The sequence below is a fragment of the Hemitrygon akajei genome, chromosome 13, assembly GCF_048418815.1.
Source record: "Hemitrygon akajei chromosome 13, sHemAka1.3, whole genome shotgun sequence".
In the NCBI taxonomy this organism is placed as follows: Eukaryota; Metazoa; Chordata; class Chondrichthyes; order Myliobatiformes; family Dasyatidae; genus Hemitrygon; species Hemitrygon akajei.
The window spans coordinates 14,899,105-15,980,240 of NC_133136.1; the positions used below are offsets into that span (position 1 = coordinate 14,899,105).

General features: G+C 42.1%; 3 protein-coding genes across 3 annotated transcripts; 1 reads left to right on the forward strand and 2 right to left on the reverse strand.

Annotated features, from left to right (window-relative positions):
• Nucleotides 1-292,853: 292,853 nt before the first annotated feature.
• On the reverse strand, nt 292,854-908,434 carry LOC140737658 (A disintegrin and metalloproteinase with thrombospondin motifs 12-like). Its single transcript, XM_073064184.1, has 24 exons — nt 908,125-908,434; nt 907,610-907,968; nt 803,622-803,796; nt 691,451-691,647; nt 680,239-680,322; nt 671,056-671,180; nt 664,899-665,048; nt 661,069-661,212; nt 645,881-646,025; nt 634,548-634,640; nt 614,575-614,720; nt 608,808-608,977; nt 586,825-586,958; nt 525,021-525,141; nt 463,021-463,265; nt 451,127-451,268; nt 441,435-441,561; nt 433,058-433,268; nt 398,836-400,032; nt 394,988-395,140; nt 392,009-392,182; nt 391,762-391,908; nt 384,811-384,967; nt 292,854-298,209 (listed from the first exon to the last, which is right to left on the reverse strand). The coding sequence occupies exons 1-24, from the start codon at nt 908,246-908,248 to the stop codon at nt 298,028-298,030; spliced, it is 4,902 nt and encodes a 1,633-aa protein (XP_072920285.1). The 5' UTR covers nt 908,249-908,434; the 3' UTR covers nt 292,854-298,027.
• Nucleotides 908,435-936,350: 27,916 nt separating this feature from the next.
• Nucleotides 936,351-939,716, forward strand: rxfp3 (relaxin family peptide receptor 3). The gene has a single exon (XM_073064185.1). The coding sequence runs from the start codon at nt 936,427-936,429 to the stop codon at nt 937,699-937,701; it is 1,275 nt and encodes a 424-aa protein (XP_072920286.1). The 5' UTR covers nt 936,351-936,426; the 3' UTR covers nt 937,702-939,716.
• A 55,247-nt stretch (nt 939,717-994,963) lies between these two features.
• Nucleotides 994,964-1,055,917, reverse strand: slc45a2 (solute carrier family 45 member 2). The gene is made up of 7 exons (XM_073065284.1): nt 1,055,512-1,055,917; nt 1,055,104-1,055,280; nt 1,042,577-1,042,923; nt 1,032,485-1,032,628; nt 1,025,700-1,025,823; nt 1,001,339-1,001,544; nt 994,964-995,260 (listed from the first exon to the last, which is right to left on the reverse strand). Exons 1-7 carry the CDS (start codon nt 1,055,915-1,055,917, stop codon nt 995,036-995,038), a joined length of 1,629 nt encoding a protein of 542 aa, XP_072921385.1. The 3' UTR covers nt 994,964-995,035.
• Between the last annotated feature and the right edge of the window lie 25,219 nt (nt 1,055,918-1,081,136).

The window sequence follows — 1,081,136 nt, forward strand, 5'->3', positions numbered from 1 at the left end:
TCCATCTGCCACTTCTCAGCCCATTTCTGCATCCTATCAATGTCCCTCTGCAATCTTTGACAATCCTCTACACTATCTACAACACCACCATCCTTTGTGTCATCTGCAAACTTGCCAACCCACCCTTCTATCCCCACATCCAGGTCATTAATAAAAATCACAAAAAGTAGAGGTCCCAGAACAGATCCTTGTGGGACACCACTAGTCACAACCCTCCAATCAGAATGTACTCCCTCCACCACAACCCTCTGCCTTCTGCAGGGAAGCCAATTCTGAATCCAAACTTCCCTGGATCCCATGCCTTCTGACTTTCTGAATAAGCCTACCATGTGGTACCTTGTCAAATGCTTTACTAAAATCCATGTAGATCACATCCACTGCACTACCCTCATCTATATGCCTGGTCACCTCCTCAAAGAACTCTATCAGGCTTGTTAGGCATGATCTGCCCTTCACAAAGCCATGCTGACTGTCCCTGATCAGACCATGATTCTCTAAATGCCCATAGATCCTATCTCTAAGAATCTTTTCCAACAGCTTTCCCACCACAGAGGTAAGGCTCACTGGTCTGTAATTACCTGGACTATCCCTACTACCTTTTTTGAACAAAGGGGCAACATTCGCCTCTCTCCAATCCTCCGGTACGATTCCCGTGGACAATGAGGACATAAAGATCCTAGCCAGAGGTTCAGCAATCTCTTCCCTCGCCTTGTGGAGCAGCCTGGGAAATATTCCGTCAGGCCCCGGGGACTTATGCGTCCTAATGTATTTTAACAATTCCAACACCTCCTCTCCCTTAATATCAACATGCTCCAGAACATCAACCTCACTCATATTGTCCACACCATCATCAAATTCCCTCTCAGTGGTGAATACCGAAGAGAAGTATTCATTGAGGACCTCGCTCTCTTCCACAGCCTCCAGGCACTTCTTCCCACTTTTATCTCTAATCGGTCCTATGTTCACTCCTGTCATCCTTTTGTTCTTCACATAATTGAAGAATGCCTTGGGTTTTTCCTTTACCCTACTCGCCAAGGCCTTCTCATGCCCCCTTCTTGCTCTTCTCAGCCCCTTCTTAAACTCCTTTCTTGCTACCCTATATTCCTCAATAGACCCATCTGATCCTTGCTTCCTAAACCTCATGTATTCTGCCTTCTTCCACCTGACTAGATTTTCCACTTCACTTGTCACCCATGGTTCCTTCACCTTACCATTCTTTATCTTCCTCACTGGGACAAATTTATCCCTAACATCCTGCAAGAGATCCTTAAACATCGACCACATGTCCATAGTACATTTCCCCACAAAAACATCATCCCAATTCACACCCACAAGTTCTAGCCTTATAGCCTCATAATTTGCTCTTCCCTAATTAAAAATTTTCCTGTCATCTCTGATTCTATCCTTTTCCATGATAATGTTAAAGGTCAGGGAGCGGTGATCACTGTCCCCCAGATGCTCACCCACTGACAGATCTGTGACCTGACCCGCTTCGCTACCTAATGACAGTATATGTGCCTAAGACTTTTGCACAGTACTATATACATACTTTCATAATAAAGTTACTTTGAAATTTGAGCTTTGAAGAATGTGACGGCACTTTGAGAAGATGCAGAGGGGATTTACAAGGGCGTTGCCAGAGCTGCAGGAGTTTTAGGTATGAGGAGTATGTGGTTCATTCAAATTGTTTTTGCAACAGAGACGGCTGAGGAAGTACCGACTTTAATTCAGGGTGTGTAAGTAATGAGAAGCTTTAGCAGTGATTTAACAAGGAGGATTACCGAGACTGGAGCTGAGGAATATCCAGAAGTATGTTGGGGATTTGGGACATTGCCTAAAAGTTTGGTGGAGGAAGAAATGCTCATCACATTACCATAATAGTTCCATGGTGTGCAGCTATAATGTAATATCTGACAGCATAAAGGGCTCTAACTACAACAGTGGGATTAGTCTCAGTGGCAATTTTTCAAGCAGTGTAAACATAATGGAACATCTACTGTACTCTCCTTCTGTCCTTTAAAATTTTACAATTCACTGGCTATTTATTTGTACTTGGGACTTTTGCCCAGTATGTAGACACAAGAGATTCTGCAGATGCTGGAAACCTTGAAGAATGTACACAAAATATGGGTTGTATGGTAGTGTAGCAGTTAGTGCAGTTGCTTTATAGCGCCAGCTGTAAAGTCTGGGTTCAATTCTGCATCACTGTCTGTAAGGAGTTGGTATGTTCTCCCCAAGACGACATGCTCCAGTTTCCTGCCATATTCCACAGATATACGGTGAGGGTTAGGGAGTTGTGAGTATGCTGTGTTAGTGCCAGAAGCATGGTGACACTTGTGGGCTGCCCCCAGCACATTGCAAACAATGACGTAACTGACACACTTCACTCTATGTTTCAATGTACATGAGAAAAATAAAGTTAATCTTTAATCTTTAAACAACCTGGGAGGGGATATGTGGAAGAGATAAAGAGCTGAAAACGAAGGAATCTAATAGGAAAGGACAGTTGATCATGGAAGAAGGGGAAGGAAAAGGAGAACCAGAAGGAGGAGAAGGCTAGGTGAGGAGTAGAGAAAAAGCAGGTAACCAGAATGAACCATAGAAAAGGAAAGGAAGAGGGAAGGGGGAAGAAATTGCTGGAATTATGGACAACAAATTTCTGCTTGGTCTGTTATTGCCCAGGTTTTTTTGCAAGAAGAAGCTATTTATTGCTGCAGTTTCCCTTGCACCAGTATGTAGCCAGGGGCTTACCTGTAATCAATGTAGTCTACATTAAAGGTTTCATATATCACAAAGATGTTTCAAAATCATCGCAGAAATTGGCAAGTTGCCACTGGATTTGGAAAGGTAATGCGTCTACTTCCAATCCAACCTGAATGTCCTAGGGGGTAAAGTGTTTAAGTAGGATGAAAGTTTCTAAGGAAAGGAGGAAGCAACCGAAAACATCCGTCATGTCTGTCCTGAGACCAGTACGTTAGTGACATCACAAAGAAAGCACGACAACAACTCTACTTTCTTAGATGTTTACTATTATTTTAATTGTTTTTTGTATTTGCACAGCTTGTCTTCTTTTGCACATTGGTTATTTGTTAGCTTTCTTTCTGCATAGATTCTATTGTATTTCTCAGTTCTACTATGAATGCCAAGAAGAAAATGAAACTCAGGGTCGTATATGGTGCCATATAGCATGTACTTCGATAATACATTTACTTTGAACTTTGAAGTTAGAATTTAATTTGAAGGCAATGGGGCCTGGGTGTCAGTTATTCATGGTGTGCTCTGAACAGATGAAATTACCCTATTCAAATGCAGGTCTCCGCAGGAAGATTACATTCATAAACTACTGAGACGTTTTTCTCTTTCATTCCTCAGTAGCTATAAAACACAGATTCACTGTGGCACAATGCCATTTTATTATACGGTATTCCACTGTTCATCTGTAAAAAAATTACCAAGGAGAGCACGTAGATATTTGAAGGCTGGTAGAAAGAGCTGACATGGGTTACCTTTCCCAATGGATTATTTTTAAATTGAATGTTATTTTATGGACCAATTGCCATCTGATAAAAAACAACAAAGACAAAGCAATGTAACCGCATCTTCAAATCTTTGTAAGAAATATAAATATACAAAGAACATATGAAAATGTAGGCTTAAAAAATTCCACATCGGCTGGATATCTTGATCAATATACATAAAATATGGGTTGCATGGTAGTGCAGTGGTAGGCACAGTTGCTTTACAGCACCATCTCTAAGATCAGGGTTTGATTCCCCTGCTGCTGCATGTAAGGAGTTTATATATGCTCCTTGTGACCTTGTGGGTTTCCTTTCACATTCCAAAGACTTATGGGTTAGTAGGCTAATTGGTCACATGTGTATAATTGGGTGGCGTGGAATCATTGCTATCATCTTGTATATCTAAATAAATAAATTGGAAAAAGTGAGTACGTAAGCTTTTACTGCAGTACAAAGTTTTTGTCTGCCTCTTCTAATATCTTATGTTTTGTCAAATTTTGTCTGTTCAAACTTCTGTGAGTTTCTTTGAACTGCTTTTCTTTGAAGGGGTTCCATGGTTTTTCTTTGTTTTGTGTCTGTCTCCTGGAAGATCAATCTCAGGGTTGTATACTGCATACATATTTTGATAATAAATGTATTTTGAGGAGCTCCATAAATAAAATCTATTAGATCTATCAAAGAAAACCTGAACAACTTCCCTAGACTGTTTCTATGACTCTTGAGTTTGACCTTATATAGTCTGTGTTTTTTACTCATTTTTGCCGTTTGTACGATTTGGGTTTTTTTTGTGTGTGTTGTGTGTTTGATGTTTTCTTTAAATGGATTCCTTTTTTTTCCTATCAGTCTGTGGGAAGATGAATCTCAAGGTTGTATCCCACTTACGTATTTTGGTAATAAATGTACTATGAATCTTTGAAATTTGAACATTTATTATTGTTAGAGTTGACAGGACTGCTGGACTTAATAAATACATTCAGGAATACAAAGTTGGCAACTCATGTATTGTATTAATTACCTGTTTTCTTCAAACCTCTATTTCTTCCTTAACTAAAGGTGTTGACTCTTTCTGGAATGCGTTACAAGTACGTGGACAATCTCCAATAACTTATGCAGAGCACACACAGGAGCCTATTAATTGAATGAGAGTAACAGGCAAGCCTATTTATATCTCTATCTGAAGCCACCGAAAATGAACAAAAGTGTAAACTCAGCTGAAATTTCTGTGCTTAGTCAAAGTCACTGGGGCAATTGCAATGATTCAACAGCATATTAGTTAACTGTGCAGGCCAAGGACTAATTCTAAAATCCGTTTGGTCCAATGGTATTTCCTCACCAGCAAAAGGAAAAGCCTTGCTTTGGAGCTAAATAATATATATTTTTTTAAATATAAGGTTCCTGTAAAGTGGAAGAAATGCAATGGCTCCAAGAGGTCTAGATATTTGGAGGGAAACCAGAACACCCATGATTTCCCTCACTGTCAAATCTGCATGGCTAATGGTGTTGGCTTATTATTGTCACATGTACTAAGATACAGTGAAAAGGTTGTTTTCCATTCTGTCATACAGATTAAATCAATATGTAATACATAAAGTAAAGCAATAACAGTATAGAATAAAGTGTAAAATGATGGTTTCTGTACCTCTCTCCTGATGGTTCTCATTGCTTCTAACAGGGAGGAGGTACAGAAGCCTGAAAGCACACACACAATGATTCAGGAACAGCTTCTTCCCCTGTGCCATCCAATTTCTGAATGGGCATTGAGTCCGTGAACACAACCTCACTATTTTTATATGTCTATTTTTGCTCTACTTATTTAATTTCAATGTATTAATACTGTAATTCACTTTTTAAAATTTAAGTGCATTGCATTGTACTGGTGCCACAAAGGCAACAAGTTTCACAACATATGCTGGTGAAATAAACCTACCAGAGAAACTGTAGTGCAAGTAAATGATAAAATGCACAGTCATAATGTGGATGATTCCATTTTATCATATAACAATTACACTGAAGAGTCTGATAACAATGATATAGAAGCTGTCCTTGAGCCTGGTGGTATGGGCTTTCAGACTTTGTATCTTCTGCCCAGTTAAAGAGGGGAGAAGAGAGAATGGCTGGGATCTTTGATTATGCTGGCTGCTTTACTGAGGCAGTGAGAAGTATAGACAGAGTCCATAAATGGGAGGCTGGTTCTGGTGAAGTGCCGAGCTCTGTCCACAACTCAGCACTTGTGACTGAGCAATTCTCTGTTCCTTCTGTGCGCAGAAAATCAATTTTCAGGATATTATGTGAATGAACAGCCATGCAAGTATTAAAACTGTAAAGGTCATCCAGTGCTGCATTAGTAAAAGAAATTGCAGTACTACACTGTGCAGTCTATCAAATGTTACAAATACTCTTTCTTATTCGCCCAGTAATTTTGGCTTTAACTTTCCAATAAAAAATAACTTTGTAAACTAAATCAAACATTAACTTTCTCACAGCAGGCTAATATTTGAGGCTGTGGGTTTTAAAACTAAAAGAGTGACTATGTGGGACTGATACAAATGTGGAATTTAACATTATTGTAGAAAATACTATTATAACTGAAAAACTCATGAAAATAATTGTAAATGATAATTGAGCAAAATGTGAGGAAAGGTTTGAACACAATTTCAGCCTTTCCTCACAATTGGTGAGAGAGCGGAGTATTTAGTGATGGGTCTTTTTCATCTTTTTCCATCCTTTACCTCACTGTCTGCTTCCCTTTTAGTGACCAGCTGAGTTCCACAGGATCCATTCTTGGACTGTGATTTTTATAAATGATTTGGATGAGAGGAGGATGAAAGGTGACCATATAAGACATTAAGAGACATTACTATTTGAGGTTTTGGCTCAAGATCCTTCAGCGGGACATCTTGAGAATATTCCCCTCCATCAGTGCTGCCTGACTTGCTGCGTTCCTCTAATGTTTAGTATGTGATGCTCAAGATTTTCGGAACCTTGTGCCTTCACAGTCTTGTCTCTAAGCATTATATAGAGGGCTAATCAAATCTGCTATCTGTTGAATTTACAGCACAGAGTTAGACCAGTCAGTTGTATCTGTTTTCCAAGGCACTCGTTCCATCCCTCTTTCCTTCTGTCTAGTGAGATATTGAGGCCAGGTGTACATTCAATTCCACATTAAATCTGCTTCTGTATAACTGTGTGTATCCGATCATAATAGCTTACTAGTTCCAAGTGTTCCCTCTATCCTTACTGGATCTTTTAGCAGTTTAAAATGTGTGCTCTCAACACACTGAGAAAACAATTTTTGATGTTTTTGATTCTTTTTTTCATTTCAGATTGGTTCAGATTCAAATATATGTATTGAAACATTCAGTGGAATGTGTTGTTTGTGTTAGCGACAAGCACTCCCAAGGAGGCTGTGGGTGCAGCCAGCAAGTGTTGCCACACATTCTGGCACCCACACAGCATGCCCACTACGTTCAGCAGAACAACACAAGCACAGCAACAACAACAGAAAGAAAGCAAGACAACAGCAGTGAAACAAGCCCCATCCCTCCTACCACCCACACACACAGTCCTCCAACTCCAGCTCAGGTTACCTCCGGGCCTTCATTTCTTATCTCAGACTCACTTACATTGGGCCGCCAACTTTGGACCTCACCCCAGGATGCTGAACATGAGTTTGAACTTCAAGCCTCATTTTCCGGACTCAAACCTCCCTGACCTTAGTGGCCTGGTCCACATGCCTCCTTTAGACACTTATGACTCCCTCAGGCCTCTGCTTGGAAGATGGTGCCTCTAGTAGTGCAAGTAACAGCAGCAAATGACTCCCCAAATTACTATCAACCTCCAGGAGCACCACGGCTTAGATTCACCTACTGCTGGCCACAACTTAACAGTAGGTGCATAATGGCCTTCTCACAGTTTCCTTCAGTTTCTTTAACCTTAACCTTTATGCTGCTTTTCAATTAGTATTCCTTTCCTACCAGCCCCATTATTGGAATTCACATCATCATCAAGTGCCGTATTGTATGACGTGTATATTGTATCACGTCTTCCTCTCTCTATCCATGACCATGATTGTTCTTGAAATTTTTTCTAAAGAAGTGGTTTGCCATTGCTTTCTTCTGGGCAATGTCTTTACCAGGTGGGTGACCCCAGCCATGATCAATGCTCTTCAGAGACTGTCTGCCTGGCATCAGTGGTCGCATAACCAGGACTTGTGATATGCACCAGCTGCTCATATGACCATCCACCACCTGCTCCCATGGTTTCATTTGATCCTGATCGGGGAGTGTGGAAGGTGCTACACTTTGCCTAGGGGGGACCTGCTAGTGGATGGAAGGAATACCCTACACCTCCTTTGGTAGAGAAGTATCTCCACTCTGCCACCTTTTATACTCACATTGAGCTTCAGAGTTGGGAAATCATCACAGATTGCAGCTGTATAGCACCTAGGTTAAATCGCATTTGAAGTTTTGTGTGTAGTCCTGGTCCTTTTACTACAGGAAGGAAATGGGTTTGGAGAGGGTGGAGTTGACGTTCACCAAGCTACTGCCTTGATTAGAGAGATTTCTCCACAAGGTCAGAGGCTGAATGGTAACCTGATGGAAATATGTAAAATTATGTAAGTCACAGACAGGCATCCACTTTCTTTGTGTAAATTTGGCATGTCATCTAAACTTTGACAAACTTCTATAAATGCACAGTATAGAGTATCCTGACTGGTTGCCTCAAGGCCTGGTATGGAAACACCAATGCCCGGGAACAGAAAATCCTACAAAAGGTGGTTTGCCACCAGCAAAGCCCTCCCCACAAGCACATTTATAAGGAGCACTGGCACAAGACAGCAGCATCCATCACTGATGTTAGGTTTCTTCTGTTTAAACGTAGCGTGGGTTAACAGTGAAGAATCATATTCTGGAAGAATTAGAGAACTTTTATTTACAGTAATAGGCAAACATGTCTTAACCCAGCCACATGCTGGAACATTCTAGCAATCCTGTGCATGCTCAGTGCTCTGTCCAATTATGTGCTGGCACATCATTGTACGTGGTATCACCACATCTTCCTTTCCTTAAAAAGAGAAAACAATTAACAATGTTAATCAAAACACATCTGTATCAGATAACTGAAACTCTAAAGTTGGCTCTTTCTTAAAGTCTTTGCGATTTCTTCTTAACACTGCTCCCTCATCTGTTTGGACCATGTATGATCTGGTTTGTGTCCATATGTTCATTTTATCTTGTATCCTCACTTTGCCTCCTTGTCCTTCAGACAAACATCTCCTTAGATCAGTCAATTCACGTTCCACTTCCATTTGTAACGAAGTACAACTCTTCTTCATCTAATTCATTCATTAACTGTGTAATCTCTTTTTTATGCTGAGACTTCATCATTTCAATAAAACTTCTCAATTCCTTCACTTGTGCTTTCACTTCTTCCTGATACTGTGCCCACTGTGAGCGTTCTTGCTCTAGATGGTGATGAAACTGAATCTCATATTCTCTCAGTGTCTCTTTCATTGTCGCTTGCATTGAAGCAACCTCCTCCTGCCATTGCTTTTTCATATTATCAATTGCCTCCTGTTTGGTCGTCTCAGACGCTGCAGCTACTGCTTTTATATTCTCCATGTCAGCACTTGCCTCCATAAGCTGGACCTGCAGTCGAGTTACATCACCTTCTACCGACTGCAATGCAACATTCTGTCGCTTCAGCTCTGTGTCACTGTCCAAGACTAAAACTCTTTTCACCAAATTAAATCTTTCACAGGCAGATAAACCTAGAATTGACTGTACATTTTTTGGCACGACCACAAATGAAAGCGTGTGCACATTATTTTTGTGCGATGCCTTTGCTACTCATGTTCCTTTAACTGAAATGTCTGCCCCTGAATACCCAGTCACTTTTATGTTTGTCTGATATAACTTCAGTCTTGGCTTTAAAGCATTAAATTCAGATTCTGCAAGAACTCCGGAACTGATTATCTGTTATCTGTGAAGTGGGGTGCCGTGCGCAATCATAATTGATTGAAAACGGACGTGGAAGCACGGAGAAACATCAGGAAATTCCAGGAAGACCTTTTTCGTTGCTGCTGCTGCTGCTGTGAGCTCCGGGACTCTGCTGGGAAGAACAGGCCCCCAGTCCTCGGGGTCGCGTTGCCGATGGCCGTTGGCGGGGCCGTCTTAATACGCTCGGCAGAGGATGGTGCTCGGAGAAGCTGTGCCGGAGGGGATAGTCGTCCGCTTGGAGGTTCGACGGACTCGGAATCCTTTTGATGGACTCAGGTCGCTTTCGGTGTGTGCTGCATCTGCGAGGCTGGTTTCGACGGAGCTTTCATTGTGCGCTGCATCTGCGAGGCTGACTCGGGCAGCGCCTTGGAAGTCCATAGCGGGGGTATTCCCTTCTGCCACTGGCGTGGGAAGGCGAGTCTGTTAGGACCCTGCAGACTTGTGGAAACTGTGGTGATTTCTTTTGAACTTACAGTCCTTTAACATCTTGGACTATTTTTACTGTGCCCATAGTCCATTTTTTTAAATCAATTATGCTATTGTTTGCACTGTTGTAACTATATATTGTAATTATGTGGTTTTGTGCAGGTCTTGTAGCTTTAGTTTTTGGTCTTGTTTTTGTCAGGTGGATTTGGAGCTCCTTTCCGGGGAATGCGCTAGACGGTAGCATGAGTATCTTAAATGTATCTATTTTAATGCTAGGAGCATTGTAAGAAAGGTGGTTGAGCTTAAAGCGTGGATTGATACCTGGAATTATGATGTTGTAGCTATTAGTGAAACATGGTTGCAGGAAGGGTGTGATTGGCAACTAAATATTCCTGGATTTAGTTGCTTCAGGTGTGATAGAGTAGGAGGGGCCAGAGGAGGAGGTGATGCATTGCTTGTCCGAGAAAATCTTATGGCGGTGCTTTGGAAGGATAGATTAGAGAGCTCCTCTAGGGAGGCTATTTGGGTGGAATTGAGGAATGGGAAAGGTGTAGTAACACTGATAGGAGTGTATTATAGGCCACCTAATGGGGAGTGTGAGTTGGAAGAGCAAATGTGTAAGGAGATAGCAGATATTTGTAGTAAACACAAGGTGGTGATTGTGGGAGATTTTAATTTTCCACACATAGATTGGGAAGCTCATTCTGTAAAAGGGCTGGATGGTTTAGAGTTTGTGAAATGTGTGCAGGATAGTTTTTTGCAACAATACATAGAAGTACCGATTAGAGATGGGGCAGTGTTGGATCTCCTGTTAGGGAATGCGATAGGTCAGCTGACAGATGTATGTGTTGGGGAGCACTTCGGGTCCAGTGATCACAATAGCATTAGCTTCAATATAATTATGGAGAAGGACAGGACTGGACCTAGAGTTGAGATTTTTGATTGGAGAAAGGCTAACTTTGAGGAGATGCGCAGGGATTTAGAGAGAGTGGATTGGGTCAAGTTGTTTTATGGGAAGGATGTAATAGAGAAATGGAGGTTATTTAAGGGTGAAATTATGAGGGTACAGAATCTTTATGTTCCTGTTCGGTTGAAAGGAAAGGTTAAAGGTTTGAAAGCGCCATGGTTTTCAAGGGATACTAGAAACTTGGTTCGAAAAAAGTGGGATGTCTACAATAGATATAGGCAGCATGGAGTAAAGGAATTGCTCAAGGAATATAAAGACTGTAAAAGGAAACTTAAGAAAGAGATTAGAAAAGCTAAAAGAAGTTACGAGTTTGGTTTGGCAAATAAGGTGGAAGTAAATCCGAAAGGCTTCTACAGTTATATTAAAAGCAAGAGGATAGTGAGGGATAAAATTGGTCCCTTAGAGAATCAGGGTGGTCAGCTATGTGTGGAGCCGAGGGAGATGGGAGAGATTTTGAATGATTTCTTCTCTTCGGTATTCACTAAGGAGAAGGATATTGAATGGTGTAAGGTGTGGGAAACAAGTAAGGAAGTTATGGAACCTATGACAATTAAAGAGGTGGAAGTACTGGCGCTTTTAAGAAATTTAAAAGTGGATAAATCTCCAGGTCCTGACAGGATATTCCCCAGGACCTTGAGGGAAGTTTGTGTAGAGATAGCAGGAGCTCTGACGGAGATCTTTCAGATGTCATTAGAAACAGGGATTGTGCCGGAGGATTGGCGTATTGCTCATGTGGTTCCATTGTTTAAAAAGGGTTCTAGAAGTAAGCCTGGCAATTATAGACCTGTCAGTTTGACATCAGTGGTAGGTAAATTAATGGAAAGTATTCTTAGAGATAGTATTTATAATTATCTGGATAGACAGGATCTGATTAGGAGTAGCCAGCATGGATTTGTGCGTGGAAGGTCATGTTTGACAAACCTTATCGAATTTTTTGAAGTAGTTACGTGGAATGTTGACGAGGGTAAGGCAGTGGATGTAGTCTATATGGACTTCAGCAAGGCCTTTGACAAAGTTCCACATGGAAGGTTAGTTAAGAAGGTTCAGTCATTAGGTATTAATGCTGGAGTAATAAAATGGATTCAACAGTGGCTAGATGGGAGATGCCAGAGAGTAGTGGTGGATAATTGTTTATCGGGATGGAGGCCGGTGACTAGCAGGGTGCCTCAGGGATCTGTTTTGGGCCCAATGTTGTTTGTAATATACATAAATGATCTGGATGATGGGGTGGTAAATTGGATTAGTAAGTATGCTGATGATACTAAGGTAGGAGGTGTTGTGGATAATGAGGTGGGTTTTCAAAGCTTGCAGGGAGATTTATGCCGGTTAGAAGAATGGGCTGAACGTTGGCAGATGGAGTTTAATGCTGAGAAGTGTGAGGTTCTACATTTTGGCAGGAATAATCCAAATAGAACATACAGGGTAAATGGTAGGGCATTGAGGAATGCAGTGGAACAGAGAGATCTAGGAATAACAGTGCATAGTTCCCTGAAGGTGGAATCTCATGTAGATAGGGTGGTGAAGAAGGCTTTTGGAACGCTGGCCTTTATAAATCAGAGCATTGAGTACAGAAGTTGGGATGTAATGTTAAAATTGTACAAGGCATTGGTAAGGCCAAATTTGGAATATTGTGTACAGTTCTGGTCACCGAATTATAGGAAAGATATCAATAAATTAGAGAGAGTGCAGAGACGATTTACTAGGATGTTACCTGGGTTTCAGCACTTAAGTTACAGAGAAAGGTTGAACAAGTTAGGTCTCTATTCATTGGAGCGTAGAAGGTTGAGGGGGGATTTGATCGAGGTATTTAAAATGTTGAGAGGGATAGATAGAGTTGACGTGAATAGGCTGTTTCCATTGAGAGTAGGGGAGATTCAAACGAGAGGACATGATTTGAGAGTTAGGGGGCAAAAGTTTAAGGGAAACACGAGGGGGTATTTCTTTACTCAGAGAGTGATAGCTGTGTGGAATGAGCTTCCTGTAGAAGTAGTAGAGGCCAGTTCAGTTGTGTCATTTAAGGTAAAATTGGATAGGTATATGGACAAGAAAGGAGTGGAGGGTTATGGGCTGAGTGTGGGTAGGTGGGACTAGGTGAGATTAAGAGTTCGGCATGGACTAGGAGGGCCGAAATGGCCTGTTTCCGTGCTGTGATTGTTATATGTTATATGGTTATATGATACTAATACCCAGCAGCCTTTCCAGACTCTGGATTGGGGATTGCCAAATGTTACGTGGATTTTCTGGTGTAGTCTGTTTTGTCATATGCTTTTGTGATATCATTCTGGGGGAACATTGTCTCATTTTTTAACTGCATTGCATTTGTGGTTTCTAAATGACAATAAACTGAATCTGAATCTGAATCTGAACATGTACTTGTGCTCCAGTATCAAGTTTAAACAGAATATTGTTTTGGTTCACTTGCAAGGGAATAGTCCAGTCATTCTTACTTTGTTTATTTTTACAAAGCACGTAGAAACATAGAACCATAAAACACTACAGCACAGTACAGGCCCTTCAGCCCTCCATGTTGTGCCAATCCAGATAATCCTTAAAAAAAAGTATTAAACCCACACTACCCCATAACCCTCCATTTTTCTTTCATCCCTGTGCCTGTCCAAGAGGCTCTTAAATACCCCTAATGTTTTAGCCTCCACCACCATCCCTGGCAAGTCATTCCAGGCACTCACAACCCTCTGTGTAAAAAAACTTACCTCTGATGTCTCCCCTAAACTTCCCTCCCTTAATTTTGTACATTTGCCCTCTGGTGTTTGCTATTGGTGCCTTGGGAAACAGGTACTGACTATCCACTCTATCTATGCCTTTCATAATCTTGTAGACCTCTATCAAGTCCCCTCTCATTCTTCTACGCTCCAAAGAGCAAAGTCCCAGCTCTGCTAACCTTGCTTCATATGACTTGTTCTCCAAACCAGGAAACATCCTGGTAAATCTCCTCTGCACCCTCTCCATAGCTTCCACATCCTTCCTATAATGAGGTGACCAGAATTGAACACATCTATATAAAATTCCTCACATTCATCTTCAAGCACAACATTTACTTGTTTCATTCTATTTTCCTTCTTTCCACTTTTACAACAGCGTGAAAAATGATTAATCTTACCATAGCCATTTCAAATTTTGCCATATGCAGGGCACTGATTTGGACGATGTTCCTGCGCACAGCGATCACATGACTTTTTTCTTTTAAATGCCATCTTGCTCTCTGTCGGTTTTGTCGATGTATTATTATATTTCTTGATATATTTGCATTTTTTTACGGCGTTTACATTGCAGTTCGGCAAAAAGCTCTTCAGCCTGCAATGTCACAGTCTCAGAAGCTTTGCAAAGTGCCAAAGCTTTTTCAAATTTCAAAATCTTGCTCTCTCAACAGCCTTTCTCTCAGAGCATTATTTCGAATGCCACAAACAATTCTATCTTTAATGAGAGATTCTGTGAGCAATCCAAACTCGTATGTTCTACTACGCTTTCTTAACTCAGTAGCATACTGATCAATTGTTTCAGTAACTCTGCACAGATGTGAAGAATTTATATTACTCATACGTTAAATTGCGCTTAGGTATACAAAAACTTCAAGTCTGTCCATTATTGACTTTAAATTGAAATTATCTCCATCTTCAAAGACAAAATTATTATATACCTCTACTGTGTCATTCCCGATTACATGGAGCAGAAGCACAGCTTTGGTTTTTCCCTATTTTTCTTCATAATCAATTGCCGATAAATACAGTTCAAACTGTTGCTTCAATATCCTCCAATTCTCAGCTACATTGCCAGTCAGCTGAAGTCTTGATGGGGATTGTAACCCTTCCATTTTACCTTTTACAGTTCAAACTTTTTTTCTTCTTTTTTTTGATTATCTTCGATTCTCGATTCTCCCGTATTATTCTTCCAGAACCACCTCTGACACCTTGTTATGTTACTTCCGTTTAAACGTGCTGTGGGTTAACAGTGAAGAATCATATTCCGGAAGAATTAGAGAACTCTTATTTACAGTAATAAACAAGCATGTCTTAACCCAGCCACGTGCTGGAACATTCTAGCAATCCTGCACATGGTCAGTGCTCTGTCCAATCATATATTGGCATATCATTGCACATGATATCACCACAGACAAAGAACCCCAACATCCAGGCCATGATCTCTAATTACTACTACCATCAGGCAGGAGGCATAGAAGCCTCAGGTCACACATCATATGGTTCAGGAACAGTCATTATCTTTCAACAATCAGGTTCCTGAACCAGTGTGGATAACGTCACTCACCTCAGCACTCAACTGATTCCAATTTATCAGTTTTTGTTTATGGATACTGTGAATCTTCAAAATTACTATGTATTTCTTTATTTTCTTGTAAGTGCCTTCAAGAAAATGAATCTCAAGGCGGTAGATAATGGACATACTGTATAAGTAAATTGATAATAAATTTACTTTTAAATTTGAAAGAGCACATTGTCACAGGCAGAGTCTCACCTGGACTGTATACACTGACTATGTGGCAAAATAAGCAGAATAGTATCTCTCCACCTCAAATAACTAAAGAAGTTCAGCATGTGCCCCAAATCCTCAAGACCTTCTACTGGAAAAACCTTTGAGAGCATCCTAACTGGCTGTATCACAGCCTGGCATGGGAACTGCACCAACCTTGATTGCTGGGCACCGCAGAGAGTGGTACAGATAGCCCAGCGCATCTGGGGATGTGAACATCCCTCCATTGAGGATATTTACAGCAGCAGATGCATAAAAAAGGCCTGGAAGATCATCAGGGACATCAGTCACCCCCAACCATAAACTGTTTCCACTGCTTCCGTCTGGCAAATGCTACCGCAGCATTAAAACCCGGACCAACACACTATCGGACAGCTTCTTTCTACAAGCCATTAGACTTACAAATTCTCATGTTTGTACATTGCAACAGACTCATAACACAAAGATTTTTGCTCCCTCACATTGTGGGATGGATGTAAGATTTAAATAAATTCAAATGTTTAATTCTCCACCATTTCATCATGGCTGAATTATTATCCCTCTGAACCCCATTCTCCTGTCTTCTCTCCACAATCTTTGACGTTCTTGCTAAACAAGAATCTATTAACCTCTGCTTTAAAAATACCCAATGGCTTGGCTTCAACAGACATCTATAGAAATGAATTCCACAATATCATCAGCCTCTGGCTAAAGAAATTCTTCCTCATCTACTGTACATTCAAACAGGTCATCCTTCTATTCTAAGGCAGTGCTATCTGGTTCTGGACTCCCCACCATTCTCTCCATCTGCACCCTATCTAGCCCTACAGTTTTCAGTAGGTTTTCCCCTCATTCTTCTAAACTCCAGTGAGTACAGGCCCAGAGCCATCAAACACTCCCTTTTGTTCCCAGAAAAATTCTCATGAATCTTCTCTGAACCTTCTCTAATATCAGCACATTTTTTCTTAGATAAGTGGCCCAAAACTGCTCACAATACTTCAGGTGAGAGGGGAAAAGAGTAAAGGAGATTCAAAAGGTTCAAAGGTTCATTTTATTATCAAAGTATGCATGCAGAATACAACTCTGAGATTCCATGAAATACAGAAAAACAATGAAAGTCATTGAAAGAAAAGATGTCAACCCTCCTCCTGTATGAAAAAGAGAAATAAACAGAACTCGCAAACCACTAACATCTCCCTCGCACAAAAACTAACAGATCGCCCACCCGGACACAGCAGCTAACACATCAAATCCCTAAGCCCCTCCCATGAAAAAAACAGTAACAATACATCAAACCCCAAACTCTCTCACACACAAATATCTAGCAGAATGCTCACATTGAAAAACACCAACAAGGCTCAAATCCCCAACCCCTCCCTCACCCAAAAAAGTAACATATCTCCCAGCCACCAATCAGCAACAAGAAACAAAAAACAGTAAAACTGAAGGAGACCAAAATAAACTACAGTCCATATCTTGGATTTCTTAAACATCCTCCATCAGCATCGAGGAGAGTGACAGTTTGAACTTGGACTTTCTGTGGGGAACGTCTGCCAACCCGTATCCTTCATCCACCAACCTACGGCCTCTCAACTTCTGGCCCTACCTGTGAAGAGAGCGACTACCAACCTGGCACAGCCTCTTGACCTCTAACCTGAAGTGTCCTCCTGATCTCTGGCCCAATGTGGACCTTCGACCTCTGGCCTGACATATCGTTTCAACCTCTGACCCGATGTGACCTCTTGATATCTGACTGGATCCGTGAAGAATGGCCGCTGACCTGGCCCCTTCCACATTAGCCTCAATGGTTTGAGTCTTCCTCGACTCTTCGATTGGCGAGAAATGGAGTTAATCATGGCCTCGTGGCTTGTCTCTGGTCTCCTGATTGGGACAACTCGTGCTCATGGTCCTCTCCTGGAATTTCCTTGGGGACAGCAGAGCACTAGATCACTCGATTGAACTCTAAACTGCAAAGCACAGGCTCCAACAGATTCTGAAACACAATCAAGATAAAAGAGTGAGTAAAGGGTGTAGAAATAATTGACTATCTAGAAGATGGCACCAGAGGAATCGTTGTTCACTGTCGCGAGCTTAACTGGATTTTGTGAGGTATAACGTTTACACCAAAAACTGCTGGTGTCTGGAATATGCTACCAGGGTAGATGATGAAGGCAGATACAACAGCAGCATTTAAGAGGCATTTAGACAGGCAAATGAACAGGCAGGGAAAAGATGGGATCAAAAGTTCAAAGATCAAAGTAAATCTATCATCAAAGTACCTATATGTCAACATATACAACTCTAAGATTCAATTTCTTGCACGTATGTTTAATAAATACATAATGGAACAATAACCAAGATAGAGTCAATGATAGACCACAACAACTTATGTGTTCAACCAAAGTGCCAAAGACTGTGCAAATCCAAGAAGAGAGAAAGAATAATAAGAAATAAATAAGAAATAGATATTGAGATTATGAGATGAAAGTGAGTCCATATGTTGTGGGAATATTTCTATAATGGGGCAAGTGAAGTTGAGTGAAAGAGCCTGATCGTTGAGGGGATGTAACTGTTCCTGAATCCGGTGATGTGAGGCCTGAGGCTCCTGTACCTTCTTCCTTGTGGCAGTAGAGAGAAGAGAGCATGTCCTGGGTGGTGGGGATCCCTGATGATGGATGCTGCTTTCCTGAGACAATGCTTCATGATGAGAGCTTTATCTGTAATAAAGTGGGCCGCATCCACTACATTTTGTAGGATTTTCTGTTCTGTTCCATACCAGGCTATGATGCAGCCAGTCAATACACTCTCCACCACACAACTTATAGAGGTTTGTCTAAGTTTTAGATGTCATGCCGAATCTTCACAAACTCCTAAGGAAGCTGCCGTGTTTTCTTCGTAATTGCCCTTACCTGCTAGGCTCAGGCAGGTCCTCAGAAATAACAACACTGAGGAATTTAAGATTGCTGACCCTCTCCACCTTTCCTCCTCTGAGGAGGATTGGTTTCCTCCTCCTAAAATCAACAATCAGCTCCTTGGTCTTGCTGGCATTGAGTAAGAGGTTGTTGTTGTGGCACCACTCAACCAGATCTTCAATCTCCCTCCTATATGCTGATTCACCACCATCTTTGATTCTGCCAACGACAATGGTGTCATCAGCAAACTTAAATATGGCATTGGAGCTGTGCTTAGCCACGCAGTAAAGCGAGTAGAGCAGGGGGCTAAGCACACATTCTTGTGGTGCACCTGTGCTGGTTGAGATTGTGCAGGAGATGTTGATGCTAATCCGAACTGACTGGGGTCTGCAAGTGAGGAAATCTAGGATCCAATTGCACAAGGAGGTATTGTCAGGGTCTTGAAGCTTATTGATTAGTTTTGAGGGGATGTATTGTATTGACTGCTGAGCTGTAGTTGTTAAATTTGGTGATTGATGCATCTTTGCTGCCCAGATATTCCAGAGTTGAGTGAATAGCCAAAAAGATGGCATCTGCTGTGGGCCTAATGTTCCGGTAGGCAAATAGGAGCAGATCCAAGTTGCATCTAAGGCAGGATTTACTATGTTTCATCACCAGTCTCTCAAAACACTTCATCACTGTGGATGTACACGCCACTGGATGATAGTCATTGAGGCAGGTTACCATGTTTGAAGCAGGTGTGTACCTCCGAATGCCAAAGTGAGATATTAAAGATCTCGCTGAACACTCCAGCCAGTTGATCAGCCTTGGTCTTTAGTACCTGGCCAGGTAGACCATCTGGCCAGAATGCTTTTCATGGTTTCACTCTCCTGAAGGCTGCTTGCATGTCGACCTTAGAGACTGAAATCACAGTATCTTTGAGGGCTGTGGGAGTTTGTGATGTTTCCTCCATGTTCTTATAGTCAAAGCAAGTAAATAACCACTGAGCTCTTCTGGAAGTGAAGCACAGTTGTTGCCTACGTTACTTGATTTAACTTTATAAGAGGTGACAGTATTCAAACCCTGCCACAATTGTAGAGCATCCTTTGTTGATTCAAGTTTGGTCTGGAATTGCCACTTCACCCATGAGATGGCCTTCTGGAGAAATTTCTTGTAATTTTCTTGATCACCAGACTTAATCACCTCTGATCTGGCCCTCACTAGACTGCGGACCCCGTGATTCATTCAGAACTTCTGATTGGGGAAGACTCATAGTGATTTTGTGGAAACAAACTTGTCTACAACTGTTTTAGAAAAGTCTGTGACAGCCATAGTGATTTCATTCAGGTCTACAGATGAGTCCCAGTTCTCTGACTCAAAACAGTCCTGTAGCCGCTCCTCTGCCTCCAGTAACCAGCTCTTGGTTGTCCTATTCTCTGGAGCCTTGTTATTTAGCCTCTTAATGTTTGCAGGTAGGAGAAAGACAGTCATGTGATCATATTTACCGAAAAGTGATCTGGGTATGGAATGGTTGGCATTCCTTTTCTTAGTATATCAGTGGTTTAGTTTGTTGTGACCTCTGGTGCTACAAGTTATATGCTGATGTTAAGTAGGCAGGGTTTTCTTCAAACAAACCTAGCTGAAGTGATTGACTATGATCTGAAATACATCGACATGGACTGGTTCTTGTCTGGAGACAGCATCATGCATAGGTACTGGTGAGGCTGCACCTGGAGCACTTTGTGCAGTTCTGTTCTCCTTACTTGAGGAAGGATATACTGGCATTGGAGACAGTGCAGAGGAGGTTTGTCGGATTGATTTCAGAGATGAGGGGTTAGACTATGAGGAGACATTGAGTCACCTGGGACTGTACTTGCTGGAATTCAGAAGAATGAGAGGACATCTTATAGAAACATATAAAATTATGTAAGGGATAGATAAGATAGAGGCAGGGAAGTTGTTTCCGCTGGTAGGTGAGACTAGAACTAGGGGACATAGTCTCAAGATTTGGGAGAGTAGATTTAGGACAGAGACTAGGAGGAATTGCTTTTCCCAGAGAGTAGTGAATCTGTGGAATTCTCTGCCCAATGAAGCAGTGAAGACTACCTTAGTAAATATATTTAAGACAAGGTTGGATAGATTTTTTGCATAGTTTGGGAACTAAGGGTTATGGGGAAAAGGCAGGCAGGTGGAGGTGAGTCCATGGCCTACTTCTGCTCCTATTTCTTATGTTCTTATGTGTCGCAAGTGCATGATTATTATCTAGATTATAGATTAGTCTCATGGTGGGCACATATATTGTGGGCTGAATAACTAATCCCTGTGCTGTGTATTGCTCAATATTGTATCTCATTTTTGAGAATATCTTGCAGTTCACTCTACTTTGTTTTCACTTTCATTTCAGCCAGCTCATTTCTCATCTCTCAATAACACGTGGAGCAGTGTGATCTGGAGCTTCAGTAAGGCACCCGGCCATTAAGTATGCGGTACAACTGACATTTCATGTCTATTGTTCTTGAAAAAGTGGATCAATGATTATCCAGGCTGCTGTTCAATAGCAAGTCACATTACAAAGCACTTTGTTACAGAATATTGTATGTAGTGACTAAATTTAATTTGTTTATGTCCATTTTAATTTGCAATCTTAATCTAAATATGCATTAATTTAGTGATCAAACTACAGGCATTCACATTCTTTTTGCATGACTTTCAAGTAACTCCATTAAATTTTTCTTTCATTTCTGAAAATCAAGTGAAAAAGACAAGGCACCTGCCGGGAACTTCCAGCGTTTTGTGTTTTTGCTTTATCTCTTTGCTTCTGTTTGACTGAACCATTGTAGTGTGCTTTGAGATTCCATTCTGCAGCTCTGTCTACTTCTCTCTATAATGGTGAACCAGGAGCAATGAATTGACTTTACTGTGAGTGTCACTGCAGTTAATTTTTTGGTGCATTGGAATGGATGTGCTTGATGTCTAGTTTGACGTACAGTATATTAACCCCTTGTACTGGATTAGGGTAATAAAAATCTTTTCTTCATTGACAAACATGTTGTGAATGTCCTGACGAAGGGTCTTGGCCCAAAACGTCGACAGTGCTTCTCCTTATAGATGCTGCCTGGCCTGCTGCGTTCCACCAGCATTTTGAGTGTGTTGCCTGAATTTCCAGCATCTGCAGATTTCCTCGTGTTTTTCTTTTCTCAGTATCTGAATTAGTTCGGTGTCTGCAAATTGCTTGTTTGGCTATATTTATTTGTGTACTTCTTTTCATTGATTATATTTTTTCTGTATCTAGTGTGAATGCCGACCAGAAAAATGAATCTCAGGGTAGTATATGGTGACCTATTCTATAAGTACTTGATAATAAAATTATGTTGAGCTTTAAACTTGAATGCTGGACTTGTCCTTGAACTGAGTGGCTAGCCATTCTCTTGTAGAAGGTATTAAGATTTGGTCATATCCTTCTTGCTCTAACAGAAGGGTTCTTGTGAAACAAGCACTTAAACCCTGAAGCATCCTCTCTCTACCTCTCTATCTCTCAACCTCTCCAACTCTCTACAATTCTGTTTCCCTACCACTCCATCTCTCTGTCTCTGTTTTAGATATTTAGCTGCTCCTTCAAACATACTTCTTTGAAGCTTTTGGTCATCTGCCCTGGTAAAGAGGGTCAGCATCTGGAGTTGGAGGACTGTCTGTGTGTATGTGCTTGGGTTGAGGAGAAGGGGGAAAGAGGCTTGTTTTGCTGAAGAAGGGTACTGAGCAAGTGTCTCAGCCTGAAATGTTGACTGAATATTCCTTTCCATCGATGCTGAGCTCCTGAGTTCCTCCAGCATTTAGTGTGTGCAGCTTTGGATTTCCAGCATCTGCTGAATCTCTCATGGCTTTGTTTTGCAGTTGTTGTGTTCTGAGTTGTTCTGCTGAGCATTAGGGGCATGCTATGTGTGGTGAACTACATATACCTGTCTGGACTGCTCCTGTGGCTCCTCCCACAGACCCCTGCTGACTGCTCCTGTGGCTCCTCCCACAGACCCCTGCTGACTGCTCCTGTGGCTCCTCCCACAGACCCCTGCTGACATCTCATGTGGCTCCTCCCACAGACCCCTGCTGACAGCTCCTGTGGCTCCTCCCACAGACCCTGCTGACAGCTCCTGTGGCTCCTCCCACAGACCCCTGCTGACTGCTCCTGTGGCTCCTCCCACAGACCCCTGCTGACTGCTCCTGTGGTTCCTCCCCCAGACCCCTGTATAAAGGCGATTGAGGCCTGAGCCCGGCCTCATTCTCCAGGATGTAGTGTTGTTCATTCTTCCAGTCAATAAAAGCCGATATCTCGCTTCTTACGTCTCAGAGTGAGTTATTGATGGTGCATCACTATGTGGGCACCAGAATGTGTGGCAGCACTTGCCTCCTGCCCACAGCGAATCATGGGGTTGTGCTGTTTGTTAACTCAAACAGCACATTTCACTGTATGTTTTGATGTACATGTGATAAATAAACCAATCTGAATCTGAATTTTAATGTATGTTTATTTGCTAATGCCCCAATTGAAGGGATGTGGGATGTTTTGCTATTTTAAGGGCATTAACAAAATGCTCAGATTTTCTGCATCTGCAGTTGTTTGACTTTCTTGACTTAAGTAAGAGTTGCAGTTACTCATTTTCATTTATTTTTTCTGAATTAAAAAAAATATTCAGGGACACAACAAGGAACAGATCCTTCTGGCCCAACAAGCCACTTCACTCAGCAATCTATCTATTTAAACCAAGCCTAATCACAGGACAATTTACAATGACCAATGAACCTACTAACAGGTACAAAGTGGAGTGTGGGAGCACCCAGGAGATACTCGTGTGGTTTACAAGGAGAATGGACAAACTTTTCACAGGTGTGTCAGAATTGAACCCCGAAACGCCCCAAGCAGTAATGGCGTCAGATGAACTGTTACACTACTGCGGTGCCCAAACAAGGCATTTCACTGTATGATTCGATGTACATGTGATAAATAAGTGAATCTGAATGAATGTTTATTTGATAATGTCTCTAGTGAACAGATCTGGGATCGTTTGTAAAATTAAAGATACTAACAAATTGCTCAGAATTCCTGCATCCTAAATGTAAGCTACAGTTGTTTTTTTCTCTTCTTTTATATAGTGATGTTCCTGATCATGTTATAGCAAAATTGATGCAGATGGGGGAGTACCTGAATTAGAACCATAAAATGCTGTAAGTACACTCAGAGGACGTTTTATTAGGTACATTTGCTCATTAATGCAAATATCTTACCAGCCTATCATGTGACAGCAACTCATCACATAAAGGTATACAGACATGTTCAAGACACAGTGATGAGACCAAACATCAGAATCGGTGAAGAAAGTGACTTTGACCATGGAATGATTGTTGGTGTTAGATGGGGTGGCTTGAGTATCTATGAAACCGCTATCTCCGGGAATTTCACACATAATGCTGTCTAGAGTTTACTGAGAATGGTGTGAAAAGCAAATAAAAAAATCCAGTGAGCAGTAGTTCTGTGGGTGGAAACACCTTTTTAATGAGAGAAGTCAGGGGAGAATAGCCAAAGTGGTTCAAGCTAGCAGGAAGGCAAAAGTAACTTACATAACAAAATGTTACAAGAGTGGTGTTACAACTCCTGTACCTAATAAAGTGGTCCCCTAGTGTACGTAAGCAGAAGATCTGATGAAAGGTCATCGATGTTAAACAACACTATAATACTGCCTGAGCATTTCCCAAGCTTTCTATTTTTGTTTAGGTTTGTAGTTTTGTTTCATTAATAATTGATGTTTTCAGAGAATATTTTGTATGCTGCTGAAAAGACTTCATTAAAATCAAACATTTTTACTGCCAGTGGCAAGAACATCATTTGAGTTTCTTTTCCTCGATGACACCCAGTGATCTTCGTTTCAAAGCCGCTCTGCCATTCCCCTGAATTTCTTCTTCTTTATGTTCGTGACCTCATTGGTGCTGCTTCCTGCACTAGTGTTGAATGTGTCAATTTAACCTTTATTGCTACTAACTTCTGTCCTACTCTCTGATTCTTCTGTAACATTTCTGACACCACCACAAGAGATGCTGCAGATGTTGGAAATCCAGAGTAGCACACACAGAGTGCTGGAGGGACTCAGCAGGTCAGGCTGCATTTATTGAAAGGAATAAGCATCGACAGTTTGTTCCTGTCCATTGATGCAGGCAGACCTGCTGTGTTCCTGCAGCACTTTGTACATTTCTGACATTTTACTTTATTTAGAGAGACAGCGTGAAGAGGTCCACCAAGTTGTGCGCCCAGCAACCCATTAATTCAACCTTAGCATCATCACAGGACAATTTATAATGACCAATTAACTGGCATATCTTTGGACTGGAGGAGGAAACCCACACAAATACGTGAGAAGGAAAGTAAAAACCTGTTTACTGACACCCTGAGCTGTAATACTATCATGCTAACTGCTACTTTACTGGGCCACCTTCTCTCCCTTTTCATTCTCCATCACAGGAAATAAATTATCAATGGATATTTATGATAAATTCATTGATATCCACAGCTATACAACTCCCCAGCATACACAAAATGCTGGAAGTGGTAGGTGAGAACTAGGGAATAAAACCTTTTTTCGAAGCAATCCATCCCTTTATTTATGGTCTATTGTCCTTTCCATAGATGCTGCCTGACCTGATGAGTTCTCCAGCATTTGTATGTAAGGGGGTTTCTTCTTTCTTTATGTTACTGCATGGGTTAATCAAAATGGCTTCTTTGTTTGTTAAAAGTAAAAATGCTTCTTCGTTCTGCTAACTGGTGAGAGACTGCTTTCTCTCAAAGCTTGTTTGTGTTCTGATTGCTGATAATGGGTATTGTATTCATTTGTTAACCAATTGGGATAGGTGTCATTCTTCTTGCGGGGATGTGAGCTGTGGTTTCACGGGCTTTCGGGGAGGCATTGTCGATGCACCCAGAGTTTCGAGCTGCTTGTGCAGACGTGTGTAGCAACATTGGTCCGGCACCGAATTCAAACGAGTGCCGGTGGTGGTACGGCCTGGGGGAAGTATCTGAGGGTGAGACCCTCTTAGTGGATGCTCAGAAATACCACGAGGGAGGGGAGTTGACCGCTGAAGACACCGCGGTGAGAGAGAGGTCGCGGCGAGTGGCCCCTGCAGCCATGGAAGATGTAGGCAGCGTGTGTGTGGATTATAGTGCTCTGAAGAGGTGCACTGTCAGTTACCAGAATATGGACCTGAGGGCCAAAGAGGCGATGGCCTATCTGAGTGGTGCGAAGTGGTTTAAGGTGCTGGATCTGAGGAGTGGATGTTGCCAGATCCCGATGAGTGAGGCCGACACGGAAAAGACAGCCGTTACAGGTCCCCTTGGATTCTTCCAGTCCGAAAAGGTGCCACTGGGCATATCTGGAGCCCTTGCAACCTTCCCGCAAGGTGTGGGGAAGACCTTGGGGGATGTGGAGGTGTTTGGAGTTTTGGTGTATGTGGATGATCTCCTGGTATTTGGATCTGCCTCGGAAGAATCTGAAGCGAGACTGTTGCAGGTATGGCTGAGAACTAAAGAGCTAAAGCTTTCTCTGGACAGGTGCCGGGTCTGGCGAAGGTCACAGCCCGTGAGTGACTGTTTCTACGAGATCAAGTTTGAAGTGACGACGGAGAGACCGAATTCCCCACAGAGACTGGAGAAAGTGATCCGGAACCAGTTGGAAGACTTGCAAGTTGGGGAAGACAATGAAAGTTATCTGACTAAGGGTAACAGAAAACCGAGAGCCCGGAGAGGGGAGTTTGCGGAGGTGAAGAATTTGCGGACAGATCGCGGAAGAGGGAAGCGGAAGCTTGAAGGGAATCTGAAGATGACAGTCCAAGTGAAGTGGAAAACCTGAAAGCTGACCTGGAAGAAGTCATTATGAAGAAAAGGCTGGAGATAAGTTCAGTAAACACTGAACTGTAGGCTGGCCAATCTTTAACTGAGTGCTTTTAAGGTCAGGTGGAAGAAGCTGGTGGAGTAACTGCATCCCAGATTGAGATGACCGGGATGCGTGAGTCAAAACTGCTGAGACTGTGGCGAGAGTTGAAGGAGTCAGAGAAGAAGCTGTCGTCCCGATTACAGGAGGCTGAAAAGGCTGTAGGAGCTGTCCAGGCCAAGTGCTTTAGTGTGGAGAAAATCAAACAGCAACTACCGATCGCAGACATGAGGGAGAATATGGATTCAAAGGATGATGTGCTCGATGTGTGGTGCATGCTGCCTTTTGCTAACTTCCCCTTGATTGAGGAAGAGACCATTGGCCCTTCTCCCATTGAGTCATGTGTAGTGGGGAGGGCTAGCTGTGGGCAACCTGGTTTACAGTGGGGCCCGGGATACGGGACAGGGGGCTGCAAGTTGCAGTGGGGACATCACACAGCATCCACACAAGCTGATTACCCAGTTTGACGAGGCCGAAGGCTGTTCCCCCTAGATGGAAGCGAGCTGAGCGAGCCTGAGGCGACCCAGGGGGCTACATGTATGTGGTGCTCCAGATTTACAGCATTGGCAGAATCTCTTGTGTCTACATTTCTTCCTAGCCTACCTCTGGTAAGGATGCCCAGTTTCTACCAGCTTTCCCTCTTCCAGAAGCCAATACCCCTTCAATTCATGGAGGTATACAGTAAATAATAAAATAGAAAAAAAGCAGCAGTTCAGTCAGGATCTGTGAAGAGAAAAATGAAATAAACTCTCTAGGTTTCTGATCCTTCATTCAGGCTATGAAAAATCAGAAATCAAGCATTGTTTTTAAATTGCAGAGAAGAGAGGTGGACAAAGGGAGCAAAATGAAATGGCTGTGATAGGGTGGAGACAAAAAGACAGAGAATTAGACAAGAAGTGGTGCTGCTGGATATGAGAAGGTGATGAGGAAATGTTAATGGCAGCTGGTAAAATGTCATCAACCTTTACCACAAACCCACTTTATAAGGAAAGTAGGATGTTGGATTCAGTGATATTCCAAAGAGTATAGGAATGAGCCTCAGTGAGTTTAATTAAGTGTGGTCTTGAATTTGTTTAACTCTTAGATAGACTGTTTAATTGTTATTTTGTGTTTAATAATTAATTATCCGCTTGTATTTTATACAATTATTTATATACAAATAATTGCTCACAATAGGTGTATGCATATTCAATGTGTTCCCTTGTGGCTATATTGGTATGATTCTGGAAGCTTCTCTAGGTACTGCTTTATTTGAATAGAGGGTGTTTTATTGGTCGACCCTGATCTACAAATTTGAATGCAATTTTCCTTATCTATGGGTATAATGAGCTACACCATGAGGTCTACATCTAGTTTTGTGCCTCTTTTATGACTTCTGAAAGAACCGTGGATTAAAACATCAGAATCCAATAGTAGGGACATTCCCTGGTGAGTTTGTAGGACTTGTGGAAAACAGCCGTTGAGCCAAATGTTGAACCATCAGGATTTCATAACAACTGTATTGTTTTACTCTGCATTTTTTAATTTATCTTCTAACTTACAATTTCAAGCGATTCTTGGTTGTGAGGTAACCACAAACAGTGAAGAAGAAAAGTACAAAGCAAAAAATATTCCCTAGTAAAGTCTGCAGCAAGAAAGTACAAGATTAAAAGCTGGGATGGAACTTAGAGGAAATTTTTTTCAATGCCGATTGGTGCAGTAACAGAAAAAACACAGTAGAGGTTTTCAGAGCTAAGGTAACATAAATAATCCCTGCGATATGATTCCACTAGAACAGAATTATGGTCATGTTGCTGGGCTGAAAAAACATCAGGAACGAGAAAAGATTGGAAAAATTGGGGTCGTTTCTTTTTCGGGCTGCTGAGGGGAGCATTAACCCAGTTGTATCAGTTTATGAGGAACCTACTCACCAGAAATTGGAAAGAAACCCTATTTATACAAGCAGATGTTTGGACTTCATTCAGGATTCAATATTGTTTATTGTCATTGTTCATGATGTGAGTGTTAAGGAGAACGAAATGATCATTCATGTAAAGAATCAGAATCAAGTTTAATATCCGCAGCATATATCATGATCTTTGTTAACTTTATGGCAGCAGTACAATGAAATATATGATAAATAAATTCAAAGAAAAACTGAATTATAGTATATATATATATAACTATTAAATGGTAAAGTTGAGCAAATAAAAACCAGAAATAAAAGAAGTAGTGAAGTAGTGTTCATGGTTCAATGTCCATTTAGAAATCGGATGGCAGAAGGGGAGGAGCTGAATCACTCAGTGTATACCTTCCTGATCTCCTTCCTGATGATAACAATGAGAAGAGGACATGTCCTGGGTGGTAGGCATCCTTAATGATGGACACCACCTTCCGAAGGGCAGCGGTCCCTGAAAATGTCTTGGATACTATGGAGACTAGTACCCATGGTGGAGCTGACTAATCTGACGTTTTTCCAACTTAATTCAATCTTGTGCAGTAGCCTCCACCCCCCCCCCCCCCAACCCTTACCAGATGGTGATGATGCAGCCAGTCAGAATGCTCTACATGGTATATTTGTAGAAGTTTTTGAAGGTTTTAGTTGGTAGCAAAATTTAAAAAGACACAAGAATATTGAATATTTTCACATAGAATGTAGTGGGAGTTTGGATCTCCTTACATGAAAAAGGAGTACAATAGAAAGCCCTCTGGAAGATCACCTGCAGTACCTTGGACTGGCTGCTAGAAAATATGATTAGTTTGGAGAGTAATTCTTCAGATGTAATAGGCCAAAAGTCCTTCTTAGTTATTCATATTTCGTAATTCTTTAAAAGTATGAAGATATTGATTGTATAACTATAAATACACCAGTAATTTGCCTCTTAAAATTGACAATAACGAAGTGGCCTACAGAGAAGAAGTCATCTCTCTGACACAGCCGTGTCAAGAAAGCAACCTCTCCCTCAATGTCACAAAAAAAAGGAGCTGGTTGTGGATTACAGGAGGAATGGAGATTGGCTAACTGCTATTGACATCGATGGATCTGGGGTTGAGAGGGTGAACAGCTTCAAGTTCCCTGGCATCCACATCACCAAGGTCCTCTTTCACTTTAGATGGTTGAGGAAGTTTGGTATGGGCCCCCAAATCCTAATAACTTTCTACAGGGGCACAATTAAGAGCATCCTGACTGGCTGCATCACTGCCTGGTATGGGAACTGTACCTCCCTTAAATCACAGGATTCTGCAGAAGGTGGTGCGGACAGCCCAGTGCATCTGTAATTGTGAACTTCCCATGATTCAGGACATTTACAAGGATAGGTGTGTAAAAATGGCCCGTAGGATCATTGGGGACCTGAGTCACTCCAACCACAATCTATTCCAGTTGCTATCATCCGGGAAATGGTACTGCAGCATACAAGCCAGGACCAACTGGCTCCAGGACAGCTTCTTCCACCAGGCCATCAGACTGATGAACTCACACTGACCTGAGTGTACTCTATATTACATTGACTATTCTATTTATTATAAATTACTATGATTGCACATTTAGACGGAGACATAACGTAAATATTTTTACTCCTTATGTATGTGAAGGATGTAAGAAATAAAGTCAATTCAATTCAGTTCAATTTTTCTCTGTTGCAGCCTTTGGAACTCCTGGACAATTAATTCAGCTGATCTATTAAGCTCAATTGAAGATTGCTATCCGGCTGGGAATTTATTTTTCTTTTTCCCTGAACTCATAAAGATTTTTCCCCAGAGATGCATTAATTTGGAAAATAGCTGATGAATTGGTTTCCATCAGCAAAGGGTTTTACTTTATAATATCAACTTTACAAATAGATAAAGTTCTGATATTGAAAGTCAACCAGTATTACTTGAACTAAAAAATACTGAAAATGCATTATTTTTTGTTCAATCAACAATTTATAGAGAGGTCATTTTTCTGCTGAGCATCGTGGTACTGTGGCCTTGGTATCTATTAGTTTGTTGGTACAGATTACAGCACACTCAAGCACATTCCAGTGGGAATGCATTCAGCCTATGATTAGTTCTAACCATCATTTCATTTTTATCTACATCAATGAGGATAGATAGCAAATCAGAAAAATATATCTTTTTGCAAATATGGCAAGATGAGTTCATGATTTACACATCATTACCTGCACCATCCAAAGTAATCTAAAATCTGCAGTTATTTTGATTCCTATATCAATTCATTTGAGATACCAATAAACACATTTTGAGAAAGTTGCAGGCTAAAATTGAAGATATTACTGGCACTACATGAGCAGAAATTTATCGTGTTAGAAAAGTTGTGAAGGACACAATAAGAGAAAGTAGATGAAGATGAGATTTATCTCAGCCCTGATCTCATTCAATGACCAATTACAGGTACATGCCTTCCTGTATATCTGTTTGTTTCCAATGAACTAAGAATTGCTTCATACTGCATCCATAAATGCATTTGACAGAATGACAATACAAGTTTTACTTTTCTTGTTTTACTTTAAAAGTGGTTGAGAAGTAAATGTGAGACTGAGTTGATGATTTACACAAGGAAGGAGATGTCCATCATGATCCGGCACTTGCCCTCTTCTCATCACTACCACCAGGGAGGAGGTACAGGAGCCTGAAGACCCACACTCAACATTTTAGGAACAACCTCTTTTCCTTCACCATCAGATTTCTGAATGACCCACAAATCCAGGAACACTACCTCACTATTCCTCTTCTACACTCTATTTATTTTGTAACTTAGTGTAATGTTTATGTCTTGCTGCCACAAACCAACAAATTTCATGACAAATGTCAGTAACAGTAAACATAATTCTGATTTGAAATGCATCATTTTAACAACAATAAACCTGGAATGTTGGTATTGATTTATCATGTTATCCTTTACTGGTTATTTCAAAACTTCAGTATGTGGAGGTCATACAAAGTGTTGTGTATTTAATATTTCAGTAATTTCTGAGTAATCCTGTAAATTTATAAAAATGTATTTATACATAGTTGTATATGTGAACTGCATACATCATCACACTACCACATGATACATGTGCATTTCGCTTAAAGTAAACATGAAGCTAAACTCGCATTTCAAACTCCCATGTCTTCCTTTGAATTAGTTTAATGTTTTGAAGTTACAAAATATAACACAAAGGCAATAACGTAATGCAGAATATAATGTTGCAGTTATCCCAGAGGAAGTGCAGTGCAGGTATGCTGTAAAGTGTAAGAGCCATAACATAAAATAGAACATGCAGTACTGTGCAAAAAAATTTAAGGTGCATACGTATTGCTAGGGTGCCTAACGCTTTTGACCAGTACTGTATTTGTCAGTGTGGAGCGGACAGCGAGTTTGTAAATCTGGCAGGAGTAAAGGATGTTGAGAATGGCGAGGGTGGAACACCACAGGAGGCGTGCTGGACAGGTGGTAGAGAAGGAGTGCTGGGGCAGGGTCTGACACACACAGCCCTGAGACACCCAGCAAAGACATTCGAATCTACACAATTGGTTTATCAATCTTTATGGAATGTCCCTCTGGTGCTTCCTACTCCCTGTCCTCTCCCTTCCCCTTTTTCCAACCATGATTCCCCTCTCTCTGCCCCTTCCTATTCTCAGTCCACAATAGACCCATAGCAGAATCAGGATTATCATCACTCATATATGTCATGAAAATTATTTATTTATTTGCAGAATTATGAGGAAAGTACAGCAATGAATTGCCACAACAAGAGTGCTCCAATGCACTTTATACACAAAGAAATGCCAGAATATTGGACTTTAATTCCATTGCAAATGCAAGAGCCTGTTTGCACAGAGCATGCACACTCAAATGCCAGTGTGATGCTGGCCAGTTAACAAGCTTCTGTGATTCTGTGTGAGGTCTATATGTTGGCCAAGACCCTATGGATAACTTGGCAGCTCCTCCAATTTCATCATCTCCACAACAAGCAGAATAGAGTGAAAATTCTTTTGCTTCCGCACAGCTCTTTCAACACAGCTGGAGAATCTGTGCTATAATTCTGAAAGATAACCGGCTCCATGCAAGGAATACGCTTTATGTAACAGCAAGTGGTTTGTTTTGTAGAAGTCATTGCTGACAAGCAGATTATTGATTGTTACAGCAAAGGCATTCTTTAATAAATTCCTTTCTTTTCCCTGTGCCCAAATTTCCTCTAATTAACAGCTAATTCTAAATGGATAACATTCCTGAATTTGGAGGTGAGAAAATTCATAGAGTACGTTAAAACCTATCAAATCTCCTGCTTTGGGTTAGACAGCACAGTATAGATCTGAATAGGAACAAGTTTATCAAATGGAGAATGTCAATTGCCTAAAGCACGCAGCAGAAACATTGAAAGCAAGGAAAAATAATTCTATAGCAGTGTGGTGGAGAGAATATTGATTGGGAGCATCACAGCCTGGTATTCAATGCCCTTGAATGGAAAATCCTACAAAAAGTAATGGATACAGTCCAGTCCATCATGGGTAACACTCTCCCCACCATTCAGAACATCAACATGAAACATGAAACAGCATCCATCACTAGGGACCCCCACCACTCAGGACGTGCTCTCTTCTCCTTGCTGCCTTCAGGAAGGAGGTGCAAGTGCCTCAGAACTCTCATCATCAGATTCAGGAGCAGTTATTACCCCTCAAACTTCTGGCTCTGAACAAAGGAGATATCTTCACTCAGCTTCACTTGCCCCATCACTGAAATGTCCCCACACCAGTGGACTCACTTTCAAGGACCCTTCATCTCAAGTCCTCAGTCTATACTGCTTATTATTTTATTATTATTATTATATCTTTCTTTTTGTAATTGCACAGTTTGTTGCACTTTGCACTCTGGTTGAACAGCCACATTGGCTGGATTCCGTAATGGCTATTATTCTGTCGAGTTATAGAGAATGCCTGCAAGAAAATAAATCTCAGGCTTTATATGGTGACATATATGTACTTTGATAATAAGTTTCTTTCAACTTTGAAAAATAATGAGGTAGCAACTAAAGACGTAAAAAAATATATAGGTGTATAAACACAGCAGTGCAACGGCAGCTGGCTCTGATGCACCACTGTTTAGAAGTCACAAAGCTTTAAGACAACACTACATAGGAGCAGAATCAGACCATTCAGCCCATTGAATCCGCTCCAGCATTCCATCATGCCTGATGTTTTATCCCTCTCAACCCCATTCTCCCATAACCTTTGATACTCTTATTAATCAAGAACCTCCACTTTAAATACACTCAACGACTTTTCCTCCACAGTGGTCTCTGGCAATGAGTTAGACAGATTTACCATCCTCTGGCTGAAGAAATTTCTCTTCATCACTGTTCTAAATGGACGCCCCTCTATTCTGAGGCTGCGCCCCCTGGTCCTAGACTCCTGCATAATAGGAAACATCCTCTCCACATCAACTCCCTCGAGGCTTTTCAATATTCAAAGAGGTCCCTCCTTCATTCTTGTAAACTCCAGTGAGTACAAGCCCAGAGTTACTTGAAAATTTTTGTAAGTAACTAACAAGCTTACAGCAGTTTTACACAAGCTGTTTTATTCTTTATTCTCAGGATACTGGTGACGCTAGCAGAACCACGTGTATTGCTCAGTGCTGCCTGCTGTTTATCAGCTCTGCCTTAGTTGGAGACATTAATGATTCTGCAATAGAACATCTTAGGTTCAGATCTGTCGGATCTGACTATTTAATTTTAATTACCATTTTCTTTGCAGTCCAACAATTATCTGCTTATATTTTATGAGGACACTATGTACATAACAGTTTAATCTGTCTCTAGTGGCTATACAAAGTTCAAAGCAAATTTATTATCAAAGTACATTTATGTCAGCATATTCAATCATGAGATTCATTTTCATCTGGCTATACTTAATAAATCCATAACAGAATCAATGAAAGACCACACCAACTTGGGTGTTCAACCAGTCTGCAAAAGACAACAAACTGTGCAAAGATAAAAAGAAGGAAATAAAAATAATAAATAAATAAACAATAAGTCAAGTTTAGTGTCATTTCACTATGTACATGTATATAATGTATAGTGGAACGAGACAATGCTTCTTCAATGCTTCTGCTAAAGCACAGTAGTACACATAACACACCAAACACATGATAAGTATCAAGAACATGAGATTAAATGTTCTTGGAAGTGAGACCGTTGGTTGTGCGAACATTTCAATGATGGGGCAAGTGAAGTTGAGTGAAGATGTCCTTTGGTTCAAGAATCTGATAGTTGAGGGATAGTAACTGTTCCTGAACCTGGTGGTGTGAGTCCTGAAGCTCCTGTACCTTCTCCCATCATAGGTTGGGATACCGTTTCACCATGCATCTACGCTCCGTCCGCCAGAAAAAGCAGTGTCTCCCAGTGGCCACCCATTTTAATTCCACTTCCCATTCCCATTCCAAGATGTCCATCCATGGTCTCCTCCACTGTCATGTTGAGTCCACGCTTAAGTTGGAGGAACAACACCTTATATTCTGTTTGAGTCACCTCCAACCTGATGGCGTGAACACAGATTTCTTAAACTTCTGGTAATGTTTCCCAACCCTTCCCCTCCTTCACCATCTTCCATCCTCTTGTCCCTCCCACACCTTGCCTGCCCATCAGCTCTTTCTGGTGCTTCTCCCCAACCCCCTTTTTATTTCTGCCATGGCCTTCTCTCTCTTTCACCAATCAACTTCCCAGCTCTTTACTTCATCCCTCCTCCTCCAAGTTGCACTCATCACCTGGCGTTTCTCTCTCCCCTCCCCCCCACCTTTTAAATCTACTCCTTAGAGATTTGGGTTCAAAAGCCTGATGGTTAGGGTAATAACTGTTCCTGAACCTGGTGATATGAGTCCAGAGGCTTCCATACTTTTATACAAAATATAATTCTAAAGCTGCTTTGCCATTCATTACCTAGCTAGTATTTTCTCATTAGCTATCTTTTTACTGCAGTATTGAATAAGTATTGTCTAATTTGATCATTATTATCTGTAGATAAGAATGGAATTTTTCTAATCTCATGGTATAAAAGTAATTGTTTTGTGCTAGGCACCATCGTTCACTTTTCTTTAGATCTTCTCTTCTTCAAGCAGAAAGACCCCGTCACTGTTCTGTTCCTGGTCTATTAATTATATTAACTCTAAATAAAACCATCATGAAGCAAGAAGTTATGCTTTGTTCCTGACTTATACAATAACCTTGCATTTAAACACCAAAATCCACCAGATCCAACAGAAATCAAACAGAAAGAGGCACACAACCTAGCAGTCAGTGCAACAGAGACGGACTGCTGTATTGTTGGATTTCCTATAACATTAAAACAAGGACTGGTCCAGTGGTTGAAAACACTATGAGGAAAGAGAGTAGGCACAAGAGTTTCTGCAGATGCTGGGAATCCAGAGAAACACAGACAAAAATGCTGGAGGTACTCAGCAGGTCAGACAGCATCTATGGTGGGGATGATTGCGGGAACTAAGGGGTTAACATATGAGGTGCATTTGGCACCTTTGTGTCTGTACTCAGTAGAAGAATGCGAGGGGATCTCATTGAATCCTACTGAATGTTGAAAGAACTAGATAAGATGGATGTGGGGAGGGTGTTTCCTCTGGTGGGGGTATCCAGAACTAGAGGGCACAGCCTCAAAATTGAGAGGTGACCATTTAGAATAGAAGTACAAAGGGATTTTTTTAGCCAAAGAGTGGTAAATCTGTGGAATGGAGGCCAAGTCCATGGGTATACTTAAAGTGGAAGTTGGCAGATTCCTAATCAGTCGGGACATCAAGGGATATGGTGAGACGGCAGGTGTATGAGGTTGAATGAGAGCAAGGATCAGCTATGATTAAATAGTAGAATGGTGTTGATGGGCTGAATGCCCAAAAGGTGCCAAATTCACCACTGGTCTTATGGCCAATATTTTGTGCTGAAGCCCTTCATTGGAACTGGGAAGGAAGGGTGAAAAAGCAAGAATAAGAAGATTGGGGAGGGGAATTACTACAAGCTGGCAGGTGATAGGTGAAACCAGATGAGGGGAAGGTGGGTGGGTAGGCTTGAGGAAACTGGGAAATATTAGTTGGAGGGGGTAAAGGTCTGAAGGATAGGGAATATGACAGGAAAAGAGAGTGGAACGTGGGAGAAATGGAAGCAGGCAAAGCACCAAAGGGAGCTGTAAGGGCTGAATAATTAACTTATATTTAAAATTGCATTGAATTTCAAAGAATCAGAATCAGGTTTATTATCATCAGCATGTGACGTGAAATTTGTTAACTTAGCAGCAGCAGTTCAATGCAATACATTAAATAGAAAAGAGAAAAAAAAATAATGCAAGAATGCAATGCATTCTTCAATGCATGAAGCATCAGGAACAAAGGTGATGAACTGAGAGCTTGGATACATACATGGAATTATGATGTAGTGGCCATTACGGAGACTTGGCTGGCACCAGGGCAGGAATGGATTCTCAATATTCCTGTATTTCAGTGCTTTAAAAGGGATAGAGAGGGGGGGAAAGGGGAGGAGGGGTGGTATTACTGGTCAGGGATACTATTACAGCTGCAGAAAGGGTGGGTAATGTAGCAGGATCCTCTTTTGAGTCAGTATGGGTGGAAGTCAGGAACAGGAAGGGAGCAGTTACTCTACTGAGGGTATTCTATAGGCCCCCTGGTAGCAGCAGAGATACCGAGGAGCAGATTGGGAGGCAGATTTTGGAAAGGTGCAAAAATAACAGGGTTGTTATCATGGGTGACTTTAACTTCCCTAATATTGATTGGCACTTGATTAGTTCCAAGGGTTTAGATGGGGCAGAGTTTGTTAAGTGTGTCCAGGATGGATTCCTGTCACAGTATGTTGACAGGCCGACTAGGGGGAATGCCATACTAGATCTAGTATTAGGTAACGAAACGGGTCAGGTCACAGATCTGTCAATGGTTGAGCATCTGGGGGACAGTGATCACCACTCCCTGACCTTTAGCATTATCATGGAAAAAGATGGACCCAGAGAGGATAGGAAAATTTTTAAATGGGGAAGGGCAAATTATGAGGCTATGAGGCTAGAACTTGCGGGTGTGAACTGGGATGATGTTTTTTCAGGGAAATATACTATGGACATGTGGTCGATGTTTAAGGATCTCTTGCAGGATGTTAGGGATAAATTTGTCCCAGTGAGGAAGATAAAGAATGGTAGGGTGAAGGAACCATGTGTGACAAGTGAAGTGGAAAATCTAGTCAGGTGGCAGAAGGCAGCATACATGAGGTTTAGGAAGCAAGGATCAGATGGGTCTATTGAGGAATATAGGGTAGCAAGAAAGGAGCTTAAGAAGGGGTTGAGAAGAGCAAGAAGGGGGCATGAGAAGGCCTTGATGAGTAGGGTAAAGGAAAACCCCAAGGCATTCTTCAATTATGTGAAGAACAAAAGGATGATAGGAGTGAACATAGGACCGATTAGAGATAAAAATGGGAAGATGTGCCTGGAGGCTGTGGAAGTGAGCGAGTTCCTCAATGAATACTTCTCTTTGGCATTCACCACTGAGAGGGAACTTGATGATGGTGAGGACAATATGAGTGAGGTTGATGTTCTGGAGCATGTTGATATTAAGGGAGAGGAGGTGTTGGAGTTGTTAAAATACATTAGGACAGATAAGTCCCCGGGGCCTGAGGAGTATTCCCCAGGCTGCTCCACAAGGTGAGGGAAGAGATTGCTGAACCTCTGGCTAGGATCTTTATGTCCTCGTTGTCCACGGGAATGGTACCGGAGGATTGGAAGGAGGCCAATAGACAATAGACAATAGGTGCAGAAGTAGACCATTTGGCCCTTGTCCCCTTGTTCAAAACAGGTAGTAGGGATAGTCCAGGTAATTACAGACCAGTGAGCCTTACGTCTGTGGTGGGAAAGCTGTTGGAAAAGATTCTTAGAGATAGGATCTATGGGTATTTAGAGAATCATGGTCTGATCAGGGACAGTCAGCATGGCTTTGTGAAGGGCAGATTGTGCCTAACAAGCCTGATAGAGTTCTTTGAGGAGATGACCAGGCATATAGATGAGGGTAGTGCAGTGGATGTGATCTACATGGATTTTAGTAAGGCATTTAACAAGGTTCCACATGGTAGGCTTATTCAGAAAGTCAGAAGGCATGGGATCCAGGGAAGTTTGGCCAGGTGGATTCAGAATTGGCTTGCCTGCAGAAGGCAGAGGGTTGTGGTGGAGGGAGTACACTCAGATTGGAGGGTTGTGACTAGTGGTGTCCCACAGGGATCTGTTCTGGGACATGTACTTCTTGTGATTTTTATTAATGACCTAGATGTAGGGGTAGAAGGGTGGGTTGGCAAGTTTGCAGACGACACAAAGGTTGGTGGTGTTGTAGATAGTGTAGAGGATTGTCGAAGATTGCATAGAGACATTGATAGGATGCAGTAGTGGGTTGAGAAGTGGCAGATGGAGTTCAACCCAGAGAAGTGTGAGGTGGTACACTTTGGAAGGACAAACTCCAAGGCAGAGTACAAAGTACGGTAAATGGCAGGAATCTTGGTAGTGTGGAGGTGCAGAGAGATCTGGGGGTACATGTCCACAGATCCCTGAAAGTTGCCTCACAGGTCGATGGGGTAGTTAAGAAAGCTTATGGGGTGTTAGCTTTCATAAATAGAGGGATAGATTTTAAGAGTCGCAGGGTAATGATGCAGCTCTATAAAACTCTAGTTAGGCCACACTTGGAGTACTGTGTCCAGTTCTGGTCGCCTCATGATAGGAAGGATGTGGAAGCATTGGAAAGGGTACAGAGGAGATTTACCAGGATGCTGCCTGGTTTAGAGAGTATGGACTATGATCAGAGATTAAGGGAGCTAGGGCTTTACTCTTTGGAGGGAAGGAGGATGAGGGGAGACATGATAGAGGTGTACAAGATATTAAGAGGAATAGACAGACAATGGACAGCCAGCACCTCTTCCCCAGGGCACCACTGCTCAGTACAAGAGGACATGGCTTTAAGGTAAGGGGAAGGAAGTTCAAGGGGGATATTAGAGGAAAGTTTTTCACTCAGAGAGTGGTTGGTGCATGGAATGCACTGCCTGAGTCAGTGGTGGAGGCAGATACACTAGTGAAATTTAAGAGAGTACTAGACAGGTATATGGAGGAATTTAAGGTGGGGGTTTATATGGGAGGCAGGTTTTGAGGGTCGGCACAACATTGTGGGCCGAAGGGCCTGTAATGTGCTGTACTATTCTATGTTCTATGTTCTAATAATAATTAATTAATAAGTAAATCAATTACAGTATACGTATATTTAATAGATTCAAAATCATGCAAAACTACAGAAAAAAAAATATATTAAAAAAGTGAGGTAGTGTCAAAGGGTTCAATGTCCATTTAGGAATCGGATGGCAGAGGGGAAGAAGCTGTTCCTGAATTGCTGAGTGTGTGCCTTCAGGCTTCTGTATCTCCTACCTGATGCTAACTGTGAGAAAAGGGCATGCCCTGGGTGCTGGGGGGCCTTAATAATGGACACTGCCTTTCTGAGACACTACTCCTCGAAGATGTCTGGGATACTTTGTAGGGTAGGATCTAAGATGGAGCCAGCTAAATTTACGACCCTCTGCAGCTTCTCTTAGTCCTGTGCAGTAGTCTCCACCTCGCCCCCTCCATACCAGACAGTGATGCAGCCTGTCAGAATGCTCTCCACAGTACATCTATAGAAATTTTCGAGTGTATTTGTTGACATGCCAGATCTCCTCAAACTCCCTATGAAGTCAAAGTATATTATTATCGAAGTATATATGCAGTATACAGCCCTGGGATTCTTCCCGCAGATATCCACGAAACAATAGACACCACGGAACTCGTTCAAAGAAAACATCAAGCACCCCATGTGCAAAAAGAGAACATATCACACAAACGGCAAAAAACGAGTGAAAATACAGAATATAAATGATCACGGACATAGTGTAGGAATGTTCAGTTTAGTTCAGCTCAGTCCAGTTTAGTGCTGTGTCCTTCATTGATTGCAGGCCATATAGCCTGTCCACCCTGATTAAAATCACACAAAATAGCAATTAAAAAAGGAATAACCGGAAACCAAAAACACATCATAACAGTTTTCAGAAACAAGCCATTCGGCATCTTATGTCTGAATGCAAACAGGGAAATAAAAGATTGTAAACACGAGGAAATCTGCAGATGCTGGAAATTCAAGCAACACACACAAAATGCTTGTGGAACGCAGCAGGCCAGGCAGCATCTATAGGGAGAAGCGCTGTCGACGTTTCGGGCCGAGACCCTTTGTCAGGACTAACCGAAAGGAAAGATAGTAAGAGATTTGAAAGTAGGAGGGGGAGGGGAAATGCGAAATGATAGGAGAAGACCGGAGGGAATGGGGTGAAGCTGAGAGCTGGAAAGGTGATTGGCAAAAGTGATACAGAGCTGGAGAAGGGAAAGGATCATGGGACAGGAGACCTAGGGAGAAAGAAAGGGGGAGGGGAGCACCAGAGGGAGATGGAGAACAGGCAGAGTGATGGGCAGAGAGAGAGAAAAAAAGAGGAGGGGGGGGAGAAAACTAAAAATATCAGGGATGGGGTAAGCAGGGGAGGAGGGGCATTAACAGAAGTTAGGAAAGTCAATGTTCATGCCATCAGGTTGGAGGCTACCCAGCCGGTATATAAGGTGTTGTTCCTCCAACCTGAGTGTGGCTTCATCTTGGCAGTAGAGGAGACCATGGATAGACATATCAGAATGGGAATGGGATGTGGAATTAAAATGTGTGGCCACTGGGAGATCCTGCTTTCTCTGGCGGACCGAGCGTAGGTTGGATTGCTATTTTCCTTGTAGTATGATTTTCCTGTGCTTGAGACTATTTTTGTGTAATCACCTATATACATACAATTGTTCAATGAATTTTCCAGTAATTGTGGTACAGTTATCACTGTATTTTTCTGGAAACTTCTTGGATTCGATGGCGTCTGTCACGTTACTTGAATCTGGCCATCTAATTGGTTAACTCTGATCAATGGAATTTCTGTTATTTCTAGTCTGGTATGAGAAGACCAGAACTGCTTTTTGGATTCATTTCTTTGTCTCTCTTGATGTTTCTTCTTCCTCTTCTTTCTTGCTCTTGTAACACTTAATAGAATGCTGGTAACCATTGGCTTCTATTTCTCATTCTTCATGTCTGAAGAGCTTTTGGAATGCAAAAGCATCAGGATCCAACAAGGGACATATATGAACCAATTGGGTGATTTACTTTGTACTTCCTTCTGCTTCAACTTGTAACAGAGACAAGGCTATTCCCAATATTTCTGCCTAGAAGGATTAGAGGATGTGGTCTTGATGAAATGATCTAAATTAAGAGGGGTATAGATAGGGTACATGCAAGCAGGTTTTTTTCCACTGAGTTTGGGTGGGAGACAACCAGAGGTCATGGGTTATGGGTGAAAGGTGAAAGTTTAAAGGGAACAAGCAGGTCGTGAGAGTGTGGAACGAGCTGCCAGCACAAGTGGTGTATGCAAGCTCAATTTCAATGTTTCAGAGAGGTATGGAGAGGTACATTAACGGTATGTATGGAGGGTTATGGTTCGGGAACAGCTTGAAGAGAGGAGGCAGTTTAAATGGGTTTGCATGGACCTGATGGGCCAAGAAGCCTGTTTCTATGCTGTACTTTTCTATGTCTCAATGACTCTAATGCATTCACTGCATTTAGAGAATTTGAAAAATAGAACCCTGTAACTCAGACTCCAGGTAAATAAAGCCTAATGTTCTCAGTTGAAAATGACCAGAAAAGGTATTCCATTTGAAAACTGCTTTTCATCCTGGTAATGATCATTGCTAAAAGTAATTCAAAATGCAGGCATGAAAAGAGGAATTTCAAACATCACCCTGGCCAAAAACGTTCACAGCAATCGTAAAAAGTCAGTGTTCACTTGGAAAGAAAGAAGGCTTACACAGCATGTTACTCCGCTTTAAAATTGCTTTTAATTTAAGGAAAGCAAGAACCAGCAGTTATGGTACAGTGTTCAGTCTGGAGTAAACATACTTGTACAACAAATGAGTCTGTAAGGCACGGGCGGTGGGTGGTGGTGTGGAATAGAGGTCTGTCTGCAGGAGTAAGTGAGTGGGTGATTGGAAAGCAGGAATGGGGCTTCTTTTCACCTGCCTATTCCTTCCACCTGGGGCCCCCTCCTCCTTCCCTTTCCCCTATGGACCACTCCCCTTACCTATCAGATTCCTTCTTCACCAGCCCTTGACCTTTCCCACCCACTTACTTCACTTATCACCTTCCAGCTAGCCTCTTTCCCCGCCCCCGTGGTGAACTACATATACCTGTCTGGACACGCCCCCTGCTGACTGATCCTGTGGCTACTCCCACTGACCGTGGCTCCTCCCACAGACCCCGGTATAAAGGCGATTGAGGCCTGAGCATGGCCCTCAGTCTCCAGGATGTAGTATGGTGGTCAACTACTGCTTGTTCTTTCTTCCAGTCAATAAAAGCCGATATCTCGCCTTCACGTCTCAGAGAGTTATTGATGGTGCATCACCCCCCCACCCCACCACCCCATCTTTTCATTCTGGCATCTTCCCCCTTCCCTCTCAGACCTGATGAAGAGTCTCAGCCCGAAACATCGACTATTTACTCTTTGCCATAGGTGCTGCCTGACTTGCTGAGTTCCTACAGCATTGTGTGTGTGTTACTTTGCATTTCCAGTATATGCAGGCTTCCTTGTGTTTGTGATGGGGCTTGTTTAGTTGTTATTATTGTCTGCTTGCTGCTTGTGACATTCTGCTGAATGATGTGGGCATGCTATGGTGGCTCTGGAATGTGTGCTGACACTTCAGGCTGCCCCAAGCACAGCTATAGGTTGTGCAAATAATGCATTTCACTGTATGTTTCAATGTACATGTGATAAATAAACTAGTAAATAATGAGATGGATGGATAAATGGAACGAATGTTTCCAAAAATTTTACTGAGTGCCAAAAATATATGATAAAGATGGATTAGAGAATAGAAATATTTTGGAATTCTTTGAAGAAATAGCAAACAGTATAGGCAAAAGAGAATAGTTTGATGTCGTATACTTGAATTTTAAGAAGGCCTTTGACAAGGTGCCATACATGAGGCTACACAACAAATAAAATACCCATGGTATTACAGGAAATACACTAGTATGGATAAGATGGCAAAGAGTTCGAATAAGGGGAGACTTTTCTAGTTAGCCGTCGATAACTAGTGGTGTTCCAAGGGGTCTGTGTTGGAACTACTTTTTACGTTACATGCCAATGACTTAGATAACGGAACTGAAGAATTTGTTGTGAAGTTTACTAAGATAGATAAAGGGGCAGGTTTCTTTGAGAAAATAGAGAGGCTACAGAAGGACATAGATTAGGAGAATGGGCAAAGAAGTGGCAAATGGAACAGTGTCGGGAAGTATATGGTCATGCACTTCGGTAGAAGAAACAGAAGTGTAGACTATTTCTAAATAGAGAGAAAATTTAAAGTCAGAGGCGTTAAGTGCATTTGGAAGTCCTTGTTTAGGATTTGCTGGTTGAGTCAGTGGTGAGAAAGGGAAATGTGATGCTAGCATTCATTTCAAATGGACTAAAATATAAAAGTCAGGCTGTAATGTTGAGACTTTATAAAGCACTGGTGCGGCTTCATTTGGAGTACTGTGAGCAGTTTTAGGCCCTTTATCTTAAAAAAGGATGTGCTGACATTGGAGAGGGTTCGAAGGAGGTTCACGAAAATGATTCCAAGATTGAACGGCTTGTCTGAAGAGCATTTGACAGCTCTGTGCCTGTACTCACTGCAGTTCAGAAGAGTGAGGGATGACCTAATCGAATCCTATCGAACGGTGAAAGGTCTTGATTGAGTGGATGTGGAGAGGATGTTTCCTATGGTGCGAGATTCTAGGACCAAGGGACATAGAGGGGCGTACTTTTAGAACAAAGATGTGGAGGAATTTCTTTAGCCAGAGAGTGGTGAATCTGTGCAAAATCTTTGCCACAGGGGACTGTGGAGGCCAAGACTTTATGTATATTTAAAGCAGAGGTTGATAGATTCTTGATTAGTCAAGGCATAAAGGGATACAGGAAGAAGGCAAGCAGTTGAGGCTAGAGGGATATTACATCAGCCATGATGAAATGGCGGAGCAGACTCGATGGGCCAAGTTACCTAATTCTGCACATAAATCTTATGGTCTTATGAAACATTAGTTAGGCCACTACTGGGTACTGAGTGCAGATCCACTCTTGTCGAGGAAGGAGTGCTGCAGAGATAAGGAGAGACCGGATAGACTGGGTTTATTTTCCCTGAAGCAGAGAAAATCATTTGAGGTATAAAATTCAGTAGCGGCATTATGCCCTAATGAGAGATGCCTATGATCAGAGGGCTTTGGATAGGGGCAAAGGAGATTTAGTGCAGATTTCAGGAAGTATTTTTCTTTCATCCAGAGAGGGCATGAATTGTAAAATGCACTGCCTGAGGAAGTGGTAAAGTTAGTTTTGCGTATTTAATATTTCAGTAACATTTGAGTAATCTTGTAAATATGTTGCTGATTATGCATTCTTTGTTTAAATAATTAATTACTGATTATATGTAAAAATAAGTGAATTGCATACATCATGACACTCCAATATGAAACACGCCGCCTTGCTTTAAGTAAAGGAGTCTTTAAGTAAAGACTCTCATCTTTCTTTGATGTTCCTTTCAATTAGTTTAATGTTTTGGAGTTACAAAACATGACAGCAGGGACTTGAACAACATACAGAACTAGTCAGATGAAGAGTGTGGAACAGACAGTTGTAAACTGAGTACCTAAATCTGAGATTAGGATAGATAAGTTATTGATAGCAACCTGACTACTGTGGACTGAATGGATTTTACCATGTTGTATGTTTATATAATTAATTAGGATCAGGGCTTTGATGAAAATGATTCAAACTGGAATTGGGCTAATTAATATCTGCTCAGATTGAAATCATTTGAAAGAAAAGAACATTGATTCATTACACCAGCTGTTACTCTGAAAAATGAGGTATCGAGATTTATGTGTCAACCTGCCCTGTACTTACAGATTTGCTAATTAGATTCACTAGGTGATAATTTTAATGAGGCAATAGATTGCCTTACAAAATGTCAAAGGACAATACTTTTGGGGTACAGCCACTGGTGGCTGTGTAGACAATTCAATTTATTGCCGGTGGCTAATTGGAACGTGGTGGAGATCAGAACTTCGGGACAGCAGGTGTGCATGTCAGAGACCTCTGCACTCGAGGGATCTCTCTCTCTCCCTCCTGATAGGGGCGCGGGAGAAAGTCTGCTGGTTCACGAGACAGGTGAGCTTGAATAAGTGTCACTTGAGATTGTAACATCGAAAGAGTGATCTGTTGATCTGTGGAAAAGGTGCCACCTCTCTATTAATGAGAGAGAGAGAGAGAGAGAGAGAGAGAGAGAGCCTGTAGCATGTTGAAGTGCTGGGGTACTGTCTACAAATCACAGGCTCTTTGGGGGCTTGGTTACTGCTTACATGGTGGGTGGTGGGTGCTGATGTTTCCTATTGCAACAAGTGGGGAGACAGGGAGGGGGAGGTTTGATGCTTCGCTGCAGCTTGTGGGTGGGGTGGGGGCTGAGAGATTCAACCAAACATCTAAGATCCCCCAAGTTGCACAAACTACAAACTGCAAAACCAAATATTCAACAAAAAGGTACTCGGCTAAGAGGGCATGTGCCTTGTAAGGCTGGTGCATATTTTCCCAATGGCTCTTTGCACTAGTCTCAGGAGACAAAGGAAAGATTCCGAGCCTCCCACATTCCAAGCTCTATTCTTATACCCCAAAGGTGTTTGAAACCGGACACCAGAGCTGTGACACACAACGCAACCAATTGGAAAGAGCTGCTACAGATTGCAAAAGGGCCAATCAATGACGGCATGATGGAAGGGGCTTTATACCAGCGAATAAGCCAACATCCCACACAAAAGATATAGGGGAAGAATTAGGCCATTTAGATCATTGAGCCTTCTCTGCTATTCCATCGTGGCTGATTTATTATCCCTCTCAGACCCATTCCCCTGCCTTTTCCCCATAACCTTTGATGCCCTTACTGATCAAGAACTTATCAACCTCCACTTTAAATATACCCAATGATTTGGCCTGCACAGCATCTGTGGCAATAAATTCCACAGATTCACCACCCTCTGGCTAAACAAATTTCCCCATCATCTCTGTTCTATAGGGAAGTTCTGATGCTGTGCATCTGGCCCCCCACTATAGGAAACACCCTCTCCACATCCACTCTATCTAAGCTTTCAGTACTCAATGAGTTTCAATGAGATCCACACTCATTCTTCTAAACTCCAGTGAGATTAAAAGTTATAACCTCAATCAATTGCTAAATGCTATATTTCAGAACAGTCCAATCCTTCTATCAAACAATCCACACAGAAATGCCATAATCAAACTTCCCAAAACTCTGATTTTTGTGCACTCAGGTCCATAGAAAACATAAGCCCAGTGGGTCACGTTTCTAATTTGGAGCATGTAAGATGTGAGAATCACTGGCTACCTAGACATACTACATGTCTACACAGTGTAAAATTAAATTAAAATCCCAGCCTATTTAAGACAAAGTTTATGCCTTAAAAGATTCATCTGGATAATTAAAACATCTGTTGACCCAATATTTATGCATCAAGAATTCTCATGCTACTGGCAACAATTTCTAAAAATATTAAGTGAATTTTATAAGAGTTTTGCAAAATAAACATAAAAGGACATGTTTTAGTTTATTGTTGCTTATACATAAGGGCACTGTGGTTTGGGCTGATTAGCAGCAATGTCCAATTTAAAGGATGTGACATCATATAACGTTGAGTACTATCTTTCATTTGAAACATCTTTTGTTCCATTGCATTAATGGTGTTTGGCCTTAAACCATATACTCAGTGGCCACTTTGTTAGGGAAACCTGTACACCTGCTTGTTAAAGCAAATATCCAAACAGCCAATCATATAGCAGCAACTCAGTGCATAAAAGCATGCAGATATGGTCAAGCGGTTCCATTGTTCTTCAAACCAAACATCAGAATGGGGAAGAGATGTGATCTAACTGACTTTGACTGTGGAATTATAGTTGGTGCCAGGCAGAGTGGTTTGAGTATCTCAGACTCTGCTGATCTGCTGGGAGTTTCAAGCTTAATTGTCTCTGGAGTATACAGAGAATGGTATGAAAAACCAAAAACCAGTTCTGTGAGCAAAAATGCCTTATTAATGAGAGAAGCCAGAGGAGAATGGCAAGACTGGTTCAAGCTGACAGTAAAGTGACAGTAACCCAAATAACCATGTGTTACAACAGTAGTGGGCAGAAGAGCATGTCTGAATGCACAATACATCAAACCTTGAAGTGAGCTACAGCAGCAGACGACCATGAACATATACTCAGTGGCCACAGGAATTACCTAATTCTATGCACAGAATGCTGGTGTTGGACGTACAGTAATTGTCTTAAGCGATTCTCATGTAAATGGAAGCCTCCATTCCCCACTGAATGTGGACAACTGAGCTGAGAGTGTACTTTATTACATCATGCAGGTTTGCAAAATTCAATCACTTACCAGTGAAGATATTGGAGGAGCATTGTATCATGTTCTTTGCTGTTCCAGACAAGGTTCTTGGAAGAACTTCTTCTAATTAAAGTGCATGTTTGATCTGGTATCACTGACATGCTATTACCTGATGGGTTTGTAAATCTGAGGAGGACGGAAAGGCTGGTTCAGGCTATGGATAGTATAGAAGGTTATAGGAGGTTACAATGGGACATTAATAGGATGCAGAGACAGGCTGAGAAGTGACAGATGGCGTTCAATCCAAAAAGTATGAAGTGAAAGGTTGAATTTGAAGGCAGACTACAGGGTCAACAGCAGGATTCTTAGCAGTGTGTAGGGACAGAGGAATCTTGGGATCCACATCCATAGATCCCTCAAAGTTGGCACACAAGTTGCTAGCGTAGTTAAGAAGGTCTTTGGTGTGTTGGTCTTTGTTACTCGGGCGATTGCGCTGAAGAGCCGTGTGGTAACGTCGCAGTTCTTGAACTAATGTTGGTTTTTCTCTTTGGTGCGAATGAGGATGAGAGGTGGTTTGGTAGATTTGTATAAAATGGAAGAGGCATAGATAGATTGGACATCCATGGTAGAAAGAGCTGGTATGAGGGGGAATTTTTAATGTGATTGGATGAAAGTTTTGGAAAGATGACAGGTAGGTTTTTCACACAGAGTAACTCACTGCCAGGGGCTGTGGTAGAGGCAGATGCATTAGGGACATTTAAGAGACTCTCAGGTAGGCAATGAATGAAGGAAAAATGGAGGGCTCTGTAGGAGGAAAGCATTAAATTGAGCTTATCTAGTTTAATAGGTCAGCACCATTTGATTTGTTGAAAGGCCTGTACTGTGCTCTATTCTAGAAGAAGATGGCTCCAGCGAACAATGCAGCCAAGAGTGTCATCCTTCAGGCGGGTCATGAAACTACTTCTTTCACCTCATTTACTTCATCTTTTGCTTTCAAATGTGATTCTGCTACTGTTGGAGCCTGTGATCCATATTTTGATGGCGTGTCATTGAGCAGATTGTGTGATCTGGTGCCTTGCTGTCTCCAGGAGAGTCCGGTGAAGTTTCAGGCGAAGTACGCAGCCTGGGAGCCAAGAGGCCTGGAGTCAGGGTAGGAGCCCATGATCGACTCCATTTCTCACCAACTAAAGTGTCGAGGAAGATTGAAATCAACGAGGACAACAGTGGAAGGCAGGCGGATGGTTAGCACTGTCTGCCTGCATGAGAATGGTTTCTCACTCCCTCTTGCTCACTGCTCCTGGAGGAAGGTGCCAATGTACAAATGATTTCTCTCTGTCTCACGATGCTGCTGGAGGTGGTGCCAGAGCCCAAGGGTCTTGGGCAAGGCTTAATCAATGCAGTTTCTGGATTGGACTCTGTTGTTCATGTTATAATGCATTTCTGATTTCATTTTCCTCCTTTTTGTGTTGCTGTTTTTGTGCAATTTTGATCAGGGCAGACTGGCACTGCAGCCTGCAGACAGCGAGAGACAGGGCGCTGGATTGAACTGTTATGTATCCCGTAACTGGATTACTTACCAGCAAAGATAGAGAGGTCCACTGAAGTCTGATGGTACCATTTTTAAACGTTTTATTTCATAAAGGGGCACAAAAGTAAGGTTAATACAAACATTCAGATAACATACGTTGTCAATACTCAATCTAAAGCGCAGGTATAGTAATAATCAATAAGAAATAAGCTCTATCGTTGTCTAGGGGTAATGTATATATTGTCCGCTGTATATCTAAAAGTCTCTTGCGGTCACTGCAGTTCCACCAGCTGCCGTCTTTTGTGGTGTCGCGGTGGTGCACTTTGTTAGAGAGAGAGAGATAGAGATTGAATGGAACAGTTACCCGGCGGGTTTTTCCAACCTTTATGAGTTCGATCCGTTGGAGTCTCGTTGAGGAATGGACACTCACTTGTGGCCTCTCCTGTAGCTAAGCCGTTCTTCCGTGGTGAGGTCGCCAATCCCAGGCAAGGAAAAGACGCACACGAACCCCCCCCGCCCCCACCGGCTGTCGCTATTAAACGCTGTCACAGGATTTCTAGCGTGTGTTCTGGTGCGTCTGGGGGGCCGTCTTTACAACCTCTCTTTTATCTGAACTCACGGGGTCTCAGATGTCAATCAGGTTGGGATGATGCAATCTCTCTCCGTCTCTCCACCCACGTTGCCCTGAGGGTATACCCGTAGTACAGTTCCCAATTCACAAAGGTGTCTCCACGAGACAATGACCACAGTCGCCAGCTTTTGCCTCGCCGTGAAACAAGGGACACCGCACGTATCTTTCTCTTCTCTTGGGTCATTGACCCCCCCCTTCACTAGGGCTCTTGCGATTCTCACAAAGGAAGGGGCTGGGATCATAACAGAACTGACCTGAGCTGAACTGAATGTGTTTGGACACTTCCGATGTCTTTGCGATTATTGTTTTGCATTCTGTTTTTTTTCTGTTGTTTGCGCAATTTGTTCTTTTTTTGCGCATTGAGGGTTTGATTTTTTAATGAGTTCCATGAATTTCTTTGTTTCACGGTTGTCTGTGGGATGACAAAGCTCAGTGTTGTATACTGCATACATACTTCGATAGTAAACGTTCTTTGAATCTTTGTATTTTTCTATGTTCTATGTTAGGTCACATCTGTATGAAGAGAAATAGAGTTAATGCTTCAGGTGAAAGATCCTTTGTCAGAACACCATTAAAACCTGCAGGGTTCAATGGAGAATTTTTTAATTAAAAGGTTGAAGTGGTTTTAATGACAATAACATCCATTTGCCTGGAAAAGCTACCAGTCTGGCACCAGGACGGTACTGAGCTTGATTAGATTGTTCAAGTGTTACTGTACAGCTCTGAATCCTAACATTCCCACCATTTCATTTCAAACCTCTCTTCTCATTACTGCTCATCTCTCTCTCATTCCATTCAACTTTCCTTTAACAATATGTAATACTTCCTCTTGCCCTCTAAATTTATTGCTTGAAGGCATTATTTCAACAACACAGGGTTTCTTGTTTAATTTGTTTCGGTGCTAGTTCCATGGTACTCCTGATGATGTCTATTGTTCAGTAGCAAGCACATTGATCTTTTTCCTTAGTCTGCATGCCAAGCATAAGCCTTTGATGTTAATCCATTGTGTTTGTTAATAGTTTTTATGGTAATTTGAATTGAGATTTGCAATTATTACAGAACATAGAAGAAGAGGACATCGGCATTTAAGCATAGAACTCCAACAGTCACTAAAATGATTGCAAATCCTGAAAAAGCACTTTTGCTTAGAGTTTCAGAGACTTGAAGGAAAAGAACTCCATCTTTCAAATTATTTATTTATTCAGGGATACAGCGCAGAGTAAGCCTTCCGGCCCTTCAGGCCATGTTGCCTCAGCAACCCCTGACAAACCTGATTAACCCTGACCTAATCACAGGACAATTTTCAATGACCAATTAATCTACCTGGTATGTCTTTGAACTGTGGGAGGAAACCAGAGCACATGGGGTACATGCACACATTCCATGGGGAGGACGTGCAGAGACTCCTTACAGAACAGCGCCGGAATTGAACTCTGAACTCCAGAACACCCTGCGCTGTATTAGCGCCATACTAACCGCTACACTAATTCGCCCCAATTTTCATTAGTTTTTTCACATATGTTTGTTTTGAGACAGCAGGCTGATAAACCATCTAAAATTCACATAAAACTAAAATGTAAGCCAGAGCCCTATCTTGATGAAGAGTCTCAGCTCGAATCATTGACTGTCTATCCCTTTCTATAGATGTTTCCTGACGTGCTGAGTTCCTCCGGCATTTTGTGCATTTGGATTTCCAGCATATATCTTTGGAATGTGGGAGGAAACTGGAGCACCCACAGGACACCCACATGGTCATAGGGAGAACATACAAATGCCTTACAGACAGCGACCATAATAGAACCCCAGTGCTGGCACTGTAAAGTATTGCGCTCGCCACTCTGATACCAGGTCGTTCTTGTACATTCATCATTCCCTGCGACCCACTGATTCTAAGTGAGTCCAGTCTTCTTATGTAAGAATCACTTTATAATGATCGTATAATTAACTGTGATTGGTTTTACACAAAAGGTTTACTTCCAGACGGGGCTTAATCTAACCGTTTTGCAGTTCAAATACAGTTCTACTATCCTAGTATATTGGCAGAAGGTATTTCCATATTTCATTCATGGAAGAGAGAAGCAAGACTGAATAAAGCAATAATATGAGAGTTCTTTAGCTTTGGCTAATATTTAACAACTGCTGCTTAGAAATCTGAACTCTGAACCTGACTATTAAGATTCAAGGCTCATTTATTTATCCTGAATTTCATTGGGATAGGGTTGTTTTTGCACCAGTGGGCAGTTATCAAGGAATTGGGCAAAGAATTGGAGGCAACATTTTATGTCCATAAGACCATAAGACATGGGGACAGGATTAGGCCATTTGCTCCACCATGTCCACTCTGCCATTCAAACATGGCTAATTTATTATCTCTCTCCCGACATTATCCTCCTCTCTGCTGCAGCTCCTATCAGACTGAGTTAGGGAATTGGAGCAGGAGCTGGATGAACTACGGATCATTCGGGAGGCAGAGGCAGAGATAGATAAGAGTTATCGGGAGGTAGTCACACCGAAAAGACAGGAGGTAGGCAAATGGGTGACAGTCCAGAGAGGCGGGGGAGCAGACAGAGAGAGCAGAGCACCCCTGTGGCCGTTCCCATCAACAATAAGTATACCGTTTTGGATACTGTTGGTGGGGATGACCTACCAGGAACAAGTTGCAGTGGTCCTGTCTCTGGCACTGAGGTTGGACCCTCGACTAGGAAGGGGAGGAGGGAAGAGAAGAGAGCAGTAGTGATAGGGGATTCTATAGTCAGGGGGGCAGATAGGAGATTTTGTGGGGAAGATCGGGAGTCTCGGGTGGTATGTTGCCTCCCTGGTGCCGGGGTCCGAGACATCTCAGATCGGGTGCAGGTTATTCTCGAGAGGGAGGGCAAGAACCCAGATGTTGTGGTCCATGTAGGGACCAACGACGTGGCTAGGATGAGTGAGGGGGTCCTGCGTAGTGAGTTCAGGGAGTTAGGTGTGAAGCTGAAGGGCAGGACCTCCAGGGTAACAATCTCAGGATTGCTACCTGTGCCACATGTGAGTGAGGCAAGGAACAGAAAGATTATACAGATTAATACGTGGCTGAGAGGATGGTGCAGGAGGGAGGGCTTCAGGTTTTTAGATAATTGAGCTTTGTTCCAGGGAAGGTGGGATCTGTTCCGACGGGACAGTTTACACCTGAACTGGAGCGGTACTAACATTCTTGCAGGAAAGTTTGTTCGTGCTGCTCGGGGGGGTTTAAACTAAATTTGCAGGGGGCAGGGATCCAGAATGTGAGAGAGGATAGCGAGATGAAGAATAAAGGACAGTTGGGGACTACACGGTTCCGGAATATTAAGTGTGTAGTAGAGAAAGGTGAGGCGGAACAAATGATAAGGAGGACACATGTGCAGAGGGATGGTCTGACGGAACATGGAGTTAAATGTGCAGAAAGAATAAGTAAATTTAGGAAGGACAACAAAATTCAAGGGGCGTATAGCCTGATGGGAGTTCGGGGAGCTGGGTTAAGCACAATAGGCAGCGATTTATACAGAGAGAGGAGAAATGGGCTAAAAATTCTATATCTGAATGCACGAAGTGTCAGAAATAAGGCGGATGAGCTTGAAGCTCAGGTGCGAATGGGTAACTATGATGTTGTTGGGATAACGGAGACATGGCTGCAGGGAGATCAGACCTGGGAAATGAATGTACAAGGGTATACGTGCTATTGTAGGGACAGAAATGTGGGCAGAGGGGGTGGGGTGGCCCTGTTGGTGAGGAATGAGATTCAGTCCTTTTGCAAGGGGGTACATAGGATCAGGAGAAGTAGAGTCTGTGTGGATAGAACTGAGGAACAGTAAGGGCAAAAAGACCCTAATGGGTGTTGTCTACAGGCCCCCAAACAGTAGCTTGGATATTGGGTGAAAGTTGAATAGGGAGTTAACATTGGCATGTGGCAAAGGTAATGTCACAGTAGTTATGGGAGATTTCAACATACAGGTGAACTGGAAGAATCAGGTTGGTGCTGGACCCCAGGATAGGGAGTTTGTAGAGTGCCTACGGGATGCATTCTTGGAACAGCTTGTACGACAGCCGACCAGGGACAAGGCTATTCTGGGTTTAGTGTTGTGTAATGAACAGGATTTGATAAGTGATCTTGAAGTAAAGGAGCCATTACGAGGTAGTGACCATAATATGATAAGTTTTTATCTGCAATTTGAGAAGGATAAGGGCAGCTCAGAGGTGTCAGTGTTGCAGTTGAACAAAGGAGACTATGGAGCCATGAGGGAGGAGCTGGCCAAAGTTAAATGGACGGATATCCTAGCAGAAAAGACAGTGGAACAGCAATGGCAGGTATTCTTGGGAATAATGCACAAAGTGCAAAATCAGTTCATCCCCCGGAGAAGGAAGGATTCAAAGGGGGGAAAGGGGCCACAGCAGTTGACAAAGCAAGTCAGAGATTGCATAGCATTAAAAAAAAGTATGACAGAGCTAAAGTGAGTGGGAAGACAGATGATTGGGAAATTTTTAAGGAACAACAGAACTTAACTAAAAAGGCAATACAGGGAGAAAAAATGAGGTACGAATGCAAGCTAGCCAGGAATATAATGGAGGATAGCAAAAGCTTTTTTAGGTATGTGAAGAGAAAGAAGATAGTTAAGAACAATGTTGGGCCCTTGAAGAATGAATTGGGTGAAATTGTTATGGGAAACAGAGAAGTGGCAGAAGAATTTAATAAGTACTTTAGATCTGTCTTCACTAGGGAAGACACAAGCAATCTCCCAGATGTATGGATGGGCTAAGCACATAGGGTAACAGAGGAAATGAAACAGATTGACATTAGGAAGGAAACGGTGACGAGTAGATTGATGGGACTGAAGGCTGACAAATCCCCAGGTCCAGATGGTCTGCATCCTAGGGTACTAAAGGAGGTGGCCCTGGAAATTGCGGATACATTGGTAATCATTTTCCAATGTTCCTTAGATTCAGGATCAGTTCCTGAGGATTGGAGAATGGCTAATGTTATCCCACTTTTTAAGAAAGGAGGGAGGGAGAAAACAGAGAACTATCGTCCTGTCAGCCTAACATCAGTAGTGGGGAAGATGCTAGAGTCCATTATTAAAGATGAAATAGTGGCATATCTAGATAGCAGTGATAGGATTGGGCCGAGCCAGCATGGATTTACCAAGGGCAAATCATGCTTGACTAATCTATTGGAGTTTTTCGAGGATGTAACCAGGAAGTTAGACAAGGGAGATCCAGTGGATGTAGTGTACCTCGATTTTCAGAAGGCATTTGATAAGGTCCCACTTAGGAGATTGGTGGGTAAAATCAGAGCTCATGGCACTGGGGGGAAGATATTGACATGGATAGAAAACTGGTTGGCAGATAGAAAGCAAAGGGTAACGGTAAATGGGTGTTTCTCGGAATAGTAGGTGGTGACTAGTGGGGTGCCACAGGGCTCGGTATTGCGACCACAGCTGTTTGCGATTTACATCAACGATTTAGATGAGGGCATTGAGAATAACATCAGCAAGTTTGCTGATGATACTAAGCTGGGTGGCAGTGTGACGTGATGAGGATGTTAGGAGAATTCAGGGTGACTTGGATAGGCTGAATGAGTGGGCAGATACTTGGCAGATGACGTTTAATGTGAATAAGTGTGAGGTTATCCACTTTGGGAGTAAGAACAGGAAGGCAGATTATTATCTGAATGGTGTAGAGTTAGGTAAGGGAGAAATACGAAGAGATCTAGGAGTCCTTGTTTATCAGTCACTGAAGGTGAATGAGCAAGTGCAGCAGGCAGTGAAGAAGGCTAATGGAATGTTGGCCTTTATTACAAAGGGAATTGAGTACAAGAGCAAGGAAATCCTTTTGCATTTGTACAGGGCCCTGGTGAGACCACACCTGGAGTATTGTGTACAGTTTTGGTCTCCAGGGTTAAGGAAGGACATCCTGGCTGTAGAGGTAGTGCAGTGTAGATTCACGAGGTTAATTCCTGGGATGTCCGGACTGTCTTATGCAGAGAGGTTAGAGAGACTGGGCTTGTACACGCTGGAATTAAGGAGATTGAGAGGGGATCTGATTGCAACATATAAGATTATTAACAGATTGGACAAGATAGAGGCAGGAAATATGTTCCAGATGCTGGGAGAGTCCAGTACTAGAGGGCATGGTTTGAGAATAAGGGGTAGGTCATTTAGGACAGAGTTAAGGAAAAACTTCTTCTCCCAGAGAGTTATGGGGGTCTGGAATGCACTGCCTCGGAAGGCAGTGGAGGCCAATTCTCTGGATGCTTTCAAGAAGGAACTAGATAGGTATCTTATGGATAGGGGAATCAAGGGATATGGGGACAAGGCAGGAACCGGGTATTGATAGTAGATGATCAGCCATGATCTCAGAATGGCGGTGCAGGCTCAAAGGGCCGAATGGTCTACTTCTGCACCTATTGTCTATTGTCTATTGTCCTCTCTTCTCCCTGTAAACTTTGCCTTAGATATACCCAGTGACTTGGGCTCCACATACCATTGAATTACATAGATTCACCACCCTCTGGCTAAAGGAATTCCTTCTCATCTCTTTTCTAAAGGGACATCCCTAAATTCTGACATTGTGCCATCTGGTACTAGACTCCCCCACTATCGGAAACATCCACTCCACATCTGCTCTATCTAGGCCTTTCAATATTTGTTAGGTTTCAATTAAATCCACCCATCACGCTTCTAAACTTCAGCGAGTACAGGCACAGAGCTACCTGGTAGAGATATGTCTTTATAAAAGGAGGTGTAAGGCTCTCCTTCCCTTCACTAGACTGCAGGTTATCCTTGGGCAAGGAGTAACCCTCCCTCCTGCCCCCCACGATCAGGGACTCGTGAAGCCATATGAGCAGCTGGTGCATATCACAATTCCTGATTATATGACCACTGATGCTAGGCAGACAATCGCTGAAGAATATTGATAATGACTGGAGTCACCTGTCTTGTAAAGACACTCCCCAGAAGAAGGCAATGCAAGCCTTCGTAGAAAAACTTGCCAAGAATAATCACTGTCACGGAAAGACCAAGATCGTCCATGATCATATGAGATGGCACAGAACAAACTAAGAAACAAACTGTGCAAATTCAAAAAAAGAAAAAAGAAATAATACAAAATATATATAATAACTAGACAGCTAAATATATAAGTAAACAATTAGTAGAGAACATGAGATGAAGAGACTTTGAAAGTGAGTCCATAGATTGTGGGACAGTACGTGATGGGGCGAGTGAAGTTTGGTAAAGTTATCCCCTCTGGCTCCAGAGGTAAAAACTGTTCCTGAAACCTGGTGGTCTGGGTCATCAGGCTTGACTTCAAGGCTTAAGAAAATCTGCCAAAAAGATAGTAAAATTGTACTAAAGGCTTTAAACACTTTTGCTATACCCATATTACCATATTACGCAGAGGTGCATGTGCTGCTGAGGTCCCGCGACTCCGCCTTCAGAGCAGGCAACAAGGCAGCTTTAACAACAGCAAGGGCCAAACTGTCCCGAGCCATCAGAGGGGCAAAGCGTGCACACGCCCAGCTAATCCAGTCACTTCCAGGACAGCGGTGACACGCAGCACATGGGGAAGGGCAACCAGGACATCACCAATTACAGGACAATATCACCTGACAGTGCAGGTGATGCCTATGAAGTGTTTCGAGAGGCTCGTCATGATGCATATCAAGACCCTGCTGCCCCCCTCACTGGACCCTCTGCAGTTTGCGTACCGTCCCAACCACTCAACAGACGATGCCGTTGCCATCACCCTCCACCTGGCCCTAACCCACCTGGACAAAAAAGACACATACGTTCGGATGCTGTTCATAGACTTCAGTTCAGCATTCAACACAATCATCCCTCAGAAACTGATCGGAAAGCTGAGCCTACTGGGCCTGAACACCTCCCTCTGCAAATGGATCCTAGACTTCCTGACTGGGAGACCTCAGTCAGTCCGGATTGGGAGCAGCATCTCCAACACCATCATACTGAGCATGGGGGCTCCCCAGGGCTGTGTGCTCAGTCCACTGCTGTTCACTCTGCTGACCCATGACTGTGCTGCAACACACAGCTCGAACCATATCATCAAGTTTGCCGATGACACCACCGTGGTGGGTCTCATCAGCAAGAACGACGAGTCAGCTTACAGAGAGGAGGTGCAGCGGCTAACGGACTGGTGCAGAGCCAACAATCTGTCTCTTAATGTGAACAAAACAAAAGAGATGGTTGTTGACTTCAGGAGGGCATGGAGCGACCACTCCTCGTTGAACATGAGATGATGAGTCCTTGAAAGTGAGTACATAGTGGTGGGAGCATTTCAGTGATGGGACAAGTGAAGTTATCCCCTTTTGTTCAAGAACCTGATGGCTGAGGGTAATCACTGTTCCTGAACCTGATAGTGTGAGCACTGAAGTATTTGTACCTTCTTTTTGATGGCAACAACGAGAAGAGGGTATGACCAGGGTGGTGGGGTCCTTGATGATGGATGCTGCTTTCCTGCAACAGTGTTTTGTGTAGATGTGCTCAATGGTGGGGAGGGCTTTACCCGTCACGGACTGGGCTGTAACCACTATGCTTTGTGGGATTTTCCATTTCAGGGCATTGATGTTTCCACACCAGGCCATGATGCAGTCATTTAATATACCATCTACTACACATCTATAGAAATTTGTCAGAGTTTTAGGTGTCATGCTGAATCTTTGCAAACTTCTAAGAACGTAGAGGCAGAGCTGTGCTTTCTTCAGTGCTGAACCCAGAACAGATCCTCAGAAATGATAACACTGAGGAATTTAAAGTTGCTGACCCTCACCATCTCTGAACCCCTAATGAGGACTCTGGTGTCCATGAGGGCTCACGGACGTCCTCCTCCTGAAGTCAATAATCAGCTCCTTGGTCTTGCTGACGTTGCGTATATCTTTGCTGTTGTGGCACCACTCAGCCAGATTTTCAAACTCCCTCCTCCCACCAAGCCAAGTGCTTCTTGGGTTAAGTTATTGTATCTGCTTCAACCACTTCTTCTGACAGCTCATTCAAGATACCAATCATGCTCTGCATGAAAAGATTGCTCCTCAGATTCCCGCCAAGTCTTTTCCCTTTCACTATAAATTATGGCGCAAATTTTGGACTTCTCTCTGCCCTGGGGAAAAGACTGTACCCATTCACCTGATCAATGCCTCTCCCAATTTTAAACATTCTTTAAAAGTTTTAAAAATTTTAAACATTTTTACATTCCAGTTTGAAAGCATGCATCACCAGGATCAAAGACAGCTTCTGTTCTGCTGGTTTCACACTGGTGAATGGTCTTGGACCTCCCTAGTTGAGTTCTTAACCTCGCAATCTATCTCAGCTTGCATGTTATTGTCCACTGCACTGCACTTTCTCTGTAACTCTGATGCTATATTCTGCATTCTGTTATTGCTTTTCTCTCTCAGCTCCTTCAATGCATTTATGTGTTGAAAAAATCAGAATGGATGGCATGCAGAACAAAGATTTTCATTTTATTTCACTATATTTGTCATTAGTAAACCCATTACCAATTAGAGATCTCAATCTCTTAATTTTGGCAAAGGTGTTAAGTACCTCCAATGGGCACAGTCCTAGCCTAGTTAATATTTTTGAGATTGGTGCTTATGGCTTCAGACACCCTCTCCTCCTCTTCCCCTTTCCATGTCCCACTTTCTTACACTCTTGTCCAGCAGCTCTGCAGTCAAATACTTCCTCTTATGCCTTCTTTCATGTGCACAGCACGCTGTGTCTACCTCTTTCTCGTGTCTGGAAGTATACTGCTTCAGTATGGCAATGTAATGAGGGCCTCCATTAGCTGGGGTTGACCATGGACGTTATGTCCCAGCTTGTGATATGCAAGCCAGGGTAGTACAATATGGAGAGTAAGCTGTGGCTCAGAAAGCAGGCTCCCTCTCTCCATGCAGTTGATGAATCCAAAGGAATGGCAGAAACCGATATAGTTTGGCACCATTGGAATCGCAGGAGTTGCCAGTCAGCATTGAACTCAACGTAGGACTGCCTTTTGGACCGTAGCTCCAGATTTTTCTTCAGTGTTTACTTCTGAAGCCTTCTCCTTGAGTAGGTATAACTACACAGCAGTGGAGGTTTGAAATTAGAGTTTTCCAGCTCCTAGATGAGCTGCCAGCCACGTTGATGAGACCCATCTACCCAAAGCAACTGGTTTAAAGGCACCAGTAACCTGCAGTTGCCCCTTTTCCTGTCAGTAGAAGTAGTTCCGCTGGACATGAAGGGCAGGAGTTGGACTTGGTTTTCAGAGGTAATTTGAGATGCACGCCATGGGGAGCATTTAATAGGCAGTGGGAGCTCATCCCCACTATCATCCATGGTTATACTATCCTTATGGAACTGGCAATGTGATGACAAACATGAAAATGTGTGAATCACACTGCTATGTATTTAATATTTCAGTAGCATTTGAACAATATTGTAAATATATTGTTGATTAAGCATCAACACACACAAAATGATGGTGGAACACAGCAGGCCAGGCAGCGTCTATAGGAGAAGCACTGTTGACGTCTGGGCCCGAAATGTCGACAGTGCTTCTCCTATAGATGCTGCCTGGCCTGCTGTGTTCCACCAGCATTTTGTGTGTGTTGTTTGAATTTCCAGCATCTGCAGATTTCCTCGTGTTTGTTGATTAAGCATTCTTTGTTTAAATTATTCATTTTAGGTTATATGTAAAACTAAGTAAATTGCATACCTCATCAAGCTATCACGAGATGTGTGCATGCCTCACTTAGAGAAAACACAAAGTTAGACTCACATTTTGGACTCCCATGTCCTTCTTTGAATTAGTTTAATGTTTTGAAGTTACAAAATGTAACAGTGGCGACAAGGAATTTTAACAATGAACCCAAGATGGCTACTGACCTGCTGAAGCACAGCAATACATTCGAACTAAAAAGAATGCAGACAGGAACAGCAATAAAAAACAGCACGGCATGGCACGTGCAGAGGTAGTCAGGTTAAATAAAAGGCAGCACAGTACGTTTTGTTCAGAAGGAAAGACATGATTGATTTTTGAAAAAAGAGAACTAAAGAATTCACGGGTTCACATAGAGTGACTACTGTTATGTACTCCTAGGGTTCAATTTTTCCCCCCTGTGGTCTGTCACGCTAAAATGCCAAAAGAATTGAGACTGACTTTTGTTTATTTGGATTTCTACTGACTGCAGAATTGCTGGGTTGCTATGGTGAGCAGCTTGTGTTTATGATTTCTCACCGCTTGTTTTGAATATACAAGGACACACAGAAAGACACAGCGTAGAGTCAAGATGGAGTCGGTCAATAGAAGACACCAATGAGTCGGTTGCTGGTTTAAACTTTCAGTAGCCCAAAAGGGATGAGTTAAGATCGATCCTGAGTATTGATAAATGACTCTCACAAGTTTCTGCAACTAGAACAAGTTTGCAGGAAGAGAAGAGAGGAGAGGAAGGTTTGGAACAGAAGAAACCTAGTGAGAAAGGGATCACTGTTTGGACTCTCTCTCTAAGTAGCCCGTAAGAGTGAGTTTGTTTCCATTCAGCTACAAAACTGTGATTGTCACTTAGTTTATCTACAGGAGCGGGTTCTCTGGTGAGGGGAAAACCTTTGTGAATACCACGTATGTGTTTATTCTTTGTCTGGGTGTGGTAGTTCACTGAAAAAAGGCACCCCTGGGGCAAATCACTGTTGAAGTTATTTCGTATGTTGTGGAACTGAGTAAGTGGCTTTCACATTGTGTGTTTGGGGTAACCTTATGGGATCTACCAGTGGGTCGACTCTTGCCTGTGTGGTGGTTCCCTTGAAGGTGGTCCCTTTTTTTGTGATAAGCTATTGTTGGTGATAATCCAGGGGTCACTAACCTTTTTTGCACCGCGGACTGGTTTAATATTGATAATATTCTTGCGGACTGGCCGACGGTGGGGGGTGTTAATCATGACCGTAATACAGGTGATGAGTCAACTATGAATCACTTATAAGTGGCTAATACACTCAATTTTGTTTCTAAAAGGGTTTATCTAATGAATTTAATATTAAACACACAGCGCATATTTTCCTTGCATGAATATAGTGATAAGTCAATTATAACTCACTTATAAGTCAATAGCATCATAACATTTTAAGTAACATTTGGATATTAAACACACAGTGCATATTTTCCTCGTATGAACATATAAAATCATTGCAACACACCAATATCGCTGAATCAGTGGGAGCCCTGGCCTTGTTTCCCTGCAACAAGACGATCCCATCGAGGGTTGATGGGAGAAAGCGACACTCGAAGGGTGTTCCTTATGTCCAGTCTATTCCGCAATTTAGTTCGCATCTCAGCACTTGCTTCTGTCCCACTTGCTCACGTTTTTTCCGCTCAAAAAACTCAACGGGTTTGTCTTTAAGTGCAGGGTGCTTGGACTAAAGCTGCCTAAGCAGTTTTCATTGCCTCATTAGACAGCCTCCGGGCCTGAACTCCAGTCTCCAGCCCGTCCACCGCCAGATGCTTTGGCCAGGTGCGGTTGGTCATGGGTGGGGTGAGAGGACAAGGTAAGGGCCAGAGGTCCCCGTGCTGGGGCCGCAGTGGTCGCAGTCTGGAGAGAGCAACCGACCAACCGAGGAGTATGACAGGGCGCGCACCCGCCCCCCCCCCCCACCCGTTGGTAGGTAAAATCTATCGGCCAACAGAAGCTTGGCTCGAGGGATGACTTTCAGTAGATTGCAGCGAGGTAACTGCTCTGCTACTTACGAAACCCTGAGCCTGAATTAGGTCATCTGCAAATATTTTAGCACGGGATTCCCCACGAACATTCTGTGTGCTAAACAGGTTTAGAAGCGCCGCCCATCTGTCTGCGCTCCAGGCCAGTAGCAACGGCACTTCTTGCCGGCCGCATGAGGTGGCCGGTTACCTGAGACCTACCGGTAATTCCTGGCGCGAGGGTGTCACTGCGTTTAGACGACTAATGACCTCGCGTGGGTAATGATTTAAGTTCAACAGTGGGCGTGACAGGGAATGAGGAAAGGTGCAGCTGACTCATATCGTTTCTTGTCGCTAAATCATGTTGTTTCCTCGTGGCCCGGTAGCACATGCTTTGCGGCCCGGTACTGGTCCGCAGCCCGGTGGTTGGGACCACTGTGATAATCCGAACGTGGATTTTGTTTGAGCATCCTGTGGCCACCACTTTGAGATGTCCCGTAGCTGTATTCGGGTGTGGTACCACTTGTGTTGTGAGGATATTCGTTGAAGATCACTGTCGGTGATACTTCATGTGTGGAGTGGAACAACTTTGGAGATAAAACCTACTGCTAATGTTATTTTGTATTGCTGTCGTGGAATTTGTGGAACATTGACGTAATTGCCTTCTCATAACATATGTCTTTGGATTACAGATCTCTCTCTCTTACCAACAACAGAAACCTTGTGCATTGAACTGAATTTTCTCACATACTGTCTTAAGACTGTATCATTTACCACCTAAGCCTGAAGAAGATTGGTGTTTTATATTTACACTCTGACTTTTTACACTTTATATATATAAACTCTGCTAACCTGTTTGCCTTATCTTTTTTTATATTACCGTAGATTCCGGACTACAGAGCGCACCTGATTAAAAGCTGCTGGCTCTAATTTTAGAAAGAAAATCAATTTTTTACTTGTACAGGCCGCACCGGATTTTCGGCCGCAGGTGTCCCACGTTGTAATATGAGATATTTACACAGAAAGATATTACACGTGAGGATTTTTTAACTTTTAATTAAATCCATATGGTAACATAAACAAATACATATTGCAAATGCTTTTTTTCGAACCATGCCTGTAACGCGGCTACTTTTAAATATACGTTGCGTATACTTTTTTACTGAACAACATTCCAATATCTCCTAACGACTGGTAAAAAATATATATACTGCAGCCTACCAGGAAAAGTTATTGATCGCCTTTAACTTAAAAGCAGCGTTCGCTCAGATCCAAAGCCGCTCGCGTAATGCCGCTCCCCCCCTCCTTCCCGTTTATCGCAAACCGGTATCCCACAAGACGCGGCAAAACCGGGTGTGACGTCATAGCATCCCGCGATGTAGTACAGAAAACAAATATAGTTAAAACACTTCTAACTTTAACTAACAAATGAATTACTAAGCGAAAATATTATAAACTAAATAACTGCCATAAAGGCAGCACAATGCTTTTCTTCGAGTGTTTTCCATGTTGACGAGGGTGAGTACAAATGACTGATTTACAATAATTTAATTGTGAAAGTGCGCTTGATTTATCGTACAATTTCATTGGACCTCTGTGAACTACTCATCAATTTTATTGGTCTACTGTTACGAGGCAAAATGTTTTTGGTGGCATGAAAAAAATAATGCATTAGCCGCACCGTATTAAAGGCCGCAGAGTTCAAAGCTGTTCAAAATGTGGGGAAAAAGTAGCGGCTTATAATCCGACATCTACGGTACTCTGTTACATAGATACTAATAAATAGTGTTTTATTTATAGAAAAACCAGACTCCAGGTATGTTCCATTTCTACGGTTCTTTTAACCCATTATGGCGTACGTAACACTACCGAGTGATGCTAACCAGAAAAAAAAGAACAGATATGGTGGTAACATTGGAAAGATTGATGCATTTGATGCCACAAAATATAACTGGCTTATGTATACTGAGCTAACTCAATAGTATTTTGAAACTAATGAAATAGCCAGTGAGAAACAAATACCAATTATACTAGAGCATTAGGTTTAAAGGCAGACAGTTTGCTTTGAAGGTTAACTGCTTCAAACAAACCAGCAGAAGTGAGCTTTGCTGATATTGTCAAAGTAATGCAGGAACACTTAGAACAAAAGTCATTGTTGATTGCAGACAATTTGTTTCATAAGCAGAATCAAAAAGAAGATGAATCCAGTTCATCATGCGTGCCTGAATTGAAGGGATTTTCTGAGCATTTTCAGCTCAGTAATGGGCTGAATGATGCACTGAGTGACTGCTTAGTTTGTGGAATCTTACTCAAAAGTATTCAAAAATGACTCCTAACTAAAGGACAAATTACAGTTAAAAGAGCATTTGGAAGCTCTGTTTCACTGGAAACTGCAGACAGAGATACAATTGAATTGCAGTAAGGAATAAACAAAATTGCAATATGTGAATAAAACTCAGCCTGGCCAAACAAATTGTATTACTGTTGTGGCAGAAGCCCACATACACCAGATCAATGCCAGTTTAAATGTGAAACGTGCAGAAAATGGAACAAAGCAGGACTCATACAAAGAGCATTTCAAACAGATAAAAATAAATGGACAGCACAGAGAAGAGAAAAGATAGAAGGTCAAGTTGCAGTTTCAAAAAGGAGCACTAATCTGCATGCTGTTGATGAAAAACCTGATAATGATGAGAGTAATACACCTGCTTAATATGGTGCCAATGAACAACGCTTCCTCAGGTGACGTCTTTCAGATAGTCCACAGAATTGTTGATTTCACTTATTTCACTTTCTCTACATCTTATTTTTATCTTAAATGTCTTCCAGGAACTGTTAGAGCTTGCGACTTACAGTTTGGGGATTGACTGAGTGATCTAGCACTTTGCTATCTCTGAGAAAATTCCAGGAAGCAAGTGAGAGTGGCCTCGAGGCAAAGAAGCTTAGAGACTGGGTGCAAGCCCATGACTGTCTCCATTTCTCACCAATTAGCACATAGAGGAAGACTGAAACATCGAGGCGAATGCAGAAGCGAGCACGGGTTCAGCGCTGTCTACCTGCCTCTTTCTCTCTGTCGTGATGGCTCTCTCGCTGTTGCCAGATTAGGTGTCTGTGTGTGATGGATCTCAGAAAGCCTCTGCATTCAAGTGGTCTCTCTCTCACCCTCAATGCTGTTAGAGGATGTTACTGAAGCTCTGCAATTTATGGATTGGACTGTGGATGAAAAATTCACCCTATCCTCGTAATATGTGTCTTCAGACAATGTGGATTCACAGTTATGCAAGGAACCTATTACTACCAACTTCTCCTTATATGCATCCAAAACTCATAGTCATGCGAGGAGCACTGCTTTCCCGCCAATACAAGTCACGTGCGCACGCCTCACAGTCTCACTCCTGCCAGTCTCGCATTGGTTTTGGCAAGGTGTAGATGTGCGATCTCGCTTTCCTAAACTTTTGTTGTTTTTACCTACGGTGCAGTGATTTAGTGCTTGAAATATTTAACAATGCCTCCTAAGCGTCCGATGTCCAGTCCTGGGCCATGAGCCAAGCGGCAGAGGGTGTGCACACCCTCAAGGGGATTCCTGCTTTCACTGCAGCTGTCCAGGATTGTGTGGCCCTGAGCCGCAAAATTTGTGGGGAAGGATTCTCAGATCTCGAGACTGCTGACGCGGTAGAACTCCTGGATTCTCATGATGAAGAAATAAGTGTGGGTGACCTTCTGTGTTTAACTCAGACTGAAGATGATAACGATGAAGAAGGAAGTGTTGAGTTGCAGGTGAAGGATTTTACAGTGAAGCAACTGGCAGAATTTTTTAAGGCAGCAGAACGCATGGCACAAATGCTGATGGACATGGACCCAAGTTTAGAACGGAATCAGCATTTCAGTCATTCCCTGCAGTCAACCCTTCTTCCCTACAAGCAAATTTATGCTGAGAAACAAAATGCTGCCAAGCAAACAACCCTCACCACTTTCTTCAAATCGGTGTCATCTCCTGCTGCCGGCAGTACTGAGAGTTCTGTGGGTCTTCCCACTGTGCTGTGTTTGATATGATCCTGACGACCACAACCATCCACCTTCTCCATGTAAAGCTGCCCGACACCACAACAACCACTCATTTCCCGGAGCGAACACTGTTGGTGAATACTGTACATCCTGGTATATTAACTTTCAATGATTTATTATATTGAATATTACCTTAAATTGATGAAATATGATTCGAATGTTGCCTTGTGATACTACTTTTGTGTCGTATTGGTATGAAAATGTGAATAAATTACAGATAAAACATACTTTTTTCTCCATTTAAATAATTATTCACATTATGCGTTTTCTTATTATGCATCGTCTGCTAGGACCGTATCCCCCGCATATAATGAGGATAGGGTGTTGTTCAAATTTGTCTCTATCAGTTTGCATTCTGTGTTTTCATCTGTTCTTTTTTGTTGCTGTTTGGCATGATTTATTATTTTTTTTGTGCGAGGGAGGGGGTTGGAATTTGGGTTTAATGTTCTTGTTCCCATTTGGATCAATATATTTTTTGTGTGAGAGGGCTGGGGGTTTGGGGTTTGATGTTCTTGTTTCAGTTTGGTGTATTTTATTTTGTGCTGGGGGGAATTGACGTTTTTCTTTGCACAACTCTATGATGTTCTTAGTTTCTTAGTTTTGTAGCTATCTGGAGAAGTCAAATCTCAAAGTTGTATACTGCATACATACTTAGATAATAAAGTACAAACCTTTGACACAGGACTGCATAGCCTTAAGATTTATATTCTGAAAACTAGCAATATGGCTTACACCAGAAGTGAATGACACATTAATTAAAATGGAAATGGACAGTGGCTAAGCTGTTTCAGTCATTAGAAACATAGAAACATAGAAATTAGGTGCAGGAATAGGCCATTCGGCCCTTCGAGCCTGCACCGCCATTCAGTATGATCATGGCTGATTATCCAACTCAGAACCCTGTACCTGCTTTCTCTCCATACCCCCTGATCCCTTTAATAGAAAACTATTACACAAAATTAGTTAGGTACTAAACTGAAGCCTACTATCCAACGAAGAACATACTGGAGAAAAGATAACTCCTGAGGGAATGACTTTTATAACAGTGAAATACAACAACTAAAAGCCATGGTTGGCAAGATGTGGTAAAAACCGGAGCACCAGCATTGTGGGGTGTGTTTGGCTGCAATACCTACAGCCTGATTGGAGATCCATCCACCATTGGAGGAGTTGTGGATAGAGCTGCAGGTTGTCGAAGGTTACAAGAGGATATAGACAGGCTGCAGAGTTGGGCAGAAAAATGGCAGATGGAGTTCAATCCGGATAAGTGTGAGGTGATGCATTTTGAAAGGTCAAACCAGAAGATTGAGCACAGGATTAATGGTCAGTTACTAAAGAGTGTGGATGAACAAAGGGACCTTGGGGGTTCAAATCCATACATCCCTCAAGGTCGCCGCACAGGTTGATAGGGTAGTTAAGAAGGCCTATGGGATGCTAGGCTTCATTAACAGGGGGATTGAGTTCAAGAGTAGAGAGGTCATGCTGCAACTCTACAAATCTCTGGTGAGACCGCACTTAGAGTATTGTGTTCAATTCTGTTCACCTCATTATAGGAAGGATGTGGAAGCTATGGAGAGGGTGCAGAGGAGATTTACCAGGATGTTGCCTGGTTTGGAGAACAAGTCATATGAAGCAAGATTAGCAGAGCTGGGACTTTTCTCTTTGGAGCGTAGAAGAATGAGAGGGGACTTGATAGAGGTCTACAAGATTATGAGAGGCATAGATAGGGTGGATAGTCAGTACCTGTTTCCCAAGGCACCAATAGCAAACACCAGAGGGCATATGTACAAAATTAAGGGAGGGATGTCTGGGGAGACATCAGGGGTAAGTTTTTTACACAGAGGGTTGTGAGTGCCTGGAATGACTTGCCTGGGATGGTGGTGGAGGCTAAAACATTAGGGGTATTTAAGAGCCTCTTGGACAGGCACATGGATGAAAGAGAAATGGAGGGTTATGGGGTAGTGTGGGTTTAGTACTTTTTTAAAGGATTATATGGGTCGGCACAACATGGAGGGCTGAAGGGCCTGTACAGTGCTGTAGTGTTCTATGGTTCTATCTGCATGCCACATCCCCTGCAACAGAGTCAACTGAAATCAAATTCAGAAATATACTGGATGATGCCACAACTGTCTCCATGATGTACACCATGAACCATTGGCCAACAGAGGGCAAACAGGTGTTGATGCCAACCTTTGCACCTCATGTTGGAAAGAAAATTGGACCAGGAAAGGATCATGCTGCTCAGCAGAATCATGAAAGTGATGAACGCACTGGTCTGACTACAGCAATTTTTGCAGGCGGCATATCTGAGTAAGATTCTGATATGTTAATCAGGCAATTATCTGTGAAATGTGGCTTGGTTTTAAGCTGGAAGAGAGCTTCAGGGAAGTTGGAAGCACTTGACTTCTGTGAATGTAAAGAACCAGAAGCTATTCTGTATGCATTAAAGTTATTGCATGAGCCTCAAGTGGGAGACAAAAAGTTACTTGTAAAGATGGATGCAAAGACCCAAGCCCAGCTGGATGAATGGAAGGCCAAAAAGAAAGGAGTCAATGGAGATCGGAAAACAGAGGATTTTTCAGATGATGTTGTGTATGAGGAAATCAAGAGACCCGATGGCGAAGGGAACAATAGAAAGATTAATAAGAGAATACATGGGTGAACTAAGTGTACCTTCCTAAGATCAAGATGCAGAAACTAGAAGAAGAAAATGAAAGGAGAAGAAAGGTGTCCAGAGCTGTCAGAACCACTTCCTGCAGTCTCAGAGACAACTCCTACAACCATCAGGGAGGAGGCCCCAGAACCTGAGAGTGTTTCACAGCCGCAAGTCTCACTGGCCGAGCTGAGTGATCCCCCTTGGCAGGAAAGACATTATCCCACAAGAGTAAGAAACCGTCCACAGCAATTAAATACTTAGGCCTGAATAGGACAATTTAAACATTGATTATACTGTGGATTTCTGTATAGTAATTGTATTATATAGTACACTGTGTATATAGCTGAAATATATTCTATATTGAGTTGGTTGAGAGCTAAGTAGGAAGGAATGTTGTGTATTTAATATTTCAGTAGTATTTGAATAATATTGTAAATATGTTATTGATTGAGCATTCCTTGTTTGTTTAAGTAATTCATTATGTGTTATTTGAAAACATAAATGATTGTGTCATTACACTACCATGGGCAATTCACTTAAAGCAAACTAGAAGTTAGACTCACGTTTCAGACTCCCGTGTCTTCCTTTGAATTAGTTCAATGTTTTGAAGCTACAAAACAGAACACACGCCAACTGCAAATTAGCAATCCTGTAACAGAACTCATCTTCCGAAAATAGACACTGCCTTCAGCTGTTTGAACTGTGCTGTGCTCTCTCTCTCTCCCCCTCTCCCACTCATTCTCTTCTTGAAGCAATTCATCATCTCTGAAATATTTAATTGCACTTCTCAGAGATTTATGAATGTTCCCACACGGTTGGCAGAGTTGAGAATGAGTGATCATTTCTACTTCATTGTAATCTGCACCTTCCAGATTATGACATGAATTTGAATAAAATGATTCCATTCAGGATGTAAGCCTATTTGTACCAGGAGACATATCAAGCCAGTCAGTTTATCATGTACCATGCCAAGAGAAGTAAAAACTGTTTTCTATTAATTGTTCTCATCATATTTTGGCGCTGTCAGATTTTGCTACTACTATGTATCCTTACAATCCAGTGATCAGTGGGCCAAATCCTCTCAGGCTCAATTACTCCTCTGCATGAAATGACAATTGACACAGTTTTATTTTATTTAGAGAAACAGGATGGTAATAGACAATTCTGGCCAAACAAGCCCTCACTACCCAATTACTGATAAACCTACTAATGTCAGTGGTGGGTAAATTAATGGAAAGTATTCTTAGAGATGGTATATATAACTATCTGGATAGACAGGGTCTGATTAGGAACAGTCAACATGGATTTGTGCATGGAAGGTCATGTTTGACAAATCTTATTGAATTTTTTGAAGAGGTTACGAGGAAAGTTGACGAGGGTAAAACAGTGGATGTTGTCTATATGGACTTCGGTAAGGCCTTTGACAAGGTTCCGCCTGGAAGGTTAGTTAGGAAGGTTCAATTGTTAGATATTAATAATGAAGTAGTAAAATGGATTCAACAGTGGCTGGATGGGAGATGCCAGAGAGTAGTGGTGGATAACTGTTTGTCAGGTTGGAGGCCGGTGACTAGTGGTATGCCTCAGGGATCTGTACTGGGTCAAATGTTGTTTGTCATATACATTAATGATCTGGATGATGGGGTGGTAAATTGGATTAGTAAGTATGCATATGATACTAAGGTAGGTGGCGTTGTGGATAATGAAGTAGGTTTTCAAAGTTTGCAGAGAGATTTAGGCCAGTTAGAAGAGTAGGATGAACGATGGCAGATGGAGTTTAAGTGTGAGGTGCTACATTTTCGTAGGAACAATCCAAATAGGACATACATGGTAAATGGTAGGGCATTGAAGAATGCAGTAGAACAGAGTGATCTAGGAATAATGGTGCATAGTTCCCTGAAGGTGGAATCTCATGTGGATAGGGTGGTGAAGAAAGCTTTTGGTATGCTGGCCTTTATAAATCAGAGCATTGAGTATAGGAGTTGGGATGTAATGTTAAAGTTGTACAAGGCATTGGTAAGGCCGAATTTGGAGTATTGTGTACAGTTCTGGTCACCGAATTATAGGAAAGATGTCAACAAATTAGAGAGAGTGCAGAGAAGATTAACTAGAATGTTACCTGGGTTTCAGCACCTAAGTTACAGGGAAAAGTTGAACAAGTTACTTCTTTATCCTTTAGAGCGTAAAAGGTTGAGGGGGGAACTTGATAGAGGTATTTAAAATTATGAGGGGGATAGATAGAGTTGACGTGGATAGGCTTTTTCCAATGAGAGCAGGGGAGATTCAAACAAGAGGACATGAGTTGAGAGTTAGGGGGCAAAAGTTTAAGGGTAACACGAGGGGGAATTTCTTTACTCAGAGAGTGGTAGCTGTGTGGAACGAGCTTCCAGTAGAAGTGGTAGAGACAGGTTTGGTATTGTCATTTAAAGTAAAATTGGTTAGGTATATGGACAAGAAAGGAATGGAGGGTTTTGGGCTGAGTGCGAGTCAGTGGGACTAGGTGAGAGTAAGCATTCGGCACGGACTAGAAGGACCGAGATGGCCTGTTTCCGTGCTGTAATTGTTATATGGTTATATACTAACCCCGTATGCCATTGGAATGTATGAGGAAACGCATGCAGTCACGGGGGAATGTATAACTCCTTACAGACAGCAGCTGGAATTGAATGCCAGTTGCTACTGCTGTAATCGGGTTGCACAAGCCACAAACCAATTTACCAAGAGAGAGTTTAACCCTCTATCTTTGATGTTCAGTGGGATCACCATCAACAAGTCCCCTCAGCATCTGCATTTTGAAGCATCACATTAAGTGCTGTGGCTCCAGGGACAGGTGTCCTGTGGCATGTGAATAAGCTCTTGATACATAAAATATCCTATGAGGCACAACGGTGGCATGGTAATGTGACACACTTCACAACCCTGCCACTGTCCATGGCTGTGTAGATTTCCTCCGGGAGCTGCACCTCATTCCAAAGATGTACGAGTCAGAGTTAGTAAGCTATGGGAATAGAGACAACAGCGGAATAGGACCCCACTCACTGGTGCAGTAATAGATTTACACTGACTGCCATGCTACCACGCCACACCTAAGGCGCTCTGTTGTAGGTTCCTTTACTTTCTGGTGCTATGCAAACGAGAATGATTTGGTAAGACTCGATAATGATGATCCAAACCAGCCAAATGGAAAGAAGGTTGATCTTGGCTCTGATGTCTTGCAGGTTGAGTAGTATCGCTACATTTAGACTGTGCAGACATAAATGAAACAGAGGCCAGTTGTGTGGCACCACAGCCCAGTAGGAGATGCAGCATTTGAGGCACAAAGGAAGGGGAAAAGGAAAGAAACAAACCAAATTGAAAGGAATAATTTAAACTTAGGGGACATTGTGAAACTATTAGATTAAGTATACTAGGAATAGAAACACAGAGAAAATGCTGGAGGAACTCAGCAGGCCAGGCAGCATCTATGGAAAAGAGTGAACAGTAAATGTTTTGGGCCAAGCCCCTTCATCAGGACTGGAGAAAAAGGATGAGAAGTCAGAGTAAGAAGCTGGGAGGAGGGGAGTGGAAGAAGTACAAGGTGAAAGGTAATAGGTGAAACCTGAAGAGGGGCTGAGGGGGAAGCAAAGAGCTGGGAGGCTGGTTGGTGAAAGAGATAAAGGGCTGGAGAAGAGGAATCTATTAGGAGAGGGTAGAAGCCCATAGAAGAAAGGGAAGGAAAAGGAGCACCAGAAGAAGGTGATGGGCAGGTAAGGAAATAAGTTGAGAGAGATGGAAACAGGATGGGGAATGGGGAAGGAGAGTGGGGGGGGAGACATTAACGGAAGTTCGAGAAATCGATACTCATGCCATCAGGTTGGAGGCTACACAGACAGAATATAAGTTGTTGCTCCTCCATCCTGAGAGTGGCCTCATCGTGGCAGTAGAGGAGGCCATGGACTGACATGGCGGAATGGGAATAGGAAGTAGAATTGAAATGGGTGGTCACCAAGAAATCTGTGTTTTTTGTGGCCAATGGAGCAAAGGCGCTGAATCTCCGTCAGAATTCACTTACTTACCGAAGGCCACGCCAAAAGCAGCAGGTATAGTAGATGACCCAATAGACTCACAGATGAGGTGTCGCCTCACCTAGAAGGACTGTTTAGTGCCCTTGATGGTAGTGAGGGAGGAGGTGTAGGAGCAGGTGAGGCACTTGTTCTGCTTGCAAGGATAAGTAAGAGGAGAGAGATTAGTGGGGAGGGACAAATGGACAAGAGAGTCATGTAGAAAGCAATCCTTGCAGTTAGTGGGAAGGGGGGTAAGTGTAAGATATGCTTGGTGGTGGGATCCGGTTGGAGATAGTGGAAGTTAGGAAGAATTATGTGCTGGACTCAGAGGCTGGGGGAGGTGGTAGCTGAGGACAAGAGGAACCCTCTCCTTGGTATAGCAGCAGAATGATGGTGCATGAAATGGAAGATCTGCAGCTAAGGGCAGTGTTGTTGGTAGAGGAAAGGAAGTCCCTCTCTTTGAATGAGGAGGATATCTCTATTGTTCTGGAATGAAAAGCCTCATCCTGAGAGCAGATGTAGCGGGGACAGAGGAAATGAAAGAAGGGAATGGCATTTTTACCAGCAACAGGGTGGGAAAAGGTATAGTCCAGTTAGCTGTGAGAGTCAGTGGGTTCAAAAAGACATCAGTAGATAAACTCTCTCCAGAGATAGAGACAGAGAGATTCAGAAAGGGGAGAGATGTGTCAAAAATGGGCCAAGTAAACCTGAGGCAGGATGGAAGTTGGAGACAAAGTTGATGAAATCGATAAGCTCAGTATGGTTGCAAGAAGCAGCACCAATGCAGTCATCAATGAGGCAAAGGAAAAGTTGGGGAGTGAAGTCCACACATCCCTCTCCACTGTTCTCCCTCCTGGTACTTATCTTCGCAAACAGAACAAGTGCCACACCTGCCCGTACACCTTCTCCCTTATGACCATTCAGGGCCCCAAGCAATCCTTGCAAGTGAGGCGACACTTCACCTGCATATCTGCTGGGGTCATCTAATGTATCTGGTGCTCACGGTGTGGCCTCCTGTGTATCAGTGAAACCTGACATAGGTTGGGAGATCGGTTCATTGAGCACCCTCGCTCTGTCTGCAGAAAAAACAGGATCTCCCAGTGGCCAATTCTACTACCATTTCCATTCCAGCATATCAGTCCATAGCCTCCTCTACTGCCACGATGAGGCCACACAACACTTTATATTTAGTCTGGGTATCCTCCAACATGATGGCATCAACATTGAATTCTCAAAATTCTAGTAAATGCACCCCCCCAGCCGCCTTTCCTTCACCATTCCCCCCTCCTGTTCCCTCTCTCATCTTAAATCCTTACTAGCCCATCACTTCCCTGAGCTGCCCCTCCCCTTTTCCATTCTTCCATGCTCTTGTCTTCTCCCTTCTCCAGTCCTTTATCGCTTTCACCAATCAAATTCTCAGCTCTTTTCTTCACCCATTCCCCTTCCCAGTTTCACCTATCAGCTGCCATCTAGAACTGCTTCCTCCCCCCTCCACACCTTCTTCATCCGACTCCTCCCCCTTCCTTTCCAGTCCTGATGAAGAATCTCAGCTCAAAACATCAACTGTTTACTCTTTTCCATCGATGCTGCCTGACCTGCTGAGTTTCTCCAGCATTTTGTATGTGTTTCTTTTGATTTCCAGCATCTGAAGATTTCCTCCTGTTTGATATGTTAGGAATAACTGTGCACTTTCTACTATCACAAACTCAATCAGGGTCTTGGCCCAGAACATAGACTCGTTATTCTTCTCCATACACGCTGCCTGACCTGCTGAGTTCCTCCAGCATTCTGTGTGTGTTACTCAGGACTTTCAGCATCTGCAGATTATCTTGTGTTTACAATTTCCAAATCTGCCTCAGTTCCTATATTAGCAAAGGAATTTACATCAAATATAGAAGTGTATAGCAGAATACAGGCCCTTTGGTCCACGATATTCTGCTGACTTTTTAACCTACTCTAAGATCAATCTAACCCTTCCCTCTCACATAGCCCTCCATTTTCAACCATATACCTATCTGAAGTCTCTTAAATGTCCCCATTGTACATATATATATATATATATCTACCAGCCCCCTGGCAGTATGTTCCATGCACCTACCACCACTTATTTAAAAAATTAACCTCCGGATACATTTTTTCAATCACCTTAAAGTCATGCCCACTTGTATTTACTTTTTCCACCCTGGAAAAGTGAAATTGGATTCTCTCTGTTGATCTTATCACCTTGTACACCTCTATCAAGTCATCTGTCATTCTCCTTTGCTCCAGAGAGAAAAGCCCTGGCTTGCTCAACCTATCCTCATAAGACATACAATACCTTGTAATCCAGGCAGCATCTAGGGAATCTCCTCTGCACCCTCTCTAAAACTTCCATAGTTAAATACTTTGAATATTAAAGTGGCAACTTCAGCTTTCTTGAAGTTTGATCTCCTTTGAACTTTTTTTAATATATATTTTAATTAATTTTTTAAGAGAATTACATACAGTGAATAGAATAATAGAATAATGAAAATTAATATTAGCCCTCCCCCTCCCCTTAACCCTTCCCCCCTTACATCCCCGTCTAAAAAAAAAGAAAAAAGAAAGAAAGGAAGAAGAAAGAAAGAACGATTGCCTGGATATCGGAGGATCCCCACATGCTCCATGGAGTTCAAAATAACTTTAGTATACATCTTTATTTTTTCCCCATATGACTAATAATTTTATCTTCAAAGTGTTACGTACCCCGTAACTGGGTGTCTGACCAACAGAGAAAGAAGAATCCGTTGGAGTCAGGTGGTACCAAACTAAAGGTGTTTATTAGTAAACTACACAATACAATATCAAAAATGCAAATATACATATAAAACGAGTTAGCAGTAATAAACTTAAAAGTGTAGGAATAATAATAATCAATAATAAACAAGCTCTATTGGTGTCTAGGGGTAAGTGAATTGTCATAGGAAAGCATAGAGTTCAGTTCAGTTCATAAATGCTGAGGTGGTTATGGTTGTTGTATTGAGATTGTTGGAGAGAGAGAGAGAGAGCGAGCGAGATGTAACAGCAACAGTTGCGGCAGGCAAACCTTTTGGTGGCTTTCTTAATCCGTTGTATCGTTGTAGTTATTCAGTTATGACCCCTCTGGTCTTCAGCTAGACCGTTCTTCTGTGGTGGACTCGTCGCTCTGGCATGAGTGGACACACACACAAGTCCCCACCGGCCCTGCTGTAACATTGTGAGTTTAACTGACCGATCTCCTGGTTCGGTCTCCGAAGCCCCCACCTTTCTGTGGGTTCCCAACACTCAGTCAGTGTCCACTAGTGTGTCTGAAGGGTGTCTCTCCAGACCTGTCTTTTTATCCCCACTCACGGGGTCTCAGCTATCCATCAACTCTGAATGACCGTGTCCATCAAATCAGGCCACTCCTGCTATCTCCTGAGGAATGTTAACGAGTAAAGTAAAGTCCTTGTAGTGGAAGGTAAATAATCCAGGAAGAGTCATAATACAGTAAATCAACAGTCTCTCTCTCTCCCTCTTATCTGTAGCAAACGTTCTTGCCTGGGCTTTATCTTTCTCTCATGAGCAGCATAACAACAGCAATAGTTCGTAGTTCTCAGGAGGGGAGTTGGGAATGGTTAACTCTGCACCCCATTGACCATCAGGTCTGTTCATCACTCATAACAAAAGGACCTATATATTTAATCCTATCTTTTGTAGATAGGGATGCCAAATTTTCAAAAATATGTCATATTCATTTCTTAATTTATAAGTAATTTTTTCAAGTGGAATACAGCTATATGTTTCATTATTCCAACGGTCCATAGTTAAGTATGAATCTGATTTCCAAGTAACTGCAATAGCTTTTTTGGCTACTGCCAATGCAATTTTTATAAATTTTTTCTGATATTTATTCAATTTAGGTTTTGCTATTATCCTTTCAATATCGTCTAATAAGAATAATGTTGGGTTATGTGGAAGTTGTATTCCAATAATTTGTTCCAGTAAAAGTCTTAGACAAAAAGTGGGAAACTGATTTGAATATTAAAATTGATGAAAAAAATTGGTCAAGACTATGTCTTGATAGTATGACAAATACAATAAATGTCTGACTTAGATTAGTACAATACAATTTTTTACATCAATTATATATTACACCACAAAAAATAAACAGATTAAACCCAAATTTATCTGACCAATGTTTCCGATGTAATCAAGAAATCGGTCCTTTTTTACACTCTACTTAGTCTTGTTTTAAAATTCAACCTTTTTGGATAAATCTAAGACTTTTTCTGGAACAAATTATTGGAATATAACTTCCACATAACCCAACATTATTCTTATTAGGCGATATTGAAGGGATAATACCGAGATCTCCTTTGATCTGATTTCCTTAAACCCTTTGTATTAGGTGGAACTGACATCACTTTGATGTTGGAGGCACATTATCTCAAGCTGTGAGTAAATTCTCATCCTAAATTGAGAACACATACCAATTGTGTAAGGATTAGATTTCTTCCTTTAGATGAAAGAAAGAAAAAGATTAAAAACACAAAATGCTGGCAGAACTCAGCAGGCCAGACAGCATCTATGGGAGGAGGTAGTGACGACGTTTCGGGCCGAAACCCTTCATCTATGGGTACCTCCTCCCATAGATGCTGTCTGGCCTGCTGAGTTCTGCCAGCATTTTGTGTTTTTATTTATTTCCAGCACCTGCAGATTCACTCGTGTTGCCAAAGAGAAAGATTAACTTTGTTTGTCACATCAGTACCAAAACATCAAAGCATTCTGTGAAATTTGTTGTTTTGCATTAATGATCAATGTTGACTGAGAATTGTGTTGAGGGCAACCCGCAAGTGTTGCCACATGTCCGCTGCCGACAAAGTATGCTCACAACTCACTACACCTAACTGTATGCCTCTGGGATGTGAGAGGAATCATAAAACCATAAGATATACAAGCAGATTTAGGCCATTTGTTCCATCGAGTTTCCTTTGCCATTTCATGATGGCTCATACGTTTCTCTCTCAGCCCTTGCCTCCTGCCTTCTCCCCATAAACCTTCATGTCCTGACTAATCAAGAACCTCTGTATTAAATATACCCAAGGACTTGGCCTCCACAGCCACTTGTGGCAACAAATTCCACAGGTTCGCCACTCCCTGGCAAAATAAATTCCTCCTTATCTCCATTCTAAATGGATGTCCTTCTATTCTCAGGCTGTGCCCTCTGGTGCTCTGGTTGTGAATTTTACTGCTATGCTGTAGGTATTTCATTTTAGCAGTCTGTTCTGCCTTCAGCCTGTTTGGGTTTGGGCTTTGTTGTTCAATTTAGAAGCATCATATCAGCCAATTAGGATGGTGGAATTGGGAGAAGGTTCTAGAGAACTCTGGGTTTTGTGAGGAACTGGTATGGGTGAAGTTCTTTTTTTGACGGGAGCTTGGAGAAGACAGAAGGAAAGATGGCTGAGGATGATGTCCCTGTTGCACGAGGCGTTTTGTGCAGATGAATGGCTTCAAGGAGGAAAGAGCAATACTCCTGTGGGACAGCCTGTTTGTTCAAGATGGATTTCGAGTGACATTTGGAAGGAGGTGTGTGCTTTCACACAGGCCGAGGCTCCAGCACTTGAGTTGCAGACAGCTTCAGGATAAGCTCTAACTTATGTGCACATTTGACTTTAATTATAATGGGCCCTTTTCGCTTTTTTCTTTCTTTCATAATTTAATAACTTTAATAATTCTTTGGTTAAGTTAACATTCATAAATATAGTTTTTTTATAATTGCACACAGTGTATAATCTGTTATTTCTTGCCAAAGGGCAATGGCAGCTGAGCGGTAAATCACACGGCGTTCACACAAACCTGGTTTGGATGGGTGAGCCAACCCAACCTCATGGGTTTGGCGGGACCAGGATGGAACACACCCCAGATGTACAGGGCCTGAGAAAGATGGGTTTCTTGCTGCAGAGTCCAGTGGCTGTTAGCAAGGGGCTAATGAGCCGCATTTCCAGAGATGCCCAGTAAAAAGGGGTTTCAGTAGGAAATTCCTCTCCACATCCATTCTATTGAGGCCATTCAACGTTTGATAGGTTTCAATGGGATCCTCAATTGGTAATGCTTTCAATTCTGGAATCATTCTTGTGAACCTCCTCTGAACCCTCTCCAATCCTTTCTTCAACAAGGGACCCAAAGCTGCACCACCACTCCCAGTGAGGCCTCTCCTGTATCTTAAAAAGCCTCAACATTAGAACCTTACTTTTATATTCTAGTCCTCTCAAAATGAATACTAACATTGCATTTGCCTTCCTCACCACAGACTCAACCTGAAAATTAACCCTTAGGGAATCCTGCACGAGGACTCTCAAGTCCCTTTGCACCTCAGATTTTTGAATTTTCTCTCCATTTAGAAATAGTTGACCCTTTTATTTCTTCTATCAAAGTGCATGACCATACACTTTCCGACAGCCCCTTCTTTTCCCATTCTCCTAATCAGTCTAAGTCCTTCTGCAGCCTTGCTGCTTCCTCAAAATTACCCTCACCTCCACCTATCTTCATGTCATCTGTAAACTTGACCATAAAGCCATCAATTCCGTCAGCCAAATCATTGACATCAAAAAAAGTTGCCACAACACAAACCCCTGTGAAACCATTAGTTACCAGCAGCAAACAGAAAAGGCTCCCTTTATTTCCACCTTTTACCTACCGCCAATCAGCTCATGCTTTATCCAGGCTAGTATCTTTCCTGTATTTCCATGGGCTCTTAACTTGTTAAGCAACCTCATGAGCAACACCTTGTCAAAGGCCTTCTGAAATCCAACAATATTATTCACTAGCTTGCTTTCATATTCCATCTTTTCCTTCTTAATGACATTTTAGTTGTTTTCTGTTAGTTTTTAAAAGCTTCCTGACACTCTAACTTCCCACTAATTTTTGCTCTGTTATATGCCTTCTTTGTGACTTTTACGTTGGTTTTGACTTCCTTTGTCAGCAAGTTTTGTTTTCTTTCCTTCAGAAAACTTTTTCTTCTTTGGGATGTCTCTATACTACGCTTTCCAAATTGCTTCCAGAAATTCCAGTCATGCTGCTCTGCCTTCATTTGTGCTAGCGTCGCCTTCCAATCAACTTTGGCCAGTACCTCTCTCATGCCTCTGTAATCCCCCTTACTTTGTTGTATTACTGCTACATCTGACTTTAGCTTCACCCTCTCAAGTTGCAGGGTGAATTCTAACACATTATGATCACCAAATCCTAAGGCTTCCTTTACCTTAAGCTCACTAATCAATTCTGGTTCATTGCACAACAGCCAATCCAGAATAGCTGACCCCATCATTGGTTCCACCACAAGCTGCCCTAAAAGTCCATCTTGTAGGCAGTCTATAAATTCCCCCTCTTGCAATCCAGCATCAACCTGATCTTTCCACTCCACCTGCATATTGAAATCCCCTATGACAATTCCAACATTAACCTTTTGACATGCTTTTTCTATCTCCTATAATTTATAGCCCGCATCCTGGCTGCTCTTCGAGGCCTGTATATAACACCCATCAGGGTCTTCTTACCCTTGTTTCTTTGATCTACCCACAAGGATTCTGCACCTTTTGATCCCATGTGACCTCTTTCTAAGAATTTCATTTTGATTTTTAACAACAGAGCCACCCGACTTCCTCTGCTGACTTGCCTGACCTTTTGATACAATGTGTATGTTAAGCTCCTAACTATACAGCAATCTTCCCAAAAGCACAATTCAGTGATGCCCACAATGTCATACATGCCAATCTGTAACTGTGCAACAAGACCATCTACCTTATTTCATATATTGCATGCATTCAAGTATAACCCCTTCAGTCCTCTATTCTCTTTTCAATTTTATCCCTGCTTTACATTGCAACCTATCCCTTTCACTGCTATTTTACCCTTTCATCAGCCTGTCCTTGCCAGCAGTCTCACTACACATTGCCTCTGTTTGTAAACCAACTCCCCCATCTCAGCTCTGTCACTCCGGTTCCCATACTCCTGACAAATTAGTTTAAATCCTCCCAAACTGTTAAGCACCTGGAGGAAACCCATAAAATCATCGGGAGAATGTACAAACTCCTTACAGACAGTGGCAGGAACTGAATCCAGATCAGTGATCGCTGTCATTGTAAAGAGAATGCACTAATTGCTACACTACTTGTGACCTACCAGGGCATATCCAAGTGTATGAATGGAGAATGAATATACCAATAGTCAGTAACTTTAAAGGCATAAGGGTGTCATCAAAACATTAGACGCTAAATCACACAACAATGAAGAGATCAAATTACAATTCCTAAATGATCAGGGATGTCATGAGTGGCATAATCTTTACCATGTAATTGATAAGAGACTTGCTGTTGTCACATGTACTAAAATATAGTGAAAAACTTTGTTGTGTATGCCATTGATACAGATCATTTCAAAACACAAGTATATCAAGGTAATAAAAGCAAAAACAGAATAGAGATATGGTGTTACAGAGAAAATGCAGTGCCATGGTCAATGGGGTTCAAGATAGAATGTGAAGTCAAGAGTTTGTCTTTATTTTACAAGTGGTCCATTCAATAGTCTTTTAACAATGAGACAAGCTTACCTTGAGTCTACTGGAGCATGTTTTCAAGCTGTTGTATTTTCTGCCTGATAGGAGAGAAGAGAGAATGTCTGGAGTGAGAGGGTATTTGATTATAAAAGGAAAACACATATAAAAGCAGTTTCCACACATCCTTTTCAGGTCACCGTGTGTTCATCACAATGCCAGTATAATTGCTCTCTGCATGCTTGACATTTATCTAGGGAAACGAGTTGCACACCGTTAATTTTTTCTGCTCTCTGTAGAAGATGGAGTTCCATCTATCATGTCTCTCAATGCCACCCCTTTCTCTCTCCTCTCTGGCTCCATCCGTCATCTTTCTTCAGTCTAACAGTCACCTACTGGACCTTGTCTCTCTTCTCTTCAGTCTGGTATGCCACCACTCTTAACCCCAATGCAAGGATTCAAGCTGAAGCATCAGCCATTTCTTCTCCCCCGGAGACACTGCTCTATATCCAATAAAATGATTGGTGCTTCACTAATAACAACCCTCTTAAATCAGTTCTACTTATTAATCAGCTGCACTTTGAAGCACATTGAATATTCTTTCATGTATCTTCTGTGCATTGGAAGGGGGGATGGAAGGATGTCTGGAGTGGGTAGGATCTTTGATTATATGACTTCTTTAGTGAGAATTATATAGGGAGTCCGTTGGGGAAAGCTGGCTTTTATGAAGTGCTGTGCTGCGTCCATAACTCTCTAGTTATTTACTGTCATATGCAGAGCAGTTGTCATACCAACCATGATGCATCTAGATAGGATGCTTTCCATGCTGAATTGTTAAAAATTGGAAATGTTCATTATGTCACATAATGTGGGAGACATACAATTATGGGACTCAATAGGTGGGACTTCAAGCATTGAACAGCTTAAGGAACTCTCCACGAACAGTCAATGTACCAAGATGATGATGATGATGATAATAGTAATAATAATACATTTACGAAGAAAATAAGAATTAAATTTCAAATTTCAGGAAATACTATTTCCACTCAAATGCACTTAGATTAACAGTACATAGGATAGAAGGAGGAAAAGGAAAAATGAACATTAAAAATTTACACAACAGTCAGACAGAACGTCTAAGGATACATTCTAAGGTGACACAACATAAAGATTTTTACACCCTCATGTTGTGAGATGGTTGCAAGAAATAAAATTCTAATTCTAATTCTAATTCATCAGTGAAAGCAAGATTCAGCACTCCACGTGAGCATATGCAATTCTGATGAGAAGTATGCACCATTAAAGCATAACCCAGAAAAATTAAGAAATTCTCCGTATTGAGGAAAAAGTTAACCAATGGAAGAGCATGACCCTCTATGGAAGACATGCCCATGATCTGAACAGACTGGGAAGCAACTCTTGGAGTTGGAGATCTCTTCCCAGAAACAGAAAGGTTCCTTGTGACAATGATGAAGCAGCTGGTTAACAATGATCAAAAATACATATTAAAAGACCAACAAATTCAAAATAATAAATGCAGAAAATGCCAAGAGAAATCAGAAACAATCCAACACGTTACAGGATCCTGCAGCATTTTAACTCAATTTGATTACTTACACAGGCACGATCAAGTGGCAAGCATCATTCACCAAAACCTGGCTTTAAAATACAAACTCATGAAAGACACCATCCCTCACTGTAAATACAAGCTTGATCCAGTGTCAGAGTCAGAGTCCCCCAGATTATATTGCAACCGATCTGTATTACAGGTAGGTCAATCCATAATAACCATCTGGATATAATAATGAGTGAAAAATGCAAGAAATATGCTGAATTAAAAGAGGAAATTGAAAAACTATGGAACATGAACAGGGTATATATTGTCCCGATAGTAATATCTACAACCAGTATCATCCCAAAGCACTACCCAATGGCATTAAACAATTAGGGCTACACAGTGATATCTATGTAAATCCTCAGAAAGCCGCAATACTAAACACCGCCAGAGTCATCCAAAAGTTCCTAGCAATTGACAAATGAGCATACTTGGTTGTGCCCATACCTCAGCTTTTTCTAGCTTGAGCTGAGAAAAATTCTAGAAGTAATTTTATTCTTAAGCTGAACGATTTGCATATTTTGGCTTTTATTTCTCTTTTAGACAGAAGAGTTTTGTTGCTTAAATGGAAAGATGCCGTTCCGCCTACTCATGCCCATTGGTTGATTGATGTTATGTCATGTTTAAATTTAGAGAAGATTAGGTGTTCTATTTCTGTACCTAGACAAGATTTTTTCACATTATGGGGGCCTATTTGGAACTACTTTCACAATCTTTGACTTGTTCAACAATGATGATGGCTATTATATGTTTGAATTTACGACTATATGTCCAGGATTTTTCTTTTCTTTTCTTTTAACCAAACAGCTGTTATTTTCTCTCTTTTCCTTTTTTTTTGTTATGGGGTTTTGATTTTGTTTTAGATTAGAATAAAATATACCTTTTTAATATTATGTTTAATTTACTATACACAGATATGGGTCATTTCAACTTTGTTTCTGTTTTCATAATATCATAATGTATTTTGTATTCATCTATGCAAGTAATCAATAAAAATATTGAAAAGAAAAATAATTACAATAATAACTTTATTTACATAGCACCATTCTTACATTAAGATGCAGGTTCGAAGTGCTTAAATACAAATGTTTGTAAATCAATATAGTCATAAAGTATGAGACAAAATTAAAAACTATAAGTAAAGGTAAACATCATATAGAAAAAATATAATCAGATATACCAAAGTATATAAATATAATCAAAATCAACAGGTGTTAAGTAATCTTATATGTGGGTCAAATTAAAATAGTAGATTTTTAGGAATGTTTTGAAATGTTCCACAATACTAGGCTGATATATCTGAGTCGGAAGAATAATCCAGATTTTTGGTGCATAGTAGAACAAAAGGCTGATTCGCTAGTTCATACTGTATGTGCTTGACTCTAGAAACACTAAGCATACCAGTGTTTGCAGATCTAAGATTACAATTAAGGATGTAAGAGGATAGACACTCCATAATAACCGGATTCGGTGTACAAGTAGTCAATGAGTTCAAAGACTGAAGTTCCCAATAGGAACGTCACAGGTCTCATTTGAAAACAAAATTTGTGCTAAATTTGATTCTTATGTATTTTTGTACAATTATGCAAACTTCTCTCTGGAGTTCACTGTGGACATTGGTGTAGGGCCTAGCTTGTGATTGGTGCAGCTAAAGTGAATAAATTCCCATTAAAACTGAGAGAAAATGAGCAACTATTTGAATAAATATGGACAAATAAAAGAATGCCAACCATATTTTGTTGAGGTCAAATTGTATCTAGCTTTGGTTAACATGAAGTTATGGATTTAATAAAATACTGTATATTTTAATAAAATATATAAATTTCTTACAGACGGCAGTGGGAATCAATCCCGATTGGTGATCACTCGTGTGGTTGAGTGACACAGGAAGCATGGTAGCGATACATTTAGTATAATTGCTTTGTAATGCCAGTGACGATTGATCACGGTTTGATTCTCACCATTGTTCTACGTTCTCCCTGTGTAACTACATGAATTTCTTCTGTGTGTTCTGGTTTTCTCCCATATTCCAAAGACATACACTTAGGGTTAGTAAGATGTGGGCATGCTATGTTTTGGCAAAACTTGCAGTCTGCCCTAGGATGATCCTCACTGACAGGATTTGATACAGACAACACATTTCACTGTATGTTTCAATGTTTAATGTACATGTGACACAAAACCAATCTCCATCTTCTTTAACCTTTATATTAGTTTTGTCAGCCCATGGGTTAAGAAAAGCAACTGCAGTTTGGAGAATAGATCTACGAAAATGTTAGAGTGACAGGTTATTTTTTACGACTGAAGGGAGGTGCACAGTGAGTTTCCTCAGGTTAACTGCATGGACAACAGTTGCATTTGATGCACATAAATGACCAAAAGTTCAAAGTTCAATCTCAAAGCTTGGAAATGTCATGAAACTTGTAGACACGGAAGATATGAATAGACGTAAGTAGGACATGGACAGATTTATGTAATTGATGGCAGCTGAAATGTAAGTTAAAAAAATAAAATCAAGTGATGCCTATGGTATGAAAAGTGAGGAGCTAAATGTTAAATATAGAACATAGCATAGAAACAGCCCCCTGAGGCCACAACCTTTTGTTGAACCAATTAAATTAGTAATCAAATGGCCAACTAGACTAATTCCTTATGCCTAAACAATGTCCATATCTTTCCATTTTCCTGACATTCATGTGCCTATCTAAACGTCTCTCAAAAGTCCCTGATGTATCCGTGTCTATGACCACCCCACACAACACATTCCAGAGACACGCCACTCTCTGTGTAAAAAACTTGCTCCTTGCATCTCCTTTGAAACTTACCCCCTCATACTTTAAATGCATGCCCTCTGGTGTTAGACATTTCAATGCCAGGAAAATGATACTGTCTGTCTACTCTGCCTATGCCTCTCAGAATCTTATAAACATCTATCAGATCTCCCATTAGCCTCTGCCACTCCGGAGAAAAGAACTGAGGTTTGTCCAACATCTTGTTATAGAACATTCCCTCTAGTCCAGGTAACCGCATCTACACCCTCTCCAAAATCTCGACATACTTCCTATAATGGGGTGACCAGAATTGTATGCAATACTCCAGAAGTGGAGTATTCCTTCGGCCTCTCCCACTTTCTCCAATCCCGAGCAGTAGCCTTCAGCACTCACCTGGGTCTAAACTATGCCTGCCTCCTCATCAGCTGGGTAGAACAGTCCAGGTTTGAAGCTTTCCCTAGTTTTACTCCCCAACTCTGCCTTGTCTACATTGATGACTGCATTGGTGCTGCTTCACGCACCCATGCTGAGTTCGTCAACTTTATCAATTTGCCTCTAACTTCCACGCTGCCCTTAAATTCACTTGGTCCATCTCTGTCTCCTCCCTACCCTTTATTGATCTTTCTGTCTCCATCTCTGGAGACAAACTGTCAACCAACATCTTTTATAAGCCTACTGATTCCAGTGACTATCTCTAACTCTATGGCTGGGGTTTCTGTGAAAGATGAGAGAAGTGCAAGACAGATATATTCCAATTAAGAAGAAATTTTTGAACAGAAGAAGGACAGTACCGTAGCTGACAAGTGAAGTCAGAGCCAAATTAAAAGTAAAAGAGAGGGCATACAAAGGAGCCAGAGCCAGTGGGAAGACAGAGGATTGGGAAGCTTTTAAAAACTTGCAGAAGGAAACTAAGGAGGTCATTAGGAAGGAAAGGATGAATTATGAAAGGAAGCTGGTGACTAATATCAAAGAAGATATTGAAAGTTTTTTAAGTATATAAAGAGTAAAAGAGAGTTGAGAGTAGATATAGGACCAATAGAAAATGATGCTGGAGATATTGTAATGAGAGATGCAGAGATGGCAAAGGAACTGAATGTGTATTTTACATCAGTCATCACAGCGGAGACATCTGCGGCATACCGGACATTCGAGAGTGTCTGAGAAGTGAAGTACGTGCAGTGAAAATTACGACTGAGAAGGTGCTCAGGAAGCATAAGGGTCTGAGGGTGGATAAGTCTCCAAGACCTGATGGAATGCAACCTCGGGTTGTGAAGGAAGAGCTGGAGAGATTGCAGAGGCATTAATAATGATCTGTCAAGAATTGATAGATTCTAGCATTGTACCTGATGACTGGAAAATTTTAAATGTTACTCCACTATTTAAGAAGGGCGGGAGGCAGCAGAAAGGAAACTATAGACCTGTTAGCCTGAGATCAGTGGTTGGGAAGTTGTTGGAATGGATTGCTAGGGATGAGATTACGGAGTACCTGGGGGCACATGACAAAATAGGCCAAAACCAACATGGTTTCCTGAAAGGAAAATCCTGTCTGACTAATCTACTGCAATTTTTGAGGAAATTACAAGCAGGGTAGATAAAGGAGATGCAGTGGGTGTGGTATACTTGGATTTTCAGAAGGCTTTTGAAGGTACAGGAGGCTGTTTAGCAAGATAAGAGTCTATGGAATTACAGGGAAGTTACTAACATGGATGGAGCATTGGCTGATCGGCAGAAAACAGAGAGTGGGAATAAAGGGATCCTATTCTGGCTGTCTGCCAGTTACCAGTGGAGTTCCACAGGGGTTGGTGTTGGGACTGCTGCTTTTTACGATGTATGTCAATGATTTGGACTATGGGATTAATGGAATTGTGGCTAAATTTGCTGATGACACAAAGATAGGTGGAGGAGCGAGTAGTGTTGAGGAAACAAAGAGCTTGCAAAGAGACTTAGATAGTTTAGGGGAATGGGCAAAGAAGTGGCAAATGAAATACAATATTGGAAAGTGTATGGTCACGCATTTTAGTGGAAGAAATAAATGGACAGACTATTATTTAGTTGGAGAGACAATATGAAATGCAGAGATGCAAAAGGTCTTGAGAGTCCTTGTGCAGGATACCCTAAAGGTTAACCTCCAAGTTGAGTCGGTGGTGAAGAAGGCAAATGCAATGTTGACATTCATTTCTAGAGGTATAGAATATAAGAGCAGGGATGTGATGATGAGGCACTATAAGGCACTCATGAGACCACACTTGGAGTATTATGTGCAGTTTTGGGCTCCTTTCTTTAGAAAGGATATACTAACATTGGAGAGGGTTCATCGAAGATTCACGAGAATGATTCCAGGAATGAAAGAGTTACTGTATGAGGAACATCTGGCAGCTCGCGGGCTGTATTCCCTGGAGTTCAGGAGAATGAGGGGGGGGGGGATCTCATAGAAACGTTCTGAATGTTAAAAGGCCTGAACAGATTAAATATCGTAAAGTTATTTCCCTTGGTAGAGGATTCTAGGACAAGAGGGCATGACTTCAGGATTGAGGGACGTCTATTTAAAACAGAGATGTGGAGAAATTACTTTAGGGTGGTAAATCTGTGGAATCTGTTGCCATGAGTCGCACTGGGGGACAAGTCCTTGCATGCATTTAAGGCAGAGATAGATCAGTTCTTGATTAGCCAGGGCATCAAAGGGTATGAGGAGAAGGCAGGGGAGTGGGGATGACTGGAAAAACTGCATCAGCCCATGACTGAATGGCAGAGCAGACTCGATGGTCAAATGGCCTACTTCTGCTGCTGTGTCTTAATGTCTTCTGGTCTTATGGACAATACCCCTTCTCACCGTATCTCCTGTAAAAATGCTATTCATTTCTCTCAGTTTCTTCACCTCACAGCATCTGTTCCCAGGATACCAATTTCCATTCTAGGACAGAAGAGCGGTCCTCCTTCTTCCAAGAACAGGGCTTCCTTTCCTCTACTTTTGATGGTGCCCTCACTTGCTTCTCCTCCATTTCCCAAACATCTGCTCTCACCCCATCTTCCTGCCACCTTAATAGTGATACCCTCTTATCCTTACCTACCACCCCATCAGCTTCTGCATCCAACACATTATCCTCGGCAACTTCCACCATCTCCAATGGGATCCGACCACTAAACGCATCTTTGCATCAAACTTCCCCCTCCCCCAAATTTTCCACAGGGATCACTCCATCCACGATTCCCTTGTCTATTTGTCCCTCCCCACTAATCTCCCTCCAGGCACTTTTCCCTACAAGTGGCCAAAGTGCTACACCACACAGCTCCTCCCTCACCTCCATTCAATGCCCCAGGTAGTCCTTCCAGGTGAGGCAGTACTTAACCTGTGAATCTGCTTGGGTCGTCTATTGCATCTGGTGCTCCTGATGCGATCCCCTCTACATTAGTGAGACCCGTCATAAATTGGGGGGCTGCTTCATTGAGCACCTCTGTTCCATCCACTGAAAGCAGAACTTCCCAGTAGTCAAATATTTTAACTCCCATTGGTATTTCCGTTCTGATGTGGCAATACAAGGCCTCCTCTGGTTCCAAGATCAGGCCATGCTCAGGGCGGAAGAGCAACACCTTATATTCCATCTGGGTATTCTCCAATTTGATGTCATGAGCATTGATTTCTCCTTCCAGTGAACAAATTTCCCCCTCCCACCCTCTCCTAATCCCCACTCTGACCTTTAAGTTCTTCTCAACTGCTAATTATTTCGTTGAGATAGAAAACCTCCAGAAGAATACAGGTCCTTTAGCCCACAAAGCTGTGCTGAACATGTCCTTACCTTATAATCTGATGTATGTAGCCCATAACAGCCCAAGGATCTATCTACCTTAATACTCTTTAAGAGACTTAATACTACCTCCTCCTTTATTTAAAAATGCACTAGCATATTAATACTCTCAGCACTGATCTCCCTATCCTCCACATTCTTTTCCTTGATACATTCTGATGTAAAGTACTCAGTAAAGGACTAACTCACGTCTTTCACATCCAAGCAAATGTTCTGTCCTTTATCTTTGAGTGGTCCCACCCTTTTCCTTGTTATTTTTTTGTTTTTCATGTATTTATAGGATACCTTGAGACTCTTTTTAATCCTACTTGCCAAGGTCTTTTCTTGGCCTCTCCTGGCTTTCCTTATACCCTTCTTGAGTTCTTTTCCAACTTCTTTATAATCCTCAAGGGATGTTTAGAAAGGGAATGCAAAAGAAGATCTTGCTCTGCTTATACGCAAATACTTATGGTAATAGGATAGATCAATAAAACAGTTACAAAAGCTTATGAGAATCTAACAAATCTCAATAAGGCACAGATGTACAAATCCAGGAAATAATCCTACATTTATGTTAAACATTAGTAAGGCATGAGCTGAAATATTGTTTCTCGCAGCTCTACAAATTCTGGTTAGACCACACTTGGAATATTGTGCTCCTCATTATCAGAAGGATATGGAAGCTTTAGAGAAGGTCCAGAATGCTCTCCACGGTACATCTATAGATGTTTTTGAGTGTTTTTGTTGATATACCAAATCTCTTCAAATTCTTAATGAAGTATTGTCACTGTCTTGCCTTCTCTATAGCTGCATCAATATGTTGGGACCAGGTTAGGTTCTTAGAGATCTTGACACCCAGCAACATGAAACTGCTCGCGCTCTCCACTTCTGATCCTTCTATGCGGATTGGTCTGTGTTCCTTTGTCTTACCCTTCCTGAAGTCCACAATCAGCTCTTTCGTCTTGACGTTGAATGCCAGGTTGTTGCTGTGACACCACTCCACTAGTCGGTATATCTCGCTCCTGTACACCCTCTCATCTCCATATGAAATTCTACCAACAATGGTTGTATCATCAGCAAATTTATAGATGGTATTTGAGCTATGCCTAGCCACCCACTCATGGGTATAGAGAGCAATGGGCTAAGCACACACCTCTGAGGTACACCAGTTGTGATCGTCAGTGAGGAGGAGATATCACCAATCCACACAGATTGTGGTCTCCTGTTTAGGAAGTCGAGGATCCAATTGAAGAGGGTGGTACAGAGGTCCAGGTTCTGTAATTACTCAATCAGGATTGTGGGAATAATGGTGTTAAATGCTGAGCTATAGTCAATGAACAGCATCCTGGCATAGATTTGTATTGTCCAGGTGGTCTAAGGCCGTGTGAAGAGCCATTGAGATTGTGTCTGCTGTTGACCTTTTGCGACGATAGGCAAATTGCAATGGGTCCAGGTCCTTGCTGAGGCAAGAGTTCAGGCTAGTCATGACCAACCTCTCAAATCATTTCATCACTGTCGATGTGAGTGCTACCGGGTAATAATCATGAAGGTAGATTACATTATTCTTCTTTCTTTCTTTCTTTCTTTTTTTTTTCCCAAATCTTTTTATTAGTTTTTAAAAAAAAACAGAAGAAAAATATTGTTACAAGACATTTGAGAGTACATAGTAGATTGATAAACATTCAAATATATATTGATCCATACATAGAATCTCTCAAACTCATATAATAATATAAATGATTAAGAGAAACCCCCCCCCAAAAAAAAAAACAAAAAACAACAACTAAATAGAAAAAAACTAACCAACATGGGCAATCGCATAATGTTATATATACAGTAGTGCCTATGACTCCCAACCTCCATCCACACAATTCAGGATAGTGACAATAAGGTTCAGGATCAGACCGTTTAATTCATATGAAAATGCTGAATAAATGGTCTCCAAGTTTCCTCAAATTTAACTGAAGAATCGAAAACCACACTTCTAATTTTTTCTAAACTTAAACAGGAAATAGTTTGGGAAAACCACTGAAATACTGTTGGAGGATTGGCTTCTTTCCAATTCAGTAAAATGGATCTTCTAGCCATTAGTGTAATAAATGCAATCATTCGTTGGAATGAAGCGGATAAACACTTATTATCTATCATTGGTAGGCCAAAAATTGCAGTAAAAGGATGTGGTTGGAGATTAATATTTAAAACTATTGAAATAATATTAAAAATATCTTTCCAATAGTTTTGTAAGCAAGGACAGGACCAAAACATATGAGTCAACGAAGCTATATCAGAATGACATCTATCACAGGTTGGATTAACATACGAGTAAAATCGAGCAAATTTATCTTTAGACATATGAGCTCTGTGTACGACCTTAAATTGTATTAGAGTATGTTTAGCACATATAGAGGATGAGTTTACCAATAATAAAATTTTTTCCCATTGCTCAGTAGAAATGGGGCAATGCAGTTCTTCCTGCCATTCCTTCTTAATTTTTTCAGATATATCTGGTTGTAGATTCATAATCATATTATAAATGATAGCAACAAGACCCTTTTGACAAGGATTAAGAGCTAAAATTCTTTCTGTAATGTCCAATGGACATTCTTTCGAAAAAGACTTTAGTTCATTATATAAAAAATTTCTAACTTGTAGATATCTAAAAAAATGGGTTTTAGATAAATTATATTTATTAGATAATTGTTCGAAGGACATAATGTTATCATCCAAAATCAGATCACGAAAACATGTTATACCTTTTGTTTTCCATAAATAAAAGGCTTGATCTATGGAAGATGGTCGAAAAAAGTAATTAGCTGTTATAGGACTTGACAGTATAAACTTATTCAAACCAAAAAATTTACGAAATTGAAACCAGATTCGTAATGTATACTTGACTATAGGATTAGGTATCTGTTTATTCATTTTAAATAACGAAAAGGGAAGTGAAGATCCTAAGATTGAAATCAATGAGAAATCTTGCACAGATTTACATTCCAAATTTACCCATTGTGGGCCAGCAACTGTAGTCGATTCTTGTGTCCAAAATATCAAATACCGTATATTAACTGCCCAATAGTAAAATCTTAAGTTTGGTAGAGCCAAACCGCCCTCCTTCTTAGGCTTCTGTAAATATTTTTTAGCTAACCTAGGATTTTTGTTCTGCCACAAATACGACGATATTTTAGAATCAACTGTATCAAAAAAAGATTTAGGAATAAAAATTGGTAATGCTTGAAATAGGTATAAAAATTTAGGTAGTATCATCATCTTAATGGCATTAATTCTACCTACCAAAGACATAGATAGTGGAGACCACCTATTAGCAAGTTGCTTAATTTGATCTATTAAAGGCAAAAAATTAGTTTTAAATAAATCTTTATGTTTTTTAGTAATTTTAATACCTAAATAAGTAAAATAGTCTGTAACAATTCTATATGGTACCCGATTATAAATTGGAGTATGCATATTTAATGGAAAAAGTTCACTCTTATTAAAATTCAATTTATACCCAGAGAAGTTACTAAATTGAGCAAGCAAAGAAGAAATAGCAGGAATAGATCTTTCAGGATCAGATATATATAATAACAAATCATCTGCATATAATGATACCTTATACATCGTCTCCCCACGGGTAATACCTAAAATATTGGGTGATTCCCGAATAGCTATAGCCAAGGGTTCCAAAGCAATGTCAAATAATAAAGGGCTTAAAGGACAACCTTGCCTTGTACCCCGAAATAGCTGAAAAAAAGGGGATCTTTGATTATTAGTGAAAACCGAAGCTAAAGGTTTCTGATATATTAATTTAATCCATGATATAAATTTTGAACTAAAATTAAAATGTTGCAAAGTATTAAATAAATATGACCATTCGACTCTATCAAATGCTTTTTCGGCATCTAAGGAGATGACACATTCTGGGATTTTAGATGAAGAAGTATAAGCAATATTAATTAATTTTCTAATATTAAAAGATGAATAACGATTTTTAATAAATCCAGTCTGATCCTCAGAAATAATCCGAGGCAATATATTTTCTAATCTAATAGCCAAGATTTTACTAAAAATCTTAAAATCCATATTCAGCAAAGATATAGGCCGATAAGATGCACATTCAGTGGGATCTTTATCTTTTTTAAGAATTAAAGAAATAGAAGCTTCATAAAAAGATTGTGGTAGTTTACCTATACTTAATGCATCTTTAAAAATTTTACAAAGCCAAGGAGAAAGTATAGAAGAAAAGGATTTAAAAAATTCTGCAGAAAAACCATCTGGGCCCGAAGCTTTACCCGAGTTCATTAAGAAAATGGCCTTTTCTATTTCAGACTCCGTAATAGGTGTATCCAAAAATACACTATCCTCAGCAGTTACTTTTGGAATATTCAATTTCCTTAAAAATTCACTCATTATAGAAGAGTCTTTAGTACATTCTGATTGATATAAAGAATTATAAAAATCTTGAAAGGCTGTATTTATCTCTTTGTGATCAATCGTCAGAGTACCATCTTGTTTACGAATCTTAGTAATTTGTCGCTTATCCGAAACAATTTTCAATTGGTTAGCTAGTAATTTACCAGACTTATCTCCATATGTATAAAATTGAGCTTTCGATTTAATTAACTGACTTTCAATCGAAGAGGTTAATCATAAACTATGCTCCATTTGAAGTTCCACCCTTTCTTTATAAAGTTCTTTACTAGGGGTCAATGCATAAATCTTATCAATTGCCTTAATTTTATCAACTAATGTTGATATTTTAGAATTAGTTCGTTTCCTAACTCCGGCAGAATATGAAATAATCTGTCCACGAATATATGCCTTAAAAGTATCCCAGAGAGTTCCACTAGAGATGTCTGCTGTGGAATTTATTGAGAAAAACAAATCAATTTGCTGTTTAATAAAGTTAATAAAGTCAGAGTCCTGCAGTAAAACAGAATTAAACCTCCAACTTTTAGTACTAATATGTGAATCCGTCACCTTAATAGATAACTTCAAAGGTGCATGATCAGATATAACAATAGAGTCGTATTTGCAATCCATGACATCTGTAAGGAAGTGCTGATCAATGAAAAAGTAGTCAATCCTTGAGTAATTATGATGCACATGGGAAAAGTATGAGAACTCTTTATCATTAGGGTGTAGAAAACGCCAGATTTCACAGATAGCTGAATCAATCATAAAAGAATTAATAAGAGAAGCCGATTTGTTCGGAAAAGTTTGAATGGGTTTGGATCTATCCATCAAAGGGTTTAAACAACAATTAAAATCCCCGCCCATTATCAATCTGTATTGATTCAGATTAGGAAAGGATGTAAATAAACATTTAAAAAATTCAGGACAGTCAGTATTTGGAGCATAAACATTAACTAAAACAACTTTTTGATTAAAAAGCAACCCAGTAATAAGCAAAAATCTACCTTGCGGGTCTGAAATTGTTTCATAATGTATAAAAGCAGTTGATGAGTCTATAAAAATAGAAACACCTCTCACTTTGGCTTGCAAATTTGAGTGATACTGTTGGCCCTTCCAAAACCTAAACAACCTCTGACTATCCACCTTCCTAACATGAGTCTCTTGTACAAAAATAACATTCGCATTCATTCTATGGAATACTTTGAATACTTTTTTTCCGTTTAATCGGATGATTTAAACCATTAGTATTCCAAGAAACAAAGTTAATAGTCTTATCCATATTGACAATACATATTACAGTTAACATATAGGTTTAAAAGAAAAGTGAACTCATGAACTCGGAAGGGGGAAATAAGTTCAAAGGGAAGCCGGAAGTCACAGCACCGCAGCCATTTTAGTAGTTTCATATAAGCCCATGAAGTAAAACTAAGCAAAAAGCAAGCAGAAAAAAGAAAAAAAAGAAAAATCTCCCTCCCACCACCCTCAAAACCCCAGGAAAAAAGCCAAACAGAGGCAAGCGAGCGATCTAATACTAAAATTACCCCCTTGTCTCAAGACGGCAACTCAGACGTAACAAAGTTAAAAAAAATAGAAACAACCCACATTATAAAAAAAAGGGTTGATATAGGAAAAATTAAAATATAAAATTAGTGTTATAAATGTATATTATCAAAAGGGTTAAAAATTAAAACAATAAATGAAGGTTTAACACTTTCGAACAGATCAAAACAGTTATGACGCTACAGACACTGGAGTCTGTCGGGAAGAAGAAACGCCATTTTATTCTTCCAAATCTTAATATTCAAATGCTAAAAATGTAAAAAAAGAGCGTATATCGATTAAAAAAAAGAAAAAAAAATAACCCTAATAGGTCATCTTCAACATTAATCGGTTAGTAATATATAAAAATATGAAATCGGAATAAACCCGGTAGAAAAAAGAGAGCTTTAATCGTATATAAGAAATACATATGAACCGTATCAAAAAAGAACCCAAACGTCAATCTATAACAGATTCAAATCTATAGGCTAGATTACATTGATCAGCCCGATCAAATGTCATTGTTCCAGAAAACCTTGAGCATCCGCTGGCGATTTAAACAGCCGAAAAGATCCATCTTGAAGGGTGACTCTCAGGTGTGCTGGAAACAGCAACGCTTGCTTGTAGCCTTTCTGGTGAAAATCCGACATAACCGATCTGAAAGCCAGCCTAGCCCGTAGTACTTCGGGGCTATAGTCCTCCAGAATGCGAAAATTAAAATTTTGATAAGTTATCATACCTTTTTTACGAGCCGCACGAATCAGTCGTTCTTTGATGTGAGGATAATGGATCCTGAGAATTATGTGCCGTGGTTTCAGACTTGAATCTGCCCGATATCTGGATACTCTGTGTGCCCGATCGATTAATTGGGGGTTATCCAGGACTTCTTCGCCCAGGACATCCACTAGAAATTTGGAGAAGAAAACGGTCAAATCACCGCTTTCAAATTTTTCCGGGATTCCAATTAACCGAAGATTTTGTCTTCGAGAACAATTTTCCAAATCAGTAATTTTAGCTTTATAGCGATCCATCTGTTGGATCGTCGAAGTTTGCTCTTCTTGCATTTTTTCGATTGTACGATCCTTCTTACGAGCAGCTTCTTCAAGAACCAAAATGCTTGCATGTTGTTCATTTGATTCCCGTGAAAGGGTCAGGAACTTATCTTCGAGTGATCTCAAACGATTGTCATAGTCTGAGAATCTTCCAAGTAATTTTTTCTCCAATTCATCAAATCTAGCGTCTATAAACTTCACAACAACTTCTAAAGTTAACGGTTCTCTCGTCTGTTTCGGTTCTTTTGCTTTAGACATTTCAACGAGTTGAGAGTAATTCAGATAGTTTTTAAAAAAAATTCTATATGTTTAGACCCCTTTAAAATAAGTTTAAGGGGTGTTTATAGGTTAAAAAAAACGTAAAAGGTTTGGAGCAAAGCCTAGATGCGGTTTACTCCATGAGCGCCATCTTGAGACCTCCCACATTATTCTTCTTAGGCACTGCTATAATTGTTGCCTTTCTGAAGCAAGTAGGAACTTACGCCTGTAGCAGTAAGAGGTTGAAAATGTCCTTAAATACTCCCGCCAATTGGTTGGCACAAGTTTTCAGAGCCTTACCAGGTGCTCTGTTGGGGCCTTCAACCTTGCAAGAGTTCATCCTGTTTAAAGGCAGCCTAACGTCAGCCTCTGAGACAGAGATCACAGGGTCACTGGGTGCAGCAAGTGGGTTATAAAAAAATGCAGGGCTATGTGGGAGGAAAAGGATTAGATTGATCTTAGAGTAGGTTTAACAGTCAGCACAACACCATGGGCCAAAGGACATATATTCTGCTGTGATGGTCTACGTTTATGTCTATGACTCTGTTTACGTTGATCAGAAAGGATCAGAAAGTCTTGGCGGCTATGACAGGTAGATGTTCCAGAATCTTCCAGAGTTGAGTGACTAAAGTTGAGCTAGGCTGGAAAAACTGGGTTTATTTTCTACAGAGAAGAGAAAGCGAAAGGGAGGTTGAACAAAGCTGCTGAAAGAAAAGAAGGGTTTGGATAGTGTATGTAAAGGGAAACTGTTCCTCATGGCTGAAGGTCATTAACCACGGGGTCAGTCTAGCAAAAAGAGCAGGGTAAGCATTGAGTATGGGAATTGGGATGTTATCTTAAGATTGATTAAGATGATGGTGAGGCCAAATGTGTAGTAACACACACAAAATGCTAGAGGAGCTCAGCAGGCAAGGCAGCATCTATTGAAAAGAGTAAACAGTTGACATTTCGGGCTGAGACCCTTCATCAGATCTGTCCTGATGGAAAGTTATGGCCCGAAACATTGAATATTTACTCATTTCCATAGCTGCTGCCTGGCCAGCTGAGCTCCTCCAGCATTTTGTATGTATTACTTTGACTTCCACTATCTGCAGACTTTCTCTTGGTTGTCTTGCAGATGTGTCGTATTGTGTGCATATAACACCAAGATTAGGGTGTAGTGGTCAATGAAGAAGGCTATCAAAGCTGGCAATGGGATCTGGGCTAGCTGGAAAAATAGGTTGAAAAATTGCAGATGGGAATTTAATGCAGATAAATTTGAAGTGTTGCACTTTGGGAGGACAAATCAGGGTAGGACTTGCATAGTGATGGTAGGGCACCAGCAAGTTGGTAGAGCAGAGGGACTTAGGAATACAGATCCATAATTCCTGGAAAGTGGCATCACAGGTAGATAAGGTCATAAAGAAAGGTTTTACTTCATAACGCAAAGTATTGGGTACAGGAGTTGGGATGTTATTTTGAAATTGTATAGTATGATGTGAGGTCAAACTTGGAGTACTATTTACTGTTTTGGTCACCTACCTACAGAATAGATTACAATAAGTTTGAAAGAGTGTAGGGAAAATTTACAAGGATGGTGCTGGGATTTGTGGGCCTGAGTTATAGGGAAGGACTGAATAATTTCAACTTTATCCCTTGGACCATACAGAATGAGGGAAGATTTGACAGAGGTATTCTTTTAAAAGATATGTGGGGTATAGATGGATGAATACATGTAGGTTTCTTCCATTGAGGTTGGGTGAGACTATAGCAAGGTCAAACACGAGAAAATCTGCAGATGCTGGAAATTCAAGCAACACACACAAAATGCTGGTGGAACGTGGCAGACCAGGCAGCATCTATAAGGAGAAGCACTGTCGATGTTTCGGGCCAAGACCCTTCGTCAGGACACTTATAAAGTGGCCACTGATATAGGCCAAGATCAGTAATAATTTGTTTTCATGAATTTAAAACAAAGGAACTGTTAATACGCAAATCTCTTCCAAGAGGTATGATTGATTATCATGGTAGCAAGATTAGAATTGTTGAAGATTACTCGCCTGAGGTTATGCAGGAACACACTAAATTCAAAGAAGTTATGTCCGAGTTTTTTAACAAGGGTTTTAAACCCTCCCTTCGCTATCCAGCTCATCTCAGAATCACACTTAAACTGGTTCTTTCAAATGGATTAATTCACTGCTGAAGCACAAAGGTTTTTTTTAAAATCCAAAGGCTAGCTGTTTAGTTTGTCCTTACATGAAGACACAAGATTGAATGAGAAACTTCTAATTTGCAAATCCTTTCGAAGGGGCATGATTCATTATAGGTGGGATATCAAGATTCTCGAAGTCTATTCACTTGAGGTTATGTAGGAATGTGCTAAGTTTAAACAAGCTTTGATGGAATTTTTTTTAACAAGAGTTTTAAGCTGTCCCTTGGCTACCTATTTTGACTGAGAATCTCATTAAAGGTGGACCCTTCAAATAGTTTTGTTTGAATGCTGAAGCATAAAGATTTTTTTTTAATTTGAAAGCTAACTGTTTAACCTGTTTTTTCATGAAGGTATAAGATTAAATGCTTAATGTCTTTCTGTATGAATAATGGTATCTTTTACTTTGGGTAAACCTTTGTAACTAATTTCCTTTTGTATTTTTTAATACCGTATTTTTGATATACGAGATTTGAATTTCTTGTTTGGATATTGTTTAGTCTAGTTTGGAATATAAACTACCTTGAAACTAATTGGAGTGATCACCAGGTTTTTTGGGGGGGCATTTGTCTGTAGTTGTAAATGCCGGCTTTCTATTGGTCGGTTTTCTTTCTTTGGTGGGTGGGTCAGGGATATGGGTTTTTTCCTCAGAAGCTGTTTTCAAATTTTTTTTAGCCAACTTGTTGCTTGGTTACCATTTCTCAACCTTTATGGATTAGTTTTAACTTACATTTTAACCCTTCCTTTAAATAATACTAAAAAAATGGACCAAACTATTAATTTACTCAGTTTTAACATGAAAGGGTTAAATCACCCTGTCAAACGTAATAAGATTTTTGCTTATATTAGGAAATGTAAGGTCCCTATTATTTTTTAAAAGAAACTCATGTTACCGATTCAGCAACAATAAATATATAAGTGAGGCAGGGATTTTTTTATAACAAATAAAACATTTATTAAACACTGAAAAACAAACCCCAAAAGTAAACAAATAACTAACGTAACCGGAAATCAGCAGCTGTGCGGCAGCTTAAACAATTCTTAAAGGAATAAAGCGAAAACAGTTCTTAAAGCGATGTTGCAAAAACAGTTCTTCAAAGTAGTACTGCAAAAGTTCAAAATGCTTCCAGTCCATTAAAGGAGAGACTTTTTAGACGATTTAAATTCTCTTTCATGTCGTGTTGCTGCGGTTCCCAGTCTAACTATTCTTTTCCCGGAGAATTTACGAAGATGAAAATGAAACAGCTTAAAGGCACTGACCTTTCCTTTACAAAACTGTACCCGACCCTTTCTGCTACCATTTGCAGGGGTTACCATAGGGACAACCAACGAATTCCTTCCGAATGAGGATCAAACAAGGTCGAACCTGTTTCACCGTCGAAATCGACTTTCCTCGATCTTCTAGCTCCCGAACTCCGATCTTCACTCTCCACTGATTTTTAACTGGCAGTATTATAAAGAAACTGCCGGCAATGACCTTTTAAACTTTAGGCATTAAATAAAACTCCACCTTTCAACCAAACTGCGTCATAATATTGGACCACGCAGTGGCATGGAGTCAAAATGGCAAATCCAGACACGAACTGCCCCTCCTCACAGGGAGGGGTCCTCCTTTTATACCCTGTAAAAAAAACTGTCACATGATCTCTACTGGCGGGAAAATGACGTCACTCCACCATCACAAGACCACTACCTTAGGTCCAGTATAGCTTCAACACCACTGTCACGTGACAAGTACAAGATACCCACAGGTACGTAACACTCACATACGCAAATGTTCTACGAGGCTGTGGTGGCCAGTGCTATCATGTTTGCTGTTGTGTGCTGGGGCAGCAGGCTGAGTGTAGCAGACACCAACAGAATCAACAAACTCATTTGTAAGGCCAGTGATGTTGTGGGTGTGGAACTGGACTCTCTGACGGAGGTGTCTGAAAAGAGGATGCTGTCCAAGTTGCATGCCATCTTGGACAATGATTCCCATCCACTCCATAAATGTACTGGTTGGGCACAGGAGTACATTCAGCCAGGGACTCATTCCACCAAGATGTAACACTGAGTGTCATAGGAAGTCATTCCTACCTGTGGCCATCAAACTTTACAACTCCTCCCTCAGAGTGTCAGACACCCTGAGCCAATAGGCTGGTCCTGGACTTATTTCCACTTGGCATGATTAAGTTATTTTTATTTAATTATTTATGGTTTTATATTGCTATATTTCTTCACTACTCTTGGTTGGTGCGGCTGTAACGAAACCCAATTTCCCTTGGGATCAATAAAGTATGTCTGTCTGTCTGTGATCATCTGCGTTTTTTAAGCCCTTGAAATGGACTTTGTTTTCATTCGTCTTTTCAGGCCAAATCTGGAGGAGTTTCTATTCTTATAGATAATACACTTTCCTTTGTCCAACATAGTGTCTGATACTAATGGACGTTTTGTTATAGTTTCAGAAAAACTAGATAATAAATTAATAGTATTTGCCAAAATGTATGCCCCAAATGTAGATGATCCAGGATTCTTTGAGCATTTTTTTTTTTCATTTTTGCCAGATCTGAGTCTTTATTCTTTGGCAATGGGAAGAGATTTTAACTGCTGGCTAGACCCAATTTTAGACCAATCATCTTCTAAACCAACGTCCCTTAATAAATCAGCTTTGTTTATTCAATCCTTTTTAATGAAATGTGGTATTGTTGATATTTGGCGTTTCTTACATCCTTTAGATAGGGGTGCTTATTTCTTTCCCATATTCATCATACATATTCCAGGGCTGATTATTTTTTATTGATAGTCAAATGATTTCATCAGTTTGTTCCTGTGAATATAAAGAGATTGCTGTTTCAGATCATGCTCCTGTATTTCTATCTGTGAATCTCCCTGGTCTTCCTCAAACAGATTTTGGCTTTTTTTTAATTTTTAATTTTTTTTTTAATTAATTTTTCAAAACATTTTACAAAATTAAAAACCCTAAATCCCAGTGAGGAGCATTAATACAGGGCAAGGTTAAGCATACAATAACAATATGCTACAAAGGAAGAGAATTTAACAAAAAAGCACCTAAATTAAAGACAAGTGAGCTTAGTGTCCTCCCCAAACCCCACAACACAAGAAAAAAAAACAACAATTCCAGACCAACCACCACACAATATAGAGAGTATAAGTCCAGACAGTCAAACTCCCAGACTGTAAATACACTTAGCAACAGAGGATAATAATGCCTACTACCAGAAAAAAAAAGGGAGCTGAAAGCAAGGGACCGAAAAGAAAAAAAACCCTAGTCAAGAGGAAGGTTATGAAAGTACTCGATAAAAGGCCCCCAGACCTTATGGAACTTTAAATCCGAATTGAGAACTGAATAATGAATTTTTTCGAGGTCCAAGCAGGCCATAATGTCGTTAAGCCATTGCGCATGAGTGGGCGGGGCAACATCTCTCCATCTAAGGAGGATCAAGCGTCTCGCCAGGAGAGAGGCAAAGGATAGTATTCGGCATTTGGTCGGACCCAGACATAAATCTGTCTCACCCCAAAAACCGAACAGAGCAATTAAGGGGTTAGGTTCTAGGTGCTGATTCAGAATACCCGATAGTGTAGTGAAGACATCCTTCCAGAATTTCTCCAAGCTAGGACAGAGCCAGTACATATGGATGAGAGAGGCCACGCCCCTCTTGCATTTATCACAGAGCAGACTAATGCCAGGGTAGAATCGAGATAGTTTAGATTTAGACATATGGGCTCTATGAACAATCTTAAACTGTAAGAGACAATGGCGAGCACAAAGAGAGGTTGAGTTAACCGACTTGAGAACTGAGTCCCAGCTCTCCTCGGATAAGGTGATATTTAAATCCTGCTCCCAGGCCATTTTAATTTTATCCACAGGGGCCCGTCGTAAGGCTGCTAGTTTATCTTGGATAATTGAAATTAAACCTTTACCTAGTGGATTAATGGAGAGAAATAGGTCCATAGCATTTTTCGCAGGCATTTCAGGAAAGTTAGGAATTAAAGGAGCAGTAAAGTGTTGGATTTGAAGATATCTGAAAAAGTGAGCATTAGGCAGGTTGAACTTAACAGAGAGCTGTTGAAAAGAAGCAAAGCGGTTATCAATGAAGAGATCTTCAAAATGTCTAATGCCCTTCCTGTACCAAACATGGAATGCTGAATCGAATGTGGTAGGTAAAAAAAGGTGATTGTGTGCAACAGGGCTAGAAATGGAAAACCCTTGGAAACCATAGCATTTCCTGAACTGAGCCCATATACGCAAAGTGTGTCTAACCAGAGGATGAGCTATTGATCTGGGCAGACTGCTAGGGAGTGCAGAGCCAAGAAGTGCAGATATAGATAATTCTTTAGTGGAGCTCAACTCCATTGCCACCCAGTTAGGGCACTCAGGTTGACCGTGGAAGAAAGACCAGAAGGCAGCACAACGTATATTAGCTGCCCAGTAATATAAGCGAAAGTTAGGTAAAGCCATGCCACCCTCTTTTTTAGATTTTTGGAGGTGGATTTTATTAATTCTAGAGCACTTATTCTGCCACAGATATGACAAAATAATAGAGTCTAAGGAATCAAAAAAGGATTTAGGAATAAAAATTGGGATAGATTGAAATAAGTATAAAAATTTGGGGAGAACATACATTTTGACAACATTGATACGACCTACCAAGGACATAGATAGAGGTGACCATTGTACCAGATTCTGTTTTGTAGCATATGAAAGATTGACAAAGTTTTCATGAAAGAGATCTTTAAACTTCCTTGTGACTGTAATTCCAAGATAAGTAAATTGATTATGGACTACTTTAAAAGGGAGATCACGAAATATTAGTTCTTGTGCTTCTTTATTAATTGGGAAAAGTTCACTCTTATGTAAGTTGAGTTTATAGCCAGAGATCTGGCTAAACTGGTCAAGAAGTGAAAACATTAGAGGTAAGGATGTAGACGGATATGAGAGAAAGAGTAGTAAGTCATCAGCATAGAGAGAGACTTTATGCTCAACACCCCCTCTCCAAATCCCGGTCAGTTCAGGACATTTCCGAAATGCTATCGCCAGAGGTTCTATAGCCAAATCAAAGAGAAAGGGACTTAAGGGGCATCCCTGACAGGTGCCACGTTTGAGATTGAATACTTGGGATTTCTGAAAGTTAGTTAGAACAGAAGCAGTAGGACACAGGTACAGCAATTGGATCCAAGAGATGAAACTTTGGCCGAGGTCAAATTTTTCTAAGACTGCAAAAAGGTAGTTCCACTCTATATGATCAAATGCTTTCTCTGCATCAAGGGAGATAACACATTCAGGATTCCCAGTTGGAACTGAGTATAAAATATTAAATAGACGCCGAATGTTAAAAAAAGGGAGACGGTTTTTAATAAAGCCTGTTTGGTCATCAGAGATAATGGAGGGAATAACGGTTTCTAATCTATGAGCCAACACTTTAGCAAGATCTTTACATCAACATTGAGCAGAGAGATCGGCGTGTACGAGGAACACTCTGTTGGGTCTTTGCCCTTTTTTAAAAGAAGAATAATAGATGCCTCATTGAAAGAGGGTGGCAATTTGCCGTAGTTAAACGAGTCAGTTAATACTGAAAGTAACTGAGGAGAAAGAAGTGAGGAGAATGATTTATAAAATTCCACAGGGAACCCATCAGGTCCAGGAGATTTCCCTGAGGACAGTGCAGAAATTGCAGAAGATATGTCTTCTAGTGATATAGTCGCATTAAGTTTGGCTTTGAAATCAGATGAAAGTGAGGGGATATTCAGATTCTGTAAAAATTGATCCACAGAGATATTGTCATTCAGGGATTCAGAGGAATAAAGCCGAGAATAAAAATTTTTAAATGCGTCATTAATTTCTAAATGATCCGATGTAAAGTCTCCGTTCTCCTTCCGGATCTTTGTAATATGTTGTTTGGCTTTAGAACGCCTCAGCTGATTGGCTAGGAATTTACCAGACTTATCCCCATGAATGTAAAAGCGGCTCTTGCTTTCGAGAAGTTGGCGTTCGACAGGTTGAGTGGACAGAAGATTAAATTTAGTTTGGAGTTCAACGCGCTTCTTGTATAATTCAGGGTTCTTAGTTTGGGCATATAATTGATCCACATCTTTAATCTGGTTAATGAGGTCTGCTCGATCTGCACGGGATCTTCTATTGAGATTTGCTGTGTAAGAGATTATTTGACCCCTCAAATATGCTTTCATGGCATCCCAGACAGTCTGGGATGGCACTTCAGGTGATGTATTAGTGTTAAAATAGAAGGTTATCTGGTCTTTAATAAATTTTACGAAATCATCATCCGATAATAAAGTTGAATCGAACCGCCAGTGTTTGTTCCTCTGAGGGAGACCAGGAAAGTTCAGAGAGAGGGTAATTGGGGCATGGTCAGAAATCAGTATACTCTGATAGTCACAAGTGTGGGCAAATGGGATAAGTTGGTTATCGAGTAGGAAATAGTCAATTCTAGTGAAGGTATGGTGAACATGTGAGAAAAAGGAATAATCTCTCTCCGTAGGATGGAGGAAATGCCATATATCAGAGATACCAAAATTAGAGAGAAACGACTGAATAGCTAAGGCAGATTTGGTAGGTGATCTGGTAACAGAGGACGATCGGTCCAGTTTAGGATCCAACCAACAGTTAAAGTCACCACCCAATAAAAGAGAGTATGAGTTTAGGTCTGGTAGTGAGGAAAAAAACCGTTCAAAGAAGTTAACATCATCAAAGTTGGAGGCATACAGGTTTGCTAGTGCAACTTTAGTGTTATATAGTTTACCAGAAACAATAATAAAACGGCCATTTGTGTCCGATATTTTATTATGGAGTTCAAAAGGAATATTTGAGTTAATAAGAACGGAGACTCCCCTAGCTTTAGCGGCAAAGGATGAATGAAAATGCTGACCCGCTCACTTGGACAGAAGCCGGGAGTTATCAAAACAACGAATATGAGTTTCTTGGAGGAAAGCAATGTCAGCTTTGAGTTGTTTAATATGTGAGAATACCTTCCTCCTTTTAACAGGGTGGTTCAGTCCCTTTACATTCCAGCTCACAAATTTAAGTGCACTAGCCATTATCAATTACTAATGCATAAAAGGCAGCAGGCATATAAAAAATCAAGCGGTACAATAGCAGTCTGGGAGCAGAGATGTAAACATAGATTCGTAAGGTCAAAATATAAACATGTCCTAAACAATAAAGAAATGTTGGAACTGGAAAATCCACCCCACCCACACAACCCAGAACTAGACGGCTACCAAAACAAGTAGCTAGCTCTACCAAAAAAATTAACCCAAATACAACTTCCAGATCTGTGTCATTGACAGCAGTTCCGTATAAATGCTATAACAAACAGTAACTAGTTTATGCACTAGAAAACATAACTACAGATTAGAACACCTTCTGCCGAGATATACAACTTAATACAGAGAAAATCAGAAAAACTAACCTACCCGCGAAATATTATAGAAGAATAAAGTAAGAGAAGGGGGAAAAAAAAGGTAAGAAGGAAAAAGAAAAAAGAGGAAGGGGAAAATTATAAATTCAAGACGAGTATTTATCAACCGTTTACCGAGAAGGGAGAAAAAAAAAATCAGAGAATGGAAAAAAAAGGGGGTGAAGAAAAGAAAGAGATAAAATAAATAAATATTTAAAACAGAGGAAAAATAAATCAGCAGTTGAACTGTGAACCAACAAACAGGGAGGCCTTCACTAAAGACTTCAAACCTCCAAAACAAGTTAGAATTAGTTGTAGAACTCTGTAGGTAAAGTTATACAGAGGTAAAAATAGATTACACACACACCAAATCCCGGGAGAGATTGTCAACAGCCTTTAGAGTTTCAGTGAATAATGTCTGAGTGATTCAAGTGAATTCCGAGTCCAGAGAAATTAATTTTACTACGAGGAGTACTTATCCACGATTTTAGGAGGCCCGATCAGATTCCGAAGATGACTGGATAGCCGGAAGACTTGCCACAAACGCTTCAGCTTCCCTCGCTGATTTGAACCACTTGAATTCCCCGGTATTAAACTTGATTCTTAGGTCAGCAAGATTACGAAAGGAAGGTTTGAAACCACGATCAAAAAGCACTTTCATTGCGCCTTTATACTCAGCGCGCATCTTTAAGGTCTGGGGTGCAAAATCTTCCACAAAGCGAATGGTTGTATCCTGGAAAGAAAAAGAGCCTCTGCGACGTGCCTCCACAATCAGACTGTGTTTTACCTGGTATTGATGGAAACACAAGACTACTGGTCGTGGACGGGATCCCAGAATTCCGGGAGGGACGTTAACTCTGTGTGCCCGTTCGAGCTCGGGCGGGTTTGGAAGCAGATCCTTCCCGAATATCTCACAGAGAAACTCGGCGAAAAACTTCACGGTTGACCCCTTCTCAGTTGCCTCTGGTAATCCCAGAATTCTGATGTTGCAGCGTCTGCTGCGATTTTCGAGATCCACCATTTTGGAAAGAAGTTTATTAGATTTTTCCTCTAAGCTGGAACAGAGAGTCTCCAAGTATCGAACCCGACTTTCTAAAGCTTCAGAAGTCGAATCGATGCGAGATAAGTGTTCAGCATGTTTGTCCACTTTATCGTTGATCCGATCCAGTTTCTCTTCTAACTGTTTGAAAGCGGTTTTAATTTCCTTTAAGATTTCGTCTCGGAGCTTTTCAAGCGCCTCCATTGTCACGCCCGACGAAGTCGTAGTTTCTTTTCTCCCGGATTTAGAACTCTTGCTAGACATTGTAAGTTAGATATATTCACAGGCAAGTAAGAGATACTGAAATAATTCCTAACTAAGCTTTATAAAATGGAGACATTTAGTGCAAAGGTAGCGACAGTAACGGAACAAAAGTTCGGAGCAGCTAAGCAATCGCCATCTTACCGGAAGTCCCATAGATTTTGGCATTTTAATACAACCTTGTTATCTGATAAGGAATTTTTAAAATTTCTAGAGAGGCATATTATTTTGTTTTTTGAAGAGAATGAAAAGGAAGAGACTTCAAATCTTATTGTATGGGATACTTTCAAGGCCTATTTTAGAGGACAAGTTATTTCTTATACTGCGTGTGTTAAGAATAAAGCTAATAAAGAAAAGAATTGAATTAGCCAATCAACTGAAGCAATTAGATCAAAAATATGCTATAGCTCCAGATCCTATTTTATATAAAAGATGTGTTGAAATTAAAACTGGATTTACTAAAAACCAACATTCCTATTTTACTATACGCTGTGTATTAAATGTTATTTACTCTCCCTCCCAGGAGATATCAGAATGTATGATATCCTTAGATGCTGAGAAGGCCTTTGATTGGGTTGAATGGAATTATTTATTTAAAACCTTAGAAAAATTTTATTGGCCCAGATTTTATTCAATGGATTAAATTACTTTAATCTATCTCTTTCTGCTCAGGTTGTTACTAATTTTCAAAATTCCAAACCATTTAAACTTCATCGTGGAACTAGACAAAGCTGTCCATTGAGCCCTTTGCTCTTTGATCTAGCTTTAGAACCACTTGCCATTGCTTTTCGAGAATCTAATGTTATCCGTGGTATTTTAAGGAGAGGTATTACTCACAAAATTTCACTTTACACTGATGATACATTGCTGTTTATCTCTAATATAGAGACCTCGTTACCTTGCGTACTTTCTTTACTCTCCCGTTTTAGCCAGTTTTCAGGATATAAATTGAAACTACGTAAGAGTGAATTAGTTCCTTTAAATAATTTGGTATCAATTAATACTAATCTCCCTTTTAAAGTTGTAAGCAATCAATTTACTTATTTGGGTGTAACAGTCACTAAGAATTACAAACACCTGTTTAAAGAAAACTTTCTTTCTTTATTGAATAGTGTAAGAAGGATATCAGTAAATTGGTCACCTCTTTCAATATCATTGATTGGACGAATTAATTCGATTAAAATGAATATTCTACCTAAATTTATATATCTTTTTCAGGCTTTACCCATTCTTATTCCTAAATCCTTTTTTGACTCTCTTGATTCTATTTTATCCTCTTATATATGGAAAAATAAATGCCCTCATTTAAATACAGTTCATCTTCAAAAATCTAATAAGTCTGGAGGTTTAGCCTTACCTAATTTTAGGTTTTATTACTAGGCAGTTAATATACAATATCTTACGTTTTGGCTTTACTATATTAATCATGTAAATTGTCCGTTGTATGGGTTTCTTTAGAAGCTAACTCTGCTAAGAAAATTTCTATTATTACTCTTCTTGGATCCTCACTTCCTTTATCTGTAAGTAAACTGACTGATAATTTAATAGCTAAACATACTCTGAGGATCTGGATACAATTTAGAAAACACTTTGGTTTATTGAGATTTTCCCTTACAAGTCCCATTTATTCTAATATTTTTTAAACCCTCCTTGACTGGTTTAGTTTTTAAGGAATGGAACAGGTAGGGTATTAAATGTTTTTGGGATCTGTTTGTTGGAGGAAACCTTTTTTCATTTGAGCAATTGTCAGCTAAATATAGCTTACCCAGAACTAATTTTTTTAGATATTTATAAATCAGAGACTTTTTAAGATCTCAATTACGTACATTCCCTATAAGCTCAGATAAGAACTTACTAGATGTAATTTTTAGTTTGACACCTTTTCATAATGGTTCAATATCTAATATTTATGGTATGTTACTGGAGATGAAGAATGTTCCTTTAGACAAAATTAAGAATCTCTGGGAACAAAATTTACAAACATCAATATCTGAGGAAACTTGGAATGAAATTTTTAAACTGGTTAATACTTCATCGCCATGTGCTCATCATTCCCTCATACAATTTAAGATGGTACATACAGCTCATATGACTAAGGATAAGCTATCTTGTTTTTATTCAGATATATCTCCCTACTGTGACAGATGTAATAATGGAGAAGCTTCATTAATTCATGTGTTTTGGACTTGTCTGAATCTTGAAAAATATTGGAAGAAAGTGTTTTCAAACTTTTTCATGACTTTTTAAAGTCAATTTTAAGCCTAACCCTTTGATGGCCCTATTCGGTATTGTTGCAGGACAAGATATTAAGCTGACGACATCCGATTTAAATATTTTTGCCTAAGACTTCCGGTAAGATGCTGATTGTTTAGTTGCTCCGAACTTTTGCTCCGTTATTCTTCTTACCTTTGCACTATGTGTCTCCCTTCTTAAACCTTAGTTAGGTATTTTATTCGTTCTCTTCTACCTGCCTGCGAATATATCTATCTTATAATGGCTACCAAAAGTACTAAAACCGGGAAAAAGGAAACTTCTACGGCTTCGCCGGCTGACATTCTCGCTGTTCTGGAACAACAACGACAAGATACTTTAATGGATTTTAGAACTGAATTTAGAACTTCTTTCAACCAGCTGAGTGTCAAACTGGATCAGATTAATGCTAGAGTGGATGATCATGCTGAACATTTATCTCGCATTGACGTAACTTCTGAAGATTTAAAATGCCGTGTTCAATATCTTGAAACTCTCTGCTCCAACCTAGAGGAGAAGAATAGTAAACTTTTTTCCAAAATGGTGGATCTTGAAAATCGGAGCAGACGTTGCAATCTACGAATTCTTGGTTTGCCAGAGGCCACCGAAAAGAGCTCTCCCATTGAATTTTTTTCCAAGTTTCTCTGTGAGATTTTCGGGAAAGAATTTTTTCCAACTCCACCTGAGCTTGAAAGGGCACACAGGATCTATGTTCCTCGAGCAATTCTGGGTTCCCGCCCACGGCTGATTATTTGATGCTTTCATCAATACCAGGTGAAAAACCGTTTGATGATGGAGGCATGCCGCAGAGGTACTTTTGCTTTTCAAAATACGGTCATTCGTTTTGTGGAGGATTTTGCCCCCCAGGTTCTGAAGATGCGTGCTGAGTTTAAAGGTGTAATGAAAGTGCTTTTTGATCGTGGTTTCAGACCCTCTCTCCGAAACCCAGCCGATCTTCGAATTACGCTTACTACTGGAGATTATAAGTGGTTTAAATCAGTGAAGGAGGCTGAGGCGTTTGTTGGAAGTTCTCCGGCCACCTTGTCTTCTTCGGATCCGGCCTGACCTTCTAAAACGGTTGATAAGTACTTCTCGAAGTAAAACTATTTTTTCCGAACTCAGACTTTACTTGAATAATTCAGTCATTATCTATTGAAATTCTAAGGGCTGTAGTCAATCTCTCCCTGGACTTGGTGCGTTTTTTCTAAATAGATAATTTAAGTTTAATGTTTCCCTGCGAACTTTTAGATCTTACCTGTGTAATCTATTTTATTTATCTATAGAGATAAATAGAGAACTTATCTATAGAGAACTACAATTGTCTTTAACTTGTTTTGGAGGTTTGGAGTTTTTATTGAAGGCCTCCCTGTTGGTTGATTCATAGTTTAAGTTTTGCTTTTTTTTCTGTAAATGGTCGATAAGGACTCTCTTTGAATTTTATAATTTCCCCCTTTTCTCCCTCCTTTTTTTTCTTTTATTCTTTTATAATTTTTCGCGGGTAGGTTAGTTTCAGTTTTCTTCTGATTTTCTTTGTATTAAGTTTTATACTTCTGTTGAAGTTGTTCCTATTTATAATTCTGTTTTCTAGTGCATAAATTAGTTATTATTTACTATATTATTTATACAGAACTTTTGTTAACGACACTGAACTGGAAGTCATACTTGGGTTAATTTTTTTGGTAGAGCTAGCTGCTTTTTTAGGTAGCCGTCTAATTTTGGGTTGCAAGGGGGGGTGGGTTCTCCAGTTCCAACACTACTCACTGTTTCTTTTGTTTTCCTTTGTTATTCAGGACATGTCTCTGTTTTGATTCTACGGATCTATGTTTACATTTTTGCTCCCAGACTGTTATTGTACTGCTTGATTTTTTATATGCCTGCTACCTTCTATGCACTAACAATTGATAATGGTTAATTCACTTAAATTTGTGAGCTGGAATGTAAAGGGATTGAATCATCCTGTTAAAAGAAGGAAGGTCTTCTCGCATATTAAACAACTCAAAGCTGACATTGTTTTCCTTCAAGAAACTCATATTCGTAGTTTTGATAATTCTCGGCTTCTGTCAAGGTGGGCGGGTCAGCATTTTCATTCATCCTTTGCTGCCAAAGCTAGGGGGGTCTCCATCCTTATTAATTCAAATATTCCTTTTGAACTCCATAATAAGATATCTGATATAAATGGCCATTTTATTATTGTTTCTGGTAAATTATACAATACTAAAGTTGTACTAGCAAACCTGTATGCTCCCAATTTTGATGATGTTAATTTTTTTGAACGTTTTTTCTCCTCGCTACCAGATTTAAACTCATACTCTCTTATACTGGGTGGCAATTTCAATTGTTGGTTAGATCCTAATTTGGATCGATCGTCCTCTGTTACTAGACTACTTACTAAATCTGCCTTAGCTATTCACTCTTTTCTCTCTAATTATGGTATCTCTGATATATGGCGTTTCCTTCATCCCACTGCGAGAGACTATTCTTTTTTTTCACATGTTCACCATACCTTTACTAGAAATGACTACTTTTTACTCGATAATCAACTTATTCCATTTGTCTATTCTTGTGACTATCAGAGTATACTGATTTCTGACCATGCCCCAATTACTTTGTCTTTAAATTTTCCTGGTCCCCCTCAGAGGAATAAACACCGGCGTTTTGACTCGACTTTATTATTGGATGATGATTTTATAAAATTTATTAAGGATCAGATAACCTTTTATTTTAACACCAATACATCATCTGAAATGTCATCCCAGATTGTCTGGGATGCCATGAAAGCATACTTGAGGGGTCAAATAATCTCCTATACAGCAAATCTTAATAGAAAGTCCTGTGCAGATCGATTAGACCTCATTAATCAGATTAAAGAATTGGATCAACTGTATGCTCAAACTAAGAATCCTGAATTATACAAGAAGCGTGTAGAACTTCAAACTAAATTTAATCTTCTGTCTACTCAACCTGTCGAACGCCAACTTCTTGAAAGTAAGAGTCGCTTCTATATTCATGGTGACAAATCTGGTAAATTTCTAGCCAATCAGCTGAGACGTTCCAAAGCCAAACAACATATTACAAAGATCCGGAAGGAGAATGGAGACTTTACATCGGATCACTTAGAAATCAATGACGGATTTAAAAATTTCTATTCTCGGCTTTATTCCTCTGAATCTTTGAATGACAATATCTCTGTTGATCACTTTTTAAATAATCTGAATATTCCTTCGCTTTCATCTGATTTTAAAGCCAAACTTAATGCGCCTATATCATCAGAAGAAATATCTTTTGCAATTTCTGCATTGTCTTCAGGGAGATCTTCTGGACCTGATGGGTTCCCCATAGAATTTTATAAATCATTCTCTTCACTTCTTTCCCCTCAGTTATTCTCAGTATTATCTGACTCGTTTAATTACGGTAAATTGCCACCCTCTTTTAATGAGGCATCTATTATTCTTTTATTTAAAAAGGGTAAAGACCCAACAGAGTGTTCCTCGTATAGGCCGATTTCTTTGCTTAATGTTGATGTTAAAATCTCGGCCAAAGTTTTGGCCAATAGATTAGAAACTGTTATTCCCTCTATTATTTCTGATGTTCAAACTGGTTTTATTAAAAGCCGTCTTCCTTTTTTTAACATTCGGCGTTTATTTAACATTTTATATTCACCTCCAACTGGGATTCCTGAATGTGTTATTTCCCTCAATGCGGAGAAAGCATTTGATCGTATAGAGTGGAACTACCTTTTTGCAGTTTTAGAAAAATTTGACTTCGGTCAAAGTTTTATCTCTTGGATCAAATTGCTGTATTTGTGTCCTACTGCCTCTGTCTTGACTAATTTTCAGAAATCCCAGTTATTTAACCTCAAACGTGGCACCCGCCAGGGATGCCCTTTAAGTCCCTTTCTCTTTGATTTGGCTATAGAATCTTTGGCGATAGCATTTCGAAGCTGTCCTGAATTGACCGGGATTTGGAGAGGGGGTGTTGAGCATAAAGTTTCTCTTTATGCTGATGACTTACTACTTTTTCTTTCAAATCCGTCTACATCCTTACCTCCAATGTTTTCACTTCTTGATCAGTTTAGCCAGTTCTCTGGCTATAAACTTAATTTACGTAAGAGTGAACTTTTCCCAATTAATAAAGAAGCACAAGAATTAACTTTTTGTGATCTCCCTTTTAAAGTAGTTCATAATCAATTTACTTACCTTGGGATTACAGTCACAAGGAAGTTTAAAGATCCCTTTCGTGAAAATTTTGCCAATCTTTCATATACTATAAAACAGAGTCTGTTACAATGGTCTCCTCTATCTATGTCTTTGGTAGGTCGTATCAATGTTGTTAAAATGTATGTTCTCCCTAAACTTCTATATTTATTTCAATCAATCCCAATTTTTATTCCTAAATCTTTTTTTGATTCCTTAGACTCTATTATCTTGTCATATCTGTGGAAGAATAAACGCTCTAGAATTAATAAAGTTTATCTCCAAAAATCTAAAAAAGAGGGTGGCATGGCTTTACCTAACTTTTGTTTATATTATTGGGCAGCCAATATACGTTGTGCTACCTTTTGGTCTTTTTTCCATGGCCAACCCGAGTGCCCTAATTGGGTGGCAATGGAGTTGAGTTCCACTAAAGATTTATCTACCTCTGCACTTCTTGGCTCTGTACTCCCTAGTAGTTTGTCCAGATTAACTGTTAATCCTCTTGTTAGACACACTTTGCGTATATGGGCTCAGTTTAGGAAGTTTTATGGTTTCCATGGTTTTTCCTTTTCTAGCCCTATCTTACACAATCACTTTTTTTTTACCTACTACGTATGATTCAGCATTCCATGATTGGTATAGGAAGGGCACTAGACATTTTGAAGATCTTTTTATTGATAATCGCTTCGCATCTTTTCAACAGCTCTCTGCTAAGTTCAATCTGCCCAATGCTCATTTTTTTAGATATCTCCAAATTAGACACTTTATTAATCCTTTAATTCCTAACTTCCCTGAAATGCCTGAGAAAAATGTTATGGATCTATTTCTTTCTATTAATCCACTAGGTAAAGGTTTAATATCATTTATTCGTGATAAATTAGCATCCTTACGGTGTGCCCCTGTGGATAAAATTAGAATGGCTTGGGAGCATGATTTAAATATCTCCTTATCTGATGAGACTTGGGATTCGATTCTCAAATCGGTTAATTCAACCTCTCTTTGTGCTCGCCATTGCCTTTTACAGTTTAAGATTGTTCATAGAGCCCATATGTCTAAATCTAAACTATCTCAATTTTACCCTAACATTAGTCCTCTCTGTGATAAATGCAAAAGGGGCGAGGCCTCTCTCATTCATATGTACTGGTTTTGTCCTAGCTTGGAGAAATTTTGGAAAGACGTCTTCATAACGTTATCTTATATTCTGAATCACCACCTAGAACCTAACCCTTTAATTGCTTTGTTCGGTTTTTTGGGTGAGACAGATTTAAGTCTGAGTTCGACTAAGTGTCGAATATTATCTTTTGCTTCTCTCCTGGCTAGACGTTTAATCCTCGTTAGATGGAGGGATGTTGCCCGGCCCACGCATGCTCAATGGCTTAATGATATTACGTCCTGCTTAGACCTTGAAAAAATTCATTATTCAGTTCTTAATTCGGATACAAAGTTCCATAAGGTCTGGGGACCTTTTATTGAGTACTTTCATAACCTTCCTCTTAACTAAGGTTTTTTTTCAGTCCCTTGCTTTCAGCTCCTTTTCTGTTGGTAGTAGGCATAAATATCTTCTGTTGCTAAGTGTATTTACAGTTTTGGGGGTTTGAATGTCCTGATGTATACTCTTTAGATTGTGTTGTGGTTGGTCTGGAGTTCTTTTTTGTTGCGGGGCTTGGGGAGGATACTAACTTTACATATCTTCAACTTGGGTGCTTTCTCAATTACCTTCTTTTGTATTATATTATTATTGTATGTTTATTTTTGCACTGTATTAATGTCCTTCATTTCGATCTGGGTTTTTTTTTATCTGTAGCGATGTAGAAAATGTATTAAAAAAAACACTAATAAATATTTTGGCCTTTAGCTCTCTTGTAGCTAGGAGGATGCTTTTGTTTAAATGGAAAGATGTTCTTCCTCCTACTCATGCTCAATGGTTATGCGACATTATGTCATGTTTAGATTTAGAGAAGATTTTTTTGTTCAATTTCTGAATCTCATCAAGACTTTCAAACATTGTGGGGACCTTTTCTGAATTATTTTCAAAACCTTCAATTCATTGTTTAAACTCAGATGTTGGCTATTATTAATTTTTATTATATGAGAAGGTATTGTACCTTCTTTTCTCCTTAATGAACAGCTTCAGTCTTGGTAGGGGTTAGATTCTTTTTTTTTGTAATAAATTATTATATTTCAATATAACTATTTAACTTATATGAATACGGGGTAATGAGATTGTCATTATAAACAGATATAATGTAATTGGTAGTTCATTTTTCTTTTTTAACCTTTTATATACACTTTCTTGTACACTGTATTCGTCTATGTACAAACTAATAAAAATATTGGAAAGAAGTGTCAGTAAGTCTATGGTCATGCATTTGGCAGAAGATATAACAGAATAGACTATTCTCTAAATGGACAGACAATACAAAAATCTGAGGTGCAAAGGGTTTTGAGAGACCTCATGCAGGATTTCCTAAAGGTCAATTTGCAGGTTGATTCAGTGGCAAGAAAGCTAAATGTGATGTTAACATTCATTTGAAGAGGACTAGAATATAAAAGCATGGATGTGATGTTGAGGTTTCATAAAGCACTGGTCAGGCCTCACTTGGAGTATCGTGAAGAGTTTTGGGCCCTTTATCTAAAACGGATGTGATGACATAGAAAACATAGAAAATAGGTGCAGGAGTAGGCCATTCGGCCCTTCGAGCCTGCACCGCCATTCAGTATGATCATGGCTGATCATCCAACTCAGAACCCTGTACCTGCTTTCTCTCCATACCCCTGATCCCTTTAGCCACAAGGGCCATATCTAATTTCCTCTTGAATGTAGCCAATGAACCGGCCTCAACTGCTTCCTGAGGCAGAGAATTCCACAGATTCAACACTCTCTGTGTGAAGAAGTTTTTCCGCATCTCGGTCCTAAAAGGCTTCCCCTTTAACAAACTCTGACCCCTCATTCTGGACTTCCCCAACATCGGAAACAATTTTCCTGCATCTAGCCTGTCCAATCCCTTTAGAATTTTATACATTTCAATAAGATCCCCCCTCAATCTTCTAAATTCCAGTGAGTATAAGCCTAGTCGATCCAGTCTTTCTTCATATGAAAGTCCTGCCATCACAGGAATCAATCTAGTGACATTGGAGAGGGTTCAAAGGAGGTTCCCAAAAATGATTCCAGGCTTGAAAAGCTTGTCATATGAAGAGCATTTGATGGCTATGGGTCTGTACTCACTAGAATTCAGAAGAATGAGGGGCGACCTCATTGAAATCTATCGAGTATTGAAAAGCCTCAATAGAGTGGATGTGGAGAGGATATTCCCTATGGTGGGTGCATCTAAGTCCAGAGAATACAGCTTCAGCAAAGAGGTGCATCCTTTTAGAACAGAGATGAGGAGGAATTTCTCCAGCCAGAATGTGGTGAATAAGTGGAATTGATTGCTACAGGCAGCTGTGGAGGCCAATCATTGGGTATATTTAAGGCACAGGTTGATAGATTCTTGATTAATCAGGCCATGAAGGGATACGAGGAGAAGGCATGAGATTGGAGCTGAGAGTGAAAATGATGAAATGGCAGAGCACTTGATGGGCCAAATGGCCTAATTCTGCTTCTATGTCTTATGGTCTTATGTTGCCATCATTTCACAAGATTTAAAAATATAATCAAAAGAAATTTTATGATAATACGTTTTCAGGCTACAGAATTACTAATTAAAGCATTATTGGTAATTCTCATTTGCTCATTGAATAATCTCTCAAATGAGTATTTCAAATCATGCAGAATGCCTTAGTTTAATGGCAAAGCACTTGGTAAAAATGTTTTTAATAAAACAAAATGTGCTAAAAAATAATGTCAATCAATTGAAGTGTCAGATCAAAATAACACTGAAACTGTTTTTCAGATTCTGCAATATCTCCTAAACATGGTATTGGAAATAAAAAGAAATTACTGGAATAAATTATTGCAGCAATTTTCAATAGGTCAAAATCTAAATATATTTTTCTTGAGTTATTACTTGCGTAATAAACTGCTTACATTAAAAATAGCTTCTACCAAATCTTGAAGCAATGTCATGCGGACTACCTTTTCAGAGAATTGTCACTTGGAATTGACGTTAGCCACTGATTAGAATTAGACTTTTTGTTTTCATTGAACTCTGCTTCTTCCAGCATACATTAACAGATTCACCACAAAGAAATGTGATTAATAATGGAAACAAATCTACTTTATATTTCGAGAGCAAACACAAGGAAATCTGCAGATGCTGGAAATTCAAACAACAACACACACAAAATGCTGGTGGAACACAGCAGGCCAGGCAGCATCTATAGGGAGAAGCACTGTCGAGAAGGGTCTCGGCCCGAAACATCGACAGCGCTTCTCCCTATAGATGCTGCCTGGTCTGCTGTGTTCCACCAGCATTTTGTGTGTGTTGTTGCTACTTTATATTTGTTTATGCAGACTGAAGATGAAAGTCTGCTTTGTGTGCTTCCTGCCTGGATTCAACATTGAAATATACTTTAGGGTAAATTTGGAAGTGGTAAGCAGAGTAAAGTGGTCTTCAAATTTTCATCAAAATCTCAACCTCTGATATCCCCCTATGATGCCTCTCGCTGGCCAGGATTGAGCATGGATGTTGCGTCTCAGCTGTCTCAATGATATCCAGACCAATGCAGTATGATATGCAGAGCAAGTTATTGCCCATGTAGCAGGCTCCCCTCTCCACACAGCTGATGAATCTAAAAGAAAGGCAGGACCGGGGGTTGCCAGTCAGCATTGAACTTAACATGAAACTTACAGATTCCAGCTTCTGATATTTCCTTAGGATTTATTCCCAAAGCCTTCCCCATGAGTGGGTATAGCTGCAAGGCAGAGGAAATTTGAGATCAGAGTTTTCCTTCTGCTAGATCAGCTGCCAAGGATGGCTGACGAGCCCCATCTGCCCAAAATGACTGGTGTTAAGGTGCCAGCAACCCACCTCTGCTACTTCTCCTGCCAGTCAAAACAGTTCTGCCAGATTTAATAGCTAAGCCACAAGAGAAGGCCAAGAGCTTGGATCTCAGAGGCTATTTGAGACGCATACCAACTAATCCTAACCCTACCACTAATGAGTGGTCTCGGCCCAAAACGTCGACTGTACTTTTATCCATAGATGCTACCTGGCCTGCTGAGTTCCTTTAGCATTCTGTGTGGGCAACTTTTAATGGGTAATGGAAGCTTATCCTGACTACCACACATGTTTAGGAACCCATCCCCCTATACTTTACTCCAATCACTTTTAAAGTATGCCCTTTCATATTAATCATTGCCACCTGGGAAAAAGTCTCTGGCTGTCCAGTCTACATGCCACATTCCATCTCGTACATCTCTATCAAGTCTCTTTTCACCCTGTGATGGACCTTTAATTTTCATGGCCCTAAAGGCTATTGCTAAGCTTGGCTTTCTAGGACAGTGTCATGAACTTTCCAAAGGATCACTGGTGTTGTTGATAAGGTTAAACATCTTATAAATATTCTTTGCCCAGATTTTTGTTGCCTTGATAGAGTGGATGTGGAGAGGATATTTCCCATGGTGGGAGAGTCTAAGACCAGAGGACACAACCTCAGAATAGAGGGGTGTCCTTTTAAAATGAAGATGAGGAGGGATTTCTTTAGCCAGACAGTGGTAAATCTGTGGAATTATTTGCCACAGGCAGCTGTAGAGGCCAAGTCTTTATGTATATTTAAGACAGAGGTTGATAGATTCTTGATTGGTCAGGACACGAAGGGATACAAGGAGAAGGCAGGAGATTGGGGCTGAGAGGAAAACTGGATTAGCCATGATGAAATGGTGGAACAGACTTGATCGGCCAAATGTCCTAATTCTGCTCCTATATCTTATGGTCTTATAAGAGCCAATCTCCAACTTTTAATGTAAATTCAAAGCAGCAATCCATTTGAAGTTGGAGGCACAGCTTTGCAAAGTGCCAGTTCATGCTGGACAAGAGTAAGTACTGAGCTATTATTATGTTTTCTTGTAGATACCTTTTTGTAAACTCTGACATTTTTTCACTACTTTCACCAACTTTCACTATCTTTTGTAGGTTTGATTTTGGTTGCACCTAAGAAAACAATCTTACACTAAATTGATAAGCGACTCCAGCCATTTTGTTCTTGGTAAAACTAAAAGTCATAACCAACATTTTTTACAAGGAGAATGATAGAAGGATGGGGTTACTGAAAGAAGAATTCATTTCTCAACCTTCTGTTTCTGTGACAGGCAACTCATTTATCTGCAACTCATTGGTATATTCTGGTTTAGAGGAATTGGACCTGTATTTGGAAATCTAGTATTTTGTAATTTTATTTGTAATTTGGAAATCTTTTTAAATCAGAAATTCTCTGTGAGCGTTAAATGAGTGTTAAAAACTATACATCAAAATTTGAACAGGTGTGACTAAAAATCAAATAAACTGCTTAAACTACTTAGCTGGAAGTACACCCTTCTTGGTAGGGAGTGGGAACTTAACAGTCAAGCAGTCCGGATTGGCAGCAAAGACTTCGCCAAAGACAGGGGAGTAAGCTATTCATTGAACAGTAGGTGGATACAGTATAATATTCCTATAGTGAGGGTATTCATAGATATTTATCTCAGGTAGGATATATTTTTTTCCTTCAGGGCTTTGCAGACAGTGAACCCAATAACATCACAAATCTCCTTTGCTCCAAAAAGAAAAGTCCCAGCTCACCCAGCCTAGCCTCAGAAGACATGCTCTCTAATTCAGCCAGTGTCCTGGTAGATTTCATCTGCATTCTCTCAAAAGCTTCCACCTGCTTCCTTTAATGAGGTGATTAGAACTGGACATGGTAATACATATAAAATGCTGGAGGAAATCAGCAGGTCGTGCAGCATTTATGGAAAAGATCGTTTTGGCTGAGATCGTTCATCAGGACTGGGAAAAAAGATGAGAATTCAGAGAAAGAAGTTGGGGGGGGGATGCAGGGCAGATGGAGGAGGAGAAAGAAGTATAATGTGGTAGGAGCTAGGTGAAATTGGGAGGGGGAGGGGGAAGTAAATAGCTGGGAATTTGATTAGCGAAAGTGATAAAGGAGCTGGAGAAAGGGGAATCTGACAGGACAGTGCAGAAGACCATAGAAGAAAGGGAAGGGGGAGGAGCACCAGATAGAGGTGATGGGTAGGTAAGGAGATAAGGTGAGAGATGGAAAGAGGAATGAGGAACGGTGATGGGGGTGCAATTAATGGAAGTTTGAGAAATTGATGTTCATGCCATCAGGTTAAAGGCTACCCAGATGGAATATAAGTTGTTGCTCCTCCAACCTGCGTGTGGCCTCATCACGACAGTAGAGGAGGCTATGGACTGACATGTTGAAATGGGAATGGGAAGTAGAATTGAAATGGGTGGCCACTGGGTGACCTCATATTTTCTGACAGACAGAGCATAGGTGCTTGTTGAAGCAGTCTCCCAATCTATGTTGGGTCTCATTGATATATAGGAGGCCACAGTGGGAGCACCAGAAAAAGTAGATGACCTCAACAGACTCACAGGTGAAATGTCACTTTACCTGGAAAGGTTCTTTGGGGCCCTGAATGTTAGTGAGGGAGGAGATGTGGAGGCAGGTGTGACACTTGGTTCAACTTGCAAGGATAAGTGCTGGGAGGGAGATCAGTAAGGAAGGCTGAATGAAAAAGGGAGTTGCGTAGGGAGCGATACTAGTGGAAAGCAGAAGTGGGGGGGCCGGGGAGAGGGAAAGGTGTGCTTGGTGGTAGGATCCCATTGGAGATGGCGGATGTTATGCAGAATTACGTGTGGGGTGGTAGGTGAGGAAAAGAGGAACACTATCCCTGGTATGGTGGTGTGAGAATGGGGTGAGGGCAGACATTTCGAAAGGAAGAGATGCTGGTGAGAGTAGCGTTAATGGAGGAAGAAAGAAAGCCACTTTCTTTGAAGAAGGAGGACATCTTAATTGTTCTGGAATGAAAAGCCTCATCCTGAGAGCAAATTTGGTAGAGTCAGAAGAATTGAGAGAAGGAGATGAAATTTTTATAAGTGACAGGGTGGGAAGTGATATAGTCCAGGTAGCTATGGAAGTCCATATCTTTATAAAAGGTATCTCCAGAGATAGAGACAGAGAGATTGAGAAAGGGGAGGGAGGTGTCAGAAATGGACCAGGTAAATTTGAGGGCAGGGTGGAAGTTGGAGGTAAAGTTGATGAAGTTAAGTTGATGATCTCAACATGGGTGCGGGAAGCAGTGTAGAGAAAGTTGGGAGTGATACCAGTGTAGGCTTGGAACATGGACTGTTCCATGCAGCCATGACTACACCTTTGGTTTGAAGGAAGTGGGAGGAGCCAAAGGAGAAATTATTGAGAGTGAGGCCCAGTTCCGCCAGACAGAGAAGAGGGATGGTGAAGGGGAGCAGGTTGGGTCAGTTGTCTAGAAAGAAGTGGAGAGCTTTAAGGCCATCCTGATGGGGATTGATGTAGAGAGACTGGACATCTATCATGAAAATGAGACAATTGGGGTCAGGGATCTTAAAGTCATTGAAAAGACCCAGAGCGTGTGAAGTGTCTCGGATGTAGGCAGGACGTGACTGAACCAGGCAGGATAAAGCAGAGTTGAAGTTTGCAGCTGCAAGTTTGGTGGGGCAGGAACAAGCAGAAACAATAGGTCTACCTAGAGATTTGTGGATTTTTGCAGGTTTAACAAGCAGGTTTGTGGATTTTGGGTGGGAAGTAGAAACATGAGGTGCAGGGTAAAGGAATGATGAAGTTTGTGGCAAGGGATGGGAGACTCTCAGGGTTAATAAGGTCAGTGATGGTGCAGGTGACAATGGCCTGGTCTCCTTAGTGGGGTCCTGCTCAAGGGTTAAGTAAGAGGCAGTGTCTAAAAGCATCCTTATGTAGGGTCACGGCCCGAAACATTGACTATTCTTTTTTCCATAGATGCTACCTAGCCTGCTGAGTTCCTGTAGTATTTTGTGTGTGTTGCTTGGATTTCCAGCATCTGCAGATTTTCTCTTGTTTACGTCTGAGAGTTGTTCCCTGGCCTCAGCAAGGTAAAGGTCAGCCGGACTACTATAACACCCGGCCCCATCTGTGAGTTTGATGGTGAGGTTAGGATTAGTGTGGAGAGAATGGTGAGCAGTACGTTTAGAAGGAGTGAGTTTAGAATTGCAGAGAGGAATGTTGACGTTAAGACAGTGATGTCTCGTTAGCAGTTAGCAATGGAAGGGTTCAGAGCAGACAGAGACTAGAACGGGGTGTCCAGGAAGAAGAGGAGTGTTGAAGAGAGGAGAAGGGATCATCTGTGCGGTCTGGAGAGTCCTTGCCAAAGCAGAAGGCACAGAGACAGAGATGTCCTCCTTCTTCAAAGAAAAGGGCTTTTCTTCATCCGCCATCATCGCCACTCTCACCCGTTTCTCGTCCATTTCGCGCATGTCTGCCTCCACCCCATCCTCCCACCACCCCACCAAGGATAGGGTTCCTCTTGTCATCTATCACCAAGCCCCTCTTTTTCTCTTGCCCCCTCCCCCCCACTTTCCATTTTCTGCAGGGATCACTCCTGACGTGATTGCCTCCTCACTGATCTCCCTCCTGGAACTTACTCTTGCAAGTGGAACAAGTGCCACACCTGCTCCTATGCATCCTCCCTCACTATTATTCAGGACCCCAAACAGTCCTTCGAGTTGTGGCAACACTTCACCTGTGAATTTGTTGGGGTCATCTACTGTATCCAGTGCTTCAGACATGGCCTCCTATATATCGGTGAGATCCAACATTGACTGGGAAACTGTTTCACCAAGCACCTATGCTCCATCTGCCAGAAAAAGCAGGATCATCTAGTAGCCACTTATTTCAATTCCTCTTCCCATTCCTATTACAACATGTAAGTCCATGGCCTCCTCTACTGGTGCAATGAGGCCACACTTGGGTTGGAGGAACAGCACCTTATATCCTGTCTTGGTAGCCTTCAACTTGATAGCATGAATATAGATTCCTTGAACTTCCGTTAATTGCTCCCCCTTCACCATTCCTCATTCCCACTTCCCTCTCTCATCTTATCTACTGACCTGCCCATCACCTCACTTTGCTGCTCCTCCCCATTCCCTTTCTTCTATGTTTTTCTTCCGTCTCCTATCAGATTCCCCCTTCTCCAGCCCTTTATCCCTTTCACAAATCAACTTCTCAGCTCTTCACATCACCCCTCACCTTCTCCAGTATTTCTTCCTCCGTGATCCCCCAACCTTCGCTTCTCTCACCTCTTTCTCTGACCTCATCTTCGTTTTCAGTCCTGATGAAGGGTCTTGGCCTGAAGCTTCAACTGTTCACTCTTTTCCATGGATTCTGCCTGGGCTGCTGAATTCTTCCAGCATTTTGTGTGTGTTATACTGTATATTTATGGTCATTTACAGTTTTTTATTATTAGATATTGCAATATACTGCTGCCATACAACTACAAATATGCCAGTGATATTAAACCTGATTCTGATACTGATTCTGAATTTCAGGATTATGTAATGTGACATATATGTACTTCAATCATAAATTTGCTTCGAACTTTTTGAACTTTGGAGGGATTCAGTTTTAAAGAGAACAGGATCAGTAATCATTGCTAATCCCTGTCAATTTTAAATCAGGAGAAGTACAAGATGCCAGCTCAATCCAGCTATATCTATGGTTTTAATGAAGTGAGTGAGCCTTCAAGTTCTCATATAGAACAGACTAGAATGTTCTCAGTCAGTGAGAGCATTACTCCAATGTGGAAGTGGTTTACAAAACCATTGCAATGTTAGTACACAGACCCCTTTTCGAAATGTACAGACTTTATTTGTTTAGTTTGTCCTTTTTGTGATACAGCATGGATCACAATGGCCCTTCTGCCATTTCGATCCATGCCACCCCAGCAACCCCACAAGCCCAATTAACATGAACCTAATCACGGGACAGTCTACAATGACCAACTAACCTACCCGGCATGTCTTCGGACTGTGGGAGGAAGCCAGAACATCCGGGTAAATCCATGCATTCCATGAGGAGGAGATACAGAGACTCCTTACAGACAGTGCTGGAATTGAACTCCGAACTCTGGAATTCCCCGTTCTGTAATAGCATCGTGCTAACCACTACACTACCCATATTTCTAGTGTTAGTGGACACTTGTGCTGAATTGAGCCAAAGCATACAGGGTCATACACCACCATTAAAAATGTTATACAAAGAAAAACATGACCCCAGCACAGTATCTTACTGAAGCACCTGAAAATTGTTTTTTCCCCCAATTTTAATCAACTAATGTAATTAGATTAAACATGCATCACATTTTTTACCATCCAAGCTGAAATAGAAAGATTTAGTCTGAATAGCTGAAAGCACAATAGAGAAGCTTTAGATCTTCCTAAGAAGCATCAGCTCACAGAATTTTGTTTGATCTGCGGATCAGTGCTTTATAGTCCCATGACAGAGTATTCTCAGGTGTAAGTGCTGATTCACACAAGATATTTCAGAGTTTTGTTCAGCTGCAGTGGAGAGGAGAGATGGAAGAAAGACAGTTGTAGCAAAGGAAACATGTATTAAATATTTCAGTAATATTTGAGTAAAATTGTAAATATATTGTTTGATTAAGCATTCTTATTTGTTTAAATGATGCATTGCTGCTTATGTGGTGGTTATCCATTGTGTCTGAAACCTGTATGGGAGAGATTTGTAAAGCAGAAAAGCCTTTGCACTGGGGCAGTTCTACTCTCTCGACCTCAGAAGTCTGGGTGCAGTGGTACACACAAGTGTCACAAGCTGGGGTCTTTCTTGGATACAGTGGATGTCTTTGGTGCTTTGTCATGCCCTTTCCTCTCTACTGAGCATTGCAGGACCATCTTCCTAGCATTTTCTTTCTTCCATGGGCTTCTGTCTCTTTCACCAGTCAACTTCCCAGCTCTTTACTTCATCCCTCCCCTCCAGGTTACACCTATCCCCTTGTGTTTCTCTCTCCCCTCCCCTCACTTTTTAACTCTACTCCTCAGCTTTTATCTCCAGTCCTGCCGCAGGATTTCAGCCTGAAATGTCGACTCTTTTCCTAGAAGCTGCCTGGCCTGCTGAGTCCCTCCAGCATTTTGTGTGTGTTCCTAGCATTTGGATCTCACTGTAGATCTCATCCGCCCAGTCCGCCGGAGCTGACTTGGCATGCTAGGGCAGGTGTTTTCCTATCTCACCAGGGTAGGAGGCCACCAGCTACCCCCACTTGGCTTAGCCTGCCTGTCGAAGCAGTGTACTGGGGTCTGGCTGTTATTGCATGCAAGTAGTTAATTGGAGCTGCTGTTGAGAGCTGAGCATCTAGAGGGGACCAATGGCGTGTGAGCTGCCCTGGCAAGCCCCTTCAACACTGGTGCTACCCCTTCCCAGATGCCCCACATATCCCACGTAATTCAGGTTATATGTAAAAGTACGTAAATGGCAGACGTTATCACATCACCAAATCAACAATATGCACTTTGATTAAAGTAAAAACAAAGTTAGATTCACATTTCAGACTCTCCATCTTTTCCTTTAAATTAGTTTTATGTTTTGGAGTTATAGAACATAACAATATAGTACAAAGTATAAAAAGAAGTGGTTCAGATTATAGATAGGGAAATGCATTTCCACCACTTGGTAGCTTAAAGACTGAAAAATGAGATATCAAGGAAGTTATAACATAGAATTCCAGGAAACATGTTGGATTGGGATGTAGAATAGTTTTTCTTGTAGTTTTAATTTCCTATGCTTGCTTATAGTTTTGTATGGTCATTGGAGAGAGTCCAGAGGAGGTTCACGATGATGATTCTGGGAATGGAGGGGTTAACATGTGAGGAGCGTTTAGCAGCTTTGGGCCTGTACTCACTAGAATTTAGAAGACTTGCGGGGGGATCTCATTGAAACCAACTGAATGTTGAAAGGACTAAATAAGGTGGATGTGGAAAGGATGTTTCCCATGTTGGAACTAGAGGGCATAGCCTCAAAATTGAGGAGCAACCCTTCAGAACAGAGGTAAGGAGGAATTTCTTTAGCAAAAGAGTAGTGAATTTGTGGAATGCTCTGCCACAGACTGCAGTGGAAGCTAAGTCTAGGCATATATTTAAGGCGAAAGTTGATCATTTCCTGATCAATCAGGGCATCAAAGGATAAGGTGAGATGGCAGGTGTATGGGGTTGAGTGGGATCTGGGATCAACCATGATGGAATGGTGGAGCAGACTCAATGGGCTGAATGGCCTAATTCTGCTCCTATGTCTTATGGTCTTAAGGCCTTAATACACCTACAGGTATACGTGGGTAATTGTTCAGTGAATATTCCATTAAATACATTTCATTTGCCTCAGTATTTTTCTAGAAGTCCTGGGTAGGCCTGTAAGTCTAGTGCAGTTGTTTGTGTTGTTTTATGTAGTTCAGTGTAGTTTTTGTATTGTTTCATGTAGCACCATGGTCCTGAAAAACGTTGTCTCATTTTTACTGTGTACTGTACCAGCAGCATTGATCGAAATGACAATAAAAAGTGACTTGACTTGAAGCTTCTTAGTTTGACTCACAGGTGTCACACGACTTGAATCAGGCTATTTTACTAGTTAATTGTTATCAATGGAATTTCTGTCATCTCTAGTCTGGTATGAGAAGACCATGACTACTTTTTAGACTGGTCTTTCTTTTGTTCTTGTCCCGCTTGGTGGCACAATAACATCAGTGTCGGACTCCGGAGCAAAGGTTCCCAAGCTCGAATCCAAATAGGGTTGAGTGTCGAGCTAGCAACTCGGCCTCGTAAAAGCAAGAACAGCTTGCTACGGAAACACTGTCATGACGGTGCCCCAATAACTCTACTGCCGAGTTAAAGGCTATTCTTCTTCTTTTTTCTTTTGTTCTCTTTTCACTTCTTCTTCTTCGCTCTTGTAACACATAATAAAATGGCCATAAGCAACAAGTCTTATGCCTCATTTTTGTTGGATTGCTAAAGCATCAGGATCCAACAAAGGCAGGAGATTCAGAATGATTCCCAATGACAAATTGATCCAAGAGAATAGTGGAGAAGAATTTGAATATACAAATGGGGTGAGCTGTACAACCATGAAGAGTTCAAAGTCAAAGTTCAAATGAATTTTATTATCAAAGTATGTATATATCACTGTATACTACCCTGAGATTCATTGTTGTAGAACAAAAAAAATAATAAAATCAAAAAAAAGCTACAAGCAAAAACTGAACAGCCGATGTGCCAAAGAAGATGAACAGTGGTATTATAAAAAAACTACTAATAATACATAAATAGGTAAATAAATACAGAGAAGATGAGTTGTAGAGCCCTTCAAAGCACGTCTGTACATTCTGGAATCAGTTCAGTGCTGAGCTGTGTGAAGTTCTCCACACTGGTTCAGGAGCTTGATAGTTGAATTGTAATACATGTGTCGAGTTGTCAGACAAATGTAGTAATGTAGTAATAATGCCACCAAACCACAGAGTCAACCTGCGCAGCAGCTTTGAGTGTCCTATGGACCCAAACCCCAAGATCCCTCTGATCCTCCACACTGCCAAGAGTCTTACCATTAGTACTATATTCTGCCATCATATTTGACTTACCAAAATGAACCACCTCACACTTACCTGGGTTGAACTCCATCTGCCACTTCTCAGCTCAGTTTTGCACCCTATCAATGTCCCTCTAACCTCTGACAGCCCTCCACACTATCCACAACACCCCCAACCTTTGTGTCATTAGCAAATTTACTAACCCATCCCCCCACTTCCTCATCCAGGTCATTTATAAAAATCACAAAGAGTAGTAGGGGTTCCAGAACAGATCCCTGAGACACACCACTGGTCACTGGCCTCCATGCAGAATATGATCTGTCTACAACCACACTTTGCCTTCTGCGGGCAAGCCAGTTCTGGATCCACAAAGCAATGTCCCCTTGGATCCCACGCCTTCTTACTTTCTCAATAAGCCTTGCATGGGTACTTTATCAAATGCCTTGCTAAAATCAATATACACTACATCTACGACTTTACCTTCATCAATGTGTTTAGTCGCATCCTCAAAAACTTCAATCAGGCTCGTAAGGCCTGACCTGCCTTTGACAAAGCCATGCTGACTATTCCTGCCTCTCAGGTACTTCTCCATCAACTTACCAACCTCTGAAGTAAGACGCACTGGCCTATAATTCTTACACTATACTACTCCCTTTCTTGAATACGAGAACAACATCCCAAAACCTCCAATCCTGTGGAATCTCTCCTGACCTCATTGATGATGCAAACCTCACGACCAGAATATGGAACAGTTTCTTTCCCCAAGGTATCAGACTCCTCAATACCCAGAGCCTGGACTGACACCTTAATGCCCTATTGTCTTGTTTATTATTTATTGTAATGCCTGCACTGTTTTGTGCACTTTATGCAGTCCTGGGTAGGTCTGTAGTCTAGTGTAGTTTTTTTTTTCTGTGTTGTTTTTTATGTAGTTCAGTCTAGTTTTTGTACTGTGTCACGTAACACCATGGTCCTGAAAAAACGTTGTCTCATTTTTACTATGTACTGTACCAGCAGTTACGGTCGAAATGACAACAAAAGTGACTTGACTTGAAGTCCGGCCTCTCCTCTTGTCGGCTTATCTACATATTGTGTCAAAAAACTTTCCTGAACACACCTAACAAACTCTACCCCATCTAAATCCCTCACTCTAGGTTGATGCCAATCAATATTTGGGAAATAAAAATCTCCCACCACAATTATTACTCCTTTCCAGAATCTGTCTCCCTATCTGCTCCTCGAAAGGAATTACAGTAAGTATTTATATATTAAATCATTAAATTAAATAAGTAATGCAAAAATAAAAAATAAAAAGTAGTGAGGTAGTGTTCATGTGTTCAATGTCCATCCAGAAATTGGATGGACTTTGTTACTTATTTTCCTAAATTACTCACACACATTTTCTCCCATACTGTTTAAATGATCAGTGGTCTACCAAATGCATTGTGATTGATCCTTTCTGTCTCTACCGATACGTTTCCTTGCCCCTTAGACGAAGCAAAAGTCCTGCTCATTCTGTCAAATATGCTTGTGGTAAACAAAGCTCTAATGGGAATGGATGTTTATCGTCATTTCACCTAGTGTGCTTAATGTTACTTAGAGTACTGATTCATGAATAATATACTTTAAAATTGAAACAAAAATTCTCAATGGTTCAGCTGACTCTCCATTCAGGATGATAATTTTTCATAACCTGAATTCTCTTTTCCTAAATGCTGCCTGACCTGCTGATTTCCTCCAGCATTTTGTGTTACATTAAAATAGCTCAGCCTAAACTAAGGGTTCATAAACTTTTTTATGCCGTAGACCCCAAGTTGGGAACCCCTGGTCTAAATTAAAAGGAATCCAGCACGGTAGCACAACACTTTACAGTACGGGTGAGCTGGGTTCAATTCCTGGGCTGCCTGTGAGGAGTTTGTATGCTCTTCCCGTGACCACGTGGGTTTCCTCTAAGTGCTCTCGTTTCCTCCCACAGTCCAAAGGCATACCGGGTAGGTTAATTGGTCATTGTAAATTGTCCCGTGATTGGGCTTGGATTAAATCAGGGGATTGCTGGGTAGTGCAATTTGAAGGGCCAGATGGGCTTATTCTGTACAGTATCTCAGTAATTAAATTAATAAATAAATGAATGATCAAACAAATGTATAAGTACATATCATTTAAGAGGGGGGAAGAAAGTTGCCTTTTTGGCATTAACTTAATGTAGTCCTTCCTCTCATCCACATCTTCTTATTCTGCCCCCTTCCTTTCTTGTCCTGATGTAGGATCTCAGCCTGAAATGTGGGTTGTTTATTCCCCTTTGTAGGTGCTGCCTGAACTGCAGAGTTCCTCCAGCATTTGGTGAGTGTTGCTCCGAATTTCCAGCATCTGCATAATATCATGTATTTGAGTTATGCAGAACCATACTGTATGTTGTTAGACACCTGCCTGTTCTGTCATCTGCCATGGTAGTTTAGTTTCAACCTGTGCACAGGTATCAGGCAATCAGTGAATTGTTCTGCTGAATATGAATGTACTGTATGGCTGCAGATACATCGGCTCAATAATTCCTATCATAAAGACATTGTCAATAAAACTAATTCATGGACCCAGCATGAAGTTCAATGTCAGATGCTCAGAAAGTTTGGGCAAACTTGTGTTTTCATCTCTGGAACAACAGAGTCTGAGTGGCAATTTAATAGACCTTTATAAGAATACGAGAGACATAGATAAATTAGACAGACAGTATCTTTTCCTCAGGGTTGAAAAATCTAATACCAGGGGCATTCATTTAAGGTGAGATGGGGTAATTTCAAAGGAATTAAAATCCGGTTTAATTTCAACAAGTGAAATTTGTTGTTATGTAGCATCAATACATTGCAACACATAATAAAATTGTAAATTACAGAAAGATTATTAAGTGTGTGTGTGTGTATATATATAAAGTTAAATTAAATGAGTAGGGCAAAAAGAAAGAAAAAAGATGTGTTAGATTTTTTTTGCACAGAGAGTGGAGGGTGCATGGAATGCACTGCCTGAGGATTTGGGAGAGGCAAATATGATAGAGGTGTTCAAGAGGCCCTTGAAAAAGCATATGATTGAGCAGGAAATGGAAGGATGTGGACCGTGTGAGCAGAATTTATTTGTTTAGTTGGCCATTTGATTATGAATTGAATTGGTTCAGCACAACATTGTGGGCTGAAGGGGCTGTTCATATGCTATACTCTTCTGCGTTCTATGTTTTAAAGGGAATAATTGAACCTGTGTAGTCTCAGTGCTCTAGGAGGCAAATTATTTCTAAAGCTTTCTGAATTTTACATGGAATTGTTTTTCAATCTATCCCTTTCTCCTCCTTCTCTCAATGTAATCTATTTTTTTTTCTCTCTAGATATTTATCTTCCTGGGTGGAAAACCAGAAGGCAGAGTTAAATCAAATAAATGTGAAGTTTTACATTTGCAAAGTACGAACAGGGCAAAGAAAATCATAATAAAGGAATACTGTGAAATTAACTTCGCTCAGAGGCTTTGGACTGCATCCATAAACTTGTTAAATTCAGCAGGAGGCATATGAGGTGGTTAACATATCCCACAGGAGCATTCCCTTCAGTAGACAAGCATTGAATATGAGATCAGGGAGATCACGGATAAAAAGGTTTTAGCTTTTAGCTGGTGTATTGCACGCAGTTCTAGTTATCACAATACGGGATGGATGTAATTGTGTTAGGGAGGATAAAACTATGAGAGCAGAGACACATGAGGCTTCAGATGCTGGAATCTGGAATGACAAATAATCTATGGATGGATTAGTTTTGAATGAAAGGTGAAATGTTTAAGGGGAACATGAGGGTGATCTTCTTCACTCAGAGGGTGGTGAGAGTGTGGAATGAGCTGCCAGGAGAAGTGGTGGATGCAGGATCCATTTCAATATTTAAAAGAAATTTGGATAGGTACATGGATGGGAGGGGTATGGAGGGCTTTGGTCCGCATACAGGTCAGTGGGACTAGGCATATCAATAGTTTGATGCGAATTAGATGGGCCAAAGGGTCTCTCTGTGTTGTGGTATTCTATGATTCTATGACTAAGAGTTCATCAGTTGAGCAGAATCTGTAAGGGGAAAGGAACTGAAGGGTTGAAATATTGAATTTCAGGATATACGGCTTATAGCAGCAGTAGGACAAGTTACTTCCTTCAGAGGGGCCGCTGGTTCAAATGGCTGCCATCAATGGTTCCCGGTGCTCTTGGAGATGTGATTGAAATTCTGAGATTTGTGGATTGGACTGTAGTTCAAACTAACTGTAGGTCATATTGGCCTCTTTCAATTCTATAATGTTCTCATGGTCTCGCCCATTCTTTCTTGTTGCAGATTGGTCTGCTGAGTTTTGGGGTTTGATGTTTTTCTTGTTGTTGCTTTAGGTGAGCAATCGGGAAGTATTTGTGTGAGGCAGGAGTTAGGGGGGTTTGGGGTTTGTGAGTTTTTGTTTCTTTTCCTTTTTGTGTGGGGTGAGGATCGATGTCTTTCTTTCAACAACTTAGATGGCTTTCTGTATTTTATGGCTATCTGGATAAGGCAGCTTGCAGAGTTGTATTCTGCATACATACTTTGATAATAAAATGAATTTCTGAACTTTTGAACTTTTGGACTTGTGTCCAGTGATGGTAATCAGGATTAGAATGAAGGTTATTATATTAATGGTTGGTGTGTGGCCAAGTGGATAAGGTGTCGGTCCAGTGATCTGAAGGTTGCTAGTTTAAGCCTTGGCTGAGGCTACGTGTGTGTCCTTGAGCAAGGCACAACCACACATTGCTCTGTGATGACACCGGTGCCAAGTTGTATGGGTCCTAATACTCTTCACTTGGACAACATAGGTGGTGTGGAGAGGGGAGACTTGCAAACTTGGGCAACTGCCAGTCTTCCGTAACAGAAAACCTTGCCCAGGCTTATGCCCTGGAAACTTTCCAAGGCGCAAATCCATGGTCTATCGAGATTAACGGAGGCCTACCTATTATATTAATGACCAATGTCATGAAATATGCTGTTTTGCACCAGCAGTACCATGCATTATATAAAAAAATTACTTTCAGTTACAAGACGAAACATATTTCAAAAATCTATGAAACACAAGAAGAGAGTAAAATATGAGGTAGTATGCGTGGGTTCATGGTCCATTCAGAAATTTGATGATGGAGAAGAAGGTGTTCTTGAAATGTTGTGTGTGTGTCTTCAAGTATCAATAAGAAAGTGGTCCTGTTCTGCCCTTAACCTTTCTGAGCACCCATTTTTGATCACCTTTGCAGCCCCATTCCAGGACTGCTTACCCATGAGTGAAACATCAAACCTCCTTGTTTGAGGAGCCCTCAGCTGTTTGTCAAGCATACTCTTTCAGAGAATGTGTTTGAGAAGATCCAAACGTGAATACAAGGGATGACTCAGGAACAGCTTAGCTGGTGGATTGTTGATTGTGGAGTGTGCCGTATTATGATATGCCAGGAGGAAATTAGCGAACTTTTGTTTCTGTGTTAGCGCAGTGTGTGCTGGTGACATTGCTCGCAATACGTTCTTTAGATTCTGTACAAACCATTTGTAGCTGGGTGGTACATTGCAGATGTTGTACATTATTCCATTCATTTCAAGAATTCATTTTCATTATTGAACCTGTTCCACTGCAAAGTGTGGTCCATTGTCATTGACAATATGTTCTGCAAACACTACTCCTTGTTGAAGAGACTTCTCAACACATCAGCGGTGTGTAAATGCTATTGGGAACACTTAGAGTCATAGAGTCTAGAACAATACACCACAGAAGCAGGCATTTTGGCTCATCTGGTCTATGCTAAGCCACTTAAACTGTATACTTCAATCGGCCTGCACCAGGACCATAACTCTCCATACCCCTACCGTTCACGTACCTGTCCAAACTTCTCTTAAACATTGAAATCAAGCTCACAGGCACTACTTGCTCTCGTGGTTTGTTACAATTCTCATGACCCCCTGAGTGAAAAAGATTCCCCTCTGTTCTCCTTAAACTTTTCACCTTTTGCCCTTTACCCATGACATCTAGTTGTGATCCCACCCAATCTCAATGGAAAAAAGAGAAATAATTTATATCTTTCTTGTAGGGTAGGTGACCAAAACTGCACACAATACTCCAAATTAAGCCTCAGCAATGTCTTGTAAAACTTCAACATCAGCTTGTATTTGCCCTATTTATATCCCTCATCATTTTGCATACCTCGATCAAATCTACTCTCAGTCTTCTACATTCCAAGGAATAAAGTCCTAACCTATTCAACTTTTCCTTATAACTCAAGTTTTCTGGACCCAGCAACACCCTTACAAATTTTCTCTGTATCCTTTCAACCTTACTTACTCCTTTCCTGTAGGTAGGTGACAAAACTACACACAAAACTCCAAATTAGGACTCACTAATGTTTTATACAGCTTCAACATAACATCCCATCTTCTGTACTCAATACTTTAATTTATGAAGGTCAATGTGCCAAAAGCTTTCTATCTACTCTTGACACCACTTTCAATGAATTATATATCTCCATTCCCAGATGCCTTTGTTCTACCACTCTCCTCTGTGTCTCACTGTGTAAGACATAATTTCTTACTGAAGTGCAACAAATCACACTTGTCTGCATTAAATTCCATCTGCCATTTTCAGCCATTTTTCCAGCTGGTCCAAATCCCGCTGCAAACCATGATAATCTTCCTCGTTTTTCACTACACCCTCCAGTCTTGGTGCCATCCACAAATTTGCTGATCCAGTTAACCACATTATCAAGTCAAACCAAGTTTATCATAATTTAACTACATACATGCATATAATGTGTATAACCATATAATGTATATAGAAACGAGACCATTTCTCTGAACCTGGATGTAAGCAACAGCATTAAACATAACACACAGAACACATGATAACTTATGAAGGTAAGGATAAAATGTACATATGACTCACTTGTAAATATCAAACTAGAGTGCATTAATATTAAATATTGTAAGGTACGGAACAGATTAATCAGTGACACTTTAAATATGATGTGGCAGGGTGATCAGAAGCCTATTGGCCTGGGGGAACACACTGTTTCTCATCCTGACCGTTCTTGTTTTTATGCATCGGAGTCTCCTGCCTGAAGGTAGAAAGTCAAAGAGGATACTGAATGGATGGGTGGGATCATTAATAATATTAAGGGCCTGAGTACACAGCGCTTCTGATAAATGTCCCAGATCATTAATTATAGATGACAAGCACTAACAGACCCAGCAACAATCCCTGTGACACTCCATGAGTTCCATTCAGAGAGACAACCTACTACCACACCCTGTCTTCTCTCACTAAGCTAATGTCTAAACCAATTTACTACCTCATCCTGAGTGCCAAGCACTGAACCTTTTTGACCAAACTCCCATGTGGGATCTTGTCAAATGCCTTGCTAAAGTCCATGAAGACATCCACTGCCTTGCCTTCATCAACTTCCCTGGTAACTTGCTAAAAAACTGTAAGATTGGTTAGATACAAGCTATCATGCACAAGGCCATGGTGACTATCTCTAATCAATCAAATACTCATATATCCAGTCCCACAAAATACTTTCCAATAACTTTTCCACAGCTGTTGTCAAACTCACCACCATACAATTTCCTAGTTTATGTTTAGAGCCTTTCTTAAACAACAGCACAACATTTAATCCTCTGGTACCTCGCCTGTTGCTAAGGTTTTAAACATCTCTGCTGGAACCCAGCAGTTTCTGCATTTGCCTCCCATAGGGTCTGAGGGAACACCTTGTCAGGCCTTGGGGATTTATCCACCATAATTCACTTCAAAACAGCAAACACCTTCTCCAGCATCTACAGATATTCTCTTGTTTGTGATTAAATACTTCCTCCTCTGTAATCTGTTTAGATTCCAAGAAGTTGATGCTGTTTTGTCTTAATTCTATCGATTCAGAGTAAACACAGATGCAAAGAATGCATTTAAGATCTCCCCCATCTCTTTTGGTTCCACACATGGATTACCATTCTGATTTTCCAGAGGACATATTTTGTCCCTTACAATCTTTTTGCTCTGAACATATCTGTAGAATTCCTTAGGATTCTCTTTCACCTTGTCTGCTAAGAAAAACTCATGCCTTCTTTTAGCCCGCTGGATTTCTTTCATAATTGTTATCTTCCATTTCCTAGATTCCATAAGCACCCCATTTGTTCTTTCCTGCCTATAGCAGCTATGTACCTCTTTTTTTCCTCTTAACCAGGGCCTCAATATCTCTTGAAATCCAAGGTTTTCTACGCCTATTATCGTTACTTTTTATTCTGACAGGCACATACAAGCTTTGTACTCACTTTTGAAGGCCTCTCACTTTTCAAGTATATCTTTGACAGAAAGCAGCCCGTCCCAATCCACACTTGCTAGATCCTTTCTGATACCAACAAAATTGGCCTTTCTCCAATTTAGAATCTCAACCCACAGACCAGACTTACGTTTTTGCATATTTACTTTGGAACTAATGGCATCATGATCACTAGATGCAAAGCGTTCACCTACACAAACTTCTGTCACCTGCCCTGTTTCATTCCTTAACAGCGCATCAAGTATCACACACTCTCTCAGAACTTCTATGTCCTGATTAAGAAAGCTTTCCTGCACACATTTGACAAACTCTATCCTACCTAGTCCTTTAACCTTGGGAGGTGATGCCTCCCTCCCAAATGCGCTGAATAACTTCTACACCTAGTTTGAGGTGGAAAATGACGTGGCGGCGAGGAAGTCCACCCCTCCTGCGAATGACCAGGTGCTGTGTCTCTCCGTGGCCGACCTGAGAAGAACCCTGTGCAGGGTCAACCCACAGAAGGCTACTGGACCAGACAGCATCCCTGGTAGAGTGCTCAGAGGATGTGCAGACCAGCTAGCAGATGTTCTCACTGACATCTTCAACATCTCCCTGAGCAGCGCCACCATTCCAACGTGCTTCAAGGCCGCCACCATCGTCCCCGTGCCGAAGAAGTATTCAGTGTCCTGCCTAAATGACTACCGTCCTGTTGCACTTACATCCATCATCATGAAGTGTTTCGAGAGGCTCGTCATGAGGCATATCAAGACCCTGCTGCCCCCCTTACTGGACCCCCTGCAGTTTGTGTACCGTCCCAACCGCTCAACAGATGACGCCATTGCCACCACCCTCCACCTGGCCCTAACCCACCTGGACAAAAAAGACACGTACGTTCGGATGCTGTTCATAGACTTTAGTTCAGCATTCAACACAATCATCCCTCAGAAACTGATTGGAAAGCTGAGCTTATTGGGCCTGAACACCTCCCTCTGCAACTGGATCCTAGACTTCCTGACTGGGAAACCTCAGTCAGTCTGGATCAGGAGCAGCATCTCCAACACCATCACACTGAGCACGGGGGCTCCCCAGGGCTGTGTGCTCAGTCCACTGCTGTTCACTCTGCTGACCCACAACTGTGCTGCAACACACAGCTCGAACCATATCACCAAGTTCGCCGATGACACCACCGTGGTGGGTCTCATCAGCAAGAACGATGAGTCAGCTTACAGAGAGGAGGTGCAGCGGCTAACGGACTGGTGCAGAGCCAACAACCTGTCTCTTAATGTGAACAAAACAAAAAGGATGGTTGTTGACTTCAGGAGGGCATGGAGCGACCACTCCCCGCTGAACATCGACGGCTCCTCGGTAGAGATCGTAAAGAGCACCAAATTTCTTGGTGTTCACCTGACGGAGAATCTCACCTGGTCCCTCAACACCAGCTCCATAGCAAAGAAAGCCCAGCAGCGTCTCTACTTTCTGCGAAGGCTGAGGAAAGTCCATCTCCCACCCCACATCCTCATCACATTCTACAGGGGTTGTATTGAGAGCGTCCTGAGCAGCTGCATCACTGCCTGGTTTGGAAATTGCTCCATCTCAGATCGCAAGACCCTGCAGCGGATAGTGAGGTCAGCTGAGAAGATCATCGGGGTCTCTCTTCCCGCCATCACGGACATTTACACCACACGCTGCATCTGCAAAGGAAACAGCATTATGAAGGACCCCATGCACCCCTCATACAATCTCTTCTCCCTCCTGCCATCTGGGAAAAGGCTCCGAAGCATTCAGGCTCTTACAACCAGACTATATAACAGTTTCTTCCCCCAAGCTAACAGACTCCTCAATACCCGAAGCCTGGACTGAGACCCTGCCCTACTGTCCTGTTTATTATTTATTGTAATGTCGGTACTGTTTTTGTGCATTTTATGCAGTCCAGTGTAGGTCTATAGTCTAGTGTAGCTTTCTCTGTGTTTTTTTTTATTACGTAGTTCAGTCTAGTTTTTTGTACTGTGTCATGTAAACCATGGTCCTGAAAAACGTTGTCTCATTTTTACTATGCACTGTACCAGCAGTTATGGTCGAAATGACAATAAAAGTTGACTTGACTTGACTTGACTTGATAACAGTATGGGAGTTCCAGTCAAAATTATGTTTTTTCAAGCTGTCGGTGATCTCGGAACAAATTTGTTCCACTAAATCCTTTGGACTGTTGGGTGACTGTAGTATAGCCACATTAACGTGATCATATCTTTTTTATTCCTAAGTTCCACTCATAACGCCTCCAGTTGATGAGTTCTCCAGTCTGTTCTGACTGAGCACTGCCATGATATTCACCTTGACTTGTAGTGCCACCCTCCTCCTTTAATACCACCGGCTCTGCCACATCAAAAACAAAGGAACCTCGGAATATTGAGCTGCTAGACCTTCTCTTCCTGCAACAATCTCATTAATGACTACAATAACATAATTCCAAGTGTTCATCCGTACCCTGAGCTCATCTGCCTTTCCTAGGATACTTCTAGCATTGAAATATATGCAGCTCAGAACATTAGTAGCACCATGCTCAACCTTTAAGGTCTTAACAACATTTGCCTCCACAACCTCTCCATTATCTGTCCTAGCACTCTGGTTCCCATCCCCCTGCGACCCCAGTTTAATTTCCGGCCACTTCATATCTGCATTCACTTCTACCAAGTAATTAGTGCCCCACGAAAGGTATGACAAAATCCACATGAATCATCTGCCAGGGCAATGCAGACCACTCCCAGGAATGGAGAGGCGCTGCTTCTGGCATCTTCTGAATGCGTTGGCATCCCAAACAGTTCAAGGTAAGCTTCTCAATCTACTGATTTATGCCAGGCCACCAGACAAAGCCTTAAGCTAATTCTTTCCTTTTAACCATGCCCAGATGACCAGCATGTACCTTCTCCAACACTTCAGCTCACAGCTTGGATGGTACAACTCTTACTCCCCATATAGGGCAACTGACCTCATGGGCAAGCTCATCCCAGTTCTGGCAAAAATGCAGGAACTGGAGGTTCTGCTGCCCATACCAGCCATTTTGTGTTGCTATGCAGACCTGAGACCTGGTGGGGTCTTTTCTGGTTTCCTTTTGGATTATCTGTGTGTAATAGGGAGATATTTTATTTATGTTAGGGAGAATACATCAAGAGGAGTGTTTTTTAACAAATTTTCCCAGTAGTTTTGCAAGGAAAAATGTGACAATCCATCAGCATTTCCATGAGTAGTCATCCTTTTGAATTCAATCTTGTAATTGTCTCCTTCAAGAAACAGAGCACATTTTCTGCATTTGTGTTGCTGCTGTTAGTGAAACGCCCTCCCTTCCGTGGATTGAAAATGGACACTAGCATTAGTAACAAGGGCAAATTCTCTCACATACAATTATTGATCTAAATGTTTTGCACTCCAAAACAGACTGTAAATCTGTGTGTAATGTTTTGCTGCAGCGGGAAGGGAACACGATGCAAAGGTATTGGTGTGTTCACTTCCATCACACATAACATGTGATATGACTGCACCTATACTGTATAGCAAGGACTCACAGGGAAGCTTCACTGGACAACATGTGTAAGTACAGTGTCTGACGTCACCTTTTCCTTTGCCTTTTGGAAAGCCACCTCCCACTGTTGAGTCTATTGCCATTTCTTCCTGATCTATAGTAATGATTTCATAGGGTACAGCATGGTAGCTAGGTCTGGCAGGAACTTGTCATAGTAGTTGATAAACCCTGAAAAGGACCGCAACTGTGACACATTGTTTGGCTTGAATTTTCTCTGCACACTTGCGTAATGTTTTGTGCATCAATGGTATCCCCACAGTAAGCGATACTTGGTTTAAACAATTCACACCTGACATTTTGTACTCTGAGCCCATAATCTTGTTAACACTGTCTTCAGATTTTGGAGATGTTCCTTGTCATCCTCAATGGTAACAATAATGTGCAGGTAACTCTGAGTGCCTTGCAGCTCCTGGTTCGTAGCTTTTTCCATAGTACAGGTGCAGATGCTACTCAAAAATAATCCTATTATAATGATAAAGCCTTATGTGAGCATTTATGGTGAGAATTACTTTGGACTCCTTTTCCATCTCTATTTGTAGGTAGGCCTACAACTTGCTGAAATGTTTTCCTCCAGAAAGGTTTGCAAATATATACTCTATCTTGGGCAGAAGGTATTGACCTACTTTCAGTACTGGGTTGATGGTGACCTTAAAATCACCACAAATCCTTTCAGACCCATTTTTCTCAGCTCCTGGGATCATTGGGATAGCCTTTGGGCAACCTCAACCTTGGAAAGAATTCTTTCAGCCTCCATGCAATCAGGTTCACTGATTACCTGATCATGGATGGTACAAAGAACTTGATGGGCCTTGCAAAACGTGGGTGTGGCATTTTCATTTATCACTATTTTACCCTTGATATGTTTGAGTTTTCAATGCCATCCTTGAAGATTGCTGTGGCATCATCCAGTACCTTTCTTAATTCACTTTCAGTTGCCTCTTGCAGGGGATGGTGCATGTAAATGGTGGATGGGTCTCCAATCAAGTTGCAATTGTCTCAGCCAATCACACCCCCACAGTGTTGGCCCTCCTGTTTTTATCACATGCATGCTCAATATGGCTTGTTGCTTGTTGTATTTCACTGTTACAAATGTCATTCCCACAAGAATGAACTTTGCTCCAGTGTAATTTCTTAGTTGGATACCTACAGGCTTCAGTTCAGTATGCTTGAAATGGCATTCAAACTCATTTTGTGGAATGACTGAAGCAGCCGAGTCAGAGTTCAATTCCATTTTAATTACTTTGCCGTTCACTTATGGTGAAAGCCATATTGCTTGTCTATTGTTAGTTTTCATATAACTTCTCAAGGCTACACAGTCCTGTGTCAACAGCATGTGAATTGGTGCTCTGTTTGAAACTGCAACTTGACTTTATCTGTTTCGCTTCCCAGTGCAGTCGATTTATTTTTGTTTGCCCAACATGCTCTTTGTATGAGTCCTACTTGGTTGCATTTCCTGCAAGTTTCACCTTTAAACCTGCATTGTACTGGTGTGTGGGAGCCCTTGACAAAACATTAACTCAATCTGTTTGGTTTCTGTTTAGGTGTTGCAATTTTCATCGTGGTCACTTTCATTCCTGATTGCAAATCAATTGTGTCTGGCTGCTGCTTCCATTTTTACTATCAACCGACATGGATGACAACAGGGCTTCACTTCCCAATGAGCTCAATACTTTTTATGCTCACTTTGATCAAAATATGGAGGAACCCTCACAAACTCCCACAGTCCCTGGTGATCCTGTGATTTCAGTCTCTGAGGTCGACGTGCAAGTGGCCTTCAAGAGTGTTAATCCTTATAAAGCATCTGACCCTGCCAGGGTACCTGGTCCAGTAATAAAGTCCAGTGCATATCAGTTGGCGAAAGTGTCCACTGAAATATTTAACTTCAGCAGTCAAAAGTACCCACCTGCTTCAAGCAGGCTTCACTTACACCAGTGCCTAAGAAGAACGTGGTAACCTACCTCAATGATTATCATCCAGTAGCACTTACATCACAGTGATGAAGTGTTTTGAGAGATTGGTGATGAAACATATAAACTATTACCTGCAAAGCAACTTGGATCTGCTCCAATTGGCCTACTGGCACAACAAATCCACAGCAGATACAATCTCCATAGGCTTACCACTCGACCCTGGAACACCCGGACTGCAAAGAGACATACAAATGGATGTTCTTTGTCAACTACAGCTCGGTATTGAATACCATCATCCTCTTAAAGCTAATCAATAAGCTTTAAGAACCTGGCCTCAATACGTCCGAAACAAGAATGACAGTGATGCTTCACTCCCAGATGAGCTCAATGTCTTTTGTGCATGCTGTGAAAGGGAGGATAAAACAGTTATGAGGATCCCTATGGCACCTGGTGACCCTGTGATCTTTGTCTTAAAGGTGACAACAGACTCTTTCCAGATGGAGAACCATTGCAAGGTGACAGGCCCCAGTGGAGTAGGGCTCTGAAAATCTGTGCCAACCAACTGGCGGCTGTGTTCAAAGGTATTTTCAATCTCTCATTGCAAAAGTCAAAAGTCCCCACCTGCTTCAAAAAGGCAATAGTCATATTAGTGCCCAATAAGAACAGAGCGAGCTGCCTTAACAACTGTCATCCAGTAGCACTCACTGCCAGGGTGATTAAGTGCTTTAAGAAGTTGATTATGGCTATAATTAACTCTGGTCTCAGCAAGGAACTGAACACTGTAACCTGCCAATTGCCATGATAGGTTTATGCAATATCTTAGGCTCTCCATGTGACTTTGGATCACCTGGGCCATATAATACTTATGTCAGGATGCTGATTATTGACTACAGCTCAGGATTTAACACAATCATTCCCACTTTTCTAATCGAAAAGCTCCAAAACTTGGGCCTTTGTACCTCCCTCTGCAACTGGATCCTCGACTTATTCACTGGAAGATCACAACTGTGTGGATCAGAAATAACATCTCCACCTCGTTGACAATCAATACTGGCACACCTCAGAGATGTGTGCCAGCCTACTGCTCTACTCTCTCAACATTCTTGACTGTGTGGCCAGGGACAGCTCAAATGCCATCTATAAATTTGCTGATAATCCAAACATTGTTGGCAGAACCTCAAATGGTGACAAAATGGTGTACAGGAGTGAGATATATTAGCTAGTTGAGTGGTGTCACAACACCAACCTTGCACTCAGCATTAGTAACTTATTGTGGACTTCAGAAATTGTGAGATGAGGGAACAAACACCAGCCCTCATATAGGTGCTCAGAAGTGGAATGGGTGAGCAATTTCAAATTCCTGGGCGTCAACATCTCTGAGGATCTATCCAACATATCAATGCAGCTACGAAGAAGTCACAACAGTGGATATATTTCATTAGAGGTTTGAGGTGATTTACTATGTCACCTAAGACACTCGCAAATTTCTACAGATGTATGGTGGAGAACGTTCTAACTGGCTGCATCACCATCTGGTATGGGGGGAGGGCTACTGCATTGATTGAAAGAAGCTGCAGAGGTTTTGAAGTTGTGATCTCTGTCAGCTCCATCATGGGCATTAGTCTTTGTAACTTCAAAGAGTGATGCCTCAAAAAGGTGGCATCCATAATTGAAGACCTCCATCACCCAGGATATGCTCTCTTCTCAATGCTACCATGAGGAAGGAGATACTTCTGTCACCTAATTTCTGAATGGACATTGAAGCCATGAACACTACCTCAGTATAGAAGGATCAAGTGCTTCCTCGAGGCAAAAGATTGAGTGCTTTCCAGCCAGGTACAAGGATTAATTTTAACTAACATTTTGATGGCTAACTCTGGCACTCACATCAGGGATGATGCCAGGGCATATTTAGTCTGGTGTCCCCTGTTGTCCATCGCTCCTGATTGTTAGTCTTCATCCAATCAGGTTTCCGCTCTCCCGCCATTTTTATAATCGAATTCCAGTTCTTACTCAGAGCAAGACTTCGGTCAGAAGTCAGTGTCATCTTTTCACTCACCTAGAACTAATTTAGTTAAGATGACACAATTCAAACCAATTGACTTTAAAGCTTCAGGAGAAATTGTTCTACACCTGAAATCCTCCTCCTGTTCCCTTGACGTTTTACCTACAACCTTTTTCAAAAATGTTTTTAATTGCATGGCACGAGACATTCTGCAAAACTTCTCTTCCATCAGACTGCTTCCCAAAAACCCTGAAAACTGCAGTTATTAAGCCTCTTCTAAAAAAGAACCAAGATGCTTCAGTAATTACCGTAATAACTACAGGCCTATATCAAACCTACCATGTTTAAGTAAAATCATTGAAAAGGTTGTTTATCAGCAACTTAAGAGCTTCTTGGCACTAAGCAACCGATTGGATGTTGTCTGGTCTGGATTTCGACAACATCAGAGCACTGAGACCGTTTTGGTCCAGGTTTTAAATGACATCCGCTTAAACCATGATGATGATAAAAGTTCAGTTTTGGTTTTACTGGATCTGAGAGCTGCTTTTGACACAGTTGACCACGGCATATTACTGGACAGACTGGAAAACTGGGTGGGACTTTTTGGTACAGTCCTAAAGTGGTTTAAATCATATTTACAGGACAGGGACTATTTTGTATCGATTGGTAGCTGCGTATCTGAGTGAACAAAAATGACATGTGGAGTGCCTCAAGGGTCTATACTAGAGCCTCCTCTGTTCAACATATACATGCTTCTTCTAGCTCAAACCATAGACAGCAACAAAATATCTGCCTTAAATATGCCGATGACACTCAGATTTGTATAACTGTCATCAAGTGACTATGGTCCCATACAAGCACTAAAAAATGTATTGAATTAATCACTGATTGGATGAGCCAAAGTTTCCTCCAGTTAAACAAAGAAAAAACTGAAATAATTGTTTTTGGTGTCAATAAAGAACGATTAAAAGTCAGTGCTCACTTAGAATCCCTGTCATTACAGACCACAAGCCAAGCCAGAAACCTTGGTGTTGTGATGGACTCTGACTTAAAATTCAACCGCCATATTAGGACAATTATAAAGTCAGCCTACTACGATCTTAAAAAAATAGCAAGAGTTAAAGGACTTATGCCTCAGCAAGATCTAGAAATACTCATCCGTGCATTTATTTTTAGTAGGCTTGACTACTGTAATGGTGTTTTCACAGGTCTCTGTTGGGGGGGGGGGGGTGTTGTATAGAAACATAGAAACACAGAAAACCTACAGCACAATACAGACCCTTCAGCCCACCAAGCCTTGCCAAACAGGTCCTTACCTTAGAAATTACCTAGGGTTACCCATAGCCCTCTATTTCTCTATGCTCCATGTACCTATCCAGGAATCTGGTAAAAGACCCTATCATATCTGCCTCCACCACCATCACTGGCAACCCATTCCATGCACTCAGCACTCCCTGTTGTAAAAAACTTACCCGTGACATCTCCTCTGTACCTACTTCCAAGCACCTTAAAACTGTGCCCCCCCCCCACCCCCTGTGATTGCCATTTCAGCCCTGGGAAAAAGCCCCTGACTATCCACATGATCATTGCCTATCATCTTATACACCTCTGTCAGGTGACCTCTCATCTTCCGTCGCTCCAAGGAAAAAAGGCCGAGTTCACTCAACCTATTCTCATAAGGCATGCTCCCCAATCCAGGCAACATCCTTGTAAATCTCCTCTGCACCCATTCTATGGTTTCCACATCCTTCCTGTAGTGAGGCGACCAGAACTGAGCACAGTACTCCAAGTGGGGTCTGACCAGGGTCCTATATAGCTGCAAAATCTCTGAGACAGCCGCAGCTCATTCAGAATGCTGCTGCTAGAGTCCTCACTGACACCAATAAAGTAGAACACATCACTTCAGTTTTCAGATCACTTCAGTCCTCAGAGACAGAGAAGCAGTTTCAGCGACAGGTTACTATCGATGCAATGCTCCTCAGACAGGATGAAGAGGTCAATACTCCCCAATGCCATTAGGCTTTACAATTCAACCGCCAGGACTTAAGAACCTTTTAAAAGCTATTATTAATGCTTTTTGAGATAGTGATTTAGATGCATATCATATTTTTTACTGAGTTAAGTATTGTATGTAATTAGTTTTGCTACAACAAGTGTATGGGACATTGGAAAAAAAGTTGAATTTCCCCATGGGGATGAATAAAGTATCTATCTATCTATCTATCTATATCAATTTAATCCAAGATATGAGTTTTGGGCTAAATCTAAATTTTTCAAGTGTGTTAAATAAATATTCCCATTCAACTCTATCAAACGCCTTCTTGGTATCAAGTGAAATAACACATTCTAGAGTTTTAGATGAAGAAATATATACAATATTCATTAACCTCCTAACATGTAAGTACAAATAACAATTTTTAATAACTCCTGCCTGGCCATCAGAGACAATTTGTGGCAATGCATTTTCCAATCTAATTGCTAATATTTTGGAAAAGATTTTGGAGTCCACATTCAACAAGGATATACGTCTATATGATGCACATTCGGTGGGGTCTTTATCTTTTTTAGGAATTAAAGAGATAGATGCTTCCTAAAAGGATTGTGGTAATTTACCTACAAATAAGGCATCCTTAAAGATTCTACATAACCAAGGAGAAAACAGATTTGAAAAAGATTTTAAAAATTCTAGTGTTCCCATTCAAACCAAGTGCTTTACCAGAATTCACTGAATAAATTGCTTTCTTTATTTCTTCTTCTGTGATGGGTGCATCTAATGCTAGACATTCTTTAAGTGGTAATTTTGGAATATTCAATTTCCTTAAAAATTCATGCATTATGGTAGAATCATCAGGAAATTCTGATTGGTATAAAGAGGTATAGAATTCTTGAGAAGATTTATTAATTTTGTCATGATCAACCGTCAAAATACCATCCCGTTTACGAACTTCAATAATCTGACGTTTAACGGAAGCAACGTTCAATTGGTTGGCCAGTAATTTACCCGATTTCTTTTCTTTTCAAATCCTTATATTATTATTATTATCCAAAATACAAAAGTATATCAAAGTAAGTAGCACCTACAATGTCTCAAAGAGAAAAAAAAACAATATTAGGGATTGAAAAATATGGTGACACAAAAAAAGAGAGGAAAAGAAAAAAACTCTACTAAAGCAAGAAAAAAGTGGAAAAAAAAGAACCCATTAGGTGATCAACCCCGGAGCCATGCATCATACAAAAAGCTTCTAAAGATAAACATCAAACCGCCAGCAAAAAAAATTATACCAAAATTTACAATTAGATCGTGGAGGAAATCTATCAATTAACTCAAATGGTAATAACAAGCAAATGAACCCCATTTTTTCTCAAAATCAAACATAGGTTCGAAGGTTCGACTGCTAATTTTCTCCAAACTAAGACATAAGATCATTTGAGAGAACCACTGTGACAGAGTAGGAGCTGATGTATCCTTCCCCTTCAACAAAATGGCCCTCCTAGCTATCAATGTAACAAACACAATAACATGTTGATCAGACAAAGAAATACCACGAATATTTTGAGGTATTATTCCAAAGAGCACAGTTAATTTGTTAGCTTGTAAATTAATTTTAAGAGCTTTAGAAATTGTAGAAAAAACTGACTTCCTAATTTCCCTGATTTATCACCATGTATATAAAATGACTCTTAGTTTTAAGTAATTGATTTTCAATCGAGGATGCTAATAACAAACTGTGTTGCATCTGAAGTTCAACTCTCTTTTTATACAGCCCCAAATTAGGAGCTGCAGAATATTTTTTATCAATTTATTTAATCTTATCAACCAATGTATATTTCATTATTAATTCGTTTTTTCAATCCAGCAGAATATGAAATAATTTGCCCACGGATATATACTTTAAAAGTATCCCATAATATCCCACAGGAAATTTCTTCCATAAAATTACTTGAAAAGAAAAAGGCAATCTGTTCTTTAATAAAATTAACAAAGTTTAAGTTCTGAAGTAGAGTAGAATTGAACCACCATTGTCTAGCACTAAACGTTACATCAGTTAATTTAATTGATAGTTTCAAGGGCACATGATCGGAAACTGCGATTGCATAGTACTCACAGGCAGTAACAGACAGAACTAATCGAGAATTGATAAAAAAGTAATCAATTCTAGAGTAATTATGATATACTTAAAAGAATGAGAACACTTTATCGTTAGGATATAAAAACCTCTGAATTTCTAAACTACCAGAGTCAACTAAAAAGGAATTAATAAGAATAGTGGATTTTTTTGGAAGTACCTGATTGAACGCAGACCTGTCCATTGAGGGATTCAGGCAACAGTTAAAATCTCCACCCACTATCAACGTATATTCATTTAAGTTAGGAAAAGATGCAAATAGATGTTTAAAGAATTCAGGATAGTCGGCATTTTGTGCATAGATATTAACCATAACAACTTTTTGGTTAGAAAGTAAACCAGTAATTAATAGAAATCTACCATTTGAGTCTGAGATTGTTCCATAGTGAACAAATGTAATCGAGGAGGCTATAAAAATAGATACACCTTTCACATTAGCCTGTGAGTTAGAGTGAAACTGTTATCTTTCCAAAACCTAAAAAAACACTGATTATCCTCCTTCCTCACATGAGTTTCCTGGACAAAGATAAACTGAGCATTCAATCTATGAAAAACTTTAAAAATCTTCTTCCTTTTAATTGGATGGTTCAAACCATTCATATTCCATGAGACGAAGTTAATTATATTATCCATTTTATTTGAATAAACCATATGGTATGTAAAGGGTTAACCTAACTGAAGGGAAACTCATGAATCAGGAAGAAAGAAAAAGGTTTAAAGGGGAATCGGAAGGTATGACAATTCAGACATATTTGTAGTTTCAGATCAGCCCAGATGAAAAAAACTAACCTAAAAATAGCCCCACCCCCACCCACAAATGTCCAAAAATTGGCCAATAGAAAGTTTACTAGAACCTCTCCTACCCCCACTCTCTTGATGGAAAATCTCCAAAACTGAGGGAAAAAAATGCAAAATACCACCCATGGTCAAAACATTGAAAGAAAAATGCCATAAAAAACACCAAACAAATGTTTTTAAAAAATCAGCCATTTGCAAAACATTTTGAAAAGCAAGATCTTGAAAATTGAAACAAAATACAATCTTATTAATATTTCAGGGAAAGAAAACAAGCAATCACCAGATCAGATTCTTAATTATTTTCCAGAAAAGAACAATTGAAAATAATAAAATAAGTTAATAAAGGAAAAAAAGAAAAAAGAACTTTAACATAGAAGTATGACAAACATCCATACTCCAAAACAAAGTATGAGTGTTATCAAACCAAGGGCAACAATCTTCAAACTTTAGAAGTCCAGGTCTATAAACTGGTTATTAGCTTATAAACTAAATGAATACAGACACAAATGTATTGGTTATATCTGCACACACTTTTTATTTCAAGTGGAAGATGACTAAATTGTTCAAAAATTGAAATATAATTCTCATAGGATCAAACTTGATGGGCTAAATGGCCTAATATGCTTCTATGTCTTATGGTCTGAAAAATATCTGTAATCTTACAAAATATTCTGCAAGAGCCTGCACGATGGGTTAAATGTGTTTGGTATGAGAAAGTAGGCACAATCTGTAGGATCATTACAGATTAGCTGAAAAACTGAATCATTCTATCTCATGGATGGATAGTCTGTGTAGGAAGTACAGAACAAAAGAGAAGGAACTTGATTTTAATTCTGACCTTGACAGTAGAAAAGAAAAACAAGAACAAAGTAGTCAATATTAATTTTGGGAAAGGGTGTACTTTGCTAAGGAGAGATAATAATTGAAAAAATTAAATTTAACTTACAAAATACTGATGAGCATTATAATGAAATACCAAGAGTCAGAAAAGAAAGTGAATTGAAGAATCTGAAGACTTAAAGTAACTAACTCCTAGCATTAAATTATAAAATTGATTAAACTATATGAGTGAGAAATTTAAAATGAAATTCTAAATTCTCAGAGGGGAGAATTCAACACAAGCAGCCAATTTCCTGCTATTTGCATGACATGGAAGAATTTCAGCTCTGATAAAATGTCATGAGAATTAATGGGAGCAGAAGGCTTAAGATTAAGATAAGGAGTGGGTAGATGCTGCCAAAGTTTGAGTGTGCTCAATTACATTGAGAAGAAAGAGGAAGCAAGAGAAATGGATATTACCTATTGTAGTTATCTCAGAATTGCATTTAATATCACCAGCATCTGTCATGAAATTTGTTATTTTGAGGCAACAGTACATTGCAATATATTAGTAATAAAAACTATAAATTGCAATATGAATTATATATATTGAAATAAATTACTTAAGTATTAAAAAGAGAAGGGAAAAATGCTAAGGAAGTGTTCATGGAAAAGTTGTTCGTTCGGACATCTGATGGCAGAGAGGAAGAAGCTGTTCCTAACATGCTGAGTGTGGGTCTTCAGAAGTGCATTCTCCTCATGGTTATTTCACACTTTTGTAGGCTCCCCAACCAATTTGACTTCAAATGGCCAGATTACTTACGTAGGTGAAATAAACTCATTTAAAATGTTCAATGATGAATAAATTCACAAAATGTTTACATCTAATTTGTGGTTTAAAAAATTAACCATATACATTGGTAAAACTAATCCTTACCTTAGTCTTTCTGTTTTCAAATCTATTGCTTTACTCATAATGTAATGTTAATTTTTATTAACTTCTACAAACTTTGAGATTCATTGAGTAATATTCATTAACTTTAGCACTGAAAATTACCATGCAATCAAGTTTGCAAATGTTTAAATGTTCATATGAAATATCTCGCTCCACAACTTTAATGAACGTATTGGCCTGTTTATTTAATCATATCCATTAAACTGCAAATGAAAGAATTTTATGAACTTATTAAATATTTATGTTACTATCCTACATGAACATTTCACTGACCTTATACATTTTATTACGTTATTTTGCTAAGACTTTATATTTTTTTATTGTTTCTTAAGTGGGCATGGAATTAAAGTAATTTTTCTTTGCTTTTATTGCATTACTTTTCAAATTTATCTTGATGGTTATCATTTATCTTGGTAATTGGGAATAATCTTTGTACTCTATAACTCAAATAAATCAGACAAGAGTACTTCGCAAAATTTTCCCAATGCATTGTCTAAGAATATTAGAAGCAGTTTTGAACAAATTCTTATCAATGTTAATAATGGTTTATTATTGTCACATATTGCAAGATACAGTGAAAAGCTTGTATTGCATACTGTTGATACAAATATGTCATTAAACAATGTGTTGTGCTGGAATAAGTTAAAACAATAACAATGCAGAATAAAGTTTAAAAGCTATCAAAAATGCAACGGAGGTAAGACTTTGTATTCTAAGGGTATGCCCTCTGTTCCTAGACTTTACCACTATTGCAAACAGTCTGCTAATGCCCACTCTATCTAGGCCTTTCAATATTCAATAGTGTTGAATGAGATGCCCCTTCATTCGTCTAAACCCAAGCGAGTACAGGCAGGATCATTGATGTGAACATCTACTTGACCCTCTCCAATGCCCGCTCATCCTTTCTTAGATAAGTGGCCCAAAACTGACTAAAATAGTGAGGTAGTGTAAATGGGTTCATTGTCCATTCAGAAATCTGACAGGGGAGAGAAAGAAGCTATTCATAAGAAGTTGAGTGTGTGTCTTCACGTACCTGTACTTCTTCCTTAATGGTGGCAATGAGAAGAGGGCATTTCCTGGATGATGGGGGTCCTTAACTATGGATGCCACCCTTTTGAGGCATCACCTTTTGAGGATGTCCTTGATGCTGGAGAGGCTAGTGCCCATGGTGGAGCTGGCTGAGTTTGCACCTTTTTGCAGCTTTTTCCGATCCTGTGCAGACAGTGATGTGACCAGTTAGAATGGTCTCGATGAAACAGCTATAGAAATTTGCTAGAGACTTTGGTGAAATACTAATTCTCCCCAAACTCCTAATGAAGTATAGCTGCTGCTGTGCCTTCTTTGTAACTGTATTGGTACGTTGGGCCCAGAAAAGATCCTCAGAAGTGTTGACACCCAGAAAGTTAAAACTGCTCACCCTTTCCACTGCTGTGTGTTCCCTTGACTTTCCCTTCCTGAAGTCCACAATTAATTCCTTATATACTCCAAATCTGATATAACCAAAGCCTTATACAGCCTCAGTTGTGGGGTTTTGGTCTCTTATGATACCATGTGAATATCACTGAGCTTGACAACTCATCACATAATGGAAATGACATTAAGCAACCTTGAATCATGAATCTTGTATATACTTAGAAAATACCATGGGATCTTTTTAATCCTACCTGTCAGTGATATTTGTCCCAGTAAGTTATTTTTAAACAATCCCTAATTTCTTGAAGGACCTTTCCCCTTTTCAATGCTTAATTCTTTTCAAAAGCTTCATTTGTGTAATCAACCCCTCAATATTGGTACTGGTGTTGGTTTATTATTGTCACATGTAACAAGATACAGTGAAAAGCTTGTCTTGTGTATGGTTCGTATAGATCAGATCATTACACTGTGCCTTGACCTAGAATAAGGTAAAACAATACCAATGCAGAATAAAATGTAAAGGCTACTGAAAAAGTGCACTGCACAAAACAATGAAGTGCATAACAAGGTAGATTGTAAGGCCAGAGCAACACACACAAAATGCAGGAGGAACTCATCAGGTCAGGCAGCACCTATGGAAGTAAATAAACAGTCAACATTTCAGGCCGAGAACCTTAATCAGGATTGATGAGCAGTAAAGAACATCCTAACAAGCTGCATCACTTCATGTTACAGAAACTGCACTGTGGTGGGCAGGAAGGCTCTAGAATGGGTAGTCAAAACATTACTGACACCTAAGCTACACACCATCAAGGGTCTCAGCCCAAAATGTTGACTGTTTAGTCCTCTCCATAGATGCTGCTTGACCTGCTGAGTTTCTCCATTTCTCCAGCATTTTACGTGCGTTGCTTTGGATATCCAGCACCTGCAGAATCTCTGCTGTTTAAAATTGTAAGGTTTTTATCATGTTTAACTGCATTAAGAGTTTGGGAGGCTTAGAACATTTGTGTTACATGTAGCTTTTATTCACATATGCTGTTTACCAATAATGTAATCCCAATCTCTTTGTACTATTATTGTTGTTATACTTATGAATTTGAAAATTAATGAAAAGATTTAAAAAGAAAGAAAGAAAATTATAAGGCCAAGAGTCCATCTTATTATATAAAAAGCCCATTCAAGAGTCTAACAACAATGGGACAGAAGCTTTCTTTGTGTCTGGTGGTACCTGCTTTAAGGCAATTGTATCTTTGGCCCAATGGGAAAGGAGACAACACAGAATGACCAGCATGGGTAGGGTCTTTCGTTACATTGGCTGCTTTACTGAGGTAGTGAGAAGTACACAGAAAGTCCATACATGGGGTCTGGTTCCTGTGATATGCTGAGCTGTGTCCACGTTTCTCTGTAGATTCTTGCAGTTCATACAAAGCAGTTGCCAGACCAAGCTGCAATCTATTCATAATACTTATGGTGTGGGCAGAAGGAACAGGAATGGGAACGAGTTCCAAACCCCTGGGTTTGCAAATCTGTGAGACTGCAGTTCGAGGCCCAAAGTTTGAATCAGAAGGCCAGAAGTCGAGGCCCATTGGAAGACAAATCTCTGTAAATCCACTGGGGAGGTTGAAGTGGGCCCGAGTCCATGTTTGCAGGAGGCTGGTGAATGGAGGCTTGAACTGGGGTTCAAAGACTGTGTACGTATGTGGGTGGGAGGGAAGAATGGGGTTTGTTTTTGCTGCTGTTGTTTAGATCATAATACCATAAGACATAGGAGCAGAATTAGGCCATCTGGCCCATTGAGTCAAAGGCCTTCTGAAAGTCCAAATATACAATGTCCACTACCTTTATCTATCCTACTTGTAACTCCTCAAAGAATTCCAACAGGTTCTTCAGGCAGGATTTTCCCTGAAGGAAGCCATGCTGACTTTGTACTATCTTGTTCTTTGTCACTATTCAATCATGGCTGATCCTTTACTTTAAAAATCTCCTCAAACCCAAACCCAGTTCCTAGCCTTCCTCCCATAACCATTGAAGCCATGTCCAATCAAGTACCTATCAATCTCTGCCTTAAATACACCCAATGACCTGGCCTCCACAGCTGTAAGTGGGAACAAATTCCACAAATTCACCACCCTTTGGCTAAAGAAATTTCTCCACATCTCTGTTTTGAAAGGGCGTCCCTCTATCCTGAGGCTGTGCCCTCTTGTCCTAGACTCTCCCACCAAGGGAAACATCCTTTCCACATCTACTCTGTCTAGGCCTTTCCATATTCGAAAGGTTTCAATGAGATCTCCCCTCATCCTTCTTAATTCCTGCATATACAGACATAGAGCCATCAAACGTTCCTCATATGATAACCCTTTCATTCCTGGAATCATCTTTGTGAACCTCCTCTGGACCATCTCCAATGCCAGCACATCTTTTCTAAGATGAGGGACCCAAAACTGTTCACAATATTCAAGGTGAGGCCTCACCAGTGCATTATTAAGCCTCAGCGTCACATCCCTGCACTTGTATTCAAGCCATCTTGAAATGAATGCTATCATTGCATTTCTTTTCTCACCACTGACTCAAGCTGCAAGTTAACCTTCAGGGTATTCTGCATAATGACTCCCAAGTCCCTTTGCATCTCAGATTTTTAGCTTTTCTCCCTGTTTAGAAAATAGCCTGCACATTTATTTCTACTACCAAAGTGCATGACCATGCATTTTCCAACATTGTATTTCATTTGCCACTTTATTCCCAATTCTCCTAATCTGTTGAATTCCTTCTGCATCCTACCTGTTTCCTCAACACTATATTCTCCTCCACCAATCTTGGTATCATCTGCAATAGTGGTCCCAACACCAACCCCTGCGGAAGACCACTAGTCACTGGCAGCAAACCAAAAAAGGATCCTTTTATTCCCACTTGCTGCCGCCTGTCAATCAGCCAATGCCCTAACCATGTTAATAATTTTCCTGTAATACCATGGGCTCATAACTTGGCAAGCAGCCTCATGTGTGGCACCTTGTCAAAGGCCTTCTGAAAGTCCAAATATACAACGTCCACTACATCTCCTTTATCTATCCTACTTGTAACTCCTCAAAGAATTCCAACAGGTTCGTCAGGCAGGATTTTCCCTGAAGGAAGCCATGCTGACTTTGTACTATCTTGTTCTTTGTCACCAAGTACTCCATTACCGCATACTTAAAAATTGGTTCTAACATCTTCCCAACCACTGAGGTCAGGCTAACTGGTCTATAATTTCCTTTCTGCTTCTACCTTCCTCCTTTTTTAAAGAGTGGAGTAACATTTGCAATTTTCCGGTCTTCTAGCACCATGCCAGAATTCAATTATTTTTGAAAGATAACTTCTAATGCCATCACAATCTCTAACTCTACCTCTTTTAGAACCCTAGGGTGCAGTTTCTCTAGTCCGGGTGACTTATGTACCTTCAGGTCTTTCAGCTTTTTGAGCACCTTCTCTCTTGTAATAGTATCTGCACCCACTCCTCTTCCTTCACACACTACAACATCAGGCACACTGCTAGTGTCTTCCACAGTGAAGATTGATGCAAAATACTCACTTAGTTCATCAGTCCTTGTCCCCCTTATTATTTCTCCTGCCTCATTTTCTAGCGGTCCTATATCCACTCTCATTTAAACATAGAAACATAGAAAACCTACAGCACAATGTTGTGCTGAACATGTACTTACTTTAGAAATGACCTAAAGTTACCCATAGCCCTCTGTTTTTCTAAGCTCCTCTGTACCTACTTCTGTACCTACTTCAAAGAACCTTAAAACTGTGCCCTCTCGTGTTAGCCATTTCAGCCCTGGGAAAAAGCCTCTGACTATCCACACGATCAATGCCTCTCATCATCTTATACACCTCTATCAGATTATCTCTCATCCTCCGCCGCTCCAAGGAGAAAAGACTGAGTTCACTCAAACTATTCTCATAAGGCATGCTCCCCAATCCAGGCAACATCCTCTGCACCCTTTCTATACTTTCTACATCCTTCCTGTAGTGAGGTGACCAGAACTGAGCACAGTACTCCAAGTGGGGTCTGACCAGGGTCCTACATAGATATAACATTACTTCTCAGCACTTAAACTCAATCCCATTTCTCTTTTATTTTTAACATACTTGAAAAAACTTTACTATCCACTTTGATATTACTTGCTAGCTTGCTTGCTTATTTCAGCTTTTCCCCTCTAATTATTTTTTAGTTGCTCTCTGTAGGTTTTTAAAAACTTCCCAATCCTCTATCTTCCCACTAATTTTTGCTTTGTTTTATACCCTTTATTTTGCTTTTACAATAGCTTTAGACTTCCCTTGTCAGCCATGGTTATATTATTTTACCATTTGAGTATTTCTTCTTTCTTGGAATACATATGTTCTGCACCTTCTTCATTTCTCTCAGAAGTGCACTCCATTGCTGCGCTGCTATCATCCCTGCTAGCAGCTCCTTCCAATTTACTTTGGCCAACTCCTCTCTCATACCACTGTAATTTCCCATATTCCACTGAAATACTGCTACATCAGACTTGACTTTCCCCCTATCAAATTTCAAGTTGAACTCAATCATATTGTGATCACTGGATCCTAAGGATTCTTTTACCTTAAGCCCCTTAATCGCCTCGGGTTCATTACATAACACCCAATCCAGTATAGCTGATCCCCTAGTAGGCTCAACGATAAACTGCTCTAAAAAGCCATCTCTTCGGCATTCAACAAACTCACTCTCTTGAGATCCATTACCAACCTGATTTTCCCAATTGACCTGCATGTTAAAGTCTCCCATTTCTACCATAACATTGCCCTTTTGACATGTTTATTGTTTGTTATGTTCTGTGTTGTTCTGCCAAGCATTGTGGGCAACTATGTTGGTGCAGGAATGTGTGGTGACAATTGCAGGCTGCCCCCAACACGTCCTTAAGCCAAACCCAGTCATTACTGGGGGTGTAGAAATTCCCTCGCACTACAACCTTACTTAATTTCTCTTCATTGTGATCTGCTATTCAATCTCATTCTGACTCTCATTTTCTCTTTTAAATGTTTATTCTCTTTTTCCTACAGCAGAAGTGGCTAATATAATGGCTAATATAATATAATGGGGCATAATATTAAAATGATTGAAGGAAACTAGGGGTGATACATTAGGGATATTTAAGATACTTGAGTATGGGCACATAGATCATAGAAATATGGAGGGTTAGGCAAGAGGAAAGAGTTAGATTGATCTTGGAGTAAGTTAAAAGGTCACCAGGGTGGTTGGGATCTTACTGGCTCTTCTCTGGCACTTTTATGAGATTGTGTCCTCGAAGGCGAGTAGACTACAGATGTTGAAATCCAGAGCAAAGAACAGAACTACTGGAAAAGTTCAATGGGTCAGGCAGCATCTGTGGAGGGAAATGGACTGCTAACATTTTGGATTGAAACTCCTCATCGGGACTGAAAGAGTAGTTGGGGATTCTCTTTAAATCTTTCATGGTCTTAAGCCTTTCTAACAATATTACTCTTTCTCTTCTCCGTTCTAAGGTAATCCATAAGACCATAGAAATAGGAGCAGAATTAGGCCATTTTGCCCATTGAGTCTGCTCCATTATCCAATCATGGCTGATCCCTCTTTTCCCCTCCTCAGCCTCCCTCTCCTGCCTTCTCCCTATAACCTCTGATGCCATGGCCAGTCAAGAACCTATCAAGCTCTGCCTTCAATACACCCAACAACTTAGCCTCCACTGCTACCTGTTGTAATAAATTCCACCCTCTGGCTCAAGAAGTTTCCCTGCATTTGTATTTTAAACAGACATCCCTCTATCCTGAGGCTGTGCCCTCTTGTCCTAGACTCCCTTTCCACATCTACTCTGTCTAGGCCTTTCAACATTCTAAAGGTTTCAATGAGATCCCCCCTCATCCTTCTAAATTCCGGCAAGTACAGACCAAGAGCTGTCAAACGTTCCTCATATGATAGTCCTTTAATTCCTGGAATCATCCTTGTGAACCTCTTCTGAAACATTTCCCTTATGTCTCCGATCAAGAATCTGAAAACAGGTTAACAGTTTCATTGGATCTAGAACTGCTGATTTATTCTCACTCAAGCTATTGTATATTTTTTCTCCATTTGATTACATATGTTTCTGCGCATTTCTGACCATTGTTCATGTTTAATTTAATTTAAATTTTGTTGTATATATGTTCTTCTTATGCCCACAAAACTATTTTCTTGGACATTGTGCAAAATGGTCATGATTCCAATGAGAAAAAAAAGACTTAGATCACATCTTCTGACTGCATCAGCTGAATGTGTACACTGTACAGCAATACATTAATCCGATCAGTTATCAGTATATGTTCAGAGGAATATGTATTCCAATTTGCCGGTGGCCCTTTCTACAATCTACACTGATGACCATGAAATCCATTTATTACAGCTTGGCTTGTGCAATTATTTCATTACTAATGTTGCTTTTAAAATAGTCGGAAGATACCTAAATTTGTATCGAGAATTCGTGATTCCAAATTATCCACTGTCACACACAAAGAACAGAAATTAATTGATTCTGCATACAAGAAACAGATAATCAACAGCATTTGGAACTAAGTATTTTTGCTTCGAGGAGTATTTAATGAGATCACGTTTTTCATCTGTGTATACATAAGTCACCTATTGACGACATGAAACTCCTTTTTACTGGGCGTCTCTAGAAACGGTTCATTAACCCCTCGCTAACAACTACTGGACTCAGCGCCGAGAAAACCAACCTCTGCACCTTGGCTCCATCAAATTGCATTTTCCGAATGGATCAAATCCTACGACCTGTTCTCTCCAGTATCTTCTCTCTTCATCTCTCACTGAACAGAGAACCACACCGGTGTCGGTCACAAAGCCCCTCCCCCAACCTTCTCTAGAACCTTCTCCCCATTCCACTCTCCTGATTGGATGGCCCACATTCCTAAGCATCCCTTCTATCTAACAGTAACCTAAACACTGCTTCTACAGAAAGACTATTACATGAAATACCCTACAACATTACCAGGTAAAACCTTTACCAAGGAGTTATATACATATTATTCAGAAAACTTTTCACATGATGGCTGAAAACTGACATTAGAATAAGGGAGTTTGTTCTCATGTCTTTATTAGGGTGTTTTTGGGATTAGCACATATAACAAATAACTTCAGCAACTAATCTTCAGATCTGAATATGGACTGTAGATTACATTTAACATGCAGCTCTGAACAATAGGTTAATTGTAAGACCAGACAATGTTGATTCAAAACTCATTTGGGTGTCTGTAGTGTGGGTGCTGAGAGAGAGGTTTAAAAGAAGCATTGTGTGTAAGTAAGGAATTGCCCTTTGATCTTTACCATTAAAGCGTCGTGTCGTGCAATGTTGGGTCGAGCAGGCCTCTTCCTCCGAAAGGGACTCAATATGATGTGTGCTGTGTCTCTGGCATGTAAGCAACAGGAAAGTGGATTCATCATCAGCACTCTACTGCTAAACTCAATCTGTGGCTTCTTCAAGTTCCACTTGTTTCTTTTGTATTTGTCCTCTTTTTCATTTTCATGATTTGTCCATCTGCCCTCGTGCGTAATTTTTCATGTATTCCAGGCACCCACCAATCTGTAAAAATCTTGCCCTCCCATCTCCTTTGAACTTACCCCCTCTCACCTTCTCTGCATGCCCTCTGGCACTAGACATTTTTACCTTGAATAAAAGATACTCTCTTTCTATTCTATCAATGCTTCTCATAATCTGTTAGATCTTCCCTCAGCCTCTGCTGTATCAGGGAAAACAACCCAAGTTTCTCATGATAACAAATCCCCTGTAAACCAGCCAATGTCCTGGTAAACCTCGTCTACACATTCTCCAAAGCCTCAATAGTGGAGGGACCCAAACTGTGCGCAATAATATAAAGAAGCACAGTACGCTGAAAGCCCGCGCCAGTCAAATTAATCTTGACAAGGTTAAACAGAAAGCACAAAAGGGTAAAGCAACAATTAACAAATAAGGTGAGCAGGCCCAGATTTATGACAAATGCATTGTTTGCAGCCTGCAAGTGTCACTACGCTCCCTGCAGCATTGTAACATGCCCACAACTTACTAACCTGTACATCTTTGGAATGTGGGAGGAAACCAGAGTACGTGGAGGAAACCTACGTGGTTACAGGGAGGATGTACAAACTCCCTACAGACAGCGGTGGGAATTGAATCCTGATCGCTGGCTCTGTGGAGGGTTACACTAAACACAGCACTACTGTGCTGCCCAGGAGCTGCGGCGACAGCAAAATGGGCTAGTAATTAAAGTCCTCAACCATTACAAAGCATTTGGCTGCCTTTCATTATTTGTCACTTTAATTCCAGCTGTAACATCAAACTGGAGGGTCCAGAATTCTGGAAGTGGTACTGGAATTGATATTGGCTTATTGTTGTGACATGCACCAGGATATAGCGAAAAGCTTGTCCTAGGTTCATAGTCCTACAGCACCCTAGCAGTGAAATTGTCCTTTCAGCCTACCTAGTCCCTGCTGACCTGTTTTTCTGCCTAGTCGCAGCTACCTGAACCCAGACCATAGCCCCCCATATCACACCTATCCACTTATACAAATTTATATTAAATGTTGCAATTGAACCCATATGCACCACCTCCACTGGTAGCTCATTCCATGCTCACATCACCCTCCAAGTGAAGAAGTACCCCTCATATTCCTCCTAAATTTTTTATCTTTGACCGTAAATCTATGACCTTTAGTTCTAGTTTGACCCAACCTCAGTGGAAAAAGTGTGCTTGCGTTTACTATATATATATATCTCCCATAATTTAGTGTACCTCTATTCAATCTCCCCTCATTCTTCTACACTCCAGGGAATAAAGCCTTATCCTATTCAGCCTGTCCGTGTAGCTCAGGTCCTCAAGTCCCAGCAGTATCTGTGCAATGGCTGGCCAACCACAAGGAAGGTAGAGGTGGTAGACAAGGTGTTCCCCTGTTGCCATTCTACACCAAAACCAAGGATGTGACGCTGAGGTGTTATAAGGTATTGGCCAGACCACACTGAAGTATTGTGAGAAAAGATATGCTGGCATTTGAAAGGGTCCAGAGGAGACTTACAAGAATGAAAGGGGTAACATATTAGAGGGTATATTAAAAACATATTAAAGGGGTAACAAAGTTGCCTCACAGGTATATAGGGTAGTTAAGAAAGCTTATGGGGTGTTAACTTTCATAAGTCCAAGGATAGAGTTTAAGAGACGCGATGTAATGATGCAGCTCTATAAAACTGTGGTTAGGCCACACTTGGAGTATTGTGTCCAGTTCTGGTTGCCTCACTATAGGAAGGATGTGGAAGCATTGGAAAGGGTACAGAAGAGATTTACCAGGATGCTGCCTGGTTTAGAGAGTATGGATTATGATCAGAGCTTAAGGGAGCTAGGACTTTACTCTTTGGAGAGAAGGATGATGAGAGGAGACATGATAGAGGTGTACAAGATATTAAGAGGAATAGACAGAGTGCACAGCCAGCACCTCTTCCCCAGGGCACCACTGCTTAGTACAAGAGGACATGGTTTTAAGGTAAGGGGAGGGAAGTTCAAGGGGGATATTAGAGGAAGGTTTTTCACTCAGAGAGTGATTGGTGCGTGGAATGCACTGCCTGAGTCAGTGTTGGAGGCAGATACACTAGTGAAGTTTAAGAGACTACTAGACAGGTATATGGAGGAATTTAAGGCGGGGGGTTATATGGGAGGCAGGGTTTGAGGGTCGGCAGAACATTGTGGGCCGAAGGGTCTGTAATGTGCTGTACTATTCTATGTTCTATATAAGGAGCATTTAATGGCTCTAGGCCTGTACTTTCTGAAATTTAGAAGAATGAGGGGGGTTCCCATTGAAATCTATCAAATGTGGAAAGTCTTAGAGAGAGTGGTATCAAGAGAATGTTTTCAATATTGGTGGAGTCTAGGACCAGAGGGCACCACATTGGAATAGAGGGATGCCCCTTTAAAACAGAGATGAGCAGAAATTTCTTCATCCAGAGGGTGGTGAATCTGTGGATTTTATTGCCACAGACAGTTGTGCAGACCAAGACGCTGGGTATATTTAGAATGGAAGTTGATAGCTTCTTGATTATTTAAGGTGCCAAAGGTTATGGGAAGAAGGCAGGAGAATGGTGTTGAGAAGGGTAATAAATCAGTCATGATGAAATGGCAGAGTAGACTCAATGGACCGAATGGCCTAATTAGGCTCCTATGCATTATGGTCTTATGGCAACAAGTATTTCTTTTTGGATACTGTTGGTGGCCTTTCAGAGAAGTGCAGTATCAGCAGCAGAGAGGTTCAGGATATGACTAGTCCTGAGCTACAACAGTGGAGGATGAGGACAAAGACTGTAGTCACAGAAAACTCAGTAGGCAGGGCAGTCAGGAACAGGACAAGAAATGAGGAAGGTCTTTGAGACAAAGCTTTATTAATGCTATGGTATTTCAATATAGAAAGCCGAACAGTTAAGGCAAGTACTAGAGGTCTAATGAAGAGTATTGGCCCAATATGTTGTCTGTTGATTCCCCTCCATAGGTACATCCTTTTTACAATATCTTTATTCAGAAGAAAAAACAAGATTTACAGAGTGCAACATATAGATACATCTCAACATAAATTGTGTACATTCATATATTGTAATAAAATTGATCAAAATGTTATAGCATATCACATAAAGGTATACCACTCCATAATCAAAAATTTAAAGATAGGTCATACATCATAAAAGAAAATTTTTATATAAAAAAAGTCAACCCCCTACCAACTACCAAAGAAAAAAGCTGATGGATGATAATGGATAATTAGAAAAAAAACATATTTGATTAAGAAGAGAAGATAGAAATATACATAAAAGTCTGTGCACTGTTAAGCTTTATAAATTGGAAAAGTAATTTAGGAAAGGTCTCCAGATATCATAAAAAGATTGTTTCGAATTTAAGACTGAGCAGCGGATCTTCTCTAAATTTAAATAAGACATAACATCGCGTGGCCATTGAAGAAGTGTAGGAGGGGTATACTCCTTCCATTTAAGCAAGATTGCTCTCCTTGCTAAAAGAGAGGTAAAAACTAAAACCTGTAGGTTAGGAGTATTTAAAGTTATATCTTCATTTGCAATAATACAAAACAAGGCGGTAAGGAGATTTGGGTCAAATTGGACCCTAAAAAGTTGTGAGAAGGTATGGAATACTTCCCGCCAAAACTTTTCAATTTTAGGGCAAAACCAAACCATATGAATTAAAGAGGCATCAGCAGAGTTGCATTTATTACAAAGTGGAGAAACGTTCAGATAAAAACTGGACAGCTTCTGTAGGCAGGGCAGTCAGGAACAGGACAAGAAATGAGGAAGGTCTTTGAGACAAAGCTTTATTAATGCTATGGTATTTCAATATAGAAAGCCGAACAGTTAAGGCAAGTACTAGAGGTCTAATGAAGAGTATTGGTCCAATATGTTGTCTGTTGATTCCCCTCCATAGGTACATCCTGACTCACAGAGCTCCTCCACTAGTTTGTGCGAATTGTAGAGCAATGGCACAATAACGGTTCTCTGACCTTGATATCAAAGACGTGAGTACAAGGAGCATTTTCCTTTTATGTCTGAGAAATTTGGCAGATATGATCCAATATGAGCCGTCCAGCATAGCCGTCATTAAAGAGAAGATCATATTAAATTTAAAATTGCATCTTCTCACTTGGCACCAGTAAGCATTGAAATGTTTGGAATTGCAAAACAGCATTCAATGAGCTTAGGGCAAAATGAAAACTGCAAACTGTTTTCTAAGCATTGAAAAGATCAAGAACTGCTTACAATTCATTATGCATCTTGTATTGAAGAATTTAAATGAATTCTTCTGTTCCCTGTGCCTATAGAATTACAAAGAGTAGCAGCTACTTGAGTTGAAAATTGATCATTATATTTACTCACATTTGGAGATGTGTCAGTGAAAGTATTGAGGGCCTTCTAGAATGTTTTAAACTTTCCATTCTGTTGTGGAAGCAGTTCCACTTTCAGTATTTGCATAGGTCACGCTTCAACCATTATTTTCCAAAAGACCTGGGCAGCCAATTTGTCTGTCTATCAAAGTACACAGCTCTGAAGGATGTGATTTCACTGTCTGTGAATCAATTAATTCATTCCTGGATAAAATTCACACTGCACATAAGAACACAGGTAACACAAGCCGGAGAAGACCATCTGGCCTGTTGAACTACTCTGCCATTCTGTAAGTTTATAGCTAATCTGGCCATGGACATCACCTTTTCCCCATTACCCTTAATTCCCCTGATATGCAAAAATCTATCTGTCTTAAATATATTTAATGAGGTCACCTCTACTGCTTCGCTGGACAGAGAATTCCACAGATTCACTACGCTTGGTGAAATAAGGCAATATCCCTTAGTTCTAGTTTCATCTACCAATGGAAACTACTTTCCTGCCTTTATCTTCTCTTTTAATATCATGATTTTATATGTTTCTATAAAAGCCCCTTTCCAGCGAGCACAGTCCCAGGTCACTCAATTTTCCTTCATAGGCTAACCCCTGAATCAACTGACTGAACTTTCAAAGCTAGTATATCTTTCTTCAAGTAGGAAGATCAAAACTGTATGCAGGTGTGGCCTAACCAGTACCCTGTACAATTGCAGCATAACCTTCTTGATCTTAATTTCAATCTCCCTGACAATGAAGGCCAAAGTTCAATTTGCCTTCTTAATAACATGTTCCACCTGCAAACAAACTTTTTGTGGTTCATTAACAATCCCTCCAAGTCCCCATATACAACTGCATGCTGCAATCTTGAACATTATTTATTTAAAATTGATCTGATAGTCTATTTTTCTTTCCAAAGTGTATGACCTTGCATTTGCTAGCATTGTATTCCATCTGCCAACCTTTGCCCACTCACTTAACCTATCTATTTTGCAAAGAGAACGGGGAGAACCCAAATGCAGGACACAGACATGGAGGTAGAATAATCTAAAGTGTTTATTAACGGTTACAAGGAAGGCCAGGGAGCGAGGACTAGGCAGAGGAAAGCTGAGGAGTGAGGAAGGCTTGACTGGAGATCGAACCCGGGTCGCTATGGTGGGAATGTGCCGTTTAACCACCGAGCCAACGGAGAGTGTAGGCGGGCGGTGGAACGAGGCAGGGATGCGGACCAGGGGGCGAGCGTGGCTTGAGGAGAACAGCAGGCGGAAGGACAAACAGGCAGACAGGCGGCATGCAATGCTACTATTAACACAGGGAGACAGGGTTAACACAGGCAAACAGTGCGGGAACAGAACTTAGAATGCACAATTCTAAGCGGTTGAGAAACAGGGCTAACACAGGCAAACAACGCGAGTGAGCGGAGAAGCAGGAGGCAGGCAAAACTTTTCTTGACACAGGGCATTGCTGGAGCTGAACGGCAAACAGGAGACAGGCGGTGAGCAACACTTAACATGGAGAGACAGAGTTACACAGGTAATCCTCGGTACTGAAGTAAAACTTAGAATCCTTATCTTGACACGGAGAGACACAGTCTCACAGGTAAACCTCGGTACTGAAGTATAACTTAGAATACACCATTCTAAGTGGCTGGGAACATGAATTACCGCACTGGCTGAGGCAACGGTCTGGCAACGAGTGGACGCAAAGCCAGGGTTTTTATGCTGCAGGTTTAGAAGAGAATCAGGGGCTGCAATCAAGAAGCCCAGAAGAACACGGGAAAAGGGAATTAGGATAATAAGAGGAATTAATGGTCAGCACTGTGACAATACCCCCCCCCCCTCCTCAACGGGAGTCTCCAGGCGATCCACCAGGCTTGCCCGGATTGTCGACGACCCGGGCAGGTGGAGGGGTTTTGGCAGGAGGGCACAGCAGGCTGACAGACTAATGCATTATACTTCTTATGAACATCCAGAATTGTCTGAACATACATCTTGGGATCATTCAGAGCAGCTTCTCCTCACTCCTCAATGGCAGCCAAGCCCCATTTGGGGATATGTGTTTCTAGAAGTTTCTTCAGCTCCCCAAGGCCATCTTGGATGCGAGACACTAAGTTATACTTTTATCCAAGTCCTCATTTCCATCAGCATCCAATAAGTTCTGGAATTCCATATGAGAAATGTCCAAATGTTTCTCAGTAAGTACTTGTTCACATTTACGAGCCAGCTCATCCTGGGTACTTTCATCACATCCATGATGGACTCAACGTCGACTGAGGTTGGCACAGATTCCATTCAACACTTTTACTAGAAACCCTGCAATCTTCCCACTGCTGGGTATAACATTTCAAAACACTTTCATCCAAAAAAATCTTCACCATCCTTAACATAGTTTGTCAATTCTCTGATTTCAATTGCATGTTTTACCAATCATTGCACAACGGGGAATATGTGTATGAATAGCAGACCCTGTATTTGATATGGTTCCAAATGGTGAGGGCACTTCATGTTTAACAACACAGACAATTTTCTCAGTCAAGGCTATTTTCTGACCAATTGTAGAATTTTCTTGAAAAACAAATCAACATCAAAATCAAAGTTGCATGTTGTTATACATCATGTCATACCACGCCCTACCTTGTCAAATGGTGACAGTCCCTTAATCCTTGCTCTGAAATATGATTCAGTTTGTGACAAGACATTGGCTTCTTCCACTTGTCTTTGGAATTGCACAATTTTCTCATTTGATACCTGGGAGCTCTTTCTTCAAGTTGCTCTCTGGGTGGGGTTTCAGTAGGGGACTCTGGCTGGTGAAGGCTCGTAGGATAGTATTTGTGTCTGCTGGGTCTAATCTGGCCAGGTTGTTCCGTTGCAAAGAGAATGGGGTGAACCCAAACACAGGACACAGACACGGAGGTAGAGTAATATAAAGTGTTTATTAATGGTTACAGGGAAGGCTGGGAAGCGAGGATTAGGCAGGGAAAAGCCGAGGAGCGAGGAAGGCTTGACCAGGGATCAAACCCGGGTTGCGACAGTGGGAACATGGCATTTAACCACCGAGTCAACGGAGAGTGTAGGTGGGTGGCAGAATGAGGCAGAGCAGGGATGCAGAGCAGGGTGCGAGTGTGGCTTGAGAACAGCAGGCAGAAGGATGAACGGGAAGACAGGCAGCATGCCTATTAACATGGAGAGACAGGGTTAACACAGGCAAACAGCATGGGAACAGAAATAAAATACACAATTCTAAGTGGCCGAGAGACAGGGTTAACACAGGCAAACAGCATGGGAACAGAAATAAAATACACAATTCTAAGTGGCCGAGAGACAGGGTTAACACAGGCAAAGAGTGTAGAAACAGAGCTTAGAATACACAATTCTAAGCAGTCGAGAGTTAGAATTATCACAGGCAAACAGCACGGGTGAACAGAGGAAAATGAGGCAGGCAAAACTTTTCTTGACACAGGGCGTTGCTGGAGCTGAACGGCAAACTGGAGACAGGCATTAGGCAAAACTTGTCTTGGCATGGAGCGTAGAAAGACACGTGGCAGACAATACTTTTCTTAACACGGAGAGACGGAGTTACGCAGGTAAACCTCGGTACTGAAGTAAAACTTAGAATCCTCATCTTGACATGGAGAGACACAGTCTGACAGGTAAACCTTGGTACTGAAGTATAACTTAGAATACACCATTCTAAGTGGCTGGGAACATGAATTACCGCACTGGCTGAGGCAACAGTCTGGCAACGAGTGGACGCAAAGCCAGGGTTTTTATGCTGCAGGTTTAGAAGAGAATCAGGTGATGCACTCAAGGAGCGCAGGAAAACACGGGGAAAAGGGAATTAGGATAATGAGAGGAATTAACGGTCGGGACCATGACAATCTATATCTCTCTGCAGACCCTCTCCATTCTCTGCACAATTTGATTTGCCACTGAATTTAGTGGATCAGGAAAATTTGATGCGTTTTACTTGTATCACATAGACACTTGACATGTGGCATTGACTGCACTTTGGAGCAACAGTGCTGAAACAGCTCTTTGAAATATTGAAGTATTGGTGCATCTTGGAAGATCAAAACACCAGTGCTAGCAATGATGGAAGGCAAATGTGGAGGAAAGACAGACTCCCACAGAGAGATGGCAAACAGAGTTTATGCATAGGAATTCCTATAGAACATTGGTGGCTCGAACAAGCGACACTGCGAGGTGAAGCATTCTCCAAAGCTAGGACCTTGGAATAACTGCGAAGTATGGTCTGCTGAAAAGTACAAGTGATGCAGTAGTCCTGAGCCTATCAAAATAAACCTAACAAGGTTAAACAATTAATGATACAAATTGAGAGCATCCTGACTAGCTGCATCACTGCCTGGTGTGGGAACTGTACTTCCCTCAATCACACGACTCTGCAGAGAGTGGTGCAGACAGCCCAGCACATCTGTAGATGTGAACTTACCACTATCCAGGACATTTGCAAAGACATGTGTGTAAAAAGGACCAAAAGGATCTTTGGAGACCCGAGTCACCCTAAACGCAAACTAGATAGATAGATAGATACTTTATTCATCCCCATGGGGAAATTCAATTTTTTTCCAATGTCCCATACACTTGTTGTAGCAAAACTAATTACATACAATACTTAACTCAGTAAAAAATATGATATGCATCTAAATCACTATCTCAAAAAGCATTAATAATAGCTTTTAAAAAGTTCTTAAGTCCTGGCGGTAGAATTGTAAAGCCTAATGGCATTGGGGAGTATTGACCTCTTCATCCTGTCTGAGGAGCATTGCATCGATAGTAACCTGTCGCTGAAACTGCTTCTCTGTCTCTGGATGGTGCTATGTAGAGGATGTTCAGAGTTATCCATAATTGACCGTAGCCTACTCAGCGCCCTTCGCTCAGCTACCGATGTTAAACTCTCCAGTACTTTGCCCACGACAGAGCCAGCCTTCCTTACCAGCTTATTAAGACGTGAGGCGTCCCTCTTCTTAATGCTTCCTCCCCAACACGCCACCACAAAGAAGAGGGCGCTCTCCACAACTGACCTATAGAACATCTTCAGCATCTCACTACAGACATTGAATGACGCCAACCTTCTTAGGAAGTACAGTCAACTCTGTGCCTTCCTGCACAAGGCATCTGTGTTGGCAGTCCAGTCTAGCTTCTCGTCTAACTGTACTCCCAGATACTTGTAGGTCTTAACCTGCTCCACACATTCTCCATTAATGATCACTGGCTCCATATGAGGCCTAGATCTCCTAAAGTCCACCACCATCCCCTTGGTCTTGGTGATATTGAGACGCAGGTAGTTTGAGTTGCACCATATCACAAAGTCCTGTATCAGTTTCCTATACTCCTCCTCCTGTCCATTCCTGACACACCCCATTATGGCCATGTCATCAGCGAACTTCTGCACATGGCAGGACTCCGAGTTATATTGGAAGTCTGATGTGTACAGGGTGAACAGGACCGGAGAGAGTATGGTTCCCTGCGGCGCCCCTGTGCTGCTGACCACCGTGTCAGACCTACAGTCTCCCAACCGCACATACTGAGGTCTATCTGTCAAGTAGTCCACTATCCAATCCACCATGTGAGAGTCTACTCCCATCTCCGTTACTTTGTGCCTTAAGATCTTGGGCTGGATGGTGTTAAAGGCACTAGAGAAGTCAAGGAATGTAATCCTCACAGCACAACTGACCCCATCTAGGTGAGAGAGTGATTTGTGCAGCAAATACGTGATAGCATCCTCCACTCCCACCTTCTCCTTATACGCAAACTGAAGAGGATCCTGGGCGTGCCTGGTTTGTGGCCTCAGATTCTGTATTATCAGCCGCTCCATGGTCTTCATCACGTGCGACGTCAGGGCAACAGGTCTGAAGTCATTCAACTCCTTTGGTTGTGGTTTCTTCGGTACCGGGACAATACAGGATGTTTTCCACTGTCTGGGTACTCTTCTCTGCTCCAGGCTCATGTTGAAGATGCAACTGTTCTAGTTGCTACCATCCAGGCAGCGTAAAAGCCAGTACTAATAGGCTCTGGGACAGCTTCTTCCACCAGGCCATCAGAGTGACTAATTCAGGCTGACACAACTGTATTTCAATGTTATATTGCTGTACATATTATGTATTATAAATTACTATAAATTGCACATTGCACATTTTGATGGAGACCTAACAAAAAGATTTTTACTCCTCATGTATATGAAGGATGCAAGTAATAAAGTCAATTCAATTCAAACAATTCAATTAAACAACAATTAACCAATTAAGGTACTTTAGAAACCACAGAGCAAAGTGCTCTCTGGCTCCCCATACAGGTCTGGAAAGCTCATTACAGTACTAGATATTATGCCCATTTCTTTGGTGCTATGAGTTTAGAATACACAATATGAGAGGATTAATTCTTAGAAACACTGGATTCTCCAAATGGTGGAAATCTTGAGTTGCATGCATAATATGCTAGAGCAACTCATTAAGTTAGGCAGCATCTATGGAGGGAAATAAGCAGTCAACATTTCAGGCTGAGACCCTTCATCAGGACTGGAAAGGAAGTGGAGAGAAGCCAAAATAAGAAAGTGGGGAGAGGTGAAGGACTACAAGTTTCAGGTGTGAACCCAGGTGAGGAGGAAGTTGGGTGGGTGGGGTGAGGGTGATGAAGTGGAATGCTGAGAAGTGATGGGGGGAAGAGGTAAGGGTCTGAAGGAGAAGGAATTTGATATCAGAGGATGGTGGATCATGGAAGGAGGTGGGGCACCAGAGGGAGCTGATGGGCAGGTGAGAAGAGAAGGGCTGAGAAGTGAACCAGAATTGGGAATGAAAAAAAGAGAGAAGAGAGAGGGGAGAGAAACTACCAGAAGTTAGAAAAGTTGTTGTTCGCTGCAACTGGTGACACTGAAACTTGTGACATCTTGTATGCTGCTTCAGAAATATTAAACTCTGCAAGCACATGGAACTGCAAATCAAAAGGTGCAGTTGTTTACAGAGTATTTTTTGCAGTAAACAGTACAGCAAACCTCTGTTAATCCTTTTACCCAGATTCTGGATATCCCAGTGGTTTAGCATCTCGACCATTGAATGCTGATTGGAAGAGACAGTCTGGATCTGTAGATAATGTGGTTAAGAATGCATACGGGATAATGGACTTCATTAGCTGGGGCACTGAGTACTAGAGTAGGGAGGTTGTGCTCCAGCTTTATAAAATATAGGTCAGACCTCAGCTGGGGTACTGCTCAGAGTTGTGGGTACCACTCCATAGGAAAGATGTAATAATGACAAAAAAGTACAGAGGAGGTTCAGCAGGATAGTTCAGCAGGATAGTATGTGCGGTTGGGAGACTGTAGGTCTGACACGGTGGTCAGCAGCACAGGAGCGCCGCAGGGAACCGTACTCTCTCCGGTCCTGTTCACCCTGTACACATCAGACTTCCAATATAACTCGGAGTCCTGCCATGTGCAGAAGTTCGCCGATGACACGGCCATAGTGGGGTGTGTCAGGAATGGACAGGAGGAGGAGTATAGGAAACTGATACAGGACTTTGTGATATGGTGCAACTCAAACTACCTGCGTCTCAATATCACCAAGACCAAGGAGATGGTGGTGGACTTTAGGAGATCTAGGCCTCATATGGAGCCAGTGATCATTAATGGAGAATGTGTGGAGCAGGTTAAGACCTACAAGTATCTGGGAGTACAGTTAGACGAGAAGCTAGACTGGACTGCCAACACAGATGCCTTGTGCAGGAAGGCACAGAGTCGACTGTACTTCCTTAGAAGGTTGGCGTCATTCAATGTCTGTAGTGAGATGCTGAAGATGTTCTATAGGTCAGTTGTGGAGAGCGCCCTCTTCTTTGTGGTGGCGTGTTGGGGAGGAAGCATAAAGAATAGGGACGCCTCACGTCTTAATAAGCTGGTAAGGAAGGCGGGCTCTGTCGTGGGCAAAGTACTGGAGAGTTTAACATCGGTAGCTGAGCGAAGGGCGCTGAGTAGGCTACGGTCAATTATGGATAACTCTGAACATCCTCTACATAGCACCATCCAGAGACAGAGAAGCAGTTTCAGCGACAGGTTACTATCGATGCAATGCTCCTCAGACAGGATGAAGAGGTCAATACTCCCCAATGCCATTAGGCTTTACAATTCTACCGCCAGGACTTAAGAACTTTTTAAAAGCTATTATTAATGCTTTTTGAGATAGTGATTTAGATGCATATCATATTTTTTACTGAGTTAAGTATTGTATGTAATTAGTTTTGCTACAACAAGTGTATGGGACATTGGAAAAAAGTTGAATTTCCCCATGGGGATGAATAAAGTATCTATCTATCTATCTAGTTCATGGGATAGAGTGTTTTAGCTATGAGGAGAGTTTAGAAGGTTTTCCCAGAAGAGGAGATGGTAAAGAGGCTACGTGATGTAGAATTGCCTCAACTGAGCCTGAGTCCATGAATGCACTGAAGGCTGGAGGCCTGGAGACGGCCTATCCTGGGGCTGGAGGGCTGGAGACGGCCTATCCTGGGGTTGGAGGGCTGGAGACGGCCTACCCTGGGGCTGGAGGGCTGGAGACGGCCTATCCTGGGGCTGGAGGCCTGAAGACGGCCTATCCTGGGGCTGGAGGCCTGGGGACGGCCTATCCTGGGGCTGGAGGGCTGGAGACGGCCTATCCTGGGGTTGGAGGGCTGGAGACGGCCTACCCTGGGGCTGGAGGGCTGGAGACGGCCTACCCTGGGGCTGGAGGCCTGGAGACGGCCTACCCTGGGGCTGGAGGCCTGGGGACGGCCTATCCTGGGGCTGGAGGCCTGGAAATGGCCTATCCTGGGGCTGGAGGCCTGTGTATGTTGGTGAATGAATGGGTGGGTGGATGAGAGAAGGAAAGAGATTTGTCTTGCTGCTCTTGCTTTGTTTTACTTTCTTGCATTATTTTTGATGCCTTTGTGGAAATTTCAGCAAAGCAAGGGTTAAAGTATGTCTAACCAAACAGAGTGCAGGCACTTTGAACAGCCTTTCTACTGTGAAAGGTCACTTAGACAACAGTCAAGATAAAGTGACAGAGTCAGTGTGCAGACACGGTACAACAGTAAAAAGTCTAACTCTTGTATAGCCTTTCAGTTCAAGCCTAAGAACCACAGTCACTAGCCTACCATTATAAAATAAAATGCAAAGGAAGGATCCTAAGGCAACACTTACTATTGGACAGTTATATTACTAACTCTCAAGAATTATTGACCTTTAACATGCAGATATAATTGGTTATTAGCACCTGACATATGTATTATGATTGGTACTTAAAAATGCAACTGATTGGATTCAGAAGTGCATAAAGTTTCAATTGAGTCAATATTTGTATGCAACCAGTCAATTTCTGTATAAAAATGGCATTTCCTTGTTTAGACTTTAGAACAGTGGGGTGACAGGGGGCCATGCTGTTCTCCTTGTGCACAAGCAAATAAAGAGTGTTTGAGGAATGTATGTGAGTTGTCAGAGTCCAGTTAATCGGTGATAACACTTGTGTTGCTCTGCTTAACGTTGCAGGCATGCTACGTTTGCGTCGGAATGTGTAGTGGCACTTATGGGCTGCCCCCAATACATCAATAGGTTAATGCTAACCATGTAGCTCACTGAATGTTTCCATGAACATGTGAATCTGGACCTGAATATGAAGAGTATACATAGGCTACGTTTCAGAAAGGAGCTGATAAGCTTCAACACCAGCCTCTCAAAACACTTCAGCATTGTAGATGTAAATGCCACTGAGCGATAGTCATTTAGACAGGTTACCACGCTCTTCTTGGGCACCGGTACGATTGAAGACTGCTGGAGTGAGACGTTGAAGAGATTGGGACTAACTCCAGTAGGCTACCTGGATGGTATTGTACAATGGGACTAACTCCAGTAGGCTACCTGGATGGTATTGTACAATGGGACTAACTCCAGTAGGCTACCTGGATGGTATTGTACAATGGGACTAACTCCAGTAGGCTACCTGGATGGTATTGTACAATGGGACTAACTCCAGTAGGCTACCTGGATGGTATTGTACAATGGGACTAACTCCAGAAGGCTACCTGGATGGTATTGTACAATGGGGCTAACTCCAGTAGGCTACCTGGATGGTATTGTACAATGGGACTAACTCCAGTAGGCTACCTGGATGGTATTGTACAATGGGACTAACTCCAGAAGGCTACCTGGATGGTATTGTACAATGGGGCTAACTCCAGTAGGCTACCTGGATGGTATTGTACAATGGGACTAACTCCAGTAGGCTACCTGGATGGTATTGTGCAATGGGACTAACTCAAGTAGGCTACCTGGATGATGTGGTACAATGGGACTAGCTCATGGTATGGTACAATGGGACTAGCTCAGGTAGGCTACCTGGAGAGTGTAGTATAATAGGCTAAAGGGCCTATTTTTATGCTGCTTTTTCTCTGGATATTATTGGATGTTTTTCCTCTAAAGCTGGGGTTCCCAACCTTTTTTATGCTATGGACCTTTACCATTAACCGAGGGGTCTGTGACCCCAGATTGGGAACCCCTGCTCTAAAAGATAATCTTTGAGACAATTTGGCATCATTGCCCATTATTAGAAAATATAATTACATTAAATGGACATACAATTTGTTTCCGAGTTAATTGCAATGCCTAAGTGGATTATGAGTCAGGCACTAGTCTGACACCATGTTTGCAATATTGCAGCCTGATGAGACATGAACACTCTTCTCGCAGCAATTCACATGAAATATTACCATTTAACATCTCTCCCTGCCAGTATGTTATCATTTAATCTGTCATTTTCATACTTTTCAAGACTTATTATACAGGACAATATTTGACTGGATTCATGATTTAGAAATTATGCAATGATACTCAAAAGCAACTAGCAGTGTTCAGTAGAAACAGCAGATATTAAGGAAATTGCAAATGAAGGCCATAACCATTTACCAATAGCAGACTAATGTGAATTAACTTGAGCAAAACTGCAGAAATTTGTAAACTCGGCCAGCTCTGTCTTGGGCATCGTCTTCCCTGGCATTGAGGACTTCTTCAAAAGGCGATGCCTCAAAAAGGCGGCATCCATTATTAAGGACCTGCAGCATCCAGGACATGCCCTCCTCTCATTGCTACCATCTGGAAGGATGTGTACTGGAGCCGGAAGACGCACCCTCAACATTTTAAGAACAGCTTCTTCCCCTCCACCATCAGATTTATGAACAGGCAATGAACAAACCTAAGAACACTACCTCACTATTTTTTCTCTCTTTAATGACCATCAGTCAATATAATTAAAATGTTACATTGTATTTTCTATCTTGACAGCACAATTAATTATTGAGTTAAGGTTTCATCAGTTCTCTGCCACTTCACATATCACCATTTTTCCTGTGCTCACTGTAGTAGTATTGCAATATCGAGTCAAGTAGAATTTCTCCTAAGGGGTTGTCTATTGATTGGTTCTCAGGTGGCTATAAACACTGATCTGGTTTCTAGTTCTCTGTTACAGCATGTAGGAAACCATTCAGCCTGGAGGCTCTGTGAATCTGTGTTGATTCCATACAGAGCAGTCCAGTAGACTCTGAGGGGAGATTCGATAGAGGTATACAAACTTATAACTAGAGGAGCATAAGTAGGGTAAATGCCAACGGGCCTTTTCCACTGATGTTGGGTGAGACTACAACTAGATGAAGTCCCCTCGTTTCCTTGGCTGCATATGTCTAGGAAAAACACTCTTTGGTTCTGTCAATCGTGTGAGACTGAGACAGCTCTCCCAACCCAAACCCCAGTTTGTGAGTTTGCTGTGTAATTTGCTACCGTTACAAATTAGTGCCACAAAAAAACAGACAGCACACTGCATACGATTAAAGGAATTATATTTATGAATCTTAACTTAACTAAAGGGTTAGTAAAGAAAAACAAAAGGAAAAGACCCATTCTAATTAAACAGTCAAATGTGCACAAGTTGGACCTTAACGTGAACTTCTCTGTCACTCACACACTGGGTCGGTCAGCATGCAAGCACACACCACCTTCTGAATATCAGTCGCAATCCATCTCGAGCAAACGGGTCTCCCACTGGGTCGCATCGTACGACCAGTTCTCCCCAGTGTCTTCTCTCTTCATCTCCCGCTGAAACAAATCTAAACCCTCAAGACCAAACTTAGTGCCCCTCACCAAGAAAGCCCACCTCTAATTCCACCATCCGAGCTGGATGGCACACATTCCTCATCATCCCTTATCTTCAACAATAATCCAGACAGGCTGACAGCAGAACAGACTGCTCTTACAGCACTGATAAATGAAATACCCACAGCAGAACAGTAAAAATATGAACCAGGACATTACATACAGATGACGGGTTTAGGGTGAAAGGAACATGAGAGAGAACTTCTTCATTCTGAGAACGGTGAGTGTGGAATGAGCTACCAGTGGATGCAGGTTTGATTTTAACATTTAAGAGAAATTTGGACAGGTACATAGGTGGGAGGGGCATTGAAGGCTGTGGTCTGGGTGCAGGTTGATAGGACTTGGCGGTCGCATCATTCGACACGGACCAGATGAGCTGAAGGTCCTGTTTCTGACTCTATAATTCTATGACAAAACTCATTTGCCTACGCTCTGCTGACACTTGTAAAGTATTTCATTTTAAAACCTATCCAGTGCCTTTTAAATACTAAAATTCAATCACCTTTACTACTATACCTGACAGGATTTAATCATGCAGTGTGGAAAATATAATTCTTACACCACAGGGATGTATCAGTTAGTGTAGATTTTACAACTCTAGTGATCGGGGTTCACTTCCTGACTCTGTCTCTGAGGAGTTTGTACATTCTCCTCTGTGTGATTCCTCCGAGTGCTCCTGATTCCTTCTACATTGCATGACATATGGAGTAGCACGGGTTTGTAGGTTGTGAGCACGTAATGATGGGACAGGAAGCACAGCTACACTTGAAGGCTACATCCATCATTTCCTCGGACTGTGTTGGTCATTGAGGCAAACAGTGCATGTTAATGTCTGTTTCAATGTTTCAACGTACATGTGACAAAGATAGCTAACCTTTATCTTTACTTTTAAGTCTTTGTCAGTCACCTTCTTTGAATGATGTACAGATGGACCATGGAGAGCATTCTAACTGGCTGCATCACGATCTGGTATGGGTAACTGTACAGGATCAAAATAAGCTGCAGAAAGTTGGTAAATCATGGGCACTGCACTAGCCTCCCAACCATCCAGGACATCTTTAAGAAGCGATGACTCAAAAAGGTGGCATCCATTATTAAGGGCTCCCATCACCCAGTACATGCCCACTTCTCTATGCTATCATGAGGAAGACACACCCTTAATGTTTCAGGAACAGCTTTCTCCCCTCGACCATCTGATTTTTTGATTGACAATGAATCTATGTACACTACTACACTACACATATTTTCTCTTTCTGCATTTACATAATTATTTTACTTCATTTATTTTCTAAAATATATTGGAATACATTGGAAAGGATACAGAGGAGATTTACCAGGAAGCTGCCTGGTTTAGAGAGTATGGATTATGATCAGAGATTAAGGGAGCTAGGGCTTTACTCTTTGGAGAGAAGGAGGATGAGAGGAGACATGATAGAGGTGTACAAGATATTAAGAGGAATAGACAGAGTGGACAGCCAGTGCCTCTTCCCCAGGGCGCCACTGCTCAGTACAAGAGGACATGGCTTTAAGGTAAGGGGAGGGAAATTCAAGGGGGATATTAGAGGAAGGTTTTTTTACTCAGAGAGTGGTTGGTGTGTGGAATGCACTGCCTGAGTCAGTGGTGGAGGCAGACACACTAGTGAAATTTAAGAGACTACTAGACGGTATATGGAGGAATTTAAGGTGGAGAGTTATATGGGAGGCAGGGTTTAAGGGTCATTACAACATTTGGGGCCGAATGGCCTGTACTGTGCTGTATTGTTCTTTGTTCTTCTTTGTTCTTATATTATATACTTCTTGCTGTAATTTACAGTTTTTGTTATTATGTATTGCATTGTACATTGTACTGCTGCCACATGACAACAAATATCACGAGATACGCCTATGATATTAAACCTGATTCTGATTCTGATCTTGATCCCTCAGCCAATTCAAGCAGTACCTTTATCTAAAGTTCTCTGTCTATATCCTTCAGTTCTAACTTGTTTTAGAACTCTGCAAAATCCTCTGCTTAAAGGAGAAAACCCAACTTCAAAGTACATTTATTATCAAAGTATGCATGCAGTATACAAACCTGAGATTCTCCAGTCTATTCACGTTTTAAGGTTATACTTTCAGGGTGAATGAAACATTAAAAGACTGGCATACTAAGGTAGATTAATAGAATTCTGATCATTCTTGCGATGGATATGGTACATAAGAGTAGAAATGCTTCAATACAATGTTAAGGGTTCATCATAATTATTTTACTATGGTATTGAGCCTTTAGTTTGCAAAATACAGAATAGGACTGGATTTTTGAACATCTTTAACCTGCCCTTCTATATTCAATCAACTAAAGTACGCACACACAAGTGTTTCTGCAGATACAGGAAATTCAGAGCAACACGTGCACACGCAGTGCTAGGAGAACTCAGCCAGTCAGGGAGCACAAAGGAGAGGAATAAACAGTCAATGCTTCCGGCCAAGATCCTTCATCAACACTGGAAAAGAAGAGGGAGGGAGCCAGAGAAGGTGGGAAGAGGGGAAGGAGTACAAGTTGGGGAAGAGTTGAAGACCAACAGAGAGAGGGAGAGCCGTGTGTGGTGCTTACTAAACCCCTGTTGAAGAGAAAATTTAAGCTTCTTCAGGATAGGCACCCCTCGAAGAGACTTCACAGTGGAGCAGAAGATCATAAACACAAGTGATTCTGCAGATACTGGTAATCCAGATATGAATTGATTCTTAAACTCACAATCTAGGCTAGAACTTAACCTCACAAAGGCTAGAACTTGCGGGTGTGAATTGGGATGATGTTTTTGCAGGGAATGTACTATGGACATGTGGTCGATGTTTAAGGATCTCTTGCAGGATGTTAGGGATAAATTTGTCCCAGTGAGGAAGATAAAGAATGGTAGGGTGAAGGAACCAAGGGTGACAAGTGAAGTGGAAAATCTAGTCAGGTGGAAGAAGGCAGCATACATGAGGTTTAGGAAGCAAGGATCAGATGGGTCTATTGAGGAATATAGGGTAGCAAGAAAGGAGCATAAGAAGGGGCTGAGAAGAGCAAGAAGAGGGCATGAGAAGGCCTTGGCGAGTAGGGTAAAGGAAAACCCCAAGGCATTCTTCAATTATGTAAAGAACAAAAGGATGACAGGAGTGAACGTAGGACCGATTAGAGATAAAAGTGGGAAGATGTGCCTGGTGGCTGTGGAAGTGAGCAAGGCCCTCAATGAATACTTCTCTTTGGTATTCACCACTGAGAGGGAATTTGATGATGGTGAGGACAATATGAGTGAGGTTGATGTTCTGGAGCATGTTGATATTAAGTGAGAGGAGGTGTTGGAGTTGTTAAAATACATTAGGACGGATAAGTCCCTGGGGCCTGAGGAGTATTCCCCAGGCTGCTCCACGAGGCAAGGGAAGAGATTGCTGAAACTCTGGCTAGGATCTTTATGTCCTCGTTGTCCACGGGAATGATACTGGAGGATTGGAGGGAGGCGAATATTGTCCCCTTGTTCAAAAAAGGTAGTAGCGATAGTCCAGGTAATTACAGACCAGTGAGCCTTACCTCTGTGGTGGGAAAGCTGTTGGAAGATAGCTTAGAGATAGGATCTATGAGCATTTAGAGAATCATGGTCTGATCAGGAACAGTCAGCATGGCTTTGTGAAGGGCAGATCGTGCCTAACAAGCCTGATAGAGTTCTTTGAGGAGGTGACCAGGCATATAGATGAGGGTAGTGCAGTGGATATGATCTACATGGATTTTAGTAAGGCATTTGACAAGGTTCCACTTGGTAGGCTTATTCAGAAAGTCAGAAGGCATGGGATCCAGGGAAGTTTGGCCAGGTGGATTCAGAATTGGCTTGCCTGCAGAAGGCAGAGGGTCGTGGTGGAGGGAGTACATTCAGATTGGAGGGTTGTGACTAGTGGTGTCCCACAAGGATCCGTTCTGGGACCTCTACATTTTGTGATTTTTATTAACGACCTGGATGAGGGGGTAGAAGGGTGGGTTGGCAAGTTTGCAGACGACACAAATGTTGGTGGTGTTGTAGATAGTGTAGAGGATTGTCGAAGATTGCAGAGAGACATTGATAGGATGCAGAAGTGGGCTGAGAAGTGGCAGATGGAGTTCAACCCAGAGAAGTGTGAGGTGGTACACTTTGGAAGGACAAACTCCAAGGCAGATTACAAAGTAAATGGCAGGATACTTGGTAGTGTGGAGGAGCAGAGGGATCTAGGGGTACATGTCCACAGATCCCTGAAAGTTGCCTCACAGGTAGATAGGGTAGTTAAGAAAGCTTATGGGGTGTTAGATTTCATAAGTCGAGCGATAGAGTTTAAGAGATGTGATGTAATGATGCAGCTCTATAAAACTCTAGTTAGGCCACACGGAGTACTGAATCCCATTCTGGTCGCCTCACTACAGGAAGGATGTGGAAGCATTGGAAAGGGTACAGAGGAGATTTACCAGGATGCTGCCTGGTTTAGAGAGTATGGATTATGATCAGAGATTAAGGGGGCTAGGGCTTTACTTTTTGGAGAGAAGGAGGATGAGAGGAGACATGATAGAGGTGTACAAGATATTAAGAGGAATAGACAGAGTGGACAGCCAGTGCCTCTTCCCCAGGGCGCCACTGCTCAGTACAAGAGGACATGGCTTTAAGGTAAGGGGAGGGAAGTTCAAGGGGGATATTAGAGGAAAGTTTTTCACTCAGAGAGTGGTTGGTGTGTGGAATGCTCTGCCTGAGTCAGTGGTGGAGGCAGACACACTAGTGAAGTTTAAGAGACTACTAAACAGGTATATGGAGGAACTTAAGGTGGGGGGTTATTTGGGAGGCAGGGTTTGAGGGTCGGCACAATATTGTGGGCCGAAGGGCCTGTAATGTGCTGTACTATTCTATGTTCTATGTTCTATCTACCTCGTTATGACCTTTTACTTTATTATCTGCCTGCACTGCACTTTCTCTGTATCTGTTGCACTTTATTCTGCATTGTTATTGTCTTAACTTGTTCTGCCTCAATGCACTGTGTAATGAATAAATCTGCATGAACAGTATGCAAGACACTATCTCAGTACATGTGACAATAAGAAATTAATTTCATTTCCAGTTCTAATTGCTGAAATCTCTCTGTTCTCGTGCTCTGAGCATTGATATTGCCTCTTCTCATTCTTCTACCAGAGTCCATTGTTCTAAGTTTTTCAGCAATACATTTCATCTGCTTCTCTGCTCACTTCTTGTGTCTTGTGTCTTTTGCACATCGATTGAAGGCCTAAGCTGGTGTGGTCTTTTATTGATTCTATTATGGATTTATTGGGTATGCCTACATGAAAATGAATCTCAGGGTTTTATATGGTGATATACTGTAAATGTACTTTGATAATAAATTTACTTGGAATTTTGAACTTCATTCACCTTCCTGGGTCTCATTGAAATCTATTGTTATCATTCTCATAATTCAAGTCTCCAGCTTTTAGGTCATATGTCTAAGGGCAAATCATTAAGACCATAAGAACATGAGACATGGGAGCAGAAGTGAACTATTCAGCCCATTGAGTCTGTCCCACCATTTGATTATGGCTGATTTGTTTTCTCTCTCAAGCCCATTCTCATAACTTCTCCCTGTAACCTTTGACTCCCTTATTAATGAAGAAACTATCAACCTCTGATTTAAAAATACCCAGTGACTTGGCTTCCACAACCATCTGTGGCAATAAATTTCACAGATTCACAACCCCTTGTTAAGAAAAATTCCCCCTCATCTCTGTTCTAAAAAGATTCCCCCACTATAGGAAACGTGTCCTCCATGCCTACTCTATCTCGGCATTTCAATATTCAGTAGGTAGCAATGAGGTCACCCCACGCCCTTTGTCTAAACACCAGGGAGTACAGATCCTGTTGATAAAAGCACATTGATTGTTGATTGTTACCAAGTATTTTTGGAAGTTTTCATGTACATTGACTACATTTCCCTTTTACAATAAAAAATTTCTATTAAATTGGATAGATACAAATTGCTTTAATAAATACATGCTTGCTTTTCCTAATCAATCTAAACCTGTCCAAATGGTTTTAAATTTTGTCCCTGAGCATTTCCCATAGATTATATTTAAAGTAATGGAAAGTTCAGCAAAAAAAAATTGGAATTATTTTCAAGATTTTTGAATAAGAATTGGTTGGGTCCTACACTGCCCTTGTGCCCACGGCTTTGTCTCCTGGGTGATAGGACAATGATGCCTAATGTGAACAATGACAAATTTACTATTTTAAAGGTGTGTCTCATCACAGCTGCAAGAATTATATTGCAAAACTGGAAAAAAACCCACATGTCCCACTGTGAGGGAATGGACTGAGGAATGGTTAAGATTTCATCATATGAACACATGTTGAGAAGAATTAACAGTGAGGGTAAAGTGCAAGATACGTGGGATCAATTTTGGTTGTATGTTAATTTAATGTTAAATTAGAAGTTTTTTTTTCTGTTTCTTAGTTTTATATGTTTTCCTGTCATGGCTTGGCTGTTTAAATATGCTGTACTGTATCTGCTCCATGATATGCTGTGCTGCTTTATAAAATAAGAACAAATAATAATAATAATAATTTGAATTACAAAAAAAAGATTCTTGAATAAAACGGGTCAATTAAATGTTGTGACCTAATTCAGAGGACACATTGAAGTGAATTGGCTGCAATTGTTGTGAGAGATGACATTGAAGGAAAGTCACAAAGTATGTGACCACAATCATCTTGTCAACATGACATTGTTTGGAAATAGAATCCAATCAATAAAATATCTAATTCTTGTAATATATCGTATTCATATTGTTTATTTTCTTACAGCACTTTTCTATTGACTATGCCAGCTCTCAGAACATCCCAGCAATCTCATTCCCCTACTTAATGGCTCAATGTTTAAAAATTGGCTTCTTCCTTTCTGCCACAGGTTTCTGAGCAGTCAATGAACACCACCTTATTATTCCTCTTTTGTACAATATAGTTATTTTTGTAAATTATGACAATGTTTATCTCTTGCACTGAATAATAAAACTGATTCTGATTCCTCTGTGGTCTAGAGATTGTCAAGTCCTTTTGCACCTCTGAATTTTGAATCTTCTCTGTTTAGAAAATAGTCTGCATTTATTACCTGTCAAAGTACGTTTATGATGTACATATATTATTCTACAATATATTCCATCTGCCACTTCTTTACCCATTTTTCTGATCTATGACCTTCTGTAGACTCCCTACTTCCTCAACACCATCTGCCCCTCCACCTATTTTCATCTTATTCACTAACTTGGCTACATTTGACAGAGGTATACAAAATTATGAGGGATAAAGATAAAGACAGGGGCAAAGCAGGCAGGCTTTTTTTGCTGAGGTTGGATTGGCCAAGGATGTTGCCAGGACTTGAGGACCCGAGTTATAGGGAAAGTTTGAACAGGTTAGGACTTTATTCCTTGGAGAGTAGGAGAATGAAGGGAGATTTAGTAGAGGTATATAAAAATATAGATAGCGTAGATGCAAGTAGACCTTTTCTACTGAGTTTGAGTGAGAGGAACACGAGGGGAAATTTTGTAGAGGTAAATAAAATCATGAAGGGTATAGTAGTTTAAATGTAAGCATACTTCTTCTGCTGAAGATGGTTGAGACTAGAACTGGAGGTCATAGGTTAAGGGTGAGAGGTGAAATGTCTAAAGGGAACATGAGGGGGGAACTTCTTCACTCTGAGGGTAGTGAAACAAGCTGCCAGCAGAAGTGGTGGATGCAAATTGAATTGTAATATTTAAGAGCGGTTTGAATAAGTAACTGGATGGGAAAGGTAGGAAGGGCTATGTTGTAGGTGTGGGTCAATGGAACAAGGCAGTATAACAGATCAGCATGGACTGGATGGACTGAATGGCCTGCTTCTGTGTCTAGTGCTCTATGAATCGAGGGGCTGTTTACTGATGTCTTTGGGATGTAAAAGGAATCTGGAGCACGCAAGAAGTGGTCACAGGAAGAATATGCAAGTCAGGATTGAGCCCAGTTTACAGGAGGTCTGATAAAGTTGCACTGTGTTACCAATATGATATATCACAAATGCAATGAGCAAAACTTCTGTAGTGAGAAGAATGGAATTAATTGTATGAACACAGGAGATTCTAGAGTCTAGACGGTGAAAATCCAGAGCAATGCACAAAATGCTGGAGCAACTCAGCAGTTCAGGCAGCATCTATGAAGAGGAATAAACAGCCGATGATTCAAGCTGAAAATTTTCATCAGGACTGGAAAGGAAAGGGGCAGAAGCCAGAATTAGAAGTTGGGGGAAGGGAAGAGTTGAAAACCAGCAGACACCACAGAGGGGAGAGCCCTGAGTAAAGGGGGTCATTAAACTCCCATGACAGGTGAGCGCAGGTGATGGGGAAGGTGGCTGAGTGGGGGAGGTGGGGTGAAATAAGAAGCTGGAACAGGTAAATGGCTGAAGAAGAAGGAATATGTTAGGCGAGGAGAGTGCATAATTGGAGAAAGGAAAAGAGGAAGGGCACCAGAGGATGGTAGTTAAGCAGAAGAGAAGGGGTAAGAGGGTAGCCAGAATAAGGAATGAAGAAAGAGAGAAGTGGAAGGGAGGGGTGGAAGAAAATGCTGGAAGTTACAGAAATCAATGTTCATGCTGTCAGTTTAATCAGATGGAATATGATGCATTGCAAATTAAGTACAAAATTGGCAAAGGCAATTATGATTAGTAAACTCTTCTCAGGCTTCCAGCTGGTGCAGATATCAATTGTAACTAATATTTTGATGACAACTCTGCTATCTTCATCAGGGATGATACCTGGGTATTTATACCCCTGTAGTCTAGCCCTCCTGATTGGTTCATCCTCATCCAAACAGGTTTCCACTCTCCCACCTTATTTACAATCGAATTCCAGTTTTTACTTGGAGCAAAACCTTCATCTTTGTTAAAATTCTTTTCCTGTAGTTTTATTTCAACGGCCTCCTTTACCAAGCAGTCCCAAAAGACTTTGGCGCAGCACAGTATTTTTATATCTTCAAAGTAAATTCTATGGCCATTGTGAATGCAGCGTTCTGCTACCGTCTACTTCTCCGGGTAACCTAAACGAATACACCTCCTGTGCTCTGTGATGTGGGTTTCCACCATGCACCCCATCTCACTGATAGATGCTGCTCTGCATTCCCAGGGAATCCCATAAACGCCAGCTGACTTGAGTCCCAGGTCATCTTTGACCCACATTATCTATGACTTGAGCTTCCTTACGGGTTTGTGGATGGTATTAATCCGGGATTTCTTCAGGATCCTGGTGAACCTTCCAGAAACCGTGGAAATATAGGGAAGACAGGCAGTAGCGATGGGTTCCGAAATAGTTTTTGTACACTTGATCAAAGTAGAAAGAACCGCTCTATTTTGGGAGGCGTGATGGCAGACATGCAAAAACTATTTCGGACCCAGAGGGTCCCCCACAGAAATAAGATGATTACACATGATGCTCCAAAAGATTGGCTACATGGTGAAGGAAATCAATTGAGCCCTTATGAAGGTCAAAGGGAAAACCAGGAAACCCAACAATGAGGAGGAACCCACTGCTACTGCCTGTCACTATGGATTAGAAATGCCCAGGCATTACCCCTGATGAGTATGCAATGTTTATCATTGAAACAATGGTTATAATCTATACCTGTACCCCAACTAGAAACCTGAGAATAGTTTATTTGTCATACACGATGGGAAAGCACTAGATCCTTTTTCACAATTATGACTATCACATATACAGCATTGAACTATGTGATAGTAAGCATTAAAAACCATAAAAGGGATATAATAAATTAAATAATGTTAGAATGAGAATTAAATGAGTTCTGCAGGTTCTTAATGTGAAATAAATTACCCTATGGCATTGACAAATTACTGTTTACACTGTAACTCCATAAGATAAATGGCATGAATCATCAAATACATCAACCTGTGATCAAATTTAACAGAGTCTTCTCTCATCTCTTAGGGATATTTAAACATTCTATTGAGAAGAACAATCAATAAGGCGTTAAATAATTAATATTATTCATTAACCCAGCAAGGGGAGAAGTCAAATGAAATACTTAGCTTTCATTCAGTGAAGATGACTGCAGGAGGTGCCTTGGGAGGAATGACAATTTGTACTTACGGGAGTTTTGGTTGAAGTGAAGCAAATGACAATCCTCACTCCGTTTTTGAAGCTGCTGACCTAACAATAAACTAAGGAAGTGAAATTACGGTCCAGATTAACAGTCAAAGCATGTATGATTCTAAATATCTTCTAAACAAAAATGATGGCCTGCCTACTAGTTTTTCTTTTCCTTTAATTCATTTTGCGATCTAGTTATTACTAACAAGGCCAGCAGTTACTGCATGCTGCAAACACATGCAAAATCATAGAACATAGAAAATTACAGCACACCACAGGCCATTCAGTCTATATACTTGTGTCAGCCTTTTAACCTACTCAAAGATCAATCTAATCCTTCCATCCTACATAGCCCTCCGTGGGTACCATAGTAACATAGCTATTGGCACAAGGCTATTACAGCTCGGTGCATTCCAGAGCTTAGAGTACAATTCCGGCGCCGTTCTGTAAGGAGTCTCCAAACATCATCCTGTGGAATATGTGAGTTTTCTCTGGGCCCTCCAGTCTCACCACAGCCCAAAGACAAACTGGTTATTTAATTGGTCGTTGTACAGTAAATTGTTCCGTGGTTAGGTTAGCATCAACCAGGTTTGTCAGAGGTTGCTGGGCAACATGAATGGAAGGGCCAGTAAGGCCTATTCTGTGCTGCATCCTTAAATAAATTAAAATACTATTTTTTTCATCCATGTGCCAATCTAAAAGTCCTTTAATTGCCCCTAATGTATCTGTCTCTAACACCACCCTTGGCAGGGAGTACCACACACCAGCCACTCTGTGTAAAACAAACTACTTCTGACATTCCCCCTCTACCTTCCTCCAATCATCTTCAACTTGTCCCTGGGAAAAAAAATCTCTGGATGCCCACTCGTTCTATGCCTCATTATCTTGTCCACATCTATCAAGTCACTTCTCACCATCCTTCACTCCTGAGAGTAGTCCCAACTTGCTTAACCTGTCTTCATACGACATGGTCTCTAATCCAGACTGCATCCTACTAAATCTCCTCTGCATCCTCTCCAAAGCTTCCACACCCTTCCTATAATGAGGCAACCAGAAATGAACACAATACTCCAAGGGTGCTCTAATCAAAGTTTTATAGAGCTGAAACATTACCTCGCAGCTTTGGAATTCAATCAGTCACCCGATTAATGAAGGCCAACATGCCATACACATTCTTAACCACCTTATCCAGTTGTTGCATCTTTACTCATAGTCCCCAAGATCCTTCTGTTCCTCCACACTGCTAAAAATCCACCATTAACTCTGTATTCTGAATGCAAGTTTGACCTTCTAAAGCGAATCACTTCACAATTTACTGGATTGTACTCCCTCTATCACTTCTCAGCCCAGCCCTGCATCCTATCAATGTCATTTCCTAATCTATGACAATTATCTACACTACCCACAACACCATCAACTTTCATGTCATCTGCAAACTTACTAACCAACCCTTGTACTTCCTCATCCATGTCACTTAATAAAAATCTCAAAGAGCAGGGGTCCCAGAACTGATCCCTTTGGAACACCACAGGTCACCGACCTCCGGGCAGACTCTCCATCTACAACCACACTCTGCTTTCGATAGCCAAGCCAATTCTGAATCCACACAGCAAAGTTCCCCTGGACCCCTTGCTGCCTGAGGTTCTGAATGAGACAACCTTGTCAAACGTCTTATTAAAATCCCTATACCCAATGTCCACTGCTCCACTTTCATTGATTTGTTTTGTCACTTCCTGAGGGAGTTTCAACAGGCTCATGAGACACAAGCTGCCATTTATAAAGCCACCCTGAATCAAACTGTGCTTTTCCAAATCCTTGTAAATCTAAGAATCCTCCACAGTAATTTGCCCACCAGTTATGTAAAACTCACTGGATGTATTATACTCAGGATTATCCCTATTTACATTCCTTTAACAAAGGAATAACATTCACAACCCTCCAATCTTCTGCTGCTACTCCTGTTGCCAGTGAAGATGCCTCTATTCAGTCAATGAAAACAATCCAGATAGACTACTCTTGCTCATACACTCAGCAATGACTTTATTAGGTACACCTGTACACCCGGTCATTCATATAAATATCTAATCAGCCAATCATGTAGCAGCGACTCAACGCATAAGAGCAAGTCGACATGGTCAAGACGCTCAGCTGCTGTTCAGACCAAACATCAGAATGGGAAAAGAAATGTGATCTGAGTAACTTTGACCTTGAGATAATTGCTGGTGTCAGACAAGGTGGTTTGAGTATCTCATAAGCTGCTGATCTTCTGCAATTTTCATGAACAATAGTCTCTAAAGTTTACAGGAAATGGTGTGAAAAACAAACAAAAACATCCAGTGAGCAGCAGTTCTGTGGGTGAAAATGTCTTCTTAATGAGAGATATCAGAGGAGAATGGCCTGGCTGATTCAAGCTGACAGGAAGGCAACAGTAACTCAAATAACCGCACGTTGCCACCATGGTGTGCAGAAGAGTATCTCTGAACATGCAACATGTCAAAACTTGAAGAGAATGAGCTACGGCAGCAGAAGACCACAAACATACACCCAATAACCACTTTATTAGGTAGAGGGGGTGCCTAATTGTAATGTATGGATCTATTTCTTTCAGAGCAATGATTCCTCTTAGCACTACATATGGACTGTTGTCTGTAGCAAAGCTGTCTTCATTCTGTGACCCAGCAGAAGTTTTCCCTAATGAATGGACCAGTTGCCTGTAACAAATTCTGAAATACAAAGAGAAACAAAGAAACAAACCCAACATTGAGAAAAGTCTATGAAAATAACATGCAAGGATGGCCCGGTCATGGTAACTCTAAGTTTCCAGAGATCTCAGTAAGAAGAGACCAGCTGTTGGCATGTCAAAGAATGCTGATGTGTGGATCTTGTGTTGTGGTTCCCGCTAAACTGCGCACCAGTGTTAGCAAATCTGCATGAAGGACACCTAGATACAGTCAAGGTGAAGAGTCTTGCCCTGGCTGATGATAGTTAAACAGATGATGACTTGGCCAAAAGCAGTTCGGGATGCCGAAATGCACTCCCACAGGCACCATTACACACATGAGATTGGCTGTCGTCACCATGGGAAAGAGTACATATTGACTTTGCTGGGACATTCATGGACTCCATGTTTCTGATTGCATTGGCTGCTCATTCAAAGTGGCCGGAGGTTATTCCAATGAAGTCAGCCACGTCAGAGACTGTCTCCTCTTTGAGGACTATCTTCACCAGAAATGGCTAACCAGAAGAAATTGTGAGTGACAGCAGATCACAATACACATCAGAAGAATCCTGTTCATGAGGAAAAATGGCCTCAGACATTTCAAGTCAGCACTCAGCAACGAATGGGTTAGCTGAAAGGTTTATCCAAACCTTCAGGAAGTCCATTAAATCTATGGACAAGGAAAACATATCCCGTCAGCACAAAATGGAAAAGTCCCTTTTTGTGTATCAGAACTCTGTTCATGCTATGACAAATCAAACACCTGCAGTGTTGTTCTTGAGCAGGAATCTGAGATCTCACTCAAACTTCCTGAAATCAGATCTACTGAGGAAAATGCAGAGTAGACAGTTGAGCCAGTTGCCAAGTGAATCAACAAGGAGATTTGAAGTTGGACAGGAAGTCCTAGTGCGTGGTTATCCAGAAGTTAATTGGACACCGAGTAACATAGTTACAAAAACTGAACCACTGATATACACGGGATGTTGGAGATCAGACATGGAGATGTCATGTGGACCAGATACTGGATTCTCAACTGAAGAACACACCTGAGTCGATTACGTCCAGTAAGATGGACACATCACAGCCACTAGATTTACCTTTCAGTGATGATCATGTCACTAACAGCAACGTGACATGGAAAACTGAAAACGTTGTCTTTGACAAGACACCTACCAAACCTGATGCCAATCCACAGGCCCAGAGGTGCTATCCTGAAAGAAACAGAGTGCCACTCAAAAGGCTGACACTTTAGTATAGTGAAGTTATTTATGGACCATTATTGTGAAAGCACGTTTATTTGGAATATGGGTTATGAAAGGGAAATTAAATGTTTTGTATGTTACAATTCTATGTTGTGTTAAGTGTAATTCAATTGTAAGTGGGAGAAAGTGTAATGTATGGATCTATTACTTTTAGAGCAATGACTATGGACTGTTGTCTATGCATGCGTATTGATCCATTGTCTACAGATGCGCATTGTTCCCTCTCTCGCTCGTTGCAATATGAATGCACCAGTTAAAGCCATCTCTCATTTGCATGCTTTTATTTAATTAATATGTAGTTGCACAGACACAACATTATTAAAATGGTCTCCAAATAGTTCAACATAATAGAATTGCTATTCCTATCTCATTGGCAATGTCTTCAGCCAATTCAAGGTCCATTGTTAATGAAAATTGAACAATCTAACCTGGAACCACAACACTTCCTTACTAGTCCAGAAGGCACAGCAGCACCTGTATTTTCTGAGGAGACTGATGCATGCAAGGCTCTTCGCCCCCATTCTAACAACTGTCCACAGGAGCACCATCGAGAGTCCTGTCTGGCTGCATCTTTGCATGACATGGAGGCTAAAAGGCAACAGACCACAGGACCCTACAAAGGATAGTTAAACTGCCAAGAGGATCACCCCCCACTATTTGTGACATTTACTGCAAGTGTTGTAAGTGATTGGTCCAAAGCATTGTTGAAGATCTCCACCACATCCCACAATCTCTTTGACCCACTACCATCAGGAAGGAAGAGCAGGATCATCAGGTCAACGACTTCCAGAATGGGTAACAGCTTCTTTCCTTGGCTGTGAGACAAATGAGTACTCTGCCACTACCAAGGTCTTGTCTCTAGGTCAGTGTGCTGTTGTTTACTGTATACTCTACTCTTTACTTTTTACCTGTGCTGCAGGTATTTGGAATTATATTTTAACTTATGGTAATATTTTTGGTTTATGAGCTGTGTATGTTATATGCTTTGTGGGTGCACTGTGGTCCAGAGGGACATTGTTTCATTTGATTTCATACATGTACCATCAGAAGACAATAAACTTGAACTTGAATTTGATTGAAAATACAGCATCAGAAACTCTCAGGTGCTGGAATTTTGAGGCAACACTTTTCAGGTTATCCATCAGCCACGGAGGAAACTCCTCAGGTGGTGTTTTCTTATCAAAATTCAGTCAGCACAGTCTTGTGGTAGTGGTTGCCCGTCATGTCTGGCGACGATAGGAAAACCTGTGCGGGAGAGGTTTTAAAGTGGAAAAGCCGTTGTACTGGGGCAGTTCCACTCTCTCCACCTCAGAAGTCTGGTACAAGCAAGCGTCACAAACTGGGGTCTACCTTGGGTTGCCGTGGATGACCATGATGTCTTCCGTGCTTTGTCACGCCCTTCGCTCTCCATGAGTGCTGTAGCACCTTCTTCCTGGCTGCTGGATCTCACTGCTGATCTCATCTGCCCAGTCCACTAGAGCTGACTTCACATGCTAGGGCAGTCCAGTCCCTATCTCGCCAGATTATGAGGCCGCCGGCTACGCTCACATGGATCAGGGCTGCCAGCCAAAAGGGAATGCCAGGGTGTGGCTGTTTTTGCACACAAACAGCTACAGAGAGCTGCATGTCTGGTGGAATCTAAAGTTGAGTGCACTACCCCATAATGGACATGACAAACCTCTTCACCAGAGGTGCTACCCCTCCCTGGACACCCCATACCCCCATAATGGAGTCTAATCTGATGCATCTGGTACAAAACACTGCCTCAAACTATGGGTAGGCTTTGAATCATGAGCAAAATTCTTGGAGATGGAAGAATTCATTACTCTTGGTTTCCAGAAATAACTGAATTATTCAAAATGTTTGTGTAAAATCCCTGACTATTATAAGTGAAGCTTAGATAAATGTAAAGCTGGAGGTGTTGTAATCTTCATTAAGCAAGGTGCAGTTACACATTTTGTTTCCTACATAATTTAATGCTGAATTATATTTCTCACAGCAAAATTGATTAAGATGTGACAGCGTAACAATGTCTTCATAAGATGCAATGAAATGAGCAGATGTAGATGGCAGTAGACACCATTCAATCTAAAAATATGGCTCAGACGTTTTACTGAGTGCAGCTGCAAAGGTTATTCAAAGAAGATTTGGGAGAGTCTAAGACCAGAGGACACAGCCTCAGAATAGAGGGGTGTCCTTTTAGAACGGAGATGAGGGGGAGTTTCTTTAGCTAGAGAGCGATGAATCTGTGGAATTCTCTGCCACAGGCAGCTGTGGAAGCAAGTGTTTATGTATATTTAAGGCAGAGGTTGACAGATTCTTGATTGGTCAGGGCACAAGGGATACAGAGAGAAGGCAGGACATTGGGGCTGAGATGAAAATTGGATCAGCCATGATGAAATGGCAGAGCAAACTCAATGGGCTAAATAGGCAAATTCTGCTCCTATATCTTACGGTCTTAGGATAATGTGGTAAACTGGATCAGCAAATTTGCAGGTGATAATACATTTGGGGCCATTGTGGAGACAGCAAAGAAGGATATCAAGGCTTTCAGCGGGATCTGGGCCATAACAGAAAATGGACTGAAAATGCTAGATGGAATGTAATGCAGGCAAATGTAAGGTGTTTCACTTTGGGATGACAAACCAGGATAGGACATACACAGTCAACGGTAGGGCACTGAGGTATTCAGAATTACCCCACTGTCTTTAACCATTGTCATTTCATGCACAGGGAAAGGGAATTGTAACTGTTTGGTTATTCTTGAAAGATTCCTTTGAATTTATACTTTAGGCAAAAGTTGCTGACTGTAGCAATTTTTGCATTCACAGGGCATATAATCAATTGTAACAGAGTTTTGATTTAAATAAATTGAATATCTTCACAGGTAAATTCTAACTATGATTTCAGTCTGCACAGAAACCCGGCACTTTCAGCTTTAGCAGGGTAAAGGTTCTTTTTGTTCAGTTTTTAAAATAGTGGAGGTGTTTTTGATTTGAATGTTACTTTGCTGACAAGGAGAAAGAGGATATTCGGTTTCTTCAAGTTTCAAGCAACCTCACATCACCTTCAATGGAGCAACCTTGAGAACACAAATTTCTGCATCACAGATCCAAGTGCAGAATTCTACAGGAAAAATTTCAAAGAAAAGTTGTCGGACAAACATGGGAAATAATGGATTGCACTTTTTTGTGGATTTTTCACTCATTTTCTTTATGTAATGCCTTGGTTCATATTTTCTTCTCTGTTATGCTGTTCTGTTCTGTACAAGCTGTTTCTTCGTGTTACTGTTGAAGATAAGAGATAGGAGAATAGTGTGCCTTCCAATTAGGATGGCCAGATTAAGGGGAGGTTTCTCTGGCGAGGGACACCAAGGGTGGGCTTGGAGCTTTTGTTGGGGAAGAAGAGAGAAGACATTGTAGAGAAGAGGTCATAGGAGTCGACCCAGAGTGGGGCTGTGATTTGACGTAGACTGATCGGCGAAGGGAAACCGTGAGTTCCAACTTGTGAACATTAGGCTGTTTCAGTAAAATGGCCTTTTTCTATTTTTGCTTTTTCTTTACTAACCCTTTAATCAAATTAAGAATTATAAAGCTAAATTTTTAATTGTATGCAGTGTACCGTCTGTTATTTCGTGGTACTGATTTGTAACAGGATAACGAATCACGCAGCATCCACACAAACAGGGGGATTTGGGGAGCTTGTGCTTCAATTTTGCACGTTTTCCGTGCTGTAGGTTGTCTTCCCTAGACTTACACAGCTGACAGAACCAGAGTGTTTCATTTACACTAGATTTAAAAACATAAATTAAGGCAGGTTAGAGGAGGAGAATAATTAGCCATTCTTCCCCATGTCAAAGATTCAAAGTACATTTATTATCAAAAATGTATAAATGTGGTAGGGACATGCTCAGCTCATCTTTTGTGGGCCAAAGGGCCTGTATTGTGCTGTAGGTTTTCTATGTTCTATGTTTCCATATAACCTTGAGATTTGTCTTCTTATAGACAGCTGCAAACCCAAAAGAAACCAATATAAAAATCTAAAGACCATCCGCTAATGCCAAGAGAAAGAGAGAAAAACAAATCATGCAAACAATAGAAATGAGCAACAACAACTACACTTTGATCCAAATTGAGTCCTTAGATCCAAATGCCAGAGCAGTTTGGAGTAGGCTCAAAGCCTCGGTATTCAGTTCGTCATATCAGTGGGACAATTCATCGCAAAGTTTGCAGACACGAAGCACAGCCTTAGTGTTGTGGAGAAAGGAGCCCCAAGTTCATCTGGGCCAGCATTTAAATTGTCCAAACAGAGGATCGTACCTCACGTTAGGACCTGGGCCTTGCTGCGGCGAATCGCTCCAGGCCGAGAACACACACCTAGTGTTTCGCTTCAGGCCTAGATTTTATTGTTGAAGAAGCTGTTCTTGGCCTCTCCAAACTGGCTTGGCACATTGAGAAATCCAACTTTGCCCAACTCTTGACACCCTGCCTGTCCAGGCTGGTGTTTAAGTTAACCAAAAAGTGGATCGTCCCTCATATTAGGACCTGAATTCTGCCACGACAAATCTTTCTGGGCCTAGAACACACCACACAGCAATTTGCTTCAGGCCTGGATTTCGCTGCCAAAAAAGCCGTTCTCAACCTCTCCAAATCGGCTCAGTACTTAGAGCGATCCACCCTCACACCCAGGTTAATTGATCGGAACTCCTCTACCTCAGCCTCTCCTCCTCACCGAATCGTTTACTCCAATCAGCATGACTCCAAATCCAAGTGCGTCGATTTTTGGTCAAAGAACACTGAGGCTGGCTACAAGAAGGGTCAGAGCTGTCTCTATTTCCTGAGGAGACTGAGGTCCTTTAACATCTGCTGGACGATGCTGAGGGTGTTCTATGAGGCTGTGGTGGCCAGTGCTATCATGTTTGCTGTTGTGTGCTGGGGCAGCAGGCTGAGGGTAGCAGACACCAACAGAATCAACAAACTCATTGGTAAGGCCAGTGATGTTGTGGGGGTGGAACTGGACTCTCTGACGGTGGTGTCTGAAAAGAGGATGCTGTCCAAGTTGCATACCATCTTGGACAATGACTCCCATCCACTCCATAATGTACTGGTTAGGCACAGGAGTACATTCAGCCAGCGACTCATTTCACCGAGATGTAACACTGAGCGTCATAGGAAGTCATTCCTACCTATGGCCATCAAACTTTACAACTCCTCCCTCAGAGTGTCAGACACCCTGAGCCAATAGGCTGGTCCTGGACTTATTTCCACTTGGCATGATTAACTTATTTTTATTGAATTATTTATGGTTTAATATTGCTATATTTCTTCACTATTCTTGGTTGGTGCGGCTGTAACGAAACCCAATTTCCTTTGGGATCAATAAAGTATGTCTGTCTGTCAGTCTGTCTTTGAAGTGCACATCTCTCGAATACACCATTGGATCTCTAAAGTGATACCAAGAAAAAAAAGCAAAAATGTTCAAATGATAATTTTAATCTTGACCCCCATTCAATCTTGACTCCTAGGAACTAATTTTAAATGATGGGAGTATTTTACCAAATCAGTCATATCATTTATAATTCTTGACATTGCCCATGAATAGAGTAAATGTTTTATTTTTCTGGAGTATCTTTGCTTTTTCTATCACACCAATCTTTTATTTTCTATTTATTTTATTTAGTGATATGGGAAAGTGCAGAAATTGGCCCTTCCAGCTATATGAGCCCACATCGCTTAATTACACCCACGTGACCGACTATAGCATACATCTTTGCATTGTCGGAGGAAACAAGAACGCCAAAGGAGGCCCAAACTGCTTCCAGACAGCGGTGAAATTGAACACAGGTTGCTAGTATTGTAAGTGTTACACTAACCACTCTGCTACCGAGCCAGATCATTTTTGTATCTCAAGTCTAATTTTAAGACTGTAAGACCATAAGACATGGGAGCAGAATTAGGCCATTTGGCCCATCGAGTCTGCTCTGCCATTCAATCATGACTGATCCTTTTATCCCCTCCTCAGCCCCACTCTGCCAGCCCTCTCTCCATAACTTCTGAAGCCATGTCCAACCAAGAACATATCAAGCTCTGCCTTAATTACACATGACAATCTGGCCTCCACAGCTGCCTGTGGTAATAATTCCACAAATTCACCACCCTCTGGCTAAAGACATTTCTCCACATCTCTGTTTTAACTGGACGCCTCTCTATCCTGAGGCTGTGCCCTTTTGTCCCTGACTCCTTCACCATGGGAAACTTTCTTTCCACATCTACTCTGTTTAGGTCTTTCAGTATTCGAAAGGTTTCAATGAAATCTCCTCTCATCCTTCTAAATTCCAGTGAGTACAGACACAAAGCCCTCAAATCCTTTCATTCCCAGTATTGTCCTTGTGAGCCTCCTCTGAACCCTCTCCAATGCCAGCACATCTTTTCATAGATGGGAAATCCAAAACAGATCATAATACTCAAAGTCAGGCTGCGACAGTCCTTTATAAAGCCTCAGCATCACTTCCTTGCTCTTGTATTCTAGACCTCTTGAAATGAATGCCAATATTGCATTTGCCTTCCTCACTACCTGCAAGTTAACTTTTAGGATGTTCTGCACAAGGTCTCCCAAGTCCCTTTGCATCTCATATTTTTGGATTTTCTCCCCCTCTATAAAATAGTCTGCACATTTATATACACCTCCAAAGTGCTTGTCCATGTATTTTCCAACATTGTATTTTATTTGCCACTTCCTTTTCCATTCTCCTAATTCATATAAGTCCTTCTGCAGCCTGCCTGTTTCCTCAACACTACCTGCCCCTCCACCAATCTTCATATCATCTACAAACTTGGCAACAAAGCCATCTATTTCATCATCTAAATCATTGATATACAGCATGAAAAGTCCCAACACTGACCCCTGCGAAGACCACAAGTCTCTAGCAGCCAACTAGTAAAGGATCATTTTATTCCCATTCACTGCCTCCTACCAATCTGCCAATGCTCAAACCATGCCAGTAACTTTCCTGTAATACCATGAGCTCATAACTTATTAAGCAGCCTCATGTGTGGCACATTGTCAAAGGCCTGCTGAAAGCCCAAATATACAGCATCCACTGCATTCCCTTTATCTATCCTATTTGTAATCTCCTCAAAGAATTCCAACATGTTCATCAGGCAAGATTTTCACTTTAGGAAACTATGCTGACTTTGTCCTATCTTGTCCTTGTCACCAAGTACTCCATAACTTCATCCTTAACAACTGACTCCAATGTGCTCCCAACCACTGAGGTCAGACCAACTGGTCTATAGTTTCCTTTCTGCTGTCTTCCTTCTTTCTTAAAGAGTGGAGTGACATTTCCTCTTCTCTTTCTACATTGGCCATCATACATTTATCTGTTCAGTGTTTTCACACTCAAGTCCATTGTTTTTCCTTCAGTTATCTGTGAAGGGCTATCGTCTGTTTGTGTTGTTCTGTGTTGTACAACATGGGCCATCATGGTCTTTCCATGACCATGATTGTTCTTGGAAACTTTTTCTACAGAAGTGGTTTGCCATTTCCTTCTTCTGGACAGTGTCTTTACAAGTCAGGTGACCCAGCCATTATCAATATCTTCAGAGATTACCTGCCTTGCGTCAGTGGTCGACCAGGATTTGTGAAATGCACCAGCTGCTCATAAGACCATCCACCATGACTTCATGTGATTCTGATTGAGGGCTAAGCACTTTACCTTGCCCAAGGCTGGCCTTCATGCTAGGGAAGGGAAGAAATGCCTTACACCTCCTTTGGTAGAGACATATCACCACCCTGCTGCTCTGAAGTCAGATACATATACAGTACATGTTTTAGATGCATAATGGTGAGAAGGGGAAAAGGTAACAAAAGAGAAGATTTGTTCTCCATGAAGGTTGGCATGGAAGTTTAGTGTTTAGTGTGACACTTTACAATGCCAGCAATTTGAAGTTGGCGGTTCAATTCCCATCACTGTCTATATGGAGTATGTAGTTCTCCCTACGACCAGGTGAGTTTCCTCCAGATGTTCCTACATTCCAAAAGACATACAAGTTAGGGTTAGTGAGTTGTGGGTATGCTATGTTGCTGCCATAAGTATGGCAACAATTGCAGGCTGCCCCAGCTGATCTCATACTGTGTTGGTCATTGACATAGACAATCGATTTCGCGGCCTGTTTCAATGTACATGTGAAGTTAATCCTTATAAAAAATTCCAGAGACATTGGAAGTTTTGTTTCAATGTTGATTTTTATGTCAAGCAGTGTGCACCATTTAAAGATCCAGAAATATAATGCATCATGGGATCATATAGTCTAATTTATTGTCACAGGTGATCTTTAATGTAGTTAGATGTGTCTGTTTGCTGAGTCTAACTCCTAGTTATCTCCCTTACTTAATTCATGCAGCGAATCCTTCAAAAGATTAATTGCTCCCTGCGATATGGAAAATAGAAGAGATCATTGATGAATGTCAAAAGGAATATGTGTTCTTTGGGTTAATTGTCCTATTATAATAATGCAGAAGCATTTTTTTTATAAATGCTTAATAATTAAGTTAATTGTTTTACGTATGCTTCAGTATTCATCAGATTCAAGAAAGGGACAGGCATGTACTGTTTCTCACTTCAAAATTCCTAAGATTTTAGAGTCTTACTGATTCAGCCCAGCAAAGCAAGCACCATGCTCTCTGCCACATCATTAAATTGCAGTCAGCAGTCTGAAGTTAATGAATCTGTGAAGATAAAATTAAGTCCAAGCACATTTAAAATGATGTAAAGTGATCAATACAAAGAATCAGCCCCTCTGGTACCGTAGATTAACTAATCTGAGCATGGAGTCACTTTCTCAATTTTTCTTGTTGTTACAGATATTCAAAATATCTAATATATATTTTAATATGATTTCTATCTCTAGTATTCATCTTTTACTCCTGATTTTCTTTCCCTTTACTTGATTTAGTATGAATTCACTCAATCACCTTGATATTTTCTTCTTAATCAATGTTTTGTTTATTTCATAATCCTTCAAAATGACTGGTTGAGGAGATAGACTCTAGCTTTTATTTTTCACCCCAGTTACGATGCCTGACTTTCAATGAAACTGCAATAAGTTTTGAAGGTTAAATCTGCCCAAGACATGACAAGAGAAAGTGATGGAAACAGTCTGAACCATAACAGGTAATTGCCTCCCCACCACTGAGCACATCTACAAGGAGTGCTGCCACGAGAAAGCAGCATCCATCATCAAGGACACCACTATCCAGGGCATGCTCTCTTCTCATTTCTGTTGTGCAGGAAGTACAGGAGCCTTAAACCCAAACCACCTTGTTCAGGGACAGTTATTATCCTGTAACCATCAGGCTCCTGAACCTTCTCTCAGCTCACCTCTGAGCTGGTTCCACAACCCACAGACTCACTTTCAAGGACTCTACAACTCATGCTAATATTATTATTCATTTATATTTTATTTGCACAATTTGTCTTCTTTTGAACATTGGCTGTTTGTCAGTCATTGTATATATTTTTTCATAAATTCTATTGCATTGTTCTACTGTGAATGCCTGCAAGAAAATGAACCTCAGCGTATTATGTGGAGACATACACGCGCTTTGATATTTACTTTGAACTTTGAACATATAACTTTGATTCACTCCAAAGGTCAAATTTGACCCTCAAGAGTTAAAGAAAACAAGCAGACAGAAAAGGATGAGCAGAGAGATCGAAAGGAGTTGCTGGCATGAAAAAAGAGACCGAGACAGTGAGGGGCAATGTGACCTCGTATGATTAATGACATCACATAGTTACATTCATTCATTGTGACAAACACACTTCAGCTGAAGAGGTTAAAGAGTGAACTTACAAAGCAGGCTTCACCTTCACGATGTAAACTCTAGTCGGATCTAACATCAGAATCAGATTTACTGTATTGTCACTGACTTAAATCATGAAATTGATTGTTTTCTGGCAGCAATACAGTGCAGGCTTAACAAATTACTATGAGTTACAATATTTAAAAGGTATAAATAAATAGTTCAAAAAAGGGATAATGAGGTCATGTTCATGAGTTTGTGGGCCATTTAGAAATCTTATTCACAAGAAATACCGCAGATGCTGGAAATCCATAGCAACACACACAAAATGCTGGAGGAACTCAGCAGGTCAGGCAGCAGCTATGGAAATGAATAAACAGTTGACATTTCAGGTCAAGTACCTTCTTAGAACTAACTCAGTCCTGCCATCAGATTTCTGAAACAGTCTGAACTGATCCAGAAATCTGACGAAAGAAAGGAAGAACCTGTTTCTAAAACATTGAATGTGTGTCTTTAGGTTCCTGTAGCTCCTCTCTGATGGCAGTAATAAGAAGAGGGCATGTCCTGAGTAGTGAGGGTCCTTCATCATGGATGCCACCTTTTTGAGGCATTGTCTCTTGAAGATATCTGCAATGATAGGAAGATATATCCCTGTGATGGAGCTGGCTGAATGTATAACCACCCCTGAAGCCTCTTTCAATACTCTGCATTGGAGCCTCCATACCAGACAGTAATGCAACCAGTCAGAATGCTCTCCATGGTCCGTCTGTAGAAATTTGCAAAGTCTTTGAAGACCCTGAATCTTACATGCCTTCACAACAGGACTGAAAATCTGGGAAGTTAGGTGGAAGTTCGGTTATAATTTAAATTTAAAAGAAGGAAGATTGAACTCTAGGGACCATGAATCTGAGCTGATCTACTTAGACAGTATAATGGTTGAGTAGAAAATCTGACCAGATTTACTTTATGAAAAGTATATAAATAATAGAAGTATAGGCAAATGGATTATATGGAAGATTGGAGATGTTAAAAGCTTTGTTATGTTTAATAGAAGAAGCCTTAAAAAGCAAAATTAATTTTTTAGAGGCATAGTAGTCTCGGTACAGAGCATTCTGACACATCCAAATCTGCCATTGTCAGATGACTATAATGACATTGCTTTTCGGTCAAGGAGCTGATCTGCCCACTGAGCCACGCTCCTTTATTGATTTCACTCGATATTTGCTGGTAATTCTTGAAGTGGTTGCTTTGTACCTTATGTCATGAATATACATATCTGCTTAACGTTGTTCTCCCGTGGTATTGAATGTGGTAATTTTAAAGATGGATGATGGCTGCGTTTACATTGTCCTGTTCTGAAATCTGAAGCTGACATTTAATCTCTGGTTTAATCTTGCTTAGCAGGAATGATTCATGTCCCCTGCCCCTCTCTGAAGTGCTTGAAGGAGAAACTTTATCAGAGATGAGAAAATGGAGTTGATAATAGTTCAGAGATAATTTAATTAAATGGAGCAGTAATCCCTGGATTATCGCCTATGCCACACAGCAGTGAGAGTAAGAGCAGGATGATTTGACAGGTGAATGCATGACTGAGGAATTGATATAGGGGCAGAGTTTCAGATTTCTGTATCATTTCTGGGGAAGGTATGACATCTGTACTTGAGGGAGACCAATATCCTTGCAGGCAGGTTTGCAGGAGCTATTCAGGAGGGTTTAAACTAATTTGGCAGGGGAACACGAGGGGAAACTTCTTCACTCAGAGGGCCATGAGAGTGTGGATTGAGCTGCCAGCACAAGTGGTGCATCTGAGATCGATTTCAATGTTTAAGAGAAGTTTGGATAGGAACAAGGATAGAAGAGGTATGGAGGGCTATGGTGCTGGTGCAGGGCAATGGGAGAAGGCAGTTTGAATAGTTATGCCATAGACTAGATGGGCAAAAGGGCCTGTTTCTGTGCTGTAATTTTCTATGACTCTGTGACTGTAAATGGGAAGCGGAGTGAAAGGGCTGAAGATGGGGCAGTTGGTATACAGGTAGATGCAGTATGGAGTTGGACTGTGAGGAAGGACAGGCGGACGATAGGGCAAAATTGCAGTCAGTGGGATGGCAGGGGACAAAATCAAAAAGGGTGAGTGAAGGTGTTACGTTTGAATGGAGATGACCTTGCAGTTAATTCAGAGATTGAAAGGTATGATGCTGTGGGCATCACTGAGTCGTGGGCTGAAAGAAGATAATAGTTGGGAGCTTAACCTCCAAGGAAACACATTGTATCAAAAGGATAGGTGGGTCAGCAGAGAGGGCAGGGTGGTTCTTGAGGTAAAAAATGAAATTAAACACTTGGAAAGAGGTGACATAGGATCCGACGATGTAGAATCATTGTGGGTAGAGTTAAGAAACTGCAAGGATAAAAAGACCCTGATGGGAGTTATACTGACCCTCGAACAGTAGCCAAGATGTGGGCTACAAAGTACAACAGGAGATAGAAAAGGTATGCCAAAAGGGCAGTGTTACAGTCATGATGGGGAATTTGGATACACAGGTAAATTGGGAAAATCAGGTTGGTATTGCATCCCATTAGAGGGAATCTTTTGAATGCCTTAGCGATGGATTTTTAGAACAGCTTGTGGTTAAGCCCACTAGTGTAAAGGCAATTCTGGATTGGATGTTAGATAATGACCTAGATTTCATTAGGGAGCTTAAGAAATGAACTATTAGGAAACAGTGTTCATAATATGATAGAATTCAGCCTGTAGTTTGAGAGGGAGATGACAAAGTCAGATGTATTACAATGGAGTGAATGGAATTACAGAGGCAAGAGAGAGAAGTGGCACTTCACCCTCACCATTCCCAATATCCTTTATTCCTGACAGATTTACAAACTCGCTCTCCACTTCACATTGACAACTACAGTACTGTGCAAAAGTCTTAGGCACCCTAGCCATAAATACATATAGATATAAGCTCCCAACTGTTATCTTCTTTCAGCCCACCCACGACACAGTGATGCCCACAGCATCATACCTGTCAATCTCCAAATGCACTACAAGGTTATATATATATATATAAAAGACTTTTGCACAGCACTGTGTCAGACATTTATTTCAGGATTTTCCATCAGTGATACTTTATCCATCCAGAACATGGAAGACAGAGCACTGGAACACAATAGGGGCCTTTCGTCTCACCATGCACACTGAGAGCATTCGAACCTTCCCTCCTACAGAGCCCTCCAATTTTCTTTCATTCATTTGCCTATGTAAGAGTCTCTTAAATGCCCCTGAAGTGTCTGCCTCTACCACCACCCATGGCAGTGTGTTGCAATCTCTGTGTGAAAAACCTACTTCTGACGTGTCCCCTATATTTTCACCCAAATATCTTAAAGTTATTCCCCTTTGAATTAGTCAGTTTCGACTGGGGAAAAAGTCTCTGGTTGTTCACCCTATCTATGCCATTTATCATCTTGTACACCTCTATCAAGTGATCCTCCTCTCTCCAAAGAGAAAAAAGCCTAATCTCTCTCAACCTATCCTGAATGTGGATACCTTTTCAACTATCTGATATACAGACAGACAGACAGACATACTTTATTGATCCCGAGGGAAATTGGGTTTCGTTAAAGCCGCACCAACCAAGAGTAGTGAAGAAATATAGCAATATAAAACCATAAATAATTAAAAAATAATAAGTTAATCATGCCAAGTGGAAATAAGTCCAGAACCAGCCTATTGGCTCAGGGTGTCTGACACTCTGAGGGAGGAGATGTAAAGTTTGATGGCCACAGGTAGGAATGACTTCCTATGACACTCAGTGTTACATCTCGGTGGAATGAGTCTCTGGCTGAATGTACTCCTGTGCCTAACCAGTACATTATGGAGTGGATGGGAGACATTGTCCAAGATGGCATGCAACTTGGATAGCATCCTCTTTTCAGACACCACTGTCAGAGAGTCCGAGATTCCCGGTCTGGGGCCCATGCATCTCTCAGTTAATGGTTAAGGTCCATGGCATAACAAAGGTTGGGAAATCTTGCTTTAAGTGATTGAGCCCAATTGACATCATAAAACCAGCCTCATTTTGTTACTTTTGGTGTCATAATGAGATCAGGTGTCATAATAGTGTAATAATCGGATTAAATTTGCGGGAGGAGATCAGTTAACCTGAAGCTGGAGACAGCACTGCACTAACTGGCTGACTGGTTACCCTGTCTAGGTATTGTGGTCAGGCAGTGAAAAATTAAACTGAATACCATTTCGGAAGAAGCTGAAATAATGGAAACATCAGCCAGCAGCTGAGGTGGAGGTCTGCAGATACTGGACCATTCCTCTCAGTGTTTTGTCTTGAATCATTATTTGTTAAAGTCTTAGAGAGTAAGATCTACAGTATTGCTGCTAGGTTAGTCAAGTAGCTGAATCTGTCATCGCTGGTTCACCTTCCTTGACTATGGGTGTGGGCTAGAACGAGAGGATGGACAAAACTTGGGTTTTCTCTGGAGCATCGGAAGCTGAGGGGAGATCTGATAAAAGTTTATACAATTACGAGAGGTATAGACAGAGTAGACAGCTGGTATTTCTCAGGGCATGCATTTAAGGTGAGAGGGAGGGGTAAGTTTGAGGTAAGTTCACAGGAGATGTGAGGGCAAGGTTTTACAGAGCGGTGGGCACCTGGAGTGTGCTGCCTGGGGTGGTGGTAGAGACAGATACATTGGGGACCTTTTAGAGACATTTAGCTTGTCACCTGAATGTGAGGGGAATGGAAAGTTGTGGACATTTTGTAAACAAAAGGGATTACTAATTGCTAATTTAATTGGTTTGGCACAACATTATGGGTTGAAGGACTGTTCCTGTGCTGTACTGTTCTATCACCCTGCTTGGGAGAAGTGTGAGACCTGCAGCCTGGTTAATGAGTTATACACCTGGGTGTCATATTGGGTCCCTCTTATGTCAAGGTCTGCCAATAATATCCCTTTCTCAGATCAGAATGGACTGGAATTGGAGTGGTGGAGGAGGTTGTGGGGATGTTTCATTTGTAGCTGTGATTACAGCTGTTGGAAGTCTGAGTAAAATAATTATTAGATATCATGCCCTTTTATAATCAATAATTAGAAATTAAAACCTGTTGATAAATTGTTCATAAACGTGTTTTGAACAGAACTCTATCGCAGTCCAGGGGAAAGCTGAGCTTGAACATAGAAGTTAAATGAGAACAGCAAAGACATGGGTAAAATGAAGACCAACAAGACAGACCCAGGTATCTCAGGTCCCAAAATCAACAGAATCTATTTTGTATTTTGTAACTTGCATAGAAAATGCAAACCACAATGTTCCTCATTTGCAAAACTCATTCCTGCTGCAGTCTGTAAGGAGTACATAAGAACATAAGAAACAGGAGCAGGAGTTGGCCATCTGGCCCATCGAGTCTGCACCGCCATTCAATAAGATCATGGCTGATCTGGCCATGGACTCAGTTTCACCTACCTGCCTTTTCCACATAACCCTTAATTCCCCTACTATGCAAAATATATCGATCCAACCTTGTCTTAAATATATTTACTGAAATAGCCTCCACTGCTGAGCTTGTACATTCTCCTCATGAAAGTGTGGGTTTCCTCTGGGTGCTCTGGTTTCTGCCCACACTCCAAGGACGTACCGTTTGGTCATTGTAAATTGGCTAGAATTATATTGGGTGTTGTACTGGAAAGGCCTATTGCATGTTGTATCTCAATAAATAAATGTTTTTTGTTTCCTTGGAGAACTGAATACAAGAATTGATAATGTCCTGAACTATCAAGGACAACATTCAGTGCAGACTCAGGAAAGCTAGAAACATCTTCAGATCAATGAGCAACATATGGAGATCAACCAAGTACAGTGTCCACACCAAGGCGAAACTGTACCAGAGCTGTGTTCTGTCCACACTCGTGCAGAGGTCAGAGTAGGCCACATATGCCCTACTCCTTCAGTGTCGCCAAGAGGACATGGCCACAATCATCACGAGGAAACACTGGAGATAGATTGGGCACGTAATGAGAAGGGAGGCCAATTCCATTATCAAGACAGCACTTCATTGGACCCCTGAAGGGTGGAGAAAACACAGCATACCAAAGACAACTTAGCACCTTATCATAGAGGCAGAAATTAGGACCCTGAACCACACCTGGGGCACAATAGAGAAGATGCCCAAGGACAGACAAACATGGAGGACCTTCATTACTGTCCTAAATGCCAGGGGCATAATGGGCATTTGATTAAAAATCCCAAACCAGCTGTGAAGAAGTCTTGCAGAAAGAGCATTATCAGACTCAGAGCTGGAAATGCGTAACTGATAAAGAAAAAGAAAAGAATTGAAGATGAAGAGAAAATTGAGAGAGCTCAGTGAGTGAAATGCGGGAAAAAAAAGTATTTGCAAGTTGAAGACTCTCACGGATTAAGTTGTGCCAAAAAAGAACAATTCCATTTCATTGGCACAAGTGATTCTGTAAATACTGGAAATCCAGAGTAGCATACTCAAAATGCCAGAGGAACTCAGCAGATCAGATGCATCTCTGGAGGAAATTAACTGCCAACATATCAAGCCAAGACTTTTATCAGAAGTGGGAAAGACCCTTCATCAAGATTGGAAAGGAAAGGGGGAAGAAGTCAAAGTAGGAAGGTGGGGGGAGGGGAAGGAGTACAAGCTAGCAGGTGATAGGTGAAGCCTAGTGAGGGGAGAAGTAGGTCAGTGGGAAAGAAGGAATGAAGTGAGAAGCTGGGTGGTGATAGGCTGAAGAGGAAGGAATCTGATAAGAAGGGAGTGTGGACCATGGGAGAAAGAGAGTAAGTGGGTTGTCAGAAGAAGGTGAAGAGCAGCTGAGGAGACAAGAGGAAATAAGAGGGGAGCCAGAATGGTGGAATGAAAAAGGAGAGAACCAGGAGCAAAGAGAAATTACCAGAAGTTAGGGAAATTGATGATCATGCTGTCAGGTTGGATACTATCCAGACAGGATATGAGGTGTTCCTCCAATCCAAGAGAGGCCTTATTAGACCAACATATCAGAATGTGAATAGAAAGAAAAATTAAAATGGGTGGTCACCAAGAACATCCTACTTGTGGCAGACAGAGCAAAGATGCTTGAGGAAGCAGTCCCCCAGTCTACGTCAGTTCTCACCAATGCAGAGGAGGCCACACCCAGAGCATTACAGATAACCCCGATAGACTCGCAGGTGAAGTGGTGAAGGGTTGCCTCACCTGGAAGAACTGCTTGTGGCTCTGAATGGAGGTGAGAGAGGAGGTGGAGGGGCAGGTATAACACTTGGCCTGCTTTCAGGGATAAATGCCAGGAGGGAGATCAGTGGGGAGGAAGCGGTAGACAATGGAGCAACCTCTGTGGAAAGTGGAGAGTTGAGGAGGGAAAAGATGCAACTTGCCGGCAATATTTGGAATATATACAGTACTGTGCAAAAGTTATAGGTACCCTTGATATTTTATATGGTTTTGGATGGTATGACCTCCATTGAGCCCTGATCTCAACATCATCGAGCCTGTCTGGGATTACCTGGAGAGAAAGAAGCAAGTGAGACAGCCAAAGTCTGCAGAAGATCTATGGCAAGTTCTCCAAGATGCTTGGAACAACCTACCAGTCTATTTTAGTGTATCTAAGAAAATTAATGCAGTTTTAAAGGTCACACCAAATATTGATTTGATTTAGTTTTTTTTACAGTTTAATGCTCTCTACAGTAATATTTCAGATATTTAGGAACTTTTCATTTCAATATTTTTGACAGCAACTTCACTTTACATAATTTTTTTACATGAGAGTGAGAGTGTGGAATGAACTGCCAATGAAAGTGGTCAATGTGAGCTCAATTTCAATGTTTAAGGGAAGTTTGAATAGGTACATGGATGGTAGGGGTATGGAGGGCTATAACCCTGGATAATTGTCGGTCAATGGGAGTAGGTAGTTTAAATGTCTCTGCACAGAGTAGATGAGCCAAAAGGCCTGTTCCTGTGCTTTAATTTTATATGTTTCAATCACTCTCTGTGCCTGAGACTTCTGCACAGTACTGTAGATAAAGTATTTTAGAAATTATGAGGAGAGTGGTGCTTGAAGTAGTCTGTATCAGTGAACTTACAACAAATGAATCAAGTGCATGAATTTTATACCCAGAAGTTTACCAGGCAAACAGAGAAAGCTTCAAGACTGAACTCAAGGTTTCCTTAAAGGATTTCAGAATGTCTACTGACACTGGAAATGTCATGACTGCTCAAAATGAAGAAAAAGTACTCAGGATAGTCTTGAAAACCTCTGCCATGCAAGGGGAGCTCATTAAAGCCTTAAATCTTGAGGAAGCAGTGGAAAGGGAGCATTACTTCATTATACCCTGGCACCTCTTACCCCATCTGCAGAAGAATCTTCAAATGGCTTCTTTTCCAACTGTTAAGCCCACAGAACTGGAGGGCAAGCAAGTCGGCATTGAATTGAAGGACTGCTGATGAAGAGGAAGGAAGTTGCCATTGGACCAGAATAGCGAAGTGCATGCGTTTGTACATTAAACACAAATAGAACAACGCTGCACATACAGAGGCCCTTTGGCCCATGGTGGCTGTGGTTAACACAATGCCATCTTAAATTCAATCTCTCTGCTTGCACAGGATTCAAGTCCCTCCAGACCCTACATTGTCATGTATCTATTGAAAAGCCTCTTAAAGGCACTATCACATCTGTTTCAACCACCATCGCTGGCAGCCATTCCAGGCACTGACCACTCTCAGTGTAAAAAGGCTTGACCCTGACACCACCTCGAAACTTTCTTCTCTTCACCTTAAACATGTGTCCTCGAGCACTTGGGCATTTCTTACCTTTGAAGAATCTGACTGTCAACGTCATCGAGGCCTGTCATAATTTTATAAACTTCTATCAGCCTCTGCCACTCCAATAACAACAACCCAAGTTTGACAACCTCTCCTTTTAGCTTATACGCTCTAATCCAGGTAGCATCCTGGCAAACTAATTGGATATTCATCCTCATTCTTCCTGTAATGGGATGACCAGAAATAAACACAATACTCTAAAGCATATATGTCAAACTCAAGGCCCGTGGGCCAAATCCGGCCCGCGGTGGAATTATCTTTGGCCCGCGAGATAATATCTAATTACTATTAAAGCTGGCCCCAGTAATCGAAGCGCCTATGGCGTATGATATGGCTAATGCTGAGTTTATTCAGGTACCAGGTTTTCAGGGTTTTTAGTGTTTATTTGGCAGTCTTGCTCGGCAGTCTTCTTCATAAGAAACGGAATTTGTAAAGTGAAACACTTTGTAGTTATAGCAGAGACTGAGACACATGAGAGCAGGCTGAAAAAATGGAGGCAACGAAAGCTGCATTCGCACGCGTCCGACTGATCCGGCCCGCATGAAACTGCATTTTGCTCAATCCGGCCCGTGACCTAAAATGAGTTTGACACCCCTGCCTAAAGCAATAACTCCCAACCTTTTTTAACGCCATGGATTAATATCATTAAGTAAGGGGTCTGTGGACCCCAGGTTGAGAACCCCTCTACTGTCTTAGGAGGCTGAAGCGAGCTGGACTTTGTACATCCATACTTTCTTCAGTCTGCAAACATGCAGTAGACAGCATCCTAACTAGCTGCATCACTGATTGATACAGAAACTGCTCTTCAGCAGGCAGAAGAGCTCTGCAACGGATAGTCAAAACTGCCCCATGCTTCAGCAGCACCAGCCCAATCGCCATCAACGACAATATACAGAAAGGCGCTGGAAAAGGGCCAGTAACGTCATTAAGGGTCCCACCCACCCTGCTCATGGACTGTTTCCTCCCTCACATCAGGGAGGAGGCCATGTAGCAACCACACCAGGACCTCCAGACTCAAAAACAGTTACTTTCCCTGAACAGTAAGGCTGATCAACACCTCCACCCACTAATTTCGCCACTACTTTATTATTTCCTGTCAGTCACCTATGCACAGCCAAGTGTCACTTTATGTACACACAACTGATCTATGTATTTATATCTATTGTGTCTTTATTAGTATTGTGCTCTTTATTTTTCATGGGGAGTTTTTGTGCTGCATTGCATCTGGAGTAACAATTATTTTGTGCTCCTTCTCACCTATGTACTGGAAGTGACATTAAACAACCTTGAATCTTGAAAATCTCAGAACACAACTGGTCACAAACCTCCGGTCAGAGTAACATCTTTCCACCACTATCCTTGGTCGTTTGTGGGCCAACTAATTCCAGATCCTAATGACCAAGTCACCATGGATGCTATGTATCTTCGTCTTCTGAATCAGCTTACCTTGAGGGGCCTTCTCAAATCCCGTACTGAAGTCCATGTAAACAATGTGCACTGCCTTACCCTCATCATTCACCTTCATCGCCTCCTCAAAAAAAAAAACTCGGTTTTGTAAGACATTAACTGGCCTGCACAGAACCATATTGACTTCTCTACTCGTGCCATACTTTTCCAACAATGTGTGAATCCTCTCCAATGGCTTCCCTACCACTGATCTGAGACTCAGCAGCCTATAATTTCCTGCATTGCCCTACATTTTCCTTCTTGCACAAAGGCATTGGCAACTCTACATTCCTCTGGACCATCCTGCTGCTAGTGAGGATACAAAGTTTTTTTGTCAAGGCCCTACCAGTCTCCTCTCTTGCCTCTATCAATAACCATGAATATATCCCATCAGAACCTGGGGGACATATCCACTTTTATTCTACTCTGAAGATCCAGCAATGCGTCCTCCATAACCTCAAAACTTCCCAACACATTAGCACACTCCACTCCACTCTCACTCTCCTCCGTGTCTGTCTCCTTGGTGAATAGTGATGCAAAGTACTTTAGTACCTTCTCTGCATCTTCTGAGTCTCCGCTTAAATTCCTTTCTTTGTCCTTCAGTGCTCCTATCTGCTCTCTAGTTAACATCTTGTTTTCAATGTAAGTATAAAACCCTTTGACATTCTCCTTGAGGCTCACCAAGGACATTTCATGTAGATGCAAGAGATTCTGCAGGGGCTGGAAATTTTGAGCAATACACAAAATGCTGAAGGAGAGCAACAGGCCAGGCAGCATCCATGGAGAGGGATGAACTGTCGGCATTTTGGCTGAGATTCTTCAACAGTACTGGAGAGGAAGGGGGCAGAAACCAAAATAAAAAGGTAGTAGGAGGGGAGGAAAGCAATCTGGCACGTGAGAAGTGAGATCTGGTAAAGGTGAAGTTAAGTGGGTGGGGAAGTAGGATGAAAGGGAATGTGTGTGAGTCGAGGGGGCGATATGTGGAAAAGGCAAAGGGGAAAATAAGAAGGAATGTGATAGGAGAAGACAGTAGACCATAGAACAAAACAGAAGGGAAAGGGGCTCCAAAGGGAGATGATGGGTGGGTCATTAGGGTGGGGAAGGGAAGAGAAGGACTGAGAAGGCTCTAGAGATGAGGGAAAATAACAGGCAGGGGGAGAATGGTCTGTTGGAGTTATTTGTTTTAAATCTGGTGCTCCCATGAGCCACCTGTACATGAGACCTGACACAGATTGGGAGACAGTTTCATCGAACACCTTCACCCATCTGCCACAATAGCCAGGATCTCTTGGTGGCCAAACATTTCCATTGTTGCTCCTTTCCCCATACTGACATGTCTGTGAATGCCCCAATGAAGACAGGTGTAGGTTAGAAAAGCAACACCTTCTAATCCATGTTAGAAGTTTCCAACCTGTCACATCAACACCAATTTCTTTAACTTCTTAAAACACTCCTCCCAATTTTCCTTGTTTTTCTTCTCCTTGTATGTGCAAGATCACGGTAAGTAACAGTATAAAAGTGACTTACCACCGGTAAAGTGGCAGCACACTCTGTGTCCAACCAAAGATGAAATCTTTCATCCTCACATCTTTTTTATGAACACAAGACACTGTTGGATATTAAGAACATCAAGCACAGCAGATCTAACTTATTAGCAAGCTGCTCGACAGTGAAGCAGCTGGGCTTATTGCGTACCATTGTTGTGTTGTCACCTGGACTTGTGGCGTAATGTTATTATGCCGAGGCAGTTAGCAGTGATCGTCTTGGATGTTTTTTTCGAGATCACAAGACCCTGTTGGACATTGGTAATGTAGAATACCATGAATCCAATTCAGTGGTTCATTGACAAGACCGCCGGCAGCTGGGCTGAGTTAGATAGATAGATAGATAGATACTTTATTCATCCCCATGGGGAAATTCAACTTTTTTTCCAATGTCCCATACACTTGTTGTAGCAAAACTAATTACATACAATACTTAACTCAGTAAAAAATATGATATGCATCTAAATCACTATCTCAAAAAGCATTAATAATAGCTTTTAAAAAGTTCTTAAGTCCTGGCGGTTGAATTGTAAAGCCTAATGGCATTGGGGAGTATTGACCTCTTCATCCTGTCTGAGGAGCATTGCATCGATAGTAACCTGTCGCTGAAACTGCTTCTCTGTCTCTGGATGGTGCTATGTAGAGGATGTTCAGAGTTTTCCATAATTGACCGTAGCCTACTCAGCGCCCTTCGCTCAGCTACCGATGTTAAACTTTCCAGTACTTTGCCCACGACAGAGCCCGCCTTCCTTACCAGCTTATTAAGACGTGAGGCGTCCCTCTTCTTAATGCTTCCTCCCCAACACGCCACCACAAAGAAGAGGGCGCTCTCCACAACTGACCTATAGAACATCTTCAGCATCTCACTACAGACATTGAATGACGCCAACCTTCTAAGGAAGTACAGTCGACTCTGTGCCTTCCTGCACAAGGCATCTGTGTTGGCAGTCCAGTCTAGCTTCTCGTCTAACTGTACTCCCAGATACTTGTAGGTCTTAACCTGCTCCACACATTCTCCATTAATGATCACTGCCTCTTTTGTGGCACAGACCAAGCCCTCATACCATGAGGTCACCTGTTGTAGCCACCCAGGGGAGGAGATGCAGGGGTTAGTGTGAGAGAGAGCAGAGAGAGCTGGAATCTGGACTGTTTTGGGGGATTGGCCTCTCCTGTTGGTGCTGCTCTCTGGTGTTTACACAGTGCTGCTCTCTAGTGTTCACTTTGTGGAAGAACAAGCTGGACCAGGACAACATTCCATGCACCATCAACCTACAGGGTATCCCACTCAGGGACTTGGGCTATATTATATTTTTGTAACTGTATGACTGTATGTTTTTCTGCTATCATAACCACAAGTGCTACATGCGCTCTGTGCTGTGTGCTGTTGGTTATGTGTTTTTGCACTTTGGTCCAGAAGGAAAGCTGTTTCATTTGGCTACATACCTGTATGATTGAATGACAATTAAACTTGAAGTTGAAAAGGAGACTCATATCCATTACCCAGATGTAATGGATGTAGGAGATTTATTTGTGACCTTAATAGGCAGAAGATTTCTTTTTTATTAAACTGGATTTATCCAGCTGCAGGAATTTGTTCCAGAACCCAAAGTACATTTAGAATACAAGGAACATGTTGGAACAGAAGTGAGCCATTCAGCGCATCGAATCTTTTCCACCATTCAATCCTGGCTATTGTCCTTCTCATACTTACTCTCCTATCTTCTATCCACAACCTTTGACACTCTTACTATTCAAGAAACTGTTACTAATCAATGAGCTCCACAGATTCGCAAGCCTCTTGCTAAAGAAATTCCTCTTCATCTCGGTTCAAAAAGGATGTCCTTGTCTTCTGAGACTGTGCCCTCTAGTCCACTGTAGGAAACATTCTTTCTGTGTTCACTTTACCTAGACAGTTCAAATTTTGATAGGCTTCAATGAGATTCCCCCATTCTTTTAAACTCCAGCAAGTACAGGCCCAAACCATTCCAACATTCCTCATATGTTAATTCTTTCATTCCCAGGACCATCCGCATAAACCTTCTCTGACATTCTCCAATCCCTGCAGGTCCTTTCTTAGTTAAGGGGGCCCAAAACTGCACACAATACTCCAAGTGCGGTCTGACCAGTGTTGTATAAACCCTCAGCATTACATCCTTACTTTTATGTTCTAGTCCTCTTGAAATGAATGCTAATACTGAATTACTCTTCCTTTTTCTCTATTATTAATTCCAGAGCTTTAGAGACTTGAGTTAGCTGGGACCTGTTTCTAGGAATCCACATTCCGTACCACACTTGAATCTGACTTTTTCTTAATACCAGCAGACAAACCAATATGGTTCCAGTAAAATGGCAGCAGGCTCAGATGCAGCAACTTTTCTGGGTCCGAAAGGTCCACTTGTTTGTCTTCTAAGTCTTTTTTACAATCGCAAGTCACTACTGGATACTAAGAGCATTAAGTACTACAGGACTATCCCATCACTGATAGCAATGGAGCTGGACTTATTGTGTAGCATTGTTGTGTTGTCACCTGGACTTGGTGTGTCCCTTTGTGCTAAGACGGTGCACAGACCAACAAACCGAGTGAATGATTGTCCAGGACATTTATATTTGGATCTTTAGACCCTATTGGACATTATTAACGTAGGATACATCAAGTCCAGCTTACTGGTTCATTGGTGAGATCAACAGCATAGCTTTGGTTGTGGTGAGGACTAAGCCTAGTCCACGGAGTCTCCTCAGACACAGCAGCCTATTGCAATTGTCCAGAGAAGAAAAGCCAAGCCAAATGGGAGAGAGCAGGGGCCGTCTATGAGCGCTCTAGAGTCTGTGCTGTGTTGGGGGCTGGCCTCTCCCGTCAGTGCTGCTCTCCAGTGTTCACTCGGCTTTCCCTCCGGTGTCCTTTGACTCTGACCCCCGGTGTTCGCTTGGTACTATTCTCTGGTGTTCACTCAATGTTCACTCGATGCTGCTCTCCAGTGTTCGCTCAGTGGAAAACAAGCTGGACCAGAACAATCTATAGTCATGCCACTCAGGGACGGGCTATATTGTTACTTTTTTCTTTATATTTTTGTACAGGACTGTACATTTTTCTGAAATTGTAACCATACGTTCTATTTGTGGTCTGTGTGCTGCTTTGCACCTTGACCCCAGAGGAATGCTGTTTCATTCGGCTACCTTCATTTATGGTTGAAAGAGAATTTAAATTGAACTTGAACTTAGTTCTGTTCCTAAAACTGTTGGATCCTGATACTTTTATGATCCAAAGGTGCTTCAGAAGTCAAGAGTGAGGCATGAAGCTTACTGCTTACAATTATTTAATTTAGTGTTTCTAGGGCAGAAAACAAAGAAGAAAGAGGAGCTGGGAGAACCAAGACGAAGGAAGAAAGCAGTCATGGTCTTCTCTTACTCAGACTAGAGATTACAAAATTCCAGTGATAATAATGTATAAAATAGTCAGGTTCAAGTGCCATAACAGCTGGTACTGAAAACTAAGACATTTCCAGAAAAATACAGAAGCAACTAATGGAAAATTTACTGATAAAAATTACTTGTATAAAGGTGATTATATAAAAATACAAGAAAGTATTGGAAACTTAAACTACAAGAAAAATACAAGGAAAATAACTTTGATGGATTGTGGTTGTTATTCTAATAACAACTCTAATCCGTCAGAACACTACAGCACGGAACTGTTATTCTGCCTTGTCCCATCAATCTGCACCTGGACCATAGTTCTCCATACCTCTCTTGTCCATGTTCTTAGCCAAACCTCTCTTAAATGTTGCAGTCAAGACTGCATCCACCGCTTCCACTGGTAACTTGTGAGTAGGTCTACCTAGCTTATTACCAGGAGTTCCGGGGTAAATAGTTATAGTACTATACAAATGTCTTGGGTACATATACTGGGTGTCTAACACTTTTGCCAATGTGGATTGGAGAGCAAGTTTGTAAATCTGGCGGGAGCAAAGGATGTTGGTAATGGCGAGGGTGGAGCGGCACAGCAGGGGTGTGGGACAGGTGGCAAAGAAGGGGTGCTGGGTGGGGTGGATGCAGACATACCCAGCCCTGAGACACCAGGCAAGGTCATTTGATTCTAAAAATTGATTTATTGATCAATACAGAATGTTTCTCTGGTGCTTTCCGCTCCCTCCCCTCTCAGTTCTCTTTTTCCCAACCATGAATCCCCCCTCCCTGTCCTCTTCCCACTCTCAGTCCACAATGGAAACCCATATCAGAATCAGGTTTATCGTCACTCCCATGAAATACGTTTATGTCATGAAATGTGTTATGTTTTATTGTGACAGCAGCACATTGCAATATATAGAATTGCTACAGTACTGTGCAAAAGTCTTAGGCACGCTAGCTATAGTTATGTGCCTAAGCTGTTTGCATAGTACTGTATAATCAGTGGATACATATATTATTGAGAAGCCAGCAATACTTTCAAATCCCAGCTGCTCCTCACTGAAACCCAAGTAAACAAATCTGTCATGAATACAGAACTTGGCAGGTATGAACATTAGAGAGGAGGTTTGGCAAAGGTTCAACCACAGCCACCTGGGACAATCCTGTGGTAAAACAAAATTGTGATCCAATTTTACCTTGACCTCCACAGAGGGCACAGTACAGACACAATAATGATGGCTGCCTCAGGAAACCTTAGCCTGTGAAAACTTCATCTATTTACAGATCATATCCTGGTTTTAGTTCTTTGAGTAACAGAGCATCTAATTGACATTTTAAAGATCATGACCAGATGCCAAAACCACTTTCACCTCTTTTTCCTCCTTTGGACAACTGGATTTCCATGCACCTCTTTATCCATTAATGCCACGATGAGACCAAACACAAGTCGGAGGAGCAGCACCTCATATTCCTGCAAGTGCAATTGCACTGGTGAACCACGGCGATGTTCTGTGCGCTATGGACAATACTTCCAAATATAATTCTTTCAGATCACTCCTTCTGGGTAGTCTCCAGCCTGATGGCATAAACATTGATTTTTCTAACTTCTGGTAAGCATTCCCCTTTGTTTCATACCCTACTTTGTTTTTCCTCTTTCTAATGACCCTTTCACTTGTTCTCTTCACTTACCCTACCCTCATGACCTATCCGTCTCTTCCCTTTGGCTCCCCACCTCCTTCCTTTGATTCCATGGTCCACTTTCCCCCCCCTATCAGGTTCTTTCTTCAGCTCTTTACTTCTACCTCCCACCTCCCAGCTTTTCATGTCACTCCCTGTCACCACAACTCTACCACTTCCACCCCCCTCACCTGGTCTCACCCATCACCTGCCAGCTTGAACTCCTCCCTCTCTCCCCATCTTCTTATCCTGGCTTCTACCGCCTTCCTCATCAGTCCTGATGAAGGGCCACAGTCTGAAATGCCTAACCTGCATTATGTGTGTGTGTTGCTCAAGATTTCTCGCATATGCAAAATCTCCTGTGACCCTGTGAAAATTGTGCCGAACACAAATGTCCATATAGGACATGGTGCCTTGGAGATTTCTGGGATTACGGTCCTTACTGATGGGGAATCTAAGATCACTTGCTCATATTGACTGAACTGATACACAAAAATGGCGAAATTTTGCTCCTGTATCTTATGGTCTGACGGTCTAATATAATTTTACTGATGATAGTTGCCCTCTGCCCGATTGGCTTTCATGATCTTCTTAATTCCCCTTTGTTATTCAGCAGCAAAGCAGAATCAGCAAAATTTCAAGTGAGTTCTGAACCGGGGACATTCACAAAATGCTACACTTGAGAGCTGAAAGCCTGAAATATAATGTAGAAGAGGGAAAGGGCACATGAATTGCTTGAAATTGTTCTGTGCAAAAATCAGCAGAAAAGTATTATACACAAGTGGATAAACTTTGATTAAATTAAAATGGCAGTCAAGCATAAACTAATCTAAGAGAGGTAAATTTAATTAAACCACTGAACTAAATCTGTTGACTTATTGACAAGGGAGATGCATGATTATTTATTTAAATTTCCAATTATCAATCCACAAGCTTCATAGTAAATAGAATGACACAGCAAAATAGGAGAGCATCTGATTCCATTTCTGGTTTCAGCTGGAATTATTGTTTTTGCTCTGAAAATAACCTTCATTAGGTCCTAACTGAATTTCTTGTACAGTTCTGAATCACTGGTCTCAAATGCTACAGATCTAGCCCTCAGCAGACTACAAATCTCTTGGTTTGGGTATGTCCACTATGTTCGTGAAGGCGCACGGTTATCCCCGCAGGTCAAAGATTAATCTCTGAATATTGTCCAGTCTACAGACTCAAAGTAATCCTGGAAGCGCTCCACCACCTCCCCTGAGCACCGGTGCTGTGTTCTTTATGCTCTACCTGTACACCGGGAATAAAAGTACAACCAGGTGATCAGACTTTCCTAAGTGCAGGCATGGGAAGGCACAGGAAGCATTCTTGTTGGTGGTATAACAGTGGTCAAGTGTGTTGGCACCTTTGGTTCCACAGCTGATATGTTGGTGGTAGTTATTCAGAGGCTTCTTCAAGCTGGCCTGGTTGAAATACCCACAGTGATAGGGAAGGCATCAGGATGTGCTGTTTTGTGACTGCTGATCAGGGTGTTCAGCTTCTGTAGTCCCTGTCTGACATTGGCCAGACATGGAATATACACCACTACCAGAATGATAGCAGAAAGCTCCCTTAGCTGATAAAATGATGATACTTGGCCACTAGATGTTCCAGGTCAGGTCAGCAGGATTGAGATAGAACCACTATCTGTGCACCACGATAGGTTACTGGTAAAGAATACTCTACCTCCTCTATCTTTAAAAGATTCAGATGTTCTGTCTTTGCGGTGAGTGGTGAAACACCTGAGTTGCAATACTGCGTCCAAAATGGCAAGGTGAGCCACGTATCTCTGAAGCAAAGTACACAGCAATCCCTGATGTCCCCCAGTGCTGCAATCTTGCTCTGAGCTCTTCAGTTTTATTTTCCAGGGTCTGTTAATTCATTACCACAATGTATTTGTGGTAATATTACGCTACGGGCTGTGTGTGAGTTATATGTACTGCGTTGTGCACCTTAGTCTGAAGGTTCTGCAGTTTGGTCTGGAGGGTGCTGTTTCATTTGATGGTATACACATATATAGTTAAGTGACAATAAACTTCAACTTGAATTACCGGACTCATTGACACACACCCCCAAGAGGGTCACCAGCTCTTGTGCCCTCTGCTCACATGGACATATGTTCCCAGAACCCACTGTCCTGGGGAGACTCACTGACAAGATGGGCCACCAGCCCTCATCCTTATTGATGGTTGTCCACTGTGCTTGCCTTCCCGGCATGCATGGAATTCTTTGTCCTACATCTACATCACTGACACCAAGATTGGTGGTGTAGTAGACAGCAAGAAAGCCTATGATGGTTTGCAGTAGGATCTGCACCAACTGGAAAAACAACATGACTAACTCTTGCCCTCGAAAGGCAAAGCTCCTCAAAGTACATAGAACATAAAACATGGAGTAGTACAGCACATTACAGGCCCTTTGGCCCACAATGTTGTGCCGACCCTCAAACCCTGCCTCCCATATAACCCCCCACCTTAAATTCCTCCATATACCTGTCTAGTAGTCTCTTAAACTTCACTAGTGTATCTGCCTCCACCACTGACTCAGGCAGTGCATTCCACGCACCAACCACACTGAGTGAAAAACCTTCCTCTAATATCCCCCTTGAACTTCCCACCCCTTACCTTAAAGCCATCTCCTCTTGTACTGAGCAGTGGTGCCCTGGGGAAGAGGTGCTGGCTATCCACTCTATCTATTTCTCTTAATATCTTGTACACCTCTATCATGTCTCCCCTCATCCTCCTTCCCTCCAAAGAGTAAAGCCCTAGCTCCCTTACTCTCTGATCATAATGCATACTCTCCAAACCAGGCAGCATCCTGGTAAATCTCCTCTGTACCCTTTCCAATGCTTCCACATCCTTCCTATAGTGAGGCGACCAGAACTGGAAGCAGTACTCCAAGTGTGGCCTAACCAGAGTTTTATAGAGCTGCATCATTATGTCGCGACTCTTAAACTCTATCCCTTGACTTATGAAAGTTAACACCCCATAAGCTTTCTTAACTACTCTATCTACCTGTGAGGCAACTTTCAGGGATCTGTGGACATGTACCCCAGATCCCTCTACTCTTCCTCACTCCCAAGTATCCTGCTAGTAATTTTCTATCTTCAACACTCTCATTATTATTCATTATGTCTGTACAGTAGAAAATTTGCACTGTCTTAAGTTATTTCCTACTCTTAGATGAATGATGCAGTATCCATAACAACTGGCTGGGCTCACAAGCTGCACCTTCAGTATAATCAGGATTCTGCCAGCGAATGAGCTGGCAAATGCACTTAGTATAATGTTTGCAGATCTCAGAATAGAGGAGTTGTGCTACAAGAAAATAAACTGACAAGAGAAGAGGTGATAAAACACTAGGCTCTTCTCTAATCTCTGCATTAAAATTGGTGAGATCAAATCTGTTGATATTGCTGAAACACTGCCCCATTACCCAGAAACAGGCTGGCAGTACATGTTAAATTTCCAGTCAAGATGAAGTCAAACTGTGGATTCCATGGAGGTTATAGCTCAGATTTATTTCTGTAAGTTGACAGGGATGTTTTATTGACAGAGAAGAGGGTTAGCGGTCATGCTAGGACTGCAATGTGGGGCAGTGAGAGATCAGAGTAGAGTTTAGGAACAGGGATGTGAAGGAGTTAGAGGTCAGGCTGAAGTATAGGCCTCTGCTCAGCAATCCATGGTTGAAGGCTTATGATTTAGACATTGATGAAGGAATCTGAAGTCTAGCCCTCCACTCTGGGCTCGAAGGCCAGTGATGTGGACACAGAACACAGGACATCTGGAGTCCATCGAGTCCACTCCAACATTTCATCATGGCTGATTGTGGATCCCATTCAGCCCCATACACCTGCCCTCTCACCATATCCCTTGTTGCCCCAACCAATCAAGAATCTATTAACTTCCGCTTTAAATATGCCCACAGACTTGGCCTCTACCACAGTCTGTGTCAGAGCATTCCACAGATTCACCAGTCTTCGGCTAAAGAAATTCCTCCTTATGTCTGTTCTAAAAGGTTGCCCCTCAATTTTGAGGCTGTGCTTCCTGGTTCTGGATACCCCCACCACAGGAAACATCCTCTCCACATCCATCTTATCAAGTCCTTTCAACATTCGATAGGTTTCAATGAGATTCCCAAGCATTCTTCTAAATTCCAGTGAGTACAGGCTCAAAGCTGCCAAAAGCTCCTCATCTGTTAACCCCTTCATTCCTGGAATTATCCTCGTGAACCTCCTCTGGACTCTCTCCAATGACAATACATCCTTTCTGAAACAAGGAGCCCAAAACTGTTGATAATTGTCTAAGTGCAGCTTGACTAGTGTCTTATAAAGGTTCAGCATATCTCCTTGCTTTTGAATTCTATTCCCCTCGAAATAAATGCCAAAATTGCATTTGTCTTCTTTACCATAGACTCACCCTGTGAATTAACCTTCTGGGAGTCTTGCATAAGGACTCCGAAGTCCCTTTGCACCTCTGATGTTTGAATTTACTCCCCATTTAGATAGTCTGCAGTATTGTTCCTTTACCAAAATATGTTATCATACATATCCCAACACTGTATTCCATCTGCCATATTTCTGCCCATTCTTTCAATTTGTCTAAGTCCTGCTGTAATCACTTTGCTTCCTCAGCACTACCTATCCCTCCACCCATCTTCATATCATCCGCAAACTTTGCCACAAAGCCATCAATTCCACTATCTGAATCATTGTCAAACAGCATGAGATGTAGCGGTCCATGTCTTATGGTCTAAGATGTCCAATCAAACATTATTCTTTCTATTCAATGGAAAAGCCATTTCTGAAACCAAGATATGAAGATTCTGATGTCCTTCAGACTTCACCCACGAAATCCATCCGTACTTTGATTTTGGCTGGCCTGTTGTAACTCACTCTTCTCTGTCACACTTTGTAAACACTGACACTACTTCAGCAGCTTCCAGTCCTTCAGCACCACACCTCTAGCAGAGGAGGACGGAAAGATAATCAGCAGACTCTCTGCTTTTCCAGCCCCCTTGTTTCTGAACAGCCCGGGCTTGTTTGCAGATCTGTTGATTTATTGGTTTGTAAAGATGCTGAAGAAAATTTCTTCCCTTTGATACGTTACTCCCATCCACACCACCTGTTCCTATTCAGTTCCCACCCGTTCCTGCTGCACCATTCCACAATGTGACAGATGGTCTCTCCCTTGGCACCACTTTGCTGCACCAGTCTCAGATGCATAAACACCAGAAGAGTAACCAGAGGCAATTGATTACAGCCTTGCTCATATTCAGCCACTGAACTTCAGCAGTGCCTACTAAAAGTAATAAGTAACAAGATTAACCACATCATGATTAAAATTACACAATTTCCTTCTCATCTTTCTCCTAAAAGCCCAACCCTCATCAGGACTGTGACTCTTGGTGATAGAATCCTCAATCGGGGGCAGGGTGGTGAGTGGGGAATGTCCAGCATCCAGCCATTTTGTCATAACTCCTCTGATTTTGCATGTCTCCATTGGATCTTAACTTAATTATCCCCTTAGATGTGCTCCCCTTCCACAGCCAAGCTGCCATTCTAATAACCAGTTCAGTCAGTGTGCGGAGCTCACTCTGGCAGAGATATGCTGTCTGAGGTACTTTGACCAGACCTGAACACAATATTCAACGTTTGGCCAAACCAGTGCCCGATGCAATCTCACTGAGACCTTTCTGCTTCTGTACTCCAACTATCCTATATCACAGCACAAAATACGGTTTGCCCCCTAATTGCTTGCTGTATCTGCATGTTAATTCGCAGTGATTTGTTTAAAAAGACACCCCGATCCCTCTGAACATTTCAGTCTGCCTTCATGTAAAATGTGCTCTTCTTTTCTGTTTTTCTTCTTGGGACAGATGATCTCACATTTTCCCATGTTCTCTTCCATCTGTAACATCCTCATTCATTCAATTACCCTGTCTACATCCTGTCTAAATATTCTCTACAACCTTTACACCACTGACACTGCCATCCAGCTCTGTAACACCAACAGGTTTAGAGCCATAGGGTAATTCAGCATGGGTGCCTTCTGTGGTAAAGAAGGCAAATACAATGTTAGCATTTGTTTCAAGGGGAATAGGATATAAAAACAAGGAAACAAAGCTGAAACTTTATAAGACACTAGTCAGGCCACAGTTGGAGTATTATCAACAGCTTTGGGCTCCTTATCTCAGAAAGGATGTATTGTAATTGGAAAGAGTCCAGAGGAGTTCATAAGGGTGGCTCTGGATATGAAGGGGTTAACATATGAGGAGCTTTTGGCAGCTTTGAGCCTGTACTCACTGGAATTTAGAAGAATGCTTAGGGATCTCATTGAAATGAACCGAATGTTGAAAGGACTTGATAAGGTGGATGTGGAGAGGATGTTTCCTATGGTGGGGGTATCCAGAACTAGAGGGCACAGCCTCGACAGTGAGGGGTGATCTTTTAGAACAGAAGGAGGAATTGATTTAGCCAACAAGTGGTGAATCTGTGGAATGCTGTGCCACAGACTGCGATGGAGGCCAAGTCCGTGGGCATATTTAAAACAGAAGTTGATAGATTTCTGGTTGGTCAGGGCATCAGGGGATCTGGTGAGAGGGCAGGTGTATGGGGTTGACTGGGATCCGGGATCAGCCAGGATGAAATGGCAAAGCGGACTCAGTGAGCAGAATGGCCTAATTCTGCTCCTAAGTCTTATGGAAAGTAGACCGGCCAGGGATGTGGACATATGATTAAGGACATATGGAGTCTGTGCTGCATTCTGGGCAGGGAGCTTAGTGCTGTGGACACAGGACAAAGGACATCTGGAGTCTATGCCAGCTCTCTAGGCTCAAAGGCCTGTGATATAGATGTAGGACAAAGAATTCCATGCATGTCGGGAAGGCAAGCACAGTGGACGACGATCAACAAGGATGAAGGCAGGTGGCCCATCTTGTCAGAGAGTCTCCCCAGGCCAGTGGATCCTCGGATCATATGCCTATGCAAGCAGAGGGCACGGAAGCTGGTGATCCTCTAGGGGTGTGTGTCCAGCTGGTCCACTAATTCAAGTTGAAGTTTATTGTCACTTAACCACCTACATGTATACCATCAAATGAAAAAGCATCCTCCAGACCAAGGTACACAACACAGTACATATAACTCACACACAACACATAAAGTAATATTACCACAAATAAATTATGGCAATGAACTTACAGTCTCTGGAAAATAAAATTGAGGAGTTCAAAGCAAGATTGCAGAACCACAGGGATATGAGGGATTGCTGTCTATTTTGCCTCAGAGATACGTGGCTCACCCAGCCATTTTGGAGGTGTGGTAGACAGAGAGAAAGCCTATGATGGCTTGCAGTGGGATCCAGACCAGCTGGAAAACTGAGCTGAAAAATGACAGATGGAATTTAATGCAAACAAGTGCAAGGTTTTTCACTTCAGTGGTCCGAAACAGGGTAGGTCTTATATAGTCAACAGTAGAGCACTGAGGAGTGTGGTGGAACAAAGCGACCTGGGAATACAGGTCCATAATTTGTTGAAAGCAGTGTCACAGGTAGATAGGGTCTTAACAAAAGCTTTTGACACATCGGCCTTCATAAATCAAAGTATTTTGCACAGGAGATGGGATGTTATGTTGAAGTTGTATAAGACATTGATGAAGCTTAATTTGGATATTGTGCAAACACGAGGAAATCTGCAGATGCTGGAAATTCAAGCAACACACACAAAATGCTGGTGGAACACAGCAGGCTAGGCAGCATCTATAGGGAGAAGCGATGTCGACGTTTCGGGCCGAGACCCTTCGTCAGGACTAACCGAAAGGAAAGATAGTAAGAGATTTGAAAGTAGAGGGAGGAGAGGGAAATGCGAAATGATAGGAGTAGACCGGAGGGGGTGGGATGAAGCTAAGAGCTGGAAAGGTGATTGGCGAAAGTGATACAGAGCTGGAGAAGGGAAACTATCATGGGACAGGAGGCCTCAGGAGAAAGAAAGGAGGGTGGGGGGGGAGCACCAGAGGGAGACGGAGAACAGGCAAACAACTAAATATGTCAGGGATGGGGTAAGAAGGGGAGGAGGGGCATTAACAGAAGTTAGAGAAGTCAATGTTCATGCCATCAGGTTGGTGGCTACCCAGCCAGAATATAAGGTGTTGTTCCTCCAACCTGAGTTTGGATTCATTTTGACAATAGAGGAGGCCATGGATAGACATATCAGAATGGGAATGGGACGTGGAATTAAAATGTGTGGCCACTGGGAGATCCTGCTTTTTCTGGTGGACCGAGCGTAGGTGTTCCACGAAACGGTCTCCCAGTCTGCGTCAGGTCTCGCCAATATATAAAAGGCCACACCGGGAGCACCAGACGCAGTATATCACACCAGCCGACTCACAGGTGAAGTGTCGCCTCACCTGGAAGGACTGTCTGGGGCCCTGAATGGTGGTGAGGGAGGAAGTGTAAGGGCAGGTGTAGCACTTGTTCCGTTTACAAGGATAAGTGCCAGGAGGGAGATCGGTGGGAAGGGATGGGGGGAACGAGTAGACAAGGGAGTCGCGTAGGGAGCGATCCCTGCGAAAAGCAGAAAGAGGGGGGGAGGGAAAAATGTGTTTGGTAGTGGGATCCCGATGGAGGTGGCAGAAGTTACGGAGAATTACATGTTGGACCTGGAGGCTGGTGGGGTGGTAGGTAAGGACAAGGGGAACACTATCCCGAATGGGTTGGCGGGTGGATGGGGTGAGGGCAGATGTGCAGGAAATGGGAGAGATGTGTTTGAGAGCAGAGTTGATGGTGGACGAAGGGAAGCCCCTTTGCTTAAAAAAGGAAGACATCTCCTTCATCCTGGAAAGAAAAGCCTCATCCTGAGAGCAGATGCGGCGGAGACGGAGGAATTGTGAGAAGGGGATAGCCTTTTTGCAAGAGACAGGGTGGGAAGAGGAATAGTCCAGGTAGCTGTGAGAGTCTGTAGGTTTATAGTAGATATCAGTAGATAGGCCATCTCCAGAGATGGAGACAGAAAGATGAAGAAAGGGGAGGGAGGTGTCAGAAATGGACCAGGTAAATTTGAGGGCAGGGTGAAAGTTGGAGGCAAAGTTAATGAAGTCGACGAACTCAGCACGCGTGCAAGAGGCAGCGCCAATGCAGTCGTCGATGTAGCGAAGGAAAAGAGGGGGATGGATACCGGTATAGCCTTGGAACAAGGACTGTTCCACAAAGCCAACAAAAAGGCAGGCATAGCTGGGACCCATACGGGTGCCCATGGCTACACCCTTGGTTTGGAGGAAGTGGGAGGAGCCAAAGGGGAAATTATTGAGAGTAAGAACTAATTCCGCTAGACGGAGGAGATTGGTGGTAGAGGGGATTTGGTTATGTCTGGAATCCAGAAAAAACCGAAGAGCTTCGAGACCATCTCGGTGGGGGATGGAGGTATATAGGGACTGGACGTCCATGGTGAAAATAAGACAGAGGGGACCAGGGAACTTAAAATCATTGAAAAAATTCAAAGCATGAGAAGTGTCACGAACATAGGTGGGAAAAGATTGAACAAGGGGGATAAGACAGTGTCAAGTTATACAGAAATAAGTTTGGTGGGGGAGGAGCAAGCTGAGACAATGGGTCTACCTGGACAGGCAGGTTTGTGGATCTTGGGTAGGAGGTAGAAACAGGAAGTGCGGGGTGTGGGAACTATGAGGTTTGTGGCAGTGGATATTGTGTGCAGTTTTGGTCACCTACCTACAGGAAAGATGTAAATAAGGTTGAAACATTACAGAGGGAATTCACAAGGATGCTGCTGGGTCTGGAGGAACTGAATTATAAGGAAAGATTCAATAGGTTAAGACTTCATTCCTTGGAACATAAAAGGTTGAGAAAAGATTTGATAGAGACACACAAAATTATGAGGGGTATAGATAGGGTAAATGCAAGCAGGCTTTTTCCACTGAGGTTGGGTGGGACGACAACCAGAGGTCATGGCTGAAGGATGAAAGCTGAAAAGTTTAAGAGGAACATGGGGAGAAACTTCTTCACTCAGAGGGTCATGAGAGTGTGGAACAATCTGCCAGCACAAGTGGTGCATGCGAGCTCAATTTCAATGTGTGACAGAAGTTTGGATAGGTACGTGGATGGTAGGTGTATGCAGGGCTATGGAAGTCGAAGGGAGTAAGCTGTTTAAAAGGTTTTGCATGGACTAGATAAGCCGAAGGACCTACCTCTGTGTTGTACTTTTCTATGACTATGAGAACCTATAACAATAGATATGATATCTGATAGTCTCCAGTTCTAAACTGCCCAGAACAAAGCAGGAATACGTAACTAATTCTTTTGCTTTTACCATGCCCTCATTCACTTGACCAGCTACTATTCGCCACAGTAAATGCGTGACACACAATACAATGCAGATAGAGAACAGATGCATGGTTCCTACACTAACAATATCACTACAGGTCCACAATCCCTTACCTGAAATCCTTGGGGCCTGTTGCATTTTGTCAGCATTCTCATAGAAAATAGAATACATCATAAACCTGAATTGGAGTCTAAATCTACAATGTGTGTTGATTAAACCTGGCCCTGACACCATCCGCCGACAGCATTGAGGGAGAAAGAGGTCACTCAAATCCAATGACCTTCTCTCGGGAGCAGTGCGTAAGAGATGACCATAGGCAGACACCTTCTCCGGCAGCAGTGAGTGAGAGAGTGTGAGATGACTACACTCAGTAAGTGAGAGGCTGGTAGATGGCACTGAGCACTTGTTTGCCTTCACACCCACCTCACTGATTTCAGTTTACCTTGGTGCTTTAATCAGAGAGAGATGGAGTCACTCATGGGCTCGCACCCGATCTCCCAGCTTCCTGGCCTCCATGCCACACACTTTGGTCACACTCTCGGAGATAGCTAAGCACCAGATCACCCAATCGGCCCGAAATCTCACCGCCAGAATGTAGATTACAATCTCTAACAGTAGCAGCCATATCAGAAGAAAGAATATGTAAAAGAAGTGAAAAGAATAGTTTTGTGACTTGTCTTGAGGATGTTGCCTTTGGTAGCATTGTTCACTGGTGCCATCTTCTCCCAGTTTGCTCTGCATCTTTTTGAAGTTTAGAATAGTTTCAGCTTAAGCCTTTATATTGAAGCTGTGCCAAATGTTATGTGAATCTCCACAGTACCTCAGCTGCTCTTGGCAGCCCTTTATTATTTTTATATCACACTTCATTATGTGAAGAAACAGAAGCTGTGCCTCTCCTTGGCTTCCTGCTTTGAAGGCCAAATATACATTCAGTTGATTTGCACTGCTCAGCAAATGCTACGACAGCTCATGTATTACTCAAGGGCACATTTTATCCTGCCTGGGAATGTGTGTTACTATTAAGGTCAGGTTTTATTACCATCTCTAATTGCCTTTTAGAAGGAGATAGTGAACCACTTTTACTTACATATTAATGGAATGAAGTGTTGTTAAAATTGTGAACCTTGACAGTTTGGTTCTGTAGAGTGCTCTTCTGTTCAGATTCAGATGTCTTTCTCACACAGGCATCGAAACGGGCAGTGAAATATGCCAATGCTGAGACGACAGCCCACGAGCGTCGCCACACATTCCGGTGTCAACAGAGCACGCCCACAGTGCTTGCCAGAACAACACAACGCAACAAGCAACGAAACAAAGACAGGAAAACAAACCATTTTTCTCCTTCCCATACACACGGGCTGTTCTCCAGCTCCAGGAGAGGCTTCTGGGCCACCAGGATTCAGCCACTGGCCCCCAACTTCCAGACTTTTGATCAACCTTCAGGCCTCCCTTTTCGGTACTGACCACTGAAGTAGCTGATACGGGACTACAAGCGCCAGGCTCAAACTCTCAAGCGTCCTGCTTGCACGGACATCTGATCCTGGGACACTGTGCCACAAGCTTTCAAGTGTGGAGCAGAGACCCGGACTGCAGATATCCTTTGACCCGTCGAATACGAAGCAGGGTCCTAGACTGCACATCCCTGTCCCTAAACCCTGTTTAGTGCTGTTGAAATTGGGAATCTTGGCAGTTTGGTTCTGCAGAGTACCTTACTAGGGGTTTTCTGAGGCAGATAACTGCCTACCACAATTTTCTTAGGCCAGAGCCACCCATCAGATTGACCAGAGAAACTTCTCGTACAATTACATACATTCAGTTTATTAGGTAATGAAGTTCCACTGCGTACATGTTTGTCATCTTCTACTGCTGTAGCCCATCCAATTCAAGGTGCAACATGTTGTGCATTCTGAGATGCTCACCTGCACACCACTGCTATAACACATTGTTATTTGAGTTACTGTTGCCTTCCTGTCAGCTTGAACCAGTCTGACCATTCTCCTCTGACCTCTCTCATTAACATTTTCACCCACAGACCTACAGCTCACTGGATTATTTTTTTGTCTCTCGCACCACTCTCTGTAAACTCTAGAGACTTGTGTGTGAAAATCCCAGGAGATCAGCAGTTAGTCAAACCACCCCATCTGGCACCAACAATCATTCCATGGTCAAAGCCACATAGATCACATTTCTCCCCCATTCTGATGTTTGGTCTGAACAACAACTGAACCTCTTGACCATGTCTGCATGCTTTTATGCACTGAGTTGCAGCCACATGATTGGTTGTTTAGATATTTGCATTAACGAGCAGGTGTGCAGACGTACATAATAAAGTGGCCACTGAGTGTAGATTTATTTATTCAGATTTAAATGTTCACATCTGCCATGGTATGTTTGAACTCAGGTCAACCACTGTCTCACACTTTGCTACTTAAACGTGCCTCCTGGAGACTGTTGATTGTTTATATTCATTCAGTACTAAACTCTCAGGCCTTTATAATGCAATAATTTCACATTCCTGCTCTTGCAGCTACTAAATCTGACCAACTATTTTCACTGCTTGGAGATGAGAGCTAACTACTCAACCATGACCTGCACAAATCCATGAGAGTCGGGCAAAGAAGAGAGTAAAGAGTCAGTGCGGTACTGTAGTGGTTAGCGTTACTGTTATGTCTTGAACTTCAAAACATTAAACTAATTCAAGGGAAGACACGGGAGTCCGAAGTGTGAGTCTAATTTCATGTTTACATTTATGTATGCATGTATCATGTGATAGTGTGATGACATGCAATTCACATATTTATACATATAACTTGAACAGACAAGGATAATGATCACCCTATGTATATATACACAAGATTACTCAAATATTACTGAAATATTAAATACACAATTGTAATGCTATTACAACACCAGCTGTAATATCGAGGTTTAATTCCTGCCGCTGCCTGTATGGAGTTTGTACATTCTCTCTGTGACTGTGTGGGTTTCCTCCAGGAGCTCCGGTTTCCTCCCACATTCCAAAGACATACTGGTTAGGGTTCATAAGTTGTGGGCATGCTATGTTGGCGACTCTTGTGGGCTGCCCCCAGCACTTCCTTGGAGTGTGTTGGTCATTGACACAAAATGACACATTTCAATGTACACGTGACAATGATAGTCTTTAAAATCCTGCCTGACCTGCTGAGAATTTGTTCACCTCATCTTATGTGTGATACAAGGTATTTCCTTTTACTCAATAATCAGGTACAATTTCAAAATAATGTACTTAAACCTGGAAATAGGCTCTCAATCTGTCTTTACAATGCATAGAAATGACAGCAGTCTGAGGCTGCATGACTAAAACCTGTGCCTTCGTGGCAAAACACAGTCATCGGGGGTTTCTTAGGATATTATGTTCTGTTCTGGTTGCCTCATGATAGGAAGGATGTGGAAGATTCAGAGAAGGATACAGAGGAGATTTACCAGAATGCTGCCTGGATTTGAGAGTATGTCTTATGGGGATAGGATGAGTGAGCTAGGACTTTTCTCTTTGGAACGAAGAATGTTACAAAGTACCTGATAAAAGTGTATAAGATAATGAGGGGCACAGAGAACACCTTCTTCCCCCTGTGGTGATGGCTATTACCAGGGGCATAACTTTAATGTGATTGGAGGAAAGAATATGGGGATGTCAGAGGCAGATGCTTTCTACGCATAGAGTAGTGGCTGAATGGAGCATGTTGGTAGAGGTAGATACAATAGAGACGGAGGTGGAGTCAAGATGGCGCTAAAAGGTGACTCTTTTGCTTGCATCTTTGGAAACAGCTCTATTTCTATCTTTAATATTTTTATTTTTCTCTTTCAGGCTTTTTTTTGAAAATCCTGACCTGGAGTTATATGCTGACTGGTTCTTTGTGGAAATGGGACTCGTTCTCGGAGGTTTCAGGACTGGCCGTTGTTTGGCATGCCAAGGGTTCAGCCGGAGAGTCCGGCTCGTATTTGGAAGCCTAAATCTCAGGGCTCTGGAGACGGGCAGAGCAAGGGTCGGTGTCATGGCAGGAGACCCGTGTGTCATCGGGGGTGTCGGAAAATCTGCTGTGTGCCCGAAGACGCGAGATCTTTGCGATCTTATTAGGGAGAGAGAAAGCCTGTGATATATCAATTGCCAGTGTGAAACGCAAAGTCATTGGAGTAACTGCAAGTCCGTGTCTTTGCTGTTGCTTTGCTCACGCTTGAGTGCGATGCTTGCTGTTTTTTCCCATTGGGGGGGAGGGGGGATTGTTGCTCGCTGACACTTACACGCAGGAGGGGAGAGCTGGGGGGACTTTGGGGTTCTCACATTTAACTGTTGTTCATTCTTTAGTACTTCTCTGTTTTCGTGGCTGTTTTGCGAAGAAAAAGCATTTCAGGATGTATATTGTATACATTTCTCCGATGTTAAATTGGACCTTTGAACCTTTGACATTTAAGAGACTCTTAGTTAGGTATCCATTGGCACTCACCTTAGCACTGAATCTGGCTCACGTCTGTGGCCGGCAGCTATCAGGCTCCTGGACCGGCTACAGTGCTGAACCTGGCTCACGTCTGTGGCCGGCAGCTATCAGGCTCCTGGACCGGCTACAGTGCTGAACCTGGCTCACGTCTGTGGCCGGCAGCTATCAGGCTCCTGGACCGGCTACAGTACTGAACCTGGCTCACGTCTGTGGGCTTACTCTGCCATTCATGTTCTGTGGATCATTCTTTGCTTCTTTACAATATGTTCTTTCTTTTTTGCAAACTGGATGTATGACAAAGTTTGTGGTGTGAGTTTTTTCATGAAATTCTATTGAGTTTCCTTGTGGTGTGTCTGCCTGCAAGAAGATACTGTAAATCTCAAGGTTGTATATGGTATACTGTACGTACTTTCATAACAAATTTACTTTAAACTTTGAACATAGATGAAAGAGAAAATGGAGAGCTATGTGGGAGGGAAGGGTTAGATTGATCTTGCTGAAGGTTAAAAGGTCAGTTCAACATCATGGGACACAAAGCCTGAACAGTACTTTACTGTGTTCTATGTTCTCATTGTACTGAAGCAGAAGTGGAGAAATCAACCATTAGATTCTGCACCATCACAGGATTCACAAGTCTTTCCATGCAGCAGGACACAGTGTCAGAATAACAATTACAGACTCAAGTCCTGTTCAATTTGCAGGTCTCGAGGAGAAAGGGGAAGGGGTTTGCAGCAGGCAGAAACCAGCAATGAGATGCAGGGCTGAATGTCTTCCTTCTGTGCCCTTGTTAAGGGGGAAGTAAGGATGAGGTGGGCTCAGCTACAACCCACCATATTTCACATACCCTTTCAGGGTGAGTGTCAATGCCTCAGGCATCTTGGCTTGAATCAATTCGGGCAGCAGCTGTATCTATAGGGATGGCACCAGGATTCGGATTGTCAGCTGTGACCACAAACCGGACATGTCCATCAATCCCTCACATGCAGATCCCTTCTGATGTACATATTTCCAGAATCAGGTTCATTCTCACTGATATATGTGATATTTATTGTTTTCGGCAGTAGTACAGTGCAATGTATAAACAATTACTGTAACTTACGATAATGATCGTCATTATCATCATGAAGTTCCACGTTGTTTTCCGTGGGCAATCGTAGTCTTTCCACCAGCATGACTGTCCTTGTCAATTTTTTCTACTGAAGTGGTTTGCCTTCTTCTGGGCAACGTCTTTACAAAATGGGTGACCCCAGCTATTATCAGTGCTCCAGAGATTGTCTGCCTGGTGTCAGTGCTCACATAACTAGGACTTGTGATGTGCACCAGCTGCTCATACAACCATCCACCACCTGCTCCCATGGCTTCCCATGACCCTGATCGAGGGGCTAAGCAGATGCTACACTTTGCCTGAGAGTGACCTGCAGGTTAGCAGAGGGAAGGAGCATCTTATACCTCCTTTGGTAGAGACGTATCTCTAACCCGACACCCACAAAATAATTAAAAAAATAAAAAAGTAGGGCAAGGAGAGAGCAAAATAGTGAGGTAATGTTCATGTGTTTATGAATCATTCAGAAATCTGATGGCAGAGGGGAAGATACTGTTCCTAAAATGTTGTGTGTGTGTTTTCAAGCTGTTTCTAGAACAATGAGTTTGTGTACAGTCTGGTTACGTATGCATGAGGAGGAACAACAGGAACAGGATTAAATGTTTCTAGTGAGTTATGTTAGCAACAGTACATGCTGGGGAACATACAGTTTGGGAGCAAAGAACCAGACCCCACAGGTCAAAACACATGCACATTTGAAAGCCTGCACTAAAAGAGAGCACCTCCTGTGTGTAGGAGGCTAAACTGATGATCCATTGGTGACATGCACACTCTTGCTGCATTCTTGCAATCAATCCAATATGGCTTAAACACCAGTGGCTGTAAATATCAACTCAAGCCACAGATGCTTCCCTCTTAGGTCCAGTGCTCAGGAGGCAAGGCCAAAACAGATGGGTATCTGAAAACATGTACAGTAAGCTGGAAGTTTAAAGAATCAAGATTCAAGATTGTTTAATGTCCTTTCCGGTACATTAGTAATAAAGAGAACAAGATAATTGTTCTAGTGAGCAGTGATGCAGTCTGTCAGGATGCTCTCTACTGCACACTGATAGAATGACATGAGTCTGAATGTGCAAAGTCCAGCTTGTTTCAGCCTCCTCAGAAAGCAGAGTTGTTAGTGAGCTTTACTGACTGTGTGGGATGTGTTCTGGAACTATGAGAGGTTGTACGAGACATGTACTTGCAGGAGTTTGAAACTCTCGCAGTTTCCAATGCTGTGCCGCCAGTGTAAAGGAGGATTTGGGTGATGCAAGTTCTCCTGAAGTTCATAACCATATCCTTTGTCTTGCTGACTTTGAGGAAGAAGTTGTTTCCCTGACAACAGGCCTTGAGGTCTTCCACCTCCTCTTTCTAGGCCCTCTCATCCTTGTTGGTGATGAGCCCCACCACTGTCATGTCACTGACAAACTTGACATTGTGATTATTCAGGTGTTTGGCCATGCAGTCATGTGTGAGCAGAGTCTACAACAATGGGTTCAGCAGACAGCCCTGGGGGACACTTGTGTTGAGAATGATGGGGAGGGAGGAGCGATTGAGCATTGGTCTGTCTGAGAATGATGATGAGGCTTGCAAGTACACGTTTATACCACCTGCATCTACTGGATATCAGATTGTACAGTGAGGGACATATGGAATACAAGAAGGAAGATCAGATTTGATTTCCACTGCGTTCTATGCTGACTCTGGGCAATGACTTTTTAATGGACAACAATGGCCAGCACATTGCTCTCAGCTATATGTTGAAGGACAAATCCGTCAGCCTGGTGAGAATTATCAGCCATTTTCTGTGTACATGATAAAAGAGTAAAAGATTATCTTTATTTGTCACGTGTATATTGGAACATCAAAATATACAGTAAAATACGTTGTTCTGTGTCCACGGCCAACTCAGTATGAAGATTGTGCTAGTGCAAGTGTCTGGCACCAACATAGCTTGCCCACGGCTCACTAACCCTAATCTGTATGTCTTTGGAATGTAGGAGAAAACTGGAGAACCCGGAGGAAACCCCCATGGTAATGGGGAGAACATGCAAACTCCTTACAGGCAGCGGTGGGAATTGAACCCCGATCGCTGGCACAAAGTTATAATGAGTTAATCCACTGTGGAACACATTGTAAAAGCAAACCAATCACCATCAGTGGCGGGAATCGAAACAGGATCAATGACCGCTGGTGCCGTAAATCGATTGCGCCAACTATGCCAGCGTTACACTACTGAGCCATTCCTGTGTTACCTACAGGAATGTGTTCCACTGAATCACAGGACGTGTGTGGGACAGGGGGCAGAGAAGGAGTGCCGGGACAGGGGTGATGTGGGTGCAGACACACCCAGCCCTGAGACACCAGGCAAGGTAATTTAATTCCAAATAATTGGTCATTACAGAATGTCTCTTTGATGTATCCAGCTCTCTCTCTCCCAAGCATAATCCCCCTCTCCCTACGCCCTTCCCACTTTCAGTCTACAGTAGAGACCCATATCAGAATCAGGTTGATAATCACTCATATCTGTCATGAAATCTGTTTTATTTTGCGGCAGTAGTACTGGGCAATGCATAAAATTACTACAGTACTGTGTAAAGGTCTAAGGCACTATATATATACTCTTTATATTTACACAGTGCTACACATAAGCTACAAGATACTCTATGTATTTGGGTTTGTAACAGTGGTAGGTGTATGATAATGTGACAAAGCACACAAAAGCTGAATAGCAGTTTGTGACTGATAGAGTTCACATGTAAGGTGAATGTTAGGAATGTGTGGACCAGTGTTGTTTGACTCTGCGGATGGGTTGCTGACGTGTGGGATTTCTTTGATAATCATGTTCCAAGAAGTGAAGCTGTCAATTTATTTCTGGAGCTGTATTCATGTTTTTGGCACTTTGTTCCTTGCGTTCACCTCCTACTGTTGCCACTTCATCGCTCCCCCGGCGGGATTCCTGGGCCCTCCGTGTTTATCAAACTTCTCTAATGATCATTTTGCATCAACCAGCAAATGAGAAATTTGGAATGAGTGCTAGATCTCTATCCTATTCTGCCATGGTGGGGTAGAACTAGATTTCAGATCAACAGGTCTCTGGTTCAAATCCAAGTGCCTTCTGCCTTGGATGGTTCTTTCCGTTTATGTGTTGGAGTGCAATGGTCCAGGTGTAGGTCAGTAGGAATGGGAAAGTACTAGATGGCTGAAAGACCTATTTCTACACTGTAGTGCTTGATTTTATGCTTTATGCTTTGGCTCTTGGTAGGTTCACCCATGACAAACAGCTCAGAAGGTAGAGGCCAGACTAAGAATGGTCCACCAGTCTTCCAGGTTCAATAGACAATAGACAATAGACAGTAGGTGCGGGAGTAGGCCCTTCAGCCCTTCTAGCCAGCACCGCCATTCACTGTGATCATGGCTGATCATACACTATCAGTACCCTGTCCCTGCCCTCTCCCCATATCCCTTGACCCCACTATCTATAAGAGCTCTATCTAACTCTCTCTTGAAAGCATCCAGGGAATTGGCCTCCACTGCCTTCTGGGGCAGAGCATTCCACATATCCACCACTCTCTGGGTGAAAAAGTTTTTCCGCATCTCTGTTCTAAATGGCCTACCCCTTATTCTTAAACCGTGGCCTCTAGTTCTGGACTCACTCATCAGCGGGAACATGCTTCCTGCCTCCAGTGTGCCCAATCCCTTAATAATCTTATATGTTTCAATCAGATCCCCTCTTATCCTTCTAAATTCCAGTGTATACAAGCCCAGTCACTGCAATCTTTCAACATATGACAGTCCCGCCATTCCGGGAATTAACCTTGTGAACCTACGCTGCACTCCCTCAATAACAAGAATATCCTTCCTCAAATTTGGAGACCAAAACTGCACACAATACTCCAGGTGTGGTCTCACCAGGGCCCTGTACAGCTGCAGAAGGACCTCTTTACTCCTATACTCAATTCCTCTTGTTATAAAGGCCAGCATGCCATTAGCTTTCTTCACTGCCTGCTGTACCTGCATGCTTGCTTTCAGTGACTGATGTACAAGAACACCTAGATCTCGTTGTACTTCCCCTTTTCCTAAATTGACTCCATTTAGATAGTAATCTGAATCTCAGAGGTTCAGCACAGGGCTAGCAACCCTGATGGGTAAAACAAACTTGTTACAGAAACAGCAATGAAGAATCCTTCTACACCTGAGTATGATGGTATTCCTGAGTTTTCACCTGGAACTTGCATGACTGACAGTAGTGAAAACCGAGAGGAAGCTACTGTGATGATGAACACCGGCAGAGATAGAGAACTTTCATTGTGACCCTGCACCTCAATGGCGTTATGACCAGTAACACACACACTCGTTGAGATTTTTATAGCAGCCGCATGCCAGCATAGCGGTTCGCATAACGCTAGTACAGCACCAGCAACCAGGATTCAGAATCATTTAGTATCACCGGTATATGTCATGGAAATTCATTGTTTTTGAGGCGGTAAGTAGATATAATAGTTAAATAAGTAGTGTGAATAAAGTAGTGAGGTTGTGTTCATGTCCATTCATAAATCTGATGGCAGAGGGGAAGAAGCTGTTCCTGAATCATTGAGTGTGTGCCTTCAGGCTCCTGTCCCTCCTCCCTGATGGTAGCAAAGAGAAGAGGGCATGTTCTGGGTGATGGGGCCTGTTACTGATGGATGCCACCATTGTGATGCATTGCTCCTTGCAGATGTCTTGGATACTATAGTGCTCATGGTGGAGCTGACTGAATACATAACTTTCTGCAACTCCTTTCGGTGCTGTGCGGTCGCACCCCCCCCCCACCCTCATATCAGACAAAGATGCAGCCAGTCAGGATGCTCTCCACTGTACATCTGTGGAAATTTTGAATTCCCATCATGGCCCTAAGGAGTCTATATATTCTCTCCGTCATCGCGTGGGTTTTCTCCGAGTGCTCCGGCTTCCTCCCACATTCCAAAGACGTACAGGTTTGTACTTTAATGGGTCATATGGGTTTAACTGGACAGCATGGGCTCGCCAGGCTGGAAGGCCCTGTACCTCTAAACAAAACTTTCCAAACCTGTGGAGTCTTTCCCATTAGCAGTCTGAAGCAACAAGCTCCTTTCTTTTAGGAAGACTAAGCATGGCAATAATGAGCTAACATTAACATGGGCAAACAATAAACTGTGCAGCTGAGGCTGCCTGGATGCTACAATCATGACCATCAAGTGGGAGTACTTGCTTTATGAGAAATCTTTACCAGAATAAATTGGATTGTGTTTATCACTCATATTGTCAGCACTTCCCCGCTTTTCTTCTATTTGTTAGTTATTTCACTCTTCATTCGCATCATCTGACCTGCTGAGTACCTTCAGTTTTGTTTCACTACAGGATCAGCCTGATATCCTTAATTCAAAATCAAGTCAAAGTGATTGAAAGAACCACTCTCAGCTTGTGCAGAATCGTAATGCTGGCAAAAGGGGATTTTAAAAACAGGGAGCAGTGACAGCGCCAGTGATCACGGATTGGGGATCATTTTCCACTCTTGCCTCTGAGGAATTTGTATGCTCTCCTCGTGACTGTGTGAGTTTCTTCAGGGTGCTCCGGTTTCCTCCCATCGACGGTTAGGGTTAGGGTCACTGAGTTAAGGGCATGCCAGATTGGCTCTGGAAGTATGACAACTGCAGGCAGCCTCGAGCACAATCCTCAGACTGTGCTGATTGTTGATGTAAATGATACATTTTACTATACAGTACTGTGCAAAAGTCTTAGGTACATATACAGTATATAGTTAGGGTGTCAAAGACATTCCCAAGGTGTCAAAGGTTGCAAAGGTTCATTTTTTATCAAAGTATACAACTCTGAACTTCTTCTCCAGATAGCCACAAAACCAAGAAAGAAAAGAACAGCAGCACAATCATCAACCCCAAAATCCCTCCTTCCTGCACGAAAATGGAACAGGCATATTGAGTTCCAAATCCACTAGAAAGATCATGTGAAAAACACAGAATATAAAGAGCAATAAGTATGAAAAAAGTCTACAGTCCAAGTCCATATACAAAAAGTAGAAAACCTGGGTAACGTTCTCCAAGCACAGTGGCAGGTCTTTCCCTCTCCGGAGCAGAGCGATCCCACCAGTGATCAAAAGGCAGTCTCCCCTCTCCGTAGCAGAGCGATCCCACCAGTGATCAAAAGGCAGTCTCCCCTCTCCGTAGCAGAGCGATCCCACCAGTGATCAAAAGGCAGTCTCCCCTCTCCGTAGCAGAGCGATCCCACCAGTGATCAAAAGGCAGTCTCCCCTCTCCGTAGCAGAGCGATCCCACCAGTGATCAAAAGGCAGTCTCCCCTCTCCGTAGCAGAGCGATCCCACCAGTGATCAAAAGGCAGTCTCCCCTCTCCGTAGCAGAGCGATCCCACCAGTGATCAAAAGGCAGTCTCCCCTCTCCGTAGCAGAGCGATCCCACCAGTGATCAAAAGGCAGTCTCCCCTCTCCGTAGCAGAGCGATCCCACCAGTGATCAAAAGGCAGTCTCCCCTCTCCATAGCAGAGCGATCCCACCAGTGATCAAAAGGCAGTCTCCCCTCTCCATAGCAGAGCAATCCCCAGTGAACAAAAGAGTTTCCCCTCTACGGTAGCAGTGCGATCCCCAGCAATCAAAAGGCACTCTCCCCCCCTCAGTAGCAGATCGATCTCACTAGCAGTCAAAAGGTAGTCTCCACTCTCCATAGCAGAAAAATCACACCAGCGATAAAAAAGCAGGCAGCCAATGTTCAACTTCCGCATTTTGCCCCAATGTTTCAATCTCTCTCATCATTTTAATCAGTAAACAATGGAAGCTTTCATCGGCGTAATGGAGTCGAACATCAGCTGGCAGCCATCTTTCCATGAGATTAGCACACGCTGCCTCTGCCTCCCAGAATCCTCTCAGAGTGCTGGAACTCCCAAACTATCTCCAAATTGCAAATCACAGGTTCCAGAGTCACATTCAAGACAAAAGACAAAAGTAAAAGATATTTTAAAAAAGTGAAATAGTAGCACACACAAAATGCTGGAGGAATTCAGCAGGCCAGGCAGCATCTATGGAAAAGCATAAACAGTTGACTTTTTGGGCTGAGACCCTTAATCAGGACTGGCAAAAAAAGACAAGAAGTTCATGCAAGAAGGTGGGTGGAGGGGAGGAGGAAGTACAAGGTAGTGGGTGATGGGTGAAACTTGGGGGAAGAAGTGAGGTAAAGATCTGGGAAGCTGTTTGGTGAAAGCGATAAAGGGCTAGAGAAGGGAAATCTAATAGGACAGAGTAGAAGACAATGGAGGAAAGGGAAGGGGTAGGAGCACCAGAGGGAGGTGATGCGCAGGTAAGGAGATGAGGGGAGGGAAGGGAACAGGAATGGAATGGTGAAGGGGAGGAATCACCGGAAGGGCGAGTAACCAATGTTCATGCCATCACGTTGGAGGCTACCCAGACAGAACACAAGGTATTGCTCTCCAAGCAAAGTGTGGCTCATCGTGGCATTAGAGGAGGCCATGGAATGTCATATCAGAATTGGAATGGGAAGTAGAATTGAAATGGGTCATCCCGCATTTTCTGGTGGATGTAGCATTGGTGCTCAGTGAAGTGGTTTCACTGGGTCTCACTGATATACAGGAGGCCACCCTGGGAGTACCAGATACAGTATACTACACCAACAGACTCACGGGTGAAGTACTGCCTCGGCTGGAAGGACTGTTTGAGGCCCTGAATGGTAGTGAGGGAGGAGGTATAGAGGCAGTTATAGTACTTGTTCGGCTTGCAAGGGTAAGTACTGGGAGAGAGATCAGTGGGGAGAGATGAATGGACATGTAACGAGTGATCCCTGCGGAAAGCAGAAAATGGTGGGGGGGGGGATGGGGTGAGGTCAGATGTGCTTGGTGATGGGATCCCATCGGAGATGGTGGAAGTTATGGAGAATTTTGTGCTGGACATGGAGGCAAGTGGGTGGTAGGTGAGGACAAGAGGAACCCTCTTCCTGATGGGGTGGGGGGAGGATGGGGTGAGGTCAGATGTGAATGAAATGGAAGAAATGCAGGTAAGGGCAGCATTGATGGTGAAGAAAGGAAAGCCCATTGAAGAAGGAGGACATCTCATTAGCTCTGGAATGAAAAGCCTTATCCTGAGAGCAGATGCTGCGAAGACAGAGGAATAGAGAGAAAGGAATGGCATTTTCACAAGCGACAGTGTGGGAAGAAGTATAGTCCAGGTAGCTGTGACAATCTGTGGGTTTGTAAAAGATAACAGCAGATAAACTCTCTTCAGAGATAGAGACAGACAGATTGAGAAAAGGGATGGAGTTGGCGGAAATGGATCAAGTAAATTTGAGGGCAGGGTGGAAGTTGGAGGCAAAGTTGATGAAGTTGATGAGCGCAGTACAGGTGCAAGAAGCAGCTCCATTGCAGTCATTGATGTAACGTAGGAAAAGTTGTGGAGTGACACCAGTATAGGCTTGGAACGCAGACAGTCCCATGTAGCCAACTAAAAGGCAGGCACAGCTGGGTACCATACGAGTGCCCACGGCTACACCTTTGGTTTGGAGGAAGTGGGAGGAACTGAAGGAGAAATTATTGAGAGTGAGAGCAATTCCGCTAGAAAGAGGACAGTGGTGTTAGAAGGGAACAGTTTGGGTCTGTCATCTAGCACAAAGCTGAGAGCGTTAAGGACCTCCTGATGGGGGATGGAGGCATATAGGAACTGGACGTCCATGGTGAAAATTAGATGATCTGGACCAGGGAACTGAAAAGATCCAGGGCATGTGAAGTGTCACAGATAGGAAGGGATTGAACCGGGGGGAATAAAACAGAGTTGAGGTATGCAGATATAAGTTCGGTGGGGCAGGAACAAGCAGAAACAATGGGTCTACTTGGACAGGCAGGTTTGTGGATCTTGGGTAGAAGGTAGAAACAGGAGGTGTGGGGTAAGGTAACTATGAGGTTGCAGGCAGTACATGGGAAATCCCAAGGGTTAATAAGGTCAGTGATATTATGGGTGACAACGGCCTGGTGAGGAAGTCAAGACAATTGATGTCTCATCCACAGTTAGCATCAGAAAGATCCAGAGCAGGCATAAGATCAGAGCAAGGTTACCAGGAGGAGGAGGAGGGTTGAAGACAGGAGAAGGAGTCATTACTGCAGGCTGGAGAGTCCTTGCCAAAGAAGCAGGCATGGAGACAGAGATAGTGGAAGAAGAGCTCAGTGTCATGGCCAGCGCAGAACACACTGATATTTGGCTGCAGGGGTACAAAGGTGAGGCCCTTACTGATGACAGAACATCCTGCCTCAGAAGAGGACTGCAAGTGGTGGCACGGGTGCAGACACACCCAGCCTTGTGACACACTAGGCCAGGTCATTTGATTCCAAGCAACTAGTTTATTGATCAGTACAGAATGCCTCTCTAGTGCTTACTGCATCCCCCCTCTCCCTTCCTCATTTCCCAACCATGATTCCCCTCTCCCTTACCACTCTCAGGCCACGATAGAGACCCATATCAGAATCAGGAGTACCATGAGCCATCTATCCCACAGCACCCCACCCTTGCCATTCCCAATATCCTTTGCTTCTGCCAGATTTACAAACTCATTCTCCACCCTACGTTGACAAATACTGCACTGCGCAAAAGTCTTTGGCACGCTAGCTATGATCATGAGGCCTCTGTCAGTCAGGGTCGGGCATGGATGTTGTGCCCTAGCTGTCTAGATGCACAAGCTATGGCAGTACAGGATGGAGAGCAAGCTGTTGCTCATGTAGCAAGCTCCCCCTCTCCATGCATGTCATGAATCCAAAGAACAGCAGAGACCAATACACTTTGTTACCAGCAGTGTCGCAGGAGTTGCCAGTTAGTGGTGAACTCAACCTCGGATTGCCTTAGGGGTTTACTCCCAAAGCCTTCCCTATGTGTGAGTACAGCTGCAAGGCTGCAGAGTTTTGAGATCAGGAATTTTTCTTCTCTTAGTTGAACTGCTAACCACGGCTGAAGAGCCCCATCTGCCCAAAGCAACTTGCTTCAAGGTGCCAGTAGCCTGTCATTTCCCCTTCATCTGTCAGTAGAAATGGTTCCGCTGGGCTTAGTAGCTAAGACATACATGAAGGCCAGGAGCTGGACTCTGTCAGAGGTTATTTGAAATGCACACCATTGGGATCATTTAATAGGTAGTGAGAGCTTGTCCACATTACCACCTCAAGCTACAACATCCTTAAGGAACCACCGGCTAAGGTTATGTGCCTAAGACTTTTGTACAGTACTGTATGTTTCAATGTACATATGACAAATAAGAAAGAAATTTAAATCTCTAAAACCTTTAATACATTAGCCTGAAAGAAGATGAGTCTCAAGGTATACACACATTGTTAATAAACTTCAACTTTGAACTTGGAAATTATCATACTTACTGAACAGGGATCAATTAAAAAAGTGAGTCTGTAGAATTTTTCACGTCAGAAGAAGTCACTTTATTATGAAGCAGCTAACCGTGGCTTATGTAGACATTAACTATAGAGAGGAGTGAGAATAACGATGGGTGTTTGGTTTGTAATTGGCATGTTTGTCTTTTCCTCTTGCATTGGTGATTTCCTCTGCTCTGGTAATGATGGTGACATAAATTTTAGTAGCAATCTTGGAAGAGTTTCTTTGAAAATCCTCCGGTAGTTAAAGTAGTGTGACTAGTTGTAGCTCTGTTAATAATCATTCTGTATCTATGTCAGAACAGGGAGATTGCATGCACCATTTACACAGGTATTCAATGCAGCCTGTTAATTCAGTGGTGTACTGAGAGGATGCTGTTGCCATATTTTGGATGAGAAGTTAAAATGAGACCTTACCTGTTCGCACAGGACACTACAAATTATCCCACTGCACAGAAGAACCATGAGGCTTTTTCAGTCAAGGAGCAATTTTGAATGTAAGATCAAAGGAAAAGGATCAGGTTTCCTCCTTGATCTTTTTGTGTGATTTCAGTAAATGTTTTCTTCTATGGTCAAAGTTCAAAGTATATTTATTATCAAAGTATGTAGACGTTATACAGCCTTGAGATTCATCTCCTAACAGGCAGCCTTGAAACAAAGAAACCCAAAAGAACCCATATTAAAAAAAGACCGTCAAACACCCAATGTTCAGAGACAATAAAAACACATCATGCCTATAAAAATGTAGGCACAGGGAACAACCCATTAAAAAGTAGAACCCTTAAAAATAAAGACTGTCGAACACCCAATGTGCAGAAAAGAACACGTGACACAAGCAGTAATTGCAAGCAAATAGTGTTCTGAATTGAAGTCCATGAAGAGAGTCCCATAATTCACTATAGTTCGACACAGAGCTGAGTCATGGAGCAGTGATTTGAACTGGCCCATCCCTCACCTCGACTCAACATGCTCTGGGGCCAAGGTCCCACGGCCTCGGTTCTGCCTGTAGCTGACCTTTCCAATTCAGCTCTGCGCTTAAGTCTCCATCCAAACATTGGGTTCAGTCGCCCGGATTGGCTCTGGTGCCTCGACCCTGCCACCTTGATTCAGCCTATACCCGACCTTTCCGATTTGACCCTGCACTCAAGTCTCCATCCAACCATCAAGTTCTGTCAATGATACACTCTGGTACCCAGACCTCACTGCCTCAATTTGGCCTTTGCCACAGCGCTTAAATCGACTGAAGCTCAGGTCTTCCTCACTCTCAGCAATGGACTCGCCACCTCACTTCGCTTCACTTCTGCCACATCGAATTGTCTTCCAGTCCAAAGGGAAGTTACAGATTATTACTTGTGATGATCGTTTGCCAGAAAAAGTGTGGTTAACAAAGTACTTAGTTGTTTCCCTTGTTTCGTTAGCTACCAGCCAGAAGTCGCTGATGTTCACCAGCACCATTTAAACCGGGAGTGAATTATGAACTTTACTCAGTCAAGAGAACAGGCAATTCCCGAACATACTTTGACTGTTTCCACTGGCAGTTTGTGCCACACTTGCACCACCCTCTGAGTGAAGAAGGTGAAGAAATTCTACCTCTCCTTAAATATTTCCTTTTTCACCCTTAACCTGTCACTTTCAGCTCCAGTCTCACTGAACCTCAGTGGAAAAAGTTAACTTGAATTTACCCCTCATCATTTTGTATACCTCTATCAAATCTCCTCTCATTCTTCTTCGCTGCAGAAAATTAAGTCCTAACCTATTTAACCTTCCCTATAACTTAGGTCCTCAAGTCCCAGCAACATCTTTGTAAATTTTCTCCGCACTCTTTCAATCTTATTGATGTCTTTCCTGTAGGTAGTGGTTGGAACTGCACACAGTACTCCAAATTTGACCACACCTATGTCTTCAACATAACATCTCGACTCCTGTACTGAATGCTCTGATTTAGAATCAGGATCAGGTTTACTATCACTGGCATATGTTGTGAAATTTGATGTTTTGTGGCAGCAGCACATTGCAATACATAATAAAAAACTTAAAAATTATAGCAAACAGTAGTAAATCAAGGCAGCTGGACTTGCTGTGCTGTCTAGAAGACATCTCGCCACTCATCCGAGAGGCTTCTTCATTTCCAATCCATGGTGGGTAGTCTTCTGGCTTAGAAATTCTGAGCTGATAAAGGGTATAGCAATCACATGAAGGTCCTTTCATCATAGAGGTAATGAGAGGGTCATTAGTCTTATTTTTGCATGAATAGAGGTGTGAACTATTGTGTTGATGTCGGGATAGAGATGTTAGGACTGTATTGTAAGTAGCTGATAGGTGGCATCATACCCCACCCCCTCTGTTCAGAAATGGGTTTTCCTGTTAGACAAAGATGGCTTCTTTAACCCCTCTTTCAAACCATCGTTCCTCTAGACAACACAGCAAGTCTAGTTACCTTGATTTACTACTGCTTGATATACAATGATTTGATGACTGAGAACCTTCATAGACTTACAAATTATAATACATATATAATTAAATAAGTCATGCAAAAAGAGAGCAAAAACAAAGTGAGCTAGTGTACAATGGTTCAGCGTCCACTCGGAAATTGGATGGCAAAGGGGAAGAAGCTGTTCCTCAGTCATTGAGTTTGTGCCTTCAGACTCCTGTACCTTTTCCTTGATGGTAGCAATGAGAAGAGGGCATGTCCTGGGCAATGGGGTCCAAAATGACAGATGACACTTAATTGAGGCCTTTTGAAGATGTCTTCAGTGTTGGTGGGGGTGGTACCCATGATGGAGATGGAAGAGTTTACAACTTACTGCTGCTTTTTCCAATCTTGTGCAGAGACCTCTCCATACCAGACAGTGATACAGTACTGTGCAAAAGTCTTAGGCACATACATATAGCTCGGGTTCCTAAGACTTTTGCACAGTACTGTATTTGTCAACGTTGAGCACAGAGTGAGTTTGTAGATCTGGAGGGAGTAAAGGATGTTGTGAACATCGAGGGTGGGGTGCCACAGGAGGGATGAGGGACAGGTGGCAGAGAAGGAGTACCGGGGTGAGGGAGTGTGGCACAGGTACAGACACACCCAGCCCTGAGACACCAGGCAAGGTCATTTGATTCCAAACACCTGGTTACTAATCATTACAGAATGTCTCTCTGGTGTTTCCTGCTCCCTACTGTACATAAAATTACTACAGTACTGTGCAAAGGTTCTAGGTACCCTAAGTATACATGTGCTGAAGACCTTTCTACAGTATTGTACAATTGATTAGAATGCTCTCCACAGTATGTCTGCAGAAATTTGCAAGAGTCTTTGGTGACATACCAAGTTTCCTCAAACTCCTAATGAAATATAGCAGCTGTCATGCCTTCTTTGTAACTGTACCAATATGTTGGGCCTAGGAATCAGAACGTTAGATCTTTGGAGATGTTGACACCCAGGAATTTGGAACCACACACCCTTTCCACTGCTGATCCCTTGATGAGGATGGGTGTGTGTTCCCTCGACTTCTCCTTCCTGAAGTCCACAAGCAATTCCTAGGTCTCAATGACATTGGGTACAAGGTTGTTGTTTTGGCACCATTCAACCAGCTGATCTATCTCACTGTTGTGTGGCTCCTTGTCACTAATTGGTTTAATGAAAACTAATGTGCCAAAAGCTCTCTTTACAACCCTATCTACCTGTGATGCCACTTTCAAGGAATTATGGATCTGTATTCCCAGATTCCTCCATTCTAACGCACTCTTCAGTTACCTACTGTTCATTGTGTATGTCCTACCCCAGTCTGTCCTCCAAAATGCAACACCTCACACTTATCTGAATTAAATTCTATCTGTAATTTTCCAGCTCATTCAGACCCCACAGCCTTCCTTGCTGTCTACTATACTCCCAGTCTTGGTGTTATCCACAAATTTGCTAATCTAGTTACCAGTCTCCAGTCTGAGAGGCAACCATCTACTACCACTCTCTGTCCTCTTACCCTCACACTACGAGTGGGCGTGGCAGGAATAATTTAGCTCTCTGCCATCCAATTACCATTAGAGAGCGTCTGCCAAGTATATTTGACCATTGCTACCTAAAAGTGAGAATTCACAGTCTGTTGGTGCGTCAGATATTTTCCACATTTCTTTACAATGTAGGAGGAAGCCAAAAAAATCTAACTGCAGGAGGACCTAATCAGGGTGATCAGTATCTGTGAAGAAAAAGAGACAAGTCAACATTTTGGGTCTAGATGCTGTATCAGGACGGATACTACGGGTGGCCATTGGTAATGATTAATAACAGTTCTGATCAATCTGGCAGACAGCATTACACTGAGGTGCTCAATACAGGGAATAGAAAGTGTGTGAACTGGCCATGGAATGGCAGAGTCTACAGGGGAAAATATATTCCCACGGGGCACCTTAGTTCATATCCGTTTGCTGATTTGCTGCAAAAGTTACTCTTTATCTTGTGCTTACTGAGGGCAGTCCATAGCTTGCTCCTGGGCACACCAACTTAGTTCGGTAACTATGGAAATGATTTCTGCTCGTACAATGACATCTTTGGGTATGCAACTGACATAAGGCAAACGTCAGCTGTGCTAAAGGAAAGCGTGCATGTCCATTTTTACTGTGCATGCAAAGTGCTCTGCAAATGATTGTTAGCTCAATTAAATCAGAGGTCGTGGAAATCAGGCACAACACGATTTCTACTGCTGTGCTATGAGGTATTTTATTTTGGCTGTTTTCTGTTTGTCTTGGTGTCTTGCTGGTAAGAGTGTTTTGGCTTTGGCTAAAGATAAGGAGCCATGTTGTCCAACTTAGGAATGTTGTGTGAGCTGATCAGGATTGTGGGATGTGAGAGAAGTATCTGGAGAGATGGGCGGGAAGAGCTTTCTGAAGGACAGTAGTCTGGTTTAGGATCTTTTGGTGGGAGCTGTGGAGCGGGGCACGAGGGAAGGTGCCGCAGAATGCCATTCGAAGCAGAGTCCCCGTCATAGCAAGTGCTTTGTGTAGATGAATGCACAATGGAGGAAGCGCCAATACTCCTGAGAGAGCCAGTTCATCGAGATGGTCTTTGAGGGAAGTTCAGGCTGTGGTCGGTGCTTTCACTCAGACCGTGGGTCTAGCACGTGAGTGAAGCAATACACCTCCGACTTCTCCCAGAATGAGCTCCAATGTTTATGTGCACATTGGAGTGGTTTAACTATAAAGGACCTTTTTGTGTTTCTTTCTGTAACTTAAATTTGGTAAATATATTTCTTTATAACTTTAAGCTGGTGTACAATCTGTTAATTTTCTGGGGAATGACAACTTTGCATGGAGCAGTATTTACACAGCATTCTGTACAATTAATGTTCCTTAATCAGAACATCCCAGCTCTGCACATCTGGGTACTGCAATTTTCTCCCATTCTTCTTTAAAAAACTGCACAATCTCTGTCAGATTGCATGGGTATCATGAGTGAACAGCTCTTTTCAAGTCCAGCCACAAATTCTCAATTGGATTGAGGTCTGGACTCTGACTTGGCTACTCCAGGACATTAACTTTGCTGTTTTAAGCCATTCCTGTGCAGCTTTGACTTTATACTTGGGGTCGTTGTCTTGTTAGAAAATAAATCTTCTCCCATGCAGCAGTTCTCTCCCACAGGGTGATGCAGCCACCACCATGCTTCACGGTAAGGATGGTGTGTTTTTGATGATGTGTGGTGTTTAGCTCACGGCAAATATTACGCTTAGTCTGATGGCCAAAAAGTTCAGTTTTGGTTTCACCAGACCATAGAATCTTCTTCTAGCTGACTCCTACATGACTTCTGGCAATCTCTAGTTGAGATTTCATGTGAGTTTTTCTCAACTGTGGTTTTCTCTTTGACACTCTCCCAGAAAGCTGTGACTGGTGAAGCACCCGGGCAACAGTTGTTAAATGCGCAGTCTCTCCCATCTCAGCCATAGAAGCTTCTGTGACCCTCAGGCTCACCTACCTCATGTTCGTCTAGGGGGAAACAGCCTCTGGCCCCGCCAAACCGGGAAAACACATCTGTGTGGATGCTGTGTAATGCACTGTCCAGCTACAGACCCACAATGCAAAAGATCAGACAGTACACCATATGCAATTAAATGATTGAACTTTATGAATCTTAATCTGAATATAGGGTTAGTAATGAAAACAAAAAAGGTCCCGATTCAAGGAAAAGTCAAAAGTGCACATTGAAGCTCACTCATTCGCCATTCTTCCACCATCGATCTCCTCCGAGCGTCGCCAACCTCCAGGCCCTCAGATCCCAGTCCACTCCAGCTCTCTCCACACATGTCTTCCCTCTTCATCTCTCCTCAACCAAAGAACGCGAAAAATCTCCTTCCAGATTCACAAGACAGAGCAACAATCTGTGATTGGCTAACATGTATACCACAGTCCTGTTTTCTCCAGCCATAACTCAAACATTGCTGCTACAGAGAAACCATTACCTCAACAGTGAACATTGCAGAGAAGCCATTACATTAGCAGTGAATCATTACAGTGCATGACACTTGGAACTCCTCCAGAGTTGCCAAAGGTTTCTTGGTGGCTTCCCTCACTTACACAGTCACTCAGTTTTTGAGGCCTGTTCTAGGCAGATTTACAGCTCTTTCCATTTCTTGGTGATTGACTTAACTGTACTCCAAAGGACGTTCAGTGACTTGGAAATTTTCTGGTATTCATCTCCTGACTTGTGCTTTTCAATAACCTTTTCATAGAGTTGCTTGGTGTGTTCTTTTTGTCTTCATGGTGTAGTTTTTGCCAGGATACTGACTCACCCGCAGTCGGACCTTCCAGATACAGGCGTATTTTTACTACAATCAGTTGAAACACCTTGACTGCAGACGATAATTTCCATTTAACTAATTATGTGACTTCTAAAGCTATCTGGCTGCACCAGTCCTGACGAAGGGTCTCGGCCCAAAACGTCGACAGCACTTCTCCCCATAGATGCTGCCTGGCCTGCAGTGTTCCACCAGCATTTTGTGTGTGTGGCTGCACCAGTGATGGTGTGTCATATTAAGGGGGTGAATACTTATGCAATCTATTATTTTGTGCTTTACGTCTGTAATGAACTTATATCACTTTGCGGAGACCTGTTTTCACTTTGACAGGAAAGTCTTTTTCTGTTGATCAGTGTCAAAAAAACCAAATTAAATTCATTGTGTTTCAAAGTTGCAAAAATGAAAACTTCCAAGGGTGGTGAATACTTTTTATAGGCACTAAATGCGTGCTAAGGTTTTGCACAGTAGTGTAATTACGTACCTGTATGTAATTGTTCAGCGAGCTTTTTAGTGATTACAGTTGCTTTTGTACCTTCTTGGTTTCAGTGCAAGTATTGCATTACTTGAATGGAGGCTATTTTATAGATTAATTGAAGCAAATTGGTGAAAGGCCCAACCATGCTGGTTCTCTCTTTGTCTTTTTTCTCTTTCCACATTCAAATTCTCCTCACTACTAGGCTCTGCTTCTGTTATTCCCCTTTCCTCGTTCCTTGGATCTTTTAGTACTTAATAAACACAGCCATGAGCAACAAATTTTACACCCTTCCTTGACTTCCGACGAACCTTGGATCAAAAACATCAGGATACAACAGGTACACGGATGGGAGGGGTATGGATGGCCACAGACTGGGTGCAGTTAAATGGTACTAGGCAGATATAAGAGATCAGCTTGGAATAAATGGGCTGAAGGGCCTTTTTCTGAGCTGCCCTATGCGGTGACTCTAAAAATTATACTGTATATGCACTCCGATCCCAAAAAAAGTCAGAATAGAAGAGATCACAGTGACATCAGGAAAAAAACGTATATGCTGTGAAGTGTTGTGCTTTGAGTAAACTGGTGATACAGCAATTTCCTTACTGCATTGATATTCCTGGGTTCAAATCCCACTGTGGCAGCTATGGATTATAAATTGTGTTATTAATCTGGAGCTCAAGTTAAAATGGCGCTAAACAGTGACTCCTTTGCTTGCATCTTCAGAAACAGCTCTATTTCCATCTTTAATATCTCTATTTTCCCCTTTCAGGGTTCTTTTGAAGACCCTGACCTGGAGTTACACGCAGACTTCGGTTCTTTGCGGGAATGGGACCCGTTCTCAGGGTTTCATAACCAGCCATTGTTGTTCGGCATGCCAAAGTTCGTCCTGAGAGTCCGGCTCGAATTGGAAAGCCTAAGACCTCGGGGATCTGGAGAGGGATGGATCGAGGGTCGGTGTCACGAAAGGAAACTCGTGTGTCATCGGGGAGGTCAGAAAATCTCTCACTGTGGGCCCGAAGGCCCGAGATCTTTGCGATCTTCAGGCACAGAGCTCGTAAGAAGTGACAAAACGGACTTTTTAACATCATAAACCAGCCGGTTGTTGTTACGTCTCCAGCTTGCTGTGAAAATGGGAGAGGGAGAACCTGTCATTTGACGAATGCCGGATGAACTGCGATAGTCTTTGGGGTAACTGCAAGGTCTGTGTCTTTGCTATCGCCTTGCTCACGCTTGTGCTCGGTAGCGGGTGCACTCTTTTTTGCTGGGGGGTGGAGGGGATCGTTGCTTGCTGCCGCTTACGCATGGGAGTGGGGTGCTGGGAGGGACTTTGGGGTTCTCATGTTTAACTGTCATTCATTCTTTGGGGCACTTCTCTGTTTTTGTGGATGTTGGCGAAGAAAAAGCATTTCAGGATATATATTGTATACATTTCTCTGACATTAAATTGGACCTTTGAACCTTTGAGTAAATGAAAATATTGCCATTATTAATGGTGAAGGAAGAGCTGTCATACCGTGGCCAGAAACACATTTGCTTCACTAATATTTTCAGGGTAAGCAGTCTGATGTTCTTTCCTGATCTGATTTATATGTAACCCCATGCACAATTCTTAAATGGCCAAGAAAACCATTTAATTTAAGGAGAATTGGGATAAGCAATAATGGCAGGCCTTGCCAATGAAGCCCAGGGCTCTGGAAAGCATATTGAATGAAAAATTTGCTTATCCTTTTAATAATGTTAACTTTCTGAATCAATGACATTCACTAATTTAGGTGATATAGTTAATACAAACTTCTGAAGTTCAGAGACTAGCTGAAAGTCAAAAGCTATTCTTGCTGAGTGCTAGTTCCAAAATCGATCTCTCGAGGAATAGAAATCTGTCTTGGGTTACTTACAGCAGAACCAATCCCACTGTGCAGCACAGAATTAGTGTATTTGGCTGTATTCAACTTAATAGATCATTTTGAAAAGACTTGACTGATAACAAAATAATTGATCGGCCTTTGCAAAATTGATCTGAGTATTTCCTTTCAATAAACCGCTTGGCATGTTCAGAATTCTTCCTCTGCAAGTGATGGTTTACGATCAATAAATTTCAATTAAGTTTCTGTTGAAGCCAGGTTATCTGCTTTGTGAATTTTAAGCATTAATTTTCCCTGTATATGGTCTCCTATTGTTACACCTTGGATTAGAATTCCATTGCTTGCTGCATTTGATTGTGCCAAAAAATTGCAACTTGGGCTATTTCCAATGAAGTTAAAAACAATGTAGCAGAAAGAGATTTTTAAAATTTTATTGAGATGTAGCATGGAGTAGGCCCTGCCAGCCCTTTGAGCCGCGCTGCTCCGCAACTCCCAATTTAACCCTAACCTAATCACATGACCATTTACACTGACCTATTAAACCTACCAACCAGTACATCTTTGGACTGTGAGAGGGAACTGGAGCACGTAGAGGAAACTCATGCAGAAGGACAAACTCCTTACAGACAGCAGCGGGAATTGAACCCAGGTCAATGGTACTATAAAGCATTGTGCTAACCATTCTTCTCAATGGTGATTCTTAACTCACGATTTATTTTAAATTATTTACTTAATCCACTACTTTAAATTAACCATATAACATATAACAATCATATAACAATCACAGCACGGAAACAGGCCATCTCGGCCCTCCTAGTCCGTGCCGAACTCTTAATCTCACCTAGTCCCACCTACCCGCACTCAGCCCATAACCCTCCACTCCTTTCCTGTCCATATACCTATCCAATTTTACCTTAAATGACACAACTGAACTGGCCTCTACTACTTCTACAGGAAGCTCATTCCACACAGCTATCACTCTCTGAGTAAAGAAATACCCCCTCGTGTTTCCCTTAAACTTTTGCCCCCTAACTCTCAAATCATGTCCTCTCATTTGAATCTCCCCTACTCTCAATGGAAACAGCCTATTCACGTCAACTCTATCTATCCCTCTCAAAATTTTAAATACCTTGATCAAATCCCCCCTCAACCTTCTACGCTCCAATGAATAGAGACCTAACTTGTTCAACCTTTCTCTGTAACTTAAGTGCTGAAACCCAGGTAACATCCTAGTAAATCATCTCTGCACTCTCTCTAATTTATTGATATCTTTCCTATAATTCGGTGACCAGAACTGTACACAATATTCCAAATTTGGCCTTACCAAAGCCTTGTACAATTTTAACATTACATCCCAACTTCTGTACTCAATGCTCTGATTTATAAAGGCCAGCGTTCCAAAAGCCTTCTTCACCACCCTATCTACATGAGACTCCACCTTCGGGGAACTATGCACTGTTATTTCTAGATCTCTCTGTTCCACTGCATTCCTCAATGCCCTACCATTTACCCTGTATGTTCTATTTGGATTATTCCTGCCAAAATGTAGAACCTCACACTTCTCAGCATTAAACTCCATCTGCCAACGTTCAGCCCATTCTTCTAACCGGCATAAATCTCCCTGCAAGCTTTGAAAACCCACCTCATTATCCACAACACCTCCTACCTTAGTATCATCGGCATACTTACTAATCCAATTTACCACCCCATCATCCAGATCATTTATGTATATTACAAACAACATTGGGCCCAAAACAGATCCCTGAGGCACCCCGCTAGTCACCGGCCTCCATCCCGATAAACAATTATCCACCACTACTCTCTGGCATCTCCCATCTAGCCACTGTTGAATCCATTTTATTACTCCAGCATTAATACCTAATGACTGAACCTTCTTAACTAACCTTCCATGTGGAACTTTGTCAAAGGCCTTGCTGAAGTCCATATAGACTACATCCACTGCCTTACCCTTGTCAACATTCCTCGTAACTTCTTCAAAAAATTCAATAAGGTTTGTCAAACATGACCTTCCACGCACAAATCCATGCTGGCTACTCCTAATCAGATCCTGTCTATCCAGATAATTATAAATACTATCTCTAAGAATACTTTCCATTAATTTACCCACCACTGATGTCAAACTGACAGGTCTATAATTGCTAGGCTTACTTCTAGAACCCTTTTTAAACAATGGAACCACATGAGCAATACGCCAATCCTCCGGCACAATCCCTGTTTCTAATGACATCTGAAAGATCTCCGTCAGAGCTCCTGCTATCTCTACACAAACTTCCCTCAAGGTCCTGGGGAATATCCTGTCAGGACCCAGAGATTTATCCACTTTTAAATTTCTTAAAAGCGCCAGTACTTCCACCTCTTTAATTGTCATAGGTTCCATAACTTCCTTACTTGTTTCCCACACCTTACACAATCCAATATCCTTCTCCTTAGTGAATACCGAAGAGAAGAAATCGTTCAAAATCTCTCCCATCTCCCTCGGCTCCACACATAGCTGACCACCCTGATTCTCTAAGGGACCAATTTTATCCCTCACTATCCTCTTGCTTTTAATATAACTGTAGAAACCTTTTGGATTTACTTCCACCTTATTTGCCAAACCAAACTCGTATCTTCTTTTAGCTTTTCTAATCTCTTTCTTAAGATTCCTTTTACACTCTTTATATTCCTCAAGCAATCCCTTTACTCCATGCTGCCTATATCTATTGTAGACATCCCTCTTTTTCCGAACCAAGTTTCTAATATCCCTTGAAAACCATGGCGCTTTCAAACTTTTAACCTTTCCTTTCAACCTAACAGGAACATAAAGATTCTGTACCCTCATAATTTCACCCTTAAATAACCTCCATTTCTCTATTACATCCTTCCCATAAAACAACTTGACCCAATCCACTCTCTCTAAATCCCTTCGCATCTCCTCAAAGTTAGCCTTTCTCCAATCAAAAATCTCAACTCTAGATCCAGTCCTGTCCTTCTCCATAATTATATTGAAGCTAATGCTATTGTGATCACTGGACCCGAAGTGCTCCCCAACACATACATCTGTCAGCTGACCTATCGTATTCCCTAACAGGAGATCCAACACTGCCCCATCTCTAGTTGGTACTTCTATGTATTGTTGCAAAAAACTATCCTGCACACATTTCACAAACTCTAAACCATCCAGCCCTTTTACAGAATGAGCTTCCCAATCTATGTGTGGAAAATTAAAATCTCCCACAATCACCACCTTGTGTTTACTACAAATATCTGCTATCTCCTTACACATTTGCTCTTCCAACTCATGCTCCCCATTAGGTGGCCTATAATACACTCCTATCAGTGTTACTACACCTTTCCCATTCCTCAATTCCACCCAAATAGTCTCCCTAGAGGAGCTCTCTAATCTATCCTTCCAAAGCACCGCCATAAGATTTTCTCGGACAAGCAATGCAACACCTCCTCCTCTGGCCCCTCCTACTCTATCACACCTGAAGCAACTAAATCCAGGAATATTTAGTTGCCAATCACACCCTTCCTGCAACCATGTTTCACCAATAGCTACAACATCATAATTCCAGGTATCAATCCACGCTTTAAGCTCATCCACCTTTCTTACAATGCTCCTAGCATTAAAATAGATACATTTAAGATACTCTCCACCTCCTCCTCTCTTTTCATCCCTAACAATGCATTCAAATTTATTATCCTTTTCTTTCTTCTCCCCTACATCTTCGGGCTGAGCGCATCCCTTCTCCATCACCTGCCTTTCCTCCCTCACACACTGTCTACTAACTTGCTCTACTGGTGAACTAACCTCCTCTCCCATAGTTTCCTCAAATTGATTCCCGCCCCCCCCATCTTACTAGTTTAAAGTCTGCCCTGTAGCCCTAGCAAACCTCCCTGCTAGGATATTGGTCCCCCCAGGATTCAAGTGTAACCCGTCCTTCTTGAACAGGTCACGCCAGCCCCAGAAGAGGTCCCAATGATCCAGAAACTTGAATCCCTGCCCCCTGCTCCAATCCCTCAGCCACGCATTCATCCTCCACCTAATTCCATTCCTACTCTCACTGTCGCGTGGCACAGGCAGTAATCCCGAGATTACTACCTTTGCGGTCCTTCTTCTTAACTGCCTTCCTAACTCCCTATACTCTCGTTTCAGGACCTCTTCCCCTTTCCTACCTATGTCATTGGTATCTACATGTACCACGACCTCTGGCTCCTCACCCTCCCACTTCAGGATATCTTGGACGTGATCAGAAACGTCACGAACCCTGGCACCAGGGAGGCAAACTACCATCCGGGACTCCCAATCACCTCCACAGAACCGCCTGTCTGAACCCCTGACTATCGAGTCCCCTATTACTATTTCTTAAGTATTTTTATATTAATAGCATACACAGGCAAATGATGCAAAGCCATTAGGACAAATGGTGTACTGAGGAAGCTAATCAATAAAATCTTCTGCCTAATTTATTACCTGATTGTCAGTAAATGCCCTGAAGTCCTTTAAAAGTTATTAAAATAATGCAGCATACAAAAATGCTGGAGGAACTCTGCAGGTCACAAGGGATCAAAAAGAGGAATAAAAAGTCGAGGTTTCGGGCTGAGACCCTTCATGAGTGCAGTGATAGGTGTTAAGTGTCAGGGTAGGTATCAGGGACAGGGATATGGGGGAATTAGAGGGGAGGTCGGGTCCATTCATCTGCTCCATGTTTGAAGGCCAGAGGTGATGGTGTGGTTAGATGGTGGCTGGCAACCAGTGAGTTTGTTCAAGGTCCCTTCATCAGCGAGAATGCAGTTTGAGGCATGGAGTTCAGGGTTCTCCTTCATCATCATCTGCGAGCCCTAGATCGATACTGTTATGAACCCCATAACTGGGTCACTTACCAGCAAAGATAGAGAGGTCCGCTGAAGTCTGATGGTACCATTTTTAAACGTTTTTATTTATAAAGGGGCACAAAAGTAAGGTTAATACAAACATTCAGATAATATACGTCGTCAATACTCAATCTAAAGCACGGGTATAGTAATAATCAACAATAAGAAGTAGCTCTATCGTTTGTCTAGGGGTAAAACTATTGTCCGATGGAAATATAAAAGTCTCGCCAGTTCATGAAGGCTTTTAGCCGTTTGAGGGACCGCTGGGTGTTCACGGGTTGGAGAGAGAAAATAAACTTGCCAGCCTGTTGAACTCAAATTGTGTTCGGGACCGTGAGTTCCCCATTGTCAGTTCAGAACCCTTTTCGGGGTTATTAGCCACTCGATTCCCTAGCTAGGGGAACCAAATCACACGTGGCTCCCGAACAGCTTCCCATTCTTACAGGAACGATCAGCGATGGTGTCTCCGTCTGGTGCGTCGCTGGAGTACCGCCTCCTGCAGTCTCCGTTTTATCATGGCTGGCAGATTTGTAAATGTCAATCAAGGTAGGCTGATACAATCCCCACCCCCACATTGCCCGAGGGTGTCCATGTCCCTGATAGCTGGCACGTACTATAGAGTTGCAATTCACACAGGTGCCTCTAAGAACAATGGTCAAATCCGTTGCATTGTCTCTCATTTCCTGGGTCCAAGACCCGAATTAATAGCGATCTTGCGATTCTCCGGAAGGAGGGGGCTGGTCCCGCACCCTTCGGCCCCTCAGAGCTGTGGTACATTCATAACACCCCCTTTCTTCAGAGTGTTTTCACCAGTCTTACAGGATTTTAGAATCTAACACAATACACAAGCTTTCCGTGTCACTACAGAGCTATACAGTCATACATTTAGTTCAGCATCTAAACAGGTAACGAGTACAGTGGCACTTCCTTTAATATTTTTTTTGTTTCTCTTGTACCTGACTAAAGGCTGGTAGCATCAGATTTCAACTTAACAGGCAGGTTCCAAGGGGGTTGTCTTTGTTATTCACATGCTTTGTCAAAATCCCGTACAGCCAGTTTTCCTATTTAAAATGGCGCCCCCATTAACCATCACCTTTTTCTCGGTGAGCTTCTACGGGAGGAACTTGAGTAGTTTGGCAGGGTAAACTCCCGTCCGCCTTATTCATAGGAGTTCTCGTATCAACACTGGCTCCCAGACCTAATTCATTCCTACCCAATTCTTTAGTTTTAAGCAAGTTGCTATTTTTCTCTTCAGGACCCGTCATGCTATTCGTTTCCAATTTAAGATCCACAAGCGATCCCGCTTTTCCCAGACAGCCTGTCAAGTGCTGCCTGTTCACTCCACATCCTTGAATAACAATAGCGTGTGGGGCCCCGGCAGCTCTCGACTTACTCTGTAAGCGAGCTGCCGGGTTTAAAATTTTTTCATTCGATTTGGGAACTACAAACTTTCCGTTCCCTTCAATAATAATGTTTATCCCCCCATGGTCGAGTTCCACTTTAAGGTTCACCACCCCTTCGTGTACAAACACCTGGGAACCCTCCCTTCCCCCAATTACCAGGGTTAACCCTGTCTTCACTGAACCCAGTCCATCTGACCCACAGGGACTGCATTCCTTTTCAACTGAATCAAATACCTCAGACTTTTTCTGAGCTCCATTACTAGGTTCAGTACCACGTGCATCCACATCTTGGACACACTCAAACGGGACATCTGCCTCTTCCAGGCTTTCAATACCCGTACCCTTTTCAAATTCTAAATTCCCCTGATCCTCCCAGTTCCTCTCTGGGCAACTCCCTTCCGGAGTAAACTCAACCCCGCGGGCTGAAACAACCTCATCTGCCAACCCAGCAGACCTCTCCAAGGTAGTGGCATCCTTTTCATCTAGGACTGCCTTCATCTCATTATCAGGAACACCTTGATAACTCTCAACTTCTTCAAACAGGGCTGCCACCCCCGATAGATCATCCATGTCCAACTCTGGACCTTTTAACAGCTTTTTCCGTTTCTCATCTTTATTTCCTACCTCTAGGACCTTTCTCTTCGCTAAGGAAAGATCTAGCTCCTCTCCCTTAACCTCTTTCACTTTACTACTCTTCGGTTTACCACCCTCAGAACCCTCGTAGTACAGGGTCGGTAGGACCGTCTTGGCCAAATCAATACTGGCCAGATTTAAACTGATCGCTTTCTCAGCTGCCTTTCTCGACAGTCTGCGAATGCTCGCGCCTGTGGTACAGACTGGAGATGCGAGGGGCGGGGCTGCAATCCTCACAGGCTGTTTGAGCCATGTCACCCTTGTCCAAACCTGCCTCCCGGCTAAATCATTTCCGAGGAGGACGTCCGCGTCAGTTCTCGGGAATTCTGATGGCACCCCTATTTTGACTGGTCCAGATACCAGCTCACAATCCATAATTACCTGATGTAGGGGCACCATTTCTATTCTTGTACCTATCCCCTTCACGGCGACCATTCCCTTTCTCCGACCGAAATCTAGTATCTCACGGCGGATCAACGACAGCTCCGCCCTGGTGTCTCGCCAGATTCGGACGGGAATGGGTGGGTCTCCCCCCTTCACGGACACGGTTCCGGGTGACAGCCAAGTCTCTGACCCCTCTCGTACTCTGTCTACCCGGGGCTCTCTCGTTGATTTACTGATTACCACGGCACACATGATAGGGACCGCTGCTTTCCCTTTTTCTGGCTCCTTTCTCGGAGCAAAGCACCTAGATGCAATATGTCCTCCCTTCCCACAATTAAAACAGGTCAAGCCCGGAAATCTCGGGCCGCCTGGCCTTTCCCCCTCAACTTTACCACTAGCTCCCGGCGGGACCTCTGCCTCAGCCGGCGGACTTTCTCGGTCGTTCCCACGGTCTCTCGGGTAACCTTTTGGCGAGGAAAACTTTGTCTTGTGGGTTAGGGCATATTCATCTGCGAACCTAGCAATTTCCGAGATGGACTTATTCGGCTTCTCATTCAAATACATCCGGATCTCCTCCGGAACACACCCTTTTAATTCCTCAATCAAAAATAACTCCCTGATACACCCATAATCCCCGTCCACCTGTTCCGCGGTGCACCAACGGTCCAAGAGCACACCCTTTTCATAGGCTAGCTCGGTATACATTTGATTCCACCCTTTTCGTAAATTTCTGAACCTTTGTCTATAAGCTTCAGGTACTAGCTCGTAACTCCGGAGAATGGCCTCCTTTACTTTGGCATAATTCTCCGCTTCCCCTTCCTCGACGGCCAAGGCCGCATATGCTCGTTGTGCCTTCCCTTTTAACACACTTTGTAACAACGCCACCCACTGCTCTTTGGGCCACTTCTGATTTACTGCCACCTTTTCAAAAAGCAAGAAATAACTATCAACATCCGACTCTTCGAATGGAGGTACTACCCTCAACTCCCGACTAACATTAAACCTCTCCTCTCGATCTAACCCTAGATCTCTTCGCTCTTTCTTTAACTTCTCCATCTCCAAGTCATATTCCCTCTGTTTCTGTTTCTCCTCATACTCTCTTTGCTTTTCAGCTCGGTCCTTCTCTGTTTTCACCTCTAACCCCTTTAGTTGGAGCTCCTGGTCCCGTTTCACCTCTAACTCCTTTATGTGGAACGCCTGCTCTCTCTCTTTCTCAGCCCTTTCTTTCTCTCTCTCAGTCCGTTCTTTCTCCTTCTCAGCTGCTTCCAGCTGCTTTATTTTAAATTCATGTTCCAACCTTAATTTCTCCAACTCTAGCTGATCCATCCCACTAGCTGGTACTTTTTCAGGGATATTTTCCAACTCCGCAGCTGCAAACACCTTCTTCCCAATGTAATACTGAGTTATGACCCTTCGCACTTCCCGCTTTTTCATTGATGACCTCACCTCTGTGAGGCTTAACCCCTTCGCCAGATTTACCAAGTCTAATTTTGTAGCCGCCTCTAGCGCCCCCAGAGTCGGGTTTTTCATAAATTCATCCACGTCCATCTTTGCTGGTTTCCCGTCTGGCTACCCGTGTACCAGATCCAAATTTTTTGACTTACAAACCCAATTCACTGACCTCCCAATTTGGTATCAAATCTCGAGACGAGGCCCCACGTTGTTATGAACCCCATAACTGGGTCACTTACTAGCAAAGATAGAGAGGTCCGCTGAAGTCTGATGGTACCATTTTTAAACGTTTTTATTTATAAAGGGGCACAAAAGTAAGGTTAATACAAACATTCAGATAATATACGTCGTCAATACTCAATCTAAAGCACGGGTATAGTAATAATCAACAATTCAAAGTAGCTCTATCGTTTGTCTAGGGGTAAAACGATTGTTTGATGGAAATATAAAAAGTCTCGCCAGTTCATGAAGGCTTTTAGCCGTTTGAGGGACCGCTGGGTGTTCACGGGTTGGAGAGAGAAAATAAACTTGCCAGCCTGTTGAACTCAAATCGTGTTCGGGACCGTGAGTTCCCCGTTGTCAGTTCGGAATCCTTTTCGGGGTTATTAGCCACTCGATTCCCTAGCTAGGGGAACCAAATCACACGTGGCTCCCGAACAGCTTCCCATTCTTACGGGAACGATCAGCGATGGTGTCTCCGTCTGGTGCGTCGCTGGAGTACCGCCTCCTGCAGTCTCCGTTTTATCATGGCTGGCAGATTTGTAAATGTCAATCAAGGTAGGGTGATACCATCCCCACACCACATTGCCCGAGGGTGTCCATGTCCCTGATAGCTGGCACGTACTATAGAGTTGCAATTCACACAGGTGCCTCTAAGAACAATGATCAAATCCGTTGCATTGTCTCTCATTTCCTGGGTCCAAGACCCGAATTAATAGCGATCTTGCGATTCTCCGGAAGGAGGGGGCTGGTCCCACACCCTTCGGCCCCTCAGAGCTGTGGTACATTCATAACAATACCAAGGACTGAAGGCTGATTAGAGGTCCAGATCAAACCCCAAAAGTTGATCAGTGAGCTGGATTGAAGCCCAAAGGTCGATCGGATGTCTGAAGCCGGAAATTTGATCGCAGGTCCAGATCGAAAGATGAAGATTGATTAGAAGTCCAGAAGTCAACGCCCCATGTCAGAGCCCAATTCTGTGAATTTCTGTGAGTCTGCTGTAGAAGTTGGAGCCCAGAGTCTGCAAATCCATGAGTCCACTGGAGACTGAAGACAGCCTGTCCTAGCATTGCAGCACTGTATATGCAAATAGTTTGGTGGGTGGGAGGGAGGGAGGGACGAAAGGGGTTGTTTTGTCTGGCATTGCTTTGTTGTTTGTTGTGTTCTGTGTTCTGCCCAGCATTGTGAGTATGTTATGGTGGCACTGAAATGGGTGGAGACACTTGCAGGCTGCCCCCAGCACAGCTTTGGTTGTGTTGGTTGTTAACACAAATTAAGCATTTTACTGTATGTTTCAATGCACAAATTCTAGTCTTATAAAAACTGTTAACATTTAGATGTTATTCAGAATGAGAATCAAGTTTAACATCACTGACATATTTATGAAATCTATTGTTTTAAGACAGCAGTTTAGTGCAATACATAAAAAATATTCTAATCGTGTACAGTGGTCCGTCCATACCAGACAGTATTGCAACCAGTTAGAACGCTCTTCACTTTTAACATTTTAAGTTTACAATTCTGACTTCCAACTTAAAATTTTAACTTACAAAAATTGCTGATGTTCTGAGTTCGTATGGTACTCCTGGACTTCCCACACAGAGTTATTTACCCTTGGACTCCGGGCTTCCTTCTTCCTCCTCTCATCCCCAAAACTTTTTCTCCACAATCCACAAATGAAACTGTGCACAAATGAAGAACAATATTGTTACATGTTCTGTGATTCCTTCTGTCCTTTTGATTATTTTCTGTCAAACATTTCACATATAGAGCCTATGAAAAGTATTCACCACCCTTGAAGTTTTCATGTTTTGTTGTTTTACAAAATTGAATCACTGTGGATCTAATTTGGATTTTTTGACATTGATCAACAGAAAAAGACTTTTGTGTCAGTGAAAATGGATCTCCACAAAATTATCAAAAATAATTACAAATATAAAACACATTTATTGGAAAAAGTATTTACCCCTTTAATATGACATACCAAATCATTACTTGCACAGCCAATTGGTTTTAGAAGTCACATGATTAGTTAAATGGACATCGCCTGTGTGCAGTCAAGGTGTTTCAACTGATTGTAGTAAAAATACACCTGTATCTGGAAGGTCCAACTGCCGGTGAGTCAGTATCCTGGCAAAAACTACACCATGAAGACAAAAGAACACTCCAAGCAACTCTGTGAAAAGGATATTGAAAAGTACAAGTCAGGAGATGGATACAAGAGCATTTCTAGTGTCTCTGAATATCCCTTGCAGTACAGTTAAGTCAATCATTAAGGAATGGAAAGAATGTGGCACAGCTATAAATCTTCCTGGAGCAGGCTGTCCTCATAAACTGAGTGACCGTGCAGGAAGGGAACCTATGACAACTCTGGAGGAGTTACAAGCTTCAGTGGCTGAGATAGGAGAGACTGTGCATACAACAGGTTTTGCCTGGGTGCTTCACCAGTCACAGCTTTATCAGAGAGAGGCAAAGAGAAAGCCACTGTTAAAAAATTTCACATGAAATCTCAGCTAGAGTGAGCCAGAAGGCAAGTGGGATACTTTTGAGTCAGCTGGAAGAAGACTCTTTGGTCTGATGAAACCAAAATCGAGCTTTTTGGACATCAGACTAAATACTGTTTGGTTTAAGCCAAACATCGCACATCATCAAAAACACACCATCCCTACCTGGAGGAGGAAGTGGAGGAATGGGTTAGTAAGTTTGCTGATGACACAAAGGTTGGAGGTGTTGTAGATAGTGTGGAGGGCTGTCAGAGGTTACAGCGGGACATTGATAAGATGCAAAACTGAGCTGAGAAGTGGTAGATGGAGTTTAACCAGATAAGTGTGAAATGCAAACATGAGGAAATCTGCTGGAAATTCAAGCAACACACACAAAATGCTGGCGGAACGCAGCAGGCAAGACAACATCTATAGGAAGAAGCACTGTCGATGTTTCTGGCTGATACCCTTTGTCAGGACGAAGTGTGAAGTGGTTCATTTTGGTAGGTCAATTATGATGGAAGAATATAGTGTTAATGGTAAGACTCTTGGCAGTGTGGAAGATCAGAGGGATCTTGGGGTCCGAGTCCAAAGGATGCTCAAAGCAGCTGCACAGGTTGACTTTGTGGTTAAGAAGGCATACGGTGCATTGGCCTTCATTAGTCGTGGAATTGAATTTAGGAGCCGAGAGGTAATGTTGCAGCTACATAGAACCCTGGTCAGACCCCACTTGGAGTACTGTGCTCAGCTCTGGTTGCCTCACTACAGGAAGGATGTGGAAACCATAGAAAGGGTGCAAAGGAGATTTACAAGGATGTTGCCTGAATTGGGGAACATGCCTTATGAAAACAGGTTGAGTGAAATCAGCCTTTTCTCCTTGGAGTGACAGAGGATGAGGGGTGACCTGATAGAGGTGTATAAGATAATGAGAGGCATTGATTTTGTGTGGATAGTCAGAGGCTTTTTCCAAGGGCTGAAATGGTTGCCACAAGAGGACACATGTTTAGATATCAGGGGTATTTTTTTACGCAGAGAGTGGTGAGTGCGTGGAATGGGCTGCCGGCAACAGTGGTGGTGTGATAAGGTCTTTTAAGAGACTTTTGGATAGATATGGAGCTTAGAAAAATAGAGGGCTATGGGTAACCCTAGTAATTTCTAAGGTAGGGACATGTTCGGCACAACTTTGTGGGCCGAAGGGCCTGTATTGTGCTGTAGGTTTTCTATGTTTCTATGTTTTTACCATGAAACATGGTTGTGGCTGCAATATGCAGTGGGAATGCTTCACTAGAAGGCTTGTGACGTCAGAAAGTACAATGAATGCAACATACAGGGAAATCCTGGAAGAAAACCTGATGTAGTCTGCAAGAGAACTGTGATTTGGGATCTGTCTTCTAGCAAGGCAATGACCCCAAATATACAACCAAAACTAGACAGGAATAGCTTCTCAATAACAAAGTTAATGTCCTGGAGTGGCCATGTCAGAGTTCAGACCTCAATCCAATTGAGAGTTTGTGGCTGGACTTGAAAAGGGCTGTTCGCTCATGATACCCATGCAATCTGACAGAGCTTGAGCAATTTTGTAAAGAAGAATGGGAGAAAAATTGTGGTGTCCAGATGTGCAAAGCTGATAGAGACCTATCAACACAGACACAAGGCTGAAATTGTCTCCAAAGGTGCATCTGGTAAATATTGACTTGAAAGGGGTGAATACTTGTGCAATCAATTATTTTGTTTTATATTTGTAATTAATTTTGATCATTTTATAGAGATCTGTTTTCATTTTGTCATGAGTCTTTACTTGTTGATCAGTGTCAAAAAAGCCAAATCAAATCCATTGTGATTCAACGTTATAAAACATAAAATCTTCCAAAGGGGTGTGAATACTTTTTATATGCACTGTATTAGTTGTCTGAATAAAGTTACTTAACCAATTTTGACTCTTCCTTCAAAGTTAAAATCCCCTCACATCAACATAAAATATTGCAATGCAGTAATGTATTGGTGCTCACGCAAGGCAGTCTATTGTTGTTGCTGTTGGGCCCTTAGCTTCCAGTGGAGCGTAGACCATAGAGGAGTTCCTGTCTCCACCACCCTCTGAAGTCAATAGCATGGTTGGATTTCATCAACACTTCTGCAATCCATTGCATCCCCTGTACAGGGGATTGGCCGATACAGCTTCACCAGAGGCCTGCTGGCTGGTCTCACTCGTTTTCACTTCTCATGATGGGGACGTAGGGCTGGATTTTGAGAGGCAAGGTATGTTTTTGTATTTGCTGATTGATTTCAGGTTTTTACTTTCCACATATTAGTCTTGCAGATAATTTCATTTCTGAAAGAAACTGCAGAACACTGAGTAAGTGCACCTGCAGCACCTGATGGGTGCAGTCTTTCACAGATTCTATTATGGTTATTGGATTTATCAAGTATGCCCGTTAGAAAACTAATCTCAGGGTTGTATATGGTGACATGTACTGTATGTACTTTGATAATAAACTTATTTTGAACTTTGAAGAAATATACATGATTATTAAGGTTTAAATCATGATAATGCATGATTTTGATGCCACCAAGTCAAAAGAAATTGGTAGGAAAAGCTCATAACGGTTGAGTGGTGACAACATTTGATTTCAAAATGAAGGCATTGCTCAGGAAATTTGATAGGTGTCGTGATTATAAGATTGGTGTAATTAAATTTATTTGTCACAAGTACATCAATGCATACAATGAAACTCATCATTTTGCATCAACGAAGAACACAGTCTGAGGATTGTTCTGGGGGCAGCCACTTCCGGTGCCAGCTCACTAACCCTTAGGAGCCCCGTGCAAGACTCCCAGAAGGTTAATTCCCATGTTGAGTCTGTGGTAAAGAAGGCAAATGCAATATTGACATTTATTTCAAGGGGAAGAGAATATAAAAACAAGAAGATAATGCTGAAGCTTTAAAAGACACTAGTCAGGGTACACTTGGAGTATTGGCAACAGTTTTGGGCCACTTATCTGAAAGGATGCATTGCCACTGGAGAGAGTCCAGAGGAGGTTCACAAGGATGATTATTCCAGGAGTGAAGGGGTTAGCATATGAGGAGCGTTTGGCAGCTTTGGGTCTGTACTCACTAGAATTTAGATGAATGCTTGGATATCTCACTGAAACCAACCGAATGTTGAAAGGTCGAGATAAGGTGGATGTGGAAAGGGTATTTCTTCTGTTGAGGGTTTCCAGAACCAGAGGACACAGCCTCAAAATTATGGTATAACCTTTTTGAACAGAGGTAAGGAGGAATTCTTTTAGCCAAAGAGTGGTGAATTTGTAGAATGTTCAACCACAGACTGCGGTTCAGGGGTATTTTTAAAGCAGAAGTTGATAAATTCCCGATTGGTTGGGGCTTCAAGGGTTATGGTGAGAGGGCAGGGTTACGGGATTGAATAGAATCCAAGATCAGCCATGATTAAATGGTGGAGAAAACCTAATGGGCTGAATGGCCTAATTTGCTCCTATGTCTTATGGTCTTATGGAAATTAGCAGTTTCTGAGATACTCAAACCACCCCGTCTGGCACCAACAATCATTCCACGGTCAAAGTCACTTAGATCACATTTCTTCCCCATTCTGACGTTTGGACTGAACAACAACTGGACCTCTTGGCCATGTCTGCATGCTTTTATGCATTGATTCGTTACTATGATTAGCTGGTTAGATATTTGCTTTAATGAGCAAGTGCACAGGTGTTTGTAATAAAGTGGCCACTGAGTGTATAATGCAGGAGATGATGAAAAATTTGATTAATTTACAATTAATGTCAATTAAGTTGTTAGCTATTGCTGTACAATACTGTAGAAACATCTCAAGCACATATACTCTATATGTAAAAAGCTAGGGTGCCTAAGAATTTGCACAGCACTATATTTGTCAACGTGAAGCAGAGAGCAAGTTTGTAAATCTGACAGGAGCAAAGGATGTTGGGAATGGCAAGGGTGGGGTACCACAGGAGGGGTGTGGGACAGGGGGCAGACAAGAAGCGTCAGAGGCAAGGGATGGTGCAGGTGCAGTCACACCCAGCCCTGAGACACCAGGTAAGGTCATTTGATTCCAAATAATTGGTTTATTAATCATTGCAGGATGTCTCTCTGGTGTTTTTACCCTTCTCTGTTCTCCTTTTCCCAATCATGATTCCCCTCTCCCTGCCCCTTCCCACCCTCAATCCTAAATTGAGAGCAGTGTCAGAATCAGGATTATTTTCACTCACATATGTCATGAAATTTGTTTTTTTTTTTGCAGTGGCAGTACAGTGCAATACATAAAATTTCTACAGTATTGAGTAAAAGCCTTAGGCTACGCATGCACACGTGCACACACACGCATCCTAGCTGTCTACATGTATGCAATCTGGTGTGCAAGCTAGGGCATTACATTATGGAGAGCAAGCAGGCAGTGTTAGTTTGAGATCAGAGTGTTCCTTCTCTTAGGTGAGATGCCAGCCACAGCCCAACAAGCCCCATCAATCCAAAGTGACTAATTTTAAGGTACCAGTAACCAGCGTTGCCCCTTCTCCCTGTCAGTAAAGACAATTCAACTGAGCTTAGTAGCTAAGCCACATATGAAGGCCAGGAGCTGGACTTGGTTGTCAGAAGCCAGTTGAGACGCAGACCATTGGGAGTGTTTAATGGATCGTGGAGCTTATCCCCATTAAACCCACTCCCAGCTATGACAACATTAAGGAACCAGAACCTCACTAGAATTAAATATAACACCAAAAAAGCTTTCTTTCAAAGGGAAGTTTCTTCCTTAACTCCAAACCTATAGATGTTACAAATAAATCAGTAAATGCTTGAAAATTGTTTGCCAGACCCTTCAATCTTGTTATCTCTATTTTACTTTCCATAGGGACTGTTTGAACTCTTGAATGTTTCCAACATTTTCTGTTTTAAATTATTACCGTCCAATGCACTGAGGTACAGTGAAAAATTTTGTTTTGCATGCCCTCCCTATAGATCAGTTCATTACAATCGTGCATTGTGGTAGCACAAGTTAAAACAATAACAGTGTGCAGGATAAACTGCTACAGCACAGAGGAAGGGCAGTGCAGGTAGACAATAAGATGCAAGATTGTAACGAGGTAGACTGAGAGATCAAGAACCCATCTTGTCACACTAGGGAACCATTCAATAGTCTGATAACAGTGCGATAGACGCTGCCCTTGCACCTGGTGGTACCGGCTCTCAGGAAGGTGAGTGGATGTTCAGCACCATCAGCCTGTATTTGACCAGTCTCCCTCTCCCTGTTGCCCACTGATGCCAGAGGAATGTGCAGGAGACTGGGGTCCCACGCTGCAATATCTGATCCGCACTGCTTGCTCATTTTTGGAGAAATCTGCCAGCCACGTTACAAGGTTTTCTGGTTAAACTTTTTATTTTGCTATTTTGCGTAATTTGATTGGGCTGCCTTGGTGTGGACTGGCTCTGTGGCCTGCAGTCAGTGAATGGCACATTGCTGAACTGAACTGAATACTCTTAGAGTGTTGCGAGGACTCTGCCATTTGTTTAATACACTTGCTTTTTGCTGTTTGCACAACTTGTTCTTTTTCTTGCGCGTGGGGAGTTTGGTGTTCTTTTAAAATGGGTTCTGTTGTGTTTTTCCTTGTTTTGTGACTGCGTGCAGGAGGACAAATTTCAGGATTGTATGCTACATTTCCAATTGGATAATAACTGTACCGGTACTTTGAACCTTACTGCCTGATGGTGCTGGGAATAAGAAGGAATGGTCCAGGTGGATCTTTGGTTACTTTGGCTGATTTACCGAGGCAGGAAGCACTGTAGACAGAGTCCATGAATGGAAGGTGGGTTCTGTGACGTGCTGAGTTGTGTCCACAGCCTTCTGCAGTTTCTTGCAGTCACAAGCAGAGGAGTTGTTTCTCGACCTCAGCACTGTTAATATAAGAAGGACATGTGCACTGCGTACACCATTCTCCACCCCCTGCCTGTTTCCTGAAGACATTGACCAGCTCTTTTGTTTTTCTGACCTTGAGAGAAGGTTGGTTGCTGTGACACTATGATACGAGGCTCCATATCTCCTTGCTCTACTCCGATTCACCATTGTTTGAGATACAGCCCACTACGCTGGTATTATCTGCAAACCTGTAGGTCCGGGTTCCCAGCCTGGGTCGCACAGAAACCTTGTTTAATAGTATTGATCCTTGGCATAAGAAAGGTTGGGAACCCTGCTGGAGATGGGATTTGAGCAGAGACTGGCCATGCGATTATGAACATATGGGAAATAGAAGGCTGAGGTCCCAGTCTCGCGGGGTACCAGTGTTGAAGATAAATCAAGGCAAAGCAGTTTCTGCTTATCCTCATCCATTGTAGTTTGTTGGCCAGGAAGTGAGGGATCTACTTGCAAAGGGAAGTGTTGATTCCCAGGTCCGGGAACTTGGTGGTAAGTTTTGTGAAAATTATAATATTGAAGGTGGAGCTGTCGTCAATAAATTTGGCTGGCTTTCCTGTCCAGGTGCTCCAGAGATGAGTGTGGGGTCAGCGAGATGGCGTCTGCCATGGAACTGTTACTGCAGGTGAATGGCAGTGGATCAGGGTTGTCTGGGAGGCTGGAGGTGACATGAATGGCCTTTGTCAGAACCATTGGATGATAGCTATTAAGAAATACACAGTGCCTTTATTTTCTTAGGTACCAGAATGATAGTGGTTTAAAACCAGGGCAGGAAGCACAGGAGATTAAAAATGACTGCAAGGACTGATGCAGCTGATCTGCTTGGGCACCTCTTCTAACTTACCCCTTGTAAAGGACCCCACTTCAGATCAGCAAACCACTGTCTCCTGCAACATCTCTAACTTCATCATACTGGAGATCTCCCATCCAATGCCACCAAACTCATTGTTCCCTCTGCTTATGACTGCTTGCTTCTACCTCCTACCCAAGATCCAGAAACTGATTATCCATGTAGGCCCATTGTCTCTGCCTGCTCCTGCCCCACTGAACTCATGTCAGCATACCTCAACTCCATTTTATACCTTCCCACCTGCACCCCTGGGTCAATCCCTTCCGCCTACATCCTCAACACTTCACACTCTCTCAATCTCCTCAACAAATTTCAATTGCCTGGGCCTAATCAGCTCAGTTCCACCATGGATGTCCAGTCCCTATACACTTCTATACCCCATCAAGAAGGCCTTAAGGCTGTTTCTGGACAAAAGACCCAACTTGTTCCCCTTTCCACCCACCTCTAGCTGGCAGAACTGGTCCTTACCCTCAACAATTCCTCCTTCACCTGCTCTCACTTTCTATAAACTCAAGAGTTAGACATGGGCACCCACGTGGGCCCCAGCTATGTCTGTCTTTTTGTTCACTACATAGAACAGTTAAAATCAGTCAGGTCTGAGTGCTACTGGTACCATGTAACCCAGTACTACCTGTTGCATGGTTGGGTGGTCGGCAACTAAACCGGCTCCCCCCACCCCCAGGCTTGCCTGGTGAGGAGGATGACTAGACACCCTGCAGGACGAAAAACAAGACCTGTCAAAGAGCGGGTGAACCCTCGCGTAGGGTCAATGGCCATCTAACAAACACGTGCCGTGAAGCGCGGAAAGGTCGTCCCTTGCATCGAAGGTCGGTCTGGCCATTCACTGCAACAGAACTTCCTCCAGCCGTCTTGGACCCCACCATGCCACTGGATCCGGGAGGGGATGTTGAGACGGTGGCTCTGGACCTGTGCAACCCCCTACTCACCTAAAATCCATTCACGCACACGCTGTTCCCTTCTGAGGGGTGGGGTATCCTCAACACACCCAGGTCCTGTAGCGACAGACAAGTGGCGAAGCAGTAGGCTTGACCAGCTGGGGGCCGTGGTCACAAGCCTGCATGTGGGTGGCAGGGGGAGAGTGGTTGCACATGGACTACAGAGCGGAGATCCGGTGAGGCAGCACCCTCTATGTCTGAGCAGCCCTGTTAGGGAGGCACTGCTCACCCTACAATTAGGGAAGGGCCTAGAAAAAGTGGCTCAGACAAAGCCCACTCACACCAACCTGGCCAGTCTGCCGCGGCTGGAGGGTCGTCCAATTCCAGCAGTAGGAATCACAAGCAGAATCTGATCGTCGCCTCACAGAACATACGAACTCTGTTGGACAATACTAACTCTGATCGCCCTGATGGACGCACTGCACTCATTGCTCGTGTGCTCAACGACTACAACGTGGACATTGCGGCTCTTCAGGAGTCCCGACTCGCTGGAGAGGGCGCACTTTGTGAAGAGAAAGGAGGGTACCCATTCTTCTGGTCTGGCAGGCCCAAAGAAGAACGAAGAGAATCTGGTGTGGGATTGGCTCTCAAGAACTGCCTCACAGCGAAGCTACCAACCCTGCCTGTTGCTGTAAGTGACCGAATCCAGACCTTGCGTACACCTCTGCAAAGAAAGCACCACCTCACCATAGTCAACGTTTACGCCCCAACTCTGACTAATCCCACTTAAGTCAAGGAGGTATTCTACAGTGAGCTGAAAACCAGCATCAGTAGCGTGGCAACTTCCAATAAGCTGCTGTTGCTGGGAGACTTTAATGCTCAGGTTGGCAAGGAGTCCACTGTGTGGCCTGGTGTGATTGGACGCCAGTGGGTTGGCAACAGTAATGGCAATGGTCTACTGCTCCTCTCCATGTGCACAGAATTCAGACTGCATCACTAACACTCTGTTCAGATTGCCAGACAAGCTCAAATGCACATGGATGCATCCACAATCTAAAAGCTGGCATCTCATTGACTTTGTCATCACCCGACAACAAGACATCTCTGACGTTCGTATCACCAGAGTTAAGCGTGGAGCTGAGTGCTCAACTGATCATCAAGTGGTGTGGTCGGATCTATGTCTATCGATCAAACCTTCACGCAGGCTGAATGCTGCCAAACCACTCAAAAGGCTGAACACCACCAAACTGAAACACCATGAGTGTGCTGATGCCCTGAAATCCTCTATGGAAACTGCTGTAAGCAGACTGGTTGAGAATCCACCAGACGATATCACTGAGCACTGGAATGCCTTCAAAGAAACGGTCCACGGCGCTGCCCAGGACACCCTGAGGAAAGTCAAGCACAAGCATCAGGACTGGTTTGATGAGAGCAACCAATCTGTGCAAGACCTTCTAAGAGCTAAGGCAGCTGCACACCAGGCTCTTCTTCGACACTCAAACTCAAGTCCCAATAAACGTGCCTTTTTGAGTGAAAAATCAGCTTTGCAGAGGCAGCTCAGAGCTGTGAAAGACCAGTGGTGGGCGAACTCGGCCAAGGAGTTACAAGCCTTCGCTGACTGTAATGACTCAAGAAGCTTCTTCAAAGCAATCAAGGTTGTGTATGGTCCATGAAAACAAGGCACCTCACAACTCCTGAGCAAGGACAGTGCATCCATCTTCACTGAGAAGTCAGAGCACATGGAAAGACGGCAAGAGCACTTCCCCACTAATCCCGATAAGCAACATAAATGCTACACCTGCCAATTCAACTCCTCCCTCACCTCCATTCAAGGCCCCAAACAGTCTTCTAGGTGAGGCAACACTTCACCTGTGAATCTGCTGGGGGTCATCTGTTATATCCGGTGCTCCTGATGTAGCTTTCTCCACATCGGTAAGATGCAGTAGAAATTGGGGGACTGCTTTGTTGAGCACCTTCAATCCATCTACCAAAAGCAGAATTTTCCAGTGGCCAGCCATTTAGTCCCTATCCCCATTCTCGTTCTTACATGTCAGTCCGCAGCCTCCTCGTCTGCCATGATGAGGCCACTCTCAGGGCAGAGGAGCAACACCTCATATTTGGTTTAGGTAGCCTCCAACCTGATGGCATGAACATTGATTCCCCTTTCCAGAAATGTTTTACTCTTTTCTTTTCCCCTACACCTTCCCTTTTCTTCCAATTCCTACTCAAGCCTCTTACATCTTCTCCTCACCTCCTGCTTGTGCCCTCCTCCTTTCCTTTCTCCTGTGGTACATTCTCCTCTCTTATTGGATTCCTTCTTTCCAGTCTTTTATCTTTCCCACCCACCTGCCTTCATCTATCACCTTCTAGCTAGTCCTTCCCCTCCCACAACATCTCTTTATTCTGGTGTCTCCCCTCTTTCTTTCCAGTCCCAATGAAGGTTCTTGGCCTGAAGCATTGACAGTTCATTCATTTCCATAGATGCTGCCTGACCTGCAGAGTTTCTCCAGCAGTTTGTGTGTGTTGCTCTGCTTTGGATCGAAGGACAACAGCTGGGGACATCAGCTGGGCCAGATGATTTTGCTTCAGATTTACAGCACCTTTTTATTTTAAATTTTCATTCATTAATAAAGTGACATCAGCATTTCTCCTCTTATTAGAAAGTGACATCTTTTCAAAGCAACTATGATGATCATTCTAAAGGGATAAATTAAGAGTTGGTGCCTTATTTATTTAGAGATACAACACAGTATTAGGCCCTCCTCGCCCAATGAATCCATGCTACCCAATGACACACATTTTACCTACAAAACCCGTACATCTTTGGAACGTGGGTGGAAGCTGGAGCACCCGGAGGAATCCCAGGCAGTCACGTATGAACATCTTACAGACAGCAGGTTGCTAGTGGCATGATAGTGTTGCGCTAACTGCTACACTACTGCACTACCCATATGTCATGATTCGATTACCATTCAAGGTTCAAGTGCTCTGTGGCTTCAAGCATGGTAGTGAGTTTGATGTTCGCAATTTTTCAGATTAACATTCAAATTGCATTCATTTTAAAAAGGAAAACATATCTCAAACAAATGCTTTGCTTCAGCACAAATTCATGTTATTATCGACATATTAGCCAAGCAATTGATAGAGGTGTCCAAGATGATAAGAAGCATAGATTGTGTGGACAGCCAGAGACGTTGGCCCCTGGGCAGAAATGGCCAAAATGAGGTGTGTAATTTTAAGGAGGATTTTTTCGCACAGAGAGCAGAGAGTGTAATGTGTTCTGAGGGGGCAATGGTAGAGGGAAATACATTAGGAATAAGTATGAAACTTTTAGAGAGGCATATGGATGATAGAAAAATGGAGAACTATGTAGTAGGGAAGCATTAGATTGATCTTACAGTAAGTTAAAAGATTGGCATAACATCATGGGACGAAGAGACTGTACTGTGTTGTAGTGTTCTGTGTTCTAATTCCTGTCAGTTATGCAAGATTAGCAGTATGACAATTAGCATTCTACTGCTGAAATGGAATTAATATTTTGATAATTGATGTGGCCATCCTTAGCGTCTGGATTTTGGTGATTAAATACACAGAAAATAAACTCACTGTACTGCAGTGGGGCTATACTGATTTCACCCTGTAGAAAGAAGTTAATATTAGGAAACTGAATTATTCATTTAAAAGGATTTTTGTTTAAACAATCTTTCCAAGATTAAGGAGATTGATTCAATCTATTAGCTCTCCACTTGTCAAAAAAATATGATCACGAGCAAGGTAAATCAAGTAATGATGCTTTAACATCTCAACAGAGAAGCAGCTGCAAACATGAAGCTCCTTTGATGATGAAGTCAGAGACATTCAGCACTGCAGCACCAAAACTGGCCACTTGGCCCATCTAGTCCATGCTGAACAGTTATTCTACCTAGTCTCATTGACACGCATGTGGACCATAGTCCTCTCATCCATGTACTTATCCAAATTTTTCTTAAATATTGAAATCAAACACAGATCCAACACTTTCCCCTGGGAGCTCATTCTGCACCTGCTCCACCCCCTGTGTGAAGAATTCCCCCCTCGGGTGGCCCTTAAATATTTCCCCTTTCACCCTTAACTCTAGTCCTCGTCTCACCCAATTGGGAAACCCTGATTGCATTTAACCTATCTATAACCCTCAAAAGTTTGTATACGTATATCAAATCTCCCCTCATTCTCCTGCACTCTGAAGAATAAAGTCCTAACCTATTCAGCCTTTCCCTATAGCTCAGCTCCCAGCAACATCCTTGTAATTTTCTCTGCACTCTTTCAATCTTATTGATATCTTTCCTACAGGTTAGTGACCAAAACTACACACAATACTCTCAATTAGAATTCACTGTAGGTCATGCATATCTGCCACAGTTACCAATTTGCAATAAAAGGATGTAAGAAGCTCTGTCAGCAAGTGTGATTCAATATATTGCTGATGAGCTGTGTCCTTATCTTTCTGCATTACCCGTGGAGTTGTCAAAGTTAATGTGCTTCTGAAATTATATTTTTAAATCTCCTATCATTCACATTTACAACACTGGCTGGATTTCCTCCACAAACCTATCCAAGGGGCTTCAGATTTATTTATCTGCATGGAGCCAATGTTCTCAGCCGAAACCAGTGGAATCACTTTTAAGGACCCTGCATCTCATGTTCTTGATATTTATTTCTTCTTCTTCTTCTTCTTCTTCTTCTTCTTCTTCTTCTTCTTCTTCTTCTTCTTCTTCTTCTTCTTCTTCTTCTTCTTCTTCTTCTTCTTCTTCTTCTTCTTCTTCTTCTTCTTCTTCTTCTTCTTATCATTATTATTGTATTTGCACACTTTATTGTCTTCTGCACTCTGGTTGAAAACCCTAGTTGGGTGGTGATGCACCATCAATAACTCTCAGAGACATGAAGCGAGATAGAGGCTTTTATTCGCTGGAAGAGAGCAGTCAGCGGGGGGGGGCGGGGGGGGCCTGTCCAGACAGGTATATGTAGTTCACCACATTCACCCCCGCCTTTTGTTTTAAAAGAGGGTCCACATGCATGGTCTTACCTGATGGGCGGGAGGACACGGTCTCCATGTTTTAAAACTTCCAGCGAATAAAATTGATGCACCATCAATAACTCTCGGAGACGTGAGGTGAGATATAGGCTTTTATTCGCTGGAAGAGAGCAGTCAGCAGCAAGAGATCCCCATACGACATCTGGAGACTAAGGGAGGAGCCGTGCCTCCAATCACCTTTATACAGGGGTCAGTAGGAGGAGCCACAGGAGCAGTCAGCGGGGGGCGGGGGGGGGGCGTGTCCAGACAGGTATATGTAGTTCACCACAGGTGGATTTTCATTGATTCTGTTATGGTTATTATTCTATAGATTTATTGAGAATTCCCACATGAAAATGAATCTTGGAGTTGGATATGGTGACATATATATCCTTTGATAATTAAATTTACCTTGAACATTGACTTTGAAAATTTACTTTGAACACCTGTAACAATTAGACTGGCCAACCAAAATATATAGAATCATTGTTTTTCCAGAAAGGCTTGGTCCAAGTAACTCATGAATTTACAAGCACACTTTTGTTGTTTGAACTAAAAACCTGACACTGCAGTAAATCCATCTGCTCATTGTAAACCTTTTCTCTGTACAACTGGATGGACTTAGCACAGAGTTAACTGGACACCCTTTAAAGAGTTTCTGTACTCTGAAAGCTTGTATTGGAGTTAACGTACAACATGGCGAATGTATTAAAGTGGATCTGAAAATCGGGTCCTGCCAAACATGAAATATTTTGAGTTGTGATATTTGGAAGTCAGTTATGCACAACCAATACTTTAAATGAAGTCAATCAGAGAAGCAATTATTAATTCATGAAAGCATATATAAGGAGATGAACCAATCATATCTTATTTAAAGTGGTTGGAGAAGAAACATAGGAGAAGGCTGCCTTGGTAGTGTAGCGTTTAGACTGACAATAATACAGTTCAGGGTGTTACAATTCCGCTGCTGTCTTGTAAGGGGTCTATGTATTATCCATCCTTTCTGTGGAATGCGTGAGTTTTATCCAGGAGCTCTGGTTTCCTCCCACAGACATATCGAGTAGGTTAAATGCTCATTGTAAGTTATCCCTTGATTGAGTTAGGGTTAATCATAGTTTGTGGGGTTGCTGGGGCAATGCGGCTGAAAGGGCTATAAGAACCAACTCTCGCTGTATCATTAAGTAAATAAAATAAACATAATCAATGGGTTTGTGGAAAATATGTAGCTCAGGAATGAAATGGTTTTAGATAATCGAATGCTCAGTCAATATTTGATTCTATACCTCATACACAGCAGTAGTTTTAATTGTTTGTCCTTTTTCACCTCTTTCTCTTAATCAGTATAATAATAATAATTTAAATTGTTATTAAATTTACTTCGATTTGTACTTCAGGGAGCGCGAAGCGCAGAATCAAATATCGCTGTGATGCTCTGGTATCAATTGTTTGGTGACAATAAAGTAAAGTTGGTAGTCTATAATCTTTTGGATGCTTAGCTTCTCTGTTTAAAATCACACAGTACAGAATGTAGAGGATACAGAAACCACTGGGGGCTCTGTAAATCTCAGTTGATCAGTCTAAACTTAGGATATACTGCTTCAGCATCTTGTTCAAAAAGTTCACTGCAGGCATGAGCCTCAATGCACACTTGGTATCAGAAATGCAACTTGTCTAATTGGCTGGAATAGGAAATGTAGTAATTAGGCCCATAGAATTGGTGTTATGTCTGTGGTAAACCATGTATATCTGTCTGGACACGCCCCTCTGCTGACGACTCCTGTGGCTCCTCCCACAGACCCCTGGATAAAGGCGATTGTGTCACTGCTCCTCCCACGGTCATCCAGCATGGACGTGGTCCATTTTTCTGCTAATAAAAGCCTTTCAATATTTACTCTACTTCCAGTCTTTTGGAGTTATTGATGGTGCGTCAATGTCATTATTTGTCTAGCAATAACTATTGATGAAAGTTTTAATTCAAGCAACATAGTTTGCAGATTCAAATTCAATGAATAAGTATTGGAAAGCTATTAATTTAGCAAATGAAAGAATGGAGCCATCAGACTTGTAAGAATCAAGGACATACTCCATGCTCTATCTCAACAAATAATGAGGACTTTTGATATGCATCAGCTGCTCATACGACCATCCATCTCCTGCTCCCGTGGCTTCACATGACCCTGATCAGGGGAGGGGGCTAAGCAGGTGCTACACCTTGCTCAAGGGTGACCTGCAGGCTAGCGGAGGGAATGCTTTACGACTCTATTAGTAGAGACATATCTCCACCCTGCTACACGTAGCTGACAAGCAAAGTGGTTACATGGCAGCATATCTGTAACATGATGGGGATGGAATAGCTCTGCCTTGAATCTGAATCAGGTTTATTATCACTGAAAGACTGTAGGATGTGACTTGCCTATCCAGGTAGGTCCATTGTTTCTGCCTGCTTCTGGCCCACTGACTCCATTTTATCCCACATCTGTCCGGCCCTTCCCACAAACATCCACAACACTTCACGTGCTCTCAATCATTTCAACAACTTTCAGTTCCCTGGGTCTGATTGCCTTATTTTCACCATGGATGTCCATTCCCTATACACTTCTATCCCCCTCCAACAAGACCTTAAAGATCTCTGCTTTTTTCTTGATAAAAGCCCCAACCAGTTCCTCTCCTCCACCACCCTCTTCCGTCTGGCAGAACTTGTCCTGACCCTCATCAATTTCTCCTTCAGTCCCTCCCACTTTCTCCAAACTCAATGTGTAGCCATGGTCACCTGCATGGACCCCAGCTATGCTTGCCTTTTCATTGGCTACACAGAACAGTACAACTTCCAACTGTTCCCTGGTAACTCTTCCCAACTCTTTCTGCACTACATTGGTTCTGCTTCCTGCACCCATGCTGAGCTCATCAAATGTGCCCTGAGCTTCCACCCTGCCCTTAAATTCACTTGGTCCATTTCCGACACTTTTCTCTGGTAACAAACTGTCTACCAACATCTTTTACAAACCTACTGACTCTCACAGCTACTTTGACTATACCTCTACTCATCCTGTCAGCTGTAAAAATGCCATTTCCTTTTCTCAATTCGTTTGCCTTTGCTGCACCTGTTCCTAGGACACAGCTTTCCTTTCCAGGACAACAGAGATATCCTCCATCTTCAAAGAATAGGGTTTCCCTACTCCAATATTGATGCTGCCCTCACCTGCATCTCCTCCATTTTCCGGACTTTGCCCTCAAACCTATCGTCCTGCCACCTTAATAGGGCCAGAGTTCCTCTTGTCGTTAGCTGCCACTGCATGTGCCTCTGCATCCAGCACATTATTCTCTGTAACTTCCGCCATTTTCACTGTGATCCTACTATCAAATATATCCTGTCTCCCATTCTCCGCTTTCCACAGGGATCACTCTGTCTGCGTGATTCCCTTGTCAATTCATACCTCCTCACTAATCTCCCTTCTGTCACTTACCCCGCAAGCTACTCATCCCCTTTCACCTCTTCCCGCACCTCTATTCGGGGCCCCAAACTGTCCTTCCAGGTGAGGCAGCACTTCACCTGCAAATCTTTAGGGGCCATCTACTGTATCTGATGCCTCCTCTACATTGGTGAGACCCAATGAAGATTGGGGGATTGCTTTGTTGAGCACCTTCAACCATGTGCAACAAGCCAGATCTTTAATTCTAATTCCCATTCCGACATGTAGTTCCATGGTCTCCTCCACCACCACGATGAGGAGTTTCATGTTGGAATAGCAACACCTCATATTCCAAGCTGATAGCCTGAACATCGATTTCTCTAACCTCTGGCAAATTTTCCCCCCCCCCTTCCATTCCCCACTCTGGTTCCCCTCTTCTCCTCACCAGCCTTCCCCTCCTCCTGGTGCCCCCCTTCCTTCCCTTTCTTCCATGGCCTGCTCTCCTATCAGATTCCTTCTTCAATCCTTAACTTTGCCACCTATCACCTCCCAGCTTCTCACTTCATTCCACCCTACCCCACCCACCCATCAGCACAATTTGTACTCCTTTCCCACCCAGATTTTCTTATTCAAGCTTCTTCCCCCTTCCTTTCCAGTCCAAATGAAAGACCCAGGCCCAAAACATCAATGTTCCTTTCCATATATGCTGCCTGTCCTGCTGAGTTCCTCCAGCATCTTATACGTGTTATGAAATGTGTTATTTTGTGACAGGAGTACAATAGAAGACATAAAAAATCACTACAATTTATACATAAATAGATAGTGCAAAAGAGGAATACTGAGGAAGTGATCATGGGTTCATGGACCGTTCAGAAATCTATTGGAAGAGAGGATGAAGTTGTTCCAAAAATATTGAGTGTGGGTATTCATGTTCCTGTACCTTCTCCTTGATGGTAGCAATAAAAAGATGGCATGTCCCGGCTGGCGACCCATATCAGAATCAGGTTTATCATCACTCACATATGTCAGTGAAATTGATTTTTTTGTGGCAGCAGTACAGTGCAATACATAAAATTACTGCAGTACTTTGGAAAAGTCCTAGCCAGATATATATATATATGCACCTAAGACCTTTGCACAGTACTGAATATTAAAACTGTACAATCCTGCCACATCCTATCATTAAAGTTAGTGAACAATCAATTACAAGTAAGAGGCAAGAACAATTGACTGTCCTCAGTGATGATGGCACCCAGCATGTGAGAACTTGGCCAGTAGGGACAAATGCTTTCTGGTTGACTCCTTTCAGGAAAGTGATAACCATTACTACCTTACTAAATAAATCTGAACTGACGTGATATAGCATGTGGATGACTTCCTTATCTTAAAGCACTGGCTTAAAATGAGTTGGCAATGAATATGTAGTCAAAAATAGCAGTAACAAGCAAGGCTGACTCTTAGCTGGTTGCTCCCTGCAGTCAAATCCCCCAAGTTAAACACACTGTATCAGGATTTTGTAAAAAGAATTTATTTCATCTACATGTTACACATTTTCCAATACGTGAAGGGAGTAGGAATGGCAATGAATGCAAATTTGTTTTGCATTTATTGCAATTACTTTCAGATGTTGCTTACTTTTAAGTTTAAAACATTTCTAATACTTTGCCTTAAAAATAATGATGCCATTATTTTGTATTCCGTCACTGAATTCCAGATGTAAAATAGTCTTAGAGTAAAGAAGTCTTTCCTTACGCCACTTCTCTTAGCTTACTTACTGCCCATTGTGCCTCTAGCATTTAGGGCAGCAATGGAAGTCCTCCAATTCTGTCCGTCCTTGGCCATTTTCCCAGGTGTGGAGCACAATGACTTATCTCATCATGTCATGGCCATCATTTTAAATTTTGGTTCCTCTGGTCATTGAATCTTTCATTGGAGGCAAGTATTTTTCTCTGATTACCCAATCTAAACCGGAGGTGATATTGTTCATCTCTACAGATTTGCTCATATCTATCGATCTTTGCTTCACTGGTAACAACCCCAGTTTCTCCACTCCAACCTTACAGAGCACTGGCACTCCCCAAGGCTGTGTGCTCCGCCCGCTGCTGTTCACACTGCTGACGCATGACCATGTCACAGGATCCAGCTCAAACTGTGTCATCAAGTTTGCAGATGACACCACAGTGATTGGCCTCATTAACAGCGAAGACGAGATGGAGCACAGAGAGGAAGTGGATAGACTGGTGGATTGGCACTAGAAAACAACCTGAGCCTGAACATGGAAAAGACCAAGGAAATCATTGTGGACTTCAGGAAGGTAGAGATGAACTATCCCTCTCTGTGAATTTACAGTTCCTCTGTCGAGAGTTAAATGCACCAAGTTCCTGGGAGTTCACATCATAAATGACCTCTCCTGGTTCCTTAATATCACCTTACTGAACAAGAAGGCACAGCAGCACCTCACTTCCTAAGAAGATTGAGGAGCGCAAGACCCTCTCCCCCATCCCATCTATACTGTGTTTTACAGGAGCACCATTGAGGGTATTGTTATGTGTGCTGAACAAACCAGGTGGAAATGGGGTCCAGAGCTGACCCCCCCCCCCCCCGGGAACTATGCTGCTAATGAGAGAGAGAGATGAAGAACAGAGGTAGAGGCATCTATGCTACAGATAAGAGAGAGAGAGAGAGAGACGGATGATTTATGTATTATGGCTTCTTCACTGATTATTTACCTTCTGCTACAAGGATACTTCTTTGCTTGTTAACATTTCTGAGGAGACAGCAGGGAGTGGACTAGTTTGATGGACATGGACATATTGAGTTGATGGATGGCTGATACCCCGTCAGTGGGGATAAAAGACAGGTCTGGGGAGACACCCTCGGACACACCAGTGGACACTGAAAGAGTGTAGTGCACCCACAGGAATGTGGGGGCCTGGAGGATCGGTTCAGGAGAATCGGTCCGGAGTACGGTAGATGAAGGCAGACCGGTGGGGACTTGTGTATGTGTCCGCCCTTGCCTGGGTGATGAGTCCATCACTGAAGAACAGTCTAGCCTAGAACGGAAGGGTCATAACCGGTGACCCCAACGGTACAACGGAACAAGAAGACGATGGAAGGTTTGCCTGCTGCAGCTGCTCATCTCTTGCTCGTTTGCTCTCTCTCTCTCTCTCTCCAACATTGCAACACAACAACTACCTCAGCATGAACTGAACTGAACTCTACATTCTCTTATGACAATACACTTACCCCTAGACTTTGATAGAGCTTGGTTTTGATTCTTATTCCTACACTTCTGTGTTGATCATTGCTAACCTGTTTTATATGTATATCGGCATTTTTGATACTGTATTGCTTAGCTTACTAATAAACACCTTTAGTTTCAGTACCACCAGACTCCAACATATCATTCCATTTCTGCTGGTCTGTTAACCCAGTTACGGGGTACGTAACAGTATCTTGACAAGGTGCATCTCCATCTGGTATGGGAGCAGTCAAGCATCAGACTAGAAGTCCCTATGAAGGACTGTGAGAACAGCTGAGAGGATCACAGTAATCTCCCTAACATCCATCAGGGACATTTATCAGAAGTGCTGCGTATGCAGGGCCCTTAGTATTATTAAGGATTGCGCCCATTCATCCAGCATCCCCTTTGAGTTTCTTCCATCACGCAGAAGACTTTAATGCATAAAAACAAGAACAGTCAGGATGAGAAACGATTTCTTTTCCCAGGCCATTAGGCTTCTGAACACTCTGCCACATCATATTCTAACTGTCACTGGTTAATCTGTTCTGTACTTTACAATATTTAATTTATGCACTTTATTTTGCTATTTATACATGATTCATCTGTAGATTTTATCCTTATCTTCATAAGTTATTGTGTGTTTTATGTGCTACTGTGTTTTACACCCTGATTCAGAGCAATATCTCATTTCTATATATAGTTAAATGACAATTAACTTGACGACTTCAAATCCCTCTTCTACAGAAATTATCACAATAATTCCTTCCTGCATCCTCTTTAGAACATTAGAAGGTTTTTAACAAAACAGGCCTTTTGGCCCAACAAAGTTTGTTAAATTCCTGTTCACATAGTGTGTGGAAATAACTATCAAGTTTAGATTTGTAAGTCTCTAAGGTACTACTCTCAACTACACAACTAGGTTGTTTGTTCCATGTGTCTACAACCCGCTGCGTAAAGAAATGCTTCCTGACGTTAGTCTGAAATCTCCCTTTAACCAGTCTCCACCTAAGGCCCTGTGTCCTCATTGATGGATTCATTTTGAAGTAGCTGCTGGCATCTACCTTACTTATACCCTTAATGAGTTTGAACACTTCTATCATGTCTCCTCTCATTCTATGTCTACTTAGGCTAAAAAGATTTAACTCTTTCAATCTTTCTTCAAGCAGACCTGGAATAAGTCTCGTTGCCCTTCTCTGGACCTACTCCAGTGCCTTCACATCTTTCACGTAATATGGAGAGCAAAATAGTACACAGTATTCAAGGTGTGGCCTCACAAGCTCATTATACAGTTTAAGGAGAACATCTCGACTTGAACTCCATTGAATGGATTATACAGCCCAATATTCTATTAGCCTTCCTAATCGCTTCTGTGTATTCTCTAGATGTTGATGGTGATGAGTTTACCAGGACACCCAAGTCCTTCTCATACAGAGCACTTTCTAACTCAAGACCCCACATTGTATATTTATATCTAATATTTCTACTTCCTATATGTAATATTTTACATTTACTTATATTAAATTTCATCCGCCATTTATCTGCCCACACTTGGATATTGTTCAGATCTAACTGCATTGATTCTGCTGCTTGAATATTATCAGCCTGTCCCCCTAATTTTGTGTCATCTGCAAACTTCATTACTTTTTTTGTTATTTTCTTATCCAGATCATTAATATACATTAAAAACAGTTATTACATATTATGCATATACATTAATATACATGATTTTCCCCTTCCTGAACCCATGCTGGATTTTTGCTAATGTGCCTCTTCTTATCATCTGCTCTTCCATTCGTTCTTTATTATTGTTTCCATTATCTTACATACGATACACGTTAAGCTTACTGGTCTATAGTTTACCAAGTTCAGTGTGGTCACCCTTCATATATACTGGGACAATGTTAGCCCATTTCCAGTCCTTTGGGAATTCCCCAGTCTTCACTGACTTTTGAAAATTACATGTAAGGGATTTGTACCTATCATCACAGACCTCGTTAAGTACCCTTGGATATGTTTTCTGGCCCTGGAGATTTATTATCTTTCAGCCTTTTCAGCTGAAGCAGAACCTAATTTTCTAAGATTTATAAGTCATTTAAAACAACCTTATTTTTCTCTACACTTACTGGCATCTTGCTAACATCTTCACAGCTGAATACTTTAGCAAAATATGAGTTAAGAGTATCCTTTATGTCCTTCTCTGTATTATGTAATACCCCACTATTATTCCAAATACACTTAACTTCCTCCTTGATTTTTTGTTTACTACTAATGTATTGTAAATCTCTTGGGGTCAATCTTAGTATTTATACTAATATCCTTCTCAGCCTGCCTTTTGGCAATCTGAATTTCCCTATAGCTCTCATACAGTTAACCCTACGGTCATATAGCCCTACGGTTAACGTTATTACAATTTTTTCAGTATTTCTTATATAGCTGTATAATGAATAATTTTATGTGTCTTTATTCATCCATATAGTTGATATGTTGTTTTTATTGCTTCTCCTGACCTTGGGGCATGAACATTTCCTGCGTTGCATGTGTTACCTCTTTAAATTGACCCCATTGTTCCATAACTGACTCAACAACAAACATTTCCTTCCAGTTTAACTTCTGGAGTCTTTGCTGCATCTACACAAACTTTGCCTTTCTGAAATTCAATTTAATAGCTTTGGTTTTTACTGATAAACTTTGGGACTTTACATTCTAGTGCAGAGACCTTCTCATCTCCATAGATGCTAGGGTTCAGCTCAAGTTTTGATATGATCCTGCAATTTCCTGGTCAGGAATACTGCCATTATGCAGTGAGGTACTTCATTTTAGTTGTTTCTGTAAAAGCAGTGTGTCCTGTTGGGATAATGGTTTGATTTCAGGTAGAGATAAGGAGCCACATTGTTCAACTTAGGAATGTTGCGTCAGCCAATCAGGATGATGGGATCGGGAGAAGGTTCTAGAGAAAGCTGGGTGGAGAGAGATTTGTGATAGATAGTGGTCAGGTTTGTGGTCTTTTGGCAGGAAATGTGGAGAAGAGAAGATCAGTTAGATGCCCGTAAAATTCAACCCGACGGGAACACACTATTGCAAGGAGTGCTTTGCAAGATGGAGTCCAAGAGGGGAAGTTCTACTGATGATTGGTGATGAGACTTCCATGTTGTAACTGTTATAGCCAGTTTTTGGAAATGATGAACTCAAATGTTCATGTGCACATTTAAACTGGTAAAACTGTAATGAGTCCTTTTATTTTTTTTTACTTTCTTTTCTTTCTATTAGTAACTGTTTGATAAAAGTGAAATTGGCAAATATACTTTCTTTATAATTTTATGCTGGTGTATGATTTGTCATTTTCAGCGACCGGTACCTCTGTATTGGCAGTATTTACACAGCATTCACTCAAATCGAGCTTCTGTTAACGGGAACATCCCAAATGACCTGTTTGGTTGGACCCCAACCCTACCAACCCTAGACATATATTGTTATAAAGGTGGCTTTCGCACCACTCAGTCACGTGGCTGTTAGCCAAGTTTGTATATGAGCTCAGTGAGAGGGTTGCAATCTTTATTTGTGTTTCAAAAACACAGAGAACTTTGGCAACAACAGGGCAGAATCTCCACCAATGGTGGAATTGACAACCCTAATGAAGTACTTTGGAGATGGAGACACAAAGCACCAGAGAACAGAAACAAGACCTTTGGCCCATCTAGTCCATGCTGAACTGTTATTCTGCCTAGTTCCATTGACACACACCTGGACAGTAGCCCTCCATACCCTTCCTATCTACAGTGCTGTTGAAAAGTCTTAGGCACATATTATTAATGTGGAGCACTAAGCGATTTTGAAAATCTGGCAGGAGCAAAGCATGGTTGGGGGGGGGGCGGGTGGAGTGTGCGACAGGTGGCAGAGGACTGTCGAGGTGGGATGGCGCAGGTGCAGACGCACCCAGCCCTGAGGCACCAGGAATAATCATTTGATTCCAAACAACTGGTTTATTGATCATTACAGAATGTCTCTCTGGTGCTTCCCACTCCCTCTCCGCTCTATTCCCCTTTGCACAACAATGATACCCCTCTCTCTGCACCCTTCTCACTCTCAGTCCACATTAGTGATTCATATCAGAATCACGTTTATCATCACGTTTATCATGGCAGCAGTACAGTGCAATACATAAAATTACTACAATACTGATCAAAAGTCTTATACACCTCAGCTGTATATGTGCCTGAGACTTCTGTACAGCGGTGTATGTACCTATCCAAACTACTCTTTAATGTTGTAATTGAACCCATATTCATCACTTCTGCTGGCAGGTTGTTCAACACTCTGAGTGAAGAAATTCCCTTTCAATTTTTCCTGAAATATTTCATCTTTCACCCTTAACCTAAGACCTCCAGATCTTGTCTAACCCAACTTCAGATGAAAAAGCCCGTTTGCATTTACCCTGATAATTTTGTGTGCTTCTATCAAATCTTCTCTCATTCTCTCATGCTCCAGAGAGAAAACAAAACATGCTTACCTATTCAAACTTACCGTTTAACTCAGGTCCTCATGTCCCATCAACAGCCTTGTAAATTTTCTCTGTACTTCCAGGTACGTATGTATAAGGTACTTAAAAATTTAGTGATATAGCGCAGAGTGGCCCCTTTGAGCCACAACCACCAATACCCCTAATTAACCCTAACGTTTAACACAGGCATTTAACACAGGCAATTAACACAGGCATTTAAGAATGACCAATTAACCTACCCAGTACTTCTTTGGAGTGTGGGAGGATACCAGAACACCCAGAGAAAACCCACGCTTTCCACAGAGAGAATTTACAGAGAGTCCTTACAGAACAGTGTAATTGGACTCTGAACTCCAGAACACCCTGAGCTGTGATAGTATTGTGCTGACCACTATGCTACCATGGTGCTACTTTCAGTTTTATTGGTATTTTTTGCTGGACCATAATATTTATTTTGATAAGAAGCAAAGAAGTTTAAATGCAGTCCTTAAATAATACCTGTAGTTTCTGGCAGATTTTATATAGACCAGCACAATACAGAATTCTGTAAATATGTAAATCTCTTCTATTTAATTACAGTTTGTGTAAGAACATAAACTATAAGAGAGGGAATGGGCCACTCAATTCTACTACACCATTCAAAAAGAAAATGGGTGAACTTACCATTCAGTGGTTAATTTCCATCTCAAATTTGTTGATTACTTGAAAATCAAGGAAGTAATCTGAGGTACTGTGTCTCCTATGCCCTTTAGTGTAGAGAATTTGAAGAACTCACCAGCTTCTGAGTGGAGAGGTTTCAAACCCTTATTTCAATTCTAAATGGCTGTCTTATTCTGAGACTGTGACTTCCAGATCACCTTTCGTTCATAGCTCAACACGTCTAATGCAGCTCGTAACACAAGACTGAGAATAGGATGAGTTCAGCTCCTTAAGTTCTGGTCGCTTCATTTTAGGAAGGATGGAGAAGCTTTAAAGAGAGTACAGAGGAGATTCACCAGGATGCTGCCTGGATTACAAAGCATGTTTTATGAGAATAGTTCAAAGTTCAAGTTATATTTATTACCAAAGTGAGTACATTATATACAACTTCGAGATTCGTCTCCTTCCAGACAGCCACAAAATAAAGAAACACAAAAGAACCCATTTAAAAAAGACTGACGAACACCCAATGTGCAGGGAAATAAACACATACCTTGCAAACAATATAAGTAAGAAAAGAGCATTCAAAAGTGAGTTCACAGCCACGAAGCCAGTCATCCCTACTGTTGAACCAGGACACAGCCTCAGTTCGGTGCAGTGATGAGTAAACCTCGCGAGCAGTGAGCTGAACACGGGCCTGTCCCTCTCCTCCTGCTCCAACTCCCTGACCCTTTCCATCTGATCCGGAGCTTGAATCAGCCAAACCTCAGGTTGTTCCTTGCTCTTGGACACAGGTTCTCCCGCTTGGTTGGGTGAGCTAGGGCTTTTCTCTTTGAAGCGAAGAATGATGAGGGGGTGACTTAATAGAGTAGTGTAAGATAATAAGAGACATGGAGTGAGTGAACAGAGACTTTTTCCCAGTGTGGAAATGAGGCACAATTTTATGGTGATTGGAGGAAAGTATGGGAGGATGCCAGAGGTTGTTTTATAACAGTATGTGGCGAGTACATGTGGGGGGTGGGTGTGCAAGGTGTTCCTTCTCTCCGTTGGCCTTCAGGTCATCCTTGGGAAAGGTGTAGCACCTGCTTAGCCACCCCCTTCCCCGCTGCCGATCAGGGTTACGCGAAGCCATGGCAGCAGGTGGTGGATGGTCAAATGAGCAGCTGATGCTTTTCACAAGTCCTGCTTATGTGACTGCTGACATCAGGCAGACAATCTCTGAAGTGTATTGATAATGGCTGGGGTCACCCGTCTTGTAAAGACACTGCCTGGAAGAAGGCAATGGAAAACCACTTCTGTAGAACAAATTGGCAAGAGCAATCATAGACATAAGACCATGATCACCTACAACATATGACATGGCACATGATGATGATGATAGGGGTATGTGGAACACTCTGCCAGAGGTGACGGTAAAGGCAGATACATTGGAGATATTTAAGAGACTCCTAGTTAGGCACACTAATGAAATAAAATAAAGGGCTATGTGGGAGGGAAGCATAAAGTAGGTTCAAAGGTTGGCACCAATTCGTGGACAATAGGGCCTGTGTTGTATTGTGCTGGTCTGTTTTCTAATTTCTGTTTTTCTCCATGGATGCTGTCTGATCATCTGAAAACAAACACAGTAATACCGGAAGCCTTCAGCAGGTTGGGTAGCATCAGGAGAAATCGGCACAACATTGTGGGCTGAAGGGCCTGTACTGTGCTATAATATTTGATCAAATTATGAAGTCTTTAATCTGAAACACTGATTTTGCTTCTCTCTACACTGATTTACAGTGTTGGATAGTGCTAAAAATTTGCCCAGATTCTCTCATCTTTTGAAATGGATTTAAGTTCCATATTAAAAACTCACACAAAATGCTAAAGGAACTCAGCAGGCCAGGCAGAATCTATGGAAAAGAGTACAGTCGACATTTTGCGCCATGACGTTTCAGATTTCCAGCCTCTGCAGATTTTCATTTGTTTGTTTAAATTCCATACTCCTGTGTCCAGAGGTGGGGTACAGCCTTGCCGTGCTTTCCTCAACCCCATTGATTTCAATAGAGATTCTGGTTCAGGTAGCAAAGAGGAAATTTTTATCACTTTAAAAAAATATATATATTCCTTCAGATAATGTGGTTAATACTTCTTTTAGGTATTCCTGCTTTTTCTCCGATAATCATTTTTTACTTTCTTTAGTTTTAATCGTTTTTGAATGCCTGAAATGTCAGAAACATTTGAGAATCATTAGAGACAGTGAAAAAATTCCACCCTCAATCCAGCCCTCTGTGAAGGACATTTTGGGCAGGTTTCCTGTACTATGCCAGTTAAAACTCAGTCCTACACTAACCACACGTTCTGGCCTCTGGGCTTCAAAGACTAGTGATAAAAATTGCTCTACAACCAGAGTTTGAGAACAATGAGATTGGAGGCAGGAATTCATCTGGGGTTGTGGCCTCCTCTGCCTGCACCTTCCTGCCTTTTGTAAAACTTCAGTTCTGAATGCTATTTGCTTACTTTTATTGCTTGCACTTCTGTTTAGCTTTCTCTCTGCAGATCGGATGCTTGACAGTATTCTTTTCCCCCTATTTTAATGGGATATTTTGTTATTTTTTGTGCTGTGGCTGCCTGTAAGGAGACAAATCTCAAGGCTGTATAACGTACAGTTACTGCTTGTTATGTAGCAGGCATTTAGGGCAGGAATTAAGGTCCTCCACCTCTATCTGTTCTTGGCCATTTTCTCTTTTGTGTCCCATGTATGGTTCATGGTCAAATCCTGCTGGAGTCTCGGGAATACTGTCGCAAACAGATAAAGGATTCTTCATTTCTGTTTCCGTTACAATTTTGTTTTGATCAGTCAAGCTGTTAGCAGTGAGTTGAATTCCTGAATCTGGAAGACTAGTAGACCTGTCTTAGCCTGGCCTCTCCCCTTGTGCTTTGGCTGTTGGCCTTGACTCTCATCAACATAATTCTCTGGGTCTTTGAAGCATGCATGCTTCCAAACCCAACCACAAGGTTGTGGTCCTCTTGTTGGATAATATATACATACTTTGATAATAAATGTACTTTGAACTTTGAAACTAGAAAGTATTGTTTTTCAAACACGAGACAATCTACAGATGCCGGAAATCTAAAGCAACGCACACAAAATGCTGGAGGAACTCAACCGGCCAGGCAGCATCTATGGAAAAGAGTAAACAGTCGACGTTTCGGGCCGAGAACCTTCATCAGGACCCTTCATCAAGTATTTTATTTTGCCTTTACTTCAGATTACATACATCTGTGGTATTATATTTTTGTACATTTTGTGTACATTAAAGAATATGATTAAGTGAATAAAAATATTGACAAACTCATTCAATTCACCATTTTGCCTTTATGAAACTGAAAACATTGACATTATCAAAATGAATGATTATTGCACAGCACCTAAATGTTTGCTTAATGTAATCAATAACAAAAGTACATTATGCATTATTTGAAATTCATATGGTGTTAATGATATGTTACAAACATAATGTAAATAATTTCTTCCACAAAACCTTGAAATGATTGCGTGTACTTTGAATTCACACTGATCCTCTTTTGGCAAAAGAACAAGTTATAAATCAAAGCAGTGCGTTTACAATCCTATTTCATTTTAATTCATTTTTGCAAATGCCATTTTTTAAATTGCACATAAATGAATGTGCTTTGCTGTTCAAACATTGTGCTTTCTATATGCCCCCAAAATTGCTTCCATCACCAGTAGTGGGACTTGTGAGCACGCTGCTATCCTGCTGTTTTTATGCAAGTTAAAGAGTCTCCAGTCAGAACCTCACTCCAGAAAAATAACTTCTGCATTACTCTTAAAGTTCCTTTTTCTCTCTCTCTCTCTCTCTCTCTCAAATTCGAGAGAGTTCAACTGGGTCAATTTTCAGATAGTTCATAGTGGATGCGAAAACATAAACACAAGAGATTCTACTGATGCTGGAAATCCAGAGTAACACACATAAAATGCTGGAGGAAGCCAGCAGGTCAGGCAGCATCAATGGAAGGGAATAAAGAGTTGACACTTCAGGTGGAGACCATTCTTCAGGACTCATCATCAAGAGCCTGGTAACGTCGACTCGTTATTCCTTTCTATAGATGCTGCCTGGTCTGCTAACTGCCCCAAGCATTTTGTGTTGCTCTGGATTTCTAGCATCTGCAGAATCTCTTGTGCTTTTGACTGTCCATCAGAAACTTGATTTTGCAGAAAACTATTTGAATATGTTTGACACATAGGCCAATATGTAAATATTTGATAAAAAGTCAATGATCTTAAATATTACTTATTTTCTCTTTCTACAGCAATGACTGATCCACTAAAGGTTCCTCTATTTTCTGTTGTTTTATTTCCGATTTCCAGCATTTTGCATTGTTTTTGTCCTTTAACTAAAATCCTGTTATATGTGTTCAGTACGCACAAAATCTGCAGCGAGCGGCATAACATTAAATGCACAGTTTGAGTGTTGAACAGAAGACTTACGGAAATCCCTAAGATGGTATTGTGGTAAGATCTAAAAGAGTAAATAATCTTTAAAAGTCTATTTTCATCAATTGCTTTATTTAATAAGATTTTGCATTTATTTTCATCAGCAGACAAAATATACTAAAGACTTAAGTGCTGCCCAGCAACACAGTCATAGGGAAGGTAAGGTAAGCTGTTTATTGGGGGAAGCACCATCATTCAATAGCACCATGTTGCAATTAGATGACACAAACCACATACCCTGAGGACTAGAACTGTCAGCTGCTGACAGTCAGTCACAACAATAGCTATTAAAGAAATAATTTATCAAAATGAGGCATGCACCATTGAACGTAAAAGAGCAACGTAAAAGAGTTCAAGATTGCCCCTGAATATTTGTGCACCTTATTTATAAGAATATTTTTATATAGAATCATAGGAAAATACAGAACAGAAACAGGCCCTTCAGTCCAAGTAGTCCATGCTGAACCATTTAAGCAAACTACTCCCATCAACCTGCACTGGGACCGCAGCCCTCCATAACTCCTACCATCCATGTATCTATCCAAACCTCTCTTAAAAGTTAAAAGGAAGCTCGCAAGCTGGCAGCTCATTCCCCACACTCTCACCACCTCTGAGTGCTGAATGCATATTTATTTCTTCAACTTTTGCTGCAGTGCTTTCATCATCTCCTTGTAACATATGTCACAGGAGAGAGTTTCAGCTTTCATTCACCCAGTTGCAGAAACATCTTTCATTTTCAAGCAACAATTAGGCAGGGAGGGCTGGATGGTCCGTTCTTGCAGCAGGCAATGGGAGCATTCTTATTATGTGCTAACTTTAATTTCCTTGTTTCCCAACAAAGTCCACAGACAAAACAAAGGAAGTAGGAGCAGCGATGTAAAGCAGTGCAGTGATCTTCAAGCAGTAAACATACAAACATAATTGTTTTTATATTAAAATGAATAATTACATACTTTTCATTCACAATGTAAGGACGCTTCAAAGTTGGTTGACTTTTCAATTAAACGCTACTGAAGGGATTCCTCAATAAGTATTAACAGAGCTGTCATATTGATTCTGTGCCATTAGAGTAAATAATCTATTGTTATTTAATCTAATAGTGAATTAATGGGGTAAACGGGTTGTCCAGGGAAGGGTAGCAGCTCTGGTGAAAGGGCTTGTCATGTCCAATCTGGAGCCGCTCACTCACCTTGGGGCCACCGGACACTCAGCTCTCACCTGTGGCCCCAAGTAGCCATCTGCATGCATCAGTGGCCACACCCCAGTACACCACTTTGATACGCGGGCTAAACCAGGTGACCTCATACCCCAGGGAGTTACGGGCATACATGTGCCAGCATGTGAAGTCAGCTCCAGCGGACAGGGTGGATGAAATTGACAGAGAGATCCAAGGGCCAGAAAGATGATCTTGCAACGCTCCGTGGAGAGCGAAGGGATGACTAGGCACAGAAGATGTCATGGTTATCCACTGAAACCAAGGAAGAGCCCAGTTTGTGACACTTGTTCGTGCCACTGGACCTGGACTTCTGAGGTCGAGAGAGTGGAACTGCCCCAGAGCAATGGCTTTTCCGTTTTAATAACTCTCCTGTACAGGTCTCCTGTCATTGTCAGCATGACGAACAACCACCATATTAATTAATGTCATTCAGATGAGGGTCACTGATCTGAAATATTAACACTTCGTTTCACTCTCCTCAGATATTTGCTCATCTGCTGAGCATTTCCAGCGCTTATCACTTCTATTTTGTAAGACATAGGAGCAGAATAAGGCCATTCAGCCTTATCAGAAGAGGACAGAAACCGGAAAAGGGTGTGAAAATGAAAGGGAGGACAAGCTGTTAGGTGGTAGGTGAGACTGGGTGAGAGGGAAGCTGGGTGGGAGGGCAAGGCAGGGGGATGGATTAAGAAGCTGGGAGGTGATAGGTGGAAAATGTAAAGAAGATAGAATCTGACAGAAGAGTGGGCCATGGAGAACAGGAAGGAGGAGGGGCAGCAGAAAAAGGTGATGGGCAGGTGAGGAGAAGAGAAAGGGTGAGAGAGGAGCCCAGTGAGAAATGGAAAAAGAGGGAAGTGAAGGCAGAGAAATTACTGGAAGTATCTTCCTCACTGGAGAAAATATGAGAAGCAGTATTTTGTTTGAAAAAGAAGTGTTTTTAAAAATACATATTATCTTTCATGAGCAGTTCCACATCTTAGCATGAACCTATACTCCTTCCCAAATAACAGTGATTGTCCTGAAGTACTTTGTGTTGCATTTCAGGGAGATGATAATGCAACATTAATCCTGCTAATTCAAAATAAGTCAAAAAATACCTGAACAGGAAATATTCTGATTGAATTTCTAAGTATTTTGCCATTGTATATAATTAAAAAATTACAGCTGGCTCATTGTATTGAGGAATCCCAGGGTGTAAGGAAAGTGACAGCAGTCACCCTTTCAGTAAATGAATGATCTTTTCCAGTTATCTTCTGACACTTTGATATGCATATCTGTGTAATACCTCAGTATCTATTCAAAAGTTCAACTGAAGAGATGTTTCTTTTTAAACAGTAATTATACTTTTATACAACTTTAACTCATTTTGTACTACTGTAACTTCTCACTATGTATAAGTGATTTCTGCTGTTTGTATGGTTAATAATTGATTTCATTAATCAAACAAGCCAAATATTAATCCTAACCCCTGTATCAGTAGCAGCTCAGCACCCTAATTTAAAATGTATATTCACTAGCCACTTAATTAGGTACAGCTGTACACCTACTCATTAATGCAAATATCTAATCAGCCAATCAAGTGGTAGCAACTCAATGTATAAAAGCACTCTGACATCTTCAAGAGGTTCAGTTGTTGTTCAGACCAAACATCAAAATGGGAAAGGAATGTAATCTAAGTGACTTTGACCGTGGAAAGATTATTGGTGCCAGATGGGGTGGTTTGAGTATCTCAGAAACTGCTGACCTATTTGGATTTTCACACAAAAGAGTCTCTAGAGCTTGCAGAGAACGGTGCAAAAAACAAAAAAAAATGTCAAGTGAGTGGCAGTTGTGTGGGCTGAAATGTTTTGTTAATGAGGACGATTAGAAGACAACAGTCAGACTGGTACAGGCAGACAGGAAGGCGACAGTAACTTGAATAACCATGCGTTACAACAGTGGTGTGTAGAAGAGCATCTCTGAATGCACAACACATTGAACCTTGAAGTGGATGGGCTACAGCAGCAGAACACCACTCCTGGACAAAATAAAGTGGCCACTGAGTGTATTTAGTGCTACCTTAACTTCTCACTGTGTTGAAGTGATTTCTACTGTTCTAAAGATTAAAAATAGATTTTATTAATCAAAACAGCAAACAAGCCAAATACTAATCCCACCTTTTACTTCTAACCCCTGATCAGATATAAATGTTTGCATTGGCAACACTTGAGCAGCCCAATTTAAAATGTATTTTAATTAAACACGAGAGCTGAAGAAGAAATTCCAGAGGAAAGGTTGGGACTCCCACATCTCTTGATATCAATGTAATGTAATCATTTTAGGGAGCTGAATTGTCGACGTCGACTCTCAGAAAAGGGTTGAATTTATATCTTAATTTAGCAACAATGAAAATGAAGGACAGCTGGGAATATATTTTTTTTATTAAATACAGTGGTATTAATACTTATTTTCCAGTGTTCTGGTTTTAAGGTTGAAAAGGTAAACAGGTGAAACTAAAAAAATACCTTTTGCCCTTGTTGATAATTTTGTAATTAAGATAGAAGAATCTGGTAAGTATGAGTCTAAGGAGTGGAGTTTTCGATGAAATTAACTAACTGAACTCACAATGATTTAGAGCTGACAAAGTAATGTGCAGTCAGACTGCTTTTCTGCACCTGTGAAAAAAATATATATACTTATTTCTTTTTGTCAACCAAGTATTGAAAGATTTTAAAAGCATCCTGGCAATGTCAACAGAAGCATTCAAAAACCTCGTTTACAGAAGTCTGTTCCATGCACTTAATTGTAAGAACAGTCTTTCATGAGCCCAATGAGGCCCCTTGGCTGGGGCCCTGTGCGATCCCCTTTCTTCTAACTGTGGCGTTAAATTTTAGGCACGTTCGACAGCACTGAATTTTGATCGCCACCATGTAGCATCGGCCCAGTTTCTTCAGGGTGAGACAAAATTTCTCTGACATTCTGTCCTTCGTACAGGTGTTGTCTGAAAGACAATGTTAACAATGTTATTTAAACATTTGGAGCAACACCATCAAATATCACCCCCTCCCTCCATGAGGTTTGGCTTGTACATCAGCTCAAGAATCACCTCCCAGCTTCTCACTTCACCTTCCTCCTCCACCCATCATCTCTTCACCTGGTCTCACTTATTCCCTGCCAGCTGTACTCCTATCCCACCCCATACCATCTTATTCTGGCTTCCTCCCCCTTCCATTCCAGTCCTGATGAAGGACCTCAGCCCAAAATATCAACAGTTTATTCCTCTCCATAGATGCTGCCTGACTTGCTGATTTTCTCCGGTATTTTGTGTGTGTTGCTCTGGATTTCCAGAATTTGCAGAAGCCCTTGTGCACCAGTCTTTGGCTTATTGTGATATAACCATAAGCTGGTCTTTTTGACCCATTGAGCCTGGTCTTTCAATTAATGTGATCATGGCTGATGCTCAATCACAGTTAATTTGCATTAGCTTCAGTCTGCAACTCATCACACCAGTAATGCAATGTTGATGCAAGTTTTGCTTCGGTTCAGCCAGTGTGAGCACTGGGACTTTTGGATCACACTGATTAGAAGTTGTAACATATGAAGACAGCATCCATCATCAAAGACCCCCATCATCCAGGCCATGCTCTCTTCTCATTACTATCGTCAGGGAGGAGGTACAGGAGCCTTATGTCCACCAGGTTCAGGATCAGTTCAACCATCAGGCTCGCAAATCAGCATGGAAAACTTCACTCACATCAGCACTAAAATAATTCCACAACCTACAGACTCACGGTCAAGGACTCGACAACTCGTGTCTTCAGTAATATTTATTTTTTATTTGTACAATTTGTCTTCTTTTGCACTTAATTGTTTGTGAGTCTTTATGCATAATTTTTCATGAATTCTACTGTTTTTCTGTATTTTCTTGTAAATGCGTGCAAGAAATGATTCTCAGGCTAGTATATGATGATGTACAGTACTTTGAACTTTGAACTTTTGACAGTGAGGTTAAGCCTCCAGAAGTCCTGACTAAACAGAAGAACATGAGGAAATGAAGCTGGAGTAGGATATTTGACCTTCTGTGACTGCTCAACCATTCATCATTGCTGATTTACCTTAGACCATTAGACATAGGAGCAGAGTTAAGTCATTCAGCCCATCGAGCCTGCTCTGCTGTCCCATCACGTTTGATTTCTTTTCCCTCTTCTTTCCTGCCTTCTCCCAGTAAACTCTGACACTCTTAAAAATTACGTAATTATTAGCCTTCACTTTGAATGTATCCAATCACTTGACCTCTACAGCTGCCCGTGGCAATGAATTCTACTGATTCACCACCCTCTGGCTAAAAAAATTCCTCCTCATCTCTGTTCTAAAGGGATGTCCTTCTAGTCTGAGACTGAGTGCTCTGGTCCCGGACCCCTCTAACTATGGAAAACATCCTCTCCACGTAAACACTATCTAGTCCTTTCAATATTCAATAGGTTTCAATGAGATTTCCCCCACCCCCATTCTTTCAATCTTCAGTGAATCCAGTGAATACAAGCACAGAGCCATCAAACACATACCTATTTGTTAACCCTTTCATTCCTGAGATCATTCTTAGCATACTCTTCTTTAATCTCTCAAGTAGAAAAAATAGATCAATCTCTGTCTTGAATAAGAGAAAGTAAATAGACACGAGGCATGAGTTGGCTGTGCCAGATTGGAAAACCAAATTAACAGGTATAATGGTGAAGCTGCAATTGATCATGTGGAAAGAATTAATACAGAAGTTACAGGTATTATAGCTCCCTTTACACTAAAAGCAGATCCAATAGAACAGAGTTGTGTTCAGTTCTGCTTGCTTGTTGTAGGAAGCATGTGAAAGCTTCAGAGAGGATGTCGAGGAGATTTACCAGGATGCTGCCAGGATTTTGAGGATAGGTTAAATGAGCTAAGTCTCTTTCTAGAGTGAAGGACTTTGAGAAATGACTTGATAGAGGTGTACAAGATGATGAGTCATAGATTGAGTGGATAGGCAGAGACTTTTACCCAGGGGGCCAATGCCAGGGGCATAACTTTAATGTGATTGGCGGGAAGTATAGGAGGGATGTCAGAGGTAAGGTTTTACACTGACAGTGGTGAGTGCATAAGAAGCCCTGTCAGAGGTGGTGGAGGCAGATACATTAGGCACATGGATGATAGAAAAATGGAGGGCTATGTGAGAGAAAAGGGCTGGTTTGATCTTAGAGTAGGTTAAAAGGTTGGTACAACACTGTGGACCGAAAGGCTTGTACTGGGTTGTGAAGTGCTCTATGTTCTATTAAATCAGCAGGATGACAATATTAATGGTTGGAAATTCCACCCATCAGCTGCTTCACATAAAATTGGTTCAGATTACAGAGAGGCATAGGGATGGAGACAACAGATAGAATGTCTGTGATAGGGTCCAGAATTTAAAATAATTAGTTCCTTGGTAACCTATCTGTCTGCTGCCTCTTGCAAAAATGTTCCTCTGTATCTGCCACTCCAACCCTCTCTGTAACTTGAAACAGGCTTTTCCTCTCACTTTCTCATTTCTGACAAAAGGCTACAGGACACACAGGTTAATTATCTATCTCTTCATGTAAGCTGATGGACCTGGTGAATGTTGGTAGCATTTTCTGCTTGTTTCAGATTTCCAGCATTTCCATTCTTTATCCAGATGTTGCAGAAAATTTCAGTTAGTTTTAATCATCTTAATTATGTTTATGAATTTCCATAGGCAATACAAGAGCATAATATCCAAGCAAGACCCAACTAGTTCCCCTCCACCAGCACCCTCATCCGTCTGGCAGGACTGGTCCTCACCCTCTACAACTTCTCCTTCAACTCCTTCCACTTCAAGAGATCGTAATGGTGCCCACATGGGCCCCAACTGCACCTGCATTTTGGTTAACTGCATGGAACAGTCCATATTCCAAGCCTTCCCTCGTAATGGTCCTCAACTCCTTCTGTACTACACGGATGGCTACAAAGGTGTTGTTTCATGCTCCCGTGCTGAGCACCTCAATTTCCTCAACTTTACCTCAAACTTCCTCCCTGCCCTTAAATACACTCGGTCCATTTTTGACACCTCACTCCCCTTTCAAGTTCAAGTTCAACCATACATGAATACAGCCAAACAAAGCAGTATTACTCCGGGGCCAAGATACAGAACATACACACACACACAGTGGAAGGCACATATAAGGTAGCAAGCACATATATTAGTAAAATACAGTCACACAAAAAATATAGTCCATGACCCTGAGTCCGTGAATGTTGCAGCAGTCTGCAGTCAAGCACAATACAGCTTGTCTTCTGCCAAGTGAACACTGGGGGGCAGCACCAACTCCAGCTTGCACACCGTGCCAAACCACCTCTGGTGGAGTGCATAACTCTCCAGGCAGCTGTAGAAGGGTGACACTGTGGCTTGAGGCCCAGTTCTCGGCGTGACTGAGGCCACACAGCTCCCCCACTGTGCCTCTCTCTGTCTCCATCTCTGCAGACAAACTTATCAATATCATTTATAAACTTACCAATTCCCACCCTATCTTCTGTAAAAATACTATTCCCTTTTCCCAGTTCATAGTCTCTACTGCATCTGTTCCCAGGATGAGGCTTCCTTTCCAGGTCATCAGCGATGTCCTCCTTCAAAGAACGGGGTTTTGTTTCCTCCACCACTGATGCTGCCCTCACTCACATCTCCTCCATTTCTTGGACTTTTGTGCTCACCTTAAGAGGGATAGAGTTGCTCTTGTCCTCACCTATGATCCCAGGAGGCTCCATATCCAACACAACATTCACAACTTCCACCATCTTCAAAGAGATCTTACCACCAAACACATCTTTACTTCCCCCTGACAACTCTCTGCTTTCTGCAGGGGGTATTGCCTCTGTGATTCCCTTGTCCATTCATCCCTCCTGACTAATCCCTGCAAACGAGAGAAATGCTACACCTGCCCATTCACCTCCTCTATTCCAGCAAAGCAACACTTCATTTAAGAATCTGTTGGGGTGTCCTATTTTATCCTGTGCTCCTGATGCAATGGTGAGACGCAACATAAACTGGAGGACAACTATGTCGAGAACCTTTGCTCCATCTGTCTGAAGTGGAATTTCTCAGAGGCCAATTATTTTAATTCCTATCCCCATTCTTGATCTGACATGTTGGTTCATGGTCTCCTCATCTGCTGTGATGAGGGCACACTCAGGTTAGAGGAGCAACATCTCACATCCCATCAAGGTAGCTTTTAAGCTGAAGGCATGAGCATTGATTTCTCTTTCCTGTATTTTTTCTCTTTTTTCTGCTACACATTCCCTCTCCTTCTATTCCAACTCTAGCCTCTTACCTCTTCTCCTCACCTGCTTAGCACCTCCCCTGGTGCCCCTCCTTCTTCCCTTTCTCCTTGGTCCACTCTCCTCTCCTATCAGATTCCTTTTTTTCCATCCTTTGCCTTTCCCACCCTACCCTGGCTTCATCTGTCACCTTCTAGCTTGTCCTCCTTCCCCTTCTCCCCACCTTTTTATTTTGGCATCTTCTACCTTCCTTTCCAGTACTGATGAAGAGTATCAGCCTGAAGCCTCAACTCTTTACTCATTTCCATAAATGATGCCTAACCTGCTGAGTTCCTTCAGCAGTTTGTGTGTTGCTCTGGATTTCCAGCGTCTGCAGAATCTCTTGTGTTTTTGAATAACATAAAAGTAGACTATTAAACCTTCCACAGAGATGTAAAATAGAAAAGTTAAGCATAAGTGATCGTACTTTAAAAACCAGAATTTCTCCCAAACTTGCTCCAATTGATCTTTAGACTCTTAGGCAATCAACTTGGATAAATCATGATATCTCATTTACAATTACAATGTAATATAATATTCAAAATATTCACGATTTTTCCCATGCACTATGGAGAAGTAGGTCAGTGCTATGAGAACTCACACAGCCCTTCTCAGAGCTCCTGAATTTGGAAATATACTCATTGGCCACTCAATTAGTTATACCTGTACACCTGCTCGTAAATGCAAATATCTAGTCAGCCAATCACATGGCAGCAACTCTATGCACAAAAGCATACAGATATGGTCAAGAGGGTCAGTTGTACAGACCAAACATCAGAATGGGGAAGAAATGTGACTGACATGGTGCCAGATGGGGTGGTTTGAGTATCTCAGAAAATGCTGATCTCTTGGAATATTCACGCACAACAGTCTCCGTAGATTAAAGACAACTGTGTGAAAAATAAAATACATCCAGTGAGCAAGTTCTGTGGGTAAAAATGGTTGTTAAAGAGAGAGGTCAGATGAGAGAATAGCCAGACTGGTTCAAGCTGACAGAAAGGAGGTGGTAATCCAAATAACCACAAGTTACAACAGTGGTGTGCAGATGAGCTGTACATTGAACCTTGAAGTAGACAACATTCTTCAAGCTTCAGCAGAAGACCATGAACATGCATGCAGTGGCCGCGTTATTAGTTACAGCAGTTACTAGTAAAGTGGGCACAGAGTGTACTAATAAATTTATTTTCTAAAGTAGGATCAACCAAGAAAATACATATCTGGAGCAGCTTTAATTTCCCAGTTACTTGAATATTACAGCAAAAAGATCTGCTGAAATATATATTCGTACAAATTGCTAATTTAAGTAAAGATCCTGAGGGTTATGTTCTCTCAAAGAGTTTCCATGTTATACACAGCAAATTTAGCAGAAATTAACAAGACTTTAATTATTCTAATCTCTTTCAGATGAGCTGGAAAGAAAATTGCAGAGCTCATGCTGTTTTGTGACACCAGCACTGTATGATTGAGGGCTTTATTCTTTGTGTTATTAAACTGAACATATTTCCAAAATGCCACCCACTGTAAGTACAAATATGTTCTGCAGGAAGCATTGGAATATTCATCTATTGTAAATGGTGTTGTCATGAATAATGTGTGCAATTAATACAGTTCCATTAAAGTAGGGGTTCCCAACCTGGGGTGCCCGCACCCCCAGGGGGTGTGAGATGGAATTTCAGGGGGTGCAACAAAGAGTGGCTTGTGTGCTTGAGTGACAAGTCATGAGTCATCACTCAGCCAGCTGCCAGTGTGCCTTGAGAAGTGGTAGTAACGTTTGTCCCAAGCACACTCCAGTCTCCCGCTGCCCAAGTTGAGAGAGATGTAAACTCACTCCTGTCTCCCACTGCCCGAGTCAGCGTTGAGGATTCTCATCAGTGTTACCTGGGAGTTACACCTCAGAGTTGAGGAGTCTCATCAATTTACTGTTTACAATATTTTCTGAATAAATTAGAATCTAATTGCTCAATTTATATTTGCATTTTATGCACTGAGTTAAAAGCTTATTTTTTTTTAAGTTCAATTTGTTCACCCGTAGTATTCTATGTGGTTCAATTTGTGGTTCAAAAATTAGAAATTAGACTTCTTCATCTTCAAATGTGATATTACTTTTGTAGGGGGTGCGAACATTAATCAAAAATTTCCTAGGGGTATGGGGCATAGAAAAGGTTGGGAACCACTGCATTAAAGGGTGCTCAGATAGCAGAGCTTGAATTCAGTGTTGTGCTGTGGCATGACTCTTAAATCATTTCTATCCTTAGCAAGTAAGCAATTTTATGGAGTAGTCCTATTAGTGACAAGTAATTGCTCATGGACTTTCCATTGTACTATAGACACTTACCCATATAGTTCTTTTGAATATACACCCTATCCTCGTTACATGTGTCTTCAGACTATGTGGATTCACAGTTATGCGAGGAGCACTGCTTTCCCGCCATTACAAGTCACATGCACACGTCTCACAGTCTCACTGTTGGGATGAGAAGCCCCGCTTCCCCGCCAATACAAGTCATGTGCGCACGCCTCACAGTCTCACTCCCACCAGTCTCGCATTGGTTTTGGCAACGTGTGAATGTGCGATCTTGTGCTCTTAAACTTTTGTTGTTTTTACCTACGCTGCAGTGATTTTGTGCCTGAAATATTTAACCATGCCTCCTAAGTGCCCGATGTCATGTCCTGGGCCATCAGCCAAGCGGCAGAGAACCACTTTAACACTTGAAAAAAAGTTGGAAATTATAAACAGGTTTATAAACAGGTCTCAGATGAGACTGGGCTTTTTTGGAAGCATATGCCAAAATGCATTTACATAAGTAAGGATGAAAAATCTGCATCAAGTTTCAAGGCAGCAGAGGATAGGCTGACTTTGCTTATGTGTTCCAATGCCGAAGGAGACTGTAAGTTGAAGCCTTTCTTAGTTTACCATTCACTAAACCCCGATGCTCTTAAGGGTTTGAGTAAGAATATGCTTCCTGTCCACTGGGCAATTAACAAGAAAGCATGGGTCACTTTGAAGATTGCTTTGCTAATCATTTTGCTGTTGAGGCTGAACGCTACTGCCGGGAACAGAATCTTGTCTTTAAAGTTCTTCTGTTGCTTGACAATGTGCCAGCCCATCCTGAACATTTGGACAGCCTTCATCTTAACATAACAGTGCGTTTCCCGCTGCTCGACACAACATCGCTGATTCAACCACTCGACCAAGGTGTATTTTTTATGGCAAACTATCTCTCAGATGCTGCAACAACAGACAATTTTGAAAATCCCAGGAGTTTACCAACGGTGAGGGAATGGTGGAAGTCCTTCAACATCAGACATGCCATCAACAACATTGATGAATCCTGGAAAGAGGTCAGGTCTGTGAGAGTTCTGTGAGTCTTCCTTCACCCCTTGCAGTCCTCGATGATCCTGATGACGAACAACCATCCACCTCATCCATGTAAAGCTGCCCGACACCACAACAACCACTCATCTCCCGGAGCGAACACACCTGCCACTGTTGGTGAATACTGCACACACTAGTATGTTAACTTTCTATGATTTATTATGTTGAATATTACCTTAAATGATGAAATATAATATGAATGTTGCCTTGTGGTACTGCTTTTGTGTCGTATTGGTATGAAAATGTGAATAAATTACAGATAAAACATAATTAGGAAGCCCTCCAGAATGCATCCCTATTTTCTCCATTTAAATGATTAGTCACATTATGCGATTTCACATTAGGCGTTGACTGCGAGGAACGTATCCCCCACATATAACGAGGATAGTGTGTATTCACCAAGCGACTGAACAAAATATTGAGCATAGGTGTTGAGATGTTATGATGGAGTTGTATAAGATGTTGGTGAGGCCTAGTTTGGGGTATTGTGTGTGGTTCTGGTCACCTGTCTACAGAAAAGATTCAAAGAGCCCAGAAAAAATATACAAGCATATTGCCAGGACTTGAGAACTTGAGTTATAGGGAAGGGTTGAATAGGTTAGAACTTTATTAGAGAGTAGGAGAATGACAGGGTATTTGATAGAGGTATGCAAAAGTTATGGGTGATATAGATAGGGTAAATGCAAGCAGGTTTTTTCCCATGAAGCTTGGGTGAGTCTAGAACTAGAGGTCATGGGTTAAGGGCGAAAGGTGAAATGTTTAAGAAAAACATGAGGGAGAACTTCTTCACTCAGAGGATGGCGAGTGTGTGAAATGAACTGCCAGCCAGTGGTGGATACAGTTTCGATTTTAACACTTAAGAGATTTGTGTAGGTACATGAAGGGGAGGAGAATGCAGAACTACTCACACAAGAAATTGTGCAGATGTTGGAAATCCAAAGCAACACACACAAACTGCTGGAGAAACTCAGCAGGTCAAGCAGCATCTATGGAAATGACTAAACAGTCAATGATTCAGTACTTCCTGAAGAAGGGTCTCAGCCAAAACCTTGACTGTTTATTCATTTCCATTGATGCTGCCTGACCTGCCGAGTTCCTGCAGCATTTTGTGTGTGTTGCAGAACTGTGGTCCAGGTGCAGGTTGATGAGATTGGGCAGATTAATAGTTCAGCACAGAATAGCTGGGCCGAAGCGTCTGTTTCCATGCTGTAGTGTTCTATGACTCTAAATCTACCACTGATGCTGTTGTTGTTTTCCTTTTACACGCTTTGTGGCGCATCGAGCTGCAACCTTGCCATTTCTTTAGCATTTTTGTCTGATTTATATGAGGCTGAGTTGCTAGCTCGATGCTCAATCCATCACGGATGGAAAGTGTGTAAGGAGCCAGCCAGATTCAAACCCAGGACTTCTTGCCTCGAAGTCTGGTGCGGGTGCCACTGCACCACCGGCCAGTTCATTGGTGTTAGCGAGAGCTAAAGCAAGGGTCAAATTTTGCCATTTACAGACAATACACAATAGGTGCAGAAGTGGACCATTTGGCCCTTCGAGCCTGCACCGCCATTCTGAGATCATGGCTGATCATCTACTATCAATACCTGGTTCCTGCCTTGTCCCCATATCCCTTGATTCCCCTATCCATAAGATACCTATCTAGCTCCTTCTTGAAAGCATCCAGAGAATTGGCCTCCACTGCCTTCCGAGGCAGTGCATTCCACACCCCCACAACTCTCTGGGAGAAGAAGTTTTTCCTTAACTCTGTCCTAAATGACCTACCCCTTATTCTCAAACCATGCCCTCTGGTACTGGACTCTCCCAGCATCTGGAACATATTTCCTGCCTCTATCTTGTCCAATCCCTTAATAATCTTATATGTTGCAATTAGATCCCCTCTCAATCTCCTTAATTCCAGTGTGTACAAGCCCAGTCTCTCTAACCCAGTGGTTCCCAACCTTTTTTTGGCCATGCCCCACCTAATCACCTCTAAAATCCTGATGCCCCCTGTGGTGATATATAATTCTTATTATTCAAAAAGTGAACTCCTATTCACCTGGAGGAAGCCTAAAAGACCATTAACTTGGTTTAAACAAGCTTCCAAAGAACATGGCATTCATGAAAGAGAAAAATAAAAGAACCAAAGGACTGTTAATGTTCTGAGGAAGAAATTACTAAGAAATTGTAAAAAAAAGAACATTAAGTGATATTAAAATAATAATAATAATAATAAATAAATAAAACAATGCCGATTCGTTTCTACAGCATACAAAGACAGATACACCGTTTAAAAGAGATGACGCAATGTACACACCTTCACACCACCAAGAACCGAAAGCTACTGCAAAAAGCAGCATTGGCGCGACCTCGTACGAGTTTCTTACGCGTTTGGACTTGTTCATTCGTTCCTTCCTACATCAGTCAATTCATTAATTTAATTATAAAAGCCATTTGATGGTTGTAATGATGGTGATACACTATATATACAGTACATACGCAATTACACATGTACATACACACAAGTATTTTTATGGATGCATACTGTATATGCACATATGTATTAACTCGCACACACACTCATACTCACACAGACTTACTAGAAAAAATTCACTGTTAATAACTCATTCTCGAATTGCCCCCCTTAAAAATCAAATTACCCCCCTGTGGGGTGTACGCCCCACGTTGGGAACCACTGCTCTAACCTCTCTGCGTAAGACAGTCCAGACATCCCAGGAATTAACCTTGTGAATCTACGCTGCACTTCCTCTACAGCCAGGATGTCCTTCCTTAACCCTGGAGACCAAAACTGTACACAATACTCCAGGTGTGGTCTCACCAGGGCCCTGTACAAATGCAAAAGGATTTCCTTGCTCTTGTACTCAATTCCCTTTGTAATAAAGGCCAACATTCCATTAGCCTTCTTCACTGCCTGCTGCACTTGCTCATTCACCTTCAGTGACTGATGAACAAGGACTCCGAGATCTCTTTGTATTTCTCCCTTACCTAACTCTACACCGTTCAGATAATAATCTGCCTTCCCTACACCGTTCAGATAATAATCTGCCTTACAGCACAGGAGCATAGTGGTTAGCACAATACTTCACAGTACCAGCGGCCTGGGTTCAATTCCCGCTGCTGCCTATAAGGAATTTGCACGTTTTCCCTGTGTGGGTTTCCTCTGGGTGCTCTGGTTTCCTCCCACAGTCCAAAGACATGGTAGGTTGGAAGGTTATTCGGTCATTGGCTAGGGTTTGACCAGGTAGGGTGAATGCAGTAAAATTTAACACTAGACCTGCCATTTCTATGCGATCCACAGAGCAGTTTCGTCAGGATGCTATTAAATTAAAGATCACAGAAATGAGACTCAGAATGATGTTTATTACCACTGCCAAATGTTGTGAAATGTGTTGTTCAGAGACAACAGTACAGTGCAATACATAAAAATTACAGTAAATTACAATAATAAATAAGTAGGGCAGAAGAGGAATAGTGAGGTAATATTCATGAGTTCCGGGACGGTACAGAAATCTGATGGCAGTGGGAAGAAATTGTTCCTGAAACATTAAGCGTGGGTCTTCAGGTTCCTGCACCTCCCCCCTCATGGTAATAATGAGATGAGGACATGTCACAGATGGTGAGTGTAGTGGGTAATGTAACACTTCACAGCACTGGCTGTAAGATCGGGGTTTCGGTCTGTAAGGAATTTGTACGTTCTCCCCGTGAATGCATGGGTTTTCTCTGGGTGCTCTGGTTTCCTCCCACATTCCAAAAATGATATACTGGGTAGGATTAGTGAGTTAGGGCATCACAGGAGCATAGTGGCTAGCACAATACTTCACAGTACCAGCGACCTGGGTTCAATTCCCGCTGCTACCTATAAGGAATTTGCATGTTTTCCCTGTGAGGGTGCTCTGGTTTCAAGACATGGTAGTCCAAGACATGGTAGGTTGGAAGGTTATTCGGTCATTGTAAATTGCCCTGTGATTAGGCTAGGGTTAAATCGAGGGTTGCTGGGTGACACGGCCTTAAGGGCTGGAAGAGCCTATTCCATGATGTATCATAATAAATAAAAAAAAACAATAAATAAAAGTTGTGGGCATGCTATGTTGGTGCTGGAAGCCTGGCAATACCTGCTCCGACTGTACTGGCCATTGATGCAAACAGCACATTTCACTGGAAGTTATGTACATCTAACCTTTCACTTTTAATGTTGTCCTCGATCACAGGGAAGGCTGTAGCCCGTTTATAACCAATATCCACACTCTCTGATGTGATTCAAACGCTACTTTACCCAGAGCAGCTGCTGGTCAAGAAACAGCAAGTTCCTGCCGATAGTGATTGCCTGAAGGTAGGTTTCAATGTTTTGCACCCGGATTGTTGTAGCTCAGGCAACCACGGACAAACAAATCCAGTGTTCACCTAACCTGCAGTAGGTACAGGATTATTGTAGCCGTTGCTCCAAGTCTGCCTCTGGTGCCACAACAAAATATTACATTAAGGACAACTATTATTTATCTCTGTTATCTACCTTGCTCTTTTTCCTTTGCACTTTTAATTTCTTTTTGAAACTTATTGTAATTTATATGTCATGCATTGTACTGCGGCTACAAAACAACAAATTTCGCAACATATGTCAGACGTGATAAACTCGATTCTGATCATAATTTCTTTACCCAAAGGAAAATAACAAGATAACAGGAACCTCTGCCATTAGATTGCTGAACAGCGCAATAACACATGAACAATACCTCGCTATTCCTCATTTGCACGCTCTATATATCTATCTATCTATTTATTGTTAATTATAATAATTTTTTTGTCCAACACTGTACTGCTGTCACAAAACAACAAATTTGATGACATGTCAGTGAGAATAAAACTGATTCTAGTTATGATTCTGCTTATCTTTCCAGATGTCCTGTTTTCAGCACAGAACTGTATAAACTAAGTTCAGATAGAAACTTCTGCTTACCTGGTGACCTCGAGCCCGACTCTGATGGTGTTTCTCATCCCCATTTTAAGTCGTCACATCATGAGGGGACACTGGTGGGTTTGAGTTCTGAATTAACTCAAATGGTGGTATGGTAGCGTAGTGGTTAGCACAACGCTTTATAATACCAGCGACCCAGGCTCAATTCCTGTAGGGAGTTTGCACATTCTCCCCGTGACCAAGTTGGTTTCCTCTGGGTGCTCTGGTTTCCTCCCACAGTCCAAAGATGTACCATTTGGTTGGTTAATTGGTCATTGTAAATTGTCCCATGATATGACTAGGATTAAATTGAGGGTTGCTGGGCAGCACAACTCGATGGGCTGGAAGGGCCTATTCTGCGCTGTATCTTAATAAATGAAATAAATAAATACACATATCCATTTATGCTGCTGGTTGCTCTTTCACACCATTCAGACTTTAGCTAGTGGGCCTACAAGAATCTTCAAACCATACTTCACTTTAGAGTTGGCACAGAACTTTCCATATCCAAATCTTGTTAACATTGATACCAGGTCATAAATTCAGGCCCTGAATCTAATGCAGTGGGTAAAATCAACAGCACTGTGTCCACGTGTACATCAAAGGCATGACTAAAATTTGGAATATTATCTCCATCTTACAGTCATAACAATAGAAATCAGTGCTTAAATGTGTGGACCAGAATATTAAAGGAAAAAAAAAATTACAGGAGGAATTCAGCAGGTCATGTAGCATCTCTGAAGGGAAATGGACAGTTGACATTTGAGTCAAGACCTATTATTTGGACGGTCAGATGAAGGGTCCTGACCTGAAAAGCAGGTTGTCCATTTCCCTCTGTAGATGACTTATATGTTCCTGATACATGTTTTTTTGTTTAAAATGTATTGTCTCCCCTGTATGTAAGTATATATAGAGCACTACAACACAGAAACAATCCCTACAGCCCATTTCGTCTGTTGAATTGTTATTCTACTTCGTCCCATCTACCCACACCTGCACCACAGCCCATCACACTCCTCCTGTCCATATACATGTCCAAACTGTTCTTAAAATGTTACAACTAAATCAGTACCCACCACATCTGCTGGCAGCTCATTCTATACTCCCAGCCAAAGTGATGGACGTGGGTTCAATTTCCACATTTGGATTAGGACATAGATGGGATGTGCAGGTCAAAGGAGCTAGGCAGAATAATTGTTAGGTATCCTCTTAATGGGCTTCTGCAGTCTCTGGGTAAGCGAGTCCATGGCTATGCTAAAGGTCAGCCAGTTGTGATTACTATCTCCAAACGTTCACCCATGGAATTGTGTCTCCTGATCACAGATTGGACAAGTTTAGGTTGTTTTCTCTGGAGTGACAGAGAAGGAGGAAGAGGGCAAAAGAATGGGGTAGAGAGGGATAATAAATCAGCCATTATCAAATGGTGGAGCAGACTCAAAAGGCAGAACAGATCTCTTGTCTTCTTAACTTTCACATCACACAAAGTAAGGTTTGACTTTCTAGGATCCATCATAAACAAAATCATACTTCCTCATGTTCTAATTCCATTTTCTCCAGCTTCGCCTACTCAATAAATCTACCAGCTTCCTGTTGTATCATTCTGCTTTCATCTGTATTCTGACATACCTCAACAATAGACTAGTGTTAAATACGGAGTTGCTGGGCAGCACAACTCGAAGGGCCAGAAGAGCCTATTCCAGGCTGTACTTCTATAAATAATCAATAAATAAGTATAAGTAATTGAAACAGATCAGATATTGGCAGTGTAAGCTGTAGAATAGTTTATAATCACTGACTATATTTGCATACCAACCAACCTGTCTGTTAATGAGTTCTGTATTGTAGTACCAATTGCCTATATTTTTTTCAGTACAGATAATTCAAATTGCTTCCATATCACAGAAATAAGAGCACAGACAATATAACAATGTTTCCTGATTGTATTAGCATACACATAAACATGAATTCTATGATTTGAAGCATATATTGCTGTAATGGCATATATTGAAATGGATCCTTGTTAAGGCAATTGTTCTTGCTTGTCCTGAATACAGTGTATCGTGCCGGTGTAATGCAAGGTGATTGGAGGAACGTATGGGGCAGGATATCAAAGGTAATGGGTGATGGGTGGCGGAGTGGAGATATGTCTCCCCCCAAAGGAAGAGTAAGGCTCTCGTTCCCACTGCTAGCCTGCAGGTCATCCTTGGGCAAGGTTTAGCACCTGATTAGCCCCCTGATCAGAGTCACATGAAACCATGGCAACAGGTGGTGGATGGTTGTATGGGCTACCGGTGCATATCACAAGTCCTGGATATGTGACCACTGTCGCCAGGCAGACAGTCTTTGAAGAGTATCGATAATGTTTGGGGTGGGTGTGTAGGATGCGCTGCCAGAGGTGGTGGTAGAGGCAGATAAGCTAGGGACATTAGATAGGTCTATGGATGGTAGAAAAAGTGAGAGCAATGTACGAGGGAAGTGTTAATCTTAGAGTAGATTAAAAGGTCAGCACAGCTTTGTTGGCCAAAAGGCCTGCACTCTGCTGTAGTTCTATGTTCTATTATATCTAGCATCAGCGGCTGCCCAACCCCCTTTCAAACCTTTACACACTCTTCAAATTATTGAGTACCAGTGGTTTATGAGTTTACCAGAGATAAATCTTGTCCTTACACATTTGGACATTTGCTGAATAGCATTCAAGGGCCTAAAGCCCTACTTCGGTTCCCGCTCTTCCTGATCCTAACAGCGTTAAAGGTACTTGAGTCATGGGAAGTACCCTCCCCATCATCCAGGACATCTTCAGAAGGCAGTGCCATAAGAAGCTGGCATTCATAATTAAGGACACTCACCATCCGGGACATGCCCTCTCCTCGTTACTACCACCGGGGAGAAGGTACCAAAACCTGAAGATGTTCACTCAACATTTCAGGAACAACTTTTACTCTCTGCGATCAGAATTCTGAATGGTCCATGAACCCTGGAACATTATCTTACTATTCCTGGTACACTATTTATTTATTTATTATTTATAAGACATAGGAGCAGATTTAGGCTATTCAACCCATCGAGTCTGCTTCACCATTTGATCATGGCTGATTTATTTTCCGTAACAACTTCATTCTCCTGTCTCTTCCCTGTAACCTTTGACACCCTTACTAATCAAGAACCTATCAACCTCTGCTTTAAATATACCCAATGACTTGGCCTCCACACTGTAACTTAGAGTAAATTTTATGTTGGCGCTGCAGACTGAAACATTGTAACAGTGAGGTGCTGGTTTCCCCTTGGATGTGGAAGGAGTGATAGCTCTCTCTTCCTCGTTAATTTGTTAGTGAGAGAGGGAGAGAGAGTGGGATGTTGCACTGTTGGGAAGAACAGTGTTTGTTGATAGATTCTAGATCACGGTCTCTTTGGAGTCTTTGCTATTGTTTGCATGTTGGGTGTGGGGCTGATGCTTTGCTGCTGCTTGTGCGTGGGGGGGGGTTCGGGGCTTAACCGTTTTTCTGACATTCATTCTTTGAGGTTTTCTGTTTTGTGGATGTCTGCAAGAGTAAAATTTCAGGTTGTTTACTCTGATATTAAATGGAACCATTAAACCATTGAACGTTCGTGTTATCTGCAAACTTACTAACCCACCCTTCTGTTTCCTCATCCAAGCCATTAGTGAAAAGGACAAAGAGCAGGGGTTCCAGATCAGATCCCTGTGGAACACCACAGGTCACTGACCTCCAAGCAAAATATGCTCCATCTACCACTACCTTCTGCCATCTGTGGGCAAGCCAGTCCATGGCTATGGTAAAGGTCAAGGAGTTGTGGTTACTATCTCCAAAAGAGTCAACCATGGAATCATGTCTCCTGACCATTTAAGACAAATTTAGGTTGTTTCCTCTGGAGCAGCAGAGACTGGGGAAGAGTGCAGGAGATTCAACCCTGAGAGTCATTTTCTTGTGAGCATACTCCATAAATCCAGAATAGAATAATAACCATAATAGAATCAATGAAAGGCTGCAACAACTTGAGTGTTCAACCTGTGTGCAAAAAACACAAACTGTGCAAAAACATGATGGAAAGAAATAATAATAATAATAATAATAATAATAATAATAATAATAATAATAATAATAAATAAGCAATAAATAATTGACAACACGAGATGAAAAATCCTTGAAAATGAGTCCATAGGTTGTGGGAACATTTCAAAGACGGGGCAGGTAAAGTTGAGTGATGTTAACCTCTTTGGTTCAGGAGCCTAATCATTGAGAGGTTCCTGAACCTGGTGGTGTGAGACCTGAGACTCTTGTACATTCTTCCTGATGATAGCAGCGAGAAGAGAGCATGACCTTGGTGGTGGGGGTCTCTGAGGATGGAACCTGCTTTCTGGAAACAACCCTCTGTGTGGTGGAGTTCCACAGTGGAGACGGCCTTATCTGTGATGAACTGGACCATACCCACTATTTTTTGTAGGATATTCCATTCAAGAGCATCAGTGCTTTCATACCAGGGTGTGATAAAACCAGTCAATATACTCTCTACCACACAACTATAGAAGTTTGTCAAAGTTTTGGATGTCATGCTAAATCTTCACAAACTTTTGAGGAAGTTGAGGTGCTGCCGTGCTTTCTTCGTAGTTGCACTCAGGTGCTGGACCCAGGCTGAGCAGTTACGTGGAAATCTAAATCCAGCATTTATAGCTCATCCCCACTGCCACACGGAATTTACCCCGTTACAGACTCCAGACTCCCACATCATCGCCTTTACACACTTCTCTTGTTTCCTGTTCAGTTGTGATGAAGTGCCCCCAACCTGAAACATTGCCTGACTCCATTCACACAGGTACAACTTGATAGAATGGAGTCATAGAGCACAACAGCACAGAAACAAGCCATTCCACCCGTTCAGAGGATGCTGAACTATTATTACTATTCTGCTTAGCTCCAGTGACCTGCACCTTAACCATAGCTCTCCGTACCCCTCCCACCACGTACTCATCCAAATTTCTCTTAAGTGGCGCAATCGGACCTGCATCCACCACTTCCGTTGACAGCTCATTCCACACTCTCACCACCCTCGGAGGAAGAAGTTCCCCCTCATGCTTTCCTCTTTTCATCTTTTACCCTTAACACATGACCTCTAGTTCTAATCTCATCCAACCTCAGTGGAAATAAACCTGCTTGTATTTATAACCATATAACAATTACAGCACAGAAACAGGCCATCTCGGCCCTTCTAGTCTGTGCCGAACGCTTACTCTCATCTAGTCCCACTGATCTGCACTCAGCCCATAACCCTCCATTCCTTTCCTGTCCATATACCTATCCAATTTTACTTTAAATGACAATACTGAACCTGCCTCTACCACTTCTACTGGAAGCTCGTTCCACACAGCTACCACTCTCTGAGTAAAGAAATTCCCTCTCGTGTTACCCTTAAACTTTTGCCCCCTAACTCTCAACTCATGTTCTTTTGTTTGAATCTCCCCTACTCTCAATGGAAAAAGCCTATCCACATCAACCCTATCTATCCCCCTCATAATTTTAAATATCTCTATCAAGTCCCCCCTCAGCCTTCTACGCTCCAAAGAATAAAGACCTAACTTGTTCAACCTTTCCCTGTAACTTAGGTGCTGAAACCCAGGTAACATTCTAGTAAATCTTTTCAGTACTCTCTCTATTTTGTTGACATCGTTCCTATAATTTGGTGACCAGAACTAAACCCTTCTATCCTTTACCCTATCTGAACCCTTCATATGATTGTTGAGTATTTCCAAAAGTTTCTCTTTATTTTGTTTTAGATTTCCTGCGTCTGCAGTTATTTTGATTTTATTTATTTGTATCTTAGGTTGAGATACAGTGTGGAACAGGCCCTTCTGGCCTAATGAGCCGTGCTGTCCAGGAAACCATCTCTTTAACCCTAGCTTAACCATGGGACTATTGACAATGACCAATTAACCTACTAACTGGTATGTCTTTGGACTGTGAGAGGAAACCGGAGCATCTGGAGGAAACCCACGCGTTCCTGGGGAGAATGTACAAACTCCTTACAGACGGTGTCAGAATTGAACACTGAACTCTGACACCTCCAGATGTAATAACATCATGTTAACTACTGTGCTGCCATGGCAACCAATTTTCATTCTGTTTGACATTTTATCCTACCTGCTCCATACATGGTAACAAAAGTGAGTGAATGGTAGAATAGGATAAGCAATAGGAAGTCATTTACGGCTTCACAGAAACATACAAAGCAGAAAGTTATATTCAAAGGAGCATTTGTGACAGTTCAAAAGATCAGTCTCTGAATTATTAAACTCAAAGGTTTTTCAAGCTTTTTCTCCCTTGACCGTTTACTGACAAAACAGTAACGAGCAGGCAGTTATGATAATTACACAGCAATAACTTAAATGTAGGATAGTTGTGAGTCACTCCAGGGCAAACTAGTTAACATTTTGGAATCATAATACATTTAAGACAGATCATATTAGGTTGCAGAGGAGATTTCATGCGAGAATCGTGAGAACCGATGCTTAAAGAGCCATTTCTTCGAGTCTATGTAAATGACATGGACAGAAAAAGGAAATCAACAGCAGGTCAGTTTTGCTGATGGAACAAAATCCACACAAGCCAACTCTGGTATTTGATTTGGTACATGAATGGACAAACACACGCTGAGTGAGCTTAATTTTTCCGAAATTAAAAATAATACTTTGGAAGAACTTTCTGCCAGATGCCAGACAGAGATGCCAAACAAAATAGCAGAAACAAAACGTAACTAAATCTTCGAGCAGGAAGATTAAAGAGATTTTTTCTTTGAAGTTTCCTTCATCTTCTACTTCAGAGAAATGCAGTGGAACTGCCAAGGAAGTGCTTTGAATATCCATTCTTAGTTATTCACTGTTACTCAGTGATGATCTAGGCCAACTTACAGTGCAAACATCAACTAGAGTGGAGAATGTGCTTTTCGATGACCTCGTAGATTTTTGCTCATATGCGAGGCCTCATTGATGGTTAATTTCTTGTAGAATTACACACACACACACACACACACACACACACACACACACACACACACACACACACACACACACACACACACACACACACACACACACACACACACACACACACACACACACACACACACACACACACACACACACACACACACTCACTTCAACTCAGGGCTAACAACCCTGACTAGTAAAACAATTTTTTTATGGAAACAACAATGAAGAATTCTACATCTGTGTGAGATGGTATTCCTGAGCCTCCACCCAGAACTTGCATGACTGGCAGTAATGAAAACCAAGAGGAAGCTACTGACATGATGAAGTAAACCCTGTACACCACCAGAAAGTGAGGGTCTTCATTGCTGCCCTAAATGGCAGCGGTGTAACGGGCAGTAAGTAAGTAAGTGTGTGTGTGTGTGTGTGTGTGTGTGTGTGTGTGTGTGTGTGTGTGTGTGTGTGTGTGTGTGTGTGTGTGTGTGTGTGTGTGTGTGTGTGTGTGTGTGTGTGTGTGTGTGTGTGTGTGTGTGTGTGTGTGTGTGTGTGTATATATATATATATATAAAATTTCTGGTTTTACTGGCTTATAGAGAAAGATAAATTGGCTAGATGTCTCGGAAACAACCTTGCATTCAATATCAGCAAGACCAAGAAACTGATTGTGGACTTCAGGAATGAGAATTCAGGGGAATACACAGCAGTCCTTAGTGAGAGGTCAGCACTGAAAAGAGTGAGCAGATTTAAGTTCATGGGTGCCAACATCTCAAAAGATCTATCTTGTGCCTAATACATTGATGTAATCACACCAGGTGTCTACTTCCATAGTTTGAGGAGATCTATTACATTTCCAAAGACTTATAAATTTGTACATATGTACAGTGGAGAGGATTCTGACTGGCTGCAGAGCTGGGCTAAGTGGCAGATGGTTTTCAACCCAGAAAGCTGTGAAGTCATTCATTTTGGAAAGTCAAACTTGAAGGCAGAATACCAGGATAATGAAAGGATTCTTGGCAGCGTATAGGAACAGAGAAATCTTGTGTTTCATGTCCGAAAGTCCCTGGAAATTGCCATGCAAGTTGATACGGTTGTTAAGAATACATATGATATGTTGGCCTTCATTTGTCAGGGATTGAGTTCAAGAGCTGCAAGGTAATGTTGCAACTCTATAAAGCCCAGGTTAGCCACACTTGGAATATTGTGTTCGGTTCTGTCACCTCATTTCAGGAAGGATGCAGAAGCTTTAGAGAGGGTGCAGAGGTGATTCACCAGCATGTTGTCAGGACTAGAGGGCATGTTTATAAAAATAGTTTGAGCAAGCTAGTGCTTCTCTCTTCACAGCATAGGAGGATGAGAGATGAATTGATAGAGGTGTACAAGATGATAAGAGGCATAGATAGTGTGTATAGCTAGAGACTTTTTCCCAGGGTGGAACTGGCTGATATCAGCGGGTCTAATTTTAAGGCTTTTGATATGTTCACTTTGAATTTATTTCCGACATTAAATTTCAATCAATTTAGCTATGCATTATCAGACAATGGATCTGTTTATTAAAATCTGAGTCCAACTAACTCAATTTAGGTTCAAATACTTTTGACAAAATGCAACCAACAGTGGAATGGGAAGGGGTGGAGATATCATGAACCAATTATCATCTGTTGGCAATGGTTTGTACATGATAGAGATCAGAAAAATAGTTGCAATACAAATAACTAGCATGAAAAAGATGATAATGTGTGTATTTTTCTAATTGTTAGCTTCTTATTAATTGACTGAGGGTAGACATGGAGAGGTTGTTTCCACTAGTCTGAGAATCTGGAACCAGAGGGCAGAGCCTCAGAATAGAGATGTCCCTTTAGAACAGAGATAAGGAGAAATTTGTTTACCCAGAGGGTGGCAAATTAGTGAAATTCATTGGAAGCGAAGTCATTGGGTATATTTAAAGCAGAGGTTGGTAGTTTCTTGATTGGTAAGGGTATCATGGGGATAAGGCAAGTGAAACGAATAGAGAGGGAAATATAAATCAGAGATAATTAAATGATAGAGCAGACTCAATGGGCCAAATGGCCTAATTCTGCTCCAATATCTTATGGTCTTACAGTCTTATGAATTAATTACTTCTTCAGAATTAAGATCTTTGTTCAAATGCATGTTTGAATAATATGATATTTAATGACTGTGCTGCAATAAATGTAAATGCCATTTAGATTTGCAAATATTGGGACAATGAACAAATATTCCAATATCTAAAATCCAAGCTGAATCCAACTGAGATTTCTTTCTTTGAACTATTATGGTTGTGTGAACTTCTTATTGACCCATACCCATCAATAATTCTCAGGTTCAATTCTGATGTGTAACATCACAGCTAAAGCCATTAAAAATAAATTACAAAAAAAAATAAGTGAGCATGCTCACTTACTAACACATCAAACATCAGTTCTCTGACACAGTGGTGTCAAGTAAACAACCTCTCCCTCAATGTCACAAAAGCAAAGGGGCTGGTTGTGGATTGCAGGAGGAATGGAGATGGGCTAACCCCTATTGATGTTAATGGATCTGGGGTTGAGAGTGTAAACAGCTTCAAGTTTCTCGGCATCCACATCACCGAGGACCTCACGTGGTCTGTACACACCAGCTGTGTGGTGAAAAAGGCATAACAGTGCCTCTTTCACCTCAGATGGTTGAGAAGTTTGGTGTGGGGCCGCAAATCTTTAGAACTTTCTACCGGGGCACAATTGAGAGCACCCTGACTGGCTGCATTCCTGCCTAGTATAGGAACTGTACCTCCCTTAATCACAGGATTCTGCAGAGAGTGGTACAGACAGCCCAGCACATAAGTAGTTGTGAACTTGTCATGATTCAGGACAATTACAAGGACAGGTGTGTAAAAAGGGCCTGTAGGATCACTGGGGACCCAACCACAGTCTATTCCAGCTGCTACCATCCAGGAAATGGTGCCGCAGCATAAAAGCCAGGACCAACAGGCTCTGGGACAGCTTCTTCCACCAGGCCATCAGACTGTTGAACCTACGCTGATTTGAGTGTACACTGTATTACATTGACTGTTCTATTTATTATAAATTACTATGATTGCACATGGCACATTTAGATGGAGACGTAACATAAAGATTTTTACTCCTCATGTTTGTGAAGGCTGTAAGAAATAAAGTCAATTCAATTCAAAACAGGCAACTGTTTGTGAGAAGTGAGGCAAATCTGCACATTGACTAAAAAGACTGGGAGGCAAAACAGAAAAGGATTGGTCAGACTGAGTGGCTTTTTTCCTTTTAAGACATTGTTGTGTATCTAATATTCCAGCAATATTTGAGTAATATTGTAAATCTACTGTTTGAGTAAGATTTCTTTATTTGTTTAATTCATTATGGGAAATTGATTATGTGAATTGTATACCACAGAGCATCACATCAGATATGGGTGCCTCATTTAACTTGATTTGACTAAAGTAAAAACAAACTAAGACACTATTCACAGCTCCATGTTTTTGCTTTTAATTAATTTTGTGTTTTGGAGTTACAAAAAATAACAAATATAATCCTTGAATATAAGGTTCTTGATTAGTCAGGGCATCAAAGGTTATAGGGGAAAGGCGGGAGAATGGGGTTGAGAAGGAAGTTAAATCAGCCAAAGTGAAATGGTGAATCAAACTCAAAGTTCAAAGTAAATTTTATTATCAAAGTACATACATGTCACCATATACTACACCCAGATTCATTTTCCTACGGACATACTCAGCTAATCTATAGAACAGTAACTATAACAGAACCAATGAAAGATCAGCCAAAATGCAGAAGACAACAAACTGTGCAAATGCAAATATAAATAAATAGCACTACATAACAAGAACATGAGCTAATGAGATAGAGACCTTAAAGTGAGACCATTGGTTGGAAGTACACCTAAATGATAGAGCCAATGAGTGCAGTTATGCCCTTTCATTCATGTTTGAGAGGTAGTAACTGTTTGTGAATCTGGTGGGGCAAGTCCTGAGGTTCTTGTACCTTCTGACTGATAGCAGCAACGAGAAGACAGCATGGCCTGGGTGATGGGGATCTCCGTTGATACTAGGCAATGATGCAGCGACACATCGACAGAAGTTTGCCAAAGTTTTAGATGTCATGTTGAATCTCCGTAGACTCCTAAAGAAGTAGAGGCACTCCCAGGCTTTCTTTGTAATTGCACTTACATGCTGGGCCCAGGACAGGTCCTCTAGAATAGTAGTAACCAGGAATTTTTAAGTTGTTCCCTCTCCACCTCTAATTCTCCAATGAGGACAGGCTCATGGACCCGTGGTTTCCTTTTCCTGAAGTGTATCATCAGCTGCTGACAACGAGTGACAGATTGTTGTTATGACTCCACTCAGCCAGATTTTCAGTCTCCCTCCTGTACGCTGATTCATCACCACTTCTGATTCAGCCACAACAGTGAAGTCATCAGCAAACTTGTATATGATGTTGGAGCCTCACAGTCACGGGTGTAAAGCAAGTAGAGCAGGGGCTAAGCCCATGGACCTGTGGTGGAGCTGCTTTGGTGAAGATCGTAGGGGAGATTTTGTTTGGCAAACCGACCATAGCCACAGACTCAGTGGCCACTTTATTAGGTACAGGAGATCCCCAATAAAGTGGTCACTGAGTGAATGATTGATTTAACCACAATAATTAATTAAAACATATGCACACACAAAATACTGGAGGACTCAACAGGTTAGACAGCATTTATACAGGGAGATGCATTTAGTTCAGAATCAGGTTTATTATCACTGACATACGTTATGAATTTTAAACATGAGAAATTCTGCAGATGCTGGAAATGCGAAGTAATACACACAAAATGCTGGTGAAACTCAGCAGGTCAGGCAACATCAATGGAAACAGTCAACATTCGGGCTGAGACCCTTCTTCAGGACTGGAAAGGAAGGGGGAAGACGGCAGATTAAAAAGATGGGGGAGGGGAAAGAAGATTGCTAGAAGGTGAAGCCTAGTGGGTAGGAAAGATAAAGGGCTGGAGAGGAAGGAATCTGATAGGAGAGGAGAGTGGACTATAGGAGAAGGGAAGGAGGAGGAGACCTGGGGGGAGGTGATTGACAGGTGAGAAGAATTAAGGGACCAGAGTTTGCGATACAAGAAGAGGGGAGGGGGAGGGAGTTTTTTTTTACCAGAAGGATAAATCAATAATCATGCCATCAAGTTGGAGGCTACCTAGAATTTTGTTGCTTTGTTGTGTCTTGCGGCAGTATATTCTTCCGATTGTATATAGTCTCTTCAGTTCAAAGTACATTTATTATCAAAGTATGTATACATTATACAACTTTGAGATTCACCTTGTCACAGGCAGCCTAAAAATTAAGAAACCCATAAGACCCCATTAAGAACGAAAACTGTCAAACACCCGATATGCAGAAAAAAAATAACAATCTTGCTCTCAAGTTGAAACATATACTTTTATATTTATACCTCTTGCAGTATGAACCAACCATTAAATGACCTCCCTAATGACTTGCTGAACCTTTGTTTCACAGACAAGGACTCCTAGGTACTTCAGTATCACATAATTCAATGTCTCACTTCCTTTAAATTATCACTTGCTTTTTCATTTGACCTTTCAATGGAGATAATTACTTCCCAACATTATGCTCCATTTGATAATTTCTTCCTCATACAGTTAATCTATTTATATCCCTTTGTGTCTGCATCACAACCTGTGAGTGCCTTTGAACCATTAACACAGAAAGGTGGGATGACTGGAGGTTGGGAGTTAAGGCCAAGCAGCAGAAGGACTTACCATTAATCACAGAGCAATGAAAATCAGGCATGCCCAAGAGGTTTGAACTGCTGCATGCCGGAGTATCAGATCATTGCAGAACTGAAGGAGCTTTAAAGGCAAGGTGGACCTGGTTGCCAGTGAGCTCAGGATTATTTGTTAAAAGCTGTCATAGGAAAGCAGCATCCGTCATCAGAGATCCTCACCAGGCAGGCCACGCTCTTTTCTCACTGCTGCTGTCAGGTAGAAGGTTCAAGAGCCTCAGGACTTGCACCACCAGGTTTAAGAACAGTTACTACCCCTCAACCATCAGGCTCTTGAACAAAAGTGGATCACTTTACTCACTTTCCCGCCCATTGAGAAGTTTCCACAACCAATGATCTCACTTTAAGACTCTTTATCTTGTTATTTATTGCTATTAGTTATACTTGCATGTGCACAGTTTATTGTCTTCTGAACCTCTCACTGATCCTGTTATAATCACTATTCTATGGATTTGCTGAGTATGCCCACAGGAAAATGAATCTCAGGTTTGTACATGATGACATATATGTATTCTGATAATATTTTGAAATGCAACATGATGAAAACTAATATATAGGTGGTTGAATTTTGGATGCACTTTCACAGAGTCATAGTCACAGGGCAATACAGCACAAAGCAGACCACAGCGTTCGCCCAGCTAGTCTCAATTTTCTGAATTCAGCCTGTATCCCTTTACGACCCTCCATGTAACCATCCTAGTGCTTCTTAAATGATACTGTTGTACCTGCCTCAGGCACATCCTCTGGCAGCTCATTCCATATACTCACCACCCTCTTGAAGGATTGCCCCTCATCTTTCCCTTCTCACCCTGAATCTATGCCCCCTAGTTTTCGGCTCCTCTGCCCTGGGGAAAAGACAGTTACCTTACCAATGCTTCTCATAAATTTCAATATTACTACAAGGTCGTCCCTCATTCTCCTATGTTCCAAGCAATAGAAACATAGCCTAGCCAATCTCTCCCTATAACTCGGGCCCTCTATTCTCGGCAACATTTAAACATTTTCTGCATTCTATCCAGTTTACCCACATCTTTTCCACAACAAGTTGACCAAAACTGTAGACAATACTTAAAGTGCAGTCTCACCAGTGGTTTAAACACCTGCAACATTACATCTCAACTCCTATGCTCAATACTCTAACATGGGTTTGGTGTGAGCAAGAGCAAGTGATGCCCGTGGTTGGTGGTTGGGTCATTTGGTTGTCCAGTCTCTCCTTTCGCAGCTGCTGTTTGTTCTCTGTGGCAGAGTGGAGGTCGTTCTCACCTACCACAGTTCCTCTTGAACAAATTTCCTGCAGATTTATTTATTGAGTGCAATGTCTTTCTAATTTTCAGATGTTATTTTGAATTTCTTCAGCCTGATTTCAGTGTTATCTTTGAAGCAACAGGGGCTTGCTGACCTTCCTTTAACTGGAAGTAAAGGATCCAAATGGGGAGACATGACTTAGGCATATGAATGACATCGGAGCTGTTGTTGCTCAGTCCTGGTGGAGATGCTGTTCATTTTGGCCTCCTCCAGTATGCTGGTGTTGGTACGTCTGTCCTTCCAGCTGACCCTCAAAGTCTTCTGTAAGGTTTTTTGGTGTTAATGTTCCAGCGATTTTAGGTGTCTCCTGTGGATGATCCATAATTCAGCTCCAAACAGTAATGTAGGAAGGATGACTGCTCTACAGACCAAAGGTTTTGGTTGGACCTGCAAGACACGGTCCTCACAGGCTCTTTTCCTGAGTCTTGCTCAGACTGCGCATGCACTACTCTGGCGATGGTTGATCTCTGAATCGATGTCTGCTTTCGAGGAGAGAATGCTGCCAAAGTAGGGGGAGTGGGCTACATTTTCAAGAGTGGCATTATCACCTTTTATGGAAGGCTAGATAAATGACTGGTTGGACTCTGGCTGATTCAGCAGGCTGATCAGCCACCTGGCGTGTACCACCATGACACTATCTTTCAGCCTGGTGGTACGTACCGAGTGCAGAAGTTATAAGGCTAGTGAGCATTCAACGAGAACAGCAAGATGGATTTATCACCTCACAATCTGCCTTCTGGTGACCGTGCACCTGCACTGCAGTTTCTCTGTATCTGCAGCAATCTATCCTGCACTCCGATACTGTTTTCCTTTGCATTACCTCAATGCACTGATGTGATGAAATGATCTGTATGGATGACAGGCAAAACAAAATTTTTCACTCCACCACAGTGTTTGTGACAATAATAAGTCAATTTATCAATCTACCAATACTCCTTGCTCTAAAATTTGACACCTGGTTCTGGGTATAATAAATTCTAAAAGAATATTCAATTGTAAACTGTGGTCCAAATTAATCAGATTACACCATATTTATCCTGAAGATTCAAAAAAATCTTAGGGTAGCTGATAGAAAAGATATTAAAATTGACCATGAGAACCTGAGCATTTTAAGCAGGAAGGTAATTTCTGACATTTAGTTAAATTCCGAGAAAACGGAGATATTCAGGAGGGAAGGGAAGCACGTAGTGCAGAGCACCAGCAACACAGGCAGGAAGCTGAAAAAATCAAAGAGCAGAGAGCTTCTGAAATGTTGTTATACTTTCAAAGCTTTCAGAAGAGAAGCGAGCCTGAGGCAGTCAAAAGGGATGTGTAAAATATGACATTTATGTAGACAGATTGACATTAATAGTGACATCATGCCATACATCTTCCTGATACTATTTCTTCTTTTCCCTGTAACTACCCTCAAGAAAATGGATCTCAATGTAACATATATCTACTTTGATAATAAACTTAATCTGAGCTTTAGTATCGTTTCTATCTATTGATAATGCTGATTTTAATTCATCATTAACTTTGCTGCTGCACTGATACATGACTTCCTCAGGTAACAAATGAGTAAATAGTACGATAGGACAATTTGGTTCATGGCGTAAAGCAGCTGGGAGTAGGCTGATGTAAATAGCTTTGTTTTTGATAAAACTAATTATCAAAGTATTTTGGGTAAATTGCATAAGGGTATTTCTGTTGTGCATATAGGTTTTCACAGGGATCAGAAAAAAGTGTTCATTTAGACCATAAGACCGAAATAGGCCATTTGGCCCATTGACTCTGCTTCACCATTCCATTTAGTCATACAATAGAATTATAGAACACTACTTTTCCCCTGTGGTGGTGGCATCCGTCGGTCTCGAGAGACCATGGATCTGCGCCTGGAGTTTCCAGGGCGCAGGCCTGGGCAGGGTTGTATGGGAGACCGGCAGTTGCCCAAACTGCAGGCCTTCCCCTCTCCATGCCACCGGTGTTGTTCAAGGGAAGGGCACTAGGACCCATGCAGCTTGGCACCGGTGTCATTGCAGAACAATGTGTTGTTAAGTGCCTTGCTCAAGGACACAACACATTGCCTCAGCTGAGGCTCGAACCAGTGACCTTCAGGTTACTAGTCTGATGCCTTGCCCACTAGGCCACGCGCCAACACTTTTCCCCTGTTCTATCATTATAATCTTTTCTACTTTTTTAAACTATTCAGGTTTGTTATTTATTTAATTATGGGATGTGCATATTGGAAATATAGGTTGGCTTCACGTGGCATGGCATAACATTTTGTGCAGTCTGTGATGAAAAACAGTCAGAAGACAAGGAATTTGCAGCTTAGTTTGTTGATGAGTTCACTAAGTTAGTTTCTGATGAAAATTTAAGTCCTGAGCAGGTCTGCTATGCAGACAAAACCACCTTATATTGGCATTGTACTCCAAAGCGAACACTGACTACAGAGGATGCATAATCACCAACAGATTATAAAGCATCAAAAGATTGTGTTACTGTGTTGGGCTGCTCTAACGCTGCAGGAGCCCCCAGGTGTAAGTTGTTATTCATTGTCAAAACTTACGTCCCAGAGCTTTCAAAGGTATGAAGCAGTTTCCAGTAATTTGCCATTAAGGATGGATTACAACAGACATTACAATGTAATGATTTAAACTTTGTTCCAGAAGTGAGAGCTCATTGTGACTGTTGGTCTGGAGAAAAATTGTAAGATAATGCTGATCTTAGATAACTGCTCTGTGCATCTAAAAGCACAACACTTGATAAAGAATAATCTTTAGAGTATCTACCTGCCACCTAACTGTCCATCATTAATTTAACCCCTGGACAATGGCATATTACGCTCTTTGAAGGCTAAGTATCACTCCTTGTTTATGAAGCGGCTACTGAGTGCAGATGATGAGTCTGGCAGACCAATACAGGAATTTGTGAAAGAATTTGCCGTTTCTTTTTTCTCTTTTGTGCAAGGGTGAGGTAATCATCAAGCGGGTTAGAGGCGTTTAATTATTTAATCCTAACCTAAACACCTGTGATTCAGCAAAGTCACTAATCCGGCACTGCACAGGTCCCAATCATTCCGGATTTCTGGTAGTCATCCTGTACTAGTATTTATTTTCCATCTTTCAGTGCCCCTCAGTTTTCTAGATGTACAACCAGACATGGAAGAGTCATACAGTACCATACAAATGTCTTGGGCACACTAGGTATTGTTTGAGATGGTATGGTCTCCACAGAGCCCTCATCTCAAAAACATCGAGTCCGTCTGGGATTATCTGGAGAGACGGTAACAAGTGAGACAGCCAATGTCTGCAGAAAAAATCAGGGTTGTATTATGGTGATCTACAGTATGAGTACTTTGATAATAAATTTAATTTGAACTTTAACCTCTTGGTCTGGTCTCACCCAACTTGAAGGGGAAAAGCCTGTAAGCATTCACCCTATCAATACGTCTGATATACTCAGTAACCACTTTATTAGATATACCTGTACACCTATACATTAATACAAATGTCTAATCAGCCAATCATGTGGCAGCAACTCAACATATAAAAGCATGCAGACATGTGTAACTTACTACTAATGTGATGGCCTCTCTGTAATGTTTCATGCCAATGTAACGGTTTCTCTGTAGCAGCAGTGTTTGGGTTATGACTAGAGATGACGGGGGCTTTGGAATGTGCACCATCCAATGAGAGGCGTGTTGTTTCTTTCTTGTGTGTCTGAGAGAAGGTATTCGCGGTCTTTTGTTGGCAAGAGAGGAAGGGAGAAGCTGCAAGTGGAGAGAGAGTTGGTAGACCGCAGGACGGAGTGGACTTGGAGTGAGGGTCCAGGGGTTGACGATGCCCGGAGGAGGTCGATGGGGAATGAATGGATGGAAAATTGTGAGCTCTTACATGCACTTTAGACTGTTTCATTAAAATGAGCCCTTTTCTTTTTGTTTTCTTTACTAACCCTACGGTCAAATTAAGAATTAGAAAGCTCTATCCTTTAATTGCATATGGTGTACTGTCTGATAGACAATAGAAAATAGACAATAGGTGCAGAAGTAGACCATTCGGCCCTTCGAGCCTGCACCGCCATTTTGAGATCATGGCTGATCAATTCCCCATCAATACCCGGTTCCTGCCTTGTCCCCATATCCTTGATTCCCCTATCCATAAGATACCTATCTAGCTCCTTCTTGAAAGCATCCAGAGAATTGGCCTCCACTACCTTCTGAGGCAGTGCATTCCAGACCCCCACAGCTCTCTGGGAGAAGAAGTTTTTCCTTAACTCTGTCCTAAATGACCTACCCCTTATTCTCAAACCATGCACTCTGGTACTGGACTCTCCCAGCATCTGGAACATATTTCCTGCCTCTATCTTGTCCAATCCCTTAATAATCTTATATGTTTCAATCAGATCCCCTCTCAATCTCCTGAATTCCTGCGTGTACAAGCCCAGTCTCTCTAACCTCTCTGCGTAAGACAGTCCAGACATCCCAGGAATTAACCTCATGAATATTTTGTGGTTTGGATTTGTAACTGGGCAACACATCACACAACATCCACAAGATTTCTCAGATTTGGCTGGATGGAGGCTGTCTTCCCCTAGCCGAACCTGAGGGTCACACATGGTCAAGAGGTTTAGTTGTTGTTCAGACCAAACATCAGAATGGGGAAGAAATGTGAAATCAGTGACGTTGACAGTTGGTGCCTGACAGGGGGCTTTGAGTATCTCAGAAACTACTGATGCCAAGGATTTTCACGCACCACAGGCTCTGGAGTTTACTGATAATGGTGTGATAAAATAAAACATCCTGAGAGCAGCTGTTCTGTGGGCAAAAACGCCTTGTTAATGAGAGAATACAGAGGACATTGGGCAGACTGATTCAAGCTGACAGTAACTCCAATAACCATGTGTTATAACAGTGGCAGAAGAGCATGTCAAATGCACGTCACATCAAGCCTTGAATTGGATGGGCTATATAATGGCAGAAGACCACTGACATTTATTCAGAGGCCATTTTATTAGGTATAAGTGGTACCAAATGAAGTGACCACTGAGTTAACTTCTAGAGACATAGAAACATAGAAAACTTAAAGCACAATACAGGCCCTTCAGCCCACAATGCTGTGCCGAACATGTACTGATTTTAGAAATTAACTAGGGTTACACATAGCCCTCTATTTTTCTAAGCTCTATGTACCTATCTAAGGGTCTCTTAAAAGACCGTATTGTATCCGCCTGCAGCACTGTTGCCAGCAGCCCATTCCACGCACTCACCACTCCCTGTGTTTAAAAACTTAACCCTGACATCTCTCCTCTGTACCTACTTCCAAGCACCTTAAAATTGTGCCCTCTCATGCCATCCATTTCAGGCCTGGGAAAAAGCACTGTATACTTCTGTAAGACCTGCCCTCATTCTTCTCTGCTCCAGGGAGTAAAGCCCTAACCTATTCAACCTTTCCGTATAATTCAGGTCCCCAAGGCTCACGAGGTCCTTGTAAATCTTTTCTATACACTTTCAAGCTTATTGTTATCTTTTTGTAGGTAGGTGACTAGAACTGCACACAATACACCAAATTTGGTGTCTCCAGCATCTTAAACAACTTCAACATAACATTCCAAACCCTGTGCTCAGTGCCCTGATTTCTGGAAGCCCAAGTGCCAAAAGCTCTCTTTATGACCTATCTATCTGTGATGTCACTTTCAATGAAATATGGATCCATGTTCCTTTTTACTCCAGCATCTCCCTGTTTCCAGTCCTGAAGAAGGGTCTCAGCCCAAAACGTTGACTGTTTATTCATTTCCATTGATCTTATCTGCCTAGCTGAGATCCTTCAGCATTTTGAGTGTGTTGTTCAGTGCCCCCAGGTCTCTTTGTTCTACTGCACATCTCAAGGTGCAACGCCTCACACTTAAATTCCACCCACCATTTTTAAGACCATTTTCCCAGCTGGTCCCAATCCCACAGTAAACTTTCATATAATTCCTCACTGTGAACCACACCCCAAATCTTTGTGTCACCCACAAATTTGCTGATCCAGTTTACAACATTATCATCCTAATTTTTAACATAGATCAGAATCAGAATCAAACTTTAATCGCCAAGTACCTATGCACATACAAGGAATTTACTTCCGGCAGATGTTGTCTCTCTGCTCATAACAATAATAATGATAAATATAAATGAAAATATAGATTATACATACAGGTAGTGCAATCCAAGTAATAGTTAGCCGACAGTTAACCGGCAGTTAACTGTTCAGCAAAGTGACCGCAGTAGGGAAAAAATTTCTCCAATGCCTATTAGTCTTAGTCTGTTTGTTAGATGACAAACAGAAATGAATCCAACACTGATGCCTGATCTAATCTAATCTCACCTCCAAGGAATACAGACCAAGCAGTCTAGACTGAATTACTACAACATCCCTCTCATCCCAGCGATGATTGTTTTTGCATCTTGCAGTACATCGGGCAGCAACTTTGCTGTTTCTTTAGCACTTTTTGTCTTTTTTTTTAATGAATCTGTGTTGCTAACTCAACACCCAACCCAACATGGATGGAAAGTGTGCAAGGAGCCAGCCTGCTTCGAACCCAAGATGACTTGCCTCGATCTCCGGTGCTGATGATACTACAGCACCAGTCGGCATCCCAAGGATTAGCTTACTGAATCTATTTATTCCTCATCATTCAATTAATGGAAATATGGACTGGATATATTGTACTTCATATATTTCTCATTCACCTACTTGACCAGTGGACTACATGATAAGGAGAGCCTGAGGGGACTGGTGACCTACTCTTACTCCTGTTTCTTGTGCTCTTCTGTGATTATCATAAACCATAAGACCATACAACATTCAGCCCACCGAGTCTGCTCCACCATTCCATTGTAGCCCCCTGGCACCGCACAATGTAGCCCCCCGGTAAGCCTCAGCTCGCTTCCGTCTAGAGGGAGCAGCCTTTGGTCCCGCCAAACTGGGTAATCAGTTTGAGTAGGTGCTGTGTGATGTCCCCACCCCGCCAAATAACAGACAGCACACCATATGCGATTAAATGATTACACTTTATAGATCTTACTGGAACTATGTACTTAATAGAGATACAATATAAAAGAAAAAGTAAAAGGCAACAAACTTATCAAAGTCCAACCACTTCGTGCACAACCGCTGGAGTTCAGTTAACGAAGTCTTCTTGCCACCATTCAATCCCCTTCGACCTCCTCGACCCGCCGCCTGGGACCAACAACGGTGGTCGACCAGACGCTCCGCACGAATCTGTTCTCGTCTCCTCTCCTCGCCGAAACCCTGGGCCTCGGACCCCCGTTGCCCAGCTTACAGCATCGCGTCTTCTCCCTCAAACTCCCTCACGCCATTTCCCCAAAAGTCCGCGCAACACTAGTTTACAGACCCACAAGAAAGAATAACATCTATCCCAATTGGTCAACAAATGAATACAATTCTCGTTATCAGTAATTATAACCCAAACAAGCTGCGAGAGAAAGCACTCCCTCAGCAGTTAACATAACAAAGAAACATTCTTACTTTTAACATAACAAAGAAGCCATTTTATTAGCCTTAGCAGTAACATAAAAGAAGAAACCCCTTACACCATCATGGCTGATTTATTATTCCTCTCAACCACATTCCCCTGCCTTCTCCTTTGACACACTGACTAATCAAGAATCTATTTCAACCTGCATTGCTTGTCAGAGAAAATATTACAGCGGTGCTCTGGCAGGATAGAATAGAGGGCTCGTCTAGGGAGGCTATTTGAGTGGATTTGAGGAATGGGAAAGGTGTAGTAACACTTATAGGGGTATATTATAGACCACCTAATAGGGAGCGAGAATTGGAGGAGCAAATTTGTAAGGATTGTGATTGTGGGAGATTTTAATTTTCCACACATAGACTGGGAAGCCCATACTGTAAAAGGGCTGGATGGTTTGGAGTTTGTAAAATGTGTGCAGGATAGTTTTTCACAGCAATACATAGAGGTACCAACTAGAGAAGGGGCAGTGTTGGATCTCCTGTTAGGGAATGAGATAGGTCAGGTGACAGAGGTATGTGTTGGGGAGCACTTTGGGTCCAGTGATCACAATGCCATTAGTTTCAATATGGTTATGGAGAAGGATAGGACTGGACCCAGGGTTGAGATTTTTGATTGGAGAAAGGCTAACTTTAAGGAGATGTGAAAGGATTTAGAAGGAGTGGATTGGGACAATTTGTTTTATGGGAAGGATGTAATAGAGAAATGGAGGTCATTTAAAGGTGAAATTTTGAGGGTACAGAATCTTTATGTTCCTGTTAGGTTGAAAGAAAAGGTTAAAAGTTTGAGAGAGCCATGGTTTTCAAGGGATATTGGAAACTTGGTTTGGTAAAAGAGAGATATCTACAATAAATATAGGCAGCATGGAGTAAATGAAGTGCTTGAGGAATATAAAGAACGTTAAAAGAATCTTAAGAAAGAAATTAGAAAAGCTAAAGGAAGATACGAGGTTGCTTTGGCAAGTAATGTGAAAATAAATCCAAAGGGTTTCTACAGTTATATTAATAGCAAAAGGATAGTGATGGATAAAATTGGTCCCTTAGAGAATCAGAGTGGACAGCTATGTGTGGAGCCAAAAGAGATGGGGGAGATTTTGAACAATTTCTTTTCTTCTGTATTCACTAAGGAGAAGGATACTTAATTGTGTAACTTAAGGGAAACAAGTAGGGAAGTTATGGAAACTATGATGATTAAAGAAGAGGAAGTACTGGCACTTTTAAGGAATATAGAAGTGGATAAGTCTCCGGATGCTGACAGGATATTTCCCTAGGACCTTGAGGGAAGTTAGTGTAGAAATAGCAAGGGCTCTGACAGAAATATTTCAAATGTCATTAGAAATGGGGAATGCGCCGGAGGATTGGCGTATTGCTCATGTGGTTACATTGTTTAAAAAGGGTTCTAAGAGTAAATCTAGCAATTATAGGCCTGTCAGTTTGATGTCAGTGGTGGGTAAATTAATGGAAAGTATTCTTAGAGATGGTATATATAATTATCTGGATAGACAGGGTCTGATTAGGAACAATCAACATGGATTTGTGCGTGGAAGGTCATGTTTGACAGATCTTATAGAATTTTTTGAAGAGGTTACGAGGAAAGTTGACGAGGGTAAAGCAGTGGATGTTGTCCATATGGACTTCAGGAAGGCCTTTGATAAGGTTCCACATGGAAGGTTAGTTAGGAATCGTTAGATATTAATATTGAAGTAGTAAAATGGATTCAACAGTGGCTGGATGGGAGATGCCAGAGAGTAGTCGTGGATAACTGTTTGTCAGGTTGGAGGCCGGTGACTAGTGGTGTGCCTCAGGGATCTGTACTGGGTCCAATGTTGTTTGTCATATACATTAATGATCTGGATGATGGGGTGGTAAATTGGATTAGTAAGTATGCAGATGATACTAAGATAGGTGGTGTTGTTTTCAAAGCTTGCAGAGAGATTTAGGCCAGTTAGAAGAGTGGGCTGAAAGATGGCAGATGGAGTTTAATGCTGATAAGTGTGAGGTGCTACATTTTGGTAGGAATAATCAAAATAGGACATACATGGTAAATGGTATGGCATTGAGGAATGCAGTAGAACAGAGTGATCTAGGAATAATGGTGCATAGTTCCCTGAAGGTGGAATCTCATGTGGATAGGGTGGTGAAGAAAGCTTTTGGTATGCTGGCCTTTATAAATCAGAGCATTGAGTATAGGAGTTGGGATGTAATGTTAAAATTGTACAAGGCATTGATAAGGCCAAATTTGGAGTATTGTGTACAGTTCTGGTCACGGAATTATTGGAAAGATGTCAACAAAATAGAGAGAGTACAGAGAAGATTTACTAGAATGTTACCTGGGTTTCAGCACCTAAGTTACAAAGAAAGTTTGAACAAGTTAGGTCTTTATTCTTTGGACTGTAGAAGGTTGAGGGGGGACTTGATAGAGGTATTTAAAATTATGAGGGGTATAGATAGAGTTGACGTGGATAGGCTTTTTCCATTGAGAGTAGGGGAGATTCAAACAAGAGGACATGAGTTGAAAGTTAGAGGGCAAAAGTTTAAGGGTAACACGAAGGGGAACTTCTTTATTCAGAGAGTGGTAGCTGTGTGGAACGGGCTTCCAGTAGAAGTGGTAGAGGCAGGTTCGATATTGTCATTTAAAGTAAAATTGGATAGGTATATGGACAGGAAAGGAATGGAGGGTTATGGGCTGAGTGCAGGTCTGTGGGACTCGGCACAGACTTGAAGGGCCGAGATGGCCTGTTTCCATGCTGTGATTGTTATATGGTTATTAACTTCTCTTTTAAATGTACCTAATGGCCTGGCCTTCACAGCCGTCTGTGACAATGAATTCCGCAGATTTACCAGCTAAAGAAATCCCTCCTCATCTCTGTTATAAAGGGACATCCTTCTAATCTGTGCACTCTGGTTCAACACACCCTCCCTCTAAAAACAACATCCTTTCTACATCCACACGATCGAGGCCTTTCAATGTTCGATAGGTCTCAATGAGATGCCTCCTTCATCGTTGTAAACTCCAGTGAGTACAGGCCCAGAGCCATCAAACAGGTCTTCATACATCAAACCTTTCATTACTAGAATCATTCTTGTGAACATCCTCTGGACCCTCACCAATGCCAACATATCCTTTCTTAAATGAGGAGCCCAAATCTGCTCACAATACTCCAAGTGCGGTCTGCCAAATGTTTTCTAAAGCCTCAGCAATACATCCCTGCTCTTACATTCTACTCTACTTGAAAGGAATGCTGATATTACATTTCCCTTCCTTATCACCAAATCAATCTGCAAGTTAGCCTTTAGGGAATCCTGTACGAGGACTCCTAAGTCCCTTTGAACCTCAGTTTTGGATTTCCTCCCTGTTTAGAAAATCGTCTACGCCTGTATTCCTTCTACCAAAATGCACGACCATATACTGTACTTTCCTACACTATATTGCATCTGACATTTCTATGCCCATTCTCCCAATTTTTAATAATATTCTCCAACATCTTTCCAACTACTGAGGTCAGACTAACTGGCCTATAATTTACTTTCTTCTGCCTCCCTCCCTTCTTCGAGTGGCGTGACATTTTCAGTTTTCCAGTCCTCCAGAACCAGGCCAGGATCTAGAGATTCTTGAAGAATAATTACTACCACAATCACTTCAGCCACCTCTTTCAGAACCCTGGGGCGTAGTCCATCTGGTCCAGGTGACCTATCTACTTCTAGACCTTTCAACTTCCAAGCACCTTCTCCTTAGTCACTGCAACGACACTCACTTCTGCCCCCTGACACTCTCAAAATTCTGGCATACTTCTTGTGTCTTCCACAGTGAAGATTGGCTGCAAACTACTTATGAAGTTTGTCCGCCATTTCTTTCTCCTCTGTTACTACCACTCCAGTGTCATTTTCCAGTGGTCTGATATCCACTCTGGTCTCTCTTTTATTTTTTATATAGCCAAATAAAGCTGTATTTTAAAATCCTATATTTTAACTTGAGGAGAAATGTTACATTATCACCCCCATGCACATTGTCATGTTCAGAATTTCTATGCAAACAAATAGCTCAATGCCATTGCTCACTTCTTATCTGAATTCTTCACAATTTGATTAATTTAGCTCTCTGAAAAAATGTGAGCATTAGTATGAAGTATTTAATTTTGCTGTAATAATTAACAAAAATTATCTGAAAAGCATCCCAAATGAACAGTTCACCAGAAGAAATAAAATACTTGTAACAAGTAGAAGTTAAAAATGTAAGAGATTTGAGAAACATTGAACGAGAACTAAATGGCTGTATAATGATATGGATTTTATATGTCCTTATCACAAAACTGTTAATTAATTGGAGTACAGCAGCATGTGTAATTATTCAACTTCGCTTTGTAAAGGTTTCTTTTAGTAAGAAATTTTGTTCTGAATTTTAATTTCCATGCTTTCAGGAGTGATGAGTCAAAAATGAAATCACTACTTTCACAAACTAGGTCAGTAACTGCATTCATTTAAATATAATTATTTATGCATGCATTTGTTTTATCTTTGACTCTTGTCAGCTTTTGGATTACTACTGGTAATTTTATTTTTGTCAATTATTAATATCACAGATTTTCTTCGTTTTATTTCCTTTCATTCCAAGAGAATGATATATGAAGATGCGCCATGGATTCATGGAGACAGTTGTAGATTCTATTGGTAAGACCACAGATATAGCAGTAGAATTAGGCCCTTCGGACCACAATTCTGCCATTCCATCATGGCTGAATTATTATCCCTCTTCACCACATTTTCCTGCTTTCTCCCTGTCACCTTTGATACCCTTCCTAATCTGGAGCCTATCAACCTCATCTTTAAATATACCCATTGACTTGGCCTCCACAGCTGTCTGTAGCAATTGTTACGTACCCGTGACACGTGACAGTGGTACCCTTGTCACGTGACTGGGATTGAAGCTATACTGGACTTGAGGTAATGGTCTTGCGATGGTGGAGTGACGTCATTTTCCCACCAGTAGAGGTCATGTGACAGGTTTTTTTTACAGGGTATAAAAGGAGGACCCCTCCCTGTGAGGAGGGGCAGTTCGTGGCTGGATTTGCCATGTTGACTTCATGCCACTGCGTGATTTAATGTTATGATGCAGTTTAGTTGAAAGATGAAGTTTTATCTAATGCCTAAAGTTTAAAAGGTCATTGCCAGCAGTTTCTTTACAATACTGCTAGTTGAGAATCAGTGGAGAGTGAAGATCGGAGTTCGGGAGTTAAAGATCGAGGAGAATCGATTTCGACGGTGAAACAGGTTCGACCTTGTTTGATCCTTATTCGGAAGGAATTTGTTGACTGTTCTCGTGTTAATCCCTGTGAAATAGCAGAAAGGATTGGGAATAGTTCTGTAAAGGAAAGGTCAGTGCCTTTAAGCCGTTTCGTTTCGGTACGTAAATTCATTGTGGGAAAAGTTCGATCTTGGGAACCGAAGCAACATGACGTGAAAGAGAATTTAAATCGTCTTAAAAAGTCTCTCCCTTAAATGGACTGTGAGCATTCTGAACTTTTGGCAATACTACTTTGAAGAACTGTTTTTACAACATCGCTTTAAGAACTGTTTAAGCTTCATTACTTTAAGAACTGTTTAAGCTGCCACACAGCAACTGATTTCCGGTTACGTTAGTGATTTGTTTACTTTTGGGGGTTTGTTTTCAGTGTTTAATAAACGTGTTATTTGTTATAAAAACCCCTGACTAACTCATATATTTATTGTTGCCTGAATCCGTAACACAATGAATCCCACAGATTCACCAGTCTCTGGTTAAAGAAGCTTTTCCTTATCTCTGTTCTACATGGATGTCCCAATGTCCCTCAATTCTGAGACTGTGCCTTCTTGACCTCCACCACAGGAAACATCTTCTCCATACCTATTTTATCCAGACATTTCAATATTCAATAGGTTTCAATTAGATCCCCATCATTCTTCTAAACTCCACTGAGTATAGGGCTAGATCTATCAAACACTCTTCATATGTTAACTTTTTCATTCCTGGGATCATTCTTGTGAACCTTCTCTGGACCCTCTCCAATGCCAGCACATATTTTCTTGGATAAGCAGTCCAGATCTGCTCACAATACTCCGTGTAGTCTGACCAATGCCTTATAAAGCCTCAGCATTACATCTTTGCTTATATATTCTAGTCCTCTTGAAACTAATGCAAACATTGCATTTGCCTTCCTCACTGCAGACTCAACCTGGAAGTTAATCTTTAGGGTATCCAGCACAAGGGTTCCCAAGATCCTCCGCATCTCTGATCTTTTAATTTACTCCCCGTCAGAAAGTTTCCAGTTCTTTGCTCATTCTCCTAATCTAAGACGTTCTGCAGACACTCTGCTTCCTCAGCGCTACCTGTGTTAGTGAAATGGTCCCAACACCGATGCCTATGGCATACAACTAGTCATCGACAGCAAACCAGAAAATGCCAAATATTCCCACTCTTCACCTCCTGCCAATCAGCCGATCTTCTATCCATGCTAGTACTTTCCCAGTAATGTCATGGACTCTTAATCTTGTTAAGCAGCCTTGTGTGCAGCTCCATGTCAAAGGCCTTCCACAAATCCAAATAAAGAGCATCCATTAACTCTCCTTTGTCTATCCTGCCTGTTGTTCCCTCAAAGAATTTGTCAAGCAAGCTTACCCCATTAGAAAACCATGCTAACTTTGGCTTATTTCATCACGTGCTTCCAAATACCCCAAAACTTCTTCCTTAATAATAGACTCCAACATGTTTGCAACCACTGAAGTCAGGTTAACTGGGCTATGATGCCTCCCTCCCTTCTTAAAGAGTGGAGTGATATTTGCAATTTTCCAGTCATTTGAAACTATTCCAGAATCTTGTGATTCTTGAAAGATCAATTCTAATGCCTCTACAATCTCTTCAGCTACCTCTTTCAGAACCCTGGGGAACAGTCCATCTGATCCAGGTGACGTATCTATCTCAGCAACACACACAAAATGCTGGAGGCACCAAGTGGGCCAGGCATTATCTATGAAAAAGAAGTACTGTTCACGTTTTGGGCTGAAATCCTTCGGTAGGACTGGAGAAAAAATGCTGAGGAGTAGATTAGAAAGGTTGGTGGAGGGGAGAGAGAAATGGCAGGTGACAGGTGAAACTTGGAGGGGGAGGGATGAAGCAAAGAGCTAGGAAGTTCTTCTAGGTGAAAGAGACGGAAGGCCATGGAAGAAAGAAGTGGGGGAGAGCACCAGAGGGAGGTGATGGGCGGGCAGGGAGATAACATGAAAGAGGGACAAGGAGTTGAGAAATGGTGAGGGGAGGGGTGTTGGAGGCATTACTGGAAGTTTATGATATTGATGTTCATGCCATCAGGTTGGAAGCCACACAAACGGAATATAAGGTGGTGTTCCTCCAATCTAAGTGTGGCCTTATCCCGGCAGTGGAGGAGGCCATGGATCAGCAAATTGGAATGGGAATGTGAAGTGGAATCAAAATGGGTGGCCACTGAGAGATTCCATTTATTCTGGCAGATGGAGTGTAAATGCTCAGCGAAGCGATCTCCCCATCTACGTCGGGTCTCACCGATATACAAGAGGCCACACTGGGAACACCGAACACAGTGCGTGACCCCCAACAGACTCACATGTGAAGCATTGCCTCACCTGGAAAGACTGTTTGGGGCCCTGAATGGTGGTCAGGGAGGAAAACTAGGTGCAGGTGAAGCACTTGTTCTGCTTGCAAGGGTAAGTGCCAGGAGGGAGATCAGTGAGGAGGGGATGAATGGACAAGGGAGTCACCTAGGGAGCAATCCCTGCAGAAAGCAGAAAGTAGGGGGGGAGGGAAAAATGTGTTTGGTGGTGGGATCCAGTTGGAGGTGGTGGAAGTTTTGGAGAATTAAGTGCTGGATGCGGAGGCTGGTGGGGTGGTAGGTGAGGACAAGAGGAGCCCTATCCCTAGTAGCGTGGCGGGAGGATGGAGTAAGAGCAGATGTGTATGAAATGGAAGAGATGTGGTGATGGTTTCCTCTTTTACTCTTTACATATCTGAAAAAATTGTACTCTTTTTTATATTATTAGCTAGCCTATCTTCATATTTCATCTTTTTTCTCATTATGGCTTTTTAGTTGCCTTCAGTTGGTTTTTAAAAGCTTCCCAATCCTCTACCTTCAAATTTTTTTTTGTTATTTATATGTCCTCTCTTTTGCTTTTATGTTGTCTTTGACTTTCTTTGTCAGCATGGTTTCCTCATCCTCCCTTTAGAATACTTATTCATCTTCAGGCTGTATCTTTCCTGTTCCTCCCAAGTTTCCCCCATAAACACCAGCCATTGCTGTTCTGCCATCATCCGGGCTAGTAACCCCTTCTAATCAATTTTGACTATCTCCTCTCTCATGTCTCTGTAATTCCATTTACTCCACTGTAATACCGATACATTTAATTTGTATCTTCTTCTCAAGCTGTAGGGTGAATTCTATCATATGATTGCTGCCTCCTAAAGGTTCCTTTATCTTAAGCTCCCGAATCAAGTCTGATTCATTACACAACATCCAATCCAGAATTGCCATTCCTCCAGTGGGCTCAACCACAGGCTGTTCTAAAAAAAACCATCTCGTAGGCATTCTACAAATTCCCTCTCTGGTATTCAGCACAAAACAGATTTTCCCAATCTACCCGCATATTGAAATCTTCCATGATTACTACAACACTGCCCATTTTACATGCATTTTCTATCTCCCACTTAATTTGTAGCCCACATACTCGCTATTGTACAGAGGCCTGTATATCATTCCCAGCAGGGTCATTTTACTTTTGCAGTTTCATAACTCTACCTACGAGGATTCTACATCTTCTGATCCTACGTCACCTCTGTCCTAGGATTTGATTTGATCTTTTACAAATAGAGCCAACACACCCTCTCTGCCTGCCCTTTTGATTCAACGTTAAGCTCCTAATTATGATTTTCGTTCAGCCATGGCTCATGATGCTCACAACATCTTATCAGCCAATCTCTAACTGTGGCACAAGATCATCTTCCATATTCTGTGCACTGCGTGCATTTCTGTCCTGTTTTCATCACCCTGTCTGATTTTGGCCCCATGTTACTCTTCAACTCATCCCACTGACTGCAATTTTGCCCCATCATCTGCCTATCCTTCTTCACAGACTTACTACAAACTGCCACCTGCCAAACCCTCAACCCCATTGCTTTGGTTCCAATCCCCCTGCAAAATTAGTTTAAACCCTCCCCAACAGTTCTAGCAAACCTGCCCACAAGGGTATTGGTTCCCCTTGGGTTCTGGTGTAACCTGTACTATTTGTACAGGTCATACCTTCCTCAGAAGAGATCCCAATGACCCAATGATCCAACATAGAGGGCTATGGGTAAGCCTAGTAATTTCTAAGGTAGGGACATGTTCAGCATAACTTTGTGGGCTGAAGGGCCTGTATTGTGCTGTAGGTTTTCTATGTTTCTAAATCTGAAACCTGCACCCTGCACCAACTCCTCAGCCATGCATTCCAAATCATCCTATTCTTACCCTCACTGGCGCGTGGCACAGGCAACAATCTACCCTGGAAGCCCTGCTTCTCAGCTTATAGCCTAACTCCCTATTCTCTCTTTTCAGGACCTCCTCCTTATCCCTACTTACATTGCAGGTACCAGTATGTTCACCCTCCCCCTTTAGAAAGCTGTGGACCTGAGACATCCTTGGCCCTGGGAGGAAATATACCATCTGGGTGTCTCTTTCACATGCAAAGAATCTTTGAGACAGAGCACAAGCCGATGTTCGACTCCATTAATCATTAATTAAAGCATCGAGGATGAAGCAGAAGGCGAGTGAGTGTTCAGCGCTGACTGCCTTCTTTTCCATCACTGCCGGAGAAGGTACTTACGAGCTGCTTACTGCTGTGTGGCTTGCTATGGTAGGCAGGTAGGCTTCTGTGCCTCATGTGGTGTCTCTCTCTTTTGATGAATGGATTGGACTATTGTGATTATGCATTGTGAACTTTTATTGCCTGTTCCTTTTCCATTTTGTTGTGCAAGAGGAGGCGGTTTGGGAATTGATGTTCTCTTGTGTTCTATTAGTATTTTGGGTGGGAGAGGGTTGCTTTTAGGGGGTTGATGTTGCTGTTCCATTTTGTGTGGAGAGTGGTGAGTTTGATGTTTGTCTCTGAACTACTGTCTTTGTTCTTGCTTTGTTTTGTTGCTATCTGGAGATGACAAATTTCAGAGTTGCATATGGATACATGCTTTGATAATATATGAACCTTTGAACCTTTGAAAATAGTTACAGAAACAGCAATGAGGATTCTTCTACATCTGAGTGCAATGGTATTCCAATGGTTCCACGCAGGACTTGCATGACTGACAGAAGTGCAAATCGAGAGGAAGCTACTGACATGATGAAGGAAGCCTGAACACCACCAGAGATGGAGGGTCTTCATTGCAGCCCTAAATGTCAGGGGTATAATGGGCAGTAAGTAGGTAAGAGAGATGAAAATTAAGGTCAGTTGGGGAAACATTAAATATTCAAGTCCAATCAACGTACAGTACCGTGCAAAAGTCTTCGGCATGCTAGATTTTTAAAAATGGTTTCAGATGTTATGGCCTCCAAAAGGCCCTGATCTCAATATCATCAAGGCTGTCTAGGATTACTTGGAGAGACAGAAGCAAGCAAGTCAGTCAAAGCCTGCAGGAGAACTGTGGGAAGTTCTCCAAGATGTTTGGAACAACCTTCCAGATGATTCTCTTAGCTTCTAATTCCTTGGCGTCAATGTATCAGAGAATCTGTCTTGAAACCTGTATGTAAGTGTCATCACAAAGAAAATACGACAACATCTCTACTTTCTTGGAATTAGTGTAGATTTGGCATGACCTCAAAAGCTTTGACAATCTCTTACAGTGGAGAGTATCATAACTGGTTGCAACAGGTCCTGTAATGAAAACACTAATGCCCAGGAACTGTAAAAGCTAAAGAAGGTGGAAGATAGAGCCCGATTCATCACAGCAAAGCCCTCCCACTGAGCAATTTAACTGAGTAAATGCCACACGAAAGCAGAGACCATCATCAAAGACCCCCACCTTCAAGACAGGGGTTTTTCAACCGGGGTTCCACAGAACCCTAGGATTCCACGAGAGGTCACCTGGGGTTTTGCAAGAGATCATGACTAAAAAAGAATAAACATCATTTTTTGAACTTCGGGCAATACATGATGCTAGCGCACACACTGATGGGCAGTGACCAAGGAGACCCATTAGCAATCTCATTAAAGGTCTCTCATCCCAGATTGGCAGTGTGCCATGTTAAACATGGACCATGTTTATTTGTCACAAGTGCTACACCTGCCCATACACTTCCTCCCTCACCACCATTCAGGGCCCCAGACAGTCCTTTCAGGTGAGGCGACACTTCACCTGTGAGTCGGCTGGTGTGGTATACTGCGCCTGGTTCTCCCTGTGTGGCCTTTTATATATTGGTGAGAGCTGACGCAGACTGGGAGACCGTTTCGCTGAACACCTACGCTCTGTCCGTCAGAGAAAGCAGGATCTCCCAGTGGCCACACATTTTAATTCCACATCCCATTCCCATTCTGATATGTCTATCCATGGCCTCCTCTACTGTCAAAATGAAGCCACACTCAGATTGGAGGAACAACACCTTGTTGTTACTGGCTGGGTAGCCTCCAACCTGATGTCATGAACATTGACTTCCCTAACTTCTGTTAATGCCCCTCCTCCACCTTCTTACCCCATCCCTGATATATTTAGTTTTTTTCTCCCTCCTTTTTTTTCTTTCTCTCTCTGCCCATCACTCTGCCTGTTCTCCATCTCCCTCTGGTGCTCCCCTCCCCCTTTCTTTCTCCCTAGGCCACCCATCCCATGATCCTTTCCCTTCTCCAGCTCTGTGTCCCTTTTGCCAATCACCTTTCCAGCTCTCAGCTTCACCCCACCCCCTCCGGTCTTCTCCTATCATTTCGCATTTTCCCCTCCCCCTCTTACTTTCAAATCGCTTACTATCTTTCCTTTCAGTTAGGCCTGATGAAGGGTCTCGGCCCAAAACGTCGACAGCGCTTCTCCCTATAGATGCTGCCTGGCCTGCTGCGTTCCACCAGCATTTTGTGTGAGTTGCCTGAATTTCCAGCATCTGCAGATTTCCTTGTGTTTGCCATGTTTATTTGGTTGAGTCCATGCTCAGTTTTTATGAGATAGGGGAGGCCGTTGATAGTTGGTGAGCAGTTCACAATGCTACAGTAGTGTTGACAATCCAGTGGTAGCTGGCTGTGATATTGCACGGACAGGACGACGGTAAGCTGATTATTGGTGAGCACTGTACTGCAAGGAGGAGAGGACGGTAGGTTGATGAGGAGCGTGAAGTGTGTTTTCTGAGCATTGTGTGGACTAGCCTATTTTTATATTTTATTAACCCTGAAGTGTTTCGAGAGGCTCCTCATGATGCACAACAAGACCCTACTGCCCCCCTCACTGGACCCCCTGCAGTTTGCGTACCGTCCCAACTGCTCAACAGACGACGCCATTGCCACCACACTCCACCTGGCCCTCACCCACCTAGACAAAAAAGACATGTACATTCAAATGCTGTTCATAGACTTCAGCTCAGCATTCAACACAATCATCCCTCAGAAACTGATTGGAAAGCTGCGCCTACTGGGCCTGAACACTCCCTCTGCAATTGGATCCTAGACTTCCTGACTGGGAGACCTTAGTCAGTCTGGATCGGGAGCAGCATCTCCAACACCATCACACTGAGCATGGGGGCTCCCCAGGGTTGCGTGCTCAGTCCACTGCTGTTCACTCTGCTGACCCACGACTGTGCTGCAACACACAGCTTGAACCTCATCATCAAGTTCGCCGATGACACGACCGTGGTGGGTCTCATCAGCAAGAACGACGAGTCAGCTTACAGAGAGGAGGTGCAGCAGCTAACGGACTGGTGCAGAGCCAACAACCTGTCTCTTAATGTGAACAAAACAAAAAAGATGGTTGTTAACTTCAGGAGGGCCCGGAGCGACCACTCCCCACTGAACATCGACGGCTCCTCGGTAGAGATCGTTAAGAGCACCAAATTTCTTGGTGTTCACTTGGTGGAGAACCTCACCTGGTCCCTCAACACCAGCTCCATAGCAAAGAAAGCCCAGCAGCGTCTCTACTTTCTGCGAAGGCTGAGGAAAGTCCATCTCCTACCCCCCATCCTCATCACATTCTACAGGGGTTGTATTGAGAGCATCCTGAGCAGCTGCATCACTGCCTGGTTCAGAAATTGCACCATCTTGGATCGCAAGACCCTGCAGTGGATAGTGAGGTCAGCTGAGAAGATCATTGGGGTCTCTCTTCCCACCATCACGGACATTTACACTACACGCTGCATCCACAAAGCAAACAGCATTATGAAGGACCCCACACACCCCTCATACAAACTATTCTCCCTCCTGCCGTCTGGGAAAAGGCTCCGAAGCATTTGGGCTCTCACGACCAGACTATGTAACAGTTTCTTTCCCCATGCTATCAGATTCCTCAATACTCAGAGCCTGGACTGACACGTTACTGCCCTATTGTCCTGTTTATTATTTATTGTAATGCCTGCACTGTTTTGTGCACTTTATGCAGTCCTGGGTAGGTCTGTAGTCTAGTGTAGTTGTCTGTTTTTTTTTTCTGTGTTGTTTTTTACGTAGTTCAGTCTAGTTTTTGTACTGTGTCATGTAACACCATTGTCCTGAAAAACATTGTCTCATTTTTACTATGTACTGTACCAGCAGTTATGGTCGAAATCACAATAAAAGTGACTTGACTTGACTTGACTTTTACAGACATGTCTGACAGTCCAATGTGACGATTTTCGAATTATAATCTTCTGAGCCACTGCACTGCAATAGTGCAACAATGGACACAAAAACATCTGTCTTTACAAAGAAAGCTACCTATCAATGGCTTTTCCATGGACTGGTGATCCAAGTTGTCCTATTCCATCGTGCCTAGTCTGGCAAACAACTTACTAATGCAGCAATGGCTCCGGCAAAATTGAAAAGACTCTTAACTACAAATCACAGCCATATGACATGTAAAAGTGCTGATTATTTTAAACGGCTCTTGGAATCTGAAAACAAAGCTTTTGTTAATAACGTACTGTCAGTAAAAAAACACAGAATGCAAGTTATTTAGTAGCAGAACTTATTACCCAGAGAAGGAAAAGTCACACTATTGATGAGAACCTAATAATGTTGGCATGTAAAATTATAGTGTGTAAAATTCTAGGACAAGATGCAGAACCAAAAATTGAAAAGGTTTCATATTCAATGATGATGTTGCCTGGCTCTTTGTTTACGAAGACCAGGAATGAAGAAGAGTTCTCAGGAGCGACAGCACGATCGTTGTGACCATAGAGGCCAATTCTGCACCTGCAGACTCTGGAACAGTAGGAACACGGGAACAGCTGGGATGCAGGCACTGGATAATAGGATCATTCCTGCGTCCCCTCTTCTCTTCAGCAGTCTCTGTCACAAGCCAGTGGCTGCTAATCATTGATCTCAATAATTTCCTGATAGAGCTGCGGCTTAAGTTGGTCTTTGTACCTCGTCCACAGGGTACCACGATCCCTCTTGCCCTGAGAGCGCTCTCCATAGAGTACTGCTTTTGGTAACCTGGAGTTGTCCATGTGAGACACGTGGCCTGGCCAGCAGAGCTGCTGGAGCAGCAAAGTGGCTTCAATGCTTGGAAGTTGTGCCTTCCCCGTGTCCTCGTTGTTGGAGACACGATCCTGCCAGCTGATACCCATGATGGAGTGGAGGCAGCACTGATGGAAGCGCTTGAGCAACCGGATTTGCTTGTGGTACAAGACCAGGTTTCAGAGCTGTATAGCAGTTTTGTGCTGATGGCAGCCATGTACATCTGGATTTTTGTGGACAGACAAGCTAGTGGTTCTTCCACAGATGTTGCTGAAGGTACTGTGAAGAGCACTACTAGCTCTGGTGAGTCGACTGTCAATATCCCTTACTACCGAAGTATTATTGGAGATGACACTGCTCTTGAGCTACTATGTGCGAATGGCTGTGCTCTTCTCATGCACACGTAGGCTGTGCTCAAGCACTTCCATCAGTGCTGCCTCCACTCCATCATGGGTATCAGCTGGCAGGATCGTGTCTCCAACAACGAGGACACGGGCAAGGCACAACTCCCAAGCATTGAAGCCACTTTGCTGCTCCAGCAGCTCTGCTGGCCAGGCCACGTGTCTCACATGGACAACTCCAGGTTACCAAAAGCAGTACTCTATGGACTGGTATCTGTGGTTGAGGTACAAAGACCAACTTAAGCCGCAGCTCTATCAGGAAATTATTGAGATCATTGATTAGCAGCCATTGGCTTGTGACAGACTGCTGAAGGGAAGAGGGGACGCAGGAATGATCCTACTACCCATTCAAGAAAATAGTAGGCCAGATTTTGCTGAGTGCATTGAAGATGGAGAATGGCTGCAGAAACTAGCCTACTTAGCAGACATTTTTTATCATGTGAACCAGCTGAACAAGTTGCTGCAACGCCCTGGAAAAAAGTTGTTTTGATTTTAAGTGACAAAATTCTTGGATTTAAAAGGAAACTGAATCTTTGGAAAAATCATGTTGCAAAAGGAAACCTTGAAGTATTTCCACTGCTCCTTGGGCTTGAGAGTGAGGGAGGACCAGAAAGTCTCAAGTCTGATTGAAAATGACCTGGAAGAACTGCAGAATAAAACTGAACAGTATTTTTTCACCCTTTCAACACAAGTGTATGGGACCCTGTCTCTGAATCTTCTGCTCTTCCTGAGAAATTGACTTTGGAGAAGAGAAAGAACTTGGTTAGCTGTAGTCTGATTGTGCACTCAAGATGAGAATTACTGACTTGTCCCTGGACAAGTTCTGGAAAGAAGAGTATCCTGCCATTCATAGCAAAGCAATGAACATTTTGCTGCCATTTTCAACTTCTTACATGAGTGAGCAAGCTTCTTCTTGTTTAACAAGCATCAAGAACAAGGGTAGAGATAATCTCATTACAATTTGAAGGTGAAATCCATGTGTGCTTATCTCACGTTTGACCCAGAATTGAGTATTTGTGCAGCAAAAATCAAGCGGAGGTTTCACATGTTAGGCTTATATTTGTGCTTCATTGTGTCACATAATAAGAAAATGTTTTTTCAAAGTCTTGTATAAAATTGTGTCTTAAGCAATATTTTCACTGATGTTGTTTCGGCTTATAGTTTTTAGTAACTTTACTATTCAACATTGTCAATAAATTTTCATGATGTAAATTGCATTAATTAAAATCAATTTACAATCTTTATTTAAGTTGAATCTACTGAACTTAACTTGAGAAAAATTAGATCCCATTTTGGCTTAAGCCAGTTATTTAGCAAAAATTTATTATGTTTGCCTTAGGAGTTTTTAAAATTTATGAAAGGAAAAGAAAGAGATTAATTTCAAGAAAGGTGAGCTAAGCTTAACTAGCTGTTTTTCTTTCAAGAAAGGTTGGCTAAAAATTCATTCTCTACTCAGAAGAGCAACAACAATTATTTTTGGATTATTATATCTACAACTTCTTGATCACGCTAATGTGCCGTGAGCTGTAGATATAATAATTTTTATGCAGGGGTTCCCTGAGATTTGAAAAAATATTTTAAGTGTACCTCCAGGGCAAAATGGTTGAGAAAGGCTGTTGTAGACCATGCACTCTTCACACCATTGGGTGGACAGCACAGAAACCTTAGGTCCCACACCAACTGGTTTAGGAACTGTTACTACCCTACAAACATCAAGCCTCTGAACCTTTGTGGATAATGTCATTCACCACTACTCTGAAATGATTCTACAAGTTCCAAGGACTCTTCTGGTTAAATGGTAAAAATCTTCTGGGTAGATGGTGGCGCATTTTTACGCAACAACCTCTTGGGGGCCAACCAAAGGTGCACCTTTCTTTTTAAAACGTGTTTTTTTATGAATGTAAGACTATACTGGACTCCAAGAACAATGAGTACTGCATCAGTAGTTGTTTGGAGCTGCCGGCCGGGGTGTTGAAGTAGCTGGCCGACGAGTCAGAGAAGGAGAAGCTGGTGTTCAGCTTGGAGAAGGAGAAGCCGGCAGATAGCCAGAAGAAGGGGAAGCCAGTGCTCGACCAGGTGAAGCAGAAATCTGGGCTCAGCTGGGAGAAAGAGAAGCTGGCAGATGGTTGGGAGAAGGGGAAGCTAGCAGAGGTTTGGAGGAGCTGACCTTGGTGTAGACTGTGCTGCTGCTGCTGCTGCTACTTGAAGACATCAGCGTTGGTGCGTGAAAGAAGCGTGCAGTATAACCATGAGTGACTGTCTTAGGCGTTTTGCTTGCAATCGCAAGACCCTGTTGCTCTCTGATAATCTGAGATGCCGCAAGCCTGTTTCCCTTGTTTGGTGACAAGACAGGCGATGAGGCAGCAACGTGGCCTCGGTTGTAGCGAGGACTAGGCCTCAAGTGGGCTTACCTACCACTGCAGTCCAGGTGAGATGATACTGGAGGTGGCGTAGCATGGAGTCTGTGCTTGGTTGGGAGCTGGCCCCTTCCATCAGTGCTGCCCTCCAGTGTTCAACTGGTGGAAGGGCAGGCTGGACTGCCAGGAGCTATACCATCATTCCTCTGGGGCTTAGGCGTATAACAAACATTCAAGCCAGTGAGAGAGAGAGAAAAAAACACATGCATTTTTATTCAAGAAAACATATGTAGTCCGGGCTTAGGTGTATAACAAACATTCAAGCCAGCGAGAGAGAGAGAAAAAAACACATGCATTTTTATGCAAGAAAACATATGTAGTCCGGGCTTAGGCGTATAACAAACATTCAAGCCAGCGAGAGAGAGAGAAAAAAACACATGCATTTTTATTCAAGGAAACATATGTAGTCCAAGCTCAGCGACTTGGACTACATATGTTTCCTTGAATAAAAATGCATGTGTTGTTTTCTCTCTCTCTCGCTGGCTTGAATGTTTGTTATACGCCTAAGCCCCAGAGGAATGATGTCTCATTTGTCTGCATCCATGTATGGTCCGAATGATAATTAAAATTGATTTGATATGATTTGATTTACAACTCAGTTTTTCAGTAATATTCTTATTTGCACTGTCTACCTTCTTTTTCACTCTGGGGTTTGTCAGTCTTACTCTGTTCACATATAGTTTTTCAAAAATTCTTTTTTTTTCTTTTTTCCTGCAAATACCTACAGGAAATGAATCTTGAAGTACCGTAGATGTCGGATTATAAGCCGCTACTTTTTTCCCACATTTTGAACAGCTTTGAACTCTGCGGCCTTTAATACGAAGCGGCTAATGCATGGTTTTTTTTCATGCCGCCAAAAACATTTTGCCTCGTAACAGTAGACCAATAAAATTGATGAGTAGTTCACAGAGGTCCAATGAAATTGTACGATAAATCAAGCGCACTTTCACAATTAAATTATTGTAAATCAGTCATTTGTACTCACCCTCATCAACATGGAAAACACTCGAAGAAAAGCATTGTGCTGCCTTTATGGCAGTTATTTAGTTTATAATATTTTCGCTTAGTAATTCATTTTTTAGTTAAAGTTAGAACTGTTTTAACTATATTTGTTTTCTGTACTACATCCCGGGATGCTATGACGTCACACCCGGTTTCGCCGCATCTTGGGGGAAAAATGCCGGTTTGCGATAAACGGGAAGGCGGGGGGCGAGCGGCGGAGCGGCATTAGATCTGAGCGAACGCTGCTTTTAAGTTAAAGGTGATCAATAACTTTTCCTGGTAGGCTGCAGTATATATATTTTTTACCAGTCATTAGGAGATATTGGAATGTTGTTCAGTAAAAAAGTATACGCAACATATATTTAAAAGTAGCCGCGTTACAGGCACGGTTCGAAAAAAAGCATTTGCAATATGTATTTGTTTATGTTACCATATGGATTTAATTAAAAGTTAAAAAATCCTCACGTGTAATATCTTTCTGTGTAAATATCTCATATTACAACGTGGGACACCTGCGGCCGAAAATCCGGTGCGGCCTGTACAAGTACAAAATTGATTTTCTTTCTAAAATTAGAGCCAGCGGCTTTTAATCAGGTGCGCTCTGTAGTCCGGAATCTACGGTAGTATAATTTAATAATTAATTATATTTAAGATTCTGAATAACCTGACTCTAATAATCTAGTATATTTTGCAATATCTATCCCCTTACACCCCTAATCATAATCTTAGATCCATGAAGCACACACAGAATGCTGGAGGAGTTCAGCAGGCCAGGCAGCATCTATGGAAAGAGATAAATATTTAATGAATATACTGTTGGTAGCTGGTAAAAAGACTCTTACTAGGAAATGGTTATCACTGGAGAGCCCGACTTTAAATACATGGATGGAAATTACAATGGACATTTACAAAATGGAGAAGATAACAGCATCTGTTAATCATAAGCTGGAACAATTTGATTCATACTGGGAAAAATGGTTTAACTACATAATGCCTCATAGGCCTGATTTTATTCTCACAAATCAATGAATCTGTTGTAAAAAAAAGATCACTCCCTACTCGTACATAGTTCTTTCCTTTTGCTTGTTTTTTCTTTCCACTCTTTTCTATGTGTATACTCCAGATAAATACTTTGTGGAGATTTTGTGATATATATGATTATATGATGTATATGTACAATGTCTGAAATACATCTTATGGAAATGTTTGTTTGATGAACTTCAATAAAAAAATAAATTACAAAAAGGAAAAGAGTACAGTCAATGATTCAGGCTGAGACCTTCAGCAGGACTGAAGAAAAAGTAGATGATCCATGAATACGGGTTTGCTTGGTGTTCCAAGAGCCAAGCATATAAGAACTATAGGCAGCAGGCAATTTAAATAGTACGACATGGACTAGAAGGGCCGAAGGGTCTATTTATGTGTTGTACTTTTCTATGACTCCATAAGTCTAATAGATAATGTGGCCTTTTGCTCTCATGCAGCAAAAATATGGAATACTCTACCAACATGCCAGACTAGTAGTGTGGAACATTTAAAAAACACATCGAAAATCCTACTTCTTTAAGTTGACCTACGTATAGGACTACTTAATGCCTGTTGATGTTGATTATATTTATATAATCAATTTATATAATCAATTACATTTTATTCTATATAATGTTTGTCTTTAATTATGATGTTTAATTTTGTCTCGTATTTTTATGATGTTGATTTATCATTGCAACGTATGTAAAGCACATTGAACCTCCATCTTAATGTATGAAAGATGTTATTTAAATAAAGTTATTATTATTATTATTACATATATGGTAACATATAGGCATATATATGCTTTGACAATAAATTTACTTCAAACTTTTATAATCAGAAGAGCAGAGTATATGTTGAACATCAAAGGAAACTAACGCTTCGTAGACTTACAATATGACCCCTCTTGTTTACTGTATGCATAAAATGTTCTGAGCTTAACTTGCATAAAGTGATCTTCCCTTAATAAATTTTATGTAATATGCAACTGTAAAGCAGATTTCAAATTTGCATTTATTAAGTCCATAGTATTCAGCTAGATCTGTACCTAACTGTTTGCTGTCTATTTTCTTGGAGCTAATGGATGCCATCTATTAACCCACCATAGTTGTGTCAAAGACCTAATTTGAAATGCTGCAATCATTCTGAATTACATATGCATGCTAATTCAAGTATTAAATCTATAAATATGAGAGCTCATGCATACATTTACACAAATCATTTACAAGGAGCCCTTCGAAAATGTGATGTTAATCCTTTTACATTATAAGATTATTTTATTTTGAAACTCAGTCTTTTCCTCTTCCTAGCCTACATAGAAACATAGAAAACCTATAGCACAATACAGGCCCTTCGGCCCACACTGCTGTGCTGAACATGAACTTACTTAGAAATTTCTTAGGTTACCCACAGCCCTCTAATTTTTCTGAGCTCCAGGTACATGACATGCTTTGATTGTTTCTCAAACATGGGAGCAATATGTCCCCACTATACCAAACCTTCAGTTTATTTCATAAACAATTATTTGTGGTCTTCTGCTGCTGTGGTCCATCCAATTTAAAGTTCAACAAGTTGTGTGTACAGAGATGCTCACCACTGTTGTAACGCATGGCTAATTGAGTTACTGTTGCTTTCCTGTTAACTTGAATCACTTTGGCCATTCTCCTCTGAATTCTCTTAGTAACAAGGTGTTTTCATTCATAGAACTGCCACTCACTGGATGTCATTTGATCCACCATCACAACTGCCATCAACAATCATTCCAGTCAAAGTCACTTAGGTCACATTTCTTCCCCATTCTGACATTTGGTCTGAACAACAACTGAACCTCTTGACCATGTCTGCATGCTTTTATGCATTGAGTTGCTGCCACGATTGCCTAATTAGATAATTGTATTCATGAGCAGGTTTGTCAAAATTTTGAAAAACTTCAGTATATGTTTGATGGAGAGCATATTGACTGGTTGCATCATGGCCTGGTATGGAAACACTAATGCTCTTGAATGCTAAAGCCTACAAAAAGTATTGGATGCAGCCCAGTCTATCACTCATTGCGATCTTTGTGAGGAGGTAAAGCCCTCCGCACCATTAAGCACATCTACATGCAATGTAGTCAGAGGAAAGCAGCATCCTTCATCAAAGGCCCTCACCATCCAGGCCATGCTCTCTTCTCCCTGCTGTCATCAGGAAGAAGGCACAAGAGCCTGAGGACTCACACCACCAGGTTCAGGAACAGTTACTGCCCCTCAACCATCAGGCTCCTGGACTGGAAGGGATAACTTCATTCAATTTCACTCGCTCCATCACTGAGCTGTTCTCACAACCTATAAACACAATTTCAAGGACTCTTCATCTCATGTTCCCTATGTTTATTGTTTATTTCTAATAATAATTACTGTTATTTATTTGTTTCTTTCTGTTGGTAATTGCACAGTTCATTTTTTTTTTTTTGCACATTGTCCTGTTATAGAACATAGAACCATACAGCCCAGGAACAGGCCATTTGGCCCACAGTGTTGTGGCGAACCAGCTAAAGAGCAAATCAAAAACACCCAAACACTGATCCCTCCTACCTACACAATGTCCATATCCCTCCATCTTCCTAGCATCCACATGCCTATCCAAACCTCTGAGGTATTTACGTCTACCACCATACTTGGCAGCGCATTCCAGACATCCACGGCCGTCCGGGTAAAAACACTTACCCCTCACGTCCGCTTTGAATCTACCCCCCTCTCACCTTCAACGCATGCCCTCCGGGAAACAGATACTCTCTATCTATGCCTCTCCAAATCTTGGAAACCTCTAGCAGATCTCCCCTCAGCCTCCAATGCTCCAGAGAAAACAACCCAAGTTTATCTGGCCTTTTGTGATAGCACATGCCCTTTAAATCAGGTAGCATCTGGTAAACCTCTTCTACGCTCTCTCCAAAGGTTAGCATACTTTCCATAGATGGGTGACCAGACTTGTACACAGTACTCCAGATGTGGCCTAATCAAAGTTTTAGAAAGTCGCAACACAACCTCTGGACTAATAAAAGCAAACATTCTATAAGTCTTCTTAACCACCTCACCAACCTGTGTAGCCACTTGATTGGGTGTGGTTTTGTACTGATTCTGTTGTGTTCCCTGCATTTACTGTGATTGCCCATAAGAAAATGAATCTAAGAGATGTATACGGTGAGATATATATACTTTGATAATAAAATTACTTTGAAGTTTTGAACTTTGGTGTATAGGTGTACCTAATAAATTGCCATCATGTGCTCAATCCTCCCCACTGTCATACTTATTAATTCTTTGCCCATTTTCTCCAGATTCAGGCAAGAATTCCATCCTTTGTACTTAAGTGTTCTTAGCCTCTCTCTGCTTACAGTCTTGTTTTAAATGTAAAATGCCTTGGAATTCTATTTAATTTTGCTTGACAAGGTCATTTCAGGGCTTTATTTTAAGGCTTCCTGATTCCCTGTTTTCTTATATATTAATCGAGGGCCCTTTCAACATCAGCTTCCTAAACCTTACATTTGCTTCTCCTTTTTGAACAAAGTTGTAACACGTCTCATGATCCAAGGTTTCCAATCCTTGTTTTTTCTCCCTCACAGGATCATGCTAATTCTGAATTCCAGCCAGCTTGTCCTTGAACGATCCCCACATGCCTGATTTGGACTTATCCATTAACAGATGCTCTCTGCAGCTCCTGCCAAATGCTGTTATAATTAGCTTTTTTCCAAATTAACATTTCCCCAAGGGCCCTTATCGACTAACTACTTGAAAACTTATAAAAGCATGATCAATGTTACCAGCTTGCTCCCACTGAAGCTCTAGACACCTGGCCAGACTCAGTTCCTAAAAGAAGGTCTATTATAGTCCCTTCCCTGGTTGAACCTTCTACATACACTACATCAATAAACCCTCCTGTGGTATCTATCTGGCCACATCCTGCCCTATGTTAACCTATGGCACCGAGGGAGTCTGAATCAATATTGGGGAAATGGAAGTCATAAACTATATACAGTATCTCATTGCTTTTGCATCTGTTTATGATACAAAAACATTGGAAATGTTGTTAGAGTGTAGAATGAGCTGCCAGCACAACTGGTGCATATGAGCTTGATTTTGACTAAGATTAAGAGAAGTTTGAATCGGTATGAGGATAGTAGGGGTATGGAGGGCTATGGTCCTGGTGCAGGTCTATGGGTTTAGGCAGTTTAAATAGTTCTGCACAGACTAGATAGGCTGAAGGGCCTGTTTCTGTGCTGTACTTTTCCATGATCTTAATACTTTAATAAATTCCAATAGTTTACATGCTTCTTCTAGTTAGAAGCATCCAAAAGTATTTTATGATCTTAACAATTATTTCACCTGGTTTATTTAAAGGGTTTAGTTCACTAACAAAAATTCTATTCAGCAGTTTTTCAGATGGAGTTAGTTTATTTCTTACTTCAAAATACAGCATGGTAACAGGGCCTTCCAGCCAATGAGTCCACCCCATCCAATTGCACTCATGTGACAAATTAACCTACTGACCCATATGCCTTTGGAATAGGAGAGGAAAACAGATCACCCACAGGAAGTGTACACAAGGTCACAAACTCCTTATGGACAGCAGCAGAACTGAACCTGGGTTGGTGGCACTGCAATAGTGTTACATTAACCACTACGCTGACATTTCACCCTGAAGAATTTTATTTCTTCTCTTTTTTCCACCAGACCCCGCCCTCTCCCCCTTAAAAGTCCTAACTTTAGAAATCATAAGGCACCTTCTCAAATAATTTCTAACATATCTTCTGGTGGTGAATTTCAGATTTATTATCATCAATTATTTATGAACAAATAGTTCCCAATCTTCAGCTGACCTCGCAAATTAAAGCTGCTCAACTTGAAATGTGCACTAGTCATAGCTTCATTTGATTAATGTGCAATGAGTGGACAGAATATTAACACTAACTGAAATGCATCATTTATGCACCAACATAGCCTTGTGGATTTATTATTTCCTCAGGAAAGGTGTGAAGAAGCGATTGACTAATGATACATCCTGTGCTTTGTAACTAACAACGAACAGTGTTTTAACACTACTAATTAGCTTTTCACATGCATTATGAACCATACACTACTCTATGTCTGAATATAAAGCAGAGGCAAAATTTAGATTTGAATAACTTTACATTTATTATGCATGAATACACAGATAATATTCCCTTTAAAGCAGTCTTCATCTTCATGAATAGAATATTCTGACCTCCTTTATACCACACCCTTTAATGCTATATCCCTGTATATTAATTCATATTCGTTGTTTGATCTCCATACTTTATTTAAAATTTCCAATCTGTTAAAGAATTCATGTTTTGACGATAAGGAGTTTACAGTATTACATTTTGTAAAAAAATAGGCTGATTGGTATCCATTTTAGAGATGCATTTTGTATCTAAAATATGTCCCCAGCACATGACTGAAAGCCATACTGGTGAAGTTATTAGGTTCACAGGAAGTATGGGTAGATCTTGGATTCACCAGGATGCTCCCTGGATTAGAGAACATGTCTTATGAAGAAAGGATGAGTGAGCTGGGGCTTTTCTCTTTGGAGCGAAGGAGGATGAGAGGTGACTTGGTGTAGGTGTACAAGATGATGACAGCCATAAATTGTGTGGATAGCCAGCATCTTTTTTTCTTGAGCAGTAATGACTCCCTGTTCAGGTGATTGGAGGAGAGAATAGGGGGAGATGTCAGAGACAGGATATCTAACACAGACAGTGGTGGGTGCATGGAATGCACTGCTTGGGGTGGTGGTACACACTGATGCATACAAGATTACTCCAATATTATAGACATATCAAATACACAAGGATCACATTTGGTAATAAATTTGCATTGAACTTTGAACATTTATCTTGCAGTAGGTTAAAAGGTCAACACAACATTGTGGGCCAAAGGACCTGCACTGTGCTTGCTATGTTAGCATTCACTTTGTGGTGAAAAATCAACAACTATTCTTCAACTTCTAACTGAAGACTAGATTTCCTTGAATAGTGCTGGGGTTCGTGTTCTATCTATCATTTCCCACTGTGGGTAGTTAAATCTGATATTCAGGTATCTCTAGTTCATTAGACCAGGTCTCTGGTGATTAATTTAGAGTCATCCTTTAGACTTCACTATTTATTTTTTCAATAAATTTACATCTCTTAATATGAACTCTCCAGCATGACTGTTACACTTTTTCCATATTAATATGTCACGGTTCATTTAACTGCTTTCTCGCTTTTGAAGATTTATGTATGTGAAGCTCTACGTATTTCATTTATACAATACTACCTGAGGGTTATTCCATGTTAATGGGCTTAAACTTCACTCCTTCACATTCGCTTTTATCTAGTTTTCATCAAGCTATAGTTCCCCTTTCATGTCGACATCGGAAAATTAAAATTCCAACCACGTCAGTATTTTCAGAAGGACTTGTGTCAGACAGAAAATGCACTGCGATGAACCAAAGCTTGTTTGAAATTTTTTTTTTGAATTCTGAGTTTTTACTATAAATAGTTCTTACAATGTGATGAAGAGTTCAAAGTAACTTAATTATACTTTGTATATGGATTCAGATCTGACTACTGGACTAACTACTGTAGATAGATGTGGGAGGACTGTGAATCATATATGGTTATGGAAGAGAATCAGGTGGTGCAGCAACATTACTCAGTGAGCAGTAGGCAGTAACAGGTCCCTTTAAGTCACAGTTGAGAGGTCTGTTCTACTGGGAAAGTTCAGAAGAGGCATAACTGGAATGATAAGCTTCAAAGTGGCAGTGTTTACGTCAGTATTAAACATCGGAACATACACTCAGTGGCCACTTTATTAGGTACACCTGCTTCCTAATGCAAATATTTAATCAGCCAATCATGTGACAGCATGCTGACATTGTCAAGGGATTCAGTTGTTGATCAGTCCAATGTCAGAACAGGGGAAGAAATGTGATCTAAGTGACTTTGACTGTGGAATAATTGTTGGTGTCAGAAGGGGTGGTTTGAGTATCTCAGAAACTGCTCATCTCCTGGGATTTTCACACACAGCAGCCTCTAGAGTTTACAGAGAATGGTGCAGAAAGCAAAAAAAAAAAACATTCAGTGAGTGACAGTTCTGTGGGCAAAAATGCTTTGTTGATGAGAGGTCAGAGGAGAATGGCCAGGCTGGTTCAAGCTGACAGGAAGGCAACAGTAACTCACATGACCATATGTTACAACAGTGGTGTTCAGAACAGCATCCCTGAATGTACAACACATTGAATCTCGAGGTAGATGGACTACAGCAGCAGAAGATCACAAACATATACTCAGTGACCACTTCATTAGGTACCTGCTGTACAGTTGCCCTTAGAATAGTACAGCAACTCAGAGAGCAAATCAAATGATAATGTTTAATTCATGCCTATCTCAGACAAATTATTTTTAGAAAGTAATTTAACTAATAGCAACTCTTAGTCAGTGAGGTCAATTCTTCAAATAGAATTTGAGGAATAGTTGTTGACTTGTCACCAAGAAGTGAATGCAGTTGTCAGTTGTAATAGGCTACAATAGCAAGCATAAAGTTGGAATGAGCTGCTTCTCTACATTTGATAGCTAAGCTTGTTTAACTCAAAATCATGCTCCATCAATCTCTCTCTGACTCATAGGGAATAACTTCACTCGCCTCATCACTGAAGTGTTACCACTACCTATGGATTCACTTTCACTTCACAGTAACTGTACTTATTGCTAACTTATTTATTACAAATGCTTGTATTTGCACCAGTCATTGTCTTTGCACACTGGTTGCCCACCCTGTTGGTGCAGCCATTCATTGATTCTACTATGGTTATTGGAATTATTGAGTATGCTCGCAAGAAAATGACTCTCAATATTTTATATGGTGACATATAGTATATTTACATTGGTAACATATTTACTTTGAAGTGTATAAAGTATAAATGATAAGCTGTTTTTGGAGTACAGAATGTAATTAAATCATGCATTCACTTTCTACCAAAATGATAAACAAACATGGGTTCTTCAATTTAGCATTCAGGTTCAATGTTGTTTAATCCAGGATATTTTGGATTGATAAATAAGCATTTCCTTACAGAATATTTGACCAATTTTCCTCCTTTCTCACAGATCCCACTATGAATTACTTCAAAAGTTTCATAATAACCCCTCCTTTCAAATATTTTTCCTAATCTGCATGCACCACGATTGTCATGGGTGATGTGACACAGTTACAATTGCAAATCATGCACTTTGAAGAATTACGACTGCAAGGAGGTAACTTGCCTGCCAATTTTTTTCTTGACTTATTCTCACTGGGTAGAAAAAAGTTATCTTTCCTACCCATCTGGCTTCACCTACAGTATCACCTTCTAGCTTGTCCTTCTTCCCCTCCCCACACCTTTTTATTCTGGAGTCTCCTCCCTTCCTTTCCAGTCCTGAAGAAGGACCTCATCCCAAAATGCTGACTCTTAATTCATTTCCATATATGCTGTCCAACCTGCTGAGTTACACCAGCATTTTGTGTGTGTTGCTTTGGATTTCCAGCATCTACAACCTTTCTTGTGTTTAAAAGTTATATATTTCTAATAATGTTACAGTAAAAAATTGTGCACTATGGAACAGACAGGTGTTAATTTTCTTTCAGCAATTCTTGCCTGCCAGTTTATAGCTGAATTCATTAGTCTGGATCACTGATGCCATGATAATATTGATGGGCAGGAATACATAAAAACAAATCTCTGCAGATTGCATGCTGTCATATCTAAGTGAAACATTTTGAATGGAAGCATGGAAATTTCTCAGACATTAATTTAATCTAATAAACATAATACCCTAAATGTTGCTACTCGTTAAAATTCTTAATCTCTCCATCTTCAATATATTGTCATATGACTTATCTCTTCTCTGTGAAATAAAGTTCTGCATTTCTATTATATCACAAGACTTCTTACATTGGCATTAGGCCCTATGTTTGATTACCGGTGCTAATATGACTCCAATATTTTACTACAGCTCTATGAACTGGCTGGCCTCAGTTTTTTGGTGCAGCTTTTTAAAATAATTATTCATAATTTGTAATACAGTTTTCATCTTCTCTAGGAAGCTGTCCAAATGGAACAGAAATTGAGCAGAGTGAGCTTCAGAGATCTGTGCCATGCATGCCTTTTATTGGAGATTTTGATAAATCCTTTTGGAATCACCTTTCTTTACTGGATAAGATAAATTCTACACAGAAGCTCATGGGAGTTGCTTCACATCACAGTGGAATTCTCTGATGGTTAAGTGAGAAACTAAGTTTACTAAAAAAGTGATAAAGGGTATATTAACCAGAAATTTAAAAATAAGGATAGCATTTAAATACAACCATCTATTAAATACAATGGTTTAACATTGTTATAGGTGGAGGTGATAATATGGATAAGCTCCCACTACCTATCATTGATCCCAGTGGCATGTGCCTCAAATAGCCTCTGACAACCAAGTCCAGCTCTTTGCCTTCATGCGGCGTAGCCATTAAGCCAGGCGGAATCGTTTCTACTGACAGGAGAAGGACAAAGATGTACTACTGGCACTTTAAAACCAGTCGCTTTGGGCAGATGGGGCTTGTCAGTGGTGGCTGGCAGCTCATCTAGGAGCAAGAAAACTGATCTCAAGCCTCCGCTGCCGTGTGCCTATACCCACTCATGGGGAAGGCTTTGGGAGTAAACCCCAAGGGAACAGTCTGGAGCTGGAGCTCCTAAGGCAGTCCTACTTTTAGTTCAATAAGGACAAGCAACTCCTGGACACAGCTGGTGTCAAACTATATCGGTCTCTGTCATTCCTTTGGGTTCAACATGAGGTAGAGTTTGCTCTCCGTGTTGTACTACCCTGACTTGCCTATTTCAACAGCTAGGATGCCACCTCTATGGTTGACCCTGACCAACAGAGGCCTCATCATCATTAAATACACTCTAGTGTAATGGAGAATAAACAACAGCTCCTTCCCTATGGCTAGCAGAACCACTTCTTTAACAGACTTGTCCCATTGGCGCTGATTTCACCTAATCCAATCTGATCCAATATAATCTGATTTGATCTAATCCAATCTGATCCAATATAATCTGATTTGATCTAATCCAATCTGATCTAATCTACTCAGATCTAATCTGATCTGATCAAATCTAGTCTGATCTAATCTAAAATTTAACCAAACCTAAAAGATAAAGTTTAGCTTCATTTGTCACATGTACGTCAAAACATACAGTGGAATGTGTCACTTGCTTCAACAACCAACACGATCCAAGGATGTGCTGGGGAGACCGTCTGCAAGTGTTGCCATGATTTTAGTGCCAATTTACTAACCCTAACCTATACCTTTCAGAATGGAGATGAGGAGGAATGTCTTTGTCCAGAGAGTGGTGTATCTGTGGAATTCTTTGCCACAGGCAGCTGTGGAGATCAAGTCTCTATGTATATTTAAGGCAGAGGTTGATCGATTCTTGATTCTTGATTTGTCAGGGCATAAAGGGACACAGGGAGAAGGCAGGAGATTGGGGCTGGGAGGAAAATTGGATCAGCTATGATAAAATGGTAGAGCAGACTCAATGGGCCAAATGGCCTAATTCTGCTCCTATATCTCATGGTCTTGTTTTTTTGTATGGGGGGGGGGAGTAAACTGGAACACCCAGGGAAGCCCACATGATCACAAGGAGAATGTATTTACTCCTTACAGACAGCGGCTGAATGGAACCCAGATTGCTGACACTATATGGTAAACATGAGGAAATCAGTTAGTCCTGTCGAAGGGTCTCAGCCCGAAACGTCGACAGCGCTTCCCCCTATAGATGCTGCCTGGCCTGCTACGTTCCACCAGCTTTTTGTGTGTGTTGCTTGACACTATATGGTGTCCCACTAACTGCTACATTATCATGCAGCCTGAACCTAACCTAATCAATTCATTAAAATCTTAAACAAATAGATGAAAAAGATCATCACGTGACAAGACATGGAGTTTTAACCTGTAGTTTGAATTTTCAAGACACACGTCACAGCACCACGCCAGAGGGTTTAGTTGACAGAAAGCGTTTTGTGCATGTCTTGCACTTCACCCTCCTCACTTCATTCCCATGAGTTGTTTGACGTTTTCTTTAGTCCTGCTCACTGGTACTAAGCACACAGCTCTTGTTCCCTTAAAGTACAGTTCAAGTGCTTATACTTGTCCTGATTTTTTATTTCCGCATTCCTTGTTTACATACTTCCCACAAAGACTTGGATGATGCCCAGAGAATGGATTCCTCCTTCTCCGATGTCAGTTGCAGTCAGGTATCACTATAAAGGAAATCCCCGGTGATTAACATCAATGATTTCATCAACCTCCAACCTCCGAATCAAGCTATTCATTCCCGCTGGGAAAGGCAGCTCTGTGGCACACCGCTCTCACGGTATTGGCATACGTCAGTGATAATAAACCTGATTCTGATTCTGATGGATGTTTCCTTCTTGATGCATTACCTCAATCAGTCTGGTCTTTGCACCTTAAGGTTGGGAAAAACACCGGCATTTCAATAAAAAGTTTAACAATACGTCATTAGAGAAACCGAAAGCACCAAAGTTCCCTGCTTGTGAGTTTATTACACTATGGACAATTCCTAAGTACTAGAGCAGCTGCAATGGTTCAATGGATCAATTTAATATCAGAGAATGTACACAGTTCACAACCTGAAATTTTACTATTTGCAGATGTCCACGAAACAGAAAAACCCCAAAGAATGAATGACAGAAAATGTTAGAACCCCAAAACCCCCCCACACACAAGCAACAGCAAAAGCATCAACCCTCCCCCCACTTGCTCCAGCAAAAGCATCAATACCACCCTCCCCCCCACCATGCATGCAACAGCAAATCCTTGATTTTTTTAATATGTGATACCTAAACCTCACTGGTAAGGCAAATATTTAGCTCCCAGTCCTAACAGTCTCTGATCTGTGAGGCTTGTCACTTAATATCAGAGAGCAGTTAAGACCTTTACTTCAGTGGGTCTGGAAAAAAAGAGGCGCAAACAGTAAAATTTCCTTTCCCAGAAGGTGTACCTAATAAATTGGCCACTCAGAGTATACCACTGACTAAAAATATTTAATTATGCTTATTATTGAGTTTTCACATATAAACATCATAAATGAAAATAATTTATGTAAGATTAGTGAAAGTAGGTGGTTGGTGATAGGTGGAAACTCAGAGAACTGAAGGGTCTATTTCTGTGAGATATCTCCCCATCAGTTTTTGATTCTAATGTACAGAACCTACATGAACGGTTGCAAATGGTGACACCCGGGTTTAAGATTTCAACCAAAAACAGCTCATGACAGTGCAGACCTCCCTTGGACATGCACTGTAATGTTAGCTGAGATCTCTGTACTCAGGTATCAGATGATGACTTTGAACTTCCAACCATCCAACTCAAGAAGGAGGATTGCTGCAGCTGACACAAGATAAGGTCAGCTTCCAAACCAAAGTATTTTAAATTTGTATTGAAGGCCACAAAAACTCAATTGCCACATTCATTCAGAAACAGAAAATCTAAATATAAAAATGTAAGATGCAGCCATTCTGAAATGATCATCATCATTATGTGTTGTACAGTTTGACATGGGCAATCACAGCCTTTCCATGACTATGATTGTTCTTGGCAACTGTTTCTACAGAAGTGGTTTGCCATTGCCTTCTTCTGGGCAGTGTCTTTACAAGACAGGTGACCCCAGCCATCACCAATACTCTTCAGACATTGTCTGCCTGGTGTCAGTGGTTTCATAACCAGGACCTGTGATATGCACCAGCTGCTCATACGACCATCTACCACCTGCTCCCATGGCTTTACGCGACCCTGATCAGGGGCTAAGCAAGTGCTATAACTTGCTCAATGGTGACCTGCAGGCTAGCGGAGGGAAGGAGTGCCTTAGACCTTATTTGGTAGAGGTGTTTTCCTACCCCGCCACTTAAATGAAATATAAACAGAAAAATACTGGAGATACACATCAGAGCATCTTTTAGTAAAAGGTCATCAACCCGAACACTAATTGTTTCTCTCCCCAATGCTGCTGCCTGGATTGCTGAGTATTTCTAATGTTTTTTTTTCCTGATGAAGATTCTCGACCTGTTTATTCACCTCCAAAGCTGCTGCCTCACCTACTGAGTATTTCTAACAATTTTTTTTGTTTGTTTTTTTGTCCTGATAAAGATTCTTGATTGGAAACGTTGACTATTTATTCCTCTCCAGAGATGCTGCCTGATTTGCTGCGTACCCCAAGTATTTTGTGTGTGTTGCTCAAAGTTTTCAGGTTTAGAGAATCTCTGTGTTATAATTACTTATGTTTTTACTTCAGACGCAATATTTTATTTTTCCATAAGGATATAAACAGCACTGAAATCTGTAACAATTTTAGATAAGACAAAATCAAATTGCCTCTTAGACAAGAGGTAATCAAAACCGATTAACAACAAACGCTGATCCTGGAAAACAGTTCAGTATTCTACATCACAATTGCCTCCAATCTTGACAGGTTCAGAGACCTCAGCCTGCAACCCGCCTTGTGCAGCTGTGTCCTGGACTTCCTACTGGATCGCCGACAGGTGGTAAGGATGGGTTCCCTCACCTTTGCCCCTCTGACCCTCAACACAGGTGCCCCCTAGGGTTGTGTCCTGAATCCCTTTCTCTACTCCCTTTATACCCACAACTGTGCTGCCACACACAGCTCCTACCTGCTGATCAAATTTGCAGATGACTTGACTTTATTTCTAGAGATGGCGAGACAGCCTACGGAGGAGAGGTTAACACCCTGACACAGTGGTGCCAAGATAACAATTTCTCCCTCAATGTCCAAAAAAACAAAAGAGCTGATTGTGGATTGCAGGAGGAAGGGTGACAGGGTCAGCCTGATTAACATTAATGGGTCTGCAGTTCTCTTCCACCTCAGGCGACTGTAGAAGTCCGGCATGAGTCCTCTTATCCTCAAGACCTTCTACAAGGGCACTACTGAGAGCATCTTGACCGGCTGTATCACTGCCTGGTACGGGCACTGTACCAACCTTGATCGCTGGGCGCTGCAGAGAGTGGTATGGACAGCCCAGCACATCTGTGGATGTGAACTTATGTTCACTGAGGACATTTACAGCAGCAGGTACATAAAAAAAGGCCAGGACGATCATCAGGGATAAACTGTAAACTGTTTCAGCTGCTTCCATCTGGCAAATGGTATGGCAGTATTAAAGCCAGGACCAACAGGCTATGGGATAACATCTTTCTACAAGCCATTAGACTTATAAATTCACGTCTGTACATTTTGATGGAGTCATGATGTGAAATTTTTTACTCTCTCATGATGTGCGATGGATGTAAGATTTAAATAAATAAATCAACAGGCAGGAACTCCTTATTGGGAAATCCAAAGGTGGTGGACTCTCTGTGTACATTAACAAAGGTTGTTGCACAAACTCATCTGTAGATAGCAATCACTGTTGTGGGGTAATTGAGTACTTACAACACATTACCTGTCAGGGGATTAACTGTTCTGCTCATCACTACTGTCTACATCCCGCACCCCAAACCCCCAAGCTCAAATACCAAGGAGGGACAGGGAGAGCTTTACAGTCTCATCAGCTCTCTACAAAACCAGCGTCCGCACGGTCCCTGGATGCTGCCTTCAAGTCTGATGAAAGGACAGATTTCTGGGCAGCCATGAGAAACCTCATCTTCTCATCTTAGGCATTGACTAAGACTGCCTGTGCTCAAAAAATTTTCAACAACACCAGTACAATGATGATCTTTGGTAAATGAGGCTGGCCATCAATGGCATTACTTGACTACACAAGGAAATATAGCATCGACACCGCCCTCCTTGATGTGCTAAACAACTTTTCTGTATGCAACACAATGCCCGTTATGAAAGCAAATGCCCCTCCCGGGTGCACAGCCACAGTCTGTAACAGTAGTAGGGATAATGGACAGGAAAGGAATGGAGGGTTATGGGCTGAGTGCGGGTCAGTGGGACTAGGTGAGAGTAAGCGTTTGGCACGAACTAGAAGGGCTGAGATGGCCTGTTTCTGTGCTGTAATTGTTATGTGCTTATATAAGAAGGCCTCTGCAGAGGGCCAACTGCGCCCCCCCCACCCCCGTAAGGCAGCCAAGGCTAAGTACTTCGGAGTGAGCACAACAGCTCACTGACATCTTCAACACTAAGACGTTGTCCCCACATACTTCCAAATCAGCCACCCTCATCCCTGCACCAAAGAACTCCACAATCTGTTCTCTGGTCTTCATGATGATGAGTGCAAGGTTGTTGCTGCACACCACTCGCCTAGCTGGTATATCTTGCTCCTGTACACCCTCTCGTCACCATCTGAGATTCTGTCAGCAAACGTATAGATGGTGTTTGAGCTGTGCCTTGAGCAGTGGACTAAGCACACATCCCTGAGGTGCACCAGTGTTGATCGTCAGCAAGTTGGAGATGTTATTTCCAATCCGCACTAATTGTGGTCTTCCGGTTAGGAAGTTCAGGGTCCAGTTGCAGAGGGACGTAGAGAGGCCCAGGTTCTGGAGCATTTTGATCAGAATTGTAGGAATGACTGTGTTAAGTGTTGAGCTGTAGTCATTGAACAGCATCCTGACATAGGTATTGTCCAGGTGATCCAGGGCCACATGGGGAGCCAATGAGATTGCGTCCACCGTAGAACTATTGTGGCAATAGGCAAATTGCAGTAGGTCCAGGTCCTTGCTGAGGCAGGAGCTGATTCTAGCCATAACCAACCTCTCAAAGTACTTTTTCAGCATAGATGTGAGTGCTACTAGACAACAGTCATTAAGGCAGCTCAACCTGCCTGATGAAGGGTCTCGGCCCGAAACGTTGACAGTGCTTCTCCCTATAGATGCTGCCTGGCTTGCTGCGTTCCACCAGTATTTTATGTGTGTTGCATGAATTTCCAGCATCTGTAGATTTCCTCGGGTTCACTCTGCTCTTCTTGGGTACTGGTATAATTGTTGCCCCTTTGAAGCAGATGGGAACTTCCAACTCTAGCAATAAGAGAATGCAAATGTCTTTAAACACCCCTACCAGTTGGTTGGCACAGGTTTTCAGGGGCTTACCAGGTGTTCCATCGAGGCCTGTCGCCTTGCAAGGATTCACCCTCTTGAATGGCAGCCTGATGTCAGCCTTTGAGACATCGCAGGGTCACCAGTTGCTGCAGGGACCCTAACAGCTGTAGTTTTATTCTCCCATGCAAAGTGAACATAAAGGTCATGAGCTCCTCTGGGAGTATGAGTGTAAATGCAGAATTGAAAGACAAACAGAAAGAACATGTTGGCAGACAAAAATGAATGGACTGCATAGAGAAGATAAAAAGATAGAAAGCAATGCACATGAAATGCTGGAGGAACTCAGCGGGCCAGACAGCATCTGTGGAAAAGAGTACAGTTGACGTTTCGGGCTGATACCCTTCAGCTTGACAGTCAAGTTGCAATTTCAAAACGAACACTAATCGGAATGTGTTGATGAAATAGCTGACAATGATGAGATTACACAGGACTGGGTAGCCTTAAGATTTACATTATGAAAACTAACAATAGGCAAGCAATATGACTTAGACCAGAAGTGAACTGTAAATTAATTAAAATGGAAGTGGACACTAGTTCAGCTGTTTCAGGAATTCCACAAAATGAGTTTGAATGGCATTTCAACTGAAGCCTGCAGATATCCAACGTAGAAATTATACTTGAGAAAAGATCATTCCTATGGGACTAACATTCATAACAGTGAAATACGACAACTAACAACTCACACTGGACTTTTTTTGTGGTAAAAACAGGTGGACCAGCATTGTGAGGCTGAGACAATTACAACTTGATTGGAGATCCATCCACCATTTGCATGCCATATCCCCTGCAATGCAGTCCACTGAAAGCAAGTTAATAAAGGTACTGGATGATGCCACATCAGTGTTGAAGGATGGCATTGTCAAACTCAAACATATCAAGGGTAAAATAGTGTTAAATGAAAATGCCATACCCAATATTTAAAAAGCACATCCGTTTCTTTAAATGATCCATGATAAAGTAGCTAGTAAGCTAGATTGCATGGAGGCTTAAAGAATTCTTTTCCAAGGTTGAGTGGAACCTATGGGCAATACCAGTGGTCACAGAAATCAAGAAGAATGGCTCTGTCAGGATCAGAATCAGAATCAGGTTTATTATCACTGGCATGTGTCATGAAATTTGTTAACTTAGCAGCAGCAGTACAATGCAATACATTATAATTTAGAAAGATAAATAAGTCAATCAATTAAAGTATATATATGTATACTAAATAGTTTGATTAAAATAGTGCAAAAGAGAAATAAGTTTTTTTTAAAAAGCGAGGTAGTGTTTATGGGTTCAACATCCATTTAGGCATCGGATGGCAGAGGGAAAGAAGCTGTTTCTGAATCGCTGAGTGTGTGCCTTCAGGCTTCTGTACCTCCTCCCTGATGGTAACAATGAGAAGAAAGCATGTCCTGTGTGACGGGGGTCCTTAAAGATGAATGCTGCTTTTCTGAGGCACCGCTCCTTGGAGATGTCTTGGATACTACGGAGGCTGCTATCCAAGATGAAGCTGACTAATTTTATAACTTTCTGTAGCTTCTTCCTATCCTGTGCAGTAGCAACTCCCCCCCCCCCATACAAAACAATGATGCAGCCTATCAGAATGTTCTCCACAGTACATCTATAGAGGTTTTAAGTGTTTTAATTGACAAACAAAATCTTTTCAAACTCCAAATGAAATATAGCCTTCTTTATAGCTGCATTGATATGTTGGAACCAGGCTACATCCTCAGAGTTCTTGAACATGAAACTGCTCACAGTCTCTACTTCTGATCCTTCTATGAGGATTGTTTCGTGTTCCCTCGTCTTACCCTTCCAGGAATCCACAATCAGCTCTTTCGTCTTACTAACGTCGAGGGCAAGGCTGGTGCCGCGACGCCACTCAACACTGTAGCATATCTCGCTCCCGTACACCCTCTCATCTCAATCTGAGATTCTACCAATAATGGTTGTATCATCAGAAAATTTACAGATGGCATTTGAGCTACACAGTCATGGGTATAGAGAGAGTAGAGCAGTGGGCTAAGCACTCAGCCCTGCGGTGCACAGTATTGACCGTCAAGGAGGAGCTGTTATTACCAGTCAGCACAGATTGTGGTTTTCTGGTTAGGAAGCTGAGGATCCAATTGCAGAGGAAGGTACAGAGGTTCAGGTTCTGCAGCTTTTTGATCAGGACTGTGGGACTGATGGTGTTAAAATGCTGAGCTACAGTCAATGAACAACATCTTGACATTTATATACTGGAAATGACATTAAACAATCTGGAATCAGAATCTGCAAAATCCATGTACAACCATACTGAGTTGTGCATTTAAGTTTCAGCCATTTAAAATACTTTCTTTTGTTCTTTGTGGTTTAAATCAGTCTTTCATAGTTTGGAATTTAAATTGAGACCTGCAAGTTGATTGTTCAGAACAGCCTAGGCCAATAGGCTGAAGTGATAATAAACAGCTTATACAGTACATAACTAGGCACGTTGTTGTTTTCTTTGGCTTATAAAGTTTTTTTTAATTTAAAAACATTTCGGTGCTACAAAGATTGCTGTACTTAAAGAAAATGATTGACAACAAAATTTCATTTTGAAATTGTTCTATCAGAGTCCAAGCTCTGTGATTTAAGGACAATCATCGAGGTAGTTAGAAAAAACATTTTTGTTTTTTTTGTGTGTGAAAAGTCTGAACTAGTCAATGCAGCCAGCAATCCTAGCCATTGGACTCTCCACCAATTACTATAAACTTTGTGAATCCATGAGGCCATATGACTGTTAGACATAGGGGCAGAATTAAGCCATATGGCTCATCGAGTCTGCTCTGCCATTCCATATAGCTGATTAATTATACCTCTGAACCCTACTCTCCTGCCTTCTCCCTGTGACCTTTGACAGTCAAGAACATACCAACCTCTGCATTAAATATACCTAATGACTTGGCCTCCATAGCCATCTGTGGCAATGAATTCCACAGATTCACCACCCTCTGGCTAAAGAAATTCCTCCTCATTTCTATTCTAAAGAGAATAAAAATGATAGAATGCATCTTGTATTCTAAGGCAGTGCTCTCTAGTCCTAGATACTCTCAATCTATTTTCCTCATCCACTCAAATTTGGTTGGTTTCAATGACATCCCCCTCCACCCCACCCCCCCATACTTCTAAACTCCACTGAGTATAGACCCAGAGCCATAAAAGGTTCCTCATACATTTTTCATTTTTCATTCTCATTATCTTCCTCAGGGCACTATCCAAAGCCAGCACATCCTTTCTTAGATAAGGGGCCAAAACTGCTCGCAATGCTCCAAGTATGAATCAACCACAGCTTCCTTTTACTTCTTCCCAACAGCGTATTTCAAAGCAGCAACTTTGCATCAGGAAGTAAGTTATCAAGTCACGGGTAGCACTGCGCGAAACAGGCCTTTTGGCCCATCTCATCCAAGCCTACCAAGATGCTATCTAGGCTAGTCTCATTTCCCTGTAAACCCGGACTCTCCAAGTTCTTACCTAAATGCCTCAACCACTTCCTCTGGCAGCTTGTTCCTTCATTTTTCAATCTTTTTTATTGATTTTCAAATAAAGAATATACAAATCGAAAGAGGAGTTTAACAAATAGATAATATAAAAGACATATAAACAGCAATAGTAAAAACAGGGTATATAACATCAAAATCAAATAGGTAATATATTATGCTGTTATATATACAATAGTCAGAAAGAAACTACAACTCCTCATAGCAATCGTAAAAAAAGACTGGAAATTTTATTAATAGAGAAAGAAGAACCCTACTAACTAAACTGAAACAAAAAAAAGAGAAAGAAAAGAAAAGAAAGAAAAAGAAAGATTGGGCAGTCCAATTGAAGATAAACTTTAAAAAAGAGAGAGAGAAAAAAACACATCCTTCCAGTCATTTCCAAACCTTCATGGATAAGGATATTCTCCAAAGAGAATAAAGAAAAATAAACAAATAAAGATAAATTAAATCATGTGAAAATATTAAATAAAGGGTCACCAGACTTGTTCAAAATCAAAGGATGTATCAAATGACCAGCTTCTAATTTTCTCCAAACTTAAACATGACATGATGGAGGAGAGCCAATAGAAAACAGTAGGCGAATTAGATTCTTTCCAGTGTAGCAAAATAGCTCTCTTAGCCAGTAAAGTTGAAAATGCTATCACATGTTGGGCGGAAGCAGACACTTTGCTTGCTTCCTCTGGAATAATCCCAAAAATTGCTGTAAGTGGATTAGGTTGAACATCCATATCTACAACTTTAGATAATATTCCAAACACATCCCTCCAAAAATTATTTAAACTTACACATGACCAAAATATATGGGTTAGAGTAGCCACTTCTGCATTACATCTGTCACAAATAGGGCTTATATTAGGAAAAATATGCGCCAATTTATCTTTGGACATATGGGCCCTGTGTACTATCTTAAACTGAATTAAAATATGGCTTGCGCAGATAGATGAATTATTGACTAAATAATAAATTTTACTCCATTGGTTATCTGAGAGTGAATGTTGAAGTTCTACTTCCCAGGTATGTTGAACCCTATCATTAGGCGATGTGCGGGCATTCATTAACTGTTTATAAATGATAGCTATTAATCGTTTTTGAAAAGGTTTAAACTGAAAAATAACATGAGCCAAATTTAAAGAGCAGGCCAAGGGGTAATTTGGTAAAAAATCAAGTAAGAAATTCCTAACCTGTAAATACCTGAAAAAATGTGTACTAGAGATATCATATTTATCCATTAACTGTGAAAAAGACATTAAACAGTCTTGTAAAAACAAATCTAAAAAAGTTTTAATTCCCTTAATTTTCCATGTTAGAAAAGCCTTATCCAAAGTTGATGGTTTAAAAAAGAAATTAGAATAAACATTACTAGAAAGTAAAAAATCATTTAATTCAAAGAATCTATGAAATTGAAACCAAATTTTTAAAGTATGTTTAACAATAGGGTTAAGAACTTGTCTACCTATTCTGGAGAGCGAAAAGGGAAGAGGAGCTCCTAATAAAGAAGCTAACGAAAACCCCACTACTGAATTTTCCTCCAGCTGTAACCATGAAGGGCGATCTTGGTCGTCTATATCATAAATCCAAAAAGCAATATAGCGAATATTAATTGCCCAATAATAAAATGATTTTCCACTCTGCAGCATATGGAGTAGGTCGCATTTTTAGCGGCTCTATCTCTTTTAATATATTTTATAGCCCACTAACAGATCCCTTTTAGTTCTGATGAGTTACTACTTCTACTGAAGGATTTATTATTTCTACTGAAGGATTTACGACTTAATTACAATGGCCGAAAAAAATCGTTCTGGTATTGAATTGAGAAGCGGCAAGACTTTCCCTGAAATGGAGCAAACGGAACAAACCAAGAAAACAGAGAAATCTGTTACACTAGCGGGAATATTTTATTCAATACAAGACATGAAGTTGGAATTCGGATCACTTAATACTAAAATTGATAAGCCGACCGGTTCAAACGGGAAGCTTGAGAAAGCTATTTCCACGATTCAAGACTCGCTGAAAAACTTGGACTCTCAACTTCAAACACTTCAGCAGACTACAACCCAAATCGAGAGTGAGCATGGTTTATTCAAGCAAACTATTAAAGATCAAGGAATGAAGGTATCTTCGGTGAAAAAGAAAATCAATGAAATCACCTCGGAACTATCTAAAACAAAGAAAAGAATGGTTGATTTAGATAGTAGAGGGCGTCGGAAGGATCTGCGTATTCTGGGACTGCCTGAAAATACTGAAACTGGCGATCTGTTAAAATTCTTTTCAGATATGCTGTATTCACTTTTCAATGGAACCCTCGAATCTAGCCCCTTAATCGACAGAGCTCACAGAATTCCATTCTCTCGGCGTTCAGCCGAATTACATCCTCGAGCAGTTGTACTTTCTTTGCATTATTACACGACTAAAGAAGCTATTCTTCGAGAAGCCAGAAAGAAATGGAAATTACTTTTTAATTCAACACAGATTCGTATAGTTCAAGACTATCCTCCCGAAATCATTGCCAAAAGAAAGAAATATCAAGAAGTTATGAGTGAAATGTATAAATTAGATTTAAATCCCTCCCTTTGCTTTCCAGCAAAGCTGATAATTTTTCCTGTAAAATCTCAACCATTGAGGATCTACTCTCCTCAGGAGGGATGGGAGTATATTAAAAACCTTAAAGTTAAGCCTACTGAATAAAATATTAAAGTTACACCGATTATTCAAAAGGCAATATTGAAGTATCTGCTGTATGAATTGTTTTTTAGAACTTTTGAGTTAAGTACATGCTATACCTTTTCGTTCTCTGGTATGGGATGTGTTCGATTTAATATTTTTTACCTTATTAATAATTACTATATATATAACTGTTTTGTAGGGAACCTTTATAGTATTGTATTTTAGTGGTCCGTGTAGGACCTGTTTTGTTAATCTTTTTATTTCTTTTATTTGTTTCAATACTTATAGTTTTAGGTCTCTTATATACATATACTCATTTACTTTTCTTTTTTGAGAGAAAGAATATTGTTTGTAACATTATTTGCTCAGATTTATTCCTTCTTTTGAATATTTGTTTAAGCTACTTTAGCTGATTCTAAGATGGCCATTGTTGATTATGTTTTTATTAATGTTAGACACAACATTATAGTAGTTGAATTCTGTTTGTGCCTTTTATTATGGCTATTTTTCATGGGATTTTTGCTTTTTTATATATATGGAGCTGCAAGATGGAGAACAGGGTTAAAGGTGATTAGTTAGCATGGGACCAGCCTATCGGTTCCTTCCTTTCTATCTATTGAGTGGGGGGAGGGGACAGGGGTCTATTAGAGTAGGTTTTTTTCTTGATTGGGCAGTTCTTTTGATGGATTTCTCTTTCGTAAATGTGTCACTCCTTCTGGTTGTACCCGCGCCTTTTGGTTTAATCTGTACTTGCCTTTCTTTTATATAATATTAAACAATTTTAAACATGGATGTTAATAAAATTAATATAATATCTTGGAATTTGAACGGTGTCAATCATCCTATTAAGTGTAAAAAGATTTTTAAGAAATTAAAAACACTTAATGCTGATATTATTTTTGCGCAAGAAAATCATATATGAAAACAGGATCAGGATAGTTTTTTCTGCTTCTGGAAAGGACCTTTGTTTCACTTGCTGTCGGATAGTAAAACAAGAGGCGTTTCTATATTTCTTAGTCCCAAAATCCCTTTTGTACACCTTAATACTACTACTGATTTGATTGGAAGATATTTAATTGTTACTGGTTTATTATGCGAGCAAAAGGTAGCTCTGGTGTGTGTATACGCACCTAATGTAGATATTTCTGATTTTTTTAAGAAACTTTTTTCAGAGTTACCGAATCTCAATGAATATAAGCTGATCATGGATGGTGACTTTAATTGTTGTTTAAATCCGGCGATTGACAGGTCTTCAACCAATCTGTCGCTTCCCAATAAAGCGGCAGCTTGTATTAACTCTTTTTTATTAGAATATGGCCTTGTCGATATTTGGAGATATAAACACCCTAATGATAAAGATTTCTCTTTTTCTCACATGTTCATCATAAATATTCTCGAATTGATTACTTTTTATTAGATACACGTCTGTTAAATTCCGTTGTTGAATGTGCGCATGACATCATTGCGCTTTCAGATCACGTGCCTTTAAAGTTAACCCTTAAGTTCCTGGATAGATTTTTGAAAATTTCACAGTAGAGATTGAACCCCATTTTGTTACAGGATCCAGCTTTTGTTAATTTTATTAAGGAGCAAATTTCTATATTTTTTGAATTTAATACAACTGAAGGAATGTCAAATTTGGTAATATGGGACACCTTGAAATCTTTTCTTAGGGGACAGATAATCTCATATTCAGCAGCCTTGAGAAAGAAAACTAAAGCAGAATTGTCAGTGATTATCAATAAAATTAAACAGATAGATAAAGCGTATTCAGTTAAACCTACTGAGGACCTATATAAAGAAAGGGTCGAACTTCAATCACAGTATGATTTGCTTCTGACCTTTCCCATTGAACAGCAAATTTTTAAATCTAAAAGTTTATTTTATATACATGGGGAAAAATCTGCCAAACTTTTAGCGGGTCAGTTAAAGGCTGGGATGGTCAGAAGACAGATTTTAAAAATTCGCCGACCAGGTAGAACAGAAACTTTAGATCCTTATGAAATTAATAAGATATTTATGATAGATAGATAGATAGATAGATAGATACTTTATTCATCCCCATGGGGAAATTCAACTTTTTTCCAATGTCCCATACACTTGTTGTGACAAAACTAATTACATACAATACTTAACTCAGTAAAAAATACGATATGCATCTAAATCACTATCTCAACAAGCATTAATAATAGCTTTTAAAAAGTTCTTAAGTCCTGGCGGTAGAATTGTAAAGCCTAATGGCATTGGGGAGTATTGACCTCTTCATCCTGTCTGAGGAGCATTGCATCGATAGTAACCTGTCGCTGAAACTGCTTCTCTGTCTCTGGATGGTGCTATGTAGAGGATGTTCAGAGTTATCCATAATTGACCGTAGCCTACTCAGCGTCCTTCGCTCAGCTACCGATGTTAAACTCTCCAGTACTTTGCCCACGACAGAGCCCGCCTTCCTTACCAGCTTATTAAGACGTGAGGCGTCCCTCTTCTCAATGCTTCCTCCCCAACACGCCACCACAAAGAAGAGGGCGCTCTCCACAACTGACCTATAGAACATCTTCAGCATCTCACTACAGACATTGAATGACGCCAACCTTCTAAGGAAGTACAGTCGACTCTGTGCCTTCCTGCACAAGGCATCTGTGTTGGCAGTCCAGTCTAGCTTCTCGTCTAACTGTACTCCCAGATACTTGTAGGTCTTAACCTGCTCCACACATTCTCCATTAATGATCCATATGAGGCCTAGATCTCCTAAAGTCCACCACCATCTCCTTGGTCTTGGTGATATTGAGACGCAGGTAGTTTGAGTTGCACCATATCACAAAGTCCTGTATCAGTTTCCTATACTCCTCCTCCTGTCCATTCCTGACACACCCCACTATGGCCGTGTCATCAGCGAACTTCTGCACATGGCAGGACTCCGAGATATATTGGAAGTCTGATGTGTACAGGGTGAACAGGACTGGAGAGAGTACGGTTACCTGCGGCGCTCCTGTGCTGCTGACCACCGTGTCAGACCTACAGTCTCCCAACCGCACATACTTTTATTCTAATCTTTATAAATCTGAATTCTCTGATAGTAATATTACTATGAATAGATTTTTGCAAAGGTTAAACATACCTCAAATTTCGATTCAAGATACTGATATGTTAGATGTACCTATTAAACACGAGGAGATAGCCAAGGCTATATCCTCTATGCAATTAGGTAAAGCTCCGGGACCTGATGGTTATACGGTAGAATTTTACAAGACCTTTCATGAAATGCTTATACCACATCTTCATCAAACGTTCACCGATTCTACATCCTCTGGGAACCTTCCTAAAACTTTTTATGAAGCACTAATTTCATTGATTCCAAAAAAAGGAAAAGACCCACTGGAATGTGTATCCTATAGACCTATTTCTTTACTGAATGTAGATTTTAAAATCCTCTCTAAGATTCTAGCAAATAGGCTTGAGAGTATCTTGCCTAATGTTATCTCAAATGATCAAACAGGATTTATTAAAAACAGGTACTCACATTTTAATATTTGAAGCTTATTAAATATAATTTATTCCCCCTCAGCCAAAGAATCAGAATGTATTGTATCTCTGGATGCAGAGAAAGCCTTTGATAGGGGTGAGTAGCTTTATCTATTTCAGGTTTTGAAGAGGTTCAATTTTGGTCCAGGATTTATCTCCTGGATTAAATTGATTTATCATGCCCCAGTAGCTGCGGTTCTAACTAATAATCAAAAGTCTCCTTACTTTAGATTATATAGAGGTACCCGTCAGGGCTGTCCCCTTAGCCCTTTATTATTTAATTTGGCTTTAGAACCACTTGCTATTGCTCTTAGGGATTCTAATTCTGTGCAGGGTATTGGGAGAGGGGATAAATTACATAAGGGTTTGTTATACGCGGATGATTTATTAGTTTACATTTCAAATCCTAAGAAATCTATTCCTTCTATGTTATCTATATTTATGGAATTTGGTACTTTTTCTGGATATAAACTTAATCTACATAAAAGTGAATTATTTCCTATTAATAATTATTCTGATTATTATGATCAAATACCTTTTGATATTGCCAAAAACCATTTTACTTACCTTGGTATCAAAATTACAAAAAATTTTAAAGACCTATATAGGTATAATTTTTTTCCCTTTAGTCGAATATACTCAACAGGCGCTTTCCAAATGGTCACCTATGTCAATGTCATTGATAGGGCGAATAAATGCTATAAAAATGGTTATTCTACCGAAATTTTTATATATATTTCAAGCAGTTCCCTCTTTTGTTCCAAAAACATTTTTTGATAAAATAGACTCTCTGATTTTGTCTTATGTTTGGAATAATAAAAGCTCTAGAGTGGACAAACTTTTATTGCAAAAATCAAAAAAAGATGGAGGACTGGCTTTACCAAACTTTAGCTTGTTCCTTATATGCACTACTCTCTGCATGTTGTCCCTCAAGTACTGTTCAAACCTATCCCTCTCACCTTAAACTCATACCCTCATGAGGGGCATGAGTTTAAAGAGAGAGGGATAGGTCTGAACAGTACTTGAGGAGAAACATCTTCATGTGGGGGGGTAATATGATTCTCTTTTAATGGGAAAATGATAAGTTGTTACCTTGTACTTCAGCTGTGAGTCTGTCGGGGTCAGCTACTGTATCTGGTGAGGCCTCCTGTAGATCAGTGAGACCCAATGTAGACTGGGAGAACACTCTGCTGAGCACCTTCACTCCGTCAGCTAGAAGTGGGATCTCCCAGTGGCCACCAATTTTAATTCCATTTTCCATTCCCATTCCTACATGTCCATCCATGGCCTCCTCTACTGGTGTGAGGAGGACACACTCAGGTTGGAGTAGCAACACCTTGTATTCCATCTGAGTAGCCTCCAAGCTGATGGCATGAACATCGATTTCTTGAACTTCTGGTAATGCCCCCCCCCCCCACTTCTCTATTCTCCATCCCCTTTTCCCTCTCTCACCTGATTTCCATGCCTGCCCATCAACTCCCTCTGCTGTTCCTCCACCCTTTTCTTTCTTCCATGGCCTTCTGTCCTCTGCTATTAGACTCCCCCTTCTCCAGCCCTGTACCTCTTCCAATAATCAACTTCCCAGATCTTTACCTCACCTCTCCCCCTCCCAGTTTCACCTGTCACCTTGTGTTTCTTCCTCCCTCCCCCACCTTCTAACTCTGACTCCTCATCTTTTTTTCTTCAACCCTGCTGAAGGATCTCAGCCTGAAACATTGGCTGTACTCTTTTCTATAGATGCTGCCTGGCCAGCTGAGTTCCTCCGGCATTCTGTGTCTGTTACAATGCCCCCGTGGTTTTATACATCTCTGTAGGGTGACTCCGTCTCCTATGATTCAAGGAATAACACAGTTTTCCTTATTCACTGGAATTCCGAGGAATGAGGGGTGATCAAATTGAAACCTATCAAAAGTTGAAACGGCTCATAGACTGCATGTGGAGAAGATGTTTCCTATCGTGGGAGAGTCTAAGGCCAGAGAGCACAGCCTCAGAATACAGGGGTCTTCTTTCAGATCGGAGATGAGGAGGAATTTCTTTAGCCAGAGAGTGGTGAATCTGTGGAATTCATTGCCACAGGCAGCTGTGGAGGTCAAGTCTTTATTTATATTTGAGAGAGATTGATAGATTCTTGATTGTTCAGGGCATGAAGTATTGGAGCTGAGGGGGAAAATGGATCAGCCATGCTGAAATGGCAGAGCAGACTTGATGGACCAAATGGCCTAATTCTTTTCCGATATCTTATGGTCTTATGGAACAAGAGTGCTGGTCTGACCAACATCTCCCCATAACATAGGTCTTTGAGTCCTTGCAATATTCTCATAAATGCATACACAAGAATTTCTGCTGATGCTGGAAATCCTGAGCAACACACACACACACACACACACACACACACACACACACGGTGGAACTCAGCAGGGCAGGAAGCTGCTTCATGGGAAGAAATAAACAGTCAATCTTTCATCATTCCATTTGGTTACCTCTTCAACGAACTTGAGAAAGTATATTGTCATGATTTCCTGCACTGAAACCCATGCTGAATATCCTATCCAGCCTTGTCTATTTAAATACACGTAGATCCTGTCCCTCAGAATCCTCTCCAGCAATTTACCAACCACTGATGTCAGGGTAACTTGCATGTGATTCTCTGGCTTGTCATTGAGAGTACAACATTAGCCACCCTCCAATGTTCTTCCTGGGTTCCCCACAAGGTCTGATGATGATCAGGCCCTGCTGATTTATCCACTAAGTAAGGTACCCCAACAAAAATTATCAGACAGAAGGAGATATTATTTCTGATCTGCACAGACTGTGGTTTCCATTGAGGAAGTCAAGGATCGAGCTGCAGAGGGAGGTATGGATGCCTAAGTTTTGGAACTTGTCAATTAGATTGGAGGGTATGATTACATTGAACATTGAGCTGAGGCAAGTATTACATTTGTCTAGTCATCCAAGGCCAAGAGGAGAGCCAGTGAGATTGCATCCACTATAGACCTATTGCGGTGATTGGCAAATTGTACTGGGTCCATGTCCTTGCTTAAGCAGGAGCTGATTCTATCTCTGACCAACTAATCAAAGCACTTCATCACCATAATCATAGAAAACTCTACGCACACAAAGACTGACAAACAGCCAATGTGTAAAAGAACACAACCTTTACAAATAATAAGTTTAATAATAATAATAAGTTGTAGAGTCCTTGAAAGTTAATCCATAGGTTGTAGAATCAGTTCAGAGTTGAGGTGAGTGAAATTATTCACACTGGTTCAGGAGACTGATGGTTAAAGGGCTGAAGAATTGATTGTTAATGTGGGTAGAGCAGATTGCTAGTTTATTTAATATCTGATATTTTAATCAATATCTATTAAATATCAAATATATTGATATGTATCTGATATTTAACCAATATTTACACTAGTATATTATATTAACATTGAAAATTTATTTATTCATTTTCATCATGAACGTGCCTTTTATTTATTATTATTTTTGTGTTAAATAATTGTTAATTTCAGTAATTATTCCAAAGTTTTTAAACATCTCCAATTGAAAAGGCCTTTCCCATGATCTGTCCAAAGACCATCAAAGCAGCTCAGGTTGGTGGGCTCTCAGGATCAGTCACCAGACTCAGACACCAACTACCGATTATTGTATTGCATAGGTCAGCCACAGGCTCAAAGTTCAAAGTTCAAATTCATTAGTAAAGTGTACTGTATACTACCTCAAAATTCAATTTCATGCAGGCATTTACATGAAAAAGTAATACCACAGAATTTATGAAATAATATATATAAACAGACCAAGACTGACAAACAACCAATGTGCAAAAGGTGACAAACTGTCCGCAGATGCAAAAAGATAATAGAATCTTAAGAATGTGAGGTGCAGATCAGGTCAAACATGAGCTGACCCAATGCATAAGTTCAGAATGTGTTGAAGTAAACATAGCTTTAGAATGGTTTTAACCAGGAACTTCAAAGACTTCATCAATATCACAATAAAAATGAATAATAGTCGATGAGAGTGTAGAAATATTATAGACATCTCCTGGGGAAAATATTTGTTGTTTTACTGTTTGCTTGTAAATACAATCTTTTAACTGAGTTTCCCCTGTTTTGGGAATCTCCTAAGACAAGGATTCTCAATCTGGGGTCCACAGACCCCTCAGTTAATGGTAAGGCTCCATGGCATAAAAAAGATTGGGAACTCCTGGTCTAAAAGGTTCAATTACAATCATCCACATACCATTACACTTCAAAAGCACTTTGTTATAAAATATAACCTGAAAGATAATGTATAAATTATTTTCTTCTATTACTCTGCATTATTGTGCCTCACTATTTGATCTATTCGCATTAGGGTCCAGTCTCTAGGTATAGGCAGTCCCCGGGTTACGTATGAGTTCCGTTCCTGAGTCAGTCTTTAAGTCGGATTTGTACGTAAGTCGGAACAAGTACATCCGGTATTATTTAGCGTCAGTTAGTCAAACGTTTGTCTTAGTATATAGTATATATTTTACCTTTCTATGCATATAAAACACTTAAGAAACGTATGTATTCCAATAATTAAACCACTGCGTTGCTTAGTAATAATTGTAGCTTTCATCAGGGCAGGGCCTTTCACATGCTCCATTATTCTAAATTTATCCTTTAAAATTGTTCCGATCATTGACCTGCTGTAGCCTAACACTTTTCCAATGACTGATGGTGTTTTACTTCTTTTCAAACACTTTATTATTTCCACTTTAGTTTCAATCGCGATTACTTCCCGTCAATGGAACAGAAACACTGCGGGCAGCGGGTCCCGAGCTGCGCCGGCTCCCGAAGTCCGCTGGGTCCTAAGGACCACCGCACTGAATTCCCCGGGTCCTAAACTCTACCGCACTGTGACAGGCTAAATGGGACAAGTGGGGGCTGTACTGGGTTTGGGTATTTGATCCTCCACAATATTCCGCATGGGAATTTAAACCGGAGGTGGCAGTGTTTTTTAAATGAGGTCGGGTTGCACGCTCGACATCAACCCCGCACGGATGGTATGGGAGTCACTGGATCGACATCAACCCGGCACGGGAGTGGTCTTTCACTGGATCGAACTCGGGAACCTCCGTTCTCCAGCTCAGCGCTGATCTCACTGCGCTACCAGCCGACCGAAACGGGGGAGCGGGGTCAAGGTGAATCTTACTAAGAAAAAATTAAGCCAAATACAAAGTTAAACGCTCAACACAGTGTCAACGGCAACCACTTAAAATGGCGGACCGCACTGCAATCCCACTTAAAATGGCGGATGGTGTTCTCCTTCCTCGGTTCGTAAGTATGAGTTGTCCATAAGTCGGACGTTCGTAACTCAGGGACTACCTGTACTTGAGAACAATAGCTTCAGCCAGTGATTTAGGAACATCTTCAATGGCAGTTTTCTTAGCTGTTGGGAGTAACAGGGAATTTTGAGATCCATGTCATAGATCCCTCAAAGTTGCTGTGCAAGTTGATAATGAGATTCAAAGGTGTATGGAGTGTTGGTTTTTATTAGTTGGGGATTGATGAAGCATAACACACCATGTGCCTTCTTAACCACCCTATCTAGATGCACAGGAATGTTGAGCTCTATAAAATCCTGGTTAGAATAAACTTGGAGTATTGTGTTTAGTGTTATGGCTAACACGAGAGGGCACAGTTTTAAGGTGCTTGGACGTAGGTACAGAGGAGATGTCAGGGGTAAGTTTTTACGCAGAGAATGATGAGGGCGTGGAGTGGGCTGCCAGATATGATAGAGTCTTTTAAGAGACTCCTGGATAGGTACATGGAGCTTAGGAAAGTAGGGCTGTGGTAACAATAACCCTCGGTAACTTCTGAAGTAAGTACATGTTTGACACAGCATTGTGGGCTGAAGGACCTGTATTGTGCTGTAGGTTTTCTATGTTTCTAGTCTCCTCATTAGCATAAGGATGTGGAAACTTTAGAGAGGGTGCCGAGGAGATTTATCATGACGCTGTCTGGACTAGAGAATGTATCTTATGTAGCAAAGTTGAGAGAGCTAGGGCTTTTCTCTTTGGAGTGAAGGAGGATGAGAGGTGAATTGATATAGGTGTACAAGATCTTAAAAGGCATGGATTACGTAGACAGCCAGAGACTTTCTCCCAGGGCAGAAATGACTAACATGAGGAGGCGTAATTTTAAGGTGATTGGAAGAAAGTATAGAGGGATATCAGAGATAGTTTTTGTTGACACCGGTTGCTGTGTGGAACTCCCTGCCAGGGTGGTGGTAGAGACAGATACACTTGGGACATTTAAGAGACTCTTAGGTAGGCACACAAATGAAAGAAAAATAGCAAACTATGTAGGAGATACGGGTTAGATTCTTCCTAGGTTAAAAGGTCGGCACATCGTGGGCCAAAGGCCCTGGACTGAGCTGTAATGTTCTATGTTCTAAGGGATATGGTGTTAAGACAAGAAGCTTTTTTAGAGGTTGGAGTTCTGGTCTGAAGAGCTGAATGCTCTCAACATTAATATTTAGATTGTTTACTTTTCTCTTTCTATCCTTCAATTTGCCTCAGATTTCACTCTTCTATTAAGGCTCGACTCAATTTAAGTGTCAAACTAAGGGTCTGTGGAATTCATTGCCACAGATGGCTGCGGAGGTCAAGTCATTGGGTACACTTAAAGCTGAGGTTGACAGGCTCTGGATTAGTCAGGGTGCCAAGAGTTACAGGGAGAAGGCAGGAGAATGGGGATGAGAGGAAAAATAAATCACCCATGAACAAATGACAGAGCAGACTCGATGGGCTGAATGGCCTATTACTGCTTCAGTATCCTAAGGTCTAAAATTTTAGGAATTTATGTGCTTGAGTTAGCACGAATCCCTACACGGGTTTACTGTTTCATTGTAAGGAGAGCTGATAGCATTTCCTGTGAGCTGCAACACAAATCATTCAACTCCACTGACAGAAACGCTGCCTTACCCTTTTTATTGCCACACTTCTGTTGGTTGCACACCTGTACCGCTCTGGGTGGTGGTTTCAGCTCACAAGTGCTGTTGTCTTCCTCTGTCTCACTGGTTTCCATGTTTACACACTTCACCATTCGGCGCTGTGAACCTCCTCCGCAGGATGCAGAGCACTACAGTATTGAAACAAGTATCTATATAAATAATACTGATACAGCAAATCATAAACACAATGCTGAAAATTCAGAGCAACACACACCACAAAATGCCGGAGGAACTCAGCAGGTCAGGCAGCATCTATGGAAATGAATAAACTGTTGATGTAGCGGGTGAAGACCCTTCATCGGGATTGGAAAGTGAGGGGGAAGAAGCCCAAATAAGAAGGTGGGGTGGGGGGGAAGGGGGCCTCTTCCCCCTTTCCTTCCAGTCCTGATGAGGGGTCTTTACCCGAAATGTCAATTGTTTATTTCCCTCCATAGATGCTGCCTGACCTGCTGAGTTGCTCCAGCATTTTGTGTGTGTCACACTGATACAACAAAGCCTTCTCTCTTCACATGAATGAAGTATTCCATTTGTCCTGGTGATAGAAGTACACTCATAGCAAGAAATAAAAATGGAGACACAACCAGCGGCAGATGTTGAAATCTGAAACAAATACAAACTGCTGGAAGAGCTTGATGAGGCAAGCAGCATCTGTGAAGAGGAAAAGGAAAATTACTGTTTCAGCTCTAATTCAAGCAGAGTTGGGAAGAATGAGAGATGAAAAGGTTTTAAATTGGAGAGAAGTACAGAGAGGAAAAAAGAATGATAAAGTAAGCAAAAGGAGCATTGGAGGATGTTATAGAGATGTATAAAATCCTGAGGGGTATAGAGAGAGTGTATGAGCGGTCCTTTTCCCAAGATTGAGGAATCTGGGACAGACAATGGAAATAATATTCACCATTTGTTCTAATTAGACCCACTACTTTCTGTCTAATTCCTTTACAATCTAATAGATGGTTTCTCATTAGATAATTTTATCTAATTAGAACAAATGGTGAATATTATTTCCACAGTCTGTTCCTGATGAGTCTGCATTTAATAGATACATGATCTGCCATGTTCAGCAATGTATTTCAGTGATGAAGAATATGCTGTTCTTATCTGGCCCGACTTATACGTGATCTCAGTTGTTGACTCTGAAATGTTGACTAGTTCCTCTTTCCACAATGATGCTGACAAGCTGGGTTCGTCCAGTGCTTCTATTTTGATTTTAGATTCCAGCATCTGTAGACTTTCAAGTAAATCATTCTGTTTGAAGCAGGGATGAAAAGCCAATGTTGGGCATCTTGACCCCAGCAATAATGAAGGTAAATACCTAACTGTTCAAATTGCTCTCACCTAGGGTTGGAATATGTACAAAATATTTGAAACCAGACTGTAGACATAAAGAGACCATAACATTATTGTAGTAGTATGAGGAGGACCTCCGTCAGTGAGAGTTGACCATGGATATTGCATCCTAGCTGTCTAGATACACAAGTCTGGGCAGTACGATACAGAGAGCGAGCTGTTGCTGATGAAACAAGCTCCCCCTCTCCATGTATGTGATGAACCCAAAGGAACGGCAGAGAATCAGAATCAGGTTTATTATCACCGGCATGTGATGTGAAATTTGTTAACTTATCAGCGGCAGTTCAATGCAATACATAATATAGAGAAAAAAAAAAGAAGAAATAATAAATAAATAAATAACTCAATTACAGTATCCATATATTGAATAGATTAAAAGAATGTGCAAAAACCAGAAATAATGTATATTAAAAAATGTTAGGTAGTGCTCAAGGGTTCAATGTCCATTTAGGAATCGGATGGCAGAGGGGAAGAAGCTGTTCCTGAATCGCTGAGGGTGTGCCTTCAGGCTTCCGTACCTCCTACCTGATGGTAACAGTGAGAAAAGGGCATACCTTGGGTGATGGAGGTCTTCTGAGACACCAGTCCCTGAAGATGTCCTAGGTACTTTGTAGGCTAGTACCCAAGATGGAGCTGACTAGATTTACAACCCTCTGCAGTTTCTTTCGGTCCTGTACAGTAGCCCCCCTCCCATATCAGACAGTGATGCAGCCTGTCAGAATGCTCTCCATGGTACATCTATAGAAGTTTTTGAGTGTATTTGTTGATATGCCAAATCTCTTCAAACTCCTGATGAAGTATAGCCACTGTCTCGCCTTCTTTATAACTACATCGATATGTTGGGACCAAGTTAGATCCTCAGAGATCATGACACTCTCTCCATTTCTGACCCCCATATGAGTATTGGTATGTGTTCCTTTATCTTACCCTTCCTAAAGTCCACAATCAGCTCTGTCGTCTTATTGACATTGAGTACCAGATTGTTGCTGTGGCACCATTCCACTAGTTGGCATGTCTCTCTCCTGTACGCCCTCTCGTCACCACCTGAGATTCTGCCAACAATGGTTGTATCATCAGCAAATTTATAGATGGTATTTGAGCTACACAATCATGTGTATAAAGAGCGCAAAGCAGTGGGCTAAGCAGTTTGGTACCAGCAGCATCATAGCATTGAACTCAATGTAAGACTGCCTTAAGGACTCCCTCAGATTTTTCCCTTGGAGTTTACTCCCAAAAGCCTTCCCCATGAGTGGGTATAGCCACAAGACAGCGGAGCTTTGAGATCAGAGTAGTGGTAAATCATTAGACATTTTCCATTGATCAGGATGATGCCTGAGAAATTCAGAAGTAGCACAATTTGGTGAATTTTTTTGTATGTAACTACATACTGTAAATTGGTAAAGACAAGAGATTCTGCAGATGTTGGAAAGTAATACATAGAAAATGTTGGAGGAACTCAGTAAGTCAGGCAGGATCTATGGAAAGGAATGACGAATGGACATTTCGGGTTGAAACCCCGCATCATTTTAGACATGAGAAATTCCTTCTCATCTCCATTCCAAATGGATGTTCCGCTATTTTGAGGTTGTGCCCTCTGGGTCTAGATTCCTGCACTACAGGAAACATCCTCTCTGCATCCACTCTATTGAGACCTTTCACTATTCCATTGATTTCAATGAAATCCCCCCATTCTTCTAAATTCCAGCCAAGAGCATTCAAACAGTCCTCATTTGATAAGCCTTTCATTCCTGGAATCATTTTTGTACACCTCCTTTGAATCGTCTTCATGAGGCGTCACTAGTGCCTTATAAAGCCTCAGCATCACATCAATGCTTTTATATACTAGTCCTCTCCAAATGAATGATAATACTGCATTTACCTTCCTCACCACGGATTCAAATTGCACGTTAGCCTTTAGGGAATACTGCACGAGGACTCCCAAGTCTGCTTGCACCTCTGATTTTTAAACTTTCTCCCCGTTTAGAAAATAGTCTGCACTTTTATTCCTTCTACCAAAGTGCATGACCATATACTTCTCAACCCTGTAATCCACCTGCTAGTTCTTTACCCATTCTCTTCATCTGTCAAAGTCCTTCTGCATCTCTCTGCTTTTTCAACTCTACCTGCCCCTCCAACCATCTTCGTATCATCTGCAAACTTGGCCACAAGGCCATCAAGTCTGTCATCCAACGTAAAAAGAAGCTGTCCAAACACCGAGCCCTGCGGAACACCACTAGTCACTGTCAGCCAATCCTAAAAGACTCCTTTTATTTTCACTCTCTGCCACCTGCCATTCAGCCAATACTTTATCCATGCTAGTATAATTCCTGTACTACCACGGACTTTTATCTTTTTCAGCAGCCTCATGTGTGTCATCTTGTTCGATGGTTGACTCCATTTAGCTGATAAGAGCCTCTGTTGTTCGCCGATTAAAGCTTCCATTGTTTGCGATGAGGGAGATTGAAACATTGAGGCGAATACAGAAGTTTGGAGACCATTTGGGTGTTCCATCGTTCTGCAGTCTCCGAGAGGATTCTGAGAGGCAGAGATAATGTGCGTGAACCTCGTGGCAGGTAGGCTGCAAGCCAATGTTTGACTCCATTTTGCTGATTAAAGCTTCCATTGTGTGCCAATTAAAGTGACAAGGGAAATTGAAACACCAAAGTCAATGCAGAAGGTGAGCGCTGGTTGCCTGTTTTTTGATCACTCTGTTACCAAAGAGGGGAGAGCCTGCCGCTGTGCCGACAGAATGTTACTCAGCTTTTCTGACTTCTTTTTTTTCTTATAGTTTTTTATATTCTGTGTTTCTCGCCTGATCTTTCTCATTTTTCATTGTGTGGGGAGGGGGGATTTGGGGGCTGATGATCGTGCTGACGTTTTTTTCTTTCATGGTTCGCAGCTATCTGGAGAAGAATTTCAGAGTTGTGTACTTTGATAAATATGAACCTTTGAACCTGGTCAAAGGTCTTTTGGAAATCCAAGTACACAACATCCACTGATCCCCCTTTGTCTATCCTGCTTGTTATTTCCTCAAAGAATTCCAACAGATTGGTCAGGCAATCCTAAGGAAACCATGCTGACTTAGGCCTATATTATCATGTGCCTCTAAGCACCCAAAACCTGATCCATAACACTGACTCTAAGATCTTCCCAACCACTGCGGTCAGGCTAACAGGCCTATAATCTCCTTTCTGCTGCCTCCCTTTTTTCTTGAAGAGTGCAGTGACATTTGCAATTTTCCAGTCCTCCAGGACCATTCTAGGATCCAGTGATTCTTGAAAGATCGTTATTAATGCTTCATAATCTCTTCAGCCACCTCTTTCAGAACCCTGAGGTGTAGTCAGTCTGGTCCAGGTGATTTATCTACCTTTAGAACTTTCAGCTTCCCAAGCATCTTCACCCTAGTAATTGTAGCGTTAATGTGACTCGGACACCGCAGTATTAAACACACACGTTTATTCACCAGACTTCCATTTTACAAAAACCCCGCGTTCTGACGTCATACGCACTCTGTCCTACGAATACTCACATAATACATTACAGTAATAGCAAGTGCACTCGTTGCTGCCCCTGACAGTGTCAAACACCAGTCATACTGCTACAGTGAAAACTGATGCAAATTACTTCTTCAGTTCTTCAAGCCACTCTTTCTTCTACCCCATTACTACCTCACCAGCATCATTTTCTGGTACTCCGATATCTACTCTCACCTCTCTTTTACTCTTTATATATGTGGGAAAAAACTCTGGTATCTTCTTTGGCATTATTGGCTAGTTTACCTTCATATTTGAGGGGCGGGTGAGGTCTGGGCCTGACATTCCGCTCACCCAGGGAAAGTGCACGCGCAGTACATCGCCTCTCCTTTCCCGGTGTAGATCGCTGCGCGGTCACTGTCTGGCTTGCTAGGCAGGAAGCCACTGCAAATGGCCTCTCCTACACTACTGCGTCTGTAGCAACACCTTCTCGTCGGTGTCTCCCGTTTCCACCGAGCTTGCTACATCATGGTGCGACCAAGTGTCCGGCGGTATAACTGGATGGGTAGACTGGGCTCGGTAGCCTTGGTTGGCAGCCAGCCTAAGAGAAGGACAACTCTGACTCCAAACCCGGGCAGGTGGGTCTTGTCAGCCTTGTCAGACCATCCACCTAGGATAAGGACATTCCGACGTAACTCCTACGACCCGAGGACCTCACTGTCACCGTCCCAGCTTGCTAGGCTATGACAAATGAACCCCGGGTGTAAAGGGTGGAGCCAGTACCGTGCACACTGCACTCCACCTAACAAAACCATTGCACAGGCCGAAGGACACGCCCACATCTCAGACGTGGGCAGCCCCCTTCCTAAATCTTCATTCGCGAAGCCAAGCCACGATAACCTTCATATTTCATCTTTTCGCTCTTTATGGCTCTTTTAGTTACCTCTGTTGGTTTTTAAAGCTTCCCAATTCTCTACCCTACCACTAAATTTTGCTGTATTATATGCCCTCTCTTTTGTCTTTATGTTGGCTTTGTCTTCCCTTGTCAACCTGCTGTGTCATCCTGTCTTTAGAATACTTTTTTTTCTTCTTTGTGATATATCAGTTCTGTGCCTTCTGAATTGTTCCAGAAACTCCAGCCATTTCTTTACTCAGAGAGTGGGGTATTTCTTTACTCAGAGAGTGATAGCTGTGTGGAATGAGCTTCCTGTAGAAGTAGTAGAGGCCAGTTCAGTTGTGTCATTTAAGGTAAAATTGGATAGGTATATGGACAGGAAAGGAGTGGAGGGTTATGGGCTGAGTGCGGGTAGGTGGGACTAGGTGAGATTAAGAGTTCGGCACGGACTAGGAGGGCCGGAATGGCCTGTTTCCGTGCTGTGATTGTTATATGGTTATTGCTTTTCTGCCATCATCCTGTTAGTGTCAACCTTGACCAGCTCTTCTCTCATGCCTCTGTAATTGCCTTTACTCCACCATAATACTGATAAATCAGATTTTAGCTTCTTCTCGAACTGCAGAGTGAATTCTATCATATTATGATCACTGCCTCCTTAGGTTTCCTTTACCTTAAGCACCTAATCAAATTTGTGTCATTACATATCTACCTGCATATTGAAATCTCTGATGACTATCATAACATTACCCTTTTGACATGCGCTTTCTATCTCCCATTGTGAATTGTAGCACACATCCTGGCTATTGTTCAGAGGCCTATATTAACTCCATCATGGTCTTGCAATTCCTTAACTTTATTCACAAGGATTCTACATCTTCCAATCCAATGTTACCGCTTTCTAAGGATTTAATTTTATTTTTTACTAAGAGCCATGCCCACCCCCCGCCTACTTGCCTGTTCTTTCGTTACAATTTGTATCCTTAGATGTCAAGCTCCCAACTATAATCTTCTTTCATCCACAGCCACGATGAATAACATAACACACAAAATCCGGAAATTTTGTGTGTTACATGAGAAGTTCAAATATGCAGCAACAATGGGCCAAATAATAACCTTTACATCTTGAATTGCTTCAAGCATGTATTATCCCAATCACTGTCCTAAAGTCGCAGAAATTTAAGTGGCGGACACTGAATGTTTCACCCACCTTGCTCCAGGTGCCAGCCACCCACTCAGTACATGGCTGAATATTGCAAGCTGAGGTTGACTGAGGTTGAGCTTTAAGATGGCATTGCTTGAGTTCCGCACAATAAACTGATCGTTCCTGGATTCCAGTGCCACATGTCTTCGAACACTGGAGGCAAATGCATGTAAGAAAAAAATTATATTTATTTTATCAATTTCAAAACTTGATTTCCATAATATGATCAGAATAGAACAACTGATTCAGTCACCTCACTCCAAGCAGAAACGTTCCATTCGCTGCAGGCCTTTACATTACAGTCGAGACTTGTGATTGGTTTGGGTCCTAGCAACTGGCAGTGGAAGGGTCGCAAAAGTCTTTTGTATCGAGTGTCCAGACACTGAAGTTCACGGGTTTTGATTCCACCTCCACAGTTCTCTGAGCACTGCAAGTACCAGTCAAAGAATAACAAATAAAAAAAGTTAATTAATAAGTTTGAAAGAGTGCAGAGAAAATTTACATAGATGTTGCCAGGACACGAGTTATGGAGAAGGTTGGAATGGAAGAGAACTTTCTTCCCTGGAACGCAGGACAATGAGGGGAGATCTTATAGAGGTATACAAAATAATGAGGGTTATAGATAGGGTAAATACAGTGCAGTATTTTCCACTCCAATTGGGTGAGGCTAAAACTAGGGGTCATGGGTTAAGGGTGAATGGATTTTAAGATGAATCTGAGGGGGATCCTCTTCACTCAGAGTGAAGTGTGGAACAAGCTACTTGCGGAAACAGTACAGGTGAATTAATTTGTAATGTTTAAGAAAAATTAGTATCAAAGTCAAATTGAAAGTGCATTTATTATCAAAGTATGTGTACAGTATATGTCACCATCAACGTTCCCTCTAATTTTTTTTTTACCTTGCTTTGAGCAGGAAACTTTTACATAGCCTGAAAAATGCACAGCAATTTAAATGTTTTTTTTGTAATGTGCATAATATGAATACTTAGAATGAAAATTTAAATCACATACTTTTGATTTTATTTATTAATTGAAGAGTGTAATGAATTACAGTACAACAAAGAATATCCTGCATGTTTTGTAAACTTCATTGTGTCTGTCTTTATAACAAATCCATTGTCTAAACACTATCCAGATTAGTTTTGCATCCAGATGAAAAATATGTCCTGATCCTTTTGAGATCATGCAAATGTTCCACTTCTAGTCTGCTTCTGGATTTACAGTTGATTAAATTCGTAAGACTGAATCCATGTTCGCAGTCAGCACTAGAAGCTTGAAGTGTTCCAACAATGTCAAAATGAGTTGACAGTTCTTCAAACTCTTTGTTTCTAAGGGCATTGTAGCAGCTACTTGAAGAAACCAACACTATTTAGAGACTAAGCACAGGGGAGTGGTGGAGGGGGGGGGGGGGTGGGAGTTAATCCTGTATGACCCGGCTTCCATCCAATCCAATAACAAGGCTCCAAAGTTGAAGAATATATTTGATTCTTTATTAAGCAACTAGCAAAACAATATTGAACGATGAAAGTAATGGAACTAAAACTAGCAATAAACAAAATAAACAGTGTTAGTGTATTAAATGTGCTTAAGCTTTCGTCAAAGTAATTAAGCTAACTAAACTAGTTTTAATGTAATTAACTGATGTTTAAGTGTTCAACAAAAAAGGTATCACCCCGACTTACTCCCTTAGCTCTAGACTAAACTTCCAAAGATGATCGCATGAAAATGTAACTAAAATTTTTCACTTTTACCATGCCCCTACTCATGTAACTAACTACCATAATAAACATAATAAGCATGCCACGCAAAATACAATGCAGATAGAAAATAGATACATGGCTACTACAAACATAATTCAACATATCAATGAAATTTGTAAATGAACCAGTTTTAACTTCCTCAGAAAGGACAAATTTCAAATCAGAATCAAAATCAGGTTTAATACACGTTGTGAAATTTGTTAACTTTACGGAATCAGTACAATGTAATACATGATAAATACAGATAAAAAATTGAATTACAGTAAGTGTATATATGTATATAAAATAGTTAAATTAAAATTACTGCAAAAACAGAAATTGAAAAAAAGTAGTGAGGGAGTGTTCACTGTCCATTCAGAAATTGGATAGCAGAGGGGAAAAAGCCATTCCTGAATCGTTGAGTGTGTGGCTTATGGCTTCTGTACCTCCTTCCTGATAATAACAATGAGAACAATGTATGACTAGGATATTGGGGGTCCTTAACGATGGACTTTCTGAAGCACTGCTCCTTGAAGAGATGCTGACTAGTTTTACAACTCTCAAGTTATTATCATTATATATTAACATAGAAAAGAAAATTCCAGCTGTGTAGTGATGAAGGCGATAAGCTAGGGAGCATTTCAGTTACTGTGCAGCTGCACATGGTCATGATCTACAACCTTGAGATTAATGTTCTTGCACGCATTTATAGGAAAATAAAGAAATGCAACAGAATTTATGAAAACCTAGTTGGAAACAAAGACTGACAAGCAACCAATGTGCAAAAGAAGAGAAATGGTGCATAAAAAATAAATAGATAGATAGGAAGATAGATGCAAAATAACAATAAATAAATAGACAAATATGTAAACACGAGGAAGTCTGCAGGTGCTGGAAATCCAAAGCAATGCACACAAAATGCTGGAGGAACTCAGCAGATCAAGCATTATCTATAGAATTGAATAGATAGCTGATATTTCGGGCCATGACCCTTCTTCAGGACTGGAAAGGAAGGGGGAAGATGCCAGAATAAAAAGATGAGGGGAGGGGGGCGGAATTTTTTTCACTGGAAGGAGAAATTGGTATTCATGCCTTCGAGTTGAAGGTTACCCAGATGAAATATAAGGTGTTGTTCCGCCACCCTGAAGGTGGCCTCACCATGGCACAAGAGGAGGCCATGGACCAACATGGTGGAATGGGAATGTTCAGCTACTGGGAAGTTTCACTTTTGGGAGATGGAGAGAAGGTGCTCGATGGTAAATAGGTACATGGATGGCAGATATTTGGAGTGCAGGTAGATGGGACTTGGCAGAAGAACAGGTCAGCATGAACAAGATGGAATGAAGGGCCTGTTTTTGTGATGTAGTACTCTGTGTCTCTATGATTGCTTAAATGGATTTCAATGTCCTCTGGATAATGGGACAAACTGGGTCAGGTTGTGGGTGATGGTGAGGGAGCAGATGTTAACAGAAACCCTTGTTCCCCTGGCTCACCTTGCTCCAGCCACCTATTTTCCACATAGCGCATGGACGTACAAAGCATCTCCGTGCAGGGACCGGCTTCTTTGTCTGTTCACAGTCGGATTCTTCATTAGTACTACACTCCACCTGCCTCCACACAGCCCCAACTCCACACGTGGTAGAGCACTGCACACAAAGTAGTAGAGAAGTGAAGCACACAAAACCATGGCAACAGAAAATGGGCACAGCAGTTTGCTAAAAGTTCAAGTACCATAAATGTACAGTAAAAATTGGTCTTACATAATTAATCTGTGGTTGCAGCAGGAATCAATGTTCTACGTCTGTGTACCAGGCACATTCTAAAGGTGCGTTTCACATAACCAAGCAATTCCACTACAGAACATCTGAGGATAGACGCACACGGTTCTGTGGTATATGCACTTCAGCTTTGCCCTATGGTACAGAAATATTGTTCCACAACACTACCTCCTGGGCAAACTGCTTTTTCCAAAAGCTCCCTTCTGAAAGTGCAAAAGTGCTATTAAAACAAAAACTGCAACCCATCTTGGACGTTTCTTCCTCCGGGCAGTCAAACTGACCAACCATTCTGTTTCAATGCCACGCCATCTATTACACCAGACACAGCACTGTGAACACTTTAAACCACTTTTCATAATGCATTGTAAATACATGCTGGTACTTATGTATTTATACACTTTTTATTTCCTATCCATACCTTATATTTGTTTAACTGTAACTTTATATTTAATTTTTTTATAATTATTGATTGTTGCTGTTTTTTGTTACATGTTGTGCCAACACAGCACAGCAAATTTCTAATACAAATGGCAAATAAGGTTAATCCTTGATCCTTGTGATCTCTGTATCTTTCAAATCAGGTCTTCTTTTGACATTCCGTATAGAATTTTTAAATGTTTGCTGCTCAGTGGTTGCAATAGTATCCCATTAAATTTTCCCTTATGCTACTAGTAGACTCCAAACAATTTGTGTTGATCATCATGAAGGGTAGAATGATGTGCACTGTATATATCCTGCTTGTATTTTCATCATCATCATTATGTGCCATGTCATATGACATGGGCAAACATGGTCTCATGACCATACTCGTTCTTGGCAAACTTTTCTACACAAGTGTTTTGCCATTGCCTTCTTCAGGGCAGTGTCTTTACATGACAGATGACCCAAGCCATTATCAATACTCTTTGGAGATTGTCTGCCTGGAGTCAGAGGTCACATAACTAGGACTTGTGATATGCAACAGCTGCTCATACACCATCCACTTTCATGGCTTCACATGACCCTGATTGGGTGGGGTGGGGGGGCACACCTTTCCCACAGATGACCTGCAGACTAGTGGAGGGAAGGAACACCTTACACCTTTGGAAGAGATGTATCTCCATCCTGCCAGCCGAAATTGTATTTTACTCCCTTCAAAACCTACAAAGGTGACAATGATCGCAAACATTATTTAAAGTAGAATGTGACCCCTCAGAAGATTTAGTTGCAAGTACATTCAGTTGCCACTTTATTGGGTATATTAGGTATTTCTGTATGCTCATGTTCTTCTGTTGCTGTGGCCCATCCAATTCAAGGTTCAAAAAATTCTGCATTCAAAGATGCTCTTCTGCACACCGCTGTTGTAACACGTGGTTACTTGAGTTACTATTGCCTTCCTGCCAGTTTGAACCAGCCTGCTTTTAGGCATTGAGTTGCTGTCACATAATTGGCTGATAAGGTAACTGCATTAACAAGCAGCTGTACAGATGTACTTAATAAAGTGGCCATTGTGTATATAAATAAAGCTAACAAACTATTTATCTTTGGGATTGATTAGCTTTTGCTTTGGCTGTTGAGCACTTCAGCCAAACTCGTCCCATCTCTCAATCGGCAATGTGTTTAATGGTGGCTTCTGTAGGGACATTTCCAGAACTGCCTTCAGCCACAGCCCTTTAATATAAAGGAGGAAGTGAAAGGTATTCTCACTCTTTGCTCATGGAAACTTCCTTACTTTCTTATCTAATGCAGGGATACAGTTATTGACATAAATTACAGATCAACAGTGAATAAAAATATCATCCTCCCTGTGATCCTCATTCCCAGAATTCACTAATCACATATATTTAACATTTTAATTTTTTATTTTTATTCTAAATATTCATATATTTAACATGGTATTAAAATCATTATATTTAGCCAGCATGGATTCAGTCTGATTAGGTTCATTTACACTTACAGTGCTCTTTGACAGATTTATGTTTATTTCACTTCTAAGACGGCTTAGTGTTAATCTGACTTGACAGCCACACATCCAGGGATGAATTTAATGTTACAATTCAGTTTATCATTTGTATTACAAAAATATTCTGCCTGATACATTTTACAGTAGATGTAATTCCTCAGATTGAAATGTTTCTTTGCTACAATGAAAAGTCTATTACAGCTTTTGACTGTTAGTCTGCACTGCCTAGTTAGGAGACAGTAATGGAAAGGCTGTTCATGATGCAAATTTCTTTTAACAATTACACTATAGAGAAATTTATTTGTCATAGTTGGAAGAACATCATGGGCAAATTCTGGATGTGAAGTTAGAGTTGTGAACCAGTGATCCAGAGGCTTCAGTTTTAATCTTATGACAAGAAATGCTTGAAATCTGGATCAATGCATGTAAAATGCTGGAGGAACTCAACAGGCCAGGCAGCATCAATGGAAACGAGTAAAGTCGACATTTTGGGCCAAAACCCCTCAGCCCGAAACGTCGACTGTACTCTTTTCCATAGATGCTGCCTGGCCTGCTGAGTTCCTCCAGCATTTTGTGTGTGTTACTTGGATTTCCGGCATCTTGTTTGTCGTACATTAAATACGTCATTTGCATCGAATCAAATCAGCCTAGATTGTGCTGAGCAGCCTGCAAGCATCACTACACTTCCAGTGCCAACACAGCATGCCCACAAATCACGAATCCTAATTTGTGTGTCTTTGGAATGTGGGAGGAAACTGGATAATAAGTCTGGAGGTGGTAGCGGCAAGGATGAGGGTTGCAGGAAACAGGAAGCCAGCAATGTTACAGGGGTAAGAGTAGCTTGCATCCACATTGATCTGAATTATTACAGAAAGAATCCTGTTCTCCTTCACACAGCCCAGGAGACAAATGAGATCTGCTTAAGGTTGCCACAAAGTTTTCAGAATTTTCCTTCTCTCATTGTCTAGCTGGTGGGAATGAGATGAGAGAGCAAATCATTGCTAATTGTTGTAAAATGGGTAGGCTCAGATAGGACATGGAGGGGTTTCCAGCAGTGGAAGAGTCCAGTACTGGAGGGCAGAACCTCAGAATACATGGACATCCCTTTAGAACAGAGATGAGGAGGAACTTCTTTAGCCAGAGGGTGGTGAATCGGTGGAATTCATAGCCACAGGGGACCGTGGAAGTCAAGTCACTAGGTATACTTAAAGTGGAGGTTGATAGGTTCTTGATTAGTCAGGGTGTCAACGGCTATGGGAAAAAGGCAGGAGAATGGAGTCGAGAGGGATAATAAATCAGCTGTGAGGGAATGGTGAAGCAGAGTCGATGGGTGGATGGCCTGAATCTGCCCCTATGTCTTATGGTCTTAAAAATGTTCATTCAAATAATTCAAGGAAGAAAATCTGGTGCCTTTGCCACAGCCTGTCTTGTTCTTGTTCTTAATCTGGACCCTTGTCAGCAAATTTGAAGGGCAATAAATGATACATGGTAATGCTGGACACTCCAGTGATGAGCCCATCCCAAAAACAAATAAATCAGAAGATATGTAAGACTTTCAAAAGTAATAAAACTTGGTGTATCCATAAACTATAATTGCTGATTTATTTATATGAAGACCTACCTCACTCCAGTTCCCAACTTTCCAGAAAACAATGTCTGTCCTAGTTAGGTTCTCAAAATCATCGTTATCTATTGTAACATTAGTCGCTATTATAGCAGGCACAGTATTCTTCAAGGGTGCTCTCGTGGTTGACTCCGCTTTGGAGAACTGAAATGTATTTCCAAATGGTTTTGAGAGATTTGCCCAAGATGAAGGCGTGGTACCAACTACATTAGACGTTGTAAGCTCAAAGGTGTCGTTGCCAGGAAGAGCTGGGTTATCAGTAGCACTGGAGAAGTGATTAGCATTCAGCATCTTCAGTAGTTTCAGTTTCAGTCGGTTAATGGTTGCTTTGATTTGAGGATCTACTTTAAATTTTGAAAAATTTATTTTTCTATGATCAAAACCTGGAGAAGGGGCTGTTGCATTTGGCTTGACTGCTTGTGCCCTACTGGGTGTTACTGTGGTCATAAGTGATTCTTGTGTAGTACTGAACAATGTAGACTTATCACCATACACAGGGGCTGTTGGTGTTTTTGCAATTGTATCATCAGATCCATCTGTTACAAGAGAAAGCTTAGGATCTTCTGTAAAGGAGGGCAGGTACGTAATCTTTTCAATGGTGACTTGACCATCTGCAGAGATACCAACAGTTTCATCTGTGGTGTTTTGAGTAGCATTCACAGTTTGAGTTGTATGTGTGATCTTTCCAGGTTCAGGAAATCCCTTTCCAATGTTAGTATTACCCTTCCTGGTTAGATTCTGATGGCTGGGATTAGAGTCATTATCATAGTGTTCATTGTATAACACAGTGCTGTTTTCTCCATTGGGCTCGAGCTTGTTTTCCAAATTCTTCTGATTTCCTGTCGTGGTAGATGCAGAGGTTGCAGGATCCGTGTCAATGGGTGGCTGCATAGTGATGTTGATGAGAAGTGGTTGTTTGGTTGTGAAAAGCATCTGTTTGTAGTTAGGTTGAACTTTACCATCTGAGTGATTTGGACCATATTTAGGCCACAGTTTATTAGGAAAGACTTTGTGAAAAATCTTGTCGCCTTTAGGCTTCCATGGAGGAAGGAGATTTTTCTTATTGACAGGACAGCTCCTTAAACCACATAAGCCTTTAGTATTTGGCCTTTTGGATATATCACAGAGCTCCTTATCAGTCAAGGTGCATATCACTGTCCGTGTGCGGAATCCACCTCCACATGTAGCTGAGCACTGAAAAATAAATAGCAAAGATCAGAAGGGGCCTTCTAAATATATGGAAAACAGACTGAAATAAAAACACAGCCAAAAATTAGCCCTTTTTGAATATTGTAATTTGGATTAAAATGATTGAGAAAATAATACTGTCTTCTGTGTCTGATTTCAACCAGTTGTGTACCACTTTGACTTTGTGTATGCCTCTCTTTATTATCTATCTCTCTATGTATGTAACTATCTATTTATTTATTGAGATAATCAAGAACCTATCAACCTCGACTTTGAGCCGCACCACCCTGCAATTCCTGGGATTTAATCCAAGACTAATCATGGGACAAATTACAAAGACCAATTAACCTATCAAATGGGTCGTCTTTGGACTGTGGGAGAAAACCCATGCAGTCATGGGGAGAACGTACAAACTCCTTAGAGGCAGCTGTCTATTAACATTTCTAAGAATTTCTGAAATTATTCTCAAATACTTCCTTGTTTTGTAAGGACATCAAAGGTTATGGGAGAAAGCAGGAAAATTAGGCTAGGATTAAATTGGGAATTGTTGGGCAGTGTGGCTTGAAGTATTTGATTTTATCTCAATAAAATAAAATGAAAAAAGAATGGGTTTGAGATAGTAATTCAGCCATGATGGAATGGCTGATTCATTGGGCCAAATGTCTGAATTCTGTTCCCTTGCCCTATGGTCTAATAACAGAATATTAAGCAAGCATTTCATTCCGCATGAACTGCTTGGTTGCTACGTCTATTGTTTTGCTCAGTATGATTTACAGCAGTGCATAGAATACACCTCACCGTCTCACTTAACAAGACCAGAAAGAAATCACAATTTATTTCTGATGCATTTGAGCAAGAAATGGATCACTGTGGTGAACAAATAAAGGAGCAATGGTCAGTACAGCTGAATCATATTATTATCATGAATTAACATTTCTTAATTAGTATTCAGTATTTCCAAGGCAATGAAATCCACAGACAAGATGCAGCCAGAATGTCCACTTCACTGAGCTTTTATAAGGCATTAGTCAACATCACATTCAGTATTGTGAGCAGTTTTAGGCCCTTTATCTAAGAAAGGATGTACTGGCATTGGAGAGGAGCCAGAAGAGTTCACGAAAGGCCTGGATAGAACGGACGTGGAGAGGATGGTTCCTATAGTGGGGGAATCTAGGACCAGAGGGCACAGCCACAGAATAGAAGGATGTCCATTTAGAACAGAGATGAGGAAGAAATTATTTAGCCAGAGTGCAGTGAAACTGAGGGATTTATTGTCACAGAGGGCTATGGAAGCTAAGACATTGGATATATTTAAAGTAGAGATTGATAGATTCTTAATTAATAAGGCTGTCAAAGGTTACAGGGAGAAGGCAGGAGAATGGGGTTGAGAGGGATAATAAATCAGCTATGATGGAATGGCGGAGAAGACCCAATGGGCCCAATGGCCTAATACTGCTCCTATATCTTATGGTCTAATATTAGAGATACATCATGCTCTTCTATAGAACATAGAAGACCTACAGCACAATACAGGCCCTTCGGCCCACAAGGTTGTGCCGAACATGTCTCTACCTTAGAAATTACTAAGCTTACCCATAGCCCTCTAGTTTTCTAAGCTCCATGTAGTTATCTAAAAGCTTTTTAAAAGACCCTATCGTATCCGCCTCTACCACCATTGCCAGCAGCCCATTCCACACACACACCACTCTCTGAGTAAAAAACTTACCCCTGACATCTCCTCTGTATCTATTCCCCAGCACCTTATCCCTGTGTCCTCTTGTGGCAACCATTTCAGCCCTGGGAAAAAGCCTCTGACTATCCACACAATCAATGCCTCTCATCATCTTGTACACCTCTATCAGGTCACCTCTCATCCTCCGTCGCTCCAAGGAGAAAAGGCTGAGTTCACTCAACCTATTCTCATAAGGCATGCTCCCCAATCCAGGCAACATCCTTGTAAGTCTCCTCTGCACCCTTTCTATGGCTTCCACATCCTTCCTGTAGTGAGGCAGCCAGAACTGAGAACAGTACTCCAAGTGGCGTCTGACCAGGATCCTATATAGCTGCACCATTACCTCTCAGCTCTTAAATTCAATTCCACAATTGATGAAGGCCAATACACCATACGCTTTCTTAAACACAGAGTCAACCTGTGCAGCTGCTTTAAGTGTCCTATGGACTCAGACCCCAAGATCCCTCTGATCCTCCACACTGCCAAGAGTCTTACCATTAATACTATAATCTGGCATCATATTTGACCTACCAAAATGAACCACTTCACACTTATCTGGGTTGAACTCCATCTGCCACTTTTCAGCCCAGTTTTGCATCCTGTCAATGTCCCACTGTAACCTCTGACAGCCCTCCACACTATCCACAACACCTCCAACCTTTGTGTCATCAGCAAACTTACTAACCCATCTCTCCACTTCCTCACATCCAGGTCATTTATAAAAATCATGAAGAGTAAGGGTTCCAGAACAGATCGCAGATCCACTGGTCACCGACCTCCATGCAGAATATGACCCTCCACAACTACACTTTGTCTTCTGTGGGCAAGCCATTTCTGGATCCACAAAGCAATGTCCCCTTGGATCCCATGCCTCCTTACTTTCTCAATAAGCCTTGCCTTGCCTTATCAAATGCCTTACTAAAATCCATATCCACTACATTTACTGCTCTACCTTCATCAATGTGTTTAGTCATGTCCTCAAAAAATTCAATCAGGTTCGTAAGGCACGACCTGCCCTTGACAAAGCCATGCTGACTACTCCTAATCATATTATACCTCTCCAAATGTTCATAAATCCTGCCTTTCAGGGTCTTCTCCATCAACATGCCAACCACTGAGGTAAGACTCACTGGTCTATAATTACCTGGGCTATCTCTACTCCCTTTCTTGAATAAAAGAACAACATCCACAACCCATCAATCCTCTGGAACCTCTCAAAGATCAGTGCAAAGATCAACGCCAGAGGCTCAGCAATCTCCTCCCTTGCTTCCCACAGTAGCCTGGGGTACATCTCATCCGGTCCCAGTGACTTATACAACTTGATGCTTTCCAAAAGCTCCAGCACATCCTCTTTCTTAACATCTACATGCTCAAGCTTTTCAGTCTGCTGTAAGTCATCACTACAATCACCAAGATCCTTTTCCATAGTGAATACTGAAGTAAAGTATTCATTAAGTACCTCTGCTATCTCCTCTGGTTCCATACATGCTTTCCCACTGTCACACTTGATAGGTCCTATTCTTTCTTGTCTTATCTTCTTGCTCTTCACATACTTGTAGAATGCCTAGGGGTTTTCCTTAATCCTGCCCACCAAGGCCTTCTCATGGCCCTTTCTGGCTCTCCTAATTTCCTTCTTAAGCACCTTCCTATTAGCCTTATACTCTTCTAGATCTCTAACATTACCTAGCTCTCTGAACCTTTTGTAAGCTTTTCCTTTCTTCTTGACTAGATTTATTACAGCCTTTGTACACCACTGTTCCTGCACCCTAACATAACTTCCCTGTCTCATTGGAACATAACTATACAGAGCTCTACACAAATATCCCCTGAATATCTGCCACATTTCTTCCGTACTTTTCCCTGAGAACATCTGTTTCCAATTTAAGCTTCCAGTTTCCTGCCTGATAGCCTCATAATTCCCCTTACTCCAATTAAATGGTTTTCTAACTTGTCTGTTCCTATCTCTATCCAATGCTATTGTAAAGAGATAGAATTATGATCACTATCTCCAAAATGCTCTCTCACTGAGGTCTGACACCTGACCGGGTTCATTTCCCAATACCAAATCAAGTACAGCCTCTCCTCTTGTAGGCTTATCTACAGACTATGTCAAGAAACCTTCCTGAACATACCTAACAAACTGCACCCCATCTAAACCCCTTGATCTAGGGAGATGCCAATCTATATTTGGGACATTAAAATCTCCCATCACGACAACTCTGTTATTATTACACCTTTCCAGGATCTGTTTCCCTATCTGCTCCTCGATATCCCTGTTACTATTGGGCGGCCTATAAAAAACACCCAGTAAAGTTATTGACGCCTTCCTGTTCCTAACCTCCACCCACAGAGACTCCGTAGACAATCCCTCCATGACGTCCACCTTTTCTGCAGCCGTGACACTATCTCTAATCAACAGTGCCACGCCCCCACCTCTTTTGCCTCCCTCCCTGTCCTTTCTGAAACATCTGAAACCCGGCACTTGAAGTAACCATTCCTGTCCCCGAGCCATCCAAGTCTCTGTAATGGCCACCACAACATATCATCCATGCTCTAAGCTCATCCGCTTTGTTCACAACACTCTTTGCGTTAAAATAGACACATCTCAAGCCTATGGTCTGAGCGCGTCCCTTCTCTATCACCTGCCTATCCTCCCTCTTGCACTGTCAACAAGCTTCCTCTATTTGTAAGGTGACCTCCCCTTCCCCAGTCTCTTCAGTTCAGTTCCCACCCCCCAACAATTCTAGTCTAAACTCTCCCCAGTAGTCTGAGCAAATCTCCCCGCCAGGATATTGGTCCCCCTGGGATTCAAGTGCAACCCGTCCTTTTTGTACAGGTCACACCTGCCCCAAAGGAGGTCCCAATGATCCAGAAATCTGAATCCCTGCCCCCGCTCCAATCCCTCAGCCACGCATTTATCCTCCACCTCATTCTATTCCTATACTCACTGTCACATGGCACGGGCAGTAATCCCGAAATTACTACCTTTGCGGTCCTGCTTCTCAACTTCCTTCCTAACTCCCTAAGTCTTTTTTCAGGACCTCTTCCCTTTTATATAACCATACAACAATTACAGCACGGAAACAGGCCATCTCGGCCCTTCTAGTCCATGCCGACGCCTACACTCACCTAGTCCCACCTACCCGCACTCAGCCCATAACCCTCCATTCCTTTCCTGTCCATATACCTATCCAATTTTACTTTAAATGACAATACCAAACCTGCCTCTACCACTTCTACTGGAAGCTCATTCCTACCTCATTTTCCTACCTATGTCGTTGGTACCAATATGTACCATGACCTCTGGCTGTTCTCCCTCCCACTGCAGGATATCTTGGACGCGACTGGAAACATCCCGGACCCTGGCACCTGGAAGGCAAACTACCATCCGAGTTTCTTTCCTGCGTCCACAGAATCGCCTGTCTGACTCCCTAAGTATAGAGTCCCCTATCACTACTGCCTTCCTCTTCCTTTCCCTACCCTTCTGAGCCACAGGGCCGGACTCTGTGCCAGAGGCATGGCCACCGCTGCTTCTCCCAGGTTGGCTGTCCGCCCCAACAGGAGTACTTATTGTCAAGGGGGACAGCCACAGGGGTACTCTCTAGTACCTGACTCTTCCCCTTCCCCCTGCTGACTGTGACCCACTTGTCCATCTCCCGTGGCCCCAGTGTGACCACCTGCCTGTAACTCCCCTCTATCACCTCCTCGCTCTCCCTGACTAGGCGAAGGTCATCGAGCTGCATCTCCAGTTCCCTAACTCAGTCCCTCAAGATCTGCAGCTCGACACACCTGGCTGGGAGACTCCAGGACACCCCACATCTGACACTGAGCACAGAAAACTAGCCTCACACACATACTTCCTATCTCGCCCCATCCCGTTACTGCCTAAGCTCATTGAGCCAAAGCCCTACCACTCTGCTGTCCGCTCTGATGCTGCCCGCTGGATATGGCTGCCTTCATTTAAAACCTTTTGCGCTCTACTGGCTGATGTCATGCGCCAGCGCAGTCTCGCCTCTCTTTAACCTGAGTACTAAAAAAAACTCCCTTCGCTCCAAAAAAATCAGCAGTTCACTCACTGCCTTCTTGCTCCGAATTTAATTAATAATATATAATTACAATTTATTTGAAAAAACTTTGAATGATGGTAAGCATAAATTTTGTCAAGCAGATTTCAAATCAGTTGAATGGGATTGAAATGATGAAAAGATAAAAGCTTTTAAAACAATTATTACCAAAGAATAGACTTATTAGAACACATTTAGCTTGTATTTAACTGGGAAGGGGTAGGATGCAGCTCATAGAACTGCTGCCTAGCAGCGTGAGAGATCCAGGTTCAGACCTTAGGTGCTATTTGGGTGGGATTTGATGCCCTCCATCTGACCAAGTGAGTTTCCTCATACCACATCCCAAAATCATGCCAGTGTGGTAAATTACCTGGCAATTGTACATTGCCCCTCGTATGCAGGTGTGTGGTGTAATCTGGACAGAATTAATGAGAATGCATGAGTAATAGCAAATGGCATGTATGTCGGATTGGTGGAAAATGTAGCTGAATGGTCAGCATAGAGTAGATGGGCCAAATAGCCTATTTCTGTGCTGTATCTTTCTGTGATACAATGATATAAGACCATAAGGTATAACAGCAGAAGTAGGCCATTCAGCCCATCAAGTCTGCTCCACCATTCAATCATGGGCTGATTTAATTCTTCCATTCATCCCCACTTCCCTGCTTTCACCCCATACCCTTTGATGCCCTGGCTAATTAAGAACCTATCTACCTCTGCCTTAAATACACGCAGTGACTTAGACTCCACAGATAATTGTGGCAACAAATGCCACAGATTTACTACCCTCTGACTAAAGTAATTTCTCTGCATCTCAGTTCTAAAAGGACGTCCTTCAATCCTGAAGTCATGCCGTCTTGTCCTAGAATCCCCACCACGGGAAATAACTTTGCTATATCAAATCTGTTCAGGCCTTTTAACATTCCGAATGTTTCTATGAGATCCCCCCTCATTTTCCTGAACTCCAGGGAATACAGCCCAAGAGCTAGTAGACGTTCCTCATACGGTATCCCTTTCATTCCTGGGATCATTCTTGTGAATCTTCTCTCAACCCTCTCCAATATCAAAATATCCTTTCTAAAATAAGGAGCCCAAAACTGCATACAATAAATACTCCAGGTGTGGTCTCATGGTTGCCTTAAAGAGCCTCATCATCACATTATATTCTATACTTCTAGAAATGGATGCCAAAATTGCATTTGCCTTCTTCACAACCGACTCAACCTGGAGGGTATCTTGCACAAGGACTTCCAAGTCCCTTGGCATCTCTGCATTTTAAATTCTCTCCCCATCTAAAATAGTGCTTTCTTTCATTGATTCTGCTATGGTTATTATTCTATAGATTTATTGAGTAAGCCTGCAAGAAAATGAATCTCCATGTGGTGACATATATGTACTTTGATAATAAATTTATTTAGAACTTTAGAAAGAGTAAGAAGTTGGAAATTGGGCCTATTCTGGATAAATTAATTCATGATCACCATGCAAGTACAAAGCAAACCGGATTATATTAGTACTTTGTACCCATTTTCATTCTATGGAAGTTTAAATCAATTATTAACCTGTTGAAAATAATATATCATGGAGAATATCCAAGACCCGGTGGCTTCCATCCTGGAGTATAAAAAGAACTAAAAGAATGAGTTACAGGTGTGTTATGATTTCCTAATTACACAGAAAATGTTCTGAAATTTGCAAATGTTATTCCATTATTGAAGATGGAGAGATAATGAATCAAACTGCGTGTCATTCCAGTGTGACATTACTTTTGTCACAAGTTCCAGCCAATCATGCTTCACTCGGTGGAATATGCCATTATACGAAGTGAACGTCATTCCTACAGTGGTATTTATAGAAGCCGTATCCAGGCAACAAACATTACCTGTTAAAGTGAAAGACGTCTCTTTGTTTAGCTATGAATCAATTATCCAAGATTGGGGTAAAAATTGAAATAAGGGTAAATAATGAAGAATGAGTTCCATTGTTAGGATGGTTTGAGGTTAAAGCTAATTCTAACAAGATTGTTAGAAAGCTTCATACAATTTGATGCTGGAAGTTCGCCCTTTAAAGCCAGATTCTGAACAAGCATTTTTAGACAATATTAAAAGGAAATAAGGAAATTGAGTTATAATGGATATTTCTTATTTCTTGGGACTGTAATAATGTTCAATACTAAACTTTTGTATATACGCCTAGATTGACAATGAAATTTTGGATGCCATAGGCATAAAATACACTAGCATCATATGAATAAATAATAAATAAATAAAATAAATCAGCCATGATTGAATGATGGAGCAGGCTCAATGGACCAAATGGCTATGTCTTATAGTATTCTGTTCTACTGCACTGATTAAAGTTGACATAGCTGCTTTGAGAGGCAGTAGCAATTACACACCCAGTGGCCATTTTATGAGGTGCCTCCTGTACCTAAGAAAGTGGCCGCTGAGTGTATGCTTGTGGTCCTCTGTAGCCCATCCACTTCAAGGTTCAACAGATTATGCTTTCAGAGATGCTCTTCTGCACACCAATGTTGTGACACATGGTTATCTGAGTTACTGTCACCTCCCTGTCAGCTTGAACTAGCCTGGCCAATTTCATCTGATCGCTCGTCCACAGACTTGCCGTTCACTGCATGCTTTTTTGTTTCTCACACCATTCTCGGCAAAATCTAGAGACTGCTGTGCATGAAAATCCCGGGTGATCGTCAGTTTCTGAGATAGACAATAGACATTAGGTGCAGGAGTAGGCTATTTGGCCCTTCGAGCCAGCACCGCCATTCACTGTGATCATGGCTGATCATCCACAATCAGTACCCCGTTTCTGCCTTTGTCCCATATCCCTTGACTCCGCTATCTTTAAGAGCTCTATCCAACTCTTTCTTGAAAGCATCCAGAGAATTGGCCTCCACTGCCTTCTGAGGCAGAGCATTCCATAGATCCACAACTCTCTGGGTGAAAAAGTTTTTCCTCAATTCTGTTCTAAATGGCCTACCCCTTATTCTTAAACTGTGGCCTCTGGTTCTGGACTCCCCCAACATTGGGAACATTTTTCCTGCCTCTAGCGTGTCCAATCCCTTAATAATCTTATATGTTTCAATCAGATCCCCTCTCATCCTTCTAAATTCCAGTGTATACAAGCCCAGTCGCTTCAATCTTTCAACATATGACAGTCCCACCATCCCGGGAATTAACCTTGTGAACCTACGCTGCACTCCCTCAATAGCAAGAATGTCCTTCCTCAAATTTGGAGACCAAAACTGCACACAATACTCCAGGTGTGGTCTCACCAGGGCCCTGTACAACTGCAGAAGGACCTCTTTGCTCCTATACTCAACTCCCCTTGTTATGAAGGCCAACATGCCATTAGCTTTCTTGATACACAAACCTCCCCATCTAGCATCAACACTCATTCCAGAGTGAAAGTCACTGATATCACATCTCTTCCCCCATTGTAATACGAGCACAGCAGGTCAGGAACCACCTATGAATTCGAATAAACAGTTTACATTTTTTGTTGGGGCCCTCTTGGGCCAAGATGTCAACTGCTTACCTCCCATCCATAGATGCTGCCTGACCTGCTGAGCTCCTCCAGCACATTGTGTGTATTGCTCTAGATATCCAGCATCTGTAGTGCCTCTGGTGTCTTCCCCTATTGTGATGTTTGATCGGATCAACCACTGAACCTCTTGACCATGTCCGCATGCTTTTATGCATTGAGTTGCTGCCACATGATTGGCTGATCAGATATTTGCATTAATGAACAGGTGTACAGGTGTACCCAATAAACTGACTGTACATCACTACCTCCATTAGTGTAGTTCTCCACATGAAAATTTTAGATGTTGTAAATGAAATCAATGGGTATTCTTTTATCCTACAGTTAATATGTTTGTAAATAATTATTGGAGAACATACTGATCTACAAATGGTGTATTCAAATATATTTACGCATTACATTTTGAAGCCTCTGCTAACAATTCATATTTCATTACAATCATTTGGAATGTATATGTTCATGTTTTGGGAATCCTGAAGCATTTTGGTGGCTCTTTGACAAATCTAAGGAAAATAACATCCCTTTGATGCATCATGCGCCACCGATGATGTGTGGAGTAGGAGGCTACAGGTTCTCGTGGAATTAAAACTAAAATTAGATGCTATTTCGATGCTATTTCAAGGGGCTGAATAGGCTTTGAGACTGGTGGTTAACCAGACTTGTAATGTGATGTGAAGCAATTTGACTGTAAATGTATTCTATTTGGAAGAATGACATAAGCCTTTCTTACTGAGGAGATTAACAAGTTATATATAACTACTGTTAGACCTACTTCATAATTAGCTCACAAAATGAATTTGGAAGTTCAAAATTCTGAATCCTTAAGTAATTAGTCTCCTATAATTTGAACGGATGATGTACAGTATATTCTCACCACAGCCTTGGCTGAATACTGCATATCAGCCCAATCAAATTGTATTGGAGTTTTGTTTCTTATCAATGTATGGCAATTGCCAAATAAATGCAATTATTTAAAGCAGTTAAGATTTACAATATTAAATTAGGGTTATTTACTTTTTATGCTTTGACAGGTGATTATATGAAGCTTTTAATGCTAAGTGTAATTTACCCACACCTTTAATTTTGTGCATTAACTTTATCTGTTGAACTGATTAAAACAAGATATAATCTGTCAAGTATACAATAAGGTTTGTTAATTTGAAGTAAATTACCCTTTTGATTTATAGCATCCTTGCATTCTCTTCAAGCTCTTATGATTAAACAAGTTCTCTACTCAGTTCCCAACACATAATCTTTCCCTTGTGCCTTTTTGATACAAGATAATGTGGAGTCGCTGGACTAGGCAGAGTATTAGGTCAATATGGAATAGATGGGCTGAATGGCCTGTTTCAGTGCTGTAGTGCTCTATGACTATGACTCTATTAAGATTGCAATATGAAGGCACATGGTCATGCAATCTCACACCAATTGATACTAAATTAGGGGATCTTGATGATAGTGAACAGATAGAGCTGAAACTGGAGAGGTTTCAAAAGAGGTTCACAAAAGTTAGTCCAGGATTGAATGGCATCTGAAAAGTGTTTGATGGCTCTAGACCTGTATTCACTGGAATTCGGAAGAATGAGGGGTGACCTCATTGAAACCTATTGAATGGTGAAAGGTCTTGATAGAGTGAATGGGGAGAGGATGCTTCCTATGGTGGGACAGTCTAAGACCAGAGTACACAACCTCAGAATAGAGGAGCATTCTTTCAGAATGGAGATGAAGAGGAACTTCTTTAGCCAAAGAGTGATGAATCTGTGGAGTTTGCTGCCATGAGCAGCTGGGGAGGCCAATTTTTTATGGATATTTAAGGCAGAGATTGATGGACTCTTGATTAACCAAGGCATGAAGGGATATGGGGAGAAGGCAGCAGATTGAGGCTAGGAGGAAAATTGGATTATCCATGTCTTAATTCTGCTCCTACAGTAATACAGTATCTAGATAGATAGATAGATAGATACTTTATTCATCCCCAAGGGGAAATTCAATGTTCCTCCAGTATGATATCACATAAACACAAGACAGACCAAGACTAACTGACCAAAAAAACCACATAATTATAACATACAGTTACAACAGTGCAAAGCAATACCATAATTTGATAAGAGCAGACCATGGGCACGGTAAAAAAAAGTCTCAAAGTCCCAGATAGCCCATCATCTCACGCAGATGGCAGAAGGAAGAAACCTCCAACGTGGCAAAACTTCCCGATGCAGCCTCTGGAAGCACCCGAGCACAGCCAACTGTGAGTCCGTCCGAAAACTTCCGACAACTTCGTGCCTCCGACCAGCCCTCCGACACCGAGCACCGAGCACCATCTCTGCCGAGTGCTTCAACCCCGGCTCCGGCCACCAAGCAACAGGCAAAGCCGAGGATTCGGGGCCTTCCTCTCTGGAGATCTCTCCGATCGCTCAGTAGCAGCGTCAGCAGCACAGGCATGTCAGAAGTTTCGCCAGATGTTCCTCCGTGCTTCACACATCCGTCTCAATCAAATCAGGATTGTGCACGGCCCCTACTTACAGATAACGGATATTCCTTACTGGAGTGGCCGCTGCGCCCTGCGTCGTCGCGCCGCCATCTTGATGGTCTTATGAAGCAGATTGCATTGAATTACAAAGGGATCTCGATCAGTTACGGAGAAAGGCTGAGGAATGGCAAATGGATTTCAACTGGATAAGTGTAGTGATGCACGTTGAATATTCAACATAGTGTGGCAGGGTGGAGATACATCTTTACCAAAGGCAGTGTAAGGCACTCCATCCTTCCTTTAGCCTGCCAGTCACCCTTAGGTAAGGTCTAACACCTGCTTAGCTCCCCAGTCAGGGTCATGTGAAGCCATGGGAGCAGGTGGTGGATGGCCATATGAGCACTGGTGCAGATCACAAATCCTGTTTATGCAACCATTGAAGCCAGGCAGTCTCTGAAGAGTATTGATAATGGCTGGTGTTAGCCATTTTGTAAAGACACTGCCCAGAATAATAGAATGATAAACCACGTCTGTAGAAAAATTTGGCAAGAACAATCATGGCCATGGAAAGACCATGATGCCCACATCGTACGATACCACACATGATGATGACACGTACGGTGGATGGGAGGCCACTGACAAGAATCATGGAACAGAGAATTCTGCGAGTACTAGTGCACAGTTCACTGAAAGTGGCTGCAAAATTAGACAGGGTGGTGAATAAGGTGTTTAGTATGCTGGCCTTCATGAATCAGGGCATCAAGTTTAGGAATAGGGGAATTATGTTGCAGTTGTAGAAGTTATTGATGAGACTGCACTTGGAGTATTGTGTACAGTTTTAGTCACCCAGAACATTTGGTGCAGTTCTACTCTGCCGTTACAGAGAGCATCCTCACATTAACCATTACTGTCTGGTTTGGTGCAGCATTCTCTCAGAATATACAAATACTGTCCAGTCAGCAGAAAAGAACATTGGCCACAGTCTACCATCACTGCACGACTTGTATGTGTTCAGGATGAAGAAGTGGGCTGGAAAAAAATCATTGCAGACACTTCCCACCCAGCAAATCGCCTTTTTCAAAAACTCCCCCCGGAAAGCACTAAACAAAACTTCACACCATCTTTAAAGTTTCTTCCCCTAGCAGTTAACTGAATCAGCTATTCCAGTAGCTCCCCACTCCCTACATCTATTGCTTCAGTCATGACACTGCACTGAAAACACTTTAAACTGCTTTTTATAATGTTCTTTCTCCCTTCCATCCACTGGGGACGTTTATTAGGAGAGCTGCATGCACAGAGCCCTTACTATTATTAATGATCCCACCTATTCATCCAGCATTCTCTCTGACTTTCTACCATCAGGCAGGAGACTGATGCATAAAAACAAGAATGGTCAGGATGGAAACAGTTTCTTTCCCAGGCTATTGGTCTTCTGAACTCCCTGCCGCATCATGTTCGGTGTCATTGGTTAATCTGATCTGTACCTTACAGTATTTAATTTATGCACTTTACTTCATTATTTATGCATGATTCATCTGTAGATTTTACCCTTACCATCATAAACTATTTACGTTATGTGTCTTATGTGTAATGTTGTGCTTTGCACCTTGGTTCAGAGGAATATTGTGTCATTTCTATATATGTCAATTATGTTTATATACATTATAAACATGTACATAGTTAAATGACAATAAGCTTGACTTGACTTACATTGTATGTACATATAAGCTGATATTTAAGTATTTATGCACATTATATTCCATATCTGTATTTTAACTTTAATTTTAATATAATTTTTTATTCTTTATAATTGTTGAATGTCGATGTTTTTGTTCCATGTCGCACCAACACACCACAGCAAATTTGTAATGCATATAAATGTAGAGGGTGAATAAAGATGGTCCCTGATCCTTGACCTTGCTATACGGAAGAAATTGTCAAGCTGGAGAGGGTGCGGGAGGGTGGTCAGTATTTTCCAAATGGATGGGGAGTCCAAAAATGAAGCATACAGATAAAGATCATAGTAAACTACAGCACAGAAACAGTCCTTTCTAGTCCATGCTGAATCATTTAAACTGCCTAATTCCATAGACATGCACCAAGATCATAGCTCTCCATACCCCTCCCATCCACTTACCTATCCAAATTTAAATATTGAAATGGAAATCACATCCACCACTACCACTGGCAGCTCGTTCCACACTCTCACCACCCTCTGAGTGAAGAAGTTTCCCCTCATGTTCCCTTTAAACTTTTTACCTTTCACTCATAACCCATGATTTCTAGTTGTAGAGCGGAGGTATTTAAAAGAGGCCTGAGATGTAATTTCTTTGCACAGATAGTAGTGAGTATCTGGAATAAGCTGCCAGACGTGGATACAATTGCAAAATTTAAAAGATTGCAACTGAGGGGAAAGGCTTTGGGGGATATAGACTGAACATGGGGAACTGGGACTGGCAGGGAGAATGCTGTGATCAGTTGGGCCAAAGGGCCTGTTTACTCTATGAGGCTCTGATTCGACTGCAGTCAACAGTTCAGACACTCCATGTACTGTAGAAGCTGATGAGGATGTGGAAGACTTTGGTGGAATAGCCTCATGGTTAAGTGCAGTGAAATACAAACATTTGTAAATATGTGGGACATTGGCAAAGTTGATAGTAACCAGGCAATACCAGCTGCAACTCTGTACATGACCTTGAGCTTGGAGACCATGTTCCAGGATGAAACTGGTACCCATCATCATTATGACCAACTTGTTATTCAATTCAAGTTTAATACACTGGAAAAGAAATTTTTTCAGAAGTGTTTCTTTTTCAGATTTTTTTTTGTTTATGATAGCTTGATGCTGAACATGAACATAATTTCAGTGTACTTGCACCACATAAGAATGTGGAGAAACCAGAAGTTAGCTATTGACTGTAATGCTTTTAATTGCACGACTGTGCTGATACTTTGCAGTAGTTCATCTATGTTAAAAATATCTTGTTGATGATTTACATTTGTACTCAGTGTCTGAGGCTTCTCACTTAAGTGTCCAACAATAATCAGTAGCATTGATGGATTCCAGTCGCCCTGATACCATTTCTCCATGACTTCCATGTCCTGGTGAAACCTTTCACCATGCTCGTCACTAACAGTGCCAAGATTTGTAGGGATGAAGGCTATATGGGAATGCAACAAATGTGAACAGCCCACGCTTAGTCTTGGTTGCCAATTTTATACCCAAAGTAGAGCTTAAAGGTTTTCTCAATAAGAGCAGTCATAGATTCATAGAGAAGTACAGCATAGAAATAGGCCATTTGGCCCATCTAGTCCATGCCAAAACCATTTAAACTGTGTACTCCCATCAACCTGCACTGGGACCATAGCCCTCCATATCTCTACTATCCATGTACCTAACAAATCTTCTCTTAAAACTTGACATCAAACTCACATGCACCACTTGTACTGGCATCTTATTCCACACTCTCACAAACCCCTGAGTGAAGAGGTTTCTCCTCGTATTCACCTTGAAAATCTCACCTTTTACCTTTTGTTATGTGTGATGAGCAAACCAAGGGGTCCAGAGTTGACCCCCCCGTGAACTATGCTGCTAACGAGAGAGAGAGAGATAAAGAGGGAGAGAGGCACCATGCTGCACATGCTGATAATGAGAGAGAGAGAGACAAGGATTAAAGTTATGGCTCCATGGATGATTTAGTATTGTGGTTTCTTCGCTGATTGTTGACTTGAGCGCTAAGGACATTTGGCCTGTTTATGTGGATCCCTGCTGACACAGCAAGGAGGAGCCAGGTGATGGACATGGACAGTTGATGGATGGCTGGTACCCCAGCAGGGAAGATAAAAGACGAGTCTGCTGAGACACAGACAGACATGCCACAGGACACTGAAAGAGTGGTGTGCACCCACAGGAAGGTGGGGGCTTGGAGGATTGATTCGGGGGAATCAGAGGCTCACAGTGTGTGAAGGCAGGCCGGTGGGGGCTTGTGTGTGTGTCCACCCTCGCCTGGGTGACGAACCCACCACTGAAGAATGGTCTGGCCTGGAACAGAGGGGTCATAATCCGTAACCACAATGGTACAACGGAACAAGAAGACAACGGAAGGTTTACCTTCTGTAGCTGCTCATTTCTCGCTCGCTCGCTCTCTCTCTCTCCAACATCACAACAGCAACTACCTCAACTCAAACTGAACTGATCTGAACTCTGCATTATCTTAAGACTATTCATTTACCCCTAGACTTCGATAGAGCTTGGTTTTGGCTTATATTTCCACACTTCTGTATATATCATTGCTATCTTGCTTTATATGTATATTTGCATTTTTGATACTGTATTACTTAGTTTACTAATAAACACTTTTAGTTACAGTACCACTGGACTCCAACGTATCATTCCATTTCTGCTGGTTTGGTAACCCAGTCACGGGGTACATAACAAATTGGGGGCTCGTCTGGGATTTTGAAAATCCTATTGGGAGGTTGTTGAATTGATTGGGGTAAGTTCCCTTATTTGATTCGGTGTGTGGAAAATAAAGGTAAAGAGCAGAAATGGAGATTGACAAATTTCTAAGGGAACCAACTTCGGAGGCATTAGAGGATGCCAGAAAGTTGGAATTGTTGAATATTGCGAGATGGTTGAAACTCTCGACGGTGAAACTGGCAATGAGGAAGTTGGAGATACAGAGAGCCATAGTCAACCACTGTGTATCTGAGGGGGTGTTTTCCGAAGAGGAACGGGAGATGTTTTCCGAGAGTAAACCTAGTGGGGTTGAGCTTCAGCTTCAGATGGAAAGATTAAGAATAGCGGCCAAGGAGAGGAAAAGGGAGGATGAGTTCCAAGAAAGGAAGCTGGAGGCTGAGGAAAGGGAGAAGGTAAGGCAGTTTGAGATGGAAAGGTTAAGAGCATTGCAGGAAGGGGGACCCGTGGTGGACCCAGACAGGGGTTCAAGGTTGGTCGGGAGTTTAAGTTGGTACCCCCATTCGAGGAGATGGATGTCGATATGTACTTCCTCCATTTTGAGAAAGTTGCTATGAATCAGGACTGGCCTAAGGAGAAGTGGGCTGTTCTGTTACAGAGTGTACTTAAGGGGAAGGCTCAGCAAGCCTATTCGGTATTGTCTATGGACGAGGATAAAGATTATGATGAAGTACAAGGGGCTATACTGAGCAGTTACGAGTTGGTTCCAGAGGCATACTGGCAGAAGTTCCGGAATTTGAGAAAGCCGGGGGACCGCACGTATTTAGAGTTTGCCCGTGAAATGCAAATGTATTGTGAGCGTTGGTGCACCTCAAAAGGGGTTAGTGAGGATCTGGACAAATTAGAACAGCTGATGCTGATTGAGCAGTTTAAAAGCTGCGTCCCTGAGGGTATGAGGACGTACTTGGACGAGAAGGAGGCAGAGACTCTGTCTCCGACTGCCAAGTTAGCAGACGAGTACGCCTTAACTCACAAGATAAAATTTCCCCAAAATAAGAGCTACCAGAGAGGTAGTAGGGACGGTAGAGAAAGCCCACTCGCTAAGTCAGAGAATAAGCCAGGGACTAGTGGAAAGGGTAAGCAGGAGGAAAAGCAGGCTGGAAGGAAGTTTCCCAGCTTTACGTGTTATAATTGTGAGAAGGCTGGTCACATAGCATCTAAGTGCCTAGCTCTGAAGAAAGAGACAGGAAAAGGAAAGGCGACAACCCAGACTGGCTGCATTGCACCGGTCAACAGACCAATGAGGAAGGACAGGTCAGATAGAGTTCAAGAGGGGTGCGAAAAGTTTATTTTGGACGAGTTGGTATCGGTGAAGGAGGGGTCAACCCCAGTTCCAGTGCGGATCTGGAGAGACACTGGGGCTTGTCCGTCATTGATCTTAAGAAAGGTGTTAGAATTCAGTGCTGAGACCAAGACCGGGGAGGTGAATGTGATAAAAGGTATAGGACAAGGGTCTGAAGCCGTACCTTTTCACAAGATATTTCTGAACTGTGACTTGGTATCCGGACCAGTCACTATAGGGGTGTGGTCTGAACTACCGATGGACAATGTGGATGTCTTACTCGGTAATGATCTTGCAGGTGGGGATGTGTATTCAGCAGTGAAGCTGACGAGCAAGCCTGTAAGTGCTGAGCACCCGCCCATAGATTCTAAGGTTTATCCCGCCTGCGCAGTAACCCACAGCATGTCGAAAAAGGCGGCTGGGGTAGGCACAAATTTAACTGAGTCCGGCATTGATTTAGCTGAGACGTTTTTATCAGCTTTGTACCAGGAGGGGTTAAAGGATGAGAAGAAAGAGCTGAGGAAAGTAAGGGAGAGAAGGTGGATTTACCATTAGCGAGGAAGGAACTTATAAAGGAGCAGAGATGTGATGAGGAGCTTGTGGCGTTGAAAGAGACAGCTCTCTCTGAAGCGGGAATTAAGAAGGAATCAGTGGGCTACTATATGAAGGAGGGAGTATTAATGAGAAACTGGAGGCCGATCACCATGCCTGCAGATGAGGACTGGGCGGTGGTACACCAGGTGGTGGTTCCGAAGGTTTATAGGGACAAAATTTTGAACCTGGCCCATAAGATACCCCTAGGTGGACATTTTGGAGTAAGGAAAACGGTAGTTAGAGTATGAGAGAATTTTACTGGCCTAATATGAGGAAGGAATTTATGGAGGCACAGAGCCAAGATGAGAAACAGATGTGGCAGCTAGAAGGTCCAGGGTTGGACACTGGTGATTTATATAGCTTGAAAGAGCTGGTTGTAGTTGAAGAATTTAAGCAGTGTGTTCCCGATAATGCAAAGGCATTCCGAGATGAAAAGGATGCCGCTACCTTGAGGGAGTCTGCTGGGTTAACAGACGAGGTTGATTTAACCCACAAGGGTTGAGTTTACTCTGGATGGGAGTTGCCCAGAGAGTAACCGGGAGGATTAAGGAAACTTGGAATTTGAAACTGAGACTGGTATTGAATGCCTATAAGAGGCAGATGTCCCGTTTGCCTGTGTTCAGGTTGTTGAGGTACCTGTGGATTCACAGGGTACTGAGCCTTGTGTTGAAACTCAGGAAAGGTCTGAGGTATCTGACTTGGTTAAAAAGGAATGCAATCCTTTTGGGTCAGATGGACTTGGTTCAGTGAGTAAGGGGTTAACCCTGGCAACAGTGGAAAATGAGGATTCTCAGTCACTTGTGTTAGAAGGTGTTCTAAAAGTTAATGATGAGATGAAAGCTGGTGATTTGCATATTATTGAAGATATTGAGAAAAGTGTTACTGGACTTTTGAATAAGGAAAATTTAAAGTCGGGATTGGTTTTAGAAGTAGTAACCATGCTGAAGGGTCAGTGGTCTGATAACAAGATGCCTGCTGGTCTGTTACAGTTTGTTTTGAAATTTAAGGATAAACAACTTGGTGATGTTGTTCAAGTAAGTGATTTGGAGAGGCAAAACTTGAAGTGGTGTTTTGACCAAGAGGGATCACCTGCTGGTGTTGTTATAAGAACTAATAGACTTAAAGATCTTGATGATAACATTAGTGACTTGCTTAAAATTAATGAGTTGTTTGGAAGTTCAGCAAATGGGCTTAGTCTGGAAAACATTAGTGATAAGCTAGCCCCTGTGTAGGGAGTCTGTGAAGGCCTAGTCCAAGCTGGTGAGCACGCTGATCACGTGAGGGTTAAGTGTTCTGTGTCGAAGTGGAAAAGAGATAATGGTGGACAAAACACCACTTTGAATAACAAAGATCTGGTTCTGCAGGAATTTGATTTTATTTTGTAACAAAGCATGTGAATAATAAAGACAATGTCATGGTAGATTGACTGACTGAATGTTAAGTTTAAAAGTGAAATATAGATTAGTATTTGTACATGCTTCAGGAATGTGTTACATGATGATCACACATGTACTAGTTTAAATTCTGTAAAATGCACCTAATTTAAAAATTATTCCACTGTAGAAAAAGAATTACTGTCACTTATTCTGGCGTTACAGCATTTTGAGGTTTACATTTGTCCGGCACAGAAGCCATTGATACTGATCACAACCCATTGGTATTTTTGACTAACATGAAGCATAAGAATAGATGACTATTAAGTTGGAGTGTAATGTTACAAGAATTTGATATTAAAATACAACATGTAAAGGTAATTGACAATGTAATTGCTGATTGTTTATCTAGGTGTTAGAATTGAAATTATATCTGTGTTACTCTGTTAGTTAATGACTACTTCTGTATTATATTAGACTCTGTAATGTGCATTTATGTTTTAATTTTTACCCCCATAAAAATTCTTTTAAGGGTGGGGGTAAACCATGAGCAAACCATGGGGTCCAGAGTTGACCCCCCCCCCCCCTGTGAACTATGCTGCTATTGAGAGAGAGAGAGATAAAGAGGGAGAGAGGCACCATGCTGCACATGCTGGTAATGAGAGAGAGAGAGACAAGGATTAAAGTTATGGCTCCATGGATGATTTAGTATTGTGGCTTCTTCGCTGATTGTTGACTTGAGCGCTAAGGACATTTGGCCTGTTTATGTGGATCCCTGCTGACACAGCAAGGAGGAGCCAGGTGATGGACATGGACAGTTGATGGATGGCTGGTACCCCAGCAGGGAAGATAAAAGACGAGTCTGCTGAGACACAGACAGACACGCCACTGGACACTGAAAGAGTGGTGTGCACCCACAGGAAGGTGGGGGCTTGGAGGATCGATTTGGGGGAATCGGTCAGAGGCTCACAGTGTGTGAAGGCAGGCCGGTGGGGCTTGTGTGTGTGTGTGTCCACCCTCACCTAGGTGACGAACCCACCACTAAAGAACGGACTGGCCTGGAACAGAAGGGTCATAATCGGTGACCACAACAGTACAACGGAACAAGAAGACAACGTAAGGTTTACCTGCTGTAGCTGCTCATCTCTCGCTCGCTCTCTCTCTCCAACGTCACAACAGCAACTACCTCAACCCAAACTGAACTGATCTGAACTCTGCATTATCTTAAGACTATTCATTTACCCCTAGACTTGGATAGAGCTTGGTTTTCGCTTATATTTCCACACTTCTGTATATATCATTGCTAACTTGCTTTATATGTATATTTGCATTTTTGATACTGTATTACTTAGTTTACTAATAACCACTTTTAGTTACAGTACCACTGGACTCCAACAAATCATTCCATTTCTGCTGGTTTGGTAACCCAGTCAGGGGGTATGTGACACTTTAAATCATGACCTCTGGTTGAAATCCCACCCAAGCTCAATGGAAAAAGCCTGCTTACAATTACACTATCTGTACCCCTCATAAATTTGCATACCTCTACCAAATCTCATCTCAATCTTCTACATTCTATAGAATACAGTCCTAACCTATTCAATGTTTTCTTATAACTCAGGTCCCCTAGACCCAAAAACATCCTTGTAAATTTTCTCTGTACTCTTTCAAACTTATTTATATCTTTCCTGTAGGTAGGTTACCAAAACTGCTCACAATACTCCAAATTAGGTCTCAGCAACATCTTATACAACTTCAACATAACATCCCATTGTTAGTACATTGATCTATGAAGGCCAATGTGCCTAAGCCTTTCTTTATGACCCTTTCTAACTGTGACATCACATTCAATGAATTATGTATCTGTATTCCCAGATCCCTTCATTCTACCACACTCCTTAGTGCCCTACTATTCACTGTGTAAGACCTATCCTGGTTGGTCCTACCTTGCATTTGTCTGCAATAAGTTCCACTTTCCATGTCTTAACCCATTTTTCCAGCTGATGTAAATCCCTCTGCAAGCCATGATAGCCTTCCTCACTGTGCACTACACCCCAACCTTGGTGTCATCCACAAATTTGCTTGTCCAGTTAACCACATTACCATCCAGATCATTGATATAGATGACAAACATCAAAGGACCCAGCACTGATCCCTGTGGCACACCACTAGTCATGGGCCTCCAGCTACCTCTTCCTGAAGGCCCAGCATCTGAAACTTCTTGACCAGCCCCCCACAAGGGACCTTAAGAAAGTCAATGTAGACAACATCCACTGCCTTGCCTTCATCCACTTTCCTGGTAACTTCCTCGAAAAGCTCTGTAAGATTGGTAGACATGACTTTCCATGCACAAAGACACGTGGACTATCCTTAATCAATCCATGTCCTACATATCTGGTGTTCTCATTAACGTGCTTACACCTTTCTTATTTCTTAGTTCCACCCATAACATCTCACTAGTCGTGTCCTCCAGCTGTCCTGACAGGGCACTTTTGAGTTAAGCTCTGTCCTTTGAGATTTAAGCATATGCTCACCACAAATATAATAGAAACTTTCAGTAGGAATTTAAAGAGATTTGGTTTGTCAACTAAAACACTCGAAAATGTCTGTAGATGTATCATAGAGAGCATTCCGACAGGCTGCATTACTGCCTGGTATGGGGGGTGGGGGCTGCTGCTCAGGACCGAAAGAAACAACAGAATGTAAAGTTAGTCAGCTCCATTTTTTGTACTAGCCTCTGTAATATCCAAGACATCTGCAAGGAGTGGTGCCTCAGAAAGATGACGTCCATGATTAAGGACTCCCATCACCCAGGGCATGCCCTCTTCTCATTGTTATTGTCCAGCAGGAGGTACAGAAGCTCGAAGGCACACACTCAGTGATTCAGGAACAGCTTCTTCCCCTCTGCCATATAATTCCTAAATGGACATTGAACCCATGAACACCAACTCACTTTGTTTAATATACTGTATTGTACTTCTGTGTTTGCACTATTTTTAATCTATTTTATATACATACATTTACACTTACTGCAATTTATTTATTTATTTTTTATATTATCATGTGTTGCATTGAACTGCTGCTGCTAAGTTAACAAATTTCGCGACACACGCCGGTGATAATAAACCTGATTCTGATTCTGACTCTGACAGTCAGGCTGTTGCAACATTGGTGAGACATTTTGCTATCATAAATACTCCTGAAAATACAATTATTTTATTACAATGAGTACACACAATATGCGATGTGTGTAGAGCTCACACATTCACATGATCGCAAACCGATATACATGTAAGCACAATGCATTGAATGGTTTGTGCATGCTGCTTCTGTAGCTGTTCTAAATCCTGGATAGACAAAATAGAAAATTTTTCAGCTTATATTGTGGGCAACATTATTAATTGACTTGAATTATGATTTGAAATAATAAATATAGGTGATTACAAAATAATGGTGTGAGATGGGGAAATTTCATGGTGATTTTCATGAACAGCAGACCAAGATCAATAAGATACACTCAAAAGTATTCAGGAAGCAATATTTTCATTGTCATTGAATCATACATGAATATCCATGAATACAGCCAAATGAGACAGCGTTACTGAAGGACCAAGGTGCAAGACACAGTACCAATGGTCACACACAACACAAAACACACATAACACACATCAGATAGCAAACACGTGTAAGATATCAGTGAAATAGAGCCACAGAAAAAGCATCCAGACCTTGAGTCCATGAATACTGCGGAAATCTACATTCGACCACATCTCTTCTTCTGCCAAGCGAGCACTGGGAGACGGCAGCACTGACTCCAGCCTGGCTGCTGTGCCACACTGCCCCCAGTGGAGAAAATCGGCTCTGGCAACTCCTTCTTGGCAGCAGTAAGCAGGCAACACCACAGCTTGAGGCCTAGTCCTCACTACAACCAAGGCCATTCGGCTTGCCAACCGACCACCCTTGCAACCGCCAATATCAGTGAATCGGATTTGCAGCACTCCACATTAACAATGTCCAAAAGGATCTTGAGATCACAAGAAAAGTGACTCAGTCCGTCACTCGCTATTAGACTGCATGCCTTCTTCTCGCGCCGACTCCTCTGAAGCAAGCAGCAACACGACCTGCTCTTTACTTTCTCCTCCAATTGGCAAGCAACTCGCTGATGGGCTAGAACTCCAGTACTTTAAGTTCTTAATGTCTAGCTGGATGTTGCATTCATAAAAATATGCTTTAAAAGGACAGTAGCACCTTTTGCTGATCACGTAGGAGCCGCTGCGATCGAATGTGCTGCCATCTTACGAAAAGCCAGATAACTAAGCTATGTGACATTAGCTGTTGATGTCGAACATCCACTGCAGCATAAACTGAAACCACCGCATATCCTGAGTGAGGATTCAGGGGCTTGGAGATCTGACTGTGCAAGGTGTGATTGCAGCCATCACATTCCTGATTTATTTCATCCCTTTCTGGCTTTTCTCTAAGCTGTGATACGTTTGCTCCAGACTGCGGGTGCTGTGGCAGCATGGTGATTGGTGTAATGCTTTACAGCACCAGCGATTGTGCTACAATTCCCACCGCCGTCTGTGAGGAGTTTGTACAATTTCTCCGTGATCGCATGGGCTTCCTCCTGGCTTTCCGGATTCCTCCAGATTCCAGACGTATGGATTAGTATGAGTTTGTAAATTGCGGCTCTACTACATTGGCACAGGAAGCATGCAACTCTTGAGGAACTGCTGTCAGCACATCCGTGCACGGTGTTAGTCATTGTTGCAAATAACACATTTACCGTATGTTTCGAAGTACAAATTACAAAATAAAGCCAATCTTAATCCAATTCTAATTAAAACTAATTGACAGAAAATTAGATTTTTCTTTTCTTTCCCTTCACACTGTCTACCCAATTTACCATCTTCAGTTTTCTTAGTTTTATTTCAGATTTGCAGAACCAACCCACCTTAGACATTCTCTCTTCTCCCCTCTTCCACCAGGCAGAAGATACAAAAGCCTGAAAGTACGTACCATAAGGCTCAAGGACAGTTTCTACCTCACAGTTTGAAGAATATTATAGGGTTCCCTGGTACAATAAAATCCCTTTTGACATCTTGCGGGACTAACCTTGTTATAATCTTGCACTAAATTTTCTCTGTAGCTGTTAGACACAGATCTGCCAACACAGATGCCTTGTGCAGGAAGGCACAGAGTCGACTGTACTTCCTTAGAAGGTTGGCGTCATTCAATGTCTGTAGTGAGATGCTGAAGATGTTCTATAGGTCAGTTGTGGAGAGCGCCCTCTTCTTTGTGGTGGCATGTTGGGGAGGAAACATTAAGAAGAGGGACGCCTCACGTCTTAATAAGCTGGTAAGGAAGGCGGGCTCTGTCGTGGGCAAAGTACTGGAGAGTTTAACATCGGTAGCTGAGCGAAGGGCGCTGAGTAGGCTACGGTCAATTATGGATAACTCTGAACATCCTCTACATAGCACCATCCAGAGACAGAGAAGCAGTTTCAGCGACAGGTTACTATCGATGCAATGCTCCTCAGACAGGATGAAGAGGTCAATACTCCCCAATGCCATTAGGCTTTACAATTCTACCGCCAGGACTTAAGAACTTTTTAAAAGCTATTATTAATGCTTTTTGAGATGGTGATTTAGATGCATATCATATTTTTTTTTTACTGAGTTAAGTATTGTATGTAATTAGTTCTGCTACAACAAGTGTATGGGACATTGGAAAAAAAGTTGAATTTCCCCATGGGGATGAATAAAGTATCTATCTATCTATCTATCTAGACGATTCTGCATTGTTGTAGTTTCAACATGTTCTACAACAATGTACAGTAGAATGTTTTGCTTTGGGTGGACAGTGTGAAAGGAAAGCTTTCACTGTTATCTTGGTATATGTGACAAGAATAAATCAAATCCAAATCCATTTCCCAAAATTCCACAATATTTGCATTTGTAAGTGTGCCCTCAAAATTACACTGAACCTGCTCCAGACTTGAGAGGAAGTTGGGATTGACATCCTTTGGTTACAAAAACTGTGGCTTCCTAATCAAAACAGAGTCAGTGGTGTATATTACACAAAAAGGATGTTATTTTCCCTAGATATGTCAAAGGACCACTGAAATACTTCAGGAGCCTTGAATAGTGAACATATAAGACCATAGCACAAGGAGCAGAATTAGGACATTTAGCCCATTGAGTCTGCTCCACCATTTTATTATGGCTGGTCCATTTTTCCTCCTCAATCTCCCGCCTTTTCCACGTACCCCTTCATGTCCATAAGACCATAAGACATAGGAGCAGAATTAGGCCAGTCAGCGCATTGAATCTATTCCGTCATTCCATCATAGCTGATCTTGGATCCCATTCAACCCTATACATCAGCCTTCTCACCATATCTTTGATGCCCTGACCAATCAGGAAATTATCAGCTCCTGCTTAAATATTTCCACAGACTTGACTTCCAGCTCAGTCTGTGGCAGAGCATTCCACAGATTCACTACACTCTGGATAAAAAATAATTCCTCTTTACCTCAGTTCTAAAATATTGCCCCACGATTTTGAGGTTGTGCCCTCTAGTTCTGAATGCCCCACCCATCCCGTCCATCACCACCATAGGAAATATCCTCTCCACATCTCCCTAATCTAGTTCTTTCAACATACGGTAGGTTTCAATAAGATCCCCCACATTCTTCTAAATTCCAGTGAGTACAGGCCCAAAGCTGCCAAAGGCTCCTCATGTTAACCCCTTCATTCCCGGAATCATCCTCATGAACCTCCTCTGGACTTTCTCCAATGGCAACACTTTCTTTCTGAGATATGGGACTCAGAACACTTACCAACCCTCCAAGTGTGGCCTGATTAGTGTTTTATAAAGCTTTGGCAATATCTCCTTGATTTTATATTTTATTCCCCTTGAAATAAATGCCAACATTGCATTTGCCTTCTTTACCATAGAGTCAACCTGTAAATTAACCTTCTGGGAGTCTTGCACGAGGAATCCTAAGTTCCTCTGAACTGCTGATGTTTGAATTTTCTCCCCAGTTAGATAATAGTCTGCCTATTGTTCCTTTTATCAAAATGCATTTTCATACATTTTCCTGCACTGTATTCCATCTGCCACTATTTTACCTATTTCAATTTGTCTAAGTCCTGCCGCAATCGTATTGCTTCCTCAGCACTACCTACCCCTCTACCCATCTTCATACCATCTGCAAACTATGCCACAAAGCCATCAATTCCATTATCTAAATCACTGACAAACAATATGAAAAGTAACGGTCCTAATATTGACCCCTGAGGAACACCACTAGTCACTGGCAGCCAACCAGAAAAGGTTGATTTTATTCGTACTCCATGCCTCCGGCCCATCAGCCATTCCTCTATCCATGCCAGTAACTTTCCTGTAATGCCATAGGATTTTATCTTTTTAAGCTGCTCCATTTGTGGCACTCTATCAAATGCCTTCTGAAAATCCAAGCAAATGACATCCACTGCCTTTTCTTTGTCCAACCCACTTGTTACTTCCTTGAATAACTCCAAGAGTTTAGTCTGGCAAGATTCCCCTTCATAGAAACCATGCTGACTTTGACTTATTTTATCATTAGTTTCCAAGTACCCCAAAACCTCATAGACTCCAACACTTTCCAAGTGACAGAGGTTAGCAAACTGGCCTATAATTTCCTTTCTTTTGCCTTCCTCCCTTCTTAAAGTGTGGAGTGACATTTGCAATTTTCCAGTCCTCTGAGACCATGCCAGAGTCAAGTGATTCTTGAAAGATCATGACCAATACATCTGTTATCTCTTTAGTAACCTCTCTGAGGACTCTGGGATGTAGCCCACCTGGTCCAGGTGACTTATCCATTTAAGACCTTTGAAGATGCCACACTTTTTCCGTTATAATAGCAACAGCACTCACTTCTGCTCTCTGACACTCACAGACCTCTGGCACACTGCTAGTGTCTACCACAGTGAAGAATGATGCAAAGTACTCATTAATTTCCTGTGCCATTTCATTGTTCCCCATTATTCCCTTACCAGCATCATTTTCCAGTGGTCCAACATCAACTCTCACCTCCCTTTTACTCTTTATATAACTGAGAAAAAATGTTGATATCCTATTTTATATTATTGGCTAGTCTGGCCTCATATTTCATCTTTTCCCTTCTTATAGCTTTTTACTTGCCTTGAATTTTAAAAGCTTCCCAATCATCCAACTTTCCATTCCCTTTTGCTATCTTATATGCCTTTTCCTTGGCTTTTACACAGTTCTTAACTTCCCTTGTCAGCCACAGTTGCCATTTGAGAACAACTTCTTCTGTGGGACATATTTATCTTACACCTTATGAACTATTCCCAGCAATTTCAGCCCCCTCTGTTCTACTGTCATCCCTGCTAGTATCCTCCTCCAATCCACCTGGACAAGCTCCTCTCACATGCCTCTGTAATTCCCTTTATTCCATTATGATACTGATACATGTGCCTTACGCTTCTCCCTCTCAAATTGCAGTATGAATTCAATCATATTATGATCACTGCCTCCTAAGGGTTCCATTGCATTAAACTCCCTAATAAGATCTGGGTTATCACACAACACCCAATGTAAGATAGCCTTTCTTCTAGTAGGGTCAAGCACAAGCTGCTCTAAAAATGTAGCCATTCAGCAAATTCCCTCTCTTGTGATCCAACACCAAACTGATTTTCCGAATCCCCTTGCATATTGAAGTAATGTGGCATTACCCTTAATACATGCCTTTTCCAGCTCCCTTTGAAATCACAACCCTCCATCTTCACTACTATTTGGAGGTCTATTTATGATTCCCAGAATGGTTTCTTTACCCTTGTAGTTTCTCAACTCTATCCACAAAGATTTAACATTCTCTGTCCTTATATCACCTCTTCTAAAGATGTAACTTGTCTCTTGGCAACAGAGCCACATCATTGCCTATGTCTTCTTGGCTGTCATTTTGATAGAAAGTGTATTCTTTAATGTTAAGCTCCCAATTATGGCCTTCTTTTAGCCACAACTCTGTGACGCCCACAACGTCATGAATGAATTGAATGAATGAATGGATTGACTTTATTTCTTACATCCTTCACAAACTTAAGTAAAAATCTTTACGTTACATCTCCGTCTAATTGTGAAATGTGTAATCATAGCAATTTATAATAATTTATAATAAATAGAACAGTCAACGTAACATAGAATACACTCAAATCAGCGTGAGTTCATCAGTCTGATGGCCTGGTGGAAGAAGCTGTCCCAGAGCCTGTTGGTCCTGGCTTTTATGCTGTAGTACCATTTCCCAGATGGTAGCAGCTGGAATAGATTGTGGTTGGGGTGACTCGGGTCCTCAATAATCCTTCAGGCCCTTTTTTCACACCTGTCTTTGTAAATGTCCTAAATCATGGGAGGTTCACAACTGCAGATGTGCTGGGCTGTCCACACCACTCTCTGCAGAGTCCTGTGATTAAGGGAGGTACAGTTCCCATACCAGACAGTGATGCAGCCAGTCAGGATGCTCTCAATTGTGCCCCTGTAGAAAGTTCTTAGGAGTTGGGGGCCCATACCAAACTTCCTCAACCGAGGTAAAAGAGGCCAGTCTTATGTTTATCCACCTTATTCTGAATGCTACGTGCATTTAAATACAGCACCTTCAGTCCTGCGTTCTTCGCCCTTTTGAACTTTGCCTCTGTGGTACAATTTAACTCTTTGCCCTGTTTGCAATTGTACAGAATCATTGTCTTGTTCCTCCTTACATTCGTGTTACACCCATCATCTACTAGTAAACCTGCTGGCTCATCCTCAGCTCTATCATTATCATTCCCTCCCACTGCCATATTAGTTTAAACTACTCCCAACAGCTCTAGTAAACGTGCCCCTAAGAATATTGGTCTCCTCTGGATTCAAGTGCAACCTGTCCCTTTTGTACAGGTCCTAGCTTCCCCAGAAAAGGTCCCAAAAATCCAGAAATCTGAATCCTTGCCCCCTGCTCCAGTTCCTCAGCCACACATTTATCTGCCACCTTCTCTTTTCAGGATATTCTGGATGTGTTCAGAAACATCATGGACCCTGGCACCTGGGAGGCAAACTACCATTCGTGATTCTTTTTTGCATCCACAGAATAACCTATCTGTCCCCCTAACTATACAGTTATCGATTACTGTCGCCATTGTCTTCAGCTCCCAACCCTTCTGAGCCACAGGGCCAGACTCAGTGCCAAAGGCATGACCTCTGTTGTTTTCCCCAGGTAGGTCATCTCCCTCAACAGAACTCAAAATGGCCTCCAGAGTGCTCTCCTCTAGCTGATGTTCTCCCTTCCCTCTGCTGGCAGTCACCCATTTGTCTGTTTCCTGTAGCCTTGGGGTGACTATCTCCCTGTACCTCCAGCCTATCACATCTTCACCTCCCCTAACAAGCTGCAGGTCATCGAGCTGCATCTTCAGTTCCCTAACATGGTGTCTAAGGAGTTGTATCTCAATGCAGCTGGTGCAGAAGTGGCCAACAGGGAGGCTGGTAGCCTCCCTGTAATCCCACATCTGACACCCAGAACAGATCACTGGCCCGGTACACATACTACCTATTCTCACAAGATTTAAATAAGAAAAAAGAGATAAGAAATTAGGAATTAACTTACCTACTTACATTGCCTCCGCCTGTTCTCACTGAAACCTTATCAAGCTTTACCACTCTGACTCAGACCACTCCGACAATTACCAACTCTGCTCATCGTGTCCTGACCAATCAAGAATCTATTTATCACTGTCTTAAATATACATAAAGATTTCACCTCCACAGCTGCCTGTGGCAAAGAATTCCACTGATTCACCACTCTCTGACTAAAGAAATTCCTCCTCATCTCTATTCTAAAAGGATGCCTGTCTATTGTGAGACTGTCCTCTGGTCTTAGACACTCCCATTATACCCTCTCCACATCCACTCTATCAAGGCCTTTCACCATTTGATAAGGTTTTAAGAAAGTCACCCCTCATTCTTCTGAAATTTGGTGAATAGAGGCTCAGAATCACCAAGCGCTCTTCATATGACAAGCCATTCAGTCCTGGAATCATTTTCATGTTAATACCCATTCCAAATGTTTGTAACGAAATGTAATGAATAAACGTAACTGAATATAGCTTTTTTGGTTCAGTATATTCCCCAGTGATTATTTATACAAAAATGAATGATAAAGGAGTAATCATTGATGTTATTTAGAACACCTAAATCCCATCAGTGAAGACAAGCCACTGACATATCATTGCTACCACCTCCCAAAGCAGCAATATTAACCTTAGCCAGTGCAGTAGAGCTTGAGAGTATTTGATATAGGAGAAGATTAGGTCATATGGGCCCATTGAGTCTGTTCCACCACTCGAACACGGCTGATTTATTTTCCCTCTTGATCTGTGTCAGATTCATTGTAGGAATGGTGTAAATGTGCATGCAGCTGATTGACTCCGGGCCCTCCTACGTGCCATGTGCTCTCCTGTTTGGTGCTGGCTTTCAGGTGCACGTTATTTGTATCTCAACAGGCCCAGTTCAGCGCCCCCACACTGCAAGTTGCTCAGCTTGTACCGTTACTAATGTGGCTCAGTAATAATGTTTAATTTTACGACTCTGTTGTCATTCTTGCTCCGTGCCTACGTAACACCTCTCAACCCAGTTGCCCTGTCTTTTCCCTGTGATTACTGACGTCCTTACAACCAACTCACTATTTACAGCAGAGTCAACCCCCACGGTAAATGCTCTCAGTACAACTGCTGAGCAAACTTCAATGAATTCACAGCTTTGATGTCGTGTTGTTTTACTTAAAATGAGAAATGCTTGTTCAAAAAGCAGCAACTCAAATATTAAACTAAAAGTAACCTGTAGTATTTGAAATGATCCTTCCTGATTCAGAGATGCAGTGTTATAACTCTCTAGTTAAGCCGCACCAGGAGTATTGCATACCAATCCGGTCACCCCGTTATAGGAAGATATTGAGGCTTTGGAGAGGGTGCAGGAGAGGTTTACCAGGATGTGGCCTGGACTAGAGGGCATGTGTTATAATGAGAAATTGGACAAACTTGGCTTGTTGCTCTGGAGTAGCAGAGGCTGAGGGGAGATCTGATAGAGGTTTAAAAGATTATGAGAGGCATAATACCCTTTTCCAAGAGTTGAACTGTCTAACACAAGAGGGCATGCATTTAAGGTGAGAGGGAGTAATTTTAAAGGAAGGGCAAGTTTTTTATACAGAGAGTGTAGAGTGACTAGAATGCACTGCCTGGGGTAGTGGTAGAGGCAGGTACATTATGGATTTATAAGAGACACTTAGAGGGGCACATGAATGTCTGGAAAATGAAAGGATGTTAACGTTGTTGGCAGAGGGGATTTGTTTAGCTGGCCACCTGAATACTAATTTAATTGGTTTGGCACAACATTATGGACCGAAGGACCTGTTCCTGTGCTGTACTGTTCTATAATCCAACTGTATTGTCATGCATTGGAAATACTGTAAGATAGAGTAACTCATTTCCTGATTGGTCAGAAATCCAACCAAAACCCACCTTAGAGTTGAGTTTAAAAGTTAAACCAAAAGTATGGCTAATTGATGCAACAATTAGTGGATTGAAACATCCCAACTTTCTGAATTCATTATGAGGAAAGAGTTGAATCAAAGTTTCACTAACATGTATAACTTAACTCCGAGAATACAATCGACCGTATTAAATTACGCATGAATTTACATTAAATTGCACATGAATTGCATCTCAATCTTTTGTGCTACACACCAAATGCAGATCTAAAACAGCTCATTAATTAAAACACTTCAAGCCATTTTTGCAGTAGTTTTTTAAAATAAATTTATGCAAAATTGTATAAAAACAGGTAAAAAAAGGTAGTTTTTGATATAGCATGACATAATAGGCCTTCCAGCCCAATAAGCTTCTGCCACCTAATTACATCTATATGACAGGCAGCACAGTGGTGTAATGGTTAGAACAACATTTTTACAGTTCCAGGGACCCGAGTTCATTGCCTATGAGTTTGTGCATTCTCCAGGGTTTCCTCCAGGTGTCCTGGTTTCTCCCACAGTCCAAAGACCTACCAGTCGGTAGGTTAATTGATTATTGTAAATTGCCCTGGGATTAGGCTGGGATTAAGATAGGGGATTGCAGGGAGGTGAAGGGCAGGAAGGACCTAATCCACGCTGAATCTTACTTAAAAACATTTTAAAAACTACTAACCTGTTTGGAATCTGGGAGGTAACCAGGGTGTCTGGAGAAAATTCAAATAGTCATCAGAAGGACGTATAAACTCCTTATACATAGTAGCATGCAACTCCATATAGATTTACAGATAACCTGGGTTACTGGCGCTGTACAGTGTGACGTTAACTGTGATGTCCTATGTATTATTATACACTTCACTTTTAATTTATAAAGGATACATAAATGAAAGCATGAACATATTGTACTTGAGGAAAAATTGTGCCTTACTTCACTCCAATTGCCCACGGTCCAGTTTGAAGGGCACGAGATGTCTCTGTTGCATGGCATTTGTGTCCTTGGCTTTAGAAGCTGTTTGCACTCTGAGTTGGGAAGAGCTTGCTCCTCTGTCCCCACGGTGCGGGTACACAGGACTGTGCGTTTCTTGATACCAGTGTTTCCACACGATGCTGAGCATTCCTGCCATTCACCGGTCCACCATCTGCACAGAAAAAGGAGACAGATACAAGAGACGTCACAGGTCCAAGATAGACTTCATCAGTTTAAAAGAAGTTTCAGTCTGAAACAATTTTGTGTATGACCTTCATCTTTTTTATAAAGTCAAGATTTTACTGTAACTTTTTCAAGATGTGGCATTGGAGTGGCTGTTTGCTTAAAACTCTAGCCCAAATACAATTGGAATTTATTTATTTATTTTTATTTAGCGATACTGCCGGAACAGGCCCTTCTAATCCAACAAGCTGTGCTGCCCAGCTCCCACTGGCGTTCAGGGCAGTAATGAAGGTCCCCCATCTGTAGTGGTGTTCAGGGATTCCTTCATCATGTCAGTAGCTTCCCCTCAGTTTTCATTACTGTCAGTCATGTGTCCTAGGTGGAGACTCAGGAATACTGTCACACTCAGATATGGAAGGACTTTTTGTTGCCATTTCTGTAACTACTTTATTTAACCAGTCAAAGTTGTTAGCCCTGAGCTGAACACCCGAACCTGGAGGACTGGTGGACCTCTCCTAGTCTGGTCATTCCAGCCTTTGACCTGTTTGACATGGGTGACCCTACCAAGCGCCAAAGCACATAGCCATATTCCAGCTAACATAGCTCTCCAGGTCATTGAAAATGTCTAAACCCAATGACAATTTGTGGTCCTCTTGTGGTCCCACCTATTTAAATCTAGCCTAATCACAGGACAACTTACAATGACCAATTAACCTACTAGCTGGTACGACTGAGGAAACCGCAGTGGTCATGGGGGAATGTAGAAGCTCCCTGTAGGCAGCAATGGATTAGAGTCCAGACTCCAGAATGCCCTGAACTGTAATGGCACCACACTAATCGCAACTCTACTGTGGTGCCCAAAAGTGGATGTTGCAATAGACCTGAGCAGCCAAGGGGAAATCAATGTGGCTGCAAACGCAACATAGAGAAAACCTCCAAGTTCAGCATCGAACCCAGGTCTCTGCCACTGTGAAACAGTGGCTCCATATTTTAGCTAAACTTCACTGTATTTTCTGAGAATCCACAGTCATGGACTGGGAGGGTCAGAAATTGTTAAATTTCTCCAGTATTTGGCTGCATTTTCTGATTGTCTGTGAAAAAGTATCAATTTCATCATAACCTTGTTGGTGCACCAAGAAATGTAACCATGGTGGTAACTAGAGATGTAGTTGACCATGAGGCTGTCATAGCCTGGGATGGTAATGGGGACGAGCTGCCACTACCTATTATATGCTCCCAATGGTGTGCATCTCAAATAGACTCTGAGAACCAAGTCCAGCTCCTGGCCTTCATGTGTGGCTTAGCTACAAAGCCCAGCGAGACCATATCTACTGACAGAAGGAACAAATGCAGGTTACTGGTGCCTTAAAAACAACTGCTTATGAGAAATGGGGCTCATCAGCCATGACTAGCAGCTCATCTAGAGGGAAAACTCTGATCTCAAACCTCCGCTGTCTTGCAGCTATACCCACTCACAGGGAAGGCTTCAAGGGTAAACCCCAATGAGAAATCCAGAGTTAGTGTCCCTATGTTGAGTTCAACACTGACTGGTAGCTCCTGCAATGCCGCTGGTGCCAAACTGCATTAGCCTCTGCCTTTGGTTTAGATTCATCCGCTGCATGGAGAAGTCAACGGCTGTACGGTCAACAGCTTGCTCTCCATGTTGTACTGCCCTGGCTTGCGTAGCACATAGACGAATAGGACACGATATCCATGGTCGACCCCCATGAAGCACCTCAGTATCTGACCATACAATTTACAAGATCCGTGCCCATTTTTGAGGAGACACTTCTGACATCCAGTGCAGGTATTGCTGAAAGGTGGAAATGGTGGATGCGGCCTAGTCCTTTATAGGCAAAGCCTTCTCCACCTCTGCACATATCTCCAGGGAACACTGCCACAAGAAAGCAGCATTTGTCATTCAGGCCAAGCTCTCTTCACGCTAGTACCGTCCCACACCAGCAGGTTCAAGAGCAGTTATTAGCAGCGGGATAATTTTAGCCACCACAACTGTGAACTGATTCTACAACCCACAGACTCACTTTGAAGGACTCCTTACAATTCATGTTTTCTTATTTGTACAATTTTTCTTCTTTTCCACATGAATCAGTCTTTTTATGTATAGTTTTTCATAAATTCGAATGTATTTCTTTATTTTTCTGTAAATAACTGCAAGAAAATACATCTCAAGGTAGTATATGTGACAGATGCATATGTACTTTGTTAATTAAATTTTACTTTCAACTTTGAACTCTAAAATCATCACAGAAGGAGCCCTCATTTAGTGGAATCAGCCACAGGTGAATGTACCATTGTTTTATGGAACTAGCGCTATGTTTTATGGACCTACAGCACGTTACAGGCCCTTCGGCCCACAATGTTGTGCCGACCATGTAACCTGCCACCAATTCAGTGATTTATAGTGGAGAGTATTTGCAATGCCGTTTTGAATACTTTATGGCGGGGTGGAGGTACGTCTCTAACAAACTAAGTGCAAGCTAATCCTACCCTCTGCTATCCCTCAGGTCGCCCTTGGGCAAGGTGTAGCACCCACGTAGCCCCCAATCCGAATCACCTGCTTCGACCCCCCCCCCCCACTCCTTATCAGGATCATGGGAGCAGGTGGTGGGTGGTCGTATTGGCAGCTGGTGTATATCCTGTGTCCTAGTTATAAGATCACTGACGCCAAGGGGACAATCTCTGAAGAGTGTTGATAATGGTTTGGGTCACCAACTTGTGAAGACACTGCGCCCAGAAGAAGGCAATGGCAAACCACTTCTGTGGAACAATTTGCCAAGCACAATCCAAGTCAAGTCAAGTCAAGTCAAGTCAACTTTTATTGTCATTTCGACCGTAACTGCTGGTACAGTGCATAGTAAAACTGAGACAACATTTTTCAGGACCATGGTGCAACATGACATAGTACAAAAAAACTAGACTGAACTACGTAATAATAAAAAAAACAACACAGAGAAAGCTATACTAGACTACAGACCTACACGGGACTGCATAAAGTGCACAAAAACAGTACCGGCATTACAATAAATAATAAACAGGACAGTAGGGCAAGGTGTCAGTCCAGGCTTCGGGTATTGAGGAGTCTGATAGCTTGGGGGAAGAAACTGTTATATAGTCTGGTCGTGAGAGCCCGAATGCTTTGGAGCCTTTTCCCAGATGGCAGGAGAGAGAAGAGATTGTACGAGGGGTGCATGGGGTCCTTCATAATGTTGTTTCATTTGCGGATGCTGCGTGTAGGGTAAATGTCTGTGATGGCAGGAAGGGAGACTGCAATGATCTTCTCAGCTGGCCTCACTATCCACTGCAGGGTCTTGCGATCCGAGATGGTGCAATTACCAAACCAGGCGGTGATGCAGCTGCTCAGGATGCTCTCAATACAACCCCTGTAGAATGTGATGAAGATGGTGGGTGGGGGGGGGGGGGGGTGGAAGATGGACTTTCCTCAGCCTTCACAAAAAGTAGAGACGCTGCTGGGCTTTTTTTGCTATGGAGCTGGTGTTGAGGGACCAGGTAAGATTCTCCATCAGGTGAACACCAAGAAATTTGGTGCTGTTTACGATCTTTACTGAGGAGCTGTCGATGTTCAGCGGGGAGTGGTTATGATCAATCATGATTATGGATAAGACCATGATCGCCCATGTCACACGACATGGCACATAATGATGATGATGATACATAGAAACATTCGGCCCTTCAAGCCTACACCACCATTCAGTATGATCATGGCTGATCATCCAACTCAGAACCCTGTGTACCTGCTTTCTCTCCATACCCCCTGATCCCTTTAGCCACAAGGGCCATATCTAACTCCCTTTTAAATATAGCCAATGAACTCGCTTCAATGAACTGTTTCCTGTGGCAGAGAATTCCACAGACTCACCACTCTCTGTGTGAAGAAGCTTTTCCTCATCTCGGTCCTAAAAGGCTTCCCCTTTATCCTTAAACTCTGACCCCTTGTTCTGGACTTCCCAAACATCGGAAACAATCTTCCTGCATCTAGCCTGTCCAATCCCTTTAGAATTTTATACATTTCAATAAAATCCCCCCTCAATCTTCTAAATTCCAGCAAGTATACTTTATAAATTCAAGTGTAACTGCACACAGCTTAGGTTCCATATATTCAGGTAATAATGTAGACTAGAAGATATAGGAGCAGAATTATGCCATTTAGCCCACTAGGTCTGCTTCACAGTATAGGCAATAATAATAATATATGTTAAACTATTATATATGTCTTATATCACATGATATCCTATCACACACACACACACACACACACACACACACACACACACACACACACACACACACACACACACACACACACACACACACACACACACACACACACACACACACACACACACACACACACACACACAATATATCTATATAATACATAATGTAATAAGTATACAATAAGGACATGGGAGTCCTCATACATTATTCCCTAAAGGTTAACTTGCAGGTTGAGCCAGTAGTATGTAAGACAATTGCAATGTTAGCACTCATACTGAGCATGGGTGTAACGCTGAGTCTTTAAAGGGCATTTTTCATACCTTATCCGGAGTATTATGAACAGTTTGGGGCAGCTTTTCAAAGAGAGGACACACTAGCTTTGGAGAGGATCTAGAAGAACAATCCTGGGAATGAAAGGTTAATTTATGAGAGTATTTGATGGCTCTGGGATTGTACTAGCTGGTATTTAGAAGAATGTGGGGGGAGGGGGGTCTCATTAAAACTTATCAAACACTGAATGGTCTATATAGAGTGGGGGTGGAGAGATTGTTTCCTCTAGTGGTGGAGTCTATGAGCAGAGTCTAGGACCAGAGGACCACTGCCTCAGAAGAAAAAAATGTCCCTTTAGAACAGAGATGAGGAAGATTTCTTCAGCCAGAGGGTGGTGAAATCTGTGGAATTCATTGCCACAGATGGCTGTGGAGGCCAAATCATTTGGTATATTTAAGGCAGAGGTTGACAAGTTCTTGATTATCCAGGGCATCAAAGGTTACAGGGAGAAGGCAGGTGAATGGGGTTGAGAGGAATAATAAATAGAACATAGAATAATACAGCACATTACAGGCCCTTTGGCCCACAATGGTGTGCTGACCCTCAAACCCTGCCTCCCATATAACCCCCCACCTTAAATTCCTCCATATACCTGTCTAGAAGTCTCTTAAACTTCACTAGTGTATCTGCCTCCACCACTGACTCAGGCAGTGCATTCCACGCACCAACCACTCTCTGAGTAAAAAACCTTCCTCTAATATCCCCCTTGAACTTCCCTCCCCTTACCTTAAAGCCATGTCCTCTTGTATTGAGCAGTGGTGCCCTGGGGAAGAGGCGCTGGCTATCCACACTATCTATTCCTCTTAATATCTTGTACACCTCTATCATGTCTCCTCTCATCCTCCTCTCCAAAGAGAAAAGCCCTAGCTCCCTTAATCTCTGATCATAATCCATACTCTCTAAACCAGGCAGCATTCTGGTAAATCTCCTCTGTACCCTTTCCAATGCTTCCACATCCTTCCTATAGTGAGGCGACCAGAACTGGACTCAGTACTCCAAGTGTGGCCTAACCAGAGTTTTATAGAGCTGCATCATTACCTCACGACTCTTAAACTCTATCCCTCGACTTATGAAAGCTAACACCCCATAAGCTTTCTTAACAAACCTATCTACCTGTGAGGCAACTTTCAGGGATCTGTGGACATGTACCCCCAGATCCCTCTGCTCCTCCACACTACCAAGTATCCTGCCATTTACTTTGTACTCTGCCTTGGAGTTTGTCCTTCCAAAGTGTACCACCTCACAGTTCTCCAGGTTGAACTCCATCTGCCAAATTCTCTGTCCACTTCTGCATCCTATCAATGTCTCTCTGCAATCTTCGACAATCCTCTACACTATCTACAACACCACCAACCTTTGCATCATCTGCAAACTTGCCAACCCACCCTGCTACCCACTCATCCAGTTCGTTAATAAAAATCATGAAAAGTAGAGGTCCCAGAATGGATCCTTGTGGGACACCACTAGTCACAACCCTCCAATCTGAATGTACTCGCTCCACCACGACCCTCTGCCTTCTGCAGGCAAGCCAATTCTGAATCCACCTGGCCAAACTTCGCTGGATCCCATGCCTTCTGACTTTCTGAATAACCCTACCGTGTGGAACCTTGTCAAATGACTTACTAAAATCCATGTAGATCACATCCACTGCACTACCCTCATCTATATGCCTGGTCACCTCCTCAAAGAACTCTATCAGGCTTGTTAGACACAATCTGCCCTTCACAAAGCCATGCTGACTGTCCCTGATCAGACTGTGATTCTCTAAATGCCCATAGATCCTATCTCTAAGAATATTTTCCAACAGCTTTCCCACCACAGACGTAAGGCTCACTGGTCTACAATTGCCCAGACTATCCCTACTACCTTTTTTGAACAAGGGGACAACATATGCTTCCCTCCAATCCTCCAGTACCATTCCCGTGGACAACGAGGACATAAAGATCATAGCCAGAGGCTCAGCAATCTCTTCCCTTGCCTCGTGGAGCAGCCTGGGGAATATTCCGTCAGGCCCCAGGGACTTATCTGTCCTAATGTATTTTAACAACCTCCTCTCCCTTAATATCAACATGCTCCAGAACATCAACCTCACTCATATTGTCCTCATCGTCATCAAGTTCCCTCTCATTGGTGAATACCGAAGAGAAGTATTCATTGAGGAACTCGCTCACTTCCACAGCCTCCAGGCACATCTTCCCACTTTTATCTCTAATCGGTCCTACCTTTACTCCTGTCATCCTTTTGTTCTTCACATAATTGAAGAATGCCTTGGGGTTTTCCTTTACCCTACTCGCCAAGGCCTTCTCATGCCCCCTTCTTGCTCTTCTCAGCCCCTTCTTAAGCTCCTTTCTTGCTACCTTATATTCCTCAATAGACCCATCTGATCCTTGCTTCCTAAACCTCATGTATGCTGCCTTCTTCCACCTGACTAGATTTTCCACTTCACTTGTCACCCATGGTTCCTTCACCTTATCATTCTTTATCTTCCTCACTGGGACAAATTTATCCCTAACATCCTGCAAGAGATCCTTGAACAACGACCATACGTCCATAGTACATTTCCCTGCAAAAACATCATCCCAATTCACACCTGCAAGTTCTAGCCTTATAGCCTCATAATTTGCCCTTCCTCAATTAAAAAATTTCCTGTCCTCTCTGATTCTATCCTTTTCGATGATAATGCTAAAGGCCAGGGAGCGGTGATCACTGTCCCCCAGATGCTCACCCACTGACAGATCTGTGACCTGACCCAGTTCGTTACCTAATACTAGATCTAGTATGGCATTCCCCCTAGTCGGCCTGCCAACATACTGTGACAGGAATCCATCCTGGACACACTTAACAAACTCTGCCCCATCTAAACCCTTGGAACTAATCAGGTGCCAATCAATATTAGGGAAGTTAAAGTCACCCATGATAACAACCCTGTTATTTTTGCAACTTCCCGAAATCTGCCTCCCAATCTGCACCTCGGTATCTCTGCTGCTACCAGGGGGCCTATAGAATACCCTCAGTAGAGTAACTGCTCCCTTCCTGTTCCTGACTTTCACCCATACTGACTCAAAAGAGGATCCTGCTACATTACCCACCCTTTCTGTAGCTATAATAGTATCCCTGATCAGTAATGCCACCCCTCCTTCCCTTTCCCCTCCCCCATCCCCTTTAAAGCACTGAAATCCAGGAATATTGAGAATCCATTCCTGTCCTGGTGCCAACCAAGTCTCTGTAATGGCCACTACATCATAATTCCATGTATGTATCCAAGCTCTCAGTTCATCACCTTTGTTCCTGATGCTTCTTGCATTGAGGTACACACACTTTAGCCCTTCTACCTTAACACCCTTTATTCTGCTTCTCTTTCATCAAAGCCTCTCTATATGTTAGATCTGGCTTCACTCCATGCACTTCTTTCACTCCTCTATCGCTCCGGGTCCCATCCCCCTTGCAAATTAGTTTAAACCCTCCCAAACCATGGATTAGCCAGGATGGAATGGTGCAGCAGACTTGATGGGCTGAATGGCCTAATTCTGCTCCCATGTCTATGGTCTTATAATGTGCAAATTATTACCTGGCAGGGCAATCCATTTTGTTGCATTTTCGTTGTCTGTCATCAGGCCGAGTCCTTGGATTGCAGAATCTGTCTTCCACAACTCTGGGTGTCTTTTCCACACATCGAACAATTTGGCGCTGAACTCCTGACATAACAATAAGTATATTGCATTAATTTATATCTTTATTAACGTTGGAGTTCTCGCCCAACTCCAAGCACTTCCTATGTCTTCCTCAGAAGGGCTTACAGAACAAGCATCACTGACATTTTGCAGTTTTGCTGTCAAGTAACCAATCTTTCATGAAGTAATATCATAAGCAAGCTGGTTTGCACTGTAGCATTTTGAAGTTTCCAGTGTTTTATCTCTCCATCTTTACTTGCTGTCATTCACATTATGTGCTGGCAGTGCAGAGGCTGGTGACAGCAGAGTGTTGATGTAGCATCTATAAGGGCGTAGAAATCAGAAAGCTTTTGTTGTTTTTTCTAACAAGCTGAGACAGGAGCCTGTTAAAATTCTGAGCACCCAGGCAGCAGGATAATTAGGCAAAACATATTGGATTAATTGGAATTGGTTTATTACTGTCATATGTACTGGGTGGTGAGGTGGAGATACATCTCTTCCAAAGGAAGTGTAAAGTGTTCCCTCCCTCCTCTAGCCTGCAGTCACCCTTGGGCACCTGCTTAGTGGCCCTCCCTCGATCAGGGTCACATGAAGTCATGGGAGCAGGTGGTGGATGGTCGTATGAGCAGCTGGTCTTGGCGATGTGACCACTGACGCCAGGCAGACAATCTCTGAAGAGTATTGATAATGGCTGGGGTCACTGGTCTGGTAAAGACACTGCCCAGAAGAAGGCAATGGCAAAACCCTTCTGTAGAAAAATTTGCCAAGAACAATCATGGTCATGAGACCATGATTGCCCAAATCAAAAGGCATGGCACATAATGATGATGATGATATTGACTGAGGTAACAGTGAAAAGCTTGTCTTCCCTATCGTTCACAGATCAAATCATTACACAGTGCATTGAAATAGTACAAGGTAAGAAGGCATACAAGAGCAAACACTTATCCTGACAATGGATGTTAATCATTGTTGCCTCAAGCTTGTGTGCAACAAACATTGGGTGTGTGCTTAGTCCACTGCTCAGCTCTCTCTACACTCAGAACTGTGTGACTAGGCACAGCACGAATGACATCTATCAATGTGCTAATGACTTTATTGTTGTTGGCAGAATCTCACATGGTGAGCAGGAGGCGTACAGGATTAAGTTAGATCATTGCAACAACAATCTTGCACACAACATCAGTAAGACCAAGGATTTGCTTGTAGACTACGGGAAAGGGAAATCGAGGGAACCCACACCAGTTCTCCTCGAGGGATCAGCAGTGGAAAGGGTGAGTCGCTTCAAGTTTGTGGTGTCAACATCTTTCAAGACCTATCCTGGGCCCAACATATTCATGCAGTTACGAAGACGGCAGATGAGCCGCTATATTTCATTAGGTAGAGTTCATGAGTTCATTGTCCATTCAGAAATCTGATGGCAAAGGGAAAGAAGCTGTTCCCACAAAATTAAGTGTTTGTCTTCAGGCTCCTGTGCCACTTCTCTGATGGCAGTATGAGAAGAGGGCATGTCCTGTGTGTTGTTCCCTCGACTTACCCTTCCTGAAGTCTACAAGCAATTTCTTAGTCCTACTGATGTTGAGTGCAAGATGGCTGTTGCAATGATCTGGCTTAATCCTGTATGCCTCCTGCTCACCTGGTGAGATTCTGCCAACAACAGCAGTGTCATTGGCGATTTTATAGAGGTCGTTTGCGCCTAGCCTAGGAAATTGGTATGTCATCAAAGACTCTTGTAAATTTCCTAAAGATGTACAATGGAGAGAATTCTGACTGTGTTGCATCACCATCTGGTATGCAGAGGCCAATGCATAGGTTCAGAAAATGCTGCAAAGGGTTGTAAACTCAGCCAGCTCCTTTACGGACAACAGCCTCCCCACCATTCTGGACATCTGCAAAAGGTGATGTCACATAAAGGTAGCGTTCATCATTTTGGATCCCAACGACTGAGGACATCATCAGATTTCTGAACGGACAATGAACCCATGAACACTACCTCACGATAATATTTTTATGGGGTGGTGAATTTGTGGAAATTGTTGCCACATGTGGCTGTGGAGGCCAGGTCATTGGGTGTATTTAAGGCAGAGATTGTTAGGTCCTTGATTGGACATGGCATCAAAGGTTACAGGAAGAAGGTTGGGAACTGGGGTTGAGGAGGAGTAAAAACAAGAATCAGCCACGATTGAATGGCGGAGCAGACTTGATGGGCCAGATGGCCTAATTCAGCTCCCACATCCAATGGTCTTATTTTGTTCTGTAAGTTAGAGTATACATTATGTATACAACAAATCTTATGACATGTATCAGTCTTAATAAACCTGATTCTGACTGTGAAATCATACAGGTTTGCTTGCCTATTGTCCATGCTTTCTGATAAAGATAGCTCCAAAGTGCAAGTTATTAAACTGTATTACCATTGAATAAACTAACTTTTCTTTTCTGGCAATGCTAATTTCTGATTATTTTCTGATAAAATGTTCTGACAAAATACTCAAAGGCTAACACAGCTAGAAAACAGGCTGTCTCCTAAACATTACCCGTTCTGCCATCCCAGAGTCAGACAGTCTAGAATGAATTACATTGTGATAGATGTGGGTTCAGACCCAAAAGCTTCCTGAAGGAAGCAGTCAGACTTTCCTTCTGTCAAGTTTTATAATGAATATTTGTATTATCGTAGGGTTCGCAGCCAAAACACATAAAGGAGTGTCAGTGTAGTCACAGCCATGTTCTTCAAAGCCAGAAGTTGCTGTCAATGGGTCTAGTACAAAGGGAACCTTTACAGAAATGAAGTGTGTAATATGATTTCTTGAACAGCTTCATCTCCTTGGCTAAGCCTCCTAAGGATGGTTCATAAAGAGGTCTCCTCTCTCTCTCTCTTCCCTCACCTCTCTCTCTCTCTCTCTCTACCCTTTTCTTTCTCTCTATCTCTCCTCTGTCCCTCTCTCCACCCTCACCTTTCTCTTTCCCTCTGCCCTCTCACTTTTCTTTTTCTTTCTCTCATCCTCCTTCACCTTTTTCTTTCCCTCTCTGCCTCTCACCTTTCTTTCTCTCTCTCTCTCTTCCTCCTCACTTCTGTCTCTCAACCCTAGCCCTTTTCTTTCTCTCTCTCTCCATCTCATGAGGAAAGTTTAACAGTGGATGACAAAATTTGCAGTCACTGTGCTCTACATCATACAAGCTTTTAATGGTTATTATTATAAATGCAATCAACTAAATTGTAAAACCTGTGCCCTATTTAAACTAGAGTAACACACTCTAAATTCTGGAGGAACTCAGTAGGATGGGCAGCACCTATGGAAATGATTCAATAGTTAACGTTTTGGGCCGAGACTATTCTTCAGGACTGGAGAGGAAGGGGAAAGATGCCTGAATAAGAAGGAGGGTGGGGGAAGGAGGACAAGCTAGGAGGTGATAGATGAAGTCAGGTGCATGTGAGAGGGGAGATGAGGTAAGAAGATGGGAGGTTTTAAGTGGAAAAAGGAAGGGCTGGAGAAGAAGGAAACTAAAAGGGAAGGAGAGTGGACCAAGGGAGGAGGAGGAGGAGGAGGAGGAGATGATAGGCAGGTGAGGAGAAGAGGTAAGAGACCAGGGTGGGTAAATAAAAAAGAGGAATGGCGTAGGGGAAGAAAAAAACTTACAGGTTGGAGAAATTGATGTTCATGTTGTCAGGTTGGAGGCTACATAGATAGAATATTAAGTGTTGCTCTTCCAACGTGGGAGTGGCCTCATCATGGCAAAAGAGGGGACTATGGACTGAGATGTCAGAAGTGGAATGGGGATGGGAATTCAAATGGTTGGCCTCTGGGAAACTCAACTTCTTGCAGATGGAGGTGAGGTGCTCAACTAAGCTGTCCCCCAATTTACGACGGGTCTCACCAATGTGGAGAAGGCTGCACTGGGAGCACCGGGTACAGCAGATGACCCTAACAGATTTGCAGGTGAAGTGTTGCCTCACCTGAAAGGACTGTTTCAGGTCTAAGTAACAAAAGAGCAAAATTTCATTTAAAGAGAAGTGTGATAGAAGAGGAAATTAGTCAATGTTTCATAAAAGGGAAAATAATGCGGTGTTACATATCCCAGTTTAATTTTATCTAGCCTATACACTCAGTGGAGCAAGCAGGTGGTGTAGTGGCCTCAGCTTAGCACGTAAAGGAGAAATGGTCCTGAGTTTGAACCTGTCTGACTCTTTGCACACTTTCCATCTGTGCTGGGTTGTACGTCGAGCTAGCAACTCGTCTTCATAAAAATTTGTCAAATGCTTCAGAAATGGCAAAGGTGCCGCCTAATGCGCCACATGGCTTGAAAAGGAACACAACAAAACACCCAGTGGCCACTTTATTAGGTACTCTTTTACATTAATGCGGATATCTAATCAGCCAATTACGTGATAGCAACTCAATGCATAAAAGCATGCAGTTGTTCAGACCAAACATCAGAATGGGGAAGAAATGTGATCTAAGTGATTTTGACTGTGGAATTATTGTTGGTACCAGATGGGGTGATTTGAGTATCTCAGAAACTGCTGAACTCCTAGGGTTTTCACACGCAACAGTCACTAAAGTTTACGGAGAACGGCATGAAAAATAAAAGACATCTAGTGAGCAGCAGTTCTGTGGGCAGAAGTGCCTTGTTAATGAGAGAAGTCAGAGGAGAATCCAGACTGGTTCAAGCTGATAGTAAGGTGACAGTAACTCAGATAACCAGGCATCACAACAGTGGTGTGCAGAAGAGATCTCTGAATGCATAAATGTTCAAACCTTGAAGTGGATGGGCTACAGCCACAGGAGACCATGAACATACACTCAGAAGCCACTTTATTAGATACTTGCTGTACATATCTCATATTTTTACTGAGAAACAATGTGATATGTATGTGTTGGTCAATATGCTAGTTTAATAGGTTAATATTGATAACTGCCAATGTCACCTCACACTGAAAACATACTTCTTACATCATTAATCAAAAATTATCAATCATCAATAAATTCATCATTTCAATCTCTCACATTTGAGTAAACACAATTTGTTGCAAATGTTTTTCTCTTTTAAATATAACACACCAACAAAATGAACATCATTTAAAGTAGTGGTAACCAACCTTTTTAAGCCAAAGATCCCCTACCTCGGCCTCAGTGAAAGGCGAGATCGACCCCAGATCGATTAGTCACACACATGCGCACTGGGGCAGAAAAGACCAGAAGTAAAACCCCACGACCCGGAAGTAGAAATAATGCATAAACACCAGGGGTACCCACCCTTTTTTGCACCGTAGACCGGTTTAATATTGACAATATTCTTGCGGACCAGCTGACGGGGGGGGGGGGGGGGTGGTGGTGGGGGATGTGGTGGCCACGCTCCGGGCCAGTAGCATCAGCACTCTCCGCCAGACGTGCTCCGGGCCAATAGCATCGGTACTTCCCACTGGCCATGCTCCGGGCCAGTAGCATCGGCACTTCCCAATGGCCACGTTCCGGGCCAGTAGCATCGGCACTTCCCAATGGCCACGCTCCGGGCCAGTAGCATCGGCACTTCCCACTGGCCACGCTCCGGGCCAGTAGCATCGGCACTTCCCAATGGCCACGCTCCGGGCCAGTAGCATCGGCACTTCCCAATGGCCACGCTCCGGGCCAGTAGCATCGGCACTTCCCACTGGCCACGCTCCGGGCCAGTAGCATCGGCACTTCCCACTGGCCACGCTCCGGGCCAGTAGCATCGGCACTTCCCACTGGCCACGCTCCGGGCCAGTAGCATCGGCACTTCCCAATGGCCACGCTCCAGGCCAGTAGCATCGGCACTTCCCACTGGCCACGCTCCGGGCCAGTAGCATCGGCACTTCCCGCCAGCCGCGCTCCGGGCCAGTAGCATCGGCACTCTCCGCCAGCCGTGCTCCGGGCCAGTAGCATCGGCACTTCCCACTGGCCACGCTCCGGGCCAGTAGCATCGGCACTTCTCACTGGCCACGCTCCGGGCCAGTAGCATCGGCACTTCCCGCCAGCCGCGCTCCGGGCCAGTAGCATCGGCACTTCCCACCGGCCGCGCTCCGGGCCAGTAGCATCGGCACTTCCCACCGGCCACGCTCCGGGCCAGTAGCATCGGCACTTCCCACTGGCCACGCTCCGGGCCAGTAGCATCGGCACTTCCCACTGACCACGCACCAGGCCAATAGCATCGGCACTTGCCGCCAGCCACGCTCCGGGCCAGTAGCATCGGCAGTTCTAGCCGGCCGTGCATTTAGGCGATTGATGACCTCACGTGGGTTCAAGTTCAACAGTGGCCGTGACAGGGACTGAGGAAAGGTGCAGCTGACTCATATAGTTTCCTCGCGGCCCAGTGGTTGGGGACCACTGAAGTACACTGTGTAGTGCGGGGGAACTATGCGCATGCGCACTGGGCAGAAAGAACAGAACTAAAACCCCGCAACCTGGAAACAATCTCTCAATGGTATTTGTGTATTTATTTATTTATTTTTGGGGGGATCTACTGGGAAAGTCTCAAAGATCGACAGGTTGGCGACCACTAATTTAAAGCAAGAATTATATTATTTATCGACCCATATTTATTTCTAATATTTTGATAGGTAATAATGCTCTATCATTTTTATGTAAATGCTGCCTACATACATCTAAGTTTTGCTTCAAATACGAATCTATAAAAATGAAAATAAATCTTGACAACTAAGGGTCAATAAAATCCACTGAAATGATGAAAAATATAAAATTTGAATGATGCCAAACACAGTTATGTAACAAAATTACAGAGGGACTTTGACCAACTAAGCAGAGGTATCTATGGACATATTTCTTAGGGGGAAATTTGAAATTATTCACTTTGATTCTGAAAATAGACAATACATTTTTACTGCTATGAGGACAGGAGGTGGAAAGGAGAAATGGATTACATATTCTTGTATGGAAATCACTAAAAGCACTTGTTCATCTATAAAGAATTACAAGGAAATCAAATAGAACGGCTTTTCTTTCAAGAATGGAAATCAAATGTGTACAAATGACTTCTCGGTTAGAGATTTGTTCAGACCCCAGTGTAGCAGTGCTTGGAGGTGAGATTTTACAGAATTATTTGACTCCTATCATATTTAAAGGATTAAATCATGAGTTAGGTTATAGAAATTGATTTGATTTCCCTTCAGTTCAAAAAGATTAAAAGGGTAAAACAAAATAAAGGTGTTAAAATTATTTGCTGAAGCAAGTTATGATGGATGCTGAAAATGTAGGTAAGATATACAATGTTGAAAATACACAGCAGGTCAGGCAACACCTGAGACCCTTCATCAGAATGGAAAAGGAAGGAGGGAGAAGCCAGAGTGAGAAGGTGGGGGAAGGGGAAGGAGTACAAGCTGCAGGCGATAGGTAAAACCAGGTGACAGGAAGGTAGGTGTGGATATCTTTCACTCACATGGATATCTAAAAAAAGCCTCTCTGAATATAGGAGGATTTGCAAGACTGAGAACAATAGATTTTTGTTGACATCAATAGTCACAGAACAAAGATTGTTAACCAAGACCAAGGAGATGGTGGTGGACTTTAGGAGATCTAGGCCTCATATGGAGAGTGATCATTAATGGAGAATGTGTGGAGCAGGTTAAGACCTACAAGTATCTGGGAGTACAGTTGGACGAGAAGCTAGACTGGACTGACAACACAGATGCCTTGTGCAGGAAGGCACAGAGTCGACTGTACTTCCTTAGAAGGTTGGCGTCATTCAATGTCTGCAGTGAGATGCTGAAGATGTTCTATAGGTCAGTTGTGGAGAGCGCCCTCTTCTTTGTGGTGGCGTGTTGGGGAGGAAGCATTAAGAAGAAGGACGCCTCACGTCTTAATAAGCTGATAAGGAAGGCGGGCTCTGTCGTGGGCAAAGTACTGGAGAGTTTAACATCGGTAGCTGAGCGAAGGGCGCTGAGTAGGCTACGGTCAATTATGGAAAACCCTGAACATCCTCTACATAGCACCATCCAGAGACAGAGAAGCAGTTTCAGCGACAGGTTACTGTCGATGCAATGCTCCTCAGACAGGATGAAGAGGTCAATACTCCCCAATGCCATTAGGCTTTACAATTCAACTGCCAGGACTTAAGAACTTTTTTAAAGCTATTATTAATGCTTTTTGAGTTAGTGATGTAGATGCATATCATATTATTACTGAGTTAAGTATTGTATGTAATGAGTTTTTGCTACAACAAGTGTATGGGACATTGGAAAAAATGTTGAATTTCCCCATGGGGATGAATAAAGTATCTATCTATCTATCTATCTAAATGAAGCTGCAGGTCAGATTAGCCCTGAATGATGGAACGGCTACTTCCATCCATAAGTTACTACAGTTACTTCCACCCATAAGATCCTACGCTGTTTTGTCAATGTAGTCACATGATAGTCATATGAAGTAATTTCCTGTATTTAGACCCAGTGAGAGTTAATGATAATATCACATTTCAATCACTATTTTAATTGCACTCAAAACATGCTTACAGAACCATTTGATAGAATTATTCACTGACCTGTAATATATAAAATAATTAATAATAAAATTGATTCATAATTCATGATTCTTCTTGTTTTGGAGATTCAAACAAGAGGACATGAGTTGAGAGTTAGGGGGCAAAAGTTTAGGGGTAACATGAGGGGGAACTTCTTTACTCAGAGAGTGGTAGCTGTGTGGAACAAGCTTCCAGTAGAAGTGGTAGAGGCAGGTTTGGTATTGTCATTTAAAAAAAAAAATTGGATAGGTATATGGACAGGAAAGGAATGGAGGGTTATGGGCTGAGTGCAGGTCGGTGGGACTAGATGAGAGTAAGTGTTCAGCACGGACTAGAAGGGCTGAGATGGCCTGAGATAATCCAAGGTTATGAAGAGGAAGAATTTCTTCTCTCAGAGGACTCTGAATAAATAACAATACATTTAAGGTTGAGGTATCCTCCAGGGGCTTCAAACGTGAAGGGATTGGACAGGAAAATTGAGCAAATGTGAAAGATCAAATCATTATATTATTGTACACTGGAGCAGACATGGGATGGGGCACATGGCCAGTTCCTTTCTTATTTTGTTGCTTCTTAGTAACAGGATGCTCCAAACTGACTAAGTCTGGGATTCAGATAAAGTTTAAAGTTCAGAGTAAATTTTATTATCAAGGTAAATATACATCACCAAGTTTGCTGATGACACCACTGTCGTGGGCCGAATTAAAGTGATAAAAGTGAAAGGTTTGGTTTAGGTTCTCTGAGACACAGGATGTATAATGGATGAAACTTTGTCTCAAGAATTTGTAGAGTGACAATTCCCAGGTCCACAAGCGCCCCCACCCCTCACCAGCACAGGATAAATCACCCAGACACTGCATTGTGGAGATATACACTCAGTGGCCAATTCCCTGCCAGATAGTCCTCTATTTTTCTTTCATTAATGTGCCTATCTAATAGTTTCTTGAATGTCCCTACAGTATCTGCCTTTACTGCCATCCCTGGCAGCTGTTATACATACCAACCACTTACTATGTAAAAAACATACCTCTGATATCCCCCCTATACTTTCCACCAATCACCAAAATTCTGCCCCTCGTACTTGTCAGTGTGTTACCTTGTCCACAAGGGGCGCTGCATGCTGTCCAGGCTCCATATTTCCAGAAGAACTCCGGCTGACTAATGGTGTTCTCTTCCTCTGTATGTTTCTTGATCGTGTACTCATATCGAATTCCAGGGTTTGTTTCTTGGAACAGTAGCTGCAATTTACCATTTTAGTGTTAGTCATAAGTTGCAATGAAAAACCAGACATCCACTTTGTAATATCCTGCACACTTGGAACAGTACCTTGAAAAAGTTTTGAGCTCATGTATATAGATAGGGTGCCCAAGACTTTTGCACAGTACTGTATTAGTCAATGTGGAGTGGAGAGTGAGACTATAAATCTGGCAGGAGCAAAGGATGTTAGGAATGGTGAGTGTAGAGAACTGCGGGTGGGGTGTGCATCAGGTGGCAGAGAAGGAGTTCTGGGGGGTGGGGAAGGGGGTGTCACAGGTGCAGACACACCCAGTGCTGAGATACCAGGTAAGGTTATTTGATTCCAAACAATTGGTTTGTTGATCATTACAGAATGTTTCTCTGGTGCTTCCCGCTTCCTCCTTTCCCAACTACAATTGCCCTCTCCCTGCCCACTTCCCATTCTCTTTTTCTTTTTCAATCTTTTTATTATTATTATCAATATATATTGGGATTACAAACTTACAAATTTATACTAAACATGAAAGGATACACAAGCAATAGTTACAATATAATTAAGTCTTCCCAAATCATAAATGATACAAATAACATATAAACAAAGCAAAACTAGGTTATATCATAATATATATTAAAAAAAAACAAAAAAGAGAAAAAGCAAAAAAAATTATGCTAGAAAAAAACTAATCTAACAACCTAATAACTAATAAAGAGAAAAAAGAAGAAAAAAAAGAGAAAAAATAATTTTTAAAAATGGGCTGTTTATAATATCTATTAAACAAAAATACAAAATCATCAGTGTCGCCAACTCCAATGCTCTCAACATATGTATAATCAAAATTGGAAAAATGAATAGGTTTGGAACAGGGTCTCATTACATCATACGAAAATATTGAATAAATGGTCTCCATGTCTTTTCAAATTTAATAGAAGGGTCAAATACAACACTTACAATTTTCTCCAAATTTAGACATAACATAGTTTGAGAAAGCCAATAAAATACGGTAGGGGGATTAATTTCTTTCCGATTCAACAAAATAGATCTTCTAGCCATTAATGTAAGAAATGCAATCATTCGACAAGCAGCAGAAGATAAATGGATTGAGTCCATCATTGTTAAACCAAAAATTGCAGTAATAGGATGAGGTTGTAAATCAATGTTCAATATCGTAGAAATAATATCAAAAATGTCTTTCCAATATTTTTTCAAAAGCGGACATGACCAAAACATATGAGTTAAAGATGCTATCTCAGAATGACATTTGTCACAAATAGGATTTATATAGGAATAAAAATGAGCCAATTTATCCTTAGACATATGAGCCCTATGCACAACTTTAAACTGTATTAATGAATGTTTAGCACATATAGATGATAAATTGACTAATTGAAGAATTTTATCCCAATTCTCAATAGGGATAGTAAGGTTAAGTTCTCTTTCCCAATCATTTTTAATCTTACAGAAGGGCTCTGAATGTATTTTCATAATTATATTGTAGAGTTTTGATATTACACCTTTCTGAGAAGGATTTAGTTCAAACAAATTCTCCAAAATACCTGAAGACACAAAATTTGAAAAAGTAGGAAGTACAGTATTTAAGAAATTCCTAATCTGTAAATATCTAAAAAAATGAAATCTAGGCAAATTATATTTATTAGATAATTGTTCAAAAGACATAAAACAATTATCCAAAAATAAATCGGAAAATCGTAGTAATCCTTTAGTCTTCCAAGCTGAATAAGCTTGGTCTATAATAGAAGGATAAAAAAAGAAATTGGATACAATAGGAATAGTTAAAACAAACTGATTCAACCCAAAAAATTTCCGAAATTGAAACCATATACGTAAAGTATGTTTAACTATCGGATTGTCAATTCGTTTCTGCAATTTAGAAAGAGCAAAGGGAAGAGAAGACCCTAAAATAGAACCCAATGAAAATCCTTGTACAGATTTAGTTTCCAGGTTTACCCAATGAGGGCTAAAAGATAAATCCCAATCCTTTAACCAACATATCAAATATCGGATATTGACTGCCCAATAATAAAATCTAAAATTAGGCAATGCTAGTCCACCTTCCTTCCTTGCCTTCTGTAAATATTTTTTACCTAATCTAGGATTTTTATTCTGCCATATATATAAAGACATTTTTGAATCAACATTAGCAAAAAAAGATTTTGGAATAAAAATTGGTATCGCTTGAAATATATATAAAAACTTGGGTAAAATAATCATCTTAATAGCATTAATCCGACCTATCAGAAATAAAGATAATGGTGACCATTTAGTGAACAAACATTTAATCTGATCAATTAAGGGTAAAAAATTAACCTTAAATAATTTTTAGTAATTTTAATCCCTAAGTATATAAAAGAGTTATTAACTAATTTAAAAGGCAAATTTCCATAAATTGGAACCTGCCTATTTAAAGGAAACAATTCACTCTTATTAAGATTTAATTTATACCCGAAAAAATTACTAAATTGAGCCAACAATGATATAACTGCAGGAATGGATTTCTCAGGATCAGAAATAAATAATAATAAATCATCTGTGTATAATGATAACTTATGTATATCCATCCCACGAGTAATGCCAAAAATGTTCGGTGATTCTCTCATAGCAATTGCCAAAGATTCTAAAGCAATATCAAATAATAATGGACTAAGAGGACAGCCTTGTCTAATACCCCGAAATAAACGAAAAAAGGGAGATCTTTGATTGTTAGTAAAAACCGAGGCTACTAGAGTATGATGTATCAGTTTAATCCAGGAAATGAATGTCAGACTAAAATTAAACTTCTCAAGCACAGTAAATAAGTATGGCCATTCAACTCTATCAAATGCTTTCTCCGCATCTAATGAAATGATACATTCTGAGGTGCTACGTGAAGGAGTATAAACAATATTCAATAATCTCCTAATATTGAAAAAAGAATAGCGATTTTTAATAAAACCAGTTTGATCTTCCGAAATAATTTGAGGTAATACCTTCTCCAGCCTGAATGCCAGTAACTTGGAAAAGATCTTGGAATCTACATTCAATAAGGATATTGGTCTATAGGATGCACAGTCAGTAGGGTCTTTATCTTTTTTCAATATTAAAGAAATGGAAGCTCTATAAAAAGATTGTGGCAGTTTACCCAATCTAATTGCTTCTTCAAACACCCTGCATAACCAAGGAGAAAGAGTAGAGGAAAAACACTTAAAAAATTCCACTGTATACCCATCTGGACCTGGTGCTTTCCCAGAATTCATAGAGGAAATAACCCCTTTAATTTCTGCATCCGTAATAGGACTTTTTAATTTTGAAAGATCATCTGATGATAATTTTGGAAAATTCAATTTCCCAAGAAAATCATACATGGTATTATGATCATGAGGGAATTCAGAATGATACAGGGAGGTATAAAAATCTTGAAAAGATTTGTTTATCTCATCATGGTTAACTGTCAATTCACCATTCTGTTGACGAATCTTAATAATTTTACGTTTAACCAAAGCATTCTTCAATTGATTAGCTAACAGTTTACCCGATTTATCACTATGTATATAAAAATCAGATCTGGTTTTCATTAATTGATTTTCAATTGAAGATGTAAGTAATAAACTGTGTTCCATTTGAAGTTCAACCCTTTGTTTGTAAAGCTCCTTACTAGAAGCAGTCGAATATTTCTTGTCAATTTCTTTAATTTTATCAACCAATAAAAGAGTTTCCTTCTTAATACGTTTTCTCAAACCAACAGAATAGGAGATAATCTGTCCACGTATATATGCTTTAAAAGTGTCCCAAAGTGTTCCGCAAGAAATATCATCTGTGGAATTAGTTGAAAAGAAGAAATTGATCTGTTCCTTCATAAATTTAATGAAATCCGGATCTTGCAGTAAGGTAGAATCAAATCACCATTGCCTAATACTAGAAGCTGTATCCATTAATTTAATAGAAAGTTTCAATGGAGCATGATCAGAGATGGCTATAATATCATAATTACAACCAATTACAGATGGAATAAAACAAGAGTCAATAAAAAAAATCAATTCTCGAGTAAGAATGATAAAGATGTGAGAAAAATGAAAACTCTTTGTCCTTAGAATGCCGAAATCTCCAAACATCAAAAATTCCATTATCCGTCAAAAAAGAATTAATGTAAGTGGCCGACTTATTAGGTAACGTCTGAGTGGATATAGATCTGTCCAGCAAAGGATTTAAAAAACAATTAAAGTCACCACCCATTAACAACATATATTCATTTAGATTAGGTAGAGAAGTAAATAAGGACTTAAAAAAATCAGGACAATCCACATTTGGAGCATAAACATTAAACATAGCAACCTTTTTGTTAAAAAGTAACCCAGTAATTAACAAAGATCTACCATTCAGATCCGAAATAATATCGTGTTGGACAAATGTAATAGAGGAGTCAATAAAAATTGAAACTCCCTTTACTTTGGCATTCAAATTCGAATAGTACTGTTGATCCCTCCAAAACCTAAAAAAACGTTGATTATCCTCTTTCTTCACATGAGTTTCTTGTACAAAAATAATATGTGCATTCAGTCTTTGGAATACTTTGAAAATCTTTTTCCGTTTAATCGGATGGTTTAAGCCATTATTATTCCAAGAGACAAAATTAATGGTCTGAGCCATATTTCTAAAATCAACCCTTTGGTATATAAAGAGTTAACCAAATTATGAACTCATGCACCGGGAAGAGGAACAAAAATAAGGAGCGGTCCCAGAAGTGACGACATTGCGGACATTTTAGTAGTTTAAAATCAGCCCAAATGAAAAACCTAAAAAAAACTGGTAAAAAGAACAATAGATTTAGAAATGAGACCCCCACCCCCCACCCACGAAAAAAAGTCCATCCCCAGCCTGGAGAAGGCTGGGAAAAAAAAAGGAATGATACTAAATCTACCCCCATATCAGCAGAAGGCAACTCCAAATATATAAAGGAGAGAAAAAAAGATCCACCCAAACTCCAAAAAAGTAATTATCACTATACTAAAACAAACTTCTTAATATAATTGCTAGTAAAAAAAACCAAAAAGAATATAAACACTAGTAACTTATAAATCGGGTTAAAACCCAAACAAAAAGTTAAAATGTGATAAGAAATGCATTATAGGAAGTAGATGAGAGAAAAAAAATGGCGAAATCAAAAAAAAGCAAGAAATATTTTAGAGAAGAAACCGCCATCTTAGTCACACAAAAAATGAAAAGGATATATATCAAACTGTTAAAAAAAATTCACCTTCAAAGGGTTAATAATAATGACCAAAAATAAAGTACAGTGGTTAAAGTAAGTAAAATAAGATTAGTACGTCGAAAAAAAACTTTAATTAAAATATAAAATATAGAATAAACCTACACCAATAGCCAGAAACAAAATCTGGTTTTGGAAACAAAAACTATCTTGTAACGATCAAAATCACTCATTTATTAGAGACGAGAATCCGAAGCAGTAGGGTAGTTCTCATCCAGAAAGCTTTGAGCTTCAGATGTGGAGAGAAAAACACGTCGTGGTGCATTCGGAGGCGAGATTCTAGGCTTCGCAGGGTATAAAAGCGCTGGTTTTAGATTTTTCTTATAACATTCGGACATCAGAGGTTTAAAAAGAAGCCTTGCCTTCATTACTTCTGGGCTAAAATCCTCCACTAATCTAAACTCGAAATCTTTGAATTTAACCATCCCTGAACGCTGAGCCACACGAATAAGTTGCTCTTTGACATGCACATAATGAAATCGAACAATTACAACAGGTGGTTTAGATGAAGAACTCAATGATCGGCGCATAAATCTGTGGGTGCGATCAAGTAATGGAGGACTGTCTGGGAATACAGAAGGGAACGCATCCTTTAAAAGTTGAGCAAAATACTTCGAGGGGTCCCCTTGTTCAATACCTTCCGGGAGACTAAGTATGCGTAAGTTCTGTCTTCTGGACCGATTTTCAAAGTCGACACTCTTGGCTTTAAGTGTTTCCACCTGTTTAATCGTCGAAGATAATTTCTGCTCCAGTTTTTCAATTATCAAGTCTCACTTCCGAGCGTCCTCTTGCAAAGTTGCGATTAGAGCTTGCTGCTGGTTAACTACTGAATCAGTCTTATCCATATAATCCTGAAAAGCCTTTATATCTTGTTTGAAAATTTGTCATTGTTCTTCAAATTTTTCATTTAAAAGCTCCAATAACATTTCATAAGTCAATTCAGTGCGCTTAAGATCGGGCTTTTTTTTCTTTCCGTTGCTGTTAGAATCTTTCCCAGGGTCTCGCCCTTTAGATCTCAAAGCCATTTCTGTACTCATTTCTTCAAAATTCACAGTACACTCTTAAAGATAAGTCCAAAAAAGTAGCAAGAATCTTTTGGTGTAGGTAAAAGTAAGTTAAATAAGGGTGATCATAGGTTAAGAAAAGTAAAGGTTATGGAGCGAATCTGAAACAATACTCACTCCATGAGCGTCTCCTGGTGACCTCCCCCCTTCCCATTCTCAGTCCACAATAGAGACCCATATCAGAATCAGGTGTGTCATCACCCACATAGGTCATGGAATTTGTTTTGTTTCTTTTTTGCAGCAGCAGTACATAAAGTGTAATACATAAATGTTGGAGGGAGGGAGAGAGAGAGAGAGAGAGAGAGAGAGCGAGAGAGAGAGAGAGAGAGAGAGAGAGAGGGAGGGAGAGAGAGAGAGAGAGAGAGAGAGAGAGCGAGAGAGAGAGAGAGAGAGAGAGAGAGAGGGAGGGAGAGAGAGAGAGAGAGAGAGAGAGAGAGAGAGAGAGAGAGAGAGAGAGAGAGAGAGAACGAAAAGAAACAGGCTCTTTAGTCCATATAGTCCATTCCAAAACCATTTATATTCCTCCTCCCATTGACCAACACCATGGCTCTCATGACCCTACCATCCAAACTTCCTTGAAATGCTGAAATCGAGCTCACATGCACCAGTTGTGCTGGCAGCTCATTCCACATTCTCACAACCCTCTGAGTCAGGTTCCCCTTAAACTTCACACCTTTCACCCTAAACCCATAACCTTTGGTTGCAGTATCACCCAAACTTAGTGGAAAAAGCCTATTTGCATTCATCCTCATAACTTTGTATACCTCTATCAAATCTCCTCTCAATCTTCTACATTCTAAAGAATGCGGTCCTAACCTATTCAATCTACTCGGCAACATCCTTGTAAATTTTCTCTGTGTGGTTTCAAACTTGTTTACGTCTTTCCTGTAGGTAGGTGTCCAAAACTGTACACGATGTTCTAAATTAGACCTCATTAGTCTTATGCAACTTCAACATAACATTACATCTCATGGAGTCAATACATTTATTTATGAAGGCCAATATGCCAAAAGTTTTCTTTACATCCCGTATCTATCTGTGATGCCACTTTAAACAAATTGTGCACCTGTATACCCAGATCCCTTTGTTCTACTACATTCCTCAGTGCCCTACTGTTCACTGCGTAAGACCTACCTTGGATGGTCCTTCCAAACCTTGCACTTGTCTGCACTAAATTCCATCTGCCACTTTTCAGTGCATTTTTCCAGCTTATCTGCAAGCCATGAAAGCCTTCCTCACTGTCCACTACACCCTCTCCCCATCTTAACGTCATTCGCAAATTTGCCGATCCAGTTAATCACATTATCATCCAGATCACTGATATAGATAACAGACAACAATGGACATAACATTGATCCCTGAAACACACCACTAGTCACAGGCCTCCAGTCAGAGAGGCAATCCTCTACTACCACTCTCTCGCTTCTCCCACAAAGCCAAAGTCTAATCCAATTTACTACCGAATCTGGATTGCAAGCGACTAAACCTTCTTGACCAGCCTCGCATGCAGGACGATGTCCTGCCTAAGATATTTGCTCAGTCCTGCACATAAGAGTCTCCCTAATGTATCTGCCTCTACAACCATACCTGGCAGTAGGCTCCATGCACTCGTTACTCTTTGTGTAAAGATTTTATCTCTGAGAACCATCCAATACTTTTCTCCAAGTCACCTTAAAAATTATGCCCCTTCTAAAGGCAAGGAGCGCAAGAATTTGAGGGAAGCCTTGAAAGCTTGCAGCTACCCTGATTGGGCCTTCATCAAGACAGCAACATAAACAAGCCGTGTCCTCAGCCCACAAGGCAGAGGAAAGGAGTAAAGCAGACAGAAAAACATAGTCATCCCACGTGTAGCTAGAGTTCCGGAGAAGCTCAGAAGGATTTCCACCAAACACTAAATTCCTGTGTTCTTCAAACCAATGGATACATTCAGACACAAACTCGTCCACCCCAAGGATCTTACACCCAATCATAAACAGAGCAATATTGTAAATGCTATCCAAAGCAATGAGAACTCCACAGATCTGTGTATCGGTGAGACAAAACAACCACTTCACAAACGGATGGCCCAACATGGGAGTGCTTACACCTCAGGTCAAGACTCGGCTGTATATCTACACCAAAAGGGAAAGGGACACTCCTTTGATGATAACATTGTGCACATTTTGGACAGGGAAGATAAGTGGTTTGAAAGAGGGATTAAAGAAGCCAAATTCATCAAACTGGAAAACCCACCCCTGAACAGAGGGGGCGGAGTACGGCACAACCTATCAGCTACTTATAATGCAGTCCTAGCATCTCTACCCCGGCATCTCCACAACAGTTCACACCTTCATTCATGCAAAGGTAGGATTAATGCTCCTCTCATTACCTCTCATGACTCTTGACCTCATACCTCACATGACAACCCTCATGTGATTGCTATACCTTTAAACAACTCTTTACTTTATTGTCACCAAACAATTGATACTAGAGCGTACAATCATCACAGCGATATTTGATTCTGCGCTTCGCGCTCCCTGAAGTACAAATCGAATTAAATATAATAAAAATTTAAATTATAAATCATAATTAGAAAATAGAAAAGGGAAAGTAAGGTAGTGCAAGTCAGGTCCGGATATTTGGAAGGTACGGCCCAGATCCGGGTCAGGATCTGTTCAGCAGTCTTATCACAGTTGGAAAGAAGCTGTTCCCAAATCTGGCCGTATGAATCTTCATGTTCCTGAACCTTCTTCCAGAGGGACGAGGGACAAAAAGTGTGTTGGCTGGGTGGGTCGTGTCCTTAGATAGATAGATAGATAGATAGATAGATAGATAGATAGATAGATAGATAGATAGATAGATAGATAGATAGATAGATAGATAGATAGATACTTTATTCATCCCCATGGGGAAATTCAACTTTTTTTCCAATGTCCCATACACTTGTTGTAGCAAAACTACTTACATACAATACTTAACTCAGTAAAAAAAATATGATATGCATCTAAATTATCTTGATTATGTGATTATATGATATGCATCTTGATTATCCTGGCAGCACTGCTCCGACAGCGTGCGGTGTAAAGTGAGTCCAAGGATGGAAGATTGGTTTGTGTGATGTGCTGGGCTATGTTCACGATCTTCTGCAGCTTCTCTCGGTCTTGGACAGGACAACTTCCATACCAGGTTGTGATGCACCCTAGAAGAATGCTTTCTACGATGCACCTATAAAAATTAGTGAGGGTTTTAGGGGACAGGCCAAATTTCTTCAGCTTTCTCAGGAAGTAAAGGCGCTTTTGGGCCTTCTTGACAGTGGACTCTGCTTGGTTAGACTAAGTCAGGTCATTTGTGATATTCACCCCGAGGAACTTAAAGCTCTTGACCTGTTCCTCCTGCGTACCACCGATGTAGATGGGGTCATGCGGTCCGCTAATCCTTCTGAAGTCAACAACCAACTCCTTTATAAACTCATAGAGTTTATAAACCAGAAGACTACCCACCATGGATTAGAACTGAAGAAGCCTCTTGGATGAGTGGCAAACATCTACTAGACAACACAGAAAGTCCAGTTACCTTGATTTACTACTGCTTGATAAACAATGACCTGGATGACTGAGAACCTTCATAGACATATGCCCCCTTGTATTAGAAGTTTTATGCCCAGGCAAAAAGTATTTGGTTGTCCATTCAAATTATACCCCTTACCTCTTGTAGACCTCTACCAAGTCACCTTTTGTCCTCCTTTTATCTAAAGAGAAAAGCCCTAGGTCACTCAACCTATCCTCTTTGAACATTATCTCTAATTCAGGCAACATTCTGGTAAATCTCTGCACCCTCTCTAAATCTTCCACATCCTTCCTATAACGAAGTACCAGAACTGAACACAATATTCTCAGTGTGGTCTAACCATGCTGTTTAGAGCTGCAACATTACCTTGTGCCTCTTAAACTCAATCGCCCGACTAATAAAGGACAACACACCATATGCCTTCTTACCAACCATATCAACTTGAAGTTGATGCTAAGTAAAGGAAATTCAAGACAAAGATGGAAGGGGACAGCTTGATCATTTTGTTGGTGGTGGTATATACTTTTCTGCAAATGTCTATTTGATAAGCAACTTTCTACTTTGTATTTAGGAGAGTTTCACTTTTTATATAAACAATTTTAGATGTTCAATAATTGTTTTAATCTCACATCATAAGCCTTTTTCTAAAATATTTCAAACAGAAAATTGCTTATGACAAAACAACGATAACTCATCTCATTCACCTCATCTCTTATACTTCAGATCTCAAGGTTCTGATAGTCACTTCAGGATCTCCTTTTTTAAACAATTAAATACTAAATTGTTTGCAGCTACGGATGTAATTTAGAAACCTGTCAGAATTTTGCACATAACTGGATATATACTGGAGCAACAAATAATTTATTGGAGGGACCCAGTGGGTCATGCGACATCTGTGACAGAAAACATCAGGTTGGCTCAGTGGATCTCTCCAAGCCAGGGGACAGGTGAAAAAGGAAAAGAGCTGAAAAGAAAGAATCTAATAGGTGAGGACAGTGGATCATAGAAGGAAAGCAAGGAGGAGGAGAACCAGAGGGAGCAGATGGGCAGGTGAGGAATGAAAAAAGAGAGAAGGCAAATGGCTATCCATCACCTCCTTCTGGCTCCCCACCAGCTTCCCGTTATTTCATGGTTCACTGTCCTCTCCTATCAGATTTCTTCTTCTTCTTCTGCAGTCCTTCTCCTATTCCACCTATCCTGTCCAGCTTCATACTTTATTCCCCTCCTCCATCACCTTCTCTCTCATGTTCCCCTTTAATTGGTCTCATTACTGGCTCATTCTCCTCCCTCTCTCCCCCACCTTCCTATTCTGGCTTCCGACCCCGTCCTTTCCAGTCCTGATGAGGGGTCTCAGCACAAAACTTTGATTCTTTATTCCCCTCCGTAGATGTTGCCTGAGCTACTGGATTCCTTCGGGGGGGGGGGGGGGGGGGCGGGGAGGGGTGTGTGGTGTGTGTGTGTGTGTGTGTGTGTGTGTGTGTGTGTGTGTGTGTGTGTGTGTGTGTGTGTGTGTGTGTGTGTGTGAATCAGCATCTTCAGCAGCTGCAGAATCTCTTGTGTTAATGAACAGATGAAAAGATATGTTCTGCCCACGCACACTTCAGTCTATCAGGCACACTGTGTTCATTAACCAACATATAAATACCGGATTCTGCAGATGCTGGAAATCCACAGCAACATGCACAGAGCAGGTCAGGCTGCATCTACGGAGGGGAATAAACAGTTGACGTTTCGGCCATGACCCTTCATCAGGATTCGTCTCCTGAACATCAGTACAATATACAGTAAATGCTGCAAAACTAAGATTATTTTGAATTAGCATTGCATATTTACCAGTTTTGACATTTTGACTATTTTATAGTTTTTGCTCAAGCATGAATTACCTGAATCCAGACAGGTTCTTTTGTGGGTCCTGGTGCAGTTAGATTTTCAAGATTACCATTTCTTTCATATTTAAATATTGTTCCCGCTGCACTGTAGTCTCCATTCCACTGAATAATAAACCCTCCATTGAGGAAATATTTCTCTGGATCTTCACTTCTCAAGGCTAAGAAATTGCCTGCTTCAGCTATCTCTTCCACCCGAATATCTCTTGCTCCCTTCGGAATCAGAGCCACGTCGACATAACCTGTAATGAGAATAGAATGAGACTCCGGAGAGTTTTATTGAATCTTAAAAGCTGAATCTGCTTCCCCTTTTGCATAAATTATATTTAAACTGTATTAAGCTTCCGTTAAGGGAAAGATATCACCATGGCACAGTTAATTACTATTCTTCCTCACAGTACCAGAGACCTGCATTGAATCCTGATCTCTGACATCGTCTGCGTATTTGGTAAATTGGTTGAGGCGGCACAGTTGTGTGATGCTATTACAGCACCAGTGGCCCGTTCAATTCCTGCTGCTGTCTGTAAGGAGTTTGCACGTTCGGCCTGTGACCATATAGGTTTCCTCCGGGTGCTCTGGTTTCCGTCTACATTTGAAAGTAGGTTAATTGGTCACATGGGTGTAATTGGGCATCACTGGACTGAAAGGGCCTGTTACCGTGCTGTATCCATAAATACATAAATAAATATCTTTATTTTGTAAAAGATGTAATGTAGCTTCATTAAACTTGATTTTTTCTGTGCATGGGGAGGGTTGATGTTTTCCTTAAATGGGTTCCATAGTTTTCTTTGTTTTGTAGTTGTCTGTGGATAGGGTGAATCTCAAGGTTGTATACTGCATACATACTTCAATAATAAAAGTACTTTGAACTTTGAACACTACAGGCAGCTGTTGTTTCAGGAAGGTCAGCTTACTCTTACTGGAAATTAAAATAATGTGAGGTAATGTTGTAGCCGTATAATCCCCGGCTGGACAACACTTGGAATGTTGTGTTCAGTTCTGACCAACTCAGTATAGGAAGGATGCGGAGGAGCTTTACCAGGATGCTGCCTGGATTAGAGAGCATGACTTATGAGGATAGGTTGAGTGAGCTAGGACGTTTCTCCTTGGCGTGAAGGAGTATGAGAGGTAATTTGATATGTGTACAAGATGAAAGACATGGATTAAATGGACAAACTGAGGGCAGCAATAGCTAATACCAGAGGACATAACTCTGAAGTGACTGGAGGAAGGTATTGGGAAAGGGAACGCCAGAGAAAGTGGTAAATGCTCTCTACGTTCAAACATCAGAGGTGCAGAGGGACTTAGGAGGCCAGGTGCAAGACTCCAAGAATGTTCATTCACAGGTTGAGTCTGTGGTAAAGAAGGCAAATGCAATGTTGGCATTCACTTCAAGGAGAATAGAATAAAAAGCAAGGAGATAATGTTGAGGCTTTATAAGACACTACTCAGGCTGCACTTAGAGTACTGTCAACAGTTTTGGGCCCTATATCTCAGAAAGGATGTGTTGTCATTGGAGAGAGTCTAGAGGAGGTTCACAAGGATGGTTTTGGGAATGAAGGGGTTAACATATGAGGAACATTTGGCAGCTTTGGACCTGTACTCACTGGAACTTAGAAGAATGTGGGGGATCTCATTGAAACCTACTGAAAGTTGATAGGACTAGATCAGGTGGATGTGGAGAAGATATTTCATATAGTCAGGGTATCCAGAACTAGAGGGCACAGCCTCAAAATAGAGGGGTAACCCTTTAGGACGGAGGTTAGGAGGTTGTATTTTAGCCTGAGAGTAGTAAATCTGTGGAATGCTCTGCCACAGACTGTGGTGGAGGCCAAGTCCATGCGTATATTTAACAGGGAACTTGACCGTTTCCTAATCGGTCAGAGCATCAAAGGATGTGGTGAGAAGACAGGTGTGGAGTGGGATCTGGGATCAGCCGTGATGGAATGGTGGAGCTGACTCGATGGGCTGAATGGCCTGATTCTGCTCCTATGTCTCTTATTTTATGGTCTTATGCCTGGAACACACTATCGGGGAGGTGATGGAGACAGATACATTAGGGACATTTAACAGACTGTTAGATAAGCATATTGATGAAAGAATAATGGAGGGCTATTTGGGAGGGATGTGTTTGATTGATCTTAGAGTAGCAACCTCACAAACCAAAAGGCCTCTTCTGTGCTTTAATGTTCTATGCTCTCTGTTCTATATTTTATAGTTTATAGTAGCTTGTACCATTTCCTTTGCAAAAATTTCAACTCTTGTGTCGTTTCTTGTGTTTTACATTACTTGTAACATTTTACATTATGTTACTGTAAGTGGTACTTAGTTTCAATAAACATATAAAAAAGTGTTCTGCTATATAAGTCATGAGTTGGGACAATGCAATGGTACTGTGGTTAGTGTAATTGCTTTACAGCACCAACAAGCACTGATAGGGGTTTGAATCCTTCCACTGTCTGTTAGAGCTTATACGTTCTCCCTGTGTTTGTGTGGGTTTCCAACAGATGCTCTGATTTGCTCCTACATTCCACAGGCAAACTCCAGTGAGTACAAGCCCAGAGTCATCAAAAACTCCTCATTCCCAGACTTTAGTCATTCTAGCAAACCTTTCCTGCATCCTCTAAATGCCAGTACAACCTTTCTTAGATAAAGGGCCCGAAACTGCTCTCAATACTCCAAGTGCAGTCTGACCATTTCCGTAAATACCCTCAGCATTACATCTTCGCTTTTCTATTCCAGCCTTCTCAAAATGAATGCTGAGATTTGCATTTGCCTTCCTCACCACCAACTCAACCTTTAAGTCTATCTTTAGGGTATCCTGCTCAAGAACCCCAAATTCTGTTTGCACCTCTGATTTCTGAACTTGCTCCCCATTTTGAAAATAGTCAACTCCTTTATTTGTACTCCCAAAGTGTAAGACCAAACACTTCCCCCTCACTGCTATTTCTTCACCCATTCTCCTAATCTGCCTGTCCTTCTGCAACACTACCCCTGTTTCCTCAACATTACCTGTCCCTCTACCTATCTTTGAGTTGTCTTTAAACTTGGCTACACAGCCATCAGTCCCAAAATACTGGAGAAGGTACTTGAATTTTTAAAGGAAACATAAAATGTAAAAAGTGAAAGAATGACATGTAAAAGGAAACGATTCACGACTGTCAGAAAACAGCAGAAGTGTGTAAAGCTTCAGGACAGAATGTCATATTTACAAGATTGATGAATAAATTGGCAGAGATTAAATAGGAAAGGGACACAGGGAAGGGAAAGACTGACAAAGACATTGCACAAGGAAGATGGAATAATAGAAAATCTCATCAGAAATGATTACTGATTAAACAGAGTGATTGCCGTGGAGTGGCAGGCTTATCAGGATGAGAATGCAAAGGATTTTATCAGAATTGTTTGATCTGTGCTGTTCATAATCCTGAGCCACAAACAAGGAGAGAACTTCTAAGGCGTTTTCAAAGATCAGACGCAGCATGACAGTATGTAGAAATAGAATTAATTGGATGCCTTCTTCAGGGGGAATAAGCACTGTCACATTCTGGTGAATAAGTTTGCAAGATGAATTGAAGTTTTTCTACTATTCTAATTACATAAGATATTAATGTGGGAGACATTTCTTGGATGAGGACTGCCAAAATCTATCAAATCAGATCATTTAAGGCGCCTTACTGGGAACAGTGCAGGTATCATTGAGGATATTAGATATTGAAGAGAAGCAGTGAAATATAATCCACAAACTTAGGAATCATTGAACATATAAACAGAACAATAAATGAGAGACTGTGAAAGAGATGGATTTGTTGAAGACCATGGCCTGCTCTGGCTGTTCCAGGCTTTGTGTCTACCTCAGCATTAAGGCTGAGGCTGTGGTTGTGGGCCTGCTCCGACTGCTCTGGGCTTCATGTCTATGGACTCGCTTTCAATGTGAACGCTGTTGCTTGCTTTTATTGTTTGGACGATTTGTGTTTTACTTTCCCTCTCTGCACGCTGGGTGATTTTTTTTTGTCTTTTTTTAATGGGTTATTTCAGGTTTTTTTCTGTTGCGGCATCCTGTAAGGCGATGAGTCTCAAGATTGTATCATGTATACATGCTTGGATAATAAATGTACTTTGAGCTCTGGGCTTTGGAGGTACCTCACCTCCAACGGGACACTCAGGAGTTCACGGTTTGCATCTATCGCCCTTCCTAGACAAAGGAACAACATTGGCTATTCTTCAGCCTGCTGTGAATAATGCAGATACAAAGATCTCAGATCTAAAGCGTTTTAAATGATTCCTGGGTGGTTTGTTGCCTCTCGAGTGCTAGGATCAGAGATATCACAGATCTAGTCCTTAGCATTCTTAACTGGGCCGGTGAGCATCCAGAGGTTGTGGTCCTTGTCAGTACCGATGTTATGGGTAGGATGGGTGACAAGGTACTGCAAAGAGAGTTCAGGGAGTTAGGTGCTATGTTAAAGGATAGGACCTCCAGTTTTGTGATCTCAGGATCATTATTCACACCACGTGCTAGTGAAAACAGAACTAGGAAGATCATACAGTTTAACATGTGCTTAAGGAGTTGGTGCAGGAAAGACAGAATCCGATTTTTGGATCATTGGACTCTCTTCCAGGGAATGTGGGACAGCTTGCACCTGAACTGGATGAGGACTAATATCCTAGAAGGAAGGGTTTCTAATGCTGAACGGGGGGGGGGGGGGGGGGGGGCAGATTTAAACTGGAGCTGTAGAGGTTGGGAACCAGAGCACCTGATCAGATAGTGGAGTGGTTCTGTAGGTTAGGAAGCCTACTTGCAAGGTCAGGAATCAAACTGTTGAACATGCTGGGACTGGGGTTCTGAGCTGCGTATATTTCAATGGAAGGAGTTTGGTCAAAAAGGCATATGAACTTAGGGCATGGATCAGCACGTGGAATTATGACATTATAGCCATTAATGAGACACTTGGTTGCAGGACGGGCAGGACTGGTAGCTCAATGTTCAGGGGTTCCATTGTTTTTTAGGCCTGATAGAGCAGGAGCGATTAAAGGGAGAGAGGTGGCATTATGAGTCAGTGAAAATGTCAGGGCAGTGCACAGTCAGGTTAGACTGGAGAGCTCATCTAGTGAGGCTTTATAGGTACAACTGAGAAATAAGAAAGGTACGAACATGTAAATGAGATCTTAATCCCACTACATAGACTACCTACTATTCCTCAGATTTAGAGGAGCAAATTTGTAGAGAACTCGCACACTGTTGCAAGAAACATAAAGTTGTGATAGTAGGTGATTTTAACTTTCTATATATTGAGTGGGACTTCCATACTGTAAAAGGGCTGGATGGGAAAGAGTTTGTCAAATCTGTTCAGGAAAGTTTCCTTAATCAGTACGTAGAAGTCCCAAAGAGAGAGATAATGATACTATCTCCTATTAGGGAATGAGACAGGACAGATGTCAGAAGTTTGTGCAGGGGAACTCTGCATCTAGTGATCATTATGCATTAGCTTCAAGGTCGTTATGGAAAAGAATAGGTCTGGACATTGGGTCGAGATTCTAAATTGGAGAAAAGCCACTGATGACGCTATCAGAAAGGATCTGGGCAAGTGTGGATTGGGATAGGTTATTTCTGGCAAATGTGTGCTCGGTAAGTGGGAGACTTCAAAAGTGAAATTTTGAGAGACAAGAGTTTGTATGTTCCTGTAAGAATAAAACTCAAAGGTAGCTGGTTTCCAAGAGATATTGAGGCCCTGGTTAAGGAAAAGGAGGGTATACACAGTAGGCATAGGCAGACAGTAAATAAAGGAAGTACTTGAGGAGTATTAGAAATGCAAGAGAACGCTTAAAAAGAAAATCAGGAGAGGTAAAAGAAGACATGAGGTTGCTGTAATGGACAAGATGAAGGAGCTTCTACAGATATATTAAGAGCAAGAGGATAGCAAAGGACAAAATTGGTCCTCTGATCAGAGTGGTCATCTATGTGTGGAGTTGGAAGATGGGGAGATCCTCAATGGGATTTTTACATCTGTGTTTAATTGGGAGGTGCAGTCAGAAACTACAACAATCCAACAGTGAGGTCATGCACCATATACAGACTACAGAGGAGGGGAGGTTTGCTGTCTTGGGGCAGGTTAGGGTGGGTAATTCCCCAGGAACTGACAAGGTGTTCCCTTGGATCCGGTGATTCAAAGGTTCATTTATTATCGAAGTACACAACTCTGAAATTCTTCTTCTATAGGTAGCCATGAAACCAAGAGAGGGAACAAAGGCAGCACAATCAGCAACCCCCAAATACCTCTCCCTGCACAAAAAAACAAATAAAAATGGAACAGGTGCAATCGAACCCCTAACCCCTCCCCACACTAAAAAAACAAAGAAAGGTTGAGCAAAAAACACATGATATAAGTACCTATAAGACAAAAACACTCTATAGTCCAAGTCCACATCTAAAACACAGAAAATCTGGGAACACTCTCCGGGCCCAGTGGCAAACGTTTCCTCCCTGTAGCAGAGTGATCAAAAGATAGGCATCCTCCACACTCGCTTTGACTCTTTGATCTCCCTCGTCACTTTAATCGGCGCACAATGGAAGCTTTCATTGGCGAAATGGAGTTAAACATTGGCTTGTGCCGCATCCCACAGTCCACCTGCCAGGAAGTTCACGCAGGCTGCCTCGGTCTCCCGAAATCTTCTCAGAGACTGCAGAGCGCTGAAGCACCCAAACAATCTCCAAACTTCCGCATTCGCTTTGATGTTTCAGGCTCCAATGCCATTTTAATTAGCGAGCAATGGAAGCTTTAATCGGCGAAATGGAGTCAGGCATTGGCTCCTGCCTCGCGCCGCAGCCTGCCCAAGCTTGTCACCTCTGCCTCTCAGAATCCTCTTGGAAACTACAGAATGGTGGAAAACTCAATCACAGCAAATCACAGGCTCCAACAGACCCAGAATCATATCCAAGATGAAAGCAAACGTAAAAGGCATAAAAGAAGTGAAATATATGGTTTCATGATCTATCCAGATGTCGGATGAAGAAGTGTTGTATGCAGGTGCCATCTTGACCAGAAGGCTGTGGCAGACAGGTGCAGATATGGCAGGGGCCCTAGCAGAGTTATTTCAAACATCCTTGACCTCAGGTTAGGTGTCAGAGGACTGAAGGATGGTGAATGCTCTTCCATTGTTTAAGAAAGACTCTATGAATAAGCCAGGAAATTATAGGCCAGTCAGTGATCCTGACATAATTAGTGGGACAGTTATTGGAAGGTATTCTAAGGGACCAGATAAATGAGTATATGGATAGACATGGACTGATTAGGGATAGTCAACATGGCTTTGTGTGTGGCAAGTCAATTTATAGAAACTTTTGAGGAACTAACCAGGATAGTTGATCAAGGCAGTGGATGTTGTCTGCATGGAATTTAGCAAGGCAGTTGACAAGGTTCCACGTGGGATGATGGTCAAGAGAGTTCAGTTACCCAGCATTCAAGATGAGGTTGTAAATTTAATTAGACATTGGTTTTGTGGAAGAAGCTAGAGAGTGGTAGTAGATGGTTGCCTTTCTGACTGGAAGCCTGTTACTTGTGGTATGCCACAGGGACTGGTGGTGGGTCCACTGTTGCTTGGCATCTATATCAGTGATCTGGATGACAATGTAGTAAACTAGGACCAAAAAATTTGCAGATGACACCAAGACTGGGGGTAGTGGACAGCAAGGAATACTATCACGACTTGCAGTGGGATCTGGACCAGCTGGAATTTAATGCAGACAAGTGTGAGTGGTGCTCTTCAGGATCTCCAACCAGGGCTCGGAGAGTGTGCTGGAACAGAGAGCTCTGAGAATATTCCAGTTGATCAGCAGAGGCTTTAGTACTCAGTCAGCTACCCCATCTGGACAGTTTGGTTACGTGTGCTCCTGAAGAACTCTCTCACATCAGCCTCAGAGACTGAAATCATAGGGCCACTGGGGGCTGTGTGAGTTCATGAAAGTGTCTCCGTGTTTTGACAATCAGAGCAAACTTAAAAGGTATTGAGCTCATCTGGGAGTGAAACCTTATTGTTACCCATGTTGCTTGGATTTACTTCGTCGGAGGTGATAACATTCAAGCCCTGCACGGCTGTTGAGCATCTTTCAGTGATTCGCGTTTAGTCAAGGATTGTCACTTTGCATGTGAGATGGCTTTCCAAAGATCAAACCTGTACCTCTTGTATTTTAATTGATCACCAGACCTGAATTCCACTCAGCAGATTGTGATGTCATGGTTCACCTGGGACTTCTGGCTGGGGAAGGTGCTGAATGATTTTGTGGGGACACAGTCGTCTGCAACTGATTTATAAAATCAGTGGTGTATTTGTTCAGATCCTCTGATGAGTCCTTGAACACAGCCCAGTCCATCGACTTGAAGCAATCCCATAGCCACTCCTCTGCCTCCTGTGACCACATTTTTGTGGTCCTTATCTCTGGAGCCTTCCTGTTTAGCCTCTGCCTGTATAGAGGTAGGAGGAGAGCAGCCAAGTGTACAGATTTCCCTAAGTGTGGTCTAGGTTTCCAATGACAGGCATTCCTTTTGCTAGTATAGCAGTGGTTAAGTGTGTTGGGACCCCTGGTGCAGAAGGTGATATGTTGATGTTAATTGGAGAGATATTTCTTCAAACAGGCCTAACTGAAGTCTCCGACAATGACCTGAAAGGCTTTGCGGTGGACTGTTTATTGTTTGCTGATGGCAGCGCTCAGTAATTCCAGCGGGTGTTTAACGTCAGTATTTGACTGGTAAACTGCAGTCAGGAACACATGGCAGAACTCTCCTGATAAGTAGAATTGTCAGCACTTAATCATTAGATGTTCCAGGTCAGGGGAACAAGAGTGTGACAAGACTGCTGCATCTGAGCATGACAGAGTTTATCATGAGACACAGACCCCAACCTTTTGCCTTCTCTGAAGCAGCAGTCCAGTCCATCCTGTGTATCTGATTCCCAAATCCAATGTGAGCCATGTCTCCATGAAACACAGACCGCAGCAATTCCTCATTTCCCTCCAATACAGAAATCTTACCTTTAAGTCCTCAGTCTTGTTCTCCAGCAACTGTATATTTGCTAACAAGATACTTGGTAGAGAATGTTTTATGCCCTGCTGTTTTAGTCTGGCTTGGAGTTCTTAATCACTATATGGTTGAAAAGTATGTTACTTAAATGGAAATTACAGGCTGCAAATTGCAGTGAGAGTAGTTCAGAAGAAGCATATTCATAAGTTTTGCTAGCAGTCTGCAAAATGTCACCATTTTTCACCAGTGCCATCTTGTGATTTTACGTTATTTATGTAGGAAAGAATAAAGATGCTGTTAACACTTATCCTGGGACTGATTTGGGGGAAGATTTAAATGATGAAGCAGATTATTGCTTGTTAGATGTCACTTATTAGGGGGGAGCAACTGAACATGGGAGGTATCTGAAAATGTCTGTTTTACCTCTCCATTTCACAACATTGCCAGCTCAGAGAAGAGTAAATAGAACAGGAGGGGAACTTCGCTTTCTTACAAATAATTTACATTAGAGAGACAAATTTTTGCAAAATAATACAATTTTATGAATAGTTATTCTTGATACTTAAAATAAAACATAGAACAGTGTAGCACAGTAAGGGCCTTTGTGCCAACATTTTAACCTGTTCCACAAACAACCTAAACCTCCTCTCCTACACAAACCCAAACCCTCCATTTCGCTTACATCCATGTGCCTATCTGTGAGTCTCTAAAATGTCCCCAACATGTCTGCCTCTATCACCACTCCCTGCAGTGCACTGTAGACACTCACCACTTCCTGCTTAAAACAAACTACCTCTACCATCTCCCCTCAACTTTCCTCCAGTCACCTTAAACAGATACCCTCCTCTGGTATGTCCTCCATCTGGGAAAGGGTGCTGGCAATCCGCAGTATCTATGCCTCTCATAATCTTAAACGCCTCTATCGAGTCACCTCTCATCCATACCCTTGAACTTTCCAGATGAAGCAAAGCAGATCATCTCAGAACTCTTTCTGTATTTTTATATTGGAGCTACGTTAAGTAATGTAAGGTAAGTCAAAGTGGGGCAGGACGATAGTGTAATGGTTAGCACAACGATTTACAGCCCCAGCAACATGGGTTCAATTCCTGCCACTGTCTGTAAGGAGTTCAGTGGTTGGGATGCTGGTCATGACCTACAGGTTTCCTCGAGGTGCTCCAAGGAACTCAGACTGTGTTAGTCGTTGACATCAGTGGCATATTCCACTGTATGTTTCAATGTGCTTGTGACAAATAAAGCTTATCTTTAATAATATACAATTTAAGAAATTACAAGAAAATATAACATTTAATATGTATAGCTTTGTAACAGGTGTCTCAGGAATTTTGAATATTCCCAGGCCAGAGATCTCCAATTTTACAATTTTTCAAGTGGACTTTGAGAACATCTTTGAAGTATTTTCTTTTGCTATGATGGAGCTCAGGAAGGTATCAGAAAAGGGCCAGCAACATCATGAAGGATCCCATCTACCCTGCTCATGGACTGTTTGCCCCATCAGGGAGGAGGCTAGGTAGCATCCACACCAGGGTCACCAGACTTAACAACAGTTTCTTTCCTGAAGCAGTAAAGCTGATCTACACCTCCACCCACTAACCCACCCCTCCATGACCCCACCAACACTACTTTACATTTCCAGTCAGAGTTACCTAATGTACATTATCCTATGGATATACAATCTATGTATGCAAGCTATCTTATATGTATTTTTGTGATACATCAGAATCAGAACCAGGTTTAATATCACCAGCATATATTGTGAAATTTGTTAACATAGTGGCAGCAGTACAATGCAATACGTGATAAATATAGAAAAAAACTAAATAAATGAATTACAGTAAGCATATTTAGATCAGATCCAGAGAAACAAATACTTTGTTCTCCTTAGACTTAGGTGCTGGAAATGGCAGTAATCCGTCTTGAAATCTTGAAAAGAAAGTGCCAGTTTCAGAACTGTTGTGCCAGGCAAGTGAATATTGTGGCCAACCAGGTAGAGATGGCGAAGTGCAATTTGAAGTTCAGCGGTTAGGATGCTTGACTTGACAGGATGCAAGCAAACCCACCGAGGATTTGGAGAATTTAAAAGTAAAGAACCCTGCTCAAAAGAAGAAAAATGACTCTACATCAGGGCTCTGAACCTGCAGTCCACAGACCCCTCGGTTAATGATCAAGGTCCATGGCGTAAAAAAGGTTCGGAACTCCTGATCGAGATACATTTTTTTAATTTATTCATTTACAGGATTTGGTCACTGTCAACTAAGCCAGCATTTATTGCCCATCCCTAGTTGCCCTGGAGAAGGTGAAGATGAGCTGCCTTCTTGAACTGCTGCAGTCCCTGAGGTGTAGGTACACCCACAGTGCTGCTATGATTTTGACCCAGTGACAATTAAGGAATGACAATAAATGATTGGAGGGCAGAGCTTAGTCAAGATGGTGTTAAACAGTGACTCCTTTGCTTGCATATTCGAAAACAGCTCTATTTCCATCTTTAATATCTCTATTTTTCCCTTTCAGTATTCTTTTAAAGACCCTGACCTGGAGTTACATGCTGTCTTTGGGTCTTTGCAGGAATGGGACCCCCTCTCAGGGTGTCATGACTGGCTGTTATCTGACGTGCCAAGGGCGCCGTCTGAGAGTTCAGTTTGCTTTTGGAGGCCCAGGATCTCGGGGCTCTGGAGACAGGTGGATCGAAGGTCAGTGTGCCAGACCAGTGTTTCGTGGGAGTCGTAAGATCTCTGGCTGTGTGCCTAGAGACCTGAGATCTTTGGGCACAGAGCTCTGAAAAAGCGACGCAACGGACTTTTAACGTCATAGATCAGCGAGTTGTCTGTTATGTCTCCCCTCTCACTGTGAAACGGAGATGCCTCTTTCTCCCTTATTAGAGAGAGAGAGAGCCTGTGGTATGTCAAATATCAGGTGAACACATAGTCTTTGGAGTAACTGCAAGTCTGTGTCTTTGCTGTTGCTTTTGCTGCACGTTTGAGTGCTCGGTGGCAGGTGTCGATGCTTTCTCTTGCCAGTGGGGGGAGGGAGGATCATTGCTTGGTGCCACTTATGCACGGGAGGTAGAGGGGCTGGGGGGAGAACTTTGGAGTTCTAACATTTAACTGTCATTCATTCTTTGGGGCACTCCTGTTTTCATGGATGGTTGCGAAGGAAAAGCATTTCAGGATGTATATTGTATACATTTCTCTGACATGAAATGAACCTTTGAAACCTTCATCTCCTGATGAAGGGTTTCGGCCCAAAACGTCGTCACTACCTCCTCCCATAGATGCTGTCTGGCCTGCTGAGTTCTGCCAGCATTTTGTGTTTTTATTTATATTTAGCATCTGCAGATTCACTCGTGTTGCCTTTGAACCCTTTGATGGAGGGATTGGACGCTTGTGGAGGGGGTACCAATCAAGTGGGCTGCCTTGTACTGGATGGTGTCGAGCTTCCCGAGTGTTGATGGAGCTGCACTCATCCAGGTGAGAGGCGAGTATTCCTTTACACTCCTGACCCGAGCTGGAGTGTAGATGGTGGACAGGCTTTGTGGAGGTGAGTTACATCCTGCAGGATTCCTAGCCTTTGACCTACTCTGGTAGCCAAGGTGCTTATATGGCTAGAAGTAATTAAATAGAGGGAAAACATTGCTCAGTAATGTAAATAGGAAAAGAAATAAAGAACGTAAGTATAAAAAGCTGCAATTTAATATTCTTTCAAATTCTGCATTTCAGTATGACTTGCTGACTCATAATATTTAATTTCTACTTTGTTATTCTGTGTTTAATAAAGCTAACAGACATAACTTTACACAGGTTCATCCACTAGGTGGCAGTTAGGAGCAGTTCCTGTGATTACTTGATTCAGAACTAGATAACCAGATCGATGAGAATCAGGTTTTATTTGTAAGGCATATACCATGGAATTTATTGTTTTGTGGCACCAGTACAGGGCAAAGGCATAAAAATGTATAAATTACAGAAATAAACAAAATAAATAAAGGAATAAATGAGGTTGTGTTTGTGGATTCATGGTCCACTCAGAAATCAATAAGTGTGAGGGTAGAAGCTGTTCCTAAATTGTTGAGTGTGTGTCTTCAGGCTCTTGTACCTCCTCCTTGATGGTAGTAATGAGAAGAGGTCATGTCCTGGATGGTGAGAGCTCTTAATAATGGATGCCACCTTCTTGAGACAATGACTTTGGAGATGTCTTCATTAGTGTCTTTGATGGAGATGGTTGAGTCAACAACCTCCTGTCAGTCCTGTGCATTGGAGTCTCCACACCAGGCCGTGACACAGCCTGGCAGAATCCTCTCCAAAGCACATCTGTAGAAACTTGCTACAGTCTTGGACGGTATGCGAAACCTCCTCAAATTCCTAATTAAATAGAACCACCAACACATTTGTGACGCAGAATACACATTTCACTGTCTGTTTTGAAACTTTGATATACATGTGACAAATAAAGCTATATCTTTATCTTAATAATAGTGTCCTAGCTTCTAAATTCTCTGCCCTGACCAGTGAAGGAAAACGAGCCATACACCTTCTTCACCACCTTACTTGTTTGGGCATCAGGACTGGTTTGGGTTTGGGTCCTTGCACACTTCGAATGGGGCACAGCCATGGACACAGCAGAGAAAGAAAGAGCAGTTCTGTGTTCGCAGTTCAGTCACATTGGAAATATTTGGATCGGAATTGAGGTAGCAAGGCATTTAATATAATGCCAGTGGCCCAGGTTCAATTCCACCACTCTCTGTAAGCATTTCTTATGTCCCCCCATCCCCTGTGACACTGTGGGTTTCCTATGGATGCTCTGGTTTCTTCCCACAGCATGCTAGTTTGGCACAGTAGCATGGTGACTCTCGTGGGCTGCCCAAGCACAATCCTTGGACTATGTTGTCCATTGACACAAATAAGCCACTTCACTGTATTTTTGGCCTACATATGACAAAAGAAGCTAATCTTTACCTTGAAAATAACTTTTTTTTAAATTTAGAGATACAACACAGTAACAGGCCCTGCTGGTCCAATGAGCCTGCGCTGCCCAATTACACACATGACAAGTAAACCTACTAAATGCTTTGAAATGCGGGGCAAAACCAGAGCCACTGGATGAAATCCACACATCACCAGGAGAACGTGCACGCTCCATACGGACTGCGGTGGAATTGAACGTAAGTTGCTCATTTCTCTAACAGCATTGAACTAATTGTTATACTAACCGCTACACTATGTGCCACCTCTAAATCCACCTGTGTGTATATACAGAACGGTGTGTAAACTTGGCGGTCAAGATGAGGGCAAGAGGTACAGTACTGTGCAAAAGTCTTAGGCACATTTACATAGACAGGGTGGCCAAGACTTTTGCATGGTACTGCATTTGTCATCATGGAGTGGAGAGCAAGTTTGTAAATCTGGCGGGAGCAAAGAATGTTGGGAATGGTGAGGTGTGGGACAGGTGGCAGAGAGGGAGTGCCTGGTCAGGGGTGACATGGGTCCAAACACGCCCAGCCATGAGACACTGGGCAAAGTCATTTAATTCCAAGCTATTCGTTCATTGATCGTTACAGAATATCTCTCTGGTGCCTCCCACTCCCTCGCTCTCCGTTCCCCCTTTTCCCAACCATGATACCCCTCTCCCTGCCCCCTTCCCACTCTCAGTCCACAGTAGAGACCCATATCAGAATCAGGTTTATCATCACTCATATACATCATCAATTTTGTTTTTACTTATGGCAGAAGTACAGTGCAATACATAAAATTACTGCAGTACTGTGCAAAAGTCTTAGGCTCCCTAGCTATATATACGTGACTTTTGCACAGCACTGTATGTCTTATGGTCTAATGAAAGGATCCTAGCCAAACAAATTGAAAGAGAGATAAATGTAAATAAGCACAATAATTCAATGTTATTCTCTGTATACGATAGCACAAAATTTGAGCAATGAGATGAGATACTGGTAGACTAATATTCTATATCATTAAGGAAAAGTATGTACATTTATGCACTTCTTGACCCTGAATGTCTGACAATGATTCAAAGCCAATTAAATATCTTTTGTGTTATAGGCAACAGTTAAATCAAAACTGGTCTCCAAATTGCACCTTGCAAGATCTTACAAACAGTACAGCGCAATACGTAAAATTACTACAGTATTATGCAACAGTCTTAGGCAAACTAGCTACATACATGTGCTTGAAAATTTTACACTGTACTCTGTTAAATTTCTCATGACTACAGAGCTAAACAGTACATATACGCCATTCAAGTCTACTTCTAAAAGTGGTTGCTTTTCACTTTGGAGCTTTGTCAAATAAAAAGCATTGCAATCAAAGAAAGCTTTTAGACTCAAATGCAGATTATTATTTCAATAGCCATAACCTTCCACTGGGACTCTGCAAGATATGCTGGTGCCTTTTCTTCCCTTTGCTCCAATGCAAGCTCCAAGAATAAGATGAAGGACAATCTCACTAAATTCCTAATGTGCTCAATGTAGAAATCAGCTTCAAAGAAACTTTGGTTTTGAATAGCTTTGCCTTCTCTCAGAAAAAAAGGAAAGGAAATTGAAGATAGATGTCAAAGAAGGGCCTGAAAGAAAACATGACGGCTACAGAGGAGCTCAGAAATTCACTAGGAAGGAAGGAGGACGAGAGGGGAAGCTGGAAACTGTACAGTGTGTGTACATGGAAATGCAGACTGAAAGGCAGAAAACCGCATGAAAGCCTTATCTACTGATAGAAGATCAAAGATAAAACAGAGTACACAAGGAATGACTTCAGAGGCTGGTGGACAGAAACATGGCTAGTGACGCGTACTGTGTAAAGGGGAATTTTTCATGGGAGTCTCAGATCCATTATGCATTCCAATCAATTAGATCACTGCTAAAATCTCACCACTGCTGATCTATAATGCTCAGTACATACAGAACTGTGCAAAAGACATAGTCTCATATATGTTATTTTCTTGTTGAATGCCCAAGTAGAGCAGTTTTTTATTGATTCGATTATGGTTATTATTCTGTAGATTTATTCCCACAAGACAATAAATCTTTGGGTTCTTTTTGGTGTACTTTGCTAATAAATTTACTTTGATATAACTAAGGGGCCTTAGACATTTGCACAGTATTGTATTTGCCAGCATGGAGTGGAGAGTGAATTTGTAAATCTAGCAGGAGCAAAGGATGTTGGGAATAATGAGGGAGGAGGGCTATAGGAGGGGTGTGAGGCAGGTGGCAGAGAAGGAGTGCCAGGGCAGGGTGATGGGGTTGTTGTTGGCATGGGTGCAGACCCACCCAGCACTGACACACCAGGAAAGGTAATTTGATAACAAACAATTGGTTCATTGATTATTACCGAATATCTGTCTGGTGCTTCCCAATCCCACCCTTCTCCCTTCCCCTTTTTCCAACCATGATTTCCCTGCCACCTTCCCACTCTCAGTCCACAATAGAGATCCATATCAGAATCAAGTTTATCATCACTCACATATGTCATGAAATTCGTTTCTTTTTTGTGGCAGCAATGCAGTGTAATAAGTAAAATTACTATAGTATCATGCAAAAGTCTTAAGCGCCCTAGCTATATATGTGTGCTTAAGACTTTTGCACGGTATTGTACTTGACATGACTAGAAATTTAAGTTCAGCATGATGGTTTCAGTAGAAAGCATGGTTTCCTCCTCCTGAAGTCAATAATCAGCCGCTTGGTCTTGCTGGCACTGAGTGAGTGGCTGTTATTGTGGCCCTACTCAGCCTGGTTTTCAGTCTCCCTTCTATACGCTAATTCATCCCCACTTTTGATTCGGCCGATGACACAGTGGTGCCTTCAGCAAACTGGAATACAGTATGGCATTGGAGCTGTGTAAGTAGACCAGGGGGGTAAGGACACAGACTTGTGGTGCACCTGTGCTAATGGAAATTGTGCAGGAGATGTTGTCAATCCAAACTGACTGGGGTCTGCAAGTGAGGAAATCAAGGATTTAATTGTACAAAGAGGTATTGAGGCAAAGGACTTGAAGCTTATTGGTTGGATTTGAGGGGACGATAGTATTGAATACCAAGCTGTAGTTGATGAAGATCATTCTGATGCATGCATCTTTACTATCCAGTGTTCCAGGGTTGAGTGAAGAACCAATGAGATGGCATCTGCTGTGAACCTGTTGTGCCGGGAGGCAAATTTGAGAGGATCCAAGTCATTTCTCAGGCAGGAGCTGATACGTTTCATCACTAACCTCTCAAAACACTTAATCACTGTGGATGTAAGTGCTATTGGACAATCGCCTGAGCTGTAATAATACCGTGCTAACAGCTACGCTACTGTGGCTTAGCCATGTGGTATTGTGCCCTCCCTCCCCCTGTCCTCCTGACTCTAATCAGATGAAGGTTGCTTCCTGCCTGGAACTAGGCACAATAACTAGCAGATGAGCTTGGAACAGGATGCATTGCTTGATCCAAATAATTCATTGGAGAGGAAGTATGGCAAGCAATTGCATTGATTCTCGAAAGCGCTATAGGACTATTAAAACAAAAATTTCACACCATCTTAAAATTCCCTAGGCAGTTAATCTGGCAACCATTCAGTTAACTTTCTCCACCCCTCCTCTAAGTATTACCTCAGTCACTGCATTGTAAATACTTTCAGCTACTTTTTATAATGCTGTTTACATTGCAAATACAGTCGTCTCTCCTTATTCGCGGGTTCCACGTGTGTGGATTCAACCAACCGCGGATCGGGAAAACCTGGAAGTTGAGCGTTGTTCGTCTTGCGTCTCGTTCATTTGCTACTTGTGTTCTGAGCGAGAGGAAGGAGTTTAAGGCTAGTAAGGGATGGCTGGCTAGCTATGTAAAGCACTACAGCCTCAAGAACTTAAAGATCACGGGAGAATGGGGATCGGCTGATGCCGAGGCAGCATCAGCGTTCCTGGAAGAGCTACGATGGTTGCGTCTGTACTGAACATGTACAGACTTTTTTACTTGTCATTATTCCCTAAACAATACAGTATTAGCAATTATCTACATAGCATTTACATTGTATTAGATAGCATAAGTAATCTAGAGATGATTTAAAGTATATGGGAGGATGTGTGTAGGTTATATGCAAATACTAATACTACGCCATTTTATATAAGGGACTTGAGCATCCGTGTTTTTGGTATCTGCGGGGGATCCCGGAACCAATCCCCCGTGGATAAGGAGGGCCGACTGTACATACTGGCATTTATGCACTTTTTATTCCATATCCACACTTTAAACATACAATTTCCGCCACTGCCCATAAGGAGTTCTCCCGTTAAGTGTGTGGGTTTCGTTCAGGTGTTCCACTTTCCTCCCACAGTCCAAAGATATGCTGGTTGGTAGGTTAATGAATCGTCGTAAATTGTCTCGTTATTAAACTCGGATTAAATAGGGGGATTGCTGGGCAGCACGGCTTGAGTGGGTCTAAAGAGCCTGTTCTGCTCTGTATCTCAATAAGTAAATTTTGTAAATAAAGCTTTAGTCTTTGCAATTGTTGACTGTTTTTTGTTGCATTTCAGGCCAACACAGCACAGCAGATTCTTAATGAATGTAAATGTATACGGTGTATAAAGTTGATCCGTGATTCAATAAAATCTCAGACGGAGATACAGAAAATTATTCAGGTATAAATATGCTGAGCTGCCATCTATTTAAAGTGTTAATTACTCGGGCCTTGTTGATGACTTAAATTGATAAGAATGAAGGAGAATGCTAAGCATTCAGGTGTTTGCCGCATTTCTGCCTTTAACAGTCTCAAAGTACATTTATTATCAAAGTATGCATATGTCACCATGTACTATCCTGAGATACATTTTCTTGCAGGAATTCACAGTGGACCATAGAAATACAAAAGAATAAATGAAAATCTACACAGGAAGACTAATGAGCAACAAATGTGCAAAAGAAGTCAAGCTGTGCAAATGCAAAAAAAAAGATAAAAATCCATCAATCTGAGAGCACGAGTTGTGGAGTCCTTGAAGGTGAGTTCCTAGGTTGTGTTCTGTAATCAGTTGAGTGTTGAGGAGAGCGAAGTTATCCGCACTGGTTCAGGAGCCTGATTGTTGATGTGTGATAACTGCTCCTGAACCTGATGGTGTGGGGCCTAAGGCTCCTGTACCTTCTTCCTAAATGTAGCAGCGACAGTGAGCTTGGCCTGGATGGAGGGGTTCCTTGATGATAGATGCTGCTTTCATGTGGCAGAATTCTTTCTTGATGTGCTCAGTGGTGGGGAGGGCTTTTGCTGTGATGCCCTGGGCTGTAACCGCTACTTTCTATTATGTTTTTCATTAATAGGCACAGGTGTTTCTTTACCAAACTGTGATGCATTTAAAAAGGATAATCTCCACCGTGCATCTATAGAAGTTTGTTGATATTTTAGATGACATACCAAATCTGCACAAATTTCCAAGAAAGTCGAAGCACTGTTCTGCGTACTTTGAAATAGCAGTTACATGCTGGCCCCAGGACTGCTCCTCTGATACGGTAACACCCAGGAATTTAAAGTTACTGACCATCACCAGCAAAAATTGTCACCTTAACTGTGAGAATCTAGGTCGAAGCCATTTACAATGAGGTGTAATTTTCATCAACATAGCGAGGAATGTTAGTTGAAGGACATTTACCTTGAAATGTTTGTATCTCACATCATAACAGGAGGTTAAGGGCACAACATTTGACAACAGCTGAAAGTCAGAGCAGATTCAGGGACTAAAAGGTCTCAGCTGTGGGTAACGACTTTATGAGCTAAAATGTCAGTCTTGCCTGTGTTTATGCAAAATCACATCTTGATACAAGAAAATGCCTTTTATAAGGAACAGCGTGTCAGAAGCATTACTAGAACTGCCACGTAATCTGCCTTCTGGAGCTTATAATGGAAGCAAGCTGCTGGATAACACTTATGAGATTTCTAATTGTGACCAGCTGATTGGAAGCTTGCTGAGAATTCTCCATTTTACATAGTGTTAATTTGATTTGAAGCCAATGACACATTTTACTGTATGTTCCCATGTACTTGTGACAAATAAAGCTCATCTTCAAATCGTTAAGCAAAATCTTCAATGTCTCTCTGGGGATCTTCCCAGGCGGACACTCAGTTGTCACATTAGTTAAGTTTCTATGTTTAAGAATTACACTGCACTTTTTAAGTGAACACATGGACGGGAAATACAGGGAATATTCTAGTGGTTAGATAGTACTACTGAAGACAGGAACAGAATTATGGAACGTGCATCAGGAACAATGATAATTTTGACCAAAGATCAATAATCAGAAGTTCTATCTTTTTTTAAATCTCAGTTGTATGTCTCTAAAAATGACTAATAATGTTCTTTTACCTGCACGACACTTCCTTTGTAGCAGTTAAACATTATTCTGCATTCTGCACTATTCAGCTCAATGCACTGAGTGATGATTTGATTTCTATGAAGAGGTTGCAAAGATAGGTATTTTAATGTATCTTGGTTTGCAGAGCATAAAACATACAGTACAGTACAGGCCCTTCTGCCCATGATGTTACGCCAACCCTTTAACCTACTCCAAAATCAGCCTAACACTTCCCACAAACAGAGTGCTCCAGTTTTCTTTCAGCCATGGGCATATCTAACTATCTTTTAAGTTCCCCTAATACATCTGCTTCCACCAACATGCCTAGCAGGTCATTCCACACACCCACCAATCTGTGTAAAATACCCACCACCGACATCACCTCTTTAATTTCCTTCAACCACCTTAAAATTCTGTCCTTTTGTATTAGCCACATCTACCCTGGGAGAAAGTCGCTGGCTGTCTATGCCTCTTGTCATCTTATACATCTCTATCAAGTCACCTACTTTGCTCCAAAGAGAACAACCCAAACTCCCTCAATCTATCCTCATAAGACAAGCTCTCTAATTCAGGCAACATCCTGCTAAATCTCTTCCGCACTTAGAAATCTTTTCTATAATGAGGTGACCAGAAATGAGCACAATACTCCAAGTGTTGACTAACCAGGATTTTATAGAGCTGCAACATTACCTAATGGCTCTCGAACTCAATCCTCCTACAAATGAAGGCCAACACAACATATACACTCTATCAACGTGTGTAGCAACTTTGAGCGATCTGTGGATGTGGTCCCAAAGACACCTCTGTTCATCCACATTGCTAAGAAACCTTCCTGCCTTCAAGTTCAACCTTCCAAGTGCATCACTTCACACTTTCCTCACACTATGTTTTGATTATGTGACAAATAAAGCTAATCTTAATCTTCCCTTCTTCATTCTCCTTCACCCATCATCCACCAAATTCCTCTCGCTAGTTCCCCGTCGCACCCCCTAACCTTTATTTCACGGCCCACTGTCCTCAGCTATCAGCTCAGATCTTCTTCAGCCCTTTGTCACTTCCACCTAACACTTCTCAGCTTTGTACCTCATCCCCAGTAACCTGCCTGTCACCCCTTCAGTGAAATGCGCCATCTGCCTCAAATCAAATCCACGAGGATGTGCCAGGCGCAGCCTGCAAGTGTCACCATGCTTCTGGGACCAACATAGCATGACTACGACTCACTAACCCTAACTCTATGTCTTTAGAATGTGGGAGGAAACTGAAGCCCATGCAGGAAACCCCCATAGTCATGAAGAGAATGTAAAGCAGTGGCAGGAATTGAACACTAATTGGTCATCACTGGCAGTGTAAAGCGATGAAATAACTGCTGCACAAATGCTAACATTTATAGTGAACAGTTATTACCCTACAAACACCAGGCTCCTGAACCACTGTGAAGAACTTCATTCACCTCAGCAATCTGATTCCAAGACCTACAGACTCTATTTTCAATGGTTCTGCAACTCAGTGTTATTTATTTACTGCTGTTCATTACTGGCATGGTTTGCCTCCCTCTGCTCATTGCCTGTTTGTCGGTCTTTGTTATTTACAGTTTTTCATAAATTCTAAAGCACTGCTTTATTTTTCCCGTGAATGCTTAGAAGAAAATGGAATAGAGCTTTTGGAAGTTTGAGAGGAGGGGTTTCACTCTGGTCCACAGTCAGCATCAGATCGTAGCAGTGTATTTGAACTCTGACAGGAGATCAATCTGCATTTGGGATTGATTAGCAAGAGCAAATTATAGGAAGGCAGGAGCAAGCACAGTGGCCATCATCAGAGTGTGATCTTGAAAGTTTAGCTATTCGAGGCTTCAGTCAGAGAAAACAAAGGAAAGGGAAGCTCTAGGTTAAGTTGTTTTTTTTCCTACCCTTCTTTATATCTGCTCAGCTAGGAGAGTAGAGATGCCAGGTTAAATGCTCCCACTTGGGAAGAGGGATGGTAGAGAGACTCACAGTGTCTGATGACTACAACTGTGAGAAGTACATCCAGTTGCAGCTTCTAACAATTTGCGTTAATGATTTGAGCTGGAACTGGACGAATTCCAGATCAATCGGCAGGTTGAAGGAATGACAGATAGGACATCTAAAGGGGTAGTTACACCCAAGGTGCAGGAAACTGGGTGACAGTCAGGAAGGGAAAGGGGTTAAGGAGTCAGTGCAGAGCACCCTCGTGGCCATCACGATATATCACTTTGGATACTGTTGGGGGGTTAAACTACAGAGGAAAGTCTCAGTGGTCAGGTCTCTGGCATTGAGTATGGCTAAGAAGGGAAGGGGGAAGAAGAGGCACATAGTGCTGATAGGAGGTTCGTTAGTCAGGGGAAAGGACAGGACATTCTGCCACATCCAGCCGTGATTTGTGGTGGACAATCAAACAACTCACTGGAGGAGGAGGCTCTACAAATATCCCCATCCTCAATGACAGAGGAGCCGAGCACATCTGCGCAAAAGATAAGGCTGGGTATTTGCAACAATCTTCAGTCAGAAGTGTTGAGTAGATGATCCAGCTTGGCCTCCACCAGAAGCCTCCAGCATCCTAGATGTTGGTCTGCAGCAAATCTGATTCACTCCATTGGACATCAAGAAACGGCTGAAAGCACTGGATACTGCAAAGACTACGGGCCAAGATAATATCCCGGCAATAGTCCTGAAGACTTGTGCTCCAGAACTTGCCGCACCACTAGCCAAGCTGTTCCAGCACAGCTACAACACCGGCATCTACCCGGCAGTGTGGGAAATTGCCCAGATATGTCCTGTACAAAGGAAACAGGACAAGTCCAACTCAGCAAATTACCGCCCTATCTGCCTACTCTCACTTATCAGCAAAGTAATGGAAGGGGTCATCAACAGAGCTATCATGCAGCACCAATAACCTGCTTACGGATGCCCAGTTTGAGCTCCATCAAAGCCACTCAGCTCCTGAACCTTATCATCTTCTTGGTCCAAACATGGACCAAAGAGCTAAATACCAAAGGTGAGGATTGCCCTCAACATCAATGCAGCATTTGACCAAGTATGGCAGCAAGGTGCCCTAGCTAAAACAGAGTCAATGGGAATTAGGGGGGAAACTCTCCGCTGGTTGGAATCACACCTGACAGAAAGGAAGATGGTTGTGGTGGCTGCAGGTCAATCATCTCATCCTCAGGACATCACTGCAGGAGTTGCTCAGGGAGGTGTCCTAGAACCAACCATCTTCAGGTGCTTCATCAATGACCTTTCTTCCATCATAAGGTCAGAAGCAGGGATGTTCACAGATGACTGCACTATGTTCTGCACTATTCGTGACTCCTCAGATAGTGAAGCAATTCATACCCAAGTTCAGCAGGACCTGGACAATATCCAGGCTTGGTCTGACAAGTGGCAAATAACATTCGAGCTACGCAAATGCCAGACCATCTCCATCATCCCCTGACATTCAACAGCATCCCCTACTATCAACATCCTGGAGGTTACAATTGACAGGAAACTGAACTGGTCCAGCCATATAAAAACTGTGGCTACCAGAGCAGGTCAAAAGCTGGGGAATCCTACAGTGCGTAACTCACCTCCTGGCTCCTGAAAGCCTGTCCACCATCTACAAGGCTCAGGTCAGGAGTGTAATGGAATACTCAGCACTCACCTGGATGAGTGCAGCTCCATCAACACTCAATAAGTTTGACACCATCCAGTACAAGGCAGCCCTCTAGATTGGTGACACTTCCAGAAGCGTCCAATCTCTCCACCATCGATGAACGGTTGCAGCAGTGTGTACTATCTACAAGATGCACTGCATCAACACACCAAAGTTCCCAAGGCAGCACCTTCTAGACCCATGACCACTACCATCTAGAAGGACGAGAACAGCAGATACTTGGAAACACCACCACTTGGATTCCCCCTCCAAGGCACTCACCATTCTGACTTGGAAATGTATCACTGTTCCTTCATTGTCACTGGTTCAAAATCATGGAATTCACTCCCTAACAGCACTGTGGGTGTACCTACAACCTCAGGGCTGCAGCGGTTCAAGGGGGCAGCTGATCACCACCTTCTCAATGGCAACTAGGAATGGGCAATAAATGCTGGCTTAGCTGGTGACGCCCACATCCTGTAAGTGAATAGAACGAGATTCTCAGATGGAAAATTGCCTCCCAGGTTCAAGGTCCAGGACATCTTGGATCGACTCCTCAACATTTTTAAGTGGCAGGGTGAACAGCCAGAGGCCGTGGTCCATGTAGGTATCAAAGACATGGGTAGGATGAGTGACGAGGTTTTGCATAGGGAGTTCTGGGAGTTAGGTGCTAAGTTAAAGGGAAAGTCCTACTGGGTTGTGATCTCAGGATTGCTACTTGTGCCATGTGCTACTGAGGCCAAAACTAGGAAGATTTTACAGTTTAACGTGTGGCTAAGGAGTTGGTGAAGGAGTGAGGGCATAAGAGTTTTTGATTATTAGGCTCTCTTTCAGGGAAGGTGGGACCTGTATAGAATGGACGGTTTGCAACTGAACTGGAGGGGGTCTAATATCTGAGTGGGAAGTTTTGTAAATGCTGCATGCTGGGGTTTAAACTATAGTTGCAGGGGGACAGGAACCAGGGTGCCAGAACAATTGGTAGAGAGATTGTGGAGGCAGATATTGATAAAACTTCAGACAAAGTCATGAATCAAAAGGTCGAACATAGTGTGACTGCTATCCTGAGTTGCATATATTTCAATGCATGAAATATCATAGGAAAGGTACATAAGCTCAGGGAAAGGATCAACATTAGAGGGGTGCTGTTACTAGTCAAGGAAAATGTCACACCAGTGCTCCATCATGACAGACCGGAGAACTCAACTAGTGAGGTATTATGGGTGGAACTGAGAAAGAAATGTATGAACATGTTAATGGGGGTACATTACAAGCCATCCAACCATCCTTGGGATTCAGAGGAACAAACTTGTAAGGAGATCATAGTCTGTTACAAGAAGCATAAGGTTGTTAGAGTAGGTGATTTTAACTTTCCACATATGTCAACAAATTAGAGAGAGTACAGAGGAGATTTACTAGAATATTACCTGGGTTTCAGCACCTAAGTTAAAGAGAAAGGTTGAATAAGCTAGGTCTTTATTCTTTGAAGTGTAGTAGGTTGAGGGGGTACTTGATAGAGGTATTTAAAATTATGAGGGGGATAGACAGAGTTGACGTGGATAGGTTTTTTCCATTGAGAGCAGGGGAGATTCAAACAAGAGGATATGAGTTGAGAGTTAAGGGGCAAAAGTTTAGGGGTAACACGAGGGGGAACTTCTTTACTCAGAGAGTGATAGCTGTGTGGAATGAGCTTCCAGTAGAAGTGGTAGAGGCAAGTTCGATTTTGTAATTTAAAAAAAAATTGGATAGGTATATGTACAGGAAAGGAATGGAGGGTTATGGGCTGAGTGCGGGTAGGTGGGACTAGGTGAGAGTAAGTGTTCGGCACGGACTAGAAGGGCCGAGATGGCCTGTTTCCATGCTGTAATTGTTATATGGTTATATTGACTGGAAATCCAGTTATGTAAAAGGATTACTTTGTAAATATGTTCAGTAAAGTTTCCTTCATCAGTACCTTGAAGTCCCACAAGAGAGCATGTGATATTGGATCTGCTGTTAAGGAATGAGACAGGGCAGGTGACAGAACTTTATGTAGGGGAACATTTAACAACCAGTGATCACAATGCCATTAGTTTCAAAGTAAATATGCAGAAAGATAGGTCTGGTCACAGGTTGAGATTCTAAATGGGAGAAAGACCAATTTTGATGGTATCGGAAATGATCTGACAAGTGTGGATTGGGACAGACTACTTTCTGGCAAAGGCCTACTTGGAAAGTGGAAGGCCTTCAAAAACAAAATTTTGAAAGTACAAAACTTGTATATGCCTATCAGAATAAAAGGTAAAAACAGAGAAACATGAAAAATAGCACAGTACAGGCCCACTACTGAACATGCACTTAAGATAAAGATAACAAGTGTAGAGAACTTTGGTTTTCAAGACATATTGAGGGCCTGGTTAAGAGAAATAAAAAGGAACATAGCAGGTATGGGCTAGTAAGAACAAGTAAGGTGTTTATGGAGTACAGGGAATGCAAGAGAATACTGAAAAGAACATCACAAAGGCTAAAAGAAGACATGAAGTTGCTCCAGCAGACAATGTGAAGAACTGAACTGAATTGAATCAAATTGATTTTATTTCTTACATCCTTCACATACATGAGGAGTAAAAATCTTTATGTAACGTCTCCATTCAAATGTGCAATCATAGTAATTTATAATAATTTATAATAAACAGAACAATAAATGTAATATAGAGTACATTCAAATCAGCGTGAGTTCATCAGTCTGATGCCCTGGTGGACAGATATGTTAAGAACAAAAGGATTGCGAGGGATCCTTGCAATGGGCTGAAAAATGGCAGATGGAGTTTAATACGGACAAGTGTGAGGTATTGCACTTCAGAAGGTCAAACCAAGGTAGAACATACAAGGTAAATGGTAGGACACTGAGAAGTGCAGATGGATCTGGGAGTACAGATACATAATTCCCTAAAAGTGGCTTCACAAATAGTTAGGGTCGTAAAGAAAGCTTTTGGTACATTGGCCTTTATAAATCAAAGTATTGAGTATAAGAGTTGGAACGTAATGGTGAGGTTGTATAAGACATTGGTGAGACTGAATTTGGAGTACTGTGTGCAGTTTTGGTCACCTAATTACAGGAAGGATAATAATAAGGTTGAAAGAGTGCAGAGAAGGTTTACAAGGATGTTGCCGGGACTTCAGAAACTGAGTTACAGAGAAAGGTTGTATAGGTTAGGACTTTATTCCCTGGAGCGTAGGAGAATGATGGGTGATTTGATAGAGGTGTATAAAATTATGATGGGTATAGATAGAGTGAATGCAAGCAGGCTTTTTCCACTGAGGCTAGGGGAGAAAAAAAACAGAGGTCATGGGTTAAGGGTGAAGGGGGAAAAGTTTAAAGGGACCATTGGAGGGGGGCTTCTTCACACAGAGAGTGGTGGGAGTGTGGAGCTGCCAGTTGAAGTGGTGAATGCGGGCTCACTTTTGAGATTTAAGAAAAGCTTGGACAGGTATATGGATGAGAGCGGTTTGGAGGGATATGGCCCAGGTGCAGGTCAGTGGGACTAAGCAGAAAAATGGTTCAGCACAGCCAAGAAGGGCCAAAAGGCCTGTTTCTGTGCTGTAATGTACTATGGTTCTATGGATAAAATTGGTCCTCTGGAAGACCAGAATGGTATCCATGTGTGGAGCCAAAACAGAGGGTGGGAGTGATCTTAAATGCATTCTTTGCATCTGTATTTAGTCAGGAGATGGATACAGGGTTTATAGATGTGAGGCAGAATACCATCAAATTGATGGACACTGTACAGTTTTCAGAGGAAGTGGTTTTGCTAGCCTCAGGCAAATCAGGGGGATACATCCCCAGGCATGACAAGGTGTTCCCTCAGACCCCATGGGAGGCAGGTGCAGAAATTGCCCAGGCCCTAGCAGAGATACTTAAACCATCCTTAGTGACAGGAGAGGAACCAGAGGATTGGAGGATAGCCAATATTGTTCCACTGTTTAAAAAAGGCTCTAAACAAAATCAGAAAATTACAGGCTGGTGAGTCTGACAACAGTTGTGGGAAAGTTATTGGAAGGTATTCTACAGGACTGGATATATAAGTATTTGGATAGACAGGGACTGATTAAAGATTTTCAGCTTGGCTTCATGCGTGGTTGGTCACATCTAAACAACCTTGTAGAGTTTTTCGAGGAAGTTACCAGGGAAGTGGATGAAGGTAAGGCAGTGGATGTTGTCTATATGGATTTTAGTAAGGCACTTGACAAGGCATAGGAAGCTGGTCAAGAAGGTTCAGTCGCTCAGCATTCAAGATGAGGTTGTAAATTAGATTAGACATTGGCTTTGTGGGAGAAACCAGAGAGTGGTAATAGAGAGTTACCTCTTCGAGAAGAGGCCTGTGTCTAGTGGTGTGCCACAGGGATCAGTGCCGGGTCCTTTGTTGTTTGTCATCTATATCAATGATCTGGATGTTAATGTGGTTAACTGGATCAGAAAATCTGTGGAGGGCTCGAAGCCTGGGAGTATAGTGGACAGTGAGGAAGGCTATCATGGCTTGCAGAGGGATCTGCATGAGCTGAAATAATGGGCCAGATGGAACTTAATGCAGACAAGTGCAAGGTTTTGATCCATGGCTCCTCTTGTTCAAACGTGAGGCCACCCTCAGGGTGGAGGAGCAACACCATATATTCTGTCTGGGTACCCTTCAAACTTCTAACCTGATGGCATGAATATTGATTTCTCCTTCTGGTGGACAAATCTCCACCCCACCCCTCTATTCCCCACTTTGACCTTTCACTTCTTCTCACCTGCGAATTACTTCCCCTTGGGTCCCCTCCTCCTTCCCTTTCTTTGATTGTCCATTCTCCTTTCCTATCAGATTCTTTCTTTTCCAGGCCATGACCTTTCCCACTCACCCGACTTCACCTATCACCTACCGGGTTTCCCTCTTTCCCCTCCACCCATCTTTTTATTCTGGAATCTTCTCCTTTCCTTCGCAGTCCTGAAGAAGGGTCTTGTCCTGAAATGTTGACTGTTTACTGTTTTCCATAGATTTTGCCTGACTTGAGTTTCTCCCGTGTTCTGTGTGTGTTGCTTCCGAGTTCCAGCATCTGCTGACTTTCTCCTGTCTGCAGTGACTTTGATAATAAGTTTACTTTGAACTTTGAATCATGTAGGAGAGGGGGAAGAAACAGGACACTTTGGGCTGATGCATTACCAGAAATTAGAGAAACAGATGTTGATGTCATCTGGTTGGAGACTAGCAAGGCTGAATATGGGTTGCTGTTCTCTAATTGCTTCTAGCCTCAATAAGGCAGTGAATGAGGCTGTGGGCAGACATATTGGTTTGGTAATGGTAAGTGGAAATAAAATGGCTGGCCACCAGGACATCTGTCTGGTATAGTTGACAGAGAGAAAGTGCTTGACAAAGTGATTTCCCCCTATCTGTACTGGGTGGCACAGTTGTAAAGGAAGTGTATTAAGAATACTAGAGGTAATAGATGACCCTGATGGACTACGAGGTGAAGTGCTGCCTCACCTGGAAAGACATTTTAGGGCGTTGAATGGTGGTGGGAGAGGAGGTGTAGGGGCAGGTATAACACTTAGCATATTTGCAGAGATAAGCACCTGGAAGGAAATCTATGGGAAGGGACAAGCAGACAAGGGAGTCACGGAGAGAATGATCCCAGCGGAAACAGGAGAGGAGAGGAGAGAAGCAGATATTGCTCATGGTGTAGTCCCATTGAAGATACCACGGGTGGTAAGGTCGCATAGTGGTTAGCATAACGCTTTAAAGTATCAGTGACGCGGGTTCCATTCCTGCTGCTGTCCGAAAGGAGTTTAATCATTCTCCCGTGACCACATGGGTATCCTTTGGATACTCTGGTTTCCTGCCACAGTCCAAGGACACACCAGTTGTTAGCTGAATTGATCATTGCAAATTGTCCTGTGATTAGGCTAAGGTTAAATCAGGGGTTGCTGGGCAGTGCAGCTTGAAGGGTCAGAGGGCCTGTTCCAAGATGTATCTCAATAAGAAACTAATAAATAAATAAACTCCTCTTGGTGTTCCAGCTGAGTACAGGTATCAATTATAACCAGCATTTCGTTGACAAACACTGCCATCTTCATCACGGATGATGCCTGGGCATGCCAGTAGTATATATACCCCCATCATCTACCCCTCCTGATTGGTTAGTCCTCATCCAATCAGGTTTCCACTATCCAACCTTGTTTACAGTCGAATTCCAGTTCTTACTTAGAGCAAGACCTTTGTCTTTGTTAACGTTTTCTGTCTCTAGTTTGGTTTCAATGGCTTCTTTCACCAGGTGGTCCCAAAAGCCGTTAGTGTGGCACAGTGGATGTGAGCAGTGCGGGGGCCTTCATTCACAAAGTAGGGGAGATTTAGAAGCCTTGGCCCTATTGCACTATTGTGGGTGGATCAACAGAGTCCTTGAAAACTAAGATCGATAAACTTTGGTCAGGCGATGATCACAAAACAGGATCAGACTAACAGAATGGTGGAAAGGTCTTGAAATTGGATAGTTTACTTCTTTCCCTGTAAAAGTGCAGCAGATTCCACTTGCCTGCATTAAATTCCACCTGTCATTTTTCAAGCTGGTCCAGATCCCGCCACAAGCCTTGATAGTATTCCTCACTATCCATTGCACCCTCAATCTTGGTGTCACCTGTAAATTTGCTGATTCAGTTAACCGTGTTAACATCCAGATCATTGATATAGATGACCACAGACTCAGCAGCAATCCCTGCAGCACACCACTGGTTACAGACCTCCAGTCAGAGAGGCAACTGCCTACTACCACTCTCTGGCTTCTCCCACAGAGCCAACGTCTAATCCAATTTACTACCTTATCCTGAATGTTGGTAAATCTGTTGGGATGAGAGTTGGATGAACACAGTAGGACCTGAATTACTCAGTACAGGAACAGTCAGTCAGAAATATTCATCAAAAAGAATCAGTTGAATAAACAAAGTATTCACACGGGGAATAAAAGATACCTCCAGTGCAGATAGTTAAAAAGATATACTCCCAAGCCATAAATGAAGTGGAATGTAAGTATATGCATAAATCATGTCAAACTCTTTCATAAACTCTGTTGTTGATAAAATGAGTCAAAATATGCTAGAATGCACTAGCTGTTCTCATTCTTCAAGGTCAAAGATGGATTTTGCTGAAGGTTATTGGACACATGAACCGATGACAGGAAATCAGGGATAATGAGGAGCAATGGACGTGATAGCCTGTTTCTTATACCAATGAGATTTATAATTTAAGAATGAAACAGATAAATAATGGAGAAGGGAAATTGATGAATTAGGGTCATAGAGATATCAAACATGGATAATCACTTTAGAAGGTTGAATTTGAAGGCAGAATGGCTGGATGGTTAATGGCTGGATTCTTAATAGTATTGAGTCCACTTCAAAGACTCACACAAGTTGACCCTTGGCGACTGAAACATTAAATGAAAACCATTGAAGGTTTTATGATGTAGTACACAGGGACAACAATTTTTGTGTGAGTGAGAGAGAGTGAGAGAGAAAGGAGAGGAAAGGAAAGGGAGAGGGGGAGAGAGGGAGAGAGAAAGTAGGGGAGGGAGAGAGAGGAACACAAGAGATTCTGCAGATCAATACACACAGGAAGAACTCAGCAAGTCAGGCAGCATCTATGCAAATGAACAAACAGTTAACTTTTTTGGCTGAAACCCTTCTTCAGGACTGGCAAGGAAGGTGGAATATGACAAGGTAAAAAGGTGGAGGGAGGGGAAGGAGGATACTAGGTGATAGGTGAAGCCAGGTGGGTAGGAAAGATATAGGGCTGGAGAGGATCAAAATGGATAGGAGAGGAGAGTGGATCTTAGGATAAAGGGAAGGAGGAGGTGATTGGCAGGTGAGAAGAGGTAAGAAAGCAGAGTGGAGTATAGAAGAAGAGTGGAGGGAGAAAGTTTTTTTTACTGGAAGGAGAAATCTATGTTCATGCCATCAAGTTGGAGGCAACCCAGACAGTGTTGCTCCTCCAAACTGAGGGTGGCCTCATCGTGGTACACGAGGCCATGGACCCTCACGTTGGAACAGGATGAGAAACTAAAATGTTTGGCCAATGTGAAGCTCCAGTGCATCCAGAACTTTCAATTTTCACTAAGTTCCTTTGAGATCTCCTCTTATTCTTCTAAATCTAAGCCATATCAGGTCTGACAAATGCCTTATAAAGCATCAGCATTATGTTCACGCTTACTACTGACTCAACCAGCAAGTTAACCTTTGGAGACTCCTGCACTAGGACTCCGAGGTCCCTTTGCAATAACATATAAAATCATTTTTATTTCCCATGTTTGTTCTAACCTTTCATTCTAAAACTTATATTAGTGTCTGAAAGAAATCTTGTTTAGTGTAACCATGGTGCATAAGTCTAGCTTGATTGCATATTTATTTATTTCTGTTAAACAGAATTTTTTCTTCTTGAATGCATCAAGCTCAATTATGGACTGAAAGGAACTGAAACTTTGTAGGAACTTAGGAGAGAACTGAATAAGATTAAGTCTTCCATATTATCAGCAAAGGGGATTATGACTTTGTCCTATGCTTGACTCAAATTCACATCTGCTTTCTATTTGGAGAAAATGATGAATCTACAAAAGTGACTCACACAAACTCTGATGTCACTTGGCACTTTAGCGTGTCTTTTAGAGTGCAGTCTCTTTTGCAATTTAAGAAACGCATTAGTGAAATTGCTCACACCGTGCTCTCGCAGGAATCAATTTGATAATGACCAGGTAAGCTGCTTTAGAATTCTCATTGAAGAATCAATATTGGCCAGGACACTGCATAAAATTCCTTGCTCATTTTCAGATGGATTCACGGGATCCTTGGCATCTCCTTAAGAGAACTGTTGGGCTACAGTTCAGAATCAGAATCAGAATCAGGTTTAATATCACTGGCATATGTTGTGAAATTTAAATAAAAGTGAGTAGTGTTCATGGTTTCAATACCCATTTAGAAATCAGATGGCAGAGGGGAAGAAACTGTTCCTGTATGTTTAGCATGTATCTGGTTGAAAATGTGGCTGACTGAGCAACATTCACTACGGTGTAACTCTGTCATCTTACTTTCTTAGAAGGTCATTGAGTCACAGAGCACAAAAGCACAGTAACAATCCCCTTGGCCTATCTAGTTTATGCTAAACCATTATTCTGCCTAGTTCCATTGAACTGCACATGGACCATACCCATCCATATCCCCCTCCCATAAGTTTGTACTTATCCAAGCTTCTCTTAAAAGTTCCAATTGAACTTGAGTAAAATTGAATTAAATATTTCACCTCTCGCTCTTAACCAATGACCTCTAGTTCTAGTCTCACCCAACCTCAATGGAAAAAGCCTGTATGCATTCACCCCATCTATACCTCTCATAATTTTGCATACCTCTATCAAATCTCCCCTCATTCTTCTAAGCCCCAGGGAATAAAGTCCTAACCAATTCAACCTTTTTCTGTAATTCAGGTTCTCAAGCCCTAGCAACATCCTTGTAAATTTTTTCTGTACCCTTTCAATCTTATTGATATATCTTCTACAGATAAGTGACCAAAACTGCTTAGAATACTCCAAATTAAGCCTCATCAACATCTTAAACAACTTCAACTCCTGTACTTAATAGTTTGACACCACTTTCAAGGAACTATGTATCTATATCCCTAGATCCCTCTCTTCTACTGCACTCCTCAGGGCTCTACTGTTTGCTGTGTAAGTCCTACCCTGGTTTGACCTCCCTAGGTACAACACTTCACATTTGTCTGTATTAAACTCCATCAGCAATTTTTCAACTGATTTTTCCAGCTGGTTAGATCCAGCTAAATCTTTGATAGTTTTCCTTGCTGTCCAAAGTCCCTCCAAAATCAGGTTGATTTCTACTCTGATTCTATTGGTTTGTGATTAATGTGGACTATTTAACAGATAGAACAGGAGAAACCTGCTGGAACAGGGGGTAGACTAGCATACAGACAAATACTGCCTTTACTTGTCACGTGTGCATGAAAACATCAAAACTCACAGTGAAATATGTCATTTACTTCAATCTGAATAAGTTCTGGGTCAATAAAAAGTGTCACCAGGTGCCAACACAGCAAGCCCACATCTTACTAGCCCTTACGCGTGTGTCTTTGGAATTTGGGAGGTAACAGGAGCATGTGGAGGAACCTGCATGGTCACGGGAGGAACATACATAAAATTGAACTTCGATTGCAGGTGTCAGATGGGCTACTGCTGCGAGTGTAAGGCCTCAATGTGCTCATGATACATAACCTAAGGCCCTTGATTTCATCTGCATGGTCCTTCTCCACTCCGAGGGACAGAGATTTCCAGGAGTTGGTGGGCATGTTGTATCCTTGGAAGAAGGCTTTGAATACACTCTAGAACCTTTTCCCCTGTCATCCTAGTAATCTCTTTCCATCACAGGGATCAGAAAACAGTGTGACAGCTTCAAAAGTCTAGCACTGAGCCTGCGAATGGTGTGGCCTCAATAGTATATTTCTTTTAAAGATTAGCTTTATTTGTCACATGTGTATCACAACATCAAGTGAAAGGTGTTGCTTTTGTGCCAATGACCAACAGAGCCCAAATATGTGTTGGGGGCAGTCTGCAGAAGTCTGGCACCAGCAGATTATGCCCATAACTTCTACATCTTCGGAATGTGGGAGAAAAGCGGAGCACCTGGAAAAAACCCATGCAGTCACAGGAAAAATGTACAAACTCCTTACAGACAGCAGCAGGAATTGAACCTCAACCTTCCAGCTGGCACTGTAAAGCATTATACTAACCACTATGCTCACATGCCATTCTCTAGGCTACCATGCCACCAAATATCAATAGAAAGGATGTTGTCTAAATAGCCTCCTTCTGCACTAGGCAATTTAATACTACGATTGGCATGGAAGAGGTCAGGGACCCTCCTTCCAGAGAATTTGGAAGGCTTCCAGGTGACAACGTTGCTGGTAGTTTTCAGAAAGACCTTGAGATGCCTTCTGAAGAAAGTCCACCTTCAAAAAAAAAGTCACAGAGTGACCAAATGGGCCCCTTTGATCACTACGAGTGTGCTGACCACAAAGTACCTATCCAGATTAAACAGTTTTTCCAAAGTTCAATGAGTAGCTTTCAATGGCATTTCAAGTGGTCATCAAAGCACTCCTAAACCTTGCATCTGCCTCCATGTTACATGGAGCTGAGAAAAATAGAGGGCTATGCGTTAGGGAATTTCTAGGCAGTCTCTACAGTAGCTTACACGGTCGGCACAACATTGGTGGGCCGAAGGGCCTGTAATGTGTTGTAAATTTCTATGTTCTATGTCTCCCTCAGGCAGTGCATTGGTTGCACAGCAGAAGACAAGCCATACTGTATTCAACTACAGACTGCTGCAACTTTTATGGACGACTTGGACTATTTTTTTTTCTTGTGTGACTTTGTACTTATATGTGCCTTGTGCTGTGTATTACTGTCGTTATTGTGTTTTGTACCTTGGCCCCAGAGGAACATGGTTTCGGTTGGCTGTATTTAAATATGGTTGAACGACATCCCTGACCTAGACCTTGAATTTCAGCCTGTGATCTCGCTTTAGAGTTAATTTTTCTTTCTATTAACTTACATGGCCGATCACCTATCATTACAAACTAAAACTACAGGTAGTTACGGGTTACTACTTACTAAATGTTAAGCCAATGCTAACTCATTTTGAAATCCTTGTCCCTAATCGGACCAGTCTCCTGCTTCTGGAAGTAATTCTCCCTCATTTAATTAAACTGCATGTGTTCATTGCTTTCCTAACCTGGAGAACTGGCAAGGCTACAGCACTGTTAAATGAATACAGATGTACTGCTAATCTATATAATAGCTATTCATCTTTTAAAGTAATTAATTTGTAAACTGCTTTTATTTCAAGGTCAGGAGATGGCTTGTAAATTCAAGTTTAGTTACTTATAACTTTGGAACATTTCTGCTTTCTGTCAAGCAAAAGCAAATGTTCCTGTTCTTGAAATGTTCATTCTTGCCAATTGGTAAAACATAGAACATAGAAAATTACAGCACCACCCTTTGGCCCACAATATTGTGCTGCTTTGTAACCTACTCTGAGATCAATCTGATACTTCTCTCCTACATAGCGCTCCAATTTTCTTTCATCCGTATGTCTAAGAGTCTCTTAAATATCCCTAATGTATCTGCTTCTACCACTGCCCCTAATAATGCATTCCAGGCATCTACCATTCTTTGGAAAGATCATACCTTTGACATTCCTCTATACTCCCCTCCAATTACCTTAATATTATATCCCCTTGTATTAGCCATTTCCATCTTGACAAAAAAGTCTCTGGCTGTCCATTCAATCTGTGTCTTTTATCATCTTGTACTCCTCTATCAAGTCTTTGAGTCATAGTGATAGAAAAGTACAGCACAGAAATAGGCCCTTCAGCCCATCTAGATCATGCTGAACCAATAATCTGCTTAATCCCATCAACCTGCACCCGGACTGTAACCCTCCATAACCTTCCCATCCATTTCCCTGCCCAAGTTTCTCTTAAATGTTGAAGTTGGTTCTGCATTCACCACTTGTGCTGGTAGCTTGTTTCACACTCTCACCACCTTCTGAGTGAAGAAGCTTCCCCTCATAATTCCTTTAACATTTCACCTTTCACCCTTAACCCATGACCTTGAGTTGTAGTCTCAGCCAACCTCAACGGAAAAAAGCCTGCTTGCATTTATGTATATATACCCCTAATAATTTTGTATACCTCTATCAAATCTCCCCACAACCTTCTACACTAGGGAACAAAGCCCTAACCTATTTAGCCTTTCCTTGTAATTCAGTTACACAAATTCTGGGAAATCCTTGAAAATGTTCTCTGCACTTTTTCAATCTTAGTTACATCTTCCCTGTAGGTAGTGACAAAAACTAGACACAATACTGCACATTAGGCCATAGTCACCTCTCATCATCATTCACTCCAAATTGAAATGCCCTAGTTCACTCAGCCTGTCCTCCTAAGACATAAATCACAATCAGAATCAGTTTTAATATCACTGGCAGATGCTGTGAAATTTGTTGTTTTGCAGCAGCAGTACATTGCAGTACATAGTAATAATAATGAAAAAAACTCTAATATGCAGCTCATATAAGAATATTATATTAAATAGGTAGTGTAAAAAGAAAGCAAAAAACCGTGAGCTGGTGTTCATGGGTTGGAGGGGAAGAAGCTGTTCCTGAAATGTTGAGTGTGTGTCTTCAGGCCCCTGTAACCCTTGATGGTAGCAAAGAGAAGATGGCATGTCCTGGGTGAACGAGTCGTTAATGATGGATGCTGCCCTTTTGAGGCATGACCTTTTTCTGATCCTCAGCAGTGGCCCCACCGTACCTCTCACAATCATGCAATCAATCAGAATCCTCTCCACAGTACATCCGTAGAAATTTAGCACAGCCTTCAGTGACTTAGCTGTGCACCTTCGGGTAAACATCTGAAATTCTGCCAGCAATGGTTGTGTCATCAGCAAATTTACAGATGCCATTTGAACTGTGGCTAGCCACATGGTTGTGGGGGTAGAGCAGTGGGCAAAGCACGCATCCTTGAGGTGTACCAGTGTTGACTGTCAGCAAGGAGGAGACTGCACAGACTGTGGTCTCCCGGTGAGGAAGTCAAGGATTCAGTTGCAGAGGGCAGTACAGAGGTCCAAGTTTTGAAGCTTATTGATTAGAACTGAGGGTATGATGATGTTGAATGCTGAGTTGTACACAACAAACGGCAGTCTGATGTAAGTGTTGCCTAGTCTAAGTGATTCAAGGCCGAGTAGAGAGCCATTGAGAATGCACCTCCTGCAGACCTTTTGTGGTGATCGGCAAATTGCAGCAGGTCTAGATCCTGCTGATTCTGGTCATGACTAACCTTGGAACGACAGTGATCAAGTGTGTTGGCTCCTCTGGTTCCACAGGTGATATGTTGGTGGTAGTTGCTCAGAAACTTCTTCAAGCTGGCCTGGTTGAAACCCCAGCAATGATATGGAAGGCGTCAGGGTGTGCTGTTCCTGACTGCTGATCATGCTGCACAGCTGCTCTGGTGCTTGCCTGATGCTGGCCAGAGGTAGAATGTACACCACTACCAGGACATGGCAGAAAATGCCCTCGACAGATAAAATGGACAACACTTGACTGTTTTGTGTTCCAGATCGTGTGAGTTGGATTGATGAAGGACTGCCACATCTGTGCACCACGATCAGTTAATCATAAAGCACACTCCACTTCATCTACCTTTAAAAGAGTGAGCTGTCCTGTCTGCAGAGAATGGTGAAGCCATCAGGCTGAAGTGCTGCACCTGAAATGGTAGCAGTGAGCCATGTTTTCGTGAAGCAAAGTAGACAGCAGTCCTTAATGCCCCTCTAGTTCAGCAACCTTGCTCTTGGGTCTTCAGTTTTATTTTACAGAGACCGTGCATTCAGCAGCAGGATTGTCGGAAGTGTGGGTCTAAGCCTCTGCATTTCAATTTACCCATGGACTGACTCGTCCTTTGCACTTCCGTTTTCTTAAAGGGGTACTGCACTCGAGACCTGACTCTGCAGTCTAGGATTCACCACTTTTGAGTATCAAAAGATTTTTTAAACATCGACTGTACTCTTTTTCATAGATGCTGCCTGGCCTGCTGAGTTCCTCCAGCATTTTGTGTGTGTTGATCTAAAAATGATGCTGCTTACCAAAGTACCCATGGCTGTGATCGTGGATTTCAGCTGTAGTAGTACTAACTGGATTCTCTAATCCAGACAGCATCCCAATAAATTTCTGTTCCACCTCTGAATCTTCCAAATCCTACAGAGTTAATTCTGAACAGTGTTAATTTTCAGCTCAGGTGCATATAAGGTCATCCAGCTTACTCAGAGTACTAACTTCTCACAGAAATTCAAAGTTCAAAGTAAATTTATTATAAAAGTACAAATATGTCACCATATACAAACACTGTGATTAATTTTCTAGTGGGTATTCTCAATAAATCTATTATAGAATTATAACCATAATAGAGTCAATGAAAGACTGCATCAACTTGTGTGTTTAACCAGTGTGCAAAAGTCAACAAACTGTGCAAATACAAAAAAAAGATAATAAATAAATAAGTAATAAATATCAGCAACATTTAAATCGCAGCAAGAGGCAGAGAGGGAAGAGGTAAAAGAAGCTCGGAGAGAAGCTGTTTTTTTAACTGATCGTGGCAAAGAGGCTAGACTGTGCAGGCGCATGACGTAACGCGCCAAAGGTTTAAAAACAAAGACCGCCATATACAGCGGCCATCGTCGTAGTGGACTGAGGCAGAGTGGGTCGGCTTTGGCTTAATCAGGCTTCAGCGAGAACAGGCAGAGGTGAGGTTTGAACGGGGCACAACTGCACAAGTGCATGAAAGTCGGCCTCTGAGATCAGCGGGGGAATTTAAAAAGCGAGCAGAGGCTGAGTACGAGCTTCACTCCAGGTGAGGTAAGGCCGGGTAAGCTCCTTTAATTAATCTAATTAGATAAGGAGTAGGTAATGGAGGTAGCAGTTAGGGCAGTTGAGTGCTCCGTTTGCAGTATGTGGGAAGTCAGGGTGAGCACAGCTGTCCCTGATGACTACACCTGAAAAAGGTGCATCCAGCTGCAGCTCCTGACAAACCGTGTTAGGGAACTGGAGCTGGAGCTGGATGAACTTCGGATCATTCGGGAGGCAGAGGCAAAAATAGACAGGAGTTTCAGGGAGATAGTCACCCCTAGGAGTCAGGAGACAGGTAGCTGGGTGACTGTCAGGAGAGGGAAGGGGAATAGACAGGAAGAGCAGAGCACCCCTGTGGCCATTCCCATCAACAATAAGTACACCGTTTTGGATACTGTTGTTGGGGACGACCTACCAGGGACAAGTTGCAGTGGTTGCGTCTCTGACCCTCAGCTCAGAAGGGAAGGAGGGAAAAGAGGAGAGCAGTAATGATAGGGGATTCGAAAGTTAGGGGGACAGATAGGAGGTTCTGTGGAAGAGATCGAGAATCCCGAATGGTTTGTTCCCTCCCTGGTGCCAGGGTCCGCGATATCTCGGATCGAGTTCTCAGTATTCTCAAGAGGGAGGGTAAGCAGCCAGATGTCGTGGTCCATGTAGGGACCAGACAGACAGACATACTTTATTGATCCTGAGGAAAATTGGGTAATTTCCAATGATTTCCAATTGGGAAATTGACCAATGACGTGGGTAGGAAGAGTGAGGAGGTCCTGAAAGGTGAGTTTAGGGAGCTAGGTGCCAAGTTAAAGGACAGGACCTTCAGGATAGCAATCTCAGGATTGCTACCAGTGCCACGTGCAGGTGGGTTTAGAAATAGTAAGATAGTGCAGATCAACATGTGGCTGAAGACATGGTGCAGGAGGGAGGGCTTCAGATTTATAGATAATTGGGCAGTTTTCCAGGGAAGGTGGGACCTCTTCCGGTGGGACAGTTTACACCTGAACTGGAGGGGGACAAATATTCTTGCAGTTAGGTTTGCTAGAGAGGCTCCAGTGGATTTAAACTAGATATGAGGGGGAGGGGAACAAGAGTGTAGGAACAGATATATGGGAGAAGGAAGAAAAAGAAGACAGTAAAGTTCTTTGTACTGTTAGAGATAAACAGAGAGGAAGAGGTGGAGAATTTCATAAATGCATTTATTTTAATGCTAGGAGCATTGTAAGAAAGGTGGATGAGCTTAGAGCATGGATTGATACCTGGAAATACGATGTTGTAGCTATTAGTGAAACATGGTTGCAGGAAGGGTGTGATTGGCAACTAAATATTCCTGGATTTCTTTGCTTCAGGTGGGATAGAATTGGAGGGACAAGAGGGGGAGGTGTTGCGTTGCTTCTCAGAGAAAATATTACAGCGGTGCTCTGGCAGGATAGATTAGAGGGCTCGTCTAGGGAGACTATTTGGTTAGAACTGATGAATGGGAAAGGTGTAGTAACACTTATAGGAGTGTATTATAGACCACCAAATGGGGAGCGAGAATTGGAAGAGCAAATTTGCAAGGAGATAGCAGATATTTGTAGTAAGCACAGGGTTGTGATTGTGGAAGATTTTAATTTTCCATACATAGACTGGGAAGCCCATACTGTAAAAGGGCTGGATGGTTTGGAGTTTGTAAAATGTGTGCAGGATAGTTTTTTGCAGCAATACATAGAGGTACCAACTGGAGAAGGGGCAGTGTTGGATCTCCTGTTAGGGAATGAAATAGGTCAGGTGACAGAGGTATGTGTTGGGGAGCACTTCGGGTCCAGTGATCACAATGCCAATAGTTTCAATATAATTATGGAGAAGGATAGGACTGGACCCAGGGTTGAGATTTTTGATTGGAGAAAGGCTAACTTTGAGGAGATGTGAAAGGATTTAGAAGGAGTGGATTGGGACAATTTGTTTTATGGGAAGGATGTAATAAAGAAATGGAGGTCATTTAAAGGTGAAATTTTGAGGGTACAGAATCTTTATGTTCCTGTTAGGTTGAAAGGAAAGGTTAAAAGTTTGAGAGAGCCATGGTTTTCAAGGGATTTTGGAAAATTGGTTAGGAAAGGGAGAGATATCTACAATAAATATAGGCAGCATGGAGTAAATTAGGTGCTCAAGGAATATAAAGAATGTAAGAAGAATCTTAAGAAAGAAATTAGAAAAGCTAAAAGAAGATATGAGGTTGCTTTGGCAAGTAAGGTGAAAATAAATCCAAAGGGTTTCTACAGTTATATTAATAGCAAAAGGATAGTGAGGGATAAAATTGGTCCCTTAGAGAATCAGAGTGGACAGCTATGTGTGGAGCCAAAAGAGATGGGGGAGATTTTGAACAATTTCTTTTCTTCGGTATTCACTAAGGAGAAGGAGACTGAATTTTGTAAGGTAAGGGAAACAAGTAGGGAAGTTATGGAAACTATGACGATTAAAGAGGAGAAAGTACTGTCGTTTTTAAGGAATATAAAAGTGGATAAATCTCTGGATCCTGACAGGATATTCCCTAGGAACTTGAGGGAGGTTAGTGTAGAAATAGCAGGGGCTCTGACAGAACTATTTCAAATGTCATTAGAAACAGGGATGGTGCCGGAGGATTGGCGTATTGCTCATGTGGTTCCATTGTTTAAAAAGGGTTCTAAGAGTAAACCTAGCAATTATAGGCCTGTCAGTTTGATGTCAGTGGTGGGTAAATTAATGGAAAGTATTCTTAGAGATGGTATATATAATTATCTGGATAAACAGGGTCTGATTAGGAACAGTCAACATGGATTTGTGCGTGGAAGGTCATGGTTGACAAATCTTATTGAATTTTTTGAAGAGGTTACGAGGAAAGTTGACCAGGGTAAAGCAGTGGATGTGGATAGGGACTACAGTAAGGCCTTTGACAAGGTTCCGCACGGAAGGTTCGGTAGGAAGGTTCAATCGTTAGGTATTAATATTGAAGTAGTAAAATGGATTCACCAGTGGCTGGATGGGAGATGCCAGGAAGTAGTGGCGGATAACTGTTTGTTAAGTAGGAGGCCGGTGACAAGTGGGATGCCTTAGGGATCTGTATTGGGTCAAATGTTGTTTGTCATATACGTTAATAATCTGGATGATGGGGTAGTAAATTGGATTAGTAAGTATGAGATGATACTAAGGTAGGTGGCATTGTGGATAATGAAGTAGATTTTCAAAGTTTGCAGAGAGATTTAGGCCAGTTAGAACAGTGGGCTGAATGATGGCAGATGGAGTTTAATGCTGATAAGTGTGAGGTGCTACATTTTGGTGGGAATAATCAAAATAGGACATACATGGTAAATGGTAGGGCATTGAAGAATGCAGTAGAACAGAGTGATCTAGGAATAATGGTGCATAGTTCCCTGAAGGTGGAATCTCATGTGGATAGGGTGGTGAAGAAAGCTTTTGGTATGCTGGCCTTTATAAATCAGAGCATTGAGTATAGGAGTTGGGATGTAATGTTAAAATTGTACAAGGCATTGGTAAGGCTGAATTTGGAGTATTGTGTACAGTTCCGGTCACCGAATTATAGGAGAGAGGTCATCAAAATAGAGAGAGTACAGAGAAGATTTACTAAAATGCAACCTGCGTTTCAACACCTAAGTTACAGGGAAAGATTGAACAAGTTAGGTCTTTATTCTTTGGAGCATAGAAGGTTGAGGGGGGACTTGATAGAGGTATTCAAAATTATGAGGGGGATAGATAGAGTTGAGTGGATAGGCTTTTTCCATTGAGAATAGGGGAGATTCAAACAAGAGGACATGAGTTGAAAGTTAGGGGGCAAAAGTTTAAGGGTAACACGAGGGGGAATTTCTTTACTCAGAGAGTGGTAGCTGTGTGGAATAAACTTCCAGTAGAAGTGGTAGAGGCAGGTTCGGTATTGTCATTTAAAGTAAAATTGGATAGGTATATGGACAGGAAAGGAATGGAGGGTTATGGGCTGAGTGCAGGTTAGTTGGACTAGGTGAGAGTAAGTGTTCGGCACGGACTAGAAGGGCCGTGATGGCCTGTTTCCGTGCTGTAATTGTTATATGGTTAACATGAGATGAAGAGTCTCTGTAAGAGAGTCGATAAGTTGTGGCAACATTTCAATATTGGGGCAAGAGAAAGTGAGTGAAATTACCTCCTCTGACTCAAGAGTTACCCCCCTTTGGTTATATTCTGCTTTGCTACTAAACTGGATATCTTTAAATCTGTCTGCATTCTATTCCATCTGCCACATTTCTACACTCTCATCTGAAACTGGCCTAGAAATACATCCACAGCTGATAGCACAAAATGCTTTCATATGTAATCACATTCATGCACAGTACTCTGCCCCCAAACCTCAATGGTTTGACCCACATACAAATCCACCATCTCCCTGATCAACACTGTCCACACACTGATGCAGCTCTTCTTCATAGTCTCACAGCTATTCATAGAAACATAGAAAACCTACAGCACCATACAGGCCCTTCAGCCCACAAAGCTGTGCCAAACATGTCCTTATCCTAGAAATTACCTAGGGTTACCCATAGCCCTCTATTTTTCTGAGCTTCATGTACCTGTCCAGGAGTCTCTTAAAAGACCTTTTATTTTCAAACACCAAATTGACAACCAGAGATAAAATTTAGACATTTAACTTCTCCATTGGTTCTTCCCACTTCCTCCAGATCAAGGGTGTAGCCATGGGCACTCGCATGGGCCCCAGCTATGCCTGCCTCTTTGTGGGTTGTGTGGAACAGTCTATGCTCCAAATCTATACTGGCACCACTCCCCAACTTTTCCTCCACTACATCGACGACTACATTGATGCTGCTTCCTGCACCCATGCTGAGCTCGTCAATTTCATCAACTTTGCTTCTAACTTTCACCCAGCCCTTAAATTCACTTGGTCCATCTCGGACACTTCTCTCCCCTTTCTTGATCTCTCGGTCTCCATCTCTGGAGACAGAATATCCACTGACATCTTCTACAAACCCACTGACTCCCATAACTATCTTGACTATACCTCTTCCCACCCTGCCCAATGCAAAAATGCCATTCCCTATTCCCAGTACCTCCGTCTCCGCCGCATCTGCTCCCAGGATGAGGCTTTCCGTTCCAGGACTTCTCAAATGTCCTCTTACTTTCAGGATCGTAGTTTCCCTTCTGGCGTCATCAAAGATGCCCTCACCCGCATCTCCTCCACCACCAGCACTTCAGCCCTTAACCCATCCTCCCGTCACCATAACAGGGTCAGGGTTCCCCTTGTCCTCACCTACCACCCCACCAGCCTCCGGATCCAACACATTATCCTCCGCGACTTCTGCCACCTTCAACAGGACCTCACCACCCAGCACATCTTTCCCACGCTACCCCTCTCAGCTTTTCACAGGGATCATTCCCTCCACGACTACCTGGTCCACACGTCCCTCCCCAAAGAACTCCCACCCAGCACTTATCCCTGTAAGCTCAAATGCTACACCTGTCCCCATTCCTCCCCCCTTACCACCATTCTGGGCCCCAGACAGTCCTTCCAGGTGAGGCAACATTTCACCTGCGAGTCTGCTGGAGTCCTCTATTGCACCCGGTGCTCCTGGTGTGGCCTCCTCTACATCGGCGAGACCCGACGCAGATTGGGGGACCGCTTCGTCGAGCACCTCCGCTCCATCCGTCACAATAGACAGGGCCTCCCAGTTGCCACCCACTTCAACTCTGCCTCTCATTCCCATCTAGGTATGTCCATACATGGCCTCCTCTAGATAGATAGATAGATACTTTATTCATCCCCATGGGGAAATTCAACTTTTTTTCCAATGTCCCATACACTTGTTGTAGCAAAACTAATTACATACAATACTTAACTCAGTAAAAAAATATGATATGCATCTAAATCACCATCTCAAAAAGCATTAATAATAGCTTTTAAAAAGTTCTTAAGTCCTGGCGGTAGAATTGTAAAGCCTAATGGCATTGGGGAGTATTGACCTCTTCATCCTGTCTGAGGAGCATTGCATCGATAGTAACCTGTCACTGAAACTGCTTCTCTGTCTCTGGATGGTGCTATGTAGAGGATGTTCAGAGTTATCCATAATTGACCGTAGCCTACTCAGCGCCCTTCGCTCAGCTACCGATGTTAAACTCTCCAGTACTTTGCCCACGACAGAGCCCGCCTTCCTTACCAGCTTATTAAGACGTGAGGCGTCCCTCTTCTTAATGCTTCCTCCCCAACACGCCACCACAAAGAAGAGGGCGCTCTCCACAACTGACCTATAGAACATCTTCAGCATCTCACTACAGACATTGAATGACGCCAACCTTCTTAGGAAGTACAGTCAACTCTGTGCCTTCCTGCACAAGGCATCTGTGTTGGCTGCCATGATGAGGCCAAACTCAGGTTGGAGGAGCAACACCTCATCTACCGTCTGGGTAGCCTCCAGCCTGGTGGTATGAACATTGAATTCTCCAATTTCCGGTAATTCCCTCCCCCTCCCCCTTCCCCTATCCCAGGTCCCTCTCTGCCTCTCTCCCCTTTCAACTTTCTGCTCCTTTATCTCTCCAGTTCTTTCATGCTTATCCCCTCCCCCACTTTATCCTTCCTCTGATTGGTTCTCCATCTGGCGCCTCTAGCCCTTCCCCCTCCCCTATCTCTATTACTGGGCTTCGGCCCTCTCTTCCCCCCCCCCCCCCCATTCCTGATGAAGGGTCTCGGCCCGAAACGTTGGCTACTCTTTTCTCATGGATGCTGCCTGACCTGCTGAGTTCTTCCAGTGTTATGTATGTATTCTTTGATCCACAGCATCTGCAGTTGTATTTTTGTGTTTTAACTTCTTGCAGCCTCCTTTCCATTCACTGAATAGATTATTTTCCCAACTAGCCTCAATTCATCTAAAACACTGTATACAGTATGCTCTATCCACTCATCAAAATCACTGATATTTACAATAAAGAGCAGATGCCCAAGATGCATTCCCTTTGGTACACAATATTAAATTGGTTGTAGCACAGCAACTTGATGTTATCAGTCTGAAAATTCTTTTTGGTCATACAGTTAACTTCTGTTTGCTTCAAGATTAATCGGAGTGCAGTTCAGAGACTAATTCAGAGACTGCTTTTCGTGAGTCTCTGCATACTATTCTTAATCATAACTCAGCAAAACCTTGTTGTGGCCTGGAGGCTTGGGTGCCTCATTGATCCAGTGAGCTATGCTGGCTGGAGTCAGGGCTTTATGCTTTGGCTCCTGGTAGGGTCACCCATGCCAAACAGGTCAAAGATTAGAGGCCAGACTAAGAGTGGTCCACTGGTCCTTCAGGTTCAGGTGTTCAGCTCAGGGCTAATAACTATGACTGGTAAAACAGAACAGTTACCGAAACAACAATGAAGAATCCTTCTACATCTGAGTGCAACGGTATTCCTGAGTCTCCACCCGGGACTTGCATGACTGACATTCGTGAAAATCGAGAGGAGCTACTGACCATGATGAACACCACCAGAGATGGAGGACCTTCATTGCCGCTCTAAACGCCAGTGGTCTAACAGGCAGTAAGTGTAATTCAGCAGAACTTCAAGCTCATCAGAAGCCTCTCCCTAGATCTACACCTAGATGAGCAATGCCAACTAGATGCCATGGATCTATGCATGGACGATGATAATTGATGCTATGAAGTGATCCTTATGGATGGTATGTAAGGCAAAGTTTTTCATTCTACCTCAGTGCATGTTACAATAATGAATGAATTTACCAGTTGATCCTCCCCAGGCAACCCCAATGTTTTCAATGATGAGGGAATTTCCTTAACCTTAGCATTAGACAGGCAACAAAACTGTTGGAAGTTACATTTGTGGCTACAGTGAAAAATACCTATAACTTTATTAAATTTTCCCTTACACTGACCATATTCACTTCCTCTCAGATTGTCTGAGTAGAATAGAATAGAACTTTATTGTCATTGGTCAAGACGAGATTGCGGTGCTACTCCAGTCCATGCAAAGCAGGTATTTTAATGCATGCGGTATGGTTTAATTACATACGATAGGACGAGAAGCTGGGTTGAGAAGAGGCAGATGAGTTTGAAGTAATTCACTTTGGAAGGTGGAACAGGGTTAGTGGCAGGATTCTTAGCAGTGTAGAGGAACAGAGGGATCGTGAGGTCCAGATCCATAGATCCCTCAAAGTTACCATGCTAATTGATAGGAACATAAGAAGGTCTGTGGTCTGGTGGCTTTCTATAGCCGAAGGATTAAGTTCAAGAGCCAGGAAGTATTGTTGGGAGCTGGTTAGATCATACTAGAAGTACTGTGTTCAGTTCTGGTCACCACATTATAAGAAAGATGTGGAGGCTTTGGAGAGGGGCGCAGAGGAGATTTACCAGGAATCTGCCTGGATTAGAGAGGATTTCTTATGAGGAGAATTTGAGTGAATTAGAGCTTTTCTCTTTGGAGCTTGAAAGGTGATTTGAAAAAGGTGTATAAGATGCTAAGGGTACAGGAAGAATAGATAGCCAGACACTTTTTCCCCAAGATGGAAATAATTAACATGATGTGCATATTTTTAAGGTTATTGGAGAAAAGCATGGGGGAAGGGTATTTCAGAGGTAGTTTTTTTAACACCAGAAGTCCTGGGCATGTGGAACACACTGCCAAGAATGGTGTTGCAGGCAGATACATTAGAGGCATTTAAGAGACTCTTAGATAGACACATGGATGAAAGAACAATAGAGAGCTATGAGGAAGGGAGGGGTCAGATTGATCTTGGAGTAGGACCTGAACTGTGCTGTACTGTTCCACGATGTATGCTTCAGTGACTCCTAGACCACAGTGTTTGAAGATGTGTTCATCTTCACATAGGATATCGGAACATCCCACCTGCTGGACATGGGCTAAGCCCAAAACTCCTCCAGAAATCTATCTGACTGACCCTCGGTAACCTGCCTATAAATCCAAGGGGTGCCACTTCCTCCTGGACCAATGAATTTGGGTAAATCTTTCCTTCTGTCATCACAACAACGGCTGGAGCTAATGGATGCAAAAGGCTGCAAATGGATAAATAGTTATGAGTTTCACATCTGGTTGTCAAGCTAACGATTGAAGGCTATTGTGAGTGTCATGGGAGAGCCAGATAGCTTGAAGATGTTCAACAACTCAAAGCAAAATTTTTCTGAAATATTATAAATGCAATTGTAGTTGTGGAACTTTCTCCCATAAATTCTGCTCATCACCATCAATACCTTCCTTGCTTGATAAGGAATGGCATGGCACAGTGAGGCAGGGAAGCAGAGTAGCATAGCAGTTTACTGCACCAGCGACTGAACGATCAGGGTTCAATTCCCACTGCGGTCAGTATGTACATTCTCCCCATAACAGTGTGGCTTCTTCCGGGTGCTCTGGTTTCATCCCACATTTCAATAAGAAAAAAGATGTACAGGTTAGGGTTAAGTAAGTTGTGACTATGCTCTGTTGGCACCGGAAGAATGGCACCCAGCATATCCTCAGACTTGACGCAAATGACATAGTTGACTGTGTTTTGATGTAAATGTGACAAATAAACCTAATCTTTCCAAACATTTGTTTAACCATGTTATGCAAGTGATAATAATAAACTAATCCCAAATTCAATTCTAATGCTTTTAATTAATTTATATATCTAATTGTGTAGGTTTGTACTTTCACTTTTCAATTGATGCTTTGATCTATTTTCAACCGTTACCAGTCATTTAATACTGCTGCCCTTCTTGTGACATTGCCCTGTAGGTTTGTGTCAATAAGCTTAGTAGTTTTTGCAGGCTGATAGTTCTGAACACCCGTTGTCTGTCAGAAGCTGCAGGAAGCTCATAGTATAACACCCAGGCTCAGGATTTGAATCGATTCCATCTAAGTTTGTTGCAGAAATATCTATGATGTCCTGCTTGCTTGTTCAAGGTGATGACTACAATACATTATATATGTCATATACATTTATGTAGTTAAATGACAATAAACCACTTGACTTGCCACTTGGCCTTATCAGTGCCAAGACCCAATTAAGTGCCAAGATGACTGATCACAGAAGATTAACATCAGTGAGGTTTTCAACATCAGATGAACCAAACACAGACTAAGTTATTGCTTTGTGGATCAGCTGAGCTCAGTCCATAGGAGTGACTTTATACACTTGCCTCCTTCCTGGTCCCATACTGATCTATCTGTCTGAAGCCTCCAGCATTATCACAACAAGTCCCAATGCAAACTGGAGAAACAAAACCTCATCTCCTACCCAGGTATGCCACAGCATTCCAGACTCGATATCAAACTCTCCAACTTTAGGTAACTCATTCTTGCTTTCTATATCAGAACTGGTCTTGTTGCAAGTCACCTAACCCGTGGTTTTGGCTCAGATTTCCTCTCTCATGTTCCACATCCCAACACAAAGAAGTATAACTTGTGTAACACGCCGTAAGGTTTCACTGCTAAGGCTAATGTAATGGCTTCTATGTAATGTTTCACTGCTGATGTAATGGTTTCTCTGTAGCAGCAATGTTTGGGTTATGACTAGAGATAATGAGGCTTTGGAATGTATGTTATCCAATGGGAGAAATGTTATTCTTTCTTGTTAAATCTGGAAGAGAGATTTTCAGGTTCTTTTGTCAGGGAGCGATAGACAGGGGACACGAATAGAGAGTCGGAAGAGCACCGGATGGAGTGGACTGAGGAGTGAGGGTCTGAGGGTCTGCTATGCTTGGAGGTCGACAGGAATAAATGAACGAAAAGTGAGCTCCAACGAAAAATAGACTTTTTCCTTAAAATGGGCCCTTTCACTTTTTATTTTCTTTACAAACCCTTTAGCCAGATTAAGATTTAAAAAGTTCAATCACTTAATTGCATATGGTGTAGTGTCTGATATTTTGCTGTGCAGATTTGTAACCGAGCAACACATCACGCAGCATCCACACAAACGAGATTTCTCAGTTTGGCAGGGCCAGAAGTTGTTTTCCCCGAGTGAACACATGCTGGCTGAGCCTGAGGGTTACACTTGATTCAAAGTTTAAAGTAAATTTCATATCAAAGTATGTCACCTTATACTATTTTGAGCCATAGACTCATAAAAGAGCACAGAAACAGCATTATGAAGGACCCCATGCACCCCTCATACAATCTCTTCTCCCTCCTGCCGTCTGGGAAAAGGCTCCGAAGCATTCAGGCTCTTACGACCAGACTATATAACAGTTTCTTCCCCCAAGCTATCAGACTCCTCAATACCCGAAGCCTGGACTGACACCTTGCCCTACTGTCCTGTTTATTATTTATTGTAATGTCGGTACTGTTTTTGTGCACTTTATGCAGTCCAGTGTACGTCTGTAGTCTAGTATAGCTTTCTCTGTGTTTTTTTTTATTACGTAGTTCAGTCTAATTTTTGGTACTGTGTCATGTAAACCATGGTCCTGAAAAACGTTGTCTCATTTTTACTATGCACTGTACCAGCAGTTATGGTCAAAATGACAATAAAAGTTGACTTGACTTGACTTGACTTGACTTGAGAAACAGGTCCTTTGGCCCATTTAGTCCCTGCCAAACCACTTACACTGCTTAATGCCATTGACCTGCTTTGGGTCCATAGCCCTCCATACCCTGCCATCCATGTACCTATCCAAACTTCTCTCAAATGTTGAAATTGAATTCACATGCACCACGTGCTGGCCGTTCATTTCACATAAGGTTTCTTTGCTTGCAGGCATTTACACGAAAATAAAGAAATACAATAGAATTTATGAAAATCTATAGAAACAACCAGTGTGCATAATGAAGACAAATTATACAAATAATCAAAAATACAAATAAATAGTACTGAGTTATAGAATCCTCAAAGTGTGTCTGTAGATTGTGGATTCAGTTCAATGTTGAGGTGAGTGAAGTTATCCACGCTGTTTCACGAGCCTGATCGTTCTAGGGTAATAACTATAACATTATCTTATTTTGTCCCACCCTATCAGAGCTTCTCCCTTCGTTCTACCCATCCTTCGCCTCCTGCTGTGCTAACCAATTCCAAGCTGATGTCTCTTTATCCTAGTTGTAATAAAGAGTCTTGGAGCTGAAAAGTTAACAGTTTCCCTCTCAATAGATGTTTCCAACCCATTGATTGCTTCTCAACATTTTCAAATCAAGTCACTTTTACTGTAATTTCGACCATAACTGCTGGCACAGTACACAGTAAAAATGAGACAATGTTTTTCAGGACAATGGTGTTACATGACACAGTACAAAAACTAGACTCAAATATGTAAAAAATAACACGGGGAAAAAAAACCAACTACACTAGACTACATACCTACCCAGGACTGCATAAAGTGCACAAAACAGTGCAGGCATTACAATAAATAATAAACAGGACAATAGGGCAGTAAGGTGTCAGTCCAGGCTCTGGGTATTGAGGAGTCTGATAGCTTGGGGGAAGAAACTGTTACATAGTCTGTTTGTGAGAGCACAACTGCTTTGGTGCCTTTTCCCAGATGGCAGGAGGGAGAAGAGATTGTATGAGGGGTGTGTGGGGTCTTTCATAATGCTGTTTGCTTTGCGGATGCAGTGTGTAGTGTAAATGTCCGTGATGGTGGGAAGAGAGACCCCGATGATCTTCTCAGCTGACCTCACTATCCGCTGCAGGGTCTTACGATCCGAGATGGTGCAATTTCCGACCCAGGCAGTGATGCAGCTGCTCAGGATGCTCTCAATACAACCCCTGTAGAATGTGATGAGGATGGGGGGTGGGAGATGGATGTTCCTCAGCCTTCGCAGAAAGTAGAGGTGCTGCTGGGTTTTCAGTTTTCATTACTGATAAGAAGGACATTATCTCTTCTGCAAAACTTCTCATGTGCACTTGTAGTCCAAGATGATGGCGTGACACAGCTTGCAGCGGCCACTCTGGAGCTGATATCTGTTATTTGTTAGGCGGGGTACTATGCACAATCCTAATCTGATGAAAAACGGACGTGGGAGCATGGTGGAACATCTGGAAATCTCCAGGAAGGCCTTCTTCGTTACTGCTGCTGCTGTGAGGTCTGGGACTCTGCTGAGAAGAACAGGCCCCCAGTCCTTGGGGTCGTGTTGCCGATGGCTGTTGGCGGGGGCTTCTTAATGCACTCAGCAGAGGATGGTGCTCTGAGAAGCTGTGCCGGAGGGGATGGTTGGAGGCTCGGAGGTTCGATGGACTCGGAGTCTGCTGCGGTCGTGGCACTTTCACTGTGTGCTGTGTCTGCGAGGCTGGGTACGACAGAGCTTTCATTGTGCGCTGCGTCTGCGAGGCTAAGTCTGGCGGTGCCTTGGAAGTCCACAGCGGGGGTATTCTCTTCTGCTGCCTGCGTGGGATGACGAGTCTATGGGGACCCTGAGGACTTGTGGAAACTGTGTGGGGGTTTCTTTCGAATTTATAGTCTTTTAACATTTTTGGACTATTTTTACTGTGCCCATGGTCTGTTTTTTTTTATCAATTATGCTATTGTTTGCACTGTTGTAACTATATGTTGCAACTATGTGGTTTTGTGCAGGTCTTGTAGCTTTAGTTTTTGGTTTGTTGGGTGCTAGAGTTGATCTCCTGACTTGGTGTGTCTGGGTAGTCTTGTTTTGTCTGGTGACTTTGGAGCTCCTTTCCAGGGAACATGCTAAGATGGTAGCATGATATTAATACGCATATTATTCTGAAAAATACTGACCCAGTTCACCTCTCCCTGACATCTTGTGGAAGAAGTTCAAGATTAAGACCCTCGTTGCCAGCAAAAAATATCGCTGGATCAGCAATCTGAGAGAAACAAAACCCTGCTGTGTTGAAGCAAATGAAGCTATCTACTCTCAGCCAGAGAAACAACAACAAAGATTTTTTTTCAGTAGCTCAGTAACCTGCAGTACTGTGCAAAAAAAATGCAAAATTTTCAGCCCATTTTTTCAATTCGCCCAAATCCCACTGCAAGCTCTTTAGTCTTCCTCATTCTCCAGTAAACCCCCAATCTTGGAGTTATCTGCAAAATTGCTGATCTAGTTAACTACATTATCAACCAGATCATATGGATGACAAACAACAATGGATCTAGCAGCAATCCCTGCAGCACACCACCAGTCACAAACCTCAAGTCAGAGGGGCAACCGCCTATCATCACAAAGCCAATGTCTAATCTAATTTACTACCTCATCCTGAATGTTGGTAAATCCATTGGGATGAGAGTCGGATCAACACAGTAGGACCTGAATTACTTAGTAGAAGAAGTCAATCATAAATATTGATCAAAAAGTATCAGTTGAGTGAACCAAGTATTTGTACGTGGAATAAAAGATAACTCCAAGCTGATAAACCAAGCAGGAGTCACAACAGGATTGGGCTGAAAGTGGGTCTCCAACCTGGCCATAGACCAGGCAGTGAGCTCCCTGCAATTGAGAATTCATCAGCAACCCATGCCTGGGATGACTAGGCCTCAGCTCTACCCATTTTCAGTGATGGGGCAGAGCAAGTGCAAGGGATAGTCATGACATGGTCCAGGCAGAGGTACAGAACCACGAGAACGAAGGGTGGTTATTGAAGGCGGAGGAGTTGGGGGTCACAGGGCGCCTGGATGAAATAGCATCTTCCCAAGTGCAAGATCACTTGGGCAGAGCTATGGAGACCACAGCCCTTCCATATTTCTTTCCTCCTGCACTCCATGTATGACACTCTCCCTACATCACCACAGCTGCACAAATGGGGGCTGAGAGAGGACCCTAACTGCAAGCTTTGTGGTCATTGGGGTTCACTGGCACACATACTGTCAGGATGCAAACAGCTTTAACACAAGGATGGTATAGGTGGCACCATGACAAGGCCCTGCTGTCCCTTGCTGACACACTGGAGTGGGAAAGGTGTAAAATGGGACCAGCTGGCAGAGAGGCAAACAGGGAAGTCATTTTTATCAAGGAGAGGGCCATGTCAGTCATATCAAAGAGGCCTAAATCCAATCTGCTGTAAACTTCCAAATCGTGGGAGATGAGGGTTGATATGGGGAGGAAGCTGCAGTTCTCTGAGGTGGTGCTAACTACACTTCGACCAGAGATCGTACTGAGGTCCACTGAAGACAAGAAGATTATCCTGGCGGAGCTCACAGTACCATGGGAGGAAGGATGCAAGGAGACTCATGAGAAAAAGGCCCTGAAGCACCAGTCCTTAGTCTAAGATTGCAGGGCAGACGCGTCTATTCCCCGTAGCGATCGGATGCAGAGGGCTCCCGGAAAGGTTGACATGGAGGTGTTATGATCCCAGCCCCCTCCTTTGTGAGAATCACCAGAGCCCTAGTGAAGGGGGGGGTCAATGACTCAAGAGAAGAGAGAGATAAGTGCGGTGTCCCACGTTTCACGGCGAGGCCAAGCTGGCGCCGGTGGTCATTGTCTCGTGGAGACACCTTTGTGAATTGGGAACTGTACTACGTGTATACCCTCAGGGCAACGTGGGTGGAGAGATGGAGAGAGATTGCATCATCCCAACCTGATTGACATCTGAGACCCCGTGAGTTCAGATAAAAGAGGGGTTGTAAAGACGGCCCCACAGACGCACCAGAAGACACGCTAGAAATCCTGCGACAGCGTTTTAATAGCGACAGCTGGTGGTGGGGTTCGTGTGCGTCTTTTCCTTGCCTGGGATTGGCGACCTCACCACGGAAGAACGGCTTAGCTACAGGGGAGGCCACAAATGAGCGTCCATTCCCCAACGAGACTTCGACGAACCGAACTCCTGAAGGTTGGAAAACTCTGCTGGGTAACTGTTTCATTTAATCTCTATCTCTCTCTCTCTTTAACAAAGTGCACCAACGCGACACCACAACAGACGGCAGCTGGTGGAACTGCAGTGAGCACAAGAGACTTTCAGATATACAGCGGACAATATATACATTACCCCTAGACGATAGAGTTTGTTTCTTATTGGTTATTACTCTACCTGCGCTTTAGATTGAGTATTGACGACGTATGTTATCAAAATGTTTGTATTAACCTTCCTTTTGTGCCCCTTTATAAATAAAAACGTTTGAAAATGGTACCATCAGACTTCAGTGGACCTCTCTATCTTTGCTGGTAAGTGATCCAGTTACGGGATACGTAACAGAGGTTGCTGTCTGCACTGGGCCTTGATGAAAAGAGCAAGAAGCAAGCAGCTCACAGGATGGGGGAAGAAGCAGGATGAGCCTCTTGCTGGATATGGAGCAGGTGAGAGGAGTTGAGCTGGAAGTCAGGAGCAAATGGGCACCACTGCTGACCCACCGACTGGAGAGTGTAGTGGTTAAGGACTGAAACACTCTATGAAGGTTGGACACCACCTGACAACATCTGCTCCTGGCTAAGAGCTCGTCGGGTAACTGAAGAGAACACTCTAGTGTATGATGCAAACTCATCATCATCATTACGTGCCATGTCATGTGACGTAGATGACCATGGTGTTTGACCATGATTGTTCTTGGCAAATTTTTCTACAGTAGAGGTTTGCCTTCTTCTGGACAGTGTCTTTACAAGACTGGGAGCCCCAGCCATTATCAATACCCTTCAGAGATTGCCTGGTGTCAGTAGTCACATAACCAGGACTTGTGATATGTACCATCTGCTCATACGACCATCCACCGGCTGCTCCAATAGCTTAACGAGACCCCGATTGAGGGGTTAAGCAGGGGCTACACCTTGCCCAAGGGTAAACTGCAGGCTAGAGGAGGGAAGGAGTGCCTTATACCTCCTTTGGTAGAGACATATATCCACCCCATCACCCAATTTACTACCTCATCTTGAATACCAAGCGACTGAACCTTCCAGACCAACCATCCATGCAGGACCTTGTCAAATGTTTTGCTAAAGTCAATGTACACAACATCTGCTGCCTTGCCTTCATCAACTTTTCTGGAAACTTCCTCGAAAAATTCTATAAGATTGGTTAGTCATGACCTATCACACACAAAGCTCTGCTGACTGATTCCTAATCAGTCCCTGTCTAACCAAATTCTCATATATCTGGTCCCTTAGAATATCTTCTAATAACTTTCCCACAACTGATGTCAGGCTCAGCAGCCTATGAGTTCCTGGTTTATTTTTAGAGCCTTTCTTAAGCAGCTGTAAAAATAAACCAGGAAACTATAGGTTTACAGGAATTGTACCTAAGTTTTGGAAATCCTTTGTCCTTCATTTTTCAGAAGTGGTTTATAGTTCGGGAAATGTTTAGGATAGAAATCCTTGGTGAGCTTCAGATGTGTTTTAAGAAAGTTGTGTGGATTTAAATGAGTATCCTTGAAAATAAACAAACTGTTTTTAACTACTTTGTTAACTTCTTCTTGGTAAGAAGGAGGAACTCACTGTTCAAATAGTGGATATTGGCAGCTAAACTCATTGTGGAGAATAAACAGGGGCATGAACTAGTCTTTGAAGATTGGGTAGTTACAGTATAATCTCCTGTTAGTGACAGTACGCGTGGCTATTTATATCCGATAGGGATTAAAGTATTTACTTGAGTTTAGAATTCAGTGGTCAGTAAATCCAATACCATCACAAAGCGCATTATTTTTCTGCAATGAAGCTATTTCTCAAAGATCAAACAGTGATAAAAAGTAAGCACAAACATAAATCTATATATTATTTATTTAATCATTTAGAGATACAGCATGGTGACGGACTCTTCTGCACAGTTACACACATGACCAATTAACCTACCAATTCATAAGACCATAAGATATAGGAGCAGAATTAGGCCATTTGGCCCATCGAGTCTGCTCCACCATTTCATCGTGGCTGATCCATTTTCTCTCTCAGCTCCAATCTCCTGCCCTCTCCCTGTATCCCTTCATGTCTTGACGAATTAAGAATCAATCAACCTCTGCCATAAATATATCCAATGACTTGGCCTACACAGCTGCCTGTGGCAATGAATTCCACAGCTTCACTCCTCTCTGACTAAAGAAATTCCTCCTTATCTCCATTCTAAAAGGACGCCTCTCTACTCTGAGGTTCAGTCCTCTGGTATGTCTTTAGAAGGTAGGAGGAAGCCAGAGAAGCTGGTGGAAACCCACATGGTCACAGGGAGATAGATAGATAGATAGATAGATAGATAGATAGATACTTTATTCATCCCCATGGGGAAATTCAAAATTTTTTCCAATGTCCCATACACTTGTTGTAGCAAAACTAATTACATACAATACTTAACTCAGTAAAAATATGATATGCCTCTAAATCACTCTCTCAAAAAGCATTAATAATAGCTTTTAAAAAGTTCTTAAGTAGTTTACTTAAATACATTAAATACAATCAACCCTGGCACTTTAACATATCTTACTCCTGGCGGTTGAATTGTAAAGCCTAATGGCATTGGGGAGTATTGACCTCTTCATCCTGTCTGAGGAGCATTGCATCGATAGCAACCTGTTGCTGAAACTGCTTCTCTGTCTCTGGATGGTGCTATGTAGAGGATGTTCAGGGTTTTCCATAATTGACCGTAGCCTACTCAGCGCCCTTCGCTCAGCTACTGATGTTATACTCTCCAGTACTTTGCCCACGACAGAGCCCGCCTTCCTTACCAGCTTATTAAGACGTGAGGCGTCCCTCTTCTTAATGCTGCCTCCCCAACACGCCACCACAAAGAAGAGGGCGCTCTTCACAACTGACCTATAGAACATCTTCAGCATCTCACTACAGACATTGAATGACGCCAACCTTCTAAGGAAGTACAGTCGACTCTGTGCCTTCCTGCACAAGGCATCTGTGTTGGATAGACAAACTCACTGATCTCAGGTCCTGGGTGCTGTAATGGCATTACACTAACCACTATACTACCATGCCGCCTGTAAATCTTGGGGCTACATTGATCTTCTGTCAGTACTACAACAAGAACTAGGAGTAGCCCTGAACATTTCTGTATCTTGTCTCAATTTTTCCAATCTAATTGATGATTAAAGCCAATACAGTAATAAGTCTGCAGCCAGATGCGATAATGCATTGAGATACAATTGCTTAATTTCCACCACTGCCTGTACGGATTTTTTACATTATCTCCATGACCACGGGGTTTCCTGGGCCAAAGGACAGGGTCAAATCAAATCAAGTTTAATAGTCATTCAAACCATAAATGGATACAGCCAAACGAGACAGAGTTCCTCAGGGGCCAAGGTGCAAAAACAAATATATACAATCAAAATAATGAGAAAGGGGCAGAAAAGAACTCAGTTGTGTTCATTTTTAGACCAAGGTACAGAGGAGATGTCAGGGGTAAGTTTTTTTATGCAGAGAGTGGTGAGTGTGTGTAACGGGCTGCCAGCAACAGTGGTGGAATCAGATATGATAGGGTCTTTTAAGAGACTCCTGGATAGGTACATGGAACTTAGAAAAATAGAGGGCTATGGGTAACCCTGGGTAATTTCTAAAGTAAGGACATGTTCAGCACAACTTTGTGGGCCAAAGGGCCTGCATTGTGCTGTAGGCTTTCTATGTTCTATGTTCTAAGTACCTCAGCAACATCCCGCAAATTGGTGGATCCCGGCAGTCCGGCCTGTAATTCCATCCATCCACCACTGGAAGGCAGCACAGCAGGAGAGGCCACTCCCAACCGAACCCAGACGCCACTCTACAAACAAGCCTGACAACTGAGGCCCAGTCCTAGTTATAACTGCAGCGACACTTCCTCCTTATTGCCTGCACTCCTCCACAGCACCATTCCTATGCTGTGCTATTCTATGTCCCAATCACAAAGAAGGCAAGCCACCAGCTCTGGTTCATTAGGAGTTTGAGAAGATTTGTTATGTCACCAAAGACTCTAGGAAATTTCTACAGATGTACAGTGGAAAACATTCTGACTGACATGGAAGCTCCAATGCACAGGTTTAACCTACCAAAGCGTAACCTCACATTTGTCCAGCTAAGATTCACGTGTTATTCGTTGGTCCATTTCCCCACTTAATGTAATCTCTTCACTGCCCACGATGCCACCAATTTTGGTGTCACCAAACTGTGGGCCAGATGTGCTACTGATGAAGAATTCAAAACAGGTGTGAAAAAGCTGGGTGGGGTTCAGGACTGCGGGCCAGGTGTGTAGCAGGATATGGGAGCTGGAAATGTGGGCCAGGCATGTGCTGGTATTGAAAGTTAGGATCAGCAGCCGGAACTGAGGGTTAGGAAAGGGGGCTGGAAAATCAGCCAGAACTGGGTTTTAGAATGTGGGCTGGAAGTGAAGTAAGAGTAGGGGTCACCAGTAGGTTATCACTGATGGAAAAGAAGCAGGAGCCTGAGGATCTGAACTCAGGGATTCAGGAAGAGCTTATTCCTCTCTTCCATAGATTTCCAAATGGTCTATGAACCCATGAATTGTATCTCATGATTCTTTTCATTTTTGCACCATTAGCTGTGTAATGTTATGCCTTTTCACTGTACTGCTGCTACAAAGCAAGAGATTTCACATTGTATACACTCAGTGGTCCCTCTATTAATTACCTTCCTGTACCTAATAAAGTAGCTACTGTTACGAACCCCGTAACTGGGTCACTTACCAGCAAAGATAGAGCGGTCCGTTGAAGTCTGATGGTACTATTTTTAAAAGTATTTATTGATAAAGAGGCACAAAAATAAGATTAATGCAAACATACAGATAATAGACGTCGTCAGTACTAAATCTAAAAGCGCGGATATAATAATGATCAATAAGAAGTAGCTCTATCGTTGTCTAGGGGATAATGTATTGTCCGATGGAAATATAAAAGTCACTCAGTTCATGCAGGCTTCAGCCTTTGGGGACCGCTGGGTTTGCAATTGTTGGAGAGAGAGAGATTTTGAGAAAAGAAACTTGCCCGGGTCTTTTATGAGGCCAATCCGTTGAGTCGGGGGAGTTGGTTCCCCGTTGTTAGTTCAAAGTCGTTTTCCGTGGTACCAGCCACCAGCTCCCAGGCAAGGGCTTCCGCACGTGGCTTCCTTCAAATGGCTTCCCGCTATTACGGGATCGCTAGCGTTTCTTCTGGTGCGTCTGAGGGGGCTGTTTCTACAGCCCCTCTTTTATCCTGACTTGCAGGGTTGTAGATGTCAATCAGGTTGAGGTGATGATGCAATCTCTCCCCGTCACCCAGCCCACTTTGCTCGAGGGCTTGCACGTAGCATAGTCCCCAATCCACAAATGTGTCTCCAAGAGACAAAGGCCAATGTTGCGTTACTTTGCATCGCCGGGGAACGAGGCAGACTGCACGTCTCTCTCCCATTTCCTGGGTCCCCTGACCCAACCCAAGAGTGCTCTTGCAATTCTCACAAAGGAGGGGGCTGCAGGCATAACACTACTGAGTGCATTTTTATTATCTTCTGCTGTGGGAGGACATCCACTTTAAGGTTTGAAGTGTAGCGCATTCAGAGATGCTCTTTTGCACCTCGTTACTTTCCTGTCAGCTGGTACCTGTCTGGCCATTCTCCACTGACCTCTCTCACTAACAAGCTATTTTCAACCACAGAACTATCATTCACTGTTTTTTTTTGGTTTTTTTCACAACGCTCTTTGTAAACTCTAGAGACTATTGTACATGAAAATACTAGATCAAAGGTCTCTGAGATACTCAAACTACCCCATCTGGCACCAACAACCATTCCACAGTCAAAGTCACTTAGATCACATTTCTTCCTCATTCTGATGTTTGGTCTGAACAACTGAATCTCTCGAATTTGTTTGCATGCTTTTATGAATTGAGATGCTGCCACATGATAGGATGATTAGGTATTTGCATTACCAGCAGGCATACAGGTGTACCTAATAAAGTGTCCACTGAATGTACCGATTATAACACATCTGATTCTGATTCTGAACATGGAGCTCATATGCATTCGGTTGGAAATGTGGACCAGATGTGTAACTGGAACCAGGGGTCAGATATGTGACCTCCAACCTGATGACAGGAACATTGGTTTCTCCCCCACCCCCTTCTCTGTTTTTCCACTCCCCATTCTGGCTTCCTCATACCTCTCTTCTCACCTGCCCATCACCTCCCTCGGGTGCTCCTCCTCCTTCCCTTTCTCCCATGGTCCTCTCCTGTCAGATTCCTTCTTCAACAGCTCCTCACCTCATTTATCTACCTTCTCCCAGCTCCTTACTTCAAACCCCCTCCCCCAGTCACCCACCTTCATCCTCACCTGGTTCCATCTATCACCGGCTAGTTTGTACTCCTTCCCCTCCTCCCCCTTCATATTTTGGCTACTTCCCACTTCCTTTCTGGTGCTGGTGAAGGGTCTCAGTCTGAGACATCGACTGTTCCTCTCCACAGATTCTTCCTGAACCACTGAGTTCCTCCAGCATCTTGTGAGTGTTGCCAGGGATGTGGTGGGTGGCGAGGATGGGAACCAGGTGTGTAGTCTGAGTCAAGGTCGGGAACAGATGTGTGGCTGGGACCATGGGATTGACATGTGGCCAAAGCGGTGGGTTCACTGCGTAAACCAGACTTATAGTAGGAACCGGTGGTGCTGGAAATCCGAACTACACATTCACCAGTAACAAGTAAATGCACAGGAAACTGTCCACATTCTCTTAAATATTATCAAGAACAGTCAAGAGATAAAATTGTTGATCAAATTTTTACCTAATCCTTCACTCTCTTCAAAGGTCTTCTTTACTGTCTGACAAGAAGAGCCGTTCCCATGGCACACCCCACATTGATCTTCAACTGCATTGGATTCTATTTCATAGTCACAGCCGACAGTCTGGAATAAACAGACATAAGTGATTTAATATATGTTCTATATCAAATCATAGATGTATAAATTCATTCAGCATTGAAGCAGGCCACTGGAGACATGCAGCTGGTGATATAAAATTCTTTATTCGGCACACACAAGCTGACAGCATTTCGAGTCACTCTGGAGAGAGGCTCCCTGACCCAGCGTTACATCACATTTTTATCTGCTAAAGATCAAAGGTAAAGGTAGGAGAATTCTATATTTATAATGCTTCCTTTGAGTTACATATAACTTTCAAACACCCAGATCTTTCCACCAACACACCTAAAATGCGTGTAAATCACCGCTGTCTCTGAGCTGCATTCATGCATATTCAGATATCTCAGGTTGGTGGGGTGTTTCCTGGTCTGCGATCAACCCAGTCTTCAGCTTCAGAAAGACAATCGTTTTAAACTGCATTTTAAATTCATTGTACAATCCACATTCAGATCTAAAGACTGGTTTTTTGCTGAAATTAATATTTGCTATTTTCTATGACCCCAAAATATGTCCTAACACAGCCCATTGACAGTGGCCATTGCATGCATCATCATGCCCACTGGTTCACTGCATTAGATCGGTAACCTTACTTCCCATTCAGATTCATTTACTCATCAGGACATATGGTGAAATGCATTGTTTGTGTTAACAACCAGCCAGGGTGTGCTGGGGAAAGCCCATGAATGTCGCCACACATCCCAGTGCCAACATACCATACCCACAATGCTTGGCAGGATGGCACAGAACACAACAAACAACGCACACACAAACTGCTGGAGGAACTCATCAGGCCGGGCAGCTTCAATGGAAAGGGGAAAACACCTAATGTCTCAGGCCAACAATACATGCCCATATGCTATTGTGTTGCTTTGGACTTCCAGCATCAGCAGATTTGCTTGTGTTTGTGGAACAGTAAAACAAGCTCCATTCCTCCCTCCCACCCGCCCACACTCGTGGACAGTCTTACAACTCCAGCCTCCATCCAGGCTTCAGCCATAACTGGGGACTGTCTTTGAAATACTGAAGTTAACAGAATTTCAGGAATATTTTCTTTCCTTTAGTTTTGTTAGTCAGTTTCATATTTATAAATTGATTGAAATTCTTTTTCTCTTTTAGCTGTGTCAAAGGTTCTTACATGAAAATTATTTTGAAGTAATCACATCCTAATGGAAGCAATCACAAAGCTGCTGAAAATTCTGAACAATTGTGACTAAATTGCTCAAGGAACTATAAGATCAAGTTTAGTGGAGGTCACAAGCATCACTGAGCCTTATAGAGTGTGCTCCTGAGGTTCAAATGTGCTGTTGGTGCTATGTAATTGATTACTGATCTATATTGGAAGCGGGCATTTCTCTTATTGTGACTGAACAAAGGAAATGAAACTTAGCTCATTCTTTAACACCTTATTGTGAAAAAGAATGACTATAATTAACATTTTTCTCAAAATATGCCTCTATTGATGTTTTTCTGGGGACTCGTTATAAAACAATGTGATAGCAGGAAGTTAATACTCTATCTTTATAAAACGCTACCTAGACCACACTTGGAATATTGTGTTCTGATCCGGTCACTTCATTATAGGAAGGATGTGATAGCTTTAGGCAGGAGTGTCAAACTCATTTTAGGTCACGGGCCAGATTGAGCAAAATGCAGCTTCATGCGGGCCGGATCAGTCGGACGCGTGCAAACGCAGCTTTCGTTGCCTCCGTTTTTTCTGCCTGCTCTCATGTGTCTCAGTCTCTGCTATAACTACAAAGTGTTTCACTTTACAAATTCCGTTTCTTATGAAGAAGACTGCCGAGCAAGACTGCCGAATAAACACTAAAAACCCTGAAAACCTGGTACCTGAATAAACTCAGCATTAGCCATATCACACGCCATAGGCGCTTCGATTACTGGGGCCAGCTTTAATAGTAATTAGATATTATCTCGCGGGCCAAAGATAATTCCACCGCGGGCCAGATTTGGCCCGCGGGCCTTGAGTTTGACATATATGCTTTAGAGAGAGTGCAGAGGAGATTTACCAGGATGCTCCCTGGATTGGAGACAATGTCTTATGAGGATAATATGAGCAAGCTAGGGCTTTTCTCTTTGGAGCAAAGGAGGATGAGAAATTTGCCCTCACCCCATCTGCCCACCACCCCACTCGGGATAGGGTTCCCCTTGTCCTCACCTACCACCCCAGCAGCTTCCGGGTCCAACGTATAATTCTCCGTAACTTCCACCACCTCCAACGGGATCCCACTACCAAGCACATTTTTCCCTCCCCCCCCTTCTGCTTTCCACAGGGATCGCTCCCTACGCGACTCCCTTGTCCACTCGTCCCCCCCATCGCTTCCCACCGATCTCCCTCCTGGCACTTATCCTTGTAAGCAGAACAATTGCTACACCTGCTCTTACACTTCCTCCCTCACCACCATTCAGGGACCCAGACAGTCCTTCCAGGTGAGGCGACACTTCACCTGTGAGTTGGCTGGTGTGGTATACTGCGTCCGGTGCTCCCGGTGTGGCCTTTTATATATTGGTGAGACCCAACGCAGACTGGGAGACCATTTCGCTGAACACCTACGCTCGGTCTGCCAGAGCAAGCAGGATCTCCCAGTGGCCACACATTTTAATTCCACATCCTATTCCCATTCTGATATGTCTATCCATGGCCTTCTCTACTGTCAAGATGAAGCCACACTCAGGTTGGAGGAACAACACCTTATCTACCAGCTGGGTAGCCTCCAACCTGATAGCATGAACATTGACTTCTCTAACTTCATTAATGCCCCTCATCCCCTTCTTACCCCATCCCTGATATATTTAGTTTTTCCCCCTCCTCTCTTTTTTTTCTCTCTCTCTGCCCATCACTCTGCCTGTTCTCCATCTCCCTCTGGTGCTCCCCTCCCCCTTTCTTTCTCCCTAGGCCACCCATCCCATGATCCTTTCCCTTCTCCAGCTCTGTGTCCCTTTTACCAATCACCTTTCCAGCTCTCAGCTTCACCCCACCACCTCCAGTCTTCTCCTGTCATTTCGCATTTCCCCCTCCCCCTCCTACTTTCAAATCCCTTACTATCTTTCCTTTCAGTTAGTCCCGACGAAGGGTCTCAGCCCGAAACGTCGACAGTGTTTCTCCCTATAGATGCTGCCTGGCCTGCTGTGTTCCACCAGCATTTTGTGTGTGTTGCTTGAATTTCCGGCATCTGCAGATTTCCTCGTGTTTGCATGAGAAATTTCTTCTGGTTTACAATGGCACTGGTGAGACACTGTGATACCTTACTGGCAACAAACAAGTCTACTTACTACTCCATTAATCACACGACTTCTGGACAATGATCACTGCAATCAATAGCCTGTAACTTCCATTTGAGAGTTGAGCTTTTGCAACTCCTTTATGACCTGACATTTTTATGGCATGAACTGAAGTCTCAGACGTACAAAAAGGTTGCAGCGTGGCATATAAATCAAAGCAGTGGAGCCCAGGCCCGAGAGTGAGAAACGAGCCAATATCTGACCATGGTTGGAGTGAGGCAAGGTGAGCTGAGGTGAGGCAGAGTCGAGGCGGCAGGGCCTGGGCAAAAAACAGCAAGGAACAAGCCGATATTTGACAGATTTAAGCATCGGGCCAGATTGGAATGGTTGGGTTTGTGATGAAGCGAGGGGGCAGGGCCCAGGCCAGAGAGTGCGTAATGAGTCAATGTATGGCTGAATTAAGCACCAGGCCTGATTGAAAAGATCGGGGTTTCAGGGACAGGCCAGTGTTCAGCCCACTGCTCGGAGAGGTTTACCTCTCTCTGTTCTGTGCTGAGGCTGTGGCCTGCAAACAACAGGCTCCTGAACTGGCTGCAGGGATGACTGGCTTCATGGCATGAACTCACTTTCATGAAGTTTAGTTCTGAATGTTAGCAAAATTTTGTTTTTTTAGGTGTTTGACAGTCTTCGTTTTGAATGGGTCCTATTAAATTGCTTTCTTTTGAGGCTGCCTGTAAGGAGATAAATATCAAGGGTGTTTATAGTACAGTCGGCCCTCCTTATCCACGAGTTCCGCATCCGCGGATTCAACCAACTGCAGATCAGGAAAACCTGGAAGTTCTCTTTCCAGCACTCATTGTTTGAGTAAGTACAGACTATTTTTTCTTGTCATTTTTCCTTAAACAATACAGTATAACAACTATTTACACAGCATTTACATGTTTGTACATTGTATTAGGTATCATAAGTAATCTAGAGATGATTTAAAAGTACAGGCAGTCCCCGGGTTATGAATGAGTTCCGTTTCTGAGTCTGTCTTTAAGTCGGATTTGAAGTCGGGACAGGTACTTCCGGTATTATGTAGCCTCAGTTAGTAAAACGTTTGTCTTAGTTTATAGTATTTATTTTACCTTTCTATACATATAAGACACTTAAGAAACATATGTATTTCAGTAATTAAACCACTGCGTTGCTTAGTAATAATTGTAGCTTTCCTCAGGGCAGGGCCTTTCAAATGTTCCATTAAAATTGTTCCGATTGTTGACCGACTGTAGTCTAACGCTTTTCCAACAACTGATGGCATTTCACCTCTTTCTGATCGCTTTATTACTTCCACTTTATTTTCAATCGTGATCGTGATTATTTTCGTGAACAGAAACCCTACAGATTCAGAGCTTCACCGCCAGGTCCTAATGTCCACCGCACTGAGACAGGTTAAATGAAGTCCGGGGTTCTGCTGGGTCCTGAAGACCACTGCATTGAGCAAGGTTAAATAAGGGACTTGAGCTTCCGCGTATTTTGGTATCAGCGGGGGGTCCCGGAACCAATCCCCCACGGATAAGGAGGGCCAACTGTATATATACTTCAATTAATAAATGTACTTTGAAATTTGAAGGTGACTTGAATATGGTGTACAAGATGATAAGAGGCATAGATTGAGCCAGAGACTCTTTTCCAGGGTAGAAATGGCCAATATGAGGGGGCATGATTTTAAAGTGATTAGAGGAAAGTATAGGGCATTGTCAGAGGTACTGCTGTTTCTAACACAAAGTGTGGCGGGTGCATGGAACAACCGGCTAGAGGCGGTGAAAGAGGCAGGTACATTAGGGATAGTTAAGAAATTCTTAGATAGGCATATAAATGAAGGAAAATATAAGATTATGTGGGAGGGAAGGAGGGATTAGATTGATTTTGAAGTAGGTTAAAAGGCAGACACAACATTATTGTCCAAAGATTATGCTCTCTTCTCACTGCTGCCATCAGGAAGAAGGTACAGGAGCTTCAGGGCTCACACGATCAGGTACTACCCCTGAACCATCAGGATAATACCAAACAATTAAGTAAATCAATTACATTAAGTAATGCTCAGGCATTGTGAGTGCTTGCACGGGCTTTCTCGGGTGACATGATTGCATCATGGCTAGATGACTTACAGCACCAGCGATCAGTGCTCAATTCCCACAGCTGCCTGTGAGGAGTCTGTACATTCTCACTGTGACTACATGTGCTTCCCCTGGGTGCCCTGGATTTCTCCCACATTCCAAAGCCATATAGTACTGTGCAAAAGTCTGTGGCACATATACTGTATATATAGCTGGGGTGCCTATTGACATCAATGGATCTGGGGTTGAGAGGGTGAACAACTTTAAGTTCCTTGGCATACACACTACCAAGGTCTCACTTGGTCTGTACATACTGGCTGAAATAAAAGTGCCTCTTTCACCTCAGATGGTTGAAAAAGTTTGGCAAAAGTCCCCAAGTCCTAAGGACTTTCTACAGGGGCTCAATTGGGAGTATCCTGACTATCTGTATCACTGCTTGGTATGAGAACTGTACTTACCTCAATCAGAGGGTGGTGCAGACAGTCCAACATATCTGTAGATGTGAACTTCCCACTATTCAGGACATTTACAAAGATAAGTGCGTAAAAAGGGCACAAAGGATTATTGAGGACCCAAGTCATCCCAACCACTAACTGTTTCAGCTGCTATCATTCGGGAAATGGTACTGCAGCATTAAAGCCAGGACCAACAGGCTCCAGAACAGCTTCTTTCACCAGGCCATCAGACTGATTAATTCATGCTGATACAATTGTATTTCTATGTTGTATTGACTGTCCTGGTGGCCAAAATATTTATTAGAAATTACTCTAACTTGCACATTGCACATTTAGACAGAGACATAACGTAAAGATTTTTACTCCTCATGTATGTGAAGGATATGAGAAATAAAGTCAATTCAATTCAATTCAATGCTGTATTTGTCAATGTGGAGTGGAGAGTGAGTTTGAAAACCAGGCGGGAGCAAAGGATGTTGGGAATGATGAGGGTAGAGTGCCGCAGGAGGGGTGAGAGACAGGTGGCTGAGAAGGAATGCCAAGAGCGGAGAGTGGCATGGGTGCAGATACACCCAGCACTGAGACAAAAGTCCAGGTCATTTGATTCCAAACAAGTGGTTTATTGATCATTACAGAATGTCTCTCCGTTTAATCCTCCTTAGATGGAGAGATGTTGCCCCGCCCACGCATGCTCAATGGCTTAATGATATTATGTCCTGCTTAGACCTTGAAAAAATTCATTATTCAGTTCTTAATTCGGATATAAAGTTCCATAAGGTCTGGGGACCTTTTATTGAGTACTTTCATAACCTTCCTCTTAACTAAGGTTTTTTTTTCGGTCCCTTGCTTTCAGCTCTTTTTTTTTGGTAGTAGGCATTAATATCTTCTGTTTTCAAGTGTATTTACAGTTTTGGGGGTTTGAATGTCCTGATTTATATTTTCTCTATTGTGTTGTGGTTAGTCTGGAGTTTTTTTTGTTGTGGGGCTTGGGGAGGATACTAACTTTACATGACTTCAATTTGGGTGCTTTTTCAATTATCTTTTTTGTACTATATTATTATTGTATGTTTATTTTTGCACTGTATTAATTTTCTTCATTTTGGTTTGGGTTTTTTTCCTATCTGTAGTGTTGTAGAAAATGCAAAAAAAAACAATCAAAAAAAAAGAATGTCTCTCTGATGTTTCACACTCCCTTCCCAACCATGATTCCTCTCTCCCTGCTCCCTTCCCCTTCACAACAGAGACCCATAACAGAGTCAGGTTTATTATCACTCACATGTCATGAAATTGTCATTTTTGCCACTGCAGTACAGTGCAATACAGAAAATTATTACAGGGCAATGCAAAAGTTTGTCACCCAAACAATATACTGTGCCTAATACTTCCGTACAGTATTGTGTGTCTTGTGAACTTACGTTCATTAATTAAAATAGATTGTAGGGAATTATTGACTATATAGTGCATGCTATCCCTTCCTTTTTAAGCAACAACATTTGCAAAACTTGAAACACATCCAGCACTCATTTCAACAATTGCTTCAATCTTCCTGCTGCCAAAGACGATAATGTAATTCAATTATTGCCAACTGTGTAATAAAAAGTTGCTCTCATGTAATCAGTTATGGAGTATGTTGTACATGTCCTCTGACTTTCTGTCACATCTGTAACTTGTTTAGCCCATGCATTTGGATCAAATCTAATCTCATAATTAATTTAATCAAATCTCTGCAGTTTTATCCTTTATCGGATTGGAAGGAGCCACTTCACTAGGCCTGTCACTTATAGCTTCAAGTTTAGTGAAAGCCCATTAAAACTTTTTCAGTGTCCTCTCAGCACACACCACTTGATTGCTTAAGTTGCCAAGATCTCAAAACAATTCCTGCAGGACTTCACCAAAAAACAATCAACATGCTAAACCACTGACCTTAGGACATCCATTACGACATGGATGGAAGGCAACAGAATAAGGGATTAGCCGATGACTATCTGAGAGGTAATGCAAAATAGGGAAATATGTATAGCTGATAGGGAGGTTCTGGGAATCTGCACAGGCCCAGTGCACTAAAATGCCTCCTCATTCACTACTAAAAATAAGATCTTAAACTCAACATGAGAGAAAAGCTGAAATATGCTCCATTCACTAGTTTCTAATTGGAAAATGTTTTCGACTGGGTGATTACAATCATCCTTTTTTCTAAGCTGCGGGCTCTTATTAACCATAAATTGAAGACAGATCATGAATCCCAATTGTTACTGCCGGTCCACTGGTAATGGAAAGCTAAGTATAAAGTTATTTCTTTAAATAAGCAATTAAGCTATCAGTATTTCATTTCATTTCACTTCAAATTTTCATTCATTCATTCAGTTAATCAATAAATTATTTCATGATTCAAGATTGTTTGATGCCATTTCCAGTACACAGATACAAAGGACAACAAAATAATTATTGTTCAGGATCTTTTGCAGCACAAAAAACACAGTAAGATAAAGAACACAACAAAAGAAATATAAATACGTAAGATAGCTTGATTGTATGTCCATAAAGAAATGCTAGAGCTCAGGAGTGTCTGTATCTGAGGTAACCAACAAGAAGTGATAAAGTAGTGGTGGTTGGGGGTGTGTTGGGGTGGAGTTAGTGGGTGGAGGTATTGATCAGCCTTACTACTTGGGAAAGTAACTGCTTTTAATTATTTACTTATTCATTCATTCAGTAGCCATGAACTAAATTAACTTAGCAAGTTGTGAAATTGGTCCAACAGGTGAAAGAAAGGCAGATGATAAAATTAACCAGAGGTCATCTGCAACATCTAGGTACGAAAAAATCTGTACCTTACAGAGATTCGACTAGAAATAAAGGATCGCTATTGAGTTCTGACTGTGTTAGTAGGATCGGGTATTGGAACATCTATGAACTGAAGAAATATATGGTAGACAATTGTTCTTGCAAAAACAAAATTAAGTTTCAGAATTGCTGGGAAAGAAGTAGTGTTGAAACATTCTTCTCGGAAAAGTGGAATTTTAGATACTTCTTTGAATCACTCTTTATCCCAGCAGATGATTCTTGGTTCCCATTATATTTTACCATGTGCTTCTGTCATATTCTGATGTTTTTTGATCAATAGGGTCATTTGGAAGTTGAGAATGAGGTACAAAACATGTTGCTTTTGACATTTTATTAAGGGTCACAAGAACAAAGAAGAGGAAGAGAAAGGAATGAGGTTGGTGAATTAAGAATAAAGGGGAAAAGAGGAGTGAATAGAGCTGGTCTGGTTTTGTTACACCAGACCACCAATAACAGTTGTTATAGCTGGGGATGGGGGTAGTGGGGATAGACTCCCACTGCCCATTAAATGCTCCCAATGGTCTGTGTCTCAAATAGTCTCGGACAACCAAGTCCAGCTCCTGACTTCCTTGTGTAGCTTAGCTTCTCAGCCTGACAGAACCGTTTCTACTGACAGGAGAAGGGACAAAGGTGGATTGCTAAGGCCTTAAAACCAGTCGTTCCAGGCAGAAGGGACTTGTCAGCTGTGTTTGGGAGCTCAGCTAGCAGAACGAAAACTGATCTCAAACCTCCACTGCCTTATGCCTAAACCCACTCATGGGAAAGGCTTTGGAAATAAATCCCCAGGTAAAATTTGGATCAGGAATCCCCAAGGCAGTCCTATATTGAGTTCAATGCAGACTGGCAACTCCTGCGACACCGCTGGTGCAAACTGTATCGGTCTCTGTACTTCATCAGCTGCTTGGAGAGGGGGAGCCTGCTACACGGGCAACAGCCTTGTTCTTCATACTGTACTGCCCTGGTTTGCATATGAACTACGTAGGTTGCTAGGACACACATCCATGGTTGCCCCGACCAACAGAGGGCCTCCTTAAATAACAGAAAGGTCCATTGAAATTCCAACAGATTAAATCACCAGATTCAAGTAATGTGATATCAGCCACTGAAAGCAAGAGGTTTCCAAAAAACTACAAGGGCAACTTGTAATGAGCTGGATTAATCAGACCCAATATTTCGAGTGTCCAGCAGATGAGGTAATAAGCGTGCAAGCACAACAAAGTAACTTAAGCCTGATTTATTATTATAGAAACATAGAAAAAACCTACAGCACAATACAGGCCCTTCAGCCCACAAAGTTGTGCCGAGCATGTCCCTACCTTAGAAATTACTAAGCTTACCTATAGCCCTCTATTTTTCTAAGCTCCATGTACCTATCCAAGTCTCTTAAAAGACCCTATCGTATCCACCTCCACCATCTATTATAAAATAGAAAGCACGAATAAGCAAGACAAAATACTATGTAGCAAGTCAAAAAGATTTCCACAGATATTTCAAAACTCATGATTCTTAGTCACCACTTGATTGTCACTGTTGTCATGGAACTCTGAATTCTGATCCACTTGTGAAACCACTGCTGGGTCCTTGGCACTGATTGTGATTTCTAGCCCTTGGTTGAAGTCCAACAAAAACCAGAAAGGCACCCCCATGTATACGATTTTCACAAGCACAAGGAGATCCAAAGACAGGCAAACTCTTTCAAACTCTTTCATCTTTTGTTCTCAACAGACTGTCTTTTTTCAAACCCATCCTGTGTCCATGTGTCCTGTGTCCTGTGCTCATAAATCATCTGATGTTATAATAATCACTCCTTGCATTCTCATAGCAAACAACACTCCTTTGGTCTTACAGAAGTACATTAATGTCTACATATCTGAAATAAGCTCTAATGCAGACTCTAAGAAAGAATCCTTCAACCTAGTTGTCAAAAGTGACCAACAGACATTAACAGAGCTACAGTGTTTACCTTGTACAGTCACTTCACAAACATTACACACTAACAGACCCCATGTGATACAAGATCAGAAAGAGTTAAATTGTCATTCATCCAAAGTTTTACAAAATTTAATATAACTTTGAACACTAGAAAACTCATGGAACAATTCCATGCATATAGGTGATCATATAAAAACATGAACAAACACAGGGATGTTAAACTACAAGAAAAATAACAATTCTAAAGCCTCCTAGAACAATAGTCTGTAACAACACCTGGTTGAGAGTGCCAAAGTAGATACAAATATTGTGTGGGACATCAGTATAATACCAGAGTCTAAAAAGAAATCTTAATTCAGATTCAGCTAGGGAAAGGTTGCAAGAAAATTTTAACAATGGAGTTACTCTACATGATAACTAGAGAAAAGGATAATAAAGGATATTGCAAGTCTGCCAGGGAAGTCAAAGACTCAGTGTAAGTAAAGCCATTGTTATTGCCTTAATTTGCTCTGTGTTAATGTTTGTATTGTTCTGTGTCATGTATTATGTTACAATGCTGTTCTGCTAAGCATTCTGGGCACCCTGTGTTGGCGCCGAGATGTGTGCCATCACTCATAAGGCTGCCCCCAGCGCATGATTGGGTATGTGGATTGTTAAAGCAAATGATACTGCGTGTTTCCATGTACAGGTGATAAATAAATCTAATTCTGAATCTAAATAAATAGTGAATATAATTCTTTGGAAGGTAGACTGCGTAATACTGAATTCCAAGGAGGTTACAATGTTGGTGCAAGTAGGAGGTCTGATTGCCAGTGCCATTCTGGATTTTCAAACAACTTTGTCAAGATTTGACAAGTGAGATGAAAAATTTGTTGATGTCTAGCGAGATTGGCAGGTACAACTTGAGCTGAATTTGTAATGTTAGATTCTCACAGATAGGTGGCACAATAGTGTACGGTTAGCACCACACTTGACAGTACAGGTAACTTGGGTTCCATTCCCACCGCTACCTGTTTGTACGTTCTCTCAGAAGGTTTCCTCTGGTGCTCCAGTTTCCTCCCACAGTCTGAAGACATAGCAGTTGGTAGTTTAATTGGTCTTCGTAAATTGTCTTGTAATTAGACTAGAATTGAATTAGAAGGATGTTGGACAGCGCAGCTCGAAGGGCCAGAAGGACCTGTTCTGTGCTGTATCCCCATAAATATGAATATAATATAAATAAATACAGATGGAGGATGTCATAATATCAGTGGCTGAGCATAGTGATTGATTATTGTTGCCCTGCAGGAATTGAGGCCATTGTGCTTTGAGGTCTCGGCACTTTAAGCATAACAAGTGCAGTCTGCAAAGAAAACCCTGGAAAAGACTTAATGGGTGTTCACTAAACTTGGAGCTATAAGTGACAGGCTTAGTGAGGTATCTCCTTTCAATCTGATAAAGGATAAAACTGCAGAGATTTGATTAAAACTATTAGATTACATTTAATCCAAATGCATGGGCTAAACAAGTTACAGATCTGACAGAAAGCCAGAGGATATACACAACATACTCCATAACTGGTTACATGCCAGCAACTTTTTTATTGCATAGCTGGCAATAATTGAATTACATTATCGTCTCTGGCAGCAGGCAAGATTGAAGTAATTGTTGAAATGAGAGCTGGATGTGTTTCAAGTTTTGCTAATGTAGTTGTTTTAAAAAGGGAGGGGTAGCAATGGACCATACAGTCATTAATTCTCCACAACCTATTTTAATCAATGACCATATGACCACAAGATATATAGCACTATGCAAAAGTTTTAAGCACATGTATACAGCTGGGATGCCTAAGACTTTTGAACAGTGCTGTAGTAATTTTATGTATTGCACTGTACTGCTGCCACAAAAAAAACAAATGGCATCACATATGTGAGTGAAGGTAAACCTGATTTACATTCTAATGTGGACTGAGAGTGGAAAGTGGGTAGAGAGAGGGGAATTACATTTGGGAAAAGAGGAATGGAGAGGGGAAGGAGCAGGGAGCACCAGAGAGACATTCTATTAAGAGCAATAAACCAGTTGTTTGGAATCAAATGACCTTGCCTGGAGTGTCAGGGCTGGATATGATTGTAACCGTCCCACCCCTGGGACTCCTTTGCCACCTGGCCCATTCCACTTTTACCATTCCCAATTCCTTTGCTCCTGCCAGATTTACAAACTCGTTCTCCACTCCATGTTGAGAACTACAGTACAAACTTATACTATATTACGCACACAAGATATATATATGTGCTGAAACCTTTGACCAATATTGTAGGAGCAGATTTGGCCTATTGAGTCTGGCCTGGCACTCCATCATGACTGACTTATTATCACTTTCAGCTCCATTCTCCCGCCTTCTTCCCGTAACTTTTTTTGCCCTGACTAACCAAGAACCTATCAAACTCTGCTTTAAATATACCCAATGACTAGGCATTTACAGCCATCCATGCCAAAGAATTCCAGAGAATTACCAACCACTGGCTAAAGACGTGCCTCAACTCTGTGGCTGTGCCCTGTGGTTCCAGACTCCTCCACAAAAGGAATCCTCCTCTCCACATCCACTCTATCACGGTCTTCCACCATTCGATGTCTTCCAATTAGCTCACCCCTCATTCTTCAGAATTCCAGTTAGCCATCAAATGCTCTTCATATGACAGACCATTCAATCCTGGAAAGATTTTCATGAACCTCCTTTGAACACTCTCCAGTTTCAGGACATACTTTCTAAGATAAGGGGGCCAAACCTGTGCACAATACTCCAAGTCAGGCCTCATCAGTGTTTTATAAAGTCTCAATATTATATCCTTACCTTTATATTCTAGTCCTCTTGAAATGAATGCTAACATCACATTTACATTCCTCACTACAGACTCAACTTGTGTTCAATTAACCTTTAGGGAATCTTGCCCAAGGACTCCCAAGTCCCTTTACGTCACAGTATTTTGTATTTTCTCTTCATTTAGAAAACAGTCAACCATTTAACTTTTCTCTATGAAACTGCATGATCACACATTTCCCGACATTGTATTCCGTCTGCCATTACTTTGCCCATTCTCCTAATCTGTCTAAATCCTCCTGTAGTCTCTATACTTCCTCAAAACTACCTGTGCTGATGGAGATTGTCGAGATGTTTTTGCAAATTCAAACAGACTGGGAACTGCAAATGAGGAAATTTGGGATTCAATTGCAAAAGTTGGTATTGAGGCCCAGCTCTTGGAGTTTACTGATTAGTTTAGAGGGGATGACAGCAATAAATGCCGAGTTGTAATCTATACAGACCATCTTGATGTATCCACCTCTGCTGTCCAGATGTTACAGGGCCGCGTGAAGAGCCAACGAGACAGCATCTGCTGTAGACTTGTTGCTGTGGTAGGTGAATTGGAGCGAATCCAAGTGCCACTCAGACTGGAGCTGATTTGCTTCAACACTAGCCTCCCAAGACACTTCATCACTGTGGATGTAAGTGGCACCGGATGATAGTCATTTAGCCAGCTTACCACACTCTTCTTATGTCCTATTTTATCATATGCCTCCAAGTACCCTGAGACCTCATCTTTACTAATTGACTCTAACATTTTTCCAACCACTGAGGTCAGACTAACTGGCCTAGTTTCCTTTCTTCTGCCTCTCTTGCTTCTTTTAGAGTGGAGTGATATTTGCAAATTTCCAGTCTTCTGGAACCATTCCACAATCAAGTGATTCTTGAAAGATCATTTCTAATGCCTCCACAAACTCTTCAGCCCCCTCTTTCAGAACCCTGGGGTGTACACCATCTGGTCCAGGTGACTTATCTACCTTTTGACTTTTCAGTTTCCTAGGAATTTTCTCTCTAGTTATGGTAACTTCACATACTTCATGCCCCGACACCTGGAACTCCAACCATACTGCTAGTGTTTTCCACAGTGAAGGTGGATGCAAAATACTTATTCAGTTTGTCCGGCATTTTGTTGTCCCCCACTACTCTCCAGCATCGTTTTCCAGCAGTCCAATATCCACTCTCGCCTTTCTTTTACATTTTACGCATCTGAAGAAACTTCTGGTATCCTTTTTAATATTATTGGCTAGCTTACTTTTGTATTCCATCTTTACCTTATTAATGACTTTCTAAGTTGCTTTCAGGTGGTTTTTAAAAGCTTCCCAATCTTTTAACTTCCCACTGATTTTTGCTCAATTATATGCCCTTTCTCTGGCTTTTATGTTGGCTTTAACTTCTCGTTAGCCATAGTTGTGTCATTTCGCCTTGAGAATTTCTTTCTCTTTGGGATATATATTTGTTCCATGCCTTCCAAATTACTTTGAGAAATTCCAGCTATTGCTACTCTGCCATCATACCTGCCAGTGTTCTTTTCCAATCAGTTCTGGCCAACTCCTCTCTTATGCTTCTGTAATTCCCTTTACTCCACTGTAGTACTGATCCATCTGACATTAGCCTCACCTTCTCAAATTTAAGGATGAATTTGATCATATTATGATCTCTCACCCCTAAGAGTTCTTTTACCTTAAGCTCTCTCATCAGTTCTGGTTCATTGCACAACACCAAATCCATAATAGCTAATTTCACCCCTCCACCCACTTCTGGGCTCAACCACAAGCTGCTCTAAGTAGCCATCTTGTAGGTATTCTAGAAAATCCCCCTCTTGGAATTGTGCACCAACCCGATTTTCCCAATCTACCTGCATATTAAAATCCCCCATAATTATTCTAACCTTGCCCTTTTGGCATGCATTTTCCATCTCTCATTGTAATTTTTAGCATTCATCCATACTACTGTTTAGGAGTCAGTGTACAACTCCCCTCAGGGACTTTTTACCCTTGCAGTTTCTTAGCTCTATCCACAATAATTCAACACCTTCCGACTCTATATCACCGCTTTCTCATGATTTGATTTCAATTTTTACCAACAGAACAATGCCACCCCCTCTGCCTTCCTTCTTGTCCTTTCAATACAATGCACCCTTGGACATTTAGCTCCCAGCTATAATTTCTTTCAGCCGTGATTCAGTAATGCCTACAACATCATGCTGCACGGATTCAAATGTAACACCTTCAGTCCTGTATTCACTCCTTTCAATTTTGCCTGCCTTTTATGTTGCAACTCATCCTGTTGACTGCAATTTTGCCCTATCAACAGCCTCTCCTCACTACACGTTGCATCTGCTTGTAAACCAGCTCCCTCAGCACTATCATCCGCCTTTCCTATGATACTTTTTACATGGAAATACACAGAGGTCAGAACATTAGACGCACTATGCTCAATCTTCTGATTCGTAACTTTGTCTGAGGTCTTACCAACATCTGCCTCCACAATCTCTCCACTAACTGTTCTAGCACCCTGGTTCCCATCTCCCTGCAACTCTAGTTTAAACCCCACCGTACCAGCATGTATTTTTGTATATAATGGACCCAAATCTGCTCACAATATTCCAAGTGCGGTTTGACCAAAGTTTTATAAAGCCTCACTGTTACATCCTTCCTATTTTCATTCTAGTCCTCTCGAAATGAATGATAACAATACATCTGCTTTCCATAACAAGGACTCCATTTGCAAGTTAACCTTTAGGAAATCCAACACAAGGACTCCCAAGTACCTTTGCATCTCCAATTTTTGAATTTTCTCCTCATTTAGAGAGTAGTCTTTATCTCTTCTTCACCATACACTTCCCTGCACTTTATTCCATCTGCCACTTCTTTGCCTATCCTCCCAATCTGTTTAAGTCCTTCTGCAGACATCCTGCTTCCTCAACACCTATTGGCCCTTCCCCTACAGTATCTTCATATCATCCGCAAACCTCTCCACAATCCAAAATAGCTCAAAGTTCAAAGTAAACTTGTTATCAAAGTACATATATATCACCACATATAACTCTGAGATTAATTTTCCTGTGGGCATACTTAGTTAATCTACAGAATAGTAAACATAACATGAATGAAGATCAATTAGAGTACAGAAAACAACACTGTGCAAATGCAAATATAAATAAATGATAATATATAACAACATGAAATAACAAGAAAAAGGGTAATTAAAGTGAGATCATTTGTTATGGGAGTGTCTCAATGGATGGGCAAGTGAGTGTAGTTATCACCTTTGTTCATGAGTCCAAAGGTTGTTGGGTAGTAACTGTTCTTGAACCTGGTGGTGCAAGTCCTGAGGCTCTTGTACCTTCTACCTGATGGCAACAGTGAGAGAAGAGCAAGGCCTGGGTGGTGAGGATCTCTGATGAAAGATACTGCTTTTCTACAACAGAGTTTCATGTCGATGTGCTCAGTGGTTGGGAGGGCTTTACTCATGATGTACTGAGCCAAATCCACTACCTTTTGTAGGATTTCTTATTCAAAGGCTTTGGGGTTTCCAAACCAGCATATGATGCCACCAGTCAATACATTCTTCAATGCACATCTATAGAAATTTGTCAAAATTTTTGATGCCATACCGAATCTATGCAGACTCCTAAGCAAGTAAAGTTGCTGCTGTGCTTTCTTCACAATTGCACTTAAGTGCTGGGTTTGGGACAGGTCCTCTGACATTGTAACACCCAGGAATTTAAAGTTGCTAACACACTCTCCACCTCTAATGAGGACTAGCTCATGGACCTCTGGTTTCTCTCTCTTGAAGTCTACAATCAGTTCCCTGATCTTGCTGACATTGACAGAGAGGTTGTTATTATGACACCACTCAGCCTTATTTTCAATCCCCCTCCTGTATGCACCACACTTGACTGGGTCCACATCAGTCTCCTCTCAGGCAGGATCTGATATATTTCATCACCAGCCTCTCAAAACACTTCATCACTGTGGATGTAAGTACAACTGCATGACAGTCATTGAGGCAGGTCATGACACTCTTCTTGGGCACCAGGCACCGATATGATTGAGACATGCTTGAAGTAGGTTCAAGGATTAATAGATTCAAAGTACATTTATCATCAAAGTATGTATGCAGTATACAACCCTTAGATTCATCTTCCTGCTGGTAGCGACGAAAAAAGGAAGCACCATGGAACCTGTTCAAAAAGAAGTTAAACACCCAGCACGTGTAAAAAAGAACAAATTGCACAAAATGGCAAAAAGTAAGCAATACTATACATGAAACAGCAGAGTCCTTGAAATGATCTAGGATTCTTCAGTTTAGTGCTGCGTATTTCACTGATTCAGGCCACAGAGCCAGACTGAAACACTATGATCAAATCATACGATATACCAAAAAAAGAGTAACCAGGGGTAAGATGCACGTGTAACATGAATCGCAGAGTCCTCCAGAAATGAGTCCACAGCCATGAACTGTGCAGATCAAATTTTTGCAGCCTGGCACCCAAAACCTCTGTACCTTCCTCCGGCACTAGCAAGTGAGACAGTGAGAGAGATCGGTCAACTGCAGGCAGATAGTGCTAAAAAGCCGCTTGCCTTCCCCTCTTGTCCTTGTCGACTTCATTCTTGCTCGATGCTTTAATTAGTCAGGAGAAATGGAGTCTATCGTGGGTTTGTGCTCCACTTTTAGACTGTACACTCTGCTCTCAACCTTGCCACATTCCACTGGAGACAGCAGAAGTGCCAGATCGCACAGTCAGCCCAAAAACTTATTATCAAAATGTAAATTTTGTACACAGTTTAGCAGTAGAAGCATATTTAAAAGAAGAAGAAGAAGAAGTAGTAGTTGTTTTACGAACTGTCTGCAGGATGTAGCAGTAGCTTACACTGGTCGCTGATACCATCTTGTCTCATTGACATATAATGTGAAAAGAAATGGTTCCAAAACTGACCCCTATGGAACAACACTAGTCACCTGAAGCCAACCAGAAAAGACCTCTCTTATTCACACTCTTTGCTTCCTGTCAGTCAACCAATCTTCTATCCATGTTAGTATCCTTCCTGTAATACCATGGGCCCTTAGCTTGCTAAGCAGTCTCCTCTGCGGCACCTTGTCAACGGCCTTCTGAAAATCCAAATAAACAACATCCACTGACTCATCTTTATCTATCCTGCTTGTTATTTCCTCAAAGAATTACAACACTTTTGTCAGACAAGATTTCCCCTGAAGGAAATCATGCTGACATTGGCTTATTTAATCATGTGCCTCTAAGTACCGTGAAATGTCATCATTGATAATAGACTCCCACATCTTTGAAAACACGAAGCCAGGTTAACTGGCTTAAAGTTTCCGTTCTTCTGCCTTCCTCCCTTCTTAAAGGAGTGGTGTGATCTTTGTAATTTCCAGTCCCCTGGAACCATTCCAGAATCTAGCAATTCTTGAAAGATCATTACTAATGCCTCCACAATCTGTTCAGCTCTTTTCAGATCCCTGGGGTGTAGTCCATCTGCTCAAAGTGATTTAATTACCTTTTGACTTTTCAGCCTCGTAAGCACCTTCTCCTTAGTAATAGTAGTGACACTTGTCTCCCCTCCCCCACACACACTCACGTTTCTGACATTCTGCTGATGTCTTCTTCTGTGAACACTTATGCAAGTTTATCCACTATTTCTTTGTTCCCAATTATGACCTCGCCAGCAGTCCAATACCCACACTTGTCTCCCTTTTACTTTTTAGACATATACTTGAAGAAACATGTGCAGCCTCTTTTATATTATTGACTAGCTTACCTTCACATTTCATCTTTTCTCTCTATGGTTTTTTTGTTGCCTTCTGTTGGTTTTTAAAAGCTTCCCAATTATCTACTTTTCCACTAGATTTTGCTATTTTAATTGCCCTCTCTTTTGTTTTTAAGCTGTCTTTGACTTGGTTGCCTCATCCTTCTTTCAAAATAATTCATCTTTGGAATGTATCTTTCCTGTGTCTTCTGAATTGCTCCCAGAAACTCCAACCATTGCTGCTTTGCCATCATCCCTGCTAGTGTCCCCTTCCAATCAACTTGGGCCAGCTCATCTCTCATGCCTTTGTAATTTCTTTTACTCTAACATAATACTGATTAATCAGATTTTATTTTCTCTTTCTCAAATTGCAGAATAAATTATATCATATAATGATCATTGCTTCCTTTACCTGAAGCTCCTTAATCAAACCCGGTTCATACTTAACACCTCATCCAGAATTGCCTTTCCCCTAGTGGGCTCAACCACAAACTGTTCTAAAAAGCCATCTCGTAGGCATTCTACAAATTCTTTCTCTTGGAATCCAACACCAACCCAATTTTCCTAATCTCCTTGGATATTGCAATCCCCCAAGATTATTGCAACATTGCTGTTTTTACATTACATTTCTATATCTCATTTTAATTTGTAGGCCACATCCTGGTTACTGTTCAGAAGACTGTTTACAACTCCTTTGTCATGATGACGCTAAATGGTGACTCCTTTGCTTGCATCTTTGGAAATAGCTCTATTTCCATCTTTACTATCTCTATTTTACCCTTTCAGGGTTTTTTTGAAGACCCTGACCTGGAGCTACACACTGACTTCGTTTTTTTGCAGGAATGGGACCCACTCTCAGGGTTTCACGACTGGCCATTATTCGATATGCCAAGGATGTGGCCTTAGAGCTTAGCTTACCTTCAGGGGTCAAAGATCTTGTGGCTCTGGAGAGAAGCAGACCGAAGTTCTGTGTCCCAACAGAAGATTGGTGTGTTATGGGAAACAGAAGATCTATAGCTGTGTGCCCAGCTACCTGAGATCTTTGGGCACAGAGCTCGGAAAATGTGACGCAATGGACTTTCAACTTCATAAACCAGTGATTTGTTTGTTATGTCTCCCATCTCGCTATGAAACAGAGGCACCTCTTTCTCCCTTATTAGGAAAAGAGAGAGCCTGTGGTATGTTGAATACCATGTGAACGAGTAGTCTTTGGGGTACTGCAAGTCTGTGTCAAACATGCCCACAATGCTGTGCCAAACATGTATTTACTTTAGTAATTACCTCATGTTACCCATAGGTATCTATTTTTCTAAGCTCCATGTACCAATCCAGGAGTCTCTTAAAAGCCCCTATCGTATCTACCTCTATCAGCATTGCTGGCAGCCCATTCCACGCACCCACCACTCTCTGCATAAAAAACTTACCCCTGACATCTCCTCTGTACCTACCTCCAAGCACCTCAAAACTGCCCTCGCGTTAGCCATTTCAGCCCTGGGAGAAAGGCTCTGACTAACCACACAATCAATGCCTCCCATCATCTTATACACCTCTATCAGGCCTCCGTCCGCTGCATAGAGAGGGGGAGTCTGCTACATGGGCAACAGCTTGCTCTGCATATCACATTACCCTGAATTGTGTATCAACTTAATCTGGGATTAAGTACCATCACATACTAAGGGCCAGACAAATAATATACAACTATTTCTTAAATCAGAATTAAAATCAGGTTTATTATCACTGAAATGTGCCATGAAATTTGTTAATTTGCAGAAGAAGTACAGAATACATAAAAACATTAATTACAATTAAAAAAAACATGACACAGTAGCGTAGTGGTTGGCACACTGCTTTACAGTACAAGTGACCTGGGTTCAAATCCTGCTACTGCCTGTAAGGAGTTTGTACGTTCTCCCTGTGATGGTATTGGTTTCCTCTGGGTGCTCCCAGTTCCCAATAACAACCTAAAGACGTACCAGTTGGCAAGTTAATTGTAAATTATCCTATGATTAGACTAGGGTTAAATCACAGGTTGCTGGGCCCCACAGCCCAAAGGGCCAGAAGGGCCTGCACTACACTGTCTCTCAAACAAACAGTTTGAAAAGAGAGTAAAAAAAACAATAGTGTTCATGATTCATGGATGTTCAGAAATCCGATGACAGAGGGGAAGAAATTGTGAAAATGTGAGTGTGGGTCTTCATGCTCCTGTACTGTGGTGAACTACATATACCTGTCTGGACACGCCTGTCTGACTGCTCCTGTGGCTCCTCCCACAGACCCCGGTATAAAGGCGATTGGAGCCTGGTCTCAGTCTCCAGGATGTAGTGTGGTGGTCAATTGCTGTTTGTTCTTTCTTCCAGCCAATAAAAGCCTATATCTCGCCTCACATCTCGGAGAGTTATTGATGGTGCATCATGTACCTCCTCCCAGACAACGGTAATGAGAAGAGGGCATGTCCTGGATGCTGAGGGCCCTTAACGATGAATGCTAACTTCTTGAGGCACAACCTTTTGCGAGCTTCTCGCTCATGCCCAAGATGGTGCTGGCTGAGTTCACGACTCTCTGTAGCCTCTTTCAATCCTCTACACTGGAGTCTCCATCGCTGATGGTGCTACAACCAGGATCAGGTTTAATATCACCGGAATTTGTCATGACATCTGTTGTTAGGTGGCAGCAACACATTGCAATACATAATAATAAAAAAAACTGTAAGTGTGTTTGTGTGTCTATATATGTATATATGTAAGAATATATATTTTTAAAGTTAAATTAAATAAATGGTGCGTTAAGCAGAAAAAAATTAGAGGTCGTGTTCATGGGTTCAGTGACAATTCAGAAAATTGATGGCAGAGGGGAAGAAGCTGTTCCTAAATAACTGAGTATGTGCCTTCAGGCTCCTGTACCTCCTCCCTGATGATAGTAATGAGAAGAGGACATTTCCTGGGTGATGGGGGTCCTAATAATGGATACTGACTTTTTAGAGCTTTGCTTCTTGAAGACGTCCTGGGTGCTGGGGAGGCTGGTGCCCATGATGGAGCTGACAAGAGTTCACAACTTTCTGCAGTTTATTTTGGTCCGTGCAGTGCCTCTCTCCTGCCCCCAATACCAGACAGTGATGCAGCCAATTAAAATGCTCTCCACAGTACATTTGCAGAAATTTGAGACTGTCTTTGGTGACATACCAAATCACCTCAAACTCCAAATGAAATATAGCTGTGTTGTGCCTCTTTTGCAACTGTGTCGATATTCTGGGCCCAGGTTAGAACCCCAGAGATGCTGACACCCAGGGATCAGTCAGAATCCTCCCCATGATACATCTGTGGAAATTGGCGAGAGTCTTTGGTAACATGTGAAATCTTCTCAAATCCTAATAAAGTATAGCCACGAGTGTGCCTTCCTCCTAACTGCCTCAATAAGTTAGCCCCAGGACAAGTCCTCTGAGGTATCAGAGAAATTCAGGTTTGAAGCTTATTAATCAGTGTGGAGGGGACGGTGGTGTTGATCACTGAGCTGTAATCAATGAACAGCCGTCAGTCATGGGCATTGTTGTTGTTCACATTATCCAAGGTCCAGTGGAAAGTCACTGAGATTGCATTCATTGCAGACTGGTTGTGGTGGTTTTCAAACTGCAGTTGGTCTTTGTTCAGGCAGTAGTCAATTCTAACCGTGACTAAACTCTCAAAGCACTTCATCACAGTAGATACGAATGCTACCTTCAAACCATTTATTTTCCATTTTTTCCTTCTCCTCCGCCACCTAATTAGCTTATGTCCATCGACTTAATGCCATGAGGATGTTACAGCACTCATTAACATAATCCTCATTACTGTACATCTATCAGCTATCGCCTGCAGTGCTCATATTGAATTGTGATGGTTCTCTCGTTATGCTTAATGGAGCATGGACATTAAGTTAGTCCTAAATAAATGTATTCTCTCGATTAGCTGCCATTTGAAAAATCAATTAAATAGATTTGAAAAATTAATTACTTGAGGCTCTATGTCAGAGTGCTACAGAAACACCACAGTTCACGTTGCTAAGTGCCCCGAAGATCCCCACTTACACAGAAAAGTGGAAGAGTCAAATAATAGGTATTTCAATCTCTCCTGCCCTAGCTGTGGATCATGGGACATAAAACATAGAATATTATGTCACGTCTGCTCCATCCACCTGCCAAAAGCAGAAATTCTTAATGGTCAAATGTTTCCCGGTGGTCATTCCGATTTACATTCCCATCCACGGCCTCCTCTTGTGTCACAATGAGGCCAACTTCACAGTGGAGAAACAATGCTTTATTTTCCATCTGGGTACCCTGCAACCTGAAGGCCTGCATATCGATTTCTCCCTCTATTTCACCTATTCCTCACTCTGACCTTTTACCTTTCTCATCTGTCTATCACTCTCCCCCGGATACCTTTCTCCTATGGTCCATTCTGCTCTCCTATCAGATTCCTTCCTTTTCGGCTCTTCATGTTTCCTACCCAACTGGCATTGCCTATCACTTCGAGCTTTCCTACTTCCCCAACACCCCCCAGTCCTGAAGAAATATCGTCTGTTTATTCTTTTCCATAGATGCTACCTGACGTGTGGAGTCCCTTCAGCATTTGTCTGCGTGTTATATTACTACACAGTACAAGCCCTTCAGCCCATAATGCTGTGCCAACCTGTTAACCTACTCTAACATCAATTTAATCCTTCCCTCCTACATAACCCTCCATTTTTTCTATAAGTAATGTGTCTATCTAAGAGTCTTTTAAATGTCCCTAATGCAACTGCCCTCCCACTACTGCTAGCAGGGCGTTCTACGCACGCATCACCAACTGTGTAAAAAAAACCTGCCTTTGATATCTCCTCTATACTTCCCGCTAATCACCTTAAAATTAAACTCTCTAGTATTTCCATCTTGGGAATAAAATCTCTAGCTATCTACTCGATCTATGAGGGGTGATTGATAAGTTTGTGTACTAAGGTAGAAGGAGTCAATTTTAGAAAACCTAGCACATTTATTTTTCAACATAGTCCCCTCCTACATTTACACACTTAGTCCAGCGGTTGTGGAGCATAGGGATCTTGGACCCCCAGAAAGTGTCCACAGATGGGTGATTGATAAGTTTGTGGCCTAAGGTAGAAGGAGATGAGTTATACAGCTCTCGTTACATGCACATGCAGGTCAACTCTTTGAGTGATTATGCAGAAAGTTTGAAGTTAATAACTCATCTCCTTCTAGCTTAGGCCACAAACTTATTAATCACCCCGATGAGTTATTAACTTCAAACTTTCAAATTTCGATACAGATCATCCGAGCCTCAAGATTCATATCTACTCCATCTCTTGTCAGTTTCAGGGCTGGGAAGCTAAAAATTTTTCTAGATTTTTTTGGGTGATTTTGCCCTGTTGCATATTCTGCAGAATTTTGAGCAGCTAGAATGTTTTAAAACTTCTGCCAAACTGCAACAACTTATTGCAATGTAGGTCACTCTAGTCTGTTAGATAAGTAGGCAATTCTTTGTACATCCAGATGCCACAAAGACTTGTCAACGTTGTATGTTCATATTATGGAAATAAATAAGAACCAAAAAACAAAGTTATATTATCAGTAAGAAATTAGCATTTGTACCATGTTGACTAAGATGAAACATTAAAAATCAAGACAGCCATGAGCAAAGGTCATTAAAAAAATTTCAGATCAATAATTAGCATTCTAACTGATTGCGTTACCATCTGGTATGAAGGCATCAATGCACAGGATCGAAAAATGCTTCAGGGGGTTGAAAATTCAGCCGGCTCCATCATGGGCAGTAGCCTCCCCAGCATCAAGAACATCTTCATAAGGTAATTCCTCAAAAGGTAGCATCCATCATTAAGGACCCCCACAACTCAGAACATGCTGTCTTCTCATTACTACTAGCAGGGAGGAGGTACAAGAGCTTGAAGACACATACTCAACTTTTTAAAAACACCTTTATCCCCTCCATCATCAGATATTTGAACGGACAATGAACCCATAAACATTACCTCATTATTTTTGCTCTTGTTTTGCACAATCTCATTAATTTTGCTACTTATTTGTTCTAATATATATTCAGTATTGAAATTTATAGTAATTTTAATGCATTGTACTGCTGCTGCATAGCAACAAGTTTCACAATTGACTGATAAAAAACATGATTCTGATTCTAGATCTGACTCTCGGTATCATGCAGCATAAGGTGAAACATTAAGAATCAAGCAGGCTTTGAGGTCCAATTTCAAACATCATTAAAATGGCGGATGAACTGAATAAGAATTTTGCATCAGTTTTCACTGTGGAAAATGCTAGCAGCATGTTAGAAGCTTAAGAGTGTTGTGTGGCAGAAGTGTATGAAATTGACATTACAAGGGTGAATGTTCTTTGGAAACTGAAAGGTCTGAAGGTAAATAAATCACCTGGACCAGATGGCAGGGTTCTGAAAGAGGTGGGTGCAGATATTGTGGAGACATTAGTAATAAACTTTCAAGAATCAATTGATTCAGGCATGGGTCCCGAAGACTGGATAATTGCAAATGTCACTCCACTCTTCAAGAAGGAAGAGAGGCCAGTTAGTCAGACCTCAGTGGTTGGGAAGTTGATTGTTTCAGGTGTCATTTCAGGGTACTTGGAGGCACATGATAAAATGGGCCTTCGTCAGCATATTCTCCTCAAGAGAAAATCTTTCCTAACAAATCTGTTGGAATTCTTTGAAGAAATAACAAGCAGGATAGATAAAGGAGATTTGGTGGATGTTGTGTACTTGTATTTTCAAAAAGGCCTTTGACGAGGTGTCACACATGAGGCCATTTAACAAGATACTAGCTCGTGGTATTACAGGTGAGATTCTAGCATGGATAAAGCAGTGGTTGACTGGCAGAAGGCAAATAGTGGGAATAAAGGAAGCCTTTTCTGGATGGCTGTCAATGACTAGTAGTGGTCCACCGGGGTCTGTGTTGGGACCACTTCATTTTACGTTGTGGCCAAGTTTGCAGACAATATGAAGATAGCTGGAGGGGCAGTTAGTTTTGAGGAAGCAGAGAGACTACAGAAGAGGACTGCAATATAAAAGCAAGGATGTAACTTTGAGGTTTTACAAAGCACTGGTGAGGCCTCACTTGAAGTATTGTCATCAATTTTGGGCCTCCTATCTGGTAATGGATGTGCTGACATTGGAGAGGGTTCAAAGGAAATTGACAAAAATCATTCTAGGATTGAAAGGCTTATTATATGAGGAACATTTGATAACTTTGAGCCTGTACTCACTGGAATTCAGAAGAATGAGGGGAGGAGCTAATTGAAACATGTCAAATGGTGAAAGGCCTCAATAGAATGGATGCAGAGAGGATGCTTCCTATAGAGGGACAATCGAGGACCAGAGGCCACAGCCTCGGAACAGAAGGATGTCCCTTTAGAACAGAGGTAACGAATTTCTTTAGTCAGAGAGTGGTAAATCTGTGGAATTTGTTGCTACAGATGGCTGTAGAGGCCAAGCCATTGGGTATATTTAAGGCAGAGGGAGATATATTCTTGATTAGTCAGGACGTAAAGGAGTATGGGGAGAAGGCAAGAGATTGAGGCTGAGAGGAAGAATGGACCAGCCATGATGAAATGGCGCAGCAGGCCTGATGGGCCAAATGGCCTAATTCTTCCCCTATATCTTATACGCAGGGGTGTCAAACTCATTTTAGGTCACAGGCCGGATTGAGCAAAATGCAGCTTCATGCGGGCCGGATCAGTCGGACGCGTGCGAACGCAGCTTTCGTTGCCTCCGTTTTTTCAGCCTGCTCTCATGTGTCTCAGTCTCTGCTATAACTACAAAGTGTTTCACTTTACAAATTCCATTTCTTATGAAGAAGACTGCCGAGCAAGACTGCCGAATAAACACTAAAAACCCTGAAAACCTGGTACCTGAATAAACTCAGCATTAGCCATATCATACGCCATAGGCGCTTCGATTACTGGGGCCAGCTTTAATAGTAATTAGATATTATCTCGCGGGCCAAAGATAATTCCACCGTGGGCCGGATTTGGCCCGCGGGCCTTGAGTTTGACATATATGTCTTATAGTGTTAATGATTTATTAACCCTGTTTCATGCCTTCAATATTGACCTTCAAAAATTATTCACTTCCCACACTCTTGAAATCTGCACTAACCTTTGTATCATCACTTAACCTTTTGATTGTCTCCCACATCCACATCCAAGTTAGAAGACTATAATACCATAAGACATAGGGACATAATAAGGCCAAGGGGTCTGCTTCACCATGCAATCAGGGCTGATTCATTTTCCCTCATAACCCCATTCTCCTGCCGTCACCCCATAACCTTTGATGCTTTTACCAATCACGAACCTATCAACCTCCATTTTAAATATACCCAATGACTTAGCCTTAGTAAGCCAAGCCACTGGCTGTCTGTGGCAATTAATTCCACCAATTCAGCACCCTCTGGCTAAAGAAATACCTTTTCATCTCTGTTCTAAAGGGACGTTCTTCTTTAAGAATCCTCATTATCTAGCAAATACACTCTTCCAATTACTACCATCAGGGAGTACATTTCAAAATTGTATATGTACATAACATCAGTGCCAAGCCATTCCTTGTTGGGCACCATAGTTGCAAGCATCTAAGTGCAAAAACAGCCCTCTACCATCACCCTCTTTCTCCTAATTCCAAGTCAGTTGTGGATCCAGTTTACCAACTGATACAAAATTCCAAGGGCTGTAATCTTTTGAACCAGTTTTCCATGTGGGACCTTGCCTTACAAATGCCTCACTCTTATGTCCTGCAACAACTGAAGAACCTTGGTCAGAGCCCCAGCTAATCCCTTCTTTGCCTGCTCGAGCAGCCAGGATAAATCTCATCCAGTTCTAGGGACTTATCACCCCTCAGACGGTTAAGGCATTGAGTACCTGTTCTTTATTTATGGAAATCTGAATGGGACTTTCACCTACTCCTGTAATGAATTCTGCATCCAAAAGCATAGGAAAACATAGAACAGTACAGTCGGATAACAGGATCATCATCCCATGAGTTATGTACTGACCATGCCAATTTTAACCAATCTCACCTGCCTACACATGGTCCGTATCTCTCTATTCCCTGCCTGTCTAAATGTCTTATGACTGTTATCATCTTATCTGCTTCCATCACAACCGTGGCAGTGCACTCCAGACACCCACCATTCCCTCTGTAAGAGAAACTTGCTTCATAAATCCTCCTTAAACTTTCCTCCTCTCACCACACAGCTATGCCCTCTGGCATTCAAAATCTGCACCTTGGAAATAAGACTATCTACCCCTATCCATGCCTGTCATAATTTTGATTCAGTTTGCTCCTTAGCCTCACAAGCTCCAAAGGAAATCTGCACCATTTGTCCATCTTTCCCTTATAGCTGATGCTGTCCAATCCAGGCAACATACTGGTGAATGTTTCCTGCTCTAACTGAGGCAACTGACAGGTGAACCTTTCCTGCTCTGATCCAAGCAACAGACAGGTGAATTTTTCCTGCTGTAATCCAGACAACACACTGGTGAATCTTTCCTGCACTCTTTCCAAAGCCTCTACATCCTTCCTGTAATGCAGAAACTAGAAGTGCACACAATTCTCTATCTGGGGCCTAACCACAGTTTTATACAGTTGGAACATGAACGCCTGACTTTTATACTCAATACCCCAATTATTGAAAGCAAGCAAGCCATACACATTCTTTACCACCCTATCTAATATCTGTTTCCTTTTCCAAATCTGATGAAATATTCACTTATCATTTCTGGGTCGATGCGCAGATCACCTGTGTAGCCTCTAATGGGTTCTACATTTCATGTGGTTATCCTTTTGCCTTTAATATCCTTATGGAATGCCTTCAGATTTATTTTAATCCTATCTGCCAGTGATATGTTATTAGTCTTAGTCTTCCTGATTTTCTTTTTAAATTCTCCAGCACCCTGTCCAACACTCGATGACTCTTCACCATCATTAGTTTTCCCGACCCGTTATATGCTTTATTTTTTTCTCTCTCTCCAGTCCTTAATATCCCTCAAGATCCAGGTTTAACATTTCTTACTAGAGTACCATGTAAAAGTCTCAGTTTATAAGACCATATGATATAGGAGCAGAATTAGGCCATTTGGCCCATCAAGTATGCTCTGCCATTTCATAATGGCTGATGCATTTTCCTTCTCAGCCCCAATCTCCTGCCTTCTCCCCATAGACCTTCATGACCTGACCAATCAAGAACCTATCAACTTCTGTCTTAAATATACAATGACGGCCTATATATATATATATATATATATATATATATATATATATATAGATATAGCCTGCCTAGGTCTTTTGCACAGTACTGTTGTAATTTTATGTATTGCACTGTACTGCTGCTACAAATAAAAACTCATTCATGACATATGTGAATGATGATAAACCTGATTCTGATATTGGTCTCTACTGTGGATTGAGACTGGGAAGATGGCAGGGAGAGGGGAATCATGGTTGGGAAAAGGGGAAGGGAGAGGGGAGGGAGCAGGAAGCAGCAGAGAGACATTCTGTAATGATCAGTAAACCAATTGTTTGGAATCAAATGATCTTGCCTGGTGTCCCAACATCACCACGTCAACAAAACTTTGGATGAGCTTTGAATACTGTCCTTGGCAGCGATTTGCAACTCCCTACAAAAGTCAGAGCTGCTGCTTTCAATGGTAAGTGAATGATTACTGGGTTGTTACAGCCAAACAAGTTCCGTGACCAGGAAAACTGAACAAATATTCTGTAGGAATCAAATTATTGCTGTTGAAGCCTTTGAATGCCCTACCTTTACCTTTTATCTTTCATCTCACATAACTTCCTCCATCATTTTTTGCTTGTGTACAGTAACTTACATTGTAATCACTATTGTTGCTTCAAGGTTATCACACTTGCCAGGAGATCAACAAGGAATTATCTGTTATAATGTGTATATAAGTTCCACTGATGATCTGCAAAGAATCTTTAAATAAGATTCATGTAATACCTCGTTTCAAATTTACTAAAATTCCTGTTGGGTGAAGTCTTTCATTGATTCTATTATGGTTATTGGATTTACAGAGTATGCCTGCAAAAAAGCAAATCTCAGGGTTGTATATGGTGACACACAGTGCCTATAAGAAGCACTCACCCTCCATGGAAGTTTCTGTGTTTTATTGTTTACATTGAATCACAGTGGATTTAATTTGGATTTTTTGACACTGAAAACACTCTTTCGTGTCAAAGTGAAAACATATCCCTACAAAGTTATTAATTACAAATTAAAAAACGCAAAATAAATGATTGCATAAGTATTCACCCCACCCCCATAACATGACACACCAAATTATCACTGGTGCAGCAAACTGGTTTTAGAAGTCACATAATTAGCTAAACAGAAATCTGTTTTTGGAGGCCTGTGTGCAGTCAATATGTTTCAATTGACTGTAGTAAAAATACACCTCTGTCTGGAAGGTCCAGTTGCTGGTGAGTCAGTATCCTGACAAAAACTGCACCATGAAGACAAAAGAACACTCCAAGTAACTCCACAAAAAGGTTATTGGAAAGCACAAGTCAGGAGATGGATACAAGAAAGTTTACAAGTCACTGTATATCCCTTGGAGTACAGTTAAGTCAGTCATCAAAAAATGGAAAAATATGGCACAGCTGTATATCTCCCTGGAACAGACTATCCTCAAAAACTGAGTGACCATGCAAGAAGGGGACTACTGAGGGAGGCCACCAAGAGATCTGTGACAACTCTGGAGGAGTTACAAACTTCAGTGGCTGAGATGGGAGAGACTGCACATACAACTGTTGCCCAGGTGCTTCACCAGTCACAGCTTTATGTGAGAGTGGCAAAGAGAAAGCCATTGTCGAAAAAAAAACCTCACATGAAATCTCGGCCACAGTTTGCCAGAAGGTATGTGGGAGACTCTGAAGTCAGCTGGAAGAAGGTTCCATGGGCCGATGAGACCAAAATTGAGCTTTTTGGCCAACAGACTAAACGCTATGATTGGCATAACCAACACTGCACATCATCAAAAACACACCATCCCTACCATGAAACAAGGTGGTGGCTGCATCGTGCTGTGGGGATGCTTCACTGCAGCAGGCCCCGGAAGGCTTATCAAGGCAGAGAGTAAAATAAATGCAGCAAAAAACAGGGAAATCCTGATACAGTCTGCAAGAGAACTGTGACTTGGGAGAAGATTTATTTCCTAGTAAGACAATGACCCCAAGCATAAAGCCAAAGCTACACAGGAATGGCTTAAAAACAACAAAGTTGATATCTTGGAGTGACCAAGTCAGAGTCCAGACCTCAATCCAACTGAGAATTTGTAACTGGAATTGAAAAGGGCCATTCACTCATGATCCCCATGCAATCTGACAGAGCTTGAGCAGTTTTGTAAAGAAGAATGGGGAAAAATTTCAGTTCCCAGATGTGCAAAGCTGATAGAGTCCTATCAACACAGACTCAAGGCTGTAATTGCTGCCAAAGGTGCGTCTACTTAATACTGATCTGAAGGAGTGAAAAATTATGTAATCAATTATTTTGTGTTTTATATTTGTAATTAATTTAGATCACTATGTAGAGATCTGTTTTCATGTTGACACAAAAGTTTTTTTCTGTTAATCAGTGTCAAAAATAGCCAAATTAAATCAATAAAATGTGAAAACTTCCAAGGGGGTGTGAATACTTTGTATAGGCACTGCATATAAACTTTGGTAATGAATGGACTTTGAACATTGAACTGCAAGACGCCAACATGAACAGCTCCCCACCACAATAAAGCAACACCATCTCCATTGGATAGGTCATGCCATCAAAATGCCTATCTCACATCTCCCCAAACAGATCCTTTACTCCCAGCTGAAGGAAGATCAGCAAACCCCTGGTGGGCAAAGGAAACACTTCAAATGTATCATCAGAATCAGTCTGAAGAAAATAAACACTACGTCTAAAAGCTGGGAAAACATTGCACTCAATGGAGGAAATCTGTTCAAGACAGAACGGCGCTGTGCTGCCAAGAACAAATGGCAGCTGTGAAAGAAGAGAATGAACGACCAAAAGACCCAACCACTAACCAGAGCCACCACTTGCTCTTGTCCACACACACCAGAAAATGTGGATCCTGGATCAACCTCTACAGTCACCCGAGAACCCACCAATAGACAACCCCTTAGGAGAATAACATACATAACCCGAGCGATTGTACTGCTACCAAGTCCATATGACTTAAATCTAATAAATTCTTATGTATGCCTCAGTAAGGATCCTCTAACCTGACGAGTTGAAGAGCTTCACTGTTATCTGTACTGGATTAGACAGGTAGCCTCATTTAAAAACCCACATAATCTCTGTGGACAGCTCCTTCGCTGCTAGCCATGAAATGGGACCAATGTGAAAAGCATTCAAATAATTGCTGATCTTGTAGACGTTAAAAATCTTGTCACCTTTGTAGACAAATCTATTTTCAAAGCACTACTTCCCTGTAGGGCATCTGAAGCCTCACAGTCATGTGCCTGGTTAGATTTTAATATTCTTATCAGAATGTGACACTGTAGTGCTGCTGCCTCAAGGTTTCAGGGATGCAAATTCGATTCTGACCTTGGGTTCTATCAGTGTGAAATTTGTATGATCTCTCCATGATCCAGATACTCTTGTTTCTCTCCCACATCTCACAGACATACTGTTAGCTTATCTGGAGGCTACATGTCACCTATTTCCGTCAGTTAATGGATCAAAGCAGCAATGATGGGCATGCATGGAAAAGATTAAGTCCACCACGGACATTCTAATGAATGGTCTTGGCCTGAACATGGAGTGTCTTTCCTCTCCATAGATGCTGCCTGACCTGCTGAGTTCCTCCAGCATTTTGTGTGTATTGATTGGATTTCCAGCAACTGCAGAATCTTTCATGTGTATTCTCATTTCTTCCCCCATCGACAAGAGGTGTAAAACCCTAAAGTACAGATAACTCAGCCTTAAGGGCAGCAATTTCATGTTGTTATAAAACTACTGAACTAATCCTTTGATGGTCTGTTGACGTTACTATCTCTTTCATCATGACCGTGCAGCTTATTATTTTCCTAGAGGCCAATGGAGTATGATGAGATTTGGTATGTCACCAAACATTCCCAGATTTCTACAGATGTACCGTGGAGAGCTTTCTAACCGGCTGTATCACCAACTGGCATTGGGTGGGGGTGGGGGGGGGGTTGCTACTGTGCAGGATCGAAATAAGTTGCAGTGAGTTGTAAAATTAGTCAGCTCCATCATGGGCACCAGCCTCCGTGGTACCCAAGACATCTTCGAGAAGCCGTGCCTCAAAAAATCGGCATCCAGCGTTAAGGACCCCCATCGCCCAGGACATGCTCTCTTCTCATTGTTAGCATCAGGGAGGAGGTATAGAAGCCTGAAGGCACACACTGAGAGGATTCAGGAACAGCTTCGTCCCCTCTGCCATCTGATTTCCGATTGGACATTGAACCCATGAGCACTACTTCACTTCTTCATTTTTCTATTTTTTGCACTGCTTATTTAATCTAATTATTTAATATATTTAATTATTTAGTTAGTTTAACTATATATATATATTTACTGTAGTTCACAGTTCTTTCTCTATTATTGCGTATTGAATTGCACTTTTGCTGCAAAAATAACAAATTTCATGACATACTGTATGTTGGTGATATTAAACCTGATTCTGTACTGCACTTTTTATGTAACTCAAACACTTTATTCTACATTCTGCAATTGCTTTTCCCTTATACTTCCTCCATACAGGAATGTCGCAAAAAACAAAGGAGCTGTTATATTATAGGAGGAATGGAGACAGGCTAACTCCTATTGACATCAATGGATCTGGGGTTGAGAGGATGAACAGCTTTAAATTCCTCACCATACACATCACCAAGGATCTCACATGGTCTGTACATACCAGCTGTGTGGTGAAAAAAATCATAACAATGCCTCATTCACCTCAGACGGTTGAGGAAGTTTGGTATGGGCCCCCAAATCCAAAGAACTTTCTACAGGGGCACACTTGAGAGCATCCTTACTAGCTAGTATGGGAATTGTACTTCCCTCAGTCGCAGGACTCTGCAAAGAGTGGTGTGGACAGCCCAGCACATCTGTAGTTGTGAATTTGCCATGATTTAGGACGTTTACAGAGACAGGTGTGTAAAAAGGGCCCAAAGGATCATTGGGACCTGAGTCATCCCAACCACAAACTGGTCCAGCTGCTACCATCTGGGAAACGGTACCACAGCATAAAGCCAGGAACAGGCCATCAGACTGACTAATTCATGCTGATACAATTGTATTTCAATGTTATATTGACTGTCCTTTTGTACATACTATTTATTACAAATGACTATAAATTGCACATTGCACACTTAGACAGAGAAGTAACATAAAACTTTTTACTCCTCATGTATGTGAAGGATGTAAGAAATAAAGTCAACTCAATTCAATGTGCTGAAATCATCTGTATGGATGGCGTGCAACATAAAGTTCATCACTGCAACTTGCTATAATAAACCATTTTACAATCTACAACTCTGGTTCAGTGAAGTTTGCCCTGAGACGGTATCAATTTCCTCCAGGTGCCACGTTATAGAGTCATAGAGCAGTATAGCACTGAAACAGGCCTTCACCCCATTTGGTCCAAGATGAACTATTAATCTGTCTAGTTCCATCGACTTGCACCTGGAACATAACCCACCATTCCCCTCCTGTCCACACACCTACCCAAATACTCTTAAATGTTGAAATTGAACCCATGTCCAACACTTGCACTGGCACCTCATTCCACACTCTCACCACCTTCTGAGTGAATATGTTTCCCCTTCATGTTCCCCTTAAAGATTTCACCTTTTACCCTTAATCTATGACCTTGAATTCCAGTGTCACCTAACCTCAGTGGAAAAAGCCCACTTCCATTTATCCTACCTATACCCGTCCTAAGTTTGTATACCTCTATCAAATCTCCTCTCATTGTTCTATGGAATAAAGTTCTAACCAGTTCAATCTTTCCTTATAACTCAGGTCCTCCAATCCTGGAAACATCCTTGTAAATTTTCTCTATACTCTTTCAATCTTATTTATGTCTTTCTACAGGTAGGTCACTGAACTGCACACAATTCTCTAAATTTGGCCTGACCACCATCTTATACAACTAACATCCCAATTCTTGTACTATGTATTTTGATTTATGAAGGCCAATGTGCTAAAAGCCCGCTTTATGACCCTATTAATCTATGATGTGAATTTCAAGGAATTATGCACCTGTACCCCAGATCCTTCAGTTCTGCCACATTCCTTAGTGCCCCAAACTCACTATATAACACCTACATTAGTTTGCCCTTCCAAAGTGCAACACTTCATACTTGTCTGCATTAAACTCCATCTGCCATTTTCAGCCCATTTTTCCATCTGGTCCAGATCCTGCTGCAAGCTTTGATAGCTTTCCTCACTTCCCACTTCTCCCAGTCTTGGTGTCATCTGCAAATTTGCTGATCCAGTTAACCACATTATCATCCAGTTGATTGATATAAATGACAAACAATGATGAACCCAGTACCCATCGCTGCAGCACACCACCAGTCATAAGCTTCCAGTGAAAGAGGCAACTATCAACTACCACTCTCTGGCTTCTCCCTTGAAGCCTACAGTTGTATAATCTAATTCACTATCTCATCCTGAATACCAAGCAACCGAATCTTCATGACCAACCTCCCATGCAGGACCTTGTCAAAGGTCTTTCTAAAATATACATAAAAAACATCCACTGGCTTGCATTCATCAATCTTCCTGGTAGCTTCCTTGAAAAACTCTGTAAGATTGATTAGACATGATCTATTAAGATGTTGAGTATCCCTAATCAGTCCCTGTCTATCCAAATACTTACATATCTGGTCACTTACAATAACTTCCAATAATTTACCCCCTACTGGTGTCAGGCTCACCGGCCTATCATTTCCTAGCTTATTCTTAAGTAATAGAGCTACATTAGTTATTCTTCAACCCTCTGGCAGCTCACACATGGCTAAGGATGTTTTAAACATCTCTGCTAGGGCCCCTGCAATAGGTTTCGATCCACATCGCAAAGACACGTGGGTTGAGAGGATAACTGGCCATTGTAACATGCCCTTTTGTGTAAGTGAGTAGCAGAATCTGGGGGAGTTGATGCAAATGAGAGGAAAATCAAATGGGATGACTGTGTGATGAGTGTTTGATGATCAGTGAGTCACTGGGCTGAAATGCCTGTGTATGTGATGCATCCTTAAGACTCAGGCAAATCAGAATCAATCACAGCTGTAGCTTGACCAAGGGCACCAGAAAAATAATCTCATCAAGCCAGCTGTGAAATTACAATATAAGCAATCAACACATCTGGAATAAAACTCTCACATCAATGATTATTATTTCTTTCTTTATGCATTTGCATAGTTCTGCACTCTTGTTGAACACCCTAGTTGGGCAGTCTTTCATTGATTCTGTTATGGTTATTATTCTGTTGATTTATTAAATATGCCCACAGAAAATGAAATGGTTGTATGTAATGACATGTAAGTACTTTGATAATAAACTTTACTTTGAACTTTGATCATGACTGTTATGAAAATCCATCCACTGTTAATGACCTTGAGGGAAGTAAATCTGCCACCCTTGTACGGTCAGGACTATAAAAGTTTCCAAACCCGCAACGTGATTAACTTAAAATAACACAACAAACATTTCATTTTTGTGGTTGGGGGGAGATTATGAATGCATAACAACTGCCCTCCTTGTCAGTAATGGCAACATTCCTGGAAATGAGCATTAAAAACAAATCAAGGTTTAGGACTTCATGTCAGGGCCCTGAGGCAACAGACAGCCATGGAATATTTCATCTGCAGTCCCCTGTGTTGCTGGAAGCAGCACTCGGGCTTGTCAGAGAGGGAACAACGCTGATAGGAGAACAAAAACATAGAATAGTAGAGCCATTCAGCCCAGAATGTCTGCGCCAAATACAATACCAAATTAGGTTAATTCTCCTCTACCGGTTACATGAGAAATGACAGTGATCTTGAACCTAAGGTACAGGGATCTGCTGTTATACTCTACTGGCCTGTCAGTCCTAAAATTCTTTCTGAAACAAAACCATAAGCCAATATGACATAGGAGGAGAATTAGGCTGTTCAGCCCATGAAGTCTGCTCCACCTTTCATTCATGGCTGAAGTTATTTGCTCTCTCAATCCCTTTCTCCTGCCATTGCACTACTCCCTGTTACTATTGATGGTGAGGACGTGGGTGGGTGAAGACTCATAAGTACCTGGGGGTGCACCTGAACAACAGACTTGAGTGGAGCACAAACACAGAGGCCGTGTACAAGAACGGCTAGCGTTGCCTCTACTTCCTGAGGAGACTGAGGTCCTTGGAAGTATGCAGGCCTGTCCTTCACATGTTCCACCAGTGTTTTCACCAGTAGAACCTTCTATGCAGTAATGTGCTGGGGCAATGGCATCAATGCGTATGATGTCAACAGGCTCAATAAACTGATTAGAAAGTCTGGCTCTGTATAGGAGTCAAACTGGACACACCGAACGCTGTGGTAGAGCAAAGGACCCTATGGAAAGTCCTGGAAATTCTGGACAATGTTTCTCACCCTCTGTGTGGCTGTACAAAGGCGCACTTTTAATAATAAGACAACTGCACTTCTCCTAGAATCGCTCTACGTGGCCATTCTTACCCTCAGCCATTAGACTCTATAATGAGTCAGCCTACAGCCAGGGAAGTGATGACCCCCTCCTGATAGACTATTTGAAGTAACTTATCTTTTATTCTTTTTTGCTTCTTTTCTAATATTTGCATATCTGTATACTTGTGCACCAGTAATGCTACCGTGACACTGTAATTTCTTTTGGGATCAATAAAATATCTATCTCTCTATCTATCTAATCTTGACCTGACTAATCAAAATCTCATCAACTTCTGCTTTAAATGTACCCAATGATTTGACCTCCACAGCCATCTGTGGCAATGAATTCCACAGATTCATCACCCTCTGGCTGAAGAAATTCCTCTTCATCTCTGTTCTGAAGGGATGCCTTTCTGAGACTCCTCCCCTATTGGAAACAACTTCTTCATGTCCAATTTATCCAGGCCTTTCAATATTTTGTTCCTCCAGGACCTGGATCAACATTTTGACATCGTCTCGAGGCTTGCATGCTTCAAGAACACCATCAAGCAATGTCAGCTCAGGTCCATCCATGTTGTGGCTGTGGACAAGATATGAGACAAAGACTGATCCAACCCTGGCTCCCGAGTGGACAAACTCAAGTCTGCCCCTCCTGGGCCAGAGGTCATCATGCCATACGAAACAACATATATTCAGTTCATATTTGAATGTGCATAGTGTATGGAATAAGATGGATGAACTTGTAGCACAGTTGCAGATTGGCATGTATGATGTTGTAGACATCAGTGAACTATGGATGAAATAAGATTATAGCAGGGAGCTTAATGTTGAAGGATCACTAGATTGAAGAAGACTGGATGCAAATGTCATCTACTCCCTGACGGAAAAGAGGCAGAAGCAAGGAAACTATCGGCCAGTTAGTCTGACTTCAGTGGTCGGGAAGATGTTGGAGTCAATTGTTGAGGATGTGGTTTCGGGGTACTTGGAGGCACATGATAAACTATGCAGTAGTCAGCATGGTTTCCCCAAGGTAAAATCTGTTGCCATTCTTTGAAGAAAACAACAAGAAGGATAGACAAAGGAGAATCAGTTGATGCTGTTATTTGGATTTTCAGAAGCCTTTGACAAGGTGCTACACATGAGGTTGCTTAACAAGCTATGAGCTCATGGTATTACAGGAAAGATTCTAGCATAGATAAAGCAGTGGCTTGCCAGCAGGAAGCTAATAATGGGAATAAAAGGAGCCTATGCTTGTTGGCTGCCAGTGACTAGTGGTGTTCCACAGGTGTCTGTGTTGGATCTGGTTCTTTTTATGTTATATGTTAATGATTTGGATGATGGAATTGATGATTTTGTTGCAAAATTTGAAAATTATATGAAGATAGGTGGTGGGGCAGCTAGTTTTGAAGAAGAAGAAAGGCTACAAAGGGACTTAGACAGATTAGGAGAATGGGCAAATAAGTAACAGATAGAATACAGTGTCAGGAAGTATATGGTTATGCACTTTGGTAAAATAAATGAAATGGTTGACTATTTTCTAAATGGAGAGGAAATACAAAAAAAAAACTGAAACACAAAGGGACTTCTTGGGAGTCCTTGTGCAGGATTCCCTAAATGTTAATTTGCAGGTTGAGTCTATGGTGAGGAAAGCAAATGTAATGTCAGCATTCATTTCAAGAGGACTAGATTATAGAAGCAAAGATGTAATGTTGACACTTTATACAGAACTGGGGTGGCCTCACAGAGTACTGTGAAACTGTATCATTCTCCGTTGTTCGTTTGGCTTTATCAGCTGCATGGAGCTGCTACAGCTTGCTCGCCACATTGTACTGTCCTAACTTGCATATCACATAGACAGCTGGGCCACAACAACCCCAACCAGTGGAGGGTCTTTCTCAAAGACTCACTGATCAAATACTGATGCAGATAATTCTTATTAAGCACATATTTCAATTACCTGTGCTATAAAAGCTCAATCAAACATCTCAGTAAAGAACAAAGCTGTAGCTTAGGAAATGCTTCGGTTCTGATTCAATTTGGATTGTGAAAATACTTGCAGACGCAAGTTATCAAAGTTTTCAAGATCGTTTTGCTATAGATGCTGAGGTCATTTTTTTAAGCTTTTAAGACCATGAGACATTGTAAATCAGGCCATTTGGCCCATCAAATGTGCTCCGCCATTTGAACATGGCTGATTTACTATCCCCCTCAAGCCAAATCTCCTGCCTTCTGCCTCATAATCTTTGATGCCCTTACTAATCAAGAATCTATCAAGTTAAAAAATTTCAAAGTTTAAAATAAATTTATCATCAAAGTACATATATGTTACCATATACAACCCTGAGATTAATTTTCTTGTGGGGATACTCCATAAATCCAATAAGCAGAATGGAACCAGTAAAAGACCACAACAACAGGGCAGACAACCAGTGTGCAAAAGATTAAACCTATTAAACTCTGCGTTAAATATACCTGACTCCATAGAGAAAATCCATGTAGTCACGGAGAATGAAACAATCATTACAAACAGCGGCAGGAATCAAACCCCAGTTAGTGATTGTTGTCGCTGTAACGCATTACTGCTATACTACCATGTACCAGAGAGTATAAGGTGAGAGAGGAGAGTTCAAAGGGGATTTATGAAACAAGCTCCTTTTACAGAGAGAGCTGAGTGTCTGGAATGCACTGCCATGGAAGTAATGGAGGAAGATACAATTTTAACATTAAGAAGCATTTAGGCAGGCAAATGAACAGCCTACAGTGATGATTTCCAGATACACCAACCTATTGATTCTATTGAAACCTCCATGAGTGAAAGAGATTGAAAAATTATTCATCTATTCCCAGCTATTAGATTCCCCTGCTTCTGGATGTTTTGATTTCATTCAATTATACATGGCGTATGGTCCAAGCAGGTCTTACTGCTTGCCTTGGATGTAACAACGATATTTGCTTTCACTTCAAATCAGAAAACATCTTTACCAAGCTGAGTGAGGTTTAACAAGTCATCATATGTGAAAACAGACATTTAGTATTTAACCTTGTACATCATAGCCATCAACTTTAATCAAATTTAAGCTATTAATCTAATCTTTCAGTTATTGGAGTTCTGCTCTGTATTTTTATGAGGCTGATATAATTAATTCTTGGAGATTGTCTCTGTCCCTTATGGCTAGTTACGTGACAATTTTTTTAATCTTAATATAGTAATTCAATAAGGCTGGATCACAGATTAACGGTGCCAGAACAACATCCATAGATCAATACTTCATATGAGATAAACTTTTATTTGTTTTGTAGATGTGAATCACTTCGCAACCATTTGCTGAAGATAGCAGGAATGACATAATGATGCTGCAGATTCATTACAAAAGATCAATTAAAGAACAATAATATAAAAATAATTAAGCCAGACTCATTCATTCGTTATTGTGTCATGTTGTGTGACATAGGCGAGCATGGTCTTTCCATGACCATGACTGTTCTTGGCAAATTACAGAAGTGATTTACCATTGCCTTCTTCAGGGCAGTGTCTTTACAAGACAGATGACCCAACCCATTATTGATATACTTCTGAGATTTTCTGCCTGGCATCAGTGGTTGCATAACCAGGACTTGTGATATGCAGCAGCTCATACGCCCATCCACCACTTGCTCTCATGGCTTCATGTGACCTTGAGCAGGGCCTAAGCTAGTGCTACACCTTGCCCAAGGGTGACCTGCAGCCTCGGGAGGGAAGGAGCACCTTACACTTTCTTTGGTAGAGACATATCTCCACCCTGCCACCCTTATCCCATTACTAAACCAAGTCACCCCCAAACACAATCTATTCCAGCTGCTACCATATGGGAAATGGTACCGCAGCATAAAAGCCAGGACCAACTGGCTCCTGGACAGCTTCTTCCACCAGGCCATCAGACTGATTAACTCACACCACTGATTTGAGTGTATTTCTATGTTACATTGACTTTTCTATCTATTATAAATTATTATGAATTACTATGATTGCACATTTCACATTTAGATGGAGACATAACGTAAAGATTTTTACTCATGTATGTGAAGGATGTAAGAAATAAAGTCAATTCAATTCAAGTCAATATCTTTAAAGATGATAATGAGGAGAAAGCAGGAAAATGGGTTTGGAGGAGAAAATAAATTAGACATAATGGAATGGCAGAGGAGAATCGATGGCTGAATATTCTAACCTTTTTCCTCGAACTTATGATATTTTGACATATAACAATCAATGCAAAAATATACATATAAACAGGGCTGATAATACATTTTAATTAGTAAAAGTATCAAGAACAAGCAAATAAAAAACTGTAGTTAGTAATAATCTCAGAAGTTGTTGAGACCTAATTTAGAGCATTGTGTGTGGTTCTGGTCACCTATCTACAGCAAAGATATCAATAAAATTGAAAGAGTACAGAGAAAATTTAGCTTTTATTTATTTGGTAATCCAGCCCTTTGAGCAGCACCACCCGGATAACCCAATTTAATCCTAAATTCTATCCTAATCACTGAACAATTTGCAATGACCAATTAACCTACTAACTGGCACATCTTTGGACTGTGGGAGGAAACTGGAGCACATGGAGAATGCCCTCGCATTCCATCGGGAGGATATAAAGAGACGCCTTTATAAAGAGAGGTTGCTGGGATTGAACTCTGAACTCCAATGCCTGAACTGTAGTAGAGTAACCACAACGTTACCATGGTGTATGATTTACAAGAATGTTGGCAATACTTGAGGACCTGAGTTATAGGGAAAGGTTAAATTTATTAAGGTTAGTACACAGGGTCCATATGCCCAAAGATAAAATGGCGCATATGTTTCCTAATATAAGCCCTATTTGTGACAGATGTAATGCAGAGGTGGCTACTCTAACTCATATGTTTTGGTCCTGTGTAAGCTTAAATAATTTTTGGAGGGATGTGTTTAGAATACTATCCCAAGTTATAGATGTGGATGTTCAACCCAATTCACATACGGCAATTTTTGGGATTATTCCAGAGGAAGGAGGTAGAGTTTCTGCTACCGCTCAACATGTGATAGCTTTTTCAACTTTACTGGCTAGGAGAACTATCTTGCTATACTGGAAAGATTCTAATCTGCCTACTGTTTTTTATTGGCTCTCCTCCATTATGTCACATCTAAGTTTGGAGAAAATTAGAAGCCGGACGTTTGATACATATTTTAATTTTGAGCAAGTCTGGTGACCCTTTATTCAATATTTTCATATGATTTAATATATTTTTAATTTATTTATTTTTCTTTACTCTCTTTAGGGAACATCCTTATCCGTGAACGTTTGGAGGTGACTGGAAGGATGTTTTCTCTCTTTCTTTTTCTTCTAATTCTATCCTCAAATAGACTGCCCAATCTTTTTTTTCTTTTCTTTTTTTTCTTTTTTTGTTCCAGTTTAGTTTAGTGGGTTTTTTCCCCTTTATAAATAAAATTTCCAATCTTTTATTTTTACGATTTGTTAAGAGGAGTTGTGGTTTCCTGATTATATTGTATATATAACAGCGTAACATCATACCTATCTGATTTTGACAATATATACTTTTTTTGCTGTTCATACGACTTTTGTATCATCTGTTTGCTATCTTCTCCTCTGATTTGTATATTTTTTACTGGAAAATTGATAAAAAGATTGAAAAATGAAATGAAATGGACTTTATTCCTTGGAGTGTAGGAGACTGAGGGGTGATTTGATAGAGCTATGGAAAATTATGCAAGAATATTGAAGATAAATTTGGATTAGTACAAAGATGAAAGGGGTATGGAGGACTATCGTCTGCGTGCCAGTAAATGGGACTAGGCAGATTAATAGTTCAGCATGGACTTTATGAGCTACAGATCCTTTTTTGTACTGTAGTTTTGTGTGACTCCATGACTCTTACACACACACACACACACACACACACACACACACACACACACACACACACACACACACACACACACACACACACACACATATATATATATATATATATATATATATATATGTGCCCAAGACTTTTGCACACTGCTGTACATACATGCAGAGGAGATAATACATTTTAAATAGTAACATGCATCACGGAATCACGGACATGAAAATGGAAGAAAAAACATCTGTAGGTAGTAGTAATCACAAATATAAACTGAAAATAAATTCTGGAAATACTCAGCAGTCAGGGTTCCAAGTATGGAAGGAGAACCAGAGCTAATACTTCAGGTCAAAGATGCTTTGCCACACTGGGAAGAGACACAAGAAGGTGGGAGAGTGGAGTTGGGGATGGCACAAATAGTATAACCAAGGGTATAATCTATAATATGTGTGCCATGGGCATCAGCTGTGAATAATGTAAGAACAGGAGCGATCAGAGAGTGAGAACATACACAAATGAACACAGGCTAAAGGACAAAAGAGGTGCAAAGTGTAGAGGAGGAAGCCATGCTTGGCATGTTAGACTGGGCATGTTCTCCACTCCCACAGAGAAAAATAAGACAGTGTAATAACGAGGGGTCATGGTGAACTGCAGAGGCAACACACAGAACACTGGAAGAACTCAGCATCTGTGGAGGGAAATAGACAATCAGCGATTTGGGTCAGGACCCTTCATTTGGAGGGTGTAGAATTCAATGGGGATGGATTGGATGGGGCATATTAGTCAGTGTGGACCCTTTGGGTTGATAGACACGTTTCTTCCACGTGAACTCTTTCTATGTCTCTGCAGCTGCAGGTCAAGACCTCGCAACAGGACTGAGAGAGTAGATGGAAGATAAACGGTTTGTAGAACTGAGAGGAAGGGGATGACACCAAAGGCTGGTAGGTGACTGGTGGAACCAGACTGGAGGGGTAGATGATGGAGAGCTGAGAGGTGGTGGGGATGGTGGAGGAAGTGTGTTGCGGCAGAAGCTGATGGTGGCAGAACTAGAAAAGAAGTTGGGCAATGGAACTGTGGGGGAGAGAGGTGATCTGCAGGTATAGGTAAAAGATTGATCAAAGAAGAAGTGTGGCAATACAAGTCAGTCTTTCACCAATATCTTCTGTCTCTGTGCAAGATTTTTCCATTCAGCCAAACCTTCATAAAACAAGAACATTTTATTCACAATGGTGTTTGGAAGTATACACTGAGTGGTCAATTTATTAGGTACATCTGCTTGTTAATGCAAATATCTAATCAGCCAATCATGTGGTAGCAACTCAATACATAAACGCTCACAGACAACATCTCAAGCGTCAGTTGTTGTTCAGACCAAACATCAGAATGGAGAAGAAATGTGATCTAAGTGACCTTGACCATGGAATGATTGTTGGTGCCAGACGGGGTGGTTTGAGTATCTCATGTGGGAGAATCTAGGACCAGAGGACACTGCTTCAGAATAATAGGGCGTCCTTTGAGAACGGAGATGAGGAGGAACTTCTTTAGCCAGATAGTGGTGAGTCTGTCAAATTCATTGCTGTGGAGGCCAAGTCTTAATGTATATTTAAGGTAGAGGTTGGTAGATTCTTGATTTGTCAGTGCATGAAGGGATACGAGGAGAAGGCAAGAGATTAGGGCTGAGGAGGAAAATAGGCCAGCCATGTTGAAATGGCATAACAGACTTGATGGGCCAAATGGCCTAATTCTGCTCCTATATCTTATAGTCTTATGGAAACTGCTGATATCCTGGGATTTTCATGCACAACAGTCTCTACAGTTCACAGAGAATGGTGCAATAAACAAAAAATGTCCAGTAGGCGTAAGTGATAAAGCCTTGTTAACGAGAGAGCTCAGAGGAGAATGGCCAAGCTGGTTCAAGCTGACAGGAATGTAACAGTAACTCAAATAACAATGAGTTATAAACAGGAGTGGGATATGCCACTTAGTGGAATGGTGCCATAGCAACAACCTGGCACTCAACGTCAGTAAGATGAAAGAGCTGATTGTGGACCTCAGGTAGGATAGATGAAGGCACACATACCAATCCTCATAGAGGGATCAGAAGTGGAGAGAGTGAGCAGTTTCCAGTTCCTCGGTGTCAAGATCTCTGAGGATCTAACCTGGTCCCAACGTATTGATGTAGTCATAAAGAAGGCAAGACAGTGGCTATACTTTATTAGGAGTTTGAAGAGATTTGGCATGTCAACAAATACACTCAAAAACTTCTATAGTTGTACCGTGGAGAGCATTCTGACAGGCTGCATCACTGTCTGGTAGAGAGGGGCTACTGCACAGGACCGAAAGAAGCTGCAGAAGGTTGTAAATCTAGTCAACTGCATCCTGGATACTAGCCTACAAAGTACCCAGGACATTATTAGGGAGCGGTGTCTCAGAAAGGCAGCGTCCATTATTAAGGACCTCCAGCACCCAGGGCATGCCCTTTTCTCACTGTTACCATCAGGTAGGAGATACAGAAGCCTGAAGGCACACCCTCAGCGATTCAGGAACAGCTTCTTCCCCTCTGCCATCCGATTCCTAAATGGACATTGAAGCTTTGGATACTACCTCACTTTTTTAATATACAGTATTTCTGTTTCTTGCACATTTTTAAAAAATCTATTCAATATACATCACTGATTGCCATATTTATTATTATGTTTTTATTTTATTTTAATTATTATTTTTTTTTCTCTCTCTGCTAGATTATGTATTGCATTGAACTGGTGCTGCTAAGTTAACAAATTTCATGTCACATGCCGGTGATAATAAATCTGATTCTGATTACAATAGTGGTGTGTGGAAGATGATCTCTGAATGCAGCACACATAGAACCTTGAAATGGATGAAGTGGAAGAGGCAGCAGATGATGAACATACATGCAGAGCCCACTATGTTAGGCATAGGAGGTACTCTATAATGTAGCTACTGAGTGTATATTTGCAATATGAACTTGAAATACTTATGGAAATGGATAACATTACTGAATTAAGTGTCAGTGTCAGAAAATAGTGTAACGGTAGCACAGCGGTTACTGTGATACTATTACAGTTCATTACAGCTCAACTCATCCGTAACATCCTGTCCCAATTAAGTGGCTTATTGTCCCATATACTGCAGGTGAAGGGAATCGTAGCTATTTTCTTGATTTGTTTTTAATCTTTGTGAGTTGTCCTAAGTAAGTGGCTGCCCCGATTAACAAATAACCCAATTAACTGGAATCCACTGTCTATTTTTTGGATAATATTGTCACAATGTTTTGGGGAATGCAACATATTGTTTTATCAAACTGGAAAATCTTACAAACTGACTCAAATTCAGACTAATCTAGCTGCTCATATAGTGAGAAAACAAGCCCACACTTCGTGTAATGAGATATTCGGGCCTGTTCAGGGCACCAAAGAGTGCTGAGCTCTGAGAACTTCAGAGCATCTGTATAGGTTAATTGTTGTTTAATAGGAGTCATAATTTGTTTAGAGTTCCTTTTGTTTTTTTCTCAAGCAACTTAGTCATTGTAATGAGGTCTCCTGGTGCTTTCTAAATAAGCTTAATTTTATTTTGATAGACTCAGGTATTCCATGTTACTTGCATTACTTACGTGAACTCCCAATTAGCACTAATCAGGGGGTCCTAGTTTTGAGAATACTACTTCTCATGATGTTGCTTGGCTGATCCACCAATGTCCTGTTGGAATTATTATGAATAAGTTTCTCAGCGCTGTCTCTCCTCTGCACTTGGGTTCTGATATTGGCAGTACACATCATGACACATAGGCAAAGGATTCAGATTGGGGAAAAGAACAAGTTTGACTCCCAGTGATGACTGTCTCTTAAAGCAGTCTTAAATTATTTAGTTTTTAATTACATTAACAATTGATTAGTATGGAGTTTGCCCAAAAATACTTACAATATTGATTAAAACGATAAATAGATCATACTATTTCTTATTTTTTCTGAAATATTTTTCAGCGACAGGCTCACTGATGTCAACAGGACATAATTATTATTTCATAATGAAATAATGGTTGGTCTTGGTGACTTCCACTCAAGCTTTATCAGAAATAAAACATTTTACTTCAGAGTTTGCCATGCGAAAATATATGGCTGCCCCTTCATTTTTACTTCAAAAGGCATAATTAATTATCATTTACAACAAATTTTTTTTGTAAATCATGTGGAATTCTAAAAAAATGTTTGTGATATGGCTTGAAGCATAACTTTGCAGACTTTACACTTTTCAGTATCAGAATCAGAATCGGGTTTATTATTACTGGCATGTGATGTGAAATTTGTTAACTTAGTAGCTGCAGTTCAATGCAATGCATAATCTAGCAGAGAGAGCGAAAAAAAAACAATAATAAACGAACAAGTAAATCAATTACATATATTGAATAGATTATTAAAAATGTGCAAAAACAGAAATACTGTATATTTAAAAAAGTGAGGTAGTGTCCAAAGCTTCAAAGTCCATTTAGGAATCGGATGGCAAAGGGGAAGAAGCTGTTCCTGAATTGCTGAGTGTGTGCCTTCAGGCTTCTGTATCTCCTACCTGATGGTAACAGTGAGAAAAGGGCATGCCTTGGGTGCTGGAGGTCCTTAATAATGGACGCTGCCTTTCTGAGACACCTCTCCTTGAAAATGTCCTGGGTACTTTGTAGGCTAGTACCCAAGATGGAGCTGACTAGATTTACAACCTTCCGTAGCTTCTTTCGGTCCTGCGCAGCAGCCCCTCCGTACCAGACAGTGATGCAGCCTGTCAGAGTTTTTCCAGGATTAGAGACCAAATGAACAGAAGATATACATCGCGGCAGAATTATGCACTTGGCCCATCGAGTCAGCTCCACCATTCCTGCATGGCTAATTTATTATCCCTCTCAACCCAATTCTACTGCCTTCTCCCCGTAACCTTTGATGCTCTGACTAATCAAGATTCTATAGCTTTAGGCAGCATGAGATTTTGGCTGTGACAGCTGGATATTGCGAAGCATTGTTTGTTTATTTATTGAGATACAGCGCAGATTAGGTCCTTCCAGCCCTTCAAACCATGCTACGCACCAAATCCCCGATTTAATCCCAGCCTAATCTACAATGACCAATTAACCTACTAACTGGTACGTGTTTGGAGTGCGGTAGGAAGCCAGATCACCCGAGGAAACCCAGATGGTCATGGAGAAAATGTAAAGCTCCTGACAGGCAGCGAGGGGAGTTGAAAGAATATATAAACAAATCCAAAGATCAATCTTTATGTGATTCATAAAGCAGAAAGCAATCTCACTGATACCGTGGTAAACTGCAGAGAATGGGGTCAAAATAGTGAACACATTTCTTACGTTTTATGCTAATAGAGAATTATCTTTTCCCTGATGACAGCCAAAGACTTGATACCTGCTGGGTCAAAAAGACGACAATCTAGAAAATGCTTATGCTACTGTTTTTTTTAATGTCAAAATGATGCTGTGAGTTACCCTAATGCTGTTCAGGAAAGTAGCATTAAAAGTGTAAAGTACAGCTGTGAGATTTATTGAACAATTCCTGTGTGATGCTGTGCCAAAAATGGCATGGCATTAATTGCAATGCTAGATTTGTTGCTGATACGCACTGCTCTCAACATGTAGCACTGCTGGGGAAGTCTGTGCAGGCAGCTTGTAAAGGGGAGATGCCACAATGTTAGGAACAGCCTATGAGCTACAGCAAAGCTCTGCACTGAATGTGTGGATGAAGGAGAGTGGGAGAGTGGTCTTAGGGATCAGAAAGACTTGACAACTGCTTAGAAACTGACAAGGAGCGTGCTCTGTGTTCAAAGGGGCAGTGGAGTCTCTCCAAGTTTCCAACCAGGCACTTCTGGCAAGGAATTGCCAGCAAAGTTCCTAAAGTGGGGTGCTGCATATGAAAGCTTACACCTTGGGAAAGCCTGAAATCCCCATGCTTGTGGGCTGAAGAGGATGCAGAGGAATTCTGGAAGTTGGGGGGGGAGAGGGTTAGAGTGACAGAGGGATAGAGGGATAGAGAGAAAGAAGGATAGAGAGACACAGGGAGAGAGAGATGAAGAGTCAGAGAGACAGAGGAATAGTGAGACAGGGTTAGATGGATAGAGGGTGCCAATGCATGACAACGATGGTAGATCACTGGATGCAGAGGGAAAGCTGCAGGGAGAAGCAGTGAATGGGTTGTGCACACAAGAGCTTCTGGCTCTTGAAACAGAAGAGCAACAGGCAGGAGTACTGAGGGAGTAAACGTGCAGTACTGAAGAGCACTTCTGAAAGAGCCAAACAGTATAAACAACAGGAGATTAGTGACAGAGGGACACATTGAACACCCAAAGAGGGGCTGCCATCAAAAAGAGAGGAGGAGACTTTGACTTCTTCAAAGTCAGCTTGCCTTGAAAGGAATTGACAGCATAGTCATAAAATGGAGACTCAAGAGATGATGGATGTTGGAATATGCAGCAAAGAGACAACGGTTGGGAGAACTCAGTGGGCTAGTGGTCAGTGTTACCAACCTTGGTTTTTGAGATTTCAGTTTTAATCTTATTTGTTTCTGCTTCTCTTACCTCAAGACAGCTTCTTAAATGAATCCTCAGAACGGGATTTGGGAGTCCTCGTGGCTAAATTCCCTAAAGGCTAATTTGCAGGGTGAATCGATGGTGGGGAAGGCAAATGTAATGGTAGCATCCAATTCGAGAGGACTAGAATGCAAAAGCAAGACTGTAATGCTGAGGCTGTATAAGGCACTAGTGTCTTCACTTGGAGTATTGTGAGCAGTTTTGGGCCCCTTATTTAAGAAAGGATTTGCTGACATTGGAGATGGTTCAGGGGAGGTTCACGAGAATGATTCCAGGAACAAGAGGGTTATCACATGACCAGAGATTGCAGGCTTTGGGCCTACACTCGCTGGAATTTAGAAGAAAGTGGGGAGGTCTCATTGAAATCTAATGTTGAAAAGCCTACAGAGAGTGGATATGAAGAGAATGTTTTGTTTGGTGGGAGAGTCTAGGACCAAAGAGTACAGCCTTAAAATAGAGGGATGCTCATTTAAAATAGAGATGAGGAGGAATTTTTTTTTAGCTGGAGGATGGTGAATCCGTGGCAGCTATGGAGGCCAGGTCACTGGGTGCTTTAAAAGTGGAGGTTGATAGGTTTTTAATTAATCAGAGCACCAAAGGTTTATAAAGAGAAGACAGGGTTGAGAGGGAAATGGATCAGTCATGATGAAATGATAGAGCAGACTCGATGGGCCAACTGCTTCTATCTCTGATGGTCAGCTCACTGATCAGGCATTGTTATCAATTCAACTCTCTTTAAACATGTCAAGCTGGAGCTTTTCTCTTTGGAGAGGAGGATCAGAGATATCTTCATAGGTATTTATAAGATGATTTGAAGCATAGATTTACAGCCAATGACTTCTTCCCAAGGCAGAACTGATAAATGCGAGGGTGCATCATTTTAAGGTAATAAGAGGAGAAGGAATGTCAGAGGTAAGTTTTTTTTTTAAACAGAGTGGAGGGTGTGTGAAACTCCCTGCCACGGATGGTGATAAAGGCAGATACATTAGAGGCATACAAATAACTCCTAGATAAGCGCATGGATGACTGAAAAATAAAGGGTTGTGTGGGAGAAAATGGTTAGATTTATTTATTTATTCGGATACAGTGTGCAATAAGCCTTTCCAGCCCTTTGAACTGTACCGCCCAGCAATGTTCTGATTTTACCCTAGGCTAATCGCGGGACAATTTACAATGACCAATTAACCTACCAAACAATACGTCTTTGGACTGTGGGAGGAAACCAGAGCACCCAGAGGAAACCCACGCAGTCGTGGAGAGAACATAGTATCTCCTTACAGGTAGTGGTGGGAATTGAACTCGGGTCGCTGGTACTATAAAGCATTGTGTTGACCACTACGCTACCGTGCTGCCCCAATTGATTGGTGCAACATCACAGGCCAAAGTGCCTGTACTGTACTGTAGTGTTGTATGTTCTATGTCCTTCTATATAACAGTCTATGGCAATTCCTTTTTAAAGCTGTCTTTGTATGTCTTGCTTGGCTTCAATGCTGAGCATTGTTGAAAAGGTTTGCCACTGGAAAACCAGACAGTACACACCACTGAAAGTGGTGTAATATAGACTGCTGCGTCTTCCTTTACTCACTCTGCTGTGCTGCATTCCAGCTTCTGACCTTAACACTGGAGGACATTTTCTAACCTGCTCTTCTCAAACATTTTCCTTTCATCTCTGCTACTTTGGCAGGACGTTGACTTATTTCACAACCACTGTGGCTTCCTGATTGCATTTTCACTATCAGAATGTTGAATGCATATTATCCAGCTTTTGTACTTGCTCCTCGTCATTTTGTCTATGTGAGATGCTATTTGTGTTTGTGTAACATCCTTCTGCAACTCATTTAATGGTTGTTGATTTAATCATAGAACGGTTTTGCACTATACAGGCTCTTCGGCTCATGATGTTGTTTCAACCTACAGTACTGTGCAAAGGTCTTATGCACATATACAGTATACAGTTAGGGTACCTAAGATGTTTGCATAGTACTGTAGTTGTCAATATGGAGAAAGGAGCAAGTTTGTAATTCTGGAGGGAGCTAAGGATGTTGGGAATAGTGCCACAGGAGGGATGTGGGGCAAGAGGCAGAGAAGGAGTGCCAGGGACAGGGGGTGATCCAGGTGCAGACACACCCAGCCCTGAGACACCAGCCAAGGTCATTTGATTCCAAACAATCGGTTTATTGATCATTACACAATATCTCTCTAGTGCTTCCCACTCCTTCCTCTCTCCCTGCCCCTTTTCCCAACCAGGATTCCCTTCTCTCTGTCCCCTTCCCACGCCATGTCTACAATCAAGACCTATAGCAGAATCAGGTTTATCATCACTTGCATACAGTATGTCATGAAAGTTTTTATTTGTCGCAGCAGTACAGTGCAATACATAAATTTATTACAGTACTGTGCAAATGTCTTAGGCACCCTAACTATGTACTATGCACTGTATATGTGCCTAGGACTTTTGCACAGTACTGTATATGAATTCCCTTTCCCTCTATTGGAGATACGCAATATAACAAATATTAATTTCAACAGCAACCAGTCTTCAGATCTGAATATGGATTGTGGGTTGAATTTAAAATGCAGCCAGGAACAATGGTCTTCCTGGAACTGTATTTTAGAGATGTCCTGAGATGTCTGCATATGCATGAATGCAATCAAGACCCCATTGCATGAATACAACTCAGAGACCCCAGTAATTAACATTCATTTTGGGTGTGTTAGGGGGAAGATTGAGCTATTTGAAAAACCATATGTAACTCAAAAGAAGCATTATGAGGGCATTGTAACTATAGAAATTATCCTATTACCTTTGTTCTATAACATAAAAATGTGCAGAAATGTTGGGTCAGGGAGCCTCTCTCTTCCTCAAATGACTCCAAAGGCTGTCAGCTTATGCGTGGCCTGAATAATGAGTTTTACATCTACCAACTGCGTCTCTGGTGGCTTCGTTCACAGTCATGACATCTCCCACACATCCATAATCCTCCATTTTTCTTGAATCCAATTGTATATTTAAGAGTCTTTTAAATGTTCTTAATGTATTAGCAGTGAATTTCTGCTGATCTAAGAGTCTCCTGGACTCTGAGAGTCTAAACAGCCAGAGGGCACAGCCTCAGAATCCAGGTCCCGTTAGAACAGAAATAAGGAGGAATCTCCTTAGTGAACGGTTGCAGAACTGTGGAGTTCATTCCCACAGATGGCTAAGCAGGCCAAGTCATTGGGTATATTGAAAGCAGAGATTGATAAATTCTCGATTAGGAAGGACATCAAAGGTTACAGGAAGAAAATCTGGGTGTCAGAGGTGGGATTTCCAGGAGACTTGAAGGCTCACCGATGGCCACAAATAGCACCAGCTGCATCGAGATGCAGCTCCTACAAGACTGTGTTAGGGAACTGGAGCTGCAGCTTGATGACATTCAGCTTGTTAGGGAAGTGAAGCAGTGATAGACAGGAGCTACAGGGAGGTAGTCACCCCAAGGCTACTGGAGACAGATAAATAGGTGACTGTCAGGAGAGGGAAGGGAGAGCATCAGATAGTGGCAAGCACCCCTGTGGTCATTCCTCTCAACAATAAGTACTCCATTTTGAGTACTGTTGAGGGGGGCGGGAACAACCTGCCTGGGGGAAGCAACAGTGGTCATGCCTCTGGTACTGAGTCTCGCCCTGTGGCTCAGAAGGGTAGGGAACTGAATAGGATGGCAGCAGTGATAGGGGACTCTATGGTTAGGGGGACAGATAGGCGATTCTGCGGACACAAAAAGGTAACATGGATGGTAGTTTGCATCCCTGGTGCCAGGGTCTGTGATGTTTCTGTACACGTCCGCAATATCCTGAAAAGGGAGGGTGGGTAGCCAGGAGTCATGGTACATATCGGTACCAACAACGTGGGCAGGAAAAGGAAGGAGGTCCTGAAAAAAAGAATCTAGGGAGTTAGGAAGGAAGCTGAGAAGCTTCTACCCAAAGGGTAGAAATCTGGGGATTACTGCCTGCGCCACGCAACAGTGAGGATAGGAATAGAATGAGGTGACAGGTAATTGTGTGGCAGAAGAGTTAGAGCAGGGGGTAGGGATTCAGATTTCTGGATAATTGGGACCTCTTCTGGGCAGGTGGGACCTGTACAATTAGGACAGTTGACCTTAAATCCGAGGGGGACCAATTTCTTGTGGGCAGGTTTTACGAGAGCTCTTGGGAGTGGTCTAAATTAATGTAGCAAGGGGATGGGAACCAGTATGATAGAGCTGAGTATGAGCCAGCAGATGATGGGTGTAACATGAATGTAAGGAGGTCAAGCCAACGACTGGGTACAAATGCAGACAGAGCAAAAAGTTAAATTGTACCACAGGCAAAATTCAAAAGGGCGAAGAACGCGGGACTGAAAATGTTGTATTTAAAGGCATGGAGCATTCAGAATAAGGTGGACGAACTCATGGCACAATTAGTGATTGGTTGGCAATCACTGTTATGGGTATCACTGAGTCGTAGCTAAAAGCAGCTCATAGTTGGAAGTTCAATATCAAAGGATATACCTTATGTTGAAAGGACGGACAGTAAGGCATAGCTGGTGGTGTGACTCTGTTGGTAAGGGGTGTTATTATATCTTTAGAAAGAGGTGACATAGGGTCAGAGAATGTTGAATCTTTGTGAGTGGAGTTAAGAAACTACAAAGGGAAAAAAACTTTTTGGGAATCATATATAGGCCTCCAAATAGTAGCCAAGATGTGGGGTTGAGATTGCAGAGGGAGCTGGAAAAGGCATGTAATAAGGGTAATGACACAATTGTAATGGAGGATTTCGATATGCAAAAGGTGGGAAAATCAGTTTGGTATCAGATTGCAAGAGAAGGAATTTTTTGAATGCCTGTAAGATGACTTTTTAGAGCAACTTGTTCTTGAGTCTATTCAGGGGAGTGCTATCTTAGATTGGATGTTGTGTAATAACATAGATCTTATGATGTAAAGGAGCACTTAGGAGTCAGTGATCATAATATGATTGAAGTCATACTGTAATTTGAGAGAGAGAGAAGCGTAAGTCACATGTATCAGTATTGCAATGGAATAAAGTGAATTATGGAGACGTGAGAGAGGAGCTTGCCCAGCTGGAATGGGGGAGGATACTGGTGAGGATGACGGCAGAGCAGAGATGGCCGAAGTTTCTGAAAATAGTTCACAAGGAACGTGATTGATATGTCCCACAGAAGAAGTAGTTCTCAAAAGGCAGAAGTAGGCTACCATGGCTGACAAGGGAAATTAAGGACTACATAAAAGACAAGGAAAGGGCATATTAGGTAGTAAAAGCATGTGAGAAGTTGGATGATTAGGAAGCTTTTAAAATCCAACTAAAAAAGGGAAAGGAAAGAAAAGAAGGGAAAGGATGAAATATGAGGGCAGACTAGCCAATAATATAAAGCATGATACCGGAAGTTTTTTTCAGTTATATAAAGAGTAAATGGGAGATGAGAGTTGATATTGGACCACTGAAAAATGATGCTGGTGAGGTAATAATGGATGACAAAGAAATGACAGGTGAACCTACTTTGCATCAGTCTTCACTATGGAAGACGACAGCAGCGTGCCAGAGGTCCATTGCTAGTAAAGGAAAAAGTGCTCAGCAAACTCAAAGCTCTTAACGTGGATAAGTCACTTGGACCACATAAACTACATCCCAGAGTCCTGAGAGAGGTTGCTGAAGAGATAACGGATGCATTAGTCATGATCTTTCAAGAAACACGTGATGCTTGCATGGTCCCAGAGGACTGGAAGATTGCAAATGTCACACCACACATTAAGAAGAAAAAAAATTATAGGCTAGTTAGTCTAACCTCAATGGTTAGGAATGTGCTGGAGTCTATTATTAAGGATGAGGTTTCAGGGTATTTGGAGATTAATGATAAAATAAATCAAAGTCAGCATGGATTCTGTAAAGGGTAGTCTTCCCTGACAAATCTGTTGGAGCTCTTTGAGGAAGTAACAAGCAGGGTGGATAAAGGAGAGGCAGTGGATGTCATTTACTGGATTTTCAGAAGGCATTTGATAAACTGCTACACATCTTAACAAGATAAAATCCTATAGCGATACAAAAACGATACTGGCATGGATAGAGGAATGGCTGACAGGCAAGAGGCAGTGAGGGGGAATAAAAGGGGTCTTTTCTTGTTCGGGCCCTGTGACTAGTGGTGATCCTCAGGGACCACCACTTTTCACATTGTTTGTCAATTATTTGGATAATGGAATTGATGGGTTTCTGACAAAATGATGTGGAGGGGTAGGTAGTACTGAGGAAGCAATGCAATTGTAGCAGGACTTAGACAAATTGGAAGAAAGGGCAAAAAAGTGGCAGATAGAATACAATGTTGGGAAACGTATGATAATATATTTTGGTAAAAGGAACAATAGTGTGGACTATTATCTAAATGGGGAGAAGGTACAAATGACAGAGGTGCAGAGGAACTTAGGAGTCCTCATGCAAGACTCTCAGAAGGTTAATTTACAGGTTGAATCTGTGATAAAGGCAGCAAATGCAATGTTGGCATTTATTTCAAGGGGAATAGAATATAAAAGCAAGGAGATAATGCTGAGCTGTTTTAGGACACCAGTCAGGCTGTACTTGGAGTACTGCCAACAGTTTTGGGCCCCATATCTCAGAAAGGGAAAGTATTGTCATTGGTGAGAGTCCAAAAAAGTTTTACAAGGATGATTCCAGAAATGAAGGGGTTAACATATGAGGAGCATTTGGCAGCTTTGGGCCTGTACTCACTGGAATTTAGAAGAAGAATGTATGGGGATCTCACTGAAACCTACCAAATGTTGAAAGGACTAGATAGAGTGGAAGTGGAGAGAATGTTTCCTGTGGTGGGCATATCCAGAACTGAACGGTACAGCCTCAAAATTAAGGGGCAACCTTTTAGAATGGAGGTAAGCAGGGGTTTTTTTTTAGCCAGAGAGTAGTAATTCTGTGGAATGCTTTGCCACAGACTGCGGTAGACGTCAAGTCCATGGGTACATTTAAGGCAGAAGTTGATTGTTTCCTGATCGGTAAGGCCATCAAAAGGTATGGCGAGAAGGTAGATATTTGGGGTTGAGTGGGATCTGGGATCAGCCATGACGGAATTGCAGGGCAGACTCGATGGGCTGAATGGCCTAATGCTGCTCCTATGTCTTATCCTCTTACATTCTAAGAGAGGAGAACAGGGTTAAGAGGGATAATAAATCAGCCATGCTCAAATTATGCAGCAGACTTGGTGGGCTGAATGGTGTAATTTTGCTCCATTTATTGTGGTCAATTGGTCTCGTCAGAAGAGTAGTGCAAGCAATCATCAACAGTACTCTCAATGGTACTTTTGACAATAATCTGCTCATCAACCAGCATCCTTCTACAGATTCTTCTTGCTGCCTCTGTAAAGCGGCCAGTGTAATCAAAGACCCCATCCAACCAGAACATTTTCTCTTTTCCCATCAGGCAAAAGATGCAAAAGCTTGAAAGCACATACCAACAGGCTCAAGGACAGCTTCTACCCACCATTATAAGACTCAAATAGACCTCTTGTATGATCAGATTCTAAATGGGTGCTCCTCTATTCTGAGGCTGCACCCTCTTGTCCTAGACTCACCCATAACAGGAAACATCCTCCCCACTTCCACTCTATCTAGGTCATTCAATATTCGTTAGGTTTCAATGGGATCTCCCCTCATTCTTCTAAACTCCAATTAAGTACAGTCCCAGAGCCATCAAACACTCCTTACAACTTACCCCTTTCATTACCATCAATCTCGTGGACCTCTCTGGACCCGCTCCAATGCCAGCACATCTTTTCTTTAATGTAACAGGCCCAAAACCTGCTCACAATACTCCAAGAGTCTGAGCATTGCTCAGCATGACATCCTTGCTCTTCTATTTTAATCAACTCAAAATGAATGCTAGAATCCTGCACAAGGACTCCTGTGACCTTTGCACCTCTGCTTTTGCAATGTTCTCCTCATTTAGAAAATAGTCTATGCTTTATTTCTTCATCAAAAGGTAATTGGCCATACACTTTCCCACACTAGATTCCATCTGCTGTTTCTTTGCCCATTACTACATGGGCACTAACCTCCCCACCATCAATAAGGAACGCTTCAAGAAGATGGCATGATCATTGAGAATCCTCACTCATCAGGACATGCCCTCTTCTTATTACTACTATCAGGGAGGTGGTTCAGGAGCCTTAGGGCACACACAGTCAACACTTTAGGGATAGCTTCTTCCCCTCCACTATCAGATTTCTGAACAGTCCATGAACCCATAAAAACTATCTCATTATTTTGCTCTTTTTGCATGGTTTATTAATTCTTTTTACACCTCTTCCTGTAATTTAGAGTTTTTAATGTATTAGACAGTATTGCTGCTGCAAAACAGCAAATTTTATGAAATACATCAATGATAATAAGTCTGATTCCAAGTCTGACAATTTATACCTTTCACCAGGGAAGCTCAGTGTGGATTTTAATGAAAAACATATGCACCACGTAGGTTTTAAAAGTCCATCAACCTTCTTCAGCAGAGAATTCATGCAGAGTTCAAAACCAAAAACTTTGCCAAGCTATTTTTTCAGTCAAATACTGTAATTGGTTTCTTGGGGAATATTAAACATTTCTTCTCATTGTGTCCTGCAGACTATACTAATATATTCTGTAAAGAAAATAAGTATGCTTTGAAATTCTTTGCCATAACACATCATTAATTATGAGTTTTCATAGGAGCAAGATGACTTCTTGGATTGAGATGATACAATTTTCTTTAAAGAAAATAGGGATGTCGAGGTGAAGATCAAAGTCTAAGCAAAAAGTGTTCCCTAAATTTGTAAAGAAGGAATGAGATATGACATACAAATGAGTAGACATTGCAGCCAACCCTCAAGATGCTGAAGAAAGTTAAAATAGAGGAAGAAAGCCATTCCACAAAACAAATCAAAAAATAAGATGAAGATTAGCTTTACGTGTCACTTGATCATCTAAGCATACATCATTTTCATCAAATCAACTCAGCGAGGATCGTGCTGGGAGCCTGCAAGTGTCACCACACCTCCAGTGCCAGCATAGCATGCCCACAACTTATCAACCATATCTGCATGTCTTTGGAACGTGGGAGAAAACTGGAGCAGGGAGGAAATGCACACGGTCAGTGGGTGTGCCTGGAGAGCACAGACAGTAGCAGGATTTGTACCCTGACCTTACAGCTGACACTGTAAAGGAATTGTACTAGCCGCTACATTGCTGTGCCGATATATTTCCATCCAAATGTCAGCCAACGAGCAGGGAAGGCTAGCAGTCTTGGCAGAGGTCCACAGTAGTGAGGACGGGAGAACCAAATTATTACTGATTGGCATATAGAGAGTTTGGTTGCTGGCATTAGAGGAACTGAGAAGACTGACCTCAGAGAGAAAACAAGATTAGTGCACCAAATGAAAATTGAAAAACTGGGTTAAAAGAGGGCAGAAATTAGCACATGAAGAGTTGGCTAGATTGTAAAGAACTTCTAGCAAGTTTCCAATTAGTTTGGTGTCTTCAGGCAGGTGTAGCAATTAGCATAACGCTAATTAGCATAGCAGCACCATCAATGAGGGTTCAATTTCTGTCGCTGTCTGTAATAAGTTGGTGCATTCACTTGGGCTTCCTCCAAGTGCTCCAGTTTCCTATCACATTCTGAGGATGGACGGACTATGGTTAGCAAGTCCTGGGCACAGGAAGCATGGTGACACTTGCGGGCTGCCCTCAGCACATTCCAAATGTGTCGGTCATTAACACAAATGATGCATTTCAGTGTATGTTTTGGTGTTTCACTGCACGTGTGACAAATAAAGCTCATCTTTGTCTTTGCTCCCCTATAAACACAGAATTTTCATCCTTTTTCACAAACGGATCCAATTCCTTACTGAGAGTATAGATACTACAAGAAGAAATTAAATTGAAGTTATCCCATTAGATCCCATTAGATATGAAATAAACTGTATACTCACAACTAACTATGTACCACTGTAAATGAAAAATGGTTTTGCATTGTGTTACCATTTTTCCAGGACCGACAGCACTGTGCAAAATTCTTAGGCACCCTAGATTTTTTTAAATATGGTTTCAGATGGTATACCCTCCACAGAGCCTTGATCTCAACATCATCGAGACTGTCTGGATTACCTGGAGAGACAGAGGCAAGCGAGACAGACAAACTCTGCAGAAGAACTGCGGCAAGATCACCATGATTCTTGGAACAACCTACCAGCCGATTTTCTTACAAAACTGCATGACAGTGTAACAGAATTGAATCAGTTTTAAAGGTTGTTTAAAACTTTGGTGGTCACACCAAATATTGATTAGATTTTTTTTTACTGTTTACTTCTCTTTGTATATTTGATATTTAAAATCTTTTTATTTGATTATTTCTGAAAGCATCTTCGCGTTACAGATTTTTTTATATGTGGCTAAGACATTTGCACAGTACTGTGTGTGTAAAAAGGATCATCTGTGAATCTCAGTGAGATGTTCTCTAATGACCAGTGAAGAAGAAGATAGGAGTAGACAGCAATGATTTGTTTAGGGTCTTGATCATTCAGGCAGCTCTGACACAGAGCCAATCACTATGACAGATTGTACCCAGCAAATGAATGAGAAACAAAATACAGTGAACCTGAAACCAATTGAAAGGAATGTTCTGGTCATCTAACTTCAATCTGTGATAACTCACAAATCATTTTAATTCTGATTCTCATTCTCATTTCAACATGTCGATCCGTGGCCTCCTCTTATGCCAAGATGAGGCCAGTCTCAGGGTGAAGTAACAACAGCTTACATTCCATATGGTTACCCTCCATCCTGATGGTATGAATATCAACTTCTCCTTCCGGTAGACAAAACTTCCCCCCCCCTTACCTCTGTTCCCCACTCTGACCTTTTACATCTTTGCACCTGCCTATTTACTTCCCCCCGATCCCCTCCTCCTTCCCTTTCTCCTACTGTCATCTCTCTTCTCCTCTCAGATTCTTTCTTCTTCAGCCACCCACCTGGCATCACTTATCACCTTCCAGCCAGCCTCCTTCCCCTCCCTCCATCATTTAATTCAAGCATCTTCCCCTTCCCTCTCAGTCCTGAAGAAGGGTCTCTGCTCAAAACGCCGACTGTACACTCATTTCCATAGCTGCTGCCTGTCCTGCTGAGTTTCTTCAGCATTTTTGTGTGTGTTGATTTGAATATTAAGGATGACTAGGAGTTAAAAATTTTACCACATTGGTTGTCACTTCACAGTGCTGAGAAAAAATTTACATAAAGGAAACACACCCAACTATACCTTACATATGCCATTGATGCAGATATCCCTGCTGTTTACGGCTTCAGTGCATGATGTCCCATCAATCACCGTGTCAAGCATTTTCTCAGAGAACTGTTGATCAACGGGCCGACAATGCAGTTCACAGGGATTAGCTTAAAGAATGAGAAGATGTTGTTTATAAATCAGCTTGAAGAGTGGTTACAGCCGAATGAGCAAAAACTGATGAAGTGATAAATAATTTATTGAGATTGTTTGTTTCCCTCTCTTGTCATTCCTCTTACAATATTTGTTTCTCTGTAATTTTGTTGCCTGATCGACAAAGCATATCATTCTCTGGGAAACTGAACAGATAATGGAAAAATAAACACAAAGAGATTCTGCAGATGCCGGAAATCCAGAGTAGCACACACAAAATGCTGGAGAAATTCGGCAGGACAGGCCCAAACCGTCAGCTCTTAACTCCTTTTCAGATAAACATGAAACACTTCAGTATCAGTTTGTATAAAGCCAATTAAAGTTAATAGGGACAATTATTTAACAAACACAGCATCTGCAGAATTTATTGTGTTGATCAATTTCTTAATGAGTTCACCATAGCCAATGTCCAAATAAAGTATATCTCTTACTGTGGTGTTACTACTATCAGGGAGCGGGTACAGGAGCCTAAATAATTCAGTAATTCAGTAACAGCTTCTTCCCCTCCACTATCAGATTTCTAAATGGACCATGAACCCATGAACACTACCTCATTATTCCTTTTTATTTCACTAGTTATTTTGTAATTTATTGTTATGTATATTACTATGCATACATACATATATATATCTAGAGTGCCTAAGACTTTTGCATAGTACTATAGTAATTTTATGCATTGCACTGTGCTACATCTGCAAAAAAATTCATGACATAGGTGAGTGATGATAAACTTGATTCTGATCTGGGTCTCTATTAGAAACATAGAAAACCTACAGCACAATACAGGCCCTTCAGCCCACAAAGCTGTGCTGAGCATGTCCTTACCTTAGAAATTACCTAGGGTAATTACCCATAGCTCTCTATTTTTCTGAGCTCCATGTACCTGCTGAGGAGTCTCTTAAAAACCATATCATATCTGCCTCCACCACCGTCACCGGCAGCCCATTCCACGCACTCACCACTCTCTGTGTAAAAAACTTAACCCCCACCCCTCTCGTGCTAGCCATTTCAGCCCTGGGAAAGAGCCTCTGACTATCCACTCGATCAATGGCTTTCATCATCTTATACACCTCCATCAGGTCACCTCTCATCCTCTGTCGCTCCAAGGAGAAAAGGCCGAGTTCACTCAACCTATTCTCATAAAGCATGCTCTCCAATCCAGGCAACATTCTCATAAATCTCCTCTGCACCTTTTCTATGGTTTCCATATCCTTCCAGTAGTGAGGTGACCAGAACTGAGCACAGTACTCCAAAGTGGGGTCTGACCAGGGTTCTATATAGCTGCAACGTTACCTCTCAGCTCTTCAACTCAATCCCATGATTGAAGGCCAATGCACCGTATGCTTTCTTAACCACACAGTCAACCTGTGCAGCAGCTTTGAGTGTCCTATGGACTCAGACCCCAAGATCCCTCTGATCCTCCACACTGCCAAGAGTCTTACCATTAATACTATATTCTGCCATCATATTTGACCTACCAAATGAACCACCTCACACATATCTGGGTTGAACTCTGTCTGTCACTTCTCAGCCCAGTTTCGCATCCTATCAATGTCCCACTGTAACCTCTGACAGCCCTCCACACTATCCATAACACCCCCAACCTTTGTGTCATCAGCAAATTTACTAACCCATCCCTCCACCTCCTCATCCAGGTCATTTATAAAAATCACAAAGAGTAAGGGTCCCAGAACAGATCCCTGAGGCACACCACTGGTCACCAGCCTCTATCACGGACTGAGAGTGGGAAGCAGGCAGGGAGAAGGGAATCATGGTTGAGGAAAGGAGAAAGGAGCGGGAAGTATCAGAGGGATGTTCTGAGATTATCAATAAAGCAGTTGTTTAGAATAAAATGGCCTTGCCTGGTGTTTCAGGGCTGCGTGTGTCTGCACCCGCACCATCCCCCTACTCTGGCACCCCTTCTCTGCCACCCTCTCCATACTGAACATCCCATGCTCCAGACTGACTTACAACCTCACTCTTTGCTCCACACTGACAAATACAGTACTGTGCAAAAGTCACAGGCATCCTAGCTATATATATATATATATATGCGCCTAAGAATTTTGCACAATAACGTATGTCATTGCACTGTACTGCTGCTACAAAATGACAAATTTCACACCAGATAAGAAACCTGATTCTGATTACATAGAACTACACAGCATAGGAACAGGTACTTGGGCCCACAATGTTGTGCCAAACCAAATTAATAAATTAGTCATCAAATGTCTAACTAAACTCACCTCTTTTGCCTATACAATGGCCATTCTGACATCATTCATTATGTCTAGAATTATTATGTGCTGTGTCATACGATGTGGGTAGTCATGGTCTTTGACCATGATTGTTCTTGGCAAATTTTTCTACAGGAGTGGTTTGCCACTACCTTCTTCTGGGCAGTGTCTTTACAAGACTGGTGACCCAAGCCATTATCTAAACTCTTCAGAGATTGTTGGTCTAGCATCAGTGCTCGCATAACCAGGACTTGTGTTGTGCTCCAGCTGCTCAGATGACCATCCACCACCTTCACATGACCATGATTAGGTGAATAAGTAGGTGCTACACCTTGCCCAAAGGTGACCTGCAGGCTAGTGGCGGGAAGGAGTGTCTTACACCTCCTTTGATAGAAACCCTAATATCTGGAATACAACATTGGAAAGAGTCCAACTTTAAATATCTTCCAAAAAATATAGATTAAGAGTAAAAGTTAAGAAAGAAACAACAACTTCATAAATAATTACAGCTATTGATTGTGGATTTCACAAAGGGAAGTTAGTCGAACACACTCCAGTCGTCATTGAGAGGTTGGTGGGAAGTGTGAGCATCTTCGAGTTCTTACGTGTCAGCATCTCAGAGGATCGATTCTGGGCACAATGTGTTGTTACAGTCACCAGGAATGCCACAAACAGCTCTGCTTCATTAGGAATTTGAGGAGATTTGGTAGGTTAAGAAGGACGTTTACATATTTCTACGAGGTACCATGGAAGGGCATTCTGACTGGTTATTTCACAGCCTAATGTGGAGGCTCCAATACAAATGACTGCAAGAGGCTGCCGAGGTTTGCTGACTCAGGCAGCTCCGTCATGGGAACAAAGCTCCTCACCATCAAGGATTTTTCTAGAGGACATGCCCAAAGAAAGCATATCCAACACAAAGGACCCTTAACAACCGGAACATACCCTCTTCTCATTACTACCATCTAGGAGGATGTACAGGAGCCTGAAGACACACATTCAATGATTCAGAGAAACCTTCTTTCTCTCCACCATCAGATTTCTGAATGGCACATGAACCCATAAACATTATCTCATTATTCTTTTTTTTGGCACTCATTTTTGTTATTTACAGTAATTTTAAGACTTTGTACAAACTGCTGCCACAAAACATAATAATCCTCCTCCTCCCCTTTCTTCCATGGTCTTCTTTCCTCTCCTATCAGATTCCCCTATCTTCAGCCCTTTATCTCTTTCGCCAATCAACTTCCCAGCACTTTACTTCACCCCTCCCCCTCCCAGTTTCACCAATCACCTACTACCTTGTACTTCTTCCACCTCTCCCCCACTTCTTACTCTGACTCCTCATCTTTTTTCTCCAGTCCCGATGAAGTGGCTCAGCCCAAAACATCAACTGCTTACTCTTTTCCATTGGTGCTGCCCGGCCTGCTGAGTTCTTCCAACAGTCTGTGTGTGTTGCTTTGGATTTCCAACATCTGCAGATTTTCTTATGTTTACAATATATCAATCATAATTTGAGCAAACAATCATCAGAACTGTAAAGACCTGTCTTAGGGTCAGTTTTAAAATATACTCAGTGGCTACATTGTTAGGTACACCTTCACAACAGCTCATTAATGCAAATATCTAATCAGCCCATCACGTGGCAGTAACTGGTTTAAAGTGGCAGTTTAAATGGTTCAGCATGGACTAGATGGGCTGAAGGGACTGTTACTGTGCTGTACTTTCCTATGACTCTAACTCAATACATTAAAGCATGCAGACATGGTTCAGATGTTCAATTGTTGTTCAGACCAAACATCAGAATGCGGAGGAAATGTGATCTTAATGACTCTGACCATGGAATGATTGTTGGTGCCAGACGGGGTGGTTGGAGTATCTCAGAAACTGTTGATCTCCTGCAATTTTCACACACAAGAGTCTCTAGAGTTTACAGAGAATGGTGTGAAACGCAAAATAAAAATTGAGTGACTGGCAGTTCCGCGGGTGAAAATTTCTTGTCAATGAGAGAGTACAAAATTCAAAGGAAATTTATTATCACTGTACATACAGTATCCATCATCATATACAACCTTGAAATTTGTTTTCTTGTGGGCATACACAGCAAGTCCAAGAACCACAATAGAACCAATGAAAGACTGCACCCAACACGCGGACGATTAACCAACATGCAAAAGACAACAAACTGAACAAATACAAAATAAAAAAATAATAGTAATAAATAAATAAGCAGTAAGATGTCAGAGGAGAATGGCCAGACTGGTTCAAGGTGACAGGAAGACTATACTAACTCGAATAACCACACGCTACAAGAGTGATGTGCAGAAAAGCATGTCTGAACATATCGGTGGATGGGCCGCAGCAGCAGAAGACCATGGACATACACTCCATGGCCAGTTTCTTTGTAACAGGGGGTGCCTAATAAAGTGGCCAATGTATGCATGTACATCACATGTGGCTTTAGCTGAACAACTAATGACAGTATAGACATAATAAGTTGAATGGCCTCATTTCTGCTATGGCTGCTTCTTTTCTATTTTCTATTATCACCCAATGGCATATCTTGGAGTAGGAGGCCAGTGTGGGTGGGTGGGAAATAGGCCTGTTTGGCCGCTATTCTCTTGGTTTGTTGTTGGTGCTGTTTGTGCTGTTCTGCTGAACACTGCGGGCATGCTATGCTTGCGCTGGAATCTCTGATAAAACTACATTGTGCCTGTCAACGAAAGTAGAAAGTCACTGGACACACGTAGCTGGCAGTACAGAAGTCTTTACTCTGCACACACAAGCGGACAGCATTTGGAGTCACTCAGGAGAGAGGCTCCCTGACCCAACATTATATCACGTTTTTATATGCTAAAGATCAAAGGTAACTGTAGGACAATTTTATATGTAGAATGCATTCATAATGCTTTATTTGAGTAACATATAATTTTCAAACACTTAGATCTTCACACCAGCACTCAAGACACCCTAAATTAATCACCGGTCTCTGAGCTGTATTCATACATATGCACATATCTCAGGTCAATGGAGTATTTCCTGGTCTGCAATCAACTCCCGTCTGAGGCTCCAGAAAGACCAATGCTCTAAACTGCACTTTAAATTCAATCTGCAATCGACATTCAGATGTGAAGACTGGTTGCTGTTAAAATTATATTCCACAACTCCAGAATTTGCCCTGGTAGCTGCCCCCAGCACATCCTTGGATTGTTAATGCAAAGACACATTTCAATTTACGTTTCAATGTCCATGTGATAAATAAATCAAAGCTGAGCAATAGCAATGGATAACAGTAATGAGGTCAAAGTGCTTTAGTTGCCACACTAGATTATCTGTGCTTCAGTACACATCAATAAGTTATACATGCTCAGTAATGTTCAAATATATCTTACTAATATCCACAGATAATATCCTCCAAAAGCTACGATAGTGGCCATAGAACCTTGATCTGTGTGAATAAGTTAAACAGGAATGGAGATATAATTATTCAAATTACTCAAGGAAAGAACAACCAGAGTGGCCTTTGTAGCATTTAAACTCACAAAGGGAAAGCTTTCTTGTAAATCTGATATTCCTTCCTCCATGTCCCAAAAGCAGGACTTCCCAGTGGCAAGCATTTTAATTACCATTCCTATACCAGTTCTGACATGTTGGTGCTATAATGAGGTCTTGTTCCAGGATGAGGCCATCCTCAGGGTGGAGGTGCAACATCTTATATTCCATCTGGGTAGCCTCCAACCTGATGGCATGAATATTGATTTCACTTTTCGCCTCCCCCCCTCCCTTCTTCTACTCCCCACTCTGGCCTTTTACCTCTTCTCACTTACCTAACACCTCCCCCGGTTCTCCTCCTCCTTCCTTTTTCCCTCTCCTATCAGATTCCTTTCTCTCCAGCTCTTTACCTTTCCTACCCCTCTGGCATCACCTACCACCTGCCACCTTGTACCTATTCCTCCCCTTCCCACACCTTTTTATTCTGTTGCCTTCCCCCTTCCTTTCCAGTCCTGAAAGAGGTCTCCGTAAGGCATAGGAGCAGAATCAGGCCATTCAGCCCATTGAGTCTGCTCCGCCATTCTATCACGGCTGATCCCGGATCTCACTCAACCCCATTCACCTGCCTTCTCACCATATCCTTTGATGCCCTGACCAATCAGGAAAAGATCAACATCCACCTTAAATATACCCTCAGACTTGGCCTCCACTGCAGTCAGTAGCAGAGAATTCTACAGATTTACTACTGCCTGACTAAAAAAATTTCTCCTTACCTCTGTTCTAAAAGAACACTCCTCAATTGTGCGGCTGTGCCCTCCAGTTCTGGATACCCCTCCCCAGGAAACATCCTCTCTGCATCCACCCTATCTAGTCCTTTCACCATCTGGTATGTTTCAATGAGATCCCCCCACATTCCTCTAAATTCCACTGAGTACAGGTCCAAAGCTGCCTATCATTCCTCATGCGATGACTCCTTCATTCCCGAAACCATCCTCATAAAGCTCCTCTGGACTCTCTCCAATGATAACACATCCTTTCTGAGATATGGGGCACAAAGCTATTAACAAGACCCCAAATGTGGCCTGACTAGTGTCTTATAAAGCCTCAGCATTATCTTCTTGCTTTTAAATACTATTCCCCTTAAAATAAATGCCAACATTGTATTTGCCTTTACCACAGACTCAACCTGTAAATTAACCTTCTGGGAGTCTTGCACAAGGACTCCTAAATCCCTCTGCACTTCCGATGTTTGGACCTTCTCCCCATTTAGATAACAGTCTGTACTATTGTTCCTTTTACCAAAATGCATTGTCATACATTTCCCAACACTGTATTCCATCTGCCACTTTTATACCCATTCTTCCAATTTGTCTAAGTCCTGCTGCAATCACATTGCTTCCTCCTCAGTACTACCTACCCCTCCACCTACCTTTGTATCATCTACAAACTTTGCCACAAAGCCATCGACTCCATTAACCAAACCACAGCCAAACAATGTGAAAAGCTGCATTCCCAATACTGACTCCTGAGGAACACCACTAGTCATCGGCAGCTAACCAGAAAAGGGCCCTTTTATTCCAATTCACTGCCTCCTGCCTGTCAGCCATTCACCTATCCCTGCCAGTATCTTTCATGTAATGCCAGGGGATTTTAATCTTGTCAAACAGCCTCATGTGTGGCACCTTATCAAATGCCTTCTAAAAAACCAAGTAAACAACATCCACTGCCTCTTCTTTATCCACCCTGCTTGTTACTTCCTCAAAAAAACTCTAACAGATTTGTCAGGCAAGATTTCCCTTCCCTTTATGTCTCGGCCTGAAACATCGACTGTTTATTCATTTCCATAGATGTTGCCTGACCTACTGAGTTCCTCCAGTGTTTTGTGAGTGTTGTTTTTTTTATTTATTTTAATATTATTATGTAAGACCATGTTGCATCAGCCCCACTGGCAAGAATTACAATCTGTGGTCCACACTTGCCCACACTTAGCACCTATCTCTTTGGTCCTCCAAATCCAAAATTCCGCAGCAAGCTGCAAGAACAGACAGCAGCCAAGCAACAACCATTTTTATCATGGGGAAATCCAGCTCGCAGAACATTTTGAATAGAAGGCAAAGATTGGGATAGAGTTTTGTCTTCCAAGAAATTATATTAAGTGCTTTTAATGCTCTTGACATACTGAAGCATTTAATAAACAAAATTGAAGTTTTTTCTTAAAGATAAAGATTAGCTTTACTTGTACATCAAAACAGCAATTGAAATGCGCTGTTTGTGTTAAATCAAATCAGCAAGGATTATGCTGAGGACAGTCTGAATGTGTACAAAATGGCTTTCATGTGTCTTCAAGGGTCAGCGGAAGTGAAATAGTCAAGGCTTATTCTTCAGTCAAGTATTTTCCTCTTTTTGATTTAAATTCCTACTTTTTCCAAGACAGGTTTTTTTTTAATCATTAGTAAATTGTGGATGTAGGAACGTAGCATGCCCACAATTTTCTAACCCAAGCTGTACGTCTTTGGAAAGTGGGAGGAAACCGGAGCACCCGGAGGAAACCCAGGCAGTCGGGGGCATAATGTACAAACTCCTCACAGACAGCAGCAGGAATCAAACCCCAAGGAGTAAAAATAACAAGAAAAAGAAAATGTAATTTGGAGAATATGTTTATCATGTTGCAAAATGTGTTGCTTTGTTACGGCAGCACAGTGAAAAATAACAAACTTTATGTTCATGGAAATTTGACGGCAGAGGGGAAGAAGCTGTTCCTAAAATGTTGACTTCTGTACCTCCTCTCCAATGGTAATAATGAGAAGGAGGCATGTCACACATGGTGAGGGTCCTTAATGATGGATGCTTTCTCTTGAGGTACTGCCTTTCGATAATGTCCTTGATGACAGAGAGTTGTGCCCTTGATGGAGCTGACTAAATCTACAACCCACTGTAACCTCTTGCAGTTCTGTGCATTGAAGCCTCCATACTAAACTGTGATGCAGAAGGACAGAAAGCTCTCTACAGTGCATCTGTACAAATTTGCCAGCGTCTTTGGTGACATACCAAATTTCCTCAACCCTTAATGAAACAAAGCCGCTGGTATGCCTTTATATAATTATTAGTCCATGCATTAAATTTCAGTGAGTACACAGAGTTAGGTACATACTTCAGTAAGGAACTACAGGCAGCACTATTTGGTCCCTATGATTCAGCAAACACACACAGAGGTAGCGAATACAGTATCACAACAGAACAAACAGTTATTTTCACAGATTTGACTGTTTTACTACATTGTAGCTATTGATTTCCTCCAAGTGGACCACAACCTTGACATAGTTTGGAGGCTTGCATGCCTCAATGACCTGGAGAGCTATGTTGGCTGGAGTCAAGGCTTTATGCTTTGGTATGGTCATCTGGTCGACTGGTCCTCCTGGTTCAGGGGTTCAGCTCAGGGCTAACAACCCTGACTGCTAAAACAAAACTGGTATGGAAACAGCAATGAAGAATCATGCTACATCTGAGTATGACAGTATTCCTGAGTCTCTGTCTGGGACTGTCATGACTGATATTAGTGAAAACAGGAGTAACGACATGATGAAGGAAGCCCGAGACACTGCCAGAGATGGAGGAATTTCATTGCTGCCTGAACGCCAGCGGTGTAATGGACAGTAGAGATGGAGAGCTGTTGATTTCAAAACTTTTAGCTGTGGGGCAAATTACTTCAGAATTTTAATTTGATATCTGATTTTATTTTCTAATATCTGCTCATTTTCTAGTAATACCAAATCAAAAGAACATCTTTACTTCTGCTGCTCTGGTTACATATTACTTTTGCTAATTAATGCAAGTAATCTTTAGGACACAGATCTTTAAATAGCTAACTGGAGCAGTTCTGATGGGCTGAATAGCCTAATCCTGCTCCTACAGCACTGTGCAGAAGTCTATAGCCTAAGACTTTTGCACAGTACTATATCTGTCCATATGAAACAGAGAGTGAGTTTGTAAATCTTGTGGAAGCAAAGAATGTTGGAAATGGTGAGGGTGGAGCACCGCGGAAGGGGTGTGGGACAGGTGGCAGAGAAGGTGCGTCGGGACAGGGGGGTGGTGCAGGTGTAGACACACCCAGCCCTGAGACACCAGCTAAGGTCATTTAATTCCAAACAATTGGTTTATGGATTATTAACAGAATGTCTCTCTGGTGCTTTCAGCTTCCCCCCTTCCCCTTTTTTTCCCAACAATGATTCCCCTCACCCGGTCCCTTTCCCATTCTCAGTCCACACTAGAGACCCATATCAGAATCTGGTTTATCCTCACTCACATATGTCATGAAATTTGTTTTTTTTTTTTTGCAGCCGTACAATGCAATACATAAAATTGCTAGAGTAGTGTTCAAAAGTCTTAGGCACCCTAGCTATATCTACAGTACATGACTAAGATTTTTGCACAGCACTGTATGTCTTATGGTCTAATGAAAGGGTCCTAATCAAACAAATTGAAAGAGGGAGATAAAGAAAAATAAGCACAATCTCAACATTATTCTCTGTATACGGTAACATAAAATGAGATACTGATGAACTGCTAGCTTCTGCAGAATCATATTCTATAAATATCATTAAGGAAAAAGTATGTACATTTATGCACTTCTTGACTCTGAATGTCTTACAATGACTCAAAGCCAATTAGACATCTTTTGAGTTATAGGGAATAGTTACATAGAAACTGGTCTCCAAATTGCACCTCGCAAGGTCTTACAAGCAGTAATGAGATAAAATTTCTCAGAGGTTAATAGCAAAGGCAGCACTACACATAATTAATAAACCTTAATGTGCAGCCAGCAAAACTCCGGTATTTCAGAAGGGAAACAGAGATCCCTTCTCCAGGAAAAAAGTCCATAAGACAGGGGCTCCCAAACCCCTTGCTCAATGGTATTGTCCATGGCATAAAACAAAGGTTGGGAACGCCTGCCATAAGACGTAGGGTAGAAATAGGCCATTCAGCCCATCAAGCCTACTCCACAATTCCATCATGGCTGATTAATTATTCCTCCCAACCTCATTCTCCTACCTTTTAGATATAACCCTTGATACCCTGACTAATCAAGAAGCTATCAATAACCTTCAATTCCCGCCACTGCCTGTAAGGACTTTGTACGTTCTCCTCGTGACCGCATGGGTTTCCTCCCACAGTCCAAAGACAAACTGGTTGGTAAATTAACTGGTCACTTGTAAATTGTCCTGCGATTAGACTCGGGTTAGATTGGGTATTGCTGGGCAGCATGGCTCGAAAGGCCGTTAGGGCCTATGCTGCGTAGTATCTCAATAAAATAAATAAATGAATAATCAGAATCATCCAAAACATGCATTGGGAACAAAAAGCAGGAAAAGAGTTGAAATTGTGCAAATTGTGACAAAGTGATTTTGTCCAGATTAAGAGGGGAGTCAGTCACGATTGTGTTTTCTCGCCCAACCTATTCAAGAGAAGAGGAGATTCCAAGAGAAATTAACAGTATTGCAGGCATCATGATTGGTAGATCCGATCTGAACCTATGATACACAGACAACACAATGCTGATAGCAACTTCTAAGGAGAACTCCAAGATATACTAGAGGAAGTTGTCGAAGAAAAGTATAAAGAGAGGATTGACCACCAACTGCAAGAACACCGAATGTAAGGTTGTCACAAAATAGGAAGAAATACAGAAATGTGAACTGAAAGTGGGCAACAAAACGATTAAACAAACATAGAAATTCAATTACTTAGGGAGCACAATAACATCTGACAGTAGCGCTGATGTTGAAATTAGAAATACTGGCATTGCCAAATGTATATTCAAGCATTTGAGCAGATACTAAGGAATAACATAACCTCAATGGGTATGAAACTCAGAACGTTATGGTGCTGCGCTCATTCTACACTAACATATGGAAGCAAATGTTGGGCTGTATCAAAGCAAAATGAGAGAAGAGCTGAAGTTGCAGAAATGTGGTTTTTGAGAAGAACGATGAAAATATCATAATAGGACAGAGTAACAAATGAGGTAGGGTTGCGAAAGGTTGGAATATGAAGAGAGCTGATATCATCAATCAGGAAACAGCAGCTGGAATTTCTGGGACATGTGCTGAGGAAAGAGAAACTCGAATATTTTGCAGTGACAGAAAAAATTAATGGGAATACAAGTCACAGTCAACAGCACTTAACATTCATGAGTTACATTATGGGATGGACAGGCAAAAGATTTGAAAAGCTTATTAGAACTTCTCCGATTAAAGACAGATGAAATACTATGATCACCCATATCATATGATGTGTCACATAATGATGATGATGAGAGAAGAAAAGAAGAGAATTAAGCAAACCAGTTAAGTCCATGCAAAGGTCTTGGCAAGTAGGAATAAGGAGAATCCTAAGGCATCAAGAACATGAGAGTAATTAAGGAGAGAGTAGGAACATTCAAGGACATGTCATTGGAAGCACGGTGTGGTTGAGGTTTTAAATGAGTAAATTGCATCAGAACTTTCCAAGAGGAAGGATATAGAGGATGTTGAGTTCAGTAAAAGTATGTTAATATGCTGTGCATTTTGAGATAAAGAGACCATAAAAACATCAGGTACAAGAGCAGAATTTTGCCATTCAGCCCATCAAGGTGAATCCACCATTCCATCATGGCTGATTTATTATCCTTCTCAACTCAAATCTGCCTTTTCCCTGTAACCTCTGACAACTTTACTAATCAAGAACATATCAACCTCCACTTTAAATATACCCAATGACTTGGCATCCACCGTCATCTGGGGCAATGAATTCCACAGATTCACCACCCTCTGGTTAAAGAAAGTCCTTCTCATCTCTGTTCTAAAGGATGGCCTTCTATGGTCCTAGACACTACCACTATAGGAAACATCCTCACCACATCCACTCTAACTAGGATTTTAGATATTAGATAGGTTTCAATAAGATCCCACCTCATTCTTCTAAACTCCAGTTATCAAACACTCCTCATATATTAGTGAAAAAGCTTTTCTTCACAAGACATTCGGCCGTATTATGCCACTTACAGGCACATTGAAGAAATGAAAAGAGAAAAAATAACAGAATGCAGAATGTATTTCCAGTAAGATGGTGACACACTCAGAGACAGTGACCATTCCAGGTGCAATCAATTTGTTCATTTGTTCATTTTGTACATCTTATTTTCAATCACAAGTCACTGCTGGATACTAAGAACATGGAGTACAGCAGGACTACCCCATCAGCGAGTTGCTCTACAGTGATGGAGCTAGATCTATTGTATACAGTTATTGTGTTGTTAGTTGGATTTGTTGCGTAGCATTGTGCCGAGATGGTGCGCAGTCCAACAAACAGTGCAAGTGATTGTCTTGGACATTTTTATTGTTTTGTGTTCTGTGTTCTATAGCTAAATGCCCATATGACTGAATGATCTAAGATACTTGCAGAAAACTTTGGATGTGAAGTTAAGCTACAGTTGGCCAAAGTTTGAATGTCACATGCTGGTGACCTTCACTGTCAGAATCCTTTTGGGACAATGGCAGCAGGCTTAGACACAGTGACCTCTCTGGATCCAACCAAAGGTCCTTTACATCTTTTTCACAATCACCACGTACTGCAGATCTGGATCTGGACTTGTTGCATACCATGTTGTAGTTGCTTCAACTACCTAGGGAAATGTCACTCCACCTTTTAAGAAAGAAGGAAGGCTGCAGAAAGGAAATTATAAACCAGTTAGCCTGACCTCAGTGGCTGGGAAGATGTTGAAGTTAATTGTTAAGGATGAGGTTATGGAGTACTTTGTGACACAGGAGACGATTGGACAAAGTCAGCATAGTTTCCTTAAGGGAAAAATCTTAACTGATGAACCTGTTGGAATTCTTTGAGGTGATTACAAGTAGGATGGATAAAGGGGATACAATAGATGTTGTATACTTGGACTTTCAGAAGGCCTTTGACAAGGTTCCACACATGAGGCTGCTTACCAACTTAAGAGCCCATAGTATTACAGGGAAGATACTAACATGGTTAGAGCATTGGCTGACATTGATAGGGGGCAGCGAATGGGAATAAAAGGATCCATTTCAGGTTGGCTGCCAGTGACTAGTGGTGTTCCACAGGGGTTGATGTTGGGACTGCTTTTTTATGTTGTGTATAAATGATTTAAAAGATGGAATAGATGGCTTTGTTGCCAACTTTGCAGATGATATGAAAATTGTTAGAGGAGCAGGCAGAGTTGAGAAACGGGAAGGCTGCAGAAGGACTTAAGCAGATTAGGAGAATGGGCAAGAAAGTGGCAAATGAAACACAATGCTGGAAAAGGCATGGTCATGCACTTTGTTAGAAGAAATATATGTGCAGACTATTTTCTAAATGGGGAGAAAATCCTAAAATCCAAGATGCCAAGGAACTTGGAAGTCCTTGTACAGAACAAACTAAAGGGTTAACTTGCAGGTTGAGTCAGTGGTGAAGAAGGCAAATGCAATGTTAGCATTCATTTCAAGAAGTCTAGAATACAAGAGCAGGGATGTGATGCTTTGGCTTTATAAGGCACTGGTGAACCCTCACCTTGAGTATTGTGAAGAATTTTGAGCTCCATATCTAAGAAAAGATGTGCTGGCATTGGATGGGGTTCAGAGGAGTTTCACAAGGATGATTCCGGGAATGAAAGGGTTATCATATGAGGAACGTTTGATGGGTCTGGGGCTGTACTCCTGGAATTTAGAAGGAAGATGTGGAGTATCTCATTGTAACCTTTCAAATGTTGAAAGCCTTGACAGAGTAGATGTGGAAAGGAAGTTTTGCATGGTGGGGGAGTCTAGGACAAGAGGGCACAGCCTCAGGATAGAGGATTGCCCTTTCAAAACAAAGATGCAGAGAAATTTCATTAGCCAGAGGGTGGTGAATTTGTGGAATTTGTTACCACGGGCAGCAGTGGAGGCCAGGTCGTTTGGTGTATTTAAGGTGGAGATTGATAAGTTCTTGATTGGCCACTGCATCAAAGGTCATGGGGAGAAGGCTGGGAGTGGGACTGAGGCAAGGGAAAAAGGGATTGGCCATGATTGAATGGCAGAGCATACCTGATGGGCCAAATGGCCTAATTCTGCTCCTATGTCTTGTGGTCTTATAGGAAGAAGGTGTCAGAGGTGGTGCATCATTCTATGGATTTCTGATGTAATCGCAAGACCCTGCTGGCTTTTGGTAATCAAGAATACTGCAAGTCCAAAATTAGTGAGACCGATGGCAAGGGAGCTGCATGGCCTCAGTTGTGGCGTGGACTAGGACCTTACTCATGCCTCGTGGTCACGTGTTGTGCCCACTGAGGAAAAAGGCAGCAGAGCTTGCTGTGTACTGCTGGGTTGGAGGCTGGCCCCTCCCATCCGTGCCACTCTCAAGCATTCACTCGTGGGAGACGAGCTGGACTGTATTCATCTGCAGCTGCTCTGCATGATATGAGGAACTGCTGTGTGCTTGTTCTTGCAGAAACGTGGTTCCAGGACAACATCCGTGCCCCATCAATCTACAAGCCATGAAACTCAGAGACTTGGGCTTCATTATTACTTTTTAAATATTTATTTTGTAACTATGTTTTATTGCTATCATAATTATATTTGCTGTATGTGCTGTGTGTGACAGGATTCTGTGATTTGCACCTTGGCCCCAGATTAACGCCATTTCATTCTGTGTACGGCTGAGTGACAGTTAAACTTGCACTTCAACTTTCCTAGGATGGTTGTTGTGGCAAAAGATAATACAAAGGTCCAAGTTGCAACCTTCAGTGCTTTGTGTTCAGTATGTTTGTCACTAAAACTGTAAAAGAGCTTCTTCTGAGAGAGCTGAAGTTAGCTCTTGAAGAAAAGGCTGCAGAAAGTTGTAAACTCAGCCAGCTCCACCATGGACACTAGCCTCCCCAGCATCCAAGACATCTTCAAAAGGTGATGCATCAAAAAGGCAGCACCCATCACCAAGGACCACCATCACCCAGGACATGCCCTCCTCTCACTGCTACCATCAAGGAGGAGGTTCAGAAACCTGAAGACACATACTCAATGTTTCAGGAACAACTTCATCCCCTCCACCATCAGATATCTAAATGGACAATGAACCAATGAACATTTCCTCTGATTTTTTTCCCCTCTCTTTTTCCACTGCTTATTTAAGTTACTTATTGTAATTTATAGTTCGTTATTACTACGTATTGCAATCTACTGCTGCCGCAAAGCCGTGCAGTGTGCCGGGTACCCACCCCACCCTCCAATCAGCATTAGCCGGTGATATTAAACCTGATTCTGAAGTACCATACACATTTCTAGACAAAGTGCTACACGTTATACTGAAGGGCGGCTTTCACATTCCTTGAATTACGACAGGCTCGAGATAAATTCTGAGTTCACCCTGTTTACAAAAGACCCAACTGGAGTAAAGCTTAAGGGAAAATGAGTTTCAAAATCATCTGTGTTCAGCAGCTCAAAACATTCATGAACACAATGCACCATTTCCCCAAATGAAAGTGGGTCCTTGAAGGCTAGAATAAAATATATCGATATAGCTAACAGTGTCTGCTGTGAAAACAAAGAGCATCTTTCGATCTCCCTCTGGAGGCAGGGCTCACTGCCCATTGTAATCAGGGGCAATGTTGAAATAGAACAGAGAGCAGCATGGAAGAATCATTTCAATGTCAGAAATTAAAACTTATATTTAAAATATAGTGCATTTCTGTTCTCGAGAGTCCAATTTTAACAGATCAAGGCAAAGTGACCAACAGTTTTCAGACCATAAGATACAGGAGCAGTATTAGGCCATTTGACCTATCATGCATGCTCCACCATTTCATCATGGCTCATCCATTTCTTTCTCAACCCCAGTCTCCTGCATTCTCTCCATATTCCTTCATGCCCTGACTAATCAAGAATTTATCAATCTCTGCCTTAAATATACCCAATGACCTGGCCTCCACAGCCACCTGTGGGAACAAATTAGACAGATTCACCACTCTTTGGCTCAGGAAATTCCTCCACATCTCCATTCTAAATGGATGCCCCTCTATTCTGAGGCTGTGCTCTCTAGTCTTAGAGTCCCCCATCATAGGAATTAGCCTCTCCACATCCTTTGATTCGAGGCCTTTGCTTCAAAGTTCAAAACTTCAAAGTAAATTTATTATTGAAGTATGTATATGCCACCATATACAACCCTGAAATTCCTTGCGGACATTCACAGTAGAACAAAGGAACACAATATAATCAATGAAAAACTACACACAAAGACTGACAAACAACCATTGCTCCAAAGATTCAGAATCAGGTTTAATATCACTGGCATACATTGTGAAATTTGCTAACTTTGAGGCAGCAGTACAAAGCTAAATATACACGCTAAATATAGTCAGAATGCCCTCATGGTACATCTGTAGAAGCTTTTGAGTGTTTTAGGTCACAAAACCAATATCCTCAAACTTCTAATCCAATATAGCCGCTGTCTAGCTGAATCAATACAAACACCGATCTCAATTTACAGCTGGATAATACGAACACCTACGTTAGGATGCTGTTCATTGACTATAGCTCAGTGTTTCACACCATCATTCCTACAGTCCTGATTGATAAGCTACAGAATCCAGGCCTCTGGACCTCCCCCTGCAATTGGATCCTCGACTCCTAATTGGAAGACCACAATCTGTACGGATTGGGAATAATATCTCCTCCTCGCTGACAATCAACACTGGCACACCTCAGGGTTCTGTGCTTAGCCCACTGCTCTACTCTTTCTATACTCATGACTCATGGCTCAGCACAGTTTAAATGACATCTCTAAATTTGCTGCTGATACAACCATTGTTGGCAGAATCTCAGATGGGGACAAGGGGTTATATAGGAGGGAGATGTACCAGCTGGATGAGTTGTGTCACAGCAACAACCTTGGACTCAACATCAGTAAGATCAAAGAGCTGATTGTGGACTTCATAAAGGGTAGGACAAGGGAACAGGAACCAATCCTCATAGAGGGATCAGAAGTGGGGAGAGTGAGCAATTTCACATTCCTGGTTATCAAGATCTCTGATGATCTAACCTGGTCCCAACATATTGATGCAGTTATAAAGAAGGTAAGACAACAGCTATATTACATATGAGATATGCTTCTACCTCTCAAATTACAATATGAATTTAATCATATCATGATCACTGCCTCCTAAGTGTTCATTTACATGAAGCTCCCTAATAAGATCTAGGTTATTACACCCAATCCAAGATAGCCTTTCCCTGAGTAGACTCAAGCACAAGCTGCTCTAAAAAGGCCAACTATCAGGCACTCAACAAATTCCCTGTCTTGCGATCTGATACCAATCTGATTTTCCCAATCCCTTTGTGTATTGAAGTTCCCCATTACAATTGTGTCATTACCCTTATTACATGCCTTTTCCAGCTCCTTTTGGAACTTCAACCCCACATCTTGGCTACTATTTGGATGCCTATTTAGGATTCCCATAATTTTTTTTCACCCTTGCAGTTTCTTAACTGCACCTACAAAGATTCATCATTCTCTGACCCTATACCAACTCTTTCTAAAGACGTAATACCATCTCTTACCAATACAGCCACACCACCACCTATGCCTTCCTGCCTGTCCTTTCAATACAAAGTATAACCTTTGATGTTAAGCCCCTAACTATGGCCTTCTTTTAGCTACAACTCCATGATGCCCAGAACATCATACTGACCAATCTCTAATTGTGCCATAAGTTCATCCACCTTATTCAGAATTCTACATGTATTGAAATGCAGTACCTTCAGTCCTGAATTCTTCACCCTTTCGATTTTGCCTCTGTGGTACAATTTAACATTTTACTCTGTCTGCATTTGTACCCAATCATTAGCTTGTCCTTCCTTATATTACATACCACCTCATTCTATTCCTACCCTCCCTGTCACATCATGGCACAGGCAGCAATCACGAGATTATTACCCTAAAACATCTTTTAGATTACTGTCTAAGATATCTTCCAGGAGCAGTGCCTCAGAAAGGCAGGGTCCATTAGTAAGGACTCCCATCACCCAGGGCATGCCCTCTCCTCATTGTTACCATCAGGAAGGAGGTAAAGAAGCCTGAAGGCACACACTCAGCAATTCAGGAATAGCTTCTTCCCCTTTGACATCAGATTTCTGAATGGATACTGAAGCCATGAACACTACCTCACTTTTTTTATGATTTCTGTTCTTGCACTGCTTCAAATTTAACTATTTGATATACATATATACTAACTGTAATTATTTACTTATTTTTTCTGGATTTATCATGCATTGCATTGTACTACTGCACTAAGTTAATAAATTTCACAACATATGTCAGGAGTATTAAACTTGATTCTATTTCTGTTCAATATGCTGCGATCAGGTTAGGTCTTCGGAATCTGACCTCCTTGAAAGTGAGTCCATAGGCTGTGGGATCAGTTCAGTGCTGAGTGAGTGAAGCTACCCCCAATGATTCAGGAGCCTGTTGGTTGAAGGATAATAACTGTTCCTGAAGATGGTGGTGTGGGACCCCAGACTCCTGTACCTCCTTCCCAATGGCAGTAGTGAGAAGAGAGCATGGCCTGAATGGTGGGGGTCCTTGATGATGGAAGCATTATCATCAAAGATCCTCACCAGCTAAGCCATGTTCTTTTCTCATTCCTGCAAGGTTGAAGGTACAAGAGCCTCAGAACTCGCACCACCAGGTTCGAGAACAGTTACTACCCCTCAACCATCAAGCTGTTTTACAAAAAAGGATAACTACACTCATGTATTCAGTTGTTCCCACAACCAATTATCTTTATCTTGTTACTTCATGCTCTTGTTATTTATTGTTATTTACTTACAGTTACATTTGCAGTTTGTTGTCTTCTATGCTCTTGCTCTTCCATTGATCCTCTTTACAGTTACTGTTCTATAGATTTGCAGAGTATGCCCGCAGGAAAAAAAAATCTCAAGGCTGTATGTGGTGACATGTATGCACTCTGATAATAATTTTTACTTTGATTTGATGATGATGGAACTAGGGATGGCAATTAAATGCTGGCTCAGTCTGTGAAGCCCACAGCACTTGAATAAATGTGATCAGAAAGTAGAAATTCTGAAGTACAAAAGAACTAACTTCGGAGATGGCAACAAATCTATTAGATGTTGACTGAAAAGGTTCACACAGTAGGAGGTTTTTCTCCAACTTGTGAATATAATGGAAATGTACTCTGTAGGAATTTTCATCTGTCAGTGTCAATGGCTAGAGCACAGCGCTGACTTTTTTTCATTATATGATCAGCCATGACAAGAGGGGAGTTCTGTACGTGTCAGTGCTGGCTCTGCAACTCTTCACTTTATACATTGAATATCTGCATGAAGGAATTGAAGGCACTGTGGCCAAATTTGCAGGTGACACTAACTGGGTGGACGAACAGGTATTGTCCGACAGACAGGGAGTCCGCAGCTTCAAACAGTGGTAGAAGAAGTTCAGCATAGGGTAGTATGGGTTATGTACTTTGGAAGGAAGAATAAAGATGTGGGCTACTTTTAAAGGGGGTGAAAATTAAAGATATATAGGTAAAAAGATTATTTTTATTTGTTGCATATATATTGAAATGTATAGTGAAATGCATCATTTGCAACAACGACCAACACAGTTTTAGGATGTGTTAGGAGCAACCACAATTTTGGTACCAAAACTTAATAATCCTAACTTGTATACCTTTAGAACGTGTGAGGAAACTGGAAACCCACACAGTCACTGGGAAAATGTACAATATCCTTACAGGTAACAGCAGGAATTGAACTCCAATTGCTGATCGCAGAAGCTGTAAAATAGCATGCTATCCTCCATGTTACCACACCACTCAAAATTCCGTAAGATTCAAGAATTAAGGGATGCAAAGGGTCTTGGGAGACTTAGTTCGGGATTCCCTCAGGTTGAGTTGGTAGTAAAGAAGGAAAACACAATGTTAGCATTCAATCTGAGTGGATTAGAAATTAAAAGCAAGGATGTAGGTCTCATCACATTTGGATTATTGTGAAGAATTTTGGACCCCATATCTAAGCAAGGATTTGCTGGTATTGGAGAAGGTCCAGAAGAGGTTCACAGTAATAATCTTGGGATTGACAGGTGTTACATATAACATGCATTTTGCATTATGTCTCTGGACCTGTATTCGGAGTTCAAAAGAATGGGGGGGGGGGGGGGGAGGGAAATCGCACTGAAACCTACCCGACACTGAAAAGCTTTGATAGAGTGAATGTGGACAGGATGTTTCCCATAGTGGGATTCTAGGATCAGAGGGCACAGCCTCAGAATAAAGAGGAATCCTTTAAAACAGAGATACAGAGGAGTTTCTTCAGCCCGAAGGTGGTGAATCTGTGGAATTTGTTGCCACAGACGGCTGTGGAGGCCAAGTCACTGGGTTTATTTAAGGCAGGGATTGATAGGTTCTTGATTGGCAAGAGGATTAAGGGTTACGCAGAGAAGACAGAAATAAGAGTGGCAGGGTAGCATAGTGGTAAGTACAATCAATTTACAGCAGCAACTGTAAGTTCGGGGTTCGATATCTAGCACTGTCTGCAAGGATATTTCATGTTTCACCGTGAAGACATGGGTTTCCTCCAGATGCTCCAATTTCCTCCCACATTCCGAAGATATACAGGTTAAGGTTAGGGTCAGTGAGTTGTAGCCATGTTACGTTGGCACCAGAAGCATATGATACTTGTGGGCTGTCCAGCACAATCGTTGCTGATTTGATTTGATGTAAATTATACATTTCACTGCATATTTCAATGTACATGTGACAAATAAAACTAATCTGTCAATATATCTTTCAAACAAAGCTTTTTTAAAAAAATCAGGTCTGATTGAATGGTAATGCATGCACAAGGGGTCAAATTGGATACATTTCGGTCCATAAGATCGTAAGATATAGGAGCAGAAACAGGCCATTTGGCCAATCGAGTCAGCTCCACCACTTCATCATGGCTGATCCACTTCCTTCTCAGTCCCAATCTCCCACCTTCGCCCCATTCCCTTCATGCCTTCATGCATGCATTTTGGATGAAAGCCATATAAAATACGTACCAGGGTTAAGGACTGGAATCCATGTGTAGAGTTCATTTTTGTAAAGAACTGTGTCAAACTCGTTGCACTGCATCTGACGGAACGTGGGTGTTTCGTGCTGACATGGAGTGACGTTACAGATACGGTATCGTTTGCGTTTTCCAGTACAGTACTTTCCTCCAAACTTTGGACTGAATGAGATAAAAATAACTTAGAAAGACAAATATGATGTAGAACAGTACAGCGAAGCTCACAATGTTCTGCTGAACCAATTAAATTAGTAATCAAATGGCCAACTAAACTAATCTCATCTGCCTAAACAATGGTGATATCCTTCCATTTTCCTCACTTTCTTGCATGTATCTAAATGTCTCTTAAAAGTCCCTCATGTTATGTGTTTCTACCATCACCCCAGGAATTGCAATCCAGACATCCACCACTCACTGTGCAAAAAAACTTACCCTCACATCTTGTTTAAAATTACCCCCTCTCACCTTAACTACATGTACTTTGGTATGCAACATTTCAAACCCTGGGAAGAGAAACTCCATGTCTACTCTGCCTTGCCTCTCATAATTTTATAAACCTTTATCACATCTCCTCTCAGACTCCACCACTCCGGAGAAAACAACCTAAGTTTGTCCAGCCTCTTGTTGTAGCATATGCCCTCCAATCCAGCCAGCATCCTGGTAAACCTTTTCTGCACCCCCTCCAAAACCTCACCCTTCCTATAGTGGGATGACCGGAACTTTAAGTGTTATTCTAGGGTTACATTAATTCTACACTTCGTTAACACTATCCTGGAGTACTTAAAGAAAGTTCTCCTGAACAAAAGCATTTTCAAAGCTCAATGGTCAAAGCAAATTTATTATCAGATTATGTATATGTCACCAGATACTACCCCAGGGTTCAATCCTTGTGGGCATTCACAGTAGAACAAAGAAATACAATAGAATCAATGAAATCTACACAGAAAGACTGACAAACAACCAATCAAAGACAACCTTTGCAATGAACAGTGAGAAATCTAAGCACACAATATTTGCATTAATGTGACACCCCTCATTCTCACAATGTTTAAGGTGCGTCGGGACTGATTAATCTCCAAGAGGACCACAAACCTGTCGCTGGGTTTCGAGGCGTGTGTGTCTCATAGACCCGGAGAACTATGCTGACTGGAGTCAGGGTCTTGCGTTTTAGCTCTTGGTTTGGTCACCGATGCCACACAGGTCAAAGGGTAGAGGCCAGACTAAGAAATGGTCCACCAGTCCTCCAGGTTTGGGGATTTAGCTCATGGCTAACCAGCCTGAATGGTCAATAAAGATTGTTATGGACCCAGCAATGAAGAACCCTTCTGTATTTGAGTGTGAGGGTATGGAGAGACAGAGACTACTGCCCTAAACACCAGCAGCATAACCAGCACTGAATGGTTATGGATAATAACAGCAATATATTTACTTTAGAGGAGCACATTAATCAGATATATTGTAAGCACCAATGCACATGGTCTTAATGTGGTTAAAGGGCCATTTCCCTGCTAATCTCCACAGTTTATTCTTCTGACCTGCACCTTCCCTGTGGTACTCTACCAGCAATTTTCCAGGAAGGTCCTAAATTACCACAGAGCAAAATTAAGGAGGAATTTCTCGAGCCAGAGGGTGGTGAATCTGTGAATTCATTACCGCAGACAGCCATAGAAGTCAAACTATTGAATATATTTAAAGCAGAGATTGATGCCTTCATTAATAAGGGCATCAAAGGTCATGGGGAGAAGGCAGGAGAATGGGGTTGAGAGGGAAAGTAAATCAGCTTTAATCAAATGGTGGAGCGGATTTGATGAGAGGAATGGCCTAATTCTGCTCCTTTGTCTTATGGTCTTATGTCAGTACACATGCCATAATAAACTACAAATATCAATACCCAATCTACCATTTCACAACCCCAGACTTTCTCATGATGCTTTACAAACCTTTCTGATGAAAAGGCATCAACTTGAATTTTTGAACACCAATTCTCTCTTGGCTAATCTGCCTGACTTGGTGATTAAGTTTTTGCTTTGCAGCCAAAATACTTTTCCAGTAGGCAGACAGGGAAGGCTGGAGGAGAAAAGAAAGGAAGCAATAAAGAGGGACAGAAAGGAGGAATGAAGAAAATGAGGAACAAATGTGCATGAACTACTAATTCTGTCTTCCACTCCCTCAGGATTAACCTCCCACTGTGATCACCAAACCAGAAGATTCATTACTTCATCTTTGATCCTAATGAACGCTATTCGCATCCACAATCCAAGGAGATTTATTCTTGAATTCACTATGCTTTCATCCGAAAAGTTTATCCATATAATTACCTTCTTCATATCTACATTTAGAAAAACACAATTACTGACTAAACCATAGTGACTTTAGTTTATAAAGTAATGGATAAGTTTAAGCTACAGAAATCCAGTCTTATGTCTTAAGCATTCAATTGCGAATCTATAAAAAAAACTCATAGATTTTCATAATCCTTTCTCCTGTCTTATGGTCACTGAAGGTGTAATTCCACTAATCTGATTGAACAATGCATAATAATTGCAAATATAAGAAGTTATAAACATGTTTGAAATGCCACTTACAAAGCACAACCTGCATTGCATCATAACGCATTCTGTTTTATCCTGAGTATTGTCCAAAGCACAATCAGCACCAGCAGATGACACCATTAAAGTCAAATTGTATTGTTCTTACAGGGAATCACAGACGGATTTGTGGTATTTTAAAGATGATATTCTTTAATATCAAAAAATCTAAAACCCGAATTTTTTTTCAATGCTGAAATGATGTCACAAAAAGGATATTTTTCCCCTCCTCAGCACCATTCCCCAGCCTTCTCCCCGTAACCTTTGAGGCCATGTCTAATCAAGAACCTATCAAGCTCTGCCTTAAATACCCCCAAAAACCTGGTCTCCACAGCTGTCTGTGGTAATAAATTCCCCCAGTTCACCACCCTTTGGCTACAGAAATTTCTCCGCATCTCTGTTTTAAATAGATGCCCCTCTGTCCTGAGGCTGTGCCCTCTTGTCCTAGACCACCCCACTATGGGAAACATCCTTTCCACATCTACTCTGTCTAGGTCTTTCAATGTTCGAAATGTTTCAGTGAGACCCCCCTCATCATCCTAAATTCCAGCAAGTACAGACTCAGAGCTATCAAATGTTCCTCATATGATAACCCTTTTATTCCCCGAATCATCCTTGTGAACCTCCTCTGAACCTCTCCAATGCCAGCACATCTTTTCTTAGATAAGAAGCCTAAAACTGTTCACAATACTCAAGGTGAGGCCTCACCAGTGCCTTATGAAGCCTCAGCATCACATCCCTCTTATATTCTGGACCTCTTGAAATGAATGCTAACATTGCATTTGCCTTTCTCACCATCGACTCTACCTGCAAGTTAAGCTTTAGGTTGTTTTATAGGCCCCTCAATACTAACAGAGACACCAAAAAATAGACAGAGTGGCAGATTCTGGAATGGTGCAATAATAATAGGGTTGTTGTGACTGCTTACCGGTAGCACATAAATTCAGAGTCAGAAATGATGGCAATCCCAGGCTCTCTCATTAGGTGTTCCAAAATACAAAACTTTAAACACTTCTGGCCCCTGGCTTTTCAGAAAAGGGGTACTAAACCTGTATTAGGCCCTCTGAATGTTCATATAATTTGTCATTAGATTGAAAGCAGAGGGGCTTTGTTAGGAATGAACTGTCCTTTCAACCAGACAATATCATGACAATCCAAAAATCAATTTTATTCATTTATCACAGAGTCTCTGGAGTTTTTAACTCCAGACAATCACCTGTCTCTCTATCTTCCATCATTGAGCTTACAGTGCATAAGTACTAGGAGCATGAGCAGGCCCCCTGGCCCATTGAGCTTGCTCTGCCAATCAAGAAGATTGTAAGTCTATAAGACATAGGAGCAGATTAGGCTATTCAGCCCATCGAGTCTGCTCAACCATTCTATCATAATCAGTAAGATCATGGCTGATCTGGCCCTGATGGGACAAGTCGCCTAATTCTGCTCCTATGTCTTATGCTCTAATTTTTTTGCACAGTGGTTGTTTCTCAGTCCTTGTTTGTGTGTAGTTGTTCATTGATTCCACTGTATTTCTTTATCTTACTGTGAATTCCTGAACGAAAATGAATCTCAAGGTAGTATAATGCTGACATACACAACATACTTTGATTCTAAATTTACTTTGAACTTTGAACTAATTTTTATCTTCACATTCCTTATAATCCTGTGAAATTATTCAGGAAATAGAGTCATAGAAAACAACAGCATAGAAACAGGCCCTTTGGCCCTTCTAGTCCATGCCATAACATTTAAACTGCCTACTCCATCCACCTTTACCCGACCACAGCCCTCCATACCCCTCCTACCCACGTATTGATCTAAACTTCTCTTAAACGTTAAACTCAAAATCACATCCACCACATCCACTGGCCACTCGTTCCACACTCTTACCACCCTCTGAGTGAAGAAGTTTCCCCTTAAACATTAAACATAAACATTTCAGCTTTCACCCTTGACTCATGACCTCTGGTAGTAGTGTCACCCAACCTCAGTGGAAAAAGCCTGCTTGTATTTATCCAATCGCTACCCCTCATGATGTTGTATACCTCTATCAAATCTCCACTTAACCTTCCACACTCTAGGGAATAAAGTTCTAAGCTATTCAATCTTCTCTTGTAACTCGGGTCCTCCAGTCCCAGCAAAAGCCTTGTGAATTTGCCTGGAATGCACCACCACGGGCGGAGGCTGAGAATGAATAAAGAGGGACATTTATAAGACGCTTAGACTGGCAGGTGGATGTAAGAAAAATGGAGGATTGTGGGATGTGCAGGAGGGAATGGTTAGATTGATCATGGTGTAGGTTAAAAAGTTGACACAACATTGTGGCCCATCCTGTCCTGTCCCGTTCTATGTTCTATGAAATCATTAATAACAAAAAGAGAAACTGGTGCAAAACTAGATCATAGACACAAGAGATTCCACAGATCATAAACACCAGGTAGTCTGCAGATGCCAGAAATCCAGAGTAACATGCACAGGATGCTGGAGGAACTGTCTGACCTGCAGCATTTTGCAGTAGGTCAATCAGCCTCTGTACCACATTTCTGTTTGTTTTCACCCTACTCTCTCACTCTGTTATTGTTTAAACTTCTGTCAATAACTTCCTTGAGAACATTCAATGACTCATCATTCAGAGTTCTTTGGGGTGGAGAATTACCATAAAGCATGACACAGAGAAGAAATTCCTCAGAGGACTTTAACAAATTTGTCAAGCATTTCCTTGTCTTAAAATCGTGTTGACTATTTGTCGCATGATTGTTTTTAAATGCCCATTCATTATTAACTCCTTAATAATGGATATCAGCATTTCCCCCAGAGACATATATTGAGCTAATTGACATATAATTTCAGGCTTTCTGTTACATTAGACTGGGTACTTGAGTTTAATCAGCAGTTAATTTTTTTGGGAGCTCTACAACCTCTGCCATCAGATTCCTAAATAAGCATTGCACCCATAAACACTACCTCACTTTTTTAATATATATTATTTCTGTTTTTGCACAATTTTTAATCTATTCAGTATACATATACTGTAATTGATTTACTCATTTATTTATTTTTCTTCTAAATTATGAATTGCGTTGAACTGCTGCTGCTAAGTTAACAAATTTCATGACAGACGCCGGTGATGAACCTGGTTCTGATTCTTTGGTCCTGATAAGCTGGCATACTCACACAGGATTGCTGCAGGGTCTCTCCGCTGCTTGAACACCTGCTCCACAACTGCGTGTGCAATGCGACCAGGAGCCCCAGGACCCCCATCCTCCATCAACAGCCTCTGGCCGGTTTCCAACAGCCACACACTCGCTGTTAAAGCACCACTGAAAGAGAAAATGATTGGCCTTAAAATAAACTGAATTGCAAAGACCTTATAATTCATGCCTTGAAAAGTAGATTGCTCACTGTATTAATTGAACGAGCAAGGACACTTCTACAATTTTATATTTTGCAGTTTTTATCTTCCTTTGTTTGTGCTTTGTGGCTAACTCCCCTCATTAATTTACCAGCTGGAAAACTTAATCAATAGTTTATTCCAGTAGAAATCCTGGCCTTATCTTTTGATCTATCCATCTGTTCTCCATCAATCCTGTAATATACAATTAACTATTTCCAGACCATAAAACATAGGAGCAGGATTAGGCCATTCAGCCCATCAAATCTGCTTCACCATTCCTTCATGGCTGATTTATTATCCCTCTCAACCCCATTCTCCTGCATTCTCCCCGTAACCTTTGACACCCTGACTAATCCAGAACTCACCAAACTTATCAGAATCAGGTTTAAGATCACTGGTGTACGTCGTGAAATTTGTTGTTATGTGGCAGCAGTAACACAATACATAATAAAGCAATACATAATAAAAACGGTAATTTACAGTAAGTACATATATATATATTAAATAGTTAAATTAAATAAGTAGTGCAAAATAAGTACTGAGGTAGTGTTCATGATAGCAATATCCATTCAGAAATACACCTAATCACTGGGTTTCCACAGCTGACTCTGGCAATGAAATCCACAGATTCATCACTCTCTGGCTAAGGAAATTCCCCTTCATCTTTGTCAAAAGCAGGGGTACCCAACCCGGGGTCCAGAGCCCTCTTGCTTAATGGCATTGGTCAATGGCATAAAAAAGGCTGAGGACCCCTGTTCCAAAGGGATGCTCTTCATTAAGGACCCTCAGCATAACAAATCAGCTATTATAGAATGGCAGAGGATACTTGATAGGCCGGATAGCCAAATTCTGCTCCTATGTCTTATTGTCTCACTCTAGTGGAAAGTATTTTCCTTCTCCTCCTCTTCCTCTCCAGTAATCAACTAGCACAGTCCCGTCAAGCCAACTGAGTTGCCCAGGAGGTAAAGGAGCTACGCAAGTGCTTGGAAATAACAGCAGCCTGAAGAAATTGTGTTGTAATGATGGTGTATTATATTTATGTAAGGGAGATGAAAATGGATTTCAATATTGGCTTCTGCAAATTGTCTTTAAGCTGATGCAGTCAACCAGCTATAGTGCCCCTCCTCCTTCCTTTTTTCCCATGGTTCACTATCCTCTCCTATTAGATTCCTTCTTCTTCAGCCCTTTACCTCTTCCACATATCACCTCTCAATTCACCCCCATACCCCTCCTCCCTCACCTGGTGTCACCTACCACCTGCTACCTTGCACTCCTTCTCCTCCCTCCACCTTCTCAATCTGGCTCCTGCCTCCTTCCTTTCCAGTCCTGAGGAAGGGTTGCAGCTCAAAACGTCAACCGTTAACTTCCCTCCGCAGATGCTGCTTGACATGCTGAGTTTCTCCAGTATTACTTTTTGTGTGTTGATGAAGATTTCCATTATCCGCAAAAAGCTCTTGTGATTAGATTCTGAGTGCTGGATGATCAGTCAATTTTGTTAATTCACTTGTGAAGTATAGAGGTCACTGTCCAGGTTGGCACAGGGATTTGAACCAGGAGAAACAGAAAAGGAATAGTCTATTTGACATCTTGTATCTGCTTAATCATTCAATTAGATCATTTTAATCCTCTAATCCCATTTCCCTGATTGTATTAGTATCAACCGATCGGATTCTGTCGACAGAACTTCCACACCACTTTGGGAGGGAGACTTCCAAAGATTTTCTGTTATCACAGTGAGGAAATTTCTTTGCATTCTAGCCTTGAATAGATGGTCCTTTATTAAGAATCAATGGCCTCTGTTCTAGACATTTCATTCATTGTGTATATGTCAGTGATTGTAGGCCTCCATTAGTCTCGATAGACCATGGATTTCCAGAGCGCAAGCCTGGGCAAGGATTTTTTATGTAAGACCAGCAGTTGACCAAGCTGCAAGTCTCCCCTCTCCACACCACCAAGGGAAGGGCATTAGGACCCATACAGCTTGGCACCGGTGTCATCACAGAGCAATGTGTGGTTAAGTGCCTTGCCAAGGACACAAACACAGCCTCAGCCAAGGCTCGAACTAGCGACCTTCAGATCACTAGACGAAAGCCTTAACCACTTGGCCACGCACCAACACGTAAGTGATTATAACCATGATAAAATACATAAAACAGATGATACTTGTCCTGTGCCCAGTGGGGGGAGGGGGGTCTGTGGCTTCACAATCACCATTCTCCCCGACATTTTACAAACAAAGTTTATCTTCTGTACGGTAGCTATGACAAGTAAGCTACCAGAGCAGATCATCTCTCTGCTACCTGCTAATGAGATACAGCTGGACCATGTACTATGGGTGATATCCATCAATGGCTGTGATACAGAAGAGGTGAGAAACAGCCTTGGTATGGAGTCCAAGCTGCATACACCGAGACCAGTCCAAAAAGGTACCTGCTGTGCGTGAATCTACCAGAGCCTAACATGTGCGTAGAGCCGTCAGTGTTGAAGGAGGGCAAGAGAGTGAGTTGGGCTATGGTGCTGCAATGAGAGGAAAGGGAGAGCTTGCCAGATAAAAGGCCCCTCGTCTCTACCTGGTGGTGCTGTTGTCCCAGACACAATGGGCATTTGGAGCTTTGCTGATTGGCGGTTCAGTAGCAAGCGTACAAGTTGTTTTCCACTGATGCTCACACTATTGGGGAGTTAAGGAAGCTCTACCTAACTGCCTGAGTTCTGGAGATGTCTGTGATGAGGGTCCTGGGACTGGAACTGGGGTTCTGGTGGACGATCTTGAGTAACGCTGTTCCATTTGGCTGTATGCATGGGTATTCGTGTATGGTTGAATGACAATTAAACTTGAACTGAGCTGAACTGAGATTTGCTGTTTGGCAGCTGCATTACAGTGCAATACTAAATAGCCCTGCAAATTACAACAAGAAATTGGTATTAACATAGAGCATAGAAATCTACAACATATTACAGGCCCTTTGGCCCACCATGTAACCTAATCTAGAAACTGCCTAATACTTCCCAACTACATTGTCGTCTATTTTTCTAAACTCCATGTAAAGTCTTAAACGACCCTATTGTATTTGCCTCTACCACTGTCACTGGCAATGCATTCCACACACCCACCACTCTCGGCATGAAAAACTTAACTCTGACATTCACATTATACCTTCTTCCAAACACCTTAAAACAATGCCCCCTTGTGTTAGTCATTTCAGCCCTGGGAAAAAGCCTCTGGTTGATTGATCAACACGATCAATGCCTCTCATTATCTTAAACACCTCTATCAGGTCACCTCTCACCCTTCGTCACTTCAAGGAGAAAAGGCCAAAGTCACTCAATCTATTCTCATAAAGCTTGCTCCTCAATCCAGGCAACATCCTAGTTAATCTCCTTGAACTTGGCCTTTTTTCAGACAGACAGACAGACAGACTCTATTGATCCCAAGGGAAACTGGGTTTCGTTACAGTCGCACCAACAAGGGGTAGTGTAGAAATATAGCAATATAAAACCATAAATAATTAAATAATAATAAGTAAATTATGCCAAGTGGAAATAAGAATAAGTAAATTATTCCAAGTGGAAATAAGTTCAAATTTCCTTGGAGCAAGTGAGGATGAGAGGTGACCTGATACAGGTATATAAGATGATGAGAGGCATTGATCATCAGAACCTTTTTCATAGGGCTGAAATGGCTAACACAAGAGGGCACAGTTTTAAGGTGCTTGGAAGTAGATACAGAGGATAAGTCAGGGGTAAGTTTTTTACGTAGAGAGTGTGTGGAATGGGCTGCCAGCAACGGTGGTGGAGGTGGATACAATAGGATCTTTTAAGAGGCTCCTGGATAGGTACATGGAGCTTAGGAAAACAGAGTGCTATGGATAACCCTAAAGTAAGTAAAGTAATTTCTAAAGTAAGCATATGCTTTGCACAGCATTGTGGGCTGAAGGGCCTGTATTGTGCTGTAGGTTTTCTATGTTTCAATGTTTCTATGTAATATGCTGTCATCAACTTTGACCTACCGAAATGAACCACTTTACACTTATCTGGGTTGAACTCCATCTGCCACTTCTCAGCCAGATGGTTGGAAAAATGTCTATTTTAATGCAAGGAGTATCATAAAAAAGGGCAGATGAACTTAGACCATGAAGCAATACGTGGAACTATGACGTTGTAGCCATTACAGAGACTTGGATGTCTCAGAGGCAGGAATGGCTACAGAGTGTGCCAGGCTTTAGACGTTTCAAAAAAGACAGGGAGGGAGGCAAAAGAGTTGGGGGAGTGGCATTGCTAAACAAGAATAGTATCATGGCTGCAGAAAAGGAGGAAGTCATGAAGGGATTGTCTACTGAGTCACTGTGGGTGAAAATCAGAAACAGGAAGGGGGCAATAACCCCAATGGGGGTCTTTATAGACCCTCAATAGTAACGGAAAGTGCATGGTTTGAGGGGTATACACAGGCATAGATTATGTATCAGACAGACAGAAACCAGAGAGTAGGAATAAATGGAATATTTCTGGGTTGGCAGACCATGACTCGTGGGTGTTGCAGGATATGCAGAAAAACAAATAATCATCACTTTAGTTGAAAAGAACATAGAACATTACAGCATAGTAGAGACCCTTCAGCCCACAATATGTGCCAACCTTTTAAACCACCCCAAAATCAATCTAGTCCTTCCCTCTTACATCATCCTCCATTTTTCTATCACCCATATGTGTATCAAAGAGTCTCTTAAACACCACTAATATATCTGCTTTTACCATCACCCCTTGCTTGTCCTTTCATGCACCCACTACTCCGTATGTCATTACTTACCTCTGACTTATTTCTGAAAAAACCCTATACCTACCTCCAATCAACTTAAAATTATGCCCCTCATATTAGCCATTTTTGCCCTGGGGGGAAAAGTCTCTGGCTATTCACTCTATCTATGCCTCTTATTATCTTGTACTCCTCTATCAAGTCACCTCTCCTCCTCCTTCACTCTAAAGATTAAAGCCCTAGCCCACCCATCTTCATAAGACATGCCCTCACTCCAGGCAGCATGTGGTAAATCTCTACAACCCCTCTAAAGCCTCCACATCCCTCCTATATTGAAGAACAGAAGAAAATACTCCAACCAGGGTTTTACAGAGATGCAATTTTACTTCATGGCCCTTGAACTCAGTCCCTTGACTAAAGAATACTTACACACCATATTCAAGTCTATCAACTTGATGAAGTAGAAAGGCAAGAGAATTTTCTTTTAAGTTACGAGAGAGTTGTCATTCAGGGGAACCTGGATGTCTTTGTACGTGCATCACTGAAAACCAGTGTGTGGGAACAGAGATCAATGAGGAATGTAACCATGATGTTCACCTTTATTGTAGTGACATTTGAGCACAGGAGACAGTTTGCACTGAGTAACCAAGGACATGCTGAGTCCATATCTGAAGTAGCATTCATAGGCTTATTTTCCCCTCCAATGGAAGAATATTTCTTCGAAGTCCCCTGGATTCTGAGATCAGAGATCACCCTACATGCAGCGATTCAACAGATTGATGCACTGTATGTTCTTGAATTTGGAAATCTGTGAGGTGGTGGAAATAAACAAAATTCCTAAGGGGATTGCCAAGTTAAATGCAGGGATGTTTCCCTTGCTGAATACATAAAGAACCAGCTATTTTACATATCAAATTAAGCCATCGTTCATTTATAACTGAGACATGAAGAAATGTCTTCTCACACAAGGTAACGAATGCTTGGAATTTTCTGTCCAATAGGTGATGCTCAGTTACTGAGTTTATTCAAGAAAATGACAAAGGAATTATTGAACATTAAAGGAATCCAGAGATGTAGGATCATGAAGGAATATATAACAGAAGTTAAAGACAAGTCATGATATTATTGCTAAGTGATCTCTCTCCAGTTCCTAACATTCTTAACCTCTAGAACAAGTGTTCCCAACCTGGAGTCCATGGCCCCCTTGGTTAATGGCAAGGCCTAATGGCATTAAATAAAAAGGCTGTGAGCCCCTGGTCTAGAAAATGAAATGCTTCATAGCTCTGGGCAAGCAAGAGATTAGATGAGAGCATGAAACAAAGATGAAAGATACAAGAGACTGCAAGTGCTGGAATCTGGCACAAGAAATAAACAACTGGAAGAAAGAAGGTGGAGACAAAGTTTTGGTTAATGCTTTGAGTCAAGATGCTGTATCTGGATTAACAAGAAATATAACTCTATCAAAATGATCAGTTATCATACGAATGTGAGCAGAAATCTCAGCTGGAATACAATGCATAGATTACTGAGTAAGGGTAATACTACAGAAAAAATATCTCAACTAATTTGCAGCTCTCTATCGGATGTGATGATGCAGTGGGTTCTGGGACATATTCAATTTCAAGAGGAGCCAGGTTAATTCAGATCAGACAGAAACTTTGCTTTCTCTATCCCTCATTAATTTTAATGGATAGGAAACCATAGGGCATCTTCCTACATTTGCACAGCTGAGAATATAAACACAAGAACTAACTCACACTGCAGTGACTGTGATCATCTTGACAGAGACATATTCTATAATGCTGCCATTGTAAGGTGTAAACTTGAAGTCCATGTCTGCTGGAAAGGAAAGGGTAAACAACCAGAGCTGCTCATTTCTTTGTAATTATGAGTTATTTTCAATACCCATTATATCCTATGAGAATATCAAAGTTCAAACTATATTCACTATAAAGTAAGTATATTTACTGTGCAAAAGTCTGAATAAACAACCTTGAAATTTGTTTTCTTACAGGAAAACACAAAAAAAGAAACCTAATAGAACCCATTAGAAAAATCTGTCAAATGCTGAATGTGTCATAAAAAGAACTAATTGTGCAAGCAATAAAAAAGTAAACAATTAACACTCAGAACTAAAGTTTGTGAAAGTGAGTCCACAGCCACAAAGTCAGTTCATTGCTGAAGATGGTCCAGGAGCCCATTAGTTGCAGGCCACAGCTTCAGTTCACAGAGACAAGAAAATGTTATGGTGCAGCAAATGAACACTGGCACGTCTCTCACCTCCGGGCCCAACATCACGACTTTTTCAATCTGGTTCTGTGCTTAAATTGGCCAAATATTGGCTCGTGGCTCGCCCTCGGGCCTGGGCCCTGCTGCTTCAATCCAGCTCTCTCTTCACTCTTGGCTCTGTTGCTTCAGTTCAGCCACCATACCCACCACAGTGCCAAAACCGTTCTTTACCTTCAAGAATCCAGTTCACCGAATCCCCCAGGACACCACACAATGGAAAACTACTCGCTACTGATTGCAGTGATTGTTGTGCACAAAATGTGTGATTAATAGAGTAGTTAGTAGTTTTGTTTGCTACCATTAAAGTGTTGATTTGTCTCACCAGCGCCATCTTAATATGCACATGTACAAAATGAAATGTAGTGAACCCAGCTTGTAGGAGAGATAGCCTGGGTGACACCGCAGAGAAATTTAGGCCATGTCTCCAACTTCTGGCAATTTCTCCACACTCCCACTTCTCCCCTTTTCCATTTCCAATTCTGGCTCCCTTCTTAGCCTTTCTCATCTCCTCGTCAGCCTATCACCTCCCCCCTGTGACCTTCTTCCTTCCCCTTCTCCCATGGTCCACTTTCTATCCTTTCAGCTTCATTCTTCTTTAGTCCTTTACCTTTCCCACCTATCACCTCCCAACTTATCAGCTCATGCTCCCTCCCTCACCCACCTATCTTTCAGATTGTACTCCTTCCCTTCACCCTTCCTTCCCCCTTCCTGTCCAGTCATAATGAAGGTCTCAGCCCAAAATGTTGACCATACTGTATATTCATTTCCATAGATGCTGCCTGGCCTGGTGAGTTCCTCCAGTATCATGTGTGTCACTTTAACTATTCCATAAAAGTCTCCTCGAGTGTAAAACTAAACACCAGTCTGAACACATTCCAAACATCCGTAAACACAAGAGATCCCGTGGATGCAGGAAATCTTGAGCAAGACACAGAAAATGCAGAAGGACCTCAAGAAGTTAGGGCTTCACCCATGGAGGGAAATAAAGTGTAGACATTCCTTCCTGCTGAAGGGTCTCAGCCCGAAATGTCAACTGTTCATTTACCTTGATGAATGCGACCTGACCTGATGAGTCCTAACAGTCTGTGTTTCAACTACCTCATGTCGGTGATGAAGTGAAAATACTTCTCCACCAAAGGAGGTATAAGGTACTTCTTCACTCCGTTAGCCTGCAGGTCAAGGTAGTGCCTGCTTAGTCCCCTGATCAGAGTCATGTGAAGCCATGGGAGTGAGTGGTGGATAGTTGTATGAGCAGCTGGTGCTTGTCACAAGTCCTGGTTGTGTGACCACTGACGCCAGGCAGGCAGTCTCTGAACAGTACTGATAATGGCTGGGGTCACCCGTCTTGTGAAGACACTGCCCAGAAGAAGGCAATGGCAAAAAACCACTTCTGTGGAAAAATTGCCATGAACAATTATGGTCATGGAGTGGCCATGATCACCCACATCATATGAGAAGGCAGACACTGAACAAGCATACTGTGAAGGCAAATCTGCAACAGAGACGGAAGATCAAGATAACCTGAAGGCACCTGTGTATCCCCACATCTGATATTTCATTTTGAGTGGAGTTTTGATACTAAAATGGTATATGCAACACTCATACACAGTGACCAATTTGTTATAATCCTTCTTCACCTAATTAAACGGCTACAGAGTGCTTTTATGTGGTCTTCTGCTGCTGCAGCCCATCAACTTTAAAGTTCAGCATGTTGTACGTTCAGAGATGCTTTACTGCACACCAATGTTGTAACATGGGGTTGTTTGAGTTACTGTCACCTTCCTGTCAGCTTGAAGCAGTCTGGCCACTGTCCTCTGACCTCTCTCTTTAACGAGGCATTTTCACCCACAGACCTGCCACTCACTGGATACTCTTTTGTTTATCACACCAATCTCTGTAAACTCTGGAGACTGTTGTGTGTGAAAATCCCAAAAGTTTCTGAAATACTGCAACCAGCCCGTCTGACACCAGCAAACAATCCACAGTAAAAGTCACTTTGATCATATCTCTTCCCCATTCTGATGTTTGGTTTGAACACCAACTGAACCTCTTGACCATGTCTGCATGCTTTAATCATTGAGTTGCTGTCACATAATTAGCTGATTAGATATTTGCATTAACAAGCAGGTGTAGAGCTGTACCTAATAAAGTGGCCACCGAGTTTATCACAAACAAGCCACAGCAATCAGGATAGAAGATTTCTTTCCTCGTAAGATATCCGGAACACACGGCTTTTGATTGACTCTCAGCAGGTTCAGTTTTATTAGGGTTGTGAATAAACCCATATTACATACTCAAACACACATTTCCAATGTCCTTCACCAACTGTAACCTCCCTGCACAGGTCTTCACGAAGCCCCAATGTTCACACTAACTTTTCATGTCAATTATTTGCATTTACATTCCACACCATGACAGTGTGATTTAAAATCATCTTCAGGTTGAATGCCTGGTCTTGTGGCTGCTAATTTCATATGCAAACCACAATCCTCCAGAGGCCGGTGGATTTCCTAAAGTATTTTAAGTTGTAAAAGTCAAAAGGATGCCAGTGGCAGATACCAAAGGACTTTATTCTGAACTAAGGGATCTGTACAAACCTGTTCTTACATGACAGCAATGTATAGTTGCCTCATTATTGCAGAATACAAAAACTAAAAGGACCAAAGAATCTCTCTATTTAAGTCTTTACATCAGCTGCTGCTGAATGAGATTCCTATCTAATCCTTGGTGAAGGAAAATGTGCTTTCATAATGAGTAACACATTCAAACTACTGCCAGAACTCAGCAGGTCAGCCAGCATCCATACTTCAATGTCCCACAACAGTTAACGTTTCGGGCCAAGACCTTTCATGATTCTGCATGGTCTTGGACCAAACGTTGACAGTTTATTCCTCCCCACAGATGATGCCTGACCTACTGAGTTCCTCCAGCATTTTGTGTGTGTTACTCTGGATTTACAGATGCTGGAAATAGTGAGGAACACACACAAAATGCTGGAGGAACACAGCACGTCAGGCAAAGCAGGGCTGGGTGAGGGCATGGTCGAAGAGTCAGAGAGCAGCGGAGATCACAGAGAGAAAGCAGTGAGATAGGTGTGGTGATATCACGCGTCACGTGTAAGAATGTGATTGGACAGAGTTCAGTGCATGCGCAGAAATGAGAGAATGATCTAAGAACTTGTGTGATAAAAACGTGGTTGCTGTTTGCTGTTGTAAATAAAAGTTCTAGATTTAATTCTTCCAGAATATGGTTTGTTCTTAGTAACCCACGGTACATTTAAAGAACAGAACATGGTGTCTGAAGTCGGTCTGGAAGAATAATACATTTAGCTAACAAGGGAGAAGCGAAGATAATCAAGAAAAAGAGCGCAAGTTGTTTTGGTGTGCTAACAGTTTTAAAAATGGAAGGTTTGTAACCCCCATTGACGCTTCAGCTGACTGGAAATGTAGCTGAAAACTGGAAAAGATTTAAACAGCATTTTGAAATTTATTGGCGAACGGAGCAGATGAAAAATCGGAAGAAACAAAAGCTACAATTCTACTCCACATAATAGGTGACAGCGCAATTGAGGTCTATAACCATTTTACTTTTGGCAATGGAGGTAATTTGAATCTAAAAGTGATAATGGACAAATTTGATGCATTTTGTATACCGAAGCACAATGTGACGTATGAACGGTACAAATTTTTCAAATGTCGGCAGAAAGCTGGTCAAACGATTGATCAATTTGTTACGGAGTTGAGACACTACAGTAAAACATGCGAGTTTGCAGAGCTCACAGACTCTCTCATTAAAGACGGAATTGTTTGTGGAATTTTGGATAATGGTCTGAGAGAAAGACTGTTAAGAGAACAAGACATCAACCTGGAAAAAGCTTTAAGGCTGTGCAAAGCTTTGGAAACTGTGATGTCGCAGATAAAAGAGCTTTTTATTGAGAGCTGTACAAAAGCTGTAAAGCACGAACATATTAGAAAAAATAATGAAGTGACAACAAAACCAACAGAGAGCAAGACGTCATCTGAAAGAAAAAAACATTGTGATCGCTGTGGGTGGCAGCACCGACCAAAAAAGTGGCCAGTGTATCGGAAAATGTGCAACAACTGCGGTAAGTGTAATCATTTTTCATGCTGTTGCAGAAGTAGAAAGAAAATAAAACCAGTAAATGCAGTGCTAGAAAATGAACTCGAGGAGTTTTATATAGATGTGCTTTGTGAAAACAAACAAAGTAAGAATGACTGGACTATGCCATTGCAAGTGAACCAAAACAATATTCTGTTTAAACTTGATACTGGAGCACAAGTAAATGTTCTTACAGTATCTAAGTTCAATACATTAAAGCCAAGACCAAAGTTACATAAGACAAATATAAAACTGACTGGGTATTCAGGTGCAGACATTCCAGTTAAAGGAACATGTGTGGCAAAAGTATCACACAAAAATATTGTGCACACGCTTTTATTTGTGGTGGTGCCAAAGAATGTACAGTCAATACTGGGTTTATCTGCCTATGAGAGAATGAATTTGGTGAAAAGAGTATTAGTCCCGGACAGTGACACAGAGTCAGAATACAGTGACAGAATAAAATGGCTAGGAGTCAGCCATTTTAGAAAAATGGCTCCCAGAGAAAGCTCCCAGACCCATCCTTTGTTACTAGCGTCTGACAAAGCATTGCCACCAAAACCAGGAGTTGCAATTTTGCCCTCTGGGAGTAATGCACATGCATCAATGGACTATTCATTCCATCATGATCTCACCTCTGCAGGAGGACAAAGGCCAAGCTTGCCAGTACAGTACAATACTGACCTGAAGCCAAAACGTGACAAGAATCAGGATCCAATTGAAGAAGTGAAAGCACAAGTGAAGGAATTGAGAAGTTTTATTGAAATGATGAAGTCTCAGCATAAAAAAGAGATTACACAGTTAATGAATGAATTAGATGAAGGAAAGAAGATTCGTATTTCATTACAAATGGAAGTGGAAGGAATTAAGAAAGCTACAGTACTTGAAGAAGTACAACCCTGATCATACATGGTCCAGACAGAAGAAGGAGCAGTGTTAGGAAGAAATCGCAAAGACCTTAGGAAAGAGCCAATTTCAGAGTTTCCGTTAACTGATGCAGACCAGACAAAACATGAAAATAACAATGAAACACAAGAACTGTGTGAGCCACTGAGAAGGTCTACTCCTGTTCGTAAACCCCCAGAGAGACTGATAGAGACAAGTTACCTTATGCATTTGTTTTGATTATTGTTACTAATTGTTTTTCTTTTTAAGGATAGGAAGATGTGGTGATATCACCTGTCCCATGTAAGAATGTGATTGGATAGAGTTCAGAGCATGCTCAGAAATGAGAGAATGAACTCAGAAGGTCATGCACAAGCCAAAAGCAACACCAAGGAGAGTACTCTGCAGAGCTAAAGAACAAACTGTGCTATTCGACAAACCCAGTGTGGTCTACAAAATCCAATGTGGGGACTGCAGCAAATATTACGTCAGCCTAAGTGGAAGAAAACCATCCGCAAGGATCCATGAACATCAACTGGCTATAAAGCAGCATGACCAACTCTCCCTGTCTCTACCCATGAAGATCAAGAGGGGCACAAATTCAACTGGGCATCAGTGAAAGTTATTGCACAAGCAAACGCGTATCATAGATGAAAATTCCCAGAAGCATGGTTTTCCGCAAACAATTTTATAAAGAGATATGTAGAAGTCGTTCCTATTTATAAGCCATTGCAGGCAAAATTCCAGAAAATGCAGAGTTCAACACACAACCAATCAATGACAAGACCCTCTCCCTAAGTCACAACTGAGTTTCCATAAGGATGACCAGATAAGTATATAAAGTCAAGCATTTGGAAGATACAAGTGAACAATGCATTGATGATGTCTCCTCATATGGTGATGAAACGTTTGCAAATGGACTGCCAAAACTGGAGAACAACTGAACCCAACTATGGAATTTTCTGTTTTCAGTGCTCTGGCATGAGAAGACCTCTGGTCTTTGGCTCTTTACTTTGTCTCTCTCAAGGCCTCTTCTTCCTTTCTTCTTTGCTCTGATAATACTAAATAAAATGACCATAAGCAACAAGTTTCATGCCTCATTCTTAACTTCCGAAGAGTCTTTAGATCGCAAAAGCATTAGGGTTCAACAGTTGTGAGCTTAAAACCTAGTCCATATCTACAATGCCAGGGTTGATCACTGCCTTTATTATTTATCTCTCATGTTCTTGCGTGGGTGGACATTAAACAACCAGCAACTATACTTGATCGAATGAAAAGTTCCACAGTCCTGGCCAACATTCCTTCCAAAATATGTACAAATAAAATTCACTAAGAATTCTATTCTCTAGAACATAAAGTTATGTATTTAAATTTAGTCCAAAATTCAATTCAAACAACAGTGAGTTCCTTCACTGCTCACACCAACATTGCCTTTTCAACTTATACCATCCAATTATTCCCCAACTTGTACTTCAGCTTGTTTATTTATTATTATTACTCATCTATTTGCACATTTTGTCTTCTTTTGCACATCGGTTGTTTGTGTGTAATTTTTTCATTGATTCTGTTGTATTTCTTGAGGTAATCAGTTTCCGGAACAATTATTATCCCTCACCCATCAAGCTCTTGAACCAAAGGGAATAACTTTACTCAACTTCACTTCCCCATCACTGAACTGTTCCCACAAACTATGGACTCACATTGAAGGAATTTTCATCTCATGTTCTCAATTATTGCTTATTTTGTATTATCACTATTTCTTTCTTTCTGTCTTTGCACAGATCATTATCTTTTGCACACTGATTGAACGCCCAAGTTGGTGCGGTCTTTCATTGATTCTATCATGGTTATTATTCCAAAATAGATTTAGAGTATGCCCACTAGCAAATGAACTTCAGGGTTGTTAATAGTGGCATATATGTACTTTGACAATAAATTTATTTTGAACTTTAAACTTTTGATTTCTTTGTTTTACTGCAAGTACCTGCAAGAAAATGGATCTTAAGGTAGCATATGGTGACATAAACGTACTTTGATAACAAATTTACTTCAATTAAAAAAATTAAGTCGACATTGTATTGTGTGTTGGAAACTATTTCAACAATTTGCTGGTGTATGTACAATAAAGGATGGAGTATATTTCATTTATCATAAATGCAAGATATAAATTACATGATCATTTCTTTTATAAAACATTAAATTCTAATAACATTACTTACATTGTTCAATCCAAATTCTATGAAATTTAAATTTCTCAGTGAAAAATCTAGTTTGATTTATTGTGAGAAATCTGTATTTCTTTATTCAATTTGTTTTTCTTACATGTGCCTTTAATGTAGCTCGATGATTCTCGTTCCATCTTGCTGTCCCAATACTGGCGTCCCTGTTCAGTATTCCACACATTTCCTCCTTACTAGAAATGAACAACAGATGGACAAGGACAAATGCAGCAAGCATCCCACGGGCAGATGCAAAGGTTCAAACGTGGGAGGGGAGGAATGTAAGTGTTTAGAACAACCCTGAACAGTTCCTGGAATGAACGATTCCCCGGTGATTATTCAAAGTCAGAGTTAAAACTTAACATTGGCAAAAGGGAAATTGAACGATTCCAGGCTGATGCAATGCTAAAGATGCAAAATGATGAAGATTATACAACAGGTTATTTCACACAAGGTTCTTAAACTATTGAGTTGCACAGACCAGGATGGTCAAGGTCAATGTTGCACTTTTTAAATACATTTTCTTATTACTTTCTCTTTTCCAGGTTCCTTAGGTTGTCATAGCCTGGAATGGTAGTAGGGATAAGCTCAACACAGCAGTTATATTTCATTAGGATCTTGAGAATATTCAGTATGTCTCCAAAATTTCTACCGATGTACTGTGGAGAGCATTCTAACTGACTGCATTGCCTTCTGGTTTTGGGGGGGGGGGATGGTGCTACTGCACAGGATGGAAGTAAGCTGCAGAGACTTACAAACTTAGTCAGCTCCATCATGGACACTAGCCTCCGTAGCTTCCAGGATATCTTCAAGGAGTGATGCATTAAAAGGCAGCATCCATCATTAAGGGCCCCCACCAGCCAGGATATGCCCCCTTCTCATTGCTCCAATCAGAAAGGAGGTATCACAGCCTGAAGGAACACACTCAAGAATTCAGGGTCAGCTTGTTCTCCTCTGCCATGCTATCTCTGAATAGACATCGAACCCACAAACATTACCTCACTACTTTTTTTATTTCTGTTTTTTTGCACTACTTATTTAACTATTTTATGTATATATAGTGGCGAACATTTGCTCCATAATGACACACGAGGAAGCTCTTTAACTCAAGAACCGTTTTATTGTGATAAACACAAAACAGACCGAACTCCATAACCCGGAGAGAGGACCCCCACCAGTCTCACACAGACTGGGGAGGTGACCATCGCATACCCCGGTTACAATTAAGGTGACCCACAAATACATAAGCAAATAACTGTATAACCCGAGCTAAAATGTAACAATAAACAAACTGGAACTTTCCACCATAATCTCACAAAAGCATTTTAACACAAGAACAATAAACAGTACTTGTCATTAGAAACGCATTATATATATACACACGCACACACACACACACACACTTACTATATTTCACAGCTTTTTTCCCCTATTATTATGTACTGCTGTCACAAAGTCAACATATTTCACGATATAAGATATTAAATCAGATTCTGTTTCTGATGCTCCCAATGGTGTGCATCTCAAATAGTCTCTGACAACCAAGTCCGGCTCCTGGCCTTCGCATGTGATTTAGCTACTAAGCCTGGCAGAACCGTTTCTACTGACAGAAGGAGGAGCAAAGGCTGGACACTGGCACCTTAAAACCAGTTGCTTCAGGCAGATAGGGCTTCCCTGCTGAGGTTGGCAGCTCATCTAGGGGAAGGAAAACTCTGATCTCAAACCTCTGCGGCCTTGCAGCCATACCCACTCAGGGGGGACGGCTTTGGGAGTAAACTTCCAAGAAAGAATCTGGAACTGCAGTCCTTAAGGTACACGTGTTGAGTTCAAAGCCATGTGCCGACTCCTGCAATGCCACAGGAGCCAAACTGTATTGGTCTCTGCTGTTCCTTTGGATTCACCAGCTGCGTGGAGAGGTGAAGCCTGCTACATGGCCAACAGCTTGCTCTGCGTATCGTACTCGCTCAGGTTGCCTACTGGCTTGCATATCACATAGGCAACAGGGACGCCACATCCATAGCCTCCTCTCTTATCCAGCCCCTAATGTCCAATTATTTACTAGGTCACAGATTCATATTTGCTGATCCCCTTGGCATACTTTGCCTAAATTGCAATTCTCCTCGAACAACCTGCGCAGTACAGACTCTTTGGCCCATGATGTTGTGCCAAGCTTCTAACCTGCTCCAAGACCAATCCAACCCTTCCGTACCACATAGCCTTCCATTTTCCTTTCATCTGTGTGCTTGTTTGAGAGTTTCTTAAATGCCCCTACCTTAACTACCTTTACCACTACCCCGTTAACACGTTCTACACAGCCACGACTCTCAGTTTAAAAAAAAGTTACCTTGGACATCACCCCTATATTTTCCTCTAATCACTTTTAAATTACGCCCACTCGTATAAGCCACTTCAATGCTGGGAAACGTGCTGGCTGTCCAATCCATGCTCTTGTCATCTTGGACAACTCTATCAAGATACCTCTCATCTTCTTCGCTCAAAAAAGAAAAGCCCTAGCTTGCTCAATCTATCCTCACAGGATATGCTCTCTAATAACCATATAACCATATAACAATCACAGCATGGAAACAGGCCATCTCGGCCTTCCTACTCCGTGCCGAACTCTTAATCTCACCTAGTCCCACCTACCCGCACTCAGCCCATAACCCTCCACTCCTTTCCTGTCCATAGACCTATCCAATTTTACCTTAAATGACACAACTGAACTGGCCTCTACTACTTCTACAGGAAGCTCATTCCACACAGCTATCACTCTCTGAGTAAAGAAATACCCCCTCGTGTTTCCCTTAAACTTTTGCCCCCTAACTCTCAAATCATGTCCTCTCGTTTGAATCTCCCCTACTCTCAATGGAAACAGCCTATTCACGTCAACTCTATCTATCCCTCTCAAAATTTTAAATACCTCGATCAAATCCCCCCTCAACCTTCTATGCTCCAATGAATAGAGACCTAACTTGTTCAACCTTTCTCTGTAACTTAAGTGCTGAAACCCAGGTAACATCCTAGTAAATCGTCTCTGCACTCTCTCTAATTTATTGATATCTTTCCTATAATTCGGTGACCAGAACTGTACACAATATTCCAAATTTGGCCTTACCAATGCCTTGTACAATTTTAACATTACATCCCAACTTCTGTACTCAATGCTCTGATTTATAAAGGCCAGCGTTCCAAAAGCCTTCTTCACCACCCTATCTACATGAGACTCCACCTTCAGGGAACTATGCACTGTTATTCCTAGATCTCTCTGCTCCACTGCATTCCTCAATGCCCTACCATTTACCCTGTATGTTCTATTTGGATTATTCCTGCCAAAATGTAGAACCTCACATTTCTCAGCATTAAACTCCATCTGCCAATGTTCAGCCCATTCCTCTAACTGGCATAAATCTCCCTGCAAGCTTTGAAAACCCACTTCATTATCCACAACACCTCCTACCTTAGTATCATCGGCATATGTACTAATCCAATTTACCACCCCATCATCCAGATCATTTATGTATATTACAAACAACATTGGGCTCAAAACAGATCCCTGAGGCACCCCGCTAGTCACCGGCCTCCATCCCAATAAACAATTATCCACCACTACTCTCTGGCATCTCCCATCTAGCCACTGTTGAATCCATTTTATTACTCCAGCATTAATACCTAACGACTGAACCTTCTTAACTAACCTTCCATGTGGAACTTTGTCAAAGGCCTTGCTGAAGTCCATATAGACTACATCCACTGCCTTACCCTCGTCAACATTCCTCGTAACTTCTTCAAAAAATTCAATAAGGTTTGTCAAACATGACCTTCCACACACAAATCCATGCTGGCTACTCCTAATCAGATCCTGTCTATCCAGATAATTATAAATACTATCTCTAAGAATACTTTCCATTAACTTACCCACCACTGATGTCAAACTGACAGGTCTATAATTGCCAGGCTTACTTCTAGAACCCTTTTTAAACAATGGAACCACATGAGCAATACGCCAATCCTCCGGCACAATCCCCGTTTCTAATGACATCTGAAAGATCTCCGTCAGAGCTCCTGCTATCTCTACACAAACTTCCCTCAAGGTCCTGGGGAATATCCTGTCAGGACCCGGAGATTTATCCACTTTTAAATTTCTTAAAAGCGCCAGTACTTCCACCTCTTTAATTGTCATAGGTTCCATAACTTCCTTACTTGTTTCCCACACCTTACACCATTCAATATCCTTCTCCTTAGTGAATACCGAAGAGAAGAAATCATTCAAAATCTCTCCCATCTCCCTCGGCTCCACACATAGCTGACCACGCTGATTCTCTAAGGGACCAATTTTATCCCTCACTATCCTCTTGCTTTTAATATAACTGTAGAAACCTTTCGGATTTACTTCCACCTTATTTGCCAAACCAAACTCGTATCTTCTTTTAGCTTTTCTAATCTCTTTCTTAAGATTCCTTTTACATTCTTTATATTCCTCGAGCAATTCCTTTACTCCATGCTGCCTATATCTATTGTAGACATCCCTCTTTTTCTGAAACAAGTTTCTAATATCCCTTGAAAACCATGGCGCTTTCAAACCTTTAACCTTTCCTTTCAACCTAACAGGAACATAAAGATTCTGTACCCTCATAATTTCACCCTTAAATGACCTCCATTTCTCTATTACATCCTTCCCATAAAACAACTTGACCCAATCCACTCTCTCTAAATCCCTGCGCATCTCCTCAAAGTTAGCCTTTCTCCAATCAAAAATCTCAACTCTAGGTCCAGTCCTGTCCTTCTCCATAATTATATTGAAGCTAATGCTATTGTGATCACTGGACCCGAAGTGCTCCCCAACACATACATCTGTCAGCTGACCTATCGCATTCCCTAACAGGAGATCCAACACTGCCCCATCTCTAGTCGGTACTTCTATGATTTGTTGCAAAAAACTATCCTGCACACATTTCACAAACTCTAAACCATCCAGCCCTTTTACAGAATGAGCTTCCCTAATCCTAGCAGTATCCTGGTAAATCGCCTCTGCACCTTCTCTAAAGTTTCCATAATCTTCCTATAATGGCGTGACCAGAACTGGACACAAGATTCCACGTGTGGTCTAACCAGAGTTTTATATACTATACAGCACAGCATCTGCCTCACCAGTTAATGTTTCTTGGCTACAGAAGGAGAAACCACAGATCCATGAGCCAGCCCTCAATAGGGAACTGCAGGTGTGGAGGGTTAGTCACTTTAAATTCCTTGGCATTATCATATCAGAGGATCTGTCCTGGAACCAATGCACAAGCCATCACAGAGAAGGCACAACACTGCTACTGCTTTTGCAGAAGTTTGTGCAGTTTTGGCATGTCATCTAAAACTTTAACAAACTTCTACAGATGCACAGAGGAGACTGCCCTGACAGTTTGCATCATGGCCTGGTACGGAAACACAGGTAAATGGCGACATATCTGTACTTTAAATTTGCTTTGAACTCTTTTCATACCTTTTTCTCTCCACAGCTAGTCCCGTCTGCCGCAGCGTCCAGTTTAGAACGACAAGTGCCATTCACTGAGCACCAGAGCGTCTGGCAAATGTTCTGTCAATACAAATAAAAGGAGAGTTATGATTCAAGTGTTACCTTCTGAGATTTATCTGCCCCTAACAAGAGATAAACTTTGTCCACGCCAGATGAATTACAAACGCTGAGTGCGTGTGCGCTGCTGGAGGAAGAAAGCCTCGATCTCGATCTCCCAGTCCCTCATTCTCTCTCGATCGGGAGTGAAGCAACACAACTGATTGCAAGCTTCTGGCCTCTCTCTCTCATCTGTCGCAGGAGTGACCTCTCTCGTCCTCGCTAGTAAGGGAGAGCCTGACTGACATGTTGGGGCACAGACTGTAATTTTCAGATGGACTCCAGCTCAAGGTCTCTGTGGGGGCTTTGCTATTGCTTGCATGGTGGGTGGTGGGTGGCGGGGTTGGGGGGTTGGTGCTTTTGGGGGAGGGTTGATTCCTTTGCTGCTGCTTGTGCATGGGAGGGGGAGGGAGGCTTTGGGATTCTGACGTTTCTGTCATTTATCCTTTGACTTTTTTTCTGTGTCATGAATGTCTGCGAACAGTAAGGATTTCAGGCTATATAGGTTCACTGATATTAAATTGAACCACTGAACATATTGGCTAGGTCAGCACTGGACTGTCGTGCTCTATTCTGGCCATCACATTTTAGGAAACACATTCAAGAGTTATAAAAAAACTCCAGTCATATGTCAGGACTGTTGGCATTCATTTCCAGAGGACTGGAATGTAAAAGACAGGATCTAAGACTTTGTAATGCATTGGTCAGATGGCACGGAGTATTGCGTGCAGTTTGGGCACCTTATCTAAGAAAGGACGTGCTGGCATTGGAACTGGTCCAGAAGAGGTTCATGAGAATGATCCCAGTGGGGAAGGGTGAAAAGCAGATGGAAATGGTGTGAAGAGTACCAGAAGAAAGAGGTGTTAGGCGGAACCGACAAAAAGCTAAAGATGAATGAATGAATCCGAAAAGATGGGAGAGGAGCCAACTACTGCGAAAGGACATTAGTAAACAGTTTCCCTTCCATTCTCTTCAACGTAAAATGGAATTACCACAGAGATGATTCAACCCAGTACCAAATGTCAAGACTGAATAAGATAGATATGTATTAAATGTTTGCTGTCCAAAAGAAAATATATACATTGATTTTGCAACTGCAAATACTTAGGAAGATTATTGCTGAGCACCAGTTCAACAATGGATTTTCAACACAGATGTTGAGTAAGTCTCACAAAACATAACATCAACACAGAGTGGAACTTTATCACGTGCCTTTATCACTTGCAATGGAGAAGTTCACCTCCACTCCCACTAGGGATGGTAAGAGACCTCCAACATCATTTACAAAGTGTTCTTTTTATACGTAAGAATGAAATGAGGTTACTATCTCCAGCGAGCTCAGTCCTTCCGATACAGTTGTACTCTGCCATCTGCGGTTGACTCATCTCTACTGCTTACTTCTACACAATGTTCAGTATATTGGGTGCTGCCAGTGACATATTCCTTTGGTAAGCAAAATTCTTGTGACCACATACATGTAAAGCCATATATTAGTTTAGCATTCTGGGATTTGTACAATTGCATTTTGTTATATCAAATGGTTACAAAAAATATGAAGTTCAATACTGTACATATTTCATCACAGACCAGGTATTATCGTAAACCAAGATTGTTCCAGACAGCCAAAAGAAGATGGAAGAGAAGCTCTACTTGCAAATTCGTACCATATTTCTTCATATCTATACTAATTTACTCTGTCCCTTCACTTAATGCTTGACACCACAGGTCAGTTGCCTCCAGAACAAACTGCAGGGATACAAGAGACTGGGAGCAATGCACAAGCTGATAGAGGAGCTCAGCAGGGCAGGTAGCATCTGTGGTGGGAAATGAAGAGTCAACATTTCAGGCCAATACCCTTCATCAGGTCTGGGAAAGAACAGTGGACAGGCTTTTAAAAGCACAAGATTCATGCCACATGGTTGTGAGCTTGAGGACTGTTCACTCTACTCTATCAAAGAAGGAAAACAATGGAAATGAAGGAGTGGGGATCTGTTGGCTATGATTAATCAAAGCAATCACCGCTACTCTTGCTGTTTTTAATACTTAGTAATGCATCCAGCAGGATACCCAGAAAAATATGTTTTCTTTTATAACCATACAATTTGTTAAAACTTGAAAGGAATCCTTTGTGTGTGTGTGTGTGTGTGTGTTGTTCGTTCAGAACAGTCAAAAGGAATCACAGACTCTGGGACCTGGATAGCTCTGATAATCCTCAGAAATTTTCAGAAGTGAAGGCCACAGGGTTGCTTTTTGACAGCTCTCTCATGCATCTGAACCTCAATTAATTTTACTTACCAGAAGCAAACCCAATTACTTTTATAAATTACTTGTTCTCTCTGCTTCAAAGAACATACTGAGTTACTTTATATATCATTTATGGATGCAAAGATTCTGCGTGATTGGCTTTTTCCTTTCAAATATGCATCCCTAGATACTTGAGCTTTCAAGAGAAGAAATATTTTTTTCATGGATTCTGACAAATCCTTTAAGAACCTCAAATAATTCAACTGCATAACATCAGATTATTATTTTACAAACCAAGCAAAACTTTTGGTCACTTTCTTCAATTCTATATATGCAAGATAAAATTCATAACAAAGCTTAGCTCCTATCAAATGCAAAGATTTACCTTGCATATTTAAAACAGAATTGCTTAGGATTAATTTTGCTTCATTGTTAGCTAGATCATGATCAAATCTACAGAATGATTTTGCATAACTTGATTATAAAAATCATTGCATTATATTGTAAACACAAGAAATCCACAGCAACACACACAAAATGAGGCATTTCGCTGTATGTTTTGATGTATGTGTGACAAATAGAATTTATCTAATATAATCTAACACACACTTCAATGCTTTTACACATTGAGTAGCTGAGTGTATGAATGGCTGGTGAGATGTCTGCATTAACAAGCAGGTGTACAGGTGTCCTATTAAAGTGGCCACTGAGTGTATTTCCCATATCTAAAATCAAAGCATGAATAAGGAATAAAAACATGGTTCTGGATCTCATCCTGTATTTGAGAATAGTAGTTCAACAAGCACATTAAAATGATATGAAGGGGGAAGACTCCAACATTTACAGGAAGATGAGCATGATGGAGAAACGGAGTGGAGGTTGAAGCTGCAAATGGCAGATAGGACTGTAAGCTGGAGATCCACGATGCCTGTAACTGAGCGATTCTGTAAAAAAATTACTGGGAGGAAATCTGACACATTTGTTTCTTCTCTCCATGGCAGGCGGTGGGGATAGCTTGCTGAGCAGCTGTCAGGCAGCAGGGAGAAGAGACGCACAGGTTGAGGTATTTTTCTAAATCAAAAGCAGATTTCATTTTCTCTGACAAATGTCATGAAATCTGTTGTTCTGTGGCAACAGTAACATGCAAGATATAAAAATTACTGTATGTTACAATAAATACATTGATTACTACAAAGCCAGAGTCTTTTCCCAAGGTGGAGATGGCTAATACGAGGGGTATAATTTTAAGATGCATGGAGGTAATTGGAGGGGGAATATCAGAGGCAAGTTGTTTCTTCACAGAGTGTTGGCTGCATGAACTTGCAGCCAGGCTTGGCAATAAGAGGCAGGTACATTAGGGACATTTAAGAGACACTTAGTTAAGCACAGGGATAAAAGAAAAATGGAGGGCTAGGTGGGAAGGAAGGGCTTGATGTAAGACTTAAAGATACAAAGTACTGTAGTCGCGCGTAATGCGCTACTAAAGAAACACACGGAGGCAGAGAGAGCAGAATGCCTTTACTCATTCAAAATCGCACGCTTAAATCTCCCCTCCAATGGGCCCCTGCAACCCACGGGGCGGACATGACGTCAGACTGTCCCCGGAAGGTCTGCCCCGAGCGGGTAGTTCCAAACGCGCTACTGCGGCGGTTTGAGTCCCGCGAGTGTGGGCCGCCACAGTACACTTATTATCAAAGTGTGTATGCAGTATAGAAACCAGAGATTCATCTTTCTGCAAACACCCACGAAACAAAGAAACACCATGGAACCATTCAAAGAAAACATCAAACACCCTACATGCATAAAAAGAACAAATCATGCAAACAGCAAAAGCTATATTGACTGTTCTGTTGTACATCTTACTGTACATACTATTTATTACAAATTAGTATGATTGCACATTCAGAAGGAGACGTAACGTAAAGATTTTAACTCCTCATGTATGTGAAGGATGTAAGAAATGAAGTCAATTCAATTCAATTCAATGAGCGAATATCACAAGGAATATTAGACATCAAACCACAGAGCCCTGGAAATAGTCTAGGAATGTTCAGTTTGGTTCATTTCAGTTCAGCACTGTGTTGTTCATTGACTGCAGACTGCAGAGCCAGTCTGCCCCCATCAAAATCACACAAAACAGCAATGAAAAACAAACAGGGATAACCAGAAACACATATAATATGAACTGCAGAATTCTCCAAGAATAGGTCCAAACCATGCCGATCAAACTTTGCCCACAGCCCAAGCCCCCTGTACCTTCCTCCAGCAGCAGCAAACAAGATGGAGAGGGTAATCAGTCAAATGCAGGCAGACGGCACAGAACATCCACTCGCCTTCTGCTCTTGTCCTCATTGATTAATCAGCAAGATCGGCAAGAAATGGGGTTGATCATGGGCTCCTGCTGTGACTCCAGTCCTCTTGGCCTCCAGGCTACATACTCTGCTCCAAACCTCACTGAACTCTCTTAGAGACAGCAAAGCACAAGATCGCTCAATTGGCCCGAAAAATGTCACAGGTTCCAATTGCATGCAATTTAGTAGTAGAAACATGTTTGAAAGAAAAAGTAATTTCATTAACTGTCTGAAGGGTGTCACCATTGGTCAAATTGCTCACTGGCGCCATCTCTTAGAGCAGGTTCAAGGATCAGCACAACATTATGGACCAAGGGGCCTATACTGTGCTGTACTGTTCTATGTTTTATGGTCTAAATAGTGCAAAAGAGGAATAGTGAGGTAGTGATCATGGGTTCATAGTCTGTTCAGAAATCTGATGGCAGAGGGGAAGAAGCTGCTCCAAAATTACTGAGTGTAGATTAAAAGGCTCTTGTTTCTGCTCCCTGATGGTAGTAAGGAGAAAAGGGCATGTCCCAGGTGGTGAGCATCCTTAATGATGGATGTCTTCAACGGCGGGGAGGCTTGTGTCCATGATGGAACTGGCTGAGTCTACAACCTTCTGCAGTCTCTTTGATGCAGCATATTGGAGACTCCATACCCAGGCGGTGATGTAACCAGTCGGATCGCTCTCCATATGGTACATCTATAGAAATTAGCTACAGTCTTTGGTGATGTACCAATTCTCCTCAAACTCCAACTGAAGTATAGTGAGTGACTGGCAGGCCTTTTTTTGTGATGCATCAATATGTTAGCCCCAGGATAGATCCTTTGAGATGGTGACAGCCAGAAACTTAAAGCTGCTCACACCTTGATGAGGACTTCCCCTTCCTGAAGTCCACGATTGATTTCTTGGCCTTGCTAATGTTGAGTGCAAGGTTGTGGCTGTGACACCACTCATCCAGCGGATCTATCCCATTGTTGGGTTGTGGGAGGCTTCTGATCAGTCAAGGGAGATCCAGATCATCAAATCAGGTGGGGTTTGAAACGCAGAGGCAAAAAGACCTTCAGATTTTGGAAAGGTAAGCCAATTGCTTAAGAGGTGGCAGGAAATCATGTTTGAATCTTGCCTATAATCAGCTCTGGAAAGTCATTTATCAACAGGATATGCCCCTTTTTGTCCAAGAAATGGCCCAAACCCAAAATATCATTTGGAAGTTGTTAAATTTCAATGTGCATTACAAATTAAATAATTAAGCATAAGTGACCATCATTGAGATATGTAAATAACTATGCAGATGATTTTGGTGGCGGTGGTGGGGCTGAGAAGGTTGCATTTGGGAGTCAGACATCTGATTTTGAGACTTTAACTTCTTATCTTGTTGAGATCAAAGTCCAGTCTGAAGTGACAAGCTCCAACCTAATCAATAAAGCAATTTATATGGAAAACTGAGGTTTGAACTGCAAACAATTTCAGTGGTAGTAAGGAAGTTAGTATCTTTGGATAATAGTTAAGGCAGAGTTGGGAGTAGACATAACTGTAAAGTATTCTCACTGTGGAACACAGACAATAAGAGAGTAAAGGTGAATGGATGCAAGTGCACTTTATATAACAAGTATTATTTTTACAGCAGGAAAAAGGATCAAAATAAACAGAGCTAATGCAGATGTGGCACTTGGAAACTCAAATGTTAGAAGTTGAGTTCAATATGTTTCTGCTACTCTGCCCAATGCTATCTACCCATTTTATGCCTTATGAAATGGGATATATGAGCATTTGGAAACCCATGAGCTAATTAGAGAGAACCAGCATGGCTTTGTGCAGGGCAAGGCATATCTTACCAACTTGATTGAGTTTTTGACAAGGTGACGAGAGAGACTGATGTAAGAAAAACAGTGGATGTTGTCTACACAGATTTTAGAAAAGCATTTGACAAAGTCGCTCATGGGAGGCAAACTCAAAAGATTAGGATGTACGAGGTCTGTGGCAAATTGGCTGTTTGGATTCATAACTGGCTTGCAGAGAAGACAGAGGGTAGTGGTTGTAGGGACTTATTTGAGCTGGAGGTCTCTAATTAGTGGTGTTCCACAGGGATCTGTGTGGCACCGTTGCTGTTTGTGATGTATATAAATAACCTGGATGAAAATGCAGATGGGTGGGTGAGTAAGTTTGCAGATGATTCAAAGATTGGTGGAGTTGTGTACAATGCTCCCTCTAATTTGTAATGACCAGAATGCACAAAAATCTTGTGCTGTGCAATTTTTTGCCCAGTGACAACAGCGTGTGTGCACTGAATAATTTCTTTAATAAAGACAGTATAAATAAGCCATTATAAAATCTACAGAAAAACCATTGCAACCTCAACGTTGTCAACACTGTCCACATCCAAAATCAGAAAAGGAAACGCGATTGCATACAATCATGAAATATGCTTAACATGCCAACAAGATAAAGGGTGACAACCTTTTGTGCACAGTTCAAGCAACACACACAAAATGCTGGAGGGACTCAGCAGGCCAGGCAGCATCTATAAAAAAAAAAGTATAGTTGATGTTTCAGGCTGAAACTCTTCGGCAGGACTGGAAAAAAAAAGCAGAGGAGTAGATTTAAAAGGGTGGGGGGGGGGAAGAGGGGAGAGAGAACCACCAGGTGATAAGTGAAAACTGGAGGAGGAGGGATGAAGTAAAGAGCTAGTGAAAGAGACAGAAGGTCATGGAAGAAAGAAAAAGGGGAAGGTGATGGGTGGGCAAGGAGATAAGGTGAGAGAGGGAAAAAGGGATGGAAAATGGTGAGGCGACAGGGGTGGGAATTACTGGAAGTTTCAGAAGTCGATATTCATGCCATCAGATTGGAGGCTACCCAAAAGTAATATAAAGTGTTTTTCCTCCAACCTAAGTGTGGCCTTATCACGACAGTGGAGGAGGCCATGGATGGACATATCGGAATGGGAATGGGAAGTGGAATTATAATGGGTGGCCACTGGGAGATCCTGCTTGTTCTGACAGATGGAGCACAGATGCTTGGCGAAGCGGTCTTCCAATATACGTCATAGATGCTGCCTGGCCTGCTGAGCTCCCCAGCATTTTGTGTGTGTTACTCGGATTTCCAGCAATCTGCAGATTTTCTCTTGTTTGTGCGCAGTTTAAGTTCCTTTGCACACTAGTGGCAAAAGGTGTGTGCACGCACATACACGCACACATTAGGGGAACATTGGTTGTGAATAGTGTGTAGAAGATGGCAAAGAATACAGCACAATATAGATCAGTTGCAGATGTAGTCAAAGAAATATTAAATGGAGTTTAACCCCAGATAAATATCAGCTGCTGCACTTTAGCAAGAGGAGAATTATCACAAATATCTATATCAATAACAGTTTGAATAAAAGGAAAAATAAACATAATCAAGATCAAACAAAGTATTAATCTAATAGTATATAATAAAGAGAAAGGTAATTGAGTCTCCTCTTATCCATAAAAAGGATAACCCAAGTTTATCCAGTCTCTCATGTTAGCACATACCTCCTGGTTTACCTCTTCTGCACCCTCTCCAAACGACCAGAACTGTACGCAATACTCCAGATGTTGAGACCCTCTCTCACTTCTCCCCCTCTATGATCTCTGCCTTTGACAGTTTAGTGGGACCCTCTCTCACTGCACCCACTGTGTGTCTCTACCTTTGACGGGAGACTCAACATCCTTCGTATAGTGGGGTGTCCAGAACTGTATGCAGTACTCTAGACGTGGCCTAAACTAATTGTTTGGAATCTAATGACCTTGCCTGGTGTCTCAGGGCTGGATGTGCCTGCATACGTACCACCTTAGCCCGACCCTGGCACTCCTCTGCCACCTGTCCACATTCCTGCAGTGCTCCACCCTTGTCAATTGCAATATCCTTTTCTCCCACTGAATTTACAATCTCACTCTCTACTCTACGCTGAGAAATTCAGTACTGTGCAAAAGTCGTAGTCACCCTAGCTATCAATATGTGCCTAAAACTTTTGTACAGTACTGTATCTATCTAAATTTCTCTTTAAATGTTGAAATTGATCCTACATCCACCACTGCCACTGGCAGCTCATTCTATACTCTCACTCTCCTCTGAGTGAAGAAGTTCTTCCTCATATTCACCTTAAACATTTCACCTTTGACACTTAGCCCATGACTTCTACTTTTAGTTTCAGCCAAACTCGGTGGAAAAAGCCTGTCCTATACTGCTTATAAACTTGTATACCCCTGCATAGAACATTACAGCACAGTACAGCTCATGATGATATGCTGACCTCTTAACCTATTTTCAGTTCAATCTAACCCTTCACTCCTACATACCCCTCCATTATCATCCATTATTATCACCTAACTATAAGTTTTTTAAATATCCCTAACGTATTTGCTTATACAACCACACTTGCCAAGGCATCTGGTGCACCCAGCACTCTCTGTGCAAAAAAACCTGTCTCTGATATCCTCCCTATACATTCCTCCAAATTATGCCCCTTCATATGCTCACTGCAATTTGCCTATCACCACAATAGGTCTACAGCGGACGCAATCTCATTGGCTCTCCACGTGGCCTTGGTCACATGGACGATATAAATACTCTATGTCAGAATGCTATTCATTGACTATAACTCAGCGTTCAACAGCATCATTCCTACAGTTCTCATCAAAAAGCCACAGAACCTGGGCCTCTGTACCTCCCTCTGCAACTGGCTCCTCAACTTCCTAACCGGATGACCACGATCTCTGCGTGGATTGGAAATAACATTTCCACTTCACTGACAATCAACACAGGCGCACCTCAGGGATATGTGTATAGCCCACAGCTCTACTCTCTCTACACACCTTACCGTGTGGCTAGGCATAAGTCAAACACCATCTATAATCTGCTGACAATACAACCATTGTGGGCAGAATCTCAGATAGTGCGAGAGGCCATACACCAGCAAGATATACCAGCTAGTTAAGTGGTGTCATAGCACCAAGCTTGCACTCAACATCATTAAGACCAAAGAACTGACTGTGGGCTTCTGAAAGGGTAAGATGTGGGAACACAAACCAATCCTCATAGATGATCAGAAGAGGATGGGGGGGGGGTGAATACTTATGCAATCAATTATTTTGTGTTTTATATTTTAATTTATTTAGATCACTTTGTAGAGATTTGCTTTCACTTTGACACAAAAGACTCTTTTACTGTTGATCAGTGTCAGAAAAGTCTAATTAAATCCAGTGTGATTCAATGTTATAGAACAATAAAACAAAAATTTCCAAGGGAGGGTGAATAATTTTTATAGGCACTGTTTGTATGTATATACATACTGGAATTCACAGCTTTTTTTTCCTCTCTATATTATTATGAATTGCATTGTACTGCTGTCACAAAGTTAACAAATTTCATGGCATCTGCTGGTGATATTAAACCTAATTCTGATTCTGATTAGCCAACTCCATCCTTGAGTTTCAATTTAACCACATTTCAGCTTATCCTATAATAACAACAGCTTAATATTTTATCAGCAACACTAGAACTTAAAACATCGTTACCTGTGAATAAAATTATTTGTGTTAGGATCATTTGGCCAACTCTATCATTACTTGAACAATTGCATTGTTCCCATTCTTCTAAATAAACGCATTACACTGGTCACATAATGGTTCCATAACTGGGAACTGTTTGTGATTCGATTCTTCGTAACCTCAGAAGGGAACAATTTCAAAGAAGGTTGATTAACGTGAGTATTTACTTATTGTCTTCCCGATGAGCTGTTATGTTTTTGAACCAACCAGCAAAATCCTAGTCACAACTACAGTTTAGAAACTTTATTATGACTCTAATAATGTTTCACTAAAATGGACTGTTCCTGTTCTAATTGCTTTTTCTGTGTAAAAATTGTTTATAATTGGTGTTTACTTTGTTTTGTGTGAATGATGTTATGACCTTGTAACGCTACTACAAGTAAGCTTTTCAATGCACCAGCGCATATGTGTAATTGTGCATAAGACAATGAAAATAAACTTGAAATTGAACTGCGTAGTCACAATGGCATAGAATCAAACTATTCAAAATCTAATGGGCTTGTTTTAATGGACTCAAATTATCAATGGATGTTATATTGATTGAAGTATTTTACAAGCAAAAATGAAAGACGTTGCTTTGATAGTTTCCAAAGCAATTCTCTTAACCAGCCCCACAATGTGACTGTCAACATATCTTTGAAAAGGCAGTGGTGTCAGTTTAATTTCTATGGAAAGATTACGTGTAAACACTTCTAAATCTATTAGCTGCTACCTCTTTTCCATAACTTCTGAAGGTGTTTGTACTTGCATAACTATTTTGCAATCATTTTAAGTTTATGCAAGAATTTGCAAAAACTCTGATTTCCATAAGTCATGTTTTCTGTAATATGGGAGGCCTCTATATATTCAGTCTTCACTATTGTCTGGTATGTAACTTGTTTTGCTAACTTGCCCCTTCACCCAACACAATTTTTTCCAAGGAATCTATCACCTTTATTTTTAGAAATGCCTTACACTTAGAAGTAACACTGGGCAATTTGTAAGAAAAGTGAACTGAGTTATAGTCTTATCCACTCACATTCTTAGCAACACATAAAATAGGCAGTGACTTACATCCATTTCCTCACAGAAAGTAGAGTTAGGTCCGTACTGGAGCTGACATTGATGATGGACGTCATATAGCACTCCTGGAGCAATGGTGGGAACCATTAACTCCGGTTTAGTTGGTTGATCATTGAGACAGAAACCCCAGCCCCGACTGTGGGTATAAAAACAAAGAGAGCTCATGATAGAATACTTAATGAACAGGAACACTGACAGGCAAAGGCTGCAATGGCTAATTTACATTCCCAGCCAACAAACCCCTATGAGTGAAAATTAATATAATTTTCCATATAATTGTTAGCGACTTCTCCTGGGGGGAAATGGTGGGTCGCAGGCACCTTCAGGATAAGAAATTCGATCTCTTCCATGGATCACCTGCACTCTTGCAAAATCAGAATCAGATTTAATATCACCAGCATATATCATGAAATTTATGAACTTTACAGCAACAGTACAATGAAATACACGATAAATAAATATAGAGAAAAAAAGCTGAGTTACATTAACTATGCACAAGTAGTGCAAAAAAACCCCCCAGTAAAAATAGTGAAATAATGTTCATGGGTCCAATGTCCATTCAGAAATCAGATGGCACAGGGGAAGAAGCTGTTCCTGAATCACTGAGTGGGTGCCTTATTGTACAGCAATAACTTCGACCAGATGTTTTCAGTAACTGTTGACCAGTCATGCACATCGCATTGGAGGATGCTTCAACTCTGGGATGTTGGTAGGCTTCCTTGCATGAACTGCTTGCTTCAGGTCCTTCCACAACACTTCTACAGGATAAAGGTTAGGACTTTGATTTGGTCATTCCAAAACACAAAATTTTCTTCTTTTTAAACCATTCTGTTCCTGATTTACTCTCATCTTTTGGATTATTGTCTTGTTGCAATATAGAACTTTTATTAAGCTTCAGGTGATGGACTGCTACACTGACATTCTCCTGTAAAGTGTCGTGATATAATTTTGAATTCATTGTTCTCTCAGCAACTGCAAGCCGCCCAGGCCCTGGGGCAGCAAAGCAGCCCCAAACCATGATGCTCCTTCCACCATGCTTCACAACTGGAATAAGGTTTTAGGGTTGGTGTGCAGTGCGCTTTTCCCTCCAAACATAGAAATGTGCATTTCTGTAAAAGTTCAATTTTTGACTCATCTATCCATAGAATATTGTCCCAGAAGTATTGTAGAACATCCAGGTGGTCTACTGCAAACTTGAAACATGCAGCAATGTTTTTGTTTGGAGTGGTTTACTCCATGGCATCCTTCCATGAACATCATTCTTGTCAGTATCTTTCTTACAGTGGACACATGAAGAGAGACTTCAGTAAATTCTAGAGTTTTCTGCAGGCCTTTTGCTGTTACCCTTGGGTTCTTTTTCACCTTCAGCAGAGCACATTGTGCTCTTGGTGTGATCTTTGTAGGATCCCCACTCCTAGGAAGAGTAGCAACACTACTGAATTTCCTCCATTTGCAGACTATTTCTCTACTGTGGACTGATGAACACACAAATGTTAAGAAATGCTTTTGAAGCCTTTTCCAGCTTCATGCATCTCTACAATTCTTCTTTTAAGGTCCTCTGAAATCTGTTTTATTCGAGACATGGTGCACATAAACAGATCTTTTTTCAGAAGAGCAGGCTCTGTCAGTAATCTAACTTTGTGTGACTTTTTTTAATAGGGCAGGGCATCTCTACAGCCCACACCTCCAATCAATCTCATCTCCTTGAATGGAACACCTGACTCCAAATAGCTTTTGTAGAAGGCATTACCCCCAAGGTTCACATACTTTTCCCAACAAATACATGTAATATTGTATATTTTTCCTCAATAAATAAATAAACAAGTATAATGTTTTTGTGTGTTATTTATTTAATTGGGTTATCTAGTTTTACAATTTTAGGTAATATGCAGAAATAGAGAAGAGTCTACAGGATCTACTGTATTTATATATATATATATAAGGAAAAGAGGTAAGAGGCCCAAGTGGGAAATAGAAGAGGAGGGAAGGGGGACGAAGAAAATTACCAGAAGGAGAAATTGATGTACATCATCAGGTTGGAGGCTACTTATATGGAATATGAGGTGTTGCTCTATCCTGAGATTGGCCTCATTGGGGCAAAAAAGGAGCCCATGGACTGTTATGTCAGAATGGGAATGGTGATAAGAATTAAAATGGTGGGCCACTGGAAATTTCCTCTTTTAGCAGATAGAGTGGGGAAGCTCGACAAAGCGGTCCCTTAATATACGTCGTGTCTCACAAATGAGACCGAATTGGGAGCAACAGATACAATTGTCAGCCCCACAGATTTACAGGTGAAGAGTTGCCTCACCTGGAAGGACTGTAAGGGAGGAGGTAAATAGGCAGGTATAGCATTTTTATTGCCTGCAGGGATATGTGTCAGGAAAGAAATTAGTGTAGAGGGACAAATGGACAAGAGAATCACAGAGCAGCGATCCCTGTGGAAAACAGAGGTGGGCGGGGGGGGGGGGTGGAGGGAGAGGGAGGTACAGATGTGTTTGGTGATATCACGCACATATCACATCAGATTTCCATTCCTTCTCCCGGCTATAATTTTACATTGTTTAAGGCTGTTTCACATTTTGTGTCCTCTCTGCTTAAGTCCCACTCAGTACTTGTAAGGAAAAGTATCAGCCTGATGTGAAAACCAATTATTACATTACTGCAAACAGGAGGGTTTCAGCCTGAAACATCGACTGTACCTTTCCTCCATAGATGCTGTTTTTCACAGAGTTCCTCCAGCAGTTTGTGTGTGTTGCTTGCATTATATTACTGCACGTGCTGTCACCCATACAATTTTATTACATGCAACTCCGGATCACAATTGCAGTGTTTTGATACTCCAATCACCATTAGGAAGTCATAGCTTTCGTCACTGCTCAATGGCTTCCGACTTCAAAGTTCAAAGTACATTTATTATCGAAGTACCATACGTTACTCAGGTTCATTTTTTGCAGGCATTCACAGAAATGAATTATGATAGAACCAATGAAAAACTACAAAGACCAATAAACAACCAATGTGGTAAAGAAGAACTGTGTAAACACAGATAAAAACAGATAGAGATGGATAGATAAATAACATATCAAATCTCTACATGGGAAGGCTACCAGTGGAAATCAACCATGACTGCTTTTATATCAGATAGCGAAAGCCCTGCAGCCTCACAGAACGAGATTGAAAATTAGTGCTGAAATTGGGACACCTCATGAGATAAAAAGATTTAAATCCACTGCACCATTTCATACTCTGTCTAACCTTTACTCATGTAAAACTTAAACAAGCTAACAAATATGCAAAGCAGTCCCTGCACTTCAATTCTCAAATGTTGAATTCAATCCGTTAGATTCAAAATCCTTTGTAAGAGATGAAAGGTATTTGATTTGCGGAAAGCCATTAGGAATTACTTCAGTTATCTCTTCTAGCTTCCTAATTATTTGACATAAGCCAATCATTTTATGATCAGCTTGATTATTTTGAAGAACAAATACAGTGTTAGAAGTACCTGACCACTCTGACCAAGGACTGATGGACAAATAGACTGACTGAGAGGTTCGTGGATAAAAGGAAAATAGAAGGCTACATGGGAGAAAAAGTTAGATTGAACTTTGAGTAGGTTAAAAGGTCTGGGCTGAAGGGCCTGTACTGTACTGTAGTCTTCTGTGCGCTTAAAAGGTTAGCATTAGCTGTCACATGTACAATGAAACCTCGGAACATGCAGTGAAATGAATCTTTTAGATAGATAGATAGATACTTTATTCATCCCCATGGGGAAATTCAACATTTTTCCAATGTCCCATACACTTATTGTATCAAAAAACAATTACATATAATATTTAACTCAGTATAAATATGATATGCATCTAAAATCACCCTCTCAAAAAAAAGCATTAATAAATAGCTTTTAAAAAGTTCTTAAATAGTTTACTAAAATACATTGAATGGTAACTTAAGCTCAGTCATAACCCCGGCACTTTAACATATTTTCCCCCTGGTGGTTGAATTGTAAAGCCGAATGGCATTGGGGAGTAATGATCTCTTCATCCTGACTGAGGAGCAATGCATCGATAGCAATCTGCCGCTGAAGCTGCTTCTCTGTCTCTGGATGGAGCTATGCAGTGGATGTTCAGGGTTTTCCATGATTGTGTCAGTTTATGAGACCACAAGACATAGCAGCAACATTAGGCCATTTGGCCCATCTAGCGTGCACCACCTTTCCAACATGGGCGACATATTATCGCTCTCAAACTTACTTCTCCCGGTAACACCCTGACGAATCAACAACCTATTAATCTCCACTTTAAATGTATCCACAGACTGGGCCTCCACAGCTGTCGTTGGCAGTGAATCCCACAGATTCACTACCTTTTGGTTAAAGAAATTCCTCCCCATCTCTGTTCTAAAGGGACATCCTTCTATTATGAGATCAGGGAGATCTGAGATTTATCTTCTGAGATCAGCTCACAAATGTCATGTTTCTGGCTCCAACACAGCATGCCCACAACTCACCAACTCCAACCATACGTCTTTGGAATGTAAAGCCCTGTGGTCACTGGAGAATGGATCGACTTTTTACAGACTGTGGCAGGAATTGAAGCCCAGATGGCAATCACTTCCACTGTACAGCGCCACTCCACACACTCTGCCTCTCTCATCAACGTACTGTTCTAGATAGGAAACAGAAAGTATGAACTGAAGGGCAGCTGCACGGAAGACCACAGCTTGAGTCTAGTGTGGAATCTTAGACTCCTTATCCGAGGAAGGAGGTTCTTCCCATGGAGGGAGTGCATAAAGAATTACAAAGGGAACTGAAAAGAGGAGATGTAACCTTGTGTGTCTGTCATTAATGAGGCTGTAAAAAACACAAAAATACAACTGCAGGTGCTGTGGATCAAAGAACATGTACACAGCGCTGGAAGAACTCAGCAGGACAGGCAGCATCCGTGAGAAAAGAGTAGCCAACGTTTCGGGCCGAGACCCTTCATCAGGAATAGGGGGGAAGAGAGGGCAGAAGCCCAGTAATAGAGATAGGGGAGGGGGAAGGGCTAGAGGCGTGAGGTGGAGAACCAATCAGAGAAAAGATAAAAGGGGAGGGGGAGGGGATAAGCATGAAAGAATTGTAGAGATAAAGAAGCAGGTAGTTGAAAGGGGAGAGAGGCAGAGAAGGACCTGGGATAGGGGAAGGGGTGGGGGGGGGGAGGGGAATTACCAGAAATCGGAGAATTCAGTGTTCATACCACCAGGCTGGAGGCTACCCAGACAGTAGATAAGGGAAAAGATGTTCTCAGGGAAATGTACAGCAGAAATGTGGCAAATGTTCATGGGATATTTGCGTGGCATTCTGCATAGGAACATTCCAATGAGACAGGGAAAGGACGGTAGGGTACAGGAACCATGGTGTATAAAGGCTGTTGGAAATCTAGTCAAGAAGAAAAGAAAAGCTTATGAAAGATTCAAAAAACTGGGAAATGATAGAGATCTAGAAAATTATTAGGCGAGCAGGAAGGAGCTTAAGAATGAAATTAGGAGAATCAGAAGGGGCCATGACAAGGCTCTGGCGAGCAGGATTAAGGAAAACCCCAAAGCATTCTACAAGTATGTGAGGAGCAAGAGGATAAGACGTGAGAGAATAGGACCAATCAAGTGTGACAGTGGAAAAGTGTGTACAGAACTGGAAGAGACAGCAGAGATACTTAATGAATACTTTGCTTCGGTATTCACTACAGAAAAAGGACCTTGAAGATCATAGGGATGACTTACAGCGGACTAAAAAACTTGAGCATATAGACCGGATGAGGTTATACCCCAGGCTACTGTGGGAGGTGAGAGGAGATTGCTGAGGCTCTGGCAGTGATCTTCGCATCATCAATGAGGACAGGAGAGGTTCCGGAGGATGGACGGTTGCGGATGTTTTTCCCTTATTCAAGAAAGGAAGTAGAAATAGCTCAGGAAATTACAAAAACGAGGAAATCTGCAGATGCTGGAAATTCAAGCAACACACACAAAAAGCTGGTGGAACGCAGCAGGCCAGGCAGCATCTACAGTAGAAGCACTGTCGACGTTTCGGGCCGAGACTCTTCGTCAGGACTAACTGAAAGGAAAGATAGTAAGAGATTTGAAAGTAGGAGGGGGAGGGGAAAATGCAAAATGATAGGAGAAGACTGGAGGGGGTGGGGTGAAGCTGAGAGCCAGAAAGGTGATTGGCAAAAGTGATACAGAGCTAGAGAAGGGAAAGGATCATAGGACGGGAGGCCTAGGGAGAAAGAAAGGGGGAGGGGAGCACCAGAGGGAGATGGAGTACAGGCAGAGTGATGGGCAGAAAGAGAGAAAAAAAAGGAGGGGGGAAAATACTAAATATATCAGGGATGGGGTAAGATGGGAAGGAGGGCATTAACGGAAGTTAGAGAAGTCAATGTTCATGCCATCAGGTTGGAGGCTACCCAGCTGGTATTTAAGGTGTTGTTCCTCCAACCTGAGTGTGGCTTCATCTTGACAGTAGAGGAGGCCATGGATAGACAACTTCATCTTGACAGTAGACGAGGCCGTGGATAGACGACTTTTCCGGCTCTCAGCTTCACCCCACCCCCTCCGGTCTTCTCCTATCATTTTGCATTTCCCCTCCCCCTCCTATTTTCAAATCTCTTACTATTTTTCTTTTCAGTTAGTCCTGACGAAGGGTCTCGGCCCAAAACGTCGACAGTGCTTCTACTATAGATGTTGCCTGGCCTGCTGTGTTCCACCAGCATTTTGTGTGTGTTCCAGGAAATTACAGACTAGTGAGTCTTACTTCAGGTTGTGTCTTACAAGCCTGATTGAATTTTTAGAGGATATGACTAAACACATTGATGAAGGTAGAGCCGTAGATGTAGTGTATATGGATTACAGCAAGGCATTTGATAAGGTACCCCATGCAAGGCTTATTGAGAAAGTAAGGAGGCATGGGATCCAAGGGGAACTTTGCTTTGTTGATTCAGAATTGGCTTGCACTCAGAAGGCAAAGAGTAATTGTAGACAGGTCATAATCTCCATGGAGGTTGGTGACCAGTGGTGTGCCTCAGGGATCTGTTCCGTGATGCCTACTCTTCATGATCTTTACAAATGACCTGGATGAGGAAGTGGAGGGATGGTTTAGTAAATTTGCTGATGACACAAAGGTTGGGGGTGTTGTGGATAGTGTGGAGGGCTGTCAGAGGTTACAGCTGGACATCGATAGGATACAAAACTGGGTTGAGAAGTGGCAGATGGCGTTCAACCCAGATAAGTGTGAGGTGGTTCATTTTGCTAGGTCAAATATAATGGCAGAATATGGTATCAATGGTAAGACTCTTGGCAGTGTGGAGAATCAGAGGGATCTTGGGGTCCGAGTCCATAGGACGCTCAAAGCTGCTGCGCAGGTTGAATGTGTGGATTAGAAGGAATGTGGTGGATTGGCCTTCATCAACCATGGGATTGAGTTCAAGAGTCGAGGAATAATGTTACAGCTATATAGGACCCTGGTCAGACCCCATTGGAGTACTGTGCTCAGTTCTGGTCGCCTCACTACAGGAAGGATGTGGATACTATAGAGAGAGTGCAGAGGAGATTTACAAGGATGTTGCCTGGATTGGTGAGCATGCCTTATGAGAATAGGTTGAGTAAACTTGGCATTTTCTCCTTGGAGCAACAGAGTATGAGTGATGACCTGATAAAAGTGTATAAGATGATGAGAGGGATTGATCGTGTGGATAGTCAGAGACTTTTTCCCAGGGCTAACACAAGAGGGCATAGTTTTAAGGTGCTTGGAAGTAGGTACAGAGGAGATGTCAGGGGTAAGTTTTTTTTTACACAGAGAGTGGTGAGTGCTTGGAATGGGCTGCTGCTGACAATGGTGGAGGTGGATATAATAGGGTCTTATAAGAGACTCCTGGATAGATACATGGAGCTTAGAAAAATAGAGGGCTATGGGTAACACTAGATTATTTCTAAAATACATGCTCGGCACAGCATTGTGGGCTGAAGGGCCTGTATTGTGCTGTAGGTTTTCTATATTTCTGTGTTTCTATGTTTCTAACCGAATGCAGAAGACAACAAACTGTGCAAATACAAAGAGAAGAAACAATAATAATAAATAAATAAACAATAAATATAGAGCACCTTTTAAATCTACATCTGATCTTTTTTTCTCCAGTCCTCCAAAGGGTCTCTGCCCAAAACATCCACTGCACTTTTTTCCGTAGATGCTGACTGGCCTGCTGAGTTCCTCCAGCATTTGGTGTGTGTTGCTCAGATTTCCAGTATCTGCAAATTTTCTATTGTTTGTTATGAATATCAAGAACATGAGATGAAGAGTCCTTAAAAGTGAGTCCATTGGCTGTGGGAACATTTCAATGATGGAGCAAGTGAAGTTCAGTGAAGTTATCCCCACTGGTTCAAAAGCCTGATAGCTTGTTATCAGGCCTAGTCATTATGCTTAGTTTTGACCATCTAAAGACTAGGTTTTAATTTTCAACCAAGTTCTAAGGTTTCATATCAAAGAAGACATGACTTCCCTACTTTGTGTAGTTCAATACAGATAAAATGCTGGAGGAACTCAGCAGGTCAGGCAGCATTATCCTCAAAGAAATTGCTCATATCTGACAGATAAAATGATCAATTTACAGACACCTCTCTGGAAAAGAATATTTACACAACCCAGGGAGTGCCCGCATTTCTTCTAAAAACTGCACAGACCACAAGGTGAATTGGGGATGACCGATTCTAGCTTCTAGGTCAAGCTTGAGGTGATTATGACATCATTCCTAATAATTTTCTTAATTCAAATCCCTTCTTTCAGAAACAACAGTAAGAAATCTGTTTGAATTCTACAACTAAGTATGGAAGTGCTGGGACTGCACTGGGTAGTTAATAGTAGGTCTGGATATTTCATTCATAAAAACGTAGAGTAGATGAGCAATGGAATAATGTAACAGGTAAAATTCTAAGAGGATGAGGCAGATCAGACCTTCCCAACCAGATCGGGCACTTACAGCCTTGGGATGCTGGGTACGTCAATTAAAATCAGGAAAAACTTCTTCAACCAGTGGTGGGGGAATTCTCTATTGCAGAAGGTGGTAGAGAGTAGGTCATGAAATATATTCATATAGGAGGTAAATATATCTCTTAATGCCAAAGGTATCATGTAACATGGGGAGAAGGTGAAAATGGGAAACGATCTCCTGGAGGTACCCATTAGTTTGCTCAGTGTCCCAAATTCCAGGATCTGCTGGCTAATTAGAAGGGGCATAAATTTAAGCCGATTGGAGGAAAGTAGAGGAGGGATGTTAGAGAGATGTGGGTGTGTGGACGCTCTACCAGGGGAAGTGGTAGAGGCAGATACATCAAGGGCATTTAAGAAGCTCTTAGATAGGCACATGAATGATAGAAAAATGGAGGGCTCTGGGAGTAGATGAAAAGATCAGCACAGCATCGCAGGTCAAAGGGCCTGTACTGAACTGTGATGTTCTTTGTTCAAACCTCAGCCTTGTGTGTCTCTGAAGAAGTTTATGGAATTGGAATTGTTTCATTAAGTAGATGATCAGAATCGGGTTTAATATCACCTGCGTATTTCGTGAAATTTGTTGTATTTGCGGCAACAGTACAATGCAATACATGATGATAAAAAAGTGAATTACAGTAATTATAGATATTCAATATATAAAAGTTAAATTAAATAAGTAGTGCAAAATAGTAGTGAGGTAGTGTTCTTGGTTTCAGAAATCTGATGACAGAGGGGAAGAAGCTACTCCTGAATCATTGAGTGTGTGCCTTTAGTAATGTACCAAATGGAGGCGCAGGCCAGAGAGACTGAGTGACCTTCTGCCATGCCTATTTCTTGTTTATACTTCCCCTCATTTATACTTCCCTTTCTCTTGGTTTTGTGAATGTTGCCGCTGCCACCGCTATTGAATATACTGAATCTCACCAGGTTCTTCCTTCAATTTTTCCAGGATTTGATCTTACAACCCTGGCATTCTACAAATAACTCACCGTCTCCAGTACATGTCCTGATCTTTCAACATGTTATGAATTACCAACCATGTTTGGCAATTGGTGCAGCAGTCACCCACAACGGCAGCTGCAGAAATGTCATTTGACAGATCTGTTATTTCCTCATTTCTCAATTTACTCTGATATTTCTGCCCCAGTTTATCTCTGAAAGTCTGAGTCAATCTCTAATGCAATGTACTTTAATACCCCTGCAGGCGCTCCAACATTTCTCGCTTCTGACATTCTATAGATTATCCTTCAGAGTTTTGCTCAAATCCTCGCCTTTGCTGGGTTTAATCTGCAGCTGTATGATCCAATGAAGAGTAATCTTCTCTAATAACCTTTCAAAAATATGGTCATTTAGTTTACTTTAAACATTTCCACTGCGATTTTAGAGTTTCAGGACACAAGTATATATAGGCTTAAACTTCACGGAACAAGGGTCAATGTGTTCATTAGGTTCTGGAACATTCATCTGAATGGAAAGGATGAGCTAAAGTACTTGTCAATACACTGGGACTTCACAAACCACTTTACAGCCTATGAACTAGTTTGCTTCACAGGAAGCGAACGAAATAGTCTGCAGACAGCCAGGTGATACTGGTAGCAATATGATCACAACTGAATAATATGCTTTAAATAATTGAAGACAGGGGACAAAATCATCCTCAGCAAAACAAAAGCTACTGGGCTGCAAGAGCAACCAGGTGTGACTTCACAACTCATGCCCATCAGATGCAACACACACAAAATGCCCAGTAGGAATGCAGCAGGAACTCAGTAGGTCAGACAGCAATGCCAGGTAGAGTTGCATTAGGGACAGGCTTGTATGTGACGTGCAAAGTCAAAGCACTCAAAAGCGGCTACTGTCAGAAAGAGATCTACCCTTAAAACAGGCATTGAGCATTGCTGTATCGGTAGAGGCTGCAGCAATGGAGGCAGCAGAACTACAGAAGAGGAGGTTAGAGTGTGAGCAACACACACAAAATGCTGGAGGAACTCAGCAGGCTGGGCAGCATCTCTGGGAAAAAAACTATAGTCAATGCTTCGGGCCGAAACCCTTCGGTACGAGATGCCATTCTTCCACTCAAAGTGTGCCAGAGTACGCATTTAGTGTTATGAATCTTCAACTTCTCTACCCGTTCCAGTGCAGGGGAGCTCTGCAGTACTTATAGAGATCGATAGTGCACTGCCAAAACTCATCTTCTGTCAGGAACTGTAGGGGAGGTTTGACCCAAAGGTAAAGCAGCAGAGATGATTTAGTAGTAAACGATATCTTACTAATAAACTGCAATACCTGCAGAGAGCTCAGGATAGAAATAGGCTGTAAGAATTTATAAACTCAGTCAACTCCATTTCGGGCACCAGACGCCCAGCATCCAGAACATCTTCAAGAAGCAATGCTTCAAAATAGGCAACATCCATTATTTAAGGACCCCAACACAGGACATGAGCTCTTCTCATCGTTACCATCAAGGAGCTGGTACAGCAGCCTGAAGGCACACACTCAGTGATTCAGCTCTGCCCTTCTGATATCTGAATGGACATTGAACCCATGAACTCTACCTCACTATTTTATTTCCCTTTTTTTGCACCGTTGATTTAATTTAACTTTTTAAATATTATACAGTGAAGGTCATTTGACAGATCTGTTATTTCCTCTTTCCTCAATTTACTCTGATATTTTTGCCCCAGTAATACACATCTCACTCTAATTATTTACAGTTTTTATTATACTGTAATAATAACAGTATAACTGATGCCACATAACAACAAATTTCACGATGTATGCCTTTGATATTTAATTTGATTCTGAAATAACAAGCTATAAGGGACCACAAGATAAGAGAGAACTGATACGGAATTCGACAGGGCAATAGGAAGTCTAGGAGCAACTGGTTGAGGCTGGCTGGAATACATAAAACCAAACCACAGAGGAATAGAACCAGCCATTTGGTCTATTGAGTCTGTCCCGAGTCTTCTTCCCATAACCTTTGATACCACGGCCAAATCAGGAACCTATCAAGCTCTGTCTTAAATATACCCAATGACCTGGCCTCCACAGCTGCCTGTGGAACAAATTCAACACACTCTGGCTAAACAAATTGTTCCACTGTTGTAAATGGACGCCCCTCTATCCTGAGGCTATGGCCTCTTGTCCTAGACTCTCCCACCATGGAAAACATCCTTTCAACATCCTTTCACTCATGCCCTCCTGCAACTCGGAGCCCTCTGTCCCGTGTCCAGGCCCCGCTTCCTCTCCTTCAGGGTCCTGTTGTAACCTAGGCTGCCCACAGATAGCATCACCCCCCCCCCCCCCCCCACTTCACCTGACTCAGTAGGAGAAGGGCCAGGAATCTCTTCTTCAATCAATGGGGAGTTAGCGAAAGGCATTATTTACCACACATCCAGATCATCATCCTCCAAATCAGTATCCCTCTCATGGGTGGAGCCAGGCTCAGCCTCTCCCGCTCTGGGCCCTTATAGCCACCCCGCGTTCTCACAGAGTTCTCTTACTAGGTGTAGGCTCCAAGTCGGGCTCTGGGTCAACAGGTGGTTTTGATGGAGGATCTTGACAGGCCCGTTCCCCTCCTCTGGTTTCACCCAGAAAACTGGTAGGTTTGGCATCTGACTCTCCACCACATAGTAAGTTTTAACCCTTCAGCTTTCAGGCGGCTGAGCACCTTCAGCAGCCTCGCTTCATGTTCTTCCAAGGTAGATACAAATACTATGAGGTCATCCAAATACACCAACACCTCAAGCAAGTTCAAATCCCCCATCGGCTTCTCCATGACTCTCTGGAAGGTGGCAGGGGCTTCCGATATGCCTTGGGGTACCCTTTCGAACTGGAATAATTCCAGGGGACATGTAAATGCTGTCTTCTCTTTGTCAGCCTCGCTCATGGGGATCTGGTAATATCCACTCCTCAAGTCCAGCACACGGAACCACTTCGCAACACTCAGACAGGCCAGTGCGTCTTCGATCCGCGGGACAGTATACTGGTCAGGGACTGTTCAGAGTCCTATCGTCCACACACGCGTACCTTCCCATTCCTTTTCCGTGCCACTACTACTGGGGATGCATAGGGGCTTCGGGACTCAGTGATGAACCCAGCTTCCTTCAACTTACACAAACGCTGCCGGACGTCTTCCATATCTGCAGGGGCCAGTCGCCACGACCTCTCACTAAACAGGGTGTCCTTGCTCACCCGGAGAGTGTGACGAGTGCTCTTGGAACAACCCACATCAAACTCGCCTGTGGAAAAGACACCTTCCAGCTTCAACATCTTCTCTACCAGCCTCCTTTTCCAGCCCAGCAGCACTGGGGAGTCCCCGAAGTTGAATGACTCAGCGGTAAACTTCCCCCCCCCCCCCCCCTTTTCCAATAGTTTCTCCCCAGTGTGTCTCATCAGGGCATTAGACATTGCCATCACCGGGAGTAAATACGCCAGGGGCATCCCCCGCTTGAAGGAGACCTCCCTCTTTGGACTGTTCCTGACGATCACTGCCATCCTGCTCACCTGTACAACTGAGGGCTTCTGCAATTCGGGCATCACCAGTCCCCCAGCAGGAAAACCCGACTCCCCCTCGTGGTCTTCCGGAGTGTCCTTTATGAGGGCTTTGCCCTCAGCCACTCTGGGGGTCCCCATTACTTTCGCTACTCCTCCGGACTGTACCACCATTGGCTTCGACTGGGTGAACCACACAGTCCCTCGTTTAAATTCGGTATCCAGCTCAATGCTGACACGCACTTCCTCAAAAGCAACTTGGAACACCACCTGCACGGACAATTTCCCCCAAAGCTCTCAGCTGCCTTCTCCTTGCAGGCCCCATAAGCCTCCTCACAAGCGGGGTGTTGGTCCCCACTAGAATTGAGACGCGGCCCATCTCAACAGGGTCAGAACAAACCAGCACCACTGTATCAAGAACCTCAGACACTCCGCGAACTCCAGTTTCACTGACAAAATAACCATCGTATGGATAATCACCAGCACTGAGACCCCAGATCTCCAGTGTGCTGAATGGTGTCAAGGGTAAATGCTTTAGATACCGGTTGTAAAATGAACGGTACAGTAACGTGACCTGCGACCCGGTGTTGAGTATGGCTTTAGTGTAAATATCCTCTATCCGTAGCGATACACTGGAGCATGGTCCCACTAAGCCTTCAGGAATAGGGTCTTTCTCCTTCAGGTGGTGCTTGGTATATTGCTGGGAACGTGCTCCCCCAGAGACACCAGGCCACTCCCTCACTGGGTCTCCTCTAGGTTCTCCCAACGACTCTCCCTGCTGAGGTACCCGGGGGCTCACTCACTCTCCTTCTGACGTGACACCTGCTGCCAGCAGCCCTCCGCATTGTTCGTCCCCTTGGGGAATCTGCCCCCCGTTAGCTCCATCACATGGGGGGGAGGGGTCACACCCGCTGCTAACAGCTGACATATCTCCGTTCTACCGCTCCCCGGGGTAGGTTATCTGTGGTCACTTCACCGCAGGGGACCACTACCGAGGACTGTACCCTGCTGACTGAGTCCTCCCACGTCTTCGCCGCGTTCTCCTCTTCCCATACCTCTCTGATCAGCTGAAAAAAAGATGGAGGGGGGCGCGTCTTACGAGACTGTTGGAGACCCCAAGCAGGCTGGTCACAGCTTATCATGAGTGAATACTACCAATAAATTATCTTCAAAATCATGCACAGCAACTGTTTCCACAAGGTAAAATACCTTTTAACATTCAATACACTTTTTTAACGTTGTATTGATCACAAAAATGCTGCTTATTGATTGAGCTTTGAAGTAGAATTTTAAAACTACTTCTGATTTTCATTTTTGTTCTTTCTTGAGATACCAGACACTGCAGACTATGTGCTGTTCAGCAGCCCAGCTGTCAAAATCCTAACAAAATTTCTGGAGGTATTACAGGTAGTGGTTCTGATCTTATCATTTTAGAATTCACCAAAGGAAATCTGAAAAGAATTTCAAGATACTTTGCAGCTTTGCAATTTTTCATTTGCAATCGTTCCTCCCAGTTATATCTGCTCCATAAAGTTGTCTCCCGCCATGTCACAGCAGAACAATTTTCTCCATGAAAAATGAGGCAAGTTGTAGGCAAAACTAAAAATAAAATATAGGACTATTTAATTCAAAATATATAAATGTCAGGTATAAATTAATGACTCACTCCAGGAACCGTGTGATGTAATCTTTGCTGCAAGGTGACCAAATAAGAGGAGACTGATCATACTGTAGTTGTCGTGACATAATGAAATGGTGAGTGTCCGTGGGTTCACAGTCATTACCCTGACCATCATGCTGGATTCCAAAACTGCAAAGATAACAGCAGAAATTTCAGAAGATACATCAACATTCTTTCAGGAAGTTTTCAAATTATATTCTGTTTTCTTATTGCAAATACTTTTTATTTATTTCTAGAGGAAAATAATTTACAACATTGATCGGTTGGAGAGGCAACACTTCATACTCTATCTGGGTAGCTTTCAATCTGATGGCATGAGCCTCAATTTCAAAGTTCAAGGTAAATTTATCATCAAAGTACATATATGTCACCATATATAAATCTGACATTCATTTTCTTGTGGGCATTCACAGTAAATACAATAAACATAATAGAATCAGTGAAACACAAAATACTCTGCAGGTGCTGGGGTCAAAGCAACACACACAACACGCTGGAAGAACTCAGCCGGTCAGGCAGCATCCGTGGAAACGAACAGTCAACGTTTCGGGCCGAGACCCTTCGTCAGGATTGAAGACAGAGGGGGAAGGGCCCTATAAATAAGGTGGGGAGAGGGTGGGAAGGAGAAAGCCGGTAGGTGTCAGGTGAAAAACTAGAAAGAGCAAAGATCAAGGGGTGGGGGAGAGGATAGGCAGGAAAGGTGAAGAAGGAATGTAAGGAACGAGGGAGGTGATAGGCAGCTCGAGGAGGAGGCAGAGGGAAACTGGAATGGGGGAGGGAGGGGGAGGGAATTACCGGAAATTGGAGAATTCAATGTTCATACCACCAGGCTGGAGGCTACCCAGACGGTAGATGAGGTGTTGCTCCTCCAACCTGAGTTTGGCCTCATCATGGCAGTAGAGGAGGCCATGTATGGACATATCAGAATGGGAATGTGAAGCAGAATTGAAGTGGGTGGCAACCGGGAGATCCTGTCTGTTGTGGCGGATGGAGTGGAGGTGCTCGACGAAGTGGTCCCCCAATCTGTGTTGGGTCTCGCCGATGTAGAGGACGCCGCACCGGGAGCACCGGATGTAATAGCTTACCCCAACAGAATCACAAGTGAAGTGTTGCCTCGCCTGGAAGGACTGTTTGGGGCCCTGAATGGTGGCAAGAGAAGAGGTATAGAGACAGGTGTAGCACTTACGCTTGCAGGGATGTGTCAAGTGGGAGATCTGTGGGGAGGGATGTGTGGACCAGGGAGTCGCAGAGGGGATGATCCCTGTGGAAAGCAGAGAGGGGTAAAGAGGGAAAGATGTCCTTAGTGGTGGGATCCTGTTGAAGGTGGTGGAAGTTGCGGAGGATAATATGCTGGATCCGGAGGCTGGTGTGGTGGTAGGTGAGGAGAAGAGGAACTCTATCCCTGTTGTGGTGACAGAAGGATGGGGTGAGGGCCAAAGTGTGGGAAATGGAGGAGATGCAGGTGAGGGCATCATTGATGACGGCAGAAGGGAAACCACGATCCTTTAAGAAAGAGGAAATTTGAGATGTCCTGGAACTGAAAGCTTCATCCTGGGAGCAAATGCGGCGGAGACGGAGGAACTGGGAATAGGGAATGGCATTTTTGCATGTGGCAGGGTGGAAAGAGGCATGGTCGAGGTAGTTATGAGAGTCAGTGGGTTTATAGGAAATGTCAGTGGACAGTCTGTCTCCAGAGATAGACACTGAGAGATCAAGAAAGGGGAGGGAAGTGTCTGAGATGGACCAAGTGAATTTGAGGGCTGGATGGAAGTTAGAGGCAAAGTCGATGAAATTGATGATCTCAGCATGGGTGCAGGAAGCAGCGCCAATGTAGTTGTCAATTTAGCGAAGGAAAAGTTGGGGAGCAGTACCAGTATAGAAGCATCACCTTCCCCTGATGCTTCTCCTCCTTCCCTTTCTCCCACAGTCCACTCTTATCTCCTACTAGATTCTCTTTTCTTTAGCTCTTTAACTTCTCCACTTATCACCTCCCAGCTTCTCACTTCATCCTTCCTGTCTTCACTGACCAGCCATCCCCCTCACCTGGCTTCACCTACCACCTTCTAGCTTGTACTCTATCCTCTCCCCCACCTTCGTATTCTGGCTCCTCCCGCTTTCCTTTCCAACCCCGATGAATGGTCCTGGCCAAAAATGTCAACTATATACATTATTCCTCTCTACAGATGCTGCTTAATATTCTGTGTTGCTCCAGCATTTTGTATGTGTTGCTCTGAATTTCCAGCATCTGCACAATCTAGTGTTTTTCGATATATTTTCAATTGCTTTCATTTCCCTCCTCATCGGATATTCATTAGTCTATTTTTTTAAATGGGTTCTTTAGGGTTTCTTGTTTTGTGGCTACCTGTAAGGAGATGAATCTCATGGTTCTATAATTTATACATACATTGATAATAAATGTACTTTGAACTTTAAATTATCCTCATAATATTTTAGAACATACCATTACCGAGCACTCCCATATCATAATGGCTTTGAGTTATAAGAGTCACACAGCACTACAGCAGAGATTTGTGGCCCATCTAGTCCATGCCAAACTATTATTCTGCCTATTCTCATTAACTTGCACCTGGACCATAGCCCTCTAAACCCCTCCAATCAATGTACTTACCCAAATATCTTTTAAAATGTTGAATTCAAACCTGCGTCCACCACTTCTACTGGCAGCTCGTTCTACATTCTCACCAACATTTGAGTGAAGAAGCCTCCCCTCATGTTGCCCTTAAATATTTCACCATTTACCCATGACCTCTAGTTCTACTCACACGCAAGCTCTGCTTGCATTTACCCTATCTATACCCTTCACAATTTCGTATAACTACATCAAATCTGCTCACTGCAGGACGTTGTAGAGTATGCGGCCGAAACAAAAAAGCAGGCAGAAAAAAACATTGCCGACACTAATCACCCGGCAAACTGCCTTTTCCAAAAGATACTATCTGGGAAGCAGTACAGGGCTATTAAAAGAAAAACTTCACACCATCTTAAAAGCTTCTTTACCCAGGCAGTAAATCTGATTAACCATTACAGCCACACACCCCTCTATTTATTACTGCTGTCACTGCAGAGTAAATACTTTAAACCACTTTTTATAATGCTGTTTACATTGTAAATACATGATGCACATACATGCACATTTTTTTCATCTCTACAAGATTATTTTTATATAATTTTTTATTCTTATAATTGTTGACTGCTGTTGTTTTTATTGCATGTCACATCAACACAGCACAGCAAATTCATAATACATTTAAATGGACTTGGCAAATAAAGTTGATCCTTGATTTTCTATTGCACCCTCTGACTCTTTTTATTTCTATATTCATTGAGATACAGTGAGGAATAGACCCTTCCAGCCCTTCAAACCACTTCCCCCAGCAATCCCCTGATTTAGCACAACCACCAATTAACCTGGCAACTAGTATGTCGTGCATCATGGGAGGAAACTGGATCACCTGGAGGAAACCCACATGGTCATAGGAAAAACGTACAAAACCTTCCCCTTACAGGCAGCTTTGTGATACAGTCATCTGCCAGCACACCAACGTGTGACTATTTAAGTTAGTTTAATTTTTTGCTCTCCTAATGGTTATGGCACAGTGCTTGATACTGGCTAGCAACCAAGGATGAAAATGCAAGATAACTTTAATCTCCAGCAGCTGCAGTACAGTGGAGAGGCTCTCGATGGAGGGCAGCTTATTCAAATAATTCTAACTAATTCTGCTGTGGCAGATCTGCATAGCACGAAATGAAATCTGTACATAATTACACCGTCTGGTTTATAAGGGACGAGATACCTGTGGCCAATCTCATGTGCGATGGTGAATGCCACTGGTAAGCCAGAATCCTCATTAATGTTACAGCTTCGATGTGGTTGGCACATTCCTGAGACATGAGACAGCCCTAACGTTTCACAAGGACGATTCATCCCAGCACAGAGATCCTTCCTGCAGACAAATGGTAGTTAGCTCATTTAAAAGTCAGCCAAAAAGTCCTCATTTGCTATAACTTAAACATGCACAAGTACTTCTGTAGATCTTTATGCCACCATATGCTGCCACTTTCATCAATGTTAACTGGAATGTAACAGTGTAAACAAAACACTTATACCATATTTCTTCCATTAACTTCACTTTTTTTCAACAGAATAGTTTAAAATCATGGTCTTATGCACCAAGCAGAAATAGTTAGGAGAATTTTCTTTTCATTCTTAACATAACACATTGTGATATTAAAAGCGCTCAGAGACATAATACAAACAATTTACACTTAGTGGCCATTTTATTTGGTAAACCTGTACACCAGGTAGTTAATGCAAATTTCTAATCAGCCAATCATATGGCAGCAACTCAAGTCAGGTCATGTCAAGTTTGTCATTTAACTATATATGTGTATACCATCAAGCGAGATGTTTTATCTGAGCCAGGGTATAAAGCACAGTAGTACACATAACACACAACTACTTATGAAAGTAAGGATAAAATCTACAGATGAGTTACACATAAAAAAACAAACTAAAGTGCAGAGATTAAATATTGTAAGGCACAGATTAACCAGTGACACTTTGAATGCAATGCGGCAGGGAGTTCAGAAGCTTGAGGGAAGAAATTGTTTCCCATTCTTGTTCTTATGCATTGGAATTTCCCACCTGATGGTAGAAAGTCTACGGAAATGCTGAATGCCCAAACCTTTTGACCATGTCTGGATAAAAGCATGCAGGCAGGGTCAAGACATTTACTTGCTTTTTAGACCAAACACCGGAACAGAAAAGAAGGGTGATTACCGTAAGTGATTTTGACCTTGGAATGATTGTTGGTCACAGATGGGATCACAATCAAGTTTAAAATCACAGGAATATGCTGTGAATTTTTTTGTTTTGTGGCAGCAGTACAGTGCAATACATAATAAAAGTGTAAATTACTGCAACATATGCAGTGCCTATAGAAATATTCATCTTCCTTGAAAGCTTTCATGTTTTATTGTTTTATAACATTGAATTACAGTGGATTTAATTTGGCTTTTTTGACACCGATCAACAGAAAACGACTCATGTCAAAGTGAGAACAGATTTCTACTAATTGGTCTAAATTAATTACTATTATTAAACACAAAATAATTGATTGCATAATACCTCACCCCGACAAGTCAGTATTTAGTAGATGCACCTTTGGCAGCAATTACAGCCTCAAGTCTGTGTGAATAGGTCCCCATCAGCTTTGCACATCTGGACAATGCAATATTTCCCCATTTGTCTTTACAAAACTGCTCAAGCCCAGTCAGGTTACATAGGGATCATGAGTGAACAGCCCTTTTTATGTCCAGTCATAAATTCCAATTGGATTGAGGTCTGGACTCTGACTTGGCCACTCCAGGACATTAACTTTATTGTCATTAAGCCATTCCTGTATAGTTATGGCTTTATGCTTGGGGTCATTGTCTTGATGGGAAAAAAATCCTCCGAAGTTATGGTTCTCTTGCAGACTGCATTACAGACAGACATACTTTATTGATCCCAAAGGAAATTGGGTTTTGTTACAGCCACACCAACCAAGAATAGTGTAGAAATATAGCAATATAAAACCATAAATAATTAAATAATAATAAGTTAATCATGCCAAGTGGAAATAAGTCCAGGACCAGCCTATTGGCTCAGGGTGTCTGACACTCCGAGGGAGGAGTTGTAAAGTTTGATGGCCACAGGCAGGAATGACTTCCTATGACGCTCAGTGTTACATCTCGGTGGAATAAGTCTCTGGCTGAATGTACTCCTGTGCCTAACCAGTACATTATGGAGTGGATGGGAGTCATTGTCCAAGATGGCATGCAACTTGGACAGCGTCCTCTTTTCAGACACCACCGTCAGAGAGTCCAGTTCCACCCTCACAACATCACTGGCCTTACGAATGAGTTTGTTGATTCTGTTGGTGTCTGCTACCCTCAGCCTGCTGCCCCAGCACACAACAGCAAACATGATAGCACTGGCCACCACAGACTCGTAGAACATCCTCAGCATCATCCGGCAGATGTTAAAGAACCTCAGTCTCCTTAGGAAATAGAGACGGCTCTGACCCTTCTTATAGACAGCCTCAGTGTTCTTTGACCAGTCCACTTTATTGTCAATTCGTATCCCCATGTATTTGTAATCCTCCACCATGTCCACACTGACTCCTTGGATGGAAACAAGGGTCACTGGTGCCTTAGCCCTCCTCAGGTCCACCACCAGCTCCTTAGTCTTTTTCACATTAAGCTGCAGATGATTCTGCTCACACCATGTGACAAAGTTTCCCACCATCGTCCTGTACTCAGCCTCATCTCCCTTGCTGATGCATCCAACTATGGCAGAGTCATCAGAAAACTTCTGAAGATGGCAAGTCTCTGTGCAGTAGTTGAAGTCCGAGGTGTAGATGGTGAAGAGAAAGGGAGACAGGACAGTCCGGTTTTCTTCCAGGATTTTCCTGTAGTATGCTGCATTCATTTTACCCTCTACCTTCACAAGCCTTCCTGGGTCTGCTGCAGTGAAACATTCCCACAGCACGATGTAGCCACCACCATGCTTCACAGTAGAGATGGTATTTTTTTCATGATGTGTGATGTTTGACTTATGCCAAACATAGCATTTAGTCTACACACACAAAATGCTGGTGGAACACAGCAGGCCAGGCAGCACCTATAAGGAAAAGCACTGTCGACGTTTCAGATCTCGTTTGAATTTCCAGCATCTGCAGATTTCCTCGTGATAGTATTTAGTCTGATGGCCAAAAAGCTAAATTTTGGTGGTTTCATCAGACCATAGAATTTTCTGCCAGCTGACTTCACAGTCTCCCACCTGCCTTCCAGCAAGCTCTGACCAAGATTTCATGTGATTTTTTTTTCAACAGTGGCTTTCCCTTTGCCACTCTCCCATAAAGCTTGCGACTGGTGAAGCACCTGGGCAACAGTTGTTGCATGCGCAGTCTCTCCCATCTCAGCCACTGAAGCTTGGAACTCCTCTAGTGCTATCATAGGTCTCTTGGTGGCCTCCCTCACTACTTCCCTTCTTGCACGGTCACTCAGTTTTTGAGGATAGCTTGCTCTAAGCAGATTTAAAGCTGTGCCATATTCTTTCAATTTCCCGTTGATTCACTTAACTGTACTCCAAGGGATATTCAGTGACTTGGAAATTTTCTCGTAGCCACCTTCTGACTTGTGCTTTTCAATAACCTTTTCCGCAGAGGTGCTTGGAGAGCTCTTTTGTCTTTATCATGTAGTAGTTGCCAGGATACTGATTCACTAGCAGTTGGACCTTCCTGACACAAGTCCATTTTTACTACAATCAGTCGAAACACCTGACTACACACTGGTGATCTCTAATTAATTAATGATGTGACTTTTAAACTGGTTGAACAAGTGATAATTTGGTGTGTCCAATTTGAAGGGGGTGAATACATATGCAATCAATTATTTTTTGTTTTATATTAATAATTAATTTAGATCACTTTGTAGAGATTATTTCACTTTGACGTGATAAGTGTCAAAAAGTTGATCAGTGTCAAAAAGCCAAATTAAATCCACCGTGATTCAATGTTGTAAAACAATAAAACATGAAGACTTCGGGGAGCTCGGCAGATCAGGCAGAATCTATGGAGGGAAATAAAGAGTCAGTGATTCGGGCTGAGACCCTTCAGCAGAAAGAAAGAAGGCAGAAGATAGAATAAAAGGGTGGGGGAAAGGTGAGGAGCATGGGCTTATGGGTAATAGAGGAGTCCAGGTGAGAGGGTGAAGCTAGGTAAGTGGGAGGATTGGAGGAGGGTATGTTATGAGAAGCTGCTTTGTGATGTGTCAAAAGTAACACCACAAATCCTTAACTCCTCCGATTTTAGCACTGATGTTGAGAAGCTTGGATTCACCTCCTTCTGAATATTTAGTGCGGAAGTTTGGAGATCAGTTGGGTGTTCCAGCACTCTGCGGTCTCTGAGAGGATTCTGGGAGGTAGAAGCCGCGTACATGAGTCTCATGGCGGGAAAGCTGCAGGATAGGGGCACAAGACGATGTTTTACTCCATCTTGCCAATTAAAGCTTCCATTGTGCGCAGATTAAAGTGACGAGAGAAATTAAAGCATTGAGGTGAGTGTGGAGAGTAAGCACTGGCTGTCTGCCTTTTGATCACTCTGCTGGGGAGAGAGGAAAGCGTGCCGCGATGCCTGGACAATGTTGCCCAGGTTTGCAGCATTTTCGATGTGGACTTGGATTACAGGCTTTCTCTTTCAGTCTCATAGTTTTTAACATTGTGTTATTTACCCCGTCTTTCTCAATTATTTTGTGTAGGAGGAGGGATTTGAGGGTTGGTGTGCCTGTTCCGTTTTGGTCTTGTTTTTGAGGAAGAGGAGGAATTTGGGGTTTGATGTGCCTGCACCATTTTAGTCTTGTTTTTGTGCAGGAGGAGGGATTTGAGGGTTGGTGTGCCTGATCCATTTTGTTCATGTTTTTTGTGCGGGGAGGTGGGATTTGAGGGTTGATGATCGTGCTACCTTTCTTTTCGTTTTTGGTTTCATGACTACTCAGCGAAGTATTTCAGAGTTGTATATTTTGATAATAAATAAATAAAATAAAATGAACCTTAACTTCTTGCTTCTATATCCCTGTTTGAAAATTATTTCACTCAATGGACAGTGGTGTTCTGGATACATTGCTTGAAACAGAAATCTTTGTGATATTTAAGCTGTACACACATACCACATGGAGACCTGCACTCTGCACTGCCATGGGCCTAACATGGGGAAGCAGTTGAAATCTTAAGCAATGTACCTATACTATAAACCTAATGGACATGATGGCCTCTTTCCACACCATTAATTTCCTTCCATGGTTCTGTCATTTGTTCATTCATTATGTGCCGTGTCATATGACATAGGTAATGACGGTCTTTCCATGACCATGATTGTTCTTGACAAATTTTTCTACAGAAGTGATTTGCCATTGGCTTCCTCTGGGCAGTGTCTTTACAAGATGGGTGACCCCAGCCATTATCAATATCCTTCAGAGATTGTCCGCCTGGCGTCAGTGGTCACATAACCAGGACTTCTGATGTGCTCATACAACCATCTACCACCAGCTCCCATGGTCAAATGACCTTGATTGGGGGCTAAGCAGGTGCTACACCTTGTTCAAGGGTGACCTGCAAGCTAACAGAGGGAAGGAGTGCCTTACACCTCCTTTGGTAGAGATGTATCTCCACCCCACCACCCACACGATTCTACACCTCATTCAGCTCCACCTAGGCAGAAGTATTTAACTTACACCGTCTTTGTAGTAATCTAAAAAGGTGACAAAACAAATCGATGAAGGTAAAGCAGTGGATGTGGTTACTTACAGCGTTTTGGCAAGTGCTGTTCTGTTCTATGTTCTATAGTATGTAATGTTGCCACTTTTCAGTTACTTAAAATTCATTTGCAGAACATCAGCAAAACTGGGACCTATGGGCACCACAGTTGGGAGCAAATCAAAGTCCTTCTCCCACTCTTTCAGTGGTCAGTGGGTTGGTGCATGTGCATGGGTGAAGGAGGTGTAGTACTGGGGGGGGTTTAGATCTGGACATGAAAAAGCTTGAAGGAGAAGGATAATATAACAAAGCATCCTTTGTTGTTAGATACCGGAATCATGCAAGTTTACCTGCTGGAATTTACAATTGGAAATTTACAGGAAAATATGGAAGTGCCCCCTACACGACCTGCCTGTGTGAAGGCAAGTTGTAGGGCCCCATCCTCTACACCAGAGGTTCTCAACCTTTTTTATGCCATGGACACCTACGGTTAACCCAGGGGTCTGTGGACCTCAGGTTGGGAACCCCTGCACTGCACTATTACCCTTGTTGGATGTGATACCAATAATACACAAAGCAATTTTCCCTTTTAAAAATCCAGCCCTTTGTGCTGCCGAGTTTGATTTTTTATTATCAATAATTTGAAAAAAACTAACCGAGTCAACAACACGGCCACATCGTGATGATTTGGGCTGGAGTCGCTCTTAGGATTGACGTTCTTTTGCCACTTGCAGAAGCTGGAAAGCGTATGGTCAGCGTGATGAATGATTTTTAGTTCCTTCTGTAAAGGATTGCAACAACGTTATTCAAACAAAACACTACCAGAAGCAGCAATTTGATGAATATAATTTACATAAATGAACACAACAAGCTGTTTTGTAGAACTTTTCCAAAATCTTTTATTTATTATTTATTTAAAGATATAGTGCAGAGTAAGTCCAATGAGCCAAGTCACCCTGCAACCCACCTATTTAACCCTAGCCTAATCACAGGACAAATTACAATGACCAACAAACCTACTGCCTGGAACATCTTTGGACTGTGGCAGGAAACTGGAGTACCTGCAACAAATCTACCCAGTCATGGGGAGAGCGTACAAACTCCCGTTGGAGTATTATCAACAGGTTTGGGCCCCATATCTCAGAAATGTTGTGTTGTCATTGGAGAGAGTCTAGAGGAGGTTCACAAGGATGATTCTAGGATTGAAGGGGTTAACATATGAGGAGCATTTGGCAGCCTTTGGACCTACACTCACGGGAATTTAAAAGAATGAAGGGGCTCTTGTTGAAAACTATCAAAGCTGAAAGAAATAGTAAGGGTGGATATGGACAGAATGTTTCCCTTGGTAGGGTGTCCAGAACTAGAAGACACAGCCTCAAAACTGATGGGTGGCTTTTTAGATCAGAGTAAGGAGGAATTTTTTTAGCCAGAGAGTAATGAATCTGTGGAATGCTCTGCCACAGACAGTGATGGAGGTCAAGTCCATGGGTATATTTAAGGTGGAAGTTGATTGTTTCTTGATCGGTCAGGGCATCAAAGGATATGGTGAGAAGACAGGAGTATGGGGTTGAGTGGGATCTGGGATCAGCCATGATGGAATGGCGGAGCAGACTCGATGGGCTGAATGGCCTGATTCTGCTCCTATGTCTTATGATCTTATGGTCTAAACTAGGCCAGGCCTTCCAATATGCAGTAGATTTGAATGAGACGTCAATTGTCCTTCTAAACTACAATGAGTACAGGCCAAGAGTCATCAAACGCTCCTCAAACATTAACCCTTTCATTCCCAGAATCAATCTCATATATCTCTTCTGAAAGGTCTCCACATCCTACCTTAGATATAGGCCCAAAACCACTCACAGTACTCCAAAGGTGGTCTGAGCAACGTTTTGTAAAGCCTCAGCATTACATCTTTGCTCCTGTGTTCCAGTCCTCTCGAAATGAATGCTAACATTCCATTATTAATGGAGTTAACCTTTTGTGAATCCTGCACAAGGACTCTCATGTCCCTTTGCAGCTCTGATTTCTGAACTATATTCACATTTAGAAAATAGTCTATGTCTTTATTCCTTCTACTAAAGTGCATGACCATACACTTCCCTACACCATATTTCATCGGCCACTTCTTTGCCCATTCTCCCAACCTGTCCAGATCCTTCTGCAAACTCCCTGCTTCCTCAACACTACCTGCCCCTCCACCTATCCTTACATCATCTGTGAACTCAACACCACCCACCGCAGAACACCACTAGCCACCAGAAGCCAACTAGAAAAGACCTCCGTTATTCCTACTCTTTGCCTTCTGCCAGCCAGTCTTATACCTATGCTAGTATATTTCTTGTAATATCAACTTCACGTGTGGCACCTTATCAAAAGCCTTCAGAACTCTGAAAAATGAAAACTTTAAGGGGAACAGAGGGGAAACTTCTACACTGAGAGAGTGGTGTGAGTGTGAAATGAGCTGCCAGCACAAGTGGTGGATGCTATTGTGATTTCAACGTTCAAGAGAAGTTGAGATAGGTACATGGATGGGAGGGCAGGGAGGGCTATGGTCCAGGTGTAGGTAGATAGGACTAAGCAGTTTAAGTGTGCAACACGGACTGGATGGGCCAAAGGGTCTGCTTCTGTGCTGCGGTTTTCTGTGACCCTGTGGCTCTAACCACCAACAAACAACATCCACTCACTTTTATCTATTCTGTGTGTTACTTCCTCAAAGAACGGCGACAGACTTGATCGGCAAATTTTCCCTTTAAGGAAGCCATGCTGACTTTGGCCTATTTTATTGTATGCCTCCAAGTGCCTCAAACTTTATCCTTAATAATGTACTTTAAAATCCTGCTGAACACTAGAGTAAGGCTTCCTGGCCTATTATTTTCCCTCTTTTGCCTTCCTCTTTTCTTAAAGAGTGGTGTGACACTAATAATTTTCTAGCCCTGAGCTGGAGTCCATCTGGTCCACGTGGCTTATCCACTTTCGGACCTTTCAGCTTCCCAACCACTTCTTTTTCTTAGTAATCACAACTACGATCACTTCTGCCCCTGATATGCTCAAATTTCTGGCATACTGCTAATGTCTTCCATAGTGAAGACTAATGCAAAATACTGATTCAGTTCATTCACCATTTCTTTGTCCCCATTATTACCACTCCAGTGTCATTTCCAGCCATCCAAAGTAAATTTTTGCCTTTATTTATGTATCTGAAAAATCCTTTGATATCCTCTTCTATACAATTGGGTAGTTGCCTTTATATTTCATCTTTTCTCTCCTTCGTGAATTTTAACTGCCTTCTGTTAGTTTTTTTTTTAAAGCTTTCCAATCCTTCAGGTTCCCACTATTTTTTTGCAATATTGTTTTCCCATCTTTTGCTTTTATGCTGTTTTTGACTTCCCTTGTCAGCCATAGTTGCCTCATCCTCCCTTTAGAAGACTTCATCGGGGTTAAATAATTCGGTGTCCCGTGAAGTACTTCCACAAACTTCAGTCATCGCTACTCTACCATCATCTCTGCTAGAGACCCCTTCCAAGCAACCTTGGCCAGCTCCTCGCTCATTCCTCTGAAGGTACTTTTACACAACAACCTTTACTTCAGTGTATTTTAGTTTTATTTGGATAAGCAATACAATTTTACAAAGAATAAATCCTGCCACCATCAATGAGTAAATGTCAATTTCTAACACTGAGGTAAAGTGTCAAACTAAAGATGTTAGGTATGGAACGCAATCAAAGGACAAGTTTTGCCTTCTGGACAGGAATGGAGGATTTTTCTCGTAACATAAGTAAGTACACTCAGACATCAAAGGTTTCCACAGTCTACGTATTTGCTTAAAGCATTATTTTTTAATATTTCTTACACCTCAAATATTTCCATTATAGAAACATATCTCTTGCTTCACTTCACTTGCATTATACCTTCACTGCAATTAACCTTTGAATCCGAGCAGCTGATCTGGACTGAGTATACTTATTCTGTATTTGGAAAGGTGGTCTTACCTTCAGCCTGATTTACTCCTTTCATAGTGAATATATATTTCAATAAATCTCTCTAATTATGTATTACATTTTGTAAAGACATTTAATTTCCATTTGTGTGTCTAGGAATAGGGTTTCACTATCCTTTGACCTTACGAACATGTGTTTCACATGATCCACTTTGATCTCCAAAAAGAAATTACCGGTATTGAAAAAATTACTGAACCGAGCAAAATAAATCACAGATAATTCTGTGGCATTTTGAACACTGCACTAAAACAGGATTTACCTGTTACAGCTTACATCTTACAGCTGATGCCTGAATGCCTGCTTTTGAGGCAATCAGGCCTTAAAAGTATCTCTCTCCATGGCAACCAATGACCAACTGCAGCAAAGTTTGCCTTGTAGATAAGGGAAAACATAGGGGGAGAGATGGAAGTAGCATTCTCCAGCATCTGCAGTTACCTCAAACATATTGCAATGCACGTTAGGAACCTTACTTCTTAAGTGACCTCACGCAGTGATATCTACAAAGAGTTCAATCTGTCAGACATCAAAGCATCTGGTGCTGGTCTGCATAACAAAAGAGCTCTGTGATCTATTGAGAGAACATGGAGCGATGCTTGTATAGAAGAACCAAGGCTTTAAAGAAGATAGAAAAGTGAAATATTATAGCTCAATGGGAACTGATTTAGTTGTGTCTCTGCTGAACTGGTGAGGAGTACTCCTTGTTTTCAGTGGCTAATAAATAAAAGTTGTAAATTGCATCTAAAAGCACCAATTTGTTTTGGTGATTGTGGAAATGGTCGCTGCATAGGCAATAACATCTTCACCAAAAAAAAATGCATGGAGAGCACCACGCACAAAATGCTGGAGGAACTCAGAATGTTGGGCAGTACCTATTGAGGGGAACAAACAGTCAGTGATTCAGACCAAGATCCTTCACCAGGACTTAGCCTGAAACATTGACTCTTTGTTCCTTCCCTTTGATGTTGCTGGCAATTTTGTGTGGTTCTCTGGAATTTCAGTGTCTGCAGGTCTTTTGTGTCAATGCTTGCAAAGATGAGTGACTGGAGAGAGATCAGTAGGGAGGGATGAGAAAACAAAGGAATCATGGAAAGGCAACACGAGTGAATCTGCAGATGCTGGAAATAAATAAAAACACAAAATGCTGGCAGAACTCAGCAGGCCAGACAGCATCTATGTGACTCCTGATGAAGGGTTTCGGCCCGAAACGACGTCACTACCTCCTCCCATAGATGCTGTCTGGCCTGCTGAGTTCTGCCAGCATTTTGTGTTTTTAATCATGGAAAGACCATTTATCCCTGCAAGTGGGTCAAACCTCCTCCCTCAACTCGATTCAGAGGACCAAACAGTCATTCCAGGTGAGCCAACACTTCACCTGTGAGACCCGATGTAGAGTGGGAAACTGTTTCATTGAGCATCTTCACTCTGTGCACACAAAAGGCGGGATTTCCCAGTGGGCATCCATTTCAATTTGACGTCCCATTCCGACATGTAGGTCCATGGCCTCCTCTACAGTCGCAATGAGGCCAAAGTCTGGTTAAAGGAGCGAAACCTCATTTTCTGTCTGGATATCCTCCAACCTCATGGCATGAACATTGATTTCTCCAACTTCTGGCAATTTCTCCCTCCGCCCAATCCTCTTTTTTTCCATTTCCCATTCTGGTTGCCCGCTTACCCGTTCTCTTCTCCTCACCTGCCAATCACCCCTTTCTGGTGTCCGGCCCCCTTCCCTTTCTCCAATGATCCAATATCCTATCAGTTTCCTTCTTCTTAAGCCTTTTGCCTTTTCCACCTATCACCTCCACGCTTCTCACTTCATCATCCCTAAACCACCCACCCCACCCCCACCAACCCCCTCACCTGGTTTCACCTATCACCTGCCAGTTTGTTCTCCTCCCATTCCCCTCACCTTCTTACTCTGGCTTCTGCTCCTTCTATTCCAGTCCTAATGAATGGTCTAGGCCAGAAACATTGACTCTTTATTCCTCTCCATATATCAGGGGCTCCTAACTTTTGATATGCCATGAACCAATAACTTTAAGCAAGGGGTCTGTGGAGCCCAGGTTGGGAAGCCCTGGTATAGATGCTACCAGACCTGCTGAGTTCATCCAGCACTTTGTGTGTGCTGTTCATGATTTCCAGCATCTGCAGAAACTCCTGCATTTAGGATCTCTCCTTCAGCTCTCCATGTAAGTTTTCTATGATCAGCTTCTACATATCAGATTCCAGCACTTGTAGACAGTGTATTCGTACTTATGGCCCTCCAACAGTTCACCCCAACTTCACACTCACCTCCCCCATCTCCATTTTCCTTTCTTGTCCGTGTCTGTTTCAAACGATCCCCTGCATGCCTCTGTCTTCTAACTCCACCTCTCCACTACCCCAGTTTGGCTTCACCCGCCTCCACCATGTCAGACTACTCTTCTTCTCCTCTTTAAACCAGCTACCCTCCCTCTTAACTCCTAGTCTTGTTCAACCAAAATTTCAAAAATTCCTCTCCTCCACAGATGCTGCTGAGTTCACTGGGCAGTTTGCTTCTTCCTCCAGATTCCGGTACCTGCAGTCTCTTGGGCCTCCTGGTACATAACTGATGCTGGGCAAGCATTACCTGTGCAAAAGGGAACTGGGTTTAGAAATAGCTGAGTCCATTTTGCCAGCGTGATCTAACCCACCGAAAAACTGCATTCACGCTCAGTGTAATTATCACTGAATAACAAGGGAGTGTAGAGGGTGGCACGGTGGTTTGTGTAGTGCTTTACAGCTCCAGCTTTAAGATGAGGGTTCAATTCCCATTGCAGTCTAAAAGGAGCCTGTATGTTCTCCCCATGACCATATATGGTTTTCTTGCAGGTGCTCTGATTTCCTCCCACATTCCAGATATGTATGGATTAGGGTTAATAAGTTCTGGACATGCTACGCTGTTGCCAGGATCCACGGCAACACTTGTGGGCTGCCCCCAGCTCATCCTTGAATTGTGTTGGTCGTCGAAGCAAAATGACAAATTTCACTGTCTGTGTCAATGTTTCAATGTGCATGTGACAATTAAAGCTCATCTTTAACAAACCACAACCTAGTAGAGACTTGACTTGGGTGTCACAAGGGCAGGATTGGTTCCTTCACGTTCTAGGGCTTAGATGCTTCAAGAGGGGTAAGGAGGGATGTAGAAGAGGAGGAGGAATGGCATTACTAACAAGGAATGGCATCACTGCAGCAGAAAGGGAGGATGCCATGGACGGATCGTCTACTGACTCAGTGATGGATAGTTGCTAGAAACAGGAAGGGAGAAATTACTCAATTGGAAGTATTCTATAGCCTCTGCCCCTCTCATCAATAGGTTCAGGGGCACTCAGATAACAACACATCGTTTTTGTGTGAGTTGCTTTGGAGTATTACGTTCAGTTCTGGTCTCCTCTCTGTAGGAAGGATATGGAAGCACTAGAGGGGTGCTGAGGAGATTTACCAGGATACTTCCTGGGTTAGAGAATGTGTCTCCTGACAAAAGGTTCAGCAAACTTGAGCTTTTCTCTTTGTTGTGACAAGGTGACTGGATAGAGGCGTACAAGATTATGAGAGGCATAGATGGAGTGGAGAGACAACAACTTTCTCCCAGGGCAGCAATGGTCAACACCAGATAACATCCTTTTAAGGTGAATGGAGGAAGGTTTAGGAGGAGTGTCAGAGGTAGATTTTTATATAGAGAGTGGTGGGAGTATGAAACACATTGCCAGGAATGGTGGAAGAGGCGGATACTTTACGGACACGTAAATTGCTCTTAAATGGGCAACTGGATGAAAGTAAAATGGAAGGTTATGTGCTGAGTAGGAGGAAAGTGTTGGATTAATTATGCAGCAGGTTTACATAGGTCAGCACTACATCTCAGATGTGCTGTACTGTTCTATGTTCGAGTAAAACTACAGCAAGAAGAAGCATTAATTCATTAGCTTAAGTGGTGACTAATCAGATATTATGTTATTATCACAGCCTTCATACCATTCCTGAAGTTCCAATTAAAGCTGGGATTCTTCCCATTCAGCTTCCACTCACTCCAAGAATTAATCCCATAAGGGACTGACATTTAAGCAGCTGGAAACTAAATTAATGATTTGTTTAATTACACTCCAGCTCTAACCATGGACACACATTGGGGTATAAATGTACTGCTCTTGACGACTAGAACGTGTGTTTACAGATTTGGCTAAGTATAGTTTTGTTGCACAGACCACTTTGTGCATTGCGCAAATGGACATTTTACAGAAAGATTTCTTCAGAGATTTCTCACTGCTGGAAAATTATGAAATTGACCATTGCTTTTAGAAAGTGCATAAAACTTGCTGCATTGCTGCATTGATTTGTTTTAAATATATGCTTAATTTATTTCAAGTTAATGAAAATATTTATAACACAGCCTCAATAAAAGGACAGAGTGATAGTTGTAGAGTCTCGGGCACAGCCTCAAAGTACAAGGGCACCCCTTTAGAACAGAGATTAGGAGGAATTTCTTTAGCCAGAGAATGGTGAATCTGTGAAATTCATTCACAGCTGACTGTGGAGGCCAAGTCATTGGGTATTTACAGCAGAGCTTGATAGATGCTTTAATAGTCAGGGCACAATGGAATATGGGGAGAAGTAGGAGATTGGGGCAGAGAGGGAAATAGATCAGCCATGATGAAATGGTGGAACAGACTTGATGGGCCAAATGGCCTAATTCTGCTCCTGTATCTTCTGGTCTTATGGTCATATTCTTCAAATATTATTCTGATTTCCTGTTTTGCTTATCAAATACCATATGACAGCTGGCAAGCCTTCCATGTTCAATTCAGAAACTATCAGGGGCATCCAATCACAAACAAAAGAAAATCTGCAGATGTTGGAAATCCAAGTAACACGCACAAAATACTGGAGGAATTCAGCAGGCCCGGCAGTATCTGGAGAAAAAGTACAGTCGACGTTTCAGGCCCAAACCCTTCGGCAGGACAAATCAGGGGAACATTAGGTATAGGTTCCTTGAAGCAGCATTACTGAGAAGAAAATGATTTTTAATTAACAATAGAGTGGCAGTACAATTGAGTAGTGGTGAGTGTAATGCTATTACAGCACTGAATAACCATCTTCAATTCCGTCACCTATGTAAAAAGTTTTTTATGTTCTCCCTGTGACCGCATGGGCTTTCTCCAGGTCCTCCACTCTCCTCTCACATTCCAAAGACATAGAACATAGGAGAGTACAGCACTGGAACAGGCCATTCAGCCCACAATGTTGTGCTGAACCAGCTAAAAAACAAATCAAAAATATCCGAACACTAATCCCTCTTACCTACACCATGTCCATATCCCTCCATCTTCCTTATATCCATGTACCTATTCAAACATCTCTTAAAAGCTTCTAATAGATTTGCCTCTACCACCATACCAGGCAGCACACTCCAGACGTCCACGACTATCTGAGTAAAACTTGCCCCTCACATCCCCCTTGATGTACGAATGGGTGGGTTAATTGGTCACATGGCTGTAACTGGGCAACACGAGCTCATTGGCCCCAAAAGGCTGTATTTCTAAATAAAAAATGAACCTGCATCTCTAAAATATAAATAACGTAATAATTCAGAACTGAGAAAAACATATTCAGAAATGCAATCCTCAATAAAATGTCAAGACCTACAGCGTCCAAGAGATTACATTTTAAAAAAAGGCAGATAATTAATAATTGTTCCTTTGAGTTTAATTCAAACATAAATAAATTATTGATTTAAAGTTATCTTTAGAAACTACACACATTTATTTCAAAACCTAATTTGATTAAATAAATAGTTGAAACGAACAAAAATTTAAGTAAGAATACAAGTACCTCTTCTTCCTCCAGTAAAATGAGTCTCACCAGCACGATGTGAATAGCATTGCCGATACTGGGATCATGGAACAGGCTTGCAACCTATGGCAATGTCATGAGAGAGAAATTAATTGGCTCTTCAATTCAGAACCCTAACACAGATTGAAACATATTTGGCTTTATGGAATTGATATTCAGTCACTGCTTCCTCACCTTAACCTTAATTAATGAATGACTGGCATTCTATTTCTTGCATGAGTTCCATGGCATTGTTTTGCCTTCCACATCTTATTACAAATACAATATAGTATAACAGCAGATTGAGCCCTTCACAAGCATCAATCTACAAGAATTCATATTTAACGGGCATGCATATGAGGAGACTCATACGGTTGGATTTTGTCATTTCAAACTTCTACCATCACCACCCCTGAATGACATCACCAATGTCAGCAAGAGCAAGGAACTGTTTATAAATTTCAGCAGAGGGGAACCAGAGATCCAGGAGCCAGTCCTCATTAGAGGATCAGATGTGGAGAGGGTTAACAAGCCTAAATTCCTGGGTGTTACAATTTCAGAGGGCTTGTTCTGGATGCAGCACAATTGCAAAAAAAACCCCCATTACTTTCTTAGGAATCTGCAGAGATTTGGAATGACACCTAAAACTTTGACAAACTTCTACAGATGTGCAATGGAGAGTGTATTGGCTGGCTGCATCACAGTGTGGTATGGAAACAGCAATGCCTTTGAATGGAAAATCCTTCAAAAGGTAGTGGATTCAAGCCAGTACATCATGGGTAAAGCCCTTCCAATCTCTGAGCACATCTACATGAAATGCTAGTCACAGGAAAGCAGCATCCATCATCAGAGATCCCCACCACCCAAGTCATGCTCTCCTCTCACTGCTGCTATCAGGTAGAAGGTTCAAGAGCCTCAGGACTTGCTCCACAGGTTTAAGAACAGTTATTACCCCTCAACCATCAGGTTCTTGAATAAAAGGTTATAACTACACCTTATTGAGATGTTCCTATAACCAATGATCTCACTTTAAGGACTCTCTATCTCATTATTTTGTGCTCTCATTCTTTTTAGTTATTTATTTATATTTGCATTTGCACAGTTTGTGGTCTCCTACACACTGACTGATCTTTTATTGATCCTGTTATAGTTATTATTCTATAGATTAACCTACTATGCTCACAGGAAAATGAATCTCAGGATTGTATTTGGTGACATGCATGTATTTTGATAATTAAATTAAATTTGAACTTTGAAAAGGTGATGCCTCAAAAAGGCAACATCCATCTTTAAGGACCTCCACCAGCCAGGGCACGCTCTCTTCTCGTTGCTGCCACTAGGAATGAGGTACAGGAGCCTGAGGACACACAACATTTAAAGAACTACTTCCTCCCCTCTGCCATCAGATTTCTGAACAGTTTATGAATCCATGAGCTCTACCCTCACTATTTTGCTCTCTTTTTGCATAAGTTATTTACATTCATATATTTCTTATTGTAACTTATAGTAGTTTTTTATATATTGCACATTACTATTGCCACAAAACCACAAATTTCACAACATATGTCAGTGATAATAAACCTTATTTTGCTTATGATACTTCCAACAAAAAAACACATTTGCACTTTCCAATATAGTAAAAAAAATTCTAGTCATTTTTTAGGTGTTTAATCAAACAAAATCTGACACTCAACACATAGCACTTAATTATAAAGCATCTCACAGTAAGAAAGAGAAATGGAGAGATGGAGGGATTCCTGATTCTTTCCTGTCCTTTAAGAATAGACATCAATAATGAAAGAATCAATATCTGTGATGCTTAAGAGCCCATCCCTTGCGAAGAGAATATCAAGCATAAAACATCCAACACAGAGCATAAAACATCCATCGGATGGCTCATTAGCATAGTATCAATACCGGCGGCCCAGGTTCAATTCCTACTGCTGTCTATAAGGAGCCTGTACATTCTCCCCATGACCACGTGAGATTCCTCTGGGGGCTCCGGTTTCCTTCCACCATCCAAAAACATACCGATTGGTACCTTGTCCCATGATTAAGCTGGGACTAAATCAGGGATTGCTGTTAAGCATGGCTTGAAGGACCAGAAGGGCCAATTCTATGCTGCATCTCTATAAAAAAATAAACAACAGTACAGCACAGTACAAGCCCTTCAGAGCATGATGTTGTGCTTAGTTTTTTACCTACTCAAAGGTCAATCTAACCCTTCCCTCCCACATGGCCCCTCATATTAGCCATTTCCACCCTAGGAAACGAGGAAAATGCCTCTGGCTGTCCATTCCATCTATACCATTTATCATCTTGTACATCTCTGTCAACTCGTGCGTCATCTGCCTTCACTCCAAAGAGAAATGCCAAACAGCCAAGCAGACATGTTTCCATTTTACCATGGAATGTGGATGTTACTGGCATATCAGGCTGGACTACCCCTTTAATTACAAATTGAGTAGTTTGCTGGGTCATTTTGTAAACCAGTTAGGATTTAACTACATGTCTATAGACACACATAGGACAGAGCTGGGGTACGTGCATCTGAGAAAATGATTGATTAGGTTTGGGCAGCATGGCTCTGTGAATGGGAGATCATGTTATTGTGGGCCAAACTGAGTCTTCTGATGATGTGGCGAAGAAAGTCAATAAGGAAAATGCAAGCAGGCTTTGTCCACCAAGATTGGGTGCGACAACAACCAGAGGTCATGGGTTCAGGGTGAAAGGTGAAAGGTTTAAGGGGAACATGAGGGGAAACTTCTTCACTCAGAGGATTGTGACAGTGGGGAACGAGCTGCCAGCACAAGTGGCACCTATAAGCATGATTTCAAAATTTATGACAAGTTGGGATAAGTACATGGATGGTAGGGGTATGGAGAGCTATGGACCCGGTGAAAGTCAATGGCAGTAGGCAGTTTTGCATGGACTACATGGGCTGAAACACCTGTTTTTATGCTGTACTTCTCTATGACCATGACAGGACAGCAGATGTGGTGTCTAGACTCCAGTGAGACCTTTGATCAAGTTTCAATGTTATACTGGTCTGGAAGATTGGCTTGATGATGAAATCAAGAGACTGGAGTCCCTTGACTAGTGGTGTACTTCATGGGCAGGTGCAGGGCCCAGTACCGTCTGTCATTCATATCCGCGACCTAAATAAGGATGTGGAAGGCATGATAGAAGATTCTCTATCTTCTTGGATGAGATACAGGAATGAGCAGACCCAAGAATGGCTTGTTCCCTGTGGCTGTCAGACATCCGAACCAATCATCCCTTCCCGGTGGTGTTGCCAAAGTATAAGATTCTCTCGGTTATTCTGAGATTGTCAAGGCAGTGTTTCCATTTTGCACTATTTCAGGCTGCACTACCATCGTTAAAATGATTCTGTTGTGTTGCATTTATTGTTCCATTCATCATTGCCAGGTCTACTCTGTACTCTAAGTGTTTCACACGAGCAATGAATTTCATTGCTCCCTGGAGTATATGACAGTGAACTAGGCTGAATCGGAATCAGTTATTATAATTAATGAATTTTATGACATCTATTAAAACTGAGCCCTTTCCACTCCATGGATGTACATCACCATGTTTGGTGACATCCCTAAGGCCTGAACTGGTGCACTGCATATTAAACACGTAATATAGTACCACATAAAAGATTATGAATATGTTTGTAAGATCACAATGTAAATGAGGAATGAATCCAACATTATTTGCATCCGTCAGCAGAGTGCATTCTCGTCACATGCAGTTCAACTCTGAGTGAGCTCAGAACTTGTAGGATACATGGATTCTTGTTCAAGGGTTCAATGGTTCATTTTTGACAATGTATGCATGCAATATACAGCTCTGAGTTTCTTCTTCCCCAGATAACCACAAAACAAAGAAAAATCATGGAAGTTCAAAGAAAAACAACCAACCCACCCCTCGTAACAAAAAAAGAACGGCAAAATGATCATCAAACCCCAAACCCCCCTATTTCCCTGCACAAAACACAAAAAGAACATCAGTACTCAATCCACACCCCCCCCCACATGAAACTTAACAACAGCACCTCCCTCACACAAAAAATGCAACAAAAACATTGATCCCCTCCCCCCAATCACCCTACCCCGTACAAAAACACATTAAAAACATCAGCCCCTGTGCATGTGAATCACATACACAGGCACATACTGACGAATTATGACACTGCAGCTACTAGGCCATTAATAATAAGGATTTCCCTCATTAAGGAAAGCGGCTTCAGGAGGATGGCAAGGTCCTTGTAAAGCAGCGTAATCAAAAATCTCACCCACCCTGGACTCTTTTCTCCCTCTTTCATTGGACAGGAGATATAGAAGCATGAAAGCACATACCACCAGGTCCTAGGACAACTTCTTGAGCGTGGCTCAGTAGTGGAACAGTTAGCATAACGCTTTAAGCACCAGTGAAACAGGTGCAATACTGCCACTGTCAGTGAGGAGTCATCCATGACTGTACGAGTTTCCTCCAAGTGTGCTGGTTTCCTCCACATTCCACAGACGGATGGGTTGGTAGGGAGGGAGAGAGTGCCCAAAAGACCAGATCAAATGCCCAACCAGGGCAGCAGACTGATGGCCAAGGGCAGATTGAAAGGATTATGCCTCAAGAAGCAAAAAATACAACATTATTGTCAGTGCAATGAAGGGCAAGTCAGTTAATGAGGTAAAAACGGGATGTTATACTGTCATACAGCGTAAAATCAGGCCTTTCTACCCACTCTATATGTGTTGACTGCCAAACACACAGTCAAAGTTCAAAGTAAATTTATTATCAAAGTACATGTATCTCACTATACACCCAGAGATTCATTTTCTTGCGGGCATTCTCAGTAAGTCAGAACAGAATCACCACCCAACAGGTTGGACAAGCAGCCAATGTGCAGTATACATTGTATTTATATATTTAAAACAAATTGTATTAAAATGAGCAAGTACGAAAGAAAAAAGTAAATAAATAGATAGATCGATAGAAAGAAAAATTGAGAACATGAGATGAAGAGCCCCAGAAGAGCCCCATATGTTGTAGGAACAGTTCAGTGATGGGGCAATGTCACACGCCGGATGAGTGAGAGGTAATAACTCTTCCTGAATGTAGTGATGTGAGTCCTGAGGCTCCTGTACCTACTTCCTGATGACAGCAGTGAGAAGAGAGCATGTCCTGGGTTGTTGCAGTCCTTGATTACGGATGATGGTTTCCTATGACAGTACTCCATATAGAGGTGCTCAATGGTGGGGAGGGCTGGGCTGACCCACCATCTTTTATAGGATCTTACTTTTTGTAACATCAATAAGCTACATAACCTGGGTCCCTGTACCTCCCTCTGCAACTGGACCCACAAACTGTGCGGACTGGTGATAATATCTCCTCATCACTGACAATCAATACTGGTGCACCACAGGGGTGTGTGCTTGGCCCATTGCTCTACTCTCTCTGCACCCATGACTGTGTGGCTAGGCATAGCTCAAATTCCATCTATAAATTTGCTGATTATACAGCCATTGTTGGTAGACTCTCAGATGGAGATCAGAGAGTGTACCAGCTAGTTGAGTGGTGTTGGAGCAACAACCTGGCACTCAATGTCAGTAAGACAAAAGAGCTGATTGTGGACTTCCAGAAGGGTAAGATGAGAAAACATGAACCAATCCTCACAGAGAAATCAGAGGTAGAGAGAGTGAGCAATTTCAAGATCTTGGGTGTCAAGATCTTTGAGGATCCAACCTGATCCCAACATATTGATACGGCAATAAAGAATGCAAGACAGAGGCTATATTTCATTATGGGTTCGAAGGGATTTGGTTTGTCACTTAAATCAATTGCAAATTTCTATAGATGCACCGTGGACAGCAATCTAACTGACTACATCACTATCTAGTATGGAAGGGCTACTGCACATGATCAGAAAAAGCTACAGAAGTTGTCAAAATAGGCAGCTCTAAGCTTCTGTTCAAGGAGCGGTGTCTCAGAAAGCCAACGTCAATTATTAAAGACCACCATTACCCAGGACATGCCCTCTTCTCATTGCTACCATCAGGTAGGAGATACAGAAGCCTGAAGGGACACACTCAGCGATTCAGGAACAGCTTCTTCCCCTCTGACATATAATTGCTAATTTGACATTGAACCCATGAACATTACCTCACTTTTTTAAATATATCATTTCTGTTTTTGCACTTTTTTTTAATCTAATATACACATATATATTTAACTATAATTGATTTACTTATTTCTTTTCCTTTTATATTATCATGTATTGCATTGAAATGCTGCTGCTAAGTTAACAAATTTCACAACACATGCCGGTGATAATAAACCTGATTCTGATTCTGAATTCGAACTTGAATCTGAATTTACTTGAACGTATTTAAATCTTACATCTGTCCCACAATGTGAGGGAGGAAAAATCCTTGCGTTATGACTCCATCACAATGTACAGACATGTGAATTTTAAACTAATGGCTTGTAGAAAGAAGCTGTCGCATAGCCTGTTGGTCCTGGCTTTAATGTTGTGGTACTGTTTGCCAGACAGAAGCAGCTGAAATAGTTTATAGTTGGGGATGACTGGTGTCCCTGCTGATCTTCCAGGTCTTCTTTCTGCACCTGCTGCTGTAAATGACCTCAATGGAGGGAAGTTCACATCCACAGATGTACTGGGCTGTCCATACCACTCTCTGCAGTGCCCGACGATCAAGGTGGTGCAGTTCCCGTACCAGGCAATGATACAGCCAGTCCGGATGCTCTCAATGGTGCCCTTGTAGAAGATCTTGAGGATTTGGGGGCCCATGCTGAACTTCTCCAATTACCTGAGGTGGAAGAGACACTGTTGTGCCTTTTTGCCACACAGCCGGTATGTACAGGCCAGGTGAGATCTTCAGTGATGTGTATACCGAGGAACATGAAACTACTCACCCTCTCATCTGTAGTCCCATTGATGCTGATATCAGGACATGCTTGCCTCCATTTCTTCTGTAATCCACAATCAGCTCTCTTGTTTTTTGGACATTGAGGGAGAGATTGTTATCCTGGTCACACTGTGTCAGAGTGTCAACCTCTCCCGTGCAGGCTGTGTCATCGCTGCTAGAAATAAGGCCGATCTATGTCGTGTCATCTGCAAATTTGATCAGCATATTGGAGCTGTGTGTGGCAGCACAGTCATGAATGTAAAGGGAGTAGAGGAGGGGACTCAAGACACAACCTTGGGTCAGAGGGGCAGAGGTGAGGGAGCCCATACTTACCACCTGTCGGTGATCTGATCGGAAGTCTACGATCCAAGGCGGGATGCAGACCGAGTTTTCTGAGCTTCCTATCAAGTCTGGAGGGGATTATGGTATTGAAGTCCAGGAACAGCATTGTGATACTGGTTCTAATTCTGATTTTCTGTTCAGGGGCACTGGTGTTTCCATCCCATGCTGTGATGCAACCAGTCAATATATTCTCCATCACACATCAATAGATAGAAGTTTGTCAAAGTTTTCGATATTATGCAAATTTTTGAAAGCCTCTAAGGAAGCCCCTGGAGGGCTATGGGTAAGCCTAGGTAGTTCTAAGGTAAGGACATGTTCAGCACAGCTTTGTGGGCCGAAGGGCCTGTATTGTACTGTAGGTTTTCTATGTTTCTATGAAGTAAAGGTGCTGTGGTGTTTTCTTTGCAATTGCACCTGCATGTTAGGCCCAGGACAAATCCTCTGAAATGACAACACCGAGGAATTTAAAGCAGCTGATCCTCTCCACCTCTCATATGCTAATGAGAACGGGCTCACGGACCTCCAGTTTCCTCCTCCTGAAGTCAACAATCAGGTCCTTGACATTGATTAAGATGTTGTTGTTGAGGGACATTTTCAATCTTCCTCCTCAATGCTGATTCAGCACCACCTTTGATTCAGCCAACGATAATGGCGTCATCAGGAAATTTAGAAACTGCACTGAAGCTGTGCTTAGCCTCAGTCGGAAGTATAAAGCGAGTAGAGCAGGGGGCTAAGCAGGCAGGCTTGTGGTGCACCTGTGCTGATGGAGATTGTGGAGGAGATGTTGTTGCCAATCCGAACTGACTGGGATCTGCAAGTGAGGAAATCGCTAAATGTCCAGGGTGAATGAAACACTTAATTATGCTGGCTACTTTTCCATGATTCGCTGAGCTGTGACCACAACTCTCTGCAGTTTCTTGTGGTCACATGCAGAGCAGTTGCCATATCAAACCACTAATGCATCCAGATAGAATGCTTTCTGTGGTGTATTGATAAAAATTGGTGAATGTCAAACTTCAAAGTAAAATTTATTATCAGAGTACATACATGTCACCACATACAATCCTGAAATTTTTTTTCCTGTGGGCAAAGTTAGCCAATCTATAGAACAGTAACTGTAACAACAATGAAAGTCAAAGGTGACATGCTATAGTTCTTTAACCTCCTGAGGAAGCAGAGGCACCACTGATCTTTCTTGGCTGTAGTAAGTATGTGGTTGGACCAGCTCAGGCTATTGTCAGTGTTCACCCTGAGGAACTTGAAGCTCTGAATCCTTCTGACCTCAGACAATTAATTGATGTCAGCAAGGTGTTGACAAAGGTGTTGCAGGTATTTTTCATAGCATGACCGAAGATGAGGAAAACGGTCTGATTACTATCTAGTGAACACGGTTAGAATGTACCTGTGCTGTTACTGACTGTGGACTTCACTGAGTCCGGCTGTGAGCCTCCAGCCGTAATCTATTTTCCTTGATTCACGTTCCAACATTTTTGCTTACACTAGCCTAGTGACATTTCGTGTCGCCAAATTTTTCTCATGTGTATAAAGGCACAGCACAGTTTTACAAATCCCCTGACCTCTTGTCCTCTGTTTCCTCTGTGACTGTGTTGGTCTTCTCAGGCACTCTTGTTCCATCATATGATGCCATCAGGCAGGAACTTGGAAAGAGATGCTCTCAGGGAAATGTATGGAAGGAATGTGGCAAATGTTCGGGGATATTTGCGTGGAGTTCTGCATGGGTACGTTCCAATGAGACAGGGAAAGGATGGTAGGGTACAGGAACCATGATGTACAAAGGCTGTTGTAAATCTAGTCAAGAAGAAGAGCTTATGAAAGGTTGAAAAATCTAGGTAATGATAGAGATCTAGAAGATTATAAGGCTAGCAGGAAGGAGCTTAAGAAAGAAATTAGGAGAGCCAGAAGGGGCTATGAGAGGCCTTGGTAGACAGGTTTCAGGAAAATCCCAAGGCATTCTACAAATATGTGAAGAGTAAGAGGATAAGACATGTGAGAATAGGACCAATCAAGTGTGACAGTGGAAGAGTATGTATGGAAGCAAAGGAGATAGCAGAGGTACTTAATGAGTACGTTGTTTCAGCTTTCACTACGGAAAAGGATCTTAGCAATTGCAAGGATGACTTACAGCAGACTAAAAAGTTTGAGCATGTAGATATTAAGAAAGAAGATGTGCTGGTGCTTTTGGAAAGCATCAAGTTGGATAAGTCACTGGGACGAGATGAATGAACCGGAGGAGATTGTTGAGCCTCTGGCGATGATCTTTGCATCAGCAATGGGGACAGAAGAGGGTCCAGAGAATTGGAGGGTTGCAGATGTTGTTCCTTTATTCAAGAAAGGGAGTAGAGATAGCCCAGGAAATTATAGACCAGTGAGTCTTACTTCAGTGGTTGGTAAGTTGATGGAGAAGATCCTGAGAGACAAGATTTATAGACATTTGGAGAGGTATAATATGATTAGGAATAGTAAGGCAGGTTCTGCCTTACAAGCTTGATTGAATTTTTTGAGGATGTGACTAAACACATTGATGAAGGAAGAGCAGTAGATGTAGTGTATATGGATTTCAGCAAGGCATTTGACAAGGTAACCCATGCAAGGCTTATAGAGAATGTAAGGAGGCATGTAATCCAAGGGGACATTGTTTTGTTGTTCCAGAACTGGCTTGCCCACAGAAGGCAAAGAGTGGCTGTAGACGGGTCATATTCTGCATGAAAGTCAGTGACCAGTTGTGTGCCTCAGGGATCTGTTCTGGGACCCCTACTCTTTGTGATTTTTATAAATGACCTGGATGTGGAAGTGGAGGGATGGGTTAATAAATTTGCTAATGACACAAAGGTTGGGGGTGTTGTGGATAGTGTGGAGGTCTGTCAGAGGTTACAACAGGACATTGATAGGAAGCAAAAGTGAGCTGGGAAGTGGCAGATGGAGTTCAATCTAGATACGTGTGAAGTGGTTCATTTTGGTAGGTCAAATATGATGGCACAATATAGTATTAATGTATTAATGGTAAGACTCTTGGCAGTGTGGAGAATCAGAGGGATCTTGGGGTCTAAGTCCATAGGACACTCAAAGCTGCTGCGCAGGTTGACTCTGTGGTTAAGAAAGACTACGATGCATTGGCCTTCATCAATCGTGGGATTGAGTTTAGGAGCCGAGAGGTAATGTTGCCACTATATAGGACCCTGGTCAGACCCCACTTGGAGTACTGTGCTCAGTTCTGGTCGCCTCACTATAGGAAGGATGTGGAAGCCATAGAAAGGGTGCAGAGGAGATTTATGAAGATGTTGCCTGGATTTGGCAACATGCCTTATGAAAACAGGTTGAGTGAACTCGGCCTTTTTTCCTTGAAGTGACGGAGGATGAGAGGTGACCTGATAGAGGTGTATAAGATGAAGAGAGGCATTGATCGTATGGATAGTCAGAGACTTTTTCTCAGGGCTGAAATGGCTAGCGTGAAAGAGCACAGTTTTAAGGTGCTTGGAAGTAGGTACAGAGGAGGTGTCAGAGGTAAGTTTTTTACGCAGAGAGTGGTAAGTGCGTGGAATGGGCTGCTGTCAACGGTGGTGGATGCGGATATGATAGGGTCTTTTAAGAGTCTCCTGAACAGGTACATGGAGCTCAAAAAAATAGAGGGCTATGGGTAACCCTTGGTAATTTCTAAGGTAAGGACATGTTTAGCACAGTTCTGTGGGCTGAAGGGTCGGTATCTTGCTATAGGTTTTCTATGCTTCTATGTTTCTAAACAGTCAACACTTTGGGCCAAATCCCTTTATCGGACTAGAGGTCCTGACGAAGAGTCTCAGCCCGAAATGTAACTGTTTCTTTCCATCCATAGTTGCTGCCTGGGTAGGCTTATTGTGCAGAATCACCTATGGATGACTCTATTTCTAGGAAATTAAAAGCACACAAAATTCAATTAATCTTACCATATTTATTATAGTAAAGATGTATGACTGCACATTTTCACTGCCATGGTATTCTATCATTTCAGTGTCAGCAACCACCAATGTTTCGACCCATCGTTCTTTGCTGATTGATCGCTGGGAGATTCTGCGTCCTTTCCTATGAATCTCTTCCCATCTCTCTCTCTGTCTCTCTGGCTTCAGGATATTATTGAAAGAATCTGTTAGCAGAGAGAAAAAAAAAACACATATTAGCAATACACAGCTCAGATTTTTAAAATTTATTTTGAGATACAGCATGGTAACATGCCCAATGAGCCTGCGCTGCCCTGTAACACCCTTGTCACCAACTAATCTACTAAACAGTACGTCTTTGGAATCTGGGAGGAAACCGGAGCACGCGGAGGGTACCCACACACATTTAAACTCCTTGCAGACAGCATTGGGAATTGAACCTGGGTCACTGACTTCTAGTAGCATTATGCTAACCGTTATGCTAATACGGCACTCCTGCGATTCTGTGGAATCCATTGTGTCAATGTTTATGGCTGATCTTTTACCATATTAGCCAATATATCTTTGATTCCACTGATATCTAAAGATATATTGATCTCTGACTTAAATATACTCTGTAGATCAGTATTCACAGACTTCTGGGTTGTCCGTTTCAAAGACTCGTAACTCTTGGTAATAAAAAGTTGACTTGAAATGTTCACTCTGTTCTTCTCCTCACAGGTGCTGCCTGGTCTGAAGAGATTTCAGAAAATTTCCAGTTTTATACCATAGTATTCACACTTCAAAAACTCCAACTTCACTCCTGACCCAAGTCTCTCTCCCACTGAGAATTAAACCATTCTTTAACAAGTCCCAAACCACACTCAGTGGTAACTTTACTAGGTACCACCTGTACCTGATAAGGTGGCCAGTGAGGGTATATCTGTGGTCACCTGCTGCTGTAGGCCACCCACTTCAAGGTAACGCACGCATTCAAACATACTCTTTTTCACACCACTGTTATAACGTGTGATTATGTGAGTTATTGTTACCTTCCTGTCAGCTTGAGCCAGTCTGGCCATTCTCCTCTGATCTCTCTCATCAATAGAACTGCCACTCACTGGAATTTTTCTTTTTTTTACACCATTCTCTGTAAACTCTTAGAGACTGTTGTCTGTGAAAATCCCAAGAGATCAGCGTTTTCTAAGATACCAAAATCACCCTATCTGGCATCAACTATCATTCCAAGGTCAAGATAATTTAGATCACATTTCTTCTCCATTGTGATGTTTGGTCTGAACAGCAACTAAACCTCTTTACCATGCCTGTATGCTTCCATGCATTGAGTTGCTGCCATATAATGTTTTTGATTAATAGTTGCATTAACAAGCAGGTGTACTGATAAACAAGGGATTCAGTGTATATACCTTAAATGCTAAACAGATAGTTTATCTTATCAACCATGATAAAATGGCAGAGCACACTCGATGGGCCAAATGGCCTAATTGTGCTCCTATATCTTATGGTTTTATTGTCTTCCAACTAACTCCAACCAATCCAAAAGCTTATTTGACTATATATTGGTTCACCCCAATAGCCTTTGCCCTCAATGACTCTCATAATATTTTTCAACAAACCTACATTCAAGTCCTGTATTTTATTTCTTCTACTTTTCTTTGCCCTGTGTCTACCCAACTTCCCACATTTCTGTCAGAAGGATGAGAGTGCATCTAACACAACCTGAAAGGCAGGGAAGATGCATCCACAGTTGAATAATTGACAACCAGGGTCAATATTAGCAGAATAAGAGGTAGACTGTTTAGGATTAGAATGCGAAGAAATTTATCCATGAGTCGGTGAATCTTCAACATTTTCTATTCCAGAGAACTGTGGAGACTCAGATGCTCAATTTATGCCAGAGAGAGACTGAGAGATTTGTGGATATCAAGTGAGGTAAGAGATACAGTATAGGGATAGGACAAGACTACCGTGTTGAAATGGATCAGAAAAGATCTTAGTGAATAGCAATGCAGGCTCAAAGGACAAGATGGTCAACACCTGCTCCTATTTCTTTTACCTTTATGACCTTTACTCAGTGTCAATAGCCAAATCAGTGCTTTCTCTCCTCTTCACTAATGCTTAATCTAAACTGATTGAAATCTTTTCAGGCATGGAATTATAGGATGGACTATTTTAATAAAGCATAAATTCAGATCAAATGCATGAGACATATTTTCAATTGAAATGTTAGAATAGATTTGACAATTCAATGTACTCAGTAGGAAGCCATGTTCAAACCTTTGAAATGGAATGCTTCTCCTTTTCTTTGCTCCCTGCTGAGAACATGAATTGGGAAATGTACTTTTTTAATGGAAAGGAGTTTAATGTTAACAACAGGGAGGCTGAATATCTACTACCTCCAATCAGCAAACATTAGAAGGACCTCTTAAATGGAGATTTAGTGGCAAGCACTAGAGTAAGGATATAGAGGCCCCCGGAGAAACCCTATCAAAAGTTCTGTACACGTTTAATAGTGAGATTAGGGAGGTGTCTGCTGATAATCTAAATTATGTTGACACCAAGAAAGACAAGACGCTGATGTGCTTGAAGAACATTAAGGTGGATAAATCCCCTGGGTCTGATAGGATATATCCCTGGTTTTTGAGATAGACAAGACAGAAGACTGCTGGGTCTTTGGGACAGGGGTCTTTGTATCTCACGAGCAACAGGTGTAAACAGTAACATAGCAACTCTAGCCCAGGTGACTGGAGACTAGACATTGTTGTTTACCCTTTTAAGGTGGGTAAAAGAGATAAACCAGGAAACTATAGGTCACTGACTCATATATTAATGGTAGGGAAGTTACTGAAGAATCATAGCAAAGGGATCTACTCAATCTGGTAAAATGCAAACATGTTTGGGATAGTCTATATGGCTTCATGTGTGGAAGGTCATGTCTTACAAACCTCATTGCTTTTATTGAGGAGGTGATGATGATGATTGATGAGGGTAAGGTAGTGAATTTTCTATACAAAGACATTGGTAAAGCTTTTGACAAGCTCTCACATGGTGCGATAACCCATAAAATAAAGACACATAGCATCAATGGAGACTTGCTAAACTAGATGCAGAATTGGCTTGGTCTTAGAAGATGGAGGGCAGTGGAGAGGAGGTATTACTCGCCTTGGAGGTCTGTGATCAAGAGTGTTTCACAAAGAACGGGTTTGGGAATTCCATTATTTGCGACATAGATGAACTATTTGAATGATATTGCTTGCTGTCTGAACAGTAAATTTGCAGCTGACACAAAAATTGGAAGAGTGAGAAAGGTTGTCAAAGGATTCAGCAATATATACAATAAGAAATGTGGACAGAGCAATGGCAGACAAGTATGAATTCTTGCATTTTGGGAGGTCAAATGTAAGAGGAAGGTATACAGTAAATGGTAGGATTTTTAGGAGTACCTGTGTACTCACTGGGGCACAAGCCCATTGTTCAGCATGGACTAAATAAGTCAAAGGCCCATTTCTCTGCTGTAGCACTCTATGACTCTCTGAAAGAAACAACACAAGTAAATAGAGTAGAGAAAATATATGGCATACTTGTCTCCAACAGTTGATATACTTAGTATAAAAGTAATCACCATCTTCATTATGTGCCGTGTCATATGACGTAAGCGATCATCATCTCATGACCATAATTGTTCATGTCAAATTTTCCTACAGAAGTGGCTTTGCTTTTGCCATCTTCTGGGCAGTACCTTTACAAGACGGGTGACTCCAGCCATTATCAACACTCTTCAGAGATTGTCAGCCTGGTGTCAGTGGTCACATAACTAGGATTGTGGTATGCACTAGCAGCTCATATGACCATCCACCACCTGCTTCCATGGCTTCCAGTGACCCTGATCGGGGAGGATAGGGCTAAGCAGGTGCTACACTATACCCAAGGGTGATCTGCAGGCTAGCGGAAGGAAGGAGCACCTTACACCTCCTTTGGTAGAGACATATCTCCCCCCAGCCACCCAAGAGTATAAGATTAAGGAAGTATATTAACTTAATGTTAGGTCACATTGAGAGTACTGTGTGCAGTTTTGATTGTTATATGCAGAAAAGATGTGGAGGTTTTGGAACAGTTGCAGAAACAGTTCATTAGGACACGGCCTGGATTTGAAAGTACTACCTATAAAGAGAGCATAAACAACTTTTGATTGTTTTAAATCATAAGACGTTGGAGTAGAATTAAGCCACTTGGTCTGATCATGGCTGATTTATTATTACTCTCAACCCCATTTTCCTACCTTCATCTCCGTTCTAAAGGCTTGTCCTTCTGAGGTTTAACCCTCTGGTGCTAGACTCATTCACTGTTCAAGAGGCGCTTAGACAGGGACGTGAATGTAGAGGAAATGAAAGAATTGATCATTGAGTAGGCAGGAGAAATTACCTTTTGATTATTAATTTAAGTATTTTGACTCAACATTGTGGGCTGAAGTTCCAGTGCTGTTCTGTTCTATGTTCTATCTTCAGCTGGAGTTCCACCAACAGTGTGAACAACCTTGCCCTTGCACACAAACCCTTTTGCAATAAAGACAAATATAGTGGACCATTGTAATTACATAGTCCTTGCTTTCAACAATTGAGAGGCATGGTTGAGGTTAAACTGGATTGGCCATGTTAAAAAAAAGAGCACTTCAAACATTTCCTTAAATCTACATTCAGGTTTCCAGCTTGTGCTTCTGAGATGAACACTCACATATTAGGCTGGGATAGTTATGAAATTTGGTGCTTGGCACCTTTTACTTCTGCCACTCAAAGTCCAACACTTTGTCCCCGTCACGAGAGGTGGAAATGGATAAGACCAGCATAGCTCTCCGGGTCATTGAGGCACACAACACTCCAAACCCTACAATAAGGTTGTGGTCCTTTGGAAGATAAATACATAAATACCATCACATATTTACAATATAAACAGCATTATAAAAAGTGCTTTAACGTGTTTACAGTGCAGTGCAGTAGGAGGTGGGGTGGAGATACATCTCTACCAATGGAGATATAAGACACTCATTCCCTCCGCTAGCCTCCAGGTCACCCTTAGGCAAGGTGTAGCACCTACTTAGACCCCAATCAGGGTCACGTGAAGCCATGGGAGCAGGTGGTGGATGGTCGTATGAGCCGCTGGTGCAGATCACAAGTCCTGGTTATGTGACCACTGACTTCAGGCAGACAATCTCTGACTAGTATAGATAATGGCGGAGGTCACCCGTTTTGTAAAGACCCAGAAGAAAGTAATGGAAAACCATTTCTACATAAAAATTTGCAAAGAACAATTATGAAAGTGGCTACAAAGCTCAATAAAGTGGTTAAGAAGGTTTGTAGAGTGCTTGCGTTTATTAGTCAAGGCACTGAGTTATGTTGCAACTTTATAGAACTCTGGTTGGGCCACGTTTAGAGTACTGCATACAGTTCTGGTTACCCCACTGTCGAAAGGATGCTGTGGCTTCTAAGGATGTAGGAGAGATTTACCGGCATACTGCCTGGTTTAGAGGGCATGTGCTATCACGAGAGGCTGGGCAAACTTGGGTTGTTTTCTTTGGAGCGGCAGAGACTGAGGGGAGATCTGATAGATGTTTAAAAGATTATGAGAGGCATAGATAGAGTAGACAGAGAATATCTGTCTCCCAGGGTTGAAATGTCAAATACCAGAGGACATGCAGTGAAGGTGAGAAGGGGTAGGTTCAAACTGCCTGGTATGGTGGTACAGGCAAATACATTAGAGGCTTTTAAGAGATGATTAGATGGGCACATGAATATAAGGAAGATGGAGGGATATGGGCATTGTGTAGGGAAGAGGGATTAGTTTTGGGGTGTTTTTTATTTATATTTTAGCTGGTTCAGCACAACATTGTGGACTGAATGGCCTGTTCCTGTGCTGTACTCTCCTATGTTCTCTGTTCTATGTGATCATGGTCATGGGAGGACCATGATTGTACGTCATGTGACACGGCACATAATGAACTAACAGTGCAATGCAGTTACAGGGGTTTATAGATAGAGGTCGTGTATGGGAAAGCTCAAATAGTTAATAAGTTTAACCACCTGGGGGAAGAAACTTTTAAAATAGTGTGAATATTTGTTTTAATACCCCTATAGAACTTCCAAGAAAGGAGTTTTTGGAAAAGGCAATATGCTGGGTGGGTAATGTCTGCAATGTTTTTTCTTCCCCACTTCTTCATCCTGGAAATATACAAGTCCTGTAGTGATGGTGGACTACAGCCAATCATCCGACAGTAACTATCAATATGAGAGGATGCTGCACCAAACCGGACAGTATTGGCTGATGTGAGGATGCTCTCTATGTGAGGAGGTGTTTAACAAAGCATCAATACACAGTACACAAACACAAGAAAATCTGCAGATGCTGGAAATTCAGGCAACGGCCAGGCAGCATCTATAGGAAGAAGCGCGGTCAATGTTTCAGGCTGAGACCCTTTGTCAGGACTAACGGAAAAAAGAGATAATAAGAGACTTGGATGTGGGAGGGGGAGGGGAGATCTGAAATGATAGGAGAAGAGCGGAGGGGGAGGGATGAAGCTAAGAGCTGGAAAGTTGATTGGCAAAAGGGATACAGAGCTGGGGAAGAGAGAGGATCATGGGATGGGAGGCCTAGGATGAATGGGGAGGGGAGCACCAGAGGAAGATGGAGAGCAGGCAAGGAGTGATTGTGAGGGACAGAGTGAGAAAAAAGAGAGAGAAAGGGGGGGGAGATAGATAGATAGATAAATAAATAAATAAATAAGGATGGGGTAAGAAGGGGAGGAAGAGAAGTTAGAGAAATCAATGTTCAAGCCATCAGGTTGGAGGCTACACTGGCTCATGGATAACATGGATAAAAGTCATGTCAATACATCAAAAACAATCATGACCCTAGAACTGCCCCAGCAGCTGCTCAAGCTCGGCTACCTTATGTGCTGATGCAGGGTTTCTGATGCACATCTGCCGAAGTTACATTGGCAGAGGAATAATAGCGCAATTCTTTAGTGACAGCTGTAAATTTCATCAGGGTCCAGCCACCACAGAACAATGCTAATTGGATATATCACTTTGAATTAAAAAGCAATAAGTGATTAATAAGGATGGAAACTCACATTAAATGGCAATCACCTTCAGGTTCTTTTTTAGCTTTATTTGTCACAGTGTCGTAGGGTCACAGAGAAGTACAGCACAGAAACAGACCCTTCGGCCCATCTATTCCACGCTGAAACCTTTTGAACTGCCTACTCCCATTGACTTTCACCAAGAACCGAGCCCTACCATCCATGTACCTATCCAAACTTCACTTGAATGTTGAAATCAAGCTTGTATGCACCACTGGTACTGGAAGCTCGTTCCACATTTGTACAACCTTCAGAGTGAGAAAGCTTCCCCTCATGTTCCCCTTAAGCTTTTCACCTTTCACTTGCTGCCACTGTAAAGCATTAAGCTAACCACCACACTAGCAATCTGCCCTTCCAGAGCTAGGTGTAGACTTCATCGTGAATTGATCAAGAATTACTTTCTTGTGCTTGAAAATGGCACTGAGAGAACTGAACTATTTTCACAGCAGGCTTACATAAAACCCACTGGCATTCAGCTTTGACATTTGGGAGAGGCTGTGATATGTGTCCAAGGAGAGGGTGAGATTTCTCACGTTTCTTAGTTCCAGGAAGGGTGCATGGAATCAAGACAAGAGGAATCACATATCTCCATAAGACCATAAGATTTAGGAGCAGAAGCAGGCCATCAAGTCTGCTGTGCCATTCAATCATGGCTGATCCAATTCCTCCATTCATCCCAACTTCTCCCCATATCCTTTGATGCCCTGGCTAATCAAGAACCTATCTATCTCTGCCTTAAGTGCAGCCAATGACTTGGCCTCCACAGCCGCTCGTGGCAACAAATTCCACAGATTTACCACCCTCTGACTAAAGTAATTTCTCCGTATCTCTGTTCTAAATGGACGCTCATCAATCTTGAAGTCGTGCCCTCTTGTCCTAGACTCCCCTACCATTGGAAATAACTTTGCCATATCTAATCTGTTCAGGTCTTTTAACATTCAGAATGCTTCTATAAGATCCCCCTTCATTCTCCTGAACTCCAGGAAATACAGCCCAAGAGCTGCCAGATGTTCTTCATACGGTAACCCTTTCATTCCTGGGATCATTCTCGTGAATCTTCTCTGAACCTTCTCCAATGTCAATATATTGTTTCTAAAATAAGGAGCCCAAAACTGCACACAATACTCCAAGTAAGGTCTTACGAGTGCCTTATAGAGCCTCAACATCACATCCCTGCTCTTACATTCTATACTTCTAGAAATGAATGACAATATTGCATTTGCCTTCTTCACAACCAACTCAACCTGGAGGTTAATCTCTAGGGTATCCTGCACAAGGACTCCCAAGTCCCTTTGCATCTCTGCATTTTGAATTCTCTCCCCACCCAAATAATAGTCTGCCCATTTATTTTTTCCACCAAAGTGCATGACCATAAATTTTCCAACATTGTATTTCATTTGCCACTTCTTTACCCACTCCCCTAACCCCTATATTATCTATGTCTCTCTGCAGGCTCTCTGTTTGCTCAATACTACCCGTTCCTCCACCTATCTTTGTATCATCGGCAAATTTAGCCACAAATCCATTAATCCCATAGTCCGAATCATTGACATACATTGTAAAAAGCAACAGTCCCAACACCAATCCCTGTGGAACTCCACTGGTAACTGGCAGCCAGACAGAATAGGATCCGTTTATTTCCACTCTCTGCTTTCTGCCAATCAACCAATGCTCCACCCATGCTAGTAACTTCCCTGTAATTCTGTGGGCTCTTATCTTGCTAAGCAGCCTCCTGTGTGGCACCTTGTCAAAGGCCTTCTGATAATCCAAGTACACCACATCCACTGCATCTCCTTTGTCTACCCTGCTTGTAATTTCCTCAAAAAATTGCAGTAGGTTAGTCAGGCAGGATCTTCCTTTCAGGAAACCATGCTGGCTTTGCCCTATCTTGTCATGTGTCTCCAGTTACTCCATAATCTCATCCCTAGCAATCGATTGCAACAACTTCCCAGTCACTGATGTCAGGCAAACAGGTCTACAGTTTCCTTTCTGCTGCCTCCCACCCTTTTTAAATAGCAGAGTAACTTTTGAAATTTTCGAGCCATCTGATACAATGCCAGAATCTATCGATTCTTGAAAGATCATTATTAATGCCTCCACAATCTCTCTAGCTACTTCCTTCAGAACCCAAGGGTGCATCTCCCTAAGCAACAGGTCTGAGGTATTTGAGAGGGGCAGAAATAACAGATTTTAAAGTTCAAAGTAAATTTATAATCAAAATACATTATATATCTCTTTATACTACCCTGAGATTTGATTTCAGAACAAAGAAATACAAAAGAATCAATGAAACATTACACACACACAAAGACTAACAAACAACCAATGTGCAAAAGAAGACAACCTATTGCAAATACACATAAATAGATAGACAGATAAATAAACAAATGTGTGTATACAGAGCATAACTCTGTACATAATGCTGAGAACACGAGTTGGAGAGACCACAGATTGTGAAATCAGTTCAGTGTTGAGGTGAGCGAGGTTAACCGTGCTGATTCAAGAACCTGATTTGCTAAAATGAACCTAGTGAGGTTAGTTGGAAACTCTTACCCAATTTGTTCCCAAAAAATGTAGCTTGGGTGTCACTAAGTTTAATGGAGCAAAAAAAAATTAAAGCCTAACATACTTTTGTCCTAATTGATCTTGTGATTTCCTGATTCTAACATTGATTTTTTATGCATAAATAGAAATCACCTTGAATATTTTAAATTGCATTTCGGCCTTCAACAGTCAAGTTTGATGCAATAGACTAACCTTTTTTTTAAGGCCCTAAGTAAACTTTGTTGTTCCACAAGTAAATTCCAGCTGACACCTAAATTCTGACTGATGTGATACCCGCTAGCTGTTAACCTTTTTCCAATCAATGTGGACTTAATCTAGTATTTACCAAGCATTTCTTTTTGCGTAAATAGATTTAATTCAATGATGTTCTCTTGAATCTGTTTAGAAATAATACATAAACAATTATTTATTACTAAAATTACTTGTGCATTGGGACCTTGTATCTTTTCCTCGAGCAATTTACCACAGTTACTACACATTTATTATCCAAATGCCGTTACTGATTTCTTAAATAATTTAAAACAAAATGACTAAAATAAGGCTTGGGAAACAAACAAACTAAATGGCAATTATACTATATTTATTAGGCACCAAATGTATAACTGTCTTAACTGTACTATTATTGCAGACCTTTTCATTATTTATCATTGTTAATTATTTCTGAAACAATATTTTTCTAACTGTATGTGCCAGAAGAAAAAAAAGTAGAAATGAGACCTGGATTTTTTAGGAATTATATGCTTGAGCACTAATGAATGCACTTTTGTGATTAAAATTGAATTTTGATGGTCAATTAGAATTAGTTAGCAGATTTCAATTATAAGTGAAGTTGATGGTTTTGTCATTTAAAGAACATTATAAAACTGAGTGAAGGTAATCCCACCAATCCAGATGGCAGCCCAGTAGTAGTGAAACATTATGTCTCCTGTAGTCACAACCTTCCACTCTGCCTGTCTGCTCTCTAGTGATAGTCACAGAGCACAACCACCCTGGTTGTACAGCCACTGATGCCAGGGGGACAGCCTCTGAGGAAAATGGATGATGGCTGGGTTTACCAGTCTTAGAACATAGAACATAGAAAACCTACAGCACAATACATGCCCTTCGGCCCACAATGCTGTGCCGAACATGTACTTACTTTAGAAATTACCTTGGGTTACCCATAGCCCTCTATTTTTCTGAGCTCCATGTACCAGTCCAGGAGTCTCTTAAAAGACCCTATCGTATCCGCCTCCACCAACATCGCCGGCAGCCCATTCCACGCACTCACCACTCTCTGCGTAAAAAAACATACCCCTGACATCTCCTCTGTACCTACTTCCAAGCACCTTAAAACTGTGCCCTCTCATCTTGTGGAGGTGCTGCCCAGGGGGAGGCAATGGCAAACCACTCTGTGGATGAATTTGGAAGCACCATGATCGCCTACGTCATTTAAGACAGCACATAATGAATGAACGTACCAGGGAGAATTCAAAGCTTCAAAATTTGGATAAATGGATGGATATGAGGAGGATGGAGAGCTCTGGTCTGGGTGTGGATTGATTGGACTAGACTTAATAACAGTTTAGCATGGACTAGATAGACTGATGGATCTGTTTCTGTGATCTATGACTTGACCAACTAAACTGAAACAGGCCCTTTACACCATCTTTTTCTTCTTCTTCCTTGAGTTTTTACGGCAGTTGGCATCCACACTGTTGCATTACTGCCATCTTCAGGATTACCCTTTACACCATCTAGTCCAGGGGTTTCCAAACTTTTTTTTATGCCATGGTCCCCTACCACTAACCGAGGAGTCCGTGATCCCCAGGTCTAGTCTCTGCCAAACTGTTATTCTGTCAAGCCCCATCTGCCCACACCCAGACTGTAGCCTTCCTATCCATAGTACTACCCAAACTTCTCTTAAATGTTGAGATCAAACCTGCATCCAGCACTTCCACTGGCAGCTTGCTCCACACTTGTACCATGCTCTGATTGAAGAGGTTCCCCCTCAGATTTCAGCTTTCACCCTTAACCTATGACCTATAGTTCTAGTCTCACCCAACCTTACGGGGAAAAAAAAAGTCTGCTTGCATTTACACCAAATGCTGGAAGAACTCAGCAGGTCAGGCAGCATCTACAGAGAAGAGTAAATATTCGACTAATTACTCTTTTCCATAGATGTTGTCTGACCTGCTGAGTTCCTCCAGCATTTAGTGTGTGTTGCTTTGGATTTTCAGCATCTGCTGGCATATACCCTATCTATAAACCTCACAGTCAAAGATGATTTTCTCCACTTAATAAATTTACAAAAAGTCCTTGTTGTCAAACTCAATCAAATGCTAGCAGCATTTCAAGAGTCAGCATTCATACCTCCTTTCTGAACACTCCAACCTTTTCCTACCTCTGGTAGGAAACATTGTCATCAGGTTTGGTGCTACATAGTCCAAGAGGTATTCCAGCCAGACCCGGAGTGCAGATTATTGGTGAGGAGTTTCTACCAGTTGACAATGTGATTCATCATTTGATTATGATTGAATTACAGGAAATACAGGGGCAACTTCTTACGCTGCTGGTAGCTGCATATTTCATAAAAACATTTTGAAACTTGATTCAGCTTTTGTGGGACATTACTGACAGATAGTTGTTGACAACAATTGCTTTCATTTGTTTCCTGATGTGAAAGGAACTATCTAAAGTTTAGACCACAAGATGATAAAACATAGGAGCAGAATCAGTTCATTTGGCCCTTCGAGCCTACTACACCATTCCGTCATGTTTGTTTTATTATTCCTCTCAACCCTATTCTCTGCCTTCTCTCTGTAACCTTTGACACCTGTACTAATCAAGAATCTATCAACTTCTGCTTTAAATATACTCTTCGACTTGGACTCAACAGCTTCCTGTGGCAATGAATTCCACAGAGGGGGAGCTTCTTCACGCAGTGGGTGGTGTGAGTGTGGAATGAGCTGCCAGCAAAGTGCTGCATGTGGATTCAATTGCAATATTTAAGGAAGAATTGGATAAAAGAAGTATGCAAAGCTCTGGTCCAGGAGAGGGAAGATGAGACTAGGCAGAAAAACAGGCCACCATGGATTAGATGGGCCAAAGGGCATGCTTCTGAATAGAATGCTCTGTTGCTACATTGCTTCATCTAATAAGAAGACCAATTCTATACATTCTGTACTGTGCAAAGGTCTTTAGTACAAATATATAGCTAGGGAGCCTAAGACTTTTGCACAGTACAATAGTAATTTTATGTATTGCACTGCACTGCTGCCGTAAAAAAAAGACATATTTCATATCATATGTCAGTGATTCTGATTCTGATATAGGTCTCTGCAGTGGACTCAGAGTGAAAAGTGGACAGGAAGAGGGGAATTATGGTTGGGAAAAGGGGAACGGAGAGGGGAGGGAGTCGGAAGCACCAGAGAAACATTCTGTAAAGATCAATAAACCAATTGCTTGGAACCAAATGACCTTGCCTGGTATATCTCAGGGCTGAGTGTTTTTGCACCCATGCCACCCTCTGCCCTGGCACACCTTCTCTGCCACCTGTGCCACATCCCTCCCGTGGTGTTCTGCCATCACCATTCCCAACATTCTTTGCTCCTGCCAGATTTACAAACTCACCCTCCACTCCACATTGACATACACAATACACCTTATCCTTATTATATGCAGGGGATATGTTCCTCGCAGTCGACGCATAATGTGAAATCATATAATGTGAATAATTATTTAAATGAAATAGGGATGCGTTCCAGATGGCTTCCTAAATATGTTTTATCTGTAATTTATTCATATTTTCATACCAATATAACACAAAAGCAGTACCACAAGGCAACATTAGTATTATATTTCATCAATTTAAGGGAATATTCAATGTAATTGTTACATGCTCGTGACATGACAGTGGTGTACTTGTCACGTGACTGGGATTGAAGCTATACTGGACTTGAGGTAATGGTCTTGTGATGGTGGAGTGACGTCATTTTCCTGCCAGTAGAGGTCATGTGACAGGTTTTTTTTTACAGGGTATAAAAGGAGGACACCTCCCTGTGAGGAGGGGCAGTTCGTGGCTGGATTTGCCATGCTGACTTCATGCCACTGCGTGATTTAATGTTATGACGCAGTTTAGTTGAAAGATGAAGTTTTATCTAATGCCTAAAGTTTAAAAGGTCATTGCCAGCAGTTTCTTTACAATACTGCTAGTTGAGAATCAGTGGAGAGTGAAGATCGGAGTTCGGGCGTTAAAGATCGAGGAGAATCGATTTCGACGGTGAAACAGGTTCGACCTTGTTTGATCCTTATTCGGAAGGAATTTGTTGACTGTTCTCGTGTTAATCCCTGCAAAATAGCAGAAAGGATTGGGAATAGTTCTGTAAAGGAAAGGTCAGTGCCTTTAAGCCGTTTCATTTCATTACGTAAATTCTTCGTGGGAAAAGTTCGATTTGGGAACCGAAGCAACACGACGTGAAAGAGAATTTAAATCGTCTTAAAAAGTCTCTCCCTTAAATGGACCGTGAGCATTTTGAACTTTTGGCAATACTACTTTGAAGAACTGTTTTTGCAACATCGCTTTAAGAACTGTTTAAGCTTCATCGCTTTAAGAACTGTTTAAGCTTCATTGCTTTAAGAACTGTTTAAGCTGCCGCACAGCAGCTGATTTCCGGTTACGTTGGTGATTTGTTTACTTTTGGGGGGTTTGTTTTCAGTGTTTAATAAACATGTTATTTGTTATATAGACTCCTGCCTAACTCATATATTTATTGTTGCCTGAATCCGTAACATAATAAATCATAGAAAGTTAACATACTAGGGTGTACAGAACTCACCAACAGCGGCAAGTGTGTTCGCTCCGGGAGATGAGTAGTTGTTGTGGTGTCGGGCAGCTTTACATGGATAAGGTGGACATCGAGCACAGCAAGGGATGAAGAAAGACTCACAGAATGGCAGCAATTTGAAGAAAGTGGTGAGGGTTGGTTGCTTGGAAGCATTTTGTTTTTCAGCATAAGTTTGCTTGTAGGGAAGAAGGGTTGACGGCACGGAACGACTGAAATGCTGACTCCGTTCTAAACTTGGGTCCATGTCCATCGCCATTTGTGCCAAGTGTTCTGACTTCCACTATTCCCTCACCGTTGGTAAACTGCCAAGATTTTCAAAATCGTCTGTTGCTTGCAGCATCTGAGAGATAGTTCGCCGTAATAAAAACGCCTTGAATGTGGATCACACCTTGGTCGAGTAGTTAAATCAGCGATGTTGTGTTAGGCGGCAGGAAATGCACTGTTATATCATGATGAATGCTGCCCAAATGCTTAGGATGGGCTGGTACATTGTCAAGCAACAAAAGAACTTTAAAGATTATTTTCCCGGCAGTAGCATCCCAGAGCTGTGTTACCTTTACCTGATGCCGCTGTTTATAACTTCCAACTTTTTTCAAGTGTTAAAGCGGTTCTCTGCCACTTGGCTGATGGCCCAGGACATGACATCGGACGCTTAGGAGGCATAGTTAAATATTTCAAGCACAAAATCGCTGCACCATAGGTAAAACCAACAAAAGTTTAAGAGTGCAAGATTGCACATCCACACCTTGCCAAAGCTAATGCGAGACTGGTGGGTGTGAGACTGTGAGGCGTGTACACGTGACTTGTATTGGCAGGAAAGCAGTGCTCCTCGCATTGGTTTCCAAAACTGTGAGTTTTTGACACATATAAGGAGATGTTGGTAGAAATAGGTTCCTCGCATAACTGTGAATCAGCAAAGTCTGAAGACGCATATAACAAGGATAGGGTGTACTGTAATAGTCCTGCTATGGTCTTACAAATGGCCTGTGTACCTAAAACATAATTTCCTATTTTTATATCTAATTTCATCACCAGTAAGCAATATATTCTGCTAATATGTGTACTTACCTGCTAATCTTGCACACCAGACTTGTGCAAAACTGGTACGGGGACACCCAGACCCTACAGCGCTTTCACTATTTAGAAATTTTTTTTCCTATCAAAATAAGTTTGAGATTGGCAAGATAGTGTACTGGTTAGCGTAACGTTATTACAGTGCCAGTGCCCCGGGTTCAATTCCTCTGCTGTCTGTAAGGAGTTTGTATGTTCTTTCCCTGAGTGTGTGGGTTTCCCCTGGGTGATCTGGTTTCCTCCCACATTCCAAAGACATATGGGTGAGTAGAATAATTGGTCACATGGGTGCAACTGGATGTTGTGGGTTCATTGGGTTAGTAGGGCCTTTTACTGTGTTATTTCTCTAAATAAAAAAAAATAAAAATGGGAATTTTGATACTTTCCTGCATTTCACTCTATTTGCCAGATTTTTTCCACTTGACCTGTTACTGCAATTTACAATTGCAGGGGCTGGCTTAACAACATGGGTTGTCACTCAATTTTAAATGACAATTAGAAGCAACCACTTTAATATCACATCTCAGAGAAGCCAATCTCCTGCCTTCAAGGGCATTGGGAGACCAGATGGATTTTTATGACTAGATGGTATTTTCATGATCATCATCACTGCTACTTGCTACTTAATTTCAGATTCATTTAATTGACTGCATTGAAGTTATCCAGCTGCCAAGGTGGGACTGGAATTTAGGTTTTCTGGATCATTGATCCAGGACTTTAGATTACTCATCAATACCCATATTCCTTGAGTAGAATGGGGTGATAATCCATTAAATGTATTCATTCTGCAATGATGTTGGTAGAGAAAGTTCTCTTTGGAGTAAAGCAAATTATAAGTTTGAATCCACAATCCTCATATAAGTTAATTTGTTATGTGTCATGTTGTATCAGCATGATCGTTCTTGGCAATTTTATTTTTTACAGAGTGCTTTACCATTGCCTTTTTCTGCGCAGTCTTTACAAAACAAGTGACCCCAGCCATTATCAATACTCTCCAGAGACTGTCTACCTGGCGACAGTGGTCACATAACCAGGACTTGTGATCTGCACCAGCGGCTCATACGACCATACAGCACCTGCTCCCGTGGCTTCATGTGATGCTGATCATGGGGCTAAGCAGATGGTACACCTTGCTCAAGGGTAACCTGCAGGTTAGTGGAGTGAAGGAGCACCTTATGCCTCCTTTGGTGGAGATGCTTCTCCACCAAATACCCTAATATGTTAAACAGATAAACGTCCATTAGATCAGTGGTTTGGTTATCAGTTCAATAAATATTTATTTTTACTTTGTTTAGAGTTCCAGCATGCTAACAGGTTTTTCCAATTAACCTCCTCACCCATACGTTTTTCGTCTGTGAGAAGAGACCAGAGCACCTGGAGGAAACCCACGCAATCATTGGTGAGAATGTACAGACTCCTCAGAGACAGCGGTGGGATTTGATAATAACGTTATGCTAACCACTACGCCACTGCGCTGCAAAAAAATGTAATTTTAATGTGTTTTGTTGGAGGAGGAGCTTAGAAAAAACAATGGCACCCAACAGCGACTCCTTTGCTTGCATCTTCGGAAACAGCTCTATTTCCATCTCTAATATCTCTATTTTTCCCTTTCAGAGTTCTTTTGAAGACCCTGAGCTGGAGTTACACACTGACTTCGGTTCTTTGCGGGAATGCAATCCACTCTCGGGGTTTCATGACTGGCCGTTATTCAATATGCCAAGTATGCGGCCTAGGAGATTAGCTCACCTTTGGAGTTCTGGGATCTCGTGGCTCTGGAGACAGGCGGACCGAGGCTGGGGACCTCTGCAGGAATTCGGTGTGTCGTGGGAGACGGATGATCGAAAGCAGGGAGCTGGCTGCTGGCTGTGTACCCAGAGACTCGAGTTCTTTGGGCACAGAGCTCGGAAAAAGTAATGCAACAGACATTTAACATCGTAAATCAGCGAGTTGTTTGTTATGTCTCCCCTCTCGCTGTGAAATGGAGGCACCCCTTTCTCCCTTATTAGGGAGAGAGATAGCCTATGGTATGTTGAATATTGGGTGAACGAGTATTCTTTGGGCTACAGTAAGTCCGTGTCTTCGCTGATGCTTTGCTGCACGCTTGAGTGCTCGGTGGTGAATGCTGATGCTTTTTATTGCTGGTGGGGGAGAGGGGATTGGTGTATTACTGCTGCTTACACAAGCGAGGTGGAGTTGGGGGGGTGCTTTGAGGTTCTAACATTTAACTGTCATTCATTCTTTGGGAGCACTCCTGTTTTTTTGTATGGTTGCGAAGAAAAACCATTTCAGGATGTATATTGTATACATTTCTCTGGTATTAAATTGTACCTTTGAAATCTTTGTTGTTTCATATGGCATTCGTGCTTCTAATTGAACTGTGGTGCGGAGAGGCAAACGCGAGTCTATCCGTTTGGGAGTCAGGGCTGGATCAATTTTCATCTGGCATCTTGTCTACAGCCGCTCCAAAATGGGTGGCCCTAAGCTGGCATTGCCTGATAGAGTCCTTGAAACACGCAAACCTCCAGACAACCTCAATGTGTTGATCCAGGTCGTGGAGGATACTGTTAGTAAAAACCTACAGACTTAATAATTTTTATATTAAAAATAAAAATAATAGATTACTGCAAAAATGTGGGAATAGGAAGGGGTCCTTCGGGCCTAGGACACCTGAGATGTACTCCTGCTATAGGAAATATATCATCCCCTGAATAGTGGTTTAATGAGACGCCACTTGTATTCCCTCCATTTCCTGGACTTCTGCTCTTACTACCCAACCCTCTCCAGACAGACAGATTCCCTTGGTCATTAGCATTCACCCCGCCAGGCTTCACATTTTCTACATCATACTTTGTCATTTCCGTTAGCTGTAATGGGGGTCCCACCAGCAGTCACATATTCCCATCTCCGCCCGATTCAGAATTCCACAGGGTGATTCTCTGGCCAGCCCGCCCATTCCTCTCTTCTGCAACTTTATGAGGTGCAACACCGATCCCTACACCTCCTTCCTCAACACCTTCCAAGAACAAACAGCCCTTCCATGTCCAGACAAAGATTCACACGCAGCCTCCAACCTCACCTACTGCATTCAGGACTCTTGACGTAGCACACAAACATGGATGCAATGAAGAACATCCTTGCAGCAGCCTCACTGGCCCATAGCATCAGATGCACAACAATTACAAGAAAATCAGAGATAATAATTATAGAGGAAACAATAAAATTTGAACAAACAAAAGCCTATTGAGGTGCAAACAAAATATTCCTAGAGTTGCCATAGTGATTAAATGGGCACGTGACAGACAATAGGGTAGAGCAGAGCTTCCCAGCCTTTTATATGCCATGGACCCCCTACCATTAACCAACCCCAGGCTGGGAAGCCCTGGGTTAGAGGGAAAAAGGCAGGGAAATGGGATTCATGGCATTGCTCTGAGATGGTCCATAAGGTCTCCTTCTACACCATAAGAAAACATGAAAAATATTTGTATCATCTGCCTTGCCTGGGTTTCTTTCATATTTGAAGGCACACACAGCAATGAATCCTTCTCTAAAATCGAACACCATTCTCCATCTACCTCAATATACTTTATGCCCCATTAAATTCTTCTTTGTTTTCAGTTTAGAAAATTCAACCATTCTGATTTTTCCTCAAACACACTCGTATGAATTCATATTTCTCCATTTCTTTATTGTCAACCACAAACATTAAAATCCAGTAAACACAGTATATTTTTCTCCTACTTGTCATTTCCTGCACAGTTGCCAAGGATATTTGACAGTATTTTTTTTATATTTAACAGAACAAAAAAATCTTGGTAACAACTTATATGCAGCAATTGACGTTGACAGAAGAAAAGCGGTGACTTTTTTTTGAGTGACAGAACCCATTATAACTGATTTATCTTGTAGTTCAGAAACAACATGACTTATTGCTAACAGCAGGAAATTAATCTTAGCGGAATGAAATTGTTACAACTGCACACTCCAATGATGAGCCAAAAGCATCAATTCCATTATTCAGAATATGCAAAAGAAAACGTGTGTAGATGTAATAATCTCTTAAAGACAAAAGACATGACCAATCAGTCATCTCCATCAACAAATAGACAATGTCCATTTCTCCTAATCTGCTATCTGTATGAAAAAAATACCTCTAACTCGGGAGTTCCCAACCTTTTTTTATGCTATGGACTCTTACCATTAACTATGGGGTCCATGGACCCCAGGTTGGGAACCCCTGCTCTAATTGTTCACTTTGAAGCCAGCAACAAGGTCCCTTCACTGCTAATTCTACAAGAACAAGCAGCTGCTTTTCTCATATCCTGCAGCTCCAAAGAGATGAATGGAAAACTTCATGTAGGAGCTTCCTCGGAATTATTACACTAAACCTGGAGCTGAAATCTTTCTGGCAAAATTCTTTGATGAATACATTCTGTCCCCAGGGTAAATACTGTTAGTATACTTAAGTTTCATGGGGAGAGATTTCAGGGCTTAGCTGTTTATACCTAACTAACCAAAGCAGAATTTATTACATCTTCTCAAATAGTCAAGCTGTGGGAAGAATTGGCTTCTGGCAACTGTAACTATTAGAAATCATCAATCTGGTATGGAGCGCCAGTACATAGGATTGGAAAAATCTGCAGAGGGTTGTACTACTTCCTTCGGAGTTTGTGTAGATTTGGTATGACATTGAAAACTTTGACAAACTTCTATAGTAGTGCAGAATATATTGACAGGCTGCATCACAGCCTGGAATGGAAACACCAATGCTCCAGAATGGAAAATCCTACAAAAAGTATGGATACAGCCCCATCCATCACTGATAAAGCCCACCTAACCACTGAGCACATCTACACGAAACACCGATTCATAGGAAAGCATCATCCGTCATAAGGGACCTCTACCACCCAGGAATGCTCCTTTCTCACTGCTGTCATCAGGTAGAAGGTACAAGAGCCTCAGGACTCACACCACAAGGTTCAGGAACAGTTACTATCCTTTAACCATCAGGCTCTTGAACCAAAGGGGATAACTTCACTCAACTTCACTTGTCCATCTTTGAAATGTTCCCACAACCAATGGACTCACTTTCAAGGACTATTCATCTTGGGTGCTGGATATTTATTGCTTATTTATTGATTATTATTGTTCCTTCTTTTTCTATTTATGTAGTTTGTTGTCTTCTGCACTCTGACAATAGACAATAGGTGCAGAAGTAGACCATTCGGTCCTTCGAGCCTGCACCGCCATTTTGAGATCATGGCTGATCATCTACTATCAATACCCGGTTCCTGCCTTGTCCCCATATCCCTTGATTCCCCTATCCATAAGATACCTATCTAGCTCCTTCTTGAAAGCATCCAGAGAATTGGCCTCCACTGCCTTCTGAGGCAGTGCATTCCACACCCCCACAACTCTCTGGGAGAAGAAGTTTTTCCTTAACTCTGTCCTAAATGACCTACCCCTTATTCTCAAACCATGCACTCTGGTACTGGACTCTCCCAGCATCTGGAACATATCTCCTGCCTCTATCTTGTCCAATCCCTTAATAATCTTATATGTTGCAATCAGATCCCCTCTCAATCCCCTTAATTCCAGCGTGTACAAGCCCAGTCTCTCTAACTTCTCTGCGTAAGACAGTCCAGACATCCCAGGAATTAACCTCGTGAATCTACGCTGCACTTCCTCTACAGCCAGGATGTCCTTCCTTAACCCTGGAGACCAAAACTGTACACAATACTCCAGGTGTGGTCTCACCAGGGCCCTGTACAAATGCAAGAGGATTTCTTTGCTCTTGTACTCAATTCCCTTTGTAATAAAGGCCAACATTCCATTAGCCTTCTTCATTGCCTGCTGCACTTGCTCATTCACCTTCAGTGACTGATGAACAAGGACTCCTAGATCTCTTTGTATTTCTCCCTTACCTAACTTTACACCGTTCAGATAATAATCTGCCTTCCTGTTCTTACTCCCAAAGTGGATAACCTCACACGTATTCACATTAAACGTCATCTGCCAAGTATCTGCCCGCTCACCCAGCCTATCTGGTTGAACACCCTTTCATTGTTTCTATTGTACTTATTATGCTATAGATTTGATGAGTATCCCCACAAGAAAAAAATCTCAGGGTATGAGATTAACGTGTACTTTGATAATAAATTTACTTTGAACTTTGTACTCATCCAGCTCCATCATGGGCACTAGCTTTCCCAAAATCGAGGACACCATCAAAAGGTGATGGATGTTCCAAGATGGTGCCAACCAACCATCATGAAGGACCTTCATAAGTAGCACAAGCACATGGCTGCGTAGTAACTGAAGTGTTGCCGCACACATAGCCTCTGTTGCCGCACAGCTGGAATTTCCTTTTGTGTAAGCTGTCGTGCAGTTTTCAGACTGTATAAAAAAAAATCTTCTCCGAGCCACAGATCGTCTGTGCATTTGGAAAAATAGATTAGAGGGAATGTTCACCCTCACCATCCAGGATATGCCCTCCTCTCAACACTACAGGTGGTACAGGAGCTTGACGACACACACGCACCATTTTAGGAACAGCTTCTTCTTCTCCACCATCAGATTTAAAAAACGATGCTCATTTTCCTATCTTGTTGTACTATTTATTTTTTTTATATGTTCTTTTGTAACTTACTGTAACTTTTATGTATTTTACTGTATTGCTGCCGAAAAAACAACAAATGTCACACAAAGTACGTCAGTGATAATAAACCTGATTCTGCTTTTGATTCTGAGAGTGAACTGCATCTTCTCCAATAGTCTCACAGTGGAAATAACCGGCTTCTGGAGACTAAATGTGGAAATCATCAACTACCCATATAACATAATCTTCAAAGATCAAAATTCAAAGTAAATTTATTATCAAAGTACATGTACAGTATATCACCATGTACGAACTTGAGATTCGTGTTCTTGCAGGCATTTACAGTGGAACAAAGAAACATGATGAAATCTATGAAAAACCATACATAAGCAAAGCCTGATGAACAACTAACGTGCAGAAGAAGACAATTTGTGTAAATAAGAAAAGAACGATACTCGGAACACGAGTTGTAAAAGGATCCTTGAAGCTGGGTCTGTAGATCACAATATCCATTCAGAGCTGAGGTGAATGAAATTGTCCAGGCTGGTTCAAGAGCTTCATGCTTGCAGGGTAATAATTGTTCATGAATCAGCTGGTGTGGGACTTGAGGTTTCTGTATCTCCTGCTCAGTGATAGTAGCGAGAAGAGAGCATGGCCTGAATGGTGGAGATATGTGATGTTGGATGCTGCTGTCTTATGGCAGTGCTCTGGCAACATGACTTCCAGCATAATAACCCTTCTCTGGTGCTCTCTCCTTTACCTGACCAAGGCATCTCTTTACATCAGTAATGTTCTATACAAGGACTTGTGAGGTGGTTTGTTCCTGGGAGAGGTAATTCAAAGTAAATTTATTATCAAAGTACATATATGTCATCATATACTACCCTGAGATTTATTTTTTTGGGTATACTCAATAAATCCATAATAGAATAACCCTTACAGAATCAGTGAAAGGCAGCCTCAACTTGAGCATTGAGCCAGAGTGTGAAAGAAAGAAAGAAAGAAAGAGGCAGCTAATATTGAGAACATGAGATGAAGAGACTTTGACAGTGAGTCCGCAGATTATGGGAACATTTCCATAATGGAGCAAGTGAAGTTGAGTGAAGTTATCTCCTTTGGTTCAAGAGCCTGATGGCTGAGAGGTAATAACTGTTTATAAACATGGTGGTATGAGGCCTGAGGCTCCTGTTCCTGATGGCAGCAGCAAGAAGACAGCATGACCTGGGTGGTGGGAGTCCCCAATGATGGACGCTGCTTTCCTGTGACAACATTTCGTGTAGATGTGCTCAATGGTAAGGACGAGGTCACATCTTATTGTCAACTTGCTGCTTTGGTTAGATTCTAAGGCATTTTATTGAGGTTTATTCCATAATGTTATTTCCATAACATTGGAGATATAATCTTTGAAGTATTAAGAACGGCACCGTTCAATCTGTTATTCAGTATCAGAAAAATTTTATTGTTAAAAGAATACGTCATTTTAAGCTTAAGTTATTTGAATTTTGTCAGGCTGATATTTATTCCACATCAGCCTAGCCCAGTCTTTTGCAGACAACCAGTATCAAATAAATCTTACCAAAAAAATGGTTGTATCATGGCCTGGCAAAAAATGGAAAAACCTACAAGAATTAGTAAACACATCCCAGTCCACCATAGGTAAAATTGCCCCACCATTGAGCACATCTACAAGGAGTGCTGTCACAAGAAAGCAGCATCCTTCATCAAGGACTCCCGGCATCCAGGCCCTGCCCTCTTCTCGCTACTACCATTAGGAAGGAGGTACAGAGACATTAGGTCCCACCCCACCAGATTCAGCAACAGTTATTACCCATCAACCGTCAGACCCCTGAACCAGCATGGATAACTTCCCTCACCTCAACACTGGACTGATTGCACAACCTATAGATCAACTTCAAGGAGTCTACAACTCATGTTCTCTGTATTATTTATTACTTATTTATTTGTTATTATTGTTTTTTTGTATGTGAACAGTTTGTCTTCTTTTGTACATTGGTTTGTTTGTCAGTCATTGATTCTATAGTAATTCTTTGTATCTACAGTGAATGCCTGGAAGAAAATCAATCTCAGGGTAGTGTATGGTAACATGTATTATAATAATAAATTAACTTTGAATATTGAATTTTGAAAAGAAGCTGCATTCTTTGCATGGATATGAGGATTTCTATTCTATTCATGTGATTCAGAAGGCAGCAGGTACCGGCTAAATGGTGTTGTTCGATGAATTGATTTTGCTGTCACACACTATGATGCACCTCTGTTTTCATCTTCATGACTGCTGTGATACCTCTGATACCATTGTGAAGACACTAACACGATTATTTATTTTTACTTTATTTAGAGAAACTGAATGATAACAAGCCCTTTTGGCTCAACAACCCACATCACCCAATTACTCCCCTGTGACTAATTAACCAACTAACCAGTATGTCTTTGGAATATGAAAGGAAATCAGGGCAGCCATAGAAAACTCACAGGGCCACAGGGAGAACATACAAACACCTCACAGACAGCGACATCTTAATCATCAGAGATCCCCACCACTACCCACGTCATGCTTTTTCTCACTGCTGCCATCAGGTAGAAGGTACAAGAGCCTCAGGACTCACACCACCAGGTTCAAGAACAGTTACTACACTCAATTATTGAATAAAAGGGATCAACTACACTCAACTTCACTTGCCCCATCATTGAAATGTTCCCACAACCAATGATCTCACTTTCAAAGACTCTTTATTTCATTATGTCATGTTCTTGTTATTTATTGCTGTTTAGTTATATTTCTATTTGCACAGTTTGTTGTTCTTTCCACTCCAGTTGATCTTTCATTGATCCCGCTATAGTTACTATTCTACAGATTTGCAGAGTACGCCCACAGGAAAATGAATCTCAGAGTTGTATATGGTGCCTCTGCGTTTCAGTGGTTTCGCTCCCTCGATGCTGCGGGAACATGTTACCGAAGTTCTGCCATTTATGGATAGGACTGTGGACAGTAGTACAAATCGCATTCTTCCATTTCTCTCTTTTTATATTTTGTGTTTTCAGCCATTCTTTCTTGTTGTCATTTGTGTGATTCGTTAGTTTTTTGTGTGTGGGGGGGGTTGGGGTTTGATGTTCTTATAATTCGCACTATTTATTTGCATGGGGTTCATATTCTTGTTGTTGTTTGCATGATTTTTTTGTGCCTGGTGGGGGTGATGTTTTCCTTTGAAAGGCTTCCATGGTTTACTTCGTTTCGTGGCTATATGGAGAAGACAAATCTCAGAGAGGTATATTGCATAAATATTTTGATAATAAATGTACATTTGAACCTTTGAACAAATATGCACTTTGACAATATAATTTACTTTCAACTCTATTAGTGCCTTCAGAAACTCTGATGGGTAATTGAAGATTCCACAGCTCTGGTGGATTTTACTGTAGTCAAGGGACATTTGAAGAAAAGCAACCTAGAGGTAGATCAATCCTGTTAAGTAAGATAACTAAACACATTGTAGTTTAATGCTGCCCACACGATATTACCCATGTAATGATTCGAAAGCAAGTTCCACTCCTTCAATGAGATCCCACCGTTAGACTTGAACTCATTTTCCTTACTAACCCCACCCCCACCAAACTTTTTTTTACAATCTGCAAGGAGTGGGCAACACAGTATACTGGATTTCCTATTTCTAATGTTCTAGTAGCATAGTACTTAGTATAAAGCTATTTCAGCACCAGTGACCTGAGATCGGGGTTCAAATCCTACTAGTCTGTACATACTCACCAGGTTCATATGGGTTCCCCCGTTCCTCTGATTTGATCCCACATTCTGAAGATGTACCAGATAGTGAATTGTACACATGCTATGTTGGCACTATGGGGACAACTGCGGATTCCCCCCCCCCAGCACATATTGTATTGACGCAAATGACACATTTCACAGTTTTGATATACATCTGACAAATAAAGCTAATCTAGTCTGCAAATCCTATCTTTCATCTCCACCTACCACTCCCTTGCACGCCACACATTCCCATTCAAACTCAAGGAACACAACACCCACCCTACTAATCCTCTCTTTCTGCTAAAAACTTCTCTTTCTACCCTGAGTGCCACAGTAGCGTAGCAGTTAGTGCAACAGCGTCGGAGTTCAGAGTTCAATTCTAGCACCTTCTGTAAATTCTTTGTACTTCCTCCCCATGAAACATGTCAGTTTCCTACAGGTGCTCCGGTTTCCTCCCACAATCCAAAAACGTGCAGGTTAGTAGGTTATTTGTTCATTGTAAGTTTTCCTGGGATTAGGCTAGGGTTGAATATGTGGGTTGCTGGGCATTGTGGCTCATTGGGCCAGAAGAGCCTGTTCTGCACTGTATCTCTAAATATTAAGTAACCAGGAACCCAAACAACCCTACAAGTGTCACAGTCATTCAATCTATAAATCTTCCATTCTGGTGTACAGCATACAGTGTTTGCTGTCTTCTCTTCTATGGTGTAGGTACCACATAGTGATTGAGTATATGGTTTGTAAAGCATCTACATTCAGTCTGTAGGGCCAACACTGAGCTTCCAATTACCATCAGTTTAATTGTCCATCTGTGGCATGTGGCCAAGTGGTTAAGGTGTTGGACTAGCGATCCGAAGGTCATGAGTTCGAGCCCCAGCCAAGGCAGCAAGGTCCTTAAGGAAGGCACTTAACCACACATTGCTTCAGTCCACCCAGCTGAAAATGGGTACCGGCAAAATGCTGGGGATTAACCTCGCGATAGACTGGCGTCCTATCCGTGGGGGAGTCTCATACTCTCAGTCGCTTCATGCCATGGAAACCAGCATAAGCACCGGCCTCAGGACAGACTTGAACTTTAATTTTAATTGTCCACCTCACTCCCTATCACACATCTTGCTGAGGACTCCTGCACGGTTTGAACTAAGCAAAAGAAGAGGCAAGAGGCAGGTCATCTTCAGCAGGCCACAGTCCTCGGTTCAGGATTCAACAATAAATAACTAATAATTTCAGGTGACTAGCTTTCTTTGTTTGTATCAAGATTGGCCAAATCTGCTGTAATTATTTGTATGAGCTTAGGTCAGATCTTTACTCTTCAATTGCACTACCTAATATGGTAAGCAGAGTTTATAGCTCTGAGTTACATTGCTTTCTCTCCCTCTCTTTCTCTCCCCCTCTCCACACTTCTCTCTCTCCTCTCCCCACCTTTCTCTCTCTCCTCTGTTCTTTCTCCTTTCCATTCTCTTTCTCTCTCTCTGTCCTCTTCTTTCCCTCATCTCTCTCTTTCTCTCCTGTCTCTCTCTCCCCTCTTCTTTCCCTCCTTTCTCTCTCTCCTGTCTCTCTCTTCTCTGTCTCTCTTTCTCCTTTCCTTCTTACTCTCTCTTTTCCCACTTTCTCTCCTCTCTCCCTCTCTCTCTATTGAACTGCTCTCATTATCAACCAAATATCTTTATAACAAGAGCTTATCCTGATGTCCTCATTCTATCAGAGAAATGCCATTTTCTATTCATCTGCAACATACTGTAAGGTTTCACTGCTAATGTAATGGCCTCTCTGTAATGTTTCACTGCCAATGTAATGGTTTCTCTGTAGCAGCAGTGTTTGGGTTATGACTAGAGATAACGGGGGCTTTGGAATGTGCACCATCCAATGCGAGGGATGTTGTTCTTTCTTGTGAGGCTGAGGGAAGGGATTTCGCGGTCTTTTGTCAGCGAGAGAAGGCACGAGTGGAGAGAGTTGGTAGATCGCCACATGGAGTGGACTGGGAGCAAGGGTCCAAAGGTCAGCAACACACGGAGGAGGTCGATGGGGAACGAATGGACGGAACCGTGAGCTCCAACGTGCACGTTAGACTGTTTCATTAAAATGGACCCTTTTTATTTTTTTTATTTTCTTGACTAACCTTATAGTCAGATTAAGAATCATAAAGTTCAATCATTTAATTGCATGCGGTGTATTGTCTGATATTTTGCGGGCAACACATCACACAGCATCCATACAGATGAGATTTCTCTGGGCCAGATGCTTTCTTACCCTAGACAAACACGTGCTGGCCAAACCTGAGGGTTACACATTGAAACTCGTGTCCCACACCACCAGGTCCAGGCCATTGGCATATGTCACAAACAGGAGTGTCCCTGTACAGTTCCCTGCAGGACAGACTTTGAGCCTGATGACCACTGAGCACAGTCCTCAATTAGATAATGAATGCCACTATTGCTTTTGGATATTTTATGAAAATATCCAAGACCACCTGCCCCAGTGCAGGAAGGCCATGTGCTCACGAGCTACAAGATTATTGAGTCCTGACGAAGGGTCTCGGCCCGAAACATTGACTGCTTGTTTCCACGGATGCTGCCGGACCTGTTGAGTTCCTCCAGCGTGTTTGTACGTGTTGATTTGACCACAGCATCTGCAGTGTACTTTGTGTTTAAGATTATTGTCATTCCTGCTTCCCAGTTGCAGGAACGGTTACAGTTTTTCAGCACCACATGTGGTCAATTCTAAACTCCATGTGAACAAACCAGCAAAGCAACCACCTCAGCACAACAGGCACAACTATTTCTCTTTACATGTACACCAGCATCAATTGCTATTGAACTCTTTGTGAACACCCGACACAGCAGTCATCAGATGGCACAAAAATCATCTGGAATTGTCAGGGCAATCAAATGCCCCCAGCTAACAGCAATCAAAACCAAATCATCAGCTCAAAGTGGCTCCGATTTGCGAAGAATAAAGCAATCATCATAAATCTGTTAAAAACTACACACAAAATACTGGAGGAACTCAGCTGGTCAAAAACTCAAAATCGCCCAAAATAGCAACAAAAATAAAACAAGCAACCAGAATCCAGAAGCACATCATAGCATAAACTACAGAGTCCCACCCACAAACAGTGTTGATTAAAACTTGCCTAAGATGCAGAACTCCGACACCATCGTCCAATAGCATCAAGGGACCATTCAAAGACAGGAAGCAACAGGCGAGGGGGAGAGACAGAGAGAGACTGTCAGATGCAGACACTTTTCACCAGCAGCAATGAGCAAGAGGCTGGTAGACAGCACTGAACACCCACTTGCCTTCCACACCTGCCTCAGTGATTTCAATCTTCCCTGGTTCCTTCATCACCAAGATCGATGAGAAATGGAGTCAATCATAGGCACATGCCCCGTCTCCAGACTTCTTGGCCTTGAGACTGCATGCTTTACCCCTGATGCACCATCAATAACTCTCTCTGAGACGTGAAGGCGAGATATCGACTTTTATTGACTGGAAGAAAGAACAAGCAGTGGTTGACCACCATACTACATCCTGGAGACAGAGAGGCCGGGCTCAGACCTCCATCACCTTTATACCGGGGTCTGTGGGAGGAGCCACGGTCTGTGGGAGGAGCCACAGGAGCAGTCAGCAGGGGGGGCATGTCCAGACAGGTATATGTAGTTCACCACAACCCCAAACCTCAGTGAGCACATTCGGCCATTACAAAGTGCCAGATCGCTCAATCAGCCCCTGAAAACACACCCCCAAAATCTAGATCACAAACCACAACAGTCGTGGAACCACACCTGACATAAAAGAAGTGACAGAAGAAGTTTTGTGAACCATCTGAAGGTCTCTCTTTCTCTCTCTTTTCCCCCCCTCACTATAATCTCCCCCCAGCCCTACCTTTCTTTCTCTTTTATTTCCCATAATTCTCCACCTTCCCCCAGCCAATTTCCCTCCAGCCTATCACTTCCCAGCTCTCTACTTCATACCTCCCCCCAGTTCTTATCCCATCTCCACCATCCCATGTTACTTCACTCCTGATGAAGGGTTTCGGCCCAAAACGTCGTCACTACCTCCTCCCATAGATGCTGTCTGGCCTGCTGAGTTCTGCCAGCATTTTGTGTTTTTATTTATTTCCAGCATCTGCAGATTCACTCGTGTTGCTTCTGAAGGAAGTCACCCTTGGTCGTGCTACTCACTGGTACCATTTTCTTCCGGACACACATCCTAACAATGGGCCATAACACCACACATCTTACGTATTACCCTACAACCATCAGACTCCTAACTGATGTGGATAATGTCACTTAACACAACTCAGAACAGATTCTATCACCTACAGACTCACTTTCAAGGCCTCTTTCCAATTCATCTTCTCAGTATTTTTGTTTACACTGCTTCGTCTTCTTTTGCACATTGGTTGTTTGTCTGTCTTAGTCCCTATATTCTATTGTATATATTTGTCATATATTCTATTGTATTTATTTATTTTCGAGGTAGTATATGGTAATATATATGCACATTGATAATAAGCTTACTTTGAGCTTTAAACTTAGAACCTACACACAAAATGCTGGAGGAATTCAGCAGGTCAGACAGCATTTATGGAAATAAATAAACAGTTGACGTCTTGGGCCAAGACCCTTCAACAGGTTTGAAAAGGAAGACGCCAGAATTAAAAGGTGGGGGAGGGGAAGGAGGCTACCTAGAAGGTGGTAGGTGAAGCCAGGTGGGGAAGAAAGGTAAAGGTCTGGAGAGGAAGGACTCTGATAGGAGAGGAGAGTGGACCATGGGAGAAAGGAGGAAGAAGATGCCACAGGGAGAAGTGTAGAGAATTGAAAAGAGGTAAGAGGTCAGCATGGAAATAGAAGACGAGGGGAGAAGAAGGGAAAAAAAATCTTACTGAAAGAAGAAATCTATATTCATGCCATCAGGTTTGAGGCTATTCAGACAGAACATAAGATGTTACTCCTCCACCCTGAGGATGACCTCATCTTGGCACAACGGGAGGCCATGGACTGACACATCGGAACAGGTATGGGAATCGGAGCTGTTTGGTCACCGGGAAGTCCTGCTTGTGGCGGATGGCGCAGAGGTGCTCAACTAAGCAATCCCCCAAATTTCCGATGGGTTTGGGTTCCACAAGCGTAGAGGAGGCCACATCAGAGCACCGGATACAGAGGGCGACCGCAGCAGATTCACAGGTGAAGTGTTGCCGCAGCTGGAAGAATGGTTCGGTGCCTGAATGGAGGTGAAAGGGCATGTGGAGCACTTTGGCTGGTTACGGGGATAAGTGCCAGGAGGAAGGTTAGTGAGTAGGGAGAAATGCACAGGGGAAAACAAATCTGTTTTCTGTCTTCCCCACTTCTGACCTGAACTTGCGTGAAATGTAGTATCTCTCCATAGACTGCAAACCCCCTATTGCATGTTTCCACCATTTTCTGCTTTTAATTCAGATTTGCAGATTCTGCAGCCTCTTTGATTTCCCTATCCTCAGGCAGACCTGGGGCATGCAAGTCTGGATTGCTTCAGTGTCTGAGCAATTGCAAGAAGGTTTGAACAACGTGCAGTCGACACCAACAGTTTCACTTCTACCTTGTAATGCAGGGAAGCTCAATGATAAATCAGCTGAAGGTGTTAGGGCCTGACATATTGTCCACAGGATTTGATGATTAGCCTCCAACAGTCATATCCATCTTAATTAGTGTTAGATACGAGTCCAGTTATTGATCCCCATTATGTCATTTCTACTTGGACTCCTTTGTGACATTCTGTCAAATGGTGTCTGAACTTCAAGGGCAACCACTTTCACAGGACCTTGGGGATTCTGCTGGCATCAAAGGTGATAATAATTCCGGAGCCGAGGAATCTTAGCAGAATCCAAATTAAATTACAATCTCCAATCCTGTAAAGGTGATTACCACTCTTGCTATCATTGAGCTAATTACCAGGAGATTGAGAGCACAATAAATGATATGTACATTGAAACATCGTTGGCATTAACAAACAAAACAAACTGCCTGTAAGGAGGCGAATCTCAAAGCTGTATAATGAATACATGCTTTGGTAATAAATGTACAACCTAACAATCTGAATGTGTGTTGCCACACATTCTGTTGTCAATGTAGCACGGCCTCAGTGCTCAGCAGAACAACACAGTCAAAGTACATTTATTATCAAAGTACGTGCACAATATACAACCTTGAGATTTATCTCCTTACAGGCAGCTACAAAACAAAGAAACATTAAAGAGTCCATTATAAAAAAGACCATCAAACACCCAATGTGCAGATATAAAACAAACAGTGTAAACAACAAAAACAAGGAAATAAGAGAAGTTCATGAAAGTGAGGCTGCGAAGCCAGTCATCACTGCAGCTGATTCAGGGAGTCCATTAGTTGCAGGCCGCAGCCTCAGCTGAGTGCAGAGACAAGTAAATGTTGCAGCACAGGACAAGTGACAAAACAGCAGCAGCAAAACGAGCCCCTTTCCTCCCTCTCACCCACCTACCCACACATACACACAGCCCTTCAACCCCAGGACAAGCTATCTTTGACACCCAGCAGACTTGTGGATGTGCAGACGCCGGGCTTTGACTTCCCAGCAGGCTCGCCGAGACTTGCACATCCAGGCTGCTGCAGACTTCTTCACTCGGTTTGACCACTGGGCTTCGATCTTCTGTACCGACCCCAGGACTCACTGAGGATCTGGATGTGCACCCCAAACACTAGGCCTCAAACATCAGATTTGCTGATGACAGGATACCGAATACTAGGTCTCAGATTCGCAAGTCTATGGGATCACCAGTCCTCAGGTGAGGATATCATTACTGTGATATTCTGGTGCTGCTGCAACTTATTTTCTGCTACTTATCTATTTAATACTGTTTTTCTATTACTGTCTTGTTTTTATCTACCACTTTGTTTGATTGCCTGGGAGGAAGCCAAACCGAGTTTCATTGTATCTATGTATAATGACAATAAAAGATCACTCATTCATTCATGTCTCCTGCCTGAATGGAACTCTGGGAACCCACCAAAGACTTGCTGATCAGTGTGGAGGCTGGTGGAAAGAGTTAGGAGCACTTGCTGACAAAATATCTCTGAGCAATTTTCCACATTGTTGGGAATATTCCATTGGAGCAACTAGAGTGGAACAGGTGATGAAGCAACACTTCTTTGTAAGTCTGTCAGGGTAACCTACTGTATCTAGGTAGCGTCCAACCTAACTTCTGGTAATCTCTACCCCCTCCCTACTCTCTTTTTCCATTCCTATTCTGGCTCCCCACTACACTAGCAAGAGAAAATCTGCAGATGCTGGGAACCTGAGCGACACACACAAAACGCTGGAGGAACTCGGCAGGCCAGGCAGCATCTATGGAAAAAAGTACAGTCGGAAGAAAGAAGGGTTTCAGGCCGAAGCCCTTCAGCAGGATCTGAAACGTCAACCGTACTTTTTTCCACAGATGCTGCCTAGCCTGCTGAGATCCTCCAGTGTTTTGTGTGTCTGGTTCCCCACTTACCTTTTCTCTTCTCGGCACCTGCCTATCACCTCCCTCTGGTTCTTCCTCCTTTCCTTTCTCCCATAGACCATTGTCCTCTCCTATCAGATTCCTTCCTCTTCAGCCCTTTATCTCTTCCACCGATCACCTCCCAACTTCTCATTTCATCCAACCCTCCCCCATCTATCCACTTTCCCCCTCACCTGGCTTCACCTATCACCCTACCAGCTTGAACTCCTTCCCCTCAGCACCCACCCCACCTTTTCATTCGGGCTTCTTCCCCCTTCCTTTTCAGCCTGATGAAGGGGGTCACCCCAAAATGTTGACTCTATTCCTCTTCATAGATGCTATCTGACTGCTGAGTTCCACCAGCATTTTGTTGTGTTGTTTTGGCATGGATCAGTTTGGTTATATCAGCACTGTTGCCAAGGTATTGTTAAGGCCTATTGTTGTGCTCTATTTTATCCTTGTGCTCAGCCACCTCCTGGTGCTATGAATCAGTTCATGGACTGATATCAGCTGGTGTCCCTGTCCCAGACAACTTCTACACACCTCACTAATTCCAGCAAAGGAGAAATGAGATGCACTTTTAGGCTCCTCAAGCCTGTAGTCTATAGCAGTTGCCTTGAGTTTGGCTTGATTGGTCAAAGGTTATGGGTAGAAGGCAGGAGAATGAAGTTGAGGGTAAAAAGTTATCAGCCATGATTGACGCACCATCAATAACTCTTGGAGATGGGAGGTGAACGATAGGCTTTTATTAGCAGCAAAAGTGACCACAACATCTTGGAGACTGAGGGGGGAGCAGTGCCTCCATTCGCCTTTATACAGGGGTCTGTGGGAGGAGTCACAGGAGCAGTCAGCTGAGGGGCGTGTCCAGACAGGTATACACATAGTTTACCACATTGATGGAATGGTGGAGCACTCTTAATGGGCAATGGCCTAATTTTGCTCCTATATTTTATGGCCTTATGATTATTAAGCAATCAACAGTCAAGGTGTTCTGTTTTGGAAATAAGAATGTACGAATGGAGAAGCTGATGTGGCCTGGAAGTCATAAAATCTGAAGTTAGAACCTTCAAATTTTACAACTGTAGATTTGCTATGGTAGTGTAGTTGTTAGCATAATGCTATTAAAATACCAGCATCACCTCGAAGCAGGTGGTCATGGTAGAATTAACAGGGCCTTGGGAAGACCAGACTGAGGAGGTGATTGAGTGTAAGAAAGCCAAATACCAGGAGCTGGTAGAGCAGTGCTAGAACAGGGGAGGAGAGCACGATGTGAACCTATAGGGATGGCATGCAGAGGTTTTGCTGGCTGCTGACTCTTCAGAGCCTCCTCTCCCTTTAGCATTACGGGGGCTGCAAAGGAAGGAGCCATCAGGACTCCAGATGACTGTGGATCAAGAGCTGTGACCCGTGGACCAGTGGTCCTGGGACACAAGGCAGGGCGTGATCAGTCCTGGCTGAGTCACCTGGGTAAAGGTATCTGAGGGCCCCAGGTGACATCACTGATGATGTCCAACCTCACCTAGGATATGTCTTGGTATCATAAATACATGATATGTAAGTTAATCTTACATATTTATATTTACTGTTTTCTTTATGCTTATTGTGTTTTTTATGCCACCTCAAATTTGAAGTAAAAATTATTTTGCTCTCCTTTACATTTGTTTACGGATGACTGACGAAAACATCCTTGTAAGGAAGGCAGAGTCTAGGGCAGGGGTGTCAAACTCATTTTAGGTCACGGGCCGGATTGTGCAAAATGCAGCTTCATGCGGGCCGGATCAGTCGGACGCGTGCGAACGCAGCTTTCGTTGCCTCCGTTTTTTCAGCCTGCTCTCATGTGTCTCAGTCTCTGCTATAACTACAAAGTGTTTCACTTTACAAATTCCGTTTCTTATGAAGAAGACTACCAAATAAACACTAAGAACCCTGAAAACCTGGTACCTGAATAAACTCAGCATTAGCCATATCATACGCCATAGGCGCTTCGATTACTGGGGCCAGCTTTAATAGTAATTAGATATTAGCTCGCGGGCCAAAGATAATTCCACCGCGGGCCGGATTTGGCCCGCGGGCCTTGAGTTTGACACATATGGTCTAGGGGGTCACGTGATGTCGTGCCATTGATTGGGCGCTTCCCTGAATAACTCCTACAAAAAGTTCACCTGTTTATAAGGCTCACATATAACCTTAATAAAAGCAATGGTTAAAAGAAAAAAATCATGGAAATCCTACTGGCGCTACTGCTGCCGGCCTTCCACTCCAGGGAGCGTCTGGAGTTAAGAGACGCAGAAGCAATGGTGATGAGGCCTGCTCGTCGGCTACTTCCCCTGAGTCTGCGGAAGGCCTGAGGACGGCGGCAGCGCGACGCAGTGGCGGCTCGAGTGGTGACCTCGCAGCCGCGACTCATGAGTTGGCCGAAGCAGTCCGGACTTTAACTAGTAGGATGGACAAATTCAAGAGTCATTTAGACCTTATCATGCAAGAGTCTAAGGAAATGAAGCAGACTTTGGAATCTTTAAATTTGCGAACCCAGGATTGAGAAAATAATACGAAGGATGTTGTGAATAGATTACAAAGCCTGGAAAAAGAAAAAGATTCCTGGAGGACTGAGAAAGTAAGAATAATGGATAAAGTGGACTCAGTTGAAAACTATAACAGAAGAAATAATATCAAAATAGTGGGTTTAAAAGAGGGACTGGAAGGAAGAGATGCAGTGACTTTCTTTCAAGAATGGATCCCCAAAGTTCTGGGGAAAAAGCACTTTGCATGTCCCAGGAGAGTTCATCCCAGCCCCAAGGGGGCAAGAGGAAGAACCCGTAGCAGTCCTGGACAGACTACATGAGAGGCTTGGTAACCTGGCCACCGTACCAACTTCACAGCATGGACAGAGCCCGACCTGCGTACCCAAAGACCTGCAGCACTGTAAGTTTGTTTTTGTACTGCGGGGCAGACATCGAGCACCACTACAGCGGCCCTACAAGGGGCTGTTTAAGGTGATCAGGAACAACGGGTCCACTTTCATGCCGGACATTGGGGGGGAAAGAGGAGGTTTTCACGGTGGACCGACTCAAACCGGCCCATGTGGACTTGGCGCAGCCAGTCAGGGCTCAGGCACCGCGGCGCAGAGGCAGACCTCCCAAACAGAGACCGACTCAGACTGTGGACATTGTGGGGTGTATCGCTGGCTCTGGGGGGGGGGGGGGGGGGGTTATGTGGTGACCCACTCTCCAGCGCACTCGAACCGGCTCACAAAGTGGCGCACGCCAGCAGAGAGGCCGGCCCCAAAAAGGGCGCCAGGCCCTCTTCACCAGCAAGGGGAAAAGCCCGCGCGCGGGAAGGGACTGTGAATATGCGCCCCTTACAGCATTCCTGCCCGGGGAGGGTGGAAACGGGAAGGCTTAAAAGCGAGGCCATGAAGTTTGAATAAAGCTTTAACACAACTGCAACTCACCGACTGCGTGTCGTTATTCCAGCGCTGTGTGCAGCACACCGCTTCAATTTCTTATTTTGGGACACATTAAAAGCATACTCAAGAGGACAGATAATTGTATATGTTAAGGGTATAAAAAATAAATATGTAACAGAATTAAATGAATTGGAGAAAGAAATAACACTATTAGAAAAAGACTGTCAAGAATTCAACAACAGAGGAAAATTATAAAAAAAATAATAAATAAAAAATTAGAGTATAACACAAAACAAACATATAGAATAGAAAAAAATGATACTAAAATCAAAACAACAATATTATGAATTAGGAGAGAAAACCCATAAAGTACTATCTTGGCAGTTGAGGGTGGAAGAAACCTCCAGAACAATAAATGCAATTCAAACAGGGGAAGGTAAGATTTCACATAAGCCAAAAAAAAAAGATTCTTTTAAGCAGTTCTTTTTTGAACTATACAAATCAGAATCAGTGGGTGACTCCCTGAAAATTGATGATTTCTTGTCTAATTTACAAGTTCCCAAATTGAGTCAACAAGATCAGGAAGAACTGAATGCCCCTTTTTCTAGGGATGAAATTGAAAGAGCCCTAGGCTTATTACAGGCTAATAAATCACCAGGAGATGATGATTCTCCCCCTGAATTTTATAGAGAATTTGAGGATCAATTAATGCCCCTTTTTACGAGGGTTGTGACTCAGGCTGAGGAGACCCATACTCTACCGGAATCCATTTCAACAGCAATTATTACATTAATTCTTAAGAAGGATAAGGATCTGCTAAAACCAGCACCTTATAGGCCATCTCACTTTTAAATGCGGACTATAAAATTATAGCAAAGGCACTGGCTAATAGATTAGCTCGATATCTGCCAAAATTGATTGAATCTGATCAAATGGGATTAATTAAAAATAGACAATTATCTGATAATATTGGCAGACTATTAACTATATTACATTTAGCTAAGACGAAAGTGGACTCAACTGTAGCAGTGGCTTTAGATGCTGAAAAGGCCTTTCATAGACTTGAATGGGATTTTTTATTTAAAACAATGGAAAAATTTGGTCTAGGCCAAATATTCATAAATTAGATAAGAGCACTTTACCACCAGTCTAAGGCCAAAATAATTACAAACGGGCAGATTTCACCAGTTTTCTCTCTACATAGATCTAGTAGACAAGGTTGCGCACTGTCTCCAGCTCTATTTGTTCTGGCAATACAACCATTGGCTGAGGCTGTTAGATGGGATCCAGATATAAAGGGGTTTAAAGTGGCCCAGGAAGAATATAAAATTAATTTATTTGCTGATGACATTTTAGTATATTTGGCTGACCCAGCCGGCTCTTTGGTAAGACTTAGGGCCTTGCTGGACAATTATGGTATAATCCAGGATATAAAATAATTTGGAATAAAAGTGAAATGTTACCTTTAGGTAGAGGAGACTATGCCCAATATCAATATGGCACTCATTTTAGATGGGTTAAACTCAACATGAAATAATTGGGGATTAAGTTTAATTGTAATTTGGATGACCTTTATAAACTTAATTATCTCCCCTTGCTGCTGAATGTCGAGGAGGACTTACGTAGGTGGATAAACATTCCCTTCGCACTGATGAGCGGGGTAAACTGTATAAAAATGAAGATATTGCCAAGACTTCAGTATTTTTTTTCAGTCTTTACCTATCCCATTATCCAATTTTTTTTAAAGATTCTCAATGCACATATTCGTCTATTTTTATGGTCGGGTAAAATATCTAGAGTCTCCATGGAAAAATTGACCTGGGACTATAAATTGGGGGGGTTAAAATTACCAGATTAAAAAAAATATTACCATAGATTTCGCACTACAGAGCGCACCTGATTAAAAGCCGCTGGCTCTAATTTTAGAAAGAAAATCAATTTTGTACTTGTACAGGCCGCACCGGATTTTAGGCCGCAGGTGTCCCACGTTGTAATATGAGATATTTACACAGAAAGATATTACACGTGAGGATTTTTTAACTTTTAATTAAATCCATATGGTAACAAACAAATACATATTGCAAATGCTTTTTTTCGAACCGTGCCTGTAATACGGCTACTTTTAAATATACATACGTATCGGTAACACACAAATTACGTTGCATATACATTCCAATATCTCCTAGCAACTGGTAAAAATATATATAATGCAGCCTACCAGGAAAAGTTATTGATCGCCTTTAACTTAAAAGCAGCGTTTTGGCTCCGCTGCTCCCCCCCACCTTCCCGTTTATCGCAAACCGGTATTTCCCACAAGACGCGGCGAAACCGGATGTAACGTCTAGCATTCCGGGCTGTAGTACAGAAAACATACTAACAAATGAATTACTAAGCGCAAATACTATAAACTAAATAACTGCCATAAAGGCAGCACAATGCTTTTCTTCGAGTGTTTTCCATGTTGATGAGGGTGAGTACAAATGACTGATTTACAATAATTTAATTGTGAAAGTGTGCTTGATTTATCGTACAATTTCATTGGACCTCTGTGAACTACTCATCAATTTTATTGGTCTACTGTTACGAGGCAAAATGTTTTTGGCGGCATGAAAAAAAATCATGCATTAGCCGCACCGTAGTAAAGACCGCAGTGTTCAAAGCTGATCAAAATGTGGGAAAAAAGTAGCGGCTTAAAATCCAGAATCTACGGTATTTAGCTGCACAAACACGTTTTGTTGCTTCTTTTTTTGATGAGACAACTATTCCTTCTTGGGTTACAATTGGCTTACATATGGTAGAAGAGATGGCAGATCTTGACGTCGCACGTTATGAAGACCATGGAGCGGCTGATAATACAGAATCTGAGGCCACAAACCAGGCACGCCCAGGATCCTCTTCAGTTTGCGTATAAGGAGAAGGTGGGAGTGGAGGATGCTATCACGTATTTGCTGCACAAATCACTCTCTCACCTAAAGGGGGTCAGTTGTGCTGTGAGGATTACATTCCTTGACTTCTCTAGTGCCTTTAACACCATCCAGCCCAAGATCTTAAGGCACAAACTAACGGAGATGGGAGTAGACTCTCACATGGTGGATTGGATAGTGGACTACTTGACAGATAGACCTCAGTATGGGCGGTTGGGAGACTGTAGGTCTGACACGGTGGTCAGCAGCACAGGGGCGCCGCAGGGAACCGTACTCTCTCCGGTCCTGTTCACCCTGTACACATCAGACTTCCAATATAACTCGGAGTCCTGCCATGTGCAGAAGTTCGCTGATGACAAGCAGATGATCGCTGATGACACGGCCATAGTGGGGTGTGTCAGGAATGGACAGGAGGAGGAGTATAGGAAACTGATACAGGACTTTGTGTTATGGTGCAACTCAAACTACCTGCGTCTCAATATCACCAAGACCAAGGAGATGGTGGTGGACTTTAGGAGATCTAGGCCACATATGGAGCCAGTGATCATTAATGGAGAATGTGTGGAGCAGGTTAAGACCTACAAGTATCTGGGAATACAGTTAGACGAGAAGCTAGACTGGACTGCCAACACAGATGCCTTGTGCAGGAAGGCACAGAGTCGACTGTACTTCCTAAGAAAGTTGGCGTCATTCAATGTCTGTAGTGAGATGCTGAAGATGTTCTATAGGTCAGTTGTGGAGAGCGCCCTCTTCTTTGTGGTGGCGTGTTGGGGAGGAAGCATTAAGAAGAGGGACGCCTCACGTCTTAATAAGCTGGTAAGGAAGGCGGGCTCTGTCGTGGGCAAAGTACTGGAGAGTTTAACATCGGTAGCTGAGCGAAGGGCGCTGAGTAGGCTACGGTCAATTATGGATAACTCTGAACATCCTCTACATAGCACCATCCAGAGACAGAGAAGCAGTTTCAGCGACAGGTTACTATCGATGCAATGCTCCTCAGACAGGATGAAGAGGTCAATACTCCCCAATGCCATTAGGCGTTACAATTCTACCGCCAGGACTTAAGAACTTTTTAAAAGCTATTATTAATGCTTTTTGAGATAGTGATTTAGATGCATATCATATTTTTTACTGAGTTAAGTATTGTATGTAATTAGTTTTGCTACAACAAGTGTATGGGACATTGGAAAAAAAGTTGAATTTCCCCATGGGGATGAATAAAGTATCTATCTATCTATCTATCTATCTATCTATCTATCTAGAAGAATTTATATGTAAATGGGACTCCAAATTAATTAAAAAGAAAATAAACAATCCTCTACTGAGACATGTAATTTATATCTGAGAGCTGGATGCCTACTCTTCTTTTTCTTTTTTTCTCTCCCTTTTCTTTCTTCTCCTTTGCTTTCTTTCCTCTGTCTTTTATGTTCTTTTTCTCCCTCCTTTTTTCTAAATGCGGGGAGATGGTGTTGGGATAGGGGTTCTTTTTTTTTCTCGGACTTATTAATGTATCTGAACTAATTTTTTAAATATGTTTAATTGTTGTATTAATTGAGTCCTTGTATTCCTTCTTTAAAAGTTTAATAAAAAAAATTTTTAAAAGGAGGGCAGAGTCTAGGATGATGGCGCCTAACGGTGACTCCTTTGCTTGCACCTTTGGAAACAGTTCTATTTCTATCTTTGATATCTTTTTTTTCCCCCTTTCAGGGTTCTTTTGAAGACCCTGTCCTGGATTTGCACGCTTACTTCAGTTCTTTGTGGAAATGGGACCAGCTCGCAGGGCCTCACAACCGGCTGCTTTTCGATAGGCCAAGGACACGGATGGAAGACTAGCGCGCCTTCAGGCTGCTGGATTTCCGTGGCTCTGAAGGCAGGCGGATTCGAGGTTGGTGCTGCTGCCTCCTGATGGGTCGTGGGAGTACACGAAGATCAAAAGCAGCGAGCTGGCTACTGGCTGTGTGCCCAGAGACCTGAGTTCTTTGAGCACAGAGCTCAGAAAAAGCGATGCAATAGACTTTTAACACCATAAATCAGCGAGTTGTTTTGTTATGTCTCCCCTCTCACTGTGAAACGGGAACACCTCTTTTTCCCTTGTTAGGGAGAGAGAGAGCCTGTGGTATGTCGAATTACCGGGTGAACTTGAAGTCTTTGGGGTGGAGGGTGCAGTTGCTTTTTTGCTGGTGGGGGAGGAGGGCTGTCACTTTGCTGCTGCTTGTGCATGGGAGGGGGTATCTGGGGGGGCTTTGGGGCTCTAACATTTAACTGTCCTTCATTCTTTGGGGCACTCCTCTGTTTTTGTGGATGTTTGCAAAGAAAAAGAATTTCAGGATGTATATTGTATACATTTCTCTGACATTAATTTACCTACTGAATACCTATTGAAAATAATCTTGAATATGAAATAGGAGCAGAAGTAGGTTCTTTTACCCTTCAGACCTCTGCCACCAGTCACCAAGCTGATGGCTGATCATTCTCCACAATCAAGTTTTCCAGCACAGTCACTAGATCTAATAGTTCATTTATTATCCAAAAGTCTATTTGATCCTTCTTGCAAACTAACTGAAAGACTGGGTCTCCTCTGTCCACCCTCTGAAGGAGGAAATATTTCCTCATTGCAGTCTTGAACAGCATTCACTTTATTTTCAAACTGTGCCCGTCCGTGGTCCTGGGACCCTCAATCAGAGGATATCAAGTTGATGTAATAGAGTGTAGAACATTACAAGCCCTTTAGCCCACGATGTTGTGCCAACATTATAACCTACTCTAATCCTTCCCTCCCCCATTGCCCTCATTTTTCAGTAAAATAGCACTTTAATAAATAAAATGGAGGGCAGCGAGAGTGCTGCCAGTGTTTTTTATTTTTATTTTTATTTAGAAATACAGCAGGGACCAAGCCCTTCTGGCCCGATGAGCCACGCTACCCAACAAACCACCTATTTAACACAATCCTAATCACAGCACAGTTTGTAATGACCAAGTAACCTAACCTGCCATTACATCTCCGGACTGTGGGAGAAAACCGGAGCACCCGGAGGAAACCAACGCAGTTCATGGGGAGAACACAGAAACTCTTTACAAAGAGTGCCACAATTGAACTCTGAACTCAGGAACACGTCCGAGCTGTCAAAATGTTATGCTCGCCCATTATACTACCACAGTGCCAGGAAAGTTCCACAGATCATGGGGAATGGGGAGAGAAAGCCTGCTGGGATTCCAAAGGGCTGGTTGATGGACTGTAGTTTTGATGGACTCAGAGTCGAGGTCTGTCAGGGGGGGCTCTGCTGTCACCTGCAAGCTGGGAGGTGGGGGGTCGGTACTTCTGCTGCTGCTTGTGCGAAGGGTGGGGAGGGGGCTTCAGGGCTTTGATGTTTCTGTCACTAATTCTACGGGATTTTTGTTTTGTGGTTGTCTGTGAAGAGTACTTATTTCAGATTGTATACTGTATACATTCTCTGATAGTAAATTAATCTTTGAACCTTTGAACTGTTCTATATCCTCAGGTATATAAACCAATTAATTAGGATGATTAAAAAAAGATAATGTTTAATACAGTTGTTGGGATCACTCCAGAGGGAGAAAATTAAATAAACTAACTAGTTTCTTTATCTACAAATACCTTGCGGTCTATCACTTCAATCACTTCATGGACTTGTTTGAGTTTACAAACAAAATCTCAGCAGAGGACAGCTTTGCAAACACTTAAATTATTTAAACACAATTCAACAAAAGAGACAAAACACATCTTCTAAATATCGAAAGTAACAACAGTAGGTGGAGGTGCCAAATAATCTGCTTCTATTTGAATGGAAATGGAACGTATTCAAACAGTAACCTTGCTTTGAAAAGCTTATTTATCCAGCATGAAGGATCACTAGAAATCTGCCAACAGAATGGCATATGTTGTCTTTTCCATGGAGATCCCTTTCCCCTCTTACCAAGCCAGAACCATTTCATGGCTTCATGCATTAAACAGAGAAAAAATTCAAGACCAATAGATAAAGCCTTTCAAAGTACCACTTTGATAAAGAAAAAGCAGGAGGGATTTCCCAGAGGAAAGAGATGTGCCAGGAGAACATTGCCGAGCGAAATTAATGCACAAGTGTTCAATTTCATTTCATGAAATATTGTGCACATTAAAGTTAACTTTGATCCCTTGAGCCCTCCAGAATACACATAGTGGTCTTCATGGTCTTCTCTGCTGTAGCCCATCCACTTCAAGGTTCGATGTGTTGTGCATTCAGAGAAGCTCTTCTGCATACCCCTGGTGTAATATGTGGTTATTTGAGTTACTGCCACCTTCCTCTCAGTAGAACCAGTCTGGTCATTCTGCTCTGCTCTCTCTCATTAACAAAGATGCTTTCACCCACAGAATGCCACTTACTGGCTGTTTTTTTTTGTTTTGTTTTTTTAAACAATCTCCTATAACTCTAAAGACTGTTGTGCATCAAATTTCCAGAAGACCAGCAGTTACTGAGATACTCAAACCACTCTATCCGGCACCGACAATCAGTCCACTGTCAAAGGCGCTTAGATTGCATTTCTGATGTTTGGTCTGAACAACAGCTGAATCCCTTGGCCATGTCTCCATGCTTCAATGCATTAAGTTGCTGCCACGATTGAATGATTAGATATTTGCATTAACGAGCCAGTGTAGAGGTGTACTTAATAAAGAGGTCACTGAGTGTATTTTCTGCATTCATAATGGACTTTTAACCAGTATATTCTGTTTTCACTCTGGCACAAAGTAGATAGTGGTAGGAAAGACAAATCAATCTTTTAGGATATCAGTCCTCAAGGCAGGGTCAAAGTAAGCTTAATCTAAGGAACTGTGAAAACTCTTAGGGCCACAAAAAGGAGAAAATAACAAAGCAATTGTGGGCACATTATTTGAACCAATCCTCAAAGTCAAATAATGTCACAGTTTGACCCAAATGCGATTCTTGAGGTGGGGAGCAGTTAAAATTAAGAAAAATTAGAGATCCTCTTTAATATTGATCTTCAGCTGCTGTTAATTTGCAATAGAACCATGATTGAAAATAAAGCTTCCTTGATGTTTATTCTCTCTGAAAAATTCAATAGATTTAACAAGTAATTGAAATAACTTACCTTTCAGATTTCAGTTTTTAAGGCCAAAAGACAATAGGAGAATTAGACCTTTCAGCTGTTCTACCATGTGGTCATGACTAATTCATTTTCCCTCTGAACCACATTCTCCTGCCTTCTTCCCTTAACACTTAACGCCCTTATTAATCAAGAATCTATTAACCTCTGCTTTAAATATACCCAGTAGCTGGGCCTCCACAGTCTTCCATGGTAATGAATTCCATAAATTCATCACTGTGTGGCTAAAGTAATTCCTTCTCATTTCTGTTAGACCATAAGGCATAGGAAAGAATTAGGCCATTTGGCCCATTGAGTCTGCTCTGCTATTTCACCATGGCTGATACATTTTCCCTCTCGATACTGTTCTACTGCCTGCTCCCAGTAACCTTTCATGCTCTTATAAGTAAGAATCTGTCAACCTCCACCTTAAATACACTCAATAACCTGGACTCCACAGTGGCCTATGGCAAAGAATTCTATATTTTCATCATTCCCTAGCTAAAGATATTTCTTCTTATCTCTGTTCTAAATAGTTGTCCCTCTATTTTGAGGCTGTGCCTTCTGGTCCTAGACTCCCCCACCACAGGAAACATCCTCTCCACATCCACTCTATCGAAGCCTTCCAACATTCAATCAGGTACCTCCTCGTTCTTCTGAAATCCATGAGCAGCGGCCCATGACCATCACAAGTTCCTCATATGATAAGCCTTTCATTCCTGGAATCATTCTCGTGAACTCTCCAATGTCAGCACATCCTTTTTTAGATAAGGGATCCAAAACTTCTCACAATACTCCAAGTGAGGCCTCGCCAATGCTTTATAAAGTCTCAGCATTACGTCCTTGCGTTTATATTCTAGTCCTCTCGAAATGAATGCTAACATTGCATTTGCCTTCTTTACCTCCAACCCAACCTGAAAGTTAACCTTCAGGGATTCCTGCACGAGGACTCTCAGGTCCCTATGCACTTCAAATTTTTAAATTTTCTCTCCATTTAGAAAACAATCTATGCTTTTATTTCTTCTAACAAAGTGAAGTTCTCAACACTGTGTTCCATCTGCCACTTCTTCGCCCGTTCTCTTAATCTGTCTGTCCTTCTGCAGTCTCCCTGCTTCCTCACCACTACCTGCCCCTCCAGCTATCTCCATATCATCTGCAAACATGGCCACAAAGCCATCAATTTTATCATCCAAATCACTGACATATAACATAAAAAGAATCAGTCCCAACACCGACTACTGCAGAACTCCACTAGTCACTGGCATCCAACCAGAAAGGGCTCCCTTTATTCCCACTATTCACCTCCTGCCAAACAGCCAATGCTCTGTCCATGCTTGTATCTTTATTGTAGTACTTATCTCTTATCTTATCCTGCTAAGCAATCTCATGTGCAGCACTTGTCAAAGGCCTTCTGAAAATCAAACATTTACCGATCCTTCTCTGTCTGTCCTGCTTGCTATTTCCTCAAAGAATTCCAACAGTTTTGTCAGGAAAGATTTTTCCTTAAGGAAACCATGCTGACTTTGGCCTATTATTATCTACTCCAAGTACCCTGAGACCTTATCCTTAACAATCGACTCCAACATCTTCCCATCCACTGAGATCAGGCTAACTGGCCTATAATTTTCTTTCTTCTACCTCCCTCCCTTCCTGAAGAGTAAGGTGACATCTGCAATTTTTCAGTCCTCCAGAGACATGCCAGAATCTAGTGATTCTTGAAAGATCATTACTAATGCCTCCACAATCTCTTCAGCTACCAGGAGTGTAGTCCATCCAGTTGAGGTGACATACATCTTCAGACCCTTCAGCTACCCAAGCACCTTCTCCCTAGCAACAGCAACTGCACTCAGTTCTGCTCCCTGACACTCTTGAACACCCAGCATACCGATAGTGCCTTCCACAGTGAAGACTGATGCAAAAAATACTCATTCAGTCTGTCTGTCATTTCCTTGCTCTTCATTACTACCTCTCCAGCTTCATTTTCCAGTAGCCCAATATGTACTTTCACCTCACTTTTACTCTGTATCCGATTTATCTCATTTATCTGAAAAAACTTCCGGTATCCTCTTAGATATTATTGGCTAGCTTACCTTCATATTTCATCTCTTTCCCCCGTATGGCTTTTTTAAACGTGCCTTCTGTTGTTTTCCCAATGCTATAAGTTCCCATTATTTTTTCCACGGGTTCCAACATTTAACAGAAATTTGGAGGTATATGGATGGGAGTAGGTGGGGGGCCCTGGTCCAGGTACAGGTTGATGGGACTAGACAGATGGGCCAAAGGGCCTGTTTCTATGCTGTAGCACAGTATAGCTCTATGAATAGTTTTTATGCTAGTGCTTCACCCTACTAGAAAACTAGCAGGGTCCATCACTTCGCAGTTTCAAACAAATTGAAGCTTTTGCAACTATGCTCAGCTGCAAGTGTCCTTTGAAAGATCCATCTTGGTTCCCTTAGAGAAGCTTGCCTTCCATTGACTTAATTCACTCTAAACAAAGTCAATGAATGGCTTAAAACTGGATAAAAAAGACCAAACAACATCTGAGTTGCAGTACTGAAGAGTGGTACTGAAAAGCTAGCTGTGTTTTGTGTTACATATACAAAATTCTGGCAGCATTACTGAAAGCAGTTAACAGTCAACGTTTTAAGCTGAGACCCTTAATTGAAAAGGAAAGGGGAAGCAACCACAATAAGATGCTGAGGAGAGGGGAAGGACACAACCTGGAAGGTGAAAGGTGAAGCCAGGTGGCTGCAGGAGTGGGATGAAGTGAGAAGCTGGGAGGTGATAGGATCAAACTTAAAGGGCTGAAGAAGAAGAAATCTGATAGGAGAGGAAGGTGAAAGAGAAGGAGGAGGGGATCCAGGGGAAGGTGATTTGCAGTCGAGGAGAAGAAAAAATTAAGAGGGAAGCCAGTGTGGTGAATGGAAGAAGAGGGAAGAGTAGGGGGAAAAATTAGAATAAGTTAATGTTGATGCCATCAGATTGGAGGTACCCAGACAGAATATAAGGTGTTGCTCCTTCAACCTGAGAGTGGCATCATTAGGGCAGTAGAGTAGACCATGAAGAGATGGGTCAGAATGTGTGTGGAGACTGGAAGTAAAATGGATGGCCACGGGGAAATCCTGTGTGTTGTGGATGGAGCAAAAGTGCTCGACAAAGCACCGTCTCCTGTGGTTCTTTGTAATAGTTCAGTTACGACACTGATACATTCATTAGACCCTGGAAAATAGTTCAAGTGTATTTTGTCCATGAAACGTCAGACAAATTGAATCAGCTGTCTGCTGTCCAATTTGTCTGCTCTCAGTCATAGACTAACTGCTATTGCAATAGCAAGTGTCATTCTCAATGTATCAAACAGCACACTGACTGCCCAATAAAGGCAGCACATCGAGTATTGGCTAGCGTAATGCTATTACAGTGCCAGAGACCACAGTTCAATTCCACTGCTGTAAGGAGTTTGCATGTTCGCCCTGTGGCTATGTGGGTTTCCTCTGGATGCCCCAGTTTGCTCCAACATTCCAAAGACGTGTGGGTAAGTAGGTTAGCAGGAGATCACATGGATTTAATTGGCTTGCACGGGGTTGTTAGGCTGCTACGGCCTATTACCATGCTGTATCTCTTAAGATAAAACCTTTTTGTCAGTATCACTCAATTGCAGTTCATACCACAAAATATAGATTCTGAATTTGAACACATGGAGGGGTGGGGAATGCAGTTCAAGTTCAGTTGATTGTCATTCAACTGTACATATGCATTCTGCAAATGAAACAACATTCCTCCAGATTAAGGTGCACAACACAGCACCTATAACTCACACACACAACACGAGGTAATATTACCACAAATAAATTAACTGAGACTTTAGACCAAGTAGGTAAAAACAAAGTTAATGGGCTTCAAAGAAAAAACTTCCAAAGCCTGGAATCAGAGTTTGCTGAAAGAAGATGAATTGTGGTTGAGAGAACTAAATATGTCAAGCTCAGTGTAGTGTCAAGAGCCCAACCACGTCCACCCACTTCATTAGTGTTTCCCTTCCAGCACAAGCTCAGTGATCAATGGGAATTGTACAATATTTCATTACAACTGCAGCTTCCTAGCTAATAATGCAGTTCATGCAGGCGTACACAAGCTTCTAGATAACATTCAGCTCCAAGCTGATAAGTGACAAGGAAGATTCAAGCTAAACAAAATTAAGCAAGGACCTTCTTCAATGAGAAAGTCCAACCACAACTGCGGAGGATTGCATACTCAGCCAACTCCATCGTGAACACAAGCCTCCCACCCATGAGGACAACGACAAAAAGCCGGTGTCTCTAGAAAGCGGCATCACCAATAAGAACAACACAACTACTGTTGGCAGAAATTCAAATGGCAAAGAGGGGGCACAGAGGAGCAACACAGATCAGCTGGTTGAGTGGTGTCACAGAAACAACCTTGCACTCAATATCAGTAAGACTAAAGAAATGTTTGTGGACTCCAGGAAGGGGGAATCAAGTGAACACACCAGCTTTCATCAAGGGATCAGAAGTGGAAAGGTTGAGTAGCTTCAAGTTCCTGGGTGTCAACAGCTCTGAGGATCTATCCTGAGTCCAACATATTGATGCAATTACAATGAAGACATGACAGCAGCTATACTTAATGTGGAGTTTAAGAAGAATTGGTTTGTCACCAAAGATACTTGCAAATTTCTACAGATCTACCATGGAAGGCATTCTAACTTGTTACATCGTCAACTGGCACGGAGGGGCCACGTCGCAGGTTCGTAAAAAGCTGAAGAAAATTGTAAACTTTGTCAGCTCGATCATGGCACTAGCCTCCTCAGCATCCAAGACATCTTCAAAAGGGAATGCTTCAAAACATGGCACCATCATTAAGAACCCGATCACCCAGGACATTCCCTCTTCTCATTGCTATCATCAAGGAACAGGAACAGGAGCCTAAAGACACACACACTCAATGTTCAGGAACAGCTTTTTCCTCTCCGCCATCTGATTTCTGAATGGACAATGAAGCAGTGAACTCTACCTCAATATTTTTCCTCTCATTTTGCATTATTTATTTAATGTAATTTATATATACTTCTAATTGTAATTTACAGATTTATTATTACATATTGCAGTGTACTGCTGCCGCACAACAACAAATTTCACATCATATCCCAGTGATATTAAACCTGATTCTGATTCTGGGTCTTCTTCTCATTGCTACCATCAGGGAAGAAGTACAGGAGCCTGAAGACCCACACTCAATGTTTTAGGAACAATTTCTCTCCCCTTCACTATCATATTTATAAACGGTCCACAAACGCATGAATGCGATCTCATTATCCCTCTTATGCTATTTATATATTTATCTAATAAATTGGTAATTTATAAACACATGGCATTCTACAGATGCTGGAAATCCAGAGAAACATACACAAAACGCAGGATGAACTCAGGAGGTCAGGCGGCATCTAGGGAGAGGAATAAAGTGCCAACATTTCTGGCCAAGACCCTTCATCACTATTTAGTAACTTATGGTCATTTTTATGTCATGTGCTGCGCGACTGCCACAAAACAACAAATTTCATGATATACGTCAGTCATAATTGATCTGATTCTGATACTCAATGGTATTCCGCTGACAAGATCTATCATCATTATCCCGAGGACCACCAATGATGGGAAACTCACAGGACCAGTCATACATTACAAGGGCAGCTCAGAAGCTGATTATCGAGTGACAAGTTGCTCACTTCCTGAGACCTCAGACCCTTTCCACTGAGAAGAACAAGGGTGGTAGGTGCAGAGAAACAGTACCGTCAGCAGATATTTCTTTAAGTTACACACCATTCTGACCTGCTTACCTATCACTCTTCCATGAGGACCACAACCTTGTTGTTGGGTTTGGAGGCTAGCATGCCTCAATGACCTGGCCTTGAGACAGGGCCTTGTGCTTTGGATCTTGGTAGGGTCACCCATGCCAAACAGGTCAAAGTGTAGAGGTCAGACTAACAGTGGTCCACCAGACCTCCAGGTTCAGTGGTTCAGCTCAGGGTTAACAACACTGACTGGTCAAAAAAAACATTGTTACCGAAACATCACTGAAAGAAGTCTTCATTGCTGCCCTCAACAGCAGCGGCATAAAAGCCAGTAATAATTATCACTGATCTTTCATTATCGGTGGTTTAAAACGCTAGTATTTGCCTTTCTTCGCATGGTGATGTATTTTCTCCAAAAGGACTACAAGTAGGCAGCCCCTCCCTTCTTTCTGAATAACCAAAGGGCAATAAAATATTGCCAGCAAGTCCATGCCTCAAAAAGTAAATTATTAAAAATAGTGCTTGCAGCACTATTTGCATAACAAAATTAATTCTAATGTATTAAATCTTTCTTGACAAAACTCAAGCCAAATGCAAACACACATTCCCATTTCTTTTTACAGTACCTAGAAGTCATTAAAATTGACAATACATTAATTTAATGCAATGCATCTGTGCATTGCCCACAGCCATCTGCTTAATGGGTGTATGAAGGTTAAAGTTTTAATAATATGGTATAGGTTGAGCACTGAAGAAATTAATTCACACCCAAAATTGCTGCATCCTTCGAAAGGAAAAGCCACAATGTTTAAAGAAATGGAAAGAGATGTTTGGATAAGAAGTTCTTCCTCAGATTCCCCCTTAAACATTTCACCTTTAGCCCTAAACCTATGACCTCTCGTTCTAATTCACCCATACTGAGGAAGAAAAGACTGCAACAAGACATCAACAAATATCCAGTGGGGTTGCTTAAGTCAAGAACATATGTTTGTACTAGATCTTACACATTTGCTTATTTAGAAGTTAGTGTATGTGTATGTGTAGATACACACACATATAAAAGGGATTTAAAGGTTATCAAATCTCCTGAGCCAAACGGTGCAAATCTGGTAGTCCTGAAAGAGACAACGATGAACATGCATGGAACACTGTCAGTAATGAATACATCATTCAGCACTAAAGATATTCTGGAGGAATAAAAGTCTATAAACCTTCAGAATTAGATTCAGAATCAGGATTAATATCCCTGACATATATCGTGAAATTAGTTGTCTTTGCAGCAACAGTACAACGCAATACATAATAACAGAGAAAAATCTGAATTATAGTAAATAGATATATATATATATAAATTAAGTAAGTAGTGCAACAATAGAAATCAAAAAGTAGTGTGTAGAGCTCATGGGTTCAATGTCCATTTAGGAATCGGATGGCAGAGGGGAAGAAGCTGTTCCTGAATCACTGAGTGTGCGCTTTCACACTTCTGTACCTCCTACCTGATGGTAGCAATGAGAACAAGGCATGGCCTAGATGATGGGGATCCTTAATGATGGATGCCACCTTTTTGAGGCATTGCTCCTTAAAGATGCCCTGGATACTACAGAGGCTAGTGCTCATGATGGAGCTGACTAAATTACAACGCTCTGCAGCTTATTTCGATCCTGTGCAGAAGCCCCCCCCCCCCCCCATATCAGTCAGTGATGCAGCCAACTCTCCATGGTGCATCTGTAGAAATTTTCGAGTGTGTTTGGAGAAATACCAAATCTTTCAAACTCCTAATGAAATATAGTCGCTGTCGTGCCTGCTTTGTAGCTGCATCGATACGTGGGTCCAGGTTAGATCCACAGAAATACTGACACCCAGGAACTTGAAATTGCTCACTCTTTCTACTTCTGATCCCTCTATGAGGATTTGTGTGTGTTCCCTCATACCCTTTCTGAAGTCCAGAATTATCAGCTAGTTGAGTGGTGTTGTAGCAACCTTGTGCTCATTATAAACTGACAAAAATGTGATTCAGACATTTCCAAATGTAGTACAATAACACAGGTTAAAATATTAAAGTGTAGCTAGAAAACGAGTTGCTCAAAATTAATTTGATTTGATATGTTTTGAAGGGAAGGACCAGTTAAAAGAGAAGATGGGAAATGATTTGGCTAAAAAAAAAAGTGAGGAAAAACCAGATGAGGAATATCTTGGAAAATAATCTGTCTCCAGATTCCGAACTCCTAATATCTCTGTGCAAATGTAAACATTTCAACTATTTTATATGCCAACAAGATTAATAGAAAGCAAAGTCAAAGAGGGGCTTAGTATAAACACAAGGGATTCTGCAGATGCTGGAGATCTTGAGTAACACTCACAAAATGTTGGAGTGGACCATGGCAGAAAGGGAAGGAAGAGGAGAAGGCAAGTGAGGAGGACAGAAGGAATACAAGAATAACCAGAATGGGGAACGGAAAGGATGGGGGGGAGAAGAAATTACCGGAAAAATTTCTGCAGATATACCATAGAGAGCTGGCTGCATCACTGGAGAAATCAGCATTCTTGTATCAATAATGTATTAACTTATTTTCGGTCAACAATGATTAACAACTAATCAAAATTATTCCAGCTGATCATAACACTTCCAAATGGGACTTCCAAGATGAGGACGTGAGATGGATAATGTGGAAGAGAAACACTGAGAATACAGATGCTTAAACATAACTAATCCAAAAGACAGTTCTGGTCACCACACTAGAGATTTGGTGTGACAGCAGTGGAGAGAACAGAATGGATGTTCTCCAGGATACCATCTGGGATGGAACAGTTCAGTTATGAGGAGAGACTGGAAAAGCTTGATTCTGTAGTGTGAGAGTCTAGGACCAGAGGACACAGCCCCAGAATAAAGGGATGTCCCTTTAGAACAAAGATGAGGAGGAATTTCTTTAGCCATAAGGTGGTGAATTTGTGGACTTCATTGCCACAGACAGTGTGGAAGCCAGGACACTGGGTAAAGTTAAAGTGGCGGTTGATAGGTTCTTTATTAGTAAAGGCGTCAAAGGTCACAGGAAGAAGACAGGAGAAGGGGGTTGAGAGGGATATTAAATCAGCCATGATCCAATGGCAGACCAGACTCAATGGGCCAAATGCCCTAATTCTGCTCCTATGTCTTATGCTTCTGACTTCTGGTCATCAGCATCACCAGCTGATGAATCCAAAGGAAGGGCAGAGACCAATGCAGCCTGGCACCAGCAGCATCTCAGGAGTCATCCTTCTCCTACATGAGCTGCCAAAGCCCCTTCTGCCCAAACCAAATGGTGTTAAAGCACCAGTTACCTGCTTTGCCCCTTTTCCTGTCAGTAGAAATGGTTCCTCCAGGCTTAGTAGGTAATGCATGCATGAAGGCCAGAGTTGGACTTAGTTGACAGATGCTATTTGAGATGTACACTATTGGGAGCATTTAATACATAGTGGGACCTTATCCCCATTACCACCTCCTCCCCCCGGCTATAACAACCTAAAGGAAACAAGTGAGTCCATTGATGGAACATAATAGTTACAAGGTTATGATCTTCTAACTCAGGGGTTTATGCCACGGATCAATAACATTAAGCAAAAGGTCAATGGACCTCAGGATGGGAATCCCCGTTCTAAACCTTACCCTATGAAGTAAATTCAATGTAAGGTTTGAACAGAATATTGGAAGGCCTGGATAAAGTGGACATGGAGAAGATATTTCCAATAGCGGAGGTGTCTCGGAATGGAAGGGCGTCCTTTTAGAACAGAGATGAAGAGGAATTTCTTCAGCCAGAGGCTGGTGAATCTGTGGAATTCATTGCCATAAATGTTTGTGGAGGCCAAATCATTGGGTATATTTGAAGTACAGGTTAATAAGTTCTCAATTAGTAAGGGTGTCAAAGATTATGGTTAGAAAACAGAAGAATTGGATTGAGATAGAAAATGATGCAGACTCAATGGGCTGAATGGCCTAATTTTCCTCATCTTATGGTCTTTTCTCCTTGGAGTGGATAACATTAAGAGCAAACATCATGGAGGTTAAGAGAGGTTTAGCTATGGGATAACTGACTTAAAGAGGATCTGATGGGGACTTTTTTTTTAGCCAGAGTAATGAAAAGTGTGTGGATGCCACGTTAGCGTAGCAGCTATCACAATGCTCTTACAGCATGTGAAGTTCCAGAATTTGGAGTTCAATTCCAGCACCATTCTGTAAGGAGACTCTGTACATTCTCCCTGTGGAATACATGTGTTTCCTTCGGGTGCTCCGGTTTCCTCCCACAGTCCAAAGACGTACCAGTTAAGTTAATTGGTCATTGTCCATCGATTAGATTAGAGTTAATCGGAGTTGTGGGGCTGCTGGGGTGTCGCGGCTCGAAGGGCTGGGAGGGTCCACTCCGTGCTGTATCGCAGAATGAATAAATGCATACGGTACATATGAGAGTCAACAGCAGCATTATTAGAAATCTAGATGGGAACTTCAATTGTCTAGGCATAGAGGGCTCTGGGCAAGCAGCTGGTTGATGCTGAGGAAAATAACATGGAGAAATCACAAAGGGGATAGAGTACAAATGAGCAGTGGCATGGACCAAAACTGAAAACAGTTCATCAACTGCATGGAAATCATATCTAAGATTCCACATTGATGTAATGGATGGCATACAGGACATCTCTCTGGCCAGAGTGTGAGACATCACCAAGTTTCTGACAAAGTAGCTTCAGAAAAACACTGGTCATTGCACTAAAATTTTAAAACAAAGATTTAAAAGGTTAGCTCTATTTGTCATACTGTATATACATTGAAACACACAGTGAAATGCATCAACAGCAAATACAGTGGGCAAGTGTCACCACACTTCCAGCACCAACAAAAGGAGAACATGCAAACTCCACAAAGGCAGCGGCAGAAATCAAACCCCGATCGGTGAGCACTGTAAAATGACTGACCTGTCTGCTCTATTATAGTAATATACCTCTCCATTATAGTAATATTGTTAATTAGCAGGGGAAGCCAGCACACTGTGAATGCCATTGGTGTTGGCACTGGTTCATGTTTGGCACATGTACCAAGATACAAAGCCAAGCTTTGGTTTGCATGCCATCCTGGTAGATCATGCCATGCACAAAGACAAATAAACGAGAGAGCAAACAGAAGACAAAATGCAGAATGGAAATCCTATTTGCACCCTATGGCTTAGTCTTTGATAGAAGAGCACAATAGCTTAAATTCATTTTATGCTTCCTAAGTGACACGATTTGGAAAGCCAAATTTTCCTGCAAACATGAATCCTCACAATTCTGCCTTTGTTAATTGTAGAATTAGTATTAGTATCAGTTCTTTCCCAATATAGATTTGAGTTCTCCACAACTCCCTGCCCTGCTGCTGCTGAGTGCACTGAATCACATAATCACTGAGTTCTGTTTACATGCTTTCTGTGACATTTACAATGCCAAATCCCAGCAGATACAAATACAGATATCCAGAGAATATTTTACTAAATTTTCAAGCAGAATATGAAGGAATTATGTTGGATCAGGGTTTGAATCATAGCTCTTCTTAATGCTCAGGCTTTAGAAGCCACTGGTCGCACCACACATGGAGTCTTGTGAGCAGTTTTGGACCCTTTATTAGACCATAGATCACAAGATATAGGAGCAGCATTAGGCCATTTAGTCCATCAAATCTGCTCTACCATTTCATCATGGCTGATCCATTTTCCCTCTCAGCCCCAATCTCCTGCCTTCTCCACATGACCCTTCATGCACTGACTAATCAAGGATCTATCAACCTTTGCCTTAAATATTCCGAAAGATGGCCTCCACAGCCATCAGTGGCAACAAACTTCACAGATTCACCACTCTCTGGCTAAAGAAATTCCTCCTCATCTCCGTTCTAAAGGGACGATATAGGACACCCTCTGGCCTTATACTCTCCCACCTTTTGAAACATCCTCTCCACATCCACTATATCAAGGCTTTTCAACATTCGATAGGCTTCAATAACGTCACCCCTCATTCATCTGAATTCCAGTGAGTATAGGTCCAGGGCCATCAAACGCTCTTCATATGACAAACCTTTCAATCCCAGAATCATTTTTGCGAACCTCCTTTGAACCCTGTCCAATGTCAGCACATGCTTTCTTATATAAGAGACCCAAAACAGCTCACAATACTCCAAATGAGGCATCACTAATGCCTTATAAAGTCTCAGCATCACAACCTTGCTTTATTATAAGAAAGAATGTGATGGAAGTGGAGGGTCCAGAGGAAATTCACAAGAATGAGCCTAGGAATGAAAGGGTTAACATATGAAGAACATTTAATGGTTCAGGGCCTGTACTTGCTGGAGTTTAGAAAAAATGAGGAGTGATCTCCTTGAAACTTATCAAAAGGTATCGATAAATTGGATGTGGAGAGGATGTTTCCTATCATGGGACAGTCTAGGACCAGAGAGCACAGCCTCAGAATAGAAGGTCATTCCTTTAGAACAGATATGAAAAGGATTCATTTTAGCTAGAGGGTAGTGAGTCTGTGTAATTAATTGTCACAGGTGCCATGAAGGCTAACTCATTAAATTTATTTAAAGAAGAGGGTAGATTCTGGTTTAGTAAGGGCATTGAAGGCTATGGAGAGAAAGCAGGAGAATGGGGTTGGGAGGGTTCAACCATGGTGGAATGGTGGATCAGACTCAATGGACCAAATGGTCTAATTCTACTCCAATGTCTGATGCCACTTGCAGGTTCTGTTTATGATCACAGCTGAACATCGCATTTTCTGATACAGAGTCTGTGACACAACCTTTTACATCTGATACTCTTTCCACTGATGGTGACTGACCTGCTCGGTGCTTCCAGCACTTTCTGTTTTTGCGTTGCTTGCACTGCCTGGTTGGAACACAAGGTCTAAGGTCACAATAGTTCTCTTTCTACTTAGCCAGAGTAAAGAGATTTAAGTATAGAAATTTTGCAGAGCCTCTCAATGGTCGCACAACAAGGTCATTATCTTTCAGCCACAGGAGCGCTGGAGAGAAGTTCAGTACCAACCATCAGCCTAATCCCAATGTGTCAGACACTGTTCTTTGTCTAAAAAGATTAAAAGATTAACTTCATTTGTTACAGCAACATCGAAGCATTGAAATATACATTGAATTGTGCCTTTTAGCATCAATGATCAACACAACCTGAAGATCTGCAGGGGACAGCCCACAAAAGTTACCACACGTCTGGCCCCATCAAAGCATTCCCATAGTTTACTAACCCTAACCCGTATGCTTTTAGAATTTGGGAGGAAACCAGTGCACCTGGAGGAAACCCACGTGTAGGAAGTACCAACTCCTTACAAACAGTAGCAGGTATTGAATCTGGGTCTTCCAATCACTGGCACAGTAAAGCACTACACTAACCGCAATGCTACTGAGTTGCCACTCTGAGGTACACTATCCTCTGCAGTCGAGATAGAAACATTTTGGGTTTGCAATGAGGGTGTCAGTGCTGGGCATGGGGGTGGGGGAGAGTAAAGGAGCCATTTGGGAAACATGACTGGAGTGGTGGGCACATACTTGGGGATTGTGGCTCCAGCGGGATGTGGTTTCGGAAATCGGGGTTTGGATCTCCACATCAGAGCAGGGATGGCCCTAAATTACGGTACTATGCAAAGGTCTGAGGCACATACAGTATATATAACTAGGGTGCCTAAGACCTCTGCACAGTATTTGCAGGGTACTGCTGACTCAAAAAAATCCATGACATAGGTGAGTGAAAATGATCTGGGTCTCTACTGTGGACTGATAGTGGGAAGGGGGCAAGGAGAGGGGAACTATGGTTGGAGAAAGAGGAAGGGAGAGGGGATGGAGTAGCAAGCACCAGAGAGACAGTTTGGAATCAAATGACCTTGCCTGGTGTCTCAGAGCTGGGTGTGTCTGCACATATGCGACCCCCACCCCACCACCTCTGGCACTCCTTCCTCGCCACCTACCCCACACCCCTGCCGCGGTGCTCTGCCCTTGCCACTCCCAACATCCTTCACCCCGGCCATTTTTATGAACTCGCTGTCTGCTCGACACTGACAAATATAGTACTATGCAAAAGTCCTAGACACCCCAGCTGTATATGCGTGCCTACAATTTTGCACAATTCCATAGGTCTTTGACTGGCATTGGTGGAGGGAACAACTGACAGGAAAATCTATTTACAATTTGTATAAAGACATTTTGTTAAAATATGTAACATCCATCAATGCCGTGAAAGGGCTAAAGCCAGGCATTAGACAATCAGCACACCAGAGCTTTGCTTCATTGTAAAACACACTGAGGGCCTAAAATCACCCAATGGCCACATCGTCGGGCACATGAGTGGAACTTTGCTCAGCTGCTGTAGCCCATCCACTTCAAGGTTCAATGTGTTGCACATTCAGAGACCATCTTGTGCACACCACAGCTGTGATGTGCAGTTATCTGATTTACCGTCACCTTCCTATCAACTTCAATCAGCCTGGCCATTCTCCTCTGCCCTCTCTCATTAACAACACACACTCGCCCAGAGAACTGTTGCTCTTTTTTATTGCTTTTCATACCATTCTCTGTAAACAACAGAGACTGTTATGTGTGAAACTTTCAGAAGTTGAGCAGTTTCTGAGATGCTCAAACCACCCCTTCTGGCACCAACAATCATTCCACAGTCAAAGTCACTTAGGTCACATTTCTCCCCCATTCTGATGTTTGGTCTGAACAAGAACTGAACTTCCTGACCATGTCTGCATGCTTTTACGCATTGAGTTGCTGATTCGGTGAAAACTAGAGTTAAGATTGGATCAGCCATGATCTTGTTGAATGGCGGAGCAGGCTTGAGGGGCCGATTGGCCTACTCCTGTTCCTATCTCTTATGTTCTTATGTTCTTATAATTGATCAGATATTTGTATCAATGATCAGATGTACCTAATAATGTGGCTCTTGACTGTAAGTAAATGCCTGTTAAACAGACTGCACCAAAACATTCTGTTTAAAACATATTTCCATTTTGCCCTTAAAATATTGTATTTACTATCTGATACAGCATGGATTGGATCCTTCTGGCCCTTTGTGTCAAACCACCCAGCAACTCCCAATAAACTCAATTTACCCTAACCAAATCACAGGTCAATTTACAATAGCCATTTAACCTATCTGGTATGTTCTTGGACTGTGGGAGGAAACCACAACAACTCCTTACAGAATGGAGCCAGAATTGAACTCTGAACACCAGAACTTCCTGAGCTGTAGCAACTTTGCGCTAACCACTACCCTACAGTAGAGCCCATCATCATCATGGTTTTACTTATCAAACAATATCTGGGGTGTTTATGGATGCAGGGGGCCACCCTTGAGAACACAGTGGTAAAGGAAGGTTGTTGTGGGTGTCTAGATACCCAATAAAGATGCCCGAGTAGTCAGACTTGAGCTCATCATTTTGCTTGCTCCAGTTTGTAAAGGTGTAATTGTACGGAACCACTTGTTGACACCCACGATATAGAAATAATCTAAACCAATGAACCTACTGAAACTATTTTAATCCTTTGCTGATGTTTTTGCTCTTAAAAATTATAAATTCAATATATTCTCAGCAGAGAAATTACTCCAGGATTTTTTGCAAAGAGAGTCATTTTGTGCTGAATGAATGCCTGTAATATCTACAGTTCTGGTCTCTGTATCGTTAAAACCTCTCCATGAGCACTGATCCATACTGATTACTTAGAACCTCTGTCATTTCTCAATCTGATCCTCTAAAGGACTAATGTTTACTTTAGCTACACTCTATATTTTAGATAGTCGCTGAAGCTTGATTTTTACTGATTTATAAATATTGTCATGTGTGAAAATCTTTTCTTGTGTAATGTTCTTCTTCTCTTCTTCGGCTGTCCATCGATTTCGATGTTGTCTGAGGCCTGGGCAAGGGTGCATGGAAGACCGGCAGTTGCCCATGCTGCAAGTCTCCCCTCTCCACGCCACCGATGTTGTCCAAGGGAAGGGCACTAGGCTGATACAGTTTGGCACTGGTGTCGTCGCAGAGCAATGTGTTGTTAAGTGCCTTGCTCAAGGACACAACACACTACCTCAGCTGAGGCTCGAACTAGCGATCTTCAGATCACTAGACCAATGCCTTAACCACTTGGCTATGCGCCAACGTAATGTTCATACAGATCAACTCATTACAATACTCATTGAGGTCATACAAGGTAAAACAATAACAGAGTGTAGAATAAAGTGTTACAATTACATCAAAAGTGCACTGCAGGTAAACAATATGATGCAAGATCATAATGAGGCAGATTGCAAGGTTAAATGCATCTTACCAGGAAACTGTTGTGGAAGTCAGTATGGGTGGAAGTCAGGAACAGGAAGGGAGAAGTTACTCTACTGAGGGTATTCTATAGGCCCCTGGTAGCAGCAGAGATACCGAAGAGCAGATTGGGAGGCAGATTCTGGAAAGGTGCAAAAATAACAGGGTTGTTATCATGGGTGACTTTAACTTCCCTAATATTGATTGGCACTTGATTAGTTCCAAGGGTTTAGATGGGGCAGAGTTTGTAAAGTGTGTCCAGGATAGATTCCTGTCACAGTATGTTGACAGACCGACTAGGGGGAATGCCATACTAGATCTAGGATTAGGTAACGAACTGAGTCAGGTCACAGATCTGTCAGTGGGTGAGAATCTGGGGGACAGTGATCACCGCTCCCTGACCTTTAGCATTATCATGGAAAAGGATAGAATCAGAGAGGATAGGAAAATTTTTAATTGGGGAAGGGCAAATTATGAGGCTATAAGGCTAAAACTTGTGGGTGTGAATTGAGATGATGTTTTTGCAGGGAAATGTACTATGGACATGTGGTCGATGTTTAAGGATCTCTTGCAGGATGTTAGGGATAAATTTGTCCCAGTGAGGAAGATAAAGAATGGTAGGGTGAAGGAACCATGGGTGACAAGTGAAGTGGAAAATCTAGTCAGGTGGAAGAAGACAGCATACATGAGGTTTAGGAAGCAAGGATCAGATGGGTCTATTGAGGAATATAGGGTAGCAAGAAAGGAGCTTAAGAAGGGGCTGAGAAGAGCAAGAAGGGGGCATGAGAAGGCCTTGGCGAGTAGGGTAAAGGAAAATCCCAAGGCATTCTTCAATTATGTGAAGAACAAAAGGATGACAAGAGTGAAGGTAGGACCAATTAGAGATAAAAATGGGAAGATGTGCCTGGAGGCTGTTGAAGTGAGCGAAGTCCTCAATGAATACTTCTCCTCGCTATTCACCACTGAGAGGGAACTTGATGACGGTGAGGACAATATGAGTGAGGTTGATGTTCTGGAGCATGTCCTCGGGACCTGATGGAATATTCCCCAGGCTGCTCCACGAGGCAAGGGAAGAGATTGTTGAACTTTGGTACACTTCTCCGGCTTCTCTGGCTAGGATCTTTATGTCCTCGTTGTTCACTGGAATGGTACCGGAGGATTGGAGGGAGGCGAATGTTGTCCCCTTGTTCAAAAAAGGTAGTAGGGATAGTCCAGGTAATTATAGACCAGTGAGCCTTACGTCTGTCGTGGGAAAGCTGTTGGAAAAGATTCTTAGAGATAGGATCTATGGGCATTTAGAGAATCATGGTCCGATCAGGAACAGTCAGCATGGCTTTGTGAAGGGCAGATCGTGCCTAACAAGCCTGATAGAGTTCTTTGAGGAGGTGACCAGGCATATAGATGAGGGTAGTGCAGTGGATGTGATCTACATGGATTTTAGTAAGGCATTTGACAAGGTTCCACACGGTAGGCTTTTTCTGAAAGTCGAAGGCATGGGATCCAGGGAAGTTTGGCCAGGTGGATTCAGAATTGGCTTGCCTGCAGAAGGCAGAGGGTCATGGTGGAGGGAGTACATTCAGATTGGAGGGTTGTGACTAGTGGTGTCCCACAAGGATCTGTTCTGGGATCTCTACTTTTTGTGATTTTTATTAACGACCTGGATGTGGGGTTAGAAGGGTGGGTTGGCAAGTTTGCAGATGACACAAAGGTTGGTGATGTTGTAGATAGTGTAGAGGATTGTCGAAGATTGCAGAGAGACATTGATAGGATGCAGAAGTGGGCTGAGAAGTGGCAGATGGAGTTCAACCCAGAGAAGTGTGAGGTGGTACACTTTGGAAGGACAAACTCCAAGGCAGAGTACAAAGTAAATGGCAGGATACTTGGTAGTATGGACGAGCAGAGGGATCTGGGGGTACATGTCCACAGATCCCTGAAAGTTGCCTCACAGGTAGATAGGGTAGTTAAGAAAGCTTATGGGGTGTTAGCTTTCATAAGTCAAGGGATAGAGTTTAAGAGACGCGATGTAATGATGCAGCTCTATAAAACTCTAGTTAGGCCGCATTTGGAGTACTGTGTCCAGTTCTGGTCGCCTCAGTATAGAAAGGATGTGGAAGCATTGGAAAGGGTACAGAGGAGATTTACCAAGATGCTGCCTGGTTTAGAGAGTATGGATTATGATCAGAGATTAAGGGAGCTAGGGCTTTACTCTTTGGAGAGAAGGAGGATGAGAGGAGACATGATAGAGGTGTACAAGATATTAAGAGGAAAAGACAGAGTGGACAGCCAGCGCCTCTTCCCCAGGGCACCACTGCTCAGTACAAGAGAACATAGCTTTAAGGTAAGGGGAGGGAAGTTCAAGGGGGGTATTAGAGGAAGGTTTTTCACTCAGAGAGTGGTTGGTGTGTGGAATGCACTGCCTGAGTCAGTGGTGGAGGCAGATACACTAGTGAAGTTTAAGAGATTACTAGACAGTTATATGGAGGAATTTAAGTAGGGGGTTATATGGGAGGCAGGGTTTGAGGGTCGGCACAACATTGTGGGCTGAAGGGCCTGTACTGTGCTGTACTGTTCTATGTTCTATGAAATGTACATAGTGACAAAATGGCATTTTTATCTGTAACAAAATGGAACATGTATTTGTTAATGTTGCTTTGTTAATTGTGTTTGTGCAACATTATGCTGAGGAAAAGGCCCTGAAAAGGTGTAATGGTAAAAAGACCTGGATGGCAGTTGAATACAGATCCCCAAACAGTAGTAGGAATGTGGTCTAGCAATCCGAATGGGAGATAAAAATGCATGCCAAAAATCAGTTTGGTGCTGGATTCCAACAGGGAATTTCTAGAATGCCTACATGATGGAGTTTTAGAGCAGCTTGTGGTTGAGCCCACCAGGGGATTAGTAATGTGGACTGGGTGTTGTGTCATGAACCAGAATTGATTAGAGAACTTAAGGTAAAAGAACCCTTTGGGGAAAGCGATTATAACGCAATCAAATTCACCCTGAAATTTGAGAAGGAGGAGCTAAAGTCAGATGTATCAGGATTACAGCAGAGAAAAGGGAATTACAGAGGCATGAGAGAGGAGTTGGCCAGAATTGTTTGGAAAAGAACACTGGCAGGGATGACGGCACAGCAGTAATGGCTGGAATTTCTGGAAGCAATTCAGAAGGCACAGGATATATACATGGCAAGGAGGAAGGAAGGATGACACAACTGTGGCTAACAAAAGAAGTCAAAGCTAAAGAGAGAGAGCATATAACAGAGCAAAAATTAGTGGGAAGTTAGAGGATTGGGAAGCTTTTAAAATCCAACAGAATTCAACTAAAAAAGTCACAAAGAAGGTAAAGATGGAATAGGGAAGTAAGCTAGCCAATACTATTAAAGGGAATATCAAAAGTTTCTTCAAATACATAAAATGTAAAAGAGAGAGACAAGAGTGGATATCAGACAATGCTGGAGAGGTAGTAATGTAGGAAAAGGAAATGGCGGACTAACTGAATAAGTATGCTGCATCAGTCTTCACTGTGGAACACTCTAGCAGTACAGTGGAATTTCCAGATGTCAAGGGTCATGAAGTGTGTGAAGTTGCCATTAGTAGGAGAAGGATCTTGGGAAACTGAAAGGTCTGAAAGGGAAGTCACCTGGACCAGGTGGTGTACACTTGAGTGTTCCAAAAGAGGTGCCTGAAGAGACTGTGGATACGTTAGTAATGATCTTTCAAAAATCACTAAGTTCGGGAATGATTCTGGGAGACTGGAAAACTGCAAATGTCACTTCATTCTTCAAGAAGGGAGAGAGCCAAAAGAAAGGAAACTATAGGCCAGTTAGTCTGACCTTAGTGGTTGGGAAGATGTTCGAGTCTATTGTTAAGGATGAGGTCTCAGGGTACATGGTGGCACATAATGAAACAGGCCATAATCGGCAAGGTTTCCTCAAGGGAAAATCTTGGCTGACAAATCTGTTGGAATTCTTTCAAGAAATAACAGACAGGATAGACAAAGGAGGATCGGTTGATGTTGTGTACTTGAATTTTCGGGGCCTTAGAACGGTGCCGCAAATGAGGCTGCTTAACAAGCTACAAGCCCATGGTATTACATGAAAGATTCTAGCATGGATAAATCAGTGGCTGATAGGCAGAAAGCAAAGAGTGGGAATAAAAGGAGCCTTTTCTATTTGGCTGCTGGTGACTACTGGTGTACCATAGGGGTCTGTCTTGCGACCGATTCTTTTTACATTACATGTCAATGATTTGGATGATGGAATTAAAGGTTTTGTTGCAAAGTTTTCAGATGATATGAAGAGAGGTGAAGGGGCAGGTAGTTTTGAGGAAGAAGAGAGGGTACAGAAGGACTTAATTTAGAGGAATGGGCAAAGAAGAGGAAGATGGAATACATAGTCGGGAAGAGTATGGTCATGCCCTTTGGTAGAAGAAATGAAAGGGTTAACCATTTTCTAAATGGACAAAAAATACAAAAAACTGAAGTGCAAAGGGACTTCCGAGTCCATGTGTACGATTCCCTAAAGGTTAATTTGCAAGTTCAGTCTGTGATGAGGAAAGCAAACGCAAAGTTAGCATTCATTTCAAGAGGACTAGAATATAAAAGCAAAGATGTAATGTTGAGACTTTATAGAGCTCTGGTGAGGCCTCACTTGGAGCAAAGTGAGCAGTTTCAGGCCCGTTATATTAAAAAGGATGTGATGAAACTGGAGAGGGGTCAAAGGAGGTTCATGAAAATTAATCTAGGATTGAATGGCTTGCCATATGTAGAACATTTGAAGTCTCTGGGCCTGTATTCACTAGAATTCAGAAGAACGAGGGGTGACCTCATTGAAACCTGTCAAATGGTGAAAGGCCTTGATGGAATGGATGTGGAGAGGATGTTTTCCATGGTGGGAGAGTCTAAGACCAGAGGACAAGGCCTCAGAAGAGGGGCATCCTTTTAGAATGAAAATGAGTAGAAACACTAGAGAGTGGTGGATCTGTGGAATTCATTGCGACAGGAAGCTGTGGAGGCCAAGTCTTGATGTATATTTAAGACAGAGGTTGATAGATTCTCGATTGGTTAAGACACGAAAAGACACAGAGAGAAGACAGGAGATTGGAGCTGAGAGGAAAATTGGATCAGCCATGATGTAATGGTGGCGCAGACTTGATGGGCCAAATAGCTTAATTTGACTCCTACAGTATATCTTATGGTCTTATAGACAAACTGCAGATCAGCAGATTCAGTTACTAGAAGAATGCCAAGTACACAATGATTAAGCAGACAAACAGAATGCACCCTGTCCTTGAACTGAGCCACAGTAACTGTGCATGTGTATAAAGGTGTGACTATGCAGTCTTTTTTTCAAGGCTATCACTGGCTCTTATGTGGTGCTGGTCTTCCCTTGCTGCATGTAAAATTAATGTACATATGATTGATCCGCTCATTGCTGTTTAAGATGTAGCAAAAAATACTCGACACTAATTAATAATCTTCTAACAGACTAACAGCATGATAGAATCTGTCCTTGAGAATGGTGGTTCATTGTTTCAGGCTTTTGTACATTCTGCCTAATGGGAGAGGAGAAAAGAGATAATGTCTGAGGTGGCTAGGGTCTTTCATTATGCTGGCTGCTTCACTGAGCAGCAAGAAGTATAGACAGAGCTGCGATGTACTGAGCTGTGTCCACAATTCTCCGCAATTTCTTGCAGTCATGGACAGAGCAATTCCCATACCAGTCCACTACACATTCAGATAAGATGCTTTCTATGGTGCGTCAAAAAAAACGGTGAGGTTCAAAGGGGACATGCCAATCTCAGACAACCCAATCAGTTTTGCCTATTAGTCTTAAGTCTTCTTATATTTTAGAACGTAATATATATAAGCATATTAAGCTTTGATTTACTGAAGGTTGAGACATCATCATTACTATATAATTCTGTGTGACTGACATAAATTGGTTTATTAATGTTAAATTAATTGGTTTATTACTATACCAAGGTTCAGTGGAAAAATTTGTCTTGCATATCATCCACACAAATCAATTCATTACACAGTGTATTGAGGTATGCAAGATAAAACATGGTAAAGTTGGTCTTTTGACTTGGTGTGTCTGGGTAGTCTTGTTTTGTCTGGTCGGTTTGGAGCTCCTTTCTGGGAAACACGCTAAGATGGTTGCGCGACATTAATATGCAGCAGCCTCTCTGGACTCTGGATTTGGGGATTACCAAACGTTATGTGGATTTTCTGGTGTAGTCTGTTTTGTCGTGTGCTTTTGTGATATCATTCTGGAGAACGTTGTTTCATCTTTTAACTGCATTGCATTATGGTTTCTAAATGACAATAAACTGAAACTGAACTGAACTGAAAACAATAACAGAATTGAATATTACAGTTACAAAGAAAGTGCAGGTAGACAGTTTCATTACAAATTCATTTTACTGTTCTACTTTGAATGCTTGCAAGAAAATAAATCTCAGTGAACTTGGACTTTGACATCAGGGTTTACTTTGAACTTTGAACACATACACCTTTCTCTAACTTGCCTCATTAATCGATTCACCACACAACTATGTAGATTAGGCAAGTACATTGTGACATAACCTCAGTGGCCACTTTCTGTTTGTGGTCTTCTGCTGCTGTAGCCCATCCACTTCAAGGATCAACGAGTTGTGTGTTCAGAGATGACCTTCTGCTCACCACTGTTGTAATGTATTGTTATTTGAGTTACCGTCACCTTCCCGTCAACTTGAACCAGCTTGGTCATGCTCCTCAGACCATTTTCATTAACAAAGCATTTTCACTCACAGAACTGCCACTTACTGTTTTTTTTTTTGTTTTTCATGCCATTCTCTGTAAACTCTTGAGAATGTTGTGTGTTGAAGTCCCAGGATATCAGCAGCTTCTGAGATACTCAAACCACCCTGTCTGCCACAACAATTATTCCATGGTCAAAGTCACTAAGAACACATTCCTTCCCCATTCTGATGTTTGGTCTGAACAACAAATGAACCTTATGACCATGTTTGTATGCTTTTATGCATTGAATTGCTGCCACATGATTGGCTGATTAGATATTTGCATTAACTAGCAGGTGTACAGGTGGAACTAATAAAGTGGCCACTGAAAGTAAATATACTTCAATAATAAATTTACCCTGAACTTTGAATTCTTACCTCACATTATCAGAGAGGGCACCCTTTGCCCTATCACCGCCTCCTATCTTTGATAAAACATCTCTTTCCCAGTTCTAATGGTTTTTGATCGGAAGCATGAACTCTTTCTTCTCCATATCTGCTGCCTGCCCTGCTGAGCATCTCCAGAGTTTCCTGCTTTTATTTGAGGGAAGTGAAGACTTGGCAATGATACTAACCTTGATAATCCAGAATCCAGATAACAGTTACATACTGCCTTGATTAGATTACTTTCTTACCATTATTCTCAGATATCCATCGGTCAAATCAAAATCTAATAAGTAAAGCACAGCTAATCATGTTAAATAGATCATCTGAATTTTGAGATTAGATTTGAAACTTGCACTTACCACCTGCTCTCTGCTGTTTATTGTTTTCATTTTTACACACTGGCCTCGTTTTATTTGATTTGTTCGCCAGTTCTGTTGTTGACTGCTGTCACTATAAACGGAGCAATACAATGGAGTGCTGGAGTAACTCGGTGTGGAGGCAAAGGGATGGTCAACGATTCAGGTCAACACCCCGCAGCGGCTCTGAAAGTGCAGAGGGAAGGTCGCCAGAATTTAGAAATGAGAGAGGGGGTGTGACAAGAGTCGGGGAGGTGATAGGTGGAAGCAGAAAGTGTGTGGGGGGGCAGAATAATGGATCTAGGTGGAGGGAAAATGGTCACATATTTTTTTCTGGGATAGGAGAGTCTAAAAGAAGAGGCATAGGTTTAAGGTGAAAGTGGAAAGATTTGAAGGAAACATGAGGGGTAAGTTTTTCACCCAGAGGTTGGTAGATAGATGTAGCAATCTGCCACAGGAAGCGGTGAGATGGCTACATTTACAATGTTTCAAAGACATTTGGACAGGTACAGAGAGAAGAAAGGTTGAGAGAGATATTGGCTGGATATCAGCCCCACAGGCAAATGAGACCAACTCAGACTGGCAGCTTTGTTAGCACAGGGTATGGACAACCTGGGCCATAAGGTCTGATTCTGTGCTGAATACTAAAGCGACATGCAGGTCGGTCTTTTTGTCGGTCTGTTTTACACAGATTGTGCTGGGCACGTGGAGTGTGCTGCCAGGAGTGGTGGTGGAGAAGGCAAATACTATACAAACCCTTAGATGAGCAGAAACAGATTCAGGTTTAATTTCACTGGCATACATCATGAAATTTGATACTGAGGAGGACAGTGCCCATGATGGAGTTGGGTAAATTTACAAATTCGTGCAGCTTTTTACAATTCTGTGCAATGGCCCCTCCACAGCAGACGGTGATGCAACCAGTTAGAATGCTCCCCACGGTATATCTGTAGAAATGTGTAAGTGTCATTGGTAACAGACCAATTCTCCACAAATTCCTTATGAAATCTAGGCAGTGTCATGCCTTTTTAGCAGCTGTATCAATATGTTGCTGCAAAAGCACGCAACCAGCTAATCTATCTCAGTCCCTTATGCCTCTTCATCACCATCTGGCAAATTTATAGATGGTGTTTGAGCTGTGCCTAGCCACACAGTCATGGGTGTAGAGAGAGTAGAGCACATAAATATGCAGAGAATGGAAAGATATGGACCTTGTGTAGGCAGCAAAGCTTAGTTTAGTTAGGCATTTAGTTACTGGTCTAACCAGTCTGGCACAACATTGTGGGCAGAAGGGCCTGTGTCTGAGCTGTACTGTTCGGTGTTCTTGCTTTTTCTCGAACTTTATGACTATGTCTCTACAATAAACAGAATACATCTTGTAAAATAATGCAACAATACCAAATACTTGTACAAATCTTTCCTGTTGTTTTTATCAACAGAACTGTAAAAACTTGGCTAAAAATCTGTTCTTTACAGACCTGACCACAGTGGTGTGTATTATTCTGGACAGCGGCATGCTTTATCCTAAGAAGTATCACTGCTATCTGATACACAGGCTACACCTATTCCTCTATTCCTCAAATTAGCTTTTCAATATCTAACAGGAATATCTTTGTTAATGTCTTGAATCTTGACGGTAAAAGCAGATTCTATGTGGCGTGTGCAAGTCACAAGAGATTCTGCAGATGGTAGAAATCTTGAGCAACACACACAAAATGCTGGAGGAACTGCATTTGATTTTATCTGGAGAGGATGGTTGCAGCTTCCTAATAAATCTGGTTTTATGGCAGTATCATTTTGAAGTATTCAATAACTATTTAAAAATATAAAGATGTGAACTATTACAGATGATTTATTGAAGAATAAATAAAATATAACCTCCTGTAATCACAAAACATTCAAACAATTTTAGGCCCTCACTGGGTTACAAATGCATGATTCCTTCCCTTCATTAGACTGCAGGCGTAGCACCTATTTAGCAATCACCATCTCCCCCCCACCCCACCGCCCCCCGATTCAGGTTCACAAGACCATAAGGCATAGGAGCAGAATTAAGCTATTCAGCCCATTGAGTCTGCTCTGCCATTCCGTCATGGCTGATCCCGGATCCCACTCAACCCTATAAACCTGCCTCCTCACCATAACTGATCCTGAAACTGTCAAATTTCACTTTAGATATACCCACGGTCTTGGTCTCCACAGCTTTCTGTGACAGATTCAGTACTCTCTGGTTAAAAAAATTTCTCCTTTCCTCTGTTCTAATTTCTCCTTACCTCAATTCTGAGGCTATCCCCTCTAGTTCTTGACACCCCTACCACAGGAAACATCCTCTCCACATCCACCTATCTAGTCTTTTCAATATCTGGTAAGTTTCAATGAGATCTCCCCCTATTCTTCTAAATTCCTGTGAGTACAGGCGCAAAGCTACCAAATGTTCCTTGCATGTTAACCCCTTCATTCCCAGAATCATCCTTGTGAACCCCCTCTGGACTCTCTGCAATGACAATACATCCTTTCTGAGATAAGGGGCCAAAACTGTTGACAATACTCCGTGCAGCCTGTCTAGTGCCTTAATAAGCCTCAGCGTTATCTCTTTGCTTTCATATTCTATTCTCCTTGAAACATCTCCCTTCTTTACAACAGACTCAATCTGGGAGTCTTGCACAAGGACTCCCAAGACCATTTGAACCTCTGATGTTTGAATTTTCTCCCCATTTAGATACTAGTCTGCACCTTTGCTCCCTTTACCAAAATGCATTCTCATACATTTCCTAACACTGTATTCCAACAGCCACTTCTTAGCCCAATCTTTCAATTTGTCTCAGTCCTGCTGTAATCGCATTGCTTCCTCAGCACTACCTACCCCTCCACCTATCTTCAGATTATCTGCAAACTTTTCCACAAAGCCATCAATTCCATTACCTAAGTCATTGACAAACAAAGTGAAAAGTAGCAGTCCCAATACTGACCCCTGAGGAACTCCACTAGTCACTGGCCAACCAGAAAAGGTTTATTTTATTCTCACTTGCCCCCTCCTGTCTATCAGCCATTCCACTATCTATGCCAGTATCTTCTCTGTAACGCCATAGGATTTATCTTGTTGAGCAGCCTCATGTGTGGCACCTTATCATACGCCTTCTGAAAAGCTAAGTAAATGACATCCATTGCCTCTCCTTTGTCCATCTGCTTGTTAATTCCTCAAAAAACTCCTACAGATTTGTCAGGAAAGATTTCCCTTTACAGAAACTATGCTGACTTTGATTTATCATCAGTCTCCAAGTACTGTGAAACTTCCTTAATAACAAGACTCCAATACTTTCCCAACTGCTGACGTTAGGCTAACTGGCCAATAATTTCCTTTCCTTTGCCTTTCTCCTTTCTTCAACAGTGGAGTAACATCTGCAATTTTCCAGTCCTCCAGCACCAAGCCAGAATCAAGTGATTCTTGAAAAATCATAAACAATGCATCTGCTATCTCTTCAGCAACTTCTTTCAGAACTCCTCAGTGTAGTTGTAGTCCACCTGGTCCAGATGACTTATCCACCTTAAGACTTTTGAGTTTGCCTTGCACTTTTTCCTTTGCAATAGCAATGCCACTTGCTCCTGCTCCCTGACACTCAATGACCTCTGGCACACTGCTAGTGTCTACCACAGTTATTAAGTAAATCTGCCATTTCTTTGCCTGTCATTACTACCTCACCAGCATCATTTTCCAGTGGTCCAATACCAACCCTCACCTCCCTTTTACTCTTTATATGACTGCTTTTGCCCTCATATTTAATCTTTTCCCTTTGTCTGGAAGGAGTTTTCACATTCTCCCTATGACCATATGTGTTCCTCCCACTTGCCAAAGGAATAGAGTTACCGTTAATGAGCTATGGGCAAGCCACGTTGGGGTTGGAAGTTTGGCGGCACTTCCTGACTTGATTTGATGCAAATGATACATTTCACTGTGACTTTTTATGCACATGTGAAAAATAAAGCTAATCTTTAATATTTAGTCAAGGTTACATGTGGATAGGGTGGTGAAAGAAGCTTTTGGTATGCTGGCCTTTATAAATCAGAGCATTGAGTATAGGAGTTGGGATGTAATGTTAAAATTGTACAAGGCATTGGTGAGGCCAAATTTGGAGTATAGTGTACAGTTCTGGTCACCAAATTATAGGAAAGATATCAACAAAATATAGAAAGTACAGAGGAGACTTATGAGAATGTTACCTAGGTTTCAGCACCTAAGTTAGAGAAAGGTTGAACAAGTTAGGTCTTTATTCTTTAGAGTGTAGAAGGTTGAGGAGGGACTTGATAAAGGTATTTAAAATAATAAGGGGGATAGATAGAGTTGACGTGGATAGGTTTTTTCCATTGAGAGTAGGGGAGGTTCAAACAAGAGGACATGAGTTGAGAGTTAAGGGGCTAAAGTTTAGAGGTAACACAAGGGGGAACTTCTTTACTCAGAGAGTGGTAGCTGTGTGGAACGAGCTTCCAGTAGAAGTGGTAGAGGAGGTTCGATATTGTCATCTAAAGTAAAATTGGATAGGTATATGGACGGGAAAGGAATGGAGGGTTATGGGCTGAGTGCAGGTTGGTGGGACTAGGTGAGAGTAAGCATTCGGCATGGACTAGAAGGGCCGAGATGGCCTGTTTCTGTGCTGTAATTGTGATATAGTTATATACTCTAACAAATACTCCCACATAGGAGATTGGTGGGTAAAATCAAAGTTCAGGGCATCGGGGGGAGGACATTGACATGGTTAGAAAACTGGTTAGCAAATAGAAAGCAAAGGGTAGCGGTGAATGGGTGTTTCTCGGAATGGCAGGTGGTGACTAGTGGGGTGCCACAGGGCTCAGTATTGGGACCACAGCTGTTTACAATTTACGTCAACGATTTAGATGAAGGCATTGAGAATAACATCAGCAAATTTGCTGATGATTCTAAGCTGGGTGGCAGTGTGACATATGATGAAGATGTTAGGAGAATTCAGGGTGACTTGGATAGGCTGGATGAGTGGGCAGATACTTGGCAGATGACGTTTAATGTGAATAAGTGTGAGGTTATCCACTTTGGGAGTAAGAACAGGAAGGCAGATTATTATCTGAATGGTGTAGAGTTAGGTAAGGGAGAAATACAAAGAGATCTAGGAGTCCTTGTTCATCAGTCACTGAAGGTGAATGAGCAAGTGTAGCAGGCAGTGAAGAAGGCTAATGGAATGTTGGCCTTTATTACAAAGGGAGTTGAGTACAAGAGCAAGGAAATCCTCTTGCATTTTTACAGAGCCCTGGTGAGACCACACCTGGAGTATTGTGTACAGTTTTGGTCTCCAGGGTTAAGGAAGGACATCCTGGATGTAGAGGAAGTGCAGCGTAGATTCACGAGGTTCATTCCTGAGATGTCTGGACTGTCTTACGCAGAGAGGTTAGAGAGACTGGGCTTGTACACGCTGGAATTAAGGAGATTGAGAGGGGATCTGATTGAAACATATATGATTATTAAGGGATTGGACAAGATAGAGGCAGGAAATATGTTCCAGATGCTGGGAGAGTCCAGTACCAGAGGGCATGGTTTGAGAATAAGGGGTAGGTCATTTAGGACAGAGTTAAGGAAAAACTTCTTCTCCCAGAGAGTTGTGGGGGTCTGGAATGCACTGCCTTGGAAGGTAGTGGAGGCCAATTCTCTGGATGCTTTCAAGAAGGAGCTAGATAGGTATCTTATGGATAGGGGAATCAAGGGATATGGGGACAAGGCAGGAACCCGGGTATTGATAGTAGTTGATCAGCCATGATCTCAAAATGGCGGTGCAGGCTCGAAGGGTCGAATGGTCTACTACTGCACCTATTGTCTATTGTCTATAAATGATTTTCTGTACTTCCCAATTTGTAGACAAAATCAACTTAGGGATATCCGTAAAAAGAAAATTGGTTTATAACCAGGGGATTCCTGGTAGCAGCATTTAAGCAAATAGGTGTGAGTGATCATTGTTGTGGGCTTGGAATAGTGACTCTATGACTAAATACAAGTAATTGAAAAATCTAACATGCTTTGTACGGTTTCGCTACACAGTCATCTTCATCAGTTCAAATGAATGGGTTCATTGATCTTGAGACTGTAGCAAGCAGTTTCCCCAGTGTAAATAAATCCAAAAAAATCCTCTCTTCACTGTTTAATTCCATTGAAAACGGCAGCAGGGCAGAGCTGGGCAATCACTCTCAAGGGTCAGACAGCTGAATTGGGATTTCTCTACTCATCTGGAATTTGTGAGCTCGATGACACATTCACGACTGAAGTGCCAGCAGCTTTTCACAGAAGGAAAGGGTTTCTCTTGCATTACATTGAAAACTTTGTTAATGTGTAGTTCTTCATTAGTTCTACTGTATTTCTTTGTTGTATTGTGAATGCCTACAAAAAATAAATGTCAACGTAAAAAATCGCAAACACAAGAAAATCTGCAGACGCCAGAAATCCAAGATGACACACACAAATTGCTGGAGGAACTCAGCACGTCAGGCAGCACCTATGGAAAAGAGTAAACAGTAGACGTTTTGGGATGAGACGTTTCTTTTGGTCTGGGCCCAAAACGTCATCTGTTTACTCTTTTCTATTGATTCTGCATGACTTGCTGCATTTCCCCAGCATTTTGTGTGTGTCAGGCTAGTAAATGGTGACATACTGTACACATAATTTGACCAGAAATTTACTTTGAACTTCCAGCCATCTTCCAGTCGAATCTACAAGCGTTTGTATCTAACTCAAACAATATGCCAATCAGCATGAGATTGCATAAAGTTTATCTTCGGAAGATTCAAAGTGTACTAAGTCACTTTTCTTCTCTACAAAATGGAATCATAGAATAATGTTTACAAGCACGGATACCCAGGTACAGCAGCAAGTGCTTCTGTTGCCATGAGAACATTCATCTTGCCTCTGGGTAACTCTTTTGTAATGTTTTGGTGGTTTGTTCGACAATAAAGTTACTTAGGACATTGAACTGAGTTCAATATAGTTTTTGGTTATAGTTTTTGGGATTTAACAGAAAAATAGTCCTACAACCAAAAGAACCCACGCCATAATCAACGCAGCAGCTGAACAATGTTTTCCTTCACACTAAAAATGAATGCAGCATTTCCAAGTTTCCAAGCAGAACTGATATGAATTCTGACCAGTTATTTTTTCTCACACTCACGAACCAGGCCACATGCCATTTTTATAATCATTTCAATTAAAGTTAGGCCAGATGAGATTTCCACACTCTGCTTGTTTCTGATGATTTGTCAAATTATGAACCTGTCAGGAGTTATTAAAATCAGTGATTGTTTTACAAGGAAGGGGAAGAGTTGAAGCAAATTACAGCACGACCAGAACAATATAAAAATGTTGTACCTCCCTCATTATTCTTCCCAACAGTGAAAAACGCTTATTGTCTTACAGCCACACAAAGATCTATTTATAATCAACTACTTCTTGATTTGTCATTGAATGATACAGCATGGAAAAGACCTTTTGGCCCATCTGCCTATATTTAGCCCATTGTCCCCTTAACCTCTCCTATCCATGTACTTAGATAGATGGCTTTTAAATGTTTCTAATATGCGACATTGTGTGGCAGAGTTGGGATAGGTCTCTACCAAAGGTGCTCCTTCCCCCCGCTAGCCTGCAGGTAACCCTTGGAGAAGGTGTAGCACCTGCTTAGCCCCCTCGATCACAGTCATGAGAAACCATGGGAGCAGGTGGTGGATGGTCATATGAGTAGCTGGCGCAGATCACAATTCCTGGTTATGTGACCACTGACCTGAGAGGTGTATCAAGAGAAGCATAGATTAGATGAGGGCAGATCATCTTTTTGCCAGGGATGTATTATGGTTTAAGATCAGAGGCAAGAGATTTAAAAGGGACATTGGTGACAATTTCTTCACACAAAGGATGGTGTGCATTTGGAATAGTGTTTGAGGTGGGGACATTCATCATCAAGACACGTGCCGTGTCTTTCCACATCCGTGACTGTTCTTGGCAAAATTTTCTACAGAAGCAGTTTGCCATTGCTTTCTTCTGGGCAGTGCCTTTGCAAGATGGGTGACCCCAGCCATACTCTTCATGGACTGTCTATCTGGTGTCAGTGGTTGCATAACCAGGACTTGTGATTTACAACAGCTGCTCAGACGACCATGGGTGACCCGCAGGCAAGCAGAAGGAAGGAGGGCTTTACACCTCCTTTGGTAGAGACATATATCGACCCTGCCACCCAACTATTGGCAGGAGGTACAGACACCTCAGATCCCACACCACCAGGTTTAGGAACAGCTATTCCCTCATGTCATCAGACACCTGAACCAGTGTAGATAACTTAATTCACTAGTCTGTACTGCTTCTACAATCTAAAGAGATTTTTGTTTTACAGAGTCTTGGGTGTCTCAGGGGCAGGAATGGTTGTTGAGTGTGCCAGGCTTTAGATGTGTCAAAAAGGACAGGGAGGGAGGCAAAAGAGGTGGGGGCGTGGCATAGCTAATCAGGAATAGTGTAACGGCTGCAAATAAAGAGACAGTAATGGAGAGATTATCCACTGACTCAGAAACAGGAAGAAAGCAGTAACTCTACTGGGTGTTTTTTATAGACTCCCCATTAGTAACAGCAACATCAAGGAGCAGAAAGGGAGGCAAATTCTGAAACAGTGCAATAATAATAGGGTGGCTGTGGTGGGGGATTTTAACTTTCATAACATTGACTGGCATCTCCTTACAGCAAGGGTTTTGATGGGGTGGAGTTTGTTAGGTGTGTTCAGGAAGGTTTCCTGACACAATATGTAGATAAGTCAACTAGAGGAGAGGCTGTACTTGATCTAGTATTGGGAAATTAACCTGGTCAGGTGTCAGATCGCTTAGTGGGAGAACATTTTGGAGGTAGTGATCACCACTCTATCTCCTTCACCATAGCGCTGGAGAGGGATAGGAGCAGACAATTTGGGAAAACATTTAATTGGGGCAGGAGGAAATAAGATGCTAATTTTGCAGAATATAGTATGAATGGTAAGACTTTTGGCAGTGTGGAGGATCAGAGGGATCTTCGGGTCCGTGTCCATGGGATATTTAAAGCTGCTGCTCAGTTTGACAGTGTTGTTAAGAAAGCGTATGGTGTGTGGGCCTTCATCAACCGTGGGATTGAGTTCAAGAGCCACATAACTATAGTTACAACTATATAAAAGCTTGGTCAGACCCCACTTGGTGTGCTGTATTCAGTTCTGGTTACCTCACTACAGGAAGGATGTGAATACTACAGAAAGAATACAGAGGAGAGTTACAAGGATATTGCCTAGATTGGAGAGCATGTCTTATGAGAATAGGTTGAGTGAACTCACTCATTTCTCCTTGGAGCGACGGAGGATGAGAGGTGACCTGATAGTGAAGTATAAGATGATGAGAGGCATTGATCGTGTGGATAGCCAGAGGCTTTTTCCCAGGACTGAAATGGCTCACATGAGGAAGCATAGTTTTAAGGTGCTTGGAAGTAGATACAGAGGGGATGTCAGGGGTAAGTTTTTCACACAGAGAGTGGTGGGTGTGTGGAATGCACTGCCAGCAGTGGTGGTGGAGGCGGATACAATAGGGTCATTTAAGAGACACTTAGCTCTCTATTTTTCTAAGCTCCATGTACCTATCTATGTTGTAGGGAAATTCTAGGCAGTTTCTAGAGTAGGTTACATGGTCGGCACAACATTGTGGGCCGAAGGGCCTGTAATGTGTTGTAGATTTCTACATTCTATGTTCTAAAGAATCATTTTCTAGGACTCTTTACAACTCATATTCTCAATATTATTTTTATTTGCACAGTTTATCTTCTTTTGCACATTGGTGTTTGTCACTAATGTATAGTTTTTTGTAAAATTCCATTGTATTTCTTATTTTTCAGTCAATGTGCACAAAAAATGAACCTCAAGATAGTATATGGCGACATATACTGTATCTACTTCGATAATAAATTTACTTTGAGCCTCGAAATTTGAATAATGGAGTGGTACTCGTAGGTTTATAGACCATTGAGAAATCTGATAGTGGAGGGAAAAAATCTGTTCCTGCATCAGCGTGTGAATCTTCAGGCTCGTGTACCTCCTTCCTAATGGTAGTACTGAGAAGACAGGATCAGAAGCAGAATCAGGTTTATTATCACCGGCATGTGTTGTGAAATTTGTTAGCTTAGCAGCAGCAGTTCAATGCCATACATGATAATATAGAAAGAAAAATAATTAGTATATCAATTACAGTAAGTATACATATGGACATTAAATAGTTAGATTAAAATAGTGCAAAACAGAAATATTATATTTTTTTAAAGTGAGGCAGCCTTCATGGGTTCAAAGTCTATTTAGTAATTATTTGGCAGAGGGGAAGAAGCTGTTCCTGAATCACTGAGTGTGTGCCTTCTTCCTAACGGTAACAATGTGAAGATCACACATCCTGAGTTATGGGGGTCCTTAATAATGGACACGGCCTTTCCTGGACACCACTCCTTGAAGATGTCCTGGATACTACAGAGGCTAGTGCAGCTTCTTTTGGTCTTGTGTAGTAGCCACCCGCACCTCCATAGCAGATGATGATGCAGCCTGTCAGAATGCTCTCCATGGTACATCTATAGAAGTTTTGAGTGTATTAGTTGACAAACCAAATCTCTTCAAACTCCCAATGAAGTGGAAGGTACATTCTCCAAATTAAGGGTCATCAAAATTAGTTAAAAAGTGATTTGTAATCTCAGAAGTTCAAAATCTTTAGAATTCTCTTTGCTTGAAACCTGTACATGGAACTTCTAGATAAATTCAAAACCAAGATAGATCTTTGGACAATCAGGATATCAAGAGAAGTGGTAAATGGACAGCAGAGAGGAGATGAGCCAAAAAATCAAATTAGATTTTAACTGGAGTTTTGAAGAATGGAGATCTCACAAAAACCTACTGAATATTGAAAGACCTAGATAGAGTGAATGTGCAGAGGATGTTTCCTATAGTGGATGAGTCTTGGACCAGAGGCTAAAGTCCCAAAATATGGGGACATTATTTTAGAAAAGAGGTAAGAAGGAATTTCCTCAGCTAGAGATTGCTGAATCTGTGAAATTCATGCAACAGATGGTTGTGGAGGCTAAGTCATTGGATATATTTAAAGCAGAGGTTGATAGGTTCTTGATTAGTAAGGGTGTCAAAGTTATGTGGAGAAGGCAGAAGAATGGAGTTGAGAGGGATAATAAATCAGCCATGGTAGAATGACACAGACTTGATAGGTTAAATGGCCTAATTCTGCTCCTATGACTTATAGTCTTTTAATCTTATGATCCAATCTGATCTTACTGAGATATTCAGTGAAGTGTAATCCTTTTAAGTATAATTTTAATATTGTCTCCAATGTTATGATGGAGGACCAATAGAGAACATCCCCATCAGGATATAGCAATCTGAACCAGTCACGCATTTCTATGGCATATACTAATAAACAGTGGTTGAGAGCAGCCAAGCACAGCGGCATTCCTGACCTTCTCTTACAGATACAGAGATGTTCTCAAACTCCCAAGGTTGTAGGCTAATTGACTGCTGTAACTTGAGCCCATGGCCCACGGCTGACAGGGTGCAGATGCATCTCTACCAAAGGAGGCGTAAGGCACTCATTTCCTCCACTAACCTCCAGGTCACCCTTGGGCAAGGTGTAGCACCTGATTAGCCCCCAATCAGGGTCATATGAAGCCATGGAACCAAGTGGTGGATAGTCACATGAGCAGCTGGTGCATATCACAAGTCCTGTTTTTCCAAACACTAATGCCAGGCAGACAAATTCTGAAGAGTATTGATAATGGTTAGGGTCACCCGTCTTGTAAAGGCACTTCCCAGAAGAAGGTAATGGCAAACCACTTCTGTAGAAAAATTTGCCAAGAACTATCGTAGTCACGGATAGACCATGATCACCCACGTCATACAACATGGCACTTGATTTGATGATGATGATACAGTGTCTGAGACATAGAATCTTCAAAGTGTTTGCTATCACTGGTATCTGCTCAATTTCAGATTTTGTTTATTTACAGACACAGCACAGTAACAGGTCCTTCCACCCAAATACACCCATGTGAACAAAGAACCTACTAACCCATACATCTCTGGAATGTTTTGGAAACCAAAGCGCCCGGAGGAAGCCCACACAATCAGATGGATTACGTATAAATTCCTTACAGACAGCAGCGGAACTGAATCCGGTTACTAGCTCTTGAGATAGTGTTTACTAACCACTATGCTACTGAGCCACTTCTGTCAATTGTCCCCTCACTGTTATTTTTGGAGCATTCCATTTAATATGAAAGCTATTATTATTTTATAACAAGGCAGTATTATAATCCTAATGGGCCGAACACTCTGAGTTACAGAAGGAACATAACAACATAAGAAATAGGAGAAGGAGTAGACTATGTGACCAATCGAACCTGCTTCACTATTCAATAAGACCATGGCTGATCTGTCCATTGACTCATCTCCACCTACCTGCCTTTTCCCCATTACCCTTAATTCCCTTGCCATGCAATAATCTATCCAACCTTGTCTTACTCAGGTAGTCTCCACTGCTTCATTGGGCAAGAATTACACAGATTCACCACCCCCTGGGAAAAGCAGTTCCTCCTCATCTCCATCCTAAATCTACTCCCCCGAATCTTGAGGGTGTGTCCCCTCATTCTAGTCTCATCTACCAGTGGAAACAACTTTCCTGCCTGTATCTTGTCTATCCCTTTCATAATTTTATGTTTATACAAGATCTCCTCTCGTTCTTCTGAATTCCAGTGAGTACAGTCCCAGGCGACTCAATCTCTCCTCATAGTCTAACCTCCTCACCTCTGGAATCAACCTGGTGAACTTCCTCTGCACCACCTCCAAAGCCTATATCCTTCCTCAAGTAAGGAGACCAGAACTGCACGCAGTACTCCAGGTGTGGCCTCACCATGTACCCTGTACGGTTACAGCATAACCTCCCTGCTCTTAAATTCAATCCCTCCAGCAATGAAGGCCAATATCCCATTTGGCTCCTTGATAGCCTGCTGCACCTGGAATCCAACCTTTTGAGATTCATGCACAAGCACTCCCAAGTCCCTCTGCACAGCAGCATGCTGCAATTTTTTTACCATTTAAATAATAATCTGATCTTCCATTTTCCCTTCCAAAATGGATGACCTCGCATTTAGCAACATTGTACTCCTTCTGCCAGACCCTGCCCACTCACTTGTCTATATCTCTCTTCAGACTCACCGTATCTTCTGCACAATTTGCTTTTCCACTCAATTTGGTATCATCAGCAAACTTAGATACACTACACTCGGTCCCCTCTTCCAGATCGTTAATGTATCTCAAGAACAGTTGCAGGCCCAGCAGTGACCCCTGTGGCACACCACTCACCACTGATTGCTAACCAGAGTAACATTCCAACTCTCTGCTTTCTATTAGTTAACCAATCCTCTATCCATGCCAATACATCATCCCCAACTCCATGCATCCTTATCTTATGGATAAGTCTTTTATGCGACACCTTATCAAACACCTTCTGGAAATCGAAGTAAATAACACCCATCCGTTCCACTCTATCCACTGCGCTCATTATATCCTCAAAGTGTAAAAACAAAATTACTTTTGAGACTTCATAACATTCTGTAAACACACCAGTGCAAACCTGAGAACAATTATTCTAACTCTTAATCATTAGAGATTTTTATAAGACATAGGAGCAGAATTAGGTCATTTGGCCCATAATGTCTGCACTACATTTCCATCATCAGTCAAGTGCCTATCAACATCTGCTTTAAGTATTCCAAATGACCTGGTCTCCACAACCGACTGTGGCAATGAATTCCATTGATTAAATTCCACTGCTCTGACTAAAGAAATTCCTCCAAATCTCTGTTCTAAAGAGATATTTTTCTATTCTAAGACAATGTCCCCTCTGGTCCTAAGCTCTCCCACTACTGGAAACATCCTCTGCATTTCCACTCTCACAAGGCATTTCAATATTCAATAGGTTTCAATATGATCTCACCTCACTCTACTGAACTCTAGTGAGTACAAGCCCAGAGCTTAAACGTACCTAATATGTTAATCCTTTCATTCCCCGAACCTCCTCTGGATGCTTTACAATGGCAGCACATCCTTTCTAAGATAAAGGGATCCAAAACTGCTCACAACAGTGCAAGTGCAGTCTGGCCAATGCCTTAAAAAGTCTCAGCATTACATTCTTGCTTTCATAGTCTAGTCCTCTCGAAATGAATGCTAAAATGCCATTTGCTTCCTTACCACTGACTCAACCTGAAAATTAAACTTTAGGAAAACCTGCATGAGCACTCTTGAGCTCCTTTGCACCACTGATTTCTGAATTTGCTCCCCAGTTAGAAAATTGTTTACACCTTTATTCCTTCTACCAAATTGCATGATCATACACTTCCCAACACTGTATTCCATCTGCCACTTCTTTGCCTATTCCCCTAATCTGTCTAAATTCTTCTGTGGACTCTCTGCTTCCTCAACACTCCATGACCCTCCACCTAACTGACTCATCCGCAAACTTGACCACAAAACCATCAACTCCGTCATCCAAATGTTGACATATAACATTAAAAATAAGTGGTCCTAACACCAACCACTGTGGAACACCACTGATCACTGGCACCCAACCAAAAATGCCCCCCTTTAATCCCACTCTCTACCTCTTGCCAGTCAGCCAATCTTCTGTCCATGCTAGTATATTTCTTGTAATACCATGGACTCTAATCATGTTAAGGAGCCTCACGTGTGGTAGCTTGTCTAAGTTCTTCTGAAAATCCAAGTAAACAATATCCACTGACTCTCCTTTGTCTATCCTGCCTATTTCCTTAAAGAATTTCAATAGATTTTTCAATCAAGATTTCCCTTCAAAGAAACCATGCTGACTTTTGCCTATTTTATCTAGTGCTTCCAGGTACCCCGAACCGCAACCTTAATAGTGGACTCCAACATCTCCCCAACCTCTGATATCAGGCTAACTAGCCTATAAATTCCTGCCTTTTGCCTCCCTCCCTTCATAAAGAGTGGAGTAACATTTGCAATTATTGTAATATCTGTAGTGAGATGCTGAAGATGTTCTATAGGTCAGTTGTGGAGAGCGCCCTCTTCTTTGTGGTGGCGTGTTGGGGAGGAAGCATTAAGAAGAGGGACACCTCACGTCTTAATAAGCTGGTAAGGAAGGCGGGCTCTGTCGTGGGCAAAGTACTGGAGAGTTTAACATCGGTAGCTGAGCGAAGGGCACTGAGTAGGCTACGGTCAATTATGGATAACTCTGAACATCCTCTACATAGCACCATCCAGAGACAGAGAAGCAGTTTCAGCGACAGGTTACTATCGATGCAATGCTCCTCAGACAGGATGACGAGGTCAATACTCCCCAATGCCATTAGGCTTTACAATTCAACCGCCAGGACTTAAGAACTTTTTAAAAGCTATTATTAATGCTTTTTGAGATAGTGATTTAGATGCATATCATATTTTTTACTGAGTTAAGTATTGTATGTTATTAGTTTTGCTACAACAAATGTATGGGACATTGGAAAAAAAAAGTTGAATTTCCCCATGGGGATGAATAAAGTATCTATCTATCTATCTATTTAGTCCTCCGCAACTACTCCAGAATCTAGAGATTCGTGAAACATCATTACTGATGCCTCCACAATCTCTTCAGCCACCTCTTTCAGAACCCTAGGCTGTAGTCCATTTGGTCCATGCAGCTTAGCTACCTACAGACCTTTCAGCTTCCCGAGCATCTTCTCCTTAGAGATAGCAACGACAATCACGTCTGCCCCCAACGTTCTCGAATTTCTGGAATGCTGCTGTTTTTTCCCCCACAGTGAATAATTATACAGTTCATCTGCCTATCCCCCCCCATTTACCCCCAATATTCAGTAGGTTTCGATAAGATCCTCATTTTTTATAAAATTTCAGTCAGAACAGACCCAGAGTCATCAACGCTCTTCAAACATTAACCCTTTCAATCCTGGGATCATTCTCATTAACCTCCTCTTGCCCTTTACAATGCAGGCACATCAGTTTTAGATATGAAGCCCACAACTGCTCACAGTACTCCAAGTGTGGTCAGCATTACATCCTCGTACTTGTATTCCAGCCCTCTCAAAATGAATTGATATAACTGATGAAAGTCATAAACTGCTCAACTATGGTTTTTTTTTTGCACTGTTAATTATTGGCACAGATCTGGATGGTAAATAAGATTTTTTTCTCTCTCTCACAGGATAGCCAAGATTTGTAACACTCCATCTGAACCACAGAAGCTGACTTACAGGAGGAGGCCTTTCAGCCCATTGTGTCTAAACTGGCTGGAATCAGGGTGGATTGATCGTTGTTTTTGATCTCTAGCCCTGATTGATAATGGCATATCAAATCCCCACTTAAGCAAATGACATCTGATCATTTACAGTAAGCAAGCTGCTAAATGTACAGTTAGCTTATTTTTATCAAAATATGTATTTGTTTTTTCTAAGCAGACAGTTCATTGCAGCACCATGTGGCTTAGTTTGGCATTATTCTTGTTGGATAGGTACTTCCTGTGACAGAAATGATTGTAAATGCACTCAGTCCTTACTTTATTAAGTATACCTGTACAACTGCTTGTGAATACAAATATCTAATCAGCCAATCATGTGGCAGCAACTCAATGCATAAAAGCTTGCAGACATGGTCAAGATGTTCAGACCAAACACCAAAATGGGGAAGAAATGTGACCTCAGTGACTTTGTCCGTGGAATGATTGTTGGTTTCGGACTGATTGGTTTGAGTATCTGAGAAATTACTGATCTCCTGGGATTTTTACACACACCAGTCTCTAGAGTTTATAGAGAACATTGCGAGAACAAAACAAAACACCCAGTGAGGGTCAGTTCTGTGAGGAAACTGCCTTGTTAATGAGGGAGCTCAAAGGGGAATGGTCTGACTCGTTCAAGCTGACAGGAATGCGAAAATAACTCAAATAGCCATGTGTTACAACCGTGGTGCGCAAAGAGCATTTCTGAATGCACATGTTGAATTTGGAAGTGGACGAGCTACAGCAGCAGAAGACCATGAATATACATTCACAGGCCACTTTTTAAGTACAGGAGTGTAAATCAGGGTTCAATTCCCACCACTACATTCTCCCCTTGACCCTGTAGAATTTCTCTGGGTGCTCCAATTTCCGCCCACATTTCATAAACAGGGAGGTTAGGGTTAGAGAGTTGTGGACATTGTATGCTGGCGTTTGGAGCAGAGCGACTCTTCCAGCCTGACCCCACGCATATTCGGATTGTGTTAGTCGTTGACGCAAAAGACACATTTCACTGAAAGTTTTGATATTTAATCCATTTATTTTATTTAGAGATACAGCAGGGAATAAGGCTTTTTGGCCCTTCAAGACCCAACAACCAGTGACAACACTGATTTAACCCCGACAATTACAGGGCAAGTTACAATGACCAATTAACTTACCGAAAACAACTTCGGAATGTGGGAGGTAACCAGGGCACCAGGGAAAACCCACGTATTCTATGGGGAGAATGTACCAGAGACTCCTAGCAGAGGACACAGGGATTGAGCTCTGAACCCCAATATCTCAAGCTGTAATAATGTCACACTAACCACTAAGCTACCATGGGACCCAATTTGATTTACAAATGACAAATAAAAGTAATATGTAACTTCATCCATAAATGCGGTAATGGCTTCAGCCTTCACCAAGCTTCCAGGCAGTGAGCTCTACGTCCCCTACACATATTCAGTAGAACAACATTCTGCTCGAAAGTCATCATATCCTTTAGATAGCTAAACCTATACCTCTAAATTGATTCCATAAACACTTCCAATATTCTATCAAGGAGCCAGTCTGGCCTCAAGTGACTCAACCTGTAAAAAATTGTTCACTCTCCCCTCTGGAAGTTTTCATGTTTTATTGTTTTACAACATTGAATCACAGTGGATTTAACTTGGCTTTTTTAATGCTGATCAACAGAAAAAGACACTTCCACGTCAAAGTGAAAACAGATCTCTACAAAGTGCTCTAAATTAATTACAAGTATAAGACACATAATAATTGATTGCATAAGTATTCACTCCTTTTAATGTGACACACCAAATCATCACTGGTGCAACCAGCTGGTTTTAGAAGTCACGTAATTAGTTAAATGGAGATTACCGTGTGCAATCAAGGTGTTTCAAATGATTGTAGTAGAAATACACCAGCATCTGAAGGTCCAACTACAGCTGATCAGTACCCCAGCAAAAACTGCACCATGAAGACATAAGTACACTCCAAGCAACTCTATGAAAAGATTACTGAAAAGCACAAGGAGATGGATACAAGAAAATTTCCAAGTCACTGAATATCTCTTGGAGTACAGTTAAGTCAATCATCAAGAAATGGAAAGAATATGGCACAGCAGTAAACCTGCCTAGAACAGACCAATCTCAAAACCTGATTGACCATATGAGAAGGGGTCTAGTGAGAGGGGCCACCAAGAGACCTATGATAGCACTAGAGGAGTTCCAAGCTTCAGTGGCTGAGATGGGAGAGACTGTGCATACAACAACTGTTGCCTGGGTGCTTTACCAGTTGCAGCTTAATGGGAGAGTAACAAAGAAAAAGCCACTGTTGAAAAAAAATCACATAAATCTCAAATATAGTTTGCCGAACGGTATGTGGGATAATACAAAGTCAGCTGGAAGAAGGCTCTATGATCTGATTTAACCAAAATTGAGCTTTTTTGGCCATCAGACTAATAGCTATGTTTGACGTAAGCCGAACATCACAAATCATCAAAAACATACCATTCCTACCATGAAGCATGGTGCATCATGCTGTGGGGATGCTTCACGGCAGCAGGCCCTGGAAGCCTTGTAAAATAGAGGGTAAAATGAACATAGAACGTAGAACTGTACCGCACAGTATAGGCCCTTCAACTCACAATGTTGTGCTTACCATTTAACTATCTTCAAGATCCACCTTCCCTCCCACATAGCCCTTCTTCTTTCTTTCACCCATGTGCCTATCAACAAATCTCTTAAGTGTCCCTAACGTGTTTCTCTCTACCACCATCACTCACAGTGCATTCCATGCACCCACCACTCCCTATGTAAAAAAACTACCTCTGATATCACCCTCTACTATCCCCTCAACCTCAAAGTTATGCCCCCTTGTATTAGTCAAAAGGTCTATAGTTTTGTTTGATTTATACTTTTGAATAAAAGGCATCACCATCTTATTAAGAAGATACACTGTATGAGATGGTGCCTGTCTTAATGTTCCATCTGACATAATCTAGAAAGCATCAGACAGTAAACAACAAGATCTTTCTGACTAGACATTTGTGCCTATTGCCAAAGAAACCTAGAAACATAGAAAACGTACAGTACAATACATGCCCTTTGGCCCACGAAGCTGTGCCAAACATGTACTTACTTTAGAGATTAACTAGGATTACCCATAATCCATTATTTTTCTAAGTTCCAAGTACCTGTCCAGGAGTCTCTTAAAAGACTCTATCATATCCACCTCCACCACCGTCGCCAGCACACTCACCACCCTCTGCGTAAAAAACTTCCTCCTGAAATCTCTTCTGTTCCTAATTCCAAGCACCCTAAAGCTGTGCCCTCTCGTGTTAGCCATTTCAGCCCTGGGAAAAAGCCTCTGACTATCCACACGATCAATGCCTCTCATCATCTTACACACCTCTATCAGGTCACCTCTCATCCTCCATTGCTCCAAGGAGAAAAGGCCAAGTTCACTCAACCTATACTCATAGTACATGCTCCCCAATACATGCAACATCCTTGTAAATCTCCTCTGAACCCTTTCTATTGTTTCCACATCCTTCCTGTTTTGAGGTGACCAGAACTGAGCACAGTACTCCAAGTGGGGTCTGACTAAGGTCCTATATAGCTGTAACATTACCTCTCGTCTCATAAACTCAATCCCACAGTTGATGAATGTCAGTGAACCATATGCATTCTTAACCACACAGTCAACCTGCCTATCAGCTTTGAGCATTCTATGGATTCGGACCCCAAGATCCCTCTGATCCTCCACACTGCCAAGAGTCTTACCATTCATACTATATTCTGCCATCATATTTGATGCACCAAAATGAACCACCTCACACTTATCTGGGTTGAACTCCATCTGCCACTTCTCAGCCCAGTTTTGCATCCTATCAATGTCCTGCTGTAAACTCTGACAGCCCTCCACATTATCCACAACACCTTAACCTTTGTGTCATCAGCAAATTTACTAAACCATCCCTCCACTACCTCATCCAGGTCATTTATAAAACTCACGAAGAGAAGGGGTCCCAGAACAGATCCCTGAGGCACCCCACTGGTCACCGACCTTCATGCAGAATATGACCTATCTATAATCACACTTTGCCTTCTGTGGGCAAGCCAATTCTAGATCGACAAAGCAAGGTCCCCTTGGATCCCATGCCTCCTTACTTTCTCAATAAGCCTTGCATGGGGTACCTTATCAAATGCCTTGCTGAAATCCATAAACACTACATCTACAGCTCTACCTTCATCAATGTATTTAGTTGCATCCTCAAAAAATTCTATCGGGCTCGTAAGACATGACCTTCCTTTGACAAAGCCATCCTGACTATTCCAAACCATATTATGCCTCACCAAATATTCATAGATCCTGACTCTCAGGATCTTCTACATCAACTTACCAACCACTGAAGTAAGACTTACTGGTCTATAATTTCAGGGGCTATCCCTACTCCTGTTTTATAGAATAAGGTAACAACATCTGCAACCCTCTAATCCTCCGGAACCTCTCCTGTTCCCACTGATGATGCAAAGATCTTTGCCAAAGGATCAGCAATCTCTTCCCTCACCTTCCATGGTAGCCTGGGGTATATCTCGTCTGGTCATGTTGGAAGACTTGTCCAGCTTGATGCTTTCCTAAAGCTCCAGCACATCCTCTTTCTTAATGTCTATATGCTCAAGCTTTTCAGTCCACTGTAAATCATCCCTACAATTGCCAAGGTCCTTTTCTGTAGTGAATACTGAAGCAAAGTATTCATTAAGTACCTCTGCTATTTCCTCTAGTTCCATACACTCTTTTCCACTGTCACACATGATTTGTCCTATTATCTCACATCTTATCCTCTTCCTCTTCACATACTTGTAGAATGCCTTGGGGATTTCCTTAATCCTGCCCGCCAAGGCCTTCTCATGGCCCCTCTGGCTCTCCTAATTTCATTCTTAAGCTCCTTTCTGCTAGTCTTATAACCTTCTAGATCTCTATAATTACCTATCTTTTTGAACCTTTTGTAAGCTCTCCTTTTCTTTTTGATGAGATTTCTAACAGCCTTTGTACACCACAGTTCCTGTACCCTACCATTCTTTCCATCTCATTGGAACATACCTATGCAGAACTCCACACAAGTATCCCCTGAACATTTGCCATATTTCTGACGTACATTTCCCTGAGAGCATCCATTCCCAATTTATGCTTCCAAGTTGCTGCCTGATAGCTTTTTATTTTCCCTTTCTCCAATTAAACACTTCCTTAATTTGTCTGTTCCTATTCCTCTTCAATGCTACAGTAAAGCAGATAGAATTGCGATCACTATCTCCAAAATGCTCTCCCACTGAGAGACCTGTCTCCTGACCAGGTTCATTTCCCAATACCAGATCAAGTACAGTCTCTTCTCTTATAGGCTTATCTACATATTGTGTCAGGAAACCTTCCTGAACACACCTAACAAACTCCACCCCATCAAAACCCCTTGCTCTCAGGAGATGCTAATTGATATTTGGGAAATTAAAATCTCCCATCATGACAACTCTGTTATCATTACACCTTTCCAGGATCTGTTTCCTACCTGCTCCTCAATATCCCTGTTACTATTGGGCAGCCTATCAAAAACACCCAATAGAGTTATTGACTCCTTCCTGTTGCTAACCTGCACTCACAGAGACTGAGTAGACAATCCCTCCATGACTTCCTCCTTTTCTGCAGTCGTGACACTATCTCTGATCAACAGTGCCATGCCCCCACCTCTTTTGCCTCCCTCCCTGTCTTTTCTGAAACATCTAAAGTCTGGCACTCCAAGTAACCATTCCTGCCCTAGAGCCATCCAGCTCTTTGTGGGCACCACATCATAGCTCCAAGTATTGATCCACACTCTAAGCTCATCTGCTTTGTTCATAATGCTTCTTGCATTAAAATAGACACATCTCAAACCATCAGTCTGAGGGCATCCCTTCTCTATCACCTGCTTATCCTCCCTCTCACACTGTCTCCAAGCTTTCTCTATTTGTGAGCCATCCTCTTTTTCCCCCATCTCTTCAGTTCAGTTCCCACCCCCCAGCAATTCTAGTTTAAACTCTCCCCAATAGCCTCAGCAAACCTCCCTACCAGGATATTCGTCCCCCTCAGATTCAAGTGCAACCTATCCATTTTGTGACCCCAAAGGAGGTCCCAATGATCCAGAAATCTGAATCCCTGCCCCCGCTCCAATCCTCAGCCATACATTTATCCTCCACCTCACTCTAATCCCATACTCACTGTCATGTGGCACAGGCAGTAATCCCGAGATTACTACCTTTGAGGTCCTGCTTCTCAACTTCCTTCCTAACTCCCTGTAGTCTGTTTTCAGGATCTCCTCCATTTTCCTACCTATGTCGTTGGTACCAATATGTACCACGACCTCCGGCTGATCACCTTCCCACTTCGGGATATCGTGGACATGATCAGAAACATCCCAGAACCTGGCACCTGGGTGGCAAACTACCACCCGTGTTTCTTTCCTGCATCCACAGAATTGCCTCTCTGACCCCCAAACTACAGAGTCCCCTATCACTGCTGCCATCCTCTTCCTTTCCCTACCCTTCTAAGCCAGAGGGCCAGACTCAGCACCAGAGGCACGACCACCGTTGCTTCCCCAAGGTAGGTCGCCACTCCCCCCGGCAGTACTCAAACAGGAGTACTTATTGTTAAGGGGACAGCCACAGGGGTACTCTGTAGTATCTGACTCTGCCCTTCCCTCTCCGGACTGTTACCCACTTATCTGTCTCCTGAGGCCCCAGTGTGACTACTTGCCTATAGCTCCAATCTATCACCTCCTCACTTCCCCTGACCAGACGAAGGTCATCAAGCTGCATCTCCAGTTCCCTAACCCGGTCCCTAAAAAGCTGCAGCTCAATGCCTGTGGCGCAGATGTGGCCGTCCGGGAGGCTAGGAATCTCCCAGACATCCCACATCTGACACCCAGCACAAAACACCAAATTACAGACATACTTCCTCTGTAGACTGGACTTGACAAGTGCTGTTCACTCACAATCCCCAGGAAATCTGACAGAGCGTGATCAGTTTTGTAAAGAAGAATGGGTAACATTTGCATTGTCCAGATGTGCAAAGCTGATAGAAGCCTATCCACACAGCCTTAGGACTGTGATTGCTGCCAAAGGTGCATCAACTAAACAGTGACTTGAAGGAGGTGAGTAATTATGCAATCAATTATTTTGTGTTGAATAATTGTAATAAATTCAGGCTACAAATGATTGTAGAAATTTATTTTCACTTTGACGTGAAAGTGTCTTTTCTATTGATCACTGTCAAAAAAGCCAAACCAAATCCAATGTGATTCAATACTGTGAAACAATATAATATGAAAACTTCTGGGGGAAGGGTTTTATATTTTATAGGCACTGTAAGTGATCTTCTTTGATTCCAGTGAATGGGTACATAATAGCAAATTTTACGACAGATGCCTGTGATATTAAACTTGATTCTGCTGGAGACGTCATGCATACTCGATCAATGCTATAATCCAAGTCCTTCTCCAAACTGCCTCTTCTCTATTCATGGCCTATTCAAACTTTGAATATTCTTTCTTACATCATCTTGTAATTTTACACATAATTGCCATAGCTTGCAGAAATTATTTTCTTCTTTCATTTGAAAAGATCTGTTACCAAATCTTGTTATTTCTCTGTCGGTAGCCCCTCAGGGTTATGGATGTCAAGCTTCCTAATGTGGTGAAAATTGGAAGATGCCTGTCTGTGATTTCCTTTTGATAGCAGTGACTGTTGTAAATGACATAAATCATTACAAACTAACTCAACTGAGAATCTCCAGTGACCAAAAGGTCACATACCTGGAAAACATAAAAGTATGTTGGATTTCATTTGTACCGATGTTGAAAGTCATATTCAGTATGATATGAACAGCAGCTCGGGAGGGAGAAATCCAGTTAGCTAAAATCACACAAACAATTCCCAACGTATTCACTATTGAAACCAGTAGGAAATCATTAATCTAATATTAAGGAGCATAAAATACATGAACAAAGGAAAAACTTATCAACATCTCATTAACTGGAGAATTTCATTAAATGCTTCAAAACACTTCTAAAAACCTACTTTTTTACTTGACCTACATAAGCCTTTGTAAAAAGTAGCACTTTATATTCCATCTAGGAAGCCTCCAATCTGATGTAATGTATATCGATTTCACCTTCCATGAAAAAACATTTTCCCTCAACCTCCCCTCTTCTTCTGTACCCTTCTCTGGGCTCTTACCTCACCCTGGTGCCCCTACTTTCTCCTGTGGTCCACTCCCCTCTCCAGCCCTTTACCTTTCCCACCCACCTGGCTTCACCTATCACCTTCTAGCTATCCTCCTTCCCTTCCCCATCCCTTTTATTCTGGCACCTCCCCCTTCCTTTCCAGACTTGAAGAAGTGTCTTAGCTTGAAGCATCAACTGTTTATTCATTTCCATAGTTCCTCCAGCATGTTGTGTGTGCTACTTTGGATTTCCAGCATCGGCAAACTTTCTCGTGTTTAGGATTAATTAATGACTATTACAGCCCTGTGATAAACGTGCCTGCTGGCTGTCCACACTATCTATGCATCTTATCATCTTATCCCCCTCCCTACAAGTGTATCTACAAGTCCACCACCACCAGGACTACATGTCATTCTGAAACTTCTTTCCCGTAGCTATCCAGCATCTGAACAAAACTCACGCACTAAATGACCCTGCACAACATTCTGTAAATGGTCTTTCCTGCTCTCCTTCTTCTGCTGACAATTAAAGAGTCTGTCTATATGTCAGAATCAGATTTATTATCACTGACATGTATCGTGAAATCTGTTAACTTAGCAGCAGCAGTTTAATGCAAAACACAGTAATATGGAAAGAAGGAAAAAATAAGTAAAATCATATATATATTGAATAACTTAAAAACAGTGCAAAAACAGAAACATGATATATTTAAAAAGTGAGTTTCTGTTCATGAGTTTAATGTCCATTTAGGAATTGTACGGCAGAGGGGAAGAAGCTGTTCCTGAATGGCTGAGTGTGTGCCTTCAGGCTTCTGTCCCTCTTCACTGATGGTAACAGTGATAAGAGGGCATGTCCTGGGTGATGGGAGCCTTAATAATGGACGTCATCTTTCTGAGGCACCACTCCTTGAAGATGTCTTGGGTACTACAGAGGCTAGTACTCAAAATGGAGCTGACTAATTTTACGACTTTCTGTAGCTCCTTTCAGTCCTGTGCAGTAGCCCCCCTCCCCCCCCCCCACAGCCCACCACCGTCCCCATAGTCGGGCAGTGATACAACTGGTTCACATTCCTTTAAGTTTGATTATTGGTGTTTACGCACGACACCGTTCCGCTAATTGTTGATAGCTCATGACTATTGTAAGAGTTTCTGAACTGCCCTTGATGAATCTGCCTCTCCATCCATTCAGCACTCCATTTGTAAAGTACCTACCTCTGACATCCCCCTGTACTTTCCTCCAATCACCTTAAATGAGCACCCCTTGAATTAGCCATGTCAGCCCTGGGGAAAAAGTCTGGCTATCCATTTGATCCCTGCCTCTTATCATCTCATACATTTTGTACAAAGGAGTTTGTATGCTCTCTGTGACTGTGCTTGTTCATTCTCCTGGTTTCCTCTCACATTCCAAAGTCAAACAGATTAGTGTTGGTCACATGGATGCAATTGGCCTGTTTGGGCTAGGAGGGCATGTTATCATGCTATATTTCAAAATAAGCAAAACAAATAAATAGAGCTTCCACAGGACAGGAAATCAATAGAGGGCAACTTCAATATATTCCGCAATACAAACTGGGTAAAAATTTCTAAATACACGACCTCCAAGAGCAGAATGTCAATATCTCACAAGCATTTTTACATTGCTTTAGAAGGATTCCAGCCTCCCCTCCAAACACCATGCCAAGCATCACTCACCACACGGGATGAAACCATCAGAACACTTCACATCAAGCAAGCACTAATCCATCGAATTAGCAAGAGCATGAATGCTAACATGTCAGGACACTGCATACTCATATTTTAAATGTTTTCTTCCCCCCAAAAGAAGCCTCCCAGTTGCTTTTAACTTCAGTAAACCCTCCTAGTTGAATTAAATGGCATGCTTCAAAATAATTATCAAAACCTATTACTAGGATTTATTGTTCCATTTTTTAAAATTTATGTAGCTATGCACATGCTCAAGCAATTTATCACGCAAACGTACTTAACCCTTACTGTTGACGTTACTGTCAACTGCTTGATTACACTATATTGTGGAATGATTATATAAAGCCAATTACATAATGTTGCAGGACTTTTTAATGTATTGCAATACATTTTAAATGTGTTGCAAAATTGTGAGGGGCAGTAAATTATGTCCGCTTTTAATTACCTGTATGTTGATTAATTTATAAGAATGAAAACAATTTGGAAAAAGAAAAAAAACTTATCATGTTTTAGTAATTAATCTTAGTTACTGCCCTTCAGTTTACCAAGTACAATCTGACTAAGGAATAAATATTAACAAAGAACTAGTAAACTTCATCAAAGTATCTCCTGAAATGTCTGAGGAGAGAGCAGAAGAGATCTCACTTTAGCATTTTACCCATCAGTACACCTTTCCCTCAATATGACACAATCATCAATCTATAGTTACGATTGGAACACGAATCCTATGACCCAGAGGTAAAAGTGCTACTATCAAAGCCATCCAGAGATCGAGTCGTATGAGTAACCTCTTCGACATTAAGCACAGTCAAATCTACACCCACAAGTAACTTGCAAATTAGAAGACTTACTCTGGTGATGAGATGGAGATACATCTCTACCAAAGGAGGTTTAAGGTGCTCCTTCCCTCTGCTAACTTGCAGGTCACCCTTGGGCAGAGTGTAGCACCTGCTTTGCCCCCTGATCAGGGTCATGTGAAGCCACGGGAGCAGGTATGCATGGTATTATGAGCAGCTGATGCATATCACGTCTTGGTTATGTGACCACTGACACCAGGCAGACAATCTCTGAAGAGTCAACCGTCTTGTAAAGACACCACCCAGACAAAGGCAACATCAAACTAGTTCCGTAGAACCATCATGGTCAAAGACTATGATCACCCACGTCATTCAACACAGCACATAATGATGATGATGACACTGGTGATGCAGGCACATGGAAAACAAGCACTAAAATAATAGACAAAGATGATCAGTTCCATTTTGCTGAGAATCGGACATGATTCAGTTATTAAACACACAAGGTTCTGCAGATGCTGAAAAACTTGAGCAACACACTCAGAATGCTGGAGGAACTCAACACTCCTGATGAACATAAAGCACAGAACAGTACAGAACAGAAACAGGCCCTTCAGCCCACAACGCTTAGCCGAACCAATTAAATTCATAATCAAATGGCCAACTAAACTAATCCCTTATGCTAACAATGTTCCTATCCTTCCATTTTCCTCATATTCATGTATCCTTCTGAATGTCTCTTTAAAGTTCCTAATGTATCTGCCTCTACCAGCACCCCAGGCAGCGCATTACAGGCCTCCACCACACTCAGTGTAAAAACAACATCCCCCACACATCTCATTGGAAACTATCCCCTCTCACCTTAAATGAATGCCCTCTGATATTAGACATTTCAATGCTGGGAAAAAATACACTGTCTGTCTACTCAATCTATGCCTCTCATAATCTTACCAACCTCTAGCAGATCTCCCCCAGCCTCCACCGCTCCAGATAAAATAACCCAAGTTTGTCTAACTTCTTGTAAAAGCACATGCCCTCTAATCCAAGCAACATCCTGGGCCCTCACCAAAACTCGACATCCTTTCTATAAAGGAGCGCTCAGAACTGCATGCAATTTCCAGACACAACCTAACTGAAGTTTTATAAAGCTGCAACGCAACTTCCTGACTTTTGAACTCAATGGCTTGACTAACATGGGCATATATACAATATACCTTCTTAACCACATTATCAACCTGTGTAGCCACTTTCAGGTAACTATGAACTTGGACACCAAGATCCCTCAGCTCATCAACACTGTTAAAGGTCTTGCCCTTAACAGTGTACGGTCTCTTTGCATTTGCCCTCTCAAGGTGCAACACTTCACATTTGATCAGGTAGAACTTCACCTACCATTTCTCCACCTATATCTGCAACTGATCCATATTCCACTGTATTCTTTGTCAGTCTCCTACGCTACCCACAACACCACCAATCTTTGTATCAACTGCATACTTACAAACCTACCCATCTATATTTTCATCCAAGTTATTAATCTACATCACAAACAGCAGAAGTCCCAATACAAATCCCTGTGGAGCACCACTAATCACAGACCTCCACTAGAATAAGTCCCTTCGATCAATGTCAGCTGGTGGCGCAGTGTGATCAGCGCCGGGCTCAAGAACGGAGGTTCCCGAGTTCGATCCAGTGCCAGATCACTTCCGAGTGCACTCTCCATCCGTGCCAGATTGATGCCGAACTGCCACCTCCAATTTAAATTCCCACGCGGGATGTTGTGGAGGATCAAATACCCAAAAACTCAAAATCCAAATGTCCTCTGTCTTCTATGAGCCAGCCAGTTCTGAATCCAAACAGCCAATTCACCATGGATCCCATGCATCTTAATCTTCTGAATGAGACTCCCATGAGGTACCTTGTCAAACACCTTACTAAAATCCATGTAGACAACATCAATGACTCTGCCTGCATCGACTACCCTCATCAAATCAACAAAAACTCCATCAAGTTAGTAAGGCATGACTTGTCCCATACAAAGTTATGCTAGCTCTCCCTACTTAGGCCACAGTTTTCCAAATGCTCATAAATCCTATCCCTAATAATTCTCCCTAGTAACTCACTGGGCTATGGTTTCCAAAATTAATCCTGGTTCTCTTCTTGAATAATGGAGCAAAGTTAGCTACTAGCCAGACCTCTGGGACTTTGCCTATGGCTAGAGTGGACATGAAGATATTGATCAGGTCCCCAGCAATCTCATTTCTTGCCTCTCAATAACATGTGCATATCCCATCAGGCCCTGGGGACTTAACAACATTAATGCCCTTTAAGTGATTCAACATTACTTCCTCCCTTACCTCAAAATGCACTGGCATGTAAATATGCTCACCACTGATTTCTCTATCCTCCGTGTCCTTCTCCTTGATAAATACTGATGTAAGATACTCACTAAGGGCTTCAGCCACATCCTCTGCATCCAATCAAATGTTCCTCCCATTATCTTTGAGTGGTCCTACCTTCTCCCTAGTTACCTTCTTGCTCCTGATCTATGTATAGAATGCTTTGGGATTCTCTTTAATCGTACGTGCCAAGGAATTTTCATGGCCCCTCCGAGCTTTCCTAATTCCCTTCTTGATTTCTTTTCTGGTTTTTTATAATCCTCAAGGGCTCAGCTTGATTCTAGCTTTCTAAGCTGTGCATACTCTTCTTTTTCTTCTTGACTATATACATCTCCTCTCTCTACATCAAAGATTCTCTTACCTTGCCATCCTTGTCCGTCCTTCTGACTGGAACACACCTGTCCTGTACTCTGTGCAGTTGGACTTTAAACATCCTCCACACATCAGCTGTGGACATGCCCAAAAACAGGCATTCCCAACTAACTCTTCCTAGTTCCTGCCTGAAGCTTTCAGAAATTACCACGTCCCAATTTAATACTCTCCTACAAGGTCCATACTTACCCTTATCTATACCTATTGTAAAACTTGAGCTGTGGTCACTGATCCCTAATTGTCCACCCACTGAAAGGTCAATCTGGCCAGGCTCATTACCCAACACCAGATCCAGAAACAGCCCCTCTCTTAGTTGGACTATCTAGATATTAATTTAAAAAAACCTTCCAGGATACACCTTACAAATTCTGCTCCATCCAAACCTCTTGCGCTCAGAAGGTATCAGTTAATTTTAGGGAAGTTGAAGACCCCAATGATAACACCCCTACTGTTTTTACATCTTTCCTTAATCTGCCTGGATGTCTGTTCTTCAATGTCCGGGAGGTCTGCAGTAAAATCCCATCAGAGTGACTGCATCCTTCATATTTTTGAGTTCTACCCTAAATTCAGTGGACAAGCCTTCCATTATGCCCCTCTGAGTGCAGCTGTGATATTGTCACTGACTAGTAGTGCAACTCCCCCCTCCCCACTTTTACCTTCTTTTCTTTCATTTCCAAAACATCAAAACCCGGGGACATTAAGTACCTGTTCCTGTCCCTCTCTCAGCCACGTCTCTGTAATGGACACAACATTGTAGTTCCATGTACTGATCCATGCCCTGTTCATCTTATATACTCATAATATTCCTGGCATTAAATTACACACACTTCAAACTATCCGATCCATCGTTTCTATTACTTTTTGCTTCTGCCTGTTTTTACTAATTTCCTCTCCGTCCTTCCACTTTCAGACGTGATTCTCTGGTCCATATGCCCCTGCCAAACTAGTTTAAACCCTCCTGAGTAGCACTAGCGGCCATTCTGGCCAAGGTATTAGTTCCCCTCCAGTTTAGTGCAACTGTCCCTCTTGTACAGGTCAACCCCTGCCCCAAAAGAGGTTTCAAACATCCAACAATCTGAAACGCTGCCCCCTGTACCAGTTCCTCAGTGATTCATTCATCTTCACAATCATCCTATTCCTGCCCTGACTAGCACATGGCACCGGGAGTAATCCAGAGATTACTACCACATCCTCTGCATCCAATCAAATGTTCCTCCCGTTATCTTTGAGTGGTCCCACCTTCTCCCTAGTTACCTTCTTGCTCCTGATCTATGTATAGAATGCTTTGGGATTCTCTTTAATCGTACGTGCCAAGGAATTTTCATGGCCCCTCTGAGCTTTCCTAATTCCCTTCTTGATTTCTTTTCTGGTTTTTTATAATCCTCAAGGGCTCTGCTTGATTCTAGCTTCCCTTCCCTAACTCTCCACACTCACTGTGCAGGACCTCGTCCCCCTTCCTACCTAAGTCACTTATGCCATGAAGAGTGTGAGCCTGAAACACCAAGAGAGGTGAGGAGAACAGACAGGGTAAGAGGGTAACTAGAATGGGGAGTGGAAAAAGAGAGAAGGGGGAAAGTGTAGATATGATCAAAAGTTAAAGAAGTCAATGATCATAAAGAAGTCGATGATCATGCCATAAAGTTGGAGGCTACCCAGACGGAATATAAGGTGATGCTCCTCCAACCTGGGTGTGGCCCCATCATGGCAGTAGAGAAAGCCATGCAGCGACACGTTGGAATGGGACTGGAAAGTCAAGTTGAAATGGGCGGCCACCAGGAAATGCCACGTTTGAGGCAAACAGAGTGAAGGTGCCAATACACTTACTGACTTTTGAGGTTTGAACTTATAGCCGCATCCTGCAGGTTTCAGTAACCTTCTCTTTACCAAAGCTCAGAATCTCAGATACTGACAGACACAAAACAGGTCGGAGGCTTGTTCACAAAATCCTCTTGGCTGCTACCACCGATTGATGAGAGATCTTTTGCCATCCTCATATCACCTTAGCCGCGTATTCCGCTCTACGTGGCTATTATTTATCCAAACACAGAAGGCAGGGCCGACTAGTACACTGAGCAACTGTTTTCTATAGAGCTTGAAATGAATGGAAGATAATCCAACAATGGTCTCTGTAAACATCTGAAACTTGACTAGAAACTTGATGAGGTACCGGTGTCTATGATGAATAGAGCTGAGCACCAAGGGTTCTTCCTTGTGCTATATATTATGTTGAGCTGTGACCAGTTAAGAGTGGGTTCGCTTGAAGCAAGTTTGTTCAAAACAAAAGCTTAATTAGTGTGACAGACTGACTGACATAATTACCTCCCTGCTCATCATTACTTCTGGTGAACCTTAGGTGTGTAACCTTTAACCCTTTTCTCACCAGCACACATGGCCAGTGCCCTTATATGCAACTACTTCTGGGAACACGAAATACACACATAGAACCCCAATGAAAGGGATCTGCTCTAACTGATCAGGGGTCTCAGCCCGAAATGTCAACTGTACTCTTTTCCATAGATCCTGCCCGGCCTGCTGAGTTCCTCCAGCTAGCATTTTGCGTGTGTTGCTTGGATTTCCAGCAGCTGCAGATTTTCTGTTGCTTGTTCATTCTCTTTTAACTGTGTTACCATCTATTGAGTTAGGAAAGGTTATAATAGCGTGAATATTAATCAGGTAATCAGGGTGCTCTTTGTTTCCTGAATAGGTTTGTTTGTTTATTTATTTATTGAGATACAGCGCTGAATAGGCCCTTCTGGCCCTTTATGCTGTGCCATACAGCTAACCCTAGTCTAATCACAGGACCACTTACAATGACTAATTAACCTACCGACTGGTATGCATGTGGACTGTGGGAAGATACCGGAGCACCCGCAGGAAACCCCGAGACCAAGGGGAGAACAATCAAACTCCTCATAGACCGAGGCGGGAAATGAACCCCAGTCGCCGGTACTGCAAAGCATCTACCCGATCTTTTGAATATTTACATTTACATTTGGCACAGATGTCTTCCCTAGTCTTAGAACCATAGAACATTACAGCACAGAAACAGGCCTTTTGGCCCTTCTTGAGTATCTATCCAATGTAATATTTCTGGGCCAGGCACCTTGTTCTCCTTAAGCTCAGGTAGAATCCCTTTCCTTTCTGCCTTCACACATTCATGAATGCAACAGCTCATGTTCCCAATATTACTTAATACCAGATTTCTGCAATTACACAATTCGTCTTCTTTTGCACATTGGTTGTTTCTGTGTAGTTTTTCATTGATTCACTTGTTTCCTTGTATCTATTGAAAAAGTCCGCCAAAGAAATAAATCCAGGTTAGTATATGGCAACATATGCAGCGTCTATTAAAAGTATTAACCCCCCCTTTAGAAGTTTTCATGTTTTATTGTTTTACAACACTGAATCACAGTGGATTTAATTTGGCTTTTTTTTTGGCACTTATCAACAGAAAAGACTCTTTTGTGTCAAATTGGAAACAGATCTCTACAAAGTGATCAAATTAATTACAAATATAAAACACAAAATAATAGATTGCATAAATATTCATCCCCCTTTAATATGACACACCAAATCATCACTGGTGCAGCCACTTGGTTTTGGAAGTCTCATAATTAGTTAATTGGAGATCACCTGTGTGCAGTCAAGGTGTTTCAATTGACTGTAGTAAAAATACACCTGGATCTGGAAGATCCAACTGCTTGAGAGTGAGTATCCTGGCAAAAACTACACCATGAAGACAAAAGAACACTTCAAGCAACTCTGTGAAAAGGTTATTGGAAAACACAAGTCAGGAGATGGATACAAGAAAATTTCCAAGTCACTCCCCTTGGAGTACAGCTATGTTAATCATCAAGAAATGTAAAGAATATGGCACAGCTGTAAATCTGCCTAGAGCAGGCTGTCCTCAAAAACTGAGTGACCGTGCAAGAAGGGGACTAGTGAGGAAGGCCACCAAGTGACCTATGACAACTCTGGAGAAGTTACAAGCTTCAGTGGCTGAGATTGAAGAGACTGTGCATACAACAGTTGTAGCCCGGGTGCTTCACCAGTCGCAGCTTTAAGGGAGAGTGGCAAAGAGAAAGCCACTGTTTAAAAAACCTACCTGAAATCTCAGCCAGAGTTGCCAGAAGGCATATGGGAGACTCTGAGATCAGCTGAAAGGTTCCATAATCTGATGAAACCAAAATTGAGCTTTTTGGCCATTGGACTAAAGACGATGTTTGGTGTAAGCCAACGCCACACATCATCAAAAACACACCATGAAGCATGGTGGTGGCTGCATCATGCTGTGGGGATGCTTCATTGCAACAGGCCCTGGAAGGCTAGTGAAGGTAGAGGGTAAATTAAATGCAGCAAAATACAGGGAAATCCTGGAGAAAAACCTGATGCAGTCTGCAAGCCAAATGCGACTTGTTTTCCAGCAAAACAATGACCCCAAGCAAAGCCAAAGCTACATAGGAATAGGTTGAAAACATCAGTTAATGTCCTGGAGTGGCCAAGTCAGAGCCTAGACCTCAATCCAATTGAGAATATGTGACCAGACTTGAAAAGGGCTGTTCAAAGAGATGGCTGTTGACTTCAGGAGGGCACGGAGTGACCACTCCCCACGGAACATCGACGGCTCCTCGGTAGAGATTGTAAAGAGCACCAAATTTCTTGGTGTTCACCTGACGGAGAATCTCACCTGGTCCCTCAACACCAGCTCCATAGCAAAGAAAGCCCAGCAGTGTCTCTACTTGTTGCGAAGGCTGAGGAAAGTCCATCTCCCACCCCACATCCTCATCACATTCTGCAGGGGTTGTATTGAGAGCATCCTGAGCAGCTGCATCACTGCCTGGTTCGGAAATTGCACCATCTCGGATCGCAAGACTCTGCAGCAGATAGTGAGGAAAGCTGAGAAGATCATCGGGGTCTCTCTTCCCGCCATCACGGACATTTACACTACACGCTGCATCCGCAAAGGAAACAGCATTATGAAGGACCCCACGCACCCTTCATACAATCTCTTCTCCCTCCTGCCATCTGGGAAAAGGCTCCGAAGCATTCAGGCTGTCACGGCCAGACAATGTAACAGTTTCTTCCCCCAAGCTATCAGACTCCTCAATACCCGAAGCCTGGACTGACACCTTGCCCTACTGTCCTGTTTATTATTTATTGTAATGCCTGCACTGTTTTTGTGCACTTCATGCAGTCCTGTGTAGGTCTGTAGTCTAGTGTAGCTTTCTCTGTGTTTTTTTTATTATTACGTAATTCAGTCTAGTTTTTGTACTGTGTCATGTAAACCATGGTCCTAAAAAACGTTGTCTCATTTTTACTATGCACTGTACCAGCAGTTATGGTTGAAATGACAATAAAAGTTGACTTGACTTGACACTCACGATCCCCATGCAATCTGACAGAGCTTGAGCAGTTCTGTAAAGAAGAATGGGGAAAAATTGCAGTGTCCATTTGCAGAAAGCTGATAGAGTTATCCACACAGACTCAAAGCTGTAATTGGCTCCATTGGTGCATCTAATGAATACAGACTTGACGGGATGAATACTTATGCTCTCAAATTATTTTGTGGTTTATATTTGAATTAACTTAGATTACTTTGTAGAGATCTGTTTTCACTTTGACATAAAAGAGTCATGTTCTGTTGATCAGTGTCAAAAAAAACCAAATTCTATCCACTGTGATTCAATGCTGTCGAACAGTAAAATATGAAAGCTTCTAAGAGGGGGTGAATATTTTTTATCAGCACTGTACGAGCTTTGATACTAAATTTATTTTGAACTTTGAAATTTAACAATGGAAAATCTAGTAAATGCTTTTCCATTCCTTTTTTTTAATTCACTGTAACTGGTATTTTATAATTTTACCAACTTCCACCAATTTGCCTCTACTGCTGCTGGGATCAATAAAATCATACTCCATATGAAAAATCAACCCCATGCTGTATAGCTACGAGAGCTGAATGAATCACCCCCATCAACAGTCCAAATCTTCTGAAGACATGCTACAACAAAGTTGTTATATATTCTGCCAAGAAGCTGATAAAAAAATTAGAATATCAATTGATATGAAGAGCAAAATGCAATCATCACCACCCCATGTATTTAGAGATGTTGTGCCTGAACTCCTTGCCTCTGCTGCTTCTGTACTAAAAGGCAACTACACATACTGCAGTTACAGGAATACCTGGTTGATATTATTGCTGGATTACAAAATGTGCTAAAGAAACCTCAGCAGGCCTCAAAGAGAGGATAAAATCATTTTCATGAGTAAGTTGAAAGATAAAGATTAGCTTTATTTGCACATGTGCATTGAACTGTTGAAATGCGTGAAATGTGTCCTTTGGCATCAACGGCCAACGCGGTCTAAGGAGGTGCTAGGGGGAACCCGCATGCTTCTGCCACTGACATAACATGCCCCCACCTTACCAGCCATAACCCGTTTATCTTTGGAATGTGGGAGGAAACTGGAGCACCAAGAGGAAACTCATGCATATAACAATTACAGCACGGAAACAGGCCATCTTGGCCCTTCTAGTCCATGCCGACTGCCTACTCTCACCTAGTCCCACTGACCCGCACTCAACCCATAACCTTCCATTCCTTTCCTGTCTATATACCTATCCAATTTTTTTTTTTAAATGACAATATCGAACCTGCCTCGACCACTTCTACTGGGAGCTCATTCCACACAGCTACCACTCTCTGAGTAAAGAAATTCCCCCTCGTGTTACCCCTAAACTTTTGCCCCTTAACTCTCAACTCATGTCCTCTTGTTTGAATCTCCCCTACTCTCAATGGAAAAAGCCTATCCACATCAACTCTATCTATCCCCCTCATAATTTTAAATACCTCTATCAAGTCCCCCCTCAACCTTCTACACTCCAAAGAATAAAGACCTAACTTGTTCAACCTTTCTCTGTAACTTAGGTGCTGAAACCCAGGTAACATTCTAGTAAATCTCCTCTGTACTCTCTCCATTTTGTTGACATCTTTCCTATAATTCGGTGACCAGAATAATCTCCATGTGGTCATGGAGAAAACGTACAAACTCCTTACCATAATACCATATGAAATAGGAGTAGAATTAGGCCATTTGGCCCATCGAGTCTGCTCTGTCAGTTCATCATGGCTGATCCAGTTTCCCTCACAGCCCTAATCTCCTGCCTTTTCCCCATATCCCTTTCATGCCCTGACCAATCAAGAACTTTTCAATCTCTGTCTTAAATATACCCAATGAGTTGGCCTCCAGAGCCACCTGTGGCAACGAATTCAAGACTCCACGGGCTTACAGGTGGCACTGGGAACTGAAACCCGATCACAGTCCACGTGCTGTAAATGTTACGCTAACTGCTACATTACTGTGTTACTCTTTACACTACGTTGCTGCCCTTACACTAGAGTGTTGCTATGGATACCCAGCAGCTCTTAGGGTGCCATTAAACATGGAAGGGTATCATTTGGGCCAGGTGGACCACATTGGCTTTCTTTGAAGTGAACCCATTCACTTCCCACTCTTACCCACAATGCTGCCACTTTATTTCCCTCAAGAGCCCATCTAATTTCCTTCTGAAGTCGTTATTCACATCCACTTCTGCCATGATGGCAGGAAACACGTTCCAGGTCATCATCACTCACTCGGCAGAAATGCCCAGACTTTAAATTTGTGTTCCCTAGTCTGAGGACATTCAGCTGGGAGGAACAAATTTTCTTTGCTTTCTGTTTCAACACCTGTCAAAATGTTGTATGATCTCTTTAAATCTTTCCGCCACCTCCTTTGCTGGAAGGAGAATACTCCTTGCTTCTCCACAAACTGTAGCCAAGATCCCTCAGATTGTAGCCAAGCTGGTTCAAATGATAACCTTCCATGTTGTAATAACTCCCTTGAAAGCAGTCTGGGTATCCATAGCAACAGACACAAAATGTTTGAGGAAGTCAGCAGGTAAAGCTGCATCTATAGAGAAGAATAAACAGTGGCCATTTCAGGTCAAGACCCTTTATTAGGACTGAAAAGGACAGGGGCAGAAGCCAGAATAAGAAGCTGGGTGGAGGGGTGGTTGTATAAATTGGCAGGTGATAGGCAAGACCAGGTGAGGGCAAAGGTGGATAGAATAAACAGTTGATGTTTTAGGCCAAGATCCATCATCAGACCCAAAATGGTAACTGTTTATACCTCACTGTAGAAGCTACAGAGTGCCTTCAGCATTGTGTGTGTGTGTGTTGCTCAAGATTTCAAAGTGCATTTACTATCAAAGGTTTCCAGCATCTACATCTGTGATATCCATATACCCTTGACTTTCTCATGGATAGAATTTTGTCCTCCATTCAGGGCCTGCTGTTTCAGTGATGGAAGCTACTGACACAATGAAGGAAGCCATGAACACTGCCAGAAATGGAGGACCATCATTGCTACCCTAAATGCCAGCGGCATATGGGACAAAAGAGAGAATGCTAATGAAGAAATGTGAGATTCTAGTGGTATGGCGCCCAGACAATGTCAGCAAAAGAGGTGATCACTGATGTCAGGGAAGGGGGACGATCCCCACTCTCCTGCTTATATCAACAGTGCTGAGGTTGAAAGGGAGTGCAAGTTTCAAGTCCCTAGGAGTAAACATCACCAATAGTCCGTCCTGATCATGGCCAAGATGTCAGGCCCATGAAAGCTCAGCAATGCTTTTCCTTCCACAGGAGGCTAAAGAAATTCAGCATGTCCCTGTCAACTCTCATTAATATCCATAGGTGCACCACAGAAAGAACCAGAGCTTGGTATGGCAACAGCTCTGCCCACAGCCGTAAAAAACTGCAGAGAGGCATGGACACAGATCAGCTCATCACGAAAACCAGCCTCTCCTCTACGGATGCTGTCTAGGCTTCTTGTTGTCTCGGTAAAGCAGCCAGCATAAACAAAGACCCCTCCCACCCCAGATATTCTCTCTTCTCTGTCCTCCCCTCAAGCATAAGATACAGAAGTCTGAAAACATCTAGCACCAAGCTCAAGGACAGCCTCTATCCACTGTCTGAGACTACTAAATAATGGACCTGTTGGATGATAAGAAGGACTTGTGGTCTCATCATGGCCTTGACCTTGACCTCAGCCTGCACCGCACTTTATCTGAAAAACTTTATTCTGTATTTTGTTATCACTTTTCAGTTGTATTCTTCCAAGAGGACCACAACTTTGTCACTGGGTTTGGAAGCATGCATGCTTCAATGACCTGGACAGCTATGCTGGCTGGAGTCATGCCTTTATGCTTTGGCTCTTGGTGGGGTCACCCATGCCAAACAGATCAAAGGGTAAAGGACAGACTAAGAGTGGTCCACTGATCCTTCAGGTTCAGGGATTCAGATCAGGGCTAACCCTGACTGTTAAAATAAACTTGCTATGGAAACGTCTGAGTGTGACGGTATTCCTGAGTCTCCACCCAGGATTTGCGTGGCTGATAGTAGTGAGAACCAAGAGGAAGCTACTGATATGATGAAGGGAGCCCTGAATGCTGCCAGAGATGGAAGACCTCCATTGCTGCCCTAAATGCCAATGGCATAACAGGCAGTCTTTCCTTTTTACTACCTCCATGTACTGATATGATGGAATGATCTATAGATGTCAGGACATGGCATTTTACACTGTGTCCTGATACATGCGACAGTAATACAACAGACAGGAGAAGGTGGAGCAGCCACTGAGAAAATGTAATTGCAACAGAGAAACATATATGTTCATAATGAATAAAAACACAAAATGCTGGCAGAACTCAGCAGGCCAGACAGCATCTATGGGAGGAGGTAGTGACGACGTTTCGGGCCGAAACCCTTCATCAGGAGGGTTCATAATGAAAACTGGTTGAGGAAGGTTTCAAACTTGAATCTAGTCATGGAAGAAAGCCAAGAAGATAAGAAGTGAAAAGATAGGGGGATACCAAGGCTATACCAAACATGTGCTTTTCACTGCATCTCAGTGATAATAATAATTTATCAATTTACCAATTTCTAAACCCTTGTTTGTTTCAAAACAATGTATATACAGGTTATCATTAATCTGTTGAAAAATTAGACCATAAGAACTTGTTGCCACAGGTGGCTGTAGAGGTCAAGTCAGTGGGTATATTTAAGGCAGAGGTTGACAGATTCTTGACTGGTCAGTACATGACAGGATACAGGGAGGAGATTGGGGCTGAGAGGAAAACTGGATCAGCCATGATGAAATAGCAAAAACAGACTCAAAGGACCACATGGCCTAATTTTGATCCTATATCTTATGGTCTTAAGATATAGGAGCAGTTAGGCCATTCAGCCCATCGAGTCTGCTCTGCTATTCATCATGGCTGATTTTTTATGCCTCTCAACCGCATTCTTGTGTCTTTATAAAATTAGCTTTAAAAAAATTTAGATTTTTTTAAAATCAAGGGCCATGATCATTTCCAATCCTTCATCCATTTGTGATTTATTACCTCAGAAGGAGGAAGACCACCACTAATTGCTCAGCAATTTATACTGACCAGATGACATGGACACTGGTAATTGTGCTGAGCAATTCTAGTCTCCGCATAAGCTACTCATTTAACCAGAGAATAGAATCAGGCTCACCAACATGTAGAAATTACTGGAAACACAGCATCTGCAGAAGGAGAAACGGCTGACTCCTCCGATCTGCTCTGCTGAGTTTGTCTAGCATTTTCTGGTTATAGTCATAGAAAATTACAGCACAGAAGTGGGATCTTCGGCTCATCGAGTCCGTGCTGAACCATTTAAACTGCCTAGTCCCACTGACCTACACCCGGACCAGAGCCCTCCACACACCCATCCAAATTTCTCTTAAATGTTGAAATTGATCTTGCATGCCCCACTGGCACTGGCAGCTTGTTCCACACTCTCACAACCCTCTGAGTGAAGAACTTTCCCCTCCCATTCTCCTTTATATTTCAGAATATCTGAAATAGCTGATGTTCCTTTGATTTTCCTAGAGAAAATGCAACTTTAATTTTGAATGTGTTATTTATGTAAGATTTATTTGTTTGTTTTATTGACTACACAAAAGCATTTGATAAAGTGAAGCACAGTAAGTTATTTAAAATATTACAGGAAACTCCAGATCTAGATTCGAAAGACCTCCGCCTAAATCAGAAATCTGTACTGGGAACAAACTGCCACTGTAAGAATAGATGGAGAAGTGAGTCAGTTTACGAAAATCAAGAGAGGCATTAGACAAGGGTGTGTTTTCTCCCCTGATTTGTTTAATGTGTACAGTGAAACAATATTACAAAAATTAAGAGACATCTTGGGAATCAAAGTTGGTGGTGAAAACATCAATAATTTCAGATATGCAGATGACACTGTGTTAATTGCAAGTATGGAGGAAGAACTACAAAACTTAATTGATACAGTTGTTGAAGAAATTGCAAAAATGGGTCTGTCTATCACTTGCAAAAAGACAGAACGTATGGTGATATCCAAAAAGAAGGAGAATTCTATCTGCAGGCTGAGAATAAACGGGGGAGATGTAAAACAAGTACAGAACTTTTGCTACTTAGGAAGCTGGGTGACATCAGATGACAGGTGCGACATGGACATCAAGAGAAGAATAGGGATGACAAAAGACACCTTTATGAGAATGAAGAGTATACTGACCAACACTAAACTAGGCATGACAACCCGCCTCAGAGCACTGAAATGTTACGTTTATCCAGTTACGTTACATGATTCAGAATGTTGGACAATATCTAGTAACATGAGGAAAAGAACTGAAGCAGCAGAGGTGTGGTTTTTAAGGAGGATGCAAAGAATATCATGGACGAAACGAATATCTAACGAGGATGTCATGAGCAGAGCGAGCACAAAAAGAGAAATAATGTATGAGATCATGAAAAGGCAACGTTACTTCACTAGACACGTGATTAGGAAAGAGGAGTTAGAATGCATGGTAATTATGGGAAAGATTGAAGGGAAGAAAACAAGAGGAAGGCAAAGACAAATGAAGATGGAGACAGCAGCCAGAGAACTGGAAATGAATACCAAAGAATTGATCCACTTGACCCGAAACAGGAGTGTGTGGGCCATGGCAGTCAAAGCTCAAACTGGGCATGGCACCTGATGATGATGATGATTTATGTAAAACATGGTGCTGCTTGATTTGGAAGCTTTTTAAGGTGAGGTCTTCTCTAGCAACTCATGCTTAATTACTTAAATATCATATATTTCTTGTCACTTTCTAAGCCCAACATGGAAGGATTTATGAAGACTAATTTGGGTGATCATTCATTAACCTTATTACGTACTTTTCTCAGATTTTTTTTTTGTTTTGTGTGGTGTGTTTGGTTTTGTTTGATTTTCGTAAACTGACTCACTTCTCCATCTATTCTTACGGTGGCAGTTTGTTCCCAGTACAGATTTCTGATTAGGCGGAGGTCATTTGAATCTAGTTTCCTGTAATATTTCAAATAACTTATCGTGCTTCACTTTATTAATTTATTACATAAATAACACATTCAAAATTAAAGTTGCAAAAAAAGTTGCAAATTAAAGTAGGCTGCAAATATAAGACTTTGCTGGAACACAGTACTTGGAGTGGAGCGTTGGAAAACGAGAGCAATATCTGAAATTTATGTTAATTACCTCAAAGTCTCCTTCTTCTCTTTGCTACCCCTGGAGCGAGAGCACAGGGATTCAGGGATTCTGATTACGAATAAGTTTACTGGGTCTGATCTGACTATGTACACTGAATGGATATCTACAAGCTGACAGGAGCCTCAAGCTACTGTAAGGAAGAATTACTCAGCCTGACCTCTACTGCAATATATCCCAAGACAGGACTGGTTTGTTTTAATCTACTTAATTTCTTTGAAGAACAAGTACAGTTCAGTTTCTATAAAATCTGTTAATGTAAATATAAAATACAATTAAATAATATTCCATCAGCACTAATACTAAGCACAGACACAGGTGTACAATCAAATTAACCTGTTTTAATATATATTTGTGCTGGACTTCATCCAGAAATGAAAGCCAACACGATAATAGATAAAAATAGTAATCTAAGAAGTATTCAGTCTGCACATCTTACTCCCACTGGGTTACTTAAATTTCATAGGCTCTCTAGAGAGTTTCTAATCAGTCAGGGTTAATCTTTAGAGGCAATAAAGAGAGGCTAGAATCTTCCCACAAAAAGAGAAAAATAGAAATGCAAGAGACTGCAGATGCTGAAAACCTGGAGTAACACACAAAGCGCCGGTGGAACACAGGGGTCAGGCAGCATCCATGCAGGGAAATCTACACACATCCATGGAGGGAGTTGACTTTCTGAGCCAAGATCCTTCATCCAGGCTGGAACAGGGAAGATAGACAATATTAAAAAGTGGGAATAAAGGGCAGAACAAGAGCTGGTGGGTGTGGGTGGATGCAGGTGAGGGGGTTGATAGGCAGGAGAGGGAGCGAAGAGAGTGGGAATGATGTCAGAAGCTGAAAGGTGATAGGTGGAAGTGACAAATGGCTGAGTAAGATGGAATCTGATAGGACATTGGATCATAGGGAGGGGAGTCAATGGGAAGAATGTAAGAATGATGGGTAGATGGAGAGGGGGAGCAGCGGAAAAAGATAGGGTGATGGGGGCCAGTCAAGTCCATGTTATTCCATCAAAATAACTTTTGAACCTCAGTTGTACACATCATCTGCTCCATAAAGCAGCTCCTTTCTCTCACTGTTCACAAGTATGGACAAGCAGCACTTTCTACTCTGGTAATAGCCTTTTACTTTCCTTCCTCTAATTACTGCTCACCTCATGAGATTGTGTAGATCAACTACTGTCTTACCTTGTATTCCACAGGTCCCTGAGCTCCCAGAGGGGAGTCCATGCTGCTTTCTCTGAGAGTGTGGAGAAACTTGTCTCTTGTAAATAATATGTGGCTGCTGTTTCTCACTTCTTTGTGGGTGGCTGCGTATTGGTTCAATAAAATAGTCTTCACTGTGTAGACGGAAGAAGCCATGCTGCAGAAAAAAACAGTTCAAATATTACAGCACTGCTTTAACTTAACAAAAGAAACTTCCTTTCAGCAAGTGGAAGAGTTTAATGATAAAGGAAACTGTCAGTGAAATGAAACAGCCTGTGTGAATTCAGTCACTAGGTATACATAGAGAGGTAGTAAATTGGATTAGACATTGGCTCAATGGAAGAAGCCAGAGAGTGGTAGTGGAGGATTGCTACTCTGAGTGGAGGCCTGTGACTAGTGGTGTGCCACAGGGATCAGTGCTGGGTCCATTGTTATTTGTCATCTATATCAATTATCTGGATGATAATGTGGTAAATTAGATCAGCAAATTTGCTGATGATACAAAGGTTGGAGGTGTAGTGGACAGTGAAGAAGGTTTTCAAAGCTTGCAGAGGGATTTGGACCAATTGGAGGAATGGGCTGAAAAATGGCAGATGGAGTTTAATGCGGACAAGTGTGAGGTATTGCACTTCGGAAGGTCAAACCAATGTAGAACATACAAGGACACTGAGGAGTGCAGTAGAACAGAGGGATCTGGGAGTACAGATACATAATTCCCTAAAAGTGGCTTCACATGTAGATAGGGTTGTAAAGAAAGCTTTTGGTACATTGGCCTTTATAAATCAATGTACTGAGTATAAGTGTTGGAATGTAATGGTGAGGTTGTATAAAACATTGATGAGGCTGAATTTGGAGTATTGTGTGCAGTTTTGGTCACCTAATTACAGGAAGGATATTAATAAGGTTGAAAGAGTGCAGAGAAGGTTTACAAGGATGTTGCTGGGACTTGAAAGAACGGAGTTACAGATAAAGGTTGAATAGGTTAGGACTTTATTCCCTGGAGCACAGGAGAATGAGAGGTGATTTAATGAAGTGTATAAAATTATGATGGGTACATATAGAGTGAATGCAAGCAGGCTTTTTCCACTGAGGCTAGGGGAGAAAAAAACCAGAGGTCATGGGTTAAGGGTGAAGGGGGAAAAGTTTAAAGGGAACATTAGGGGGGGCTTCTTCACGCAGAGAGTGGTGGGAGTGTGGAATGAGCTGCCAGATGAACTGGTGAATCCGGGCTCACTTATGACAGTTAAGAAAAACTTGGACAGGTATATGGATGAAAGGGGTTTGGAGGGATATGGCCCAGGTGCAGGTCAGGGGGACTAGGCAGGAAAATGGTTCAGCATAGCCAAGAAGGGCCAAAAGGCCTGTTTCTGTGCTGTAATCTTCTATGGTCCTATGGTTCAGCATTCAACACAATCATTTCTCAGCACCTGGTTGGATAGCTGAGCCTGCTGGGCCTGAACACCTCCCTCCGCAACTGGATACTAGACTTCCTGACTAGAAGACCTCAGTCAGTCCGGATTGGGAACAGCATCTCCAACACCATCACACTGAGCACGGGGGGCTCCCCAGGGTTGCGTGCTCAGCAATACACAGCTCGAACCATATCATCAAGTTCACCGATGACACGACCATGGTGGGTCTCATCAGCAAGAACGACGAGTCAGCATACAGAGAGGAGGTACAGCGGCTAACAGACTTGTGCAGAGCCAACAACCTGTCTCTGAACGTGAACAAAACAGAAGAGATGGTTGTTGACTTCAGGAGAGCATGGAGTGACCACTCTCCGCCGAACATTGATGGCTCCTCCGTTGAGATCGTTAAGAACACCAAATTTCTTGGTGTTCACCTGGCAGAGAATCTCACCTGGTCCCTCGACACCAGCTCCATAGCAAAGAAAGCCCAGCAGCGTCTCTACGTTCTGCAAAGGCTGAGAAAAGTCCATCTCCCACCCCCATCCTCACCACATTCTACAGGGGTTGTATTGAGAGCATCCTGAGCAGCTGCATCACTACCTGGTTCAGGAATTGCACAGTCTCAGATCACAAGACCCCGCAGCGGATAGTGAGGTCAGCTGAGAAGATCATCACGGTCTCTCTTCCCGCCATCACGGACACTTACACCACACGCTGCACCCGCAAAGCTAACAGTATTGTGAAGGACCCCACGCACCCCTCACACAAACTCTTCTCCCTCCTGCCATCTGGCAAAAGGTACCAAAGCATTCAAGCTCTCATGAGCAGACTGTACAACAGTTTCTTCCCCCAAGCCATCAGACTCCTCAATACTCAGAGGCTAGACTGACATCTACATCATTTATTATTATATTGTAATTTGTCCTCTACTATGCCTGTTGTCTTGTTTATTAATTATTGTACTGCCCTGCACTGTTTTGTACACTTTATATAGTCCTGTGCAGGTCTGTAGTCCAGTGCAGTTTTTATGTTGTTTTACATAGTCTTGTGGAGCCTTGTGCTGTCTCACATAGTCTAGTGTAGTTTTGTGTTGTTTCCTGGAGCTCCAGAGTCCTGGAGGAACGTTGTTTCGTTTTTACTGTGTAATTTATGATTGAAATGACAATAAACTTGACTTGACTTGACTTGACTTGAAAAGGTGGTGCCAACATTAAGCACCCTCACTATCTGGGACATGCCATCTTCTTGTAGCTATCATCAGCATGCCTCAGCGCCCACATTTAACAGCTTCGGCCTCTTCATCATCTGATTTCATGAACATTATGTTGCTGTTCCTCTTTCACACTATTTATTTATTTATTGTAATTTGGAGCAATTTTTACGTCTTGCACTGTAGTCAGATATACAAGACAACAAATTTAACAAATATTTGTCAGTGATAAAAAAAACCTGCTACTGATTACTACCGACAGCAAGCTTCAGAACATTTCTTCAACAGGATAAGCACTCCTACACTCCCACACTCCCAGGTTTAATACTATAAGAAGTACTTAACTGCTTTCCACAAAAGAACAAAATTATCTATGACACCTCTTAGGAAGGGTGACTGACCTGAAATATTGACTGTTTTTCTTTTCAGACATTCTGCTTGACTGGGTTTGAGTTCTTCCAGCATTTCTGCTTTCATCCCAAGTTTCAGAATCTACAGTTTTATCTGTTTTCCATCAATGAGACTTTGTCAACCATATACACTCAGCGGCCACTTTATTAAGTACACCTGTACACCAGCTGGTTAATGCAAATGTCTAATCAGCCAATCATATGACAGCAACTCAATGCATAATAGCATGCAGACATGATCAAGTTGTTGCCCAGACCAAACATCAGAATGGGAAAGAAATGTAATCTAAGTGGCTTTGACCATGCAATGATTGTTGGTGCCAGATAGGGTGGTTTGAGTATCTCAGAAACTGCTGATCTGGGATTTTCACACATAACTATCTCTACAGCAAGGGATCCCAACCTCTTTTATGTTAATTGTAGGATCCCTTACCGTTAACTGAGAAGTCCGTGGACGCCAGATTGGGAACCCCTGCTCTAGAGTTTACAGAGAATGGTGCGAGAAACAAAAAAGCATCCAATGTGTGGAACGTAAAAACCTTGCTAATGCGTGACATCAGAGGAGAACGGCCGGACTGGATCAAGCTGACAGGAAGGTGACAGTAAATCAGATAACCACATGTTACAACAGTGGTGTGCAACAGAGCATTTCTGAACATACAACACGTCGAACTTTGAAGTGGATGGGCTACAGCAGCAGAAGGCTACACCAGGTTCCAACTTAATAAAGTGGCCACTTAGCATACATTCTTCAATTAAAATACTGGTGCATCTCGCTGTTTCTATTTTGTAGTGAATCGGTTCAGTTAATGTGCGAAAAGAACACGACAGCCTGGCAGAAGGTTTGAATTATATTATCAAAAAACTAAAGAAAATAGTTGCCAAATATAAGTAGAAAAGCTTCCCTTGATTTTCTAGGGAAATAATTCCCTTGATACCACTCCCCTGACCAATTCACCATCTCTATTCCAGATTAGCTTCCCTTCTTGGGACATGGATCTTTAAATCCATCACATTAATAATTTAGAATGAGAATTGTAAACCTGTCTTTCTCTATTATGCTGCTCATAAGTGTGGGGGAAAACAAAGACCTTTCCAGCAAAGTGATTTATGTCTCAGTTACCTGACAAGGCTGATGTCAACAGCAGGTTTGACGTTGATGCCCCTGCTGCAAAATAAACAAGACAGATCTGGATGCCGGGACCTTGAGTTGTCAAGCAGGCAGGTTTTCTCTGAATTTCTACAAAAGCAGTGACACATTGGAAAACTATTAGAATTGCAGAAGATTTTTCTGCCTGTCACACACACAAAATGCTGGAGAAGCTCAGCAGGTCAGGCAGCATCTATGGAGAGGAATAAACAGTCTGCATTTCGGGCCGAGACTTGTTTATTCCCCTCTACAGATGCTGTCTGACTTGCTCCAGCATTTTATGTGTGTTGTTCAAGATTTCCTGCAACACTGGTCTTCAAAATGATGTGGACTAGGCACATGGTCTTTTCTCACTGCTGCCATCAGGAAGAAGGTACAAGAGCCTCAGGACTCTCACAAAAAGGTTCAGGAACAGTTACTATCCTTCAAGAATCAGACTCTCGAATTAAAGGGGTAACTTCACTCAACTTCACTTGCCTCATCATTGAAATGTTCCCAAAACCAATGGACTCACTTTCAAGGACTCTTCATCTCTTATTTATTGTTTATTTATTAGTGTAGTTTCTTCTTTTTGTCTTCCCCTCTACAGATGCTGACTGACCTGCTGAGCTCCTCCAGAAGTTTGTGTGTGCTTCTCGGGATTTCCAACATCTGCAGAATTTCTTGTGTTTATGATTCTCTGCCTGTCACTAAGCTGATTGCTCATACAGGCTGGTAATGCATTCTCTCCACTGCTGACTTGTATGAATCTTTCCCAGCCGTGGTAGCAGGTTTTGAAATCCCAAATGAGGTTGTAAACTGAAACAAATCCACAGGCATGACTGCACAAGCTTAGATATCGACATGTAAAAAAAATACAAACACCCTGACTGTCCAATTGGCTTAACAGCAGAAACTTCAGGTTTTGAAGTAATGAGCTGAAAAGAATTTTTGAATTTAGATCCTAATATGAGTAACCCATCCTGCATATTATTTCGTGCTGCATCATGTTTTATGTGTACTTTGTTAAAGGACTTAATAAATGCCGTTCAGGTCATGCAACTGACTTGAGTTTGTTCCAGAGATGATGCACCTGGGACAAGACCACAACAATTTCTGTGAAGAAGTTCAAAACACGTAAAATAAATGTGATCACCAAGATGGTTGCTTATATGCTGTTTCAGGGAAACCAGCCTTTGAGAACATCCAATATTGAACATTAGAGCTCAGTACAGGCCCTTCGGTCCACCATGTTATGCCATCCTTTTAACCTATTTTAAGATCAACCTAACCCTTCCCTCCTTCACAACTCCATTTTTCTATCATCCATGTGTTTATCTAAGAGTTCCTTAAATGTCCCTAATTTAACTACCTCTACCACTACTACTGGCAGCATGTTCCACGCACTCACCACTCTTTGTGTAAAAATACTTACAACCAACATCCCCCCCCACCATACTTTCCTTCTAACACCTGAAAATTATGCCACTCATACTAGCTATTTATGACCTGGGGAAATGTTTCTGCCTATCCATTCAGTCTCTTATCCACCTATGCCTCTTATCATCTTGTACACCTCTATCAAGTCACTTCTCATTCTCCTTCTCTCCAAAAGAAAAAGCCCCAACTCATTTAATCTATTCTCATAGGGCATGCTCTCTAGACCAGTCAGCACCTGGCACATCTCCTCTGCACCATCTCTAAAGCTTTTGCATCCTCCCTATATATGATAAGGCATCCAGAACTGAACACAACATTCAAAGTGTAGCTAGCCAAGGTTTTAGAGAGCTGCAACGTTACCTTTCTGCTCTTGAACTCAATCCCCTGACTAATGATTTCCAAAGCACATAGGCTTTCTTAACCATCCTACCAAATTGCGTGGCAACTTTGATGGATCTTTGGACGTGGACCCCAAGATCCCCCATTCCCCCACACTGTTAACAATCATTCTATTAACCAACCATTCTGCCTTCAAATTTTACCTTCCAAACTGAATGACAACTTTTCTGGCCAACAACTGTCAAGATCAACATCTACATCCTCCGGAAATTAAGGCACCACCGCAAGTGGGTTTTGCAGTCGATGATACTTGTTTGCCTACCAATGGACCCTTGCCCGAATATCTCCCTGTCTAGCAACTTCCCACCCTCCCAGAGCCCCCACTCACCCATTTCAATTGCCTTAATGTGAAGTAATGAACTCCTGCCAACAGCCAAACTCAATTCTTTTAGGCATGACTCATATGCCACTCAGCCAATGCTGTTGTTCAAAATCCCAATGGGGGCGGTATGGTAGCACAACACTATTACAGTGCCAGTGACCTGGGTTTGATTCCACCCCCGTCTGTAAGGGGTTAGTACATTCTCCCCACAAACACACGGGTTTCCTCCAGGTGCTTCGGTATCCTCGTACTTTCCAGGGACATATGAACATTAGAATTAGTAACTAGTGGATATACTAATGTTGGCATCAGTAGCATGACAACACTGACAAGCTGTCCTCAAATGCATCCTTGGACTGTGTCGGCCATTTGCGCAGATGAAGCACTTCATTGTATGTTTCAACGTACATGTGACAAATAAACCCATTTAGAATGGAGATGAGCAGGAATTTCTTTAGACAGAATGTGGTGAATCTATGGAATTTGTGGCCACAGGCGGCTGTGGAGGCTGAGTCACTGGGTATATTTAAGGCAGAGATTGATAGATTCTTGATTTGTCAGGGAATGAAGGGATACGGGGAGAAGGCAGGAGATTGCGGCTGAAAGGGAAATGGATCAGCCATGATGAAATGGTGGAGCAGACTCAATGGGCCAAATGGCCTAATTCTGCTCCTATATTTACGGTCTTATGGTCTAATCTTAGATCTCTAATCTTCCCTCATCCAACAATATTGATCGGCATGCTTTCAGCCATTGACCTCTGCTGCGAACATGACCCATGGGAGGCCTCGAGTATCAGAGAGTATTGTTTAAGAAAGAATGGTCCAATATACTAAATCACTATAAGCATCCTGCACGATGCCAGCACAATGCACCTGTAAGACATCAAATAATTCTATTGCACTTTTATAGTGCATTTCTGTGGTACAGGAACCTCTGAGGGCCTTGAATATATTCAGCACTATGATGTCCCATGTTATACCTCCAAGCATTAGTTTTGATATGTAATTTCTCTTGTTATGGAAGTGAATACAAATGGCAAGCTTACACAATTCGGTGTCTCTTAAACAACGAGTATAAATGCAAGCCAAATGCTGTAGCTGGCCTTTCTTTAATTGTGCCATAGGACATACAGTCAAACAAGAATCAAATCTGATATTTTATTAGAAAGACCATGTCTCCTAGAAGGCAGCCTTCCTGTGATATGGAGGAATTACAATGGTGTTTTACCCATAGAATTCTAACTTCAAAGCAAGTTCTATTATCTTACGATTCATATTCTATTATCCATGATCTTATTGACTGGCGGAGCAGGCTCAATGGGCCAGATGGCCGACTCCTGCTCCTTGTTTCTTATGTCCTTATGTACCATTACTTAGCTAACACTCAAAATGGAGTTGTAATCTTAATTCATTACCACAGACAGCTGTAGAAGACTAGGTATATTTAAAGTGGAGGCACCTTTATGACTCCCACAACCCCCGACGACCCTATAATATCCGTCTCTGAGGACAATGTGAGAGCATCCTTCAGGAGGGTGAAGCCACAAAAAGCATCTGGCCCAGACAAGGTACCTAGCCAAGTGTTGAAGACTTGTGCTGATCAACTGACTAGAGTGCTCGCTGATGTCATCAACCTCTTGCTTCGGCTGTTTGAGGTACTCACCAGTTTCAAGCAAGCTTCTATAATACCAGCGCCCAAAAAGAACGTGGTGGCCTGCCTTAATGACTATCATCTAGTAGCACTCACATCCACTGTGATAAAGTGCTTTGAGATGTTGGTGATGAAACATTTTAACTCCTGCCTGCAAAGCAACTTGAATCCACTCTGATTTGCCTCCAGGTCAACAGCAGATGCCACCACATTGGCTCTTCATTCAACCCTGGAACATCTGGAAGTGAAGATGCATACATCAGGATGCTCTTCATTGAATACAGCCCAGCATTCAATACTATCATCCCTTCAAAACTAATCAATAAGCTTCAAGTCCTGGATCTCAATGCCTCCTTGAGCAACTGGACCCTCAGTTTCCTCACTTGCACTCCTCAGTCAGTTCAGATTGGCAAAAACATCTCCATCAGCACAGGTACACCACGAGGCTGTGTGCTTAGCTCCCGACTCTACTCACACTTATGACTGTGAGGCTAAGCACAGCTCCACTGCCATGTTTAAGTTTGCCAAGGACACCACTGTGATTGGCTGAATGGAAGGCATTGGTGCAAACAACACATTTCACTGAATGTTTTGATGTACATGGGATAAATAAGAATAATCTTTACATCTTTAATCTTTCTGAAGACAGATTTTGTTGTACAGGCATAATATAACTTTATTCTCCATGTGTGAGCCCAAAGAAAGTATAAACAGATGATTCAATATCTACAGGCATTGACATCTACTCCATAAATTTGCTGATGACACAACTGTTGTGTCAGAATTTCCAATAGTGATGAGAGAGCGTACAGGAGCTAGTGGAGTGGTGTGGCAGCAATAATTTTGCACTCAACGTCAGCAAGACCAAAGAACTGATTGTGGACTTCAGAAAGGGTAGGATGAGCGAACACATACCAGTCCTCACAGAGGGATCAGAAGTGGGAAAAAGTGAGCAATTTCAAGTTTCTGGGTGTCAACATTTCTGAGGATCAATCCTGGGCCCAAAATGTTGATACAGCTACAACGAAGTCAGTGACTATATTTTTTTTCTCTGTTATTAAGTATTGCAATATACTGCTGCTGCAAAGACAACAAACTTCACAACATATGCCAGTGGTATGCCTCGAGGAAATGCACACAGTTACAGGAAGAATGCACATACTCCTTACAGACAGCCGCAGGAATTGAACCATAGTCAGTGACTACTAGCACTGTAAAGTGTTGCGCCAGCCGCTACTCAACTGTGCCCCCCAATCGATTAACAAAACTGAAAGCATTTGGTGTTAAAGAATTAGAGCTACTGCAACCATAATAATAACAAAGAAAGCTGCAATGAAATTCATAGTTCATAAATAGAACTGGTAGCAGTGTTCCAGACAGCTCAGTCTTACCCAGGTTTACAGCTGATATAAAACAGCCATATCCTTCAACAAATTCTCAAAGGTTAACATGCTCACTGATGACAGTTTCAAATTGGTATCTGTGGGTTGCAACTTAGTTATTAAGATTTAATCAAAAAATACGAAGGTGTGGAAGTTATTTTACAGAAGACTGCATCCTGCATTCACTTCTGTGTTAAAAGTGTCGTGTACAGTACGAGTCGTTATTGGAGGGAGTGCCTCACAGATACACCAATGGAATTCCACAACCAAAGTTTTGAGTGCACTATGAAGATTTGACTAATATTCTCTTGGATGCTTTAAGTAAGCTGTTTAAGATGCTTATGAGAGTAACTATTTATTTTAATGGAAGATAAGAACAAGTATAGCCTTAAAATAAGATGTTAGGAAGCATTTTTTTTTAGATACAACATGGAATAGGCTCTTCCAAGCCACACTGCACAGCAACCACACCACCCCCCCCCCCCCCCCACCGAGTCTAATTACAGGACAATTTAAAATGACCAATTGACCTACCATCCAGTACGTCTTTGGTCTGTGGGAGCAAACCAGAGCGCCTGGAGGAAACGCACCCAGTTACAGGAAGTACAGGAAGAATGTACAAACCCCCTACAGTCAACAGCAAAAATTAAACCCTGATCAGTGACCACTAGCTCCAAAAAGCGCACTAACCACTATGCAACTGCATCACTCCATTCATTAAAGAATTTAAAGGATTTGGTGTTAAGAATTGGAGCTGCTGTAACCATATTAATAGCAAAGAATCTTATTTTGCTGCCCATTATGCCACTGACAATTAGGACAGCAATGCAGGTCCTCCTTCTCTGTATGTCCGTACCACTGCACACAGATATTGACAGATTCTTCATTGCTGTTTCCTTAGCTCTTCTTTTTACTAGTCAGGGTTGTTAGACCTGAGGCAAATGCCCAAACCTGGAGGACTGGTGGACCACTCTTAGTCTGGTCTCTACCCTTTGACCTGTCTGCCATGGGTGACCCTACCAAGAGCCAAAGCATAAAGCCCTGACTCCAGCCAACACAGCTCTCCGGGTCATTGAGGCATGCAAGCCTCCAAACCGTGACAAGGTTGTGGTCCTCTTGGGGGAATAGCAAAGAAATTGCAAATTTATGCATATTTCATAAACAGAAATGGCAACAGTGTTCCAGACAGCTCAGTCTTATCTAGGTTTACAGCTAATGTAAATAAATTCTTCAACAAATTCTCAGAGGTTAACATGCTCATTGATGGCAGTTTCAGATTGGTATCTGTCGGTTGCAACTTTGTTATCAAGATTTAATCAAAAATATTAAGTTGTGGAAGTTACTTTACAGAAGAGTGCAGCCTGCATTCACTTCTGTGTTAAAAGCCAGCATGTACAGTACGAGTCGTTATTGGAGGGAGTGCCTCACAGATGCACCAATAGAATTCCACAATCAAAATGCTTCAGCTATGAGTACAGTACAAAGATTGGTCTAGTATTCTCTTGGATGTTTTAAGTAGGTTGTTTAAGATGATTATGAGAGAAACTATTTAAGTTTAATGGAAGAACAGAACCAGTATAGCCTTAAAATAAGATTTTAGGAAGCTACAATTTCTCCTTTGGCTCCACCCACTTCCTTCAAACCAAAGGTGTAGCCACGGGCACTCGCATGGATCCCAGATATGCCTGCCTTTTTGTCAGCACGTGGAACAGTCTACACTCCAAACCTTTGGGGGCATTGCTCCCCATCTCAGTCTAGTCTCTCTCCCCAAATCTTCCAACGCTACATCGATGACTGCATTGTTGCTGCTTCCGGCACCCATGCTGAGTTCATCAATTTCATCAGCTTTGCCTCCATCTCCCACTCTGCCCTTAAATTTACCTGGTCCATTTCGGATGCCTCTCTCCTCTTTCTCAATCTCTCTGTCCCCAACTCTGGAGACCGTGTATCTACTGATATCTTTTATAAACCTACTGACTCTCACAGCTATCTGGACTAAACCTCTTCCCACTCTGTCACTTGTAAAAATACCATTCCCTTCTCTCAGTTCCATCTGCTCTCAGAATGAGGCTTTTCATTCAGAACAATGGAGATGTCCTCTTTCTTCATAGAAAGGGGCTTCCCTTCCTCTAACATCAACACTGGATTTCCAGCACCTGCAGACTCTCGAGCCCTTTGAGCTGCTCTCTGCAGCAACCCCCAATTTAACCCAAGCATAATCACAGCAGTTTACAATGACCGATTAACCTACCAACAGCTACTTCTTTGGACTGTGGGAGGAAACCGGAGCACCTGGAGGAAACATATGTGGTCACGGGGAGAACGTAAAACTCCTTTACAGGCAGTGGTGGGAAATGATCCCAGGTTGCCAGTACTCTAAAGCATTGTGCTAACCACTAAATCACCCTGCCTTGCCAAGGATAATTAAAAATAAGGCACACTCATCCAAAAAAAAGGATGAAGATGTTACAACAGAGACTGGTTGACTTTTGTAAGGCAGGTGTCAAAGGTTATGGAACCAAGGCAAGTTAAAGGATATTTAATAAAAATAACTAGGATTTAACAAACAACACAATGTGTGTAAGAGACTGAATATCCTGAAATGTCTGGAAATACACAGAACATAATATCACATTAAGGCTCTTCAGCCCACAATGGTGTGTCAGACTTATAACCTACTCTAACATCCATCTAACTTTCCCTCCAAATTAACCCTTTATTTTTCTTTCATCCATGTGCCCATCTAAGAACTTCTTAAATGTCCCTAATGTATCAGTCTTGACCACCACTCCTGACAGGGCATTCCACACTCCCACCACTCTGGGTAAAAAACTTACCTCTGATGTCCCTTATACTTTCCTCCAATTATCTTCAAATTATGCCTCCTTGTATTAGCCATTTCCACCCAGGGAAAAAGACTCTGGATATCCATTCTGTCAATGCTTCTTATCATCTTGTACACCTCTATCAATTTTCCCCTCATTCTCCTTCACTCCAAAGCTGAATGCCCTAAATCGCTCAACTTATCCTCATAAAATATATTCTCAAATCCAAGTAGCATCCTGGTAGAACTCGTCTGCAACTATTTTTTACATTCATTGATGCATGTTTGTTAAAAGCCCATTGTACTTTGGTTGAGTGTTAAGGACCAACCAATCAGCTTGTTGGCTGCTCACATCAAAAGTGATCAGATCAATTTGATATCATTAGATTATCTGGAATTAACTCTATTTTAAACAGAAATAAAAACATCTTTTTCAACAAAATCCAGTACAATGATATGCACCTAAGAGATGATACAGATGCTGGAGATCCCAAGCTGGAGGAACTAAGCAGGTAAGGCGGGATCTACTGAGCGGAATAAAAAGTTGATGTTTCTGACCGAAACCCTTCATCTGTCCTGAAGAAGGGTCTGGGGCTAAAACATTAACTGTTTGTTCCTCTCATTGACGCTGCCTGACTTGCTGAGTTCCTCCAGCATTTTGAGTGTGTTCCTCAGACAATATTACATTCCTACTTGCATCTGCTGAAAATAGACCAAGTAATTTTATATTAAAGCAAAATTGTCTCAAAAATCACCGCAGAATACTGGAGGAACCTAGTAGGTCAGGCAGCATCGATTGAAATAAATAAGCAGTCAATGTTGCAGGCTGAAACCCTTCTTTAGGATCAAAACCTGGTACATAGTACACAGAGCTACAGATATAAGCATCAAAGCAGATGTACATACTGTATGACTAAGTACTATTTTATTATACCTCATTTAAACTTTGCCTGGATTATGATTCAACTTGTAAAGTGCAAAAGATATCTCTTAAATATTGTCAGTTAATTTTTACTTTACTTACATGAGCACGCACACTGCTTTAAATAACTGTGCCAGAATTAAAGTGAAGAAAATTTGCAATACACGAGGACTGAGTGGGTGGATTTTATAATTTAATTGATGACTTATCAAAATGGTTTAATTTTCAGGCTTTAACTACTTTCTATCATGATCATAAAAATATGTTGAATTTTACTATTAAGCTTAAAATTCTAAATTTTAAGCTCAATAGTTATAGGCTCAATAGGGAATCTAGTAAGCACAGGAGGTCAGTGAACATTCATTTATAGACACTTTGCAACTTTAGCAGTTATTGATGAGTTGCATTTCCCTAAGTTTCCCTTTTGCTATCACAAATACTCCTGAAATTATAAATACTTTATTATAACAAGTACACACAATATGCTGTGCACACCAACATGATCGTAAACTGATGTACAATGTCCATAAAATGTATTCACCCCTGTTGGAAGCTTTCATATTTTATTGTTTTACAATACTACGGGAAGGATGTGGAAGCCATAGAAAGGGTGCAGAGGAGATATACAAGGATGTTGCCTAGATTGGGAAGCATGTCTTATGAAAACAAGTTGAGTGAACTCGGCCTTTTCTCCTTGGAGTGATAGAGTATGAGAGGTAACCTGATAGAGGTGTATAAGATGATGAGAGGCATTGATCGTGTGGATAGCCAATGGCTTTTTCCCAGTGCTGAAGAGGCTAACACAAGGGGGTATAGTTTAAGGTGCTTGGAAGTAGGTACAAGGGGGATATCAGAGGTAAGTTCTTCATACAAAGTGGTGGGTGTGTGGAATGCACTGCCAGCGGTGGTGCTGGAGGTGGATACAATAGGGTCTTTTAAGAGACTCTTGGATAGGTACATGGAGCTTAGAAAAATAGAGGGCTATGTGTAACCCTTGGTAATTTCTAAGTTATGGACATGTTCGGCACAGCTTTGCGGGCTGAAGGGCCTGTATTGTGCTGTAGATTTTCTATGTTTCTATGTTTGTTTTAACATTGAATCACAGTGGATTTAATTTGGCCTTTTTTGACACTGATCAACAGAAAAAGACTTTTTTGTGTCAAAGTGAAAACAGTTCTCTACAAAGTGCTCTAAATTAATTACAAATATAAAACACAAAATAATTGATTGCATAAGTATTCACCCACTTCAAATCAGTATATAGTAGATGCACCTTTTGGCAGCAACTACAGTCTTTAGTCTGTGTGGACAGGTCTCTCTAATGTTTTGCACATCTGGATTCTGCAATTTTCCCCCAATCTTCATTACAAAACTGCTCAAGCTCTGTCAGATTGCATGGGGATCATGAGTAAACAGCCCTCTTCAAGTCCAGCCACAAATTCTCCATTGGATTGAGGTCTGGACTCTGACTTGGCCTCTCCAGGACATTAACTTTGTTGGTTTTTCAGCCATCCTGTGTCGATTTGGCTTTTATGCTTGGGGGTCATTGTCTTGCTGAAAAACAAGTCTTCTCCGAAGTTGCAGTTCTCTTGCAGACTGCATCAGGTTTTGCTCCAGGATTTCCCTGTTTTGCTGCATTCATTTTACCCTCTACCTTTACAAAGCAAACAGGGTCTGCTGCAGTGAAGCATCCCCACAGCATGATGCAGCCACCACCATGCTTCACTATAGGGATTGTGTATTTTTGATTATGTGCGTTGTTTAGCTTACACCAAACAGAGCGTTTAGTCTGATGGCCAAAAAGTTCAATTCTGGCTTCATCAAACCATAGAACCTTCTTCCAGCTGAATTCAGACTCCCACATGCCTTCTGGCAATCTCCAGCTGAGATTTCATTTGAGTTTTTTTTCAACAATGGTTCTCTCTTTCCCATTCCCCCCTAAAGCTGCGACTGGTGAAACACCCAGGCAACAGTTGCATGCACAGTCTCTCCAATCTCAGCCACTGAAGCTTGTAACTCCTCCAGAGTTAACATGGGTCTCTTGGTGGCCTCCCTCACTAATCCACTTCTTGCACGGTCACTCAGTTTTTGAGGACAACCTACTCTAGGGAGATCTACAGCTGTGCCATATTTTTTCCATTTCTTGATGACTGACTTAACTGTACTCCAAGGGATATTCAGTGACCTAGAAATTTTCTTGTATTCATCTCCTGACATATGCTTTTCAATAACCTTTTTGTCTTTTGGAGTGTCTTTTCTCTTCATGGTGTAGTTTTTGCCAAGATACTGACTCAGCAGCAAGTGGACTTCTTCTTCTTCTTCTTCTTCTCACTTTTAATGGTGGTTGGCAGTCCAATAATGCATTACTGCCACCAAATGAACTGAAGAGTGGTTTAGAGAGTTGAGAAATAAAACCCCTGCTACTTCTTTATCAACTGAGAATTAAATTACCCCAAAGAGCCCCAGAGATTTTAAATAATGAAAGACAAATTTGAGAATTAAAGTCATTTCCATAGCTTAGTAAAGTTTGCAAATGAATACTGTCAACCCCAAAGCCAGTAGTGCAACCTGCATTTGCTTTCTTTCAACCTTGTATGTTTCACATTCTAAAATATGTTCAACTGTTTCATAATGATAACAACTCCTACACATCCCAGAGTGATTTTTTCCAACAACATATAAGGAATAACTAAGCATAGTATGCCCCATTCTAAGTTGAATCAATATAAACCCTTCCCTTCTTGACTTACCCCCTTCTCCCATCAATCCAACAGTTTTATGCATTCTGTAAAGATGTCTCCCTTATGCCCGTTATCCCACAAGTCTTGCCATAATCCCCTATTTCTTAGCCCCATCAACCCCTTAGCTTCTGATTTGCTAAGTGGAAGGTTTATATCCACAGATGAACTGTTAACAGCTTATTTGGCCAAACAATCAACCCGCTCATTGTCCTCAACACCTCTATGTACAGGAACGCATAAGAAGAGGACATCTGGACCAATACTTTGAATATGAAATAAAGTTTCAAAGTAATTGGACTTTCCAGATCCTGGTGTATTTTTACTACAATCAATTGAAACACCTGGACTGCACACAGGTGATCTCCATTTAACTAATTATATAAATTCTAAGTAAAGGGCAGCGCTTAGTTAAGTAGAGCGCGGAGCTTAGTCATGATGGTGCTATACAGCGACTCCTTTGTTTGCATCTTCGAAACAGCTCAATTTCTATCTTTAATATCTCTATTTTTCCCTTCCAGGGTTCTTTTGAAGACCCTGACCTGGAGTTACACGCTGACTATGGTTCTTTGCGGGAATGGGACCCGCTCTCGGGGTTCCACGACTGGCCGTTATTCGACATGCCAAGGACACAGCCTAAGAGCTTAGCTCACCTTCGGGGGTTCAAGATCTCGTGGCTCTGGAGACCAGCAGATCGAAGGTCGGTCTCCTGGCAGGAGATCGATGTGTCGTGGGAGTCGTAAGATCTCTGGCTGTGTGCCCAGAGACCTGAGATCTTTGGGCACAGAGCTCAGAAAAAGTGACGCAATGGACTTTCAACATGGTAAACCAGTGATTTGTTTGTTATGTCTCCCCTCTCGCTGTGAAACAGAGACACCTCTTTCTCCCTTATTAGACACCTCGAGAGCCTGTGGTATGTCGAATGCTGGGTGAATGAGTAGTCTTTGGGGTAACTGCAAGTCTGTGTCTTTATTGATGCTTTGCTGCACACTTGAGTGCTTGGTGGGGGCATCGATGCTTTTTTGCTGGTGGGGGAGGGGGAATCGTCATTTGCTGCTGCTTACACGTGGGAGGGGGGAGCTGGGAGGGACCCTGGGGTTATAGCATTTAACTGTCATTCATTCTTTGGGGGCACTCCTCTGTTTTCGTGAATGGTGTGAAGAAAAACCATTTCAGGATGTATATTGTATACATTTCTCTGACATTAAATGTACCTTTGAAACCAATTGGCTGCACCAGTGATGAACTAGTGTGTCATACGAGAGGGGTGCATGCTCACATAATACACTATTTTGTGTTTATATTTGTAAATTATTTAGATCACTTTGTAGAGATTAGTTATCACTTTGACACGAAAGAGTCTTTTCCTGTTGATTGGTGTCAAAAAAGGCCAAATTAAACCCACTGTTATTCAATGTTGTAAAATCATAAAACATGAAAACTTCCAAGGGAGGTGTATATTTTTATAGGCACTGTATCTGTAAACACTGTGCATAGAGCAATGGGTGCATTACATTTTTATAGCCTTTCAAATACCTGTCGTGCCATATAGCACCTACCTGCTGAAGCATGCTCAGTAATACTTCTTTGCTTTCATTCTGACATGAATAATGAATTCAAATAACAAACACAGGCAATTTAAAAAAAAAGTGTGTGATAGGGACATTTCATGATGATTTTCATAATCAACAGCCCATACACCATACAGAACACCCACAAGTATTCAGAAAGCTTAATCTTTATTATCTAGTGTAGTCAATGAACAGATAGTCCTGACTGCAAGGTGTTTATTGGAACGGGAATAGAATTGGATTATTATTGTCACATGTACCAGGATAAGTGGAATGAAATAGAAATGGTACGACACTTCAACAAAAGTATCAGAGCACCCCCTTTGAAAACACTGAATTAAAAACGGACTGCAGAAACTACAACAGTAATCCCTTCTCTGTATGCAGGATGAATAATTGTTTGTATGCTTTTGAACAAAATGACGAAACATGAAGCAGAAGTGAATCAGCCAGTGTATTCCCACACTGGAATGGAGTCTATGGACAGTGAATGGGCAGGGTCTAAGGACTGCAGTAGAGCATAGGGAAGTGGGAATCCAGACCCATAATTCTTTCAAAGTGGCATCACAGGTAGATAGGGTCATAAAGAAAGCTTTTGACACATTGTCCTTCATTAATCAAAGTCTTAAGTACAAGAATCCTGTTATGTTGATGTTATGTAAGATGTTGGTGAGGCCATTGGTGTAGTTCTGGTCACCATCTACAAGAAGGACATCAATAAGCTTGGAAAAAAATTTACAAGGATGTTGCCAGGTTCTAAGTTATATGTAAAGGTTGAATAGGTTAGGATTTTGTTCCCTGGAGGGCAGGGCAGGAGAATTAGGGGAGATCGTATACAGGAAAACAAAATTATGAAGGGTATAAGTAGGATGAATACTTTTATCCCTCAGGTTGAGTGAAACTGGATCTAGCAATCATTAGTTTAGGATGAAAAGTGAAATATTGCAGGAGAACCTGAGGGAAAAGTTCTTCATGGGCCATGAACAATACTTCACCGCTCGGCTTAATTTATTTCCACTATACCACTGTCACAAAACAACAAATTTCACAAACTACACTCAACGGCCACTTTATTAGGTATATCTGTACACCTACTCACTTATACAAATATCTAATCAGCCAATCCTGTGGCAGCAACTCAATGCTTAACAGCATGCAGACGCGGTCAAGAGGTGTTCAGAGCAAACATCAGAAAGGGGAAGAAATGTCATCTAAGTGTCTTGGACCATGGAATGATTGTTGGTGCCAGATGGGGTGGTTTGAGTATCTCAGAATCTGCTGATCTCCTGGGAAGTGAATGGGCTACAGCAGCAGAAGATGATGAACAGATATTCAGTGGTCACTTTATTAAGGTGCCTACTGAGTGTATGTCAGCAATAATAAACCTGATGGAGTGAGTCCAGAGGAGGTTCACAAGAATGAACTGTCAAGAGTGGACTGAGACAGGCTGTTACTGACAAAGGTGTACTGTACTTAGTAAGTGGGAGGCCAAAAAGTGAAATTTTGAGAGGACAGACCTTGTACGTGCTTGTCACAATAAAAGGTAAAGATAGCATGTTCAGGGAACCTTAGTTATCAAGAGATATTGAAGCCCTGGTTAAGAAAAGAATGTGTATAGCAGTTCTAAACAGATCAGATCAAATGAGGTACTTATGAAGTATAAGAAATGAAAGATGACACTTAAAGAAATCAGGAAGGCTAAAATGAGGCATAATACATAGCACCATCCACAGACAGAGAAGCAGTTTCAGCAACAGGTTGCTATCGATACAATGCTCCTCAGACAGGATGAAGAGATCAATACTCCCCAATGCCATTCAGCTTTACAATTCAACCGCCAGGAGTAAGATATGTTAAAGTGCCGGGGTTAGGACTCAATGTATTTAAGTAAACTACTTAAGAACTTTTTAAAAGCTATTATTAATGCTTTTTGAGAGGGTGATTTTAGATGCATATCATATTTTTACTGAGTTAAGTATTGTATGTAATTAGTTTTGCTACAATAAGTGTATGGGACATTGGAAAAAATGTTGAATTTCCCCATGGGGATGAATAAAGTATCTATCTATCTATCTATCTATTGCCCTAACAGACAAGGTAAAGGAGAATTCTAAGGATTCTACAGATATATTAAGTGCAAAAGGATAGCAAGGGACAAAATTGGTCCTCTGGAAGATCAGAATGGTAATCTAGGGATGGAGCCAAAAGAGATGTGGGAGATCTAAAATGGATTTTTTAACATCTATATTTACTTGGGAAATGGACACAGAGTTTACAGAGTTTAAAGCAGCATCAAGGTCATGAACCCTGTACGAATTACAGAGGAGGAGGTGTTTGCTACCCTGAGGCAAATCGGGTAGATAAATCTCCAGGGCTTAACAAGGTGTTCCCTTGGATCTTACGGGAGGTGAGTGCAGAAATTGTCAGGGCTGTAGCAGAGATATAAAAATCATCTTTAGTGACAGGTGAGGTACCAGAGGACTGGAGGACAGCCAATGGTATTCTGCTGTTTAGGAAGGGCTCTAAGTATAAACCAGAAATTATAGGCCAGTGGGCCGATGCTAAGGGACCAGATATATAAATATTTGGATAGACAAGGACTGATTATGGATTGTCAGCATAGCTTCATGCATGGTAGGATGTGTTGAACCAATCTTATAGAGTTTCTCCAGGAAGTTACCAGGAAAGTGGATGAAGGCAAGGCAGTGGATGTTGTCTACACAGACTTCAATAAGGCATTTGACAAGGTTCTGCATGGGAGGTTGACAAGAAGGTTCAGTCACTTGTCATTGAAGATGAGGTAGTCAATTGGATTAGACATTGGCTTTGTGGGAGAAGCCAGAGAGTGGTAGTAGAGTGTTGCCTCACTGACTGGAAACCTGTGTCTTGTGGTCTGCCGCAGGGATCAGTGCTGGGTCTTTTGTTGTTGGTCATCTATATCAATGATCTGGATGATAATGTGATTAACTGGATCAGCAAATTTGCGGATGACAACAAGATTGGGGCTGTAATGGACAGGAGGGAAGAGTATCAGAGCTTACATCAGGATCTGGATCAGCTGGAAAAATGGCAGATGGAACTTAATGCAACCAAGTGCGAGGCGTTGAACTTCGGTAGAGCCAAAAGGGTAGGTCTTACACAGTGAACGGAAGGGCACCTACTCACAGAAAAGATGTAAATAAGGTTGAAACAGTACAGAGAAAATTTAGAAGAAAGTTGCTGGTTCTGAAGGACCTGACTTATAAGGAAAGATTGAACAGGTAGGACCGTATTCTTCGGAACATAGAAGATTCAGGGGAGATTTGATAGAGGCATACACAATTATAAGGAGTGTCAAAAGGGTAAATGCAAGCAGGATTTTCTATTGAGGTTAGGTGGGACAGCAACTAGAAGTCATGGCTAAAGAACGAAAGGTGAAAATTTTAAGGGGAACATGAGGAAAAACTTCTTCACTCAGAGGATTGTGAGAGTGCAGAACAAAATTCTTGGGCATGTATTGCATGCAAGCTTCATTGATGATATAATGATTCTGGGAATGAAACAGTTAATGCATGGCAAGTGTTTTGTGGGTCTGGGCCTGTACTCACTCAAAAGAATGCAGGGGAATCTCATTGACAGGCTCAGATAAAATGGATGTGGGGAGTATGTTTACAATAGTGGGGGAGTCTAGCACCACAGGGCACAACCTCAAATAGCGGGATGTCCATTTAGAACAGAGATAAGGAGGAGTTTCTTTAGCCTGAGGGTGGTGAATCTGTGGAATTCATTGCCACAGGCAGCTGTGGGGGCCAAGTCATTGGGTATATTCAAAGTGGAGGTTGATAGGTTCTTAATTAGCCAGGGTGTCAAAGTTAAGAGGGAGAAGGCTGGAGAATTGGGCTGAAAGGGATAATAAATCAACTGCAAAAGAAAGGCAGAGCAGGCACAATGGGCCAAATGGTTACTTTGATGAGAAGTGAAGCACTGTCTTTCAACAGACTGCCAAACAGTGGGGCGTGGTTGGAGTGGGAAGAATGAGTCTTTCTGTGGACTGTTTTCTCAAGTGTTTCAAAAATCTGACCTGGTAAAATCTTCTATTTATCCAGAATCAGCTTGTGCATAACTTGAAGTCATTAGTGAAGACCTTACTAGAATGTAACTTGACTGACCTTGCTGAGTTTGAACAAACTCACTAGACTAAGACGGGATGACTTGTTTGAAAGAAATAATATCTGGCAGGAGGAGCCTTTATTAATTATTCCAGCTAAATGCCCTTCTGCATAATCAGTAATCAGATGCAAACAGCTTGGACCTCTCTCGCATTTAAGATAAACACTGTTTTTGTACATGTGGTGATGACTATTACTACCATCAGGAAAGATGCATAGGAGCCAGAAGCAGGTTATGGGGAGAAAGCGGAGAATGGGGTTGAGAGGGATAATAAACCAGCCATGATGGAATTCAGGATGAAACTCAATGGGCCAAATGACTTAATTCTGTCCCCAAGTCAAAGTTCAAAGTAAATCAATTATCAAAGTACATATATGTGACCGTATACAACCCTGAGATTCATTTCCTTGTGCTATTTGTAAATCAATTGGATTTTCAATAACAATCTGATAATTTATGGTCACTGGTACTGGTGCCAGCTGATAAATCCCATCATTTTTGAATTTACTAGATTTAAATTACACTGTTACCACTGGATTTGAATTCATATCTTTGGATTACTAGTAATTTCAGAATTAGTTTCAGAATCAAGTTTATTATCACTGACATTTGTCAGGAAATTTGTTGTTTTATGGCAGCAATACAACAGACATTAGGTGCAGGAGTAGGCCATTCAGCCCTTCGAGCCAGCACTACCATTCAATGTGATCATGGCTGATCATCCACAATCAGTACCCCGTTCCTGCCTTCTCCCCAGATCCCTTGACTCCACTATCTATCTAACTCTTTCTTGAAATCATCCAGAGAATTGGCCCCCACTGCCTTCTGAGGCAGAGCATTCCATAGACCCACAACTCTCTGGGTGAAAAAGATTTTCCTGAACTCCGTTCTAAACGGCCTACCCCTTATTCTTAAACTGTAGCCTCTGGTTCTGGACTCTCCCAACTTTGGGAACATGTTTCCTGCCTCTAGCATGTCCAATCCCTTAATATTCTTATACGTTTCAATCAGATCCCCCCCTCATCCTTCTAAATTCCAGTGTATACAAGCCCAGTCGCTCCAATCTTTCAACATATGACAGTCCCCCCCATCCCGGGAATCAACCTCATGAACCTACGCTGCACTTCCTCAGATTTGGAGACCAAAACTGAACACAATACTCCAGGTGTGGTCTCACCAGAGCCCTGTACAACCGCATAAGTACCTCTTTGCTCCTATACTCAACTCCCTTTTTTATGAAGGCCAACATGCCATTAGCTTTCTTCACTGCCTGCTGTACCTGCATGCTTACTCTCAGTGACTGATGAACAAGGACACCTAGATCTCGTTGTACTTCCCCTTTTCCTAACTTGACACCATTCAGAGAGTAATCTGCCTTCCTGTTCTTGCCACCAAAGTGGATAACCTCACATTTATCCACATTAAACTGCATCTGCCATGCATCTGCCCACTCACGCAACCTGTCCAAGTCACCCTGCATTCTCCTAACATCCTCCTCATATTTCACACTGCCACCCAGCTTTGTGTCATCTGCAAATTTGCTAATGTTACTTTTAATCCCTTCATCTAAATCATTAATGTATATTGTAAATAGCTGCGGTCCCAGCATTGAGCCTTGCGGTACCACACTAGTCACTGCCTGCCATTCTGAAAAGGACCCATTAATCCCTACTCTTTGTTTCCTGTCCACCAACCAGTTTTCTATCCATGTCAGTACCCTACCCCCAATACCATGTGCTCTAATTTTGCCCACTAATCTCCTACATGGGACCTTATCAAAGATTTTCTGAAAGTCTAGGTACACTACATCCACTGGCTCTCCCTTGACCATTTTCATAGTTACATCCTCATTATACATCCTATATAATAAAGTAAAATATATAATATATACTACAAATTATAAAAAGAAATATATTTTTTAAAAGGCAGTGAAAAATGAGCGCAGAAGTAGTGAGATAGTGTTAATGGGGTTAATGGACCATTACGTACATGATCACATAGTGTGGTGAAAAAAACACAACATAGCCTCTTTCACCTCAGATGGATGAAGAAGTTTGGTATGGGCCTCGAAATCCTAAGAACTTCCCATAGGGGCACAATTGAAAGCATCCTGACTGGCTGCATCACTGCCTGGTATGGTCCCATCGTAGGACTCTGCAGAGAGTGGTGCAGACAGCCCAGTGCATCTGTGGATGTGAGCTTCCCACTATTCAGGACATTTACAAAGACGGGTGTGTAAAAAGGGCCTGAAGGATCATTGGGGATCCGAGTCACCCCAACCACTAATTGTTCCAGCTGCTACTGTCGGAAAACAGTACTGCAGCATAAAAGCCAAGACCAACAGGCTCTGGGAGAGCTTCTTCCACCAGGCCATCAAGACTGATTAGTTCATGCTGATACACTTGAATTTCTATGTTACATTGACTGTCCTGTTGTATGTACTATTTATTATAAATTACTATAAATTGCACATTGGACATTTAGACTGAGATGTAACATAAAGATTTCTAATCCTTGTGTATATGAAGGATATAAGTAATAAAGTCAATTTAATTCAATTTAAGAAACCTGATGGTGGAGGGGTAAAAGGTGTTGCTGAAATGTTGAGTCTGTGTCATTAGGGTCCTGTACCTCCTCTCTGATGGAAGTACTGAGAAGAGGACATGTCCTGGGTGGTGGGGATCCTTAATGATGGATGCAGACACCCCACCTCTCCCAGAAGGTCTGAGTGTCTCCTGCATATTGATAGCAGCTCCCTGACACCCGCAAATTATATGCAATGTCCTGGAAATCGATTTTTTTTTGAGAGGGAGAGGGAGAGGGAGAGCAAGGGGGAGCATCCTGATTGGTCTGTCTTTGTGCTAAGTAGACCTATCAGTTTTCTCTGTGGGCGGGCTTTACAGTCGACCTCTCTCTCTCTCTGTTTTTCATTGTCCGTCAGTTCAGTTTAGTGTCCTGCACCACCATGGCAGAGTGTTCCAAAAAAAGAAAATATAAAACGTACTTCACCCCAGACTACACTACAGTGTACCCCTGCCTAATAGGGGTCAAACATAATGACAGTGTTGCTTGCTGCACTGTTTGCATGAGTGACTTTTCTATTGCCCATGGCGGGTTAAATGACTGTAAAAGACATGTTGAGGTGAGTTTAACAGGTGTCATTCGTTCATTAGCATAGCTAATGTTATTTAAACTAGCTGTCTAGCTGCTAAGGAGCTACTCTATTGATGTCCTACATGATAAGGCCAAACTCCCTGTAGACTTGCTTAAAGTTGTAATAGAATAAAAAAATTACTCCATGATAATATAATAAAATAAGTACCTATTTTAATGTCACATTTTCTACATATACCCAACTTGGTTTACAGATTACACAAAATCACTAAACAAAGTATTACATATACCCTTGGAGGTCAACCAGGTTGGTGGGGGGGGGATGGGGTTGCAGGGGGCAGGGGTGCTACCTCCCTGAAATGGTGGTGCTACCTCCCTGAAATGGTGGTGCTACCTCCCTGAAATGAGTATTTGCAGCGTGGGATGTCTGTGGATATTGCCTTTTTGACAATCTCCTTGATACTAGGGAGGCTAGTGCCCATAAGGAAGCTGGCTGAGTTTACAACCCTCCGCAGCCTTTTCTAATTCTGTTCACTGTACCAGACAGTGATGCAACCAATTAGAATGCTCCCCACAGTACATCTGTGGAAACCTGCTGGAGTCTTTGATGACATAACAAATCTCATCAAACTCTCTTTGTAATTGCATCAATATGTTTGATCTTATCCATTATGGCATCAACTCCAATATTTCCACACTGTTATTTTGTATTAACGTGAAGACAATGGATATAAAAGACCTGCTGTCAACGTACACAGTACCAACGTCTGTTGACAACGTTGATATTCCAGCAGAATGACGAATAGACCTGGAAATAAATCTGAAGGATGAGGAACACCACAGGACAATGAATGCTCAACTAACTTGGAAAATAGTTGCCATGTAGGGCCAGTGACAGAAAACTATCTGCACAGTAGAATGGAATTATTTGACTTCTGCCAGTGAATGAAGAGATAATTTGAAAACTTCTCAGCTTACAGAGGAGATTCAAACTTTATAAACACAGAAATACTTCCACTCCAAGTATTTGAATGAAAATTGTCGCTTGTGGTCAGCCTCCTTGTGTTTTAAAAATCGCAACATGTTTGTTAAGCAAAAGGTTTACTTGAAGAGCTACAAATTAATCCTTTCAAAAGCACTGGAGGAACTCAGCAGGTCAGGCAGCATCCATGGAAATGAACATACAGCTGACGTTTCGTGCCAAGACCCTTCTTCAGGACTGGAAAAGAAGGGAGCAGACACCAGAATAAAAAGGTGGGGGATGGGATGGAGGCTAGCAAGAGGGTGATAGGTGAAGCCAGGTGGGTGGGAAAGTTCAAAGGCTGGAGAAGAAGGAATCTGATTGGAGAAGAGAGTAGACGAAAGGAGAAAGGGAAGGAAGAGGGGGCTCAGGGGAAGTGATAGTTAAGTGAGAAGAGGTAAAAAGTCAGAGAGGGGAATAGAGGAAGAGGGGAGGTGGAGGGGGGGGGGGGTTGTTTACTGGAAGGAGAAATCGATATTCATGCCGTCAGGTTCCTTTCATTTTTATTGCTGAAATCATTGGGATTCTACCCATTTGAAATCACCCAGGCCCTGGAAAATTAGACAAGCTACACCAAGCAAATCCAATCTCATCAATCACTTTTCTAATTGAATGTGCCTTTGAAACACATTATTGTGCTCTTTCACATCATTATAATTAATTCCCTGTCTAACTGAACCACAGCACAAAAGGACTCCCACAACATTTAGATAGTATCCATCATTTCAATCATGGTACGGACAGGGGAATTTCATGACAGTGTCAGATATTAGCGCATTGAAGAGATCTGCTTTATCACTGAATATGTCTAAGAGCTGGAATCAGTTATCACTGTCAAATTTTACCAACCACTTTCATTCATGCAGACTGAGACAAAGTACAACAGAAAAGCATTTAATGACTCTTCCAATCTGCTCTGGAAATAGAAAGGCTCACTTTTTTAATAAGACCCTATCACAATCTCGGATCATCTCAAAGAACTCCACTGTCAATAAGGTACTTAGGAAGAGATGCCAACGTTACAGTGCAGAGGGACAGTCAGCTTGCACTGAGGAAGCTCACACAGAGCCAATGTGATTACTTCAAGACAAAGTTAGACTCAGGGATAAATGTTGTGCACAATAAAGGCAGTACTCGCACATCGCTCAGGGGATGGGAAACAGTTGGTGGACCTACGGGCAGCGTGGTAACCTTGAGATTAGCATAATGCCTCACAGCACCAGCAATCTTGCTGTCGCAATTGGGGCTACTGTCTTTAAGGAATTTGTACATTCTCCCTGCAATCGCAGAGGTTTCCCCCCACATTTGAAAGAAGTACGGGTTGGACTAGCAAGTTGTGAGCATGCCTTTTTGGGGCCAAAGCATGGTAACACATCCTCGGACTGTGCTGGGCATTGTCACTTACGACACATTTTCGATGTTTTGATGTACGTGTGACAAATAAAGATAACTTTTCTTCCTTTATTTCTAAAAATATTCACCCCACACCCACCACTTTGAAACAGCACCATTTTATGCCAACCTAGGGTTTAGTGCTTGACCTAGAAACTAAAATCTTTGACAGGCCAGCACTCCCTCAGTAAGGAATGGAGATGTAGCCTAGATGTCTGTACTCAAATCTTCGGTAATAGATAATCTGTTGCAATAGCTGGGGGGGGGGGGTGGTAGTGGGAATAAGCTCCCACTGCCTATTAAATGCTCCCAATGGCATGCGCCTCAAATAGCCTCTGACAACCAAGTCCAGCTCCAGACCTTCACGTATGGCTTAGCTACCAAGCCCAGCAGAACCGTTTCCTCTAACAAGAGAAGGGGCAAAGGCAGATGACTGGCACCTTAAAAGAAGTCACTTTGGGCAGACGGGGCTTCTCAGCTGTGGTTGGCAGCTCATCTAGGAGAGAGAAAACTCTGATCTCAATCCTCTGCATCACGCATGGGGAAGACTTCAGGAGTAAACCCTGAAGTTAAAAATCCAGAGCTGGAGTCCCTAAGGCATTGGAACTATATTGAGTTCAAAGCTAACTGGCAACACCTGTGACACTGCTGCTGCCAAACTGTATCAGCCTCTGCCGTTCCTTTGGATTCACCTCTTGTGTGGAGAAGGGGGAGCCTACTACATGGGAAACAGATCGCTCTTGTATTGTACTGCCCTGGCTTGCATACCCAGACAGCTAGGATGCAACGTCCATGGGCAGCTCTGACTGAATGAAGCCTCACCTCACTTCTCAAACAGAGCATCAATTTTCTAACTTAAATACAGATTATGAAATGCAGCTTCAAGTGACAATTTTGACATCAATACTGGAAAAAATTGTAAGTGATACCATCCCAGAGCTGCCAAGATAGATCCAAATACCTTCTTCTCATTACTAACATCAGGATGGAGGTACAGGAGCCTGAAGACCCACACTTAACGTTTTTGGAAGTTCTTCTTCCCATCTGCCACCAGATTTCTGAACAGACAATGAACACTACCTCACCATCTTTGTTCTCTTTTTGCCTTACTTACTTAATTTAGGTATCTCCTGTACGTAATAAACGGCTCATCCTCTTCAAGGTTAGTCATGGCGCAAGTTCAAAGATGCTCTTCTGCACACGTGTGGTTGTAACTCTGTTTAACCGATTTTACTTTATAGTGTTTGAGCTCTTAATTATGCACTGTCATTCCACATTCCTACTATCAATATGTACATGCTAGCACAGTGGTCAGCACATTGCTTTACTGCGCCTGCCAGCAAAAGCATAGTTGTAACACGTGGTTGAGTTACTGTCTCCTTCCTGTCAGCTTGAACCAGTCTGGCCATTCTCCTCTGACCCCTCTCGTTGACAAGGTGTTTTCAACCTCAGAACTGCCGTTGACTGGATCTTTTTTGCACCACTCTATGCAAACTTTACACTGTTGTATGCAAATCCCAGGCTATCAGCAGTTTCTGTGCTACTCAATCCACTCTGTCTGGCACCAAATAACATTCCACGTTCAAAGTCACTTATATCACATTCCTCCCCATTCTGATGTTCGGTCTGAACAACAAATGAGCCTCTTGACCGTGTCTGCGTGGTTTATGCATTGAGTTGCTGCCACATGATTGGCTGCATTAACTAGCAGGTGTGAGGTGTACCTAATAAAGTGGCTACAGAGCGTATAAAGTCAGGTCTGTAAACAGTAATTTCCCACTTTTACACTGTATTACTGCCACAAAGTATGTTCCCACAACCAATGATCTCACTTTAATTACTCTTTACCTCATTGCTACTGCCTGACAGCTCCAGGGATCCAGGCTTAACCCCGGAGTTTGTACATTCTACTCGTGGAATGCATAGGTTTTCCCAGAGTGCTCCATCTTCTCTCACAGTCCAAACAGATACTGGTCATTTTAAATTGCCCTACGATTAGGTTAGTAATCAGGTTTGTCAGAGATTGGTGGGACAGTGTGGCTCAAAGAGCCAAAAGGGCTTACTCTGCACTGTTTTGCTAAAATAAAATAAATACAAATTGAAATTGATCTCTTTCCTTTCCTGGTCATACACCAGATTGTCAGATAGCAGGATTAAAATTCGGAATTCCTTCAAGTGCCTATGTGGCAAGGTAGATCCATTTCACTGGAAGAGATGGAACATACCATCATGAGCAGAATTAGGCCATTCAGCCCATTGAGTTTGCTCTATCATTTTATCACAGCTGATATATTATCCCTCTCAACCCCATTCTCCAGCTTTCTCCCCATAACCTTTGATGTCCTTACTAACCAAGAATCTATCGAACTCCACTTTGAATATACCCAATGATTTGACCTCCACAGACATCTGTGGTGATGAATTCCACAGACTCACCACCCTCCTCATCTCTGTTCTAGAGATGTTCATCCATTCCGAGGCTGTGCCTTCTGGTCCTAGACTCTCCCACTATTGGAAACATCCAGTCCATGTCCACTCTGTCCAAGCCTTTCAACATGATACTTGTCAGTTCTGAAATTGTGCTACACTAGCTCTCTATTCCTCTAGAATTCAGTCTGTTTAACCCATTTTAGTTTTTGGCAGCTGCGCACTTAATTGTGCATTTTCAATCGCGATCATTTTCCATCAAAGGAACAGAAAACTGCAGATTCAGCAGCAGCCGCAAACAACGGGTCCTCTGCTCCCCCGGGTCCTAAAGTCCACCCGTACTGAGACAGGTTAAATGGGACAAGCAGGGGAGGTGCTGACTGGAAAAGGGGAGGTCGGGGTGAATCTTGCTAAGAAATAGTTAAGCCAAATACAAAGTTACACACTCAACACAGTGTTAACGGCAACGACTTAAGATGGCGGACGGCATCGTGATCCAACTTAAAATGGTGGATGGCGTCATGATCCGACTTAAAATGGTGGACGGCGTTCTCCTCCCTCTGTTCGTAAGTATGAGTTGTTCGTAAGTCAGACATTCGTAACTCGGGGACTGCCTGTATTAGGACATCACTTTACATCACCTGCAATCACCAGTTCAATTCCCGCTGCTGCCTCTAAGGAGTTTGGACGTGACTGTGTGGATTTCCTCCAGGTGCTCCGGTTTCCTCTCACATTCCAAAGACCTAAAGGTCAGGGTTAGCGAGTTGTGGGCATGCAATGTTGGTGCCAGAAGCGTGACAATACTTGCATTCTGCCCAGCACAAACCCCGCTGATTTGATTTGACTCAAATAACACATATCATTGCATATTTTGATATACATGTGAAAAATAGAGCTTTGATCTTATTCGTGAAAAATACTCTCTAGAACAGAAAGAGGTGAACAAGATGGCTTTTTACCATCAGATCTCACATGAACAGAAGTGGAGGACGGTATAGAAAGCTGTCCAAGAGGTCAAAGGTGCAGGATAGTCAGAGAACAGACTGTTTGGAGTTGCTGATGTCTAGCTAAGAGGAAGCTTTGTTATTTAAAAGAAATCAAAAGTATAATGCTGGAGGCATACTGGGAGTAGTTCTTGCAGATAGCTCACAGGGGTCAATCATCCGGGACTGGAAGTAACCAGTAACAGGGTATTACTGGGCCTTGGTCAACCTCAAAGAAAGTTTAAAAATATTACCTAACACTGGTGGCTAAATTTACCAAATAATAGCAAATGTCACAAATACTCTGGTCAGAGATATGTTCAGTCAGTAACAATGTTCCTACTAGTTTGTAATGACCAGTGTGCGCAAAAAATCCTGGGCAATTTTTTGCCCAGTGACAACAATATGTGTGCACTGAATTTTATATATGGAGGTAATTATTTTAACAGCTAACACTGTCAGTTAGAACATTGATCTCCTCTGGGTTTGATTGTTTTCACTCTTGTTCATCTGCACACTCACAAAACAGGCCTGTAGTGGGTAATAAAGGATTTTCTTGCTGGAGCTTTTGCACACTATGTGCTTTGCTTGCTAAATGACACTTTAAAAAGTCAAGTTTCCAAATATCACTCCACTTCTTCCCACTTGTAAATTCTCCAGTAACTTTTACATCACAACAGTATATGCAGGCAACACCAGTTTCTGTACAGTTTGTTAATATTTCTCGTAGTGGCACGTTCCTGAACTCATGAGCTTTCGGTGTAGCAGTTTCTACTGTTTCATTAAGCCATTTGCTTTAAATGAACTAGCAGTCCTTCTGTGTTCCTTGCCCTTTGCTTCCTTAGAATTCGACATAATTAATCAATAATTTCTTCAATATAATTAAGCCAGTTCTAAAATCTGCAGACAAATTCCACGTTGTCAACACCATCCAGAAACCCGAACAGGAAATTGTGAAATATACTTAACATGTCAACGAGGTAGGGGGTGACAACCTTTTGTGTGCATTTTAAATTCCTTTGTGCCCTATAGCAAAAGATTCAGATTCAGATTCAGTTTATTGTCATTTATAAACCGCAATATACAAAGCAGTTAAAAAATGAGACAACGTTCTCCAGAATGATATCATGAAAAAGCACAAAACAGACAGACCACACAAGAAAAACCACATAACGTTTGGTAATCCCCAATCCAGAGTCCGGAGAGGCTGCTGCGTATCGATACCGCGCTACCGTCTTAGCACGTTCCCCGGAAAGGAATTACAAACCCATCAGACAAACCTAAAGCTACAAGACCTACACAAAACCACATAGATACATATAGTTATAGTTAACATATAGTTTCAACAGTGCAGACAATACCATAATTGATAAAAGACTAACTGACAAAGACCACATAATTGTAACACATAGTTTTAATAGTGCAAAGCAATACCATAATCTGATAAAGAGCAGTCCATGGCACAGTTTAAAAGAAAGTCTCAAAGTCCTGACAGCCGATTATCTCACATAGATGGTAGAAGGAAGAAAAACTCTTCCTGCCATGAACCTCCAGCGCCGCAGCTTGCCGATACAGCACTTTGGGAGCTCTGACCACAGCCAACTCCGAGTCCGTCCGAAAACTTCGAGCCTCCGACCAGCTCTCCAGCACCGAGCACCATCTCTGCCAAGCACTTTGACCCCAGCACTGGCCGCCAAGCAACAGGCAAAGCCGAGGATTCGGGACCTTCCTCCTGGAGATTTTACCGATCGCACAGTAGCAGCTGCAGCGAAACAGGCATTTCAAAAGTTTCACCAGATGTTCCTCCGTGCTTCACATGTCCGTCTCCATCAAATCAGGATTGTACACGGCCCCTACTTACAGATAACAGATATTCATTCCTGGAGTAGCCGCTGCGCACTGCGTCGTGCCGCCATCTTGCAGTTGCAACTTATTTTATGTGTGTGTGCGTGCATGAGCACACCTTTGAGGGAACACTGGTCAGTAATTGTGCCATAAACTGATAGACAAATAGAAGTCCAAAAGATGGTTTCACCAGCCCAGGTTAAGCAAGTCGGTGAACAATGAATTAGATCAACAATAAAATAATCTGGGTTATATCCTCAAGAGCTGCTGTGTCAACAAAGCGACATCCATCAACAAAGACCAAAAGTCAGTGATTCAGGAGCAGCCTCCTTCCCTCCATATCAGATTTATGTACAGTCCACGAACCCGTGGAAACTACCTTATTATTTCTTTCTATTTTGCATTATTGATTTATTTTGAAAGATATAGCAATTTTATGTCTTTGCACTGTGCAGCTGACACAAAACAACATATTTCACACAGGAAAGGAGCATTTATCTTCAAAGACCCCGACCATCCAGGCCAGCCTCTCTTCTCGTTGCTACCATCAGGAAGAACGTACAGGAGACTCAGTACTCACATTACCAGGTTCAAGAACAGTTATTGTCTCTGAACCATCAGGCTCTTGAACAGAGGGGATAACTTCACTTGCCCCATCACTGAATTGGTCACACAAACTGTCCACACACTTTCAAGGACTCTTCATCTCATGTCCTTGATAGTTATTGCTTATTTATTATCATTACTATTAATAATGTTTTTGTTTCTATGTTTTTACTGTGAATGCTGGCAAGAAAATAAATCTCAGGGTTGTGTATAGTGGCATACTATATATATACTTTGATAATAAATTTACCTTGAAGTTTGAAAGTGAGCTCATAGTTCGTGGAATCAGTTCAGAGTTGAGGTGAGTGAAGTATTTCACTCTGGTTCAGAAGGCCGATGGTTGTTCAGTAAGAACTGTTCCTGAACCTGGTGCTGTGGGAACTAAGGCTCCTGTACCCCTGGGCCGACAATAGCAGTGAGAAGAGAGTTTAGTAAGATTGTTTAATCAGCTGGAATGTAATTCAAATGTATGTCTTTATCGCAATAGCTGACACAGATACCAGACAAGAAAAGGGGGAAAAGAACACAAATACAGTTTGTTCAGGCCAGAAGGGAAGAAGTGTTAGATCAAAGCAGAATCTACATCTTTTTATCTGTTTATGGTTCAAAGTTCAATGTAAATTGATTATCAAAGTACATATATATCACCATATTATACCTTGAGATTCATTTTCCTGAGGGCATACTCAATAAATCCATAATAATCTCAATGAAAGACCGCACCAACTTGGGCATTCAACCAGTGCACAAACTGTGCAAATAAAAAAAGAAAAAAATCATAATAATAAGTAAAAAGCAATGAATATTGAGAACATGAGATGAGGACTGCTTGAATATAAGTCCACGGTGAAGTTTTACCTCCGAGCCACCAAGGGCAATGGTTGATTTGGTCAGTCACTGAATGTCAACACTCACTGTGGATTGTCCACCAGAATGAGGTCAGCTTGTAGCGAGGATACTGGTCTAATCTCTCAAACCCCAGTAAAGGAACTTCACCAGAAAATGAGGAAGTCTCCATTCTGTTTTGTCTTTTACCGAAAGTCGCTTGCCAGGGCATCTGCAGAGCCTGAAATAATACTGCGGGGGGAACATGGTGGGCATGCTATGCTGGTGCCGGAATGTGTGGTGACTCCTGTGGACTGTCCACACACATATCTGGTTGTGTTGGTTGTTAACAAACAATACAATTCTCTGTTCGTTTTGCACATGTGATAAATAAATGGATCTGAATCTGCTGTAGATGCAGGAGATACTGGCTGTACAGCTCTGTCATATTTCATGTTACCTGGATCACTTACACCATCTTTCGATTCTTACTGGCAGAACTGAAGAAATCCCATATAACAAATTCACCAGCCCAACCTCTATTTAAATTCCATCAAGTCTCCACTTAAAATAAACATTCTGTAATCACATGGTACCTCTGCCCTTTTCTGACAGCTTATGATGAGTGTCAATTAGGATTATCTTTTTCACATTAAAGTCCAATAAGCAGCATTCCAATACCTCAAGGATGGTTCTTCAATTTCTTTGGTATCCGTAATGTCTAAGGCTACACCAACTCCTTTCATTACTTCCAGTTACAGGTGTTTAAGGCAGCAATAAAGGTCTAGATAAAGAACACTACCATGGTGTTGTAACTCCTACCATTTCATTCAGCACATCACTATTATTTTTGTACCAGCTGCAGTATTTTGCACTTTCTAGTTCTATGTACTTTCTGTAGGCTTCAATTTAACTGCCATCCGTGTTAGTATGCCTCAGGGTACTTCACAAAACTGTGCTTTTAACTAGAATAGTGCTGCCCATAATCTATCAGGAGGCTGTGAAAATAACTGGTTAAAAGAAACACTTAATTTTTACTTGTATTTGTCGAATCATGGGTCCCAAAAGTTTCTAGCAAAAGATTCTCTCTGAATCTCTCTAGTGATCACAGGGCAATGATATTCATGCAGCTACAGACATTCTGACCTGTTCCCAAGTTGAAGGCTTCATCTCCTTGGACTTGGCTTCAAACTAGATGTAAAAGAAAATCCACAACAAAGCAGCTTCCTTTAAAAATAATGACTCTGAAACACCTTGTCTTTTAAACTTTCCTTCCTGCTTTCTAATCCTTTCATTACTTCATTCCTTCCCTCCTCCTTTTACCTATAATCTCCTCAGGCCTGCCTGTTCTCAAAGATTCCAGCACCAATTAATTATGACAACAACTTTAACTGGTGTGTGTGTGTGTGTGTGTGTGTGTGTGTGTGTGTGTGTGTGTGTGTGTGTGTGTGTGTGTGTGTGTGTGTGTGTGTGTGTGTGTGTGTGTGTGTGTGTGTGTGTGTGTGTGTGTGTGCGTGCGAGAGAGGATGAGGTGTACATCAGCAGGTGCCATTAAAAGTCCCATTGTCTGGCAGTCATCAGGCAATCAGCATCTATGGAGAGGGATAAACAGTCAATGTTTCGGGACTTTCAGATTCCATCTTCAGCCCTTTAACTTTTCCACCTCTCATCTCCCAGCTTCTTACCTCACCCCCCCCCCTCACCTGGTCTCACCCATCCCTTTCTAGCCTGTACTCCTTCTCTTCCCCCACCTTGTACTTCTGAATTCTATCCCTTTCCTTTCAGTCCTGATGAAGGTTTCCACCAGAAATGCTGCCTCTTTATTCCTCTGCATAGATGCTGCCTGGCCTGCTGAGTTCCTCCAGCATTTTGAATGTGTTGTTCAAGATCTCCAGCAACTGTTGTGTTATGGCAATCTCCTATAACTATTTATCTCTTAACACACTCACTGAAACCCATTAACAGACAAAGATTTGGTCACCTATTAGGAAAACATTTTTGGCAGTGTAAAATTTTGTTTGATAATGCATCTCAGGATGTTTTACTGAGTGAAGTATTTAAGGGAAACCTGAAGGGGAGCTTGTTCATTCAGAGGGCGGCACAAGTATGGAACGAGCTGCCATTTGTGGTCTTGACTGCAACATTTAAGAGAAGCTTGCATGCATGAAAGGAGTATGGAAGACTGTAGGTCAGTGGGTCTAGGCACTATACCAGTTTGACATGGACTAGATGGGCAAAAGCTCCTGCTTCTGTGATGAATGACTCTAAAAGTTCTGGATTTCCATGACTACGTTGAACATTTTGAACGAATTTCGACTATTCCTTGATGTGGTCATCTTTGTCACTTTCCTTGTGATTGCAAGACCCTGTTAGTCACTGTTCATGTGGAATGCTGCAAGTCCGATTCAGTGATTTATTGGTGGACAGTGGGGGAGCTGCGTGGCACAGGTAGTACCGGACACTAGGCCTCAAGTCGCGGCGTCGCCTGTTTACCGCTGCCCAAGAGAGGGGCATCAGAGTTAGTGCACTCCAGGGGAGGCAGTGTGGTCAGTGTCCAAGCTGGAGTCAGTGCTAACCCATACTGTTCGCTTGGCAGAAGACAAGCTATATTGTGTTCGACTGTAGATTCCTGCAACATTCATGGACGCAGAGTCTTGAACTATTTTTTTTGTGTGACTATATTTTACTGATATGTGCTTGCTGTCTTATATGTGTTATGTGTGCCTTGCATTGTGCATGTCTGTTGATTCTGTGTTTTTGCACCTTGGCCCCGGAGTAACACTGTTTTGTTTGGCTGTATTCATGTATGGTTGAATGACAACTGAACTTGGTCTTACACACCCCCCCCCCCCCCCCCCCACCTACCTACCTATCTGGAGCCACAAATCAGATGTCTGGCCTACAGACCAACGAGGACAAGGCGTCCCTGCAGGCAGAAGGCACAAGGTAGGCACTAGGTGATCCACTAGGTAGGCAAACCAATAGGACCGGAGTTGAGACCTCGTGTTTGGGTCCTGTCATCGGCGAGTCTGGCACTCTCAGCCTGGCGTTCAAGTTCACGAGTTCTAGTTGATTATCATCTGACTGCACATGTATGCAACCAAACTAAACAATGTTCCTTCAGGCCATGATGCTCCCAAACAGGTATCACACATAGCGCACAAAACAAAATATTACCATAAATAAGTTAATAAAATACAATTAAAATGCATGTAGTGCACAGCACAGGTAAACAGTAAACAGCACCCTGTCCTAGTGAAGAGATCTCAGTTGTGGCAACCTGAGGCAAGGAACTGCTACCCAATGTCATCACTGAGTCCTGGGTCAATACCGAAGGTCAATCAGAAGTCCAAATGAAAGCCTGAAGGTCAAATGGAAGTCCAGAAGTCAAGGCCCGAAACTGCAAATCTCTACAAGTCCGCTGGTGAAACACATGGCCCAATGTCTGTGAATCCACAAGTCCACTAAATGCTGAAGATGACCTGTCCTAGGATGAGAGGGCTGAGTTTGTGTAATCTTATGAACACCTGGATGGTGGCTGCATGGGTGGGTGGAAGGAATGGGCTTTGTTTTGCTGTCGTTGCTTTCACTTGGTATATTCTGTTTTGCTGTCTCGTTCTGCCGAGCATAGTGGGCTTGCTATGTTGGTGCTGGAATGTGCGGTGATACTTGCGGGCTGCCCCCAGCACGTCCTTGGGTGAGCTGGTTGTTAGCGCAAATGGCACATCTCACTGTATGGCTCAATGTATGTATCAAAACTAAATTTGAATCTTGAATCTTGATCTATTCATATCGTTGTGCACTTTCCAATTTTAGAGGAGCATTCAGGAATGTCAGAATGACCATATTTTTTGTTGTCTTTGATGCAAGAACTGGTTCCGAAACATGGGAGGCTAGGCAACGGTTACAAGACAGTAATGAACTCTGCACAGTTGGAGCTTCCAAAGGAACAGAATTATTTGCTTAGTTCAGTCTGCAAGACGAACTTTGATGGCCCTTGGCAAGAAACTCATGAGCTGAACTCTGTGCACACATCCTCGTGTGTAAAATGAAGCAGCTCTTAACTGAAGACATGCCTTGACATAATGGCTCAATAATGAATGTGAACAGTGATGAGGGATGGTACATGTCAGGCTTTAGCAGTTAACTGAGCACAACAGCTTATCGTATCCAACTGTTCTATAAGACCATAAGAATCAGAAGCAGAATTAGGCCACTCAGCCCGTCCAGTCTGCCCTGCCATTCGATTATGGTTGATTTATTATATCTCTCAACCAATCATTTTGCCTCAACAGCCATCTGTGGGAATGAATTCCACAGATACACTACCCTCTGTCTACAGAAATTCCTTCTCATCTCTGTTACAAATGGCCGTTCTTCTATTCTGCAGCTGTGCGCTGTGACCCTAGACTCCCCAACCCTAGGAATCACCTCTCCATGTCCATTCCATCTAGGCCTTTCAGTATTGAACAGGTTTCAATAAGAGCCCCCCCCCCCCCACCTTATTTTTCTAACCTCCAGCGAGTACGGCCCCAGAATAATCAAATGCTCCTCATACATTAACCCTTTCATTCCCAGGATCATTCTCCAAGTGAGGTCTGACAAAACCTCCGCTATATGTAAGTAAATATGCTAATAGATTCCTACTAGTCACAACCTCCCACTTTAAAAAATATATCACTTGCATCTGGTGAGTTCCACTTATGACTTTTTATTCATCTCTATGGTTTTTATTAGGCCGGCAGGTAGCGCAGTGACATCAGCGGCGGATACCGGTGCGAAGATTCCCAAATTCGAATCCTGTGCCGGGTTGAGTGTCGAGCTCGCAACTCAGCCTCGTTAAAAAAAAATCACTGCGCTGTGAGAAGGACGCGGGGGAACCACTCACAGAATCTTTCCTCCAAGACAACCACTTGAAAAAAAAGTGGTCGCCGAGTCTCTGGCAGAGTATGGCAAACAAAAAAATAATGGTTTTATTAAATAAAGAAAAACATCTCAAAAGAGAGTGACTATATGAATTTGCACTTGCAGACCCCACAGTCTGACAAGGCCAATTAAAAAAGCATTATGTCTTTGGTTTTCTTCTCCATTGCACATGTTAATACTGCTAAGAGATTAAGTTCAGGCAGATGTCTGACTTAATGTACTTTGACATTTCAGAAGCACAAGCATTGTCAGTTATGTAAATGTATTTTAATATTTCTGGTATGTTTTACAATTTGGCAAACATTTAAAAGTAATTTTAAATTCACTGAACCATCTGTCATTTGTTCTGACCACCATAAGTAAAACAAATTTCTGATTCAGATTCATTTACTTATCACACGTACTTCAAAATGTACAGTGAAATCTGTTGTTTGCGTTGCAGCCAACACACCCAAGGGTGTGCTGCACACAGCCCACAGGATTTGCCACATATTCCACATCAACAAAGCACTGCTGCAATGTTTTTCAGAATAATACAAGCAGCAGCAGCAACAACAAAATAACAACAGCAAAACAATCCCCTTCGCACCCACCCATCCACTCAAACACAGACAGGCCTCCTTTCCCAGAACAGGCAGCTTCCCTGCCTAGACACACAGACTCACAGACCTCCAACTTCCGGACACTTCGGTCTCGACCTCACAACTCGCCAACTTCGGTCAACAACCTTCAGGATTCCGACCACTAATCCTTGGCCCGGACTGTCAGACTCACAGAGATCGGGCCTCCCTACTTCAGTCCCTAGCCCAGACTCATAGACCTCCAGACTTACCAACTTTGGTCTTTGTCCTGCAGGCTTCTACCTCCAGACTCGCAGATCCCTTAACTTCAACCTCCACCTTTGACCTCTGGGTATCGACCCCAGGTTTTGATATTCATAAAGCACTTTCAGCACAGCAAGGCATTCTACTGTTACCAAACCAATCTGATGCTATTATGACAACAATGGCTTTTACTCTTCCCTCGCAATTCAAACACAATGATACACAAAAATTTGCTCAAGACTTCCAGTTCCCCTTATATACCGTAGATTCCGGATTTTAAGCCGCTACTTTTTTCCCACATTTTGAACAGCTTTGAACTTTGCGGCCAATAATCCGGAGCGGCTAATGCATTTTTTTTTTCATGCCGCCTCGTAAACATTTTGCCTCGTAACAGTAGACCAATAAAATTGATGAGTAGTTCACAGAGGTCCAATGAAATTGTACGATAAATCAAGCGCACTTTCACAATTAAATTATTGTAAATCAGTCATTTGTACTCACCCTCATCAACATGGAAAACACTCGAAGAAAAGCATTGTGCTACCTACCCTACTTAGTTTAAACTATATTTGTTTTCTGTACTACATCGCGGGATGCTATGACGACACACCCGGTTTCGCGGTGTCTTGTGGGAAAATGCCGTCTGCGATGAAACGGGACGGAGGGGGTCGAGCGGCGGAGCGGCTTTGGATCTGAGCGAAATCTGCTTTTAAATGCCGTTTGCGATGAAACGGAAAGGAGGGGGGGGAGCGGCATTACGCGAGCGGCTTTGGATCCGAGCGAACTCTGCTTTTAAGTTAAAGGTATCAATAACTTTTCCTGGTAGGCTGCAGTATATATATTTTTTACCAGTCGTTAGGAGATATTGGAATGTTGTTCAGTAAAGAAGTATACGCAACGTATATTTAAAAGTAGCCGCGTACGGGCACGGTTCGAAAAAAAGCATTTGCAATATGTATTTGTTTTTGTTACCATATGGATTTAATTAAAAGTTAAAAAAATCCTCACGTGTAATATCTTTCTGTGTAAATATCTCATATTACAACGTGGGACACCTGCGGCCGAAAATCCGGTGCGGCCTAAAATCCGGTGCGGCCTTTACATTTAAAAAAATGATTTTATTTCTAAAATTAGTGCCAGCGGCTAAAAATCAGGTGCGCTCTGTAGTCCGGAATCTACGGTAGGTTATTTTCAAAGACAACAGTTTACCACATAACTATCTTTACATTTTAATATTCCAAATTGATATTATTCTTAAATTTTCTTAACATATGAAAGGAAGCCATTCAAGGACCCAATTTTCTCCAATGTACAAGGGAATGAAAAGACTATTTCGACTCCAATAATTTCAAACTGGCAAATTCGAAATCAAGTACAGTACTGTGCTAATATCTTAGACATATACATAACTAGGATGCTTAAGACTTTTGTACTGTACTGCAGCCGCAAAAAAAACCACATTTCATGACATATGTGAGTGATGATAAACATGATTCTCATATGGGTCTCTATTGTGGACTGAGAGTGGGAGGGGGGCAGGGAGAGGGGAATCATGGTTGGGAAAAGGGGGAAGGAAGAGGTGAGGAAGCAGGAAGCACCAGAGAGACATTCTGTAATGATCAATAAGCCAATTGCTTATAACACCCCCCCCCCCTCGCTCCCCACCGAGCTCTGGCACTCCTTCTCTGCCACCTGTCTCAGACCCCCCCCCCCCCCCGCCCACGACACTCCACCCGTGCCATTGCCAATGCAATGCCAAAGGAACTCTGCAAGTTAGGCAGTATCTATGGTAATGAATAAACAGAATTTCAAACTCTCTCTGCTCCACGTTGACAACTATAATACTGTGCAAAGGTCTTGGGCATCCTAGTTGTGTGTGTGTATATATAAGACTTTTGTACAGTACTATAAGTGTGTGCATGAGTGAAAGAGATAAAGGGCTGGAGAAGAGGGAATCTGATAGGAGAGGACAGAAGGCCATGTAAGTTACCTGCCCATCACCTCCCTCAAGTGTTCCTCACCCTTCCCTTTCTTCCATGGCCTTCTGTCCTCTCCCATGATTCCCTCTTCTCCAGCCCTTCCTAACTTCCCAACCAATCGACTTTCCAACTCTTTACTTCACCCCTCCCCCTGGTTTCACCAATCACCGACTACCTTAAATTTCTTCCTCCCCTCCCCCCACATTCTTACTCTGACTTCCCATCTTTTCTCCAGTCCTGATGAAGGGTCTCAGCCCGGAACGTCGACTGTTTGCTCGTCACTATAAGTGTGTGATTTACGATATGAGCACAGTACATAGAGTAGTAGTTTGCACAGCTGTTTTACAGTGTCAGCGATCACCAACCAGGGTTCCCACTGCTGTCTGCGAGGAGTTTGTATGTTGTCCCCATTACCATGTGGGTTTCCTCTGGGTTCTCCGGTTTCCTCCCACAATCCAAAGACATATGGATTAGGGTTAGTAGGTGCCAGAAGCCAGAAGCATGGTGACAATTGTGGCTTGGATATCTTGGTCATTGATGCAAACAGCATATTTCATCAGTCCTGATAAAGTGTCCCGGCCAAAATGTCAACTATCTATTCATTTCCATAGATGCTGCCTTACCTGCTGAGTCCCTGCAGCATTGTGAGTGTGTATGTGTGCTGCTTTAGATTTTCAGCAAATGCAGACTTTCATGTGTTTATGACACATTTCAAGTCAAGTCTAGACATCACAGTACATTTATTATCAATGTATACTTTACACAACCTTGAGATTTGTCTTCTCACAGGCAGCTACAAAACAATGAAACCCAAGAGAACCCATTAAAAACTGTCAAACACCCAACGTGCAGACAAAATAAAGAAAAGCACACCAGGTAAACAATAAAAATAAGCAAACAGCATTCAGAACTGAAGTTCACCAAAGTGAGGTCACACTGTCATTGTTGCAGGCCACAGCCACATTTCGGTGCAGAGTGAGTAAACCTCGTGGAATAATGAGTTGAAGTTCAGCACGGAGACGAGGAAGCCTTGTGATGCAGTGATTTGAACCAGCCTGTGCCTCGCCTCCAGCCCTGACACCCTGCCTTTTTCAATCCAGACCCTACTCTCAGACCCTGACCCTGCCGCTTCGATTATGCTCTCGAGCCGGTGCCCCACCACCTTAATTCGGCCCGTACCCAATTTTTCCAATTCCACACAGCGTTTAAATCAATCAAACCTCAGATCCTTCCTTGCTGTCAGGCCCAGTTCCGGGCCCCACCCCTCAACTCTGCATTGACTCTGCTCATCTCGCCTCAGTTCTGCCGAATCAAAGTGCCTCCCGGTTCACTCCAGGAAAGGCCAAACATTAGCTCATTTGCCTCTCTCCAGTCCGGACCCCACCACCTCGATTCAGCCCATACACACAGCCAACCTGCACCTTCCAGACTTCCGTTCCCACTGCAAAAATGCCGGGTCCAAAGCTCAACTCTGACAACAAAGTTACAGTCTATTGTTTGCTGTGATTGCTTAGCATAATAAAAGTGTAACTAATGAAGTATTTAGGTGATTTATTGGCCAGTAATAGGCAGTCACTCAGCTTCACCAGCGCCATCTTAAACCGGAAGTATATGTTTCAAAGTACAAATAAAGCTAATCTATTTTATCAGCTTTTCCCAGGTGGGCATCAAAGATCCAATGATTTCATTTTGATTAAGAGTGTGGGAGTTGCATTTAATGTCATGGAAACATTTACCCTTCAGTCGCATCACATCTTTTTGTCAAAAAAGGTTTTATTTATTGATAATTAAGAGTATGAAACAAGCCCTTCCAGCTCAGCGAAACGCACTCCCCAGCAAACCTATTTAACACGAGCCTAACTGCAGGACAATTTACAATGACCAATTAACCTACCAACCACTTCCTCTATTCCCCACTCTGGTCTAATACCTTTTCTCACCTGCCTACCACTTCCCCTGGGTCCCCTCCTCTTTCCCTTTCTCCTATGGTCCTCACTCCTCTCCTATCAGAGAGAATAGGAACCCATTAGGAACTCTCCAGCCCATTACCTTTCCCACCCACTAGGCTTCCCCTACCACCTTCTAACTATCCTCCTTCCTCTCCTCCACCTGTCTATTCTGCCATCTTCCCTCTTCCTTTCCAATCCTGAAGCTCGGCCCAAAACATCGACTGCTTATTCATTTCCATAGATGCTGCCTGACCTGCTGAGTTCCTCCAGCATTTTGTGTGTGTGTTGCCCTGATTATCTGTCACTACTTTTGTAAAGTCATTACTGCAATTCCATTTTTAATTCTAGGATTTTCATTCATACTAAGGCCGACTTCCATTACACAAACAAACCACAAAACAACGGTAATTAATGGGCAGACACAAGGAAATCTGCAGATGCTGGAAATTCAAACAACAACACACACAAAATGCTGGTAGAACACAGCAGGCCAGGCAGCATCTATAGGGAGAAGCGTTGTCGACGTTTCGGGCCGAGACCCTTCGTCAGGATTAATGGTATATTTTTCTCTCTTGGGATCTTGTGTACCAAAATGAGTTGTTGCTTTTGCCTGTGTAATGTTGTCAGCTGAAGCCAGTAATTAACTTAATCAATGTGAAGTATTCAGAATAACCTAAAATATGCAAGTCACTAGATAAAACTGATTCTTTCTTTCTTGGAACTGCAACAGAAATAGAAATTAGACAAACATAAAGAGGACAATCCTGTCCCAATTTAAGCAAGTCAGGGCAGCTTTAGGCAAATCTGGTAGGCGAAACTTATGTTCTTAATTTGTCCAAAGTAATTATATTACTGTACACAGAACGAGGGGCAGGAAAGTGCAAACCACAGTTTCAGCATTTTTAAGCTTGTAGCAAAAATAATGTGCCAGGAAAAACAACTTGAGTGAAATTGGACTGGTCTACTGTAAAATGTCAATCAGCTCAGTCTAGTAATTCAGTCCTAATGCACAGTTTCAAGCCCAGTTGTCAACAATTCCTTTCCCACGACAGATGCTGCTCAACCCACTGAATTCCTCCAACAGAGAGTTCTTTGCTTCCGACTCCAGCATCTGCAGTCTTGCGTGTCTTATGATCAGGAATTGATTAGCCGCAATTCTCACAAGCTGTTCTGGGATAATGATGAGATTATCTAACCAGAGTGACTGAAGCATGGATGAAAATCACCAAGTTCTTTTTCAACGTTATACTGTGGGATCTTCAACTCCTGCCTGTATGTGCTATCACTTAACTCAAAGAGTAACATAGCCTTGATTTAAAGATTAGCTTTATTTGTGACATGTGCATCGAAAAATACCGCGAAATGTGTTGTTTGCATCAGTGAACAACACAGTCTGATGAGGTGCTGGGGCAGTCACAAGTGTTGCCACACCTCCAGTGTCAAAATACCATACCTACAATTTACTAATCCTAATCTGTAATGTACATCTAATAGAATTTAATAGATTTAATATTTTATCCAAAGGCACGTTACTCCTTTATTACCATAACAATACTGCAGTCTAGCTATCTTTGCTGATAGAATTAGGTCTCAATACAGGACAGAAACAAGCCCTTTACCCCAACTCGCCGATACCTCTCCGAGGATTGCCACCTTGTCATGGTGGGAGAGGTTTGTGAGTTCCTAAGATCCCAAGAGCAACGCCATCTGGAGTTTAGCCATCTGCCGCTTCATTCCTGAGGGTCACCCTGGCAGTAAGCAATGTGGAGGATCCAGACAAAGAGTGATCCAACCAAGATCCCAGTGGTGGAGCTGGTGGAAGATGATGACACATCACAATGACAGGGAAGGCAGAGGAAGGCTGCAGCAGTGAAGGGTCTCCATTCCATGCCACTGGACCCTGACCCTTATTTGCCAAGGACCGTGTCTATGTGTCAGCCTCCCTGCATTAAACAAAGTCACACACAGGCATTCTCCATTAAGTGAATCCACCCTAACATTCCTGTTGAGTGGATCCCAGAACGGCCTCTACAGGCACCTGAGGATCCACCAACAGACTGCCCCTTTGGAGAACATTTCACTCGACTCGAGTGGTCACCAAAGCTACTCCCTTTTGCCTTCATTTGGCATTTAGCCCTCTAAACCAGTGGTTACTACCCTGGGGTCCATAGACACTTTGATTAATGATATTGGTGCATGGCCTTAAAAAGGTAGGGAACCTCTGCTCTAAACTTTACCTATCAAAATGTCTTTTAAACATCGGCAATTATATCTGCCTCTACCACTTCCTCTGGCAGGTTGTTCTTCATACAGACCAATCTCCAGGTGGTGAACTTGCTTCTCAGGTCTGTTTTAAATCTTTAGCTTCTCACCTTAAGCCTCCACCCTTTAGCTTTATTTATTGAGATACAGTATGGAATCTATCCAAGGGACCACCCACCTTACCTACGCTCCACAAGGTTTTGTAAGGTCAGCCTTAAGCCGCCTTCGCTCCAGAAAAACAGACCCAGTCTATTCAGTCCCTCGTTATCACTCAAGCCCTCCTGTCCCAGAGACATTCTTATGAATCTTTTCTGCATCCTCTCAAGCTTATTCATGATATTAATTTTGCTTAGCGATCAAAATATCATGCAGCAATCTAGGTGGAGAGCATGCAAACTCCTGTAATTGACTGCGTGGGTTTCCTCCGGGCGTTCCCTTTAGAACAGAGGTAAGGAGCAATGTTTTTTAGCCAGAGAGTAGTGAATCTCTGGAATGCTCCGCCACAGACCGCAGCGGAGGCCAAGTCCATGGGTATATTTAAAGCAAAAAAATTATATTCTCCTGATTAGTTCAGGGCATCAAAGGTTATGGCGAGAAGGCAGATGTATGGGGTTGAGTGGGATCTGGGATCAGCCATGATGGCACGGTGGAGCAAGACTCGATGGGCTGAATGGCCTAATTCTGCTCCTATGTCTCACTCACTACCCTCTCTACCTGCGTCACCAATTTCCAGAGACAATGATCATCTTTATTTGTTACATCGAAGCATTGAAACATACAGTGAAATACGTCGTTTATGTTCATAACAAACAAGCCAGAGGATGTGCTGGGGGCAGCCTGCAAGTGTTGCCATGTTTTTGGCGCCAATGTAACATGCCGGAAATGGATTGGGAATGTGGGAGGAAACTTCCACAGCCAAAGGGAGAAAATATGAACTCCTTGCAGACACCAGCAGGAATTGAACCCAGATTGCTGGCGCTGTAGTGTATTACTGCAACTGCTATGCAAATGTACCCCTAGGTTTACAACACCCCACAAGACACTCCCGTTCACTGCATATGTCCTATCTGCTTTAACTTTGCAAAATTTGTGGGATTGAGTTTAGGAGCCAAGAGGTAATGTTGCAGCTCTATAGGACCCTGGTCAAACCCCACTTGGAGTACTGTTCTCAGTTCTGGTCGCCTCCCTACAGGAAGGATGTGGAAACCATAGAAAGGGTGCAGAGGAGATTTACAAGGATGTTGCCTGGATTGGGGAGCATGCCTCATGAGAATACGTTGAGTGAACTCGGCCTTTTTTCCTTGGAGCGATGGAAGATAAGAGGTGACCTGCTAGAGGTATGTAAGACGATGAGAGGCATTGATCGTGTGGGTAGTCAGAGGCTTTTTCCCAGGGTTGAAAAGGCTGCCACAAGAGGACACATTTAAGGTGCTGGGGAGTAGGTACAGAGGAGATGTCAGGGGAGATTTTTTTTTACTCAGAGAGTGGTGAGTGCGTGGAATGGGTTGCCAGCAACAGTGCTGGAGGCGGATACATTAGGGTCTTTTAAGAGACTCCTGGACAGGTACATGAAGCTCAGAAAAGTAGAGGGCTATGGGTAACCCTGGGTAGTTTGTAAGGTAAGGACATGTTTGACACAGCTTTGTGGGCCAAAAGGCCTGTTTTGTGCTGTAGGTTTTCTATGTTTCTAAACTGCTTCACACTCGTCAGAGTTAAATTCCACCTGCCATTTCTTCAGTCTTCAGAAATCACAATTTTTTTTTCAATTCAGACACAATGTCAGCTCCGTCATGGGCACTAACCTTCCCAGCATCCAGACCACCTTCAAGGTGCGATGCCTCAAAAAGGTGCCATCCATCATTAAGGACCCCCATCACACAGGACATGCCCTCTTCTCATTGTTACCATCAGGAAGAACATACAGAAGCCTAAAGGCACACACTCAATGATTCAGGAACAGCTTCTTCCCCTCTGACCTTAGATTTCTGAAAGGACGTTGAACTCATGAAAACTAGCTCACAACATTTTATTTCTCTTTTTGCACTATTTAAGTTAACTTTTTTAAAAAATATATAAACTTCTTACTGTAATCTACAGTTTTTATTATGTATTTGCAATGTACTGTTGCTGCATAACAACAAATTTCATGCCACATACCAGTGATAATTAACCTGATTCTGAATACTTACCTCATTTTCAATACTCGGAAAATCTACAAACATTATTTAACAGAAATAAGTATAAAATGTAACAGTTTTATGAATTGAAGTGTCTTCTTTAACATTTGTTGCTGCATTTTCACTGGGTGCTTGAAGCAAGAGCTGTAGACTTCCTACTTCGACTTGTAAAACTTGCCTCGGGAATGTTTAATGTCGAAGAAAGTAGTTCTCATCTGTAAAAGATGATTGTTTTCATAATATGCTGCTATAAGTGTTTGCCTGTCATTGAATTCTTATCAGTAAAATAAGACGCTTCAGAAATTGTGGTGCATTAAACACTCACACTTGAAAGAAATGCGGCTGAGAATCCACACACCGGTCCATCTGCCAGTTTCACAAAAACGCTCAGGTGAAAAGATGAAGCAGCTAATCACCAAAAGAATTTCTGTTCTTTATAGGTCACCCAATACTTTGTACTATGTTACATAATGATACGCCATTCTCTCTCTTGCTGCTACCGCCACTGAGCAGGAGGTGCAGGAGACTTACAAACAATTATTATCCATGTATTATGTGAGGTGAGCTGAGGGTCAGAGTTGACCATGGATATTGCATCCGAGCTGTCTGGATACGCAGGCCTGGTTAGTACGATACGAACAGCAAGCTGTTGCCCATGCAGCAAGCTCCACTCTCCACCCAGCTGATGAACCCAAAGGAACGGCAGAGACCGATACAGTTCGGTACCAGCAGCATCGCAGGAGTTGCCAGGCAGCATTGAACTCAAAGTAGGGCTGCCTTAGGGACTCCAGCTCTGGACTTTTCCCTCAGGATTTCCTCCCAAAGCCTTCCCCATGAGTGGGTATAGACGCAAGGCAGTACAGGTTTGAGATCAGAACTTTCCTTCTCCTAGATGAGCTGCCAACCACGGCTACAAGCCCCATCTGCCCAAAGCGACTGGTTTAAGGCACCAGTAACCCGCCTATGCCCCTTCTCCTATCAGGAGAAATGGATCCACCAGGCTTAGTAGCTAAGCCACACATGAAAGCCAGGAGCTAGACTTGGTTGTCAGAAGTTATTTGAAGCACGTACCATTGGAAGCATTTAAAAGGTAGTGGGAGCTTGTCCCCATTACCACCCCCAGCTGTAACAACCTTCAGTATTATTTACTTATTTACTAATGTAGTAAAATGGAACAGTGATTTAGTGGATGACACCAAGATTGACATGTAGTTGACAATGAGGAAGGCTATCAAAGCTTGAAGTGGGATCTGGATCAGCTGTAAAAATGGGAGAAAAAATGGCAAATGGAATTTAATGCAGACAAGTGTGAGGTGTTGCACTTGGGAGGATCAACCAGGGTAGGACTAAGCAGTAGGGCACCCAGGAGTGCAGTAGAACAGAGGAATCTGGCAATATAGATTCATAATTCCTTGAAAGTGGCAACACGGATAGATAGGATTGTAAAGAAAGCTTTTGGCATATTAACCTTCATAAATCAAAGTACTGAGTACAGGAGTTGGGTTTTTATGCTGAAGTTGTATAAGAAGTTGGTGAGGGCAAATTTAGAGTACTGGGTGCAGTTCAGGTCACCTATCTAAAGGCAAAACATCAATAAGATTGAAAGAGAAAAAATTTACAAGGATGTTGCCGGGATTTGAGGATGAGATATAGGGAAAGGCTGAATAGGTTAGGACTTTATTCCCTGAGGAATAGGAGAATGAAGTTCAAATTAGTTCAAATTCATTTCCAAAGTATGTATGTGTGTGTGTATATATATATATATATATATATATGTATCCACAAAACAAGGAAACACAGTAGAATTATCTTTTCTGCTAACCTGATAGCAGTCACTGCTTAAGTTTCATATCATCGAGGGATAGAGTCAAGAGACATAATCAAAAAACAGGCCCTCAGCCCATCTAGTCTGTGTTGAACTGTTGCCTAATTCCATCAACCCACACCTTCACCATTGTTTTATGTCTTCAGACGGGTCCTGGTGTAGTGTCTCAGCCTGAAACATCGACTGTTAGCTTCCCTCCGCAGATGTTGCCTGACCTGCTGAGTTCCTTCAGCAATTGTCTGTGTTGCTATGGAAACCTTACAGTTTGTTCTCTCAGCCAAATTTTTGACAAAAATTAGAACAGCTGAGAGGGCCAATGTTCTTAGTTATTTCCTCAAAACACTCATTCAAAACTTGTAAAGTTTTGAATTTGTCTCTGTCAGAAGCAATCATTTTGTGTGGTTCTTGGATCTTCCACCTCAATTTTCAAAATTTCCTATCTTTATTTCTCTCAGGGTTTAAAGTTCAAAGTACATTTATCATCAAAGTATATATACTATATACAACCGTGAGATTCACATCTTTCACAGTCAATTCCATCCTTTTTGTGAATTTGGATTCTTTCGTATCTGTGGCCACAGGTAAATAACGTTGTGCGTTTGAAAATGCTATTTCCAGTTTCGGTGGCTGTGAACAGCAGATGTGTAGCAAGAAGGCAAAGTCTTAGGAAATTCAGCTGACATAAATTTGAGGCAGTGACATATCTTAAAACCACTATCAGTAACGCACACACCCAGCAATCATGTAAAATGTAATTGGGAAGGGGAGCTGAAAGAGAAACAAGACTTCTAATGCTTTGCATATGATTCAGTGATACTGGTAGTCCTAAGAACCAGAAACTGTTAATCCTCCAGTATTGTGTCACAATCTTATCAAACCTCCATCATAAGAACTACCAGAGACTTCTGTTTTCAATAACTATAAGCTCACTTTCATCTATTCCATCTGCACGTGCTGCTTTACCACAATGGATTCAAGTACTTAACCACATATCAGTGTGTGCTTAATCCAATTCATCTTCTTTTTGGCAATCCTGAACTCTCTTTCTGTGGAGGCCAGCCTTGGCAACGATCAGCATGTGCAACGTTGATAACATGGTCAGCATTTTCAGTACCTACCAAAGACCCGGTCAAACTGTGTCAACAAGCTTTGCTGAAGAGGAGAAGCATTTCGCAGAAGACAAAGCCAATCTTATACTGATTCAAGATTCAAGTTTACTTATCATGCGTATATTGAAACATACAGTGAATTGTTAACAGCCAACATACCCCGAGTGTGTGCGGAGGCAGCCCGCAAGTGTCACCATGCATTCTGACGTCAACATAGCATACCCACAGTGCTTAGCAGGACAACACATAACACAAGAAAATAGAACAAGCAACAACAGCAAAACAAGCTCCATACCTCACCACCCACCCCCAAACAAGCCAGAAAATTACAGGCTGGTGAGCCTGACATCAGTAGTGGGAAAGTTATTGGAAGGTATTCTAAGGGACAGCTTATATAAGTATTTGGATAGACAGGGATTGATTAGGGATAGACAACATGGCTTTGTGTGTAGTAGGTTGTGTCTAACCAAACTTATAGAGTTTTTTGAAGAAGATACCGAATACGTTTATGAAGGAAAGATAGTGGATGTTGCGTAAATTGACGTTAGTAAGGCCATTGGCAAGGTCCCACATGGGAGATTGGTCAGGAAGGTTCAGTCACTTGGCACTCAAGATGAGGTAGTAAACTGGATTAGACAATGGCTTTGTAGGAGAAGCTAGAGAGTGGTAGTACAGGGTTGCCCTTCTGACTGGGGACCTGAGACATTTGGTGTGCCATAGGGATCAGTGCTGGGTCCTTTGTTGTTTGTCATCTACATCAATGATCTGGATGTTAAAACATTGTAAACTGGATCAGTAAATTTGCAGATGGCACGAGGACTGGGCTGCAGAGGACAGCGAGGACGACGATTAAAGTTGGACATATAGGTTGAAAAACTGCAGATAGAATTTAACGCAGACAAGAGTGAGGTGTTGCACTTTGGGAGAAGCAACCAGGGAAGGTGTTACACAGTGAGTGGCAGGGCACTGAGGAGCACGGTAGAAGAGAGAGATCTGAGCATACAGGTCAATAATTTCATGAAGGTCAAAAGGTCATAAAGAAAGCCTTTTACACTTTGATCAAAGTATTGAGTACAGGAGATGGGATGTCATGTTGAAGTTGTATAAGCCATTGGTGAGGCCTGATTTGGAGTACTGTGTCCAATTTTGGCCACTGCCTGCAGGGTAGGAAAGCCAAAGGGGCTAGGCAGAGTAATGGTTTGGCAAGGACTAGATAGACCAAAGGTCCTGTCTCTGTGCGGTAGTGTTCTGTCACTCTGTTTCAATACAAATACTTAACACAAGATTTTGCAAGTGCTGGAAATCCAGAATAGCACACACAAAATGCTGGAGGAACTCAGCAGGTCAGGCAGCATCTATGGAGAGGTATAAGCAGTCAATGTTTAAACATGTAAAGGTGGAACAGTACCATAGTGGTTAGGGCGATCACTTTACAGCACTGGCAATCGCCAATCAGGATTCAATCCCCATCGGTTTGTAACTGTGTGGATTTCCTCCCACATTCCAGAGATGTACAGTACTGTGCAAAATTCTCAGGCACACATATACAGTCGGCCCTCCTTATCCGCGGATTCTGCATGCACGGATTCAACCAACCGCGGATCGGGAAAGTCTGTAAGTTCTCTCTCCAGCACTCGTTGTTTGAGCATGTACAGACTACTTTTTCTTGTCATTATTCCCTAAACAATACAGTATAACAACTATTTACATAGCATTTACATTGTATTAGGTATTATAAGTAATCTAGAGATAATTTAGAAGTACAGGCAGTCCCCAGGTTATGAACGAGTACCGTTCCTGAATCCGTCTTTAAGTCGAATTTGAAGTCGGAACAGGTACATCTGGTATTATTTAGCGTCAGTTAGTCAAACGTTTGTCTTTGTGTATAGCATATATTTTACCTTTCTATGCAAATAAAACACTTAAGAAACGTATGTACAAACGTATTCCAATAATTAAACCACTGCGTTGCTTAGTTATAATTGTAGCTTTCATGGGGGCAGGGCCTTTCACATGCCCCATTAAAATTGTTCCAATCATTGACTGAAAGTAGCCTAATGCTTTTCCATGACTGATGGCGTTTCACCTCTTTCCGATCGCTTTATTACTTGTACTTTATTTTTAATCATGATTGTTGATTATTTTCGTGAACAGAAACACTGCGGATTCAGAGCTGCGCCAGGTCCTGAAGTCCACCGCACTGAGACAGGTTAAATAAGGTCCAGGATTCCACCGGGTCCTGAAGTCCACCGCACTGAGACAGGTTAAATAAGGTTCAGGATTCCGCTGGGTCCTAAGGTCCACCGCACCTAGACAGGTTAAATAAGGTCCAGGATTCCACCGGGTCCTGAAGTCCACCGCACTGAGACAAGTTAAATAGGTCCAGGATTCCACTGGGTCCTAAGGTCCACCGCACTGAGACAGGTTAAATAAGGTCCAGGATTCCGCTGGGTCCTAAGGTCCACCGCACTGAGACAGGTTAAATAAGGTCCAGGATTCCGCTGGGTCCTAAGGTCCACCGCACCTAGACAGGTTAAATAAGGTCCAGGATTCCACCGGGTCCTGAAGTGCACCGCACTGAGACAGGTTAAATAAGGTCCAGGATTCCACTGGGTCCTAAGGTCCACCGCACTGAGACAGGTTAAATAAGGTCCAGGATTCCGCTGGGTCCTAAGGTCCACCGCACCTAGACAGGTTAAATAAGGTCCAGGATTCCACCGGGTCCTAAGGTCCACCGCACTGATTAAATAAGGTCCAGGATTCTGCCGGGTCCTGAAGTCCGTCGCACTGAGACAGGTTAAATAAGGTCCAGGATTCCGCTGGGTCCTAAGGTCCAGGATTCCACTGGGTCCTGAAGTCCACCACACTGAGACAGGTTAAATAAGGTCCAGGATTCCGCTGGGTCCTAAGGTCCACCGCACCTAGACAGGTTAAATAAGGTCCAGGATTCCACCGGGTCCTGAAGTCCACCACACTGAGACAGGTTAAATAAGGTCCAGGATTCCACCGGGTCCTGAAGTCCACCGCACTGAGACAGGTTAAATAAGGTCCAGGATTCCACCGGGTCCTGAAGTCCACCGCACTGAGACAGGTTAAATAAGGTCCAGGATTCCGCTGGGTCCTAAGGTCCACCGCACTGAGACAGGTTAAATAAGGTCCAGGATTCTGCTGGGTCCTAAGGTCCACCGCACCTAGACAGGTTAAATAAGGTCCAGGATTCCGCTGGGTCCTAAGGTCCACCGCACCTAGACAGGTTAAATAAGGTCCAGGATTCCACTGGGTCCTGAAGTCCACCGCACTGAGACAGGTTAAATAAGGTCCAGGATTCCACTGGGTCCTAAGGTCCACCACACTGAGACAGGTTAAATAAGATCCAGGATTCCACCGGGTCCTAAGGTCCACTGCACTGATTAAATAAGGTCCAGGATTCTGCCAGGTCCTGAAGTCCGTCGCACTGAGACAGGTTAAATAAGGTCCAGGATTCCGCTGAGTCCTAAGGTCCACCGCACCTAGACAGGTTAAATAAGGTCCAGGATTCCACCGGGTCCTGAAGTCCACCACACTGAGACAGGTTAAATAAGGTCCAGGATTCCACCGGGTCCTGAAGTCCACCGCACTGAGACAGGTTAAATAAGATCCAGGATTTCACCGGGTCCTGAAGTCTACCGCACTGAGACAGGTTAAATAAGGTCCAGGATTCCACCGGGTCCTAAGGTCCACCGCACTGAGACAAGTTAAATAAGGTCCAGGATTCCGCTGGGTCCTAAGGTCCACCGCACTGAGACAGGTTAAATAAGATCCAGAATTTCACCGGGTCCTGAAGTCTACCGCACTGAGACAAGTTAAATAAGGTCCAGGATTCCGCTGGGTCCTAAGGTCCACCGCACTGAGACAGGTTAAATAAGGGACTTGAGCATTGGTGTTTTTTGGTATCCGCGGGGGTGGGGGGGGGGTTCCTAGAACCAATCCCCAGCAGATAAGGAGGGCCGACTGTATAGCTAGTTGGATTTGTCAATGTGGAGTGGAAAGTGAGTTTGTAAATCTGGTGGAACCAAAGGATGTTGGGAATGGCGAGGGTGGACAGCCACAAGACAGTATGACATAAGAGCAGAATTAGGCCATTCAGCCCATCAAGTCTGCTCCACCATTTCATTATGGCTAATCCCGGATCCCATTCAACCCCATACACCTGCCTTCCCACCATATCCATTGATGCCCTGACCGATCAGGAATCTATCAACTTCCACTTTAAATATACCCATGGACTTGGCCTCCACTGCATTCTGTGGCAGAGCATTCCACAGATCCACCACACTTTGGCTAAAAAAGTTACTCTTTACTCATGTTCTAAAAAGGTCGCCCCTCAATTCTGAGGCTGTGCCCTCCAGTTCTGGATACCCCCACCAGAGGAAACATCCTCTCCACATCCACCCTAACTCGTCCTTCCAACATTTGGTTGTTTTCAATGAGATCCACCACCCCTCCCCCAGCATTCTTCGAAATTCCAGTGAGTACAGGTCCAAAGCTGCCAAAAGCTCCTCATATGTTAACCCCTTCATTCCTGGAATCATCTTCGTGAACCTCCTGTTGACTCTCCAATGACAACACATCCTCTATGAGTTAAGTGACCCAAAATCATTGACAATTCTCCAAGTGAGGCCTGACCAGTGTCTTGTAAAGCCTCAGTATTATCTCCTTGTTTTTACACTCTACTCCCCTTGAAATAAATGCCAGCATTACATTTGCCTTCTTTACCACAGACTCAACCTGTAAATTAACCTTCAGGGAGTCTTGCACGAGCGCTCCTAAGTCTCTTTGCAGCTCTGATGTTTGAATTTTCTTCCTATTTAAATAATCGTCCACACTATTGTTCCTTTTACCAAAATGCATCATCATACATTTCCCATCACTGTATTCCATCTGCCACTTTTTTGCCCATTTTGTCTAAGTCCTGCTGCAATCGCATTGCTTCCTCAGCACTACCTACCCCTCCACCTATCTTCGTATCATCCACAAACTTTGCCACAAAGCCATCAATTCCACTATCTGAATCACTGACAAACAATATGAGAAGTAGCAGTCCCAATGCTGACTCCTGAGGAACACCACTAGTCACTGGCAGGGAACCAGAATAGGCCCCCTTTATACCTACTCGCTGCCAGCCCTGAGACACCAGACAAGGTCATTTGATTCCAATAAATTGGGTTGCCGAACAGGTCAAAGGGTAAAGGACAGACTAGGAGTGGTCACCAGTTCTCCAGGTTCAGGAGCTTAGCTCATGGCTAACAACCCTGACTGGTTAAACAAGATTGGTTAAACAAAACTGTTACACAAACAGCAATGAAGATTCCTTCTACATCGAAGTCCAACGATATTCCTGAGTCTCCACCAGGGACTTGCATGACTGACAGTAGTGAAAACCAAGAAGAAGCTACTGACATGATGAAAGAAGCCCTCAGCACCATCAGAGATGAAGGACCTTCATTGCTGCCATAAACACCAGCAGCATAACGGGCAATAAGTAAGTAACCATGGCACAATACATAAGACTTACTGAATAGACATCAAACTTCAGGCTCCTGAACCAGCGTGGAAAACTCCACTCACCTGAACTCTGAAATTATTCCACAACCTATGGACTCACTTTCATGGATTCTACAACTCATGTTCTCAGTATTATTTTACTTTTGTATTTGCACAGTTTGTCTTCTTTTGCGTATTTGTTGTGTGTAGTTTTTCATTGATTCGGTTCTATTTCTTTGTTCTATTGTGAATGCCTACAAGAAAACAATTCTCAGATGCCATATATGTACTTTGAGAATAAATTTAATTTGAACTCTAAATATATATTAATGTACTGGGAGGGGGAAGTGGTAGAGTTGGAGGGAATAGTTTTTGTGTCCGTGACTCCAAAGAATTCCTAATGGAAGTAACACACACAAAATGCTGGAGGAACTCAGCAGGCCAGGTGGCATCTACAGAAACGTATTTATTTATTTAGCAATACAGCACAGAGTAGGCCCTTCTGGCCCTTTGAACCACACCACCCTAGCAGCCTCGATTACCCCGAACTTAATCACAGGGCACTTTACAATGACCAATTACCCTACGCAGTATGACTTTAGACTGTGGGAGGAAATCGGAACACCAGGGGAATACCTAAGCATTCCACAGGGTGGACTGTTTACAGGAGAGACTCCTTACAGAACGGCGCTGGAATTGGGCCCTGCACTCTGAAATGCTAACCACTACAGTACCGGGCAAACAGTCAAGCATTTTATATGTGTTACTTTGGATTTCCAGCATTTGTGAAATTTCTCGTATTTTCTTGCCCAATTCTTAACAGAACTTAATTGAATCCATTGCCCCTATACCCAAAAGGACACCTTCCCATCTTGTTCTCAACTGCAGCAATTGGAGATCTCCTCATGGAGGGAACGATGTCGATCCAGAGTGTCACAGTGGATCTTCATTACATCTGCCAGATGGAAAATCAGCACCAAATAATCAGACAGGGGATCTCAGCAGGTCGAGCAGCATCGATGGGGGAAAGCAAATGCCGATGCTCAAATCAAAGCTTCAGGAGTGCCTAGCCTCCCAAGATACCAAAGAGAAGCATCACTTTAAAGAGCTCCTGCTGTTCTGATTTATTTTTCATTACAGATTGGCGATAACGTCTCCTCACTGTCAATCTACACCCGCGTACATCAAGGATGCATTCTAAGCCCACCGCCTCACTCTGTCTACACTCATAACTGTGTGGCTAGGTGCTGCTCAAGGGCCATCTATATAACTCGCTAATGGCACCGCTGTCATTTGCAGAATCTCAGATGGCGACGAGAAGCAAAACAGATCGGTTGGTCACGTGGAATCAGAACAATCACCTTGCACCCAATGGATTGTGGACTTCAGGAGGTGGAAGTTAGAACAGCATGCACCAATCCTCATGGGGGCGGAGGGGGTCACCAGTGGAAAGAGTGGGCGGTTTCTAGTTCCTGGGAGTCGCTGTCTCACAGGGTCTACCCTAGGCCCAACATATTGATGCAATTAAATTTTAAGTTAATTTATTATCAATGTACATTCAGATTATGTCATTTATGTATAAAGGAACGCCAGCAGCTACACTGCATTAGAAACTTGAAGAGACTGGGTATGTAACCAAAGACTCAAGCAAATTTCTACAGTTGTACCGAGGAGAGCATTCCGACCGGTTGTATCACTGCCTGTATGGAGACCTCAACACAATGGATTGAAAGCTGCAGAGTGTTGAAGACTCTGACAGCTCCATCACGGGCACAGCATCCAGCATAACAACCTTCACCATCTGGGACATGCCCTCTTCTCATTAGAAGGGGGTATAGGAGCCTAAACATATGGACTCAGCATTTTAGAAACAGTTTCTTCCCTTCTGCCATCAGACCTCTGAGTGTTCCATTAATGCGTAAAAATTACATTGCTATTACAGTCAGCCCTCCTTATCCACGAGGGATTGGTTCCGGGACCCCTCACGGATACCAAAAAACGCGGATGCTCAAGTCCCTTATTCAACCTGTCTCAATGCAGTGGCCCTTAGGACCCAACAGAACCCCAGACCTTATTTAACCTGTTAGTACGGTGGACGTTAGGACCCAGCAGCAGATCTCTGAATCCACAGTGTTTCTGTTCACGAAAATGATCACGATTGAAAATAAAGTGGAAATAATAAAGCGATCGGAAAGAGGTGAAATGCCATCAGTCATTGGAAAAGCGTTAGGCTACAGTCGGTCAACGATCGGAACAATTTTAAAGGATAAAGTGAGAAAGGCCCTGCCCCGATGAAAGCTACAATTATCACTAAGCAACGCAGAGGCTCAATAATTGGGTTTTGGAGTTTTGGGTTTTTGATCCTCCACATCAACCAGGCACGGATGGAGAGCGCGCTGGGGAGCAACCTGTCACTGGATCAAACTCGGGAACTTCCATTCCCGAGCCCGGCACTAAAACATACTTTCTTAAGTGTTTTATATGCATAGAAAGGTAAAATATATACTATATACTAAGACAAACATTTGACTAACTGACGCTAAATATACAGGATGTACCTGTTCCAACTTACATAGTAAGAGAACTTCCGATTTTTTTTCAATCCCAATCCACGGTAACTTACGCACATCCTCCCGTATACTTGGTGCCACATCAGGCAGCAACCTTGCCATTTGTTTAGCATTTGTCTGTTTTTTTTACAAAGCCGAGTTGCTAGCTTAACGCTCAACCCAGCAGTGAGTGTCCAAAGCCATCAGTGGGTCCTCAGGAACCTCCTCTGAACGCTCTCTAACGTCAACACATCCTTTCTTAAATAAGGGGCCCAAAACTGCTCACAATGCTCCGTGGGGCCTCACCAGTGCTTTATAAAGACTCAACCTTGCTTTTATATTCTAGTCCTCTTGATACGAATGCATTTGCCTTCCTCACCACTGACTCAACCTGTACTCCCAAGTCCCTTTGCACCTTGGATTTCTGAATCTTCTTTCCATTTAGAAAATAGTCTACGCATTTATTTCTTCTATCAAAGTGCAAGACAATACACTTCACGATGCTGCATTCCATCTGCCGTTTCTTTGCCTGAACATGGTAATCATTTCTATTTATTTGTCAGTTCGAACTTTAAGAAAGCCTTCATATATAAATTGTATTACAGCAATTTTGTTTTTACTTAATTTTGACTTCCCTCTCACTTGCTTCATTATTTCAGGGCACTTGACAATCTCCAGCCTGCCATTCATGTAACTGTATAATTTGCCTTTACTTTTGGTCATTTTTAAGAGAGCAATATACTGAGGAACATCGGGCTATTTTTTTTTAACTCTTTCACAAGACCTTCACTATCTTTGATCCATTGCAAGAATGATTTAGGATTTTAAGATCAAGGGCAAAGTCAAAATAAAATTTATTATCCAAGTATGCATATGTCACCATCTACTACCTTGACATTCATTTTCTTTCAGGCCTTTAAATGAAAATAAACAAATGCAATAGAATTTATGAAAAATTATACACAAGCAAAGACTGACAACCAAAGCAAAAAAAGACAAAAAGTAGCTAAATAATACTGAGAACATGGGTTGTAGAGTCCGTGAAAGTGAGTCCAGTTGTTGTGGAGTCATTTCAGTGCTGAGGTGAGCGAAGTTATCCATGCTGGTTCAGGATTCTGATGGTTGAAGGGTAATAACTGTTCCTGAACCTGGTGGTGTGGATGGTCCCAAGTGTGGGTACCTCCTTCTTACTGGCAACACTGTAAAGAGAGCATGGCACGGATGGTGAGTGTCCTTGATGATGGACACTGTCTTGTGGCTGCACTCCTTGTAGGTGTGCTCAGTGGTGGCGAGGGTTTTGCCTGCGATGGACTGGGCTATGTCCACCACTTTGTGTAGGCTGCAGAAAATACAGTGAAGTCTGGACCTGAGTGATGCACCATCAATAACTCTCTCTGAGACGTAAAGGCGAGATATCGGCTTTTATTGACTGGAAGAATGAACAACACTACATCCTGGAGAATGAGGGCCGGGCTCAGGCCTCAATCGCCTTTATACCGGGGTCTGTGGGAGGAGCCACAGGAGCAGTCAGCAGGGGGCGTGTCCAGACAGGTATATGTAGTTCCCCACACTGAGCAAGCCGCATAGACTGCAACTGGAGCTTACAGGATATTGGTAAGTGCCGCTTGAAAAAAATTTCAGTGAAACTTTCCATGACCATGCTAATGGAAGTGGGTTGATAGGATGATAATTGTCTTGTTTTTAATGGAATACCTGTTTCCTGCCTTACTGATCTCTGGTTGACAAAGGTATGTGTTTGCCCAAAGGTAGTCTTAAAGTTGCTGCTCTTACATTAACAGTGAAATTGCTTTCTCTATCCATGAACTTGAAAGGGCAACACTGTTGCACACCTGGTAGAACTGCTGCCTCACAGCCAAAATTACCTGAGTTCAATTGTGATCGCCAGTGCTGTCTGTGTGGAGTTTGCACGTCATCCCTGTGCCCAATGAGTTCCTCAAGATCCTCTAGTTTCTTCTCAGGTCCCATGGATCTACAAATTGGTAGGTTAATTGGCCGCTATCAATTGCCCTTGGTAACCACCATCTGCTATTTTAGTGGGCAGCAAAGTAGCATAACACTATTAACATTATCAGCAACCGGAGTTCAATTCTGCCACCGTCTGTGAGGTGTTTGGACATTCTCCCCATGACCACATGGGTTTCCTCTGGATGCTACAGTTTCTTCCCACATTCCAAAGATACACAGCTAGGTAGGTTCATTGGTCACATGACCATAATTGTGCAACACTGGGTCGTTGAGTCGAAAAGGCACGTTTAAGGTCTGTATCTCTAAGTAAAAATTGATAAAAGTTGGAGGAATTTGGGGAGGGAGCTGATGGGAATGGAGGGAAGATACAACGAAATGAGTGTAAAAGCGCACTTGATGGTTGGCGCAGTTATGATGGACCTACGGCTTGTTCCCATGCCGTTTGACCCCCTGAAAAGAAAGAGAGCAGTGATAGCGCATGGGACAATTCTGCATCATCAATTCCCTTTAACAAATTTCGGCAGTCATGAATAATGCTGGTACTATTAGCTCTGATTTCTATTAAATAAAGGAAAAAAAGTCTCAAGTCTGTAAAAAGAACAAGGCTACTTGTATAAAAATCACACCTACATATAAACCATAACGGTAAAATCCAGGCTAGTTTACCTAGGCTGCAGCTTGGAAAGTGACTTTACACATAAGAGGGTATATTTGAAGACTGCACTTGGCTGACTTTCATGAAGTTTATGTAGTGTGAATATGCTATCCATTCTTGTAATGACATGAAGAGTTTTGATATGCCTAACATTCCAAAGAGTGCAAGAAATGATCACCGTGGTAAACTCCTGCCTGCAATTCCTCCCCAAGAAAACTGACTCACATAGCAATCTGACTTCAATCTCCAATGGCAAAACTTACCTGCTCCTAAACCCTGTAAACTCCTACCTGACAGCACTCTGGGTGCACTGTCACCACGGGGGACTCCAATAGCTCAAGAAATGGGCTCTCCCTGTCAACTCTTTACTCCTGTCCATGAATGCTCAGTTCCTCCAACATTTTGTGTGCATTCCCAGGCCGTCCAGCATCTTAGAAACATAAAAACACAGAAAACCTACAGCACAATACAGGCCCTACAGCTCAGAATGCTGTGCCGAACATGTATTAACTTAGAAATTACCTAAGGTTACCCATAGCCCTCTATTTTTCTAAATTCCATGTACCTATCCAGGAGACTCTTAAAGGACCCTATTGTATCCGCCTCCACCACTGTTGTCGGCAGCCTATTCTGCACATTCACCACCCTCTGTGTTAAAAACTTACCCCTGACATCACCTCTATACCTACTTCCAAGCACCTTAAAACTCTGCCCTCTCGTGATAGCCATTTCAGCCCTGGGAAAAAGCTTCTGACTATCCACACGATCAATGCCTCTCATCATCTTATACACCTCTATCAGGTCACTTCTCATCCTCTGTCACTCCAAAGAGAAAAGGCAGAGTTCACACAGCCCATTCTCATAAGACACACTCCCCAATCCAGACAACATCCTTGTAAATCTCCTCTGCACCCTTTCTGTAGTTTCCACCTCCTTCCTGTAGTGAGTTGACCAGAACTGAGCACAGTACTCCAAGTGGGGCCTGACCAGGGTCCTATATAGCTGTAACATTACCTCTCAGCTCTTAAACACATTCTCATGGTTGACAAAGGCCAATGCACCGTATGCTTTCTTAACCACAGAGTCAAACTGCACAGCAGCTTTGAATATCCTATGGACTCGGACCCTCTGATCCTCCACACTGCTAAGAGTCTTACCATTAATACTGTATTCTGCCATCATATTTGACCTACTAAAATGAACCACCTCACACTTACCTGGGTTGGACTCCATCTGCCACTTCTCAGCCTAGTTCTGCATCCTATCAATGTCCTTGTGCCTCTGTGTTGCAAACCAAATGGCTGCCATGGTAATGTGTTATGAGAGGAAAATGATGGTCGGGTAACATGACCATGAAACAATCCTCGTGATACAAAGATCGTTTCATGGTCATATTACAAGAAAAGGAGTCGGAGTTCTAAATCACTGATCTGGATACATGAGTTTAAATCACACCAGGGCATCTGGAGAGCTTAAATTCAAGAAACTGAATAAATACCTTGTCTTTAAATGTAAAACATAAAATTTTGAATTTGTTATTGTTTTATTATTGTGACATGTACTGAGATCCAGTGAAAATCTTCATCATACAGATCAGATCTTCATCACACAGTGCATTGAGCTACAACAAGGTAAAGCAATAACAATGCAAAGTCTAAAAGCTACTGAAAAAGTGTAAAAAAAGGGAAAAGATCATAGCGAGGTAGATTGTGAGGTCAAGAGTCCAACTGGGAAACTATTTAATAATCTTAAAGGAATGGGAATAAGGCTCTCCTTGGGTCTCGGCCCGAAACGTTGACTGCTCGTTTCAACGGATGCTGCCCGACCTGCTGAGTTCATCCAGCTTGTTTGTACGTGTTGATTTGACCACAGCATCTGCAGTGTACTTTGTGTTAAAGGCTCTCCTTGAGACTGGTGGTACATACTTTCAGATTCCTTTACACTTTTTAGAGATACAGCCTCTCCAACCTAATGAGCCCACGTTGCCCAATTACACCCATGCGACCAATTAACCTATTAACCTGAACGAGTTTAGAGTATGAGAGGAAACTGAAGTACCCAGAGGAAAACCACACAGTCACGGGGGAACTTACAAACTCCTTACAGACAGTAGCAGAACTGAACCCTAGTCACTGGCACTGTATCCACTATGCTACTGTTGGTTCCAACCCATCATCTGCCCGATTAGTGCAAAAATAATGATATTATTTTTCTTAAAGTTGTCATAACCGGGGTAGGTATTGGGGATAAACTCTCAATGACACACATGGCAAAAAGCTTCTGACAACCAAGTCCACCTCCCAGCCTTCATGTGTGGCTTAGTGACTAAGCTCGGTGGAACCATTGCTACCGCGTGAGAAGGGGCAAAGGAGAGCTGCTGCTGCCTTAAAACCAGTTACTTCAATCTTGTCAGCCATGATTGGCGGCTCATGTTGGAGATGGAAAACTAATCTTAAACCTCCGCTGCCTTGGGGCTATATCCATCCATGGGGAAGGCTTCGGGAATAAACCCTGAGGAAAAATACAGAACTGGAGCCCGTAAAGCAGTCCTATGTTGAATTCAATGCGGACTGGCAGCTCCTGCGAAGCCACCGGTGCCAAACTGTATCTGCCTCTGCTGTTCTTTTGGGTTCATCGGATGCGTGGAGAGGGTGAGCCCGTTTCACGGGCATCAGCTTGCTCTCCATATCATACTGCCCAGGCTTGCATATCAGGTAGACAGCTGGGACACAACGTCCATGGTCGACCCCGACCAATGGATCATTCAGATGCAAGGCTGTCTTTGCTGCACTTGAATTCCATACACAAAGTTCATGGAACAGGCATCTCTATGAAAGTTTGTTCATAGACAATCACCTGGGGTGCTGCAAATTAGAAATGCTGACAAAACTGAGATGAGATAAAGTGACAGAGTCACAGAGCACTAAAACGCAGAATCAGGCCCTTTGGCCTATCTAGTCCATGCCACTCCCATCAACCTGCACCTGGACCCAGCCCTCCATACCCCACCCATCCACGTACCTCTCTAAATTTCTCTTAAATGTTGAAATCGACCTCACATCCACCACTTCCACTGGCAGCTTGTTCCATACTTTCACCACCCTCTGAGTGAAGAAGTTCCCCCCAACATTCCCCTTAAACATTTCACCTTTGACCCTATCAACATCCCGGAGGTTGCCATTGACAGGAAACTGAACTAGTCTAGCGATATAAACAATGTGGCTACCAGAGCAGGTCAAGGTCTAGGAATCCTGTGGCGTGTAACTCACCTCCCGACTCCCCAAAGCCTGTCCACCATCTACAAGGCTCGGATCAGGAGTGTAAAGGAATACTCGCCTCTCACCTGGATGAGTGCAGCTCCATCGACACTCGGGAAGCTCGACACCATCCACTACAAGGCAGCCCACTTGATTGGTACCCCCTCCACAAGCGTCCAATCCCTCCACCATTGATGAACATTTGCAGCAGTGTGTACTATCTACAAGATGCACACCAAAGTTCCTAAGGCAACACCTTCCTGCCCACAACCACCACCATCTAGAAGGACAAGAACAGCAGATACTTGGAAATACCACCATTTGGAAATCCCCCTCCAAGTCACTCACCATTCTGACTTGGAAATATATCACTGTTCCTTCATTGTCACTGGTTCAAAATCATGGAATTCACTCCCTAACAGCACTGTGGGTGTACCTACAACCTCAGGGGCTGCAGCGGTTCAAAAAGGCAGCTCATCACCACCTTCTCAAGGGCAACTAGGGATGGGCAATAAATGCTGGCTTAGCTGACAGTGACCACATCCCATAAATGAATAGATTTAAAAACACATAATCTGTAGTTTTGGTCTCACCCAACCTCAGTGGAAAAAGCCTGCTTGCATTTACTGTATATATACCCCTCATCATTTTGTATACAAGATTTAATGGACACTCAGCCTTTTAATATTTGAGAGTGTGTGAAGATAAGGGCACATTAAACTGAATCAGGGACAGTCTATTTGGATTCCCATGGCTGCTCCGCTATTCAATAATATAGCGGCTGATCTGTTATCTCTATGCCACTTTCCTGCACTAATTCCATGTCCTTAAATCCCTTAATATCTAAAAATCAATACTCAGTGATAGAACTACATCTGCACTCTTGGGCAGCAAATTCCAAAGATTAATCACCTCCAGGTGAAAGGATCTTTCTTCTCATTCTTGTCCCGAGTTGCCAATGCCTTGCTTTGAAAATGTGCTGGAGGACATACAGCTATGATAGCTCTGTGCAAGTCCAGGCAGCTGTCTGAACCCACCCTCATTCTGCACAGTGTTCGGAACAATTACTTTTCTTTTCAAAATCTTTGTCAACATCTTAGAAAAATGCTTCACCACCTGTGATATTAATTAGCTTGTTTTGAGTAATTTGTGCAATGGAATTTCTGATCTACACCCTAATAAAAAGTTCCCACTGAGGCAAGGAAGATTTAAAATAGCACTCTCAGCTTTTACCTAAGTGTAGTAGTAGTCTCTTTCTTCTCCTCCCTCTCCCTCCTGGAGCATAGACCACTGACCACAGCTCGCCCGAGTCCAAAAGGTTAATCGACCCTGTGACTTCCACTTTCATCACATGACTTCTAGGCAAAGATCCCTCCACTCCAAGGAATGAGATCTTTGAAGCTTCTGTTGGTGCTTCTGTAGCTCTGGGTTTTTACGGAATGGGGTTGCTAGCCCAATGCCCAACCCTTCTCGTTTCGCAGCCGGGCTTGGGACCCTCCAACATAGTGATCCTTAATAAAACACTGAGGTAGCTGCCAAATATATCTATTCTGTGAGAGGGATTTCATTCAACTCGGGTTTCCAGAGCAACAGGAAGTTAAAAGTTAGTTCTTTGGGGATTAATAGTACATTGTACCATTGGCCAATAAACCCCATGTCATCATGGCACAGGACCCACACAGAAAGCAATTCATCTTAGAATATAGAATATTGCAACACAGTATAGGCCCTTCCCTCCCACAGAGCCATCCACTGTTCTATCAATGTGTCTATCTAAAAGTCTCTTAAATGTCCCTAAAGATCTGCCTCTACCCTCACCCTTGGCTGTGCATTCCATGCACTCACCACTCTGTGTAAAAAACCTACCTCCTAAATATTTCCTACATCTTTCTCCAATTACCTTAAAGAAATACCCCCTCATACTAGCCATTTCTCACCCAGGTTAAAAAGCCTCTGACTGACGACTCAATTTATACTTCTTATTATCCAGTATACCTCTATCAAGTCACCTCTCAACATCCTTCACTCCAAGGAGAAACACCCAAGCTCACTCAACCTTTCCTCATAAAACGTGCTCTCTAACCCAGGCAGCATTCTAGTGAATCTCATCTGCACCCTCTCTGAAGCTTCCACATTCTTCCTTTAATGAGGCAACCAGAACAATACTCCATGTGTGATCTAACCAGAGTTTTATAGATTGAGTTCACAGTTCTTGAATTTGACCTTCCAACTAATGAAGATCAACACACTATACAATTTTTTAACCACCCAATCAACTTGCGGAACAACTTTGAGGGATTTACGGACTTGAGTAGATGCGGCAGATGACAGAGAAGGAGATTTAGGACTGTTTGAAGAATAAAGTTTAATTCCTAAAATCTTGACAAGTTAAAGCACAACTTGAGGGGGTGGGGGAGGAGGGGATACAGGTGCATAGCTGGTAAAACTACTACCTCAGAGTGCTAGAGACCAGAATTTAATGCTGACCTCGGGTTCTATCTGTGAGGCGTTTGCACATTCTCCTTGTGACTGCATGGATTTCCGCAGCGTGCTCCAATTTCCTCCCAAAGGTGTGCACGTGGATTGCCCCAAGCACACAGGTGAGTTGTAGGTTCTGGGGAAAGTTGAGTGGAAGGTAGAAGGAAGAATTAAATAGAATTTGTATAGGATTCCCAGGGTTGAAATGGATAATTCCACAGGACATGCATTGAAAGTGAAAGGGTTGGTAAGGTCAAAGGAGATATGCAGCCCTAGTTTTTCTTTTATACAGGTAATGGTGCATATCTGGAATGTACCTGCCTGGGGTAGGGGTGGAGAAGTCCAATATGATAGATGTGTTCAAGAGTCTCGAAGATAGATACATGAATGTTGAGGAAATAGGATATGGATGTTGTGTAAGCAGACGTGGTCAGATTAGTTGAGCATTTGATTGGTAATGTAATTTGTTCAACACAACATCATGGGCCACAGAGCCTGTTCCTGTGCTATGTTCTCTGATCAGAGTATGTAAGCGGTTGATGGTTAGTGCAGACTCCATGGAACAAGAAGTCTATTTTAGTTCTGTATGACTCTAATTCTACAACCTATACTTCATTCCCAAAAACAGCAAAAAATTCCAATAATCAGAACCAGGTTTATTATCATGGACATATGTTTTCCATTGTTTTCAATGAGAGCTGTCAGACCATCTGGTATGGGGGGGGGGGCACTACTGCATAAGGTCGAAATAAGTTGTGGAAACTTGTAAAATTAGTCAGCTCCATCATGGGTACCAGCCTCCACAGAATCCAAGACATTTCAAGCTGCGGTGCCTTAGGAAGGCGATGCCCATCATTAAGGACCCCCTCCACCTTGGATATACCCTCTTGACACTGTTTTTATTGAGAAGGAGGTGCAGAAGCCTGAAGGCACACTCAGTGATTCAGAAACAGTTTCTTCTCCTCTGTCATCTGATATATAAATGGACATTGAACCCATGAACATTACCTGACTACTTTTTTTTATTTCAGTTGTTTTGCACTATTCATTTTAACTTAGCTATTAAAACACACACACACACACACACACACACACACACACACACACACACACACACACACACACTGTAACTCAGTTTTGTTTCTCTATATTTATTTGTCATGTATTTCATTGTATTGCTGCCATAAAGTTAACAAATACACGGCCTATGCTGATGATATTACACCTGATTCTGACATACATTGTGAAAATTATTCTTTTGCAGCAGCGGTACAAAGCAATACATAACAAAATACTATGTTACAAAAATAAATAGCACAAAAGACAAATAGAGGTAGAGTTCACAGGCCATTCAGTTATCTAATAGTGAGATGGAAGGTGCTTTTGCAGTATCCTTTAACGTTTAGAGGCATTGAACCATCATTCATTGTTGGTGGGGTGGAGATACGCCTCAATCAAAGGAGGAGCAAGGCGCTTCTTCCCTCTGCTAGCCTGCAGGTCACCTTTCATCACCTGTAGCAACTGCTTAGCCCCCATCAGGGTCATGTGAAGCCATACGTGCAGATGGTGGATGGACGTATGAGCATCCAGTGCATATCACAAGTCCTGGTTATGTGACCACTGACACCAGGCAGACAATCTCTGAAGAGTATTGATAATGGCTGGGGTCACCCGTCTTATCAAGAGACTGTCTAGAAGAAAGCAATGGCAAGCCACTTCTGTAGAAAAATTTGCCATGAACAATGACGGTTATGGAAAGACCATGATCGCCCATGTCATACGACAGAGGACATAATGAATGAATGAATGAACTATTACTCCCACGCATACTCAGTACGTTTCCCTCTCTATTCCACATATTGCACAGTAATGATCTAAGATTTTCCATGTATCCAATAAATTTAAACACAGTAGGAAAGCAAGGAATGCAAACTCCAGCTCAGCTGGAAATCCATCCGCATTCCAGACCACTTGCGTTCTGGACCTCAGCCTCAGACCTGAATCCGCACCAAGCCCACAGTCTACACACCCCGCCTTGCCCTCTGACTCCCAATTCACATTACAAACCACTGAATGAGGCAGATGCAGGATCATCAGGATTTCCCACAAATGAATGATGATTCAGAGCTTCATTATAATAAGCATGATCACCTTGAAATAAGTACTGCTAACTAAATGGACCCCTTTTGGAGTGTACAAGAGGGGTAAGACCTCCGATGAAGGGGTTTGCCATGTTCAGTCTGGGGCAGCTCTTTGGTCCCCACCAAACACTCAGCTCTCACCCGCGGCTCCAAGTAGCTGTCTGTATGTGACAGCGGCCACACCACAGAAGACCTCTTCGGCAGGTGGGCCAGACCAAGTGAGGGTAGCCAGCAGCTACCCTGGTGAGATAGGAACATGCATGTCATAGCATGCAAAGTCAGCCCTGGTGGTCTACACAGATAAGATCTAGAGTGAGATCCAACGGCCAGGCAGACAGTACTGCAACAGTCCATGGAAAGCGAAAGGCATGACAATGATCTGGAGGTGATAAGGGAGCTTAAGGTTAAGGAACTCTTAGGGAACAGTGATCACAATATGATCAAGTTCACATTGAAATTTGAGAGGAGAAAATAAAATCCAATGTATCAGTATTTCAGTGGAATAAAGGAAATTACAATGACATGAGAGGGAAACTGGCCGAAGTTGACTGGAAAGGGACATTTGCAGGAAGGACAGCAGAGCAGCAATGGCTGGAGTTTCTGCAAAAGATGAGGGAAGTGCAAGACAGATAGAGTCTAAATACGAAGAAATTTTCAAAGGGAAGGACACTATCGTGGCTGACAGGTGAAGTCAGAACCAAAGTAAAAGCAAAAGAGAGGGTATACAAGGAAGCCAGAGCTAGTGGGAAGATAGAGGATTGGGAAGCTTTTAAAAACTTGCAGAGGAAACTAAGTAGGTCATTCGGAAGGAAAAGATGAATTATGAGAGGAATAATATCAAAGGAGATACCAAAAGCTTTTTTAAGTATATAAAGAGTAAAAGAGAGTTGAGGGTAGATATAGGACCAATAGAAAATGACGCTGGAGATATTGTAATGAGAGACACAGAGATGGCAGAGGAACTGAATGCGTATTTTGCATCAATCTTCACACTGGAAGACATCTGCAGTATACCAGACATTCAAGAGTGTCAGGGAAGTGAAGTATGTGCAGTGAAAATTACAACTGAGAAGGTGCTCAGGAAGCTTAATGTTCTGAGGGTGGATAAATCTCCTGGACCTGATGGAATGCACCCTTGGGTTCTGAAGGAGGTAGCCGGAGAGATTGCAGAGGCAATAACGATGATCTTTCAAGAATCGATAAATTCTGGCATTGTACCAGATGACTGGAAAATTGCAAATGTTACTGCGCTATTTAAGAAGGGTGGGAGGCAGCAGAAAGGAAACTATAGACCTGTTAGCCTGACATCACTGGTTGGGAAGTTGTTGGAATCGATTGTAGGGATGACAATACAAAGTACTTGGAGGCACATGACAAGATAGGCCAAAGCCAGCATAGTTTCCTGAAAGGAAATTCCTGCCTGACTAACCTACTGCAATTCTTTGAGGAAATTACAAGCAGGGTAGACAAAGGAGATGTAGTAGATGTGGTGTACTTGGATTTTCAGAAGGCCTTTGGCAAGGAGCCACACGAGGCTGCTTAACAAGATAAGAGTGCACAGAATGTGTGAAGAGCAACAGGATAAGATGTGCGAGAATAGGACCACTCAAGTGTGACAGTGGGAAAGTGTGTATGGAACTAGAGGAAATAGCAGAGGTACTTAATGAATACTTTGCTTCAGTATTCACTACAGAAAAGGATCTCGGCGACTTACAGCAGACTGAAAAGCATGAACATGTACATATTAAGGAAAAGGATGTGCTGGAGCTTTTGGAAAGCATCAAGTTGGATAAGTCACAGGGACCGGATGAGATGTACCCCAGGCTACTGTTGGAGGCGAGGGAGGAGATTGCTGAGCCTCTGGCGATGATCTTTACATCATCAATGTGGAGGGGAGAGGTTCCAGAGGATTGGAGGGTTGCGCATGTTGTTCCCTTATTCAAGAAAGGGAGTAGAAATAGCCCAGGAAATTATAGACCGGTGAGTCTTACTTCAGTGATTGGTAAGATGATGGAGAGGATCATGAGAGACAGGATTTATGAACATTTGGAGAGCCATAATATGATTAGTAATAGTCAGCATGACTTTGTCAAAGGCAGGTCGTGCCTTACAAGCCTGATTGAATTTTTTGAGGATGTGACTAAATACATTGATGAAGGTAGAGCCATAGATATAGTGTATATGGATTTCAGCAAGGCATTTGATAAGACAGACAGACAGACATACTTTATTGATCCTGAGGGAAATTGGGTTTTGTTACAGTTGAACCAACCAAGAATAGTGTTGAAATATAGAAATATAAAACAATAAATAATAAGTAAATTATTCCAAGTGGAAGTAAGTCCAGGACCAGCCTATTGGCTCAGGGTGTCTGACACTCTGAGGGAGGAGTTGTAAAGTTTGATGGCCACAGGCAGGAATGACTTCCTATGACGCTCAGTGTTACATCTCGGTGGAATAAGTCTCTGGCTGAACGTACTCCTGTGCCTAACCAGTACATTATGGAGTGGATGGGAGACATTGTCCAAGATGACATGCAACTTGGACAGCATTCTCTTTTCAGACACCACCGTCAGAGAGTCCAGTTCCACCCCCACAACATTCGGCCTTACGAATGAGTTTGTTGATTCTGTTGGTGTCTGCTACCCTCAGCCTGCTGCCCCAGCACACAACAGCAAACATGATAGCACTGGCCACCACAGACTCATAGAACATCCTCAGCATCGTCTGGCAGATGTTAAAGGACCTCAGTCCCCTCAGGAAGTAGAGACGGCTCTGACCCTTCTCTATCACATGCAAGGCTTATTGAGAAAGTAAGGAAGCATGGGATACAAGGGGACATTGCTTTGTGGATCCGTAGGACACTTAAAGCTGCTGCGCAGGTTGACTCTGTGGTTAAGAAGGCATACGATGCATTGGCCTTCATCAATCATGGGATTGAGTTTAGGAGCCGAGAGGTGATGTTGCAGCTATATAGGACCCTGGTCAGACCCCACTTGGAGTACTGTTCTCAGTTCTGGTCGCCTCACTATAGGAAAGATGTGGAAACCATAGAAAGGGTGCAGAGGAGATTTACAAGGATGTTGCTTGGATTGGGGAGCATGCCTTATGAGAACAGGTTGAGTGAACTCGGACTTTTCTTCTTGGAGCGACGGAGGATGAGGTGACCTGATAGAGGTGTATAAGATGATAAGAGGCATTGATCATGTGGATAGTCAAAGGCTTTTTTCCCAGGGCTGAAATGGCTTGCACATGAGGGCACAGTTTTAAAGTGCTTGGAAATAGGTATAGAGGAGATGACAAGGTTATTTTTTTCACACAGAGGGTGGTGAGTACGTGGAGTATGAGTATGTCAGCAACAGTGGTGGAGGCAAATACGATAGGGTCTTTTAAGAAACTCCTGGATAGGTAGATGGAGCTTACAAAAATAGAGGGCTATGGGTAACCCTAGGTAATTTCCTAGGTAAGGACATATTCGGCACAGCTTTGTGGGCCGAAGAGACTGTATTGTGCTGTAGGTTTTCTATGTTTCTAGAATTACAGGGAAGTTACTAGCATGAGTGGAGCATTGGCTGATCGGCAGAAAACAGAGAGTGAGAATAAAGGGATCATATTCTGGCTGTCTGCCAGTTACCAGAGGAGTTCCACAGGGGTTGGTGTTGGGACCACTGCTTTTTACAATGTCAATGATTTGGACTACAGTTTTAATGGATTTCTGGCTAAATTTGCCGATGATACAAAGATAGCTGAAGCAGCAGGTAGTGTTTAGGAAACACAGAACCTGCAGAGAGACTTAGATAGTTTAGGGGAATGGGCAAAGAAGTGGCAAATGAAATACAATGTTGGAAAGTGTATTGTCATGCACTTTGGTGGAAGAAATAAATGGGCCTACTATTATTTAGATGGGGAGAAAATTCAAAATGCAGAGATGCAAAGGGACTTGGGAGTCTTTGTGTAATATATCCTAAAGGTTAACATCCAGGTCAGCCTCCAGGTTGAGTCGGTTGTGAAGTATTCATGCTGGTAGAATATCAGAGCAGAGATGTGATGTTGAGGCTCTATAAGGCACTCGTGAGACCACACTTGGAGTATTGTGTGCAGTTTTAGGCTCCTTATTTTAGAAGGGATATACTGACATTAGAGAGGGTTCAGAGAAGTTTCACGAGAATGATTCCAGGAATGAAGGGGTTACCGTATGAGGAACATCTGGCAGCTCTTGGGCTGTATTCCCTGGAGCTCAGGAGAATGAGGGGGGATCTTATAGAAACATTCCTAATGTTAAAAGGCTTGAACAGATTTGATATGGCAAAGTTATTTCCCATGGTAGGAGAGTCTAGGACAAGAAGGCACAGCTTCAGGATTGAAGGATGTCGATTTAGAACAGAGGTGCGGAGAAATTACTTTAGTCGGAGGGTGGTAAATCTGTGGAATTTGTTGCCACGAGCGGCTGTGGAGGCCAAGTCATTGCATGTATTTAAGACAGAGATAGATCGGTTCTTGATTAGCCAGGGCATCAAAGGGTATGGGGTGAAGGCAGGGGAGTGGGGATGACTGGAAGAATTGGATGAGCCCATGATGAATGGTGGAGCAGACTCAAAGGGCCGAATGGCCTACTTCTGCTCCTATATCTTATGATCTTATGGATAAGGCACAGGAGACATCAGGGTCACCCACTGCAACCAAGGAAGACCCCAGTTTGTGACATTTTGTTCATACCACTGGACCTGGACTTCTGAGGACAAAAGAGTGGAATTGCCCCAGTGCCACAGCTTTTCCACTTTAAAAATTCTTCTGAACAGGTCTCCTATCATCGTCGGATACAATGGACAGCCACTGTTACTCGTGAATATGCAAATACTGTAATCACAAGACCATAAGACATAGATCAGAAATTGGCCATTCTGCCCATCAAATCTCCACTTTTCCATCATGACTGATTTATTATCCCTCTCACCCCGTCTCCAGTCTTCTCCCCATCCTTTGATGAAATTACTAATTATGAAACCATCAACTTCCGCTTTAAATATACCCAATGACTTGACTTCCAAAGCTGCCTGTGGCAATGAATTCCACTGATTCACTACACTTTGGCTGAATAAATTCTCCCTCATCTCTGTTCTAAATGGGCATCTGTCGTGTTTGAGGCTATTTACCCTTTGGTTCTGGACTCACCCCCGAGAGGAAACATCCACTCCATCCAGACCTTTCAATATTTGATAGGTTTCAAGGAGAACCCCCCCCCCCCTCCCAACTTCATTCTTCTAAACTCCAGCAAGTACAGGCCCAGAGTCTTCATACACTCTTCATATGTTAACCCTTTCATTCCCAGAATCATTCTCATGGACCTCCTCTGCACCCTCTGAAATGCCAGCACACCTTTTCTAAGATAAGGGGCCCAAAACAACTCACAATACTCTAAGTGCAGTCTGAACAATACCTTAAAAAGCGTCAGTATTACATCCTTGCTGTTATATTCTAGTCCTTTCAGAATGAATGCCAACATTGCATTTGCCTTCCTTACCAATGACTCAACCTGCAAGTTAACCTTCAGGGAATCCTTCACAATCCTTCTCTTTGTGTTATGTATTGTAATTTACTTTTGTGAGGCGCGCACATGTGACTTGGTGGTGTAATGACGTATGCCATTCATGTACTTTTACATATAACTCATAATGAATTATGTAAACAACAAAGAATGATTAATCAAGCAATATGTTTATGATACTACTCAAATATTACAGAAATATTAAATACACATTTTGTACTTCTGATTTTTGAATTTTCTCCATTTAGAAAATAGTCTACACCTTTATTCCTTCTACCAAAGTGCATAACTATGCACTTCCCTACACTATATTCCATCTGCCACTTCTTTGCCCATTCTCCCTGCTTCCTCAGCACTACTTGCCCCTCCACTTACAGTATCTTCATATGTCCATATAAGAATGTATTATATGAAAATCCACAGGTGTGAAACATTAGCATAACACTATTCCAGCACCAGTGATCCCGATTCAATTCTGCCATTGTCTGTAAGGGGTTTGTACGTGCTCCCTCTGACTGCACGGATTTCCTCCGGGAGCTCCAGTTTCCTCCCACATTCCAAAGACGTACGGATTATTTGGTCACATGGTTGAAACTGAGAAGAGCGGCAGACTTGTTGGGGCAAAAGGGCCTAATACCATGCTGTAACTCTCAGTAAAATAAACAGACATAGATAGGTAGATGGATAAATATCTGAGTAAATAAAGTCTTCATTTACACAGATATATTTTCACTACCACATCAACAAACATTGTTGATCTTGCTTCATTACTGCTGTTGGATCCTGCCTCTTTTGGCATCCAAATGTTCTTTGGAAATCAAGACTGAGCTATGAGGCATGTTGCTTACAGCCATTTTATTAAATGCTCCAAGAGCAGATAATGGACAAGAATGAGGAGCCCAGAACAACAGTGAAAAAGGTGACTCAGTGATCACAACCTGTTAAAGAGCCAGATTCAAGTGGTGTGATAGCTGCTACTGAAAACTAAAGCTTCTAGAAAACTACACAAGCAACTGGACCTTAATTCCTGGGGAACTCACTAAACTAGGGTGGCATGGTAGCGTAGCGACCCGGGTTCAATTCCCACCGCTGCCTGTAAGGAGTTTGTATGTTCTGCCCGTGAAAACATGGGTTTCCTCCAGCTGCTCCAGTTTCCTCCCACAGTCCAAAGACATACCGGTTGGTCAGTTAATTGGTCTTTGTAAATCGTCCTGTGATTAGGCTCGGATTAAATCAGGGGATTGATGAGTGGCACGGCTCGAAGGGCCGTGAGGTTCCATTCTGTGTTCAATAAGTAAACAAACAACTACATGCATGTATGTGATTATATAAAAAGCAAGCATAAACTACAAGAAAAATAACAATTCTACACACCAATCCAACAGTGCTGTCATGTAGAAAATCATTAAATGAGTGTGACTGTGACTATTATTTCGTCCAGGTATAAACTTTGCAATGGGAGCAGATTGAGCTGGTTGAGAAGGCATTTTTTTTTGCTGGTCTCTAATGTTTCTGGTCTCTGAATCCTCTCACACCCCAGTGAAGTTTTTAGCACTTTGAAAGGGAGCAGTGTTATTCTCTGGCAGCCCCAGCGGGACCTGGCCTTCATGTCTCCATTCTCTTCTGGAGCAGACCACATTACACAGATGACAGCAGGCTGAAGGTCACATTGAGAACTCTGTCTACGGAACCGAGCTTGCTTAGTGCTGTATCCCAAGAATAGCTAACATTACAGACCAAAACCTGTCAGACAACATTCTGAACGTCAGGAAAACTAGGGCAGTAAATCATGAACACAAGAAAGTCTGCAGATGCTGGACATCCAGAGCAACACACACAAAACTCAACAAGTCAGGCAGCATCTAAGGAAATATGGAGTCGATATTTCGGGTCAGGACCCTTCTTCGGACTGAAACGGAGAAAATGCCAGAATAAAAATATGGGGGGGAGAAGGAGGAGGCTAGTTAGCGAAGGGTTAGAAGGCAACAGAGAGCACATAGGAGGAAAGCAGTGAGAGAGGGTTTCACTGAACTCCCATTGAAAAGAAGATTTAAATTTCTTCATGGTAAGCTTGCCTTGAAGAGACTTCACAGCCAATCATAAACATGGAAAAGTCAGCAGCAAAGAGAAACTATAATGCCAAGCTGTCTAATTTCCACAGTGTGTTTCTGTAGGCAACACGGCATACAGCAGCAGCGGCCTTTTAGACCTGGTGCTACTTTAATTCAGTTTTTTAATTTAAGGCATAATCAGGGTTTAGGACAATGGATAACAGAGTGACTATCTACCATCGCCAGATACAGCTACAATACAGAGATCGCACAAAAACGAACCTTCATGGAAATCCGCTGGTTGGATTGCACGACCTCGGCTTGCTGAGGGAATTGGGCCTGCAGTCCTCGGAGTCGCCTGATGCCGGTGGTCAGAGGTGGGGACATCGTAAGCAGTGTGCGAGGAAGTGGAAGTTTGGCGAGCGGGCAGGAGTCCGTGCCAGAAGAAAAGCAAGCCCTAGCCGGCCGGCTCTCCCATCCATTCTGCTCTCCAATGGACATTAAATTGGACTACATTTGTGGCAACGAAATACTCGGAGGGAGTACAGAAACAGATGGAATCCCGGACGCCACCATTCAGCTGATTATTTATGTAACAGATTTTCCCCCAAGCCATCGGACTACCAACCTACTGACCCCTGCTGCACCTATTGTCTTGTTTGTTATTTATAACTTTATTATTAACACTATTCTGTGTTACTTTATGCAGACCTGGGTAGGTCTGTAGTCTAGTGTAGTTTTTGTATTGTTCATGTTGCACCATGGTCCTGAAAAACATTGTCTCATTTTTACTATGTACTGTACCGGTAGTTATGGTCAAAATGACAATAAAAAATGACTTGACTCGACAAGCATGCTGCATGGATAATATTGGTTTATTTATCTACAGATGCAGCACGGAATCAGGCCTTTCTGGCTCAGCGAGCCCGTGCTGCCCAATTACACTCATATGACCAATTAACCTAAGAACTAGTACATCTTTGCAGCGTGGGAAGAGACAAGAACACCTGGTGGAAACCCCTGTGGTGATACAAACTCCTTACAGACAGTGGCAGGATTTGAACCTAGGTCGCTGATACTGTAGTAGCATTAGGGTAATCGCTACACTACCGTGCCACTCCAAGGAGACACTGTATCCACAGAAAGTCAACCGTATAAATTACGACGTGTCGTGATTTGAACAGACACTGCTAAACCAACAACCACCCCTCCCCAAACCCCCACTAGTACAATACTTATTTCTGCTCAAAGGCCTGGAAATGAAAAACTTTATCATCAAAGATAAATTTTCTTTCCTTGCTTCCATTGTACCTCTTGCTCTGTTGTCCTTGCAGAATCCATTTTATTGCCCTCTCGTTAGCTGGCGGGTGGTTCTCTTCGGTCACTTGTCAAATACAATGGAATTGCAACGAGCCAGGAAAGACATCTGGTGACCATTCTTAAGAAAGGTCACTGAAGCTTTTTTTGTGCCATCCTTGAGCCAGAAAGAAATTGTCAGAAGAAACAGAATGGTGGTGAGGCCTACTTTGGAGTATTGCGTGCAGTTCTAGTCACCTACTACAGGAAAGATATCAATAAGAATGAAAGAGCGCAGAGAATATTTACCAGAATGTTGCCGAGACGTAAGGACCTGAGTCATAGGGCAAGGTTGAATAGGTCTGGACTTTATTCCCTGGGGTGAAGGAGAATGAGGGGAGATTTGATAGAGGTATACAAAGTTATGAGGGTATATATAGGGTCAATATAAGCAGGCTTTTTCCACTGAGGTTAGGTGAGACTAGAACTAGAGATCATAGGTTAAGGGTGAAAAGTGAAATACTTAATGGGAACTTCTTCACACAGAGGGTGGTGTGAGTGTGGAACAAGCTGCCGGTGAAGTGGTGCATGCAGGTTCGATTTGAAAATTTAAGAGAAATTTGGATGCGTACATGGATGGGAAAGGTATGGAGGGCTATGGCCCAGATGCAGACCAATAGGACGAGGCAGAGTAACAGTTTGGCATGGATTAGAGGGGTCAAAGGGCTTATTCCCATGCTGCAGTGTTCTGTGACTATGACAATAAAGGGACAGTCCATAGTGCTTGTTGTCTTCTGTAGCAGTGCCTGTGGAAGATTCTGGATGGACAAATAAAGGATCATTGTTCCAGTTACAGTATTTGCTACATTGCATCCTTCTATGATCTGCTATGCCCTTAATTCTTCACCTACCAGCTTTGAAGACTGAATCTTTAGCCCCCGAGTTGGGCATTTCTCCTTTCTGTCACAAGTAGTCCTTTCCAAAGGAAAATACAATGACAGAGAAGTGACAATACGTGATGGAATTATACTCCTACCATGACTGAAGGAAGATCATGAGGCCCAGACTTTCTCAGCAGGATGTGGGAAGACCTTCCTCTCGCGTCTTCTGCAGAGGAAGGGAATCTGAACAAGGGCAGTGACGGTCAACACACAAACAATGCTGATGGAACCCAGCAGGTCAGGCAGCATCTATGGAAAGGAATAAGCATTCAACGTTTCAGGCTGAGACCCTTCATCAGTCCTGACTGTTTATTGCCCTCCATTGATGTTGTCTGACTTACTGAGTTCCTCCAGCATTTTCTGTATTTTACTCGAGATTCCCACCATCTGCAGAGTCTCTTGCCTGTGCAGGGTAGTGATGGAATGTGCATAATGCTGCAATTGTCTGAAAGTTTAAGGAATTACCTACTATGTGGTAAAGGTAGCCCAACCAGATTGTAAGATTGTTGGTAAATACTGCTGATGGTCGTAACTTCGACTCAATATTTCCAATCATCTCCTGTGGTTTGATTCCTGCCGCTGTTTGTAAGGTGTTTGTACATTGTCTCTTACTGCATTCCTCTCTGATCTGACCAACAATAAATGCCTTCATTACTATCTGTGCACAAACAACACTCAAAAGGCATATCCATTCCAACGTACAACTGCCATCTGCCTTGTCTCTGCAGAGGAGGGAATGCTGGGCAGGGAAGGAGGGGTCACTGGAGGGAGGGGACCTGGAGTGAAAGTGGTGATTGTGTTAATGGCCACAATGGAAGAGACTGGACCCAGAAGACTCTCTGTTCTAGTTTGGAGGTCACACACTCCTCTTTGTTGCCATCAGCAATAATTCTGGCACATTACTGATTTTTCATTTATTGTTTGCACTACACTTTCTCTGTAGTTTAGCTTTGCTATTGTCTTACCTTGTTCTACATCAATGTGCTGTGTCAGCACGTATAAGCATTATGCAAACATGCAATTCACTGCCTTTTCAAAAAGATTAGCTTTATTTGTCACATGTACATCAAAACATTGAAACAGACAGTAAACTTCCTCAACAACCAACACAGTCTGAGCTTACGCTGTGGGCAGAGCCTACAAGTGGTGCCATTCTTCCAGCACCAACATAGCATGCCTGTAACTTCCTAATCAGAACAGTACAATGGGGGAGGAAACCAGAGCAGCTGAAGGAAACCCACATGGCCACAAGGAGAAAGTACAGACTGCAGCAGGAATTGAAGATGGATCACTGCTGCTGTAAAGTGCTACGCTAACCACTAAGCTACCATGCCTGTAATAAATCAATACCAATAACCTTCTCTCAACATCCATGAGGCAGAGGAAAAAGAGACTTGGACTCTTGTAGAGATATTGGTCTGTGCACAAGAAATCCATTCAGCGCTCAAACTCAAGAACAGATTAGCCAGCCATTTTAACACCGCTGTCGAGGTGAACTCACTATACTGTTGGCGGTTGCTATTCCTCATCCATCAGCCTCTGAACCAGAGGGATAACTTCACTCACTCCATCAATGAACTGATCCCACAACCTACTGCTGTACTTTCAAGGAATTTTCATCTCATGTTCTCGATATTCATTGCCTCTTTTTTTGCCTTTTTATATTTGCACATGAATCATCTTGTCCATTCTGTTGGGTAGTCTTTCATGAATTCTATTGCTTATTTATACTTTCTTTTAATTGAGATACAACATGGACATTGTGGTTCTGTGGTTATGGATTAGACTATTACATTTATGGACTGTGTGCTTTTTTATATTCTGTGTTGTTTATCACCCATTTCTTTTCCATTTTATTGTGCGGGGAGGGGAGGGCTTTGGAGATGATGCTCTGTTGTGTTCTGTTAAGTTTTTTTGTGCGGGGCAGGGATTGTTCCTGTTCCATTTTGTGTGGAGGGATGGGGGAGGGGGTTTGGGGGTTGAAGGTTGGGATGCCATTCTTTTATGTATAGGGGAGGTGGATTTGATGTTTCTCTCTGAATGACATTCATGTTCTTTGTTTGTTTCCTGGATATCTGGAGAAGACAAATTTCAGAGTTGTATATGGATAAATGCCTTGATAATAAATCAACCTTTGAATAGACTTTCCGGCGCTTCAAACCACACTGCCCAGCAATCCCCCGAATGTAATCCCAGCCTAATCACAGGTCATTTTACAATGATCAATTAACTTACCAACCGCTAATTCTTTGGACTGTGGGTAGAAACTAGAGCACCTCAAAGAAAACCATGCGGACACAGGGAGTACGTACAAACTCCTTATAGGCAGCAGTGGGAATTGAACTCAGGTCACTGGTACTGTAAAGCGTTGTGCTAACCGCTACACTACCGTACAGTGTGTTTCTTGTTTTTACTGTGATTACCTGCAGGAAGATGAATCTCAAGATTGCATAGGGTGACATATATGTACTTTGATAATAAATTTATTTTGAGCTTTGAAGTTTGGCAATCTACACACTCTACAAACTACTAAAAGTATTTCACCACTTTTGGGGAAGCCTGAAATCATGAAAAGCAATACAAGAATTCAAGATTTTCTTTCTCTTTACAGTCTGCTGCAGGCCCCAAGTTAAAACTGAACAATATTTATTATGAATGGAATGTGTGGACAAGAAATCAATCAAAAATTCAACAACTCTTGAGCCTCTTCTGGAACTGGTATGATAATCTTCTTAACTCAGTACTCAATAGAAATGGCACTCAGAAACAATAATGAAACCACATATTAGGATTGTGTGTTAAATTAGGTCACAAGCCCTAATGGTACGAATAAATGCAAAAGATTCTGCATTTGCTGGAAACCCAGAGCAACAAACACAAAATGCTATAGGAACTCAGAAGGAAGAAACATTGAAACATAGAAAATAGGTGCAGGAGTAGGCCATTCGGCCCTTCGAGCCTGCACCGCCATTCAGTATGATCATCCAACTCAGAACCCTGTACCTGCTTTCTCTCCATACCCCCTAATCCCTTTAGCCACAAGGGCCATATCTAACTTCCTCTTAAATATAGCCAATGAACTGTTTCCTGTGGCAGAGAATTCCACAGATTCACCACTCTCTGTGTGAATAAGTTTTTCCTCATCTTGGTCCTAAAAGGTTTCCCCTTTATCCTTAAACTGTGACCCCTTGTTCTGGACTTTCCCAACATCGGAAACAATCTTCCTGCATCTAGCCTGTCCAATCCCTTTAGAATTTTATACATTTCAATAAGATCCCCTCTCAATCTTCTAAATTCTAGTGAGTATAAGCCTAGTCGATCCAGTCTTTCTTCATGTGAAAGTCCTGCCATCCCAGGAATCAATCTGGTGAACCTTCTTTGTACTCCCTCTATGGCAAGAATGTCTTTCCTCAGATTAGGGGACCAAAACTGCACATAATACTCCAGCTGTGGTCTCACCAAGGCCTTGTACAACTGCAGTAGAACCTCCCTGCTCCTGTACTCAAATCCTTTTGCTATGAATGCCAACATACCAATTGCCTTTTTCACCGCCTGCTGTACCTGCATGCCCACCTTCAATGACTGGTGTGCAATGACACCCAGGTCTCGTTGCATCTCCCCTTTTCCTAATCGGCCACCGTTCAGATAATAATCTGTTTTCCTGTTCTTGCAACCAAAGTGGATAACCTCACATTTATCCACATTAAATTGCATCTGCCATGAATTTGCCCACTCACCTAACCTATCCAAGTCACCCTGCATCCTCTTATCATCCTCCTCACAGCTAACACCGCCGCCTAGCTTTGTGTCATCTGCAAACTTGGACTTAAACTTGCATTTAATTCCCTCGTCTAAATCATTCATATATACTGTAAACCACTGGGGTCCCAGCACTGAGCCTTGCGGTACCTCACTAGTCACTGCCTGCCATTCTGAAAAGGTCCCGTTTACTCCCACTCTTTGCTTCCTGTCTGCCAACCAATTCTCTATCCACATCAATACCATACCCCCAATACCGTGTGCTTTAAGTTTGCACACTAATCTCCTGTTACGAACCCCGTAACTGGGTCACTTACCAGCAAAAATGGAGAGGTTCGTTGAAGTCTGATGATACTATTTTTAACAGTATTTATTAGTAAAAATACACAAAAATAATATCAATGCAAATATACAGATAATATACGTCGTCAATACTAAATCTAAAAGTGCGGGTATAATAATAATCAATAAGAAATAAGCTCTATCGTTGTCTAGGGGATAATGTATTGTCCGATGGAAATATAAAAGTCACTCAGTTCATGCAGCCGTTGGGGAGCGCTGGGTTTGCAATGGTTGGAGAGAGAGAGAGATTTTGAGAAACTTGCCGGCTTTCCTTTTATGATTTTGATCCTTCGGAGTCTCGTTGGTGTGGCCGTTCACTTGTGGCCTCTCCTTTAGCTAAGCCGTTCTTCTGTGATGAGCCCGCCACCCTGGCAAGGGAGGACGCACACACAAGCCGGCGTTCGCTATAAAATGCTGTCACTGGATTTTTAGCGTTTCTCCTGGTGCGTCTAAAGGGGTTGTTCCCCAGACCCTCTTTTATCCTTACTCACGGGGTCTCAGATGTCAATCAGGTTGGGATGATGCAATCCCTCAACCAGCCCACTCTGGTTGTTCCCTGAGGGGCTTCAATGAATAGTACAGTACTCAATACACAATTCTGTCTCCAAGAGACAATGGCCGTTATCAGTGGCTTTGTTTCGCTGAGGCCAGGACACATTCCAAATCTTGTGGATTCTCTCTCATTTCCTGGGTCCCAGACCCGAATTAATAGCGGTCTTGTGATTCTCAAAAAGGAGGGGGCGACTTTGTGCCCTTCGGCCCCTCAGAGTTGCGGCACATTTGTAACACTCCTGTGTGGGACCTTGTCAAAAACCTTTTGAAAATCTAAATATACCACATCTACTGGCTCTCCCCTATCCACTCTACTAGTTACATCTTCAAAAAATTCTATAAGATTCGTCAGACATGATTTTCCTTTCACAAATCCATGCTGACTTTGTCCGATGATTTCACCTCTTTCCAAATGTGCTGTTATCACATCTTTGATAACCAACTCTAGCATTTTCCCCACCACCGATGTCAGACTAACTGGTCTATAATTCCCCGGTTTCTCTCTCCCTCCTTTTTTAAAAAGTGGGGTTACATTAGCCACCCTCCAATCCTCAGGAACTAATCCAGAATCTAAGGAGTTTTGAAAAATTATCACTAATGCATCCACTATTCCTTGGGCTACTTCCTTAAGCACTCTGGGATGCAGACCATCTGGTCCTGGGGATTTATCTGCCTTTAATCCCTTCAATTTACCTAACAACCACTTCCCTACTAACATGTATTTAGACAGAGGAAACCAGTATAAGATGGGGAGGGGGAAGAAGAACAAGCTGGCAGGTGATAAGTGAGAGCAGGTGAGGGAGAAGGTGGGTGGGGAAGGGGTGAATGAAGCATGCTGAAAGGTAAGTGGTGGAAGAGGTAAAGAAGAAGGAAAAAAGAGCTTTGACCAGTGGACATCCGGACATAGGAAGTTTTGAGAGGAGGGGATTTCAATCAGGTCCACTCCTGAGTACTAAGAAGGCAGCAGCGTGTTGCTACAGCGAAAAACAGCTTTCATCAGTGACAAATCAACATTTAAAATTGATTAGCAAGAGCAAATTAAAGGAAGGCAGGGGCAAGTGCAGTGGCCATCGTCTCAGTGGACAGAGTCAGAGTGGTGATATTGAGGCTTCAGCAAAGAAAGGCTTCAGTCAGAGAAAGAAAACGGAAGAAAACCTCAGGTTTTTTTTCCCTTCCCTTCTTTATATCTGCTCAGCTAGGACAGCACAGACGCCAGACAGGATACCAGAATGCTCATTTTACGGGACATGGGAAGGCAGGAAGACCCCCAGTGTCCCTGATGGCCACAACTGCAAGAAGTGCATCCAGCTGCAGCTTCTAACACTTTGCATTAAGGAGTTGGGGCTGGATCTGGATAAACTCCAGATCATTTGAGACACTGTGGGAAGTGATAGATAGGCATATAGCAAGGCAGTTACACCCAAGGTGAAGGACACAGGCAACAGAGACAATCAGGAAGGGGATTTCATAACTGGCCACTGTTCGGCATGCCAAGAGTTCGGCCTAAGAGTTCGGCTCAGATTTGGAAGCCTAGGATCTTGGGGCTCTGGAGATGGGCGGATCAAGGAGATCCAGTGTGTCGTTGGGGGAGTTGGGGTATCTGTTGTGTGCCTGGAGACCTGGGATCTTTGCGATCTTCAGGCACAGAGCTCGAAAAAAGTGATGTAAGGGACTTCTAACATGGTAAACCAGCGAGTTGTTTGTTATGTCTCCCCGCTCGCTGGGAAAATTGAGACACCTCTTTCTCCCTTATTAGGGAGAGAACCTGCAGTATGTTGAATACCGGGTGAAACGCCAAGTCTTTGGGGTAACTGCAAGTCTGTGTCTTTGCTGTTGTTTTGCTCCCGCTTGAGTGCTCAGTGGCGGGTGCCGATGTTTTGTTTTGCTGGTGGGGTGGAGGGGGGATTTTTGCTCGCTGCCGCTTACACGCGGGAGGGAGGGGAGCTGGGGGGGGCACTTTGGGGTTCTAACGTTTAACTGTCGTTCATTCTTTGGGGCACTCCTCTGCTGTTGTGGATGGTTGCAAAGAAAAAAATTTCAGGGTGTATATTGTATACATTTTCTGACATTAAATTGTACCCTTGAAACTTTGAGGAATTCATCCAGTGTACACAATGAACAAAATCAGTGCAGACAATGGACTGCCTTCACACAATGGAGTGCACTCTCCAAATCTTCACTTTCATTGTAATATTCTAGAAGATTCTTGATACCTTCAGAATTCCCAACTTGCTGAAGCAGTGAAATAGTTTCATTTTCACTCCCGTTTCTGCTACCTCTGAGCCTGAATGCTTCAAACCGTAGTGAGATAAGCATTTCTAAATTGTCTTACTGTATATTTCTTGCAAACCACCAGTGACAAAAATCACTGTAGTTTGAGCACAAGCACAGACAACTGACACTATTTTAAAACTGTTCACTTGAGCAGGTTGATCATCTCACACCCACACAAGTACACGCAACCGATGTTAGTTAGAATCTGTTCAGCAAGTCTCCTGTCATAATTAAGCAGCACAGTGTCCCAAATAAACAAAGGAAAGCCCAGCCATCTTCTTGATTAGTTTATGTTCTTTAAATGTTGTCCCAGATAAGTGACTGGCACAATTTACTGCTGTCCCAATTAACCAGAGGCCACTGTATTTATCTTTAAACCTCTTCAACTCTATATTTTGCTTCCCAACTCGAGGACACACATTAAAATCTATCAGTGACCAAGCTGCTGGTCATAGAGTCTAATATATGACTAGGCAACAAGTTTATTTGGAAAACACTCCCAATGAAGTGCCAGAGAGAATTTTACCACATTAAAGCCTCCATATTGCTATTATTTAAAACTTTACCAAATTCAAGCCTCCTTATTTTTCATCTTTAAATGGAGATCTACTGCTAACCATCTATGACTCCCTATTGATACATACATCTTTTTTACTCTAATCATTCCGGATAGATTGGTCAACCACACTCAGGGATGTTTTATATCAGTATTGTACAAAACAAAACTGAAAAGGCACCAATGAAATTCAGTACCGTGCAAAAGTCTTAGGCACAAATATACAGGTATAACTCAGGTGACTAAGACTTTTGCACAGTGCGATATTTGTCAACATGAAGCGAAGAGTGAGTTTGTAAATCTAGCAGGAGCAAAGTTTGTGGGAATTGGTGAAGCTGGAGCACTGTTGGAGGGGTGTGGAAGAGGTAGCAGAGAAGAAGTGCTGGGGCAGGGGCGGTGGGGGGGGGTGCAGACACACTCAGCCTTGAGACACTAGGCAAGAATCTGGATTTCAAACAATTGGTTTACTGATCATTTACAGATGTCTCTCTGCTGCTTCCTGCTCCCTTCCCCTTTTACCAACCATGACTCCTTTCTGCCTACCCCCTTCCCACTTTCAGTCCACAACAGAAACCCTTATCAGAATCAGATTTATCATCACTCACATGTCATAAAATTTGATTATTTTGCACCAGTACAGTGCAATACATAAAATTACTACAGTACCGTGCAAAAGTCGTAGGCACCCTAACTATATATATGTGCACAACACTATATATATTTCCTTGACACAAATCAAATGGAGAGGCAGAAATTTTTCCAAGGGCAGAAGTAGTCAATACGACAGGCATGATTTTAAAGTGACTGGAGGAAAGGTGGAGGGGGTGGTGTTGGAGGCAAGTTTTATTTAAACACAGAGAGTGGTGGGTGCGTGGAATGTCCTGCTGAGCGTGGTAGTAGATGCCGATACATTTTAACAGGAGTTCCCATCCTGGGGTCCACGGATCCCTCAGTTAATAGTAGGAATCCATGGCATTGAAAAGGTTAGGGATTAGAGAGAATTAAAAAACTCTTAAATCAAAATGAATTTTATTATCGGAGTACATATATGTCACCAGATACAACCCTGAGATTCATTTTTCTGTAGGGATACTCAGCAAATCTATAGACCAGTAACTATAACAAGATCAATGAAAGGTCAAGTAGAGTGCAGGAGACAGCAAATGGTGCAAATGCAAATATAAATAAATAGCTATAAATAACGAGAACGTGAGATAATGAGTCCTTAAAGTGAGGTCATTAGTTGTGGGAACATCTCAATGAATGGGCAAGTGAGTGTAGTTACCTGCTTTTGTTCAAGAGCATTACTGTTGTGGGGAGGTAACTGTTCTTGAACCTGGTACATGGATGATTGTAAAGTTGAGGGGTATGCAGGAGGGAAGGGTAGACTGATCTTAGATAGGTTAAGATGGGCCAAGACTGTGCTTTAGTGTTCTCTGTTCTACCTTGTTTTTGAACTGTACACAGATAACGTGTCAAATTTCTCTGGAAAAATAAAGACAAGTTCCCAGCACATGCTTCTGTTAACACAGTAACATTTAGTAAGTTATATTATACTTACTGAGTGTTTCTGCATTAATAGAACTTGTATTATACTTGATTAAATATACAGTGACTTGCTCATCTTCATAATTTGATGACTGTTTAAAGACTGCTCATTACACATGGTATTTCATCTTCACACTTCAGTTAGCTTAGTAACTTTTACAGAATAATTGTGCATTAAGAATGGCAAAGAACCAAGAGCATAACAGAATTAATATTTCCGGACAATAAACTTTTAGCAAAACTGGGAATAGCTAGAAATACAATCTGAAAAAGGATCTTGTGCTTTCCTGGCGTATATGATGAACAAACTCTTCTCAGGCTTCCAGCCGGGTACAGGTATCGATTTTATCAGCGATTTCAACGTCAAACTCTGCCAGGGATGAAGATGGCTGGTAGCCCAAGAGGAGTGTATTCAAAATATCAACCGGTTTATTTCAGAATCAGATTTAATATCACTCACATTTGACATGAAATTTGTTATTTTACAGCAGGTGTACAGAACAAAGATAAAAAAATCCATTACAAACCGTTCCTTTCTAAACTACAAAATCTCATTATTTAAAGATACAATATTATTCTGCAAAGTTCAAGGTACCCCTTCTCTCTGCCGCAATAATTTTGCTTCAGACTTCCGGGAGGGTGCAAAGTGTATTGAAGCTGAGCAGTCTAAGTGTGAGGGAACAGAGGGATATGGGGGGAGGGTCCAAGGCCAGAAATTCCTCAAAGTTGCCACACAAATTGATAGAGTGGTTAAGAAAGCGTGTGATGTGTTGTGCTTTGTTAGTTCAGGGATTGAGCACAAGAGCCCTATAAAATTCTGGTTGTGTTCAGTTGCTAGCTGTCTCTTTACAGGAAGAGTGTGGAAGATTTAGAGAGGGTGCAGAGAAGATCTGCCAGGATGCCGCCTTGATTAAAGAACATGAGGAAAGGTTGAGTGAGCTAGGGCTTTTCTCTTTGGAGTGAAAGAAATGACAGGAGACCTGATACAAGACATATTGGAGAAGAATAAGGCCATTTGGCCCATTGTCTGCTCTGCCATGTCATCACAGCAAATCCATTTTCCTTCTTAGCCCCAATCTCCTGCTTTCTCCCTGTATCCCTTCATGGCCTGACTAATCAAGAATCTATCAACCTGTGGTGAACTACATATACCTGTCTGGACTGCTCCTGTGGCTCCTCCCACAGACCCCTGTATAAAGGCGATTGAGGCCTGAGCCCAGCCTCATTCTCCAGGATGTAGTGTTGTTCATTCTTCCAGTCAATAAAAGCCAATATCTCGCTTCTTACGTCTCAGAGTGAGTAAGGTTATTGATGGTGCATCACAACCTCTGCCTTAAATATAGCCACAGCCTCCACAGCCACCTGTAACAATGAATTCCACAGATACACCACTCTCTAGCTAAAGAAATTCCTCTACATCTCCATTCTAAAAGGACGCCCCTCGATTCTGAGGCTGTGTCCTCTAGTCTTAGACTCCCCACCATAGGAAAGATCCTGACCACATTCACTCTATCAAGGCCTTTCAACATTCTACAGTTTTCAATGAGGTCGCCCCTCATTCTTCTGAATTCCAGTGAATGCAGGCCCAGAGCCAATAACCGTTCCTCACAACTGTACAAGATGATCAGATGCATTGACAGAGTAGAAAACCAGCACATTTTTTCCAACGGCGGCAATGGCTAATACAGAGGATATAGTTTTAAGGTGACTAGAGGAGAGAATAAGGGGAATGTTACGGTTTCTAGAAGAGGTACAGGGGAAAGGTCAGAGGAAGGTATTTTACACAGAGAGTGACAAGTGCACAGAACACACTCATAAGAAACTCTTAGTTGGGCACATGGAATGAAGAAAAATGGAGGGCTTTGTGGGAGGGAAAGGTTAGGTTGATCTTAGAGCCATTAAAAGGTTGGAACAACAGCATGGGCCGAAGGGCCTACACTCTCTATGCCCTATGTTCTAATGTTTCTGCCAAGATTTGTCCAATATTTATTCTGAGTCTCTTGCAAATAAACTTAAGTGGAAGCATTTACTGCAAGTAAACCAATATATTTCATGTTCTGGAAGCAATTAATAAATCAATGGATTGTGCCTTGGAAGCAAAGAACATCAATTTGTTCAGATCACCATTAAACAGCTGCAGCAATATTCTGATCAACACTGGTGAGAGAGTTTCCATATCCTCGATGCCAAATCAGACCAAGTGTTAACTCTAGTAACAAGAAAAGCACGATAGATAAGAAATGACTGTTATGGTCTCCTCCAGCACCTGTGACCCTTGGCAGATCTGATGTTCCATCTGCTTCCATTTACGCCCTGTAACGCTGTGTCCTTTGGTGCGATCCAGGGTGATTCATCGCACTTTCTGATTTGCCAGCAGGAGTACATGTCAGATGTCAGGGCTATCCCACCATCAGCCAAGGAAAGTGGAGGGGATAAAACCTGGGACATCTGCCAAAATCCCTGAATGCAGTGTCTCGTAGCCAAATTGGAAGTGTTCATCGAACAAGACCACTAGCAATGATGAAGAACGATAATTAGCCATGAGTGACAGTGTCATGAAGCACGAGATGTCTGGCGCTACTCACTCTGCCTTGGTACACCTGCATAAAGTGGACATCACACATTCACACGAGGCAAATAACAACAAACTGTGCAAGTTCAGAAAGCAAGTACTGAGAATAATCAATAAATAAGCAATAAATATCGAGATCATGTGAAGATACTTTGAAAGTGAGTCCATAAGTTGCGAGAACTTTTCAATGGTGGGCAAGTGAAGTTATCCCACACCTTTCTGCAAATTATGAATATTTCAGAGGCATAAGTAATTCCACATCAAGATATTTTTACACATTGGTCCAGAGTTATTCTTCACACTTTCTGGCTTGCTGGCAGGAGAACATGTCAGGTGCAGAGCTATCCCAATGTCAGCCAGGAAAGTGAAGGAGTTAACCTAATGCCCAGCACATCTGCCATAATCCCCGAGTGTGTAACCCAAATGATTAAAAATTTTCCTCATGGCTAACATTAATAGATCAGTACAGGAGGGGTAGATACAGTGATTCCAAAACATTTAAATTAGACATTCACCTAATGCAGGGGTTCCCAGCCTTTTTTATGCCATTGACCCCTATCATTAATTGAGGGGTATATGGACCCCAGGCTGGGAACCCTTGATTTAAGAGGAGTATTTTGAACAGAAGATGCTCCCACAGGTGTTTTTTTTTTACCTTATTCAAAGACCTAATGCAGTTACACAACTTGTACTTCGAGATGCTGATTTCTTCAAGCAGGAGCTCACTAACTACAAGCTATGCACAAACAAAATGCTGGAAGAAATCAGCAGGTCAGGGTGCATCAATGGAGAGGAATAAATCTTCATCAAGACTGGAAAGGAAGGTTTACGGACCTCTCCTGTGAGATTTCTTCTTCAACCCTTTCCACCTATCCCCTCCCAGCTTCTCACTCCCTCCCCCTCCTCCACCCACCATCCTCCTCACTTGATTTCACCTATCGCCTGTCAGCTTGTACTCCTTCCCTTCCCCCACCTTCATATTCCAGCTCCTTCCCCTTCCATTTCACTCCCAAAATGTCAACTGTTTATTCCTCTCCAGAGATGCTGCCTGACCTGCTGAGTTCCACCAGCATTTAGTATATCTTGGTCTGGATTTCCAGCAGCTCTTTGTGCTTATAACTAAAAGCTACCTTTATCAGCTTGTTAAAAGATGTTGTTGATTATTATGAATAAAAAGCTGACAGATATCCCACAGTCAGTGGGAAAAGTAATCATGATTTAGAGAAGGTCTGATTTCAGCAGGAAATCAGCCTCAGAACATCGATAGATGAATGCTAAACCTAGGCCCACCACAGACAAAAGATCTTAATACCACTATGTAAGCAGTGCAGTTAGTGTGACATTATTGCAGCTTGGGGTGTTAGAATTCGGAGTTCAAATCTGGCAGCTTTATAAGGAGTTTGCACATCCTCCCCATGGAATATGTGTATTTCCACCCACAGTCTAAAGACGTACCAGGTAGGTTAAATGCAAATTGCACTGTGATTGGGTTAGGGTTAAGTCGGGGTTGTTGTGGGTTGCTGCTAGGCATGGCTCAAAGTGCCTGGAGAGCCTATTCTGCATTGTATCTCTAAATAAATAAAATACATAAAAGATGTCTTCTGCTGGTTATGATATAAACTGTCACTTGTTGTTATTGACTGAACAGTGAGTTTCAGTTACTATTTGCTTTCTTGGTACAGAAAACATTAATCAAGAATGAACAAGAGGAAGAAGCAGTAATGTTTATTTTGTAAATCAATAGCAGGTTATACTCCAAAAGTTTTTATGTACACTCAGTGGCCACTTTATTAGGTATGCCTGTACACCTGTTCATTAATGCAAATATCTAATTAGCTTATCAACTGGCAGCAACTCAAGGCATAAAAGCATGCAGACATGGGCAAGAGGTCCAGACCAAACATCAGAATGGGGAAGAAATGTGATCTACCATAGAATGACTGCTGGTGTGGTTTCATTGGTTATTGGTGAGAAGTGGTTATTGGTGAACTCACAGTCCCCTAGGAAGGCAACATCGATGAAGCCCATGAACGCAAGTTAACCAAGTATGCAGAATTAAGATCAGAGTGCAGAGTCAGAGGGTGGAAGGTCTCAGGCTATCTATTCGAAGTAAGGTGCCATGGCTTTATTGCGTTCATTTTCCAGAAGTGGCTGCGTGACCTTGGCTTCACTAGAAGAGAGATCAAGTCAACCAGCAGAGCTGTAGCTGAGGCAGCAGAGGCAGGATCATCGTGGGTGTGGACCAAGTACGTCCAGAGGGGCAGATAGTCGGACAGTCTATCCATCTTCTGCAAACTCTTCAGTAGCTGCTTAGATACCTGAACAGTAGATTATCTGTTGGATGGAGGCCACCAACAACTCTGATAGAGGCAGATGCCAAGTCTTTAAGCTCATCAGTGGGAGGTGGTGCTTTAGCACTACTGGCCCACCACCTCGAGGGAGTCTTGATCATAAGCAGGCCGAAACTCCTGAAGACAGGTGGGAGATCAACTGATGATCCCACTGATGACAGCACAGGACAGTTAACATCTTAGTCCATGGGTATTTTCAATTTTGAGTGTCTCAGAAATTGCTGATTTCCTGGGATTTTTATGAACAACATTCTCTAGAGGTTACAGAGAATGGAGCAAAAAACAAAAAAAAGTCAGTTCTGTGGGTGAAAATGCCTTGTTAATGAGAGAGGTCAGAGGAGGATGGCCAGACTGGTCCAAACTGACAGGAAGGCGACAGTAACTTAAATAATCACATGTTACACCAGTGATGTGCAGAAGAGCATCTCTGAATGCACAACACGTCAAAACTTGAAGTGGATGGAAACAGAATAGAAGACTGCAAACATACACTCCGTGGCTATTTCATTAGGTTCAAGAGATACCTTCAAAATAAGTTCCCAATGAGTGCATATGATCTTTAATCTGCAATTGATAAAACATCTATATGCAGCTGTCGTAGCACAATCATTCGAGTGGAGTGTGATGTTCTCCTTAGGAGTTGTCTACTAGTGGGTCCTCAGGTGGCTGTAGAGGCCGATCTGGGATCCACATATTCTGGTGCAGTGTGGGCACGAGTAAGTGGTGGCTGTGGTTAGCGATTGAGTCTTTTGGTCATTCAGTCTCTCCTTTCACAGCTGTCGCTTGTTCTCTGTGGCACAGCGAAGGTCGTTCTCATGTAGTGAAGCTCTGTCTTGAACAGATTTCTTCTGGCTGTATCTATAGAGTGCAGTTTTCTCAAATTTTAGATGTAATGTTGAATTCCTTCAGCCTGATGTTGATGCTATCTTTGATGCATTTCCTTTGCCCAGTGACCGTCCTTCCACTGGGAGTAAAGGATCTATTTAGGGAGACGCGAGTTAGGCATCTGAATGACATGACCTATCCATCAGAGTTGGTGTTACTTTATCATGGTGGAGATGCTGCTCTTGTTGGCTCCTTCCAGTATACTGATGCTAGTGCATCTGTCCTTCCAGCTGATCCTCAAAATATTAAGAATCATTGGTGGTATTGTGCCAGGGGCTTTCAGGCACCTGATAGTTACATCTCAAGCTCTTGGCTCCACTGTTTTTCTTCACCAAAACATTGCAGTATTTAATAAATGGCTGCATACTGTCAGTAAACTCACAGCACTTAACATAGTCAGATTCAGATTCAGTTTATTGTCATTTAGAAACCGCAAATGCAATGCAGTTAAAAAATGAGACAACGTTCCCCCAGAATGATATCACAAAAGCACATGGCAAAACAGACTACACCAGAAAATCCACGTAACGTTTGGCAATCCCCAATCCAGAGTCCGGAGAGGCTGCTGCGTATTAATATCGCGCTACCGTCTAGCGCGTTCCCCGGAAAGGAGCTCCAAATCCACCAGACAAAAACAGGACCAAAAACTAAAGCTACAAGACCTGCACAAAACCACATAATTACAACATATAGTTACAACAGTGCAAACAATAGTATAATTGATTAAAAAAAAACAGACTATGGGCACAGTAAAAATAGTCCAAGATGTTCAAGGACTGTAAGTTCAAAAGAAATCACCACAGTTTCCACAAGTCCCCAGGGTCCCAATAGACTCGCCATCCCATGCCAGCGGCAGAAGGGAATACCCCCGCTATGAACTTGCAAGGTGCCGCCCGACTCAGCCTCGCAGACGCAGTACACAATGAAAGCTCCGTCAAAACCAGCCTCGCAGACGCAGCACACACCGAAAGTGACCCGAGTCCGTCGAACCTCCGAGCCGACGACCATCCCCTCCGGCACAGCTTCTCCGAGCACCATCCTCTGCCGAGCGTATTAAGACGGCCCCTCCAACGGCCATTGGCAACGCGACCCCGAGGACTGGGGGCCTGTTCTTCCTAGCAGAGTCCCGGACATCACAGCAGCAGCAGCAACAAAGAAGGTCTTCCTGGAATTTCCCAATGTTCCTCCATGCTCCCACGTTCGTTTTCAATGGATTATGATTGCGCATGTCACCCCACTTCACAAATAACAGATAATCAGTTCCGGAGTGGCCGCTGCAAGCTGCTTCGCGCCGCCATCTTCAATTTGTCTGAACAATTTGCATTAAAAGCTTTATTTTGCCTAAAACCTGCTAGCCTGGAAATGGTAGCAAACCATTAGGGCACACTATTGTTATGAATGTACCACAGCTCGGAGGGGCCGAAGGGTGCAGGGTAGCCCCCTCCTTTGTGAGAATTGCAAGATCACTATTGAGCCAATTCAGGAGACACAGGAAATGAAAGAAAGACATGCAGAATCCACAAAAGGGTTAGAATGTGTCCTGGCCTCCGAAAGGCGGACCCATTGATACTGGCTAGTGTCTCTTGGAGACGGACTTGGACTTGGGGTTCTCGTCTCGAGATTTGATACCAAATTGGGGGGGCCAGTGAATCGGGCTTGTAAGTCCAAACTTGGATCTGGTTACGTGGGTAGCCAGACGGGAAACCAGCAAAGATGGACATGGGGGAATTTATAGAAAACCCGACTCTGGAGGCGCTGGAGGCGGCCACCAAATGAGACTTGATAAATTTGGCGAAGGGGTTAAACCTCGCAGAGGTGAGGTTGTCAATGAAAAAGTGGGAGGTGCGAAGGGCAATAACTCAGTATTATATTGGGAAGAATGTGTTTACAGCTGAGGTATTGGAAAATATTCCTAAAAAGGTACCAGCTAGTGGGACGGCTCAGTTAGAGTTGGAGAAATTAAGGTTGGAACATGCAATTAAGTTAAAACAGCTGGAAGCAGCTGAAAAGGAGAATGAAAGAGCCGACAAACAAAGGGAGCATGAGCTCCAGCTAAAGGAGTTAGAGCGGGACCGAGCTGAGAAGCAAAGAGAGCATGAACTTCAGTTAAAACAGCTAGAAGCAGCTGAGAAGGAGAAAGAAAGAGCTGAGAAAGAGAAGGAAAGGGCCGAGAAGGAGAGGGAGGCAGAGAAACAGAGGAAACATGACTTGGAGATGGAGCAGTTACGGCAAGAGCAAAGAGTTCAGGGGTCGGACCGAGAGGAGCGGTTTAATGTTAGTCGGGAGTTGAGGTTAGTACCTCCGTTCGAGGAGACGGATGTTGATAGTTATTTCTTGCTTTTTGAAAAGGTGGCAGTGAATCAGAAGTGGCCCAGAGATCAGTGGGTGGTGTTGTTACAAAGTGTGTTAAAAGGGAAGGCACAGCGGGCATATACGGCATTGTCCATGGAGGAGGAAGAGGAGGAGAGCTATGACAAAGTAAAGGCGGCCATTCTCTGGAGTTATGAGCTAGTACCTGAAGCGTATAGACAGAAGTTTAGAAATTTAAAGTAAGGGTGGAATCAGACGTATACCGAGTTTGCCTATGAGAAGGGTGTGCTCTTGGACCATTGGTGCACCACAGAAATAGTGGACGAGGATTATTGGCGTCTCAGGGAGTTAATTCTGATTGAGAAATTTAAAGGTTGTGTTTCGGAGGATATCCGGATGTATTTGAATGAGAAGCCGAATAAATCCATCTCAGAATTTGCTAGGTTCGCAGATGAATATGCCCTAACCCACAAGACAAAGTTTTCCTCAAATAAAAGTTCCCAGAGAGACCGTGGGAACGATCGAGAAAGCCCGCCGGCTGAGGCAGAGGTCCTGCTGGGAGCTAGTGGTAAGATTGAGGGGGAAAGGCAAGACGGCCAGAGATTTCCGGGCTTGACCTGTTTTAATTGTGGAAAGGGGGGGCATATTGCATCTAGGTGCTTTGCTCCGAGGAAAGAGACAGGAAAAGGGAAAGCAGCAGTCCCTATCGGATGTGCCGTGGTAATCAGTAAATCGACAAGAGAGCCCCAGGTAGACAGAGTGCGAGAAGGGTCTGAGACTTGTATGTCAAACGGAACCATGGCTGTGAGGGAGGGAGGCACCCCAGTTCCAGTACGGATCTGGAGAGACACGAGGGCGGAACTATCATTGATCAGCAGTAAGGTACTAGATTTTGGTCGCAAGACGGGAATGGTAGCTGTGAAAGGAATAGGCAAAGGGACGGAAATGGTGCCCTTGCATAAGATCATTATGAATTGTGAGCTAGTCTCTGGACCAGTTGAAATGGGGGTGTGATCAGAATTCCCGAGAACTGACGCGGTCGTCCTTCTGGGTAACGATTTAGCCAGTGGTAAGGTTTGGTCGGCAATGACGCTGACAGAACAGCCTGTGAGTGTTGAGGTTCTGCCCCTAGATTCCAAGATCTATCCCGCATGCGCGGTCACTCGCAGCATGTCGAGAAAGACAGCTGAGAACGAGAGCAGTTTAAATCTGGCCAGTATCGATTTGGCTGAGAAGTTTTTACCAACTCTGTACCACGAGGGTTTGGAGGGTGGTAAAAGAGAGGGTAGTAAAGTGAAAGAGAGTAAGGGAGAGGAGATAGACCTGCCCTTAGTGAGGAATGAAGTGCTAGAGGCACGAAATGGAGATGAGAAACAGGTAAAGCTGTTAAAAGGTCCAGAGGTGGACATGGATGATCTGTCTGGTTTGGCAGAACTGTTTGAAGAAGTTGAAAATTCTAAAGGTGTTCCCGATAATGAAATGAGGGCAGTCCTAGATGAAAAGGATGCCCTTACCTTGAAGAAGTCTGCTGGGTTGGCAGATGAGGTTGTTGCAGCCCGCGGGGTTGAATTTTCTCCGGAAGGGAGTTGCCCAGAGAGCAGCTGGGAGAATCAGGGGAATTTGGAATTTGGACCGGGTACGGGTATTGAAAGCCTGGAAGAGGCAAATGTCCCGTTTGAGTGTGTCCAAGATGTGGATGCACGCGGTACTGAACCTAGTAATGGAGCTCAGAAAAAGTCTGAGGTATTTGAGTCAGTTGAAAAGGAATGCAGTCCTTGTGGGTCAGATAGACTTGGTTCAGTGAAGAAAGGGTTAACCTTGGTAATAGTGCGAAGTGAGAGTTCCCAGGTGTTTGTGCTCGAAGGTGTGTTAAAAGTTAATGTGGAGATCAAACGTGGGGAGATGAATATTATCATTGAAGAAAACGGAAAATATGTAGTTCCCAAATCGAATGAAAAAAATTTAAAACCTGCGGATCACTTACAGGTTGAGTTGGAAGATGACGGGGCCCCCCAGGCTATTGTAATTCCAGAGTGTGGTGTGAAAAGACAGAATTTGAAATGCTGCTTGAACAAAGAGTTCGAACTGGAAACTAATAACCTAAAGGGTCCTGAAGAGAAAGCTAGCAACTTGCGTAAAATTAAAGAATTGGGTGGAAATTCAGAAGATGGTCTAAGTTTGGGACACAGTGTTGATAAAATAACTCCTATGAAAGAAACGGGCAAAAGCCTATTTTGCCAGGTTACCCGAACTCCCCACATGGGAACTAACCGGAAAAGAGACGAGGGTTAATGGGGATGCCATTTTTAAATAGCAGAAACCGGTTTTAAGGGATTTCGACAAAGCCTGTGAATAATAAAAGACAAACCCCATGGAAGCCTGCCTGTTAAGTTTGAAAGCAACATAAAGATTAGTATTTGCATGGACTGTTGTAGTATACCCGTAAGCTAAGATCACAACTCTTTAGTTTTGTTGGCTAAAGAATAGGTGGTTATTCAATTGGAGTCTGATGCTACAAGACTTTAGTAGGGTACAAGATGTTAAGATATTAAAGGAAGTGACAATTGTAATCGGTAACCATCTAGATACTGAATTGAATGTATAACTGTATTACTCTGTAAAAGAAAAGCTTTTGTATTGTGTTAGATTCTAAAATCCTGTAAGACTCTGTACTACTTCGTTTCCACCGCTGGTGAAAATGCTTTGAAGAAAGGGGGTGTTATGAATGTACCACAGCTCTGAGGGGCCGAAGGGTGCGGGGTAGCCCCCTCCTTTGTGAGAATCGCAAGATCACTATTGAGCCAATTCAGGAGACACAGGAAATGAGAGAAAGACATGCAGAGTCGACAAAAGGGTTAGAATGTGTCCTGGCCTCCGAAAGGTGGACCCATTGATACTGGCTATTGTCTCTTGGAGACGGACTTGTGTATTGCATCATGGACGATGCAATCAAAGCCCCAGGCAATGAACCAAGGAGGAGGTTGGTGGAGGGATTGCATCATCCCCAACCTGATTGACACCTGAGACCCTGTGAGTCAGGATAAAAAGAGGGTCTGTGGGAACAGCCCTCAGACACACCAGAAGAAACGCCAGCGATCCCGTAATAGCAAGAAACCAGGGGAAAGGCCACGTGCATCCGGTTCCATTTGCCCTGGAATCGGTGGGCCCTTTTCCACGGCCGAAAGGTTTTTAGCCAACAACGGGGAAACCAACTCCCAACGACTCTCGAAGGATTGACATCATAAAAGGAATCGGCAAGTTTTTCTCTAAAATCTCTCTCTCTCCAACAATTGAAAACCCAGCAGTCCCCAAAGGCTGAAGCCTGTATGAGCTTGAATGAACTGAGTGACTTTTATATTTCCATCGGACAATACATTATCCCCTAGACAACGATAGAGTTATTGCTTATTGATTATTATTATACCCGCGCTTTTAGATTTAGTATTGACGACGTATATTATCTGTGTGTTTGCACTGATATTATTTTTGTGTATTTCTATCAATAAATACTGTTAAAAATAGTACCATCAGACTTCAACGGACCTCTCTATCTTTGCTGGTAAGTGACGCAGTTACGGGGTACGTAACACTATGTTGTTGCCCAGTGTGCCAATAATCACTTAAGTTAGTGATTCCCAACCGGGGCATTTACATGTCCTAAGGCGACCTTAGGGGAAATAGAAATCATTGTGGGGGGGGGGGGCAGTAAGCAACACTCTAATTTAAGGCATGAATCCTGACTGACAGTTAGTAGAACAGGCACTTCCCAAAAAAAAAGACTGAGACTCTGGAGCACAGGAAGAACTATAGCTCTGCAGGCAGTGAGTACTCTTCATCACAATATAGCTGAAACTCAGCAATCTCATCCAACTTTACCAACCAGACATTATTGGGGATGCATCAATTAGCAACCCGGGTGCCCAAAAATTCCCCCTGACTCGCAGCACGGAACGAGTTCATGCAATTTAATAGTTGGTAAGTCAAGTATACCCTCTCAACTTCCTCTACAGATCTACAGAAAACAGGTCGTGCAACGATACAGAGCTGGCCAGAACCTGCCAACTCCAAAGATTCCTCTTGAGCTGTTCAAAGTGACGTTGGCTTCATATGTGTAGACAAGAACCATCTTTGGGGATTATGAGACCTTATGTGATTGGTCAGTCATGCTAACTGGAATAGTATAAACGTAGCTTGCCGAACACCAGCTTTATTCTGACTAACATTCAGATTCCAATCTGAATCCTCGTCAACGTAATTTTCACTGTTCTGATCGTCTTTATCTCTGCCTCGCTGTTCCTTTGCGTGCCACTACCATTGTTCCATCCATGCCAACTCGCTGCTGTGTCAACATTCAGTAGGGTTCCTTTCATTTTTAATTTTAATATAGCCCCCTTATGGCGCAATATCTGAGTCTGAAGGCAGTGAAGCCTTGAATTCTAATCCTGCTAAGAAACAGGAACTACAGAAAGGGCATCAATACAAAATTACATCCCTGCAGTATGGTTTTATTCCGTTCCCATCAGATCAGCGACACCCCATTTGTCTCATTTGTAAGATGAAAGAAGCATTTGAAAAGCATTGCACACTTGTGTCATTTGCTAAGAAAGCTAAAAATAACCTTGATAGTGACCTCATTGTTTCTTATAACATTTCCAAAATGATAGCAAAGTGTGGAAAATCTCACACAATTGGTGAAAGATTAATACTGCCTACTGTATCAGAAGTGCTCACCATTGTTCTCAAAATAGATAACTGTGCGAGGCATTGCTAATGGTATACGTACAGTTTATGAAAAATGGAAAAGAATATGGAGTGATTCTCTTTTGTAAGAAGTTAAAAGCAAATATCAACAGAGAATCAATCTACAATGAGTTCAAAATGTATATTGAGGATAAAAGTATCCCAATTAGGAACATGATTTCTTGTGCAACAGATGGAGCACCGTGTATGATTGGTCACCATGCTGGTTTAGTGGCATTTATGAAAAAAGAAATTCCAAGTCTATTTGCCATTCATTGTGTAATTCATCGTCAACATCTCACAGCCAAAAACCTCAGCCAGTGACCTGTAAAGACATCAAGCATCAACTATGCACAACGCTACAAAAAATGGAATTTGGGATTCAACTGGATGAGTCAACTGTGCAAGACAACAAGACTTTGCTGATGGCATATGTACAATTTATCAAAAATGGAAAAGTTCATGAAAAGATTCTCTTTTGTAAGAAGTTAAAAAAAATCAACAGAGATTCAATTTACAAGAAGCTCAAAATGTACATTGAGGGTAAAAGTATTCCAATTAGGAACGTGATTTCACGTGCAATAGATGGAGCACCATATATGATTGGTCACCATGCTGGTTTAGTGGCATTTATGAAAAAAGAAATTCTAAGTTGAATTACAATATATTGTATAACACATCAATTTCTTACAGCTGAAGACCTCATCCAGCAACTTTATCAAGAATGATTCTTGTAATATCTGTTACAAACAAAATTAAAGTTCATCCATTAAATTGCAGAATATTTCGCCAGTTATGCCAAGATAACGATAAAGACTTTGAATGCCTGCTTCTTCGTGTTGAAGTGTTATGGCCGTCAAAATGCTGCTGCTTAAAATGTTTATTCTTTTTGACACTGGCTGAATTATTGCTCAAAGTTGACAAGACCATGGGAAACAAGATTGAACTTCTACGTGTAGATGTGGCATATCTAGTCGACCTGTATCAGAAAATTAATATTCTAAATATTAAAATATTAAACTAAATATTAAAATATATATAAGCAAAACATTGGGAGAAGAATGTTCTCACAGTTTCCCTGCACAGAAATTATGGCATTCTCTTTCACAGATGGTGCTTTGCAAGAGTACTGCTTACACCTGTAGTCACTAAATAAGAATTTTCAGAATCGATTCAAGGATTTGACTGATCTTGAAATTCCAGACAAGGTATTTAACCCATTTCTTTGCAAGGTGGAAGAACAGGAAGAGAGCTTGCAACAAGAAATTATTGAAATTCAGAATGATGAAGAAGCAAAAAGGGAGTTCAAAACTGTCGGCTTTTGCAGTATGTGGCTATACCGTCATATGAAGTTTCCTGGTCTTTGGTGAAGAGCCAAACTGCACTTCATTGCATTTCCATCCTCCTACCTTGTTGAACGAGGCTTCAGTGCAGTCAACCACATACTCACAATAAAACAGAAAACGCCTGGGCATTGTTAATGCTTGGGAACTTACGGCTTTTGCTGTCATAACTTGAACCAGATATTTCAACTCTTGCTAAAAACCATCAAGCTCAAGGGTCACATTGATATCGAAGCTGCTGTACAGCACACAGGTAATGTATAAGCTAGGTTTAAAGACAAATAAAAAATTAAAGCAGAATCATTTTTCTCATGTTAGCGTACGTTAGACATGTTTTTACACTATGGGGGCACCAGAAGGTATATTGTGCCTCAGAAGAGTATTGGCAAGAATGAAGGTGTTGAGCCAAATAGGGTTAGGGAACACTGACTTAGGTCATAAACTCATCAGTGCTACAGCAAAGTTCTGTACTAACTGAGGCCCAGGCTTCAGATTCTGATGAATTGCCACCCAGGCCAAGCAAGTTCCTGGACAGACCTTAAGACACAGGAGCGGAATGAGGCCATTCTACACATCGAGTCTGCTCTGCCATTCCATCATGGCTGATTTATCCCTCTCAAACCCATTCTCCTCACCTCTGGTGGAGGTGTTGATCAGCCTGACTAGGGAAGTCACTGTTTTTTTTTTTGAGTGGAAGCTGAATCTATATTCCATATTGCTTTACTGCTGCCAAACAATTGATAGTAGAGCGTACAATCATCACAGCGATATTTGATTCTGCGCTTCGCGCTCCCTGGAGTACAAATCAATAGTAAATATAATTTAAAAATTAAATTATAAATCAGAAATAGAAACGGGAAAGTAAGGCAGTGCAAAACAAGAGTATCTGCTAAGGGGCTGCAGTACATCTCAAGAGGCGTTTGCTGACCTGCCAGGTATGTCAGGCAGTTTCTACTTTTATTTCAGATTTCCAGCATCTCCTTTACCATACTAAAGTTACCTTTCAGAACTGACGCACTATTGCCTGTGGCGTGAAAAATAAATGCGGGGCTGAGACGCAAACCGCGCAGACACAGCTAGCTCTATTGTTGAAAGGTGGCATACATCAAAATGAATGTGTGTCCACCAAATCAGAAAATGTTGGACGCACTCGGCAAGAGTTGAGTGGACTGACCAGTTTCCCTGACGAAGTACTATGTGCGCAATGTGTACTGCCCTATAGCCACTGAGTGATCCCGGGATTTGGTTTCTAATCTCCTCTTCGACACTCTCTGTGCGAATAATTATAATTTATAAGGAAAAATCTTTGAAGCATCTGATTACTTCTGGTGATTGGTGTGACTTGGTAGTTTCAGGGCTGAAAAGTATTAATGCATATTTGTTTTAAATGGTTTTGAAGAGAACGGGTAATTCTTCCGCCTCTAAAGAAATTCGTCATTTCACTCGCAGCGAGTTTGAACCATACCAGTTAACCCACGCCTTGCCACTTACCAGTCCTCTGCAGGTGCTCACGGCAGCGGAGCCGCTGCCCAGTTTTGGATGCTGCACTCTGCCCGTGAAATGACACGTGTTCACCGCGGGGCCATGAATCACGGCACCAGTTACGTTCCCGTACCTTTTCTCAAGGACGTATCCCGGAGAAAGAAAGGGTCGATTCACGGTCAGGTTAAAAAACAGCTTTTGGCCTCGGAGAACGATTTGGTAAAAGACGTGGTCGCCCTGCTTTCTAAGGTCCCGCCTTCCAACGTGATTGACATAGTGACTGACGTCCTGCGAGAGAAAAGTTCCACTTTCGTCCACTTTGACTGGATGAACTATTTCATAACTCTGCAAAGTCTTAATAAACTTTTCTGAAAAGAAGAAGAAACAACACAGCGGGTAACTATGAGGATCTGCAAGCTCCAGTGACGGTACCAGCGAGCGTTTACTTGCCCTGGCGTTGCAGTGTCATTAATAATAGTATGGGTGTAAACTGAAGGTCGGGATATTTTAGAAAATTCACAAACCTTGTTTTTCGCCTGCAAAATGCAAACTGTCCGGCGGAACGCTACCGTGACTTGTTGCTGGGAAACCAAGGAGCTTAAAAGTGAAAAGAATGGGTATGATGAAGCGCTCTCCCGCACGGATCATGATTCGGTTAAAAGTTGCATCTATCTAGAGAAGGTCCTGCAGAGAGATTGTGAGCGTGTGGAAGTGATGCACGGGCCCCATCTCGGGTCGGCAACGAGGAATGAAGATAGGCGAGGGTGACTAGACCCAAGATTTTTAAAAACACGTTTGCTAGAGGAGGAGAGATATAAACTTTTAGGGTTTTTTTTTCTTGGGAGAAGAGGGAGGGTTCGATAACTGCCCATGGCAGTTCCAGGAAAAAAAAATTCCCTCTGCGTTAACTCCTGCTTATATGAACGTGTTTGCAGTTTTGTGCAAGTTAACGCACGCAGTGCAGTCCCACACGCGCCGTAACACAAGCCATCTCGCACTCTCCCCTCCCCCGCCCGCTGCTCTCATTTAAAATGCTTCCTTTTTTGGCTATTTGCTCTTAAAACGCAAGGTTCACACGCTCAAGTGTCTCAGTAAATTTATTATCGAAGTACGTTCACAGTAAATACAAAGAAACATAGTGGAATTAATGAAAAACCGCGCACAAAAAAGATGGACAGACAACCAATCTGCGAAAGCCAACGAACTGCACAAAATCAAAACAGCTAAAAGTGATAAATAAGCAATAAATATCGAGAGTATAAGATGAAGAGTCCTTGAAAGTGAGTCCATCGGTTGTGGGAACATTTCAGTATTGGGGCAGTGAAGGCATCCTCTCTGATTCAAGAGCCTGATGGTTGAGGGGTAATAATTGTTACTGAACCTAGTGGTTTGGAACCTGAGGCTCCTTCCTGATGCTAGCAGCGAGAAGAGAACATGGGCGGTCAGGGTGTTTGATGGTGGATGCTGCTTTCCTGTGACAGCGCTCCACATATGCGTTTTTTTTCGTGTTTTTAAGAAGAGGAAAATCAAACTGCAAACGTTTGAAGGAATTTAATGGGTGCAAACTTAAACCAGTTGCTGTCATCACAGGAAAAACATCTTCTACAGATTTCTGTAGACAACTATATTTTTACCATTAGCGATGGGCTTTAATTTACATCTCTCTATAGCTCTCTCTCTTCTCTCTCTCTTGTCTCTCTTCCTCTCCTCTCTCTCTAACGTCAATTACAATCTTCACGCATCAAATGTGATTGATGCCGACTGTCTTCTCTGTTAAAAGCAGCGCAAGTCGCCTCCCCAAAGGGCTTTCCCTAGCGTCTGAACGTGAGCAAGCGTTCCACTACAGATTTAATTTAGTCGGGGATCTGACCTAGAAACCCCACGCTAGACAGAAGAGAAATGATGTTTACTTTATCAAATCAATCTTAGTTAGGTGGTTACATCAGCACCATCCTGTCAGGGTCACTATTTTTTCGGGAAATGTTGCCTGTCTGGGTTGGAACAAAGACCCAACCAATGTCCCCTTCAACAGCACTCTCAGTCCTGTGGCTGACCTTGTCCTTATATTGGACTATTTTTTAAACATGTAGTTACTTTCTCCTGATCAAAGATGTAGATATTTAGAGAGGGAATCAGATTCATCACATATACAGAACTGTTCAAAAGTGATTGGGAAAAAGGGAAGGGAGAGGGAAGTGCCGGAGAGATATTCTGTAATGATCAATAAACCAATTACTTGCAGTCAAGTGATCTTGCCTGATGTCTCAGGACTGGGTGTGTCTGTAACCATGACACCCACCAACTCCCCCCCCCCCACCACCTTGGCATCCTTCTCTGCCCCCAGTCCCACTCCCATCCAGCTGCACTCCACCTCCACCATTCCCAACATCCTTTGCTGCCACCAGACTCACAACTGACTCTCTACATCACATTTGACAAATACAGTACTGTGCAAAAGTCTTATGCACTCTAGCTATATATATTGTATTGCACTCTACTACTGCCACAAAATAAAAACAAAATTCATGACAGACATGTGTCATGACAGTAAACCTGATTCTGAATACACCTGAATGTCCTCAAATCTGTTTCAGGAACAGACATTCAATACAAACCTAGGAGTTCTCAAAGCTAATCTCAATTATGCTTCCATTCACCTTCTGCTTGTACTGATTCCATGTCATTTTCCCATTTTCCAGTGTATTTCCCCCACACAGTTATGACTGAGATGTTGTCCTTGCTGAATTTTGACTACTTCTCTGCTATGATTTTCAGAGCCCTTCATTATATTTTAATTATTGTCCACACCACTGTTCCACTCGAACAGAGCAAAGACGGAGATTCCCTTGTCCTCACTTTCACCACCCCAGTCTCTGTTGTTTTTATTCTCATTCTCAAACTGCCTTCACTGCGTAGATTTTCTTCATTCATTCCTTCTTGCGTGTGTACACACACACACACACACACACACACACACACACACACACACACACACACACACACACACACACACACACACACACTGTTCCCATTAATGTATCAATCAGATGACCTCTACAACCATTCCCATGGCAACACTCACACCATCCCTCTCCCACCCTCGTTGCAAAATAAAACTAAATTGCTATCTCTTTTTCCCCACTTCTGACAAAGCTCTTTAACTGGAAACATTTAAGTCTTCTTGTCTTTCCACAGATGGGCCTGCTAAGAGTTTGTGACATTTTCTGATCTTATTCTATACTTGTATATAATATATAATTTATATCATATATAAAAGAATCGTATGTGTGTATTGCCACACTCAAACAGTTATCTGCACATTGTGTCTTATGGGATTGCCTTTATATTTATTCCGTTTGTTGTGCTTATTGTGTTTCCTTCTGCTGCATCATATCTGGAGTAACAATTACTTTGTTCTCCTTTACACTTGTATAATGAAGAACAACCCGCCAAGAGGAATACAACCTTGTCATTGGGTTTGGAGGCTTGTGTGCCTCAATGATCCAGAGAGCTATGTTGCCTGGAGCCAGGGCTTTATGTTTTGGCTAGTGGTAGGGTCACCCACGAGCCAAACAAGTCAAAGGGTAGAGGTCGAAATAAGAATGGTCCACCGGTCTTCCAGGTTCCAGGGTTCATCTCAGTGTTAATGAACCTGACTGGTTAAACAAAGCTGTTATGGAAACAGCAAAGAAGAATCCTTCTACAGCTGAAGGCAATGATATTCTTGAGTCTCTACTCAGGAACTGCATGACTGACAGTGGTGAAAACTGAGAAGAAGCTGCTGATGTGATGAAGGATCCCTGAACACCACCAGAGATGGAGGACCTTCATTGCTGCCCTAAATGCCAGCAGCATAGTGGGCAATAAGAAAGAACAATGAAAAGTAATCTTGAATCCTGAACTACTTTGATGCTCTGAGTAATGAACTGATCTGTATGAACGGTATGAAAGACCAGCTTTTCACTGTACATGTAACAATAATAAACCAATCCATCTATGGATACAAACTAATCTTATGTAACATTCAAATTTGCACTTTGTTTTTATAGGGTTGCTTTTATCCCAGGGTCTAAGGGTCACCTGTCCATCCTGGGGTCTGAGGGTCACCTGTCCATCCTGGGGTCTGAGGGTTACCTGTCCATCCTGGGGTCTGTGGGTCACCTGTCCATCCTGGGGTCTGTGGGTCACCTGTCCATCCTGGGGTCTGAGGGTTACCTGTCCATCCTGGGGTCTGTGAGTCACCTGTCCATCCTGGTGTCTGAGGGTTACCTGTCCATCCTGGGGTCTGAGGGTCACCTGTCCATCCCAGGTTCTGAATGTTACCTGTCCATCCCAGAGTCGGCAAGCTACCTTTATTTATAATTACACTGTATTCTGTTCTTGATGCTTATTGTGCTAAAATGCTGCATGGGATCCAAAATAACAAGCATTTTGTTCTCATTTACACTCGTGCACTGAAGATTGACAATAAACAATCCAACTATCTAATTATTAACTAACCCTGTAGATATAATTTGCAATGTTGTTGTTTGACAACCTGAAACGATGGTTTAAATTCTAAAAAAGTTCTGAAACATTCTCTCTCTTCACTTCTGCATGTTCCCTTGTCTTGTTGAAGGTTCAGATTACAAGGGTTTAAAAGCTTATTTTCACGAGTGTGTAGCATTGTGTAGCTCTTCCCTTGAACAGACATGAGCACAATAGACTTAAATACTCTCCTTTTGTATTATATGCTCCTATACAGCCAGAATAGCCAGTTCAGTTGACTTCCCAACCATCTTGTTGCGCATACAGAATAGGCGCAGCCTTAAGAGGGTTAAAATTTACCTTGCAGTCTTAATGCTGTAAAAGTAAAATTGAAATGGAAGTTTTTCAAAATTTCCTTGCGCATAATTGTGTAACTGCTTTACTACAAAGCAGTTTCAGATCAATATCTGGAAATTATCATTTATAAGACCATTAGTCATAGGTGCAGAATTAGGCTATTCCTCCAGACCTGGCAACATGCTTGTGAATTTCTTCTGTATTCTTTCAACCTTATTTACGTCTTTTCTGTAGGTAGGTGACCAAAATTGCACACAATACTCCAAACTGGCCTCACCAATCTCTTATACAACTTCAATGTAACATCCCCTCCCTCGTCCTCTTTATTCCAAAGAGAAAAGCCCTAGCTCTTTTTGGAAACTGTGAGAAGTATAAAAATACTCTCTAAAACAATTGGAATAAACCTGAGTCGGACCCACATCAGTGAAGTGTCCTTTCTCAAATAGATATAGTGGAAAGCTGAAATAGGTCTTGTGTATTACATGTCGGGCTAGGGAAGCTTTTAGCTCTGTTGTTATGCGAACAGATATCAGTCATGAGAGTCCCCTGGAGGCAGATGTGAGGAAGACACTCAAATGGTGCAAAAAAATCACAGTTGGTGTCTTTCTTGGAAAGGCACCAGTCTAGGATTATACAGTAATTTATTAGTTGTGGCGAGTTGCCATTAATGATTTAAAACAAACCAAACATGGAAAGTTTCGGATTATTCTGTGATTGAACTTCTCTCATCCTTCCTGTCAGGGTCACTCGCAAACTCAAGTGCAAGAATCATAGAAGCTTCCGCAATTCCAACAAAACAAAAGATTTACTCCAGAAATAAACCAACAAATCTAACAAGAGCCTAGGCAAACTGTACAGACGCTTGATGAATTCAAATCACTCACGATACAGAGGAGAACTCGGTCAGAGTTCACCAGATAAGGATCCACGACGATCAAGCACAGAGGGATCGGCAAGCCTCCCAGAAATACACTCTGGAGCACAGAGGAGCTCAGGACCAATCAGACAGCCCCAGTGTCCAGACGACGCGATAGCCCCCAGAGACAACAGCTTCAATGCAAGACATTGAAAATCCCATGCTAGTCTGATGATACTTCATTAGAAGTATACTCCGATACTTCATTAGGAGCTTGTAGAGATTTGATATGTCAACAAATACACTCAAAAACTTCCTTTGATGTACCATAGAGAGCATTCTGACAGGCTGCATCACTGTCTGGTATGGGTGGGGGCTACTGCACCAGTCTGAAAGAAGCTGCAGAGGGTCATAAATTTAGTTGGTTCCATCTAGGGTACTAGCGTACAGAAGTACCCAGGACACCTTCAGGGAGCGATGTCTCAGAAAGGCAGCGTCCATTATTAAGGTCGTCCAACACCCAGGGCATGCCCTTTTCTCACTGTTACCATCAGGTAGGAGATACAGAAGCCTGAAGGCACACACTCAGCAATTCAGGAACAGCTTCTTCCCCTCTGCCATCTGATTCCTCAATGGACATTGAACCTGTGAACACTACCTCACTTCTTAATATATATTATTCATGGTTTTTGCACGATTTTTAATCTATTCAATATACATATACTGCAATTTATTTATTTATAAGTTCCTTTCTTCTAGATTATGCATTGCATTGAACTGCTACTGCTGAGTTAACAAATTTCACAACACATGCCAGTGATAATAAACCTGATTCTGATTCTGATATACCAAAATTGAATAAAAGTGATAAGTACAAAGAGAACTTAACAATCCTCATGATCCTCAAACCCCCTACTAACGAAAAAGCTTTTTTGTTAAATGACCCCTGGGTGTGACAGAACACCCCCACCCACACACACTCTAAAGCCGACTTCTGAAAGCTTAAGGCCATTGAGATGAAATCAATGAAAATCAGTAATCAGGTCGGGATCCAAAATACCCGGGTCAGGGGTATTGCCCTCTCCTCTGGGCAATACCCCGCCAAATCAATTAAATACTGGAACGGCACCTTAACTTGCCTGGATTCATGCAATCTGCAGACAATGTAAACAGGTTCTCCATCTGTGATTCGAGGAGGGGGGAGGCTTAGGAGTAGGGGCTAAAGGACTACAGAGTACAGGTTTAAGTTCAGATACATGAAAAGAGGGATGGATTCAGAGAGACCTGTAAATTACAGGATTGATTTCTAATGGGCCCAAGGAAGCAAGAAGCTAGGTTCTGGGATTCTACTTTAAAGGGAGGTCTTAGGTAGAGAGCTAAACCCGCTGACCAACACAAAAAGAAGGACTCAGTCATTTCCTCCTGTTGGCATGGAATTGCTGCCTCATTGAAGTAAGGTCCAAAGTCCTCTTCGATTTAAGCTATTGCTACTTACAGCACTCAACAAACTGTTTTGCAGATGGAACATCGATTTCCACATCCTGCTTAAGAAAGAGAGGAGGCTTAAATCCAAATTGACATTCAAATGGAGACATGGTGAAGGGTTTAAAGAGATATCTCTGTCCAAATGAAATGGTCACTCCAAGAGGTTTGGTTACCAGAAACAAGGCAATGAAGCGTACATTCCCAGTCTTGGTTAGCCCTCTCAATCTGACCACTCGTCTCTGGGTGAAAACTGGAAGAAAGGTTAGAAGTAACTCCAATAAGTTTACAAAATGCTTGTCAAAGCAGGGAAGTAAATTGTGAGTCCCTGTCGGAGATAATATTGGAAGGAAATCCATGTATACTAAACATCAACTGCAATAAAAGGTCTGCAGTTTCACTAGCCATGGGCAATTTATTAAGGGGAAAAATTCCAACTAGCTCGTTCCAACCAGTTCCACCACACTTCTAAGGCCAGTTTAGCAGCCAACAACTTCCAGTTACCCATATCATAATTGGATTTGGATGGTGTCAACCATTTTGAAAAGTGAGCACAGGGATGCAATTTTATTTTATCCATGGTGGACCGTTGGGACAAGACTGCTCCTATTCCGATGTTGGAAGTGTCTACCTCAACAACAAAGGGCAGATCAGGGTAGGGTGGACGCAATATGGGAACAGAGACAAAACAATTCCTAAGGCCATTAAAGGCTGAATCAGCCTCTGCTGTCCAACTGACCTTTTCTCCGTAAGATTAATCAGGGGAGCAGCCACGGAACTATAGTTCTTAATAAATCTCCTATAAATGTTAGCAAACCCCAAGAACCTCTAAATCTGCTTGACAGAGTTGGGAGTGGGCCAGTCCGAAACGGCCTGAGGCCTATCCAGATCCATTAACAAGTATTGTGTTCAGCAACTGAGTGGTGTATCTTGCCCAACGTCATGGGTTCCACAGCATCCGGTGACTAGGCCAACGAAGGGTCTGTAGGAAGAAATTGTTTATTTGGTGGAGGGTGAGGGGAGGTAGGATAGAAGCTGGGAACTCCTTGCACCACTCTGTTCTGACAGAAGGATATCTAGATGAATTACTAAATTGATCAGCCAATAAGATCCGGTAAAGGTTCGCAAGCTGCCAGTTCATCTTTAAGATTGTTGTTGAGCCCTTTTAAAGCATGATCACTAGAGCTTCACTGTTCCATCCACTCTCTAGATCGAAGTTCTGAATTTGATTGAATAGTCAGCCACACTCCTCAACCTCTTTCTTCTATCAAGAAGTCTCGCAGCCGGTTGCTGCCCACCGATGGGTGATTAAACACTTACTTTAGGGTGCCGATAAATGGACCAATAAAGAATCACTCAGGGTCCTCTATGTCCCACTTAATTGTTGCCCATTCCAGTGCTTTACTGGACAGCAGGGAAATAATGTAAGCCGCTTTACTTCGGTTGGTAAGAAACTTGTGCTGCATTTTTACAGTTTGTTGTCTTCTGCACTCTGATTGAAAGTCTAGTTTGGCAGTCTTTCATTGATCCTGTTATATATTCGATAGACATGCTGAATATGCCCACAAGAAAATGGATCTCACATGTGCATGTGAAACAACAACATAAATTAGTAAGTATGCTGATGATACTAAGGTAGGAGGTGTTGTGGATAATGAGGTGGGTTTTCAAAGCTTGCAGGGAGATTTATGCCGGTTAGAAGAATGGGCTGAACGTTGGCAGATGGAGTTTAATGCTGAGAAGTGTGAGGTTCTACATTTTGGCAGGAATAATCCAAATAGAACATACAGGGTAAATGGTAGGGCATTGAGGAATGCAGTGGAACAGAGAGATCTAGGAATAACAGTGCATAGTTCCCTGAAGGTGGAGTCTCATGTAGATAGGGTGGTGAAGAAGGCTTTTGGAACGCTGGCCTTTATAAATCAGAGCATTGAGTACAGAAGTTGGGATGTAATGTTAAAATTGTACAAGGCATTGGTAAGGCCAAATTTGGAATATTGTGTACAGTTCTGGTCACCGAATTATAGGAAAGATATCAATAAATTAGAGAGAGTGCAGAGACGATTTACTAGGATGTTACCTGGGTTTCAGCACTTAAGTTACAGAGAAAGGTTGAACAAGTTAGGTCTCTATTCATTGGAGCGTAGAAGGTTGAGGGGGGATTTGATCGAGGTATTTAAAATGTTGAGAGGGATAGATAGAGTTGACGTGAATAGGCTGTTTCCATTGAGAGTAGGGGAGATTCAAACGAGAGGACATGATTTGAGAGTTAGGGGGCAAAAGTTTAAGGGAAACACGAGGGGGTATTTCTTTACTCAGAGAGTGATAGCTGTGTGGAATGAGCTTCCTGTAGAAGTAGTAGAGGCCAGTTCAGTTGTGTCATTTAAGGTAAAATTGGATAGGTATATGGATAGGAAAGGAGTGGAGGGTTATGGGCTGAGTGCGGGTAGGTGGGACTAGGTGAGATTAAGAGTTCGGAACGGACTAGGAGGGCCGGAATGGCCTGTTTCCGTGCTGTGATTGTTATATGGTTATATGGTTATAAATATAAACCAATAAATATCGAAAACATGAGATGAAGTGTCCTTGAAAGTGAGTCCTTTGGTTATGGAAACCTTTCAATGATGGGGCAGTGAAGTTAACCCCTTTGTTCAAGAGCCTGATAGTTGAGGGGTGGTAACTGTCCCTACACCACATGGGTGGTGTGAGTCTTACCTTCTTCCTGATGGCAACAGCAAGAAGAGAGCATGTCCTGGGTGGTGGGAGTACTTGATGATGGATGCTGCTTCCCTGTGACAGCATGTGATGTAGATGTAGCATTAATCTGGGACTCTGAGTGTAAATGGTCCTGTCATTGTCTGGTTGTAAACCAGTGAATTTATGTTTTCTTTCTTCTCCCAGAGGGGCAAGACTAGCGGACACCATGGCATCTGGATGAGCGCAGGGAAACAAAGGCTTTCATCGCATGAGCCAGTGATAAAGCCATGGGTGACTGGTCCACAATACAAGCTCGAGACAGCAGATCCCGACTGCATTGAACCGATGCTTGCCTCTGTATCCCATCCATCTCTCAGTGCTAACTTGACAGACACTACCATTCCCCTCCACGGATCGACTCAATGTGATCGCTCAGGTTCGCAGAGGTTGGAAACCTCCTCTCACCCATCAGAACCTGTTCTATCCCATTACTCCCGGAGTCTGAGGGTCACCTGTCCATCCTGGGGTCTGAGTGTCACCTGTCCAATCCAGGGTCTGAGGGTCACCTGTCCATCCTGGGGTCTGAGGGTCACCTGTCCATCCTGGGGTCTGAGGGTCACCTGTCCAATCCAGGGTCTGAGGGTCACCTGTCCATCCTGTGGTCTGAGGGTCACCTGTCCAATCCAGGATCTGTGGGTCACCTGTCCATCCCAGGGTCTGTGGGTCACATGTCCATCCTGGGGTCTGAGGGTCACCTGTCCATCCTGGGGTCTGAGGGTCACCTGTCCAATCCAGGGTCTGAGGGTCACCTGTCCATCCCGGGGTCTGAGGGTCACCTGTCCATCCTGGGGTCTGAGGGTCACCTGTCCAATCCAGGGTCTGAGGGTCACCTGTTCATCCCGGGGTCTAAGGGTCACCTGTCCATCCCGGGGTCTGAGGGTCACCTGTCCATCCTGGGGTCTGTGGGTCATGTGTCCATCCCAGGGTCTAAGGGTCACCTGTTCATCTCGTCCTATTCTCCAATTCGTCTGCCCTTCCACCTCAGACATCCCTCAGGTCCTGGGCTAAGGCAGCAGAATCTTCAGGAGATCCCTCACTGGCATTCAAGGATTGGGGACTCAACTCACTAATTGCTTTTGGCCCCACCCTTGACCTCTCCACCAGCCTCTCCAAGTCTGTGCCCGAACTCAATGTCCTTTTGGTACGCAGACCCTTCATTCCAGATTAGGAATGAGAGGCCAGCTTTTGGAAATAGTCACTTCTGAGACTGCTCCAGCTCCATCTCCCCAAACACTGATCCTGCAGTGAGCTGGTGGAGTGCGCCACTGTCAGTTATCTCAAGGGGAAGCACTAGGGGTGGCTCAGTCCAGTGCTTGGGTCCAGGAGACCTAGGGTGCTGAGAACCTTCTGCTTTCATGCCCTTTGACTCCCATGTTGCTCACTATGTGGGTTGGTCTGGCCCTAAGTGGACCCACAGGCAGGTGATGTGATGGCCATCCGGAGTCCTCAGAACAACCCTCTCTCCACTGGGAATGTGTTCACACATCTCCTGTGTTGCAACGTCTGATTGAGCTGGTGTCCCCGGTGCCCAGCTTTCACAGGGCTTGATGCTGTAGCCCTCAGATCCTTCAGATGCTTCGCACCTGTGTAGGGTGGTGGCACATTCAGGACCAGTGGGTGTCTGCGCCACTGGGCACGGATGTGTTCACCTGGTATTTCCACAGGCTCGAAGAGTGAAGGATCAATGGACATTGTCCAGTTCCAGACTCAGGGTGGGATTAAGTCAGTATGTCTCCAGATGGACAATATGTCCAGAGTCCGGGCTCTGAAGGTAGACTGGGACCCCTGCTGGGTCTCTGCCTCGGTAACACGCTGCTTCCCATTTGTGCCTGAACATTGCATCACATCTGCCAGGGTTGGACAATCCAACAGCTGGCTCCCTCAGCTACTCTCAGCTCCACGGATGTTCCACACAGAGGCAGTTCCAGGTCCCCTCTGCACTCAGGAGGGGTTACCAGGCTGAGCGTGCCCCTCATATCCCGGACAATCACCACTCCGCTCGGACCTCGGGCTCCACAGTCTGAGATACTTCTCCCGCTTCTGATGCTCAGGGATGCCTGATCTCCAGGATGCTACCGGAAGTTGCAGCAGGTTAACTCTTTCCTGGCCTCACTAACAGTCCCCATACACCCTTGTGTTTCACTACGCCCAGGCCGGCTCAGGAGCCCCAGGAGAATGCCAAGTCGAAGATTAAAGACGAGCCTACCTTCTACAGAGCATCTCTTCAATCCAACATACTCCACACACTACTGGACACTGTCCAACTGGACCTCAGGGTGAGGAGGATGGACTTTGTGAGGGAACAGGTTCTGGCTCCAGAGACAAAGTGAGGGTTATTCTGGAACACCATCGCCAGACCCAAACAGGAGCTGAATAAGTGGACCTAGACCTTTCAGTTTCTGACTGATGCTCTGGCTGTTTAAGATGGAGCACCCATCAGATTCACAAATCTCAGCCACGTGGTGTTCGCGGGGAACGTTTTCTTTGATCATGTCTGTCCAGGACACTTCAAGCCTCTCTTCCCAGCCAGGCCTCTCCTCACTCCCCATCTCCTGGGCTATTTGGTTAGCCACCAGCAGTGTATGGAGAATACCTGGGGTGAAGATCAGCTCCCTTGTTAGCTGGTCCTTTGTTCGCTCTTTCCTCGTATGTTCCTCTTCATCTCTTCATTCTTCAGGTGACGTGGCATTCTCCACCCCACCCCCAGTTGTCCATTTGGGTTTTGTGGCGAGTTCCACTTTCCACTTTCTGGGTTATCTTTGGGTCTCAATAAGCTGAGTTTTGGAATGTACTCGTGGTTCCACCAGCACAGGAGCCAGGGATGGTGGGGAACAGCACCAGGGTGTGGCCTCTAAAAGAAGATTGTCTAAAACATGTCTTCACACAGAGATCACACCTGAAGATATTTTCCCCAAACCGTGCCGATGCTTCCCTTCACCCATCATCTCACCTACCAATCATTGGGAACAGATGCTTCATCCAATCACTGCTGCTCAGGAGCTCTGGTCCAATCAGCACATCCTGCCATAAAGGAATGGTATCAGCTCTCAGCCAATCAGCAGCTGTCACCATTAGCACTGTAGGACAGAATGGCGGAGAGTTTTGAACCACTGATAGATGTTGGCGTTCAGTCTGGCTGCTGTTCAAGGGTTGGGATGGGAGGCTATAAAGACCAGGCACTGAGCTCAGAGGTGTTGAGAGAACATCACCCACAAGATTGTTTCAATGATTCACTCTCATTTAAAAATAAAGTGTAATTGACCATCTCTGGAGTGTTTCATGATTTGAGCACAGAGATGCGGGGGGGGGGGGGGTAGTAGAGTAACACACATAGAAAAGCACACAGATATACACACACACACACACACACACACACACACACACACACACACACACACACACACACACACACACACACACACACACACACACACACACACACACACTGATAGACACAACACCAGCACAGACACTCACACAGATCTCATATATATATATATATATTTTTGTTTATTTATATACACATAACACACACCAAACAGAAAAATGTTGATGCTGGTTTATTACTGATGCACGTACAAAAATAGAGTGAGAAACTTGTCCTGCATACTGTTCATACAGATCAAATCATCACATAGTACATCGAGTTAGAATAGGGTAAAACAATAACAATGCAGAATAAAGAGTAGCAGCTACAGAGACAGAGCAGTGAAGATAAGTAACAAAGTGCAAGAACATAGCAAGGTAGAGTTCGACGCCAGGATTCCTTTTTATTAGACAAGCAGTCTGATAACAGTGGGGTAGAAGCTGTCCTTGAGACTGGTGGTATGTGCTTTCAGGCTTTTGTAACTTTTGCCCGATGTGAGAGGGGAGAAGAGAGAAAAGCGAGGTGGGTTGTGGGGGGCGGGGGGTTGATTATGCCTCCTGCTTCACTGAGGCTGCAGGAACTGTAGACCAAGTCCATAGAGGGGATACTGGTTTCCATGATGTGCTGAGCTATGTCACAACACTCTGCAGTTTGTTAGTGGGGAGTGGGTATCAAGTGCATTTTATTCCAACTACAAGAGGCCCAAATGCTCTTGCCCCCTTGGGGCCACCATGAGGAAGCCACACATTGAAACAGAAGCAAAATTATAAGGGGTGTAGATTGGGTAAATGCAAGCAGGCTTTTTCCACAGAGATTGAGTGAGACTAGAGCTAGAAGTCTTGGTTTAAGGAGAACATGAGGGGAAACTTCTTCACTCAGAGGGTAGTGAGATTGTGGAAGGAGCTGCCAGTGGAACTGGTAGATGCGGGTTCAGTTTTAACGTTTAGACATAGAACAGTACAGCACAGGAACAGGCACTTTGACCCACAATGTAGTGCTGAACCAATTAAATGTGTAATCAAATGGCCAACTAAACTAATCCCTTATACCTACACAATGTCCATAACCCACCATTTTCCTCACATTCCTGTGCCTATCTAAATGTCCCTTAAAATCCTTAATGTATCTGCCTCTCCCACCACACCAGGCAGAATATTCCAGGCACCCATCACTCTGCATAAAAATCCCAACTCTCTCATCTCCTTTCAAATTACTCCCTCTTACCTTAAAAGCACGGCCTCTGCTACTAGACATTTCGACCTTTGGGAAAAGATACTGTCTGTCAACTCTGACTATGCCTCTTATAATCTTATAAACCTCTCAGATCTCCACTCAGCCTCTGCCACTCTGGAGAAAACATCCCAAGTTTGTCCATCCTCTCATTATAGCATATGCACACTAATCCAGGCAACATCCTGATCAATCTCTCCAAAGCCTCAACATCTTCCTATAATGGGGCAACCAGAATTGCATGCAACAGATGCGTCCTAACTACAGTTTTATAAACCTGCAATGTAACTTCCTGACTTTTGAACTCAGTGCCTTAACTAATAAACGTAAGTATGCTATACGCCTTCTTAACCACCCTATCAACTTGCCTAGCCACCTTCAGGGAGCTATGAACCCCAAGATCCCTATGTGCATCAACATGGTTAAGGGTCTTGCCCTTCACAGTGAACTGCCTTAGTACATTTGACCTACCAAGGTTCAATACTTCACACTTGGCTGGATTGAGCTCCAATTTAAGAGAAATTAGATAGGTACATGGATGGGAGGGGTGTGGAGGACTATGGTTCAGGTACAGATCAATAGGACTAGGCAGCATAATAGTGCAACACAGGCCAGATGGGCCGAAGGGCGTGTTTCTATGCTATAGTGTTCTATGACTCTCAGCGCGACTGATTATGATAATCAGTCCTGCTGGTCACAGGAGAGGCACATCAACAACAAGGTAATTATTGGGAGGACAGTTAAAAGAAACTTTGCTTTTCAGAGTCAGGAAAGTATTGGGAAAGCTGATTTTCTTGCAGAACCCATCTGACTGCACAAAGATTTTTATTTTAACACTTGAAATATGCTTCTACATGTCTCACATCTTCAATCGACAGGGAGAAGTGCCATAACTCCCTACTTAGGTTTGAGTTAAATTGCCAGAGAAGAGTTTTAAAGAAGAGGTGTGCCTTTGATAGTGGAGTATGCTGAAAAGGAAGATGGCCAGATCCCGATAGAATATCACTAAAAAAGATACTCAGTTTTAACCACAGGTAGAGATAGCATTTGGGAATATATTATCTTTAAATCAGTGGATCATAGGTATTTCCAAAACTTCTACAAATGCTTAAATATATAATTAATAACTAAAGCAAATGTAATACATCAGAGTAAATAGTCTCATTTCTATCTACACTAAATCTCACTCAGTTTTTTTGGAACAGATTCTTCCCCCTGCCATCAGATTTCTGAAAGGACATTGAACCAACTCATGGACAGTACCTCATTAATGTAGCTGTCTTTTTCACTGCTTATTAATTTTTAATTTTATTTTATTGAGATACAGTGTGGAATAAGCCCTTACGGTCCTTCAAGCTGCACCACAAAGCACTCCCCCAATCTAACCCTAACCTAATCACAGGACAATATACAATGACCAATTAACTTACCATCTGATACAGCTTTGGACTGTGGGAGGAAACTGGAGCACCTGGAGGAAACCTACGCAGTCATGGAAACTGATACAGGACTTTGTGATATGGTGCAACTCAAACTACCTGCGTCTCAATATCACCAAGACCAAGGAGATGGTGGTGGACTTTAGGAGATCTAGGCCTCATATGGAGCCAGTGATCATTAATGGTGAATGTGTGGAGCAGGTTAAGACCTACAAGTATCTGGGAGTACTGTTAGACGAGAAGCTAGACTGGACTGCCAACACAGATGCCTTGTGCAGGAGGGCACAGAGTCGACTGTACTTCCTTAGAAGGTTGGCGTCATTCAATGTCTGTAGTGAGATGCTGAAGATGTTCTATAGGTCAGTTGTGGAGGCGTGTTGGGGAGGCAGCATTAAGAAGAGGGACGCCTCACGTCTTAATAAGCTGGTAAGGAAGGCGGGCTCTGTCGTGGGCAAAGTACTGGAGAGTATATCATCGGTAGCTGAGCGAAGGGTGCTGAGTAGGCTACGGTCAATTATGGAAAACCCTGAACATCCTCTACATAGCACCATCCAGAGACAGAGAAGCAGTTTCAGCGACAGGTTGCTATCGATGCAATGCTCCTCAGACAGGATGAAGAGGTCAATACTCCCCAATGCCATTAGGCTTTACAATTCAACCGCCAGGAGTAAGATATGTTAAAGTGCCGGGGTTAGGACTCAATGTATTTAAGTAAACTACTTAAGAACTTTTTAAAAGCTATTATTAATGCTTTTTGAGAGAGTGATTTAGAGGCATATCATATTTTTTACTGAGTTAAGTATTGTATGTAATTAGTTTTGCTACAACAAGTGTATGGGACATTGGAAAAAATGTTGAATTTCCCCATGGGGATGAATAAAGTATCTATCTATCTATCTATCTATCTATGGGGAGAACGTATACACTCCTTACAGGCAGCGGCAGGAATTAAACCTGGGTCGTCCTTACTGTAAAACACTGTGCTAACCACTACACTACCATGCAAACAGCATTATTGTTATGCATTTTTTTTTACTATTATATTGCTGATTCCTAAATGGACATTGAAGCTTTCGACACTACCTCACTTTTTAATATACAGTATTTCTGTTTTTGCATATTTTTAAAAATCTATTCAATATACATAATTGATTTACTTGTTTTATTTATTATTATGTTTTATTTTACTTATTCTTACTTTATTTTTTTCTCTCTCTGTTAGATTATGCATGGCATTGAACTGTTGACCAGACCTTGGATCGGAGAGGCTGGGGACCCCAAAATTCAGAGACGCACCCTTTCCTATTGGCCACACGTGCCTTTTAGCCACACCTCAGAAGCATTAGCAAACTGCTGTGTACTGAGCTTTTCCCATCAATGTACATACGTGGAGATGATACTTCAACCGAGTCAGAAGAGAATCTGCAGATCTTGAACATCTTGAGCAATATTGCACAAAAATACTGGAGGAGCTCAGCAGATCAGGAGGGGAATAAACAGCTGATGTTTCGGGCCTAGACCCTTCGTCAAGTGCTTGCTTATTATGCTGCGAGATGGATGGCAAAGCAGTGGAAGCTTGGGCTTATTTCGCCAGGCAGTCAATTATGGAAATTATTTGTAGTTTCCATTATAAAGCTTTTCATACTTGTTCACATTGAAGATTATTGTCATTCAACCCTATAGATGTATTCAGCTAAAAAAACATCAATCGTTTCTGAAACTCTGAGGTAAATTGTGGTAAGCCAGCACCACAAACAATGAAGAGGCAAGCAAATTCGAGGGATGAGCCATGCTGGTGCCTTGCAAAGTCGACACAGTTGGAGTGAATGACTGAGAGCAGAGGAGTCGAGGCAGAGGAGAGTTGATGCCCATCCAATTCACTGGGGTGCGAGGTTGGGTTGCTCTAAGCGCCAGCCGATTTGGGGAGATCATGACGGGCCTCTAGCTGGTGGCGAGGTTGAGGCCCCAAGCATTTCGCCGTGGTGGGGCTCAGTTCCTAATGCAAGGCACAACCTGCTGGTTGGACAATTCAAACGCCGACCAATTAGACTGGAAGGGCAGAGTGTCAGGATCAGAGGCAAAGGTCGGGCTGATTTTGCTGGGTCTCCTGCGATGTTCACTCCTCTCTCCACGATGCTGAGCCTAAGACTCTGCCTGGATGCTGTGCTCTGCGTAACGGCAATTTGCTCCATTAATACGAAGAACTCAGGCTGAGGATTTGGGTCGACTCTGGGGATTCGATCTAAGGACTCAACTTGATCTGGAATACTGTTGGTCGCTTCTATTGTTTATGTGATCTGTTTGTTATTTTTCTCTTTCTCTACACATTTAATGTTGGTCTTCGACTTTTTCTTTTAATTGGGTTCTTCTGGGTTTCTCGCTTTGTGGCTGGCTGCCTGTAAGCAGACAAATCTCAAGATTGTGTAACTTATACATTCTTTGATAACAAATGTACTTTAAATCTTTGAAAGTGCAATGCACAGTGCATATATAGCAAAAAACATACAGCAAAAAATTATATAAATGGATAATAAATGTGTAAATGGACATAAAGTGCATATACACCATATAGTTAAACATACAACAGTATAATGCTACGGGCGCTGTCAGAAATAATGTGTACTGGGGTATTAGCTAGGTGTTCAGAAGTCCCACAGCCTGGGCAAAGAAGCTGTTACCCAGCTGAACCATTCTGATTCTTACACTGCGATCCCTTTTGCCTGACGGGAGGAGGTCAAAGAGACGCGGGGCGGATGTGTAAGCGTAATTCTTCAGGAGTGCTGTAAGTCACAGTTTATTACACAGAACTATTAGTAAAGATAATTAAAAGATTGATTGAAAGGTTCAGTTACTCTGTCATCCTGCAGTAGATCAGCATCCCGACGGGACAACATTGCCCCCTAGCTTTCAAACCCGGCACAGTGTTATGAGTGAAGTGGCGTTACTGACTGGGTGGGAGTTCTTCCCGCCATGCACTTTACATTACTTATTTCTTTTTTGCTTAATTGGTTCCATTAACTTCAGTTTAACATTTTAGTAATTTCTTTTCTGAATTGTTGATTCTTTCAATTTTGTTTCACGTTTGTTTTAATTTGTCACTGAAAGGGTGTCCTCCTCATCACGCTGCGCTTTAGCTCAGCATTCGTTTTAAATCGCAGTCTGTGTCCTCAGTGTATTCCAAAGAATCAGTAAACCGATAATAAATCATTCACTTCCCTGCGCGAGCCTTTGATTAATGAATCGAGTCACAAAATGATCCTCTTTTGAAGCAGGAATCCTCGATGACATGAAATGCTGATCAAAAATTAAGCCTACTGGTAAAATATTGAAATAACTATTTATTTGTTAATAGAAATACTAAAAGCAGTTATTTATTTCAGATTTCGAAATCCGCAGGGTTTTGCTTATGAAAAAAAGAACATGAAAGCTGATAACTTGAAACGAACTCATAATCCAGTTTGCTGTAAATTACTCGAGCCCCGGTCGTGGCTTGCGGGCTGGGTTGACTCTCGCAGGGCAGAATTCGAGTAGAGCCAATGATTGCCACGTGCCGTCATTGCGAGTGGCGTTAATGGCACTTTAAGAGTTAAAGGAACTTTGCGTGGCGATCTACACCAATATTTGTTCTTAAGCCAGTTTTTACACTCCTTGAAATGGATTAAATAATTAGAAAGCAGAGGGGGCAGGCGGGAGAGAAGGGTATACGAATGTGACAGAGATACAGAGATCAGCTGCGTTGGTCAGCCAAAGAGAATGCCTGGTCTCATTGAGCCAAACGTCTCCTTCTGCCACTGACGATGTGGAAAGTCGAGCATTTCAGTGAACCCACCAAAAAAGTGTCTGAATTATGTGTTTATTTTCGGGGTTTTATTTTATTTTGAGCAGTTACAATGTCTGTACTTTATTAGGAGTTTGAAGAGATTCGGCATTTTTACAAATACACTCAGAAACTTCTATAGTTGTACCGTGGAGAGCATTCTGACAGGCTGCATCACTGTCTGGTATGGGGTGGCTACTGCACAGGACCGAACGAAGCTGCAGTGGGTTTTAAATTTAGTCGGCTCCATTTTGGGTACTAGCCTACAAAGTGTCTCAGAAAGGCAGCGCCCATTATTATGGCCCCCCAGCACCCAGGGCATGTCCTTTTCTCACTGTTACCATCAAGTAGGAGGTACAGAAGCCTGAAGGCACACACACTCAACCTCAACGATTCAGGAACAACTTCTTCCCCTCTGCCATTCGTAAATGGACATCGAATCTTTGGACGCTACCTCACTTTTTTTAATATACAGTATTTCTGGTTTTGCACGTTTTTAAAAAATCTATTCAATATACGTAATTGATTCACTTGTTTATTTATTATTATTATTATTTCTATTTGATTCATTATCTTCTTCCCTGCTAGATTACGTATTGCTAATTTCACGTCACATGCCGGTGATCATAAAACTGATTCTGATTCGGATGTTAAGTGTTTTGCGGTTATCCTTACGGAGCACAGATCCGGCGCTTCATCCGCCACGTCCACGCCAACCTGTTGGCCCCTTTGCGAGCATTAGGCCCGTATCCTTACGCACCCTACCTTGCTGAGTGTCTGTCTGAATACAGTATAATATCTGATTCCAATATCTCAGCCGGCAGGTGTGCCACTTATCAATCTCTCTTCATGCAAAAATAAACATCCCTTAGATTAGGTTCCCTTTAACACTCGCTCCACTGAAACCTAACAAGCGTTGGAAGTTCTCAATAGAGTGGATGAGGAGAGGTGGGGGAGTCTAGGACCAGAGGACATCCACTTAGAACTGAGATGAGGAGAAATCTCTTTAGCCAGAGGATGGTGAATCTGTGGAGTTCATTGCCACAGGAGGCTGTGGAGGCCAGGTCATTGGGGATATTTAAAGTAAATGTTGATAGAATCTTGATTAGTGAGGGCATGAAAGGATACAGGGAGAAAACAGGAGATTGGAGCTGAGAGAGAAATAGATCAGCCGTGATGAAATGGTGGAACGTACTCAGGCCAAATGGCCTAATTCTGCTCCTATATCTTATGGTCTATTGCCTTAGCCTGTGCCCTTTTCTCTATGATACCTCTAACACAGGCGATACAGTAGTGTAATGGCTAATATAACACAGTGCCAACAATCGGGGTCCAGTTTTCACTGCTGGCTGTAAGGAGTTTGTTTCTCTAGTAACCATGTGGGTTTCCTCCAGGTGCTCTGGTTTCCTCCCGCAGTCCAAAGATATAGAGGTTAGGGTCAGTATGTCGTGAGCACGCTTTGGTGGCACTGGAAGCATGGCGACATTTTCAGGTTTCCCACAGCACAGTCCTTGGACTGCACTGGTCCAGATGCCTGATGGGACAACCACATACATAGTGGAAGCATAGTGACACTTGCAGTCTGCACCCAGCAACTCCTTGGACTGTGTTGGTCATTGACACAAATGACACATTTCAATGCATGCTTCCATGTTTCAATGGCAAATAAAGCTAATCTTTAAGATTCTTGATGAAAAAAATATCTTGACCACTCTCTCAATACCTCTCATAATCATAGAAACATCTCCCAGGTCAATTCCCACCTCATTTACTCCAGGAAAAACCAACAGCCTATAATTTCACCCTATTATTAAAGTCCTATAATCTAGTCAACATCTTGGTAAATCTCCTTTGTACTCTTTCCAACACAATTGAATCCTTTCTAAGACGTGATGACAGACACAACACCCTGATTTTGGCCCTCGCCAGTGTTTTGTAAAGTTGCAATCCAATATCCCAACTTTTAAAGTCTGTGCCCCACCCTATGTTGGCAAGATTGATGATTATCTTCTTCACCACATCAGATGTCACTTCTAGAGAACTAGACCGTAGGAGATAGCAGCAGGATTAGACCATTTTGCTGGGAAAGGGCCAGCAACTTTATGAAGGACCCTAACCACCCTTCTCATAGATAGTTTGTTCCACTTCCATCAGAAAGGAGGCTATGTAGCACCACACCAGGGCCACCAGACTCAAAAAGTTACTTTCCCCAAGCTGTAAGATTGATCAACACCTCCATCCACTAACCCTCTACCATTATTTTATCATTTCCCCTCAGGGTCACCTGAGGTACAGACACTCCCACACTTAGCATCACTTTATGAATATATAATCAACCTATGTATATAAGCTACCTTATGTATTTAGATTTATTGATTTTTTTTATTATTGTTACTGTGTTTTTATGCTGCATTACATCCAGAGTAACAATTATTTCATTCTCCTTTACATCTGAATTTTGATCTTGAATCAAATCTGTTCTGCCATTCCATTATGGCTGATTTATTATCCCTCTGAACCCAATTCTCCTGCAGTTATAGACTTGGACCCTGGGTCTCCCTGTTCTCCATCCTCATCCTTTCACCACGATCTCCCTGTGTTACACACCTTCTCCACAAACACATTCTCACTTCCCACACGTCATTTTACTTCAGATTCATAATTTAATCGCTTTTCACCTTTTACTGCTTGGGACCTTTTGTGCTGAGTTGGTCTTATTATGCAGAGCTGCAATAGGTCTGTATATTAAAGAACTCATAGAAAGAGGAATAACTGAAACATGTATAGGTTCTGTAGGCTATCTCCGTATCTTGCACTTTCTAAAATTAACTATTAAATATGACAGCAAATGGCAAAATTCTGTATTTTCCTACTGTATGTTTTGATGTACATGTGACAAATAAAGCTAATCTTTAAAAATGTACATTTTGAATGGTAAGTGCATGTACAGAACAACAAAGTCCTGTGGCCCATTTTTAAGGTCAACCAGCCACACTGTCTCTCTCTCTCTCTCTGCAGTCACTGACTGACCATCTATTCTTTGTTACAGAATTATAGAGGCATAACAGAAGAGAAGGAAGGCATGGGGTCCATTGAGTGTTATCAGCCCTGCATGATGACAAATCCAAGAGACCAGCTGGTCTCACTGTCTTCCTCTCTTCCCCACCCATTCTTTAGCATTAAGGCAATTACAAGCATAAAGAGAGTAGATTGCAGGGAACATTTCCTCATATTAGAGGTAGGTAAAACTAGAGGACATAGGATAACTTACTGTCTGCTACACCACTGGCGTTTAGGGCGGCAATGAAGGTCCTCCATCGCTATCTGTCCCTGGCCACTCAGAGGTAGGAGGGTTCTTCATTACTGTTTCCGTAACAGATTTGTTTGAGCAGTCAGGGTTTTTAGCCCCGAGATGAACTCTCGCACCTGGAGGAGAGGTGGACTATTCTTTGTCTGGCTTCTACCCTTTGACCTGTTTGGCAAGGGTGACCCTACCAAGAGCCAAACATAAAGCCCCGACTCTGGCCAACACAGCTCTCCGGGTCATTGAGGCATGTAAGCCTCTAAGCCACGACAAGGCTGTGGTCCTCTTGGGGGAGGTTTAGGCTCAGAGTTAAGAGATTTTGCAGAGATCTGAAGGGAACTTTTCTCACCCAGAGTAGTCAGTACCTTGAATGTCATGCCAGAGAGAGTAGTGGACGTCAAGTTATTGACAACATTTAAGGATTGGCTGGATCAGCAGCTCCCAATCCTTTTTCATGCTATGGGCCTCTACCAAGGGATCTGTGGATCTCAGGTTGGGAACCCCTAGTGTAGATGGTCTCATGACACATGGACGAAAGAAAAATGGAGGGCTATGTGGGATGGAAGGGTTAGGTTAATCTTGGAGAAGGTTAAAGGGTCGGCACAACCAAAGAGCGTGGGCTGTGCAGTACTGTTCAATATTCTATGTTCAATGATCACTTGAATAACTTAGGCATGGAAGGCAATGGGCCAAATGCTAGAAAATGCAACTAATATGGATGAATACCCACTGGTTGGTGTAAATGTGATGGGCTGAATGGTCTGTTTCCATGCTGTATGACTTTACAACTTATTTATTTATTCGTTTATTGAGAGATACAGCATGGAACAGGCCCTTCCGGACCAAAGAGGTGTACCACGCAGCAAGCCTACTCACTAGTCTACTCACTGGACAATTTACAATGACCAATTAGCCTACTAACTGGTACATCTTTGGACTGTGGGAGGAAACCAGAGCACCCAGAGGACACCTCTGCCCTCATGGGGAGAACGTACAATAAAAACATCTAACGACGACGCTGGACTTGAAATCTGAACTCCGGAATGTCCAAAGCCATATTACCATCATGGTACACTGCTACACTGCTGGGGTACCCCAACTTAGCTACTCAATTCTGAATGTTACAATTAGTTCTTCCACTAGCACTTCCCTGACAGAGTAGCCCAATCCCTTGCCACTCACCATGTAGAAAAGATTGTCGATTGTTACTTCAGGGCATATATGATTTTGGCCTAAAGCTCAGCTTATGTCATCCAGGCTACCTTCCATCATTCACCACTTATCAATGACTTTTTGCCATCTTTCCCTCTCTTCTCTCTCTCTCTATTTCTCTCAGTCGTTTAATATAGTTTCAATAACAGATAATTGACATTTCATTCAGTTGATACACAACCACTCCAATCGAAAAGGAAAACAGTTATTGGTATCAATTTCCACATAATGGGTTGGACTAGATAGGCTTTGATAGGAACATTAAATTCTAAGGAATAGAACTAGGAGTAGACCATTCAGTAATTAATGCCTGCTCCGTGATTCCACCAGACAATGGCTGATTAATTATCTAGGATCAAAAATCAATTTTATTCACCATATATACATTTATGTGTATTCAGAAGTTGCTGTGGTGTGTGGGTCAGGTCATGATATGCAACAAAAAAAACATTTAACAATTACAAAGAATCCAGAATTATATAAAAATAAATACATATCTATAAAAATGAAATAGCTAATAAAGTTAGAGGTTAAAGAAAGGATGTGTTAGAGGTTAACGAAAGGATATGAAAGAAAATGTGCATGAATAAATACCTCAATATTACCTTCCTGCATTAACCTTGGAGTTTTTATTCCCTTTGAAGTTCAAAAATATATTTATCTACTGTACATCCTAAATACACTCACTCCCTGAGCCCCCAGACCTTTCCTGCATAGGGAGTTCCAAAAGTTCAGTCCCCTCTGTGCAAAGCAATTTCAGCATTCAGTGGTTAACCCATACTTTCAGACTGACTCATGGTCCTAAGTACTCCCACAAGGGGCTCATCATCCCTGCTCTACTCAATCAAGCCCCGTGATAATGTTTTTTGCTTCAGCGAGATCACCTCTCATTCTTATAGACTGCATATCTGATTAATTTGTCCTCAGAGGACAATTGCCCATTCCAGCTGTCACTAACTGATCTGATTTAATCTGACCCAAATGGCACATTTCACTGTATGTTTCAATGTATGTACATGTGACAAATAAAATTAATCTTAATCTCTTAATCTTTGGTAAACCGTTGTTACATTTTCCTTAATGCATTCATATCCTTCTTTAGGTAGGAAGACTGGAATTGTACGAAATACTCTAGGTGTGGTCTCATTGTCAGGTAAGACATCTTTGCTATTATAATCAAATCTTTTTGTCAAAAAGGTTTTATTTATTGATAAATAGAGTGTGGAACAAGCCCTTCCGGCTCAACGAACCACACCACCCAGCAAACCTATTTAACACAAGCCTAATTGCAGGACAATTTACAATGACCAACTAACCTACCAACTGATATGTCTTTGGACTTTGAGAGGAAACTGGAGCAACTGGAGGAAACCGACACAATTCATGGGGAGATCGTATAAGCACCTTACAGACTGTGGAATTGATCTCCGAACTCCAGAACGCCCCAAGCTATAATACCATTTTGCTTGGTGTGTCATAGAGTCAGAGAAAATTACAGCACAGAAACAGGCCCTTCAGCCCATCTAGTCCATGCCAAACCATTTAACCTGCCTACTCACACTGACTGCACCGGGACCAAAGTCCTCCATGATCCATGTACCTATCCATGTCATTGGCCTTTTGAATTACTTGCAGTATCTAAATGGTCCCTTATGGTAAATCATGTCCCTTGATCTTTAAGAGGCTCCTGGATAGGTACATAGAGCTTGGAAAAATAGAGGGCTATGGGTAACCCTAGGTAATTTCTAAAGTAAGTACATGTTCAGCACAGCATTTTGGGCCGAAGGGCCTGTATTGTGCTGTAGGTTTTTCAATGTTTTTAAGTTTCTAACATCATCTTTTAATTTCTCACTGTTCAGAAAATACTCAGTATCCTTAATTTTTTGACCAAAGCAAATTTTTTTTGAAATATATTCCATTTTCTGTGCCCAGCCCAACTGATGTAATCTGTCTAAATTGTACTGGAACCTTATGCATCCTCCTCACAACCCAGGTTGCTATCCAGTTTTAATTTACCAACTGTCTTGAGTATCACAGATAGTCAAAATAATTGACATGGACTGTAAACAGCTGGAATCCCAAGTAGATCCTAAGCCACCTGACTAATTACCTTCTTCTAATCTATAAATGGTTCTTTTGCTCTTAACCTTTGTATTCTCCTGGAAACTCGGTCTTCAATCCATGACAATATATTCGCTCAATCCTGTATATTGTGTTTACAGACCACTCATGTGGCCTTTAGAATGCCCAAATCTCAACGTAAATTGAGTATCAAAATATATATATGTCACCACCTTCAGATTCATTTTCATGCAGACATTGACCAGGGAAATGCAGGAATACAATAGACTTTATTAAAACTATGTATAAACAAGGACTGACAAGCAAACAATGTGTAAAAGAAGATGATCTGCACAAATAATAAATAAATGAATAGATCGATAGACAGATAGATAAATAAATAAATAAATATTACTGTGAACATGAGTTGTGGAGTCCTTGAAAGTGATTCTGTAGGCTATGGAATCAGTTTAGTGTTCATGTGAGCAAAGTTAACCATACTGATTCAGGAGCTTGATGGTTAAGGGGTAATAATAACTGTTCCTGAACCTGGTGGAGTGGGACCGAAGGCTCCTGTACCTCCTACCCAATGCTGGTGAGGAGAGGAGAGCATGGCCTGGATGGTGGGGGTCCTTGATGATGGATGCTGCTTTTCTTGTGGCAGCTCAGCGGTGGGGAGGGTTTTGCCTGTGATGGACTGGGTTGTATCCACCACTTTCTGGAAACGTTTTCCTCCACATTCATTAGTTCCCCATTATTTATTCTGCCAGTTACAACGTCAGAAGCTCTAACAACTAGAAGCTCCCCTTTTATGAATCCACTGCTCAATCATGTTTCTGTTCTATGTGCTGCATAACAACTTCCATAATTAGAGGTTTTAGTATTTTTCTGCTACCTCGTCAGTCTGAAAACTTTACCAACTTATTATCTGCAGAAAGTTTGGTACATTCTTTGGAGATTTGGAGGATGTCAGTCAATACGTCCACTTTCTGCAAAGACTCCACGTTCGGAAGGATCTATTGCCGTTCACGCTTATAAATTCTATTATGTGAATACCTGAATCGAAGTCGGATATCAGTGTATAATAACATAAGCCAGGAAAATACATCATAGAATATTACAGCACAGTACAGGCCATTCGGCCCACGATATTGTGCCTACATTTAAAGCGATGATTGATGGGTTCTCCCATCAGTCGGGGCGTCAAGGGTCACGAGGAGAAAACGGGAGAATGGGGTTGAGAGGGATAATAAATCAGCCCTGATGGAATGGCGGAGCAGCCTCGATGGATCGAATGGCCTAATTCTGCTCCTATGTCTTATGGTCTTAAACAGAAATATAAAACTAAGTACGATTTGCCCCCTGGAAAATGACAGAAAACCTAAAGAGTTTAAACTTTGTGCGTGGGAAGGTGTAAAGCAACGAAACGAAGCAACACACAGAAATTGCTGGAGGAACTCAGCAGGCCAGGCAGCGTCCATGGAAAAAAGGACAGTCGACGGTTCGGGCCGAGACCCTTCGGCAGGAAAGGAGAACGAAAGCTGAGGAGTAGATTTGAAGGGTGGCGGGGGTGGGGGGGGAGTGGAGAGAGAAACGCCCGCCGATAAGTGAAACTTGGAGGGGGAGGGATGAAAAGGAAGAAAGCTAATACTGACAAGCACAAGACTGCCGGTGGTGGGAGTCGGGAAAGTAAGAAAAGAAAATACTGGGTATATTTAGTGGACTAGACATCACTGTGGCTAAAGAAACGGAGTTACCGTCGGCAGCCGTTATCACAACAGCAGCGCAAACATACACCCGGATCCAGGTTAATACTGTACATCCCATTTCATAATCGATTATATCATTTCCAAGGGGTTCATAACCTTTCATGTACACGAGGCAGTGCCGAGTCCAGTATCAATGTGTCATTTAAGAAAGAGGTCCTGGCATCGAGGCGTTTTAACACAAATAATTGTCATTTCATATATGAAGAAGGCTATACTTTTGACGTTTGTAATTACAATATTTCAAATGTATTAATTACGAACCCAAGCTATGCATTGGTGGCTTATTCGCTCCAAGTTACCATATAACCTCACAGCGCAGGCAGGGTTTCAAAGTGATGTTTCAGTTTTGAAAGGATCGCGGCTGCGGCAGGTTCACACATTTACTCTTTCGAACTCACTACAGTACCGCACACGGCTGAGTGCTTATCCGTCGCAAAGTAAAGCTGACGGCGCGGTGTCATTAGACAGGAAGGCTGGAGTTCGGGGGCAGAATTTGATTTTTCTGTGCATGTAATAACCGCGCAGCATCGTCGCACCCCAGAGCATGCGCGGGAACCAAATTCCTACTTGCTGGCGTCATTTGACGGAGGGCGAGGAGCGAGATATAAGGATGTGTCCTCCTGGCTTGGTGAGTACTTTCCGACTGGAGTCCGTGTCGGGGAAAGTAAAAGCAACCAGACCCACAAGTCCCGGCGAATTAGAAATGGGATGGACGCCAATTTCATGCCAAGCAATCAATCGTCCGCTCTGGAGGGAGTCCTCATAGACAGGGACAGGGCGGAGATGCTTCCTAATTACTTCTTTGAGAAACTTTTGGTGTTCGACAAGAACAACCAGTCTCTGCATGAGCTGCTGAAGTACTTTGACGGGGACGAGCAGGGCATCATTGGGAGTGGCTCCCCCGCCATGCGGATCACCATCTCCATTGTTTACTCGATGGTGTGCGCCTTGGGGCTGGTGGGCAACGTGCTCGTGCTCTACCTGATGAAGAGCAGGCGGGAATGGAAGAAGTCCTCCATCAACCTCTTCGTGACGAGCTTGGCAGTGACGGATTTCCAGTTCGTCTTGACCCTTCCGTTCTGGGCAGTGGACACCGCCCTCGACTTCAGCTGGCCCTTTGGGAAGGTCATGTGCAAAATCGTCACCTCAGTCACCACCATGAACATGTACGCCAGCGTCTTCTTCCTGACCGCTATGAGCATTGCGAGATACTGGTCAGTGGCGTCGGCCCTGAAGCCCAGGAGGAGATTTTCCGGATGCTCCGCTAAGTGGATCAGTGTCCTGATCTGGGTTTCGGCGATGTTAGCTATCACCCCTCAAGCCATATTTTCCACAACCAAAACGCTGTTTAACGAAGAATTCTGCTTGCTTAAGTTTCCGGAACATAACGGCTCCACTCAGTTCTGGCTGGGCGTGTACCACATTCAAAAGATCTTGCTGGGGTTCGTGGTCCCGTTCATCGTTATCACTGTCTGCTACCTGCTCCTCCTACGTTACGTAACGAAGAAGAACATCAGCAGCTCCAGCACCAAGAGGTCAAAAGTGACCAAGTCGGTCAAAATCGTCGTCCTTTCCTTCTTTATTTGCTGGCTCCCCAACCAAGCCTTGACATTCTGGGGTGTCCTGATCAAGCTTAACGTCCTGCACTTCAGCAACGAATACTATAACACGCAATCCTACATCTTTCCCATCACCATCTGCCTGGCCCACACTAACAGCTGTCTGAACCCCGTTTTGTACTGCCTCATGAGAAGGGAGTTCAGGAAGGCGTTGAAGGGAATGTTTTGGAGGGTGACCTCCCCGACCATTATAAACATGCGTCCCTTCACGGCCACCGCCAAACCAGAGCAGGAAGACCAGAGGCACGCCATAATTCCGATAAACTCCCTGCCGCCTGAGATTTCCTACTACCCGCCAGGGGTAGTAATGCACAACAGTCAGTATGACATCTTGCCAGCCAGCTCTGCCGAGCGCCGTTACTAGAAGTGTCAGTGAAACAGTTTACAGTGTTCTGTTTTCCAAAACGAACTATTTCTTGTGGGTTTTTTTTTTTAATGATTGTAAATGGATCCGGTGGTGTAAGTCTGTCTCCGTTTTATTTACGTTATCTCACAAACGCCAGTTATTACTGTAAAGCGATGCTAGTCCATTCATAGATGCTAGTAGCAGCTTCACGCGCGTGTTCAAACTGCGGGGTCCCATTAATAACATGGGATTTACTGTACTTTTTTTTTAGGGATAAGGTGTCCTTTCCCAAAGAGTCGCCTATATTAACGTAGCCGGACAGCTACCCAGCTAGTCGTAAAACCGGCATGGAAATATTACCACGCACAATTCTCTCGCGAATTGTTGTGAAATCCGATTAGAAACTGGATCGAAGTTACTATGCAACATCAAAACCCAATATCTTGGGGGTATCTGATTGGTATTTTGGAAGCATTGATTTAATTTTCCCAAAAATGTTCATAAGCGGCGAAATGCAACAATTATAGAAACATGACTCGGGCAAACTCGAATAAAATAATCATTTAAGCAATTGAACAGATTTATACACTCAGTAGCCACTTTATTGGGTATAAAGTGACCGCTGAGTGTATGTTCCTGGTCTTCTGCTGCTTGGCTTATCCACTACAAGCCTCGATGTACTACTGTGTGTTCAGAGATGCTCTTCTGCACGCCTATGTTGTAGCGTGTGGTTATTTGAGTTACTGTCGCCTTCCAGTCAGTTTGAATCATTCTGGCCATTCTCACATTAACGAGGCGTTTTTGTCCACAGACGACCGCTCAGTTGACCTTTTTTTTTTGCCCCGTTCTCTGTAAAATGTAGAGGCTGTTGTGCGTGAAAGTCCCAGGCGATCCGCAGTTTCCGAGATACTCAAACCAATTGGCAGCAACAATCATTCTACGGTTAAAGTCACTTAGATGACATTTCTCCCCATTCTAAACAACAAATGAGCTTCTTAATCACGTCTGAATGCCGTTACGCATTGAGTTGCTGCTATATGATTGGCTGATGAGGTGTTTGCACCAACGAGCAGGTGTACAGGTGTACCTAATAAAGTGGCCACTGAATATAACCGAATGAATACTGTAATTGCACGATAAAAATCTACAGTGTGATTGGTTGTTATTGACCTATACACGCGCCCATGTGCAAAATCGCCCCAATCTGGGATTCAAATCACAACCAATGTTATTGGAAACTGCAGCTTGCGCTTGGTTTCCTTATCAATGTGAGATCTTTTGAACTTTTCCATAATAATCCTCATTGTGAACATTTGTCTAAGCCTCCCAGATAATAAAGCTTCGGTAGTGACTTAAAATTTTAATAATAAAATCAATAATGCTAATTATCAATAGAATCGATATACTGTATACAGTAAATGATATTGTATTCTATAAAAACCTGAGGTAACATGTTTGATAGAATATGACTTTGGTATATCTGCTCACTGTAATGTTTTTAATTGTTTAATCTCTTTACCCATCTTTAGTTTAATTTTTGCTGTTACTGAGATTCCCAATATATGGATACAGTTATTATTGTACAATAATTTTGCACCTTTCATTTTAGGACCTATGTGAAATCTAAAGTTTCTGGCCACCATTTACACATACTGTCTTCATACTGTCACTCATTTGTTAAAATTAGAGTTAAAAAATCATATTGATCACCTTATAATGTACTTCATGGTTTTAACAGACTAGGTTAATTTAACCTTTTACTACCATTTACATATTATATTTATTTATTTATTATTTATTTATTTACAAATACAGAGCAGAATAGACACTTTTGGTCCAACAAGCAGCGCTTCCCGCCAACCCCTTACCCTAATCACAGGAGAATTGTTCATTAATCTACTAACCCAAACATCTTTGGACTGTGGGTGGAAAACTGGAGCCCCCTGGGGAAAAACCAGGGTGAATGTACAAACTCCTTACAGACTGCACCAAATCGAACTCTGACCTCTGATGCCCCAAACTGTAATAGTACCTCGCTACCCTCTATGTTACCATGGTGCCTGCCCCACTACCCCACCACTGCCACCCCCACCCCCCATTTCAGACTTGCATTGACACGTTTGATAACACGACTCAGGAGTCAGAGTCAGGTTGCTAATATAACAATAAGGTAGCAAATTCCCCAGAGTATATCCTAACACACTTTGTGTATTACATGCAACAGAACAGCAGCCAGAAATTAGAATTAATTAAAAAATCAAACATCATAATTCGGTTTAATATCACTGGCATATGTTGTGAAATTTGTTGGTATATAGCAGCAGTACATTGCAATAAATAATAATAAAACTGTGATTTACAGTAAGAAGTACATATATTTATTTTTTAAACAAGTTATATTGAAAGTAGTGCAAAAAGAGAAACAGAAGGAAGTGAGGTGGTGTTCATGGGTTCAATGTCCATTCACAGATCTGATGGCAGAGGGGGAAAAGCTATTCCTGAATGGTTGAGTATGTGCCTTCAGGCTCCAATGCCTCTTCCCTGATGGTAGTAGCAATGATAAGAGGGCATGTCCTGGGTGATGGATTGCTGGTGGGGGTCCTTATTTGATGCATTGCTTTTGAAGATGTCCTGGATGCTGGGGAGGCTAGTGCCCATGATGGAGCTGAGTTTTCGACTTCGATGGAGTGGATGTGGAGAGGATGTTTCCTATGGTGGGAGAATCAAAGACCAGAGGACACAGCCTCAGAATAGAGGAGCATCCTTTTAGAAAGGAGATGTGGAGGAATTTCTTTAGCCAGAGAGTGGGGTTCTATGCAGTTCTTTGCCATATCTGCTCTTAAGGCCAAATCTTAATGTATATTTAAGGCAGAGGTTGAAAAATTCTTGATTAGTCAGGGCATGAAGGGATACGGGAGAAGGCAGGAGACTGGGGCTGAGAAGAAAATGATGAAATGGTGGAGCGAACTAAATGGGCCAAATGAATTAATTCTGCTCCTATGTCTTATGGTCTTTCCACAACTTATTTCGATCCTGTGCAGTGCCCCCTCCCCATACCAGACGGTGATGCAGCAGACTAAAATGCTCTTGCAGAAAAGTAATTTTTTCATTTCTTTTTAGCATCTAATGCCCAATCCCTAAATGCCCTTGAGAAGATATATTAGAGAAGTTCTTTCTTCAATCACCCCATTTTGCCAGGTAAATAGTGAGCATATTTATTAGAAGATCGGGTTATTGGTGGTGCTGTTGCCAACAGTTTACTGCCTTTGTCTTTTCATGGATACGGGATGTGGTTTTAGGAAGGGCAGTCAAAGGAATCCTATCTAGTTGTAAGTGTGCATGTTCAAGAAAGTGCACACTGTAACCATGGGGATTTAGTATCAAGGGACTGCATACTAAGTTTGTGAGAAGTATGAGAATCACACTTGTTACTATATCCTGAATGTGAAATGTTCTATAGTAGAATCCATGGGCTGAATGGCCTAATTCTACCCCTATGCCTTTATGGTCTTAGTTGTTGACTGCACCCATTCAGCCAACTGAATAGTATTCTACCATAGTCCTGACTTGAACTTGTGGATGGTGCACAAGTCTTTGAGAAGTCTGAGGTCACTCATTGCAAAAATTACCAACTTGTTCTCAAAACCATCATGTTATGGCCAAGGAATAAATAGACAATGTTCCGGTCTAAGACCGTTCATCAGGGTCTTGATAAGGGGTCTAGGCTCTAAACACTGACTGTTTATTCCTTTCCATAGATGCTGCCTGATCAGCTGAGTCCCTCCAGCATTTTGTGTGTGTTACTCTGGATATCCAGTATCTGCAGAAACTCTTGTGTTTATGTTTAATTGGCCAATCTTGCTGAATTTGTGGTCAATATTAATGTTAGATTTTATGAACATAATGAATGTCAAGGGGAGTGATAAAGTACCCTTTTGTTGAAGATGATATGCAATATATCATAATGCTGAACGTGCAGGAGAATATTAGGCTAACATAAATGTGCTCAGGTATACTTTCCTTCTGGAATATAAAATCTGTCATATTTACTGCCTTCATTACCATGTAATAACTTGCTTGATTTATCAATGAGTATGATAAGAATTGTTAACTTCAAGAAATAAGAAAAGACTGAATGAAAATGAAGTTGTTTTAACATGCTTTGTGTCAGCTTTAACTTAATTGTTCCATCAGGGAATTCAGAGGATCAGAAATTGAGCTGGTTTTTCAGCCCATCCAACTCTTCCTTTTGTTAATGTGAATAGAGTGTAATATACAATGAGATATAAAAGTGGTTTGATCACTCAGTAGACACTAACTGTACCATAAATGTTAATTATGAGGGATATAAATAGCATTAATACTAGAAGGCTTTTTCTACTGAGGTTGGATGCGACTAGAACTAGAGGTCATGGTTTAAGGATGAAAGGTGTAAATTTTGAGGTGAATCTGAGGGGAAATTTCTGCCCTCAAAGGGTGATGTGAGTGTGGAACAAGCTGCCAGTAGAAGTGGTGGATGCAGGTTTGATTGCAAAATTTAAGAGCCGTTTATACAAGTACATGGATGGGAGGGGTTTATAGGGAAATGGTGTAGGTTCAGGTGGATGACATAAGGCAGATTATCAGATTGGCATGGGCTAGATGGGCTGCAGTTTGGATAAGTATATGGATCGGAGGGGTATAGATGTGCAATGGTGCAGGTCGATGGGATTAGGCAAAACAGTAGTTCAGCACTGACTAGAAGGCAGGAGCTTAGGGCTGAGAACGAAAATGAATCGGTGATGATGAAATGGTGGAGCAGACTCAATGTGCCCAATGGCCTAATTCTGCACCTGTATCTTATGGTTTTATACATGGACCAAAGGGCCTGTTTCTGTGTTGTAGTGCTCCGTGATTATCATTAACAAAACATGAAATAATATTGGTGGAAACACAGCATACATAAATATGTCTGAAGGTCTACACTATGAGCTTGTGTGAAGCAATGATTACCATTGTTTTTATTACTGTCTGTACTGATAAATCAATATACTAAGAAAATCAATCTTCCAGTCAGTGAGCTCTATAAACACTGGAATGGAAAGACTTGGTGCAGCTATATGGAGAGGGGGAACAAATGGGTTAAACTGAGGTGTTCTTACATCGAATGGTCTCAGTGTGCTGAATAGTTTCCTTGTGTGCTGTAGCATCTTGCAATTTTCCCTGAACAAATTACTGCATTTGTATTTTAATATGGTAGTTCTCTGGATTTATTGTTAAGGGAGTTTTGGTCTTTATTTTAAATTATTCAATTGAATTTCTCTGCCTGGACTTCACTGGAGTGTGCCACCTGGTTGTATTTTTAAAAAAACATTGCTTCTTTCACAGATCTTACCATGTTCAGTGCAAAGAGTGGCACGAGTAATCTTGAGCATAATATGGCCTGGTTTATGTTCATCTCTTCATGCTAATAGTTTGTTGATGGACCCTCGCAACAAGCAAGAAGCCCCGTATCTGTATGTAGGGACCAAAACTGAAATGACCACTACAGCTCTGGAGGTGAAGCTTATTCATATCCAGATTATCCATATGATTTACACCGTCTCCTTACTGGTTAAGTGTTAAGCGTATTTACAGTTTAGATTCTAGAATAATAACAGTCCCGATGAAGAGTCTCAGCTTGAAACGTTAACTGTTTATTCCTGACCAGCATTTTGAGTGTGGGTGTGTAATTCTGGATTTTCAGCATCTACAGAATCTCTTGTATTAGAGTCTAGAATACACTGCCAGACTATTAATGGTGTTCAAATGAAACCTCTATAAATAGCTAAAAGGAAAGAACTTTCAGAGCTACATGAATGGTGTGGATAAATGGGACTAGCTAGTTTGTTCTTATATTGAGGCCATGAGGACCTAATCAGCGAAACTGCTTTAACACACACAAAATGCTGAGGAACAAAGCAGGTCAGGCAGTATCTACGGAAAGGAATGAAGAGTCAACATGTCAGCAGGTTTTTTTGTAATTCTCTTATAACAAAGAATGTATCTATTTAACACACAAAATACTGGAGGAACTCAGCAGGTCAGGGCAACATCAATAGAAGTGAACAAACAGTTGATGTTTTGGCTGAGACCCTTATTTATGACTGAAGTGGAGGGGGAAGGCAACAGGATAAAAAAGTGGGGGGAGGGGAAGAAGGCTAGCTAGATGGTGATAGGTGAAGCTGGGTGGGTAGGAAAGGTAAAGGGTCGGAGGAGAGGAAATCTGATAGGAAAGGAGAGTGTACCATAGGAGAAAGAGAAGGAGGAGGGGACCCGGGGAGAGCTGGCACTCTATTTAATTAAGGAAGGTATTTTGGTCTTTATTTTCAAAAATGAAATCAAATTCCTTGCTTTGGCTTTACTGGAACGTGCCACTTGTTAGCCAATGTGCCTCCTATTGGATGGATTTTTTCATTCATATATAAGTTTTAATAAATTTACTCCAGGCAGTTGCTGGAAATGTGAGCTGATAATAAGTCAGCAGGAACAATAGGGCAGTTGAAACCATGGTGAACAGCCAGAGAGCATTTAATTTAATGAATGAGACTTAGCTTTGAGAAATAAACACAGGGCTGAAGCAGAAGGTTATTAATGTGGCTTTAGTCAATGTTAGATCAAATACAGAAGGGGAATTAAAAGGAGAAAAGCAATTACTTTGGAAGGAAAAGATAGAATTTATTTCCACCATGGATGTTGTCAACAGAGACGACTGATGATTTCAAAAAGAATTGGTTAGGTACCAGGGTGGGGGAGGGGAGGAGAATACACACAAGTTCAAGTTCAAATGTATGGTCATTCAGCCATACACATGTATAAAGCTGAACAAAGTATTGTTCCTCTGGGGCCAAAGTGCAAAACACAATACACACAGCACATATAGTTATGTGTTGGATCATTAGGTTCTAATGATAGAGCAGGGAAATGAAATTTACTGTGATGTTCTGTATAGAATCAGTACGGGTTTGATGATTCGAATGGCACCCTTCTGTACCACACTCACTTCATCACTAAGAAAATAATAATTGTCATGTAATTTTTAAAATAAATCTTAAAGCAATTCACATCCTGTGGGAATTCAGAGGTTGAAGTCAATTCCTCATTCTTGGAAAATGAAAATGAAAGAGAATATAATTGTTCATTCTCTTAACACTGATGAAATGATGGAGCAGACTTGATGGGCTGAATGGCCTCATTCTGCTCCTATGTCTTATGGACTGAATTGACTTTCTTTGACTAGTTTAATGGATAATGAATGAAATGTAGCTACTTCAGAAAAACCGTAACATTCTGGCTTCCTTTTTGGTCCTGATGGAGGGACTCGTCCTGAAACATCAATTGTTCATTCACCTCCACAGATACTGTTTGACCCACTGAGTTCCTCTAGGTAGGGGTGTGTGTGTGTGTGTGTGTGTGTGTGTGTGTGTGTGTGTGTGTGTGTGTGTGTGTGTGTGTGTGTGTGTGTGTGTGTGTGTGTGTGTGTGTGTGTGTGTGTGTGTGTGTGTTTTACTCTGGATTTCCAGCATCTGCAGAATTTCTTGTTTTTAAAAATCATAGAAATGCTGTTTTCTTGAAACTAGTAAGGAACGGTATAAGTATGTCAGCAGTTGAAGATAATTTCCACAGGATACCTTATGAGCTTATTTGCATAATTTTTAAAAATCAAATGTTGTTACATATTATTATTTAATACCAAAATCTGGACCCAAATTATGCATCGAAGTGTCTGAGTTATCTCATCCCCATTTGGATGTAGGTCAACCTTTGAAAATAACGCATTATCCTCTGGCAGTGTGAAGTGCTGTATCCAGTTACAGCTTAAAATACTGTATATTCTCTGCAGTTTTGTTTATAAAGTCTGTTATAGTTTGGTATTGAACTATTGTATGTCATCCCTGTTGTCATATGTTAAAAAAAAGTCTATGGGTAAAGTAGATCTTGAAGAAGCTTGATAAATCCTGACTGTACAAAAGCAGTTTTGTATTGTATTCGGATGAAGGGTCACAGCCCGAAACATCAACTCTATGTTCCTTCCCTTGGATGCTGCTTGCCCTGCGGGATTCCTACAGCATTTTGTATGTGCTACTACCTCTTACAGAGTATCTTCATTATTGCATAAATTATTTTTACACGTATATCAAATATTTTTCCCTATAAAGAAATGTAGTGAGCTAAAAGGTCTGATCTTTGTTAAGTGACGGGTACTGATTATGGTCTTGGGGTGACCTCGGAGTAAGGAAGGCTTGGTCCTGATCCACATTAGGATTTGACCACTGACTGAGGGAACACAATGGTATTGTATGGTCAATGGGGTACATCATCCTTTGACTGATAGACTGTGGAAGGTGCTCTTTGCCCTTTTAAATGGACGTTAATTATCCCATGTTACCATCCAAAAAGCAAAGAAGTATCTGCAGTAGACGGGTCAATATTTATTTCTCCATCAAGATTACCAAACCAAATTTATTATGAGTTGTATGTCCTTCATGTTTGTGAAACTTGCCTGCACAAAAATTCAGATTCTGATTGCATATTCATATTTATTTATTTAACATACAGTGAAACACGTTATTCATATTAAAAACCAACACACCTAAGGATGACCTGGAGGCATCCTGTGAATGTCGTCACACATTCCAGTGCCAATTTAGCTGTCTCATTCACCCAGAGAACAACAATGACTCACAAAATTGCTTTGTGTATCGGAGGATATTAGCAATGCAATGTAAGCCGAAACACCCATTCTTACCAGGTTTCTAAGAAAATTGAGAATGAGCTTCTTTAATTTGTATACTCACACATTGCAGTGAGAATAATTCAGGCAAGTGGATTGCAAGGATGAATTAGTAGAACAGTGATTGATAATTCTGCGTTCTGTATGTATATTAAAATATTGCCTGTCTTTGAAGTATATGCCTAAAATATTTGCTTCATTGTATTAAGAGTAAATAAATTGCAGTAGTTTTAGACAGTTATGTTTTATGTGTGATGTTATTCATCATTAAATAAACCGAAAGTACATGAGAAACCTCCATATAAATTCCAGTTCCTAACTCTTCATGATCAATTACAATCATGATTTTTATTATGCCTGTACATGGTACATATTCTGTAATGTTGTGCAGCAGGGAACATTGATCAATGATAGTACTGGAGAAGTCACAAAGGGTGAGGCCAGTCATAAATTCGGGGACCACTTCATCGGGTTCCTCCACTCTATCTGCCAGAAGCAGAACTTCTTGATGGTGAACCATTTTAATTTAATTCCCTATTTCTGTTCTGACATGCCGATCCATGGGTTCCTCTTGTGCAAAGATAAGGCTACACTCAGTGTGAGGGAGCAACACCTTGTATTCTGCCTTGCTAGTCTCCAACCTGATGGCATGAATATCGATTTCTCCTTCCAGTAAAAACATTTCTTCCCTACCCCTCCTCTGTTCTTCTATCCCCCACTCTGGCCTATTATCTCTTCTCACCTGCCTATTACTTCCCCCTGCGTCCCCTCCTCCTCCTTCCCTTTCTCCTATTGTCCACTCTCCTCTCCTATCAGATTCCTTTTTCTCCAGCCCTTTACCTTTTCCATCCAACTGGCTTCACCTATCACCTTCTAGCAATCTTCCTTCCCCTCCTTGATTGAGGCTAGGATTATACTTGGTAAGATTTCAGTGAGGAAGCTTTGGTTCAGTTGAAGTAGTAAATATTAGATATTGAATTTCAAAGCCCTATGATGTCCCATTAACTCTGCATTCTGAATAGAGTATTCTTGAAGTAATTTTCAATGAAGCAGCCCAGTCCATCACAGACAAAGCCCCCCACAGGATTGAGCACATAGAGTCATAGAGTCGTTGAAAAGTACAGCAGAGGAACAGCAGCCTCAGTCCATCTAGTCCCTGCTAGCCCATTTAAACTGCCTACTCCCATTGATTTGCACAGGGACCACAGCTCTCCTCATTCCTACCTATACAAACTTCTGATGAACGTTGAAATCGAGCTCACATGCACCACTTGCTCTGGCAGCTCATTCCACACCCTCATGATCCTCTGAGTGAAGAGGTTTCCCCTCATGTTCCCCCTAAACTTTTCACATTTCACCTTTAACCCATGACCTCTAGTTGTAGTCCCACTCAATCTCAGTGGAAAAAGCCTGTTACATTTACCCTATCTATAATCCTCATAATTTTGTATACCTCCATCAAATCTCCTCTCAATCTTCTACGTTCCAAGGAATAAAGCCCTAACCTATTCATTCTTTCCTCATAGCGCATCTACAAGAAAGTAGCATCCATCATCAAAGATCCCCATCACCCAAGTAATACGATCTTATCACTGCTGTCATTGGGAAGGAGGTACAGGAGCCTTACGTCCCATGTCACCAGGTTCAGAAACAGTTCTTATGCTTCAACCATCAGGCTCCCGAACCAATATGGATGACTACACTCACCTCAACACTGAACTGATTCCACAAACTATGGACTCACTTTCAAAGACTCCACAACTCATGTTCTCCGGTTTTTACTTAAATTTTGGCCGGTTTGACTTCTTTTGAACACTGCTTGTCAATCTGTGTGTAGTTTTTCATTGATTCTATTGCACGCCTTTGTTTTACTGTGAATGCCTGCAAGAAAATTTATCTCAAGGTAGTAGGTGGTAACAAATACATATTTTGATTTTTAAAAAACGGAATGCTGCACCTTGAACTTTAACATTGAATAGCCGATGGAGTAATAAGTAGTCAGTTGCCAGAGTAACTCATACAAAATGCCGAAGGAATTCAGAAGACCATGCTGCAGGTATGGGGTGAAATAACCTGCTGACATTTTGGGCTGGGACACTTCATCAGGATCTCAGATTGTCGGGATTTCAGTTCTTGGCCACAATGTCAACTGTTGATTCATTTCCATAGATACTGCCTGACCTGCTGAGGTCCTCGAGCATTTTGTGTGTGTTACTCTGGATTTCCAGCATCTGGAGAATCTCTTGGCTTTTTAGTTACTTGCCAGTTTTTGGTATATGTTTTAAAAATGTGGATGCATGATGCATATTATCTTATATATTTTCTGATAAAGCTGTGAAGTCTTCAGTTCAATTCTGCAACTGAAATTAGTTAATTCTGACAGTCCAATTCTCAGCAGTGAATTGGACTATCAGCATGACTTTGCGCTTAAATTCCTAGTCAGACCCACAATCTGATTCTGAGCCAAGAGTGCTGCAGGAGTTATAACAACCTGTAGCATGCTTGAAATGAGGGAGGAATTTTATCTAAAGATAGTGGAGTTTGAGCTCAATCATGTGAAGGGCAGGGTTAAATTCATGAATCCTTTTAATGCATCTGAAAGGTGAATCCGATTAACCTCTCAATGTTAACTGCAGGGAGACTGATCCGCGAGCCGAAGGAGTAATGCAGAGATATATTCACGCACAGAGAACTGACTTTAACATTTTAAAAACTGCATGCCAAAGTGTAAGTATTTAATTTGTCCCCCCACACCATCACCCCTTGGGGCAGCTTGGTGACTGTCTGCAGGGTCCAGGCACCAAATGAAGGTTCTATTTAGAATCCCACATACTGACCTTTAACCAATTGCTCACTGTGTCGCCACAGTGACAGGATAACTGAGTGCCTTGTGCATCCCCTGGGGTGTCTCCACGGCAGTGAAGGTAGGTCATCCATACCCACCTAAGGTGTTAACAAGCAGCTTTGCAAAATATATGTGGAGTATAAAGGTCCAAAATATATATATATGGTTTTACAAAATGGAATTGTCATTTAGGTTCAATAGAGTGAGAGGGGAGACATACCAAACAACTTGCTGATTTATGATGTTAAAAGCTTTTACCGAGCTCTGCCCCCAGAGAATTGGCCCCGAAGCTCGGGTCTCTGGCAGTGAACCCACTGCTCCTGATGTTCCGCGTTCTCCCGCAACACCACAGTCAGGGGCACCGGCCTTGAATCAGCCCGCCTCCAGAGCCATGAAAGTCTTCCAGGCCGCGTCTTTGGGATATCAAAAAGCAGCAGGTTGTGAGGCCCTGAGAACGGGTCCCATTCCCACAAAGAACCAAAGTCAGAGTGTAACTCCAGGTCAGGGTCTTTAAAAGAATCTTGAAAAGGAAAAAAAAGAGACATCAAAGATAGAAATAGAGCTGTTTCTGAAGATACAAGCAAATGAGTTGCCATTTAGTCTCCTTTGGATAGGTTTTTATTTGCTTTCAATACTTAATACTTCAACGTTTTTGAATTCCAAACTTTGTATCAACCTTAAGTCTGAAAATGTTTTTACACAGAGCCCATCTCTTATGTATCCAGTGTGGTCTTTCCACTTAGTGGCCCCATCAGAATTTAATGCTTCCCTCAGTGCTAAATGTGGAAATATGCCAGTCTGCAATATGCCTTTGTGGAGGTTGGGTGGACTACAACTAGAGGTCATGGGTTAAGGGTGAAAGGTGAAAAGTTTAAGGGGAACATGAGAGACAACTACTGTACTTCACCCTGTGAGAGTGTGGAACAAGCTGCCAGCACAGATGAAGTGAAGTTTGGATAGGTACATGGATGGCAGGGGTATAGAGGGCTATGGTCCCGGTGTAGGTCAATAGTAGTAGGCAGTTTAAATGCTTCAGCATGGACTAGATAGGCCGATAGGCCTATTTCTGTGCTGTACTTTTCTATGACTCTGTGACTCCGAAGTATTATATTTCAGCAGGGGTCAATGTTCCTCAATGGAGGGTGACAGTAATTTTAAATTATCATTTCGGAGGATCTGTCCTGGGTCCAGCAAGTTTGACATGTCGATTCAGCATGTTATCTAAAACTCTGACGAACTTCTATAGATGTGCGATGGGGAGTGTCTGCGCTGGTTGCATCACGGCTTTGCATAGAAACGCCATTGCCCTTGAATGGTAAAGTCTACAAAGGTAATGGATACAGCCCAGTCCATCACGGGAAAAGCCCTTCCACCGTTGTGTACATCTAGAGGGAGCACAGCCATAAGAAAGCAATATCAAGCATCAAAGACCCCCACCATCCAGGCCATGCTCTTTTCCCACTGCTGTCGTTGGGAAGGAGGTACAGGAACCTTGGGTACCACATCATCAGCTTCAGATACAGTTATTACCCTACAGCCATCAGGCTCCTGGACCAGCATGGATAACTTCATTCAGCTCAACACTGAACTGATTCAAGAGCCTATGTACTCACTTTCAAGGACTCGACACTCATGTTCTCAGGTTTGCATTTACTTACAGTACTGTGCAAAGCCATAGGCACAGATATATAGCTGAACTGCCTCAGACTTTTCCACATGCTGTAGTAATTTTATGTATTGCACTGTACTGCTGCTGCAAAATAAAAAATTTCATGACATATCTGAGTGATGGTAAACCTAACTCTGATATGGGTCTCTATTGTGGTCTGAGAATGAGAAGGGGCCAGGGAGAGGGGAATCATGGTTGGGAACGTGAAAGGGAGGGGGGAAGCACCAGAGAAACATTCTGTAATGATCAATAAACCAATTGTTTGGAATCAACCAACCTTGTCTGGTGTCTCAGGATCGGGTGTATCTGTGCCCGTGCCACTCCCCTGCACCTGGCACTCCTTCTCTGCAACTAGTCCCACACCGCATCTACGGCACTCCACCCTCACCATTCCCAACACCCATTGTCTCGCCAGATTTACAAACTTGCTCTCTGTTCCACACCCTCATGACCCTCTGAGTGAAGAGGTTTCCCCTCATGTTCCCCCTAAACTTTTCACATTTCACCTTTAACCCATGACCTCTAGTTGTAGGCCCACTCAATCTCAGTGGAAAAAGCCTGTTACATTTACCCTATCTATACTCCTCATAATTTTGTATACCTCCATCAAATCTCCTCTCAATCTTCTACGTTCCAAGGAATAAAGCCCTAACCTATTCATTCTTTCCTCATAGCGCATCTACAAGAAAGTAGCATCCATCATCAAAGATCCCCATCACCCAAGTAATACGATCTTATCACTGCTGTCATTGGGAAGGAGGTACAGGAGCCTTACGTCCCATGTCACCAGGTTCAGAAACAGTTCTTCTGCTTCAACCATCAGGCTCCCGAACCAATATGGATGACTACACTCACCTCAACACTGAACTGATTCCACAAACTATGGACTCACTTTCAAAGACTCCACAACTCATGTTCTCCGGTTTTTACTTAATTTTTGGCCGGTTTGACTTCTTTTGAACACTGCTTGTCAATCTGTGTGTAGTTTTTCATTGGTTCTATTGCACGCCTTTGTTTTACTGTGAATGCCTGCAAGAAAATTTATCTCAAGGTAGTAGGTGGTAACGAATACATATTTTGATTTTTAAAAAACGGAATGCTGCACTTTGAACTTTAACATTGAATAGCCGATGGAGTAATAAGTAGTCAGTTGCCAGAGTAACTCATACAAAATGCCGAAGGAATTCAGAAGACCATGCTGCAGGTATGGGGTGAAATAACCTGCTGACATTTTGGGCTGGGACACTTCATCAGGATCTCAGATTGTCGGGATTTCAGTTCTTGGCCACAATGTCAACTGTTGATTCATTTCCATAGATACTGCCTGACCTGCTGAGGTCCTCGAGCATTTTGTGTGTGTTACTCTGGATTTCCAGCATCTGGAGAATCTCTTGGCTTTTTAGTTACTTGCCAGTTTTTGGTATATGTTTTAAAAATGTGGATGCATGATGCATATTATCTTATATATTTTCTGATAAAGCTGTGAAGTCTTCAGTTCAATTCTGCAACTGAAATTAGTTAATTCTGACAGTCCAATTCTCAGCAGTGAATTGGACTATCAGCATGACTTTGCGCTTAAATTCCTAGTCAGACCCACAATCTGATTCTGAGCCAAGAGTGCTGCAGGAGTTATAACAACCTGTAGCATGCTTGAAATGAGGGAGGAATTTTATCTAAAGATAGTGGAGTTTGAGCTCAATCATGTGAAGGGCAGGGTTAAATTCATGAATCCTTTTAATGCATCTGAAAGGTGAATCCGATTAACCTCTCAATGTTAACTGCAGGGAGACTGATCCGCGAGCCGAAGGAGTAATGCAGAGATATATTCACGCACAGAGAACTGACTTTAACATTTTAAAAACTGCATGCCAAAGTGTAAGTATTTAATTTGTCCCCCCACACCATCACCCCTTGGGGCAGCTTGGTGACTGTCTGCAGGGTCCAGGCACCAAATGAAGGTTCTATTTAGAATCCCACATACTGACCTTTAACCAATTGCTCACTGTGTCGCCACAGTGACAGGATAACTGAGTGCCTTGTGCATCCCCTGGGGTGTCTCCACGGCAGTGAAGGTAGGTCATCCATACCCACCTAAGGTGTTAACAAGCAGCTTTGCAAAATATATGTGGAGTATAAAGGTCCAAAATATATATATATGGTTTTACAAAATGGAATTGTCATTTAGGTTCAATAGAGTGAGAGGGGAGACATACCAAACAACTTGCTGATTTATGATGTTAAAAGCTTTTACCGAGCTCTGCACCCAGAGAATTGGCCCCGAAGCTCGGGTCTCTGGCAGTGAACCCACTGCTCCTGATGTTCCGCGTTCTCCCGCAACACCACAGTCAGGGGCACCGGCCTTGAATCAGCCCGCCTCCAGAGCCATGAAAGTCTGGCACCCTGAAGGCGCGCTCATCTTCCAGGCCGCGTCTTTGGGATATCAAAAAGCAGCAGGTTGTGAGGCCCTGAGAACGGGTCCCATTCCCACAAAGAACCAAAGTCAGAGTGTAACTCCAGGTCAGGGTCTTTAAAAGAATCTTGAAAAGGAAAAAAAAGAGACATCAAAGATAGAAATAGAGCTGTTTCTGAAGATACAAGCAAATGAGTTGCCATTTAGTCTCCTTTGGATAGGTTTTTATTTGCTTTCAATACTTAATACTTCAACGTTTTTGAATTCCAAACTTTGTATCAACCTTAAGTCTGAAAATGTTTTTACACAGAGCCCATCTCTTATGTATCCAGTGTGGTCTTTCCACTTAGTGGCCCCATCAGAATTTAATGCTTCCCTCAGTGCTAAATGTGGAAATATGCCAGTCTGCAATATGCCTTTGTGGAGGTTGGGTGGACTACAACTAGAGGTCATGGGTTAAGGGTGAAAGGTGAAAAGTTTAAGGGGAACATGAGAGACAACTACTGTACTTCACCCTGTGAGAGTGTGGAACAAGCTGCCAGCACAGATGAAGTGAAGTTTGGATAGGTACATGGATGGTAGGGGTATAGAGGGCTATGGTCGCGGTGTAGGTCAATAGTAGTAGGCAGTTTAAATGCTTCAGCATGGACTAGATAGGCCGATAGGCCTATTTCTGTGCTGTACTTTTCTATGACTCTGTGACTCCGAAGTATTATATTTCAGCAGGGGTCAATGTTCCTCAATGGAGGGTGACAGTAATTTTAAATTATCATTTCGGAGGATCTGTCCTGGGTCCAGCAAGTTTGACATGTCGATTCAGCATGTTATCTAAAACTCTGACGAACTTCTATAGATGTGCGATGGGGAGTGTCTGAGCTGGTTGCATCACGGCTTTGCATAGAAACGCCATTGCCCTTGAATGGTAAAGTCTACAAAGGTAATGGATACAGCCCAGTCCATCACGGGAAAAGCCCTTCCACCGTTGTGTACATCTAGAGGGAGCACAGCCATAAGAAAGCAATATCAAGCATCAAAGACCCCCACCATCCAGGCCATGCTCTTTTCCCACTGCTGTCGTTGGGAAGGAGGTACAGGAACCTTGGGTACCACATCATCAGCTTCAGATACAGTTATTACCCTACAGCCATCAGGCTCCTGGACCAGCATGGATAACTTCATTCAGCTCAACACTGAACTGATTCAAGAGCCTATGTACTCACTTTCAAGGACTCGACACTCATGTTCTCAGGTTTGCATTTACTTACAGTACTGTGCAAAGCCATAGGCACAGATATATAGCTGAACTGCCTCAGACTTTTCCACATGCTGTAGTAATTTTATGTATTGCACTGTACTGCTGCTGCAAAATAAAAAATTTCATGACATATCTGAGTGATGGTAAACCTAACTCTGATATGGGTCTCTATTGTGGTCTGAGAATGAGAAAGGGCCAGGGAGAGGGGAATCATGGTTGGGAACGCGAAAGGGAGGGGGGAAGCACCAGAGAAACATTCTGTAATGATCAATAAACCAATTGTTTGGAATCAACCAACCTTGTCTGGTGTCTCAGGATCGGGTGTATCTGTGCCCGTGCCACTCCCCTGCACCTGGCACTCCTTCTCTGCAATTAGTCCCACACCGCATCTACGGCACTCCACCCTCACCATTCCCAACACCCATTGTCTCGCCAGATTTACAAACTTGCTCTCTGTTCCACACCCTCATGACCCTCTGAGTGAAGGTTTCCCCTCATGTTCCCCCTAAACTTTTCACATTTCACCTTTAACCCATGACCTCTAGTTGTAGGCCCACTCAATCTCAGTGGAAAAAGCCTGTTACATTTACCCTATCTATACTCCTCATAATTTTGTATACCTCCATCAAATCTCCTCTCAGTCTTCTATGTTCCAAGGAATAAAGCCCTAACCTATTCATTCTTTCCTCATAGCGCATCTACAAGAAAGTAGCATCCATCATCAAAGATCCCCATCACCCAAGTAATACGATCTTATCACTGCTGTCATTGGGAAGGAGGTACAGGAGCCTTACGTCCCATGTCACCAGGTTCAGAAACAGTTCTTATGCTTCAACCATCAGGCTCCCGAACCAATATGGATGACTACACTCACCTCAACACTGAACTGATTCCACAAACTATGGACTCACTTTCAAAGACTCCACAACTCATGTTCTCCGGTTTTTACTTAATTTTTGGCCGGTTTGACTTCTTTTGAACACTGCTTGTCAATCTGTGTGTAGTTTTTCATTGGTTCTATTGCACGCCTTTGTTTTACTGTGAATGCCTGCAAGAAAATTTATCTCAAGGTAGTAGGTGGTAACGAATACATATTTTGATTTTTAAAAAACGGAATGCTGCACTTTGAACTTTAACATTGAATAGCCGATGGAGTAATAAGTAGTCAGTTGCCAGAGTAACTCATACAAAATGCCGAAGGAATTCAGAAGACCATGCTGCAGGTATGGGGTGAAATAACCTGCTGACATTTTGGGCTGGGACACTTCATCAGGATCTCAGATTGTCGGGATTTCAGTTCTTGGCCACAATGTCAACTGTTGATTCATTTCCATAGATACTGCCTGACCTGCTGAGGTCCTCGAGCATTTTGTGTGTGTTACTCTGGATTTCCAGCATCTGGAGAATCTCTTGGCTTTTTAGTTACTTGCCAGTTTTTGGTATATGTTTTAAAAATGTGGATGCATGATGCATATTATCTTATATATTTTCTGATAAAGCTGTGAAGTCTTCAGTTCAATTCTGCAACTGAAATTAGTTAATTCTGACAGTCCAATTCTCAGCAGTGAATTGGACTATCAGCATGACTTTGCGCTTAAATTCCTAGTCAGACCCACAATCTGATTCTGAGCCAAGAGTGCTGCAGGAGTTATAACAACCTGTAGCATGCTTGAAATGAGGGAGGAATTTTATCTAAAGATAGTGGAGTTTGAGCTCAATCATGTGAAGGGCAGGGTTAAATTCATGAATCCTTTTAATGCATCTGAAAGGTGAATCCGATTAACCTCTCAATGTTAACTGCAGGGAGACTGATCCGCGAGCAGAAGGAGTAATGCAGAGATATATTCACGCACAGAGAACTGACTTTAACATTTTAAAAACTGCATGCCAAAGTGTAAGTATTTAATTTGTCCCCCCACACCATCACCCCTTGGGGCAGCTTGGTGACTGTCTGCAGGGTCCAGGCACCAAATGAAGGTTCTATTTAGAATCCCACATACTGACCTTTAACCAATTGCTCACTGTGTCGCCACAGTGACAGGATAACTGAGCGCCTTGTGCATCACCTGGGGTGTCTCCACGGCAGTGAAGGTAGGTCATCCATACCCACCTAAGGTGTTAACAAGCAGCTTTGCAAAATATATGTGGAGTATAAAGGTCCAAAATATATATATATGGTTTTACAAAATGGAATTGTCATTTAGGTTCAATAGAGTGAGAGGGGAGACATACCAAACAACTTGCTGATTTATGATGTTAAAAGCTTTTACCGAGCTCTGCGCCCAGAGGATTGGCCCCGAAGCTCGGGTCTCTGGCAGTGAACCCACTGCTCCTGATGTTCCGCGTTCTCCCGCAACACCACAGTCAGGGGCACCGGCCTTGAATCAGCCCGCCTCCAGAGCCATGAAAGTCTGGCACCCTGAAGGCGCGCTCATCTTCCAGGCCGCGTCTTTGGGATATCAAAAAGCAGCAGGTTGTGAGGCCCTGAGAACGGGTCCCATTCTCACAAAGAACCAAAGTCAGAGTGTAACTCCAGGTCAGGGTCTTTAAAAGAATCTTGAAAAGGAAAAAAAAGAGACATCAAAGATAGAAATAGAGCTGTTTCTGAAGATACAAGCAAATGAGTTGCCATTTAGTCTCCTTTGGATAGGTTTTTATTTGCTTTCAATACTTAATACTTCAACGTTTTTGAATTCCAAACTTTGTATCAACCTTAAGTCTGAAAATGTTTTTACACAGAGCCCATCTCTTATGTATCCAGTGTGGTCTTTCCACTTAGTGGCCCCATCAGAATTTAATGCTTCCCTCAGTGCTAAATGTGGAAATATGCCAGTCTGCAATATGCCTTTGTGGAGGTTGGGTGGACTACAACTAGAGGTCATGGGTTAAGGGTGAAAGGTGAAAAGTTTAAGGGGAACATGAGAGACAACTACTGTACTTCACCCTGTGAGAGTGTGGAACAAGCTGCCAGCACAGATGAAGTGAAGTTTGGATAGGTACATGGATGGTAGGGGTATAGAGGGCTATGGTCCCGGTGTAGGTCAATAGTAGTAGGCAGTTTAAATGCTTCAGCATGGACTAGATAGGCCGATAGGCCTATTTCTGTGCTGTACTTTTCTATGACTCTGTGACTCCGAAGTATTATATTTCAGCAGGGGTCAATGTTCCTCAATGGAGGGTGACAGTAATTTTAAATTATCATTTCGGAGGATCTGTCCTGGGTCCAGCAAGTTTGACATGTCGATTCAGCATGTTATCTAAAACTCTGACGAACTTCTATAGATGTGCGATGGGGAGTGTCTGCGCTGGTTGCATCACGGCTTTGCATAGAAACGCCATTGCCCTTGAATGGTAAAGTCTACAAAGGTAATGGATACAGCCCAGTCCATCACGGGAAAAGCCCTTCCACCGTTGTGTACATCTAGAGGGAGCACAGCCATAAGAAAGCAATATCAAGCATCAAAGACCCCCACCATCCAGGCCATGCTCTTTTCCCACTGCTGTCGTTGGGAAGGAGGTACAGGAACCTTGGGTACCACATCATCAGCTTCAGATACAGTTATTACCCTACAGCCATCAGGCTCCTGGACCAGCATGGATAACTTCATTCAGCTCAACACTGAACTGATTCAAGAGCCTATGTACTCACTTTCAAGGACTCGACACTCATGTTCTCAGGTTTGCATTTACTTACAGTACTGTGCAAAGCCATAGGCACAGATATATAGCTGAACTGCCTCAGACTTTTCCACATGCTGTAGTAATTTTATGTATTGCACTGTACTGCTGCTGCAAAATAAAAAATTTCATGACATATCTGAGTGATGGTAAACCTAACTCTGATATGGGTCTCTATTGTGGTCTGAGAATGAGAAGGGGCCAGGGAGAGGGGAATCATGGTTGGGAACGCGAAAGGGAGGGGGGAAGCACCAGAGAAACATTCTGTAATGATCAATAAACCAATTGTTTGGAATCAACCAACCTTGTCTGGTGTCTCAGGATCGGGTGTATCTGTGCCCGTGCCACTCCCCTGCACCTGGCACTCCTTCTCTGCAATTAGTCCCACACCGCATCTACGGCACTCCACCCTCACCATTCCCAACACCCATTGTCTCGCCAGATTTACAAACTTGCTCTCTGTTCCACACCCTCATGACCCTCTGAGTGAAGAGGTTTCCCCTCATGTTCCCCTTAAACTTTTCACATTTCACCTTTAACCCATGACCTCTAGTTGTAGTCCCACTCAATCTCAGTGGAAAAAGCCTGCTTGCATTTATCCTATCTATACTCCTCATAATTTTGTATACCTCCATCAAATCTCCTCTCAATCTTCTACGTTCCAAGGAATAAAGCCCTAACCTATTCATTCTTTCCTCATAGCGCATCTACAAGAAAGTAGCATCCATCATCAAAGATCCCCATCACCCAAGTAATACGATCTTATCACTGCTGTCATTGGGAAGGAGGTACAGGAGCCTTACGTCCCATGTCACCAGGTTCAGAAACAGTTCTTATGCTTCAACCATCAGGCTCCCGAACCAATATGGATGACTACACTCACCTCAACACTGAACTGATTCCACAAACTATGGACTCACTTTCAAAGACTCCACAACTCATGTTCTCCGGTTTTTACTTAATTTTTGGCCGGTTTGACTTCTTTTGAACACTGCTTGTCAATCTGTGTGTAGTTTTTCATTGATTCTATTGCATGCCTTTGTTTTACTGTGAATGCCTGCAAGAAAATTTATCTCAAGGTAGTAGGTGGTAACGAATACATATTTTGATTTTTAAAAAACGGAATGCTGCACTTTGAACTTTAACATTGAATAGCCGATGGAGTAATAAGTAGTCAGTTGCCAGAGTAACTCATACAAAATGCCGAAGGAATTCAGAAGACCATGCTGCAGGTATGGGGTGAAATAACCTGCTGACATTTTGGGCTGGGACACTTCATCAGGATCTCAGATTGTCGGGATTTCAGTTCTTGGCCACAATGTCAACTGTTGATTCATTTCCATAGATACTGCCTGACCTGCTGAGGTCCTCGAGCATTTTGTGTGTGTTACTCTGGATTTCCAGTATCTGGAGAATCTCTTGGCTTTTTAGTTACTTGCCAGTTTTTGGTATATGTTTTAAAAATGTGGATGCATGATGCATATTATCTTATATATTTTCTGATAAAGCTGTGAAGTCTTCAGTTCAATTCTGCAACTGAAATTAGTTAATTCTGACAGTCCAATTCTCAGCAGTGAATTGGACTATCAGCATGACTTTGCGCTTAAATTCCTAGTCAGACCCACAATCTGATTCTGAGCCAAGAGTGCTGCTGGAGTTATAACAACCTGTAGCATGCTTGAAATGAGGGAGGAATTTTATCTAAAGATAGTGGAGTTTGAGCTCAATCATGTGAAGGGCAGGGTTAAATTCATGAATCCTTTTAATGCATCTGAAAGGTGAATCCGATTAACCTCTCAATGTTAACTGCAGGGAGACTGATCCGCGAGCCGAAGGAGTAATGCAGAGATATATTCACGCACAGAGAACTGACTTTAACATTTTAAAAACTGCATGCCAAAGTGTAAGTATTTAATTTGTCCCCCCACACCATCACCCCTTGGGGCAGCTTGGTGACTGTCTGCAGGGTCCAGGCACCAAATGAAGGTTCTATTTAGAATCCCACATACTGACCTTTAACCAATTGCTCACTGTGTCGCCACAGTGACAGGATAACTGAGTGCCTTGTGCATCCCCTGGGGTGTCTCCACGGCAGTGAAGGTAGGTCATCCATACCCACCTAAGGTGTTAACAAGCAGCTTTGCAAGATATATGTGGAGTATAAAGGTCCAAAATATATATATATGGTTTTACAAAATGGAATTGTCATTTAGGTTCAATAGAGTGAGAGGGGAGACATACCAAACAACTTGCTGATTTATGATGTTAAAAGCTTTTACCGAGCTCTGCACCCAGAGAATTGGCCCCGAAGCTCGGGTCTCTGGCAGTGAACCCACTGCTCCTGATGTTCCGCGTTCTCCCGCAACACCACAGTCAGGGGCACCGGCCTTGAATCAGCCCGCCTCCAGAGCCATGAAAGTCTGGCACCCTGAAGGCGCGCTCATCTTCCAGGCCGCGTCTTTGGGATATCAAAAAGCAGCAGGTTGTGAGGCCCTGAGAACGGGTTCCATTCTCACAAAGAACCAAAGTCAGAGTGTAACTCCAGGTCAGGGTCTTTAAAAGAATCTTGAAAAGGAAAAAAAAGAGACATCAAAGATAGAAATAGAGCTGTTTCTGAAGATACAAGCAAATGAGTTGCCATTTAGTCTCCTTTGGATAGGTTTTTATTTGCTTTCAATACTTAATACTTCAACGTTTTTGAATTCCAAACTTTGTATCAACCTTAAGTCTGAAAATGTTTTTACACAGAGCCCATCTCTTATGTATCCAGTGTGGTCTTTCCACTTAGTGGCCCCATCAGAATTTAATGCTTCCCTCAGTGCTAAATGTGGAAATATGCCAGTCTGCAATATGCCTTTGTGGAGGTTGGGTGGACTACAACTAGAGGTCATGGGTTAAGGGTGAAAGGTGAAAAGTTTAAGGGGAACATGAGAGACAACTACTGTACTTCACCCTGTGAGAGTGTGGAACAAGCTGCCAGCACAGATGAAGTGAAGTTTGGATAGGTACATGGATGGTAGGGGTATAGAGGGCTATGGTCCCGGTGTAGGTCAATAGTAGTAGGCAGTTTAAATGCTTCAGCATGGACTAGATAGGCCGATAGGCCTATTTCTGTGCTGTACTTTTCTATGACTCTGTGACTCCGAAGTATTATATTTCAGCAGGGGTCAAGGTTCCTCAATGGAGGGTGACAGTAATTTTAAATTATCATTTCGGAGGATCTGTCCTGGGTCCAGCAAGTTTGACATGTCGATTCAGCATGTTATCTAAAACTCTGACGAACTTCTATAGATGTGCGATGGGGAGTGTCTGAGCTGGTTGCATCACGGCTTTGCATAGAAACGCCATTGCCCTTGAATGGTAAAGTCTACAAAGGTAATGGATACAGCCCAGTCCATCACGGGAAAAGCCCTTCCACCATTGTGTACATCTAGAGGGAGCACAGCCATAAGAAAGCAATATCAAGCATCAAAGACCCCCACCATCCAGGCCATGCTCTTTTCCCACTGCTGTCGTTGGGAAGGAGGTACAGGAACCTTGGGTACCACATCATCAGCTTCAGATACAGTTATTACCCTACAGCCATCAGGCTCCTGGACCAGCATGGATAACTTCATTCAGCTCAACACTGAACTGATTCAAGAGCCTATGTACTCACTTTCAAGGACTCGACACTCATGTTCTCAGGTTTGCATTTACTTACAGTACTGTGCAAAGCCATAGGCACAGATATATAGCTGAACTGCCTCAGACTTTTCCACTTGCTGTAGTAATTTTATGTATTGCACTGTACTGCTGCTGCAAAATAAAAAATTTCATGACATATCTGAGTGATGGTAAACCTAACTCTGATATGGGTCTCTATTGTGGTCTGAGAATGAGAAGGGGGCAGGGAGAGGGGAATCATGGTTGGGAACGCGAAAGGGAGGGGGGAAGCACCAGAGAAACATTCTGTAATGATCAATAAACCAATTGTTTGGAATCAACCAACCTTGTCTGGTGTCTCAGGATCGGGTGTATCTGTGCCCGTGCCACTCCCCTGCACCTGGCACTCCTTCTCTGCAACTAGTCCCACACCGCATCTACGGCACTCCACCCTCACCATTCCCAACACCCATTGTCTCGCCAGATTTACAAACTTGCTCTCTGTTCCACACCCTCATGACCCTCTGAGTGAAGAGGTTTCCCCTCATGTTCCCCCTAAACTTTTCACATTTCACCTTTAACCCATGACCTCTAGTTGTAGGCCCACTCAATCTCAGTGGAAAAAGCCTGTTACATTTACCCTATCTATACTCCTCATAATTTTGTATACCTCCATCAAATCTCCTCTCAATCTTCTACGTTCCAAGGAATAAAGCCCTAACCTATTCATTCTTTCCTCATAGCGCATCTACAAGAAAGTAGCATCCATCATCAAAGATGCCCATCACCCAAGTAATATGATCTTATCACTGCTGTCATTGGGAAGGAGGTACAGGAGCCTTACATCCCATGTCACCAGGTTCAGAATCAGTTCTTCTGCTTCAACCATCAGGCTCTCGAACCAATATGGATGACTACACTCACCTCAACACTGAACTGATTCCACAAACTATGGACTCATTTTCAAAGACTCCACAACTCATGTTCTCCGGTTTTTACTTAATTTTTGGCCGGTTTGACTTCTTTTGAACACTGCTTGTCAATCTGTGTGTAGTTTTTCATTGATTCTATTGCACGCCTTTGTTTTACTGTGAATGCCTGCAAGAAAATTTATCTCAAGGTAGTAGGTGGTAACAAATACATATTTTGATTTTTAAAAAACTGAATGCTGCACCTTGAACTTTAACATTGAATAGCCGATGGAGTAATAAGTAGTCAGTTGCCAGAGTAACTCATACAAAATGCCGAAGGAATTCAGAAGGCCATGCTGCAGGTATGGGGTGAAATAACCTGCTGACATTTTGGGCTGGGACACTTCATCAGGATCTCAGATTGTCGGGTTTTCAGTTCTTGGCCACAATGTCAACTGTTGATTCATTTCCATAGATACTGCCTGACCTGCTGAGGTCCTCCAGCATTTTGTGTGTGTTACTCTGGATTTCCAGCATCTGGAGAATCTCTTGGCTTTTTAGTTACTTGCCAGTTTTTGGTATATGTTTTAAAAATGTGGATGCATGATGCATATTATCTTATATATTTTCTGATAAAGCTGTGAAGTCTTCAGTTCAATTCTGCAACTGAAATTAGTTAATTCTGACAGTCCAAATCTCAGCAGTGAATTGGACCATCAGCATGACTTTGCGCTTAAATTCCTAGTCAGACCCACAATCTGATTCTGAGCCAAGAGTGCTGCAGGAGTTATAACAACCTGTAGCATGCTTGAAATGAGGGAGGAATTTTATCTAAAGATAGTGGAGTTTGAGCTCAATCATGTGAAGGGCAGGGTTAAATTCATGAATCCTTTTAATGCATCTGAAAGGTGAATCCGATTAACCTCTCAATGTTAACTGCAGGGAGACTGATCCGCGAGCCGAAGGAGTAATGCAGAGATATATTCACGCACAGAGAACTGACTTTAACATTTTAAAAACTGCATGCGAAAGTGTAAGTATTTAATTTGTCCCCCCACACCATCACCCCTTGGGGCAGCTTGGTGACTGTCTGCAGGGTCCAGGCACCAAATGAAGGTTCTATTTAGAATCCCACATACTGACCTTTAACCAATTGCTCACTGTGTCGCCACAGTGACAGGATAACTGAGTGCCTTGTGCATCCCCTGGGGTGTCTCCACGGCAGTGAAGGTAGGTCATCCATACCCACCTAAGGTGTTAACAAGCAGCTTTGCAAAATATATGTGGAGTATAAAGGTCCAAAATATATATATATATGGTTTTACAAAATGGAATTGTCATTTAGGTTCAATAGAGTGAGAGGGGAGACATACCAAACAACTTGCTGATTTATGATGTTAAAAGCTTTTACCGAGCTCTGCGCCCAGAGAATTGGCCCCGAAGCTCGGGTCTCTGGCAGTGAACCCACTGCTCCTGATGTTCCGCGTTCTCCTGCAACACCACAGTCAGGGGCACCGGCCTTGAATCAGCCCGCCTCCAGAGCCATGAAAGTCTGGCACCCTGAAGGCGCGCTCATCTTCCAGGCCGCGTCTTTGGGATATCAAAAAGCAGCAGGTTGTGAGGCCCTGAGAACGGGTCCCATTCCCACAAAGAACCAAAGTCAGAGTGTAACTCCAGGTCAGGGTCTTTAAAAGAATCTTGAAAAGGAAAAAAAAGAGACATCAAAGATAGAAATAGAGCTGTTTCTGAAGATACAAGCAAATGAGTTGCCATTTAGTCTCCTTTGGATAGGTTTTTATTTGCTTTCAATACTTAATACTTCAACGTTTTTGAATTCCAAACTTTGTATCAACCTTAAGTCTGAAAATGTTTTTACACAGAGCCCATCTCTTATGTATCCAGTGTGGTCTTTCCACTTAGTGGCCCCATCAGAATTTAATGCTTCCCTCAGTGCTAAATGTGGAAATATGCCAGTCTGCAATATGCCTTTGTGGAGGTTGGGTGGACTACAACTAGAGGTCATGGGTTAAGGGTGAAAGGTGAAAAGTTTAAGGGGAACATGAGAGACAACTACTGTACTTCACCCTGTGAGAGTGTGGAACAAGCTGCCAGCACAGATGAAGTGAAGTTTGGATAGGTACATGGATGGTAGGGGTATAGAGGGCTATGGTCCCGGTGTAGGTCAATAGTAGTAGGCAGTTTAAATGCTTCAGCATGGACTAGATAGGCCGATAGGCCTATTTCTGTGCTGTACTTTTCTATGACTCTGTGACTCCAAAGTATTATATTTCAGCAGGGGTCAAGGTTCCTCAATGGAGGGTGACAGTAATTTTAAATTATCATTTCGGAGGATCTGTCCTGGGTCCAGCAAGTTTGACATGTCGATTCAGCATGTTATCTAAAACTCTGACGAACTTCTATAGATGTGCGATGGGGAGTGTCTGAGCTGGTTGCATCACGGCTTTGCATAGAAACGCCATTGCCCTTGAATGGTAAAGTCTACAAAGGTAATGGATACAGCCCAGTCCATCACGGGAAAAGCCCTTCCACCATTGTGTACATCTAGAGGGAGCACAGCCATAAGAAAGCAATATCAAGCATCAAAGACCCCCACCATCCAGGCCATGCTCTTTTCCCACTGCTGTCGTTGGGAAGGAGGTACAGGAACCTTGGGTACCACATCATCAGCTTCAGATACAGTTATTACCCTACAGCCATCAGGCTCCTGGACCAGCATGGATAACTTCATTCAGCTCAACACTGAACTGATTCAAGAGCCTATGTACTCACTTTCAAGGACTCGACACTCATGTTCTCAGGTTTGCATTTACTTACAGTACTGTGCAAAGCCATAGGCACAGATATATAGCTGAACTGCCTCAGACTTTTCCACTTGCTGTAGTAATTTTATGTATTGCACTGTACTGCTGTTGCAAAATAAAAAATTTCATGACATATCTGAGTGATGGTAAACCTAACTCTGATATGGGTCTCTATTGTGGTCTGAGAATGAGAAGGGGGCAGGGAGAGGGGAATCATGGTTGGGAACACGAAAGGGAGGGGGGAAGCACCAGAGAAACATTCTGTAATGATCAATAAACCAATTGTTTGGAATCAACCAACCTTGTCTGGTGTCTCAGGATCGGGTGTATCTGTGCCCGTGCCACTCCCCTGCACCTGGCACTCCTTCTCTGCAATTAGTCCCACACCGCATCTACGGCACTCCACCCTCACCATTCCCAACACCCATTGTCTCGCCAGATTTACAAACTTGCTCTCTGTTCCACACCCTCATGACCCTCTGAGTGAAGAGGTTTCCCCTCATGTTCCCCCTAAACTTTTCACATTTCACCTTTAACCCATGACCTCTAGTTGTAGTCCCACTCAATCTCAGTGGAAAAAGCCTGCTTGCATTTATCCTATCTATACTCCTCATAATTTTGTATACCTCCATCAAATCTCCTCTCAATCTTCTACGTTCCAAGGAATAAAGCGCTAACCTATTCATTCTTTCCTCATAGCGCATCTACAAGAAAGTAGCATCCATCATCAAAGATCCCCATCACCCAAGTAATACGATCTTATCACTGCTGTCATTGGGAAGGAGGTACAGGAGCCTTACGTCCCATGTCACCAGGTTCAGAAACAGTTCTTATGCTTCAACCATCAGGCTCCCGAACCAATATGGATGACTACACTCACCTCAACACTGAACTGATTCCACAAACTATGGACTCACTTTCAAAGACTCCACAACTCATGTTCTCCGGTTTTTACTTAAATTTTGGCCGGTTTGACTTCTTTTGAACACTGCTTGTCAATCTGTGTGTAGTTTTTCATTGATTCTATTGCACGCCTTTGTTTTACTGTGAATGCCTGCAAGAAAATTTATCTCAAGGTAGTAGGTGGTAACGAATACATATTTTGATTTTTAAAAAACGGAATGCTGCACTTTGAACTTTAACATTGAATAGCCGATGGAGTAATAAGTAGTCAGTTGCCAGAGTAACTCATACAAAATGCCGAAGGAATTCAGAAGACCATGCTGCAGGTATGGGGTGAAATAACCTGCTGACATTTTGGGCTGGGACACTTCATCAGGATCTCAGATTGTCGGGATTTCAGTTCTTGGCCACAATGTCAACTGTTGATTCATTTCCATAGATACTGCCTGACCTGCTGAGGTCCTCGAGCATTTTGTGTGTGTTACTCTGGATTTCCAGCATCTGGAGAATCTCTTGGCTTTTTAGTTACTTGCCAGTTTTTGGTATATGTTTTAAAAATGTGGATGCATGATGCATATTATCTTATATATTTTCTGATAAAGCTGTGAAGTCTTCAGTTCAATTCTGCAACTGAAATTAGTTAATTCTGACAGTCCAAATCTCAGCAGTGAATTGGACTATCAGCATGACTTTGCGCTTAAATTCCTAGTCAGACCCACAATCTGATTCTGAGCCAAGAGTGCTGCAGGAGTTATAACAACCTGTAGCATGCTTGAAATGAGGGAGGAATTTTATCTAAAGATAGTGGAGTTTGAGCTCAATCATGTGAAGGGCAGGGTTAAATTCATGAATCCTTTTAATGCATCTGAAAGGTGAATCCGATTAACCTCTCAATGTTAACTGCAGGGAGACTGATCCGCGAGCCGAAGGAGTAATGCAGAGATATATTCACGCACAGAGAACTGACTTTAACATTTTAAAAACTGCATGCGAAAGTGTAAGTATTTAATTTGTCCCCCCACACCATCACCCCTTGGGGCAGCTTGGTGACTGTCTGCAGGGTCCAGGCACCAAATGAAGGTTCTATTTAGAATCCCACATACTGACCTTTAACCAATTGCTCACTGTGTCGCCACAGTGACAGGATAACTGAGTGCCTTGTGCATCCCCTGGGGTGTCTCCACGGCAGTGAAGGTAGGTCATCCATACCCACCTAAGGTGTTAACAAGCAGCTTTGCAAAATATATGTGGAGTATAAAGGTCCAAAATATATATATATGGTTTTACAAAATGGAATTGTCATTTAGGTTCAATAGAGTGAGAGGGGAGACATACCAAACAACTTGCTGATTTATGATGTTAAAAGCTTTTACCGAGCTCTGCACCCAGAGAATTGGCCCCGAAGCTCGGGTCTCTGGCAGTGAACCCACTGCTCCTGATGTTCCGCGTTCTCCCGCAACACCACAGTCAGGGGCACCGGCCTTGAATCAGCCCGCCTCCAGAGCCATGAAAGTCTGGCACCCTGAAGGCGCGCTCATCTTCCAGGCCGCGTCTTTGGGATATCAAAAAGCAGCAGGTTGTGAGGCCCTGAGAACGGGTCCCATTCCCACAAAGAACCAAAGTCAGAGTGTAACTCCAGGTCAGGGTCTTTAAAAGAATCTTGAAAAGGAAAAAAAAGAGACATCAAAGACAGAAATAGAGCTGTTTCTGAAGATACAAGCAAATGAGTTGCCATTTAGTCTCCTTTGGATAGGTTTTTATTTGCTTTCAATACTTAATACTTCAACGTTTTTGAATTCCAAACTTTGTATCAACCTTAAGTCTGAAAATGTTTTTACACAGAGCCCATCTCTTATGTATCCAGTGTGGTCTTTCCACTTAGTGGCCCCATCAGAATTTAATGCTTCCCTCAGTGCTAAATGTGGAAATATGCCAGTCTGCAATATGCCTTTGTGGAGGTTGGGTGGACTACAACTAGAGGTCATGGGTTAAGGGTGAAAGGTGAAAAGTTTAAGGGGAACATGAGAGACAACTACTGTACTTCACCCTGTGAGAGTGTGGAACAAGCTGCCAGCACAGATGAAGTGAAGTTTGGATAGGTACATGGATGGTAGGGGTATAGAGGGCTATGGTCGCGGTGTAGGTCAATAGTAGTAGGCAGTTTAAATGCTTCAGCATGGACTAGATAGGCCGATAGGCCTATTTCTGTGCTGTACTTTTCTATGACTCTGTGACTCCGAAGTATTATATTTCAGCAGGGGTCAATGTTCCTCAATGGAGGGTGACAGTAATTTTAAATTATCATTTCGGAGGATCTGTCCTGGGTCCAGCAAGTTTGACATGTCGATTCAGCATGTTATCTAAAACTCTGACGAACTTCTATAGATGTGCGATGGGGAGTGTCTGCGCTGGTTGCATCACGGCTTTGCATAGAAACGCCATTGCCCTTGAATGGTAAAGTCTACAAAGGTAATGGATACAGCCCAGTCCATCACGGGAAAAGCCCTTCCACCGTTGTGTACATCTAGAGGGAGCACAGCCATAAGAAAGCAATATCAAGCATCAAAGACCCCCACCATCCAGGCCATGCTCTTTTCCCACTGCTGTCGTTGGGAAGGAGGTACAGGAACCTTGGGTACCACATCATCAGCTTCAGATACAGTTATTACCCTACAGCCATCAGGCTCCTGGACCAGCATGGATAACTTCATTCAGCTCAACACTGAACTGATTCAAGAGCCTATGTACTCACTTTCAAGGACTCGACACTCATGTTCTCAGGTTTGCATTTACTTACAGTACTGTGCAAAGCCATAGGCACAGATATATAGCTGAACTGCCTCAGACTTTTCCACATGCTGTAGTAATTTTATGTATTGCACTGTACTGCTGCTGCAAAATAAAAAATTTCATGACATATCTGAGTGATGGTAAACCTAACTCTGATATGGGTCTCTATTGTGGTCTGAGAATGAGAAGGGGGCAGGGAGAGGGGAATCATGGTTGGGAACACGAAAGGGAGGGGGGAAGCACCAGAGAAACATTCTGTAATGATCAATAAACCAATTGTTTGGAATCAACCAACCTTGTCTGGTGTCTCAGGATCGGGTGTATCTGTGCCCGTGCCACTCCCCTGCACCTGGCACTCCTTCTCTGCAATTAGTCCCACACCGCATCTACGGCACTCCACCCTCACCATTCCCAACACCCATTGTCTCGCCAGATTTACAAACTTGCTCTCTGTTCCACACCCTCATGACCCTCTGAGTGAAGAGGTTTCCCCTCATGTTCCCCCTAAACTTTTCACATTTCACCTTTAACCCATGACCTCTAGTTGTAGTCCCACTCAATCTCAGTGGAAAAAGCCTGCTTGCATTTATCCTATCTATACTCCTCATAATTTTGTATACCTCCATCAAATCTCCTCTCAATCTTCTACGTTCCAAGGAATAAAGCGCTAACCTATTCATTCTTTCCTCATAGCGCATCTACAAGAAAGTAGCATCCATCATCAAAGATCCCCATCACCCAAGTAATACGATCTTATCACTGCTGTCATTGGGAAGGAGGTACAGGAGCCTTACGTCCCATGTCACCAGGTTCAGAAACAGTTCTTATGCTTCAACCATCAGGCTCCCGAACCAATATGGATGACTACACTCACCTCAACACTGAACTGATTCCACAAACTATGGACTCACTTTCAAAGACTCCACAACTCATGTTCTCCGGTTTTTACTTAAATTTTGGCCGGTTTGACTTCTTTTGAACACTGCTTGTCAATCTGTGTGTAGTTTTTCATTGATTCTATTGCACGCCTTTGTTTTACTGTGAATGCCTGCAAGAAAATTTATCTCAAGGTAGTAGGTGGTAACGAATACATATTTTGATTTTTAAAAAACGGAATGCTGCACTTTGAACTTTAACATTGAATAGCCGATGGAGTAATAAGTAGTCAGTTGCCAGAGTAACTCATACAAAATGCCGAAGGAATTCAGAAGACCATGCTGCAGGTATGGGGTGAAATAACCTGCTGACATTTTGGGCTGGGACACTTCATCAGGATCTCAGATTGTCGGGATTTCAGTTCTTGGCCACAATGTCAACTGTTGATTCATTTCCATAGATACTGCCTGACCTGCTGAGGTCCTCGAGCATTTTGTGTGTGTTACTCTGGATTTCCAGCATCTGGAGAATCTCTTGGCTTTTTAGTTACTTGCCAGTTTTTGGTATATGTTTTAAAAATGTGGATGCATGATGCATATTATCTTATATATTTTCTGATAAAGCTGTGAAGTCTTCAGTTCAATTCTGCAACTGAAATTAGTTAATTCTGACAGTCCAAATCTCAGCAGTGAATTGGACTATCAGCATGACTTTGCGCTTAAATTCCTAGTCAGACCCACAATCTGATTCTGAGCCAAGAGTGCTGCAGGAGTTATAACAACCTGTAGCATGCTTGAAATGAGGGAGGAATTTTATCTAAAGATAGTGGAGTTTGAGCTCAATCATGTGAAGGGCAGGGTTAAATTCATGAATCCTTTTAATGCATCTGAAAGGTGAATCCGATTAACCTCTCAATGTTAACTGCAGGGAGACTGATCCGCGAGCCGAAGGAGTAATGCAGAGATATATTCACGCACAGAGAACTGACTTTAACATTTTAAAAACTGCATGCGAAAGTGTAAGTATTTAATTTGTCCCCCCACACCATCACCCCTTGGGGCAGCTTGGTGACTGTCTGCAGGGTCCAGGCACCAAATGAAGGTTCTATTTAGAATCCCACATACTGACCTTTAACCAATTGCTCACTGTGTCGCCACAGTGACAGGATAACTGAGTGCCTTGTGCATCCCCTGGGGTGTCTCCACGGCAGTGAAGGTAGGTCATCCATACCCACCTAAGGTGTTAACAAGCAGCTTTGCAAAATATATGTGGAGTATAAAGGTCCAAAATATATATATATGGTTTTACAAAATGGAATTGTCATTTAGGTTCAATAGAGTGAGAGGGGAGACATACCAAACAACTTGCTGATTTATGATGTTAAAAGCTTTTACCGAGCTCTGCACCCAGAGAATTGGCCCCGAAGCTCGGGTCTCTGGCAGTGAACCCACTGCTCCTGATGTTCCGCGTTCTCCCGCAACACCACAGTCAGGGGCACCGGCCTTGAATCAGCCCGCCTCCAGAGCCATGAAAGTCTGGCACCCTGAAGGCGCGCTCATCTTCCAGGCCGCGTCTTTGGGATATCAAAAAGCAGCAGGTTGTGAGGCCCTGAGAACGGGTCCCATTCCCACAAAGAACCAAAGTCAGAGTGTAACTCCAGGTCAGGGTCTTTAAAAGAATCTTGAAAAGGAAAAAAAAGAGACATCAAAGACAGAAATAGAGCTGTTTCTGAAGATACAAGCAAATGAGTTGCCATTTAGTCTCCTTTGGATAGGTTTTTATTTGCTTTCAATACTTAATACTTCAACGTTTTTGAATTCCAAACTTTGTATCAACCTTAAGTCTGAAAATGTTTTTACACAGAGCCCATCTCTTATGTATCCAGTGTGGTCTTTCCACTTAGTGGCCCCATCAGAATTTAATGCTTCCCTCAGTGCTAAATGTGGAAATATGCCAGTCTGCAATATGCCTTTGTGGAGGTTGGGTGGACTACAACTAGAGGTCATGGGTTAAGGGTGAAAGGTGAAAAGTTTAAGGGGAACATGAGAGACAACTACTGTACTTCACCCTGTGAGAGTGTGGAACAAGCTGCCAGCACAGATGAAGTGAAGTTTGGATAGGTACATGGATGGTAGGGGTATAGAGGGCTATGGTCCCGGTGTAGGTCAATAGTAGTAGGCAGTTTAAATGCTTCAGCATGGACTAGATAGGCCGATAGGCCTATTTCTGTGCTGTACTTTTCTATGACTCTGTGACTCCGAAGTATTATATTTCAGCAGGGGTCAATGTTCCTCAATGGAGGGTGACAGTAATTTTAAATTATCATTTCGGAGGATCTGTCCTGGGTCCAGCAAGTTTGACATGTCGATTCAGCATGTTATCTAAAACTCTGACGAACTTCTATAGATGTGCGATGGGGAGTGTCTGCGCTGGTTGCATCACGGCTTTGCATAGAAACGCCATTGCCCTTGAATGGTAAAGTCTACAAAGGTAATGGATACAGCCCAGTCCATCACGGGAAAAGCCCTTCCACCGTTGTGTACATCTAGAGGGAGCACAGCCATAAGAAAGCAATATCAAGCATCAAAGACCCCCACCATCCAGGCCATGCTCTTTTCCCACTGCTGTCGTTGGGAAGGAGGTACAGGAACCTTGGGTACCACATCATCAGCTTCAGATACAGTTATTACCCTACAGCCATCAGGCTCCTGGACCAGCATGGATAACTTCATTCAGCTCAACACTGAACTGATTCAAGAGCCTATGTACTCACTTTCAAGGACTCGACACTCATGTTCTCAGGTTTGCATTTACTTACAGTACTGTGCAAAGCCATAGGCACAGATATATAGCTGAACTGCCTCAGACTTTTCCACATGCTGTAGTAATTTTATGTATTGCACTGTACTGCTGCTGCAAAATAAAAAATTTCATGACATATCTGAGTGATGGTAAACCTAACTCTGATATGGGTCTCTATTGTGGTCTGAGAATGAGAAGGGGCCAGGGAGAGGGGAATCATGGTTGGGAACGCGAAAGGGAGGGGGGAAGCACCAGAGAAACATTCTGTAATGATCAATAAACCAATTGTTTGGAATCAACCAACCTTGTCTGGTGTCTCAGGATCGGGTGTATCTGTGCCCGTGCCACTCCCCTGCACCTGGCACTCCTTCTCTGCAACTAGTCCCACACCGCATCTACGGCACTCCACCCTCACCATTCCCAACACCCATTGTCTCGCCAGATTTACAAACTTGCTCTCTGTTCCACATTGACAAATACAGTACCGTGTAAAAGTCTTAGGCACCCGAGCTATGTATATATGTGTCTAAGACTTTTGCAAAGTACTGTATGAATTTATTATTTGCTTTTTGTATTTGCATTATTTGTCTTCTTATGAACATTGGCTGTCTGTCAGTCTTTGTCTGTAGTTTTACATTGATTCTATAGTATTTCATTTTCTACTGTAAATGGCTGCAAGAAAATGAATCTCAGTCGTATATGGTGATATATACTTACTTATTACGTAATAAATTTACCTTTGGGACCCTGATACTTTGTTTTGCACCATGCTGGATTCAGAAGAACACAATTATACAGAACACGTTTAAGTTATGGAGAAATTGTGGAGAGGTTCTGAAATGGTCGGGGACCAGGAAAGATTGATCAATGTAAGGCTGAGAGGCTGGAAAAGGCTATTTTCAATAATGATGTTTGAGATAGATAGCTGCAATGGATGAATATTTGAAATACTAGGCTGTAATGAGCCTGTTTGGAAGATTTGATGTTTGCTCAACAAACTTGCATTGAGTGTTATTGGAACAACGTAGGAGGCCGAGAATTGAGTGGAAGCTAGATGATAATTAAAGTGATAGGCAACTGGGAAACTCAGCCTGCTCAACCTTAGGATCAATATTATCAATATCCTGAAAGGTGGTAACAGGCGGTGATTTAATTCAGTTTCAATAGTTACAATGACATGGTTTGCTTTTGTACTTGGGTTGATAATGCTTCCTCTGAATTGCATATCTACAGTGGGAGACACCTCCGGAAGTTCAAATACCTTGGCTGGAACACCCTCCTGAACTTATATAATGGTACAAATTTCTTAAACCCATAGTTGGTGCAGGACAATTAACACAATCTCATTGTCTTTACGATTGGGTGATGCATATGCAATTTATTTGTCTGTGGAACAGCCTGTGTTAGTAACTTTGATTTACTGTTTGCAATTTACAATTAAAAATAGAAGACTAATTGCAAGTTTCCTGAGCTTATTTACATTTACGATAAGAGGTGCAGTCCTGTTCTGTTGTTATATACCCCCAGGGTTCATTTTTTCTGTGAACTGTCACTTTAAAATGCCACAAGAATAAGACTGACTTTTAGACACTGTTGGATTTCTACTGATTACAAAGGTGCTTGGTTACTACGGTGACAGAAGTGGAGTTATTTGATGGACAATGAATGTTTACGGTTTCTTGCAGCTTGTTTTAAATATGCAAGGACACACAGATACACACAGTCAGAGTCAAGATGGATTCGGTCAATGGAAGACAACAGTGAGTCAGTTGCTGGTTTAAACTTTCAGTAGCCCAAAGGGGTGAGTTGAGATCGATCCAGAGTATTGATAAATGACTCTCACAAGTGCTGCAACTAGAAGAAGTTTGCAGAGAGAGGAGAGGAGAGGAAGGTTTGAAACAGAAGAAACCTAGTGACAAAGAGATCACTGTTTGGACTCTCTCTCCAAGTGGCCCGTAAGGGTGAATTTGATTCCATTCGAATACTAAAGTATGATTGTCACATAGTTAATCCACAAGAGTGGGTTCTCTGGTGAGGCGAAAACCTTTGTGAATACCACATGTGTGTTTACCCTTTGGGTGTGGTAGTTCACTGAAGAAAGGCACCCCTGGGGCAAATCACTGTTGGAGTTATTTTGTATGTCATGGAACTAGATAAGTTGCTATTACACAACACACACAAAATGCTGGTGGAACACAGCAGGTCAGGCAGCATCTATAGGGGGAAGCCCTGTTGACGTTTCAGGCCGAGACCCTTCGTCAGGAATGACGGGTCTCGGCCCGAAACATCAACAGCGCTTCTCACTATAGATGCTGCCTGACCTGCTGCGTTCCATCAGCATTTTGTGTGTGTCGCTTGAATTTCCAGCATCTGCAGATTTCCTTGTGTTTGCAAAGTGGCTATCATGTTGTGTGTGATTGGGGTAACCTTGTGGAGTCTACCAGTGTGTCAACCCTTGTCTGGGTCGCGGTTCCCTTGAAGATGGTCCCCTTTGTGATAAGCTACTGTTGGTGATGCTTAGTGTGAGGATTTGGAGGACAACAGGAAGATCGACAAGACCTGTTTGTTTGGATTACAAATATCTCTGTCACTTCAACTTCCGTGGATTGAACTGAACTGAACTTTCTTAAATACCATCATAAGACTGTAACTCTTGCCATCTGAGCTTGAATAAGTTTGGGAACTTTATTTTTACACACATATATATGTATAACATTGCTAACTTTTGATTTACCTGGTTTAAATTACTATATTAAGTAATACTAATAAATAGAGTTTAACATCAAAAACAGACTCCAGGTGTGTTCTGTTGCTGCTGATAATTTACAGGGTTGAGTGTACGTGACACTGTTTAAATGAAAACCTATGTTCACATATACCCCAGGAGACAGGCATATCAGAGTCGATGCATTCCATAGGAGGGTGTCCAAGCTGGAATCAGTGCTGCCCCTAGTGTTCACTTGGCAGAAGACAAGCTGTATTGTGTTCGACTGCAGACTGATGCAACATTCATGCACTCAGGATCTTGGGACTATATTTTTTTGCATGACTCTATTTTACTGGTATTTTAAATGTGCTTGCTTTCTCATATGTGCTATATATGCTTGTGTTGTGTACGAATGTTGGTACTGTGTTTTGCACCTTGGCACCAGGGTAACGCTGTTTCATTTGGCTGTTATTCATTGGTATTCATGTATGGTTGAATGACAATTAAACTTGAACTTGAACTTGATAACTCCAAAATACTCCCTAACAGACATTACAGTTATACAGACTTTATAAAATAAATTGGGATTTTTTTATATTGACACACGCACCAAGATACAGTGGCAAACTTGCTTTGCCCACTGTGCACAGAGATAATTTCTTTACAACAGTGCCGTGAGGTAGTTGAAGATGAAACAAGAACAGAATGCAAAATAAATTACACAGAGAATTGAAGGTAGGTAAGCAGTAAGGAGCAAGGCCACAAGGTAGATTGTGAGGTCAAGAGTTTATCTTATTGCACTAGGGAACCATTCAGTAGTGTTATAACAGAGAGAGAAGCTGCCCTGTATCTGTTGGTATCTGCTTTCCAGCTTTCATATCTTCTGCCCAAAGGGACAAGGCAGAAGTGAGACTATCTGAGGTGGGGAGTATCTTTGATTAAACTGACTGCTTTTTCTGAGCATAGACAGATCCACAACTCTCTGCAGTTTCTTGCGAATATGGCAGAGCAGTTGCCATATTAAGTCATGATATATCAGGCATTCCTTTCCAAGAATCAGAGATGCCCTTGTCCTCCACCAGTGATGCTGCCCTCATCCATTTCCTGGATAACCCCATCTTCCTGCCGCCTTAACAAGGATAGATTGCTTCTTGTTCTCAGCTACCACCTCATGAACCTTTGCAATCAACATGTCATTCTCCACAACTTTTGCCATCTTCAATAGGATTCTACCACCAAGCACACCTTTACCTCACCCCTTCACTCTCTGCTTTCTGCAGGGATCGCTCCCTCCATGTTTTGCTTGTCCATTTGTTCCACCCCCACTAATCTCCCTGCTAGCACAAACCTCTGCAAGCAACTGAAATACTACATCTGCCCATTTACCTCCTCCCTCACCTCCATTCAGGGCCCCACACAGCCCTTCCAGGTGAGGCAAAACGTCACCTGTGAATCTGATGGGGTCGACTATTGTATCCAGTGCTCCTGATGTGTCGTCCTTTACATTGGTAGGATCTGATGTAAATTGAGGGGACGCTTTGTCGAACACCTCCACTCTATCTGTCCAGAGCAAAATTTCCACAATTCCTTTCTCATTTCCTATTCTAACATGTCAGTCCATGACTTTTTCTTTTACTACAACGATGTCACTCTCAGGGTGCAGGAGCAACACCTCATATTCTGTCTGGGTGGCCTTCAACCTGATAGCATGAACATTGATTTCTCTGGTAATTTTTCCCCTTCCCCCTGCTTCTATTTTCCACTCTGGTCTCTTACCTCTTCTCCTCAGCTGCCTCTCACCTCCCCCAGTGCCCCTCCTTCTTCCCTCTCTCAATACAGAAATCGTAGACTCCTCTATCAGGTCACCTCTCATCCTCCATCGCTCCAACGAGGAAAGGCCAAGTTCACTCAACCTTTAATCATAAGGTACGCCCTCCAATCCAGGCAACATCCTTGTAAATCTCCTCTGCACTCTCTCTATAGTATCCACATCCTTCCTGTAGTGAGGTGACCAGAACTGAACACAGTACTCCAGATGGGATCTGACCAAGGACTTATGTTTATAAACCAAGATAGGATGCTTTGTATGAAGCATTGATAAAATTGGTGAGTGTCAAAGTAAGCATGCCAAAATGGTTTTGCCTCCTGAGGAAGTAGAGGTCCTGGGTGAGCTTTCCTGGCCATGACAACTATGTGGTAGGACTAACCCTGACTGTTAGTGATTTTCTCCCTTAGGAACTTAAAGCTCTCAACTGTTGAGGTAAGCAGGAGTATGAGCACCACCTGCTTCCTCAATTCAATGACCAACTCTTTTGTTTTGCAAACAGTGAAGATTTTTGATGTGACACCATGTCACTAGGCTCTTTATCTCCTTCATATACTGACTCATCATTATTTGAGATGTGGTCCACTATGGTGGTATCGTATGCAAACTTGTTAGAGCAGCATCTGGCCGCACAGTCATGAACGTATAAGGAGTAGAGTAGTGGGTTGTCTATCCTTACTGACTGTGGTCTGTTGTTCAGGAAGTCAATGATCCAGTTGCAAAGGGAGATGCTGAGTCACAGGTTGAGGAATTTAGAGATGAGATTGTGTAGAATTATAGCCAATAAACAGGTCTAATGTAAACCAGCCTCTCCTCCATGGACATGAGAACATCTGCAAATGTTGGAAATCCAAAGCAATGCACACAAAATGCTGGAGGAGCTTAGCAGGTCAGTCAGCATCTCTGGAAAGGAATAGACAGTTGACATTTTGGGCTGAGACTCTTCTTCAGGACTTCTCCATAGGCACTCTACACTTCTCACTGCCTCAGTGAAACAGGCAACATAATCAATGACCCCACCCAACTATTCTCTATTCTCCACTCTCCCATTGGGCAGAAGAAACACAAGACTGAAAGGTAACACCAACAAGCTCAAGGACAGCTTCTGTTCCACAGTTAAAAATCTACTAAATGGACCTAAGATGGAGCTCACAATCTGCCTTGTAGTGACCTTACCGCCCGCTTGCACTACACCTTCTCTGGGACTGTGACACTTTATTCGGCATGCTCTTATTGCTTTCCCTTTTACAATAATATGCTTTGTCATGAGACATTTATCAACTGTACACAAAGGTTCTCTACTATACCTCAGTACATGTGACAACAATAAACCAGTTGACCAATTTGATGGCGGAGTGGAGATACATCTCTATCAAAGGAGGAGCAAGATGGTTCTTCTCTCCACTAGTCTTTAGGTCACCTTTGGGCAAGGTGTAGCACCTGCTCAGCAACCCCCCCCCACCCCCCACATCTAATCAGGGTCATGTGAAGCCATGGGAGCAGATGTTGGATGGTCATATGAACAGCTGGTGCATATCACAAGTCCTGGTTTTGCGATCATTGATGCCAGTCAGACAATCTCTGAAGAGTATTGATAATGGTTGGGGTCACCCGTCTTGTAAAGACACTGCCCAGAATAAGGCAATGGCAAACCACATCTGGAGAAAAATTTGCCAAGAGCAATCATCGTCATGGGATAATGTTTACCCACATCATATGAGATGGCACAAAATTATGATGATGACCAATTTGGTTCCTGACCATATCTAGTGACTTGGGTGCTTTGGGCACAGAAGATCCTCTCTCTAATTCCTATCACACCACTGGCGTTTAGGGAAGCAATGAAGGTCCTCCATCTCTGGCGGTATTCCGGGCTTCCTATATCATGTCAGTAGCTTGGTTTTCACTACTGTCAGTCATACAAGTTCCAGGTGGAGACTCAGGAATACCGTCACACTCAGATGTAGAAGGATTCTTCATTGCTGTTTCCGTAACAGTTTTGTTTTACCAGTCAGGGTTGTTAGACCTGATCTGAACCCCCAAACCTGAGGGATTGGTGGACCACTCTTAGTCTGGTCTCTGCCCTTTGACCTGTTTGGCATGGCCTACCAAGAGCCAAAGCATAAAGCCCTGACTCCAGACAACGTACAATAGCTCTCTGGGTTATTCTGGCACTCAAGCCTCCAAATCACAAGCACATGATTAGAGTGTTGCATAGGATCAATGTGCACTCAGAGCACATTTGGCAGTGATGCTGTGTAGTTATTACTCTTCCCAATTCTAACATAATTCCACAGAGAAATATACTAATCTGTTTTTCACAGCAAACCCCTGAATGTTTGAACACTGCGGGTTCTGCATGTTCTCACTCACTACTGCAGATATTCCTTGTATAGACATCAGGCTTCTCACTAGCAGATGGAATGGGACTTTTATTTTAATGACAGAACCAATATTCTCAAATTCAATTTGTTCCTGGCAAATCTTATTAAGGATTACACTCAATCAAATTCAACCTTTCTGACACTATATTCTGTTGGAAAATAAACCTAGCAAAGATAGGTTTCCTCATTTACAGCTCACAATCTTCCATGGTCTATTCGTGAATTACCTCTTTTCCAGTAGTACACTCACTGGCCACCCTATGAGGTACACCAGCTCATTAATGCAAATATCTAATCAGCCAATCATGTGGCAGCAACAATGCATATAAGTATGCAAACATGGCCATGAGATTCAGCTGTTGTTCAGACCAAACTTCAGAATAGGGGAAAAATGTGATCTAAGTGACTTTCACAGTGGAATGATTGTTGATGTCTGGTGAGGTGATTTGAATATCTCAGAAGCTGCTAACTTCCTGGGATTTTCACACACAACAATCTCTAGGATTTACAGAGAATGGTGCAAGAAACATAAAACATCCTGTGAGCGACGGTTCTGTGAAGGAAAATGCCTTGTTAATGAGAGGGATCGGAGGAGATTGGCCAGACTGGTTCAAGGTGACAGTAAATCAAATAACCACGCGTTACAACAGTGGTGTGCAGAAGAGCATATCTGAACGTGCAACATATTGCTGGGCAGCCTAGTAAAGGTTAATAATCAAAAATACACACACAGCAGATTTTCTTCTGCACGATATTCATATTAGACTTCCAGGAGAAAATACAAAAAAACTTTTTCTGTTATTATATAGTCAGAAGAACTTTTAAAAATTATGTATCTCATCTTAGAGAACGCTGTTTCAGGTATTTTCTTGACCTATTGATTAATACCAGTGAACATTAAGATTACTTAATTCAAAAACCATATATTCAGCTGTATGAAATACAAAATGAAAAAGCTTTATTTTAGCTGAAGCAGATAATGCTTTCGAACAAAGGGTTTATCTTTAATAAAAGCAACACAAACTGCTTGCTTTATAAAATATGATTTTGTGTGTAATGTAGAAATTGTCAAACAGTACGAAAGGATTGGACATTGCAGACAAAAACAAGTTTTGTGAAGCCAAATCTAAAAAATAATGTAAGAGCTTTAGAACAGGGATAACAGGCAATTCTTCACATCCAGAACTTCCAGTGTTAGGAGAACTATATCACCTCAGGTTATATAATACATTAAGGGCATTCTGATTAAAGGCCATTTACTCAAAGAGGAAACATTGATTGGATTACTTAATCTATTTTGTAAATTATACAAAGTTCAGAGTACATTATCGAAATATGTATAAATGACAGAATCTTGAAATTCATCTCCTTACAGGCAGCCACAAAACAAGAAACCTGAAAGAGCCCATTAAAAAAAAGACTAACAAACACCCAATGCACAGAGGGAGGAAAGAAAAACAGACATAGTGCAAATAATGAAAGCAAGCAACAACATTCAGAATTAAAGTGACTCTCATCACCATGGAGAGTGGAGCAAATGTCGCAGAGCAGCGAGCAGAACTGGCTTGACCCTCACCTCTGGTCCTGACACTCGACCAGCCCAGCATTTAAATTGTCCAAATAACGGGCTGTCCTTCATTCTCGGAATTACATGCTCTACACATCCATCGTTCTCTGACATTCCCTCTATACTTTCCTCCAAACACATTAAAATTATGTCCCCACCTATTAGAGAATTAGGGGTATATGTGAGGGACTGGACTGAGTTAACATCTCTATAATTTTGCGTTATTTTGAAGTGTCTACCAGTCATATGCACATGTTCATCATTCCTATTCGAGAATTTATTATTTTTTTATTGACTCTTGTTTTATTCCATCGGTAATTGGTTGTAATTATGATATTATAGCCATCTCTGACCATGCTCCATTAAAACTTTCTATTAAATTTACGGATACAGCTTCTAGTGCTAGACAATGGCGATTTGATTCTACCTTACTGCAAGATCCGGATTTTATTAAATTTATGAAGGAACAGATCAATTTCTTCTTTTCAACTAATTCCATGATGATATTTCTTGCGGAACACTTTGGGACACTTTTAAAGCATATATATGTGGACAGATTATCTCCTACTCTGTTGGTCTGAGAAAACGCATTAAGAAGGAAACTCTTTTATTGGTTAATAAAATTAAAGAGATGACAAGAAATATTCGATTACTCCTAGTAAGGAGCTTTACAAACAAAGGGTTGAACTTCAAACGGAACATAGTTTATTACTTACATCTTCGATTGAAAATCAATTAATGAAAACCAGATCTGATTTTTATATACATAGTGATAAATCGGGTAAACTGTTAGCTAGTCAATTAAAGAATGCTTTGGTTAAACGTCAATTACTAAGATCCGTCAGCAGAATGGGGATCTGACAGTTAACCATGATGAGATAAACAAATCATTTCAAGATTTTTATACCTCCCTGTATCATTCCAAATTCACTCATGAAATTGAATTTTCCAAAATCATCATCAGATGATCTTTCAATATTAGAAACTCCTATTATGGATGCAGAAATTAAAAGGGTTATTTCCTCTATGAATTCTGGGAAAGCACCAGGTCCAGATGGGTACACAGTAGAATTTTTAAAATGTTTTTCCGCTACTCTTTCTCCTTGGTTATACAGGGTTTTTGAAGAAGTAATTAGATTGGGCAGTCTGCCACAATCTTTTTATAAAGCTTCCATTTCTTTATTGTTGAAGAAAGATAAAGACCCTACTGACTGTGCATCCTATAGACCAATATCTTTATTGAATGTAGATTCCATGATCTTTTCCAAGTTACTGGCATCCAGGCTGGAGAAAGTATTACCCCAAATTATTTCGGAAGATCAAACTGGTTTTATTAAAAATCGCTATTCTTTTTTCAATGTTAGGAGATTATTGAATATTGTTTATACTCCTTCACATAGCACTTCAGAATGTGTCATTTCATTAGATGCGGAGAAAGTATTTGATAGAGTTGAATGGCCATACTTATTTAATGTGCTTGAGAAGTTTAATTTTAGTCCAACATTCATTTCCTGGATTAAACTGATATATCATACTCCAGTAGCCTTGGTGCTTACTAACAATCAAAGATCTCCCTTTTTCCATTTATTTCAGGGTACTAGACAAGGCTGTCCTCTTAGTCCATTATTATTTGATATTGCTTTAGAACCCTTGGCAATTGCTATCAGAGAATCACAGAACATTTTTGGCATTAATCGTGGGACAGATATACATAAGCTATCATGATATGCAGATGATTTATTATTATTTATTTCTGATCCTGAGAAATCCATTGCTGCAGTTATATCATTGTTGGCTCAATTTAGTGATTTTTCCGGGTATAAATTAAATCTTAATAAGAGTGAATTGTTTCCTTTAAATAGACAGGTTCCAATTTATGGAAATTTACCTTTTAAATTAGTTAATCACTCTTTTATTTACTTAGGGATTAAAATCACAAAGAACTATAAGGACTTATTTAAGGTTAATTTTTTACCCTTAATCGATCAGATTAAATGTTTGTTTACTAAATGGTCACCAGTATCTTCATCTCTGATAGGTCAGATTAATGCTATTAAGATGGTTATTTTACCCAAGTTTTTATATATATTTCAAGCAGTACCAATTTTTATTCCAAAATCTTTTTTTTGCTAATGTTGATTCAAAAATTTCCTCATATATATGGCAGAATAAAAATCCTAGATTAGGTAAAAAAAATTTACAGAAGGCAAGGAAGGAAGGTGGATTGGCATTGCCTAATTTTAGATTTTATTATTGGGCAGCTAATATCCGATATTTGATATGTTGGTTAAAAGATTGGGATATATCTTTTAGCCCTCATTGGGTGAATCTGGAAATTAAATCTGTACAAGGATTTGCATTGGGTTCTATTTTAGGGACTTCGCTTCCCTTTGCTCTTTCTAAATTGCCGAAACAAATTGACAACCCGATAGTTAAACATACTTTACGTATATGGTTTCAATTTTGGAAATTTTTTGGGTTGACTCAGTTTGTTTTAAATATTCCTATTGTATCCAATTGCTTTTTTTAGCCTTCTATTATAGACCAAGCTTATTCAGCTTGGAAGACTAAAGGATTACTACGATTTTCTGATTTATTTTTGGATAATTGTTTTATGTCTTTTAAACAATTATCTAATAAATATAATTTGCCTAGATTTCATTTTTTTAGATATTTACAGATTAGGAATTTCTTAAATACTGTACTTCCTACTTTTTCAAATTTTGTGTCTTCAGGTATTTTGGAGAATTTGTTTGAACTAAATCCTTGTCAGAAAGGGCTAATATCAAAACTTTACAATATAATTATGAAGATACGTTCAGAGCCCTTCTATAAGATTAAAAATGATTGGGAAAGAGAACTTAACCTTACTATCCCTATTGAGAATTGGGATAAAATTCTTCAATTAGTTAATACATCATCTATATGTGCTAAACATTCATTAATACAGTTTAAGGTTGTGCATAGGGCTCATATGTCCAAGAATAAATTGCCTCATTTTTATTCCTATATAAATCCTATTTGTGACAGATGTCATTCTGAGATAGCATCTTTAATTCATATGTTCTGGTCGTGTCCACTTTTGAAAAAATATTGGAAAGACATTTTTGATATTATTTCTACAGTTTTGAACATTGATTTACAACCTCATCCTATTACTGCAATTTTTGGTTTACCAATGATGGACTCACACCATTTATCCTCTTCCGCTTGTTGAATGATTGCATTTCTTACTTTAATGGCTAGAAGATCTATTTTGTTGAATTGGAAAGAAATTAATCCTCCTACCATATTTCATTGGTTTTCTCAAACTATGTTATGTCTAAATTTAGAAAAAATTAGAAGTTCTGTATTTAATACTTCTATTAAATTTGAAAAGATATGGAGACCATTTATTCAATATTTTCATATGATGTAATATGACCCTGTTACAAGCCTATTTGTTTTTCCAGTTTCGATTTTATATATGTTGAGAGGATCGGAGTTGACGACACTGATGATTTTGTATTTTTGTGAGATATTATAAACAGCCCTTTTTTTCCATTTTTTCTTTTTCTCTTTTTTCTTTTTTTGCTTTTTTTCCCCCTTATTAGTTATTAGATTATTAGATTAGGTTTTTTGCATAATTTTTTTTTCTTTTTCTTTTTTCTGTTTTTTTTTATATATATTATGATATACCTAGGTTTGCCTTGTTTATTTGTAAATTGTATCGTCCCTGATTTGGGAATACTTATTTATACTGTAACCATTGCTTATGTATTCTTTCATGTTCAGTTGAAATGTGTATGTTTGTAATCCCATTATCTATGTATCAATTTTATTTTGTTGATATTAATAATAATAATAAAAAGATTGAAAAAAGAAAAAAAAGATAAAATTTTCAAGAGGGATAGTAACTGTTTCTCTTTCCGCAGATGGGAGTACCACAGTTGGTTAGACACTGTTACAGCTCGGTCATTTGGAGTTCAGCGTTCAATTGCACCGCCCCCTGTGAGGAGTTTCTACGTTATCCCTATAAATATGTGGGTTTCCTCCAGGTATCCCAGTTTCATCCCATACAACGAAGATACAGCGGTTGCTAGGTTAATTGGTCTTTGTAAATTGGCTAGTGTTAAAACAGATGGGTTGTTGTGTGGTGTGGCTCCTTCATCTGGAATGGCCTGTTCTGCACTGTATCTCTAAGAAATAAAACTGAAGAGGTGCTATCTGACCTGCTAAATCATTCCAGTATTTTGAAGTAGATGTGCAAGATCCTTCATTAATTCTTATACTTTAAAAGCAAATGCTATATGTTCTTGTAAAGGTCCCACATTCCATTTTTTAATGCAGTTACACTGGGGTAGTGGGCTGGAGATGCATCTCTAGCAAAGGAGGTGTAAGGCGCTCGTTCCCTCTGCTAGCCTACAGCTCAGCCTTGAGCAAGGTGTAGCTCCTGCTTAGTCCCCCTGATCAGGGTCACATGAAACCATGGGAGCAGGTAGTCGATGGTCATATTAGCAGCTGGTGCATATCACAAGTCCTGGTTATACAACCATTGACGCCAGGCAGAAAACGTCTGAAGAGTATAGATAATGGCTGAAGTCACCTGCCCTGTAAAGATGCTGCCCAGAAGCAGGCAATGGCAAACCACTTCTGTAGAAAAATTTGCCAAGAACAATCATGGTCATGGAAAGACCATGATCGCAAGCAAGATTTTCCTATGGCATTGTATTTTTTTACAATTACTATTTATTCCTGATGAAGTGTCTTGACCTGAAATGTTGACTGTTTATTCCTTTCCTTACATGCTGCCTGACCTACTGAGTTCCTCCATTGTTCTGTGTGTGTTGCTCTGGATTTCCAGTATCTGCAGAATCTCTGGTGTTTATAGAAACATAGAAAACCTACAGCACAATACAGACCCTTTGGCCCACAAAGTTGTGCTGAATATGTCCCTACCTCAAAAATTACTGCGCTTACCCATAGCCCTCTATTTTACTATGTACCTATCTAAAAGTTTCTTAAAAGACCCTATCGTATCCGCCTCCACCACCGTTGCCGGCAGCCCATTCCACACACTTACCACTCTCTGAGTAGAAAACGTAACCCAACATCTCCTTTGTACCAACTCCCCAGCACTTTAAATGTGTGTCCTCTTGTGGCAACCATTTCAGCCTTGGGAAAAAGCCTCTGACTACCCACACGATCAATGCCTCTCATCATCTTATACACTTCTATCAGGTCACCTCTCATCCTCCGTCGCTCCAAGGAGAAAATGTCGAGTTCACCCAAACTATTCTCATAAAGCATGCTCCCCAATCCAGGCAACATCCTTGGAAATCTCCTCTGCACCCTTTCTATGGTTTCCACATCCTTCCTGTAGTGAGGTGACCAGAACTGAGCACAGTACTCCAAGTGAGGTCTGACCAGGGTCCTATATAACTGCGACATCACCTCTCGGCTCTTAAATTCAATTCCACAATTGATGAAGGCCAATACACCATACGCTTTCTTAACCACAGAGTCAACCTGTGCAGCTGCTTTGAGTGTCCTATGGACTCAGACTCCAAGATCCCTCTGATCCTCCACACTGCCAAGAATCTTATTATTAATACTATACTCTGCCATCATATTTGACCTACCAAAATGAACCACCTCACACTTATCTGGGTTGAACTCCATCTGCCACTTCACAGCCCAGTTTTGCATCCTATCAATGTCCTGCTGTAACCTTTGACAGCCCTCCACACTATCCACAACACCTCCAACCTTTGTGTCATCAGCAAACTTACTAACCCATCCCTCCACTTCCTCATCCAGGTTATTTATAAAAATCACGAAGAGTATGAGTCCCAGAACAGATCCCTGAAGCACTCCACTGGTGACCGACCTCCATACAGAATATGACCCGTCTACAACCACTCTTTGACTTCTGTGGGCAAGCCAGTTCTGGATCCACAAAGCAATGTCCCCTTGGATCCCATGCCTCCTTACTTTCTCAATAAGCCTTGCATGGGTACCTTATCAAATGCCTTGCTGAAATCCATATACACTACATCTACTGCTCTTCCTTCATCAATGTGTTTAGTCACATCCTCAAAAAATTCAATCAGGCTCGTAAAGCATGACCTGCCCTTAACAAAGTCATGCTGAATATTCCTAATCATATTACACCTCTCCAAATGTTCATAAATCCTGCCTCTCAGGATCCTCTCCATCCCCAACTTACCAACCACTGAGGTAAGACTCACTGGTCTATAATTTCCTGGGCTATCTCTACTCCCTTTCTTGAATAAAGGAACAACATCCGCAACCCTCAAATCCTCCTGAACCTCTCCCGTCCCCATTGATAATGCAAAGATCATTGCCAGAGGCTCAGTAATCTTCTCCCTCGCCTCCCACAGTAGCCTGGGGTACATCTCATCCAGTCCCGGCGACTTATCCAACTTGATGCTTTCCAAAAGCTCCAGCACATCCTCTTTCTTAATATCTACATTCTCAAGCTTTTCAGTCTGCTACAAGTCATCACTACAATCACCAAGATCCTTTTCCATGGTGAATACTGAAGTAAAGCATTCATTAAGTACCTCTGCTATTTCCTCCGGTTTCATACACGCTTTCCCACTGTCAAAATTGATAGGTCCTATTCTTTCATGTCTTATCCTCTTGCTCTTCACATACTTGTAGGTTGCCTTGGGGTTTTTCTTAATCTTGTCCACCAAGGCCTTCTCATGACCCCTTCTGGCTCTCCTAATTTCCTTCTTAAGCTCCTTCCTATTAGCCTTATAATCTTCCAGATCTCTAACATGACCTAGCTCTCTGAACATTTTGTAAGCTTTTCTTTTCTTCTTAACTAGATTTATTACAGCCTTTGTACACTACGGTTCCTGTACCCTACCATAAATTCCCTGTCTCATTAGCACATACCTGTGCAGAACTCCACACAAATATCCCCTGAACATTTGCCACATTTCTTCCGTACTTTTCCGAGAACATCTATTTCCAATTTAATCTTCCAATTTCCTGCCTGATAGCCTCATAATTCCCCTTACTCCAATTAAATGCTTTCCTAACTTGTCTGTTCCTATCTCTCTCCAATGCTATTGTAAAAGGGATAGAATTGCGATCACTATCTCCAAAATGCTCTCCCATTGAGAGATCTGACACCTGATCAGGTTCATTTCCCAATACCAAATCAAGTACAGCCTCTCCTCTTGTAGGCTTATTGTGTCAAGAAACCTTCCTGAACACACCTAACAAACTCCACTCCATCTAAACCCCTTGCTCTAGGGAGATGCCAATTGATATTTGGGAAATTAAAATCTCCCACCACGACAACTCTGTTATTATTATACCTTTCCAGATCTGCTTCCCTATCTGCTCCTCAATATCTCTGTTACTAGTGGGCAGCCTACAAAAAACACCCAGAAGAGTTATTGACCCCTTCATGTTCCTAACCTCCACCCACAGAGACTCCACAGACAATCCCTCCATGGCGTCCACCTTTTCTGCAGCTGTGACATCTCTGATCAACAGTGCCACGCCCCCACCTCTTTTGCCTCCCTCCCTGTCCTTTCTGAAACATCTAAACCTGGCCCTTGAAGTAGCCATTCCTGTCCCTGAGCCATCCAAGTCTCTGTAATGGCCACCACATCATATCTCAAAGTACTGATCCATGCTCTCAGCTCATCCGCTTTGTTCACAACACTCTTTGCATTAAAATAGACACATCTCAAACCTTCGGTCTGAGCGCATTCCTTCTCTATCACCTGCCTATCTTCCTTCTTGCATTGTCTGCAAGCTTTCTCTATTTGTGAGCCAGTCTCTTCAGTTTGGTTCCCACCCCCCCAACAATTCTAGTTTAAACTTTTGTCACATTTTTACATTTCTTTTCTCCATTGTACACAGAGGTACTAATTGATCTTTGCCTCACTGACTTCTCCAGGGTGAATTAATCATTACTGAATGATTTTCCCAATTAGGAATTGGTAGAATGGCAGACATGGTTAGAGTGCACTAATCAAGAAATCAGAGACTCCCATTAATTTAATTGCATAGGTTATAAATATCTTAATTGTACAACCTCATGATTTTCTTAATAGCTTCCAATTTAGGTAATCAGCACTAGTAAATGTATTTGACTAAATAACTTTCAGCGGACCCTTCCGGATCAATCAGCAACGTACGTGAAGTATTGTTGCTTCAACGATCTAAGACAAACAGGTGAATCACAAACTGGGAATTAAAATGGCTGGCTCTCAGTCTGGATAGCTTAATTTTTTAAATCAAATTTAAGGCCAGTATGTCTGTTGATCAGAATTTTTCCCATTGAAGCTCACATCAGCTAAAAAACATAAGACATAGGAGCAGAGTTATGCCACTTGGCCCTATGAGTTTGCACCACCTTCCTTCATAGCTGATTTATTCTCCCTCTCAACCTCATTCTCCTACTTTCTCCCCATAACCTTTGACACCCTTGCTAATCAAGAATCTATCAAGCTCTGTTTTAAACGTACCCAATGAGTTGGCCTCAACTGCGTGCTGTGGCAATGGAATTGAGTTTAGGAGCCGAGAGGTAATGTTGTAGCGATATAGGACCCTGGTCAGACCCCACTGGGAGTAGTGTGTTCAATTCTGGTCACCTCACCACAGGAAGGATGTGGAAACCATAGAAAGGGTGCAGATGAGATATACAAGGATGTTGCCTGCATTAGGGAGCATGCCTTATGAAAACAGGTTGAGTGAACTCGGCCTTTTCTCCTTGAAGCGATGGAGGATGAGAGGTGACCTGATAGAGGTGTATAAGATGATGAGAGGGATTGATCATGTGGATAGTCAGAGGCTTTTTCCCAGGGCTGAAATGGTTGCCACAAAAGGGCATAGTTTTAAGGTGCTGGGGGAGTTGGTACAGAGGAGATGTCAGGGGTAAGTTTTTTTTACTCAGAGAGTGGTGAGTGCATGGAATGGGCTGCCGGCAACAGTGGTGGAGGCGGATATGATAGGGTCTTTTAAGAGACTTTTGGATAGGTACATAGAGCTTAGAAAAATAGAGGGCTATGGGTAACCCTAGTAATTTCTAAGGTAGGGACATGTTCAGCACAGCTTTGTGGGCTGAAGGGTCTGTATTGTGCAGTACGTTTTCTATGTTTTCTATGAATTCTCAAGATTCCCTACCTTCTGGGTTAAGAAATTTCTCCTCATCTCTGTTCTAAAATGTTGTCCCTCTATTCTGAGGTTGCACCCTCTAATTCTCAGCTTTTCCACTATGGTAATCATGCTCTGTATATCCACTTTATCCAGGTCTTTCAATATTCAAAAGGTATTCAACGAGATCTCCAGTGCGTACAGATTCAGAGCCATCAAATGCTCTCCGTGCATTAACCCTTTCATTTTCAAACTCATTCTCATGAACCTCCTCTGGACCCTCTCCACTGTCAACTCATCTTTCCTTCGATAAAGGTCCCAAAACTGTTCACAATACTCCAATGCCTTATAAAGCCCCAGCATTACATCCTTGCTTTTATACTTTAGTCCTCTTGAAATGAATACTAACATTACATTTGCCTTCCTTACCATTGACTCAATCTGAAAGTCAACCTTTAGGGAATTCTATACAAGGACTCCCAAGACTCTTTGCACTTCTGAATTTTGAATTTGCTCCTCATTTAGAAAATAGTCTACACCATTATTCCTTCTGCCAAAGTGCATGACTATACACATCCCTACACTATATTCCATTTGCCACTTCTTTGCCCATTCTCCCAATCTGTCTAAGTCCTTCTGCAGACTCCCTGCTTCCTCAACATTGCCTGTCTCTTCACCTATCTTCGTACCGTACACAAACTGGACTAAAAAGCCTTCAATTCTGTCATCCAGATCATTAATAAATAACATAAAAAGCCCTCCACTGTAGAACACTAGTACTCACTGGCATCCAACCACAAAAGGCTCTCTTTATTCCAAATCTTTGCTTCCTGCCAGTCAACCAATCTTCTATTCATGTTTGTATCTTTCTTGTAATATGTGGATTTTAATGTTGTTTATCAGCCTCGTGTGTGGTAAACTCAAAACTCTTGTGAAAATCCAAGTAAACAACATCCACTGACTCTCATTTGTATCCTGCCTGTTATTTCCTCAAAGAATTCTAACAGATCTGGCAAGCAATATTTCCTCTTAAGAAACCATCCTAGTATGACAAATACAGTAAATGTCCAGTTAAGATTAGTGCAATATAATTTTTTACATCAATTATATATTACACCACAAAAAATAAATAAATAAAATCCAAATTTATCTGATCAGTGTTTCTGATGTAACCAAGAAATCGGTACTTTTTTACATTCTACTTGGTCTTGTTCTAAAATTCAAACTTTTTGGACAAATTTAAGAGTTTTATTGGAACACAACTTCCACATAAACCAATATTATTTTTATTAGGTGATATTGAAGGGATAAAATCGAAACCCAAATTGAATAAATATCAGAAAGAATTCATAAAAATTGCACTGGCAGTAGCCAAAAAGGCTATTGCAGTTACTTGGAAATCGGATGCATACTTAAGTATAGATCGTTGGAAGAATGAAATTTCCAGCTGTATTCCCTTTGAAAAAATTACTTATAATTTAAGAGATAAATATGAAACATTTTTGAAAATTTGGTGCCCTTATTTACAAAAGACAGGATTAAATATATAGGTGCTCTGAAGATAAAATAATTGGTTATTTGGGGAAATAAATAAATATATATACTAAAGTTATTACGAACTCCGTGGAGCATGTGGGGATCTTCCAATATCCAGGCAGTCTTTCTTTCTTTCTTTTTTTTCCCTTTTTTTTTCTATAGGGATGTTAGGGGGGAGGGGCTAAGGGGAGGGGGAAGGGTATATTTTTTTTCTTCTTTCTGTAATTATTTGAAAATTCAATATAAAACATTTAAAAAAAAGAAACCATCCTGACTCTGGACTATTTTATCGTGTACCCAAGTATCCCAAGAAAACATCCTTAATAATGGGCTCCAACATCTTGCTGACCACCGAAGTCAGACTAACCGGCCTATAATTTCCTGTATTGTGTTTCCCTCTTGGTGTGCAGTGACACTTGCGATTTTCCAGTCTTTTGGAACTATTCCAGAATCTAGTGATTCTTGAAAAAGCACTTTCAATGCCTCTACAATCTCTTCAATTACCTCCTTCAAAACCCTGGGTTGTAGTCCATCCAGACTTACCGAGCTTCATACTTTCCAATTTCCTAAGCATCTTCTTCTTAATACGAGCATCAACACTCACTTCTGCCGCCTGATAGTCTCGAACTTCTGGTATACTGCTCGTGTCTTCCACAGTGAAGACCGATGTAAAATATTTACTATGTTCATCTGCCATTTCTTTGCCCCCCCCCCCCCCCAATACCTCAGCAGTGTCATTTTCCAGTGGTCCAATATCTTCTCTCACCTCTCTTTTACTCTTTATATATTGGAAAAAAAAGCTTTTGGCATGCTCTTTGTATTGGCTAGCTTACCTTTGTATTTCTTCTTTTCTCTCTTTATGGTTTCTGTTGGTTTCCTCAGGACTCACACCACCAGATTCAAGAACAGTTACTACCCTCTGCCAACAGGCTCTTTCACAGAAGGAAACAACTACACTCATTTGCCCATCATTGAAATATTCTGACAACCAATGACATCACTTTAAGGGCACTTTATCCTATTATTTTATGTTGTCATCATTTATTGCAATTTATTTATATTTGTATTTGCACAGTTTCTGGTCTTTTGCACTCTGGTTAATCTTTCATTGATCCTGTTTTAGTTATTATTTTATAGATTTGCTGAGTATGTCCACAGGAAAATGAATCTCAGGGCTGTATGTGATGACATATATGTACTCTGATAATAAATTTACTTTGAACTTTGACTTCAAAAAGTTCCCCAATCCTCTAACTTCCCACTAATTTTTACTATATTATATGCCCTCTCTTTTGCTTTCATGCTGTCTTTGACTTCTCTTGTCACCCACAGTTGACTCATTCTCCCTTCTGAACATTTCTTCCTGCACATTCGAAATTGCAGGACACTAAATTTCTATATTGAATCTCCTGCATTGTGTAGTACTCCCATCCTCATCCCTATCACCAGTTCCCATCCCCCTGACAAATTAGTTTAAACCCTCCTCAACAGCTCTAGCAAACCTGCCTGCAAGGATATTTATCACTCTTGAGTTCACATGTAACCTGCCCTTTTTGTACAGGCCATACCTTCCCCAGGTATGATTCCAATGATCCATAAATCTGAACGCTGGCCCTAGTTCATCAGCCACCCATTCACCTGCCAAATCACTCTACTCTTACCTTCACTAGAGCCTGACACAGGCAGCAGTCCAGATATTACTATTCTTGAGATCCTGATTTTCAGCTTCCTACCTAGCTCCCAATATTCTCTCTTCAGGACCTCATCCCTTTTCCTACCTATGTCATTGGTACCAATATGTAGCATGACTTCTGGCTGTTCACCTTTAGAATGCTGTGGATCGACCAAAGAAATCTTGGACCCTGGCACCTGGAAGGCAACATCTGTACCATCCAGTTGTCTCTCATATCCACAGAATTTCTTGTCTGTACCTCTAGCTATGGAATCCCCATCATTATTGCAATTCTCTTCTCCCCACTTCCCTATCGAGCCACAGAGCCCGACTCAGTGCCAGAGACCTGGTTGCTGTGGCTCTCCTATGCTAGTTTGTCCCCTCCAACAATATCCAAAGCAGCACACGTTATTGAGGGGAACATCTACTTTGCACTGGTTGCCTATTCCCTCACTTGACAGTCACCCAGATAGTTCCTTCCTGCAACTTAAGGGTTACTACCACCTACTCATATCTATCACCTCCTCATTCTCCCTCAATGAGCAGAAGGTCATTGAGCTGCAGCTCCAGTTCCTTTACATGGTCCCTAAGCAGCTTCAGCTCGATGCACTTCATGCCAATGTAGTTATCAGGGAGACTGGAGGACTCCCAGGGTTCCCACATTTCACACAGAGAACATAACACTAACCCTGGATCTACTCACCATACTGGCTATGTTCTAACAGACAAGGAAAAAGAAACAAAAACTTATAAGAAATTCACTTAGAGCTTCTGCCGCTGCTTAGCCAAACCTCTTGAGCCAAAGCCTAACTGCTTTAGCACTGGCCCACTCACACAATGGCTGCTCCCTTTACACTTAGTGTCTTGTTTTTGACCTTTGCTAAGTGCCTAATAGAGTGATGCCTGATGAAATACAGCGAAAGTCCCCGAGCTCTTGTGAAGTCTTGCGCTGTCTTTCGTCAAGTGAGTGCTTGCAATGCTTGCAGCCCGACAATATCCTATATAAGAGATCCTATTAAGATCCAAGAAAAGCAAGCAGATCTAGTTAGGATCATTTGTCATACCGTGCCTGAATCAAGGCAACATTGGAGTCATTGGGGAAAACACAGATAATAATCTGGAGCATTTAATGAAATTGAGAAAACAAAATTATCACAGTTTTGCATTCCTTTCGCTCATCTCAATCAACATAGTGAACAAATACTACAACAAAGCAACAACCCAGAAAGGAGATGGCCGACGAAGTGATCATCACAACTTTCACAGTGCCTGCCAGGTTTACCAGAGCTCCGACACCTGCTCCGACTAGGATTTGTGCTAACTGTACCATGGCGGTCAGGGCAGCGCAGTCGATACCTTTACCCCTGCTTTCATTCACAGCTGCCCCGTCATTCTTCCTTTCAATCTGAAAACAGAAAAAGACCACATCCATGTGCAACGCTGAACAATTTTACGGGCATATTCTTCCAATTTCAAAGATAAGCCCTGTAAGAACACAATAATATAAGAAACAATAGAGTGGGTGTTTGTTTGAAAAGCATTAAATGTTTAATCCCCTCCATAGATGCTGCTTGACCTTCTGAGTTCCCCCAGCATTTTGTGAGATTAGCACACAAAATACTGGAGGAACTCAGCAGGTCAGGCAGCATTAATGGAGAGGAATAAACAGTCAACATTCCAGGCTGAGACCCTTCATTAGTCCTGAATGGGACGCACTGCTGTGGGTGGTGGTAGAGGCAGCTATATTAGGAAGATTTAACAGACTCTTAGATGGGCACAGGGATGAAAGGAGAATGGCTGACAATGTGGGAGGAATGACTTAGATTAATTTTTGATTAAGTTCAAAAGGTTGACACAAGATTGGGAGCCAAAGGGCTTATACTGTTTTATGTTCTATGTATGAGATACACTGATTCACCCTTATTAACTTCACAAGCTCAAAAAGTCAGCAGATCCTTTCATGAAGTCCATTCCAATTCCACTTAACTCTATTATTCTCATTTAAATAGTGGGCTAACAATTCAACAGTTCCCTGATTGCTTTAATCCTCCTTTGTAAAAACTTAGGTTACATTTATAACCATATAACAATTACAGCACGGAAACAGGCCATCTCAGCCCTTCTAGTCCATGCCGAACACTTACTCTCACCATTTGAAGCCCTCCAGTGGAAAGGAATAATTCCAGAATCTAGAAAGTTTTAGAAGCTGAACAAATAATTGAATTACTAAAATATGCTTTTCTACCGGGAGAGCTAACATAGGCTTGGATAATTTTTACCATGTCAATGACACGAAGTAAGGACGCATTCTATGAAAAACACACCTTTTTGGTGACGCTCTGATAAATTATGATGAGACAAGGGGTGACTTATACTAAAAAGGCTAGAACTGAGAGCAAAAATCTCAAAGAAAGCTACCAAATTACAAGGAATTTCACTACACAAATACGGTAACAGCACTTTTCCCTGTGTTCACCAGTAAGACCTGCTTCATACTATAGAGCCCCAGTGGACGTATAATCTGCGTACAGGCAGGTAAAATCAGTCACTTACAAAGATGGTCATGCCCATTTTGACTGTTTTAAATATGTAATTCTATACTGCTGAAACTAAGCAAAAAATTATAATTGAACTTCTGAAGAACTTAGGTATAGAAACATAGAAAACCTACAGCACAATATAGGCCCTTTGGCACACAAAGCTGTGCCAAATACGACCTTATCTAAGAAATTACCTAGGGTTACCCATAGCCCTCTATGTTTCTGAGCTCCATATACCTGCCCAGGAGACTCTTAAAAGATGCTATCGTATCCACCTCCACCACAGTCGCCGACATCTCCTCTGTACCTACTTCCAAGAACCTTAAAACTGTGCCCTCTCGTGCTAGCCATTTCAGCCCTTGGAAAAAGCCTCTGACTATCCACACAATCAATGCCTCTCATCATCTTATACGCCTCTATCAGGTCACCTCTCATCCTCCGTCACTGCAAGGAGTAAAGACCGAGTTCACTCAACCTATTCTCATAAGGCATGCTCCCCAATCCAGGCAACGTCCTTGTAAATCTCCTCTACACCCTTTCTATGGTTTCCACATCCTTCCTGCAGTGAGGCGACCAGAAATGAGAACAGTACTCCAACTGGGATCTGATCAGGGTCCTATACAGCTGCAACATTACCTCTCGGATCCTAAACTTAATAACACGATTGATGAAGGCCAATGTACCGTATGCTTTCTTAACCACAGAGTCAACCTGTGCAGCAGCTTTGAGTGTCCTGTGGACTCGAACCCCAAGATCCCTCTGATCCTCCACACTGCCAAGAGCTTACCATTAATACTATATTCTGCCATTATAATTGACCTACCAAAATGAACCACCTCACATTTATCTGGGTTGAACTCCATCTGTCACTTCTCAGCCCAGTTTTGCATCCTATCAATGTCCCTCTGTAACCTCTGACAGCCCTCCACACTATCCACAACACCCCCAAACTTTGTGTCCTCAGCCAATTTACTAACCCTCCCTCCACTTCTTCATCCAAGTCATTTATAAAAATCACAAAGAGTAAGAGTCCCAGAAGAGATCCCTGAGGCACTCCACTGGTGACTGACCTCCATGCAGAATATGACCCGTCTACAACCACTCTTTGCCTTCTGTGGGCAAGCCAGTTCTGGATCCACAAAACAATGTCCCCTTGGATCCCATGCCTCCTTACTTTCTCAATAAGCCTTGTATGGGGTATCTTATCAAATGCCTTGCTGAAATCCATATACACTACATCTACTGCTCTACCTTCATCCATCTGTTTAGTCACATCCTCAAAAAATGCAATCAGGCTTGTAAGGCAGAACCTGCCTTTGACAAAGCCATGCTGACTATTCCTAATCATATTATGCCTCTCCAAATGTTCATAAATCCTGCCTCTCAGGATATTCTCCATCAACTTACCGACCACTGAGGTAAGACTCACTAGTCTATAATTTCCTGGGCTATGTCTACTCCCTTCCTTGAATAACGGAACAATATCTGCAACCCTCCAGTTCTCCGGAAACTCTCCCGTCCCCACTGATAAGGCAAAGATCATCGCCAGAGGCTCAGCAATCCCTACAATCGTTAAGATCCTTTTCCGTAGTGAATACTGAAGTAAGGTACTCATTAAGTACCTCTGTTATCTCCAATGGTTCCATACACACATTTCCATTGTCACACTTGATTGGTCCTATTCTCTCACGTCTTATCCTCTTGCTCTTCACATACTTGTAGAATGCCTTTGGGTTTTCCTGAATCCTGTCTGCCAAGGCCTTCTCATGGCCCCTTCTGGCTTTCCTAATTTCTTTCTTAAACTCCTTCTTGCTAGCCTTATAATCTTTTAGATCTCTATCATTACCTAGATTTTTGAACCTTTCGTAAGCTCTTCTTTTCTTCCTGATTAGATTTATTACAGCCTTTGTACACTACGGTTCCTGTACCCTAGCATCATTTCCCTGTCTCATTGGAATGTACCAATGCAGAACTCCATGCAAATATCTCCTGAACATCTGCCACATTTCTTCCGTACATTTCCCTGAGAACATCTGTTCCCAATTTATGCTTCCAAGCGCCTGCCTGATAGCTTCATATTTCCCCTTACTCCAATTAAACACTTTCCTAACTTGCCTGTTCCTATCTCTCTCCAATGGAGATAGAATTGTGATCACTATCTCCAAAATGCTCTCCCACTGAGATATCTGACACCTGACCAGGTTCATTTCCCAATACCAAATCAAGTACAGCCTCTCCTCTTATAGGCTTATCTACATTATTGTGTCAAGAAATCTTCTTGAACACACCTAACAAACTCCACCCACCTAAACCCCTTGCTCTAGGGACATACCAATCAATGTTTGGGAAATTGAAATCTCCCACCATGACAAATCTGTTATTATTACCCCTTTCCAGAATCTGTCCCCCTATCTGCTCTTCGATGTCCCTGTTACTATTGGGTGGTCTATCAAAAACACCCAGTTGAATTATTGACTCCTTTTCTGCAGCTATGACACTATCTCTGATCAACAGTGCCACGTCCCCACCTTTGTTGCTTCCCTCCTTGTCCTTTCTGAAACATCTAAAGCCTGGCACTCAAAGTTAGCATACCTGCCCCTGAGCCATTCAAGTCTCTGTAAAGGCCACAACATCATAGCTCCAAGTACTGATCCATGTGTAAGCTTATCAGCTTTGTTCATAATACTCTTTGCATTTAAATAGACACATCTCAAACCATCGGTCTGAGCACCTACTTTCTCTATCACCTGTCTATCCTCCCTCTCACATTGTCTCCAAGCTTTCTCTATTTGTGAGCCAACTGCCCCTTCTGCAGTCTCTCCAGGTTGGTTCCCACCCCGCAGCAATCCAAGTTTAAACTCTCCCCAATAGCCTTAGCAACCACACCCCACCCCCCACTAGGATATTGGTCCCCCTCATATTCAAGTGCAATCCATCCTTTTTGTACAGGTCACTCCTGCCCCAAAAGAGGTCGCCATGATCAAGAATCCCTGCTCCCTGCTCCAATCCCTCAGCCATGCATTTATCCGCCACCCCACTCTTATTCCTATACTCACTGTCACATGGCACAGGCTGTAATCCCAAGATTACTACCTTTGTGGTCCTGCTTCTCAACTTCCTTCCTAACTCCCTGTAGTCTGTTTTCAGGACCTCCTCCCCTTTCTTACCTATGTCACCGGTACCAATATGTGCCACTGGCTGTTCTCCTTCCCACTTCAGGATATCGTGGACGTGATCGGAAACATCCCCGGACCCTGGCACCTGGGAGGCAAACTACCATCCGTGCTTCTTTCCTGCATCCACAGAATCACCTGTCTGACCCCATAACTACAGAGTCCCCTATCACTGCTGCCATCCACTTCCGTTCCCTACCCTTCTGAGCCACAGGGCCAGACTCAGTGCCAGAGGCACGACCACTGTTGCTTCCCCCAGGTAGGCTGTCTCTTCCCCCCCCCTCCCCCAACGGTACTCAAGCAGTATCTGCCAGTTAACAACATTTCAGGTGAATTAACCACTTTGAAGACATTATTTACTTTAACATGTTTATACTTTAACAAAGGAACAAATGACCTTGAATCTGATTGGACAGAAAAATATGCATATCAAAGCAAAGCTTGCATTCTGATTTCATTAGAGAGTTATGCCAAAGCAAGGTACTACCAAGGCATGGTTATACAAGGTAAGGTTAACTGGAGATGCAAGGCTAGGGACTGGAGACCTGTCCTGGAGTTGGAGGACCGTCTGTGTGTTTAGGGTGGTGGGAAGAAAGAGGCTTGCTTGTTGTGCTCTGTGGTGTTATGCCAAGCACTGTGGGCATGCTATGTTGGCACCAGAATGTGTGGTGACAGTTGTGGGCTGCCCCTCCAGCACATATATTTAGGCATGTTGGTTATTAACACAAACAACACATTCCACTATGTTTCTATGTACATGTGATAAGTAAATCTGGAAAAAATCTGAAGATGCACACTTAATGGCCAGTAGCCGCTTTCTTAGCCTGTACACCTGTTCATTCATGCAAATAACTAATCAGCCAATCAGGTGGCAGCAACTCAATGCATAAAAGCATGCAGGCATGGTTAAGAGGTTCAGTTGTTGTTCAGACCAAACAACATAATGGAGAAGAAATGTGACTGAAGTGACTTTAACTGTAGAATGATTATTGGAATCAGATGTGGTCAGTATCTCAGAAAATGCTTATCTACTGGGATTTTTGTGCACAACAGTCTCTAGAGTTAGAGGATGAAGCAAGGAACAAAAACCATCCAGTGAGTAGTAGTTCTGTGGATGAAGATTCCTTGTTAATGAGAGGAGAATGGTCAGACTGGTTCGAGCTGACAGGAGGTAACGGTAACTCAAATAACCACATAACAGTGATGTGCAGAAGAGCATCTCTGAATGCAAAACACATCACATCCTGAAGTGGATGGGCTTCAGCAGCTGAAGACCAGGAGCATACACAGAGTGACAACTTTATTAAGTACAGGAGATACCTAAAGTGGCACAGTAGTGCAACGCTCTACAGTACAAGCGACCCAGGTTCAATCCCTGTTAGGAGTTTATGTTCTCCCCGTGACAACAGGTGCCCCAGTTTCCTTCCACAGTCCAAAGATGTGCTGGTTGGTTCATTGGTCCTTGTAATTTGTCCCGTGATAAACTCAGATTAAAACAGGGAATACTGGGCAGCGTGGCTCAGAGGACCGGGAGGGCCTATTCCATGCTGTAGCTCAATAAACAAACAAAGTGACCACTGAGTGTATTTTGTCTTTGCTCCTATTTGCACAGTTACAGATAACTTCAAATCTTCTAAATTCTTAGGATTTATGACAGGGAGCACAGGTTCCTATTGAGTAGAAGTAGATTTAAATTGAGTTCTCAGAACAAAACAAAATGATTCTGATTCATTACAATCTCCACCCTTTCTCTTACGTTTCATTTCTTACCTCCTCTTTTTTGTGGTACTCAGCTATCAAGTTAAAGGGAATGGTATAAAGTGTACTTGACATTGCTCCGAATATTGCAGAAAGGATCAGGATGGAGAGAACATTAGGAAAGAACGCAATCAATCCAGTTCCAATGCCAAACAGGACATAGCCCAAAAAGTACAATATTTTCAATCCAATTAGAGGCACAATGATCTTCTGTGTATCTGGAAGTATGAAGAAAGACACAATTAAAACTATAAGGCTATAAAATATAGAAGCAGTACACCTCATGTGCTGGAGGAGCTCGGCAGGTCAGGCAGCATCTATGGATGGGAATAAACCATCGCCGTTTTGGGATGAGACCCTTCATCAGGACTGAAAAGGAAGAGGGAAGAAGACTTCCATCCATAGATGCTGCCTGGCCTGCTGAGTTCCTCTAGCACATTGTGTGTATTGCGCTAGATACCCAGCATCTGCAGTACTTCTTGTGTCTAAGATACATCAGCAGAATAAGGCCATTCAGCCCATTGAGGCTACTCTACTATTCTATCATGGATGATTTATTATCCCTCTCCACCCCATTCTCCCACTTTCTCCCCATAACCTTTGACACCCTTACTACCCTTACCTTTTAACCTCTGCTGTAACTATACCCAATGACTTGCCATATCTGGCAATGAATTGCACTGATTCATCACCCTCTGGCTTTCCTCTTCATCTCTTTTCAATTGGGATATCCATGTATTCAGTGGCCACTGGATGATGCAGTACCAGTCATTTGAAATAATCACGGAAAATATTGAACAAATATTACTGACAGTTAACTTCATGGAAATGAAAAATGGTTCACATTTTGTTATGATAATCTATTAAAATTCATCAGAAAGATGAGATCTAATTACGTGCTATATTTAATATGCCAACTCAGCTGACAGCCCTGACATTTCAATGGACTGGGTTATGTTGGGACGACCCTGGTGCTTTGGGCAGATGGGACTCGTCAGCTGTGGGTGGCATATCATCAAGGTGAAGGAAAACTCAGATCTCAACCTCTGCTGCCATGCAGCTTTACCTACTCCTGGGAAAGCCTTCGGGATTAAGCCCAAAGAAAAAATCCAGAGCTGGAATCTCTAAGGCAGTCCTTTGTTGAGTTCAATGTTGACTGGCAACTACTGTGATGGTGCTGGTGCCAAACTGTATCAGTCTCTGCATCTCCTTTGGATTCATCAGCTGTGTGGAGAGAGGGAGTCCGCTACATGGGCATCAGCTTGCTCTCTTCAAATCGTTCTGCCCTGGCTTGCATGTTGATTATGTAGATAGCTAGAATGCAAAATCCTTGCTTGACCCTGACCAAAAGCCTCAACCAGGTGCCCGGAGATGTCCATAAGACCATTAGACATAGGAGCAGGATAAGGCCATTTGGCTATTTGAGTCGGCTTTGCCATTCCATCGTGGCTGATTTATTATCCCTCTCAACACTATTCTCCAGCTTTCTCCCCATAACATGTCACCCACAGCCCATGCACTTGCCTGGTCTTGATGCAGGAGCCCTCATTTCACTGGCCTTCATCTGTATATCTCTGTTAGGCTGGGATAGTCTCATTGGTCTCAGTTGGTACAGTTCAGAGACCATCCCATTGGAAAATTACTATTAGACTTTGACAAAATCCCAAGGGGTGAAACTTTGCCATTTGTCAAAACAATCTAAAATTTTAACTGCTCTTAAACTTCCTGACATTTAAAACACATAGAACTTAGAAACAAACAATAGCCCTTTACAAATAGTTTTAAAAATACATACCTTCCGTCTGGAATTTTAATTTTTAAGCTTAAATCTTTCTTGAACTCCTCCATAACAAAACAATGCGCTGATTTATAGTCTGTCACACCACTTTTTTTTCTACGTTCTCCTGCCAGAGAATCAGCAACAAACTCTCCTCCACCAACGAGAGAGAGAGCAATTTACCAAGTTCTTGGAACTTAGAAGACTGCGAAAGGAGTATTGTGAGCAGTTTTAGGCCCGTTATCTAAAAAGGGATGTGCTAGCATTGGAGAGGTTCCAGAGGTGGTTCAGGAGAATGATTCCAGGTATGAAAAGGTTTGTGAATGAAGAGCATTTGATGGCTCTGGGCCTTCATTTGCTTGAGTTTAGAAGAATAAGAGGGGATCTCATTGAAACCTATTGAATATTGAAAGGCTTAGACAGAGTAAACACGAAGAGGATGTTTCCTACAGTGCGGGATGCTAGGACCAGAGGGCACAGCATCAGAACACAACAATGTCCCTTAAGAACAGAGATGAGTAGGAATTTCTTTAGATAGAGGGTGCTGAATTTGTGGCATTCATTGCACCAGATGACTGTGGAGGCCAAGTCATTGGGTATATTTAAAGTCAAGGTTGATAGGTTCTTGATTATAAGGGTGTCAAAGATTATGAGGAGAAAGCAGGGGAATGGGGTCATGAGGGATAATAAGGCAGCCATGATGGAATGGCGGAGAAGACACAAATGGGCCGAGAAGCCTAATTCTGTACCTCTGTCTTATGGTCTCAACTATTCCAGTCATATATGCTGGATGGCAGAGAATGGAAGTCCCACTGTCACCAGATTCCTGCTGCCAAGGACACTCTGCACTAACTTTACAATGTTAAGTGTCTCTGCCACTCAGATACATCAAAAAACTATAAAATATATTGTGTACAGAATCTAGTTTGACATGGTTGTAAGTTTACATTGATTGGTGTGATTCCCCGGTGACATGCTAGGTCAATTGTAAGGTTGTGCCTGCACATTTGCCTGAATGCAGAACATTATTTTCAGGAATCAAGGATTTTAATGTAAATGTGATACTAACCATGAACACCGCAAACTAACATAAAATTCACAAGTTATCAGAAGTAAATTATGTCTATCTTACATTAAGAGAGAAGACTTGGTAGTCACTGACAAAATAATGTTGAAATTTGGAATCAAGATGACTTTATTCAATAGGAAAATAAAATACATCTGATTTTATAGAATATTACAACACAGTACAGGCCTTTCGACCCACCATTTTGTACTAGCCAAATCTTCTTCAAGATCAATTTAATCCTTCCTTCCGACATAGGCTTCCTTATTTCTATCATCCATGTGCTTACCTAAGAGTTTCTTAAATGCCCTTAATGTATCTGTAACTTCACCATCCCTGGCAGAGCACTCCTCCATCCACCAGTCTCTGAGTAAACAACTTACCTGTGACAATCCTCCTGTACTTTCCTCCCTTAAAATCACCTTAAAATCATCCTCCTTATACTAGCCATAGCTATCAGGAGAGGCCGGATAGGCTGGGACTGTTCTCCCTAGAACGTAGAAGGCTGAAATGTGACTATATAGAGGTTTATAAAGCTATGAAGGGCATTTAAGGTGCCATGATTACAGCTCAGGGCCTGACCCATTCCAGGATTCAGAGTTCAATTCCGGTGTGGGCTGTAAGGAGTTTGTATAAACCACGTGGCTTTTCTGCAGGTACACCAGTTTCTTCTGACAATCCAAACAAATGAACCGGTTAGCAAGTTACTTGGTCATTGTAAATTGTGATATGATTAGGTTAGTGTTAAGTAGGTGGGTTGCTGGGCAGTGAAGTTCATTGGCCAGAAAGGCTTGTTCCACACTTAATACATTAATAAATAAATAAATAAATATTGTGGGTTATCCCAGGGTGGGGAGGTCTACAATTAGAAGGTATAGGTAAAGGTGAAAAACTAATTAAAGGTGATCTGAGGGGCAAAGAGGATTATGGGTATATGGAATGAGCTGCCACAAGTGGTAGTGGGTGGTGGGGAGTGTATGATAAAAACATTTAAAAGCTGCTTGGATAGGTACTGTTATGACCCCAGCCCCCTCCTTTGTGAGAATCGCAAGAGCCCTAGTCAAGGGGGGGTCAAATGACCCAAGAGGGGAAGAGATGTGCGGAAGACCACGTTTCCCCGGGAAGCAGAATAAAGTGACTCTGACTATTGTCTCATGAAGACCACGTGTAAAGCCCTCGGGCAACGTGGGCTGGTTGAGAGAGAGATTGACACCGGCGATCCCGTGAGGAAGTATAAAGGAGGGTCTGGGGGGGACGACCCCTTCAGACGCACCAGAAGACACGCTAGAGATCCTGTGACAGCGCTTTGATAGCGACAGCCGGGGGTGGGGTTCGTGTGCGTCTTTTCCTTGCCTGGGATTGGCGACCCCACAACGGAAGAACGGCTTAGCTACAGGGGAGGCCACCGATGAGCGTTCATTCCCCCAACGAGGCTCCGACAAACCGAACTCCTCCAGGTTGGAAAACCGGTCGGGTAACTCTTTCATCCCCCCTCTCTCTCTCTCTTTCTAACAAAAGTGCACCAACGCGACACCACAACGACGGCAGCTGGTGGAACTGCAGTGACCGCAAAAGACTTTTAGTTATCCAGTAAACAATATGTATCTACATTACCCCTAGACAACGATAGAGCTTATTTCTGATTGATTATTACTATACCTGTGCTTTAGATTGAGTTGTGACGACGTATATGATCTGAATGTTTTGTATTAACCATACATTTGTGCCTCTTTATAAATAAAAACGTTTGAAAATAGTAGCATCAGGCTTCAGTGGACCCATCTATCTTTGCTGGTAAATTACCCGGTTACTGGGGAACGTAACAAGTGGGTTGCTCGTCCCGGATTTGAAACAAAAGGGGAGGGTCAGTGAATCGGGCTGCAAGTCCAAACTTAAATCTGGTTACGCAGGTAGCCAGACAGGAAACCAGCAAAGATGGATGTGGGTGAATTTATGAGAAACCCGACTGTAGAGGCGCTAGGGACGGCTACTAAATCAGACGTGGTAAATCTGGCAAAGGGGTTAGGCCTCGCAGAGGTGAGGTCATCAATGAAAAAGCAGGAAGTGCGAGGGGTCATAAATCAGTATTACATTGGGAAGGAGGTGTTTGCAGCTGAGGATTTGGAAAATATCCCCAAAAAGAGATTAGCGAGTGGGACAGATCAGGTAGAGTTGGAGAAAGTAAGGTTGGAACATGATCTTCAAGTAAAGCAGCTAGAAGCAGCTGCAAAGGAAAAGGCTGAGGAATGGGCTGCAAAGGAAAAGGAAAAGGAAAGGGGGCAGGTGTTCAAACTAAAGGAATTAGAGATGAAACGGGGTCATGAGCTCCAGCTAAAGCAGCTAGAAGCAGAAGCAGAAGAGAAAGAGAAACAAAGGAGCCATGAATTGGAGCTGGACAGGCGAAGGCAAGAGCGAAGAGCTCAAGGGCACGAGAGAGAGGAGGGGTTTGATGTTAGTCGGGCGTTGAGGTTGGCCCCCCCCTTCGAGGAGACGGATGTTGATAGTTATTTCTTGCTTTTTGAGAAGGTGGTAGTGAATCAGAAGTGGCCCAGAGAGCAGTGGGTGGCATTGTTACAAAGTGTGTTATGAGGGAAAGCACAGCGGGTATATGCCACGCTGCCCCCAGAAGGGGAAGGGAATTATGACCAAGTAAAGGAGGCCATTCTCCGAGGTTACGAGTTAGTACCTGAGGCGTATAGACAAAGGTTCCGAAATTTAAGGAAAGGGTGGAATCAAACGTATACCGAGCTAGCCCATGAGAAGGGTGTGCTCTTGGACCGTTGGTGCACCGCGGAGAAGGTGGCCGAGAATTATGGGCGTCTCAGGGAGTTATTTTTGATTGAGGAATTTAAAGGTTGTGTTCCGGAAGAGATCCGAATGTATTTAAATGAGAGGACGAATCAGTCCCTCTCAGAAATTGCAAGGTTCGCAGATGAATATGCCCTAACCCACAAGACAAAGTTTTCCTCGCCAAAAAGTTACCCAAGAGACTGTCGGAATGGTAGGGAAAGCCCGCCGGCTGAGGCGGAGATCCCGCCGGGAGCTAGCAGGAAAAGTGAGGATAGCAGGCAGGAAACCTGGAGATTTCCTGGTTTAACCTGTTTTAATTGTGGAAAGGTGGGTCATATTGCATCTAAATGCTTTGCTCTGAGAAAGGAGCCAGAGAGAAAGAGAGCAGCGATCCCTATCGGGCGTGCAGTGGTAATCAGAAAATCGGCAAGAGGGTCCCAGGGGAGCAGAGAGCGCAAGGGGGCAGAGATTTATCTGTCACCCAGAACCGTGTCTGTGAGGAAGGGGGACCCGCCTATCCCCGTACGGATTTGGAGAGACACGGGGGCGGAGCTATCATTAATTAGACGTAACGTATTACCATTCGGACCTCCGACAGGCGAGGTAGCCCTGAGAGGAATAGGAAACTGGACCAAGGTAGTGCCTTTGCATAGGGTCCTTCTAGATTGTGAGTTGGTGTCGGGACCAGTGGAAATGGGGGTCCTGCCGGAGTTGCCGGAGGAAGGCGTGGACGTCCTTCTGGGTAACGACCTAGCGGGTGGGAAGATTGGAGCAGCCGTGAAGCTAAAAACCCAGCCCGTGAGAGTTGAGGCCCCGCCCACAGAGTCCCCGAGCTATCCCGCATGCGCGGACACTAGCAGCCTGTCGAGAGCGGCAGCTGAGAAAGCGAGCAGTTTAAAATTGGCTCAGACGTTTTTACCGACCCTGTGCCACGAGGGTTTCGAGGGTGGTAAAACGAGGAATAGTAACGTAAAAGGGGATAAAGGAGAGAAAGGAGAGAAGGTAGATCCTCCTTTAGCGAAGAAAAAGGTCCTAGAGGTAGGAAATAAAGATGAGAAACAGATAAAGCTGTTAAAAGGTCCAGGGTTGGACCTGGATGAGTCTAAAGGTGTTCCCGATAATGAAATGAGGGCAGTCCTCGATGAAAAGGATGCCATTACCGTGAAGAAGTCTGCTGGATTGGCAGATGAGGTTGTTCCAGCCCAAGGGGTTGAGTTTACTTCGGAAGTGAGTTGCCCAGAGAGTAACTGGGAAGATCAGAGGAAGTTAGAATTTGAAAAGGGTATGGGGATTGAAAGCCTGGAAGAGGCCAATGCCCCGTTTGAGTGTGTCCAAGATGGGGAGGCCCGTGGTCCTAAACCTAGTCACGGAGCTCAGAAAAAGTCTGAGGTATTTGACTCGGCTGGACGAGACAGCCGTCCTTTTGGATCAAATAGACTTGGTTCGGGGAAGAAAGGGTTAACCTTGGGAAGTGTGAGTTCCCAGATGGTTGTGCTGAAGGGGGTGTTCAGAGTTAATGTGGAGTTTACGAATGGGGAGATAATTGTTGTTGTGGAGGAGAACGGTAAATCTGTAGTTCCCAAATCGAATGAAAAAAAGTTAAAGTCTAGATTGATGCCTGCGCATCGATTACAGGTTGATTTGGAATGTAAAGGGGCCTCACACGCTATTGTTATTCAAGGAAGCGCTGTGAGGAAGCCGAAATTTAAATGCGGCCGGGGAAAAAGGTTCGAACTGAAACCCATCAGCCTGCATGGTTTTGACAAAAGGGTTAACTACCTGTGTAGCATTAAAGAATTGGGTGGAAATTCTCATGATGGACTAGGTTGGGGACACGGAGTTAAGAGAATAACCCTTGTGGAAAGGAAAGGTGGGAGAGTACCTCGCCAAATTACTCAAGTTCCCCATGGGGGGACTCACTGGAAAAAAGGCGATGGTTAATAGAAATGCCATTTTTAAACAGCAACGCCGGTTGTACGGGTTTGCGCCAAAGCCTGTGAAATATAAAGACAACCCCTTTGGAGACCTGCCGGTGAAATAACACGACCGAAACGATTAGTATTTGTATAAACTTTTGTAGATGCACCTAAGCTAAGATCACACCTCCTTAGTTGTGTGGCTGAAGAAAATAAATAAAAATAGGTGGTTATTGAGCTGAAGTTTGATGCTACCAGACTTTAGTACGGTACGTGAGGGTAAGATATTAAAGAAAGGGGCACTGTAATTGTTACCTGTTTAGATACTGACTTGAATGTATAACGGTAGTACTCTGTGAAGAGAGGAGCTTGTGTATTGTGTTAGAAAAAAAATCCTATAAGACTCTGTACCAACTTGTTTTTAACCGCTGGTAAAAAACTTTTAAGAGGGGAGGTGTTATGACCCCAGCCCCCTCCTTTCTGAGAATCGCAAGAGCCCTAGTCAAGGGGGGGTCAAATGACCCAAGAGGGGGAGAGATGTGCGGAAGACCACGTTTCCCCGGGAAGCAGAATAAAGCGACCCTGACTATTGTCTCATGAAGACCACGTGTAAAGCCCTCGGGCAACGTGGGCTGGTTGAGAGAGAGATTGACACCGGCGATCCCGTGAGGAAGTATAAAGGAGGGTCTGGGGGGGACGACCCCTTCAGACGCACCAGAAGACACGCTAGAGATCCTGTGACAGCGCTTTGATAGCGACAGCCGGGGGTGGGGTTCATGTGCGTCTTTTCCTTGCCTGGGATTGGCGACCCCACAACGGAAGAACGGCTTAGCTACAGGGGAGGCCACCGATGAGCGTTCATTCCCCCAACGAGGCTCCGACAAACCGAACTCCTCCAGGTTGGAAAACCGGTCGTGTAACTCTTTCATCCCCCCCCTCTCTCTCTCTTTCTAACAAAAGTGCACCATCGCGACACCACAACGACGGCAGCTGGTGGAACTGCAGTGACCGCAAAAGACTTTTAGATATCCAGTAAACAATATGTATCTACATTACCCTTAGACAACGATAGAGCTTATTTCTGATTGATTATTACTATACCTGTGCTTTAGATTGAGTTGTGACGACGTATATGATCTGAATGTTTTGTATTAACCATACGTTTGTGCCCCTTTATAAATAAAAACGTTTGAAAATAGTAGCATCAGGCTTCAGTGGACCCATCTATCTTTGCTGGTAAATTACCCGGTTACTGGGGAACGTAACAGTACATAGAAGGAAAGGTTTATAGGGACATTGGCAAAGCTTGTCAAAGTGTAAATGGGCATCTCGGTTAACATGAATGTGCAAGGCTGAAGGGCCTGGTTCCATTTTGCATAATTCTGTGAATCCATAAATCTCTTGATGAAATTTAAAGATTCCTAATTAATAGTCCACATGCTGAAAAAAAATAAATACAGTGGATTCCAGTTAATTGTGTCACTGAGAGATCAGTATATTTTGGCCCAATTTAGCAGCTGCCTCAATTAGCCGGTTTCATGGAAATAATTAAAAAGGTGTAAAAAAGACAAACTATGTATTTAAATGAAAGGCAGAACTAATTAGAACACTACTAATACCTCTGAAGAACTATAAAACTGTGTATTAGTTCTTATTAGTTACTGACAGAAGAATTAATCCAATGTACACTGCTGTGTTCTTTTGATTGACTGTAAATAAACGCAGACACTTAGTGCAGATAATGGACTAGCTTCACACAATCCTTTCAATGATTGTATCCTCCAAATCTTCATTTTCATCGTAACATTCAAGATAATTGTCAATACCTTCAAATTCTTCATAGTTCCTAACTTGCTGAAGGAGCGAAAAATTTCATTTTCACTCCCCACTGTTTCTAGCATCTCCAAGCTTGAATATTTGAAACCACCGTGAGCAAAACAGTTTTGAATTGTTTTACTGCTTATTTTTTGCCATCAGTGACAAGTACCACTACTTTTTGAACCCAAATGCACACAACTGACACTATTTAAAAACCTCACTGTCAGCACAATGTTGTGCTTAACGGCTTCACAAGTTTCACGCATCTGATGTGAGTTAGAAACTTACTTGGCAACAGTCTGCTAACCCAATTAGGCAGCATTGTGCCCCAAATAAACGAAAGGAATCCCAGCTATTTTTTCAATTAGATTTTGTTATATAAGAGTTGGCCCAAATAAGCAACTGCGCTGATTGGCCAAAGCCCCAATTAACTGGATTCGACCGTATGTGATACAAACTCCATCAATGCTGTTGAACTAGCTGAGGGTAAAACAAAGATAACCTCTGAACAAGCAGATCAAATGCAATGTGGTCATCAGCATTGCCAAAGAAACCTTGAAACCCTTGGCCAAATTGGTAGGGTACTTCTCAGAAGACAGCAAAAACTGAAAGGTCGACGAAAAATGATTGATCTCTCCCTGCAGATTGTGTCTGACCTGTTGAGTATTTCCAAGTTTTCGGTTTTTATTTCACAGTTCAGAGGAAGCTGTAACAGTTCCAGGACAATACAGAAACCTAGCTAATACCCGAGGCATAGTGTTAAGCTAACAAGGGGGTTTAGACAAATTTGAACTTCCTAACTTTGTTCAAAAGTTATTTAACAAGTCCTAAATATACTTAGTAGCTACTTTATTAGGCAACTCCTGTATCCAATAAATTGGCCACTGAGGGCATGTTCATGATCTTTTGCTGCTGTAGCCCATCTACTTCAAGGCTTGACGTGTTGTGCATTCTGAGATCTTCTTCTGCACACCACTGTTGTAAAGCATAATTATTTGAGTTACTGTCACCTTCCTGTCATCTTAATCCTGTCTGCCTGTTCTCCTCTGATCTCTATCATCAACAAGGTATTTTTGCCCACAGAACTGCCGCTTACTGGATGTTTTTGTATATCTCGCACCATTCTCTATAAACCTTAGAGACTGTTGTGCATGAAAATCCCAGGAGATCATCAGTTTCTGAGATACTCAAACCACCCCGTCTGGAGTCAACAATCTTTCCACGGTCAAAGCTATGTAGATCACATTCCTTCTCCATCCTGATGTTTGGTATGAACAACAGAACCTCTTGACCATGTCTGTGTGCTTTTATGAATTCAATTGCTTTTATGTGATTGGCTGATTAGATATTTGCTTTAATGAGCAGGTATACAGGTGTACCTAATAAAGTGGCCACTGAGTGTAGGCTTATAATATTGTTGTGTTAATGCCCAGAGAACAAGGATAAATTAGAATGGCTAAATTTTGAAGTACTGGTAATATAAGGAAAGTCAGAATACAAATGGCCATTAATTTATGGAGCCTAAATTCAGGAATAATTTATTACTTAAAATAAAGACAATTGGATGAAAGAATTAACACAGTTAACTGTATCTCTGCATGTTGGAATTAAAAAGAGTTGAATTGAAAAGTACTGAATCTCTGGAATTCATTGCCACTGAAGATTGTGGAGGCCAAGTCATTGGGTATATTTGAAGTGGAGGTGTCAAACGTTACGGGGAGAAGGCAAGAGAATGGGGTTGAGGAGGGTTAATAAATCAGCTATGATGGAATAGCGGAGCAAACTCAATAGACTTGAATGTCTTAATTCTAACATTCTTATGGAATATCTTCCTTCATGAATATGTAATACCTTGACGAGATGACCCTGAATCTCCGGTTCATGCATTTTGAATGTAATATTCTACCTGTGTGAGAACACAGTTGTTTCCGAGGGCTTTTAAAAAAGACTGGACATTATGGCAAAACCTTGTTTCAATTCCAACACAGGACAGGCTTTTAAGTGCTCTGATCAACAATGTGTTATAAATACCAACAGTAATCTAGCATTACCATTTCTCTGCCATCTGTACTTCTACCAATTTTGTAACTTGATTTGAAAAACTACTTTAGCTCGATGAATGTGTGGCTCACATTCAGTGCTTCTTTACCCAGAAATACAGAAGCATCAGACACTAATCTGCAGAACAATTTCCTGTAATTGGAGAAAATTGTTGCAGTTTACATGGAAAGTACAGCCCATTCTCACTATAAATGCATTTTACAAAGTTTCACTTAGAGTCATGGTCATAGACCACCTCAGCGCAGAAACAGGACCTTCAGCCCATCTAGTCCATGCCAAACTATTATTGTATGACTAGTTCCATTAACCTGCCCTCCATACCCCTCTCATTCATGTATTTATCCAATTTCCTCTTAAATGTTGAGATCGAGCTTGCATCCACTATTTGTGTTGGCAGCCTGTTCAACACTCTCACCACCCTCTGAGTGAAAAAGTTCCCCCTCATGTTCCCCTTAAACATTTCACCTTTCATACTTTCTCTCTGACCTCTATCTCTTGTCTCACCCACCCTCAGTGGAAAAAGCCTACTTGCATTTACCCTATCTATACCACTCATATTTTATATAGCTCTATCAAAACTCCCCTCATTCTCCTACACTCCAAGGAATAAAGTTCTAACCTATTCGACCTTTCCCTATAACCCAGAACCTCAAGACTTGGCAACATCCTTATAAATCTTTTTCTGGAGTCTTTCTATCTTATTGATAAATTTCCTCTAGGTAGGTGATCAAAACTGGACACAATACTCCAAATCAGGCCTCACCAATATAACATCTCAACTCCTCTATTCAGTACTTTGATTTATGAAGACCAATGTGCCAAAAGTTGTCTTTACAACTCTACCTGTGATGGCACTTACAAGGAATTAAGTATTCCCGGATCCCTCTGTTCTACCACACTCCTCAGTGCCCTACCGCTCACTGTGTTAGACCTACCCTGGTTTGTCTCCCAAAGTGCAACACCTCACACTTGTCTGCATTAAATTTTATCTGTCATTTTTCCAGCTGGTCAACTTCTGCTAAGTTGTATCAGGACAAATACCATAAAGTGCTAATGGTAATACTTTTCACCAAGCTCAACTGATCAACTATTCAAAGTTAACAAAAACTGTATTCATTGTATTTTAAACAAGAGAAAATTGGGAAATCCAAGCAACACATGCAGGATGCTGGAGGAACTCCAGGATGCAGGCCAGGCAAGCTCTATGGAAAAAAGTACAGTTAACGTTTCAGGCTGAGACCCTTCAACAGGAATTAGGAAATAAGAGGTCATCAAGTTAATACCAGCTGTCATATCTATTCTATTTATCTGTCTACTGTTACGTACCCGTGACACGTGACAGTGGTACCCTTGTCACGTGACTGGGGTTGAAGTTATACTGGACATGAGGTAATGGTCTTGTGATGGTGGAGTGATGTCATTTTCCCGCCAGTAGAGGTCATGTGACAGGTTTTTTTTACAGGGTATAAAAGGAAGACCCACCCTGTCAGGTGGGGCAGTTCGTGGCGGGATTTGCCAAGCTGACTTCATGTCACTGCGTGATTTAATGTGATGACGCAGTTTAGTTGAAAAATGAAGTTTTATATAATGCCTAAAGTTTAGAAGGACATCGCCAACAGTTTCTTTGCTGTGGAGAGTGAAGATAAAAGTTTGGAAGATAAAAATCGAAGAGAATCGATTTTCGACGGTGGATTGGTTACGACCTTATTTGATCCTCATTCGGAAGGATTTCGTTGACTGTTCTCGTGTTAATCTCCGCTGGGATAGCGGGAGATTGAGGACAGAGTGTGGAAGAAAGGTCAGTGTTTTTTTTAAGCCGTTATATTTCATAAAATTCTTCGTGGGAAAGTTCAACGCCGGGGAATCGAAGGACATCGACGTGGAAGAGAATTTAAATCGCTTTAAAAAGTCTCTCCTTTTAAAAGGACTGTGAGCTTTTGAACTTTCGGCATACCGTTTTAAAGAACTGTTTACTTTCGGCATACCGCTTTAAAGAACTGTTTACTTTCGGCATACCGCTTTAAGAACTGTTTGAACTGCAGCGCTATTAAGAACTGTGAATCTGCCGTACAGCAGCTGTTTTCCGGTGACATTTGAGTTTGTTTACTTTTGAGGGGGTTTGTTTTCAGTGTTTAATAAAAGTGTTATTTGTTATGAAAACCCTTGCCTAACTCATCTATATTTATTGTTGCCTGAATACGTAACATAATTATGGGGGCTCGTCCGGGATTTGGATCGTTTGAGTTTAAAATGCTTGTTGAATTTTGAATCGGTGTTTTGGTAACGGGGAATACTCGATTCTTTTGTTTGATTGGTTTGTGAGTGGTATTCGGCAACGATGAATATTGATGAGTTTCTGGATTCGCCAGCCACGGATTTGTTAGCGAAGGCGAAAAAAACTGAAGTATCTGAGATTGCTAATAGATTGCAACTTAAAGGTATTTTGGCGACTACATCAAAAGTTGTAATACAGAGAAAAATCGCATCACATTTTGTGGCTTCGGGTGATTTTGATGAATCGATTTTAGAATCGTTTCCAATAAGTAATCTGGAGATGCAGTTGCAAATCGAACAAATGATGTTAGAGAGGTGTAAATTGGAAATTGAACAGAAGCAGAGAGATTTTGAATATGCAATGGCGAAATTAAGGTCTGGGGATCTGATTCTAAAAAACCGTTTGTTGCTAGCCAAGAAATTAAATTGGTCCCTCCATTTAGTGAAACAGAAGTGGAAAGATATTTTCAACATTTTGAAACTATTGCTCGGATGTCAGACTGGCCGAAAGATAAATGGTCAGTGTTGTTACAGAGTGTGATTAAAGGCAAAGCACAGCAAGTTTACACAGTTTTAACTGCTGCGCAAGCATTAGATTATGATATTGTGAAAACAAATATTCTCAAAGCATATGAATTGGTCCCAGAAGCTTATAGGGAAAGATTCAGGAGTTTGAAAAAGTCTGTGGAAAAGACTTATGTGGAATTTGCCTATGATAAAGCTATGTGTTTTGAGAGATGGGTTTCTTCTAAAAATGTAAATGGGGACTATGATACATTGAAAGAGCTGATTTTAATGGAGGAATTTAAAAGAAGCATTCCTGTTGAAGTAAGGACCTACTTAAATGAGAGGGATACTGATAAATTGCAGGACTGTGCTAGATTAGCTGATGAGTATGTTTTAATCCATAAGAATAAATTTCCTCAGGGTAGAATTTTTAAGAGGAAAAATAATATGGAGACTCAAGGTAAATCAGAAATTAAATCAGAGGTTAATGAGAGAGGTAAGGAGGAAGGAAAACCTGTGAAGGAAAGACAGTTTGGTCTTATTTGTAACTATTGTAAGAAGCCTGGCAATGTAATAGCTAACTGTTTCAAATTGAAAAAGAAAGAGAAGGAAGCAGTTCCAGATGCTTGTGTGCAACATACTGAAGCACCTGTAAAGTTACAGGGTTTGGTAAACACAAATGAGGATTTGTTAGAGTCTGACCAAGTTAGAAAGGGATATGATCATTTTATAACTGAAGGGTTTGTATCCTTGAAAGAAGGATCTACTCTGGTGCCAATAAAAATTCTTAGGGATACTGGAGCTTCTCAATCATTGATGTTAGATAGTGTGTTGAAGTTTAATGAAGAGAGTGATACTGGTGAAGTAAATTATATAAGAGGTGTTGGAAGTGATTTTATGCCTGTACATTTACATGAAGTAAATTTAAAGTCAGGGTTAGTTACAGGATTTGTTAAAGTAGGATTACAGCATAGCTTACCTGTGAAGGGTATTTCTTTATTGTTAGGTAATGACTTGGCAGGTGGACAAGTTTTTCCTGAAGTGCATTTGACAATGGAGTCAGAGGAACCAGAGGTGAATTCTAATACAGATTCTTCCTGTGTTGTGACTAGAGCTATGGCTAAAAAAATTGATGTGCAGAATGAGGTTGTTACTCATGACTGTTCAACTCAGGATTTGAGTTTTGAGGATGTGTCAGAGACTTTCTTACCTTCGTTGTTTGAACAAGATTCTGGGAGTAAGTCTGACTATGAAGATTTATCTCTGTCTCGGAAGGAGATGATAGCAGAGCAGAATAGAGATCCTGAGATTATAAAATTAAGGGAACAAGCTTTACTAGGTAGTGAAATTGAGAAGGTGTCAGTAGGATATTATTTGGAAAAAGGAGTGTTGATGAGGAAGTGGAGGTCGCCTACAATTCCTGCAAGTGAGGAATGGAATGTTGTTTATCAGGTGGTTGTTCCTAAAGTTTATCGGAATGAGATTTTGACTTTAGCTCATAGCGTGCCTTTAGGTGGACATCAAGGGGTAAGGAAAACTGTGGACAAGATTTTAAAACATTTTTACTGGCCTGGTCTAAGGAAAGATGTGGCGATGTTTTGTAAGATGTGCCATACTTGTCAAATTGTGGGTAAACCAAATCAGGTTACACCAGTAGCTCCATTGCAACCTATTCCAGCATTTGGTGAACCGTTTTCTAAAGTTATTGTAGATTGTGTTGGTCCATTACCAAGACAAAAACTGGTTATCAGTATTTGTTGACTATCATGTGTACTTCGTCTAGGTTTCCAGAGGCAGTACCACTTAGGAATATAAAAGCTAAAACTGTGACGAAGGCTCTTATAAAATTCTTTACTTATTTTGGATTGCCTAAGGAAATACAAACTGATCAAGGCAGTAATTTTATGTCTGGATTGTTTCAACAGATAGTTTATAAATTGGGAGCTAAGCAAATCACTTCGTCTGCATACCATCCAGAATCGCAAGGTGCCTTGGAGAGGTTTCATTCTACTCTCAAGAATATGATTAGGACATATTGTGTGGACAATGAAAGTGACTGGGATGAGAGTATAAACTTACTTTTATTTGCAGTAAGGGAATCGGTACAGGAATCTTTAGGTTTTAGTCCATTTGAACTTGTGTTTGGGCATAGAGTTAGAGGACCTTTAGCTTTATTGAAGGAACAGTGGATTAGTAAGGAAGTGCATACTAATTTGTTGGACTATGTTTTGAAATTTAAGGACAGGTTACATAAAGCTTGTAGTTTAGCCAAGGAAAATTTAAAGTTGGCTCAGGAGAAAATGAAAACTTGGTATGATAAAGAAGCTAGGTTGAGGATGTTTAAGCCTGGAGATAAGGTGTTGGTTCTTTTCCCAGTGCAGACAAATCCTTTACAAGCTAGATTTCATGGTCCTTATGAAATTGTGTCTAGAATCAATTATGTGGATTACGTAATAAAAACTCCAGATCGTAGAAGGTCAACACAACTTTGCCACATAAATATGATTAAACCATATTTTGAGAAACAGTTTGATACTGTGACTGTTGTGGTTAGTGAGAATGAGTTTGATTTAACTGGGAACATGATAGATGATTCATCTGACTTTCATTCTAAATCTAACATTGTTTCTGTTAGGTTACCTAATTCGACCATTCTGGAAAATATGGATGAGAAATTAGCACATTTACAGCTAGAGCAGAAACAACAGATGAAGGAATTGATTTTTAAGTATAAGGATTTGTTTCCAGATGTTCTGAGAAGGACTACTATAGCTTCACATGATGTAGATGTTGGAGATGCCAAACCTATTAAACAACATCCATATAGGATAAACATGGAAAAATGTGAACTTGCTGAGAAAGAAATTGAATACATGTTAGAGAATGATATTATTAGACATTCTAACTCGAATTGGAGTTCGCCATGTGTTATGGTGCCAAAACCTGATGGTAGTATTAGGTTTTGTACGGACTATAGGAAGGTGAATGCTGTAACGAAAACAGATGCATATCCAATTCCTAGAGTAGATGATTGTGTAGATAAAGTTGGGAAAGCAAAGTTCCTTACAAAGATTGATTTATTGAAAGGGTATTGGTGTGTTCCATTAACGGACAGAGGTAGAGAGATTTCTGCATTTGTAACTCCATCTGGGTTATATGAGTATAATGTTCTTCCATTTGGGATGAAGAATGCCCCAGGTACTTTCCAGAGGATGATTAACTCTGTGATTCAGGGATTGAAAGATACTGATGCTTATATTGATGATTTAGTGACAGGAAATGATACTTGGGAAGCACACATAATTGCGGTGGAGAAATTGTTTGAAAAGCTTTCAAAAGCTAACTTGACTATTAATTTAGCCAAGAGTGAATCTGGACATGCCACTGACTTACCTTGGTTATGTTGTAGGTCAAGGTAAGGTAGCTCCTGTTCAGGCAAAAGTTCAGGCAATTTTAGAGATTCCCACTCCGACGGGGAAAAAAACTCTCAGAAGATTTTTGGGAATGGTAGGATATTATCGAAAATTTTGTAAGAATTTTGCTAATGTTGCCCTTCCATTAACTAACCTTCTGCAGAAAAATGTGAAGTTTGTGTGGACAGTGCCTTGTCAGGAAGCATTTGAAAAATTGAAAACAATGATATGTCAACAACCTGTGCTTAAGGCACCTAACTTTGAAAAACCTTTTTCATTAGCTGTAGATGCTAGTGATGAAGCTGCGGGAGCGGTATTGATGCAAAGGAATGAGGGTGATGAGGTTGATCATCCAGTAGCTTACTTTTCTAAGAAATTTAATAAGCATCAAAGAAACTATTCAACAATAGAGAAAGAATTGTTATCTCTTGTTTTAGCTTTGGAATATTTTGAGGTATATGTTAGTACAACTCAAAAACCACTTATTGTTTACACTGATCATAATCCGTTAGTTTTTCTGAGTAAGATGAAAAACAAAAACAGAAGATTATTAAATTGGAGTTTGATGTTACAAGAGTACAATGTTGTGATAACTCATATTAAAGGTAAAGATAATGTGGTTGCTGATTGTCTATCTCGATGTTGAATGTACAATGTAATATTTTTTTTTATTTGGAGTGGTTTTTTTATTGTAACACTCCTACTGTATTGTATATTGTGTATGTTATATAATTTATACATTTGTTTTTTTTGTAAGTAATTGTTAAAATTTTTGTTCTTGTCAGACCAAAAATGTTTTTTTTGGAGGGAGGTGTTACGTACCCGTGACACGTGACAGTGGTACCCTTGTCACGTGACTGGGGTTGAAGTTATACTGGACATGAGGTAATGGTCTTGTGATGGTGGAGTGATGTCATTTTCCCGCCAGTAGAGGTCATGTGACAGGTTTTTTTTACAGGGTATAAAAGGAAGACCCACCCTGTCAGGTGGGGCAGTTCGTGGCGGGATTTGCCAAGCTGACTTCATGTCCCTGCGTGATTTAATGTGATGACGCAGTTTAGTTGAAAAATGAAGTTTTATATAATGCCTAAAGTTTAGAAGGTCATCGCCAACAGTTTCTTTGCTGTGGAGAGTGAAGATAAAAGTTTGGAAGATAAAAATCGAAGAGAATCGATTTTCGACGGTGGATTGGTTACGACCTTATTTGATCCTCATTCGGAAGGATTTCGTTGACTGTTCTCGTGTTAATCTCCGCTGGGATAGCGGGAGATTGAGGACAGAGTGTGGAAGAAAGGTCAGTGTTTTTTTTAAGCCGTTATATTTCATAAAATTCTTCGTGGGAAAGTTCAACGCCGGGGAATCGAAGGACATCGACGTGGAAGAGAATTTAAATCGCTTTGAAAAGTCTCTCCTTTTAAAAGGACTGTGAGCTTTTGAACTTTCGGCATACCGTTTTAAAGAACTGTTTACTTTCGGCATACCGCTTTAAGAACTGTTTGAACTGCAGTGCTATTAAGAACTGTGAATCTGCCGTACAGCAGCTGTTTTCCGGTGACGTTTGAGTTTGTTTACTTTTGAGGGGGTTTGTTTCAGTGTTTAATAAACGTGTTATTTGTTATAAAAACCCTTGCCTAACTCATCTATATTTATTGTTGCCTGAATACGTAACACTACTTCCTAGTAATCAACTGATGATCCGCCCCTCCTGACCAGACACGTACATTAATCTCTTGCCCTACCACTAAGGTCAACACCAAGGACATGCTCTCTTCTTGCTGCTGCCATCAGGTAGAAGGTACAGGAGCCTCAGGACTCATCCACCAGGTTCAGGAACTGTTACCACCCCTCACCATTAGGCTCTTGAACCAAAAGGGGATAACTGCACTCAACTTCACTTGCCCCATCATTGAAATTTTCCCACAACCAATGGACTCCCTTTCAACAATTCTTCATCTCATGTTCTCAAAATTTGTTGCTTATTTATTTATTATTATGATTTCTTCCTTTTGTATTTGCACAGTTTGCTGTCTTTTGCACACTGGTTGAAGACCCAAGTTGGTGTGGTCTTTCTTTGCTTCTATTATGGTTATTACTCTACTATGGATTATGTTGAGGATAGAACCATAGAACACTACAGCACAGTACAGGCCCTTCAGCCCTCCATGTTGTGCTGACCCATATAATCCTTTAAAAACAAGTACTAACCCCACACTACCCCATAATGCCCGCAAGAAAATCAGTCTCAGGGTTGTTTATGGTGATATGTTTGTACTTTCATAATAACTTTACTTTGAACTTTGAATTTACAGCAGCTAATTCACCTACCAACTAGGACATTTGTTTTTTGGTTATTTTTTGGGAGGAAACACAAAAGGGTCAAAGGAGAGAACATGCAAACTGCACAGAGAAAGCAGTGGAAATCAGAATCGAATCCTGGCCACCGTAGAGCTATGAAGTAGATACGATACCTGCAGTGCTGCTGGAAAAAAAGTTAATCCATCTTTAACTCATGCTCCTGTGGTGCATTTCCATAGGGAAGGCACAACAGCGACTATATTACCCGAGGCGCTTAAGGAGAGCTAATCTGCCTCAATAAAATGCCAGCCAGCGTTTATCAATGTGCAATAGAGAGCATACTGACATATGGATTGACAGTGTGGTACTCTAGCTGTAGCAAGACAGATCACAAAGCACTCCAATGGGCGATTAGGATGACTCAGCACATCACTGAGACTCAACTACCAGACCAGGAGATAATCTACAACTCTCGATGCCTATGGTATGCTAGTAACATCATTAAAGACCCATCCCATCCCGGACACTGTCTGCTCAATCTCCTGCCATCTGTCTGGTAGTAGATACAGGAATCTTAGCCAAGACAGTAATACTGAAAAACTTTGCTGTTTTCAGTATCCTGAGGGCTGATGGGCAGCTGAATAATGCTGCAGCATACACAAAGTACACTGCAGATGCTGTGGTCAAATCAACATGTACAAAAGCTGGATGAATTTAGCAGCCTGGCTTGCCAATACCTTTGAGTGTTATGGACTATCAAAGTCACTTGCTGCACAAAAATATGGGAATTTTTTAAAATTAAGCTGTACCGCATGCATTGTAAATATCTGTTACGCATGGACTGGAGTGGCACTGTAATCTTGTTGTCTTGAGCAATGAGAGTAAAGTTCAATTCTGTTCAAAGGCTATCGCCTAAATGCAGTATCTCTGTCAACGTAGAACAACAAGCTTTTAAGGTGCAGCATCTGTTAGCTCCCAAAGAATGGGAGACTGCTGATGAAGGACATCCACGTTCAGTGTGAGCCACACCATACTCACAAACAGCTTTCTGTTGCTAAGGAAGGGCATCCTGAGGCCTTGATACCATTCCTTTTACAGGAACATGCATCTCCCATGTGACAGAGACTGGAAGACACAAGTTGTTTTCTTGGCCTCTCTCTGTGCCTCCAGTAGGTATTGATATTGGAACTGGTTTCTCTTTGCCACATGTATCACGACACAGTGAAAAGCTTGCCTTGTGTACTGTTCATACAGGTCAAGTCATTCCCAGTGAGTTGAGATCAAACATGGTGAAATGGGAACAAGGAACTAGGTAAGTCACCAACATTTTCTGTGTGTTGTTCTAGATTTCCTGCATCTGTGGAATCTCTTGTGGTTAAAACAATACCAATGTATATTAAAGTGTAAAAGCCACAGAGAAAGATCATAATGAGGCAAATAGTGAGGTCAAAAGTCCGTCTTGCCATCCAGGAGGTCTTTTCAAGAGTCTGAAATGTCAGACTCTTGAGAGTGAATGTGCCAGAATTATTGCTGATTGCAACAAAGAGGAGTGTGTGACCTCCAGACTAGAACAGAGAGTTTTCTGGGTCCAATCTCTTCCATTGTGCCTGTTAACACAATCACCACTTTCACTCCAGGTCCCCTCCCTCCAATGACCCCTCCATCCCTGCCCAGCATTCCCTCTTCTCGCCCTCCTCTGCAGAGACAAAGCAGGTGACAGCTGTACGTTGGAACAGATACACCTTTTGAGTGTTGCTTGTGCACAGGTAGTGATGCACCATCAATAACTCACTCTGAGATGTAAGAAGCGAGATATTGGCTTTTATTGACTGGAAGAATGAACAACACTACATCCTGGAGAATGAGGCCAGGCATCAGGCCTCAATCGCCTTTATACAGGGGTCTGTGGGAGGAGCCCAGACAGGTATATGTAGTTCACCACAGGTAGCAATGAAGGCATTTACTGTTGGTCAGATTAAAGAGGATGCAGTATGGGCCAGCAAGGTAGGGTAGGTGTTAGCACAACACTTTACAGTGCCAGTGACTAGAATTCAATTCCTGCCGCTGTCTGTAAGGAGTTTGTACGTTCTCCCTGTGACCTCGTGGGTTTACTCTGGTTGTTCCAGTTTCCTTTCGCATCCCAAAGGGGTATGGGTTAGGGATCAGTAAACTGTGGCGCCAGAAGCATGGCGACATTTGTCGGCTGCCCTCAGCACACCCCCTGGCGCTGGTGACGTCTTTCACCGTATGTTTTGATGTACATGTGACATACAGTAAAAAAAAACTAATCCTGATCTTATCTTTAATAATTGAAATATTATCAGTAGCCAGATCTACACATTGTAAATAGGAATTGTGCCTGATGTGATTTGGAACTCAGTGGCTCCTTCGTATATGATGGTCTCTTTGTCACTGACGGACACTGTATATACAAACATCCCATCTTCCCTGTTTTTACCTGAATAGAGGTGATGACAGGCACTGAGTTAGAATGTGTAAAATGTATTGCCCCTTTCCTTCCCCTTGCAGCCCCTCTCTCCTCCATGGCAACTACAGAGTGTATTGTGTTTTATGGCTGCCCTGGGGAGGGCGCTATTCATGGATGATGCTCTTTTGTACCTGATATGCTACAGTGTCTGACACCATGTGCTCATGTTGGGAATGGTGCAGGACACCTTCTAATATTACTGTAATGCTGTTCTAAATCTCTTTTTGGCTAATCTCACATTTTTGTCTGTGGGAGATCCAATACATTAGTATGAAACATGGCTCTTTATGGCATCAAAGGAAAGTAAAATCCCATTTCTACCCCTTCTGCTTGATCTGCTTTTTCAGTAGATGACATTCTCCATTTATCCCCAGTGAATTTTGCTACCCAGCAATCTGAGATAGATTTTCGTGTATTAAGCACTAGGGAAATCCACATTATCTGCACTATTTATTTATTTGGAATTTATAACAATTTCATGTCTTTGCATTGTACTACAGATGCAAAATTGATTTCACAATGTATTAAGACAGCAGAGGTAAACTTGATTCTGACTGTGACTCAGTTTTCAGATATTTTTGGTGGAATATTGAGAAAATGCAACATGTGGTGCAGTATTGCCTCTTTAAGTGCTTATCTGATCATTGGAGTCCTATCAATTGTGCTGTGGTGGCAATAGAACATAGAACGGAACAGCACAGGAACAGATCCATTAATCAATGAAATTACTAATCAAATGGCCTACTAAACTGATCTCTGCTGCCTACAAAATGTCCATTTCTTCCATTTTAAGAGAAGTTTGAATAAGTACATGGATGGTAGGGGTATGGGAATAGGTAGTTTAAATGATTTGGTACAGGCAAGATGGGCTGAAGGCCCTGTTTCTATGCTGTAATTTTCTATGACTCTATATATAAAGAAAGTGATTTTCCATTGCTTTCTTCTGGGCAGTGTCTTTACAATTCAGGTGACCCCAGCCATTATCAATGCTCTTCAGAGATTGCCTGCCTGGTATCAGTGGTCACATGACCAGGACTTGTGATATGCACCAGCTGCTCATACAACCATCCACCACCTGCTCCCATGGCTTCACATGACCCTGATCAGGGGCTAAGCAGATGCAAAACCTTGCCCACTGGTGCCCTGAAGGCGAGCAAAGGGAAGGGACATCTTGTCCCTCCTTTGGTAGAGACACATCTCCAAGCCGCCACCTATTAACATGCCTATCTGAACGGCTATTATAAGTCTCTAATTTATCTGCCTCTACCACCACCCCAGGCAGTACATTCCAGACACCTACCACTCTCTGTAAAAAACTTGCCCCTCACATCTCCTTTGAAATTACCCCTCTCACCTTAAATGCATGCCCCTCTGGTACTAGACATTTCAACCCAGCGAAAAAGATACTGTCTGTCTACTCCTATTGATGCCTCCCAAAATCTTATAAACCTCTATAGGATCTGTCCTCAGCCTCCACTGCTCCAGAGAAAACAACCCCAGTTTGTTCAGCCTCTCATGATAGTACATGCCCTCTAACCAGGCAGCATCCTCTCCAAAGCCTTGACATCCTTCCTATACACGAATCATGAAGAAAAATCTATCTTTGTAGAAGAATTCTGGTATTTGAAAAAATAAAGGTAATGCAGTTTGGATTCGAAGAATGCAGAAGCCATATGATTAAACAATTAAAAGCATACAAGCACAAAAAATATTGTGTTAGAGATGTTTTCATGAAAAATTAAATTTACTAATTGATTATTATGCAGCTGAAAATATATATTACCCATTAATGATTTAAATGCAAGAAGCAAAAATGTTTATCAGACTGGACTTGATGTTTATTATCACAATATATTAAATTTTCTAACGGTATTTAAGATGAACAATTCCTATGTCTGCAACATTATTGAAAACAATGACACTTAGCAAGCAAACTTTACATTAAAAGATTCAATTTTTAAGACTTACATGAATATACTGCTGAGAATATTGCATTAATACACAAGCCCCAGCATCCTACTTCAACACCTCGCTCATAGATAATGTATGCAGTAGTATTGTGTTCAGCATGTGGATCACCATTATACACAACCTAAAAGAATTAAATGAGATACAGAGAAGATGTTATTATAAAAGCACAAACCTACTGTCAGAATCAGAATCAGGTTTATTATCACTAACACATGTTGTGAAACTTGTTGTTTAGCAGCAGCCTCTTGACTCTTCTGGTCAAGATGGCACCAGTGTATAATACTCCTTTGGTCAACATCTGTCTAGATTATGAAGCCATCTTTTTCATTTCTTTTATGTCTTTTATATTTGTTTCTTGTCTTGGATGTGATCCTGGAACTGTTGGAGACAGTTTTGCTGTTTGGTGATGGTTTGGGTGCTTCAGCGCTCTAGTCTCTGAGAGGATTCCAAGAGGCAGAGGCAGCATGCATGAACCTCATGGCAACAAGGCTGCAGGACAGGGCGCAAGTCGATGTTTGGCTCCATTTTGCTGATTAAATCTTCCATTGTTTGTTGATTAAAGTGACAAGAGAGACTGAAGGATCAAAGCAAGTATAGAGGGTGAGCGCTGGTTGCCTGCCTTTTGATTGGTTGCTCTGTACTGGAGAGGGGAGCTCCTGCTTCTGCTCCTGGAGAGTGTTGCCCAGGTTGTTTTCTGTGTTTTGTGGACTTGGACTATAGACTCTTTTTTCAGTCTTATAGTTTTTATATTCTGTGTTTTTTCATTCAATCTTCTCAGTTTTTGTTTTGTGTGAGAGATGGGATTTGGGGTTTGATGTGCCCGTTCCATTTTTCTTTCTTCTTTTTGTGGAGAGGTGAGATTTTGAGGATGATTATGCTGCCTTTCTTTTCTTGGTTTCATGGCTACCCAGAGAACTGAAGAATTTCAGAGTTGTATACCTTGATAATAAATGAACTTTTAAACCTTTGAGCAGTACAGTGCAATAGATAAAATATACTACAAGTTACATTAAGAAATTATACAAAATAAATGAGTAGCGCAAAAGGAGAGAGCAAAATATTGAGGTAGTGTTCATGGACTGTTCAGAAATTTGATGGCAGAAGGAAACAAAGTTGTACCTAAAATGTTGTGTGTGTCACTTCAGATCCTATACCCCCTCCATGATCAGAAGAGGGCATGGGCTGTGTGGTGGGGGGTCCTTATGATTATTTATTTATTTAGAGATGCAGTATGGAACAGGCCTTCGGGCCCAATAAGTTGCACCACCCAGCAACCCACCTACTCTGTAGATAATTTACAAATGATCAATTAAACCTATTACCCTGTGTATCTTTGGACTGTGGGAGGAAACACACATAGTTCACAAGGAGAAAGTACAAACTCCTTACAGACAATGCTGGAAATTAACTCCATTGAATTCCAATGCTTGGAATTATTTCAAAATGTCCCCCATGGTAATAGCATCACTCTAGCCACTACGGTAACATTGCACCACTGCTGATGGATACGCGGACAAAAACGTTATCCACGTAGAATGTGAAATAAATAAAAAATAATAGTCTTTTTTTCTTTTCATTAAATGATGAATAGCTCCAAATAGGATTAAAGCTGAGATAACTCAGAATGTAGAATTATACCAAGAGTGGCAAGGGAGAAAACTTGCATTTTGAAAATTTACAGTAACCATAAATTCTTCTTTAGTTTATTTTCTATTAATTTTCAAATCAACCTCAGAATGTACAGATAGGTAAAACATGTACTAAGACCATAAAACCGTAAGTCATCAGAGCAGAATTAGACCATTCAGCCCATCTAGTTTCTGCGCCATTCCATCATTGCTGATTCATTATCCCTCTCAATCCCAGTCTCCTGCCTTCTCTCTGTAACCTTTGACACCCTGACAAACCTATCAATCTCCGCTCTAAATATACTCAATGCCTTAGCCTCTACAGTCATCAGTGGCAATGAATTCCACAGATTCACCTCCCTCTGGCTGAAGAAATTTCTCCTCATCTCTGTTCATCTCTAAGGACTGCACATGCATTGTAAGCAACTTTGAAATGTCTTTTATACAATCCTCTTGTGCCTTTGCAATCTTACAATCAACACACTGTGTGTTTGTTGGTTAGCCAATTCAATCAGCAACCAATAATGAGAAATAGAAACACAAATGCTGGAAACACACGACAGGCCAAGCAGCATCCGTGAGAAGTGAACCAAGTCTTCAGGTGAAAGATTCTTTATCAGAACAGGAAAGATGAAAAAGACAAACTTGTTTTAAGTTGCAGAGGAGGTACTAGAACATAGAACAGTGCAGACCCTTTGACCCACAATGTTGTGCTGACATTTTAACCTATTCCAAGATCAATCTGACCCTTTTCTTCCCCCATAGCCCATCATTTTTCTATCATCCATGTGCCTGTCTGAGAGTCTCTTAAATGTTCCTAATGTAATTGCCTCTACCACTACCCTGGTAGCACACCCACTACTTTGTGTAAAAAACCTACCGCTGACATACTCCCCTTACACTTCCCTCCTTAAGATTAGGCCCCCTTGTGTTAGCCATTTCTCCTCAGGGAAAAAGTCCCTGGCAGTCTACTCTATCAATGTTTTTATCAACTTGTACACCTCTATCAATTCCTGAATTACTGAGTGTGTGCCTTCAGGCTTCTGTACCTCCTACTTGATGGTAACAGTGAGAAAAGGGCATGCCCTGGGGGCTGGAGGTCTTTAATAATGGACGCTGCCTTTCTGAGACACTGCTTCCTGAAGATGTCCTGGGTACTTTGTAGGCTAGTATCCAAGATGCAGCCGACTACAACTTACTAACCCTTACTGACCTGTACATCTTTGGAATGTGGGAGGAAACCAAAGGAAACCCACACGGTCATGGAGAGAACATATCAACTTCTTACAGACAGCAGTGGGAATTGAACCTCCGATCACTGGCACAGTAAAGTGTTATGCTAACCGTTACATTGCCATGCCACACTTTTGCTACTTTGCTCATGTTCTCTTTTAGCATGTCCTTTATCTTACCTCATTCTTCTCCACATTTTTAAAAAATTTGGTTTATTTCCTGCTACAAACAATCGAAGGGCACTGGGATTTAAAACTAACCAAACTCTCTGAGAAGAAAGCATATTACCAGGCTGATGTAAATGCTGCAGTGGGGATATGTGAGGCACCTGAGCTGCAACCTAAAACTAACTTTTGTCTCCGTTTCTGTCTCTCTCTTTTTCTTCCTCTCTCTACTTATCCTAGTTCTGATTAAGTGTCTTTGATTCAAATTGTTTAAATTTTCTGCTGAGTGATTTCAACACTTCTTGTTATCTGTTTCCATTCCCCATTCTGGCTTACCTTTTGCCCCTCCTCCTCACCTGCCAATCATCTCCCACTGGTGCTCCTCCTCCCCTTTCTCCCATGGTCCACTCTCCTCTTCAGTCAGATTCTTCCTTCTTCAGCCCTTTCCCTCTTCCAGCTATCAGCTCCCAACTTCTTAACTCAACCCCCTCCCCCACCTGGTTTCACCTATCAACTGCCAGCTTGTACTCCTTCCCCTCCTCCACCTCCTTATTCTGGCTTCCTTCCCCTCCTCCTTTCCAGTCTTGATAAAGAGTCTCAGCTAGAAATATCAACTGTTTATTCCTCTTCATAGATGCTGCCTAACCTTTCTTCTGCATTTTGTGTGTGTTGCTCTGGATTTCCAGCATCTACAGAATCTCTTGAATTCATTATTTTAACATATTATATTTTTGTTTTAGATTTTCAGAATCTGCAGTTTCTTTGATCTTCATTCATGAAAGAAAAGTTCCGCCTATTTGCTGTTTCTAGTAAAATCGACATTCAGATTACTATTTTGTTACATAATCTCCTCATCGATTGAGTTGGTAACTCTCTCAGTTAAAATGAAGAAAATGCACTTAAACCTCATTGAATCCGTTGATCATTGAATCTAACCAGTAACTTCAGTATCATACCCTGAGGACCTGGATGGATGTTCTGTACTTTGGGAGAAATATTACGCCATTTCTATGTTGCCATTTGAAGAACAGCAATGAGTTATTCTGTTCTGGTCAACACCTTACCGTCAACCAATAGGAACTTCCCCTGTACCTGGCTTTGAAGGTGACACAGAGGAGGTTCACTGGTTTTATTCCGGAGGTGAGGGGGTTAGCCTGTCATGAGCCGTAGAGCACTGGGATTCTCGTTTTCTCAAGCACCTGTATTTGTTAATTGTTGTCTTAACTAGAGTTGAGCTTTCTGTTTAATCTTGTCAAGTTAATTGTGATTGGCACGGGTGTTCTGCATGATGTGATTGTTTGAAACAGACTCCTGATTCGTGTTCATTGTGGCGTTCTTGTCTTGCAGTGTTGCTCAGCCATGCCACTGATGCTCAGTTGGTATTCCTATCCATGGATAAACTTCTGTTTCTGTCTCTACAAGGGAGTCCGCCATTCCTCTACATGAGTTCAATTGTTGCCAGCACTCACCATGGCATTGGCCAATGAGGAGAGATTGAGTAACCTGGGACTAGACTCACTGAAATTCAGAAGAATGAGAGGGGATTTTATAGAATAATGTAAAATTGTGAAAGGGATAGATAAGATAGAGATTGGAAAATTGTTTCCATCAGAAAGAGAGGCTAAAACTAGGGGACATTGCCTCAAGCTTTGAGGAAATAGATTTAGGTTAGAGAGAAGGAGAAACTATTTTTCCCAGAGAGCAGTGAATCTGTGGAATTCTCTGCCCAGGGAAGCAGCGGTGGCTTCCTCATTAAATACATTTAAGGCACAGTTGGATATTTCTTTGACGTAGCAGGAGAATTAATGGTTATGGGGAAAAGGCAGGTGGGTAGAGCTGAGTCTATGGCCTGATCAGCAGGTGGCAGAGCAGACTCGATGGGCCAAGATGGCTGACCTTTGCTCCTATTTCTTACGTTCTTAAAACTGTTTAAAACAATAGAGAAGTCCATGGAACCTTGCTATTTACAACTAGATAGATAGATAGATAGATAGATAGATAGATACTTTATTCATCCCCATGGGGAAATTCAACTTTTTTTCCAATGTCCCATACACTTGTTGTAGCAAAACTAATTACATACAATACTTAACTCAGTAAAAAAATATGATATGCATCTAAATCACTATCTCAAAAAGCATTAATAATAGCTTTTAAAAAGTTCTTAAGTCCTGGCGGTAGAATTGTAAAGCCTAATGGCATTGGGGAGTATTGACCTCTTCATCCTGTCTGAGGAGCATTGCATCGATAGTAACCTGTCGCTGAAACTGCTTCTCTGTCTCTGGATGGTGCTATGTAGAGGATGTTCAGAGTTATCCATAATTGACCGTAGCCTACTCAGCGCCCTTCGCTCAGCTACCGATGTTAAACTCTCCAGTACTTTGCCCACGACAGAGCCCGCCTTCCTTACCAGCTTATTAAGACGTGAGGCGTCCCTCTTCTTAATGCTTCCTCCCCAACACGCCACCACAAAGAAGAGGGCGCTCTCCACAACTGACCTATAGAACATCTTCAGCATCTCACTACAGACATTGAATGACGCCAACCTTCTAAGGAAGTACAGTCGACTCTGTGCCTTCCTGCACAAGGCATCTGTGTTGGCAGTCCAGTCTAGCTTCTCGTCTAACTGTACTCCCAGATACTTGTAGGTCTTAACCTGCTCCACACATTCTCCATTAATGATCACTGGCTCCATATGAGGCCTAGATCTCCTAAAGTCCACCACCATCTCCTTGGTCTTGGTGATATTGAGACGCAGGTAGTTTGAGTTGCACCATATCACAAAGTCCTGTATCAGTTTCCTATACTCCTCCTCCTGTCCATTCCTGACACACCCCACTATGGCCGTGTCATCAGCGAACTTCTGCACATGGCAGGACTCCGAGTTATATTGGAAGTCTGATGTGTACAGGGTGAACAGGACCGGAGAGAGTATGGTTCCCTGCGGCGCTCCTGTGCTGCTGACCACCGTGTCAGACCTACAGTCTCCCAACCGCACATACTGAGGTCTATCTGTCAAGTAGTCCACTATCCAATCCACCATGTGAGAGTCTACTCCCATCTCCGTTAGTTTGTGCCTTAAGATCTTGGGCTGGATGGTGTTAGAGGCACTAGAGAAGTCAAGGAATGTAATCCTCACAGGACAACTGACCCCATCTAGGTGAGAGAGTGATTTGTGCAGCAAATACGTGATAGCATCCTCCACTCCCACCTTCTCCTTATACGCAAACTGAAGAGGATCCTGGGCGTGCCTGGTTTGTGGCCTCAGATTCTGTATTATCAGCCGCTCCATGGTCTTCATCACGTGCGACGTCAAGGCAACAGGTCTGAAGTCATTCAACTCCTTTGGTTGTGGTTTCTTCGGTACCGGGACAATACAGGATGTTTTCCACTGTCTGGGTACTCTTCTTTGCTCCAGGCTCATGTTGAAGATGCGCTGTAGTGGTTCTCCCAGCTCAGTCGCACAGGCCCTCAGTAATCGTGGGGAAACTCCATCCGGTCCAGCCGCCTTGCTGGTACAGATCTTCCTCAGTTGACCTAAATTAATGAACTAAAATTCATTGCTAAGGAAAATTCTACTGTGTCATACATACCAAATAAATACATGTAAATAGGCAAACACTGGAGAAATTTACTGTGACTGTGATTTATGAGTTTAGCTATTTTAATGAGTCCTATTAAAGAAACTTGTTTATAAAAGTCAAAGATAATCAGACATTCAAAAATCAACATTAGCCAATGCTTCATTTTATTTTACCTGTCCCATGAAGTCAGTGAAGAAAAGCATAGTGGAGAGAAATGCTGTCCATCCTATGAGGTGACTAATACACAAGCAGCGATATTGAGAAGGCATATTGAGCAATGTCTTAAACAAGGATTTTAGGGTCATACGTCTTTGTACCTGAAAAAAAAACACCAAATTTGAGAAGCTGGATACTCTTGGGTTATTTTCTTGGGAACGGCAGAGGCTAAGGAGAGATTTGATTGAGGCTTATCAGATTATGAGACGCATAGCTAGAGTAGAGAGGGAGCATCCCTTTCTCTGGGTTGAAATGTCTAATACCAGAGGGTAGATTCAAAGGAGATCTGAGAGACATGTTTTTTACTCAGAGAGTGGTGTATGCCTGGAATTTTTTAAAACACTGTTCAAATCACTTTTAGAAATCACCTCAAAAATATTACTCACATAATGTGGAGAGTTAAGACAGAGAATATAGAAAATCTATAGCACATTACAGGCCCTTTCACCCACAATGTTGTGCCAACCATGTAACCTGCTCTAGAAGCTGCCTAGAATTTTCCTACCGCATAGCCCTCTATTTTTCTAAGCTACATGTACCTATCCAGGAGCCTCTTAAAAGACCCTCTTGTATCCGCCTCTATCACCTTCGCTGGCATTCCACACACCCACTACTGTGCGAAAAGCTTACCTCTGACATCTCCCTTGTACCTACTTCCAAGCACCTTAAGACTATGCCCACCATTAGATTAGATTAAATTCAACTTTATTGTCATTACGCCGAGTACAGATACAAAGCCAATGAAATGCAGTTAGCATCTAACCAGAAATGCAAAGAATAGTGTTATTTACAAAATAACTGTAGATAAAAAGTAAGTGTTACAGCACACAAATATAAAAGTACTGAGACAGTACAATATGGGTGCAATACTGTTTAGCGCTGTGATGTGAGGTTCAGCAGGGTCACAGCTTCAGGGAAGAAGCTCTTCCTGTGCCTGCTGGTGAGGGAGCGGAGGCTCCTGTAGCATCTACCGGATGGGAGGAGAGTAAAAAGTCCATGGTTAGGGTGAGATGCATCCTTGATAATGCTTTTTGACCTGCCCAGGCAGCGTTTATGGTAGATGTTCTCAATGGTGGGCAACTGGATGCCGATAATCAGCTGGGCAGTTTTCACCACACGCTGGAGTGCTTTGCGGTCTGATACGGGACAATTGCCATACCACACTGAGATGCAGTTGGTGAGTATGCTCTCACTGGTACAGTGGTAAAAGTCCATCAGTATCCTGGGACAGAGGTGAGCTTTCTTAATGCTCCGCAGGAAATAAAGGTGCTATTGTGCCTTTTTGATCAGGATGGAGTAGTTCAGGGACCAGGTGAGATCCTCGGAAATGTGGACACCAAGGAATTTGAAGCTTGATACACGCTCCACTACATCTCCGTTGATGTAGATGGGGACGTGAGTGTGGCTCCTAGTATGCCTGAAGTCCACAATGATCTCCTTGGTCTTCTGGGTGTTAAGGGCCAGGTTGTTGTCGGCACACCACATGGCCAGGTGCAGGACCTCGTCCCTGTAGGCCGACTCGTCATCCCCTCTGATCAGGCTAACCACCGTGGTGTCGTCTGCAAACTTGATTATGGAGTTAGAACCATGTACAGGAACGCAGTCATAGGTGAAAAGAGAGTACAGAAGAGGGCTCAGCGAACAGCTTTGAGGCACACTGGTGTTCAGGGTGAGAGTGGAGGAGGAGAAGTTGTCTAACTTAACAGATTGGGGTCTGTTAGTCAGAAAGTCCAAGGTTCAATTGCAGAGAGATACCAAGCTGGCGAAATTTGGCGATCAGCTTGGAGGGGATCACAGTACTGAATGCCGAACTAAAGTCAATGAACAGCATTCTGACGTAAGAGTTGGGGCTGTCCAGGTGGGTCAGGGAAGAGTTAAGTGTGAGCCATTTCAGCCCTGGGAAAAAGTCTCTGGCTATCCACACGATCAATGCCTCTCATCATCTTATGCACCTCTATCAGGTCATCTCTCATCCTCTGTTGCTCCAAGGAGAAAAGGCCAAGTTCACGCAACCTATTATCATAAGGCATGCTCCCCAATCCAGGCAACATCCTTGTAAATCTCCTCTGCACTCCGACAGTATCCACATCTTTCCTGTGATAAAGTGACTAGAACTGAACACAGTCCTCCAAGTGGGGTCTAACTAAGGTCTTATATAGCTGTAACATTACCTCATGGCTCCCGATCTCAATCCCACTGTTGATAAAGGCCAACACACCATACTCCTTCTTAACAACACTGTCAAACTGCGCAGCAGCTTTGAGTGTCCTATGGACATAGATCCCAAGATTTCGCTAATCCTCCACACTGCCAAGAGTCTTACCATTAATATTATATTCTGTCTTCAAACTTGACCTCCTGAAGTGAGCCACTTCACACTTATCTGGGTTGAACTCCATCTGCCACTTCTCAGCCCAGTTCTGCATCATATCAACATCCTGCTATATCCTTTGAAAACCCTCCAGACCATCCACAACATTCCCAACTCTTGTATCATACCATCCTTTCTCTGCCTCAATAGAAAATACCTATGCAGAATATCATGCAAATGTTTACTGAACATTTGCCACATTTCTGCCGTGCATTTCCCTGAGAAAATCTGCTCCTAATTTATGCTCCCAAGTTCCTGCCTATTAGCATCATATTTCTCCCTACCCCAATTAAATGTTTTCCCTATTTGTTTTCTCCTATCCCTCACCAGCTCTATGGTGAAGGAGATAGAGTGGTGATCACTACCTCCAAAATGCTCTCTCACCGAGTGATCTGACACCTGACCAGGTTCATTTCCTAATACCAAATCAAGTACAGCCTTTCCTCTAGCTAGCTTATTTAGATATTGCATCAGGAAACCTTCCTGAACACACCTAACAAACTCCACCCCATCCAAGCTCCTTGCTCAAAGGAGTTGCCAGTCAAGATTAGAAAAGTTAATATCACCCATTACAACAATTCTATTATTATTGCACCACTGCTAAACAAATGCTTGTCATGGCGTGCATCTCAAACAGCCTCTGACAACCTAGTCTAACTCCTAGCCTTCACGTGTGGCATAGCTCTTATGCCCAGCGGAGCTGTTCTCACCGACAGGAGAAGGGGCAAAGGCGGGCCACTGGCGCCTTAAAACCAGTTGCTCCGGGCAGATGAGGCTCATTAACCACGGATGGTAGCTCATCTAGGAGAGGGAAAACTCCAATTTCAAACCTCCGCTGCCTTGCGGCTATACCCGCTCATGGGAAAGGCTTTGGGAGTAAGCCCCAAGGAAAAATCCGGAGTTGGAGTCCCGAAGGCGGCTGACTGCTGTACCCAGCACCGGCACGGCAACTCCTGCGATGCTGCTGGCACCAAACTTTATCGACTCCCGTCGTTCCTTTGGACCTGTCATCAGCATGGGGGGGGAGGGGTCCCACTGCATGGGCAACAGACGGATCCTCCATATCAACTCTGCCCTGGCTTGCACCCTGGAGAAGCCACTCCCAGTGACTACCAGAGGCACAGTACCCATGGTCGACCACGACCGACGGAGGCCATACACATTCCAGAATCTGCCTCCTTATCTACTCCTCGATGTCTCTGAACTATTGGGGGGGACTATAAAAACATCCAGCAGAATTATTGCCCCTTTCCTATTACTGACTTCCACCCACAATGACTCAGTAGAAAATCCCTCCATGACTTCCTCCATTTCTGCAACCGTGATACTATCCCTGATTAGCAGTGCCGCTCCCCCACCTCTTTTACCTCCAGCCCCGTCCTTTTTGAAACATCTAAAGCCTGGTACTCTCAGCAGCCATTCCTGCCCCTGAGTCATCCAAGTCTCTGTAATGGCCACAACATTATATTTCCACATATTGATCCATGCTCTAAGTTCATCTCCCTTGCTTATGATCCTCCTTGCATTAAAATAGACACATCTCAAACCATCTGGGCTGAGTGCTTCTTTGCTCTATCAATTCTAGTCAAGAAGAAAAGAAGAGCTTACGAAAGGTTCAGAAAACTAGCTGATGATAGAGATCTAGAAGATTATAAGGCTAGCAGGACAGGGCTTAAGAATGAAATTAGGAGAGCCAGAAGGGGCCATGAGAAGGCTTTGGTGGACAGGATTCAGGAAAACCCCAAGGCATTCTACTAGTATGTAAAGAGCAAGAGGATAAGATGTGAGAGAATAGGACCAATCAAGTGTGACAGTGGAAAAGTGTATATGGAACCAGGCAAGATAGCAAAGGTACTTAATGAATACTTTGTTTCAGTATTCACTATGGAAAAGGATGTTGGCAATTGTAGGGATGACTTGCAGCAGACTGAAAAGCTTGAGAATGTAGATATTAAGGAAGAGGATGCGCTGGAGCTTTTGGAAAACATCAAGTTGGATAAGTCACCGGGACCGGACTAGATGTTCCCCAGGCTACTGTGGGAAGCAAGGAAGGAGACTGCTGAGCCTCTGGCGATGATCTTTGCATCATCAATGAGGACAGGAGAGCTTCCAGAGGATTGGAGGATTGCAGATGTTGTTCCCTTATTCAAGAAAGGGAGTAGGGATAGGCCAGGAAATTATAGGCCAGTGAGTCTTACTTCAGTGGTTGGTAAGATGATGGAGAAAATCCTGAGAGGCAGGATTTATGAACATTTGGAGAGGCATAATAGATTAGGAATAGTCAGCATGGCTTTGTCATGGGATGAGGGATGATTTAGTAAATTTGATGATGACACAAAGGTTGGGGGTGTTGTGGATAGTGTGGAGGGCTGTCAGGGGTTACAGCGGGACATTGATAGGATGCAAAACTGGGCTGAGAAGTGGCAGATGGAGTTCAACCCAGATAGTTGTGAGGTAGTTCATTTTGGTAGGTCAAATATGATGGCAGAATATAGCATTAATGGCAAGACTCTTGGCAGTGTGGAGGATCAGAGGGTTGTTGGTACCCCACTTGGAGTACTGTGCTCAATTCTGGTCGCTTCACTACAGGAAGGATGTGGAAACCATAGAAAGGGTGCAGAGGAGATTTACAAGGATATTGCCTGGATTGGCAAGCATGCCTTAGAAGAATAGATAGATAGATAGATAGATAGATAGATAGATAGATAGATAGATAGATAGATAGATAGATAGATAGATAGATAGATAGATAGATACTTTATTCATCCCCATGGGGAAATTCAACATTTTTTCCAATGTCCCATACACTTATTGTAGCAAAACTAATTACATACAATACTTAACTCAGTAAAAAATATGATATGCATCTAAATCACTATCTCAAAAAGCATTAATAATAGCTTTTAAAAAGTTCTTAAGTCCTGGTGGTAGAATTGTAAAGCCTAATGGCATTGGGGAGTATTGACCTCTTCATCCTGTCTGAGGAGCATTGCATCGATAGTAACCTATCGCTGAAACTGCTTCTCTGTCTCTGGATGGTGCTATGTAAAGGATGTTCAGAGTTATCCATAATTGACCGTAGCCTACTCAGCGCCCTTCGCTCAGCTACCGATGTTAAACTCTCCAGTACTTTGCCCACGACAGAGCCCGCCTTCCTTACCAGCTTATTAAGACGTGAGGCGTCCCTCTTCTTAATGCTTCCTCCCCAACACGCCACCACAAAGAAGAGGGCGCTCTCCACAACTGACCTATAGAACATCTTCAGCATCTCACTACAGACATTGAATGATGCCAACCTTCTTAGGAAGTACAGTCGACTCTGTGCCTTCCTGCACAAGGCATCTGTGTTGGCAGTCCAGTTTAGCTTCTCGTCTAACTGTACTCCCAGATACTTGTAGGTCTTAACCTGCTCCACACATTCTCCATTAATGATCACTGGCTCCATATGAGGCCTAGATCTCCTAAAGTCCACCAGTGAACTTGGCCTTTTCTCCTTGGAGCGATGGAGGACGAGAGGTGACCTGATAGAGGTATACAAGATAATGAGAGACACTGATTGCATGGATAGTCAGAGGCTTTTCCCCAGGGCTGAAATGGGTAGCATGTGAAGGCATAGTTTTAAGGTGCTTAGACAGAGGACATGTCAGGGGTAAGTTTTTTTTTGTTTTTTTTTACACAGAGTGTGGTGAGTGTGTGGAATGGGTTGCCACCGGCGGTGGTGGAGGCGGAAACGATAGGGTCTTTTAAGATACTACTGGATGGATACATGGAATTTAGAAAAATAGAGGGCTACGGGTGAGCCTAGAAAGTTAAAAGGTAAGGAAAAGTTCGGCACAGCTTTGTAGACCGAAGGGCCTGTATTGTGCGGAGGATTTTCTATATTTCTATGTTTCTATCTGCCTATCCTTCCTCAAACTCCCTACAAATTGTCACTACTTGTGCACCAACTGCCCCAACTCTCCCTCTTCACTTCGGTTCCCACTACCCCTCCTGCAAGTCTTGTTTAAAATCTCCCAATAGCATTAGCAAACCTCCCTCCCAAGATATTGATTCCCCTCCAGTTCAGGTACAACCTGTCCCACATGCACAGGTCACTCCTTCCCCAAAAAATGTTCCAATGATCCAAGAATATGAAAGCCTGCCCCTGCACCCTCTCCTCAGTTACTCATTCATCTGCGCTATCTTCCTATTCTGACCTTGGCACTGGGAATAATCCAGAGATTACCACCTTCCCAACTCCCTAAATTTATGGTGCAGCACCTCTATTCCTCTCCTGCCTTTGTCATAGGTTCCAACATGTACCATGACCTCCAGCTGCTCACCCTCCCCTTCAAGAATATTCTGCAACTGCTCAGACACATCCTGGACCCTAGCACCCAGGAGGCAACACACTATACTGGTGTCTCTTTTGCTGCTGCAGAATCTCCTGTCTGTCCCCCGAACTATTCAGTCCCTTATGACGATTGCTCCTCCTGACTTCACCCTTCCCGTCTGAGGCTCAGGGCTGACCGCAATGGTATTAACCATATAACCATAACAGCACAGAAACAGGCCATCTAGTCCGTGCCGAGCGCTTACTCTCACCTAGTCCCACCGACCTGCTCTCACATAACCCTGCATTCCTTTCCTGTCCATATACCTATCCAAATTTTTTTTATTGATGTGGCTGCTGCTGCCTTGTCCAGACAGGTCATTCCCCTCAGCAGTATTTAAAGGGGTATACCTGTTGCCGAGGAGAATGGCCACAGGGGAAACCTGCAACTGACTTCTTTCTCCCTTTACCTCTCCTGGTGTTCACTCATCTACTCCCTGAATTCTGCCCTCTGGGCGTAACCACCTGCTCAAAAGTTGTATCCTAAGTTCATCCAACTCCAGCTCCTTAATGTGGATGTTGGTTGCATTTCCTGCAGATGTAGTCATCAGGGAGACTATCAGATTCCATGAAATCCCATATCCTACAGAAGCAGCATTCCACTGCCATATCTGCCATCCTGCCTGCACTGTACAATGGGCAACCAAGAGCAAATCCTCTCATCTGTTTCTTTGGCCTCAGCCTCTTCTCATCAAAGCCTTGAGTCAAAGCCTGAGGCTCCCACTCTCACCGCTGGACTACTCCCAACAATGACCACCCCACTTGCCCCTTCTGTACTTTTATCTAATTCACAGTGCTCTACTCCCGACTCTGATTGGATCTCTGGAATCTCCAAATGCCCGTGAAGCTCTCTTTTTATACTAGCTTTGCTGACCCGCGTGTCAACTCTTAGAAGTGCTCTGCTCCCGATGTTGATTGGACCTACCAAATCTATTTATATGCAGAAATATTTTGTGGAGATGGAAGCTATGTGTGTCAATTAAATAGAGTCATAGAGTACTACAGCACATAGACAGCCCAGTTGGTCCAAATAGTCTGTGCAGATTGGTTTTCTGCCTAATTCCTCAAGTACGCCCAGACCATAGCGCTCCATATTCCTCTCATCCCTACAGCTCTTCCCGGCAACTTACTTCCCCTACTAGATCTGCAGCATTTCACAAAAAAACTTGGAGAAATTACAGCCAGAACTCTCAATTAATTGATCATAAACAGAGAGTTTGTTATTGGTTTTTAAAACGTAGATTTAATTGGTTATTAATATTTGAAATATGCATAATAATTGGTACTTAACCAATCATAATACATGTTTCACATATTAATAATCAATTAATTCTACATGTTAAAGGCCAATAATACTTGAAAATTAATAAAATAATAGTTCAATAGTAAGTATTGCCTTTGTTTGTATCTTTATTTTGTCATGGTAAACTCGATGACCTTCGTTCCTAGGCTTGAACAGAACGGTTATACAAGTGTTAGGCCTTCAGGGGCTGGGAGATGCACGATCCCAGCTTATCATCTGACATTTGCCTTTGTGAACTTCACCTGATAGAAAGGCTGTACAAAGTGTCTGTGCTCTGTACAGTTAGCACATATTTTAACCCTTGCTTTGCTGAAATTTCCAGTCACATTGCTGAAGACGACTGGAGTTAATTTTAAGCATCACTTCCAAGAGACTACACTGCAGTTACTCCAGTTTTCTGGTAAAGTCAGCAGAAAGTTTATATGCCTTCTGTAATAAGCTGTGTTTGCTCTGCCCCTTAAATAGTCTCTGTTTTCTGAGTAAATAAACTTTGTAAACAGAGTCATTTGTCCTGACCCACCTCCAACAAATTGTCGTCAAAAGGCATTGCAAACCAAAACAAATGCAAATACTTAACACGAGGAAGTCTGCAGATGCTGGAAATTCGAACAACACACACAAAATGCTGGTGGAACACAGCAGGCCAGGCAGCATCTATAAGGAGAAGCACTGTCGACGTTTCGGGCCGAGACCCTTCATCAGGACTTAAATGCAAATACTTGGTAGATCAGGCAACATATGTAGAGTATGAAAAAGAATTAATTTTTCAGGTGGATGATCTCTCAACAGATCTTGGAAAAGAAGCAAGACAGAAAGTATAAAGAATGTTTTTCTTCTTCTTACAGGTACTCTGCTTTGAGTTTATTGTGTAACTGGGTTGAAACAATTGTGCAAAGTCAAAATCTCTTGAGTTAAAATAACATTCTGAATTCATTTTTAAGTTTGCCATTATATTTTAAAATAATTATTAGAATTCTTGCTAATTCCTGAATTAAATTTTAGAGTGAAATCTCCATCAAATATACACTACTACAAATAGAATTGGGCTGATGTGCCTATAATTGGGTGATTGATTGCATGAAAAAAGTTGACAATATAAAGATAGCACTCTCCTGATGAAGGGTCTCAGCCTGAAATGTTGGCTTTTTATTCCTCTCCATAGATGCTGACTGACCTGCTGAGCTCCCCCAGCATTTTTGTGTGTGTTATTCTGGATTTCCAGCATCTGCAGAGTCTCTTATGCTTACAGTCATCATCATTATAAAGATATCCTTGTATGAATTGAATATACAATTTTGCATGGATAAACTACATCAAAACTCATTTTCTCTCCTATCAGTAGAAGCAATGTAACACTTAACCGACAGGTTGGTATATGTCTGGGGAAAAGGAGATCCAGCCACACACCAACCCCACCTCCCGTACACACAGGTGCTGTGAGAATCAAGTTTATGCTGCGCGCGCACACACCATATCAAACTCACACCAGATACCATTATGGAATACACTTTAAAGATTTTAGTAAAACTAAAAGAGTACTATGCAATACAATATATAAGGAAAAGAAAATAAAGTAAAAAGCACCAACTTATCAAAGTACAGTCAGTTTAGTGCACATCGTTGGAGCTCAACCATCGAACCATTCGACCCCTCGTCACTTTCCTCCGACCTCCACGTCCTCGCACCTGGGACCACTCGGGTGGTCGACCGAGCAGTGCAGCACACGTCCACCTTCCTCGGCATCTCCTTCCCGACTCCCCTGAAAAGACCGCGAAAACCCCCGCTCCCAGACCCACAAGGCAAAAAACATTCCCCATTGGTCAACAAATGAATACAATTCCGATATCAGCAAGTCTAAAGCTAAACAACTGCGAGAGAAAGCACTTATCATACAAAGAAGCATTCCTACTCTAAACAGAACAAAGAAGCCATTTTGATAACATAAACAGTACATTGTACAGTAATATTTAAATTTATTGTAGAAGTTAGAGAATGATTGTTACCTTGTCATCTTGTGGTTTATTGCAGGCGATAAGTGAACCATTTTCTAATTTTTTCACCGGTGATAAAGGTTTCAGATTATTGACACATGGATCATGAAGATCATCTTTATGACTTTCAATGGTTCCATAGTCTGTGGTATTATCTCCCAGCAAGTATGATTCCTTAGCATCTCCTTCCTCACCTAAGGGAACTTCTGGTATACTGCACAGATGTATGGTTAGAAATGCAATGAAAATTACTGCTGCAAAAATATAAATAACTTGATATTCAGATCCTAAAACACGTCCCAGGGGAGTGCTCTTCCATTCTATAGCACCCACTATGTAGCCCACAGCACCTCCAATACCTGTAAAAAAAACATAAAATTACTGAAATTTATAAAAATTGAGTAATAGGCATTTCTTTTTCTCTTAAGTAGCAAAAACTGTGATTATAAGGAAGTTAGATTGGAAAGTCCAAGTTAACTAAACACAATAGCACAATAAATAGTAAGGTAATAATACTATGTTCCTTAAGTTGTCATGTGTTGGCGCATGTGGCCTAGTAGATAAGGCATCGGACCTGAAGGTCACTGGTTCAAGCGTCAGCTCAGGCAGTGTGTTGTGTCCTTGAGCAAGGCGCTTAACAACACATTGCTCTGTGACGACACCGGTGCCAAGCTGCTTTGGTCCTAGTGCCCTTCCCTTGGACAACATTGGTGGCAAGGAGAGGGAAAGGCTTGCAGCTTGGGCAACTGCCAGTCTCCCATACATCCCTGCCCAGGCTTGCACCCTGGAAACCTTCCAAGGGGCAAATCCATGGTCTCACGAGACTAACGGATGCCTATAAAAAAAAAAGGTTGTCATAGCTAGGGTGGTAATGGGGTCAAGCTCCCACTACATATTAAATGACCCACTCAATGATATGTGTCTCAAATAGCCTCTAATAACTAAGCCCAGCTCGTGGCCTTCACGTGTGGCTTAGCTACTAACCCGACGGAATCATTTCTGCTGACAGGAAAACGAGCAAAGGCAAGTTACTGGCACCTTAAAGCCAGTTGCTTCGGGCAGATGGTGCTCATCAGCCACAGTTCATCTAGGAGAAAGAAAACTCTGGTTTCAAACCTCCACTGCATTGCAGCTACATCCACTCAAAGGGGAGGCTCTGGGAGCAAACCCTGAGGAAAAATCCAGAGATGGAGTCCCTAAGACAGTCCAACATTGACTTCAATGCTGACTGGCAACTCCTGCCATGCTGCTGATGCCAGTCTGCATCAACTCTCTGCTGTTCCTTTGGATTCATCGGCTACATGGAGAGGGGAGCCTGCTACATGGACAAAAGCTTGCTCTCCATATCGTTCTTCCCTGGCTTGCATGTTGTGTAGACAGCTGGGATGCAACACCATGGTCAACCCTGACCAACTGAAGGGCTCTCTCTCTCTCTCTCTCTCTCTCTCTCTCTCTCTCTCTCTTCCTCTGTAAATGATGACAATTAACAGATGGACCTTCATGTTCAAGTCAGCACAGGTAGACAGGCGGTTAAGGCAGCAAATGGTGTGCTTATGTTCTATGAACATAGAAAATAAAGGTTGGAGCATTATACAAGACCATAGGACCATAAAATATAAAAGCAGAATTAGGCCATTTGACTCATCAAGTCTGCTCCACCATTTCATCAAGGCTGATCCATTTTCCCTCTCAGCCCCAGTCTCCTGCCTTCTCCCCGTATCCCTGGGTGACCTGACTAATCAGGAATTGATCAACCTCTGCCTTAAATATAATCAATGACTTGACCTCAACAGCCACCTGTGGCAATGAATTCCACAGATTCACCATTCTCTGGTTAAAGAAATTCCTCCTCATCTCCATTATAAAAGGATGCCTCTCTGGTCTGAGGCTATGTCCTCTGGTCTTAGACTCTCCCACCATCGAAAAGATCCTCTCCACATCCACTTTATCGAGGCCTTTCAATATTCAATAGGTTTCAATGAGAGTCACCCCTCATTCTTCTATACTCCAGTGAGTACAGGCCCAGAGCCATCAAATGCTCTTCATTTTACAAGCCTTTCTATGGCGAAATCATTATTGTGAACCTCCTTTGAACCCTCTCCAGTCTCAGCACATCCTTTCTAAGATAAGGGTCCCCAAACTGCTCACAATACTCTAAGTGAAGCCTCACCAGTGCTTTATCAGTGGGGAGGGATGAATAGACAAAGGAGTGGCGTAGGGAGCAATCCCTTCCCACCACACTACCAGGGATAGGGTTCCTCTTGTCCTCACCTACTACCCCACCAGCCTCCACGTCCAGCACATAATTCTCTGAAACTTCCGCCACTTCCAACTGGACCCCACCATCAAACACATCTTTCCCTTCAGCCCCCCCCCCCCCCCCCCCACTTTCTGCTTTCCGCAGGGATTGCTCCATATGCAATTGCTGGCTTAAAGTAAATTTTACTATCAAAGTACATATGATAGATAGATAGATAGATAGATACTTTATTCATCCCCATGGGGAAATTCAACTTTTTTTTTCCAATGTCCCATACACTTGTTGTAGCAAAACTAATTACATACAATACTTAACTCAGTAAAAAAAAATATGATATGCATCTAAATCACTATCTCAAAAGCATTAATAATAGCTTTTAAAAAGTTCTTAAGTCCTGGCGGTTGAATTGTAAAGCCTAATGGCATTGGGGAGTATTGACCTCTTCATCCTGTCTGAGGAGCATTGCATCGATAGTAACCTGTCGCTGAAACTGCTTCTCTGTCTCTGGATGGTGCTATGTAGAGGATGTTCAGAGTTTTCCATAATTGACCGTAGCCTACTCAGCGCCCTTCGCTCAGCTACCGACGTTAAACTCTCCAGTACTTTGCCCACGACAGAGCCTGCCTTCCTTACCAGCTTATTAAGACGTGAGGCGTCCCTCTTCTTAATGCTTCCTCCCCAACGCGCCACCACAAAGAAGAGGGCGCTCTCCACAACTGACCTATAGAACATCTTCAGCATCTCACTACAGACATTGAATGACGCCAACCTTCTAAGGAAGTACAGTCGACTCTGTGCCTTCCTGCACAAGGCATCTGTGTTGGCAGTGCAGTCTAGCTTCTCGTCCAACTGTACTCCCAGATACTTGTAGGTCTTAACCTGCTCCACACATTCTCCATTAATGATCACTGGCTCCATATGAGGCCTAGATCTCACCATATACAACCCTGAGATTCATTTTCTTATGAGCATACTCAGTAAATGCAATTACCATATCAGAATCAATGAAAGACTGCTCCCAGTCACTGTGCAAATGATAACAAACTGTCCAAGTACAAAAGAAAAAAAGACATACTAATAATATCAAATAAACAAATAAGTAAGTAAATAAGCAATGGATATTTACTTAAGCAATGTACAAGGCAATGGTAAGGCCAAATTTGGAATATTGTGTACAGTTCTGGTCACCAAATTATAGGAAAGATATCAATAAATTAGAGAGAGTGCAGAGACGATTTACTAGGATGATACCTGGGTTTCAGCACTTAAGTTACAGAGAAAGGTTGAACAAGTTAGGTCTCTATTCATTGGAGCGTAGAAGGTTGAGGGGGGATTTGATCGAGGTATTTAAAATGTTGAGAGGGATAGATAGAGTTGACGTGAATAGGCTGTTTCCATTGAGAGTAGGGGAGATTCAAACGAGAGGACATGATTTGAGAGTTAGGGGGCAAAAGTTTTAAGGGAAACACGAGGGGGTATTTCTTTACTCAGAGAGTGATAGCTGTGTGGAATGAGCTTCCTGTAGAAGTAGTAGAGGCCAGTTCAGTTGTGTCATTTAAGGTAAAATTGGATAGGTATATGGACAGGAAAGGAGTGGAGGGTTATGGGCTGAGTGCGGGTAGGTGGGACTAGGTGAGATTAAGAGTTCGGCATGGACTAGGAGGGCCGGAATGGCCTGTTTCCGTGCTGTGATTGTTATATGGTTATATGGTTATATTGAGAACATGAGATGAAGGGTCCTTGAGAGTGAGTCCACAGATTGTGGGAACAGTTCAGTAAAATTGAGGGAAGTTATCCCCTCTGGTTCAAGAGCCTAATGGTTGATGGGTAACTGCTCCTGAACCTGGTGCTGTGAGTCCTGAGGCTCCTGTACCTTCTTCCTGATTGCAACAATGATAAGGGCACGATCTGGACGGTGGGGGTCCCTGTTCATGGATACATTTTTCCTGTGACAACGCTTTCTGTAGATATGCTCAGTGGTGAGGAAGGGTTTACCCATGATGGACTGAGCAGTACCCACGACATTTTGTAGGATTCTTCATTCAAGGGCATTGGTGTTTCCATACCAGGATGTGATGCAACTTGTCAATACACTCTCCACCACACATCAATAGAAATTTATCACGCTTTTAGATGTCATGCCAAATCTTCGCAAACTTCTAAGGAAGTAGAGGTGTACCAAGCCTCCTAACTAGTATCTTGATTGATTTTAATCTGTGTTCCTGAATGGAAACATTACTGTGGATTTGGCTCCACATTCCTCGCAGTTTTTACGTTGGTGCAGTAATTACGAAGCTTTGTCCATACTTTGGACCTCAGCTGTCATTAGTTGTTATGTAAATGTGGAGAGCCCACACACTGCATATTTTACTCATTTGCTAGCCGTTAAGGAATATGACCAGCATCGCTTAAAAGCAACCACTGTTGTTCTCTCTTCTCCTCTCTTTTTGGAATCACAGTGGATACCAAAAAAGAGAAGAGAGGGATCAGGGAATACAGATCCACAATTCCTTGAAAGGAACATTACAGCCTGATAGGGCTGTAAAGAGAGCTTTCAGCCTTCATAGATCAGAGCATTGAGTACAGTAGATGGGATGTTATGTTGAAGTTGTATGAGATGTCAGTAAGGCTGACTTTGGAGTACGGTATGTAGTTCTGATCATCTACCTACAAGAAAGGCATCAATAATCTTGAAAGAGTACAGAGAAAATTACACAAGGATGTTCCTGGGATTTGAGGATCTGAGTTATAGAGAAAGGTTGAATATGTTAGGATTTTATTCCCTAGTGTGTAGGAAAATAAGGGGAGATCTTATATAAATCATGTATACATGTTACGTACCCGTGACACATGACAGTGGTACCCTTGTCACGTGACTGGGGTTGAAGTTATACTGGACATGAGGTAATGGTCTTGTGATGGTGGAGTGATGTCATTTTCCCGCCAGTAGAGGTCATGTGACAGTTTTTTTTTACAGGGTATAAAAGGAAGACCCACCCTGTCAGGTGGGGCAGTTCGTGGCGGAATTTGCCAAGATGACTTCATGTCCCTGCGTGATTTAATGTGATGACGCAGTTTAATTGAAAAATGAAGTTTTATAAAATGCCTAAAGTTTAAAAGGTCATTGCCAGCGGTTTCTTTGCTGGTGGAGAGTGAAGAAAAGTTTGGAAGATGAAAAATCGAGGAGAACCGATTTTCGAAGGTGGAAAAGTTCGACCTTATTTGATCCTCATTCGGAAGGATTTCGTTGACTATTCTCGCTGTTGATCCCTGGGATGACCAGAAAGGATTTGAGAATAGTGTGGAAAAAAGGTCAATACCTTTAAGCCGTTATATTTTATAAAATTCTTCGTGGGAAAGTTCGACGCCGGGGAATCGAAGGACATCGACGTGGAAGAGAATTTAAATCACTTTAAAAATCTCTCCTTTTAAAAGGACTGTGAGCTTTTGAACTTTCGGCATACCGCTTTAAAGAACTGTTTACTTTCGGCATACCGCTTTAAAGAACTGTTTTTTTTTCCAATACCACTTTAAAGAACTGTTTGAACATGCCACGCTATTAAGAACTGTGAATCTGCCGCACAGCAGCTGAGTTCCGGTGACGTTTGAGTTTGTTTACTTTTGAGGGGGTTTGTTTCAGTGTTTAATAAACGTGTTATTTGTTATAAAAATCCTTGCCTAACTCATCTATATTTATTGTTGCCTGAATACGTAACATACAAAATTATGAGGGATATAATAGGGTAAATACTTTGTCCCCTCAGTGTTGGGCTGAATTAGTTCTAGAACTTATAGGTTGAAAGTGAAAAGAGAAATATTTAAGGGAAACCTGTGAGGAAACTTCTTTACTCAGAGGATGGTTTGAGTGTGGAACAGCCTGCCAGCAGAGATGGTGGATTCAGGTTTAATTGCAACGTTTAAGAGTTTGGATAGGTACATGGATGAGATGGTATGGAGGGTTATGGTCTGTGTGCAGGTAGATGGGACAAGATGGCACAGAATAGATGGGCCAAAGGGCCTTTTTCTGTGCTGTAGTTCTCTATGTCATAGAGATAGAAATAACCCTCCTGGCTTTGTTAAATTTATTTGCTCTAAACATACCTGGATTTAGCATCCATCAATTTCCCACCAGAGATCAGATTTCTTTTCAACGTCTTTTAATTGTATTTACTGATTCCTCAACTCAAGTTCAGGTTATTGTCATTCAACTGTACACATGTATACTGCCAAACGAAACAACATTTTCCTCCAGACCAAGGTGCACAACACAGTACATATAACTCACAAGCACACAAAGTAATATTACCACAAATAAATTAGCAAATAATAAAGTACATATAGCAGTTAAAAAGTAAATAGTATAACACTACTGACACTTCATGTGTGATGAGATCGTATAACGGGAATCATATGTGTTGACAGAGAGTTTAGTAGTTTTACAGCCTCGGGGGAAGAAGCTGTTTCACATCCTAACAGTCTTTGTTCCAATGCTAGGAGGGTCAAAGAGATTGTTGGACAGATGGGAGGGGTTACTGACAACGCTAAGTGCCTTGCATATGCAGCACTCCTGATAAATATCTCTAAGGGGTAGAAGAGAGACCTAAATGATCCTCTCAGCATTCCTTGTAATCCTTATAGGACATGTGGTCAGATCCCTTGCAATTCCCAAACCAGCCTGTGGTGCAGCTAGACAGGACACGCTCGACGATACTCCTGTAAAAACTGGTTAAAATGGAGGAAGGCGTTCTTTCTCACTTTAATCTCCCCAGGAAGTGGAGTCGCTGCTGTGCTTTCTTGACCAAGGAGGTGGTGTTGAGGGACCAGGTGAGATCATCCAGTATGTGCACTCTCAGAAACATGATGCTCCGAACTCTGTCCACGGAGAAGCCGTGTATGTGTAGTGAGCAGTTGGTCAGCCTGCACCTTCCTAAAATCCACAATCATCTCTTTGGTCTTGTCCACATTGAGACTCAAGTTGTTGAGCTCGCACCATTCTACCAGCCGCTCTACCTCCTCTCTGTACGCCATCTAGTCATCGTTGTTGATGGTATCATTGCAACTGCCAGTATTTATTGCTTATTTCTCAGTGCTCCTGAACACAGGACTACTTCAGGATTAACTAAATGCTGTAGCCTCATGGTGGCATGGTATTAAAACAAGGCAGTAGTCCCATGGTCATCATTGCTAACACTACACGTGATTTTTAAATATAATTTAAATTTCATAGCTTCAGAAATCAGTATTGTTAGCCAAGGCATGAGTTTATAAACACGGTAACTTAATTACTCTGCCAGCACCGTACCCAGGCTAACTTAAACCACAGATGCTTCAGTCTGGAGCAACAAACAATCTGCAGGAAGAACTCAGTGGATCGAGCAGCATCTGAGAGGGTGTCACTGTATCATAGTGGCTGGCACAAAGCTTTACTGTGCCAGCAATCAGAAATTAGGGTTCAGTTCCTGCTGTTGTCTGTACGGAGTTCATATGCTCGCCCCATGACCACATGGGTTTCCTCTGGGTGCTCCAGCTTCCTCCCACATTCCAAAGACGTACAAATTAGGGTGTGTCAGTTGTGGGAATGCTCCGTTGGTGCCAGAAGCATGGTGACACATGCGGGCTGCCCCCAGCACATCATCGGACTGTATGTTTCAGTGTTTCAATTAACTAATTTATTTTACAGCTGCACGGACAAGCATGGAATTTCTACACGGCATGAAAACTACATGGCGCTTTAAATGCTCTTATCATAACATGAATGTATTTCTTTCGCATTTCATAATCCTTTTCTATTTGCGTCCAATTGCAGCTGTGCAGCAACAAAGGCTATATGCACAGGGGCATTTCAGTTACTATGCAGCCACACACCCTCACAGCTTGGGGGAACAGTGGTTTCAAGGTACACGTGGCAAATAAAGCTTATCTTTATCTTTAGGAAGGAATTGTCCAGCTGCAGGGTTTCATCCTCAAACATTGAAAATTCCTTTCCACCCACAGACGCTGTGCGATCCACTGTTTTTCCAGCAGGTTGTTGTTAGTGTAGAATTGCACCAGTATTTCTTTACAACCATACATTCAACAACTTTGTTCTGCAAACTACCGCAACACAATACCGTGCATAAACAATTCACTCAACACAATGACTCCGTGCCGGTGATTCAACACACAAGAGTCGTCCACCACTGTTCATACTCATCAACTTGTTCTTTGATTCTTTTGACCGTGAAAACATGGAGGCCTCTACACAAACTCCCACAGCCCCTGATGACCCTATGATTTCAGTCTCTGAGGATAATGTAAGAACATCGTTCAGGAGGGTAAATCCACCAAAAGTATCAAGCCCAGATGTGGTATCTTGCTAAGTACTAAAGACCTGTGCTGATCAACTGGCTGGAACATTCACCGATGTCTTTAATCTCTTGTTTTGGCAGTCTGAGTTGCCCAACTGCTTCAAGCAGGCTTCAATTACACTAGTGCTCAAGAAGAATATGATACTCTGCCTAAATGACTATCATACAGTTGCACTTACAACCACTGTGATTATGTGCTTTGAGAGGCTGGTGATGAAGCATATCAACTCCTGCCTGAGAAGTGACTTGGATCTGCTCCAATTCACATACAATCACACCCGGTTAACAGCAGATGCCATTTCAATGGCTCTTGACTCAACCCTGGAACATCTGGACAGCAAAGGTGCTTACTTCAGGATGCTCTTCACTGAATGCTGCTCAGCATTCAATACTGTTGCCCCCTCAAAACTAATTAATGAGCTCCAAGACCTAGGCCTGAATATCTCCTTGTGCAACTGACCTGCGGATCTCAATCGGTTCAGATTGGCAACAACATCTACTACACAATCTCCAGTGTCTAATCCAATTTACTACTTCATCTTGAATGGCAAGCAACCAAATCTTCCTGACAAATCTCCAATGCAGAACCTTGTCAAAAACCTTGCTAAAATCAATGTAGACAATGTAGATGGTAGCGCTATATTAATACGCAGCAGCCTCTCCGGTCTCTGGATTTGGGGATTGCCAAACGTTATGTGGATTTTCTGGTGTAGTCTGCTTTGTCGTGTGTTTTTGTGATAACATTTTGGAGGAATGTTGTCTCATTTTTTAAACTGCGTTGCACTTGTGGTTTCTAAATGACAATAAACTGAAATTCAATTCAATCCACTGTCTTACCTCCATCAACATTCCTGGTAACTTCCTCAAAAAACTCCATAAGATTGTTTAAACATGATTTACCTTGCACAAAGCCATGTTGACTATCAATAAACTGTCTCTGTCTATCCAAATACTTATATACCCAGTTCCTTAGAATACCATCTAATAACTTTCCCACTACTGATGTCAGGCTCACTGGCCTATAATTTTCTGGTTTATTCTTAGAACCTTTTTTAACCAACAGAACAACATTAGCTATCCTCTAATTCTCTTCACCTCACCTGTGGCTAAAGGTGTTTTAAATATCTCTTCTAGGTCCCCTACAATTTCTGCACTATGCTTAGATAGGGGCCTGTTATTGTCCATCCCTGGGGATTTATCCACCCTAATTTGCCTCGTCACCAAACTTCCTCTATAATCTGTATAGGGTCCATGACTTTGCTACTGCTTTGCCTCACAGCAATAGACTTTGTGTCCAACTCCCAAGCAATACAGATGCAAAAAAAAACCTTTAAGAGTTTCCCCATCTCTTTCAGCTCCATGTATCAATTACCACTCTGATCTTCCAGAGGACCAATTTTATCACTTGCTATCCCTTTGTTCTTAATATATCCATAGAAGCCCTCAGGATTCTCCTTCACCTTCTCTACTAGAGCTCCCTCATGCCCTTTAGCCCTTTTACTTTCCTTCTTATGCGATCTTTTGCACTTCCTTCACTCAAGTACGTCATTTGTTCCTGTCTGCCTATACCTGCTATGCACCTCTTTCTTTTCTTAACCAGGACCTCAATATCTCTCAAAACCCAACACTCCCTATACCTGTTATCCTTTCCTTTTATTCCAACTGGATGTCCTAATCCACTCTTGCCAGATCCTTTCTGATACAATCAAAAATGGCCTTTCTCCAATTTAGAATCTCAACCAGTGGACCAGACTGATCCTTTTCCACAATTACCTTAAAACTAAAAGCATTATGACCACTAGGTGCAAAGTGTGCCCCTACACAAACTTTTGTCTCCTGCCCTGCCTTATACCCTAATAGCAGATCAAGTATTGCACACTCTCTCACTGGGACTTCTATGTACTGATTAAGAACATTTTCTTGAACACATTTGACAAATTCTGTTCCAACTAGCCCTTTTACAGGATGGGAGTCCCAGTCAATATGTGGAAAGTTGAAATCACCTACTATCACAGCCTATGTTTCCTGTAACAGTCTGTGATCTCTCTACAAATTTGCTCTAAATCATGCAGACTGGTGGATGATCTATAATTGAAGCTCATTAACATGGTCATGCCTTTCTTATTCCTCTGTTCTACCCATAAAGCCTCACTAGATGAGGGGCTCTCCAGTCTGCCCCGAGTGTACAATGCCATAACATTTTCCCTGACTAGTAATGCCATCCCTCCCACTTTATCATGTCTAAAACAATGGAACCCTGTGCCAGTCCTGCCCCTCCTGCAACTGTCTCACTAATGGCTACCATGTCATATTTCCACATGCTGATCCATGTCCTAAGCTCATTCACCTTTCCTACAATATTCCTTGCATTGAAATAAATGCAGCTCAGAACATTAGTCCCACCATGCTCGACTTTACAATTCCTCACATTGTATGTAGGCTTAAAAAACATCTTTCTCTACAAACACTCCACTATCTGTTCTGGCACTTTGGTTTCCATCCCTCTGTAACTCTATGATTATGAGGCTAAGCACAGCTACAATGCCATATTTAAGTTTGCAAATGACACCATTGTCAATGGTTAAATCAAAGGTGGTGATGAATTTAGAAACATAGAAAACCTACAGCACAATACAGGCCCTTCGGCCCACAAAGTTGTGCCGAACATGTCCCTACTTTAGAAATTACTAGGCTTACCTATAGCCCTCTATTTTACTAAGCTCCATGTACCTATCTAAAAGCCTCTTAAAATACCCTATCATATCCACCTCCACCACCGTTGCCGGCAGCCCATTCCACGCACTCACCACTCTGAGTAAAAAACTTACCTCTGACATCTCCTCTGTACCTACTCCCCAGCACCTTAAACCTGTGTCCTCTTGTGGAAACCATTTCAGCCCTGGGAAGAAGTCTCTTGACTATCCACATGATCAATGCCTCTCATCATCTTGCGCACTGACTTCAACTTCAGAGATAATGGCTTAGGTACTGTAATGATAGTGTTTTGAATTGGAGATATGGGCAGAGGTACAATAGTACTGATAATTTAAGGAGAGATAGGCAGTAGTTCCTTAAGATTGTTATAGCTGGGGGTGGTAGTGGGGTAAGCTCCCACTACCGATTAAGTGCTTCCAAAGGCCTGCGCCTCAAACAGCCTCTGACAACCAAGTCCAGCCTCTGACTTTCAGGTATGGCTCAGCTACTAAGCCCGGAGGAAGTGCTTCTACTGTCAGGAAAAGGGGCAAAGGCGGGTTTCTGGCGCTTTAAACCAGTAGCTTCGAGCAGATGGGGCTCATCTAGGAGAAGCAAAACTCTGATCTCAAACCTCTGCTGCCTTGCGGCTACACCCACTCACGGGGGAAAGCTTTGGGAGTAAACCCAGAGGGAAAAATCCGGAGCTGGAGTCGCTAGGGCAGTCTTAAATGGAGTTCGACGCTGACCGACAACTCATTTGGCTGTTGCCAGATTGCATTGGTCTCTGCCGTTCCGTTGGGTTCATCAGCAGGGTGGAGAGGGGGAGCTTGCTACATGGCCAACAACTCGCTCTCCATATTGTTCTACCCAAGCTCGCGTATCTGGACGGCTAGGTCGCAACATCCACGGTCGACCCTGACCGACAGAGGCCTGAGCAGCTCAGCATGCATGGGCAGAGGTACTACACGATAGTGATGGAAATTAAAACACGGATCTAGATCATTTCTGTAAACCCAACCATTCCATTATCTCGATGTTCCAGGAGGTAACACGGAATTAACTTGACAACAGTAATTTCAGAAATAATACAAGGAATGCGCTCTGCTCGGTTTGAAAGTGAGCATCTGGGTTTCTTTTGCCACCGGTCGGCAAGATCACGGGTTGAGTTCTGCTGAAGTCGAGGAACTCGTGATAATTACACAGGGCCCGCGGACGGGATTAAATCGAACAGGACTCACCAGTCAGCAGAGCATGGAACTGTAAACCCCTCTCTTTGTCCTGATGTGAGCAGACATCAAAGAGATAAGCTTTGATGGGACCGTCGATGAAATCTGCGGAGAAGTCGAAGATGACCACGCCGAGAACAGTTATCAGAATACTCCAAAGCTTTCTTTGTCTCCCGTGTTTAATGACGGCTAAAATAACATTCCAATCAGTTAATTAACGTCAGATTAGATTATACAGTTAGTTGAAGACCAATTCATGCATGTAACACAAGGTCCCAGCCCACAAAACAAAACACTAATATTGTCTTAAATATTTAAAGATTCTGTAAGAATAACTAACTCATAGCTGCAGTTCGGCAACTTTTTGCCTCGTTCAAATTCGCACGAATATATATTTTAAAAGGTTTTACCGATACTCGCCTGTTACCACGGCTTCTCCGTTAAGGAACAGAGTCATCCCCACCACCAGCAGGATCCCAATGGCTAAAATGTAGGGTCTCCTCCTGCCCCACCTGGACCGGCAGTAGTCGCTGGCTGAGCCGAAGATGGGCTGGAGGATAAAGCCCAGAATGGGACTGACGAGCCACACGATGCTGTAAAGAGTATTAGGCAGTCCCACGCTCAGTAGCACCGGGGTCACGAAAGCCGCCTCGGCGGCATAGCAGAACTCCCTCCCGAACATCGCCGCGCCGTGCATGAGAAGCCGCACGGCGGATCTCTTCGGGGGCTCCGCGGGGTCGTGTGGGTCCGCCCTCGGTTGGCCGCATGTCCGCACCTGAGATGGGAGTAACTGGGACAACTCGTCCCGGGTGGTTGAGCAGGTCATAGTTCCTCTTTCCCTTCCCCGCGTCGACAGCCGAAATATGTATGATTCTGGTACTCACTAACGACGCGCATCTTCGCAGAAACCTGAAGCGATGGGGAGGAGGGATTGAGGGTGGGGATAGTGGCTGGGTCAGTCCAAGGAATTTTTTTTTGGACCTATCACACATGTAAACACTCTTATAAATACGAGAAAGTCTGCAGATGCTGGAAATCCAGAGCAACAGATACAAAACGCTGGGGGAACTCAGCAGGTCGGGCAGCTGCGAGCTTCTTCGTAACTTTCATGTGTGTATAAAACTCCAGCACTCTGCAACTGTTTCAGAGTTTCTTGAATACTCACCTAATGAAAACCTTAAGCATTTGCTGCATGGGGTTTCTGATCTGCCCTACAATGATAAATTGATATTATCAAATTCCGTTTCCGACATAGATTCACTGACGGATGCAAAGCCGATTTGTAGCCGTCAGTGTGTGCGTCCCTGACAAACGTTTGTTCTCAACTTTTAATACGTGTTTCTGAAATAACCGTCTGAAAGCGCTGTGCTGAGGAATTCACTTTAGACTTCATTTGGATTAGATTAGATTAGATTAGATTAAATAAACTTTCTCCCATGTAGATCGGAACATCAATACATACACTGAAATGCGCCGTTTGCATCAAAGCCAGCACAGTCCGAAGATGTGCTGGAGACAGCTCCAAGTGTCACGCTTCCGGCACCCTCAGTTTACTAATCCTAACCCGTCCATCTCTGGAACATGAGAGAAAACAGGAGCACCGGGGAAACCCACAAGGTCACGGAGGGAACGTACAAATTCCTTACAGACAGCCTCAGAAGTAAACCCTGATATTCCGATCCTTGCTGCTGTAAAGCATTACACTAACTCCTACGCTACTGTGCCAACCTTTAGGAAACGGATATTCCATCAGTGATAGGAGTAACTGGGCTGGTGGCGGCGTCAGAGTAGCCGGGATGTTGGAGAACGTGCTGGCCTGGGTGTCAAAAGGGCTGGCTGAGATGTGGGAGAAGAAGTCGGTCAGGTTATCGGTCAAGGAGAAGGTCAGGATATCAGAGGAGAACATTGGGGTATCGTGAAAGGCGAGGGACGGGATACTGGAGGAGCCTGCTGGGAGATTACCAGTCTGGGCATGGAACAACTGAGGCCGTGTTGCTGCCTGCTACTCGAAATGATCATAGTAGGTGCAGTATAACCGTGGGAGATTGTCTCAGACATTTCACTTGCGATTGCAAGACTCTGTTGGACAGTGACAATGTGAGCTGCCGCAGGCCTGTTACCCTTGTCTGGTAAAGGGACAGACGTTGGGAGCTGTGTAGCCTCGGCTGTAGAGAGGACTAGGCCTCAAGCCTCGAGCTTGCCTGCTGCAGCTGACCAGGGGAGAAGAAGCGGAAGTGCTACAGCATGTTGTCCGGGCTTGGTTGTGGCTGGCCTCTCCCGTCAGGGCTGGCCTCTCCCGTCAGGGCTGGCCTCTCCCGTCAGGGCTGGCCTCTCCCATCCGGGCTGGCTTCTCCCGTCAGGGCTGGCTTCTCCCGTCAGGGCTGGCTTCTCCCGTCAGGGCTGGCCTCTCCCGTCAGGGCTGGCCTCTCCCGTCAGGGCTGGCCTCTCCCATCAGGGCTGGCTTCTCCCATCAGGGCTGGCTTCTCCCGTCAGGGCTGGCTTCTCCCGTCAGGGCTGGCTTCTCCCGTCAGGACTGGCCTCTCCCGTCAGGGCTGGCTTCTCCCGTCAGGGCTGGCTTCTCCCATCAGGACTGGCTTCTCCCATGAGGGCTGGCTTCTCCCGTCAGGGCTGGCCTCTCCCATCAGGACTGGCCTCTCCCGTCAGGGCTGGCCTCTCCCGTCAGGACTGGCCTCTCCCGTCAGGGCTGGCCTCTCCCGTCAGGGCTGGCCTCTCCCGTCAGGACTGGCTTCTCCCGTCAGGGCTGGCCTCTCCCGTCAGGACTGGCCTCTCCCGTCAGGGCTGGCTTCTCCCGTCAGGACTAGCGTCCCCTCTCCGAGCGGTGGAATGACAGACTGGATTGTGTGTGTCTGCACACTGCCGGGACACTGCTAGATATTGTCGCACAGGGTCTTGGACTAAACATATATGCTATTTTTTTGAGTGAAATGCTTCTTTGCTCACTATTTTGAATTTTCTACACCTGGGCCCTAAAGGAATGCTGTCTCATTTAGCTGTATTTATATATGGTTTGAATGATAATCAAATTGATTTGAGTTCCTTCAGAAATATAGGGGATATTGAAAACTGCTTATCTCCCGTTTAAGACCTTGTGGACTAAACTTACTAATAAATTGGTCGGTCAGTTGGTAAAGTGGTGAATCAATTTACTGATTTAGGGTTGAAGGATTGAGAGAGAAAACAAAATATATAGACCAAGGTAGCATCAGGGTTTATTGGGGCAGTTCAAGGACATGATGACAGTGGAGGAGAAGCTGTTGTTCAACCTTGTGGACAGATGGTTTCCCTTGTTACCAGTACTCTGTGTCTTCCCTTCATCATGTATTGGTTTGCTCCAGTTGCACCTTTCCTAAATATATTACACTTTACATTCATTTGCCACCTTTAGAGTCATAGGAAAGCACAGCACACGGACCTTTCCATCCAGCATTTGAGTCTCTGGTGGAATTAGATTGGTGAGGTTGGCTAATCCTGTCATGATCAGTTAGCAAAGGGAGACGATAGCAAAACTGGCTTCAGGTACACTGCGCCCTAGTCCTTGGAAAGACCACTGGATATCTGGGCTTCTTACACTCCAAAATCTCTCTAGCTTGTGGATACTGCAGAGGAAGAGAGAAATAGAATACAGGCAGTCCCCGGGTTACGTACAAGTTCCGGTCCTGAGCCCGTCCTGAAGTCAGATTTGTACGTAAGTCGGAACAAGTACATCCAGTATTATTTAGCTAAATGGGACAAGTGGGGGCTGTGCTGGGTTTGGGTATTTGATCCTCCACAATATTCCGCGTGGGAATTTAAATTTAAATTGGAGGTGGCAGTGTTTTTTTTACGAGGTCGAGTTTCGAGCTCGACATCAACCCGGCACGGGAGCGGTCGGTCACTGGATCGAACTTAAGCCCGGCGCTGTGCCACCAGCCAACTGGAACGCAGGGGGGCGGGGTCAGGGTGAATCTTACTAAGAAAAATTTAAGCCAAATACAAAGTTAAACACTCAACGCAGTGTCAACAGCAACAACTTTAAATGGCGGATGCGTCGCGTTCTGACTTAAAATGGCGGACGGCGTTCTCCTTCCTCGGTTCGTAAGTATGAGTTGTCTGTAAGGAGGACATTCGTAACCTGGGGACTACCTGTAGATGGCAAGTTAAGTGGCATACTTATAGAAAATGGAAGTTCTTTGGCTACAGTACATCTACCTGATAACAAAATAGTAATTAGGCAACAAAAACAGAAAATACTCAGCTTGAAATGTGAACCTTATTTCCCATTCCTCAGATGCTGCCAGACATATTAACTGGGATTGGCCAGCGTTTCTGGCTGATTTTTTTGAGTTCCAGCCTTTGCAGATTTGTTTTGATTTTTTCAGAGGGAAAAACATTGGGAGCTTACAGGAGGTGAAAGAAATCACTGATGTAGTAAGGCACCTGAGCATCATATGGAAAGAAAGCCCGCAGTGTAAGAGCCTGTGGTGCTTTGTTGTAATTCAGTCCAGATAGACAGTCTAGTGACTGAAAACCAGGAGGTAAAATACACTGACACAAAGACAGATCCAATTTCAATTATAGCATGATCTAAAGGTTTAAAGATGACCTTTATTTGTCACACGTACAGTGTCACCCATGACCTGATAGATAACACATAAACACAAGCTTTTCATGACATCTCGGAGGACGTGACAGTAATGAACCAACACCAATAGCAATACCAATCAGAGGGAGAAATTAAGCCTGGGCTAAGAGGTTTGGGGCATCATGGTAGTTTAGCGATTAGTATAATACCAATACAACACCAGTGACTCGGGATCAATTCCACTATTGTCTGTAAGCAGTTTGTATGTCCGCCTCATGGCCATGTGGATTTCCTCCGAATGCTCCAGTGTCCTCCCACCTTCCAAAGAAGTATAGATCAGCAGGTCAATTGTAATATGAGTGTATTTGGGCAGTGTAGGCTCATTGGGGTGGCAGGGCCTGTATCTCTAAACAAAAAAAAATCTGGCAATTGAATGCGAGACCTCCTGGGAGGAATTAGTCAATAGTTTGATAGAGATTGGTTACACACATAGAAAATTAAAAACAGCCTTCTGACAATAAATCAAGGAATTTGATGCAGAAACAAATGGGAGCCTTAAGTAAAAATTAAAATCATTAACCATGGATATACAGTAAACACAAAGTACACTGCAGATGCTGTGGTCAAATCAACACGTACAAACAAGCTGGAGGAACTCAGCAGGTCAGGCAGCATCCGTGGAAACGAGCAGTCAACGTTTCGGGCCGAGACCCTTCGTCTCGACTGAAGAGGGAGGGGGCAGGGGCCCTATAAAGAAGGTGGGGGAGGGGAGAAGGTGCCAGGTGAAAAACCAATCAGAGGAAAGATCAAGGGGTGGGGGGGAAGAAGGGAGGGGATAGGCTGGAAAGGTGAAGAAGGAATGTAAGGGGAAAGCACTGTGTAGTAGAAGAAGGCAGAATCATGAGAGAGGTGATAGGCAGCTGGAAGAGGAGGGAGAGTGAAAGTGGGAGGGAGAGAAGTTGGAGAATTCGATGCTGCCTGACCTGCTGAGTTCCTCCAGCATGTTTGTACATGGATATACAGTACTGGGCAAAAGTCTTGAATACATATGTATAGGTATGGTGCCTAAGACTTTTGCACAGTACTGTATTTGTCAACGTGAAGAGGAAAGCAAGTTTGTAATTCTGGCGGGACCAAAGGATGTTGGGAATGGCAAGGGTAGAGCACCATGGGAGGGTGTGGGACAGTTGGCAGAGAAGGAGTGCCGGGGTGGGCAGTGGCGCAGGTGCAGACACATCCAGCCCTGAGACACCAGGCAAGGTTATTGATTACAATCAACTGATTTATTGATCATTACAGAATGTATCTCTGGTGCTTCCCTCTCCCTCCCGTCTCCCTTCCTCTTTTCCCAAACATGATTCCCCTCTCCCTGCTCCCTTCCCACTCTCAGTCCACAATGGAGACCCATAGCAGTGCAATATCCATAAAATTGCTATAGTACTGTGCAGAAGACTCAGGCACCCCAGCTATATCTGTACATCTAGAAAGCACAATGAAGGCCTTCATTGGGAGTCATGGGATGCAGTGCTTAATGTTTAGTTGAGTCAGTAAAAGCTGTAAAGATGTGATGGATCATCCAGTTCATTTCCCAGTTCATCATGGGAAAAGCCCTTGACACCATTGGGCACGTCTACAAGGAGTGCTGCCACAATAAAGCAGCATCCATCATCAAGGACACCACTATCCAGGCCCTGCCCTCTTCTCGCTACTACCATCAGATAGGAGGTACAGGACCCATACCATCATTTCCAGGAACAGTTGTTACCCTTCACCAGCAGGTTCCTGAACCATCCTCTGAACTGGTAACCGAACACAACCTATCGGCTCACGTTCAAGGGCTCTACAACTCATGTTCTCAGTGTTATTTATTCATTATTATTATCTGTTTCTTTTTGCATTTGCACAGTTCATCAGTCTTTGTGAGTAGCTTTTCACTGATTCTATTGTACTTCGTTATTCTACTGTGAATGCCCACCAGGAAATGAATCTCAGTGTAGCATGTGGTGACATATATGTACTTTGATAAAAAATTTACTTTGAACTTTAACACAGGAGACTGAAGACGCACTCACAAGGTTCAACAACAGCTTTTTCACCATGGCCATCATGTGTTCATTCTCCTGTGTCTCTGTGGAGTGTACTTATGACCATCTTTTACTGAATCATTTGAACTGTCATTGTTAGAGAGACCAGGGGGATGAGGAAAACCTTTCTTCCATCCAGTGGATGGGTAGGGGATTGGGACACCCCGTCTGAAAAGGTGGAAAACACAGACAACCTCACTACATTTGGGTATAGATTGAAGTGCCATGTTCTACAGGATTATGGACCCAGTACTGGAAGATCAGATTAGAATTGATAATCTGATGGGCTGAACAATCTCCTGTATTGGAAGTTATCAATGATTTTATGGCTTCTACCTGCGTCTTTGTTACCTCAAAATCTGAATTTCCAGTGTATTCCTTACTCATCTTCCTCGTTTTATCCTCTGTAATTTTGAAGTAACCTCGCACCCTTTCGAGAATGTCCGAATCGCCGCTCAGTCCTGTACACCAGTCACCTGCTGACCCACAATGGCTGACACTTAAATGATTAAAAAATGCTGGTTTGTGTTTCGGAGACCCGTGCGGGCAGGGGGCACAAGGGCAGGTGACCTCCTACATACATGAGTTGGCAAGTCTGGAGTTCAAGGCCTAGTGTTCAAAGTCCCATCATGGGCAAGTCTGGAGTTTTGAGGCCTAGTGTTTGGGATTCTCATCCAGGGACTTTATTTGTTGTCATGGGTGATTCCTGGGCTTGATACTGGAGATCAAAGCCCAAAGATCGTTTCAAAGACTAGGAGTCTGCGGCAGCCTGAGTGTGCAAGTCTCTGTGAGTTCATGGAGGAAGTCGAAGCCTGATGTCTGTGAATCCATGAGTCCACTGGAGGCCAAAGATGGCCTGTCCTGGGATTGGACAAGACAGACCATGATGTGCATGACTGGGTGGGTGGGTGGGGGTGAGGAATTTTTTTCCGCTGTATCTTATTGTGTTCAGTGTTGTTCTGCTGAGTATTGAGGACATGCTATGTTGGCGTTGGAATGTGTGGTGACACTTGCACACTGCCCCCCCAGCCAGTTGTTAGGCTGTGTTGGTTGTTAATGTAAACGGCACATTTCACTGTATGTTTGGATGTACCTGTGATAAATAAATAAATGAAATTGACTTGATCGAATGTGCCTTTTGCACCAACAACCAACACCGTCCATAAGTGTCTATTTGCATCAGCAGTATACTTGTTATTGGGTAGCAAGGTAGAGATACATCTCTACCAAAGGAGGTATAAGGTGCTCCTCTTCTCCGCCAGCCCGCAGGTCACCTTTGGCAAGGTGTGGCAACTGATTAGCCCCTCCCCCCAATCAGGGTCACGCGAAGCCATGGGAGCAGGTGGCGGATGATCATATGAGGAGCCGGTGCAGATCGCAAGTCCTGGTTATGTGACCACTAACACCAGGCAGACAATCTCTGAAGAGTATTGGTGATGGCTGGGGTCACCTGTCTTGTAAAGACACTGCCCAGAAGAAGGCAATGGTAAACCACTTCTGTAGAAAAAATTTGCCAAGAACAATCATTGATAAGGACAGGGAAAAGAATATGAACAACAGCATGAAAGGGCTCTTCCCAGAGGCAAAGATCAGATTAAAGACAGATGGATGTCCATTATTGCCCACATCTTAATTGCAGGGCTCTCAAATTATTAACTGTAATGTTAACTGTTAACTGCATATATAAAATGGCTTCTTTGTAGGTAATTGATGAGGTAATGCTCTGTTTAGTTGAAATGTTGGGGTTGTAATTATTGATAACGGAGGAACTAACCACTGGAAGCAATGTTGTTCTATCTGTATGTGTGGGAACCTGGAGTGAGTGGCGGGTTTCTCAGGAGGAGAACCGAAGAGGAAGGACGTGCTGGACGTGATCTGTTCGACCACCGAGGTTGGTCCCAGGCAGCGGGTGGAGGAGGTCGGAGAAGATCGAATGGTAGACTGAAGGCTTCAATATTGAGCTCCAACAGCTGTGCACGAACAAACTGATTGAACTCTGATAAGTTTTGGCGTTTTTCTTTCTTTTTATATTGTATCACTATTAATTACCTAGTTCCAGTAAGATATATAAAGTGTAATCTGTAAACGTACATTGTGTGCTGTCTGATATTGTATGTGCGAGTTTGTACCAGTGTGCATTACACAGCATCTACACAAACAGGAGACATGGTTTGGCAGGCGGACGGATTTTCCCCTGGACAGACACAAACTGATAGCCCTAAGCATTACATAATGATGATGGTGATGTTATCTATGAACATCAGGATGTTATTACAAATCAGCTCACCAATATTTGGAAGATATCTGACTGACAAGGTGGATGCCAATATGAAGTATTCATGGATTTTAATATAATAGACTTTATGCTGTGCTTCCATTTAGGATATAGCCCACCATTGGTCTTCACTGCCTAGCATTTTTAAATCTTATATAACTTCTGCAAATGTAATATCAAATGCCATCAGACAGTGTAGAAGCAGCTTCCCAACTGGGTGCTTGTAAGTCCTCAGATCAAAGTGTCTGTACGATGTACTTTAACCAAGATGTTAAACTGTATGAAAATCATAACAGATGCTTAATTAAGCATAGAGATCACACATAAGTTCTTCCTTTTTATTACCATGCACACTAATGTGTTATGAAGGAGATTTGGGAGAAAGCTTTTAAAAAGCCAGCTTGTGGAAGAACTAATTATTGAGTTTTGTCACAGTCACATCACCAAAGGCAACACAAAGTTTTAGACAATAGACAATAGACAATAGGTGCAGGAGTAGGCTATTCGGCCCTTCTAGCCAGCACCGCCATTCACTGTGATCATGGCTGATCATACACAATCAGTACCCCGTTCCTGCCCTCTCCCCATATCCCTTGACCCCGCTATCTATAAGAGCTCTATCTAACTCTCTCTTGAATGCATCCAGAGACTTGGCCTCCACTGCCTTCTGGGGCAGAGCATTCCACATATCCACCACTCTCTGGGTGAAAAAGTTTTTCCGCATCTCTGTTCTAAATGGCCTACCCCTTATTCTTAAACTGTGGCCTCTAGTTCTGGACTCACCCATCAGTGGGAACATGCTTCCTGCCTCCAGTGTGTCCAATCCCTTAACAATCTTATATGTGTACAATGTCCTGTGTATGTTACTCAAAATGGCTTCTTTGGTTTGTTAAGAGTAGGAATGCTTCTTTGTCTGATAAGTGTTTCTCTCACAGTTGTTTAGCTTTAGACTTGCTGATATGGGGATTGTATTCATTTGTTAACCAATGGGGAATGTTATTTTGTCTTGTGAGGCTGGGAACTTGGGGGGGGGGTGGTTTCGCGGTCTTTTGAGGAGAGTCGAGAGGAAGACGCCAAGGAAGGTGGACGTGCGCTGCACTGCTTGGTTGACCACCGGGGGTGGTCCCAGGTGCGAAGACGTGGAGGTCCAAGACAAGCGACGAGGGGTCGAGTGGTTCGATGGTTGAGTTCCAACAATGTGCACTAAACTGACTGAACTTTGATAAGTTGGCGCCTTTTGTTTTTTTTTCTTTCCTTTCATATATATTGTATTGCCTAGTACTCTTTTAGTTTTAGTAAACTCTTTAAAGTATATTTCATAACGGTATCTGGTGTGAATTTGATACTGTGTGCGGGCGTGAGGCATAAACTTGATTCTCACAGCACCTGCGTGTACGGGAGGTGGGGTTGGTGTGTGGCTGAATCTCCTTTTCCCCTAGACATATACCAGCCTGTTGATTAAGTGTTACATATGTTTCAATCAGATCCCCTCTCATCCACTTTTGTGGTATAAAATGACGTAAGCAGCACATTTTTGTGATAACTGGCAGAAATGGATTAGTATTCTGTTAATGAAAGGCATCCACTCACCATTTTGGTTTTCTTTAATAATACTGAGAATTATATTTGTGTATATAATTCACGAAATCTCTGAATGTTTTGATTGAATTTGCAAGTGAAATTCATTGGGTCATTAAGTATTTCTTTGATGGTTGTGCTTTTTCTCAGAGAAATGCAAGCTCCTGGAGGAACATAGTTTTCTAGGTACTTGAGTGGAACAAATCAAGGAATCTTGCCTACAGATCCAGCTAGGGGTAGAGTTTTACAGTCGGCAGGAGGTAGAGGAGCAGGGATGTTGATAATACCTAGAGAGGTGAAAGAAAATACAAGAGGTTCTGCAGGTGTTGGAAATCCAGAGCAACACACACACAAAACGCTGGAAAGGAAGGGTGAAGAAGGCAGAATAAGAAAGTGTTGGAAGGAGAGGAAGACAAGCTGGCAGGCATAAGGCAAAACGAGGTGATGGGGAAGTGGATGAAGGGTCTTAGCCTGAAATAGCGACTGTTTATTCCTCTCCATAGATACTGTCTGACCTGCTGAGTTCCTCCAGCATTTTGTGAGGTGTAAGAACATTTGTGTTATAGTAGTACAGAAATTAACTTCCCCCCACCCCCTCCCCATTAACTGAGATCATCTTAGTCAGAAAGGAGATAGCTATTCTAGTGAAGGGAAAATCAGGGATAAGCTTAAGGAGCACCAGAAGTGTGTGGTGTGCTGGCTGCTTTAAGACGATAAGATCACAAGATTTAGGAGCAGGAGTAGCCATCAAGTCTGCTCTGGCATTCAATCATGTCTGGTCCAATTCTTCCAGTCAACCCAACTCCCCTGCCTTCTCCCTGGCTAATCAAGAACCTATCTACCTCTGCCTAAAATGCATCCAATGACTTGGCCTCCACAGCTGCTTGTGGCAACAGATTCCACAGATTTACCATCCTCTGACTAAAGTAATTCCTCTGCATCTCATTTCTAAATGGACATCCTTCAATCCAGAAGTCGTGCCCTCTTGTCCTAGAATCCCTTACCATGAAAAATAACTTTGCCATATCTAATCTATTCAGGCCTTTTAACATTGAGAATGTTTCTATGAGATCCCCCCTCATTCTCCTGAACTCCAGGGAATACAGCCCAAGAGCTGCCAGATGTTTCTCATAAGGTAACCCTTTCATTCCTGGAATCATTCTCATGAATCATCTCTGAACTCTCTCCAATGTCAGTATATCCTCTCTAAAATAAGGAGCCCAAAACTGCACATAATACTCCAAGTGTTGTCTCACGAGTGCCTTATAGAGCCTCAACATCACATTCCTGCTCTTATATTCTATACCTCCAGAAATGAATGCCAACATAGCATTCGCCTTCTTCACCACCGACTCAACCTGGAGGTTAATCTCTAGGGTATCATGCACAAGGACTCTCAAGTCCCTTTGCATCTCTGCATTTTGAATTCTCTCTCCATCTAAATCATAGTTTGCCTGTTTATTTTTTCCACAGAAGTGCATGACCATACACTTTCCAACATTGTATTTCATTTGCCACTTCTTTGCCCATTTCCCTAAACTATCTAAGTCTCTCTGCAGGCTGTCTGTTTCTTCAACACTACCCGCTCCTCCACCTATCTTTGTATCATCGGCAAATTTATCCACAAATCCATTAATCCCATAGTCCAAATCATTGACATACATCATAAAAAGCAGCAGTCCCAACAGTGACCGCTGTGGAACTCCACTGGTAATTGGCAGCCAGCCAGAGTAGGATCCCTTTATTACCACTCTCTGTTTTCTGCCAATCAGCCAATGCTCCACTCATGCTAGTAACTTCCCTGTAATTCCATGGGCTCTTATCTTGCTAAGCAGCCTCATGTGCGGCACCTTGTCAAAGGCCTTCTGAAAATCCAAGTACATCACATCCACTGCACCTCCTTTGTCTACCCTGCTTGTAATTTCCTCAAAAAATTCCAGTAGGTTAGTCAGGCAGGGTTTTCCTGTCAGGAAACCATGCTGGCTTTGACCTATCTTGTCATGTGCCTCCAGGTACCCCGTAATTTCAATATAGCTAATTCAGGGCTGTTGATTCAGACAAAGGGTCTTTGTCTGCTAACTCTGTTTCTCTTTCCTGAGATACTCCCTGACTTGTCCAATGTTTTGTTTTGTTTTTACCCCGGTGGATCACCCAGTTTTATTCTCACCCTGGCTCAATAATGCTGGAAACACTCATATGTGCCTCTTATTACCTGCGGGCCACAGTATTTCCAAGCCCTCACAACTCGTTTCTCACGTTGCACCTTCTGTGAACTCAACATCATGATGAATTCTTCTGCCAATATCCGAACTTGTCCTAAACCCACTACTCCATACTCATCAACTTAAAATGGTCCCTGCTCTAGCAACAGTTCACTTTGACATAAATTCATCTTTCTTTTCAAATTATTTCCGACCTCAGACCTCACTCTCTCTGTCACCTACCCCAACTCTACAATCCTTTGACATTTCAGAACTCCTCCAGTTTTGATGTCTTATGCACCCCGAATTTTAATTGCCTTTGATGGTTGTCCAAAATTCTGAATTCACACTAAAACTCTTCACTTGCTAGCTCATCTCTCTTTTCAAATCATTCCTTAAAAACACTTGTTTGACAAGTTCGGGATCATCTATTCTTAGTCTGTTTTGTCTTGTTTACAGAAAGAAAAATACATTGTGTTACAAAACAGATAAAGAAAATTTTAATTTGAACACTTGTAATGTGAATATTACAAATCATCACATTCTTTAATTGTGACCAGAAGTGCATCATAGAACACAGAACACCAAACAGTACAGCACAGCACAGACGCACGATGTTGTGCTGACCCTTTCACAAGTTCCAAGATCAATCTAACTCTTCCTTCACACATCGCCCTCCATTTTTCTTTCATCTATGCCTGAGAGCCTCTTAAATGGCCCTAATGTGTCTGCCTCCACTACCCCTGCCAGTGCATTCCATGCAGCCACCATTCTCTGTGTAACAAGAACTGCCTCTGACATCCCCAGCAAACTTTCCTCCCAACACCTTAAAGTTAAGCCCCCTTAGCCACTTCCACTCAGGGTAAAAGTCTCTGGTTGTCCAAATGATCTGTAAACACAAGAAATTCTGCAGATGCTTGAGGTTTTGAATAACACCTACAAAACGCTGGAGGAACTCAGCAGGTCAGGTCTATGGAAAAAAATAAAGAGTCAACGTTTCAGACTGAGACCCTGGTCTCTCACATGTAATTTGTGCCTCTTTTTCAGAATCAGAATCAGTTTTATTATCACCGGCATGTGACGTGAAATTTGTTAACTTAGCAGCAGCAGTTCAATGCGATACATAACCTAGCAGAAAAAATATAATAATAACACATAAAATAAAAAAGTAAGTAAATCAATTACGCTATACGTATATTGAATAGATTTTAAAAATGTACAAAAATAGAAATACTGTATATTAAAAAAAGTGAGCTAGTGTCCGAAGAGTCAATGTCCATTTAGGAATCGGATGGCAGAGGGGAAGAAGCTGTTCCTGAATCTCTGAGTGTGTGCCTTCAGGCTTCTGTACCTCCTACCTGATGGTAACAGTGAGAAAAGGGCATGCCCTGGGTGCTGGAGGTCCTTAATAATGGACGCTGCCTTTCTGAGACACTGCTCCCTAAAGATGTCCTGGGTACTTTGTAGGCTAGTGCCCAAGATGGAGCTGACTAGATTTACAACCTTCTGCAGCTTCTTTCGGTCCTATGCAGTAGCCCCCTCCACCCCCCCCCCCGCCGCCCCATACCAGAGAGTGATGCAGCCTGTCAGAATGTTCTCCATCGTACATATATAGAACTTTTTGAGTATATTTGTTGATGTACCAAATCTCTTCAAACTCCTGATGAAGTATAGCCGCTGTCTTACCTCCTTTATAACTGCATCCATATGTTGGGACCAGGTTAGGTCCTCGGAGATCTCGACACCCAGGAATTTGAAACTGCTCACTCTCTCCACTTCTGATCCCTCTATGAGAATTGGTATGTGTTCCTTCATCTAACCCTTCCTGAAGTCCACAATCAGCTCTTTCGTCTTGCTGATGTTGGAGAGGTGTATCATCTCCTACACCGCTACCAAGTATCATATTTAAAATCATTCATAAATCATAGAACTGAAAATACATTTGCCAATAATTGTACAATATTTCAGATAGTCTTGTCCTAGTTCTTAAGTTATTTGCAGAATGGGAATGGGAGTATGAAGGTGAGGATTATTGCATGTCTGTGTGTGAATTGCACCAGAAGATAACTACCCACCAAAATATGTCTATATTTTTATAGAAATATTGGAATTCCAATAACTTTGCAGAAAACCAGTGAGGAATCGAACACAAAGTGGGACAATAATGGTTGGTGTTGATGAAAAGGAAGCAGATTTAGCCACTGATGGTACTGACTCATAGCAAAATAACACTGGAGACTTAAATCAGGAGATGCATGGTGAGCTTATACTTCAGTTTGGAGGATGGTGTGATCATGTCGAATGAAATGCATTTTGCACAGTAATCTGCTGCTCAGCATGTGACAATACCAGACACATTTCCAGTAGAAACTTCAATTACTCTTCATAAACCCTGCTGAGTCACTCAAGCTCTGCCACAAGAATGCTGCACTGTAAAGAGTCTGTTGCTGGAATTTTTAACTTTAGAATGAGGTGATTTTCAGTTTGCTGCCTGTTGTACAACTTTGCTTATTTTCCTTTAATATCAGGCAGCTGCAGAATGGACGAGGAGTTCATTTTTATCCATTATATATTCCTACAAATATTAATCATTCTCACTTAATTCCCTTATAAGAAATGTCCTAATCAGAGTCAAAACATGCTATATAGGACCCTGGTCAGACCCCACTTGGAGTGCTGTGCTCAGTTCTGGCCGCCTCACTACAGGAAGGATGTGGAAACCATAGAAAGGGTGCAGAGGAGATTTACAAGGATATTGCCTGGATTGGCAACCTTATAAGAATAGGTTGAGTGAACTTGGCCTTTTCTCCTTGGAGCAATGGAGGATGAGAGGTGTCCTGATAGAGGTGTATAAGATGATGAGAGGCATTGATTGTGTGGATAGTCAGAGGCTTTTCCCCAGGGCTGAAATGGTTAACACGAGAGGACACAGTTTTAAGGTGCTTGGAAGTAGATACAGAAGAGATGCCAGGGGTAAGTTTTTTACACAGAGAGTGGTAAGTGCATGGAATGGGCTGCTGGTGACGGTGGTGGAGGTGGATACAAAAGGGTCTTTTAAGAGGCTCCTGGATAGGTACATGGAGCTTAGACAAATAGAGGACTATGTGTAACCCAAGGTAATTTCTAAAGTAAGTACATGTTTGGCATGGTAATGTGGGCCAAAGGGCCTGTGTGGTGCTGTAGGTTTTCTATGTTTCTATGTAAAATCTGGTTTATTATCACCAATATATGTTGGGAAATTATTATTTTGCAGCACTAGTACTGTGCAATGCTTAAAAATACTGTATATAGTACACACACACACACACACACACACACACACACACACACACACACACACACACACACACACACACACACACACACACACACACACACACACACACACACACACACACACACACACACACACACCCACCCCCCCCCGGTCAAAATTTCAGTTACTGTGAATAGTTAAGTGAGTAGAAGATGACCTGATCTCCAAAAGTCATAAAGTTAAAGACATTCTTTTTACCATTTTAAGCAAGATTAGTGAATTATATTTGTTCTGTACAATTTTAGAGTGAAAAAAGGAAAGGAGCACCATGCAAAAGTTTGGGCACCCCAAGAGATTTGAGCTCTCAGATAACTTTTACCAAGGTCTCAGACCTTAATTAGCTTGTTAGGGCTATGGCTTGTTCACAGTCATCGTTAGGAAAGACCAGGTGATGCAAATTTCAAAGCTTTATAAATACCCTGACTCCTCAAACCTTGTCCTGACAATCAGCAGCCATGGGCTCCTCTAAGCAGCTGCCTAGCACTCTGAAAATCAAAATTAATGATCCCACAAAGCAGGAGAAGGCGATAAGAAGATAGCAAAGCGTTTTCAGGTAGCCGTTTCCTCAGTTCATTATGTAATTAAGAAATAGCAGTTAACAGGAATGGTGGATGTCAAGTTGGGGTCTGGAAGACCAAGAAAACTTTCTGAGAGAACTGCTCGTAGGATTGCAGTATAACGGTGGGAGATTGTCTCGGACATTTCACTTGCAATCGCAAGACTCTGTTGGACAGTGATAATGTGAGCTGCCGCAGGCCTGTTACCCTTGTCTGGTAAAGGAAAAGATACTGGGAGCTGTGTAGCCTCGGTCGTAGAGAGGACTAGGCCGCAAGAGTCGGGCTTGCCTGCTGCAGCTGACTGGGTGAGAAGAAGCGGAAGTGCTACAGCATGTTGTCCGGGCTTGGTTGTGGCTGGCCTCTCCCGTCAGGGCTGGCCTCTCCCGTCAGGACTGGCCTCTCCCGTCAGGGCTGGCCTCTCCCGTCAGGACTGGCCTCTCCCGTCAGGGCTGGCCTCTCCCGTCAGGACTGGCCTCTCCCGTCAGGACTAGCCTCTCCAGTCAGGGCTGGCTTCTCCCATCAGGACTGGCCTCTCCTGTCAGGACTGGTGTCCCCTCTCTGAGCGGTGGAATGACAGACTGGATTGTGTGTGTCTGCACACTGCCAGGACACTGCTAGATATTGTCGCGCAGGGTCTTGGACTAAACATATATGCTATTTTTTTGAGTGAAATGCTTCTTTGCTCACTATTTTGAATTTTTTACACCTGGGCCCTAAAGGAACGCTGTCTCATTTAGCTGTATTTATATATGGTTTGAATGATAATCAAATTGATTTGAGTTCCTTCAGAAATATAGAGGATATTGAAAACTGCTTATCTCCCGTTTAAGACCTTGTGGACTAAAATTATTAATAAATTGGTCGGTCAGTTGGTAAAGTGGTGAATTAATTTACTGATTTTCCGATTTAGGGTTGAAAGATTGAGAGAGAAAACAAAATATATAGACTAAGGTAGCATCAGGGTTTATCGGGGCAGTTCGAGGACATGATGACAGTGGGGGAGAAGCTGTTGTTCAACCTTGTGGACAGATGGTTTCCCTTGTTACCAGTACTCTGTATCTTCCCTTCATCATGTATTGGTTTGCTCCAGTTGACTGCTGTGAAGACTGATGCAAAACGCGCATTCAGTTTCTCTGCCATCTCTGCGTCTCACATTACAATATCTTCAGTGTTATTTTCTATTGGTCCTATATCTGCCCTCAACTCTCTTTTACCCTTTATATACTTAAAAAAGCTTTTAGTATCTTCTTTGATATTAGTCACCTGCCTACTTTCATAATCCATCTTTTCCTTCCGAATGACCTTCTTAGTTTCCTTCTGCAAGTTTTTAAAAGCTTCCCAATCCTCTATCTTGTCACTAGCTTTGGCTTCATTGTATGCCCTCTCTTTGGCTCTGACCTCACTTGTCAGCCGAGGTGGTGTCCTTTTCCCATTTGAAAATGTCTTCTTACTTGGAATATATCTGTCTTGCACTTCCCTCTTTTTTTCACAGAAACTCCAGCTATTGCTGCTCTGCTGTCCTTCCTGCCAATGTCTCTTTCCAGTCAAGCTTAGCTAGTCCCCCTCTCATGCCATTGTAATTTCCTTTATTCCAGTGAAATACCGACATATTGGAATTTAATTTTCCTTCTCAAATTTCAAAATGAACTCAATCATATTGTGATCACTGTTCCCTAAGGGTTCCTTAACCTTAAACTCTCTTATCACCTCTGGATCATTGCACAACATCCAATCCAGCACAGCCGATCCCCTAGTGGGCTCAACAACAAGCTGTTCTAAAAAGCCATCCCTTAGACATTCTACAAATTCTCTCTCTTGAGGTCCAGTACTGGCCTGGCTTTCCCAATCCACTTCCACGTTTAAATTCCCAACGATTATCATGACATTGCCCTTCTGACATGCCTCTTCTACCTCCTGTTGTAATTTATAATCCACATTCTGGCAGCTGTTTGGAGGCCTTTATACAACTGCCATTAGGGTCCTTTTACCCTTGCCATTTCTTAACTCAACCCATAGGGACCCTACACCTTCCAATCCTATGTTATCCCTTTCTAATGATTTAATATTATTTCTTATGCATAGGGCCACACCATCCCTCCTGCCTACTATCCTATCTTTCTGCAGCAATAACCTACTTACTTCAGTAGCGGGTTATGTAGACAGAGTATTGAGGAACTGAAGCCACAGTGTATAAGTTTAAGGATCTTTTTTGGTGGCAGCAGAGGTGGATAAGGTAATGAAGAAGGTATTCAAGATAATAGCTTTCATTAGTCAATGCAGAGTAGGTCAAACCTTGTTCTCATTGGTACCATTAGGAAGAAGGTTAAGAAGTGCCAAGACGCACGCTCAATGATTCAGGAACAGCTTCCCCTCTGCCATTCAATGGGCACTGAACCCATGAACTACCTCACTAGCAAGAGAGCATCTGCAGATGTAGGAAGTCTGCCCAGTACTAAAGAAGGGTCTCTGCCTGAAATGTTGACTGTTTACTCTTTTCCATAGATGTTGCATGACCTGCTGAGTTCTCCCAGCATTTTGTGTGTAACACTACCTCACTACTTTTTAATTTCTATTTGTGCACTAGTTATTTAATTTAATTCTTTAATATATACAGTGCCTATAAAAAGTATTCACCCCCTTGAAAGCTTTCACGTTTAATCATTTTACATCTTTGAATCACAGTGGAACTAATTTGGCTTTTCTTGACACTGATCAACAGAAAAAGACTCTTTCGTGTCAAAGTGAAAACAGATCTCTACAAAGTGATCTAAATTGATCAAAACAATAAAACATGAAAACTTCCAGGGCGAGGGTGTGAATAGGCATTAAAAATAAATAAATATAGTACTTTAATTCATGTTTTTTCCCTATTATTATTATTATTATGTATTACATTGTACTGCTGCTGCAACTTCAACAAATTTCACGACATACGCTGGTGATTTAAACCAGATTCGGAAACATTGGCTCTCCTACAAACATTGTGTGCAGTTCATGTTGTAACATTATAGAAAGTATGTGATTACACAGGAGAGCAACCAGAGGAGATTCACCAGGATGTTGCTTCTGAATAAAGGCCATGATGTTGAAGGGTTCTGACCAGGTGCTGGCATATGGGAAGAGTAGAGATGGATATATGAAGATTAGTTCTTATTGGTGGGACAAAGAACCTGTTTCTGCATTGCATGATCCCACAACTCTATAACTATGAGGACAGCGATCAAGTTTGCTACATCATTTGTCTTTGATAACTAAACATTGATTCTATTCATCTGAAACTTGGAGGATATGTAGTTAAAACACCCTGAGTGAATTTCTTTTGAAAATATATATATACATTGCAGAATTTTGGTCACACTTAAATCTTACTGGAGTCTGACCACGACTTGAGAAGTCTGCCTCTACTTCAGTGACATCCCAAGTGACAGAACACAAAACCTCACTCTGAGCCACATAAGGTTTTAAGGTAGGTATCTGAATTCTTGGTTAGGAGAAGTTTTTATTGAATTAAGGAAGTGACAAGATGAACTCCCTCAGAATATTAGATTAATGTTTTAGGTATCCATTGGGATCTTTGCGTGATTTTCATTAGCCTGCACCTGAATAGGGTGATTCAGAAATGGAAGAAGACCCTAACTATTGCATACATCTTTGGACAATGGAAGGAAACGGGGAAAACATACAAACTCCTTACAGACAGCAGCATGAATTGAACCCTGATCGCTTCCACTATAATGCGTAATGCTAAGTACAATCGTGAAGAGTGCTTGATAACACCTCTACTTCCTTAGAAGTTTGTGAAGATTTGGCATGACATCTAAAACTTTGACAAACTTCTATGGAAGTGTAGTGAAGAGTATATTGACAGGTCGCATCACAGCCTGGTATGGTAATACCAATGCTAGAAAATCCTAGAAAAAGTAGAGGATGTAGCCCGGTCCGTGATGGGTAAAGCCCACCCCACCATTGAGCACATCCACATGAAACATTGTTGCAGGAAAGCAGCAGCCATCATCAGGGTTCCCCACCACCCAGGATGTGCCCTGTTCTTGCTGCTGCCATGAGAATGAAGGTACAGGACCAGGACCAGGACACCACCACCAGGCTCAGGAACAGTTATTACCGCTCAACCATCAGGCTTTTGAATCAGAGGGGATAACTTCACTCAGTTTCAGTTACTCCATCACTGAACTGTTCCCACAACCTATGGATTCACTTGCAAGGACTCTTCATCTCATGCTCTCGATATTTATCATTATCATCTCTTTCTCTATTTTTACAGTTTACTGTCTTCTGCACACTGGTTGAATGCCCAAGTTAATGCAGTCTTTTATTGCAAACAAGAGAAAATCTGCAGATGCTGGAAATCCAAGCAACACACACAAAATGCTGGGGGATCTCAGCAGGCCAGGCAGCATCTATGGAAAAGAGTACAAGCTGGAGGGTCTCAGCCCGAAACATGGCCTGGCCTGCTGAGATCCTCCAGCATTTTGTGTGTTGCAGTCTTTTATTGATTCTGTTATGGTATTTAACTATGGATTTATTGAGTATGCCTGCAAGAAAATGAATCTCAGGGTTCTATGCAGTGACATATATGTACTTTGATGATAAATTACTTTGAAATTCCTTTGAATATAGGCTGCCCCTAGCACATATTTGGACTAATTTTCATTGATGCATATAATGCATTTCACTGTACGTTTTGATGTAACAGGATAAGTATAGCAAATCTTTTGATCTTTAGTCTTTGATCTTTGCTATCATCAGATTCCTGGTTTTCATCCTTTTTAATCTAATAATTTTCTGAATTTGATAGTCTCAAGTAAGACCAACATTTATTGCTTATGCTGAGTTGCCTTTAGAAAGTGGTGAAAAGGCAATGCCTTGAACCCCAGCAGTGCCTCTCATAAGAATACATCTATAGTTCTGTTGGGAAGGACATTCCAGCACTTAGAACCTGCAAAAATGAAGGACATGCTATACACTTGGTGGCCACTTATGAGGTGCTTCCTGTACTTAATAAAATGGCCACCGATTGTATGTACATGGTCTTCTGCTGCTGTAGCCCATTCTCTTCAATGCTTGACATGTTGTGCATGCAGAGATGCTCTTCTGTGCATCGCTGTTCGTGATTTGATTTATTGTTGCCTTTCAGCTTGACCCAGTCTGACCATTCTCCTTCGACCTCTCTCATTATCATCATCATGGATGTTCTTTTTGCTTATCTCACCATTCTCTATAAAACTTAGTTCGCTGTGTGTGAAAATCCTAGGAGATCAGGAGTTTCTGAGATACTCAAACCACCCCATTTGGCACCAACAATCATTCCACAGTCAGTCATTTGGTTCACATTTATTCCTCATTATGATGTTTGATTTGAACAACAACTGAACTTCTTGACCACATATGGACACTGTTATGCATTGAGCTGCTGCCACATGATTGGCCAGTTAGATATTTGCATTAATGAGCAGGTGTAAGATGTGGCCATTAGGTGTACATTTCAACGTGAAGATGGTATGTGAATTGGAGAGAAACCTGAAGACATCGGTTTTCCTACCTCCCTATTGCCCTTTGTCACTCGATGGTAATAGCTTGACGTCTGCCAGGTGCTGCTAGGTGAGATGTATCTATCCATTCCATCACACCTTCTAAGCCATACCTCCCTGATATAGAGCTGAGCATGCAATCTCCCGTAATTCCAGTGAGTCCATATACTGATCATGTTGTTTGTAAGCACTGATTATTGCTTCTCCTGTTTGCTGACATTCCAGTAGGGGTATCCATTCAACCAGAGGCACTAGAGGCTACCCACGGACATTGTAGTGCATGTTTAAAGCTTTCCACTCTAAAAAACATTTTGAACATGAAGGGATTGGAGTGTCATCAACTGTCTCCAATACACGCCTTACTGACAGTCAACAATGCAGATGTCTTATCAGTCCCACAGGAATCATCTGGTCTGGATGGTCATGTCCTTCGATTCTGTGATATTTTACCTTCTGTCTACTTCAGTCTGAAATTCCCACCTGCTTTAAGATGACCACTATCACCCCAGTATTTAAGAAAAAGATAATTGTTCTCAGTGACTACTGCTTGATGGCTCTGACACTGATTGACATAAAAGAGGCCGGTCATGGCACACATCAGCTCCAGTTTCCCAGGCAACCTCGACCAACTGCTATTTGTCTCTTGCCAAAACAGATCCAGGGTGGAGGCCATCTCGTTGGCTGTAAACCCATCTCTGGAGCACCTGAACAGTAAAGACACCTACATTACTCTATTGTTATTGACCACAACTCCACCTTCAATAGTCACATCTGGAACGGTGCCTTTAAATCACTGCACTCCTGAAATAACAGACTATTTTCTTCCCATTCATTATCATCTTCCTCCTGTCATTTACTGTGTTAATGATGACACTCCGAATCCCATGCTGCCAAATTACTGTTTGTTTTCCATCCTTTTTTAGCCCTGTTTACTTGCTCATAATGAATAAGCCTTTCTGTTATGGTAACTGTTTCCTCAAGATTTTTTCTTTTATTCAGCTCAGGTAAAAGATGGTAGCCTTATCAGCAATGTCCATATTGCTAGAAAAATAACTTAAGTACAACCTTCAAAATCAGTGGGGATACAACCTCTGCAAGCAGCACAGACACATTGGAACATACTGCAGCATGCAGCATAGACAATGCTATGAAATATGACAATTATAAAAATGTCATTTGAAAAAATAGGTTAAATGTTAATGGCAGGATTCTTAGCAGTGTGGAGCACAGAGGGATTTTGGTCACACAAATTGATAGGGTGGTTAAGAAGGCGTGTAGTGTGTTGGCCTTCATTAGTTGGGAAACTGATTTCAAGAGCCTGAAAGCAATGTTACAGCTGTATAAAACTCTGGTTAGACCACCCTTGGAGTATTGTATTCAATTCTGATCATCCCTTTATCGGAAGGATGTGGAAGCTTCAGAAAGGGTGGAGAGGATATTTGTCAGTAAGTTGTCTGGAATAGAGAGTATGTCTTATGAGGATAATCAGAATCTGGTTTAATATCACTGGCTATGTCATGGAATTTGTTGTTTTGTGGCAGCTGTGCATTGCAATACATAATAATAAAAGTTTATAATTTATAGTAAGCATACAATGAAAAAAATTAAAATTAACTAAGTAGTGAAAAAAGAGAATTAAAAAAATAGTGAGAGAGTGTTCGTGGGTTCAGTGTCCATCATAAATCTGATGGCAGAAGGGGAAAAAGCCGTTCCACAAATGTTGAGTGTGTCTTCAGGCTCTTATACTTCCTCCCTGAGGGTAGCAATGAGGAGGGTATATGTCCTGTATGGTGAGAGTCCTTAGTGATGAAATGCTGCCTTTTTGAGGCATCATTTTTTAAAGTTGTTCTGGATGCTGGGGAGGCTAGTGCCCAGGATGGAACTGGTTGAGTTTACAACTTTCTGCAGCTTTTTCCGATCCATGCAGTAGTCCCTTCATACCAGTGATGCAACCAGTTAGAATGCTCTCCACGGTAGATCTGTAAGAATTTGTGTGTCTTTGGTGACATACCAAGTGTCCTCAAACTCCTAATGAAATATAGCCACAGTCTTGCCTTTTTTGTAATAGTATCAATATGTTGGGCCAAGATTGAACTTCAGAGATGTTGACGCCCAGGAACTTGAAATGGTTCACCCTTTCCACTGCTGATCCTTCAATGAGAACTGGTGTGTGTTCCCTCAATTTACCTTCCTGAAGTTCACTTATCAGTTCCTTGCTTTTACTGATGTTCAGTGCAAGATTTAGTTGCGGCACCACTCAGCCAGCCCTTGTATGACCCCTCATCATCACCTGAACTCGTGCCAATAATAGTTGTGGCATCTGCAAATTTATAGACAGGATTTGGGCTGTGCCTAGTGTTGGGCTCAAGTCATGCCCTGTGTTCGTTTGGAAGAGAGACAACCAACACCTGATTATGGTGAAACGTGGCTTTATTGCAGAATCGTAACTGGCACAGCGAGTACACAAGCATCGCTGGAGAAGGCGCGTTCTGCCTTCCCCTTACATTCTGCTCTTATTTATACCCCTTTTCCCCAGCCTAACCCCTCACTACACATATTTGGTAATATTGGATACTTGTGTCCTCCTTATTGGCCCGATGCCATTCGCTCACGAGTCTCCTGTTTTTTGTTTACTGAATCGCGTGACACTAGCAGTTTCGGTGCAGCGGAATCCTCAGTTTCGCTCCCTCCCTCCCTTGTACTCCTGTCTCCTAATATCACGCGAGCCACTCCTGACCTGTAGTGGCAGTCTCGAATTAACCCTAACATTAACCCTAACACTAGCCACACAGTTGTGGTTGTAGAGAGAATAGAGCAATGGGCTAGGCACACATTCTTCAGGTATGCCAATGTTGATTGTCAGCGAGGTACAGAGGCCAAGGTTTTGAGTGAGCTAGGGTTTTTCCTTTTGGAGTGAAGGATGATGTGAGGAGACTTGATAGAGGTGTACAATGTGATAAGAAGCATTGACAGAATGTACATCCAATAACTTCTCAGGATGGAAAAATTAATATGAGAGGACATACCTTTTAAGTGATTGGAGGAAATTATAGCCAGGATTTGAGAGGTAGGTTTTGTGCACAGACAATGGTGGGTGTGTGGAACCAGAGGTGTCATAGAGGCTGATATGTCAGAGACATTTAAGACACTTTTAGATAGGCACATGGATGATAGAAAAATGGAAAACTATGTGGAAGGAAAGGGTTTGATTGATCTTAAAGTAGATTGAAAGGTTGGCACAGCATCATGGGTGGAATGGTCTGTCCTGTCTTCTAGGATTCCATCAGGGAAACAAGAATTTTATCAGACTTTGCTCAATAAGGCAAAGTTTGACTTTACTAAGTAATCACTGAAGGAATTCATGGCTAATATGAAATATTGCCAGGGCTGAATTCAGATACTTACTGAGGATTTTGCAACATTGATACTTGCAGAAAACATAATAATGTAAAAAATAAGTTTATTATAGGTATTCACATAGATATAAATTCCTGCAACCTAAAATAAATAAAATTTCAGTAACGTTGCCTCAAAATTTACTTCTGGGTTGACCATGTGTGGAAGGAGTAGTGACTTGGCAAGGGGAAGCACCAGTGACTAGGAGGTAGGTAAGTTGACAATAGCTTAGTACACTTTCAGATCAATACATTTAGCAATAGTATGATGTTTGTCAAAGCCTAATAAACAGAGTTAGGCTGCATGTCCATTTGATACGTCATGAGTGCAGCTAAGGCAGCAGTAGTGGATCCTGACACCTCCTGGGTTTCCTAATTGCAAATAAAGCATTTGAAATTACTGCTTGTAACGTCCATGTTTTCTGCCCTTAATTATTGAAAGTTTAGGAAGTACGTATATACTCCATGGCCGTTTTATTAGGTATATACTGCACCTGCTCGTTAATGC

What these genes read in the sequence shown, in the direction of transcription:
- LOC140737658 (XM_073064184.1), bottom strand. Translation starts at nt 908,248, where the DNA reads ATGATCCGTGCGGGAGAGCGCTTCATCATACCCATTCTTTTCACTTTT. An exon ending in TTTTGCAGGCGAAAAACAAG is followed by an intron (nt 907,969 to 908,124) that starts GTTTGTGAATTT and finishes TCTTCTTTTCAG; the next exon opens with AAAAGTTTATTAAGACTTTG. An exon ending in TGGCTGGCACCTGGAGCAAG is followed by an intron (nt 384,968 to 391,761) that starts GTGGGTGAAACA and finishes TCAATACTGTAG; the next exon opens with TGCTCTGCATCCTGCGGAGG.
- rxfp3 (XM_073064185.1), top strand. Translation starts at nt 936,427, where the DNA reads ATGGACGCCAATTTCATGCCAAGCAATCAATCGTCCGCTCTGGAGGGA.
- slc45a2 (XM_073065284.1), bottom strand. Translation starts at nt 1,055,917, where the DNA reads ATGACCTGCTCAACCACCCGGGACGAGTTGTCCCAGTTACTCCCATCT. An exon ending in TCACTGACTTCATGGGACAG is followed by an intron (nt 1,025,824 to 1,032,484) that starts GTAAAATAAAAT and finishes TAATTCTTTTAG; the next exon opens with GTTGTGTATAATGGTGATCC. An exon ending in ATTCTCAGCAGTATATTCAT is followed by an intron (nt 1,001,545 to 1,025,699) that starts GTAAGTCTTAAA and finishes TCATACTTCCAG; the next exon opens with ATACACAGAAGATCATTGTG.